At 35.3% G+C, this 854614-nt stretch overlaps 2 protein-coding genes across 13 annotated transcripts; one reads left to right on the forward strand and one right to left on the reverse strand.

Annotated features, from left to right (window-relative positions):
* Positions 1-82781: 82781 nt before the first annotated feature.
* PPFIA2 (PTPRF interacting protein alpha 2) lies at positions 82782-568756 on the forward strand (the record flags this gene model as incomplete). Of its 12 annotated transcripts, none has more annotated exons than XM_080705637.1 (30): positions 82782-83030; positions 181834-181887; positions 372673-372774; positions 396227-396391; positions 402656-402730; positions 436597-436713; positions 451687-451908; positions 461156-461302; positions 462306-462440; positions 468106-468189; positions 468439-468570; positions 470820-470882; positions 475529-475620; positions 480898-481033; positions 484284-484504; positions 487384-487621; positions 488761-488790; positions 491738-491868; positions 494265-494419; positions 508357-508450; positions 532991-533072; positions 536419-536619; positions 545858-545920; positions 547192-547221; positions 548795-548988; positions 551574-551671; positions 559325-559500; positions 561062-561130; positions 565218-565377; positions 568728-568756. In XM_080705637.1, 30 exons carry the CDS (start codon positions 82782-82784, stop codon positions 568754-568756), a joined length of 3744 nt encoding a protein of 1247 aa, XP_080561763.1. The 12 variants fall into 12 exon arrangements, with proteins under 12 accessions (XP_080561763.1, XP_080561757.1, XP_080561762.1 ...); XM_080705631.1 differs by lacking the exon at positions 568728-568756 and adding an exon at positions 566574-566632; XM_080705636.1 differs by lacking the exon at positions 568728-568756 and adding an exon at positions 566574-566632 and having other exon boundaries at positions 548813-548988.
* A 5660-nt stretch (positions 568757-574416) lies between these two features.
* ACSS3 (acyl-CoA synthetase short chain family member 3) lies at positions 574417-754886 on the reverse strand (the record flags this gene model as incomplete). Its single annotated transcript, XM_080706415.1, has 16 exons — positions 754363-754886; positions 721996-722140; positions 696503-696691; positions 691840-691974; positions 687497-687637; positions 679183-679263; positions 679007-679102; positions 649533-649684; positions 634962-635065; positions 619108-619203; positions 616251-616314; positions 606756-606837; positions 603909-604031; positions 577031-577130; positions 576767-576942; positions 574417-574485 (listed from the first exon to the last, which is right to left on the reverse strand). Exons 1-16 carry the CDS (start codon positions 754668-754670, stop codon positions 574417-574419), a joined length of 2061 nt encoding a protein of 686 aa, XP_080562541.1. The 5' UTR covers positions 754671-754886.
* Between the last annotated feature and the right edge of the window lie 99728 nt (positions 754887-854614).

Genomic DNA, 854614 nt, shown 5'->3' on the forward strand with positions numbered 1-854614 from the left:
GAAGAAAAATAAGATGACTTAAGGACAGTACACACAGGGTTTTATTAATTTTAAAAGATAGTGGTAAAGGAAAATAATGAACGGGAGCTATATGAGGATCTATGAAACCAAGGTCATGAAGTTAGAGCATGGGCTGGGGCTTAAAACTTGTCTGTACACTATTACTCACAAAGGGTATTGTTTCTACCATGGTTTCCTTTCCCTTTAGGTCCTGCATTTCTCCTTGTTCTGACTTGATCACTTCAAATGTTTGGTGATAGATGTTACAACTCTAAGAATCAATATTTACAAATTTCAGTCTCCGTATCTCTAGCCAGTGGGTTTCTATGATACTGAATACTCATCTTGCCCATCTAGTTCCACATTCATGATTCCAGTTTGAATGTCAGCTCCAAAGTCTTATCTCCCTTCCACCTATGCCCACCTTTTTTTATTACAGGATTATTTTATATGGTTGAAGCCCCTTCTACTTCTAGCTTCTGGAAAGCAAGGAAGGAAGAAAGAAAACATTTGTCCAGCATCTGCTTTGTACTTAGTAAAATATTTGATGTTCTCTATTAGTTTTGACCATCTTACTTTCTTTTTTATAAGTTATAACTGCCATAAAATTATACATGATTTTCCATTGTATAGATGAGAAACCCGAGGAGCAAAAATACCAAATTGGGCCATATTATAAAATTTCTATAACTATCACATCTCAGATTACAATAATATATGACATGACTATTTCCATCATATAGATCTGCAGTTTTTGTATTGTGGCTGAAATTGTCAACTCATTTTTCTTTCTTCTCATTTTCCCTTTTCTAATTATGCTTTTACTCTCATGACTCCGCCGAAAGTGCTCTTAGTTTACCAATGATATATATTGATAAACTCTAATGATAAACTCAGTTCTTACTTGATGTGACCTCTTAGAAGCATTTGACAAAATTGATTATTATATACAGTGTCATCATGACATTGAACACTCTCCAGCAGTTCTACTTCGAAGCATATATACTACCAAAATCTTTAGCATGCTAATATTGGGAAAGAAGCACAATCTAAGGGTATTAAACAATAAATCTGTAAGGAAAGTCAAGCTCAAGATACATTGTTGGTTTAATTTGCATCTCTCCGATTGCTAAAGATATTGAACATATTTTATACATTTATTGGCCACTTGAATTTCTTATTTTAAATTTCTACTTAGTTCACTTGACTATATTTTTATTGGGTTATTTGTTTTTTTAGTGCTAAGTTTCTTGAATTCTCTGTATATTCTAAATATTAGTCCTCTATTGGAGGAATACTTGGCAAAAATTTCCTCCAATTCTGTCATCTCTGTTGAGGTTCTTGATAGTTTTCTTTGCTGTACAAATGCTCTTCAATTTAATGCAATCTAAAACAACAAATGCTGATGAGGATGTAGAGAAGTAGGAATTCTGATACATTGTTGGTGGATTACAAATTAGTATAACCATTTTGAAAAAAAGTATGAAGGATCCTCAGCAAAATGGGAACAAACCTACCATACTATCCAGCAATACCACTTCTGGGTATCTACCCAAAAAATGGAAACCAAACTACCAAATTAATGCATGCATATCTATGTTCATAGCTGCACCATTCACAATTGCCACACTATGGAACTAGCCAAGATGTCCATTATTAGATGAATGGGTTACAAAACTATGGGGTATGTACACAATGGAATTTTACTCAGACATAAAGAAGAACAAATTACATCATTTACAGGGAAATGGATGGAACTGGAGAACATTATATTGAAATTAGTCACAAAAAATAAAAATTAAGATGTTCTCCATAATATGCAGAAGCTAGAGAGAAAATGGATCATAGGAGGAACTCTAGACTAAGGAAGAAAAATCATAGATAAGCAAATAAGGAGGCCTAAATGGGGGGTGATGGGAGGGGAGAAAAAGGAAAATTCCTAACGTGCATGGTGTACATTCATAAACTTACCAATCACCAAGCCTAACATGAGAAGAAGGGAGAGGGAAGTAATGAAGTGGGAACTGGGTAAGGGCTAAGTTAGTGATATATACATGTCTACCTCTACAATCTTGTACTCCATTAAAATGTATGACTACAATAAAAAATAAAACACTTAAGGAATTTCTATAACTCAATAGAAAAAACCCAAGGAAACCAATTAAAAATGGGCAAAGGACTTTCCAGACATTTCTCTAAAGAAAATATACAAGTGACCAACAGATGCTCAACATCACTAATAATCAGAAATATGCAAAGCAAAAGCCTCAGTTAGGTTTCACTTCACACCTGCTCAGGTTGTTATTAACTAAAAACAAAAAAGTTAAGAAGTGTCAGCAAAGATTTGTTGAGAAATTAAAAACCTTGTACATTCTCCTGGTAGGGAATGGAAACTGGTGTAGCACAGCAGCAGACAGTATGGATATTACTCACACAATTAAAAATAAAGCTTTCATACTATCCAGAAATCTCACAATAAGTCTTATATCATTTTCAAATACTCAGTCTATTCTTTGAGAATATTGTGAAAATGAGACCCAATTATTTACTCTTAAATAATTATAAAAAGAGAAAATATGAAAACTACCCAGGTGAATGAAAATGAAAAATAGCTAGAAATCAACATGGTTGAACAATACTTAAATGCCTTTGAAATATGTTAAAATATCATTTGGGAAATTTTTCCCACTGAGAACTCTCATTTGTTTGTCCAAATGGAAAATTTTAGTTTCTGCTTTAAACAATACTTATGTATATTTTAAAATTCATCAGTATCTATTTTTTGTGGTATGAGAGATGGAACCCAGAGGCATTGTACCTTCAAGCTACACCCATAGCCCTAGTTTAGTTATTTTTTCTTTTTTTTTTTTGCCTTTATTTATTTTTATTTTTTATTTTTTTATTTTTATTTATTTTTATATATTTTTATTTATTTTTATTTTCTGGTGGTACTGGGGTTCTTGGAAGCCCTTCTACCTCCAGGCTACATTCCCAGACCCAGACCTTTTTTTTTTTTTTTTAAACAGGGTCTCTTTAGCGAACCTGGGCGATCCTCCTTTCTTCGCCTCCCAAGCGCGGGGATTACAAGGGTGTGCTACCACGCCTGGCTTAGACTTTATTTTTGAAACAGGGTCACAATGAGTTGCAAAGGACCTAGCTAAGTAGCTGAGGCTGTCTGGGAACCATGATCCTTCTGTCTCTGCCTCCCGAACTCTGGGATTACACGCATGCACCACCACGCCTGGCTCTAAATTTTATTTTAGTTCATAGACACAATAGAACAGATTTGATAATGAAAAATTACTGCTTTTTCTTATTGGTAAAGCCTTATTAAATATACAACTGAGATTCAGGAGAATACTAGGAATTTTATACTTAAAATTATTATTAGCAATAAATGAATATTATTATGCTGTAAATTATATATTAATTTTGATTATTCTGTGATCAAAGTATGTGTGATGAATGGGAAAAGTCAATTTTTTCTTAAGGAAATACTGTTTTGATAAAAAAATAAAGTTAGCCTACCACTTTTCTGATTCTTCACCTTGAAAGACACTAGATGATATAATGAATCTGAAACAGTAGTCCCTCCTGGTAATAATGTGTCTTCATTATAGTCTAAGTAAATGTGAAAATTTCTATCATGATTTTAGATCACTAGTTAAAAGAATATGGGCCCATATTTAAATTATCTTAAAAATCTAGTCTTCCATTCCACACAGATCCAATGCCACTGGTATATAAATGAAATATTATATATATATATATATATATATATATATATATATATATACATTTATTGTTCTTTCTAGAGATTTTAACCACAATTGGCCTTGGTTTTTATTATAATGTAATTAGTTCAGGTGACAGAAATAAGCAAATGAACATTAAAATAATTCCTCATGTTAAAAAGTACCATCTTACCCCAGCATGGTGGCACATGCTTGTAATCCCAGCAGTTGGGAGGCTGAGACAGGAGAATCACTGTTCACAGAAACCCTGTTTCAAAATAAAGAATAAAAAATAGGGCTAGGGTGAAGCTCAGAGGTAGAATGACCCTGGAGTCAATCCCCAACAGCACACAAAAAAAGTGTCATCTGTGTTTAAGTGAAACATATAGCAAAAGCAAACTTTTATAATAAGTTATTTGTTTCTGTTAAGCCTAAAACCCTCTATTTTTACAGGACAGAATCCACTTGATATTGATAAAGAACCTTCTGATTCTTCTTTCTGTTGGAAATTATTCCATTTTAGATCAATGAGAAGGTTGCAGCACACTGGAAAGAGAGAAGAAAACCCAATAATAGTGGGTTAACTGATTTGCATGCTCTGCGATGTTACCAGCTGCTGTTCTTAATAATGAATGAAGACATCACTTTTAGCAATCTAGAAAATAAACTGAAATAATTATGTTTTCAGTTTTGATTTAACTGAAAAACACTTACTGGGAGGGGAGAAAACATTCTCTCAACTGAAACAAGCTGTAGTTCACTGACAACCAGGTCAAGTGTGTGTTTTTCACAGTGGCCTAATTTATTGGTGTGTATACCCAGTCAAGTGAAGCAGGCCTCAAAGGGCTTTATGTAGAGGCACTACATAAAGAAAAGAAAGCTTAAAAAAAAAAGAAAGAAAACTTAGAAAGCTCTGTGTTCATCATAACTGTTCTGAGGTTACTACTGATTTCCGACCATATTCTATAGTGATAGCTAACACTTATTAAGCACTTAAATATTACATTTAATCCTTACTATCCACCCAAGAGAGGGTTGATGCTATCATTCTTAATTTTAAACATCAGAAAATAGAAATGTATGAACTTGCTCAAGGTCACCTGATAGCTGACAAACATTGGATCTCCATAGCCTTTCTGATTCTTTAAAACCCTCCTGTTTTTATCCCTGTGATACTAATATCCTACAGGATTATTATTAAGTCTGCTATTTACATATATGAATTAATATTTACATTGCATATAAGGTTTAAGAGATATTCTCATGAGAAACAAAGGCATTAGTTGTATCTGAATATCATAGCAACCACAACCTAGTACCACATATATTTAAGATCCTAATACCCCACAAGCCATCATTACAGATACCACATAGGTACACAGCAATATTTACTTTTTTGATCTTGTAACTTAGTAGAGGGATTCAAAATTATAGTAATTCAGGGCCACAAAGTACAATTGTAGTGTTATGTACAACCAATTGGTGGACATTATTGATACTACAGACTATATAACTAAAAATGAAGCATCCAAATTTTGTGTACATGTGCTAGAAATGTGTAGTTTGGGTTTCAAAGAGATACCAGTGATCCAGGTATGGTGACCCACGTCTGTATCCCACTACTTGGGAGACTGAGATAGGAGGATCACAGGTTAAAGGACAACCTCAAAAACATAGTGAGACCCTCTAGAACTTAGTCCCTGTTTAAAAATAGAAATATAAAATAAAATAAAGTTTAGGTAGACTACCTCTGGATTCCATCCCCAGAAACATAAATACACACACAATCTAAGTAGAACTTACATTTTCTGTATGTATTTCACAATGCAGAAAAGGAACACAAATTGTATTTTCCCACTTCTATTCAAATAATAGACATATGAAGTAATCACAATGGATTTCTACATAGAATTTTAAATATCTAAAGCCAAAACAAAATACATTAATTGTGACATGCTACATTTTTCTGGAAAAGTAATAGGAGCTCTAAACAATCTGCTTGAATTTCGAGTCCAGCTTTTTTTTACTGAAAGAAACTTAACCATTTTATACCAGTTTTCTATACATAAAATCTATAGCACCTATTTTGCAATTTGCTTTGAGAATTCAGTAAGTATGTAAACTCTTAGCACAGTGCTTATGACATAGAATAGTGTTCCATAAATGATAACTAAAAATAAATAAAATTGCAAGAATGAGAGAATTGCTTTCCTGATAATTATTCTAACCTAATGAGGAAAAAGTGTAGTATAATATGACTAAAATGAAAATATGCAAAGAAAAGTGAAAATAAGAGCACCTAAACCTATATTTTAAAAGATTCAATCCCAGTTATGATCAATTAATTCAAATTAAGGCATTTTCTATAATCCTTTAAGCAAGATGTGATGAATAATATTTATATTAGAGAGTGTGATATAATTTAGTTTTATCCTTCATGGATGGTGAGTTTGTAATTTTATAATTGTTGAAAATGTATTAGGCAATCTGTATCAAGGTCCATCTTTTTATTAATTATCTTTTGTCCAATAATAGCATTTCTGTGGATCATATTTAGCAAAATGACACCAATATTAAATCAAACACAAAAATATATGCTAATAAGGAGATTATTATTACATAAATAGTAGTTTACTTACATAGGTATATTGTATCTCTAAAAATAAGCACAATGGAGAATTAAAGCCAAATAAAAACACCTTAGAATTTTAAGTAAAAAAAAAAGTCAAAATTGCTTATTGAGGCCCTTCGCAACTTAGTGAGACCCTGTTTCAAAATAAAAAATAAAAAACAGGGCTGGGGTTTAGCTCTGAGGTAGTATGCCCCTGGGTTCAATACCCAGTTCCACCAAAAAAAAAAAAAAAAAAAAGTTAAAATGTTCAGTTTATAAGAGAATGTGACACAGTAGCTATATTAAATTGGTAGCATTTTCAGTAATTTTTAATTTTCTAATCTATTCTTTAATGTGGTTTTAATACTCATTAAACTTGTTTAAAATATATATTTTACAATACAAATGATGTGAAATAAATGTACAATTAGTTACATTTTTACATTGGATACTTGTATCAATAACTTGCGGACCAAAAAGTAAAAATAACCAAACTTGCCTGAAAATTAATTTTTAAAACTTCAAAAACAATGACAAGTTTAAGGCAGATTTTTGTACTATATTTAGAATACAGAGAGTTATGACTTGAAATTATTAACAATAAATACAGGGCTTTCATGGGAGCTGAAAATAGGATTAGATAAGAATCTAGCAAACATTTAATATGTAAGCAATAACTAATATAAAATAGTTTTCTTGAAAGCCCTTGAAACAACATATCCCTTCATTTAGAGAATACCACAAATCAAGAATTATATCCCACACAGGGGCCACAAAGTCAAAAGCTTAGAACACAGGATGTACTTTCAAAAATCTTTGGGGACATAGGAGGAAACCTTTAGCCCAGTTTAGGAGTTTAGATAATACTTTGTAGATATGTTAATAAGTTGGCAAAATCTTAAAGGATGAAGAAAGTTTACCAAACCAGAAATGCTCAGAGGCAAAGAGTACAGAGAAGCAGAGACATGGAAGGAAAGATTCTTGGAATGCATGTAGATGGAGAGGAGACAGTTTAATATTACTAAAATATAAATTACCAGGCCCAAGTAACAAAAGATGAAGGCAGAGAGAGAGGTCACGGGAAATCATATGGAAAATATTTAGAAACGTAATTTCTACAGTTTCTGTCTTGCTTTTGGCCATGGACTTCTAAATACCTGATCAAAATAATTAACTTTTCTTCTCTCAAAAAATTATACAGAGGTCAATGCATTCAGTTATTTTGTATACAATTTTAGACAGTTTACTGAGCACCTGAAATCTATTAATTGACTCCTTCAGTCCTGTGACAGGTGAAAAACAAATACTGAGCTCATTAATTAAGCCAAAATGAAGGCAGAGGAAAGGAGTTTTGCTTATATTTTTAACCAGAAATTCTATCAGTAAAACTTGTTCCAGTTTAGAAGTACATTCCAAACTATTCCACCTCTTCCCACATCCAATACCACATTCCAAACCAGAACCACTGCTTGGCTACATAGAACACTGTTTCCATTCTCTACCCTCTTACTATGATTTGGATTTGTTGTTTTTATATTTTTATTGGTGTATTATATTCATACATCATATTGGGGTAATAATATTGTGTGAACATACATGTACACATCACTCATTTAGCCCCTACCCAATTTCCACCCCATTCCCTCCCCATCCCTCCTTCCCTTGCTTGGCTTAGTGGTTGACTTCAATATGTTTTTGTTTGAGTGTCCTCTCAGGGCTCATGGGTTGAAATTTTATTGTCATTGTGAGGTATTAAGAGGGTGGGAACTTTATTTGACCATGGTGATAGGAGATGTGGCTTTAAAAAGTTATTAGGTAAGTGGTATGTGCATGTATGCCTTTACCATCTTGTACCCCATTAAGATGTATGACTATAATGCACCAATAAATGAAGTAGAAGAAGAAGAAGGAGAAGAAGAAGAAGAAGAAGAAGAAGAAGAAGAAGAAGAAGAAGAAGAAGCAGCAGCAGCAGCAGCCCTGATGTTTTTATAAGAAGATGAAGAATGATCAGAAGAAACACACAGACATGTGATTTCCTTACCTCTCACCATGTGATGTTTTGTATAGCATCATAACTGTTAACAATAATCCATCACTGTATAAAATCAATAGAACTTGCATCTCCAGAACTATGGGCCAAAATACACCTTTTCCCTTTATAAAGTAGCCGGCTTTCAGCATTTTGTTATAGTAATAAAATTGAATTAATGCAACTCTTATAATCTATTCTTTGTATTACTACCAAAGGATATATATAAAGGAATATTAAATCATGCTACCAATGAACTAAGACTGAAGGTATTTTGTTGCATTTAGACTAAATACACAATAACTACCAAGATCTATAAGACCTTGGTACTCTAGCTAATGTTCCCAACATCACTGGGGACCACATTCTTCTAATGTGACTATGATCTAGCTCATTGAATCTTGTTCACTTGCCCTACCCATTTTTGTTCTCAATTAGGTAGAAGAGCAAAAATTTAGTAGATCCAAGAGTATTTCTTCACCATAGCTATCTTTTCCTCTTTAGTTGCATTTGATTTTCACATATTTTTATGTTCCCTGGTTTTCTTCTGAAAATGAAAGACAAATAACCAGCCAGATATCCATCATCCTTTTGTTTTCTTTGTTGGTCTATTTTTTTTTTACATTTGACATGACTAGAAGGTTGTACTGAATCAAAGCATACAACAAAGAATATGCCAAATTTTTTTTTCTAGGAAAACAAGTTTCATTTTGGAAAGGAATTGGAATTTGGATAATGTATGATAAATAAAATAACCTTTTCAATTATCACAATAATTTTCATGGGCTTCACAATAATGTTATGGACTTGGTTTAATACAGTTCATATAGAACAAAGAATAGTGATCATTTGCCATTGTCATTTAGTTGGCTGTGAAATATTTTAGATCAGTGAGAAGATACCTGGTCTGTGGATAACAAAATATCCTATATGACTGTAAGGATATAGAAGATTATGGCTGGTGATGGGAGGATACTTAGGTATAAAACAAGAATCTGATGACAGATAGTATGGAGATGATTGAGAAAATGATAGCCCAAGCAAAAAAGAATTCTTAAGAAATGGCATGCCTGATATAGTCTGCCAAATAGTAACTTCTACCTGAGATAGAATTTATATATCCAATAAATTTGGGTTTTCTGATTACTGAGGACATTACTAAAGACTCAGTTAAACTCCATCAAAAAAAGCAACCAGAAAAAAATGTGGTTTCACTACTTTATCAAATTTATAATTGTTTATTTTATATATTTACTCTCCTCAACATTTAAAAGGCTTAGATGACAATTACTAAACCTCTATGAGGTTGTTTTTAGTGCACATTTTCAGGCCAATATTTAGAGTGGCTATTGGTTGTTTTTAAGACTGATAGCTATTTTGGATCATTCATTTATGGATACTATGCTTGATATAAAAGAAACAGGCATTTATTGTCAAGAGAATAACATGTTTGCTTTAAAAAATATCAAATACCTTATGAGAAATATGGCATGCTCATAACATGAGTTTAAAATACAATATTTATTGTTTCATCCTTCTCAAGTTAGAGTTGATTGACATTTCTTTCAGCTATCTTATAGAAAGAACTGATTGTTAAATGGCTATGCAAAAAACACCAGGAAATAGTATGAAGAAATAGTTTAAAGTAAAATCACTACAGATACATGTTCATGCCTATTGAGCTTTTACTGTGAGGGAGGCCAGATGTTGAACTATTCCTCATAACAACCCTGGATTAGTTGTGTTAGTGAGAATTGGGTAAAGTGCCATAGTAAATGTAAAAACAAAAGGGCCAACTTAAATAGTTCAAAGGGGATGTGCTAGGCCAGTTAGATGGACCAGAGACTATTTTTGTTTTTGTAACACTCTAGAATTTTTTATCTATGAGATTGTATCAACTTGTAATTAATGTTCAATAAATTTTATTTAATGTTTAATTACAGTTTAATGTCCAACCCAACATAGAAGCATAACCATAATGAAGGAATGGATAAAAGAAAGATGTTTAAGGAATAGCTGAACTCAGCAATTTGACAAGTTTTCTGAGATCAATTGTAACATAAATTCATACCACAATCTCTGTTCTAATGAAGCAAATGTTGTACTGGTGTAAAACATAACAGATTTTAAAAAATATTTTCAGTGTCATTTGAAACACTCCTTTATATATAAGCTGTTACTATTGAACAGTGGGAGACATTTGCTGTAGAATGCTTGGTGTTTAAGGCATCATGGTCTAAAGTGAATGGGTAACAACTAGACTTTAGTGGAAATTAAATTATTTTCAGAAATATTTTACAACATCAAGAAGCCAAATTTATTATAGTGTACATTAGTAAAGACATAGCATAGTTAAAGGTATTCTGATAGCCAGGTAGGGTTAACTTAATGGCTATTCTCTGAAAATGATATTTTTAAAATTTTATTTTCTCTGATTTTTAAACTTTTTATTGGTGCATTGTAATCATACATCTTACAGGGGTACAAGATATAGAGGCATACATGGACACATCACTCATTTAACTCTTCTCCAATTCCCAACTCATTTCTTCCCCCCCTCCTTCTCATGTTGATCCTAGTGATTGACTTTGATGTTTGTGAATGCACATCATATACATTAGGGTATATCCCTATTTATCCCTCCCATCTGCCTCAGTTAAATTGCCTTTTTTATTCATATAAGGTTTCTCTTTCTTTGTCTAGAGTTCCTCATATGACCCATTTTCTCCCTAGCTTCTGCATATTAGAGACACATCAGATTTTTTACTTTTTGTGACTGACTAATCTCAATTAGCATAATGTTTTCCATTCTATCCATTTTACTGCAAATTACATAATTTTGTTTTACTTTATGGCTGAGTAAAATTCAATTGTAGCCAGGCGTGGTGGTGCACGCTTGTAATCCCTGAGCTTGGGAGGCGGAAACAGGAGGATCACGCAGGTTTGAAGCCAGCCATGCTGGCTTAAGAGACCCTGTTTCCAAATTTAAAAAAAAAATGTATAAAATAGGTCTGGGAGTGTAGCCCACAGGTAGAAGGGCTTCCAGGAACCCCAGTGCCACCAAAAAAAAAAATTCAATTGTATACATATTCCATAGTTCTGTAATGCATTCATCTGTTGATGGGCATCTTGGTTCCATAGATAGGCAATTGTGAATTGTGCAGCTATAAACACAGGTAAACATGCATTAGTGTGGTAGCTTAGTTTTTATTCTTTTGGGAAAACATCCCGAAATGGTATTGCTGGATCATATGGTAGATTCATTCCCATTCTTCTGAGGATCTACCATACTGTTTTACAAAGTAATTGCAATAAATTGCAACCCCACCAACATTATATTAGAGTTCCCACTTTTACACACCCTTGCCAGCATTTGTTGTGTATATTTTAATGACCGTCATTCTAATTGTAGTTAGGTAAAATCTCAGAGTAGTTTTAATTTGCATCTCTCTGATGGCTAATGATGTTCAACGTTTTTTTTTCATACATTTATTTACCATTTGAATTTCTTTTTTTGAAGTATCTATTTAGTTCACTTGCCCATTTTTGATTGGGTTATTTGTTTTCTTAGTGGTGAGTTCTTTTAGTTTTCTGTATATTCTATATATTGGTCCTCTGTCAGAGAAGTAGATGGCAATTTTTTCCCCATCTGTTGGCTCTCTGTTGAAGTTCTTGATAGTTTCCTTTGCTGTATAGAAGCTCTTCAGTTTAATGATATCCCACATGTTCATCTTCCTTTTAATTTCTTGTGCCTTCTGGGTACTGCTGCAAAAGTTTTTATTTATGCCTAGGTGTTACCCTGTTGGACCTATGCCCTCTTCAAGGAACTGCAAGGTCTCTAGTCTGATTTCCAAGTCTTTGATCCATCTTGGATTGACTCTTGTGCAGGGTGAAAAGTAGGATTATTTACATTTTACTGCACATGGTTAACCGGTTTTGTCAGCACCGGTGGTTGAAGAGGCTTTTTTTCAGTGTATGTTTTTGGCTACTTTGTCAAAAACAATTGGTTAAAAGTGCAGATTTGTTTTGAGTATTCTATTCTGCTCCATTGGTCTATATATCTGTTTTTGTTCCAGTACTATGCTGTTTTTATTACTAGGGCTTTGTAGTATAGTGTGAAGTCAGGTATTGTGATGCCTATTGCACAGTTCTTGTTGCTAAGAACTACTTTGGCTATTCTGGATTTTTTTTTTCTCCAAATGAATTTAAGGACTTTTTTTTTTTTTTTTTTTTTTTTGGTAGTACTGGGGATGGAACGCTCTACCTCCGGGCTACACTCCCAGACCTATTTTTTTATATTTTATTTGGAAACAGGGCCTCTTAAGCCAGCAAGGCTGGCTTCAAAACTGTGCGATCCTCCTGTCTCTGCTTTCCAAGCGTGGGGATTACAAGCATGAGCCACCACACCTGGCAAGGACTGTTTTCTTCTTTAATGTCCATGAAGAATGACCTTGGTAATATAATGGGCATTGCATTGAATCTGTAGATCACTTTTGGAAAAATGGCCATTTTGATGATATTTATTCTGCCTATTCAAGAGCACGGAAGATCTTTCCATATTCTAAGATCTCCAACTTTCTTTTTCAGTGTTTTATAATTTCCTTGTAAGTCTTTTACCTCCTTGGTTAGGTTATTCCTAAATATTAATTTGGGGTATATCATGAGTAAAGGGTTTTATGGATTTCTTTTTCAGTGGCTTTATGGGTGGCATACAGGATAGCTTTTGACTTTTTAAGATTTATTTTATTTTGAGATGTTGCTATTGATGATTTGAGATGTTGCTAAGATGTCAATTCTGTAAGCATTTCAGTTGAGTTTGATGGGTCTTCTAAGTATAGTATCATGTCATCTGCAAATAGGGATAGTTTTAGTTCTTTTCTTTTATATTCTTTTGATTTTCTTCTTTTGACTTACTGCTCTGAGTAGAGGTCCACATACTATATTGAAAAGAAGTGGTGATACTAGACATTCTTGTCTTATTCTTGTTTTTAGAGAAAACTCTTTCAGTTTTTTACGATTTGATATGATGTTGACTGTAGGCCTATTGTATATTGTCTTTATGATGCTGAGGTATGTTTCTTTGATTCTCAGCCTTGCTTTTAGCATGAATATATTTTGGATTTTATCAAATGCTTTTTCAATGTCTATTAAAATGATCATGTGATTTTTGTATTTGGTTCTGTTTATATGATTAATTACATGGATTCTTTTTTTTTTTTTTTGGTGGTACTGGGGTTCCTGGAAGCCCTTCTACTTCTGGGCTACACTCCCAGACCTATTTTTATATTTTTATTTAGAAACAGGGTCTCCTAAGCCAGCGCGCGCAGCTGGCTTCGAACCTGCGCGATCCTCCTGTCTCCGCCTCCCAAGCGCGGGGATTACAAGCGTGTGCCACCACGCCCGGCTACATGGATTCTTTTTATATATTGAACTAGCCTTGCATCCCTGATATGAACCCTATTTGGTCATGGTATATAATTTTTTTTTTTTTGGTGGTGGTACTGGGGTTCCTGGAAGCCCTTCTACCTCCGGGCTATGCTCCCAGACCTATTTTATATTTTTGAAACAGGGTCTCTTACGCCAGCGCGGCTGGCTTCGAACCTGCGCGATCCTCCTGTCTCCGCCTCCCAAGCGCGGGGATTACAAGCGTGCGCCACCACGCCCGGCTTGGTATATAATTTTTTGATGTGTTACTTGAAGGGGGTTGGCGCAGGAAAGACCCAAGTCCAGCCGTCGGAGATAAGCAAGCAAGCAAGCAAAAGCTTTATTAAGACAGCCCAGCTCCCTTTCATATCAGGCAACTGGAAGGAGGGGGCTTCCGCTCTCAGCGGAAGATTGCATAAAGTACGGGGCGTTTACTGATTGGATGGTTCATACCCCAGTGAGTGTGTTATCAGGGGACTGGTTGTTGGGCATCCCATGTCCCCTTTGGCTGGCTATGAGGTAATCAGCACAATCCAGGAGAGAAGCCAGAGAGGCGCCATCTTTGGCATGACTGGGCTGCTTATCCTAACATTCCTCCCTTTTTGGTTTTTTAGGGGCAGGGGGAGTTGGATCTTACTGACTACTTCCTGCTGAAAGGGGGCGGCAATGAGAAGGGGCCGGGAGGAGTAGGGAAAGCAGCCCCCAAGTCCATGCCATAAAAAGTAAACTTTGTCGGGGCAAAAGTTGACGAATGTTCCCTGAAGATGCAGATCCCACAAAGACACGAGAGTCTTGAATGCTTTCATAACCACAAGGAAAGGAGTTTACTGAAAAAAATAACTGTTTTGCAATTAAATATATACACATACATAGTATCTCATATTTATTTAGCATGGTATTTAAATCAGTTGTTGAAAATATTAGAAGATATCATAGACTCATTATTTTATTCAAATAAAATTTATTCTATAAATTGGTTATATGAGTCAGCTTTTTATCATTGTCATCAAAATAACTGACATGAGCAACTTAAAAGAGGAGAGATTTACTTGGGCTCAGACTTTCAAACAGTTCAGTTCATGGTTGTCAGCTGGTTCCAAGGCAGACACATCATGGTGAAAGAGCTTGGCAAAGGAAAGGTACTCAGCTTATGGCAGCCAGGGAGTGGAGATAGAGAGACAGGAATGCACCTGGGAGAAGATAAACTCTTCTAAGGCACAACCCTAATGACCTGCTGCTTCCAACTGATCCATCTCCCCGGAGTTCATTCAGCTATCAGTGGATTAATCCAGGTGATGAGGTGCGGGCCCTCAGGATCCAGTCATTACCTAAATGTCTCAGCTCTGAACCTTGCTGCACTGGGGACCATACTGTCAATATGAGACTTTGGGGGGGACAGTTTGGATCCAAGCCATAACATAGCCTAAAATAATTTTCTTTGTTTAGTACTTATTTCTGTTTTAAATAGATTTGAATAGCCATGATATTCTTATTGTGCTAAATATATATTTAATGTCTGAAGCCTAGAATAGCTAGGCATAGAAAACTTGCATTATAAGACTGAGATGATAGGCCGAGTCAACATCCCATTGTAAAACACTTTATTTGACATTTAGAATAGGTAAGGTGTCTTGTAGTTTATTTCAGAGAGTTTGCTTCCCTGAAGTTATTAGCTGTACACTACTTCTGAAAAACAAAACTATTCAGTTTATAGAACATGGGTTTTGTTGGGCATGGGTCAAATAATTCAGAACAAGACCTAATTATTTTAAACAATTGATTCTAGAACCAAAGTGAAGTCATTGGTAGCTTTTAAATAAACAAGACACACAGCCAGGCGTGGTGACTCACTCTTGTAATCCCCGCACTTGGGAGGCAGAGACAGGAGGATCGCGCAGGTTTGAAAACAGCCGCGCTGGCTTAAGAGACCCTGTTTCCAAATAAAAAAGTATAAAAATAGGTCTGGGAGTGTAGCCCGGAGGTAGAAGGGCTTCCAGGAACCCCAGTACTACAATAAATAAATAAATAAATAAATAAATAAATAAATACATACATACAATCATATTTACATTTAAAAATGCCTCTGGGGACAAAAAAAGATCCAGTGAAGAAAAAAGTAGGGAATAGAAGGAAACTTAAAAGTGTAGTCTACTGTTTTCTCCCAATTTAATTACAGATTATATCCCTGCCTTCTCTCCCATTATAAAAAAAGAATTCTGAATCAGTTTACTTTTTTTTTTCAAATCTAAGAAGTTTATGTGCATCCACACCTCTATATGGAGAATATGAAAGGAAAAACAAGAATCTTACGCTGTATAGGGAAACAGGAGTTTCCTATAGGCAGAGCCCAGAGCCAGACAATAATGGGGGATGGTGAAGGTTTTAAATTCTAGATTCTGAAAAAAGTCACTGCTCACATCAATTTCACTTACTTTCTGTATCTTGGCAAGATTTTTGACTTAGTATTAGACAAGTAAGATGAATTCTAGGAATTAATACTGTATTAACATCATATTTTAAACTTTCGACTAGAAGAGGAAGCAAAATTTGAAGAGGAAAAGAGACAAATAGGACAGATAGTGAGAAAAATATTGTAAAATAATAATATTTAATCTTAAATGAGATTTTGGATGCATAGATTTTTTTTATGTTGGATCATGAACTGAAGCTAAATTATATTCTAGTTGACTAATTATTTTTGCTAAACTCAATCAGCTTATTTTTGGTATTCGAATGGAATTTTTCACATTTGAAGCAACCTTCATAATATAAAATTATTGCTTACTTTTCTAGTCACTTCATGTACAGTAAAACCAAGTAGAAGTAAAGTTTTAAAAGAAAATATAATTAACAGCCTTTAAAGTGAATTTATGGTTTTAATTATTTTCTCTTAAAACGAGTACAGCTGCTATGGAGATCAGTGTGGGGGGGTTCTCAGAAAACTAGGAATGGAACCACCATATGATACAGCTATACCACTCCTGGGTATCTTTCCAAAGAAATATTATAAGAATATCCAAATTCCAAATATTATAGTGATATACATGTGTCCTTGTTTATAGCAGCATAGCTCAAAATAGCCATATTATGGGATCAGCCTAGGTATCTATGAAAAGATGACCACAAAACTATTATATGCACACAATGGCATTTTACCTAGACAGGTGGAAGAAAAAAATTATATCATTTGCAGGAAAATGGATGTAACAATACAATATTAGGATAAGTGAGATTGGCCAGTATCAGAAAGTGGATGGTTGTATGTTTTCTCTCATATGTGGAAGCTATAATAAAAGTGGGAAACAAGAATAACCTCAGATAAAGGAGCAGAGACTCCAATGGAGTGATGGAGAAGGTTTAGAGGAGCAAGGAGGGAGGATAGGGGTGTAACGAAGGTAACAGGTTAAATAATGCTATGTACACAAGATCATCAATACTGATCTCAGCAACATATATGAGGAGGGGAGGAGTGGTAGAATCTGTAGGGAGACACACCAAATATGTGTATGTATAGTCCTATCCCTCTATACTTCATTATGGTATATAATTCCAATGTACCAATAAAAGTTTAAAAAGTAGTTTATATTAAAAAAAGTATTCTTGGCATAAAGTGGGTGGGGTGTGAGGAAGTGTTTGAAGGTGATGGATATGTATATTTTCTTTACTGTGGTGATAATTTCATGTGTATTATACATATATTCGAACTAACCAAGTTGTGTTGCTTTACATATTAGATGTTAAAAATGTGCAATTGTTATCAGTTTCACTTTAATAAGGTTGTTAAAAAGAGAAATTATTCGCTGAGCTATTTTTCTGTATCAGAATGTATAGACTTTACATATTTTTAAGAAATTCAACACATTTTACTTAATAATTGACATTTGTGATACTAAAAGTTTTTCTCATACGAAGGTACTCAGAAAATAAGTATGTGGGGGGTCTCCCCACACACTTTACTGCTGTAACTCTGCTCCTATTGACCAGCCTTCCACCTCTCCTCTGCCCCTCTTTTCCCCAGCCTCTGGAACCACCATCTACTCTACTTCTGTGCACTGAAGGGGGACTATAGATTGCACTGATGAATAGTAGAAATGAAACAAATCAATTGTGAATCCATATCACCTACTAAAGGGCTATTTTAAAATGGTTTGCTTCTAAAATTTTCTTTTATAGGAGGGAGAAAAAGTGGGGAGGGAGCTGGGGGAAAGCTCAGCAAGGGCTGTGTGCATGTACGTCACTATCACTATAAAGAACATTAGGATGTGAAACTATAATGCACCAATAAAAATATTTTTAAAACAAAAAGGGAAAATAAGTATGTGGGGCTGGGCATGTAGCTCAGTGGTCGAGCACTTAGCACATGTGAGACCCTAGTGAAATGGTCTATAAAAGAGTCTTCAAATAATGAGGAGACACCAATAGAATACTAGAAGGGGATTTGGAGGGGACGTGGGGTAGAAAGGAGATGATGAAGAAATCAGTTCAAACAATCCTGTGTGCATTGGTGAAGCTGTCAATACCATTTTCAATATTATGAATGGAAAAGGAGAAGAAAGAAAGCAGGATCCAGAGGGAAATGCATGGTGCAATAGGTCCGTATATGTTTTATCATACTAACCCTCAATATGATGGCTGGCATCATATAATATGATATATGTGCATTAATATGTTATAGTACATCAATAAAAGTATATTTAAAAGTAAGTAAAAGCTTGATAAGATCAATAAATTATTAATTTTTTTTTCATAGAATCATAAATTCTTCCTAATTTTGACATCAAGTATGATATATATTATTTAAGTGCATTCATTTCTAGTTTAGGAGTCTCCTAGTACCACAGTATTAAGTAAGCAATACAATGAATTACTATAAGCAAGTATGTGGGAATACATATGAGAATGGCAGGCATTCTGAAAAATATAGGCTACTGAAGAAACCATTTCTACACTAATTTTCTGTTTGGAATCACATGTAGGATAATAACTACATATTGTAGCTCATTTTTGGAGGAAAAGGGAGTCATGATTTACAAACATTAGTAGTATGGAATAAAATTATTGTTTGTCATAAAAAAAGAAACAACTTTAATAACTCTTCCATCTTCAACAGTAATTTATCAAGTCAGGTTATTAATTTAAAAAGATTCATGATCTTGTCAGCAAAGCTTCACAAAGCATAAAGAAGCTAGAAGAGAGTCATTATGAATCAGCATAAAACATTAACTGTACTTAGTGTTTACCAGAGTTGCTTAAGCTCAGCCTTATACGTGAAGCATATTTCATAAGAATGAGATATTTAGCTGGGAACATCCTCTGCTGGGCTTCTCAAAGCTTCCACATAGAAAGTGTTGGCTTTCAGCTGGGCATGGTGTTGCACACTTGTAATCCTCACACTTGGGAGGTGGAGACAGGAGGATAGCACAGCTTCAAAGCCAGCCATGCTGGTTTAAGAGACCTTGTTTCCAAATTAAGACAAGTATAAAAATAGGTCTGGGAGTGTAGCCCGGAGGTAGAAGGGCTTCCAGGAACCCCAGTACCACCAAAAAAAAAAAAAAAGATGCAGTTAATGTTTTAATCTTTATATAAATAAATCCTGATTGAAGTCTAAAATAAATAGCATGATCAATACAAATGTTTATATTTCCCTATGACCTATTTTTTGTTACTTTTGTCTTTTTAGGTGCAGTGGTTGATTTATTTACCTATTTTTGCATATAAATGGCAGTTATGGGACAACTCAAATGTCATTTTGGAAATCTCAACACCTGAAGAGTTTAAGAGATGATCATTAAATTTAGATGTGTCTAAAAGTTGCTCAAAATGCAAAAGTTGCTCAAAATAAAAACTTTGTTCAAATTGCAAATTAAAACCCCAAGGATATGTCACTTAAAACTCAGGTGACTGGCAGTGATAAGAAACAGAAATAATAGCAAATATTGACAGTCTGGGCGATACTTTATACATGGAACATTTGAGCACATTGTTCAAAGAGGAAATATAGTAAACACTGCTGATAAATACCTAGACGAAGTGCATTTTTGAAGTGAAAAAAAAATAGTACAAAGGTCTTAACATAACCAATGCCTATTTGAAAAATAACTAGGAGGCCAATGTGTCCAGAAGGAAATTAAGTGAGAAGAGAATCCAGGGCTGAAATGTGAGAGGAAAGAGATTCCTGCTGGGCTCTATAGGCAATTTTAAAACTCTTTTAATCATCATGGTTTGCATAGGTGCTATTGGAGTAACTTGAGCAGGGAAAGTGGCATGATCTTCCTTACATTTCTAAACTATCATTCTTTCTGCTCTATTGAGAACACATTTAAATAAGACAAGGATTGGAAGCAGGGAGACATGTTAGAAGATTGTTACAATAATCTAGACAGAAGACGGTGAAGGTTGATGAGAAGGTGAGACATCTGTGCTTCTTTTCCCAGTTCCCTCTTCTGTTCAGCCTTGATCTCTCAAGTATGTGCCACTCCTGGATTTCTGTCTTAACATATGTTTAAAACAGAATAATTTGAAGAAATGAGGCAGATTTCTCATGCTGCCCCAGACTTTGTTTCATTTATAATCCTATTTCCCATCCTAGCAGTTTCATCTACTCACATTTTAGAATTGGATAACCAGGAGCCGGGCGTGGTGGCACACACTCGTAATCCCTGCACTTGGGAGGTGGAGACAGGAGGATCACACAGGTTTGAAGCCAGCCTTGCTGGCTTAAGAGACCCTATTTCCAAATAAAAATATAAAATAGGTCTGGGAGTGTAGCAAGGTAGAAGGGTTTCCAGGAACCCCAGTACCACCAAAAAAAAAAAAAAAAAAAAATTTGGATAACCAGGAAAAATTGGGTAGCAGAACTCCCATGAGAGCGAGAATGCAGATATTTGAAAACATCTCTGGGGAAACAGTCAAAACCTGGTGTGTGTTAGGCTTCCTTGTCTCCTTCTGGCGAAAGCCACTTTTGTATGAAAACCTGCCAAGCATGTCCTTGAGGACACCATATTGTTTTATATAACTCTGTTCCCTGGCTCGTTGCCACTTTTGTTCTGACTTGGTATATACACAGGACGGAGGCAGTCTAGTGAGCGAGTGTACTGACAGGCAAACTTGAGGACACATGGGTGTTTGGATAGGCAGACATGCTAGACAGAAGTTTCTTGCAAAGCTCACGTGTATCCAGTTGGCCACCCTTGGGTACTGGGGGCCTAGGCCCCTATTTCAGCTTTCTGTGCCTGGAATAAAGTCATGTATCATCCCCTTTCTGCTCCCCACTTCTTTTTTGAACTGACCGTATCAAGCCTGCAACTTCCCAGCCTTACTTGGTTGCACACCATCTCCATATTTGCACTGAGTCCATGCCTCTAACAGGCTGCTGCTTCTCAGTAACTAAATGTGATAGGGATATGGCAGGTTCCTTCTAGGAGACACGGGACATGGGTGACCAATTTAGCTCAAGCTCACAAAGAGCTTTGCTGAAACTACCTTAGATCCCATGCACCTGTCACCTTTTCTCTTCTTCATTTGTGTTCAAATTTACATCATAGTCTGACAACTCTCCTAATTATTTTAAATATTTATTTCTTTTTATGCAAACATTTAAAAACAGTCACAAATTATATTTGAGTTGATATTGATATCTAGGGACTCAAAACAATATCATGCTTCTTCTCCTTTCCCTATTTAAATAGAAGTCACAGGTGATTAATGGAGTTTGGGTGAAAGTGTGGCTCACAGTAAATTTCCTGGGTCTGTATACTCATTCAATGGGCATACCCCCAATTCCTGAGTACATGTATAAGATTGGAATACTTGGTAATAGGGGTAGACCCACACTGAGTGCTTGATTTTGGAGTAGGACAGTCATACTGGAGAAAACCCTCCTCCCCTTCCCCGCAATCCTACTTAAAAAAATATTTTTTTCCTGGCTATACTGTGGAGGTTAGTGCTGCCATTAAAAACCTAAAAGACATGGAGATAGTGGTTGCCTTTTATATATCCATTTAATTTGCTACTGTAGCTCCTGTAAATACTAGAGTATTTATTACAGGCTGTGGTAGACTCTACTTAGTAGCAGCTGCTGAGTCAAGCATGATTTCACTGCCTGAGTAAGTTAATATCTAAGGAACATAATACATGGTCATTTATTTCACGGATGCTTTTGAAAAACCTTTTTCCTGATATAAAAGAAGTCAGAAAGAGTTTTTATTCACAAAGGATGGACAATACTCATTTATAGATTTTTCTTGGAGCTATGTTGGCTTTTCAGACCATGGAGAAATTCTACAGAATATACTGAGTGATCACTTTGATGATCATTGCACCAGTGCAGCACACTGAACAAGAAATGGCCTGAGTTCATGTCATAGTCTATTTGTGCCACTAGACTAAAATACCACAAACTGGGTAATTTTTTTTCTTTTTTTCCAGTACTGGCAATGGAACCCAGGGGCATTCTACCTTTCAGCTATACCCTCAGCCCTATTTTTCCCATCTTTATTTTGAAACAAGTTTTCATTAAGTTGCAGAAGGCTTCACCAAGTAGCTGATACTGTCCAAGAATCTCAATTCTCCTGTCTCAGCCTCCCAGATACTGGGATTACAAGCGTGGGCCACCTGGCTAGACTGGGTCATTTATTGTGAACAGAAAATTATTTTCTCATATCCTGGAGGTTGGGGGGTTATAGTTGAAAGTATCTACAGGCTTGGGGTCTATTGAGGGCCTGTTCCCCTCTTCCAAAGAGGTGCTTTATTTATGTATCTTCATAAAATAGAAGGCAACAGAAAAAAGAGACCAATACTGTATCCTCACAGGCAGAAAAGGTAGAGGGAGTGAACCCATTTTTGATCCCTTTTATAAGAGCGCTAATCCCATCCAAGAGAGTGCCACACCATCATCTAATCATCTCTTAAAGGCCACACCTCTCAGTAGTATCATATCAGTGACAAAGTTTCAACCTGTTGGGCTTCACATCCAAATTATAGCAGTTATCCAGGCATGGTGGCACACGCTTGTAATCCCTGCACTTGGGAGACTGAGACAGAAGGATTGCACAGGTTTGAAGCCAGGCTCAGCTACTTAGTGAGGCTCTCAGAGACTTAGTGAGACCCTGTTTCCAAATAAAATATAAAATAGGTCTGGGAGTATAGCCTGGAGGTAGAAAACCTCTGGGTTCTACCCCAGTACCACCCAAATAAAAAAGCAAAAAGCAAAAAACAAAACAAAAAACAAATAATAGTAGTTAAGCATATGCGTGTTTCAGATTAGTGACCATTTACAATTGCTCTGATTGTCTGCTCAGAGGCTTGGAGGAAAACGGACTAAAAAATCGTAGTCAAGATGGTCTAGTGTAGGGGTTTGTGAATAGACATAACATAGAGAGTTTAAAGTGGACATTTCTGCATTTATTTTACAGCAGAAAGCATTCATCATGGAAGATGCATTGAAAAAGGAAGTAGATAGAATGATTTAGCCAGATTTCTTTAGTAGTCACTTCAGAAATACAATAATGTAAAAAAGAAATGCCTAAAGTGTCATAGATGGAGGCTATTTTTAGGCCTAGTTGCAAGGACTCTCTTACCATCACTGACCTAGCTACTGTTGTCTGGAAATGTCAAGGAATATAAAGCAACAACAAGCCCTTGACATCAACTATTTCCTTGAGAACAATCAATCAGGCAACTGGTAGCAAGTGGGCTACTTCAGACCTTTTCTGTTTTGTAAGGGCCAATGGTTTGTGTGTGTGCATATATATATATATATATATATATATATATATATATATATATATATATACCAAATCCAGGGATTAGGACATAGTCATCTTTTGGGGGGTTATGTTTCTTTATACCATTTATACTATATCTGTAACCTAGTGGTTACAGATACCACTAGGCCACTTTGAATGCCTTCTCAGGCAAAAATGTAATCAACCCAATGAAATGAATTAACAGCAAAGGATGCAGTATAGTTTTACATAGTGAAGGTAGGGGCTGCATTTTGGGTGTCCACATGCAATGTCTCCTGGTACTCCTGGACCTCGCTGTCACTGTTGATGACCATATGCAGCAAATGGAAAGGGACCTGGCTGTCAAAGGTTCAGATCATACAGAGGTGGCGGGGTTTAGAACTAAACTTTAAAAAATGTTGATTCATCATCAATTTAACATTTTTATGCTATTTTTAGGGTTAAAAATCAGCTTGGCCTGTCTTATTTTTAGATAAAATTAAATTGTCTTCTGTATATAGAAGTATAAAAGTGAGGAAGATTACCTAGTGATAACTTCATAACACCTTTGTTAGAAATTATGACAGCTTTATGCATTATCATAAGATTTTCTCTGTGCATTATCATCAGTTGCCTCTTGTTTTAATTTACATTGAAGTTGGCACAAAATGTACTTGAAAACACATCTCAGGGAAAAGAGTTGATCCAAAGTTAGGAAATGTCTCCCTTTTGCTGGTTGTACTATTAGGTTATCATGTTGAAGCACAGCTCTACCTTTTCCAGTTTGTTCTCTCCCCTAAGAAACTGACCTGTTTGGACTGTCTCAATGTGTTCCTTTTCTCCATAACTTCTAGCCTGAATCAATGAATGGTGAAATGTGGTAGGTGGTCAGAAAAATGTATTAAAGTGGGGTTGGGCAATTTACTACTATGGGTTTTTCTAAAAAGGAAAGTTATCTCCACCAAAGGTCCCACCTCCTCTCAAAACAGCCCTTAAAACATGATTGCTTGATTCCAAATTCCTATAACTTCTCCTTCTTCTGGTATTTTTTTTCCTTCACCAATTATCTTTGCGGATTGCCCCAAATATTGCACTATCCTTTGTGGGTTTTTTTTATACCTCCACCCATTCCTTTATAAATAGTCTTTATTATTTTATTCATTTATTTTTGTGGTGCTGGGGATTGAATCCAAGGAGTTTATACCTCTGAGATATACCCCCAGCACTTTAAAAAAAAAAAAAAAACAGCCAGGCATGGTGGCGCATGCTTGTAATCCCCACGCAGGTTTGAAGCCAGCCGTGCTGGCTTAAGAGACCCTGTTTCCAAATAAAAAGTATAAAATAGGTCTGGGAGTGTAGCCCAGAGATAGAAGGGCTTCCAGGAACCCCAGTACCACACACACACACACAAAAAAAACAGGATCTCATTAATTTCCTGTGAGTCTCACTATTTGCTGAAGCTGTCCACGAACCTGTTATCCTCCTCTCTCAGCCTCCAAGATGTGCCACCATGCCTGGCTTGTAGATATTTGGGTTCTAAATGATAGAGTAATGCCATGTTTCTCAACCTCATTTTCATTATGTGATACTCAATGAATGTTCGTATACCTATTAATTCCTACTTTCTTCCTCTGCTCCTTACATTAAATACTATTAAAATAGCTCAGGTTTTATCATACCTAGTTTACCCCCACTTGAGGGCGATATTGTCTCTGTTGAGAAAGTAATTAGTCAAAGAGGTAATCCAATGAGATTTAGGGATTGCCTGCTCTTGTAATTAGAACATTAGTTGTTGGGATGCTAGAGACAGGATGTGCTCTTTGCCTTATACATGCTCAGGATGCAGGGATCTGAAAACCAAAATTTGACTGTGAATGTAAATCCTCTTATTACCACTCATATTAAAAAAAAAAAAAAAAAAAAAAAACTTTACTTCTTGTCACTGCCATCTTGAAGATGGTAAGAGTCCCAATTCCCAAAGTAGGAATGTGGAGTTTCCTCTATGAGACAAACAATAGTCATGATTTCTGTGAATTGGAGACTTCTAGCTCCTCTAAATCAACAAGGATCAAGAGGATTTATCTGGATTACTGGTGTACTTCACAGGGGAACATCTGAACAATGGACAAAGGGAGCCTGTTACTGGAAGCCTGGGTACCACCTTTGCTCCAATCTTTGGGGGCATCTCTTATTGCTTGTTTAATATTTAACAGCCTGGATTAGTAGAACTGTGGCAAAAAAAAAAAAACTTGTCAGATTCTACAGGAGGGCTGTTTTGATGAACATGGTAAAGAAAAGTTCAGAAAAGTTACTGATAGAGAAGGGAAAATATGAAATGACTTTATTGTGGATTAGAAAAGTTGTGCTCACCAATCTACGGTTTTGATCAACAAAAGAAGTAGAGACCTAGCAGCTGTATTTTTCATTAGTTAATTTATTTTTAACCCCTCTTCTCTCTTTTCTCCAACTTTTTTTTACAAGAACACTGTGGTTAGTATGCCAGGTTTCATGATGTACTGTGAGACTTTATATAGCTCTTGTATGGGAACACAGCTAGTATTCTAGGCCAAGGTCGAGAGTGTATGCTGAGAAACCAAAGGATGAATCCTGTAATATATCTTTGACATGTTCCCTTAGATGCATTCTCCTGCTGTTCCTGGAAAGGGGACCTATATTGATTACTTCAGCAAATAACTTGTCCTCTGACTTGTTGAGTTTGAACACTAAGAATTCCAGCTGGATGATCTGTGGGAAGGAAGACAGACACACAATTACTAAAATTAATAATCACAACATCATAGACTGTGGTAAAATACCTTTTTTCTTAAAATTTTTCAGTGTCATATATTTTGTTGGTTTATTCTTTTTATGAAGTATAAATCTTTCAAATTCAGTATGTGACCTATAAACTTTCAAAGGAAACATTTGTTTCAGGACTCAGAGTAACTTTGTTCATAGTGACGTTTATCTATGTATCTGTGTACCTGTGTAAATATGTATCTGTGTAGGTTTTGAACCAAGCATTGACCAATTTCTGTTCTTTTATAGTGCCTGTGAATTTCTTATTTATATGAATTATGTCTATCCCTGTCTTTATTGTTCATAAATCAGGCAGATGAACTTTTTGGAAATCAAGTAAAGGGAAGCTTCTTAAATTAAAAAATAAAGCAATCATCTAACAATGCTACTAAATTCATTTATTTTGACTTAATGAATAGTAATATTTGTAATGAACAGAAATCAAAGCTAATCCATGTGCTTTGAAAGGTTTCATTCCAATATGACAATATCAGGCAGTTATCCTTCCCAGTTTTATCAAGGCACTTTGATTTTTTGGGTATCATTCTTGCTTTACTAATAAAATGTCCCTTTCATGATCAACTTGGCATTATTATGTCCATAAATTATACAGTCAACTTAGAGATAATATATATAAACCATTAACTAAAATAGATGTAGTCAATAATTAATATCAGGGAATGAAATAAGTACAAAGCAAGTAACATTGAACTTCATAATCGGGTAAGTTGGATTTTTCTTGGTAATAAGGGAGAGCTTCCAGGAAGTGGCAAGTATATCAATTCTTAAAGAAATAAGTGGTTATTAGAGACAAGGTGAAAGATGGTTCATTTAAAGTATAATTTATATTTATACATATAAAATGTAAAAATTATCCAAATTAAAGTTGGAATGTAGATTAAAATTGTAAATTGCTTTTCTTTCTATAACAAATCTGTTTTTTTTTAACTCAACCTGCATTCACTGTTCAGTAGGGGGGCGGAAATGCTTGGTCTCTCAGATTTTTAGTCTTCTACTCAAAAGAATGTTTGCTGCAAAGTACTTGTACTGTTTTTCATGGTCTAATTTTTATTTAAAAATTAGGAATAATGTATATAATTGCAACCAGTTATATCAGCTGTGTTATTCTACTCCAAAATACTTCCATCACATCTTGGATAAACAAAGAATGACTACTGACGTTTATGGTTGCAACAAAAGAGTTTAAACTGTCTTTGGTTTGGACTAAGTAATATATATTGAGGGTCATTCTTACTCCCACATAGATTCTGTAATAGCTAGACATGCTGATGCTTTCTAGATATATCCCTACAATCTATCTCATGACAACTTACCCTACTTATAATATGATGTTTCAGAGTAAGAGAATTTATCATAAAATAAATATTTTTCTTGTATCAGAAAATATAAGTATGTGGTAAGTAGTGATGAAGAAAAATATCAAAAAGTTTAAAATATATAGAATCATAAACTAATCTGTGAAAAAATGCACAGTTTTGAATAGTACTGGGGATTGAACACTGGGGCATTTTACCTCCAAGCTGCATCCCCAGACCTATTTTTTTTTTTTGAACCAAAGGTTCGCTAGATTAATGAGTCTCATTACTTGCTGAGACTGTCCTCAAACTTGCGATCCTCATATTTCAGCCTCCTAAGTATTGGGATTACAAGCATGCACCACCATGCTGGGATTGAAAAATTCTTTTGACTACTGAATATATGACATGGCACTGGGAGTCTCCTTCCATAGCTAGATGGATGGGTAGATAGATAAGGGACTTGCTCAAAATTGATTAGAATTCCTGTTTTATAGAGCAGCAAACTATAGCAATACTGCTGAGAACTAAGCCTGAAATTAATGACTGATAAAATTCCTAATCTGTTTGCTTTGTTTGGTCAAAGCAGAGTGGTACTCTGTGGAAGGCTTAGTCTCATGTCAGATCTTTTCGCAACTCTATCTTGGGTAGTTCACCTGTTTAAATGACCTCCCACCCCACACGGGAAAATCTCAGCAGCTAGCATCCTCAGCTACATTGGAGGTCCCACCTACATTCTTTTAAGAAGTTTAAGGAGTTGAAACCTAGCATCATTGCCCAGATCTGTCACACGACCACTTACTCTGATATGGGTACCCTAAGACTTATTTGAGAATGGAGACCACCTGTGAGAGTTTTAATCCATCCACAATCCAACTGGGGAAAAGGGTGGGATGTCTTCTCTTTCTCATTTATGTGAGTGACTCTTTCATGCCAAATCTTACAAAGGAATATTCAGAATTGGATTTAACTAACTTCACTTTTATCTCCCCTGCTTCCTTAATCCCACAATACAGAGAAGGGCAGTCTTATCCATACTCTTTACATTCTGACTTCTTTCTATTAGTAACAAAAAGCATTAAGGGCTAACAAATATATGAGAAGATTTCTTCTCTGTGCTACCTTCTCTGTGATACCTTTGTTATCATCCCTTACAATATTATATTGGGAATGAAGCAGTCTTGTAATTTTTTCTTCCTCTATAGAGCCAATTCTTCAAGTCCAGTGGCTTGTTAAGCAGAAGAAGGTCCTACCCTTTTCTTCCTAGGAGGTATGAACCTTCTATATTGGCACTAGAAGTGGAAAATGAGTAATCAAAAATGATTTAAAGAGAAAATTAAAATGCATTTGGGTCACCATTTACAAAATATTAACCACAATACACAAGCTGGTATCTTTCAGCAGGTTTTTATTTTCCTTGCCTTATTTCCAACATTTTTTCCACAGGAAACATAGGGAAAATGATGTAAATATATCTCAATGTAGTTTAAAGATATAGAAATTGGTATTTTTAACTTAGAAAGTGAGAAGTTCTGTGCCACCCATTGTTAGTGCCCTTGAAATTATGAATTTCATTTTCATGAGATAAAAGAATGCTGTGACCAAAGTCCAAGAAGCCATCATTATGAGAGCACAGAAGCTCTTATGTATATGATTTAAAACAACAGAAATAACATTTTTCAGTATTCCATCATAAAATACAACACAACTTTCAAATTATACCTCTTATATACTGTAACACGTTTTAAAAAAAGAAATGAAATTCTGTAGGTTGTACTAAAATGGAAACTGAGTACAGATTTGTTTTTGATCATTTAAGTATCTAAAAAATTAAACTAATAATATAACACCCTTTAATTTATCACATCTCTGATAGGGGAAGAATCTACCTTATGTTTATTTTTTAAATCATTGTGACCATTTTTAACTTTTTTTATCTATCATAAATTTGCCTTATCAGGATAATAAGGTAGTTAATTTTCTTTAACCAATATATAAAGGTAGGTGGTCTAGGGTTAGCAAAGCTACCGAAGGATGTCATCAGGAGCCAAGTTTTCAAAGTTCTTTTGCTTTCCTTCTTTTTAATTATTTATACATGCTTTTCTCTCTTCTGGTCTTACAAAATCTGCTATTCTTCCAATCATCATATTACTATTATAGACAGAAGGAGGGAGAAAGAGGAAAGTTAAAGATGAAAGCTTTTTTTTTCCCCCACAAGAGCCATAGATGACTCATTTAGGAAGCAAAGCGTGGAATATCCTTCTATATTCTACTGGCTAAGCCCACATATCCTGGTGCAGTGCTTTGAATATAGGTAGTGTTTCCTAAAGGTTCACATGGAAAGGTTGGATCTCAGATGGAGGGGTGGGTATGTATAGTGGATCTGTAATAGGCGGGGCTTAGTGAGCAATCCTTAGGTCAGTAGAGGCATGTACTGTAAGGGAAGGAAAGGAAAGTGGAATTCTGGACTCTCAGTCTGTGTGTCCTGGTGCTTGATATGTTGTTCCTACGTGTTCCTACCAGTGATGTGCCACCCTCAGGAGTCCAGACCAATGGGACCACATGATCGTGGACTTTGAACCTCTGAAACTGTGAGCTAAATACAACTTTTTATAATAGTTTATTTAGGTGTTTTATTGTAGTAATATGAAGCTGACAGATACTCCTGGGTGAAACTGTAAGGAATCTATAATGGAGACTAGAATGCTGAGAATGTTTGCTTCCATTCTTCAGAATAGAGGAAGTTCCCTGGGAATTGTGACCGAGTCAACTTGCCAGCATCTGTCACACCAACATCAGATTCTTTTGGCATGACTTCAGATGTGAACATTGAAAATATTTTTACTATCTAAAGTCATAATTACACCATAGTGATAAAACTTTCTTTACAACTGGGCATGGTGACGCCCGCTTGTAATCCCCGCGCTTGGGAGGCGGAAACAGGACGATCATGCAGGTTCGAAGCCAGCTGTGCTGGCTTAAGACACCCTGTTTCCAAATAAAAATAATATTTTTAAAAAGTTTTCTTTACAGTAAATACTTGTATTTGGGATAATATATATATTAAATAGTGACTGTATAATTTTTACATAGCATGTAACCATATAATTAAATATCAATTGTGATACATACTGACAAAGTTTCTTTAAGATTGAGATAGTTGTTGGGCGTGGTGGTACATGCTTGTAATCCCAGCATTTGGGAGGCTGTGACAAGAGGATCACATTTTGCAGACAGCCTCAGCTACTTAGTGAGGCCCTTTGCAACTCAGTAAGACCCTGTTTCAAAATAAAGAATAAAAATACAGCTGGGGGTGTAACTCGGAGGTAGAATTCCCCTGTGTTCCATCCCCAGTATTGCAAAAAAAAAAAAAAATTGAGACAGTAATTCTTAGTTACAATCATAATAAACATAATATTTTCAATTATAATATAGAACCATAGTATGCATTAACTTTTTTACCCAGAAAATAAAAGCATTTTTTTATTTTTTTATTTTTTATTTTTTGGGTGGTACTGGGGTTTCTGGAAGCCCTTCTACCTCCGGGCTACACTCCCAGACCTATTTTATATTTTTATTTGGAAACAGGGTCTCTTAAAGCACACTGGCTTCGAACCTGCACGATCCTTGATATTCTACTTGAAACTTGTTGAAAAACATCTTATTCTCATTACATATAAAGAAATACAAAAATAAGAGTCAGAGCAACATGGCCACTGATTGAGAGCCTCTAGCAATTGTCTCTCTCCATAGACATAGCAGGTCAAACAGTTATTTATGCACCAAACTCCCCTCACAAGAGCTAAGGAAATCAAGTGAGAGCCCATAGCACCTGCTTTTAATATAATAAAACAAAAAGATACTTTGAAAAAGGCAGGGAAGTAAGTGTTGCTCACATCACTCCTCCTCCAATTCCAAGCAGTCCAGCAATGCTCCTTCCCACTTTGGAAAGTAAGGCAAACGTGAGTTCAGTTCTTAGACTTGAATCCCAGTACCGATCCTGCCATGATGAAACCAGTACTGAGCAAAGTGCCAAGACCCCAACAAACAGACCAATACAGATAGATGAGCTGCTGAACAATATTAAGCAGGGTGATTGATGTCCTCCATCCCCCCTTCTCCAACCGTGGGTGTTGAGCATAGAGCAAGAGTGTGCCCTTAGGGAGAAGGGACAGAATGTAGCACAGTTACTTTATCTTGGATCTCAGTTTCAGTCCCACTGTGGTGAGACCCACACCTAGTGTAAACTGAAAGTCCCATTTGCAGATCAGAGGTCACAGAGAGCCTTTGACCAGTCCCATGAATCAGCCAGAGACCTGTGTACCACTGGGACCACCTCAGTTTGGGCTTGAATCAGTTCAGCCTTGAAGTAAACCTGAAGTACAAAATGTTCAAGACCCTATGTCTGAAAGACTCCAGTGCAGCTTGGGTAGCCAAGGCACTGTCTCCAGTGTCAGTCTCCCTGCCTTTGGCAGTACAGCTCTCACAGGCCACTGCTTACAGATGGGGCTGTAGGAATGTCCCAGAAGAGAGTAGAGACCTGTGTCCCAGTGGAATGGTGCATCAAAGGTGCAGCTCAAGCCTGTGAAGGTTCTTGTGACTATGAGACTAAGTGAAACCAGGTTACCATCACCTTGGGTAGCTAAGAGACTACCTTCACCAACACTAACTCAATCTCAGGTAGAACAACGTGGTACATATTTCATTGACTGTACAAAGAAGATGGTAGTAAGAGCAGAACTTTACTCTGGAACTTAGTGCTGGGCTGATGAGACGCAATGGTTTGTAGATCCTAACCGTCCCCATCCTCAGAACTGCTTCTGAACAGAACCTCTGGATCAGCTCCAGTGCCAGGGAAAGACACAGCTCCTGTCCATTGGATCTCTGTTTCAGTTAGCATCACCTGAAGCTGATTGAAGTGGTCTTGTGCCACCACAGTCAATTTTGTAACATTTTAGTCTCCACTAAGAGAAATACATTAGCATTCTCTCCCTGGCAGATGCTAAGTTATTCTTCTCCACCCTTTCCCATTCTAGGCAACCACTAATTATTTTTCTGTGTTTATGAATTCACCTAGCATGGCATATATTAGAAATGGAATCATATACCTGGACCTTTGTGATCTGGTTTCTTTCATTTACGATAATGCGTTCAGGGTTCATCCATGTTGTGACATTTAATAATACTTCATTTCATTATAATACCATGCAATATGACACTGTGTGGATATACCGCATTTCATTTCTCCATTCATCCATTGACTGACCTTTGGCTTGTATTCATGCTTGGCTATTAAATCAGATGCTGCTCTGAGCATTTGTATAAATGTTTTTGTCTATACATATGTTTTAGTTTCTCCTGGGCATATACCTAGGATTGGAAATACTGGCTCATATGTTAATTCTATATTTATCCTTTGAAGAAACTGTCAGACTGTTTCCAAAGCTGCTGTTAAATTTTCTATTCTCTAAGCAATATCTGAGGGTTCCAATTTTCTGCAAGGTAAATATTTAAAGTTGAGATTTCAAATTCAAAAGGGAATCTTGAGGAGTGAATAGTAGTTTATAGTCTCCCAAATTTGTACTTACTAACCTCAAACCCCTATTTTATTGTGAGACTCCAAACTCACCTAGGCAATTTATCACCCATTGTGTCTCTAAATAGCATGCATTTTTTGTGCCTTCCATTCTCTTAGGCTACGATTACACTATTTGCTATTACTGAAAGTAATCACATCTCTGAGATGTAGGCTATGTAATGGTTCCCAAAGATAACCAAGGACTGATCCCTAGGAATTTTTAAAATCTACATTTCTCCAACTCTGTGTGTAGCTAAAGATATTAGTTTATTCTCAACTGTTCTTCACCAAAATATCTGTGATCTCTAGGGATACACTCTTGCTTTTCCTGTACCTCCAGAGGGAGGAAGTATTACCAAATGGTTTCAAAATTCAGGATTTGTATTAAAAAATCACCAAAGAGTATTAAATATATATTTTATAGAAATAAAATATAATTTATAATATATATATATATATATATATATATATATATATATATCCAAGTTTGTTATATTAGATTAAAGGAGATAAGCTTTTTAAAGTATTTAATATAGAGCCTACTTGAGAGTGAATATTTAAGAGTATCTAATAGTAACTGTTATTACTTATCAAGGAGGTTGTTAGTGACACATGTTGGTTAAATCAAGCTCTGAGTCTGCATCCTGGCACAAGTCAATATCAGGCATGTGATTCTCAGTAGGTAATACTCATCTTTGTGTCTCATTTTTTACCTTTGTTTTTTGCAGTACTGAGGACAGGACCCAGAGACATTCTACCTCCGAGGTACACACTCAGCCTTATTTATTTATTTATTTATTTATTTATTTATTTATTTATTTAATGTTTGCAATACCAGGGATGAAACCCAGGGAAATTGTACCTACAAGCCACCCCCAGCTCTATTTTTTAGTCTTTTTTTCTTTTAGAAACAGGGTCTCATTGAGCTGTGAAAGGCCTCACTAGGTAGTTGAGGCTATCCACAAACCATGATCCTCCACTCTCCATCTCCCAAATGCTGGGATTACAAGCCTGTCCCATACACCTGGCCCCCAGCTGTTTTTCTATTCTTAATTTTGAAAAAGGGTCTCACTAAGTTGCAGAGGGCCTCACTAGGTAGCTGAAGCTGACCCTGGATCATGATCCTCCTGTCTCAGCTTTCTAAGTACTGATATTAAAAGCATGTTGCCTGGCTCATTTTGTACCTTTGTAAAGTGGATTTTTTAAAAATTTTAATTGTATATTGTAGTCATACATCTTAATATAGTATAAGATGGTAGAGGCATACAAGCACACATCACTCATTTAGCCCTTCCCCAATTCCACCCCATTTCCTCCCACTCCCTCCTTCTCATGTTTGGCTTAGTGATTGACTTTGATGTGTTTGTGAATGTACATTATATACATTAGGACATTTTTCTCTTCTCCCCATTCATTGCCCTCAGTTAGGTCGCCTTATTTGCTTATATATGGTTTCTCTTTCTTTTTCTAGAGTTCTTCCTATCCGCCATTTCTCCTAGCTTCTGCATATTACAGAGAGCATCTGATTTTTCACTTTTTTGTGACTGACTAATCTCACTTAGCATAATGTTCCCCAGTTCCATCCATAACTCTTAAAATTTTGTTCTTATGGCTAAGTAAAATTCTATTGTGTACATATGCAGAGTTTTGTAATCCATTCATCTCTTGATGGACATCTTGGCTGATTCTATAGTTTGGCAATTGTGAATTGTGCAGATATGAACATAGATACACATGCATTAGTTTGGTAATTTGGTTCCCATTCTTTTGGGTAAATATCAGAGTGTTATTGCTGGGTCACACAGTAGGCTTATTTCCATTCTTCTGAGGATTCTCCGTACTGTTTTCCAAAGTGGTTGCAATAATTTGCAACCCTGCCAACAATGTATTAGAGTTCCCACTTCTCCACATCCTCACCAGCATTTATTGTTGTTTGTGTTTTGAATAATAGACCAGTTTATAGGGACACTATGACTACTGGGTAATTAAAAGAAAGCTTGAGAAGTGGTGCCTAGCATCTAGAAACTCAGTAAATTTTCTTTTCATATTATACATTGAACAAATGTTTTATTTGTTGCTGTTGTTGTTTTTTTTAAGAAAGGCATACTGCCACGTGCAGTGCCTCATTTGGATGTGTCTGAAGTCTTGGAAGCTTTACTAATCTATGTTCTCCTACAAATGGAACTTGAGAGCTTGTTTGGAAGTTCTAGCAGGGGAGTGCAGCTACTCGTATACCCTTGACTGAAGACTGGTCCTTCTCTATTCAGGGAACGTAGTCCTCTTCAACCGAGTGTGCAGGTTTGGGTGGGACGCACATGGAGTAGTGAGGGAGGAAGGGGACACCCTTCTAGCCAGTCAGATCAGCCAAATCAACCCTGGGGATCAATGGGGTGACAGATGTCGCAGCCAGATCGCCCTCTCATCCATATATTGAACAAATGTTTTAAATCCCCTACCTTACTCCATTGGAGGATCTCAGCCTTTCTGTTTGCAGAGTTCTATTTGTTCTTGTGTGGATCTGCATAAGCTGATACTAGGCTCCTATGCCTTCTAGCTTGTCTTATCTATTTTGTCACAATACTATTCATACCAAACTCCCATATACCAGAAGGAACTTTTCTATTACTTGGCACATTTGTTCATCCCCTCAAACAGTGCTTTCTGATAAGGACTTATGCAGGTCGGTGTGATTCCCTAGGGGCAAAATCCCAAGGCTGTAGCTTGTATGAAAGTCTGTTTATATCTGGGAAGGTAGCCTTGTTTGTTATGATAGCTTCTCTGCAAGAACATAATAGGGCTGTTTACAAAATCTAGTTTTCACATTCAACTCACTTATAGGGAATGAGCAAAGTATCCTGCCCAAGCATGCAGAACTGGGAGAGAAGACCCTAAGAGAACAGCAAAATAATACCTTGAATCTATTTTTTTCTTTTTTAGTACTGGGGATTGAACTCAGGGGGTGTTCTACCTACAAGATACAACCCCAGCAGGTTTTTGTTTTGAAACATGATCTTGCTTCTTTGCTGAGAGTCATGCTAAGTTGCTGAGGCTGTCCTCAAATCTGTGATCCTCCTGTCTCTGTCTCCCAAATACTAGGATTACAGGTCTATGCCACTACACCTAGCAATATCCTGAATCTTATGTATAAAAGTTCATGCCAATTGATATACTTTAGTTCACACAGCTATTTTGACAACTTTTCTTAAGTCAACATTTCTATTTCCTGGTATGTGCAGGGCACTTTAGAAGTATCATGGAAAAAAATAAAAAACAACAATATTTATTCTTTACAAAAATATTGTGAAGTGGTATAATTAACCCTACCCTGAATTTGTGGAAATAAAGACTAAGATAAAGCTACTAGGAAGAAAAAAATCAGGATTTGAATCTATTCCTAATTTGGTCTCCCAAATAGCAAATGGATGTGTCAATATGCATTTAATAATTTTTCAAATGTTAAACATGTAACTTGTTTTTAATAACTTACTATTAAAAGCAATGCCATGATGAATATATCTGTAGCTTAATCTCTGTCAGAATTTTTATTTGTTGCCTTCAGATAGAACAGTAGGAAAGAAAACACCAGGTCAAAGGATATGTAATGCTGTTAAAGAATTTTTTTTTTTAATATATGAAATGAAATTGCTTCCCAGAAAGGTGACTCTGGGCCTTACTCTCAGAAGAAGTAACAGTGCCAAAGTTGTATACTTCTGCCACACTATCATTCTTTAATTTTTGTGAACTTGAGAAGTCATATAAAATATTTATTTACATAATTAATATAACAATGAGTCTGAATATTCTACACATTTATTAGCCATAAATATTTATTATATGAATTATCTACTAATAACTTTTAAAAAACAAGAGATAGCAAGGTTTTAAAAATTAATTTGCAGGAACTCTTCATATATTAAAACATCTTTTTTATTTTGACATATTCAATTTTCCTGGGCTAATTTTTGTCTTTAATTTTATTTATGGTGGTTTTCTTGTTTTTAGTAGGCAATTATGTCTAATAATAATATGCTCAGATTTATTTTTCCCATTACGATGTATTTTATGATTTTTAGCTTATCTCCTTCCCTTCTCCTACTCTCTCCCTCTCTGTGTTACACACACACACACACACACACACACACACACATACACACACACAAACATACTACATGCCTATTCCAATTTAGTCCCTTTACATTTATGGGCTTCAAATGTAATTGTTCAAACTGATTAGCATTATTATAGACTATGGTGAAAGATAGTAATGTAACTATTTTTTTTCTCAAAGACCCTAACATTTATAGTTGTGTCATGGTAGCTTTTATTAGAATTTTTAAACCTAGATAACAGATATTATCCTTTACATTACCTTTTACAGTTTTATAATTTTAGTATCATTTTAATTTTTCTACAATATCTATAGGGAACGTGGTAATTCTGTAAATCTAAATAACAGTAACTAAAATAATAGAGTTGATAAGTGGTATGGAACCTGAATTTGAATCCAAGCTTTCAGGTTCTAACCTCCAAATAATTATAATCCTGCAGGTTTGTCTCCATGTTATTCTTGAAAAATGAGCACTCTAGGGTTCACTGTTCTGCAGAGATAAGATGCACATTTTCTCCTTAGAATTTCTCAGTTCACCTGAATGTTTCCAGAACACTCCACCCAATCTTCAGCTTGAGGATAATTCAATATGCAAAGTCTCTGCCAAACTTCCACTGTCTGGCAGGCTTTCGCCAGCATGCTTCTGCAAGATTAAGAAATGATCTTGCTCTTCTCATTTTGCCTTTTCTTCCAACTCTGACGGATGGAGTTTTTTTTTTTTTCCCCTACTGGACATTTAGCAATAAACAGTAGTTCTTTTGCCAACCTCAGAATGACTGCCCCAACTTATTACAGTGGAGCTCGCATCCTTGGGCTGGCTTTTCTGTGGAAATATTCTCACCTGACCAAGCTACATTTTTGTCTCTAGGTCAAAGGCTAACAGCATAGAGGGGACTGAAAAACTGACCTGAAACCGAGGAAAGTAGGTTCACGGTTTGGGGGTCCCGTTTCTCAAAGGTCACTGTAGAGTGACTGTGTATAAACTTCCTATGTGTGTCTTTCCAATGTCGTCTTGCTTGTTTCAATGACCAAATTATGAAGCAGCTCTGAGTTTGTGGAATCTGGCACATCATTGTGCATCAGAGGGAATTACTCGCCGAATGTCTTACATCAGTGCACTTGCTTCCAAGGCTGTGGATACTGGGACACTGGTGATTTCATGGATAATTTGAGGAGCAGTAAGTGGAGGCAGATGAGACAATCATTGGGAAGTGTTAGTCACTAGTGTAAAATAAAAACCATGAACTTGTTTAAGAATTATATTATACCAGCCACGAATAAGTCCACAGTCGTGAACCACTGGGTTCATTTATCTTCCCAAGAATGCTTGCTTTTGTAGGATGTGATTTCAGACAAGTTAAGGTGAAAAGGTGATTCATTTTCTTGTTCTGAAGTCTTATTCCCTTTTTGTATCTATTTTTCTTTGCTGAATCCAGTACTGTGAAGTAAATTGATGGTTGGTAGGAAGGAGGTTTACTCTTACCATTTCATTCTACAATTTCTATCCACTCCTACTTTGTTGCGTTGCTATTCCTCATGGAAATCCAGATAAAAGCTATACTGGCTCTGGAAAACAAGCAATTTTCAAATCCTTTTTTTACTTATTTATCTTTAAAAAGGCACAGATAATAAAGTTCTATTTCTCTTATCTTGGATCTGTTCAGGAGTATCTTCTACCCTGTTTCTTCCTCCTCACTGAGATATCATTTTGTAATTTCTTGAGACAATTTCTCAATACTTACAGGATAAATTATGAGAGATAATTTAAAAAGCTTGAATACAGCTATAAAGCTAATAAATCAATGGTAGAGTCCAAATCAGATTTAAAGATGCTAATCTTATGGGTCTATAGTTTAAACTTCTATCTCTTATGCTTACTGCCTCACTGGGAGGTTATTATTTATTATAGATAGTAATCACAGACTAATATGATATACACTTTGATGAAGTACAACATAGTTTAATTCTATAGTATAATACATAATATAGTATTTATTAGCTTTAAGGAAAAGCTAATACAGTTTTACCTTGATTGTATTCATTATAAATTGATTAATAGATATAAATGGGAAAATGAATATGAGGTGATTAGCACTGGCATATAGTAAGTGCTCAGTAAGAATTCACTGTTATTATTTAGGTGGCTAATAGATATCAAGTGAATTGCTGTTTATAGCTAATAAAGCCTTTAGAGTAAATCATTAAAGTTTCTAAAGTTCTTATTAGGCTTTGATATGTTCCTTGGCTTTATTGTGTTTACTAGCTATTATTTAATTTATAATTTAAATTTGAGCGTCTCATTAAGTAATTTAGAATTTACATGTGAGAGTAGAGTAAACTTTCCTTCCTCTATTTATTTAAATTTCATTAGTCGTATGCTTTGGGGAATGGGCCAGGTTTAGAATTGTCCTTGTTGGAAAGAGACACATTCTTATAAATCTGCTTGTGACTGCAATCATTTCTGCTTGAAAAAAAATTAACCACAAGATGCTTGCATAATATTTTTATGCTTTATTGTTTTCTGAGCATATAAAAGCAATCATTTTAATTACAAATAAGCAATTCCAAGTTAGTAAAATGGCTTCAGACACATTAAGACCTTATTTGGGAAAGAGCAACTGATATGTATGTATGTATGTATGATCTATTTCATAAATTTAAGAAGGCATTTTTTTTGTACAAAAGATGCCTAGTATGCTATTTGAAATTCTACTTGACTGTGACTACTTACTTCATTAGTCACCCCAGAGATGGCCTTCATTCTTCATATTCACAGAAGCCACAATTATAGTTATGTTTGGGACTTTCAGACACAGATCCTTTTTATAATTTACAATGACACAACTTCTTATTGATCTCAAGTTTTTTCTATTGATGTTCTCCACTTCCACCCATTTTTCTGCAAATGATATAATTTTCTTTATGGCAAATAAAACTCCATTGTGCATATGTACTACATTTTATTTATCCATTTATCTGTTGAAGGACAACTATGTTGATTCTATAATAAAAAGAACTCAAAAAAACAATTGAACTAATAGACACTTCTCAAAGGAAGCTAGCCTATATATATATATATATATATATATATATATATATATATAAAATGTTAAGTATATATGTATTATCATATATATGATAATATGTTCATCTTTCTTAGCATTCAGAGAAATGTAAATCAAAACTACACTAAGATTCCTTCTAACTTCAGTTAGATGGCAACAATTTAAAAAAACCAAATTTTAAAAAATGCATAGTAGTTTTATATCATAACATAGTTCAGAGTGATAGGGACATACATGCAAAATATAAGCAATAATAAATACTTTTAGTGAAAATGTAAATTAGTGCAACCACTATGGAGATCAGTATGGCAGTTCCTCAAAAGACTAGGAATAGAACCACTATATGATCCAGCTTTACCACTCCTTGGTATTTTGGGTTTTTTTTTTTTTTTTTTTTTTGGTTGATTTGGGTGGTGCTGGGGATGGAACCCAGGGGCCTTCTACCTCCGGGCTACACTTTAGACCTATTTTATATTTTATTTGGAAACAGGGTCTCTTAAGCCAGCTGAGGCTGGCTTCAAACCTGCGTGATCCTCTTGTCTCAGCCTCCCAAGCGCAGGGATTACAAGCGTGCACCACCACGCCTGGCTTACCACTCCTTGGTATTTTACTGAAAGAATATAAGAAGTTGGAATAGTATAGTTATACACACATACCCATATTTATAGAAGTATTATTAACTGTAGTGATATACACATACCCATATTTATAGCAGCATTATTAACAAGACTTTTAATACTCTGTGTCTTGCTGATAACATGGCAGCTGTTAGCCATCAGCCCTTCGGTGATTGTCAGTTTGTCCCTGTTCTTCCAGGTGAATGATCAGAAAACGTGAGAATTTTGAACATATATGCATTACTTACCACCAGTTAGGGTTTTCTGCTAATTCATTATTCACTTCTACCCAAATATAAAACAAATTCTCATCAGAATAGGTACCACATCTGAATATGAGGTCAGAGAAATCAGAGGCACATAGCATGTAGGATGTGACATATATCTCGAGGGTAAGCAGAGTCCCAGTTTTCTTTTGGAAATAAAGGCTGAACCTGCCAGAAACACACACCTTCCTATTCTGTGTGATTGCCTGCACTGTGAAAGGTAAACGGAGAAGTGTGATTATATTTAAAGGGATGAAAACCTCTTTGGGATATTGGGACCGTGCCCATGGTGAGTCAGTCAGTCTCTCTTCAGTAGCTTTTGTTTTTATTCTTATGTCCCACTGTAAAGAGATTCTCAGGTAACTGTTGTTGAGTCTCACCAAGGTGTGATCTGAAAGGATATTAAAGGAAACATTTTCAGACTCGGCATGTGTGCAAGAGATAAAGACAGAACTTGAAGCCTCAGTATAAACATATGTAGTAGTACAACCAATTGCATGTGAGACAAATTTGCCTAGATAGTTCAACCAAATTGTGGTATAAATCTACTGATACTATACTGTATAGTGACCACTAGTCACATGTGACCATTTAAGTTTAAATTAAAAATAGAGTAAATTAAACGTGCACTAATCAGTCTCACTAGCTGCAATTAAAAAGGTTCTATTATTGTATGTTGCTAGTGGCCTCTGTGTTGGTCAGGACAACATGCAGAACTTTAAACAGCCATAGAAAGATAGGCAGTTGGTGACATTTTGGTTTTTCTAGATTTTTTTTCTAAATTTTCTGAATTCTTACTAGGTCATTCTATATGCACAATTATCTATGAATCCTCAGCTCAAAATTACTGTTCCATCTTCAAGCCTCCTTTAATATTTCAAGGAGGAAAAAGAGAGTATGAATCCAAAGTTGATTCAAGATAATTACCTCCCCACTTTCTGTCTCATAGGAAAGCAATACGTTACCCATAATCCTCAACTATTAGATTCGTTCTTTGCTCTTTTTTTAAAATTTATTTTTGATACTAGGAATAGACCCACTCTGGAACCACTTTTTGATACTAGAGATTCAACCCAGGGGCATTCTACCTCTGAGATACAACCCCAATTTTTTTGTTTTTATTTTTATTTTGGAAAGTTTCTGAGGGTCTCACTAAGTTGTGGAGGCTGATCTTGAACCAGCAATCCTTCTGTCTCAGGCTCCCAAGTACTGAGATTATAGGTGTGCCCCACCACATTCAGTGTAGATGCCTTCTTACAGTGTAAGAAACCTGAATGGGATACATGGCCTCTCCGGACTGGGAAGATATTTAGGGAGTAGTGAATGCATCTCCCGACTGGGAAAATAATGAGAGAATAGTGAATATTTTTAATTGAAACATTACTACTAAAAAATAAAATCAGTGTTGTGCTGTAAGGGAAAAAGGGAAAAAAATCAATATTTAGTAGGCGACCTCAGAGTCTAAAAGTTAGTGTATCTTTTGGTGGCATCAATTTTACTCAATTCTAAGCAATTTAAAATATGAGCTTTGAGTTTGGGGTAATTAAAAATATTCAAAGAAACACGAAAATATCATTTGGTGCAGTAAAATATAAAAATTTTTAGATAAAGTATAATAATACAAGAAATTTTGTCTTTTAGCAGGATTACTTTGATATATACCTCCATATACTTTAAGTGTAATTATCTTTTTCTTCTACCAGTGAAGAGGTTGTAGTTTAATAGTTTAACAGAAAAATCATATATTAGGTACTTCCCCTAGGAGTAAAGTTTTCTTTTTCATAAAAGGCTCTAGACAACTAAGAAGTCTTTAAAGTATCAAGAAATTATGTGTTACCTTCCATGGTATAGCTGAAAAGCTTTTGATTGTAGGAGGTTATGTGAAATAAATGTTTCTGTAGTTTCTCCAATATGCCTGAAAGAAAATTATGTATTTCAGGGTTATTAATTACTCATCTGCCTTAAGTTATCTTTAAACTGTTATTATGATCTTCTTAAAATTCAAAATTGATTTTTGAATTCCCTAATGATGTGATGATGGAAAATAAAAATCAGTCTATTTTTTCTACCAACAAATCAATGCTTTCAGGATTAAATATCTATTTATAAATACATTCAGTTTGAAAGTATTGTGGTATACCCTTTCTAAGGGGGGAGTGAAAGAATCTTGTCTTTATATTGCCTATAAATATATGAGTTTTAGGAATGGGCAGTCTTTCTTCATTCCAATAAATTTAATTTTAATACTACAATAATCACCCTAAATGGTTTCATATAAAATACAATCATTTTAATGGTCATTATAAGACTTCCATGATTGGAGCCTAATCTGTCTCCTATGTATTTTTCTAATTCTTTTTCCATGGATAAACCTAACAACTAATATTTCTCAGCAATAGGCATGTCTCTCTCAGAGTTCTGATAACAATTTACTCTTAACAGCATGGCCATAGAATTCCTGTGTTATAGGGTAATCCCATTAGAGAAGTTCTTTAAAGAGATAAAAACTCCTTCAGTTTGGTAGAATAAGTGCCCTATAATATATATATATATATATATATATATATATATATGATGGGATATATATAATGATATATAAATATATATATTTTGTGTGGGGGGGGGTCTGGGGATGGAACTCATCGGCTAACCTCTGAGCTATACCCCCTGCCCTATTTTTTATTTTGAAACAGGGTCTCACTAAGTAGCTGAAACTGGCTGTGAACCGTGATCCTCTGGTCTCAGCCTCCCGAATGCTGGGATTACAAGTGTGTGCCACCATGCCCGACGTTGTAATGCTATATTATATATCACATTTATTTTTATAATTTTACTGACTCTCTAGTTCCAATGTCTTTAATAAAAACAGGATTTTGGTCATCTTCTCTCCTCCACGCCTCCATCCTGAAACTTGCATATTAGCAACAATTATTGCAAAACAGAAATGGCCCTTCACTTTGTCTCTGTGGTTTTTCATCTTGAGTGTATTTAGAGGTATAATATTTACTGTTCTTCAAGGTGTAGCATCATGATCTGTAGCCTGAATATATTTCCTATGCTTGGTATTCTTCTAAGGAAAACAGAAGAAGCAAGACAAAAGATGAAGATGATGATGACCAAGGAGGAGAAGGAGGAGGAAGAGGAGGAAGAGGAAGAGAAGGAAGAGGAAGAGGAGGAGGAGGAGGAGGAGGAGGGAGAGGAGGAGGAGGAGGAGGAAGAGGAAGTAAGAAGTAAGAAGAAGCTCTGTTTGTTCCTTTATAATTACTTACCATGTCAAATGGGTGCCAGGATATAGAGAAACATAGTCATTAAGAAATCGTCACATGGTATCCATGGCAACAAGTGAATTAATGCACACATGTATATCATGGACACAGAGAAATGAAGCAGCGAACTATATTTGTTTTTGTTGAAATGACAAGACTGGGAATCAATGAAAAAGGTCATTTAATTTATGTTTCAAGCCTTTAAAGACAAACTATATTGTAGATAAGCAAAGTATGTACTTTGTTGCAGTATGGCCTGATTCATTATTAAAAGGAAACACATTTATGCAACTACTTCCTGTATCTGAATATAAACATATATTCTCCCTATAGCTAAATATAGATATATATTCTTCTAAAGGAGCCTGTGTGCCTTTAGAAGCCTCTAATATGCCTGTTCCTTGTGTTGCCCTTCACAGATTACCAGTATTCTGACTTATATCATCATAAGGTATATTTGTTGAATTTTTTGTATTTTATAGGAATACACTCATCTAGTTTATGTTCTTTTGTGTTGTGATTGTTTTGATGAACATAGTACATCTGAGACTTATCCATATTGTGTGTAGCCATTAGTTTTTTTCATCACTGTACAATTTGGGTTGCCTCCCATATGGAGTTGCTATAAACACTGGTACATATATCTAGTTTTGAGCTCATAGTAAACACTTGTGTTCACTCTTCTGTTGTATGTCTACCTAGAAGTGGAACGAAGGACATGAGTGTATTGCTGAATGTTGCACACAGTTTATCAAGGATATTATACCAATCTATGTCCCATCAGCAGTGTTTGAGGGTTCAAATTGTTCCTCGTGGACAATGCATCATCAACTATTTTTGAGGCATTCTTTTGAATATAGAATAATTCATTGTTGCTTTTAGATTTGATTTTCCCTAATAATTTATGATGTGAATAACTCTTTACATGCTTAAAGGACATTTGCAATTTCTCCTTCATGAAGAATTTTTTTCAGCTGGGCATGGTGGTACACGCTTGTAATTCCAGAGCTTGGGAGGCTGAGACAGAAGGATCGCACAGGTTCAAAGCCAGCCTCAGCTACTTAGTGAGGCTCTCAGCAACTTAATGAGACCCTGTTTCCAAATAAAGTATAAGAAAAAGTAGGTCTGGGAGTATAGACCAGAGGTAGATAAGCCTCTGGGTTCCACCCTCAGTACCACACACACAAAAAAAATTGTTCAAATCATTTATCCATATTTTAAATGTCAATTTTTGTGGTACTGGGGATTGAACTCAGAGGCATTCTACCTTCAAGCTACATCCCCAACCCGATTTTTTATTTCTTTTGGGGAAATAGGGTCTCACTAGGTTGATGAGTCTCACTACCACACTTGGCTTTTAAATGTCAGTTTTAGTTTAGTTTTCTTATTGAATTTTCTAAATTTTAAATATTTTAATGAAAGTTTTTTTTTTATTTATTGGGAGTCAACATTTTGGTCTATCTATGTTGCCCAGGCTGGCCTTGACATCCAGGCTCAAAGAGAACCTCTTGCCTTAGCTAACAGAGTAGCTGGGACTGAAGACACATTCCACTGTACTGGCTGGAAGTTCTCTTTTAAATGTATTATATTTATAATACATCTATTTTAAAATATATTTTTGTATTATATTTTTAATACATCTATTTTAAAATATATTTATAATACATCTCTTTTGAAATATCGTATAGATATCATCTGTCTGAAGCTTGACATTACAAAGGAGTTTCCTTTTATAAATAAATTTCATTAAACTTGTTGAAAATAAGGGTATATTTCTACCATATAGAAGAATCTATCGATTATTTATGTAATTTTTGTGCCAAAGTCATCACTGTTTTCTAATATATTTCGTTTTGTTTTGTTTTTGTGGTAACCAATCTGTGCCTACAAATCTCTATAAATCTGTTCTACAAATATCTTTTACTCTCTTATTTCATTTTTTTTTTTTTTAGTGGTACTGGGGATGAAACCCTTCTACCTCCAGGCTACACTCCCAGACCTATTTTATATTTTATTTGGAAACAGGGTCTCTTAAGCCAGTGAGGCTGGCTTTGAACCTGCACGATCCTCATGTCTCAGCCTCCCCAGTACTATGATTACAAGCATGCACCACCATGCCCAGGAGATGAATCATTTTCAGTAAAGTCTTTTGAAAGCTTTTGCCTTCTAGAATTATATTTACTATGGAGAAAGAGGGCAAAAATTTTAAGAATTATTCATAATGGACACAAGTTAGTGAGATGCTAATCATGATGACATCATCATATCTATGTTATAATTTACACCATATTTTCAGTAGCAATTTAAATTGATGATAGAAAAAATCACATTTTCCTCATTTTTTATTTCAGAAAAATAGGTCAATTTTTGATGTTTTCTCCTAACTTTAGTGGAATTTCTATGTGTTTAATTAATAAGATATAGTACGATAGCAATATATTAGCACAAATAAGTAATATCACATTTCCCATATGCTACAGTTCTTCAAGTTGTACACATGTGAGACTGCTCACAACATGTATCCAAATTGGGGCCATCTATTTTTCCTTTTGGCTGCAGCACACTCATAATATTATTTAGACATACATTGGTATTATAGATGGCCAAATACCATATTGTATTTCAAAAGCAAGTTTTGTTTCATTTGACGTATTTTAGCTATGTCCCCTTAACTTGCTTTCTCAATAACACATTTTAAAGAGTGGAGAGAAAATGTATTTTTATTATCTCCTCCAAAATGAATATTGGCAAAGTAATAATAGTGATAATTGCCTGTCTTTCATATTGGCATTTCTTTCTGAAAAACGTAAATGATACACTATTTGAGAGGTAGCATTAGTGCTATTACTTATATTAAGAAACTGCATTTTATTACAGTTACTGTTAGATATTTTTCTCTTACTTGATTCTATAACGGTTTTCTGTCCCCTAGGATTAGAAGTTAATTCATGGAACTTTTCCCCTTACTAGCCTGTTTCTGATTTCCTCCCTACAAAAGAAAGATGTTAGCTTAAGATGTTTATCAAAAGATTTTAAGATATCTACAGTGTTGCATGAAAAATTTATGTAACGCATGCATTCATCAAGACCCTCCATGCTGTTAAAATTATCACAGGTGAGGACTGATCTAATGGAGATAACAATGCCCTGCAGGTGAAAAGGAGTGAGGTGATTTTCACAGAGAACTTGAGTGTCAAAACTCAAGTCCTGATGGAATACTTTGTTTAGAATTTCAAGATAGGTTTTCAAAGTCATGAACTTCAGATATTGTTAATTCAGCCTTTTGATAAAATGACAGATAACTCATTTTGTGAGAACTTCTACCAAAAAAATAACATTTGTGTTTGGTTTTTGGTTAGATGTCAAGAGCTGATTAAGATGAGAAGCTGAATACTAAAGACTCCTTTTAAAAAGTTGGAATTCAAGCTCAGCGTGGTGGCACACGCTTGTAATCCCCACACTTGGGAGGCAGAGACAGGAGGATCACGCAGGTTCAAAGCCAGCTGCGCTGGCTTAAGAGACCCTGTTTCCAAATTTAAAAATATATTTTAAAAAATGGTCTGGGAGTGTAGCCTGGAGGTAGAAGGGTTTCCAGGAACCCCAGTACCACCACCACTAATAATAATAATAATAATAATAATAATAATAATAATAAATAATAAATATTGAAATTCATGTTTACCACCTTCCAGAATGAAAAAGAAAAAATTTACCCTGCCACCAATGGAGTGAAGGGAGTCCTTTTCTAATTTTTCTAACAGATCATACATTAAATCAGGCCAAATGCTCAACAGATATGTAGAAAATATATATTGAGTGCCTTCTTTGTATCTTATAGACATGGAACTTCAGGGAAATTATATACATTGCCTTCCACAAGTCTATGAAAAAAAGGACTCAAATATTCATCAGGCATCAGGCACCTCTCGATGGAACATTATTCTTCAGGTGTTTCACCACTCTGCGAAGGTGGCCTAAAGAATTCCATCCTTCTTTCATTAGCCTGGAATGAATGTTAACAATAAGGTGATAATTCTCTTTGTACATCTTTCTCCGCAACTGCTTTATAAATTGGTGTCTAAATGCAGCAGACTTTACTATTTCTGCATAATTCATTGAATCAGGAAAAAAATGTGTCAGATAAGAGCAATGTGCAGTGTGCCCAGTTCTGCTGAACTGCCATCTGTGTCATGTTTCTGTTCTTTGCTTCTACCTAGCTCCAATAATCAAGCAAATTAGCAAACAGAAAAATCAGTAGCTACCTCAGTAATTTTTCCATCATTATCTTGTTAATAATTTTGTTTTATAAGGCAAGATATCATCTAAAACTAATATAAGTTACTTGGAGGCAATATGTTGTGGTATGAGAAAAGAGGGTCTGTGAGCTAAGGGTCTTTGGATTAAATCAAAAGTATAGAATTAACAAGTCAAATATCTCTGTGTGGTTTAGTTTCCCCTATATAAAATTATATAAAATAATTATAACTGTACTTAGATGAGTTTCAGTTTAATTAGGTGTAAGGCATATATGATATTCTAAGAACATAGTAGGCGTGATTTAAATGAGTTAGAAATCAAAAGAAAAATTCAAGGTTTCTGCCCTTCAGCAGTTGAGAACAAAATTGGGGAAATAAATTAGACAAGAAAAAAAAGCAGTAGTACAAAACAGTATATGATTTTGCCAAATGATTGATCAGAATAATAGTGCTGGAGATTTTCAGAAGTCTGTGTGGAAGATTCAGTGACATTCGCAAGTCATGACCTTTTCTCAGACAAAAGCACCGCTGTTAAAATCGTTTTCTTAGGCCGATCCTCCTGACAGCAACGTCCATGATATACCAGGAATGGCCACTGGATGTTACAAAGCTATTGCAAGAATTTAACAAAGTGTTAAAGGCTAGGATTGTACAGAAAGATAATGTTGTTTACATTGGAATTAAACATACTTAAGGACTGAAGAGAGAGAGCAGCATAAATAGATATTTCACTCACCAAATGTTAAACAGAGATAAGCATAATTTTCTTCCACGGATAGATTGGTAGCATCACTGATTTGAAATGAATTAAATTGCATCAAGCTACTTATTAGTCCAGAGAAAACCAACCAGGGCTATGAATAAGTATCTTTTCAAATTATTTCCCTAGCAACTTCACACCCTGGCTCTAGTGTTGAATTTAATAAAACAAGGCCAAAGGAGCGGTGGCAATTGAAGCATGTTGCATAGCTGCAGAGCAGAGGGAGGGCACACAGACTTCACCAAGCTGTTCCACAAGGATGTGTAATATCCACAGAAAGCACCCCTGGGATCTGTTCCTATCCAAACTGTGAGTTCTCTCCTTGACCTCCTACCTTCACAGATATAGAAGACATACAAATTCTACTGCCTTCCAAAGTAAGAAGCATAGCTGTGTTATTCTACATTTGCTTAAGACTTTTTGATTGTCAAAGTGCAATCATATGTAAATGTGCTTTTTCAATAATATTGTTGGCTATCATTCCTAAATTAATTAATTAATTATTTTTTGGTGGCGCTAGGGATTGAACCAAGGGGCATTCTTCCTCCAAGTTACACCCTCAAGCCCTGTTTTATTTTTATTTGGAAACAGTGTCTCTTTAAGTTGCTGAATGCCTCCCTAAGTGGCTAAGGCTTGCTTTGAACCTGTGGTCCTCCTTACTACAAACTACTGGGATTATAGGTATGTGGCCCTCTGCCCAGCTCTTATATTTATAAATGTATCATTTTTCAAAAGTTGTATAACAGTTGCATTGCTGAGGGCTTTGCATTGTTCTGAATTTTAAAAGTTAACTTGGAAAAGTTCCCATTGTCAAATCACTTTAGAGATATTAGATGAATGAAAATATAAGATTGGTAAGGGTAATTATATCTCTTAGAAAGAAAAGAATCAGAAAGTGGGAAGAATCTGGGTTTTCTTTAAGGAACCAAAGTGTTTGAGATAGGACCCTGAGGATTTTGGGTGAGAGTAAAAACAATAAATGTTTTCTTTACCATTCAATCCACCTCTCAGATATATCAGTTTATCACTAATATAGTTATAGATGCCTTCAGAGAAAGAGATAGAAATTTCTAGAACTCTAAAATAAGACCCTGGGAATACTAAGTATTTTATAAGTAATTAAAGGAACTTGTACACAGTGTGCTCAAGGACAGATGACCAAGTTGGCAAACTTGCATTGCTCACCAGGAAACCTAATGAACATGAGCTATGCAAGAAACAACCCATCTACCATCCTGACAAAGAAATAAATATATTTTAAAAGTACCTACTTGGATTGGATATTTCAATCCTTCTGCTATAGGAAATAAGTGACAGCAAGCCAAAAGTAAGTTAAATAGTAGGGGTGATTTCTCTCTCTCTCTCTCTCTCTCTCTCTCTCTCTCTCTCTCTCTCTCTTCTCTCTCTCTCTCCACCCCCCTCTCTCCCCCACCCTGTGTTTGTGTGTGTGTGTTTTTGTTTACATATGAAAAAGAAAAAGGAAGAAAGAAAATGTACCAGGTGTCATGTGCAAACATGCTTCTATCACAATAACCTTTAATATTTATGGTTATAATGTACCAATAAAAATATATTTAAAATTAAAAATCATCTAGTAAAGATAGAAAGTTCAGATAAAAGTATCTTTGAAAGTAAATTTTTTAAACATATTCTAATAACATTTATTTTCCAAGACAATGATTCACTGAATACTGTATTTTCTAAGAATTTAAATATATTATTGGGGAGGTCTCAAAAGTAATAATTAGAGACTAATCATCCTATTTCCATCTTCTGCTTCATTCTACTATGTTGTGAGTATAAGTGTAATCTGTAGTCTATATGAGAGTATTCCAGGAATATTTAACATAATAATGCTATAATAATAATTCTTAGTGTATTATGAAAATGAGAATTTTCTGTATTGTGCATGTTTTATCTATCACATATCAGGCAAGACGAAGGGCAGGATTTGGAAGCATTAATTTATCAAATAACCTTTGCCATCTCTGATGCAAGAGTAAATAATTAAATTTTATTAAAAATTAAAAATCATGGAGGAAAAACCCAATATGACATAATAGCAAGCACAATCTGAGACTCTTGTGAGTAAACCAGAGACATGATTATGCTGGTTATGGATGAAGTCCAAGAATATGGCTTTAGGAAATCCTAACAAAGAGAGAGTTCGAAGAAACAGTTTTTATCAATAGTGCCAAATGTTTCTGAGAGCTCAGGTTAGAGGATTTGCAATATGGATGTTATGGTCTATAGAATGTTTCTCAAAAGGCTCATGTGTTGAAAGCATGGTTCTCAAGGCAGCAAGGTTCAGAGGTGGGGCTTTGAGTCAGTGATTGGATTTGGGGGCTACACCTTCATCTGTAAATTAATCCATCAAATGGTTTAACCATTGCTAGCTGAATGGGCTTCTGTGAAGGAGGTACACAGTGGAGGAAGTAGGTCGCTGGTAGGGTTTATTTTCAGCCTAGCCTCTTCCTGTCGCTTTCTCTCTCAGCTTCCTGGTAGCCATGAGCTGAGCAGGGTTCCTGTTCTCTGCTGCATCCTTCTGCTATTAAGTTCTGCCTCATTTCAGGCCCAGATATGGAGTCGGCTGAGTGTGAACTCAAGGTTCTGAAACTGAGCAAAAAGGACCTTTTCCTTCTCTAAGTTGTTCTGTGTGTGTGTGGGGGGGGGGGGCTGTGTTGGGGTGTGTGCATACAGCGCCTAAAGAGATGCAGCCTCCCTCGGCCTGAGCGGCCTGCAGCTTAAGGCAAAGCTTTAAGTAAAGTTTAAGAACTTCCGCAGTAAAATGATTCAGCAGAAAAGGGGCTAAGATGGCGCCTGGAGGAAGCTATGAAGGCGTGGTTTCCCCATTCATTATGGGTGGGGAGACTGAGCAGTTTTTCCCTTTTTACCTTTAAAGGAGCTTCCGCACACATGAATGGCTCATGTACTGGCCTGGGATTGGCTGTGAACTACGTGCTAGTGATCTTTATCCCGATAGGCTAGGCTATTTCCCATGGGAATTCCCCTCGTGGTTTTGTGCTATATATATATGATTGCTTGAAGAGGAATAAATGAGATCTTGCTTGACTTGACTCCCGGCTCGTGTGTGTGTTCAAGTCCTCGGCACTCAACCTTCCTGCTCAGCCCCGCGCAACTGACGGGCACGACCCCGTCAGTACTGGGGATGGAACCCAAAAGTATTCTACTTCCAAGCTACACCCCCAGCCCTATTTTTTTATTCTTTACTTTGAAACAGGGTCTCAATGAGTTGCAAAGGGCCTCACTAAGTAGTTGAGGCTGTCTGTGAAGCCTGATCCTCCTGTCTCAGCCTCCCAAAAGCTGTGATTGCAAGCTTGCACCACCACGCCCAGCACTCCAAGTTTTTCTTGATAGAAACTTTAATCGCAGAACAAAGAGCTGGATAACACAATGGAATTCAAAGATGTCCTTAAAAACAAAATGTTGGTAGATTATGGGATGAATGAGACTACTGAAAAGGAGAAATTATAGATAATACTTCAGGAAAATTGTCCTAAATGGGAATGATACAGAAATAACTGTATGGGAGGAATGAGGGGTTTTAAAAGATGTATGAGACTTGAGTAGGTATGAATGTTTGTAATGAATCAAAAGAAAAAAAGAAGTTGGTACTACTACTACTACTACTACTACTAGTACTACTACTACTAATAATAATAATAAAATTTACTACTACTACTACTACTACTACTAATAATAATAATAATAATAAAAGTTAGTGGAACAAAACATGGAGGGAGATTTGAAATATATGTTTGAAATCAAGAAAATACACTATAAAAAGTTCATTTGTAATTGTGTAAAGCAAGATAAAGTGAATTAGAACTAACAAAAAAAAGCAAAAAAATTACACTTATTAAGAAGGGATAAAATTATAAGTTATGAAGACAAACTTTCAATAGTTTGAAATGAATTTCATTATAAAATGCATTAAATAAATGAAAAAATATCAAGAAAGTTGATCATGGCAGTAATGGGTTTTAAGTTTTATGAAATGCTATGATAATTAGGTCAGAATTTTCAAGTAGAAATTGAGTGATCATCCTTAGAGATGCAAAATATTCATGGAAACTATAACCAGGATGTTATTAAAGTGTTAGAATAAATATAATTCAGGCACAGAATAATAAGCTTTCATTTATCACCCAGAATCTCTTTGAAATTAGAACCCAAGTATTTTTATAGAAACAAAAATACTTTAAAATAGTTTTTACAGTTTCTGGGATGAGATCTTTTGAAAGTCAGCTAGGTTTGAGAATATTTTCTAAGTCTTGAAAACTAGTGAAACCACAATACAATTAAAGTCTATATCTCTTTAAAAACATTTTTTTTAATCCTGTCATTACTGCATCCTTTACATAACAGTGAAACTCAGTAGAGATTTCATTTATTGACCACATTTGGCTGTGTCATTCCTTTTCTTCATTATTTATGCTACTACTGGAAAGGAATCAATACCTGCGTATATGCTACAGCTAACAAAATAGGGTTCTTTAGTAATAAGGTGCATGACTCTAGTAAAAACCTGAAAACGTGAAACCCAATATTCTGTTATAGAAATTTGACATTCCTATTGGGTAACAATAAAACATCAGTTCATGCCTTTTTATATTTATTGTTGCAAGTCAAACTGAGTGAGATACAATTTTTGACACATTCCCAGGAGAACAAGTTTCATAGCCCTAGCCATCCTATTCCTCATGGCACCTTATCAATACTATGATTATTAAAAATATATTTTGTTTAATGATGCTATTTATCCAGTTCATATATATATATATATATATATATATATATATATATATATATTTTTTTTTTTTTTTTTTTTTTTTTTTTTTTTGGTGGTACCTGATTCCTGGAAATCCTTCTACCTCCAGGCTACACTCCCAGACTTATATTTTTTTTTATATTTTTCTTTGGAAACAGGGTCTCAAGCCAGCAAGGCTGGCTTCGAACCTGTGTGATCCTCCTGTCTCTGCCTCCCAAGCACTCATCTAAATATTTTAATGAAAGAGTTTACTTCTCATTAGATTGAGTCAGAATAATTTAATGTGTTCTTAATTTTAGTGGCAAAACTTTACAATGTGGGACTTATGTTTTTCTCATAAATTGAAAGATAACATATCTGCATGCATATTAAGACTAATAGCCAATTATTATAATTACATGTCTCTTAAATTAACTCAAATTATATGTGTGATTTCAGTTTAATTATTAAAATAATTACAAGAAGGTCGGGTGCAGTGACACACATTATAATCCCAGAATTTGGGAGGCTGAGATCGGAGGATCTCGGTTCACAGACAGCTTCAGCTACTTAACGAGGCCCTTTGCACGACCGTGTTTCAAAAAATAAAAAAGACTAAAAAATAGGACTAGGAGTGTAGCTCGGAGGTAGAATTCTCCTGGATTCTATCCCCAGTGCCGCAAAAAAAAAAAAAAGAAAGAAAAAAAGAAAATAATAATACTAATAATAATTACAAGAAGTAGAATGATTGAAACTACAGGACAATAATTGGTCCTTGGTTTACTTCTTATTTAACAATTTTTCCTTATCTGAGTGGGATATTTTCCAAGAACCCCAGTGGATGCCTGAAATTATTGTTAGTAGCAAACCTATGTATTCGCTACACAAGTAATATACATATATACTATGATTTCCATTTATATTTGTATGTGAATTTAATTTTTTCATCTTACCTAAGCACTTATCCACTATGATCATAACTTTTGCAGTTTACAGAGAGGCAGCAAAACATTCTAATTTATTTTCTTTTCTTTATAATTTTACAAATAAAAGATTCATTCTTACTATAGATCTTAGAAACCTCAATATATAATTTCTTTTTTTTTTGCTTATTAACTTGAAGAATTTTCAACATTTTACTAAAACAAAATAATTTATGATTTCTTTTTTGAAATTCTCAAATTGTGCTTTGGAGCCATTATTAAGAAAAAAAAAGTATCATTTACAAAAAGCACTGTTAGGCCAAGATAGTAGATTTGATAAGTGACATGTTTTCTCAGTGACCAATGTCAGAAGGCAAATCCAACATGAATAAATATACAGTGTGGATAAACTAACAAATGGACATTTCACATCACAGGTAGGTCAAGCAGGATGTTACAAAATTTAATCATGATATTCATAATGGCCCTGCAATTAAAAACTTATGAATCATTGCTGAAATCATGCATTTAATATTTTCTGACCATGATTGACTGCTATTGCAAAAAGTGAAACTGTGAGTAAAGGGAAACAGCTCATGTATTAGTCTATACCTACAGCATAGGTATTATACTGACTGCCCATGTGTGCAAACTCTTTGGTACCTGTGAAGCTGTATGCAGATATGTTTTTATTGATACTTTCCTATCTCATCAATTAAATAGATTATGCTTATCAAAACTGGTGGTTATTAGAGAGCAAACATGCAAGATGTGTCTTACAGGACTAAATATTATTATGGTTAATAATGAGGCACTAATATAACCTGGCTCCCAAAACTGTCTTGTGATCAAACCATTCTTTAGAATTGAAATAGTGTAAGTAAGATTAGCCAGTCTCAGAAAGTCGAGAGTCATATGTTTTTCTCTCCCGTGTGGAAGCTAGAGAGAACATAGGAAATGGGAAAGACTTTTGACAAGTTAGGAGAAAGACTAGTACAACAGTATAAAAAGATTGGGAGACAACTGTAGGGAGAGGAAAAAGGAGAACAAACAGATGAAGAAAACAACTAAACTAATGCTATATTCACATATGAAGGAATCACTAACAATCTTATTAACATGTTTAGGGAGAGAGTGGTGAATGGGTTGGCATCTGGAGAGAAATCCACCAAGTGCTATATGCACATATGATGTATAATTACAAGGCACCATAAAAGTATTTAAGAGAGAATTGAAATACCCTATTTCTAATAAAAATTATCTTATGTTTTTATTATCATTTTAGATAGGTTATATAAAATATGAACTGTGGCTTATCCCTTCTTAATTCAAATGCATGTAATTTGGCTTTGAAAATAGTCATTTTAAAGTGACTCTTAGTGACTTAACATAAAATAAATGAACTTCTCTTATAATAGAATGAAACAATTTTTTCTGAAGCATCTGTTCGTTTATATTGACTTGCAATGCTATATAATAGTCAAGGCAAAGAAAAAGTAACCTGGAAGGTATTTCAGTATGACACATTATGTAGAATAATTAATTGGGGCATTCTACCATATTAACGGAAACATCTTATGTTAGGTGCATTGGGACATGAAGGGTTTTGAGGAATTCACTGAAATAGAGTGGATATCTATCTGAAAGTGGAAATGAAGAAAGGAGGGTGCTTGAAAACAGAAGGTGACTGGACATAGTGATGCCATTCAAAGGGCAGAGCTCCTCAACAGGAAATCCTGGCCCATACTAATGCTTCATGCCAAAGAAAGGACATTTTCTATCTTGTGGGGCCATGTGGTGTACCGTGGTACAAGAAGATTCACTGTTGTCCAGCAGCAGAGTCAACTTCTAGATTGTGGGAACTGAAAATCTTTGGCAGAATGTCTGGGCAGCAGCTATGTAGACAGAGTGTCAAGGGAGAACACCAGTTCCAGAAAGAGAATGTTAAAGTGATCCAGGGACCTAGAGTCGAAACTATCTGACAATGCACAAATAATAAAATGGGGGAAGTGGGGTAGGATGCAGGTCAGAGAACCCTAAAGTACTCAGGAAGCTCTGCAAAGCGGTAGCTCCAAATCATGTCTTGATGAGGCTGATTCCAGAATCCAAGATCCTGATTTCCACACATTTAACTGGAATAAGTGATGCATACAGCTCCCATAGCAATTTTATATGTGTTAAGTGAAAGGTCTTATTTTTCTCTTTTATTTAGAAGCCTCTACTATTGTTCAATGAAAGTTTTTACTCCTCTAGAGCCCTCTTACTATTATTCAATCTCCCTAAAGAGTAAAGATTCTTTAAAGTACTGGGACATACCACAAATGAAGGACTTAACACAAATTAATAGAATTTCTGACTAATGCATACAGAACTTCTTCAAATGTAACCATGGCTTCATCATTGAACATTTCTATTGTTAGTTCCCTATTCTATTGGAGAAAGGCAAAACTGCAGGACTTCTTGATAGCAGGAAAATTTGAATGTACAATGACAGAGTATAATACAAAAGGAAGATAGCTGAACTTCATGTGAGTATGGATCTAAATAAATATATTTAATTTCTAAAAAGATTATATGGATTTCTAGACAAACAATTCCTCTTATTTAACTATGATTTATTGTGAAGAATAAAATGCTTGATGAAACATTAAGGCAAATTGTCAGTACTAATGCTTAAATATTGTGATTACCCTTGCTATACAAGAGAAGAGATCATCTTGCTTAAATTCCTTGCTGGTAAATTTATTGTTTAAATAATATAGTCTTTAATATGTAATTATAAAATGGATAGTTATAATAAATAGACTTTTGATTACTTATTGTAGATATTTTCATTGTCAGGATGTAGCATGCAAAGAAAATAAAAAATACCCTAAATAAGGTGACACTAAATAAAATGAAAATAATAAAATAAAATTCCCAGTTGGGTTTATTTAATTTTTTTAAAGTTTGAAAAAAATTTATAGACTGAAGTATCATATGATGATCTAATAACTTACTCAGGCAAACAATTTTTTTGAAATAGATACCAAGATGACATTTAAATTTTTCATAATGTATTAAAAGCTACTATAGAATTTTTATATCAATTTTTAAAAATTTTTATAGTCCTTAAAATGTTTGAAAAACAATGAGGGGTGTAAATTACAGAAGCAAATATTTTAATTCTCATTTTGATGATAATGTACTATATGAAATAAAAAATAATTGAATACTTATGGCCTTATTATAATATGTTTTGATATTTTCAGTTCACAATAGTATTATGAAGTGTTGTTATATGTTGTGGTAGACACAACATTATTATGAAAATCATATGCTGGTACCATATTTCTTAAATGTAAATCGTTATTTGCCTATGAAGGAATTAAAAGTTTATAGATCTATTTCAACACACCATATTTTCAATTACTATTTATGTGAGCCTATTTTAAATTCTTTGAAAATAGATAGGATATATAATTTTATTTCAATCCATAAGATATATATATATATATATATATTATGTAATATATATTTTATCGCACTCATATGTATCTAAATGTGAAGATATAGTGGTAATATTTATTTTAAAGGTATCATTTAATAGGATAACATTTTAAATGCAGTTTCCTTTCACAATAATTAAATTGTGAACTTAATTATTAGAATGGGTTTTTATGTTAAAAATTTATGCTACAGTAATGTTATTTAAGAATTAATTTTTCGAGCTGGGTGTGGTGGCTCATGCTTGTAATCTCAGCATCAGGGAGGATGAGACAGGAGGATCACGGTTCGCAGACAGCCTCAGCTACATAGTGAGGCCTTTTGCAATTCAGTGAGGTCCTGTTTCCAAAAAAGGAAAGGAAAGGAAAGGAAAGGAAAGGAAAGAAGGAAAAGAAAGACAGAAAGAAAGAGAAAGAAAAAACTAATTTATCTTAGAAAACTGACAGCATAATGGATATAATATCATTAATATTGAAACCAAGACCTATAAATAGCCAAAGTTGACAAGGAACAAAGGTCACCACTGGAAGAGAAACCTCAACATCTTGATCTAATTTCCAAAGGACAAACTACTTCACCTAACACCCAATTCCCAATTACTTTAAAAGAAATTGTAAATTAAACTTAACAAAATAATTTTGTCCATCTTTAGAGCTTTTTTATCCTTTGGTAGGTAAGTGACAAAGAAAGGCTATACTGGATGACTCCTGTTATGTCGACATACAGGCTGACCCATATGCATTCACAGTCTATTGAGCTGGTAAAAATTTAGTAATGTTAGCTAGATTGGCCAATGTAGTTAATCCTTGCTAAAATGCTCTTCACCACGTATAGGTGTTTAGTAATATTTCCCAAGTAGATAGTATCATTTCAACCCTTGAGATTTGAATAATTTTCCTTGGATAACTAATGTGTTTCTTGGTGACAGGAAAGCAATTAAATGAGTTTCTTGAAAGACTTTTAGAAAGAGGTAGAGCCCACAATTCACATGACAAGTGCATTATTCCAGCAAAAGACAAGAAAATAAATAAGCCCAAGTGTTACTTGGGAAACTTTTCAAGTAATATGAGTTTGTAAGATTATATACAGCAATATTTACATTAATATTCCCCCAATAGATATATATATTTAAGAATTAATAGTTCTTTTTATTTTTTATTTTTATTTATTTGTGTTTTGGTTCTGGGGATTGGACCCAGGGCTATTATACCTCTAACCTATTCCCTTAGCCCAATTTATTATTCTTTATTTTGAAACAGGCTCTCAGTTGCAGAGTGCCTCACTAAGTAGCTGAGGCTGTCCGTGAACCCCAATCCTTTCGTCTCATCCTCCCAAGCACTGGGATTACAAGCGTGTGCCACCACACCTCGCTAAGAATTAATAGTTCTTAAACAAATATGAACAATAGAAATAAAAATAGAAAGGTAGATGATAAAAGAAAGATTTATTCAAGGAGAAATTTTATAAATATGGAGTACATTGCTATTTATTTATTAAGATAATTTTTGGTAAATAAGAGCTAGCATTCTGTCCCCATACTGACTTTATTACTTGCATGACAGTGTCCATTTTACTAGTCATAACTGCAGTTATTTGTCCAATATAAATTGAAATGTACATTATCATTTATATACACTTTGAATTTATACTTAAAATGCACTCATAAAAATTATAGTCTAGTCATTAAAAGTTTAGCATTTGATATAACACCAAGTATTTTTTAAAAATAAATCAAAGCTTACATTTTTAAAATGTGGTGGCACACGCTTGTAATCTCCGCACTTGGGAGACGGAGACAGGAGGATCTCGCAGGTTTGAAGCCAGCTGCGCTGGCCTAACAGACCCTGTTTCCAAATATAAAAAAGTATAAAATAGGTCTGGGAGTGTAGCCTGGAGGTAAAAGGGCTTCCAGGAACCCCAGTACCACCAAAAAAAAAAAAAATCAAGAAATTTAGGCTATAATTATTCTTAAATAATTACTCTTGGGAGTATTGAATTTATCTTTGTGTTAAATTGATAAATTAAACTCTAAGAACCTCTTACTTTTAGTTTTTTTTATGCTACTTTTTATTTTTATGTGGATAATATTGAAAATGACATACATTCAGAATCTGCTTGGTGCCCTCCCCCCTTCCCCTCCCCCCCAACAATGAGTGTCCAGGTTGAAAATGTTACATTCACAGTTTTACACATATTCGAGTATAGCTCCTCCATTAATCAACCTCAGCCTCCTTCCTTCTCTACCCTTCCATTCTAGCTTTGCTGAGTTTTCCCCTCCATTATCTGAAGTCCCTCTGGTATCCCCAGTGCTCCCTAGTTTGGGCATATTAGAGAAAACATATGTCCCTTCTCTTTCTGTGATTGGCTGATCTCACCTAAAATAATGTTCTCCAGGTCTTTCCATCTTGCAAATGACATGATTTTGTTCTTTTTTTTATAGCTGAATAGAATTCCATTGTGTGCATTTTCCATCATTTTGTAATTCATTCATATATAAAAGCAACTGATTTTCTTTAGATTGATTTTGTATCCTGCAATTTTGCAGAATTAGTTAATCAGCTCCAGTAGTCTTTTGGTTGAGTTCTTTGGGTCTTCTCGATAAAGGATCAGGTCATCTGTTAATGGAGAACTAGGTTAGTTACTTATTTTGGCTATTGCTAATTATACTACTATGAACACGGATATGCATAGGTTTCTTTAGTTCTCTGATTTCAACCCCTTTGGAAAGATATCCAGGGGTGATATAGCCAGATCATATGGTGATCCATTTCCAGTTTGCTAAGGAATATCCACACTGGTCTCTATAGCAGCTGAACTAGTTTGTGCTCACACCAACAGTGTAAAAGAGTTCCTCTTTCCCCACATCCTCTCCAGCATTTGTTGTTATTTGACTTCTTTATGCTTGCCACTCTTATTGGGGTTAGATGGAATCTCAGTGAGTTTTGATTTGCATCTCCCTGATCGCTAATGATGTTGAACATCTTTTCATGTATCTATTGGCTATTTGTATCTCTTCTTTTGTGAAGTGTCTATTCAATTCAGCTGCCCATTTCTTGATTGGGTTGTTTTGCTAGTGTAGAGTCTTTTGAGCTCTTTGTATATTCTGGGTATTAGTCCCCTATCAGAGTGGTGGCTGGTATAGATCTTCTCCCATTCTGTAGACTTTCTCTTTATGTTCTTGATGATTTTTTTTGATGAGAAGAAACTTTTTAGTTAGATCCCATCCCACTTGTTAATTCTTTCTTTAATTTTCTGTGTTTTATATGTTGGAGTGTTGAGCCTATACCTTTCTCTAATAACTTCACAGTCTCAGGTCTTATTTCTAAGCGTTTGGTCCATTTCAAGTAGATGCCTTCTATATTTCTACAAATGGATAGACAGTTCTCCCAGCACCATTTGTTCAAAAGGCTCTTTTCTCCTGCGTATGAGTTTGGCCCCTTTGTCAAAGATCAATTTACTATAGGTATGTGGATTTTTTTTTTTTTAGGTGTGTGGATTTGTTTCTATATCGTCTATTTTATTTTACTGGTCAGTCGGCCTCTTGTGCCAATACCATGCTGTTTTTACTACTATTGCACTATAATATAGTTTAAAGTCAGGGATTGTGATGCCTCCTGCATAGTTCTTATTGCTGATGATTGCTTTGGTTATTCTGGATCTTTTCTTTCTCCATGTAAAATTCATGACTGATTTTTCTATGTCTATAAAGAATGTCATTTGTATTTTGATAGGAACTGCATTGAATCTGTAGATCACTTTAGGCAGAATGGACATTTTGATGATATTTATTCTGCCTATTCATGAGTAAGGGAGATCTTTCCATCTTCCAAGGTCTTCAGTTTCTTTCTTTAATGTTTTATAGTTTTCATTGTAGAGGTCTTTTGCATCTTTGGTTAGGTTTATTCCTAGGTATTTTATTGGTTTTGAAGTTATAGTGAATGAAAATTTTTATTCCAGTAGACATTTACCTATGAATATTTTACATAAAAATATTTTATTGACATTTTCTAAGTCAGTTTGTCAGTTTCTCTTGAATTTTTAGAATGCTGTTTCAACACATGCACCTTATCTTTATAATAAAAAGTATCTTAGAACATTTAATTAGGTTTTTAATAAATTAAACCTAAATAAACCTGATAAATAATATTAGGTTTTTAATAAATACAATTTTAGTAAATTCTCATTTGAATTAAAAATTATTATGATAATTGCTTAAGGAGAGTATGTCATAGTCATTGCTGAAATCTTTGTGTAGCATATAAATATTTGTTAAATTAATGATTCATTTTTAAAAGGATATTTTAATAGTATAACATATAATAAAAAACTTTCATTAATATTTTGTCATGTCATTTCTGCTTTGGGGAAGAGTTTTCATATCGCTTTGTGTGAGTATCACTATTATCTTAGGAAATGATTTCAGGTGGTGCTCCCCTTTTGTAAGTTATTTTGGTCCAAACCATGTGATTTAAGAATCCAGTCCGAAGTCCAAATGGGAGAATTTTAATGTACTTTTCTCCCAAAGGAACATAAAATGCATTCCCATACTTACCTTGGTAATTTACCCTAGACATGCATATGTTATACACATATAGACACACATACATATATGTTAATAAAAATGCAAGATTCATATTAGAAAACATTTTATTAATTCATTAGTAAACTAAATGGTATGTTAGCAGATTAAATGTTAACAAAATTTATATAATTTAGTTATGCATTGTCTGGATTGAGAGAATAGAGCAAAGTATATTTATCTATCAAGACCATCTCTGACTTTCATCTGCTTATGCAAATTAGCTTTACTATGACCTCTAAATTTTATCTCAGCTGCAAATATTAAGTTTTGCCTGATTTCTCAGGCATGGTATTACTGATGCTATTAATAGTTGGCATTTATTGAAGCATGTACGTGAATGATCTCCTTTAATACCATAATGTAGATTTTATTTTATCTCTATTTTACATACAATTAAATCAGAAATATAGAATTGTTAATTTGCCTAGGTCAGCTGGCATGTAGCATAGATAGGATTTAAAACTAGGTAGTCTGCTTAGATGATTTCTTCTGATAACAAGTATTCAGAAAGTTTATTGTAAATTGAATTGTAATTATAACAATATGATATAAACATATTCAATTTTGTGAATTTCAAAGCCAATTCATTTAACTTCATTCAAATATCAACTGTAGTTACTAAGGTAGAATCTGATTTGTAGATATATTTAGTTAATCTCAAAAGTTTACTAGGTTTAAAATTGTCCTCAGCAATTTTTATTGTGCCTTTAGTAAGTTTCGATAAAATTGTAAGTCAAACAAAAGATTTCTATTAAAATGAATATATTTTAATTTTAGTTTACTTAAACGTTTCTTCAGGTGTGTGTGTTGTTGTTGTTCATTACTGCTGCTTCTTTTGAAGTACTGCAAATTGAATCCAGGGCCTCATACATGCTAGGTAAGCATTCTACCACAACATCCCCAGCACTTTCTTAAAGAAAAATTATTTTGAGACAGGGTCTTCTAAGTTATTTAGGCTAGGCTTAAATGTCCAATCTTCCTACTTCAGCATTCTAAAAAGTTTTAAATAAAGTATAATGAAGATTCTTTTTCATAAGAAAATGAAGTTTTAAAATAAGAGGTTATAAGATTTACCCCTCATATTGTTTAGGAAAATTCATATAGTTAATAATTATAACATTTAAAATGTTTGATGAATTAATACTCTTATATTTTTAGAAAACTAAATTATTTTCTCTTTGTTAATGCAATTCTGTTCATTAATTCTTGTTTCAATTTCCTGAGCTCAAAGAGTCTAATTTAGAAAATTTCTACCTATACTTATATGTTGGTCTTATGCCTTCTTCTGGCAGTTTCAGTTTGGGGTATAATTTCTAGATCTTAGAATCATTTTGAGTTAACTCTTATATAGGGTGGAAGGTTAGAATTAAATTCCATTTTTCTACATATGAATAATCAGTTTTCCCCATATCGTTTGTTGAAAAGTCTGTCCTTTCTCCATTGTATATTTTTGGCATCTTTATCAAAGATTAGTTGGCTATAAATATGAGGCTTTGTTTCTGAGTTTTATATTCTGTTCCACTGGTCTATGTGTATGTTTTTGTGCCAGTACCATGTTGATTTTATTACTCTTGCTTTGTAGCATAGTTTAAAGTCAGGCATTATGATTTTTATTGCTAGGTACAATTTTTATTGCTGAGAATTGCTTTGGCTATTTTGGGTCTTTTGTTTTTTATAGGAATTTCATAACTGATTTATGTAGGTCTATGAAAAATGACCACCACATTTTGATAGGGATTGGGTCAAATATGTAAATAACTTTTGTTAGGATGGCTATTTTTTATATTTATTTTGCCTACCCAAGAGCAATGGCAATATTCTCATCTTCTAACACCTTTATCGATTTCTTTAGTGATTTATAATTTTCATCGTAGAGATCTTTTACCTCCTTGGTTAAATTTATTTCTAAATATTTTACCATTTTTGAGGTTATTGTGAATGAAATGTTTTGTATTTCTTTTTCAGTGGATTCATGATTGATATAAATAATACTAGTAATTTTGGAAGTCAATTTTGTATTTTGTTTCTTTGCTGAGACTACTTATGACCTCTCGAAGTCTTCTGGCTTAGTTTTTTGGATCTTCTATGTGTTACTTGAGCAGAAGACATAAAGAATGTCATTCAGTGTCGCCAATGAAATGTGTCCAAATGAAGACCATATGAATACTAATTTGGATGAGATATAATTGAAAAAATAACATTCATAGTGTACTTTTTTATATATTTTATAATTTTTATTTTTCATGGTACTGGGGTTCCTGGAAGCCCTTCTACCTCCGGGCTACACTCCCAGACCTATTTTATATATTTTTATTTGGAACCTGCACGATCCTCCTGTCTTTGCCTCCCAAGCGCGGGGATTACAAGCGTGCCCCACCATGCCCGGCCATAGTGTGCTTTCAATACTTAGAAGCTCTTGTGTATTTGTTCTTAGTTTTATATTTATATATTGTAAATATTATAGAATCCAGGTGGCTCATGAACAATAAGTGTACATAGAGTTGTCACTACTTTTTAACTATGTTTAACACATATCACATGCATATTCTGCCTACTATTTAACTTATTCTTAACAATAACAGTTAATTCTGCCTATGTTTAGCAGTTTACTTACTAGTTATTTATTCATTCTTGAAATATTTTACAAGCTTAGTCTATATGTTGCATGTATTACAATCAAGTTAATATAATACAATTGAGCTGGGCGTGGTGGCGCACGCTTGTAATCCCCGCGCTTGGGAGGCTGAAACAGGAGGATCGCACGTGTTTGAAGCCAGCCTCAGCTACTTAGTGAGGCTCTCAGCAACCTAGTGAGACCCTGTTTCCAAATAAAATATAAAAAAAAGGTCTGGGAGTGTAGCCTGGAGGTAGAAAGCCTCTGGGTTCCACCCCCAGTACCACCAAAAAAAATGAATAATAATAATAATAATAATAATAATAATAATAATAATACAATTGAATATCTTCAATAGCAAATACAAGTTTCACAAAGGTAGCCTGTTGTAGCTGATTAAATTTTCTAAAAAGCTGCAGCAATACTGTTTACTGTGTGATTTGATAAGTCTCTCATCAAGAGGTGGGGATGTCAGCTGAGCATGATGCCACACATTTTTAATCTCAGTACTTGGGAAGCTGAGGCAAGAGGATTGCAGATTCAAAGACAGCCACAGCAAGTAGTGTGACTTTCATCAACCTGGGTGAGACCCTATTTCAAAATAAAAATAAAATAGGGATTGGGGTGTAGCCCAGAGATAAAATGACCTTGGGTTTGATCCCCAGTACGAGAGAGAGAGAGAGAGAGAGAGAGAGAGAGAGAGAGAGAGAAGAGAGAGAGAGAGAGAGAGAAGAGAGAGAGAGAGAGAGAGAGAGAGAGAGAGAGAGAGAGAGGATAAAACGAATGTGTTGCTTTTTCTTGAAAACAGGTGAGTTTGTGACTTATCCAATATTTGTGTTTTATAGACGTGACTTTATGTGACTTCTGAATTCAGGACATAAAATGTGAATCAGCTTCTGTCTTGTTAATCGTTTTTTCCTTGAAGAATGCTCCTACAACGTTTGATTACTCTTAGGGTTGCCAAACTACAAACTATGGAAATGTTCAAACTTAGTAGTATCACACAAGGAAACCATGATGCCACATACAAACAGAAAGAGAAATTTCTGTGCTACCCCGAGTGCTTTAACTGTCACCTCATGTCAGTTTTCCAAATCTAGCAACTGACCAATACATGAGACAGAACTACCCAGGCGAACCTTCCCCAAATTCTTAATTATGCTATGATGAATAATGAAATGATTGTTTAAGACAGCAGATTACCAAGTTTTAACAATACTTATTTTTCAACAATAGATACCAAAATACCTAATATTTTACAATCTGGTCTTGACCTTTTTTTCATATCTCACTCCTCCATGTTGATAACATATAAAACATGTCCACCCAATTTATGACTCATTAGAAAACGATAGCCAATTGCTAAATGACATATATAACTATGAATTTGAAGAGGATTTTCTATTTGTGTTTAACTACCTAGAATTACTTAAAATTATATTTTTTGGAATGATGATATAGCTGTTTCTTCACATTTTAGCATGCATTTGTATTTTTCATTGCTATATAAATCTTTAAATTATTTCCAAAATGAGGATTACTCTTAGCAGTTATTTTTGTTTTTAATTACTGTTCATGAATGCTTGCACATATTTGTGAATGAGGAACAACAGGAAAAATATAATTTTTATAGTAGTGAAAATTTCTCATCCAAAGAACAACAGTCATCACCAATCTCAACTTTATTCCGTGGATTTGTGCTGCTAACTAAACAAAATGTTCAAGTGGCATTAGTAATATTAATGATCAAAATAATGATCATAAGCAAAATTGTATCAAAGTAATCATAAGTAAAATTGAACCATAATTTTTAATGATACAAGTTATAAAGTAAGTAACAGAAGTCAAGCAGTACCTTGAGAAGTTAGCTTACTCCGGAACTTGATCTAGAAAACTCAGAAAGAAATGCTAATGAGTTTTATTTTACTTATTTCCAAGAATGGAGTTAGCTAATACTCTCAGCATAAAATTCTATAACTCTTTAATTGCAAAATAAGGATCTCTGAATTGGAGCAGAATAAAACCAAAAACATATACTATGAGGTTTTATATTAGAAAACACTTGTAGTTTTTTTTTTAAACTTCAAACATAGAGTATTTCTCTTCTTCTACTATCAGATTTCATAGTGGCCTAAGGGAGTTGAATTCAGAGAAACACAGCAACATATGCATACCTATGTTCATAACAGCACAATTTGTAATAGCCAAAATATGGAACCAACCCAGATATCCATCAACAGATGAATGGATAGCAAAACTTTGGGAAATACACACAATGAAATTCTATTCAGCCATAAAGAAGAACAAAATTATATCATTTGCAAGAAGATGGAAAGCCCTGGAGAACATTATGTTAAGTGAGATCAGCCAAGCACAGAAGGAGAAGGTACATATGTTTCCTCTAATATGCCCAAACTAGGAAACACAGAGGATACCAGTGGGACTCCAGATAATGGAGGGGAAATATCAGCAAAGTTTGAATGGAAAGATAGGAGAGGAGGAAGGCTGATCTTGATTAATGAGGGTCTACATCTGAATATGTGTAAAATTATGAATATGACATGGTTAACCTGGACAACCATTGGTGGGAGGGGGGAAGGAAAAATGGGGGTTGGGGGGAGAGGGCACCAAATATAGTTTAAATGTATACTATTTATGTTCAATAAAAAAATTGTTAAAAGAAAAAAAAACTTCAAACATAGAGTATTTCTCTTCTTCTATCAGATTTCATAGTGGCCTAAGGGAGAACCTATTTTATTCTATGAAATATTATTTTCCTTTAAAAAGTAAATATATATTTTAGAAGACATCATTTTTATTTGTTTTTCCTGCTTTTATATTGCTCTTAAATTTGATATCAGATAGTATTGAATAACATAAAACTATCTTGAACTTGTCTTCTCTAACATACTTGGACTTAAAAAATAATAGTTCATGCTCTTCAAGAGCAACGAAATTCTCTTGAAATGTCAGTAAATATTTGTCAAATTGCTAGATTTTTACAGTAATCCCATGCAAATGCATAAAGAGTGATTAATATGCCCTTTCACACCAATTTATCTTGTGAAAATTAATGTTTAGAAATTTGTTTGGATCCACAAGATTCAGCCACCATATGCTTAGTATCGCTTTAATAGACTAAAGTTGACATTTTTTTGATAGATTAAAAAGAGTAAGGTAGAAGATATGCATAATAAGTGTATCGATAATTAAGCATGCTTACTATTTGTGATAAATATAAGTTGGCATTGCTTTTATTATCATTGGTTTTAATTGATTGCATTTAATCTAGCTTTTGAATATATACATCATAAAAAGTTTATGCATATTTTCCACATATCTTTAATTTTAATGATCATGTTTTACAAACAACATGTGGGAGAAACAGGCTAAATTTCCAGCAAAACTGTGTTTCTTCTTCTTCTGGTCTTAAGGCTATAGTCTACTTTCTCAACTTCTCTTGTAATTAGATGTTGCCATGTGAGTTATTCTCACCAGTGGAGTGTGAGGAAAATATGTGTTATTTTGGAACTAAGTTATCCTAGGAATTAGATGTTCTTCCTTCCCTTTCCCCCTCCCACCATCTTGATGTAGGAAAATGGACCCAAAAGAAATGTGAATTACTGTGCAGAGGAAAATAGCCCACTGAACAATTCTCATGTTGTACTATGGAAAAAGTGAACAATAAACATCTGTTGAATTAAACTCATTCTATATTTGGGGTTGTTTTGTTGCCTACTCTAAGAAATATACTGTGATAATGTTGCATGACTTCTTAAGAAATAGAACTAAAACAAAATGTATTTTCCTAGAACATTGTTGGTAAAATGCTTGGTGAGAGTTACTACCATAATCTATATGACAGATTTATTTTAAATTTTAAGTTCAACAGTAAACATAAATATGAAAAATGTCATTTAATTTGTAAATAATGTTAATATAAGCTGTGTTCAATAAAAGCAAATTATTTTTAAATGGGTATCTAGCTTAAATGAGGTGCTATTTGGCATTTGTTGTTACTGGCATTTTATTTGCATCCATAAATCCTTGTACTTAAAATATTAATTTCTGCCATTTACTAAATCTTTGCACTTTTTGTGGCTTATGCTTAATTGCCTATTTTCCTTGAATAATTAATTATGCAGTTTTACTCAATTTTATTTTTACTTACAAACCCAGTCTTGATTTAAATAAAACTAATATTTTAATTACATTACATATTATTATTTTATAATACATCATGTGATAGATAGAATATATAGAGGTGGAAGAACCACCTACTACAGTACAGATGAGACTAGTTGTAATAATACACCCTATTTAATGTAACATATAGAAAAAAAGGTCAGTTTTGAAAGAAAATGTGCAGAAGGTATGTCCGCTACAATATCATATACCTCTAGATAGTAAATCCTTTTATTGATATTAGGTACTAAGGCTAAAATTGAGAGAGGAAGCGCTCACTATCTTTGGCTAAATCTTGCTGACCATTCAGGATATAAACATATTTCGACTCTGGGCCCTGGCCGAACTGCGCATAGCACGCCAGACCCCTGGAGAAACCGGACCCAGTAAGACGCTGGGTTCTGGGCGGGGGTTGCGGGCTGGGCACGCCAGATGGGGCCCGGGTCGCTGGACTCTGGGCCCCAGGCCGAACTGCGAGTAGCACGCCAGACCCCTGGAGAAACAAGGCCCAGTAAGACGCTGGGTTCTGGGCGGGGGTCGAGCACAGGGCACGCCAGCTGGGGCCCGGATCGCGGGACTCTGGGCCCTGGCCGAACTGCGCATAGCACGCCAGACCCCTGGAGAAACCGGACCCAGTAAGACGCTGGGTTCTGGGCGGGGGTCTAGCACAGGGCACGCCAGCTGGGGCCCGGATCGCGGGACTCTGGGTCCCGGCCAAACTGCGAGTAGCTCGCCAGACCCCTGGAGAAACCGGGCCCAGAACAGAAAAAGATAAAGAAAAATATCGGAGAGGTGGTAAGAAAGCCGTTATGGATGCCAGGACACTGGAGATGCAGACAAAACTTATCTAAATGCACTGGAACTTATGGAAAAATTCGCCGTGAAAGAGGACTGCTATTTCTCTATATTGTTAAGAATCTCAGACATCACATATAAGGAGAGAGTTTAGTGGAGACCAAGGAGAAATGCGGTGTTGAAAGAATTCTTCGCGATGGTGGTGGAGACTTGTATTCAGGAGAAGCAGAAACCGGATCTTACCAACTTTATTTTTTTGGAGAAATTACACCAAATGTCGAATGCTACCATCACGCATGCTTAGGAACACTGGACAACATTCAGAGTGGAAAAAGATCCTGGGAAGGATTTGAAACGGTGGAGGCAGTGGCAATGCCAGTGGCCAATATTCGGGGGAGGAAGAGATCTGATACATTACAACTGGAACCTTTGAAATAATAACCACAGAGACAGTGATCGGAACCTGCTGAGGGGTTAGGCGGTCGCCGGGGCCAGTGGCCGACATCGGAGCTTGCTGTGAGGCAAGGCCACTACTGAGGCCTCCGTGGCCGGGATTGGAACCTGCAGAGGGGTTAGACCGATGCTGGAGCCAGCGAGGCCGGCATTGGAGCCTGCCATGATGCAAGGCTTGTGCTAGGGCCTCCGAGGTCGGGTCCGGAACTTGCTGAGGGGTTAGGCCGGTGCTGGGGTCAGCAAGGCAGGCATCGGAGCCTGCCGTGAGGCAAGGCCAGGGTTGGGGCCCCCGAGGACGGGACCGGAGCCTGCTGAGGGGTTAGGCCGGTGCTGGGGCCAGCGAGGCTGGCATCAGAGCCTGCCATGAGGCAAGGCCGGTACTTGGGCCTCCGAGGCCAGGATAAGAGCCTGCCGAGGGGTTAGGCCGGTGCTGGGGCCAGCAAGGTCAGCATCGGAGCCTGCCGTGAGGCAAGGACGGTACTGGGGCCTCTGAGGCCAGGATAAGAGCCTGCTGAGGGGTTAGGCCGGTGCTGGGGCCAGCGAGGCCGGCATCGGAGCCTGCCTCGATGCATGACCAGTGCCGGGGCCTCCAAATCCGGGATCGGAGCCTGCCAAGGGGTTAGGCCGGTGCTGAGACCAGCGAGGCCGGCATCGGAGCCTGCCTTGAGGCAAGGCCGGTACTGGGGCCTCTGAGGCCAGGATCGGAGCCTGCCGAGGGGTTAGGCCGCTGCTGGGGCCAGTGAGGCCGGCATCGGAGCCTGCCGTGAGGCAAGGCCGGTACTGGGGCCTCCGAGGCCAGGGTAAGAGCCTGCCGAGGGGTTAGGCCAGTGCTGGGGCTAGTGAGGCCGGCATCGGAGCCTGCCTTGAGGCAAGGCCGGTACTGGGGCCTCGAGGCCAGGATAAGAGCCTGCCGAGGGGTCAGGCCGGTGCTGGGGCCAGCGAGGCCGGCATCGGAGCCTGCCGTGAGGCAAGGCCGGTACTGGGGCCTCCAAGGCCAGGATAAGAGCTTGCCGAGGGGTTAGGCCGGTGCTGGGGCCAACGAGGCCGGCAGCGGAGCCTGCCATGAGGCATGACCAGTGCTGGGGCCTCCGAGGCCGGGATCGGAGCATGCCGAGGGGTTAGGCCGGTGCTGGGGCCAGCGAGGCCGGCATCGGAGCCTGCCGTGAGGCAAGGCCGGTACTGGGGCCTCCGAGGCCAGGATAAGAGCCTGCCGAGGGGTTAGGCCGGTGCTGGGGCCAGCGAGGCCGGCATCGGAGCCTGCCTTGAGGCATGACCAGTGCTGGGGCCTCCGAGGCCGGGATCGGAGCCTGCCGAGGGGTTAGGCCGGAGCTGGGGCAAGCGAGGCCGGCATCGGAGCCTGCCTTGAGGCAAGGCCGGTACTGGGGCCTCTGAGTCCGGGATCGGAGTCTGCCGAGGGGTTAGGCCGCTGCTGGGGCCAGTGAGGCCGGCATCGGAGCCTGCCGTGAGGCAAGGCCGGTACTGGGGCCTCCGAGGCCAGGATAAGAGCCTGCTGAGGGGTTAGGCCGGTGCTGGGGCCAGCGAGGCTGGCATTGGAGCCTGCCTTGAGGCAAGGCCGGTACTGGGGCCTCGAGGCCAGGATAAGAGCCTGCCGAGGGGTTAGGCTGGTGCCGGGGCCAGCTAGGCCGGCATCGGAGCCTGCCATGAGGCAAGGCCAGTACTGGGGCCTCAGAGGCCAGGATAAGAGCCTGCCGAGGGGTTAGGCCGGTGCTGGGGCCAGCGAGGCCGGCATCGGAGCCTGCCTTGAGGCATGACCAGTGCTGGGGCCTCCGAGGCCGGGATCGGAGCCTGCCGAGGGGTTAGGCCGGTGCTGGGGCCAGCGAGGCCGGCATCGGAGCCTGCCGTGAGGCAAGGCCAGTACTGGGGCCTCCGAGGCCAGGATAAGAGCCTGCCGAGGGGTTAGGCCGGTGCTGGGGCCAACGAGGCCGGCATCGGAGCCTGCCTTGAGGCATGACCAGTGCTGGGGCCTCCGAGGCCGGGATCGGAGCCTGCCGAGGGGTTAGGCCGGTGCTGGGGCCAGCGAGGCCGGCATCGGAGCCTGCCTTGAGGCAAGGCCGGTACTGGGGCCTCTGATGCCGGGATCGGAGCCAGCCGAGGGGTTAGGCCGCTGCTGGGGCCAGTGAGGCCGGCATCGGAGCCTGCCGTGAGGCAAGGCCGGTACTGAGGCCTCCGAGGCCAGGATAAGAGCCTGCTGAGGGGTTAGGCCGGTGCTGGGGCCAGCGAGGCCGGCATCGGAGCCTGCCTTGAGGCAAGGCCGGTACTGGGGCCTCGAGGCCAGGATAAGAGCCTGCCGAGGGGTTAGGCCGGTGCTGGGGCCAGCTAGGCCGGCATCGGAGCCTGCCGTGAGGCAAGGCCGGTACTGGGGCCTCCGAGGCCAGGATAAGAGCCTGCCGAGGGGTCAGGCCAGTGCTGGGGCCAGCGAGGCCGGCATCGGAGCCTGCCGTGAGGCAAGGCCGGTACTGGGGCCTCCGAGGCCAGGATAAGAGCCTGCCGAGGGGTTAGGCCGGTGCTGGGGCCAGCGAGGCCGGCATCGGAGCCTGCCTTGAGGCATGACCAGTGCTGGGGCCTCCGAGGCCGGGATCGGAGCCTGCCGAGGGGTTAGGCCGGAGCTGGGGCAAGCGAGGCCGGCATCGGAGCCTGCCTTGAGGCAAGGCCGGTACTGGGCCCTCCGAGGCCGGGATCGGAGCCTGCCGAGGGGTTAGGCCAGTGCTGGGGCCAGCGAGGCCGTCATCGGAGCCTGCCTTGAGGCAAGGCTGGTACTGGGGCCTCCGAGGCCAGGATAAGAGCCTGCCGAGGGGTTAGGCCAGTGCTGGTGCCAGTGAGGCCGGCATCGGAGCCTGCCTTGAGGCAAGGCCGGTACTGGGGCCTCGAGGCCAGGATAAGAGCCTGCCGAGGGGTTAGGCCGGTGCTGGGGCCAGCGAGGCCGGCAGCGGAGCCTGCCGTGCGGCAAGGCCGGTACTGGGGCCTCCGAGGCCAGGATAAGAGCCTGCCGAGGGGTTAGGCCGGTGCTGGGGCCAGCGAGGCCGGCATCGGAGCCTGCCTTGAGGCATGACCAGTGCTGGGGCCTCCGAGGCCGGGATCGGAGCCTGCCGAGGGGTTAGGCCGGTGCTGGGGCCAGCAAGGCCGGCATCGGAGCCTGCCATGAGGCAAGGCCGGTACTGGGGCCTCCGAGGCCAGGATAAGAGCCTGCCAAGGGGTTAGGCCGCTGCTGGGGCCAGTGAGGCCAGCATCGGAGCCTGCCGTGAGGCATTACCAGTGTTGGGGCCTCCGAGGCCGGGATTGGAATCCTGCCAAGGGCTTAGACCGGTGCAGGGGCCAATGGCCAGCATCGGAGCCTGGCGTGAGGCAAGTTCACTCCTGCGGCCTCCAAGGTCGGGACCAAAGCCAGCTTAGGGGTTTGACCGGTTCAGGGGCCAGCGAGACCAGAACCGGGGCCTCCCATGAGGCAAGGCCGCTGCTTGAGCCAGCGAGGTCTGGATCAGTCCACTGAGTAGCCAGGCCACTACTGGGACCATCAAGAGTGGGATTGGTACTTGCAATGCAGCATGCACAGAGAAATATCGCAGAAAATATAAATCAGACGCTTCTCTTAATCAGCAATAACTAGGAGGAAAAGGGCAACAGGAAGAGGTTGAGCTATAGAAAGGGCCCTATAGTGAAGCAACTAATGTGACCAATCAGAGGGTATGTATTACTGGAGGACGGAGCCTCTTTAAAACTCAGGAGGTACATAAACAAATGTATCAAAGTAAATCACCAAAGAAGTGTGGGATGGAGGGAGGGGGAGGGAATGGGATGGGGGCTGGAGGAGGGCTAATTGGATGATGTGTGCTTGTATATCCTCTCAAGTCTTGTACTCCAATGTGATTGATATATGACTACAATGCACCAATTTAAAAATAAATAAATTAAAAAAAAATTTAAAAAAAAAACATATTTCATCTTAGTCATTGATTGGTCACCAAAATCAGTTCACATGGGTAATCTGGGTTTAAAAACTGTGCTTATATTTCTATAAAAGACATATTGCCTTGAACACATCTTTAGTAGCATCTTTTCTTGTTCTGTACTTCTGTTTTCTAAATAGCTCCAGATTTAACCCAGCATTGGTCCTCAAAGTGGGATGCTGATCTAGTAATATAAGTAGCTCCTGGGAACTAATTAGAAGTGCACATCCTTGGGCCACACAGTGGACCTAATAAATCAGTAACTCAGGATGGGGCAGGGCAATGTGCATTGTAATAAGCCATTCTGGACATTCTCTTGTATGCTAAATTTGAGAAACACTAACTAGAGAAACTGGTGTAGGTGGTGACTCTTCTCCTGTGAATGGTTTCATCTAATGCCTTCTGCAGAATTGCTTCTCAAAGGTACCTTTTTCAGTTTTGATAGGAAATGTTTATAATCTTTGCAATGATGTTACAAATGAATTTGTATTGTATCTAAACTGAGAATAGCCATTATCTTACAAAAATAATTCTTGCCATCTGTTATCAACTTTTTCTTTCTGTGATATCTACTACAGATTAGCCTGTTAACTATTTTGTGTCAACTGAAAGTGGGGATTATACTTACAATCACAACTCTTGGAAAGGGTCAGAACTTCTTAATTTGTCCTTGAAAAATGGTGATTGCCAAACAAATTTAAATCAAGGTTATTATTTAGTAAAGAAGCAATCCTTGCACAGGTAGATATGATCATTGTATTTAAAAAATATAAAACTCACTGGGTGTTGTGGTTTACGCTTGTAATCCCAGCATTTGGGAGGCTGAGATAGGAGGATTGTGGTTTGCAGACAGTCTCAGCTACTTACTGAGGCCATTTGCAACTCGGTGAGACCCTCTTTTATGTATTTTAGCTATTTTAAGTCTTCTGTGGGATTCAGAGAGTGAAAGTTATGAGCCCCGATATCTGATTAGTATGATGAGCATATTATAATAGTAAGTCTATCTAAAACTAGACAGACCTGTTGGGATAAGTGTCCTCTGTTTAAGGATATTTAAGCTTCATCAAATTCTTAGTTGACTGGTGGTCTACACCCTTGCTAAAAGGGGGTACTAACTGGGATTCTTTAGAACTGCCAAATCTTGGAGTGGACCCTAACCTTAGTGAATCAGAATGCACAAATTAGCAAGCTCAATGGGTGACCCATATGCACACTATGAGAAATAGTGTTCCATTTTATATCTAATATATCTTTATATTTTTGTACTTAATCCTTATGTTGTGATGGGGAATTTAAATAAAAGCCCAGTAGAGAAGGTCTACTAGAAACTAAGAGAAAGTCTATGCAATGCACTTCACATTCCCCTGTAGAACCGCTAATTGAATTAAATATTACCACCCAAAAGAAAGATTCTTGTTTCTTGAATATTATGCTTAGTGTTTTGGCATTTAAGTACTGTTTCTTTGTTAACTCTGAACTCCGCTTTACACAAACGTAAGATCTACCTTAGGGGCCTCTTGCATTACACTCTGAGGATATTAGCATTAATCCCCAAATTATACTTAAAGTTTAAATCTTTTTCTAATTCTCTCACACATGTCCTTTTTTATTTTCACTAACCCCAGGATATGTGATTCTCCTGTATTGAATCGTTTCCTTTCTGCTTGTAACTGGGTACCGGTTTTGTCTCCTGCTTCCTCCTTATCCAGGATAGTCTATATGAACAGAACACAGCTGCAAGGGGGGGTGGGTAGGTAAAGGGATGTATAGGTGCAGGGGGAACTGTGGAGACACCAGACTCTGTTAAAAACGGACATTTGCTAGGGCAGGGAGGGAGCAGTCTTCTTCGTCAAAGCCAAGAATGGAGAAGCACCAGAGAGGTAATGAGAAGTGACAGATGCCGCCACACCCTGGATTGACTCAGGTCCCTACTATCACGACTACAGAGCCTTGGTCAGGGGCGGGGTGGGGCAGCTGCTTAAAGCTCTGACAAGCACCGAAGGCCAGAGCCAGAAGGTGTCCAAGTCCATCCATCCCCAAGGGCGCGAGCCCACACACGCTTTCCCGTGGAAACCATTGTGCGGGAGAAGCCCCGGCGGCGGGGGAGAGCGCGGCGCCCCCATCCCACTTCTGCCCATCCCCGCCCTCGGGGCGCCGCGGCCCTGGGACCCGCGCGAGCCCCCGCAGCCCCGGGAGCCGCTTTGAGCGAGAGAGGAGTGTATCCGCGAGCGCGTGTGCGTGAGGAGGAGAGCGAAGACGTGATTACTTCAGAATTTATTTAAGGGCCGGTGGAAACCACTGCAGCGGCTTCCAGGGGAAGCCCTTGTTCCAGAGGAAGAGGAGGTGGAGGCTGCCAAGGAGGAGGAGGGGAGGAGACAGCCAAGGAGGCGTAGCGGTACCGCACGAGGCGAGGGAGGAGAGGAGATGCTGTAGCATCCTCACCGGCTCTCAGCAGGTTGGTTCTGTCGGCCAACTGATGCCCGCAGAGAGGCTCTCGGAGGGGCTGGAAGGAGAAATTGGGTGTGGGAGGGCTGGCTGCTTCCCTTCCCGGAGAAGAAGCGCCTCCTTTAAGTGAAATGAGACACCAAGAGCATAAATAGGCTGGACGCCAGATTGAGACCTGTCCTGCTTCTCGCATCCCTGGGGACTTGCTTCCCTTTAACTGTGAAACTCCCAGCACTAGCCGTAAACTCTGGAGGGGCTCCAGGTGGGGGACTGGGTGGAGAACTTCCCTTCCTTAAGCCTCTTTCCAAAGTTCCTATTTGGAGAGACAATCGCTTGCGCCCCAGGTGGCCCGGACGCCGAGAGGAAGCGGCACCTCTCGGTTAAGTTTCTGAAAGTCAACCCGGGTCCCCAGCTCCCGGCTCCCCGCCCCCTGGGCTCCAGCTGCACGCCGGTGCTAAGAGCTGCGGCTGCTTTCGCAAAGGGGCCGCTGCTGCTTTAAGAGCCGCCTCCCCCTCTCCTCCCTCTGACAATGGTCTGAACCGAGCTCTGCTTCCCAAAGCAAAATTTGTAATATGCCATTTTTCCGATGGACGCTTCTCCTTTTGGCTACTGACTGAGCCGCGGGAAGATGCCAAGTTGCTGCCACGCCACCGAGCCGGGGCACGTTCCGGGAGAGCGCCGGGGCGAGCGGGTGTCTAAGCTGCCTTTCTCCTCCGGTTGCTAGGGAAATGGTCCAGGAGTGCTGGGTGTGAGCCTCCCCTCTCGTCAAGCCGGAGACTGCGGTTGTCAGTGATCAATTGAAGAAGCAGGACCCGAAATTACAGACATTAGGTACAGAAACTGTATTCGAGTTACACGGTTCCTCTTCGCTTCCTTTATTTATTTATTTATTTTTTAACCACCTCCCCGACCCCACCCCGCCCCCAGGGAAGATGAGATGCAAATTCCTCCTTGGCGATTACTGATCACTGTTAGGTACCTTTTTGCTTTCCAACCATCCTCTCCATCTCCCGTTTCTCTGCCTCCTGCCCACTTGGCTCTCTCCCGTTGGGCAGGATCTACAATTTTAGTGTGGAAATTATTAAGTCCAACTTCTTCAGGGTGGTGGGGGTGTGGCTGAGAGATAACTGTCCAGCAGTGCCAGGTGGACTGGCTCCTTGACCACTTCAAATGCATTAGGGTCAGAAAGTGGCAACGCTTCCATTAGAGATGATAATATTTCTTACAGAGAGGGGGTTTCAGAGGGAAAAAAGGGAGGAATACTCGTGTCATGTAATCAGACAATGGCTAGTATTTCTTTCCCTGAATTACTCCTGTGGGTTAACTGAAGTGGAGCTGGATTAATTTTTAAGACATTTTTTTTTTTTGCAGCGGAAACTAATTGTAGAGAATAATTGCATCTTTGCCTGTCGTAGGGCCGAAGTGTTAGTGATATGATTAAGTAAAGTTATTTGTTAACAGAAGGAAAATCTTTTGGGGGGCACTCAGATCTGATTAGGTGCTGTTCGTGTGGAATATATTGCTAAGGAACACATTGAGTCTTGAAATCCTTTGGGTAGTGACTCCAGTAGGCATCCAAAACTTTTATTTTGAAATTTGAGAGATGTAGAAGACAGTCAAGGTTATGTGCTAAGAATATGGGAGATGATTTTCCTGGAATAAAATTATTCATGCTAAATTTAAGCACTGGGATAATTAAACCAAACTGGCTTATTATCTTTTCCCTTTCACTACAAAATCAAATGTTTCTAAGTATGTCTTGAAACTTTCTGGAATTTAATGGACAAATCATCAATACCTAGATGAAGTTTACTAGAATTTAAATATCAAGTTGACTCCAGGGAGGGAGCAGTGATGGAAAGGGTATTATCCAAGCAAACTGTAAGTTTGCCCTTTCGATTTTTTTTTAGGAATTGTATGTTTTATTTTTTAATATTGAAGAAAGATTATACAAGTTAAAAGTAGTATATCTGGGTGAAATATAGAAGACATTGAATGACCATACCCTTCTGGAACATGCACATTGTTTCAGATGTCATCCATTCTAAAAAAAAAAAGGCTTACATAGATTTTTAATTGCTTCTAAAACTTATGATGTGCATTTAAGAAATATCACAATATATTTTAAGGATTATGCAAATATTTTGCAATACATTAGAATTTGAGTTCTAATTCAAGAACTATTTCAGCCCATAAAAGTAGGTTTATATTTTTTAGACTTTTTGCCTTAATATTTGATTAGAAGACTTTAGATTTATTCATTTGGGTTGACTGAAAAAAGGCAATATATTTTCATATATTTTCCAAATAACTTTTGCATAGCTTGATTTTTGTAAATTGGATTTGAAGAGTTCAGAAGTATCCAGTACAATTAAACCTTTAGGCCTAGAAACAGAAGGAGTCACAAAGGTAAAATACTGTTTCTGCAAAGACAAAGGTTGTTCACTTTAAAATGAAAATAAATATGTAAAGTTGTAATAGTCCTATATACAGTCTCTTTTCTGCATGTTCTCGGCGAGTTAACCAGTTGCATCCATAAAATACGATTTTTTAAAAGCACAGATTATTTTTTCTACATTATGAAAGAAAAAATTGAAGTTTCTGGATGCAAAGTAACTTGTTCTGATTTTTATGCTGAATGGAATCAAGTTCTTTTGCATGTGGATTTGATAGATTTTTTAAGTCCCCAAGCAGCTTCTTACAACAGTATCTTTTAACCGACTATATCAAAGACCACCTTTTATACTGATCCAAGAGCCTGAACCTTATGAATGTCTAATGTCCCATGGTGATAACAAGAGGTTGTACAGAATCAGGTTGTAATAGTCCAGTGGAAATTATACTTGGATAATCATTGATTATATTTTTTTCTTGGATTTAAAATTGTTTTAAGTAGCTCAAAGTGAAGAGGGGCTAGTAGTAGCTTTCTCTCAAGAACAATATGATTTAAAGCAGACTTAAAGAGTATTTAGATCATCTTAAAATTTAAATCCTATGAGTGTTTTGGCACAAATTGTCACAGTTCTATCATTGTTCTCTATGAGTACTTAATCTTAATGTCAGAAATAAACAAACTGGCTTCTGGTGATGGCTCCTCAGAATGTTTCATGTGCTGAGTGTGGATTTTATGACTTGTATGTGAGCTAATCATTTTAAACACAGACAAATGTGTTGGAAACTTTTTGTTCTGTTTTGTTTTCCAATTCCTTTTCAATTAATGTATAGAAAATTTGTAGTAGTTAAAGAATTATTGTTTCATTTTTATTGTGATTTTTTAAAATGAAAATCAAATTGATAAAATACAAAAATTATAATAATAGCAGTGGCTTACAATATTAGTAAATATATGTGTGTGAGTGAGAGTGTGTGTATTTATAAATTGGTTCTATATGTCAACTCTATTATCCATTTTGGGGTAAACAGGAATTGGACAAGTCAAGTTCCTGCCTTCAGGTATCTTAGTGTTTTGAATGATGAAAAAAATTTCAAGCCTTTTGAATTATAAAATTCACCAACTTCTTAATTTTTTATATAGGTTATCAGTCACAGAATAATTTCCCATATATTTTTTAAAAGTTTCACTTGGTTTTCAATAGGTCCTGACTAAATCATTTACAAATAATCAAGTTTATCTTCACAAAACCCAATTTATATGAAGTCACATAAAAAGTAATTAGCTACTGAACTGTTAAGTCTTGACATTTCATTTTTAAATATCATCAGAAATATTTTCCCAAAGAATATGAATATGTAGGAAGAAAAATAAATTACCCTTGCATTATAAAACCAAAAAATGCTCCAGCATCAACAGCCAAACGGGCCTTTCTCCACATTAACCTTCTGCAAAACCAAGGCCTCTAATTAATAGCTCCTGGCCATCGTACAACAACCAAAACTGACATGAGTTGAACTTCTAAAAAACAGCAAAACTGTAAAACCGAGGATGAATGACAAAATGAGATAATTTCTGATTTTCAAGATGAAACATAATAGGCAATATTGCATCTCAATTTCTATGTTATCTACTTAAAACCAAATTAATACATGGTTGTAAAAGTATTTTGAACTGTTCATTTATTTTATGAGAGCTTGTGATTAGCAGCTGAGATGTGAAGTTACTGCATTAGCTAATGTAATTGACCGCATCTGTTTTGTGGAATACTTGAAAGAGTGTTAGTTTCTGTTGCTTTGATAGAAACCAGACAAGGCACCTAAAAGGAAACAAAGGAATATTACGTGCAATTAGTAGTATAATTATCAAATTTATATATCTCAGTCTTTTTATAAAGTTTATGCCTAGTTCAGTCAGTATCACTTATCAACTCTGTGTAGACTTTTGTTTATGTCTAAGTCAGTCCATATCAACTCCTCAGAGATTCAGGAAGAGAATATATATAAATAATTAAATGATAGTTATAAGGTCTAACTGCCTTTCTAGTTGGTGTGAAACAAATTTATTTAAAAGCAAAGTAAAACTTGCTCATTCCAAGACAAATACTTAATTGTTTTGGATTTTCTCAATGAAAGGTGAACACTGATTCAATCAGTTATCTAAATCATTAAAAATATGGGTTTATTCTTACTCATTCAATGTCAAACACGGTTTCCTTTTACAATATAATAACAAATAACTTAGAGGTTTTAGATTAAAGAGATTTGTAAACTTGCAGGGAAAGAAAGCTAATGAACGAATAATTGAAACAAGGTGTTTCTGTAAGTTGAATTAGAGTGGAATAAAATAAAAATCAAGAAAGAGGTGGAGCCCAGTTGTATTTTATAGTTGGGATATGTGTGTATTGTCAGGTAATGAGAATGTATGTACATTGGAGAGAGTGATGGATCATGTTTCACAGAGGTCAAAACATTTAGCTGGGTTTGAGTTGGGGCAGAGAGTAGAGGAAGGGGGAAATGAAGCCATTCAGCTGCAAAGAGTGAAATGAAGTGGTACCCAGGTGGCACTATTGGAATGGATTCTCTACTAAGATTAAATTTTTCTTTTATTTAAGCAATGATGTGTGAAGTGATGCCCACAATTAACGAGGACACCCCAATGAGCCAAAGGGGGTCCCAAAGCAGTGGCTCGGACTCAGACTCCCATTTTGAACAACTGATGGTGAATATGTTAGATGAAAGGGATCGTCTTCTAGACACCCTTCGGGAGACCCAGGAAAGCCTCTCTCTCGCTCAGCAAAGACTTCAGGATGTCATATATGACAGGGACTCACTCCAGAGGCAGCTCAACTCAGCCCTGCCACAGGTATGCTCTCTTGTACTTTTCCTTCTTAGTATATGATTGAAAATGAGATATGAATTCAATAAGATTTGCTTTATTCTTCTAATTACTTTTCGACTTAATAGATATGATATACATTTTTGGTAAGAAAAAAGTAAAAGTAATTAATTTACATAAAACCTTGCCTCAAAATCATGGTGTAGTAATGGGAAGGGAATGTGGAAATATGAGTTCCTATCTAATATTTTTCTTGAAAATGTTCTCTGTATGTTTGAGTAGAGATAAAAACCATTTGCCCATTAGCATTTAATTGCTGGTATATAGATACAGTTTTATTTTTCTAAATTTTAAAACATAATCATGACATTTAGAAATACAGATATTTTAATTTTCAGTAATGTGGTCTGTTTTAAGAAGTGTAGTAGTTTGGAAGTATACTGTCAAATTAGTGTTTTGTTTCCTTTCTTTAAAAATGTCTCATATTTGCTTAAAAATTCTTAGAATTTCTTCTCAAAAAATACTTTTGTGGAGCTGGGCATGGTGGTGCACGCTTGTAATCCCCGCACTTGGGAGGCTGAGACAGGAGGATCACACGGGTTCGAAGCCAGGCTCAGCTACTTAGTGAGGCTTTCAGCAACTTAGTGAGACCCTGTTTCCAAATAAAATATAAAAAAGGTCTGGGCGTATAGCCCGGAGGTAGAAAGCCTCTGGGTTCCACCCCCAGTACCACACACACACACAAAAAAATACTTTTGTGGAGCTGGGCATGGTGGCACATGCTTGTAATCCCAGCATTTGGGAAGCTGAGAAAGGAGGATTGCAATTGGAAGATAGCCTCAGCTCCTACTTAGTGAGGCCTTTTGCAACTCAGTGAGAATCTGTTTTAAAATAACAACTAAAAAATAGGGCTGGGAGTGTAGCTTGGAGGTAGAATGCCCCTGAGTTTTATCCCCAGTACCTTAGGGAAAAAAAAATACTTATGTGGGTTGGGGGTGGGGGGGATCCAGTGGTAAAACACTTGTATAGCATGCACAAGGCCCTGGGTTTGATCTCTAACACAACCAAACACCCCAAACTTCAACTAGTTTCTTTTTATTTTAAAAATATTTTAGCAATTGAGAAAAGGGAAAATTTAGCATTATTCTCACAAACTTAATGCTGTTGAATTAGTTGCTTTTAAATACATTTCTGTTAATCTTTTTATTTTATAGAAATATTTGGACAATTTTAATGATTGCCAGCTTATTTATTCATTCATTTATGCTCACTGTTCTCTAGAATTAAAAGATGACAATCAATTTATTTATTGAAGAATTGTGGGCATTATACCTGCAAGCTACACTCTTAGCCCTATTTTATTTTTGTTTTGAAATAGGGTCTCACTGAGTTGCTAAGGGCCTCACTAAGTTGCAAGGATGGTCTGGTACCCGAGATCCTTCTGTTTCAGCCTCCCAAGTACTAAGATTATAGACATACACCACCATTCTCACCTCTGCTTCTTTTAGATAGGAGGAAGACCATAGGATATGAATGAGATTTTTCGTCACACTCTAGAACACTATAGTGTTTTTCTAAGGCCAAGTTTGACCTTCTTGTAAAGAAACAATAGAGCAAAATGTGAATTGACTTCTTCCCATTAAGTTATTTATGTCTTATAGCGTGTATCTTTTTAGAAATATTGGAAACTATGCAAATCAGCTGATTAAAATGTAAGTCCAGCTATAATATTAACTTGCAGTGTCACATTGAAATATGTATGACTCAAAATAGAATAAATCATCAAAACCTCTCTGCCTCACCATATTAGATGATCCCACAAACCTATCTGAATAACTTCTCTTCCAGTCTTTAGTGTTTCCAGTCCATTTGTTTGGTGTTGAGATAAAGTGGTGTTTCAAAATCACTCTCACCTGTTGATAATGCTGGTTTATTTAAACGCTCAGAATGTGTTGCTTCCTTTCAAAAGGCAACAAGCCAATTTTTGCCAAGAGTGATTTCTTCCTTCAAGGTAAATATTTTGGTCTTTGTGATTATTCTTCACCAGTAACTTTTAGAACTATCATCCGAAGGCTCACTCTTGCCTAGGGTTATTTGAGTTGGGTGATCTTTTGGGAAAATGAAGTCCTGGATCCAATCACACTCTTTCTCATCTTATGTGCCTAGCCCAAAAGGTCAATCACTTTTGTTAGACACAGGGTTTCCTTAAAGAAGGCTTACATTGGAGAAAAGTTCATTTATGTCTTCAGTATGCTCCTGGGTGGTACTCGATTGAGGTTTTTAATCAAGTTGCATAAGCAAACATGGTTGTTTGTTCCCATTTTCTCCACACTTTTCTTGAAAGTTGATAATTTGGTTTCATTTGTAGGATTCTGAGTGTATCCCTCCTTACTTTCTATATTTCAATCAATTTCAATATTTGTAGTTTCAATCCTAGACCTGTCAAAATGATATAATTTGGGTCTTAAATTTTTTTTTCCTTTCCATCAGGCGTGCTGGTACACACTTGTAATCCCAGCATTTGGGAGGCCGAGACAGGAGGATCACAGTTCACTGACAGCCTCGGCTGCTTAGGGAGGCCCTTTGCAACTTAGTGAGACCCTGTTTCAAAATAAAAAATTAGAAAAAAAATAGGGCTGGGATTGTCGATCAGAGGTTAATGCCCCTGAGTTTCATCCCCAGTACCGCAAAAAAAAAAAAAAAAAAAAAAAAATCCTTTCCATATAAAATCAGGTGATAATTTCACAATAATGTTGTAAAATAAAATATTAGGACAAGATACTCTTAGAAAAAAAGATGAAAATTGGAAAATATTTTCATAAATAACTATATTGTATGGCTCAATATCTTTTTAAAGGGACAAGAATGAAAAAAAAAAACTTAGCTGCCATCTAAGTTTTTTGTTTGTTTTGTTTTTCAATGATTCTAGTGCAGAATTTGTTGTTCAAACTCCATAAGGCAGTTGTGTTTTAGAGTTCAGGATTTTCTTGATTTTTCTGTATCATCGTAATATGGAACCTTTCCTTTACAAGCATTAGGGGAAGAACCCCATATTTATTTTACACATATTTCTGAAGATAATTCAATGTATATTTCTAATTCATGGAAAAATAAAGAACTACAAATAATCTAATATTAGCAAAGATCTACTTTTGCCACCGATCAAGTTTGCTATATAACCATAATAAATTATCAGTTTTCTAAGCATATAACATTTGAAATTATAGATTATAGATTGTAAATGAATATATTAAGGCAGCTATATTTCCAGTCTATTTTACATATAAATAGATACATTTTTAATATTTATTTTGTATATTAATATTACAGATAACCATAGAAATCCACAGGCCTTAGAGATAATGATGACCTTGTTACTTGTTAAAAAGCAAGTATTTAATAACATAATCTGTACATTTAGGGATATATGTTTCATGCAAAATAGAGGAATATTCCTCATTTATTGGTATCTTTGAGTTTTTTTAAGTAATTTGCAAGCAATGTACCTGCCTTGTTTAGCATCATTGTATTTTACGCTGAACTGGAAAGAAGAAAATGACTACTATAAATGTGAGTTTTGAGGTAGAAATAAAGCATATAAAATTGAAATCTGCCATAGTAAAATACAAGTAACAACTACTTTAGAAACAGAATTGAATACAGAATGCAAACTTTATTGCCGAGATATTTCAAATTGTCTATATAGTGCTTTTAGGTGTTGGTGATTAGAAGCTTTGCTTTAGTTACCTTCTCTTATTAGTCCTTTAGGAAGAAACACAACAATAATTTTTAACAATCCTAACTAAATAAATTATGTTGCAATTGTAGTGTTCTGTATTTTATTATGTGTTTGGATTTCTATGTGTTTGAAGAGTACCAGAAATTCCACATCACTCTTCATCTTCAGTCCTGCTATTTCTAAGCCACACACCTAATCACACACCTTTTTTTAACCCACAGATACATTTTTATGTTGTACAGAGTCTCCTATTATTGTGTATTAAACTAAGCCACCCTCTGCCTTCCATGTCCACTCCTGTCTACTCATCTCTTTACTCATATACCTGAGCGTCCTTACACGTGATTTCTTCCTCGTCTCTGCATTCAGTCATCAGTGGCTACACTGTTTTTATATTTCAATTCCCAGAGCTCTCTCTGCTCTTTCTATTTCTTCAAAACCTGATGTTGAAATTCTTCGTTCAATCTCTCTGCCTCTCTCTTTTGGTCAATGTGTCACATTCCACTGGCTGTGCCTCAACAAATTCCATGCTCTTCTAGTCTTTTTTCCTTCATGCATAGTCATGTCTCTGCCTGTAATGTCCTTTCTTGATGTCTTGGCTAATTTATCATTCTAGCTAAGACTTTCACTCCTCTAGAAATTCTTTTTATTAAAATTTTTTTATTGGTGCATAATAGTCATACATTTTAGTGGAGTACAAGATGGTAGAGGCATACATGCACACATCACTTAATTAACCCTTACCCAATTTCCACCCCATTTCCTCCCTCCTCCCTCCTCATGTTTGACTTAGTGATTGATATGTTTGTCAATGTACATCATGAAATTAGGGAATTTCCTTCTTCCCTCCTGCCATCCCCTCAGTAAGGTCACCTTATTTGCTCATCTATAGTATCTCTAGAGTTCCTCCTATGACCCATTTTCTCCCTAGCTTCCACGTATTAGGGAGAGCTTCTGATTTCTTACTTTTTGTGACTGACTAATCTCACTTAGCATAATGGTCTCCAGTTCCATCCATTTCCCTGTAAATGATGTTATTGTGTTTTTCTTTATGGATGAGAAAAAATTCATTGTTTACATATTCCATAGTTTTGTAATCCATTCATCTGTGATGGACATCTTGGCTGGTTCCATAGTTTGGCAATGGTGAATTGTGCAGCTATGAACATAGATATGCATGCGTTAGTTTGGTAGTTTGGTTTTCATTATTTTGGGTAGATATCCAGAAGTGGTATTGCTGGATCATATAGTAAGTTCGTTCCCATTCTTCTGAGGATCCTCCATTTGTTTTCCAAAGTGGTTACACTAATTTGCAATCCCACCAACAATGGATTAGAGTTCCCACTTCTCCACATCTTCACCAGCATTTGTTATTGTTTGTGTTTTGAATGATTGCCATTCTAGTTGGAGTTAGGTGAAATCTCCGGGTAGTTTTGATTCTATTCTGAACCCTGTTTTACTTTCCCTTATTGTTCAACATATTGTAATGATCTGCTCTGTGTCTATTTCCTAAGCTAAACTGTAACCTCCTTGAGAACAGGAAAATACCTTATCATCCATAACCACAAGGATACTGTTTTGTTTTGAAGACTAAATAGCAATCAAATAATGAAAATTACCAACAGATTTGTTTGATAAAATATTGTAGGTTAGAAAAAAGTTTTTATAGGGGCAGTAGAATATGGTCTGTGTGGGGAGAATTAAGGACAGGAGTTTGCATATAGGATAATCTGTATAATCGTGAATGAACTGGAGACCATGTAAGAATTTCATGAAGAAACATTATTCTGTCATTTTGACTTTGAATGAATTATATCATGGTGGTGCATTCAATATCTATAGTTTAAGTAAAACCCTATAAAAAGAAAATCTCAGAGACATACAAAAAGATGGGCTTATGTACTTCAGTTGATTTTAATTATGTTGGCTAGGCTAACTTATGCCCCTGTTTAGAAGGTGGGCTCAGTCATTTCTATGTCATCTGGATATTGGCTATTCCAGGATGAACTTGACTGGGGTATTTGGAGCCACTCGGTTCTACACCTAGTGTCTGTCTACTCCTGCAATAAGTTAGTTCTGGCAGGTTCTGAGGGTTCTAGCAGAGGAGTAAGAACAAAGCAAAAATAAGCAAATGCCTTGCAAACTTCTGCTATTATTATTATTATTATTATTATTATTATTATTATTATTTTTGCTAAAGTCCCTTGGCCAAATCAAGAAGCAGAGTGGAAAACAGTTTAAAAAAATGTTGAATGCATGTCAAAGGGTGTAGACACAGGGAAGAATGAAACACCGAAATAGTGCAATTGATCTCTTGCAAACACAACCAGAGGGTCCTTTTGGCTGAGATCATATTAGGGAATGCTTGTTATGATAATAATGTTCTAGTGATGTATGAGGATTTTTTTTTTTTTTTGGTGGTCTGGGGTTCCTAGAAACCCTTCTACCTTCGTGCTACGCTCACAGACCTATTTTTATACTTTTTTAAATTTGGAAACAGGGTCTCTTGGTACGATCCTCTTGTCTGCCTCCCAAACGTGGGGATTACAAGTGTGCGCCACCACGCCTGGCGCTGTATGAGTATTTGAAATAGAAATATGAACCATGAAGCTAGAAAAACATAATAGAAATGTAATGAATAGAGAAAGAAGCAGGAACTAGTAATGCACCAAATAGCCAATGCTTTAGACTTAAGTCAGAAGATCAGGATTTGAATTGAGACACTTTTACTTGTTAGCTGGGGGATCGTGGATAAGTAGTTTCAATCCTCTGAAACTCTTATTTTCTTAATTAATAAGAGGAAAACATCTACTCGTGGGAGTGGATACAGAAGTGTGTGTGTGTGTGTGTGTGTGTGTGTGTGTGTGTGTGTATACTTCAGATACCAGGGTGAAAGGTCAGGTATTTTTTATCAGTTGAAGATATGCTCGTGTATGTATACTTTGATGATGAGTTAAAGGAGGAAGATGCTTGTGAGTGAGAGAAATATATTTATCATTTGACCTTTTCAAATGCAAGTTATCTAGGTGAAATTTATAAAGAATGACAGATTGTGCCTTATAGACACTTTAATTCTGCAGGCAAACTGCCTGGGTATCTTTTTGGCTTGCTACTTACAGCTCAATAACCTCAGTTCAAGTACTTGATTCAAATAATGATGGAAACTGTTTCATATGATCATTATGAGAAATAAATGAGTTGGATCATGTCAAATGATCAATTCAGTGCTTCATAGATACTACATACTAAATAAATGTTAAATGTAGCTCTTGCTGCCATTATTATTACTATAGGTATTATCATCTTTGTCTTTAGCCAACCTTAACTGCAGTTTTACTTGGTAATAATGAACAATAGCACAAATTGAGAGCAGCAATGATCCCATGACTCCTCAATCTTTATCAAATTATTTGTCCTTTGATTTACCTTATTTTAGCATTAGAATAATCTTAACTAAACTCTTTTGAATTGTTTTCTCAAATTCTCCACTTCAACAATGGTCAGTCTCACAGATCTCTTGATTACATCAAAATATAATTTCTACTGTGTTGCCATTATAACATCTGGGCACAACGCTTCGATTTTTAATAAAAGCTAAGGCCAGCACACTGTCTTTAGCCTGTGCTCTGCCAAAAACAAAGATGCAAATTTTTTTGTTACCTCCTGTTGTAGCTACTCTATTTTCTTAATGAATTTTCCTCTTTGCAGTTATTTCCCCCCCTGGCTAAATGAAATGGTATTCACTTATGGACTTTATTTCGCATTGCCTTTTCTTATTTATCCCTTCCAAACTAGGATTTTTTCATTACTGTTCTCCTAAAAATACACTCTCTTATGCCATAACTGGATATATATTTTTCAAGCCTAGTGATTAGTTTTAATTCTTCTTGCTCTTTAAATGTTCTATGTCAAGCAATACTATTATTTATTTCATCTCAAGATCCTTAAGTTTCATGATACCCCTCTGCCTTGGTTTTTAAATATCTTTTTTACTTTTTCCTCTAACTATGTACAATAGTTAGAAGAAAATATACATATTTTCTCTAAACACACACACACACATATATGTATATATATATATGTATGTATACATTTATGTGCACTTATATATACATGCACATACATATATTAACGTAGTTTTATATGTTTGCATGATGCTGGGGATTGTACCTAGGGACATTCTACCTCTAAGTTATATTCTTAGCTCTATTTTATTTTTTTATTTGGACACTGGGTTTGCTAAGTTACTGAGAGCCTTGCTAAGTTGCTGAGGCTGGTTTTGAACCTGCCATCTTCCTGTCTCATCCTTCCAAATACTAACATTACAGGCACGCACCACCATGGCCAGCTATGAATTTTATTTTCACTTGGAAAAATCATCTAGCTAATCCTTAAGTGTTAAGTAATAAAGATAAGATTAATTGTTGCAGTTGACATGGACAAAAACTCCCATTATGACAACCAATGCTTTAATTAAGCATTCAGATAAGGAAATGAGAGTATTTCCCTGTTTTTGAGGTGAAGTTAGGTCAGTAAGATGCAAAACTTTATATACAGGCAGTACTAAAACATAGTCCAACTAGTGAGTCCAGCATTAGATCAAACATCATCCTAAGATATGTGGAGATACTAAAAGACTAAAATATTTTGAAGAGAAGTTGGTTTGCTGTACATAGCCTGCCACCACACTTACGGGGCATAGTATGATTTTGATTCTAGAGGCTTGATGTGTTTCCTCCTGGGGCTGAACTCTAAAATCAGCAGCAGTGACTGCAGATTCCTCTGCTTCTATAGCAGACTAAAGAGTTTTGTGGCAGGTAAGTTTCATGTCCTTCAATATCAAGATAAATGTTGGTGATTTTTGCAGACCAAACAAAACCCTCAACATGATGATCTTCCTTAGTAATGTCTTAAACTCACAGCGAAAGTAGTTCATCAGATTTTTAGGTTCCCAGGTGGTGAATCATGAGTGACAAATTGGAAGACTGACTCTAAGTTAAGTCAATTGGGAAAGAACTGACAGAGGGCTTCATTGAGTGACCCACTGGTACACCCAGAAGAGGAAGGGTCATTGCTTATACATCTCCATCCAGAAAGACAGACCAGGAGTGGCAAATGGGTACCACATACTACTGTGGTTTTTCTCCCCATTTTCCCTTCATGGGGCAAGAAATAGAGAACTCCAGAATAATCGTAAAAAATGCTTTCATTTAGTTCCTGTTCTAGAGGGATCAAAGCAGTTACTCTGAGCAGGTGACATCAGACTAAAGAGAGGCCATTATGCTCCTAAACTCTACTGAGGACTTCAAAGCTTGTAGTAAGCCAGAACTAAGTATGTGTGTGTGGGGGTGGTGGTGGTGGTGGTGGTGATTAAGTTAGATAGGCGCTCTTGGCTTGGCATATTTCATAATCTTGTATTGAACTAAAGCTATGAAATAGTCAAAAAGATTTTTTTTCTTTTTTGCGGTACTGGGGATGGAACCCAGAGGCATTCTGCTTCCAAGTTATACTCCCAGCTCTATTTTTTATTCTTTATTTTGAGGCAGGGTTTCACTGAGTTGCAAAGGACCTCACTAAGTAGATGAGGCTGTCTGCAAACCAGGATCCTCTGGTCTCAACCATGCCCAGCTGTCATTTAGATTTTTAAATTCCAAAATGAAATATAATTGTTATAAACACGCTGTATAAATTAAGGTATCTATCTGAAGTTTCATTTGTGGTTCATGTCTTAACATGAGAGAGAGAAATTTCTTATTGGTTACTGATTCTAGCTTCTTTATCAGACTGGTTAGAGGCCACATCCCAATTATATTTAAAACATTCCAGTGAGGTTGTTTCTATTATTCCCATTTTACAGATGATAGAATCAAGCTACACAGAGATTCATTAATTTGTTCAACGGGATCCTATTAATGACATCTGTTTTCAGTCTGCGCCATCTCTTTCATCTTCCTGTGCTCATCTTGAGTAAGAGAAATAGTATAACCTTTCTGGAATCTTTTAGGACATGTTGATCATTGAAAACATTTCTCAAGACTATTCCTGAGTTCTAATAAGACAAACAACTTTTTTTTTTTAATCTGGAAGATGTGAAATACTTATAGGAGTTAGCATGACTATATTTCATATAATTATTCAAGGGTCAAAAATTCTGATATTTATAGCAGCATTATTTATCTTTTTATGTACTGAGCACATGGTATAGCTCATTACATTCTTACTATAAACAAGAGAGTATGATTAGAAAATGTAATAATTGGATTTCAAGTATTTTATTTTTTTTTATTTGTACTGGGGATTGATCCCAGGGGCATTCTACCACAGAGCTACATCTCCAGCCTATTTTTTTTTTTTTATTGTTATAGGCCTTCACCTGGGTCTGAGGGTCTTCTTGCTAAGTTGCTAAGCTGCCTTGAACCTGTGATCCTCCTGTCTTGGGCTCCCAAGTACTAGTATTATACCTGTGTGCCACCATCTCCAGCAAGATTTAGTCTTTAATTATTTAAAAATTTCAAAAGTATTAAAAGAGTAAAAGGAACTAAGAGTCTCTGTTTTACATATACATGATCATATAGCCCAGCTGGATTTTATTTTGAATAAAATCACATGACACTGGACAGCCGTTGAACTTCTGTGATATTTGATTGTGTATGTAATATACTTGCTTTTACAATTTCTTCAGGTGTTTGCTCAAATATCACTTTCTTTTTTTTTTTTTTTTGTGGTACTGGGGTTCCTGGAAGCCCTTCTACCTCCGGGCTACACTCCCAAACCTATTTTTATATTTTTGAAACAGGGTCTCTTACGCCAGCGCGGCTGGCTTCGAACCTGCGCGATCCTCCTGTCTCCGCCTCCCAAGCGCGGGGATTACAAGCGTGCGCCACCTCGCCCGGCTCAAATATCACTTTCTCAGTATGGCTATGCATGATTGACCTGATTTAAAATTATAAAATTGTAATAGCTCTCTTCCTAATACCTCCAATCCTACTTCTCTGTTTTTACTCTGTAACATGTTCAATCATTCAGCCAGTGCACATTTTCTCTGTGTCTTATTTATTATCCCTCCCTTTGCTCCAGTGGACTCATAGTCTGTGAATTCAAGGGATTATTTTCTATTTGACATATAGCTGGATTTTTTTTTTTGCGTATAACAGCCTTTTCATTTACTTGTTCATTATTTTGCTTGTTGAATATATTCTTCAAAATATGTTTTGGCAAGTCATACAATCACACACAAAGTTATACAACATATATAAAAGATCTTAATAAAGTAAGTAAACAAATATAATATATGGAGAATCGTGGCTAAAGTGTTTACAACACTAAATTTATTACACCAAGGAGACTAACATTGACATTTTGCCTCATATAGCCTTCTAGAATAAAGTGGGTTTTTATAATAATATATGGTGATGGAATTTTAAATATTTTAGTCATAGCAATAAGAATCAGCATGTGACTTGTAGTATGATATATGAGCTCAATTTATTTTTATTTCAAATTCCATTTCTCTATATTCTTTGTGCTCATTCACTAACAAATTTATTTTCTAAATTAAGCCATTTTTCATAAGATAAATGATATGATAGTTGTATGACATGATACTGCTACTATTTCTATTTCGATTATGTAACTAAATTTTTTATTTTATTGGTGCACTGTAGTCGTATATCTTAGTGGGGTAAAAGATGGTAGAGGCATACATGGGCACATCACTCATTGAGCCCTTCCCCAATTCCCACCCCATTCCCTCCCCTCCCTTGTTCTTGTGTTTGCGTAGTGATTGACTTTGATATGTTTATGAATGTACCTCATGTACATTAGGCCCTGCCATCCCTCTTAGTTTGGTCACCTTATTTGTGCATCTCGTGTACAGTTCTAAATTTCATTTTGTAGATGGAAAAAAATAAAGGTAGAATGTTCTGATTAGGTTTCATTGTTAAACAAGTTATGCTTCAATCTCTTTCCTTTCCTTGACTTTCATGCTATTCTTCCCTTCCTTGTTGCTCTTCCTTGCTCTCCTTCTCCTCCATTTTTCTTTTTAATTGCTTTTATTTTCCTTCTCTCAGAGAATGATATCAACAGCCATTTGTACTATCAAGATGAATTTGTACCCTGAGTTTTTTCTACTAAACTTTACAGTCTAATTTGGTGTACTTAGCATTAGTATGCAAAGGATACATTTATTTTAACTAATATTTAAAGAAAAATTTCAGATTAAGTAACAAGGCCATCAAAATTTACACCGTTTTTCTGAATAATTCTAATAATAATAGTTTAGAGTTTAATAGCTCAAGACTAAGTAGCAACTATCACCCATCACAATGCCTACATTTGGGGAAAATAGAGTCTAACAGAGATATAATTATGGAAATCATCTTTTAAAACATGACTGTCACACCCTAGTCAATTATACCATATATCCTTGCATGATCTGCAAATTAATTACAGGTAGTTTATAAAAGAGTACCTCTTAACGAGCTTATGCTACCTAGATTTTAGTGTTGAGGCTGCTATTAGTTTCATTCGATTGTATCATTTTTATAATGTTATTGTCAATTGGACATTTTATCATCATGATGTGCCCTATGAATTCATGGGTAGATATTTACCCTTAAATTTTGTATATTTTATTAGTATAGTGATAGTTTTATTCCTTTTTCTCTTTCTTTTTTTCTTTCTTGTTTTCATTAGATGATATTTCTATACTTACATTTTCAGTCTTTCTGTGTTCTTGAATTTATTTCCTCCAAATGCTAATACTTGCTTGGCTTCATTTTGAGAGTCTTTCTCTTATAATTATTTGTTATCTTTATATTTACTAGGAGTAGTTTATTTATGTTTAACTTACTACCTTCCTGATTGTTTTTTATTCACTATATGTTCTGTCCCTTTTGTTATGTATTTATATTTTCTTTGAATTAATTAAATGTATTTTTATTGTTCAACTTTTTCCTCTATTCTCTAGGAATTTTACATTGCTTCTTTTCTTTCCAGTACTAGAAATTAAACCCAGGGACATTCTACCTCTGATCTTTTATTTTGAAACAGGATCTCACTAAATTTATGAGACTGGTCTCAAACCAGCAAATCCTGTCTCAAACTCCCAATTATTCTAAGTGTGAACCCCCACACTTGGCTACCAGGTACTCTTTGAAACACGAACTTACAAAGTACAATGTGTATTTTCAACAAATTATAATTCTTAGTTTGTATTTTCCTGCCTTATATTCGCATATGGAATACATGAATACAGTGGTATTTATTTATTTATTTATTTATTTAGTTATTGTGGTACTGGGGTTCCTGGAAACCCTTCTAATTCCGGGCTACACTCCCAGACCTATTTTTTTATATTTTTATTTGGAAACAGGGTCTCTTAAGCCAGCGCGGCTGGCTTCGAACCTGCTTGATCCTCCTGTCTCCACCTCCCAAGCGGGGATATTACAAGCGTGCACCACCACGCCTTGGTACAGTGGTTTTTTTTTTACAGGCAATATTCCATTACATTTTTTCACAAATTTACCACTTAACATTACTAAGAGTTCTTTCTGGATCTCAAATATTCCATCTGAGATTGCTTTTCCTCTGCATGAGGAACAAAGCATAGCGAAGAAGAGTAATTTTATCTACTTAAAATTTTGAGGAAATATCTTTATCTCACTTTTATTCCTCAGGGGCTTTTGCACTGGATATAAAGTTTTAGGTTAACACATTTTTTTTGACATTCAACATATCACTTTTTTTAACTTTTCTTGCTGCCATTGAGAAAAACATTAATTTAATTGTTGTCCCTTTCATGGTAAATCACTTTGATTCTTTTTAGATAGCTTTTTTTTAGAAGTTCAACTATAATGTATTAGAAGTGCATATGTCTTTATTATTTTTATGCTTAGTATTCATAGGAATTATTGATATTGTGAAAATGTCTTTCATTTGTTTGGGTAAAATTTTACTTATTCATTAAGTGTTGTTTCTGTCCCATTCTGTCTTCAGCTCATTCTGAAATACAGCTTTACATATGCTAGTTTTCCTCTCTTTGTCCTCTATTCCTCTCACCTTTTCTTCTATATTTCCTAACTTTCTTTCTCTGATTCATCTTATTTTTGTAATTATCTTTTGATTCACTACTTTCTCTGTTCTGCATAATTTTTTGTTAACATTTATTTGGTTCTTTGTTGTGATGATTATTCTTTAAAACTCTATAATTTCCATTTTTGTTCTATAATTCTTCTATCCCCTTGAGCATTGTAAGCATAGAAATTTTAAGCTTTACATATAACTTTTTGCATATAACCTCAATATCTTGAGCTCTTATGTTTTAATTTTGGTGTGGGATTTTTTTATTGTCTTTTCTCTCTTATGCCTGTTTATTTTTATTTAATTTTGTGGCAGTCATTTTATTTGCAAAATTATTAGTAGAGGTCATTTTAGTCCTAGGAAAACATTATTTTCCTCCAGATGATATATTTATTTGTTTTGGCCAGATACCTTGGAAAGTAGTTATCCTTATTGGGCTTATTTGGATTAAGAAGCCGGTTAAGGAAGATCTATGACTCAGGGATATCTAGAGTGGAGTCCTTGTGAGACTCAACTCCAAAGAGAAGGATTCACTAGACCCATTGATCTTTTCAGGACCTGATCCCAGTTCTGGTCCTTTTAGATGTGTAAAGCTGAAGACATGGTGAGACATGTCCTATAGAACTCAGGGAAAAGCAGTCCTAAGTGTCTGAGTCTGTCCTTTTCTCCAGATCCCAAACTCTCAAATCTTCACTATGTGCTTGTTGTCTTACCTCACAAGTGAATTAAAAGTGGAAAAGCCACTCAACGATTTTAGTTGTCCTCGTAAGTGTGGCTTGTCCACATTGCACAGTTTGCCATGGGTGGAAGCAGAAGTCTATAGGCTTTATCAAATACAATAAACATAATTAACTGAAAAGACAGCTTAATGCAATTTTCTTAAAATAAACATGTCCATTTTTTATAAAAAATGGGCACTCTTTTCTAATTCATTTTCTGATGTACTCATAGTTTATTATATATTCTAACTAGGATTCTGGATGTCATTAACTGTCCCGACAGTGTTGAAAATTAATCTCCTTTTGCCAGCATTTTCTCCTTCACATGTATCTTTCTCACAGCTGCAGAATCATCTACTGAAAATGCAAATATGACCATCCTACTTCATTTCCAAAAATGAAAAGAAAGTTAAAAAAAAAGAAAATTCACTACAATAAATAAATTAATTGAGCAAGGTCACAGAATACTAGATGAATATATAAAAACATTATAATTCTATACAGTAAGAAAGAATAATAAGAAATAATAAGAATTCCACCCAGAGTAGCATCAAAGACAATACACTAATTAAGAATAAATTTAACAAAACACATGCAAGGCTCGCACAATGAAAGCTACAAGACATTACTAAGAGAAATTTAAAAATATCTAAATAATCTGGGAACACTTGTTTTCTCAGTACTTGGGACACAGAGACAGAAAATCACAAATTCAAGGCTAGCCTTAGCAACGTAGTGGAACTTTCAGCAACCTAGTGAGACCCTCTTTCCAGACAAAAATAAAATAAAATAAAATAAAATAAGATAAAATAAAATAAAATAGGGCTGGGAATGTTTCTCAGCAATAAGATGCCCCTGGATTCAATCCCTAGTACTCCCCCACCAAACATAAAAATAAATGGTAAGATATTTCATGTTCATATTTTTGAATCCTTATTTTATTATTAGTTTAATTTATTTATTTTTTATTGTTATGTTAGGGATAAAACCCAGGGCCTTGTGCCTTCCAGTGAACTATTACCTGAAGATTCATTATTAAGATGTCACATATGCACACATCATCTATAAATTTTACACAATTCCATTAAAATATTAGCAGGGGTATTTTTGGCAGGAAGGATATGTTGTTTCAAAAATTTATGTGGAAAGGCAAGGGACCCACCATGATCAAAACAATCATGGAAAAGATTAAGAAATGTTAGAATAAAAATATCTACATTTTTTAAAAAAACAATAGAAGATAATCTCGAAGACCTTACATAAAAATCAGTCCATAAAAATCTCAATAAATTAGACTTCATCAAATTAAAAAACATTTACATCTCTCTCTCTCTCTCTCTCTCTCTCTCTCTCTATATATATATATATATATATATATATATATATATAAAATCATATGCTTTTATTGGTACATTTTAGTCTCAGTTTATAATGTGAACTATGTTGACAGTAATATACATGCTCACATGTGGTGAGCCTCCCCATTCCTCCCCATTTTCCCCTTTCCAAATACAGAAATACAGAGTACTGAGTTTTACATTGGTATAGTCACATATATACACATAGTCAGTGGTAGTATTTTCATTAATGAACCTCAATCTTCCTCCTTCTTTTTTCTTAGACTACTTCCTTGGCTCCACTGACTTTTCTCTCTATTATCTGGACTTCCTCTGGTAACCAATTACTCCATGGGTTGTGCATATTAGAGAAAACATATGCCCCTTCATTCTCTGTGATAGGCTAATATTACTTAACATAATGTTGTCCAGGTTTTTCCCTTTTCTTGTAAATGTAATAATTTTGTTCTTCTTTATTGCCGAGTAGAATTCTATTGTGTGTATTTTCCATAAATTTTTGATCCATTCATCTGTTGATGTATATCTAGTTTCCATAATTTGGCTATTGTGAATTGTGCTGCTATGAACATGGATGTAGACCTAGAAAAATCAGTCATAAATTTCATATGGAGAAACAAAAGACTCAGAATAGCCAAAGCAATTATTAATAATATCAGCCATATAGCAGACATCACAATTCCTGAATTCAAACTATACTACGGAGCCATAGTAATAAAAATAGCATAATATTGGCACAAAAATGGACACATAGAGAAATAGAACAGAATAAAAAACAAACCCACACACTTATAGCCAATTGATTTTTGACAAAGGTGCTAACACATACATTGGAGAAAAGACAACCCTTTCAACAAATGGTTTTGGGAAAACTGATTATCCATTTTTTGAAAAATTAAACTAAATCCTTACCTCTCACTCTGCATATCAATAAACTTGAGATGGATCAAAGACCTGCAATTTAGATCAGAGACTGTAAAGCTACTAGAGGAGGGCATAGGTCCAACACTCCAATATATAGGCACGGGTAGAAACTCCCTCAAAAAGACCTCCAAAGCTCAGGAAATTAAAATAAAAATGAATAAATTGGATGGTATTCAGTTAAAATTTTTTTCTATACATCAAAGGAACCTATCAACAGTCTAAATTGAAAGTCTATGTATGGAGTGGGAGAAGATCTTTGCCAGCTATCCCTATGATAGAGGATTAATATGTAGAATATATAGAGAACTTAAAAGATTTTACACTAAAAGCAAACAAAAAACGAATAATCCAGTCAAGAAATGGGCAACTGAATTGAATAAACACTTCACAAAAGAAGAAATGGCCAATAGATACATGAAAAAATGTTCAACATCATTAGCAATCAGGGAGACACAAATTAAATCTACACTGTATTCCATCGAATCCCAATCAAAAGGACAATCTTTAAGAAGTCACATAACAATAAATGTTGGTGACGATGTAGGGAAACTGGAATTCTTCTACATCATAGGTGGGGTGCAAACTAATTAAACTGCTATGGAGATCAGTGTGAAGATTCCTTAGAAAGCTGAGAATGGATCCATCAGATGATATGACTATATATGACTATACTGCTCTTAAATATCTTTTCAAAGCTGCCAAAATAAAAACATGTCTTAAAACATTATTAAAAATGAAAATATGCTAGAAATAAATATTTTCAATCAACTAGAAGTAAATATTTTCATTTTATATATCTGATTAAGGACTTCTATGAAGAATTGATAAAGAACTCCCATAAATCAATAAAAATAAAATAATCAATTAAAATGGGTAAACAATTTAAATATATATTTTACTAACAATGATATCTAGATATCAATAAGCTTATAAAATATACTTGCTTAGCATGGTAATTCAAGTTCTTGGGAGGCTAAGACAGGAGGATTACAGGGTTGAGGCCAGCCTTAGGAATTCAGCAAGCACCTATTTAAAAAGATAAAAGGCTGAAGGTAGGATTCCCCTAGATTCAATCACCAGTATCAAAAAATTAAATAAAGCCGAGCGTGATGGCACATACTTGTAATCCAGTGCTTGGGAGGCTGAGACAGGAGGATGGCACAGATTTGAAGCCAGCTTCAGCTACTTAGTGAAGCTCTCAGCAACTAAGTGAGTCCAAGTTTCCATATAAATTATAAAATAGGGCTGAGGGTGTAGCTGGGAGGTAGAAAGTCCCTGGGTCCAACCCCCAGTACCACCAAATAATAATAATAGTAATAATAATAATTATTATTATTATTATTATTATTATTATTATTATTATTGTGCTTAACACCTATTTTACTTAGGGCATCTGCATTAAAACTACATTGAGGTTACACAGCACATCTACTAGAATATTTATAATCCACACACTATACCAAGTGTTAGCATTGTTGTAGAAACTCCAGGACGTTCATGTATTCCTAATTACCATGTAATACGGTACACTCACTGTCAAAGACAATTTGTCACTTTCCTTAAAAGTCAAACAAAAATTCTATTTCTAAGCCAGGTGTGGTGGCGCAGGCTTGTAATCCCCGCGCTTGGGAGGCAGAGACAGGAGGATCGCGCAGGTTCGAAGCCAGCCGCACTGGCTTAAAAGACCCTGTTTCCAAATAAAAAAGTATAAAATAGGTCTGGGAGTGTAGCCCGGAGGTCAAAGAGTTTCAAGAAACCCCAGTACCACCACCAAAAATAAATAAATAAATAAATAAATAAAAATAAATAAATAATTCTATTTCTAGAAATTTAACTAAGAAAAATGAGAACATATATACATCTATAGTCTGTTCATAGCAGCATTATTTACAATAGTCAATAAATGGAAGCAGTACAAAAATGTATTTAGTGGTAAAATGATAAACAAAATAGTGTGTATCTCTGCCAAGGAATGCTGTTCAGCAGTAACAAGCAGCAAGCTCCTGCTATCCGGCAGGCACAGAAGTGAGAAGCATCATGTTAAGTGCAAAGCCAGTCACAAAAGCTCTCATGTTGCATGATTCTCTGTTCATGAAATATCCAGAAAAGACAAAACTTAAAGACAGAGCGTCGATGAAAGATTGTGTGTGGCTGGAGGTAGGCCTGGAAAGTGGTGGCAAAGGGATACAATGGAGCTGCTGGGCGTGATGGAAATATTTAAAAGCTGAATTCTAGTTTTGATCACTCAACTTTATAAACTCCATAGAGCTGTGACATTGTGCATTTAAGCAAGTTAATTTTGTGGTAGGTCAGTGATATCACAGGCTATTAAAATAATTTTCTGGGGTTCCACAAACCTAGAGTTGCTTCCATAAACTTGACTGAAAATGAGATTCTCTCACAGTGCTTGTTGACAATGAAATTATCTACCCTGGAAATTTTCACTTCATATTTTTAACTATCACCTTGGATTATTTATACTTTAGCTTGGCAAAACAGTAATCTGGAAAATTAATGATTAAACCTTGGTTTCTTTTTTTATAATCAACTTTTTATTTTTATTTTTATATGCTTTTATTGATGCATTATAGTCTCACAACATAATGTAAATCATTCTAACAGTGACATACATGCACACAGTACTTGATGGCTCCTCTTCCCAGAATCCCTTCCCATCTCTCTTTTCTTATACAGAGTACCAAGAATGATTGGTATTTTCACATAAGCACACAAAGCCAATGGCAGTAATTCCTTCAGTGACCCTCACTCCTCCCCTTCTCCTTTCCCAGACCACCTCTCTAGTTCCACTGAAGTTTTTCCTCAATTATCTGGAGTCCCTCTGGCACCCAATTTCTCCCTAACTTTTGAATATTAAGAAAATTTATGACCCTTTACCTTCTTTGGCTGGCTAATCTTAGTTAACATAATCTTTTCAAGGTATTTCCATTTTCCTTCAAATGACATAAATTTGTTCTTTTTTTCTGGGTAGAATTACATTGTGTGGATATCCCATAGTTTTGTAATCTCTTGATGGATACCTAGATTGGTTTCATAATTTGGCATTTGTGAATTGTGCTACTATGAACGTAGATATGGATATATTACTGTAGATCTATAATTTCTATCTCTTTGAAAAGACACTCGGGAATAGTATAGCCAGATCATATGATCAATCCATTCCTGGTGTTCTGAGGAATCTCAAATCAACCTTGATCTCCATGGTGTTAATGCCTGATTCCTAATAGGCTGCATTCCCCTTTCATATTCTTCTACTCTCTGGTTCAGTTAAAATGCAAGTCTTAACTTTTTAATGCTATTTTGACTCACACACTGCCAATTTATGTATTTTTCCCTCCAAGCATAATGCAACCTCTCCCAGTATAAAGATCTTTATCTTGATAGTTCTACATCTCCCAAAACTATTTTTCCAAGACATCAAGTTTAATAATTCCATTCTCCAAATGCAACCACTTCTATGAAGTAACAACAACGAAAATTACTTAAAGACCATAACTTTAGCCCTCTACTTTTACCCTGTGCCATGCACTTTTAAAACATCCAGAAAGCCTAGATGTTTCCAACAAGTACTTATTTCCCACTACCCATACTGTAGCAATACATAAAGCACACACACATACTTAACAAAGGCTATAATTTGAAAGTGTCTTTTAAATAGAAATATTTAGTCCTAGAACGCTTCACCTTCCCAACTTATCAACCCAAGGGTCAGATATATGCATCCACAATGCTTAGGACTTTAATAATTTCACTTCCTAAGGGGTTCTAAGTTTAGCCTTTCCCTATGGATTTTAACACAAAGTGTTCTCAATGTATTAGTTTACTACTCTTATCATACACTGGAAACCTCTTTATCATCTAGAAAGACTAGGTGTTATAAATTAGCATGCATGTGTCCTTTGAATATAGACTGTATACACAGCAAAATAAAACAAAACACAGACAAAACTATTAATACAGTGCTGAGCCTAGCTTTATCTTCAGTTAACAATTGTTAGCTATTTACCTGAGGGAAAGAGAAAATCATACTCTGAGCTCCACAAGCAAAAAAAGGGCACTATCATTTCACCTCAATATCCTTGGGTTTACACTCACTTGCAGGCTAACATAGACAACAGTGGCAAAATGAGACCACACTTTCATCTGGGATTTGTAATCATCTTTTATCTGCAAAATCTAATGTCCTTGCCCTTGATGATCTTATGCATCCTCAAAAGACACACACTCCTGATCAAAATACTCTTGTAAATAAGGATGTTGTAGGCATTTATCTAGTGTATGGAAGCATATAAGATGTGCATTTAGGTTATGTTAGTTGCACTGTACTGGGATTACTGAAATGAAAGAGACAAATGAAAAATCTCTCTTGAAAAGCTGCTTGGCTTATGTGAGGTGATGGATGATTAAACCAATATTTACAAGGATGTGTGATAGAAGTCTGCACATGACAGAATTGTGGCAGATAATGAGTAAGAGCAAAGAACTCCATGTGTTAGACTGAAGAGAAGCATCCATGTATCAATGCACCAGTTGCCATTTTCACATCTTATTTTATATGTATAAGAGTGATAAGATTAAATACTTTAATTGTTTTATATCTAGAAACATAAAAATTTCAGAAAAGTCTGTTTCTTATTCTCACATCATTAGTAAGTTTCAGAGACAAGATGTAAATTCAGGTCTTAATTATTTTATTTTTTATTGTGATAAAAGCACTAACGTAAGTGCCAGCAATTTTTAGGTACACAGTAGTGTATTAATTATGTCCACGTAATTGTGTATCAGAGCTTTAGAACTTATTCATTTTGTATCACTGAAATTTTATAACCGTGTACTTTTTATTTTTATTTTAATTTTTAAAAAAATTTTTATTGGTTCATTGTAGTCATACTTAATGGGGGTACAAGATGGTAGAGGCATGCATGCTCACATCACTCATTTAGCTTTTCCCTAATTCCCTCTCCATTCTCTCACCCTTTTCTCCGTCTCATGTTTGGCTTAGTGAATAACTCTGATATGTTTGTGAACATACATCATGAGCATTAGGGAATTTCCCTCTTCCCCTCCCATCAACCCCAGTCAGGCCTCCTTATTTGCTCTTCTATAGTTTCTCCTTCTTCTTCTAGAATTCCTTCTATGACCCTCTTCTCCCTAGCTTCCACATATTAGGGAGAACATCTGATTTCTTACTTTTTGTGACTGATTAATCTCACTTAGCATAATGTTCTCCAGTTTCATCCATTTCACTGTAAATGATGTAATTTTGTTCTTCTTTGTGGCTGAGTAGAATTCCATTATGAACCTATTCCATAGTTTTGTAATCCACTCATATGTTGATGGACATCTTGGCTGGTTCAAACTGTCAAACTAATGCATGCATATCTATGTTTATAAGCAGTGTACTTTTAAAAATGCAACTTAAAGCATTTAGATTTTGGAGTCAAAATAGTCAAGAACAAGTATTAAACACTTCATACAAATTGTTCTATATCTATGAGAAAATTATTTAGCCTGAATGTTAAAGACAAAAGTATATGTCCTCAGAACAGTGGGAATGAACCTACCATATGACCCAGTTATATCACTCCCGAGTACCCCAAAGAATTACAACCAGACTACCCTAGTAATAATGCATTCCTGTCTATGTTTATTGCAGCACAATTCATAATTGCCACACTATAGAACCTGTCAAGATGTCCACCCATAAATGAATGGATTATAGAATTATGTGTTATATAAATGGCTGAATTCTACTCAGGCATAAAGAAGAACAAAATTGTGTCATTTGCAGAGAAATAAATGGAAATGAAGATTATTCTAAGTGAAATTAGTCATGAAAAGTGGAAATCAGATATTTTCCTTCATTTGTAAAAGAAATGGAAAAATTGGGATACAGGAGGGACTCTAGACAGAAAAGGAGAAACAGTAGGAGTGAAGGAGGAGACCAAACTGAGGGAAGTAGAAGAGGGAGGAGGACTTGAAGAGGGAAACACTTCAGTCACCATGATATACATATACAAACATCAATTCCAATCACAGTGTTGTGTACAGGAAGGTGAGGAGAGAGAGTATGGTGGGAATTGGAGGAGGGCTCAACAAGTACTGTGTGCATATGTCTCTATCACCCTGAACTTCAGTATGATGTATGATTATACTGCACCAATAAATCAAAGAAGTATGTATTCTTAAGAATTATTGTTTACAATTCAGAGCAGGAATTGTATGCTCTTCATCATCATAAATATAAGCACAGTGTATACTTTTCTACTCTATAGCGACCACAAAGGGTTACCACTTTAATTTATAAGTCTTCTCAGTATATATTTGTCAAAAACACAAGACCAGACATATATAAGAGAGATTTTATCCTGGTCTGCTTTGAGTTAATTTTTAATGCACTTTCTAGGACATATTTTGCTGAATTGAATCACATACTGATCTTTTTCAATTTGTCTCTGTTCTTAGAGGTTGTTATCTTATATTGCTTTTTTATACTTTGCAGAAAATCTCCAAGTATCTACACTTACAGTTACTTGAATCTGTATTTAACTAGGTCTTTATCATCTCTTATACTAAGGAAATGATGCTATTCTCAAAATTCACATCATATTTTATGTAATTTTATATGAAGCATTTCATTTCACATGGAATGAACAATTTTTGTCATTAGTTTTTTATTTCTCCTTTTTCTTTTGTCATGTTGCTTAGCTTTGGCTATTGAACTGGAGTTTCTTGGCTTATCTTTTCTAAAGTGTACATAAAATATGCTTTATTTATAATCAAACTACTGAATCTTGATTTTTATGTGCATGTATGCCTCTACCATCTTGTACCCCATTATGATGTATGACAACAATGCACCAATAAAAAATAATAAAAATATAAAAATAAATTAAAAACACCACTATTACATATATATATTTTAGTAAAATCAGAAATGTACTTGGACCATTTCTTTTTTTGTCCATTAAAGAAGAAAAATCGAACACTTTGCTATAAATGCTCTTGTCCCCATCCCGAATTTTCCCCATTCATGTTAACATAAATTGTTATTTGTTATTATAAATATTTAAGTATAACTTTTATTCTAAGATATATTGTCCAAAGTAGTGCTCTGGTTTGAAATTAGGTTTTCAGAAATTATTTAAATACCATTTTTAGTGTTTTATTTGAATAGTTGTATTATGCCTGTATACCACCATTTCCCAATTAAAATTTTTTTCTTATGTTCAATCTTTTGACCAAATGAAAAATAGCTTTAGATAAACTTTTAAGAAAAGTGTTTGGTGGTATATTTTCTGATCCCTTACATATGTGTCAGCTATTGAATTTGTAGGTGGTTGAATTTCATGTTATATTCACCTATATCCTTCATATCAGGTGTGATAAAGGTTTTAATATTTGACTTTTTATCATATTTTCTTTATTATAATTTTTAGAGCTTCCCCCACCCACACCTATACCACTAATTCTTCAGAACAGTGACTACAATCAAAACTAGAAGAGAGATCTAGTATTGGAAGCTTACTGAACTTTGTATAGTTCTTAGGTAACTATAAACATGTAACAAATTTTATTTGAATTACTACCTAATTGACTAAAAGTTTTATTATTAGTCCTTTTACATATGAGCAAACTGTCATGGTTGGGGTTCAGTCACCTTCACTAGGTTGCAGAGATGGCAGAGTTTCAATTACAGTCATCTGATTCTGAACTTTCTCACTGACCACGGCTCTTAATTGATATATTCTTATACTGATATATAACACTTAATGCGATTTCAAGCCTAATTATTTTTAATTAACTGAAATGCTTTTAAAAGCAAAGTTTAGTTTTTATAAAATATAAGAAAAATAAAGTCTGTGAAAGTTAAACCTCTCGGTTCTACAAACTCTAAACCTTGAGGCATATAATAAAAGAAGTGTTGCCTGTGACAGTTGAAGTTTGGATTTCAAGTTAAGTTAAACTACTAAACTCTGTGTCTCAGGTCTTCATTTTTTAAAAAATAATTATTGGTTCATTATAGTCACACTTTTTTTGTTTTGTTTTGTGGCACTGGAGTTTCTGGAAACCCTTCTACCTCCGGACTACACTTCCAGACCTACTTTTATATTTTTGTTTGGAAACAGGGTCTCTTTAGCCAGCGCAGCTAGCTTGTGAACCTGCACAATCCTCCTGTCTCCACCTCCCAAGCGCGGGGATTACAAGCATGCTCCACCATGCCTGGCACGGTCATACATATTAATGGAGTTTAAGATGTAAAAGCATACATGCACACATCACCCAATAAGCCCTTACCCATCCCCACCCCAATCCTTCCCTTCTCCTTCATCTCATGTTTGGCTTACTGATTGACTGCTTTGTTTGTGAATGTACATCATATACATTATCTTTCCCCCTTTATCCCTTTCAGTTTAGTCACTTATTTGCTCATCTACAGTTTCTCCTTCGTCGTCTAGAGTTCCTCCTATAACCCTTTATCCATAGTCAAGAAAAAATCACAAACCAGACTGTCTCTTCAGAGTTAAGTATTTCTTGTTTTCACATGGAAAAATTGGAAAGATACAGTTTCTTAGTCCAGACAGACCTGAGATAGCCTTCTCTTAATTATTAGATTCAGATTAAAAAAAAAAAAAAAGATGGGAAGAGAAAGAAGAAAGCATTTGTCAGCAGCTAGCACTGGGCCAAACAGACTTGCATCCCAAGCACGGCTTTTGCAGACGGGCTGGATCTCGGCTGAGCCTCCTTTAGTTAGGGTGGCAGTGACGTGGGTGCTTGGAAGCACTGGCAACTGCAATCAGGGCACCAGGGCCAGGATGCAGCCACAGAGATAGAATGGTTTAAGCAAATATTGGCAATCCTGTTCTTTTTTAAGATGCCAAATGATAATTGCATTTTTGTGCTTTTATTGGTGCATTAGAGTCCCACATCATAATGTACATCATGTTGACAATGACATACCTGCACATGGCATTTGGTGTTTTTCTTCTTCTTTTTCCTTCCTTTATTGGTGCTTTGCAATTGTACATCATACTGAAGTATAGAGTGATAGAATTACATGTGCGCACATCTCACGGAGCGTTTCTCTCCAGCTCCCACCCCTCCATCCCCTTTCCTGTACATGTCTTTCAGATTGACAATGGCAGTTTAATATACATACATAGCTATATTTCAACTGCTACTTTATTTACATCTCTATCTCCCCTCCTCCCTCTTCATCACTCCATTGTTGTCTTTGCTTCTCTTGAGTTTGTCCTTGTTTTCTAATTTCTATCTAGCTCTCGCATATGAGAGATAACAACTATTTACTAACAATTATGGAATTATTAACTCAATCCTGTACTAGATCAGGAGTTGTTAGGCATGGAAATGCCTATTTCACTTGTAAAATGCAGAAATTTCTAGGTTAAAAAGCTGAAATATACTAAAAAATTGTAGTAAAAAATATGATGAAAGATAAAAGTCATCTATTAAAATTTTCATCAGAGTTGACATGAAGAATATAGAAAAATATAACATGAGATTTTACCATATATATTAAAAACCTAGAAATATTTGAGTTTTCTCAAATTGTCATGAAAAGATTTATTTATATACTTTTTATGCTTCCTTAAACAATTCAGATAAAACGACTATTTTTGGTAGTTAGAATAACTCAAGTTTAATGTAATAACCCTTGAAACATTGTGACATTTCCAGAAAATATTGTATATAAATCTCCTATTATATTATATAGCACATGGCACACTATAAAGGTTAGTGTTTTTCCATTTAAGGATACAAATCAAATCCTGGCCCTAAGGTTTTGTTTTGTAAAACCAGAAATAATAGCTTTACTTGAATTCCAATAGTCCTAAATATTGGATTTGTTTTTGAGGCTTAACTTCTTATGGGGAATAAATATCTTCAAATACCGGCATAATAGATAAACCAGTTTCTCTAAGTAAAGGGGGAAAGTAACATTTTGTTTTCAATTTTTATTCTGCTATAACAAATATCAAGAATTTAGTGACTTAAAACAACGCTTACATTATCTTACAAATCTGTAGGCCAGAAGTTCAAGTAGAGCCTGGGCCAACTGGACCCTCTCCTTAGAGTTCTCCCAGAGCCAAACTCAAGTGTCAGCAGAAGTAATATTCCCCAGAGCTGACAGCTCTGGGGAGGAATCTGCTTTCGAGCTCTTTCAGGTTGCTAGTGATATTCAGGCCTGGTAGCTGCAGGCCAGTCATCTTTGTTTCATTTCTGGCTGTCAATGGGAGATCTAGCTCAGCTCTTCAAGTGCCCCAGTCTTCTTCCTGTTGCCCCATCTGTCTCCAACCAGCAATGCTCTGTTGAGTCCTTTGCCTGCTTCTAATCTCTCTGAGTTTTCCTCTTGCTACAACTTTCCAAATCCAGCTAAAGAATGTTGTTACTTTCAGGGGCTCAGTTTCCAAGAGCCCCAGTGTAGGATACGCTCCCTATTTTAAGATTCCTAACCTTAGTTCTATCTGCAAAGTCCCATCTGCCATGTATATAACCTGTTGAAATGTTCCAGGGATTAGGATGCACATATAATTGGAAGCCATTCTGTTTGCCACACTTGTAACCAGTTTTTACAGTGTCTCCAATAATAGACTGTGCTGCATATCTGAAACCATTCACAGTACCAGTCAGGAATGCCCCACAAAGAATAAAGATACTTGCTATGGTATATCAACCATGTCACTGGGACTTGACAGCTTCTCATTAAGCATCGTGGTATGATGCATTTGAAAAATGTCCACTAGTCTTGTTTTAAAACTAAATCCAAATGCTCTTTAATGTTTTATGAATTTTATTCTGTATGCTATAGATGGTGTGCTTTTTGTAAGAGCTAGTTATGTTAAATGAGTCCACTTATTCAAGTTTAGCAATGGAACTGCCAGTGTAGTCATTCTTAAACACTACACAGACCTCATGAAAAATAGTTGATTCTGAGTGAAGGTTAAATTTCCTTTGTTTCACTGGGTGTGGTGGCACAATTTGTAATCCCAGTACTTGGGAGGCTGAGACAGGAGGATGGCTGGTTTGTGGCCAGCCTCAGCTACTTAGTGAGGCCCTCTGCAACTTAGTGAGACCCTGTTTCAAAGTAAATAATAAAAAATAGGGCTGGGGGTATAACTTGGAGGTAGAATGCCACTGGATTAAATCCCTAGTACCATACACAAAAAATGTGAAATGTGAAAAATATTCTTTGTTTCCATTGCTAATTATCTCATGGTAATCAAAATTTAATTAAATAAAATTATTAGTAGAGTTTGGAATTGAGAGTCCTTTCATTTCTTTTATTTTTATTTTTAAAATTTATTTATTTATTTTTAATTGGTGCATTGTAGTCATATATCTTAATGGGATAAAAGACTTGTGGAGACATACATGCACACATCACCCAATTAGCACTTACCCAATCTCCACTCAATTCCCTCCCCATCCCTCCTACCCATGCTTGGCTTAGTGATTGACTTTGATATGTTTAAGTACATCAGGTGCTTTAGAGACTTTTCTTTTCCCTCCTCCCATCCCCTCAGTTAGGTCACCTTATTTGCTCATCTATAGGATCTTCTTCATTTAGGGTTCCTCCTGTTACCCATTTCTCCCTACCTTCTGATATTAGGGAAAGCATCCGATTTCTTATTTTTTGTGACTGACTAATCTCACTTAGCATAATGTTCTCCAATTCTATCCTTTTCCCTGTAAATGATGCAATTGTGTTTTTCTTTATGGCTGAGTAAAATTCCATTGTGTACATATCCCATAGTTTTGTAATCCATTCATCTTTTGATGGACATCTTGGCTGGTTCCATAGTTTGGCAATGGTGAATTGTGCAGCTATGAACATAGATACTTATGCATTAGTTTGGTGGTTTGGTTTCCTTTCTTTTTGGTAGATACCCAAAAGTGGTATTGCTAGATCAAATGGTAAGTTTGTTCCCATTCTTCTGAGGATCCACCATACTGTTTTCCAAAGTGGTTGCCCTAATTCAATCCCACCAACAATGTTTTAGAGTTCCCACTTCTCCACATCCTCGTCAGCATTTGTTGTCTTTTGTGTTTTGAATGATTGCCATTCTAGTTGGAGTTAGGTGAAATCTCAGGGTAGTTTTTATTTGCATCTCTCTGATTGCCAGTGATGTTGAGCATTTTTTCATGCATTTATTGGCCATTTGAATTTCTTTTTTCATGAAGTTTCTATTTAATTCACTTTCCCATTTTTAATTGGGTCATTTTTTTTAGTGCTGAGTTTCTTGGGTTCTCTGTATATTTTTTATATTAATCCTCTATTGGAGGAATAGGTGGCAAAATCTTCTCCCATTCTGTTAGCTCTCGATTGAGGTTCTTGACATTTACCTTTGCTGTGCAGAAACTCTTTAGTTTCATGCAATCCCATGTATTGATTTCCATTTTAATTTCATGTGCCTTTGGGGTCTTGTTGAGAAAGTTTTTATCTGTGCCTATGTGTTGCAGTATTGGACCTATGCCCTCTTCAAGGATCCTCAAAGTCTCTGGTCTTATTTCCAAGTCTGATCCATCTTGAACTGACTCTTGTAAAGGGTGAGAAAGTGGAATTAATTTCCATTTTTCTGCATATGGTTAACCAGTTTTGGCAACACCATTTGTTGAACAGACAGTACTTTTTCCAGTGTATGTTTTTGGCCCCTTTGTCAACAATCATTTGGCTGCAAGTATGTGGACTTGTTTTTGGGTTTTCTATTCTGCTTCATTGGTCTATATATCTGTTTTTGTCCCAGTAACATGCTGTTTTTATTACAGTGGCTTTGTAATATTGTTTAAATCTGGTATTGTAATTCTTCCTGCATGGTTTTTGTTGCTGAGAACTACAAAAGCTATTCTGGGTTTTTGTTGTTCCAAATGCATTTAAGGACTGATTTTTCTATGTCTGTGATGAATGATCTTGATAATTTAATGGGCATTGTGTTGAATATGTAGATCACTTTTGGAAGTATAGCCATTTTTATGATATTTATTCTGCCTATCCATGAACATGGAAGATCTTTCCATCTTCTAAGATCTTCTTTGATTTCTTTTTTTAATAGTTTATAATTTTCTTTTATGAGGTCTTTTACTTCCTTGGCTAAAATAATGTTGATATAGTTCATATTTGTGTGTTCTTTTGGTACGTACTATCTGGAGTACCATCATCTTTTCAGAGTTAACTAGAGATCTGTGCAGTTGAGAATCCTAAAAAAATTTTTATTTTTTCCTTATTAATATTTTTCTTCTATATATTTGTCTTCCTATTTGTTTATATTATCTATCAAATTGCTTATTTTTGTTGAATAGATCAAAATTTTATTAAATAAATTTGTTTTTATTCTTAGCATTCTTCTTTTAAATTATTATAAAACCAAATGTTTTATTAAAAAGCAGGCTTAATCACAAAATATTTTTAACTTAATTTCATAGGTGTATTATAGTCTCACATCATACTAAATGATAGGAGCATACAAGCACACAGCACTTGATGAGCTTCCTCCAGGCTCCCTCCCCTTGCAAAAAAGAATTTTTTTTTAATTGTGTTCATTCAGTAATTTTTCTTTATGCTACAAAAATGTTATAGCATTTTTTATTGGTTCAGTGTAATCTTACATTGTGATGAAGTTCAGAGTGACTGAGACTGGAGACATATGCACTTACCACTCAGTGAGCCTTCCTACTTCCCGCTCCTGCCTTACTCCATCACCTTCCCATTGCATGACATTGAGATTGGCATTGATAAATTTGTATATGTGCATCATATCTATTGAAATGTCTCCTTTATCAAATTTCTTTCCCTCACATGCTTCCCTCCCTTAGGGTCCCTCTGTGATTCCACTAGGGTTTCTACTTTGTCTAGAGTCCCTCCTGTATCAGTTTCTCCCTAGATTCCACATATAAACAGAAGCATCTGACCTTTCAATTTTGTGACTGACTAATCTCACTTAGCATAATCTCGTTTCATCTGTTTTCCTGCAAATGATGTAATTTTGTTTTGCTATATGGCTGAGTAGAATTCCAATGTGTACATATCCTATAATTTTATAATTCTTTCATCTGTCAATGAACACCTAGGTTAGTTCCATAATTTGGTTACTATGAATTGTGCTGCTATAAATATAGATATGCACACATCATTATTGTGGTCTGATTTCATTTCTTTTGGGCAGATACCCAGGAGTGGAATAGCTAAATTATATAAGTACATTCTCATTTTTCTAAGGACCCTTGACACTAATATCCAAAGTGGCTGCACAAATTTGCAATCCTACCAACAATGTATTGGAATTCCTACTTCCCCAAATCCTCACCAGCATGGAATCTCAGTGTAGTTTTGATTTGCATTTCTCTAATTGCTAATAATATTGAACATTTTTTATATATTATCCATTTGTATTTCTTCTTTTGTAAAGTATGTATTTAGTTAAATTGCCCATTTTTAATTAGGTGTTTTGGAGGTTTTTTTTAAAAAAATACTCTAGATATTAATCCTCTACCAGAGGACTAGTTGGCAAAGATTTTTTTCCATTCTGTCAGCTCTCTGTTAAGGTTCTTGATAATTTTCTTTGCTGCACATAAGCTTCTCAATTTAATGTAATCCCATTTTTATTCCTTATTTTAATTTCTTGTGTATTTGTGGGATTACTGAGTAAATTTTTACCAGTGCCTATATGTTAGGGTGTTGGCCTTATGCCCTCTTCTAGCAACTGTGATGTCTCTGGTATAATTTTCTTTTTTTTCTTTTTTTTTATTGGTGCACTGTATTCATACATCATAGTAGGATACATACTTTTGTAGACATACATGCACACTTTTCCCAGTCAGCCCCCACCCAATCCCCACCCCATTCTCTCCCCATCCCTCCCTCCCATGCTTGGCTTAGTAGTTGACATCTAGTATTATGGCAATTTATCTAAAATTAAAAATGATAATCTCACATAACAGTTTCATTTGTCTGATACCAAGTTTTGATGACTTAAAGATAACATTTCAATATTTCTTTTTGCTTTCTTTCTTACCAGAGAATATTTTTTTCTATTTTTTAGGTGAAACTATCATATATTTATATATTTATTTTTCAGAAAAAAATCTATCCTAATATGGAATATGGAGTCTAGGTACCCAAAACGATCTTGAAAAAGAACAAAGCTAGAAGATATATATTTTCTGATTTCAAACCATATAAAGCTACAATAATTGAAACAGTGTAGTACTATTCTAAAGGCAGATATATAAACCATTGGAGTTAAATAAAAGCCTAGAGCTAAATTCTTCCCTATATTGTCAAGTTATTTTTGACAAGGTTTCCACGAACATTTGGTGGTGGAAATGATAATCTTTTAACTAAATATAGTTAAAAAATAATAATTACATGGAAAAGAATAAAATTGGACCCTTACCTAATCCCATATACAAATATTAACTCAAAATAGATAATAGACCTAAATATAAATCTTAAGACTATAAACTTTTAGGAGAAAATCTGGGTCATAAAACCTCACAACATTGAAATTGGCAGTGATTTCTTAGTTATGATTTCAATGGCACAGGCAACAGAGGAGTATACAGACTCCCTAAAAAAAAAAAAAATTGTATATCCAAAAACAATGTAAACAGAGTTAACAGTTACTAATAGAATGGGATAAAATATTTCCAAATGCTATATCTGGTGGTATATTAATATTCCAACTAGAAATCCTAAAAATTAACAACAATAAAGGCAAACAATACCATTTAGAGATAGGTAAAAGACTAACATAAATAATGAATCTCCACAGATAACCAATCTTAATTGTCTGTTGGATGGAAACTCTTGTTTCTCTGGTTCTGGTGTGTGTTACCTATTTCTTCTTTGTAGTTAATCTCTTTGAGTATTTTCTCTAGAGCTGGTTTTGAAGACATAAATTCCTTCAGTTTCTGTTTGTCATGGAAGCTTCTTATTTCTCCATCTAATTTGATAGAAAGTTTTGCTGGGTAGGAAATTTTTGGCTGGAAGTTGTTTTCTTTCAGAGTTTGGAATATGTTACTCCAAGCCCTTCTGGCTCTCATGACTTGGTTTGGGAAGTCTGGAGTGATTCTAATTGGTTTGCCTCTGAATGTCACTTGGCCCTTTGTTTTTGTTGCCTTTAAGATTCTCTGCTTGGCTTCCACATTGGTCATTTTGACAATGATGTGGCATGGGGATCCTCTTCTCCGATCCTGTCTAAAGGGAGTTCTATAAGTTTCCTGGACCTTTGTATCAACCTCTTGCTCTATGTTTGGAAAATTTTCTGCTATTACTTCTTTGAAGAGATTGTTGATCCCTTTGGTTTCACTTTCTTTTCCCTCCTCTATTCCAATTATTCTTAGGTTAGCTCTCTTAAAATGGGCCCATATTTCTTCAATATCAGATTCCTGTTGTTGGATATTTTTTTCTAGATTAGAAACTATGAGTTCATTTTTGGATTGCTCATCTTCTAAGAGCGAGATTCTGTTCTCCATGTGGTCTAATCGGTTGTTTGTGCTTTGAATTGAGGCCTTTACTTCATTAATTGCATCCTTTATCTCTTTTTGGCTCTCTCTGAGTTCTTTTCGAAGCACCTCTATTATTTCTACAGTTATTTTCCTGATTTGATCTTCTAGAAATCTCTGATTTTCTGTTTTATCGGGTTCTGATGTTGTGGGGTTGTGGGCATTAATTGCTCCAGTATTATTCCTCTTTCCCATGATTTCAGAAGTTTGTGCCTTCTCTGGGTTCTTCCCTTGGGTCACTATGACTTCCCTTAAGGTGTTCTGGGTCGCGAGTCAGTAGTATCTCAGACCCCACTACTCCTTTACTGGGTTTTATCACAGAGTCTCCAACCCAGAGAGTCGATAGAGGCTGCTTTAGACTGTGGGGGGTGCCATGTTGCATGTTCTCCTATGGTGTGATATCTCTGCCACCGCCCCTCCCCCACTGGGTCAAGTCCCTGGGAGTCAGTACTGGGATTTCTCCTCTGTGGCCCGCAATTTGACTCACTGTTCTTGAGTACGCAGATGTAGTTATACTGGATTCGGTGAATTTTCTGCTGCTGCCGCCTGTGGCAATATGGCGCCGCTGCTACGCCCTCGGCTATGGGGCTGGCGTTTTTCTTCTTGATTTTGATTTCTTCTGAATCCCTGCAGCGTGTGCTGAGCTCGGCCACTGGGAGCTTTAGATGCTCTCTGCGCGGAGAAATCCCGCCTGGCTCTTCCGCAGTGGCTCACCTCGGCTTGCTGTAGCCGTCCTGTGAATTCGCTGGTGCCGCCGGCAGTATGGTGCTGCTGCCGCGTCTGCTGCGTCCTCGGGCGCAAGGCCGGTTATCTCCTCTGTGGCTCTGTTCTCAGTCCACTTTCTCTCTGGAGCCTGGTGATTTTTTGTTTCACTGGTGATGGTGTTTTCTGGCTATGAAAGGCGCTGATTTTGTAGTAATGGAGATTTGTTGTTAGCGGGGCTCTTAAGCCCTGCTTTTCTCGGTCGCCATCTTCCCGGAAGTTCCCCTAATTTTCAAGTCTTGAATTAATCTTGGGTTGACCCTTGTGTTGGATAAGAGATGGAATTTATTTACATTTTTCTACATATGAATAACCAGTTTTGCCAACACTATTTATTGGAAAACTGTATTTTTTCCAGTGTATGATTTTGGTCCCTTTGTCAAAAATCAATTGGCTGTGTATGGATTTGTTTCTGAATCTTCTATTTCTTTGGTCTGTGTCTCTTTTTTTGTGCCAATGTCATGCTGTTTTTATTAGAATGGCTCTGTAGCATAGTTTGCAGTCAGGCTATTGTGATGCCTCCTGCATGGTTCCTATTTCTGAGAATTGTTTTGGCTATTCTGGATCTTTGGTCATTCCATATGAATTTTAAAACTGTTATCTGCAAATACAGATAATTTTAGTTATTCTTTCTCTATTTGTATTTCCTAAATTTTCTTCTCTTATAACTCAGATTGGAGTCCCAAACATTATATTGAGAAGGAGTGGTGAAGGCAGGCAGACACCTAGAAATTTTTCTCCATCCTTTGATTGAGTATTGGTTCAAAAGAGTACTACTGAAACTATAACTAAATGAGGTATTAGTATTGCAAGCGGCAATAGTTGCTGTGGTATCAGGGTCTAAAGGAAAGAGGAGAGAGAGTAAGCCAGTTATCATGGAACTTGAAGATGAAAACTACAAAAGTAGTTTTAGACAATAAGAATTATTTCTTATTTAGAGATGGCAACATTCTTGGAGAATATGTACACCAAAATTAATCACTGTTAAAATGGCATCCTATGGTGCTGCCCCTTTTACTGAAATTCTAAAATGTTTTATCATGCAAATAATTTCTGTCCCTTTTAAAATAAACTGATGATAATCTAAAATAATGACAACTATTGTTTCTAAAATTTAGTTTCCCTGTACTGGGATAAATATTTCCAAATAAAATGTAAATAAAAAAATGAAAAGGAGTGGTGATAGTGAGCATCCTTGTCTTATTTCTGAGTTTAAAAAGAATTTTCAGTTTTTCCCCATTCAACATGATATTGGTTAGTTTATTGTGTATTATCTCTATGATGTTGAGGTAAGTTTTTTATTAAAATTTTCTACAGTGTTTTTAACATTAATGAATGTTGGATTTTGTCAAATACTTTTTCAGCATGTATTGAGCTGACCGTGTGATTTTTGTTAGTTCTATATATGTGATAAATTACATGTACTGTTTTTGTAAGTTGAAATAGCCATGCAACTCTGAAATGAACCTGGCTTGTTTGTGGTGTTTAATTTTCTTGATGTAGTTATGAATGCATGCTGCTATATTTTGTTTAGAAATTTTGTCTATACGTTGGGCGTGGTGGCGCACGTTTGTAATCCCCGTGCTTGGGAAGTGGGGACAGGAGGATCATGCAGGTTCGAAGCCAGCCTCACTGGCTTAGGAGACCCTGTTTCCAAATTAAGAAAAATATAAAAAGTAGGTATGGGAGTGTAGTCCAGAGGTAGAAGGGTTTCCAGGAACCCCAGTACCACCAAAAAATAAAAAAATAAAAAGAAATTTTGTCTAAGTTCATCCACAATATTGGTCTGTAATTTTCTTTTTCCTGAGCTTTCTTTGTTAGCTTTTGGTATTAGGATGATGCTGGCTTCATGGAGTGAGTTGGGAGAATTCTCTCTCTTTTTATTTTATGGAATAGTTTGGGAAGTATTGCTCTTAGATCTTCTATAAGGGCTTTATAAAATTCAGCTGGGGAATGCATCTATATACCATATTTGGTGCTCTCTTTTTAATTTAAATTTAATCTATAGGAAATGAAAGGAAGATCCAAATATGTAATTTTAGAACAAAATAGTTTTCATTACAATTCCGATAATAGAAGTTGAGAGGAAAGGTGAATGGGTAGAAGGAGTGCGGTTGTGCTAATTTTCTTATTTTGCAATGTAAAAATTTATGCTTCAAATTAATATAAAAACTGGAAATGGAAATAATTAAAAGTAGAGTGGGACTCAGCATATGAATACATTTTATTTATATTGCATTGTTTTATGCCATTGACATTTCTTATGTTTATTTTCTTAAATTTTTTGTTAGTGTATTGTAGTCATACATCCTACTGGGATACAAGATTGTAGAGATATTAATGTACACATCACTCATGTAGCTCTTCCCTAATTCCCAAACCATTTCCTCCCACCTCCCTTCTTCTCATGTCTGGCTTAGAGATTGAATTTGATATATTTGTGAATATACATCATATACAGTAGGGAATTTTCCTCTTTCCCCATCTCATCCCCCTCAGGTAGGTCGCCTTATTTGCTCAAATATGTTTTTTTTTCTTTTTTGTCTAGAGTTCTTCCTATCCAACTCTTGCATATTAGGGATAGCATCTGATTTTTTACTTTTTTGACTTACTAATCTCATTTAGCATAATTTTCTCCAGTTCTTTCCATTTCCCCACAAATGACATAATGTTTTTCTTCTTTATGGCTGAGTAAAATTCCATTGTATACATATCCCATAGTTTTATAATTTATTCATCTGCTAATGGAAATCTTGGCTGGTTCCATAGTTTGGGAATTGAGAATTGTATGGCTACTAATATAGACACATATGCATTAGTTTGGTAGTTTGGTTTCCATTCTTTTGGGTAGATACCTAGAAGTGGTATCACTGGATCTATGGTAGGTTCATTCCTATTCTTCTGAGGATCCTCCATACTGTTTTCCAAAGTGGTTGTATTAATTTGCAATCTCACCAAAAATGTATTAGAGTTCCCACTTTTTCACATCCTTGCCAGAATTTGTTGTTTTTTGTCCTTTGAATGATTGCCACACTAGTTAGAGTTAGGTGAAATATCAGGATAGTTTTGATTTGCATCTCTCTGATTGTTAATGATGTTGAACAATTTTTAATACACTTACAACCATTTGAATTTCTTCTTTTGTAAAGTCTCTATTTAGTTCTTTTGCCCATTTTTTAATTGGGTTATTTTTTTTCATAGTGGTGAGTTTCTTGAGTTCTCTGTATACTCTAGACATTAATCTACTATTGGAAAAATAGTTGGCAATTGTTTTTCTCTCATTCTTTTGGCTCTCTGTTGAAGTTCTTGATGGTTTCATTTGCTGTACAGAAGCTCTTTGGTTTAATGCAATCCCATATATTGAATTACCTTTTAGTTTCTTCTTCCTTTGGGGTCTTGTTGAAAAAGTTTTTACCTGTGCCTCTGTGTTGACGTGTAGGACCTATGCCCTCTTTGAGGAGCTGCAAAGTCTCTGGTCTAATTTCCAACTCTTTGATTCATCTTAAATTGACTTTTGTACAGGGTGAGAAAGTAAGATTTATTTTCATTTTTCTGCATATGGTTAACTAATTTTGCTAACACCATTTTTTGAAGAGGCTATATTTTTCAGTGTACGTTTTTGGCCACTTTTCCAAAAATCTATTGGCTCTAAGTACGTGGATTTGTTTCTGAGTCTTTTATTCTTGCCCATTGGTCTGTCTGTTTTTGTGCCAGTACTGTGCTGTTTACTACTTTAGCAATTCTGTTTTTTGTTACAAATAAATTTAAGGACTAATTTTTCAATGTCTGTGAAGATTTACCTTGGTAATATAATGGGTATTGCCTTGAATCTATAGATTACTTTTGGAAGAATGGCCATTTTTATAATAATATTTATTCAGCATATCCAAGAACATGAAAGATCTTTCCATCTTCAAAGGTCTTCTTCAATTTCTTTTTTCAATATTTTTAAATTTTTTTAATTGAAAATAAATGGTATACATTTAAACTATGTTTGGTGCCCTCTCCCCCCCACTCCATTTTCCCTCCCCACCCAACATTGAATGTCCAGGGTAACCATGCTATATTCATACTTTTACACATATTTGGATATAGCGCCTCCATTAATCAACTTCAATTCATTTTTCAGTATTTTGTAATTTTTTTGCAAATGTCTTTTACCTCCTGATTGCATTTATTCCTAATTTTTTTTTTTTTTTTTTTTTTTTTTTTTTGTGTGTGTGGGTATGGAGATGGAACCCAGGGGCATTTGACCTCCGAGCTATACCCCCTGCCCTATTTTTTATTCTTTTGAAACAGGGTCTTACTAATTTGCGGAGGGCCTCACTGAGTAACTGAAGCTGTCTGCGAACCACGATCCTCTAGTCTCAGCCTCCCGCATCATGGGATTACAAGCATGCGCCACCACGCCCGGCTCTAAGTATTTTTGTGTGTGGTTGTGTGTGGGGGGGATATCTTTAATGAAAGTGTTTTCTGGATTTCTTTTTCAGTGGAATTGTGTTTGGCATACATGAAATCTAATTTTTTAAGATTGATTTTGTATCCAGACACTTTGATGAATTTGTTGATCAGTTCAATAAGCCTTTTGGTTAAGTTTGTTAGGCTTTCTAAGTATAGTATGTCAACTGCAGTCATTCTTCTATTCCTATTTTTACTCTTGATTTCCTTTTCTTGCCTCATTGCTCTGGCTAGAGTCTCAAGTACTATATTGAAATGAATTGATGGTAATGGACATCCTTGTTTTGTTCCTGTTTTTAGCAGGAATTCTCCCAGTGTTTCCTCATTTAATATGATGTTGGGTGCAGGCCTATTGTAAATTGCCTTTATGATGTTGAAATATGTTCTATGTTCCTTTTATTCCAATTCTCTGCAGTGCTTATGGGTGATGGATTTTGTTGAATGCTTTTTCAGCATCTATTGAAGTGACCATGAGATTTTTATCTTTGTTTTTGTTTATGTGATGAATTACATGGATTTTTTTTTTTTTTTGTATGTTGAACCAATGTTGTATTCCTAGGATGAACCCTATTTGGTCATGGTGTATGATTTTCTTGATGTGGTTTGTAATGAATAAAAATCATGATGACTTTAAGTGGCTTTATGAAAAAATACTCCTAATCTACTCAGCCTTTCATTCTTGTATTTGTGAGGAAGAAGCAGGCAGAGAGTGAGGGAAGAATCCTAAAACATAAAATATAAACACAAAACAACTGAGCATAGTCAACAGTCCAAGCCATCTTAGAGCCATGTCATTGACAGTGTTTTTTGTTCTATAACTTCAGGTAATCCCTTTTTGACACTTCTCCGTTTTGCATTATATATGAATAGTATTCATGTATACATTCATTTTGATTTTTAAGATTTTTGTCTTTTTTAAATCTCTTTTCCAATTAACAGTGAGATATTTTGTATACTATCTCATACAACCCACTAACCATGACAAATAGGTCATATCCACATCATGAATAGAGAAATAGAGGTCTGAAGTGCTTTTTACCACTAGTATTAGGTGGCAGGATAGACATAATTGGCTAAACCTGAGTTGATTTTTCTCAAAGTATATTCTATAAATCTCTTACATCAGAATCACCTGAAAAAGCTCATTTAAAAAGAAAGACTCTAGCCTAAGTACTTCAGATCTATGAAATAGAATGTCTAGTAAAAAGCACTTATTCTTTTATAAACCACAGGCTCTCAAAATTTAGTGTGCAAGTGAATCATCGGGAGATCTTGTTAAAATGCAGATTTTGATTCAGTAATTGGAGTGAGGTCTAAGAGTCTTTTTTCAACAAATACCCAGATGGTTCAATGCTCTATTGTTTGATCACCCAAGAAACAGTATAAAAACTAATCATATATATATATATATATATATATATATATATATGCAAAAAAATAACTTTTCAGTCTATGATTTCTTTTTTTCTTTTTGCAGTACTGGGCATAGAACCCAGCGACATTCTACCTCTGTGGTGTACCCGCAGCTCTATTTTTTTATTCTTTATTTTGAAACAGGGTCTCACTGAGTTGCAAAGAACCTGAGTAGCTGAGGCTGTCCACAAACCACGATCTTCTTGTGTCAGCCTCCCAAATGCTGGAATTACATGCATGTGCCACCACACCCAGCTTTAATTTTTTCTTTTGATGGTCAGTGGAAAACGATCTTGTGTAAATTGTTTCCAAACTGCCAAAAAGTATAGAGCAGAAGAGTTTTACAAACTAATAGAAAGACAAATAAAATTGGGAAGATTTTTTTCTTTGACTCCAAGTAGCATCAATTCAGAAGGCATCCATGGTCTTTAATTGTATAAAGAAGATTCTGATAAAATGAAATAAATTATTTTGATTTGATATGTACAGTCTGAAATGGATGTGAGAAATCCAAAATTCTTTGATCTGATGCTGTTTCAGGCACCATTGAATTGAACCGCGTCCACCGCCTTTTATTAGATTTTACTGTCATAGCAACAAACAAAAGGCAAATCTCAATGGTTTACAACAACAGAAATTTCTCATTCTTTAGCCATATTGGTACCTTGGATGCTGCTTGGTTCCAAATGCTTTCTTCACTCTAAGATCCAGCTAAAACAGGAGTTCCTGCCTGAGACATGCTGTTCTTGAAGCAGCAGGGAAGGAAAAGAGTGACTGGCACCTCATGCAATAGTTCTTTGTGATCCAGGCTTGCAGCATTCCTTCTACTCACATCCACCGGCCAAAGCTAAGCCCCAAAAGGCAGTGGTGTGGGAGCTCACTCTTCCCTCTAGCCAGCACCCCAGTCCACACAGTAAGAGGACACCTGCGTACTCCTTGAGGGCATAGCACTGCATGGGCCATTTGTGGGTTTGGTTTTTTTTTTTAATCTTGTTTTGTTAGTTAGTAGTGGTCTCTTCTAATCTAAATTGCTTGTGATCTGAGAGAAACCACTGACTGTTTTATATGAGAAGCTTCTTAGAAACAAACTCCATATCAAACCTAACTTTGAATATTCCCAACACACAGTGTATAGCATATTAAAATTTTTCTATGAATCTTCAGTGAAGCAGGGTGGACAAAGGCCAAGTTTCAGTGAGTTTAAGAGAAAATACAATGAGTAGAAGTGGAAATTTCAAAAATAAAGAAGTTTCAAGAAATTTTGCTGAAAATGGGCAGAAGCTAGAGCGAAAATAGCCACCTTAAGAGACTTTAGGTGAATAAGGGGAGAGACTAGTAGAATAGTGGGAGAAGGGTTTGGGAAGCAAAGTAGGGAAGAGATTTTGTGAGGGAAACAATTCAAATAGTACAATGTCAATAAATGATGATATCACTACCAATCTCATTTTTTTTTATCAGTTCCCCAACTTGTCCAGGGAAGGAGAGAGGAGTGATGTGGAGTGTAAAGAAAAATGCATCAAGTGCTTTGTGCATGTCCATTGGTATCACTTTGAACCTCACAATGATGTATAATCACAATGCACTAATAAAGTAATTTAAAACAAAAATCCTTAACAATATAACCCAAGAAGTAGGCCTAGAAAATCTGTACATTAGACTTTGGACTCTGAAAATTCTATACCCTAAGTAAAATCTTTTTCTCAGAAAATTTGCACATCCAATCTTATTACATTATACACCAAAAACAATAATTTAAAAAAATGGGCTAGTAGAGACCACTATTTCTGATCACAGTGTATTAAAGATAAAAATAATAAAGTAAGAAAATAAACCCAAAACATCCCCATCACCTGAAAATTAATAATAATTAATCAAATATTTGATATCTTTAAGAACTAAAGAACATTTAAAACATACACTAGAATATATTGGATAGAAATATAGGAGTTCACAGAAGAAATAATTTACCTTAATTCTCATATTAATAAAGAACATTTTAAAAATAAATTAATTAAATACCCAACACATAAAGTTAAGAAAGAATAGCAGAAACCTACAGAAAATAGTCTTTTTAAATAATTAAAACAAATTTATAAATAAAAAATCACATATATTATAAACCCAATAAGCCAAATAAAAAGCAATTTGAAATTTCTTAGAGTATCATTTCAATCAAGAACAGAAGGAGAGAGGAAAGAATAGCAGCGAAAGCAAAAGCATACGTGTATATATAATAATAGATAACATTCCAAACCTTACAAAGACACAAGTTGATTTCTAACAATAACTCTCTGTACCATACTGGGGATTGAATTTAGGGCTTTGTGCATGGAGGCAAGAAATCTACCACTTACCTGCATACCCAGTGCTTTTTAAACTTTGTTTTGAGGCAGGATCTTTCTAAATTACCCAGGCTGGCCTCAAACTTGGCACCCTTCTGCACCAGTCTCCATTGTAGCTTGTATTACAGGTGTGGGCTACCCTGTCTGGCTTCAAATGCAACCTTTTAAAAAAACAGATATCCTACAAAGCTTTTAGAACAACAGTTATATCTATCTGTGGGGATGGAAGGGGGTCAAAAGGAAATTCTCTAAAGCACATGATGTACTTAAACATCAGAATCAATCACTAAGCCAAGCATGGGAAGGAGGGAGGGGGAGGGAATGGGTAGGAATTGGGTAAGGGCTAATTGGGTGATGTGTGCATGTATGTCTCCACCATCTTTTATCCCATTAAGATGTATGACTACAACGCACCAATAAAAATTTAAAAAGAAGGAACAGTTATAGCCAAACCAAAAGATTATTGAGAATGCTGTAATATGAAACTGATAAATTTTTTTTGTATTTGTAGATAGCTCTATTATTTTAAATTGTGGCTTGAAATATCACAAATATGCTTCAGTCTCATACATTGTAATTTATATTTCAAATGAAATTGGTAGAAAAATATCATTTACTGTTCATTTAATTTACAACCTTGGAGGAGAAATATCTCTTAATTTTGCCCTCTGTGCTTTCAGATATAGAGTGGAAGAAATTATTGTATTGTAATGTGCAGAATTTTCCCAATGAGCTTGCTTTATAGACTAAAATCCTGTCTTGTCTTTATGTTTCATAATTTACATTACAATAGAGCATGCTTGCAAAAATCTAATGAGCTCTACTGAATGCATTCAAATGTGTGTGGCAAATTGGGATTTATAAACTGATGACATTATCTTGTATGAAAGAAGAGTAATTGTTTTCTGGACACTGGGGGAGTGTGCCAGAATTGAAATACCAATAACAGAACAGGGGACTACAATGATATTTAAGATCGTATTTTATTGATTTCCTCCAAACACTTTGATGTGGATAATTTTCTATAGAGTAATACATTCGTCATTGTTTCTCTAAAGCATAAGAGACTTTAATAACTTTCTATTATTTATGTTCTTCCATTTACTAGTTTTCTGTTTATTGTTTTGTTTTTCGTTTTAATTTTATCTTAATTTTTATTTTATTTGTTGTTCTGTTTATTAATCAACGTACTTTTAACTTTCTTTGTTTGAAATTGAATTTAATACTCACCAATACTATAGGACAGCATGTACATTCTTGGCTATACATTTTCTTTAGACTACAGCATGCCAGCTTTATGTTTTATATTCAAGTGTGCAATAAACTAGTCAGTATTTTGACATGTTAAATATAGTTCTTAAAAGTGTTGTGTGGTGTTAGTGAAGCAGTGAAATATAAAGCAACAAAGTTAAGGCACAGACTGTTCATAACCCAGGGCTTCTGAACATGTTTGCCTATATGCTTTAACATGAACACATGTGCATGCAGACTTTTAACTAAAGTTAGGCATGAGTGATAGAAGGTTGTACCCTCATCTTACTCTCTGTTGCTTGGTACTACATCTTGTCAATTTATGTGTAATTCATGTTATTTTGGAAACTTTGCCGAGGTGGAGAAATAATAAGTACCTTTTATTTATTGCAACATGCCCTATGAGTCTTCAGAAGATACATTTTGAAAATAAATTGTATTATGAAAAAACAGCACATCCAGTTTAGATAAACATCAATTGTACCGGTTTTTCAGAACCTGACTGTCTTAGCAATATTTAAATGAAGTGACCTGAATAATAAAGACTAATGCCTGAATGTTGATAAAACATGTGATCAACTTCTTCTAGAGGAGCCTGAGCTTGCTTAAGGTACTGTCCTGATTTGCATTGGAGAAAGCAAAGGAAAGAAAACACAGAAATTATTCCCTAAGGGATATGGCTGGGAAAGCTGAGCTTAATATAGAAGTGAGATAGGTTTTTTGTCTCTCATGGTTTCTGCAATTTTAGAAAAACTCTGCTTGATTAGTGAGTTTTTTTTTAATATTTAGGAGAGAACTACAGCGACCTATCTCTTATTTTAATAATATATTAGAAAAGTTAATGCCATAGCTAGCCAATTTAAATCTGGAGATAAGGTACAGTGTTATGCACATTAGAAGAATTCTCACACACATGTGGTTTGATGGAAATTGAGCCTTGTTTGGAGAAATAGCTCTATCTGCCAGGTGTGATGGCACACGCATGTAATCCCCGCGCTTGGGAGGCAGAGACAGGAGGATTGCGCTGGTTCAAAGCCAGCCTCGCTGGCTTAAGAGACCCTGTTTCCAAATAAAAAAAATATAAAATAGGTCTGGGAGTGTAGCCTGGAGGTAGAAGGGTTTTCAGGAACCCCAGTACCACCAAATAAAGAAAGAAATAGCTCTATCTGAAGCAAATTGATGTCTGATATCAAATTCTTAATATGGATTATCATATATTATTTTCTAATATCATGGCTATTTTTGAAACCACTTGATTTTTTTTTTTCTTAAGATTAACCTTGGCATAGTGAAAAGTGGGACTTGGAGGTCAGGGTGAGGAATGAATCACTGCATAATCCTGAGTAGGTTACAGTTTAGGTATTGTATCATCTATATGAGGTTTTATAAAAAAAATATTACTTTTGTGATAAACACTGAATAAAAAAATTCCTTGAAAAATGAAATGTTTCTCCTTCTGAACTCTAGGAAACTTTAGAGATCTGGCCATGTAAATGAGTGGCCTTTAACTGTCACCATAGATTTATTTTTTATTTCACATACCAGTTTCAAAGAGCAAGAAGGGATAGTATTTATCCAGTGCTTATAATATGTCAAATACTTTGTTATATGCTATTGAACTTCTCACAAAATCCCTATCAAGTTGATTCGTTAGTGTTTTTTTGTTTTCTATATGAAGAGTAAAAAGAATGCTGTTCATGTCCAAAGCTAAACATTAATTAAACAATGATCTTGGATCAAATTACTTTTAACTCTCATCTCCCCCAGTAATAAATTGATGTTCATATTTGAAATTAGGAATATTTCATTTAAAAATCCTAATATTCTAGTTTCTCAAATTTGGGTAATGAAATGACTGGATTTACATATTTTCCTGGAATCACTCAGTTTTAGCTGAGCAACAATTGGTCTTTTAGGTATATTCCAGAACAGTTGTCCCAATTGTTTCTGGTCATGGGAGTTGAGATACTGAAAGGAAATAGCAACTGTGTTCATAGTCAGTTTTGAATGATTTTTGTCACTGAGTTATGTGTGACCAACAGAGACTAGATGGGCTCCTGTGGCCTAAATATTTTCTTCTTTCTGGTACTGATTCTTAATCTTTATAACTAACTCTATTATTGTATGCATCTTTAGATATATCAAAGGATTTGTAGGATCCTTTATTAACTTATTGTGCTAAAATCTCTTCTGTAAGCGTATAAAGACATCAGATTATAAATAGAAACTTGGGTAAATAGACATTAATTTTGTTGTAAAAGATTTAAGTAGCTTGCTATGGAAGGGCCTCCATGGTTCTGGCATGTTGTCATAAAATATGAGGTTTATGTAACTAAAAATTATGTGGATGGTATAGCATCACTAGTGTGTTATGGTATTATGGAGTTGCTTTTAAGTAAAGCTTTAGCAGTAAAATAGCATTTTTTTCAAATGGTAAAATTGTGGATACTCTCTGTGTTATATTGGTATTTGGGGAAATGGAATAAATATGGTAGGGGAGGGGAAATACTTTGCGAGATCTCCAATTACCCTGAAATCATTTTTTAATTGTAGCTATGTAATCACTATTGATGGCCTTAGAAATCATATTGTCACCTGGTATATGTGTGTGAATGTGTGCGTGCACGTGTGTGTTTGTGTGTGTGTTTATTAATTGGAATGAAGCCAATGGTAAATGGAATGTAAATTTTGAACAATCACTCTACCAGATAGAGAAGATATAGAAACCACAAGTCCTACCCAGCTAAAGCCTACAAATTCATGAGGAATGGCATCAAACTTAGAACATTTAAGTTTGATGGCATTCCTAGATATAAAATATACAGTTCTAGAGAAAGAGAACCTTCAAACAACAAAATTGATCAGGGAAAATTTTCTAGGTAAACTTTTGGAAACAACATAAAATACTCTCACACTTCCCCCCTTTACACCTCTTTCTCCCCATCACTAAACACTCTGAAGCTTCCCTTTTTTGTGGCAGTGTTAGTGAGATTTTTTGATAGCTGCAGGTAGGCAATTAAAAAAAAACTGTGCTGTTTTTGTTTTGCTAGGATACTAGTTTATCTACTTCATAATCTCCTACTCATCCATTGCACTTTAAAATTTATTACACATATTATGTAATGATTCTGATATATTTGGTATTAGAAATACTTCATTCTTCTGATCATATGGTATTTTATTATTTCTATGAGGTTTCATTGGTCAGGTATCTTTTTTGTAAGAGACATTGATTCAGGATGACTAAAGCAGTAAGAAGAAGAGGAGGAAAAAAGAAGGAGAGGGAAGAAGAGGAGAAGGGGAGGAGGAAGGGAGGAAGAGAAGGGAGGGGTGGAAAAATAAATTATTAGCAATTTGCAAGGCAGCTCAGGATCTCAAAACTAAAATAATTAATTAGATGTTAGAAAAAATGAGGGTCAAGAAAAATTTAGGGATGTGAGCCAGAATCGTGTAACTATGAGGTGTTTTCACATTAGATGAATCACCTCCAGTTTTGCCTTTATGACATTCTGTTCTAAAATCACATTCCCAGGTCTGAGAGTGGGAGCAGCTTAGTTTGGATTCCAGGCCCACATGTGGGCCAGAGTAGATGAGATTTAACTGATGATCCTACTGTATGTGATAGAGATGAGTAGTATTCTAAATAAGGAAAGGTGTTTTTAATAGAGAGAGAAGAGAGAGAATGAAGGTGCAGGATAAACTAACACATGATGCTCTGCTAGAGTTTTATATTCTTTACATCTTGAGTCCACTTATATATGCATAAGTCTTGGCTATACAAGAATGAAATTAATAGAGTTTGAGCATCTCTTATCTAAAAAATCAATATTTGAAATGTTCTACTGAGACTTTAAGCCATAAGTGAAAAAAAATCTCACAAAATGAATCATTGTTTCATACACAGAATTTTTATTTCAAATATTATATAAAATCACTGTTGGGGTATGTATATAAGACTATGTGAAGGAAAATTGATTTTGTGTTTATATTTTGACCCATCCTTCATATCTCATTATATATATGTAAATATTCCAAAATACGAAAAACTCAAGATCTAAAAGAGTTCCTGTACCAAGTATTTCAGATAAGTGATAATCAACCTCTATATGCATTAAACATGTAGACCCAAATGTATTTAGTGCCAGTAATTTTAAGCAACTTTTTCCCTCCAAATATTTTATAATCAGTAAGAGCCATTTCCAGAAACATTTCATTTCCTAATTAAAGAAACCTGTTGAGAGCAAAGTGTTTTTGCACTGAAGATAGTAACAATTAGCAACTTGATTCTATTTGAAATTTAAGATTTGGGCATATGTAGGCCATGGTTTCTCTCCAATTATAGCATAATTATTTCCCAAAGAATCATAAATGACTTTTTTTGTGTGGCACTGGGGTTTCTGGAAACCCTTCTATCTCTGGGCTACACTCCCAGACCTATTTTATACTTTTTATTTGGAAACAAGGTCTCGTAAGCTAGTGCAGCTGGCTTCGAACCTGCGCGATCTTCCTGTCTCTGCCTCCCAAGTGCGGGGATTACAAGCATGCGCCACCACGCCGGGCCATCAATGACTTTTTAAAGCAGGGAATACCAACTATGTTTAAATTTCATTAGGTATTTTGAAATTTACTAGTTCTAAATATTCGTAGATTGGATACAAACAATTAATAAAGCAAACCTCATTCTTTTTTCATTTTTGTATTGGGGATTGAACCTAGGGGCATGCTTCCTCTGAGCTACACCTTTACCCCTTTTTATATTTTAGTTTGAAACAGGATCTCACTAAGTTGCTGAGGGCCTTGCTAAGTTATTGAGGCTGGCTTTGATCTCCTGTCTCAGTCTCCCAAGTACTGGGATTAGAGGCATATCTCACTGTGTCTGCCTCAAACATCAATCTTTAAGCAAACAAAATAAATTTCTCTTCACATGCAAATATTCTATATACTTAAAATAAGAATATTTAAATAAATTAAGCTAAGTGTACTAAGATGCTATAAAATATTCTATTTTAATGACCTGTGAACATAAATGACACTATTTTTAAATAATTTGCCCCATATTGTGTGTGTGTGTGTGTGTGTGTGTGTGTGTGTGTGTGTGTATAATTTAAGGTAAGAACTTCACTTTTTGTGATCTTTTAAAAGCATTCGAATATGTGGATACATGTGACTATAACACTTAACCTGGACATTCAGTATTGGGAAGGAGGGAAAAGGGGCAGCAGGGGTGGGGGCACCAAGTACTGTGTGAATATGTGCCATTGTCAACATGATCCACACTATGTTGTGAGACTATAGTGCACCAATAAAAAAAAGCTTTATATAAAAAAATTAAAATAACAAAGACTAAAACATGAATAACTAAACTCTTTTAAGTACAAATTTCATTAAATGAAAGTAAATTTAAAAAAAAGATTGGTAGAAACAGAAATTGTATAGGGAGAATTGAATTCAGAGTAAGAAAGTTTTTTTTTTTTAATACTTTTTCAATTGTTTTTTATGGGGCTGAGGATTGAACCCAGAGCTTTGCACGTGCTACGCAAGCGCTCTGCCACTGAGCCAAACCCCCAAACCCAGATAGGGGTTATTTAAAGTAAAGATGTGGAGAAGTGGGAACTCTAATACATTGTTTGGGGGATTGCAAATTAGTACAATCACTTTGGAAAACAGTATGGAGGATCCTCAGAAGAATGGGAACAAATCTACCATATGATCTCCAGCAATATCCTGGGTTCCATCCCCCATACAACCAAAAAATACGAAAACAGATATGGTATTGTTTTGCAGTAAAGAGCATAAAATTTTAAATTAATAGAAGCATTTATTAGAGTTTGTGTACATTCAGTAACATTACCAGAGAGCTGAGGCCACTATTAAATTATTTATTTAATCTCAAATACGAATATAAAATCAACTATTAGAAATATTTCAAATATTAGAAATATTACAAATAATATAACAATATTAGAACTAATATTAGAAGTATTCAAATATTCAATTTTTATAATATTCAATATTCAATAACAAATATCTCAAATATTAGAAATATTTAGATTAGAAATGATTAACATTTTTTCTAACAAATAGATTTATATTAATATTACTATTGAGCATTTATATGCAGAGTTCTTCTCAAATGGTTTTGTAACGATTCACTGACTATCTTTCAAGTATAGTCTGTTGATCTCTTTTCTCAAACTTACAAATAAAATCATTTGTATTGGGCTTAGTAGAACTGACAACTTATGTACCTATAGTTATCTTGGCAGTAGCTGACCCATTGCATCAATGAAAAATGTGACTGACTTGCTGGCAACTATTACCAATATTTTCCTTTCCCAAGGTGCTGAAATTACAGCTAGAATAAGCTCCAGGCTAATGTCAGACTGCGAGCTTACGTTTTTGCACATCAGCCAGCTAGTTCTCATCTTCTCACAGTTCTGCCGTTGATGAGATGGCATTAGATCAGGACTTAAACAAATGAAATATAATATGTAGAAACTGTTCAAACATTTATAGCAGCATTATCTTCAAATGTATTGAAAGGGAAGTCACTTTCCGTACATTTTAGAACTCTCTCCCTGCCTTTTAGCTTCAGTGAGATTTTCCACTGCGAAAACGGCTCTGAAATTTGGAAGTTAGACCAGATGGCTTTTGAGAGCCCTTCTGGTTCTAAATTGTGATGCAGAGAGCCGAGGAAGTTTGGTGCTTTTGTTTTCTTGGTGCTAAGAGCCCAGCTCAGTGATATCCAGGCTTTATAAAATCTGTCACATCACATTTATCTCTAGCCTAGGTTCTTACCTGTCTATCCATCCTCTCCACTTCTAGATGTCCATCTTCTCACTCTTCCTGAACACCCCAGGGTTAGTTATGCTTCACCTTAAAAGATTTTCTTCTTATAGATAACTGCGGATTCAGTTTCCTCAGGTCTCTTTTCAAACATGTCACATGATTACAGAGGCCTTCCTTTACCATCCTATATAAAAGTACAATCGATCCCTCCACCCACTAGATGGAGACATTCTCTGTCTCCATCTAGTCACACAGTCCTGTCATTCCTGGCAATACTGCATTTTCAAAGTATTTGTACTTATTGTTGGTCTTCCACTAATAGTACATGATGTTAGTTTATGACCCAGATTTCTCTGCTGAGCATGTACAGATAGACGTGTTTGTTTCCGTGGGAGAATCACCCCAAAACCAAACAAGAGTCACCTCTGCAGTCAAGTTGAGAACCTGCAAGACAGCGGGACAGAAGTGAAGCTCATTTTCCCAAGGTGCAGCTTAATGTAGTACAAGTCCCACATGGGTTTTCTCTCTAGGATCAGTATGAAGGCAGTTTCTAGCTAAGACCATGTTCTTGCTTAATCGTTTTTCTTCCTCTTTGCCTCATCCTGCTTTCCCCATACTCTTCCTCCTGGACACTTTTACTTACACAAAAACGCATAGGTCGGCACATGTTCTATGGAACTTGACCCAAGATACTACTCTGGGAATATAAACCTCCTAAGATTAGATAATTTGTCTCCCTCATCCATTACCATATTCCTAGCACCCAGAACAGTGCCTGGTCTGTGTAGATATTCATCTAATAATTTTTGAATGACTGTTTTCATCTTGGAGTCCCTAATTATTTTCTGTAGAGTCACATACTAGTTGACTTGGGCTTTCATTATGCATCTGGTAGAAGACAGGCATATAAACACATAGCATGAAAATAAGCCTGCCCACCAGCTATCCCCTCTTCACTTGCTCAAATTTTAGTATTTAATTTGAAAGGGACTCATTAACATAGATATTCTTATTATTTATCAATATGTGTCTTTCTGCAGTTCTATGACAATTTACCTTAGAAGTTAGCAAATGATCATCTGTGAGCAAAATCAGGGCCTTTTTTGTTTCACTTACAAGATAAGAATACTTTTTACATCTTTAAATAGTTGTAAAAAATTAAAAGAAGATTTTTATTTTAGGACACATGAAAATTGTATGAAGTGCAAATTTTTGTGTCCATTAAATTGTAGTGGAACTCAGTCATAATCATTCAGCTATATATTGTCTAGTGTTGCTTTCATGCTATATGAGTGCAGTTGAGTAGTTATAGCAGAGACTGTATGACCCACACAGCGTAGAATACTTTACCTGCCCCACTACAAAATAAGCTTTGCTGATCCCAGACTGAAACACCTGTGCTCTCCTCTGTCTCTTAGTTTCTTTTAACACCATCACTTCAGCTGATGAGATATAAGCATTCCAAAAGCATCTCTGACACCGTAACCTGCCAGGTCACCATTTACTAGCCTCTTTCATTCAGGACAAACTTTATTCTTTTCTAGTGGAAATTTAGCTGGAATTTTTTTTGTCCATTTTTCCTACTTACAAATATGCTTTCTAGCTGGGCGTGGTGGCTCACGCTTGTAATCGCCACGCTTGGGAGGCAGAGACAGGAGGATCGTGTAGGTTCGAAGCCAGCCACACTGGCTTAAGAGACCCTGTTTCCAAATTTAAAAAAAAAATATAAAAAATAGGTCTGGGAGAGTATCCCGAAGGTAGAAGGGTTTCCAGGAACCCCAGTTCCACCAAAAAAAAAAAAAAAAAGAAAGAAAGAGAAATATGCTTTCTAAGTATATTTTCTGTCTGACCTAAGGAAACATTTCTAGTACACATTTAGAAATAGAAGTAATTTAAAATTAAAATATGTGAAAACAGAAAAAGTCTCCCACTTGTGACAATTTTCTCCTGGTACACCTCTATTACTTAGCAGATGTAAGCCCTGCAATTATTTGTTCAAAACTATGTTTATAACATCCTTCTCAACTTGTATTTCTTAGGTACTGCTTTTGTTTTTGTGTCTTCCAACAGACAGTATGTCGAGAAAAGAAGTGTGTGTGTGTGTGTGTGTGTGTGTGTGTGTGTGTGTGTGTGTGTGAGAGAGAGAGAGAGAGGGATGGTATTTCCAACTAAGAAGCAATTTAGCATCTGAAGAACTTCTAGGTTAGAAATAGAATCTCAAGCCGGGTGTGGTGGCCCACGCTTGTAATCCCTGCGCTTGGAAGGTGGAGATGGGAGGATCCTGCAGGTTCAAAGCCAGCCTCACTGGCTAGCTTAAGAGACCCTGTTTCCAAATAAAAATATAAAATAGGTCTGGGAATGTAGCCCAGAGGTAGAGGGTTTCCAGAACCCCAGTACCACCAAAAAAAAAAAAAAAAAAAAAAAAAAAAAAAGAAAGAAAGAAAGAAAGAAAAAGAAAAAAGAAAAAGAAATAGAATCTCAAGCAATCACCAAGGATTGAACCTGATATTAAAAATGAACGTCCTAGCCGGGTGTGGTGGCGCACGTTTGTAATCCCCGCGCTTGGGAGGCGGAAACAGGAGGATCGTGCAGGTTCGAAGCCAACTGCGCTGGTTTAAGAGACCCTGTTTCCAAATAAAAAATATAAAATAAGTCTGGGAGTGTAGCCAGGAGGTAGAAGGGCTTCCAGGAACCCTAGTACCACCAACCAACCAACCAACAAACAAACAAACAAACAACACAAACAAAAACCGTTATAGCAATTTTACAGTGTTTTAAGATCTAACTTAGAAGACTCATAATTTGAAAAGTTAAAAGTTTATTTTATATAGAGGCTAATTTGATTTCTGTTCTTCTTTGGCCACATTAGCTTCAATTAAGCCAAATGCCCAACTCTCTTTCACATAGAGTATAAGGTAATTCAGTGAATAAAATCAATACGATTAATTCATAAATTTTATTCATACTCTAGAACAAACTGTTTTAAAAAGATATTTATATTGAATTTTAATATTTGTAAACCATTATTCTAAGTTATGTGTGGATAAATATAAACTCACTAATAAAAACAAACAACTCATCATTATTACTAGTTAAGGCCATGAAGAATGATTCTAAAATCAAGTATTATTTAACTATATTAGTGTTATATGTTGTTACTTTATTTACTATGAAAATATTTATTGAGGAAAATTTAATAAAAGAATGTACTACAATTTTACCTAAAGTTTCTAATTAAATGTCTAGCACTTAAAATTTAAATATCGGTATATATATATATATATATATATATATATATATATATATACCATCATAATGGTTTGACATAACGTACTTATGCTTTCTGCTTATAGATTTCAAAGAGAACCTTGTTAATAATATTACTCTGTAGGACAAAAATGTTAAAATCCCAGCCAGGCATGGTGGTGCATGCCTATAATGTAGTACTTGGGAGGCTGAAACACAAGAATCACAGTTTCGAGGTTAGCCTCAGCAACTTAGTAAGACTTTTGGCAACTTAATGAAACCCTGTTTAAAATAGGGCTGGCGGTATGGCTTAAAGGTAGAATGTCCCTGGGTTCAATCCCAGTATTACAAAATAAAATAAAATAAAGCTAATATCACTCAATTGTTTCTTTTCATCTGACTTTATCCTTTGCTTTTGATAATGTGCATGAACAATCAGGCTACCTAAGCTTCTACATAGACCTATAAACTTAGAGTGGGAGTTTAGAAGTAAGTATCAGCTAGGTCTATATATTAAGTGTCTATATATTAAGGTCTATATATTAAGTGTCTATAGGTTGCATTTCTGTATTACTTGGTGTTTTCAGTTATGACTAATGCACAGCCCACTCTTACATGTGTTTTAAAGGTAGATATAGCTTGAAACATTTTGACTTAACAGGTGGCTTACTGGGCGACTCAACCCCTTCACTCTGTTCTAACAATACCACAAAAGATAAGATACTCATGAAAATCGGGAAATAATATTTATAATTGAAAGGCTTTTTGATTCTAAAACTGAAATTGTCTTACTATAATAATAGATATTGCAAGTCATTAAAAACATAAATTTCCTATAGGTAAATGAGCAAAATTTATACATAACAAATTAAAAATAAATGATATAATTTGCTTTATTGAACTTGTAATTATGGATAATTTCAGTACTGCCCAAAGCATAGAGAAATATAATATTTTCTTTAATGTTGATATAAAAATAAACTAATGAGTGTTTTTGGAAATACTATAAAAATGTAAGCTATAATTTTAAAATATGTGTATTTTTATTTATTTGGCAATTTTACTTAAGGATTTATTGTGAGAAAATAATCAGGCAAGTAATTGAATACTTATCTTACAAGGATGTGAATTAAATTATTGCTTCTAATAGTAAAAAAAAAAAAAACAAGCACTTGAGAGGCTAAGACAGGAGGATTGCAGGTTTGAGACCAACCTCAGAAAATTAGACTCTCATCAACCTAGCAAGACTCTGTTTCAAAACAAAACAAAACAAAACAAAACAAAATAAAACAAAACATTTTAAAAAGGACTGTGGATGTGTTTTGAAAGTATGTCCCTGTATTCAATACCTAGTACCATAAAAATAAGTTACCTAAGAATCTAACAATAGGGGATTTGATTTAAAAGATATGTAACAAGCTGGACATATTGGTGCATGTTTGTAATCCCAGCATTCGCGAGGCTGAGACTGGAGGATCGTGGTTCGTGGAAGCCTCAGCTATTTAATGAGGCCCTATGAAATTTAGTGAGACCCTGTTTCAAATAAAGAATACAAAATAGGCAGGGGTATAGCTTGGAGGCTGAATGCCTTTGTTTTCCATCCCCAGACCTGCAAAAAAAAAAAAAAAAGTAAAAACTTGTGGCCATTAAAAATTTGATACAGAAATCTGGGTGTGGTGGCACACACTTGTAATCCCAGCAGTCAGGAGGCTGAGACTGGAGGATCATGGTCCGCGGCCAGCCTCAGATACTTAGTGAGGCCCTTTGCAACTCAGTAAGACCCTGTTTCAAAATAAAGAATAAAAAATAGGGCAGGGGGTGTAGCTCAGAGGTAGAATGCCATTGGGTTCCATCCTCAATACCAAAAGGAAAACAATTGATACAGAGATATACTTATGGACTTCTTAAACTCTCATATTTTTGCTGGAAAGAAACCTGGCTACCAAAAAGGGAGAAAAATGTGATAATAATTTTGTTAATTGTATTGTGTGTATATATTTGTTTTGCATATTTTTGAGTAGTATATGTGCATGCAGGTATGGACTTGTACGTCAACAATTTGTTAATGCCTTTTTTTTTTTTTTTTTTGCCGGTCTGAGGATGGAACCCAGGGGCATTTGTCCTCCAAGCTACACCCCCTGCCTACTTTTTATTCTTTATTTTGAAACCAGGACTCAATGAGTTGCAGAGGGCCTCACTAAGTAGCTCAGGCTATCAGCGAAACAGGAGCCTCTGGTCTCAGCCTCTCGAATGCTGGCATTACAAGCTTGTACCACCATGCCCAGCTAATGCCATTTTTTTTTAATGGCAGTAGGTGAGCCAATTAAAGCTTAAGTTCCAATGGGAAATATATACCATAGAAAAAAGTCAAATAATATACAACTAAGCATGCAAATTAACAATTTATTATTAATAACAGAAATAATTTCTGCATTTAGGGAAATGGTGAACATTTATAAAAGGAACTCTAGCTAGACAAGGATGCACATGCCTATGATCCCAGTATTTGAGAGGCAGAGACGGAAGGATCATAGATTTGAAGCTGGCAAGCAATAACTTAGTGAGATACTATTTTAAAATGAAAAATAATTTTAAAAGGGCTGGATGCAATTCCAAAGTAAAATATTCCTGGGTTCAGTTCCCATTGCCAATAGATAGATAGATAGATAGATAGATAGATAGATAGATAGATAGATATAACTTAGAATGATGTCCTTGAACTGAGATACAAATGAACAGAATAGTCCAGTATTGATAAGACTGAGAAATGGAGCCTTGAAGAAATAGTAGACAGACGGTAGGAACAAGAACCGTAAGGCCAGAGTAGACTTGCAGAGCTGGTGCCCCAAGAAGGCCTATGTGACGGAGGCACCTGATCAACCAGAAGGATGAGAGAAAAGGTGTGAGACATTGGCGGACTGATAACCCTGAAGGGTAGAGTATAAAGGAATGAGATAAAATATAAAAGGGAATTTTTATCCTAGTGCAAGGCATAAATAAGGGACTTAATTTAAAATAATGATAAAAATAGAATAATGCATTTTATCTTTAAAATTACCTTACCCTAAAGAGTACAATTTTAGATAGTCCTTCTGCATCCCCTTCCTTAAACAACACTGTTTTGCCTTCCCCAACAGTTTAATTTAACTGGGATTTGGGTTCATTGAATCAAAGATAATTGTAAAGCTTTCATAATTAGCAGAAATCTTCCATTAAGGTCCCAGTGATAATGTTTATTAGTAGTTGCTGCCTAATTTGTTGTTTGGTAAAGAAAGCTATTACAGTTAATCTCATGCATTTTAACAGCTATGTTATTTCCAATCACTCGAAGAAGGCTGTAAACTGAGTCTCTTATATGAACAGAGAATCTATAAAAACTGTAGATAGTAACAATCAATTTTATTTTAAAGAACTTCATAGAAATTAGTTTAACTATATAATAGTTTAAAGCACTAGCATGCTGCTGTTGCTTCTGTTAACTCCACTAAATACATCTTAGTTATAATTTTTTGCAAGTGATGATTTTGTTAAAATAAGAAAAATTTTCATATGCTGTTCACAGCATCACTAGTAAATTCTAACTGCATTTTCTTAATTTTATAGTAAGTGATGGATGCATTTCAAGTTTGTTTTTTAGAAATAGATGTTGAATATTTTAAGCCAATTTAATTTGATTTTAAATTATATTGGCATCTTCTACATTTTAATTCTTTTCAAAATTAAAAAAGAAAGATAATCACTAAAAATTTATTGTTATACATTTCTACCTGATTTTGATTTTGAGTTTGACTTTAATAGCTTTAATATATATATATATATATAAAATACACAATTATGTTTACAATTATTATATTATATTATATATTATGTATTATATTATATTATATTTACAATTATATACACTATATATTATATATAGTGTATATATATTATATATATATTGTGTATATATATATATAATATATATATATACATACACACACACACACACACACACACAAGTGCTACTAGAAATCAGTAGGGTCAAAGGAAAAATCTTAGAGAGGGACTGAAAAAATATGAATATATTGTAGGATAATTTTTCTAGGGTTTGTGGAAGCAAGATAATCACTAATTTTTATTAAATTGAAGGCAGAGTACAGTACTGTGGAGATATTTTATGTTTAATACTGTGGAATAAAATTTCTCTAGTTAAATACTTTCCCACATGTATATGATAATATGTATGTGCTATGTAATTGTAAGCTATATGGTTTGTATTTTGCCACATTATTTTAGAGAATATTGTCTGGGCTTTGTGTTAGGTAATCTCTAGTTTTCTAAATTAGTGTTGTCACATTTCTAGAAAATAGCGTTAACTTGCTTTGTTAACTATTTAGGCCAGACATGACTGATAAAAATATAATGTGAGCTACACATGGAGCTATAAATGTAATTTTAAAGTTTATTCTAGAAACTTCCTAGAAAAAAGTTAAAGATCAGATTTAAAAGAATAAATAGTACATTTATTTAATAGCATATTTTATATAATATTCTAAATAAATGTTTATACTTATGTGATATATTTAATAAAATACACATGTTGATATATTCACATATAACTTATAATAAACATATGTTGGAAATATATTTTATATTTATCAAAAAATTCAATATGTGGCAGAAGCCATGTCTACAGTACTCAGTGTCTATCAGTGGCCAGCAGCTCTCAGACAGGACAGTGCAACTTTATAACATGTGTGGATCTATGACTCAAAGGAACCCCAGTGGTCCAGAGTTTCTCCAAAAGGGAAATTTTTTGCATCAGTTTACAAAACTGATTAGCATGGTAAAAAATTCAATCAATGAAAGTTTTATTTCATGACAAAATAATCAACTGGATCAATGTGTTTAGTCTGTGTTTTTGAAGTTCATCTCCAGAAGGAAGTGTAAGGTCTGGTTGTACAGTCTTCTTTGGCCCCCAGACCTATTATATTAATTCATAGAGATGCTTCCAACCCCTCACCCAGACTGCTTCCCATTCCATATTCCACAGACACCCCATTTTCTCTAGAGCATGTGATTCTAAATGTAGATCTAAAATAAGTCCTATTGGTAATATGCTTCTCTCTTTATGTTGGTGCCCTAAACTTTACCCTTCAGCATCTGGCTCTAATAGCATATCCTTCCTAAATATACTTCAGACTCCACACCCAAAATTAGTTGACTCCTCTGCAGTATGACTTCCACAGCATTATGTTTCTGTTTTTAATATAGCACAGGTTGTAGTGTTTCATCTATTTGGAGTTCATTTTATTGCTTCCTTTTCTTCCCCATCTGACTGACTGATGGTTACTCTGTGATTAGGTGCCTTATTTTTTCTTTTCTTTTTTCTTTTTCTTTTGCCAACATGACATGATACCAAGTAGAGGCTAAACACTAGATAGATTCTTAGTAAATATTTATGTATTTAATTTTCATATCAAAGTATTATATACTTTGATTTTTTAAAGATAACTTAGAGGGAGAATTCAGAATTGTGCTTATTTGTGTCTATTGAAAACATCCAAGGAGTCTGAACTTTCTGCAAACAACATAGGCAATCCGAGGTGCTATGGTGGGGTTGCTCTTTTCCTCTATGTCATCTGATCCCCTTACTGCTCACCTCTTGGAAGGCCTTGTTGCCCAAGGTCACTATCATCAGTAAGACCCAATTCTATCTTTCACAGCCAATTTTTTCATCAAGAAATCATTTTATTTCTTCTTTTCATGTTATTTATATATTTATCCCTTAGCCCCTCAAAACACTGTAACTTTTTTAAAGGAATAATTCTTTTGATTTTACTCAGTTCTTCTTCTAACACTAAGCAGCATTATGGGCATGGAATAGGTAGAGAGTTCAACAAATACTTGTTGATTGACCTATACTATTTCTATCTAATAATTTTGTTTACGATTGAAAGTTTATTAAATAGCAATGTGGTTATTTGATATTGTCTAATTTACATACTTCACTTATTTAGGCGTATGTTAAATATATCTTTCATTTTTTAAGTCTACTCATTTGCATATTGAGTGACACAAAATTTAGAAAAAATACTAGGTATCAAACATACATTAGTGAATGTAAGGGAAAGAAGTTACCCTTGTATATTTCACAGTATAAAATAAATATAAACAATGAACAAATAAGCAAAAATTAGCTATAAAACAATTGTTCTTAATTCTCTGAAGGAACAAATGGTTAGGAAACAGAACAAGGGGAGCCCACAGAGATGAGTGGACAGCGCCTCTGTGAGCAGATGAGTCTTCAGCTAAGATTTGAGGGACAAAGAAAGAACTGTTATATGAAGAGTAGAGTAAATATACTTCTATGGGTTGGGAATAGCATGTTGAAGACAAAAGTTAATACACAATAAGGTTTATTTTTGTTATTTTAATTATTTTATTGGTGCATTGCAGTTATACATCATAGTGAGGTTCATTGTGTTAGAACTCACACGCACACAGCTCTTTATGTATTTCCTTCCACATTCCACCCTGTTTCTCTCCACTTCTCCACATGAGTTTGTGAGATTGATCGGAATATCTTCACATATCGCCATAGTACCATATGAAAAATTTCTTTCTTCAGTCCTCCCTCTATTCTCTTACTATCACTCCTAACACATTTCAATAACTACAAATCTCTGTTTTTCTCTCTCTGTTTCTCTCTCTCTGTTTCTCTCTCTCTCTCTCTCCCCCTCCTTCCCTCCCTCCCTCCCTCCCTCCCTCCCTCCCTCCCTCTCTTCCCCTCTCTCTCTGAGTAATTTCAAGTCTCTTACGTTTTCTATTTTCTTTCTTAGCTTCCACAAATGAAAGAAAACATACTATTTTTAACTTTCTGAGGCTTATTAATCTCACTTAGCACAATATTCTTCAGTTTCATCCATTTTCCAGCAAATAATGTAATTTTTTTTCTTTCTTTGTGAGTAAGTAAAATTTCATTGTGTGTATATGCCTCGTTTTTTATCCACTCATCTATTGGCAGACACTTGGATTTGTTCCATAATTTGGCTTTTGTGAATGTTCAGCATCACTTTCAATCAAGAAAATACCAATAAAAACTACACTAAGATTCTACCCAACTCCAGTTAGAATGACAATCGTCAAGACTACAGACAATAACAAATACTCATAAGGATGTGTGCAAACAGGAACTTTGATACTATAGTAGGAGGGTTGTAAATTACTATAATCACTATGGAGATCAATTTGAAGGTTCCTCAAAAGACTGGGAATGGAACCACCATATGACCCAGCTATACAACCCCTCAATATCTTTCCTAAAGGACTAAAGTCAGAGCTTGGCATGGTGGCACAAGCTGGTAATCCCTGCACTTGGGAGGCGGAGACAGGAGGATCCCGCAGGTTCAAAGCCAGCCGTGCTGGCTTAAGAGACCCTGTTTCAAAAAAAAAAAAAAAAAAAAAAAAAATATATATATATATATATATATATATATATGTCAGGATACCCAAGTGGGTAGCATAGTAGGATTTAAAAGATGTCCAGCACATTGGACATCTTTTAAGCGAGGCTATGAGAATGGCATCAAATGAAGGAATAAGTGTAGGGAAGGTACATATTTATGCTAAGATTTATAAGTAACAATAAGGAATTGAGATTTTACTTTTAAAATATTGAGTATTGAAGGACAATGATCCTTATGTAACAGATAATTCTGTAGAAACAAGTGGAAAATAAGAGCAAGAAGGCAAACAGAATAATGGCAAAGGGCCTAATTTAGGAGTTCCAGAGATAGAGATAGTGGGTTGGACAAGAGTTATAGCAGTGTTTTTGAAGGACTGATGTATCTTACATTGATTGGAGAAAGACGTATTAAAAGATAGGATGTGGGACTGAGGAAGAGTGAGAACTCAAGGGCTAGAAGTATTGCTGCTTTTGCAGCTCGGTAGATGTTAGAATTTTATTTTTTATTAGATGGACAAGACAAAGAAAGAGAACCACAACTGGGAGCTATGAACTTGAGATATGATTTTTAGACTTACAAAATTTGAGTTATCTGTGAGAGGCCCGATGACATATCAGACAAACATATTGCTATATAAACTTGAAGCTCAGAAGAGAAATTTGAAAAGTAAAAATTTAAAACTTCCTGAGAGAAAAGAGTCCTTGAAGTTATATAATTAGATGAAAATCTCTAGAGAAAGAGTAGAATGAACACTGGGGAACATGATTTCGTAGGCTGCTCGTGCTGCCATAACAAATTATCACCCATTGGGTGATTTAAACAGCACATACTTATTTCTAGCAGTTCTGGATGCTGGAAATTCAAGATCAATAGGCTGATAGCATTGTTTTTTTGCCAGAGTGACTTCCTAGCTTACAGAGAGCTCCCTTCTGTACTCTCATGACAGAGAAAAGCAGCTTTGGTCTTATATGAGCATTAATCCTGTCATAGGGGCTGCACCCTCCTGGCCTCATCTAAACCCAATTACCTACTGCAGGTCCAACATTACTGTACTTTGGAATTGGGGTTTTAGAGCTTCAACCTATGGACACAGTTTATAAACTGTGATCAGATTTAGAATTTAGTGTGAGGAGGAGAAACCAGAAAAGTAGAAGAGTAAAATCCACAGAGTATACAGTTAATGATGACCTCCTCTAGAATTTTTCAGTGGCTACCCATGGCACTTAGAATAAAATCTAGTAAACTTAGTGTGATCATGAGTCCCAAGATTTTAAATAAGGTGTGAACAACTCCCAGAAATGCTACTGGAATTTAGTAAAATAGATTTAAGTTATTTGGAGCTTTTAGCAGGTTTTCCTGGAATGATAGGGTTTAAAATCAAATTAGAATGGACTGGGTAATACAGTGTGTGTGGTAGGGGAGGTTAGTGGGGATAATATTAAAAAATTGGTTGCCAAGGCAATCTAGAAATTGAGTAATAGCCAGAAAAAAATGGAAAAAGAAAAGATACCTTAGGCCAGGTGGTACTTCATCATGTTTATATAATGAAAGTTTGTGTATGTACAGAGTCACATCGTGTATGTACAATTTTAACTCAAATGTGGCTATAAACAAGAACAGCCATGGTGCTGGGGTGGCAGGATGGGTCTCAAAATGATAACACATCCCCTGGGTGTTGTCCAGTTACCACATTTTTCTTCGTCCAATCATCAGCCATCCAGGTAGGAATTGCAAGCACATAGCCCATTAAAAAAAATAATATGCTTTTATTGGTACATTATAGTTTCACATTATAACGTAAATCATGTTGACAGTGACATACACGTTCACAACACTTGGTGACACTCCCACCTCCCCATTTCCTCTCTTTATAATACAAAGTACCGAGATTGCCTTTAGTATATTCACATATGTACACAGAGTTGATGGTAGTATTTCCATTGATAAACCTCGAGCTCCCATCCCCTTCTTTTAGACCACCTCCCTGGCTCTTTTCTGTTTTCTCTAGTTAACCCTCTACTCCTGTTTTCTCTTTCCTTATCCACTTCCTGGAAGTCCAACTGCTTTCCTTTTATTTAACCTTCTCATAAAATTAAATAGCTTCTTCTAAGGGGATAAATCAAATGAGTAGAGTTTAATGATCAAAAGAACAGCTATGGACTAATAAAATATAGCACAGGTAATCAGCCTATGCTTAGTTTTAATGGAGAACCACATTACTATTATTATGATACACTGAAGGAGAGAGTGGTAGACTATCGGGCAGTGATTGATATTTACTTATTAGCATAGATCATGTTTCATAAACTATTCAGATTTCTTCATGTGAAATGTGTCATTTCAATTTCACAACAACCCACTTAGTCAGCTTTTATTTTTATCCTCTTTCTACAGAGTCACATCATGTATGTACAATTCTACACACTGGGAAAGAGTTTAAATATCTTTAGATCATGCATTTAGTAAGCTTCAGAACCATGATTTTAACTAAGTGTCTGACATAAGCTCAAGCTCTAATGCCCAAAGCCCCCTGCCTCAAGAGAAAGTAGTGTGGATGAATGCACTAACAGAGCTCTAGTACCACATACAACTGTCTAAATGTTGTCCTTATAACTCCATCTAAATTATTTAATCACTTTGACCTTAGTCCTCACAAAGGCATAAAGTCTCAACCCCTATAACTCATGGTAAAAGCAGTAGCAACAGCAATCTTAGTAGTAGATGGCATTTGCTGGCTGTTGACTACATGTTGCACAATGCACTAAGTATACTCTTTGCATTCATTTAACCTACAGAAATACTCCCTGCAATAGCCTCAGAGAGGGAAATATCATGACCAGCAGCTCAGTGATTTGCTCTCTGCCCTGTCTTACAGGAGGATGTCGCTTCACTTCAAAGCCCACGGTGTCAGTCTCAAAGTCTTGTGCACTTTTACTTGATCAAAATTCATATAAAGTATCATCACATCTCTACTTTCTTCTAAACATCTTAATTCCATTTGGGAGCACTGGCAACAATTTTTTTAATTTTTAGAATATATGAACTATCAGGTCTGAACACTAAATATTTGCACTGAAATTTATTTCATACACTATTTTCCTTTTCATCCAATTTTATATCCAATACACTTGTTTACATTTCAGAAGGTTTTTTTTCTCCAATGTCTGTATTGGTAATTGTTCTGTGGAATATGTCAGTGGAAATGTTTGTTTATCATTTTCCTTTTTATATCATGTTTATAAGTTGTTCATGTGTAAATTCAAACATAGTGAACAATGCCAGAAGGGAAATTAGTAGTCTTTTATAGAATTATATAAAATTGTTTTAAAATACAAATCCCAGAACTAAATGCTCTGGAATTTGCCCAAAACAAAAAATGATCAAAATAACTCCCACCTGCCCTGGGCAAAGGGTTTTCAGATTCCTTATTATTTATTACATTTTATATTTATTCCTTATTATTCATTATTTATTATTTATTCCTTATTATTTATTACAATTCATTATATAATTTCCTGAATGCTATATATATAAATATACATATATTTATATATAATGCTAAATATATATATAAATATATATATATAATATATATTATATTACAATATAATATGTATTTATATTGTATTATATATATTATATACATTATACATTATATTATATATTATATAAATATATGTATTATATTAAAATATAATATATATATTACAATTCATTATATAATTTCCTGAATGCTATATATATATTTATATATAATGCTAAATATATATAAATATATATATAAATATAAATATATATATATATATATTTGGCAAAAGAAAGAAAACATCATTAGAGCACAAGAATAAAATCCCAGTACTTGAGAGGCTGAAACACGAAGAACACAGGTTCAAGGCCAGCCTCAGCAATTTAGCGAGGCCCTGTTTTAAAATAATTAAAAAAAAAAACATAGAATAGGGTTGGGACTGCAATTTGGAAGAAATATGCCCATGGGTTTAATCACTAGCTCTGAATACATTTGTACACACAAAAAGCACTATAGGAATTTCAAGTTTGACTTTCAATGTAAAAACTATAGACAAGCAGTTAGTAGAGCTTTGTCTTTGATGTCCTTGAGTAGCAACTATAATTTCAAAAGATTTTTATTTAGCTACCTAGTGTCATCTTTGTTGTCACTCCTACAATTAGGCAAGGTTATCTGTGCTTCACAGATGGTTTCACTGTATAGCTTAGCCTCAGAGGCTAACCAGAAAGCCAAATCATTTTGCATCGAAAGGCCAGAATTAGCATAGTCAGCAAAGAAATAACATCTTTTCTATTTCTTCCATTTTTTCTGTCATCCAGCCCATACTAAGAAATAAGTAAATTCAGAGGGCTAATAACAGCAATCATAATGATTCTTGAGGGATCAATTTCATCATAAATGAAAATAATAATATTCATGACATAAAGCTATCACGAAGATTAAGTAATTGATAGCTATACAAATAGTTGTAGAATTTTAAAGATTAAATCAGTATGTACTGACTAAGAGTAATGACTGACACATAGTAAGCCCAAATAAGTGTTATTGTTTTAGAATGTATTTTATTTTGTTTTTATTTACAAAAATTAGCAAATCACCTGGTATATATCCTGAGGGACTGAACTTCTATGAGAAAGTTTTTAAATACAAGTTCAGTCACCATTGTATCATCGTACTTTCTCAGAATGCATAAAATAGATTAAGAATAAAGCATATTTTTTCTAATCAGTGTAAGTCATAAAACTTGATGAAAAGAAGCAAATTAAGACATAGGATAAAAAACATGGAATCTGTAACTTTGCATATTCCCCCTTCTACTCCTTCCAAAGTACAATTGAGGCCAGGCGTGGTGGCGCACGCTTGTAATCCCCGCGCTTGGGAGGCAGAGACAGCAGGATCGCACAGGTTCGAAGCCAGCCGCACGCACTGGCTTAGGAGACCCTGTTTCCAAATAAAAAAATGTAAAAATAGGTCTGGGAGTGTAGCCCGGAGGTAGAAGGGCTTCCAGGAACCCCAGTACCACAAAAAAAAAAAAAAACAAAGTACAATTGATTACCCAAAGTCATAGGATTGTTTTTATAACAAAGAGGGTGCCTAATGCCTAACAACATTATGATTTTCCCATTTTCTTCATCAGCAACTGTCTACTCCTTCTTACAGACTGCAAAACAAATCTCTGATAGAAAAAAATGCAGATTTTCCTCTACACATCCTTGGAGTCAAGATCTTTAGAATGACATTTGGGATGTGTATTTTTATTAGTCTTCTTGGTAACTTTTAAGTGCCACAAAATTTGAAGCTTATTTAAGAGGTCCAATTAGAAGGACTGGTTGAATGAGTAAACATGATGGGAAAAGAAATCATTAAGGAGTTTTCTAAAATCTGGTCTAGGTGATGGACCATCATATTAATTGAGGTATGAGGTACAGTTGAGAAAAAAACAAGAACCTTCAGTTTTGATACCTTATATTTGAAATATCTCAGTAACAATAAGTCACACACAAGATTTAGAAGTCATCAGACTGTATTACAATTGGTGATTATGACCCAATGAATGGAAGGGATCATCTACAGGGATCACAGAGTAAGAATAGGTCAAGGATTTGATGGGGATCACTGAGTAAGAGTACAAATGGGTCAAGGACTGAACTCAGGAACATCAACATTGTAGGGCAGCTCAGGTAGAGAGGCATCCAGAAAGCAATGGGAAACCAAATGGTGATAAGAATAGAAAATTTTCTAAATATTCATTAAAGACAAGATTAATGTGCTCACATTCCAGGGAGTGATGTGTCAACCATGTTGTGATAATTAATATCCAATAAGAATTTTATTTAGTAATATGTTTATGTCAATGCAAGATGGGTAGAATGGTGGGGACAGAACTAGGTTAGGAATTGAATGGTAAGTCAGGATGTGGAGAAAAGGTAAGTGTATACTACTTCTTTTACAAGTTAGACTAAAAGGGTAAGGACAAGGAGATACTTGGAAGATGATTCAGGGTTAAGAAATGCTAAAAGCAGACTCTAAGGTTTATAGAATCATCGTACAATCCAATCACTTGATTATACTTAACTACATCTAGTTCTGATAATTAAGAGAGAAGGTATATTTTGTTGTAGGAAGTATATCATGATTTTTTTTAATACTGGGGATTTAATTCAAGTCCTCACACATGCTAGGAAAGTGCTCAACCACTGAGCTACATCTCAGCCCTTTTTATTTTATCTTGCAAGAGTATCCCTGATTTGCTCAGGCCTAGATTTGCAATCCTTCTGCCTCAGCCTCCTGAGTAGCTGGAATTATAAGTGTATGCCACTTTGCCTGGTGCATATCATGATTTTTTAAACTTCACCTCCTGAACAAGTGTGTATGACTCCTATAAATAAAATTTTACTATTGCATGATCTTGGTTACATAAAATTGTCATGATAAATTTTTGGAAAAAAATTAAAGCAAAAAGAAAATATATTTTCCAAAAGTCTTATTTATATAATCTTAATGTTTTTAAAATGCTGCAGTAATTTTAACATATCAATACATTTATTGAATTACTTTTCTTTCTAAAGCCTTTCTGGTGTCTTATAATAGTAAGGTCTATGGCCTGATGATATGTCTCTTTTGATAGTAGGATGTCTGGTCTACAAGCATTTCTTTTTTGTGTGTGTGGTACTAAAGATTGAACTTAGAGGCATACTACCTCTGGACTACACCCCCAGTCTTATTTTTTAGTTTCAAACAGGTTCATATTAAGTTGCTGAGTACCTCCCCAAGTTGCTGAGGTTGAAACCTAGGATCCTCTTGTCTCAGCCTCCCAAATACTAGGATTATAGGCATGCACCATCACACCTAATGTTTAAAGACATTTCTGATGAGAAATATGTCTTCTTATAAAGCTAGCAACAAGTAGAAGATAATTTAACTTTATGTATATATAAAATAGAAGACTTTGTGCTAAAATCCATTGTAATAAAATACATAGTAATTGCCATAGAACATAGAATGGACAATTCTCATTCATTCTACTAAAATTCAATACTTCAGAAGAGGAAGAAATGAACTTTGTTGTTTCCACTGAGAGAGAAAAAAGATAAAAACAGGACCAAGTAGGAAATTAATAGAAACACTAAACTACACAGCACATATCCATCCATCTATAAGCATAAATTTAGAAAAATGCCCCAAATATATGCAAACTAATATACAACAAAAGATTTGCTACAAACTATGAACATGATTTTTTATTTCCTCAGGATCCTGATTCTCCATATTTCTTCCTATGATTCTTTATCAAAACTATCCTATGAAAATCATTCTTAGAAACATTTTTTTCAATATCTGGTATACTAATTCAGAAACTGTCAGAGTAAGGTTGGAATCTGTGTATTGCCTTCTTCATGATTTTCTTCTGAAACAGCGATGTTCATGGTAACATTCAGATAAATGTACTTTGTGTTTTTGCTTTGTTTTGTTTTTGCTGTATTAGGTATGTAAAACAAGGTCATTCTACCTCTGAGCTACACTCCCAGCCCTATTTTTTATTCTTTACTTTGAAACAAGGTCTCAATTGTGGTGGGCCTCACCAAACAGTTGAGGCTACCCAAAAGCCTGTGATCCTCTCGTCTCAGCCTCCCAAGTACTTTGATTATAACCAGGTACCACTATGCCTAGGTGTGTGTGTGTGTGTGTGTGTGTGTGTGTGTGTGTGTGTGTGTGTGTGTGCTTTTATTAGTGTATTATAGTCTCACATAAAAATGAAAATCACATTGACAATAACATACCTGTACATAACACTTGGTGCCCTGCCCCCACCTCCCCATTACCCTCCCTCCCAATACAGAATACCCAATTGGCATCGGTATAGTCACTTGAATACACATAGTTGATGGTTGTATTTTCATTAATGAACCTCAATCTTCCTCATCTCCTATCTTTAGCTCTCCTTCCTGGCTCCTCTGAGGTTTTTCTTTCTTTTTCTGAAGTTCCTTATGTATTCATATTAAAGTAAACATATGATCCTTTACGTTCTGTGATTGGCTAATCTCATTTAAAATAATGTCCAGGTCCGTCCGTCTTCTTGCAAATGATGTAATTTTGCTCTTCTTTATTCCTGAGTAGAATTCCATTTATATGTACTTCCCATAATTTCGTAATCCATTCATTTGCTGATAGACACCTAGGTTGGTTCCATAATTTGGCTATTGGGAATTGTGCTACTGTAAACCTGGGTGTGCATATATTAGTATAGTTCTCTGGTTTCAACACCTTTGGAAAGATACCTAGTAGCCGGGCGTGGTGGTACACACTTATAATCCCAACATTCCCGAGGCAGAGACCAGAGGATCGCGGATAGCCTCAGCTATTTAATGAGGCCCTTCACAACTCCATGAAACCCTATTTCAAAAAATAATAAATGGAAAATAGGGCTGGGGGTGTAGTTTGGAAGTAGAATGCCCCTAGGTTTCATCCCCAGTACTGAAAAAAAAAAAAGAAAAAAAGAAAAAAGAAAAGAGAAAAGATACCCAACAGTGGTATAGCTGGATCACTATAGCTCAAGATAGGTGTAATGTTGCAACCTTGTAATCTCTTGGGAAGCTAAGATTGGAGAATCACAGGTTTGAGGACAGCCTCAACAAGTAGTGATACTCTCACCAACCTAGCAAGATCCAGATGATGAGGAGAAACCTCAGGGGAGCCAGGGAGAAGATAAAAGGGTAGGGGTGGAAGAAGACTTAGGTGCATTAATAGAAATACTACCATAGACTATGTGTATACATGTGAATATATACCAACTTTAAACTGTGTACTCTGTAATGGGAGGGAGAGAAGTGGGGAGGGGCGCCAAGAGCGTGTGCATGTATGTCAACATGATTTACATTATGATGTGAGACTATAATGCGCCAATAAACACACACACACACACACACACACATCACACGTACAGAGGTAAAACTTTTACTGACAAAAATAAATTTAAATAAAAAATATGGCTGGGCGTGGTGGCGCACACTTGTAATCCCCGCTCTTGGGAGGCGGAGACAGGAGGATCACACAGGTTCGAAGCCAGCTGTGCTGGGTTAAGAGACCCTGTTTCCAAAAATAAAAAAGTAGGGTGTATTCATTTCGGGTCACCCCCCCATGCCATTTTGGCATCGGGCTGTATTTCTATTTTCTGTATTTCTATCTTTCTAATAAACTTCTTTAAATCTTCAAAAACTAAATAAATAAAATAAAATAAAAATAAAAAAGTATAAAATAGGTCTGGGACTGTAGTCCGGAGGTAGAAGGGCTTCCAGGAATCCCAGTACCACCAAAAATAAAAATAAATAAAAAATATGACTGAACATGTAACTTGGAGGTAGAAAGCCCCTGGTTTCAATCCATAGTAGCACAAATACATACATACATACATACATACATACATACATACTTATATTCATACATAAATTGTAGCTTGACAAGTGTATCTGATCAAAATTATTCTTATTACTTTGGTTATAGTATTCTTGTATTCAGTTTCTAAATAGAATATCTAATTTGTTTAAGATGTTAATGTCAGCTATTTCCTCAATTGATCATTCTAGCCTAATCTGAATTGAGAGTATATTCATGGAAGTCTTGGATTATACTTATCAAGGGCCTGTCTTTTACAGATATTGATGAATACATGTCCCTCAAAATAGAGCAGTGATCAAAACAAAGTCTTGGCTTAGAAGAAAGGTGCTGAACAGAAGAGACAGACCTGCGGGGTCATCAAAACATTTTGGAAAAGCTTTTCTTCTACTGAGCAATTTTTTAGTATACTTTGTGGAAACCATGCTCCTATAAGGTTTCTGGCTAATATTACTACTAAAAATGTAAATTGTCCCATTTTTTTGAAGTCCTGGGGATTGAACCCATGAGTATTTTACATACCAGCTGGGGATAGCACTGTTTTTAATTCTTTATTTTTGAAACAAGGTCTCACTAAGTTGTGGAGGGCCTCACTAAGTAGCTGAGGCTGTTCTTGAGCCCACAATCCTCCTGTCTCAGCCTCCTATGTACTGGGAAATTGTTCCATTTTTATTTATTTATTTTGGTACTGGAGATTGAATCCAGGAACATTATATTTTAGTGCTCTGCCCCATGCTCTATTTTAGTTTTTATTTTGAAACGGGGTCTTGTTAATTTGCTGAGGGTCTGGCTAAATTTCTGAGACTTGCCTCAAAAGTGCAATCCAGCTGGGCATGGTGGTGCACATTTGTAATCTCAGCATTCAGGAGATCACCATTCGCTGACAGCCTCAGCTACTTAGTGAGGCCCTTTGCAACTTAGTGAGACCCTGTTTCAAAATAAAGAGTAAAAAATAGGGTAGGGGGTGTAACTTGGAGGTTGAATGCCCCTGAGTCCCATCCCCAGACCTGCAAAAAAAAAAAAAATGCAATCCAGGCTGGGCATGGTGGTGCATGCTTGTAATTTCAGTACTTGGGAGGCTGTGACAGGAGGAAGGCAGGTTTGCCACCAGCCTCAGCTACTTAGTGAGGCCTTCTGCAACTTAGTGAGACCCTGATTCAAAATAAAGAACAAAAAATAGGGCTGGGAGTATAGCTTAGAAGTACAATATCCCTGGGTTCACTCCTCAGTACCAAACAAACAAACAAAAAACAGTGCAATCCTCCTATCGGGGCTTCCCAATTACTGAGATTAAACTGTCCTCTTTTTTTTTTTTTTTCCAGTGGTACTTGGGATGGAACCCTTCTATTTCTGGGCTACACTCCCACACCTATTTTATATTTCTATTTTGAAACGGGGTCTCTTAAGCCAGCAAGGCTGGCTTCTTACCTGGGCAATCCTCCCGTCTCTGCCTCCCAAGTGTGGGGATTACAAGCCTGCGTCACCACGCCCGGCTAAACTGCCTTAATTTTAATAATCAAAATCCAAATGCAATAGTTTTATTTTTCCATTTAAGTGGTCAATCAAACTCCTTACTACATATATGACTTATTTAATTTCCCTCTTTCCTTTCCTTCCCAAACTAATTGGCTATATCTCTCCAGTCTGATCTGATAGTTTTATAAAAAGAAAAATAGTTATAAGTAGAATAGGTTTATTTTATAATACAGTTTTTAAATAACATGCCATAATTTTATAACTCTAAAACCTTATATAGTATTTAGCAAAATAAAATAACCTTCAAGGTTTAAAAAAGGTTTACTGAAAAACACATCACTTGAGTAACATATTTATATTTTCGGATGAGAAATTGCAATTTATTTATTTTTTATTTTATTTTTTATTTTTGGTGGTACTGGGGGTGGAACCCAGAGGCTTTCTACCTCCGGGCTATTACTACCAGACCTTTTTTATATTTTATTTGGAAACAGGGTCTCACTAAGTTGCTGAGAACCTCACTAAGCAGCTGAGGCTGGCTTCGAACCCGTGCGATCCTCCTGTCTTAGCCTCCCAAGCGCGGGGTTACAAGTGTGCGCCACCACGCCCTGCTCAAGAAATTGCAATTTAAAAAGAGAGGGAAATATTACTTTTATGTCTAATTCCTTATACAACCAAAATATTTTCATTAAATAAAATTTAGGAATTCAGAGATGTCTACATTTTCTAGTAAGCCTGTCACTTCTCTCATTAAGAATTGTCTAGCCATGATTCGTTTCAGTAACAAAGGATTCCGAATTCAAAATAAACCAAAATTAGGATTAAAATCCTTTACTTTTAATATGAAAAAGGTCTTGTTTCTCAAGAGAAAAAGATGTCAAGGTCAAAAGGTAGAACACTATTTCCTTTCAAGTGCATGAAATTTAAGTGTAAAAAGAATATCTTTTCATCTAGTGAAGAAAAACAGCAGGAAGCCACATAGGACAGGACTAATTGGATCCCATTTTAATAGGTTAGCTTCTTTACTGCAGATCTTTAAATAACTGTCCAAAATAATCTTTAGTTCCTTCACTGATAGAAACTTAATCAAAAACACATTCTGAACAAATAGAAATGAAGTATTGTTTTAAAAACAAAAAAGTTTTGCTGAGACCATCTTGTACAGGAAGACTTCAGTAGACCCTGTTTAATTAGGTCCTCATTGGGCTTGTAAAAAAATATTAAGATCTATTAACCTTGGCTTATGTCTTTGCTTCAAAACAAGGCCAGGTGACTTCATGTGTTTTCAGGTAAATATAGGAGGCTAAAATATGCAAATATGCAAGAATGTCAGCCTTTTCCCTTAGCATTCCTGCATAGTACCTTCTGATGAAATGATGCTACCACATCCTTTTGGCTGATCACAGTCATGGTGGGGAAGTTGACAGGCCCAGATTTTCCTGTTTACCAGTATGTAAATCAAAATTTAAACTAACCATATCAAGACACGACTGCAATGGCTACTACTGGCAAAACTGTCTTTATTCATGCTACTATCATGTGACTTTTTTTTTCTTGTGGTACTGTGGATGGAACCCAGGGCCATTCTACCTGTACTAAGTATTAATACCAACACTAAACTACTTGACATAAAAATCAAAATATACTGATATTAAATTAGTCTTTATTGATTTTCTAGTTGCAAGATTATGAATAAATTTGAGTCACATTTTTGGGGACCTTGCTTATTCAGACAATTATATAATATAGCATTATTATTATAGAACTACAAAATGAAGTCATGGACTTCCCTAAGAAAACTAAAGTGTAAAAAATTTGAAATGCAAAATTATTTAGACAAAACCAATTGGTTTTGTACAGTAGTGATCATTTGAACAGAAAGATGAGTTTGCTAAGAAAAACATTTTATTTTGACTGGTGGTTTTCTATACAAAGTAAGGTTGAATCATTTGCTATAAATAAGGGGAATTGTTTATATGGATTTTTAATATGAATATATTTTTTCCAGGTTTCCTGAAAAGGAGACTTAAACTGTCTTATTTTTCTAAAGCACTAGATAGAAATGAACTGGATAAGTATATTCATTATTTGGTCAGAGACATTGACTAAGGAGTGTTTTAAATTGTATATAAAGTATCTCAGGTTAAAAAAAAAAGTATGAGTCATCTACTGTGAGACTATGTATTTAGCAGCTGAAAATTGCAATGTTCTTTAAACATTCTTGTAAATTTAACAAAACTCTTCATACCTAATTGAAAAGAAATTGCCTTTTAAAAAGTACTTGTTTAGTGCATGGCAATTTTACATCTTAGTGAGGTTCAATGTATTAAACCATACTTGCATACAGAGCTTGGTGCATTTTCTTCCACATCCCACCGGGTACCTCCCTCCTCCCTCTCTTTCCATAGGTGTTAGTGAGATGGGTAGTGCTACCTCACATTTTGCCGTAGTATTTGAACTCTTTCCATATTCAACTTCTTACCTCCCTGACTCCCTCCCCCAATCTCCTTCCACCATACTGTATGTTTCTTTTTACATTGTTTAAAGTCCCTTTTTTTTTTTTCTATTTTCTCTTTAGCTTCCATATGTGAAAGAAAATGTATGGTCCGTGACTTTCTGAGACTAATATTATTTAGCATAATATTGTTCATTTCCATTTATTTTCCTAAAAATGACACAATTTTGTTCTTTTTATGGCAGAGTAAAATCCCACTGCTTGTATATACCATGTTTTTTGTTATTGTTGCCGTTGTTGGTTTTGTTTTGTTTTACACATTCATCTGTTGACCAAGCTTGAGTTGGTTCCATAATTTGGCTATTGTGAATTATGCTGCTATAAACATGGGTATACCAAGCATCAGCATATTATTCTAACTTAAGTTCTTTTGTAAAGATAATAAAGAGTGTTACAGTTGGAGCAATTCCTACTTCTGAGGAATCTCCAAACTGATCTCTAGTGGTTATTTTAATTCACAATTCCTCTAACAGTGCATAAAAGTTTCTATTTTCCCACATCCACAATAGCATTTATTATTACTTATATTCTTAATGATTGCCATTCTTTTTGTCCTTTTTTTTCTTTTTATGTTTTTATTGGAGTACTATAACATAATAGTGTGGATCATGTTGACAATGGCATATATTCACACAGTACTTGGTGCCTTCCTCCCCCCACTTCCCCTTTTTCCTCCCTCCCAGTATCGAGTGTCCATGTTAACTATGTTATATTCACATGTATATGCATATTAGAATGTAGTTTTTCTATTAATTAACCTCAGCCTTCTTCCTCCTGTACCCCTCCTTTCTGGTTTTGCATAGTTTCCCCTCCATTATCTGGAGTCCCTATAATATATCTAATGCTCCCCAGTTTGGCATATTAGAGAAAACTTATATCCTTCTCTTTCTGTGCTTGGCTAATCTCACTTAACATAATGTTCTCCGGGTTTTTCCATCTTCTTGCAAATGACATGATTTTGTTCTTCTTTATTGCTGAGTAGAATTCTATTGTGCATATTTCCCATAATTTTGCAATCCATTCATCTGTTGATGGAGACCTAGATTGGTTCCATATTTTGGCTATTGCAAATTGTGCTGCTATGAACACTGGCATGCATATGTTACTGTAGTTCTTTGATTTCAACCCTTTTGGGAAGATACCCAGGAGTGGTATAGCCAGATCCTATGGTGGATCCATTCCCAGTTTTCTAAGGAATCTTCACACTGATCTCCATAGCAGCTGAACTAGTTTGCACCCCAACCAACAATGTAAAAGAGTTCCTATTTCCTCATATCCCGCCAGCATTTGTTATTTGATTTCTTTTATGCTTGCAACTCTGATTGGGATTAAATGGAATCTTGGTGTAGTTTTGATTTACATCTCCCTAAGGGCTAATATTGTTGAACATTTTTTCATGTATCTCTTCTTTTGTGAGGTGTCTATTCAATTCAGTTGCCCACTTCATTCATTCATTCATTCATTCATTCATTCATTTGTTTGTTTATTTTGTGGTGCTGGGGATGGAAAATACAGGGACATTCTACCTCGGAGCTATACGCCCAGCCCTATATTTTTTTAGTCTTTTATTTTTTGAAACAGGGCCTCACTAAGTTATGAAGGACCTCCCTAAATAGCTGAGGCTGTCCTAGAATTGCAGAGATTACAGGCTTGAACTACCACGCCCAGCTTAGTTGCCTATTTCTTAATTGGTTGTTTGTTTTGCTAGTGTAGAGTCTTTTGAGCTCTTTGTATATTCTGGATATTAGCCCTTTATCAGAGTGGTGGCTGGTAAAGATCCTCTCTCATTCTGTAGGCTTTCTCTTTAGGTTCTTGATGGTTTCCTTTCATGAACAGAAACTTTTTAGTTTGATGCCATCCCACTTGTTAATTCTTGTTTAAATTTCCTGAGCTTTGGAGGTCTTGTTGAGGATGTTACTACCTGTCCCTATATGTTGGAAGTGTTGAGTCTATGCCTTACTCTAATACCTTCACAGTCTCTGGTCTGATTTCCAGGTCTTTAATCCATCTTCAGTTGATTCCTGTGCATGGTGAGAGGACAGGGATTGCCATTCTCACTGGAGTTAGGTGGTAGCTTAGTGTAGACATTGCCTTTTTAAATAGAATTTCATATCCTGATTTTTATCTGGCTTTGAGGTATCAGAATTCAGCCTAGCAGTTATTACCACAAAATATATTTTTCTTATGTTTTTCAGAAATATAATGATCCTTATATGTGCAGAATTGTCCAAGAAAGTGGAAATATGTTTAGGAAGATGTATACTATTGCATATTATTTTTATCATTCACACTGATAATTGTTAACAACAATGAAAATATTCAGTCAATTAATCACTTACTGAGGTTTTATTTTTCTCTCAAAACTGATTTTAGAAATATACAGTTGTAGCCGGGAGTGGTGGCTCATGCTTGTAATCACAGCATTTGGGAGGCTGAGACAGGAGGATCACGATTAGTCGACAGCCTCAGATACTTAGTGAGGCCTTCTGCAACTCAGTGAGACCCTATTTCAAAATAAAAATAAAAAATTAGGGCAGGGGGTGTAGCTCAGAGGTCAAATGCCTCTGGTTCCATCCCCAGACCCACACAAAAAAAGAAAAAAAATACAAAGTTGTACAAATATAAAAACTAGAATAGTAAAAATATTTATTTTATTGATTCATTGATATAAAATGATTCATGATTTGAATTTTTTCTTTTTTATATTGAACACTTATATGATGAGTATATACAATTAAATGACACATTGCCGGGCGTGGTGGCGCACGCTTGTAATCCCTGCGTTTGGGAGGCAGAGACAGGAGGATGGCGCAGGTTCGAAGCCAGCCATGCTGGCTTAAGAGACCCTGTTTCCAAATAAAAATATAAAAAAATAGGTCTGGGAGTGTAGCCCGGATGTATGAGGGTTTCCAGGAACCCCAGTACCACCAAAAAATAAAAAGAATATATGAATATTGACTTTAATATTAGTAATCTATTTTCTTTTTAGTACTAGAGATTGAGCACATAGGCATTTTACCTCAGAGCTAGATGCCCAGCCCTATACTTTTTATTCTTCATTTTGAAATATTATCTCACTAAGTTACAGAGGGTCTCACCAAGTAGCTGAGGCTGAATTTTGATTTGCAATTCTCCTGTCTCAGCCTCCCAAGTAAAGTACTGGGATTACAAATGCATGGCACCATGCCCGTTTCAGTAATCTATTTTTATATAAACAATCACCTCAAAATTTACTGGCTTAAAATAACAGTATTATTTCATTATACCTATGGGTAGGATTTTGGTGATTTAGCTGAGTACTCAGAGTCTATGTCTCTAATGAGCTATAATCAAAGTTCTAGCCAAGGCTAAAGTCATCTCAGTCTCAAAGAGGGAGTTGACAAAAGTAGCTTTTACATACATTTACCCTGAGATTTCTAAAATAGTTTCTGGCTGACTACCGACATGGGTAATTTCTTACCATAGGTATATACCAATAGGGTTACTCATAGCATGGCATCTTCTCCTAATGTGTATGTGAGTGAGTGAGTGAGTGAGTGAGTGAGTGAGCGAGCGAGCGTGCGTGCGTGCGTGCGTGGTGTGTGTGTGTGTGTGTGTGTGTGTGTGTGTGTGTGTAAGAGAGAGAGAGAGAGAGAGAGAGAGAGAGAGAGAGAGAGCAAAAAGAGGTTTTATAATCCAATATCAGAAGATAAATCTCATCCATTTTACCATATTGTCTCTAGTTCCAGTTTAAATTCACGGGGGAGGGGATTACACAGGGCCATGAACACCAAAGAATAAGGATAATTAGGAGCCATTTCTGAATCTTCCTATCAGTTTCCAAGTACATTCTAAGTGGTATTATAAAATAATGTATATCTCCCTCCCACCTCTTTTTGATAATTTCTTCTTTATGAAATGCTCCCTGGGTTACCCTGGTTTGAAGTATTTGACATATACTTTCCATGCCTGATTAAAGCTTTCATTTATCTCGCTATTATCCAACAATAGACTATTATTGAATTAATCTATGTGTAAGACAAATGGCAAGTGCAGTCTGGACAATAAAAGAACAAGAGACAATGTACTTTCTCCTGATGAGTTAGTAGTAGAGATGCTTAACAGTGAGTAGAATCTGTTAAAATGATTCACTTAGTGTTCATGAGTAATTCCGATAACGTATTATGTCATAATCTTCCTAAAGTTTCAAAGCCTTAGAAGAGCAGAAGAGAAAAAAATGTAATGAGAGAATTACAAATACTGAGAGAAAATGTGTTTTGGAAGGTCCTTTATAGGTTTTGCATCCCCATACAGGGAAATGCCTGTTCTCAGCATCCTTCCATGGTTTGGGAGAGTTTTGAATCAATATATTTATTCAGATCATTTAGTACACAAAGAGCTGTATATAAATCTCTGTAAGGGAGTTAGAACTTATACAGAAAACATATAGAATAATAATCCTAGGTAACAGCTGCCTATAAATCAATATGGTAGAAATTATATAGATGGAGAGATTATTCATGACTGAGCTGGTTCAAGAAACTTCATGTTGTCTTGTATCTGAGATATTGCTACAGTTCCTGTGGTTCAAGACAAGACTACTCTGGCTCTCAGTTTTAATTTCTTTTAGGTTAACTATTCATCAAATAAGACTGCTTCTTAATTCTCAAGACCTATGACTTTGCTACCTGCTATGGTAAAAGGAATGTTAAAGGTATGGTTAAATTAAGGATCTGAGATAGAGTGGATCTAATATAATTTTAAGGGTCATTATAAGAGGTAGATAAAAGGGCTAGACTTAAGAAAAGCAGATGTGAAGATAGAAACAAACGTTCCAGTGATGCTGTGTGTGTGTGTGTGTGTGTGTGTGTTACTGGAGTTCCTGGAAACCCTTCTACCTCCGGGCTACACTCCCAGACACCGATTTTTTATATTATTATTTGGAAACAGAGTCTCTTAACCCAGTGAGGCTGGCTTTAAACCTGTGGCATCCTTCTGTCTCTGCCTCCCAAAATCAGGAATTACGAGCGTGTGCCACCACACATGGCCTCTAGTGATGCTCTTTGAAGTTGGAGGATGAGACTCTAAGCCAAGAATTGCCAGTGGTTTCTAGGAGCTAGAATTTAAATGGATTCTCTGTGAAAAGCTTAAAAAACAACATAGTTATGTCCATACTTTTATTTGTAAAATTCTACCTCCAAAACTCTAAAAAGATAAATCTGTGTTGTTTTGTCATTAATTTAGTAATTTGATATATCAGCAGTAGGAAATTAATATAATATTTTGCTGTGATTCTTACAGTATATCCATAGGCTGTCTAACTTTTTCTGACAGTTTTCTTGAGTCAACTACTTTTCAGGGTGTGTGTGTGTGTGTTTATATTGAAACATAAGAGATATAAACAAGCTTTAGTGCCCATGTATAGGGATGTTAAACATACTAAAAAGAAAAGGTGTTATACTATACATAAAGTAGTTTTCTACCAGATATGCCAAGAAAACTTCCCCAGTACTTGGGAAGCTGAGACATGAGGATTTCAGGTTCAAGGCAAGCCACAGCAACTTACTGAAACCTTCAGCAACTTGGTGAAACCCTTTTTTAAAAGAAGGGATGGCGGAGGAAATGGGGAAGGGATTGGGGAAGGGATATATGAATGATGTGTACATGTGTGCCTCTACCATCTTGTACTCCATTAAGATGTATGACTACAATGCACCAATAAAAATTTTTTAAATAATTTGTTTAGAATCTACTTAAAAAAACTTGACAATAACTTTTTTTTATAACAGCAATAGTCAGATAGTATAAAACAAATAGATTCCTTAGGATCCCCAAATATAAAATAATGGGAAATGATTTAACATGGAGCATGTAGAATCTACATGGGAGAAGAAAAAAGGTTTAAGGCTTGATCAAGAAATATTGATTATAAAAGACTGTAATAAATAGGTAATTTTTTCTAAATAGAAAAATAAATAAGTAAAAATAAGCTGCCAGGTTTGGTGATGCACTCCTGTAATCCCAGTACTTGAGAGCCTGAGACAAGAGGATTGCAGGTTCCTGGACAGCCTCAGTAACGTTGTGAGGCCCTTCGCAACTTACTGAGGTTTTGTTTCAAATTAAAAAATAAAATAGGACTGGGGTATAGCTCAGAGGTAGAATGCTCCTGTTCAATTCCCAGACCACACACAAAAAATGAAATAAATAAAAAGGGATGGATATGTAGAATGCCCTCAGGTTCAATCCCTAATACCAGGAGAGAGGAGAGAGGAAAGAAGAGAGAGGAGGAGAGAAGAAAGAAGAGAGAGAGAGAGAGAAAGGGAGAGAGAGAGAGAGAGAGAGACAGACAGACAGACAGACAGACAGACTGCTAATTAAATCTGACATAACTTATTTTATAATATTCTTATTTCATCTATTTATTTTTATTTTTATTGGTACATTTGTAATCATGTATCATGATGAAGTTCAGGCTTTAGAGACATATATGCACACGACACTTGGTGAAATTCCTCTGGCTCCCACTCCCGCTCCTCCTTATACCTGATACTAAGACTGGCATTGATGATTGTGTATGTGTACATCCTGTCAACCCAAGTGTTTCTTTCTCAAGCCCTCTCCCTATTCACCTTCCTTTCTTAGACTGGTCTCTATCATCCCACTGGGGTTTCTCCTTCTCTGTTTGGAGTCCTTTGTTTTACAATTTTTCCCTAGCTTCCACATATGAGGAAAAACATATAACCCTTCAATTTTTGTGACTGACTAATCTCACTTAGTATAATATCTAGTTCCATCCATTTTTTGTAAATTATATAACTTTTATTTATGGGTAAATAGAATTTCACTGAGTATATATCTCGCAACTTTTTAATACATCCATCTTTTAATGGACAAGTAGGCTAGTTCCATAGTTTGGCTATTGTGAATTGTATTGCTATAAAGATAGATACACATATATCACTATAATCTGATTACAGTTCTTTTGGAAAGATACCCAGGAGTGGTATAGTTGGGTCATAGTGTATGTTTTATAATATTTTTGCTTGAGCTGGTGTTGCTCCTTGCTCGTAGATTCATACTTTTCAATACATTATTCTTGGCATATAGGCCAAAGTTACAATTAAGAATAATTCCATTTTATATCAGTATGTCAATATATATGTGGGATTCAAGATCCAGTTTAATGGATGCTAGAGGCAAAGGAATGAAGACCTATCTACCATTGAAATGTGAATGCAGAGAGTTCTTATTTCAAGTTGTACTGTGTTAACTGAAACCAGCCTGTCAGAACCAGTGGGATCAGGTCTTGCTTTAGACAGTAACTGAGTAGTCACAGAGCCATGCAAACTGAAGACAGTTCCTATGTAGCACACTTAGTTAATCTTGCAGTGTGTAAGGAAAAGACTGGCTGTATTTTATGACTGGTTTACTTTAAGCAAGAGAACTACTCAGATTTTTTAACTACTTCACAATCACCAACAAAGTTAGAATCCCATGCTCTTTGTAATTCTTACCTACCTGTGTGGGTCAATTGAGTATTGTTAGTTATATTTGAAAAAAAAAAAAAGAAAAATTAAAAATGTGTTTCAGAAACATCGAGGAAAGAAAAGTCCTATATATAAGATATTCTAAATTAATCTTAGTAATTAAGGAATATTATGAGCTTTGAAACATGGTTTTGGCTTTTTATTTGGAGAAAAAGTTTTGGGGTAAATAGAGGTAAACAAGATTGTCCGTAGAACAGATACTGACCGTATAACATCTTGTCATTGATGTTAAAGTTCCAGCATCCTGCTATACTCTAAGTCTCCTACATTATGCTATATTCTCACTTAATTTAGTAAAATAATGTCAGTGCATTTTATGTTCTGATTTCCATTAGATTTACTTCTATTCTTTTACTCATATTTTATGAATGTGATGTTAAAATTTCAAACATTCATTCATTTCAGAATCCTGGTAGCATCAATAAATTGGAGCTTCCCAGAAGAAAAATAGAGAAATAATATGTCTTATTGCTACTTCTGGTTGCCATAGTGATTATTATTCATCATTTCAAAAATTGAATGAATAGAAGATAAATTAGAAATTTAGCTTTTTATGATTTAAAGCTTGATGACTTTCCCTAAAGAAGATAGCAATGGGAAATAATTTTTCTGCATATTTCTTAAATTCAAATTTGACTTCTTTCTGAAAATGTGCATATCTCATTTTGGATATTGCTAAAAGCTCCTGTCTCTACCTCTAGTTCTATCCAATTCCTCTGTGGTTATTATTTCCAAAATTAAAGCATGAGCATGAAATACTTAATATTTAGCTGAAAATCTCATGCCAAACTTTTCTGAAAGTGTGAACTTAATTTGAAATGATACGATTTGCTCTCTTGACAGATTCATTATTAACTTAAAATATGTATGTTAATTGTCTGACACCTAAAATCTAATAAGGAAGAGATATAATTAGATAAATATTTACAAGCATCTATTATTAGATACATCTCTTATTAGATACATACATAAATACATTGATATAAATATTTCATAAATTATCCTGTTTTGCTTTCAGTTCATAAAATTCCTGTCTTCTGCATTTATTAATAATTAAAAAAGACAAATGCCAGGCATGGTGGTGCACGCTTGTAATCCCCACTCTTGGGAAGCTGAGACAGGAGGATCGTTTAGGTTCTAAGCCAGCCACGCTGGATTAAGAGACCCTCTTTCCAAAAATAAAAAAGTATAAAATAGGTCTGGGAGTGTAGCTCAGAGGTAGAAGGGCATCCAGAAACCCCAGTACCACCAAAAAAAAAAAAAACCCGACAAGCATTTTATTATTTTTCTTTACAAAGATAACCTCAAATATGCTTATTTTCAGGATTTTTTATTGTAGTGTTTTAGGTTATTACTTTTACCGGAGGCTTAGATGGGAGGATAGCAGTTTGCTGACAACCTCGGCTACTTAGTGAGGCCCTCTGAAACTTAGTGAGACTCTGTTTCAAAATAAAAAATAAAAAAAACGGCAGGGTGTGTAGCTCGGAGGTCAAATGCTCCTGGGTTACATCCCCAGACCCTTTGCTACTGAGTGAGACCCTGTTTTGAAAATAGGAAGAATAAAAATAAATAGGGCTGAGGGTATTGCTCAAAGGTAGAATGCCCCTGGGTTCCATCCCCAATAGTGCAAAAGAAAAAATATATATATATAGTAATTAAGCCTCTGACTTTCAGCCAACAAAAGTTGATAAATCTCATATAAATGATCTATATCTGGGATTATAATATTAATAGACTTTTTAAAATATTGGACTCTTTCTATCTGTTGTGATAGCAAATTTCTAACATGCTTAAAGATGCCCACAATGCTACATAAACTTGTCATGTCAAATAACACACAGTGAAAGAGAATGAATTGTGTATAGGCTCATGGGATAAAATTTACCCATGAATTTTACTTTATAGCAAAACAATTACTCGACTTTTTGCAGAAAGAATAATATCCTTTAAAAAGAACAGTAGTGAAAAACATTATGATGATGATGTTGATGATGATGATGATTTGTAGTACTGAGGTTGGAACCCAGGAATATTTTACCTCTTAGCTACATCTCAGCCCCATTTTTTATTCATTTATTATTATTATTATTATATTATTATTATTATTATTATTATTATTATTATTATTATTAGTGGTGGTGGTGGTACTGGGGTTCCTGGAAACCCTTCTACCTCCAGGCTATACTCCCAGACCTATTTTTTATATTTTTATTTGGAAACAGGGTCTCTTAAGCCAGCGAGATCCTCCTGTCTCGGCCTCCCAAGAGTGGGGATTACAAGTGTGCACCACCACGGCCAGCTTATTCTTTATTTTGAAATGGGTCTACTGAGTTGTGTAGGCTTCACTAACTAAGTAGCTGAGGCTGTCTGCGAACCTGTGATCCTTCTGTCTCAGCCTCCTAAATCCTGGGATTACAAGTGTGTGTCACCATGCCTGGCTCTTGAAAAACCTATTATAACCAAAGACATAGAAATGTCTACAAATTACAAGGCTATTTAGAGAAATAAAAGGACTCTTAGGGTCTTTTATTTTTCAGTAAAAAAGACACTCTAAAAATCGAAGATTGACTTATACCAAGGATTCTACATCCGGGTCTTATTTACATGCATTCTAATGCATATATGTTTCAACATATATCTTTAAATACTCTGTGTTTGTAACATATCATTATTTTACACGTGTATATACACAGCCTGTGTCTATGTATTATTCCATGGAAAGTAATAGATAATACTGATAGTTTACTATAAGCTATCAAAAACTAACATTCTATAAATTATCAAATTGGCATTAGCTATTATAACTAGCAATCTAAAATTTTCTAAGTTAGTACTAGGCCTTAATATATTATAGAGATCAATTGATTTACCCAAGATGATGCAACCAGTAAGTAGTGAAGCCAGGCTGGAATCTGTATTTTTGCTCATTTAACTATCTGTTCCTGTATGTGTGTGGCATTTTATGGTCTTAAAGTACAATTAGAGGGTACCTGCCAGGATCCTTTGGAACAATACTTCTACTGTGTTACCAAAAATATCTTAACATCAATTTTGCCATTCAGAAGTTCAAATTCTTTTGTGTGTGTGTGTGGTACTTGGGGTGGAACCCAGGGGCTTTTCTACCTCTGGGCTATACTCCCAGACCTATTTTATATTTTATTTGGAAACAGTCTGACTAAGTTGCTGAGAGCCTCACTAAGTAGCTGAGGCTGGTTCGAACCTGTGCAATCCTCCTGGTCTCAGCCTCCCAAGCGCTGGGATTACAAGTGTGCACCACCACATCTGGCATCAGAAGTTCAATTTTTTCAGCAGGCTGGTTCAGCATGGCTGGTTCACACTGACCAACATAGCACCAGAGTGCAAACCTGTTAATGTGGGATAAAGCACATTCCAACGTGATCCCAAGCGTTAACATGCCAGCAAGAAGTTCAACTTCTGCTTGTAGAAGCTCATTCGTGGGTAAATTTAAACATTAATTTATTAAATTCCTGTAACATTGATTGGTCTGGCTTTGTGATAACTTCCTAGGTTGCAGAAGTATTATCAAGGGAATGACAAGGACGGATGAGTAAGTGCCATAGAGTTAAGCAAGAGGCATTTTGCATCTTCCAGAGAACCATTCCCTCCCCTGAGGGACTCGAACCCCTTGAGAGCAGTTGATGTGTGGGCTGAGTCTCCAAGGATGAAGAACATTTTCTCAGGGGTAGGGATGCTTTCTAAACAGTCTGTGGAGCAGAAACGCAGAAGCAATAATTTTTTTTTTCTTTTTTTGCAGTACTAGGGGTGGAGCCCAGGGGTATTCTACCTCCCGAGCTACACCCCCAGCCCTATTTTTTTTTTTTAATTTCAAAACAAGGTCTCACTGAGTTGCAAAGGTCCTCACTAAGTAGTAGCTGAGACTGTCTGCGAACTGTGATCCTCCTGCCTCAACGTCCCAAATGCTGGTATTACAAGAGTGTGCAACCACACTCGGTGAAAACATTTGTCACAGGAAAAGTACAAGGTTCCTTATGATGATAGTGCCAGGTTTCCTCCTGGAAAGTGGTGCAAAGTGAAATGAGAGAACTAGTTTAATACTATATTATGATGAACACCATACACGTAGATAATTGACAGCTTTTATTCCTAAGAATGAAGACCTTACTTACAGAAGTAACCTGGATATAGTTGCATTTAAAGAATATTGGCTCAATTTAGCCTGCCTGGGACTCACTTGTAGTGTTACGGATTGGGAGAATATGGTTTGTGGAAACCGTTCCCTGGGGACCCCTGCTAGGGTCCCGGACACACTTTCCCCCAACCCATAACAAAACTCCAAACGACCCCAAACAGAAGAAAAAAACTGTGGATTCTTGTCCTAAGCTAAGAATAAATATGCATAGCTTGGACCGTTGCTGAAGATTTAATGAAGTTTATTAGAAAGATAGAAATATAGAAAATAGAAATACAGCCCCATGCCAAAATGGCATGAGGGGATGACTCGAATGAGTACACCAAAGGGCTTATACGTGGACTGGACTTTTTATACCCATGATCTCCATCTTGTTTATGTAATTTTGAAGTAGTGAATGTCCCTGTAAAGTACCTCCCCTTAACCCTGTAAGGTACCTCCCCCAACCAGGTATGGCAAGGTGGCTCCTTTCCTGAAGGGCAAGGTCAAACCCTGCTCTATCCTCCCTAGACCATTATGTAGATCTCTTCCCCTCTCCTATTGACTTGTTAATTGCTTCGAGCTAGGTTAATTTACATTGGAATAGCTGCCTGTTTTAGACAGAAATCAAGTCCTTTCTTTACCCATGTCTGTCGCCATTTTGACACAACTATTTTGAAATATATCAATTATTTTCTTTTAAAATATATTAATAATCAGAGCTTTCCCAAATCTTCCTAGGCCATTCCCAATACTGGTACATGTAGGACTTTTAAAACAAAGTTTTTGAATGAGTAGGCCTGAGATTGGCCCTGAGGAACTCATTTTAAAATAAGTTTCTGGGTAATGTGAATTCTGCTGTCCCTGGACCACACTTCGGGAATGACTACTATGGAAAAGACATGGTACTGAACAAAGATACCATTTTAGAGAAAACTTGTGTTATGCCAGTTGGTTACCCGCCAATGATCACCAGGAGCTGAGTCTGATGCAATAAGGCAAGAGGGATTTATTCAAGCTAGAGCTTGGACTCTCCAAGTGGATCAACACAGTGGTCACAGGGGGAGAGCCCTTTGCACCCAAAGAACAAAGCTTTTATCCCCTAAGAAAGGCCTCTCAACCCACCATTACATTGATTGGATATTTTAAAACATAAGTCTGCTGTCTCCCCCTTCACATTGGCTTAGCTTTGGCGCCTTGGGAAGCTTATCTCAGGAATGTTCAGGATGGGTGGGGGTCTCTAACTCCAGGCAGGATCCTTGCCTGGGATACCTGCAAATTCTAGACAAAAATGTACGCTGCACAGATTGGCTTTTGCTAGAGGAAGATCAGTTCAGCACATTTAGCAGCTTCTTTCCAGAGAAAAGGGCAAAGGTTACAGGGAAACAGGAACTTAATTTTGGACAGAAACTTAGGCCTACTCAACTTAAAGCTTTAACTGAAGCCTGTCATGGCGTCACTTTGGTCCTTCACTTGGAGTGAGGTAAAAATGCCTGGGGACTTGCCAGGGCCTTTGAAAAGAAGACTAGATTGAGCAGATGTTAAGAAGAAAAACTCAGTTGGATTTAGATATGGATAAAAGTGGGGGAAGAATGCTGACCTCCAGAATTCAGACTGGCTGACTATTCAGTGGAAATACCGACAGAGATGAGCCACTCATTAAAAGACCCTTTACCATGGGAGAGGCAGAGGGAGGGAGGAGATGTCTCATTTGAACACAACTGAATTTGCGAAATCAAAAATGAAGCCATGTGTAAAAGTTGGGAATGAAGGAGTAGCTGATTGAGACTGAGTCAGGGTTCATGAAAGGTTTTCTTTATCAGTTAAGCCCTCTGGAAGGGAATAGAAGAAGCATTTTGCTTTATGATGGACCTATGTCATATACATATCATATGAACAAAGAAACTATTTTAGAAAAACCTAGGAGTGAGGGAAAAATAAAATGAGCCACTTTTCTTTATGGTATACATATCTTAAAGGAATGTGCTTCAAAGAAGAAAGTCTAAAGTAAGAGTAGAACCTACATCTGGCACTGTCATTAGAAAACCCTATTCTGAACCAGCTGTGGAGGTGCATGCCTGTAATACTATTGCTTGGGAGGATTACAGATTCAAGACCAGCCTCAGCAACTTAGCAAGATCTGGTTTCAGTGTTAAAACAACAATGACAAAAAAAAAAAAAAACAAAGCCTGGGGCTGTAGCCCAAAGATACAATTCCCCTGTGTTTAAGCCCCAGTACCAAAAAACAACCAACCAACCAAGCAAACAAAAAAGACCTATTTTATGAAGACACAATGGTCTTTAATACATATGAGATTTCCTACTGAAGGGTCCGAGAATTGCCCACCAACCCAAATATCGAAGGACTCACAAGAGATATAAAATGCAAGCGAGGTTTATTGTGCTGCAGCTCTGTCCCGGCTAGCCAGGGGTCGAGACCAAGACACTATGGCCGAGGTTCGGCCCCTCCCCACTCCACACTCTGAATTTTATAACCCTAGCAGGGAGTGGTTACACACGAAGGAGTGGATACACACATCAGAGCCCACCAAAAGTTCGAGCCCGCCAACCTTAGAATACAACCAATCAGATACAAGGACAAACAAGTACAACCAATAATTTTAAAACATGCATCCACACATGTCAGAGCCTGCTCTGCCTTTCCCACCCACCTTGGCTGGGCCAGGCTTATCTCTGCACTGAATAATCTGCCTGGAGAGCAGATTAGCATGGCCTTATTTGCTGATCTAACTCAGAGATATGGGGATGGAGTCCCATTTACAAAGACCTTGGCCGGCAAGCTGGAGATTAGAGGCTTTGACCTTGTGGGTCCCCTGCCCTCGTCCTTGAATCCTGCAACCTGGGCAGCTGGGCTTATGGATCTTCATTCTATTTCCAATTCTACCTTACTTCTATATCTTAACTCTATATTTTAATACCTTATTTCTAATCCTAATATGGAAGAAGACTTCTCTAGTTAACCTCTCATACTGGGGGGAAAGCGCTTCTTCCAGCCTGCTTTCCAGCACCCCTACACTACTTCAACTTGAGTTTGGAAAGAAAACCTTGAAATTAGATTCATAAAGCAAAAATTTGGATTTTACTTTTTTGCTTAATCAGATATTCCTAACTCATATCTGTGATCAGCCAAATGTATCCTCTTCTCCAATAGATATTATCAGCCTCACCTCAGACATATTCTGCTGGCAATTTCAGTTCTTTCTCAAACATTGAGCAAGCATTTATGCTTTCTCCCAAGTCTCTATGTCACAGCAAAAAGTCCTCTTCAGCTTTTTTCTCACATTTCAACTTATTCACGAGAATAATATTTCTCTTATTTCAACTTATTTCAAACTCATTGCTTCAGGAGCCACCCTGTTCAGGTTTGAGCACGTATTAGCTGTGTGACCTTTGTCAAGTCACTTAAACTCTTAAAGATCCAGTTTCACCCATCTTTGAAATGGTGCAAATAACAGCAAATAAGTCAAGATGCTATTTAATGAGGTAATCGAGTTCCTAGCATTGGGACTGTAGAGGTAAATGCTGAAGAAATTTTACTTGTATCATCCAGTCAAGTTCCTGGACAGACTTATTTCACATGCTTACACAAACAAGAAATGACTCTGGGTCAAGTACTAAAGCTTACTTTCAATGTAAAATTTAGTATTATAATCACTTTTCTACTATATTTTTCATGCCTCATTTCTCAGAATTCTTTCTCTTGGTGTTCTGCAGATCTTTGTGCTCTTAGACTGAAAATTACTTAAAGTCAGAGAGCATGTCATAGCCTCTAGGCCCATGTACCAGATTCAGTGGGTATCTCGTGCTGAGTATATCTGCATGTTTATTGACTAAATTGTCTTTGAAATGACAATTCCCTACTAGATTCTGAGTACTCTGCACACTTTGACTTGACTTATTATCATCATGTCCTTTCAGGAAAAGCACAGTGCCTCCGTTACAATATATGCTCACTTTTTTTGGGGGGGGGAGAATTAATTGTACAGATCAAGAAAATTCAGATTATTGGGTGGACTAGTTTCAAAGTAAAGGAATAGAAAAATAAATTTCTTGGTTTTCTTTCTTAATTAAAAAAATCTACAGGAAAGATTTATAAAATTGGTTTGTATGTTTTACTTCTTCTTTGCCTCCCAGGAAATTTACCTTGTAAAGTTGCCAAGGAAACACTTTCAGCTTAAGTCTCGTAGAGGAAAAAGATGCCTCGTTAACAAACTTAGCCTTATTATTTGGATGCCTGCCTCAAGGAGCTTGTGTTCAGTGGAAAGATAGTTTCCATTAAGCATTACGTGAAAAACAGAATGACATTTTTATTTTTAAAAGAAACTTTGTCTTCTGCTACTAATCCCCAGTGCTGTGAACTTACATGCTATGTGGAGTCACATAAAATAAGTTTTATTAATTTTTAGCCTAATATATTTGAACTGCTTATTTATTCTAGGAATATATGTTAGGTAAATTTTTCAAGCATTGATCTATTCATTGTATAGTGATTAAGTCATCAGGACCTTAATCTATACTAAAGATAGTATCTCCTCAGAAGATAGATTTAATATATTATTTACCATCTATTAAATCATTTCCAATTTTTTCCTTCCTATGAACAAGAAACTCTGGGACATATGGAAATATATTACCTCAGTATGAGATCATGCAGAGTTGAGGGCTTATTCCTTTAGGAGGCTATCTCATTACTGATACACTGAAGGATTAGAAAGTATTCTAGGCTTGGGGTTATGAAACATGGGGATTCAGAGCTCCTTTATAGCACTCACCAGCTATATGATCTCTGCCATGCAATCCATTACTTTGTTCATTTGGACATTTTATAAAGATTTATTGTGCGAACAATATTGTCTTGGGCTATGCATTCATAGTAATAACATATAAAAATAAGAAATACTGAGCCTCAGCTTTATTGTGTATTCAATGGGAATTAAATGCTCTATTCATTCATCTACATCTTTATTGAATTCCTATGGTGTGGCAAGCTGTTTTAGAGGCAGAAGTGAACTCTACCACCATTGTTCTTGGACCTTACTTTGTTGAGCTTAAGGGTGGTTACACATTTCAGCTACTTCCAGTCTCTGTGCTTTGTCATTCTCTGGATCCACAATATATATCCATAATATGCATACCTCAACAGATTATCCCTTTATTAAATATTCTATACTGTATTTGAGTTTGCCAATTTTTTGCTAGATGGAACTTTTTATTTAGATAAGAAAGTTTGTTTACATGCTTTGATAATTAAAGTGAGATCTGAATAAAGTTAGTTAATTATCTAGATAGATATCTCTGTCTAGGAAATGTGTATCATAAGAGGCATAAATGCATATAGAAAGGCTCTGGGATAGAAGCCATGTTTAGACTCTTGTTTGAAATAGTATGGGTCCATTGTGATTGGGGTGGCATAAGATAGGGTCAGAGCAATGGCTGAAAGCAAGATCACAAAGGGTATGGCAAGTCACAGCAAGTAGTGTGCATTGCATTCCTCTAAGTTGGTTGGGAAATCATTGATAAGTTTTAGATGAGAATAAACTGACATAATGTACATGTTCAATGGATCTAGCTGCTATGTAGAAGATATATAATAGAGTAGTTAAGAACAAATCATAGACAACAGGAACCTAACTTTTTAGCTTATAGGAGAGATATTGTTGATAGACACCTAGGAATTAGCGTGGTAGGAATGGAGGTGGAGTCACGTGAAAACTGTATGTTAAAGATAGTCTTGGAAGAATATGCTGATGTATTTGGGAACCTGAGCAAATGGGTGACTGTAATGCCATTTGATAAGATGGGAATCACTAGTACAGGAACCTAATTTGGGGACAGTTGAGGTGAAAATAAGGTTTGGTTTTGCACTAACTTAATGAAGGTTTTAGATGGCTAAAATGCATCCAAGTAGAGAGTGGAGTAAGTAGTATGGATCTCAGATGATAAGTTAAAGCTGCAGATAGAAATTCAAAATTCATCACCATAAGTATTGCTTAGAGCCTTGGTACTACAAAATAAAATTTTATACAGAATGAAAATAAATGGAGAGCAAGAAAAAAAAAAGTATTTCAAGTAGGATAAAGAGGTCAACTGTGCCAAGCATTCTTTAGTGATGAAAAAGATGATAAAAGAACATTGAAAATTGGATTGAAACAGTAAGATGTCACTGCAACCTTGGTAAGAGGAACTAGTGATGTCAGGATAATAAGTACATCAAGAAGAAAGGGGGAAAGAGGGCAATTTAAAGGAATTTCCTAATAAAATGATAGGAAAAATGTTTAATTCTGATATTGTGAATATACTGAATATTTTAAATTTATCTACAAACATAAATTTCATAATAAAATATGCTAAAAATTAAATCAAATTTTAAATATACCAATGCAATAAAGATGTTATTTTACTACTTTTTTTTTGGTGGTATTGGGGGTAGAACCCAGGGGCTTTCTACCTCCGGGTCACACTCCCAGACCTATTTTCTATTTTATTTGGAAACAGGGTCTCACTAAGTTGCTGCGAGCCTCACTAAGTAGCTGAGGCTGGCTTCGAACCTGTGCGATCCTCCTGTCTTAGCCTCCCAAGCGCGGGGATTACTAGTGTACGCCACCACGCGCGGCCTATTTTACTACTTTATATTCCACTATATTGATGTAATTTTTCATAGATTGCTTAATAAACTCTAATATGCTTCATATTGAAATATAGTGATCTTTCCTAAAGAATTCCTAAATTATTTACAAGTTATAAATGTGCATAAATTAGTTTACTTATTAGGGATGCAAGAGCAAAATACCAGAGACTGGGTGGCTTAAAGAATACATATATATTTTCTCACAGTTCTGGAGACTAGAATTCTAAAATCAAAGTGTTGATGGATAAAATTCCTTCCTGAGATTTTCCTTTTCTGTGTCCCCACTTCCCTGGCATTTCTTGTTATCCTTACAAGGAAGTCAGTCATCCTGGATTAGTTCCCTTAGTCACTCCTTTATAAAAACTTTATCTTCAAATAGGTTTACATACTGAGGTACTGAGGATTGGAATTCAAATATATGAAGTTTGTGAAAATATAACACAGCCAATCACAATGCATAAATTTGGAATTTCAATACACTCATATTTGGTGACAATTATAATGTTTTAGAAATTTTCATATGTGAAGTAATCTTTAAGCAGGTAAAATCTGAGAAATTGATACTAACTTTAAATATCACTATCACTTTTGCAGATGACCTAGGTCTTGAGGCATAGGCAATGTTAGATTCAATTGATAATTCATTTTTTTTCATTTTTGTTGTATTTTATACCTAAACTATTTTTTCCTAAGCTGTTTTTGTGGCATAAGGAATTAAACCCAGGGAGTCTACCTCTGAGCTATACCTCTAGCCTTTTTTATCTTTTATTTTGAAATAAAATCTCACTAGGTAACCTCATACTGTCCTCAAACCTGAGATTTTTCTATATCAGTCTCCCAAGTACTGATGTGTGCCATTACATCTGGCTAAAAACTAAATTATTCTTATCATTATATTTTTGTACCCAAACTGGCTGGTTCTACTTTTAAGTAAAAACAAAAAAATCCATCAATAGCCCTGAGAAGGACCTTAAATCCCAACATTTTTCCCCCAACTCTATAAAGCAAAAAGGATTTACAACATCTGAACCTAATGACTTACTTACACTGAAAACCACATAATTGATCCCTATAGAGCCATCATTCAAAGTGCATGAGGAAAATATGTTAACTCTTACAACAGAAGGTAGTGGGGATGAGCAGTTGGAGCACAAATGCCATCAATGCAGTTCATATTTAGTTTATTCTTTTTTAATGCACTTCAAGAATATTTTATCCTTTTATTGGTGTGCTGTAATTATAGATCATAGTGAGGTTTAAAGTCATACAAACAAGAGCAGCTGATTTCTTATTTTTTGTGATTGACTAATCTCACTTAGCATAATCAGATGTTCTCCCTAATATGCAGAAGCTAGGGAGGAAATGTGTCAGAGGAGGAACTCTAGATGAAGAAGGAGATACTATACATGAGCAAATAAGGTGATCTGAGGGGGATGGGAGGGGCGAGGACTGAAATGCCCTAAGGTACATGATGTACATTCACAAACATATCAAAGTAAGTCACTAAGCCAAACATGAGAAGGAAGGAGGGGGGAGGAAATGGGATGGAAATTGGGGAAGGGCTAATTGGGTGATGTGTGCATGTATGCCTCTACCATCTTTTACTCCATTAAGATGTATGACTACAATGCACCATTAAAATTTTTTTTTTAAATCATTCAAACAAACATGAGGTCCTGGTGTTTTTTCCTTCAGGTCTCATTCTGCTCCGTACCGCTCCCTGCACATAATACTGAGATTGGTAGTGATGCCTTCATACAGGGACATGGCATAATTTGAACTATTTCTTTCATCAGTTTTTCTCTTTTCCCCTCCACACCTTTCTCCCCCTATCCCCTTCCACTCTTCTACTGGCCAGTTGCCCAATTATCTCAAGTAACATTTGTTTTCTATTTTCTCTGTAGCTTTCAGATATAAGAGAAAATATTTGATCCTTATATTTCTGAGACTTGCTAATCTCATTTAGCATAATATTCTCTAGTACTATCCATTTTCCTGCAAATGAAATAATTTTGTTCTTTATGACCCAGTAATTTTTTTCTGTCTATATATGATTTGTTTGCTATCCATTCATCTGTTGACAGACACCTAGGTTGGTTCCATATTTGTCTATCGTGAATTGTGCTGCTATACATGTGGAAATGCAAATATCACTATAGCATTTTGATTTTAATCTTTTGGAAAGATAACCTAGGAATGGTATAGCTGGGTCACATAGTGGTTCCATTCTTAGTCTTTTGAGGACTCTGCATACTGATCTCCCTTGGGGTGCTAATTTGGAACCCCACTAACAGTGCATCAGAGTTTCTATTTCTCCACATCTTCACCAGAATTTAGTATTGTTTGTATTCTTGATGATTGTCATTCTGAGGGTAAAAGGAATCTCAGTGTAATTTTGATTTACATTTCCCTGATTGCTAATGGTGTTAACATTTTTATGTATATGTTGACCATTTGTATTTCATCTTTTGAGACGTTTCTCTTCAGTTCATTTTCTCAGTTTAGTTTTTTTTTTTTGGGGGGGGGGTTCTGGGGATGGAACCCAGGGGCATACACCCTGCTACACCCCGAGCTACACCCCCTGCCCTATTTTTTTATTCTTTATTTTGAAACAGGGTCTCACTGAGTTGCAGAGGGCCTCACTAAGTAGCTGAGGCTGTCCACAAACCGCTATCCTCCAGTCTCAGCCTCCCAAATGCTGGGATTACAAGCGTGCAACTGATTTTTTTTCTTAGTGTTGTTTTTAATGATCTTTGTATATTTTAGACATGACTTCTCTATCAGAGGGGTAACTGGCAGATTTTTTTCCATTTTGTAGGCTTAATCATGAGACTCTGTTTATTTTGCTGCATAGAAGTTTATAATTTAATGACATCTATTTATTGTTTCTTTTTTAATTTTCTGATATTTTAGGATCTCATTGAGGAAATCTCCACCAGTACCAGATAAAAAAATTTCTTACAAAAACCATTAAATTTTATATATGCCAACTAAAAATCCACTGAAAACAAAATTTAGAAAATAATTGCATTCATAATAACCTCAAAAATACTCAGAAATATATATCCAAGGAGGTAGAAAACCTCTATGGTGAAAATTATAGAAGACCAAAGAAATAAATTGAAGAAGAATATTTTACTAGCTATTAATTGTAAATGTTGACTTTTTTAAGGTATACCATATAGATAAATGCACTATGTATGTGACCCAGGAAAAATTAAAATTTGTTTTTAATTCTTTAACCAAACAAAAAATTATTCAAGTAACTAAAATTATTTCTAGGAAATCAGTGTTTCTACTATTTGATATCCCCTTTAGTTGATATGTATAGAAAAACACATCTCAATAAAATAGAACACACTTGTCAACATTATCACTTTTATAGTTTCAAAATCCAATAAGCATCAAAAAGATTGACTTCTTTTAGTTATAATTTAAGAGACATATGAAAATATATATCTTCAGAGTTCCTCAAAGTATTTGTTTATTTTTCTTATTAAAATTGTTACAGAAATGCATTCATGCACATTTATTTTCATTATTCACACCTGAAAAAATATTTTTGCATAAAATGATAATCCATGTTTAGCATTGGCTTTTATCCAAGTAGGACACTCATTTCAGCATATATTCAAAATAGAACATAAGCTCAAAAATTTTTTATAATTGAATGAATAAAGAGATGTGTATACATCTCGCTCTTTAAAGCCACAAATTCACAATTTGCATTAGACTCATTGTTTAAAAAAACCAAACATTATTATATTTCTCACTCTTGTTTTATATTCTTTGTGTGCTATATTTTTTCTCAAGACCATATATTTATTAAAAGCCTAAAATTTTTAAAAATCTGAAAATGAGTACCAATGTATGGAAACCAAGCAATCTTTATGAAAGGACTTTTGAAAATAATGACAAACTAAAAATATACTTAGCATTTTTCTGGGCATGTTGACATACACTTTTAATCCCAGTACTTAGGAGGCTGAGACAGGAGGATCAAGGCTGGCCCCAGCAATTTAGTAAGACCATATTTCAAAGTAAAAATATATAAAAGGCAGGGGGCTGTAACTCAGAGGTAGATTGTCCCTGGGTTCAATCCCTAGTTTACTTTACATCATTTTCCTTTAAAATGTCTTGGTAATAATCTTTTATATGAATAATTTTTTTTACCATCATAACAGGGGTATTACAAAAATATACAATGGAAAAATCTGTGTGCTTTCTTTTTTGGCAATCTCATATTTTAGCCATTTTTTTAACCTAATTTCAGTTCATGCTATACAACAAAAAACAATTTTCAAAATATATTTCATGTTTGAAATTAATAGAGATTTCAATAGGAATATGCATAATGTTAGAATAATTTCAACAGGATATTCAATGAGGGCCTTTGCAAAAAGACCTAAAATGCAAATATGTTAATTAGCATATTTTGGCTTTAAAGAACCAGGAAGGTATCTAAAACTGAGTTGACAGCAAAGAGAAAATATAATTTTAAACATTACGTCAGTTGTCAGAATCAAGGACTTTGACTTTATTGTATTCTATATTGCCCTTATTATGTGGTAGACTCCTACAACATTTGTAACAATTTTTATAAGAATCTTTTACAGCTAGGACAGGGCGAGATATATCTATATTTCTATATCTATACACATACATACACACACACACACACACACTACTGAGAAGACATTAATTTTCTTGGAAAGTATTCCTTGTGTTTGCTTATGACCCTTAATAGAATATGTATGAAAAAGGTCAGCAAGTTTCTTCTCAACGAAGCTTCTTCAGATGGAAATATCTATAACACTGTCCTGTCCTTCTCTCTGCCTTTAATGTATCTGTCGCACAGTGTCTCAACCCTATAATGTATTAAGGACTTTTCATTCTTTAAGTACCAGGGTAAAATGGTGCAATTCAGTCCCAAGATAATTCGTAACAGGTTCTCTTAATGATGGCTGGGCATTGACTGTTTCTCTAATCATAGGCATTTAATTTCCTCTTACTTCTATTTTTATTCAGTTGTCTTACATTTTTACTCTTTTTTACTCCATCTTTATTTCACTAAATCCTTTATCTTTCCAACAAGATGTAAAAGATAGAAAGTCAGGGCCACAAGAAAGACCATTTTAGCAAAAAGCATAACTCTTCAATGTAGCCTCAAACTTCTACCAATTGTCTTTGAATAGACGAGTGGTGTGCATGTGTACACGTGCATGTGTGCATGAGTGTGTGTGCATGCTTGCGTATGTTCATTATTGAATATAAGAGATGGTTTAAAAGTTAAATCAAATGCAAACATTAAAAACTTGGAAGATTTTTCTTTAAAATCTGGAATTCTAGTTTTGTTTTCTGAAAAAGATTTATGATTGACATCCCTGATACCAAAGCTCTAGAAGTAAAAAGGCTAAATTGTGGCTATCTCATTAAACAGGACGAAACCTGTAAATTTTTATCTCAGTTTCACTCATTTCTCTATTTATAGTAACCTTGATAACTGTAATATCATTACTCTGGAGTGACTTTCTGTGATTACAGATTTACAATTAGAAATTGATCTTGAGAGGGAGAGGGGGAGAGAGAGAGAGAGGGAGGGAGAAAGAGAGAAGAGGGATAAAGAGAAAGCGCGCGCGAGCGCTAAGATTTATAGTTTTGAAAACATTGTAAATTCCAGGTAAAGTGTCTTTCTACTCTTCTGTCCTTACTTAAGTTTTGTAAAGATGAAACATCTGTTTTTCTGCCTAGAGCCATTTTCTTTGCATATTTTCAGAATAATTAATCTATTTATACTTTGTTCCTATTTACAGACTATAGAGGGTTAGAGAAAATATCTAGATCTTTAGACAGAGGCTATTTGTGTAGTATTAAAGTACACCAGATTATAAAGAAATAAAAGAAAAAATGTAGCTTAACTACTCTAACTTTGCAGCTAAAGACAATATTTATCACATCGTGGGACTGGGGGGTGCTACATGCTATTCAGTAGATATTTTACAATCAACACCTCTCCCCTTTTCAGGATATCGAATCCCTAACAGGAGGGCTGGCTGGTTCTAAGGGGGCTGATCCACCGGTAAGTTAGATTCTTCATTAAATTTAATTGTTGAATTATGTACATAGACAGTTGCTTCCATACTGAGTGACATATATTGGTACTGCAATGACTAACACAAAAGTATTAAAATGCTTTGAGGTGTGGCCTGGTGTTTTAAAAATTGTAATTGTTAATAAAATTTTTCTCCATTTATTGATACTAAAAACAGAAATAAGAGGTTCATGAGACTATGTTAATAATTTGTACTCTACTAATGGGGTACACTAACTTCACAGTTTACCATTACAAAATATGATTGAAGGATTTGGTTTGCACTATGCTTTCTAGTTACTGAAAAAAAAATCTATGCTACAAATATTGTTAATTCTTAATATAACTGTTTTTCTACTTAATTCATAAATCTAGAAAAATATACTGTTCTCAAGGTTTTAAGGATTACTTTTAAGTAATAAGAGAAGCTTGATGTTCTAATATTAGAACATCTTGGTCCGTTCTGTAATGTCTGGTTTCAGAAAACATTGGTTTCAGAAAACATCGATCAAGATGACATCCCTGTGTTTCAGGTTTGAAATACAAATATGAATTCAAGGTGTTTGGCTAAAGAAATAAGAAAAACTCAATTTATTTTGGCAAATAGTCAATGCGTAAATTCTTATCACCATTTGCTTTTCACTTAGCATGGTAAGATGAATACAAAACACCCAGAACTCTGTGTTATCAGTGTTTAGCTGTACATTTCTATGAAGTGCATAATTCCATTGAGGCACTGGTGAGATATTAAAAAGATAACTATTAATTGTAGCTCTTCCTTTCCTGTCTCAGTCTCACATGTCCCATAACACTGATTAATTTTCATCAAGTTGCTCCTAAAGAAAGCTAAGCAATGTATTATGTTCTCTTTTTGATTTTTATCATCTGAATTTATATAGGAAAAAGATGTATAGGCTTTAGATAGCTACTTATATTTATTCACGGAAACTATTTATTGCAGCAAAAAGCAAGATGGAATGTATGTCAACCCACAAAGCATACTGGCAGAATTTATGGCCAGTCCTATACTTACAGGTGACTGCTTATGTGATGTAATTTCACCCTGCTGCCGCACATAGCATTCTACTTACATTTGAAGAGTAAATCCATCTCCTTCAAAATATTTCCCTTACCTATTCACTGAATCCTGAAAGAATTCTATAGTTAGAGATTAGTTCCTGTTTGAGAGGATTTGTTCCTTTTATGACATGAAACTAAACACCTCTCTTCTGTAGGTGGTGACAAAAATCTTATTCATTATTTGTGTGGTAAAATAAACAAGTTTATCATATAATATAAGAAAGCATATTTACACACATGGAAGATCGAGTGGGCATGTTTTTTAGTTGTTAAAAGAAATCATTTACAGGAGTAGTAGGTCACAGAAAGAAAAGACGGCATTAAGGGTATGCAATGTTCATGCAGTATACACCAATCTGGATTAGGTCTCTATTTTTTTAGATTTGGTTTCCAATTTCGACTTTCTATATGTGTGTGTGTGTGTGTGTGTGTGTGTGTGTGTGTGTGTGTGTGTGTGTGTATCTATATCTATCTATGTTTGTAGATGTAAAAAGGATTCTAAGGAGCATGCGTTTGTTTTTTTTGTATTCAGAAACTGAAAATTAATTGCTATAACAAATAGGACTTGCATATTTTTAAATCACATGGTTACTCTAGAAAACAAACTTTCCTACTGCTGAAAAAATACTACCTGATAAATATTATTTTAAAGCTAACTTTTAAAATTATATTATATATATATTTTTTTTCTTCATATGCTTCCCATCATGAAAATTGGTTCACAGATAAGCTTCCAGTGTAAAAACATAGCATATATTCACATACAAAGATAAAGGAAAGTAACTAGATAATTAAATCTAAGTAACGTATAACAATTAAATCAAATAATGCTTTTTTAAATACAGTGACCATTCATCTTCATAGGTTGTACATTTGTGTATTCAAACAAATACAAATCAAAATATTTGAAACATAAATTGCATCCATACTTAAAATGTACAGGCTTTTTATTATCATTATTTCCTTAATAATACATTATAGCAAATATTTAATAAGGCTCATATTGTATTATTATTAAAGTAATCTAGAGATAATTTAAAACATATGAGAAGTTGTATGTAGGTTACAAGCAGATAATATGCTATTTTATGTAAGGAACTTGAGCATTATTTATGGGGAATCCTGGAACCAATCTCTCATGGATACTGAAAGATGACTGGTACCACATTGCCATAGTTTAAAAAAACTCCAATTTTAAAAATATAAAAATGTGAAAAACTTTAGAACTATGAGGAATCAGCATGTGTCAGGTGATCAAGTTGCCAGCCAACTCCTGGGAAGGCCAGAATAGAGAATATGCATCTTCCCCTCAAATGGCCAAGAGAATTCTGAAAATTGAAGGACCGGGGTACAGTTAATTAATACTACTAGGCATGTATAGTGCAGAAACCTGGTATCTGGTGAGCTCTGGATGAATAAGTTAGTGTTGAACCAGAAGCATGAGATATCACTCCCCAGGGTTGAGCCCCCACGCTGGTGGTACAGAGGTGTTGGACAGCCCCTCGCTGGAGCCTGAGTTCCTTCTAGACTATGAGCTCTGAAGGACTGAGAAGATGAGTTTGTCCACAAAAGTTAAGTTTAGTAATGACATCGATTTAAGCAGACTAATGTACACAGCAAAGGATGCTTCTCTTTATTATTTTGTTTAAGAAACTATTAGGATTATTTACTAACTGGCTATTTCATAACATTACTGGTATTTTATAAGGATCAAAGTGTACAAAATCTAATAAAGATTAATGTAGGCTAAACCTTAGACCATATGAAACACATTCCAGAACATATTTCATTGTAACATACATTGGTCAAATGTAGAAATCATTCTATTTCAAAGAGTGTTACTGGGAATCGAGTCCATCTCATTGCCTCACCAAGAAATTACACAAGAATGACATTAGGGATATTCAGTTTCTTTCTTTTTTTGTCTGTCTGTTTGTTTATTTTCTTTGTTTTCATCCTGGAGTAAAAAGATCTATGAATTTCCTGTCTACTGAATTTAGTACTTTTAGTTGTTCTAAGTTTCTTTTTTCCCCAAATGTTAATGGTTTTCTTTCTCTCTAGAACAGGATGAATAAGTAAATCCTTACCTAATTCATCCTTGGATTTGGTATGCACACTGTCCTGAACATTCTTTAGTGCTATTAATTTTTTTCCCTACTGAGGAGCCAAAATTGCACATTCTGTATTTTTGCACTGTCTGTTCTCATTATTAGCATTTTGATGGTTTTTGGCATTTCACATAAATGAGCATAAACAAATTTTTTAACTTTAATTTCCTGATGGTACTGGTTAGATAGGCATATATATACCTGACTTAAAATTTTTAAATCCTCCAAACTGATTTTAGTTTGTTTATTCATAATGCTAATGTTCTAATTTTAAAAGACAATAAATAAAATATTGAGAATCTGAATTGTGATTTAATATAATTTCTTTCAACCTAAATCTTATACATTCCATATAATTTCTTTTTCTTCATATTTTTAATTCCCATATTAGATTGTATTTAATGATATACAATATAAGGGATTTGGTTAGTTTTGGAAGATACATAGTTCCTTACTTTAAAATTTTACAATATATTTGGATAGACACTGGTAAAAAATGAATTGGTGTTAGAGTGTTATGTAAGCACGGAGCAAGATGAAAGTCAATAATAAGATCACGAAATCTAATTTGTAGAAATATAAAGGAGCTGGAGAAATCAGGAAGCAAATAGAAGGAAATAATGCCTAACCTGCCAATTTTATGATGAGTTGAAGTTTGTCCAGTAAAGAGGTGGGCCATAGTAGTTTAATTAGGGAAAAATGTACTTACATATGTCCCAAACAAAAAGAGATAACATATGAGAAGGTATGAAATAAGCTGGGGTTGGGAGATAGTGGTGAGATAAAAGTCTAGAAGTTTAAGTAGAGGCAATAACATGAAAAATATCATGAATGAAATTTGTATTCTACACTAAAGTTCATAAGGAATCATTGGGTTTTTAAGTAGTATGTCCACTTAATCCAATTCTTCCTTTAAAAACATTTCTTTGGCTCTGTTTAGAAAATAAAATCGAGTAAAGTATAAAGTAAAAAAACGGATGAAAAGATTCTTGTGATCATTCAAAGGATGATAATGAAATTATAAGAATGACTTATTGTCTGTTAAATCAGATGCAGAAAAACAAAGCCTTTTTATTCCCTCTCATATATGTATGTTCAAAAAAGCTGATAAGAATGTATAGTAGTTATTATTAGACACTGGGAGTGGTGGGAGATGGTAATATAATAGGAGGTTGGGTAACAGATACCCAAACAGTTGAAAGTAAAATGTTGTAGTTTTCTATGGTATAATGGGAAGGGGACATGTAGTTAACTATAGCTGTTGATCTAGGTGAGAATAACTTTAGTGGGCTCATTTGAGCAAAATCAAGTTTGAAAGGGCCTAAAATATTAAAAGGAAGATAGGTTTTTGAATTGAGTGGCTATAGAATGTGTTGTGTCGGCACTTAGTTGCCGTATGTAAGCATTTTACGACCAAAATACATCCAGTTGCTCTAAGATCCAGGATGTTGTTATTTACATGGGAGATGAATTCTACTGGGGCTGAAGCTCATTGGAATTGATGACATTAGGGAACTGAGCAGTCAGAGTATTGGATGTGTCATTGATGTGGGACATGTAGACTTTTCTATGTTCACTCCCTTGATGATCCTAACCTGTTTCATAGTTTAAGTATTACTTAGACAATATAACTGAAAAACTTACACATCTAGACTAGATCACATTCCTGAATTTCATGCTCGTGTTTCCAGTGAAATGTTTGACATGTCTACTCAGACGCTAATTGGGATTTAAAACATAAGTTAAAATCTAAACTTCTTGTGTACCACTTCCCACAAATCTCCTTCTGAAGTTTTCCTTATATCAGTTAATAACTACGTCATGCCTACTCTTTCCAAAAGCTAAAGCCATCATCACAATATGGTGTACATCTTTACAATTTAGTTCTTCCCTCCTCTCTAAAACACTCCTAAATCTCACCTGTCCCTTCTCAGTAAACCACGCAGGATGGGTTTCTTTAAGTCAGATCATGTCACATTTAGGTTGAAATCTTCCTTGGATTTCCATATAAGATTCTCTGAGTACATGGAGCCATTTTGGGGAGCTTTCATGACTTTTATCCTTTACAATGATTCTAGGAACTCATCTCCTATCTTTCCCTTCATGGCCCATTCCAAGTTGGCGACACTAGCGATTTGATAATCTAAACACCACTAAAGAACATCACACTCACTATTATTCCATCTTTTTGCTCAATAATCTTTTTCCCTTGGCTTTATGTTATTTGTTTCCTTTCTCTAAAATATCAACTCTTTTTGTTAGTGATTTTGCCTCTTTTTTCACTATTGTATTTCAAATGTACCGATACTTGATAGGGAGGGTCCTTAATAAGCATTTATTGAACAAATAAAATGAGAACAAGTGCTATTAACCACATGGTTGTATAATATTTGGGTACTTAAAATATTAATTCAGGAATTTCTATTTATGGATAAAGAAATTGTGGCTAATAAAATTACCGGGGTTAATTTTAGATGCTGATCGTGCTAGAAAGAATAAAAATATAAAAGAAGAAAATGTAAAACCAGCATTTATATAATTTTAGGGTGAAGGTAGAAATGGCCATTTAAATTCATTTTGGTTAAAGATGATGAACTCTTTTAATGAAGTGTTGCACTACATAGCAAAGACTATTTACCATAAAATATAGGTTTCAAAAGACATGACTAAAAACTGTGGAAAGGATACAGTGAAGAGTAAGTTAGAGAAAAACACAGAACACTGTAGGATAAACATTACAAAGATGCCTGGTGATTTACAGAGGTTAACATTTTGTATTTTCTCCAAAGATGAGAAATGGAAACTTCTACAACAATTCTGAACTAAATAGTACCAAATGTACCCACAGAGGCAGCTCAGAATATAATTAAAACTTTAGAAATAAAACATTGTATACGACTTGTATTTTATGCAGATCTTTTTGAATTATCTTTTAATCCATGGGAAATTTCATACAAGGAAACATTTTGGAGAACGGGCTCTAGATTGTCTGCCTCGATTTGATTTTTGATTCTATCTTTTGCCAGATGAAATTCATTCACCTTGAATGTACTGTGTTTCTTTTTTGTACCTCAGTTTTCCGAACCAAAGAGGATAGAAACAGAATCTCTTTTACAAGGTAGTTGTATTTAAAGAGTTAACACACTGTAGAGTATGCTAAACAGGATCAGGCACATGCAAGAGCTCTGCAAATGTTCACCTTTGAGATTTGAAGAGCTATTTAAACATCTGCATTTTCAGTACAATCTCACTGCTCAGAGGGAACATTAGAATGTGGCTTCCTCTAATCAAAATTTTAAATTATGTTGAATATAAAAGTAAAATATAAATATATTAAAAGAAAAAGGAATTAAAGGCTAACACCTAAGAGTTATGTATAGGATAACTGCCCAATATGGGAATAACTGGAATTATCCTAGAATGTTGTTTAATTGATGGTTAATGTTACAGGAAACATTTGAGAAATGATCTTTCCTGTTTCCTGAAATTATTGGAAAATCTCAGAGTAGTGAAACCACTCTGTTAGAACCTTCCTTTAATTTGCTGTTGATTTTTGATGAATCTATTGTAAATACATTTTTAAAAATTTGAAGGAAAATCAATATATAAGTGGAATAGAATATATTCAAATGAAACTCTAGAACAAAAATAAACACTTAATTTTTGTTAATAATAATAATAAACAAAGTTTATTAAAGTATATGTTTAATAACCTGCTTGTATAATTTAAAGTCTGCAATTAATTTTTGAATTAAACTCTCTTTGCTCCCAATAATAAATTCCCCAGTTTTGTCCAAAATGGCAATATCATTTTCAACCAAAGAAATAACAAATTTTGGATCTTGTTATTTTTTTCATCTTTTTAATACTTTTTTTTAATTTCTATTTATTTTTACCCTATGCACATTCGTTTACATATTCCGGTATGTATTCAAATATAACATGTATAAATACATATCAAACATGTAACATATATATAAATATATCATCTCTATTTATGTATGCCTTTCTAGAGAAAATAGAACAGATTTTTTAGTCTCTTGAGTTCTTGACTAAACAGAGGCTGGTCTCTAATTAGACTGTTCTTATCTAACACAAAAAAAGTGGAGCTATTTTTAGTTTTTTATCAAAGATGCTTAGAATTTAAGATTTATCAGAAAAAATGATATAGATGAATATAGCTTTATATTTATACTCATAAATACAAAAATTATGAAACAAAATGTTTATTGAGGAAATGATTTTGTACTGTCTACTGTGTACTTTAGATTATTTTAGTTCCTTTAGAAAATATCAAAGTGCTATAGACTCTTAGAGGTGTAATTTGTTAGCAAATGTTCTCTCTGTCTCTTTCTTTTATTGTGATAATAGAGATTAAACTTCTATCTCTGAGCTATAACCCCAACCCTTTTTATATTTTATTCTGAAACAGGGTCTCATTAAATTACTGAGACTGGCTTCAAACCTGCAATCCTATTGTTTCATTCTCCCAAATACTGGAATTATAGGCATGTATTACCACAGTAGATATAATATTTTCTTTTCAAAATATAATAAGTATAAATGATAGTATATAGATAAATGATTAGTTTTGTTGTATAAAAATAATCATCATATATTGGTTATAAACTTTTTTTCAGAGGTAAATATTGAACCAAGTCTTGAAGAGCTAATTTATATTAAATCAAAATCTTTCTTCCATATGGAAGTAAATCAAGGGTCTCTCCTTGGTTTCCAATAGTATTTCAATTTTTTAGAGTCGAGTAGATCATAAAGTTAGTGGCTACAACTTGTTTATAGTACATCAGTTTAGATTTAATTGAAAAAGTTTTTAGACTATAAAATTAAAATTGGTTTTTAGTTATCTTTTTCAAAATCATTTATAGGTGACTTTTTTTTAGGGATCCTTCTCTGTGTCTGTGAGCCTAACAGCTAAGTGCTTCTTCACTCTCAATGACATTAGGCTTCTGGCAGATTCCTAAGAGGAATTCTGATTGTGCCCAGCTGGTCTTTTGAGGAGAGTCTGATGGACAGTGTCAGAGGTACAGTTAGGGCCCGCTATGATTGCAGGCAATCAGACCCCCATCAGATAGAATGCACATGGACCTGCCATCTAGAGGAGAATAAACAACAAAAAGCAACATTATTCTTCAGACCTGTTCCTTTTATAAGGTTCTGCATAAAATAAAACATGCTCTCATCAACATGGGCATGCACTTGTGTGTTATACTCTGCTTAATAATTGCACATGACTACATGTGATGCACATGGGTAAGATACACCTTCTATTATAGCACACCTGCTATTATACAGGAGGCAAGCCTATCTGTTACTATTTATATGTTACACATACAACTGCTATTGTCTAGGGACCTTCAGTACCAATGACTATAGAGAATGCATGTGCATCCACAGCTGTGCTGGGGCCATAACATTATTGCCAACATGTAATCCCCCTGGTTCTCCACACCCTACCCCTTATAGGAAGATGGTATGCAACTTGACCCAGAGAGTATTACATTAGGCCCAAAGGCCAAAAAAGACAATTGGGACATATTTAAAGCTTCTACAACATGATGGGCTGGCTAAGGCTTCCAGCTATAGCTTCACATCTATAGTACCATTCCCTGGAACAAACAAAGCTAACATAGTTTTGGGGGCAACCATCCAGCAAATATGACTTGTCACAGACTAGTTCACCTACTTTATACAAAAAGGTGCTATGCCTATAAACTTTACATATTCCCACATTAACCAGACTCACCCATTTTCCATGGTATTAGGATCTCAGTGCAACAAGTCCTCAATTATACAGCATCATTCATCCCATTCTGGGATGCTGTTGTTCCAAGTTTGCAAGATAGTCCAGTTGTCTGCTGAAGTGGAGTAATTCACCACAGGAGGCCCTTGGCTGTCTCTACTGGTGGCTTAGTGCAGACCAAGCAATGGGCGGCATTATGCAGTTTTGCAAAGGTGTGTGCCCTGCCATTTTTCTGAATGGTAAAACAGGGCAGAAAGTGCAGGGCATTCCTACTATTTCCTTCAGAGCCTTCCAAATTTTCTATCACCTTCAAAGTGTGGGGGGCATTTTTGATGTTACCTTGGGTGTCTTCTGAGTTCCCTACTACCTTTAAAGTACTGTTAGCTTGAGAGTCTTCTGAAAACCCTTCCTCATATGGGATGGGGTATCTCTCACTTTTGTGTGTTCCAAGGGTACTGTCGCTCAGAAGTATACTGGTCCCAGTAGAGTATATAGCTGCTCAGCCAAAGGGATACTAGAAAACTATGCTCAGTGCTCTAAATATGTGCCCCCACTTTGTTAGAGTGTGTGTTTGGGCTATCCCTCTCATAGGAATCTGAATCCAGGACCTCAGCCAACCTTCAACTAAATATGCACCCTACTTTGTCAGAGTGGGCATTTAGGCTATCCCTGTCTGAGAGGTTCAAGTTTAGGACTTCAGCTAACTTTCAGTAGGGTAGATGGTCTGTACCACCACTAATCTAGTACCTGTACTGAGCTCACAAGCTAAGAGGGCAGCCTATATGGCTTCCCCTTTTAATAGCTGTGACTAAAATCTAATTGGGCTATTCTTAGCTTCTTGTTTCTGCCATAAGCCCCAAAGACCCAGATACATCTGTAATTGTTGGACTGTTCCCAGCCTATTGCTGCTTAGGGTATTACTTTGGATACTCTACCAAACAACTCTCAAGAATTTGGCAAAACACCCTGTTCCCTGAAACTTGTCTTCATTAACAGGCCACCCTCAGTTTTTGCAGAGCAACTCAAAGGCTACATTGCAGCAGCTTCTAACTCAGTAAGAGAATCAGAGGTTATCATAGTATTATCAATACAATGGCACAACTGCATAGCCTCAGGCTTTCACCAAAAAGCCAAATCCTGCGCCACCCAACTATGACACACCTCAGGGTTCTGCCGAGGCTACAATGTAATGGAACTATCCCAGTTCATGTGACAAGTGATTTATCAGTTCTGAAATGTTGGGTCCTGCTATATACAAGGGCAGTGTCACTTTTTTTTTAGCTCTCAATAATTCACTGTCATGTGCCAGAAACTATTATATATTTGCCCTAGCTATACTTGAATGGACTATATGTCTGGCAAATTACACTTGCCTCTTTTAGATTTAATATTGTTTGTCCAATTTCCTCATGCCTCCCTGGTAATTGCAGTGCTATACATTCACAATTCTCATGGAGTAACAGGTTTTTTTTTTTGTTTTTTTTTTGTATGCACTTGTAGCTGAAATTCTTCAATTGTTATCTTCACAGTATATCCCTCTAACATATCTACCCGTAGACTATTATACTGAGCTATGGGGAATACATACAATTCATGTTGCTTAGAAAGCAAACATCTAACTCCCCAAATCATGGGGGCATGTTGAACTGTTACCCTGTGTATGGGATAAGGGGAAGTAAATAATCAGTTCCAAATGTGGCTTCAGGTCAACTGGTTCCCCACCAACTGAATGCCATGGCTGAGTCACTAGTTTATAAACTCTGGAACATGTGGCTCCAGCACTTTTAAGACCTTTTGGACTTCTTCAGGCTGGAGATATACCTAGTCTCTTTCCAGATGGTGATGTGCATCATCCCATTCTGGCTGGGGACATACAAAATCCCAGTCTTCTGGTGGGGTCTGTACTGCCAGTTACTGCTACTATTGGGAACAACAGGGAGGCCAGAAGCTATATATCCTCTCCCTTGGGATTTTCCTCCCAGGATTGCTCCTCCAGGGGGTTACCGGGGCACACACTGAATCCTTTTGACTATACCAATTGTCAGTGTCCAGCTCTGGTTTCAGGCAGTGAGATCCTCTGCAGGAAAAATATACAGGAAGTCACCATCTAGAACAGCAAACAGCCACTTTCTTCTGCAGACCTGTCTCTTATATAGGGTTCTGCACAAAATGGTACATGCCCCTGTCAGCAGGGGCATGCACAAGCATGTTATGCTTTGTTTTCTCTTTGCACATACATGTTATATTCTGCTTAATCATTGCACATAGCTATCTGTAACACACACCCACTATTGTATGAGAGGTGTGTACACCCTCAGCTCTGTGGGATGTGCATGCATTGATGACTGCGAGGGGTCATGCCAACACAAATAGCCTGTACTCCACCTGGGTCCCCACAGAGAGTCTCCAGGATAGGCTGAGGATAAAAGGCAAGTGCATACTTAGAGCTGCTGCTGCTTTACCAAGAACCCTAATACACTGGTTATCTCCTTTGGCAAGAGTAGAGAAGAACTTTTCTGAGATAATTTCCTTTTTCTTGCCATTACTAGCCAATAAGATTGTAATAAGTGGGAAATTGTAGATATCCTGTCTTGGAAGACTTCCTTTTTCCCTCCCTGGATCTCCAGAGGCTGGGAGGCAACATTAGCTCTACCTTGGGGACCTCTATCTTTATGTTAAGAAATGCTCATATGGAAGGAAAATTTTCTATTCTGTAAGATTTTTTTTTCCAAATGCATACAGCTGGGAAAACATGAATCAGCAAAATGTAAATGCTTGAAATTGCATACATATTCTTTTTTAAAAAAAGAACATTAATTATAACCACTTACAGGCACTTTAAAAAGAAATCTGATTGTATATTCATAATAAATTGAAACTGAGGTTCTGTAGAATTCTTACTTACAATTAAAAATCTATGTCAATTCAAAAATACCACATAAAAGGAATATATCCTAAAGATTTTATGATAAGCTATTAAGTTATTTTTCAAAGAGGTATTTGAAGTATTGAAGTGTATTTAGAAAATTGGAAGAGTATAAGAATTAAAGTATTAAAAATGCAATGTTTGGTTCATAGAGTTCACCAAGGTTCTCTGAAAGTCATTAAATCATCTATATAAATTATTGAAACACTCTTATAATTTATTATAGAAAAATTATATTTTGATTAGAGAATGGAGAGGTTTTATAAAAAAATTTCATTTATCTTTTCTGTTTTCTTTTCTTTTATCCCATAATACTATGAGTAATTCAAGTGAATGACTATTTTTCTTGATTGTGACAACACAATCAGCAAGAATAATCCTGATACTCCTATTCTGATATGATAGGTTTTATTTAATTTAAATAACCATTCTCCAAAAGGTCATTAACTTAAATAGAAGTTTATATTCCAGCCAAAATCATTTCTAACATTTAGGTAAAAGCATGTAAGCCATTACATTAAAGATAAGTAGAAAATTTGCAGTTCAAGATAAAGTTTGTAGAATGATTTTTTTAAAATTTATTATTTCAAAAAAGATCTATGAAACTTGAAAATAAAGAAAGGTAGAAACTAAAATGATAGATATATGTAAAGTTTTAATGGAGAAAAGCCTGTTTGTTAATATCAGAAATCATAGCACTTCAGGAACAATTAAGAAACATAAAAAAGTTTCAACATTAAATAGTATATTAGGAAAGTAGAACAATTTTTAATTTTTGTGCATTTAGCAACAATCATCTAAATTTAGAAAATAAAAGTTAACTGAAGTAAAACAACAGAAAAGCCTAAATCATAGTAGAATAACGTATTTCCCTAAGTAGATGAGTGAACAAAATAATAAATCTGTAAAGATAATGGTTATTTGAACAATGTAAGTAAGCTTGACTACAGTAATATATAACCTTGTATTCATTTCCCCTGTTTTACTATGAGCTCTATAGGAAGTCATTAAAGAATTGAAATAATGCAAATTATGTTTTATATTGGCTGAAAATTAGTCCTAAAAATAAAATTTCAAAAAATCTTTAACTAGAAAGCACTAACATTTTTGGAAAAATATGATAACTAATTTAATTAAGTGTCAGAGAATAATTTAAAATAAAAATGAAACATTTTTAATTAAATAATATTAAAAATTACATCTTGATATATGGAAGGTAGCTAAAACCTACCAATTAGAAATTTATAGCATTAAACTCTATAAATTATGAAACTAAAAAATAAATATCAATGATATAATTATTCATCTATAAACCTAAAGGAATAAAGAACAAATGAAATCTGAAGTACATAAAACAAAAGAATGAAGCTAATAGCATAAATAATTATAAATAATTTATGTAGAAGATAAAGCCAAACATTGAATTAAAAAATATTAGCATTTCTAACTGGTGGATTCATCAAATAAAATCAGTGAAAAGGTACACACACACACACACACACACAGACACACACACAAACTAGGGGTTTGGGGGTGAGTTTAGGATTGGGATCTGATCAAGGTCCTGGGTTGGATCACCAGCGGGGGGGGGGGGGTGTGACAGCAAATTTGAGCCAAAGTAAGCCTCTTCAGCTCTACAGACAATGAGAGAAGAGCTATTTTGAACACAGTTTATACTGATAAATTTTGAACTGTAGACTATAAATTAAAAATTCCTAGAAAAAAGCAAATTAAAACAAGAAATACAATTCAAATAACACCTTACATTAAAGAAATAGAATCATCAATTAAAAACCTTTTCAAAAGAAAACTCCTGGACCAGATGGTTTGACCAATGAATTCTATCATTTTTTAAGGAAGGAATTAAACCAAATATTAAAAGCTCTTAAAGATTAATACCATAAACACTACCCAGGCTGTGTTTTGAGGTGTATTAGTGTGCTATTGCTGTGTAACAAATTACTATGACTTCGGCCGGGCGTGGTGGCACACGCTTGTAATCCCCGCGCTTGGGAGGCAGAGACAGGAGGATCGCACAGGATCAAAGCCAGCCGTGCCTGCTGGCTTAGGAGACCCTGTTTCCAAATAAAAATGTAAAAATAGGTCTGGGAGTGTAGCCCGGAGGTAGAAGGGCTTCAGGAACCCCAGTACCACCAATAAATAAATAAATAAATAAAATTAAAGAAACAAATTTCTATGACTTCAATGTCTTAGAGAAATATGCATATTATTAATTTCTGTGGGTGAGAATTCTGGGGACAACTTAGCTGGGTTTCTTGTACAGATTTAATTACAACCAAGGTATGTACAGGTTTGGCAGCTTTCCATTCTAAAGCTTGGAATTCTCTTCTGAGCTCACATGGTTGCTATTATTCTCTCTCTGTATGTTTATATATTTTTAGTAGCTACTTTATATAAGAAGTAACTGTTACTATTGCCATATTTTATTTATTTATAAGTCACAGGCCCTGATCACAGTCAAAAGGAATGTATAGGAAGAACATGGACCTCTTGATGGCACAAAGTCAGAATCTAAACAAAGGCTGATATAAATTTTGAGAAGAATATTAAAAGCCAGTTTCTATGATGACATAAGTATAACAGTTAATAAAGATATGATATTATTACCTAGTTGAGTTTGTTCTAGAAAAGCAACATCTATATACTCATGACATAAATAGAAAAACACACTAGGATGGAAATTTAAAGATTAATTCTGTATTCTTTTTGTTTTGCTACTCTGTAAAGCTTCAATTCTATAGAAAAACCAAAATGCTTGTGTCATTATTGATAATTGGTAAGGGGTTGTGCTAGTGTACTTTAAATATATTAATAAGCATTGCCTTCAACTTGTTACTTGTAATCATATTTTCCATTTGATATTAGAATTAATATTTATAATTCTGAAATAATTTTCAGTATAAAATAGCCTTTACTCGATATTGATATCACAGGACATACCTAAATATGTTGCTAAGTAGGACAGTCAATATTCTGAATCATATAGCAAGACTGTTTTCCTCCCTTCCTTCATCCTTCTCTTCCTTTATAACATGTAAAAATGTTTTATTTTTGAAACAAGCTGTTTTGGAGTCCTAACCTACTCTTTCAATTGAATTATATGGCATATTTATTTGCTTATCTAAAATAGAGACTGCTGGCTTCCAAAAAAAACTTACAAGGAATTAAATGTTCTAATCCTTTAGAAGTTTTAGACACTCCAAGACATTAACTTAAGCCCACATATTGTATTGCTATTTAAACTGTTTTAAATATTTATTTGAATATGAAAAATTTCCATTTTCAAGATATCATAGTAAGCCGGGCATGGTGGTGCATGCTTGAAATCCCCACGCTTGGGAGGCAGATATAGGAGGATCACGCTGGTTTGGATCCAGCCTCGCTGGCTTAAGAGACCCTGTTTCCACATAAAAAAGTTAAAAAAAAAATAGGTCTGGGAGTGTAGCCCGTGGGAGTGTATCCCAGAGATAGAAGGGCTTCCAGGAACCCCAGTACCACAAAAAAAAAAAAAGATATCATAGTAAGATTGATGTAGATACTGCAAAGGAAATTTCACTTTATATTAATGTTGGAGATAGTCCAAGATTTCAAGTGTATTTCCAAAATACAACTAAAAAATGCAAGTTTTTCTAAAATATATGAACATTTATTCATATATCAATCTAAGTCTTATTAATCAATTATTAATATATCTATCTCTAACTTTCTTATTCCAATCAGGTTTGAGTTTTGCAGGAATGGTTCAGAAAGCTGATTTACTTTTTCTTTCTTAGGATTCTATCATTTTTGGTATGCAAACTGTTTTGGAATACAAAAAAAATTTTTTTAAATACAGTTTTGTGATTCTGTCAGAGGACTCCATAATCCTTATACTAAGATTAATAGACCTTTTACAAAATCTTAGAGAATAAGAAATATTCTCATGTGTCTTTATTCTATATTTTCAGTATTTTTATATATTATCACCAATTCTTTTTAACATTTACTGATGTTTATATTAATTTCATTTTTTTCTCTTTAGTGCTCTTTATTCTTCTGGAGTTGTGTTATTTTTTTCTATACCTTGAACACTCCAATTATTCCTTTCTCTTTTTTGATGTGTATGCCAACATAAAGTTAAATTATAAAATGTGCTCTTTTACTTAAGTGATCAGAGTGTGTGAAATTACACATATTACCATATTTATATGTTTACTCATATGTATTATACTATATACAAAATATGCCACTGGAATTATACATGTTTGTCTGGTATTGTGAAGGAAATAGCAAGAAGCCATAATTAAAAAATGGAAGGCTGATGCAAGTAAGGACTCTCTTAGAAAGTGACATTTTTATAAACTTTTTATTCATGCACTTTAGTCTCACATCAGAATTTTAGCTCCTAGTGATACTGACATACCTGCACACAGCCCTGGTGGTTTTTCAGCTTTCCTATTCACCCCCATCCTCTTACAGGATATTGAGGTTGGCATTGGCATTCTCAAATATGTACAGAAGTGATTCCTTCACTGATCTCCCCTCTTTCTTGTCCCTTCTCCTAGACCATCTCCCTGATTCCACTGAAGTTTTTTTCTCCATTATCTGAAGTCCCTCTGGTATCCTGATTACTCCCTAGCTTCTGCATATAAAAGAAAATATATGGCTCTTCACTCTCTGTGATTGCTAATCTCACTTAAGATGATGTTCTTAAGGCCCTTCCATTTTTCTGCAAATGGCATAATTTTTTTTCTTCTTCATGGCTGAGTAAAATTCCATTGTGTACGTATCCCATAATTTTGTAATCCATTCAACCATTGATGAACACCTAGGTTGGTTCCATAATTTGGCTGTTGTGAACTGTGCTTCTATAAACATGGGTATAAATATGTTATGATAATTTTCTAATTTAAGTACCTTTGAGAAGATACCCAGGAGTGGTATAGCTGGATCAGATGGTGGATTATTTTCTAATTTTCTGAGTAATCTCCACACTGATCTTTGTAACAGCAAGAACACAATGTAGAAGAGTTCCTATTTCCTCAGTCCTCACCAGCATTTACTGTTGTTTTACTTTTTGATGATTGTCATTCTGATTGGATTTAGATGGAATCTTATGTAATTTTGATTTGCATTTACTGGATTGCTAATGATGTTGAACATTTTTAATGTATTTGTTGACCATTTGTATTTCTTCTTTTGTGAAGTGTTTACTTACTTAATTATTAATTTTTGCAGTACCGGGGATGAAATGCAGGGGCATTCTACCTCTGAGCTACACCCTCAGCCCCTATTTTTTTATTCTTTATTGTGAAACAGGATCTCAATGAGTTGCAGAGGACCTCACTAAGTAGCTGAGGCTGTCTGTAAACCTCTATCCTTCTATTTCAGCCTCCCAAAAGCTGGGATTACAAGTGTGCACCATTACACCCGGCTGGTAGTTTATTCATTTTTTGATTAGGTCCTTTTTATTTTTAGTGTTGAGTATTTTCTTTACTTTGTATATTCTAGATACCCACTATCACTACTCCTCTGAAATATAGTACTGAAGACTCTTGTCAGAGTAAAAAGGCAAGAAAAGGATATCAAGAAATTCAAATACAAAAAGAACTGAAATTATCTCTATTTGCATAAGTTATGATCCTATATTTAGAAGATCCAAAAGAGCTCAACCAAAAGACTTCTAGAGCTGATTAACAAATTCAACAAAGTAGCAGGATACAAAATCAATCTAAAAAAATCAGTAGCTTTTCTATGTGCCAGCCATGAATCCACTGAGAAAGAAATCTAGAAAACAATTACATTCACAATAACCTCAAAAACAATAAAATGCCTAGGAATAAATATAACCAAGGAAATAAAAAGCCTCTATATTGAAAATTATAAACTACTAAAGAAAGAGATTGAAGATCTTAGCAGAACATCTCCCTTGCTCTTGGATAGACAGAATAAATATTATCAAAATGGCCATTATACCAAAAGTGATCTACAGAATCAATGCAATCAAAATATCATTGTCACTCTTCACAGACCTGGAAAACTCAGTCACAAATTTTATATAGAGAAGCAAAGGACCCAGTATAGCCAAAGCAATTCTCAGCAATAAAAACCATGCAAGAGGCATCACAATTTCTGACTTCAAATTATATTACAGAACTATAGTAATAAAACAACATAGAATCTGCACAAAATAACAGACACATAGACCAATGAGACAAAATAGAAGATACAGAAACAAATCCACACACTTATAGGCAATTGATTTTCATAAAAAATGCCAAACGCATACATTAGAGAAAATAAAGCCTTTTTAAAAAAGGTATTAGGAAAACATTATCTACTTGTAGAAAAATGGAATTAAATCCTTACTTTTCATCCTCCAACTTGAAATGGATCAAAGACCCAGAAATTAGACCAGAGATTTTGAAGTTACTTGATGAGGAGATTGGTACAGCACTTCAACATATAGGCACAGATAGAATATTCCTTACTAAGGACCCCCAAAGCTCAGAAAATGTAACATAAATTAATAAATGAGATGGAATTAAACTAAAAATAACTTCTGCTCTCTAAAGGAAACCATCAGTAGTTTAAAGGGAGTGCCTACAGAATGGGAGAGATTTTCCAGCTATTCCTTTGATAGAGGGAGTGACTTTTGAAAGATGAACCAACTGAGGACTGAATGAAGAATGATCATGTCACATAAATAATATGAAGCATACAGTAAGTTAAAAAATGCCCCCTCAGCCGGGCGTGGTGGCGTACACTTGTAATCCCTGCATTTGGGAGGCTGAGACAGGAGGATCACGCAGGTTCGAAGCCAGCCTCAGCTACTTAGTGAGGCTCTCAGCAACTTAGTGAAACCCTGTTTCCAAATAAAATATAAAATAGGTCTGGGAGTATAGCCCGGAGGTAGAAAAACCTCTGGGTTTCACCACCAATACTACACACACACACACACAAAATGACCCCTCATATTCACCTCAACTCAGAACCTCAGAATGTAACATTATTTGCTAATAGGGTCTTTTTAAATATGGTTTGTCAAGTATCTTAGGATATAATTATGCATGACTTAAGGTGGGCCCTAAATTCAATGACTGGTGCCCTTATAAAAGAAGTAAACATAAAGAGACACAAATAGAGGGGAGTGCCAGGTGAAACTGAAGGGAAGGATTATAGTGAAACAGCTGTAAGCCAAGAAACACCAAAAACTACTAATAACCAACAGATCCTGGTAGATAGCCATGAAACTGATTCCTCTTTGGAGCTTCCAGAAGCAGTCAAACCTGCTGACAACCTGATTTGGGACTTGTTATATCCCAAACTGTGAGAGAATATATATCATTGTCTCAACCAACATGTGTGGTAATTCATTACAACACCCCAATGATACGAGGACAATAAGCAAATGACCTGTGACTATTTCTGTGAAAATGACATTAAATATTATTGGAGTGGGAGATGACAGCTAGATGATGATAAGTCTACAGGAATTTGGATTTTCTTTTTCAAATCCTATGGAAAGCCATGGGAGAATCTTATGTGAGGACACCATATGATAAGATTTATATTATATTATTTATATTATATTGGTTCTTGAAGACTATAGTTAGCCGGGTGTGGTGGCACACATTGTAATCCCAGCATTTTGGAGGCTGAGATCGGAGGATCACAGTTCACGGACAACCTCAGCTACTTAGTGAGCCCCTTTGCAACTCAGTGAGACCCTGTTTCAAAATAAAGAAAAATAAAAAAATAAAAAATAGGGCAGGAGGTGTAGTTCAGAAGTTGAATGCTCCTGGGTTCCATCCCCAGATGGGGGAAAAAAAAGACCATACTTATTCTTTAAGATGAAGTGGAATAGGAGAAAAGTTGAAGCACATGGGAAATGTAAGGGGTTGGACCATGGATATCCAGGTAAGATGGTGGAAGTTTGGCTTAGGATGGTGACAACAAAGAAGTGAACAAATTTGAAATAAGTTTCAGTTAGAAGTGATGACTTACTGATGGATTAGATTTGTATGTTGAAGGAAAATTAAAAAGACATCGTTATCTAAATGTGGTGGTACATACTTGTAATCCTAGTTCTTGGGAGGCTGACATAGGAGGATCACAGGTTTGAGAGGAGCGTCAGCAACTTAGGGAGACTCACAGCAACCTAGTGAGACTCTGTTTCAAATTAAAAAATAAGAATAAAAAGGTGCAGCTTGGAGGTAGAATGCATCTGAGGTCAACCCCACCCCCACCCAGAAGTACATCCTAGGTTTGGGGCCAAGGTACTGGATAAATAAATGTTCATGACATTTATCAAAATAGGAACTACAGGAAAAGAAAGACTTCGGTGGTGGGGAGAGGAATAAGAAGGCAAATGCTTTTCAGATTAACATGTATGAGTTATTTATGTGGATTGAGATCTAAATTTCAGTTATGTATATTAATGTGTAAATAGTATTTAAAGGCATACAACTAATGAGACCGTCTAAGGAGAGATTTTAGAAAGGAGAAGTCCAAGATCAATCAATACTGAAACCCTTGAGAAAAAAAAATAACATGTACTAAGGGATTCTAAATGAGGAGCTTTTAGGAGGACAATATATGGATGTTGAAAGAAAGAAAGAAAGAAAGAAAGAAAGAAAGAAAGAAAGAAAGAGAGATGAAATGGGAAACAGAAGCCTACTGCCTCACAGTGATAGATATAACTGATTTACTTTTATATAAAAGAAGTATTCATATGTTCAGTGATTGAGTTCAGGATTTATCACCTAACATATTTGGAAAATTTTACCCTGAAGATATTTTAGTGTATTTAGTCTTTATGGTATTCTTTACTCTTTGAGTTTGAATAAAAGTGGAATTCTGAAGCAAACTGCCAATAACATTTTTGTAAGGCCACGAGTCTGCTTCACGTCGGTTTTTGTTAACTTCATGAGCAAAACGCCTCAATGACGTTCTGTTTTTAACTTTATTGTGAGCTCATATAGTATAATTTACTTTGAAAATGGCCAAATATAAAAGCTAAGGGAATAGAAAAGAAAAATATGAAGTTATAGCCAATTCCAAATTTAGTTCCTTCACAAAGGAGAGCTTATCTTTCAGTTATGTCATTTTTTGACTTGTAGAAACATAGAATTGGACAAGACCTTACAGTCAGTACAGCTATGTAGCCTAATTTAAAAATAATAAATCAAGGTTGTGAAAGAGCAAGTTAGCTGCCTAGAGTCATAATTTAGAGGAAGAAGTGAAACTCAGTGATCTTCATTTGACTGATAAAAATTGCAACTTGTCTTTGGAACTAGTCATGAGCGGTTGTGATCCTCAAGAAAATATTAATTAATACACTATACTTTTATTGGAGGAGAGACAAGAACATATAACAATTAAATAATGTGGTTATGTCAGATAAGAATGAAATATGAGACATGGACACAGGATTTAATCCCAATTTTATTACTTATTAGCTCTTTGATTTTAGATAAGCTGTTTATACTCACAAACCATCAGTTTTCTCATCTGCAAAATTAAAACGACATGTCTCTGTTATGTGAGGATTTGTGATAATCCTTGGTGACTGTAATAGTCTCTGGTCCTTTGTGTAGCCTTCAGTCATAACACCATTAAAGTACAACAATTGGGAACCATCACCTAAGACCTGGCTTTGAGAGGAAGAATCAAGAAGTAGGATGAGGGAAAGAGAAATAAAAAAGGGGAGAAAGAAAGAAAAAATCTTTTCTAGTTCCAGTCATGTTGTACAACACTAATACATCTACCTTCAATTATTCACTGAAAAAGGTTTTTTAAAAAGTTTTTAAAATATTTCTTACTGCAGAAAGAATAAATCTCAGCCCGGTGTGGTGGTGCATGCTTGTAATCCCTATGCTTGGGAGTCAGAGACAGGAGGATTGCGCAGGTTCGCTGGCTTTAGAGACCCTGTTTCCAAATAAAAAGTACAAAATAGGTCTGGGAGTGTAGCCCGGAGGTAGAAGGGCTTCCAAGAACCCCAGTATCACCAAAGAAAAATAAATACAAAAATATTTTAAAAAAGAAAGAATAAATCTCCATTCCCATCTTACAGACTACTTGTTTTTTCCTTTGTTCTTGGTTTTTATCCATGTCATTGTTCTCCTTTATCTTCTAGCTTCTCAGGAAACTTTAACTTTCTAATAACCTTTTTCCTTCAGCAAAATCTCTTCCTTTCAATCTGCTTTCAAATGTTTCTGTGTTGAAACTCCTTCTTTGCAACCATATTACCTGTCTAGTTTGATCTGCAACTCATCTACCTAGTCTATCTTTTGCAACTATTTCTAGGCTCTGATTCTCTCCTTTATTTTGTGAGAAATTACTTTCACCCACATCTACCTGTCATTGAAAACAGTATGCTTAAAATAGATTTGGACTTGTAATAATTGAATCCAAAACCTTAATCTCATTTTTCATTTATCTTGCTATTTATGTAGCATTTTATACACCTGTCTCTGCCTCAAATGTTTCTCTTCTTTCGCCTGCCTTTTCCAAGTAAGCGTCCCTAAAATTTAATCATTCTTTATATGCATTTTTTGGGAATCCTTACATTTTTACAGTGATGAAGAACTACCATAACACCTTATCCCCATCACTAAGTCTTAAATCTCTTCCTCCAGATGAAAGGTCTCTTTTGATCTTTAATATTGTATTTATAATTAATGACATAATTTTCATTGTTTGAGAGATATTACAGTAGTTTCCAAACATGTTTCCTGTCCACCCACCAATTTCAGTGATCATTCCTGAGTAGCAAATCTAGTTTTACCTTCCTAAATTGTACATTTTGACTTTGTTTTCCTGCTCAAGAACGCTCACTGTCTCCTATGTGCTGTAGAATATATGTTCATACTTAGATGAATTTCTGTCTCGTACATCAGGAGTTTTGTTTAAAAGCCATTAGGAAATTAAAAGCCAAATTAGCCTAAATTATTAAAAAATCTCTTAGAAAAAAGCTGTGTTAAAGACAGATAGCAAATTATTCCCAACTCATCCAATATATTTATTTAAACTTTATGTAGGTTCAGCATATAGAAAGTAAAATCCACTTTTTGAAAGTAGATTGTTAGCTTAATTTTTTTAGTAAAATGTCTATAGTAATTTAGTCACCAATAAACATATAGAGTTTTTCAATGGCCCTAAAAATTTCTGTAGGCCTCTTGGCAGTTAAACCAAGAACCTTCCTGTTTCTCATATAATAGAAATCCCTGATCTGCCTTCTGTCATGATAGTTTCGACAGGTGCAGATCTCAATGGACTCAAACAGCACTACTCCTTGCACTTAACATAATGCTTTTGAGATTCTTCGATAGTTTTCCTTTTATTAATAGTGAAAATAAATTTTGGTTGCTGAATGGTGTTCTATTGTATAAATATTTCACATTTTTTATCTATTTGCTAATTGGTAGATGTTAAGGCTATTTCTAAGTTTTTCAGCTATTATGAACAAACCTATGAAGATCAAATATATATTCATACAGTTTAGTAAACACCTAAAAGAAAGATTTCAGCATTATCTTATAAATATGTGTTTAATTTTATAAGAAAATGGACATACTGTTTGCTAGAGTAGCATATGTTTTGCATCATCAGTGTGTGAGAATTTCAAACTTTTTCACCTTCAGCTACACTTGATATTGTCACTTCTTTTAATTTTTGCTGTTATAGTGGATATTTATATTTCTATATAGATGAATTCTAGCTATGAAGTTTTCTTCTTGGTTGTTGTTTTATTCTATTTTATTAATATTCTTCTCTCAAGTAGAAAAAGTTCTTTCCTATCCCCAATTTAATAGGAGCTACTTTTTTATGAATTGCTTTGAATTTCACTGCTATCTTTCTGCATTTCTATTGAGAAAATTATATAATTTGATCATTTACAGAAAATAGTATTCTTTATTTCAATTGTTGAACTAACATTACCTCTGCACTAAAATATATTGGGACTTGAGGTATTGTACTTTTTTTTTCATTTCACACATGTGCATTTATTATTTTAACATTATGATACATTTTGATGCTATAGTTTGTATCTCAATCCATTTTATTAAAATTATGTAACTTCAAGCTGGGTGTGGTGGCACACACTTGTAATCCCCACTTGGGAGGTGGAGACAGGAGGACTGTGTTGGTTCGAAGCCAGCCATGCTGGCTTAAGAGACCCTGTTTCCAAATAAAAATATAAAATAGGTCTGGGAGTGTAGCCTGGAGGTAGAAGGGTTTTCAGGAACCCCAGTACTACCAAAAAAAAAAAAAATGTAACTTCGGAACCCAAGTTTATAGAAACCATGAAAATATGCAATGCCATTTAGCTCCTTAATCTAACTCTACTTTTTCTGTTGTTGATTTTTCCTTTTTATTTAAGTATCAGCATTAAATTGAGATATGTTGTAAAGTATATTACTGATAATTACTTAAAACAAACTGTTTATTTTTCTAAAATATGAGGGTATAGATGTGTTTGATAAAGTGAATAAAAAAGATATAGTGATTTAATTTTATCTGACATTTTTATTATTTAAGAAAAAATTAATATGTCTAAATCTGCAAGATTCTAATTTATAAAATAGATCTTTGTCTTAAATCTTTAATTCTAAAAAGTTCAAGGATTCAATTTATTTTAAGTCCTTTTCTACCTTCCCTTTAACTATTAATGCCCACCTGTCTTTATTTTTTTCTGATGAATTCTTTGAGGTTATATAGCATAAAATTTGTACATACACATAACACTTCTTATACAATCCCAGATAAAGGTATTTTTAAATGTAGAAAATTCTAGATACATATTTTTTTTTCTTTTTAGAAAGCTTACTTGGCTTATAAGAGAAAATCTCCCCTAGTTTTTAAAAAATTCTATTGATGCTTTGTAATCCTAACATCTTGATGGGGTTTAAGATGGAAGAGGCATACATGCACAAATCACTCATTTAGCCCTTTCCTAATCCTCATTCCATTCCCTCTTCCCTCCTTTCTGCTCATGTTCAGCCTAGTGATTGACTTTAATATGTTTGAGAATGTTCATCATGTGCATTACGGAGTTTCCCTCTTCCCGAGTCCCATCTCCCTCAGTTAGGTCTTTTTATTTACTCATCAAGGTTTCTCCTTCTTTGTCTAGAGTTCCTCCTATGACCCATTTCCTCCTTAGCATCTGTATCTCACTTAGCATAATATTTTATAGATCCATCCATTTTTCCTGCAAATGACATAATTTTGTTCTTTGTTATGGCTGAGTAAAATTCCATTGTGTACATATCCCTTAGTTTTGTAATCTATTCATCTGTTGATGGACATCTTGGCTGGTTGCATAGTTTGGGAATTGTGAATTGGGCAGCTATGAACATAGATATGCATGCAGTTTTCTGGTAGTTTTGTTTCTATTCTTTTGGGTAGATACCCACAAGTGGTATTGCTGGATCATATGGTAGGTTCATTCCCATTCCGAGGATCCTCCATACTTTTCTGAAGTGGTTTTCCAAAATGGTTGAGCTAATTTGCCATCCCACCAACAATGTATTAGAGTTCCCACTTCTCTACCTACTTCCTTTTCAGCATTTGTTTTTGTTTCTGTTTTGAATGATTGCCATTCTAAATGAAGTTTGGTGAAATCTCAGGGTAGCTTTGATTTCCATCTCTCTGATTTCTAATAATGTTGAACATTTTTCATACATTTATTGGCCATTTGAATTTCTTCTTTTGTGAAGTGTCGATTTACTTCCCTTTAATTTTAAAATTGTTTCTCTATATCTTTTTCCTTCTGACCATCCTTGAATTGTTTCTCTTTCTTTCATTTTTAGTAGTTTTAATATGACTTGCCTTTTGTTTTTCTAATTTTTGCTTAGACTTACTTCATGAATGTATAGTTTGCTTTTTCATCATTTTAAAAAATTTATTTAGCCTGGCGTGGTGGCACATGCTTGTAATCCCCATGCTTGGGAGGCAGAGACAGGAGGATCGCGCAGGTTCAAAGCCAGCCGCGCTGGCTTAAGAGACCCGGTTTCCAAATAAAAAGTATAAAATAGGTCTGGGAGTATAGCCCGGAGGTAGAAGGGCTTCTAAGAACCCCAATACCACAAAAAATATTTATTTGTATATAAGAGTGTAATATCTTATGTATTTTGAATGTTCTATACTCTGTCCATTCTTCTTTCTTTATGTGTTTCAGTGTGAATTACTTCTCTTCACATATCTACAAGTTCACTGAGAATACAAAGTATGTCTAGTGTATCTGATTTGATGCTAAGACCACCAAGGGCTGTTTATCTCTGATATTATTTTTTAGTTTTAGAATTTATATTTGGCCGGGCTTGGTGGCGCAGGCTTGTAATCCCCGCACTTGGGAGGCAGAGACAGGAGGATCGGGCAGGTTCGTAGTCAGCCTCGCTGGCTTAAGAGACCCTGTTTCCTAATAAATAAAAAAAGGTCTGGGAGTGTAGTCCAAAGGGAGAAGGGCTTCCAGGAACCCCAGTACCACCCAAAAAAAAAAAAGAAGAATTTATATTTGATTATTTTATTTATTGCTTTTATTTGATTTTGAGATTTCATTTTGTTTAAAAATGCTTTCTATTTCTTTTTATTATATATTTTCAAATATGAATAACAGTTATTTACTTATTCCTTTTTACTGGGACCTTTTAATTTTTTTGCTTTCTTTTTGTAAGAAGTATAATTGTATAATCAGTAATTGAATACCAAGCATTGTATGAAAAACAGCAACAAAACAGCCTAGAAAAGAATAAGTAATATTTATATCCATAAATTTTCACCCTTTTTATATTTTATCAGGCTATTAATTTGGTGGTTGAGTCAGTAGCTCATAGTTGATTTGGGTGTTAGTGTCACTGTGGTTACTTTCAGTACTATGTAAGCTTCTGTATCTTTGCTGAACTTTGTGTGCATATTGGAATCCCAGGCAGTTTGTCTTAGTGGTTTTTGAAGACTGCCTGCTGTGTTACAACACAGAGTATCTTTGCATCCCTGTGCCTTTTATAGTAAGCATGTGTTTTATATCAAAACAGGACTAAATATTGGATTCAAAAAGGATTCTTGCAGGGCCAGGCATGGTAGTGCACACTTATAATCCCATCATTCGGGAGGTGGAGACCAGAGGATCGCTGTTTGGGCACAGCCTCGGATAATTTAGCGAGGCACTGGACAACCCTGTTTCAAATAAATAAATAAATAAACTGAAAAATAGGGCTGGGGGTGTAGCTTGGAGGTACAATGCCCTGAGTTCCATCCCTGTTAACACACACAAACACACACACACACACACACACACACACACACACACACACGGATTCTTTTTTTTTTTTTTTGCGGGTCTGGGGATGAAACCCAGGGGGCAATTGACCTCCAAGCTACACCCCCTGCCCTATTTTTTATTCTTTATATTGAAACTGGGTCTCACTGAGTTGCAGGGGGCCTCACTAAGTAGCTGAGGCTGTCTGCGAACCGCCATCCTCCAGTCTCAGTCTCCAGAATACTGTGATTACAAGCGCATGCCACCACTCCCGGCAAAAAGGATTCTTGCCCGTCCTTCAGGGGCATATACATTTTCTGTTTCTCCCCAGGCAAAAGCTGAGCCCCTTCTGTAAAGGAACTGGTGGTTAAGCAATGGCTGACTTCCCTTGGGAGCTTCAGGAATTCTGAACTGTCATGGGAGCCCTAGCATGAGCTATGTCAGGCTCTTGGTACTTATTGCAAGGCTTATGACAAGGAACAAGGGATGGGGAGACTGGGACTTAGTCCTATTCTTCTAAGTCTTGACCTGGCTTGATGCACCAGCTTTCAGCTCTGGACCTTCAACTTCCCTGCCCCTTCCCTCGTTGCTCTAGAGTGCACTCAAGGAATAAAAACATCTGCCTGGAATTCGTGTTTCTGCAAGCTGTTCTTCTGCCTTTGTCTTATAGCAATGCACTTCTTTATTATTGCGGATTCTTAAAGTTGAACAGGTATCTGTTTCTTTCCCAATGACAGATGGATTTTCCTACTGTCAAATGCTGCTTGGAGGAGGAGAGTGTCTCAATCTGTCAGTGACCACAGATTTTAGCCAGGGAGCAGGACAATAGAAGGTGCCCTATCCCTTTACTCCTGGCAGACACTCTTCTTGAGACTTATGGAAGATTCTTCTGTTTCTTTCCTGAAAGCTATTCTTATCAAAGCAGGAATAAATGTTGAATTCAAGAAGGATTCTTCTCCTTCCTTCAGTGGCAGATACATTTTTTGTTTTCATGTGTGTCCCCAGGCAGAAACTGAGCCCCTTTTGTAAAGGAACGGGTAGTCAAGCAGCTGCAGACTTCCCTTGGGAGTTTCAGGAATTCTGACCTGTCATCTGAGCCTATGCTAGGATCTTAAGTATTGTTAAAAGTTAATTGATGTCAGGCGTGGTGGCGCACACTTGTAATCCCAGCATTCGGGAAGCTGAGACCAGAGGATCGCGGTTGGCGGACAGCCTTAGCTACTTAGTGAGGCCCTCTGCAACTTAGTGAGACCCAGTTTCAAATTAAAGAATAAGATATATATATATATATATATATATATATATATATATATATATATATATATATATATATGGCAGGGGGTATAGCTCGGAGGTCAAATGCCCCTGGGTTCCATCCCCAAACCTGCAAAAAAAAAACAAAGTTAATTTTTTACTATTAAAGGGTTTCTATATAGTGTATCATGAAATATAACATATTTCAGCATATATTTCCAGAAAAGAACTTCTGTTCCAGCTAAATTTATTTTTCTCACTAGTCCTCCCTCCCCATTTTTGCTTATGACTATAATATATTTACCTATTTAGATAATTAACCTGAAATTTTAAAGCACCTAAATTTTAAATAGCTGAAATTGTTACCAAAATTTTATTTGTATGTTAGAATTTTTAAAAATAAATATTCAGTGAAAATAATTTGTGAGTAATACATGCATTTTGCTGCTCATTTAGTCACTTACAGTATGCTGAAGGCTGTGTTATGTCATTGAACACTATGCAAATATGAAAAAAAATGCTTTCTGTTGGAATTTTTAAATGAAGAGCACCACCTTGTGGGGCATATGCTTAACCATATAATATGAAATGGAAGATATAGAAATAGATGAAGTATAAAAATACTTTTAATACTTATAATTTATACTATATTAAATTACTCATATAGAAAGTAAGAATATAGTCAAAATTATTTTTTATTAAAAAGAGAATGTGGAAATAGTCTCAGTTTTTTCTATTGTACAAAACAATAAAAACATTGTAAAATTGTAATTGTTAATGGTGACTTTTATATAAACATTAGCTCCTTTAGAATTAATAACATAAAGTATTAAATAGACTTATAAAGGACTATTGATATGATCTAATCCAGAAATGTTCTACCTTAAAAATAAGAAATCCAAACTTGAGGGATTATATTTAGTGTGCTAACCCAGTGCCTCACATATATCAGTGGTGGGCTGACTCATGTATATCTCTATATTTATGTATGCAGGAATATTCATGTAAACATCATTTCTGTTTGCCTGACTAATTTTAATCAACTGTCACATGTTAGAATATAGTAATTATTCATTGACTTGTGCTGTGAAATAGGTTATTTAACAAACATGAATTTTATTATAAAAATAAAAATGTATAAGAACACACTATTGTCTACATAAAATGTTTATGATCTTTCTGTGATATATATATTATCCTTCAGCAACAGATATTTAATGCATATGTGTGCATTATATATTATAAAATATGATATATTTATTGAATTTAATTTTAAAAAACAACATTTTTACAGCTTAAAGTGTTACTGCTGTGTGTGTGTGTGTGTGTGTGTGTGTGTGTGTGTGTGTGTGTGTGTGTTACTGGAGATTGAACCAGAGGGCATTTTACCTCTGAAATAAACCTAACCTTATTTTATATTTTATTTTGAAACAAGGTATCACTAACTTGTGAAGGGCCTCATTGAACTGGGGAGACTGGCCACATGCAAACCTGTGATTCTCCTGTTTCAGCCTCCCAAGTACTAGGATTACAAGCTTGTGTAGCAAGCCTGGCTGTTTACTGGCTCTTCTTTTTATACTTTTACTGATGCATTATAGTCTCACATTATAATGTAGATCATAGTGATTCTTGACATACTAGTGTGTTTTATAACTTTACATTTGACCTTTTTTCATCTCAATTTGCTTTTAAAAGTTTTAGTAAAGTCTGTTACTATTTCTTTGCAATCAGGAGCCCAGAGCTAGAAAATAGTCCTGTTCCCTAATATAAAATGAACAGAGGGCATTGTGCATTAATCTTTAACCCCATGATTATATGATGGAATGCCAATCAACTTTACTTTCAAATATAAACTCATTATATTCTTCTAGGCTAAAATTGCAGAGGAATGAGATATCTTGTTTTTATGTCTTAGACTCTTAATATTTCTAAAATGGAACTTACTGAGAAAGGTTTTTCCCAGCCTGTTCCAACATGACTGAGTTATTAAATATTTGTGTGATTTTTTTTCTCCTGAGGTTGAGGTTTGATATTTCTAGTTTGTTGTGCTTTAATTTAGGAGAGACACAAAATGGAAATAAACTTTATGTGCTCTGGAAATCACATGGCATGCCCAAAGACCATCCACACAGAGGTCAGAACAGAAGGAGAAAGAGAGAGAGAGAGAGAGAGAGAGAGAGAGAGAGAGAGAGAGAGAGAGAGAGAGAGAGAGAGATCTGTGGGCAGTGCCTTTATGGATCTAGAGTGTTATCCAAAGAATTTTCTGTGGGTTTAAAGCAAGAAGGCAGGAGATGCAGGAGGCCACGCTGTGACTGCCAGGTGGTCACTGTTGGGCATCTGCATGGTCCTTTGGAGTGTGAGGGTCAATGGGGCGGCCAAGAGGCTGCATGGGGTGGCCGTCACCAGGAGGTGGTTGTATGAAGCAGATGCGTTGGTCAACCACACTGAAGAATTGAGAAGAGGTGGAGAACTAGAAACCATTTCAGAGGTTTTGGTTGGATATTGTCTAACTTATATTAGAAATGATTACTGGAGCAACATAAAAGTATAAGAATTCACTACGTTGAAATCTTTATGATTCTAATTGTGTTCTTTGTTCCTTATTTCTCTAGCTTTCAATGATCTATGTGGTTTGTAAATGTTCTTTTGTGTTTTCATATTCAGTAATTCCAGTGAACTATGAAAGATCAGTTATAAAAATAAGTCTTGCTTTGGCAACCTACCTTCATGGGACTTCACATCTCATTACTCAGCCTGATAAGAAACCATCTCACTGTCTCATCTTCTAATCTGCATATCACTTCCAAAAGCCTTAGCTCTGATATATACACCTGTCGAGACTGTTGGGTTGTTAAATATTCAAAAAAACTTATACTTTTAGCTATTTTAATTAATAACTTACAACTTATAAATACATGCCAAAATGTGAAGAACAGAAACTGTTGAGCCTGAGCAGTGGTGTACACCTCTAATCCCAGTACTTGGAAGGCTGAGACAGGAGAATCACAAGTTTGAGGCCATTGTGCAAAGTTAAGGAGGCCCTCAGCAACTTAGCAAGACCCTGTTTCAAGGACTGAGGGTGTAGCTCAGTGCTAGAGTGCCCCTGGGCTCAATCCCCAGTACTAGGGGAAAAAAAAAGGAAGGAAGGAAGGAAGGAAGGAAGGAAGGAAGGAAGGAAGGAAGGAGATATAGACTTATAAGATTTTAAGTTTTTCCAAAACTTGTAAATACAGATCAATTCATAAAAACTTCAGGAAAGATATCCATAAAAGGATTTTTATTGAGGTTTTTGATATTTATTTTTTAGTTTTTGGCAACTATTGGAAACATATTTTATGAAGATTTGTAACAATATTATATTGAATAAATTTTAAATCAATATCTTTGTTCTTTAAACAAACTTAATAAAATATTTAATAATAGTATATTTTAGTTTATGGTAATATCTTAATATATATTTATTCTTTATTAATACTTTGATATCTGGGACATAGAATAAACTGAGTTTGTTTATATTTTTATTAACATGATTATTATCAGATCCCCAGAAAAGTTCTTTCAGAAGTAGAAGTTTCAGAGGATGATAGTACTGAATATATATGAAAATTGAAGCCTGAGACACAAACTAAAAATCTTACACAATTCTGTATATATATTATTCTAAAGCTAGAACTAATCAACTTTTCCTTTTTTGCCTTTCTTATTGTATCTTTAATTTTTTTCTGTGTGTGTGTGTGTGTGTGTGTGTGTGTGTGTGTGTGTGTGTGTGTTGGTGGTGGTGGTGGTGGTGGTGGTAGGGATTGAACCCAGAAGCATTATACCTCTGAACCTTCCTCCTTTTTTTGAAACAGGATTTTACTACATTGCTGAAGGCCTTACTGGCTAAGTAGCTGAGGCTGGTGGCAAACTTGTGATCCTTCAGTCTCAGCCTTCCATTTACTGGAATTATAGGTATGCTCACCACACCCAGCTTCCTCTTTAACATATATAAGTTTGTATTTGTGTGTGTATGTGTTTGTGTGTGTCTATCTTATTATATGATTTATTAGATAAAATATATAAAATCAAGCTAGGAGTGGTTGCACATGCTTGTAATGCCGATACTTGGGAGGCTGGGGAAGGAGGATCACAGGTTTGCAGCCAGCCTTCTCTACTTAATGAGACCTTCCACAATTTAGAGAGACCCTGTTTCAAAATAAAGAATAAAAAATAGGGCTGAGGGTGTATCTCAGAGGTAAAATTCCCTTGGGTTCAATCCCCAGTACTGCAGAAAACACACACACACACACACACACACACACACACACACACACATATATATATAATCTCTAATAATTGATATTGCTATCCTAGGGTAACTGCAATAGTGTTATATCATAATATAATATTTCATTGAATTTAACCAGTAAGAATCATTGCATGAAAACAAATGCAGAAGTGTGAGACACACTATGCAAATATAAAAGTGGGAGAATAATTAGGAGGCACTTTAGAAAAGAATGAAGTTTTCATAAGTAAATAAGCAACATTTTGATGCACAAAAAAGATACTCAACACTTGACCATTAGTGGTTTAAAACAATTTAGCCTATTTTTCTATGAGTTGGCAATATAGTGAGCTCTGCAAGGCAGTTCTGCTTTGCCTGTGACTGTGCTCCATCCCTGGGTTAAGGAAGCTGGCTGTCCTAAGATGGTTCATTGGGACGGCTCTTCTCTTGTGGTCTCCCACCCTCAAGCACAGGGGGCCAAGGGAATTGACTAGCCAGCAGTGCCAGATGCCCCAAGACTGAAAACAGAAGCATGAAAACGTCCTGAGGTTCACATTCAGAACTCATATGAGCTCACTTCAAGAGCATCTGGGGGACCATAGTAAATCACAGTCTAGTCCAGAGTAGAGGTGTGACTGCCCTACTTGGTGACAGGCATATCTTGTGGTTGCTTTTTTGGTCCACCATGACCTGAGTGTAGCCATGGAAATTTAAATAGTACACATGGTGAGATAGTAATAAATGGGACTAAGAAGATGTGAAATAAGTGAAGTATGGAGAAAAGTCAAATTAAATTCCTTTAACTTGATTTAGTTAATGAGAAACAACATAATTTTCATGGTTAAGTATTTTCGATGAAGTTGACCTGGATCAACTTTTATTACAAATGTCCTTCACTAAAACTAACCTTACATAGGTCATTTAATGTCTTTAAAATCTCATTTGTTTTCTCATTTGCAAAAAGGTACACATAATCATTCCTACCTTCTTGGGGAATTAGGAAGATTAAATGAAACCATGCAAGTAACTAATAACTATGTACTTGATATAGTAAAAGCTCAGAAATTGTATGTATTTATTATTTATGGTATCATATTTTAGTAGTATTATTAGTGGCATTTTGGTTACAACAAAAACACATCTCAGGAGGAAACACTCAATTCCAAGTAATTCTGAATCCAAGTAAGTGGGGAACATCAGTAGTCCCAGCCACTCAGGACACTAAGACAAGTGAACCACTTGAGCCCACAAAGGTAGAGAGGTCAGTCTTGGCAATAGAGGGAGATACCGGAGATATTCTCTTTCTCTCTCTGTCTCTCTCTGTCTCTCTCTGTCTCTGTCTCTCTCTGTCTCTCTCTCTCTCTCTCTCTGTCTCTCTCTCTGTCTCTCTCTCTCTCTCTCTCTCTCTCTCTCTCTCTCATACTGGGGATTGAAACCAGTGTGTGTGTGTGTGTGTGTGTGTGTGTGTGTGTGTGTGTGTGTGTGTTAAACAGGGTCATACAAAGCTGCTGAGGGCCTTGCTAAATTGCTGAGGCTAACCTTGAACCCAAACTCTCCTGTTTCAACCTTTCAGGGACTGGGATTATTGGTGTATGTCATGATACTTGTTGAGAGATAACTTTTTAGAAAAATAATTCTGTTTTGGACAAGTTTTCATTGCATTTTGAGCGAGAATGGTTGCTACAATGCTAAAAATTTAAAACTGGAGATTTAGTTGGAAGTCAAAAATGAAGATTTTCATAGAGATGATAGTTGAAACCAGGGAAGTAAATGAAATCTGGAGCAAAAAATCTGTGCAAGAAAAAGAGCAGGCAGCCAAAACTAAATATTTAGGAATTTAGAAGATTAGATTATAATTAATTTGGCAGGTTGGATCAGATATGTAGGATAAGATGGTATTTTTGTTGTTGTTTTCTTTTCTGGCACTATTTTTTGCTCATTCTGTTTCCAGTCATTACCATCCTCACCAACTGTTAGAATTCTATCCCTTTGCAAAGACTTATTTAATGCATCCTCTGCTTTTTAGGCTTGATGATCCCAGTCCAACGGATAGTATAGGCAAATAGTAATAGCTCAAAAATATTTTAATTGAATAAGAAGATTCAAGATTCATGATATAAATTAATCCAAGTCTTATGATAGTCCTTCAAGATATAGTGCACAAGCATTACATTTAAGAATATATATAAAATGTTTTTCCTAAGTTCAAATATTTCAAAAACAAGCTAAGTGATATTAGTCTCAACAAGTCAATGGTAGTGTGTCTTCTCTCATATGTGGAAGATAAAGAGAAAAGAGGAAACATAAGGGACTTTAATGCAGAGAGGTCTGTAGAATAAATAAATGTGTTTAGAGGAGGGAGTCAGGGATGGGAAGAGTAAGGACTAGGAAGGAGACTGTTCAAATAATACTATGACAGTATGTAAGGCATTACCACCAAACTCACTAACTGGTGTGGGGAGGGGGAAGGGAGGAACAGGATGGGATGTAGAGGGAAATACAATTCATGTATTTTTTTTATCAACTTGAAATTTACTATGATATGTAATTGTGGTACACTGATAAAATAGTTTTAAGAAAATAGTTTTTTCCCATACGTGAATGGAAATGTAATGGTACTGGGTAAAAATAAAAATAATTACTTGATAAATATAAATCTTGACATTATCTGATTCCTTTAAAAGCAAACTTGTTACTTTTAATAAGGTGGTATGTTTTGGTTCTTGAAATAAGATGTTTTTCCAGGTGGCTCTGGGTTCTCCAACATAGGACAGAGGGTTGTCCAACAACTTTGGCTTTATGTATATAATTTAATATTATAATATCAGTACAAACTCTTCAGTGAAATATTGCGTACTTCTTCAGTTCTATTCAACACAAATTTATTTAGTATATATTTTATGAAGCAAGCTTTTACTTATGAATCAAGAAAACATTTATAACCTCATGTAGAATACACATTATCTCTATTTTCTTCATTTAAATCTCCCAAAAGTTTCAGTATTGGTTGAACCTGTCGTGACTGCATAATATATTTGTTGCTGACTTTGGATAAACTAAAATAATTGACTGAGTAGACTTCTTTGTAAGTGTGTTTAAAAGGAATGTGTGCTTGAGTCATACTGGAGGTGGGAAGGAATGTGGGTGGTTGTATTTTTTATTTTTCTATGCTGTGGGTGGTATTTTGATATGTTGGGGATATTTCAAGGAATTGGGAGTGAATGTTCTATTGTAGTTTCTATTTTCCTTTGTCAGAGATGTGCCAAATATTGTTTTTCTCACAGATGGTATTTAGAAATTTGATCCAGATGAACATGTTTTAAGAGAAAAATGTGGGGGGAAATCGATGCTAGTTAAACATACACCTACACTACTCATCTGGTAGTTGTTATTGCTTTTCTAGTCTTATTTTGTTTATCTATGAGAAAAATACTGAGTGATTAATAAGACTGGTGGCTTCCATGCTTGACACAGTAAAGACTTTGACAATTCCCTTAGGAACAAGTACTTCTCCCAAAGGAAGAAAGAACAAAGTGACAGAACACTAAAGAAAAATATGGAGCGGCTGTTTCAAAATATATTAAAGTGAGAAGGATACTTAAGGCAAAAAGAAAGTTACATTATTATTACATTAATTATTGAGCACCAAGAATTCCTTGTATGGAGACTCAAAGTTTATTAAATGATTGTCATTCTGCATAGACATGTCCTCAGCACTCTACTTGTCTTTCTTCATGACAACTTTCAAAATCATGGCTCCAAGTTTACCTGTAAGAATTATATATGACTACAAAATAAATTTCTTAGTATTTAGATGTTTCCATTATTTATAACTTATCATTTTTCCTGAGTTCTAGGTCCACTTTACTTCGCTGTCATATGAGGCCTCAAGGTACAAATTCAGTATTACCATCATTTCCCTTCTGTATTCTAGATTTTTGTAAATGATTCTAACATCTAGGCAGATACTTCAGTTCAAAATTGGTTTTTTTTAAAAATACTTTTATTGATCCATTAGAGTCTTACGTCAATAATGCAGCTCACAATGATATTGACAAATATGCACATAGCAGTTGGTCTTGAATCTTTCTTTGTCCTGACCTACTCTTTTGTTAAAATTTGGAAAAAGAATATCCCCTGAAAGAGCTCATGAATTGATGCTCAGAGGTGACATGATTTAATTAGGAGGTTATAATTTCATCAGTGGATGAATTCAGTGTATTGGATTTATTGGGTTGTAATGTAGGCAGGTAAGATCTGCCTGGAGGAAGGGGTTACTGGGAGCATGGCTTTGGGGACCATGCTGCACCCTTGAATCTCCTTCCTTGTTCTCTCCTCATTAGATTTCTATGCACACTGTCGCTCCTTTGAATGTTTCTACATTGTATTCAGTATCATTTGTGTATGTCTCATCATAACATAATTACAGTAGCTTGCTCTAGAAGTAAATTGGAAGCATAGTAGGAAGTAGGCTAAGAGTTATAGTCTTGAAGCTGATCTTCAGGGAAAGACACTGTCACTGATGATAATACGTTGAAGTATTTCCATGATCATGGGTACCAAAGATGCAGGAATGGATGTGAGAAGACAGACAAACGGAAAACGATCACTGTTGAATCGGCTTTCTGAGTTGAATTTTTAAAGCATAACAAAAAGTGGTAATAAGAATAAAGGTTAAAATAAGAAAGTTGCCCAAAAAGTCAATGCCAAATGAAGATAAATGAACAGAAAAGACAGGCTGGGGGAGGATAGAAGAGGATGAGAAGAAAGAATCGTGACTGGACTGGTAGAGACCAGTAGTATAAATATCAAAGAAGAACACACTCAAAACAAGGAGGGAGAAGTTTGGCAATAGGTAGGTAAAATAATGTGGCTTTTTTTGAGGGGGGAGAGAGTAAAAAATAGAGCTAATAGAGGGCAAGTACCATGTCATTTCATATAGAATCTGCATTTTTATCTTTTAAAAACAAGCATGCCCTTTTTCTTTGTATGTCATAAAAATTTGATAGTTTGGACCTGTTTGTGCTTCTTTGTGGGAGAATAAACCTCAGCACATGAAACTTGGTTCACTTGCAGGACAAAGAAGAAATAAGTCTTCAGTTTCTTCTTTTCCCCATTAGCCTTTAAATTCTGGGCAACTTGAACCAAATCTGCCTCAGTTACCATAGTTAAATGTCTTTCTTGGCATTTTATAAATACTTGGTATAAATTTATGAGCACATACTATCATTTAATATCTAATTCTAGTCTTAGGAGTCTCAGACTCTAAAAGAAAAATCAGTCATCCATCAAATAATCAAAACTGAAGTTCCAGTGTGGAGAGTTTTAAAAGAAATATTTGTATAAAGTGATTACACATGAACGAGAAAATGTAAGACTGGAGCTTGAGATAGAAGACCATACCTTGGGATAAATATGAAAGAATCTGAGTATTTGCAGAGAAAAGGAAGGACAAAGTTTGGGGAAGAAAAGAGCCATGTAGGAAAGGGAAATAGCATGGGATAAGCATAGAGGAATTCAATTATGGGATGAATTTTTAGGAAGTAAGTCAGCTGACAGGGAAGTTTTGGGGAGAGCGTGCTGAAGAAAAGAAAGACAGTTGACAATTGAGAGGGGTATTACTGAATCTCATTCTAAATATTTAGAATATTATCTTGTGACATGTGTCTGCTGGCTTTATGATGTCATAAAATAAAGACTGATGCTCAGATTTGTATTTGAGCACTATTAACTTTAACTGGTGGCAGTGTAGACATTAAATTCTAGAAGAGAGAATAGAAGCACAGATAGGACCTGAAGCTATAATCACTGCTCAGATAAATTCTGATTTATGAATATATTTGCAGATTCTTTCTCCCATTTAACAATAAGAATCACTTTTAGCAGAAAGAAGAATAAAGAGTGAAGGACATTTATATTTGGGTAGCTGTGGGGGCTAATGATAAAATTATTTTGCATAAGTAAATGCTAATAAAAGACAACCTTATTTATAAAATTAAAACATTTCAGATGTTTGTGTGGCAGGTAGCATTTTCCCAAAATAGTCATCCTAGTGTCTCCTCCTCCAGATGTTCTTTAAATGTTACATTGATAGTACTACCAATAAGAGGAGATATCTATTTTCCCTCTCCGTGAATCTGAGAGGGCTTGTGACTTTGGCAGAAGGTGTGCTATGTGACTCTGATGGCTAGGTCATAAAAGCAATACAGCTTTTTCTCGGCTCTTTTCAGTGCGGGAGCTCAAACTAGCACATTCAGAGGCTGCCTGAACAAGTCAGGCATGGCTGTTCTAGCTAACAGCACAGCTGGAGTCACAGCTGACAGCCAGGACCAACCACCAAGCACATGAATAAAGACACTTCCAGATGATTTCAGCCGCCAGCTGCGAGGTCACCTCATGGTTGTAGAAGAGGCTGTAGAAATCACTGAACAAAAACAAGCCATCCTCCCATAATCTTTCAAAATTTCTGACCCAAAGAATCCCAAATCTTACAAAATCATTACTTTCTGTCATTACATTATACGTTAACCCAAATAGAATAATTTGTATATGGATGAATGACAATTTTTTATCATTTACTTTTGAAATGAAAGTAAGGAATCAATAAGTTTGCTGCCTATAATGGATATATATATATATATGTATATGTATATGTATATGTATATATATATGTATATATATATATATATATATATTTTTTTTTTTTGGTGTTACTGGGGTTTCTGGAAACCCTTCTGTCTGAGCTACACTCCCAGACCCATTTTTATATTTTTTATTTGGAAACAGGGTCTCTTAAGCCAGTGAGGCTGGCTTCGAACCTGCACGATTCTCCTATCTCTGCCTCCCAAGCGCGGGGATTACAAGAGCATAATGGAAATAATTTTTTAATGTCAGCAAAATTCAAGAGATTATTACCCTTAAGTATGCTCACTTTTCCTCACATTTGGGGAATGAACAGTAGAGATTTATGAAAAAAAGGAGATCAATGTCCCTTCAAACTTTGTTAGAATAAAATTGAAACATTTTCATAGTTTCTCCCATCAGATGTCAGTTTTCTGACATCAGATAATCTAAACTAATATTCAGAAGCAAAGTCTGAATGTATTATATTCTGAAAATGTAAGCAAGATGTTATAAAATCATGTCTTATAGTACCTATTAATGACAGTGAAGATACAGAGGAGATTAAAGCTATTATATATTATTACTTGGTAAAGATAACATATAGAACACATTTAAAAAGCATATTTTCATAATATTGGAAATAATACTAAAAAAGGTAAAAAGAAGGGAACTTAATGCAGCACAAAGGAAGTAAAAAATATAAATAAATGTGAAAGGAGGCCTAAATTTGTGCTTAATGGTTGAAATAAAAATGATCGCATCTAATGTGATTTGCAAAACTAATTATGATAATTCAAGTGGTGCAGCATTGTTGCTTCTAGGAAAAATATTTCACTTTTCACCATAAAATGTCAATGCAAAAAGCTTAGCTCTGGAGGAAAAAAAGTGATTTTGATCATGAAAACTTAATGTATAATAAATAAAATTATTAGAATTGCAGGAAGTTATTGATGAACTTTTCATCTGCATGGAATAGCAAAGGTACTACTGGTACTAATAGCAAAGGTACAACTTCATCAGAATAAAACAAAGGCCATAAATATGCCAGTGCTACAAAGAATACAAAAAACTTAAATATTTTCCATAAAATAATTTTTCAAAATTTATTCCAGTTCCTGAAAAATGGATTAGTTACTTGCAGCAGGAATATTTAAAGAATGAATGGAGATGATTTCTTGCCTTACCCACAATTTTACACCCTTAGCCCTAATACTTGCTTGGCAGGCTTACAAAAAGCACCAACTTTCAACTAATTAAACAGAGCAGCTTATAAGAACAAAATCCACTATTTCAATAGCAACATTTATTTCTAAAAATGAAAAAAATTTCAATATATATGGATCCATATTTGGTATGGCAGGGCACAAAAATCTCACTACTGGAAAGATAAATATAACAATTTTTACTTATGTTTCAAGCCATTACAAAGTGAAACCAACGTAATACAAGAGAGTGTGCCTTTAAATAGACTTCCACTTCCAAATATTGTCAAAGCATTCTATAAAGTATTCATTCTTTCATTTTGGAGTATATATTTTCACAAGCTCTAAATAAAAATATAAGAAACCTCTCTACTACTCAAACCTTAACAAAAATTATCTTAGATGCCATCTTAATGAGGAATTATGTCTAATTTTATGCTCTTCTATTTTGTCTCTTCCATTTATTCTTATTATGTTATATTTGATTATATAATTTTCATTTATTTAGATATTATGATTCTTGGTTTATTAAAATATCATTTTTTGTGGTACCAGAAATTAAACCCAGAGGCATTCTACCTCTGAGCTACACCCCTAGCCCTATTTTATTGTAAAACAGGATCTCACTAAGTTTCAGAAGGCCTGGCTAAGTTGCTGAGGATGGCCATGAATCTAGGGTCCTCCTGTTTCAGCTTTTTAAGTATTGGGATTATAAGTATGTGCCCATCATGTACAGCTAATATCTTTCCTTTGTTTATAAAATTCTTTCTTCCAGGAAAACTCTATTTTTTTATCTATCATATCCTTCTCTGCCTGTTAAGCTATTCTTCAGCTTTCAAAAACCAATATAAAAGTCACCTTTCTGGGTATTTTTTCTGCTGACCGGACAAAGCTCATCATTATTATAGCCTAGTTGATTTGCCTGAATCTCCAGGCAATCACAAAAGTAGGATGGAATACATCATACTACATTTATTCACCTATTTGCTTCCCCAAAATATTGTCAGCAGGTAAAACGGGGATAATTGTCAGGAATCCAGCCCGACAGCTAGCGGGGCTGGACGAGATGATGAGTACCGACAACTCGAACACAAACCCACGAGCCAGGAGTCAAGTCAAGCAAGATCTCATTTATTTCTCTCCAAGCAATCGTATATAGAGCACCAAACCACGAGGGGAATTTCCATGAGAAATAGCCTAGCCTATCTGGGATAAAGATAACTATCACATAGTTTACAGCCAATCCCAGGCCAGTACATGAGCCATTCATGTGTGCAGAAAGCTCCTTTAAAGGTAGAAAGGGAAAAACCGCTCAGTCTCCCCACCCATAATGAATGGGGAAACCACGCCTTCCTACCTTCCTCCAGGCACCATCTTTGCCCCTTTTCTGCTGAATCACTTTACTTAAAGTTTTGCCTTAGGCTGTAGGCCGCTCAGGCCGGAGGAAGGCTGCATCTCCTTGGAGGAAGGCTGCATCTCCTTAGGCGCTGTATGGACACACCCCATCAGATAATGAGATATTTACCACCAAACTTTCAGTATTTAACCTAATATCTAGCACATGACACAGATGTCTGGTTTACTATTTCCAATGGAAAATGAACCTTATATCTTTTGTATAAGAAGGAGAAATCAGGTTCATGATATTGTTAAATGATTTATTTGCTTATATGTCCATGAGAGCAGAAGGTTAATAAAAAATAGCAGCAGTCCTATTTTGAGGGGATCAGAGAAGAAATCTCATATTCTTAACTTATTAAGTATGTATGATCAAACATTTTAAGCTCTGTAAGTCTTATTTTTCTCATTATTATAATAAGTACCTCAGAAGGGTGGGTATGAACATTAAATATGACAAACCAAGTAACTATCACAGAGTGATTCTCACAGTATAAGTAATCGTTACATTTCCTAGTGAGGCAGAAACTAAGTTGAGCTTCCACTTTGGGTTCCAATTCCACTGAAAATCAGAACCACAAGAACTATAATAGAGACCAATCAGTCTGGCAAGATTCACACAGTGAGGAACAGAAGGGTGCAGCAGATGAGATCACCTCTCACCATGGAAGGCCACAGGACACAGAAGATTACCTTTGCAAGTAAAAAGGGACCCCTCACACATACTGGCTTGTTTCTCTTTGGCTCAGAGACTAAAGCATTTGTAGCTTACAGATTTTTTCTTATTCCTGGTGTAGAAAAGAATTTGATCATATTGTGTAATTCCTATCATCAGTTAAAAACATTGAATGATAAATCAAAGTAATTGAAAATTTAAAGAGAGCAAGAATGAAATCACAAAGAATTACCTTTCAATAGAGTATTTTTCCTCCCCTAAAATTATTACTATACTTTTTAATTGACTCAATCTCTTGATACTTACTTTGCATTTTAATAATTATAGAGCATTTTACCCTTAAGAACTTCTAGATAGGAGATGATGACATAATTTTATATCTGCTACATATATACCTATATAATTTTATATCTTCCATATAGACTTATATAAGCACATAAATATATAGTGAAATACATTATTGATTTTAAAATAATGTAAGGATAATGTTTAAAATAAGTTGAATAATTTCACCCAGCAAGGTAACAAAGTTAACACTGCCAAATATTGGTAGAATTTAAATACAGACCCTTAAGATAACCTACTTTTTCTATCAGGCAATGCTGAAAATTTTGATTATATAATCCAAATTTTATGTTTAGTATAATAACTTGAAATGTATTTTAGTACAATATTGCTAGTAACATTAAAATTATTATGTAATCATAAGAATGAAATTGAGTTAAATGTTATATAGCATTTCCATAGATATTTTGCATAAGATTGTGATAGAGCCAAGCATTATGATTTTTAAAATAAAGCATTATACAATTATATAAAAACATTAATTTTTATTTCATAATATATCAGAAATAGTTATAGGTTGAGAGAATTTTTTCTATAGTGAATCACTTGTCTTAGCTTTTGAAGTTTTATGATTTTGTTTTGGACTGTTGAAGGTTATGATCTAAGAAAGAATAGGGATAAAAATTGGAAAATTATCAAGACTAGACTATCAGTTTTTCCAAAGCTGTTTGAAGTTGACAGAATATAAAGAATGATAGTAATATTAAAGTATGATAATAGCACATATTCTTCCTTTATCTCCCCAGAACCGAAAACACTTCTCTATTCTTGGAGAATTATCACCATAACTTTTTAAAGGGATGCAGAGCCTATGTGCCCTATCAAAAAATTCCAGGCTCTTGTAGGCTTGGGGAGCGACTGCATTCCCTGTACCCAGTAAATCTAACACATTTACCAGGACAGGAACTGAAAGCCAGTAATCAAAGAAGGACTTCAGTGGGCAAGTGCATGAACTCCCTTCTGCAAGTGTGAGAATTTACCATAAACTTTTAGCATCAAACACCACAGCTTTATCATCTTACTTTGCTACAGGTCAGAAGTCTGAAATTGATCTTGCTCGACTAAAAACATGATGTCAACCAGACTGTGTTCCTTCTGGGAGGCTCTGAGAGGGACCACCTGCTTTCTTGGCTTTTCTAGTTGGTAGAGCCTACTCCTGTTTCTTGGTTTGTTCCTCCATAAACCATCTCCAAGCCACAGGTGTAGAATTTTCAAATCATTCTCTGACCCTTTCCTTCCTTATTCCCTTTGTTATTACTTTGGGGACAACAAATAATCTCAGATAATCTTTCTGTTACATAATCCTTAATTGCGTCTGAAAACACATTTATAGGTTCCAGTGATAAAAGTGTGAATTTCATTGGGGAATCTTAATTATTCCTCCACAGGAACTTTTTCTAGTGGTTCCCTAGCAGCTGCAACATTCATTCTCTATGGGCAACAATGATGTGGGTTTTAGTACACACATCTGGCATTCAGTGGAAGATGGAAGTCCAGTGGAACTCAGATTTCTATAATGTGCCTTTCCTCACTTGAAGGCTGCATAAATAAAGTTTAATGTTTAGCAGTCTCACTTATTCACAAAACTCCCTCTTTCTTTGTGTTTTCAAAGTCAAGTTCCTCAGTTATTTTTTTCAGTTGTTCTATGAGATACTGAGTATCTTTTATGTGAGTTAATGATCTGCATAAATTTGAATCCCAACAGAACAGAAGAAAGGGCATGAAGGCTAGAAGGTAGCAGGTAAAATGGGTGATGCTTAAAGATGAGAGATACAACCGCCACCCCTAAAATTCAGAGTGTCTGGCTGGAAAAAAAAGATTAATAGATTTACTGAATAAATTTAATGTTGGTTAATCAGTTATTTTTAAATGCAATGCCCTTTCATCTCAAAGTAATATTTTAAATTACTACTATATTTTAATCAATCTAGTTAAATAAGACAATTGAAGTGTACTCAATGAATTCTACATTTTATTGAAATAAATATAAATTCAATAAACTTATGTAGCACAGATATATATAATACTTTAGTCATATATGTGTCAGATAAATATTTACAAAGGTAGCTGGGTGTGGTGGCGCATGCTTGTAATCCAAACATTCTGCAGGCTAGAGACAGGAGGATCTATCGCAGTTCTTGGACTGCCTCAGCTACTTAGTGAGGTCCTTGCAACCCAGTGAGATCCTGCTTCAAAATAAAGAATAAAAAATAGGGCAGGGGGTATAGCCTGGAGGGCGAATGCCCCTGGGTTCCATCCCCAGACCCACACCCATACACACGCAAAAAAATATTACAAAGGTTATATTAGCAAATGCAGGTATATTTCTCATTAAGAATGTGAGTACAGAGTTTAATTTACCTTTTCTTTTTGGCATGTATCCCTTCTGGAAGAGGCAGAAAGGTCAACTAATTTAGTTTGCCCAGGAGAGAGCTAGCGCGCGCGCTCTCTCTCTCTCTCTCTCTCTCTCTCTCTCTCTCTCTCTCTCTCTCTCTCTCTCTCTCTCTCTCTCTCTCTCTCTCTCTCTCTCTCCCTGTTTTGTTTTTCTTCATTTTCTCTTCTATTCTGTTTGGCTCAGGGCCTCTCCTTGCTATATCAGGACTGAAAATGAAAGGAGAATATAAATATCATGTACCCTTGGATTCCTTTGCTCTAAAAAGAACTACTGCAGAAGCCTGAATATGTGACCAGTAGGCAGAAGCTTAAAAAAAGATTCAATAGAACTTACCTTCTAGAAATAAAGTGTGGAAAAATTTTTTTAAAGGAGTTGCTGGTTGCTAGTAAGTTCTTGCTAATTAGAAGTAGATCTATCTTAAATGCATGATTATCCAGATCATCTGGCTCAAATTCATTTGCAAATGAAGACATTAGGACCTAGAAAGCTTAAATAGATATCTCAGGATCAATTAATTTTAATAGCTTAAGTATCGCATAATATTGGTGTTACTTCTTAAATCATCTTTATGAATAGAAGTGCTGGAGCTGAGCGTGGTGGCACACACTTATAATCTTAGTACTTGCGAAACTGAGACAGGAAGATGCGGGTTTTCAGCCAGCCTCAGCTACTTTATGAGGCACTCTGCAACTTTGGGATACCCTGTTTCAAAATAAAGAATTAAAGCCAGCCAGGGGTGTTGTACACACTTGTAATCCCAGTACTTGGGAGGCTGAGATAGGAAGATCACAGTGTGCAGAGAGCTGCAGCCACTTAGTAAGGCCCTTTGCAACTCAGTGAGACCCCGTTTTAAAATAAAAAATAAAAAATAAAAAATAGGGCTGGGAGTAGAGCTCAGAGGTAGACTGCCCCAGGGTTCCATACTCAGTACTGAAACAAACAAACAAATAGGAGAAATATAGTACTGGGGATGTAGCTCAGAAGTAGACTGCCCCCCTTCCCTTTCCTGGGTTCAATCCCCAATACTAAAAAAAAAAAAAAAAAAAAGTGCTGGGTTGATTAAACATGTTGGATAACAAAAAAGCAATTTCTTAGATACTAGTATTATATCCTAAAATTAAGCTTTCTCCTGAATATTATATATACTCATTTGGTAAAATTAGAGTATCACCTTAACACCATGGATCAATGAATGTCTGTGTTTAAATCTAATAAGCAGCCATAGCAAACCCTCCAACAACTATATTTATTGAAGAATTTCATTGTAGCCTATATGAAATTTTCAGAAATCACGATTTTTTCTTATGATTCAGTGAAGAATATTCATAGGAATTGTATCTTCATGCCACAGAATATGAATTTTAAGACAATATTTGTTAGTTAACATTCATTTTGCCATTTACTAGATGGAAAATAAAAAGACATTGCAACATTTTCTTATTTTGTTGTTGTTAGTAGCATCATATTTGGCCACAAGAGGGCCACCTATGAAAGCAATTCAAATTTCAAGGAAAATTTCAAGCATTTTGTATGTGGCTGCCTTGGATAACTTGTATAAGTTATATATTACATGTTATATCAAAATATATAAAAGTCACTTGTTTTGATTCATCAGAATTTTTTTCAAGACTGGAAGATAAGCTAAGATACATTAGGCTCCCTGTTTCCTTTAGGTTGTGGCTTTGACAGCTGCACAATAGATACATCCCCTGTGTGACACTGCAGTAAGATTTCATCCTTCTAATAGGGCTGTACTGGAAAAACAGCTAAAATGAACTGTCAATTCTATCCAATGAGAGTGAGGGTCTTATAGTCATCAAACTAATTTTCATTTATTAGAAACTGTCATGGGCCGGGCGTGGTGGCGCACTCTTGTAATCCCTGCGCTTGGGAGGCGGAGACAGGAGGATCACGCAGGTTCGAAGCCAGCGGCACTGGCTTAAGAGACACTGTTTCCAAATAAAAATATAAAAAATAGGTCTGGGAGTGAATCCTGGAGGTAGAAGGGTTTCCAAGAACCCCAGTACCACCAAAAAAAGAAAACAAAAAACAAACAAAAAAACCCCAAAAATAAAAAAACCTGTCATGGATTTTGATGACCCTTGCCCAACTGCTGATTACTTGCATTCAGACACATCAAGTAAGATAAATAAGGATACCTATGGATTCAAATATTTTTAATAGATAAAAGCAAACAGATTACTACTTTGCATTTTCCCCTGTAACTCAAGGTAATGTAGCACAAAACTGATTGTTTTTTTTTACATCAAAGAGGAGAATATGTTTAGAGGACAGAGATTCTTTGGTTTTTTGTTCTGAGTACTTCAAACACCCTGCTCTTCCCAATTTCCTACCCCAACTATCTCCCGAGTAAAGCACACCATCTAAAATGTAACTTATGTTCTAGAGAAATAATGCGGTAGAGTCTTCTCACTCAATTTTTGGAAGCAGGTGTCCTTTATGATAGCATCGCCTTAATTCCTGCCAAGAACATAATGTTCAGCACACAATTCCAGCTTTATTAATTTTATTACTGTTTTCAGTACTTTGCCTGGCCTACCAGATATAATGAGGGTGACTCAAAATTTTCAATAGAGAAATTCTATTTATATCTCAATGTTGTGTTTATTTGGTTACAGGCATGTTTTTCTTTTCAATATTATGCCTTTTAAAAATAATAAGAATATAAAAACAATATTGGATCAAATAGATTTTAGAATTATAGTTTGGGTGGTATCTCAGGCCATTGAAAACAGCCTTAAAATTTGAGATTTTGTAAGTCTAAATAGGCTACATTATAAGAAAGTATCCCTTTGATGTACAACAAAAAAAGCTTGAAAATAATTTCTAATTTCACAGAGAATTTCTTCTGTTAACATTAAAATCTGAGTCTTCTATCTTGTTTAATAGTGTGTAATTAAGAAGTATATGTAAATTTGTGAACTTGTGAGTGATAACAGCTTAGGATGATAACTTGAAGACATTGAATCAAACTTAGAAAAGGATTAGCAAATATCACTTTTATAAAACCTGGTCTGAAAAATTAACATTTCCATCAACTTTATAATGATATTCTCTCTCTCTCTCTCTCTCTCTCTCTCTCTCTCTCTCTCATTATTTTTCTCTTTATCACAGATACTTGAGGCATAGCACACAAAATAATTATGGGAAATAAAGTAGAAGAGAAAATTCAAGAAATGATAATAATGTGTAAAAAATACTGTAAAGATTTTATTGTACTACTTATAAGCATCCTTGAAAAACATGACTTTAAAAGTTAAACATCATGCTCAGGGAAGAGGTAGACATTGCATAACATAGTAGAGCCATTATTTAACTCACCATTTCCTGAATATTAATAATGCCACCACTGTACTAGAATTAGCTGAGAACAGCCTTTTATTTTCACATATACCCTTCAATTCTTTTCAGTCACACTGAGGTTTATATCTTTCTGGGTGCCATCCAAAGACGGTTCAAATTTTTTTTTTTTTTTTTTTTTTTGGTGGTACCGGGGTTCCTGGAAGCCCTTCTTCCTCCGGGCTACACTCCCAGACCTATTTTATATTTTTGAAACAGGGTCTCTTACGCCAGCACGGCTGGCTTCAAACCTGCGTGATCCTCCTGTCTCCGCCTCCCAAGCGCGGGGATTACAAGCGTGCGCCACCACGCCCGGCAAGACGGTTCAAATTTTAATAATTATTCCTGAGTACTGTGTCTGAAATCAAGAATAATTTTATCTGGTTTGATTTTTTTTTTTGTTTCAGGACATAATATAGGCTTTAAATTCTTCATTCACAGCTCTATCGCTTAGGACAATTTATATGAATTGAACCTATGATAGACAACCCTGATATATTAGATTTACTGAGATTGAAAAGTGTAAGTCCTACCCAGGACCCCAGTTAAAATAGATGCAAAATTTTACAGATTAGGTACCAACCCTTTGAAGCCAAGTCTTTCTGTAGGTTACTCAAGTATCATAAGCTGGAGCTGGAGAGATATAATTTTGATATTCCAGAAACTGTTCTTTATGTTTAGCAAATATTATATATTTATCCAGAAATAAATAAATATATATATATGCTTTCATGCATATATATAGACATAAACACACAAACTTTATAATTAACTATATAAACTTTGTAATTAATGCATATTCATATAGAAATATTGTATATCTAACCTATAGTCTTTTAAAAAATCAGAGTTTTATTTATTTCATTTTAGTGATCATAGTGATGTCTTCCTTACAGCCATAAATTTTGATTTAAACAATTATACTTTTGCCGAGCATGGTGGCACATGCTTGTAATACCAGCATTTGGGAGGCTGAGACAGGAAGATCGTGGTTCGCGGACAGCCTCAGCTATTTAGATTTTTGGACAGCCTCAGCTATTTAGCAAGACCCTTTACAACTTAGTGAGACACTGTTTCAAAATAAAGAATAAAACAATAGGGCAGGGAGTATATCTCAGAGGTTGAATGCCCCAGGGTCCCATCCCCAGACCTGCAAAAATAAATAAATAAACAATTATGCTTTTGATATGATTCTCTGTATGGCTCAAGACAGCTGTTTGAAAGACAATGGTACATCTAGTACCTCTTAAGAAAGAAAGATGATTAATTTATATGAGCAACATCATAACATAATTAGCTCTATGCTGTAATAACTGAGTTAATGTCATTCTATATGAAATCTGACCAATTAGTCACAGTTAATGGACAATTAAAGCTACTTTGCAAATTTTTTAAAATGGCATTATGACTTAACCTTCTTCACTTTTGCCAATTGATGACATTTATCATATGGAAATATTTTTTATTTATACAAAATGTTAACTAGTTGGGCATGGTGACGCACATTTGTAATCAGCTTGGAGACTGAGACAGGAGGATCACAGGCTTGTGGCAGCCTCAGCTACTTAGTGAGGCCCTCTACAACTTAATGAGACTCAGTTTCCAAAGAAAAAAGTAAAATAGAATTGGGGGCGTAGTTCAGAGGTAGAATGTTCCTAGGTTCAATCCCCAGTACTGCAAAAATATATAAATAAATAACATGTTAACTTAGAAGTAGTTACTTCTGTTATTAAAATTCTGCAAAAAACATGCCCGGCGTGGTGGCGCACACTTATAATCCCTGCGCTTGGGAGGCAGAGACAGGAGGATCGCGCAGGTTTGAAGCCAGCCGCACGTGCTGGGTTAAGAGACCCTGGTTCCAAATAAAAAAAAATATAAAAATAGGTCTGGGAGCATAGCCCAGAGGTAGAAGGGTAGAAGGGCTTCCAGGAACCCCAGTACCACCAAAAAAAAAAAAAAAAAATCTGCAAGAAACAAAAACCAATAAAGGAATAAATCTAAAGGCTATTTGCCCATCTATGTAAACTTTGGAGGGGCTGGTCTTTAAGATATTTTATCATCACTAATATCATGATTTTATATGCATGTATATAATTGTGAGCTACAGCAAAGGATAAAGCAATGTACAGATATAGGTCTGGCCTGACACTGAACCTAAGAAGATAATATGAAGTAATGGAATATACAGGAATTAACAAGAATGCATCTGCTATGTATTTTTCTGGATTTTCAAGTTGGCATGAGTATTATAAACTGAGCATTTGGATTGAATATATAAGGCTATATATGTGGTTGTCAACTACTATAAGAACAGAGTATTTTGACATTTAAGTGCTTATATATATATGAGGATTCACTTCCCAATCCATCCGTGTCTCCCACTGCATCTTCACCTCACGGCTCACCATTTCATGTGTAATATTTTCTGTTGACAAGGGGAACCTGATTAATTGCAGCAACCAGTCAATACAAAAATAATATGTCAGGTGATTCACTGTAAATGATTATAATTCTCCCATCGAGAAAACAGTGAAAATTGTTTTTTGTAGTAAGATATTGTTGTTGTTGTTGTTGTTGTTGTTGTTGTTGTAGCTAGTCAAGTAGTGCCCAAAATGCAGTTGTCTTGTTTATAGTATCTAAAAGCATACTAAGTAAAATTTGCCTTTTCAAACCTCAATATCACAGCATTACTTCCCTCACATCTTAGGTGGAAAATGATGTGGCTAACACTTCTCTATTCAAAATAGACTTCAAACTCAAAACATTATATCCTCAGCTAACACATAATAATTTCCACTTAAACATTCCCTAGTGTCCTGATTTAATCTAAGTTGAAATATAATTGTTAATTATTCTTGTATAAGTCTTCTTGCCCAATGTGTGTCATTACATAACATCCTTTAGACCCTGGTATTTATGGTTCTTTGCCAGAATACAAAAAAATCTTAGTAATCAACTATTCCATAAATACTGTTTTAAGTCCGTCTAGACATAGAAAGTATAATCATGAGTAAGGGTCCTTACTCTAACGAGGCATATGTTCTTAATTTATTGATGTTGGAAATGAAATATATATTGGTTTTCCACATTTTATGATTTAACTCTCAATACCTTGGTGCTAAATGCTAAGATATTATCCACATTCTTTATAAGAACTGAAAGTGGATAGAGTGAAAATGTACAAATAGTTCTATAATAGGATAATCAACAAATTGATCTAGAAAAAAGGGAGATAATCTACTATGGCACAATATTTCAATCTAAAAATTAATAACTGAAAAATAAAAGGGGACACTTCCAGGAAGATGGCAACCGAGAAAAGCGGGGCTTAAGAGCCCCGCTAACAACCAATCTCCATTACCACAAAATCAGCGCCTTTCATAGCCAGAAAACACCATCACCAGAAAAACAAAAAAATCACCAGGCTCCAGAGAGAAAGTGGACTGAGAACAGAGCTCAGAGCCACAGAGGAGATACACTGGCCTCACGCCCGAGGACGCGGCAGCAGCGCCATACTGCTGGCGGCAGCGGCAAATTCACCGGACGGCTACAGCAAGCCGAGGTGAGCCGCTGCGGAACAGCCAGGCGGGATTTCTCACCGCAGGTAAAATCTAAAGCTCCCAGTGGCTGAGCGCAGCATACACTGCAGGGATTCAGAGTGGAAATCAAAACCAAGAAGAAATATGCCAGCCTCACGGCCGAGGGCGTAGCAGCGGCGCCATATTGCCACTGGCGGCAGCAGCAGAGAATTCACCGAATCCAGTACAGCTACATCTGCGTACTCAAGAACAGTGAGTCAAATTACGGGCCACAGAGGAGAAATCCCAGTACTGTACTCCCTGGGACTTGACCCAGTGGGGGAAGGACGGTGGCAGAGATATCACACCATAGGAGAACATGCAACCTGGCACCCCCCACAGTCTAAAGCAGCCTCTATCGACACTCTGGGTCGGAGACTCTGTGATACAACCCAGTAAAGGAGTAGCGGGGTCTGAGATACTACTGACTCGAGATCCAGAACACCTTAAGTGAAGTCATAGTGAACCAAGGGAAGAACCCAGAGAAGACACAAACTTCCAAAATCATGGGAAAGAGGAATAATACTGGAGCAATGAATGCCCACAACCCCACAACATCAGAACCCGATAAAACTGAAAATCAGAGATTTCTAGAAGATCAAATCAGGAAAATAGCTGTAGAAATAATAGAGGTGCTTCGAAAAGAACTCAGAGAGAGCCAAAAAGAGATAAAGGATGCAATTAATGAAGTAAAGGCCTCAATTCAAAGCACAAACAACCGATTAGATCACATGGAGAACAGAATCTCGCTCTTAGAAGATGATCATTCCAAAAATGAACGCATAGTTTCTAATCTAGGAAAAAATATCCGACGGCAGGAATCTGATATTGAAGAAATATGGGCCCATTTTAAGAGAGCTAACCTAAGAATAATTGGAATAGAGGAGGGAAAAGAAAGTGAAACCAAAGGGATCAACAATCTGTTCAAGGAAGTAATAGCAGAAAATTTTCCAAACATAGAGCAAGAGATTGATATACAGGTCCAGGAAACTTATAGAACTCCCTTTAGACAGGATCGGAGAAGAGGATCCCCATGCCACATAATTGTCAAAATGACCAATGTGGAAGCCAAGCAGAGAATCTTAAAGGCAACAAAAACAAAGGGGATCGGGTGGGGGCTGACTGGGCGATGTGTGCATGTATGTCTACAAAAGTTTGTATCCCACTATGATGTATGAACACAGCTCACCAATAAAATAAAATTAAAAAAAAAAAAACAAAAAAAAAAACAAAGGGCCAAGTAACATTCAGAGGCAAACCAATTAGAATCACTCCAGACTTCCCAAACCAAGTCATGAGAGCCAGAAGGGCTTGGAGTAACATATTCCAAACTCTGAAAGAAAACAACTTCCAGCCAAATATTTCCTACCCAGCAAAACTTTCTATCAAATTAGATGAAGAAATAAGAAGCTTCCATGACAAACAGAAACTGAAGGAATTTATGTCTTCAAAACCAGCACTAGAGAAAATACTCAAAGAGATTAACTACAAAGAAGAAATAGGTAACACACACCAGAACCAGAGAAACAAGAGTTTCCATCCAACAGTCAAATAAGATTGGTTATCTGTGGAGATTCATTACTTATGTTAGTCTTTTACCTATCTCTAAATGGTATTGTTTGCCTTTATTGTTGTTAATTTTTAGGATTTCTAGTTGGAAAATTAATATACCTTCAGATATAGCATTTGGAAATATTTTATCCCATTCTATTAGTAACTGTTAACTCTGTTTACATTGTCTTTGGATATACAATATTTTTTTATTTTTTAGGGAGTTTGTATACTCTTCTGTTGCCTGTGCCATTGAAATCATATCAAAGAAATCACTGCCAATTTCAATGTTGTGAGGTTTTATGACCCAGATTTTCTCCTAAAGGTTTATAGTCTTAAGATTTATATTTAGGTCTTTTATCTATTTTGAGTTAATATTTGTATATGGGATTAGGTAAGGGTCCAACTTTATTCTTTTCCATGTAATTATTATGTTTCAACAATATTTAGTTAAAAGATTATTATTTCCCCCACCAAATGTTCATGGAAACCTTGTCAAAAATAACTTGACAATATAGGGAAGAATTTAGCTCTAGGCTTTTATTTAACTCCAATGGTTTATATATCTGCCTTTAGAATAGTACTACACTGTTTCAATTATTGTAGCTTTATATGGTTTGAAATCAGAAAATATATATCTTCTAGCTTTGTTCTTTTTCAAGATCGTTTTGGGTATCTAGAGTCCATATTCCATATTAGGATAGATTTTTTTCTGAAAAATAAATATAAAAATATATGATAGTTTCACCTAAAAAAATAGAAAAAAATATTCTCTGGTAAGAAAGAAAGTAAAAAGAAATATTGAAATGTTATCTTTAAGTCATTAAAAGCTTGGTATCAGACAAATGAAACTGTTATGTGAGATTATCATTTTTAATTTTGGATAAATTGCTATAATACTAGATGTCAACCACTAAGCCAAGCATGGGAGGGAGGGATGGGGAGAGAATGGGGTGGGGATCGGGTGGGGGCTGACTGGGCGATGTGTGCATGTATGTCTACAAAAGTTTGTATCCCACTATGATGTATGAATACAGTGCACCAATAAAAAAAACACCAAAAAAAATTAAAAAAATAAAAATTAATAACTTTTATAAATATTGTATCTTATATTAAATGATAGTTATTACATCATAATCATACAAGAATCAATTGACTTATTTAGCATGATAGATTTTTCTCTTTCTCATCTTATACAAATATACACACACAGAGTTCCTTTTAAGAATATAAACTTAGAAGCCAGCCTTGCTGGCTTAAGAGACCATGTTTCCAAATAAAAATACAAAATAGGTCTGGGAGTATAGCCTGGAGGTTAGTAGGGTTTCTAGGAATCCTAGTACCACCAAAACCAAAAATATTCAGTTAATATTAAATAGGAAAATATTCAATGGTGAATAATTATGTTTTTTGAGACACCCCCAAACTGAATTTTAACTACTCCATGTTTTGTCGTTGTTGTTGTTTGTAAGCTTTTTGTCCCTCCCCCTTTCACGTGTTTTGGCCTACTTTTAATTTGAGTTGAAAAATTCCTAATCATCCCTGCAATTATTGGCTAAGCAAAATTACAAAAATTAATCCTCTTACTCCTACAGTTTGTTTGGATCACCATATTCTGTTGTTTCTATTTTCACCCCAAACTATAGTGTATAATCTATAATTGGAAAATAATTAATGTTTTTTTCTAAAGAATAAATATGCAAGCCTATAATTCAGCCACGCAAAATACCTTGTTGTAAGTGGGATTCACTGGCCATTCAGGACAGGTGTTGATGCTGTGGCTGTGTGTGCTATTTGGTTCCTTCAGTAAATGTTACTTTAGTTTCTATTTCACACAAAGTCCTGTTCTAAGCACTGAGGTTACAACAATGAGCAAAACAAAACTCTTCCATGTACAGAACTTTCACAATTCTAATAGGAGGAAAAATTAATTCCATTTCTAGTCAGTTATTTTTCTCAATTTATATAAGTAAAGGAACAGAAACATATGTAAATTATAACAACATTTGTTCATATTTCAAAAATCTGATTTCTGGAACTGTACCCACATGTATAGCTATACACATAGACTATAGATATAGTCTGAAGACAGGAGATAGTTTGAGTTTCACAGTATCGATGAAATCCACTTTGACATCCTTGGGATATCATTCAACTGTTTATATTATAAACCAGTGGTCCATCTTTCAGATTTAAAAAGAAAAATGTGTGCCCCAATTCAGTGTAGTAGATGAATAGGTTTAATGATACATGAATTATTTTTCGGTACTGGGAATGGAACCCAAATGCATTCTAACTCTGAGCTACACCCCCACCCCTATTTTTTATCCATTATGTGGAGGCAGAGTCTCTCACTAAGTTGTGGAAGACCTCCTTAAGTAATGACGCATGATTTTAAGTCACTAAAATTGCCTAAAATGCTCATTATTTCAATAAAAATTTATTAATATCACTTTGCATTACTCATGACCCTTCACTTTGTCCACTGTATTGAATTTGTTTCATACATATTGAGGGTATCTATTTTCAGTTTTGAATGCCTCCTGAAACTCTCATGTTTCTAAAGTAAACTGCAATATTTCTCTTGAGGGACCATGTAAGATTGCTTTTCTGTTCACACTTCTGCTTAGTGCTGGGCGGAAGGCTGCTATTCCATTCAATTAAAATAGACAGGTATCAAGTACAATTTTAGAGTCATTATCATGCATGCTCTTAGTTGCAAATGCTTTTTCTCTCATGATAGTTAAGGAAGGGCATAGTCATAATCTTGTTTTGCTTTTAAAAAAAAAGCAAAATTTGTGCTTGCTTCGGCAGCACATATACTAAAATTGGAACAATACAGAGAATATTAGCATGGCCCCTGCGTAAGGATGACACACAAATTCGCGAAGCATTCCATATTAAAAAAAAAAAAAGCAAAATTTTCAAGTTCAGCTCATTCTCCTTTTACCTTACATCTAATATATATATATATATATATATATATATATATATATATATATATATTTTTTTTTTTTTTTTTTTTGCGGTACTGGGGGTGGAACCCAGGGGGCTTTCTACCTCCAGGCTATACTCCCAGACCTATTTTTTAGGCTTTATTTGGAAACAGGGTCTCACTATGTTCTGAGAGCCTCACTAAGTAGCTGAGGCTGGCATCGAACCTGCGCGATCCTCCTGTCTCAGCCTTCTAAGCGCGGGGATTACAAGCATGTGCCACCATGCCCGGCTACATCTAATATTTCTCTGAAATAGGCAAACTTTATTGTATACTTACATTCTTAGTCACAGCTGTCTAATTTCTTTCTAGACTGTAACCTTTCTCTTTTAAAATTATTTATGTTAAAAGTTTTCCTTGATTATTCCCAATGAGCTGATTTCTATAGAATTGGATATTTCACCACCAAAATGTCAAAATTTGGGGAGAAAATTACAAAACATTGAAATAGCATTCTGTTCTGTTAGGACCATTTTCCCCTGACTGATACTCAGACCTTTCCTAACTACTTCAAAGACAGTTATTTTCATACCTGAACTTCTTTCTTTTAAAGTTTCTGCCAGTGATTTAAAGCCATGTTCATGGTGCTTAGGTGAGCTCTGGGCTATATTAAAATGACTCACAGCTTCAGTGGGAACTCGGAGTTGACAGTTTTCTGTTGTTATTTTTTCAACCTCTGCGTGAAACAAAGAAATTATACTTTTATATGTCTTATATCTTGGGCTTCCACATACTATTTTATTTAAACTGCATTCTTCTGGTTTACAAGCTTTTTTTGTAAACAACTAATTATGATATTATATTTGTATTGTTCCCTAAGAAGCTATACTACCCCTTAGCACTGACATCTAGTACTTCTGGATTGTCCTAGGTACTAGTGTTGAGCTTTTCATTGAATTGCAAGCCCACGTTATTTATTGTTATGTTTCAACTCTGATCTTCTTTAAAGTCAGAGTAGGAAAATGACTGTGTAATTTGCCACTTCACTGGTCAGCAAAGTTGATTTGACTCTTCTGCTTGGCCTAGAGAACATCATCTCCTTTCTCAGTCCATCTGGCTTGTTGTCCAGAGAGGGGAGAAATCTGTTTCAGTCATCAGCATAAAAGTGGGCTTCCTTGTTAATAAAACATCCAATTCTACTATAATGCTTACCAGCCTTTTGTTTTGTTTTGTCCTACTCTTGCTAGCAGCTCCTCATTTATTTTGGCCTTTTAATGTTAAACAATTACAGGACTTATTCATTGGGGCTCTCCTCTTCTCTCCCATACACTCATTTTCTTAAGCCTAGAAACTAAAAATTACAAAAAAAATTCAAGATTCTAGACTCAAATGCAAGTTAATATGTCCATATACTTATTTGACTACAAATAGATGTCTAATAAATACCTCAAACACAACATGTTGAAAACTTAATGCTAGATCTTCCCTCTAACCTTAGCATATCCACAGTAGTCTCTGACTACTTCTCCACATCTTCTATTCTCAACCTCACATGAAGAATGATTCTTGCTTTTAAAAATTTGACCATCTTTCAATCATGGCACTTTAGATGATAAAGGCTGAACAGTAGGTTCTAATTATAGTTAGATAGTAGTGAGAAGTTCCAGTGTGCTATTGCATAATTGGGTGAATGTAGAAAATAAAAATTTAACTGTATATTTTAAAGAGGTAAAAAAAAGGAATCTGCATGTTATCACAAGAAATGATAAATATTGGAGTAGATAGATATGTACTATGATTTGAACATTATACATGTGTCAACATATCACCTGTAGAACTTCATAAATATGTATAATTTAAATACTTTATGTGTTAATTTTTAATTTAAAAAAATGCAAACAAATATTCAAAATAAAAACCTTTCAAAGACCCCCCCCTGCTTTTTGATCCTATTCAGACAAAATTCAATGTCCAATTAATACTCTGGCTTCTTGTTATCTCTCTGATTTAATCACCTTTTACTCCCTAGCTTAGGTACTCGGTTTACATAAACATGCTTCTTCTTTAACATTTTTGTATTTATTTCTTATTTCTGCTTGTTACATTTCCCTTTGATACTTCTGTTTCCAACCTCAAGTTTATCCTAATGTTATTTTATCATTGAAGCCTTCCCTAAGTACCTTTTAAATATTTTTAATTATCTTACTCTTTCTCCTGATTTTCTCCTGCCTCTACCCAATTTTAAAGTGCTGTACAAACTGCCTATTTAATTGTACTAGAAGATAAGTTTCATGAAGATAGCCATCTTTTTCTTAGCCTTGCCCACAGTTCAGTCCTTTCCAATTGAAATAGCTTTATGCACTCAATAAATTATTTTTAAATGAATTTATTATTTCTGAGTATGCTTTTATTGTTTAATTTCTTTTTTTTTGTAGTATTGGGGATGAAACCCAGAGGCATTCTATATCTGGGCTATACTCTGAGATCTATTTTATTTTTTTATTTGGAAATCAGGTCTCACTAAGTTGCTGAGAGCCTCAATAAGTTGCTGAGTCTGGCTTTATACCTGAAATCCTCCTGTTTTAGCCTCCCAAGTACTAGAATTACAAGCATGCATCACCATGCACAGCCTATTCTTTAATTTTTAAACAGTGTTTTGATTTTGTCATGGATATCTCAGTGCTCTTATTTTTTTTTCAGAAGATATTTTGTTGCCATTTTCTTGAAAAAAATTACGTCAGATTCATACTACAAGAACCATTCTGATAACTTTAGATAATCTTAGACCCCTTCCTAATTGGATGCTAGATAATCTCAGACCCCTTCCTAACTGGATTCTGTCCTCTTCTGATCCTTTCTACCTCATGTAGGAATGAATAACTATTGCTTTTTTCCACCAAGGTATCTTTATCGTGTGTGTGTGTGTGTGTGTGTGTGTGTGTGTGTGTGTGTGTGTGTGTGTGTTACTGGAGATGGAATCCAGGGGCATCCTACCTCTGAGCGACATCCCCAAGCCTAATTTTTATTCTATATTTTGAAACGGGGTCCCACTGAGTTGCAAAGGGGCCTCACTAAGTAGCTGGGAACCACATGATCCTCCTTTCTCAGCCTCCCAAATATTGGGATTACAAGCCTGTGCCACCATGCCTGGCTTCCACAAAGCCCGGCTTTCACCAAGGTATCTTTAAAACAAGCTTTCAGTGCTAACTTTGGGACACCATAACATCCAAGCACCAAACAGAAATAGAAAGAAAGCAGTCAAAAACCACTAGTAAACACCACAGTTCATTAAGTTTCTTGAACATTCTTTCTCTCCAAACATATCCTTCTTACTATCACTCACCTTAAACTTTAGATTTTTGTTTATATTTTTTATTCCGGACGTTAGCCATAGTCTAATTACTCCAATACAAAATCTAGTGCATGGAAATTTATAAATTGTGGGAAGTATGCTGGTTGTTTGGATTTATTTTATTCCTTCTAGATTCAGAGGGAAAATTTGAACCATATGAATCTATACTGTTTGGCACTTTCATCAGTAAACTTTTTTCCCCCTAAAAATGTAACCTGTAGATTTAGTTGTGATATATTTTTACCTTTGATACATCTGTTTGAACATCTTTCATCTTTTCCATCTTTCTCTTTTTCTATTTGTCTAATCAATTTATCTCTTCTAGAAGGCATTTTATTTTAAAATGGATAGCTTTATTTTGCTTGTGGCCATAAAAATATTTTGTATTATAAATATTAAATCATAACAGCAGAATACTAAAACATGGATTTTTCAATATTTGCATTTTATCTATCTAAGAGCAACTCGAAAGTTGCCAGGAAAATGTATTTAGCATTTTACTTGGAAAATAATGAAGATATTGTTCAAAGTTCTTGTTATGGGAGAATTATTTTTGACAATCCCAAGAAAGAAGTAACAGATTTCTTTCAAATCTTATTATAGATTGAAACCATATGGCTATTAACTAGTTCCATTCATTGACTGATCAATGTTCACATTTTAAAATTCAGGCTATATCCAGATAGAAATTTAAAGAGTGAGGGGGGAAAATGCTGAACTGATTTTGCTGACTCTGATGACAGCTTAGGATTAGAAGGTTCTCTCTCTATATGACATGCATGGTTAACCACACTTGGTTTATGTGTTTCACTATCTACTTAAGAGTCACTGTTTTCAGAGACAGAGCTCCAAGGAATAAAAGGTGCTTTTACTCTATCGAATGCTCCTAGCCCCTATCAGAGAGCAAGAACATTTTGCTTCACTGAGTCTGGAGAACATAGTATGTCATATATATGACCAAAAATATCAGGTAGCAAGACCATTTTTGAATGGTCTTAATCTCGGAAAATCAACTTGGTAACTTCACAAGTAATCCTTGTGTCTTAATTTTTATAACAATGTAGATTAAGTTTTTAATAATCAAATATGCCTTTTAAAAAATGATCACGTCTGTCTTTCAGTCGTTGTATCCTTAGCACTTAGCACCAAGCATAGAATATTATAGGTACTCAACTAATAATTGTTAAATTAACAAGTGAATAATCTCATTTTAGAGAAGTCTAGTTTTCATTGTTATCCACATAATGCCATGGCATCAAAAGTAGAATATTAAAGTAGAAAATTCTTCCCAATAATTTACAGATTCTATGTTAATCATTTTACTTTACTTTTCTTGGTTCTACCCTTTAAATTTGAAAATTATTAACTGAAACTAAATACTACTTGCATTCATTTATTCAATAACTATTAAAAACTTTATTTTAGATACTATTCTAAGCAATGAGAATTGAACAGTCAATATAATAGAAAAATATCTATTCCTTTATAAAATGAATTTACATATAAGCATTATATATAATATATGTAAATACATTAATTTATACACACATACTGAGCACAGACATACACATATAAGAAAAGTTCAATGAGAGAATGAAGAAGATTCAGAGAACAGAGAATCAAAGCATGGGAATCAGGTCTTGCTTTTTTATACTGTCTTCAGATAGGGTCTTTAAAAAGTATTGACATTTGGTGAGAAACAACTACTGGAGAGAACCATGGGGTAAGAGGGTTAGAGAACCAGGCAAAAGGGATGGGAATTGCTAGTTCCTTGAGAGAACAGACTGAACATGGGATTAAAATTGCCACTCTGCCGGGAATGGTGGTGCACATTTGTAATCCCAACATTTGGGAGGTTTAGACAAGAGGATTGAGGTTTGTGGACAGCTACTCAGGGAGGCCCAGTTTCAAAATAAAAAATAAAAAGTAGGGCTTGAGGAGTAGCTTGGAAGTAGAATGTCTCTGGGTTCCATCCCCAGTACTGCAAAATAAAATAAAATAAAATAAAATAAAATATAAAAGAAATTTACCACTCACTAGTACCTTCTTCCCTATTGTATTCATATACCCCCTACCTGCTCTTCATTTTTTTTCCATTGCACAAATCACTTTCTAATTTAGTTGACTGTTTTATCTATGTTTCTGGAATTCTCCCTAGTAGAAATTCCACACAACAAAGCTGTTTGTTTATTGTGCTCACTCATGTATCCTAAATGCCTAGAATACTTATCTTATTCATAGCTGGTTCTCAGGAAGATTTTACTATATTAATTGACATTGTTTTTTGGAAGCTGCAAAGAGACAGTGCTTTTTTGAATTGCGTGTAGGGGAAGAGTGAAGTAAAGCAAAGGCAGCAGCTGGTTACAGTAGTGCAAGTTTGTAATCCCAGCATTCAGGAGGCTGAGACTGGAGAATTTTAGTTCATGGACAGCCTCAGCTCCTCAGCGAGGCCCTTCACAAATCAGTGAGACCTTGTTACAAAAATAAAAAGACTAAAAAAAAAAAGTGTGTGTGGGGGGGAGGCTTGGGGATGTAGCTCAGAGGTAGAATGCCCCTGGGTTCCATCCCCAGTAAAATACTACTTGAGTAGGAAATGAATGATCTGATTTGCATGTCTACAGAGCTTGAGACTAAGACAAGGAGAATGAGCAGGAGGAGGTGACAGTGCAGGTTCTCCAGAAGCTCGCAGCACATCTCAAGAACCATAAATGACTTACACACTAGTGTTGGGAGATTAAAGAGTCACAACTTTAGGGAGTTGCCATGAAAGAGGGGCATTGGTGTTGGCTCTTGTATATGAGAGAAAAGAGAATTCTGGGAGACAGAAACAATTGAGAAAGGTATAAATGTAACACAATCTGCTTAGGACAAATAAATATATAAAGGTAAATATTTGGACTCTGAGTGACCAAGTGGGTTACAATGACATTAAGTACTTTGCACGTATTATCTCACTTAATGTTCACAATGTACTAGTGACTTAAACCCATTTTAATCCTGACTTGTAAGAAAATGGAGACTCAGAGAAGCAAAGTTCAAGTTTTATTCACCTAGAAAGAAAGGGTGAGAATAAAATCTTAAAATGAACAGAAGAGTTCACTGGGTTGATGATTTAGTAACAGTATAATCAGAATTCAAAGAAATATCCAATCTTTGTACCTAATCAGTACTGTCAAATTAATATTTATTCTGTGTGGCTATAAATGTCTATAATGCTGTCCAGGGCACTATAATCATGTTACTGATTATGTGTCATTTTAATATTAAAGGAAGGCATAAATAATAAGAATTTGTGCATTTGTTATGAGATACTAATATTTATGTTTATTTATTTATGTGTGCTGAATGTCAAGCACAGGAAAATAAATTGAAGAAATTAATATATGCTTATAATTTATCACAGGATAATAAACTCCAAATTCCGTCTTCATGCGTTCTAATCAGCAAGCTGCACAATTATGACTTGATCATAGTCTTTTAGGTGTCTGCATTTCTAGTAAAAAAGTTTTGATTTGTTTAATAATTTTAAATTCCATGTCAATATTTATAAAATGAAGTTTTTCTAAGGCTATTCCCTTTGTAAGTGATCTTTTTCTTCTATATCTAGTTGTAGGAATTAAGAATATACTCTTTAAATTTTACTAAAACTACAAAAAGGCCACTCTATCTGAACTTTATCTCAACATTGAAAAACAGAAGTTGATGGAAAACTAAATGAAAAAAATAGACATCTCAAAGAGGAAATATTAACTAGCAGATTTTGAGAATAAGCATACAAAAGATACATGTTTTTCAGTCTTGTTCATATCATGGCACAAGTAGAAAATATTTGTACATCACTCTCATGCTGACAGAGAAGGGTACTCAGGCCAGGAATTGAGTTCTCCATGTCTCAAACATTCATAACTCTTTCTCCTAACCTTATGGAACTAATGTCCTTGCTTCCAAGTTCCTGAAAGATAGAGAAAATGAAAATCTAGCTAGCAATACATGCTCAGCTAGAGAATCCATATGGACTCTCTAGGATGTATTGTCCATCTGGGCTGCAAATTTCACTCCATCTGGCATAACTTAAAGCTGAATGCTTGCTGACAAAATTATGTGTTATCCTATAGTGCTATGGTGCAAATTATACTGATATCTCTCTCTCTCTCTCTCTTTCTCTCTCTCCTTACTCCTCACTTCTCTCTCTTCTCTTTTCCCTTTGTTGTCTTCATTATTCTTCTTTCAGTAAGTTCTTTTTTTCTCTGAGCACTTATCAAGAACAGAAAAGCAGCAGCCTTTTCAGTTTATTATTTTAACTTCCCCAAATTTTTACCACTTCAGCAAAATTTTGAGCTTTTTTTCCAATACCATTAAATGATTGAAAAAAGGCTATTTTAGATTACTAGCATTGAAGAAAAATGTACCTCAAAACTACTTCTTAAAAATTATTTTGAAGAGATATAAGAATATTTAAATTGAATCTTTATATTGACAAAATATAAAATTGTAGGCTATAAATTATTTTTTAAATTTTTATAAAACTAAACAGATAGTGCTCTGTTGAGAAAGCTTTAAAGCAATTATTCCTATAGGAAAATAAATGTACTAGATGACTCCTGTGAATCTTTTGATACTGTTAAAAACAAGTGTCTGGCTTTAGGAATTTTATTTTACCCAATTTTAAGAAAGTTTAATTTAGTGATCGCTTCAATTTTTCATTTTTAATTGCTTTCCATAAAAATTCAAGAGTTCAAGATAGCCAGAATTAAACTTTCTAGATTTTATATTTTTCATTTACTTTTCTTGGTATATCTTCAAAAATATATTTGTTGTGCTTATATAGCAATTGAAATGAAGCTATTTCCCCTTCATATAGAAGATATTACCTAGATACCCATGCTTTTTACTAGAAGCACACCAAATATTATTCTATACATGGCCATTGTACTATTTTTTACCTTCAAGTTACTATTTAAAATAATTTCATAAAAATCTGAAAGCCATTAGTCAAAAGAATGAAGTTCCTTGACAACCTGAAATAATCTTCAAAAGCTACTTGGCAACCAAAATAAAGATGTCAAAATAAACTAGTCAAAAGTATGCAAATATGCTTCTAGATTTGGGACTTGTTTTTGGGGGAAGAATGCTCTAAATTCACTTGATTTCATAGGAAGAGAGTGTTGATCAGGTTAAGAGCCTTTAGTAATTTTATTTGAGAAAGTATTTATATAATTGCAATTCTCACACAGTCAACTCTTATGCCTTACAATACTTTGAGTCAGTCATTTTGTGTTTTCATGTGCCTTTTAGAACATCAGTGCCTCCCTTTGGAAAAACTTCAAACTTCTTTTTTTGATATGGGACTACTCTGAAATAGTCTCAAGTAAGATTATTTTTTCAGATTAACTTATTTAGAAATTTTTTCATCTTTTTTTGCAGTATTGGATATTGAACTCAGGGGCATTTTACCTCTGAGCTACCCCCCAGCCCTATCTCTATAATATTTATTTATTTATTTATTTATTTATTTATTTATTTATTTATTTATGCGGGTCTGGGAATGAAAACCAGGGGCATTCAGACTCCTAGCTACAACCCCTGACCTATTTTTTATTCTTTATTTTGAAACAGGGAGTTGCGAAGGGCCTAAGTACCTGAGGCTTATAAGTGGTCTCACTAAGTAGCAAAAAGCCCCATTAAATAGCTGAGGTTGGCCATGAACCTGTGATCCTCCTAGACGCCTCCTAAATGCTGAGATTACAAGCATGTGCCACCATGCCGAACTCACTTAGAATTCTTTAAAAAAAATTTTTTTTAATTGGTGCGTTGTAGTCATACATGTTAATGGGATAGAAGACTTGTGGAGACATACATGCACACATCACCCAAATAGCCCTTACCCAGTCCCCACTCATTCCCTCCCCATTCCTCCTTCCCATTCTTGGCTTAGTGACTACTTTGATATGCTTGTTTAAGTACATCTTGTGCTTTAGAGAGTTTCCCTTTCCCCCCCTCCCATCCCCTCAGTTAGGTGGCCTTATTTGATTCTTGCAATTGTCAGTCATTAACATTAATTAAATGCATTAAACTGCACTGCAATTGTCCTACTACTTAAATACCTATTGCAAATTAATGTTTCTCCTATCAAATGTAAAGCTCCTTAAGATCCAATATTATATATTTTATAATTATTCTCCTGGTATTCTGGGAACAATACCAGGCAAATAAAATATACTTGTTAATTAATCCGTGATTAATACATAGTTAAATAAATAAATAAAATAAAATAAATGGAGAAAAATGAAGAGAGGAAGGGCAGGTCAATTGTATGGACTATTTATTTATTTACAGTTTTAGTTAAAATAGTCAAATGATCTCTCTTTCTTTTTAATCTCAGTCTTGGGAGGCTGAGACAGGAAGATAACAGGTTTGAGGACAGCCTCAGCAACCTATTGTGCCTCTCAGCAACCCAGCAAAACCTGCTTGAAAACAAAACAAAATAAAATGGGGTTGGAGGTATAGAAGGGAGGTAGAGGAACTTAGATTCAATCCTCACTACCATAAAAAGTTAAATATTTGTTTAGATATATACTTTGACTAAATAATCATCTTTGAATATTAAGAAAAACCTCTAAGTATTAATATATCCTTAGAGTTTAATATAATCCTAAGCACATAGTTCATGAGAGAATTAGTTTTTAATGAACTAAATATAGTTTAATCAATATTCTGCTTATAGTTTTATTTCCATATGTCTTGAAATTTTCTAAATTTTACTTTTTCAAGTAGCAGCTTTTTGAAGCATACGTGTAGTTTATGAGAGTTTATTCTTTATATATTCCACTTATTGAAGAGGTGGAGAAGAATGGAAGAAGGCTTGAGTGTTCTGCCTGTTAGGGTGCTAAGTTTTAATTTATTTTTTCAGTATTAAGGATGGAACCCAGAGACACTGCACCTCCAAACTACCCCCCCAGCCCTATTTTTTAATCTTTTCTTTATTTTTTAGAAACAGGGTCTTACCGAGTTGCAAAGGGCCTTGCTATGTAACTGAGGCTGTCCACCAACCAAGATCTTCTGGTCTCTGCCTCCCTAATGTGGGATTACAAGTGTGCAACCATGCCTGGCAATTATTTACTTTATTTTACTTTATTTTGTGCTATGTAATTTTATTTTGTCCAGTACTGGGGATCGAACCTAGAGGCATTCTACCTCTTAGCTTCACCCCTGGTCCTATTTATTAGGCTATTTATTTATTTATTTATTTGAGGTCTCGGGGATGGAACCCAGGGGCATTCTACCTCCAAGTCACACCCCAAGCCCTATTTTTTAGTTTTTTTTATTTTTCAAACAGGGTCTCACTGAGTTGCGAAGGACCTCGCTATGTAGCTGAGACTGTCTATGAACCGCGATCCTCTGGGCTCTGCCTCCTGAATGGTGGGATTAAAAGCATGAGCCACCACGCCCAGCCATGCCTGGCAATTTTTAATTTTATAAATCTAATATAATTAATCCAGGAGACTTGGAATGAGGTGTTATTATGCCCATTGTATAGATGAAGAAACTGAGTCTAAGCAAAGCAATTTTAGCTGCTATAAACATAGATAGGATATGAATATGTTCTTAGTTTGGAAATTTGGTTTCCTTCTTCTCCAGATTCTCACCAGCATTTGTTTTGTGTGTGTGTGTGTGTGTGTGTGTGTGTGTGTGTGTGTGTTTTGAATGATTACTGTTCTGGTTGGAGTTGAGTGAAATCTCAGAGTAGTTTTGATTACATCTCTCTAATTGTTAATGATGTTGAACATTTATTCATACATTTATTTTCCATTTGAATTTCTTCTTTTGTGAAGTGTCTATTTAGCTTACTTGGCCATTTTTATTGAGTTATTTGTTTCTTATCAGTGAGTTTCCTTAGTTCTCTGTATATTCTATATATTAGTGCCCTCTAGAAGCAGTAGTTGGTAATTTTTCCCCCATTTTGTTGACTCTATGTTGAGGTTCTTGATAGTTTACTTTTCTTATTTTTCGTGGTGCTGGGTATTGAACCCATAGACATTCTACCTTCGAGCTACACCCACGGCCTGATTTTTTATTCTTTATTTTAAAACAGGGTCTCACTAAATTGTGTATGGCCTCCATAAGTAGTTGAGGCTGGCCTCGAGCCTGGATCCTTCTGTTTCAGCCTCCCAAGTACTGGGATTACAAGAATGCACCACCACATCTAGCTTGATAGTATACTTTGCTTTATGGAAGCTCTTCAGTTTAAAGTCATCCTACCGGTTGATCCTCCTTTTAATTTCTTATGCCTTTGGGGTCTTGTTGAGAAAGTTTTTATCTGTACCTATATGTTGACTTCAACATAGAGGACCTATGCCCTCTTCAAGGAACTGCAAGGTGTTTGTTCTAATTTCTATGTCTTTGATCCATCTTGAACTGACTCTTGTGCAGGGTGAGAAAGTAAAGTTTATTTACATTTTTTTTGCATATGGTAAACCAGTTTTTCCAACACCATTTGTTAAAAATGCTATTTTTTCCAAAGTATATTTTTGGCCCTTTTGTCAAAAATCAATTGTTTGTACGTGTGTGGATTTGTTTCTGAATCTTCTATTCTGCTCTTGGTCCATGTGTCTCTTTTTGTGCCAGTGCCATGCTGTTTTTATTAGTATTTTACTTTATATACTTTTGGTACTTGAGATTGAACTCAGGGGCATTCTACCTACCTCCAAGGTACATCCTTAGCCATTTTTATCTTTTTGTTTTGAAATAGGGTCTCACTAAATTGCCGAGTGTCTCTCTACATTACTACATTTCTGAGGCTGACCTTGAACTGTGATCATCCTGTCTCAGCCTTCCAAGTACTGGGATTATAGGCGTGTACTACAATTCCTAGCTATAGATTTATTTTTAAAAGCCAATATTTAAAACATATTATCAATTAAATGCCCTAAGATATTTATATTTCTGATAAAGGAAGTCCATCAAGTTTTTTAAACTGTACAGATCTAAAGGTATATACAAATGAGCAAAGTATGGAAATCACAGTGCTGTATTTTATCAGGCATGGAACTCAGTGCATCACTGAGCATACTCCAAGACTGTTCTCTCCAGACACTTCAGTGTTTCTTGGACTGACAAATGGTATTTACCTCTGGAGAAATGCTGTGAATATTGTTACATTTAATATTTATTGCTTCCTTTGGGCTGTTTATATAATCCAAATCAATGTAATTCTTAATGAGATAAACAACCAAACCCTCTAATACATCCAACTCTCAAGACTTTCAAAAGGATGAAGATGGAAAGTCCTTCAGCTGTGGCCTCTACCTCCTCAGAAAACACGATTCTGCATCATTAATGTTTTTCGGACTTGGACACCAACTTCCAGATTGCTACTAGGCAAAGAAAGTGAATTGTCTCCAAATAGATTCACAGAACAAGATAATATAAATAGATTAAATAGAAAAAAATGTTTGTTAAAGATAGTGTATGATTAGAATCTGGGTAATATTTTAATATTACCTCTTTCCAGAGTAACATGCCTACTTATTTTAATTTTACTTCCTACAAAAGAAATAAACAGAACAAAAATATATACTGCTATTGGCTTTAAACCTAAACCTTTTGAAGGTTTAAGGCCAATAGATAAATGATAAATAAAATGATTTGCTGCTAATAGAAAATCAGCATATTTCACATATAATATGTGCAATTATACCTAAAATATGCATATAATATTAAAATATTTGACGTTTTTGGTTCTTCTGTAATAAGGAATTGAGTGGATTTTCTGGTCTAAATTATGTTAAAACCAATTTAAAGTTGAGCATGTAATTACATAGAGGTGACATTTGCACAGTGATCTACTTGACTATCTTTTTAATTTTTCCTTAAAATGTAAACTTCCACAAAGTGGCAGGTTACTGTTTGAAAGCGTATTTCTACTGAGAGCTCTTTAGAGAATCTGAGTCCGTTGTTTTCCAGAACCACAATAGAAGTATGATCTGAACTTATGTGGCAGTAGGAAAAACCCAGTTTTCAAAGCTGTCGCTAATCCCTAAATCTAGCAAGCCTATACAGTCAGTAACAAAATATTAACAATCCATTCCTATGAGTCCCCGGTATGTTAAAAAATAAGAGAATAAAATATTAGTATGAAAAAGGAATATTCTGAAGGCTTAAATAATGATGAAAAGAAGACATGAGTTTTTTTAGTTTACCTGCAATGATAAAGCTGCAATAAAAGGAGATTAACAATTTTAGTAAATCAGAGGTGACTTATGCAAGAAAAAAATCAGTAAGAAAGTCATATGAGTGCCATAAATATAAAAAAATGGGGATATGGCTGGGCCTGCTGGCACATGCTTGTAATCTCCGTGCCTGGGAGGCTGAGACAGGAGGATGGCGCAGGTTTGAAGCCAGCCTCAGCTGGCTTAAGAGACCCTGTTTCCAAATAAAACATAAATTAGGTCTGGGAGTGTAGCCCAGAGGTAAAAGGCCCCTGGGTTCCATCCCCAGTACCACCATGGGGGTATGTCAAAGGGACACAGAAGCCAAGTAAAGTAAAAGCTGCCAATGTCCAAAACTGAGACAATATAAACAAAAATATAAATTATGTAATATTAAGTTATGACTTAAGGAATAAAATAATTATACATACCTATGTTGATATAAGCAATTGAAATTAATCATTAATATAAAAAGAGCACCCCTTTTTAAAATAATTCCATATAACATATGTAGATACTCTCTCCTCTAAAGATTAATCTCACCTCTTGTTACCATTCTATTGTACTGAGGGACTAATAAAAAATAAGAGTATAGAAGAGAACAACTGTACAGAAGAGAAAACTGGTTAAATACTACCTTCACCAAAAGATGAAGTACAAAGGTTATGAGCAATATTGTACAGATATCGTGTACAGCTAATATGGTGTAATGAGAAGGGCAGCTCACCTCTGTGGGATTCTTCCATAGCACCCGTGTGCCTAGGTTAATGGTGAGGAACAAAGACAACAACACTTGATCAGAGCATCACATCAGGACCTATCCTACAAGATAGTTTGCTCATCACTTCTCAGTACTGTTCTGGTGATGCTAAACAAGGAAATGCTGAGTAACCGTCAGAACCAGAGGAAACTAGAGAGACATCACTACTAGATAAATATCTATTGTTTAGTTAATAATTTACAAATTTCATTTTCTACATTTTTACAAATGTATCGTGGTAATAAAAAGTTTAACACTTGGGAAAACTGAGAGAAGGATATATGATATTTCTTTGTAGCTTTTCTGTAAATGTGAAGTCACCCTCAAATTACAATTCTATTTTAAAATATTTTCTGGCTTATTTAGCAGTATACTTGTTAAATGATGACCTAAACACATAATTTACCATAATATAAAAATTTCATGTAAGAAATTGATCATTACTTTTCTGCTTTCTCCCAATTGATATTATACATTTGAAGCATGACTAAAGGATCTAAAATATAAATAAATAATAATTTAAATTTTAAGAACTCTCACCATTCTTTTATAACCTCCAGGTTCAAAGCATGTGGTTCCTGGCTCCTGATCATGTTTAACTAAGTCAACTTAGATATATTCACAAAGACACACTTTTGGTTCATTCTGTTTTATATTTTCCTAATGTCTCTGCCTTTGAACCATATGTAAATGGAACATTTATTTTTACCTCCCAAAGTTGTCAAGTCATCTGAATATGATTTTTATACAGACTGAATAATTTGTGAAAGACAAAAAAATGAACATATTTTAAAAGAACTTAAATGTTTGCAATCAATATTTCCAGAGCTTAAGATCGCGGTTCGAGGACAGCTTCACTACTTAATGAGGCCCTGTGCAACTCAGTGAGACCCGGTTTAAAAATAAAGAATAAAAAAATAGGGCAGGAGGTGTAGCTTGGAGGTAGAATGTCCCTGGGTTCCATCCCCAGACCCGCAAAAAAAAAAAAAAAAAAAAAAAAATCATGTATATAAAAGATATTCATTGGTGGGCATGATGGGACATGCTTGTAATTCCAGTATTTGTGTATTGTTGAGAAAGGAGGATCAAAGGTTCGAGGCCAGCCTCAACTATTTAGAGAATCCCTCTGCAACTTAGTGAGATCCTATTTCAAAATAAAAAATAAAGTCAGGCGTGGTGGCACACATTTGTAATCCCCACACTTGGGAGGTGGAGACGGGAGGATCACGCAGGTTCGAAGCCAGCCGCACTGACTTAAGAGACCCTGTTTCCAAATAAAAATATAAAAAAATAGGTCTGGGAGTGTATCCCGGAAGTAGAAGGGTTTCCAGGAATCCCAGTACCACCACCAAAAATAAAAATAAAATAATAATAATAATAATAATAATAATAATAAAATAAAACAAAAATAAAAAAATGCTTGGGTATTTAGCATGTAGGTAAAATGCCCCTGGATTTAGCTCAGAGGTAGAATACATCAAATAAAATATATTAATTGCTCTCTGTGTATATAAGTATGCGAATAAATATGATTTAAAACATATTTATGGTACTCAAAGGCAATGAATCTTAAGCTTAAGTTTTAATCAAAACAGGAAAATTAGATAATAATGATTATACTTACATTCATGATTTTTAGGAGTTCAAAAGTGGAAAATATTTGCATTTTATTTGTGAATAATCCTAGCATTACAGAGAGAGCCTTACTGAATTGTATACAGTACACCTCAGTGTCCTACCTAGTAATAATATACTTTTTTCTCTATAACTTATGAAATCATTCCTTACTTTTAAAAAAAGCTTTGTAAAAAAACTAATTCCCCTTATTTAAAAGACTGGGGTTACAAAGAGATTCAGCCATACATAGAAATAAGGGTGGTAAAACAATAATTCCTTAGTAAATGCAGCTTGAAGCAGTTCAGGAATATGCCTCCGGTTAGTCAGAAGAGGTCCTCTGAATTACACTGTGCATGCTTCCCTGAAATGAAACTGTACGTTATTGGTTAACCAGGATATTTAGCATAATCACTCTGCTAGACTGTGGTGGAGGGAGGTGATTATCACTGAGAACAGATGGGCAGGTCCACGGCACTGCCAGATTCTGCGCAAGCTCCCTTTATCGTTAGTTCTTGCTTTTTTCCTCCTGTGTTTTTAATTTTCTTTAAACACTGTGTTCTAAAGGACTAGCTGCATAAAAGGTCGGTGGCCGATGCCCTTTCAGCTTAGATTTCAGATGTAGAAGAAAGGTTCCCAATGCAATTCCTGTGTATCTAAGAAGGATGGGGTAGATTTCATTTTACCCTCTAGTCTCCCTCGATGCATGCACGGATTTATCTGTACGCTAAGCTCTCTGCTCTGCATCTGTAGCTCCTTGTGGATTATATTGTCTCTGTGATCAGAAATGATTTTCTCGGATATGAACACCGTTTCTGGCTCCCCTAAAGTGCATCCTCCTAATGGGACCCGGTTTTACACTTTTCAAGTAAGTGTGCTTTAAATGGCTTCACTACTTAGGAAGTAAATATGTAGGCAAACTTTTAATAAATGAAAATGTGAAGAAAAGAAAACTGAAAGGTGTAAAAGTATTGAAAAGGATGTATAAAATGAACTATGCATATCTTATCTGTTTTAAAATGTAGAAATAGGGTGGCATTTGGCTTCTCTGTGAATTCAAGCTAAGACTGAACACTTAATTTTTCAAAGGGGTTTTTTTAAATTTGCAACATCCTTCAAAGTTTATGGGCTGTATTATGTCTCCTGATGTTATTTATGGCTGTGATTTGGTGAACACTGTATAGTTACTTCCCTTATGCATCACAGAGAGAGTAGAATTAAAATATACTTTATGGAACTTTGCAAACTAATCCTTTGGTCTAAGAAAAATGTGCTATATTTCATATATATAGATTGAGACAAGCGTTATTTAATTTTGTTATGTGTGCAATATACAAGCAATCAGTAATACAGGAAACTTAAGAACCACGTTTGTATGCTTTTCAATTCAAGGCAAAGTAGAAACTCATTAAATAGAAGATTTTTTGCATTATCAAAAAGTCAAAATGATTAATAATATAAATATAAATGTGAATTACAAAGCTGTTATCTGTTAAATGTATTTCAGTTGCCTATGAATAAATCAGTCATCAGTCTAGAAAATGGTAAATTCTAAACCAAATCAGGTTCTTTCTCATATTTATTCTTAATTTGCATCTTTCAGGACTAAGGTTTACTTCATAATTCAGTTACATCATCATTACACAAAAGAGAAAATGAACTCTTCTCTGTGTATATTTTACATAATAGAAATATAAACAGCCTGTCATTTAACTATTTTGGCTATATCATCATAGCACTCTGGGGAAAAAAACCACAAAGACTTGAAAAATTAATAGAGTAAAATTAGTCGGATTTTTTAAAAGAGCCTCTGAATAAATGTACATTGGGTTTATCAAAGTCTCTTGCCTTTGTGAACTGTAAGCAGTGGATATAATTAATCTCTCTCCTCCCCTTCCTATACTTCTATTTTTAATTCCGTCTTTTCTCCTGTTTTACACTGATGTCTACTGATAGTGTAAGTCTGTGTTGTTACAGAATATATTCTCTTCCCAGTGGTGATCTACTTACTGTGGCAGTGATTTAAAATGCAAGTGCCCTGGGGCTGTTCACAGAATTATTGCTTTTTTTCCCCTTTTCTGTATACTGAGATATAAACACTATTTACAATATCCTGTATCTGACACTTTGGGGCAGCTTTTGACATTAAGCATTCTAGTTGAGCCTCTTAAAGTGTAAGGGTCAATAAATTCCATATGCTCTCTCATGACAAAGGCTCTTTACAATTCCATCACTAAAGATCTTGCTGACACACTTCTTGGCAGGTGATTTTCTTTGAAAACATACTAGAATAATTTTTAACCACTCATTTTGTTGGTTGTGGTGGTAACATACTAACATAGTCATGTAGACACCCTAGGACTTCAGGCAAAATACAAATGCTGGCAAAGATAAACTCTATTATCTTGCATTTTTAATTGTACAAAATTATATTTGATTCTCGGTTTATAATAATAGGCAATATTACTTTAACTTTGGGTGTTCGTCTTTCTGTTGCTATTGGTTTTTATTTAGTTGGAAGAAAGTTTTTTAAACCATGAGATAAAGGTTTATGATAATAAAATCTTTGCTTTTACTTGCAAAGGAAAGAATTATTTTTCTTACTAATATATATTTTAACCCATTTTAAGACAGTATTTTTTTTATAAAACACTAAGAAAAGAAATGAGATTCTATAAAAGTAACAGACCATTTGTCAAAAAATTGTATCATGTGAAAATTAGTTAACTTTTCAAAATTGAATTTTTATTATGGAATGACATAAATTACTTCTTAAATGATCCTTCTTTGAGGAGTTGGGATTTTAATGCCTACTTTCTTAAAATTTATTCCAGCTTAGGAACCAACATATGCAAAGGCATTTAAGAAAGCTCAGTCTGAATAAAACTGAATTTTAGTCCCATCTTCTCATTAGGATACAAACTTATATATTTACAACATTGTATGTTATCACATTTTAAGAGCAAGATTAAAAGGATTTCTTTTTTTTGCTGAGATAGTTCAAAGGTAAAAAAACTAACAAATGAGAAGCTGAAGTATATTCTAACTGTGACATTTTCTTTTGCATCGCATTTTAATTTAGCCAAATACATTCATACTTCTACATATATCTATGCAAATACTTTGTTTAGAAGATCTAACACAATTTAATTTTCTTAAGTGTGATTTCTCACTTCCATATTACTATGAATATACTAGTGTCTGCATTTTTTCTACTCAGAGGTGTTTGGACTCTGAGTGATGCCAACACTCAGATTGAACTTACTGTTTAATGAATTATCACCAAAAGTCAAGTTATATAATATAGTTTCCTAGAAATGCTTCTTGATTGATAAAAATAAATGAAACTAGGAGAAAAAATATTTCAGTATTTGTATATATTATAATAATCATAGCACTCTAATATGTGCAAATAAGAAAAACATTTTAAGACAAAATTGCACATGTATATGTAATATGTTACATATATACATATATATCTGTGTGTATATTTATAGGTATTAGGATACAGTGAACTCATCTTAATTTTTTTGTCCAAAAATTTATCCAAACATGATTTTGTATTTTTTTCTTCACAATTCTGTATTTTAAAATAAAATTATCTATCATCCCTATTTAACCTCAGGATAATCATGACTTACTGAGTTAGCCCTATCCTAATTATTGGTAACCAACAGGCTCCCCTCATTTTCTAGACATTGAGCATATTCAGTGTACTGAATGGACATTTCAGTGGTTGCTATTTTCTGTACACTTGTTTTATTTACTGGAGCTCTGTGCAAGCATCCATGGAAGAGAACAACAAGCAATGTATTACTATCATAAACAAAGCAAAAATTTCAAACTTCCCCATATCAAAATAATTAATTTTTCACAGGAGCTGTTATCTGTTTTAGCCCACAAAAGACATATTTCTATTTAGGATAGCTTTTTTGCCATTTAATTCTAGTATTAATAACATCATGTGTCAGGCCTGTGTGTAGAAGAGGCTAACTCTGTGGCCCCCTAACATCCACTGAGAACTAGAGAAGAGCATTCTACTTCAAAGTAGGGAAACAAAGTGATCTGACATTGCCAAGGTTAAAATAATTTATGTCTCCTCTTTCCTTAAAGGGTAAAGTTCATCTCGCCAGGTTGGCATTCAATGCCTTTGTGATTTGGAGAACATGCAACATACTATTCTGCTTCTTTCTCAGAAAATTGTTTTATGCATCTGTTTGATTGCCTTTGCTTCTATATAGAACTTGCTCATTGGAAAATGTTTTCCTAAGGACTTATCTCAAAAACTATATCTTATACGAAGCTTTCATGTATTTTTCTATGCTGCCTTAAGTGTGTTTTTTGGTCCCCTTTTTCTATTCATGCTAGTATTGAAATAGTTTTCCATCTGGCTCTCTAACTCAGGGTTACTGCCAATTTATTTAATAAGTTGGGAATTTATATAAATGGTTACAATATAAAAATGTATCACATCTACAAATCTTCTTTTAAATATATAGGTAGTGTGGTATAATTGTTAATAGGGAATATGAAAGATATATAAAAGAATATTTTATTAGTATTAGGCTTTTGTGTGCCACATACATTTGGGTTGTTTGAAATATGTAACTTACATGACTGATCAAAGAAAAGCTTTAATTTTATTACACTTAAATATATTTATATGATAGTCAAAACCTTTCCTGTATGTGGTACTAGAAATTGAACCCAGGGGTATTTTACCTTAGAACTGTACTCCCAAATATTTTTTAAAAGTTTTTATTTTGAAACAGAGTCTCACTAGGTTACTGTGTGCTGGCCTTGAACTGGCATTCCTTCTGGCTCATTCTCCCAAATACTGGGATTACAGACATGTACTATGACCCAGCACCAAAAAATCTCTGAGAATTGTTTTTCCTCATACCTTTTTTTCATTCTTTATTGATTAGTGGTTTCCTTCCTTTATTAAAAATGAAAAAAATTGACTGGCATATATTTTCATACTTATCAGATAAAGTTAGCACTTGAAAGTAAAAAAAAAGGGTGAGTGAGATGAATCTGTGTCATCAAACAAGGTTGTGGTAATTCTAGATTTTTAACAAAGAAGCAGATTTTATATATCCTATCATGTTTGTGCTACCTTAGAATCAACACTATTTTTCTATTATTTGGAGCACATTATAACTTCATTTGTTGGTAATATAAAATATATCTGGAAATACCTATCACAATTCTTCGCATATATGCATTAAAAATATTAGAAATTAAATCAAAATAGTCCTAGCTCTATAGAGATGATTAGAAACACAGACTTCCTGACATATTAATATATAGAGAGGTCCCAGCAAAATGAGAGAATGAAGAATTATTTTAACCAAGTTATATATATTCATGATTATGAGGGGCAGAAATAACACAATAAGTGTTTCAGGGAGGGGATAGCATGTGCCAAGCTACTTTCTAGTGTGTGGGACAAGCAGAGTTTAGTATAATCAGAACATAACCTGAAGACAGGAAATGCCTAAAAATAAAGTGTGAAAATATCCAAATATAAGCACAGTCTTGACTGTCATCCTCAGGATCCAGTACTTGGAATCCAGGAAATTTTAGCAAAGAGTAATATGCTTGGATATGCTGTTTATTTAGAACACAAAATGCTACCTGGTATCATTCTAGCGAGAACAGAGAGAATAATTCAGTAACTTTTCAAGAAATCGATGAGCTATCATGATTCGCACATTTTATATATAAAAATAATGTTCACAAAAGATAGTCATTAATCATGCAGAAAGCAAGTAATATAGTTTCTGTGTGAATTCAAGGTAATAGGACACAAATGTGTATGTTCTTTCCCTTACAAGCTGCCGCCTGCCTAAAGTGTGATGATCTAATACATCAGCATTAATATTCTAATTACGATCTAATCCCATTGCTTTATTATGACAGGAATTTATACAAAAATTTGTCTTTGTGACCTCAAACATTTTAATAAAGCCACACTGAGTTTATAAATTTAAGATTTTTCTGTAGTTACAGCTCATTTAATTTTTTTTCAGAACTGGGAATTGAACCCAGTGGCATTCTATACCCCCAGCCCTATTTTTTATACTTTGAAACAAGGTCTCACTAAGTTGTAAAAGGCCTCACTAAGTAGCTGAGGCTGGACTCAGAACTGTGATTCTCCTGTCTCAGCTTCACATGTACTGAGATTACAAGTATGTACCACCATGCCCGTCTCATATTCAATCTTAGCCGACATAGTTTTCTTCCAGTTGAAAATGTATTTTCATCATAACCCAACTGTCAATATATTCATATCATAGAATTACACTGAAAGACATAAAGTGAAATAAAGGGAGAAAGTCTGTTACATCTTTGTCTATTTAAGCATGTTCTATATATTGATAAAACCAACTATAGAAATCAATGAATAGGCCCTGAGGCTCAAGAGAGTCATAATTCTGCCACTTGTGAGCATTTTTGCTTAATACAAGTTTGTAATGCTGTATGTTCCATGAGAACAGGAACTATGTCCATTGCATTTTTAAATTTATAGCACATAAGCAGAGTTCCTAGCATATTGTCATGATGAGTAGATTGGTACTTAATTGAATTGTACATTGAAAAAAAAAAAAGAATGTCTTTCTCTGAATCATTTGGGTGTTGATCATATATCAATTTAGGATGACTTTCTCATAGAAGCAAACAAATGGCTATAAGATTTCTACGCTGAAATCCAAAGATGTATTTTACTTATACCTAGCTAAAATAGCTTTGTGTTTCACAAAATCTGGAGAAAATGAAAATGATAGGAGGTCCTTACAATAAGCACTTAAAGCACTGAGCACAGTGCCTACTGGTTAGAAAAAGCCTAGTAAGTAGTCACTGCAGCAGCAACATTCAGAGATGAATTGAGAGGTGCTACAGTGGAGGTGACAAGGATATGATAGATGTGTAAAACAAAGAGAAAGTCTGTAAGAGAATATTCAAAGGAATTTATGAACTTACCGAATATAGGAGAAAAAATAGGATAAGGTAAAATACAAAGTCTGAAGCTCCTAGTAAAGTATAGAGGAATATGGGAAAAGCTCCGGTTTGAAAACCAGTATGTTAAGTTCAGCTTTTGGCAGATTGAATAGACAGTTGGAGACACAGGTTTGGCTCTCAGGAGAGGAATCTGTCTGTGTAGTAGATGTAAATGTGAGAGACATCTGCTTATTGGGCATAGAAAGCTTTGTAAGTAATTGAATGACCTTGGACAGAATAAGAGGGTTGGAGGTGGGGTGGAGAATATAATTCTTGGTTACATTGAATTACCCAGAATTATCATCATTTTGAGTTTGTATGCATACTTTATTTTACAAAAACATTTAAGCATTTTCTTTATCATTTTTCCTTGAAGCTAACTAAAGTTTCAATGTTAGCCGGGTGTGGTGGTGCATCCTTGTAAGCCCATCATTCAGGAGGCTGAGACTGGAGGATTGCAGTTCGTAGACAGCCTCAGCTACTTAGGCCCTCCACAACTTAGTGAGACCCTGTTACAAAATAAAGAATAAAAAATAGGGCAGGGGGTGTAGCTCGGAGGTCAAATGCCCCTGGGTTCCATCCCCAGACCCACAAAAAAAAAAAAGAAGTTTCAAACTTCATAAATTCCAGTGCTTGCTTTATCTATAAACACATTTTGGAAACTTACATTGACTTATAATCGCCTTCTGAAATATTTTTGAAGTTTTTATTGGTGTATTTTAGTCATACTTTTTTTTGTTGTGTTTTTTGGTGGTGGTACTAGGGTTCCTGGAAATCCTTCTACCTCTGGGCTACACTCCAAGACCTATCTTATACTTTTTTTTAAATTTGGAAACAGGGTCTCTTAAGCCAGCACAGAGGCTGGCTTCCAATCTGCCCTGTCTCCACCTCCCAAGCGCAGGGATTACAAGCCTGTGCCACCAAGCCCAGTTTAGTCATACATCTTAATGGATACAAGATAAAAGAAGCATCCATGCACACATCACTCACTTAGCCCTCCCCTGTTCATTCATTTAACCCTTTTCCATCCTATACATTCCCTTTCTTCTCATGTTTGTCTTACTGATGACTTTGATATCTTTATAAATGTATGTCCTGTGTATTAGAGAATTTTACTCTTCCTCCCTTCCATCCCCCTCAGTTAGTTTGCCTTTTTTGCTCATCTGTGTTTTTTCCTTCTTTGTCTAGATTTCTTTCTATGACCCCTTTTCTCCCTAGCTTCTGTATATTAGGGAGAGCATCCAATTTCTTACTTTTTGTGACTGACTAATCTCACATAGCACAATGTTCTTCAATTCCATCCACTTCCCTGTAAATGATGTAATTTTGCTTTGTAATCCATTCATCTGTTGATGGACATCTCGGCTGGTTCCATGATTTGGCAACTGTGAGTTGTGGGTCTATGATTATAGGTACCCATGGATTTGTTTGGTAGTTTGGTTTCCATTCCTTTGGGTAGATGCTCAGAAGTGGTATTGCTGGATCATATGGTAGGTTCATTCTTTTGAGAGTCCTCTATACTTTTCCAAAGTGGTTTTCCAAAGTGGTTGCACTAATTTGCAATTATACAAACAATATATTAGAGTTCCTACTTCTCTTCATCTTGGCCAGCATTTGTTGTTTGTGTTTTAAATGATTGCTCTTCTAGTTGGAGTTAGGTGAAATCTCAGGCAGGGTAGTTTTTATTTGTATCTCTCTGATTGCTAATGATATTGGACATTTTTCATACATTATTGGCCATTTGAATTTCTTCCTTTGTGAAATGTCTATTTAGTTCACTTGTACATTTTTGATTGAGTTATTTGTTGTCTTAGCAGTGAGTTTCTTGAGTTCTTTGTATAATCTAGATATAATTCCTTTTTCGGGGGAATAGTTAGCAAAAATTTTCTCTTATTCTGTCAGCTCTCTGTTGAGGTTTTTTATATTTTCCATTGCTTTACAGAAGCTCTTCAGGTTAATACAACGCCATGTATTAATCCTGCTTTTAATTTATTGTTCCTTTGGGGTCTTGTTGAGAAAGAGTTATCTGTGCTTATGTGTTGAAGTGTTGGTATGCCCTCTTTAAGGAGCTCCAAGTTTTCTGGTCTTATTTCCAAGTCTTTGATCCATCTTGAATTGACTCTTATGCATGGTGAGAAAATGGGGGTAATTTCCATATTTCTGCATATGGTTAACCAGTTTTGTCAACACCATTTTTTGAGGAGGCTATTTTTTATTTCAGAGTATATTTTTGGCCCTTTTGTAAAAAATCAATTGGCTGTAAGTGTGTGGATGTTTTCCGAGTCTTCTATTCTGCTCTATTGGTCTATGAATCGGTTTTTGTGCCAATACCATGCTGTTTTTATTATTGTGGATTTGTAGTATAGCTTGAAGTCAGGTATTGTTGATGAACTTAGATGCAAAATTACTAAACAAAATACTAGCAACATACATTCAAAACCACATCAAGAAAATCATACACCATGACCAAGTAGGTAGGGTTCATCCCAGAGATGCAAGGTTGGTTCAACATAAAAACAAAACAAAATAAAATAAAACAAAACAAACAAACAAACAAAAAGCAAAAACAAAAAACAAAAAAACCCATGTAATTCAGCACATAAACAAAACCAAACATAAAAAATCACATGGTCATTTCAAAAATGCTAAAAAAGTATTTGACACAATCAAATACTCATTTACACTAAAAGCTAACCAGAGAATCAGATTAAAAGAAACATACCTCAATATCATAATGGCAATATATAATAGGCTCACAGCCAACATCATGTTGAATGGGGAAAACTGGAAGAATTCCCCCTAAAAACAGGAACAATAATGGACAACCTTGCTCACTTCACTAGTATATTTCAAAATAGTACTTGAGACTATTTTGACTAGTCTTTGAGACTAGCCAGAACAATATAGCAAGAAAAGGAAATCAAAGTAGTACAAAAAGGAAAAGAAACAAAACTATCCCTATTACAGGTGACATGATACTATTCTTTGAAGACCAAACTCAACCAGAAAGCTTATAGAACTAGATACAAAATCAGTCTTAAAAAAGCAAAAGCTTTCTTGTATGCCAACCATAAAAGCACTGAAAAAAGAAATCCAGAAAAACTTCCACTCAGGATATCCCTCAAAAAATAAAATACTTAGAAATAAACCTACCCAAAACCTCTGCAAAGAAAATAATAAAACATGAAAAAAAAAGAAATTGAAGAACTTTGAAGATAAAAAGATCTTTCATGTTCTAGGATAAGCAGAATAAATATCAAAATGGACATTCTTCCAAAAGTGATCTACAGATTCAATGCAATATCCATTAAATTAACAAGATCATTCCTCAGAGACAGAGTAAAATCAGTCCTTAAATTCATTTGGAATATTTTCCATGGATTTTATTCTATTCTCTTCTTCTATAACCTAATTATTATATGACTATTGAATTATTTATTATTCTAGTCTACATTTAATTTTTATTTATCACTCTTTACTACCACAAGACTGTAAATTCCTAGAGAACATATAATTTATTTTACTTTACCATTTATATTTTTTTTGACACTGGACTAATACATGACATATAGAAAATGTCTGCAATTTTTGAAAAAATTAATAAATTCTGGTGTAAATTAGAGACTTTGTAAAATTATTTCTTTCTAGTAATTCATTAAATAATTTGACAACATTATTGAGAGTTCCTATTATGCTATATTTTAACAATACAGAATAAAATACTTGATTTCTACACTCAAGAAATCTTAGAGTCAATTGTGGAAATTATTCAGAAATCACAATAATACATTATTCTGTTCATTAGAGTAGTTAGAGATACAAAAAAGCTCTGACTTTAAATGTACACATAGTGATAGTGATTACTGTTATAAGTTGAGTAATTTTAATATTACAATTTCATTTGTAAATGACTTAATTCTTGTTCAAAGTTAACTTTTCCACTGTTATGCTATTAGGGCTTTTTATGTATATTTTTTAAATATTTTTAAATAATAAAGATTATTTTCTGAAAAAAGCTATTAATAGTTGAGTATGCCCTTTCTAATTAAACTTGTAACTCGAATCTAGGTTCTGCCATTTAATAGAAAGTAGCAATTTATAAGTGAAACTATTTTCATTTTCCTCAAATATTGAAAAATAATAACAATAATTAGATCATAAAGTCATCATAAATACTAAATGGAATATTTATGAAATCTTGTATAAAATATTTACTTTAACTAAATATGACACTTATTCAAGATGAGCATATTCTTATCTTAGTGATTAATGTACTTTCTAAACAATAACATAACTTATTTTACACATAATCTTTCTCTTGGCCTCTTTTAAATTTAGAAAAATGTAATTCTAAAGGAGTAGAAGTACCACTTTAATTCATGTATAAGTTGATGGAGCTTTAAAATGTATTTAACTACCATTTATATTTTTTGTTGACACTTGGACTAATGCTTGACATATAGAAAATATCTGTACTTTAGACATTGAGTTCTTAATTTTTAAACTGTAAAATATTGTGTCATATTATTTAAATTTTGCAAATTCATTTTTGTTTCAAAATATATTTTATTAGTGTATGAAGGGAAACTAATAATGAGAATTATAGTTATAACTTGCTGAATATAGGATATATATGCTTACATAAGCTTTTGCATACATTTCATGATCAAGTTTTCCGAAGTTTATGTTTTGTTAGCATGATTTTATAAATAAAATGTTTTCCCAATTTTATATAAAATATTTGCCTGTAGAATATTTGCTCTCAGAGCACTAATATTAAGTATACTTCTGAAAGTATTCTTCAATTTTATAAGCATCATGTTTTAATTTTAAATTGTATTTTATAATTCATTCTGAAATTTTCATATTTATTTTCATTATGATTTTTATTATTAAAATATATACATGCAAATGCAGATGAAACTTCGTTTTGTGAAATTAATGTTAGATTATCAGACAATACACAAAATAAAAGTACAATGTGTAAATATTTTTGAAAGTTTGTATTATTGAAATTTATGTCAGTATCGTTGGCATTTTTAAGGAATATCATTAATTTATAATTGAAGTTATATCATAAAGCAAAAACTGGTAGATTTAAATGTAAAAATTGGACAATGACAAAAAATTGGGCAATGATAATAGGAAGCTATAAATATACTCTAATTATTGTATCTTAAATATTTTTATTAATTTAAAATATTTTGGTGAAGAAAACATGGAAGATGCATAGAAAAAAGCATAATTTTAGCATCATCATAGGCATAGCTTCTCCATGGCAGATTTTCCCCAGAATTTTAGTGTACTTTATTTTCTTGCAGTTCTAAGACATGCTAAGGACCCTAGAAATACAGATCTCTAGTTACTTTTATTCCCTGTGCCCTTGTTAGATCATACACACAGACATCCTCATTTAATACAGTCTTTGGCTGATGGTAATAGTGAGGAAGAATTAATTCTATGTTAGTGAACAAGCTTGAGTAACTGGTTCAGGTACTAGCATGTATTCTGGAAAAAAGCAATAACTAATTTATTTAATAACCTCCTCCCCCAAATCCCTGCTTTTTTTAAAAGAGAAATCCTGCCATGTTATTTCCATAAAAATAAAATTTGAACTTTCTTTGGACCTGAACGTGTGTGTGTGTGTGTGTGTGTGTGTGTGTGTGTGTGTGTGTGTGGTACTGGGGATGGAACCCTTCTACCTCAAAGTTACACTCTCAGACCTATTTTTTATATTTTATTTGGAAACAGGGTCTCTCAAGCCAGCTAGGCTGGCTTCGAACCTGCGCAATACTCCTGTCTCTGCCTCCCAAGTGCAGATTACAAGCGTGCGCCCCCACACCTGGCCTTCTTTTTTTTAAAGAAGGATTTAAAAAACTATAGGAAAAATTAAAAAGTATGAGTTTAGGGGAGGAGCTGAAACATTAGTTTTGGTAAGAATGTCTCATCATCTTAGGATAAAAAAGGAAAAGAGAAAAAGAGAAGATGGGTGAAGAGATAGAAGCTTCATAGAGGCGAGGAGTTGAGGCAGCTCACATTAAATGTCCTCATCTTGATCAATTTACCAAAAAGTGAGTGGAATATGTGTATTATATGCTTTAGGAGGGTGTAAAAGGTAGGGGGTGAGGTCTTTGTTGGGGAAAAGGGATAAAGAATGGTCAAGAGAGCCAAGCCAGGATTGGAAACATAGGTGTTCAGCACTCTTCATAAATAAAATTTATTAATTATCTTCCAAATGGAAACTGGAATGGGAATAAATATTACCAGATGCTACAAAAATATCAATGGAGTTAGGAATTTGAAGGTACTAATGAGATTAGTTGAAGAGACTGAATTTGAGTCGGTCTATAGGCAATAATTCCTTGGTTAAAAAAGATTAACATAGGATGTAATGCTTTGGTTAAAATTTTATTTCACTTTTCAAAAAGAAAAAAGCAAATGTATTCACTAAAAATTATGTTTTGCTTAATGTTGCTATCCCTGCTATAGACACAAATCCCAAGAAAGTATATTTTATCTAACAGTGGTTCCCCAGATATTCCAATCTGGCACATAAAAGCCCTCCAATTACATATGGAATGAACAGATGTCCTTTGATGACACAAACCTGAATAGTTTTTAACCTCATAAAATATGATAAATTGGAGGAGCTACATCTGAATATGTGTAAAAGTATGAATATAGCATGGTTACCCTGGAAACTCCTTGTTGGAGGGGGAGGGTATTTAGGTGGGGAAAACCAGGATTTTTTATTAATTAATGCAAAAACATCTGTTATGTAAACAAATTATGGATATTTATTAAATGTTCAAAAGTATTAAGGTACAAGTGGTTATTTCAAAGATTATCTTGTATGATTTTGTCAACTTTATGTTGGGAATATATTGACTGAACTTGGCATGTATCTATAAAATATGAGTTATCCAACATAAGGTAGAAGATAGATGATTAAGCACATCATCGTGTGTGTGTGTGTGTATGCGCGCGCGTGTGTGGTTGTTGTCATTGTTCATTTAGTGATGAGATGTTGCCACTAAAAGAAATAATGTATTTTTAGAGATGTTAAATATCAATATTTTAACATACTCTTAAATATAAAATGTATTTTATTTTAATATCCACTATATGATATCAGGGTCATTTCAATTTGCTTGATATGTATACTACCTAGAGTTATCAGTAATAGATACTACATCCTCATTAATCTATAATGACAAGAGTATATCATTTGAAGTTAGACATATTTCAGTGTTAATAATTCTCTGCCACCCTCAGGACAGGTGACTTTATTTCTCTTTACCTTTTTCATCAGCAAAATATGAATGTAAACAGTACTATCAAATGTTGTACTTAAAGGGTTGTCATGGAAGTCAAGTAGTTAAAGGACAGAAGTCACTCACTGTTGGACTCAACATGCACAAGTGTGAAATAGATGAATGTACAGCATTATTTTTTGTTAATTTTATTATTAAAATCCATCATTTTAATGCAAAATTTTAATTCTGAAGAATATAATTATTTCTGGTTAACTGTCCTGTTAAGTTTCTCTAAGAAAACTACAAATGAACATTCTCATTTTACATTATTTGCAGCGGTTTACTGTACCTCTTCTTTCTCCTGGATTAGAGTAAAATATACTTAGAATTGTTGCAGAAATTCTCAAACTTTATAATACATAATCATCCCCAAATGCTGGCTATCAACTGCCACCTCCAGAGATGATTCAGAAGATAAGTAAGGACCAAGGAATTTGCATCTTTAAACTGAATGTCAGTTGATTCCCAGGCAGAAATATCACAAATTGCAAACCAGGGCACAGAAGATGGAGTATTTTTAGCACTATAAAAGCTTTCTTCTAAGTAAAAGGTAACTGGTAAGGAAAAGGTTATATATCTATAAAGCCTTTCTCCAATCATAATCATTATGTTTCAGAAATATGTATTGACTTACTGTGATAAAGTTATTTAATAATTTCTTTTACAGTCCAATATTTAACTCTTGATGACATATGCATTGTGAGGATTCCAAACTACTTTTTTTTTTTGCACCAGAGTAAGCTAATTAAATCGAGGCCCTCAGTAATTATGACCTTTAGATTATATTTCCTCTAGGGAATTTGTCAAGGAATTTCCAAATTCATACTTAATGATTATCATGTCAAGAATAATATTCATCTGCTTTCAATTAATGATTTATCTGTCAATCAGAAATTGTATAAAATAAAACAAAAGCTTTAGATCATCTACTACCATAAATGTTACTAGTTCCCTTTTAAAAATCTGATTTTGAATAGAGCCTGGTTAAAACAATGAGTGTCAGAAATTCTCTATGGCAAAATACTTGAGATAATAATGTAAAATTAAAAAGAGAAAAGGTTTATTTTTTCACAGTTTTAGAACTGCCAGTCTGTGGTTGATTGGTGCTTGGGACCATTTTCCATTGTGAGGCTTCTTGGACAATTGGGGAGAACATCGAGCCTAAACTCAGAAAACTGGTTCAGGGCCTGATGGTGCCATACATTTGCTGAATTGCTTTAGCTCTGGCTTTTGCATAAGGAAAATAGGAGTGATACCCCCATATTTCATCCACCAAGTTTTTAGGTACCCAAATGAGTTAATGCATTTAAAAGCACTCTGATCAATAGGGAATAATTTCTTAAGAAATCAGTTCATGGAAGCTAATTAATAAGCAGATCAGGAAAGCCATCCACGTTTTCTGTTTACCTATTTGGATTAATTTCCTTCTTGTTTATTGTGATATGTTGCCATGGAAATAGGGATATCAGTGGTCCTGACAGCTTATATAAATTTTTAACTTTGCCAGGCGTGGTGGCGCATGCTTGTAATCCCCGCGCTTGGGAGGCTGAGACAGGAGGATCACACAGGTACAAAGCCAGCCTCAGCTACTTAGTGAGGCTCTCAGCAACGTAGTGAGACCCTATTTCCAAATAAAATATAAAATAGGTCTGGGAGTATAGCACGGAAGTAGAAAGCCTCTGGTTTCCACCCCCAGTACCACCAAAAATAAAAATTAAAAATTAAAAAAATGTAACTTTAAATTTGTTATTGGTGTACTGTAGTCATACACCTTAATGGGGTACAAGATGGTAGAGGCATACGTGCACACACCACTCATTTAGCCCTTCCCCAATTCCCACCCCATTCTCTTCCCCTTTCTTCTATTTTTTGGCTGTGATTGACTTTAATATGTTTGTGAATGTACATCGTGTACATTAGGGAATTTTCCTCTTCGCCCCTCCCACCCTCTTCAGGTTGCCTTATTTGCTTATCTATGGTTTCTCCTTCTTTGTCTAGAGTTCCTTCTATGACCCTTTTACTCCCTAGCTTCCCCATTTTAGGGAGAACATCTGATTTTTCACTTTTTGTGACTTTTTAAAATGTCACAAAATATTTTACTTAGTTAAATTTTACTAATATTTACAAATATTTTACTAATATTTTACTATAATTTAGTTTCCTTCTAAGCAAAGAAAGTTAATTTTAATAAGCTAGCTAGTTGAAATAATTATTTTATGAAGGACATGGCAAACTAATTTGTATCTTCTTTGGATAAAATACCATTTTGGATTAAAAGAATTTAAACTATAATTAAAACCTACATAAAAATAGTCTGGTTAGAAATATATTTTATTATCCTGAGGAACAAAATTCAATAAATACTAATTCTTATATTCATATTTTTTGATTCTTGTCTAAAATCATTCAAAATAATTTTAATAAAGTACAAACCCCCTATAAATGAAAATTTTCATGAAGTATTTTCAGAGTATATATCAAATGAAATTATAATAAATTACTTATGATAAATATATTTTAAAGCTTACTAAAATGAGATATGATAGCTATAAGTTTTAAAAATCTTTGGTTTCTTTCAGCAACAATAAGTTCTGAACAGAGCTCTTTATTAATATGCTTATATTCTAATGTTATTTATATAGTTTTGACTGTAGAGATTTATTTACATAAAGGTGTGTATGATATTATAAGCCATAATAAAGTCATGGAGAAATTAAACTTACTCTAATTAATAAAATGAAACAATAGTTAATTGACATTTTGAAATATTCAAATTTTCTAAAATATCATATATAGTAAGGAACAAATGTTCAAAATTTAAATCATGCATAACACTCAGGAAAAACATAAAATAGAACTAGGCCTTTTCTCAGGGGTCAGCAAAGGTAAGTCTATTTGGATGAATTAGATTCCTTTCCATCTTTTAGACATCACACAACAGCATCAACAAAAGGGAAATTAATTTCTCTCCCACATAAAAGAAATAAGCCTCCCGTGTCCAGCTGCAACTTGGGCTGGCACAGCCCTATGCATTGCACCTCTACCTGAACAGGTCTTCACTCTTCCCCTCTTCCCTCCATCTGGTTACACTTTCTTTAACCTTCAAACCTAGAATTCAAAGTATTTTTTAAAATTATTATAGTAGATGCTGTTGCTTTCCTTCAAATACCCATTCTTTTCTTCTTTACTAAAGGACTCTCATTCTTAATAAGGACATGTTGTATGGCTACACCAGCCATCTTTGCAGCTAGGTATAGATATATGATTAAGTACTTAATCCAAAAATGGAAGGGGACAGGTGGTTAAAAATGAGTAAAACCAAATGCAATGAAATCTCTCTCTCTCTCTCTCTCTCTCTCTCTCTCTCTCTCTCTCTCTCTCTCTCACAAACACACACACACACACACACAGGTTTTTATTTTTTAGAACACGACTCTTGTATGTTTTTGTTCACCTTTATATCACTGATACCTATCACGGTAATGGTCACAATATTTCATAAATATCTGTTCAATAAGGAAGGATCACACACATATGTATATACATACATACATGTGTATATGTATATACACATTAGTTCACTTATACACATTAGTTCACTTATTAGTTCACTTATAACACACATTAGTTCATTTATTATAACATACACATATAAGTTTTGCTCATATATGTATATATATATGTATATATACGTATATATATATACATATATACATATATATGTATATATGTATATATGTATATATGTATATATATGTATATATGTATATATGTGTATATATGTATATATGTATATATATATGTATATATATGTATATATATGTATATATGTATATATGTATATATATGTATATATGTATATATACATATATACGTATATATGTATATATACATATGTATTTGTGTATATACGTATATACGTGTATATGTATATATGTGTATACATATGTATATGTATATATGTGTATACATATGTATATGTATATATGTATATATGCATATCATATATACATATATGTATATATGAGCAAAACTTATAAGCCTAAGTGGGATTTACATTTCTATGAAATAGTTTGGCTAAAGTTATTTTCCAGGCCCCTAGTTGCTCTAGTTGGCTGTCCTGCAGTGGTCATGGCTTTGTAGCCTCTGCTTTGTCACAGACATGCTTAGTGAAAGTAGTGTGAGGAATGCTCATTTGTTTTATGGTAAAATCTACTGTATAGTTTCCAGACACCACAATTTCACTTATCTTTACTTCCAAGAACTATTTCCATTGTAGAAAGTGGTATATGGAAAAATAATTATTAAGTTGATGTCCATAAATTTGGTACAAGGTAGAAATTTAATAAATAGGCAATTTAAAAACTAATGGCCTCACAAATGCTGTAATTTTCATTTTAGAGAAGAGACATCTTTTAGAAGTCATTGCTCTTCAATCTCCTATGTAATTTGAATATGTGTGTGTGTGTACTACTTTGCATCATGTAGAGTATTCTGCCAGTATTTAGGATCAAAAAATACATATCAAGTTATTTAGCATTCAAATTAGTTTTAATACAATTACACAAAAAGAAGGAAGAAAAATCATAATTGCAGTTATATGTATGTAGACTTTGGTAACTCAAAGTTATTATACAATTAAATTTGTTCTAAGAATAATGGGAACTACAAATCACCAATTAAATTAGAACTTAATTTCTATAAACGAGTATATGTCTCACACAATGCAAAATCTTCTGTGTTTGAATGGAAGTTCAAAACTTCCGGAAGTTTTGAACATATTTTAAATATATTTTGTTCATGAGAACTGGAATGTGAAAGATATTTGAGGGATGATTATATCACTGAAAAGGGAGTTGGTGGAGTGTGCAGTTTATTGTATTCATTGTGTTAATAGAAAGATGCAGTCATTTTCTAAGTATATAGATACAGTGGTATCATAGAAATAAAGATTTCCTTTTCTAATTTTAACCATTTTCTATTTTATAGAATTTTTGTAAACAAATTATATAAAGAATTTGAAAATTGATGGCTTTTCTAAAACAAAAGCCTATGTAGTTCTAGTCTTAATTATGATCTAATTATTTTAAAATATATCATCTTTTGCTGTGAAATATAATCATATATCATTTTAAATTTCCCATTGGTTCACTTAATATAACAAAAATATAATAGCAAAAAATACAAAAGCAGATGGTAAGGTGTGGCACATTCAGCCTTCTGGCTGTATAGGAGTAGATTATAAAAAAAAATGTGAATGTTCTTTTTTTCTGAGTATTTACAGAAAATGGGTATACAGACAATGATAACTTTTTGTGTTGTTATATTAGAAAATGTGACATCAAATGTGCTATTGAGTGATATCTGTCCAGTTATATGCTAAATAGTTACTACACATCTTATATATTAGGTAAACTTCTAAGAAGAGGGTGAAATTTAGTTACACAACTCCTTCTGGGAATATTTTCAGTCCAGAACACTTTATAGGTTTGGAAAAATATTAATCTGTCTTTAAATTATAAATACTGACCAGGGTATGATCTTGGGGTCAGTTTAAGCTTCAACAATAAATATTTCAAAAGTTATTTAATGTAGTTAAGGGCTATAATTAATTGCTATTTCAAGGGGGCATATTTTAAATTTTATTTATATGTGAAACATATTGAAAATGGTATACATTTAGACTGTGCTTGGTGTGCTCCCCTCCTCCAGTTTCCCTTTCCGCCTCCCAACAAGGAATGTCCAGGATAACCATGTTATATTCATACTTTCATACATATTCAGATGTAGCTCCTCCATTAATCAAGCTCAGCCTTCTTGCTCTCCTATCCTTCCATTCTAGCTTTGCTGAGATTTCCCCTCCATTATCCGGAGTCCCTCTGATACCCCCAATGCTCCCTAGTGTAGGCATATTAGAGAAAACATATGTCCCTTCTCTTTCTGTACTTGGCTGATGTCACTTAACATAATGTTCTCCAGGTCTTTCCATCTTCTTGTAAATGACATGATTTCGTTCTTTATAGCTGAATAGAATTCCATTGTGTGTATTTTCCATAATTTTGCAACCCATTTAATCTGGTGATGGAGACCTAGATTGGTTCCCTATTTTGGATATTATAAATTGTGCTGCTATGAACATAGGTACGCATATGTTACTGTAGTTCTTTGATTTCAAACCCCTTTGAAAAAATACCGAGGAGTGGTAGAACTGGATCATATGGTGGATCTATTCCCAGTTTTCTAAGGAATCTCCACATTGATCTCCATAGCAGCTGAACTACTTTGCACTCCCACCGACAATGTAAAAGAGTTCCTATTTCCCCACCTCCTTGCCAGAATTTGTTGTTATTTGATTTCTTTATGCTTGCCACTCTGACTGGATTTAGATAGAATCTCAGTGTAGTTTTGATTTGCATGTCCCTGATGGCTAATGATGTTGAACATCTTTTCATGTATCTATTGGCCATTTGTATCTCTTGTGAAATGTCTATTCAGTTCAGTGGCCCATTTCTTGATTGTACTATTTGTTTTGCTAGTGTAGAGTCTTTTGAGCTCTTTGTATATTCTGGATATTGGCCTTCTATCAGAGTGGTGGCTGGTAGAGATCTTCTTCAAGGGGGCATTTTAATGAATAACTTTGAAGTACTCAGCAACACTGAGTGAAATGTTGTTGCTCTTTTCCTGTATTTGTTAATAGGGTCACTAAGAGGGTCTTCTTAGCTGCAGAGGTGGTGGAAGACTTCATGATTGTAAGTGGTGAAGACCAAACATAGTTTCAGAATCACCCAATAAAAGCAGTGACATCAGTGTGGGGATTCAGGCTCACCAGAAAGAACCCAGAAATAAAGACGGGCTGGGTTTTGGCTCTACAGGTTCCTCTATGAGGAGGAGGATGTATTCTTACTAATGCCAAATATAGTTTGAGAAGCAGAAGAATGAGTGTCTGTAAATAGTTTTGAAAACAGACATGCATATATTGTTAGCATTCCAGAATTATTATATAAACTCTACATAAAGACACATTTGTGTTGTTATTAGCAAGAAATTGGCTATTTTCTCACAGCAGAGTATGTAAATGGCAGTTGTGCACCTACACTTTAGAGTGCCCATGGATAATCAAGAGGCAAGACGGATATGTTACTACTTTGGGTTGTTGCTGCTTCTCAGAAAGTTCTGTGGCTTACAGCAAGTACCCATGCACAACTTACTCCCAACAGTCCAAATACCATCTGAAAATGTGAAGAGAGTTATATTTGATATGTGGGGCATGCCATTTAATTAAACATTACTAGTTTAATTAGTTAAATAATTACATAAAGTTATTGTTATTTTCTACTAATGCCAATCAAACTATATTAGTTTTTATTATATATGGCATAAGTGCTTTTAAATTCAGAGCATGAGTTCTTATATATAAATGACATGTTAATAATTTACCCTGATCATTAAACAATAAATAAATTTCAACAGAAAAGCGATTTTATTAGGTATGTTCTTTTTTACATGGTTATAGTTAGAATTACAAGAGAACCTTTATTTGATTCTATTTTATAAATTGACACTGAATTCTTTTATACAGACCTATAAATTTTAGCATCTGTATAGATTCATGGAATTGCCACCACAATGCGTTTACAAAACTATTGACTAAGCAAATAAATATTTAGTATGTAATATGATGACCAGTGGTAGGGAGGAAAACAATGGAGACCAGAGAGGCAGAGTAAGAGGAGGAGGTTGCTATTTAAACAATAAAGAGGTCAAGTGGATTGTATGTCTGGGTACAGAGGAAGGCAAGTGTTCTAGAAAGAAGGAGAAGCAACTATAAACCTCTCAGGTAGAAGTTTACTTAATGTGTCCTCACAAAGCAAGACCAGTGTGGCGGCATCAGAGTCATCAGAGACAATTGAAGGTTCGTATCTGGCATGTTCTGAGAGACACCCTAAAACAGATGTTCTCTTTAGCTTTCCTGAATATCAGACTGTGCATTTCAGAACTGGGCTTCCCACGTTTATCCAGGTAACAGAACTAAATAACATTTTAAACTGGGATCCAACTTTTGTTTATGAAATAAATGGATAGATCACATTGGATTTTTTTCTATAAACTTCCTAAAACCTGTTATTTGTCATCAAACATTTTTTCTTGACATCTTTGACAGAATTTTTCTAAGCCCGGGAAAATGGTGAGAAACAGTTATAGTATTCTGTAAATTTTGGTGATAAATAAATGATTAAATTGTTAAATTAATATAATTTTACAAGGTTATAGGAATACATTCATTTATACTATATAGCTTATTATAAATATGAATATATACTTATACCTATATGTATAGTATGTGTGTGTGTTTGTGCATTGTATGTTCTGGCCTAAATAGTTTAATTCTCAAAATAGGTTTAATCTTCATAGTAAGCCAATATGGTAAGTAGTTTAATTAACCTACTTTCATCTGAGTAATTTGCTTAAAGTTACAGAGAATAAGCAGAAAGCTGGCATTTCAATGCACATGGTCTACTCCCAGGGTATGAACCAATATGATAATAGACTTCCTCATGCAAGTTTTATAAGATGTGCTGCTATGTTGCTGGTAGGAAGGTAAATCAAGGAAATGGGAAAAGGAATTGATAATATATATGAATATTTTCTTCTAAAATTATGACTTTATGTATTTTCTAAGTTACAAAATATTTGTGTCCTTCTTCCTTTTCCAAGCCCAATTCCCAATTCATTGCTCAGAATATAGTTCAGAAATGTTAAAATCAGTAACTCATCACCACATGAAACTAAAAATCCAGAGTAATTTGGACAAATACTCTACAGATCTTTATCCAAGGAATTTTCAATCCTAGAATCATCACATTGGCATGCTCTAATTAGGTTTTGTAAATGCTGGTATTATAGTTTGTATAATCATAGCTTATCATAGCATAATAAAGTGGGGATTTTTAAAAATATATAAATAGTTCTCTGTGTTGCATAAAAGAAATATTCTAGAATAAAAAATATTTTACTAAGAAATCTAGTATAAATTTGGCCATATAAAAACACTTTGTAAATCTAGATTTGTAGAAGTCAAATTTTAGAAGTATATAAATAAGTAAGGGAACTTACCTTTGGTGAATTTCAAATTGGCTTTTTTTGATGAGATGGTAACTTTTGGTAAATATGGGGCTATTTTTATAATCCATGTTTGAATCATTGTATTGAAATTAAGATATAAATTTATACCTAAAACTATACTAGTAGCTACATAATTTTTAGATGAGAAAAATTTTCTACCATTTAATAAACATAGTTGATGAATGTTAAAGAATGCATCCATTTTTACAAAAAAGATTTCATAAAAGACATACAATAGATTTTTCTAGTAAATCATGTGTATTGTACTTGCCAAAAATAGTAGTTTTTATTTTTCATAAGCAACTTTCTGCACCCCACCTAAACACATTTCATGATTTGGCAACACAGCAGTTGTTGTTCTCTAAATTAAAGTTGGCAATAAGTGAAGGAACAAAGCAAACTTGGTATGAATTTGCAATGAATAACTGGAGCCTATGAATTTTTGAAAAGATTTATTAACATTTGAAGAAACATTCAAATGGATAATAAATGCAATTGAGTAGTTAAAAATAATATCTCTATTCCCATTTTTGTTGTGTAGGCAAAACAAACTTGCTTTTTTGTTAGATATTTTTGGTCCCTGGAGCTAACCTATGATGTCATCATAGGAGTCATCATATATTTAAGAATATAAAGTATCAATGGGTGGCTGCCATAAGTCAGGAAGTAAAATGGAGGAAGAAATGAGAAAATATTTCCTTTCTAGGTTTTGAAATAACTTGAGATAATTGAGTAACTTGGGTCTAGAGTTAGATACTTAGAAAAAGAGGCAATAGATATAGTTCATTCTTTCAACTTGTGTTTAAATTTCAATCTGTCCCTTAGTACCTATTAATAACTATATAACCTATAAGTTGAATTAACCACTTCTAAAAAAAATGTATACCCTCTTCATACATTTGTGTATGTAAGAAATGGCATATCCAAAATAAAGCTCTTTGTACAATTCTTGTACTAATTAACTGCCAGTAAGAGGAAGCTATTTGTATTATTATTTAATTGTATCTACTTTTATAATGAGAATTTTCCAAACCTGTTTGATAAACTGATTTGTTTATATGAAGCTAAAATTTAAAATATAGGAAACAGTATTTCATGTAAAATCTGATACTGTTGATATACATTTTTGAATAAATGCATTTTTAAAAACTTGCAGCTGGGTGCAGTGGTACGTGTTTTAACTTAGCAAATTTTCTTTTACAATAATAAGTACAATATACTGAGAAGGTAGCTCAGTGGTAGAAAGTTACTGGTATCAATCCTCAGTACTCTACATACAGGCGCGCGCACACACACACACACACACACACACACACACACACACATAATTACATAATTGCAGGTATACCCTTCAAGATATTACAAGCATTGTTTTCCCCTGAACAATAAATATTAAGTGATTTTTACATATTAAAAAATATTAAAGACTTTTTGGTCAGGGTAGTATCCTTTTGAGCATTATTACATTGTTTTTACTTATTTGCACATTGAAATTGTTTAAGAGTAAACATACATTACTTTTTTGTTAAAGAAGATAAGTTATTCATATAATTCTCATATTAAAAATAATTTTCATTTCTCACTTATATAACCGAACCAACATAGTACAAAGTTCTGACAAACAACAGGTAATCTAATGCTAGGTATTTATCTTATCCTTTACTTATTTATTTATTTTTTGGTGGTACTGGGGGTGGAACCCAGGGGCTTTCTACCTCTCAGAACTATTTTATATTATATTTGGAAACAGGGTCTCACTAAGTTGCTGAGGACCTCACTAAGTGGCTGAGGCTGGCTTTTGAACCTGTTTGAACCTATGTAATCCTCCTGTCTCAGCCTCCCAAGAACAGGGATTACAAGAGTGCACCACCATGTCCAGCATCCTGTATTTCTTAAAGACAAAAGAAACTTAACAATTCTATTATCCACTATACATTTCTTTATTCTAAATAAAATTATTGTGAGCTTGTCATGTGACTCAAATGGATATAAAATAGTGAAACATAGAAATAAAACAATATTACCATCTTGGTAAATTTTCAGTAACAATTTTTAAAGCAAAATAAAAAATGAATTCAGAGTTTTATTTGAGATTTTCCTATGCTGGTGTGATTAATTGAATTTTTAGCCAAGTAATTGAACTCATTCTTCAGCATCCTTTTTACCCTAAAGGTCAGAACTGTAGATGGATGTTATATGTGCATGTTGTTGTTGTTGTTGTTGTTGTTGTCATTGTTGTTGTTTTGGCATGGTCAGGTCTTGTGCTGAAATTCCCTAATGGCCATCTTCTAGTCTCTTTGCTAGCATCAACTCAGGTGTAATTCCAGAGGCCCATCTACTCATCAGTGGTATAATTCCAAGGACTTAGAAAATTCCTAATAGAGACCAAAGTTGGTTTTACAGTTTGACTATTGTGAATTGTGCTGCTATAAACATGGGTATGCATATATTACTGTAGTTCTCTTATTTTAGCCCCTTTGGAAAGACAGAAGTGGTATGGCCAGATCATACAGTAGATCCATTCCCAGTGTTCTATGGAATCTCCACACTGATCTCCATAGCAGCTGCACTAGTTTGCACTCCCATAGTGTAAGAGAGTTTCTATTTTCCCACATCCTCACCAACATTTGTTGTTATTTGACTTCTTTATGCTTGCCACTCTGGGGTTAGATGGAACAAAATTATGGAAAATACACACAATGGATTTCTACTCAGCAATAAAGAAGAACAAAAATTATGTCACTCGTAAGAAGATAGAAAGACCTGGAGAAAGCCAGGAGTGGTGGCGCACGCTTGTAATCCCAGCATTCGGGAGGCTGAGACCTGGAGGATTGTGGTTCGCGGACAGCCTCAGCTTCTTAGTAAGGCCCTCTGCAACTCAGTGAGACCCAGTTTCAAAATAAAGAATAAAAAATAGGGCAGGGGGTGTATCTTGAAGGTTGAATGCCCCTGGGTTCCATCCCCAGACCTGAAAAAAAAAAAAAAAAGACCTGGAGAACATTAAGTGAGATTAACCAAGCACAGAAAGAAAAGGGACATATGTTTTCTCTAATATGTTCTAGCTAGGGAGTATTTGGGATACCAGAAGGATTCCATATAATGGAGGGGAAACCTCAGTGGAGACATGGAGGAAAGGTAGGGGAGGAGGAAGGTTAAGGTTCATTAATGAAAATGCTCCCTGCAACTATGTGTATAAATGTGAATATAAAACTACTAACCTGGACACTTGGTATTGGGAGAAAGGAAAATGAGGAGGTACCGGGCACCAAGTATTGTATGAATGTATGCCATTGGCAACATGATCTACGTAATGATGTGAGACTATAATGAACCAATTAAAAAAAAAAGAAAAAAAGAAAAAAATTTTTTTTTTTTTTTTTTTTGCAGGTCTAGGGATGGAACCCAGGGGCATTCTACCTCCGAGCTACATCCCCCACCCTATTTTTTATTATTTTGAAACAGGGTCTTACTAAGTTGCAGAGGGCCTCACTAAATATCTGAGGCTGTCCATGAACTGCGATCTTCTAGTCTCAGCTTCCTGAATGCTGGGATTATAAGCATGCGCCACCACACCCGACTTGAAAACTTTTGATAGTAATCTAGGACAAAATTTACTATACAGCAGAAACTGGGTTATGGTAAGAAATTTAACAAAATTCAATAATCTTATTAAACAAACTCATATCATCAAAAACATTTCAAACACCACACATTTGTGTATATTCTAGTACTAATATATGAAAAAGAATATGTACTGAGTGGAATGACATTATTTCCACCTGTATCTTATGTTAATTTAATTGTACATATTTTGTAACAATCAAAAATAGAAATAAAATTAACCACATAAAAATTACAGACCATTTCAGATTATGACTATGTCACCCCAAGCAGATATCAGAAGGGAGACTTGAACAATTTCTAAAGATTCCCCTGTCTCGTGATTTGAGTACTTCTTAATGCTGAACTTTTTCCTAATCATTAAAGCCATTTTTCATACACCAAAGTCTACACATAGTACTTTTTATATACAACAAAGTCTCCTGGCAGTTCACGTCACATATCTGTGGTTGTGCTCCCCTGGTAGGAGCACTGTGCTCTAATTCAAGAGGAGTGCTACCTGGCAGAGACTTAACAGGACTTAATACTTGAGCACCAGGGTGATTCTTTCCCAAGGAATTGTCCAGGATGGTTTTAAACAAATTGATTTTTGCTTCGTGAGCTAGCTTTTAAACCCAACCCTTCCCAGAGAGATGTAATTCCCTTGTAAATGTGCCTGTGGCAGGTTTGAGGAAATCAAATTCTGGTCTTCCTGTGGCAAGCAGTTCTTTTAAAGGCAATTGAATGGTTGTAGATGTGCCCTAAAATGAAGTGATGAGATGAAAGAGGAAGTATGTGTTGCATTACTCATGATATTTTGAGGAGCACAACTTAAAATTTTTATAAGATAAGAAAACTACTTCTAAGCTGGGCGTGGTGGCGTACACTTGTAATCCCAGCATTTGGGAGGCTGAGACCAGAGGATCGCGGTTTGCGGACAGCCTCAGCTACTTAGTGAGGCCCTCTGCAACTCAGTGAGATCAGTTTCAAAATAAAGAATAAAAAATAGGGCAAGGCGTATAGCTCAAAGGTAGAATGGCCCTGGATTTCATTCTCAGACCCACAAAAAAAAAAAAAAAGAAAGAAAGAAAACTACTTCTAGGAATTTGATTTCCTTGTTCTTATACATTATGGTGGCACAGTCTTAATTATGTCAAATAATATTCATCTAGGATTCCTAGGAGTTTAATAGTGTGCTTAGGAGTTAGGCTATCATTTTATAATCAGAGTAAATGAAGGGATGGGAAAACACATGTATTACCCATTAAAATATTTTTCTTTGGGAAATTGCATATACTTTCAGAGTGTGTTTTGTAGTTCACTATATAAGTTTATGACTTTCCTCAATTTGCATGTCTATGGAAATATCACTTAAGGGAGAAGATTCTAGATTCTAATTCAGGTATGTCCCTAATAATCTGTGTGTTTTGGAGCTAGTGTCTTCCAGAGTTTCAATTTCTTCCTTGTAAAACATGATTTTAGAATCAATGTTCTCAAGATACCTTAATCATTAAAAGTCTGTAGTTCTGGGGCTGAAGGTTTACCTCAGGAGTAGAACACTGGCCTAACATATACAAGGTCCTGGATCCAATTCCCAGTGCAACCAAAAATATTTGTAGTTTAGTAAGTGTTCTAATTTCAAATATACTGCCTTTGAAGTGCTAGTTAAAAGATTAATTGCATGAGTTTTCAATGAATAATAATGATTTCTTTCATTTGCAATGTTAACCAGATTAAAATAGCATTTAAAACATTTGGTTTCTGCCCATTTTATGAAATATAAGTCATATTTTGTCATTTACACAGAACTCTTTAGAAGTCATTTTTGTTTGTTCCCATTAAAAGAAAAATAGTGTGTGTGTGTGTGTGTGTGTGTGTGTGTGTGTGTGTGTGTGTGTGCTCTACTGAGGTTGGAAACCAGGGGCATTCTACCTCCGAGGGATATGCCCAGCCCTAGCTATAAGTTCAGCCAGAAAAAAAATTTATGAAGAACATGCTTTGTTGATTTTATATACTTGAATAGAAACAATGATTTGTATTAAAGGTTTTCAAAATTAAGTCTCTTCAATAACATACTGTATTTCAATCACCTGCTACAATATTTATCATATTTTATTATTATTTGTGTCTTCACCTATTCCTCTTCCATTCTCTACCCCAACTCACATAGTTCAAATGGTAACCACCTTTGCTAACCTTGCCAATTCTAGGGAGTTTTAGGAGAAACAGGAACAGAGGAAACTATGTACTAGTACACATAATATCTGGGAGCTGTATGAATTTCCAGTTTTTACCAGGTAGTATAAAGAAAAATAGAAAATATAAATATACAGAAAAAAGAATCCAGGTGTGGTGGCACACACCTGTAATCTCAGTACTTGGGTGACAGGGCGGTGGGGGGAGAGAGAGAGAGACAGAGACAGAGACAGAGACAGAGACAGAGACAGAGACAGACAGAGAGAGAGAGAACCAATAAGAACAAAAGAGAACAGTACAGATCAGAGAAATTAATCTTACAGCATTCAAGTATTCTGTCTTTTCTTTTCCCTCTGAGACCCAGCTTTACTCCTATCTCTGAGCTTTTTGCAAACTCATGATTATGTCCCCATACTGTGCTTGCCTTTCCCTGAATTCCATGTAAAATCTTCTAATATCTACCTCAAAGATACAGTGCAAACATGGAATTTGATGCCATCTGTGAAAAAAATTAGTATTTCTTCAATGTTAAAAAATATAAAAATTATCTCTTTGATAAAGTACATACATATAGAAATACATGAATTTTGACATTAACCAATTCTGTACAAATTGAGTGATATTTTATAACATGTTTCATAACAAATGTTCTTTTCTTAAGTGGAGAATCTTTTAAAATCAGTGGTTTTTAAGTAGGAACTAAGAGTTGGTAGCTTGTATCTGTTACTACTTTCATCAGAACTCTATGCTGAAAATTAAGAAAAATGATTTGTGAAACTGCCTTCAGCAGCACTATAGAGAATGTGTAATTTACTCATCAAGGGAAGACCAGTATTCATTTGGGATAGGCATAGGAGCCTCTGGAGTACTTTGACCCATGCCTCCATACACCGAGAGTCATATCCCTCCTATGGCCACCTCGTAACATAAAATAAAACTTCCTACAAACCTTTTCTAAAGTATTTATTCAATTATATATTTGTGAAATCGTCAGTTATCCAAAGTGTCATTTTAATTTTCAAATAAAACATGCCATTCTGGGGGAATAATTTGTATGCCGTAGGGTACTTGGTAATTTGGCAATTTTTAGAATGTTCAGAATGTCTACCTCCTAATTATTGGGTATCTACTCAACAACAAATTACTATCAATAGTTATCTTTAGATTGTACCATTTGGGATGATTTTTGTTTATATTATCCTTTCAATACAATGGGCATACAGCCCATTGTGCCTAAAATTGTTATTTTAGAAACTGCCAAGTGTGTCTATCTGCAAAGCAAAACTGGAACTTCTGTATCCCTCAAATTAAGACATGCGATGGTGGCTGCCAAGTTTAGTAACAGAAAACTGTTCTTCCTTTCTGACATAGTGTAAAAAGCCCTAGAGGCTGGGTCCTGAGGATGATGGTGCCATCATTCCTTGCTACAGTCTTCCTGACACCTTATGTTCAGCTATTTCTCTTACATACAAAAGCCTGTTACATATTCCTGTTTTAATGAATCAATCCCACCTTCACCAAGATAAGTCTACTTAACCTTTAACACTCCTTGGGATGTTACCTCTTTATACAGTTATCCGTGGATTTTTAATTGAGTAACTGCTAACTCTGTGAGACAAATTAGAAACAGCATCTTAAAACATCTTGGAAATGGACAACCAAATATACACCAAAATTATCAAAGATATATAAATGCATGTATCTTTCCAAAATTTATTCAAATAACATATATTGTGCTGGGTGTGGTGGTGCACGCTTGTAATCCCCACACTTGGGAGGCTGAGACAGTAGGATTACACAGGTTCGAAGCCAGCCTCAGCTACTTAGTGAGGCTCTCAGCAACGTAGTGAGACCCTTTTCCAAAATAAAATATAAAATAGGTATGTGAGTATAGCTCAGAGGTAGAAAGCCTCTGGGTTCCACCCCCAGTACCACAAAAAAAAAATTACATATATTGTGAAACATGTTATGAAATACCACTCATTTGGTGCATGGTGAGGGCTATGAAGAAAAAGAATGAGGTTCAGAAAAAACTTTCTTGAGGAAGTGATTATCCAGTTAGAATCTTAAGTCAACATGAGCCAGTGCAAAGAGAGGACAGAGAACGGAATGCTGGCTAAATGGGCCCAGGGGACCAGAGTTTCTAACATACAACAAATTGCATTGCATGTTCTTTTTTGCAGCTCCCATGTAAACCCATGTACATCTCAATCTCTATACTGTTGCAATGGCTTATCATTTTTTATCCCACCTGAGAAACTGTAAATTTGTGAAGGATGAACTGTGTCTAATTCTTATTTTGTCATAGGTGCCTGTCATAGAGTCAGACCTCAAACTATTTTTAATTACTTGAAGTATCCTAATGGAAATGCTATGCCTCAAGGTAATAAAATGAAATAAGTGGTATTTTCATATGGGAAAAGCAGGAGATATAACAGAACATGTCCCCTTCGTGCATTTTGCTTTGTGTTAATTTTTTTTGTCAATTTTTTTGTCAATTTTTCTTGTCAGTTTTTTTTGTCAATTATTCTTCCCATGGAAGCCACAATAGAAATATATGCTGTTATCTTAAGTGAACTATGGGAATGATATTGGGATATTATTATGCATTTAAACATACCACAGGAAGAAATCCATTGCATTAAAATTGTATGTGTGGGTGTGTACACTCATGCAAATTTTTTTTGGGGGGGTCTGGGGATGGAACCCAGGGGCATTTGACCTCCGAACTACAGCCCCTGCTCTATTTTTATTCTTTATTTTGAAACAGGGTCTCATTGAGTTGCGGAGGGCCTCACTAAGTAGCTGAGGCTGTCCGTAAACTGCGATCCTCCGGTCTCAGCCTCTCAAATGCTGGGATTACAAGCGTGCGCCACCACACCAGGCTTGTTTTGTTTTTTTTTTAATTTAGGAAAAGAGTTCATTTATTTAAAACTCTACACAAAGAAAAAGAAACCATAGATGAGCAAATAAGACAACCTAATTAAGGGGGTGGGAGGGTATAAAAGGGAAGTTCCCTAATGTACATAATGTACATTCAACAATATATCAATCACTAAGGCAAATGTGAGAAGGAGGGAGGGAATGGGATGGGGTGGAAACTGGAGAAGTGATAAAAGAGTGAGTATTGTGTGCATGTGTGCCTCTACTGTCTTGTACTCCATTAGGATGTATGACTACCACCGGGCATGGTGGTACACGCTTATAATCCCAGTACTTGGGAAGCTGAGACAAGAGGATCCAGATTTGAGGCCAGCCTCAGCTACTTAGTGAGGCACTCTGCAAATTAGTGAGACCCTGTCTCCAAAATAAAGAATAAAAAAGAAATAGGCTGGGGGTATAGCTCAGAAATAGAATGCCCCTGGGTTCAATGCCCAGAACCTCCCAAAAAAGATGTATGACTACAATGCACAAATAAATATGTAAAAGAGTTATGCATAAAGTATTTTGCTTAGCAGGTGACTTAATAGATGTTTGCTTTTCTCTGATTATAGTTCTCAATTGGTTAAATTCATAAGCTATTTTCAGATAGGTTTATCATTAAAAATTTATTTCTCTAAGCTTGTGCTGTCACTGAAAACTCATTCTCATAATTTGAATTAAGGCACCTACACTACCATTGATCTTAGACTTTAGTCTTGAGGATACTAAGCATGGCCTCTTTCTCCTATCCCTTGCTTCTTCTTGCTTATAAATTTAAGGTTATACCATGTTGAAAAATATTGAAACTAAATTATTGAACACGTTTTATTTCAAAATATAGAGAGATATAAGTTTAAGAACTGATAACTTCTAAAGAAACTGTGAGAGAGAACTCAGTTCTTTGTCTGATACATAACAGACTTTCATTAAATTTTAATCCAGGTTTTATTTAAAAGAGAATTTACCTGATAATTCTGCCAGTTCTTTTTAAAAACATATAACACTTTTTTGATATTTTATAAGAACAATCAAATGGTAAGTTCATGTAAGTACCTGTAACTAGTGTTAAAAGATTACATACTAATTGTCATGTGTACATTTAGATCTAATATTAAGTCATGATTTTCTCTTCCTCTCTTGTTCTCTTTCTCTCTCTACACACAAACACACACACACACACACACATGTGCACAAACACATACAAACACACACAGCATTTTACTTTTAAAAATAACAGCCCATATATTTAATGATATTTTAAGCATCATTACCACACTGTCTCTTGTTTCTTTACCATTTTAACCAATTTTATATTTCTTGCATTAGAGTCTCTGTTGCATCTATTACTGGAATCATCGGTATAAGTCAATCTCATTTAAAAATACACAAGCAATAAAGAAGTCTCTGAGCATGGGAAGGAGGGAAGGGATAAGGAAGAGGGTATAAAACAGGAGAAGGCTAAATGAGAGATGTATGAATGTATGCCTCTATCACCCTGACCTTCATCAAGATGTATGATTACAATGCACCAATAAAAATTTAAAAAAAAAACCTCATAGCTCTTCAGCATCTGTTAGTACAAAGTGTAATCATTTGTTGTATTTTTTGATAGAGATGGTCACATGGGTCAAGGTACAAATTAGCATTTAAACTTTTTATTCAGGCCAAAGAAGTCTACTGTGTTAGGATGTTAATTTATTTGAGCAGATGTATGTCAACATCACTCTGGGGTTGAATGGGGTAGGAAATCAGCCAGGATGTTGCAAAATAACTGTTTTGTGTGTGTTAGAAAGATAAATGAAATGTAGAATTATTTAATAAATAAAATAGCTTGACTTTGTAATCTTAACGAAGTTTTGGGCATCTTACAAAAATGTGGAGATGGCTTTCTTTTGATGTCTTTGCCAAGTTTTTGATACAGTAGCAAACGAGCTCATTTATAAATATATAATGGACAATCCCTAAAAAATAAGTATTTTCATAGTATCTTGGGTATAAATTTTAATATTTCTAGATTCCCTTTAGGTTGAAGCCATAATTTGGGTTATACAACATGAAAACATTAACATATCTTTGGAATAAAATGTATGAAATATGGCCCTCTGAAGGATCCATAACACACAACTCTTTGAAATTACTACCTTGTATCATCTTTTTTGTCCTCTGACACCCTTACCACTTAAAGTATGTGCACATATCCACACGCTCACACTCACATACACACACACACACACACACACACAGACACACACAAATATACACACACACAGTCACCTCTGCACTCATATATATCCTTAGCAAGGAGATCAAGGTCCTTCAGCATCCTTATTTTTGAAATGTTACATGTTGTTACCAATAGTCTTTGTCAGTTATGGTATGCTAAAGCAATTCTTGACTACTTCAGAGAAATGAGGATAGCATTTTCTCTCTTTTAAAATTGTTTCTACCATTGCACCAGGTATGTTGTTTTCAAAAGGTTCAAAGATTTCTTAATTTTTAGGACTATTAACTCTGCGATGAATTTAAAGAAAGAATAAGATAGCCAAATAGCCCTATATTGTAACTCAAGAAATTATAAGAACAAGTTTCTTGATTTTTTTAATACAGAATAAATTATATTTTGGCCTTTTCAATGTACAATACAGTCCTCTGGAAAGGGCAATGTGTGAGACAGAAAGAAGCACATGAATATTCATAACATGTGTTTTAGTGTGTGTTTCCTAGGACACTTCAGCAAGGGTGTAAATAATAATCCATTTTTTCATAACTAAGCTTCCACTTGCCATTGCAGCACAGGGCCAATCTTCAAATATTTACAAGTAACCAGAGATGTCTTAGGATTCCTCCTAAACAAAGTTTTTGAAATACTGTTACCATCTTCTAGTATTCTGATCATAGGTCTCTACTACCACCAATATTCCAGTATGCCAAGTAGTGAAATTATCAATTATTTATTTGTACGTTGCTTTTCTGACTTTCTTAAATATTCTGTGATCCTATAAGCAAATTATAATTTATATGAAAACATATTTGTCTTAGGATAAAAAAGGATAAAGAAGTGTAGATCATACTAATTATTCATTATAATACTCTGTTCAGTCTAGGTATCAATCTAAGGTCCAAGCTCTACAACTTGAGAAGTAGAGAGAAATTTAAAATTGGGCATTATATAATATTTATATATAAGTCAGAAGGAGTTATTTACAACTTCCTTGATAAATAAGCTGCAAGCAAGATTTACTAGTTAAGCATGAGAGAATCATTTTGGGCATGTATGAGTATAAATAAGATATGTTTAATATACATGATAATGACTCAAAAACTATTGAAAATTACTATTTTTACTCTAGTGGCAGGTTTCTGATAGGATCAACCAGTTCTAGAGTGAAGCCCATAGTTATGCCACCCTATGGCTCTGTTTCTTTAAAAGTTCTTTAATTTTTTAAAAAATTTAATTTTTAGCTGGGTGTGGTGGCGCATGCATGTAATCCCAGCATTTGGGAGGCTGATACTAGAGGATCGCGGTTCAAGGACAGCCTCAGCTACTTAGTGAGGCCCTCTGCAACTCAGTGAGACCCAGATTCAAAATAATGAATAAAAAATAGAGCAGGGGATGTTTCTTGGAGGTCGAATGCACCTGGGTTCCATTCCCAGACCCACACACACAAAAAAAGTTTTTAAACTTTTTGTATATTCTGGATATTAGCCCTCTATCAGAGGTGTAGCTTTACACTAGCACAACAAATAACCCAATAAAGAAATGGGCAACTGAATTGAATAAACACTTCACAAAAGAAGAGAGACAAATGGCCAATAGATACATCATTGGCAGTCAGAGAGATGTAAATCAAAACTACACTGAGATTCCATCTAACCCCAACCAGAGTGGCAAGCATAAAGAAGTCAAATAGCAACATATGCTGGTGAGGATGCAGGGAAATAGGAACTCTTTGACATTGTTGGTGTGAGTGTAAATTAGTTCAGCCATGATGGAGATCACTGTGAAGATTCCTTTGAAAACTGGGAATGGGTCTACCATATGATCTGGATATACAACTCCTGGTTATCTTTCCAAAGGGGTCGAAATCAGAGAACTACAGTAACGTATTCATACTCATGTCCATAGCAGCACAGTTCAAAATAGCCAAAATATGGAACCAAATATGTCTCCATCAACAGATGAATGGATTACAAATTTGTGGGAAGCACACACAATGGAATTCTACTCAGCAATAAGGAAGAACAAAATAATGCCATTTCCAAGAAGATGGAAAGACCTGTAAAACATTAGGTTAAGTGAGATTAACCAAGAACAGAAAGGGAAGGGACATATGTTTTCTCTAATATGCCAAAACTAGGGAGTATTAAGGATATCAGAGGGACTCCAGATAATGGAGAAGAAACCTCTGTGAAACCAAGGAGGAAGAGTAGGGGTGGAAAAGGCTGAGGGTATTTAATGGAAATGCTACCTTCAACTATGTGTATAAATGTGAATATAACATTGTTAACCTGGACACTTAGCATCAGGAGGGAGGGAAATGGGAAAGTTGGGGGGAGGGCACAAGTACTGTTGGAATAGAATCCATTGTCAATATGGTCTACATTATGAAATGAGACTATAGTGCACCAATTATATATATATATATATATATATATATATATAATTATATATATATGATCTTTAGCTCGTTTTATAAAAACAAAAATGAGTTAAATTCTCTTCCTCTTCATTTTATAGTATATATATATATATGTATATATGTATGTAAGAGCTTTTTATATATACTATAAATAAAATATTATTTCCTTATAGTATTTAAAACACCATGTGAATTTTAAACTAAAGGTTATTTATTCACATGATATGTCAATAGTGAAATGTCAAACATTTTTATTATAATCTTAAAATTTTCAAATAAATAAATATTTATTTATTAGCTATCTACATAAACATTTTTCTTTTCAATAAAACCAGTCCTTGTATTATTCTTTACAATTAATTGTTGTAATATTATACTTACACATATTAGTGACTTGAAAAATTGAATATGACTATTAATGAAACAAAGTATTTGTTTAATGGCATTTTAAGCCATTTACAACGGCTGCCATGAAATTTGACTGAGGCACAATTTCATATTCCTATCTTTCATCTTTTAGAGATTAAGTAGAATAGTTGTGTATCACCTGTTGCATAACAAGAAAGTTAAAAAGGGAATACATTATATTTTGATCCTTTTAGCTGAATAAATTTTAAAAGTACATGTGAAATATTTGAACATATTTTGAAGAGTGTCACTAAAATGTTTAATCTGTGATGAAGAAATATATATTGGGCATTAAACCATATTATGTTTAGCAAATACATAAAATTTGAAAAAAAATTATGATGTAATTTTAAAGTTATACTTAGGACTATCAATTCCCAAATGCATAATTTATAACTGGAAATCCACTATCTCTGCAAGGAGATTGTTGATTCTGTTTTTTAACAATTGACTTGATTCTTGGGAAAGTTAATACTTTGGTCAAATCTCAACAAGGTATACTGCATGTATAAGTTGTCCAGAGAAATGTTCACAGAAGTCAGGCCATGACATTCCCTTAAAAATATTTTCTGAGTCTCACATGATATTATAGAAATAATTTATGACTTAAAAGCTAAGTACATTTTAGAATAAGCATTAATTCTTTTAATATATTATTACTTCTAAGGAAATTGCACATTCAGTGAGCTAAATGGCATTTAATTTGAGAAGACTCCATTATCATCTGAAAGTATTTAACTCTGAGTAATGGCCTATACTTAGAATATTTTCATGAATTAGCTTAAATCACAGAGAAAGAAAATTATTATACCTATTCACCTGTGCAAAGACTAGCTTGAATGATAAATGGTGGCAATTGCTGAAATAATTCTGCTTTCCAAATCAATTGATAGTCTTCAAGATGAGATCTTTGAATAAGAAGCCATTCACTCTAATAATTAAGGATGGCCATTTTAAAATCCTTTTCACGTTGGTCAAGAAAAATATATTCAGGGATTCTAATGGAAAGAAATCCAATGTTTTATTCCTGTAGCAAAAGAAATCTTTTTTTTTTTTTTTTTTTTTTTGGTGGTACTGGAGATGGAACCAAAGGGCATTCTACCTCCAAGCTATACCCAAACCCTATTTTTTAGTTTTTTTATGTCTGAAACAGGGTCTCACTGAGTTGCAAAGGGCTTCACTAAGTAGCTGAGGGTGTTAGCAAACCAAGATCTTCCGGTCTCCACCTCTCAAATGCTGGGATTACAAGTGTGTACCACTATGCCAAGCCCAGAAGAGATCTTATATATTCCTTTAAGTAGAGGTATTTGGAGATTTGGAATATCTGTACTGTGCAAGAAACTATAGTGATCTAGGCTGTAATGATGAATGAATGTAGATCTCATCTATTTATGAAATTCAATCTATTGCAACCTAGTAATCATGCCAAATATGCTATAGCTATGGATCATGGAAGAAAATTCACTTTTATAGTATATAAGAATAACTTACTTAACTAAGGGAGGGAACAAAATAAGATTTCATGAGTTAACATAATTTTACTCCTTTGGATCTAAATTCTAGTATTTCATAATTCTTGAACAGTCTTAGTAGTCACAATTTAGTGGTAAACTAAGTATTTGTGACAGTGATTTTCTATACACCATTATACCTTATACTATGTTATATTCCATTTATTTTATATTGGAATTATAAAAAATACTTTCCAACTTGAGATGTTAGAAATATATTTTCAACAACCTGTAGTATGAGAATTACCCATTCTGTAGTATGAGAATTAATATGTAAATAATTGTCAAGAACATGAAAAATACTAGGGTTAGAAGTGTGTATGTGAGTGTGTGTGTGTGTGTGTGTGTGTAACTCTTTCTTAAAGGTTCAATCTTTTAATCTGTATAGTAAATTCATAACAGGAATATTGTGGCCTTTTCAGAATTCATGTGATCAAAAAAACTCTGTTTGTATTTAGAGGGCTACTCATTACAAAATGCTATTTTAGATCCAATAAACTTTAAGATGTATTCATAAACCCCAGTCTGCAATCTTATTCCTCAAATATCTACTCCTATAAAAAAAAACAATAATTATTAGAATATTCACCCTGTACTATCTCTTAGAGTTTAAAATAGACTTTTATGGTACTAAACAATAGCAATAAAAAGCACCTGACATATATTTTTTGGCAGGTTTTAGTTCTTGTTACTAACATAACCTTTTAGTTCAGAAAACATTTCTATTACAAATCTAAACATTTCAATTAATTTAGGATCAAGATGTATGTCCCTTTCATTCAGACATGATCATTCCTATTCTGTGAGCCTATTCACCAACCTCACACCCCCACCCCGTGTCTCCTATAAGAACAAAAACAGTAAGGAATCAATTCTTTCTGACATGTCTGGTCAGAAAACTTCTGGAACAAATTTTGTTTTACTATCTGATAAAGAGAAATCAAGCTTTCTATTGAGTCTTAGACTATATGTAAATTTTGGCCATTTTGGAGGACATATTTTCTTCCATTAAGATGAAAAAATTGGAAGAAGTCTTTGTATAGGGAAAAAGATTTAGTAGAGAGGAGTAGAGGTGAAAACTTGGAAGCAATTCAGTGACATTTGAGTTCTTAATTTTTGTAGTTCCTGAGATCCAGACACATGCCTATCTTTGAGTTCTAAGAGAAACCTTACTACTTTGAAAATGTATCCAACTTAGGTTAAAAAAATGAGTTGCTGTCATTATTAATTATTTAAATATCTCAAATTTTATCTCCCATTCAACTGATAAAGACCTATTAATTCTAACTTTCACCACTCAGAGCAGTCCCTGCTACTTCCCATCCCCACCATGTTTGCTCAGGTCACCATTTCCTTCAGTTTTCAAAGCACTCTTCTACCCCATCTCCCAAAGCTCAGTCTCCTTCAATTTACATTATAATATATAGCATGTAAATTGTATTAAACCAACTTAGAATCAAATATTAGTGAAATTCATGTTCTTGTCTTAAGATTCAATAAAGACCATTTTAAATATTATTCCCTACTAGTTAGTTATCCGACTCTATGACCACCAATCTCATCATCACCACCAAAGCACATTCTCTTTTTCTCCTCTCTCTCTCTCTCTCTCTCTCTCTCCCTCCTTCCCTCCCTCCCTCCCTCATATCCACTGTTGCTCAACAAAACTCCAAAACACATAAGCTTAAAACAATAATTTTTCTCTTCTCCTGATCTGACATTTGGTTATATAATTCTCCCTTTGGATCTCTCCTGTGGTTGCTGATGGAAAGCAAATGGGGCTTGGGTCATGCAAAGTGTCAGCTGGCTGTTTAGTATCCACTCATATGAGCAGCAGCTCAGTGCTCTTCTCTAGCCTCACTCAGTAGAATCCAGCTCTGCCTGGACCTCTGTCATGAGTCTAGGCTCAGGTGAAAGTTTCATGGTAGAAGTTGTTACATCATTTAAGGGCTGTGCTCATAGCTGGCTCACTATCATTTCTGATACATGGTATGAGTGAAAGTATTCATGGAATCTGCTAAGATTCAAGGAGTTAGACAAATGGAATCTGGTCTATTATTGGGGACAAGATAAGATGACATCTCAGAAAAGCATAAATCAATGCAATATTTTGTTCTGCTCATTCTTGGAAAATAGTCCAGTTACAATTTTAACTCTTGATAAGCTCCTAAATTAGTTACCCTCTATTAACTCCTGTTTTTTTTTAAATTCCTGTACTGCTTTCTTGTCCAGAATACTTCTGTTTCTTCCTTTTTATAAATTTCTGGATAACTGTGGTTCATTCTTCAAACGTCAGGTCAGATTATAGCTTCCCCCAATATACCTTCTCTGGCTTCTCATTCCGAGGATCAACAGTTTTCTTGTGTAATCCCATAATATTTGCTTACTCTCTACCATAGCATTTAACACATTGTACATGAACTGTGACTATTTCATTAAAAATAAATCAATACTTTATTTCTGTATCCTTGATGATAAGCAAGGTAAATGACAGAGAACACAGTCATTATTATATGCAAAACGTTGTAAATTACTAGTCTGATTTTTGCTAGGCTACCTTATGACTACTTAGTTGTTGAGGGACTGAGTAATAGGTGACATAGATCTGTAATATAATTTCTCCATGTATCCTACATCATCAAAAGCTATTTAATTTGCCTATTGTGATTTTTGCTGCTGTGAACATGGATATGCATGTATCATTAGAGTATTCTGACTTTAATATTTTGGGAAAGATATCAAATTATGTGTCCATCTAGACATAAATGGGTCAAAAAATGTAGCATATACACACGATGAAACTTTACTCAGCCATAAAGCAAAACAAAATTACTTCATTTGCATGAAAATAGAGAATATTACATTAAGTAGCATTTTTGTTATAATATTAGCTAGTCTCGGGAGTTCAAGGGCCATATGTTTTCTCTCATATGTGGAAGCTTTAGAAAAATAGATAAATGAAGGGAGGCTATACGGAGGAAGGAATTTGTGGGAAGGAAGATGGGAAGGAGAATTGATGAAGCAAACATTTCAAATAATGTTATGTCCATATAAATATATAATTACTAATGTCACATGTACTGGAAGCAGAGGTAAGGAAGGAAAGTAGGGTGAGACCCAGAGGGAATCACAAAAAGGGCTGTGTGCTTGTGTCACACTGAACCTCACTATGGTGTATAATTAAAAGGCTCCAATAAAGATATTGAAAACAGTTATTCAAGCTATTTTACCGTTCAAAGTAGGATCATATTTTCTAAATAGGAAACTACTTTTTCAATCTGTAAAATTTAGTCAAAATTAGAATTTAAAGTATATTAGTTGAACTAATTAAGTAATTTAAATTTTATAATTTTTGTAAGCTACCTATATAGTAGTTTTGATATTAAGCTACCAAACATTAAATCACAAAAGATTTATAGCTTTTATTCTACAGTAACCCAGATAAGAAAAAAGAGATTGATAACTTAGATATTAGAAAGTCCTATGTTTCTTTCCTTAACTAAAATGGGTTGTTTCATAGCATTATTATTTCCAAAGTTTACAGAGATGCCATTAAATTGATCTGTATTTCATTTTTTTGAATAGAATGAGAATAGTTTCTTATAAACTTTTCATGAAATATTTTATTCTTTGCTCTTATAATAATATTTTAACTTAATTACATATGTGTTTATAGGTTAAGTGCCTGTCCTTGTAATTGACTCTAACTAGTTTTAGTGGGGGAAATACAGCAAACAGAAGAAAAAACTTAAATTATTACAGTTTAGTTTACATGTAGAAAGAACACAGTGCAGTGTGTGAAGTGCTAACTTGACCTTGAAATGATGTCACTTTAATTTCCTACCTCCTGCTAATTGTATCATATTCCTCTGAATATACTCTCTCAAATATAGGTCATTACTATTCCCCTAAACAAACTATATCCATGCCTTTGCAAATGCTCTCCTCTGTGTCTGTAACTACATAGCCCTCCCCCCCACCAATTCTTATCATTTTAAAAGACTCAACTCAGATGGCTGCTTCTGTTTGCATCTTCCCCACTGCCCCAAACTTCTGAATCCACTGTGTTTTGTCTGCTCCCTAAATATCCATACAGCTGTGTTACAGCACTTGGTGCATTGTCTCTAACCTTTTCTCCTGTCTTTCTTTCTGGCTAGGCTGTGACCTTGAAAGGACATGGCTTTTATCTTCTCTACATATCCATCTTCTTAAGTGATTGGTCTATGTTTACTTGAATTAAAATGTGTTTTTTGAACCAAATTATTCTTTGTACCAGTACATTTAAAGAATCCTTTCAGGAAAGAAACGATGTATACTTTGGAATATACCTTAATAAACTTGTTTTTTATTATGATAAAGTAATCTGGAGATCTTTTGACAGTCTGGGCAAGATATAAATGAGTAAATAGCTTCATATGATTAATCCATTAAAGGATTTGTCTGTGGAAAGAGAAGAATAGAGACCTCCCAGTGGTAAAAAATTTACCTAGACAGCAACAAATTTCCTGTGATGAGAAGTAATGAGAAAATATTTTAGAATAAGGATGCCTTATATTATGGTAGCTATTATTTATTTTGTTGTTATTTATTCATATTAGTGTGTGTGTGTGTGTGTGTGTGTGTGTGTGTGTGTGTGTGTGTGTGTGTTACTGTGGATTGAATCCAGGTGTATTCTACCACTGAGCCATACCTCCAGCCCTATTTTGTCTTTATTTGGAAACAGGGTCTTGATAGGTTGCTGAGGGCCTAACTACAATGTTGAGGCTGGTCTCAAACCTGTGATTTTCCTATCTCAGCCTCCTATGTGCTGAGATTACAGGTGTATGCCACCATGCCTCACATCCTACTATTTACTCTGAAATCACTTCTATTTATTACCAAATGTGCAAATGTCCTATGTGAGTGCTGTTTGGAGAATATGTAGAGAAAGGGCAACACTAAATAATTCAATGAGATAAGAAAATAGGAGCAATCAGTTTGTGGTGAGAATGGAGACTCACATTTAAAGACCACAAGGAAGAATACATGTACATTTCCCAGAGGACATGAGATGGGGATGCTGATTAATATATCATTTAATACTTAAAAGGAAGAAGCCCTCAGTTGACATCTAGGCTACACTTTTATAGAAATTAGAAGTTCCATTAATTCTGTAATCAATCTAATGCACAACATTAGATATGTTAAAATATTATTTCCTTGGAACATACATTATTTCTTCCATAGTCAGTTTTAATGCTTTGTTTCCATTTATGAATGATAGTGACTGGTCTCTTTCCAATAAAGATATAATTCTTACTCAACATCATAAAAGGACAGAAGGTTCTAGGAAGGTAGAGGCAAAGCTAGATCTGTATATAAATGAATGTATTAATAAATATATATGCCAACGCTCTTCCCGGAGAGGAAGATATTTCTGAAGGATACATTTGGGTTGGGACAGATGGGAAAATATGACTCACTACTTGTATAGAGGCAAGTTACAGCTCAAAGACATTAATTTGTACTATTTATTTCTCTCGCAGGAAACTCAGCTTCCTTGTAGTTTTGTTAATATAAAGCTTACCAACCAAAGCTTTGAAATAACACAAATATTCTCGTTAAATTTAGCATTAGAGCTCCATAATAAGTACCTGCCATTAACTTGTGTAAGATCATAGTATTTGTTCCAAATGGCAAAGCAAATTGTTTTTTTTATTTTTTTCTACAAGGCAAAATAAAGCCCATTCATCACTTATTTAACATACTTTACTTTTTGGATTTTTCAAAATCTGGGATTACATTGAATTTGGTAAATATATCAAATTTTAAATGTTTCATGAATTTTTACATGAAAATTTTAAGTATCCCAAGTGAGGTTTTTAAAAACCTACTTATAGATAAACCACTGACTAACATTAAAATATCTCACTTTATTTATTTTCTAGTTTATGTGCACTTAAAAATCAGAACCTTTCTGTGAAAATTTAGAAATCCAGATAGGTGTTTTAATGCCTACTTTTGAAATAATTAAAATAGGAAAAGGCTCACTTTTGTATTATTTTGTGTTTTTCTTTTTCTTTTTGGTGCTAAGGATCAAAATCAAGAAAAAACTTTCAGAAGAACTGAGATTACAACTTCTCTTAACCCCAGTTTTCCCATATGAAAAATTCCCAATCTTATAATTTCTCTTTTATCACTGAGTTTCTATAATTCAATTTACATTATTTGTCCTTTCATTAAAGATATGTACACTGAGGGGAAAAAAGAATGCCTGAGATTATCTACCTTTCCCTTATATATTTCAAGTTGTTAATAACCATCTATTATTGTCAGCAGTATAGTAAGAAGTTAAGAAAATAGACTAGGAGTCAACCAATTTCATGTTCTACCTTTTGTCCTGACATTTCTTAACACACACACACACACACACACACACACACACACACGTAAATATATGTATGCATATACTTCCCAGTTTGGGGTTAATTATTAGAACATATAATAATAATAACCTTGTACCATTTTGGCAAATTAAGATTCATTATTGGCAAATTAAGATTCAATATATATAACACCTAGTGCAAAGCCTGGTATCTGGCCTATGTTTTACAAATGCTACTTTAATAGCTGTTTTAATACATCCTATCTGCAGGTATAAGAGTCATGAATTAATGTTATTATTTAAAAGAATACAAATATTCTAATACTGTTTTTATATTTTTAAAGTAAGGATTGGCCTTTGCTAGGAAAATGCATTAGAGTTTTCTATTTCCTTCTTTATTCCATTTTTCCTAGGTGTTAGTTATTGTTGTAGAATTATAATTCAGTTACTATTCCTCTTTTTCTGATTAAATATCACTCACATGAAATTTTCATAGTTTGTTAAAAAAAACTTGCAGCAAATGATTGTGAAATTGAGCTCAAATTTCTAATTCTCTTTGGTCTTTCTTTAATTTTCTATTGCTTCTTCAATTCAATATGGCAGTCATCCATTTAAGTTAGTCTCTATGTTAATAATTACTCTAAAGTAAGACTGTAGAATTTTGTTTTAATAAAGCTGAAAGGTGGACTTTTGATATTTAAATTTGAGATCATTTCAAATGAATAATTGATCAATGTGGTATTTTGGTAAGAAATTAGAAATGCAAATCAAACTTACATAACTTAAATTTCTGGTTAACATGAGTAAAATTCCATAAAGTGAGCACAATTTTTATAAAAGATAAATGTAGTTTGTCATAGACAAATAATTTCCCTGCCAGCACCAAAATCTAGGTACTGGAAAATATTATTTCCTTTTCCCTTCCAGCACACCCACCCCCAGCATCTGCCACACTACTCATTGCCAGGCTTAGGACATGATTAGGAACTGAGAAGTCACAACCTGCTAACTCTTTTCATGATAGAGAAGACATGACGTGGAAGTACCCTGGACCAGTAGTCCCCAATCTTCCTTCACCCATCAACCTCGATGTAATGAACAGAGTGTTTTCTAATGTGATACTCTATTCCTTCCTAGTGTTACATTCATACAGAACACAACTGGTCTAAATATAAAATTTTAGAAATTAATATAGTGCCTTAGGTGAAATGTAAGGGAATTATCAATGGAAATTAATGCATAATAAATGCAGTGGAGTTGACCATTTTCATACATGACCAGCCATAATTAATTTATTAGATACTGTTATGGTTTGGCTAAGAAACATTTTACAGAAAAGCTTATGTGTTGGCAATGTGACAATGTCAGGGGTGAAAAAATGAACCATTAAAGTTCTAACTTCCTTGGTTGAATTAATCCATTTGGTTGATTCATAATTTGAATAGATTTGTTGGCAGTTAACTTCTGGCAGGTGGAATGTAGATGGAGTAGATGGGTCGCTGAGGCTGGGCTTGGGGGCAACGTCTATCCTGTTTCTTTCTCTGCCTTCTGGCTACCATGAGTTGAGCAACTTTCCTCTACCATGTCCAGCCACTAAGATGTTTCTGGTTTAAGTGACTATGGACTGAACTTACAAAACCATGAGCCAAAATTAACTTTTTTTCCTCTAAGCTATTTATTATCATGTATTTTTGTCATAATGACAAAAAAACTGGCAAACATACATACTTTTACTTATACATTGAATCCCTACAAAGGTAATAGACGAGGTGTGTTATGTTGGCAATTTCAGTTGTTAGTAGTGAGGTTTCTAAAATGTTTTTAAATAAAATAAGAGTTTCTCCTAGATGTATATGAAACTTTTATCTCTGGGACATTTTTAATGATGAAACAGTATAAACTAATTTAGTTGTAATTATATAATCTTTCCATTCAGAAACAAATGGCATGGTAAATTCAGACAATTATATGCTTTTTTTTCACCCATATAAATGTCCAAAGAAACTTTTGAAAATCATGCTGGAATCCTCTGGTCTGCTTTCATTCAACTCTTAAAACAGAGCGCTAGAGAGGTTTTAAGAGCTGGGGTAAAGGGATAGTAGGCCACCTGAACTTTCTCTGATCTTCATGGCAGGAGATCCTTTTACAACTAGGAAGTTAGGGCTGATCCTCACACCAAGACTAAGAGACAGGGTCCTACTTTCCTTAATAGTTGCATTTCAAAGGATGACTTCCAGATCCTTAAGAAGAACTTTTCATGACTGTGCAAGGGGCTTAAAAAAAGGTTTATATTACAAAAGATCAAAGAAAGAATTTACATTCACAAGTTTTTAAAGTTAAAGCTCTAAGAACAGGGAGGTCAGTAGCCTAAAGTCAGGAAGAAGCCTGTCAGAAGTTGTCCAGCTGAAGGAAACTTGTAAGCCATTTGGGTCACGTTATCTTGGTTGCTGGGCTCAATTACTTCTTGGCTTCTTCCAGTGACAGAACAAATACGGACAAAGTAGGTTATATTGGCAACGTGAGCTCTAATTTCCTGTATATACACAGATATCTCTCATCTCTCTCTCTCTCTCTCTCTCTCTCTCTCTCTCTATATATATATATATATATATATATATATATATAACCTATAGCTATAACTATAAGTTATATATAAATTATATATAAGTTATATATATATGTTATATATATGTTATATATGATATATATATATGTTATATTTATAGCTATAGGTACTAGTTTCCTATATCTATACTAATAAATTGCCACAGATTCCATGGTTTAAAATAATCAAAATATATTTACCCATTGTCTGGGTTTCCTATATCTGGTCTAACAAATTACCACAGACTCCATGGTTTAAAATAACCAAAATACATTTACTCACAGTCTGGAAAAACAGATGTCCTAAATTGTGGTCTTAGTAGAGCCATGCTCCTTCTAAGGCTCTGGGAAGAATTCAGACCTTGCCTCTCCCTGGCTCTGGTGGCTGCTGGTATCCTTTGGCTTTTGGTCACATCTATCTAACCTGTTTCTGTGGTTATACTTTCTCTTCCTATTTCATCTCAACAGCCTCCCTGCGTCTGTCTTATAAGAACTGATGTGATTGCATGTAGGGCCCATCAAGAAACCCAGCCATAGCTCCATTTAAGAGTCTTCGCTCAGTCATATCTTTTGCCACATCAGGTATATTTATAATTCTAGAAATTAAAACAGACACATTGTTTTGAGGACACAAATTAGCCCACTATAGTATGTATCTATATCTATATTAAACTAGACCTAAGTTCATATTGGTACCCTTTATCCTAACCCAGTAACACACTGATCATGCTAGTCTATAACTATATATATATATAACTATATAGACCTTACTTGTCTATAACTACCCATCCCCACACTGAGGACCCTGGCTCCCACAGTCACTGGGGAAAAGGCTATCTCCACAAGTGGTTGCTGAGGAATTCCCAGAGGGAAGGAAGAACTCCACACAGGACCAATGTGGTCCTTGATATATGTGACACAAAAGAACTTCAACATGTCAGTAGAAGCTCAGAGATTTATTTAGGAAAACAAGGAAGACACATTCCAGGGAGAATGTGGACCCTCCCATTGAGTAAAAGAAGCATGTTGGGGGTTCCTCGCTTTTCTTTTAAAGGCAACTTGGTGAGAGGTGGGTTTGGGAAGGTATGTGAAGATGACATTCATCTGGTGATCAAAAGGTGGTTGGTTTATGGTGATCTGGCATCTTCCAGCTACTTGACATGGTCTTTACTGTCTATCAGTAGGTAATGCAGGAAAGTCTCCCATTTAAGGTTTCTCAAGATATCGTATCTATCTTGTTCAAACTTATCTCTTGGGAGGGATAATTAATGGTGTACAAGGTAATTATCACAGGTGAGTGAGTTTTGGGCTAACTTTAAGATCTATACATTTCCCAGGAATTTGGGTGTGATAGGCCTTAGGGAGAGATTTGTTTAGGGAGTTATAGGCCTAGAAAAGTATGCAGAATTTCTAAATTAAAATTATATTTCCTCCTCCTTCTTTTATGTATTCTTTCTGCCTATTTCTTTTATTTCTTTTATCCTACTTCACCACTGTCAGTCCTCTATTTACTCAACTGACCATTATTCTTATTTAGTGGTTTCAGAGCTATTAACTTGTAGCTTAGAGTAAGTCAAATCCTGGAGCAAATCGACTACAGAAAAAAATATTTCCAGTAGGCTAACCACAAACATACCAATATTAATTAATTGCTTTCTATTATTAAGTGCTCTATCATTAATTAATTTACAGATATAATCTATCTTATAAATAAATAAGACCAATTTGCTGAGCAGTAACAACTTTGTTCACAAGTCTGTTTTATTTTCCAAGAAAAGAAAATAAGGCCTTTTCCAAATTATTATAGATGCCATAAATATCACATGGGAAGCCATCAAAACCAATATACTCTGTTGTATATTTCTTCTTGGATTTTATGAATTTCCTTTGGCATCTGATTTTCTACCATAGAAGACAACTTCCTATATGATAACTTCTCACAGAAATATTAAATATACATGAAATTATCTTGCATTAGTGCAGACAGCTGTTGAGGAGGAGCTCATGGACAGAATTGTAAGATTTGAATGTGCCATGGACAATATCCTACAGCTGAGTTCATTTGACTAGTACTCATTAAAAAAAGAAAATGCCTGCCAATTCACTATTTGCAATAGGAGGGGGAAAAAAGTGCAAATACCTAATGTGCTGTGTCAGAGTATTAATATACTTTTCTATTCTTATGAGTACATAGCAGCATGTGTAAACACTGATGGACTTCTAAACCTTAACGTTAAGTTAAAAAAAGTAAGCCCTTTATGCAAATTGTAAACACAGAATGATACTTATTGTTGATGATGAGTACATACATACATGGATAACAGGCAAGCTTTTGTATAGGAGTAAGATGCTTCAACTTCAAGGAAGTGGATACCCTGGGGTAGAGATAAAAATGATATAAGCAGGGACACTCTTTAATTATTTTATGACATGTCTGTTTTTCTAAAGATAGGTCTTAATGTAAATATGGCAATTTGAAAACATTTCTTAACTCTAAATGACAAGTAGAGGGTATGTGACATTTTTTTCTGTAATTTTCTGTTATTTTCATTTGAATGGGCCATTGTATCTTAGAATTTAAATATAGCATTATTTGAACATGGATAATTAATTATTAGAGTATGTAAATTTTTGTTTTAAAATATTTCCTGCTTTGATGAATAACAATACATAAAATACATATGTATTTTTTTAACGTTAAGTTAAAAAAAGTCAAGCCCTTTATGCAAATTGTAAACACAGAATGATACTTATTGTTGATGATGAGTACATACATACATGGATAACAGGCAAGCTCTTGTATAGGAGAAACTATGTGAAACAAAGTTTAAAATATTTTAAAATCTTAGTTTAAGAGCTAAGAGTCCTGTCCTAAGATTCCTTTTGCTAATGAGAGACACATTTTTTTCACTTCCATTTTTTAATATCAGTGTAATCTTTGCTAACTTTTGAGGTTGTGACCCACATTCATGGTGAGTTTGCAGAGAGGGCTTTCTATCCATACTTGTGTTTATGGCTGGGCAAGCAAATATTCTGAGAAATTAAATCTTTTTTTTCCAGATTAGTTGTAAGCTGGTATAGAACAGAGTTCTTTCCATTTCCAATTGTTGTATCTTCTGTTAATATTTTTTACCACTCTTAATATGAAAGATTTCAAAAAGTTTATTTTCCATGTCTTTATTACCTGGTTTGTGTTTTTACTACTGTTACTTAGCTACTGGTTGTATCTTTTTCACTTTTTTTTTTAATCTCTCTCCTTTTTTCTCCCTGAGCTCTGTCTCACAACCCTTTTCACCTGCATTTTAAAACGTAATTTGGATAAACAAGCTTCTCTTTTGGAATGCTAATTTGCCCTGAATGTTTAAAATTCTTAGTTAAATTTGAGTTACTTTAATAAAGTTTAGTGGGAAGTCATTGGAGTTACTGAAGTAAACTTCAGGGACTGAAATGAATTCTAAGCAACCATGCTTAATAGCAATAAAAAAGTAGAAAATACGAAAGTGTGTAAGAATTTAATGAAAATGTGGTAGCATGCTGGAGTGCTAGGTGACTACTTGACACTAGGTAGCAGAGTGGTTCTTCATAAAGTGCAAGGGCAGCTTATTAACACTTATAAAAAATTAATGAAGATTCTTTCATTTTTACCCCAAATTCACCTGTCCTTCTTTAAGTGGTTCTTAATCTTTAGCACATATAAGAATCATTTGAAAGACATAATAAAACACAAATTTCTGGCTTCTCATATATTAGGGCATGAATGGGACAGAATAATTCCATTTCTAACATGTTCCCCTGTGATGACGTTCATTGTGGAAAATCACATCAAGGTGTTTTTTTTTTTTTTCCTATACTGCTGGTTGCTTCTCAATTATTTATTTATTTATTTATTTATTTATTTATTGCCTTCTCTTCTTTTCCTCCAAACTTCCTAGTAGTGGAATACCACATATCAGACCTTAGTGACTTAGTGATCCCCTATGTAGGCCAGTGGTTTTTAGAGGATATTTCCCCCCTAGATTTATGCCCTAACTTCTACCATAGTGGACATGTCTTCAAGTAGAACTCTTGAACTTCCCCTCAGAGAATTTCCCACCTTAGTTGATGGCAATTCAGTTCTTCTAATAAATTTTTGTAAATATCTTCAATCTGTTACTGAGTAATAATTTTTACTTCAATTCTTGCTTCCTGAAAGAACAATTTCAAACAAAAAGCACAGATGAGGAATAGAAGAGATTTACTTTGGGAAGTGAAGGCATAGAATATAGTAGTCCATGATTTAAAAAAAAAAAAAGAAAGAAAAGGGTGGAGGGCAGGTGTGGTGGTACATTTCTGTAAACGCAGTACTGTGAAGACTGAGACAGGAGGATCACAGGTTCCAGACCAGTGTCAGCAGCTTTGGGAGACTCTGTTTCAAACACAAAAGATAAAAAGGGATTGGGTTATAGCTAGAGGTAGGATGTACCTAGATTCAATCCCCAAGGAAAAGAATGAAAGGAAGTAAGGAAATAAGAAGAAAGGAAAGAAGGAAGGAAGGAAGGAAGGAAGGAAGGAAGGAAGGAAGGAAAAAAGGAATGAAAAAAGGAAGGAAGGAAGGAAGGAAGGAAGATAAAAAGGAAGGAAGGAAGGTAAAAAGGAAGGAAAGAAGGAAGGAAGGAAGGAAGGAAGGAAGGGAGGGAAGAAAAGAAAGAAGGGGTAGTCACTTTGCGGAGAAAATGTCATTTTCTTAGTCAAAAACAGTATGGTGTCTCTCATGTGGTAATCCTTATTTGGGTTTATGACTTGTTTTTTCCATTCCATACCTTAGTGAATCTGTGTTGTTTCTGTCCCTTCCCAGGAAAGGGTTGGGGGTGTAAGGGAGGCCCTGCAGTGGGGGGTTAGCCCTCTGATGTCCCGGTCTCAGATCTGTCCCAATCCAGACAATCTGCTCAACTCTTCCTGTTCAAATCCATCCTGTGCTTGTTCTTTCTCTTTCATACAATATAAACCATCCAGAAACCTGACCACATCCCACCATTGATGTTGCTACCATCCTGGTCTGAGATGTCTCTGGTTTATTACAATAGTCTTCTAACTATCCTCCCCAAATCTCCATCCACATTAGTTTCTCTCTAGTCTATTGTTAACACAGAAGCCAGAGTTATGCTAAACTATCGATTTTTGTTATTTTTGTCCTCAAAATTCCCCAAGGCTTCCTGTCTCATTCCAAATGAAGACCAAAACTCTTAAAATTTCCTATCTGCACAGTTCACACTTGGACTTCACCTCATACTACCTTCTCCCTAGTTTGCTCCAATTAGACCACACTGGCTTCCATCCCATTACACAACAAAAGGCACTATTTTCTAACAGGGCCATTGCATTTGCCATTTCCCGTACCAGAACACTTCTACTCCCGGCATCCACATGCTCATTGCTTCAAGTTTTTGTTTAGGTAGTATTACCTCAGTGAGACTTACTGGGACCTCTCAATTTAAAATTGCAACCCTTCTCCATCTCCCTCTTCTTTAGCATTTATTTTTATTGGTGCATTGTATTTATACATCATAATGGGGCAAAAAGACTTGTGTAGACTTAAATGCACACATCACCCAGTCAGCCCCCACCCAGTCCCCACCTAACTCCCTCCCCTTCCCTCCCACCCATGCTTGGTTTAGTTCTAATCTCCTTAAACCTCCTCTCTTACTGTTCTCAAAGAACGTATCACCTTCCCTCTTAATTATATAAAATACATATTTATTGGGTATTTTTATTGTTTACATCCACCCACTCCAAAACATAAAATCCATAATGTGTTATACACAAATATATCCATATATCTAGAATAGTGCCTGGCACTCAATATGTATGTATGTCTGTATATATGTATGTATGTATTTTGTGGTACTGGGGGTGGAACCCAGGGGGTTCTACCTCTAAGCGATACCATCAGCCCTATTTTTATTCTTTATCTTGAAACAGGTTCTCACTGAGTTGCAGATGGCCTAAGTAGCTGAGGCTGGCTGCAAACTGTGCTCCTCCTGTCTCAGCTTCCCAAATGCTCTGAGTATAAGCATGGCTTTTAATATCCATTTATTTAATGAAGGAATTACTTAAGTATTAAGATCTATAAGTTTGTCTTATTTGTTACTGTCATGATAATAATACTTTCTGTTTATTGTAATTGTGGTATGTAATTTTCACACCTTTTTGTTTCAAATATTCACAGCCAACATTTAAGGTAAATATTACTATGTTTATTTTATAAATAAGAAAGGTTCATTGGAATATAACTTTCCAACATTGCCAGCTAGTAGAGATGACAATAGTTGCTTTAATAAAACTGAAAAGTTGCTCCTCTCCCTCTGTTTCCTGCTACTTATACTTTGAGACTCCTTTTTATCCACAGATTCAAAACACAGGTGATTTGAATCCAAATTTAAGAAATGAATCCATTTATAGTATGCTGTACAAAATAAAGTCTTTAACCCTAAAAGATTTGAGGGAAAGCACTGATGTAGAAAGAATGCTGTAGGGAAATGTTTTGCCATGGACCCTGCAGCACCAGTTCTCCTCTCCCTTGGAGCTCAAAGCTTTTGTTCTCTGGGAAGCTCTACACAGACCAGGCACTGCGCCAGGTCTTAGAAAAATGGGTAAAACAAGGAACTCACTCACAGTATAACATGAAGAAAAGGTTCCTAAAACACACTGTGATCTGTGCTCTAGTAGAGGTGTGTTGACAGTAGAATAAAAGGTCTGTCAAGAACATTTAAGCTTATCAGGAGGTGTAGGGGGGCAGCTCAGAGATCTGGGTCAGATGAGTAAACAGTGCTCAACACATCAGGGCAGGGTGAGAGGGAATCCAAGTGCAAGAGACTGCGGGGGCAAAGGCGCAGAAGCAGGAAAGAACACATGTATTTTTGGACATCTTCAGTTTTATTTATGGCCACTCAGATGTTTTTCTTTCTTCCCCTTCATTTCTTTTGCTTTCTTTATTTTGTTCTCTTTCTCTTATATGTTAAAGAGCATGGATTTAGGAGGGCTAAGTCAGTCAAATGTTTAAATATTGGAATTCAACTAGTACATAATTGACCCAGCAGTGATTTTTTTAACTTTTTTCTTTTCTTTTTTTTTTTGTTTTTGTTTTTGTTTTTGGGTCCTGGGAATTGAACCCTGGGCCATTTTACCTCTTAAATACACGTCTATTTTTTATGTTTTATTTTTATTTATTTATTTTTATTTATTTTTATTTTTGGTGGTACTGGGGTTCCTGGAAGCCCTTCTACCTCCAGGCTACACTCCCAGACCTATTTTATAGTTTTGTTTTGTTTTGTTTTGTTTTGTTTTGAAACAGGTTCTCTTAAGCCAGCGTGGCTGGCTTCAAACCTGCACAATCCTTCTGTCTCCACCTCCCAAGCGCGGGAATTACAAACCTGCACCACCACACCTGGCATTTTATGTTTTATTTTGAAACAAGTTCTTAATAAGTTGCTTAGGATCTCCCTAAATTGCTGGAGCTGGCTTTGAACCTGCAATCCTCCTGTCTCAGCCTCCCAGATACTGAGATGACAAGCATAGGACACCATGTCTAGCTTTATAAACTGATGTCATATTTCTGAGTCATTTTTCTGTTGCTTCGCTCTTTTGTAACTGTTTATAGTTAGTTTTTTTTTCATTTCTCTTATAAAATAAATATATATTTAAATAAAGATAATTTTTTTATTTCTTTTGAAATTTTTGCTCCTGTTTCCCATTCAAATTTTAGGGTGATATCATACCTACAAAGAATATGTATATTACAAAATAAGATTTACTGATGACATAGAAGCATAAACTTAGGATCTAGCAGGAAATTTATCATGGCTTTTGAAAATTATTTAACTTTCATGAGTCATGGTATATTTGGAATACAGGTTTTCTTTCTAGCTATGTCAACCCAGAAAACATATCTTTATCCATCTTCCTCTTTACCATTACTCAGAGGTAACTATACAAAATTGATGATAGTTTTACTTTTTTTCCAAAATTCATACACATAAATACACACACACACACACACACACATACACATCATGTGTCACTGTGCAGTGTAAGAAATGCATTGTTAGATGATCCTGTCATTCTGTCATTGCGGGAGCATCAAAGAATATAATTACATAAACTAAGGCAGCAATAATGTCACTAGGTGATATAAAATCTTAGGGAACCGCCATCATATAAATAGATATAGTCTCTCATTGCCTGAAACATCATTGTGCAACCCATGTCTCTCTCTCTCTCTCTCTCTCTCTCTCTCTCTCTCTCTCTCTCTCTCTCTCTCTCTCTTTGTGTGTGTGTGTGTGTGTGTGTGTGTGGTATTACAGTAAAGTCAGTGCATATATTTATTATTAATTGGGTAATCTGAGGTACCAAATTTGTCATCAAATCTTTTGGTCATTTCTTACTGAAATTAAATGATTTCATTCTTTTCTGTATACAATTTAAAACTTTATGTTTTATTTTCAATAACAAAGGGAGTTAGGGAAGAACAAAAATTGTCTTTAGCTGGTAACTAAAATAAGGTTGTTAGCTGGGTGTGGTGGTACATGACTATGATCCTAGGACTTCTGAGGCTAAGACAAGAGGATCACAGTTTCAAGGACAGCCTCAGCAAGTAGTGAGTCTTTCATTACCCTAGGGAGAACATGTTTAAAAATAAAAATAGAAGAAAGGGCTTGGGGGTATAGATCAGAGGTAGAATGCCTCTAGGTTCAATCCCCAGCCCCAAAAATAAATATATAATATATATATATATATATATATATATATATATATAGAGAGAGAGAGAGAGAGAGGGAAAGAGATAAATAATAAGTTTGTTAATAGTTTTTAGCATGTCATTTGAGTTCTTTGGAAAATATAAAGTTTTATTGTAAAGCACACTACTAAGAACCTAAGATTCTAAAAAAAAATAGGTGATAGATAATAAATATTAATAATCATGTGAGAGTAAAATGTGCAAATTATGCTGAGCCATTTAGAGTCACCATATTTTTGTGGAGCAAAGGACATATTTCTCTTGTCTCATGGTAGTCTTAGGTTAGTCTGTTATTTCAATAAATAATAGTTGTTACATAGGTCATGATTCCTGATGAATTTTAAGTGGTTTTATAATTTATTATTATTATTATTTTTTGGGGGGGTGGTACTGGAGATGGAACCCTTTTAAATCTGGGCTAAACTCCCAGACCTATTTTATATTTTTATTTGGAAACAGGGGTCTCTTAAACCAGCGAGGCTGGCTTCAAACCTGCGCGATCCTCCTGTCTCAGCCTCCCAAGTGCAGGGATTACAAGTGTGCGCCACCAGGCCTGGCAATTATTTTTATTTTTATTTTTGAAGTGCTAGGAATTGAACACAGAGACATTCTTTCTTTGAGCTACACCCCAGCCCTATTTTGTTTTGGCACCTTTACACAGCATCTCTTGTCCTCCATTCTCTCATCCTCTTGCTTCCTTTCCCTCCTCCTGGAATCATTCCTACATGTCAGTTATTTTGTCTGCTCTTTCTTTCACCTCAAGGACTGTATTCTCTTTGATTCTTGTCACATAAAAAATTCTTCTCTGGTTGTTTCTAGAAAAGTTTTTGCTGTCTCTCTTGAACGTTTGCTTTGCAGTAAATTTTCAAGTTAAGTTTATAACTCAGAGTTGAGCAATGAATCATTAGTCCTCAGGGTCCCACCATGGCCTTCTCATAAAGAATAAAAAGTAAAAAGGAAGATATTTAGTTTCTAAGAAAGGAAAACACACTGGTAATATTTTAAGACATTGGCCTCCTTCATAGCATTCTTTCTTTTATTTGGTGAAAAGCCCAGCAAATATAAATGATTGAAAGACAAATGAGAAGTAGCTGTGCAAAGATATTAAGAAAGAAAGATTACCTAAGGAAATAGGAATTTAGAAACCATTATAATTAGAAAGTGCCTTCAGTGTAACATAGATATTTATTATTCAATCATATGTCACTATGGAACTCTTTCTAATTCAGGGCAGTTTGTGTACACAATTTCAGTTCCTCTCCAGAAACTTTCCAAATTTTATTTTATTATTATTATTTTTTATTTTTATTTTTATTTTTGGTGGCACTGGGGGTAGAACCAGAGGCTGTCTACCTCCGGGCTATGCTCCCAGACCCATTTTATATTTTATTTGGAAACAGGGTCTCACTAAGTTGCTGAGAGCCTAAGTAGCTGAGGCTGGCTTCAAACCTGCGCGATCCTCCTGTCTCAGCCTCCCAAGCATGAGGATTACAAGCTTGCACCACCACGCCTAGCTTATTTTCCAAATTTTAAAAAGATCTAAATAGTGGGAAATCATGATGGAAAATCTTCATCTCATAATCTACTGGCACTTTTTTGCCCTAGGTTTTAAGGTTTTTCTCAGTTGTACTTTTTATTTTTTTTAACAACCTGGGCTTAACATATATATAAGAAGGATATTGAACACACATACCACTTATAAAAGTATTGCATAAATTTGATGGATCTTGGCTGTATAAGTGATCTTTGAAGAAAATCAGTGCCTTTGTAGAATATATTTTATATTAAAAAGTTGTGATGTTATTCATATGTCACACACCTAAATACCTATATTCATGTTGAATGTTTCAACCCATGTCCTTTTCATCAAGATTATAATTGTACTTTGTTAAATCCCTTTCTTCTGCCAGACCATTAATGACACTGTATGACTCTGACTCTACTGTTCTCAGAGGCCCAAGTGACACTTCTTGCCATTTTAAACCACTGCTATGGCATGAAGTTGGAATATTAGCTAAAGTTTTGGCAAACCCAGATGCATGAGAAACATACTAGTAATAGAAAACTCTTAAGTGATATTTGATAAGTAGAGATACCTTCTTGACTGATAAAAGGCACTTTTGCTGCTATCAGTGAGAAAGTATTCCAGTTATATGTTGAAAGAGAAAGAAATTCACATGCTTTCAAGATGTCTATAGACTGCTAATGAGGAACAAAATTATGGGAGGAGGAAAACAAATGAAAAATAGCCATACCTCTTCCTTTAAAAATAAAATGAGCAGAAAGATTGAGTTCATTATAATATAAAGAACTTGAAAATAATACCTAAAATTATGCAAATAAAATAGTTTATATCAAAAGGTAAATGAAGCTATTAAGAGAAACGTTATATAAATTTTTTCAATAAGCAAAATAAATCCTAACTGCAAAGCATTGTGTCTGTTTGAGTAGTTATTTTGTGTTTATTTTCTACTTAGAGCCTTTTGAATAGGAAGATTTCAAGCAACAGAACCCATGTGAACTAGATCAAGAGGAGGAGGTATTAATTATAAAGATTTTAAGGGCACCACAAAATCCATGGATGGTAGCAAAGGGACTATTTGACCTCAGGGCAACTGATAATTTGGGGGAGTTGAATTGTTCTGATAGTCTTTCAGTAACTACATGATGATCATTTAACTCACCTTCACCCCCTTCTTTTCTTTCCTTTCTTTCTCTCCAAACTATTAATCATCAACTTGTACAAGTCAAAAAATATCTACTTCAGAACACAGGGTACATAATTTTCCAGCCATGAAGTCTACAGCTTACTAGTAATAATCTCTGCATCGCTAATGTGATTACATAAGTACATCTGGTGACACCAGGCTGCCCAAATCATAGGTTCTGTCCAGCGAATATCCCAGCTGCTTTTATTTTAGAGAACAGTGTTTGATCCAAGTAACTGTGGCCAAAGGTGATTGCATTGAAGATAATGTTAATCAAGGAACTGGGCGAGTCCTTTACCAGAAAATATGTATAATACATTAATTTTCTAATTAATACCCAATTAATTATCAATTATTTCCACAAATGATTTAATAAGTCTGGAAGTTGATGTTTGATTTTCTTCTAATTTTTACATTCCACTGTTCTCATTATTTCTTACTAATACTGTTATTATTATAGTCTGCATTTATCTCTTTGCCTCCAGTTTTACTCTATTTCAGTGTTTTCTCCTTACTCTTCTGTCTAAAGCAAACAACAAACAACAACAACAACAACAACAACACTCAGAGACCAACAACAACAAAATTTTGATATCCCATCTTTCTTTCAGGAAGAGAAAAATCTTACTTGTATAACCTACAAATTTCCTGGGAAATTATACTTTTTCTTCTTTGCTACCTCATATATGTCTTTATCCTCACCAGAATCATCCTTATAATTTGCTAGGTATAAATTATTGTCATTCTCTTTCATGTCATCAGTTTGTTTTATTTTTATACAGTTTAACTAAAAATGATCAATTAATAGCCTAGATTATTTATCAAAATACTACCCAGGTTTAACTCAGCTAGAAAGTCCTCTCTGATCTTCTGATGTTAGGTTTTAACTTTTCTATGATTTCATAGTGCTCTCTCTTTATCATAATTTTCTTTATTAATATTATGTAATTGTCTATCTTTTTCACTATTCCATGGTTTCCTGAAAGGCTAGGACATAATCTTCGATATGGAACCTGAACCTACCAAATTGAACTCTAGACACATAATAATCAATTACTCAATAGCTCTTCTAAATCCCTTTACTTGCCCTTAAGCTTTTATAAATCTACTATATTTTATTTTAAGTCCTTTGAAATATCTAAATATTGCATATGAATATAATAAGATTTTTACTTGAAATAATATTTAAACCAACTACTCAATTGCCCATTCTTAATTAAAATCTCAAAGTTAACTTCTGTCTCTAATGTGGGCATAATGCCTACAACATTGCAATTACATAATATTCTAAATATGACAAGTTTTTTATTACACAAATATAGGAAAAATATGGTTCTACTTCCCTGCTTTCTGCTCTCAGTTCTCATTTTTCTTTAGACTTATCCAGTGCTTATTGTTTTGGTGTTTACCACAAAGGAGACTGTACCCTTTTCAGCTGAATGAGCTGGCTTATCAATCAGAGATTCTAGCTGAGCAGATGACTAGCTGATGACATTCTGAGTGATTTTTCTGTCCTTTACAGTTGACATACTGAGTCCCTTTTTAAAAATCACAAATGAACTTTTTTAAAAGTTAATCTTGCAGCTCTCTGAGCCCACAGGTCTTACTCTGCTGGTCTATTCATGAAGTCTATACCCCTTACCTCAGCTGTATATCACTTGGCTTTGAGGCTCATACAATATTTAAATTCTTTTCCCCTTCTGATGAGACATAATTCTGGCTTCTTTTTAATTTTGTTTCTATCTTCAACCACCAAATCTTCTGGACACTAAAGATGCATCCACACATATATATATTCTCTCTCTCTGTCTCTCTCTTCTCTCTTCCTCTCTCCTCTCTCCTCTCTCCTCTCTCCTCTCTCCTCTCTCCTCTCTCCTCTCTCCTCTCTCCTCTCTCCTCCTCTCTCTCTCTCTCTCTCTCTCTCTCTCTCTCTTCTCATTTTGCTTAACTACACAGTACTTGGCAAAATTTTCTGTAAAGAGCCAAATAATAATAATAATATTGGCTGATCTGAGAAATTAGAGAGTCTATATTACCACCAAAGACAATCAGACAATTCATAAAGAAATTGAGTCATGGTTATCTTCTAGCAAAACTGAATTTGTGACCACAAAAAAAATTAATTTTACATAATTTTTACAAGTCATGAAATATCTTTTCTTATCTTTCAACCACTTAAAAGCACAAAAGCCATTTTTAGTATGTGGAACATGCAGAAAAAAGTGGTAAATTGAATTTAACTAGAGTTTAACTATTTGGCTGACACTGACTATCCTGGAGAACCACAATTTTACCACCATGTTCTGAATACTTGGAATACTTCTGGCACATAGATTCTCTCTCTCTCTCTCTCTCTCTCTCTCTCTCTCTCTCTCTCTCTCTCTCCTCTCATCTCTCTTGGATATAAAGTTCATATTATACGTGAAAGTTTATTCTTTCACATGGTACTATTGGATTAGATTTATTCTGCAATTTGACTTTTCTTCATATCTTTTCTCTCCCTCTACCCTGTAGCCTTTTTGTTTTCTTAATATATAACTTATATATAACTTGTCATTCTAGATTTACATAATGTAATGCGTGTGTGTGTGTGTGTGTGTGTGTGTGTGTGTGTATGCATGTTACCGGGTATTAAACCCAAAGGCATTCAACCTGTGAGATACATGCCACTCCCCAGCCCTTTTCTTTTTATTTTCTGTTTTGAAACAGGGTCTGGCTAGGTTTCTGAGGGTATGACCAAATTTCTTTCTTTTTTTTTTTTTTGGTGGTACTGAGGATGGAACCTAGGGACCTTCTACCTCCAGGCTATACTCCCAGGCATATTTTATATTTTATTTGTAAACAGGGTCTCTTAAGCCAGCTGAGGCTGACTTCAAATCTGCGCGATCCTCCTGTCTCAGCCTCCCAAGCGCAGGGATTACAAACGTGCGCCACCACGCCCCGGCATATCACCAAATTTCTAAGGCTGGTCTCAAACTTGCAATTCTCCTATCTCAGCTTCTCAAGTATTGTGATAGGAAGATATATCTTGATACTTGGAAGGCAAGTGAAATATTAGCAAATAGTGTTGGGTATCTTTTTTATTTGCTTAAATAAATCTATGATTACTTAATTTTCCATTTTGTGGCGTAAATATTTGATATAGAAAAGTGGTTAATGTAGTAGATTTTTTTTAATGTGCTCCATTATAATAAAGAATATTCCCATCTGAGTTGTTATTTTGATCCTGTCTTTTGATTCATTGGTTCTGTTGGTAGCTTTCTGGATTCCAGATGAATTCTTGCTACTGTTGAGGAAAAAAAAATAATTTCATTATTGGGATATAAACTAAGATGTTAGTTTTGGTTTTATATTTTTTCTTCTAAAATTGGGAATCTAGCTGCAATGTGTTACTCTTGGAAAAATAATCCCAAATTAGGTTGTGAAACATTTTACTGACTGACTGAAAAAAATCACAATTATCTCTTTTCATAGCTGTTTTTATAAAATATATTTTTATACTCATTGGCTTATGTATAATTGTATGGTGCTCAATGAATGTTTTATACATGAAATGTAATTTTATGTTGTTCATGCTGCTGACTCTGTTGTGTGGGTGAGCACTGAAGTCCCATGATTTTGAGAAAATAAGGTTTGGCTTTAACACATTTCTTCTGTTGCTGATTATAGTGATAACTATTCTGATGTTGCTATGGAAATGCTTCAAATGATATTTTTCATAGGTTGTTTCAGTTACTGGTGTTATTTGTCTGTTTACTTATTTACTTATATAAAAATTGATGAAACTAAGCTATATTTGTGGACATAGACACTTAGGAAGTTCAGCTTATGGCTGAACAAGTGTATGCTCAGAAATTTGAGTGGAAGACAGATTCTATCTCATTGTAAGAAACTCCTTTTATTTCACTTAACACCTAGAAGTTGTGTTTTTCTGTTTGGACTTATAAGTCAACCCAATTTAAAACAAATTCTCTGTCCATAATATAGGTAGTATATATGTATTGACTTAAACTCAACTAATTTGAGACTTCAATTTCATATGTAAAAATCTCTTTACCTTTGACATATTCTGTTGTCCAGGAGCAAGTCATAGATCCTGCCTAGGAGTGTGGATATGCAAAAAGCGATGTCAGAGAGAAAAGTATCAGGGTCATAACTGTCCATACAATCTATCCACCACAGGAGATAGATTAACTCTGTTTGACAGGACAGAAGATTAGTAAAGAAAGTGTCTTAGTTTATCTGGATTACTATAATAAAATATCATAAACTTTCAAGCTTATGGAAAACAGAAAAATTTCTCTGAGTTTTAGAGGCTAGAATTCCAACATCAGTGAACCTACAAATTCACTGTATGGTGAGTTTCAGAACTTTGGTACATTGTTGGCCATCTCTCTGTAAACTCACATAGTAGAAAGGGCAAAGAAACTTTCTTAGGCCCTTTTGAAAAATACTCTTATTGTTGAATTATGGTCTAACATAATAACGTAGTTCATAGAAATAATGCCATACATGAATACAGCATTTGGTGAGCTTTCCTCTGGTTTCCTCCCCATCCCCCTTCCCTATGCAGGATATTGAGACTGGCCCTGGTATTCTTACATATGTCTGTAATGTCAACAGAAGTATTTTCTTCATTGATTCTCCTTTCCTTCCACCACTTCTCTTGCTCCACTGAGGTTTCTTCTCCATTATGTAAAGTCCCTCTTAAATCCTGATTACTCCCTAGCTTGTATATGTGAGAGAAAACATATGAGCTTTCACTTCCTGTGACTGGCTAATCTCATTTAACATAATATTCTCCAGGTCCACCCATTTTTCTGCAAATGAAATAGTTTTGTTGTTATTTGTCGCTGAGTAGAATTGATTGTAGGTATATCCCATAATTTTATAATCCATTCATCTGTTAAAACTTATATTATTCACAAGTGCTATACTTTTGTGATTTAATTATGCCACAAAGGCTTCACATCAATCAATCACCGTGGGGTTAGAATTTCAACATATGAATTTTTAAAAATATATAAATATTCAAGTCATTACATTATATCCCTGGCTTCCCGAAAATTCATGTCTTTGTTTCTATTTTTTATTTTTATTTTTATTTTTATTTTTTTTTTGTGGTACTGGGGTTCCTGGAAGCCCTTCTACCTCCGGGCTACACTCCCAGACCTATTTTTACATTTTTATTTTGAAACAGGATCTCCTAAGCCAGCGCGTGCGGCTGGCTTCGAACCTGCGCGATCCTCCTGTCTCTGCCTCCCAAGCGCGGGGATTACAAGCGTGTGCCACCACGCCCGGCCATGTCTTTGTTTTTAAAAAAAAAATTATTGGTGCATTGTAGTCATGAATCTTAATGAGGTAAAAGGTGATAGAGAATATTTGTACATATCACTCATTTAGCCCTTCCCCAGTTCCTACCCCATTACCTTCTTCTCATGTTTGGCTTAGTGATTGGCTTTCATGTGTTTGTGGATGTACTCATGTACATTAGAAAAGTTTCCTCTTTCTTGAATGTGAAATATATTCATTTAATTCAACTAGCCCTAAGAGTTTAACTCATTTCATCATTATCTCAAAAGTCTAAAGTCTCATCTAAATGTCATCCATCTAACTAGAATATGAATGAAACTCAAGGTGTGATTCATTCTTAAGAAATTGTTCTCCACTTGTTAGCCTGTAGAATCAAACAAATTATGTGCTTCCAAAATACAATGAAATTAGAGGCAAAACAGACATTTCTAATCGAAGAGGGAGAAATAGAAAATAAGAAATGAAGCCAGGCGGGGCATGGTGGCGCACGCTTGTAAACCCAGCATTCCGGAGGCTGAGACCTGGAGGATTGCAGTTCGAGGACAGCCTCAGCTACTTAGTGAGGCCCTCTGTAACTCAGTGAGACCCGGTTTCAAAATAAAGAATAAAAAATAGGGCAGGGAGTGTAGCTCGGAGGTCAAATGTCCCTGGGTTCAATCCCCAGACCCACAAAAAAAAAAAAAAAAAGAAAGAAAAAGAAAGAAAGAAAGAAATGAATGACAGGACCCTAGATCTCTCCCTTCCAGGACTACGGAGTAAAAGTCCTGTCTTCTGGACACAGTGAGGTAGAGGTATTTTCAGCTTTTCTGGGAAGTACTACCTCCATAGTTTTGTTGGAGACAGCCCATAATCTGGTCTCTGTACTAGAATTGCATGCTGATGACTTCGCTAATGTCTTCCCCCTCATCCCCCACTAACCCCACTGGGCACTGGCCAAGTGGTAGCTCTCTGTGGTGACTCCATCCTCATGGCAGCTGTTTATGTGAGGGCTGAGGATCTACAAGGATTCCTCTGAAACTTTAAGTGAGGAAATCACATCCCACAGTCTTGTCGGGCACAGTTGAAGGTGTGGTACAATGAATGAAATGTGACTTAATTAAAAAATGCATCTTCTCTCTTAGGCATTTAGTTAACAAGGTGTTCAAAGTTCTGAAAGGCTGCCAAAATTTGATATTATTCTGAAAAGTATTAATTTTTTATATTAGTGGGAGACATGGGGAAACTAATTATATTCTTTGTGGGCCTAGATATATAGAGAGAAGAACTATCAAGCTACGGTTTGGCCACTATTGATGGGCCAATTTGAGTTTAAAAAAAATTGTGGAGTAGGAGAACTAGAATACCATCTTTTTTAATTTAGAGGAGAATTCTTGTTTTTTAAGTATCCTTCATCTTATAGAATTAACACAAGGCGCATATCCCAACCTTGGAAGGAAAGACCAAGAAATAATTCTTTAGTTCTGCCAAAACAAGTAACATTTTTAAAAGGTATGCATATTAAAATTACAATTATGTGCAAAGCATCTTGCGTCTGGGTCCAGGGATATGAACAAGTGATGAGGTAGATGATAAAAAGGATTTATTCTGAAGTAGGTAAGTAAGTAAATAATCTGGAAAACATAGTTTTTTTTTTAAAATCATCAACCACATGCAGACTAAAAGTTCTTCATAGATAAAGTTATAGAAGGAAGTCAATTCTAAGGATAAGTGATTTTATAGGTGTCCTTCATCCTATGAAACTATCAAGCAGAATAAATGCTAACAAACTCTTGTGTCCAATTCATATGTTCATGAAGCATAAGTACCATGAGAGATGTGTTACCTATGCAGCAAAACTCTTCTTCTGCAGGGTTCATGGCCGTAAACCATGTCCCATTCTCTCTTTTACCAGCATCCATACCACAGAGGTATAGTCAATGAAAAAGGGTAAAAATAAGATGCATTACTCTTTGTTCTGGCCTTAAAAATCTCATGTAATCCTCTTGCCTCAGTTTGATGCTCTGAGCAAACTATATGCAAGGAGTAAAGATGATAGAACCCCCTCGAGTCTGGGTACTTAAGTGACTGCATGGCCAAAATCCTCTAGCCCACTTATAAGAAACATCCCCATTTAGATTTCAGAATGTCTCTGTGACAGAAGCTACTGTTAATCTTAACTAATACAGAATACCATCTCCACAAGTGAAGACCATAGAAAAGTGGTGCATTCTCAGTGAAGCTCAGTTTTGGTGAAAGCAAACAGATAGAAAAGCATTCCATGAAAATATCAAAGTAGGTAACAGTGTCATTTATCATGGAAAGGACTTCTGAGAAAAAAAAATTGGATAGAAGGGAAACAATTACCTTAAAATGAGTTGAAATGAAGCAGAACAGTAGTATTAGTGCTGTTGCTTTTATAAAGAAAAATTCCGTAAAAAGATATAGGTTGTATTGTAGTGCTGAAGTAACAGGAGCTGGGAGGCAGAAAGCATGTGTGATTTCTCATTCTGAAATATTACTACAGGTTGTCCAGGCATCACAGCATGTGATGAGATAGGAGGATTGCAAATTCGAGGCCAGTCTGGGTAACTTAGCAGGATGTCACAATAAAATAAAGAGTTGGGAATAAATCTTGATGATAGAGTCCTTGCCTAGCATGTGTGAGCCTCTAGATTCAATCCCTAGAAATGCCAAAAAGAAGAAAAATATAGAAAGAAAATTTACTATACATTTAGAGAGATAAAAGGGTATTGGTTAATTTGAGTTTTTATATTTAATCCTTTCTGCATAAAAAAATTAAAAATATTTTATAAAGCTAATCTTCAGATAGACATAAAACTCTTGATAGACCATTCCAAACATATAAGCATTTACTTTTAACTAAAAATTGTTTTATTATTTATATATGATATATATATTACACAAATTATAGTCTATATATGTTTCTAAAAACAAATATTTGTGTACAATGATTAAAATATTATGTACAAATAAACAATTATTTATTCCTTGGTAAGGCATAGACTGATCAATAAAGAGACAAAACAGTCTGTAATAAATTATTTTGCAGTAACTAAGTAGCTAGCCCTAAAATATCTTGAATTGTGAATATTTCCAATTTCACATTTTTACGTCCTCTTGCAAATCTATATATTTAAAATGTTCAACTCTATATATTTAATAGTTAAAACAAACTTTGAAACAATATATGCTATAGACATCTTTTAAATAATTTCTTGTATTCACATTTATTTATTTCTCTAGGTAAATGTATACTTAAATTATATTTGTTTGAGATAAAAATAACTACAAAGTTAATCTTTGCTTCAATCTTTACATAACAGTATATAAGATAAAATTCATAATAAGAATAGAGAAATCTTGAATGCGATTTAATTTCTTTGGAAGAAAACTGATTTTACATCAAAGTATGGAATAATTTTAGCAAAATTTTATTCTAACTTCAAGATCTATCCATTTGGATAACTTAAGTTGTCCTGAAATAAATAGATAAATAGCATTTAACACACACACACACATACACGCTACATATTACGGCATTGCAGATGCCTGTAATACATTGGATCTTTTTCAAAGCATTAAGGTTTAGTAAAGATCAGCATAAACCCCAATCCACTCAATTAGATGTCAAATTGTCACTCACCACAACTGCTAAATTAAGCTGCACTTATGAGGAACTGTTATCTAGGTTACGCAGAAGGTTCAAAACTTACTTTGATCTTTTGTTTGTGATCATTAGGCCATACTTTCTTTTATGTAACTCCTTATATTTCCAAAAAGTTTTATGAATTCATTATTTTTTATGAACTCTAATCATTGAGTTATATTCTAGTAGGTCCGTGAATACTTAACACCTACCTTTTGAAAAAAATTACCATGATTTTTAGATTTATGTGATTCTCTTGCATTGTGTACTAAGTAGGGCAACATATAAATAGAAAGGAGTTTCTATTATTTTTTACAACATTTAGACCACGTGACACTACACCAGCTCCCCTTCCCTACCAAATAAAAGGACTTCCTACTGTGTTTCCAGTAGAATCAGAGCTCCCTCCCTGGGCTACCTGACAATGCATGGTGTGCGCCCTTTCTACCTACTTTCTATCTTGTCTTGACACACTTACTGTTACAAATTCTGGCTCTTAAAAAATGCCATGCTTTTCTCACCAGAGGAAAGACATGTGGATGCTCTCAGAAAAGCTACGCACAAATCTGGACCCCCTTCCTTTCAGCTACTCTTTTGACTGACTTCTTTCATTTGGATCTCAGTTACCTCATCTGCCTTGCTATTTATTATTATATCATACCTGCCACAGTATCTGAAACATAGTAGGTGACCAATACTATTTATTTAAGAAACAAAAGAAATATGGCATGAAGAAGGGAAGGAAAAAGCAATCTTTTATACTGTTTATTGCATACCCTTTGGAGTCACAAATATGTAAACTCAGGAAATTTCATTGTAAAACTTACCCATCATCAGTCTCAATATGATGAGCTCTAGAAAGCACATTGTGTGATGTGTTCCTGCTGTAAAAAAAACTGTACAGATTTTAAGTAGCATGTTAGTTACACAAGAACTTGAGATATTACTTTAAGTGTACAATTTTATGGCATTTGCTGTATTGTAGATCCCAAGATGTTAAGTATTGTAATGATGAAAGCAACATCTCTATAAACAACCAAAGTTGTATGCTTCTAAAGGTATTTCTACAGGCAATCCAAGTGCATGGTTATGTAATGCAAGTCTTTCTATAATTAGCTAATCAGTTTAAATAGTTTTTACTAATTTAATTTTCTTCTCCATTTCCTATTAATAGATTGTCATGGCTGATTTAGCTGATGTAATTAATAATTTTGGAAAGACATCATGAGTGTTCAATGGCATCATTAAAATGAATCTTAAAATGTTTTCAAGCCAGTTAATATTCTTTCTTAGAGAGACTGAATAGAGTAGAAGAATCAATTTAAATATAATCTGAGGTTCAATACAACATTAACATAACCTATAGTTATTGTAATTTTGGCCAATTTAAGATTTCATTCAATTAGTCATCTCAGATATTTTTAATCTTTTAAATTATAATATTATTTTAATTGAGATAATTTGCATTAAAATGTGGAGGAATTTTATAAGGAAAAGTTAAAAGAACATTTTAAAGCATGATGTATAATAAAAAGAGTAGAATACCTTTGCATTTCTAGTGCAGCCTTGACTCTCTTCCATTTACCCTTAATAGGTAGACAAAAATAGAATTCAAAGATCTGTTTTATCTTATGATTATTTGCTTCATATGAATCACTTACTTTATAAAGTATTTTATCAATATTGATATGACAGGCAGTATTATAGTTAAATTAATTATTAGAGGATAATGATGTCATCAATTTACTCAGCAAATATTTGTTTATTTGTTACTGGGGATAGAACTCAGGGGCATTCTACCTCTAATTTACACCCTTAGCCCTATTTTTTATTCTTTACTTTGAAACAGGGTCTCACTGAGTTGCAAAGAGCCTTAATAAGTAGCTGAGGCTTCCTGCAAATCCTGATCCTCCTGTCTCACCCTCCCAAATGCTGGGATTACAAGCATGTGTCACTACATCTGGTCTTTCTTTCTTTCTTTCTTTCTTTCTTTCTTTCTTTCTTTCTTTCTTTCTTTCTTTCTTTCTTTCTTTCTTTCTTTCTTTTTTGTGGTACTGAGGATTGAACCAAGGAGCATTATACCTCCAAGCTATAACCCAGTACTATTTTTTCTTTTATTCTGAAACAAGATCTCACTAAGTTGTGAAGGGCCCCACAAGTTGATGGGGCTGGCCACCAACCTGTGATCCTCCTATTTCAGCTTCCCAAGCACTGGGATTACAAGTATGTGTTACCACACCAGCTAGCAAATATTTATTTAGCTATTACTATACACCAGACACTGTCGGCATTCAGAGCAACGGCATGAACTAAAGAGTGTTTACCCACATGGTAATTTTAGTCAAGTAGAAAAAGACAGTTGATATATAAATAGTTGGATAGGCAGATATTAGATAATTATTAGAAGTTATAAGACAGTGAAAATAGTTTAGAGAGTTCTAGAGAAGAGAAGATGCTTAGAAAGGCAAAAATATCTACACAGAAGTAATTATAATGGTGAGTAATAGCAACTAAAAGGGACATCAACAAATCTTGGGATATGAAAAACCCTGTGGGGATGGTCTACAGCTAATGTGAGTTCTTCTAGATTTGGAAAATTGCTGAAATTTTGCTAGGTAGAAAGATAGACAAATTTAGCTGGGCGTGGTGGCGCACATTTGTAATCCCCACACTTGGGAGGTGGAGACAGGAGGATGGCGCAGGTTCAAAGCCATCCATCCTCGCTGGCTTAAGAGACCCGTTTTCCAAATAAAAAAAATATAAAATAGGTCTGGGAGTGTAGCCTGGAGGTAGAAGGGTTCCATCCCCAGTACTATCCCCCCAAAAAAAGAAAGAAAGATAGACAAATTTAGAGATATTTAGAGTTGAGATCATGGGAACTGTGGTATAGTTACTGTTATTAGCAGAACATAGGTAAAACCTTGATTATAGATGAGTGAAACGTGCTTGATGATCAAGTCACTGAAAAGGGGAAGTAAAAAATCTTCTGGAAGGATATTGAATAATCCAGGACTTTGACTGGAAATGTGAAAGCAGCAGGGTTCCAGATGTTAAGATAGTTTGAAAGTGTCAAAAAAGAGCAAGAACTCCTAAAGTAGATGTATTAGTAGCCAGGTGTGTTGACGCACACTTGTCAGTACTTAGGAGGCTGAGACAGAAGAATCGCCAATTCATGACCAGCCTCAGCTACTAAGTGAGGTCCTTCCCAACCTAGTGAGACCCTGTTTCCAAGTAAAAAATAAAAAATAGGGCTGGGGATATAACTTGGAGGTATATCCCCCTGTGTTCAATCCCCAGTACTGCAAAAAAAAAAAAAAAAAAAAAAAAAGAAGAAGAAGAAGAAAAGAAAAAATGCATTGGGTACCTGAGGTACTTTCGTAACAAACTGACACTACTGAGTTATCAGAGGGGTATGATGGGTTAGTGCACCACATCACCCTACCTCTTTCTAATGGACATTGATGAGTAGCAGAATATGGAAGGATTCAACCTAAATTTCTAAGATTATCTTGCAGCCAAGGATCTCAGTGTCGTTGACTTTCAAGGAATCCTGTGCTCTCTCATCTCCTGCTTGCTCTCTCTCTCTTCTCTCTTCTCTCTTCTCTCTTCTCTCTTCTCCCTTCTCCCTTCTCCCTTCTCCCTTCTCCCTTCTCCCTTCTCCCTTCTCCCTTCTCCCTTCTCCTCTCTCTCTCTCTCTCTCTCTCTCTCTCTCTCTCTCTCTCTGGTTTCTACTGTACCTGCCAATAGACACAATCAGGGGTTTATGGAGCTTCTTTGGTAGCATGAGAAAGTCGCAGCATCTCTTCAGCCACACTGGAATGTGGAAAGGCAAGGCAGGAGGCACTTCCCTGAGAAGAATGTGGCAGATATTCCCTGGCTCCTGAACTGTCAGTGCCCTCCTGCTGTTCCCCATCACAAAGAGGTGATGGAGAACTGGAGCTAGTGACTTCATACTTGGGAAAGTTATGGCAATTTTCCTGGACCCCTATTCTACAGTATAGCTTTAAGGCTAGTTATTATTATTATTATTATTATTATTATTATTTATTATTATTATTATTTGGTACTAGGAATTCAACATAAGGACATTTTACCCATGAGATACACTGCCAACCCAGTTTTATTTTTTATTTTGAGATAGGGTCTTTGCTGAGTTAATTGGGATGGCAGAGATGTACCAGCCTGCCCAGTTCAGTACTAAAAGTTTAATCAAATGTTTATTTCTTCAGCCTTTCATTGATTCAGATACTTAATATTGCTATGAAAGATCATTCACTGCTTATGTGGATTCTGTTATCTACTAGAACCCTGAACAATGCAAAACAGAAACGCTGAGTAGAATTCAATATGGTGTACATGGAGCACGGGGTGTGGGAAAGGTGTTGCACAAACTATGTCATTGAGATTCTCTTTTGATCATGAAGCTTTCCCTTTGTATCTTCCTTTGTAGACTACAAGGAAAGTTCATTAGGATGTTTTCCTCTGGACTTAATAAATATAAATTTTTATATTTTATTTTTTTATATGTGGAACATATTGAAAATGGCTTTTACATTTAGACTGTGCTTGGTGCCTTCCTCCTGCCCCCGGTTCCTCTTCACCCCTCACAACAATGAGGGTCCAGGTTCACCATGCTATATTCATACTTCTACACATATTCAGATGTAGCTCCTCCATTAATCAGCCTCAGCCTTCTTCCTCTCCTATCCTTTCATTCTAGCTTTGCTGAGATTAAATGCAATTTTTAACATTATTAATATCTTTATTTAATTACCTCTGATTCTTCACCATGACATAAGTGGTCTTCATATTTTGGATATATATCTTTCCTTAATGAATCTTCTAAACAGTTATATAAGAATGGACACTATAAATAATGAAATAATCTAATAAAGAAAATAGGATAATAATAAAAATAAATAATAAAACACAATAAAATGACTCTTTTAGTTTGTTGAGGCTGCTGTAACAAAGGACCACAAAAATAGGTCACTTGAAAAACACAAACTTATTGTCTCACAGTTATGAATGCTTAAAGTTTGAAATCAAGGTATTGGCAGTGTTGATTCCAGTTGAGAGCTATGAAGGAGAATATGGTCCATTCTTCTCTCCTAACTTTTGGTTGCTGCATGGATTTCTTGTTTTACAGATGTCATTATCCCTTTAAATATGTTTGTCTCTCTGTCCAAATTTCTCACTTGTGAAAAAGCAGTTGTATTGGGTCAGGCCCAACCAAATTATATCAATTTTATCATCCACAAAGACCATATTTAAAAATAGATTAACCCCCATAGGTACTGGGGATTAGGTTTCAATATCTTTTGGTTAAATCCTCATAAAACAACCACCCATAGTATATTTCATTTATCAAATTATATTTTAAACTTTTCGTAACCGAAAGAAATATGAACAGTAAAGTTGATAAACAGAAGCAAGAAGATTATATATTACATCTGATTCAATCTTAACTAATAAATGTATCTTTAAGTATTATCTTCATTTTACAACTAAGTAGAAGCTCTGTCTTAGTAGTTGCATAACTTGGCCACATTAAAACAAGCATAAAGATTTTTTGTGCTCTGAAATTCTAACAATAATCTCTTAGAAACAAATCTAATATACTTTTCTACTCTTCTATACCTTTTTCTAAAATAGAAAAGCTATATGAGAAATCAAATATAAAAAGCATTGTTTCCTCAGTTTCACAGCCCACGTGGAAAAAAATATAATATTTTGAGGGCTATTTCATCCATTAGGAGCAAAATATTTGCCTTTTTAACATTTGAGTTCTTTCTAGGTACCATGATGCACTGGTATTATTGGAACTAAAGTAAAAGTTTAGGTAAGAGAATATTAGAAACTTGGGAAAGAAGAAAAGGAGTAAAACTCAGAAATATATTAGGAATGAAATTTGTTAACTCAGTGCTTTTTCAGAAGTGGTTATTAGAAAAGAGAGTTTAGAATGATTCCAGATTTCTAATTTGAAAAATGTCAATAGTATAAGTATACATATGTAAACCGGGCGTGGTGGCGCACTTTGTAATCCCAGTATTTGGGAGGCTGAGACGGGAGGATCATGGTTCGAGGACAGCCTCAGCTACTACTTAGTGAGGCTCTTTACAAAACAGTGAGACCCTGTTTCAAAATAAAGAATAAAAAGGAGGGCTGAGGGTATAGCTCAGAGGTAGAATGCCCCTGGTTTCCATCCCCAATACTGCAGGAAAAAAATATAATTTAAAAAAGAATACATGTGTATATAGAACAGCATTCAAAGAGTAAATATATGGGGAAGGAAGTTCTAAGGACATGGAATTGGAGGTGACTTTAAACATCCTGATGCCATGTCCTTCATTTGAGCATCTGAACTGATATGAGAGGCAAAGGGCGGTCCTCAGTGGTCTGGACTGACTGTCATCCTAGAGGAAGCTGAAACACAAGCAAAAATATTTAGAAAATTTTGCTATTTGCATTATTACTAACTTAATTGTATAAACACAGTATATTTATCAATATAAATAATTTTATATAAGCACAGTATATCAATCTGAATAATTTACATTTTGATTGGTATATTATTTGCATTCATCAGAGTGTTATATTTATACTGGTTATTGTTTAAGATTTCTACAAAGCCAGCCTCGGGAACTTAGAGAGGCTCTTATTACTCACTAAAGAAACTCTGTTTCCAAATTGAAAAAAAAAATACAGTTGAGGGTATAGGAAGTAGAATGTCCTTGGGTTAAATCCCCAGCAACACACACACACACACACACACACACACACACACACACACACACACACTAGTTCTAAGCCATGATGTGATTTTTTCTTCTACATTTAAGATTCCTTTTGATTTACTTCTTGCCTACAATACAGTACATCTAGCTGTCAGGAAAAAGGGAGGTAGCCTTTTAAATAGGCTCCATTATTCTTGAGTTTGTATTATTATTTTTCAAGGGCCAAATACTCTTCATTACAAATGAAATTTATTTCAATAAGTGGACCCCTTTTTATTATGATGTTATATATATAACAATATATCTTTCTTTTGTATGTAAAATATTAAAAGCAAATGAATGATATAAAATCCATGGTGATGCCAGTAGCAGAAACATAGTTTCTTATTGAAATTTTTTAGCTTCCATACACATGATACTACAAAGTAAAAGTAGTAGCCAAAAATAACATTAAGAAAATGCTAAAAAAATGAGTAAGAAGAAAGGCCTAAGAATCCACAAGTGATTCTTTATAATAAAAGCATAACTGGAAGCTAATAACAAATGAGTTAATTTATTTCTACCAGTATGTTATCAAAGAGAACACCATGGGCTGAGGGAAGGGATAAGAGTACATGCAGGGCAGTTTAATTTATTTACTTTAAGAAATAGATGTCAAGTTTATCAGTAGGTAAAAATACTTATTTTGAATTGTCAAGTATGTCAAAAGGACCACATAGTTTTATCAGAACTGTGTCATTAATACAAATCTCCCTAAAGGTGTTTTTCCGTTAATTGTGCCATCTTAATAAAATAGTTGACTTGCATTTGGATATATTATAATGAAGAACATACCTCTAAAATATCCTTATTTTATATGGATAGAAATCTTTACTTAAAAATCACTTTTAAGCTAAATACAGTAGTACATACTTAATAATTCCAGTACTTGAGATGCTGAGACAGGAGGGCCAGAGGTTTGAGGCCAGGCTCTGCAATTTAATGATACCCTGTTTAAAAAAAAAAAATATATATATATATATATATATCATACATATATTATTTATAATATATAGAAGATATATATATATAACTTCTAAAAGTGTCAAAATAAAACATTTTTACTCATCAGTGAATTCATATTTTTCAAATTATCTCAAAAATGAAATTATAGGTGTCTGTCATTATTTAGTAGCCAGTATGTGAATTACACTGTTATGATATAAAAGTCAAGGCCTTTATTCTAAATATCGAATATCACTTAAATTAATTTTCATAAAGCAAAAGAAAAAACTATTTAAATGATACCACCAGCAAGTTTATACCTTTGGTTAGAATTTTCAGCAGAGCAGAAATTGTGAGGTCAGTAATGTGTTTTTAAAGTGTAGAGGTAACTGAGCCTGGAATATAGAGGAAAGATCCAATTAGTAAGCATTTTACTTTAAATTTTTTAGACGTTCTGTCAAGGAAAACCTGAAAATGTTTTTCTGTCTTCATAATTCCAATTCAAACTTTTCATATAGTACTGACTGAAGGTATTATCAAGAAATTATCACATGTATAAATAAGAAGATAAAAATCAAGTAACATGAATATCACTTTGTTGTTGTTTGCTTGCTTTTTGTTTTTGTACATCAATGGAGTATTTTCCTGCCATCAAAGGAAAATAACTATATGGAAAGTAGGTTGCTAATTTATTGCTACTTAAGTGCCACAGATGAGAAGTCAGTCTGCATTCAGCTGATCATTGTCAATAACAAATATAGAAAAAACATTCTTACGACATTGATCTTAAGAGACGGTTGTATTCATTTTTTTTTTTTAATGGAAGCAGGATCTCACTAAGTTGTGCAGGGTCTGCCCAAGTTACTAAGGCTGTTCATAAACCTGCGATCCTCTTATCTTAGCCTGCCAAGTACTGAGATTTCAAGCATGTACCACCTCACCTGGCTTAGATTTTTAAAAATGCATAGAATCACTTTAAAAATGAAAGCAAATTTTTGCAGAATATGCATTTCTTAGTTTCTAAGTGTACTATAAGATTTTAGTGTTAGAGGAAACAGGATAAAAGGTATATGTAAATTCCATATTAATTTTTCTTTCTTTTTGGGGGGTTCTAGAGATTGAATTCAAAGTCATTCTACCTCCAAACCACACCCCCAGTACTATTTTTAATTCTTATATTGAAAGTTATCTCTAGATTTACCAGAGTCTCACTACTTGGTGAAACTGTCTTTGAACCTTTGATCCTCCTGTCTTAGTCTGTATTCCCTTTAAAGCTTTTCTACAAATCTAAAATTATTTCAAAATAAAAAATTAAGAAAGTGAACATATTTTAACTTTTTTTTTTTTTTTTTTTTGGTCGTACTGGGGGTGGAACCCAGAGGCTTTCTACCTCCGGGCTATACTCCCAGACCTATTTTATATTTTATTTGGAAACAGGGTCTCACTAAGTTGCTGAGAGCCTCACTAAGTAGCGGAGGCTGGCTTTGAACCTGTGTGATCCTCCTGTCTCAGCCTCCCAAGCGCAGGGATTACAAGCGTGCGCCACCACACCCGGCGAAAGTGAACATATTTTAAAAAACTAAAATTATAAAAATAAATGCAGAAGAAACTAATAAATGCAATCTGTTTCTTATAAAAGAATAGTATTCTAGTGTGTGAATGTCTTATACTGTATAATTCAAGTACAAATTAATGGGCATTAGGTTATATCTGGTCTTTGTGTGTGTATGACACAAAAATATTACTGTAGATATATACTTAACATACTTTTAAATAATTTAGGCATATATGGTAGGATGAATTCTTAGAGGCTAATTTATTAAGCCAAAGAATATATTTAATTTTTGACAAATATTACCAAATTTCTGTTCAAAAAATTATGATTTATATATTCTTAGATTAATATGTTCCTACTCTGACCATATCCTGTTATAAATGATATCTGTGACATCTACAATCTTATATGTCATAATTATGTTATAGGAGATATTGACTTTCTTTTACAAATAAGGACATTATATTTCTTGTCACTTAAGGGTATTTGTTTTTATGTTTATCTAGGTTTGGTCTTACTTGGGGGAAAGAAACCTCTATTTTTGCCCTCGACCAATTTTTCAAGATGAAATTAATCCAATTTAAAAAATACAGATTACTCATGTTTTTAGTTTTTACTTTCTAGATTCTAATCATTTTGTGTTTAATCTTACCAAGCCCTTATTTTTTATTGTCCTACATTAGCATAATTTGTTAAAATACAATCTAATTATTTGAAACATTATTCACATATCTCAATAACAACAAAGGTTAACTAGATCATTGGCTTTTGTTTTTTACATTCTATTTTCATTCTTAGTTTCAACTTTGAAGACAGAGTAAGGAGCATATGTTTTCATAAGTATTTTCTGATGTTTCAGAAGGAAAAAGTGTGATAGGTCATCCCATTAACTGCTAAATTATGACAGAAGGTTGGAAAGGAGCCCTGGTGGTATTTGGACTACAATAGATGCCTTCTCAGACACAAGATCACACCATGCACTAATTATGAAGAGAAAAGCAGGTGATCTGAGCTCGTAAAAATAACATGCTGTATTAGAAAGAGAGATGTGTTTGCAAGGTGCCAAAAGACATAAAGTGGTTCATTTCTATTTTCCAAGGTACCTGGGAATGTTAGGACCATGTTAAATGCGCTTTTATGCTTAATTGACCTCTCTGACACCCCTGCTCTAAATAATTAAAATATTCTTTGACACTTTATGCCTTCTTGGCTTCTAAACTAGAACTGTAATTTCTAACTAATTTAATATAGCACATTAGTAAAACTATTTCACAAGCTCTATCTCTTAATATGCATCAATTTATCTGAAAATGTTATATAAACACAAGGCAATTTATTGGTTCTATAGTTATATAGTGAATCTCTACTTTGGGCCAAACATTGTACTGGACACCCAAAATAATGAAGAAGATAGATTCTGATTTTGAGCAGGTTCTAGTCTTCTAAAGATGTGATCTGGGAAAGCTGCCATGATATTGAAGTCTAATAAAGCATGCATGGGGGAAGAGACTGAGACCCAAGTGGAAGGAAGTGAAAAGGATAGTTTCCTAAAGAAGAGGACAATGTTGGTACATTTTAAAAGAAGATCGGAAGTTATGTCAAAGGGAAATTGTATTCCTAGGTAGAGACACAGCATCACAAAAACTAAAGAAGAAATGATAAGAAATCTGTTTGGGTTGAGGATACATAAGAGAGAATAGGGAGAGATAGGAAGGGAGTGGGAGAAACACAAGCCATCAATTGTCTTTGGTGTCAGTTTGAGTGGCTTAAATTTTTGTCATGAAGACATCAGGGAACCATTAAGTGATTTTTAAATGAGGGATGGTAAGACAGCATCTACTAAGTATTAGACACATTGTTAGCTAACATGTTGGCATTGATTGACACTGCAGAAAAAATAATTAAAAGCAAGGAGAAAAAAATCCCAGTGTATATCTCAGTAAGCCCTGAGTGACTCTATCTAATGTACTAACTGTAAATCTTATTTATTTAACACTATATGTTTACAGTAATTATTTCTTTCCACATTTGATTAGAGGCCAATGGTGTGTGGTTGGAAAATACTAAGTGAAAAATTCCATAAATAAATAGTTCATAAAGTTTAAAGTGTGCACCTTTCTGAGAAACATTATGATACTATCTTGCTCCATTCCATTCAGGATGTGAAGCGTCCCTCCATCCAGCCTATTTACACCATATATGGTACCTGCCTCTGGGTAACAGTAGAAACCTTGGTTATGTGATGGACCAGTCATCAGATCTGGTTTTCAAGCAACTTTGATTTTACTTAAAAATAACCCCAAAGCATAAGAATAGTGATGATGGCAATTCAGATATACCAAAGAGGAGCTATTAAAACACTTCATTTAAGTGAAAGATCAAAGTACATGATATCATAAGGGAATGACTACATTCACATAACTTTTACTACAGTACACTGATACAATTGTTCTACTTTATTATTAGTTATTGTTAATCTCTTACTGTGGCAATTCATAAAACAAATGATATTGTACATCTGTGTGTGCAGGAAAAAAATCACAGTCTATGTAGGGTTTGTAGTATTGTTTATTTCAGGCGTCCACTGAGGGACATGGAGCATAACCCTTGTGAATTAGGGGAACTCAGGATATATTAAATGCTATTCATGCCTTGAATCATTGAAGCTACACAAAACTCAGTGAGGTTGTTAGTCTATTGTCTTTGTGTGTTTTTTTTTTCAAATGAATGAACATAAACATTCTATGCTTAGTTTCTGCAAGACTAATGGAAAACAAATAACTTTACTTTTGAATAAAGACTGTTACCTTTAAAGGAGCTTGGTCTACCCAGTTAGAACTTAAGCTCAGGAACTTGAAAATGCTGACTTGTTAAAGGATTCCTTATCAAGCATCCAAATCTATATATTTATTCAATTGTTAATTGTCTTTTTTCACTTTGAAAAGTAATTATACCCCTGATATTGAACAAGGTGCTGGAGTTATAAAAGTGAGCAACTCAACTTTTTCCTTCAAAGAATCTACAGTATAAAAGAAAACCTGAAGCAGCTTCGAGTGTATTTTATGTATTTCAAATCAAATGGCATATATAATCTTGTGAAGTGTTTTATAAAATTTAATAGTATTTAGAAAAAATTTCCTATGCCATCCAAATTTGCGTGGTTACAAACTATATTTTATATATTTAATTATGAATATTGTATCTAAATATCGATTCTTATATATAATCACTTTCTTTTAATTTTATTCCTAGAGGATGGATTGCTTGCTTAAGAAATAACTTTGCACTAGGCTGTACAAGTTAAAACTCCTACCAGCAGAATGCCCAAAAGTAGTGGTGAAAATTGGTTTTTGTCTTAATGCTTTTTCAAATGCAAATGGTTTTCTTGATATATTATTTTAAAATGTACATACATGGGTTACAAATAGTCACGGGTTTACCTAGGTTTCTTTAGAAACCACCTATAAATTCCAGATAGTTTTTAACTTTCACTGAATAGCTCAAAAACTATGAGAAAGTTTTATCATGAACATTGACAACCTTCAGGTAATATTCCATGAATTTTGCAACAAAACTTTTCCTGAACAGGGATTTTCTTTTTGTAGCAAGTTATTTTGGCTGTAACAGCAGCACATCTATTCTACTGCCATTTGAAGATTAAGGAAGGCATGAAGATAAATAATGAGGAATAAATAAAAGACAGCTAATTAAATATTTTAATAGACACATTAGCTTCCCTGGCTGAATTTGAGTTTAATGTGCGTGTTGTGTGGGTAGACATGTTTTCAGGCTTTACCTTTTATTTTTCTTTCTAGAATTGGATATTTTGTTTATAATAGCAATTTTTAAAGCTTTTTTATTCATGATGGCTATAAATGATTAGTACATCATAACATTATCAAAAAAACAAACTAGTTAAGAATAAGGATTTTAGAGTTATCATTTGCTTTCAAATTCCTAACCTGCCACAGACAGCACTGACAGTCTCTCTCTCCCTCTCTCTCTCTCTCTCTCTCTCTCTCTCTCTCTCTCTCTCTCTCTCTCTCTCTTTCTCATTTGGTATAAAGGTCAATTATCTGTTAAATTTTCTTGTAAATCTAATAAGTGTTAATAAGTATGTATCATAATATATATATATATATGTATTTTAAAAATTATCTCAGAAGTCAATTATCTCACAGTTGCTATCCTGTCAGGTTAAAAGTTACAGTTATCAAATCCAAATTTAAAAAATAACAAGTTTGAATTTTTATGAGATAATCAGGAAGACTAACTTGTAAACAAGCTTGATAAGGTTCACATTACCTGGAGCTCATGATAAATGTTTGTTTTTTGTGTAAAGAGTGACTGGAGCCTATACAAACATATTATATACCAGACACACACACACACACAGATACACACACACACACACACACACACACACACACACACACACACCTGTGCATATATCTCCTATGTTTATTTTTTCTGTTTATTTTTCTATTGTTTAAAAAAAATGAAGGATGGGGTTTGAAAAATAATCAATTTTCAAAGATTTTGTAATATAATTGGCATTTTGATTGTGTATAATATAATTGGCATTTTGATTGTGTATGAAGATAATTTTAGAATCTGCCATGTGGAAAAACCAAAATATAAAACATAGGCAATTACACAATTGGTTAACAAGGTTGCTTTTATCCATGACTTATAGTCTTTTTGAGGGCCCTCAAATTGTTGGGGGTAGCTTGTACCTAAGTACTAGAGAATGAATACTCCTGCAGAACAGCACTGTAGTACTGGGTATAGAATAGACACACTTATGTAGGGAGAAAAACTCAGTAAGGATATTAGCTGAAAATGATTATGGTGAAAACACTTGTCAAAAAAAAACAATATTTCTCATTTTTACAAAGATTAAACAGCAGTTCTCTTTCATTATGCTCAGCATACCAGGTGAACTTCTTCTAAATAGCTTGGCTCATTCTTTCTTTTTTTCCATAGTCTGTCGGCCTTAGAGCTTCAAGGATTGATGTGATAGAGGGTTCTGCATTAAACTTTTAAATATTTGTAAAATATCTAGTTTATTTATAATTAGTTTATAATTAAATTATTTTATGAAATACCCATAAACATATCTCACAACAAATAGTTTTTCTGTAAGCTATCTCTGCAAGACTTTAATCATTTTACTTTAAATATATTATTTTGCTCAAATTGCTTTCTTTATGTCCTTTTCCTAAGCTTCAACAACTGAAAAGATTTTGCTTTTTAATGAGTTTGGGGACTAAGCATTACTTAGTAGTCTGCCCCAGTTTCTTATACATTATAGATTCTGCATAAAACATTTTTGCTTCTGCAGAGGTATTTTCATGACTATTTAGGATTTGAGGTCAATTAAAAATTTAATATGTACAATAAGAAAAAGAAACATCTACTCAATTTATGATAGACCCAGGAAAATTTAACTATTGTGCAAAGACTATAGATTTCAATTCATATTTTACCTATAAGCTTAATTACATAAATTCTCAAATTGTTTTACTTTTTTGTATTATTTATTCATCTAATAAAGCTTATTATTATTAATAAAACAGCAAAAGAGTTAGTAGTTTCATACATCTAGACTGGGCCAGATATGGCACTGGAGAATTTAACCAAAAGCAGATTGCAGAGATGAGTACATGTTATGCCTAAACACTTATCTTTTGTCATGTAGACAACGAAATTAGTCTCACTATTTTATTTGACATTGTGATAAGTGGATCTAGGTTTATAGATATTTCTTGGGACCAAAAAAGACTATTTGAAAGATAAAAATTTTGATAGAATAATGTTTAAAAGACTGTTATACCAGAGTCTTTCTCAGAAGAATTGGTCTGGACCAGCACAGTAGTAGTGGGAAGGAGAAAAAGAGAGAAAAGGGCTAGAGAGGAGAGTGAGTTATAGGAAGTGAGAACGTTTAGTCTGAAAATCAAATATCACACACAGTGTTTCAAAATAGTTGAAGAGCTCTTATCTGGTCCAGAAGTGATTTCCTTCCTTCCTTCCTTCCTTCCTTCCTTCCTTCCTTCCTTCCTTCCTTCTCTTTCCTCTCTCTCTCTCTCTCTCTCTCTCTCTCTCTCTCTCTCTCTCTCTCTCTCTCTCTCTCCCTTTTCTCTCTCTCTCTCTTTCTTCATTAATTTCTGTGAACAGACAGAGGATTAGAACCCAAGGTCATTCTACCTCTGAGCTACATACCCACCATATTTTATTTAATTTTTCAAATTTTGAAACAGTGTCTAAGTTGCAGAGTGTCTAAGTTGCTGAGGCTGAGTTCAGATCTGCAATTTCTGTCTCAGACTAAGAAGTACTAGAATTATAAGCCTTTGCCACAATGCTGGGCTGACACAACTTTTAATGTATGCAGATGAGACATTTAAAGAGAGTAGTAGAACAGTAGAGATTGTGTTACGTTATAGATGGTGGCTCAGTTTTACTCTGTCTTATATGTCACCTAGATAATTGATCAAAATAAATTGATCAGCTTAATATCAGATTCTCTAAGATGAGGATAAAAAGAAAAGATCACCATTGCTTTATTGGAATGAATATGCCAGTGGTGTATGTTGACATCTGATTAGCGCTTCCTGCCGTTCTAGTTACTTTTTCCTTTATCAACTAAAGTATAAACCTTATGGATTTATTCTCTCAGCACACAATTCCTAGCCCATTTTGAATAATTGGCATAATTTATATTGGATAAATAAATCAACAAAGATAAGCAGGCAGACAGGTCTATATTAATTTTTCTTACTTTACATGTTTTTAGAAATTTAGTCATATATTAAATAAGCTGGAAAAATTTGTAAAAAATAAAGATTGCTGGGACTTACCAGGACCAAATAAATCAAAATATCTTTGGATATGGGAGAGTGTAAATATCAAATACCAAAAACTAGTATTTCCAAATGTTGCCATGAGATTTGAACATGTAGTAAGAATTGAAAGACTACTTTATCCCTTGCACCAGTGTCTTCTTTATTACTCTATCATAATTTGCTATCTGCCTTGCTTTGAGGGGGAAGGTTTACCCACTGAAATAACAACTTAGATCTACATCATTTTTATGTAAGCAGCAGCTGCTGGAAAATTTTTGTGGAGTAATTGTGGGACAAATAATGATAGTGACTTGCTTGGTTCTCTGAGTCAGTATTAACATTATCAGAGGGGAAATGCTTGCAGTGGTGACTGTAGTGTGAACTTTTATGAGAAATGTTCATTTCATCTGTTTTCTTAAAGTTACAAATCAGGGTAGGTCATGGTTTCCATGAAAAAAATTTCCATTCCACTGGTACAACAGAAGATGTATAGAAATACTTGCCTTTTTTCTTCCTCAGAGAAAATGTTGTTTATCAGGTAACTCCTCAGTTTCAGGGCTAAGAGACATCCCTATTCAAAGCCACATTAGTGTATCTAGCTCTATGTATGCTTGGCTTTCGGTTTCTTATTCTTTGATCTGTCTCAGCAGCAAATGGACAGTAGCAGCCTTAGAAATACCACATATGCCTAAGAGATAACATACATCCAGCTTGAAAAGAACACTGCCTTTAGCATATTTTTAAAATTTCACTTGGAAATTAAAATATTCATGATCATTTTCTATCGAAGACTGTAAAGATGCAGTAAAATAATATTAGCACTTTTAAGCTAATATGATTGTGTAATATTAATCCAAACAAAAGTCAATAATGTTGTATCAGTTCATTTATTCGTTCAGTCATTTAATAAATGTATATTTGAGAACTTACTAGGTGCCCGGTACTTTTTAGTCTCTGGAATACAACAGTATTGAACATTAAGAAAATTGGTTATTCCACAGGATTAACACCGTATTCAGAGAAAACAAACTGTAAGCAAAGCAGTTTAAACTAATACATAATATGTTAGTGATAAATGTTTTTCTAGTTAAAAATAGCAGCAAGAAGTGGTGTTGCAAGTTAAAAGAATGTCTTGATTGAGGGGGGCATTTGGGCGGATTGACTAAGATTAGAGAAACTCTCTAGGGAGAAGCAAAGGAGAGAGCAAGTGTGAAGATCCTGTGTTTAAGTGGAGAACGACTCAGTTATAAGAGAAGGGATTAGGATAAAAATAATAAGTGATACAATCAGAGGAGGGGACTGCAATAGTGTAGGATGTAGTAAGCAATACTAATCTCCGGCTTTGCTGTCTGCGAGGTCAGCAGCCTCTGGAGCTACTGGAGTGTGGTGAGCGCCGGAGCAGAGGGCTGATCCCACTCTGGCCTGAGCAGGATCCCTGGCTACTGTGCTGAGAACAGACAGAAGGAGGGCAACTACTATTAATGGTTTTGACCTCTTCCCTGAAGCAGCTTTATCTGAATTAATCTGATTATGAGGAACAGGAGTCAGAAGCAGAGGAGTCAAGTCCATTTATAAAAGAAGCCATGATTGAGAAATCAGGATCCAATTACCAGATCAAAATCAGAAAACTTATCATTCAAAGATAAGGTTCACACAGCAGATGGAGACATGAACATCATTAGCACAAATGACCAAATGACTTTTGAACACTGAAACTCTTTTAGAAATAGGAGCTTCCACTCCTATTGTGTGTCAGGGGAGCACACTGATGGCTTGATAGCACATTGGATGCTGTGTATCCAAAGGTGTACACGGAGCCTGTGCTATTTGTTCTGGAAGCTCTCCAAACTTAAGGAGCTAGAATTTTAAATAAAATATGAAAACGAACTCAAAAAGATGTTTATATGAGTTATTTATTTCAGCACAATTTATGTGATACTTCTTGTGCTCCAAGAACTTTATTATTTGTGGAAGCAGGGGGAGAGGTAGAGTGTACTGTGTCCTGTGCGATCAAGAGGACATATATTAGTTATGAAGTCAGGTTTTTGGGCCAGAGAGACTTGAACTCAACTTCTGTTTCTTGCTATCTTTGCAACCTTGTCAATGTCATTTAACCTTTCTAAGCCCCAGTCTCATATGTAAATGATGATTGCAATATTTATTTCATAGGACTGAATAGAAGACCAAATGAGATCATTATATTATCTGCTTAGTGGAGTTAAATTATGACTCAGTTGGTTTTTTTTTTGTTTGTTTGTTTTTTGCAATAGATGCTCTGTTGTTATTTTTGCAGTCTTAGTTTAAAGTAGAATTTAGGATAACATGCTCTAAATTTCACAATTTTCATGTTATAAAATCAATCTAGATGAAAGAAGGAAAGAGAAAGAAAGAAGGAAAAAGAGAGAAGAGAGAAAAAGAAAAAGGGAGAAGGAGAGTTAGTTCAATGTAATTCAAGTTTAAGGAAGAAAATACTGAGGTTATCTAGGGGACCCGAGAAAGATGTTATAAATGAAGGAGCAAATAAGCTGGATTTTGAAAAATGAACTCAAGTCTCCAGGAGGAGTTCAGCATTCATTCATTCCCCATGCTTTCGTACAGATTTACTGTATGCATACTAAGCTCCAGAACTGTGCTGAACCTTTAAATGCAAATCTTCATAATCTCTGCCCACCCTTCTCACTATGCTGAGAAAGAGAAACTTAAAAAAATCATTTGTTACACAGAGTGAACATGTTTTCACTAAAGCTGCCTGTACATAGACTGTCATATGCATGAAAAGGAGGTAAAGGTAGATTCTGCCTGCAATATGAAAAAAGGAAATTATATAAAAATTACCCTACAGCTTTGCAGTCTGGGTCCTTTACACACTTACCCCTTAACACTACGGAGTATGTTTCTACTCATCTGATTGCAGAGGAAATTTAGATTCAGAGACTCTCTTGTCTAGGTTGCATAACTACTAAACGGAAAGATTAGAATTTTAAATATGGCCACAACTTACTACCAAAAGGGAAGGGGAGCTCATATTGGCTGTGCATCCGGAAAGAAGGAAGACCTAGAATATGAGCGGCACTAGTGACAAGGACAGGCAGTTCCCTGCTTGGAGGGACTGGTCAGAGATGAAATGGTCAGTGCAGAAGGATCATGTCCTTTGGTTTAAGGGGTCCTGAAAAAGATCAGAAATAGCAGTGCACAGTGCTAGAGGAGCGATGTTTTAGAGATATCATCCAATCATATAGGTACTTAACTTAGATATTTGTCAGGGACTCAGACTCAGAATCCCATATGAAAAACAACAATCCAAGAGAGGCTAAAAGCTCCTGCATCTATCAGTTATCTCAACAGCTAGACTTTTCATTTGTACTCGGAAATCTTACATCTGAAAGAATTTGTTCTGTCAATTCATAATATTTGTGAACAAATAAGGTTAAAACTATGAGTGAAGGTAAAGAATCTTGTGTTTCGGGGTGGGGGGGTTGCCACTGCGACATTCCTACAAGGAATTTTTAGGGTTTTTTTTTTTTTGCAGGTCTGGGGCTAGAACCCAGGGGCATTCGACCTCCAAGCTACAAACCCTGCCCTGTTTTTTTATTCTTTATTTTAAAACCGGGTCTCACTGAGTTGCAGACGGCTTCACTAAGTAGCTGAGGCTGTCCGTGAACCACGATCCTCCAGTCTCAGCCTCCCGAATACTAGGATTACAAGCGTGCGCCACCACGCCCAGCTTTTTAGTTGTTGTTGAATGTACCTCAAGAACATTGTAGTTTCTGTGATCTGTGACTCTCCATTCATATTAGAGTAAGATGGCATAAAAGGGGTAGCATTAAGATCTTTCAAAAAAACAGACCAAAGACCTCAGCCTCTTACAGGCTCCATTCTTTATCCAACATTATTCGACTAAATTGAACAGAATGGAACGCTTGTTCCACTCTTTATGGAATTCTTGTGTGCTGTGGATGCTGTTGTTTATAGCATTTTCTGCCTTTCAGAGGCAGAGAAATAACCATAACAAATTATATCAGGGAAATTACTGTAATATCATCTACCCTTCAGGAAAATGGGATAAAAAATTGGACTGGGTTTGATTGTTGATAACAGGGAGACATTTACCTTCATGGAGTCAAGGAATGTATGTGAATTACCCAAGTGAGAAAGACAGAAAAATCCCATGACCCTTGCTCATTGCCCATTACTACCTCGCTGACCTTGGATTTTTTTTTTTTTTTTTGAGGTACTGGGGATGGAACCCAGGGGCACAAATTGTGCCTCTGAGCTACATCCCAGCCCTATATTTTAGTTTTTTTTTTTTTTTGAAACAGGATCTCAGTGAATTATGAAGGGCCTCTCTAAGTAGCTGAGGCTGCCTACCAACAGCCATCCTCCGGTCTCAGCCTCCAGAGTGCTGGGATTATAAGCATGTGCCACCATGCCTGGCTAGGAAAATTTTTTTAAGCACACTGAACTTTACTCTCATCATCTGTCAAAAGAGAAAATGATATTTAAAGCCTTCTCAGATTTAAATAGAAGCTTATGGAAAATACAAAGCTATCTTAGCTGTCCATGATAAATTGTGACTTCTTTTCTGCCCTGCCCTTTTCCTTTCCTTGTTCCTAAACAATATAGTTTTCGTTAGCCAAACCTCTACAGCCAACATGAGAGTAGGAAAGAGAGTGGACTCCCCTGAGCCATTGTTTTTATTGTGCTCTTCAGCTCTGAAATAGGTTAAACAAGGAGAGAATGAGTGTTAATGGCCTTTCTCTGAAGCTACCAGCAGTCTCCTTAGCTTAAACAAAAGAAAGAAAGAAAGAAAGAAAGAAAGAAAGAAAGAAAGAAAGAAAGAAAGAAAGAAAGAAAGAAAGAAAATCAACCAGGAACTCCCTCCAGTTTTTATAGCAGTTGGTAACAAATGATGGAGAGCAGATGTGTAATGGGGCAGCCTTCAAAGAGGCATTACAGGGGCATGGCAGACACAGGATGTACAGCCTGGCAGAGTGCTCTATGAGCTGGCTGCAGGGGAGGCCAAGCCTGTGAATATTAACATGGCAGAAGGACCCACGACTGTGCAGCATTCTACCTGCTAGTTCATAGTAATGGCTTAAAGCCAACAGGGCAGGAATGTCAACAATATCAACAGAGACAGAATATCATAACAAAATAGGTTTTCTTCCATTCTTGGATACACAGTGCATTTTCTTACCTCCCTTGCATTAAAAAAAGCATGCCTTTTACAATCTCTATGAATATACTTCCTGTGAGGAGGCAGTAAGAAGGGTACATTACTCCTGTGGTATTCTTCCAAAAATGGTTAATGTCAAATGTAATCTTAAGAAAATATCAGAAAAAAAGCCAGCATTGGGGAATATCCTACAAAATATGTGATCAGTATTCTTCAAAAATGTCAAGATCCTTCTAAAGAAGGAAAGATTGAAAAATGTTGTCAGAGGAGATGAAACTAAGGCATGGTGAAATACAACATGGTATTCTCTATGGGATCCTGGAATAGGGGGACATAGTGTGAAAATGTGAGAAGTCCGAGATAGTTGTGGTTTAGTAAAAAGTTTTTCACCAGTTTTTCAGTACACGCACCATGATTATGTAAGGTGCTAACAGTAGGTGAAGCTGCATGAAGGGTACATAAAACTCTCTATACTATCTTTGCAACTCTTCTATAAATCTGAAATTATTTCAAAGTAAGTTTAAGGAAGAAAAAAAACTGTATGAAACATACCACAGCTCACTCTCTGGAGCCACAACTCTAAATTTGTGAGAATAGCATCCAGAAGAACTTTTTTTTATCAGCAATTATAATATTGTACTCTTCCTTGTTCATATCTTTTTCAAACCAATGCAATTGAAAACCCTGGGGGAAAAATATACCTGGGAAAGGAAACTGAGAACTGCTCATGGGAAGAGAAGGAAACTCTTTACGAACTAGAAATTTAGTTTGTTTTGCAGAGAGAGAGAGAGAGAGAGAGAGAGAGAGAGAGAGAGAGAGAGAGAGATTGATTGAGAAGGGAGAATAAAAGGCCAACTATGAACTATATGGAACTCATATTTCAAGAGAATTAAAAAAGATAAAATGAATACAAAGATTAATTTATAATTATTGGGAAAACTAATTAAGTTGCTAGCCTAGTTTAAGAATTCAACTATGTCTTATTTTTTTCTTTATTCTTATTTTTCAATATTGTTTGACCTGAAATAATCATGAAATGACCTAATTCCAGTTGTGGTCTCGATGCATTTACTCCTGTTCCCATTTTTATTTCTCACAAACAACAATCTATAAGAGGATTATTTCTGGAGTCACAACTGTCGTTGGTGAATGAAGCATTTGGTTGTCTTTAGGGAAGTGCATCCGCTACCTAACAGTCCAAATGCAAGAGAAGATGGGTATAGGAACAGAACATATATTTTGACCTTTATGATTTGGGAATGTTATTTATTGCAAATGTTTATTACTGATAGTTGACTTTATAAAAACAAATCTGTAACTTCCTTTCCCAAGGAAGATGGAAGTTAAGCAGGGCAAAAAGCTATTTTAAAGCCTACCAAGTCTGCCTTGTGGGCTCTAGGGTATTGTCTTAGTCAAAAAGAGCAAGCTAAGGTCTATGGCATAGGATAGCCAACTTCTTAAATGTATCTTTACTCAAAGCTAGGCTCATTTCTATCACATTAGACCATGCTTCTGGCCTTATTCATATAAACAGTGCAACATAATCCTTCCAAATACACATTTACTGAGCACACACCCCTTCTGCTTAATTCTTGCATGTTGAATTATTAGATTTTGTTCCAGAGGGTTGAAAGATAAAAACACTGGACTCTGATATATACATGCATTAAAACTGATAAAGTGTAAACAGTCTTTGTAGTATCATTTTCTTGCATTTACAAAACAATCCTGTGGGTGTTTTGCCACATTTGTTACATCTATTTCTTTCTTTGACACATTTCTTGAAAAAAATTGAAAGTTTCAGATAATATTGATGCATCAACTTAAAAAGTTCAGCCTATCTCTTGTAATAGTAGAGACTTCTATAACAATACATGATATCGGTATCATAACCAAGAAATATTACAAAATAAAATAGTATTATTTTACAATAATATATTTAAATATGCTATATTAGTATATTACTATATTTTATTAGTATATTTTCACAAGTTGTCTCACAAAATATTCTTTTCCTCTATTATTTTTATTTATCTTTAAGCAATAAGACCAAACACAAAGTATGTTCTGTAAAGTGACTTTTAATTAAATCACAATATTCTTCCTTATTTTTTTTATTACTCTATACATTGCTGATAAAATTTACTTTTTCTATTTTTCATAATTAAACATCAAAGTTTATATGTGCTAGTTTTGTCAATTTCAACTAAAATAAATTATTAAAATTCAAAGAAAACTTTAAAGTTGTAACATGTGATATTATACATTTTATTTTTAAAATTTTTTCATGTATGTATTTATTTTGTGGAACTGTGGATTAAATGCAAAGGCATTCTACCTCTGAGTTACACTTCCAGCCCTATTCTTTATATGTATATATATATATATATATATATATATATATATATAAATTTAATTTAATTTTTTTTCTTTTAACAATTTTTTATTGAACATAAATAGTATACCATTTAAACTATATTTGGTGTCCTCTCCCCCCGCCCCTGTTTTCCCTTCCCCCCTTCCATCAATGGTTGTCCAGGTTAACCATGTCATATTCATAATTTTACACATGTTCAGATGTAGACCCTCATTAATCAAGATCAGCCTTCCTCCTCTCCTATCTTTCCATTCAAACTTTGCTGATATTTCCCATTATCTGGAGTCCCACTGGTATCCTCTGTGTTTCCTAGTTTGGGCATATTAGAGGAAAAATATGTACCTTCTCCTTCTGTGCTTGGCTGATCTCACTTAATATAATGTTCTCCAGGGCTTTCCATCTTCTTTCAAATGATATAATTTTGTTCTTCTTTATGGCTGAATAGAATTCCATTGTGTGTATTTCCCAAAGTTTTACTATCCATTCATCTGTTGATGGAGATCTGGGTTGGTTCCATATTTTGGCTATTACAAATTGTGCTGTTATGAACATAGGTATGCATATGTTGCTGTAGTTCTCTGAATTCAGCCCCTTTGGAAAGATACCCAGGAGTGGTATAGCTGGGTCATATGGTGGATCTATTCCCACCTTTCTTAGGAATCTCCATACAGATCTCCATAGTTTCCAGCCCTATTCTTAATTCTTTCTTTTGAAACAGGCTCTTACTAAGTTACGGGGAACCTCATTTAGTAGCTGAGGCTAGCTGTGAATCCGTGATCCTCCTTCTCAGACTCCCAAATACTGGGATTATAAATATGTACCACCATGCTCGGCTACACCTTTTATAATTAAATTATTTAACTATATCTATTGAAGAGAATTAAGGGTCAAATACGTTATTTTAAGATTTAAAATGCAATTCATATTGTAAGAAATAAGAAATATAATTTAGATGGAAGACAAAATGTAAATTTCTATTCCAAGGAATATATACATATTTGATTTTAGTGGATAATGGTAACTATAATTTTATAAAGTAATTGGGCATGGTGGCACACACTTGTAATACCCTTACTTGAGAGCCTGAGAATGGAGAATCAATTACAGGTTCACAGCCAGCCTCAGGAGTTTAGTGAGGTCCTCCTCAAATTCTTTCTTCAATTGAGAAAATAGAAGCTTTGAGCATCAGGTATCCCAAATGACCTGCATGATTTGTCTCTATGTTCTGTGTCCTCACTGTGAGAGGGAGGATCTGGTCCTATGCTGACCAACCCCTTTGCACCATCCAAAGTCAGAGTTTTAGGAATTTTCTGCTCTCTCTCCTCTTTATTATTATTATTATTATTATTATTATTATTATTATTATTTTGGTAGTACTGGGGTTCCTGGAAACCCTTCTTCCTCCGGGCTACACTCCCAGACCTATCTTTTATATTTTATTTGGCAACAGGGTCTCTTAAGCCAGCGCGGCTGGCTTCGAACCTGCGTGATCCTCCTGTCTCTGCCTCCCAAGCACAGGGATTACAAGTGTGTGCCACCACGCCCAGCTCTCTCTTTTATTAATTCTATTTTAATTTATGTCTTTTTTATCAATGTGCACAATGCTGTTTGTTACTTTCTCAATATTAAATTCATATATAGACTACAAATATAGACATATATACACACATATATACACATATATAAATTATATGTATATATTTATACATATACATATATAAATTTACATATAATACATATTAAACTAAAATTCTTTAGACTCTAGCTATTCCTCAGGTTATACTCTACCCAATTTCTCTTATTTCTTTTATAGAAAAATAACTCAAAATTTGTGCATGTAAACTCCAGTGTTTCACTTCTATAGCTCTCATGCTCCCGCCCCATCTCTCCAGTCAACTGGCTAGGTCCACAATCTGGGGGTCTGGGAAGTCCAAGTTCAATGCACGGGAAGATCCTGTGTCTCTAGTTAGTCGGCTTCCTGTCACCTTCACAAGGCAGAGGACAAGGGAGATTAATAGTTTCCTCTTTTTATATGGCACTAAACCCAACCTGGGGGTAACATTCTCACAGTCTAACCTAACCCTAATCATTCCCAAAGGCTTCACCTCCAAGTCTCAAAAAATTTAGGGTTAGGATTTCAACAGATAAATTCAGGGGAGTACACTCAATCAAAAGGAACATTTATGTATTTTTCATTTTATCCTTTATGCTTGGGGGAATTTACCAGATTGATATAACTTATTTTGATAAGGGAATGAAGAAATAAAATGGCCAGACAAAGCTTTGAAATGAGTGGTGTTCAAACTGTGAAATGAATTAATCTAAGGAAGATTAGAGGCAGGAAAACTAGACTAGCAGTTCTTTCAAGTGTGATAAAGCAAAAAAGGAACACCGGATTCAGGAAAGATATCAGAAGGTGATTTTCCAAAAGCAAGAGAGGATGTAGAGAGGTGATAACTAGTAAAAAGAAAAAAAAAAAAAACAGATTGCAGAAACCTGCTATAGAAAAGATGAAAAGGAAACTCTCTCTCAGAAGATGACATTTAAGAGGAGAGAATATTCCATACAGAATGTAAACAATTGCACAGGATCCTGGAGAGGCTGGTGTGATAAAGGGACAGGTAGAGGCAGCGCTAGGCTCAGGTGGAAAAGGGCAGGAGATGAGCCAAAAACATAGGAGACCTTGACCTTCTAGAAATGAAGTGTGATAATGCCTGACAGTTTAAAAGTCACAGGGTGATTTCCTTCAATGGCAAAAGAAAAAAATACTTGAATAATAAAATAGTAAAAGACAATGAAAGATAAACCATCAAATATCCATAATTTGTTCTGTAGAGTATTGCTGCATAGAACTTTTCTTTCATTGGCTTAAATGAAATAATTCTCATCAATGACTAATGTAGTCATTACATATTTAACTATATTATGCATTTTAAATTAGTAATTTAAATATGATACTTAATATAAAATTAAATGCAAATGTAAACATTAATCATAAAATCAGCTTATGGGAATTATTGCCCTCACAAACATTTGAAATTACTATGGGTATATTTTTGATAGTTTTCCTTCTGTGACCATTTATATTAATTACTCTTCCAATCAGCTTGTATCCAGTTTCTTCAAATATCAGGATGACAATTAATCTCCTGTCATCCTCATGACCCTGGGCCCAGAGGCCATGATCTTTTCTTACTATAGAAGAAATAATTGAAGTTTACTATATTAAAATTCTGAAAATGGGCCTGAGAACAAGGATGTGGAACAACAATCTGCATCTATGGATGAGGGCAAGCTCACTCCTACAGTCACTTCTTACAAGGGTCCCCTGTCCTTAAAAATGTGAATTTTGATAATGTTCTAATAGTAATAAATAGTTAAATATTATTAAGTATCAACACACCTTTAAGCATTTTGCATAAGTTAACTTTGTTAGGCTTCACAGCAACCAAATGAGACTGTTTGGGTCTGTGATTTATCTCTTTACAGATGAATTGGCTTATACACAAATATAGAGTAAATTTCCAAAGGATACACAGTTATTAAAGAAGGAACTAAGATGATTCCAGAAATGGAGGTTCAAACCACTCTGCTACTTTGCCTCCCTAGAGGATCACCTTTCTCCTTCATGTATAAAGACCAATAACAGACTCAGTGCCTGGGCATTCTGGATAAGCCCAGTTATGGCTGCTTGAGGTTCCATTTTCTCTAAAGCTTACACATTGTCCTATGCATGCATATATAGGGCATATTACACACACACACACACACACACACACACACACACACACACTATAAATATAACTCCTAAAGGGCAGAGATCATGCCAGGTCTTATAAAGTATTCACTAAATGATCATGTATGATACTTGTAAAAGAATATGGTTTCAGGGTGTTATTTTTTTTGACAATGACAATAAGAAGGGCATGCAATTGATGGACATATGTTTTCAAATTTACTTGAAAATGAAAATTAGTATTTCGCAAAAAGATGTCATATTTCTCTCTTGCATTTTCATTTCCTCACCAACAAATTGAAATTGACAGTTATACAAAAGTAATTTATTGAAGTGGACTTAAATATTACATATTATTATAATTATTATTATCATCCATGTGTTGAGTACTACTCTTCTAGGCTAAATTTGTATCTCTAATTTCTTACTGTCAGTAGTATAAGTTATGTGAATTAAGCATGGCGTAACTATTGGTTTTAAAGGGAAATTAAAAGCTGATGAAAAACCCAGCATCCAAATTTGAAAAATATTTGTATAACTTTATTGAATATATTTGCCATTTGGAACCTGCAGTATAAAAATATTGCATATATTTATAGCATATAGAATATCTCTTTCTATGGCAATTTATATCTAAAATACATTTATAACAATATTTCTAGGAATCCCATAATTATTTTTCCTTTCTATGAGCTTATATTCTATAAGCTCTCAACTTTGGATATTATTTTATGTGGCAATGTTCCTGATATAATTTTGAGATTAGAAGTACAGCATTAGTCCTTTAACTGAAATGTTAGCTCTAGAAGAGTAAGTCTAAATACTAACTCTGCTATACAAGACATTAATACATGTTTACCATTGGACAAATTATTTATGCTCACTGCCTCCTCTACTCATAAAATGAGATAATCAGAGTCAGTATCATATATTAATTGTGAATATTTATGTTGATGTAATAAAATATTTACAATAGTACTTAAAATACAGTGAAAATTACATGTATCCTTACTGACTTTTTGAGTTATAATACATTTTTAAAAAACTAATTTAATTTTTAACGCCACATGTATGTTCTTTCAGAATGCCCTCAAGGACTGATATATTATAATTTAGCAAATCTGTTTGCTGAGGGGTACTTAATCAATTTTAATTGAATTTGCCAAGTCATTTAGTTAGTTCAAAAATTATATATAGCTTCCATTATTTATAACTAGTATCTACTATTCCTTAGATCAAAGGTAACAATTTTTTGCAATTTTAGGCTTTCACACTTTGACATTAATAACAATTTACATTTAGGTTCACACAGATTTTTGTGCTTTAAGTTACTTTAATATTTTGGACTTGTGTTACTTATATTTTTATTTCTGTTCTACATCTCTTTTTCTCCTTTTTTATTTTTTAATTGGTACATTGTAATCATACATCTTAATGGAGTACAAGATGGTAGAGGCATACATGCACACATCACTCATTTAGCCTTTCTTCAATACCCGCCCATTCCCTTCCCCTCCCTCCTTCTCATGTTTGGCTTAGTGATTGACTTTGATATGTTTGTGAAAGTACATCATGTACATCAGGGAATTTCTCTCTTCCCTCCTCACATCCCCCTCAGTCAGGTCACTTTATTTATGTTACTTAGTTTTGAAATACATTTTTAAAAATTTATTTATATCCCTATGGTTCATTTGTGTTCTTGCACATTCACATTTAGATCTAACCATAGAATTCATAAATAAGAGTTTTAAAATAAATAAATTTATTCACACAAGAAGTGGTAAATTTCAGATTAATATCTGAATTATTTGGTGAGGAGGTTCTCTTTCATGTTGAAAAATACTGGAAGAACAATAAGTAGAATTAGCTCAAAGTAATATATTAATCATCTTTCTGTCACTGTGACAGAACACTTGAGACAATCAGCTTATAAGGAGGAAAGTTTTGTTTTGGCTTACAGTTTCAGAGATTTTCATTTGTGGCCGATTAGGATTTTGGGTTCCGAGTTAAGAAAATACATACATCATGGTGAAAACTTGTGACAGAAGAAACTGTTCACCACCTGGTCAGCAGGAAATACAAAAGAGAAAGGAAAAGGGGTTAGGTCATAACATCTCCTTCAAGAGCAAGCCACCAGTGACCTAACTTCCTCTCAGTAGACATCACCTCTTAAAAGTTCTACACAATGCAAAACAGTACCATGGTGGGGATAAGTCTTCCCCAACACTATGACAGATATTTTGGAATTAGACTTAGTGTCAAAAACAGCAAAGCTGATTGTCTAGTGATAGAAATTGCTTCTAAACAAGAGAGTAATATTTAGCTGGAGTTATTTTTAAAAGCAGCCAAGTAAATTATTTTATATAATAAAAAATGTTTAGTTGCCTTCAAGTGTAATGCAAATTGAGATGTCTATCAATAGGAATCTAAGATTGTCTAATCAATATTTGTGCTTTAATTTCAGAAAAATATTTTATGGAGGAAGGCACAGTGGGGCATAGCTGTAATTCCAGTACTTTGGTACTTTAGTCCCAGTACTTTGGTACTTTGGGAGGCTGAGACAGGAGGATGCTGGGTTCCAGGCCTAGTGAGACTTTATTTGAAAAATAAAAATAAAATAGTTTGGGATGTAGCTCAGAGATAGCGGCCACTTGGGCTCAAACCCCAGTACTACATAAATTCATTAATTAATTCATATATTATTATATTTTAATGATACTTATATCAATAGTTTCCTTACAGTTCATATTTTCTTTTATCATTTATTCTTTTGTTTGGTTTTGTCCTTCATGATCTTTATATAGTATATTTCCAGATATCATACATTTTTAGTTATGTTATAGTTTGAATCGAATGTCCCCCAAAGACTGGGGTTCAAACAGTGTGGTTGATTTTTTAATGTGTCCATTATATTTATCTCAAGAGCCTTTGATTTTTACTCTGGTGCCATGTGGGGCTTTTTATTTAGTTTTATCCAGGACAATAAAGTAAAACTCTAAAATGACTTGAATATTGTGGAGTTATTACTAAAGAAATGACCTTCATCCAGACAATACCACAATTTTCAGTGCCCTTTAAGAATACAGCTCTATGAATGAAACAGTAGGAAATTTTAAGAGTAGTTTCTACACCCAGAGAGAATTCAAATTTCTGAATATGAGTAAGAACTAATTTACTTTTGTAGGATCACCAAACCAAAAAAAAAGGGGCAATGGTGGAAGAGGTTATTCTATAAAGTAGTATAAAATTATTACATTTATAATAGTATAAGTTCCCAAGAGTACAACAGGAATTTAATTACATATACATATACATATACATATACATATACATATACATATACATAATAGAATTGAAAACATTAGACTCCAGGAATGGAAAAAAATATTTTCATACAAAAAAAAGTTTCTTAACACTTTATAGTTTTTTCCTATAGTTTTTTTTTGGGGGTAGTGAGGTTCCTGGAAACACTTTTACCTCCAGGCTACACTAAATATTTCATATTTTCAACATCTATCAAGATTATCCAACCAATCAATGGCTGCCTTTTCCATCTAACATTTACTTTATGAACCAAATATTCCAAGTAATGGATGCAAAGAAATGGTATAAAATTAGAAACATGTTTAATTAGAAGACTAAACCTTCTCTAATACATTGAAAGCAAACATATAGAAAAACTAATTTGACTTTTGCCTTTTACAAACTGTAGGTACGGAGTTTTTAAGAAAACAATAGGAAGATACATTTTATTGTTTGTTTATTTATTTATTTATTTATTTATTTATTTATTTATTTATTGGTGGTACTGGGGTAGAACCCAGAGGCTTTCTACCTCCGGGCTGTATTCCCAGACCTATTTTAGATTTTATTTGGAAACAGGGTCTCACTAATTTGCTGAGAGCCTCACTAAGTAGCTGAGGCTAGCTTTAAACCTGTGCAATCCTTCTGTCTCAGCTTCCCAAGTGCAGGGATTACAAGCATGCGCCACCACACCCGGCTATTTTTATTTTTTATTTTTATGTGGATCATATTGAAAATGGCATACAATCAGACAGTGCTTGGAGCCCTCCCCATCCCGCTTCTCCTTTCCCCACCTCCCAACAATGAGTGTCCAGGTTGACCATGTTACATTCATACTTTTACACATATTCAATTGTAGCTCCTCCATTAATCAGCCTCAGACTTCTTCCTCTCCTACCCTTCCATTCTAGTTTTGTTGAGGTTTCTCCTCCATTATCTGGAGTCCCTCTGGTATCCTCAATACTCCCTACTTTGGGCATATTATAGGAAACATATGTCCCTTCTCTTTCTGTGCTTGGCTGATATCACTTAACATAATGTTCTCCAGGTCTTTCCATCTTCTTGAGAATAACATGGTGTGTTGTGTAGAATTTATTGTTGGGTAGAATTCCATTGTGTGGATTTCCTATAATTTTGCAATCCATTCATCTGTTGATGGAGACCAAGATTTCCAAAACTCAGGAAACTAAAACAAGAATTAACAAGTGGGATTGCATCAAACTAAAAGATTTCTTCTCATCAAAGGAAACCATCAAGAACCTAAAGAGAAAGCCTACAGAATGGTTGAAAAGCTCTAATATCCAGAATATACAAAGAGCTCAAAAGACTCTACACTAGCAACACAAATAACCCAGTCAGAAATGAGCAACTGGATTGAATAGACACTTCACAAAAGAAGAGATACAAATGGCTGATAGATACATGAAAAGATGTTCACCATCATTAGCCATCAGGAAGATGAAAATCAAAACTATGCTGAGACTCCATCTAACTTCAATCAGAGTAGTAAGCATAAAGAAATTAAATAACAAATGCTGGCAAAGATGTGGGGAAAGAGAAACTCTTTTACACTGTTGGTGGGTGTGCAAAGTAGTTCAGCCACTATGGAGATGAGTGTGGAGGTGCCTTAGAAAACTGGCAATGAATCCACCATATGATCCGGCTATACCTCTCCTGGTTATCTTTCCAAAGGACTTGAAATCAGAGAACTACAGTAACATGTGCATACCTATGTTCATAGCAGCACAATGCATAATAGATACATTTTAAAGCAATTAAATTATCACTTTTTTAGAGCAATAACTTAAATCACTATTCTGAGATTCTTTCTGCTTCTACTGAGAACAGCAGGACACTCAGATATCAGAAGTTCCATGGGAAAAGAGAAAAAGGAGGGAAAGTGACATATTTTTCTTTTTTATTTATTGATGCATTGTACTCATACATCTTCATGAGGTACAGCATAGTAGAGGCATACATGCACACATCACTCATTTATTCCTTCCCCAATTGCCACCCCATTCCCTCCTCCTCCCTTTTTCTTTTGCTCAGATGTTAAGTTTGTGAATGTACATCATGTGCATTAGGGTGTTTCCTTCTCCCCTCCCATCTCTCTCCTTAGATAGCCTTATTTACTCATCTAAGGCTTCTCCTTCTTTATCTGGAGTCCGCCTATGTCCCATTTTCTTTCTAGCTTCTGCATATCAGGGAGAACATCTGAATTTTCACTTTTTGTAACTGACTAATTTCACATAAGCATAATGTTCTCCGCTGACATCCATTTCCCTGCAAAAAAATATGATTTTGTTAATTTTTGTAAGGAGAGGGTTATTTAGTTTTATCAGTGCAATATAATTGTACATCATAATGAAATTCAAAGAGATACAAACATACATGTACACATAACTGGGTGTATTTTTCTCTGTATTCCTGCCCTCCCTTTCCCTTTACTCCCTTCATCCATGTTAGTAAGATTGGTCGTAAAACCTTATATCAATAAAAACTTATTTGAATTGTTATCTTTTTCAGTCCTCATTTTTTTCCTCTCCACCTCCTTCTCCCAATCCCTATCCACTATTTTACTATTTTTTCTCCTCACTTGACTGATGGCCCTTTGGTGTCCTATTGTTCTTTTAGCTTTCACATATGAGAGAAAAGATATGACCCTTGACTTCCCAGAAAATGGTTGATCTCATTTAGCATAATATTCTCTATTTCAATCCATTTTTCTGCAAATGACATCATTTTTCTCATTTTTATGGCTGAGTAAAATTCCATTACTTGCATTTCTCGAATGACATAAGAAGTTGATCATGTTTTCATAGGTTTACTTGTTGTCTGTATATTTTCTTTGATGAGGTAGCTGGTCAGATCTTTTGTCTATTTTTTGATTGGGTTGTTTGTTTTGCTATTGTTGATTTTAACATTTGTATGTTTTGTGTATCAATCCTTTTTCTAATGTGTGTTTTGCAATTATTTTATTTTGGTCTGTGACTTGTGTTTGCATTTTCTTAATAGTGTTTTTTTAATTATTTTTTATTGGTGCATTTTGGTCATATATCTTAATGAGGTACAAGATGGTAGAGGCATACATGCACAAAGCACTCATGTAGCCCTTCCCCAATTCTACACAATCCCCTCCCTTTTGCTCATGTTTGGCTCAGCAATTGACTTTGATATGTTTATGAACATACATCATGTACATAGGAAATTTACCTCTTCCCCCTCTCATAAACCCTCAGTTGGGTTGCCTTATTTGCACCTCCATGGTTAATTTTGTTCCTTTTTATGGACAAGTAACATTTTATTGTGTATATATCCCGTAGTTTTGTAATCCATTCATCTGCTGATGGAAATCTTGTCTGGTTCCATAGTTGTGAACTGTGGTGCTATAAACATAGGTATGCCTGTAATAGTCTAGTAGTTTGTTTTCCATTCTTTTGAGTAGATATCCTGAATTCATATTGCTGGAGAATATGGTAGATTTGTTCCCATTCTTCTAAGGATTCCCCATACTAATTTCCAAAGTGGTTGCAGTAGTTTGCAATCCCACCAACAATATATTAGAGTTCCCATTTCTCCACATTCTTGCCAGAATTTGTTGTTGTTTGTGTTTTTAATGATTGCCATTCTAATAAGTTAGGTGAAATCTCAAGGTATTTTTGAATTGCATCTCATTGCTATTGAGGTTGAACATTCTTTCATAAATGTCTTGGACATTTGAATTTCTTTTGTAAAGTGTCTATTTAGTTCACTTGCTCATTATTTGTTTTCTTAGAGGAAAGTTTCTAGAATTCTCTGTATATTTTAGATATTAATTCTTTATTGGAGGAGGAGCTAGCAAAAATCTTCTACCATTCTGTCAGCTCTCTGTTGATGTTCTTGATAGTTTCCTTTGCTGCACAAAACCTTTTCAGTTTAATACAATCCCATGTATTGATCGTTCTTCTAAATTCTTGTGCCTCTGGTGTCTTGTTGAGAAAGTTTTTATCTGTGACTTTGTGTTGCCATGTTGGACCTATGCCATCTTGGAGTAGCTAAAAGGCCTCTTGGAGTAGCTGTAAGGTCTCTTATCTATTTAAAGTATTGTTTGTTTGTTTTTTTCACATCTTCTGTTGCTAGGAAGGGAATATCAAGTTACAAATGCTGCAGAAATTGAAAGAACTGTATGCTCACAAGTAAACTGAGAGATATTTAAGGAAGACTGCACAGAGAAATATCACCTCAATAAATTTAGTAAGGTTAAATATCTGGCTCTTGGTTTGACAAGCCTAGAAATGTCATAATTTTATTAATGTTATTGAGTGGTTTTTAAATTGATATAAAAAGGATAAATGTGTAATGTCATTCACCTGCTTAATTCCTTTTATAAATCCCATTGCCCCTTACAAAAGATAAAAAATAATTTTAAGTACTATTATTGGTGCATTATAGTTTCACATCATAATGTAGTTCATAGTGATGGTACATACATACACACAGCACTTGGTGAGCTTTTTCCAGGCTCCATCCTCACTCCCACTCCCAATACAAGATATTGAGATCGGCATTGGTATTCTCTCCTATGTACCTAATGTCCACCACAGTGCTTCCTTCATCAATTCTTTCTCCCTCTTCTCACTCTCCACTATACTACCTCCCTTGCTCCCCTGAAATTTCTCCTCCATTATCTAATGTGTCTCTTGTGTACCAATTATCCCTAGCTCCCTTATATTAGAAAAAAGTATGACCCTTCATTTTCTGTGACTGGCTAATCTCAACATGATGTTCTCTAGGACCATCCATTTTCCTGCAAATGGCATAATTTTGTTCTTCATTATTGCTGAGTAGAATTTTATTGTGTGTATATCCCATAATTTTTTAATCCATTCATCTGTTGATGGACACCTACATTAGTTCTATAATTTGGCTATAGTGAATTTTGCTATGAATATGTATATTTCACTATAAATATCAAAATTTTAGTCTGTTTGGAAGGATACCCAGGAGTGGCATAGCTGGATCATATGGTTGATTCACTCCCAGTTTTCTGAAGATAACCAGTTTCTCTAACACCATTTTTGAAAAGGCTATCTTTTCTCTAGTGTATGTTTTTGGAGTGTTTAAAAAAAGTAATTGGCCATAAGTGTGTGGATTTGTTTCTGAATCTTTTATTCAATTCTATTTTTCTCTGTGTCTATTTTCGTGCCAATACCATGCTGTTTTCATTACTATAATTCTGTTATTATAATTTGAAGTCAGGTATCAAGGTTCTTCCTACATGTTTCTTATTGATGAGAATTGTGTTGGCTCTTCTGGGTCTCTTATTTTTCATATAAGTTTAAGGCTTATTTTTCCAGCTCTATGAAGTATGACATTAGTATTTTAATAGGTATTACATTGAATATATAGATCACTGAAAGATGTTAAGCTCCAAAGATCTTTCGTAAAATATATTGCCTATAGATAATAATTATATAATGAATAATTTAAAAAATTGAATGGGTAGATTTATATTAAGTATTCTTATACCAAGCATGAAAATAGTTTTTAGAAAAGAAAATGCCACATTTTAAGAATCTATTCTTTCTATTCAAGAACATGGAAGATCTTTTCATCTCCTAAGGTCTTCTTTAATTTCTTTTATCAATGTTTTAAAATATTCTTTGTAAAGATCTTTTACCTCCTTGGTTAGGTTTATTCCTAAGCATTTTGTGTTTTGGGGGATATACTGAGTGGAAGTGTTTTCTGGGTTTCTTTTTCAGTGGATTTGGGGTTAGCATACACAGGTAAAGCTTCTGATTTTTCAATATTGATTTTTTATCCAGATACTTTGATGATTTGTTGATCAGGTTTATAAGCTTTTTGTTTGAGCTTGTTGGAGCTTCAACATATAGTATCATGTCATCTGCAAATAGTGATAGTTTGAGTTCTTCTTTTCCTATTTGTACTCTTTTGATTTCCTTATCTTGCCTTATTGCTCTGGCTAGAGTCTCAAGTACTATATTTTAAAAGAATTTGTGATAATCTTTTACTTGTTTCTGTTTTTAGGAGGAATTCTCACAATTTTTTCCATTTAATATGATGTTGGTTTTGAGCCAGTTATATATTATCTTTATGATATTGAGGTATATTCCTTCTATTCCTATTCTCTGCAGTGCTTTTAGCATAAATGGGTGTTGGATTTTGTCAAATGCTTTTTCAGGGTCTATTGAAATGATCATGTAATTTTTGTCTTTGGTTCTTTTTATATGATGAATTACATGGATTTTTTCATATATTAAACTAGCCTTACATCCCTGGGGTAAACCCTACTTGTTCATGGTGTATGATTTTCTTGAAGTGGTTTTGTATGTATATTTCTAGTGTCTTGTATAGAAGTTTTGCATCTAAGTTTTTTCTTTAATTTATTTTTTTATTAATTTATTTTTTAAATTAGTGCATTGTAGCATTGTAGTCATATATCAATCACATTGGAGTACAAGACTTTAGAGGATATACAAGCACACATCATCCAATTAGCCCTCCTCCAGCCCCCATCCCATTCCCTCCCCCTCCCTCCATCCCACTCTTCTTTGGTGATTTACCTTGATACATTTGTTTATGTACCTCCTGCATTTTAAAGAGGCTCCGTCCTCCAGTATTACATACCCTCTGATTGGTCACATTAGTTGCTTCACTATAGGGCCCTTTCTATAGCTCAACCTCTTCCTGTTGCCCTTTTCCTCCTAGTTATTGCTGACTAAGAGAAGCATCTGATTTATATTTTCTGCAATATTTCTCTGTGCATGCTGTGTTGCAAGTACCGATCCCACTCTTGATGGTCCCAGTAGTGGCCTGGCTACTCAGTGGACTGATCCCGACCTCGCTGGCTCAAGCAGCGGCCTTGCCTCATGGGAGGCCCCAGTTCTGGTCTCGCTGGCCCCCGCACCGGTCTAACCCCTAAGCTGGCTTTGGTCCCGGCCTTGGAGGCCGCAGGAGTGAACTTGCCTCACGCCAGGCTCCGATGCTGGCCACTGGCCCCTGCACCGGCCTAACCCCTTGGCAGGATTCCAATCCCAGCCTCGGAGGCCCCAGCTCCGGCCTAGCCTCACAGCAGGCTCCAATGCCGGCCTCGTTGTCCCCAGCACCAGCCTAACCCCTCGGCAGGTTCCGTTCTCAGGTTAGGAGGCCCCAGCACTGGCCTTGTCTCACGGCAGGCTCCGATGCTGGCCTCGCCTCACGGCAGGCTCTGATGCCGGCCTTGCTGGCCCCAGCACCGGTCTAGCCCTTCGGAAGGTTGTTATCCTGACCTTGGAGGCCCCAGTACCGGCCTTGCCTCACGGCAGGCTCCGATGCCGGCCTCGCTGGCCCCAGCACCGGCCTAACCCCTCAGCAGGCTCTTATCCTGACCTCGGAGGCCCCAGTACCGGCCTTGCCTCATGACAGGCTCTGATGCCAGCCTCGCTGGCCCCAGCACTGGCCTAACCCCTCAGCAGGCTCCGGTCCCGTCCTCGGAGGCCCCGGCACTGGCCTTGCCTCACGGCAGGCTCCGATGCCGGCCTCACTGGCCCCAGCACCGGCCTAACCCCTCGGCAGGCTATTATCCTGGCCTCGCTGGCCCCAGCACCGGCCTAACCCCTCAGCAGGTTCCAGACCCGACTCGGATGCCCCAGCACAAGCCTTGCCTCATGGCAGGCTCCTATGCCGGCCTCGCTGGCCCCAGCATTGGTCTAACCCCTCGGCAGGTTCCAATCCCGGCCATGGAGGCCTCAGTAGTGGCCTTGCCTCACAGCAAGCTCCGATATCGGCCACTGGCCCCGGCGCCCGCCTAACCCCTCAGCAGTTTCCGATCACTGTCTCTGTGGTTATTATTTCAAAGGTTCCAGGTGTAATGTATCAGATCTCTGCCTCCCCTGAGTATTGGCCACTGGCATTGCCACTGCCTCCACCGTTTCAAATCCTTCCCAGGCTCTTTTTCCACTCTGAATGTTGTCCAGTGTTCCTAAGCATTGCATCTAAGTTTGATCATTGATATAGGCTTGTAGTTTTCTTTCCTTGAGCTTTCATCTAATTTTGGTATGAATGTGATATTAGTTTCATAGAATGTATTTGGAAGAGTCCTGTTTCTTTCTATTTCACAAAACAGATTGAGGAGTATTGGGGTTAGCACTTCCATAAAGGTTGTATAAAATTCACTTGGAAAATATCAAAATGGCCATTCTTCCAAAAGTGATCTACAGATTCAACACAATGCCCATAAAATTACCAAGGTCATTCCCCACAGACATTGAAAATCAGTCTTTAAATTCATATGGAACAAAACAAAAAAAAAAAAAAACCAGAAATAGCAAAAGTAGTTTTCAGCAGCAAGAACCATGCAGGAGGCATCACAATACCTGACTTCAAACAATACTACAAAGCCACAATAATAAAAACAGCATGGTACTGGTAAAAAAAAAAAGACACATAGACCAATTGGCAAGAATAGAAGTCTCAGAAATAAATATGCACCCTTAAGGCCAATTGATTTTTTGACAAAGGGGCCAAAAATATACATTGGAAAAAAAGATAGCCTCTTCAATGGTGTTGACAAAACTGATTAACCATATGCAGAAAACCCACAATTTCTCACCCTGCACAAGAGTCAATTGAACGTGGAGCAAAAATTGGAAATCAGATCAGAGACCTTGCCTGTTTTTAAAGAGGGCACAGGTCCAACATTTCAACACATAGAGCAGATAAAACCTTTTTCAACAAGACCCCAAAGGCATAAGAAAGTAAAGGTGGGTAAATATGTTGGATTTCATTAAATTGAAGGTCTTTTATACAGCAAAGGATACCCATCAAGAACATCAACACAGAGCCAACATAATGGGAGAAAAAGTTTGTCAACTATTCCAAATGCTGGAGGATGGGAAAAATTGGGAACTCTAATAGGTTGTTGGTGGGAATGCAAATTAGTGCAATCACTTTGGAAAACAGTATGGAGGATCCTCAGAAGAATGGGAACAAACCTACCATATGATCCAACAATACCACTTCAGGGTATCTACCCAAAAGAATGAAAAACAAAATACCAAACTAGTGCATTCATAACTATGTTTATAGCCACACAATTCACAATTTCCAAACTATGAAACCAGCCAAGATGTCCATCAACAGATGAATGGATTACAAAACTATGAGATATGTGCACAATGGTATTTTACTCAACCATAAAAATAATAAAATTATGTCATTTATAGGGAGATGGATGGAACTGGAGAACATTATGATAAGTGAGATTAGTCAGTCACAAAAAAATAATCTTATGCTCTTCCTAATATGCAAGAGCGAGGGAGAAAAAGGGTTTTAAGAGGAACTTTAGATGAGGAAGAAGAAACCATAGGTGAGCAAATAAGGTGACCTGAGAGGGATAAGAGGCAGGAAAAGAGAAATTCCCCAAAGTACATCATGTACATTCACAAATATATAAATGTCAGTCACTAAACCAAACCTGAGAAGGAGGGAAGGGCATAGAATCTGGTTAAGGGCTAAATGAGTGATGTGTGCATGTATGCCTTTATCATCTTGTACTCCATTAAGATGTATGATTACAATGCACCAATAAAAATTTTAAAAATAAAAATCTATTCTTCAATGGCTGAACATTTGGTTTGTTTCCACTTTTTTTTCCTTTGGTGGTACTGGGGTTCATGGAAGCCCTTCTACCTCCAGGCTACACTCCCAGGCCTATTTTATACTGTTTTTGTTGTTGTTGTTTTTTATTTGGAAACGGTCTTTTAAGTCAGCATAGCTAGCTTCAAACCTGTGCGATCCTCCTGTCTCTGCCTCCCAAGTGTGGGGATTACAAGAGTGCGCCACCATGCACGGTGGGTGCCGTTTCCACTTTTTAAGATATAATGAATAAAGTTTCTGTGACCATGCATATACAAGTTTTTGTATGGACATATGTCTTTAATTTTGGGGAGTATATAACGAGAAATACAATTATTGGATCATATGACAATTCTATATTTTATCATTGTAGAAATTGTCAGACTCTATCTCAAACCAGCCTTACCAGTTTATGTTCTCACCATATTTCTGAGGCCCAGTCTTCAAATATACCATCATGTTGGGAGCTAGAATTTCAACATATGGATTTAGAAAACACAGTGTGTTCAGTCCACAGGAAATAGTGACTAGCTTATCTTTTTTTGTGTGTTGCTTGATCCAAAATAAGTTATCATATGTTTACTTCTTACCTTATATTTTCCAGTAGTTTTATACTTTTTGTATGCTTGAGCTTTTTCTGTGCTATTTCCTTGATCTGAACATTCATTGACTATTTTGCCCAGATAAGTCTTACTCGCTTTTCACACTTGATCTCAAGTAGTCTCGCCATGTACACACCCACTTGAGGGTCCAGTTGAAGTATGGCTGTGCACGCTGAGCAACAGGGATGAAGCTCCATCACCATGCTTAGTACACCATGCTATAATTGCTGTTGTTAACTTTATTGGTAATGTCATTTTCACTCTTGAACACATTCTAATGCCTGTAAAAATTTGTAAGGTCTTCTACATATTAGGCATACAGTAATATTTTGTTGGAGTCCATAAAAGAATTACCAAAATGTAATTTATTAATTTCCAGTGAGAAATGGTATTGATAAGAATATTATAATCCAGAATGGTCGCATAAAGAAGAGTCCTTTTAGAACTACATAGAAAACTCAGAATATTTAGAGGCACTATTTTAGGTTACTGGATTGTAATAATTGCAAAACACACATACACATAAATTTACCCCCTTTCCCAGAATAATCCTTGGGCCAGGCCACCATTTTGAAAAATAAATGCTTAGAAGAGACTGACTAGCTTTCACTTCTATGGTTTGATTTTCCTTGTTACTTGATGCTATCTCTCTGGAAAATTCTGTTTACCTATATGCTAGCACAACATATTAGGACACAAAGTGTTCTCTGAGTCATGCTCTTCTAAATGAAGCACACAATAAAATTCTTCACGGCAGAACAATATGTTTGAATACACTTTACAATTTTTATAGCACCCACTCCAGCATTTTAGTTCAGTGAATAGTCAACAATGTCCTAGCCTAAATATTTTTGGTTATATAATTATAATTCCATTGACGGCTAGAGAGACAGGATTTTGTTTGGTTTTGCTTAAGTTAGAGCTTTGTCGGGAGATTTAAATGATCAGCCTGAATGCTATTTTGTGTGCCTGGAAGTGTTTGACACAGCAGGTATTACCTAACCAGATGCTAAAGCATTTTAAATTAATATGCAGCATCTTGTCAAACATGCCTCCTGCTTTACACTGTCAGAGCTGTTGAAAATTGGCTTTTCCTGCCAACAGAGTTTTTGGTTGGCAATGATTCAGTCCTGACAAGCTTTCACTACAATGCTTACTGGTCCAGGTGATTTTACTAAAGTGCTTAAAATGTTGGATTATAATAAATTTTCAAATTATTCAAGCATCAAAAAAGAAAAAAAAATATCCTTTAGGCATTGCTAGAAGAAAAAAGATTCTTTCCCTTTCCATAAAGATGAGTCAAAATCAAGGGCAAGATCACTAATGGGACTACATAACTAGAGGGCTTGGTTGGCCTATAACAGATAATCTTCCTATGTTGTCTTCTTTCATATATTTGATGCCATAAGATCAGGCCTAGATGTTTTTTACATTTACAGAAAAGTACAAAGGGAGGTGGATCGGATAAAAAAGAAAGAAAACTTAAAATGGTATAACCCCAGTCTTGGTTCAAAACCATTGTGTTTGTCTCTTTCCTACTCTAGTAATAACAGGCAGAGGGACATGGTTTGAGAATAAGGAAGCTACTCAAACTTAGAGCCAGAGTTTAAAGAGTGTATTCATTCAACAAGGTCTATCCCACTCACCTGGTTCAGGAAGTCTATGAAAGGCTTCAGGTTGTAACCTTGGTTCTTGCCCAGACTTGTAGACAGCCAGGCCCTCTCTCCCTGAAAACTCTTTAAATGTGTTTTTTGTTGTCATTTTATTTTAGCCTCAGACAGTGTTTAATGGCTATGTGAGCCCTGTAATAGATGTAAAAAGTTACAAGCAGAAAGGTGCAGAAAGAGTAATAGCAGATGAAATCAGAGATGTATTTAGGGGGATCTGCTTTTAAGAAGAGTTTTATGACACTCAGAGTTTTTCTTATAGTTTTTATCCCTAAAGACATTCATATTATAGTGTTATTTGATGTGTTTAAGCTAATAATCTAATTCTTAGATTAGTAAGAATTCATTAAGTATAAAGAAACAAAAGGGTTCAATAAGGCATTTTCTCTTTAAAATATGCTGAGTATTTTTAGTATAACATACTAATGTCCATTATTTCTATTGTGCTAGTTCACATATAGTATAGCTTAACACTTCTTTATTTCCACTTTAAGGGATAATCCAGATGTCTCAGATTTTTAATTATAATCAATATTAGGACTTTCTAAAGAAAAATGAGTTACAATGAGATTTATGTAAGTATAACTCAGATTTGCAACTCTCAAGTATATTGCAGTTACTATTAATGCAAAACACATTAATTTTATATACCCTAAAGCATCTAATATTAAATTTTCTTAATATTGAAACCTAGGCCCTGTAGTAATTTTTAATTTGTACCCACACCAATCCAATAAGAAAGAGTTGCTACCAATATCACCCGGGTGGACAACTGAGCTTAGAAAGTCCACTACTATTATCAAAATATTAATGTAGTTCTGGCTCTGAAATCTTTACCACTTGGATTATGCCTCTCCACTTGTAACTTCCACAAATCAGCAGAGCATGAGGCCAATTTACCTAACAACCACCCTGAGTGCACTATCTAGAGCTCAGAGTATTTTGGAGGCCCCAAGTAAATGTTTTAATTCCTTTTATATTTAAAAATATATAATTTATATTATTTTATAGACAAGCTCGCAGACAAATACAAAAGTTCTTAGAGCCCTCTGAAGATACAAAGTAGTCCAGGAGGAATAATTGATTTGGGAGTATCAAAACACTCTACCGTGCCTCTATTTTTGCTTCCAACCAATCTATGGTGACACTGTCTGCCCTCTGGGACTCATTGCCAAGCTGAGTCATCTCTAACAGACTGCTGTTAAAGAGCAACAAATACCTGGGGCAACTTTATACAGATAGTGACAAATAAGAGTTCAGGAAACACAGTGGGAATCAGATTTAAGACAGGCATATTTTTGTGGGCGTGCAGTGAATGATTCATGTTAGGAACATAAAGTTTGATAGTTAGACAGGCTGAGGATGCCTGACAGCACCAATATTTGATTTCAACAAACATATACTGTTCGCAAGACTCTAGTTATCTTAATTGGGGGAGGTTTTGCAAACAGAAGTCACCAGGTATCCGTGTACACATCCACCATAAAATGGCTCTTCAGGAACATTACATTTTAGACAGACTTGCATCCATCCCCAGGTTACCATGATACTTCAACACAATCTGTTATGCAGTTTTAGGAAAAAGACAAAATGTTCTTTTAATTAGAATATGCATAAATAAAAATCAAGAGGCATAAAATATAATTTACATGGAATTTAAATCTCTCTTTTATTTTAACTTGGGCAGCTTGCATCACTGAGTTCCATAAAAATTCTGAGTCCAGTTGTGCCTGTCAAATTGTATTAGTTCCACAAGTGATTCTACCTTCCAGCTGTCTTGCCCAGGGCTGACCAGAAGACATGGCTATTTCACGTAGTAATTTTGGATGACAGCTTTCGCTGGGCTTATGTGAGTCTAGAAGGCAATTATAAAAACAGAGGTCATTAACACCATATTTGATTACATAACATAATAATGGAAAAAGTCCTTATGTATTTGAAGTGGAAAACTGGTCCCATAATAATTTTTATGTTTCCAAACTAATATTTCTGACTAAATTTCTAAAGACTTGTGAATTATAATGGCTAATTTATGAATATGAGTATGTAAAGTATAATATTTAAGGAAAATACTAAGCCTTTATGTTGCCTTGTTTTATCTAATCATTTAATGTACTTAAAAAGTATGTCTTTATAAGTGTTTTCAAAAGGGAATATGTACCTTTATATATGTAAACTTTTATGCAATTATATCCAAAGATATAAAGGTTTTAAAGTCAACCAAGTATTATAAATAGAATTTTTGGAAGAACTTTCATTTTTCAAAACAGAAAAGATTAAACTATAGAAATGGGGGGCAAAGCCTAAGGAATTTGTTATCAAAAACATTTTAGAATGGTTAATTTGTCTAATTTAAATGCTAGATGTCAACTCAGCATGTCTCCATGCCATATGCTTTCCTGAGAGCTATTTTTGATTTGCACAAATGGTTGGAAAACTAACTTAGAAGATGCTTATTTGTGGATGGTAAGGATGTTGGTGGAGATTAGTGATGCTGAATTCTAACTCACCCTTTATTTTTTCTCTTCCTTCTTAGACTGCATTGCAACCATGATTCTTTAGCTCATACTTATTCAGTTATATGGCTGTAGAAATAGGGCTAATGATTCATTAATCAAGTGGCCCACAGAGTCAGAGAATACAAGTGTAATTGAAAGATACTTTTAAAATTGGCAGCATGATCAATAGATTGCTAGGAATTTCTCTGTGGATTTCCCCATATTGCTAACTTGAAATTTAAAGGGTAAAATTTCCTTCTTGTCATGCAACTTCTGCTGACCTGCTTTCCTGAGGTGAGGACTCACCTATTAAATCAAGACCTTTCAAACACTCAGCAAATGAGAAACTACATCCTTTTCCCCAATTAAGCCTCAAGTAGGCACACTTTATGAAATGAGTCAGGGAATATAACAGTCACTTTTTGCCCTTCTATGTTTAGTAGTAACGATCAGAAATGAATTTAAAGATGAGAATAGTATTTACTGGATCTTTCTGTGAAGCCTAGCAGGTTATGATGATTTGCCAGGTGGAAAGAGGCATGACTCAAAAAGAAGAGGAAAGATGGCCAGAGGACATTCTAATTCTGTACCTTGATTTTTTTTTTTTTTCTCCTGTGGAGGTTACTCTTATAGAATGTAAGTAGGCAGAGGAACTGAAAGAATCTTTATTTTGCCAATGTATTTTTTCTCTTTGGAAAAAAAAAATGCAAGGACCAAGGAAAAGCTTCATTGCCTTAAACAGAAGAACCCATCAATCTAAGGGCGCTTACTTCTGATATTAGCAGTGCAAATGCTCCCATTATGGATAACTCAAGTTCATCCGCAGTTCAGAAAGCACACACAATGGTGAAACCACTGTGAAGATACAAAGAAAAGTTAACTTTGCTCTCGGTTATGGCATACTTGAGGGATACTGGTGTCATATGAGCATTGTCATGTACTAGAAGGAACCACACTAGTGTTACTTAATCCAATCTCTTTTATCCAAGTGTTCTTACCTGTGTCCTAGAAATGATAAGGCTGCTATGATGAATAAATGACATAATATATACAAAATTCTGGTGAATGTCCCTAGCTCCAAATAAGGGGTCAAGAAGCAGTTTAAGAAAGGGCAAGGGAACAGAGGCAGAGCAAAGATAGTAACACTGAGAACTTCGATGAGATAGTGGAACTGCAGATTTTATATAATTCAAGAGACTTGTCACTTCAAAGCAGGAATTAGATGACTTGTGCTGATGCTTACGAAATGATGCCTTCAACATATTTTTCAGATACTAAGAAGAACAACTTATTTTACTTTTTTTGAGGGAGTGAATGTTCTATATTATCAGTTGAATTAATGTTGAGAAGCATTTAATTTAGTAAGAAAAGGTTTATTCCAGGCAAAAAAGGTGAGTTATGAATGCCTGGATGCATATCCAGGGCAACTGACCCTAACACTGCTTTCGCTGTCACCTAGAACAGTGTGTCTTGCAAGTGAGTGCTCATAGAATGTGTGTGGGAAGGACAGGGCTCATGCTAAGAAAAGCCAGGCACCACACCCTTCAGAGGGCATTTTATGGCACTGTGTTTTCTAGATCCTGACCTCTCTTTAAATTTGCAAGAAAAAATACAGAGTAGACGAAGTAATTTTGTTCCTTGGGAAAAGTAAGGAGTTGGCACACTATGGTTAGGGAACAAAATGACTGGTCTGAACATTTGCTGAATGTGTTTTTGATCTAATCTTGTTTCAGACATTAAAAGCAAACTCAGCTTTTCCTATCTCTTTTAATTTAGACATGGTGAAGTATGAATATTTTTGTAACATTTATCCCTTACAGATTTCAACTTCTGACAAAATTCTGTATTATATTTCGGGTTGTTTCTTACCTTTTTTTGCTCAAAATTATATCTCTGACATATTTTTATTCTAATGCAAAGATCCAATCTATTCTGTTCCTTGCAGAATATTTCCCCAAGTAGAATTACTAATATTAATTCATCTATTTCCCTATTCCTGGAAATAGTGGTTGTTCCAATTGACCACAAAACCAGTTTTTCTCAGAATTTCTTGCATTATTATGGGCTGTTTATAAATTCTCAAAACCAAATATAAAAGATATATTATTGCTCAAATCTAATTTGGCTATGGATTTGGAGGAACTTTATAGAAAATACTGTTCTAACAACACAGTTTGAGAAACTGGATGCTATTGGGATTAGTGAGATAATAAGATCTAAGTTGCTTCTTAGACTTCCCGATATATTGTAAGGACTTTGTCAATGTTAACTATATTTCTTTTTCTTTTTCTTTTTCTATTTCTATTTTTTTCCTCCTCCTCCTCCTCCTCTTCCTCCTCCTCCTTCTTCTCCTTCTTCTTCTTCTTCTTCTTCTTCTTCTTCTTCTTATTATTATTATTATTATTATTATTAGATGGCATTACTTAGCTCATGCTATGAATGAAGAAGGAAGTACAAAAAAAAAAAAAGAAATGTCAGAAGAGAAGTATACAAATTTTGGGTGGTTAATTCTATCAAATCTGCATCCATTGCAGTTCCAGATAAGTGAGACATTATTTTATAATATGGGTTGCTCCATGGAGAAGGAACTGCCTTGGGTCTCCTGCTTCCCTACATTCTCATTAGACTAATTAAGGGAGATCCTGCAAGATAATTGTGGTAATGATTAGAAAGACTGGGACTCCTAATACTTTAAATCTGAATCATAAAAACCAATAAACAACTAGATTCAAAATGATAGGACAAAAGAGGATAACACTTAACATCTGGTGAACTGTGCTCAGAGCTAATTCACCCCTTATGGCTTAAGAACTTTGTGAACTTAGACATAACATATTTGTAATTCATCTTTCTAAACCATCAGATAGGAATGAGATTCCATTTCCAGGAACTTATAGGGAAAGATGAGATTAAAAAATGTAAAAATAGTGCTTGAAATTTGCTAGAAGTTAATAAATATAACATTAATCTTAATGCATAGATCAACAAACAGCACGTTCATAACAACAACAAAACACATCATCTGTTCCAAATAACATCTTGGTCAAATTTGGTCTTCTGTTTTAAATATATGCTTGTTTTCATTTTCTCTTATTCTTTAATGAATAAAATCACATTTTATCATTGTAGAGAGTTTTGATAATAGAAACATATAAAAGTTTCGAACCAAAATAATTCATAATTATGTCACCACTAAAGATATATAATATTACCATTCTGAAACATTTATTTTAGGTCTCATTTACTTCTATAGATGGTATACTTACCCTTAGAATGATAAGCACAAATATATGTTTTTATAATTTGGTTTGTCATTCAATGTACAAATTTTATTTGTAATGTGAGTCAACATTATAGTAAATAAGTATAGGTATCCTTTGAAATGCCTACATGTTAATTATACACAATATAAAATCTTTATGTGCCACTTTTTTCTCCATCAAAATTTTACAATATAAAAAGTTATTGTTTTTTTTTTAAAAAAAAGGGTTTACTGTTTTCTACTGGTGCTTATTTCCATTCTCCACTTAAATAATATTCTCCAAAAGTATCAACAACATGTAAGCAGGCAGCAGTCAGGAGGGAAAACATTTATCTGCAACAGCATCCAAAATGTAACAATGAACTCTTTCATCTAGATTCCAAGCTTGAAAGTAAGCTCTAAGGTCTTTGAAGTGCCCACTGGGCTGGTGCCATTCAGAGAAATTCAACAAAATAAGTGGTTTGATGCAAATGAAAATATAAATCCCAAATCTTTCCCAGCTAAGCATAATTATTATACTCATTTACTAAATTTGCCTTCATGAAGGTTAGGTTAACCAAAACTGTCTCTCCCATATTTTCTTTTCTTTTTAATCTTCTGAGAGTGCCCTTATCAACCTGAACCTAAATTTTCCCAAATATTTAAATATTTGATAAGAATTGATTTTGCTATTGAGGATCATTGTGAAGTTTTTCATGATAATATGGATCTATCATTTTTAAAAGTTAAATTAGTATTTGCTTATAACTTAGATTACCAGAATGGTTGGAATAGATTTTTTTATTAATTAATCTTTTCTAAGTCTTAATTCACTACTTAAAGATAAAAACACTCATGTCTTGTGATTTCTGATCTTGGGACTGAAAGCCATTGGAATTTCCTTCAAAGTGTCATTAACCACTTGAAGATAGGATTACTCCACATCCTCCAACTTTGGGTTATAATGTAACCTGTTTTCATTTATTGAAAATATTAATTTGTCACCCACTGTGTCTTAAGAAACTGGTGATATATATAGATGTGAGCAAGTAAAATTCACTTTACTTGTACACATAAAGCTTACCTGTCAAACAGACTGAGAAATACAAAGATTAACAAGAAAGTCTTAGAAAACATTATCAAATGTTGGATAAGTTTTTTAATCAAAATAATAATATTTATTATTTTGTTAGAGAAAAGTGTTTTCTTTCTTCACCTTGCTAATAACTTTCTTAGTCTCTGAATAGCATTCAATGGAGTTTTTTGTATTGTTGCTTTTATGATGTACTATATATTTTGTCTAAATATTACTGTATAGAAATCAAAGTATAAGATTTGGGGGCTGCTCAGAAAATGAGCCAAACAAATCATTCTAGCAATAATCATATTAATGCTAAAGTCAATATGAAGGATGTGATATTTTTGAAATGTACTTTGTACATCCATGTGAGCAGTACATTTTGATTAAAAAAAGTGTATAAGTATTATAGGTTAGCATTTTTTGAATAATGGAATGCATATCAATCAGGCAATACAGTCAACATCTTCCCCCAGTCTTTTCTTTCAAAATCTTATATTTGGCATATTGTTCTTCCAGCCTGAATTCATTCTTTTGTATCTTGAACACGATTTCCAATCTTTTTATTCTTTTCCAGGAATTTGCTGCATTGACAAAAGAATTGAATGCCTGCAGGGAACAACTTCTAGAAAAAGAAGAAGAAATCTCTGAACTTAAAGCAGAAAGAAACAACACAAGAGTAAGTGTAAAGCATCCTCTTCTTAGAATTAATTACATATGTAGTTCAGTGACTGATGTACTGCATATATAAAAAAAGGAAGCATAAGCACTTAAAAACTTTATGAATACTTTAAGCACATACAAATTCACAGTCAGTGGTTGCCTTTAAAAAAAAGAGAATATACTACATGACTGAAAATAAAAAGACAGGAAACCTAAATTATAGTTTCAGCTACTAAATCACTATGTTGCCTTGGAAAATATTTCTATTTCTTCTGGTCTTTATTGTACTTTAAAAATATGGGATGAATTTCGATAATAGGTTTCAAACTTTCAGGAGATTGTATTGGGAACAGAGAAATATATCAGAGGCTAGCAATGGACAAAGAAGGAGAGGTTTGGGAGAGAAATAAGAGTTAAAATGATAGGGTGCCAATGGCATAGATTTGGTCCTTTCTTCATTTCAAATAATCTATTTAAAGGGTTTTTTTTTTTGTCTTTTTTTTTTTTTTGTCTTTTTTGGAACGGGGGATCGAACCCAGAGCGCCACACCTGCAAAGCAGGAGCTTTGCCACTGAGCTACATCCCAGCCCTCAAATAATCTATTTAAAAAATGAAAAAGCATTAAGAGTAAGAAGTCATTGAAACAGACCTCTGCCAATAGGAGTCCTACCATTTATATCTTAGAAGATCTCTAAGAAGACTGCCAGTGCTGATACATTATTTCATGAAATCTTATTTCACTGAAATTTTTTCATTCTACACTTAAAACCCGTGCATCTAATCAATTATATCACATGTCATGTGACATTAAAGTTCAGAATTTTGATCAAAGGTGCTATATTTTCAAGGTCAGCAAAAAACAGCCATGAATTTTCATTAAATACAAAACTGTTATATTACTCATAAATTAAAATAATTTTTCTTTTAAAATAAAATAGAAATTCTTTTTGTGTGTATATGAATTCAATTTAAATATTAAGCAGGTAAAAATGTTTTAAGTTCCATATTTTTAACAGATTAATGCTAAGAAAACAAATAGTTGTTGGCCCATTCGTTTTATTCTCAGTCTTAAAGATGAATATAAAAATATGGCTTCACAAGCCGTTCACTTGTGCCTGGAATGAGAGAGAATTACATGCAAAATGGTTGTATAATCAGACTCAATTTATATCCTTATTTATCAAGGGCTCTGTGAGAGAAAAAGGATTCATACACCTACATGTGAATTGTTTTAATTGAAACTTTGATGCATCAGTCTCAGATTGCCTCAAAGAGGGCATTACATGGGCAGTTTAGATGATGTTATACAATATTGGATGATTTATTTCTATTTCTTTAAAAATGTTACTCTTGATTTTTAACTTTACACTGCATATCATGCATATTTCAAGTTTGTTTCAGCCATAAGTCTTATTCTGTCTTATCCCATTATCTTATGTTTTAATTTGGATATAAGGCAGTACAGCCAAAAGTAGGAACAGAAAACTGAGAAAGGAATTAAATGCATACCTTTTATGCACTGTATGTATTTCTCCTTTAGATACCCTTTCTCTCTATAGCCTTATGAAGGAGATGTTTCAATCATTCCATTTCACAGGCAAAGCAAATGAATTAAAAAATGGTCAGAAAATTGCCAGTTATCATATAATTAGTAAAGAGTAGAGAAAAGATTTGAAAGGTAAAGCAATCTAAATCCAGAGCCCTAAGCATGAGGTCATCAGCACTACTACTCAAGTTAAATTCATGAAGGAACTAAAAGGTATAGGGCAGAATAGAGCAAATGTTGCTGGGGAGTTAGATTGCTTTAGTGTGGCATGTGTTGTTCCTTCTGAAGTGTGGCCAGTTTTAGTGAACTTGAAGTTTGGTTTCAGTATCCACATAATTTTTATCACATTAAATCTCATAAATCCCATAAGTATTGTTGGCTATGTACCTGCAAAGGAGCTTTGGACAATAAAGGAAGCAACATGAGCTAAAGGAGAAATATTTGCTCAGGAGTCAGAAGGAGAAAAATATAGAGTTCTTTTAGGAAAACGGAAATTGAGGCCATTGATTTTAAGCATGAATAATAGTTACTTTGAAAATATGAATAAAACTAAGAAACATTTTTCTACCTTCCTTAAAGCAGTAATGTAAAGGATTTTTCTTGCTATGTCAAGGAAAACAAACATAGGAAGCGTCTGTTGTACAGAAAACTAATTATATAACAATTTCTGAGATTGTGTAACCACCCTGAACCTCCTCCATCTCTGTGTGTGTGTGCATGTGCATGTGTGTGTGTGTGTATGTGTGTATGCATGCTTTCAAGGTAGAACTCAGATACATTTTCCCTCTTCTCTCAAAATGTCTTATCAAATCTTGGTAAGTTTAACTATTTTAATAGATTTTTATAGTTGTTTATTTATATGCATTGTATTTGCTCTTGCTATAAACATCTACTCGTTAGTCATGAAAAAAAGCAGTATGATTAAGTTTTATTCTCACTCATAAAGTTTGTTATTAGACTTCAGTCTTCTAAGTTCCAGGGTTCTAATAAACTTCTGTCTTTCTCAACATTGAAGAATTAGCATAAATTCATAAACTGAGATAAATAACACAAAGACCGTTCACAAAGAGAACTCCTGAGTGAATAGGGTCAACTGTGTTAATTTTGGAGTGTCAAAAAAAGCAATAGATCATAAAGGGTTTTTTCTCAATATAGTTGAATTAATTTATATCTTTTCTCAAGCAAAAGCTTCAGCCAAGCATGGTGGTACATGCTTGTAATCCCAACATTTGGGAGGCTGACACAGGAGGATCTGGGTTCCACAACAGGCTCAGCTACTACTTAGTGAGGCCCTTTGCAACTCAGTGAGACCCTGTTTCAAAATATAGAAAAAAAATAGGGCTGAGGTGTAATTCAGGGGTAGAATGCCATGGGTTCCATCCCTGTAAAACACACACACACACACACACACACACACACACACACAAAGCTTAAGTTCAGTGTGAGTTAAAGTTTACTTAATATGCATAGTAAAAACAATGAAAATATAGTAGGTAATCTTATTAATTAAATGCTAAGTGATTTTCCAAAAGTTTTACATGTTTAACTTGCCATGTCCTCACAGGAAGCTCACTATAATCTCTAAACTAGCAAGGAAACTAAGGTACTGAGATGCCAAAGTCCACAGAGCTTGCGAGTGACACACCCAGGGATTCTGCTTCTTGGCTTAGCCACAGGATATATAGTCAAGAAATCATTTTTCTGTGATACCTACATATCACATCTGATACAAAAGGACTGTGTTTAAAGAAGAGAAAAGTTTGTTCAAATTTTTGTAATTTGGTCTTAATTGAATTTATGTTAATTATATAGAATGCAATTTATTTATTCCCGTGTCAGAACTGAAAGTTATGGCCAAGTATCAGTTTTGTTAATATAGAAACAATTGATATACAGCTTAAAAATAGGAGGAATAAAAGAAAAAAAATTCTAGAGTTGCTTTTAAATATAGCTACCTCAAATAATTAAATTGAAGGCATGAAAATAAAATCATCCTAAGTGTATTCTAATTATACAAAAATACAAATTTCAAAAATTACACGGGACATTGATAGAAACATAGAAATACACCTGATTTTTTAACATTTCTATACCAATAAAATTGTAGAAAATTTACATAAAATTTGATAAATAAATTTAATAAAATAAGATTTATAAACTGAATCTATAAACCTAAAAGCATACATAAAAATGGAAAAATACATCAGACTAATTAAAAGTTATGAAACAAACATTTATTCCTAAAACTCCTCTGACCATATTTGGCAAGGTATCAAACAATTTATTTCTAATATTTTAACATGTTCAAATTTATAAAATAAAACATTATATTTTGAAGAATATATATTAAATAAATTATAAATGAAAACTGGAAATTTAATATAGTTATGGGTATGATGATAGAGTTTTTAATATAATTACACATATGTCAATAACAGAATTGAGAATAGTGTTTTTTTATAGCTGAAGACCTCAAAATATAATTTATATTATTGAGAATGGTTTAGAATATTAACTATTTTGTGACTGAAAAAAAATTTATAATATCGAAAGCCAAACCTAATATCATTTATAAATAACAGAATTGCAATTCAATCTCATGGATTATAAATTAAAAAAAGATTTAATTTATTGGAAATATTCATTATCACACCCTTATTTTTGTTCTGAGCCAAATGAATTATTTTAATAGAGGTTGAGATAAAATCAGCCACCTATTAATAAAAAGAAAAAACTTACTCTTTTTGATAAACTCGAGTACACAAATTAACATAGTCTTGGAACATATTTCCTAAATGTGTAGAACATACAATTCAACCACAAAAGTAATACATTACCGGATGAAAGAAGATAAAATTACTTTTTTGTATACGCATATGTGTGTGTTTGTAAATATATATATATATATATTTTTTTTTTCTGTTCTGAGAATGGAACCCAGGGGCATTCTACCTCTGAGCTACATCCCCAGCCCTATATTATTTATTTATTTATTTATTTATTTATTTATTTATATGTTTGTTTATTTATTTTGCAGGTTTGGGAATGGAACCCAGGGGCATTTGACCTCCAAGTTACACCCCCCTGCTCTATTTTTTATTCTTTATTTTGAAACAGGGTCTCACTAAGTTACAGAGGGCCTCACTAAGTAGCTGAGGCTGTCTGTGAACCATAGTCCTCCAGTCTCAGCCTCCCGAATGCTGGGATTATAAACGTGTGCCACCACACCAGGTTAGTCCTTTTATTTTTGAAACAGGGTTTCATTGATTTAGGAAGTGCCTCCCTAAGCAGCTGAGGCTGTCCTCGAACTGCCATCCTCCAGTCTCCACTTCCCAAATGCTGGGATTACAAGGGTGTGCTACCACCCCGGTGTCTGTATAATGTTTAAAATGAAAGTGTTATGTATGGTAAGATATGGTGAATGCCTGTAATCCTGGTACTTGGGAGGCTGACACAGGAGGAAATTCAGATTCAAGGCCTGCCTCAGCAAAATAGCAAGACTCTCAATATCCTAGTGAGACCTTGTTTTCAAACAAAAAATGAAAAGGTCCTTGGGTATAGTTTGTACCCTGAGTTCAACCCATAGTACCACAAAAAATAAAATACATACATATATCATATATATACATATATATCATACTTATCATAAATATGATAAGCATAAGGGTAAAAAAGAAAGGACCATGCTCTATGTTCTCCCAACAGCTATTGCATTCAAAAACAAGAAACATACATAAAATCCTTGTAATGCATGGTAGTGTGTGTGTGTGTTGTGTGTATGTGTGTGTGTGTGTGTGTGTGTGTGTGAGAGAGAGAGAGAGAGAGAGAGAGAGAGAGAGAGAGAGAGAAGAGAGAGAGAGAGAGAGAGAGAGGGAGAGAGAGAGAGAGAGAGAGAGAGAGAGAGAGAGAGAGAGAGAGAAAGAGAGAGAGAGAGGGAGAGAGAGAGAGAGAGAGAGAGGGAGAGAGAGAGAGAGAAAGAAATATATGGTGTGCTGTGCATATATTTTATTTATGTGTTTATATGTATTGGCTATGGTGATTTAAAAGTCATTCCAACATAAAATTGATAGGCATTTAGTTCCTGTGATCTGAGTATACCAAATACAGCATCAATAGCACCTTCTGCAAAAGTTTATCTTTTTTACAATATTTATTTATTTATTTATTTTAGGCTTTTATTTAATTTGTTTTAGTTTTTTTTTTTTTTAATTTGGAAACAGGGTCTCTTAAGCCAGCCAGACTGGTTTTGAACCCTGTGGGATCCTCCTGTCTCCGCCTCCCAAACAAGGGGATTACAAGCGTGCACCACCATGCCTTGCTAATTTTTATACTTTTATTGGTGCATTGTGGTCACATCAGAATGCACTTCATAGTGATCATGGCATATGTGCACAATGCACTTGCTGGGCTTTTCCCCAGCTCCCTCCCCACTCCCCCTGCCCCAAATAGAATATTGAGGTTTATATTGGTGTTCTGATATATGTATCTAATGTCAATGGAAGCAATTCCTTCTGTGATCATTCCTCTCCCCCAACCCTCTCCTAGACTACCCTGGCCAGTGGAATTTCTCCTCAATTATCTCAAGGTTCTCTTAAATCCCATAAGACGCCCTAGCTTCCACATAGGAGGGAAAAATGTATGTTCCTTTATTTCTGTGACTGACTAATCTCACTTAACATAATGTTCTCCAGGCTCTTCCATTTTCCTGCAAACGGCATCATTTTGTTCTTTATTGCTGAGTAAAATCCCATTGTGTATATATTCCATAATTTTGTAATTCATTCATCTGTTAATGGATACCTAGGCTTTTCCATAATTTGGCTTTTGTGAATTGTGCTGCTATATATGTAGGTATACAGATATTAATATAATTTTCTTGATTTCAGTTACTTTGGAAAGATACCTAGAGGTAATACAGCTGTATCATATGGTAGATCTATTCCAAATTTTTCTGAGGAATCTATGCACTAAACTCTTCTGTGGCTACCTTAATTTGCAATCCTATCAACAGTGTAGAACAGTTTCTATTTCCCCACATCCTCACCAGCATTTATTTTTTAATATCTTGATGGTTAACATTCTGATTGGTGATAGATGGAATCTCAGTGTGGTTTTGATTTGCATCTTCCTAATTGCTAATGATGTTGAACATTGTTTGTATATTCATTGGCTATTTATATCTTTCTTTTGAAATGTCTATTTAGTTATTTAGTTCAATTGCCCATTACTTGAATGGGTTACTTGTGGGTTTTTTTGTTTGTTTTTTTGTGTTTGTTTTTGTTTTTGCGGTTTGTTTAGAACCCAGGGGCATTTGACTTTTGATCTATACTCCCTGCCCTATTTTTTTTTTATTCTTTATTTTTGAAACAAGGTCTCACTAAGTTGTGAAGGGTGTCCCTAAGTAGCTGAGGCTGTCTGCAATCTGTGATCCTCTGGTCTCATCCTCTTGAATGTTGGGATTACAAGCATGCACCACCCACTCCTGGCCTTTATTTTATTTTTCTAGTGTTAAATTTTTTAAGTTCACCTGGGCATGGTGGCACATGCTTGTAATCCCAGCATTCAGGAGGCTGAGACCTGAGGATCATGGTTCATTGACAGCTTCAGCTATTTAGGCCCTCTGCAACTTAGTGAGACCCTGTTTCAAAATAAAGAATAGAAAAAATAGGGCACAGGATGTAGCTTAGAGGTCAGATGCCCCGGGTTCTATCCCCAGACCTGCAAAAAGAAAACAATCAACTTCTTTGTCTATTCCAAATATTACTCCTCTAAGACCTCTATCAGAGGCATAGCTGGCAAAGATCTCTTATTCTGTAGGTTTTTTTCTTTAGACTCTTGTGGGGTTCTTCTAATAAGCAAAACTTTTTTTTAGTTTAATACCATTCCATTTATTTTTATTTTAATATCCTGAGCTTTGGGGGTCTTATTAAAGAAGTTTATACCTGTGCCTATAGGTTGGAGTGTTGGACCTATGTTCTCCTTTAGTAACTTCAAAGATTCTGGTCTAATTTCCAGATCTTTAATACATATAAAGTTGACTCTTTTGCAGAGTGATAGGTAAGAAATTAATTCCATATTTATACAAATAGTCAGTTTCCCCAATACCATTTGTTAAAAAGTCTGTCCTTTGCCAGGCGTGGTTTGTAATCCTAGTACTTGGGAAGCTGAGAAAGGAGGATCCTGTTTGCAGCCAGCCTTAGCTATTTAGGCTGTCTGCAACTTAGTGAGACCCTGTCTCAAAAACAAAACAAAACAACAAAAAAACAAACAACAACAAAAAAAACGGGCTGGGGGTGTAGCTCAGAGGTAGAATGCCCCTGGGTTCAATCCCCAGCACCACATACACACAAAAAAAGTCTGTCCTTTCTCCAACATATGTGTTTGTTACTTTTGTTGAAAATAAATTCGCTATAAATATCTGGATTTATTTCTGTATTTTCTATTTCATTCATTGGTCTATATGTCTGTTTTTATTAACAGCCACTATTATGCTGTTTTTACTACTATAGCTCTGTACTATAATTTAGTCTGGAATTCTGGAATATTCAGAATTTCTTTGACTATTCTGGGTTTTTTGTTTTTCCATATAAAATTTAGAATTGATTTTTTTTAGTTCTGTGAAAAATGATATTGGTGTTTTGATAGGAATTACATTGACTCGATAGGTCATTTTTGTTAGAATGGCCACCATTTTGATAATATTTATTCTGCCTAACCAAGAGCAAGGGAGATCTTTACATCTTCTAAGATCTCCAATTTATCTCTTTAGCAAATGTGTCTAATTAGTATATTGTTACTGGTATCTTACATAAGTCTTTCCTCTTAAATTTTAAATTTATTCACTTTTTTTTTGCAAATACACTATTTACTTGTCACAATTAAATATCTGGATTTTAAATAGATTCTTGAAATGGCAATTTGTATTCCTCAGCCTGTTAGCACCTATTTTATCCCCAGTAGCTTTTCTGGTAATACCATCACCTTGAAGCTCCATGAGTTTTACCAATTCAAACTTGAGCTTCCTTGGAATGTTTACTTTCCTAAAAAATATGAGCAAGAAGATAAATAGATTGGCAAGATATTTCTATGTTTTTAAAGTGTTGGGTTAAAATCATTTATTGAACATTTTCTTTCAAGTCACTTGTTTATATCTCTTCAGTCAATTTCCAAAATATTCTCCATTGGGTAGACCCGTGGATGCTGAACATAAGACACCTATGATTGATGGCCCTGATATCAACAGGAGATTCAATTGTAGTCTGCCATTTCAGAACTTATTCAGGTAGTTTTTGATGAGAATATTCTTGGTAAATTAGACTGAATTTCCTAAATTGAATTTCATTATTTTATAGATCAGCAAGCCTTGCTTCCAACACATGACCCTTAAGGCCATTAGGTGTAATTTTTGTTCCTTGATTTCATGATTGTAATTTTTCCAGTATTTCTTATATTGAACATAGTAGATGCTCTCACACCACACCAATCTCTCTGAGATTGCTTGTTGCTGCCTTTTGTAATGTGCTTATTTTAACTAATTGCCATGGTACTGCATAGAGAAGAGTCCAAAAGCAAATTTGCCTATCTTTCTTTCTCTCTATTTTTCTCTCTTTTATTCCCTTATTTCTTTCTTTTCATTTGTTTCATCTTATTATTAAATAAATGCCTATATTTCAAGTAAGAACATTTTGGCTATATTCTCCAGCATAGAAAATTACGATGGTCATTAATTTAATTAAAAAGCATTAAGTATACATTACATAAAATATTTTTCTAGATATTAGGAGTATTCAGGATAAGTTAAATTGTTCAGCCCTTACAAATGTCTATATTGGCTGGGCATGGTGGCGCACGCTTGTAATCCCCATGCTTCGGAGGCGGAGATAGGAGGATCATATAGGTTTGATGCCAGCCTTGCTGGCTTAAGAGACCCCATTTCCAGATATATATATATACATACATGTATGTATATATATATACATACATGTATGTATATATATATGTATGTATATATATATATATATATATATATATATATATATTCTTATATTGAACATAGTAGATGCTTTCACACCACACCAATCTCTCTGCAATCACTCTGAAATCACACCAAGCATCTACTATGTTCAGAATATATATATATATATATTCTGGGATTGTAGCCCAGAGGTAGAAGGGTTCCATCCCTAGTACTACCAAAAAAAGGCTATATTGATAAACACAAATTCAGTTTTTTATTTTTTTATTTTTTTATTTTTTTATTTTTTATTGGTGCAATGTATTCATACATCATAATGGTATAAAGAAAACACTTTTGTAGACATACACGCACACATCACCCAGTTAGCCCCTACCCGATCCCTACCCCGTTCCCTCCCCGTCCCTCCTTCCCATGTATGGCTTAGTGGTTGACATCTAGTTTTATAGAAATTTATCCAATATTAATGATGATAATCTCACAAAACAGTTTCATTTGTCTGATACCAAGCTTTTGATGACTAAAAGATAACAGTTCAATATTTCTTTTTGCTTTCTTTCTTACCAGAGAATATTTTTTCTTTTCTTTTTTTTTTTTTTAGGTGAAGCTATCATACATTTATTTATTTATTTTTTAGAAAAAATCTTTCCTGATATGGAATATGGACTCTAGATACCCAAAACAATCTCAAAGAAGAACAAAGCTAGAAGATGTATATTTTCTGATTTCAAACCATATAAAGCTACAATAATTGAAACAGTATAGTACTGTTCTAAAGGCAGATATATAAACCATTGGAGTTAAATAAAAGCCTAGAGCTAAATTCTTCCATATATTGTCAAGTTATTTTTGACAAGGTTTCCACGAACATTTGGTGGAGGAAATAATAATCTTTTAACTAAATATTGTTGAAAAATAATAATTACATAAAAAATAAAATTGGCCCCTTACCTAACACATATACAAATATTAACTCAAAATAGATAAAAGACCTAAATATAATTCTTAAGACTATAAACTTTTAGAAGAAAATCTGGGTCATAAAACCTCACAACATTGAAATTGGCAGTGATTTCTTGGATATGATTTCAATGGCACAGGCAAAAAAGGGTAAAAAAACTCCCTGAAAAATACAAAAATATTGTATATCCAAAGACAATGTAAACAGAGTTAAAAGATACTGATAGAATGGGATAAAATATTTCCAAATGCTATATCTGAAGGTATATTAGTATTCCAACTAGAAATCCTAAAAATTAGCAACAATAAAAGCAAACAATACAATGTAGAGATAAGTAAAAGACTAACATGAATAATGAATCTCCACAGATAACCAATCTTAGTTGTCTGTTGGATGAAAAATCTTATTTCTCTGGTTCTGGTGTGTGTTACCTATTTCTTCTTTGTAGTTAATCTCTTTGAGTATTTTCTCTAGCACTTGTTTTGAAGACATAAATTCCTTCAGTTTCTGTTTATCTTGGAAGCTTCTTATTTCCCCATCTAATTTGATAGAAAGTTTTGCTGGGTAGGAAATTTTTGGCTGGAAGTTGTTTTCTTTCAGAGTTTGGAATATGTTACTCCAAGCCCTTCTGGCTCTCATGGCTTGGTTTGGGAAGTCTGGAGTGATTCTAATTGATTTGCCTCTGAATGTCACTTGGTCCTTTGTTTTTGTTGCCTTTAAGATTCTCTGCTTGGCTTCCACATTGGTCATTTTGACAATTATGTGGCGTGGGGATCCTCTTCTCTGATCCTCTTTAACGGGGGTTCTATAAGTTTCCTGGACCTGTGTATCAACCTCTTGCTCTATGTTTGGAAAATTTTTTGCTATTATTTCCTTGAAAAGATTGTTAATCCCTTTGGTTTCACCTTCTTTTCTCTCCTCTATTCCAATTATTCTTAGGTTAGCTCTCTTAAAATGGGCCCATATTTCTTCAATGTCAGATTCCTGCTGTCGGAATTTTTTTTTCTAAATTAGAAACTATGTGTTCATTTTTTGGATGATCATCTTCTAGGAGCGAGATTCTATTCTCCATGTGGTCTAATCGGTTGTTTGTACTTTGAATTGAGGCCTTTACTTCATTAATTGCATCCTTTATCTCTCTTTTGATTTGATCTTCTATAAATCTCTGATTTTCTGTTTTATCAGGTTCTGATGTTGTGGGGTTGTGGGCATTCATTGCTCTAGTATTATTCCTGTTTCCCATGATTTCGGAAGTTTGTGCCTTCTCTGGGTTCTTCTCTAGGTCACTACGACTTCACTTAAGGTGCTGTGGATCTCGAGTCTGTGGTATCTAAGTCCCCACTACTCCTTTACTGGGTTGTATCACAGAGTCTCAGACGCATGGAGTCTGAGGCTGGCGTATTTCATTTCTGTTTTTGAACTCCACTCTGAGTCCGTGCAGGGTGCACTGAGCCCAGCCCCTGGGAGCTTTAGCTGCTCCCTGCGCCGAGAAATTTGCCGAATCCCGCCCGGCTGTTCCGCAGCGGCTCACCTCGGCTCGCTGTCCGCCGCTCCTCTCTGGAGCTTGGTGGGCTGTTGAGTGAGTTGGTCTGGTGCCGTCCGGTGAACTCGCCGCTGCCACCAGCAGTAGGTGCTGCTGCCTTGTTCTTGGGCGTGAGGCCGGTGTATCTCCTCTCTGGTTTCTGAGCTCTGTTATGAGTTACCTTCCTCTCTGGAGCCTGGTGCTGCAAGGCAAAATGGTGCCCGCTGTTTCATGCCGCGGCTCCGGCTGCAGCACTGTGGTCTGGTTTCTGGTGTCTCGTTTTTCCAGCCCTCTTTTTCTCTGTCCCTTAAAATTACATTTTTTGTTTCTCTGCTGATGGTGTTTTCTGGCTATGAAAGGCGCTGATTTTGTGGTAATAGAGATTGGTTGTTAGCGGGGCTCTTAAGCCCCGTTTTGCTCCGTCGCCATCTTCCCGGAAGTCCAAATTCAGGTTTCATTATTTGCACATGAGAACATATAATTGCACAAACAGAATATGGTTTAATTGCTTTGATTTAGAAATTAAGATATTAAGAAGTCTTTAAATTGAGCTTCCAGAAAGATTTATATACTTTAGCATTGTAAGTTTTCCACACACCCTTTGTCCCAGAAACATGCTGTATCTTCCATGACTTGTGCCAGCAAAGTAGAACCCACTGCCCAGGTCAGACCAGACCCATAGGGGTGGTTCAGATTGACTGACTCAAGTCTGCCACCTACTGATAAACACAGCCAAGAAATGGGGTTTTGTTTTGTTTTGTTTGTTTTTGTTTTTTTGGTGGTACTGGGCTCCCAGACCTATTTTTACATTTTTATTTGGAAACAGGGTCTCCTAAGCCAGCACATGCGGCTGGCTTTGAACCTGCGTGATCCTCCTGTCTCTGCCTCCCAAGCGCGAGGATTACAAGCGTGCGCCACCACTCCCGGCCAAGAAATGTTTTTAGATTCTGAACTGGGGAAATGGGATTCAGAATGTGATGGAATATCAAATAGAAGGGTATGTTCAAAATATTTTGAGCAGCCGCAAGAGGTAAATCTATACTATAACCCAATATTTGTCATATTCTCTTTCCTTATTAAAATTCTAAGTAGTAGTGTTGGGTTTGGTGACACACACTTGCAATCTCAGGATTTGGGAGACTGAGACAAGAGGATAGGGGTTCATGGACAGCTTAAGCTATTTAGTGAGGTCCTTTGCAACTCAGTGAGAACCTATTTCAAAATAAAGAATAAAAAAGTAGGTCTAGGGTATAGCTTGGAGGTAGAACGCCCCTGAATTCCATCCCTAGTATACCCCCCAAAATTCTAAGTAGTAATAATACTTATATTTACTTACTCAACAATGAAACTTTACTTCTTAGACATAAATGAATAAATACATAAATAAATCACTATTTCTAAAAAATGGAAGTCAATAATCTTTATTAACTGTACTCAGCTAAATGTGATCCTGTGATGTAAAGTCCTTCTTTGATATCAATACTATATATTTTGTAACCTGTGGACTACTAATGTTAATAAGAATCACAAACGTTCATTATCAGCTATAGCGAATGAGAAAAAGGTGAATAATTTAAGATATAATTTAATATATAACATATATAAAAATAATATAACAAATGTTACAAAAAATAAATATTATTCTTTCTCTAACTGGTAATGAGGTTCTACATGGCATTTATAAATTCTAATCATAAAACTTTATTTATTTATTTATTTATTTATTTATTTATTTATTTTGCAGAACTGGGAATGGAACCCAGGGGCATTCTACCTCCAAACTACAATTCCATCTCTATATTTTTGTTCTTTATTTTGAAAGAGTCTCACCGAGTTGCAAAGGGCCTCACTAAGTAGCTGAGGCTGGCCTCTAACCACCATTCTCCTGTCTCAGTATAAACTTTAATTCTTAAGCCTACATGTATAGATCCCTATGCATTCAAAAAAAGAAGCTCCATCTAACACCTGTCACTATTTCTGAGCATATATGAGTCCCAGGATGGTTGCATCCCAACCTACCGATATGTTGAATCTCCCACTTTGGATTTAAACACAGTATTTTTTTGGATCTTTTGACAATTCTATAGGATCAGCTTCTCTGAATGATGTAACAGAATAAATGATAAAAGTAAGGCTTCCTTGGAGCATCTGTCATTTGTATTACTACTTTCACTGCAAAATAAGTTTTTTATTAAAATAATGTTTTATATGATAACATTATTGTAAGCTAGAATTCAGACAAAAAAGGATGTTGGTCAAAGAGGCCTAGAAAGAAAATACATATGCAGAAAAAGATTTTACTAAAGTGATAAAAAGTACTACAACGAGCCGGGCATGGTGGCGCACACTTGTAATCCCCTGCACTTGGGAGGCAGACAGGAGGATCATGTAGGTTCAAAGCCAGCCTCGCTGGTTTAAGAGACCCTGTTTCCAAATAAAAGTATAAAATAGGTCTGGGAGTGTAGCCCGGAGGTAGAAGGGTTTCCAGGAACCCTAGCACCATCAAAAAACCCAAAGTATTACAACGAGAAAAAGATATCTGGCTCCTCCATGCTGTACAGATTTGATGTAATATGCTTGCTTCAAGATGAATATCTCAGCTGGGCATGGTGGTTCATGCTTGTAATTCCAGCATTCAGAAGGTGGAGACCAAAGGATCATGGTTTACAGACAGCCTCAGCTACTTAGTGAGGCCCTCGAGTCCCTGTTTCAAAAATAAAGAATAAAAAATAAGGCAGAGGGTGTAGCTCAGAGGTCAGATGCCCCTGACCCGCAAAAAAAAAAAAAAAAAGATGAATATCTCATCTCTGGGTATACTATATTATGATACAGTCAGCAACTAAAGTTTTGATAAGTATAGCTAGAAACTTGGCCATTTAACAGTAGTAGTAGTATCCCTATCAACCTTAATTTTAAAAAGCCCATGTTGGCAGATTAATGAATACACTCCTACCCCTGAAACCATGTTAAAACTTTTATGTTCATTGAGAAAATATTATGGTGGCTAATGAAATAGGCTGAAATCTATAAAGTGAATCATTTTGTGTACCAGATTATTGAAAGCCTCTTCTATAATATACACTAAAGAATTAGTCCTATCTTAGAGAATCCTATCTTTCTGTATTCCAGAAATTTTGATGTTTTTCTAAATACTATTATTCTGTTAATTGCTTGCAGGTCTTTTTAGGATTATTTCTTATAGCAAAGTTATTTAAATATTGATGGCACTATACAACATTTTACAATATGCTCATAAACTTTTTAGATCAGAGATTTCTAAATGGAACAGTAGGGTGTCCCTTCTATGTTCCAGAGTTTTGGGGATCTCAGCGAGGATGACTTCATAGCTGGTAACAATAACGTTCTGATAAATAATTTATTCTATCAGAAACATAAAAATTAAAAGCAACGACCTATAGCTTTTGCCAATTTACATGGTGTAATTTCTCTATCATAATTTATTTCAAATTACCAACATGGTGTCTCTGAACCACCAACTCACAAAATTTGCAAAAACTAATAATCACCTCTCAAAACATAAATAGGCCAGCTGTAGCATATCACTTCAAGGGGTTAATTCAAATATCCAGAAGCAAAAAGATTTCCTTTCAATGTCACCTTCTTTGATAAACCCTTGGGCAATGTTGTCATCTTCCTCATTGTTGAAGCCTACAAAGCCAAACCCTGTTCAGGATCAGTTTTCTATTCAATGATATCCTTGCATAAAGAGAATTGTCACATGATTTTTTTAGAATCTCTTTGGTGGTACCTTCAGACAGACGTTGAAAAATAGAATTATAGGTGGCTGGCTTCCTCCATTAGGTGCTCTTTAGGGGGTCTCCATAACTCAAGCCTGATTGTTCTGCCCTCAATTTTTCTTTTGTTACAGAAATTTGAAACATTTTTAGCATCTTCAAATGAAAGAAATTCTATAAATACATGCCCTTTAGATTTATCATTTTGGTTCTAGAACATTTTGAAAAAAGTTGCCTTCTCAAGTGCTTCCTGAAGAATTTCTTCTGCTGCACTGTTGGGGAGGTTGCTCAAAACCAGAGCTTTTGATTCACCCATCCAAGTGCTATTCTTTCTACCTCTTAGTAGTCTTGACTTTGACATTTCTCTTCAGTGTATTACCAGGAAACCATTTAACTGCCCATTTCTGTTCCCTGCTTCTCTTCAAACATTTCTCTGCATCAGCTTCTGCCTTAAAGCAGACATAAGTATCTCCTTTCCTCTTTCCATCCTTGCTGACTAATCCATCTTCAGAAAATTCTTTTACTTCAACTGAGTGGCTTGATAAGGGAGGCATTTGTCCAAAAGCATTCTCATATCTCTGTCTTTCTTACTGTCTCTCCCTATTGTTTTCCATGGTCTAAATTTTTTGGCAAATACTTTTGAACCAGTGTGCTCCAAAGCTTTTTTTCCAGGTCTTCAGCAGATTCAAAATTCACAAAGCCAACCTTCCTATTCATTCCAGTTCTGAATCCACAACAGCAAGAGCAGTGTTAGCAAAGTGATCACTGATAAAACTTTTTAATTCAGAGAAGACTTGTTAGAGTTCAACAAAGAGACTGAAAGATGGTATTGGTCCTACGACTTCTGCTTCTGTTTCTTGGCTTTAGAGGCCATTTTCTTCTTTCCTTTTGTAGATGCCTCTTGGATGGGCTAATTTCACCCTTGTTTTTCTTGTCATCCTCATCTTATTTCTTACCCTCCTCATCCCCATCATTTTCCCTCCATCTCATCATCAGCCATGTTCTTCACTGGCACAGGAATGGCTTCTGCGGGAGCTATCCTTAGTCAGCCATGAACCCTAGGTTCCTTCTTCAGAGCCACCTTCTATTATCATTCTCCTGTCCCTCTTTACTCTTAACTTTCTCATCACCCTTGTCCTCCAAGGCAGGGATAGATCCACAGCGTTCATCATTGCAGACCCAAATTCACCCTCATCTTCATCTTCATCATCACTCTCCTGATCACGTCCTTCTTGGTATTATTGCTATCCTTTGCTCAGCTTCCTTCTTACCAGAGGCTGCTACCAATACTTTGCCTAGAGTGGCTTTCTTGCCAGGTGTTCTGTCTGCTTTATCTGGAGCATCTGTCTTCCCCCTATGTGACTGTTACTTTTTTGCATGAGTTCAAAGTTGATTCTTGGTAGATATGGAAATCACAATCTCTTTGGTTGGGAAAACTGCCAACTTCTTTGATGGAACAGTGGTGTCTTTCTTTCCTTTGATTAGAGGAGTGATGGCCTCTTCACTGCTGTCATCATTTTTATCTTTTGGCATTTCCTCCTATTTACTTACCTTTTTCTCTCTCTCCTTTGGAGGAAGTGCCACTTTCTTGGGTGACCTTGATTGTTACTGGCCTTAGATAACTTTGGTATGATGATGGATTGTGAAGGTGCTGGCAGTGAAGGGAACAGATGATAAAGATGACAGCCATGGGTACTGAAGGTACCACGGCATGTATATGTGGCTTCCAGGTAGAGCTTCAGAATAAGGCAAAAAGCCAGATTCCATTTTTTCTCCTTTCTTCCTGTTTAGCACTATCAGCATTAATTTCTACTTGTATCCCCAAACTTATGAGATTACAAAATAAAAAAACTACCTTACAATTTCTTCTATTTATAAGTTAGATTTTATTATATATATCCCTTTATATTATATTAAAAAGGCTGATGGCAAAGAGGTGTTTGGGCATGGGACATGAAAACCAGAGGATTCTATTGTTAAAGTAGTTGCTGAAAGTGAAGTCATTATATGGTCACTAAGAAATAGGACTTAACATCATTGGAGAAGCAGAGATTCATTGGTATTTTATGTATTAGTAACTCAGGCATGCCTGAAGCTCTTCAGTATCTCTTTTCTAGTTCTTATACTTTTTTTTAAAGATATGGCAATATTTCTACATGCAACACCTTGATAAATATATGAATTCATCATATATTTTAATTCAACAACTTCTCTTAGATCAATATTTTCAATATTTCTCAGTCAATACTTACAAAGCTGTAATCTAAAACCACTGACAACACATCTTCAAGGAAATAAGGTTTATTTGTTCAGATCTGTTCGTGGAGTTCAGGGCATGGTGGTGGGGATTGGGGAAAGGAGGGAGAGGGGAAGGGAGGGAGAAGAGAGAGAGAGAGAGAGAGAGAGAGAGAGAGAGAGAGAGAGAGAGAGAGAGACTCTGAGACTGTTCTCACATTGTACAGAGAATAAGATCAGGCAGAGGAAAGACTTCAAATGATCCCCAAGGCCAAAGCCCCAGGGAACCCTCCTTAGCAACCAAGCTCCACTTCCAACATTGCTACCTTGTTTCTGTAAGGGCTAGGGAAACATTCTAAATTCAAACATTAAAAAGCTCTTTATCTTCTTTCTGTTATGTCTTGGGATCTGTTATGTCTTGGGATCTCAATTAGTTGCTATTATGAGCTGCATAATTGCTCTTAGATTCTCTAACCGTGCCTTGACCAGGAACTTAAACACTTAATCTTGTCATCTTCTTTCTTTAAACCCTTTAGTATAGATCAAAGCATACATGCTCTTGAAAATTGTCTTATACTTGTGCCTCATCCCACCAAAGCCTTACTTTTACATCTACCCCATTTCAGAAAGCACAGGTGATAATTTAAGTAGTATATATTCCATAGACCATGGATGACATTGTTACTTCTTTTGATATTAATCTGACTAGTACCTCTGTCAAATCTATCCAGGCTGCACATCTCAGATTTCCATTTATCTGAAAACTTATGACCTACATATAAATGTACAAACTGTTAATTTATTCAGTATTTATTTATTCATTCAGAAAATATATGTGATCATCACATATATTACTAATATATTATATATTATATAATACATATTATTATATATTAATGTGTATTAATATATAATAATATACTAATATATTAGCATATTATTAATATATTAATTAATATATCAATAATGCATAATATATTAATGTCATATAATATACTAATAATATATAATTGATAATATAATATGTTATTATGTATAATATGTAATATTCCAATTATATATTATTATATAATATATTAATACAATATATTGTTATAATAGATTATATATATATTATACATACAATTTTTTAGACTCTGAATATACAGAACAAAACAAAGAAAAACTTCAATTCCATATGGGTGTTATATTAATTTAGGAGAGATTAAAAATAAACAAAACAAATAGTATATTAGATATTGACAAATATAAAGGATGAAAAATAAAAGTGAAAAAGAGGTAATCAGGTTTTTTGAAAGGTGACATTTGAGGAAAAGTATATAAGGAAATGTGGTGTTAGGTGGCTATGTAGTTATCTGAAAGAGAACATTTTAGGAATAGAAGACAAATATAAAAACCCTAATGTGAGGGCATGGATATCTAATATGTTCACAACAAAAGAAACAAATAAATAAAAAGCTTCAAGGAAGCCAGTGCAGCTAAGCTGGAATGCGCACTGAGAAGAGTAAGAGGTGAGTTCAGAGAATTTAGATTCCTGGAGACTTGTCAGGACTTTTGCTTTTATTTAGGACAAATTAGAAGTCACTGAGAATTCAAGCACAGATATAAATGCTCTAACTTACATTTCTACCTTAAATAGCATTTTGAGAGTGCTTGATAGATGAAAGGGTGAAGTAGGAGGACCACTTGAGAAACTATTATTACAATAATTCAGGAAGAGACAATGGGTCTTAGACCCAAGAGGAAGCAGAGGACATAGTAGCTCGTGGTCAGATTCTGGAAGTTTAGGGACCATGAAAATGAGTGATTATAAAGACTGAACTGTGAAATTTAAGCTAAGTACAGAGGCAGTGAGGGAGTAAATGTGGTTAGAGTGAAGAACAAATTCCTATGATAAAGGGATTGAGAGTGAAAGTATTTTTAGACTTTGAGAACTTAAATAGGTGAGCTGAAATGTGGGGATTTGTGAGATAGATAATAGAGGGTGAAATTATAGAAGAGTTGTACTTGCTAATAATAGAAAAGTCCAGAGTAAAACTCTGGGCTTGAGTTAGTAAAATAGAGTGGGGATTGGGGCCTTTTAGAGTACATGAAGCCTAGAAATTTAGAGAACAATATGTTGGAAGAATCATCTCAGTGAATAATGAAGATTACCAACAATTATGACCGGAGTAGTGTTTTAAAAAAAGTGACAATGATCTGAGAACTCACATATTAAAGGAGTAATGGTAACTAACCCAGGACATGCAAGATACTACGATAAAGGGGCCATAATAAGTAGAAACTGATAACTTAAGTGGCAATGCGTTTTTAGTTGCAGACAAAAGAAATCACTGTAGTTAGAGTAAGTAGGCAGTTATTTCTAATGAATAGTACAAATTCTCTTAAGGAAAAAAAAATAACCCTAGAGTCTCAGCTTTGAGGACCAAATTTCAAAATATTTCTGCAAAGCTGGTAAAGATATCACTTCTTTCTTTTAGTGTAAAGTCATGATTCCTTTGCTATTCCCATTGAGAAAAATGGAAGCCTTCACTGAATATGTCTCTTCATACGGCTCACTTCTTGCCAGAGGGTGTAATTAGTAGACACTCTGTGGCACAAAAAGCTTTAAATTGCAGGGGTTTTTTCCTCATTCTATGTCGAAATGGTGCAATTTGCGATGTAAGGAACTTGCCAAATGAAAAGAGTATGATAAAAAGATCCATGAAGATCCTTTACTAAACCTTCTCTATATAATACCTCATCATTTTCTTTTCCTAGAGGGTGAGTATTATATCTTATATGTCTCTTTGTCTTGCACCTTGTTGTACAACATAAGATGCTTACATATTGATTAAAGTGCCATATAAACCAACACACCTCTATTTACATTTTTGGGAAGGTAGTTTTCAATGAATTATAAAGCTTGCTCTTGATAACTCTTTTAACTAGCTGAAGCACTCATGCACATGAGGATTAACTTACACTTTTAGTAAATGGTGTCAATTAACTGTGACAATGGTTTTAACTTTGATATAGGCCAGAATATTCACAAGAAAATTGACATAATTTATTCATTTAAAAATATTAAATCAGCAAACATGTATTGAACATATATAGGTGTCACATACTAAGCTGGCAGCATAATCCAGAGAGGATTATAATAATCAGTGATCAAATCAAAATGACACCACTAGCCTCAGGGAACATATATTCCAGTGAGGAAAAAGAATAAAATTTAATAAAACTACTTTAAAATTATACACTTTATATATTATGGAGAAAAAAAGTAGGGGACCTAAAGAGAGAATCGTGAAGTCAGGGAAGAGGAGAGACCTACTATGCAGAGTCATGAGCAAACATCTCATTGAGGAGGTGAAATTTAAGCTGAGGTTTGGTGAGAGAGTGACCATAAAGAGGAGCCAATGAAGAGAGCTCCAGCAGAAGGTATGGCATGTGCAAACTCTTGACATACTGAGGAAATGAAAATAGGCTAGTGTGGCCAGAACAGGCAAGGTAAAGCTCATGCACATCCCCTTTACCTACGTAAAGCAGTGTGGGTTTAACCAGTCTTGGAGCTGTAGAATGCAAACGACTAGAATATCACAAAAAAATCAGTTATAAATAAGAAGGAATCTCTTTGAAAACACAGTGTCATCTTCATAATAAACTAGTACAGGTTGAGTATCTCTTGGATAAGTCACTTGGGACTGGAATTATTTCTGCTTTCAGAGATTTTTGCATCAAGGGTATAAGACTCACCTAGTCCTTTGTCAGGTGTGCTCTCTCGCATACCTGGGAACACCTTTTGTTGCAAGAAAGTAAAATCGCTTTGTCAAGGGAAAAAAAAATCAGTTGGGAATATTTGAATAGACTACCCGATGAGCAGTCTCAGGAACTTTAGGGATGCACAAACTATATAATTTAAACCTTTAAGTCTGATTTTCAGCTATGGATTTGTGTTTAGGATCTCAGAGACATGTATTTTTTTAGGCTAAGAACAGGGCAAAGCTTTCTGACACTTTAAATCATAGTTAGCGACAGTGCATGTAGATAAATTAACTTATTAAGCATTAAGAAATAGAATTCTAATATGTGATACTGAGTTGAGTGGTATTATGAAAACCAAATTTTTTGTTGCTACTTAGCCCTGAGAAAAATAAAATGCTTTTCGTTGTTTCTTTCCATATTATATTTATATTTTTCTGTTTTTGTTTATTCGATTTCCACTTTATTTTCTCACTTATTACACAGAGACACCACTTGGTAGTGCTTGCTTTTCACTGTTCTTCTGGAGATAACTCCAAAAAAGGCATACTAGTTGTTTGTGGTCCTTTACCAGTAAAATAGTAATAACCTACTAATACTAATTTCTGCTTATTATTCTCATGGATCTTTAGTTTTAGTAGCAGAACCAATGAAAAAAAATGTGAAAGCCCAATTAACATAACATTTAAAAGCAGACCTTACTCTGTCAAAAGACAGGACAAAGAGACAGAACAGCTTAGAAACTGTTGAATGGATCCTTGTCATGGCCCCACCACCTGCCCTGGGGGGGGGGGGGGGTGGCTTCTAAAATAAACAGTTTAATTATCTCCTTTACTTTCCCTAAAATGACCACTGGAAATCTCAGTTACTATAATACAGTTGGTTACATATCTTTTTCTGTAAGGTAATATTAAGATTAGCTGTGAGTAAAATTGTGATTGTCACTGTAATGGAAATCACTGTTTTAATGATGCTCATCAACTAAAAAATCTTCAGCTCAAGAATATTAAATGGTCAAATGTAAATGAAATAAAGTGTGACTTTTAATACCATTTTTTAGAAAATCATCATTCATTGGGCATTAATATAAAGAATAAATGCTCTTTAATAATTGCTATGGAAAAATTGACTTTTAATACTATCTCTTTAAATTATCATTCATTAGACATTTATTTAAAGAATATATCTTTAATAATGATTATATTGAACTGTATGTAATTTGTCAAGTGTTCTATTTTCTTTGAATTTATACTGAAATTATTAAAATTCCTAGAGGAGCCAGGCGTGGTGGCACACGCTTGTAATCCCCATGCTTGGGAGGCTGAGACAGGAGGATCGTGCAGCTTCGAAGCCAGCCTCAGCTACTTAGTGAGGCTTTCAGCAATGTAGTGAGACCCTGTTTCCAAATAGGTCTGGGAGTGTAGCCTGGAGGTAGAAAGCCCCTGGGTTCCACCTCCAGTACCACAAAAAAAAAAAAAAAATTCCTAGAGGAAATTTGCATTATACTTTTCAATTCATTAGCTCATTACATGATTAAAATGCAATTTGTCAACATAGTTTACAAACCTTGGTTTAAACAGATTTGTGCTTCTCTTCTGCTATTCATTGTCTAACCTGAGGTTATCATTGAGAATTATATAAACCTGCCATAATTTTAGGTAGAAATCAACTATGGTATTGGTGAATTGTGTCCATAAGATAACAGCATTTTCTGTTAACCCCAATAGCTGTTACTGGAGCATTTGGAGTGCCTTGTGTCAAGACATGAAAGGTCACTAAGAATGACGGTGGTAAAACGACAAGCCCAGTCCCCCTCGGGAGTATCCAGTGAAGTTGAGGTTCTCAAGGCACTGAAATCTCTCTTTGAGCACCACAAAGCCTTGGATGAAAAGGTATAGTACTGGACAAAGATTCCAAGCTGACATATGCTTTTGTCATTAGCACCAAGGTCTTTGTCTTCACCCACTGATTCACCTGACTCCCCAAGTAAGTCAGTTCAGAGGAACACAGTTGAATTATAAGAAAAAATCATCTTTCAAAATGAAAATGTAGTACTGTGCATATACTGGTAATATTTAAGGGCATATTTTCATTTTATACCACTGAATCTATGGCTTACGCAAATTATACCTCTATTATGGCCCATTATGGCTCTGGTTTAGATGGCTCATTGAAATTTAATATTATTTAATGTCACTCAGACTCTCCTTCTTTCTTTCCATCTTCGAAGCCCACTCTCTTTCTTGCTCGGAAATGTGTGTCCAGAGATGCCCAAATAACAGACCACTAACTGAAAATGACACCTATTTTGAAGTGCAAATTAGGTATACTTTAAACTTTTAGGCATTTATGTTTGAAGTATTCCATTTTTTTAGGTCTCTAATATCTAAGTTTCAAATATACATCTTAAGAGCCTCTACATGTAACAGCATAAAGTATTAGAAGAAGAACTTGCTTTTAGGTATTTTTAAAAGTAACTATAAGCTTCTTTTAGTTGTTACTCAATTAAGTTTTACTGGCATATATAAGCCAATATGATGATAATATCCTTTGGGGATTAGTAAGGTTTATGACACAATTTCAATTTTGTGAAATTTTAAAGAATGGACTTTAAAAATTAATAAAGGTTTAGGACTTAGCAGTGGGAATTGGGGCACTTCATTATAAAATATATGACAAGTTCTGAGCATTAAATTCAAACTAGAGATTATTGTCCACTTATATCTAGCTTTTGAGCATGCAGACATTTTCATTCTATTTAATATTTATATACTTCTATATTTTTATCACCAGTCTTTCAGATGTTCTCAGAGCAGGGGATCGTGTCAAGTGTGTGCATAAGTATAACTGTAATTCTGTCCTCTAGATTATTAAAAAGAAATTGTATGCTATTTTTCCTTTCAGCCAATTGAGATATCTATTTTATGAATAATTATGAATAAAAGAAATGCATATTGCATAAATAACTATGCTAAATATAATATCAAATAACCATGTAATATATTTAATGTTCCGTTTCATACTATATTCTCTTTTTAACAAAAAAGAATATTGTTAAAAATTTGTAAGACTTGATAGGGTCTTTACTTTGTGTCTGTTTCCTTGGCACTTATTTGAGACACACAGATAAATAAGACATTCTCTTATGACTGAGGAGTTCATGGTTCTGGAAATCCACATATCAATTACAACAGTGCTGAAGAGCTATATTTATTATATAATATAGAATGACAAAAGAAGTAGTGACAAATTCTGTTTGAGAGGCAAGGAAGAAAGGAATGTCTTCAAGAGGGAGTGGCATTTGATCTGAGTACTGAAAAATCAGTAAGAAGTTTTCGTATTTTCTTTAAATAAGAGAAAGCTACCTAATGCATCATAACCAACATGTAGCACAACCCAGAGCTGCAAGAAGAGCATGATCTATGCAAAGAAAGGTTAACTCTTTGGACTGACTTAAATAAATGGAGGTTTTAGAGAATGTGGTTTTCCATGTGCCCTACGAGCACAGTGGCTTATTTGAGGGATGCTTTTATAAAAAACAAGTTATTCTTTACTAGAAATGATGGTAATGAACAGTATATAAGATAAATCATCTGATAACATACTTATGTTTAAGAAGAAAATATTGCTGCACAATTTATAATATAGAAATAATTTACCATATAGAAGTTATTTAAAACGAGGCAGAGTGGTACATGCCTATAATCCCAGTACTTGGGAGATGAAGCGAGAGGATCACAAGTTTTAGGCCAACCACAGCAACTTAGTGAGAATCTCAGCAGTTTATTGAGACCCCATTTTAAAATACAAAAATAGAAAGGGCTGTTCTATAGCTCAGAGGTTGAATATTCTCAGGTTCAATTAAAGAAGAAAACAAAGGAGGCAGAGGAAGCGGAGGGGGAGGAACGGAAGGAGGGGGAGGAGAGAAGAAAAAAGCTTCCCATAACTAAATGAAATATTCTCTAATATGGCCCTAGGACAAATAATAGTATTTATTAGCACACTAGAAATGTGCTGAGCACTGGTGAGTTCAGCAGCAAATGAACTGATTATTAGATATTCAATATTCAGGAACCTCAAGGAAGAAGGTGATGAGCCTGAGCACCGGAGTGGAAAGACCTGGACAAATGACCTAACTCTTCTAAACATCTACTACACCTTCCTTAGTCTGAGGGCAACAAGACCTCCCTCTAAGCAGTAGTGAGAATTAAATATGATCTAATATACAAAGTTTTTAACCAGTACTTAGTGTATGGAAAGTCTTCAGTAAATGTTAATGGACATTACAATTAACATGAATAAATTTAGTATTTGCTAAACATTCAAACTAGGTAAAGATATTGGTATCAGTATTGATCCAGATGACTTTTTAAAGTAGCATTAATTTGGTTATTGAAGGACTTAGGTATACCTAAGTGCCTTCACAAAAATACTTTCCCTAGCTAAGGATATCTCACAACTTCTTGAAGAGATGATACAGATATATGAGAAGTACATATAATATCCTAATCTAAGTGGTGTTGTTGTAATGCTAAAATATAGAGAGAAGGTATAAAAAAAGACGCAGTTAACCTACTTGGAGATATGAAGCTTCTAACCTTATCATGTAGGGTTTAGTATATAAAAAGCTAAACTATAAAAGGATGAGCATAGCTGTGGACAGTTACAGTGATTGGCAGTCTTCATTAGGGATGTTCCCTTATGTATATGACCAGGAGAGACATTGACATCTTCACAATTAGTTAAGACCAGTGGTAACATTCATATCACCTTCCAGTATCTTTGCAACCCATTTGTCATGTTTAGGCATTTGTCTTATTTTAACCTTCAGGAATAAATTTCTGTAGCCTTGAAACATCTTTGGAAGAAAATAAATCTTCTCTATGTATTTTTCATACCATTTTGAAGAAAATGGATGTAACAGAATAAATTAGAAATCAAACATTTTGTGTTTATAAAAGTAATATATAGTTGAAGATTACACTATAGCTCTATAAAAATAAATTTCACTTAGGGAAAGACTACACAGATAATAATAATTGAAGTTGTTAAATCATAAAAAATAAAAGAAAGTTAAATATAGACAAGGCTACATGAGCTATGTACTTATATTTATAAAAATTAAAACTATAATTTTATGGCATATCAAACATGTCTATATAGCATTGCAAGAAAAAAATCGAACAAATGAAGATTTCTAGAAATCTGCTAGAGTAGTACTCAGACCCAAGAAAAAAGCTAAAAGTCTTGTCAGAGATACTATTTGTTCCTAGTTCAAGTCAAGTACGTAAGAGAAAATGGTAAAATTCTTTATACCTTGGAAAGATTACTTTTTCGGTTATTCCTCCACACACTTTTTTTTTTTCAGTACTGGGGATGGAACCCAGGGGGATTCTGCCTCTGAGCTACACCCCCAGCCCTATTTTTTTACTCTTTATTTTTTTGAAACAGGGTCTCACTAAGTTGTGGAGGGCCTCACTAAGTAGCTAAGGCTGCCTGTGAACCATGATTCTCTGGTCTCTGCCTCCCAAATGCTGGGATTACAAGCGTTCCCTGCCATGCCAGGACCCACACATTTTATTTTCTTTTTTTTTACTGAGTTATCAATGATAAAGGCAAGATGAAGCTAATGTATTTCATTCATTTGAGTTATCCAGAAGTTAGAAGTACAGAGAATAATTGATCCTCATAAAAGTGTAAATAAAGCATTTATATAAAACTATATTGATAGCTGAAATGTCAATTTTCATATTTGTATTATCTTAGAATATACTTAGAAATCATTCTTATTTTATTTTAAAGACAGCTTAGATTCATTACTTTGTGGGTAATATGATTTAATTTTAAAGACATTTCTAAATTTATTGAGCAGTGATTTTTCCATTTTCATAACAGTCGACAAGCTTGGTAATTTTTATTCCTTGAAGACACAATATAATGAGACAATAAAATGCTCAACTTGTGGTAAATACAAAACAGATTGGAATAGTTTCTAAGAGTTTCAGTTTAGCAAAAGAAGTCAGAAAGCTATTGCCATTTACAATATTGCCTGAACTTAGCTCTTCGTTTTATGGCTTGCATGACTCTGTTAGAAACATTACAGTGTATAATAAGACCCTTGATGTTTGCCCCCCTCATGTCTACACAACATTTTAACTATGAGCTGATCAACATTGTATATAGAGAGACCATTGACTGGCATTTAGATGGCTTCACATTGTTGTTCTTGTCAACCAGGATTCCCACACTATCTTTGAACATTGTATTTCACAGTTGGTATTTCAGGAAGTGGGCTTGAAACCTTACAATCATCCCCATTAAATATCAGGCGTGCCTGTAAGACCTTTGTGATGTCTGCCTTCCACATAGCAGCTCCCCTATTCATTCTCATGACTTCATCATAATTGCTTCATTTGTTTGCATCTATCCAAGCTCTTCATCAAAAATATTTTCCAGGTCAAATTATCAAACATTTTCTTCTAAGTAGCTATTATTTAGTCATAAATCAAAATTAATTCTATGCATTTTTATACATAATTGGGTATGTATCCAGTAGCACAGGGACTTGTTAGTCGATCTGGCACAGATAAATACAAAAAAAATCTGTGTGACTGTTTTTTAATAAGTGTTAATTTATGCACATATTACTACTTTGGAGAAAATTGGAGAATAGCAAAATATAATTAATGTTAAAACTCAAATCACATGATTTTCTTGCTTATTTAAGATGAATTTCAGGGTTAAGTACACTCATGTATTCTTCACCAGGATATATATGTCACCATAATTGTGTATAAAATATATGATTGTTATTTTTATTCCTAATTATATTTTGGATTAATATTATATTACTGGCTTTTTTGGCTAACTGAAAAATCATGCTGTAACTCCAACTTTAAAATTTTATATATCTGAGGATTTATGTATTTTGTATATTTAACCTATATTCCCAGCTCAATATTTTACTAAAACAATAAATAATTTACTCAGAAGCATTGCCAATGAATTAGCATAATTAAAATAAAAATACCATCAAATAGATATTCACTATATAAATACTGTAGCATTCACATAAAAACTTGCATTATTGTATAAATAATTAAAATTCATGATGAATTGAATTTTAAAGTGCTAAGTTTGTTGATTTTTAAAGGAAAATTAAACTGATATAGTCATTAATTTTTATCAAACTTAATTTTTCTAAATCTTTTACTGGTAACAGAGTATATCTATGTATCTAAACACACAACTAAATCAATTTAAAGTTTTTTGGTAATGGAGATTGAACCCAGAGGCATTCTATCTCCAAGCTACACTCCCAGCCTTATTTTCTATTCTTTATCTTGAAACAAGATCTCAATAAGTTCCAGAGGGCCTTACTCCTCAAATTTGTAATCTTCCTATTTTAGCCTCCCAAGTATTGGGATTGCAAGTGTGCACCACTACACGTGGCCAACTAATACAATTTTAGAAGTCATAAAAAAGCAAGAATCAAAGAAAAACATCTTTTCGTTTCATTCATACATAAAATGTTTGTTGATCATTATTATGTTCAAACTGATATGTGTAGTTTTGGGTTCTATAAGGTATATGATTTAGCCTTTGAGATCAAGAAGAAACCTTGCAATTCCAAAGTAGTTAAGTACTTTATAATCCCTTCAAACAATAAACATTTCAAATCAATGCAAAACTTAGAAGCAGGGCACAGTTTTCAGGTCCTCAGAATACTTTGTGTTTAAACAAATCATTCTTGAAGTTAGATACTAGATGCTAAGTGAAAATTCACTTAAAGTAGAGAGAAATATTTTATTGTCTATTTTTCATGCTTACTCAGTGACTATTTTTCAGATGAATTCATAATATACTTTACTACGAATCAGAATTGAGAACCAGACGGGTCAGTCTCCAACCCCATCAGAAATTCTATCAATGAACCACCAAAAAAAATTATTTACAAGGAAATCCCTTGATACTGAGATACCAAGAGGTGACAATGTATTCATAGTATCTCTGCCAGGTTTATTATTCTGGGCATGTAGGGCTGTAAACACTTTACTAACTTGTCAACTTGTCTCTGATGATGTTAATGATGGGTTCAGCACAGTTTAATATATATGGGATGTACATTACTGCACATATTTTGATTTTTCTTCTAGGTAAGGGAGCGACTGAGGGTTTCTTTAGAAAGAGTCTCTGCACTGGAAGAAGAACTAGCTGCTGCTAATCAGGAGGTAACATACCACACTTTATCCTCTTTTGAGGTGCAATATTGCTAACATTCTTTCCCCTGTGTTTTACGTCAATTTTATTAAAACTGTCACAAAAATAAATTACGTTCTGCATGTACCACTCAATGAGGCCTTTTAAAACTAGTTACCAGAGTCTGTTTTTTGATTCCTGGTTATTCAGATCTGTCACTAGGAGACAGAAGGAAAATATCAAGAACTAGTGATAAAGAGAGAAACTGTCATCAAAATGTCAGGACTTTCCAGAAGTAAACACACCTCCAAAACTGGAAAACATGTCAAATAACTTTTAAAGATATAAAGCTTCCAAATGAAATTAACTTCTTGGAGACCTCAGGACTTGCCTGCTCTTGTCTTCTAAAATCTTTGTTCTCGTTTTCAGTGCCATCAGCGAATCTACATCTTATGCTGTCGTTCAAGACTAAAAACACATTTAAAATCATCTCTTTAAAATTTAAAGAGTTATTTTTCTCTTTAGAACATCTTATTTCTTTTGATTTTTTGTGCATATATGAGCTTGTATAATTAAACCACATTCATTTGTATATAAATGAAACAAATCTGTTTCAGTAACTAAAACAGCTCCATCTCTTTTTCTAACATTTAGGAAGTTTCTTTTTCCCCCAGAAGAAAATTCCACTATTGTAATATTGGTATTTCTAGTAATAGACATACTAAAATAATTCATCAAATCTTTCTGCTATTACAAATTAAAGAGGTGAGAAGCTAATTCTCAGCAATGATAAGTCTTCCTAACAAAATAATATTTTTACACATCTTGTACACAGGAAAAACATACATTTTCAGAGCACAAAAAAAAATCATGGCCAGTATAAACTTCTTTAATATTTAAAATAAACTAGGTGAATTAGAACCATTTATAATATGCTTTTGTTTTCTCAAAGTTTAACAATTTAAACTTTTATAATTTATAAGCTTGCAACTACAGGAAGAAAAAATTCCAAGAGAATTAAATATCATCAGTCTTTAAAGTATAAATTGTGATATAATAGTTTTAAAAAGAAAAAAATTAGCCGGGCGTGGTGGCACATGCTTGTAATCCCAGTATTAGGGAGGCCGAACCTGAGGATCACGGTTCATGGACAGACTCAGCTACTTAGTGAGGCCCTCTGCAACTCAGTGAGACCCTGTTTCAAAATAAAGAATAAAAAAAAATAGGGCAGGGGTTGAGCTCAGAGGTCAAATGCCCCTGGGTTCCATCCCCAGATCTGCATAAATAAATAAGTAAATAAGAAAAAAGGGAAAAGAAAAAAATTGAGTGAGTAGTTTCACCTTTGCAAACAGAATGATTTTGGAAGGAAAAAAAAGAGACATGAAAGATTGATACTTCTCAGTCTTTATAAGATAAAGGAACTCCTGAGATATTAGGTAATGAGAAAATGAACTCAGTCCTTTTATGAGAAGGAACAGATCAATTATCAGCAAATTAAGGTATCTGCCCTCTGGAAATGCAAAGGAAGAAAAAGTTAAATGTATATTTATTTTCTACCTTATTATTTCTAATTTGGATTTTCATGTATATTGAAAATGCCTCTGTATTTTGGGTATATTCATCAAAATATTTCATTGATAAGGGGAAATAAAAGATCTGGCGGCACTAATATAATAGCATTGCTTAATATGGTAGTGATAGAATTTCTATGTATCATAAACAAAGCTGTGGGGAGATGACTAGAGTATTTACACTGAAATAAAAATGTTCCCAATGTTCAAGTGAAGTTTTCAAAATTTGCCTCAGAAATAGCAACTGAATAATTAATCTAATTATACACAAAATGGGATAACATTTGATAACAAAACTAAAGAAAAAAATTTTAACTGAGTTTTTGCATTTAGTATTAGCCTTAAAATATTTTTACTCTTTTATGGAGATATACAAAATGCTTGATTACTTATACATAAAATAAATCTTTAACTTTTTTGAATCTACTGAAGCCATTTTGAATATTTTTTTATTTTCAATCATAAATTTGCTTTTATTTCTCAAAAAATTTTTGTGCTTATCATTAACTTTAATATATTATTTTGTTTTGATTATATTTTCCATGTGGCTTAACCAGAAATTCCACTTAGGAAGTCACAGACCCAGCAAAAATAGTATCTTAGTTTCCTAATGACAAAATTTATAAATAATTAGAAATTTTTAAGAATGTGAAAAAGTTGTCTTATAATAAAATTAATAGTTAAAAATGAAATACTGATAAATAATAAGATGAAAATTTGGGTTTTTGATTCACTGTTCTCAGAACTAGTAGAAAAAATATAAGTGAAGTACAAGGTAATGATGATAAAATAAATTTATACATAAGAAGTAACTTTAGAAAAATAATACTATTGGCAGCTTTGGAAAGGAGAATTTGGTAAAGTTTCATCATTAGAGGAAGCAGTTGATGAAAATACTTTAGGAAACAAAAGGGAAAATGTATAGAAATAAAAAAAAGAACTAAGAGTTTATTCATAGTTTATTCATAAGATCCCAACAGAAATACAGAGCACACAAAAACAGCAACTAAGACAAGGATCCTTCATGGCTAAGTGAGCAAGGAGCTGAGGACATTTATACTTGATGTTCCAGGTTTTAAAATAAAACCGAAACGTGTTTACCAGTGTTCCTCATGATCCAAATCTGTTTTCCAAGTGCAGTTAGTGAGCTTGGAGAGTGAGCACATTCTGCCCTTGAAGTCTGTTTGCTTCCCCAGTTTCTGTTTGTGAGTGACAGTTCAGATAGCAAGTATCTTATCCAAATATTTTCTGAATGAATTTAGTTCCCAGATTTAGAAAAGAGAAGCCAGAGAACAGAAATTCAGTTCCTGAGTGATCCCTTGACGGCTTCTTGTGTAATGCATGCAGCTAGAGCCCAGACAGCTGATAGACTAGAGTATGTGATTCCGTCATATTGTTGAAAGAGAGCTCGTTCTGTCTCTCCTTTATGTACTGCTCTCTGAGTGCCTCTCTGTCTCAGTCTTTTGATCATCTTCTCTCTTTCTCATAAATGGGTTGCAGTTACCACTCTTTAATATATTTTCTTTATATCACCTCTGTGAGCTCTCATCATTTCTCATCCATTCCCACCCACTCAAGCTTTCTTCAACCCTGACCTCTGTTGGAATGCAACCAACATCTATAGCTTGAGATTTGTGCTGTCTTCTGAGCTGCGTGAGAGATTTCAAATATCATTTGGCTTCTCCACACATCCTGTAGGTTGCTCTCTGCTACAGAATAACGTCCAGCAGGGTAATTGATATTCAGCTCAGGGGTGTCTAATCAGAAAATGTACCTGTGGAATAACATTTGCTCCTTTACACAAAGGTATAATCTGCTCTAGTAGGGCTGAATCTCTACCTCATTTTCCTTTTGTGTCTTTAGATTCCATATGGAATGCTAATGTAATAAAGTAAGTAGACTTGTTAAACAGAATGTGAAACAATTATATGTTGTTTCTTTTCTCTGGAAAAGCACTAAATAATATTCTGCTAAATAAAAAAGGAGAAAGTTGTATAGAATGATTCCAGGTTTTTCTGTTTGTTTTTTGGTGGTACTGGTGTTCCTGGAAACCCTTCTACCTCTGGGCTACACTCCCAGACCTATTTTATATTTTTATTTGGAAACAGGGTCTCTTAAGCCAGCACAGCTGGCTTCAAACCTGAGTGATCCTCCTGTCTCTGCCTCCCAAGCGCGGGGATTACAAGCATGTGCCACAGCCTGGCCATTTTTTACAAATTTTTTCCAGTTTTTTACAAATACCAATAACAATAGTCAATTAGGAAAAAAATAAAAAGTAGTTAAAATACAAATTCTAAAATGTCATTATTATCTTTGCTATTTTCCAGTATGCATATGATATATATTTCTATAGTGTTCAAATTGTGTTTTATAACTTTTCATTATTTTTATGAACACATAAAATAATGTATAAATTTTAAAGTCAGATAAAGTTTCCCATAATATTAATACCTGATAATTTCACTGAGCATGTAATAGTTAATTCTAACAAAGTGCCTTAAGTCCACAGGCTCTCTGCTAAGTATGTATGTGTATGTATATATATATATATATATGATATATATATATATATGATATATATATATATATATCATATATATATCAGTACAATAAGCCTGGCAGTTAGAAACTACAATTACTTTACAGATGAGCCCAAATAATTTTTTCAGTTGATCTTCAACTGTTCTCCACGTACTTAAAAATGTGCTTATCTCTGATTTTGCTTAACTCTGTTTTCAGGCAGTTCCAGTGCATACATATCAGTGTGTCTACTCTGTTTCCCACATCCAGTCACTATTTTTTTCCACATGTGTTCAGATCTTTGTTAATTCACTTGTGCTATTATACTAGGTTGCTAGCTATTCTTGTCTTCTGTTTCTGCTATTTAATTCTGCAAGATTCAATTTGAGCCTCAATTATTTTGTGCTGTGTTTTGATCTATAAGAGATACTTAAGTGTGCTATACTCTATATATCGATAATATAGTGATGTGATATACCATATTAATATATTAATAATATAATTATATATATTACATACATCTATATCACCAAAAATCTCCTCCGTGGCCCTAATCTACAAATCTGAGTGAACTCTTTATACCTACTGCCCTGACTGAGTCATTCTAAAGTCTTATTAAATAATGTCATGCATTGATTTGAGTGCCGCAATATTTTTTCTGACTCAACCTTACTTATGCTGATCTATCTCCTGGAATGTCTCCACATGCACAGTCACCCATTGAAAGCATTCTACTTTTTATTTAAGTTAAACTCAGATATCACCCACTTAATAACATCTTTTTTATTCCTTTTCAATTGTTATTGCTTCTTAGTTTAAATTGTTAAGTTTTATGTTTCAGCAAGTATTAGAATTAATTTTATGCCTGTCAAAGGCTATGTAGATCATTGATTTATGAGAAACTAGACCACCAGTTTTTAACTTTTATTTATTTTATTAAGTACTGTGATAAGAACTTTATGAACAATATGTCTTTGTTCATTGTGCATAGTTCTTGGTAACAGATATTTTCATGTTGTATCCCAACTGTTCCTTAAATGGATAGCTTGAATAGCTCAAGAATGCTCAATAAGCATAACATGTTGAACATATGTGATAAGTGGATGTGGCACTTGTTCTATCAACATATAATTACTGAGCATCTATAATAAACAGAAAACTTGGGGAATCTCCAAAAAGGCAATAAAAATTACATAAATTATTATTATCTAAAATTTCAGTTTCTTCTAGATTTTCTATCTTATAGAAAATTATTTTTCTTTCTTTGTGATGCTGAAGATGGAACCCAGGGGTATTCTACCTCTGAGCTACACCCCCAATTCTATTTTTATTCTTTATTTGGAAACAGAGTCTCACTGAGTTGCAAAGGACCTCTCTAAGTAGCTGAGGTTGTCTGCAAACCGCAATACTACTGTCTTAGCTTCCCAAATGCTGGGATTAAAAGCATGCACCACCACACCTGGCAGAGGGAATCATTTTTCAAAGTAGTTTCTGATAATCCTGTAAATTTCCAGGCTGTCAGTGGTAACATCTTTCATGTCTTAACTTAGGAATTTGGATTGATTTTCTTCTTCTTTGGGTTAGATTGGCTAGTGGTTTATCTATCTTGTTCATTTTTTTGACATACATTTTAATGGGATATTAGATGGTACAGACATATATACACGTATCACTCCTTTCCCCAATTACCTCGCCACCCCCTCCTTCTCATGTTTGGCTTAGTCACTGACTTTGATATATTTGTGAATGAAGATCGCATACATTAGGGAAGTTCCCTCTTCCCTTCGCACATCCCCCTCAGTTAAGTCACATTGTTTGCTCATCTATGGTTTCTGCCTCTTTGTCTACAGTTCCTGCTATGAACCACTTTCTCCCTGTCTTCCACATATTAAAGAGAACATCCAATTTTTTTTTACTTTTTGTGACTGACTAATCTCATTTAGAATAATATTCTCCAGTACCATCCATTTCTCCACAAAGGACATACATAATTTTGTTTTCCTTTATGGCTGAGTAGAATTCTGATATATATTTGTAATCATTCATCTGTTGATGGACATTTTGGCTGGTTTTGTAGTTTGGCAATTGTTAATTGTGCACCTGTGAATATAGAAACACATGCATTAGTTTAGTAGTGTGGTTTTCATTGTTTTGGGTAGATACCCAGAAGTGGTATTGTGGTATTAAATGGTAGATTCATTCCCATTCTTCTATGGATCCTCCATACTGTTTTCCAAAGTGGTTGTACTAATTTTCAATCTCACCAACAATATATTAGAGTTCCCACTTCTCCACATCCTTGCCAGCATTTGTTGTCATTTGTGTTTTGAATAATTGCCATTCTAGTTGAAGTTAGGTGAAATCTCTAAATTTTGATTTGCATCTCTCTGCTAATGATGTTGAACATTTTTTCATACATTTATTTTTGATTCGACTATTTGTTTTCTTAGTGCTGAGTTTCTTGAGTTCTCTGTATAGTCAAGATATTAGCCCTCTATTAGAGTAATAGTTGCCCCAAAATTTCTCCTATTCTGTTAGCTCTGCATTGATGTTCTCGATAGTTTTCTTTCTTCACAGAAGATCTTGAGGTTAATGCAATCCCATGTAATAATGCATCTTTTAGTTTCTTGTGCCTGTGGGCTCTAGTTGAAAAAGTTTTTACCTGTGTTTTTACCTGGGCCTATGTGTTGAATTTTTGGACCTATTCCCTCTTCAGGTAGCTATAAGGTCCTATTCCCTCTTCAAGTAGCTATAAGGTCTCTTCAAGTAGCTATAAGGTCTCTGGTCTGATTTCCAAGTCTTTGATCCATCGAATTGACTCTTGAGAAGGGTGAGAAAGTGGGATTTGTTTCCATTTTTCTGCAAGTGGCTAGCCAGTTTTGGCAACACTATTTATTGAAAGAGCTATCTTTTTTCCAGTGTATGTTATTGTACCTTTATAAAAACATAATTTGGCTTTAATTGAATGGATTTGTGTCCGAGTCTTATATTATACTCTTGGTCTGTCTGTTTTTGTTACAATACCATGCTGTTTTTATACTATGGCTTTGTAGTGTACTTTGAAGTCTGGTTACAATATCTCCTGCATGGTTCTTATTGATTAGAAGTACTTTGGCTACTCTGATTATTTTTTGTTGTTTCAAATTAATTTAAAGACTTATTTTTATATGTTTGTGAGAAATTACTTTGGTAATTTAATGAGTATTTCATTGAATTGTAGATAACTTTTGGATGAATGACCATTTTGGTGATATTTATTCTGCTTATCCAAGAACATGAAAGATCTTTCTATCTCCTAAGTCTTTTTAAATTTTTTTCAATATTTTATATTTTTTCTTGTGGAGATCTTTTACCTCCTTTGTTAGGTTTATTCTTAAGTATTTTATCTTCATTTAACTTGCCTTCTAGTAAATAAAGTCGAGATAAAAACAAAACTAAGATATAAATGAGTGCTAAACTGAATAATTGCAAAATAGAGGTGCACAGTGCAGAAGAAAACATAGTTTTCTTGAGCAAAAAATATTTCAGCCTGAGACTTCAGGATGATTAAAATCATCTGAAACTCCCTTAAAAAAAAGTTAACAGATGGTTTTGTGCTAATAAGACTCAGAGTCATATAAAAAGGAAGGTGAAGAGATTGTTGGGATACAGATTCTGGTGAGATGACTGTCATGTTTCAAATTGGGTTTCATATTTTATAAAATCAGAAAACACTCAAAGTACATAATTGTTTCATTTTTTGTTTGTTTATTGGTAAAGTGAACCCTCTTAAAATTTGTTTTTGGTTTCTTTTTTATTTTGTTTATTGTAAAGTGAGTGTTAGGATAGAGTAGAGCTGGGAAATTGTTATAATCTGATATGGTTAGCTACCATAATGTTCTGATATATTATTTTGATCAGGATAATTCACATTTATTGTGCATCCTTTCTTTGCCAGGCATTGCATTAAGCACAGAGTATAAATAAAATAGAAAGTTAGTTGTGCTCTCTAGTCTAAAATTGAAGTAATTATGATGGAGGGTTGGTATTTAATGTATATGGAATTTGACTTTGGGAAAAATGAAAAAATGTTTTGGAGGTGCATGGTGGTAACAGTCATATATCAGTGAGAATGTACTTAATGTTATTGAATGATACACTTAACATTCTTAAATGATAATTTTATCAAAATAAGTATAATAAAATATGACAATGAAGATAGAATAGATAAAAGTTTGGCAGAATTGCAAAAAGAAATAGTTACTTGTGTGGGTGTGGATAAAGAAGAACAGAGAGTGTTACAAAAGTCCTCCTAAAGAAATAAAACATTATACTCAGAGTTGGAATGATGACAGGAAAGAGCTTATCAGATGGGCTCAATGTTAAAGAAGCAAAACAGACAGAAGCAGAAATGGGAATGAGGTTGCAGAAATGGGCAGATCTGAGCTGAGGGTGACTATAACCTGGGCTTCATCACCAGACAATGGTGAGCCAGCAAAGAGTTTCTGTAGAGGGAAGACGTGATCCAATTTTTAATTCTTCAGACCAGTGGTATTTCCAAAAGTTAAAGACATAAAGGCATATGGCCATCAAGGTACTCTGTTAAATTTTAGATTTAAAATAACCATTATGAGTTTTTAAAAATAAACAAGGGCCAATAGCATAAAATAACAAACTGTATAGAACATAGGTATTACTCAGTCTGGCATTTTTATGTCCTTTTAGTAATGATAAATATATAAATGAGTCAAAATGTTATAAATAAATATACACATAATATACATTATGTGCTGGGGCCTCCAAGGCCGGGATCAGAGCCTGCCAAGGGGTTAGGCTGGTTCTGGGGTCAGCCCAGGATCGGAGCCTGCCATGAGGCAAGGCCAGTGCTGGGGCCTCTGAGACTGGAATCGGATCCTGCCAATGGGTTATGCCAGTGCCGGGACCAGTGAGGCCAGGATCAGAGCCTGCCATGAGGCAAGGCCAGTGCTGGGGCCTCTGAGGCCTGGATTGGAGCCCACTGAGGGGTAAGGCCAGTGCCGGGGCCAGTGAGGCCGGGATCAGAACCTGCTGTGAGGCAAGGCCGAAGCTGGGGCCTCCAAGGCCAAGATAGGAGCCTGCCGAGGGGTTAGGCAGGTGCCAGGGTCAGCGAGGCTGGGAATTGGAGCCTGCCTTGAGGCAAGGCCGGTGATGGGGCCTCTGAGGCCAGGATCAGAGTCCTCTGGGTGGCCAGGCCACTACTGGGGTCATCAAGAGTGGGATCGGAACTTGCAATGCTGCATGCACAGAGAAATATCACAGAAAATAAAAACCAGATGCTTCCCCTAATTAGCAATAACTAGGAAGAAAGGGGTAACGGGAGGAGGTCGAGTTATAGAAAGGGCCCTATAGCGAAGCTATTAAGGTAACCAATCAGAGGGTATAGGATGGGGGAGAATGGAACCTCTTTAAAACTCAGGAAGTACGTAAACAAATGTATCAAAGTTAATCACCAAACAAGCATGGGATTGAGGGAGTGGGAGGGAATGGGATGGGGATTGGATGAGGGCTAACTGGATGAGGTGTGCTTGTATATCCTCTCAAGTCTTGTATTCCAATGTGATGTATGATTACAATGCACTCATAAAATTAAAATAAAAAAGAATAATTTTATGGAAAATAAATAAATAAAAATAAACAAAGGCCAATAGCATAAAATAACAAACTGTATAGAACATAGGTATTACTCAGTCTGGCATTTTATGTCCTTTTAGTAATAACAAATACAAATGAGTCAAAATGCTATAAATAAATATATACATAATAAAAATGTTTTGCAATTTTATTTCTCTTTGAATAACCCCACACAGGTAGATAGAGTGTTAACATTGAATACATTTTCTAGATTATTGTCTGAAAATGTAAATCTAAATTATTTAGACACAATACATACAATGAAGTCTTCATTTTTTCAGAGCATTTTTGTTATTGCTTCAAATTGGGTAAAACACAATAAAATGTACAGAAAAATAGAATTTCAAATAAGAATATCTTAAAAATCTGGTCTTCTTTAGCAGAAGCCCATATACTTTTAAAATTATTTAATGAAGTCTAACAAATGGATTATTCAGAAGCTTCTGTAAAAATTCAATTGACAGACTAATTTGCAGTGAATACACAGGCGTGTTTATTTTAAAAGCTTTTTCCACATGATTGCATTATACATAAAAAGAACTGGCATGTTTAGTTGTCAGCTGAACCGTATTTTTTAAATTTCTCTTACTGTATGTATGCTTATTCTAACCACTGAAATTAGCAAAGATCAAGCAGAATTTTCTTAAGAAAATTAAGATTATTTTTACTTTGTTTTCAACAAGCCTTTCCTGCAGTTTATATTCCTAAGAAAAAATTATTGAATTGACAAATTAAGTACCATTAACTTTCAGGAAAATAGTGGGTTAGAATTGGGGAGGAGGTAGAGGACACATGGTTAACACAAAGATCTCGGCCATTATTTCATATATTGTTCCAAGGAATAGTCACAATTTTCTAATTGGATTAAGAACCAGTATTCTGTTAAATGCTTGGGAATGAAGGAAAAAGTGAATAGATATAAAAACAGGTGGAAGGTACCCTAAAAAGTGGAAGAGAGAGAGAAAGAGAGAGAAATTGGGAAGAAGAAGCAAGACAGAGAGAAATGTGAGAATCAAGAAGTCAAGAGTCATGAAACCAGAAGAGAGAAAGCATACAAGAGAGGATGGCTAAGAGCAAAAGTAGGAGCAAGAATGTGGAAACAAATTTTCAATGCTGAGTCTGGGGTTTCAACAGCATCAAGTGTTTTATAAAAGCATGAAAAAATATGTCTAATATGTGGTGATTAAATTTACAATTAGGTCACTAGATATGTTTGCAGAGATAGTTTTAATAGATTGTAAGGAAAGGATAATAGCTATGATTAACAGAATTTATGAATCAATTGGAAGTTTAAAAGGGGTGAAGTTACCTGAGAGTGGTTGTACACACCTGTAGTTTGTACCATGCCCACTTTGAATTAATATTCTAACAGAAAATTAAACACTTTCTCAGGAGGCTGAAGCAGGTTTGATGCCAGTCTGGACAACTTAATAAGATTCTTGTCTCAAAATTTAAAAAATATTAAAGGGCCGGGCGTGGTGGCGCACGCTTGTAATCCCCGCGCTTGGGAGGCAGAGACAGGAGGATCATGCAGGTTCGAAGCCAGCCACGCGCGCTGGCTTAGGAGACCCTGTTTCCAAATAAAAATGTAAAAATAGGTCTGGGAGTGTAGCCCGGAGGTAGAAGGGCTTCCAGGAACCCCAGTACCATAAAAAAAAAAATTAAAGGGCTGGAAACATGCCCTGTAATGTATAAATGTATGTTTCTATCATTATGAACCTCATTATGTAGCATCCCATATTATGTAGAATCAATAAATCCCATATTATGTAGAATCCCATATTATGTAGACTCAACAAAATGTATTCTAAAAATAAAAATAAAAATGACTGTAGATAGAGCTCAATGGAAGGGTTCCCCCACTTTCTGGGTTAAATCCCTAACTCCTAAAAGTGGGTAGTAACTATTGTTTCGAGAAGTCTGACAATAAGGCGAGAAAAGGTTAAACGTTGAATGAGTTGTTCAGTATTAAGAAATAGCATTTTTAGAATAATAGAGAATTGAAAATGCTTTTAGACCATGGAAAGAAAGAACGAAAATCAAAGGAAAGGGGTTATTGATGAACAAAGTAGGAAAGGGTAAGTGTGGTTCCAACATAAATCACAAGTAGCAGAATTCTTGCTTCTGTGAAAAGTGTAGTGATAAATGCGTTTTGATTTGGAGGGAAAGAAATACATAGGGATTTTTTCAAATGAATTCTTCCCAAGAAACATCCACTAAAGGATGTGAGGACCGATTTCCTTTTTATGAGCTTGAGACTATGAACAAGACAATGTCAAACATGTCAGTGAGTCAACAGACTAAACAAATGTTAGGGTGAGATGGTATGTTCAGCTTGAGTTCTTATAGATTTGCCACAATAAATTGCATAGAAGCAAATTTCCCACACTCCCCAACTGAACCAAGATAGGGTCTTCCATGATATTTTCCTACTTAAATCTATAAAATTATTTTACTAGTACTGACGCAAATAGAAGAGACACAAATATAAATCTAACGTTGCGTCTTCAGACTTGAGCCACTTGGGAAAAATTCAAAGTTAAAATATTTCTTTAAAAATTCAGAACACTTAAAAAATGCAGAACACTTAAATTTCATTGAGCAACTAAGCTATATTTAAATCATTTTAAGGAAACTTAAATCTCTGGAAAATGACCCAGAAAAGCATAGAGAAAGTGGGAGATGTGTTAATATTTGTTACAAAATTTGCCTTGAGGAAACTAATAGCAAATACTTATATAAAATTATAGGATCATTTATTTGCAGGATTAATGAAATGACTGCCAGCTTTAATTTTAAATTAAAACTGCCATGTCTGTTAGGAAAAGGTCCAGATGTAGCAAATGATACTACTGCAAAAGTTTTTGAGTTAAATATTTTCCAGATCCTAAAAATGAAAATCACTTCTGATGACAGACCCCTCTTCAAACTGTTTGCCTTTGGATCTTTAATTCTATCTTTTTGTCCTTTCTATAAGATTAAAACCAACTTTAATTTTGTATGTCTATAACTGTTTTGGAAGAATGATTAATCTTAGAATGGCTTCTGAATTCCTTGCTTATTTATGCAAACCACATAACCTATTTGACCGATCAGTTTATTCTCATTATTAATAATCATATTGGCAAATTCCATTCCCACTTTGAATTAATATTCTAACAGAAAATTAAACACAAGGACATTGTTTTACTAACAAATGAAGGGAGTCACCATGGCTAAATTTTCTAGCAATTACTATTTGTTTAATGATAACTATATTTGCCTACAGTGATGACATCCTTGCAGCACTAAACCTTCATCCTCTGAAGACAATGTAAAACTCTCTGAGACAAAGTTTCTAGCTTGCCTGCTAACTTACTGAAAATATACTCTTCCTGCTGGAATTGTCATGTTTTGAGTTAGAAAATTATGTAGTTCTTAGCTGGTTTTATTTTATAGGAGAATTGAATGACTATTGGATGATGGCATTTTTTTCTTTTATTGATAAATTCAAAAGTTTCAGCTTTCTCAACCAGTAGTTATTCACAAAGACCCATGATTTCTTATTATACCTCTAGGTTTCCTTTATGATGATAGTGTATTATAAAGATAAGTGTAGAAATGGTAAATTATCCAATGTATTAGAATCAATAGAAAATGTTTCCTTTGCTGTGGATAATTATATGCTCCAACACAAAGAATCTTCCCCAAAAGAAAGGAAATCAAGGAGTCTTATAACAATACATGTTAAAACTCAACAAAGGAAATAGAGATAAGAAATTGCTGTTTGCTACTTTCAGTATTTTGACTGTTTTCAAGACCTGTGTGAAGCAATTGTCTGAAAAAGAGGTTAAAATTGCTACCTATTGTGTTGGAGACATTGGAAGTCTGTTTGCCCTCTTTTCAGACATTCTCTCCTGTTTTGGTTGGAATGCTGTTTTGGATGAAAGTGTAGGATTTTGACTCTTGCAGTGATGGTTATGGTTGTTTTATCTTTGCACATAAGGTTTTGAATTTTCTCTTTCTGTCTCACTTAATAGGAAGATCATGTTTGATATTAATACTTTGATTATAGGCATCGTTGGGTGACCTATCATTAATTTCAAGGCAACTAGTTTGAGAAATATTATTGATCTTTTAAACTATGTAGAAAAAATTCTAAGATTTAATGACAAGAAATAAAGTTAAAAAAAGTGAATATTAACCTAACATCAGAAAATTCAAGTATGAGTCCTGGATCTATCATTTAATTCTGTGCCATCTGACAGTTGATTTAATCTCTCTGTGCCTCAGTTTTTTCATATGAGAAATGGTATATTAATAAATTGCATGTCTGCCTATCTTTCAGAGTGATGATACTTGCATGAAATACAAGGAAATACTTTATAAAAGAGTACTAAAGTCATATTGGCATTCTTTGTCTCAAAAGGCCAACATTAGCTCTTAGTTGAGCAAATTAAAACACTTTCTACTATAGTTTTATTTATCACCAATACTTTGACCTGGGTGATATAAAATAGTACTTTGTATTCTACCCCAAACTGAATTTCTTTTAATTAAATAAAACACCTTTTTATTCATGTTGTTATTCTGTGATATTACATATACTTTACAAATGATCTCACAATTTACTTATTCATACATTTGCTAATAATAATAGTATTTACAATTTAGAAAGAGAATAATGTGTCTGGGACTCTGCTAAGCACTATATATTTTCCAATATAGGCATATATCTTGTTATCCAATCATCACAAATAACCTATTATAAAAGTAAAATTATTACTCACTAGCATTTTGAAAATTAGGAAATGAAGTTTACAGAACTCTGAGTGTATTATTCTAAGTGTTAAATAGTAGATACTATGCTCCTTAACTTTTCTCTTAATAACAATATATATCTGCTATAATTTTCTAAATAACCAGTTCATCTTCTCCCAGTTATTTGAAATCTTCATGACGTTTTCTCATTTATTATATTTCTATATATTAGTTCAATGTTTATAACTTTATTAAACCATATTAAATGTTTTTTTAACTTTTTAAAACTTTATTTAATTAACTATTAAAAAGAAATTAAAATAGTCAACAAAAATAGCAAAGCATGTATTAATATAAATGCAATTATTTGGAAAAATGTATGACTAGATTGTATACTTTTCATTCAAATCTTTTCCCTTGATAGAGACTTCAATATAAAGTTTCAGTGTCATGGAGTAAATAGCACAGTAACACAGTAATAACCACTGTATTTTAAATGTAGAAAATGTAGGATCCGAAGCTCTATAAAAGAAGATTAAGGGATTTCTGCAGCACTCTTTGTCCCTATATCATTTTTTAGCAGGAGAATCAAGAGATTTCAAATGCTGGAAAATTTGGAAGCGCCAAATTTGAGTTCTTAGAACTCTAGAGGAAGTAGATGAACCAAAATATGTATTAATTGCTTTAATTTTAGTTGATAATTTAACTACTAATGTTTTCTTAAAAAAAAACTTAGTTAAAAAATTCTCACAATTTGATCAGGTAGTATAAGTATTCCTTGACTTATTATGGTTACATCCCATTAACTTATCATATGTTGGAATTTTAAAGTAAAATGTGCATTTACATTATAGAAAATTGATTGTTTACCTTAATGTTAACATGCCTAACTGGGAGCTTCTGTTCCTTGCCAATGCCCAGCCTGGTAACAGAATTTCATACCACATGTCATTAGCCTGGGTAAAGATCAAAATTCAAAATTTTAATATGTAAAGTCTTTGTACCATCATAAAGACAAAAATCATTATGTTAGAGCATAGTATATCAAATATTTACCATACAATGCTACCAAAGCTTAGCCAAACAGTGAAGTCCAAGAGCACAGTGCTTCATAAGATTCCCTGATTTCCAATACCGGAATATAAGAACAGGATGTCTTTCCATCCAATCTTAGGTCCAGTAATTTACTAGAAAGGCAGTTAGAACTTGTCGAAAGCTGTTACCCTAACAGTTGTGATGTATTATAAGTGGATGATGCAGATTAAAATCAGCCAATGAAGAAAAGAGTCAAGAAGGATTCCAAACACAAAGTTTTTATTGTCCTTAGGATGTATTACTCTCCTATTGGTCCTCCTTGTGTAACCTGACCCTAAACTAACACTGTCAGGTGTAGATAACCTCCTCCTTAATACACATAATGGCCATGCTCCTTTCTAAACACAAACACTTCTGACAAGTGACACAGATTGCCTTATAAGGACTCAATGGCCATGCTTGACTTCACTTTGGACAAGGTAAAATTCTTTACTACATAGCTACACATCTTCTTAACTTCCTATCTTGTGTGAAGATTTTTCTCACTGGTCACTCACTGCCACAAATCTTTTTTTTTATTACAAATATACTGACAAAACCAATATATGATTTTTAGTGCTAAATTACTGTCATTGAGAGATAAAGAAGAAAATAAGCTATGGTAAAGTCCTAATATTTGTTGTAGAAGTTTCATAACCTCATTTCCTCTAACTCATTGGATAACATTGGTATTTGCTGAGCTATCAATTTTATATTTTAAAGTTTATGCCTAATGTTGTCTAGATCTTTTATATTTTGTGTGCATTGCATTTTACATGATATTGGGATAGAGTGGCAGACAGGTATATGTACCTAGTTCTTGGTGATCTCTCCACTAGATCTCCCCCATTCCATACATGTCTTTGATATTAGAACTGGTAGTTTTTTTTTATAAATACAGAACATTATTTCAATGATTACACTCTTTATGACTTTATCTCCCATTCCTATTTCCCCTCAGCCACTTCCCTGGAGTCTCTGCTAATCTTAACTGATATAGCCCTTATGAATATCTATCTTCCACTTAGAAAACCTACATCTATTCATTTTTTTTGGTGGTACTGGGGTTCCTGGAAGCCCGTCTATCTCTGGGCTACACTCCCAGACCTATTTTATTTTTGGAAACAGGGTCTCGTAAGCCAGTGTGGCTGGCTTCGAACCTGCACAATCCTCCTGTCTCTGCCTCCTAATCTATTCATTTTTTGAGACTGGTTGTACTCAGTATGATATTAATGAGTTCCTTCCATCAGACAAAGGTCTAATATACAGAATATACAAAAAGCTTAAGAAGCTTACCACTAAAAGAACATATAACTCAATCAAAAAGTAGGCAATAGAACTGAACAGTCACTTGAAAAAATATATTAATTGACAACAAATATATGAAAAAATATTCAACATCTTTAACAATCAGGGAAATGCAACTTAGACCAAACTGAGATCCCACCCAACTATATTAAGACTGGCAATCATAAAACACATATAATAATAAATGCTGGTAAGGTTGTGGAGAAGTAGGAACCCTATTACACTGTTAGTGGGAATGCAAACTAGTATAGCTGTTATGGATATCAATGTGCTGGTTTCTCAGAAGACTGGGAATAGAACTACCATATGATCCAGTGATCATACTCCTATGCATCTTCCTAAAGGAATTGAAATTAGAATATTATGATGTTTCTTGCATATCCATGACCATAGCAATATAATTATATACATAATGGAGTTTTACTCAGCCATAAAGAACAAAATATTGCCTTTTATAGAATAACTTTTAATAGATATGAATCTTTAAAGTATTTTATTTCATTTTATTCAAGTTATTAACACATATTCATGCTGTACCTAGGCCTACTAATCATATTCAAATAAAGATACAAAGAAATTATGCTACAGTGTTCAGGTGGAAATAAACTCAACATTAGAAAACAAACCAATACCCTAAGACAGACACATCATCAGGAAAAAGATGCTTACAAAGAAGGCAATCACACAAAAGAGAAATACATGTTCTTCCCAATAAATACTAAGATATGCATATAAAAACATGTAATTTATCAAACAACAAGGTAGCATAACAGCCCTAGAGTTCTGAACTCTCTAGTAACAGACTCCAAAAATATCAAAGTGGATAAAAATTCCTGGAAAAGAGTACAAATTTGTGATTATTTAAAAACTCATTGAAATTCAAGAGAATTATGATAAGCAAATATAGAAACAATGCAGGATATGAATGAGAAATTCAGCAAAGAAGTAATGATGTTGAAAAAGAATCAAACAGATTAATAGAAATGAAAAGCTCAAAATATTATATTTAAAAATTTTAGTTGAAGCTTTAAAAGACTAGAACAGGCTGAAAAAAGAATATCAAAACTGTATAGTCTTTTGGAATAGTACATTCAGACTGAAATAAAGAAAAATAAAAAATGAAGTGAGCAATATAGATTTCTGGGATATAATTAAAAGATCAAATGTCTTCATAATCAAAATATCCAATGGAAAAGATATCAAGATTAAGGAGTTCTAAAACCTATATAGTGAGAGAATAGCAGGAAATGCCCTAAATCATGGGAAAGATGTGGACATCCAACTACAGGAAGCCTTTAGAGCCCCAAATAGACATGGCCAGAAAAGAGCCCTTCCATGATATATTCAAAGCAAGCTTTCATAAGTACAGCACAAAATAAAAACATTAAAATATTCAAGTGAAAAGTTCCCAAGCACGTTTAAAGACAAACTTATCCAACTAAGAGTATATTTATCAGCAGAAACCCCAAAGGCCAATGTGGAGGACATTGTTTGATTATATACATTTCAAGGCATATAATAAAATAAATGCCAAGCAAGATTACTAATTCCATCAAGGGTATTCTCAGAACTGAAGGAGAAATAAAGACCTTCTAAGAGAAGCATAAACTAAGGGAACTCATGACCAGTAGACCAATCTTACAAAAGAGTTTTAAGAGAATTCTACAACAGAAGTGTAAAAAAGATAATTAACACCATGAAAAGATGTGAAAGAATAAATCCCATTATGCAGCAGATACTCAAATGGGAACTAGGAAGGAATCACACCTTGTCAGTACTATAAACCATCAAGTCACAAAGATGAATAAGAGAAGAAGAAATGAATAAAGATATTCAAAACAACTAGAAGAAAGTCAACAAAATGACAGAAACAAGTCCATACCTTTCAAAAATAACTGAATATAAATGATCTTAATTCTCAATTAAAGGTCACTGTATGGCCAAATGGAATAAGAGGCAAGATTTGACAATAAGCTGCCTATACTACACACAGAGACTGAAGATAAAAAAAATATAAAATGATATTCTAAGCAAATGGAGCCCAAAAGCAAGGTTTAATGGCTATGAGACAAATAGGCTTTAAGACAAAACTGCAAGAAGAAACTAAAAGAGTCACTAAATGATCAAACTCATCGAGAAGATATAACTACTATAAATCTATATGCACTCAATGTTAGAGCAAAAAATTTTATATAATAAAAACCTAAAGGGAGAAATAGGAACTTCTATAATAATAGTGGGGTATTTTTGTTGTTGTTGTTGTTGTTTTGTTCATTTATTTATTTATTTATTTATTTATTTATTTATTTTTGGTGGCACTGGGGTTGCTGGAAACCCTTCTACCTCCGGGCTACACTCCCAGACCTATTTTATATATTTTTTTTAAATTTGGAAACAGGGTCTCTTAAGCCAGCATGGCTGGCTTTGAACTTGCGTGATCCTCCTGTCTCTGCCTCCCAAGCGCGGGGATTACTAGCGTGTGCCACCACACCCGGCCAATAGTGGGTATTTTTATACTACATTATTACTAATAAATTATCCAGCCCAAAGAAAAACAAGAAACATAAGAGTTTAATCACATTTAGATCAAATGAACTTAGCAAACATTTGCAGAATATTTCATGACAGTTGCAGAATACACATATCTTTTATCAGCACATGGAACATTTTCTAGAATAGGCCACATATTTAGCCACAAAAAAAAATATTAACAAACTAAAAAATTCAAAACAATGCCCTGCTTTTTTCTAATTGAAATGGAATGAAACTAGAAACTACAGCAATAGAAAAGGTAGAAATTATACAAATACATGAAGATTGAACACTTTTGAAGGAACACTAGTTCTTTGAAGAAATCAGAGGGGAATTTAAAATTTATTGATTCAAATGAAAGTAGAAATATAGTATGATGTCTGGGGTACAGCAAAAGCAGTACTAAGAGGGAATTTTGTAACAATGAATACTTATATCAAAAATATAAAAATTCAAATAAGAAAACTAATAATGCATCTCAAGGTCTTAGAAAAGCAGGAACAAATTAAACCCAAAGTAATAGTAAAAGAAAGTAATAAAGACCTGAGAAGAAATAAATAAAATGAAGGAGAAAAATACAAAATATTGATGAAGCAAAGAGTTGTTTCTTTAAAATGATAAAATATTGTGTTACTGGTTGATACATAATATTTGTACATATTTATGAGTATGATTTGATTTATTTATATTTTGGACTCTGATCAACTCAGGTTAACTGGCATATCCATCACCTTATACCTCATCATTTCTTTTGAGTACATTCAAGATCCTCTTCTGTCTTCTAACTGCTTTGAGATATATAATGAATATTGATAATTACATTCACACTACTATGCTATAGAACACCAAAACTTATTCACCCTACATAAATATTTTACCTATTTATAGCCACCATCAGCCACTGTCCCCCCTAGTCTTTCTAATCTTTGATAACCACTACTATACTCTCAGATGCTATAAGATCAATTTTTGTTTAGATTCCACTAATGAATGAGATCATTTCTTATATTCTGTATATAGTTTATTTCTCTTAACATAATGTCTTCCAGGTCCATTCATGTTACAGCAATGTACAGGTTTCCATGCATTCTGTGGCTGAATAGTATTCCATTGTGTATATACACCACATTTTCTTTGTATATTTATGTATTGGTGAACATTTTGTATTGATTCCATATCCTGGTGATTTTGAGTAGTGACACAGTAAACATGGGAATTCTGCTGTCTTTTGACATGTTAATTTCCTTTGGGTACATTACCTATAGTGGGATTGCTGGATCATATATTAGTTCTATTATTTTTGTTTCTGAAAAGATATTCCATTTTTCATAGTGGTTCTATTAATTTTTATCCCCATCAACATGTTTAAGAATCCCTGTCTCTCTACTTCCCCACCAGCCTTTTGTTTTGTTTTGTTTTGTTTTGTTTTTCTTTAGTAATAGGAATTCTAACTGGATTGAGTTACTAATTGTGGTTTTGATTTGGACTTCTACAATGATTAATAATATTAAGGTTTTCATATGTCTATTTTAGTTTGGAAGTATCTTTTAAGAAATGTTCATTCAGATCTTTAATCTATTTTGATTGCATTATTATATTTTTTCAAATACATTTCTTATCTTCTTGGTATGTTATTGATATTAACTCCTTGTGGCTGTATAGTTTGCAAATATTTTCTCCATTCTGTCCAAGGCTTCTTCACTCTTTTGATAGTTCCTTTGCTGTACAAGAGCTTTTTATTGTGTTATAATTCTATTTGCCTACTTTTGCTTTTATAGTCTATGCTTTGGGGATCTGATGAAAAATATTACTTATATTAATATATGAATGTATTTTCCATAATTTTTCTTCTAATACTTTAAAAGTTTCAGGGCTTGCATTTAGAATTTTTATCTCTCTTTTTAGTTGATATTTTTACAAAAGAGATAGGGATCTATTTCATTCTCCTGTTTATGTTTATCTAATTTTCGAGGCATCCTTTAATGAAAAGACTGTTCTTTCTTCAGTGTTTGTTTTTGGTACCTCTGTCCAAGACTAGTTGGTTGTAGATACATGGATTTATTTCAGGGATTTCTATTATGTTCTTATGTTGTTTTTATGCCAGTGTCATGACATTTTGTTCTTATACTTTTACAGTATGTCTTGATGGCAGGTGTTACAGTGCATCTGGTTTTGTTCTTTTTGCTCAGTTTTCCTTTGGCCATTCAAGGTCTTTTGTGCTTCCATATAATGGACAGGTTTTTTAGTTTTTGCTTTTGTTATATATTTTGTTTTTGTTAAAAGAAGAAGAATAAGAGCCACTAGACACATCAATAAAGATTTATATAAAAAACCAACTAGTAGACACTGTAGGTTCTGGAGTCAAATAGTTTCTACCACAGCTACTCCATCATTGTGAAGTAAAAGTAATCATAGACAATGTAAAACAAATGAGTTTGATCATTGACCAATAAAAAGTTATTTGTTAACACTAAAATTTGAAGTTCTTATTTTATTATTATTTTATTAATTTTTGACCATTCAAAACAGTCGATTTATTTATTTATTTATTTATTTATTTATTTATTTATTTATTTATTGTAGTACTGGGAATAGAACCCAGGAAAATTCTACCTCTGAGCTACACCCAAGCCCTATTTTTTAACAATTTTTATGAACATAAATAGTATACATTTAAAACTATATTTGGTGCCCTCTCCCCCCTGCCCCCGTTTTCCTTTCCCCCCTCCCACCAATGGTTGTCTAGGATAACCATGTCTTATTCATAATTTTACACATGTTCATATGTAGACCCTCATTAATCAAGATCAGCCTTCCTCCTCTCCTATCTTTCCATTCAAACTTTGCTGGTATTTCCCCTCCATTATCTGGAGTCCCACTGGTATCCTTTGTGTTTCCTAGTTTGGGCATATTAGAGGAAACATATGTACCTTCTCCTTCTGTGTACCCAAGCCCTATTTTTTTGTTCTTTATTTTGAAACAGGGTCTCACTGAGTTGCAAAAGGCCTCATTAAGTTGCTGAGGCTGTCCTCAAACTGTCTCCAACTCTCAAATGCTGGGATTACAAGTGTGTGCTGGCAAAACTGTCAAATTTTTTAGCTTGCAGACCTTGCAAAACAGAAATGCTTTCACACAAAAAAATTAAATAGCCTATAAAAAGTGGATAACTAGGAGGAGTTCGAAATTAATATGAGCAATTTCAGGAAAAAATGGCAGGTATAGTCAGACACTCTCTATAAAATACCTATTTGGATGTTGTAACTAAAATTGGCTCTGGGAAAAGAAGGCTGAAAATGAGAAGAGAAAGAGACAGGCACACCCCAATGAGGAGCTATAATCCCCACCCATGGAAATTTTATTTCTCTCTAAATAATTTTGCCAGTTGCTAGCTCTTCTCTATATAGAAATCCCTTATCCTCTTTTCCTATAGGAGTTCAAAAATAGCAATAGACGTTATTTCTTAAGGTGATTGTGAGGTTGTTGAACACATTCAAGGAGGAAAATTCCCTAAAGTACATAATGTACATTCACAAACATATCAAAGTCAATCACTAAGCAAAGCATGAGAAAGAAAGGAGGAGGGAATGGGGTGGGAATTGGGGAAGGGCTAAATGAGAGATGTGTGTATGTATGCCATCTTATACTCCATTAAGGTAAATGACAACTATGCACCAATAAAAATAAATAAATTTTAAAAATGCATTTGGCACAAATAATTTTTCTGTTAATACTATTATCATTAAGGATTCTGATTATGTCATTATTGTCATTTTAGGCACTGTTCTTTAAAACACCTTTTCCAAAATGATTCAGCTGAGAGCCAAAGAATGATGAGTCTGCCTTCAGTGGGACTGATTTGGTGGCAATGTGTTGGAGATAGGAAAAGGCTTATTACTCATTGCTCATAAACTTTATTTTCTTTACCCATAAAAATAAGGATACAAAGACAATATAAGTTCTGCCCCCTTCCCTACTGAGATTTTGTAATATAAACACATTTAAAAATCATAAAAATAAAGTTAAAATGCATATAGATGAATATAAAAACATAATAATTGCAATCAGAACCCAAAGAAAATGGATTGCTTTATAGATAATTGCTCAGAATGGGTTTAGTATACTTCTTTTTTATTTCTAAGGAAAGAACTAAATGGACAAATCTTTTTTGTTTCCCTAGCTGGCTTTTGTATATGCAAAAATGACTAATGGATATTGTTTCTGCCTTCTACATTTTCTTAAGTATTTTTCAAGCACTTCAAAATTCTTAAGATTCGTTTTCTTACAACAATAGAGCTAAAAAAGAATAGTTCCAGGACACAGTCTATAATTTTATCATGCCTACTGTCCTGATTGGGGAAAAAACATAAAAACAAAAAGAACCAGGTACATACTTACAGTGTTAACCATGCCTGGCTGAAGAGTTAAAAATCTCCTGATGCTCAAAGAGAGCTGTAGAAATCAATAAGTCCATCATCAGAGAGATTGATTTTAAAGTGACACTTTAGAAAATTCCAGTATTTGTTGATTGAACTATATTGTGTTTGGGTTATTAAACAGAATATTCTAAACTATCCAAAAATTCCAGACAGCATATGGTCCACACTTGAATAAACGGATTAGAATTGTGTAGATTCCCCTTTTAAATTTAATGACCAATATTTGCTCAACGTTTTCAATCTTGCCTAGCATATATAAAATCAATAAAACAGGAACTTTTTAAATTCTGGTGAATTTAAATGGATTTGTATTTCCTGCAGCCTTTTATATGTCTCTAATGAAATGCCAATATTTGGTTTTATAATCATTTTCAATATTAGGAAATTATTTGTGTGGTGGAAATAAACAAAAATAATTGAATATTATTAAATGAAATAATTGAAAATTATTTCAATCTTATTGCTATCAGAAGCATTCTATCTTGAAAGATAATTTTGTGGTTTTTCAGTTCAGGTCTTGTTTTAGGAAAATGTAAAATATATCTTTACGTTTTTTCCTTTTTATGGTGCATTGTAGTCAAACAGCTTAATGGAGTACAAAATGGTATAGGCATACATGCACACATCACTCAGCCCTTAACCAATTCCCACCCCATTCCCTCCCCCGCCCTTCTTCTCATGTTTGGTTTAGTGATTGATTTTGATATGTATGTGAATGTACATCATGTATACTAAGTCTTTTTTTAATTACGAGAAACTAAACTTGGATTTCATGGTCAAAGTATACCAATAAAAAAATAAAAATATAAGATGTAGAAATAGCCAAATTTATATACTTTTTATGAACTGTATTTCCATATGCGAGCCATTTTAAATTTACTAATAATGTACTTTTAAATTTAGCTCTTAGGCCATTCATCTGCTTAGGAAACGGGAGGCAATGTCAGCCAAAACCAGAGGAGAAAGAAATTGAAAATAAAGGAATTAGAGTATTCTCACTAAATTAATAAATATTTGTTGACTAAGTAGAGGTAGTGTAAGGGGATAAAACTTTAAACAACCACATAGTGAACCTGCTTTTCCTACCTCCAAGGTATTTGTTCATTGCTAAGATAAATTGATTCCCTTCTAAGTCAATTAAAAATATTTTTTAAATCTGACAGATGACAAATTCTCACAATGCAAAGATTTGATTCTCATCCCAAAGCAATTTGATCATTCACTGGAACAGTTCAGTTTCACAAGTTTTCAGAATCTTCTCATGCTTCCTAGAAAATAGTTAAAATGGATGTAACATGAAAGCTAATCAATTTTCACAGACTACATGAAGTTTCTTTACATTACTTTAATATACTTCAGTGATGCCTATAATCCTTTTTCTAAAGTCAGAACATGAAAGCAAAATATATACTGGCTTATGGGCCTTAATTCTGTCTGAATAAGTGTCTCAATATTATTGTGTATTTAGCAATTTTTAACAGCACAAATTCAAACCACTGTGGTTAGAGAGTTGCTTAGAATTAAATTGCAAAGCTCCACTGTTTTACTAGTTTCTTTTTTTAGTTTGTTTTTGTGTGTTGCAGCCTTAGTGTAATCTAAATACAGAATTCAGCTAGAATTAAAATAAGTATCTATGTAGAATCAAATTATGTGTTGGTATGGTGAGACTTCTGCAAGTCTCACTCTTGAAATTGTTAATTGAATTTAGGACAAAAATAGATGAAAAGAATCTTTGCTAATTAGTTGTGAATACTGCTTGGAAGTTGTGAAATAGGTAAAGGGAAATATGAATTTTAAAACATGAGAATGAGGGTCTCTGACAAATTAGCACTCAGGAATTTATGTAGATGTGATTTATTTTTAAAAGTAGTTTGGAATTTAGAAAAATGCATTTAAATGTCTATGCCACAGAAAAATTCCATGTAAATATGAAAATGGTGATGAAGCACACTTGTAATCCCAGCATTTGGGAAGCTGAGACAGGAGGATCGCAGGTACACAGCTAGCCTCAGTTTCTTAGGCCCTTTGCAATTTAGTGAGACCCCATTTCAAAATAAAGAATAAAGAAAAATAGGGCTGGGGTGTAGTTCAGAGGTAAAGTACTCCTGGGTGCAATCCCCAATACCACACACACACACACACGCGCGCGCGCACGCACGCACACACACATGCACACACATGCGCGTGCACACACATGCACACACACACACGCACACACACATGCACACACATGCACACACACACACACACACACACACACACACACACACACACACACACACACACACACACACACAAACTGGAAACAGCATGATTTTTCTTCCTAACAATAACTGAAGACCTCTTCTAAATCTCTTTTAAGACATCTTTTAAAATGTTTGCCAAGGCAGGACAGGTAAATTTCCCTGTTCTCAGACCAAAGATCTGTAGTCCTGATGTGGACAAGTATTTATATTGTATATGCAGTAAATAATTTTATTAATGATCAAAGTTTGCTGTAGCACAATGCTCCAAAAGCATAAATTTTAAAGGAACTACATCTGATTTTGACCTCAAATACATTATTTGTTCACTCTATGCTAGTTTTCTTATTTGCAAACTAAATGTAATAATAAGAGATAACATTATTAGGGATATTAAATAAGAAAATACATACAAATAGATTTTCATCATGCAGGATTCAGCATGTTTTCAACATATGACAGCTATTGTAATTGCTAATATTTCTTTTCATTAAATTAATTTCTAGCAGGGCATGGTGGTGCATGCTTGTAATCCCCATGCTTGGGAGGCTCAGATAGGAGGATCACACAGGTTCGAGGCCAGCCTCAGCTATTTAGTGAGGCTCTCAGCAACTTAGTGAGATCCTGTTTCCAAATAAAATATAAAATGGGTCTGGGAGTATAGCCCGAAGGTAGAAAAGCCCCTGGCTTCCACCCCTAGTACCACCAAAAAAAATTTAATTTCTAATGTCTTAATATTATTTTCTTCCTATTTATCTAACTTTGTGAAAAATGTCCTGTACATTATATTTTCAAAGTAATCAAGTACAAATGACTTTACAGTGCCATTCTCATTCCACTTTAAGAATTCTATTGAAAAAATTCAATTGTTAAGTACCCTCAGAATTCCATTTTTCTATCAAATTCTTTCTGTGCAAATTAATTGTGTGTCTAAAGTACACAAACAGTGTACTTGATGCATGTGAGCCATGTCACCTAAATTATGATACACTGGCCAAGTATGTTAGTAATATTTTGAGACACAATAAAATTGCCTATGACTTTATATTTACATAATACCTTGATGGCTTTCACTAAATTGCACGTCTATGACCTCTTTCCCTTCTGTCGTCTATGACATCTATGCTTCTTCACATGGTTCTGTGAATATCCTACACAACTACATCAGTACTTATTATTCTTTTCTTTCTTTCCTTAGTGAGCTCTTTCATAGCTCCTTTTAAACATCAAAGTATAGAATATGAGCATATGGAAAGCCTTAAAATGTATACAGCTTCTAATATAGACAATATTTCACTCTGTGTATAAATTCTGCATAAATTCCATCCAAGTTCTCTGACTCTCCAGAGGTCTTTACCACTGATGTAAACTGTTCATCTTCTATATCCCATAAATATTTCTAAAATATCTAATTTATTACTTTAGTCATAAATGACTTTAGTGGCCTAAGAACAGGAAAAACAAAGATCCAGTTCCTGGTTTCAAGGTTTTCTGTATCAAAATGGCTAGTTCAACTGACATCCAATTGGGATAGAGTGATAATTTTACAGTGTCAGTTATTGAAGAATTCTGAGAAATTACATAAGTTAACTCCCTGAGAGGGTATCGTATGGTTCCAGCATCCATCCTAAAGACCTACTAAGTAGTCAAGGAGAAAGTAAGACACACAGGTATGTATAGAAACTCACAGTGAAGATGGCAAATGCATGACTGCAAGTCCCTTAGTAAGCTAAAGAGCAAAGGATGAGTAATAAAATTAAATCAAAGAGGCAAGTTGAGTTCAGTTTATTATCATTGTTCTCATCACATAATGAGTACTTAATGCACATCATCATATATGACTAAGTACTTTATAGTTCAAAGACTCCATATTATAGAAGACTCCCATCTTATAGAAGATGAGCATGAATTTGAAGTTAAATAACTTGTCCAGGATCATCTAACCAATAACAACTGCAAAGGTCCAGGACACATCTTTGGCCTTTTGCACATACTTAAGGAATGCCATGCTTTCTGGAATCACCTCCCAAATAAACTAAGCTACTTGTACTAAGTTACTTATATCAGAAAGTGATATTTTAAAATATCTGAAACATGATAAATGTTATTATAGATGAAGTTTATTTAAATAATGTGCTTAGAACCATTTCTGGCACACTATAAGAGATTAAGAAATTACTATTATTTTGTTGTCATAGTATTACTATTTCCTTTTTTCTTCTCTCTCTTTTTTTTTTTTTTGGTGGTACTGGAGGTGGAACCCAGAGGCTTTCTACCTCCAGACTATACTCCCAGACCTATTTTATACTTTATTTGTAAACAGGGTCTCACTATGTCGCTGAGAGCCTCACTAAGTAGTTGAGGCTGGCTTCAAACCTGTACGATCCTCCTGTCTCAGCCTCCCAAGCGCAGGGATTACAAGCGTGTGCCACCACGGCCGGCTTTTTTTCTTCTTTTATGAGAGTATAATTTCCATGCTGAAAGGCTCTTGTCTCAACAGTGTCTGATACTTAGAACAGTGATCAGTGATTATTAATTAAATAAATGTGTTAACACATCTTAAACCTTTAAGGAATCTTAAAACCATAAGAAATTTGAAAACATAATAGAATTAAATAGACTTCGTTTTCCACATCATATTTCTTCTAAGGATCATATGGGCTTTTCTTAAGTTTCCAGAGCATCCACTAAGATTCCCTGATAATCTAGATCTTTGGGGGAGGACATTTTCCATCATTTAAAGAATTCAATGAAACATTTTCATGGATTTTAAATAGCTTAATGATTCACATTTCCTGCATCCTCTGCCTGCAGAGTTCTTCCAGATATCCACATCAGTTGTTCTTCCTTGTCTCTTTGTCCATAATCAAAAATCTTCTATTCCTAATTACACGGCACCTCCCAGCACACTTCCCTTGCTTTATTTTTTCCTTTGCACTTATCATCATTTAAAAATGTGCTCTACTCATATGTGTTTGTAATTTCTCTCCTAAAAGAAGAATAAAATTTCCATTAGGGTAAAAGTAATGGGTAAGGTTGTCAAAAGCTTTATGAATAATCAGGAAACACAAATAAGAATCATAGCAAAGCAATAATCTATAAAGAAAGAAGCACACAGATGCCAGAGTTTTGGTTTAAACACATTGGCTTTGCGAGTCCTATCCTCCCTCCATCTTCTTCCATATAGTTTTTGAATAAACAATCTATACTACTAGAAATGCAAAGTACTAGAAGTATGAAGAATCACTAATCTTCCATCTACCCAAAAAACTATTTGCTATTGACTTCTCAGTAAACTCTTAGTTCCAAAATCATAGTAGATTCTGTGAGTTTCAAAATCCCCTCTTAAATATTCAATGTTCTATGATGCTGTCAATGTTCCCCACTGCATTTGCTAGGACACATTTTATTGCAAATGACAGAATGTCCATCCAAAGTAGCATGGGTTATTAGCAAGGCAAAGTCTTGGTTCATATGACTAATATGCTAGAAGTCAAAATGAATGGCTAGAATATGGAATAACTAATCAGATCCTTCCCTTTCATACCTATTTTCTCTATGAGTGGAAACTGATAGCAAACATCTCACTCATCTTCTGCCAGCCTATCTTCTTCCATAGTAGAAAGATAGAATCCTAACCCTGTCCTCTAGCACCCAGCTCATCAAGAAGCATCTGAAGGGTTATTCTAGTTATTCTGGCTTGGGTCTTGTGCCCAAATATTTTTCATGAGTTATATGTTCTTCATCATCTTCCCCCTCATTCTCCTCCTTTTTCTTCTTCTTTCTCCTCCACCTCCTCTTTTTTGTCCCCCTGGCACCAAGAAGTGAGCCAGCAGCATTCTGCCTTCTACTGTTATGAAGGCTGGCTTCAAACCTGTGAGCCTCTTGTCTCAGCCTCCCAAGTACTGGGATTATAGTCATGCACAACCAAACCTGACTCCCTTTCTCTCTTTGTTTATCAATATCTATGGGATTATAATAGGAAGGAAAAATTCTTCAATAATACATAAGATGTTGCTGCAAAAAATGTGAAGGGATGTTGAGCATTTGAAAACAATTATTAGTTGACACTCAAGCTGGACATGGTGGCGCACACTTGTAATCCCAGAATTTGGGAGGCTGAGACAGAAAGATAACAGTTCACAGACAGCCTCAGCTACTTATTGAGGCCCTTTGCAACTCAGTGAGACTCTATTTCAAAATAAAGAATAAAAAATAGGGCTGCGGGTGCAACTCTAATGTAGAGTGCCCTTGCGTTCTGCAAAAAAAAAAAAAAAAAGTAAAAAAAAATAGACACTCAACAAATTATGTTTGATCAGTTAAACTGGTCATGGATAATTTTTCTTGACCAGCAACCAATACTATATCAGTGGATTAGCACCCTCAAAATGAGTGCATAACTGTCCTTTTATGTGAATCTGTCTGGGACAAGGTCCAGCCTTAATGTTATACAAATGTGGGAGGCTTCCAGTACTTGAAGAGGGAATGCTCCTTCACTATATTCCAGTCCACTATTAGCATCCCTTGATTTAAGATATTTAAGATAGCTTGATTTAAAATGTGAAGCCAGATGAGGCAAGGCAACAGGGTAGAAATTTCAAATTTGTGGAATTAACTTTTATTTCATTACTTTCTAGATCTTGTCTTAGTCTATGTGTGCTGCTATAACAAAATTCTTACAACTGAGTAATTTTAAACAGCAGAAATTTTTTCTCACAACTCCAGGAATCAGAAAGGTCAAAAGCAATGTTCTGAAAAATTCAGTGTCTGGCAATGGCCCAGTCCGCTTCTAAGATGGCACCTTGAATTTTGTGCCTTGTTGTGATAACAAGACATAGAAAAGTAAATTGATCTGGCTGGTCCACTCAACTTATTTCATAAGGATAATAATCCCATTTATGAGGATAGAGTTCTCATGGGAATCCCCTCCTCAAGGACCCACCTTTTAATACCATTGCATCAGATCTTACGTTTTTTAACCTAAGAATTAGGGGGTGATATTCATATTTGAACCATAGCAGTTTTCATTGATGTTGAAATTTGTTTGCTAAATGTGAATAATACCTCTTTCCCAGGTAAAAATAGCTTAGCATAGTGCTTGCACACAGTGGGTTTTCATATTTCTGGGCATTTATTTAAGAATTGAAACAAGGCCTTTGTAGGAATAATTCCTTTCACTTACATCTCAGCCTGTTGGAGGAGGCCTGTTTACCAGCGAGAAATGCAGATCACCATAGGTGTTCTAGGCATGTTGCTTAGGTCTCCCTCTGACAGCTTCCCTGTCAATGAGAGAAAAGGGTCTGAGACCATGGGCTGCTCTTCATTCTGCTTGTTGGTGCAAGTTGATTGTTCAGCTCTCCTGTGTCAGTTTCTCAAGCCACCAGGAAGAATTTCTTCAAGAAGCCCATAATACCTCTAGCTCCGGGGATTTACAGGTGACCTTCTCACTCTGTCGATCGCATAGAAAAAAGAATCAAACCCCCAAAGTTGAATTCCTAGAGACAACTCCTCACTTGTCCCAGTGTGAAAAGAAGAATTGGCCTGTAATTAAATTGAATGCTGAAGTTTTGCTTCAGTAATAGCCCCAGACAGGGCTGAGGATGTAGAGTGCTTGCTTAGCATGTACAAGGCCCTGGGATCAAGCACCAGTATCACAAAAAATAAAAATAAAAAATTTATGCTATGCAGTATAATTTGTTTTAGAGAAAATAGAGTAGTATAAAATCATACTAGAGTGATAGAGAATACAGTATACTGTATATTTTTCTTTTCAAAAGCCTGGGTTATTTTTACTAGATTTATTTAAAAAAGCAAGATTTGTATGTTAATGTTTGAAAATTATGTTTTTTCTGGAACCAATTGGCATATATAACCTTTGTAAACAATGAAGGTTATAATTTTTAACAGTGCCATAATCTTACTTGTGCATGATATTTTCTCCATAATTTGGTGTTTTGATATATTCTTAATAAGAATATTAAGTTATCCTTTTAAAAACTCATCACAGAAGTCTTTATGATTTTAAGAACTAGGACAAATAAAAAATCAATCAGACTTACTAAACAAATGGAAGTTAATCCATAAGCTGAGAGTTAAATTTGGTGTTCGAATTATTTAAAATGTTTTGGCTTCACTTCTAAGTAGACTAATTAATAGACAGAAATGCAAAGAATTTGTTAATGTCATCATAGTTTTATTTAAGCATATCTATTAAGTGATGGATATTGTGTTATAGAATGTCAGCACATAAATTTGAATTTTTAAAATTCATAATAAAATTTAACTACGTGTCAATAATAATATAACATAAAAAGGCAACAGGTTAAGAATGTCATAAAATTATATTTTTAGGAGCCATTCTTTATTCATGTTATTTTTTTATGTATTTCATCCCCACATTAAGAAATATGAGAGGAACATCTCTGAAGTTTCTCACATACTCCATTTCTTCATCTTTTGTTACTCATGAATTAATTAGATTTACATTATTTTTAATATCAATTCATTATTTAATTCAGGCTATTTAAGTTTTATTGAATAGCCTGCACATTATGATTTGTTTTGCTGCTTCATATGAAAATATTATTTTCAGTAAGGCAATCTCTTAAAAATTATTTTTTCATGTGATATTACTAGGAGGTCAGTTAGCTAAATAAACAAGTTAAACAAAGTGAACAGAGAAATAAATATTAGACTTTAGTAAATGTTGCACATAAACATATAATATATATATATATATATATATATGATCACCTGATTTAATTGATAAATCTTGGCAGGCAGTAGCCAAGAGATATCATAATAACTTATCATTATTATGATAAATACTTGTTCTCATTATCTTTATGTCCTTTTTAAAAGTTATTTAATGATTACTGTCTATGTAATACATTGGACTCATAATTTAAATTATGTCTTATGTGATTCAATATTTATTGTGTATTAAATAACACAGAAACTGATTTAAATTAGATCCAGTACTAACTAATGATTGAATTAATAATATAATAAAACTTGCCATAAAATAAGTTATGGCATAAACATAATATAAAAAACCATTTTCAAAATCATATCTTTAAATAGTAAATATATTTTAAGACAGCATTTAAAGGCCAGAGTACTATTTTGCCTGTGTATTTTACTAAGATCATATATACCACAACTTTCTGAGAATGTGGTTTTTTATTTAAATAATCACACCTATAAAAATAAGATGAAAATTTAGAGTTATTTGCTTCTGATTTTTTTCAACTTGAGTAAATTTGAATGAGAAATGTTAAAATAATAGCTGATATAATAATGACAGTGAGAATGACAAATTTAAATCCAAGGCCTCATGATAACGTTACAAAATTCCTTAAGTACAGCTATATATTTGTGTGCTTTTATATTATAAATGTGCTAACACTATAGGATCACCAAACTCGTCTTCAGCCTTCAATCTTTCCATTTAATGTTTTATATAAACATTAAGAGTACAAAAATAATTTTATAATATTTCACAAATTAACTTAAAAAGTAAGTAATGAATTAAAACACACGAATCAACTCATAGCTTTAGATACATTTCCAACTAGATAGGTAGTATTCCTTAGGTAAATTTCACAGTGCTTTAATATTTTTGGAGAGGTGTTATGAATTCTTGAAAATATTCTTCAAATGGCTGATCTAAATTTTAAAAATATTTTTGAAATAGTATCATGAAAAAACTCAATTCTCACTTTTTGATCTCTTCCTAGTATTCATTATTTACTGGTGACATTCAAGCACAATCAAACTTTTATTCTATTTAAAGTTTTAAAGAGGTAATGCTTTTATTTTGCAGATTGTTGCCTTGCGTGAGCAAAATGTGCATATACAAAGGAAAATGGCATCAAGTGAGGGGTCCACAGAGTCAGAGCATCTTGAGGGGATGGAACCTGGGCAGAAGGTCCACGAAAAGGTATGACACGTGAGACATACCCTTGCCTGGAACTGTTTACTCACTGTAGCATTTGAAAAGCCTCTTTTCAAAATAACTGAAGTATACTTAATTTAATTTATATTTAATATATAAGGGAAAAAATTAAAGTATATATGTTACAAAATTATATATAACATATATAACTTTAAATATATTCAAATATAATATATATACATATATTACTATATATATATATTTCGGGCTGTTTTAAATGCAATAACAATTGTATTATTAAGCATAGTAAGAGCTATTATGTACAATTGGTGACTATCTGCTGTTTATTACTGCAAAAATTGTTGGTAATCTCTTATTTGTCCTAGTGTTTTACTTGTTTTGTCCAGGAAGGCCTCAGCAATATTCCTGTCAATAGCTTTAGCATGAGATGCTATCTGCATTCATGGGACTTTGCCTATAATAAGCTTTCACTTTTAATATTCAGGCTCCTTCATCATTAAGCCCACATGAGTCAGGTAGCTAAAGTGCTATAATTGTGAATGTCAAGAGGGTCTAAAACCCAGAAGAAAGTGAACTAGAAGTCAAAGCAAATAACATTAGACTTCTTACCAAAAAATAAACGGAGCAGTTTCTCACTTATGTAGTTGAAACAAATGGAGGCTAGACCATTTCTGTTTCTTTCTTCAAGTATAGTGCAAAGGAAACCAAGTAAAACTTTTAATTTCCAGATAGGCTTCAATTCTAGTGGTCAAGAAATAAACAGATCTTCATTTACTATTTCACTCTTTTAAGTTTTATCCTTGTGTTTTGTAGACATCTAAGCTATGTTAAAAATAAACTACAACCTCATAATCAGATTTAATACACTGTATATAAGATTAGAGTAAAAATCATTTTTTTAAATTTCAGCTAAGTAAACTAATATTGATTCAGTCAATATACCACTAAGCTCTTTAGAGCAAGATATTCGCACTTAGAATCAAGGAAACCAAAAGAAAAGATATATTGCTGTCTCTTTAAATTATGTCCTCAGGGTAGACTGCTACAGCTCTCCTCAGAGAACTTAAGAATCCTACTAGTTTGGATATGAAAATGGACTAGCCTTTACTTTAGACATTTGAATAAATAACATTTTCTATAGTAATCTATATTTATCTAATTCCAGTCCAGAATTGAAGAACTATACCTTTCTCAGGTATAAAAAATTTAAAATTGTGTCTGAACAATTTTAATTTATCAGGTAGTATGAACTACCCAGTACTTAAAGCATTCTTCTGGGGGTCACGGGTAAGGAAGGCTAGTTTATATATTATTTTTAAATACTATTATGTACCTCCTAATGATATTTAGTCATTAAAGGATGACATATAGGATGACACACCATACATAGGAGTGTAGTAAGCTATATCCTGTAGTTCTGTGTAAGTACCCTATGATACTCACAGGACAATGTTACCCAGTGGTACATTACACAGAACTATCCTTATCATTAAGCAACAAATAGGTCCATTGTTTCTTCAAGATATTACTCTTAATATATCCAAAACTATATAATGGAAAATACTTTCCATCAGATTAATTTTAAGTTCTAATTACAGAATTGGAACTAATACTTTTGTATAGTTGGGTTTTATTTCAATTGGAATTCATAGATACAGGTGAACATATGAAAGATTCTGAATCATTGTGGACCCAAAGCATTTGTCTTTAACTTTCTTTACATTCCAGTTCCTCTCTATGAAGCATTTTACCCAATGGAGAATAGAAATTTTATAACTTTTCTGACTCAGTCTTTGTGTGGGTATAACCAAAGTTTTTTTTTTTTTTTAATTTTGCAGTTATTGATATTTTTTTCAAAGGATTGCAGAGTAATGTTCAAGTACTTTGGAATAATAATATACTATTATTATTTAAAATATCATGTCTCTATCCTGCATTGGGAACTTTAAGTATATATAAAATGTTAAAATATTTATCTTAAATTGAAAAATAAGTAAACTATGTTTTGCTTCATATAATACTCCTTCCTTCCTTCCTTCCTTCCTTCCTTCCTTCCTTCCTTCCTTCCTTTCTTCCTTTACTTATTTTTCTTTATTTTTTGGTACTGGGTATTGAAGCTAGGAACATTTTACCTCAGAGTTACACCCCCAGCCCTATTACAATTTTTATTTTTAGATAAGGTTCCAGCAAGTTGCAGAGGGCCTCACTAAGTGAGGCTAGCTAGCCCTGGACCTACCATCCTTCTGTCTCAGCCTCCCAAGTACTGGAATTGCAAGTGTAAACCACCACGACCAGTTAATTCCACAATTCTTTACCTGACACTTATTGATAAGATATAAAATAATATCCTAATTACTATTTGCATCATTTTATATAAATATTCCTAAATAATATACATGCAACATTATCAAACATCTTTTTTCCAAAATTATCCCCTATAACATGATTATTTGATTTAGAGCTATACCACTGAATTCTAATTTGTCATAGTATTATAACTTAAACGCTATACCTAGTTTTTTCAGAAAATTGTAAAAATGTATTTAAACAAAAGAAAATATTATTTAGGTGAGTAGCTATGTAATTAAGCTTATAAGCATAGAATGACTAATATTAATATGTAAATTTCATTGTGGCTTTTTCTGGGTATAAATACAAAACTATCCTTATATAGTAATGGAACTGTCAGAAAGTAATTTGTAATCCTAGTCACAAGGATTACCCTTTGGACAGTAAAATTACTTAAATTATATAGTCAGGGTAGGGTATTAGGGGAGGGTAGATGTTTTATGTCAGTGGCTCAAGAACTCTGTTGACAAAATAGTTAACAAAAATAGTGTCACAGGAAGTCTTAAAAAGCCTATTATACAGAAAAAAGTCATATTATTATCAACATTTATAACCCCCCCAAAAAAATAGTGGAGCTTAACTGAAACAAGTTTAACTGTTTTGTATGACCTTAAATGAATCAGCATAAGCAACTATTCTAGAAGAACATAAATATTGTTCTAGATAATAAAAATGATGATAATAAAAATTTTCAAAGCACTGAAATTTACCTTGTTCACAACTGGACTACGTAACTATTTCTTGTTTTTCAAGTGGAGTTGATTTGCAAGTAAACATGTGGTCATTGCTAATAATTTAATAATGCTTATAACTTGAATATTCTGTGCTTCCGATTATATTTTCCAGCTGCAAACATTTGCTAAGCTGAGGACAGTGTCAAAGAAAAACCCACCAAGTGCTATGTGCATGTATGCCACGATCACCATGAATTACATGATGATAGTGAGACTCCTTATGATGTGAGACTCTAGTGAACCAGTAAGAGTATCAAATAAAAGAAAATGATAAAAATAATGTTAGACAGTGTTGGATTCAGAAGACATAGCTCTTGTAATAAATTTGATAAGCATCTACATTGACAAATACACATGCCTAAAGCAATCTTGTAAAATAATTAAAAATGCAATGTAAAAATAATAATAGGCTTTAAAGGAACTGTGATAAGATATTAGAATTTGAAGAAAGAAAGATAAGGAGTCCACCCATATGAAAACATTTAGAATTTTTGGAGCCGAGGAAATACTAAATGAAAATTCATGAAGGCCGGGAGCACACTGTCTTGCATTCCAGGAAGGGAGGAATGACAGGCAACTGGAGCCTAGTGGCCAATGTGTGGAGCAGCAGGAGATAAGACAGAACAGTTTGCATGTGCCAGATGCTTTAAATTCTTAGAGGCTCTGGTGAGGAGTCAAGTTTACTCTTTGTACAAAAGAAAGACATGGAAGTGTTTTGGGGAAGGGAAGCATCTTAAATTATATTCGTTTGAAAACATATTTGCACTATACTCTTGAATACATTTGTCATTTTTTCACATAAGAGTAGGTAAGATTTTTTCCCCCTAATCCTACAAATAAAGAAATTGAAATAAAATGGATTACTTTTCTGGAGCAAATTATCTTACCTCTAGCTGATACATTGCCACCGGATTCCTTCACGCCAGAAAATGTGCTATTGTTGTTTTTATTCTTCATAATTATGCATATTCATCTCTTTTCTAGAGTTGCTTCTTTTATTCTATTTATGGATAGGCCTTTTAAAATTAAATTCTTTCATTGTTTTCCCCCACAACTTCTCTCAAGTTTTTTTTTTTTAAACTCTGAATAGATGCTGTAAGACAGTGGCATTCAAAATGACAAAAAAAAAAATCTTATCATTTACAAAAAGCTCCACGTACTCTGATTTTATTTTCTGATTTTATCTACAACCCTACCCCAGCCATACTAACCTCCTGTTGAATTTTAATCACCCATGCTCTGCCTAGACCACCCAACTTTCTCCTTTCAGTGTGCTAGTCAGCTTTTCATCATCATTGTAACAAGATACCTGACAAGAACAATTTAAAGAAGGAAGACTCTATTTTGGTTCATAGGTTAGTAATTTGGGCCCATCGTCAGGTGGCTCCATTACTTTGGGTCTGACATAAAGAAGAATATCATGGCAGTAGAGCAGAGTAGAGGAGAGTTGATCAACTATGGCACCTGGGAAACAGAAAGGGACAGGACAGGGTCAGGGACAAGGTATAGTCCCCAAGGACGTGCCCTTTGTGACCTCAGCCATGCTCTACCTGCCAGTCATTTTCATCACATTCTAGTATGCCATGAAAATTATTATTCCAAGGTGGGCATGAGAGCGCACACCTGCAAATTCCAATACTTGGGAGGCTTAAGTGTGGAGGATCATAAGTTCGAGGTCAGCCTCAGCAATTTAAGACCCTTAGCAATTTAGTGTGACCCTATTTCAAAATAAAAACAAAGAAGGCCAGGGAGTAGCTTAAAGATAAAAAAAACCTGGGTTCAATCCAATGGAATATATATATATATATATATATATATATATATATATATATATATATATTATCATTGATAATATCAGAGCTGCATTGCCAAACAAATGAGTTGTTGGGAGACACTCCAAATCTGAAACAAAACATTTATTAAATATTTGTTTAAATATCTTAACACACATAACACACTCTAACAAAGTAACATATTCTAGCATAGTATATGATTTGTTTATAATATCTGTAATTTATTGTCTTAAACCCAGCTAAAGCATAAGTTCCATATTGTTAATATCTTTGTTTAATTTCTGATAAAGCTCTATTGCTTAGAATAGTTCCTGTAACATGATAAGAACTTAATGAACATGAGTTTAATAAATAAATACATGGATATCACATTTTTTTACCTATTATAATTTTATAGGGTGGGGATTGGGTAAGGGCTAATTGGGTGATGTGTGCATGTATGTCTACGCAAGTCTAATTCCATTAAGATGTATGACTACAATGCACCAATAAAAATTTAAAAAAATACTTTATAAATCATTCTTAGAACTTAATTACATTATTAGCTTTCCAAATTTTATGTTTAGATACTACTGAGATTTTGATTAACACTTCTTAAATTAACAAATTTTTTGGAGAGAATAATCACATTTCACTTATAAAGATGAATTTTATACAGCCAAGCTTTCTAAAGCTTCTAAAAATCTAGACTTTAATGCTAATGCTACCCAAGATTTATCTTTAATTTTGATTTTTATCATAGTAAGTGATAGGCAGCTCTTATCAGATATGGAATTTTCTTTCTTCTCCCAGTTTGATAAAACTTATTATCAGAATAAAATATACTCATTTCTTAAAAGAAGTTTATTTCATTGACAGATATTCCAATTGTAAACTATTTTTTTCTTTTTCTAGTGATAAGAAATTTTATTTTAACCATATATATATATGGTTAAAATAAAATATATATATAATTTCCCTGAGAGAAAATTTGAAATAGAAAAATAGAAAAGCCTGGCTGGGCGTGGTGACACACACTTGTAATCCCAGCATTCAGGAGGCAGAAACGGGAAGATTGCACTTCACAGACAGCCCCAGCTACTTATTGAGGCCCTTCTCAACTCAGTGAGATCCTGTTTCAAAATGAAGAATATAAACTAGGGCTGGGGATGTAGCTCAGAGGTAGAATGTCTCTGGGTTCCATCCCTAGTACTGCAAAATAATAGTTAAAAATAATAATAAATAAAAATAAAAATACTAAAATATAGGACTGGGGTTGTAGTTCAGAGATACAATGCCCCTGGGTTTCATCCCCAGTACTGCAAAAAAAAAAAAAAGAAAAAAAAGAAAAAAAGAAAATGAAAAATAGATAAGACTATTTGTGTTGATTCATATTTATTTTATGCATACAATTAATCATATATATAAATATATGTATTCACACATTCATATATATATGAATATATATATTATATTTCATATATATATATATATATATATATATATATATATATATATATAATATTTGTTTTTACCTGACTTGGAAGTAGAAATGTTGAGATTTTTTTTTTTTACTAAATAAAATATCAGAGAGCCCAAGGAACACAAATTACAGTAAGTCTGGTTATACTCTCTTGGGTCACTCATGCTCTGCTGGAATTATCCAAGACCCTGAAAACATAAGCAGGCCAGAGCTAAGTCCTTTTTAAAAAACAATTCATAAAAAAGAACTGGAAAATATAATTAAGTAGCAAGTGAACAATCATATTTTTAAAGCTACTATTGCATCTCTTGCATCTTTAAAGTACTTCTTTGGAGCACTGCCGTCCAGTTACCATTGTAATATCCACTGACAGGCCAAGCAAAACCACCTTGTAACGGGCACAGGCCTGGTTTTGAGGTTTCACAGCCATGGTAACGACTCCTAGAGAGGGGTTCTGCAGGAATGCACTCCCATTCTCCATTGTGGTTCAGATTCACAATTATTTTCCCAGACTGATGGAGGTGACTGAACCAGGATGGTCTTCTAGACTCCATCACACCAAGCTGGAGCTGGTCCTAACCAGGGGCATTGAATGGAGGTCCCAGTCTACAGCTCTTATTTCTGTCATGGGAAGCTTTCTTTGGAAATGCTGAGAGCCACTTTTTTTTTTTTTTTTTTGGTGGTACTGGGGTTCCTGGAAGCCCTTCTACCTCCGGGCTACACTCCCAGACCTATTTTGTATTTTTATTTATAAACAGGGTCTCCTAAGCCAGCGCCCGCGGCTGGCTTCGAACCTGCGTGATCCTCCTGTCTCCGCCTCCCAAGTGCGGGGATTACAAGCGTGCGCCACCATGCCTGGCTGAGAGCCACTTTTGAACAAGTCGATTTTCTTAGTCTATCAGTCTATCAGAGATTAGCATTGAATTTCACAATTTTTTTTTTTTTGGTGGTACTCAGGGTGGAACCCAGAGGCTTTCTACCTCCAGGTTATACTCCCAGGCCTATTTTATATTTTATTTGGAAACAGGGTCTCACTAAGTTGCTGAGAGCCTCACTAAGTAGCTGAGGCTGGCTTCGAACCTGCGCGATCCTCCTGTCTCAGCCTCCCAAGCACGGGGATTACAAGCGTGCGCCACCACACCCAGCTGAACTTCACAAATTTAAAGGAAGCATTCTTGTTTTCTTTCCCTTGAGGTTTCCTGGTAATTATGATAAACAAATGTCTCCTTCCCTCTCTTAATATCAAGCCATAGTGTAAGAGACACTTTTCGTCAATGTTCTATTAAATATTCCTCCTTCAGGGTACAGTATCTACTTGACTTTTGTTTACATATATATGTGGACTAAGCAATTTAACCAGGAAGAAAGTTCCACTCCAGTGTTATTCTTTATTGTATTGCTGAACAAAGAAACATTTGAAGACTTCGAACCAATGACTTATCTCACCAGAAATAAGAAAAATAAATATAAACCTCATTATACATACTTCCCCTCCTCATCTTTTCAAGTTATTTAAGAATTTAATAGATGAACATTATTGTATATGTCATTCAGCATGTTTATTTTATGCTTTAATAGAAAATATAGCTATTTGTTTCATTTCTGATAATTTTAACATTGATCATTAGAATGTCAAATACAAGTTCTTCATGTTTTATTTTAACTTAAGATACTATGCAATGGAGTTTATGGGGTTGGGGCATAAGCCCAGTGGTTGAGTGCCTGATTACCATCAATCTTTTCCCCTCAAAAACACACAAACTGGAGTTTATTTCTATCAAACCTTGTACATTGGATATAGCAAAATAAATTATATTTAAATACTTAAATATTATAGGAATATTAAAATTTCAAAGCAATAGATTATTCCTTAGTTTAAAAAAACTTACTTTTAAATTTAGAAGAAAATTAAAATATATAACATCTGTGAAGGTAATAAATCTACTTTATACTTACTAACAAAGCAATATTGGCCATGTTAAAGTTAAACCAAAAATCTTACAAGTAAAGTTCTATCATTGGGATATTATTAAATAAAAATACCAGGGATTTACCTCATCATACTCTCAGTCTCAATGTTAAATAACATGTAAAAATCTGTTCAGATGTAAAAAAAACTTGCAAAGGGATATTTAAAATATATATATACACACATACATACATACATACATACATACATACATACATATCAGGTTAGAATGTTTAGAACAGACAGTAAACTGTCAGCCATCAAAAACCCACTGAAAACCTGTGATCATGCCCCTCCCCCGCTCAACACCCTCCTATGTTCCCATCTCACCCAGGATACAAGCTGAAGCCCTACGATGACCTCAAAAACCATCTTTTTCTGCACCTGCACCCAGGTTCTCACTGCATCTCAGTGCATTCTAGCTACACTGGTCTTGAAAATCATAAACCCACTGGCGCCTCCTAATCTTTTACCCTTCGGACCCTTTACCAGCAAAACCACATGGTGTATGCTCATATTTCAGGTCTTGGCTCAATGAATTTTTTTGCATAATTAGTTTGAATTTCTTATAGTAAAAGTACTGCATGTAACATACCAATTTTTCATTGATTATCTGAAATTCAAATTGACTTGAACATTTTATATTTCATCTGGCCACTCTAGCTGTGAGAAAGGGGAAAGGGAAAAATGGATATTGAGTGGACGTGTAGATATTACTCATTAAAGCTACTTAGGAGCCAGGTTTGGTGGTGCACGCTTGTAATCCCTGTATTTGGGAGACTCAAACCAGAAGATTGCTGTTTGTGGACAGCCTCAGCTATTTAGTGAGGCCCTTCACAACTTAAAGAGTCCCTGTTTCAAAATAAAGAATAAAAAATAGGGAAGAGGGTATAGCTCAGAGGTCGAATGCCCCTGGATTTCATCCCCAGACACCCCCCAAAACAAAAATTACTTAGGAAAGGTTCTGCATAGATATTCAGGGTCATACTTAAGGATTAACAATTTGGCAACAGACTTTTTTATGCTATTTTCCTGTTCAAAACATAAATGTTCATGGCAATTATTTATAGTAGCCAATAGGTGGAAACAACCATTATACTTATCAACAGATGAATATAAAAGTAGCACATAAAGGAGAAAGAGGAGAAGAAGGGGAGGAGGACAAGAAGGAGGAGGAAAAGGAGGAGGAAGAAGAGGGGAAGGAAGGAGAGGAAGAGGAAGAGAAGAAAGAAGAGGAGGAGAAAGAAGGAGGAGGAAGGGGAGGAGAAGAAAGGGGAGAAGGAGGAGAAAGAGGAGAAAAAATGGAAAAAAATAGCATATAATTTTCATGAAGTGGTATACTAATCAGCAGTAGAAACTGAATACTGATAATGTGCTCCAACATGAATAGAACCCCAAAACATTTTGCTCAGTGCATGAAACCAATCACCAAAGACTAATATAATGTGATCCCATTTGTGTGAAAGGTCCAGATTAAAGAGTCTATAGTGATGGTAATTAGATTAATAGTCATCTAGGATTTGGGATGAGGTCAGCTCTGAGTGATTGCTAATGAGTATGAGGTTTCTATTTAGGGTGAGGAAAATGTTCTCAAACTGGATTGTGTTGACAGTTGCACAACTCTGTAAGTATGTAAGTATTCCAAATGCTACTGAAGTTTTACATTTGCAAAGTGTGATTTTATGGTATGTAAATTACATTTCAATGAGCTGTTTAAAATAATTACTTTCTTTAGTTCAGTTGTTTTTTTAATTCCAGCAAAAGTGCCACAATTTATTTTAAAGGTATGTCAAGATGGCAGTGATTTGGAGTAAAAGCAAGATATTCTTTCTTCTAAAATATAAATCACTAGTTGGCTATGATGGCACATGCTTATAATTCCAGTACTTGGGAGACTGAGGCAGGAAAATCCCAGGTTTGCAGCAAACCTCAACAATTTAGGTCCTCTGCAACTACTTAGATTCTTTTTCAAAATAAAAAATAGAATACAACCTGGGGTTATAGATCAGATATAGAATGCCCCTGGATTCAATCTCAAGTGACCAACACACACACACACACACACACACACACACACACACACACCACTAAATAAATAAATAATTATGACAATTTTACTATGACTTTTCTACTCTGAAATTATGAAAGCATATATTAAGCTTTCCCTAACATATATTGAAAGTGATTTGAATAACTAAGAGTTTATACATATTTTATGATGGGATATAGTTTCATGCAAGAGTACTTGCCTTTCACATACCAGGCCCTGGGTTTGATCCCAAACAGTGCAAAATATAAGTGCACATTTTTAAATATAATGTTCTAGAAAAAAATTGAGGAATAAAAAATATTTTATGGATAGTCCCAAACTTCAAAGTAGCATAAAATTTTATGAAAACAGCAGTCATCATTTGTTGATCTTGAAGAAATTAAAGAGTTTATCAGGGCGAGGTGGTACACACTTGTAATCCCCGCACTTGGGAGGCGGAGACAGGAGGATTGTGCAGGTTCGAAGCCAGCCACGCTGGCTTAAGAGACCATGTTTCCAAATTTAAAAAGTATAAAATTAGGTCTGGGAGTGTAGCCCGGAGGTAGAAGGGTTTCCAGGAACCCCAGTACCACCAAAAGAAAGAAAGTAAGAAAGAAAGAAAGAAAGAAAGAAAGAAAGAAAGAAAGAAAGAAAGAAAGAAAGAAAGAAAGGAGAGAAAGGAAAGAGTTTAACATTTTAAAAGTGTTCTTGTTTAGTTGTCAGATTATTGGTTATATTTAGTTAAATTTGTCTCAACTTGAGCCCATTAAGAATATAATATTAAACAAGATTCTAATGGAACTCAGGTGCACAAAATTGCAGTTATTATTTTTCTAATTAGAAAATTGACAACATTCAGTTGCACTGAAGAAATATTGGACAAAAACTTACATGGTGAGCATATACTGTGTATATTAATTTAAATGCATATGTACACAAATCATATATATGTGTATATGAATACTTGGTATGTATATATGAATGGTTGGTGTTTGTCTCTACTATAGAGCATGTATAATTTTAATCTGATTTTTTATGTTCTGATAATGACAATACAGTAAAGGGTAGGTCAACAAAGTTGGGGATTCAAAGCTCTAAATTTTAATTTATATTAGCTCTATGTGATTACATAAATATCAGTTTCTACAAGGTTGTTTAGAACTCTAGAATTATAAATGTAATTTTTAATTATAAATGTTTAAAAACAAAAATGCCATTTTTAATTTTTAAACATAATTTATTAAGTATAGTTTACATGTAATTTTAAAGAATATAATTCTATAAATTTTGTGTGTATATGTGTGTATGGTACTGGGGACTACACCCAGGGTCATTCTCCACTGAACTATTCCCTGTTCCTTTTTATTTTTTTCTTTTGAAATAGGGTCTCACACAGTTACTGCACACTGGCCTCAAACCTGTGATTTTCCTGTTTCAGTCTCCCAAGTACTGAGATTACAGTAGTGGGCCACCCTGCCTAGAAATTCTGTAAATTTGGATATGTGTGTATATTTTATAAGTCATGACAATTAAGGCAAAAGCATTCCCATCACTTAGTGTTTTTTACCCCCTTTACTGTGAATCCCCCAATGCCCAGATCCATGGAAAGTGGCCAGGCCAATTCTTTCCACTATAAATGGGAATTATTTTTCCTAGGCTTTCATATAAATGGAATCACATAGTACATACTCTTCTGTGTCTAGCTTCCTTTATTCTTAAATGTGTTTAAGGTCCAATCAGGTTCTTGCAAATAGCAGTAGTTTGTTATTTTTCATTTTAGGAATATACCAACAGAAATTTAGTTGTTTTCCTGAAGAAAATAGAAATTGTTCCTTATATTTTCAGAAGGTTTTTTTTTTACCTATTTGGTATAGTATATAAATAGTATTAATAAGAATTCTCTATTGATTACTAATTTATCTTGTAAGATCCAAGTTGGATTTATATACCTCATCCTTTGAAGATATCACTGATCAGACCTGAACACAGAACTATGGTAATACAGGTGCTGAACTTTAATATAGGGGTAAGTTATCTTACAAATATGTAGAAACATTGGAGTGGTTGGCTGAGTACATCACCCACACATTCTTCCCTGCTGGGAGTGTTGATCACCAAGGGATCAGAGTTCACACAGATTTAGGACTTGCTCTTGGGAGAACCAAGTTCAGAAAACCCTGAACTCTCCGTATGCAGAGATATTACATAATCATTAGGCAGCAACTGAGAATTGGATTAGGGGAGGCTATAACTGGTTTCCAAATTTGAAATAACTGAGGTATGATTTCCCAGGGTTTTTTTTTTCATAATTTCAAACACTTTTGGACTCTATACATAGTCTATAAGTAACTAGACAAGTTTAAGATTTTTCCAGGTATGACAGGGCAGACCTGTGATCCCAGTACTTGGGAGGCAAAGGCAGGGTATTTTGCTGGTTTGAGATCAACCTTGGCAAATTAGCAAGACCTCAGCAACATGAAGAGACCATTTCAAAATAAAAAGGACTGGGAGTATAGCTCAGAGGTAGAATACCCTTGGGTTCAATCTTCAGTACCACAGTAACAAAACAAAAAAAAAAAATGATTTAATAGAACTCCTTCTTCTAGTCAACTAAAAAAATAGCAATTAACTCTGTATAATCTTCCTCTGCCCTTTTAAATTTTAAATTTTATTTGTCCAACTTTTAAATTTTAACTTTTATTTACCCAGCTACTTCTCTTTGATTCTATTGTGCTAGATTATTGTATTTAACATTTCTTACCATTTGTCTGTTTTCCCTTTCTCTGTATTTTATCTTTCTCAGTTTTTATGTTGCTTTCTGATCTTTCCCCTTATATAGTCAATTCTGCTCTATATAACATTTGCACTCCTAAAAATCATGAGCTATGTAAAATTACATCCCCCCCCAAAAAAAAAACCCTGAAAATACAAAGATGGCTGCCATCATTCTATGTTACTTCTATGGGATCACTTTTGCAGATTCCACATACAATTTAAAAATAACATATTATTCAGAATAAATACATACAATTTTATGTCAGTTAAAAAATAACCTGAAGGGCATTGGAGATATACATCTGTGATTCTAGTACTTGGGAATCTGAGATAGAAAGATTACAAGTTAGAGGACAACCTCCAATACTAAGTGAGACTGTGTCTCAAAATAAAAATAAAATAGGACTGAAAGTATAGCTCAGAGGTAGACTATCCCTGGGTTCAATCCTCAGTACCACAGAAACAAACAAACAAAATTTAAAAAAAAAAACAGGACTAATGGGAGAAATTAGGTGTACAGCACTATAGTAAAAGTTTTATCTATAATATAAAAAGAGATAGCGAATAAAAATGTTGGCACAGTTTTACACGTTAAGTGGTTAATAATTGCATGAGTAATAAGATAAAGTTGCTCTTTATATTAAAAAAACAGTTTCTTTGGAGAAGTGGATATCAAAAGGACTTAAGACTTTCATTTATTGTGACACGCTGGCAAAGTATCTAGGATCAGACATAAAGCTATAACACAGATGTGGATGGATAAACTCACGACACCTGCAGGGAACTGAGGTCAATTGGTGGCGGCAGTGATGATGTGAGGACCACGCATGTGTTCATTTTATGTATTCCTACTTGGCTTGGTTCAGCTGGGTGCCAGTGCCTGTGTTTAGCCAATGCTTCTTGGAAACAAAATTGTACATAAGAGAACACTAAATTTACATTATGTTCCAGTTGTTTCCTAATATATCTATAGTGTTGGAAGAAATTTATGTTAAACAAGCATTATAGCAGAACTAAATGTTTTTCTTGCCTTTTCTCAATACTTTCCTGTTTCTACTTGGTTGCATTCTTTATCTTCTCAAAAATTATTTATCCCCAGTTGATACACACTTCTGACCACAAAACTTCTCCAAGGCAGTTGGGCTGTGTAGCATCCTTTTTTTTCTATTTTTATTGGACAAATAATCATTGTATCTACTTTCAAGCTTATTAACAAATCCATCATCTTGCCTACTTGTGTGTGTGTGTGTGTGTATGTATGTATGTATTAAAAGCATTTAACATCTACTCTACTTTTTATGTTGAAACAGGATCTCACTAAGTTGCTGAGGTTGATCTTGAACCTGTAATCCTCCTGTCTCAGCTTCCCAGGTACTGGGATTGCAGGAGTGCCTCACCATGCCTTTTGTATATATTCTTTTAAAAATCATTGTATATGTTCCTTTTCTGTGTATCATTTAAAATAAAGCTTTAAAAGTCACAGAATTTTGAATAAAAATGAAAAACATTAAGTACTTTTTGTGGTTTTACTTATTCAATTAAAATAATATGCTGAATTGTATTAGTATAAATATATTATTAATAAAGTACATATATAATTGATAAAATAATAGAGTCCACTTAGTTAATGTTTAGAACATAAGTGAATTGTGCTATTAGAGTTTAAATACTTCTGCTAAGCTGTTTGAAAATGACTGATTTACCACTATATTTTTATATCACGTAAGTTTTCTCAGAAACTTAACTTTTTCTCTCAAACTAGTTTATCTTCAGAAGTTCTAATTTCTCAGTTAGAAATATGTATATGTTTCCTTTCTTTAGTTTTATAAGCTTTAAATTAAGGGTATAGAAAATCCTAAGTGCCATCTCTTTGTCCATTTCTGCAGCGTTTGTCCAATGGCTCTATAGACTCAACTGATGACACCAGTCAAATAGTTGAACTACAAGAATTGCTCGAAAAGCAAAACTATGAAATGGCCCAAATGAAAGAACGCTTAGCAGCCCTTTCTTCCCGAGTAGGGGAGGTGGAACAGGAAGCAGAGACAGCAAGGAAGGATCTCATTAAAACAGAAGAATTGAACACTAAATATCAAAGGGACATTCGAGAGGTAAGTGATTCACACATTTTCTGTCTTGGCTTCCTGAATGCGACCACTGAGAGGCTATTTCCATAATTTCCCTCTAATGGAATGCAGTCTTCACTTCTCAAAAGATCATAATTTGGTTTGCATTATATTAGTTACACTTGTTCAGTAAAGCAAAAATAGTTTACTTCATCAACCCCTTAAATATGTATGGAAAGAAATTTGGGGTGTCATGTCTCAGACACAATGAAGATTTTCTAAAGGTTTAAAAAATTTCAAAAAATGTAAGCTTTTAATTTTAAATAACCATGCATGTGATATTCATCACGACTCCCTATAATCTTAGCATAGAGAAATACTCAGACATTACTTTAAATCATCTCTTTTATTTTGGTTATCTGTCTATGAAGTGAAGTATACGTGTGAACATTATACATATGTATAAGATAACCTTTCTTTTTCTGTATATTCAGTTCTTGCTAGACTTAACATTGCTTTTTCTATTAAGAAAAAGAAGAAAGTACCTTAAAGTTACTAAAAAAAAGATAAAAAAATTTAATTTGTGCCATTGCTCAATCATCTTACCTGTTTAAAGTAAAAGTTTAGAATAGCTTTACTTTCTCAGTTACAATTCAAGAGAAAATTATTCTCTCTGTGGAAGTATAATTATGTGACTTTTCACTTTTTCCATTCTTACATATTCTTCTAAGTCATGTATTTTATCCTTTTATATTGTTCATATATAATTAACTAGTTGTAAATGAAGTTGGCTCTATTCTGCATATCCTTTTTTCCCACTTTCTCTTAAGCCCATTGTATCACATTTATGCCCGCATGGACCCACACCCAAAAACCGTTTCATAATTTTTTTATTGATATATGTCCATGGATATGGGGGTCCATTCTTTTCAATCATTTACGCTACTGACCACTCTCTCTGCCCTGGGGCATCTCTACACTGGGCTAATAGAGTGCTACTCTCTCATGAATTTCCTCCATATTTACTCACTACCTGCTTCTTGGGGTCCTCCACTGGGTCACCTTCCTTTCTTAAGTTCCCAGTGCCCTCCCTGATCAATTTATCTTACTTCTCTCTTACATTCAGACAGTCTGATGCGCCCAAACCAACCATAGCTTTACGACAACTCCCAGTTTATAACTCTAGCTTATCTTTCTCCCCTGATTTCCAGACGATTATATCTAAATATCTAGGAGAGTCTCAAAATGAGTATCTTCAAGATTGCTTCTTGCTATCACCCCCCGTCAAAAAAAATTCACTCTTCTGCCACCCTGCCTACCCATTATTGTTGTTGCTCAAGCTAAAACATCTTGGGGCTGTCTTTGTGCTTCTCTTTGACTCCCTGTGTTTGATCCTGCAGTAAATCCTACTCCAAGCACATTATATGAGCTCTTCTCACAGTCTTCACGGCCCTTCCTTTTTCTACACAACCATCATCTACCACTGAATTATTAAGCTCTTGACTGGTCATTGAGTCTATGTATAACACAGTGGCAGCGCTACTATGCCTACAAATCAGCTCATGCTACTTTTCTGGTTAATGCTTGTGAATGGTCATTAATTTACAGAGATATGAAAGCCGTAAAGTGGCCTAAAAGACATGTGTAATCTCTGCTACCTCCCTCCTGGCCATAGGAGGCTCATCTCCATCCTATCCCATTCTGCTCATTTCAGGACACTGCTTAAGCAGGCAGAACTTATTTGATGTCATTCTTAACCCTCCCCTCCACCCTTTGCTGAAAAATTGTCTTCACAGGAAATATTCCCTGACCTTGCTGTTCAGACATATATACTCTTCATCTTTTTTCATTTATCTCATAACACTTCCTCTTACCTGGCACAATATGAACTTTACTGATTTACCTGTGTATCATCTGTCCTCTTCCCTGACTGTACATAAAGATGCTTAGGGACTGGGATTTTTTTTTGCTTTGTTTTGTTTGATTTACTACTCTCTTATTATCACCTACATAGCTATTGAGCATAATTTACAGAAACATCAGAATACATGGAACATGTACTAAAATTATATCTACTAGCTAAGAAAAAAAGAGAGATGAACTATGAAGTGGTAGATTCACCACAGCTCAGCTGATACAAATTTATATGAATGAATAGTTCATGGATACATCTTTCCTCTTCATTCCTTCCCACAACCACACACCAGAGGTTATATTAATTGAATAAAGTTTAACCCGTCATCTGTTATCTCTGTTCTGAAATCACTAGCATTTCTGGCTTCTAACTCACAGCTCCTGTTCTTGAACTTTTTCTCATTCTGTGTCTCTTCATTCTCTTCTTTCTAGAGATTTGGCTGTTTCTTTATATTTTAGGATTTTCACACATGATTCATGCTTATCTCATTGAGTGTCACAGGTAGGGCTCAGTGTCTCCAGCTCCCCTTTCTTACTGCCCATTTGAAACATCACTCTATTTAATATTGATAATCTCTGGAAGTAGGTAACAAGAAGTCCAGTCACAGGGAAATGTCAATCCTCTGGTGCGAGGTATCTATTTATTAGAAATATCTTCTAGTGAATAAGGTGTTCTTTCCCAAGAAATTGTTTTAAAATATACTTTTCAGCTCCATAATTGCAATGCAGTCATATCTTAGAAGAGTTTTCTGAGAAAGAAGTATCTGTCATCATCTACCTTCGATGGGAGGGTGCAAACACAAATGTGCTTTCAGAGCCAGCCAGGCACTGGGAATGTGTGATGAGCCAGGTGCAAGACAGAAGGCAGTGACAGTCGATGAGACCTGTGAAGAGAGCCTACACTCAGCCTGCCTTTTTCTTGGGTACATGTCCTTGCGTGCACGTGCACACACACACACACACACACACACACACACACACACACACGCAGGTCACTGGACACTATGAAGGATAAGTAAAATATGCCTGAAAGATTCAATTGTCAAGCCACAAATTCATGATGCACTAAGCATTCATCAAGGACCAACCATATATGAATATTATTACAGGTACATCATATTTTATTTCCCACTATTGTGCTATAAAGAAGATATTATTACTCTAACTTTTCTGATGAAGACACTAAGACTTCATGATACAAAGTGAGTTTCTCAGGGTCTAGGTACTTCCTTTCTACTCCAGCACTAAGAAGAAATACAATTAAACTAGCTTAAAAAACTTGTGCTTTTCCCACTATAAGCTTCTAAAATGAACACAGCATGATAATTTATTTAAAGATATTCATGATAATTTATTCAGCTATAATAAAAATGCAGCTGCAATAGAACTGTCACCTAAATAACTAATCTTTTACTCATTCTTTCCAATAAGCAAGAAGTTGTGAAATCCAGCCAGATGTGGTGGCACACACCTGTAAATCAGTACTCAGGTGACTGAGACAAGAGGATTGTGGATTTGAAGTCAGCCTCAGTAACTTAGCAAGGCTCTCGACAACTTAATCAGACCTTGTTTCTAAATAACAAATAAAATAGGCCGGGAAGTAGAGCTCAGAGATAAAATGTTCCTGGATTTAATCTCTAGTACCATGCACAGTTGTGAAATCTGTACACTTTAAAAAATGGTATCAAGTCAGAAGGGCGTGGTGATGTACTCTTTTAATCTCAGTACTTGGGAGGCTGAGGCAGGAGGATCACAGGTTCACAGCCAGGCTCAGCCAGTTAGTGAGACCCTTTGCGACTCAGTGAAACCCTGTTTCAAAATAGAAAATAAGAAAATAGGGCTGGGGGTGTAACTAGAAAGTGGAATGTCCCTGGGTTCCATCCTCAGCACCTCACACACAAAAAAGGTATCCCACTCAACATTCTGCTTTTGTTTTTCTGAATAATATGCTTCTGAGCTATGGTCACACAAAGTCTACTGGATTGTAAGTTTCTTAATAGAAAAAAAAAAGAAGCTAATTCTCTCTGGTACTCCTATAACATTGTTAGGAGAGTATAATTTATATATTATATAATTAAATGCTTTTTTAATTAATTAAGAAAAAATAAATAGAAAAATAGCCATATATTTAAAAACTGAAATGTGTTTTGCTTTGCACATAAAGATAGTCTAATATATCTAAATTTAATTATATAATTATATTCCATTAATGATTTTAGACTGTATTTTATTATTTTTCTTTATCATTTATGAAATCTATTCAAACTTTATTTTTAATTAAAGTTTTGTTTTAGTAGCTTCTTACAATGATTTTTATCTATAAGACTAGATAAACTGGATTAAAGCTAGACATGGCACACCTATGTAGAAGTTAGGGAGAAATCTGGATATTAGAGCAACTTCAGATAATGGAGGAGAAATTATAGTGGACCCAGGAAGGTGGTCTTGGGGAAGGGGGAGGGGAAAGAGGGAGAATCAATGAAGGAAACACTTCCATTGCCTTTATGTACATAAGTGAGAAAACCAATGTCAAACTCAATATACTATATTTTTGGAGGGGAGTGAGGAGGAAGCCGGAGGGAAAGCCCACCAAGTACTGTGTGCATGTATGACACTATCTCTATGAACTACATTATGATGTAAGACCAATGCACCAAAAAATTATAAAAATTATAATAGACAAACTCATAAGAGTAGCTTAGCTCTTTACTTTTTAATCAAGAAGGTTAGTTACCATGTATGGATAATATCTCACTGAAATCATAGCTATGCAAAGAATGAAAGTTTTTGTTAAAACATTGTAATTATATTTTGTTCTGTGAATAAAACCAGCTTATCTTTCTAATTCCTATTAATGCTCCTTACAAGCTGGGTGTGGTGGCACATGCCTATAATCTCAGTACTTGGGATGCTGAAACAGGAGGATTATAGATTGGAGGTTAGCCTTAGGAACATAGTGAGGCCCTCAGCAATGTAGAGAGACTTTGTTTTCAAAATAAAAAATAAAATAGGTATAGGGATATAGCTTGGAGGTGGAATGCCCCTGGGTTCAATGCCCCATTCAAAAAATAATTAAATAAATAAAAAGTCTCTTCTAATAAGAAAAAATTATAAGCGATCAAATCAAAATCAGTTTTGTTTTTTCTATTACTTGAAACATGGAATTATATTTTACACTTTACTAGCTAAAATTTACTAAAGAGTTATATTTATATAACATTGTCAAATTTATGCATGAACCTTCAGGTCAAGAGATCATTTAATCTTCATTTTATTTTTCTAATTTTTTTAGCTACCAATTTTTAAAAATTAGTAAAACTTTCCTTTCTTAGAATTTCCAAATGATAGCCACGCAGGGTGGTGCATTCTTGTAATCCCAGCATTCGAAAGGCTGAGACCAGAGGATCGCGGTTCATGAACAGCCTCAGCTACTTAGTGAGGCCCTCCACAACTTAGTGAGATTCTGTTTCAAAATAAAAAATAAAAAACAGGGCAGGGGGTGTAGCTTGGAGGTCGAATGCCCTTGCGTTCCATCCCCAGACCAGCAAAAAAAAAAATAAATAAATAAAAATAAAAGGAAGAAAGAAAGAAAGAAAGAAAGAAAGAAAGAAAGAAAGAAAGAAAGAAAGAAAGAGAGAGAAGAATGTTTAAATGACAAGAAGGGAAAAGCTATTTCTCTGACTTGTAAATTCAAAATTACTTTTTGGTCAGGCATGGTGGCGCATACTTGTAATCCCAGCATTTGGGAGGCTGAGACAGGAGAAGCAGTTCGTGGACTGCTTCAGCAATTCAGTGAGGCCCTGTTTCAAAATAAATAATAAAATATGGGCCTGGGGGTGTAGCTCAAAGATAGAATGTCCCTGGGTTCTATCTTCAATACCAAAAAAAATGTTAGTTTTGGTAACATGGTCTGAAGTTAAAATTTAAATCACCTAAATGATTTGCTGAATCAAAAATGCACACACTGTATGGCTGAAAACTACTGTAATTTATTCTCTCACATTTGTGGAGACTTTCATCTGAAATCAGGTTGTCAGTGGGGCCAAGAAGCATAAAGTCAGATTAGTATTTAGAGCATCTTTTGGGCAGGAGGATGGAGAAAAGGAAGGATGGAAAAAGACCAATAGCAAAACGACACATTAAGTTAATTGGTGCGAATAAGGGTGAAGAGACATTTGCAAGGATGATTCTTACTTTCTATGCAGGATGTTGTCCTTCCTCAGTAAAGAAATACAAGAGGAAGAGCTGAATGAGACACATCAGAGCGATGGACATCAACATGATGATTCCACGTCCTCTTACTTAAGCTAACCAAGGCTCAGCTTGGTGATACTCCTTTGTAATACCAGCACTTGGGAGGTTACGACAGGAGGATCACAGGTTATAAAGGCCAGCCTCCGGAATTCAGAGAGACTCCCAACAACTTAGTGAGACCCTGGTTCAAAATAAAAGAATAAAATAGAGCTGGGGGATGAAGCTCAAAGGTAGAATGCCCCTGGCTTCCATCCCAGTACCAAAATTAATTAATTAATTAAATCTAAAGTAAGCTGGGCGTGGCAGTCCACACCTGTCATCCCAATATTAAGGAGGCTGAGACAACAAGATCATAATTTTGAGGGCTGCCTTGGAAAGTTAGCAGGACCCTGTTTCAAAATAAAAATAAATAAAATAAGGCTATGTTTGCAGCTCAGAGGTAAAATGTCTGTGTCAACCTTAAGTACCAAAAAAGAAAAAAAAATCCTTAATCTGTGTCCTCTTATTGTATTTGATAAAGACTATGGCCATCTTGTTCTTCCCTTACTTTCACTCATCTCTCCTTTGTAATTATATCAAAGTCACATTCAATAACATCCAGTTTTATTATTTTATGGGAATAACTTTCACAATTGATCCAAAATACTAGTCTTTTGCTACAACAATATTTTATTTTGTTTTAGAACTTTGATTTTCCAGAATTTTATTAGCTACTTCATACATTAAATTGCTTGCATTTTAAACTATGGAAATTCCTCCACACTTTTCAATAGTTTGCTAAGAATTTTTCAGTTGAATTATGGTCAATGATCAGTGAGGAAATAACTTATCAATCTTGTTTTTATTTTCTTGGAATTATCCTTTTTTGCCTCTGCCTTCCTCTTTGAAACTGCACCAATTTCTTTGTTAGCCTCTTTCACGGTTTCAGCTCAAATGGAATTGACCTCACCATCACCTTAAAAGTCCAGGAGAATTAAAGTGATTAAGGTTCCTAAAGGGGACAATGCATAGAACTCAAATACAGACAGTGAGGAATCTTTGAGCAAAGGTGGGACATTCATTCTAAACTAAAGGCTGCAAGTCAAGGATTTCTATGCTTGTGATTAAGTTTGTGAATGGCACTGAAGGAAGGACTGTTTCTTTAAGAACTTTAATTTCTTTTGGAATTTAGATTAAAGATTATCTTCTCTGTAGATGTGGCAAGACTGCTCTGGAGCTTGGAAGAAAAGGATTAAAGTTCTGTTTAGGTGCCAGGGTCCAGCCCTAGCAGAGTCGAGGTTCGTGTGTTGGTGAGGGGAAGCCGAGGTCAATGAGAGAAGAAGCCATACAAGATTAATATTTTTCCCCTTTATTTAGGATTTGTTATAGTTTTTATACTTTTTTTGTTGGCAGAATAGCAAAGGCATAGTCATGCAAGCAGGATCTTCAAGGACGGGAAAAAGTTATTATTTACATACTTCAGGGCAGGGTGTCAGACATTCAAATAATCATAGTATGCTTTGTCTCACTTTATGAGGCTGACTCAAACTTAATCTTATACATTGGCTCTAACTAAGGTCAGTTTGAACTTAATGTTTGGCCCAATAACTTTATCCTTGGGAAAAAATCTTTGCTGCCTGAGTCTCTCACAAGCCGCTGCCCATCAGTTTTAGTTATAATGTTTATACATAAAATTCCAATTATACATATTAATCCAAATAATCCTAAAATAATTTTATGAAGAAAGGAATGCTATACATACTTCATGGGGGATCTACGCTGTTGCGGATCCCCTGATTGAGCTTGCTCAAGATCTGCCTGATATGTGGTAGCATTTAGGTATAAGTAATATGAACCCAGCTAGTAGTAGACACAAAAACTGACACCATACCTTCAGTTCTTTCTGCAAGGGAATTATAATGCACAGAAATTACACCATCCCCTCAGTTCCTTCATAGAGTCTCAAGAAACCATTCTAGTGCCATGAAATGACATTCTGCAGCTGATTTTCACCAACATCTTCTCAATAAATTAGGTTATTTGTCTACCAACAAATTTTCACGTAAATTGTTAGGAAGGTAAAGTCATCTCCACATTATTACCCATAATACATGTATTGTTTAAATTTTAGTGTTTCAAATATATCAATTTCATAACTTTTTCCATTTATTCTGATAGTTAATTTCTTTCTAAATCTGTTTTATGAGGCTTTATAAACTCTAAGTTGATTTAAATATGTATAATAGGAAAAATGGTTAAGTCATGTCATTCGGGATATTTTTTGTGAATATGATTTGAATATACAATTTTTCTTTCTCTTTTTAAAAATATTTAAAATTATTTCTAAATTGCTTAGAACTGATTTTTAAGAATTAATTATTTTAGCCGGGTATGGTGGCGCACGCTTGTAATCCCCGTGCTTGGGAGGCAGAGACAGGAGGATCACGCAGGTTTGAAGCCAGCCTCTCTGGCTTAAGAAACCCTGTTTCCAAATAAAAAAGTATAAAATAGGTCTGGGAGTATAGCCCGGAGGTAGAAGGGTTTCCAGGAACCCCAGTACCACCAAAAAAAAAAAAAAAGAATTAATTATTTTAATCATCATTGTCATTTTGCACTGCCTGGGATCAAGTTCAGGGCCTTGCATATAGCTAGGCAAGCACTCTATCATGGAGCTACATCCTGAACCCATACTTCTTTGTTAGCCACTGAGTTATTCTTTCTTAGGTGTGAAGAATACTGTTGGTATTTTTTCATTTCTTATTTGAAGATTGCTTTGCAATTTGAAGCCATAGAAACCATTTTACATTCTTATAGTTTGCAACTGTACTTAAAAGTGTACTTACTTGTACTCTATAATGAGCTAATTTATCTGCCTCTTCTTTTCTAAAAATGCCAATTCTATAGTAGGCAATCCCAAAATGTACTCTTTTGCATTCTCAGCGATAAGAAAGCTTCTGGTTAATCTAAAGATGTAAGAAGATTTCTGATAAATACATTGGGAAAGCTCACATGAAAACGTATGCTCTTTCTGTAAAAAGAACTGAATGAATCCTCAAGAAAGCCATATTTTTGTATCTTATTATTTTGCTTGAATAAAAAACAACAAATTAAACATATAATCTAATTTTTAACCTTTTAATTATAGGCCATGGCACAGAAGGAAGACATGGAAGAAAGAATCACCACCCTTGAGAAGCGGTACCTTAGTGCTCAGAGGGAATCTACCTCCATCCATGATATGAATGACAAGCTGGAAAACGAGTTGGCAAATAAAGAAGCCATCCTACGGCAGGTTCAGTATCTCTGTCTTGGTTTTGTTCTGGTATTTGTGTGTGGCTTTATTCTGATAAATGCCCAAAACACAGAATAAATATAAGTGTTTCTTGGTAGATGATTGATGGATCATGCTCTAAAATTTAGAATAGTGCCAACAAAAAGTGATTCTAGTGTTCAGTTTACTTTTTTAGAAAAATAAAGAATTTGTCTTAATCATAACAAAAATAATTGTTATTATTTTCTGATAATCTGGACATAACCCACAAATTGTGCTAAACTGTTTACATATATCACTTTAACTGCCACCTATGAAATAGGTAGAGTTATTATACTGAGTATACAAGGATCAAAGACATTAACATTTTCCCAAGTTTAAACTTCTGGTAAATGCTACAGCCAATACTGGAAGCCTAAGTCTACTGGGCCCTAGAGCAAGAGTGAGCAAAATATGGTACAGGGACCAAATATGTATTTATAAATAAAGCTTTATTGGAACATAGCTATGCCTAATTATTTAATCATTGTCTATGATTACTTTGTTAAAACAAGTGCTAAACAAGAGTCAAGGAATTGGGACAGAGACCATTTGATAAAAAATATTTATTATCTAGCCCTTCATAGGTAGTTTGCCAAGCCTGTCTCTAGTGTCTGGGCTCTTAGTCATCATGTGCTCTAGTCTAATGCTCTAATTTTCAATATTTTGTTATCAGGAGATATCTGAATTTTTAATATTGAGCTACATTACATTTGTTTACATTTAGACTCATTAGCAATTTCTTTTCTTTTTGCTACCAATGCTAAGAACTTTTCCATTTTTTAATGTACTAAATTTTATTAAGGAAAGTTGGTAAATAATATATGAAATCCTGATGGCAGTCATAACTTAGCACATTTAGGTGTGGTCGTGGCTGATTTTCAATCTAGAATAATTGCTGAAGTGCAAAACCCATAGCCACTAGTATTTGCTTTCCTAACTCTGACCCATTAAGTGCTTTTTTTTTTAACCATTCTACTTTCAGATGGAAGAGAAAAATAGACAGTTACAAGAGCGTCTAGAGCTGGCTGAGCAAAAGTTGCAGCAGACTATGAGAAAGGCTGAAACCCTACCTGAAGTAGAGGCTGAACTGGCTCAGAGAATTGCAGCCCTAACAAAGGTACCATGATAAAACAATTGGTCGACCTAGATGTACTTGTAGAAAAAGCTAGCAATTGAAATGGAATCTGTGAAACTTTTCTTTAGGCTCTATGAAAGTTATATCTACTTAATCTTTATTACATTATTTCTATTATTTTGCAAATTGCTTATTTAATGTGTCTTAATTTTGCTTATATAAATGATTCCTATACAAAGATTATGATTCCCTTGCCTACTAAAACACTAACAAAAGAAAAATTTATTTGATGTTTACGGATAATTTCCCACAGTAATGTTTGCACATAAGAATAATGAAGATAAATGCACAATGATGTTTATAGTTTAAAAGGTACAATAGTGTGTTATTAAAAGTATAGGAAATATAATAAAGTAATAAACTTGATTTCTTTTAGGCTATTGTATGATAAAGCATGTTAGAAGCTGGAAGTTAGACATGTAGAAGTCTAAAGTCAAAATCCATTAACTAGTTAAAAAATTGGGTTTTATGTGTAATTTATTCCAAAAATTAAAATTAATAATACTCTGAATAGCATTCAAAAATTTCTTCAATTGCTTAGCCAAGAGAGTCTACAAGTGTCTCTACAGTTTGAATTTAGCATCCATTGTAATATTAAAGAGGCCTATTCTGAAATTTTCTAGTCAAATGAAAATGGTATTGCTTCAAACTGTGTTTCACTACAATAAAAGTCCTGATTGTTATCACAAATACCATGTTCAACTTTTGGTAGTATTTAAAAATATATATTTGGTATTTGGTAGTATTTAAAAATATAAATATGTTTTATATGTTCACACAATCATTGTTGTTTGCTATGTTTTTCAGGCTAGAGCAATAAATGGGTACCATAGGTATGTAAAATTAAAATTTAAATCCTGGCATTAAGGATTTTTAAAAAATAATTGATGAAACAATGGAGAAGGAGGTGCATACACAAATACTTTCTTAAAAAAATGAACAAAAATTGCCGGGCATGGTGATGCACGCTTGTAATCCCAGCATTCAGGAGGCTTAGAGAAGATGACCATAGTTTGCGGACAGCCTCAGCTACTGAGGCCCTCTGCAACTCAGTGAGACCCTGTTTCAAAATAAAGAATAAAAAATAGGGCAGGGGGTCTACACCATTCGGAGGTCGAATGCCCCTGGGTTCCATCCCATAAAAAATAAATAAATAAAATAAAATAAACAAAGATCAATAGTAAGCTAATCTTCCTATCTGTTAAAATAAGGAAGTTTGCCGAGTAGTAAGAAAGGAAACATTTACCAAGTAGAGCAGGATTTGGAAGCATTGGAATCCTTGCTATATTGAAAGAAATAGTTAAATAAAACACTAATCCGACTGAAGTGAGATTACTATTTGGAGCCTTCTATACTTCTACTGACAATTTCAAAATGTGTGATTTTCAAGATAAAGAAAAATTTATAATTTAATTGGAAAATATGTCCTAAATTATATAAAGCTCCTAAACATATTTATACTAATATGTCTTTCTTGCAAAGGTTTATTTTAAAATAGTATTGCACAGATTAAGATATGCATACTTAGGGTTTTTATCTGAGAAACATAAATAACTTTCATAAATAATTATATTATTAAATTTGACTATTTGAGGGTTCGATTAGGTGAATGACTACAGAAAAGAACTTTTGTAAATTTTAATGCATAATAATCATTTATCTTAGCCTGAGTATGATATCAGAAAGTCTGAAATCTTTCCCAAGCAAACAATTTAAAATTCAGCTATTTATTGCCCTAAATTAGCTTTGATAGACTAAAAATGAAACATAATTTACAGTGTAATATTTGACTCAGAGGGCTTTAAATATTCCTAAGAATTCTTTATTTAGAATACATATAAAAATCCAGAAATGGACATAGAGATCTCATCTTTTTTGTCCTTATTCTTTTTATCCTGTTGGACTCTTAGTTTGATATATTACCTTGTATACCCCAAAATAATTTTCTCAGCCTACACTTAACCTAAAACATTGCCCAAATTTTACTTTTTCTCGATATTTTGTGTTCCCCTCATTTTAATAACATTTGTATCTTTCTTCCAAATCCTTCTAATGTCATAATTCACTCTTTTGCTTTTTATCATCTTCCCTTCTGACTGGTTCGATATCAATAATATATTTCAGATATATATTTTTCATATTCTTGACATTTGTTTTGTTATGTAAAGTTCTTAAGTGCTGAGGTTTTAACATTACCTCTGCTTTTAACATTTTTATAACATTTGAAAATCTCTTTCATTTGTTCTTCAGGTTTTATACCTTCAACAATCTCATGCTTTTTTTGCTTTTAATACCTTTAAGAACTATCTCTATGATCTGCTTTAAAAAATAGGTTTTTTCAATGTCTCATTTCTACTTATACTATCAGCCAACTATTTGTTTCTTCTTTTCAGATAGTCCTCTCCTTAACTTTAATTTCTTCTCTCTTTCTGAGTATATTCATGCTCTTCTCAAAGCCATGTCTACTTATAGTTTTGTTCATTTGAAAAATTTCCTGTAGCACATTAAAGAATGAAACCAAGATAACCTCAGGATCCCTTTAAGACACATGAGAAAGAAAGGACTGTTTTTTTGTGTATTTACACCAGTACCAGAATCTTGAGTCTTCATAAGGCTAAGATAAATATATCTGCTATACATAATTTAATATTATAGCCTAAATGTCTCTTTATTATGTTTTTATCTCAAAGCCAATAAAATATGTGGGTGTTGGTCAAAACTTGGTCCCAGTATTTGTTGCTTAGAAATCATATGATGTTTGAATTCATTATTAGATTGATTATACTATTTTGTTTTGTTTTTTATCTTTGTGATGTGTGTGTGTGTGTGTGTGTGTGTGTGTGTGTGTGTGTGTGTAAGTAATCTCATTTAAGGCTTTTCAAAAGTCAGAGAACTTGAATAACATCTCTAAAATAGCTAAAATGGCAAGCTTATGAACAATTAACATTTAAAGACCACTTAATGGTTTGGAGCTACTAATCTTATAATTTGTTATATCTACTTGTTTCATTAAAATGCATATTTTAGCAAGGCATGGTGGCAAATGCTTGTAATATCAATAGTTGGAATGCTGAAACAGGAGGACCATAGGTTCAAGACCACACCCAGCAATTTAGGAAGACATTTATCAGCTTATTTTCTTTTGAAACTGTGTTTCAAGATAAAAAAGGTTGGGGGTATAGTTCAGAGATCAAATACTCCTGGGTTTAATTCCCAGTATCAAAACTAAAAAGTATCAAAAATAAACTAAATTGCTTAGTTTCTCTGCAAGGACTTCATTCGTCTTGAATTCCACAAGGTAGTTCACTCATTTTTACTACCAATAAAAAGTATCAGCAATAACATAGTAATTTAGACATGAAAGGATTATTGTTCCATATGTAAAGTGAATTTTCACATTGAGTGATATACTTTGAATAGTTATGACAGGAATGAATAAAAATTTTAAGGACTTTCAGGACCTTTAAAATCTTGTATTTTTAAAGAGATAGTTTTAGAAGTTGAAATATATGTGTCTTGACTATCTTGAATGAGTTATCTGATCAATTTTAATGTAGCTCACTGCCTTTGAAAATGTACTTTAATATTAAATATAACTTTATAAATTTAAATTATATCATTTAGACAACATCTTGATCTGTTAGCTATATTCTTAATAGAATGCTAAGTTTAAGTGATGGTATAGAAATATTTTGTTGCATTTGGGGACCATGATAACTTTCAGTCTGCTTCTGCTTAGAAATTTGTAGAGGATGTAGGGAACAAAATTGGCTATTGGTTATTTGTGCATGATTTTCCACATTTATAATAAAAATACTATCAGAAGGAAAATCCTACAAGATATAAATCTTAAATTATAATTTGCATAAATATACCAAATTTGAAGTATTTATTATATAGATTAAATTGGAATTTGTTTTATAAAACAGTATAGTGTATAGGAACTGATATATGAATAACATACTATTTCTTTTCATTTACTGCATGACATATTTACATATAGTCTTATATAGATACGTTTTTATTTTAGAGTGAACTTACAAAGAATATGCTTCATAGTTTTGATATTATTATCATGGTACACATTTGCATTGATACTATAATTACTAACTTGCAGTTCTGATTAAAATCTTGATGTAATTTTATATGTAATTTGTACTTAACATACTAATACAATTCAGCTATCAGCAATGTCACATGTGTTAACACCTCGCACCGTGGTAACCTGACAGTCACCTCCAAGACATGTAACTAACCTTAGCACTGGGCACATGTTAGCTTACAGAGACTCTGTGCTGCCTGTTTGCCTTAGGACACTATTTTGTTTCCATAGCAACAAATGAATGCAGAAAGTGTGGAGTGGTCCTTGGTATCATTTAGGAAAGTTCACAAATAAATTTTCTTGTCCTCACAGTGTTATCATCACCTTTATAATTTGAGGACTTTTAATCGTGTTCATTTAAATTTCAAATTAAAGCTGTACCTAAGAAGAGGCAATTAAGTTTTAGATGGAAGACCATAATGTGCATTCAGAGACCAGAAGTCACTTCATAAATTGGCCACCGTTGCTGAGGAAACTCAATCCTGCTTGCATTGGGAAATACTAAAAACGTACCCTGTGGCTTAGCTTTTTCTCTGATTTCTATACACTCTATAGTAAAATTTCTTCCAAATATATTACACCTAAGTTACTCTCTAGCATAGGCCTGGACATTGAGATACATTTTTATCATTATTTTAAGGAATATGAAAAACAAACCAAGATATTTTAACAATCAGTCAGAGACATATTCTAGTGTTTGGTTTCCCATAATTCCAATGAATTCATGACTCCTTCAGAGTTGCTTTAGTTTGTTCTGTAATAGTCTGTCATTGCCCACCATCACTAACCTTTCATATCTTAGGTCAACACTTTTTATTTCAGCATATCATTGTTTTTCATTTATAACCATCAAGTGCATTATGTTCTCCAGATGTTAGTATAGTTCTCTCCATATAGAGTTCTGTCTATTAAAGTATTAACTTTGCTGTCATACTTTTATTTTAAGCATTCTGTGCTATGTTCTGTTCAGTGTCAGTGTCTTTAGTTCTGATTTTTCAATTTTGTCCCTCTCCTTTTCCTTGACTTGTTAGTCTGATCCAACCTCTTCTACCTCATCTGATGATTATCAATATGTTATGGAAGCTAAACTACAAGAAATGATCTCCATACGTAGGAAGGTAGTCCTACTGGACTTTACTTTCTATTGCTAACTAGAATCCATCTAAGTTTTTTCTTTTCATTTATGACAATTGTGTTAATTTTATTTATTGATAATCGACCATCTGTGCAGTTCAGTGCTTCAGGAGCTTAAGATTGGACAATGGCAGGTTTGTGTTCAAACCATGCAAAGTCTGCATGTCACATTTGGCTGATTCCATTGCTCATAAACGACTCCAATGTTTTGCTGATGCTTGGATGTAACAGGCCTTTGTAGCTGACACATTTCAAGCGATGCTGTTCAGCTGCCTGTTTAAAGAAAGTTTCTTTTTGAAAACTCTGTTTGCAGTTGGTAGTAGCTTGCTTTACATTTTATTTCAATTTATCTAGAGGAAAAGAGTTAACCGCATCTTACATTTCAGGTGCATTCTTCATATTTCTTAACAGGCTGAAGAGAGACATGGGAATATTGAGGAACGCATGAGACATCTAGAAGGTCAACTTGAAGAGAAGAATCAGGAGCTTCAAAGAGTATGTATATTAAGAGCCACCCTCCACCATCAGTTTATACATTACATATAAGGAGAATATTTTTCTTTATCACAGGTTTTATTCAGAATATTATGACTATGCCCTGTGCATTGTAAAAAAATTATTTCTGCTAACTTAATAAATACAGAGAAAATGAAATCCAAGTTAAGAGTAGCAAAAGTATAAAAGCAAAAGTGAACAATTTTTAAATCAGGTTTCATGTCATTTTTTTGTTATTTTGAATGTAAGGCTAGACAAAGAGAGAAAATGAATGAGGAGCATAACAAAAGATTATCTGATACCGTGGATAGACTTTTAACTGAATCCAATGAACGCCTCCAGCTTCACTTGAAGGAAAGAATGGCCGCTCTGGAAGAGAAGGTAAAAGAACAGAAAGGTAGACTCCCAAGCATGCTTAGCAATGGCACTATAACCGTGTTTCTTTTATATACTGCTGAAATCATAATATCAGCCAAATGATTCATCTGCTTCCTTTAGTTTAAAAGTGACTGGTACAATCTCAGATGAAAACCAGTAATTTCAGTAAAAATTTATTAGATAAAATTTAAATAAAAGTCCTCTGTGATATACAAATATTTCATATTAGCATGTTCATATAAGGAAAATATATTAAAATGTACTGGGCTTTGGTGATTACAATATTTTATTTATCTTTTCCTCCTATGTAAAAATGACAAAAAATAAATAGATGAAAGAGCGGTATTCCTACTTTCAACTATTCACATGTCTCAAATGACTAGTATCTACTACCAGTCTACAAATCAAAATGCGAATGAGTTTATGTTATCAACAGGATTATTGTTAATATTACCAGAGGGTTTAAAATCCCAGTATTTTCCACTGCAGTGTTTCAGAAAGACTGTTTCTATACAGTTTGCAATTAGATTCATAATTGTTTCACTGAGAGTTGGCAGCTACCAGACCAGCAAGAGTCATGTGAACTGGTTGCCAATTCTAGAACCTAGAGAAAGATAGAGGCTAAAATTTAAGTGGGAAATTACTTTTCAAAGTTTTAGGTTGAATACCAATTACTACTTTAGCTCCACATTTCCTCTTGACACATAAAATAAATCAACATAAGCTGGGTGTGGTGATGCACACCTGTAATCCTAGCATTTAGAAGTCTGAGACAGGAGAATTGCAGATTTTAGCCTATGCAGTTTAGTGAAACCATGTTTCAAAATATAAAAAATAGATAAAATCTGGCTGGGGTATAGCAGAAAGGTAGAATGCTCCTAGTTTCAATCCCCACTACAAAACAACAACATAAATAAACAACCATACTTAAGTGAAAAAATGTTTCAACAAAATGTCAAAATAATTTGATAATTTGCCCATTAAGAAGTGATAAAGCAGTTTTCTTCCCTTACAATTGCAATAACTTCCAGGCAATTAATTGTCTTCTTTATTTAATTTTACTCTGTATATTTCAAAAAGAATATATTCATTTTATTTTATAATTTATTTATTATTCTACTGGAAATTGAATCCAGGAGTGCTCTATTATTGAGCTACACTCTCAGCCTTATTTATTAAATAATTTATTTATTAAATTAGGGTCTCACTAAGTTACCAATGCCAACTTCAAACTTGTAATTCTCCTGCCTCAGTACCCCACTCCCAGGATCTGGGATTAAAGGCATGTACCACACTGCCCTGCAAGAATGCATTATTTTAACCATGCTTTATTGTATTGTAAAAGAAGTATAAAGCTTTAACAATAACATTTTTATGAAAAAGTTATTTTAGTTAACTATGTGCAACTTATTTCTAAATGTCTTAATGGCATATAACATTAATTTTTTAAAAGAACTAAAATTTTATTTTTATTTCTAAAATTTAATTGTCATTAATTTTTGATAATTTTAATTCTCTACTAATCGCATATTAAAATTATTGATTCTGTGTTTAAAAAGATATTTAGAAAGTGAGCCCTTGAAATGATTTGATGATTTCCTCTTTCCTTAGATAATAAAAATGAGTTCATTTAAATAATTTATTACACATATTCCTGCCTTATATTTAGTATATTGCTAATTCTCATTTAAAGGATACCCTAATTATTTGTAATTTAAAATGTAGTCTTAGCTCCCACTCATGGTCAGAATGCCAGATTCTTGACTCTCTTTCTAGCTATGTGCCAGGGATTCGTGATGACTACACAGCAGCCATTAGCAATGACAAGAGAGGACAGTCCAGTGCACATCAGTCTCAGTGTCATAGAAGCTAAAATCCACCAACACTTGATGACTTTGTTGTGTCTGCCCTAAGAGTTCAGATTCCCTTTGGGTTAAGAGGAAAATGTTGTAATAAATAGACTTTTAAGGAGATAAAAAAAATGTAGTCTTAGAAGAGACAAATAGAAATAGTTCAAAAGGTTCATTTTTATCCCATTTATCCATCCAGATGTTGCAAAGTAACATTTTCTATATGAGTAATATATTTCTCTAAATGGTAAGATACCATATTTGAATATTCCATTGAATATTCCATAGAAACCAATAAATATATGCACCAAGAAAGGAGTCAAAGAAGATTCTTGAGTGATAGAACGTTAATGTACTTGCTCAAGTATTTTCTGTTTATAACTCATTTCCTTTTTTCTGTAGAATGTTTTAATTCAAGAATCAGAAACTTTCAGAAAGAATCTTGAAGAATCTTTACATGATAAGGTATTAAGGAAGCTTTTTTGTCCATTCTTTTATTTCTCACTGATGAATGTTTTGTTGTGAAATAATTTTGGTAAGAAATAATTTTAGATATTATCTTTTAAAATAATTTAATTTTTTATATTATGCCTATAGAAAAGTGTACACATGTATGTAGAAGCTGAATGACTTTTACAATCTACACACAGTAATAATCAGTGCTCTGGAAGCTCCCTTCATGGTAGCTTATATTCACTATTTTTTTCTTTGAAGGTATTTCTAATCATTACTTCTAACATAAAAAATGGGGGGGTGGTCGGGTATACATTTTTGCCTTAAACAAATGGAATATATACACTAATTTGTTTCTAGTTTGGGATCTTTCCACAGAAATGTATTAATATATTATATATTACACATAATAAATATATTACATACTATACATAAGAATTATGCTAAGTTATATATTTGTAAACATGATCCTACTTCCAAAGTAGCCGTAATTCCTTTTTTGTTGTTGTTGTTTTTGGAGGTACTGGGGGTGAAACCCAGAGGCTTTCTACCTCTGGGGTATGCTCCCAGACCTATTTTATATTTAATTTGGAAACAGGGTCTCACTAAGTAGCTGAGGCTGGCTTTGTACCTGTGCGATCCTCCTGTCTCAGCCTCCCAAGTGCTGGATTACAAGTGTGAGCCACCACTCCCGGCTCAAAGTAGCTGTAATTCTAATTGACAAGAGAACACCTTTATAAACCCATGAGGATACAAGTAGCAGATCCCATGTTCAAGATGAGGGAAGTGGAGAGTAAGATATCGGGGTAGGAAGGATCATCATGCATGCCTTGTGAAGAAGACTTCAGAGAGCTGGACTTGAATAAAGAATTAAGATCATTTTGTCACAAGCCTTTCAAACAAGGTGCATGCAGCATGATTGGTGCTTGGAGGATGAGGGGTGAGCGAGTATGATCTCATAGTTAGCAATGGGCACAACAGTGTGGCTGGAACAACTATTACCATGGTAGGAGTTGTGGCATAATACACAGGTAATGACCAGATTGTCAAACCTTAAAAGTTATGGTTGGTAACATGTCTTTTCCTACCTCATTAGTCTCATTCATTAAAATTGATAACTTAAGAAGTGCCCCATAATTATGTGTTAAAAAAAAGATAAGAGGCATGGAGAGAGGTAAGGAAATGAAGAAAAGAAGGAACGGAAGAAGAGAGAAGGGGATCAGGGGTAGGGAAAGAGTTCTGGCAGCAGTATGATGATGTGGAAGGTACTAGAAAACATGAGAGAATAAAAACAAAAGAGAAAAATTATACATGAAGTTATACTTTATGATGCTAATTAAAAATACTCATCTGTTCCCATTGTCAGGATGTCCACAATCTCCTGATACATAGGTCTACAAGAGCAGTATAATATGATACCTGGAGAACAGCATCTAATTCTTTCTGAGCAGTTCAGAAAGTCTATGCTGATGGGGCATTTAAGTAAGCTCCCCAAGACATAAAATCTTAACAAACAGCAAGGAATGGGGTGTCCAAGGTAGAAGATGAAGCTTATGCAACAGCACAGAGAAACCAAAGATGGCTGATTTGATGAATCATCAGACTTTTGCTCTGACGGCTATGTCTTTAAAAAACTAGGTTTGACCAGATTGTAAATTTTGGACTTGATCTTGTTATGCAGTGTTATGTTATTCAAAGCTCCCTGTACTCTTGGCAAGATCCCCAGAACCCATTTTGTACCACCTACCCAAGCCTTGCAGCTTTAACAATCTGTCTAAGCAACCAGCCTTACTAATCATTTTATGCGTTGCATTCTTATTAATGTCAATCTTCAGAGAAGGTATTCCTGGGTCAAATTTGATTTCTGAACTATCATCCAATATATCTGAGATTATTCAATAATCTGACTACTCCTACAATTGTTCAAAACGTCTCAAATAAATATAATTATAGTCCATTATCAGCAACCTCTTTACTTAATGTTCTTACATTATGCTCATCCTCTTTACTTAATGCTCTTTATAATCTTTCTTTATGTTTAAAATTTGAAGTTCCTGGAGCTATCCTTGATTCTCTTCTCTCAGTCCCTGGTGAATTTACCTAATCTCATGTATTTAATCACCACTGATGAATTGAGCATTTTCTAATTTAGATTATCTACTGAGTTATTTCCCTTGAAAAAGTTTATATATTATAGTGCCAACTGGATATCTCCATTTGGACACGTACACATTCAAATTTAACCACATCTTCCCCCTACACACCCCCCAAGCACCATGTACACCAAACATAAATGCTACCCCATAGTCTTCTCGGCTAATCACAACTACAACTTTTTTCAGTGACTCATGTTTAAAAATGTGAAGTATTCTTAATTCTCAAATTTATCTCACATCTTATGACCAATTTAATAGGCAATTTTAATTAGTTATTCCATAAAAATCTAGTGAAAAAGGTCTATCCATTTCTCTCTTGAAGACCATTCATTTCCAAACCATTATTCTCTTTATAGTTTTTTTTTTAATTCCCAGTAATATTCTTTCCTTTCTTTTTCCCAATCCCATTCAGCTGACAGTATGGTCATGTCATATCTGTGCTCAAAATTCTCCAAAACTGGGATGGTGGCGGATACCTGTAATCCCAGTACTTGGAAAACTAAGACAGTAGGATCCAAGGTTTGAGGCCAGCCTAAGCCACTTAGTGAGACCCTCAGCAACTTAGTGGTACCCTGTTTCAAAATAAAAATTAAAAAGTGCTGGGGTGTATTTTAAAGGTAGAATGCTCTTGGGTTGAATCCCCAATATAAATAAAAATCTCTTTATTCTCACCCAGAATAAAGGGCAAAGAGCTTCACATGTCTTTTGGGACTTACCTTTCTACATCCCACAATCATATTTTTCTAAGTCTTCTGCATCTTTTTCCTTAATCTTTCCAACTCACCACATAGGACTCTTGTCCTCTACCTCGCCAAATGTACTTCTGCTAAAGGCAAACTGTACTTGCTTTTCCTTCTATCTGCAACACTTTTTTCCAAGATAGTTTCCTATTTTATTTCCTTTCTTTACTTTAGGTATTTTATTATGTATCACTTTATCATTAAAGAGCCCTTCCATGACTCCCCTATTTTCTTCCTACCAATATCCTATACTCTCATACATCTTATTTTTATTGCTTGTCTTTTCCACTAGATAGTAAAAAAAAAAATGAGAGCAAGAAATTTGTCAAGGAATTACTATACACTAGGTACCTAGAAAATCAAAACCAAAGGTATTCATTCATTTTTCCGGAAAAATAAATTAATAAATTCAACAAGAAATTACTGGGTTTTTTTTTTGATGGTACTGGGGATGGAACCCTTATACCTCTGGGCTACACTCCCAGACCCATTTTATATTTTTATTAGGAAAGAGGGTCTCTTAAGCCAGTAAGGCTGGCTTCGAACCTGCGCGATCCTCCTATCTCAGCCTCCCATGTGCAGGGATTACAAGTGTGCATCACCACACCCGGCAAAACTACTATTTTTAAGCAAAGTATTTATTTGTGCATATATTTTAAAATGATATGACTAGCAGAAGAATACGTGTTAAAAAGCCTGGAGCTGATAAAATAATTCAAGAAAAATATTAAAAGAACTTAGAAGCCGGGTATGGTGGCACATACTTGTAGTCCCATCATTCAGGAGGATGAGACAGGAAGATTGTGGTTCACAGCCTCAGCTACTTAGTGAGGCCCTTTTTAACTTGGTGAGACCCTGTTTCAAAAAATAAAGAATAAAAAATAGCGATGGGAGTGTAGCTTAGAGGTAGATGCCCCTTGGTTCCATCTCTAGTACCGCAAAAAAAAAAAAAAAAAATTAGAGTAGGAATGTGGTTGTGGGAATAAAAAGTACAGATAAAAGAAACTTTACCAAGGCACATTGATTTAAATCATGGTGATAAAGGAAGTGTGAATAAAATAAAATGTCAAGCAGCAGCCACTGGAAGAGGGGAAAACCTTGGAAAATCTGAAGGACACATTTATACATTTATGACCTTATTAAAGTTCCAATCATTAAAACTAAATTAAGTGTTTTCATGAACATATAACTAAGAGCTATAAGACAATCTCTATCTTCATAAATTTACAGACAAAAATATCAACCTGAGAAAATTATCAGAAGTACAAGTCATTGGACCAATATTGGCCAAAATTAACGTAGCTGTTTTTGGATGAAATGTTCTGTGATGTTTAGTCTACTTTGTTAATAGAATTCATTGGGGCTGCAGATTCTTTACTAATATAAATCTAAACCTTTATAGAATGATCTAATGTAGTCACTTATTGGAATAAGTAGGATCTTTTCATTTCTTTAAGACTATTTTTTCTATTATCCATTTTGAAGTGATTATCTTCATGGTTGCCCATGATGTTAATATTCTCATGAATGTGCAAAGGCAAGGGATTAATGTGTGCCAGAGAAATTTTTATTGATTTCTATTACTTGCATTTTTATTACAAGGGGAAAATACAGGCATATTTTCCATCATGTCTAATAACCTATAATAAAAATATATCAGTCAGCTTTTTACTTATAAAAACCATAAAGGTTGGCTTATTACTATTAAAAGTTAGTAATGCTGGCATGTGATTATCATTTGAGTAACTTTTTTTATTTTTAGGAAAGATTAGCAGAAGAAATTGAAAAGCTGAGATCTGAACTTGACCAAATGAAAATGAGAACTGGCTCTTTAATTGAACCCACAATATCAAGGTAACACTAAATTAAAGCCTATCTCTAGTTCACAAAGAATAAACACAAATTTCCTTACAGTTTTATGTCTCCTCAACTCAAATAACTTTCTCCTATAACTCAGTAATGGTTGCTATTCTTTTCTTTACTATTTACTGATTTAGTTTCTACATTCAAAATAACTTTCCAATTTAGAAATACATTTAAGATATTTATTACAATTTAAATTATTTCCTTTTATATTCTAAATTAAATCATATGGATGAAAATAGATAATTTTTTTTTAGAAACTGAACTCTATGTACAGGCATAACATTTCATTCCAGCAGGAGGCATCAGCCCCTTTCTTTCCCTACAGATGTTCAATACAGATGTCCAGTGACTTAGGACTAAACAAATATGATTACTTATGCTCACTTAGCATCTTTTTATTTTGTTAAAATATTTGCAAATTTATACAAAAGAAGAAATTACATATGTATAAAGAACATTCAACTGAATTTAGCCATGCTTATCTATTTTGATTCACTACCTCCTTATAAAAATAAGAAGCTATGCAACAGTCATTTACTCTGAAGATAGACAGATAGATAGATGATAGATGGATGATAGACAATAGGTAGATGATAGATAGATAGATGATAGATAGATAGATGATAGATAGATAGATAGATAGATAGATATCAACAACTTACATATAATTTTTGTCCTTCAGGCATTTTATTTACAGATGATAAAAAACCTTAGAAGGACTCACTCATTTGCTTAAGAAATACAGAATAATATCAGCTGCTTGAAATTTTTGACAACCAGAGATTTCTAAGAGAAACCCATTTTTCTTGGCACTGTTTTCAATTTCAGAATCTTAGTTTGAGCCAGGCGTGGTGGCACATGTTTGTAATCCCAATACTTGGGAGGCTGAAACAAGAGGATCATGTAGTTTCGGAGCCAGCCTCAGCTACTTAGTGAGGGTCTCAACAACTTAGTGAGACCCTGTTTTCAAATTAAATTTAAAAAATAGAGCTGAGAGTGTAGCCTACAGGTAGAAAGCCCCTTTGTTTCCATCCCCAGTAACACACACACACACACACACACACACACACACACACACACACACACAAAGAATCTTAATTCTACAAGGGCAGAAATATATCTGTTTCAATAAGTACTATAATTCTAGCACCTGAAACACGACTGGCATGTAACATTCTCTCAGTCAATATCATTGAGTGAATGAATGAATGAATGAACATCTAGGAAAGCATGTTTTAGGTGATTAGATAAAAATCCAAATTGAAAAATCCTAAAGGATATTCCACTCTTTTCAATGGAAGCATAAATAAAAATAGTAATTGATATGTAAGTCTCTCTTCGCTTTAGTGTGAGAAATACAATTCTATAGGCAGAAAGAAACTTTTAAATATATGTCTTTAAATTAGAAAAATCATGCTTACTTTTCAAAGTCTTACTTATGTATCTGAGCAGAAATTAATTCAGTGGTATGTGTTCGCATATAGTTGATGGTGATGATGATGGTGATGGTGATGGTGGTAAAAAAATAGCTAATAAAATATCAAAGAAGCAAATACATAGAACAAACATGATCTAATCAGCAAGTTAATTATATTCTAATAGGAAGCAATGACCATTTCCTGTCTTTATGATCTTAGATCTCAGAATGAAGTTGTAGAAGTGTCTAAAAGTTTATCACTGCAGCCAGGAGTGATGGCACACACTTGTAATCCCTGCGCTTGGGAGGCAGAGACAGGAGGATTGCACAGGTTCAAAGCCAGCCTCACTGGCTTAAGAGAGCCTGTTTCTAAATAAAATATAAAATAGGTCTGGGAGTGTAGCCCAGAGGTAGAAGGGTTCCATCCCCAGTACCACCAAAAAAAAAAAAAAAAATCATCACTGCAGCCTAACAATGTAACATTTATCTTCCTTGAAGGGTCATGAATTCTTTGATGCAGCAGATAGTAGTAAAAAGAACACCAGACCAAGAATAAGATGATTCACATTCCTATATTTCAGATAGATAATTATTTTATTAGCTGTTTGATTTTTAAAAAACCCATTTAAAATAATTTTCAAACATATTTTATATAAGTAAATGGACTTAATATTTTTCTGATTATTACACAACCCTATAAATAAAATGAGAAAAGTGAGACAAGGTGGATTTGTAAACAATAAATCATGTCACAAGCATAAATTATTGTAGGCATTATTAAGATAGTTAAGCTTATTAAACTTACAAGAAGTTACAGCAAAACTGAATGTTTACTAAACAGTAATTTTTATTGAACAGCCATGCTTTTGAGGGTACATAATTAAATTTATATGTAAAATAGAAGATGCAGGAGAACTCAATTCACTAATTTTTGATCTCACAGAAAGGGAGCTGAGAAGAGATGAGCAAAGGATAGTAAACCTTATCAAACTAATATTCTCTACTAATATCTGAGAAGAAAGTAAAATGAATTTCAGAGTGGCTGGAAAAGGCATGTCTTGGTTCACGTCTGAAGAAAAGATAGAATCTGAGTAACTGGAAAGGACAATAGAGGGCATTCTAGGAAGCAAAGGGTGGGTAAGAGGTATTCTCTAAGAAAAGTTATACCTGATTTGTCAGTGGAACTCTTTAGTGAGATTATATGCAAGAATTTCAGAGGAGATACAGGGGAGAAACTATACAGTGACTGTTTTGTAATTTATTTAAATCTCCCTAAAGCTTCTCAAAATGAACATCTAAAATGACTTAAAAATCGAATTAGTTCTCTTGTTAAAGAACTAGCTGTTAAAGAATGAGAGAGGAGAGAGAGAGAGAGAGAGAGAGAGAGAGAGGAGAGGGAGAGGGAGAGGGAGAGGGAGAGGGAGAGGGAGAGGGAGAGGGAGAGGGAGAGGGAGAGGGAGAGGGAGAGGGAGTGGGAGAGGGAGAGGGAGAGGGAGAGGGAGAGGGAGAGGGAGAGGGAGAGAGGGAGATCAGTAACTTCTTTGCACGTTAAAGCAATGGCTCTTCTAGGATTAGTGCTAGCTGGGATCTTTTGTTCTCTCAAGATTTATTATGCACCTTTTACTTTCCAGACATTGATGCATTGAAGATACAGTGGAGAGAGGAAGAACATATGTCCCTGATGGAAAATACAGGAATACTAGTTTGAGAAATGGTTGCAATAGAGGGAATACCAGGAACTAGAGCAGTCTATAATGGGAATTTTATGCTGAGATTTTAAGAATGCTAGCCATGTAAATGTGTTGAGGCTATTTCCGGCAGGAAAAACAAAGAACAAACAAAACAAAACCCCAAACTGGGTATGTCTAAAGGCTCAAAAGTGAAATAAAATGCTAATTAATGAGGGAATTGAACGAAAGTCAATTTATCTGGGTAGAGGTAAGGCAGACAGGTTGGAAAGGAGAAAGGGCCTGGGTTATGGACACCCTTAAAAGGTTATTGAAGTGTTTTAAGCAGGGCATAGATGTGTCAGTTCTGTTTTGTACGTGTGTGTGTGTGTGTGTGTGTGTGTGTGTGTGTTGCTAAGGATTAAACCCAGGGACATTCTACCTCTGAGCGACACCCCCGGCCTGATTTTGTATTCTTTATTTTAAAACAAGATCTCATTACGTTGCAGAGGGCCTCACTGAGTAGCTAAGGCTGTCCATGAACCTGGATCCTCCTATCTCAGTGGCCCAAGTACTAGAATTACAAGTTTGTGGCACAACGTCCAGCTCCTTCACCTATGGCTGCTTGCATTAATGTTTTTTTTAATATAAATGATCTAGAGGTGAGAGATAATACAACAAAGAAATCCTCCTTTGATGATACCCAACAGAACATTAATGCAAGCAGCCATAGGTGAAGGAGACCTGGCCAGTTCTGAGCTGGGTAGTTTTGTAGTATATTATAATTTCATTCATTCTTTTCTTGATACGTATTTATAAAGTACTTACTAAGTGCTAAGCACACCCTCCTGGACAATGAATTATGACTAAAATTGATCTTTGTCTTCATGAAACTTCAAGCTTCTATTCAATAAATACACTGAGAAATACATTCATTCCTGAGTATGTATGACTGATTGGATGATTTGTCTCTATGATTTCTCTACTCTAAAAGAAGTTTACTTATGTTTCAAGTTCATTAGTATAAAACTAATAATTGCCAACTATTTGGGGAATGACCCCTTAGTTCATTTGCTGTAATTTTCCATTTGGCAAAACATGTTTGTTTTTTAAGTTAGGTCGGTGTCTCCCACTGTTACAAACATTCAGACGTCACCTAACCTTTTCTAATCTTTCCAGACATTCGGAAATGCTGTCATTGTTCAAAAGGGGGGCTAAGGGAGAAAGTATAGTCGATGAGCAGGAACCCTAAGTTCAACAGAGAGCATAGCTTTAAATGTATTTCTTACTGATGATGGGCCTGTTATTTCATTTTACAAGACAGCATGAAATTGCTGTTATTATCATCATCATTATTGTAGCAATAAGCTGAATTTGCTGTAAGTCTATATAGTGATAATGTGCCTGGAGAAACCTATTTTGCACTTTGATTACAGTCTACTTTATTACTGTGTTTATTGGAAACTGGTGATGATATTGTGAGATTGGAATTTTCCAAGTGTTTCATCTCTAAACAAATTGCAGAATCGAATATGCTTACCAAATATTTTCCCTCATCATTTTGTAACAATGCCTTATCAAAAACTAAAACAGTGTTCTGATGGTACACTCTATTTTACTTTAAAAATAAGATTACTAATCTTGTGTCAATGTGATTTTAAGCATTTTTGTGTTTTCCTAAATTGAAAAATAGAACATCGTAGAGAAGGTATGAATAAATTTTTCTAAAACTTTTAAAATTAGAAAAGGTCTGGTATCCTCCACAGACACAATTTTCACGTATTTTTTTATGTTATTGAGGGAAAAAAAAAGTAGTAATAAATGGGCAATATTGAGATACTGGCTAAAGAGTACAAACTAAAGAGAATTTCCATAATTTAATGTAATGGGTCCTGGTTGTCAATCTTAACAGCATGTTTCATTGTATTACCATATTTGTAAATGATTATAAACATGTTTGCAAGTATATTCTCAAGGATAATATGCAATGACTTTCAGGAATGGGCCTAAGACTGGAACTTTTCTAAGTCCTTGAAGAGGACTCACCAATTTTCGTTTTTGAAGTTTATTTCCTTCAGCGTTTATGCTTTATTGTCAGTTAAGTGGCAGATAGTGATTTGGTGGTAAGTTTAATTTTTGAGATTGTATCTATTTCACATCTTCTTCTCCTTTTTTTCCCAGAACTCATCTAGATACCTCGGCTGAGCTGCGGTATTCAGTTGGCTCCCTTGTGGACAGCCAGACTGATTACAGGACAACTAAAGTAATAAGAAGACCGAGGAGAGGCCGCATGGGTGTGCGGAGAGATGAGCCAAAGGTTAATCACTTTACTCCAACTCCTTGATCATTTAATTAAATGCATGAGTCCACCTTGGATAGAACTTAAAAGAGAGAATTCAGCATTTTTATTAGTCTCAGTCCCAGAATATGACATAATGCTCCAATGATAACTAGCACAAAGTTTCTACTATAGACTAGACATTGAACGAAGCATTTCCCACATGTTTATCTGCATGATGTTATGAACTGGGTACTCTCTTTTCAATAATTTTAGACATAAAAAGATTTGGGCTCAGCCGGGCGTGGTGGCGCACGCTTGTAATCCCCGCGCCTGGGAGGCAGAGACAGGAGGATCGCGCAGGTTCGAAGCCAGCCGTGCTGGCGTAAGAGACCCTGTTTCAAAAATATAAAATAGGTCTGGGAGTGTAGCCCGGAGGTAGAAGGGCTTCCAGGAACCCCAGTACCACCAAAAAAAAAAAAAAAAAGATTTGGGCTCAGAAAAATTAAGTGTTCACCATTACACAGAACACTGATAGAGTTAAAACCTTAGCCTATATTTGAGTAGTTTTAAATACCATTTTACTATATGACCAAACAAATGAATCTTAGGTTTGTTTGGGTACATAAACAGTGAAATTCGTATCGTTCATTCTAATTGATTAGTGATATTAATAAATATTACTACATTAAAAAGTTTAAAGATTATGTTCATAGACAACCCAAAGTATTTGTAGAGAACTGTCAATGCTTTACTGCATTACTAGACTTTTATTCAGTGAATAATTTAATTCTTTTATGGTACTGGGGTTCCTGTAAACCATTCTACCTCCAGGCTACACTCCCGGACCTATTTTATACTTTTTATTTGGAAACAGGGTCTCAAGCCAGCACGGCTGGCTTCGAACCTGCGTGATCCTCCTGTCTCCGCCTCCCAAGTGCGGGGATTACAAGTGTGCACCACCATGCCCGGCGAATAATTTAAAATTTTTGAGCTATACTTTTTTAAATAAATAATATAGTTGTCTCTTTAGCGAGTAGCACTGTTTCTTTGAACCCTGAGTATAATTTGTTTTCTCAACCAGTTTTATGTATTCAGGATACAATATATTTGTCTTGTTAGAACACAGATTTTAACTACCTTTTGTTTTTAACTAGTACCGATATAACATGTATAAATGAACTCATCACAGTAGGTATCCAATATCTGTAGATTGAATGAATAAAAAAAAGAACTGATGAAGATTAAATTATGTTCATCTGAAATTTTTTCTCATTACTATCATTGCTCCTTGGAACCAAAACAACTTGTAACACAAATGCCAATCCAAGTCTTAATTCTTAATACTCAGGAAAATGTCATGTAGTCATCCATATAATTAATTTTGCATGATCACAATAATGAAAACTAATTTTTTATATTTTTCTTTTATTGGTGCACTATAATTTCACATCATAACATAGTTCAGAGTATTTGGCATACACACACACAGCACTTGCTGAGTTTTCTCCTGGATCCCCTCTCCCTTACTTCTCCATAATAGTATTGAGATTGGCACTGGCATTCTCACATATGTACATAATGTCAATTGAAGTGTTTTCTTTATTAATTCTCCTTCTCACTCCACTGAAGTTTCTCCTCCTTTATGTAAAGTCTCGCTGGCATCCTGATTGTTCCCTAGGTTCCACATATGAGAGAAAACATATGACCCTTCACTTTCTGTGACTAGCTAATCTCACATAACAATGTTCTCCAGGTCCATCCATTTTCCTACAAATTACATAATTTGGTTCTTCTTTATTGCTGAGTAGAATTCCACTGTGTGTATATCCCATAGTTTTGTGATCCATTCATCTGTTGATGGACACTTGGGTCGGTTCCATAATTTGGCTACTGTAAATTGTGCTGCTATCAGCGTGGCTATGAATGTGTTACTATTATATTCTGATTTCAGTCCCTTTGGCATGATACTCAGGAGTGATATAACTGGATAATATGGTGGACCATTCCCAGTTTTCTGAGGAATCTCTATGCTGATCTTAATAGCGACTGAACTAATTTGCAGTCCTACCAACAGTATAGAATTCCTATTTCCCCATATCCTCACCAGCATTTATTATTGCTTGAGTGATTATTATTATTTTTACTTTTTGTTGGTGTATTCTTGTCATAAATCAATGGAGTGCAGTATGGTAGAGGCATATATACACACTTAACTCAGCCCTTCCCCAATTCTCACCCCATTTCCTCCCCTCTCCTTCCTTCTCATGTTTGACTTAGTGATTGAAATGTTTGTGAATGTATAACATGTACTTTAGAAAATTTCCCTCCTCCCTGCCCTTCCCCCTCAATTAGGTCACCTTATTTGCTGCTCTATGATTTCTCCTGTGTCTAGAGTTCTTCCTATCACCCATTTTCTCCCTAGCTTTCACATATTAGGGAGAACATCCAATTTTTTACTTTTTGTGACTGAATAATCTCACTTAGCATAATGTTCTCAAGTTCCATACATTTGCCATTGGAATTTTACTTAGCCATAAGGAACAAAATTACGTTGCTTGAATTTTTGATGATTGAGATTCAAATTACATTAGGGCGTATCTCTTCTGCCCATTCCTTCATACCTTCAAAGTGTAATTTGAAAAATATTGGTCTATTGCTTACTAAAAGCTCTCAAGTGGAGAACTTACTAGTTATATAAATATAAGCCATATAAATCTGCATGTTTTGGGCTTAAAAACCAATGAGATATTCAAGTAATTAAAGAAGTATAAAAGAATATTCAATTATTTTTCCATTTTTAATAATATTTTGTTAGAATATATACAAGTAATTTTTAGGAGGGAATTCTTATGTAATTTTTATAGGATAATATCTGTGGTCTCCACTTTTAATAAGAAAAATGTAGGTGAGACTAATTAGTATAAGAAATGCATATTTTTGAGTAGAATAAATAAATAATGTTATATTTAGAATGAAGGAAAAGTGTTGCCAATGTAGTTGCTTAAAATTGTTACCTTAAAATGCGATTGAAATATCAATTACCTATCTCTACTGCCATTAAAATGTTGACATTTATATTGAGAATATCTGCCATTGCTTAAGATGTCAAGAAACTATTTTACTGAACTAGCAAATTGAAATGTTAATAATTGATCCTGCTTTTGCCCAGTCAGGTATAAAAGCATACTTTTTGTTGTTTTTATTGTTATTTTTCAGGTTTATTCTTTAGCAATGAATACATAATTTACATTTGACAAGTGATATACATTTTTCATGTACCCTTTAGGTGAAATCGCTTGGAGATCATGAATGGAATAGAACACAGCAAATTGGAGTACTAAGCAGTCACCCATTTGAAAGTGACACTGAAATGTCTGATATTGATGATGATGATAGAGAAACTATTTTTAGCTCAATGGATCTTCTCTCTCCAAGTGGCCATTCTGATGCCCAGACTCTAGCTATGATGCTTCAGGAACAATTGGATGCAATCAACAAAGAAATAAGGTAAGAAAAGTTAGTACTAATGGTTTCAACAAAATATGAGACCTTGATGCTGTGATTCTCAGATCAGAATCATTGACATCACCTAGCTTGTTAGACCTGCAGGATCTCAGATCTCACCCTCACCCACCAAATCAGATTGTACATTTTTGAGAGATTTCTAGTATTTGTGTATTTCTTCTATGTAAAATTAGGATAACACTTGTAAGAAGCATATATAAAACATATATAGTCTAATGACATTGGGGGCAATATAAAATAATAAGAGTTTTCTTTATTTAATTTTAAAGTAATAAGTTAAAATTTATCAGACATACTTTAGGTAGATTTCATACTGCAGTAATGTACTAAATAATATGCAAATTAATATACTCTCAGCTCTTTTAAAAATATTTAGACATTAAAGTGAAATTAACTTAATATTATTTTATTAGCTTTAAGTCATTATACTGAGAATAATGAATTGCTTAGAAGTTTATTAGTGTGAACTGCCTTTAAAAACACTTAAAATCCCATTTAAGACCAGTGGAGCATGCCTTAGTCTTCTTGCCATAACAAGATATAGGCTGCGTGGCTTAAATGCTAAATTTTTTTCCTCCAGTTTTGGAGATCATAAAGTCCATATTAATCAATTCTGGCACAGATCAGTTTCTGATTAAAAGACTCTTCTAAACTCTCAAGAGAAACAGGTGGCTAGAGAAATAGAGGAGAGATTTTAAAGAGAGAGAAAAAAAAACATTAATTCTGTTAGATTAAGTGCTCACCATTACGACCTCTTTTAACTTTATTTACCTACCAAAGTATCCATATCCAAATGCAGACTCATCCTGGGTAAACACTTCATCATATGAATAAAGCTAGTGGGATCCAGGTTGGTCCTCAGCAGAGCATGTGCTAAAAGCAGGATAGTGTGTGCTCCTCTGTCAAAACTACTGGGATTTGTTAAAAAGCTATTGCTTTAAATAATAGGATAAAACTAAAGCTCCTAGATTAAATTCCTTTAGTAATACATTGCATGAGAAATACAGAGTGTTCATTTTAATGTTTGTAGACAGTTAATTGTATTCAATACTGTTTAAAACTTGCTTTTCAATTTGACTGCTCTCCTTTTTCAAAATGAGACCAAATTCTTCTGCAGACCTTTTGGCAATTGACTAGTAGTCCTTATATCTATAAATAAAAATATCATATTTTGGTATTTACGTACATGGCAAATCAGACATATCAATAAAAATAACCACCTATTTTTGGGAATTACATGTGAAACTATCCTAAGTAAGCCAATAAGGATCAAATTTATCTACATTTTTAAATATAAAAGGCTTAATATATCTGCTACACATAATTTAATATTATAGCCTAAATGTCTCTTTATTATGTTTTTATCTCAAAGCCAATAAAATATGTGGGTGATGTTTTCTAACTATATATTTTTCATAAAAGATATGAAAAATTTTGTGTCATGTAGAAGAGATGACAAATGATTCTCATTATGCAATTGACTTGTATGCTAATACTCAAATATTAATTAATATAAAAATACTATAATAATTTTAAATTTATTTTTATTTTGTATTGGTACATTGTACTTATACATCATAATGACACTCTAAGTGTTATATTCATTTATGCCAAATTTAAATTTAAATATTATAAGTAATTTATACCAATGACATTAATTTATTTCTTCTTATTTACTGACTATCCCCAATAAGAACCAATATTTAGCAGGTGGATTTTTTTTTCTTTTGATATAGGAAACGGTTCATCTGTTTTTTCATATAATGAACAAGTTTTTACTAATTTGAGTGACACTTTTTTTCTGGTTCTAATCAAATCTGTTTTCTTCTTGATATGATTCACATTTACCTAGTTCTCTTCTGTTATTACCATTTATGTATCATAATAGCTCCTCATCTGGATGACATCAGTTTTTCTCTGATCTCTTCATATTTGAGTTCTAAAACTAATTCAACCAAACACTGAAGCCAGAGCAAACTTTTTAAAAACTGAGCATGTTTAAGTCCTTTCTCTGTTTCAAACTCTTCAATTGCTCTTCACACAAAGACTCAAATCCTTAATATGGTCTTCAGTGCTCTACCAACCCCACCTCTTTCTTACCACTCACCTGTCCTGCTCCTTGTCCCATTATGTGACTATTTAAAGGATGTTTTGCCTAGTAGATAGTAATGTTTTGAGAAGACTCTACATTTTATTTGGCTTTGGATAATTATGAGTGGCCATTTATTGAAAATCCTATTAATTAAATTTTATTGGACAAAAGCTTAATGAAATGGCTGCTGATATCTGGATTTCTAAGTGTATTTGATTGGTAGTTGTCTTCAAAAATAAGATTAGCTGCTGGGCCAGGCATGGTGGCACACACTTGTAATCCCAGCATTTGAGAGGCTGAGATGGGAGGATCATGGTTCGCAGACAGCCTCAGCTACTTAGTGAGGCCCTTTGCAACTCAGTGAGACGCTGTTTCAAAATAAAGAATAAAAAATAGGGCTGGAGGTGTAGCTCAGAGGTAGAATACCCCTGAGTTCCATTTCCAGTACCACACACAAAAAATGTAAGATTAGAATTAGTGATAGCAATTAACTAGGCTTCAAAATTTTTAAAGAATCTTAGCAGGTGGTAGTATAGAAAGAAGGTCAATGTATTATTTCTTTTTAAATTGTATCCTTTTAATAAGAGATTTTCTAAATGGAAGACAGAAAATCCTAACAATATACTGAAAATTTTACTGCTTAGGGAAGAAAGATGAAAATATTAGATTTGATATAGTGTTTGGAGTGCTTTTTAATTGATATATTATGTGAATACTATTTCCCATTACAGCAACAAACAATAGATCAATATTAAGCTGTGTCTTTCAGGCTGATTCAGGAAGAAAAAGAATCTACAGAGTTGCGTGCTGAAGAAATTGAGAACAGAGTGGCTAGTGTGAGCCTGGAAGGCCTGAATTTGGCAAGGGTCCACCCAGGTACCTCCATCACCGCATCTGTTACAGCTTCATCGCTGGCCAGTTCATCACCCCCTAGTGGACACTCCACGCCAAAGCTCACCCCGAGAAGTCCAGCCAGGGAAATGGATCGGATGGGCGTCATGACACTGGTATGATGATGTGCCCACAGAAACTGTGTCCTGTTACTATTAATGATACAATAACTAAAAGCACTAAGTATTTGCTCTTTTCTAAGGACTTTGTGTGCATTTTCCTGTTTCTCCTCCCCCAGCAACCCTATGTAGTAGAAATAATTATTAATTTCTTCATGTGATAAGAAAATGATAGAACACACAGTCAATAGAAGAGAATCTGAATATCACATTAGGAATTTCGTACAAACCGTAAAGTACACTTTTACCGATGGGTGATTTTTTAATTTAGTAAATATCAAACATCAAGTATTATAATTGCTTCTATATATCAATAAAAATTTAAAATTTACCAATATATAATTTTCATGAGAGCCATGAAAATCAAATGCATAAATTTCTTTTTATTTTTAGATTTATGTCAACCTTTCACAAATCCATAGGTATAAATAATTATGCTAGCAACATATAGTTCTAATACTGAGTTAGGGAAAATCAACATGTATTCTACTAATAAAAAAGATTTAACAAAAATATTAAGTGAATAAAAGTAGTCTGGAATCAAAAAAGGTACCATTTTCTTTATAAAATTATGTAATCGCTTGACAATACAGCAGTTTCCCCAAGCATGTTATGCTGAGGCCAGCCTTTTAGCATGTGTGGAAGTGAGGACATTTGTTGGTAAGCCAGGAAGTGGAATCCTTCAGGACAGTATCCTTGCCCAAAGGAAGCCCACAGCTCTCCATGGATGGAGCAACAAAATTCCATAAACTCAATATACATGCATTCAATGTTCATTCCAGTCCATATTTCCTTAGGAGGACGTAGTATCATGTTTATCTCTAGCTAGCTTCCTCTCGTGGCTAGACCCACACACGCTGTACTTTCTAATCCTGGGGGCCCCTTTCTCACATGCAGCCACAACTACCTCAGGGATACATGCCCCTCACCCAAGGCTTCTAGGTCTGGGAGTTTTCCTTTCTGAAGTAGCTACCAAGAGTGCTTTTATAATGATTAAATGACATTTACTTAGGATAGAATGGAATGAAGAAAAATGATAGCCAAATTATAGATACTACTTAAACTTATAACCTGGTCAAAGGGTAATCATTAATTAATTCTATTTTATGTTGTTTTTTTATTCCTGCCAATCGCAGCCAAGTGATCTAAGGAAACATCGAAGAAAGGTACTGTGATAACATTTGCACGATTGCTAGTTGAATATTGATTTTGTCTATAAAAGCTTTAAAATTATATATCTTCTACAGTAGTTCATAAACTTAAAAATAAATATGAATGATATTAAAATATTATTGTATGAATATGATCAGAAGAAATAATGCATCAAAAATAAGTAGTTCCTGTTTTGTAGAGCAACAACAAGATTATGGGGACTAGTACCCTGAATTCCTACCAGATACTTAAACCAGAGATGATAGAGTAAGATATATTAATATCAGTACTTAAATATCACCAGTTGTTTTAAAATGTTAGTTTCATTATTGTTCATCTCTAGTGAGGCCAAGAGATTAAAGGGCAACTCTCAAAGAAAGATCTTAGTTTGATATAGCACCTAAGAGAAGGGGGCATTGCATGTCTCCAAAGAGCAGGAGGGAGTGAGGGGGAAGCATGGGCTGGAGTCTTTTTGAAGTGTCTTCCAGCAGGGGAAGGAAAGGCAGGGCAAACAGATTTAAGATTAAGTTTTGGGGGGTCTCAGGTGTAGGGACCTTCCCCTAGAATTCAAAGAGTAAGAATTATTATCATGACTGTTAAGAAAGATTATGGAAAAAAAGAATCACAAACTAAAGGTTGTTGAGTGTTAGGTTAGGGAGTTACCATGAGTTCATTTTTACTTCAAAAGAATGCATTAAGATAAGAATTATCATTTCCATTGTGTTAACTAACTCCAAAGCCTTTCTCCTCCACTTTGCCTATAATCTGTGAGTTTTAAGTATTATTCGGAGAAACAGTTTGCATATGGTGTTTTTAAGAACTGGAAATTTGGTTGGGATGGTATTTTATAAGAAGGTGAGGAAAATTCTGAAAGCAGAAATGATAATGCTTAACAAGGAAAAATTGTAGAAAAGAATCATGTTTAGATCTGTCAGGGGCCCAGACAGGGGTCAGCTGTGGTTGCAGATAAGTGGGATTCTCTGCCAGGAAAGAAAACAGGTGGAGCTCCATCCAGTGAACAAACTGAGAACAGCAAGTTTATTCTGTAGACCAGTTTCTTATAGAAGTTACTACACAAAATGGCATGCCCATGTCAGTGGGATCTGTACATGCATGCTACACTTTATTTCATCAGTGAACATGTGTGTTACACTTTGCATAGTCATTGTATATGGGAAATGACTATGTTTAATATTTAATGACTTTGTTTACTCATTACACACACTGTATACAATGCACACACAGAAGATGTGCATGCACCTGTGATACAAGAGGTACACACCCCACAATCGTGCAGGGTGCACATGTGTCTGTGGCTGTACAGGATTATCATCATCGCCAGCCTTCACTTCCTCTGGGGACCCACAGGTCACACAACTGGTAAAATACTAATACGTGTTAGGATGAGTTCTGAAACATTCTTAATGAGTTTAGATGCGGTCTAGAAAGGATCTTCCATCACAATGAACTTGCTGATGGCAGTTCTTGAAAAAGATTCTCCTGGTTGGAATGTATTGGTCAAATAAAGAAAAAGACTAATATTTAAAATGCCTACATATTTAAATGACTAATATTTAAAATGTAAAAGTAATCTAGGCCTTGTTGACGGGACTTGACAATTTCATTACATTCCCCCAATTTATGAAGTCTACTGACCTTGGGTTTTTTTTTTAATTTTACAATAAAAAAGAATACTGTTCTCATCTGACCTCATTTTTAAAAAATTTAACAATAAAATGCAGCCCAGTTTATGAGGTCCTTATCAAATATAAACACATTTATGCATAATTGTCTTACATTAAAACAAATGAGATATTTTCCCAGAATTGCTACTTCAGACATATCAAGAAAGTATGTTCATCAAAGTTTCCACAAACATATACCTTTTAGCTGTATTTTCCATAATTTTGATACTTCACATATGCTACAATATAGTAATGTCATTAAAAATATAGCATGTAAACATATTCTCTACAATTAAGCTGACTGTCAGAAAGTACTTTTTATGACAGCTCCATATCTCTATGTCTGACAAAATTGAAAGTATCTTCAATTGATCTGGATTAAGAACTAGATTGTTCTCAAAGAAATCCCTTTCATCCTATCTGCCTTTGGTTTTCTGTATCTTTTCCAATTTTCTTATCACTAGTAGTAAAATGAAACAATTTTTAAAATTTATTTTTTTTATTATTTTCACTTGAAAAGAATTTTTCTTATAAATTGCTAACCATTTTTAAACACTTTTGGAAGACATTTGCTTAGTTTTACTAAAACACTTTATCTGATAAAATATTTTGCCAACTTGTAATCCTAGAACTTGGGAGGCTGAGACAGGAGGATCACAGGTTGTGTACAGCCTCAGCTAGTCTGGCCCTCTGCAACTTAGTGAGACCTTGATTCAAAATAAAGAATACAAAATAGGGCTAGGTGTGTAGCTTGGAGATAGAATGCCCCTGGGATCCATACCCAGTACACACACACACACACACACACACAAACACACACACACTTAAAGGTGTCTTTGTTATGATAACATGAATATGTGTAATGGTTTATTCTTAGCTCAAATATGTGCTCAGCACCTTTTTTTTTTATAAAGAGTATACCTCTGGTATGATAAACTAGATTACAGAAGAGCTTTTTTATAATTGCTACATATTGATCTTTTGTATTTATTACTCTTAAAAATGCTTTTGTGTAGTGGGTCCATGATATTTTAATTTCTTCATATTTTCCATAGTGTTGAGAAGTTCACAAGCTTTTTATTGCAATGTCTTCAAATTTAAATAGTTATGAAAATGATACTTTTGAATAATATCAGTTTTTACATGTAAATCTTATATGCCCCACTTTTTTGTTTTAGAATTAATCAAACAGCTTTGCCTTAATAATTCTTAATTTGTATCAGTTTCAGTTGAAATTTTAAAATAGCTCATTTGAATGTACTGTTTTTGCTTCTAGATTGCAGTGGTGGAAGAAGATGGTCGGGAGGATAAAGCAACAATTAAATGTGAAACTTCTCCTCCCCCTACTCCCAGAGCCATCAGAATGACTCACACCCTCCCTTCTTCCTACCACAATGAAGCCCGAAGGTAAAACTATCTGAGTCCATGTACACTGAAGGCTCTTCTTCCTTCAAAAATGTCCCTTTTCCTTCAGTATTCTCAAATAGACTGATATAAAATTTACATAAAAATTGTCATAATTTTTCATCAGGATACTATCCTGCTCTTTCTTTCCAATAGCTATTATGAAATAAACAAGCTCATTCTGAGATCAATTTTATACTTCTTTTAAAATTACCTATAGCTGCCAGATGTGATGGAGCATGTCTGAAATCCTAGTACTTTGGAAGGTGAGGCAGGAGGATCACAAGCTTGAGGCCCTTAATAACTTAGGGAGATCAAGGTTCAAAATAAAACATAAAATAGAACTGAGGGTGTAGTTTGGAGGTAGAATGACCCTGGGGTTAGTCACCAAAACCATGAAAAAAATATATATTTGTGGTCATGTTACTGATCAATATACATGAGAATTGCTTCTACTTTTAGAAGACATTTCCTGTTGAAATGAGATTGGGCTAGAAAAATGAAAGGGATTCTAGGACAAGACTATAAATTTGTATTATAAAAATATTTTAGATCTAAAAAGTCTTGATTGTGCCTCATTTACTTTTTTTTCTTTTCTTTCTTTCTTTTTCTTTCTTTTTTTTTTTTTTTTTTTTTGTTTGTTTGGTGGTACTGGGGTTCCTCCCAGACACCTATTTTTTATATATTATTTATTTGGAAACAGGGTCTCTTAAGCCAGCAAGGTTGGCAGCGAACCTGCGTAATCCTCCTGTCTCCACCTCCCAAGTGTGGGGATTACAAGCGTGTGCCACCATGCCCGGCATGCCTCATTTACTTTTAGCAAACAGATATATGTACCCCATGCTGCTATGGCCATATTAAAAAAACTTCTTGGGCCAAAAGTTTTTAGAATTAAAAAAACACATTAGCCAAAATAATAAAGGAAAAGATGTCTAGGTACAAAAATATCTTATCTGTCTTAATGATTCTTCATACTGTCCTATCCATATGCCTAAAAGATTATAAATGGAACTCTGTAATAATTGATATAAATAAACCTGAGCATGCAGTTTATATATAAATGTGTGTAAATTTACTGTCATATCAATTGCAGCATCTCTGGACACAAACATAATGGCTTAATGACCAATGTTTTATTTAAGTAAAAACATTTTCTAAATAGTAAGTTTTATGACAAATGCTTTATAAAACAGAACTTTCTGGGTTGATGGGCACTTCCTTTTGATAATTTTCAATTGCTAATTTGAAAAAATAAGCTTCAAATATATACTTCTTTCATCCTCCAAGAAAAGACAGAAATATATATATGAATATATATATTGAGTACTGGGGATGGGACCCAGGGACATTCTACCACCAACCTACACCCCCAGCTTTATTTTTGTAGACTTTTATTATTTGAAACAGGGTCTCACTGAGTTGTGAAGGGCCTCGCTAAATAGCTGAGGATGTCTATGAACTATGATCCTCTGTTCTCTGCCTTCTGAATGCTGGGATTACAAGCGTGCACCACCATGCCCGGCTCAGAATTATATTTAACATACAAAAACCTATTTCTTTGGAATTTAGAGAATGTGGACTCTGAATAACTAGAATAAGTAAAGTAAAATAAGGCATCATTTATTTTCTAATTAATAACTGTAAAATTTTGTAGTAATATCACGGTTTGGGAACAGCCTCAGCTACTTAGTGAGGCCCTCCCCAACTTAGTGAGACCCTGTTTCAAAATTAAAGAATAAAAAATAGTTCTGAGGGTGGAGCTTGGAGGTTGAATATTCCTGGGTTCTATCCCCAGTACCACAAAAAAAAAAAAAATATATATATATATATACATATATATGTATGCTTATAAAAACACCATAATCACTAGGATACATAATTTATTGCTTCTACAGCCCACCTACATGATTTTAATTTAAATAAACTCACCACCCCCCAAATCTGATAGAGGAAAAAACTGTAAAACCATAAGATTAGAATAGCACTTCAACTTTGTAATTAGTTTATTACCATAGTTAATTATCTAAGATTAGAAAAAAATCAAACTTTGAAAAAGAAATAGATAATGGATCAAATGCTAAATAATAGCATGATGCTTAATATGCAATTATTAAATCAGACTATGTTCACTGATTAATTTGATTTTCCATCAAGGATAAGGAGAGAAAAAGGTATTTGGAACAAAAAGTAATTTTTCTATTGAAAATTTGGAGATGCAGGGCCCTGGCGCTGAAGAAACTATATTTTAATATCTGAAGAGGGAATATGGGAATAAAGAGAGAAAATAACATTTAAAATCTACTTTTGCCTCCATTTGTACATTTATAAAGGAAACAAGTTTTGTGTGCCTTGTGGATATGGCATCAAAGCAAGCCGTTTGCCCTCTTTTTGTGTTGCAGTAGTTTAGCTGCCTCTCTTGAGCCAGAAAGCCTTGGGCTTGGCAGCACCAACAGCAGCCAAGATTCTCTGCACAAAGCCCCCAAGAAGAAAGGTATCAAATCTTCAATAGGACGTTTGTTCGGTAAAAAAGAAAAAGCTCGACTTGGCCAACTCCGTAAGTATCCCTGTGTTTCTCTTCTCACTGCCTCTCATTTTCACCTTTTCTAAGCATCCATTTATATTTCATTCCTCTTCTTGTCATTTATTTCTTGTCAGGAGGCAAACATCTTATTTCATCAGCTTTGGGCTGAGACAGGAGGATCACAAGTTGTGGTCAGCCTCAGCAGCCTGGGGAGGTCCTACTTAAAAAAAGAAAAGTAATATTAAAAATAGGGCGCATCTTGGAGGTAAAATGCCCCTGGCTTTTAGACAGTAACACATATACCAAAAAAAAAAAAATACAGTTAAAGAATATTATAAAATTCCAAGTCATTTTATATCTCTGGAAATACAAATAACTAGAATTTACTTAATTTTGGTTTTTTTGGTGGGTTTGGGGATGGAACCCAGGGGCATTTGACCTCTAAGCTACACCTCCTGCCCTATTTTATATTTTGAAACAGAGTCTCACTAAGTTGTGGAGGGCCTCACTAAGTAGCTGAGGCTGTCCACGAACCGAGTTCCTCTGGTCTCAGCTTCCCAAATGCTGGGATTTCACGCGTGCGCCACCACACCCGGCTTAGAATTTACTTCATGTTAATTCATGTGACAGTTACAATAACTCTATGAGGTAAGCATTATTATAATCATTCCTATTTTATTGATGGGTAAATACTGTCTCAATAATTTCCAGAACTGAGATATTTATTCTGTCTCAGTGTTCCAAAATCAGCTTAAAAATATTGTGTAAACTCAAATCCACTTAGCACACAGATACATACAAAAGCTTAGTAATGTGAATTTAATTTTTTCTTTTTTGTATACTTTTATTGAGTAATGCAAATTTAAGTTGTTTTTCTGTTGAAAAATGTATAAGTCTACAAAATAACCCCAAAATAATCTTTTAAATCAGAATATAGTATTATTATATGTAAAGTATGAGATGAAAATAGAATTCTTTGTCTGTAGCTGTCACAGCCTTCTATGGCATGTAGATGAGGTAAGGGGGACATGAATTAGGCAATAGCGATTGTGCTAGAATAATTTATTTTCAGCAGCTAATTAAGTAAAAATATAGACTAGTACATCAGATATGACACTAGGTAAGTATATATTCATAAAAGATGGATACATAGGTGTAAACCTGCATACATAGATATGTAATAGTTTGAATAAAAAATAAAAATGTGCTACTTGTGAACTGAGCATATACACAGTTGACTGTGTGTGTGTGTGTGTGTGTATGTGTGTATTTATGTATAAGGGGTATCTTCAAAAATATTTATATTTTAGGCTTATATTTCTGTGCTAGCACCAGAAAAACTTCCAAGTATGATATTCATGTTTACAGATTTATGCCTAAAATTATTATGCCTTTCCTGACTTCCACGGCATGGAACCAAATTAAGCATCAGAAACTATGGGAACTGTTGTGCGGCCAGCTGTGCAGCTAAGCACGATTCAGCAGAGGACTTGATCCTCAAGAGAGGGACCCTGTGGGCTATGAAGAGAATATCACAGAGGAAAGAAGAGACAAGCTTATTGTATTTATATAAAATATGTATACCAGACATTGAGATTTGTTTTATCTAATGTGACAACTGATTATAGTTTTTAGCACATTGTTATTTCTAACATAGTATAGAGTAATTCACAATAGTGGGGAGGCTAATCATTTTAAAATATTATTTTGCTAACTCAGTAATCATTGCATTTGCTCATATCTCAACATATATGTTTGGCTTATGTTTTATAACTTATTTTTTTCCTTCTAAAATGTATTTAATTGCACCCTCACTTAAATTTTACATCATAATTTCACAGTCATATTTGATGAGGAATTAGTAAGTCATGAAAAATTGTCAAAAATATTTCATCAAAATTAGGATATCCAAGATATAATTTAGAATCTAGCAAAATAGAGTCTTCTAGAAACCTAGCATTTATATCCTGTTTTCATTGACTATATGTCTTTAGATTAGAACAGATATTAAATCAACAATAAGCAAATCCTCATCAATCCTACCAAAGATAGAAACTAGCAGTAACTATTGAGGATCTTCTAAACTTGGAAAATATGAATAAAACTTTTGTTTTATTCACTTGAACAACAGAGAGAAAAAGTATCAACTAAGCCATATTCAGCAGCACGGTAAGGACAGAAATATTGATGGGAAAAACAAGGACAAAAATGATAGTTAGGGGGCTGTACAGAAACCACATAGAGGCTGAATCAATGCTCCTGAAAAACACAAAGTAAAAAGTTTCCATTGAATATAAGACTTGAGGAAATAAAAGAAAATGCAGGCATAAGTAAGTCCACAGGAAACCATATCTGTACCAGAAGAAAATGGCACATGAGCCCCACTGTTACTTTGGGGCTCATAAATGGCATGATGGAACAGTCAGTATCACTATATGGATAGCCTTAAAGACAGAGAATCAAACTCAGTATGCCCATTGTTTATTTTCACGTTTTAGCCCTACTTTTGTTCTGTATATTGTAGTAGAAAGACTATTAAAACTTTTCAAATCCAGAAAAAAAAAGTTTCCCAAAACTTTTTAAATTATAGGGAATTCATAAATCAGAAGAAACTAGGGAAGCATCTCTAGTACTTGTGATTTTAATTTTAATGTCTTGATCTGGAAAATTTAGACACAAGATCACTGTCAATGGTATTTCTCCTATTAATAAAAATAGAAATAAAATATAAGAAAATATGGCATGAAAAATATCATAGGGAAATGATGGTTTTAGAAAACCAAATTTGAATTTTGAACTATATTCCAGATATATAACTCTGATAAAATTAGTTAATAAGGGCAGAGACTTATAAGTAACCTGAGAGTAGCTATACTGTATTCATGTAAGTGAAATATGATATAGAGGAAGAAGATTGAATAAATAAATCTATGAAGTGTTTCAGATTTCATCAGAAATGATGAATAGCAAAGAAAATATTTGCAATAATTCACATGGGAAAATACTAAGTAAGGGTATATTGTTTACCTTATATAGTAATTGAAAAGATAGGGTAAAAACATCAATTTCTGGAATGATGGAACAGTCAGTATCACTATATGGATAGCCTTAAAGACAGAGAATCAAACTCAGTAAGCCCATTGTTTATTTTCACGAATGTATGTTACTAGCAAATGCGATACAAATCTGGAAACCCCTCAAATCAAAGGAAGCAACACACTGAAAAGCAGTAGCATAAAGCTATCAGAAACAAAACAAAATAATGTTCTCCCCTAAATCTCTTATGAATCCTTTCCATTTAATTTGTTCATCTCAAACCACAAGCATAGCATAGGGAAAGTCTGAAATAATACATCGTTTTGAAATTTCACTCTACTGTTATCAGATGGTTCTTGTTATCAACTATATTTAGGAGAAGGATTTGTAACCAGAATATCTACTAGTGGCATCAGGTTATGGCCAGGGTATAAAACAACAGAGAATGATATACATGAAAATGAGTATTTTTTCTTCCATTGAAAGTATTCCAAATCAAATATTACAAACTACGCAGGAGAAAAATGCACAGACACAAGCCAAGCCTATCTGAAGGCTACAGATGGATTTAGGGAAAGTCTTCAGGCAGACAAATATTCTTTCTAGCTTGCAAAGGAATCTGGTTTTAGTTTCCCTTTCTTATTTTCATTGGCTATAGTTTAATAGCACAAATTACAGGATGAAAATTTGCATAAACACTTCAATCTCATTGAAGGGCACGAAGATATCGGGTTTATCATATAGTATTGTGCACTTTTGGAGCATAGATCTTGGAGCATAAATCCATGATATACTGTTATGATATAGTGTAGCCAAAGACCATGACATGCCCCTCCATCACTGTCGATGCATGCATCCAGATGCAATGCATGTCTGATAGTTTTATTAGTGTTAAAACTTACTCATGTCTAGTCTATATTTTCAGTCATCATTTGATCCAGCTACCTTCCCAGGTATTGACTTATCTTTCCCCTGCCTTTAACATCCAAGACAAAGAGAATAATTTTCATCTACTGCTTTTACTCCATTATCTATCAGTCACTTTACATCTCACCACAGCCTGAATTCCACACATATTATCACAAAAATCCTAGAAACAAATCCAGCCTAAATTAACACAGAAGATCTTTTGTAACCATGAAGGCTAGGTACCATAAAGGCAATTCAAGAGGATAGTAATGCACTCACAATCATATTTTATGATGATGTGAACTTAAGAATCAGTATATCTGAAATGAAAGTTCTCTGCCTAACACAGATTTTAAAATGTTTTGTTTCAAAGTTGTTAAGAGCAATATGTTATTAACAAGTGATATATTTATGCAAGTGGTATACACATGTAAAATCAATGTCATAAAAACCACCAGCCAAAACAAACTGACAGCTGTAAAAACTACCCAAGTCAAAATGGAAACTATAAAATATTATGATCATCATCATCATTATTATTAATGAAATGAAGACTCACCTGATGTGAAAAGAACATAAAGATAGTAAAGATAGTTGTTAAACTCTCATTTTTAGTGTTGTCTCCTTACTTGAAAAGAAAGAGTTCATCTAGAAAAAAAAGGTGATAACATAAGGGTATTAAGGTTCAGGAGAGGTAGAAGATTTTAAGAATTAAAAAATAACCAAGTGAGGTGCAGTGGTGAACACCTGTACTCACAGTACTTGGGAGACTGAGATAGACAGATCACAGGTTTGAAGACAGTCCCAGCAACTTAGCAATAACCTCAACAAACTAGTGAGATCCTGTTTTAAATTACAAAATTAAAATGTGCTGAGGTATAGCTCAGTGGAAGAGCTCCCCTGAGTTTAATCCTCAGTAACACACACACACACACACACACACACACACACACACACCCAAAAAGCAAAAAAAATAGATAATCCAAAGTCATATTTTTATTCCTATTTTGAGTTTATAAACATATGTTGAGCTGCTGGTTGGTAAGTGCAAAGTACCAAACAAGGGATTTTGGAACATTGGCTTCAGCATAATTGTTCTTTCAAAGGAATTTTCACTTTAGTAAAATGGATAATATAGAAACATAACCTCTATATTTCAAACAAAAACAAAACAAGACAAAATCTTCTGTATGTTTCTGGCCTAGAAAAGTTTTTCTCTTCCATTATCTGTCCTGTCAGGACAACTACTAACTGTGATTTTGAACTAATATCTGCAAAGATGGATGGATAAATAATTGAAATCCTGACTACCTTGACTTTTAATTTCATCTGAAAGCATTAATTTATTTTGAAACAAGGAAAATTAAGCTATGTTAAAAATAGACACATCAGGCACAGCTCTCTTGTTTGTTTTGTTTTGCTTTGCTTTGACAAAGTTCCTCAATAACTGATCAAGAAATTCAGTGAGCAAACCTACTGATGAGGTCCCTGTAGACAAGATGTCACAGGGACTTGAGCAATAGAATGATTAGTTTGGATTTGTAACTGGTTAAATGATCTGTACTCAACCAAGCTGATGAGTAGAATGATGTCATCGTCAAAGTGTGTAATGGTGTGACTAGGATGAGGACTAGGACCCTCTCTATCCTCAGTCAACACATTATCCAACCACTTGGACAGGAACATTGTAACAATGCAAGTATCTGAGTAACAGATTGCCCCTATGGGTGAGAATCACAAGTGATTCCTAACATTAGTGTTATATATAATGGGTATCTAAAAGAAAAACTGAGATAAGTTGGATCCAAATTGTACCACTCAAAAAGTACAGTTCTTGGTAGCACATTTCTTTTTATTGGTGCATTATATTCATACATCATATTGGGGTAAAAAACTTGTGTGTACAGACATGTACACATCACCAATTTAACCCCTACCCAATTCCCACCCCATTCCTCCTTCTCTTGCTCGGCTTAGTGGTTGACTTCGATATGTTTAAGTACATTGTGTGTTTTAGAGATTTTCTTCTGTCCCCATCCCATCTGCTCATTTAGGTTGTCTTGTTTGCTTCTCTATGGGATTTACTTTTTCATCTAGAGTTCCTCCTATGACCCATTTCTCCTTAGCTTTCACATAGTAGGGAAAGCATCTGATTTATTTTTTGTGACTGACTAATCTCACTTAGCATAATGTCCTCCAGTTCCATCCATTTCCCTGAAAATGATGTAATTGAGTTTTTTTAATGGCTGAGTAAAATTCCATTGTGTACATATCCCACAGTTTTTTAATCCATTCATCTATTGATGGACATCTTGGCTGACTCCATAGTTTGGCTATGCTGAATTGTGTAGCTATGAACATAGATACGCATGCATTAGTTTGGTAGTTTGGTTTACTTTCTTTTGAGTAGATACCCAGAAGTGGTATTGCTGGATCAAATGGTAGATTTGTTCCCATTCTTCTGAGGATTCTCCATACTGTTTTCCAAAGTAGTTGCACTAATTTGCAATCCCACCAACAATGTTTTAGAGTTCCCACTTCTCCACTTCCTCGCCAGCATTTGTTGTTGTTTGTGTTTTGAATGATTGGCATTCTAGTTGAAGTTAGGTGAAATCTCAGGGTAGTTTTGATTTGCATCTGTCTGATTGCCAATGATGTTGAGCATTTTTTCATGCATTTATTGGCCATTTGAATTTCTTCTTTCGTGAAGTGTCTATTTAGTTCACTTACCCATTTTGTTATTGGATACTTTGTGTTCTTAGTGATGAGTTTCTTGAGTTCTCTATATATTCTAGACATTATTCCTCTATCGAAGGTGTAGGTGGCATTCTGTTGGCTCTTGGTTGAGGTTCTTGACAGTTTCCTTTGTTTAAAAGAAGCTGTTCAGTTTCATGCAATCCCATGTATTGATTCATCTTTTAATTTGTTGTGCCTTTGGGGTCTTGTTGAGAAAGTGTTTATCTGTGCCTATGTGTTGCAGTGTTGGACCTATGCCCTCTTCAAGGAGCTTCTCGGTCTCTGGTTCGATTTCCAATTCTTTTATTCATCTTGAATTGACTCTTGTGCAGGGTGAGAAAGTGGGATTAATTTCCAATTTTCTGCATATGGTTAACCAGTTTTGCCAACACCATTTGTCAAAGAGGCTATCTTTTTTCCAGTGTATGTTTTTGGCCCCTTTGTCAAAAATCAATTGGCTGAAAGTGTGTGGACTTTTTTCTGGGTCTGCTATTCTGCTCCATTGGTCTATGCATCTGTTTTTGTGCCCATACCATGCTGTTTTTATTACAATGGCTTTGTAGTATAGTTTAAAGTCAGTTATTGTGATTCCTCCTGCATGGTTTTTGTTTTTGAGAACTACTTTGGCTATTCTTGGCTTTTTTGTTATTGCAAATAAACTTAAGGACTGATTTTTCTATGTCTGTAAGGAATGATCTTGGTAGTTTAATGGGCATTGTGGTGAATATGTAGATCAGTTTTGGGAGGATGGCCATTTTAATGATGGCCAATCCATGAACATGGAAGATCTTTCCATCTTCTAAGATCTTCTTTGATTTCTTTTTTCATTGTTTTATAATTTTCTTTGTAGAGATATTTTACCTCCTTGCTTACGTTTATTCCTAAGTATTTTAGCATGTTTTTATAAGAAAAAAATAGAAATTTCACATGACTCTAAAGTCAATATGGTCATCATTAAATTAAGGTCACATGAATAGACATAAATATTGGAATGAAAGAAGACTTTTCCAATTTACTTTCTGTGGTAAAATAATAACCAAAGAATATTTTGCTCACTATAGTCACTGTGCTTTTAGAGGCATATGTAGATTTTAAGAAGAATCGGAGGCTAATGTCAAGGAATGAAGTCATGTGAGGAATAGATAAGTAGATGGCTGAGTTTATTCTCTTTGTTGACTTACCTGACTACAAAACTTTGAAAATTTGTTATGTGGAAGAGGCATTTGCCTTTTCTTTGTCAAGTGAAGACACAAATCTAGAACATTTGTAGAAATATCAACTTCACCCCAAAGAATACCAATGTATCAGAATTATACACAAAATGTGCTAGCTTAATAGGTAATGCATTACCACTGAGATCATCATGAAAAAGCTAAACAAATATCAGACAACTATTTTGGAGGTAATCCAAGCATTTGAAAAACATTTGGACTGAATGATCCTTAAGATCCACTTCAGCCTTCTAAGATTCAATCTATGAACCTCTGACATTTAAGCCATTTCTCTATCAATTTTTCTACTACATAAAAATAAGTTGTTTTTATAAATAATATAGAAATGATATGATACAATAAAATTATTTCTATAAAAATAAGTTTCTATTTAAAATGACTAATTCTATATTTTATAGAAACTTAGTCCACAAGGCAAAGCAGTTGTTTATTATGGTAGCAGTTAGTGCCCCAGACAACATACTTATGATGGTTTCCATCAAGAAATACCTTATTGTATTCCTAGACTTGTGGAGAATATTTTGACAACTTAAAGAATTATACAACATGATTATTTTACAGATTGCATAACTTCTTTAGAATATTTCATCTAAATTCATAAAAAAACAGGTAAACATTTAAGGCAATGATTAAAAAGGCAATAGAGATAATAAATTATAATTTTTTTTGTAAAACATACAAATAAGCTCTCTGTATGAAGTTCAGATTTTTAGGTTTTTTTCTCCAGATATGTTTGCTTCTACTAGGAACATCTAAATTCAGTTTTCCTAACAGAATTGTAGAGTTGTAAAGCTAGAGTTTCAATAGTACATGTCTACTGAAGTTATTAGTATTGAAGGGACATGAAAGAACAAAGATCTAAGGAAAATGTTACAGAACGGAACTAAGATCTTTAATTAGGAAGTAGGGACTGAGTGGGTTCAGGTATGTAAAACCAAATTATGAAGCAAAGGAAGTGATCAGAAACAAGGGGTAAGTTACCCAACTGCAAAGGCTGCAGAGAGATTGGAAATGTCAAAATTAGGAGACAACAACTTGAATCAAAGACAAGAACACAAATAAAATCATCTAAGTTCCAAGGTCCAAGTAGAAGTGATAATCAGAAGTTAGAACAAGCAAATGCTATGCTTCAGAGGTTACTCCATTAGGAACATGACTATAAGGGATGGGAAATGAGAGAGGGGGGGAGGGAGGGAGGGAGGGAGGGAGAGAGAGAGAGAGAGAGAGAGAGAGAGAGAGAGAGAGAGAGAGAGAGATTAACGTATTTACTGTTTCTGAGGAAATTATTCACTTCATACAACCTTGATGTATTCATCAGCTACCTGGGGAAACATCAGCTCTCCTAGGTCTTCAGAGATCCCTAATAATAATAACAACAACAATAATAAAAAGAACACAACATGCATGGCAAATTTATCTGGTGTCATCAATGAATGGTCAGGACCAAGAAGAAGCCATAGAACCACATGAGCCTGTAATTTTTTTTTTTTTTTTTTTTTGTGGGTCTGGGGATGGAACCCAGAGGCATTCAACCTCCGAGCTACAGCCCCTGCCATACTTTTTATTCTTTATTTTGAAACCGGGTCTCACTGAGTTGCAAAGGGCTTCACTAAGTAGCTGAGGCTGTCCGCGAACCTTGATCCTCTGGTCTCAGCCTCCCAAATGCTGGGATTACAAGTGTGCGCCACCACGTCTGGCAATGAGCCTGGAATTTACCAGGAGACAGGAGAATTTCAGGTTCCAGGCCAGCCTCAGCAACTTAGCCAATATCAACTACTTAGTGAGACCCTTTTTTCTTTTTGGTGGTGGTACTGGGTTCCTGGAAACCCTTCTACTGGGCTATACTCCCAGACCTATTTTATATTTTATTTGGAAACAGGGCTCTTAAACCAGCAAGCTGGCTACGAACCTGTGTGATCTTCCTGTCTCTGCCTCCCAAGTGTGGGGATTACAAGCGTGCGCCACCATGCCCGGCAATGTGAGGCCCTTTTTCAAAATAAAAAATAAAATATTGCTGAGAATGTAGCTCAGAAGTAGAATATTCCTGGGTTCTATCCTTAGTACCCAAATAAACAGAAAATGCCATTGACAGGCATTGTAAATGATGGAACAGAAATATAAGAATCTAACCCAAAGAGATTTTCCAAAGGACTGATCAAAATAAAATAGAGCCATATATAGAAAAGCTATCAAAAGTAAGAATAGAAAAGTGTATTGATTTTTAAAAAGCAGAATCCCAATTATATATATAAAACACATTTTATCAAGTAAAAAAAAGGAAAATTTTTAGAAAAATTCCTTTGAATGCATAAGAGAAACATACTTTGAGCATTTTTGTTTTGCTTATTAAATTGCAATTCTCTTTTCTTTATAGTCCTCTATCAGACTGCATTATGAGTTTGAACCCATTGACCTACAATAATATGCATAAGGAAAACAATAATTTAATAATGACAAGAACAGTACCAGTGTTACATAAGCATTACTTAGCAAGGATCTTTCTGCACATAAAATGTGGGTGGCTGTGATGGCCTCTACCCCAATCTTTAGATTATTCTTTGATGCTTTGAAGCCAACCAATATAATGTAAATTCCATAAAGTAGCCATTAGGAATACCTCATACTCTGCCTAAGTTCTTCTTTTGAAAAAATCAGTACTTAGTTTCAGTTCTGAATATATTTATTTCATACTCTTCATGAGCCAGAAGGCGCATCCTTCACATAACTAACAAGCTAACAAACATGGGACAATTAATGTAATAATTTATACATTTGAATGATTATAAATTCAAACTCAGTGGTATTGATGAGTGCTGAAAAGAGTGAAAGAAAGATGATAGAGATCAAAAGCAGATTAAATACACCTTAATTTCTCTAGAGTTAGAGCTTCCTTTTCTAATAAAATTATACAGACCTCTGCTAGACAAATAGAGGGCAGAGTCCTTGCAATGTGGGTCTTGGCAAAAGATTTCCATATACTTATAAAGGCCAACATGAAATAGTTTAGTTTGGCCAGAACTGAAGGCCCAGGCAATGTGGAGAGACTTGCCTTTACAATTCAAGAATAGTTAAGTTCAACTAGTGACATACACATGAGAAAAGATGAAGCATGTTCATGAAACAGCTGGAACAACTCTAGGAAAAGAAATTCTTCTTACCCAAGTTAGTTGGGAGTGAAAAAGTTCACTTGCTTGGACTTCTGTGCCTTCTTAAGGGCACTATTGTACACGTGGTGCTTCATAATCTTACATAGGATGGCCTTGAGCACCATTTTCTATTTGACATTTTAAAATAGGATGATGTCCCAATTACCTACTAAAACCTTTGAAGACTAAGGATTAGATTTCAGAGTTATCAACATCTCTGAGTTCTTCATTTATTCTTAGAGTTTTATTTGTGAGTAGAAAAGTATAATATCTAGCTTTGACTCAGAACGTTCTACTAGCGCTCCTTTTTTTTTTTGTTTGTTTTCTTCCAGAGAGTTTATTGTTTAAGCATGGTCTTCTTTCCATTACATTGTTGGCTTCTTAAGAAAAACTTAAAACACAATTTAAGAATGGTTTTATTGCTCAAAAAGTTAAAGCCTGATTCATCCAATCACTTGGTAATTGAAAATGTTTTATCATTTATTGAATAGACCTGTTTCATCAATCTCTAATGAAACCATATGGACAGATCAAGAATTTTATAGCTTTTAAACAAATCACTCACTTCCATTTCCATTTCAAGAGAACATTTTTATTATTATTTGAAGGTTATGAATGATAATTTGTAGGTGTACAGTAAGGCAAATATAAAGATGAGAGAAATAAAATGAAACTATTTACTTGCTCTGCATAATGGAAAATTTCACACTTAAAAATGTTCCCCAAGAGTATTGCAGTCAGCCAGGAGATGGCTTTTCTAATGATAGAAACAATGAACATCTTTCATAATAAAAATTTCAATATTAATTACATGTCCTTAATTAAGAAAATAAATTTTTTGTCCTTAACCTCCCTATCTCTGAATTAGATCTAAAAAAGTAATTAACATATTTCAATTAAGGGGGCTTTCTCAAAATTATAATGTTCAATAACAGAATTATCAGGCACTGAGATTAATTTAGTTATATCAAGATTTCAGAATTAATAGTATCTAATATTATACATTAGTTAATAAAATAAATTATGAAAAATGTAGCAATAAAATTTGCTATTCCATAGCAAATAAAACCATACCTTGGTCAAATCCTGCAACTTTTAAGTAAGAAAGTATTCCCGGTAATGACAGAAAACCGAAATTATCTGCAGTAGCTCTCATTTACTGACACATGAGTGAGTGAAATTTGGGGGGTACTCTTTGAAAGAGCATTAGGTTAAATCTTTCTAATTTTGAGCTTAATTGTACGTTTCTGTCTCTCTAGCTCTCATTATGATGTATAATTACAATGCACCAATAATATATATGAGTAAAATATATATCTTAGTCCACATAAAAATAGCATTTCACATTTATATTAACATCATGTTTCTCATGTATACTAAATATCAACAGAAAAGTAAAAAAAAATGTATTAAAGTCTTCAGTTTTTGTTTTTTTTTAAACATTGCTGGGGATTGACTCTGTGGCCATTCCACCCCCAAGCTACATACTCAGCCTTATTTTATTTGTTGTTTGGGAACAGGGTCTATTAAGTTGATGAGAATCTTACTAAGTTGCTGAGGCTAGTTTTGAACCTGTGATCCTCCTGTCTCAGCCTCACAAGTACTGGGATTACGGACTTTTGTCAACAGAACAGCTAAAATTGCAATTTTTAAAATTATAATAGATAATTGTGAATCAATTATATGTTTATAGGATTGGAGATAAAAAAATTGCACTGTGAAATATACAGTTCTTCTTGATGCACATAAAACTTTTCTTTTAAATTTCAAGGAGCCATAGATATATATGTTTATATATTAATATATATTAATAATTGCATATAGTAATTATATATTAGTAATTTTATATATAGTAATATTATATATAGTAATTCCAAGGCACAACATAAATATATGTATATAGTACATGTTTTGTATACATATGTATTATATATTCTACATATTATATATATTATATGTAATTTTATGCATAATAATACAATACTATATATAGTAAATACTATATATAGTAATTCCATTATAGAGTAATTATATAAATATATGTATATATTGCTTTATATACATATGTATTATATATAATATGTTAAATATAATGTATAATTCTATGCATAGTAGTACTATATATAAATGCCATATATAGTAATTTTGAAGTACTCTATAAATATATGTATATATTATGTTTCTAAATACCATATATATTATATATGTATATAAATTATATGTACATGGTATTTAGAAGCCAAAACTGATACTAATTTTAATAACTTGTTATCTATTAGGAAGAAACTATTTTATCAAGATCTTTTGAATAAAACATTCAAATTTTTCCAGATATTATAAAGTTAAAACACATGAAGTTCTTGAACTATGTTTGTGGTGAAAAATATAAGAATATAAGAACTATCCAAGTAAAGAGAAAAAAAGTTCCATAAGAGGCCTATGCAGAACTTTAGAAGTCAGAAAATTACTCCCCATTGTTTTAATTTAAAATTTAAAACATTCACTTAAGTTTCTATTCAGTGGAATGCCATGTATCCCATTATATATCAGATGTTACAAATTCTTTAAATGTTGAAAAATGAATTTCACTCACTGCATAAATATTCACTCTTATTTTCTGTAAAAAGTATGAAAATTGACCATGAGTCCTGAGGATTATCTACTCAATGTTTGTCAGTGTCCTGGCTGCATTTCTTATTGCACAATTAAGTGGAACATCAATTGATACTACTTTTTATTCTTTGGGAATATGTTCATGTATGTAACCATGTCATTTTATGTATGTTGCGTTAGAAATATAAGGAAAATGCAAAAACCACAATACTGAACAGTTGTTCAAGTAACCTTCTGGAAATTTAATTTCAGAATTGGAACAGTATATAACTTAATCTGGATGCTTCTTTCTTGGCAGGAGGGTTTATGGAGACTGAGGCTGCAGCTCAGGAGTCTCTGGGATTAGGCAAACTTGGAACTCAAGCTGAGAAGGACAGAAGACTGAAAAAAAAGTAGGTTTGGAGTTTTTTCATCCTTTTTCTAACTTTTCTTTATTCTTTATCATTGTTTGTAGGGAGTTTAAAAAAAAGAATAATTGGTAGTAAAACAACTAAACTGAGGCCAGTATTTTCTGGAATTTACCTAACATAACTCAGTGCTCATGTTTCCTGATCATAAGGAGCTTCAGATTAAAATAAGTATAAAAATCCACAACTTATAATGACATGAAGGTTGCTTTTCAGTGACCAAAATGTTTATTTCAAAACTGAAGTGTATTTAACATACTTAAATATAGCCTCAAAAACCATGCAATAGTCTATTGGACATGAAACTCAGCACTGAATTAGACAACAATTTGAGAGTCTACCATCTAACTGCGAGTTTCCTCTCCTGACAATTGTTAAGTATCCACTATTGATCATGCAGTGATCAGTAGTAGAGTGAAAGAAGAAACATTGCTGACTTACTGAATATAAACTTATTTTAGACTCACAGCAGATTGTTTTGCATCTGTCAGGAAACTAATAGTGGATCTTTTCATTCACATGTAATAAGGAACATTTAAATGACTTGCGAAATTGGCAAATTTTGAGTCTCAGCAGCTGTTGGAAAGAAGTTAGTCCATAAATAACACATTTTAAGATACATAGTAACATTTTCAGTGACAAAATAGCTCCCTTAGAACAAGTTATTTAAAAGCTACATAATTTCTCTTTATTCCAGAATCTATTGGTTAGTCCCTCCTTTTCTCCTTTGCCTCTCAATATTTAATTCATTGTTTCTATGGTTTTTTATGGTTCCCTTCTTTCCTATGAAGGATATTCATTGCTGTAGTCATCATCTTGTAACAGATACGTTTCTTTGTGAAAACACTCAGGCTGATCAATTTATTTCCTATTTTCTCTTCTTGCCTGCCTTGCGGATGCTTACTAATAATAGAAAAGAAGTACTTAGAAGTTGCAGAACAACTGGACAACTTGGTCACTTATTAGTTTTCTACTTACTAAAATTATATACATACATATTCAGTTTCAGGAAACGTACCAAGGAGAAAAAATGACCTTTAAAATATCATTTCTTGAATATAACTAAATGCTCAGTCATCTTCAGTAACAAATATGTCTTTAGTTACTCATCACTCAAATATAGTTAAATGTTATTATAATCTGTTTTGAATAGCTTAACTTTGTTTAGTCCTATAACAGAATCCTCCATTTAATTTTGTGGTTACATATGGAGAAAATTATCTTCTATAACATAGTATTCTTTGATAGATTGAAAAATTTTGGTTTGTTTACTTCAAATCTAAGGGAATATAAAAATTTATAACACACTCTGGCTAATCGACATAGTATATTTTCTTTAAAAGTTAATTCTGACTTCCCCCATAAAGAAATACTTACAAATAATGGTAATCTGACAAACTTTCATAATTTAATATAAGAATGATATTGAGGCGATATACTGCATAATTTTTATTTATTTGGGTATCAAGTTCAATAATTCTTTTAATAAATACTAAAATTACATAATCCAATTATACAAGAATTTAAAATAAAAACTAACTTTAAATAGTGTTGGGTTTAACTGATACTAATTTTATAAAATTATTTCTCAACTTCTAAGGACCCTCAAATTCAGAACTTGATTTTAGTTCTGTGCATTGAGGAACTTACCAAGCTTGACTCCATGTTTCATTTTGTAATATGTCTTGGCAGTATATATAATTGTAAAATGTATTAAGTAGAATATTTCTATTTAATATTAAAAGGATATTAAAGAAAATCCTATCAGACATTATGGCTAACATTTTTTACAAATATTTTCATATAGAAAAATAACTTTTTTTTTTTGGTGATACTGGGGTTCCTGGAAGCCCTTCTACCTCCAGGCTACACTCCCAGACCTATTTTATACTTTTTTTTAAATTTGGAAACAGGGTCTCTTAAGCCAGCGTGGCTGGCTTTGAACCTGCATGAGCCTCCTGTCTCCGCCTCCCAAGTGCGAAGATTACAAGCGTGCGCCACCACTCCCGGCTGAAAAATAACATTTGAGTTAATAGACCCAATATGGCAAATCAAAGCAAACTAAAGAAAACTCAAATGTACTTTCTTTTTTATTGGCTATTTCATGAGAGAAATCCTATGTACATACATAAATAAGACTTCTATTAATAAGTTAATACTTATTTAGGGCCTGCCCGTTACCACCATTGTTTTAAGGTCATACTCATCGTGAGTCTTATTAAATAGACAATATAATTACTATTCAGTTACCATGTTTCAAGATTTATTTCTATCAAATTTTCATATTCTGAATTCTTATTAAACATTGGTAACTTGTTCTTAAGTTCTGAAGTATAAAATTTCATTGAAATACTTGTTTTCTTTAAGAGACAACTTATCTTGTTGCATTGTACTTTAAGGAATCACATTCTTTTCTTATGTTCATATTTCATATATGCTGGTCTTCTTTTAAGACAAAAAATTAAGTACATTTTATTAAAAATATAAACAAAAACAGTAAATAGAACAACCACATTTAAAATTTTGAACCCTCTGTTGTATACAAACAGATGTTATTACTGTGGTTTCCAATCCATTGTTTCTATATTCTATCCCTTAGCCCAGCACATGATGTTTCTGAGCCATAGTTTTTAATCCTATGTGCATTATACCACATAACAGAGATTCAGTAGTCTCTGTGAGATTTTAAACAGAACTAGATAAAAATCATATTTTCAACTTTACTAGGTATTTAGAATTGACAATCTGTGTCTTTAAATTTAATTGGGAGAAATCTCTTAAAGAAGCTAATTATGGCACATAAAAATAAACATATGGGGAAGATACTTTCTGAGAGCAGCATTTAAGACATTCCAAATTCTGCAAAGTTTAGAAATTTGTAATGATGGCAGTTTCAAAGGAAGGTCTCATTTTAGGTGCATTTACCATCTGGCAAATCTTACATACCTGGGTTAGAACAGTTTGTGAAATGTGTGTTCCTGCTTTCATCTTACTTTTACTTGGCTTTCTCGTCTAGGCATTGGTCTTGCTTATATTTCTAGCTATTGTCCCATACTAAGAAATAGCAAATCAACAATACAAAACCTGCCACAGTACCCCGATGTCAAAAATACTTTGTTTATCTTTGCCTCGCCGCATGTTAGCTGTTCATCCATCAAATGACATCTAACCTAAGCCTACAGTGCCTCTGTGATTGTGCTGGTCAGTTTGTCTTTACTCTGCCTCATTTTTGCTTCCTTTTTCTTTCAATCTTCAATCTCATACATTTCTCTAGCAGGATAAAGTACAATATAGTTAATACCTATCATAATTATGAAAAACCGAAAGTCACTTAGTAACTTTTTGAAATTTCTTATTGTTGTTCTGGATCTTCCTTTTCAAATCTGACCATTTTGTTTCTGTAGCTTCCTGGTATATTATTCTTGAAGAAGTGAGTCACTTATTCTCAACATATAGTTCCCTTGTTATTATTGTGATTCTTCATAGTTTTCTCAATGTGAGCTCCCTCGGAACTATCATGCCTATGAGATCTTATATCTTATCCTTCATCCTCTGTATCACTTCAATGGACTCCAGGTACCTTTTCCTACTTAGCAAAAATAAACAACATCTTCTTTACTAGGACTGACATTAAAAGCAACTAGACTGGAGAATTCCAACACTTTTCTTTTGTTCTTGGCATCCTGATTTATAAGACCTTATTTACCTTTCATAGCACTCCAGCTTAACTTTTAGGTTAGGATGCTAAACTACTTGCTCAGGAGAGCTAATTAAAGCCAAGCCCACAACTAGGAATAAAAGAAAACAAAACTCTATGGAATTATAGAAGTTACTGCAAGATCAAAAACCTGCATAGGTTAGCCTAACAGAGGTCTCAATTTCTGAATAAAGTTTGACACCCACAAATTTTAGAATCTAGATTTGGATATTTTAGGGCCCAATAAAAAATTCTGTTTCTTGTCTAAGTTTGGCATTTATTTGATGGTAAATAAGGGAGCCAAACAATTAGAGATCAATATATCAGCCTGATTGCCAATAATTCTTTCAGAACATGGCTTGGGAATATATGGCCAAAAAAATTTTAAAAAGCAAGGAGGCAGTAGAGCTTCCTAAAATAGAATAGCAAAACTAAATAAATTTATTGGACACATAAAGAGCTGGTAGTTACAACCTCCCAAAGTCCACAGATATAAACCCCATCTCATTTTAAAAATAAGATTTATACTTGGGTGTAATGTTTCATGCTTGTAATCCCAGTACAGGGATTACAAGGAAGGATTAAAAGGAAGCTGAGACAGGAGGGATCACAGGTTTGCAACAATGCTCAGAAACTTAGTCTGACCCTGTTTCAAAATAAAAAAAATAAAATAGAACTGGGAGTGTAGATCAGAAAAAGACAGAGAGAGAGAGAGTGCCCCTGGGTTCAATCTCCAGAACTACACACACACACACACACACACACACACACACACACACACACACACACATACACACACACATGTTATATGTTTGTGATTTAATAAATATGTTCAATAGAATTATTTGCATAAATAAAAAAATTTACATTGCTAACATCCTCGCCTGAAGAAAAATTTTTGAAGTATCAGAGTTGAATGTATTTTTATTACTATTTCATCTACCTCCTTGCCCCCCTCCTCTCTTTTCTCATATGACCATCTTCAAAAATGTGATGTTAGGCTGGGCATGGTGGCTCAAGCTTGTAATCCCTGTGCTTGGGAGGCGGAAACAGGAGGATTGCAAAGGTTCAAAGCCAGCCTCCCTGGCTTAAGAGACCCTCTTTCCAAATAAAGAATATAAAATGGGTCTGGGAGTATAGCCAGGAGGTAGAGGGGTTTCTAGGCACCCCAGTGCCATCAAAATAAAATAAAATAAAATAAATAAATAAATAAAATAAAATAATGTGATGTTATCATGGTAGGGTGAATGGCAAATTCCCTGGGTCGTTAGAGACCGGAAAATAAATATTTCACCAAAAATTAATTGGTAACTGACAAAGGCATAGAACTGTAGGACTATATGTTGTAAATACTTTCCACTCAGGATTTTGGATTTATTGTTCTTTTCCTACTTCCATTTGTCTTACACGGATTGTCATTCTTTTGTGTATAACTTGTAGAATTGCCTTTTCTCTCTCTCAGGAATTTCTGAGATTTTTGTTTGTTGGTTTGTTTTTGCTTTATCTTTGGGATTCTGAAACATAATAAATACATGTCTACTCAAATGTGCTTTTCATGTTACATTTTTCTACTTTACACTTTCAATATGATGATTTGTTAAACCAGACTATTGAACATGCATTGCCCTGAAGTATTTACATTTCACTCAAATTTGATTCCGAGAAGCTTGTTTTTATAGAGACTCATGGGATTAAAGATGAAGGTGTCTGTTTCAATAGTAATACATCTATTTAGCTCTAAAGACAATTCTGCACAGACAATAAACATACTAAAACTAGCAGAATATCCAGGGAATCCTTATCTCGAAAATATAAATTACAAAATTGTTAGCTTTATTTTTACGTGCTAATGTTTTTTCCTGCCTTTTAAACAATGTATGATTTTCATTAAACATAAATGCATGAGGAAATCTATATCTTATACTTAAATTGAAAGGTATCTTTTGAATTTTAATATACTGAGTAATTTGTCATTTTCCATCTTCAGTTACAGTATCGATAATATAATATTATATGCTAGAATTTTCTACATTCTCCATGGGTAGCACTGCTAAATGAACATGGATTTCATATTTGAATCAATTTTTCAACATCATTAAAATGAAATTAGCATCCCAGCTCAGCTATCAGCAGTATCCTCTCCAGAGAAGCAGTTTCATCCTTGGAGCATGGCAGTCACAGTTAATCACTACCAATGAATCTTTATGTTAGAACTTCAAAGACAGAGAAGTGGAGCTGTGTAGATTTAGTGAATTCATTCCCAGCACAATCCTAAGGGTCTCCTTCAGTGTATAATCTTTAATGTGTTTTGAGATTCTGCACTTTTAATCTTTGGCATTCAGAAGATTCAGGGACTGCACATCTCTAAGCAAAATAAATGTCACTGAAAATATTCATATTGAAATTATAAAAACTCACAAAATTCTTTCATTTAATAAATATTTATTAGGTGCCTATATGCCAAGTTAAACTTATAAATCGCTTGTGTTCCAGAAATTCATTTGTAAGACACATGTGAAGAACTCCAAACCCATTTTCCCATCTAAATAGTACTATATACATGGAAGGTAAATATCCCTGCTGCCTCCACAAAAATCTATTTCTATCCCATAGAAATGGACTCTGGTTATATAAAGCCTAAAGGAGAATTCAGTGGTGAGGTGTTAGAGCCTTTCACCAATTCCTGAGACAAGAGAGTCAGGATGCCTCCAAAATTTAACAGTTAATGGAACATAAAATATGTCTACAGAGCTGTTAGGAACATATATGTGTTCCTTCACCTCATTGAAAAATTGAAGTAACGCCATGTGTCTTGCTAGTATGGAACAGATATTTATCTTGAATAAATGTGTTACAGTCAAGGGGTCACTGAATAAGACATAGTTACTGCAGAACACTCCTGGGCAACTAAAAGGATCTAATGAAATAGAATATTTCTTAACCTAAACCCAATCTTTTCAATCTTTCCCTGCAAAAATTGCCCCCCATGGAACTGCAGATGTGTGTACTTAATATCTACTCTGAAATAAGCTGTCACTGCTTTTCATCTGATCCCACAGAGTCCTGTGAGCCTCAGTGAAGCACAACCATAAGAACTTCCTGAATAGAAATAAAAATAGGATCTAAAGAGTAAGAGAGGGATTAAAAAAAAATGCAAAGAGTAGGGCCAGTTTGAGTCAACAGTGGATTTTTTTTTTTTTTTTTTTTTTTTTTTTTGGTGGTACTGGGGTTCCTGGAAGCCCTTCTACCTCCGGGCTACACTCCCAGACCTATTTTATATTATTTTATTTTGGAAACAGGGTCTCCTAAGCCAGCGCGCGGCTGGCTTCGAACCTGCGCGATCCTCCTGTCTCTGCCTCCCAAGCGCGGGGATTACAAGCGTGTGCCACTGCGCCTGGCAGCAGTGGAATATTAATGCATGACAGTACATAGAACAGAAGCTTCATATTGTCTCCATAATTTCTGCCCAGAAGAAAAAAAAATTTTTTTTGGTGATACTGGGGTTCCTGGAAACCCTTCTACCTCTGGGCTACACTCCTAGACACCTATATTTTATATTTTTATTTGGAAACAGGGTCTCTTAAGAAGGAGGCTGGAATTGAACCTGAGTGATCCTCTAGTCTCCTCCTCCCAAGCACAGGGATTACAGGCGTGTGCCACCACGCCCAACTGAGAAGAAATATGTTTGACCTAGAAACAGTAAATAGTAGTAATTAGTAAATGGAAATTAAACTCAAGGTGCTTACGAATACTAAAATACCTTTCTTTTTCAAATAGATCCATATCATTTATTTGACTGAAGTAAGTCTTAGGTTGAAAGAATTCAGGATTAACTTGGCAAATGATAATTTTTCACTCACCCACTTAGTTTCTATTATGTCCAAAGAATTGTGTTATACTCTGTTGTGGGTTATACAGGTCTCTTTTTCAAAAAGCTTGTAAAGAGACAGATTTGGAAAGAAGTGTTGTCACTTAAGGATTTCAGGGTCACTGCTCTTTTATCTTAGGCCCAGTGGAGAGAATGAGGGAATTACCACACCCTAAAACCCACCTATCGTTATTATTTAAAATACTTTTGTGAAACTAAGGACAAATGACCTTTATAACCAATGGGCTGAATAAATGAATTAATGATGGCTGAGTGAATGAGAAGGTGCAAACCAAACACTTTAGCAAGTGATTTAAATAAAGACATCAGATTTTGTCAAACTATGAAGATGAAAGTCATATCTAAATTTATAGATAAAACTTTTTGAGGAGATATATGGGTATCCCAAAGTATGTTTCTATAACCATCTGCCAACCTCAACATAAATAATAAAAAGAATAATATATGTACTATATATATATATATATATATAGTATATGCACTATATTTATTTAATTATATATATAAACTATATGTATACTTTTTCTTAGGAGCTGCATATACTATAGCTGCAAAATAGGCAAATGCCTGGGAAAAAAATTATTTTTTTAATATTCATAAAAGCAATGACAGGATCAAAATTCTTTGCAAAAACTGGATTATAAATGGATATTGTGTTAATTTCTGGGAGATATATTTGAAGTGGATGTATTAAAACCAACATGTATTCTTGACCAGAATAGTGAATTAATGCAAAGCCATGTCTTCAAGGATTGTTAGAAATGATTAGCAATATGTCCAGTGAGGAGAAAAAAGATCCAGGTGCTGCCAAAGGAAAGAATAATCAGATGTGTCCTTATGGCCTTGTGATTAGACCTTGGACCAAAAGTCAGAGGTTATTATGGATATATTTGAATTGATTTCAAATGAGAAGTACTAGCAATCACAGACTTGGGAAGAAAGAATTGACTACCTGGAAGAAAAATTGATTCCCATGATTATATCCAATACAGCTTTGCCATGCATATGTATAATGGCTGGATAATTTATTGTGGGGAAATCAACTTTCAGCTGACAGATTGGACTATGTCTTAAGACTGCTCTTAAAACTGTCTCCATCTGAAAATTTTATCATTCTTTTAGACAGTTCAGGAGAGAACTGAAATCAGAAAAATCTCTGAATTATTTTTATACTGACCCTAGAATAGTATAATGTAAATACTAAAAACTCATTTTCTGAATATCAGAATGCATTAATAGAACCTGACTATGAAAGCAATTTTAGGGTGAATAAGAATCCCCTCATAGCACCAAAAATAAACAATAAAAAATAAAATTGAAATAAGAACAAGAGCACCGATTTCCACCAGATGGCAAACCTGAGCCCTGCACTGCCTCTTGCTGCTGTTGTTTCTGTCTTTGTTCCTCAGGCTCCCTGCAGTATCACCAAGCCTAAGCAACTGCATCTCTTCAGAAATCTCTGCAACATATTGATTTTCTTCTTTTCAGCTCAAGCCATCATACTCTAACAATCCCCCTACTTCCAGCCTGCCTTCCTGTAATCCATTCCTCATACTTAAGAGTTTTATCTAAATCATATCTCTGAACCTGCCTAAAACCTCTCAATTATTCCCCTAAAGCACTAAGATAACTTTCAAATGCCTTTATATAGTTCGTAAGTCCCTACATTATCTGGTTCTTATTTATTCACCAGCTTTATCTCTATTTCCCATCTTGCACTTCATGGTCTTAATATACTTAGTATTAATTTTTTACTTATGGTTACTTCTATAGTCTTTTGTACATTTACTATTCCATTTTCCTCCTTGTCTTTTACATAATAATGATAATGACATTTGTTTATATGTAATAAGTATACAATAATCCCGCTGAGGAATTGTGATGTGTAAGACAAGACACCATTCTGTGCATTTACATGCAGTGTCTCTTATTTCTCATAAAACCTCAAGGTAGAAACTGCTATTTTCTTCCACAGGTGAGAAAGAATAGCTTTCCAGGCACTGGATTATCAGTATGATTTAAAAAGTATGTAGTCCAGTGTTAACTAGATATTGAATAACTATATAGTGTTGATGGCATTCATAGGAAATAATCTTTTTCTTTATATTATGAAAAAGTAGCATATTTTTTCTCCTGGAGAATATGTAGTTTCTCATCTTTCAAAATGAGCAACAGCTATATTCAACAAATAACTTCCCTAAGAGTGAGTCAAGATGGGAGGATTTTAAAAAACAAGATGTAACTGTAATATATTATTTCCTTTTTCTGCTATAATTAGCCACATATAGTATTGATATAAACACATTTACATTCAATAGAAAACAAGCTAGATACACAATTTAAGTGTGTATTTGAATCAATCTAAATTATTTACCTCAGTAAAACTTAAAAGGTAATGTCTAATAGCAAAGATGATTAGGTGTGCTTATTAAAATGAGGAAAATACTAATTAGACTATATTTAAATATTAATCTGGTAGAACTCTACACATTTGTTCTCAGTTAGATTTTATACTCAATAGCTTTGTATAGTATTTTTCATAAAGACTTCAAAGATCTGGGTTCTTCTCATAGTTATATAAAATTAGCCATTTGTGAAGCAAACTTCTCATTTCCGTACCTCTATAAAGGGCAGGATTATTATATTTTTGTTCCATGATTTTGTGAAAAATATGATTCTATGCTGAAAGACTAAATTTAAAAATACCTGTATTGTATGTATGTATGTATATTAATCATAGTATGTACACTCATACACAAACATATCATTAATTGTATATAATTCACGTTATGTACATACATACACAAACATCATTATATGTCTATTTTAAATTTCACATAATCAAATTGGGGGGGCTTGAGTTTCTTAAGCTTGCTATAAAACTATTAACAAAATTCTTAGATTAATTAAGATTTATTAGCCCGATTTAAAGAGTCTCAAATATTTTAGCTACTTGAAATTGATACTTTTTTTTCCTTTGGTGGTACTGGGGATGGAACCCTTCTACCTCCGGGCTACACTCCCAGACCTATTTGATATTTTATTTGGAAACAGGGTCTCTTAAGCCAGCACAGCTGGCTTCAAACCTGCGTGATCCTCCTGTCTCTGCCTCCCAAGGGCCTGGATTACAAAAGTGCGCCACCACACCCAGCTGAAATTGATACTAACTTTAAAAAAAAAATAGTTTGGAATGCTAGGCAGCACCCAATGGTATACTCTTATAATCCCAGTACTTGAGAGTCTGAGTGGGGAGAATTATAGGTGTAAACCCACTCTTGATAACATAGACTCTCAGAAACTTAGTAAGACACAGTTTCAAATTAAAAAATAAGCTGGGTGTGGTTGCCAAGCTTGTAATCCCAGCATTCAGGAAGCTGAGACTGGACGATCGCAGTTTGCGGACAGCTTCAGCTGCTTAGTGAGACTCTGTTTCAAAATAAAGAATAAAAAATAGGGCAGGATGTGTAGCTCAGAGGTCAAATGCCATGGGTTCCACCCTCAGATCCAAGAAAGAAAGAATGAATGAAAGAAAGAAAGAAAGAAAGAAAGAAAGAAAGAAAGAAAGAAAGAAAGAAATGGCCAGGGTAAACTCAGATGTAGAATTCCCATAGGTTTGATAGCCAGTACCAAAAAAAAAGTAAAAATAAAAAGTCACTTGAAGTAGTGTGATAACTATAGTTAAGGCTTCTGAGCCACTTTTTTCATTTGTAGGACTCAAGTGTTTGGCTCTATGGGCAGAATCATCTGCCTTTCCCTATGAAGCAATTCCTGCCATCTTTTCAGTTCTTCTTTTATCTAATAACAGCTCACTCATTCTCAGCCTACTTTTGTTTCATGACTACGTCACTTCTAATGTGACGCTCAGTACCAAATCAGTCTGCCTATGGTCATATCTTGAATCTTGTCATCATCACAAACCATTTTTCTAAATTTACTAATTTAAGCATGCCATTCCTTCCTAGCCACAGACTTCTCTTTTCATTTTTTAACTGTTATAAGTTGATTTTTATAGTCTCCCATCATAATATAGTTTATAGTGATAGCGACATACATGCATATAACACTTGGGAGGCTGTATTTAAATCATCGTGTGTTAACCTCTGTTTCTCCCACTAATCTTCTCATTCCTCCTTTCTTAGCTTAGATATCATACCCATAATTTCAATATACCTAATGAATTTTAAATTTCTTCACTCCACTTTCATTTGGTCATATCTATATAGTTTATCTACAACCACCAAGGAATTTTCTTTCTTCATTACACATTTGGAAATGTCTGTGATACTGGAGAAAGTTACAGCAGGGAAATTTAAATCTACTTCATTTGAGCATCCTACACTGTCCAGTCTCCCTAATATTTTTCACATACCTAAATTCTTTTTACTTTCTGAAACCCTACTTAGAGAACCCACAGTCCTCAAGTGTGCATCTTCTACTCATGAAGTTACAATCAGGAAAGGAGTGAATGCGAGAGACATAGAGAGAGAAAGACTAGTAGAAAATTAAAAACTCTCCTCTTACTTAGGACCTTCCGTTCCCATTTACAAGAACTCTCCTCTTACTTAAAACCTTCCTTTCTCATTTACCAGGTCATTTTGCATGTATTTCCTTCTTGTTCTCATACTTTCAAATTCTGCTGTCATCTCTGTCTTTCCTCAGACAAAACGTGATAACATTCATATGTTACAACTTATTAAAAGAAGTCTTTTCTTCATTCTACTTTTCTATTTCAGTTATTACTCATTCACTTCTCAGTTTGGTTTTGATACTGATTCATCTAAGTCACCAACTTGAACCTTTAGAAGCAATAAATAATTGTATGCCACATATGAAACTCATTCCGTGAATTGTTTCTTATCATCTAAAGTTTTAAATTTAAATTTGACTAGTCAATGAAGAGAAGATCCATTCATTGGGTAGGAGATCTGGGAGATTAAAGTAAAACAATTGAAATGTAAATGGGGGCCTTAAATGCGTAAGGCCACCATTTTATAACAGGGGACATATATTAACAGGTAATTTCTTCATTTTGTGTCTGGATGCATGTTGCTATTCCCATGGAAGACGTTATGTTGATGATTTTATGTAATCTTTTCCATTAGATTTTAATAAAACTTTTTTTTCTGTATTGATTAAAGTTTACTTGCCTCTAACTTACAGTGATCTTTAGCTGAAGAATATTCTTAACAAAATCTATTATCATTATCAAAATCTATTATAATATCAAAATCTATTATCATAATCTTAACAAAATCTATAATCAAAATCTATTATCATAAAATCTATTGTCAATCATATCCACTTGACACTGTGGAATGAAGAGAAAAAGATAAATTATATCTTAATGTACACATGTTTGTATTAATTTTTATAAGGAAAAAAATTTCTCTGCAAATATATTTTATCTCCTATATGAATTTCATAATACCATAGCATCTACCAGTCATTTATGAATATAGGTTTTTTCCTTTGCAGAACACAGTTTTTAAAGTCATGAGCTAAAATAATATTGTGAAGTGTTATAGCCACTCATAATCTTTCTTAAATTCATGGACTATGAAATAAGAAAGTTCATAATAACTTTGAAAAATCAACTTATACTAATTGCTTAGACCAGAATACTAGAACTTTGAGCAATACTTTTAAATTTGTGTTCCTGTTTATTTTTATGTTTCTTATGTTTTATATATAAAAATGTTTTCATTGGTATAGATTTCCTATTTACAAATTATTCATGAAGATCTGAAGAATAATAATATTTCACCATATACAAATATATTTAATTGCTTTTATCAGAGAGTGATTCCTAGATAGCTAGTAGGTTAAAAATGATTGTTTTCTTGGGGTAAAACTGATCCCAAATGCTTCTGTCAATTTCTCTGGAAAGCTAAGAAGGTGCCTTTTTTATTATCAGAGCTCATCATAGAGTTCACAGGTATGTTGAAAAAAAGATAACTTTGAATACCTAAAATAAAAATGTTTGGTCTAATGTTATTTCTATTGCATGTACCATGTTCATTTTTTAAAACATTATGATAACCATTTTTACTAACATTTATGATTTTGTTTATGTGAAAATTTAAAGAGCTTACCACAGCTGTTGTGGAACTAAGCCCAAACCATTTGCATTTTTCCAAATGCCCATTTAATAAAAAATACATGGTTTCTCTGAATGAATGCCATTAGATGAGGCACGTGCAGGGTGTTCCATCGCATGCACATCTAGCTCTTTGTTCAGATAATTGTACAATAAAAAGAAAATGCTCTAACTTGCCTAATTTTTGAAGTAGGAATTTCTGCTTCACATTTTGTTTTATCAAATATGTTTTATGAGTTTTTGTAGTGACAGTTTTCTTTTTCTATAAAATAGCCTATTATGCTTGTTTAGAAATTTTAAGACAATATCCCCATGGCTTTTTGTTGAATTATTTAACTTCCATTTTTTCTCAATGCCTCTACTATATCCAGGGAGTAAGTTGGTACTTCAAAAGCCACATTTGAATCAGTGTTGTGTTTGTGATTGTTTCTGGGCGTATCGAGCAACCAGTCTAGTTTATAGTGTTTCTTTAAGGCACCATTTATAAATACTTCAGATAAATAAGTGTTTCTGTTGAAACACAAACAATTGGCCAAACAAAATGAATTTTTTCAGTTCAAATAGAAGAGAAAGTAATGAAGCAAGGGGAATTGAATTATTTGCATTTTCTCATATCCTGATTACTGGTGCATACATATTTACAAAATAACAGTTATTATTATAGCACATGTTAGTATAAAGTATTCTGGACTAGGAATGGACTTTACCAATATCTTCTGGCTCCAGCTGATGTTGAGAAAACTGAAGATCAGAACCTGCTGGTAATTTTGACCAAACCATATGAAAATCAGAATCCATATATTTGGACCTCAAACTAGTACTTCCTCCAAATCAATTTGTTTCTTCTCCAGAGGTCTGCTGTAGTTTTTTTTTTTCACTTTAACAGTAGAATTATAGGGCTTTTTGAAAATCTGAGTGTCATTTAGTAAGTTATTGTTTCTATTTGTAAAGTTACACAGATGTGGTCTGGGGTGAGACATATTCTTTACCAAGGTATCTTGATTTTCTCCTGGGGTATACTAGAGGCTGGGAAAACATGGCCATGCATGTTTCAGAGTGGCTTATACTCAGGACAGACTTGTTGGTCCACTCTTAGAACTGCCCACAGCTCGACTAAGCTTTTGGACACAGTGAGTATGTGTGTCATGGTGAAATTATAAAAAGGCACCATGGCATTCTCATATCTGAGCTTTCTCACATCTGAAATGATGCTCTTGTTTTTTTTTCCATGGTTTTCTTTGGATTGAAATGTATCCATTAACATTTGTGTGCTTTTCTTTTCCATCCGTCCTTCTCCATCTCATGAAAAGCACATCTGGGTAAGTTGGATCACAATGCCTATTGAACATATTTATTTTCAGCACCATCCTCTTTTTCTTTTATCTTTAGTATTTCTCTTTTCAGTTGTAACACGAGCTGCACTGCCTCTGACCTAAAGTGAAAATTGAGAAGCATACTCATTTCCACACAGTAAAAGGAATCATTGGTTCAGAGAAATGTTCACATTCTAATTAATTGTGTTGGCCATTCAGGCACTTCTACTCGTTCGGTTTTATTAAACATATGTCAAAAGACACTGTGGGCTTCATTTCCTCTAGTTCTCACACTACTCTTGAGGAATTAATGTGACAATCAGGAAGACTCAAGTAACACTTTCAGGCCACAGTATACACATGGTGCTGTGACTCTGCATCTGCCTGTGCTTTCCTTGAGTTGCTGGTCCTCCCCTTAAACTTTCTTCAAGAGACAGACTTATTTGTCAACTTCTAGAACTGCACTTAGTTAGAAAGAGTCAAATGCTGAGTCCTCCCAGCAAAAATTTTACATCAAGAAAATAAAATATATTCTTGATTTGAGTTGAATGTGTGTTCAGCTTCTCATTGTACTGGCTAATATTTAAAGATTAAAAATATTATATTAATCAAATTTAAAATTTATTCTTGAAAATAAAATAGATTATCAAGTCCTAAAAGAGAGTTTCCAAGTAAAAATTAAAAACCAAATATGCATATTTCTAAAATATTTATAACAGTATAGACTTTTATATCGGTAATATGGTTACCTCATTGGAACACTTCATACTGAGAGGGAGGTATTGCTTTTAAATTCAAGCAACTTTTTTCATAAATAAAATGGCTCTGGTGAAATGCAATTATGCAGGAATCTATAAGAAGAGTATTACCAGAGGCTTTATGAATATTTTATATGTGAATACAAGGTCATGTACTTTTTAATGTCACTTTCTTAATGAGTACTTTTCTATTGTTTTTGCACTCTAATTTTTAGTTACTATTACCAAGATCACATAACAGTACAGCATTAACTAAAGCTAAGTCAATTTATGATATTTAAAAAAAACTTTTAGTAAGGTGTTCTTAAAATGGCAGGACAAGCCGTGGTTGCGCTGACTAAATAAATGTCATAACTCCTTAAAAAAGTAAGATGAAGCACTAAAGCAATCTTTCACTCAGCTGGAAGCTTCTAGTGTCCATGCTTCCCAGGTTACATATATCCTATCATATTCTTGTGGAGAGGGTGGAAATAGAAATTTGATAGTAATATTAATGAGTACAGAGACTCATCAGTCATGCAAGTGTATATAGTAAAAGAATAGGAAAGGTGGGACTTTGACTCTGTTTCTGATTTATAATCCAGGGATCTTTGTACCCCTAATCTTTTTAGTAGTCATCTTTACTATGTGTGTATATTCTTCCTCTGAGATTACATATTTATCAGCTCCCTTGTAGTAATTGCACCGGGGAAATAATTTTGAAGTTTTAAAATGTTTATGTTCTAAAAGCATGTGCCAGACAAGAAATTCAATTTTCCAGTGCAGACAGTTAAATCAGGTTCTTAGAGTACATTAAGGATAACGAACAACTTTTTCTTTGTCAACATTTCACTGAACAAGGAAAGGGGAAGCTAAGTTTTATTTCTTGAAATTATTTTCTTCATGAAACTTAGAAATCATTTAACAATAGTGAAGAACTAAATAAATGATATGTGCATGTATGCACCTGTCATCTTGTATCCCACTGAGATGTATGACTACAGTGCACCAATAATAAATAAAATAATCAAAAATCACTAGGCAACAGAAAACCAAATTTGTATGATGACCTGGAAATAATGTTTTAAAATTCCAGTGTCAAAAATATTTTTACTTTTGTAAGGAGTTTACAACATTTATTTAGACAACATTAGCTATTACTATTACTATTACTATTACTCAGTAGTATCTATATAACTTAAAAAATTGTTTTCACCTAAGTCCCCAGTTACTATCAGGGAACAGATTACTGTCTCTGGCAAACATAAAATTACTTAGTGGAAAGTAACACGAGCCCCTCTAGTTTCTATAATAGCAAAAGTAATTACATTGCTTAATCACATTTGTGTGTATGTGTTTGCACCTTTTTAATGGTCTTCACAATGATTAAATTCAAAATAAATTGAGGAAGGAAATTATGTAAATCCCAACTCAAATTCACAAATAAATTAAATTTCTTTCCTCAGACTATGCCCTATATTTCTGAGGAGCTTGAAGAAAAAAGCAGTATGAATATGAATGAATTTGGTTTTAATGTAATCAGTTTATTTAAACTCTAAACAGCCTAGTATGTGTTAATAGAATCTGCATAAAACATTACTTAAATGTGTCATGGATTTGTATGTATTTTCAGTGAATGAAAAAAATACACAGTAATAGGGGGCATACACATACACACTCATATCAGCACATTGTGCTTGCACACACACAAAATCACAACATGCTACGCTTTCAAAATCAACTCAACCTAGTTAATGTTGAATTTGAAACTCTTAATTTCATGGGGCTAAATATGTATATTTAGGTAATCAATGTTCTGAAGCAGCTGATTGGAATGTGTGACATATTTCTGTTTAGAATAATTATGTTAACTAAGACATGTATTTTCAGCTTACAGATGTTTAAAAAATCAAAGGGTACCATACTTTGTTCACATTTTATGACCAGAATTTCAACTAGTTTCTCAAATTAGTTTTGATTTTCACAGAACTGTTCAGTAAGTATAGATTCCTGAATAATGGAGTTATAAAAAAATTATTGGGTTGAAATTTGAGATTATATCCCACTTATACTCCAAAATATTTAATTTTAATGGAATAAGTCATACTTTATAATCAATAATATCACAAAGTCTATGTTGTACATTTCTTACTAGTATTGAAAAGGAAGATTTATTCTGATACAATATTCAGAAGTAGATTAAATTGTCAAATCATTTGACTTATAATTTATCCTTATCCAGCTAAATATTTCTTTCTTCTGGTTTAACCAATAACTAAGTACTTGTCATATGTCACATTAGGTCAGTACGTTTTTTATGAAGATAAATACCTCAACCAGCGATGCTTTGTATTTCATTTACAAAAAAAAATCATTTTAACTGAAACAAAAACAACATATTAAGCTTTTCCATTTCTATTATATAAATCAGGCCAACCTTATTCTATCCCAAGATGCAAAAACCTATTTTATAGAGAGTAAAAAGAAAAGCCACAGTTTCTTTGTACTCTTATAAGTTTGAGGATTGAACTGTCTAAGGGGGTAAAACATTTATATATTAATTAGTTGCATAAATGCAACTAAAATAAGTGAACCATAGCAAAATAAAAATGACATCTATTTTTCACTTTAGGTGTGCAATGAGGAAGGCTATACTACCTTCCTTTTATGTTTACTAAATGCTCCTAAGAGGTTAATTAGCTAAGAGATAGTATGGAGTTTTAAAAAGCTAATTCTGTGGCTAGTTCATTGGGGCTCAAAATCGGCTTTGCCACTCAGTGGCTGTATAACTCCCAGTGGCCTCTGTTCTTTATTGTTCATGTCAATAAATGTGTGCCAGTACTTATATTATTGTATTGCTGTGAAGATTGGACAAGTTAATAACTGAAACACCTGGTTGGTGCTCTCTACAGAAAGTGATGAATGCATATTAGTTTTTATCTTGTGAAATCTAATGCCCAATTTTTATCTTTGTTCTTACAAACCACTGCATTTTGTTTCATAGGAATATGAAGAGGTTTTGATGAACAAGAGAGCACATTAGATAAATTGCTACTAGAGCACTATATTAAATTTTAGTTTAACTTTTTTAGATTTAAATTATAAACTTTTAGAAAAATTATAGTAAGTACAATAACCAGAGTACATACAAGTTATAGTATTGTGTAAAGCAATAAATTCTATCTGGGAGAAATCCTGGAATCTTAACAGGAAGAATGAAGCATGTGTTGTATTTGAAGGATGAGTTGTGGTTGCCATGACTACAATGCAAAGAAGACAGAAAGGGCAGAGTGAGCTATTTGGGGGGCAGCTGATATTTCAGTACTGATGAAGCAGAAGAATCTGGAGAGACAGCAAGGGGCCTAGTTACTACATGTCTTTAATAACATATTTGCTGTATATTTTGGGGACAATCAGAAGGCTTTTAAAGAGGAAAGTCTTACAAAAAAGATTTGTGCTAAAGAAGGTCTCATTGTAGTTTGGAAAAAGAATGGTAGGGAGAGAGTACCAAATAAGAGACAAAGATGTTGAAGGCCATTTCCATTATCCACAAAGGATGAGAGTTTGAACTAAAGTTTTGGTAGTACTCAATCCGTGTACCAAATGTGCTTCTACATATTAGACATTACACTATCTCTACCTGCAGCCAACCTGGGTAACTGTGATGCAAAAACCTTACTACTTTTTAAGATGCAGGAAGCCGTCAAAGATTAGTTAACAAAACCACAAACTACTTGAAAGTGAGCCTATAATCAAGAAACCTAGGTGGTTGCCTATGTTGTGTTTCATAGATCCCAATATAAAAGACACTCAAAAGGTACTTTTGGCCTGAGCATACAGAAAATAAGATGGTTCAATAGAGGAGCAAGCTCTCCTATCTAGGGCTTTAGCTACCTTGGGTAGGGGATGAGGCCTGTGCATATGGTCCTAAGCAGTAATCCCTATGAGTGAACCTGACACTATATAAGCCTCCATATTCCAAAGGAGAAAAAATTAGTAGTAGTAATAGAGTGCATGCTTACTGCTGTCTCCTTTGTGTGAGTCACTCGTCATCATTGAAGGCATTTTCTCATGGACTCTTTAGTCCTCTAAGGTAGATACTGTTGTCAGCTACATTTTACATGAAAGGGAATTGAGGCACAGCGAGGTAAAGGTACTTCTCAGTGAATGTACAGCTAAGAAGGAGAGAAGCTCAGGAACTACACCCACACCATCTGATTTCATAGGCCACTCTCTTACCCACACTGCTATTAAATCTGTCTCCCAGGATGATGTTTTTTCATGGACGTTTAAGAACCTGTGGAGAGAGACCAATTATAGGTTGAGGGGAAGAAAGTTGATGGTAGCAGAAATAGAAGGTAAAGATGCAGTGAAAACATAAAGAGGAAACTGACAGGCATTGAATGGAAGGTGACTAAAGGGACCACGTTGAGTGATTCTGTATGGTATTTAGACAGTCACATCACAAATTGGTAGTACCAAAATAGCAACCTATACTAAGTGGTCAGAGAAGAAAGTCCTTTTTCACTGACAGTAAAAATCCATCACATTGGAAAAAAAATATGAGGGTGAAGACTTTACTGCCCTTGTCTGTGACTCTTTTTGAGTAACTAATGAATTTCATGCCTCAGACTTGCAAATACAAAAACTTAAAAATTCAAGTTTTACTATTCAGACAAAACTTCCAAATGAAGAGCTACTTTTCAAGAGCATTGTCTGTTATATAATTTAACATTCTCTTAAAATTATGATAGTGTTGGTTCTTTTATTCTCTGGGTAACTGAAGTAAGTGAAGAATAAAGGAGTCAGACAAGTATTTTCTCAAAAAAAGAGAAGATGATGATTGTAGTATAAGAAAAGCACATAATTACAGAAGAATCCTTCCTTTTAGGAGGAAGTATTCAAGGGACTCCAGTTTGCAAATTTCCCGTAACACTGAGGAAGAATGAACACTTCAAAATGCAAATAAACTATGTCTGTTAAATTTTATTCAGGACTTTGCCAACTTCATTGATACCTTGTAGCTGGCTTTTTTCTTTCATCTTTTTAAGAATTCAACATAAAATTACGACATCATTATATATTTAATACAGTTAGAGATGGAAAAGCTGGGGAGACATAGCTCATGTGTTCAGGAGAGTATAGTGTAAAGGAGATAAGCCGTATTTACCTAGGATAATCTGCCTAATGGGGTCTAACCCATGATAAAACCACATGATAAGAGTGGTGGAACTCAAGGGACAGGGTAGGATTGTATGGAAAAAAAACTGAAGAAAAGCCATTCCCAGTGGATAAGATGGCCCAGAACTGAGGAAATGAAGTATAAAAAATGGTGACTATTCAATTTGGCTAGAGACAAGATATCTAATAGTTATATCTAAAAATGTAATTTAGGGGCAGAAGCCTTTCTTTGGTCAATAAAAAGAAATCAAATACCCAGGCATGATGGTGCACACTTGTAATACCTGTGCTTGGAAAGCTAAGACAGGAGGATCACACAGGTTCAAAGCCAGCCTCAGCTACTTAATGAGGCTCTTAGCATCTTAGTGAGACCCTGTTTCCAAATAAAATCTAAAATGGGTCTGGGAGGATAGCCCAGAGGTAGAAAGCCTCTGGGTTCCACCCCCAATTCTACTAAAAAAAAAAAAAAATATATATATATATATATATATATATATATCAGTCAAAGGACATATAGCTGATACACAGTTGTGCACATGTGCTTGCACACACACACATATACACCCAAAATTAATAAAACATTACAGAACACTATAAATTATAATAAAAATCACCTAAATATGAACACTACCTGAAGTGTTGCTCAACATTCACAACTGTTTATTGAATGTTTTTCCGTGCCTGATTTCATTCTAAACTTCAAACTCATCTCTCATTAGAAAATATAAGAGCAATGATCTTTTCTGAGCTGTATCCTATTGGCACATCACAGACTGGGGAGTAAATTATAGACTCAGAAGTTAAATGTCATGAAGAAGCACAAGATGGTGGAGGGAAGAAATGCCTGATGAGGAGTTGGAGGAGGTGGGAGGGAGACAGTCAGAAAGAAAGTGACAGTTACAAAAAGAGATACCAAGAAGAGCAGGTGTGTAGCTCCTGAAACAAAATGAGGACAGGGATGTTTCCTGGAAACTTGCGGAGACTAGTGCTGACCAGAGGTGAGAGGTAAGTCAGAGAATAAAGACGGTGGAGAGGGCTGTAATAATTGCTTTGGCTCATTTCAGGGAAACAGGGAGTTATTGGAGAGTTATGAGCAGAGAAGGTGCATCAGCAGACATTAAGTTTTAACAGGTTCACTCTGGCTTTTATGATGTAATTTTTAGGTAATATAAGGATGAAATTCAAGTGTTAAAATGCTTGTTCTTTTTTACAATTCAAATAGTTTTCTTTTGGAAATGTTATGTGTTTCCTGAGTTATTGGTACACATTAACTTAATTTTTACTAAATTAATCAAAACAATTGTAAACGTCTGTCTCTTTGTACTTAATACCACTCACCTATTGAGTAGAAGTATTTCTTTCACTGTTGTGTATAACTCTACAATTCTTACAACATGTTGTTCTTACACACACTCCACACTCCTCTGCATCTCCACCATGACTGCTTACCCTGCTTAGAACACCACCCCCATCTCTTTCCTGCTTGTCCTGGTAGCTCAGTTGCTACCCATTTATTTGTATTCTTATTAATCAAAACAATTGTTAACATCTCAAAACCTTAAACTCATAATGTACACCCTAGAATTTAATAAGCTATTTGTGTATTGTAAATTTGGGGCAGTTTCCTGTGTTTGTCTAACAAGGGGGTCTCCTAGAAAACTAGGTTCAGGTCTCTATTTTCCACACTGAGCCTGAGTCTCAGCTCAATACAGGTGCTCAATAAGTACTTGATAGTTATTTTTTTGATCCTTCAATCCATTTCTATAAATATATCTGCCACAGTGAGACTAAACTATTCAAAACCGTCTATCAATGAAGGAATATCACTGGGAAGCCCAAGGGAATGGATGATGGTAATGCAAACTAGAGGAAGAGATGTCTACCCTTTTTCACCTCAGATTCAGGGTGTCAGTGTCGCTTTTCCCTTTCGCAGGTGCTGAATAACTTATGTATAGGACTCCCCAGTGCTATCCACACATATGAAATAGCAGTCAATTTATGTGTTTCTTCAGCCATAAATGAAATTATTTTTTCTTCACCCCCTTGTTAATTTTATGCATTTTCCTGCATCTATTGCAGATACAGGAAGCTCTAGAGTTGAAAGTCATTTTTGATGATATATAAATGGACTGAGACAGCTATAAGTAAATAATTAATAGTAGGTAGAAAATAAGCAAGCACATTATTTGGGAGTATATATATATATATATATATATATATATATATATATATTTGTGATGTATTTCTAACCATGAAAGACACACATACAAAGTAAAGGAAGTATCATGCTGTTTTTTAATTACTTGCATGTATGATTATGACATACAAAGGAACAGAAAATATATTTCTCAATATATTCCTAGCCAGGTGTATAGCACTTTGTGTTTCAATGAGACCACACAGCTGCTGTTTCAAAGGATAATGATCTCAAGTTGATTTTGTAAGTGGATGTCAGCTCTAAAATCTCAGCAATGGAGGCAATAAACTTATGAATTCATTTGTCAGGTTTCTTTATATCATCTTATTATCAAAAATAATCTATTTTCACTGAAATATTCTACTTCCACTGAAAACAGTAGCGCTTATAAATAAAAAGATGTATGATATTGAACTTTGCAACTTTCATTGTTCTCGTGATAAAAATCAACTTACACTGGGGTTCTCTTCAAGTGATATGTGGGTTTTGGCTATATATAAATATCAAAAAGTAAGAGCTTGGCCAGCAAGATAGAAAGGTGTCAATAGCTTCTTTGGGTTTTCATTATTTCAGGACAGTACAGTCACTTATAAATTTCAAACTGGTGGTCCCAGGCTGCAGCAGGCTTTTATTTTATAGTACTTTGGATTTGCCTTAAGAAAATGCATTCTTGTGTGTCGCAAACCTCAATGCTTCTGGTTATCCTCTTCTATGCCTGCTTTACCCTGTGTTGATACTTTTTTGTGGCCTAATACATATTCAATGTTTATAAAAGATCTATGCCATACTTGGAATGACTATTGACTGTTGGCGCAGGAGATTTTATAGACACAAAGGATTTAAGTGAGTTAATAGTAGAATTCAAACATTCACAAGAACAAGATATGCTTTTATAATCTAGACAAAGAACTAACACCTAAGGTAGATTTCCGAGCGCAGATGTCATAATGAAATTAGTAGATCGTGAGAAAGGGATTCAAGTGACCAAATGTATCTTCGGCCTCTAAGAAATTTCTCTGCCATTGACGTAGTGAAGAGAAGAGAGAAAGGCAGATGGAGTTAGCCAGATTTGGGTCTCAGTATGCATACATGAATATGGATATGTGAGCCTTTTTATTAAAGGGATAAGATATTTGCTGATAATATAATTCAGCGCTTTAGTCCATTAGCACTTAATGTTCAAATGTTAGTGAATAAATGTTGGGGAAAATTGCTTTTAAATGTCACTGTTTCACTCCTAAGAAAATCAATAGGCGGTTTGTGTGTATGACTCAAAAAAGGAAGACATTCTATAATTCTGTGTTGTCTCATTACAAGTTATAATATATTAATGGTTACTTTAAAATAGTAGTAAAATGATCACAGAATTTTTTTTCTATATTACCTAACTAATAATCTTTGCTACGTACTTCAGGCATGAACTTCTTGAAGAAGCTCGGAGGAAAGGATTACCTTTTGCCCAGTGGGATGGGCCCACCGTGGTCGCTTGGCTAGAGGTGAGAGAGTCAAACCAGAAGGCTCTCAAATCAATCACTACTAATAGTTTTTTAGAGACGAGTACACATAGAATTCTGAAATCCTTGTTTCACAGCAGCCTCGAATTGCTCACAAAGGGAATATTTGCTTTATCTAGGGAACCTGTGAACATTGTAATTTTACTCTGACACTCTCATGGTTATAGCAGAACAAAGCACACAGCAGGAGAAAGGAAATGTCTTTAAATTCCACCTTCTTTGTGTCTAGAGCAGGAGGAAAAATAATTACTAATCTACCTCTTGGTTATTGAAAGAAAACATGTCTTTCTAGCCACTAGTCCTCATCAGCAGGCTTTAGAGAAGAGCTACCTCTGTATTGAACACTTGTGTTATCCACAATATAGAGGCCACCGAATCTGGTAGTGAGCTGTTTGTTCCTTGGCTTATAATTTAGTTCCTGGACATGATTGTTTGAAAGTCTAGGGACCAACTGAGGTTAAACACTTGGTGAAGCGGAAGGCTTATCTCCTTATTACACACTGTGTTCAAATTGAAAAAAAATATCAGTTTAATTCATGCTTATTCAGTTAATATTTTAATTTAGATTGTGCCCAAGTGAATATAACAAGAACTACTTTCAGTATTGCTTCCACAATACAGTGCTCGGGAGGATCAAAGCAATATGCAACCAGCAGGAACAGATTTTGACAGTGAGGAAAAGAATCTATTTGACCACTGAGAGCCCCTTCAGGCCACTTAACAGTGGTGTTCACCGGTCTCTCCATTCAGTTCTCTAACAGGGGCTGCTGCGGCTGCTGGAATGACATCAGTGTTGAGGGAAAGAGGAATCTAGACTTCTTGCCTGGCAGAGTCACTAACACACAGTATTTTAATGGCTTGGAGTTATAAAGTCTCCTGCTTCATTATCATACCATACTGGAACTAACTAATCTGGATAAAAATTAAAACTCATTTTAGTTTAAAAAAAAAACAGACTTGCATAGGTAGATATAAAAACCTGCTTTATACATTTTCCTCCAAGGTAACTAAAGCAAGCCTGTATCAGTCAGGGTAATTTTATCATAGTAACAATCAGAGCTGCTTCTTCCAAACATGTCTTTAAAATTACTATATTTTAAAAAATCAGTTACAACACAAAATGCTTCAAAAGTCACATCTCGAGAATGGTAGAAGTCCTTTGTTCTGATTTCACAGATAAAATGAACCACAGTTTGACAGAGAGCTGCTATTTTGGCAAGTGATGAACAAATCTTTCAGATTAAAACAAAAAAAAAAAAAAAAAACACAGCTTTACTGGCATTAAGGTGCCAGTAAATGAGAGGCAGTAAAGTTGGTGCTAATTAAACCTATGCAGAACATGCAGATACTGCTCACAATGTGATTCCTAATGTGATTCAAAGTCTAAAATGGAATCAACAAGATGAACGATCTGGGAGAGATGAGAGCTCTTAACTCTCACCTCCTTCGGGATCCTCCTGAGTCCAGGGTCTGTAGAGAACATCTTGAAGGAAGAAGTCTCATGATTCATGCATCAGCAGTCCTTGTCAAAATTCTTCAAAGTCTAATCACAAATAATACAGGGAGTGATGTACTGGCCAGTATTTGGATCATGTTAGCCATTGTGGAAATCCAAATATTTTACAAGAGAAGGGTGCAAAATCATGAGGGTCCAGTAAAAGTATATTTAGATGTTTGGTTATTTTGAAACACCTAGAGTTTTACAAACTAAGAAAGCAATCCTCTCTTTTGCCATCTCTAATAGACCTGTCAAGATAAAATCAATTCCTTATGCCTAACCTTCTGGGAAAAAATATCACTTAGGTAATCCCTGTACTTAAGTCCTCTCTCCCTCTTTTTCTTGTTAATCACAGCCCAGGCCACATCTCTTCAGAGATTTGGCTTTTAAAATCTTTGCTTCTTAGCCAGGCGTGGTGGCGCACGCTTGTAATCCACACAGGCATTCGGGAGGCTGAGACCGGAGGATCACGGTTCACGGACAGCCTCAGCTACTTAGTGAGGCTCTCTGCAATTCAGTGAGACCCTGTTTCAAAATAAAGAATAAAAAATTGGGCAGGGGGTGTACCTCGGAGGTCGAATACCCCTGGGTTCCATCCCCAGACTTGCAAAATAATAATAATAGTAATAATAATAAATATATTTGCTTCTTTACTCCCCACCCCTTGATATAGTCCTATAATGTTGTGAAATTTATAGACTAAAAATAATGTTTCTATTAGTTATCTATTGCTATACAACCAATTCTCCCAAACCACCATATTTATTATCTCACAGCTTGTGTGGGTCAGGTGCGCATTGGCAGGTAGGAAAGGTAGTTTAGCTATCTTGCATGCTTTGATCAAAGTCATATGGCAAGAGATGGAAAAGCTGTCTCATTCTGTGATAGAAGTTGTCTGCACTCCAAACTCCAAAAGAAAATGATAAATTGAAGTCATTCATTGAGTAAATGTTGACTGAAACCTTTAGTAACTGCAACTCGCACCTATTCTTTCTATCATAAAACCAATAGGGAATTTGGTGCTATACAGATAGCCAAGCTTGGTGGTGCATGCCTGTAATCGTAGTATTTGAAAGACTAAGATAGAAGGATCTCAGGTTTGAGTCTAACTGCAGCAACTGACTGAGACGCTCAGCCATCCAGTGAGACTCTATTGTAGAAATACAAATAAAAAGGGCTGAAGGTGTAGATTGGAGGTAGGCTTTCTCTGAGTTCAATTCCCAAGATTGCAACAAAAAAATTAAATAAATAAGCTGGGCGTGGTGGCGCAAGCTTGTAATTCCCGCACTTGGGAGGCTGAGACGGGAGGATCACACAGGTACAAAGCCAGACTCAGCTACTTAGTGAGGCTCCCAGCAACTTAGTGAGACCCTGTTTCCAAATAAAATATAAAATAGGTCTTGGAGTATAGCCCAGAGATAGAAAGCCTTTGGGTTCCACCCCCAGTATCACCAATAAATAAATAAATAAATAAATAAATAAATAAATAAATAAATAAGTAAATGTAATATCTAAAGCCAGAATATCACAATTTTGAGTCTTGGCTTCATCATTACCTAACTGATGTTTTTGGACAAATTACTTAATGTCTCTGCATCTCTTTCCTCTGAGGTGGGGGGGGGATAATAATAGCATGTATCACATGGAATGTGAGCAATAAAGGAGTATATATATGATATATATATATATCTCATATATATGCATATATATGATGATTTAAATAATCCCTGAAATATGAAAGACATTAAAATATTGATGATCGTTGTTATAATGTGGTGTGTGTGTGTGTGTGTGTGTGTGTGTGTGTGTGTGTGTGTTTCTACCCAACAGCTCTGGTTAGGAATGCCTGCCTGGTATGTGGCAGCTTGCAGAGCCAATGTGAAAAGTGGTGCCATCATGTCGGCTTTATCAGACACTGAGATCCAGAGAGAGATCGGAATCAGCAACCCTCTGCATCGCTTAAAGCTCCGATTAGCCATCCAGGAGATGGTTTCCCTAACAAGCCCTTCAGCTCCTCCGACATCTCGAACTGTGAGTTAATTTGCGCTCTTCCTTAATGCTGGGCAAATAGCGGCATGTCTAAGTCCACAAAGCAAAACGTGACAGCGCACATTTCCATGTCAGCCTGAATTATCCTAAAGAGATTTAGCTCGCTCTTCATTAACCTTGCTGCTACTTTTAATAGCTTTTCAATTGAGGAGCTATGATTCATATCAGACTTGAAGGCTGCAACCAAGATAGACTTTTGAACTAGCATTCAGACTAGAGTTTAGACCCTTCTACCAGGCAAAAAGATACTAGGCTTACTGGTTCTTAGCATTTTCTTTTCTTTATTATTCCCTTCTTTTATTTTCAATGTAATCCAGAATCTTCTTAGGAGATGTGTTGTAAGCATTAGTGCTTTCTGAAAATACAGTGCTTGACTCATTACTTTTAAGCAATTTTCATAATTATGAAATTATACGAGGTTTGATGCCTTATAAAAGCCAATTCGAATGCTTCCATTTAAAACTGCTTCTAATTTACAAATTCCTGCTCCTCTAATAATTTTGTCCCAAACCTAACTTTAGAAAAGAACGCTTTGAAAACAGGTATGCGCTATAGCAAATTGAAACAATAAGAACAAGTCCCAAATGATACTTCTTTCTTTCTTTCCTTCATTTGTGATTTACATATTTTACTGAGGAAGATTATGATTTGTGATGAGAACAGATTTCTTCAGTCCCATGCCTTATATGACATAATAAAATGTCAGAGAATGAGACACATTTGACAATGCATAAAAGCTAAAAAAAGTGATGTTAATTTGTTTTTCTTTTCAGGCACAAAATTAACTTGATGATAATATTCTATATAAGGTCTTAAACAATTTTAAAGAACTTGCTTCATTTCTGTCATATTTATACTTTCTTTTCTAATGTGCTAAATTTTAATATTAGAAATTCCTATATAACATGTAGGGAATACATCTATTATATATTTGTATATAATTTTAAAAATTTCTATCTTATAATATTGTTTGTATATGGATGATAAATATAAACTAGAGTTATAATATTACTCAGACTAAAAGGTAATCCATAATACACTGAAAATAAAAACTGAAAAGTCCACTAAAATAGTTATTATAAACACAATTCATTTTGAGTTTCTTAAATAATTTCTCACTGAGAAAGAAGCATCACAATTGGCTTAAAATAAACACAATTCATTTTGAGTTTCTTAAATAATTTCTCACTGAGAAAGAAGCATCACAATTGGCTTAAATCAACACTCTCCTCCTAAAAACACACGCAATAAAAAATATTTAAAATCTCAAATTCTGCAAAAAAAATATGAGCAAAGTCTCAATATCCGGATATAAAAACAGAATATACTTTATTGCTTTTAGTTAGCAGCAGAGTCCATTTCTTAAAGGAAAACACATAAGTCAGGCACTATTTTTTCTAAATATGTTTAAACTGAAGCAATTTAACTATAGAAGGTAAGACTTCACTCAGTTGCTTAGGAACAGGCACAGTTGGAGAAAACTTATGAAACTCTTTGTGTCCACTGCAGAAGCTTTCCCCTCAGGACCAGATCCCAGCAGTACAGAATACTTTCAATTTCTTACTTCTGTGTCAATTATGAACTTTGCCATTGCCCTTGCTGTACCATTCAGCCTGGAACATTCTTCCCACGCCAGGATCATAATGTCTCTTCAACACATTCATCATTCATCAATTCTGATATATTATGGCTCTGAAAAACTTTTGTTCAACTCCCTAGATCTAGGTTTAATTCCTTTCCTGAGTTACCATTATATGCTTATAGAAATCATTTTTAAAATTCTCTTTCCTTGATTAATCCCCCTGTAAACAAAGAACAGTATCAAGTTTCCATAGGCCCCAGGCCTTAACTCCCTGCCAGGCAAATTGTACTTACTTTGTAAATAATCATCGTTAAAATTATCATTGCATGAGTCACTCTAACTAACATTACAAAAAATACGAAATATGTATGGCCCTGAATTCAGAGAAAGAAACTATTCTAAGGAAGGTATGTTGACCAGGAAGTTTAAAATGAGATGATATTGCTGAGCAAGGTGGCACATACTTGTCATCCCAGCATTCGGGAGGCTGAGACAGGAGGATTGCGGTTCGCGGACAGTCTCAGCTACTTAGTGAGGCCCTTTGAAACCCAGTGAGACCCTGTTTCAAAATAAAAAATAAAAAATAGGGCTGGGCAAGTAGCTCAGAGGTAGAATGTCCCTGGGTTCCATTTCCAGTACCACAAAAAGAATAAAAAATAGGACTGGATCGCTTGGAAGTAGGATGCCCCTGGATTCCATCCCCAGTACTGAGAGAGAGAGAGAGAGAGAGAGAGAGAGAGAGAGAGAGAGAGAGAGAGAGAGAGAATATAATTAACTCCTAACTGTGAAACAGAGCAAAGTACTGTGGAAATCCCAGGAAAGAGAAATACTTCTGACTTGGTGAATATTCAGAAAGGAATTACTTGAAGGGAAGAATATATTTTATTCATAGCATTTATCTTTATCTTTAGAATTAATAAATAATCTCATATAACATTTGTAAAATACATAAAAATGCAAAAACAACAAATTTTTAAGAATAATATAAATGATTATAGAGATAATCTATATTAAACTTTTTACTTTTAATATTTTGATAAAGACCTCTCCAGTCTTTTTTACTTATAATTCATAAAAATGTCTTATTTAATCACAGTATCGTATACTTTTCTTTCAAAACTTAGAAATACAGCATTAGTATATCCCTCATTTCATTAAAGATTACATTGCAATGTAATATTTAATTGCATTTTTCTTCAAGAAATATTATTTATAACCAAATCACTATTATTACTCATTTTGATTATTCAACAATATCAATTATGTGTAAAACATACACACATAATTATATTTTTGTATATAAGCTGTGATTATTTCCACAGGGGTATTTGTATACAGGCCATTTATATTTTTAATTATTCTTTTAAACTTTAATTGACGTATTGTGTTGTCCTTTCTCCTCCATCATTAGTTATTTCATTGCTTACATTTCCATTTTAATTAATAGTAAAGTTAGATTTTTTAAGTATTTTAAATAAGCTAGCACTTGTATGGATTATTCATAACCCTAATTTTACAGATTTATAGAAAATTTTTATTATGCAAGATATGTGAAACAAGTTGTGTCTCTGTAGTTTCAAAATGATCTGCCAAATACTACTTTTTACTCCCTTGAAACAGAAACATTTACTCATTTCTCATACGTTTCAAATATGATTTGCTTTGCAAGATAAAAATTTTACATAAAATTCTCACCAAGATCCTAATGCAGCCAGGCACAGTGGTACATGCCTATAATCCCAGCAACTTGAGAGACAGAGGCAGAAGGATCACAGGTTCCAAGTCAGCCTCGCACTTAGCAAGAACCTGCCTCAAAAGTTGAAAAGTGATGGGGATGCCCTGGCAGGGTGGGCACGCTTGTAATCCCAGTACTTGGGAGGCTGAAACAGGAGGATCACAGTTTGAAGCCAGTCTCAGCTACTTAGTGAGGCCCTCTGCAACTTAGTGAGACCCTGTTTCAAAATAAAGAGTAAAAATATAGGGCTGGGGGTGTAGCTTGGAGATAGAATGCCCCTGGGTTTCGTCCCTCATACCGCAAAAGATATAAATCAATAATGACAAATCTTAAAGATATAACCTTAAATTACTCATTAGCATTTATACTTAGAAAATACAAAAGCAGTGTTTGTTTAAGAAATGTTTTCACAAAAATCTAAGGAGCAAAATACAAGGTAGTTAAGCTTGGGTTTTGTTTTGTTTGGTTTTTAACTAATTACAACTTCACTTTTACTCTTTTTCCTTCCTGGTTTGCATAACATGGACTGAACCAAAAAAGGACTTTCAAAAGGTCACATTTGTTATCTCCTAGGGCCAGCCCCAAACTTCCAACTTTGTGTTTCTTTTTTCTAAAATACTATTAGTGTAGAAAACTTTATACCTATTTGCATATGGATGTAGCTATTGGTTAATTAAAATTTGATTCAAGAGAGATGTCACAAAGAATAAGTACATTCTTTAAATACTTTTTTTTTAAGTAAAACTGAATATTCAGGCAGTTGCAAATTGAGATGAAGCATCTAAGAATCTTCTTGAAGTTTCCAGTGCCCGGAGTGCTACATTATCTTCCTTTGATGACTTCATCCATTAAACATCTTCACTTTTTCTAGTTTGGATTTCTTTTAAGTGATAATTTCAAGACAACTCAAAGAACTATTTGAGCACAAATCCTTCCAGACGTTTATAATTTATTTCCTGAACTTTGATAAGATTGTTTCTCATTGATATTGTGTTTTAAGACTTGCCTTTATCTGGTCTTCTCAAATAATTTAATTTAGTGTTCATACAGGAATAATATTTCTTGTTTTCTAATGTAATATTTAAATCGCCTAGTTAAAAAAATAAGTAAAAGCAAATACAGTGGGGACAAATAGGTTTGAGAACAAAGACAAACAAATTTCAACCACCATATAATTCAGAAAGTTTGTGCAAATATATAAGGCATAAAGAGAGGCGTTAGTTACCACAGTGTATGTGGGAAATAGTATTTATTGAACTAAATCTAAATCTTTGTTTACTAGAATTTCTACAGCAATAAAAGTTAGTAGAATCACAACAATAGCCAACATCAATGTGCTAAGTGTCAGCACATTTATAAATGAGTTACATTATTAATTCATTTAACCCTGGCATTCACACTCTGAGATGGGAACTTTGAAAATATCTATCTTACAGGTGGGGAAATACAGATGCAAAGAAGTTAAGAGCCTCATCTAAGGCCACACTTGCATGTGCTTTTGCAAAGAACCCATGCTCCTAACTTCCTTCTCCTGCTCCCTGTATGTCACCTGTGTTCCTTCTTTTTTTTATTTTATAAATTTTATTTCATAATTTTAAAATTAAACATATAACAATAAAAATTGAATCCTATTATAAATTCAACTTGTAGATATCTTGTCAGTTTTGCATTACAACTGTCAGGCAAAACAATCTTGTCATCTGAAAAGTTTGGTTTGGGATCTCTACCCACTCTTACTAATCTCAGAAGTCTCAACCTGCAGTAGAAATTAAGTGAGATAGAATTAGATAAGTTAGATAAATGAAGACACTTTCTCTTATAAAGAGAAACAAAAATCCAGAGAGGCAGAAATGCAAATATAGGTCATTTGAATGTGGAAAGTAACTTTGAAGTTATTTTTCTTTTTTACTTCCACTGTAAACACACACACACACACACACACACACACACACACACACACACCTTTCAAATGACCTAGGTAGTAACAAATTACTTTGAGCAAAAGACTAGTTAGGGTGATTCTGAGATCTGGCTCATTTACTTGTCCTGCATCTCTTAGCAGCTAGAGAACTAATTATTTCCTTATGATTATTCCCATTTATTTTTCTGTCATAACTCTTCAGGATGACTTAATTAGGAAAGTTCTTGAATTCTTAACATCCTTTAGAAATTTTTCTCTCAGTTTTCATTTGGTGATATTTTCTGAGTAGTCTACTTCATCTGGATTAAGAGTAGCACCTTCATCACAAAATTTAAGAACACTCTCATTGTGGGGTGTCAAAGTGCCTGCAAACCCTAAAAATAGATTCTTCCTTAAATTAAACCTCCTGGGATTTCACTTGGCTCCCATCCTCTTAGTTCTGTGTTAGAACATTAAGTATAATTTAAGCTTTTTAGTATTTTTTCCTCATGTGAAGTATGTGCTTTTAGTTTCATTTAAGAGATGTAAAATCTAAAGTTAGAGAGGTTTACAGAATGCATCGGGGTAGTCACTGAAAAGTGGCATTGCTAGAATTCTGCCTCCTGGTGGTAATTTGGTAATTATAATTGAATCTTTATAAGTCATCTGTTAGATGATATTAGCAATAATGAATGACTACTGTTTTATCTTCCCCACTTCAAACATTTTGAGGTTGTAACACAGACTGCCCAAGGCAGTGGATAAATGATGTTAAGGGGTTCTCAGAGGACGACAGGCCAATTCTATGATGTTTTTCCTTTATGCTTTCTGACCTACTTTTTGAATTCTCTTTATCCTTAGTCTCAAGGCCCCAGTACCCCCATGCCCTTTGGTTGCTGAAAGCCGCCTGTTCTATACTGTTACGGATACTTTTCTTTGAAACTCTCATGCTCTAAATTTCTCCTTCATAATTTACCCAGGTGAAGGTGGGAAAAAAAGCTATCTTGATACATAATTTACTTAATACATATGGGCTTGTTTGTAAAAGAAGCTTGTTAAAACTTCAACTCGTTTCTACTTAATTGGGTGGTATAGAAGCCTCTTTGTTTCTTTCCATTATTATAGGGCAGGCAAACTGTGCTCCTCTCAAGTAAAACTAGACATCAGAGGGAGACAACTGGCATCCAACTTGTGAAAGTTTGCCAACCATACTTCACAACATCACCCTGGATATGGGCTCATTTTGCAAGTAAAGAGACAAACAAAACATAGCTTCCTGCATCTTCACTATCTGAGAATTCTGTGATAGATTGTCAAACATAGGCTTTAAGATAATCGGTAAAAGAGATTATACAGTTTTCTGTTCCAGAATGAGCTAATTCTGGTCAAGTTTCTTGTAGAAGAAATGAAGTCTTTATTATTTGGATTCAGAAGCAAAGTGGAAGCTATATAAATCATTTTAAAACAAGACTGGCTTAAATGAATTTTTACCTAAATATCCATTATTGAGACTAATTTTGAACATAAATACAGCCACTTGGGCAAAGCATTGATCAGTGGGGATAGAAAATGTGCCAGATGAGTGGAAAGTACTTTTTAGTATGTTGCACTCTTCCTAAGGTCAGAAAAAAGCAGCTTTCTTTCAGATAGTGGGATATTTTATTAGGTAACATTCTGTTTATAATGAGCAACATTCCCAGACCTGGGAGTATAGGGAAGGTCTTTACTGTCATAGATAGTGTTCATATACTAAATATATTTTATAAGTATATATAGATTTATCTTATAGAAAAAAATTTGGCTACACAAAAATTTTATAATAATATATATAGTCATGAGAATTCGATACATAAATGTGATATCATACTTTGAAATATTTATGATTTACTTGTAAAATTTGATCTTTACTATCCAACTTTCTTTGTTACTTAAATATATATACATGTATATGTATATAGTTTTGTGTGTGATGCAAACACACATATACACAAAAACATGCATCATTATATAAAATTATATATAAGAAAGTTGTGATAATCAATTTAGTTTATATGAAGTTATTTTTGAAATTATATTGAATTAAATTATAGTACAAAGAAATTCAAACATCGTGGAATCATGTAAATGGCAGAAAAGGCCAGAATGAATTACAGTGCTGAATTATTGACCATTTGAACACTAATTCTGTTGCTTCCAATTCTTTAAGCCTGTACCCATTCCAAAACAAAGAATAAGTAATACATAGGCGGTAAATTTCACCAATGTGCCTGGGTAATCTTGAAGAAGTATTCATTAAGACTTCCAAGTCAGCCGGGTGTGGTGGCGCACGCTTGTAATTCCTGTGCTTGGGAGGCAGAGACAGGAGGATCGCGAAGGTTCGAAGCCAGCCGCGTGCGCTGGCTTAGGAGACCCTGTTTCCAAATTAAAAAAAAAAAAAGTATAAGATAGGTCTGGGAGTGTAGCCTGAAGACAGAAGGGTTTCCTGGAACCCCAGTACCATCAAAACAAACAAACAAAAAAGACTTCCAAGTGAAATTATAGAATTTGATGAAAAGTGTTCTCAGTAGCCAGTACTTTAAATAATATGCTTGACCTATATGTGATTAAGTGGACTTTGGAATGGAAATTGCTTATTATCCAATATATAGACCTCTGACAAGGATGGTTTTGTTTATAAAGCAAATAGGACACTGGGCGTGGTGGTACACTCCTATAATTTGGATATTTGGGAGGCTGAGACAGAAGGATCACATTCTCAAGGCCAGCCTCAGTAATTTAGCAAGATCTTCAACAACTTAACAAGACCTTCTTTTAAAATAAAAGCAAGGAGTATAGCTCAGAGGTAGAATGTCCCTGAGTTTAATCCTCAGTACCTAAAAGAGAAAAAAAAAGAAAAATAGAAAGAAACCAATGGGATTTCATATTATAAAGAATAATACCCACTAGAGAAAAACATTTTCTTTTTCACTATGTTCTTCTTTATAATGATATAGAATGCTGCAGTAGAATACGGAAATATATAGGTTTTATAATTTAGTAGCATTTTGCAAGACTGAAAATATATGAAATCCAAAGTAGCATTTCACTTGTTTTTCATTTATAGAATACAGGAAAAGCAACATATTTTCTGAATTGCAAAAGGAAGAAATCATTTGGGAAAAAAAAAAACTGATGCTGGATTCTATACAGGTTATAATACTATGTAAATACAGCTTTGTATTGATTGATTTTCTCTTTCCAAGGACATGGATGAATCATAGTTATGCGAATAAATCTCGGTAATAATGCAACAAAGTAAATGTTTGTCAAAATTACGTTTAAATGCACAATAAAAATACAAAAATAAAATTACATTAAGTCACATCATTTTCTGAATAAAAAATGAAAATACATTCTTCTATATCCATTCTTCATTATGACAACAATGAGTTTCATAGTCACATACCTTTGAAATTCACTTTGACCTCACCCATTGTGTGTGTGTGTGTGTGTGTGTGTGTGTGTGTGTGTGTGTATGTGTGTGTGTGTGTGTGTGTGTGGTATCAGGGATTGAACTCAAGAGCATTCTGCTTCTGAGCTACACCTCAGCCCTATTTTATTTTTTATTTTGAAACAGGGTCTTGCTAGTAGCTGAGAGTCTCACTACTTGCTGAGGCCATCCTCAAACCTGTAATGCTCCTGTCTCAGCCTCCCAAGTACTGAGATTATAGGCATGCACCACCTTGCCTGTCTGACCTATGCTCTTTTTCTGATTAATAATCACAGAAGTATCTTTATAAAGCTCCCCCTACCCCAGACCATGAGCTTCACAACATGCCTCTATTTAATACGTTTGAGTAGAAGAAAAGGGGGCTCTGAGCAAACCAGCCTTGCAGTCTCTCCTGTGTGCTAGAGCCAGGGCACTGTGGTGAGCTGAGATGCCTTGACTTACAGAGGCGCTGCCTTTCTCTTTACCCTCTTTGCCTTCCTGGACTCCACCGCTTCTTTCTGGGCTCCTCACTAGCCTTCGGGCAACGTTTGGGTGACTCATGAAGAGATGGAAACTCTCGCAGCTCCAGCGAAAACGGTTAGTCTCTATAGCTTTATTGAACCTGAAGACACTTATTCTGCTGCTATGGGGATAAAAAAACACTAATTCGTTTACTAGAGACTAGACACATAGGGTGTGAATATAGAGTTCCACTCAAAGATAACCAATGTTTTTGTTACCATTTTAGTTTACCCTACTTCTTTGACATTTTTAAAGGAAGAAGTGCTAGATGGCCGTAATGTGGTTAATATCATAAGGATTGTCAGTATGCAAATAATAAGAATTTAATAATACTATTTTGCAACATTGAAAATTTGGGGGAGCAAATATCACTTAGTATTGGGCATACTAGCAGCTAATGCAAGTTACTAAACCAAATTAAACTTGTATAAAAACGTTTAGATTGAACCTTTATTTTTAATATAATTATATAGCTTCTTGTGCTTTACCATCTTGGATACAGAGTTGACCAAAAATAAATAAAAAGTTATAATTATAAAAATAATAAAAAGACTTAGTTTGTTATTCAAAAGCACATTTTTAAATAATTTATTTGGGACTGTGTAATTGTCAGCTTTTAAAATACAGTGTTATACTGTCATTTTTTAATTTAAAGTAACAAAGCTGGCCATGTCAGATATTTTATCGTTAGCAACTTCTTTTTAATGAAGTGTTCTTTTAGTTTTACATGTACATGAATATTTATTATCTTGAGATTTATTATGGAAAAAAGTACAAATGTCATATGCTAATTTCATTTCTAGTTTACTTTTATTGTATTTGTTTTTGTTCAACAGAGCTTTGTTAGAAAGAGTTACTATTTCCAGTCTTTATTTATTTTAAGATTTTTTTTATCACATAGATGTACACATATAATCTAAAGCTTATTAAAGTACATTTATATTTGGGAAATACATATCTTAAGAATTAATAAAACTCTGGAATGACCAGATCAAATAGTCACAGAGTCATGGGAATACCATGTGTCATATATATATATATATATATATATATATATATATATATATATATTCAATATATATATTCAATATATATATTCAATATATATATTCAATATATATATATATATGCTTTAATTAGAATTATCTAAAAACTATATTTCTATGCTCTGTAGTTACTCTTAATCTAGAGAATTTATTATTGTGAATCAGAGTAAAAACCTGCATGTTTTTATGTGATAACATTTTTTAAAAATGAATTTTCTTCTGCTAGAAAAATTTAACTGCATTCACTTGAAATTAATTTTATTTACTTGCTTTATTAATCATTTCCTGCTGCTAACACAGAAAGAATCTGAGGAAGGAAGCTGGGCCCAGGTAGGAAATTCATATGCTTTTAGTCAACTATCAGTAAGCTATGAGAATATAAATTTAAAAAATCTACTGTATGTCATAATATTTGAAATATTCACTTATTTCAACATTAGGCTTATATATACTTAAATCTATCTTTACAACTTCACTTATTTCAACATTAGGCTTTTATATATACTTAACCCTATAGTCAAATCTATATTATGTCCTCTTAAGCAGAATGTTTAGCAAATAAGATGGTCCTCATTTCATATGCTGCTGCAACATGGCACTTTTCTTTCTTCCCCAAAGAATAATCTGTAACTGAAATTTCCCATGGATTTATTTAAACAGCAACTATTCAAGTTGAATCTTGGGGAAGGGGGCTTTAAGAGACTTGCTTGATGTTCCATTTACTTTGAGGTATCGCACAAAGTGCATGAGGACCGAGAAGGAGGGACGTGTGTCCTCAGTGGAGGCTGCAGTCAGAGGCCATGCCCGTGCATCTATATTTGGATAAGCATAGGTGTTTTCAAGGAAGCTGCACATTCTAGTCAGCATTTCTGGATGTTGGATAACAGAAAAAAATGTGTTTTTATATGCAATGTGATTTAAACATTTGAATATAAGAACAATTGGGGTAGTTATATTAGGACCTATAAGTAAGCATGCTATGGTAACTTAGGGTTGCATTAATTAGAAAGTTGATAAGAATTTCATCATTCTTAAATTAAGGACAAAAGTCCACCTAGATTTTCACTAGATATGCATATTATAATTAAGATTGTGAATTTATGGAATATTTTTAATACAGTAATAAATTCTGTAAAATTAATAGAGAGTAATAATCCTTTTAAAACATGGGTTTGATGGCGATGGTTCGTTTGGTTTTTATTTTGGCTGTTTTGAGCAGCATTTGGGAAGATTAGTTCTTATTGTTATATTAAATAATTAGATTATGTTGCATAGAATTTTAAAAATTATACCCTGTTTTTTGTATCATACCGTGAGTCTAGATTGACTGATTTCTAGAAAAGACTAATCATCTCCACTGATCTTTATGGAATGCTGCCTACATGCTCTATTAAGGAATAGTAATGTTCATAAAAAGATTCAGCATTCCATCTGTCTCACCTCATTGCTCTTTTTCCTATTTACTGAAGTTTCTATTTCACACCCAGGTTTTCTATTACACTGTAGCAATGACAGTAGTAGCAGTGAAAAGAGGGAAGAAAGTGGAGTATTGGCTGTCCGATATAAATAAACGAAACTAAACTTATCAACATGAAGTAATCATCAAGCTCCATACTCATGACTATAATTATATATTAACAAAATACATGTTTAGACAAAATGTAATTCCTCTTGAGAATACAAAGTAAAGAGTAAATTATGTTCTAAAGGCATGTACTTTGATAAATGTATGCAGTTTCATTTTGTACCATCAAGTGAATAAGGTATTTATGGACTAAATATTATTTCTTAATTTCCCCATCTATCATAGTAATTAAATTTCAGTAAAAAGAATGGTTAATATCCTCTAATTACCATCTCACTTTATCGGTTAAGAAACTTGACTGCTATAAAACAATTCTAGTGTCCTGTTTTTCTGCAGACCCTGGCTTATGGAGATATGAACCATGAATGGATTGGAAATGAATGGCTTCCCAGCCTGGGGTTACCTCAGTACAGAAGTTACTTCATGGAATGCTTGGTTGATGCAAGAATGTTGGATCACCTAACAAAGAAAGATCTCCGTGTCCATTTAAAAATGGTGGATAGTTTCCATCGGTAGGTTGCCAAAGAAAAGAGTAAAAAAATAAAGAATGTCTATTTTGTTAAAATAGAAATAGACATCTAGAAGATTAAGAAATGTGCTCTTCAAAATATCCGTATACATCTACTTGGAAAATTGTTTTCAGACATCAAATTTCAGGGACCGTCTAATACATTTATAGACATGTGTTTATGTTATAGGCTGTATTTATATTATGTGACTAAAGTTTATGAAAATACACATGAACCAGATTTCATTCTAATAGAGCATACGTTTATTTTTCCTGGATTTATCTTCCGGAATTTCACCTTTATAATTTTTATAGGTATAACAAATATGTATATATACTTGTTAGGAAATTATGAAGAATAAACGAATGTTTATAGTTTTGATCCCACAAATATAAATAATTATAAATTAATACATATGTTTTTTTCTGTTTTGATCTTTAAGATAGTCCATCTTTGTAATTTTCGTAGGTGAATGTGTATTTATGTTAGAAATTATTTATGAAGAATAAGTAAATGTTTGGAGTTTCAGTTCCATAAATATATGTAGTTATAGATTAGAATTTATAGAAGTTTTAGAAAAAACATTCTAAAGAAATTCTTCTATGAAGGATATTTGCACATTTTATTTTCTGATAACCTTTTAGTGCTTTTGCATATTTGTCCATCAGTTTCTAGAAAAAGAAAAAAAAAGCTTCTATGTAGATATAGACAGCTGTGAGGACACAGGTGAATAAAATGAAATCTTTTTCCAAGTTGCTTACAGATGAAAAGAGCTTACTGAAATACTATATCATATATACGATGCTGTAATCAATAGCCTTGCACTTTTTGTTCTAGAAGTTATAAATCGGAAATCGAGGTTTTGCCAGGTCTAGTTTCTGCTGAGGCCTCTCTCTTCGGCTTGCTGAGACCCACCTTCTCTCCATGCCCTCACCTCTCTGTATATCCTCTGTAAATGCCCACTCCTGTGTCTCTGTCCCAATTTCTTCATCTTTTAAGGATGGCAGTTACAGGAGATTAAGGCCCACTCTGATGGCCTTATTTAACTTCATGACCTCTTAGAAGGCCTCATCTCTGCATACATCACCTCCTCTTGCACTGGGGGTTAGCATTCCAATGGATTAATTTAGTAAGAACAAACTTTAGTCTACAACACTTGCCTGATGCAGATTTCTTTCCTTCTTTCTCTGACTCTGAAACATTTGACCCAATATTGTTGCTATTAAAATGTAGGGCTTGCCGGGTGTGGTGGTGCATGCTTGTAATTTCTGCTCTTGGGAGGCAGAGACAGGAGGATTGCGCTGATTCGGAGCCAGCCTCGCTGGCTTAAGAGACCCTGTTTCCAAATAAAAAATATAAAAAAAATAGGTCTGGAAGTGTAGCCCGGAGGTAGAAGGGCTTTCGGGAACCCCAGTACAAAAAAAAAAAAAAAAAAAAAAATGGAGGGCTTAAAATGCATCCAGTGTTTAAGCATAGCCTAGTCAGGTCTAAATTTGTGTAGATTCCTAAACACTTAAGATAACACTGATGTTCAGTGATCTTTGGTCCTAAACCTACAGATTCTTTTTTTTCTATCCACTCTTTCATAGGCTTTATAGCTAATATCTCTAAATCTTCTCATTTCTTCTCTCTGGGCATCTACAATCTCTGGATTTCCTTTTCATACTGTGGCTGTGACCTTTAATTAGTTTCCCTATATCCTAGGATTACCTATTTCCCTCATGTCCCTTTTATCCCCTCCTATGAGAGTATTCTTCTCTAAACTAAAATCACTTATGGTCATACCATCCTCCTCTGAAACTGTCTAATAATTCTCACTGAGCAGGATGTATTTCACTCACAAAGTGCAAAGCTTTCCTTAACACGCCCCTGCTGTCTTTATGTAACTGTCTCCATTCTTACAACCCAGCCTGCATTTCAACTCTGGACAGTCTGCCACACTCTCACCAAACCTTTGACATTTCACCTGTAATTTCCGTGATGCTCTATTTCCCTTATTCTTCTACTGATGTAGGATAGAAGAAATAAGTGAGTGGGTAGAAGCTCACCCCAACACTCCCAGATCTTTTAAAGATCAGTCCATTTTCTGCTCTTCTATATTCTTTCCACACAGTCTCAAACACTTCTGACTTGTACTATTTGCATATCTACTCTGTATCCCTTGGAGCTGTACACTCTTCATTTTGGCATTTGATTCTCATATTACTTACTCATCTTTTGTGCTTCTTTTCTCATCACCTTAAGAAAAGAGTATCTATGTCCCACCAAAAGCTTTCAGTCTCCATAAAGGGGCTTTAAATTATTTTAAGTGAATGAAATAATGTGTTAGCACAGTAGAAATGCAAGGCTAAGATATATGGGCAAACATGATTTATGATGTTTCTTATTTTGAAAATAGTTTTCAAACCCTTTAGAAACAGTGTATGCTTAGAATAATGATAAATGTATATTCTTCTAATGCTGAAAGGTTGGATTGCAAATCTAATTTATTAACCTTATAGACCAGGTGGTAGGGCACAGTGTTGACTCATCAAAGGATACTTTCTACCTGCTGAGTAAAATTTAATATTTTATTTTTTATAAAAAAGGACAAGTTTACAGTATGGAATTATGTGCTTAAAAAGGTTGAATTATGACAGAAAAGAACTAGAGAGAAGAAGAGAAGCAAGCCAACATGAAATTAAAGGTAACATGCCCTTCTTTCATATCAAATTTCTTTTTCTGGGGTTTGTAACATTTCTAGGCCTAAGATGCTATTTATGTTATACTGTCATGAAGCAGCATAAGTTTCTGGACAGAAATATCATCTTTGTTGTTGTTGTTGTTGTTTTTCCTAATTATAACACATAAAACAATACTGTCACATAATAGTATGAATATTCCATTTGGGACATATAATTGATATTCTGAATAGAGACTGATTCCTCTGAACCTATTAATTATACATTTTGCTTATACTAAAGATATCTCCCTGTAGATCTTTTTGTCAAACTTTTAATAAACTATCATCACTATGACTCAGAGAAACATGACATATCATTTAATACCATTTCATGTTTACCTTATATAATTTAATTTTTTTCTTTGTCCAAAAATACTATTTTTGCAATATAGTTATTGGAATTATATAGGGATTTCTCCTTATGAAATATATTTGCCCATTAAAAACTTCAGCTCACAATTGTTCTGGGAGCATTGCTAATTGCTGCAACTACTCTATGTATAGAAATGTCTGATTCAGATATCAAGAAAAGAGCTCTATATTGCAAAATTTTTCAAAAAGTACTGAATTTAATAATTAGCCATCGCATTAGTTTTGTGTTAACATACACAAATATCTGAGGCATGCTAATTTTGTAAGTAAAAGAGATTTTATGTTCTTTCCAGTTGGTGGAGCGGGCTGAAAGTTCCAACAGCATGGCACAGGTTCTTGGGAAGGCCCCCATGGCTGTGTCTCCTCATGACCATGGCAATGGTGGGAGCTTGTGTGGTAGGGAGCAATCATGTTGTCAGCAGGAAGCAGAAAACTGGGTGGGACCAGGTTCCAGTTTTTACAATCCTCTTCTCAGAACTACTAAGGGATCCACAAGAACTATCTTAATCTCTTAGGAGGGTGTACCCTCAGTTGACCTAAAGAATGCCTTAGGCCTTATTTATTTATTTATTTAAGGTTCTGGGAATGGAACTCAGGGGAATTCAACCTCTGAGCTACAACCCCAGCCCAATTTTTTAGTCTTTTTATTTTTGAAACAGGGTCTCACTGAGTTGCGAAGGGCCTTGCTAAGTAACTGAGGCTGTCTGAGAACAGAGTGATCCTCTGGTCTCTATGCTGGGATTATAGGCTTTCACCACCACACCCAGCTAGGCCCCATTTCTTAAAGGTTCCACACCACTTCCCAGTATCAGTATACAGGAGGCCCAGCTTCTGACACATGAAACTTTAGGGGATATATTGAAACCCTATCAAACCATGACAGCTATCTAAATGTTGAGAAATATCAATATACAGAGGAAATAAAGTTTAAAAAAGGAATATGTTAGATTCTATACTTATTAGAGACCATGGAATCTTTATTATTGTTTTTAAAGAAAAAAAGTAATTGTTGGATATCAGATATGAGCATCTGTAGGCCTTTTTAAAGGTAAACTTTATCAATACACTTATTTTGCTTAAAGGAGAAAAAAAAAGCTTATGAAGAGTAACACAACCAAAAATATTTGGATATTGATTTACTTATCACCTGCATTTCCATTTCCTATTACTCAATAATTGATACATGAAAAATTTTTATCAAATTAAGTGAATGTTTTATATGTTTATATTATATTTTTGTTCAAAGTCAAGTACAAGTTTCTATTTTCATCTTAACATCCTTCAGGTCTTACTTGAGATAAAAACATAGTACCTACTACACATTACTTCTTCAATTTAGCACTACTTTATTATTTATTTAAATCCGCCCATCACAGAGTTCCATAATCTTCATTTGTGCAAGACAGTGTCAGAAATTTTATTTATCTCTGGCAGTTCTTGGACAATAGATCAGTTCTAGTAGACTTTGCTTGAATGCATGTGAAAATGATTGGTGAAAAATAGGTTTCTATATATGGCTCATTGGAGAGTAGATAGACACACAATGTATTTCTTCTAACACTTCATTTGACTCATTACTGAGAAGCATGCAAGTATTTTTCCATTATCAAAACAGAGTTGTTTGATTTCACTTTATTTTGGGGCTCGAGGAAATTGCAGGTTGTTTTCACTGCATTGTTATTCAGTTGAATTGAAATTTGGGAACAATTGGACCAAAGACAGACCCCAGAAGGAAGTGTACATTTGACCTAACAATGGATGTTTTAACTCATGAATAGATTTTTACCCATGGGATACCACTTTCTAGTTTTCTTTCTAAAGTATTTTTTCAATTAGATTTTATTATGCCTGTTTCACCACATGAGAGGCTTTATATATTGATAGATCAAAAATAAAAGAATTACCAACTTGGCCCATGCTGGATCCTGTGAAGCCTTTAGAAAAATTGCCTTGATTCACTATGATTCTATTGAAACAACTCCCTATGAGAAGGAGTGCTGAGTAATATTATAAACTATTTAGGATAGTTTTCTACAATTCTTTCTATATATTCTCTGTTTCCTATCATTGATATGATGACATTTGTAAGAATCACTTTCAAGTGTGACTAGGAGTCTCTGTTATTATCTGAAGTGCTAATTAACCTTGACCTTAATAAACAGGTTTCTGAAGGGAGGAAAATATCCAGAATGTGCTAACATTTCATTTGTTGCTAGGAAACAGTCAACACTGATCTCTAGCAATTTATTGTTGAGGTCAAGAGGATTTGTACTCAGCATGAAAGTCAAGGCATACATTTTGCTTGAAAACAGACCTATAGAAAGAGATTGGATTTGCAGAATGAATAAAAGGGGTGTGTTGACATTCTGAAGAAGAAAAATTTGAATTGTTTTGTCTTACTTCCACTTTTTTAATATATTTGATCACTAATAATTATGGGTATGACAATGAGATTTCTTAATGGCATATGCTTATGAAAATATTATAGCAATCTAATATATCTTAGACTACTAAAATTTAAAACAGCTCTAGAAAAAAACAAAAACTTCCTGTTCAAAAACCCATCCAGTACAAAGAAAACTGGATAATTTATGTTGTGTTGTTTTTTTTACTGCGACTTATTGGTGCATCATAGTCTCATATCATAGTATAAATCATGTTGACAAGGGCATACATGTACACAACACTTACTTGATAGAACCCCCCAACTCCTCATTTCCAATACAAAATACTGAGACTGACATTGGTATATTCACATATGTACACACAGTTGATGGTAGTATTTCAATTAATGAACCTCAGTCTTCTCCCTCCCCTTGCCTTAGACCACTTCCCTGGCTCCACTGAGGTTTCTCCTCCATTATCTGGAGTCCCACTGGTATCCCAGTTACTCCCTAGCTTGTCCATACCTTTCTGTGCCTCCCAAAACTCACTTAACATAATGTTCTCCAGGTCCTTCCATTTTCTTGCAAATAACATAATTTAGTTCTTCTTTATGGCTGAGTGGAACTCGATTGTGTGTATTTCCCTTAATTTTGTAATCCATTCATCTATTGATGGACACCTAGTATGGTTTTATAATTTAGCTATTGTGAATTGTGCTGCTATAAACATGGGAATGTATACATTACTATATTTTTCTGATTTGGGCCCCTTTGAAAAGATACCTAGGAGTCTGAGAGCAGGATCATATAGTGGTTCTATTCTCAGTTTTCTGAGGAATCTCCACACTGATCTCCATAGCTCTGATGAAAGCATTGCTCCATTGGCTTAAAAAAAAAAAAACTGTTGGCATTTAGTAAAATCAAGTAAAGAACTATTGCTATCACCCATATATATCTGCCCAATTTTTGAAGTTCAACTGAGGGTTATCAGTAGTTAGAAATAGCTGCTATCAACAGAAGCCAATAATGTAGCCAAAATATGATAATAACTCTCCCACATTCCATTTTCGGAGGACTAACACCTCAGAAAGCAAACTTAAAATTTGGGAACTAATGGAGCTGGGAGTGGTGGCGCAAGCTTGTAATCCCCACGCTTGGGAGGGTGAGGCAGAAGGATCGCACAGGTTCGAAGCCAGCCTCAGCTACTTCATGAGGCTCTCAGCAACTCAATGAGACCCTGTTTCCAAGTAAAAATATAAAATAGGTCTGGGAGTATATCCCGGAGGTAGAAAGCCTCTGGGTTCCACCCCTAGAACCACAAAAAATAAATAAATAAAATTTGGGAACTAATGGACCAAAGACAGACCCCAGAAGGAAGTGTATATTTGACCTAACAAAGGATATTTTAACTCCTGAGTAGATTTTAGTCATGGGATAATGGGTAGTTTTGTAACCATTTTGTACCAGGACTATAAAACTAGTATTCCTGGCACAAGAATAAGACAAAACTCTGAGGAAGATATTAAATGCCCTACTTTTGAAGAAATTCATTCTTCTTTGGATGGAGTAGGTAGTAGTAATAAGATCAGGAAGTGGGTTTTTGCCACCTATTCTTCATTTCCATATACAAATAAAGGCAGGACCTCTCTTATGAAATGAGATTGCTCAAAGCCACAACAGGAAGTATCAAGGTAGGAGGCAGAAAGATACTATTCATCTTTAATGAGGGTTTACTCTAATAAATACCTTTTAACTGATTTTTTTCTATACAGACTCTATCTTCAAATAAAGTTATATTCTGAGTTACTGGAGGTTATTACTTTAACATAAACTTTTTTGAGAAACAACCCAACCCATAACATCACACATCTTCCAAAAAGAAAAAAAAAGTAATGCAATGCTAAGCAATAAAAATAAAATATATTGGTAAAGATGCATATTTTCTTACTTTGCTAGTTCAGGTCAAACTGTGAGACTAGAAAATTTTTTTGCATATCATCCAACATGAATATTTGTAGACTATGTGACTCAACAATTGTATTTCCTGTTATTTATTCATCTACAATATATAAGTAAGTACAATAAAAGACATTTAAAACAATATTGAAAGCAATAGTAACCTATACAATACAAAGTAGAATCCACATGTTTTAGTCTGCATTCTCACTGCTTTAATTCAAAAAGACAACTTAGAGGAAGGCAGACTTAGTTGTTCACAGTTCAGTGCTCAGAGTATGGGGGAGCAGAGAGAGAGAGCATGTACGAACTCTGCTCTCACACCATGGAGGCCAGAAGAGAGGAGAGAGAGGGGGGGGGGAGAGGGGATAGGGGAGAGGGGAGAGGGGAGAGGGGAGAGGGGAGAGGGGAGAGAGAGAGGAGAGAGGAGAGAGGAGAGACAGACACACGAGCACGCAAGCAAAGAGGGACCATATATAATCCCCAAGGCCCTTTTCCCAGAGACATTTCCTCAGCAACTAAGCTTTCTGAGGTTTAGAAGGACATTCTAAATCCAAATAAAGACACTACCCAAATATTCATCAGCAGTGGTATGGTTATACTGTAGCATCATCATACAATACACTGATATATAACTATGAAAATAAACTAGTTCCATTTGCCAAAGCATTACTGAATCATATACTGAGTGAAGACACAAATAAATGGATGTTGTATAATTTCATTTGTTGAAATAATTTAAAAATCAGACAATAGTAATACCTAGTGAGAGTATGCAGAATATTGGTTGCTGTTGGGCTGAGGGTCATGAGTGAACTTTTGTGGGACTGTGATATCACTTTGTTGCTTTAATGTTATACACAATAAAATCCAAGTTTGTGATTAATGAATGCGGAACTAAAAATGCCTTTGCACATCTTAACCACCATAAAACTACACTTCCCCCCTCTCCAAATACTAGCTTGATTTTTCTGATAGTTGAAATAGAGGGAAAATAAATAGTAGAAGAATGTTTCCCCAAAACTGTTTTATGCTTTTTCTAAAAGAATTGTAAATTTTACTCACAAATAAAAATTAGCAAGAACACTCACTTTTACTTGTATAGCAGGAAATAGTTTCCTTCCTCTTCCTACAAGTAGAAAAAAATGTTTTCTTTCTTTCTTTCTTTCTTTCTTTCTTTCTTTCTTTCTTTCTTTCTTTCTTGTAATAGCTATTTTATTTAAAAACATACACACACACACACACACACACACACACACACACATATATAGTATTTGTTGTGGTACTAGGAATGGCACCCAGGGACATTCTACCTCTGAGCTACACCTCCAGCCCTGTTTTTTATTTTTTGAATTTTGAAACAGGATTTCACTGAGTTGCAAAGAGGCTCACTAAGTAGCTGAGGCTGGCCAATCCTCCTGCCTCAGCCTCCCAAATGCTGAGATTACAAGCATGCGCCACCACGCCTGGATCACACTTTATATATTTAAAGTTCTGTGTTTTCAGCCTTGTTGTAGACTTATTATTATCTCAGATGGATGAAATTGAACATTGTCTATGAGCAGGAAAACCATTATTACCCACTTTTTTGGAAAAGGGAACTTGAGCTCAAGTACACATTAGTCTTGGATGTCATTCAGAGGAATCAGATGCTGTGATCTGAATGGTTGTGTTCCTCCCAAAATGTGTGTGTTGAAACCTTGTTTCCAATGGTATTAAGAAGTAAAGCGTTCAGAAGGTGACTGGGCTGGGAGGGCAGCCCTCAGGAATGGGTTAGTACTATTTATTATAAAAGCGGCCCAAGGAAGCGTGTTTGCCCCCTTCTGTCTTAGGAGAATGCAACAAGAAAGTGCCATCTCGGAAGCTTTCTCCCCTGCCCCTCTCTCTCGCAGTACGGGGGATGGAACCCAGGGGAGTTCTACCTCCAAGCCACACCCCTAGTCCTGTTTTTTATTCTTTATTTTGAAAAAGGGTCTCACTGAGTTGCAAAGGGCCTAAGTAGCTGGGACTGTCCATGAACCCCTATCCTCCTGTCTCAGCCTCCCAAATGCTGGGATTAAAGTGTGTGCCACCACACCCGGCTTCTAACGTTTTTCTTATTTACCCTTCCTTATAATTATTTCTTATTATGGAGCATTGTGGTACTTCTATTTTACTAGTTTGTATGGAGCATTCTGCCAATTCATAATGGGAAGAAATGGAAGAAAATAAGTGATAAAACTCATTTTGCTAAGTTTTTACCGTAAAAAGGCACACATGATATTTTTTCTGTGAAGGTTTTATTTTTACAAAGTAAAAAAAAGTGTTTTGTGCCTCAATAAAATGCTACTTTTCAACCAAGAAAATCAACATGTGATTTGACTGATTGCTTGGTTTTTGCATTAGCATGTTTTTGGCAAATGATAAATGAACATATGATGGTAACATGTACTCTACATAGTCTCTGCATTATTTTACTATTGTTATGTTTTATATATTATTTCAGATGAAAATAAAGATCATCTATTTTACATGCAACATTTCAGTAGTGGTTAATAAGAACAAGAGTATTAGAATCTCTTTGGCTGTTTACTGTATGTTACCAAGACACAAGTAAGAAACATCTCCATCTGGTGGTAAAAATATTGAACTTCAGACCCCTGGGGCTCTAGTATGAAAATAAGAACCAACTATGGAGACCTTGTGTTTCATCTGATGGAAGTGCTGTCACATCAGTGATAATAATCACTTATGAAAATTGCAATTTTTCTTTAGACTTAGAGTGCAAAAGTTTCATTATTAGAAAAATCACATAGTGCATTTGAAGGCACACATGTGATATGGTCGATACCTGTGGTTCATTTCAGCTAGTGGTTTTGCTTATTATGTAAAGTACTGCAGCCTAACATAATGCATCTCTTCCCAGATGTGTTGGTGTGGAGCAATGATCGTGTTATTCGCTGGATACAAGCAATTGGACTTCGAGAATATGCCAATAACATTCTTGAAAGTGGTGTACATGGCTCACTGATAGCCCTGGATGAGAACTTTGACTACAGCAGCTTAGCTTTATTATTACAGATTCCCACACAGAACACCCAGGCAAGTTCCTTTATGCGTTAGTCTCAGTGGATCCTGTTTAATATAATGACAAACTAAACCTTTAGGGGAAAACGTGACTGTGAATGATCTCTTTAAATATTACATTTGTTGCCAGGCGTGGTGGCGCACGCTTGTAATCCCAGCGCTTGGGAGGCTGAAACAGGAGGATCGCACAGGTTCGAAGCCAGCCTCAGCTACTTAGTGAGGCTCTCAGCAACTTAGTGAGACCCTGTTTCCAAATAAAATATAAAATGGGTCTGGGAATATAGCCCGGAAGTAGAAAGCCTCTGTGTTCCACCCCAGTACCACCAAATAAATAAATAAACAAATGAATAAATAAATAAATAAATATTACATTTATTTTAACTGATATATTAAAACAAAATTATACATAGAAATGGAATAATGTGATGTTGCAATACATTTTATATACTATGTAATATTTAAATCAGGTTAAATGCATCAATTTCCTCAAATATTTATGATTTCTCTATGCTATAAGTTTATAAATCATTTTCCTAGATTTTTGAAATGTGCAATATATTATTGTAATCCATAGCCATCCAATTGTGAACTAGTATGCCAGAACTTCTTGTTCCTCCTTAGCAATAACTTAGCACCCACTGATCAGCCTTCACTTTCCCGATTCTCTCCAGACTCTAGTAACTACCTTTCTTCACTCAATTTCTATGAGAAAAAAATTTTAGAACAAATTTTTTAGAACACATTCCCCCCACATATTCCATATATATGTGTCTTCATGCAGTAATTGTCTTCCTGTGCCTGGTTTATCTCACTTAACATTTATAATTCTTACTGAAACTTAGTTGTCTTTGAAATGTGTCAGTGAAGCTTTAATGTCAAAGTACTAAATTTTTTTGACAAAGGAGAAAATCATAAAATGAAACAAAAAGGGATTTAGAGTTATGTGGCCAAACCTCCCACTGATTTCCCCCAAACAGCATCTCCAACTGATGGCCCTCAGTGTCTGCCTCTCTCAGAGGCAGTCCTATTTACATATCCAAGTCATACAGACACTTAGTAGTGTGTGTACCAGTGACCCCAAAATCTAGCTAATTACTTGAATCGATGGAATTCCATATAAATCAAAAGTAAGCCATTCAACTGACATTAGAGTCCTAAGAAATCATGTATTAAGAGATAGAGCACAGGGACTCTTAATAACTAAAGTTTCTCCCAATGACGATCTTTGGCCAGGTTTGCAAACTACCTGCTTAGCTCTGATAAAAATGTGCAGTCCAACTTCACTTTTCTTCGAAGTCTACATAAAATAGTTACAATAAAGTAAGAAAGTAGGGTCTAAGCCTCTTGACTTCAGACATAATATGAGGTTGTCTGTCTACTGTCCACTGACAAAAGATTGCCTTACCTGATATTTATAACTAAAATTTATAATGACTTATAGACGTGAAGGACTAAACACCTTAAAATCCCATAATAGAAATGGAGTTTGTAATGCATTCTCAAATAAATCTAATCTATATGATTTATTGAATATAATGTGATTTCTGTGAGGATAACTCTAATCTGATGTCAACAGGCAAGGCAGATTCTTGAAAGGGAATACAATAATCTCTTGGCCCTGGGAACTGAACGACGACTGGATGAAGTAAGTCTTTACTTAACATTCAAAAGGGATCTTGGAGATTTGATGAAGGGAACAGTACCCTGTGCACATATACGAAATTATCGACACTAACTTCAATAAATGTATGGGGAGGGGAGGGAACAGGTTGTGCATGATGGCTTCTATCACTCTCAACTTCATTATGATAAACAATTACAATGCACCAATAAAAATGTATTTTAAGACAAGGCCTTAAAGAGTATAGGGAAAATAATGAAACATTCTGACTTTAAGGAGTAATACTCGGAAATTAGCAACATGTTGGTTCTGTGGGGAGAATCTATAATATTCCTCACAATTATCTTTAAATATTAAATTACAGTCTTTATTTAGTTTTGGAAAAGAACTTTATGAATTCATAAGTATTCATTTCATCACTTAGAAACACTAAAAAGTAATTTAAAAAGAATTTTTTCATGATCAGGGACTATAAAACGTTGAACAACATGTTTTTTTTAAAAAAGCAAGCATCTAAAACACTAATATTGACAAATTCAGCTTTTAGTCATGAATGCTTAGTTCTAAACACTCTTTTCTCAGAAAATGTTAGGTTTTTAAAATGAAGAGAAATTTGCTTTCAATATATGGGCATCTTTTTATTATTTTAGATAACAATATTGAGTTCTTTAAAAATACATAACAAATGGATGGAACTGGAGGATATTATGCTAAGTGAGATTAGTCAGTCACAAAAAATAAATCGGATGCTTTCTTTAATATGTGAAAGCTAAGGAGAAATAGGTCATAGGAGGAAGTCTAGATGAAAAAGGAAATCACAAGACAACATAAATGAGGGGATGGGAGGGAGGAAGAAGGAAATTCTCTAAAACACACAATGTACTTAAACATATTGAAGTCCACCACTAAGCCAAGCAAGGGAAGGAGGGATGGGGAGGGAATGGGGTGGAAATTGGGTAGGGGCTAAATGGGAGATGTGTACATGTATGTCCACACAAGTTTTTTTACCCTAATATGATGTATGAATATAATACATGAATAAAAATTTTTAAAAATTAAAATAAAAATAAATAATAAGCCAGGGATGATGGCTTATGATGTAATTCCAGTACTTAAGAGGTTGAGACAAGTGGTTCTCTAGTTCAGTGCCAACCTCAGCAGCTTAGTGAGTCCTTTGGCAATTTAGGGAGATTGTTTCCATATTAAAAAATATAATAGGGTTGGGGGTATAGCTTTGAGGTAGAATGCCCCTGGGTTCAATTTCCATTGCCACAAAAAATAAATAAGTAAATAAATAACATTTTTGTAATCATAGGATATAAAAGCTCTAATGTAAAAATATCTATACATAATATATGAATGTTTAAATGATGTGGAAAAAAACTTGTAAGAAACCTTCTAAATGGATAAATACAAGGGATACCAGTATATCAGTGGACTCATAGATACTTTTAATAGTTCTTCTGGGGTTTTCTGCAGGATCGTTTTTTTAAATTATTTTATTTATTTATTATTATTATTATTTATTTTTTGTGGCACTGGGAATGGAACCCAGGGGCCTTCTACCTCCGGGATATACTCCCAGACCTATTTTATATTTTATTTGGAAAGAGGGTCTCTTAAACCAGCTGAGGCTGGCTTCGAACCTGCACAATCCTCCTGTCTCAGCCTCCCAAGCGTGTATGCCACCACGCCCGGCCTTCAGGATCGTTTTAGAAGTAGTGGACCCTTAGTATGAAATGGAAAATACAGAGAAGCATAATTCTATGTTGCAAAGTACAGGTGTTTCTTGGGTAAATGAACACAGGAGATTGTAAAATAGAGCGGTAATTCTATGTTCAAGTGAGTGGGGTATGTGATCTTGGTTTTATAAGTCCATACTATCCTTTGTGGAGGAAATTATAGAGATAAGGTCCCGAGTATGGCTTTTAATAAATTTATAATATTGTCCAGTAAGGATATTGATGAATACTTCTTAAGTTCAATTAAGACTTAACCATGTTTAGCTTTATAAGTTGTTTGATAATCTTTTTAAGACTTATTCTAAATTGTTGATTCAAAAGTGTAGTCTTATAAACTCCTTTATTTTAAAATACAGTTTCTCTTACTTAAAATTACTAAAGAGGCAGGACATGGTTGTACAAACTTGTAATCTGATTACTTGGGAAGCTGAGACAGGAGGATAGGAGGCTCTCTTCTAGACTCAACTACTTAGTGAGTCCCTCTGCAACTTAGTGAGACCCTGTTTCAAAATAAAGAATGAAAAGTAGGGCTGGAGATGTACCTCAAAAGTAGAATGCCCCTGAGTTCAATCCTCAGTATTTAAAAAAAAGAATTACAAAAAGAATTTAATAAAAGTATTAAAGACATATCATAGTATTATATTCTAAAATGTGGATTGGCCTTAAGGAACAGTCCAGATAGAGCAACTAGCAGCATGGATTACAGTGGATTACAGTGCTGCTTCCTGATAGTAATGAACAAGGTGAAAATTCTATTGATTAGGAAGTGATCATCTGTTTTTTTAATAGTCTATCTCATTGTCTTAATTTTACAAACACAAAAAACACAATATGTAATTTTACTTTTCAAACTCTTTTCTCTTTTGTCCAACTCTTTTTCTTTACTGTGAAGAAAAATAGCCAAACAAGTTGCTTAAAACCATTGTGGACTTATTTCTAGGGCTTTGCTGATCACACTCAGATTCCACTAAATTAATTTGAGAAGTGCTTATGTGCTTTTGTGGACCCCATCTCATGAAAAATTTTCTCCCATGATGTTATTGCTTATAGTTCCCATTAACTTTCTGTAATAACAGTACAATTTGCTGAAAGACCAGACCTAACGAATCATGAGTCAAACTTTTAACTTACTAGCTTATTCTGAAGACTTTACCTTATATGTTATAGGATTTGTACAGTATAATGTATGGTCTTGTAAAACTGAGGAATATTTATGCTTACTAAAATATCTTCTCCAATTATTTGAAATCAGAGATGCCACAACTGTGAAAGTTTGTTTACTTTTTCTATATTTACAAACATTCAGAGTTCTAGGACAATGCAAAATACAGCATTTGAGATGAATAACAGATATCTTTTAAATTATAAAATGGCTACCAAATCTAAGCAAAATTTATTAATTGATAGTAGACAGTTTACAACGAATATATGTAATAAAATAACTTTATTTTTATCAGACTGACGTTAAGTGTCAATTAAATTGGTAGTCTGTGAAGAATACTTTATAATGTTATCAATTATAAGAATATTATTTTATTTTTTCTATACTGATTTTAAATGTCAATTAAATTGGTAGCCTATGAAGAATACCTTAACTTATTAATCTGTATGTCAAAATAATGTCAAATAAGATAACAGAGTAAACAATACACACTTGGCTATAACGTCAAGAAATAAATAGTTTGTTCTTAGGCTAGGAGCTTAGTGATTTTAGAAGATAAAATCTTGGTAGAATGATTAATGTAACATCATGTTTTTAGTAGCACCCAAAGAGCATATGTATTTATTGGAAAGATGGTGTCCAACCTATGAAGGTTTTTCAACAAATTACAACTTAATTGTATATCACCTGATTTCTAACAAGTCACAAGTTTAGCATTTTTATATACTCTATAATATCTCATATTATTCTGTCTCAAATACAGATTTCCCACAATACATATCTCATTATACATAAAAACAATCTCTCTCACGTGGATGAGTCAAATGTAGTCTACCAAACAAATGATGCTGTTGAACATATCTCATACCAGAAGACCCATTAGTGTGAAGTAAAGTATATCCAGTATTTCTTTTGGAAAAGAATTTGGGGTTATAGTTTAGGTTTTCAAAGATGTTTACTTTAAAGACACCAAAGCTTAGATTTGAAATCATATGACTAGCCTTATAAACACAAATTTTGTTTTAAATCCCCTACCTTCTTACTTTGAAATCTATAAGACTCTTGGGATGAAGTATAATATTCCATGTGCGCATTTGAAAGGAGGAGTGTAACTAATCTATTGTACATGTTTCTAAGTACATGGTTCTGTGTGCCTGGGCTAGTTAACTTGTTTTCATGATGTCACATTGTACCTCTGTACTAGCAGAGTGACGACAAGAATTTCAGACGTGGCTCAACCTGGAGAAGGCAGTTCCCTCCCCGTGAAGTACATGGGATCAGTATGATGCCTGGGTCCTCAGAAACACTACCAGCTGGATTTAGGTTAACCACAACATCTGGGCAGTCAAGGAAAATGACAACGGATGGTACAGTAGTTTTGCATTTCTGCTTAAAAACTAAAATGCTTGTTTAGCAAAAGCAAGTATAATCCTCTGACCTCGCTTAGCTTTCTGGAATTAATTCTTTTCTTGTGTTGGTTTGCTCTGCTTGGAATTTACTTTGCTTTCATTAAAAACTAGACACTTCTGCAAACTGCTAATGCATGAACTCATGGCACTTCATTCTTATTTTAAAAATAAGTTATAAGACACTAATAAGAACAGTTATGGCTAATGTCCACATCTAGGAAGAACAAGAGACATCTGCATGACATGTGTTTCTTTACTCTTTCATTCTCAAATTAAGTAGTTTATTAGGTAGAGATAAGATTTGGACTACAAGTCCACAGTAAATGGAAATTAACTCCACTGAAACCTTACATGTTTAAATATTCCAAGTTTTATTTTTCATACTAGAAATACAGATTCATAAGACATTTTCACTTGTGACCAAAGCAAAAGGCATTAAATAATCAAGAACAAACATGAAAAGAGAATTAAACACATGCAAAACCAACAGTAATTTCCCAGTTAGTATTTCATTCTGTGGAGATTAGACTTATATCATATACTTCACTAAAGAAAACAGTCATTCTGGAGAGACAACTTTGAAAGAGCAGTCACAAAATTTTTGCTATTTGGTAAGCATTATAGATAAATGTCCTTCTTTCATTATTAGAATGATCACCTAGAATCATTATTTCTTTTCAAAGTCACAGTGATTATGATTTTTAAAATTACTTGCAACACAAACTACAGTCTTCAATCTACACCTCTTACATCCTGTTAATATTGTGGAACATACTCCCAAGATTTATGAGTAATTTACCATGATTAAAATTAGTGTAGAAGTTCTTTAGCATTTGGAGAAAAACCCAATCTGCCATACTAAATCCTTTAAGAACGACCTTTGCAACAGAAATAGAAGTACCCTGGGGGCTCTCTTACTACATATCTCATCTAAAAAAGGAATACATAACAGCCTAAAAGCTCAATCAATTGCATTGTGATCCATTTTTATGAGTAACTAAATCTAGAAAAGAGAAATCATGTGGCTCATATGCAAAAGAAAGGTCTACTGATATGTCCAGGATTCCTTCAGGAAGAGAAAAGTAAACCTTTCTCATCTGAAATCTTGTATTCAGTCATCCAAGAACCTCTAAAGCCCTTTTCTCCATTTGCAGTTGCCTCATCAAGACTGCAGAGGTTAGACAACTCCACTGTTCGCACATACTCATGTTGACAAGCCACTCAAAGGAGGCAGAACTGACCTGCTGTGAGTAGTTACCCTTTGGCTGACAAACCAACAACAGCAACAACAACAAAATAACGGAACCTACATAGACTAGTAACTATACACTATGCCTTTTGGTATGGCCTAGCAGTACAGAGGTGAGATAACCCCTTTGAACCACTACAGGGGGGAAAAGGAATCTCTATATTCTAACTCTAGTATTTTCTATCACCACCTGTCTGCTATAGTTAAAAGATTTGTCTGTTGGAGGCCTGCCAGTCAACTATTATACATTAATGGGTGTTTACCACATTGTTTTCTTCTTTTTTGTATAATTTTATATTGATTCCCATAGTATTTTATTAATAAGACTTTGGCATTTAAATGTATATGTGTGGCAATTTTGTGTGAAAGTTAAAGTAGGCAGATAGGAATGTAAGCAAGCTCACAGGGCCAAAGAGTTGCACAAACAGAAAAAACGATTTGGAAGTGGAGTCATACCTTTTAAAAACAAAAGTAGAAACTGAAAATGTTGAACCTTCAGTATGTTGTTTTTCATTTGTAGAACTTATAGTTGTTGAAAACAAGTACGAATTTTAAGTATTTGGGGCCTAAAACATAGGGACAAACTAAAATTACTTTCTAAGAATAGAGGCTAGGAATAGCACAAAACCATATATATGCTAGTTTTATATAGCTGTGTAATATAACCATAAGATACAAGCATTTACATCTAGAGAAATGCTGGTCAATGGAAGCTTCTTTCAAATCCATAGAAAAATGGCATTTTATTAAAAAATAGTTTTATAAGTAAACCTGTAGACTTATCAATCCCAAATGTTTAGAAGTTATTTTAACCTAAAATTATACTTTATCAAAATATTCCATAATTGTCATTTAATTAATATTTTTGGAAGAACACTTTTTCCAGCAATATTTTGATCCAAAAGTGCTCACAGGCATAGAACAAGGAGGCTGCAGTAGATATGGGAACGGCTTCCCTTATGCTGTATATTCATTGCCTTTAATCCGGAGCTCCATACAATTTACTGTTGGTCTTTCGAGCCTAACTTGGGAGCTGATATGCTGTCTTACTTAGGTCACTATTTAAAAAACAGTAAAACAAAAAGGATCCAGAGAAGAAATTTAATTTCAGAAAGTACAGTGTCCTAACAATAAAAAATTGTAATTACAGTATACAATCTGGCTTCTAAGTAGGTACAATTTAAAGTATGTAATACTTTGACTAAATGAGAGACTTTCCAAAATACTCTTATAATAGATACCACACATAATAATTTCCTCAGGATCTGAACACTTCACTAACTTACAAGTGACTGTTTAGTATGTTCAGTAGTGCTTGCTTCTTAGCTCTTGACTGATGGATAGACTTACTCTTTTAACTACTTGCAATCTGTTTCTTATGCATGACATTCTAGTTCATATTTCCTAGTTCTTACTGTTAAGTGGAATAATGATATTTATTTATAATTTGTAAATGTAGGGAAAATCAATTTTTATTTTGGCAAAACTTTTGCACCTTTGATTTTTTAAAAACAATAATTTAAAGAATACAATTTGTAGTCTCATATCTGTCAGTAATTGTGAGATTTTCCTAAGTATGTGATGGCTAAGAAAGAATCTGTGATGCACGATTCCATGATGACAGTGCCTTTAAAATATATCTGTTATCATTGTTTTATTTGTCACAGTTAAACAAAATTATATTTTAAGAGCTCAAAACATATATGAACTAGAATAAAAATCTATTCCCTGAAATGAGTCAACCCAACCTTACTAATTAGCAAGCTAAGCTGTAAAATCTTCAGAAGGCATGCTGACATTGTGATGACCTCTGTTTATAATTATGGCCATACTTTCTGCAATGTTGAGCCACATTATCATTTATTTAGTTGCCCTGCACAAAAGGGGAGAGGAGCAAATGTTGCTTGCATCCACTATTGATTCAATCCTAGCTGATTTTCTTCTTATTATTTTTAGCACAGATGTGGGTAGGCTGCATGGAGGTGCTCCGTAGAGTAGGGGGATGGGACTTGCCAGGCTGAGACGTTTCAGTGAGCTAACTGTCCATTGCATATTTTAGATGTCGTCTTTTCAGTCTACTCTACCTAAAGTGCACTACCATCAAAGAAGAGGAGCAGTGGAAACCTTTGTGAAGACAAAACTCAAAGGAAAGATGTCCAGTAATGACTTTTAATATAGAACTAAAAATGTGATTTTGGGGGGAGTTGGATATTACATTTGATTAGTTTACTACAGTTGTAATAAAATGCTTAAGTCATTTGAATAATAAGCATCATCCACATCATAAATCCTGTACAACAGATGCTTTTATGAAATGGAGCCACCTGTTTTTCATGTTGTAATATACTAGGCATTTATGTATTACTGTGCATTTCTTTTTAAATGTGTAAGTCTTATGTAAATGGATATAAATATGATTTTTTAAAAAATAAAATATATGGTTCATGGAGTCTTGAGTGCAAACATTTGACAATTCCAAGTACTGTTTGTATTTTACCATTCCACCATTTTTACAGTTTTTGAATTGTAACAGTCAAATCAATGTTTTCTCGAAACATGTTTCAGGCTTTGACATGTTTTCCTTCAAGTCTGTCAATACTTAAAGCTGAACACCTGCCTCTGATCATGTAAAAATAAAAATAAAAAAAGAATGACTTAACCTGGAAATGGAGCCAAAAATGACCTTTAAAGGCAATCAGGGATGTCCTATATCTTTAGAAATAGCACTGTGATGGCTCGATCTCCTTTTCAATACAAAACCAAGCCAAACTGTTTACAAGAGTCAAAAGCAATTATTTAAAAATTTATATTAAAAATTATCTTCTCTTGTTACCTGTGGACCAAGGGAAAAAAAAACAGAAAACACTACTTTACTTAGAATCACATGTTCATTCAAATACTTTGAACCGCCAGCCCACACTGGACAGTGAATGTCAACCACCAGAGTCTGAGGCTCATTTCCACTGGAAAAAAAAAGGAACCCGGAAACCCTTCCTTTTTTGTCAAAGTAACAGGGCATTAGCCAGACTCATGACTAATGTTATAAGCTTTTAGCCGAGATGGCCTTGTTGTGACTTCCCTGAAGTCAGTTTTATCAGAGGAAATAAATGAAAGACAGAGTGATTACATATATAGTGTATAAAAAGTATAGAGGAGTAATCTCTTCCCTGTGGCTTTCTTTGGTGGTGTTATTGTTGTTTATTCTTTGTTTATATGGGAGATTTCAAAGTAAAACCTATTTAATACTACCATTTATCTAAATGCTGATTTTCTGCTGCTTGATCTTATTAAGCGCAAGACCTGTCATTAGAAATTTCCTTTTTGTATTTTCATTTGCGATGTTTGCACGTACATTACATTTGTTTTTGATGTCTATTTTTTGTTCAACAGATTCAGTCAAAAGGTAATGGTAACAGAAACCCTCTCCATTGTCAATAAAAAAAAAATACTTCCAGTTCTCTGTTTAAGCTTTGTTTTCTAGTAGCATAAAACTTGACAATTTCCTTGAACTATAATGAAAATCATTCTTTGACTCTCAATATCATATTTAGCTTCTGAAGTGAGTTTGCCACAAGAGGGAGCACTTAACTAGCATATGGAAGTGTTTTAAAATGTTCTGGACATGTTGCTTGAGCAATGATGGGAAATAACTTATTCGGCTTCCTGAAAATGAGGATCTTGCTTTAGAGAAATTAAATATGATTTCAAAACTATGATGTTGAAATGCCACACATATATTTGTATTTATTCTTACTCATCACTGCCTTAGATTCCTGTCACTGTAAGGAAATGCCTGTGGTAGTTAACATAGAAAGAGATATAGTTTGGTTTTAGAGGTTCCACCAAGGTTAGGCTTTGGGCTTCCAGTGCGCATGCTGGATGGCCACAGGGGGAACCCATGGTGAAGCAAACTGCTCACCTGAGGGCCAGGAAGCAAATAAGAGACGGAAGGGGCTGGAGTCCCATAATTCCTTTTGAGAGCACACCCCACTCTACTGACCCGAGACCTCCTGGGAAACTGCTAACGTTCCATAGCATCTCCAAGTACTAACCTGGGAACTAAGCCTTTAATACAGTGAGGGACAGTCAATATCCAAATTAGAACAACTACTCACTCATAGAAGGCTACTTTCCCTGGTTAGAGATCAAGTAAGAAATATTAATCATTTATAATAAAACCCAACATACAAAAATCCAGCTACTTCCATCACAAAAGAAAAAAAACTATGCTTTAATTTGTGAAATACTTTCTGCCAGACTGAAAAATCTATTTCATGGCCCGAGCTCAGAACCTTAGTGTTCTTCCCTTTCGGCACCACCATTCGTAATTTTTTTTTTTTTCTTTTGGTACTGAGTATTGAACCCAGGGGTCTTCTACGTCTGAGGAATACCCGGAAACCTACCTTATTTTGTTTTTTATTTTGAAAAAGGATCTCACTGAGTTGATGAGTATCTCGTTAAATTGCTGAGAATTGGCAAGTACTGGGATCTTAAGGTGTGTACCACATTGCCTGGCTTGACATTTCTAATCATGTGATTAGGGCCTTTCGGATACAATTTTATATAAGTAAAACTATTTTTAAAATGAAAGGCAAATTTCAATTGTACATATTTAATATATTTTCAGGAGAAAAACAATTGGAACACTTCTATAGGTTTCACAAGTTTTTATTTTTCGAATTCCTTACACTATAAAAATTCCATGAAAACATCAAAAGATCACACAGAATACACTTAGGAAAAATAAGTATGATTATATTTTGAGTACCATCCTATTATTGTTTTCAAAGATATATCTAATTCAAAATACTATATGTACTACTTAGTGAAAGTGCTCGTAGTAAGTATCGAAATAGAAAATGCCTCTATTTTCTTCCCAAAGTATAAGCAGTCTGTGACTCAAGTGTGCCTTTCTTGTCCCATTTTTAGTCACATGAGAGGAATAGTACTTTCTCTCACCCTGTGAAGGTGATACATTTTCTCAATGAGACACAGAAATAACCCTTTCCCTTAGTCCTTTGCACTGTTTTCTAGAGCCATTCAACTGGAAAATGAGCTAAGCCTGTGTGTTAAAGTGTCCCTTCAGATTTGATCATCAGGAAAACTGTGCTAGAGGACAAAAAAATACAACCTTCATACATTTCTTGGATCTGCCTGAGTATATAATTTGCAAATGAACAATGATACACATTCACTTAAAAGAATTTGTCATTTCAAATTAACTGACTCTTATGTGAAAAAGAGGAAATACATTTTAATGCTAAGATATTAAACATGGTTAATTGATAAGTATTACAGTAGTGATAATGGATAAAAGGTACTCAATAGAAATGACAGTTCAAAGAACTCAACACCTGCAAATAATAGTCTCTATATAGTTGGTTTAATTCGGGATCCTAAGATAATTAAAGATGAACATACATGTTTTAGGAATTTTAATTAAAAAGGCAGTTGAAGGAACTAGGGATTTATTTTAAGAAGCCATTTGTTTGAACCAGACAGTTCCAAAAAGCTAAAGTTTTCCAAATCTTTTGTACAGGTTATAAATTATTTTGGGGACATGAACAAATAACCTCTCATCTGTTATGTCTCACATATATTTCATGTACCCATTATCCCAGGACAATCTGCTCTTGATAATAATGTTTTCAAAGAACTGAAAAAGTGAGAGATACTTAGAGAAACTTTGAAGATTTAATGGGCATGAAACATGTGTGTGCATGCATGCGTGTGTGCATGCATGCGTGTGTGCGTGCGTGCGTGTGTGTGTGTGTGTGTGTGTGTGATATTGGCAATTGAACCCAGGAGCATTCTACCTATGAGATACACCCCTGAATTTTTTGTTTTGTTTTAATTAATTAATTACATTATTTATTTATTTGGTACTAGTAATTGAACCCAGCAGCATTCTACCTCTGAGTTACACCTTCAGCCCTATTTCATTTTTTATTTTGAAACAAGGTCTTACTAAGTTGCAGAGAGCCTCGCTGAATTGTTAAGGCTGGCCACAAACCTGAAGTCCTCCTGTCTTAGCCTCCCAAGTACTGAGATTGCAGGCATACACCACCACACCTGGCTATGTTTATATTTAATAACTGATGCTTGTTAAGTAAACCAAATCATTTAATACATATTTCTATCTACTTCAGTTAATTCATACATTACTATAAGATTATTAAAGGCTCATATTCAGTTTCTTTCTTTCTTTTTTTTTTCTTTTCTTATTTTTTTGTGGGTCTGGGGATGGAACCCAGGGGCATTCTACCTCCGAGCTACACCCCCTGCCCTATTTTTTATTCATTTTGAAACTGGGTCTCACTGAGTTGCAGAGGGCCTCACTAAGTAGCTGAGGCTGTCCTTGAACGCTCCTCCAGTCTCAGCCTCCCTAATGGAATGCTGGGATTACAAGGGTGAGCCACCACACCCAAGTCTCAGTTTCTTTAAAAAGGCTTAGCAGGTAGCACTTGCTTGTATTCCCCATATTTGGTAGGCTGAGACCGGTGTATAGCAGGCTAAAGAACAGCTTAGCAGTTTATCAAAGACCTCCACAACTAAGTGAGACCCTGTTTCAAAATAAAAAATAAAATGAGGCTGGGAGTATAGTTCAGAGGTAAAATAAATCTGGATTAAATTCTTAGTAACCTCCCGCTCCAAAAAAAATGCTTAATAATTTTATAGAAATTTATATGGAAAGATATGTTTGGGCATAACTTTTAAATTAGTTATTATTTATTTTAAAAATAAAGATTTTCCATAAAACTGTGTAGTTTTAGTTCTTCCTACAAACTAGAGTCTCTTACAGCATGTCACTGTGTCCCTGAGCTGGGGCTGGGTAGTCTTGATGGAGCAAGAACTCTCCAGCAGTCTTCACCATGCTCAGCTGTCCTTGAGACACAGGGCTCAAGCTCACACAAAATCTCATTCACTACCTGCCCAGAAGTTCCCTTCATCTTCCACCTAGTGTAAAAGTTCTTGCATTTCTTTCTTAAAGAATTTCTTTGCCACTCTGTCCCAATCATTTCCTTGATCCCACAGGAAGCTGGAATAATTAAGAAGCACATATTCTACTAAGAAACTGAGACATGAAGGGAAGGTCCCCTGATCTCCACGATGAATGATTGGCTTGAATGACTTCAAGTTCTCTGCGAGACACGATGTCCCTAAGAAAAAAATAACCTGAAGGCAGAGCTGTAGGTGTCCTGTCTTCTCTCAGGGACCCTCTGGGGAGCCAGGTCTTGCCTACATAGACAGCAATTTCATCTATTTAGATGATACCTATAACCTTCCATTTCATCTATTTTATTTCAAAGAACATGAGCACCTAAAGCATATTAGGAAATATTCAAACTTTCTGCAAGAAAACTTTTAATTATTTTCTGGCTTTGACTTGAAGTAGATTTTTATCATCATGGGGTATCTATGTGAGTCACTTTTAATTGCTGTTCTTGGGGGTATATAAATTTAAAAAATAATACAATGGGTACATTTTTCTTAAAATACAAGAGAACATATAATGAGCCATGTTGTAGGCACCTAACAACAATACAAATTGTGTCAAACCAAACAGAAGGCATAGCTTCCTTTATAAGTCTTCTTTAGATTAACTGTAGACAGAGCTTTATAATTTTACAATTGACATCTCAGTTGGCAAGTGATCTCTACATAAATATTTATTTTTGGGAAATAACTCAAATAACTTAATTGCAACCAGAAAATTAATTCAATTGATGCAAAATGGAAAAAAAAAATCATGATGTCTGCTTCAGCACTTCTTCTATGTGCCCAAAAATGCTGGGGTCTTCAATTGTAGGAGTTATCTGGAAAGAAATTTATTGTCAGAGACTCTTCCTTCAATCAGTCACTCAATCACTCAATCTCTCTCTCTCTCTCTCTCTCTCTCTCTCTCTCTCTCTCTCTCTCTCTCATTTTCTTTTTCTATACTAGAGGTTGAACCCAGAGGCATTCTACATCTGAGCTATACACTCAGCCCTTTTTTTGGTTGGGGGGGGGTACTAGGGATGGAAACCAGGGGCATTCTACCTCTGAACTACATTCCTAGCCCTATTTATTTTTATTTTTTTTATTTTTGAAACAGGATCTTACTGAGTTGCAAAGGGCCTCACTAAGTAGTGGCTAAGGCTGTCCTTGAACCATGATCCTCCTGTCTCAGCCTCCTAACTGCTTAGATTACAAGCGTGCACCATGATGCCCATCTATACTCAGCCCTATTTTTAAAATTAATTTTTTTAATTTTTTAAATGTTAATTTAATTAATTAATTTATTTATTTATTTATTTTGGTGGTACTGGGGTTCCTGGAAACCCTTCTACCTCCGGGCTACACTCCCAGACCCATTTTATACTTTTTTATTTGGAAACAGGGTCTCTTAAGCCAGAGAGGCTGGCTTCAAACCTGTGGGATCCTCCTGTCTCCGCCTCCCAAGCGCGGGGATTACAAGTGTGTGCCACCATGCCCGGCTAATTTTTTTATTTTGAAACAAAGTCTTGCTAAGTTGCTGAGCCTTAAACCTATGCTCTTCCATCTCAGTCTCTCAAGTACTGGGATTACAGCTCACACCACCACACCTGTGTTACGGATTGGGACAATATGGTTTGAGGAAACTGTTCCCCGGGAACCCCTGCGAGGATCCCGGACACACTTTCCCCCAACCCATAAGAAAATCTAAAACAACCAAAAACAGAAAATTACCGTGGGTTCTTGTCCTAAGCTAAGAATAAATATGCATAGCTTGGACAGTTGCTGAAGATTTAAAGAAGTTTATTAGAAAGATAGAAATACAGAAAATAGAAATACAGCCCCGTGCCAAAATGGCATGGGGGGGGTAACTCGAAATGAATACACCAAAGGGTTTACAAGTGGACTTAGCCTTTTATACCCATGACCTCCATCTTGTTTACGTGACTTTTACGTAGTGAACATCCCTGTAAGGTACCGCCCCTTACCCTGTAAGGTACCTCCCCCAATAAGGTGTGACGAGGTGTCTCCTTTCATTAAGGTCGACCCCTCCTACCATCTTAGCTAGCTTATCCAATCATGTAGATCTGTCTTTAGATAAAGGTCTAGTTCTCCTCAACCAAGATCTGTCTTTAGATAGAGACAGGCCTAGTTCTCCTCTCCTATTGACTGCTTAATTGTTTTTAGCTAGGTTAATTTACATTGGAATAGTTGCCTTATTTTAGGCAGAAACCAAGTCTTTGCACAGATTTGCCTCTCACCCAATTTTTGAAATATATTAATAATTAGTGCTTTCTCAAATCTTCCTAGGCCATTTCCAATACTGGCACCTGGCTCCACTCTTTATAATAATTACGTGCAATGTTGTGTTTTCTATTATCTTATAAAATGCAGAAAATAGGGAACTCTGAACCTAATATTTAACTATAATCTTCTAGAATAATAAATGGCTTGAATAGCAAAACTATTCGTCCTAAAAGATACTTTCTCTAGAGTTCCTCTTAGGAGGCTTTCTATATATTTTTAAGAAGAGGTTACTCATTTTTGTTTTTGACACTTGTTCATGTATTCTTCATTTCTTTTATTGATAAAATATACATATTCATGGACAATGTACAAACAACATAAAAGAATAGACATGCTTGAGTGAGTTCAAAGTTTGCTAAAATAATTTCACTGAAAAAGTAGAAATAATTTGCACATATATCAACTAGAACTTTTTAAAACATCTATTGCCAGTCTCAAATACTTTACTTCTCATTCACTAACAGCCATTAGTGACTGTAATGAACACTGAAAAATATACTTTTCATTCAACAGGATAGAGTTTCCACAAGTATATTTACATTTAACTGACATAATTACTAATGATAAAAATTATTTTCACACACTGATTCCTGTAATCAAAGTATATGGTTTTAACTAATCTGCCTTTCTTTTTCAAACATTCATTTCTACAGCGTCACCATGCAGTTTCTCCCTTAATATTAAAATACCACCCCAGTATGTGTTTGCTAGGGATAAAATTCATGCTTGAGAAGCACCTTCAAAGAGTTTTGCTGACTATAAATAAAGGGTGAGAAACATTGCAGAACTCAGCATTGAACACTCTACATTACTTACTTTATATGGTTTGCCATTGACCAGGGCAGAGAGAGTAGACCGTGGAATTTTGCCAGATCTGGTTTTGGGTAACTGTTTAACAAACACCGCATTTCGAAAAGCAGCCACAGGACCAATGCTCTGTCTAACATGGTTGATGATTTCTTCCAGAACTTGTTCCTCGGTTGCATTTATATCTAGGGAGAAAGATGAGATGGTAAACATACAATTGGCTTGAATTAACCACTCAGGCCCAAACAATCATGGAGCACAAAGATATCTCACCTTTTCTCAACACACAGAGTGCTAAGGGGACATGACCTTTCAAAGGATCTTCTTTGCCAACGACAGCACAGTCTGCCACAGTACCATGGGAAAGAACTGACTGTAGGAAGAAAAGACATTCATTTAGAATATATATATATTTAGGGCCAGGCGTGGTGGTGCACATTTGTAATCCCCGCGCTTGGGAGGCAGAGACAGGAGGATCGCTCAGGTTCGAAGCCAGCCGCACTGGCCTAGGAGACCCTGTTTCCAAATAAAAAAATATAGAAAAAGATCTGGGAGTGTAGCCCAGCAGTAGAAGGGCTTCCAGGAACCCCAATACCACCAAAACAAACAAACAAACAATATATATATATATATATATATATATATATATATATATATATATATAATTTAGAATGGAGAAAAGTAGGTATCAGAGAATCCCAATATCTATAGCTACCTGCCTGTAAATGCACTGCTAACTCACATCATTGATACTGAGGGGGATGGTTAGGATTCCCATGGTAGTTACTAAAGGCTGATAGCAATTAAGATAAATTGCTTAGTTTACCTGGAAAGTAAGGGAATTATTCATTAATCTTAGTTACTTATTAATGAAAGCAGAGAAAATGTGCAGCGGATGCCACGTATAAACAAAGTGCAAAAGGTGTCCTCAAATACACAGCCTTATGCTGGTTTGCTGTTAGTGCTGGTGACCATAGGACCTTCCAGGGGAATTCAGGGCTGATCCATGGCCAAACAATGAAATTAGTAAACAGATCATTTCATTTGTAGTGGCCCCCCACCAAAAGAGGATTTTTCAGATTTTGAGAAAGTAAGCACTCTAACATCAGATAACCACCATTGACAGGGAACTATCTTCACACTGCTCACCCGCAGCTCTCCAAGCCTTACACAGCAAAGCAGCAATCTACCTAGAAATCAGAGAACTCACAGATTTAAATAACCAGATGAACTACAGATGCTTAGGGTTTAAAAAAATCTGCTGCGATAGGATGTTTAAAAATGCATGTTCAAAAAATCCTCTTCTGATAGATTAATATATATATTATGTATATATGTAATATATATAATATAATATAATATATAATATAGTATTTCAGTGATTCCAAATGTGCAATGGCTAGAGAGAACAGCAAGGAAATGTGATTCTAACAGTTCATGTGGTAGTTCTTATTCTTTCATCTATTCCATCTTTCAACAAATATTTACAAAATGCTTCCCACCCCTCAGTGCTGCAATCCTACTGCACTAGGCTCACAGGTGAGAAAAAGTAGTCAGGCTATCATTTCATTAACTTACAGTCTGGTAGGGAGATGTTTTAATAGATGATCATGAATGTTTAACATTCATGAAGGTCTAAATATAAAAGTGGCAAGGGATCAAATAAAAGATCTTAGGTTTTTATATACAAGATACAGCAAAGCAGCTAACTTTTTGGAAGAATATGGGGCATCAGAAAAGTCTTCCCTTAGGAAACAACAATAAGCAGATCTGAAGAATGAGTAGGTACTGATTCGGGAAAGAGGAAGGGGAGTAGGGCTAAGGATCTGGAAAAGAACTGCACATGTGCTATTCAAATTTTAAAAAGACTAGCTTGGCCGGAAACCAGTGAATGAGGATGGCACAAAAGGAGGCAGAGCTAGAGGTCGATGGCGGTGGTGCTAGGGACTTGGTCCATTCCAATACTTTAGCAACCTTGGGAGGACAATAAGGAATTTTCAGGAGCCGAGGAGGAGATGTGAGATCAGCGTGAACTTTATAAAATAGAAGTTAGTTTTCAGAGTGGTTTTAGAGTCACAGCAAACTGAGCAGAGAGCAGGAAATTCCCACATACATACACACATACATCCACTTACACACTGGCCTCCCCAACTAATCTCCACCAACGTGGTAGGTTTGTTATAATTGGTCAGCTAATGTTGGCATTGAAGGGTCCAAGAATCGCCCACCAACCCAAATAATGAAGGAATCACAAGAATTTTAAAATGCAAACGAGGTTTATTATGCTGCAGCTCTGTCCCGGCAAGCCAGGGGTCGAGACCAAGACACTAAATGGTCGAGGTTTCGACCCAGAGCTCACTCCAAGGTCTGACTTTATAGCCCCAGGAGGGAGTGGTTACACACACGTCAGAGCCCGCCAAAAGTCCGAGCCCGCCAACCTTAGAATACAACCAATCATATACAAGGACAAATAAGTACAACCAATAATTTTAAAACATGCATCCACACACGTCAGAGCCTGCTAAAGACTGCTTATCTCCCTTATGGTATGTGTTCATTCCCCAGGGCTGCCTTTCCCACCCACCTTGGCTGGGCCAGGCTTATCTCTGCGCTGAGGAATCTGCCTGGAGAGCAGATTAGTCTGGCCTTGTTCCCCAGGCCCGAGGGGGAAGGCTGACCTGGCTCAGAGATATGGGGATGGGACCCATGTTGCTTGCAGCTGTGCGGGGCAGCACGGGGAGGACAGAGACCTTGGCCGGCAAGCTGGAGATTAGAGGCTTTGACCTGGTGGGTCCCCTGCCCTGGTCCTTGAATCCTGCAACCTGGGCAGCTGGGCTCATGGATCTTCATTCTGTTTCCAATCCTACCTAACTTCTATATCTTAACTCTATATTCTAATATCTTATTTTTAATCCTAATATGGGAGAAGACTTTTCTAGTTAACTTCTCATGCTGGGGGGGGGTGCTTCTTCCAGCCTGCTTTCCAGCACCCCTACAGGCATATTATTACCACCTGGTCCACAGTTTATACTCTGGCTCACATTTGTTTTACATTATATGGGTTCTGACAAATATGTAAGACATGTTTCCACTATTATAGTATCACCAGAATAGCTTCAATACTCAAACCCCCCTGTCTCTGTCCATTCATCCCTTGCTTTCTGCTAGCCACTGGAAACCCTGCTTATTCTACTGTCTTCTAAGCCCCTTTTCATAATGTCAGTTAGTTAAGAATCATACACCATGTAGATTTTTCAGATTGGCTTTTTCACTTTAGAGTAGATTTTGGAAAGTACAATACTTTGATTTCAGGGTAGAGAATAAATAGAGAATTGTTGAGGGACCCTGTCATTCTGACTTAACATCCCCTTAATGAGCAAAGAACAACTACTCTAAGTGGCTAACTAGTTTATTTTACTTTATTTATTTATGTGTGTGTGTGGTACTGGGGATAGAGGCCAGGGACATTCTACCTCCTAGCTATACCCCCAATCCTATTTTTTATTCTTTATTTTGAAATCGGGTCTCACTGAATTGCAAGAGGGCCTAAGTAGCTGAGGCTGGCTGTAAACTGTGATCCTCCTGTCTCAGCCTCCCAAATGCTGGGATTACCACCCAGCTTTCGCCACCATACCTGGCTTAACTAGCTTTTTAATTGTTAAAAAATTTCAAAGTGTTAGCCAGGTGTGGTGGCTCATGCTTGTAATCCCCACACTTGGGAGGCGGAGACAGGAGGATCGTGCAGGTTCAAAGCCAGCCGCACTAGCTTAAGAGACCCTGTTTCCAAATTTTAAAAAGTATAAAAGTAGGTCTGGGAGTGTAGCCCAGAGGTAGAAGGGTTTCCAGGAACCCCAGTACATATATATATATATATATATATATATATATTTTTTTTTTTTTTTTTTTTTTTTTTTGGAACATATATTGTAGGGGAGCTGGAAAGCAGGCTGGAAGAAGTGTTTTCCCCCCAATATGAGAAGTTAACTAGAGAAGTCTTCTTCCATATTAGGATTAGAAATAAGATATTAAAATATAGAGTCAAGATATAGAAGTAAGGTAGGATTGAAAATAGAGTGAAGATCCATAAGCCCAGCTGCCCAGGTTGCAGGATTCAAGGACCAGGGTAAGGGACCCACAAGGTCAAAGTCTCTAATCTCCAGCTTGCCGGCCAAGGTCTTTGTAAATGGGACCCCATCCCCATATCTCTGAGCTAGATCAGCAAACAAGGCCAGGCTAATCTGCTCTCAGGGAAGATTCTCCAGTGCAGAGATAAGCCTGGCCCAGCCAAGGTGGGTTGGAAAGACAGCCCTAGGGAACAAACACATACCACAAGGGAGATAAGCAGTCCTTAGCAGGCTCTGACGTGAGTGGATGCATGTTTTAAAATTATTGGTTGTACTTGTTTGTCCTTGTATCTGATTGGTTGTATTCTAAGGTTGGTGGGCTCGAACTTTTGGCGGGCTCTGACGTGTGTGTGTAACCAGTCCCTCGCGTGTAACCACTCCCTCATAGGGTTATAAAATTCAGAGCGTGGAGGGGGGAGTGGTCGAACCTCGACCATTTAGTGTCTTGGTCTCAAACCCTGGCTAGCCGGGACAGCTGCAGTACAATAAACCTCGCTTGCATTTTACATCTCTTGTGAGTCCTTCGATATTTGGGTTGGTGGGTGATTCTTGGACCCTTCAATATACATATACATATATATATATATATATATATATATATATATATATATATGTTCATTGGAGCCATAAGCTTCTGTTCCCAAGTTTCTGAAATGCTAAGGTATCTGTTTAAATAACTTTTTTAAAGTCATCTAAATATTATCTCTTAAACATACTCAAATGTTAAAGTTTTTAGTTTGCCACTTTTTTGACTTTTTATTTTTTATTTATTTTTTTTTTATTTTTTGGTGGTACTGGGGTTCCTGGAAGGCCTTCTACCTCTGGGCTACACTCCCAGACCTATTTTCTGTATTTTTGAAACAGGGTCTCTTAAACCAGCGTGGCTGGCCTCGATCCTCCTGCCTCTGCCTCCCAAGCGCAGGAATTACAAGCGTGGGCCACCACGCCCGGCTTTGACTTTTTATTTTAATTTATTCATGTTTCCATATTTAGTGTTAGTACTTTTACAAGTGAAGAGAAAATTTTTGTTTATTTTCTTTTAGTGACAGGTGTACCAGTATTGGGAACAGCCTAAGAAGATTTGGGAAAGCTCTGATTATTAATATATTTCAAAAGAAAATAATTGATATATTTCAAAAATAGTTGTGTCAAAATGGCGGCAGCCATGGGTAAAGAAAGGACTTGATTTCTACCTAAAATAGGCAGCTATTCCAATGTAAATTGACCTAACTAAAAGTAATTAACAAGTCAATAGAGGAGAGCTAGGGCTTCCTCTTTCTAAAGACAGATCTACAAGATAATCTAGGGAGGGTGGGGCAGGGTTTGACCTTGCCCTTCAGGAAATGAGAGGACTTGCCACACCTGGCTGGGGGAGGTACCTTACCGGGTTAAGGGGAGGTACCTTACAGGGACATTTACTATGTCAGGATTATGTGAACAAGATGGAGGTCATGAGTATAAAAAAAGGTCAAGTCCGCGTGTGATCCCTTTGGTGTATTCATTCGAGTCACCCCTCCATGCCAGTCTGGTATGGAGCTGTACCTATCCTCTGTATTTCTATCTTTTAATAAACTTCTTTAAATCTTCAGCAACTGTCCAAGCTATGCATATTTATTCTTAGCTTAGGACAAGAATCCACAGTTTTTCTGTTTTTGTGGTTGTGGTGGGGGAATTACTTCTCCCCTCACACACCAAACACATTTTACCACAACAACAGGGAGTACCTTAAAATAAGAAGTAGTACATCATATAATTCCAACTTTTTGTCAACTCAGATAAATTCTTAAAATATATGAGAAGCAAAAAACATTTTCCAGAAATCTGCATCAGCTCTAAAAAAGTTTATTGTACCAGTATTGGGAATGGCTTAGGAAGATTTGAAAAAGCTCTGATTATTAATAGATATATTTCAGAAATAATTGTGTCAAAATGACAGACCTGGAGAGAGAAAGGCTTGGCTTTGGTCAGGAAGCAAACAGCTATTGAAACTTAGATTGACTTAGCTAAAAGTAATTAGCAAGTCAATAGGACAGGAGAGCTAGGGCTTACTCTTTCTAAAGACAGCTCTACATGATAGTCTAGGGAGGATGGAGCAGGGGGTTGACCTTTGCCCTTCATGAAAGGAGACATCTTGCCACACCTTGCTGGCAGAGGTACCTTAAACAAGATGGAGGTCATGGGTATAAAAAGTCTGGTCCATGTGCTATATCCTGGGGTGGTGAATTGGCTCGGACCACCCCCCCTATGCCATTCTGGCATGGGGCTGTAACTGTTGAAGGGTCCGAAAATCGCCCACCAACCCAAATAACGAAGGACTCACAAGAGATGTAAAATGCAAGCGAGGTTTATTGTGCTGCAGCTCAAGCCAGGGGTCGAGACCAAGACACTAAATGGTGGAGGCTTCAACCCAGAACTCACTCCACAGGCTGACTTTATAGCCCCAGGAGGGAGTGGTTACACACATGTCAGAGCCCGCCAAAAGTCCGAGCCCGCCAACCTTAGAATACAACCAATCAGATACAAGGACAAACAAGTACAACCAATAATTTTAAAATATGCATCCACACACGTCAGAGCCTGCTAAAGACTGCTTATCTCCCTTATGGTATGTGTTCGTTCCCTAGGGCTGCCTTTCCCACCCACCTTGGCTGGGCCAGGCTTATCTCTGCACTGAGGAATCTGCCTGGAGAGCAGATTAGCATGGCCTTGTTCCCCAGGCCGGAGGGGGAGTGCTAATCTGGCTCAGAGATATGGGGATCTGGTCCCATGTACAAAGACCTTGGCCGGCAAGCTGGAGATTAGAGGCTTTGACCTGGTGGGTCCCCTACCCTGGTCCTTGAATCCTGCAACCTGGGCAGCTGGGCTTAGTTAACTTCTCATGCTAGGGGGGGAAAGCGCTTCTTCCAGCCTGCTTTCCAGCACTCCTACACTATCTTCTGTATTTCTATCTTTTTAATAAACTTTAAATCTTCAGCAAGTGTCTGAGCTATGTATACTTATCCTTAGCTCAGGACAAGAACCCGCATTTTTTCTGTTTTTCTTGTTGTTTTGGGTTTTGTTGTGGTTTGAGGGAAATTGTGTACAGGACCCTAACAGGGGTCCCTGGGAACAGTTTCCCCTAAACCATAACATTCCCAAACCGCAACCATCTCCCACCGTAACATTTATCATTATAGTAAAATGTCTATAAGTTAAAAAGATGACATAAAGGAAGGGAGGCAGATTTCTGTGCTAGCCCCACAAATGACATATGCATGCCAAATAAAATTTAGCTGAGTTATTTAAAAGGAAAGTATCACATTCATGTTGAAAGCAGCACAATTCACTATAGCCAAATGGTGACTATCAACAGGTGACTAGATACTGTGGTATATCTACATGACAAGTTTTACTCAGCCATAAAGAAGAACAAAATTATGCATTTGCAGAAAATGGATGGAACTAGGGACTACTATTCTAAGTGAAATAGCCAGCCTCAGATAGTCAAGGGCCATATGTTTTCTCTCCCATGTGAACACTAAAGAGAAAGTAGAAAATGAAAGAGATTTCACAATAAGGAGTGAGTCTAACATTAAATGAGGCTTTAAAAAGGAGGCAGATTAAATAAAATTATGTAAAGTAAAGAAAGCATCACTAACAACCTTACTAACATTTACAGCAAGAAAGGAAAGGAAAGGGTAATGAGGTAAGCTTTAATAGAGAACCACAGAAAGAGATGTTGTGGTTATGTATATACAAAAGTACCACCTTGAATCTCACTACAATATATAATTATATCACACCAACAAAATTCTAAAAAATAAATATAAAAAGAAGACATCAATATATTTCTTGGTAACATCTGAGGCATAGAAGTTTGCCAAACGTCGTCTGGAGATTGTTTCAAAGGGAGACCCTGTTTCAAAACAAAATTAAAAAAAAAAAAAGAAAGAAAGAAAGAAAGGGCTGGGGGTGTAGCTTGGAGGTAGAATGTCCCTTGGTTCAATCCCTTATTTTAAAAAAGCTACATTTGATGCCTGTAATTCCTGCGCTTGGGAGGCTGAGACAGGAGAATCACACAGGTTCGAAACCAGCCTCAGCTACTTAGTGAGGCTCTCAGCAACTTAGTGAGACCCTGTTTCCAAATAAAAAATACAAAATAGGTCTGGGATTGTAGCCCAAAGGTAGAAAGCCTCTGGGTTCTATCCCCGGCATCACACATACACACACAAAGCTACATTTGCTGGCATGGTGGCGCATACTTGTAATCCCCGAGCTTGGGAGGCGGAGACAGGAGGATCTTGCAGGTTCAAACCCAGCCTCGCTGGCTTAAGAGACCCTGTTTCCAAGTAAAAATATAAAAAATAGGTCTGGGAGTATAGCCCAGAGTTAGAAGGGTTTCCAGGAACCTCAGTAGCACCAAAAAAAAAAAAAAAAAAAAGCTACATTCATGGATTTCTTCCATATTAAATATTGAAACATCCATGATGATCTGGCATTAGGAGGATGGGAGGGAGCAAGAGGGAAATTCCCTAATGTACATGATGTACATTCATAAACATATCTAAGTCAATCTACTTATAAGCCATGCATGAGAAGGAGGGAGGAGGGAGGGGTGGGGTGAGAATTGGGGCAGGGGTAAATGAGTGAAGCATTCATGTATGCCTCTACCATTATGTACTCCATAAAGTTGTATGACTACAATGCTTCAATAAAAAATTTTAAAAATAAGAAACCTATAAAATCAGTTTCTTTTAAAACATATATTCAAATGAGTATATTCATTTCATGGTAATAGGCTTGGTAAATTCCTATCATTTGTTATTTCTGAGATATGCCATTTTTGTCTAGATTTTAATGGATTTAAAATGACTCAAGGCTTTGTTGAGCTAAATTACACAGGTTTTGTCAATTATGTTTTTTAGAATTTTGAGTTTAGAACAATTAGTTTAAATCAAACATCTCCATAAGATACAAGGAGTCACTTTTTAAAAAATTTTCTCTTACAGTGAAGTAATCTAGAAAATTGTCAGAGACATTCCACAACTTCATCAATATTCATGTAGGTACTCCGGAAATATTCAGCAATTTTCTGACTATTTTAATTTAGTAGTCATTTAATGTTGGGTGGAACTGAAATTACAAAGGATCTTTGTTGATACACAGTAACCTTATGGAAATGTATTCAATCTTGAAGAAATCATTCCCCAAATAGCAAACAAGATAGTTAACTTGTGAAACAAATAGTGATGCTTTGGGCAGAACAACCTTCAAAGGGGAAAATTGTATGTGAATATTGTCCCAGGCTTCACATACAGTATTTGACCCCAGATTTACAAGTTCCTAAGGGTAATTAATGAAATTACTTAACAAACTCAAACACAAACTGCAAGTAAATGAAAGAAATCAAGGAGCCCGACTCATTTTCTGTGGATATCTTTGCCACAAAAAGTCCTGTCTATAGCAGCAAAATGGAACTAAGCAGGAAAGATTGCATGGGCTCCTTCTAATTTTGGCTCACAAGTCTCCAGCAAACAGATTTCAGACCTAATTTTCTTAAGAACTCCTTGAACTTCCACCCAACTTTCCCAGGTGTCTAGCTGATTGCTAGGATTTCAGAGATTAATCAACTGTTAAAATAGATCTTATTACTCAAACGTCACAGAAGGATCTCACTTGCAGTGGGATCCTAAGTAATAATGTCCTTTTAAATTTATAAAAGCTGTCCTACAGTTCCATTTTCTTTTAATAGGAACAGGAGAGAATACAGTTTCCTGAAATATTTTTGATGCAGTAATAGAATATCTGCTTGATCTAGTTTTCCATAAGGTAATATGCTCATATATATATTTTTTAGGGAAACTAGAAAGACATATTTTCCCTCATATATAAAACATTTAATTTTTTCTACAAATGAAACTTTCAAAGAATTAATATCCTCATGCCTTATTTTAAAAAGTTAAAATGGGATCTGGCAATCACCATTGGGAACTTTTGAAATTAAGTACTGAGATTCGGACACATTAATAAGAGCGGGTTATATCACCAGGATAAATATATCAGGCACATATTAAATATCAATTTGCTAAGCAATTTTGTGAGGAGATGAGAACAAGCCAGGAAAGAATGTCAAATATAGAAAAGACAAACCTTATATGAATTGATATAATTGATTTTCTTATGTTCAATAAAGAATTCATCATTTCCTTCATGAAAAGCTGTTTACTTAGAGTTAAGGCCTGAGAAATGTTCTGTATGTGCTTAAATACTCTGATTCAGTGACAAATTTCTGCTAGATGCCTATAATCCTGGTACATTTGCTTTCTTTTTCCACTTTTACTTCCAGTCTTATGCCCGTCTTAACTGCTCTTACATGGGATGGGAAGACTATTAGTTGGAATCATATAAAAGTACAACATATATTGGAATAGGTAGACACTTCTCTTTTTATTCTACAAAGAAAAAGGAAAGAAAAACTAAGGGTCTTGACTGATCAAAAGAACTGTGCATATGTATTCTTTATATTTTGATTAGCTGAGTCTGCTTAAAATGTGGGCAAATATGGCAGGTAATCATCTAGAAGCAAGAAATTAAAAGTTCATGCAACCAGAACTACCTTTGGCCAACACACCAAAATACATGAAGCATAAATTTCAATTTCAGTTTATCACAAAATATAGAATCAATTTTTAAGAAGCCAACATGACAAAAAGTATTAGGCTGTTAACTTTGTCCCAAATTAGATGCTTTTTTAATAAAGCAACTGTTATTTAGAGGAAGAACTTTTGAGTCCACATACTCTGCTCCCACTAAATTGCTAATCATGCTACTTTAAACTTTTCCTCTCATTAAATTGCAGTTTGCTCCATCCCCCTTTAAAAACTATCCTGGAGTTTAATTCTGGGAAATATGGAGTAATTAGTTCCACCTTATCTCTTTCACTAATTACACTGAACAATGCTAGGCTAAAACACTTATCAGAAGACTCTATCAAACAATCAGACCTTGAGAAAGAACCTGAAATTGAGATTCAAGTTTCTGGTTTGTTTGGGAGTTTGGGGGTTTTGCTACTGTTGTTTATTTGTTTGTTTATTTTGCTTTCAATATATTCTAGCCTGAGTGCTGATATAGCCCTAAATGGGGAACTGCCCTTGAGTGTAGATTAAGAAAAAGCCCCAAGAAAATCCTTCTATGCCTGTCCAAGGATCCAGCAAAAGGAGCAGGGAAGCTGTGAAACAGACTGTCCTTCCTATACCACTTAAATGCCAGCAAGGAAGCAGGACCTTCCTGCTCCCCATAGAGCTGTTGACTCCCCTGCCTCATACCATTGGACTATCCACAAAAAGGCCCAGTCCCTTCCCTCTCCTCTCTGACCAAGCAGCACATCCTCCGGGATGGACCTTGTATGAAACGCATTTTTTAAAAGGCTCCATTAGAGCCAAAGAGTGACTTAACTCCCAATGCACACTTCAGAATGATGTGCACTGTGCATGTGTAACTCTCACAGCACACACAGGTGTTGCACAGCACACCCAGGATACCAGGGGCAACACACAGGCTCCAGGCACAGGTGTATCAACATGCAGGCACAAGGCCTGCTGGCCGGGGGCACCTTGACAACTACAGTGAGTCCCTAGCAACCCAAAGACTATAATTGTCAGCCTCTGAGACAAAAAATTGCAGGGTCGTCTGCCAAGGAGCCTTTTCATCTTACCATTCCAACCACCAATAGTGAGCCTGGATGCTGACCCAGCCAGATGTGCTGGTGGCTCTTGGGTGAGTCCTCATCTTGGCTCTGGTTGAGCACTGGTTAAGGGCAGGCCTGAAGACCTCGGCCAGACTCAATTGACTGGGACCAGATACTCCTAAACAGTCAGCTGAGCACAGTAGTAAAAGGACTGCACAACCTACTTTCCTGCTTTCCAGGTTGTCTTTCCATCTATCTCCCCCCCTCTCCCTTAAAATATCATAAATTGGTGTGAAATACTATAATTGTGTGGAATGTTTGATGAATAAAGAACCTGTCTTGGTCACCAGTACAATAAACATTCTTGAAATGACTGAGGCTGTGTTTTGGTTGTTTTCCAGGATCTGAGTCTGCTCAGAACAGACCTCAGAGCACAAGCCACAAGTGTGGCTTTTTGCCAGCCCTTACCAAGAGCACACAGTAAGATTCAAGACCCCTTGCTTTCTCCAGCAGCAGCCAGGCAGTCCTGGAAAGTGGGTCCCTGAAAGCTGGCTGGCCCCACACTATACCAGGACTTGCCAACAAAGACACAGAACCTTTCCCCTGCCCCATGGACGCCGTGCTCAGAGACTGCAGGAATGAATCCGGGAACAGCCCGGGATTACCATCCTGAAGACCAGTAAGGGGAAGTCCTGGGAATTTCATCATGGAGGGAGGCTTGCAGTTTGAGTCCTACACATCAGAATCTTAGAAGTTACCATTCTATTCTGATAATAAACAAGAAGGCAAAACTAAGCCAGATGTGGTGGCGCACAAGCTTATTATTATCCAAATACTTGGAAGGCTGAGACAGGAGGATAGCAGGTTCATGGCCAGCCTCAGCAATTTTGTGAAACTCTCCAAAACTTAGATCCTATTTCAAAATAAAAAACTAAAATAAGACTAGGAGGAGAAGGTGTAGATCAGAGATGGAACACCTCTAGATTCATTTCCTAGTAAAGAAAAGGCAAAATTTTAAAAATCAGCAATATTTTTAGATATGTTAGAGAGGTCAAAATTGTTGCCTCTCAAACTGGAAAGACAAGACAATACAGGAAATTTAACTTTCTGGAATGAAAACCTCCTCAGGAAAGAGTGATAGGATAGGAAAGCCAGAACTGTAATTAGTAAATGTGGGAAGGTCAGTGTGGATAGATCTGGGAGTTAAAACCTTCAACCCCGCCCCCAAGACTTTGGGGTTGCATATTCAAGACCCCAAGTGAATAACAAAGAGAATTCTCTTCATACTTTAGGCATGAGGTGGGGAAAAGGAGCCATCTATAGTCTTCTTAACAAGGCCTACACTCCAAAGAATCTTTTTTTCCAGAGCCTAACCTGCTGGGATTTTATCAAAGCCTAACTGTCCTTTTGTATGGAGCAAATATTTAAAAGGAAATGTCCATTAAAGCCAGAAAAGCCAGAGAGGGACTTCACTCCCAATGCACACTGGGTATGGCTCACCACACTCCAGCAGGATGATGTGTAGTGTGCAAGCATAACTCTTGCAGCACACACAAGTGTGGCATAGCACACCTAGGGTGTCAGGAGCAACACATGGGTACCAGGCACAAGGTACAATGTCCAGGTCTGATAAAAATCTTGAAGGCCCAATGCCTGCTAAGCAGGAGTAATACCTTGACAACCACATGGAGTCCCTAGCAACCTGAAGACTAGAATTGTCAGCACTGAGACTGAAAACTCACAGCTTCTTCTGCCACGGAGCCTTCCCACCTGCCATTCTGGTCACCAACAATGAAGGTGAATGCTGACCTGCCAGTTGTATGGGAAAATCCTCAAATTCTCACTTTGGCTCTGGTTGAATAATGATTACGGTCTGGCCTAAGGCCCAGACCAGGCTCAAAATTGACCTAGACCTGAGAGCCTCTGGCACAGTAATAGATGCCCAACCTGCTTTGCTTTTCAGGTTGTACTAATATCTCTCTCTCTCTCTCTCTCTCTCTCTCTCTCTCTCTCTCTCTCTCTCTCTCTCCTACCCGCCCTAAAATATAAACTGCATGTTTTTGGTAACACCATAAACATTCTCGAGATGACAGAGACTGTTTTTTGGTTGTTTGCCATAACCTAAATCTGTTCAAAACACCTTAGGAAAAATAAATTCATAACATCACCCCCCTATAGCCATCCTGTCTGAAGAGGGGAAGAAACTGAGAAGTACTGGTTCACAGTCCAGGGATATGGACTCAACAAAAGAATGAGACTGAACCCCTGTGCTATAAGAATTCTACCTTCACACCTAAACACCACATTACTGAAGGCCAATTTGCTGCAATTCTTTATGCCTAGAACTTCATGTTCCATGTCAACAAAAATTTACAGAGCATATTAGAAGGCAATTTAAAGAGACTAACAAACATCAGAACCAGTCTTATATGGCAGAACTGTTGGAATTACTAGACCAGGAATTTTATTTTATATTTTTATTTAATATATTTTTATTGGTGCATTGTAGTCAAATATCTCAATGGCATACAAGACTTGTGGGATATACAAGCACATATCATTTAATTAGCCTTTACCAATCCCCATCCCATTCCCTCCCCCTTGCTTGATGCTATGCTTGATTTAGTGATTGACTTGATATATTTAAGTACATCATGTGCTTTAAAAGAGATTCCATCTTTCCCCATCCCATTCCCTCTGATAGGTTGCCTTAATTGCTTCTCAGTAGGGCCCTTTCTTCAACTAGATTTCCTCCTATTACTCATTTCTTCCTAGTTTTTGCATATTAGAGAAAGCATCTGATTTTTTTATTTTCTGTGATATTTCTATGCGGAGGCCACATTGCAGGCTCCCATCCCACGCTTGAAGGCCCTGGCACCGGCCTTGCCACTTGGCAGATTCTGATCCCAGCCACGGTGGCCCCAGCCCTGGCCTTGCCTCATGGCAGGTTCTGATCCTGGCATCCCTGGCCCCAGCACCGGCCTTGCCACCCAGCAGACTCTGATCCAGGCCTTGCTGGTTCCTGCAACAGCCTTGTCTCATGCCAGGCTCCGATCCCGGCCTCAAAGGCCCCAGCACTGGCTGTGCCTTAAGGCAGGCTCCTATCCAGGCTTCCCTAGCTCCAGCAAAGGCCTCACCACATGGCAGGCTATGATCCCAGCCTCACTGGCCCCGGCACTGGCCAGTCCCCTCAGCAGGCTCTAATACTGGCCTCAGCAGTCTCCAATACCGGCTTTGGAGGCCCCAGCACCACCCTTATCTCATTGCAGGCTCTGATCCCAGCCTTGCTGGCCCCAGCACTGGCCTCACCCCTCGGTAGGCTCCAATACCAGCCTTGGAGGCCCCAGAACCACCGTTGCCTCATGGCAGGCTCTGATCCCAGCCTTGCTGGCCCTGGCACTGGACAAACACCTCAGCAGGCTCCAATACCAGTCTCAGAGGCCACAGCATAGGCCTTGCCTCACAGCAGGCTCCAATCCCAGTCTTGCTAGCCCTGGCACCGGCCTCACCCCTCAGCAGGCTCCGATCCCAGCCTCAGAGGCCCCAGGACAGGCCTTGTTTCACAGCAGGCTCCAATCCTGGCCTCGCTGGCCCTGGCACTGGCCAAACCCCTCGACAGACTCCATTACCAGCCTTGGAGGCCCCAGCACAGGCCTTGCCTCATGGCAGGCTCCCTTCAATCCCGGCCTTGCTGGCCCCAGCACTGGCCTCACCCCTTGGTAGGCTCCAATACCAACCTTGGAGGCCCCAGCACCACCCTTGCCTCATGGCAGGCTCTGTTCCCGCCTTGCTGGCCCTGGCACTGGCCAAACACCTCGGCAGGCTCCAATACTGGCCTCAAAGGCCCAAGAACAGGCCTTGCCTCATGGCAGGCTCCGATCCCGGCCTTTCTGGCCCTGGAACCTGCCTCACCCCTCAGCAGGCTCCAATTCTAGCCTCAGAGGCAATAGCACAGGCCTTGCCTCATGGCAGGCTCAAATCATGGCCTCGCTGGCCCTGGAACTGGCCAAACAACTCGACAGGCTCCAATACCGGCCTTGGTGGCCCCAACACAGGCCTTGTCTCATGGCAGGCTCTGATCCCAGCCTTGCTGGCCCTGGCACCGGCCTCACCTCTCGGCAGGCTCCAATACTGGCCTTGGAGGTCCTAGCATAAGCCTCACCTCATGGCAGGCTCCGATCCCTGCCTCGGGCAGTGGCCAAACCCCTAGGCAGTCACCAAAAATGGTCTTGGAGGCCTCAGCACCACCCTTGCCTCACATCAGGCTCCGATCCCAGCCTTGCTGGGCCCTGCACCGGCCTCACCTCTTGGCAGGCTCTGATCCTGGCCTTGAAGTTCCCAACATAGGCCTTGCCTCACAGCAGGCTCCAATCCCTGCCTCAGGCAGTGAGCAAACCCCTTAGCAGGCTTTGATACTGGTCTTGGAGGCCCCAGCACCACCCCTGCCTCATGGCATGCTCCAATCCCGGCCTTACTGGCCCCGGCACCGGCCTCACCCATTGGCAGGCTCCAATGCTGGCCTCAGAGGCTGCAGCACAGACCTCAAGGCAGGCTCTGATCCCGGCCTTGCTGGCCCCAGTGCTAGCCAAACCCCTTAGCAGGCTCTGATCCCAGCCTCGCTGGCCCCAGTACTGGCCACACCCTTGGCAGGCTCCGATACTGGCCTTGGAGGCCCCAGCACAGGCCTTGCCTCACCACAGGCTCCAATTCCTGCCTTTCTGGCCCCAGCACCAGCCTCACCCCTCGGGAGGCTCTGATCTTGGCCTTGGAGGCCCCAACACAGGCCTTTTCTCATGACAGGCTCTAATCCCGGTCTCGGGCACTTGCCATAGCCCTCTGCAGGCTATGATACTGGTCTCAGAGGCTCCAGCCACCACCCTTACCTCACAGCAGGCTCTGATCACAGCCTTGCTGGCCCTGGCACCGGCCTCACACCTCAGCAGGCTCCGATCCCGGCCTTGGAGGCCTCAGGACAGGCCTTGCCTCATAGCTGGCTCTGATCCCAGCCTTGCTGGCCCTGGTACCGGCCTCACCCCTCAGCAGGCTCCTATCCTGGCCTTGGAGGCCCCAGCACAGGCCTTGCCTCACAGCAGGCTCAGATCCTGGCCTTGGGCACTCCCCAAACCCCTCGGCAGGTTCCAATCCTGGCCTCACTGGCCCCAGCACCGGCTTCACCCCTCGGCAGGCTCCAATCTCAGCCTCAGAGCCCCCAGTACTGGCCTTGCCTCATGGCAGGCACCAATCCTGGCCTCCCTGGACACAGCACCAGCCTCACCGCATGGCAGGCTCTGATCCTGGCCTCACTGGCCCCAGCACTGACCTCACTGCCCAGCAGGCCTCTATTCTGGCCTTAGAGGCCCCAGAACTGGCCTTGCTATGCAGCAGGCTCTGGTCTCTGTCACTGTGAGCAGGTTGTCTACAGATATTCCCTTTTTTCTTCCTTTTTTTTGGGGGGGGTGGTTCTGGGGTTCCTGGAAACACTTCTACCTCTGGGCTACACTCCCAGAGACCTATTTTTTATATTTTTATTTGGAAACAGGGTCTCTTAGGCCAGCAAGGCTTGCTTAGAATCCTACGCAATCCTCTTGTCTCTTCCTCCCAAGTGTGGGGATTACAAGGGTGCGCCACCACACCAGACATTCTCCCTTTTTTTTTTTTAATATGAGAATGAGTACATCTTTTGCAAAAGCTGGGACCCCAAAAACCTAGTGGCAATGAATTTTGTCTCCTCTCTGAAGGCAGAGGTCCATAGCTCAGAGAGCAGGCTCTGCTGCTCCACATGCACCCTAGACTCCAGTGCTGCGTAGAGGAGCATGGTGGCCATGATGGCTGATGTCTCCCAGAACACGCAGCATGGCAGCCTAACCTGGCTATGCAGGGCTTCCTCTGATACACCCCAAACCCTTTTACCACTTAGCATGTTGTCCAGAATTCCTGGGCATGTGTGGCAGGAGCAAACCACTTTTGGGGAGATTTCCTCAAAAGTCCAAGGTGGATTGGACTGGATCTGTCTGCCCCTCCAAACACTGGTCACCACTGCTGTTGCTGCCAACATGGACATCTCGGTTCTCTCCTGAACACCTTTCCCACAGGGAATGTTTTCCAGAATTCCCGAGCATGTGCGTCAGTAGCAGTCTACCTTTGGGGAGATTTCTTTAAAATTTTAAGGTGGATTGGATTGGATCTCTGACTCTCCCAAATACTGGCCACCACTGCCACTGCCACTGCCATCTTGGTTCTCTTCCGAGCACCTTTTTCACACAGTTTGTTGTCCCAAATTCCCAAGCATGTGTGGCGGTAGCATTCTACCTTTGGGGAGATTTCTTGAAAAGATCCAGGAGGATTGGATCAGAACTCTGCCTCTAACAAATACTGGCCTCCACCGCTGCCATCACCGCTTTTACCACCATCTCAGTTCTCTCCCAAATACTTTTCCCACACAGCAAGTTGTCCAGAATTCCTGAGCATGCACAGCCATAGCAGCCTACATTTGGGGTGATTTCTTTGAAAGTTCAAGGTAGTTTGGATCGGATCTCTGCCTCTCCCAAATACTGGCTGCTGCCGCCTCTGCCTCCACCACCTTCCTCCTGGTTCTCTGCTGAGCTCCTTTCTTAAAAGGTATGATGTCCAGAATTTCTAAGCATGTGCAGCAGGAGCAGTCTCCTTTCATAGAGATGTTTTTTCCAAAATTTCAAGGTGGATTGGATAGGATTTGTCTGCATCTCCTGAATGCTGGCTGCCGCCGCTGCCATCATGGCCCCTCTCCAATATGTCTTAATAGAGAAGACAGTATGTGTGTTTTGAAAAGGTGAGATCAAGCACTCAGCTGCAATGAATTTTATCTCCAAGAGTGGAGGCCACAGCCTCATGGCTTAGAGCAGGATCTGCTGTTCTGAGTGCACCATGGCCCCCAGTGCAGCATAGAGGAGCGTGGAGGCCTGGCGTGCTGAGCTCCCAGGGACACATGACTGGGCTTCCCGCCCAGCATTGCTGGGCTTCCTCCACAATGCCTGGATCATTTTTCTTACGAGGTATGTTGTTAAGAGTCCCCAACATGTGCAACTGAAGTGGTCTTTTCTCTAATCTCTTCTGGGACGTTCTTCCAAAAATCACTTTTCTTGCATGGCAGGCACCTTGTTGTCATCTTTCTTCTAATTTCACCATTATCCACTTTCTCTCCTGTATTCTAGATAGGAAGTCACAGCTGGAAATGTCTCCTTAAGTTGTCTCAATCAGATATTAAACCAAAATCTCGTGTCCAGGGCTTTTCCGAGGAGTGCATGAAACTGTGGCTGCCACCATCTTGCCCCTTTAGATCTAGACCAGGAATTTTAAAAAGCTAAGATTATTATTCTAAGGGCTCAGCAAAGTCACAGAAGTAGTGTTGTGCATGCTCTTGGGAACTCATCTTATCACTGTGAGTCCCAGATGTCAGACTTGGAGTTATGGGGTTAAGGACCACCTAGCTGGGTTTTTATCATGCTTTGGTTTGATCTCTACTTATTATTTTCCCATTCCTCTCTTTTGGAATGGGAATGTTTACCCTATGACATGATATCTTGAAAGTTTGAAAGTTCATGTATGTATATATGGTATTGAGGATTTAACCCAGGGGCATTCTGCCTCCAGGCTACATCCCAGCCCCATTTACTTACTTATTATTTATTTATTTATTATTAATTAATTAATTAATTTTGTAAGCATTGCCTTGCTAGTGTTCTGAACAAATTTAGATCATAGAAAACAATGAAAACACAGTCCAGTCATTTCCATGCAAATTTTATACAACTTATACTATTATAGGGCAGAAGGGCAGAGAGAGAGAGAGAGAGAGAGAGAGAGAGAGAGAGAGAGAGAGAGAGAGGGAGAAAAGAAGAAGAAGAAGAAGAAGAAGAAGAAGAAGAAGAAGAAGGAGGAGGAGGAGGAGGAGGAGGAGGAGGAGGAGGAGTGAAGGGAAGGGAAGGGAAGGGAAGGGAAGGGAAGGGAAGAGAAGAGAAGAGAAGAGAAGAGAAGAGAAGAGAAGAGAAGAGAAGAGAAGAGAAGAGAAGAGGAGAAGAGAGAGAGAGACAAACTAAAAAACACATTAGGTGGCCCAGTTGACTATGTCAAAGGTCTCAGGTTTGGGGTCACTTTGAGTTTTGTCCAGATCTTCAGGCTTGCCCTTAATCGGTGTTCAACTAGAACCAAGGTGAGGATTTGTCCAACATCTACTAAAAGAGCTGGCTGGATCAGCACTCAGTCTCATTTCCGGTGGTCAGAAAAGCAAGAGGGCAAGGCTTCTTGGCAGCAGAAGCTGGAAGTATTCAGTCTCAGGTACTGACAATTTTGTGCTCAAGTTGCTAGGGATTCCATGTGGTTGTCAAGGTGGTCCTGGTCAGCAGGCTTTGCCCCTGTGTGTTTACTGTGATACCTTGAGTGTGCTGTGCCACACCTGTGTATGCTGTGAGAGTTACACTTGCATATTGTATGTCCTGCTGGAGTGTGATGAACCACATCTAGTTGTCCTTTGGGAGTTAAGTCCCTCTTTAGATATAATTGAGCCATTAAATACATGTCTATGTGTGTGTGTGTGTGTGTGTGTGTGTGTGTGTGTGTGTGTGTGCGTGCGCACTCCATACAGCTAGATTACTGAGCATCTTGCCATGTTATTGAAGCTATTTTCTAATATATAGTCTTCCTGTCTCAGCCTCCCAAGTACTAAGATTACAAACATGAGCTACCATGGTTAGTTTTTTTTTTTGGTTGTTGTTGTTGTTATTTTCTGGTTTTTTAATTTTTATTGGTACATTGTAGTCATACATCTTAATGTAGTACAAGATGGTGGAGGCATATATGGTCACCTTACCCAATTAGCCCTTACCCAATTCTCACCCCATTCTCTCCCCCTCCCTTCTTCCCATGTTTGGCTTAGTGATTTACTTTGATTTGTCTGAACATTAGAGAATTTCCCTCTTCCCCCTTACCATTCCCTCAGATAGGTCACATTATTTGCTCATCTATAATATCTCCTTCTCTATCTAGAGTTCCTCCTATGACCCATTTTATCCCTAGCTTTCTCATATTAGGGAGAACATCCAATTTCTTATTTTAGTGACTGACTAATATCTCTTAGCATAATGTTCTCTAGTTCAATCCATTTCCCTGTAAATGACCTAAATGTGTTTTTCTTTATGGCTGAGTAAAATTCCATTATGTATATATGCCATAGTTTTGTAATCTGTTAATCTGTTGATGGACATCTTGGCTGGTTTCATAGGTTGGCAATTGTGCATTGTGCAGCTATGAACATAGATGCACATGCATTAGTTTGGTAGTTTGTTTTCCATTCTTTCGGGTAGATAAGTAGAAGTGGTATTGCTGGACCATATGATAAGTTCTTTCCCATTCTTCTGAGGATCTTCCATACTGTTTTCCAAAGTAGTTGCACTAATTTGCAATCCCACCAACAATGTATTAGAATTTCAACTTCTCCACATCCTCACCAGCATTTGTTGTTGTTTGTGTTTTGAATGATTGCCATTCTAGTTGGAGTTAGGTGAAATCTCAGGGTAGTTTTGGTTTGCGTCTCTCTGATTGCTAATGATGTGCATTTTTTTCATGCATTTATTGGCCATTTGAATTGCTTCTTTCATTAAGTGTCTATTTAGCTCACGTGCCCATTTTTTATTTATTTATTTATTTTTTTGGTGCTGAGTTTCTTGAGTTCTCTGTATATTCTAGATATTAGTCCTTTATAGGAAGATTAGGTGGCAAAAATCTCCCATTCTGTTGGCTCTCAATTGAGGTTCTTGATAGTTTCCTTTGCTGTTCTACTCTCTGATTGTTTTTTAGCCTTTTTCCCCCTGTGGTTTTTACTTATTTTTTTTATATAGATATGGTGTTTTGGATGTCAGCAGGACTGGCATATGCTGCTTCCATCGGTTGCCATCTTCCTTGAAGTCCTATTTTTTTTTTTTTTAAATAGGGGCCCATAGCTGAGTTTGACTCTGATTTTGGAGCAATGCTGGAACTGTGAAGATTTTGAAATTTCTTGGAGATAAACAAAAAGCTTTTTTTTTTTTTCTGGGATGGGGGGCTAGTAGTAGAATACTGCAGTTTAGGTCGTAAATGTCCCCCAAAGGCCCATGTATTAAAGAGTTGGTCTCCAGCATGCAGCACTATTGGGAAGTTTAAAGCCTACAGGAGGAAGAGTGTAGTGCAAGATCTTAGGTCACTGTATGTATGCCTTCCTTCTAAGGGGATTGTGGGACTGATACCATTCTCTTCCTCTTCTTCAACTTTTTGTTTTCTGCCTACATGAAGTGAGTACCTTTCTTCTTCCCACTCTCTTCACCATGATGTGTTATTTCACAATAGATCCAAAGAAACAGAGCCAAATGATCATGGACTGAAAGCTTTGAAAATGTGAACTTTTTTTAAGTTCATTTTTTTCTTACAGTAACTGAAAGCTGCCTAGTGAAGGGGTTTAATGGACAAAGTATAAAACTTTCATAAAATGTATCCTTCTACTTTTATAAATAAATCTCTGTTTCTGAAAAAATATTTTCGTATTCTCAGTTTTTCTTAAATAACAGTATATTCAAAATAGTAATAGCAGCAATGTAGTGAGAGCTATAGATATATGAACACTTATGCATACTTATATATAAGTAAAATGAACGATGAGATTAATACAAGGCATGGGAAGGAAGAATTGAGATATTTTGTTATTGTAAAGCATTTTGAAGTGGACTTGGGTTAGTTGTAAATGAATATTACAAACTCTAAGGCAATAACTAAAAATGTTAAAGAAATGCATAATTGATATGCTAAGAGAATGAAAAATAGAGTTATATCAAATGTTCAATTAAAACCATAAATCACAGAAAGGAAGACAAAAAAGTAACAAAAAACAAGGATAAAAAATAGAAAACAGTAATGACAATGGTAGACATTAACCTAATTAGCATTAATAACATTTATTGTCAATGGCCTAAGAATGCCAATTAAAAGATAGAAGAGGTCAGAGTGGATTGAGAAATAAGACTCAACTATATATTTTTCTATGAAAATTTTATTTTAAATATTAATACACATGAATTTAAAAAAGGATGGGGAAACGTATACCATACTAACACTAATCAAAAGAAAGCAGGAGTAAACTGTATTAATTTCAAACATAGCAAACTCATATAAGAAAAATTCCTATTATATAATCATAGGAAACCCCTATTATAGAATTCCTATTATAAAATTCCTTGGCTCCTATTATATCCCAAAAGGAGAAAATGACACTTAATATGAAGAAATTATCTTTAGGAGCTGGGAGTGTATCTTTGTGTTAGAACAACTGTCTAACATATAGGAGACATTTGATTCAAATCCCAGCAAAACACACACACACACGCACACACACACACACACACACACACACACACACAATCACATCAAAAATAGAAGAAAAAAGAGAAGAAAAAGAAAATGTTTTTGATCTAATTATATAATTTTCATATTCAAAATAATATAACAAAGATGAATATTAAATATATCAATACTTTATAAGCATGGATATGCACTCATGGAATATATGGAAACATAAAGTTTCTCAGGAAAAAAATACAGAAGCTACAAGAAAATTAAAGAAGCCAAATACTATAAAGAAGAGATAAAGGAAGAAATGTTATGAAAAAGAATCAACAATGAAATGAATAACAAACTGTTAGACATTGTGCGAATATATTCAGTGATTAATCTAAATGTGACTTGTCTAAAAGCTCAAGACTTGATTGTCTGCTCTTACCATTCTTAGTCCATGTCATAATAAATGTATTAGCCAGCTCAAAGTGATAACAAAAAATAAATCAAAGGCATTTATATTAAGAGAAAATAATCAAACTATCCCTACCCATAGAAAACATGATTGTTTACAGAGAAAAATATCAAGAAACCTAAAACTGAACCAAAACAAAACAACTTATCTGTAATTAGTAAGTAATATTATCAAGATCAGATCTTGCATATCAGAATACAAAAGTCCACAATATTTCTCTTTATTAGATTATTGGTATAATTTCCAAGCCTTTGATTCATCTTGAATTGACTTTTGTGCAGAGTGAGAAAGTGGGATTATTTTCCATTTTTTTGCATATGGTTAAACAGTTTTACCAACACCATTTGTTGAACAGGCTATCTTTTTTCCAGTGTAAGTTTTTGGCAGCTTTGTCAAAAATCAATTAGCTGTAAGTGTGTGGATTCTTTTCTGAGTCTTCTATTCTGCTCCATTGGTCTATGTATCTGTTTTTGTGCTAGTACCATGGCTTTGTAGTATAGTTTAAAATCAGGTATTGTGAATCCTCCTGCATGGTTTTTGTTGCTGAGAACTACTTTGGCTGTTCTGAGATTTTTGTTCCAAATGAACTTAAGGACTGATTTTTCTGTGTCTGAGGAATGATCTTGGTAATGTAATGGGTATTGCATTGAATCTGTAGATCACCTTTGGAAATATGGCCATTTTGATGACATTTATTCTGCCTATCCATGAACATGGAAGATCTTTCCATCTTTTAAGATCTTTATTCAGTGATTTCTTTATTCAGTGTTTTATAGTTTTCTTTGTACAGGTCTTTTACCTCCTTGGTTAAGTTTATTTCTAAGTATTGTTTTTGTGGGAAATTCTGAGTGGAAATTTTTTCTGAATTTCTTTTTCAGTGGATTTATGGTTGGTGTACAGGTAAGCTTCTGATTGTTTAAGATTGATTTTGTATCCAGACACTTGCAATGATAAATAGTAACCAACATAAAAATTCTACTTATAACAGCTAAAAATTAAATATTTAAATATTTAGATATAAAATAATAAAATGTATTCAGAATTTGTATTATAAAAAATAAAATGTTATTTTTCATAGTTAGAGATTGTCCAAAAATAAATCTATAGATTTAATACAAGCTCAATCAAAACTCATGCATGCATTCATCATAGAAAAGCTCATTTAAAAATATTTATAAAAGTAAAGGTTCTAGAGCAGCCAAATAAATATTGGAAAAGAAAAACAAATGTTTTTCTCAGTATTCAACTTTAAGATATGCAACAGAAACCAGGCATGGTGGCAAAACCTATATTCCCAGTACTTGGGAAGCTAAGACAAGAGGATCACAGGTTTGAGGACAGCCTCAACCACTTAGAGAAACACTCAAGAACTTAGGGAAACCATGTTCTAAGATTTTAGAAAAGGGATTTCTGGACGTAGCTTGGAGGTAGAATGCTATGAATTCAATCCTCAATGCAATGTATATCATAGAGCTACAGTATCAAGACAGTCTTGTATTGGTGAAAAGATAAACGTGTAGATTAATGAAGCAAATGAGATACTCCAGATATAGGCCTACTCAAGTATTTTCAACTGAATTTTGAAAACAGGCAAAGGCAATTCAATGAGAAAAAAAATTTTCAATAAATGATGCTGGCAAAATTGTCATCCATTTAAAATAATAATTCTCAAACTACTCCTTGCACTACATATAAAAATTAGCTCAAATGTTAATCCAAAATGATATCAAATATAAGTCAATAAAACTAAATGTAATATTAAAAACTATAAAACTCTTAGATGAAATCAAAAGAAATAAATTGTGGCCTTGGCTTAGGAAAGAGTTCATAGATATTATGCCAAAATTATGGTCTTAAAATGAAAAATATTGGAAATTACACTTCCTTATGGAAATATTTAAGAGAGTAAAAACACCAGCCACAGGCTAAAAAAAATGTGCAAATTGCCCATTAGACAAAGGCCTTGCAGGAATAATATATGCATATATGTATATATACACACATATATACTATATTACATAATATATTATATATAGCTATATAATATATAACTATATTACATATAATTTCAAAAATTATTATATATAGTGTCAAAACTGATCAATGCAAAACCAAATAACTTAACTTTTTATTATTATTTATTTATTTATTTATTTATTTAATTTTGATGGTACTGGGGTTCCTGGAAGCCCTTCAACCTCCGGGCTACACTCCCAGACCTATTTTATACTTTTTTTTATTTTTGGAAAAAGGGTTTATTAAGCCAGCGCAGCTGGCTTCGAACCAGCGTAATCCTCCTGTCTCTGCTTCCCAAGCTCGGGGATTACAAGCATGCGCCACCACACCCGGCTCAACTCTTTTTAAATGGACAGTTTTTATCCCCCATATCACAAAAGAAGGTAAATAGATGGCCGAAAAAAAAACATGTGAGAAGATGCTTGGCATCAGTAGTTATTATGTAAATGTAAACTAAACTAAAAGCATAGTGGACACTATATACTTATTAAAATGGTTTAAATAAAGAATAGTGACACTATAAAGTTTTGCAAAGACTAAGAAGTAAGAGCCCTCAAAGATTGCTGATGAGTACATGAAAAGTATACATACTCTGGAAAACAGTTTGGCTTAAACATACTCATATAACCCAGCATACCCACCACAGTTATTTAGCCTAGAGAAAAGAAAAGAAATTTTACACAAAAGCCTTCATTTTAATGTATACAATATCATTGTTTATAAATGTCTCTAACTAGAAACAAACCATATGTCCTTTTGTGGGTAAATAGATACCTGTACTCCTTAGGACAGTCATACAATGGAATATTACACAGTAATATAAAGGAAAAACTATTGATACACAACTTGGATGGGTCTCAAATGTATTTTCCCAGATGATAAAACCCAGTCTCCAAAGATTGCATGCCAAATTATTCCATTTCTATGACATTCTAAGTAAAGTAAAAACAAAAGAGAAAAATCTGGATTTCCAGGAATTACCAGGGGAAGAATATAAAGGTGCATTATAAGAAAATTCTTGGCAGTGGTGAACTTCTTTGTATCTTACTGGGACGGTTACAAAAATCTAAACAAGAAAACTCATAGTTTGTACAATAAAGTGAATTTTACTCTATAAATTAAATAAAAAACCATCTGGGTCTTTGAAATACATTGGGAAGAAAATTTTCAGGATTTGGGAATAGAATGAAAGCTATAAATCCCACATAACCTAAAGACTACATACAAACCTGATTATCAAGCAGGAATAAATTAAGAAAGAGGCAATCATGTGGGAAAAAGAAAATGTATACTTCTCTCATGAAGGACAAAAGCATGTAAGTGCTTAAAATGTCACACTGCCACCCACATCGGGACAGGGGGCATGTGAATTTAAAAACCTACAGAGGAGGAAGTGAGGAAGAGAAAGATGAGAGTAACCTAGTCTCTGCTACAAATGGTGTGGTAATTTTCCAGGCAGAATGAGCTTTGATAGTTAATCAGTCCAGGTCTATTTCTAGATAGTACTTGGAATAGAATAACAAGATTCATCAATACCTCCTCAATGGCACCTGCAGAAATCCTGTGACCTGCAACATTGATTACATCATCATCCCGTGACATCACATACAGGTATCCTTCTTCATCCATGTAACCAGCGTCCATGGTGTCATAGTATCCCTGAAAATCAGAATAAGTAAGATTTATTACCATGTAGCTTCAGCTAATGTAGTCATTTTTAAATTTGGTAAACTATGAAATGTGCTAGGAATGGATTTACTGTATGTATTTGACTTTCTCCTAACTAGACTATGAAATTAAATTACATTTGATTTTGAAACCTTACTAGAATCTTTTTGTTCCTCTAACAGCTAGGAATAAATTAAAGTGTTCTTATATATGTTCAAGTTAAGTGTTTGAACTTGGAGTCGTAAAGTTTATGAACCCAATTACTATTTTTAATGGAGAAGTAATAGCTCAATATTTCCAATATACTTTAGTATTGTAAAGTAATTCTTTGATAAAGTTCTTCTATAATTGTGTTAATTTTTAAAAGCTTTAATGCTCTCTATGAATAATTACCAAATAGATCACTAGTTTATTAACATGTATTAGGATTGGACTCAAACCTCAGTGAAATTTAATAGTGAGAGTGAAATAAAATTTTTAATCACCACAAAGTAGCACATCTTTACTGATCCAGAAATCACAATAGAAAGAAGAATGAAGAAGAAATTAAAAAAAAAAAAACATTACTTCCTCTAATGCTGCTGAGTTGTTTTGATACTTATGTTTATGAGCATGGGCTTTTGTACAAATGCTTACAAGTCACTATTTGTGTGTCTTAACCTTTTCAACACTCAATATGTCACATGATAATTGAGGGTCGTGATTTGACATGCATGGATTAATATGGACTAACATTGACTGTCCCTGAAAACCTCAGGCAATGAAGTACTGTTTGGAGGTGAAATCACTGAATCACTAGCGTTCTAACCTCATCAGTGAACTAACCCATTGATGGATAATTTTGATGGATTTATTGGCTGTTAACCATAGGCATATGGAACAAGACTGGATGAGGTAGAGTTAAGTGCATGTGGTTTTCACAAGATTAGCTTTAACTTTGTAAACTCGTGACATCATATAAAGGTATCCTTCTTCATCCATGTATCCAGCATCCAAGGTGTCATAGTACCCTGACTATGGGGGTGTGGCAATGGGTACTCTATCTGTCCCTGGCCCTTCCTCTCCTCACTGTGCTTTCCTCTGATACCCTGCCACTATGATGTTTTTGCCTTGGAACTGGCCAATCTCGGATTAGCCTTTGAACCATGAGCCAATATAAACATTTATTTCTCCAAGTTGTTTTTGTCAGGTATTTTGATCTCAGAGAAACAAAGCTAAATAACACAATAAGCTAATGCATTCAGCCTTGTAAGACTTCTGTGGCCCCTATGGAATGGGTATATAAAGTAGTGTATGGGCGGCAATAACTACTGTTTTCACTTTTAGGGAGGCAACCAAGAGTAGTAAAAACATGAACTCTGGAGCCAGATTGACTACCTTGGTTGGAATCTCTGGGTAAGGTACTCAACTTTTCTGTGCTGTTACTAAGCCCTCACCAGAAGGCAGAACATAGAGTCACTTTCTGGAGTTTAAGCAGCCACTGGGGTTTGAGGGAGTATACCAAGTTAAGGCTAATCTTGTGAAAACCACATGCACATATTATTTGCCATTATCAGATTATAATTAATCATATCAGTACCCTGATGTTTTTAACTATGGCCCATCACATAGATAGATTGGGCTGACTGGAATCGACTATACTGACAAATCTTCCCTGCCACAGTCTATCAGGGAAATATTTAATCTTGGCTATTGAGGTCATTCCACTCTGAACTCTCTCTATATAGAAAGCTATTTTAATTCTTGTCATTTGTCTAGTTGATTAGGTTATCTGTCTTTTACTCACTAATAATAAAGATAAAATACTAAATACCTGGACTCACTTTTTCCTTTATGAAATTCCAAGCTTTCCCTCTTTTTTACCTAGTACATAATGAGGACAAGGTACACCCTTCAGGGCATGGAGGAGAAGTGGAAGGACAGCAGAGAGGATGGTGGGAACTTGAAGTGTATTGTCAATGAAGTGCTGTTAGGAGCACAGCATACCTTTATTTCTCCAAGTTATTCTTGTCGGGTATTTTGGTCACGGAGACACAAAGCTGACTAACACAACAAGGTAACGCATTCTGCTTTATAAAACTTTTGTCTCCAAGCCAAGGCATGAAGAAGCAACAGCAAATGTTAAAGTGGAAAGAAAGGAAGACAATCCCTGTTATCCAGGCCCCTGGGGTGAAGGAAGTCTTTGAGAATGCTGTCTCTATCCTAGTGCTATAATTTCTAAGTGAAATTTTAAAATAAGGAGCTCAGAAAACATTCAGAGAAGGATATCAGAAATAGATAAGGGAATGGAAATACAACTTCTGGGCAAACCAAATAAATTCTATTTTTATAGTTAGATGAGAGAAGGTTATGGGTTCTTAATGACACTGTATATTTTTTATTAGTTTCCCTCAGTCTGTACAAAGGTATACAGTGGAGGAAAAAACATAGAAGTAAAAAAATTGGATTTAAAAACAATTTTCTAATATTGAGAGTTTAGAAAAAGTTGCTAAATGAAACAGAAATCTCTACATCCAGAAACTAATAATATGCATAAAATGACTTATTATACAATTGTGATTTGGGTATTCTTATCCCTGAAAGCTGAAAAATGGTATAGATAAATTTTAAAAGTCACTTTTTGATCCAGAATCCTAGAAGTAAGGTGATCAATTTAATAAACAAACATTATAGAGAAGTTTATAAAAAAGATTCAAAATATATTAAAGTTCTTACAGGAAATTTTTCAAAGTACAAATGCTTGAATGCTTCCTGATTCTTCCAGAGTCCCGAAAAAGCCCCAGGTGGTAATGGCAACCTTATATAAAAACAGAGTAGTTAAAAATGTAATAAAAATCATAATAAAAACAGATCGATTAGAACTATTATTTTTTCAGTGTGTTGGATAATCAGAATGCAATTCCCACAGTGAAATGTAGCCCCTAAAAGAGCTGGACAAAGTATGTCTGATTCAGGCCTAAATAGTTGACTGTATCATGTTGGAGAATGATGGTGATTTCTGGAAAATACAAAAAGACACACACGTCTGGATATTTGAATACTGATGAGCCTTAATCACTATGTCGAAAAGAAACAAAACACCTGTAAAAATAACGAATCAAAAATGTATCACCAAGTTACTCTGTAAGAGAAATTTCTCCATGCTAGGAAAATAAATTCATTTTTATTTAAAGCACCCAGATATCAAGGGTCACTTCTGCCTGTCTGTGCAGGAACACCTCAGTTAAGCATCCAGGGTCCAGTCTTACCCTCATAACCAATAGGTCTCCCTCCCCAGGAAATGCCCGCTGACTGCCAACTCTTCTATTCTTTATTTTTCATGACCATCCAAGACCATGTATTTTCTTGTTCCTCTGAGTTTATAGAAGATTTGGGCATATAAAGTACCATATGTCTTTCTTTCCAAGACATTTCCTGGACTAATTTCTTCTTTACTCTGTAGCATCAAAATGTTGTTGATACTGTAATGCATGGCAAGGCTTTAATCCCTGTATATTGCTTAACTATCATCTGTCTATCTACATTTACATAAATCAATGAATAGATATTTATCTGGGTTCCATGTAGGAACTGCCTTGCAACAAAGAAAATCATTCAAACTGTTTTCTGGACAGATACAGAATTTAGACACTATAATACATGAGGACTTTCAAACACTCTCCCATACTCATACAATAAAACACACTAAGTGGAATAGTGACTTCAGGGCTTGGAAAGGAGGAAACTGAAAATGAAGCACAGCAGAGTATCAAGGTGCACACTAGAAAATTTCTACTGTCCACAAGAAGCCACGTACATCCTTCCCACAAGCAGCATCTTCAGTTCTGACAGGACAAGAGGAAGCAAACTGTCCAGTGGACTGCCACAGCATTAGCTCTCCACAGCACTGAATTTTATTCTCACATCTGTCAAGGAGAAAATGCTGGTCCACGTGGGAGACATTGCCAATGACTTTTTGGCCAACCCAGATGATATGGCTCATCCATGTTCAGCCTCCCAATAGTGACCTGTTTTTGTTTCTGTTTGTTGTTTTGTTTATTGTTGTTGTTTGGTTGGTTTTGTTTTTTAAGACAGAGGAAATATAGCAGCATTTTAGGACCTCAGGTAAGTACAGAAGAAGTATTTGAAAGCATTTTGTGGCTGGGCATGGTGGTGGCACATGCTTGTAATCCCCGCAGTTGGGAGGCTGAGACAGGAGGATAGCAAAGGTTTGAAGCCAGCCTCAGTACTTAGTGAGGCTCTCAGCAACTTAGTGAGACCCTGCTTCCAAATAAAATAGAAAATAGGTCTGGGAGTGTAGCCTGGAAATAGAAAAAGCCCCTGGGTTCCACCCTCAGTACCACCAAAAATAAAAATAAAAAAATAAAAAAGTAAAAGCATTTTGTAATCCACTTTTAAAAAGCTGCAGAAATGTGGATGTGTGATTGCTGCTGTTACCATTATTGTTCATTACATCTCTTTGAAGGCAGCAGACTGAAGTTGATAATCCCTCTTTTAACTGACTTTACTATGCTAATCCTTCTAAATCTCCATGTACACAATTTCACCTCACCAGTTTGTTTTAAATAGATTTGCTAATATTTCGCCAAAGAAGAGTAAAAATCACTGAAAAAATCATTGAGATTAAACATTAATATGACAGTTGCTATAAAGTCAGTCCAATGGCCTTTAAAGGAATCTAAAGGCAAAATAGTGAAGAGGACACTAAAAAGAAGTTACAAATCAAATGTCAATAAAGGCCAAAAACATCAGGCTTGGTGGTGCATGCCTGTAATCCCAATATTTGAGAGGCTATAACAGGAGGATTGTAGGTTTGAGGTCAGCATCAATTTAGTGAGATCCTGTTTCAAATTTTTTTTTTTTTTTAAAGAGAGATCTGGCAGTAGTTCAGATGGAGAATGTTCCAGGGTTCAATCCCCGGTGTCAAAAAAAAAAGCCAAAAAGAACAAAGGTAATAGTGAAGTCGATTATATGTAAAATAAATAATAACAAACCTGATGGAGATACACATGAAATAAAAACTAATTCTCATTTGTTGTTAAGATATATGTAAGCCAGGCGTGGTGGCACACGCTTGTAATCCCCACGCTTGGGAGGTGGAGATAGGAGGATCCCACAGGTTCGAAGCCAGCCGCGCTGGCTTAAGAGACCCTGTTTCCAAATAAAAAAAATATAAAAATAGGTCTGGGAGTGTAGCCTGGAGGTAGAAGGGCTTCCAGGAACCCCAATACCACCACCAAAAAATATACATATATATGCATATATGTTAACATAAACTCTATATCCAGGAAAGAGATAAAGATATGAATTAGATTTTTAAAATTTAGGGATCTTTGGCATCATAGGTAGAACCATCAAATAAGATGTCAAATCCATGTCTGAAAATCAGAAGGGAGATGAGCCTGGGTAGATATATAGATGTACTCACTAAACTTAAGCTAGGTAATTACAGAACTCCAATCCAGATAAAGTTTATAGAAGAAGAAGGACACATCCAAGGTCAATCGCAGTGTTAAGAAAGGAAAAAAAGAAAAAAATCAGAGATGTATAAGATTTAGAAGATTTTATGTTATAGGAACCACCAAGAGCAGAGTATGAATAATGACCAAGTGTTTAACCATGCCAAATTAAGTAATTTTGTTTCAAAATTTATTTTAAAATGGACTCAACAGTAGAAATGAAAGGTAGTAATTAAGACAATTTAAATATTCTTAAGATTGTCATTTCAGGCAAGTGGAACAATTCATAATCCACAAATAAAAAGTCACTAAGTGGAGGTAATAAAGTTAGAGCGAGACTATATTTTTTTAAAATTGTATGGATGATGGAAGGTGATACACAAGTCAATAGTTTGATGCAGAAAGGCAGGTTGATTTAAGATGGGAAGACTTGGGTGGACATATCCAGTTGAGAGAAGATGAAGGTACGAAAATGAGAAGACCAAACACTGATACAATCATGCATTTATTCATTCTTTCTTTCATTTGTTCATTAACTCATGCATTCATTTTCTTTATTCCTTCTGAATTTCTTGGTATTAGTCAGTGTAATATAAAGATATAAACTATGGTCTCCCATGCATGGTAGTCCCAGAAAATATTGAATGGCAGGAGATTTAATATTTGTAAAATACAAATAGGGAGGAACACTGACACAAATCATATCTACCCTAAAAGTCAGTAAAATAATGTAAAAATGTAAATATCCAAGATGCCTTTCACGCATGTTATAGCAGGTGATTAAACTCTGCAGGGCCAGAGGTTTCTGAAAGACAAGTTTGTTTGTTTTTCTGTTTGTTTTTATGTACTCAAGATGTGGAATTGCTAGAAATGTCATGTGTGCTTCTCCCATGTTATTGTGGAAGTTCTTCCACAAAACTACATAATTTTCACTATTGTCAAATACAACGGAAGATCAGACTGGAAAGGAATATAGGAGATTGCCATTGGTAATTGGTAGAGTAAAACAGGGAAATGTTTTCTGTTACTTACTAACAAGGCGTGGAACCTTAAAAAATGCAGATGCTATTATCTGAATATCAAAAAGGATATCCAAAGAGGAATCCCTGAAAAGAACCATGCCATAGTCCAAAATAAAAAGTACACACAAATGTGTGTGCAAATCATTTAAAGAAACATGTGAAAAGAGAGGAATATGATCCAGACAGAAATCATGTGTACATGAGTATAGAATTTACTTTTCACAGTATTCTAAATGAACAGTTTTCAGTGCTATCTTAAGGAATATTCAGAATCTAAGTTCAATTTGTCCCTCTGGAATAATGATGCACTAGGGATCTTTTTCTGAGGTTGTATAAAAAGAGCACTTTTTCTGTAGTTAAAATCATACATTGGACTGGCAGAAGGAAGGAAAATTATGAAAATACTAAGAAATATGCTGGCCTACACACACACACACACACACACACACAACACACACACATGCACACACACACACACCCTTCAACTTAAAAATCAAATGCTACTAGTCTATGATACCTTCTGCAACTCTTCTAAGCAGAGTGAAAAAGAGAATTTTGTTACAGTTTTTCCTATTAGCCTAGGGAGATCCTTGTGGAGAATGTCCTTTTCCAGGAGACCATTCTGAAGCGGGGAGAAGAATAAAGGAGGCAGCAGAGAAACATATGTAGGAGAAAAGCATCAGAGTGCTGAGAAATCCTTAAAACGCTAGGGTAGGAGAAGGATGTCCAGCCTACTCAAAGTAGCACATTTTTGTGTGTATGTCTCTGTGTATGTGTATGTGGTACTAGGGATTGAAACTAGGGGTGTTCTACCTCTGAGTTATATCCCTAACCCTTTCCATTCTTTGTTTTGAAACAGGATATCTCTAGATTGCTTGGTGTCCTACTACATCGCAGAGGCCAGTACTGAATCTGTGATCTTCCTGTCTCAGCCTCCCATGTATTGGGAGAGCAGGCAGGCACCACCATGAGGGACTGACTGATGGTAACACATTCTTGACCAATCTGAAAAAATAAAACCCCCAGATATCTCTTATTCCAGTTAAGGAATCATTTGTACCCACTGCTCTGTCAAGAATCCCTGTGGTTTAAGAAATAAATTGAAAACATAATTCCAGTTCCCTAGAGAATTCTGGAGGCAAATTTCAACTTTGTTCTTCAAATTTCCTACAGGGTCCTTAGGTTTTACTTGAGCTTTTCCTATGAAGTTATTTTTACCTCCCCAGATAAGACTGCATAGACCATAATTTCTTTCTCTCTAGGCACACAGACATCTAGGTGATAATGTGAGCTCTCGCTGTGTAACCACTAACAATGCTTCATTTCACATGTCTAACATGAGGATAATATCAGTCCCGTGCCTACCTCATAGTGCTGTCATGAGGCTAACCAGAGATCATGATAAAATCTGTATATGAGATTTAGGAAGGATAATCATTACATGGCAAGCTTGTTTTTACTCTAAGGATACCTGGAGAGAAAGATACCCTGGCTCTTTCCTAAGATGACAGCATAGTGACTAAATCACTGCTGTGAAACCATAAAGATGTGAACAAACATCGTTAAAAGCCAGGAGTTCGATATGTGGAGAATGAGAAATTGGCTGGTAGTTAAGTAAGAGCCATTGGGACAATCCCATAGGGCTCCCTGGCACCTACCACCGACTTCAGGGCACAGGTCAGCAGCAGACAGCCATGGTGAGGGGGATAGCTACACTTCCAGTGACAACAATGAATCTGCTCAGAAAAAAATGTGTGCCCATCAGAAAGGAAGAGCCAGAGACCTATGGCTTTAATATCAGTGAGTGCCTTGCAAGCAAGGGAGGCAATTGCCGTTAAAATTTCCTTTCATGCTCTGCTCTCTGTTGCCCGGAAATTACTGACTCATAGTTTTATTCTGCACTTTGGAGCTCTGAATGCAATTACACGAGCACCTTCTAAAATTCATGAGCATTTTGTATTCATAGCAACTCAGACACCATAACTTTCCCACTAAATTAACTGCCTGGAGTTGGCTTCAAAATCAAAAGAATTTTCTAACGTTCATGCGGACATAAAGTTTTCTCTTCCACTAGAAATATAAATTCTGTGGATGCGAGTAATTTGCTAAGACAATGAAACTGCGAGATACCTGTTTATTCTATCTTGGGAACCTATAGTCGTTTAAGATCACTAAAATGTTTTACTTCTAGTGAAGGGGTCCCCAGAAGAGAAAAGAAATGACTTCCAGAATTACATAATTAAGCAGGTGGAAAAAGTTAAGGGTATAGAGGTTTGGGGGTTTTGTTCATTTACTTGGTTTATTCTCTATACATTGCTATTTCTATAAATACATGTATGCACATATTCTTTTCAGTATTGAGGATCAAACCCAAGTGAGCTCTACCACTAAGCTCCATCAGTAGCCCTTTTTAAATTTCATTTTGAGACAAGGTCTCCCCACATTGTCCAGGATGGCCTTGAACTTGTTATCATGATGCCTTAGCCTCCTGAGTAGCAGGGATTACGTGTATGCACCATTACTCCCAGCTTATACATCAATATTTCTAAACATGTACCTACATGAATAAGTATTACTGATGGATGTTAATATGAAAACACCCTGCACATACTGCAAACAATCATTTAGATTCATGGAAGAGTATTAGGTTGATGAGCTAAAGTGCAATAGCAACTGGCAATTGCAGTTTTAAAAGGAAGCTCTTTCTATGATAAATAAAAATGAGTACCTGAAAAAAAATCTTTCCAGTACTGCTTTATTAGGAAGAGAAAGGGAGAGAGAGACAGGGAGAGAAAGGATCTTGTGGTTCTTTTTCTGATATTTTCACCTTACCTTTTAATAACAAAATACATATATTTTCAAATATCAGATTCACTCTTAACCAAAAGGAGGAACTGGATTTCACTGCATGTCTCAACATTTTGCATTCTCATACTTTATAATGAAACCTCAAATGCCCCGCTTAGGAATACAGAGGAAAGAAAATCATTCTGAATTGGTGACAGTCTGAACTATGCAATGCTTTAAGCAAGAGTTGTGTTACTTTCATTGACTTGAAATAACACTAATGGCCATAGGGGAAAATATATAATATATGTGGGATACCGCTGTATTTTATTATCTCCGAATGGATGTAGGGCAAAGTCACCCATAATAAGAGTGACAGAACCCATGGGGGTTCAAAACTGTGCTGGCATCAAATGCCACCTCTGAGATCTTAAAAGAGTTGCTTTATGAAATAGATGACTCACTTACAGCTAGGTTATATAAAAATGTATGCTTCTGGAGTGCTTTTAAAAGCTCTCGAAAACCATGTGCTTCCCTAAGCAATTTAAACATCCACCCACAATTGTGTTCATATAGTTTTCTTTATCAAGCCCACCCCAGCCCCTATATTTCACCAAATAGGTCATATTTCAACTAATTCTATGTGAATATGAATTCTGATTCAGAGAAATATGAGTACAAATGGTATTTTAAATGTTTAATTTTTCCATCTTTTTGAATATGTTTTCTTAAAATTGAAATTTTTAAAAAAGTAGTAGAGCTAGGCATGGTGGTGTACATCTGTAATCCCAGTATTTGGGAAGTTGAGACAGAAGGATATAGGTTGAAAGTCAGCTTTAGCAACTAAGTGAGGCACTCAGCAGCCATTTTATATTTTAATATTTCAAACTAAAATATAAAATGGGGCTGAGGATGTAACTTAGAGGTAGAATGTCCCTGGGTTCACTTCAATCCCCAATAACGCACACATACGCAGGTGCACACACACACACACACACACACACACACACACACACACACACACAGTAATAGGTTCCTTGCATGTTTACTAATAACACAAAACTATGAAAAGAAATGTAACATAATATATATCTGCAATATTAACTTTTTGTAAAGTCAAAATATCTCCACTTGCAGACATACATTTTTATGATGGCTTTCCATGTAATTTTCATAGCATTTAAAATATCTTATTAGAGAAAGGCAATCTTATGCCACTTTGAGAATGCAAAGCAACAGAGTTCTCTTGACTTCTAATAGAAATCAACGAGGCAACAAATCTCTCTTAGGACCTGACATATAGTGTTCTTTATTTACAGTTGCTCATTATAGCAAATTCTACTACTTAAACCATATATGTAAAGATATGATAAAATATAACTATAATCAGAGGAGCTAAAGCAACCCATATCATTTAAATGTGCATATTATGTGGCATTTTAAACTTGCATTTCAGCTTTTACTAGTGCAACAATTTTAAAGTGCTGATTTAATCACAATGATTTGAAATATTTTCACTTTAGCATTTTTGACTATCAAACAATGTTGAAAAATGTTGACAAGAACTTCAGTATTAAGTGAATCAGGAATTTTTTAATATGCTACTGTTTGACTCAATAATTATACATTTAGAACTCCATTCCATATGATCACAATTATCAGAAATGAAGAAAACACAAAACCAAAATGTTGGTCAATACAGTATTTTTGATCATCAGTTAAAGAGACTACACTGCCTACAATTGTTTATATGTATTTCCCTATCACTCTGAAATATATTATGATGAAATAACACAATGCATCAATAAAAGTATATGATGCTACAATGGAGATAAAATATTTTTGCAAAATAGGATAATGATTAAAAATTATTCAGAAAGGCTGGGGTTGTAAGTAGCGGTACATCACATGCCTAGCATATATAAGCCTTGGGTTTAATCCCAGCATCTCAAAAAGAAAAAACTGCTTCTGAAATAGGCTTACGGGAGAACAATGATAAACGTAAACAAAACTAACCCAACTATATAAAATGTTTGTCAAAAGCTGGACAATCATATGCTTAATGATGGAATATGGGCTGAGAAATGTGTGTTCTGGTGATTTTGTCATTGTGTGAGCATCATAAGGAGTTTTAAGACAAACTTATGCAGCATAAGTCAATCATTTGACAAGGCTTCTTGTTTCAAGAAACATGATGGATCGGAAGTTTGTCAGGCTACTGCGAGACTAAAATTAAATACTGGCTTACAGTAAACTTTTCTTATAAATAGAAGGACTCTAAAATACTTTAATAATAATGATTATAATACTCTAAAATAATTATAACAGTATGGTATAGTAGATGCCCAAACAGTAATTATTTTATTGTCATTATCAAGAATTATGTATGGCATTTAATTAGGTGTGGGATAATTTTATCACACTAGCAGAGCACTAGGTTTGTTTATAACAGCATGACCACAAGCTCATGAGTAATATGTTGTAGTACAATAGTGCGACTAGGTGGTAGAAATTTTTCAATCTCCATTATAAGTCTGTGGGAGTACTATTCTATATGCTGTCCAACATTGAGCAGAATGTGGTTTTGCATAATAGGACTATATATTACAAAATTAACAGTTTATTATTGAGGTTAGGAAGCACAGGAACTATTTACTTGTTATATTTTTTCATTTGTATATTATTTATAAAATCATAAAAAAGTTATTTAAAAAGTACAAGGTTTATCTTCCTTGAAATTTTTATATCTAAAGTTGTCATATTTTTAGGACTTCCATGTTTTAATTACAATAAAGTTGGCATAATTCTCAAACAACATACAAGCTCATTCTGCAATCTCTTCAACTATACTACCAATGCAATCACTATTTCCCCCTACTATAATTTTTACCCTTTTACCCATTTTTACCCTTTTAAATAGTAGCATTGAAAAATTTTCTTACTTTACCACAATATTTCCTAAACATCGAGCCTTCAGTTTTTGCATGTTGTCATCCAAAATTATAACTACAAAATGAAATATAAATGAATAAATATTTAAATGCAAACCTTACAGCTTATTATGAGTCCATGAATAAATAACAATAAAATGAAGGATACATGCATTTGATTCTTAACAAGATCATAAAATTTCCTTCCATATCACCCTTAAGTATGTAATATTTCAAATTTATTAGTAATTTTTCAACCTATGTTTATGTCTCCTTATGACCTTTTAGTCAATTAAAAACATTAAAATATGTTCATCTTTTCAAAAGTCAAAGAAATTTTTAAAATGCACTAAAAGATATTACACACAACAACAGTTATAAATATCAGTATCCCACTAGATTCTGAGTTTGTTAAAGGTGTAGCCCCTGCCTAATTCATCTTTTTCTCTCCAAATCCCAGGACAGTGACCAAATTGCTATGTGCTGGAGAATTGTCTTATCCTTTAGTTTCTGTATGTAAAATATGGGAGCAATTCCTTTCTCATTGTATTGGTTAAGAATTACTTGTGGAAAAATGCATAAAAAGTGACAAGCTTGCATAAGGTACTCAATGAATGTAAAATTATTATATTAAATTAAATATGTTTTCACACAGAGTTTTCTTCCTCAAAGTAGAAGGAAAGTAGTTATATTTTATTACAGTATTAATATAACATATGCTTTTGAATCCCTGAATAACCACAACATACAACAAAATTAGCCAAAAAGTCACTGGTAAACCAGACATAATGGTACATGCCTATAATCCCAGTACTTGGGAGGCTGAGACAGGAAAATCAGGGGTTTATGGTCAGCCTTAGCTACTTAGTGAGGCCCTCTGCAACTTAGTGAGACCCTGTTTCAAAATAAAGATTTAAAAAATCAGGCTGGGATACAGCTCAGTGGTAGAATGCACCTGGGTTAAATTCCCAGCACCACACACACACACACACACACACACACACACACACACACAATAAAATAAATAAAATAAATAAAATAAAATAAAATAAAACAATAAGGCTGGGTGTGTAGCTAGGAGGTAGAATGTCCCTGGACTCAATCTTAGTACCAAAAGAAAAAAAAATCTTAGTACCAAAAGAAAAAAAGTCACTGGTTCCTCAATTATAAGAGTTTAATGTGTCCTGTCTGGAAACCAACACTTACAAACAGTGAGAAACTTCTTTATTCAGATTATATGAGGCATCGAAGCTTCACTCTTTCTCACAAATAGATATAAAAATGGAACAAAAATACCAAAGGTAAATGTGTTTAATATCTTCCACAATCTGTGAGCCCTAAAAATGTCTCAACACAAAAGTGACCTTCTGATAAAAGAAACAGGAATGACAGAACTGTTCAAAGAAGGTATTTCACTACATCTGGGTTCACCTTTCTTTAGTTAGAGAAATCACTGACTTCACACACACACACACAACCTGATTGTGTCTTTTTATATGTATGTCTTTTAAGGCTAAACGACCCATGTTACCTAATGTAAACATTGCCCATGGGGGGAAAAGGCATTATTTTCATGTTAGAGAAACAAAAGACAAATCTCTAAATTTTTTATTCTTATGCAAATATAAATATATGTTAAGCATCATTCTGTCCTCTAAACCTGGTTTTTCCTTTTAAATCTCCTAAGTTGTGTGACCTTATAGAAATTACATAACCTCCGTGACTCATTTTTCCTTGTCTGTACAATGAATGTGTGAGTCTAAATCAAGTTGGTTCCCCTAGTTTCCAGAAAACATCAGGCACATTACTAGCTGAGATTCAATTCCATCTTTCTATTGGCAGGCACTGTGTTAATGTTCTGTTGTATAATTTCACAACTCAGCAGTCCTCGAATGTGTGTCAAATTATTATTTCTACTTAGAAATATAAGAATTGAGTGTTTGAAATGTGAAGTGATTTAAATGTAAGCCATACAACTAGGGGATGGAGCTCAAGGGAAATTACTCAATTATTATAACCACTACTATAAATTTAAAAACAAATACAGAATTCTGGCATGATGAAGCGCTATGTAATCCCAGTACTTGGGAAGCTGAGGCAGTAGGATCACAGGTTATCTAGGCTAGTCTCAGCAACCTACTGAGACCTTGTTGTATAATAAAAAATAAAACAGGACTGGTGTTACAGCTCAGGAGTGCTCTACCTGTGTTCAGTCCCCAGCATCCCCCCTGCAATATATACAAAACAAATATTGGGAAGATTTAAACAAAGAGCAGTTTGTTTTACCAGCAAAAAAATGTTTTCTCTTAGCAATCTTACACTTTGTATTTATTTTCAGTCAACAAGGCTCTAAAGCCTTATCATTCCTAAAATAAAAGATAGTATATGTTATGGAAGAAACTACAGCATTTGTAAGCAAAGCAAGACCAAAAATAAAATAAAACACAATGGTTTGTATTGTCCTGAAGATAAAATCAGTTGTATTACATTCAGAAAATTACTTAATCTATCTGAATGTCAAGCTACACATCTCTAAATGACAATATCTCTAAAACACATATACTTTAGCATTAAGTGATGTCACACATACTGGCAATTAGCGGATGTTTTATAGTTATTTCACACCCATATTCTTAAAATGACTTATAAATTGCATTATTTCATTGGTTATTAGAGCCATTTAGAACATGCCCTGGAAGCTCAGAACATTACTTTGATAGCAAAAAGGAAGGAATTCGTTTTAATAGAAGGCATTCATCCAATCAAATACTTAGCTCTAAGTATGTTTCATGGAATCTGGTACAAATTTGGTGGAGGAAAGTACCACATTTATTAATCGCATATTCTAAATGATCACAGTCATTCTTACCATTGTATCCCGGAACACACTTTCCGGCTTGCCCTGGTGGAGGTGTTTTAGAGTTACCCAATCCAATGCATGTTGCTGTAATTGGGGATCCGGTTTCTGAAGAAAGAAATATGATACACCAGTTAGTGTTTCATCCAAATTTCTACTGTTTCTTCAGTGTGTGCACACTCTAAGATATCTTAGTTTGTCTCATGAGTTAATTGCACTAGAAATATGAGTTCAATGTATTTTTTAAATAAAAATAACTTGTCATGTTTCCACAGTTTTAAAACATAGAATAAATATTTAGAATAATTTACACAGTACTGTTTCTTCTAGAGAAAAGAAAAAGACTGTTCTAATTTTGTAAGTGGTAGATCAGGAGGTATAAAGAATGAAGAAATGGGTTACCGTGAAAGTTTTACAACACATGTTAAAAGCTAGAAGATCACTAGAAAAGTGTTCTCTTGACTCAAAGTTATTATGTTTATCATTGTAAATTATAGTCATGTGCTAAATATTTCAGGTATTTGTAGCTTGTTCTCTGGAATGAATAGCTCAATTATTTTAAAAATGCATGTGTAGATAACACCATTTTCTAGCTTTCTTCATCTTTTTAACATATTTTAGGATACTAGAGATTGAGCTCAGGGACATCTTACGTCTGAGCTACACCCCCAGTGTTTATATATTTTTTTAAATTTTGAAATAGGGTTCTTCTAAGTTGCTGAAGTTGGCCTTGAACCTGTGATCCCTCTGTCTTAGCCTCCTATGTACTTGGACTATAGGCATGCACCACCATGCCTAGCCATGCTCTACTTGTCTAAGAACTCTACTTACCCCGTGACCTTGTTCCTTTGGCTGAATCTATCAGTGCTTTAGAATTTATTCTGGGTTTGTTTCTGGATGTCTAGAGGCCCCCAGACATAGAAATGCAGATATTTATGCTACACTATTTCATCAAGACAAAAAAACTTACATTTAATGAAAGGTATAAGTTCATTTCTTCTGTATCAATTTGTAACAGCCAGAATACAAGCAGCTACTACCTGATAATCATAGCTTTGAAAATAAAAGTCATTTTTAGAGGAATGTATCTGTTCCTCATAAGTACAAATTTGGAATTTCCAGAATCATTCAGATGTGAGATATATCTCTGGAAGGGAAAGATAAGAGGATATTGACAGTAAAAAGTTTGGGAACCAAAAGCATAATATTACACACACAAACATGTACATATGCACACCCAAAGGATTCATCACCAAACTAATCATATCCAAAGTAATTAAAAAACTTAAAACACCCATCTTCTTAAATACGCAGAATGTATTCCTTCTATCATGGTCTCCACCATAATTTATCATACATGCATATCACCTTGGAATGAAGGTAAGAATTTATTACCTTCCAGAGCAGTTTAGTTTATTATTCATATTTTATGGATGGTGGCTCATCTGGCATCAATAACAGAAGATGGACTCTTCAACATAAAAATGTAGTTCCCAAGTCACAGGCTAATGCTTAAGATGCCAAACCATATGGCCCCTGCTAAGGCTAGCCAGAACCAGATATTTCTGATGTTTTAAGAGAATTCACCTATAATTTTCTCTCATGACAAAAAATGGAAAAGTATTTTATGAAATGGCATTCTACAGTCAGGCAATATTCTTGCCCATTTTTCCCACAGCACCATCAAAGCAGAGAAGAAAATCCTCACGGTTGGAAGGGTTAACAGGATTTTCTCCTTTGTCTTTCTCAAAATGCTAAGGTATTCACCTCAGCTCCCCTTCAAAACCTACCTGGGAGACCAGAGAAGTCACAACAGCAAGCAACATGGTGGAGTGAGGTGATTCAAGAAAGGGACAGAGGATGCAAAAGTTCTGTTTTGTATAGAAAAAGAAGCTACAAGAGCATATTGAGAAGGGAGAAAGCCCCCTTTTTTTTTTTATTGAACATAAATGGTATACATTTAAACTAGACTTGGTGCCTTCTCCCCCCCACCCCTGTTTTCACCCCCTCCCACCAATGATTGTCCAGGGTAACCATACCATATTCATAATTTTACACATATTCGATGTAGTCCCTCATTAATCAAGTTCAGCCTTCCTCCTCCCCTATCTTTCCATTCAAGCTTTGAGAGACAGCCCCTTTGGAATGCTTGTTTATCTTCCAACACTGGAGGAAGGCAGTTGCTTAAGTCAATCAACTTTTAAATTATTTCTTTGGAATGCTTGTTTATCTTCCAACACTGAAGGAAGACAGTTGCTTAAGTCAATCAACTTTAAAGTTATTTCTTATCAGGTTTAGTTTATCCAATTATATGGAGTTCAAAGTCTCTATGGTTGTTCACATCATAAGGTCTCCACAACTTGTCAATGGATACCTCTAGAATCTACAAATGAACCACCAATGACTCCAGTACCTACCAAAGGCTCTAGTACCTGCCACCTAAAAGAAAAAACAAGCAAAAAAAAAAAAAAAAAAAAAAAAACTCTCCTAACAAAATTCAAACTGTACCAGAATTTGTCCCATCTCAGTGTAGGTTCTTATAAATAATGTCTGCACTCTGTTCTTCTTGTCCCACTGGGAGAAGATGAGAATGAGAAGATAAAGTGAAAATGAAGTGTAGTTTTAAAATGAAGAGGTAAGAAAAAACCAGACACTGTCAATACACACTGGTTATGTAAACTGACATGCATTCCTCCTGTGATCCTTATTCATCTGTGTATAATGATTATTTATTTACAATCTCCTAACCTTCATCTGTTTTGTTAATTTATGATTATAAGATGAACATGAAAAGCATATTTTTCTATATAGTTAATTTGACTATAGATTTTAAGAGCACTGAAGAGGATGACCCACTCAAGTTAGAGGAAATCAGTTTCTGTTCTGAACTTTAGTAATTCAAGTATTCTGTTGACCTTAAATGGATATTTATTTAGGTATTTTAGAAAGAAATATTGCCAATGAAGAGCACAGGATACACTTAGACAAAACCGAAGTTCCTAGGAACCTAACCCTGATTCATATTAGAATAAAATTTGGATAAAAAGATCACATAGAAACTCTCTCTCTCTTTGGACTTCTGAACATCCTGGGACCCAATATCTTATAATGCATGACCCACTTACAACAGGAGTATATATAAGTGTATGTGTGCCTTTATCCATATGGGTCAGGTAAACACCCCTCTCCCAGGCTTGTCCAAGTGCAGATCAGGCTTCTGGTTAGAGGGAGCCCTGAGGCATACCACAGTCTTCAACTAAAATCCAAAGAACTCCCCAGACCACATTTCAAAGATGTTCTAAAAACATCTGCTTTTCACACTACCCAGGCTATAATTAACTGGCTAGCAGTTATCTAGGGAGACAGGAAATCCAGATGTCATGTTGTGGTTGGAAAATAGCTACATTAAGCAAAACAGAACATTCTCTTTGAATAAGAGAATTGGGAACTTCATTTGGAGAAATCTTAACCAAGATATCTAATCTTAGAAACACCAAATGCTGAGCAAATCACCAGCCTAATCTCTTTATATAAGATGCAACCAGGAAGAGGTTGGCAAGAAATTCAAGACTGTGAAGAATGACACATAGGCACGTTTATCTTATATTGCATTAGAAGCTGATAAGGAACATTCCTTTTTTTAAGGTCAAACCTCATAGTATGTGTACTGCCTCACTGTACTACACAGTGAGTTGTTACTCAAATAAAAAATTTTTGAAACTTTTATCTTTGAAGGAAGAAAAAGACAACTAATAGATATGTCTTCCAAGTATGAATTATATCATTATGTCACATTTAGTGCTATTTTTATTTGTATTATTGATTTATTACAACTACAAGGCTACAGGGAGAAATAAGAATATTCTCTTTACACAGAAAAAATAATGAGAGCAGTTGTTATAGATATAGAATGACCCATGGAAGAGCTCATAAATTGATGTTTGGAGATAATATAACTGAATCATGAGGGTTGTAATCCCAGCATTGGAATAATCTATTGTAATGGATTTTTACCTTAAATCCATTTTAATGGATTTATCTGTGTGGTGGCCTGGGCTAATAGGATGTGACTGGAGGGGTTGAATCTCTGGGGGTGTGACTTAAATCCATTTTAATGGATTTATCTGTGTGGTGGCCTGAGCTAACAGGATGTGACTGGAGGGGTTGAATCTCTGGGGGTGTGACCTTGGAGATTATATATGGTTCCTCCTACCCTTGCTTACTTTCTTGCTTCTAGCCTCCATGATGTGAGAAGCACAGCCTATGTGCTCTAATTCTCTCCTCTTCTTACTGCCATGCCCTGAGATCTGCGGTCCCAGGCTTTACATGGACCGAATCCAAAACCATAAGAAAATAAATCTTCTTTCCTCTAAGATACATGGTCAATCTTTTAGATTATAGCTGTAAGAATGCTGATGGTTATACCAGCCAAAAATATTTAAACAATTTCCCTAGTCTATATAATTATTTCAAAGAAGGAGATGCATAATTTAGACAAGTATAACACATCTGAGATTCTCATACAGAAGATAGAAGATGAGTAGGGAATAGAAATCACCCAGATTCTTAGTAGAGGAAGAAAAATTATTGTGGCAGAGAGTAATCCCAGTCTTATATTTACAATTGGAAGCAGTGGTGGTAAAAATCACTTATTAGCAAATGTTTATTGAGAAGCTATTAATATGTTAGGTGCTATTGTTAGAAATAGAGATAAGGCAATAAATCAAAGTTACCCAAATTTCTATCCTTATAGAATTCACATTCTAGTTTAAGAAATAATTAATGTACAATATAAAATGAATATATATATATATATATATATATATATATATATATGACAAATGCTAATAAAAAAGCAATTAAAAATAGGCCATGAAATGTCATGGGAGGGGGTGTAATTTTATATTGGTCTAGTAGGAAAGGTCTCCCTGCTCAAGAAGGTGACATTTGAATAAACACCTTGAAGAATTCAGGGCATGTGATTCATAGATATTTAGGAATAAGGAACCTCAAAAGCAAAGGTCCTGAGGTAAAGTTATCCAGAGTGTTTGAGAATAGCTTGTCAATCAATGTGACCAAATCAGAATGAATGAGGAAAGTATTAATAGAAAATAAGATCAGAGATATATTGAAAAAATGGACCCTATAGACTACTTCAAAGGCATCATAAAACCTTAAGCTTTCAGTTTGAGTTGAGTTGTAAGCTAATGAGGGTTTTTTTTTAAACAAAAAGTTAATGAGGCATAAAAATGCAAATATGATTCATTTAAATATTTGTACACCATTCAGCTTTTATGGCCAGGTTTATTTTGTTTGGGTTTCCAGAAAGAAGTGAGAGGAAATGCAGAAACAGATGGAACCTGTACTAGAATAACTGGTTATTAAATTCCTGTGGCTTCCTGAACATCATGAACCAGTTCCTATGAGAATTCACAAGATTGGTAGAAGGACTAGGGCTCAGTTGGATTGTAGAAATTGTATGTGTATATAGTTCACACAAACTAAAGATAATCACTTTTGTTATGTAAGTGTTAGTACATGTACACAAGTTGATGGATTTCTGAAAGGCAATGTGGAAATTATTAAAACAAATTCTTTAAAATGCTCATAATTTTTAATCATTATCTCACTTTAGGGGATATATTAAATAAAATATATGTAGAATTTAAAAGATATTTAGTGACAAGAATGTTCTAATGGCATATGTTAGAATTTAGAAGTTTCTCCAAAAATAGGAATGGATTCATATTAAAGAATAATGCAGAGATATTCAAATACATAGAAATGTATCTACTGATAAGGTATAATTCTCATAAAATATTTTTGAGAAAAGTCCTAAAGCAGAATATACAGAATAACTTTTTGGTAAATAATATGCATTGGGCTACAGCATACATCTAGGCAAGTTGCACATTAAAATATTTACAGAAGTCAGTTCCAAATGAAGAGTAAAGAATAAATTATGTAGAGCTCAAAAAGCTACATCCATAACTTTGAAATTTACCCACAGTAATGAATTAAATATGGCCCAAAATATTTTATACTACTCTTACCAAGATATGCAATTTATATTCCCTCTTTTAAATTTGGGGTCACTTTTTTTACTACTTTGGCAAACAATGATGCAGATTCTGTGTCATTTTCCAGGCTAATGGAAGCACTGTCTTTAGAACTCAAAGTTGCATGTATCCACTAACCTGAGTGCACCAAGATACAAATGGTATGCACAAGTTTTCTAATCAGTAGTCCTGGGTGAGTCCAGTCCTCCAGCCACTGTTTCATGAGAGCAAAGCCAGACATCTCAGAACCTCCAGACTAGTCCATTCATTACTGACTACTCCAAACTGCTTCTCTGCCTCGTACATGGAATATCATATCCACAAAATCATGAGATGGTCCTTGTGTTAAGTCCCTAGCTTTTGGTGAATTTTTTTATGAAGCAATAGATATACAGCATATTTGTCATTAAAATATTACATTTTTAAAAAGATGTACTATAATAATAAAAAGAGTTGTGTATGTTGTTATATGTAGATACTCTCCTAGCCTCCAGATGAAATCATGTTCTCTTTCTTGTGTATCTGAGTTTTGAATTGTCAGGACGAAATGGTCTAGTCCCTGACATTTTGTGATTGGGGAATGTTTTCTGACTAGTAAATACATCTTCTGATGTTGTTTTAGGCACCAGTTTCCATGATTAAAATCAGGGCTCTTAAAAATAATGACAACAAATAATGGACTGCATTCCACAATAGATTAGAGAGAAGAATAAATAAAGGACTTCAAGAAATGGAAGACTGTGTGTTGCTGTTAGAATTCTATTACAAAATCCTCTTATTTCTGAAATGATATTCAAAGACTCCATCAGTAAGTGTTGAACATATTTTATTTATTAAAAGACATTTGGGGGAAAAAGGTGAGAAGGTAGAATAGTAGGCAAAATAGAAACATTTGGAAATAAGACCATTAAGGGACTGCAGGTTATTAAGCAGAGTAAATCCTGGTGGCACTGGGTGGACTAAGAGACATTATAAATGAAAAATTGAAAGAGGTACACAAAGGCAGATGAGAAGACATCTGGATATTAGTCCAGAAACAGTGAGAGACAATAAGAGTTTAACAGATGAAATCTGCTCATCAAGAAATTACTTCATCAGAAAATTTCCTTATTTTCAAACTGGAATACTAATCTCATTATCCCAACCTACAACAATAAGGTGAGCAATTTGGTACAGATAAGATAAAACCAAATATGAGTTATATTCAGAACCTAAAGGTCCTGGTTATCATTGGAATATAGGGAAAGAACAAGAAGGAGGACTGTAGGTTAAATCCTAGGGTTTTGGTTAGCAAATCAGGGACAGCACAGAAAGCATAGCAGTGAGAAAGGTTGAGAGAAAGGGCGTGGTACAATGTTTAGAAGTCCAGAGTAAAGAAGAGCTATTTTTGCATCTGGCTGCTCTGCCTCCATGGTGGCTCTAGAAATACTACAGTTAGGCAATATGGATTTAGAAGTTGGTAGTCTATATTGAAAGCTGGAGTACTGAAACAAATCAATTCAGCAGCTCAGTACTGCTGAGTCATATTAATCATAGCATCTTGGTGGGCACAGAGGTAATTTGTAAAGAAATCATCCTTTCTACCTCTGAGTCTATATAGTGAGCTATAAATAACCTGAATGGTGGTAGCAGAAAGAAAGCTGAAACAGTGACATGCACACTAGTGAAAGAAAATCAATCCAATCTTTGTGTTCAGACAATAATACAGTTATAGTTTAAAATACTTAATTCAAAGCAACCTAACTTGCTGTATTTACTGGAAGCAAACTATTGATTTGAGCTGTAAGATGCTGCCCATATCCTTCTCTTTTACCAATATTCTGTGGATGACTGGATGATAGACCCCACAAATAGTATGCATTTTAATTAGATAAGAAATGCTGAATTAATGAAGGCATGAGATTAAAACCTATGAGGAGACAGTCCTGAAGTGCACAAAACAAAGTTTTGGTTCTAATATTAATAAGGTGGTTGATTTTAGAAAACTAAACCTTCTTTGTTTAAATGGAGCATTTTATTCTAAATCTTTTGACTCTCTCAGGAGCATCTACAAGCTAGAATGTCAAAGATGGTCTCTACATTCATCAAGGGATATTCATACAAAGAATAGGAAAAGTAATATTTATTGAATGTTGACTATAGATTGGGAATTTTGTTAGGTTGTTTGTACACATTTCACTTCATTTAAAGCTTTCTAATAAGCCCCTGAGGAAACTGAGGAGCTGGAAATCAAGGGCTTGCCTGTGGCTACAACGTAAGTAGCTGAAGTAGGATTTAAGCACAGTCCTATTAGGATTCAGCATTACTCTCCTTTACCCACCTTGCTTTCCCAGGAAGCATAGTCACCTGCTGTTTTTCAAAATAAAAATTGGTAGCAAAAGAGGAATTGTGAACTATTTTATGGGGAAAATGGGGCCCAGTGCAAATTTTGCATGTCATACATAGGGGGAAATCAAATTTCTAAACAGTAAAAGCCCTCAAGGAAAGGTTTAGAAACTCCTGTTCTTGTGACCATCTATAAAAACATGGCATATTTTACCTTTGTAAGGTGGATTAAATATGATCCTTACCAAGGGCAGAATAATTAGAACAGATGATATTTCAAAGACCAAACAACTACGCTCTTCATTGATTTCCCAGTGTTTGATCTCTTATCAAAACATGAGCACAAATACTGATTGTAAGGAACAATTATACATGCCCAAACTAATTTAAGTAATCATATTTTTGAACAAAACAACTTGATATTCTTTCTACATTACAGTTCTCTCAAGATGTAAATGTCCGATTCTATGACTGTTACTTGATAAGGGGATTCATTTTCAGATGGATTAGCAATCTGTAAACAGTTATTCACTTTCAAAAAGAGAGAGTCTTATCAAACACCCTTACATTTGACAAAAGATTATTCTCTTCACAAACCAAATTCGTGTAGCTTACCTCTAAGCTGCTGCTTCTCAAATTATCAGCAAATATCACCTACTTTAAACCGATGAAAACAGCTCTAAATGAGAATAAAATGCTGTTACCAGGCAACGGGGATGACATAGAGACTTTTTTCTCTCTCTCACCAGATGGATACTGTCACAGCATCTCTGGCTGCACACTGCCAAGATGACACTGTGTTTCTATAACCGTTGTTCCCAACCACAACTTCTCATGCTAAGTGATCTAAAAATAGCTATTCTATGAATGAAAGAAGAGATTAATTTATTTCTGACCTATCAAGTAGTGAAAAGCAAAAATGAACCAGACCATAGCAATTAGTTATATTCCCGAAAGGCTGCATTCTACTTTTTGAAAGTAGCATAGATTACCTCCTGGACAACTCAGTTTGTAGTGTGATAGCATTATAAGTCCAGACCAACCCGTGCTTTGAGTTCTAGAGTATTAATTTTACAATAGTTCAGTATATAGTCTTTGAATCCACAAATATGTTCTTTAAAGAATCTTATCACCATAGACAAAATTTTATAGACTCAAATTATAAAGCAAAAATGCAGCAGCAGAAAATAACAAATAGTTAAAAAATTAAACTTACACCAGGCGTGGTAGTGTATGTCCATAATCCCAGTAATTGGGAGGCTGAACAGGAGGTTGGCTGGTTGGAGACCAGGCTCAGCAATTTATCAAGATTCTTAACAAGCTAGCAATACCCTTTTTTCAAACAAAAAATGAATTTAGAGGGGTTAAAGAGTAGCTCAGAGGTAGAATGCCTCTGGTTTCAATCCCCAGTATCGCCCAACCCTCGTCACACACACAACCAAAAAGGATGAATTAAAAAAGCCTTACAAGGCACCATTTAATTATAAATGAAAACATTCTATTTGATTGTATATGAAAATATTATGTTCCCAGATCTGCAGCCAGAAGAACTTTTTTTTTTTTTCTAGTGGATATTGGCATTCACTCCACAGAGAGTAGATTCCTAAATAATTAGTCCTCAAGGTAAAGTCACTGAGAAAACATTTTCCTGACTGCTGTGTCAGCCATATAGATCCTCTTGTGTCTCAGCTCTGGGAAGGGATTTTGCAGTAAAATTCACAAGTTTTCACATGGGGCACAAGCTAGTATGTTTAAATCAGAAGAAAGCCACGCATCTAGTAGATAGTGATAATATTTTTTTATTAGAAAAGAACAAATAATATAAATTGTTTAACTTTCAATGCTGAATTCCAGGGATGAAGACAAACTCATATAGTAAACTGAACTTAGAATTGTGGGCTGACAGACTGACTATTCTTTGTGTAAGTATGGACCCATGAGAGCAGAATATCTGAAAATTCATGGGCAAAGGAGAAAAAGAATGACCCAGAAAAAAAAGTGACTTGGACTTTGCTGCACTACTGATCAAATGCTCACACACTGCCTGTTCCTCAGTCATTTTACTTAGGAAGAAGGAGACAGTGCAATAGTTGTACCTATAATATTTCCCATTAGAGATCTCTGCTTAGAGTAAGTATTATCAAACTGTAATTAACTGTTCTATTTTGTGGTTTTGGTTCTTATAAATAAAATATATTGCTTTCTTAAAAACAAATCCTTAGCTAATGGGCATACCCCAGATATATCTCGAGATAAGGAGTAAATTAAATTTGGTCAGCCTAACTAACTCTTCTGGTTAAAACTCTTGTCCCCATTGTCTGTTCTCAGGAAGTACATTCTGCTAAGATGTACAAAAACACTGTCCTGTCAAGTAGCTTTGATACACTTTAATAATATGGTATTAGTGTATGAGCACCCTTTGGAAAAATGGTTTTGATTGAAGAACTCGTGTGATTGGAGTTGCTGGAGCCTTTGTGTCCACTGTAATAAAATCCAGGATTATCAAATTTCTCTTCAAAGGAAGAGGGCTTCGGTTATATATAGACTATAGTTACATCAGAACTGCAATTGCAATTAAAACTGCCACAGTTCAATCAAATATAGAGAGAAATGCTCTGATCACTCCCAAACATAAGAACTCAACATAGATAACTCAAGGCAGATAAAGTGAAATCACTAACTTCAATTATTGCTAATGTCTCAGTACACTAGGCGACAATCATTTTCTCACTGAAGTCCCTCCTTAGGGTTTTAAAAATTCTATGAAGAATTTCATTCCTCTTTTAAAGTGATGGGAACAAAACAAACAACAAAATTTACATAGTGCTGTTGAGGTTGGTGGTCACTAGTTCATACCAATTGTGTCATCAGTACCTAGACATAAGTGCAGTTGAAACATTTCCTATATAAGCTCTGCATCTTCTGAGGAGACGACATAGGTGCTGTCCAGTCAACTGATGACAAGAATTAAGAATTCTCTTGTTCTAAACCCTTCACTAAGTCTTTCCTTATAAAATCCATTGTGGGCTGGGTATAGTAGTTTAGTCCTGTAAACCCAGTACTTGGAGGGCTGAGACAAAAGGATTGCATGTTCAAGGCCAGTCTCAGCAAACTTAGTGAGGCCCTCGCTTCCATAGTGAGACCCTCTCTATTTAAAAAATATAAAAGGGCTGGGGGTGCACTTCAGAGGTAGAATGTCCCTGGGCTCAATCCCTAGCTGAGAGCAAATGAAAGGATAAAGTGCTTTTTCACAGGATTAATTAACATTAAGAACTGAGAGTCCAAGGTGTTTTGTTAAAATTGTTTCTAAGTAAATATAATGTTTTTTAGCAAACAGAAAAGAAGAAAGAAATGGAAGGAGGGAAGGACATCTCAGAAAGGGATCAGCTCTACCAAGTTTGGGTCTTACAATTCCTTTTTCACATCAGAATATTTATTCATAAGGAGAAGAATTTCTTTATAGTCATCTTGAATCAGAAAAAAATATTTTTGCAAAAAACACCATGCACTGTACTGAGAGTTCTTTCTTTCTAAAATTGTGTTTCCTGTCTGGTTTCTGGAAAAGCTCCTCTTAGCCCTAAAAATGATCTATAACAATACAGTGTTTTATCTGGGATTGTACAACTGAGGGTAAGGAGGATCTGGCTGCTCATTTCTTTGTATATGAATCACCATATTTTAATGGAACAATTATCTATCTTCCTCTTAATTCTCCTTTTTTGAATTACAATTGTAGAACCTCTGTTTCTCTATCTCTAGGTGAAAAAAGAAAATAAAAAATTAAGTCAATAATCTAGATATTTTCAATTCTCCTGTATGTAAATTACTGGAAAGATAAATAGCTGGGTGAATAACAATTCAACTTTCATCTAGATTTTTGAATCAAATATGCACAACCTTCCTGTCAGAACGTAGCAAGGCCATTTACTTCCTGCCAGAATTAACTGTTTACATTATTACCATCTAAAACAGGAGCTCAGTGCTTCAGTGGCCTTGAACAGCAATAAATCTGTATGGAAATGTTCTTATGAGAAGTGGGGGTGCTGATGTGACCTGAAATTCTTCATAGATTAGCTCCAATTTTGAACCGTAGATATTATTTAAATCACATCTCAAATAGTCTATTGTTGTTAACACAAAATACACTCAGTTAACAAAAACAACATGGTAATATAAATAGGTTGGCTATAGAGTACCTCCTTATGACCTGAATCATGGGGCCTATCAGTTTTTATTCATATATTTTAGTTACTTATTATATTCCTTACTAATTCTGAAATATATACCACAACTTCTAAACAACTCACTTGTACACATCTATTAATGTAAACAAATAGAATATTTATGAATTATTCATATTTATTTGGAAGGCTAATAAAGTGTCAAATATATTTTAAAAATTTAATTTCTAAGTCAACAACAAGGAAGAGGAGCCCTGTAGAAAGCTTGCAATTTGAAATAAAGTATTATCTATTCAAAGCTTAGCTTTCCTTCAAACATTAGCTGGTGTGACCAGCATATCTCTTAGAAAAATGTGCCACTGTCTATTTGCTATATAAAATATTAGAAAATTCATAAATGTGCTAAAAGTGTTTTTTTCTTTTGCTGAGATTCAATCACACAGGCAATACTTGAGTTTTCTCCCAGTAATTTTACATTAATTAAATACTGCCTTAAGAAAAGAGAATGGTTGTAAATACTGAATTTCAATATCACAGTACAGTTACATGAACGTGCAACATTGGGCGTAATAAGAGTTTTTTCTAGGCAAATAAATAAGAATTCGAAGTAGGTTTTCTATTAATAGTTGTCATCAGCATCACCTATCCATCCATCTACCTACCTGTCATTATGTATATATCTGTGTAGTTTAACTGATCCACATTATATATTTCTTCTCAAAAGAAGCTGTAATATCAAAAGGGAATGGTGGCGGAAAAAATCAGTGTTTTTATTACTAGAATCCTTTGGTTTGTGCACAGTAAAGAAGCACCGCAGTCCATCCTAATTATAGTGACAGCACACTGATATAATGAGGCTATTAATTCCCTGTGAACAATACATTTTATAAAAAAATGTACAAATTCTCCTGAAACTCAATACCCACCAGAGACCTCATGTGCTTACCTTACAGGAGTCACTGAGCTGTTTTATAAGTGTGAATGCACTAAATGCCTAGATCTACACAAGCTGTTAAGTACAAAGATATCTATCATTAAATGCAAATCATAATTCAGGTTTTGAACATGTTGGTTTTCTTCATCAAGCCGAGTCGTGTGTGTGTGTGTGTGTGTGTGTGTGTGTGTGTGTGTGTGTGTGTTACTGAGGACTGAACCCAGAGCATTCTATTTTCAAGCTACACCCCAGTCCTTTTAATTTTGGAAAATTTTTAAATTTGAAAACAAGGTCTCCCTAGGTTACTGAGAGTCATGCTTTGTTGATGAGGCTGTCCTTTAATCAGTGATTCTCCTATCTCAGCCTCCCAGCCAGCTGCATAGTCACATTTAAACCAAAGGGGAGGGGAATTATTATGCAAGCATTTGTGGGTGAGATCATTCTATTATGTAAGGTCACTTGTAGGTTTTTTACATATATATATATATATATACATTTTTTTTTTTTTTGGGTGGTACTAGGGTTCCTGGAAACCCTTCTACCTCCGGGCTACACTCTCAGACCTAATTTTCTTATACTTTTTTATTTGGAAACAGGGTCTCTTAAGCCAGCGCGGCTGGCTTCGAACCTGCAAGATTCTCCTGTCTCAGCCTCCCAAGCCCGGGGATTACAAGTGTGCACCACCACGGCCGGCACTTGCAGGTTTTTTAAAAAGCCCCTTTTGCTGGGCGTGATGGCATAGGCTTGTAATTCCAGCCTCGGAACTTAGTGAAGCTCTCTGCAATTTAGCAAGACTAATTTCCAAATAAAAAATTAAAATAGGGTTTGGGGTATAGCTTGGAGGTAGAATAACACTGGGTTCCATCCCCAGTACCATACACACAACACAAAAAAGTGCCCTCATTTTGGTGAGGCAAGAAAACCATCTTAAAGGTGAAAAGATATTTTCCAGTTCATGCTGAGAAATACTTGCCTGAATAATAGGTAACATATTAATAAAATATTATAGAGACAATAATATTTTGCCTGTTTTTATATATTTCCACACATAGCATTGATTTTTTTCTCAATGCAGTCCTATCTTCTGAATTTCCTAAACATTTACCAATCTGAACTTAGTAAATTAAACTAGAGGGAATAGAAACTCTCTCTGTGATTCTCATTTATGTAAGAAACGTGTCTACTGCTCTGATCATTCATTTTTTATTTCATATTATAAAGGACATAGAAAACATTTTTCCCCTAAGAGATACTCCAAAAAGATAATACCAAAAGCATAATTTCTCAGTATCATGACCTAAAATCTAAAACACTGAAGTTTGGTTTTAGCTATCTATTTGATCTTCCAGGCTATAATTATTTTTAAAATTAAATCTAATTTTTCCACAAAAACTTTATCAATTTTAACCCAAGTTTGAAACTCTATCTTCAGGAAATGATAGCACCAAAAGCACCAATATAAAAGGGTTTGTCTAATGCATTAAACTATATAGAACTGAATTGAAATATGTATTTCTGAAGTCTGCAAGGCTCTCATAACTCATAGGTACTTTCATTGGGTCAGAGGGAAAAGATTCTCTGCACTTAGTAAAGAAGAAAACCAATTCCAGATCACACGCTCATATATACAAAGCCACCCTCCAAGGAAGCAGAAAGGAGTTGGATTTTTCCTGTTTGCCTGTTCCAAAGTATATATTCTATGTATCTAACATGAAAAATTGTTTCCTAAGGACCTCTTAGTGAGAGGAAAGCGGAGAATAAACACAATCAGTACATAAGTAAATTATATATACTATGATAATTGTTTATAAGAAAAATAAAATTCTCTGTCTTGAAGGCTAGGCAGAAGAAATTAGATTTCAGAACACACAAAAAGAATGCCAGAGACTCCTATGACAGGAATAGTGCTCGGGAAAAAAATTATTAAAATAAAGCACCGTGGGAATAATGTGCAGATTCAGCAAGAAAGCAGGGGGGACAAAGAAGAGGGAGAAGGTCATTTAAATGAGGGTAGATGACAATGCCTCTTCCATAGCGCAGACAGTGGGAATGTAGAAAGTGGGATGAATTCAACAGACATTCCGGAGGAAAGCCTGCAATTTGGTAACTCACTGAATATAAGAAAGAAAGATAATAAGTTCTTTAGGGGTTTGTATCTGTGGACTAAGAGAATGGCCTTCACAAAGTCACTTATACAGATATTGTTAACAATATTAGAGTCTAAAAACTGCCATTTTCTACTGAAACTGGAACCACCTGCATCCTAAGTTGGTGTCTGGTAGTGATAGCTTGGGATCGCCTCCGGTCTTTGTGGGGTTTTGAGCATTTCAGCAGCAGTAGGTTTGCGTATGCATGGAAAATGCTCACCAGTTTGCCACCAGTGGTCTAAGACTGGGACTCTGAAGACCTTCTTGGACCATTCCAGGGTCTCTACATCACATCGTTCTCCAGCCACAAATAATGTTTTGAACCTGAATGTAAAAAGAAGATTCAAGTCATTCCTGGAAAGAAATCTAGTTTCATCTATACTTTTAAAAATATAGAATTTAACCATATCAATCATGTCAGAGTAAAATAGCCATATTACCAATATATCATACTGTAGAATGGTAGGAGCTATTACTTGTTTGGGCCCAAATGTAACAAAATACACATCCTAGCATTGGAATGATGTACTTCAAAAAGCAGAATTTAAAGCTACAGCTTCTCAGTTTTGAGAAGAGCAATTTAGTTTATCTTTGTAATGTATCTGTCATTTCCTTCTAATGATTCAACATGAAAAACCTTTTCCTCTTTAACCTTATCCCTGCTAATTTTATCTTCAAGTTTGACTGCTGTATTCTCCTAAAAGGTGTGCAAAAAATATATATGTAATCACAAGTATCAGCTAATGCAACAAAAATATTCAAACCCCAAAGCATCTATTTTTTTTTTCTCTGAGTTTCTCTATTAAAGTTTACTCTGAGCCAGGCGTGGTGGCGCAGGCTTGTAATCCAGTATTTGGGAGGCTGAGACAGGAGGATCGTGGTTTGAGGACAGCCTCAGCTTCTTAGTGTGCATCTTTGCAACTCAGTGAGACCCTGTTCCAAAATAATGAATAAAAAACAGGGCTGGTGGTGGAGGTCGGAGGTAGATTGACCAAGGGGTTCCATTCCCAGTACCATACACAAAAAAAGTTTACTCTGATATCAAAAACATATTTTCCTTATTTCAGAGATGTATTAGAAAATGAAGTGATAAAAGTAAACATGATTGTGGTCTTCCAGGTTAAAAAAAGTTCTTACCCAGAATAACACAAGGTTATGATGGGGTTATGAGAATAAGCATCTTTGGCAGATAGAATATTCACAAAGTGAAAAGGACGAAATAGAAATATGGAATTAGTTTGACCCTAGTTCATTGAAAGAATGGCTATTGTTCTTCCATTTTCAATATCTCCTTGGCTACTGTGTATGAAGAGTTAATTCATTGTCATCAAAGTAAAAACACAAAACCCTGCATGTCCACCTTGCACAGTGTAACCAGCTGTCCTCTTAATTTACCATGAAATTTCATGTGGCTACATGGATATTCAATTATTCCTACTTCTATGCTTTCACAATAATGTGCTCTTATCTGCTATAAACATTCATTTCATTCAACAACTATTTGTTGTTTATTTCCCACACAAAACTATGAGTGTCTTAGGGTCATTTGACTTCTAGAGGCTCAAAATGATGAAGAGGTAGGGAGTTGGCAAAATTTATACCAGTTTGACTCATTCTTTTACCTTAAAGAGAGGGCAACATGGTCTCTAAAAATGTGAAAATTGACAAGGAACAATGATTCCAGGGAAGAAGATTTCTGGAATGTCTATTTTAGTATTTTAGGAAATTTTAAGGACCCAACATAAAGATGAAAGAACTTAAGAGCAGCCAGTTGGTCACCATGGACTCAACTGGTAACCTGAGATGCTTTGCAAGGAAAAAAAAAATACAGAAAAGAAGGATGGCTGTCAGGTTGGTACTTGAAAGGATGTCCGAGGAATATAGAAAAATCAAGAGTAGCAGGAAGGTAATGTAGGAAAAATCAAAATGGAAAAGAAACACCAGAAGAAACTGTATAGTAAAAATTTAGATGTCTTATAAGAAATAAAATGTTCTGTGAAAATAAAGGCAGAATCAGTCAAATCATGGTATTAATGTGGGAGAAGGCAATTTTAAACTTAGAGATCTTAAAACATCTTTGTTCTGAGAGTTGATGATGTTTATAGTGGCTGAGAGGCTATAATATAGAAAGACAATGAAGGAAATAAGATTTGGTTAATTGAAGGATTATTGTCAAGATAATCAAAACCACTCAAAAACCCCACAGGTACGGAGAGCAGAAAAAAAGCCCATGACCCCTTGACTCAAGTCCCTGAAGGAACCTCTAAGCAGGAGAAAGTGTTAGAAGTAACTGTCATAAACTTCAAGAAAAGATGGATTATTAAATGAACAGACTTATCAAGTTATGTTATCAACTTGACCCTAACATCCTCCGTAACTTTTATAGATAATCTTGGCTTCAGAATTGCACTTTAGCCTCAATATAGGGGAAAGACAGAAAAGTTTGGGGAAAGACAGAAAAATTTAATTAGAATATTCTAGTTTCAAACAAGCTGTTGAAAATACACATCAATTAATTTCTAGATATAATAAATAGTGATTAAATAGAAATTACATGGCATCTGCACTGGAAGTGATACCACCTGAAATAATTCATGGTAATTCTTATTGATAGATTAGACTATGGTTAAGAATATCAAAAGAGCTTTTATTTCCATGATGTAAAACAGTAAATTATTACTGTTCCACATGTTTTCCGAGAGAAAAAGATCTGCATCTGATAATATATAGATATTTAGGGAATAAAATTACCTAGTCACAATATATTATTTTTTGGAATGAAGTATCTGGAACATAAGAATTATCTTGATCATTTTGATCCAACTGAAACATATCGTGAACCACAAATATACGAAATACCTCTAGTTTAAAATCTTCAGGAAGCCACATTCAAAGAAGTAAGAATAAAGTCAAATTAATTTTAATAATATATCTTATTGAGTCAGGTATATCCAAAATATTAGAATTTCAATATGTAACATATAAAAATTACTAGTGAGATATCTTTTTTTTTCATGCTAAGTCCCAATTTGGACTTAACCACATTTCAAGGGTTCAGAAACCATATATGCTTCATGGCTTCTATTTAGGACAATATAAAGGAAAACCATGATTTTCTGAAGGAGCAACAGAATTCTTAACTCTGGTCTGAATGAATTTCTTTTGACTTAGATATCATGTGCATGTATATGCAAGGGTATGAACTTGTCATTAAATACAACTAAGACAATACTATTTAATGTTCTTTAAGGATATCATTATAAAACATCCTTGAAAAATTCAGGGTTCATGGTTAAATAACCAGGAACATTCATAGAACTTCAGATGATGGCACAATAAACTGTCAAAAATGTTTGAGTAGCTACCCAGTAACATATTTTCTACCCACATAACCAAAATATCTAGGAGCTATTCTTTTTCATCATAAATACCAAAGGTAAAATTTCAATATCTCAGTAAAGACAGAGAAGAATTATTTCAAATTTTATGTCAGAAAAGAACCTATGATTATTCTTTGCTAAGAAGTCATTCGGGTAATTTTTGGAGTACTTTCTTACAGTACACATGACTGCTAGGGCAATACTGAAATCTCTGTAAATGAAAAAAAGGAGATTATGCAATGAGGAAAGCAGTAAGAAGGAGGATTAATAAAAGGCAGAAACTATGAAAAATAAGTCAAAGAATTGCTTGACAAATTCCATATGTACTTATAATTTTAAATACAATTATCAAAGCATATATTTTTGGAGGTTTATAATTTAGATGATCAAATATGACCTCATCTGACAAAAATGATATAATAGAATACAACAAATATTTATCCATTGTTTTGAAAGTAAATTAAAGTATAACAAAGAGTACTGAATGGTTTTAAAATTTGGTACAAGGTTAATACACTAAAGACTTTAGATGTCATATAAAAATAAGACATAATTAAAACATAAAGGACATATTCTTAATATAATTTTAGGACTGAAAAAATCTGAACATACTCTTTTAGTCATTTCTTACCAACCAGGTTTTTGATATTTAAAAAAAATGGAGATGAAGAACAGTATACATTTACATCATTTGTGTTAAAATTTATAAAATTACAAATTTGACTGACTCCAACAGTGTAGGCAAAGCACAACCAAAAGGAAGAGTTTTACAGATATCAAGGACACATTTCCATCATATATCAAGCCATAGATTGCTTCGAAGAAGTCAAGATGGTCCAGATGGCAAGTGTTTTGTTTATATATGAAAATGAAAATCCAGAATAAAAAATATTTACTACTGAAGACATGATGTAAATTATTGGCAATTAAAAAAGTGTTAGAAGACAGTACAAATCTATTGGTTAGCCAAAGGGTAGTCAATATCTTTATATTGCTAGTTTTAAGTTTTAATTAATTTTTTTCTTTTTATCTTTTGCAATTAATTGCAAACCATGCATTAGCACTGAATTTCTATGTGATAGCAAATTTTATTATTATATGTTTTTAGTGCTCATTATTTATAGTTTTATAATATAATTCTATTGCTTTTCTCTTCGGATTATAATTACATTAGTATCAATAGAGTAGCTATCTTCATTTTGGCATCAGTAAGCAAAAAAAGTATAATATCCCATAATAGATGGAAAAAGTGATATCTGGCTTCTTTGCAAATCAGAAACTCCTTCTATTTTCATTAAAACCATTTTATTATTTCTTAGAAGCAATGGGAAATAGATCATGAGAAATTTAGAATTATCAAATTATAAAAATTATTCCTTTTCCTAATTATGTTAAAAACAATCAAGATACTTCAAATTGCTAAAAGTTATTGTTATTTTTCAATTATCTCCTACCAACTGTATACCATTAAGAAACATATTATCAAAAATATAAAATTTACAGCTGGGCGTGGTGGCACACGCTTGTATTCCCGCGCTTGGGAGGCTGAGACAGGAGGATCCTGCAGGTTCAAAGCCAGCCTCAGCTGGCTTAAAAGACCCTGTTTCCAAATAAAATATAAAATAGGTCTGGGAGTGTAGCCCAGAGGTAGAAGGCCTCTAGGTTCCATCCCCAGTGCCACCAAAAAAATAAAATAAAATAAAATAATAAAAATATAAAATTTACAAATTAGAGACTAAAGAAGCAATTTAAAATCTAATAATTATTAAATAATGTACTATTTAACTCCCAATTACTTTTAGTAAATAAAACTATAAATGGTATGTGATTTGCTAAAAAACATGATGATTAAAGGAAAATATCATAATATAAATATATAATTTGAAATTATTTTAGGCATGATTGTTTTTCTTTTTAAAAGAAAGCTTAGTGGTTTGTAAAAATATAGTAATATTTTTCAACAAAGTATTTTTTACTAATGACCTCAAAGTTATTTTATTAACAATGCAAAAAATGCCCATATTGAAAAATTCAAAATTGTATTTCATTTTAAAGATAGATTTTCAAAGAGTAAAAACTTAACCATTTTTGTATAGTAATTTAGGTTTTTTCAAGGGTAAGTTCACCTGTATTAATTATATATGTTCAAAATCTTACTGTACAATGTGGTAGCTACTAAGTCACATGTGGCTATTGAAACTACTTAAAATTGAGAAAATGTAAAATATCAGTTTCACAATAACATTAACTCCATTTCAAGTCTTCAATAGGCACATTACTAGCAATCAGAGAAATGTAAAACAAGACTAATGTAAATTTCCACCTAACTCCAGTTAGAATGGCAATCATTAAGAGAACAAACAATAATAAGTGCTGATTAGGAAATGGGGAAATAGGAACACATACTCATTGTTGTTGGGATTGTAAAGTACAACCACCATGGATTTGGTATGGAGGTCCCTTAGAAGACTAAGAATAGAACCATATATGACCCAGCTTTACTACATCCGGGTATCTTTTCCAAAGACAAAGTCAAAATGTTAAGTGATACACGCACATCCATGTATCTAGCAACACAATTCACAATAGCCAAACTATGGAGCCAGCCTAGGAGTCCATCAACAGATAAATGGGTAAAACATTACTGTGGTATATACATACAATAGAATTTTAGTCAAGCATAAAAAAATTGTGTAATTTTCAGAAAAATGGATGAAACTAGAGACTATTATGCTAAGTGGGATCACCAGTCTCAGAAGGTCAAGGATCATGAGTGGAAGCAAGAGAGAAAACAGGAACAAAAGGGATTTCAGAAAAGTGAGTAAAAAGACCTGTAGAATCATAGAGGAGGATTGGAGGAGGGAAGTGAAGAGTGAAAAGTAGAAGTCATGAAGGAAAGAGTTCAATTAAAATTAGGTCTATATATGAAGGTAACAACCAATCACACTAACATGTATGGGGTGAAGGGAGTGGAGTGGATCCTGAGTAAAACACCAAGTGCTGTGTGCATGTGTGTTTGTATCACTTTGAACCTCACTGTATTGTATATCTACAATGCACCAATAAAAGAATAAAATATGACCATACTATAAAGCTCAGTTTTATGGATGAGTGATCTCCTAGATTATTACTGACTAATTAAACATGCAGATAATATTCTGACAATACACAGGTGAATCTGCTATTTAATCTATTGTACTAAAAACATAAAATGATAATGTATAGTATCTAGAGTAGGAAAAAACTAGAGGGGAGGAAATTAATGAGCATAAAACCTATGTATCTTACCGCAATTTTATATAAATTGAACATAATCTGAGATTCAAATGAAGCTGAAAATTAAGCAAAAGTGAAAATGAAAAAAAATGGATGTGTTGTCAAATAAATTTTATCCCCAGATAGAAAGTAAGCTACATAGAAATGGATAAAAAACTAAAAATAAGTCTGATAAAGAATTTTCAGGTAATAAAGCAGGAGCAGAAGAAAACCAAAATGAATATTTCTTTCAAGGTCCATCAACTACCAAACAAGCAAAAATCATTCCTCACTTGTGCCAACAGATGTTGAATAAAAATAGATTATTTCAGTGATGCCTCATCAACTTCTAGTTTACATGACAGATCATCATTACTTTTTGCCAACAGTATTTCTGTGCTTATCTCTCTCTTTCCTTTATTCTAGTTTCTTCTACTTGCTTTCCAATAAAATTCACTTTAAAATGTAAAGACACCCACATTAATATTACACATGGATTTGCCCTTTCTTTCAGTGGTTAAGTAGCACTTCATCCAACAATTTATCTCAAGTACAATGAGAAAATCTAAGCAAAGCATTAAAAAAAACAAATAAAACAACAACCACCACCACAACAAAACGCTCACCATTTGACAGCTGGGCATGATAATGCATACCTGTCATTTCAGTACTTGGGAAACAAAGACAGGAGGACAGCAGTTTTGAGGCCAGCCTCAGCTAGTTAGCAAGGCCCTCAGCAACTTAGTAAGACCGTTTCAACCATGGATTCAATTCCCAGAACCAAAACAAATTTTTTTTTAAATCCACATCTTTTAGCCAGGAATGGTGGTGCACACTTGTAATCCCAGCATTTGGGAGGCTGAGACAGGAGGATTGTGGTTCTCAGACAACCTCAGCTACTTAGTGAGGCCCTTTGCAATTCAATGAGACCCTGTTTCAAAATAAATAATAAAAAATAGGACTGTGGGTGTAGCTCAGAGGTAGAATGATCCATGATAGCGCAGGCCTGTAATCTCAGTACTTGGGAGATTGAGACAGGAGGATCACAGATCCAAGACCAGCCTCAGTAACTAAGAGACACACAGCAACTTAATGAGACTCTGTTTCAAAACACTACTGAAAAGTGCTAATGGTGTAGTTCAAAGGTAGAAAGTCCCCTGATACCAAAAAAATAATATTTTGATAAATCATGGATCAAGTTGCCATACACCTGTAAGTTTAGTATTTGGGAAGCCAAAACAGAAAGATCAAAGGTTCAAAGCCAGCCTTAGCAATTTAGTAAAGCCCTCAAGCAATTTGGTGAGATCATGTTCTAAAATAAAAATAAAACGGGGCTGTGGTGTAGCTTGCAGAAAGAACACCCATAGGTTCCACACACATACAAGGCATGTGCCGATCTCTCAGGTTCGAAGCTACCTCGCTGGCTTAAGAGACCCTGTTTCCAAATAAAAATATAAAAATGGGTCTGGGAGTGTAGCCTGAAGGTTTCCAGGTACTCCAGTACCACCAAAAAAAGAAAGAAAGAAAGAACAAAGGAAAGGAGGAAAGAAGAGAGAAAGAAAGAAAGAAAGAAAGAAAGAAAGAAAGAAAGAAAGAAAGAAAGAGACAAATGAGCTCTTGAAGCAAAAAAGACCCCAAAGGAAAAGTGTGTAGAGAAGTGAGCCAGCCACTGACTTGAGGTTTCCTTTCTTAGAACCTCATGGTTTTGAATTCCTGTGGAGTCAGCTCCTGGAGGGTCTTTGTGTTTTTCTAGTGGTGTCATAGTGTCTTACTTTTTCATGTTTCTTTTATTCCTGTGCTGTTGTCGGTACATCTAGTAGTGCAATCACCTCGTTCAAACTCTAACCTGCCTAGAGGAAGACTTAGATCTGCATTTGGGCCCATGGCTGCTGGCTGGCAGGGTATGATGGTTCTGGTTCCATGTGGGTGCAGTGGTGTAGACTCATCCAGAGTGTGGGAACAGGATGACAGATGTAGTCTTTACTTCCCTTCTTAACACAGCTACCCTGAATTTGTGTGTTCAACAGCAGTTCTTCTGGTATTTTGCTGATCTCCAGTGCTCTCCTTTGGTTACTTTAGTTGCAATGTAGTTAGTTTATTAATTGTTTGGGAGTGTGTGTGTGTGTGTGTGTGTGTGTGTGTGTGTGTGTGCACATGCAAGCACATATGCATGTATGTGTGCGTCTGTGTGTAGGGGAAAAGCACTAGGAACTTTTCATCAACCAACCAGCTGACATCTTTCTGATTTACCTTTTATACTGCTTTGACTAAACATGTAATTATTGCCTTTTTGTTTTGTCTCATTATCAAAAAAAAAAAACCTTCAAAGAACCTTTAGGAATAGGTTTATTATACTTTTGAGTATTTTTGTCATTCTCATCCCTCTATATTAATATGGGTTGACCATGGGGCACACATATACTCAATGTTACTAGGCCCTTCAAATGTATACTCTCTAGCAGTATAGGTACAGCTTCGTATCTTTGTATTATTCGATATTTTATTTTATTTTGCCCATATTATGAGAATAAAATTCTGTTTGTTTTGTTCCTTAGTAGCTTTTTTGTGGTACTGCGGATTTGTAAAATCTCTTTATATCTTGTGTTTTTTTTCTTGTGTCTTTATTCTTTAATGGTTATATATGTTACAATTATCTTCTCTCAGCGTATAATTTGTCATTTAGTTTTGTTTATTCTTTTATTAGGCAATTATTCATTTCCATGTAGTTAAATTTCTTCAACATTTTCCTTAATGGTTTGTGACTTATGCTTTAAAATAGCATGTAAAATATATTAAAATAGCCATATATGATTTCTTCTGAAAATATTAACCCTTTGCTTTATTTTTTAGTGTCTTTAAACCAGCTGAAATTTATTTTTGAACAGGGGACATGGTATAAAACTAATATATATATATATATATATATATATATATATATCCAGTTATCCCAACAACATTTGTTTAAAAATCCATGCATCAATACCAGTGTCTTAAGTAGAAGAATTACATAACAATATAACAAATACTTGCATCTAATAGGACATAATTTTCACCCCACCTCCATCCAAATCTAGTCCTTCTCTATCCTTTCCCTCAGTACAGATTGGGGACTATCACATTTCCTTTGAACCAACTCCTCCTCACCATTTTGTGACTGTTTTTATCATATTAATGTACTGAAACACATCTCTTTATAATTTGATGGAAAAAGAATTACATGAACTCATCTATATATTTCATCTTTTTGTCACTGTTTTTGTATATTATACCATTCTACATCTATTTTTACTTTATTAAAATCTTTAGATTTTAAATCCTCTTAGCTTTGTACATATATATATATATATATATATATATATTTTTTTTTTTTTTAATTTTGCCCTCACTCTTCAATAACAAAATTTTAGTTTGACAATTATCCTCTCTCAGCACTTTGAAGATCTCACTCCATTGTCTTCTGGCATCTATTGGCATCGGTTTGACATTTCTTTTTGGAGATCTGTCAAGTCACTCTGGTAGTTTATTGGATTTTCTCTATAGCCTCGATTGATGTTCTAAAATTCAAAATGACATGTCAAAGTGAATTTACTTACATTTACCCTGCTTGGTGCTTGGAGAGAGATCATTTTCTTCTAAGATGCATGTCTTTTGCCAATTTTTAACATTCCCAGATACTGGCTCTCCTACTACTCCCCCCCCCCTTAATTTTAATAATACTCTCATTATTGTCTTAAATTTTGAATAGAAATATTTTTAGGTTTTAATTTTTTTCTTGTTGTGGATTTCTCTTTTTTATTGGTGCATTGTAGTCATACATCTTAATGAGGCATAAGATGGTAGAGGCATATATGAACACAACACTCGTTTAACCCTTCAATCTTCTTTTGAACTTTTTCTTTCTCTGTATATATACATTGCATTCTGGATAATTTCCTAAATATTCACAGGTAGTTTTAATAGAATTTTTATTTTTAACATTTATTTATTTTATTTATAATGATTTTAAACCATTGATTTCATTTCAATTTTTATAGTTATTTTGTGTTTGTATGTGTGTGGGGGTACTCAGGGGCATTCTACCACTGGACTATATCCCCAGTTTAATTTGTTTTAGTCTTGTTTTATTTTATTTGCTTATTTCATATTTTTTATTTTAAAATGCTAAGTTGTTGAAAGCCTCTCTATGTTGCTGAGGCTGTCCTTGAGCCTGTAATCCTCCTGTCTCGTCCATCCAAAACTTGAATTACAGGCATGCACTACTATGCCCAATTCCAGCTTTTATATTTTGAATATTTTTATGTAAAAGTCATTATTTTACAACTTTTATCAATCTTAACATGCTTAAACTTTGAACTGACTACAGAAGATTTATTTCAACTGAAATAATTCATTTTCTAACTATCAATTTTATTAGACTTAGATGTCTTTATATGTTTAGGGATCTTATTTTTCAGGCTCTGTTTTTAGGAGTGATTGTCTTATTTTTCTTCCTCGAGTTCTCTCCTGTGCTCACCCTTTCTGTCCGACAGGTACATCCATGCCATAACTATCTCCCAGAAGTCCAATGGTAAAATGGTAGTACAGAACTATTAACTCACAGTGATGCACAATTATCACAGATCCTGTTCCAGGATGGCAGGTGTGCGGTTTAGCTCAGTCTCCCGTTGTTGGCTATTTCTCACTCAGACCCCTAGCCCAAAGCTTGCTATAAATCTCAGTCCCAGAAAAAAAATAGATATTGAGTATTTCATCTTCTTTTATGTGTGGGAAGTAGTATCCAGGTTGTCTTCAGGCACTGAGCTGGCTTTGATTCCATTGTCAAAGCAGAGAAAGGCTGACTCCCTCCCTATCATGCCGCCAGCACCTGCTCATACACCTTACAAGTCTCTGGCTTCAGCCAACCTCACCACTTTGCAAATCAATTCCCTTTTTAGAGTACAGAAGTGTTGACCTTAGTTTAAGCTCATCCCTGATGTTCTGCTTTTTCTTTTTTGTATTGTCTCTCGTCCTCATTGCTAGATAATTGGAAGAGAAAGGAGGCATCAAAGTTAAGTTGCTGTGAAATCTTGAATAGAAGTCCCAGCATTTAATTTTTTTCTGACTTAATTAAAATTGAGCTAGAAGAACATAGGAAAATAAATCACCACGCTATAATTAAAAACAGTGGTAAATGAGAAAGCAGAAAATGATGATAATAATTAAGGCCTAGTCTAACAACTATTTAGAGCACCTTGCCTGTATCATGCCCCTTTGATTTTCATTATACCTTTGTGCTATTACTAATCTTTAGTTCCAAACCACAACAAAACTGGTAAGAATAGAGAAATTATGTAACTTTCTTAATGTCACAAGGCTCTAAATTGTGTATGTAAAACCAATAAGTCTAACTGCAGAGTGACAAGCTATTCTAAGCAGTACCACCTAGTCCCAGCTTGCCAGGAGCAGCACTGTAATCCTGTGAATGTTATTTTACCTCTCTATGATCAAGTTTTCTCACCTGTGAAATGAGACAATTACAGTAAATTACTTCCAAGCTAGTTTCCCGAACTCTATTTATGTATGAGATTATGTAAAGATTAATTCAGAGTTTCATCTGGCTTCCTATTTCAGAGTACTCTCGTAAATGTACTTGGGGAACCCAAATGTTTAGAAAATGTCCAAATTTATTTTAAAACAATATTTTAATAAAATATTAACCATATTTTAAAAGAAAACATCATCCTTTGAAATGTTCTATAAGAGAGAAGCAAACTTTGTATATCATGAGATTACAATTATAATTTATACTGATTGTCAACTTGTTATGAAATACCTTGAACATAAATTTAATACTAGAGGTAAATTTGCATGAGAAGACTTGAATTCTGTTTTATTATTCAGTCTTTAACATAAACTTAACTCTTTTGGACCTCAACATTCTTGTTTTTAAAATAAAGTGTTGCATTTTTTAGGTCCTTTCTGTTTCTAAAATATTCTTAGTAGTCAAGTAAGAATCTATTAAAGTAGTTCATTGATGTTATTATTTGAATAGAACAAAAATATGAAAAGTAAAAGATGCTTTTATTCCATAAATGACATAAATCCCTGGGTCAGGTAAGTTTCTAAATTTGCCCCTTACTATCCAAAACTTACTTGTGGTATTTAGCTGAGTGTGGGTCCTAGGAAGACTGTCTGCATTCATTCTTTCAGAAGAGTTACTTAAATTCCCTGGTCCTAATTTTAATCCTTCCTTCCTCCCTTCCTCCCTTCCTCCCTTCCTCCCTTCCTCCCTTCCTTCCTTCCTTCCTCCTTCCCTCCCTCCCTCCCTCCCTCTTTCTTTCTTTCTTTCTTTCTTTCTTTCTTTCTTTCTTTCTTTCTTTCTTTTTTTCTTTTCTTTTCTTTTATTTTCTTTCTCTTTGTAGTACTGGAGATAGAGGCATTCTACCTCTGAGCTACACCCCTGGCCCTATTTTTTTTTATTCATTATTTTGAAACAGGGTCTCACTGAGTTGCAAAGGGTCTCACTAAGTAGCCAAGGCTGTTTACAAACCATGATCCTCCTGTCTCAGCCCCCCAAATGCTAAGATTACAAGCATGTGCCACCACACCTGGCTTCTGACTTCAATTTTCAAAATGCAGATAATCACAACTTTTATCTAAGAAGATGCTGTGATGACTAAATAAAATGAACAACTTGTGTCTGACAGAGGGGGTGATTTTATTTATTAATAATAGTAACTACAACTATAATTGTTTTCATTTCATTTATTAATAATAGTGTTTTAATTTATTAATAATTGTTTTTTCATTTATTAATAACAGTCATTTGAATTGGCTGAAGGTATTTTCGATTAAAATATTATAAATACCTCAACCATTTCCAAATATCTAGATATTAAAAACTGATGTATGCATGATGCTGACTAACAGGTGTCTAGAGAAAGAGGGGCATGATCAGGAGAAATCTCTTGTCATTTTACTTATACTACAATCTCATACTCATGTCTATGTACATGCATTTGAAAAGAATGATGATTTAGTGAGCATTTGGTACACGTGAAGAATAAGATTATGTATCTATACACCAATAGGAATCAGAGAAAACAAATGGGATACTGTAGCTTGCCAATAAAGAACTTCATGCCCTGTGTGCAGGGTACATTTGTCATTAAAGAAACTGTATATAAAGCTAAAATTGGTGTTTTTTCAAAACCCTCGGAATTATCTTACAAAATGGATATTATATATATATATATATTAAAGAGAGTGATAGTCTAACATATTTTGTCAAAATCCATTTTCATTATTTACATTCTAAATATAGTTACAGGTAATTCTAGATCTATCTTGTGATGTTAAAACAGGAAAAAAATAAATAAGGCTAGTAACTGAACAGATTGAAAGCTTGCTTACATCTGTAGTTGACTATATGATATCTATTTTAATTCCCTTAGGCCATAGCAACATAAAATTCAAACACTCTGGTATTTAGCTTAAAACTTTAAACTACCTTACTTCAAGGCCACATTTTCACTTGAACAAACTGCAAAATCTCTTCCTTTAGTTTCTGAGAGCAGTGACCTATATCAAAGAGTTCAATGAGAACTGACATGGGAAACTGTCTTGAAGTTACAAATTGCTATAATTATCTCTGAATATGTATTTCATTAAACCAAAATGGATGTCAATAAACCAGCACAAAAATATCTAAACTATTCACAGCACATTATTATTAAAACAAAAGTAAAAAAATTACCCTCACTCTTTTCCACAAGTGTAATTTGGTCTATAATTTTCACATTTTATCTGTGTACATGAATTTAAATTATATTTACATCCAAATTTCTACTTTCAAAAGACAGATGCTGAGATAACATGCATCTGAAGTCATAATCAGCATTTTACTTTTTTAAGGAACATATAGGCAGGGTAGTTTAAAAAAGAGAAATGTTTGGGTAAGATTCGAGCTGAAATAAACATGATGTAGTATTTAAAAATCTCTCAGTATAGTTAAAATTTCAAAAATTTCTAAGTTATACTTAGAAGAGCTATTCTTAGCAGTTGAATCTCTGGGCTCTTCCCTTAGAGGTACTGCGCTACTAGAGAAACTACAATGCTCGCTTATTCGTTTAGATTGCAGTTTTTAATGTCATTTGCCCTGTGCATCCTTACTTCACCTTGTCAGAGAGTACTGCTTCCCCAAGGCTGCCCCAGGGTCTTGTTGACGGATTGCTCTAATTGCAGTCGGCGCTGTAAACAAGGCAGCGACTCCATGCTCTGCAAGCACACGGAAATAAGCGCCGGCATCTGGTGTTCCCACAGGTTTCCCCTACAACGAGATTCATTTAAAATGTCACTGCATAAGATGTCTCGTATTTTATAGACAGTCCAATACTTATACATTTAACATGGGGATATTAAACAAGCTCGATTTTCAACAAATCTTAGTTTTAAAATAACCCCATGTTCTATAATAAATAAACCAAATGCCCAGACATCAAACAGCCTGTTTGCTCCCTTACAGCCTCCTAAAAGCATTCAAATTGTAATGTTTCCTTTCTCAAGGTTTCAAAGCTAAAGCACAGGGAATATATATCATATTCAAATTAATAGCATAAAACAGTCTTTTATTTACCAAGAAATTAAATCCATTGCTTTGTGTGGTAGACAAAATGAGGAAAATGGTCACTATTCTAACATTCACAACTTTTTTCATTTGTATTAATAGTAACAAAAGCAATTCTGTAACATTTGAGAAAAGAGAAAGATTTGAAATTAGTGATTTCTGAGCAATGACCTTTTCAATTAAAAGTCTTACTCCAAGAAAAGTAACTTATATGCATTGAAAACAAATCCTCAGATAACTCAAAAATACATGTTTTCCACAGAATCAGATGCCAGTATACGTGCTCAGTGGAAAAATAATGCATTAAGCCAGGCGTGGTGGCGCACACTTGTGATCCCCGCACTTGGGAGGCGGAGACAGGAGGATCCCGCAGGTTCAAGGCCAGCCTCGCTGGCTTAAGAGACCCTGTTTCCAAATAAAAAATATATAAAATAGGTCTGGGAGTGTAGCCCAGAGACAGAAGGGTTTCCACGAACCCCAGTACCACCAAAAATAAATAAATAAATAAATAAAGCATTAATATACAACGATTTTGATAAGTTATATAATTCAAAACCACAAAGTATTTTAGAGTGATTATTGACATGCTTTTGTATCATTTTTATGGGCTCATTGTAAATGATAGTGAGATTTATGGAGCTACATTCATATCTGTATATGACATGAATTGGTCTTTCCTTCCTGGTACTTCCCTCTTTCCCCTCCTTCTTCCCTCAGCCCTCTTCCATCATTCTCATTTTTATTACATCTCTCTTCTTTCCATTTTTCTTTCTAGTTGCCACATATCAGAGAAAACATCTCACTTCTGGGTTTCTGAGCCTGGCTGATCTCACTTAGTATGGTGTTCTCCAATATCATTTATTTGCCTGCAAAGAAAAAAAGACATAATTTCTGTTCTCCTTTATGCCTGAGTAAAATCCCATTGTGTGTATATACCACATTTTCTTTATCCATTCATCTACTGATGGACACCTAGGTTGGCTTTGTAACTTGGCTACTGTGAATTATGCTGATATAAGCATGGGTATGCATGTGTCAATATAGTTTTATGACTTTCATTTTTTAGAGATCCTGAAGACTGTAATATCTGGGTCACATGGTAGTTCCAATCCTAATTTTTTGAGGAAGCCACAATACTGATTACCCTAGTGAATATACTAATTTATGATTCACCAGCAATGTATAAGTTTTCCTTTGTGCCCCTGTATAATTGATGACCGGCATTCTACCAAGACGTGAGATGGAATCTCAGTGTACTTTTCATTTGTATTTCTCTGGTTGCTAAGGATGTTGAATTTTTTTCATATATGAAAATAGATCATTATCTCTCAGCCTGTACAAAATTCAACTTGAACAAGATCAAGGAACTAGAAATTAGATCAGAAACTTTGCAATTACTAAAAGAAAACATAAGACCAACTTTCTAACTTAGAGGCACAGGCAGAGACTTCCTCAATAATACCCTAAAGCCCAGGAAATAGAGCCAAGAATCAAGAAATGTGAAGGTGTTGAATTAAAAAGCTTCTGCACAGCAAAGGAAACAATCAAGATTGTGAAGAGAGAGGCCACAAAATGGGAGGTAATTTTTGCCAGCTACTTCTCTGACAGGGGACTAATATACAGAATATATGAAGAACTCAAAAGGGACCAAAATAAAAATATAAGAATAACTCAAACAACAAATGATCAATTGAAAAAAAAAAGCATTTTAAGTGATGTTTCTACAAAGAAGAAAACGGGCAAATAATGGAAGTAAATCAATAACTTTATAAATATCCCAAATATCTCATTAAGTCTATCTTGGCTTACTCATATCCCTTCGTTTTTCAATCCATTTTATAATTTAGGTTCAATATCCACTTATAATAGAATTTTGATAGGATACTATTTGTGTGTGGGAGGGAGAGTACTGGGGATTGAACACAGAGGTATTCTAACTCTGAGCTACAGTTTAAGACATATTTTATTTATTTGGAGACAGGGTCTCACTAAGTTGTGGAGGGCCTCACAAGGTTGTTGAGGCTGGCTTCAAACTTCGATCGTCCTGTCTCAACCTTCTAAGTTCTGGAATTATAATTGTCCTTAATATTTTATAATATAGTTATGTTTCTTCTCTTAAATAATAACTTCTTTAGTCCTTTTATATACTCCAATTTTTTTTTCTTTTAGTGCTAGGATTTGAACTCGGAGGTGTTCTACCTCCAAGCTACACCCCCATCCTAATTTTACTTTTTATTTGGAAACAGGGTCTCACTGGGTTTCTGAGAGCCTCGTTAAGTTGCCAAGGCTAGTCACTAACCTGCAATTCTTCAGTCTCAGCCTCCCAAGTGCTGGGATTACAAGAATGCACCACCACACTTGGTGCTTTTGTTCTTTTAACACCATAAAACAAAGTATATGATGAAACTATGAATTAACTTTTATTGTCATAACAATAGATTCTATCTCAGAGATAGAATCCCAAAGCTCTAAGTTCATTACTACTTCATATGGGTCAACACATTCAAATAGTATAAAAAGATGCCAGTTATAATCTGGCAACACATGTTCATAATCTGACTCACAAATTTTGAATGTTTAAGCATAATAGTCAGAAATAATTCAAGAACAGTATGTTTTCTAACAAAGCAACATGAATATTTGGCTGTTACCTCTTCTATCTCAGGCACAAATCCATCTAAGAAGTAGGTTGTAATTTGGAAAACTTGATCTCACTCACTAAAAATTATCTCAAAAATCTTAGTAGAAGTCAAACACAGTGGTACGAGCCTATTATTGCAGTACTTGGACGGCTGAGACAGGAGGATTGCAGGTTCCAGACCAATCTCAGCAACTTAACAAGATCTTGTTTTAAAAATAACAAATAAAATAAAAATGGTTGTGGCTTTCTCTCAGAGATAGAATACCCCTGGGTTCACTCCCTATTACAAAAAATAAGAAAAAGTTTTATGCAATTGACTTTCCTCATCTAGACTTTCATTTTCTTGCCTAATAAATAAGAATAAATCAATTTGCAGGTATTTCCTCAGTAACTAGCAGCACTGAGATAATATTTTAAAATAGTTTGACTTCCAATGAGAAAGATTCTCTATGGCCAGTTGAAGTCTAATTTCACTACAGGGCCATTTTCATGGGACAAGGACTTACTGACCGCTAACATGTCATGATGAACGAGTTACTTCAGGTATGACTACCTACATACAAGACATTTTGATGCATTTTACTGTGCCTTCGATTAACTATGTTTAATTATAGCAAAAATGATGGTTTAAGTATTAGAAATATTATTCTTAAACATACTTAAAACAATAAAATAGTATTATAACTATTGTTACAATTTTGACTGTACATTTCAATCGATATTTTATTTATTGAGCATAAAAATATAACATGGGCTTATCATTAGAATACTATGGAGATATATAAATCTAAGAATATTCCTTTGTACAATGGTTCAATCTAATGTTCAGTTGACTTGTATTTTATTGTCCGTTGTTCCTCAGAAGATAATTCACTTTTACAACAGTAATGTTTCCTTGTTTTATATTTATTTATTTTTATTTACTTCTTTATTTATTGTGGTACTGGGGGTTGGATTTAAAGGCTTTCTACCTCTGAGCTACACCCCCAACCCTATTTTTTATTTTATTTTTTTATGAAACAGGGTCTCACTACATTGCAAAGGGCCTCACTAAGTAGCTGAGGCTGGTCTCAAACCTGTGATCCTCCTGTCACAGCCTCCCAAGTACTGGAATTAGAAGCATGCAGTCACATACCCATCTCCCTGTTTTAAAAATTACTTTACTATAGGTTTTGCTTTTTAGTTTCCTAAGAACTTCTATTTAATCTGACATTTAAACAAAATTAAAATGACAAAGAAATTATATTTTCCAAAAATAGCCTGCTGAGTAACATAAGTATTTAGTCCTGGGTGGTATAAACACTTCATGAAATATAAGGCAGAAACAGAACAAGATCTTCCATCAAAAACCATTGTCCACATACAAACAAGTTATAGTAAAATAGATACTGTTAGTATATTCATTCATTTGGTCTATATTGAGTATGTACAATGGGATAGACAGTATTCAAAATTCTGGGAACAAATTTGTGAATAACAGGTAAGGTCCCACTCCAATAGAATTTTTTTGTGTGTGGTACTGGGGATGGAACCCTTCTACCTCCAGGCTACACTCCCAGACCTATTATATATATATATATATATATATATATATATATATATATACACACACACACACACATATATATATATATATATTTTTTTTTTTTGGAACAGGGTCTCTTAAGCCAGCGAGGCTGGCTTCAAACCTGCGTGATCCTCCCAAGTGCAGGAATTACAAGCCTGTGCCACCATGCCCGGCTCTCCAATAGAATTTAAAATTTATATTCTAGTAAGTAAAGGTGTGTGTGTGTGTGTGTGTGTGTGTGTATGTGTGTGTGTGTGTATTATTAAAACTTATATAGCAGATGATATAAGCTATTTGTGTCTAATAAAAGAAAGGAATACAGTAATAAACACAGGACTTATATAGTCTCAGTGCCTATCACCACTAATAGTTTCAGAAAATTGAAGCAACGCCTGCAAGCATCTTTTACATGAACACTAAATAAAAGTGACTCAGTGGCTTATTGGATTTATTGAGCTCTCTTCTCCCCTGTCCTCCTGCAGGGGCACACACAGGCAGACAGGCATGCACACGCAGGCAATGTAATTTCTACATTGCCTTTTAAAAGTAGCCAATAACACACCAATCATGCTCACATGCATGAAGAAAATGACACTACTCCAGAAAGTATGTTCTCAGCAAGGAGAAACAACTCACAATATTCAATTTAAAAATAAGAGATCCTAAGATTGTAGGGATTTAAACAAACAAAAAAGACTGCAAAAGCAGCAATGAAGCAAAGGGTAGCAATACAAAAACTCCTCCAATTCTAATCAGTGCCATTTTACCATTTGCTTTTTAAATTCTGTTGTCCCAAAGTAAAGTCTACATTATTGATTGCTGCCAAAGGAAGAAGAAGCCAAAAGTGGTATTGACAATGACAAAGTAGAGATTATATGCTTTTGACTGTTACAAATTGTGAATGCTTAACATCAGAATCTTATGAAATATCAACCATGAATATCAGCTGGATTTATTCTGTGGTTAGTGACGGCACAAAGCACAGAAACTAGAAGTTATAAAACATACATTAAAATTAACAATTTTTTTTTGTTTGTGTGTGGTACTAGGGATTGCGCCCAGGAGAATTCTACCACTGACCTAAGCTTCCAAACCTTTTTATTTTTATTTTGAAACAGGGTCTCATTAGGTTGCTAAAAGTTTGAGGATTGCCAAGGCTATCCTCAAACCTGTGATCCTCTTGTCTCAGCCTCCCAGGTACTGTGATTATAGGCATGTGCCACCATTCCAGGCTTAAAACTAACTTCTATGTAAATATTTTACCACTTACTATTCAATGAACTGCAAATAAGTTCCTAGATAGAAAACCAGGTGAGTCTCAACTTCTCACATGTTTTCCACTGATATTAAGTCTTAAACACAGGAAATTAGTGAAATACAATCTCATAGCAGAATATATTTAAACATTAAAGTTAAATCTACATGCAAAAATATTCAATGGCTTTAATATTAATCCCATAATTTAGTTTGTCCAAGGCTGGAGGTCCATGCTACTTCTAGATTTGTAGATTTTGACATAGAAATTTTCAGTCAACTGTAGCTGTTGCTCTTTCCTGTGTATGTGGCAGGATTAGAATTACATCTGGTCTTAGCCAGGCGTGGTGGCGCACGCTTGTAATCCCCGCGCTTGGGAGGCAGAGACGGGAGGATCGCGCAGGTTCGAAGCCAGCCATGCATGCTGGCTTAGGAGACCCTGTTTCCAAATAAAAATGTAAAAATAGGTCTGGGAGTGTAGCCCGGAGGTAGAAGGGCTTCCAGGAGCCCCAGTACCACCAAAGAAAAAAAAAAGTATTACATCTGGTCTTTTTGTGAACAGGAATTTTGAGAATGTCACCCAAGGTGTGTGATTCCTGCAGCTCTGAGGTAAAAAAAAAAACAGTTGAAACCCTTTTCTTCCTTATTGGGTAGAACCAAATTTCATTTTTGCAGACAGGTGAGACGGAGTGTTGGTTTGTCCACTTGGAATAGTGATGATGCTGGCTATAAAGGGCATTTGTGGAGTTCCTACTGTAGCCTGTGCCTTTATCACGGCAGGAATGTTTGAGCCTCCAACACTTAAACCTGAGACTTATTAAAGCATAAGAAATCAAAATGCAGAATAGTGTGCGTCTTTGTAAAAATGACATTTTACAAAAAAAATGAATTAATTTTACGTATATGACTGGCTGCCTTCAAAGGAGAGAGTTCGGAGTGCTGGAAAGAGGGAGGAGTGAAATTTTCACTGTCTAACCTTTTGTAAGTTTTGAAATATGAACCAGATGAAAGTATAACTTCTTCCAAAAATAATCTTTCTTCCCAAGAGTTCTTCTCTCTATAACTCTCATTATTTTGTTCCAACTTAAAAAAACTGGCAGCTATAAAGCCACATGGGTTGGTTGTTCTATGCGTTTCAGACTCTGACTAGGGACTTTGTTGTTCACTTTTAAGAACTGAGGACTTATAAATACAATCTGATCCATATGAAGTTGGCTTCCTTGATTCCTTGCTTGCTAGAGATTTGCCACCAATTCATTGTCCTCACCTGTCACATGCCTCCTCTCCCTTATAGATCCCTTCATCGAATATTACTCAAACCAGAGATTATTAACCATAAAAGCATAACAGAACTTTTTCGGAATGCTTTTAAAAGCTATCAATGTTCAATTCTCCCAGGGATTCTGATTCAATGGGCTTCAAGTTGAACCTGGACATTGTTTTGTGTATGAGTCTCTTAGGTGATTAGACTAAGCAGACAGGGGCTAGTACCAATTCATAGTCTTGAGATAGGTACTATTTGATGTAAAGTTATTTTTTAGTACCCACCTATCTGGCAGTTTTAATGGGTGAGCAGAGAATTCAATACAAGCTATTATTTTCTCTATCTGTTATAAATTAGCTAAGTTCAAGTACTAACAAATGCACTCTATGGATATTTAATAAATTGTCCAAACCTTGATATCAACAAGCATATAAGTCAACAAGTGCATACAGCACAACACCCTGTACCTTGATGTCAAGGCAGACCATGTGTTTAGCTACAAAACAAGCCCAAGAACATTTGGTATCCTAAACACTTAGAGGAGGCCTTTTTTCCAATCCATGAGAAAGCTGGCCTCCTCCTCAACAGTTTAGGAAAACAGGCCTCCTTTGGGCTCCAGTTGGACACATAAGCCTAAGGATCAAGCTGTCTGAAAATACTATTTAAGGGCCTTCCTGGGGACAACAGATCTGAAGTCTCACCCACGGGCAGAACACACGCTCTACCTGGGACCATTCCAACTGGGACTCGGTGGGCTGCAGGGACTTGCCAGCCCATGAGCCCTGATGTGGCTGCTCACCCTGATTTGGTGAGCATACATACTGTATACAGCATGCTATTGTGATTGTCTATTTTGATTTCTATGCTTGCTTCGATAATTGATTTTTTTTAGAACAGTTCACTCTCGTTTCTAACAAGTAAAAGCTTGTGACCCAATTCTTTCTTCCAAGCAGAAAACATATACACTGATCGTTAAAATCTGACTAGAGAAAACTATATACAGACTAAATAATTGGGGATAAGTGAGTCATTGTTTCAAATTCTTGATGCCTTTTTCTATAGACCAGACTTCAGACTGAACATATACATCACGACTTATAGGCCACAGCATGCTAAGTACTGCCCTTTCTCTCTAAATGGAAGGATTAGCCCTGGCCTAGCAGCACTTTCAGTGGTAAACAGAGACCTTTAAAGGCCTAAAGTTTATCTTAATCCCTTGATGAAAGGTTCTTGACTTGAACTTCAGAGAAATTCATGAATATTATGAATTTTTAAAGTATAAAGTACTTTATACATATATATGTATATATGAACACACATACATATGTATATATGTATATATATACACAATTATGTATATATAATTTAATTTCCTAGGGAAAGAGAAGCCAATAGCTCTTATTAGATTCTGGGAAAGAGACTATAAGCAAAAATTTGAGAGGTATATTAAAGCCTCCCAAACATTTTCTTCTTGGCTCGAAGAAACAACTTGAACAAAGTGAGCATGAAGATGGACATGTGAAGACCACAGCATCAGTTCATTTTCCTCACCACAGGATGGATGGGTCTCCTGAGAAATGATCTTTTACCCAATATTTACCAATAGACTTCAAATATTAAAAAACAAATGCAGTGACCAATCTCAGGTCCCTAACAATCTGTTTTCCTTCCTCCTCTATTACTTTGATAATTGTGAAAGTGGTATTCTGTAAGGCAAAAACAGTCAAATATCAGCAATTTCACACCATTCAAATTAATACCTCCTATCAGCTTACTCTTTTGACAATTACTCTTAACAGTTTCCTTGCAGTAGGTCCCACTGAGCTGTAATTTCTTAGGCCAATTCCTTTCCTTCCTTCAATTAAGAACATACTCTGGCTTCCAGGCCTCAAATTATAATCTTTCTTCATGGCTATAAAGTTCCAAAACCTTTCATATATTTATAAAGTAGTCTTTCTTTTTCCAGTTCTATTTTCCATGATTTTAGCTACCCATGGTTGACCATCATGCTAAACAGAAAACTCCATAAATAAACAATTCATAAGTGTTAAACTGCATGCTTCTCAGAGGAGCAGAATAAAATCTCATGTCATAACACTATCCTGTCCCAGTCCAAGAATTATCTCTTTGTTCAACGTACACGTGATGAATACACTACCCACTTGCTAGTCCTTTGAGAGCCATCTCATTTGTCAGATGGATTGACCATTGCTGTATCACAGTGCTTGTGTTCAAGTAATAAGGTTGATGGTGGCCTGATGCTTCATCACAGTGTCTGTGTTACACACACACACACACACACACACACACACACACACACTTTGTAGTCTGAATGTAATTCTTCAAAATTCAAGTGCTGGAAGCTTAATCTTTAATGCAAACTTGTTACAAAGTAGAACCTTTTGGGAGGTGTTTAGGTCACCAGGCCTCTTCCCTCATGAATGACTGATGCTGCTACCACATGCTTGGAGAGAGTGGATTTGTCCCCTTTTGCCCTTCTGTTTTTCTGCCCATTGAGGCCCCAGTGTTCCTCCGCTTTGGAGGATGCACCAACAAGGTGCCATCTTGGACCCAGACAACAAGCTTGCCAGGATCTTGATCTTATTCTTCCCAGTCTCCAGAACTGTGAAAAATAAATATTGGATCTTCTTAAATTATCCAGTCTGTGATACTCTGCTATCGCAAAATGGAAATAGACAGTATGTATTTATAACTGTTTAGATCCATCCCTTTTAATTTTGTTCTTTCCTGTTTTTCTAGCTCTGAGAATTGATCAGATTGGACTGTATGATGAGACCAATCCCACATGAATAAGCTGTTGCTTCCACAGGTGATCAGAGCTTACCTGTTCCATGAAAAAGAAGCTTACTTCTGGAAGATTTAATAACAAGCAAACCAAGCAGAGCATTGTTACTGATGATCTTGCACACCCGGTACTGAGCTCATTAGGGACGCTGACATATTTAACATTTCCAGTGGTCACAGGGAGCATGTGCCCTTATTATACCTGGTAGCTCACAATGTCTAGCAAGACAGCTCTTCCCTCTGGGTTGTTTCATGCTCATATGCAGTCACTGCTATTATGTTTCATGCTCATATGCAGTCACTGCTATTCTGCACTAGAGGGAAAAGTTAAGATTTTCCTTATTCATGGTAATTCTGAGACATTGCCACATGTAGAGAAATGAAATGGCTTCTTGCTTAATCATCTTACTCTACTTCTGCCAAAGAAGTAAAGTGTGGCTATTACATAGCTGAGGTTGCACAAAGCCTGTTTCCTCGATTTCATCCAACACTGTGTCCAACGGAATGGTTAAACCTGGTCACATTTTCCCTGTGCTAAAATAAATGCCTTCCTATGACCTTGCTTCCATAAAGGTGACTGATGGCGCCTGCCTTCATCACCACAGCCCTCCAGTGGGCCTATTAAGACTTCTTTCTGCAGCGCTTGGCCCATTGATCCCTCACCTTCAGGAAACCTCCTCTCCAAGGTTCTTCAATCCATTCCGCTTTTCTGATTCTCCTGTTGTCTCTCCAATTTCTCATTCTCAATTTACATAGCTTCTCCTTCTCAGCTTCAAAAGTTCCCCCAATTTCTCTTCTTAGTCTGTACCTCTCTGAGAATCTTAGTTACCTTAGAGGTTTCAATCTTTTTTGTTTTTTGCATTTTTTGGTGGCACTGGGGGTGGAACCCAGAGGATTCCTACCTCCGAGCTATACTCCCAGACCTATTTTATATTTTATTTGGAAACAGGGTCTCACTAAGTTGCTGAGAGCCTCACTAAGTAGCTGAGGCTGGCTTTGAACCTGTGCGATTCTCCTGTCTCAGCCTCCCAAGCGTGGAGATTACAAGCGTGCACCACCATGCTCGGCGAGACTTCAATCTTTAAACTTATAAATCTGAAAGTTTTTCTCAGTTTTAAACCTGACTTTTCAATATTACACATATGTCTGAGTAGCAACCTCAAACTCAACATTATCAGAACCCAATGTACTGTGTCCTTCTGTACCAGAAGTTCTTCCTATACAGGTGGTGACTGCGGTTACATCAGTTGTACTAGCTGAAGACAAGAGGTCTATTTCTCTCTTGGTTTCCTATATTTAAAGTAGACTCTATTTTACCTTAATCCCTTTTCATATTGTTTCTTTTTATAACTTTATTGGAACATTGTAGTCTCACATCATAATGCAGTTTATAGTGATAGTGGCCGACATACACACAGCACCTGATAGACTTTCCCCTGGCTCCATCATCTCTCCTCCCCTTCCCCATACAGGACATTGAGATTGACACTGGTATTCTCACATAGGTATGTAATATCAATGGAAGAATTTCCTCATTAGTTCTCTCTATACATCCCTCCCATAGACCACATTCCTAGTTCCACTATTTTCTCATCCCTTTTTAAATTTCTACCTCACACCCCAGCATCCTTCCTTCTATTTGATGTTCAGATCACTGATATCATGGTTCCACCCATGTATCTTGGATCAAGGAAGCCCTGTCTTTGAATCCTCATTTCAAATCCCAGCTTCTTCATATTTATGCTATTGGCAAAGTTATTAAATATCTCTAATCTTTTATTGAACCCAGAAGCATTTTACCTCTGAGCTATAACTCTAGCCCTTTTGTTTTATTTACTTTTATTATTTTGTTTTAAAACAGGCTCTTGCTAAAATTTCACTAAATTGTTAAGGTTGTCTCAAACTTGCGATCCTCTGATCTCAGCTTCTCAAGTATTGGGATAACAGGTGTGCACACATGTCCAGCTTGATCCTTTATTTCTATAGCTATAAATAAGGGATTCAAAATATCAACCTCTGCTGACATGGTGGCACATGCCTGTAATCCCAGCATTTGGGAGGCTGAGACAGGAAGATCTGGGTTTGCAGCCAGCCTCAGCTACTTAGGCCCTTTGCAACTCAGTGAGACCCTGTTTCAAAATAAAGAATAAAAAATAGGGCTAGGGGTGTAGCTTGGAGGTAGAATGCCCCTGGGTTCCATCCCTAGTACTGAAAAAAAATAAATCTTACAGTTCTATAGTTAGAATTTAGAGCACATATATAAACCATTTAGAAGTGTTCTGATTGTCCAAAAATCAGTCAATAATAGCTATAATTATTACTTTCTTGTGTGCTTTCACCACAGATTACTCTCTAACTACTAGTCTTAAACTTTTTCTAAAAACAAGTGGACAGCCGGGCGTGGTGGTGCACACTTGCAATCCCAGCATTTGGGAGGGTCAGACTGGAGGATTGCGGTTCGCGGACAGCCTCAGCTACTTGGTGAGGCCCTCTGAAACTTGTGAGACCCTGTTTCAAAATAAAGAATAAAGAAAATACAGGGCAGGAGGTGTAGCTCGGAGGTCGAATGCCCCTAGGTTCCATCCCCAGACCCACTAAATAAATAAATAAATAAATATAAAAACAAGTGGAAAGACTTGGGCCAGAATGCAGGGATGAAGTATAGAGTGTTTTTCATAGGCAATGACTCAGTAGAGTTTGCAAAGAGCATTTTGTATCTTCTACATGGTAAAAATTTATTTAAAATTCAATAAAAAATGAACAACAATATAAATAATTCACAAAAGACAAAATACAAATGGCCAATAAATATATAAAAAGTTCAACATCCTTAGTCATCAGAGAGATGCAAATTGAAACTACTTTACCTAACCCAAATTAGAATGGCAGTCATTAAAAACACAAATAATAATAAATGGTGGCAAGAAAATAGAGGAGGAGGAACTTTGATACATTGTTGTTGGGATTGCAAATTAGTTCAAACACTTTGGAAATCAGTGTGGAAGGTCCTCAGAAGAATAGGAATTAACTTACAAGATGACCCAGCTATACCACTTCTGGGTATCTACCCAAAAGAATTGACATCATTCTATTATAGTAATGCATACATATCTATGTTTATAACAGCACAATTCATAATGACCAAACTATGGAACCAGCCTAGGTGTCCATCAGCAGGTGAGTGGATTACAAAATTATGAGATCTACATTCTACTCAGCCATAAAAAAGACAATATTGTCATTTGCAGGGTAATGAATGGAACTGAAGAATATTATGCTAAGTGAGATTAGTTGAAAAAAGTAAAAGGTTGGATATTTTAGCTCATATGTAGAAACTAGACAGAAATTATGACACAAGAAGATAATTTCTAGTGGAGTATACTAGGGGGAACCTAAGGGAGACGGATGAGATGGGAGAAGGAGACATAATGAGAAAAACACTTCAATGGACATGATTATATACACAAATTTATCAATGCTAATCACAATGTCATGCACAAGGAGAGTAAGGAAGTAGGGTGTGAGGTGGAGGAGGGCTCACCAAGTGCTGTGTGCAAGTATGTCTCTATCACTCAGAAGTTCATCATGATGTATAATTACAAGGCACCAATAAAAAAAAGAGAGATTTCTTAGGCACTGTCTTGATTTGTTTGCTTTCTACTCTTCATATCATCTTTAATTCCTTGACTATACTGTTACCTTCTTTAGTACAAAGACCATATCTGATACTCTGTTTCCCCTTCAGCCGCTAGAATGATATTGAGCTCATGCTAAGCTCCAATAAATATTGGTAGAATGATGACAATAGCTGAGCTTGCCAGAACCAACATAAAACACAGGCACATGTTGAGAAAAATAAACTTAAAAAGAGATATCTGAACCACTAACCATGTGAGAAAAGTTGCTGGCATCAGCTTTATAATCTTTTCCATTTGAGAAGATCAACTTATATAGCCTAAATCACAGTATTAACTGAATCATCATTTTTCTCATTCCATACTCAGAGAAGAAGATTGCTGTTACGCTAGATTAAAAAGGAGGAGGGAAGAAGCAACAAAAAAAGAATTTTTCATTACATAAGAGGAAAAGAAGGGCCATGATCATGCCTCTTGATCATACTAGCTACCAACATTACAGCTGCTAATCTTAAAAGAAAGCAACACATCTCTGCCCTATAAAAAAAAGAATAAACAAATTAAACAGATTCTCACAGATTAAAAACAAAAAAATATTCCAATGAGAAAATGACCACATACATGCGGTTATCAATTACACTGTTAAAAAAAAGTCTGGGTGGGGCTAAGGACTCAAAAGGTCCTACTATGGAAAATACACTATAGTATGACTTCATGGAAATTACAGATCCAGTGCTACACCAAGGTAGACAATATGTTCATTGAAGGTACTTTAAGTATGATTTGGAAAGATTGAAGCATATAAAAATAATTTGTAAACTCTATTCATCTTCAATATTCTCAAACATGAAGTATGACTGTTGTAATAGTTTGAGTTTAGAATGCTTCCCTAGCCTTTATGGATACAAGATAGCAATGCTAGAAGGGCTTTGATTGCTAAGTAGGGGTCCCTGGGAGCGTGGCCTTAGGGATTATATATCCTCTCTCTCTCCCTCTGCTTCCTGTGTCCAAAGTGTGAGAGCAGAGATTTGCAAACTCCCTCTCTTTGCTTCCTGCTTCCATGTCCTGAGCTTCAGACCCTGGCTTCACATGAGCTGATTTGAGAATCTCCAAAAAACTGTAAGCAAATAGATCTTTAGTCCTCTAAATTGTGTCCTCAGTCTTTTTAGACTATAGCAGGGAGAATTTTAAGGAAGACAACTTTCATACTTGCAGATGACTTAATGTTCTACATATAAAGTATATATGTATGTGATATAAGCAAATATATAAAGTGATGATAATTTATATTTTATTTATGCAAAATATTTATATATACTTTCATATGCATGTGGGCATGTGGATAAATAAAATATTTCTTTGAAGTTTTTAAACTATTATCACATACACCATCCCATTTGAATCCTATCCAAAAATAAGAGCATATTTGGGGGTTTACTTTCATGCTGACTATTCCAAAAAGATGGAGTTTCCTACATTCTCCATTCTTTCTGTGAATTTCAGAAAAGAGCATAAAATGCTCCAATAAAAATAGAGTATTCTGAAGTCTTCCAAGATTCACACACAGTGTAAAGCTAGTAATAAGGATAATCCAAAAAAAAAAAGAAATTAAAGGCTATTCATGTTTGAATAATGGTGAGCCATAGAATGTGCTGTTTTATTCACAGATTAAAGGCATTAAGGTAATACTTATTTCACTGAGAAGTTCTACTCTTAAAGGACAGATCCTTGAGGGTAGAGACCACGGAGTTATTTTTTATATATGCTCCTCATTCTTCAAAGTTGGTAGTAGCAGGACCAACACATCCCTGTGTGTGGATATCTTTGTCTGTGCCTAGAAAAAAATTAATGGGTTCCAAAGGGACCTTTCTCCAGTGTTCTGATGATTGCTGCGGATGACAACAGATTTTGAAAGAAGATACATGGAGTGTCTAAAGACCCAAGCTCTACAATGGCAGGATGCACAGGAATAATGGTTAGTATTTAAATGTTAGAATTCTACCCTGGGGAAGAATAAGTCTGTATTTTTAATAATGACATTAGCTTATAATGTACAGATTTGATTATATTATTAGACGCTGGAAACTGTTGTAAATGGTTTTCATGGATTAACAATTGAATGCCATATAAGAAAAGCATTAATAACACTAATATTTATAAATGAAAAAACTGAAGCAAAGCAGAGTATCCCAGGCCAAACAATTACTATGCAGAAGTGTCTGAAATCATACTGTGGCATTCTTAACTACTAAGAATTGTGTGTGTGTGTTGTGTGTGTGTGTGTGTGTGTGTGTGTGTTAGTGAGGACTGAAACAAGAGATATTCTACCCCCAAGCTATACCTGATCTCTTGTATATTTTTTTTGAAACAGGATCTCTCTATATTTCTGAGAATCCCCTATGTTGCTGAGACTGGATACAAACCTGTGATCCTCCCATCGAAACCTCCCAAGTCCTGGGATCATGTGTGTGGGCCACCACACGTAGCTACTATGAAACCTTTCTGCAGGAAATACATTCGAAATACCAGCACCATGAATGATGAAAATAATTTGGAACAAATTACAGTTGAAAAAGTTAAAGCAAATTGCCAAATAATTTATTTGTTCTAGAAAAACAGCACAGAAAAATCCTTAGAAGTGAAAACTGAGAGAATATGTTCCAACATTCCCATGTTAAAAATGAAAATATGAATTCCCAAAGAATTAATTTCCAAGGTCATACAGACAGATAAAAGCAGAACAAATAAAAAACACTGATATTAATATTTCCAGTCAAGTGAGCATGCTCTGACACCACAATTCAGAATCTTAACTTCTCTACTTTCTTAAGCCAATTTATTGCTGAAGAAGGCAGAGTACAGTACATTCCTTCAATGCTAATTTTTGAATTACTAATAAATAGCCATCTGCGCTGGATAATGCAGAGATAATATGAAATAATTTATTGAAATGGCTTGCTAATATCAAGTAAACAATTCATGAAATGCAAACAAATATAAAATAATAGCAAGCTTTTACTTTTTGAGGACGTTTTTTAAAAAAAGATTGTTATTACATAAAAACAACAATCACCATATCAATACCAAGTATACTAATTTAGTTCTAAGCCAAGATTAAGCAGAACTGTAACTATTAACATTCTCTTGTGGACCTAGGTAATAACTTAGTCAAGGATTAGCAGTAAGCTGATTTCTTGCTTAACTACACATTGCCATTGTGGAAACCTGGGCTCCACTCTATTATGAAATTGAAATGTGTGGACAAGACATGCATTTCTACACTGGTACACAGAGAAGATAAGAAAGGCAGGACCCAGAAGGACCTATTTGCCCTTGAGAAGCTCTGTTGGATTTGGTTCTGCAGATGGTAGGCTGGAAAACGGAATAAATTCTAAATAGAAGATAGAAGCCAGAAAGCGTATCTGTGTATAATCACCATTTGCCAACACACACGTGTGCTTGCATGAGGTTAATCGCTTAGATTTGTTTGCACATTAAAGTGCCCATATTAAAAGATTATGTTATTATTTAGATCTTAAGTATGGGCCTAAGGCTCATTTGTTAAAGTTTTGATCTCCAGCTGACGGTGCTATTCAGAGTCAGCAGAAATTTTTGGAGGTGGAACCTAGGAAAAGGAAGTTAGGGCACTGGAGACAGGAGCTCAAAGGGGATTGGGGGACCCTGCCCCCTTCTTTTCTCTCTTTCTTCCTGGCTTCCATGAGGGGAGCAGCTTTCTCCACCACATGCTGCTCCCCTGCACCATGTAAGGTGTCACCACCAGGGGCCCAGAGCAACAGGGTCCAGTGACCCTGGATGCAAATTTCTGAAATCATGAGCCAAAATTCTCCTTCTTTTAAGTTGTTAATATCAGGTGTTTGTCACAGGGATAGAAAGCTGACTAACATAAATTATTTGGGCTCATCCCTTCTCTTTGGTAAAACAGTAATAACAAAAATCTAACCTTGTCTATATGATTTAGAGTTAGGTCTGTTGGAATCAATGCTCCATTATAATGTAGATGCCTGAAGAGGTACTGTTTGTTTTCTTTCTCTCAAAAAATAAGGACTATTCATAATAAGTTATCAAAACAATTATAAATAAGTTATCAAAAATAACAATTTAGAACTAATTTCTGTATTTTAATAGGTCAGTCCAATTTGGCTTCCAGATTTGAGTTTTTTATTTTTTTATTTTTTTACAATTATTTTTATTTTTATTTATTTATTTATTTTTATTATTATTATTTTTTTATTGGTGCATTATATTCATACAACTTATTGGGGTAAAAAACTTGTGTGTACAAACATGTACTCATCGCTGATTTAACCCCTACCCAAATACCACCCCATTCCCTCCCCGTCCCTCCCTTCCTTGCTTGGCTTAGTGATTGACTTCGATATGTGTAAGTACATTGTGTGCTTTAGAGATTTTTCTCTTCCCCCTCCTTTCTCTTCCTTTAGGTTATCTTGTTTGCTTTAAATATGTCCAATTCACTTTAAAAGTAAATCTTTGTCTATAAGTAATGCAGTCTGAATCGGCTGCAGTAGAAAACATCTGCAATCTCAATACTAATATAAGATATTCACAGGTTCAAGGCCAGCCTTAGCAAATTAGTGATTCCCTTCACAACTTAGCAAGACCTTCTTTTAAAATAAAAGATAAAAATAAAAAAAGCTGAGGATTTGGTTAGAGTCCTAGAATGTTCCTTGGCTCAATCCCTACTACAAAACAAAAACAGAAACAAAAACAAACAAACAAACAAAAAAACAGAGAGAGAGAGAAATACAACCTATTTTACTAAGCTGTTCATGAAGCCCACAAAAGGAAAAAATTATTTACCTATAAATCAAGTTATTTTTTCTTATAACCTTATTCATGCATTTATTTTACAATTGTTTATTGGAAACTGAATAGAATGTGTAGAGAACAAGATTAGGAGCTGAGATTTGATGATATGTGAAACTGAGATGATTCCTTTCCTAGTAGAATTTAGAGCAGAGAGAGACGATCAAATATACCAATGGAGGCTGCAAACTACATGAAGCATCACTCTAACTCATGCCACAGAGAAGCAAGGGACCCAGAGGCCATGAAAAGGGATGATCTGACCACAGCTCAGAGAGGTCAAGAAGGGCTTCTCTGAGGAAGTCTCACTTAAGCTGAGATCTAAAGAACAAAAGTCACACACTTCAGGAAAAGAGAACAAATGGGCAAAGTTTCTGTAGCAAGAATGAGCATAAAAGTACCTGCGTGGTGAGGAGAGTCATGGAGAGAGGTGAAGGACAGCATTTTCAAATGTTACCAAGAGTGAAACAGGAGGAGGACTGACAAGTTCCATTGGCCTTGGGGAAATGGAAACACCTGGGAATATTAGGAAAAGCTTTTATTACAAAATGATGGTGATAAATGTCAAATGAAGAGGATTTCAGACCTTAATTCCAGGTTAGAAAACAGAGCTGTTGACCATGGACAAGTCTTCAAAAATAAACAGAAGATGTTGTCACTGCAATGGGGGTAAAGGGATAGAGGATTCTGGTTGGATTTCATGAGAGAAATGGGAATGTATTTTTAAATGGAGTTATTAGGATGCTAAAAGAAAAGCAGAAAACTATTATTTCTGACATGTTTTCAGCCTGAAGATATAGTGCTGTATATCTTGATAGAGCAGAAAAGATAAGCTTATTAATATAAGGTTATTATTATATTTAATATTAATTCATCATAATTATTGTATTTAACCATTTTATTTTTTATGTTGAAGTACAACTTGTTTCAACCAGACAATACTCTTCTATCTAGAAGTTAAACTGAATGTCCAACTTATTTTTAAACATTTTAAGCTTTTTTCGGCTAAAATAGTTATAGATTTATATTAAATTTCAGTACATAAAAATATTTTCTGATGAAAAACGTCCATTTATTATTCATTCATACCATGAGCTATTTACATCTAGCAGAAGAGTTTTTTTCTGTGGACTGGCTGTTGTACTCATCATGATTTGGTACATAATGAGTTGCAAATCTCCTAGTACTTTAGAGCATCAATTTTGTCAAATCAGGATTCATCACTAAGTAAAAATATTGCCCCAGATTCCATTTCACTATCTACTTTAGGTTATACCTTTGAAATGCTATAATTTATTAAGCATAAAAATAAAACCTGGAACACACTGATCTGTGTATATAATTTTTCTATAGAAAAGGTAGCCCTATGAGAAGTACATGGATGATCTCCTTAACTATTTTGTGTACTTCATATAGAATGTATTTTTATACTCTAACACTTTGGCTTCTGAAATAAAAGATTTCTAATAAAACTAAAGTAAGACTAAATACAGTTCGCTCTTCACAGCCCTGTGTTCTACATTAATGAATTCAAACAACCATGTATCAAAAATATTTTTTAAATTGTAATCAGTACTGAACACAAACTTTTTATAATAATTTCATAAACAATACAACTATTTATACATAATTTGCATTTATTGGCTATTATAAGCAATCTAGAGATGTTTTAAAGTATATGGGAAGATGTGGAAAGGTTTTATGTAAACTTTATGCCATTTTAATAGGATTTGAGAATGATGGCTTTAAATATAGGCAAGAAGAGTTGGAACTAACCCTTCCATGGGTATTAAGAGACAGGTGTCTTAATCTGGTAATCAGTTTAAAATAAGGACACATGTGAGAGAATTGTTTTGTGGAGGTTAACAATTACTTTATTTGTTGGACCACTGGTATGTGAGGGCTCCTTTTCTTTTAGTTTAGTTTAGTTTAGTTTTAACTTATCAGGAAAATTTTTTTCTTACAATTTTTACAATCAGGTTGCCACTTAGTCTTAAAAATGGTTTATTTATCCGACAAATTTTGCCTACCTCCTGGAAAGCACAGTGTTAGATGTAAATGACAAATCTCCCTTGCACACAAAAGGTTTGTAGAACAACAGTACCGTAGTATTTGCATAATTGAAAGAATCTAGATGATTTAATGGAAGTATAAAAATACTTCAATCAGCAAAAAATATGAAAATACTTCAGAAGCAAAAACAAAAATACCAGTGAAAGGTGATATTTAAGCTTTAATGTTTGATATGTATACTATTTAAGATTTAAACCTTTAAGAAAAGGACACTGTGCTACATGATTGTAACAAAGGTGGAATTTTAACAGAGGAAACCATTTAATCACTGGCAGAATTTTATTCATGTAAGTGTCAGTATGGGTGAAAAGAGCCAGAAGCCAGGAACCACAGGGACGGCTATAAATGTAGGTGGGGATGGGTGGCTATGGGCCATTTGTATTATGCAAATCAGCTTGAATTATATTCTTTCAGAGACAGAAGCACTTCGAAGGCTTTCAATTTTTATGTCTCAATTTATATAATTGTTGATTCACATGCAGATGTAAGACAAAATACAGAAACATACCCCATAGCCTTTACCCAGTTTCCCCCAGTAGTAAGGTCTTAGAAAACTACAGTTCTATCACATTCAAGATATTGATATATAGTCAAGATACGACACAGCTGCTTCTCCATACAGCTCTCTCCTGTTGCTCTTTGCAGCCAAATGCGTTTACTGCCAGCATATTGCAATATGATGGATATTTATGTTTATCTTGTCCCCTGAAACTAGACAACTCATTTAATAGCTGTGTGATTTTTGTACTATCCGTGTGTGTGTGTGTGTGTGTGTGTGTGTGTGTGTGTGTGTGTGTAAAAGAGAGAGAGACAGACAGAGAGACAAGACCCTGGGGATTTGAACCCAGGTGTATGCAATCACTGAGCTATATCCTCAACTCTATTTTAGTTCTTATTGTGAAACAGGGTTTCATTACATTTCTGAGGGTCTCTCTAAATTGCTAAGATTGTCCTCAAACCTGCAGTTCTCCTATTTTCAGCCTCCCAATTACTGGGATTACAAGGTATGTGCCATCATACCCAGCACCACTCTATACTTATCTGCACAGATAATCATGTCATTTATAAACACAATTTTATTTCTTCTTTTCTAATCTGTAGGCCTTTTGTTTCCTTGTATTGCCTTACCCAACTGGCTAGAAATTGAGTAACTATGTTGAATAGAATGGTAAAAGCAGAGATCCTGGCCTTATTCTCAAACACTGGGAGAGCTTTCCATCTAATATGAGGCAGGATGTTGACAGCAGGTGATTTTGTAGATGCTCCTTGTCAGGTTGAGGAAGTTTATTTATTCTCAGTTTTACAATAGTTCTAAGTTATAAGGGGATGTTAAGTTTATTAAATGACCTCCTTGTATCAATAGGCATGATTATATGATTTTCCTTCTTTGTCTACCTGTTAACATGTTGGATTAATAGGCTGAATGATATTTGAATGATTTCTAAATATTGGACCAGTCTTTTTTATTTTTTATTGGTCCATTGTAGTCATACATCTTAATAGGGTACAAGATGAGGGAGGCATACATGCACACATTACTCATTTAGCCCTTACCCAATTCCCACCCTATTCCTTTCCTCTTCCCTCCTTATCATGTTTGGCTTAGTGCTTGACTTTGATATGTCTGTGAATGTACATCATGTACATTAACTTCCTTCCTACCCCTTCCCACCCTCCTCAGTTGGGTCGTCTTATTTTCTCATCTATAGTTTCTCTTTCTTTGTCTAGAGTTCTTTATGACCGCTTTTCTCCCTAGCTTCCACATATTAGGGAGAACATCCAGCTTCTTACTTTTTGTGACTGACTAATCTCACTTAGGATAATGTTCTCCATTTCCATCCATTTCCCTGCAAATTACATAATTGTGTTCTTCTTTATGGCTGAGTAAAATTCCATTGTGTACATATCCCATAGTTTTATAATCCATTCATCAGTTGATGGACATCTTGGCTGGTTTCATAGTTTGACAACTGTGAATTGTTGGGCTATCAATGTAAATATGTATGCATTCATTTGGTTTCCATTTTGGGGGGTAGATACCTAGAAGTGGTATTGCTGTATCATTTGGATCAGTCTTATGTCTTAGAACAAATTCTACTTGGTCATGTTATATAATTCTCTATAAGCCAGGCATAGTGGTACGTGCTTGTAATCCCAGCATTTGGGAGGCTGGGACAGGATTGTAGTTCTCTGTCAGTCTCAGGTACTTAGTGAGGCCCTTTTACAACTCAGTGAGACTCTGTTTCAAAATAAAGAATCAAATTCTACTTGGTCATGTTATATAATTCTCTATAAGCCAGGCATAGTGGTACGTGCTTGTAATCCCAGCATTTGGGAGGCTGGGACAGGATTGTAGTTCTCTGTCAGTCTCAGGTACTTAGTGAGGCCCTTTTACAACTCAGTGAGACTCTGTTTCAAAATAAAGAATAAAAATTAGGGCTGGAGGTATATCTCAGAGGCAGAATGCCCCTGGGTTCCATCCCTAGTACCACAAAAAAAGAAAGAAAGAAAAAAACACAAAACAAAAAAAATTGCTATATATTGATAAAATCTTTACTAATATTCTACTATGGATTTTTGTGTCAATATTCACGACAAATATTGATCAGTAATATGCTATGTTTCTATCATTTTTGAAGTGTTATTAGGGCAATAGTAGCTTCCCTCCTTTTTACTTTCTTGAGGATATTACACAGAAATGGTATTAACTCTTCTTTAAATGTTTGGTAAAATTTTTCAGCAAAGCCATCTGTGCTAGGAGATTTCTTGCTAGAAGTCTTTTATTTACAAATTTGGTTTTCTTAATAATAATGTCATTTAAATGATCCATTTCATATCTGGTGATTTGTGGTAGTTTGTATTTTTGGAGGAAATGGTCCATTTCACCTATCATCAAACTTAATGTATATTAAGTCAGTAATATAATTTCTTTATTATCCCTTTCATGTCTTCAGGATCATTAGTGATATATCCTGCTTCACTTGTGATGTTCTTAAGTTGTGTCATCTCTCGATTTCTTGATTTTTCTTTGTTACACTTACAGAGTTTTGCCTGTTTTGTTTCAGAGAAGCAGCTCTGCAGTTCATTTTTTTCTATTACTTTTCCATTTTTCAGTTTTATTGATTTCTGCTCCTACTTTTACTATTTCTTTTCTTCTGCTGTTTGTGGTCTATTTTGTTCCTTCCTTTACCTCTGTTCTTAAGATGGAAGATTAGATTCTTGATCTGAGATTTATTTTCTTTTCTAATTTTTTCTTAGTACTGTTTTATGTCCCACAGATTTTGATATGATGTACTTTCTTTTTTATTCATTATGAATATATAATAGTTATAATATAAACATATACATACATATATGTATGTCACAATTATGTGTATATATAAATTTACTTAAGAGTAATTCTTTTTTATTTAGAAGTGAATTGAACAGTCTTCAATTATTTGTAGATTTTCCTTTTACTTCTCCGCTATTGATGTTTAGTTTGAATCCATCATATTCAAAATACTGACTCCATGTGATATAAATTATTTTAAATTAGATGACAAGTTTGTTTTTATAGGTTTGATTATTTGATTGTTTTATTTGTTCTAGTATTTTATCTATCTTGGTATATGTTCTTTGGGTACTTAAAATGTACTTCTTGTTGTTGGAGGAAGTGTACTCTAAATATCAATTATATATTTTGGTTGATGATTTTTATATATATTTGTTTATTTTATTTCTGTTGTTCTATCCATTGATGATAGGGGGATGCAGAACTGGAGAGAGCTCAGAAGTCACAAGGAAAGAGAAGGCCTAAGAATGACACGAAAGGTTGAAGCATGTATTGGAAAGATTCTGGACTACCTAATGCCAATCTGAAATATGCATCTGGACTGCAAAGCCACAAAGCAGTTTAGAATCTCAAACATAGAAGAAACAGCTATCAGTATGATGTATTTGCTCACACCAGCTGAATATCAACCTTGATTAAATGACAGAGGAGAAGAAAAAGAAGGTACAATTTTGATATTCAAAGAGATTCATAATAATATAATGGTGAAGGGTGTGTGAGATATAAGAATAATGAAATGAGAATCACTCGGCGATTCTTATTTTGGATGACCGCGTGGGAGGAGGCAGCATTAAAAGAACTACACACTTCAGACAAGTAATTATGTTTTGTTAAAAAAAGGGGGGGAGCTCATTTGTGTTTTTTTGTTATAAAGACTTTTAAGTTCTTTGCATATTCTAGATATTAGTTCTCTATCAAAGGGATAACTGGCAAAGATCTCCCATTTTGTGGGCTTTCTTTTTAGACTTGTGTTGCTTTCCTTTGATAAGCAGAAACTTCAACTTAATGCCATCCCATTTATTAATTATTGTTTTAATTTCCTGAACTTTGAGGGTCTTGTTAAGGAAGTATGTTTTTTAATGAAATATGCATTAAAATTTTACAAAACCAATGTTGTCTGAAATACAATTTAGGAGCAAATATCTATTGAATTTGCATCTACTTTACCATTTTATCTACCTTAATATAAAAACAGAGTTTCTAAAATGTGGGGGGAAATTATCTTCACATTTATATTATACTTAAATAATTTTATTTTTGTCAAGTATTACTTGACAAAAAATATTATTGTATTTTTGTCAAGTATTTCTTCAACAAGTAACCCATTAGTTAGACATATTTTTAGGATAGGAGTAGAAGTGGGCAATTGAATTATATTGACACTTCACAAAAGAAAAATACAAATGGCTAATAAATACATAAAAAATTCAACATCATTAGCAATCAGGAAGATGCAAATCAAAACTACACTGAGATTTCATCTAAATCTAGTCCCAATCAGAATGGCAATCATCAAGAAGTCAAAAACAATAAGTGTTAGCAAGGATACGAGGAAATTGGAACAATTCTACACTGTTGGTAGGATTGCAAATTAGTTCAGCCACTATGGAGATCAGTGTGGAGATTCCTCAGAAAACTGGCAATGGTTCACCATATGATTCAGCTATGCCATGCCTAGATATCTTTCCAAAGGGGCCAAAATCAAAGAACTACAGTAATATATGCATCTCAATATTCATAACAGCACAATTCACAATACCCAAATTATGAAACCACCCTGGGTATCTATCAGCAGATGAATGGAATACAAAATTATAGGATATCCACACAATGAATTTCTTCTCAGCAATAAAGTTGGACAAAATTATGCCATTTGCAAAAAAATGGAAAGACCTTGATCACATTATTTTAAGTGAGTTTAAGTAGTCACAGCATGTGAATGGCCATGTTTTCTGTACTATGCAGAAGTTAGGGAGCAATTGGTATATTAGAGAAATTCCAGATAATGGAGGAGAAAACTTAGTGGAGCCAGGGAGGTTGTTTGGGGAAAGGGCGATGTTCATTGAGGGGATTACTACTATCGGCATATGTATATATGTAAAAATACCTATGTCAATAGTAGTATTCTTCATGAGGAAGAGGGGAGATGGGAGGGAGCAGGAAGGAACCATCAAGTACTGTGTGCATGTATGTCACCGTCAACATGATTTACATTATGTTGTGAGACCATAATGCACCCATAAAAGCATAGAAAAAAATAGGCGTTAATAAATTCAGTTCATGATATCTTGAGCATAAGGTATATATGGACCATCCAGAGATGTGAAACAATAAGTTGAAACTCCAAAAGCAGGTCAGATAAAGAAGAGATTCGGGAACCTTGGTTTAATTAGTATCAATAAAATCTACAATGTGTAGGTTATCCAGGAAATAAAAGCAGAATGAGAAAACAGGGCTAAGATCATGTCCTGTCTAAACCCTAATGTTTACGAACAAAGGAAGAGAAGAAACCAAAGGATGGAAATGATAACAAAATATCAGAGAAGAAGAAAGAAAAGAGGGAGGAGAGTTAACTTAGTTTCATAAGGATTCATTGACTGCTGAAGAGGTGCTGTACACTGAGTTAGGAGATTATAGATGTTGCTCTTATACTTTTGGATGTAAACAGTAATTTCAGTATGGTGTGGTAGCCGGCTGAGTGATAGACATGGGGTGATGGGACCACAGCAAAGGGCACTGAATGCAGCCTAAGACTGTGAGAGAAACTCTCTAGAGATGATAATATCTCCGCAGTTTTCAAGGATAGTAGAAATGAAGCAGATAAGGAAAACCAGAGGGAAAGTCACACCAAGCAAAAGATACCACACGAACAATATCAAAGCAATACCAAAGCAGGCACAGAGCTGAAGAAAGAAGTGAAAATCCCCTTAGGGAACAGTTGGCCAGCATGAATGTCACTAAGAAAAAAATAAAATCTGAGTGAAGAAGGCCCTTTGACTTTGGGTCTCAGAAAGTCTCTGGCGACCTCCACTCCAGCAGCTTCTATGAAATGATGTGAAGAGAAACCAGACTCTAGTGAGAAGAAGAATGTGTGGAGGACTATGCGGTTTAGATGATATGAGGAGGGTCATTTTTCAAGGAGATTGGAGGAGAAGAAAATAAAGATGTGAAAGCTAGATACAACTAAAGGTCTGAACAGCTTTGTCATGTGATCAGAGAGAACTGAAGACAGCTCCAAGTTATAGAAAAGAAAGCTGAGTGCAGGGGAAGCAGCTTTCTTTATGCAGTCATCCACACAACAAATATTTGTAGAACCTCGACACTCTTTTTGAACATATTATCCCAAGATGTGCTCCACAAACAATCTCCCTTGATGGTGTTAGCATCATGTTTTAATAAACTTGAGAAGCAACAGAAAGCCAATGGTAAATAACAGAAAAAATGTATGTACTTGGTTTCTAAGGTCAGCTTCATCCTTATAAATACAGATAAGTATAGTGGTGAATTCTGCTTTGTCACATTTCTATGAGTAATGCCACATTTTAGTGTATGCATTCAGTGTTGGGATTTATTTTGTTTGCTTCAAGAGGAATGAATATCTTAAAAACATTTATTCTATCACAAGGACTTCGGTAGGGAACAGATGTGTCAAGATTATTTCATGTTGTAATTACTGCAAACACCCAAATGCATATCAATTCTGTGGGATACAAAAACACAATGCAAGAGATAAGAAGTAGCCTGTGACAGTGCATCAAAGTCTGCCTTAATATCTTTTAGCATGCAGAGACAAAAAAATAAAAGCCACTGGCTATAATAATGGAACATAAATGGCCTTTCAGTCATGAAAGGACTAGGTGAATTTTACACAAAGCAGTCTCACTTTTTTGAGATTCATTAAGTTGCAAGCGTTAATACTGTAAAAATAACTTTATATCACCTAATACTTCTCTATAGACCCTGCATATACAATTTCCCTCTTTACATTTCTTATCTGATATTGTGACCATGTTTTGTGTAAAAAAAAAAAAGCTCATCAAAGATGAGCTGCTCATTCTACTACTGTCGGGGCCCGCTCGGCTAGACCGGGATGGGGCAGTGGCTCAAGATGGCGCCTAGGCATGTTGCCAAGTCACGAGGCTCACAAGGCTGGCGGTGCCCTGAGCCTGCGCAGTGAGCCCTATCAGGCACCCTACAGATGATCAGTGATGCAGCGCCTCATGCTACCACCAGCCCACCTATGAGAGGGTTAGAAATGTGCATGCCCTAGCTGTGGGAAGCTTGGGGTTGGTGGAGTGATGAGGGAGGAAGCATTAAAGAAGAAGTATCATCAGCAAGTCGGTGTTCGTGTGTTTCTTCCCTAGGCTCTGCTGGTCAGAGCCTTAGGGTCACGACATACTACCATGTCTGACATTTAATCACTGATTAACTCCAAAATATAACTCTGCATTATAAGAGTACCTACTTTATATACAGCAGCTATTAAGTATCAGAAGATTTTTATGCTACACATAGATTAAGTGTACAAGTATACTGGTGTTTAGACTTAATATTTCCATTTCCCTCATCTTTTTCTTTATGATGTGATTCTCATCCAAGTCCTCTTCTTTCAGATGATTTATAGTAAGTTAATGTGTTACATTTTCATCCTCTCCAATAAACTGAACACAAAATTCCAATGTGAAAAAGTAAAGTAAGATTTTATCACTACATATGGTAAGTATTCTTTAAAGCAATCCTACCAACAATATATGTTTGAGCTTATGGAAAATTATAACACCCTGGGATTTAAAGACATAAACTACAGCCAACCCAAGTTTCTTCTACTTCACTTCTGTGTTTTATTTAAATATAAATATATTTGTATTTTCCATCTCGTTTATCTTGTCCAAAAAATCTAGGATCATTTTGACTTATAATTTAGCATAGCCTCATATATTTTATTCATCCAAGATTTTTATTTATTAAAAATCTGATGTGTATGTTGTCTAAGTCTTTATATAAGTCATTAATAAAATTAAAGAAAATAGGTAGATGAGGGGAATTTTCTGGTACCCCAGCAAGAATCTTATTATAGTGTGACATTAATGCATGTGTCAGAACCTTCACTCAGTTATTTATTCTGCTATGAACTCAATCAGTCTATATTTCTCTCCCTTATACAAAAAGTTATTATCAGAAATGATAAAAAAAAAATTTAGCTAAAATCAGGACAAAATTCCTCTGGAAATCCACTCATATTGTAAAAACACAAAAATGATGAATCTATATTGCTTGTTTTATGATTATTTTTTCTAAGACTTTAAAATGAGTATCATGATGCTCAGTAATATTTTCTAGAAATCTATTAGGATAGGCATTAAGTTCATTATTATATTTTGTCCATAATTTAATTTTTATTGACTTTCTTCTCCAATGTAAGTGAAATAAATAGCTGGTTATTATTTTCTGCATATCCTTTTCCCTTTGAAATCATAGTTTTAACTGAAGAAAGACAAAAAAAGTGTTTCCTGTCTCTGTCTAAAATGTACTACTCTTATTAGAAACAATACAAAGGTTTGGTAAAATTAGTCCTAAGTATATGTGGTATTACTTTTATTTTATTACCTCATATAAAACTGTTGTGTTCCCATGTAGAAGTGGTCCGTAACAGATGTAGGAATGGCCAACAACCCAGCCTAAATCAGATGCTGCCCACCACACCTAAAAAATAAGAAGATGGTAAAATACCTATGTCTTCATCAGAGACATGTCCTGTGGTATAAACTGAAAATCATGATTACCTCGCCAGGTTTAAGTCCATATATGGAAGACATTGTCCAGTTTAGCATTACAGCATATCCCCCAGTGGGTCTAACCACACCCTAAGGAACAGAAAAAGTAAAATTTAAATCAATAATGTGTTAGCAGATTACCTATCTTCATACTACCAACTTTAAAAGTCCCAGGTTTAAAGTAGATGATATTTTATAAACCACAAATTACTTTAACTTGTATGTAATACATTTGAATCACTATCTCTTTTCTCTAATAGTATACACAGGAAAAATTTGTCCTCATCAGTTCCATTGATAGAATCCATTTTTATCCTCTAAAGAAAACCTAAGACCTCACATAATCATACACAATAAAGTATTTAAATGATGATATGCATCAACACTATATTTGCAAAATAAAAATGAACATTATCAAATTTAATTATACCAAGAGTTAAAATGTAGTTATATGCTTAGGGTGCAGACAAACAAAAGGATATCTATTCTATATGATGATTAAATAATACTAAGCTGCTCAGAGGAAACAAAGTCATACTCTAACTGGACTTGAATCAAAAAAGTAAAAACTGATGTCAAACAATAAAGAATTTTTTTCATAGCTTAATCAAAAGCATTAGAGAAATAAGATATAACCATGTGTATATCCAGAATGAGCAGGTAAATGACAGCTGCTATAAAAGTTATATAACACTGAAATATATTTTGAAGCATTTTTAGTTTAGTAATTATAACTGTTTTATGCAAGAAAAGAATGATTTTAGATAAAAAAGAAAACATGATCAAAATTTTAAAATGTGTTTTTAGTTGTATGGTTTTGGCATAGCTCCACAGCTTTAACACATACAGAAGAATCAAGAGAATGAAAAACAAATTGATTTTCCATTAGTAACCAAAATTGCTGTTCTCCTCAGGTACCACAAATAAAACATAGGTATCAAGCTGTGGGACATATTTTATCAACCAGCAAAAGCACCTGGTTTCTTGGGAAATATCAGATGAAGTGCTGATGGCATTTGAGAGCTATTTTCTAGGTCACACGACATGGTTAGCATGCAGCGGGATCCCTAGATCACCTTGGGAATCCTAAACTCTCTGCCAGTCTGCTTCACACATACGTTTTGCCATATAAAGTGAGCAGCTCTTTTCTCAGTATATTCTACCTAATCCTCCACATACTTTTCTTATTAGTTTAACAAGAAGGTCTTTTCCTATGACTCAAAAACTTTATGACTTTGATATTAGTCAATCTGCCAGCATTTTTTTTCTATTATTTGTCATTCATTTTGCAAAGGAGAAAACACTCTTTCTTTTGTAGACAATATCTTGTGTGCCTGTTATGGGAGATAGCGATACTTAATGTCAGTAATGATATCACTTAAGGTATTTTAGGGGTTTTTTGTTTTAGTTTTTGTTTTGTTTTGTTTTTGGTGGTACTGGGGTTCCTGGAAGCCCTTCTACCTCCGGGCTACACTCCCAGACCTATTTTTACATTTTTATTTGGAAACAGGGTCTCCTAAGCCAGCCCGCACAGCTGGCTTCGAACCTGTGCAATCCTCCTGTCTCTGCTTCCCAAGCGTGGAGATTACAAGCATGCACCACCACGGCCGGCTTAGTTTATTTTAGATAATGCTTTCTTCATCCTACCTGTCCCTGGATTTATAGTTCATTTTTATCAACAATTTAAATATTATTATAATGCAGTAAAATTTGTATTATATGGTACAATGGGCCATATGTAGTGACTGCAAATGATTAAAATGAATATAAGGCTAGAGATAAACAACTGAATAATAATTCAATTTTAAAAACAAGAAGAGAAATTGAAAGGATAGATTAACAAATTTCTATTTATCTCTCAAATAGGCTCTTTCTCAAATGTTTAGGAAAGTTTCTTTATATATTAATAAATATTTATATCATCTGACAAAAAAAGAAAAGAGCAACTTAATGAGACCATGAATAAAAGAGTACTTTAAAAAACTATAAAGGCTGCCGGGCGTGGTGGCGCACGATTGTAATCCCCGCACTTGGGAGGCGGAGACAGGAGGATCGCGCAGGTTCGAAGCCAGCCGTGCTGGCGTAAGAGACCCTGTTTCAAAAATATAAAATAGGTCTGGGAGTGTAGCCCGGAGGAAGAAGGGCTTCCAGGAACCCCAGTACCACCAAAAGAAGAAAAAAAAAAAACTATAAAGGCTAAAATTAATTTTTTTGCATGTATGTGTGCTAGAGATAAACTTTAGGATCTTAAACATGATAAGCACACACACTACCACTAGCTATATCCTCAGTCTAAAATTGAATAACTTTTAAAAATATTATTTATTTAGTTCCAGAAATCATTGCTATTTATTTTATCTTGTGCCGATATGACCTAAGAGGGAATAATGCCAAAATAATTAGAAGCTATCATCAAAAATTCCCAATTTAAAAACTAAAAAGCAGCTCAAAAAGAGAAAAAAATCCATAATACCTGTTTTCACTGGTATTTAAATGTCACTTTTATTTTTTAAAGGATGAGTATAAAATTTTTAGTCAAACATCATTTTCACCATTCATTAAAATTTAGATCTATAATTCAGTTAGACCTCCCCAAATATTCAGATTATACAGTTGTTAAATTTCTAAGTAATAATTAAGCTTGATGGCATGCAACTATAATCCCAGTATTTGGGAAACTGAGACAGGAGGATTGCAGATTCAAGGCCAGTGAGCCATAACTTAGCAATACCTTGTTTATAAATGAGAAATAAAATAGGGCTGAGGCCCAGTGATAGAATGCCCCTAATTCAGTCCCTAGTATCACAAGCATACACACACACACACACACACACACACACACACACACACGCACACATTCCAAGTACTTAATAAGACATATTGAAAAACAATAGGCCGGGCGTGGTGATGCATGCTTGTAATACCAGTACCTGGGAGGCTGAGATAGGAAGATTGTGTAGGTTCAAAGCCAGCCTCGGCTACTTATTGAGGCTCTCAGCAACTCAGTGAGACCCTATTTCCAACTAAAGAATAAAAAATAGGGCTGAGAGTGTAGCTTGGAGGTAGAATGCCACTGGGTTCCATCCCCAGAACGACAAAGAAGAAAAAATAACCGTGTAGTTTCATATTCTCTATGTAAATATTTCATAAGAAGCTTAAATTTCAAAAAATGAAAGGTTAGATTTAAAATATATTCTTGGTTATAAAAATTAATTTGTGAGGGCCGGGCGTGGTGGCACATGCTTGTAATCCCCGTGCTTGGGAGGCAGAGACAGGAGGATCGCACAGGTTCAAAGCTAGCCGTGCGCGCTGGCTTAGGAGACCTTGTTTCCAAATAAAAATGTAAAAATAGGTCTGGGAGTGTAGCCCGGACGTAGAAGGGATTCCAGGAACCCCAGTACCACCAAAAAAAAAAAAAAAATTAATTTGTGAGTAAAATAATATAATAAAGCATTTTTGTATCTTGTTTGGGATGATATTTTCCAGGTAATGATAATTACATTGCAAAGGGGAAATCCTACTCAGCCTTTGAAAACACATAAATCATGCTTACAAACAGAATCATTATATTCTAAGTAAGCTAAATTACTCTTAGCACTTTAAAAATATACCTGTAATATTATGCATGAAGTAAGGATACTTATTTAATACTAATGCTTACCACTAAAACACATTTACTTCATTTTAGTCTCTTAAATCTATTTTTTCTAAATGTGTTTATATTCTTTCTACCTTAAAAGTAAAAGCATTGAGCAAAGTTATCAGAAAAGTCTTACACTCTGCTATTATATACTGTTCTGAAATTTTTCATAGGACCAAGCACAATCATTAACATCTGGAGAATTTGGAAAACATGCAGGTGGAAATAATACTCTACCCAAATGAAGATATGAAAATAAATTCCATCTTAGAAATGGAAAATAAGACAACACAAAGGTATTCTTTTCTGTGCACTCAGAATATCTATGGTATTAAAAAATTCAACATTCACAAGTAAAAATAAAGGGTGATTAAAGAAATGAGACTAGAGATTTGTCATAGATAATTCTTTAAGAATTCCAGCTTAATAAGCTGCTTTGGAAGATGAGAAAAGTAACAAAAATTCATAAAGACCAAGGCAAAAAAGGTTTTAGCACATGACAAAACTTAATACTTCTTGAGTCGCTTATTCATATACTCTGTAATAAAAATTTAGGTAAATATATGTACATACACATACAAAAATACTTATTCACATATACCTATGTAAATATATGTCTATGTATACACATATGTATGTACATGCATATGTTTATACATGAATGCTTTGTGTGTATACATATGTATGTGTGCATTCTGCGTTCATATTTCAACTCTGCCTCAAAGTTGAAGGGAAAAAAAAAGAAATGGGAAATACATATTGTAAATCAGAAAAAAAATTATTGCCAAATCATGATTGTAACAAATTGCAAACTAAAATGGCTGACTATAATTTACTTGAAAAATTCCGCACATCAACACTAATTTTGTCATAATAGTGGCTTTACCTATGGCATTTACCTCCCCTTTCTAGAATTATCCGTCTTTCCTCTGAACGTTTTTAGTTCCAAATGTTCTATGCAAGTATGCAGAGACAGTGCAAAAGTGCTCCCACTCTTGAGAGGCTGCCCCCCTTCCTACTGTTGATGTTGCGCGTCTGTTCATCTGTTTATCCTGATCCATGGTTTCTGGGGCCTGCAAACCTGGGCAGAGCATTGACATCTCCAAGGTTCTGCCTCCTGACCACTTTGAGGACTGTGAGGAGAACACCTCTGTAGCTTCAACACTGAGTCTGGCATCAGTCAGCACATTTGTAGATTGACTAAATGAACAGCAAAATGAATAAACACATGTGTGAACGTAAAATTATTTTTTAAAAATACTCTCCTTCTTTTAGGAGAAACCTTTAAAATTTGTAGAACTTAGTGAATCATCAAAGAGGAAATGGAGTACTTCCAATTTGGGATATTTCATCAAATCTTATATCTCTTGTTGCAGACTTTTGGGTGATTCTGAAACTACCTCTGTGAAAGAGACTTTAGCAGCTGTAGACTTTTTTATTGATCCGAACAACTATGAGATAAGGGGCAAAGTATAGCAATTTCAGCATTTTAACTGCAAGAATTGTGCCTCAGATTAAAAGAAAAAAAGTGTTCACTGCTTTCACTTTATTCTCCCTCAATTTTCCCCCATAGGACAAGGAATATGAATAAATGCTCTAACAATCCGAAATAAAAGTTGCATAAGTATGTAAACATGAAAAAAGACAAAAGGATTTATCTACAACTTTTTGTACCTTCTTTCCTTCCTTTCTCCCATCAGTCTGTCTTTCTTTTCTTCCTTCCTTCCTTCACTTTATTATAGTACTAGGAATTGAACTCAGGGACATTTTTCCTCTAAGCTACACCCCCAGGTCTATTTTATTTTTATTTTGAAACAGGGTCTCATTAAATTGATCAGAATCTGATTACTCCATGACTCCATGCCTTCCTGCCAATCCTATCCCTCTGCTTTGTTTTTTTTTTTTTGTTTGTTTTAGCTTTTGTGTTGGTCTTTTTTTTTTTTTTTTTTTGTTCCATTTTCCTTTGGCACTGAACTTTTTCTTTTTCCTTTTTTTTTTTCTTTTTGGGTTATCACTTTCCCTCCATGATGTCAAGCTGAAGGAGATAAATATGGGCAACACTAAGCCCTCCACTCCCAAAAGAACATCTTGTCCAGATGAGGAATATTTAATTATGTAGTGCTTTGAACTCTTTTGGATATAGATATCAAAACCCAATAGGATAGAAGCCTACAACAAGACATAAATGTATGCAAAGTAGCTCAGCTATGGTTGCTGGAATATTTGCAGCAGCTAACAGACTAACCTGTCATATAGCATCCTGACAACTTCAGGGTTGGCAGACACAGAAATGCAAATATTCCTTAAAATAGATCTACAAATCCTAGCCAAAGAACAAACTACCTTATGTGTATCTTACATGTGCCTGTGAGAAACAAACATTTTTAAGTGGAATATTTTTATAGGCTCTGTGTTAGATTGCTCCGTGTTACACTGCTATGAGAAAACAACTGAGAAAGGTAATTTAAAGGAGAAAAGGTTTATTCTAATTCACAGTATCAGAAGTTCTGGTCTGGCTCCAATGCTTTTAGGCCTGTGTGGTGGTGGTGGGGGGGGGCTGGGGCAGAGCATCAGGGCAGAAAGGGGAAGGTGATGGGCCACAGCTGTTCACCTCTGGGCAGCCAGAAAATAGAAAGAGAGAGAGAAAAGGACTCAGGGACAAGAGGTACACCCCTGGGGACCCACCTTTAACGTTTTCATCCTCCCAATAATGCCATCAGCTGGAGACAAAGCCCTCAACACAGGAGCCTTTGGGGAATAAAGAAACTTCCAAAAATTAAGAATTTCTCCAGCTTATGGAAATAGTTTGTCATACATTAGGAGGAAAAATGATAAAGAAAAAAAGATAAAAAGACCTTCAGTTTAGGCACTGAAAAGAATCCAGAAAAGAACTTAGAAATACCCGAGGTAGCTAGGATCTTTCCATTTTTGGAACCAACACTTTTCAAACATAATGTTCTATATACTACTCTCCTGTCTTCTACCCTGGCAGAGTCAACCTTGAATTGCTGATAAGCCCTCTTTCTGTTCCTCTTAGACAGATTCTAATCCAGGTTACAGTCAATTTCAGAGTGACTGAAAGTCTCAAAGTGGTACCAGACTTTTCTATGAGATTCCCTCAGGCTCTTTAAGAAGGTGCAGAGAATTTTTTTGTTAGTTTGCTCGTTTGGGTTTTTTTTAAGTTTGATAAGTTATATACTAAGTTTTCAGAATGAGGGATTTTTTTCTCTTGTGGATGTTTTTGTATTAGAGTATAACTTTCCTAAATCCCTTTTTACTTTATAATCAAATATTGAACTCCATTTGGCTGATGAATTATAAAAGATAGACAGTGAAAATCATGTCCAGTAGATCATTTGGACTGCTTAAACAAATAAATCTTATTTTTAATATGAAGAAATATTTATTTTTCAAATGTTGAAAGTTGTAAAAACAAAATTTCAATTTTATAATGACATATATCGTTATACTTATATGTTTGTTTATGCATTCAATAAAATATTGAGTGCTAATTACAAACAAAACATAATGGTAGGACAAAATATAATAAAACATGGTCTCTGAAAGCCAATTTTACTTGGAATACCTTAAATTTCCTTTTTAAAATCTAACCTAATAGAACCACTATTTTAATAAAATAAGAGACTACTTTTACAACTTGTATGCTTTGATGTAGTAATAAAAGGTCTCTATCCTCAAGGATGAGAATGATTGTGAAAATTCCTTTGCCAATAAAATTTTGTGGTTTAATAAATATTGTTGTTTCTAATAAAAATAGGTAAGAAACATGCTACTGTAAGCCTTTATGAAGTTGTGGGAGAAAACACTATTAATGGGAGAAACCAGGCAAAAGTGGTATTTATTGATATCTGACATATTCATGAATACTAATACTTTTAACTTTGTTTTATGAAAGCACCTTTCACAGTAAACAGATTTAAAAATGTTGAGTGTCTTCCATATTGTAAATAAAATAGTTCAATACTCTGGATAAATTGCCTCTTGTTCAAACTGTCTACACCAATTTTCAAACTCACATTTATAACAAAGAACTGAATTCTCCTAGATCAAAAATCAATTCCAAGCCAAGCATAATGGTGCACACTTGTAATTCCCGTGCTTGGGGGGCTGAGACAGGAGGATCGCTCAGACTTGAAGCCAGCCTCAGCTGACTTAAGAGACCCTGTTTTCAAATAAAAATATAAAACATAGGTGTCTGGGAATGTAGCCCAGAGGTAGAAGGGTTTGCAGGAACCCCAGTACCACACACAAAAAAAATCAATTCCATAATATATGGAAGCTATACCTTGACTTAAAGGAATAAAAATATTTCATTTAAATATATTTCGTGTCCTGAGTTTAATTTCAATCACCACAAAATACATACATACATACATACATACATACACACACATTTTTATAAAAGTATAAGCCAACTAATATTCAATTAAGTAATAATTTTAGTATCTTGCTAAAGCAATTGGGTATTGCTGATATTTGGGAAGAATTTGAAATAACGACAAAACATTTAACATGAAATATAGTAAATACATTTAATATTTAGAATTAAGTATGAAAATTATTTAAGATATAAAGTAACCATGTCTAAAGCCAGTGATCAGATATTCTCAGTGCAAAGGAAACTGACCACTATAGATAGTTAACCCTGAGAGAATGGAATACCTTAGGCAACCCTGTCGTTCCCGATGTGTAAAGAATATACAGTGGATGTTCTGAGAGGACAGGAACACAGTCATGCGATTGGGCCTTTGCCATCTCTTCTTCCCAATCAAGATCACGGCCTGGCACCAAAGGAACTGTCTCCTACACAGCAAAAAATACAGAAATATGCACTATAAAATGAGATTGAATCCAGGGAACAGAGAAGCTAAGTCAACAGAAGTCTGAGCATCTGACTGAAAGTCTACTCCTCTGGCTCTGAACATCATGCTTATGACCAAAAAAAAGAGTCTCAAGTTTGTAGTTTAAGATAAATATATATCTTAATATATATGTTGGTGGTACTAGGGATGGAACCCCGGGGCCTGCTACCTCCGGGCTACACTCTCAGACCTAATTTTTATATTTTATTTGGAAACGGGGTCTCTTAAGCCAGCTGAGGCTGGCTTCGAACCTGCGCTATCCTCCTGTCTCAGCCTCCCAAGCGCAGGGATTACAAACGTGCGCCACCACACCCAGCTAAGATAAATATTCTTTTTAAATCCCAGTGGTTGGATGTTGGTTTCAGCTAAACTGACAAAAAGAACATGTTTCAGTCAAATCCAGGAATACTCTCAAGAAACTCAATTTGACATAGTTATGTTTTCATAGGTACTCAGCTTAATTAACTCAGAGGCTTAGGCTCCCACAGAAGTATGGACATTAACAATTTAAAAATTAAGTGCTATTTCTTCTATCCTCTTTCTTACTTTGGAAGTACTGCCTTCACAATGAAATGTTAACCCATTAAAGTCTTCCTTATAAAGGGCACTGAGGAGTAATATGGCAGCTACCTTTCTAAATCAGGAGATACGAAATTGTCCTCCAGGGTAGGGAAGAACTATATTTTTGCTTTTTCAAGAAGAAAAGCTAGTTTTTAAAATTAGCAAGAGTATAAGACATATCTAAAATGCTATCCAAGTTTCCTTCTTTTTAGGTCATTAATTTATGTAGAAATGCTGCCCCCTTTCTTTAGAACCAGGATCAGTGCTACAATAGTAATGAGTTACACAGGTACACCTTTACATAGATGAACAGATCTCTTTAAAAACAGTAACCATGAAATGACTAGATAGGAGGAAGGAAGAAACCTTTAGAAAGTTGCACAATGAAAAGTTATAACAATGGCTGGTAGCGGGGTGCACTCCTGTAACCCTAGCACTTGGGAGGCTGAGACAGAAGGATTACAGATAAAAAGAAAGTCTCAGTAAAGTAGCAAGACACTCAGCAACTCAGTGAGGGACTCTGTCTCAAAATAAAATAATAAACTAAAGCCGGGCGTTGTGGCGCACGCTTGTAATCCCCGTGCTTGGGAGGTGGAGACAGGAGGATCGATCGGCAGGTTCGAAGCCAGCCGCGCTGGCTTAAGAGACCCTGTTTCCAAATAAAAAAGTATAAAAATGGGTCTAGGAGTGTAATCTGGAGGTAGAAAGGTTTCCAGGAACCCCAGCACCACCATAAATAAATAAATAAATAAATAAATAAATAAATAAATAAAGCAAGCTGAGCATATTTCTTATAGGTAGAATGTCCCTGGATTCAATCCCCAGTACCGCATAGACACACACAAAGAGTTATAGCTAAGTAAGGATAATACTCATTAAACATAAACATCCATTATTTTCAAAACTTTAAGTTCAAGATTGCACAACAGGAAATTCATAAGAACAGTCAAGCCATACATTCCCCAGTGAAGTTAGTGAAATCCACCAACTAGGTATGTGTCTAACCATTGGCTTCATCAAGATGGATTCCTGAGCTTTTACAGATAGGGACTTAATTCTGCAGACATGTCTTTCCTAATTGTTACAATTCTTAAAAGGCTGTATTGAGAGAACATCAGGAGAGATGGATGGAATATTCCTTTGATTTCGTCACCACTTGCCTGAGGCTTAGGAGTAGCAGCCAAGTTTTTACCTCCTCTGGCAAAAACGTAATCCTGGTTAATGAGATGCACCACTCAGCCTCATAATGTGTGTCTCTGTAAACTCAAAGCAAAACCAATCCACTGGGTTTAATTACTGCCTAAGCAGTAGGTCTGATATAAAGGACAAGGAACATTCAAAACCATCATTTATGTCAGAAGAGAAAAAAGGGTCTGGAGAAAGAGGGAAAGAAAGAGAACATGAGCTAGTTACCCAAGAGGAGTCAAGGGAAGAGCACATTTCTGTGAAGAGGGAGAGAAGAGATTTGCATTTTAAAAATCTGAAGAGAGAACATTAGAATCCATATGCAGTGCGCTTATAGAGTACAAGAAAGATCCTATATCTTGCTGGTCAAAAGTCATTATACAGCAACTCTAACCTGGCTACACCACTTATTAGCTGATCATTTAAAAACTCAGGTTCTTCACCAGTAAAATGGGGCCAGTAATGAGATCTAGTTTATTGGTTTGTGAGAATTAAATAAGAAAAAGTATTTGAAAGTAACTAGCACTGAGCCTAGCGCATCATAAGTTCTTTTATAAATTCTATATGATCTCATACATGTATGTGAATAGCAATCATAGTCCTGTGAACACACTTTTTGCTTTTTTGCACTTATTAATGTGATTCCTTTAACTTTGCTTTCCCCAAATCATTCCTTGCTGTCTTGGTATTCCTTTATTTAAATAACAAAAAAGCTCTTTTAAAAGATATGATTGTGTTCATCTAAAGGAAACTTGAGATTTTTCTTCAAGATAATAAAAACATTAAAACTATTAAATGCAGCAGCTCACAAACCACTGACTACTAAAACTTTGCTGGGGAACTTAATGTACTGATGGAAATTGCTAGGTGGTAATCAAAATGACATAGTTGGAATACTCTTTGTTCTCATATCTTGTTATTTAAGTAATTTCAACAGATAACCTCTCAATTCCACAAAATTGAACATGATTCTTTGCCCTCTTGTAATTTTTCTTCTTCAAAAATATTTTAATCTGGTAAAAACCCCATTTGGCCTCACCATAAATAATTGGAAACTCACTGGGATGTAAAAATTGAGTTATCATCAGGTCCTAGTTACTAGGGAAAGTGTTATAAAATGTAATAATTGTTATTGTTAAAGTATTTTTACTTTCTTCACAGGTCAAAAAAATTTATTTGTTTAGAATGTGCATGCTTTATTTTCCTGGATACATATTTATTTCTAGCCTAAGTGCTTTTCTCAAATGTTTAAAGTATTTTGCACTTTTTTTTTTTTTTTTTTCAGTACTGGGGATGGAACCCGGGGCTTTCTACCTCAGAGCCACACCCCCAGCCCTATTTTTTTTATTCTTTCTTTTGAAACAGGGTCTCATTGACTTGCAAAGGACCTCACTAAGTAGCGGCTGGCTGCAAACCTCCACCCTCCTGTTTTAGCATTACAAGCATGTGCCACCAAACCCAACTTAATCACACCTTTCTAATAGATAAGATAGTGGAGAATATAAGCACACAGACAGCAAGTGTTCAAATCACGACTCTGATATCTACTGATCAATAAAGTTACTTCATCTCTATGTCCATTGATTCCTGATCTTTAAAATAGGAATAATGTTATCATCTAATTCATATAGTTACTGGGAAGATTTTGTGTGTGTGTGTGGTACTGGGGTTCCTGGAAGCCCTTCTACCTCTGGGCTACACTCCCAGACCTATTTTATATTTTTGAAACAGGGTCTCTTAAGCCAGTGCGGCTGGCTTCGAACCTGCACGATCCTCCTGTCTCCGCCTCCCAAGCACGGGGATTACAAGCCTGAGCCACCACGCCTGGCTTTACTGGTAAGATTTTTAAAAATCATTTACTAAACCGGGCGTGGTGGCGCACTCTTGTAATCCCAGCATTCGGGAGGCTGAGACCCAGAGGATCGGTTCACGGACAGCCTCAGCTACTTAGGCCCTCTGCAACTCAGTGAGACTTGGTTTCAAAAAAAAAAGGATAAAAAAATTGGGCAGGAGGTTGAATGCCCCTGGGTTCCATCCCAGACCCGAAAAAAAAAAAAAGTAAAAATCATTTACTAGTAGAATATCTTAAAAATCAAATGATAGATAGTGTATATTAGTATTACCGTTATAAAACTTTAAGTAATAAACGATGCCTTAATAGCACTATATATAGAACCCAATTAACTTATATCACAAATATTTGTTTCAATCTTTTTAGTTTAACCTACTTTTTCAAACGGTATTCTTATTTTTCCCTAGAAATACCAATGGCACTCAATATATATCAATATATATATTTAATAAGTTTACAAATCAAGCATCTCTTTCAAATTGTCAAAACTAAATTCATCCTTAACACAATACCAAAACAAGAACCAACTTAATTATTCAGATTACCATATTTGGACGGTTGTAAATGAGGACTTTGTCTGGTTTGTGCTGTCCTATTCTTAGTGCTTCTTCTAGCAGAGGTATGTATTCCACCCGCCTTCCAGGTTCAATGCCAAATGATGCGGTAACAACCACCTTGGGCTACAACAAAAAATCACCATCATCATCATAATCAAGAAAGCTCTAACAATCAGAATTAACATAATCACAATATTTCACATGCAGTCTAGCAGCTTCAAAATTCTAAAGAAATGTTTGAATGATTTCATTCTTTACTGAATAAATGGCCTGAAAACCAAAAAAACACTTTTGTAAATGAATAGATATAATCACTTCGATGAAAGTCTCACTTAACCTGTTCAAAATTACACACTCATTGATACTTTGACCTCATATACCTGAACTATACAAACAAAATATCCACTAAGGAATTCATTGAGCCAAGCGGATGTGCCATCCATGATCCAATGCAATTTAATCCTCTGGGCCTCTCAGTGCCCCTCTACACACACACACACACACACACACACACACACACACACGCACACACACGCACACGCACGCACACACACACAAAGAATTGCTTGTTGCTGAGGTTTTCATATTTCTTAGCTAAATAGAACCTGTTCAGTTGGAAACAGAAAACATTTCTAAGGTTTTCTGTATAAGTATCTCTTCTAAATGTCTAAAGAGATCACCTAGAGAAGGGATCTGAATCTGCAATTATCTTTTTTGAATTCCGCTCTCATTATAAATGCATATTCAATAGCCAGGTATGGTGACGTACACTTGTAATCCCAGCATTCGGGAGGCTGAGACAGGAGGATCGTAGTTTGCAGTCTCAGCTACTTAGTGAGGCCCTTTGCAACTCAGTGAGACCCTGTTTCAAAATAAAGAGTAAAAAATAGGCTGGGGCTGTAGCTCAGAGGTAGAAAGCCCCTGTTTTCCATCCCTAGCACCACAATAAATGAATAAATAAATAAATAAATGCACTTTCAAGGTCACAGAATATTACATTTGTAATTTTATTTTTTATAAAGGACTCCCAAAAGATTTTACTTTTTTTTTTTTTTTTTTTTTTTTTTGGTGGTACTGGGGTTCCTGGAAGCCCTTCTACCTCCGGGCTACACTCCCAGACCTATTTTTACATTTTTTATTTTATTTGGAAACAGGGTCTCCTAAGCCAGCGCACCCGGCTGGCTGAGAACCTGTGCGATCCTCCTGTTTCTGCCTCCCAAGCACGGGGATTACAAGCGTGCGCCACCACGCCCAGCAAGATTTTACTTTCAAATCCCACAAAGCCTGGACATGACCTCATCATTAAGTTACACTCAAAATTCTTCTGTACCTGACAACCCACTACTCCTTCAAGACATACATACAGGTGTAGTCCCAGGTGTCCCTGGAAGGGCTGCAGTTGCAGTGAGTCATTCTTGTTCCATGCTGGGCATGCTTCAGAAATACAACTATAGTCAATATGTCTTTCAAACCCATAAATGCATAGTGATCTCTCCAAGGCCCAACTTAGATGTCATTTATCATTGTATCTCCCGTACCTAGTTCAGTGCCTCCATACTGTAAGCTCTCAACAAAAGTTGTGGAATTGAGCCAGGCATGGTGGCAAATACCTGCAATCTCAGGACTTGAGAGGCTGAAATAGGAGGAGTGCAGGTTTGAGGCCAGCTTCAGCAATTTAGCAAGGCCCTCGGAAACGTAGTGAAACTCTATTTCAAAATAAAAAGGGCTAGCAGTGTAGCTCAAAGGTAGAACACCTCTAGGTTCAATCTTCAGTAACACAGAGACATATTCATAAAAACAAATTGTAGAGCTGAACCAATATTCTCATTAATTTGCAGCAGCAAACACATCTTTATTCTTTCAACTGTATTGTTTCTTGACCAAAAAATCCAAAGCTAAGAAGACATATAATAAATGATTCAAGAGACACGTAATCAGTCCACAATACTGCATCTACTCTTGGATTCTGATTTCTGGTCACAATACATTTCATCTAGGGGAAGTTTATACTATTCCAAACATATGCATATAGATCGAGTACCCTTTGCTTCTTCAATATCATTTAATATTCATAGAGCGAGGCTCAGTGCAGTTGCATAGCTTTGCCCCAGGTTACATTGGAGCAGAAAGAGGGCCAGTTCTGTCTGATTGCAGAACCTAATTCTTCCCACTAAATCATGCTGACTCTTCAAAGGAACACAAGGAGATAGAGTGAAAGGAAATAAAAATAAGTCTTGTTTTCCTTGGGTATATTTTTAAAGGTAGATATTTGAATATAATTCATAGTTTAATATCTGTAATACTTGAAAAATAGCTCTAGATAATACTTCCTAAGGTCAGAATACTGCATAAAGGAAAGTAAGTGGTATATCAAACTAAAAATATATGTTGAATATATATCAGAACTTGAATAATTTAATAAAGTCAAAATTATACTATCTGAAAAAACCTTTTATATTTACATTAACAACATTTAATTACATATTTTATTGAGTCTGACTTGTTATAGTATGTCCTTTCCATCTTTCTCTCTTAAAATGTTTTCTTTAATCTATTTGTTTGAAAATCAGAACATAAAAACTATGGATTTCAAATATTAATTTTATCTAAATATCTGAGCTATACATCTCTATATCCATCTTCTCTCCTTAAATTTGACCTTTCTAATAGCCTTGCCTACAGGAGTGTGTGTGTGTGTGTGTGTGTGTGTGTGTGTGTGTGTGTGTGAATAAAAACTCCAGTGGCAGAACATACATTTAAATTTAATCTTTATTTTCCTATATATTTAAATTTCCTGAAATCTTGTAAAAAATTGTAAAAAAAAAAAAACCCAATATATCCAATACCTTTGTCTCAATGATATTTAGAATGTATGCAACTAAAATAATGGAGTCTCTGGCTTCCTCAGAGACATTTCCAATGTCCCACGATTTGCAGGTCTGATTAATAATCTCTCCAAATTTCTTTCTTAAGCACTACTTCAACATGTTTAAAAAAGAAAAAGGAAGAAAAAAGTGTTGGGAAGTTAATCCACAAAGCAACTTTGTAGTTCTAATATCTGACCTATTGCTGGGTGAAGTAAGATAGTCAAAGTCCAAATCTGGGTCTAGAGCTCAGGGGACCCTCCATATATACTAATTTCCTGCCTTGTTAGTGTCTCATCTTGGGCTGGCAAAACTCTAAAGGTCAGTCATCTCTTAACTCCTTTAATGACCTTCTCTGCTCAATCTTCCCACTGCCATTTTCTTCTTCATATTTCCCATTTCTCCATAACACTTGCTGACGGTCCTTCCTCTGGCCTCCAACTTCTCTTTCACTCGAATCACACTGCAAGGCTTGCTTCTTCTTAACCTTGTCTGAAACATGACACTCACCTGCTCACAGTCTTGCAATGGTTTGATTTTGGTCCAGACAAAATCAGCCTGTGCAAGCTCACCTTCTCTCCTTTCTCTGTCACACCAATCTACTGGCTATCTTCCCAAATGACCTGTACCCTTTCTCCCACTACTATGTGATTCATATTCTTGACTCTGCTGTTGGATGCCAGTAGGTTATTCTCCTCACACAGATGAATCTTAACCAGGATCAAACTTAAATCCCTCCTTTTTCACAGAGCTCTCTTCAGCTACCCAAATCAAACAAAAATGCTCCTTCCTCTAAGTAAGGGTCTGAAACTATTTCTGTAGCTTTCTTTGAATGCAGACATGCCTATTTGCTTGTGCATGGTTTCAGTCTACGTTTGTGCTATAATAGGAGAGTTGATTGATTGAACAGAGATAAGGTAATACACAATGTCTTAAATATTTATTATGTGGTCACTTCCAGAAAAGTGTCTGCTGACCCCTGCTAAAATTATAGAATAACAATAGTATACTTAGATAATTTTTGTATGCTAGATATCATGTTAAGTCTTAAGTTCAATATCTCAATATTTCACAAGAGTTAGAGAATTTGTTATCCTAGTACCCCATTCAAACCTACGACCCCCTACACTTCCCAAACACCTATTCTCTTTTTTATTTTATTTTATTTTTGTGGTACAGGGGATGGAACCCAGGGGCCTTCTACCTCCACGCTACAACCCCCAGCCTTAGTTTTTATTCTTTATTTTGAAACAGGGTCTTACTGAGTTGCAAAAGGCCTCACTAAGTAGCTAAGGCCGTCCACAAATCACGATCTTCTTGTCTTAGCCTCCCAATGCTGGGATTACAAGTGTATGCAATCACCCCTGGCTCCCAAACACCTATTCTTAACAACTGGGTTGTACCCCATTCCTGGGAATACATTGAATTTACAGTTCATTATGGGTTCATCTCTTTGATAGCTATGATTTATTATTTATTTTCAAAGACAGTGCCAAGCACATAGAGGGAACTTAGTAAATATATGTTGATTGAAAATCACTTATTTTTCTTGTGTGTATTACATACCTCCGTATATGACAAGATAACTTGAAAGTCATATGTCTTATTTTATACATGAATTAAAAAAATGTTTGATTAACAAGTACACGGCAATGAAAAATAAATTTTAAATACTCTGTTTGAAAGGAGGATCAAAATTATAAGATCATTCTTGGAGGATTCATCCACAGGAACTAGGGCTCTACTACAGGTAGCTACAATGCTATTTCCCCGAGGACAGCACTTACCTTTGCATGGTCGATACGGCTGCTTAATTCTTTGGATGCGAATCCCCCAAAGATGAGACTATGGATGGCTCCTATTCTTGCGCATGCCAGCATGGTGTAGATTGCTTGTGGGATCATGGGCATATAGATGACCACAGTGTCACCTTTGTTGATGCCATGCTTGGCCAAAACACCAGCCAGCTTAGAGACCTGTTAGCAAATCAACAGATCAGCAAAGCTCCATTTTTCTACATTATTTCTCTAAACTGTGTGTGTGTGTGTGTGTGTGTGTGTGTGTGTGTGTGTGTGTGTTACAGATAATTGAAATCAGGGGCATCCTAACTGCAAGCTTCACCCCCAGCCTTTATTTTATTTTATTTTAAAACAGTCTTACTACATTGCAGAGGTCCTCAGTAAGTTGCTGAGGCTGGCCATGAACCTGCAATACTCCTGTCTCAGCCTCCATAGTACTGAGATTGCAGTGATGTGCAACCATGCCTGGCTATTTTGCTAAACTTAAAAGGCAAGGCAGAAACACTAGAAGGTAATCACCCCTTGTTAATAGATTAAAGAGATGAAAAAATATATATTTGATGATGATGGTAACAGTTTAGATGGTAAGGATAACACCAAATATCTGTATTATAATTACTATAATTGACAATAACCAAGTTGTTGTTGTTGTTATTGTTCTTATTCTTATTATGTTACATAAGCACCTTAGCTTACATATGTTTAATCATTCATCTTACGAAATTCAACAACTATTATATGTCAGGCATAATGTCTAGAATTGGAGACATAATACTGAAAAATAATACAGACTTACAGTTTATATTTTAATAAGGTAAATGTGTCCAATAAAAAGAAAAGGTAAAATAATTAAAAATTTACGCCGGGCATGGTGGCGCATGCTTGTAATCCCTGCGCTTGGGAGGTAGAGACAGGAGGATCACACAGGTTCAAAGCCAGCCTCACTGGCTTAAGAGACCACTTCCAAATAAAAGAAAATATAAAATAGGTCTGGAAGTGTAGCCCAAAGGTAGAAGGGTTTCCAGGAACCCTAGTACTACCAAAAATAATAATAATAATTACAAATTTAGATATATGTTGGCTTACCTGTTGAAAGAAACAAGTAGATATTAAGAAAACATTTTTAAAAGAACAAAAGAAAATATTGATATACATTTATAAGGCAAATAAAGCATAATAATATATTGTTATTCCTCTTTATAAGATAAAGTAGTTGAGGCTTACAGCTAATAAATAGCTAACCTACGATCAGAGAAGTAGTAAATAATGTTTCCAGGATTACTGGTCTCATCTTCTTTGTGCTATGGCCTAAAGCCAATTATTTTTGGAACAAACACAAAAACATATTTTTCCTTTTAACATGTGTTTTTGGTATCAACCATACAAATGTCTCCTTCCTCCTAATGTGTGTTTTTGCAATCTCTAGTAATAAAGGCAAAATACATCATAAGCCTAGACATAATATAATTTGTTGCAAGAAACCTTTCCTCAGGCAGTTACAGCAGACTATGGGAAGTATGCCCAGACCTAAGTAGTCCAATATTCTTTCACTTAGAAAAATATTCTTCCACGTAAAACCAAATTGCCTTGCATGGGAGAAGCTTTCTTTCTCTTGGCACCATTGATATTTCAAATCAGTTAATAAAACAAGACAAAGATGTCCCCCTTCCAGGTGCTTGTATTTTAGCAGAAGGAATACTTAACATTAAATGATAAGCATAATAAATGTATTATATATGATAAGCTATGAGAAAGTAGAGTAGAGCAGATTAAAAGGGGTTGAGGTGCAGAGAAAGGCGGTAGATATCATTGATTATCAAAAGAGAATTCAAAGAAAGTGACTTTTTAGCAAAGACATGCAGAAGACTGTAAATAAGACATCTGTGAATATACTCTTAAAGCAGTGGAAAGAAGAGGACAAAGCTTAAAGAAGAAGTGATATTACATGAGATGCAATGCAGGAACAGCAAGGACACCCGAGGCTTTGGCAGGAGCAAGTGAGAAGGCAGTTGTGACCAGGTGGGAGAGCTAAGGGCCCTGTAGAGGCCCAGTGGGTGACTTGCTTTGGCTTTGAATGGGATTCTGCAACATAATGACCAGAGGAAGTTTGAGAGAAGGAATTAGACCACATGATTATTTGCAATTCCTTTCATTTCACTCCACTTCTCCCAATTTCTGAAGTTCAAAGAATTCTGAATCCTAATCATTTTTTCCTTTCTCCCTCTTTATTTGCTTCCTCTGTGTTGATAGAGAAAGATGTGATCCAGGTTAAGAGCTCTAGTGAAAGAAGGCAAAAAGCCATCTCAGTATTTTATTCTTCCCTATACTGCAAACTCCCAATTTGAGCACTATGTTTTAAGAACTCCAAAAATATCCAGCAGAAAGTTACAAGAAAAATACACCAAAGTAATAGAAACCATGAACTTACATTCTACCTGCAGCTCAAGAACCAAGATAAATGCTGGGAAATTACAGTGAAACATTTCAGTGTGCAATCCTGTAAGAAGTGGCGATGTTCAGGGATGGTACTGCTAAGTATCCCATTTAAGATAAAGTTCTGAACAAGACCAAGGAAAAAGAGTTTGCTTTTTCACAGCTGTATCTTCAACATCGTAAATGGTGCCCGTTGTTGAATGAAAATAATCCTCAACCAAGAACCAATCTAGCAATGACACAGTAACCATATGTCCCACTCTTACTTGACAATATTTCTATCCTCTGAAAGAAATGAGATTAAAAAAATAAATACTTAAGAAATATAAATATAAATAAATATAAAAATTTAAATTTCAAATCAGCAGGTCATAAGCCAAGTGTAGTCCCAAGACTTAATCACACATAGTTAAAAACAATGAAATGATCCAACATATTAAACTTAGTAGGTTTCATATATGCTATCATTTGGATATGATTTGAGGGTGTCTTTCAAAGTTCATCTGCTGGAAGCTTGGAAAGTAGAGCGATGGAGGACTGGTAGAACTCTCGAGATGGGGGGAGTCCAGTAAGAGACAATCACTTTCTACAGGAATCACCCTTGGAAGAGATTGATATAATTTTAAAGGGAAACCCACTTAGTTTCTGCAAGAGCTGGTTGTTACAAAAAGACAGAGCATGACTTCTGAGTCTCTCTGGCTTCTTGTCTCACCAAGAGATCTCTTCTTCTCACACACACTTTTCCACTAAGCCATCTACTATGCTATGATATAGCAAGAAGGTGCTCAGCAGAGCCAAGCATACTAAAGCCATGTTCGTGAACCTCAAAAATGTGGGCTAAATAAGTCTTTTTTCTGTATAAAGTACCAAATCTCGGGTATTTTGTAATAGTAATAGGAAATGGAGTAAGGTCATATACAAATCTAGATTACCAGGTTATCTTGAAAAACTGAAAGGTTGCACCCGGCATGGTGGCCCATGCTTGTAATCCTCGCGCTTGGGAGGCAGAGACAGGAGGATCACGCAGGTTCGAAGCCAGCATTGCTGGCTTAAGAGACCCTGTTTCGAAATTTAAAAATATAAAATAGGTCTGGGAGTGTAGCCCAGAGATAGAAGGGCTTCCAGGAACCCCAGTACCACCAAAAGAAGAAGGAGGAGGAGAAGGAGGAGGAGGAGGAGGAGGAGGAGGAGGAGGAGGAGGAGGAGGAGGAGGAGGAAAAACTGAAAGGTCTAGCAACCAGACCTGTGTTCTTGAGTAACCAATTAATCTTGAAACTGATAATGAGCTGAGAAGTATACAATAGGACTCACTGTTCTTGGAAGCATTTAACCTGGGGAGCTTATATTTTCTTTCCAATCTTAGGTTCAAATATTCTCCTACTTCCTACATACTTATGTTTTATACTTTCACCATAGTACTATAACTATAGAGAAAGTTTAATATATAGCAACAGTTTATTTTTCTCTCACCCATTCACTTCTCCCATTTATCTTATCTGCTTGGCTGCTGTAGGCCTCTGAGTAGGCAACTATTGTCCTGTTAACTTTCAAGCAAATTAGACTGCACCAGTTCTCTGTGGCCACTAGATGGAGTCCACTTGGCCTTGCTTATTTGCTGCTGTTCCTCAACATTCTCTATCATCATAACTACAAAAGAGTTGGTCTAAAAGCAAAGGTTTTACATGATCAATATAGAGATTTTTCTTCAGTAGTTTCCAGTGCTAAATTTCATTATGATAAAATTTTCCATCATAACTTGTAAACTTAGATAGACAGTATCTACAGAGATAATTTATGTGAGAAAACTTACAGAAAAAAATTTATGGCAATACCTAATAAATAGTTAGGAAAAGCAAAAATATTAGTTTATACAAAGAAAAGTATATAGACATTGACTTAATGTGAAATTAACTAAGAATAATTAATTTTAAAACATCTTTTTTAATGTTAAATTTAGAAGTGGTTAATATGAGAGCTCAAGAATAGAACACCTCGTAGTTGTGCTTTTATCAGCTTGTCTTTACTGTGACAAAATGCCTGAGATAAATAATTGAAAGGAGGAAGAATTGATTATGGCTCATGGATTCTGAGGGTTTAGTTCATGATCCATTGGTTCTGTTATGTCTGGGCCACATTGAAAGCAAACATCATGGAAGAGATTATGTGGTAGATCCAAGCTGATCTCATCATGGCCAGAAAGAAGAGAGGGGAGGGAGGGAGTGAAGGAGGTAGAGGAAGAGAGGCCAAAGATAAAAATATACCATTCAAAGACACACCCCCAATGACCTGCTTTCTCCAAGTAGTCCCACATCCTAAATATTTTACCACCTCCCCATAGGGCAGTCAGCTGGAAACCAAATCTTCAACAAATAAGTCTTAGGGGACATCCAGTCTCAAACTGTAACAGTGTTTGATTCAGATGCAAAAGAGATTATTTTTAAGATAGGATAGTATAGGCCACAGTAAGCAATAAGGAGGAAAAATCTAAAAATCCTAGTCGCCTAAGATTTCATGATCATTCAAGTAAAACACTACTGAAATTTCAGTGCAAAAGAATAGTGCTATGTCAGGGTTCAGGATTCTGAAGATTTTATCAACTTCAGATGAAAAGCTATCAAAGAGAAGAAAAACAAATTATTTTATCTAATGATATATTCTTATCCTACTATGGATATCTGATTGTAGACTTGTAATTCCTATTATCCAGAAGGACATAATTTAATTTATGGTTTTTTGATGGAAGAGAACTTTAAATCATGGACCATTCACCCAATCCAAATTCATTTTTGCATCTTCTTAAAATTATGTCTTAATGTAGCAACAAATTGATAGATTTATGTTATGCACAGGCCATGAAGACTTACTTTCTTTTTTGTGGTACTGGGGTGGAACCCAGAGGCTTTCTACCTCCGGGCTACTCCCAGCCCTATTTTATATTTTATTTGGAAACAGGGTCTCACTCAGTTGCTGAGAGCCTCACTAAGTAGCTGAGGCTGGCTTCGAACCTGTGCGATCCTCCTGTCTCAGCCTCCCAAGCGCGGGGATTACAAGCATGTGCCACCACGCCCAGCAGACTTATTTTCAACGTGACATTAAGGGAACCAGGCACCAGCATGGATCATTACTCCTCTAGCATGAGGATGACTGTGATGTGAAGGGGCCCTGAGGAAAGAAAGGGAATGTACATACTGACTTAGTTACAAAGCTGTTTGATTTTTCCTACTGGGAATTTTTTAATCAATCACTATTTTGGTACTAATATAAAGCCATTTCATTATGCAAAATTTCAGTCATTGATTCAATTTGTATAATATCTGCAAAGTGTCCTATACTGAGGCCAAGTCCATAGATAGAAAAATAAGAAATATATGGTTAGTCTGAAAATCAAAGAAATTTGGAGTCTGGGAAAAGAATATCACATAAATGTGTAATAATGACAAAGTAAGAAAATTAAACAAGAGGAATTGATATAGGTGGTATACACATATTTGCCTTGGATATGACATTTATATTATATATTGTATTAGATACTTGTAAAAACTTTCAATTTTAAAGTTATAAAATAAAAAATACATTGGCATAAATAATGTGAAAGAAATTAATAAATTTTTTATGTATTCATTCTAGAAAATCTTCATTCCAAAGCAGTCTGCAAGTTAGTATAATTTCATAACCAAATGCGTAGGGCACAAACATAATTAGTCAAACTTGACTAAAGGCCATGTTCTATAGAGTGAATTCATATTTGCTTCGCAAATAGCAAGTATACTCATCTAAAGAAACTCATGCTTATGTGAAAAAGACAGGGCATCCAAATTGTAGTAAAAAGAAATTGTGGGCAAATGAGGGCCATGTCAAGAGAAATTATATGAAAGAAACGACAAGGGAAGGAATATTTTCAATAAATTACCTTGCAAACCATGGCCTAATTGTTGTCAAAAAATATAACTAATTTAAAAAACAGCAATGATATCTGACAAAATAGCTTGATGAAATAAGTGACCTGCTTTTGAGAATATGTAGAATTTACCATAGGAAGATATTTCAAATACCTGCATTTTACTTTTAAATATATGTTAATTATGAATTCATGCACACATTCATTTTTGTTGGTTTTAATTGTATACATATATAGAATCATCAGAAAGATAAAACGTTAACTTCAACATTTTTTTTTCTTTTGGCCATGTGCCGAAAATACATCAAGGTAAGTATCTATGAAATAATCAATTGATTATTCCATACCTGAAATGATATCAAACCTATTGTTTTTAAGAAAGAATCTTTCAGATATGTATTATTTTCATATAAGACCCTCCAGGAAAGCAGTTTTTAAAGACAGAGACAATTTATTAGATACAACATTGAAATAGTTTTCACTTAAATCGATATGTTCAAGTACTAAGTCAATTTAGTTGTGAGATAGGCCTCCTAATAGGAAGACAGTAGAGGTCACATTATTAAAAGATGAAAAATCTTTTTTCAAAAGATAAAGCCATACCATTTATCTTCAAGAGTAGCATTACTTATCTGAAATAGAGAGAAATATATATTTTATGCTTAAGAATGACATTCTATTAAATTTTGGAAGAAAAATTAGAAAATATTATCCTACATTGAAAACAATTTTTTGATAGTGGTCTAGAAAACATTTGCTAGCACATTTCTTCTTCCTAAATAATTTTCTCCTAATGAAAGAGTAAATTCCATTACTTAGTATAATTATTTTTCTCATTTTCATTTTTTATATGTGGTTTCAATCAATATTTAGCCAATTTTAGTCTATGTACTTGCAAGAAAAGTGAAATGAAGAATTATTTAATTCATTTAGTTCAAGCTTGAAATAACTGCAATTTCAATAATCTCTGTGCTTTCAAGACTAATGTGATTTTCAGACTATATTTCACAGAAAATTAGTTCAATCCTATATTTCTTTATGCATATGTGCTCATAGTCTTGAAAATTAATAAAGCTTCCATTTCTTTAATATTCATATATTGAAATATACAGGGATATCAACAGAACTTATCATACCTTGAAAAGAACACCTTGTAAATTTTAAAACAGCTTGTACATGGTAGGCCATTGTTGACAGGAAAAATAATCTTTCATCATGGAAAATTTCAAGGTCTAAAAAAATGGAAAGTGTAACTGAATCCTATCATTAATACATACCATAACTACACTGAAAGTAACCAAAAAAAGAAAGTATATAGATAAAGAAATATTAGTGGGTTTCCTCCTTTTTTTTACAATTTTAATATCTTACCATTCTAGGTATTAATTATTAGACAGCTATGACTTTCTCTTGCTTTTATTCATTTAGTTTCTGCCCAAAGTCATTTGGCTGAGAAAATAAAGGCAGTTCAGAGTGGACTTGACAAAAATTCAGCACAAGGAGGATTATGGGATGGGCTTGAAATTTAGGAAGAGAATCAGTATCAGATATACCATAGAGACTTATTAAAGCCCATAGAGTTTAGGCTTGTCCCAACAACAATGGTGCATTAGTCAGCTTCATTTTATTTATTTATTTATTTATTTATTTATTTATTTATTTATTTTGGTGGTACTAGGGTTCCTGGAAGCCCTTCTACATCCGGGCTACACTCCTAGACCTATTTTTATATTTTTATTTGGAAACAGGGTCTCTTAAGCCAGCGAGGCTGGCTTGGAACCTGAGCCATCCTCCTGTCTCCGCCTCCCAAGTGTGGGGATTACAAGCGTGCGCCACCATGCCCGGCGTCAGCTTCATTTTAAATTAAAAAGAGAAAAGGTTTGTTTTAGCTTTGGGTTCTGGAGTTTACACTTCAAAATCAAATAGCTCCTCGACTTTGGGTCTCTGGCCAGGGTAGTACATCATGGTTAGGACACATGGTATGCAAAACATTTGCAACTCTAGCTAGGTAGCAAAAAGAGAGACAGGAAGATGCCAGGGCCTCACAATATCTTTCAAGTGCCACCTTCAATGATCAAATATTGGTCCCTTGGTGTCACCTCCCAAAGGTCTCCACTCCCACTATACTAACCTGGGGATCAAGCCTTTAACACATGGACTTTTGCAGGATACATGTATATTAAAACCATACATAATGTGTAATCACTGAAAAAAGGATAAATTGTCCTCCTTGGAAATAGGAGCTTTCTATATTTTAAAAATGTAATGAATATTGCATGAATTAGGGTTATGACAGTGGGGATAAAGATTAATAAATTGACATGAGAAATATTTCAATGAATGGGAATTAATGGGAAATGGCGATTGATGTGTATAGAAAATTTGGAGGAAGGGAAGTTTAAAAATGGGACCAAGATGGGCATGGTGGCACACACTTGTAATCCAAGTACTTCAGAGGATGAGACAGGATTGCAGTTCGAGGACAACCTCAGCTATTTGGTGAGGCTGTCTGCAACTTCGTGAGATCCTGTTTCGAAATAAAAAATAAAAAAATATAGGTCTGAGGGTACAGCTCAGAGGTAGAATGCCCCTGGGTTCAATCCCTAGTACCACACACACACACACACACACACACAGAGGAATGGATCCAGGTTTTGTTTTTAGTGACTGCTTGGCAAACAATGCAAATCACAGAGCTAGAAACTATAGGAGAAAAAAGTGAATATGGACAAGTATAAATCTGAGTAGTAGAAGAACAATCAAGTGTAGACTTCTCTGCAATCCTGTACATGATCTGAACATCTGGGGAAAGATGTGGGCTGATGATACACATTGGGAAGAGCCAGTGTGGTCACTGGAAGTAATCATCACATGTGTGGCAAAAACCAGCAATAGCATATTTTACAGGGTTCTGGAGAAGTATGTATAAGAAAGTAGGAGAAGGCATATACAATTATTTCAAAGTTAATCAGTGAAGGAAAATAGACAGAAAGCCAGTACCAGAAATACTTAAGCATGCATTTCTTTGGTTTTAAATTTAAATTAAATGTTTATTTGGGGTGACATTAAAACTTAAAAATTATGCATATTTACAGGGTAGCATGTGATATTTCTACCCATGTATACATTTTGAAATGTTTAAATCAGGTAATCTCATCAATCTCCTCAAAACATTTGTCATTTATTTATGGTGAAAACATTGAAAACCCTTCTTGTAGTTTTTTTGAGATATATAATACAGTATAATTATCTATAGTCACCCAACTGAGCAATAAGCATGGTTTTAAGAGAAAAAAAACCAGCAATTATTCAGGTATACAAAGAGCTAACAGAACAAGAGCTCTAAAAATATTTGCAAGACTGATTTCATGGTTTTTTTTTTTAAAGAACTTACTTTCATTTGTAAAAGAAAAAAACAATAAATATGAATACGGGTCATTTTGTAGGTCAGATGTTGGAAAGTATTCATCATGGTTTCTCAGTTTGGATCAATATTTCCTCTTAAACTTGAAGCAAAAGTTTAATAGCTTTTGGAGGACAAGAGAAACTTATTAGAGAAAGCTAAGAAAATAATTTAAATACCACATTGGGGCCTTAATGGATATTGGACCATGGATTTGTTGTAATCCCATATTTGTAAATATGTGATTTTGCTCCAATAGAATTCAACATATTGAATGTGGGAAGGAAGATGGTAAAGAATTGAATTGACCCAGGTCTAGAGTTTTGCCATGAAACTGAGATGGATTCACAAGGTACAAGAGAACTAACCATATTTACAAGAGAGGGGCTGCACAGTTAATCTGAAGAACCAAACCAGGGTCACAGAAAGGGAAAGACAAAGGGAAGCCTTATGTAGTAAGTACACACCATCAGAACCTTTTAAAATTATAGGATTTCAATTAGTATTGTGTCTAATGCCCCTTTTCTTTCTTCCATTCACTGTATCACTGAATTTATCCCAGTAAATCAATATAGTTGAATATGTGTTTCTTTATAATCAACATTCCCAAAAATTTAAAATTTGTACTAATTTTATTTTCTTCCTTATGAGTACTGAAAGAACATTGATTTTATTATTTTTCAGTTAACACATCTAATTTCAGCTATGGTACAGATTACACAATTTAGTGGCTAGATTGAACCCCAAACCACTCAGAAAAGAATCATTTATAAACATACAAAGAAATAACATACAAGTTCCAATTACAGAGTTCACAAATGAAATTTTTAGCTATAGCACAATCCAGTGTAAATTACTTTCTATATGTTTTCTAAAATGTTTCTTTTGGGGTGGGGGGGTGCTGAGGATGGAACCCAGGGGCATTCTACCTCCAAGATATACCCCCAGCTCAATTTTTTATTCTAATTTGTTCTTTATTTTTAAACAGGGTCTCACTGAGTTGCAAAGGGCCTCACTAAGTAGTAGCTGAGGCTGTCCAGGAACCGCAACCCTTCTTTCTCAGCCTCCCAAATGCTGGGATTAAAAGTGTGCGCCACCACGCCTAGCAAATGTTTCTTTTCATAATAAAATATTTTGATCTAGACTTGGTGGAAGAGCCATGGGTGGTGGCACACACTTATGATCCCAGTACTTAGGTAGCTGAGACAGGAGGATCACAAGTTTAAGACCAGCCTCAGCAACTTAGAATTGCTTCCAGGGATAGTGGCCCATGCCTATAATCCCAGTACTTGGAAGGCTGAGACAGGAGGACTGCAAGTTCAAAACCAGCATCAGCAACTTAGTGAGACTCTCTGTAACATAATGAGACCCCGTTTCAAAACAAAAATAAAAAATAAGAGTTGGGGGTATATCTAAGAGGTAGAATGCCTTTGGGTTCCATCACCACTACCACCAAGCAATTAATAATAATAAAATTAATAAGGAATAGTTCATATTCTTAATCAATTTTATAACAATTTTGAAACTATAACTCATTTGGACTAAAATGAAACAGAAAATTCAACTATTAAAAGTCACTTTTTAGGAATAAAGTTATTCACATACCTTTATACAAATAATCTGAAAAATTTAGCAGAATGAGACTAATATATAATCTTTTCTAAATTTTTTAAAACATACAAAATTTACTATAATCTATTGATAAAGATTATTCAATTAAGTATAAGGTTATATAAGGGTTCTAGATAACGGCTATGTTCCTTTGATGAACATAAAATATGTGATAATAATAACTCTCCTAAGCATTTGTTTATATAATAATAAACATGCAAAATGTGAAATAAAGTTATTATTTTAAGACAATCACTGTGTGGCTCCTATATATGCTGCATTAAATGGCTAATGGAGGCCAGGAGTGGTGGCGCACGCTTGTAATCCCTGCACTTGGGAGGCTGAGACAGGAGGATCGCACAGGTTTGAAGCCAGCCTCAGCTACTTAGTGAGGCTCTCAGCAACTTAGTGAGACCCTGTTTCCAAATAAAATATAAAATAGGTCTGGGAGTATAGCTCAGAGTTAGAAAGCCTCTGGGTTCACCCCCAGTACCACAAAATAAATAAATAAATAAATAAATAAATAAATAAATAAATGGCTAATGGTGAATATTAAAAAGTCACATTAACTCATGCTGTTAATTAAAGCCAGATTCCGTTTCTCTTGACCAGATAAATTTTTTAATGTAGTATTTCTCAAACAGGAGTCAGTAGAAATGTCAGAGCCCAGGAATTCTCTATGAGAATTCTTAAGTTTTGCATTTTCATTTTCCTGACAATTTTACAAAAATGGATATGACACTGTTCCAGATTATCTGGGCTCCACTGTAAATTCGCCATGTTAATTTGTGATGTTTATGTAATCACATGAATATTAAGTGAAGGGCAGGTGATATCATGGTACATTGTATAATCAAAGTCTCTGTGGGGTCAATTACCAATTTGATTGAGGCATCACAAGAAATATGTCTCAAGTTCAAAGCCCCAGAGCCACAGCAACACAGGCACGCTGCAGTCAGTTCCAGCAAAACAATCTCATTCACTATATCAAATTATTATCAATTGATTGGGTGTGCAGATTTGTTTTTATCTTATTTGTAAATCAGATCTGGCTTTAAATATGTATATGACTGCAAAGAGGGGATCTGAAGGCCTAGGTTTAATTGTTTATTAAAATAAAAATTCTTAGGTAAATACCAGAAAGCATGTAAGGATGTTTTTTCTTTATAAAGCATATTTCTCACTCTTTTGGGGAAAAAATATTGGTAAATTGATTATTGTTTACTTTTTTTGTGTGTGTTACTGGGGTGGAACCCAGAGGCTTTCTACCTCTGGACTATACTCCCAGATCTATTTTATATTTTATTTGGAAACAGGGTCTCACTAAGTTGCTGAGAGCCTCACTAAGTAGCTGAGGCTGGCTTTGAACCTATGCGATCCTCCTGTCTCAGCCTCCCAAGCGCAGGGATTACAAGCATGCACCACCACACCCGGCTATATTTTTTTACTTTTAAAGAGAAACAAGTATAAAACAAGTAAAGAAGGTCAACAGGAACGGCATTGTTTAGGCCAATTCTGTGCTGATTATTTAATTAAGACACTAATAAAACCAACACCCCGGGCACCTCTATAGATAGAGCTTAAAACATAACAACTACTCTGGGTATACTAACCACACTTCCCAGCATGAGCTATGTTTCTGTTAACCTTCATAGTTTTGTTGGTCAATACATCCCGAAAGTCAATCAATATATGTGAAAGACTCACAGAGAACTTGCAGAACACCCCAGGAATGGTCCAAGGACATGACATCATTGCAGCACTTGGGTCCATTCCAATAACACTGACATCACTCAACCAAAAGAAAAAAAAAAAAACTACACATGTAAAAGAAGAAAAAGCCGGAAATGTAATGAACACACTAGTATCTAATAAAGCAAACACAGATCATCACACATCACATATGCCAGGAATTCATCATAAATATTTATAAATGTATCATATTTCCCATAAAAACTATGTGTGATAAAGTTAACATCATTCAGCTTTGTAATGGAGACAAAATGCTTTAAAATCAAGTATGGCATGAGAAAATAAACAATCAATTTCCCCCAGACCGCTGTTCTTGACAATAATTCTATTGATGCAACCTTCCATTGATTTATTCAAATTTATTTCCTTTATCTATTATACATCTCTACAAAGTACACAAATGTAAGCATAAAACTGCCAAACAAATTAAAATTAAGATCATCATTTTCAATAGATGCATATTTTATTGAGTTCAAACAGACTTAGATGAAGTATTTTGTTTCTTATGCTCAAAATACGATTCTATCCTCATATCTCTCTTTGCGGCACTCACTTTAGCCAATTGGTGTCTTTCAAATAATTTTTGCCAACATTATCTTCTATTAGGAAATGTATGCCAGTTCAAACGAGTTGATAATTTCTTAGGTATTAAGGGTCAGAAACTGAAAGAATGATTCTTACAAAGTCTCTTCACTTGTACTTTTGGAAATAGTGTTTTTGGTTTGTTTTGCTGCTTCTTAACTTTAACAACTGCTAGTCTCCCTTCTGCAGTCTCTGACAACCTTTCTATTTTCTCTGTCATTTAATTCATCTTGTTGGTCTGGAACCTAGGCTGGCAAAGGCACTCAGTTTTGTGTCCAGGGCGTACGCCTTCATTATTAACTACATCAAATCCACCTCTTGGATTATCTCCTGCAGGCCTTGGGGGCACACCTGTGGAAGGGCCCCTACAGATGGGCCTCCTACTTGTATTCCTTACATGACCCGGCTTATGCATCATTTCTACAGTGAATTCTTTTCAGAACTGCTGGGGCCAGGTTGGTTCCTTCTCTATACTACAGATGCACAAAGCCTTATTGTTACATTATCGCACTCCATTCAATGGCTTTTATGTTTTACTCACCAAGGAAACCATGAAATCGCTGAAAGCAGAAACCATGTCTTACTCTTCCTTATGACTTCATTGCCTCGTACAATAAGCGTTACACAATAAGCTTTCAATATATGTCAGAGGAACATCTCATTGAAGGATGCCTTCCTCCTTTATCTCTAACACGCCAACTATGTTACTTCATTTGTAGCTCATTTTTGTTTCTCTGGACTCATTTTTTGACATTAATAATTAAGATCTGGAATATGTTTAGTTTATAAACTCAAAGAGCATTGTATTTTTGGCTGTACCGTGTTTGTGTGTGTGTGAGAGTGTGTGTGTGTGTGTGTGTGTGTGTGTGTGTGTGTGTGTGTGTGCTTAACTGGGGATTGAACTCTGGGGCACTCTATTTCTAAGCTACCCTTCCACCCTTATTTTTATTTTTGATTTTGAGATACGGTCACGCTAAGTTGCTGAGGCTAACCTCAAACCTGCAATCCTCTTGTCTCAGACTACCAAGTAATGACATTACAGGCATACATCATGCCTGGCTTTGTGGCTGTAACTTCAAATTGTCCATCACAACCCATTCTCAGCTTTCCTTGCAGCTGATGGTCAAATGGGATTCTGTACAGGGAAACTATGTATGATATTTTTGGGTATGGGCCTTAAAAAGTTAGCACATCCCCTACATCTTCCCTCACTTTTCCAAGGGTTGGGACACATGTGCTGTGCTTTTGGCTTAGTTTCAATGATGCAGGCAGGTGCTGAGGACAAGGTACAATAAGGTTTAATGATTGAGTCATGCCACATCAAACCTCAGCACCTGAATCATAATAAAAATGTTTTTATTTGTTTTATTTTAAGCCACTGTATCATTGAGTATCAATGTTTCAGCAGTTTGGCCTTTAATCAACATGTCAGAGAATTTTATGGAGAAATATGATATAAATTATTAGACATTTTGGTACTGGAGATTGGACTCAGGGGCATTCTACTTTCTAGATACACCCAGAGTCTTATTTTCTATTTTATTTTTATTTTTAAACAATGTTCTTAAGTTGCTGAGTGTCTAATTAAGTTGATGAAGCTGGCCTTAAACCTGCGATCATCTTGTCTCAGTCTACCAAGCAATGGGATTACAGTTGTATACCATACTCAGCCTATTAGTTAAGATTTTAATAATGTCTGACTGATTTTGTTGAATTCTAAAAGTTCTAAAAACTTTGTAAAAGATCAGAGTTTTGCCAACCTGAAGATAAAATAAATATATCTATGAAAGATAAGAATAAATTCATTAAGCAGAATAAAAACAATGGACCACATTTGTAGGTTTCCAAGATGGCATAATGAGGTGAATTTATAAGCAGGGTTTTAAATGAGGCAGAGCACAAAACTTCAAGGTCAGAAAAGACATTAAAAAAGAAAAACTCAACCTATTAAAAAATAAAAATGCCTAGTGTAAAAAATTATAAATATGGTGAAGACAAGTGATATTTTTAGAAATAATTATTTCTCTTACTCAAAGATGAGAATTTTTTTTTACGTGTATATGAATGTTACTGAATGTTCTATTCATAGAATAGGTATATAAAATGATCCTACTTTCCATGAGGCCTGTATTATCTACTGTGCAAGTTAAAAAATGAATTAAATATTTCCCCTAGCTAGAGGAGTTTCTTCTCTGGTGAGTTCACATAAGTACAGTAATAAGTAGGGAAAAAAACGAGCCAATACATTAGTAAAATGTAAAGTGTTGTGGGCTTCAAAGTGTGCTGAAATGGTTTGGGTACTGTGGGAAATAAAAAAGAAGTGAATATCTACTTTAAACAGTAATCTAGACTGCCTGGGCAATATAATCTCTGAAAATCTGGCTAAGAGAATTTAAGGAGATTGGTTATATTTTTACTATTTTTGATTGAGATAAAAATAATATTTAGATCATTTTAGTTCAAAATAAATGGCTCTAAATATGGAAAAGGTAAGCTAGGATATTGTAAATATTTGTTTTCTTGCTTATTTTTCCCTATATTACTCATTAAGTTGATCTAGTAATTATTTTTCCTATATTGAATCCTCAGAGAATCTAACTTAAATTTTACTAAATTGTAAAAGTTGTTCAGAACAAAGTTCTAGTTTTGATAACGGATAATATTCTAGATATTACTTCTCTATTGGAGAAATAATTGACAAGCTATGGAACTAGTGGAGATGTCCATCAACAGATGAGGATTACAAAACTATGTTATATGTACACAATGGAATTCTACTCAGCCATAAAGAACAAAATACATCATTTTCAGGGAAATGGATGGAACTGAAGCACATCATGCTAATTGAGATTAGTAAGTCACAAAAAGTAAAAAATCGATGCTCGCCCTAATATGTGGAAGCTAGGGAGAAAAAAGGTCATAGGAGGAACTCTAGACAAGGAAGGAGAAAGCATAGAAGAACAAATAAGGTGACTTAACTAAGAGCAATGGGGAAGAGGGAAATTCCCTAATGTGCATGATGTACATTAACAAACATATCAAAGTCAATCACTAAGCCAAACATGAGAAGTAGGGAGAGAGAGGGAATGGAGTGGGAATTGGGGAAGGGCTAAATGAGTGATATTTGCAAGTATGCCTCTACCATCTTGTACCCCATTAAGATGTATGACTACAGTGCACCAATAAAAAAAATTTAAAAAGATTTATAAACATACAAATGAAGGGATTTTAGGAACACTTTCTAAATTAAATTCTATAGAATTCTATCTACTGTTCCATGCTAGAAAAAGAGGCATTGTATTAAGAAAATCAATTAAGGAATGAAGGGGAAGGGGCTGGGATGGGATGGAGGGAACACACCAAGTGCTATGTGTACACTGTTTAGTGGTGCTGACTATAATGTAAATAGAGCTTTTATTGTTTATAGGTAGTAGAAGGTAAAAAAAAAATTATCAAATGCACTGTTGTATCTTTTCTCCTTGATCAGATAACCACTGACTGGGCTGAATTTCTGCATGTGCTTCTGGGGTTTGTCTTAGGTCTCTGATAAAAGAAATACTGATATTAATGACAATGGATTATTAGATTATTTTTCCTGACATATTTTTGAGAAGATACTCTGAAGAGAACACTATCCTGTCGGGCAGGGGTTGGAAGTGGACTTTTCATAGGACATACCCTTTGGTTTCAGAGTAATTTTCTCCTCTAAATTATTAAACCTTCATAATTACAACCACTGCCATAATTGTATTACAAAAATTACCTTTAGTCGAGATAATAGGCACTTTCAGTTTTAATTAAATCAGAAAAATGTAGCACACACTGGGCTTTGTCAATTTTCCTCAGATACATATATTCATGGACATTTTCTGAAAGCCCTTTAGGGATCACCTTTTTATTTAGCAAATAAATATAAAAATCATAACTGTTGAAATATAAAAAAGAAAACTCTATACACAGAGATAGATTCAAAGTTAAATTAGTAATGGAGGAGAAAATTCAATGCAGAAATATCTAAAATTAATACTATATACAGTATTTACATACACATTTAAACACAAACACTTTTTATTTCACTGAGGCTTAATTTGATAATCTATTACCTTGAACAGAGTTGGAGAAGAGACACAATAAACATATACATATTTCCTGGAATGTAGATCTCCTGATTTTTAAGTGTTAAGAAATTAATGGAGGAAATATTAATCTTGGGCCACAATGCTAAATTTAATAATTTAAAATTCTCTACAGATAAACATTAGAATTAACTTGGAAATATGACCAACTTCTATTTTTGATATATGGTAGGTTTATTCCCATCTTCCACATTGTTTTCCAAAACAGTTGCACTAATTTGCAATCATACCAATAATTGATCAGTTTCTACTTCTTTACATCCTCACCAACATTTATTATTATGTTTTAATGATTGTCATTCTAATTGAGGCTAGGTGAAATCTCAGGGTAGTTTTAATATGCATCTCTGATTGCTAATGATTTTTACATTTGTTTTCATATATATACATATATATGCATATATAAGCCATTTTTTGTGAAGAGTTTATTTGGTTCATTTTCCTATTTTTTTTATTGGATGATTGGTTGTTGTTGTTGTTGTTGTTGTTGTTGTTGTTGTCTTGTTTTGATTTTGTGGTACTGAGGATGGAACCCGAGGGCATTCTACCTCTGAGCTACACCTTTGGCCCTATTTTTTATTCTTTATTTTGAAACAAGTTCTCACTGAGTTGCAAAGGGCCTCACTAAGTAGATGAGGCTGTCCTTGAACTGAGATCCTCCAGTCTCAGCCTTCCAAATGCTGGGATTACAAGCCTGTGCCACCACACCCAGCTGGGTGATTTGGGATTTTAGCAGTGAGTTTATTGAATTCTTTGTACATTCTAAATATTACTCCTCTGTCAGAGGAGTAGCTGGCAATGCTTTCCCATTCTATCAGCTCTCTTGAGGTACTTGATAGTTCCCTTTGCTGAAAAGAAGTTCTTTAGCTTAATACAATCCCATGTATTAATCTTGCTTTAATTTCTTCTGTGTTTGTCCTCATAATTGCGGGAAAATGGATGGAACTGAAGAATATTATGCTAAGTGAAATTAGTAAATCACAAAAATTAAAGAGTCAGATTGTCTCCCGTATGTACAAAAGCTGGGGAATAAATGGGATGCAGGAGATCCTCCAGATAAAGGAGAAATCCTACTGGAGTGAGGAAGGGGACCTAACTGAGGGAGATGGGAGGAGGAAGGAAGGCTTGAAGAGGGAAAGACCTCAATGGTAATAGTGTACACACACAAATTTATCAAAGCTGATCAGTGTTGAGCATGGGAAGGTTGGGAGGAGCATGAGGTGGGAACTGGGGGAGGACTCATGAGTGCTGTGTGTATGTTTGCCTCTATTACCCTGAACTTCATCAGCATATATGATTACAGTGCACCAATAGAAAAGATAAACATAATATAAAATGATTTTGAGTAATGAATGCTAAATTTAAAAAAAATTAAAAAGGGAGACATGAGGGAGTGTGGAAAAGATCTTTTGTAGTTTATATAGTCAGGGAAGATCCCAATGAGAAAATAACATCTAGGGCAGAGGTAGGGGGATCATTTTAGGCAGAGGTTGGGGAATTGGACTAATTTTAGACATCAATTTTCCAGAATGCTCTATTAGATCCTATCAACCCCTGGCTGAACTGGATGATGATGTTGTTTGCTAAATGTCACTCAAAGGTCTATGTGCAGTGGGAGGTGATGGAACTTTAGAAGGTCGAATTAATGGGATGTCCTGAGGTCACTGTAGGCATGACCTTGACGAGAATTGTAAGACCTTGGTCCTTTCCTCTATTGCTTCTTGACAATGAAGTCAAAGTCGGCTCTACCACATGCCCTCTGCCATCGACATTCTACCCATTGATCATAGGCACCTGGTCTTGGACTGGAACGCCCAAAACTGTGACTCAAAAAAAATAAACCCTTTACCTTTTTTGGTAATTAGAATTGAATCCAAGGATACTCTACAAGCTATATCCCTACCTGTATTTATTATTTATTCATTCATTCATTTTTGAAATAGGGTCTCACTAAATTGCTGAGGCTGGCCTTGACTGCTATCCTTTTGTCTCAGACTCTCAAGTACTAGGATTACAAGTATGCACCACCACGCACAGCAAAGCTTTTCTCTCTATAAGTTAATTATCACTGGTTTTATTATTATGGTAAATGAAAGTAGTATCAGTGTTTTTCCATGGGTTCTTACAGAATATAGAACTAAGATCTATCATAATCCTCAAATTTATCTTAAATTTTCTGCTTATATATGCATTTTTTAGCTTCAAGCAATAAGTAATGGGCCCATCCACCTGTTATCCTTTGTTTCTGACAGGGTTAGGTATATACAACAAATATTTGTTGAATGAATGATGGGTCTTAAATGGAGCTCAAATTTTTGTACAAAAACCTTAGTAAAGGGTTGTTTAAAATATCAAGAGCTGCAGAAAAGATGACATTTTATGAAAAGCTCTGTTTCTGAACCATTCTTTAACATTTTCAGATCTTCCATGTTACGAAAACAATTTAGCAAGGTTTGCTAGTTTGCTAATTAAATAAGAAATACTAACTAACTTAATCAAGTTTTACCTAGCCAGAAAATACCAGTAGAAGGGAAACATGGGGAGATTAAATAAGTAAGGCACAAAGGCAGTTCTTTTTGTTTGTTCTTAATGGCATTACCCATTAAGTCTTTCTTTCTCTGTCTTCTCTGCTTGATGAAATTAAAGCCACAGGGAATGAGGAGCAAGTAATCAAAGTAGCACACAATGCTCCCTCTCTTTGCTAACAGTTCTTCCTTTAGTACTTTAGAGAAGAAAAGCCTGGGGAATCAGAGGCTGTCAGCAGGTGAGAGAAACAGTCCTTTTAAGTACTTTGATATCAGGCTAAACTGAAACCAGTGAACTGGTACAAACGTCAAGAGTCTAAGGGTCTAGACTCAATATTTGAAAGTAAGATGAGTTAGCAGAAAAGTGTTTAAGCAAAATATATATGTGTAATTACCACGTAAAATTATGTAATAAATTATTTTGAGAAAAATAAACAGAAAATGAGAACATCAACAACTGTTCTCGTTTTAGGTTTCTCTGCAGTGTTTTCTTTGACTCTGGTAGTTGGGCACATATCAAAATCAGTATGTTGATATAGATAATATTTTATGACATATAAATAAACTTCCTAATCTTTATACCAATTAAAATTTACAAGTGTCTCAGGCATTCATATTCATAAAATGAGACTGTGGCAATATGCCCAAATCATAGGGACAAGTTTTTAATCATAGACTAAATCTCTTCTAAAAGCAGAAAATGCAAGCCTGCAATAAAACACGGAATATAAATAGGTTTTCAGGAAATTTCTGTTACCTCCTATACTAAAACTTAGTCTCATATGAATAACAAGCATACTTGATAATGGAGTACCTTCCCTACTGTTATGGTATTAACTTGAAATGTCCCCCAAACTTTCTGTGTTGCCAATGCAGCCAGCTTCAGAGAGGGTCAGAGCTGGAGGAGGTGGGTCTCTCTCTCTCTCTCTCTCTCTCTCTCTCTCTCTCTCTCTCTCTCTCTTTCTCTCTCTCTCCCCCCTCTCTTCCTCCCTCCCTCTTCCTCTCTACTTTTCTTGCTGCCATGAGCTGAGAATGGGTTTTCTTCCACCCTTCCCTAAGGACTGCCAACATGAGCCAGCTGATCATGGACTGACCTCTAAAACCATGAGCCCCAAATGAACGTTCCCTCCTCTAAGTGGTGCTTTTCAGGTATTTTCGTTGCAGTGATAAAAAAAAAAAAAAAAAAAAAAAAAAAACCTGACTAAATCACCTACTCACCCTACCTGGATCTCTGTATACTTCAAATCAATAAATACCCCCAAAGCTATATTTATAGCATTCTTTGTTGTTTGCTTTGTCTTGGGCTTGTCAGCAACTGAACTTTATGTTATGATTTGAAATGGTGGGAGTTATTTTTCTTATTCAACTAAAGTTGGTTGAATAGAAAAATTAAAACTAACAGGCAGCTCAGTGCAGCTTTAGAAAATCTTTATTACGAAATTAGGAAATAGATCAGTAGGAAATAGAGAAGAGAAAGAAAAAACAGCATGCTAACCTGCATGCTGGAGGGCCCGAAAATGGAACTCTGGCCCCTTTTGGGGACCCCAACCCTTAAACAGATTTTGTATTTGTATCTTTCTCATCAGCATTACCAAGGCAATGGGCTAGTTACTTATTCCTTAGCCAGGTGGTGCCTCTTTGTCTCCGGACAGTGCACTTCCTAAGTGCAAGGATCAAGAATCTACTTGGCCCTCGGCTCTATTGGGCAGTATTGGTTGCTCATCAACTAGGGTGCTTTGAAGCCACACACAAAGTTTACCTTTTCTATGCCCAAGTCGGATCCCAGAGGAGAAGAGGTAAACATAGGCACTGGTTACCTCTATTGTAATTTTAGGGCTAAAGGCTTCAGTTGATTCTAAGGCTTTTACTATATAGGTTAATGATTAGAATGAAGGGCAAAGACAGAGAGGAACTCTGCATTGTAATCGCTGCAGCTCCCTCCCTGCCTGAGTGCTTGCACAGCACCTAAGCTCTGACTATATTTTACTCTTTGGAAATTATCAAGCAATTTTCCAATATCAGCACCTTAATACATTTTGGTGCCTCTTCCCAATACTGGCACACTTTATTCTTATTTGATTGAAATTCTCCTTTTCTGAATCGTAGAGAGCTGTGGGACCTCAATTTTTACTCTGATATCAAAAGAGAAAAAGATAGCCTGTGTTAAGGCTTGGATCCAGAATGTCTCCCAAAGGCTCAGGTATCAAAAGCAGAGTTCTCAACTCTGCATGATTCAGAGGTGGAGCTTTTGGGCAGTGAAGAGAACATAAAGACTCTGACCTCATCAGTAGATTAATCCTTTGATTGCAAAATAGACTACCATGGGAGGGAACTAGTTGGAGGACATAGGTCACTAGGGGTCTGTCCTGGAAGGGTTCACCTTCTCTCATGCCCCTCCCTCTTTGACTCTGCATCCTAGCTGCCAGGAGCTGAACATCTTTCCTCCACCACACCCTTCTACCATGATGTCTTTGTCTTGGCGCCTGCTGGCCATGGACTGCTCCTCTGAAACATGAGCCAAAGTAAACCTTTCTGCCTCTAAGTTGTTTCTGGCAGATATTGGTTATAGCAATGAAAAGCTGATTATCAGAGCCTGGTACTGTAGGCATGTGACCTAAGTTTGGACAACTAGGTGCTTCCACCTTCTCTTTCAGTTTAAAAGGATTGAGCCAAGGCAGTAAGCCTAATTGGTAGACAATCTACAGATCCTCCTTAACTCTTCAGTGTTGCTGCTTCTCCCTGGAGGTAGAACATTTTTCTGTTCCTGGTACTTCAATCTTCCCTTTTCATAAGTTCTCATTAATTTCTAAGTAAGTGGAAATTGGAATCTGTTGCTATAACCCATCTGATACATAGCCTGAGTAATCTGGCTTTACTTTTATTTACAATAACTCAGGAATGGGTAGATAATCATTTTGTCTAAGATGCCTTTCTCAGAAATTTTTTTGCAAGGATAAACAGGAACCTACTGATGCAAAAGGATATAATTTCAGAGAGACCAGGACAGTTGATCATGCTTTCTAAAAATCAAATGGAATCTTTACATAGGGTTCAACAAGCAAAAGAAAAGAATGCAATTCCCAAAACCTCCATTTAAAAGCAAATGTTTCTGAATTCTAGCATTAAAACAGGTAAACTCTCTTGAGAAGTTACCCTTGTAGAGTTCTGTCAGGCTCTCAGCCCTCCCTCATTATTTTGTTGAAGAGAAGCCCTGTATCTAGGTTGAGATGTTAACAGCCAAATCTTGCCTTAGAAATAAAGAATCCAAAATCCAGAGTCAGATGACTTTTGTATTGCCCCACCTTAGTCTCTAGTTCTAGAACAAGATTGAGGTTCAAGAGGTCAAGGCCACTGAGGTCAAGTCATTGCAATGTTTCAAAGAAGAAAAAAGCAGACACAGCCCTGGATGATGAAGATTTTCTCAGCACATGGCCTTCCTGACCACTGTCTTGCAGTCTCCTATCCCTCCCTACAAAAGTCCTTTTTCTCTCTGATTTCCCCAAGATAGAGATGTAAGGAACAAGCCCCTCTATCTTCTCAAGACTCCTACCTTTTGAATAAACCTGATTCCTTCCTATCATCCCCCCCTACTTTTTTTGTTTTTAGTGGTACTGAGGATTGAATCCAGGGACACTCTATCTTCATGCTTTTTCTTCAGTACTTTCATGTTTTATCCCCAGCACTTTCTATGCTTTTATTTTGAAAATAGTTGCTGAAGTTCTCCCTAAGTTGCTGAGGCTGGCCTCAAATATGCAATTTTCCTGTCTTAGCCTCCTAAGTACTGGGATTACAGGCCTGTGTCACATAACTGCTCTTACCAACTCATATCTCCTAAATATTGACCTTCCAGCAGTGGGTAGCCCAAACTTTTAATTCCACTAACAGCATCAGACTTTGCTCAAGCAGGGGCTTCATAACCAGTAGCAATTTACCACCCAGAGAACATTAGCAATGTTTGTAGATATATGTAGTCATAACAATTCAGATAACAGTGAGATTGGCATTTAGTGGATAGAGGGCAGGGATGTTGCAAAACATCTTATAATATTCATGATATTCCACAAAAAATGTTCTGGTCCAAATGTCAATACGGCCATTGTTTAAAAAAACTCTGACCTACATCATATCTCCCTTTGAATCATAAGCAAATATACCACAGAGTTAGAATAACTTTCCCACATTTCACAATACCCAAATACTTTTATAATTGCCCCTAAAACCTTATTTCTGCTCTGTTAAAAGAGAAAAAAAAACTTATAAATCATCTGTCAACATCATAATCCATCTAAGAACTGCTTAGTTGGAAAAGAACTAAAAAAGGAGTAAGACAAAGGAATGAACATATGCAAGGAGCTACAAAGGGCCAGGAGTGTCTGAAAGAATGACAGTCATTGTCTGTGGGGCCAAGAATGTTGGGAAATGAGGCTTGAAGGGATGCTGTTATCAGATACCAAAGTGTCTTACATATCACAGAAGTCTGGATTTTACTCCCAGAGTAACAGTAATTTTAGGAAAAGACTTTTAAATAAGATAGAGAAATATGCCATTTCTTAGTGAGAAACCTTTGGGATCACTTTAAACAAGGGTCTAAAATGAGCAGACACCGTAATAGGAGAGCAGTTAGGAGACGGCTTTAATAACACAAGAAAGGCGTGGCCACCTTTAATTAAGGATGGCTGGCGATGAGGGTGGAGTGCAAAGGCCACAAGAGAATGAAACCTATTCTTGAGATTTGTTAGTTTCTGTCTGTACATCTATCATACTGTGAAATGTAAAGGGTTAAAAATATTTTAAATGAGTTCACACACCTTTATTTATTTCCCAGAATCACCAAAAGAAAATCATGGTAACATAGGCCAGTGCATTTTCTGAAAGGCAATATAACGAGCATATGTGCTTTTAAATAATTTCTATATAAACTAGGCACAGTGCCACATGCCCATATTCCCAGTACTTGAGTGGTCAAGATAGGAGGATACCAGATTTAAGACCAGCACATGCATGGTAACTTAGCAAGACCTTGTTTCAAAATAAAAAAATAAACAGAGTGGATGATGTAGCTCAGTGCTAGAATGCAAGTTTAATTCCCAAAATACAAAAATAATCATAATTTCTCTAGTACAGTGAGAAAAAGTTGTTACCTGTTCCAGGACCTCTTGATAGGTGATAGTCGCTTTAGTGTTTGTAACAGGACTATCATAGATGATAGCAATCTTATCTCCTTTACCATTTTCAATGTGACGATCAATGGCATTGTAACAAATGTTAAGCATTCCTTCCACAAACCTGGAAAACAATTGGAAAGTAAAAGTGAAACATTCTCTTCAAAATATATGGTTGCTTAATGATGTTTCTATATTCGCAGTTTGGTGGAGATAGCCTTAAAACAGTGTGTCCTAGTGCAGGCTATGTCAGATAATGAAGGCTGCAAAGTACACATTTAAGATGGCACAAAGTACACATTTTTATTTAATAAATATGTATTTATTTTGATGTGCTGTAGGAAAAATACACTTTGCACATCAAACTGACAACTTTGTGGGTTTTATTGCTTAGTATGAAACCAGAGTACAGAATACCTAAGTAATCTGTTTACACAGATGAAATGAATCCCATTTAAGTGCAGTGCAGAAGCATTAGATTATGAAAGCAGAAATGGTAGATATATGACAAGTTGTGGTACCTGCTGTGAACAGCAAACTTACTGGAAAATTCAATTCTTTTCTGAAAGAGTTATATGTATTTTTTGTTTCAATTAAATGTGATGCCTTCAATTGAAGATAGAATTTTTAAAAGCCCTTTTCTGCATAACTTTCATGTTTCATAAGTGGGAAAAGAATGGACATGTATATAAAATGTTAATTAACTTTCTTAAATCTTCTGCACTCATCTCTTAATTGACCAATGCCTTCTTTTGAAAACAGATATCATATAGATATATAGATATATTTTAAGACAATAGAGCTCTTTTTTGCCAAGAGAAAAATCTTCATATTTGGCCTTATCCTTAAGAAGAGGGGATTGAAGTAAAATATGCAAGTAGTTTGTACAATAGGGGTCAATTTTTCCCAACATTGGACCACCAAATATAATAATAATGCAAAGTAATAGAGAAGACATTGAAGCCAGAAGAAAAGTCCTGTTAAGTATTTGAATATCACCTCCAAGTTTTAACAAAAATGTGAAATGAAGCTGTGCATTAAAAGCAACTTTAGGTACAATGGCAATATTAACTTAAAAGTATACCCAGAAGCCAGAAGGAAAGGGAATATTTACCCAGGTCAAACAACCCTTCACACTTCAATAATACCAAACATGACTGTACAGCATAGCACAATACAATTCTGGATTGCCAATTGTGATCTGACATTTGTTCAGAAATAGTGTCTCTTCCTTTTGCCCTACTTTCATCAAAAATGTTTTTAATGTTTACTCTTTCCCCTCCCCAGGGGTGGAGAATATAACTCTTGACTTTGGATACATCCATGTACTTGATTTTCAACAGACAAGATACAAGCAGATGCTTGGAAAATGAGTTCATGATCATGCTTGCTGCCCTGCACCTCTGCCTTCCTCAGGAACAGAACATCCCAGGTATAACAGCCACTTCCTCACTGTGGCATTAAGACTGAACACTGGCATTTGAAAACAACCTCAAAGAAGCAAGAATCCCAGCCCATCTAGGTATATCTTGGAACAGCCCTCCTAGCTATGCCTATTTTAGATCAATGGACCTTACAGAAACCTACAGAAACATAAAATAATGTTGCAGATATTGTGTCTTTTCTTGTTAGGTAGAATTATTGGGGCTATTATTAGCTAATATACCAAGAAAAAAAATATTTGCTTGGCATTCTGTGGCAGAAGGCAAGATGTTTTATAGAATATTTTATAAAAATGCTTATTCATATATTGTTTGTTTCTGAAAAGAACACATTACAGATACATGGACTTTACTTGCAAGGTCATTTCTCTCTATTTTTTCTTTCCTTTCTTTCCCTTCTATCCATCTTTGCCTCTTCCTCAGTTAGGTCCTGCCTCTTGCCTCTCACAGACATGTGTGGTTCAAAGCTGCCTAGGACACTTCTCAGTATCATTATCTTCTTTCCATCACTTATGATTCCTCTAACACTCTGCTCAATATTTAATAGTCATGACATTTTACAAAGAAGAGGGGGGTGCTCCATTAGTTCCACAGATCCATGGCGGATTCACTCCATGGCTCATTTACTGTTGCATATGTAATCATTGTACTATAATCATTTACCTTATTATTCTCCTACCTCTTCCTCACTCTATTTCAGTATCCTCTGTGGAAACTTCTTCCTTTACCTCATCTTCCTGGCTGTGATTTGGCCCCGTTATATATGCATTCCTTTGCTTTCATGTCCTTATCTCCCTGGATCATATCAATAGTCCTAAGGCTTCAACTCCCATTTTTGTTTCTCCAGCCTCTGTCTCCAGTCTAAGCTCCATGCCCTTATAGCCAACAGTCGAAGGCCATGTCTATATGGAAAAAATAAAATATCCAAAACTTTAATCATCTGACACCAACTCCAATCTTCAGCCCAAACAAACCCAACTGCTAACCTCCTTCTCCTCCTAGTTTTTATATTTCACTTAGTATTTTCTATACTCAGTGACCTGAAATAAAAAATCAAAAGTCAGATTTGGATCCTCATTGGCTATATCCAATCAGCTCTCATAATGTCATTTCTGCTTCCCTTGTCTCTATAATTGATTCTCTCATTGATCACCTCATTTTCAATCACCTCTCTTAATTAATCTCCCTGCCTCAGGCTGGACTCGACTTCATACATTCAAGCTATCTCCTTGGGTGACTAGAATATCTTTTCTCGATATAAATATGATCATGTTCACTGGTATTTAACATCATTTAATATCATTTCCCAAGGTTCCGGATGAAAACTGTACATCTGTATAGGACATGCAAAACGCATTCATCTGCTTAGCTTCACCCTCTTCCATCCACCTTCACACAACACAGCCACATGGATTTAGAAAATTTGTAATTCCTAGAATTCATCCAGCTGCCACTTCTGTGACCATCCTTCCTCTTTACTACCCTCTCCTCCAAGGAGACCCAATGCCCTGTGTACACATAACTCTACCGTAGTACTTATTGTATTGTATTACATTTCAACACTAACATATATTTCCTTCACTGTACTATAATCTACCTGAGAGCAGAGACCATGTCTCATTCTCCTGGTGGTCCAAGCTACTCTAGTACTTGTCATAAACAGACACTCAATAAACATTTGAGAAATAACTAAATGAGCATATTAGTAAACTTTCAAGAAACATTGCATTTAAGATCCAGAAAGAGGAACCAGGGAAGATTTTACTGCTCTATTCTGAAGTCAAAAGAAGAAAGACATACAATAACACTCAGAGTATTTGGTTAGGGATTAAATAAAGCCATAATTTAAATCCAAGTGTTTAGACAGTTAGCCTAGTGGTCTAGTTCATATTAAAATTTGTTTTCTTCGTTCATTTATAATGTTTTTTTCTATCCTCAAGTTCATTGATTCATTCTATGTAATCCAAATTCTTCCTAGCGCATTAGCAAGTTTTTCATTTGGCTATCATATTTTTAAATTCTAAGCTTTCTACTTTGGGGGGGGGGGTTGCATTTTTCTTTTATTTGCTGAAAATTTGCTTCTTTACCAAGACTTTTAAATTTGTTGGAAGAGTGCTCCTAATTATTTGTGAAAGCCCATTTTACATATAAGAGAACTGATGACAGCAAGTTGTTCAAGGTAGCTTAAATAGAACCAAGCCCTTAAACACTGGATAATACCGCTTACACAAACAATACTCAAACAACGTGAATTTTTAAAAATTGTTTGCCACTTTGACTACCTCAGTATTGAAATGATTAGTTCTCTAAAGTTTTCTTCTTTAAAAATATCCTTAAAACTGGGGATACCAGAGGGACTCCAGATAATGGAGGGGAAATCTCAGCAAAGCTAGAATGGAAGGATAGGAGAGGAAGAAGGCTGAAGTAGATTAATGGAGGAGCTACATCCAAATATGTGTAAAAGTATGAATATAGCATGGTTAACCTGAACATTCAATGTTGGGAGGGAGAGAGGGGAATGGGGGGGCACCAAGCACAGTCTAAATGTATACCATTTTCAATATGTTCCAAAAATATATATCCTTAAAGAGATTTAAAATAAAATTCAGGATACTCTGGGATAGTCCGGAAGGAAATCCAAACAGAGGGAAGAGTCTGCAAGTAACTTTCAGCTGAGCTGCTGCAGGAGAAAACAAATTGAAATGGCTCCAAGGTGGCTAAGGCTAATGAGTATACCAACACAAATTGGCTAAACTCATTGATGGGTACACTGTGGATGACAGGACCAAGTGAACTGCAAGGGGTCTTAGTTCAAAGATTTGCTTATTCTACTATGACAAGATTCTTATTTCATTTTCAATCAAATCATTTCAGTAAAGGTCAATTGACTGCCCTCAATGTGCTGTCCCTCCTTCTCCCTCTGAAATTTGTGCACAGGTTTTAAATGAGTTATCTCCCCAGATTATAAAAATAATTTATGCTCACTGTAAAAAAAATTTACTTTGAAGTAGTTTATTTTGTCCTTTCTATATGTAAATATTACTGGCATAGATAATTTGATATTTTACCTCTATATTTAAGATTGCACTATGAGCCTTTTCTAAAAGCCTGATAATCTTTTGAAAATCATGTTTAATGATGGTATAATATTCCCTACTCAATCATAAAGTTAATCCTGTGTTGTTGCCAATTACCTCTCACAACAGTGTCACTACTTTAAATGAATTTAGGATGATATTTCTGGCAAAGACGTATTGGTCAGATAGCTTTTGTCTTGTTTAGTTGTATTTGGGGGCTATAGTCCTATAATACAACATACATGCATTCAAATCAAATAATCTAATTGCCTTCTGGAAATATTGAATCAATTTATAATACCATTGGAAGTACCTGAATGTTCATTCAGCATATCCCTGTAAATACAGATGTTTCTCAATTTTCTTTAATTTGAAAGGTGAAAAATAGTTTTAATTCTTTTTTTTTTTTAGGTTACTAGTATCAAGTACAATGCTCTACCAATTTTTGAAAGCTCTTTATACAGGACCTTGAACTTAGGCCTGACATTGTTATAGATTATTTTCTCAACTTCTTCACTATTTTAATTTATTCTGCTTCCTGATATAAAAACACTTTAGATTTGCATGTAGTCAAATAAATTCATTTTTTCTTCTGTTACTTTCTCTCAAGTTAATGCATTATACTGTCTTCTCATTCATCTTTTACAATAATCTCTTAAGCATTCCATTTGCAATCTGAATAAAATTGCTACTATATTTTGTATATCACATATGTATTACATTGTATCTGTATGTATATATGTATATGTGTGTGTTTGTATTATGATATAGAAATACAATTATCTCTGTTTGTTTGTTAATACTAAATTTTCCATGCATCATTTTTCACTAATCCAGTCTTCATATTTTTGTGGTACTCCACTTTTCCCTTATGTACTACCATCCAATATATATATATTTGTAAAAATAGTTTAGATATTATTGAAGCTACAAATATATCCTTCCCCTTGTTTATTGTGTTAGGAATATCCTCTCCCCATAACCCAGCATTGTTCTTTTGTTCTGTTTTTACTTATGTATGTAGAGTATTGTATACAGTTGTGTGTCACCACTCCTGGTTCAGCTACTTAGTGAGGCCTTTCGCAACACAGTGAGACCCTGTTTCAAAATAAAGAATAAAAAAATAGGGCTGTGGGTGTAACTTGGAGGTAGAATGCCCCTGGGTACCATCTCCAGTACTGCAAAAAAAAAAAATTTTAATAAAAAATATACATTTAACTGTGTAGCTTTCTTGGCTTTGGTCTGACTGAATCATCAATCACTATAACTCTATAATCGATATAACTATAATCAAAGAAAATACTTTAAGTAAAAGTATCATCTTTGAAATATCTGATAAAAAAGTATTTTTTTTTTTACTTACTAAAACATTTAAGTTTAAGAAAATAAAAGGTGAGCCAGGCGTGGTGGCGCACGCTTGTAATCCCTGTGCTTGGGAGGCGGAGACAGGAGGATTGCTCAGGTTCGAAGCCAGCCGCAGTGGCTTAAGATACCCTGTTTCCAAATAAAAATTAAAAAAAAAAAAATGGGTCTGGGAGTGTAGCCCGGAGGTAGAAGGGCTTCCAGAAACCCCAGTACCACCAAAGAAAGAAAGAAAGAAAGAAAGAAAGAAAGAAAGAAAGAAAGAAAGAAAGAATAAAAGAAAAGGTGAACTATAAAAAGTTGTTTCTTTCTATTTGTTTTTCTCACCAGAATGAGTCTTTAAACCTAAGTGGTTCATCATAAATGGCTACATGAAACCCTCAGATCACAAATAGAGATCTGCTATACATCTACGGTCATTACTGCTGCTGTTCACGGAGACTTTGGTTGCCCCTTCCCAGGGCACTTGAAAGACTGCATTTTCCCTGTGTTTTTAGTGAGGATGGACGACAGAGAGCAAAGATCTTGCCCAAATATCCAAAGATAAACATATAGGAATAGTGAGCGAATCTGGACTATTCTAAACAGAATGATTGGAAGGTTGTTTATTCCTTCTCTTTTCTAACTGACACAAATGTCTTAAGATTCATAAATTTTCAAAATGTAAACAAACTTTAAAATGGTTATATTTTGTAATTAAAGAGGGATACCTTCCGGGGCAAACAAAATAAGACAAATTTTAGCCAATGTAAATATACGGCTGCTAGAGTCATGTTAAATGTACTTAAAAAAAATGAGCCAGAGACACACCATAATCAAGCCCTGACACTCTCAGAGGCAGGGTGAGGTTTCTCCAAAAGGGCTCTGGAAAAAAGAAAACTCTTGACATTCTTTTGGAACTTTTATTGCAGTATCATTTACTATTTTGTTGTTGTTGTTTTCTGTTTCCCTCATCACCCCTTGAGAGCTAACATCCAGCAGACAGCCTTGAACCCCTTTGAAGGCATTCTTGCTTGAGGTCAGTCTTCAGTTTAATGTTCCTGAATCTATTCTCTTTCCTAATATTGACTTTAGGTCATCCTATATTTTACGTTGGCCTTGTTCATCAAATAAATTAGACTGGAAATGTGTATTTGGTCCACACACTGGTATAATATGGTAAATGTGGGTGGGGTCTGAAGTGTTTCTAAGCAGTAAGACATCTAACAGGCTCAGTGGTCTAGATCTACAGGTTCCAGAAGAATCTACATAGCAGGAGACAGGCACATGATTCTGTTTTCATCAATTTCCCAACATGACCAATTTCCAATCTTCCCTTTGCTAAGAGCTAAAATTTTGTTATTTTTGTAGGTATTTATTATTCAAATATTTTAAAAGGCAGCAAAACTCTGCCATAAAAAAAACAATGGTTTTATTCAAAGAGGGAAATTGATAGAATTAGTGGTTCTGATTATCCAGCTACAGGAAGCTGAACTGTTAGAGATTAAAATGTATCTTTCAATTCCACTTCTCCCTTCTATTCTAAGAAAATTTAATATAATTTTAATAGTGTAGCCTATGGTATGAAACGCTTTCAAAAACTGCCTTTTTTCACTGAGCATAAAATAACTGTTAAGAGCTTCCTCTAACACAATCATGTTTAGTAGTTGTAATCTGGCCACCCTCTCTGATCTCAGTTACTGACTTCTATACTTTGCATACATTTAATATTAAATAACTAGAAAGTCCAAGCTTATAATTTCACTTTTGGTGTCAGCTTCCTTCCTAGGACAGCATAACAAGTTTTTTCCTTGATAATTTTCTATTTGGGTTTTTATTTCATCACAAGTAAAAACAAACAAACAAAACACTTCAGCATCCTTTTCAAAAATTAAAGGAACCCAAGCTGGGCGTGGTGACGCACGCTTGTAATCCCTGCGCTTGGGAGGCAGAGACAGGAGAATCACGCAAGTTTGAAGCCAGCCTCGCTGGCTTAAGAGACCCTGTTTCCAAATAAAATATAAAATAGGTATGGGAATGTAGCCTGGAGGTAGAAGGGTTCCATCCTCAGTAACACCAAAAAAAAAAAAAAAAAAAAAAAAATTAAAAGAACCCAAAGCCAAAATATTGGAAACAATTGAAACAGGAAGGTTACATTTGACTATTATCCTATTAAAATAATAATGGCCATATGACCTTATAATCTTTATAAAAAATAATTCACCATCTCATAAGCCCATATCAGCAGATCATGACCATTAATATTATATATTAATTGGGATTTTTCTATTAAAAATATAATTGTAGGAGCCGGGCATGGTGGCACATACTTGTAAACCCAGCATTTGGGAGGCTGAGGCAGGAGGATCTTGGTTTGCAGACAGCATCAGCTACTTAGTGAGGCCCTTTGCAATTCAATGAGACCCTGTTTCAAAATAAAGAATAAAACAAAGGGCTAGGGGTATAGCTGAGAAGACTGCCCCTGGGTTCCATCCCCAGTACTAATATGTATATAATTGTAGACTTGTTCTCTACTCTCAAAGGAATTATTTGTTTCAAACATTGTAAGAAGCAAAATGTAGCAAACTTCCTGCCAGTGGTACAAACTTACCATGACAAAAACACAGAGCTAAAAAGAGATTAATTCTTATTTAGAGAATGTGGTATCTTGTGGATGTTAAAAGGAATGTTTTATAGTATAAAGGCCCCAGGTTTTGAGGTCAAAAGAATAAAGCTCAGTAAACTTCCATTGTGTATATACCTCAGATATGTCACTTGCTAGCTTTGTGATTATAGGGAAAATATTACACCTAGGCCTTTCTTCTCTCATCTTTAAAGAATATAAAAAATAAAAACTAACAACATACCACTAGTCTGCATCAAGACAATGCTATGAGCATCTCACAGAAGCTAACTCATTAAACTTTCTTAAGGACTTTGTGTGATAAGGATATTGTTATCATTTTCATTTTACAGATAGGTAACTGAGGTGGACAAGTTAAATGGCCAGCCCAAGGTCCACAGGTGGAGAGTGACAAGCCGGGCTGATGTTGGCCGCCAGGTTGTGAGTCTCAAGGACTGTCCTATTGATGAGTTGATGGGAGAGCACTGGGCGCCTTCCAGGAGCACACTTTAATGCACATTCCACTGGCTCTTTTCAATTTTTCTGTCACAACATTCCTATTATTACCCTGTTTACAAATAATGAAGCATGCTTAAATCAGTCATCAAGGCATCCTTGTGTGGCAAGGTAAGATAACCAGATAACCTAGAGTACATCAAAGTGGAAGGTGACTGTTTAGAGATGGTTTTTGCTCTGCTTTGTTTTGCAATAATGAAATGTTATAGTAAAAACAGAGATGGAATGAAAAGATTTGAGAAATATTAAAGTCCAAGAAAGGAAAGTTTAGAGAAAAACAGGAAGACAATAGATTAAAAAAAAAAGATGTCAAAGAAATCCAGGTTTTAGATCAGGGGTTAACAAACTGTAACCCACAAACCTAATCTGGCCTCTTATTTGTGCAAATAAAATGTTATTGGAACTAGCAATGCTCGGTTGTTTTTATGTATTCTCTGTGGTGCTTTTGCTCTACAACAGCAGAAACAGGGACTGCAATGGAACTTGTCTGCCCTGCAAAACCAGAACTGTTTACTCTCTCATCTCTGTGAGTCAGTTTTGTCCAAAACACCTATCAAGCACAACTTAAAAGACGCAAGGTTTAATTCGACTCTTTGGTTCATGGTTTCAGACGTTTGAGCCCAGAATCAACAAGTTCCACTTATCTGGGCCTGAAGTGAGGTAGAATAACATGTTGGAAGGGTGTGGCAGAGGGAAGTGACTCAGCTCCTGGCAGGTAGAGAGAAGGAATAAGTAAAGAGGGAACAAGAAAAAGAAGGGGGAGCAAGGAGAAAATAAATCCTTAAAAGGTGCACTCCAACTGGCCTACTTCCTTCAACTAAGTCCCACGGTCCACTCAGCTCCCAATGGATTAACCATCAAATGGATTAGCCATGATGAAGTTGGAGCCCTGTGATAGAAATGCAGCCTATTTACTTTCCTGGATTAGGAAACATGCTTCCATGAGAAGACTTTAAGACTTTGGGGACATTTCAGATCCAAAAGATTACATAGTCCCTTACAAAAACCTTTCCTAGCCCCATCTCTGGAGCAGCCCTGTCCAATAGATAGGTCTATGATGATGGAAATGACCTGCATCCCTGTTGCTCAATAGGTTTAGCTACATTTGGCTAGCTAAATTTAAATTAAATTTAAATTTAAATAAAATTTAAATTTTGGTTCTTTAGTTGCATTAGTCATAGTCATATGTGAGTAGTATGTCGTATTGGACTAATGTGACTGAAGAAAAAAAGTTTAACTTTTATTTTATTTTAATTAAACAATTAAAACATGTGGCTTTCACATGGAATATCACAGTTGCAGATTATTTGAAGGAAGTAGAGTTGGTTTCCAGAAACATCAACTGTTAAAAAGGACATAAAAACAATCCACTGAACTGAAGAACAGCTAGATATTGATGGGTTATGGGATAATATCCTACGTAGAGTGATAAGGACAGATACCACCTTGCAAAGGACAACAATGAAAGGGGACCCAGGCTACAGACACATGTCTGAGAAGTTAGGGTATGCAAGGAAGGGCGGGCCCAGGCTTCTGTTTATATTGAACAGATCTTTTACTTGGTTTGTATTAAAAAATTGGAAAGTGAAGGCAACTAAAGGGGGCAGAAAATGAAAATTCACATTAGACCTTTTTTAATGGCATAGGCAAATAAGATAAGAAAAGGAAGAGGGCCAAGTTCAGTTTGTGTTTTGGAACTGTAAGTGCATGAGCCCTGCTGAAACAACCTGTGTTTCAGGTGGGAGCAAAACACGAGCTGAGGTAAGAAGGACCAATGGAAGCCTCACCGTAAATGCCTGTGTGCCCTGTAAGAAAGGAGGCCAAGAAAGGGGTTGGACCAGAGAACTGTGGATCCCAGAAAGAACCCCTAGGACCGTGTGAATGTGGCACTAGAGATAAATGAGGAAATGGGATCAACTGGGATCTACTGGCTGGCCTAAGAAGCCAAGCTTAGGAATGCAAACATGGAGAATGGGGGACTAGTCTAGAAACAAAAAGAATTAGAAGTAGGAGGCAGGATGATATCAAAGAAAATGGGAGAGTTTATGATCCGTGTATGCCAATTTAGGTTCCTTTATTAAGGGAGAGCCCTGTAACAGGAATAAAACAAAAAAGTTCTGGAACTGGGAAGGGAGCTAATATTGTGTTAATCATTAGGACTGTGACAGGTTGAGTTTGGTCACTGATATGTAGTAAATCATTGAATCTGCACAGTATTCCTTCAGGAAGACAATGCTGGCCCTATCTTATAGATGAGGAAGGAAGCTCAGAAAGGTCAAATGACTTCCCATAATTTTAAAACTGACAATGCTTTCCCATTCCCAAGAAAACGTTATGAGTGTATGCCCAATGTAGTTATCCATGCACTTATTCAAGTAATCTTTGTGACCTTCTAGCATCTCAGCCTCCTATGGGCAGAGGCCATGGGTGTTCAACAATTGTTTTTAAGTAAGAGCCTGCAAGGGTGAATGAATGGGAGTTGGGGTAGTACTTTTCTGACACATTAACACAAATAAGAAAAAGTCTCATGAGGCCAACGGTCCAGAGACACTCAGCAAAAAACAATGACTCCCTCAAAAGACTACCACTGCACACCAACAGAGAAGGCTTGAAGCATTTGTAAGAGGGCATCATATTGCTTTATTCACTCAGTGACACCCCATCTAAATTGCAGATACTTGGCTGCAGGCAGTATCAACTGACTGTTCCAGGAAACCCTCCAAATTGGGTAATTGCTTACTGAGAGTGGCATAATAACCTTATTTTAATTTAACCACTAGGGACATTGTTTTTGTGAAAGTATTTGGAAAGCACATCTCTCTGTAGGACAACAGACAATTTATTTTAACAGCAAAACCTAATGCAAAGAAAGAGAGAGACTCTAGTCTCCCCCCATCCTTTCTACATGGGGTGTATATATTCAGAACCCATCCCATCAGCTTAGCCCAGACTTTTGCACACCTGCCAGATCATCTCGGATTAGAACTGAGAGAATTGCCAGTGGTGAGAAATGCAGCCAACAGGAAAAAGAATAGAAAGAAAGGCTTTCAGGAAATCAATACTTGTTATCTGAACTGAATCCACCGTCAATGAAGAGAAAAGGCATGAATGGCTGATCTTAAAGATTCCCAGGTTGTGAGTCATTCCTGACAATAAAATCCAAAGAAGGTGAAGACACCATTCTATCTTGTTGTATTTGTATTCCAGAGGAAAATGCAGGAAAAACAGAACTGAGATGAATGGAAATGAGGTTTAGTTTAATATAAAAATAAGGAAAAGATAACATTAATTAACATAAAAGTAAAGTTTAAAGGTAAAAAGATAAGATCAAAGTACAGTAAAGTTGAAAGTATAAGACTATGAAAGTCAAATATAATGTTAAATAGGCAAAAATGTATAGTATATTTTATAAGACAATGCAAACTTCATCAGTCAGCTTTTTAGTGATAATACTGAAGACACCCTAAAGAATAGGAGTTACCAGTTTGTTTGTTTGTTTGTTTGTTTGTTTATGGTACTGGGGTTCCTGGAAACCCTTCTACTTCCGGGCTACAATTCCAGACCTATTTTATATTTTTATTTGGAAACAGGGTCTCTTAAGCCAGCGTGGAGATCCTCCTGTCTCTGCCTCCCAAGCGTGGGGATTACAAGCAAGCAAGCGCCACCACGCACGGCAGGAATTCCCAGTTTTACAATGCAGAAATAAGTCATGGTGAGCTCAGAAGGAACCAAAATTCACACCGGAGCAGATTCCTAGAAAACCATACCTATAATCCTGGATGATCCCCAGGGGTCCAGCAGGGACCTCTGAAAAAAGTCTCAAAATATTCAGAGAACCAAGATGAGTCAAAAGGGGAAGGGGTAAGCTCTCTAATGCTATCTAGTGTCAGCTGGAGGGGGCAGAAGATGGTGTCAGCATTTAATCCTGATAATAACAATAATGAAACAATGAATAAGGGAAAAGGAAGGGGGAAGAGAGAGAATGGAGAAGCTACAGCAGTAACCTCATGCAGGGGAAAAGAAACCTAACTTGTTTACCTGGTGTTATATTCTTGTTAAGGAAAAACAGGAGGGAGAGAGAGGAGAAATAAAGACTGAAACAAATGTTCTACAGACCCAAGAAGTTTAGAACTATACATCTGTCCTATTTTCAAATTACATCTTCATCTTAGCTCTACATTTCTTGCTAAGGTTATAACTCGAGCAGAATGACACGCTGCAATGTTCTGATGAATCTCCTCCACCCCTGAGACTCCCGGAGGACACACACCGTATTCATTATCTCATTCTGCTCAATGCTTAGTGATGTCCACAGAGAGATGTGGGATCCAAGTTCTTATTAAAGAGGAGGAATACAATCCATCACTTTTGAATGTCTAAGAACTTTTTTCCAAGAAGCCTTGTAAATGACTCTGTGGTTGTTTCTATAAAGACTATAGAATCTGGGGATACAGGGAGTATCAGTTGTATGTGTGATGTTTTATTGCTAAAAGACCTATGCAAATGTGACAAAATGTTATAATTTTACAAAGCTCAGTATTGACTGTCATCTAAGTTATTTTTATTTAATCTTTGAATATTTTGTAGGCAAAATACTGTAAATACTTATTCACACTATTAATTTGTGGAGAACAATTTGATAATATACATAAAATTACATAATTACCTTTTAAAAGTATACATTTTAGGTGCATCGTAATTTTACATCATAATGAGGTTCAATGTAATACAAACTCACATGTACTCAGCACTTGGTGTGATTCCCTCTGAATATATTAGCCTTTAGACCCAGAAATCTTTGTATAAGAAATTATCAGAGGGAAAGTAAAGAAAGAAACACAGAGAGCATATGTGTGTGAGAGACAAAGACAGACAGGGAGAGAGAGAAAAAAATCTTTAAAATGCCTCGTTCAAAAATGAAGCATATCTGCCTGCCTATAATTAGTCGCAAATGAAGAGAAAGTATCATTGCCAAGACAAAAGGGTTGTGAAGTAACTTATACACACTTGTAATTCCAGTACTTGAGACGGAGACAAGAGGATCGCAGGTTTGATGCCAGCCTCAACAACTTAGTGAAGTCCTTAGCAACCTAGTGAGACCCTGTTTCTGAATAAGACATAAAATCGGGTTGGGGGTTTAGCTCAGAGGTAGAATGCCTCTGGGTTCAATCCCCAGTGCCAATAAAATAAAATAAAATAAAATAAAATAAAATAAAATAAAACAAAACCAGTATAAAGCCGGGTGTGGTGGTGCACGCTTGTAATCCCAGCATTTGGGAGGCTGAGACCAGAGGATCATGGTTCACGAAGAGCCTCAGCTACTTAGTGAGGCCCTCTGCAACTCAGTGAGAACTGGTTTCAAAATAAAGAAAAAAAAAAAATAGGGCAGGGGGTATAGCTCGGAGGTTGAATGGCCCTGGGTTCCATCCCCAGACCCGCAAAAAAAAAAAAAAAAAGGAAAGAAAAGAAAAAGAAAACCAGTATAAATCTGCTTTTCTGTAAGAACAAAGAGAGACAGACATAAATTGGCAAACAAAATAGCAAACACAGTTTCACTTACACATATAGAAAAATGAGTGAATAAAAGAATGGATGAATCTAAATTAGGTTAAATTTAGGTATATCTCACACAATGTCAATTCAAGTCTTGATAATGTAGTATTGTTATGTAAAAGTTACCACTGGGGGCAGTTAGATGATAGATACAAGTGACCTTTCTGTATTGATTTTGCTTCTTCTTATAGATCTATATTTCAAAATAAAAAGTTAAAGAGAAAAAAAGGACTGAATGGAACTATATCAAATTTACCAAGAGATAAGCTATGTTGTAGTTTAGATACTGAGGCTTGGTTTATTTTCTCTCTGTTTTTCCTTAGTCTCTAAAATTTAAAATAATACTACTTTTATAGTTGATAAAAACATGAGCACCTCTCTCTCCCCCCCCCCCCCTCTCTCTCCCCATCTCCTTTGTTTTCTGAGTCAAAAGGCTATTATATCCAGAGGGAATCAAGCAAGGGCTAAGTGCATGTATGTTGGTATCACATTGCACCTCACTATGATATATAATTAATAAATAATTCAATCAGAATTATTTCTGAATGTTAAGACAGACAACAATGCAAATTAATTTAAACCTAAGTGTTAAAAGCTAGGCCTTGTGTCTCTAAAACCTTTCCTCTGTTAAATAAACCACAAGACATCTCCATCTAACTTCTCGTCTCTCACCAAAATAAGCTTACACAAAGACACAAACATAGCATAGATGTATTTACAAAAGTGAATCTAATTGTGCTAACCACTGAACATTACTTAAAATGTTAACCAAAATACACAAAATTTGTATTATGCCTTCTTTTGCAAAGTTCATCCTCAAAATTCTCAGAGAGCTAGGTTACAAACCACATCTCTACACATCTTTGCTAATTCCCTCACTGTCTACACACCACATGCAGGGATGAAACATTCTAGTAAAGGAATCATTAGTTGGAAAATGGCCACCATTCATCAGAATGGAAGCTGTGTCTCTATCCACAGTTCAACAGTAAAAGGTAATTCACATAGAGTCCATTATAAAACCACACAGACTTTATTATCCAAGTTTTCACATAATAATAACTAGACCGTCCATTTCACTTATGACTACTCTTCTTTTATGAAACAGGAAAATAAAAGCTATTTTAGTATAAGCAAAATAACTTCTTCCATGACCTATGATGCTGTTTTTCAAAATCATATTCTATCTGGACTATATTCTAATACCTCGTTCATAGGAGACATTTGATAAATGATTAATTTGCAAAATGAAGAAAAGAGTATAAATGAAGGAACAAATTGATGAATATATATTAGAGCCAAAAAATTCACTCTGATGACTATAACTAACAAGCATACATTTATGTGTATATATGTATATATGCACCTGGCTTCCTATTAAAGTTATAATCATGGTATTAACAACAAAAATATGAGTAACTGGAGAGAGCATATAATACAATGAGAACCTGGTATAGAGTCTAACATGTCTGTTTTTTTCATACTAGATCTTTCACCTGCATACTGTGGGAACATTATTAAGTTACTTAATCTTCCCTACGTCCTTCTGTAAGAACGTACATTTTTGTGGAGAGGGGAAAATGGAGGCTTGAGGAAGGAAAGTGTTCAAATAATGCTATGTCCATATATGAAGATATCACGACCCATCTCACTGGTTTATACAGGGGAGAGGAGAAAAGACTGGGATGCAGAGGGACATACAGTAAACTGTGTGCATGTGTATCACTGTGAACCTCTCTATGATGTACAATCACAATTTATCAATAAAAAATCTTAAAAAGAAAATTCAGAGAACTATGATGAGGGATATTATTATTGGTTTTGTTGGCATAATAATATGGTTTATATCCCACTACACTTAACACACACAGACTAATGTACACATACACATACACAAACATATGCATGTATAGTAAATTCATCTTTGAAATTTAAGATATAGCCGGGCGTGGTGGTGCACGCTTGTAATCCCCGCGCTTGGGAGGCAGAGACAGGAGGATGGTGCAGGTTCGAAGCCAGCCGCGCGCGCTGGCTTAGGAGACCCTGTTTCCAAATAAAAATGTAAAAATAGGTCTGGGAGTGTAGCCCGGAGATAGAAGGGCTTCCAGGAACCCCAGTACCACCCCCCCCCAAAAAAAGAAATTTAAGATATATATATATATATATATATATATATATATATATATATATAATTTATATATAATTTTTTGGGTGGTATTGGGGTTCCTGGAAACCCTTCTACCTCCAGGCTACATTCGCAAACACCTATTTTTTTATATTTTTATTTGGAATCAGGGTCTCTTAAACCAGCGAGGCTAGCTTCGAACCTGCACGATCCTCCTGTCTCCGCCTCCCAAGCGCAGGGATTACAAGCATGCGCCAGCACACCCGGCAGAAATTTGATTGAAAACTAATATTTCTAGCAAACATGGCCTTTAAAATAATTACATTTAATAAGAAAAATAAAAGCAGCTTATGTTTATTAATTTAAATTTTTAAAGTATCATTTTATAAAGAAAACAAGATAAAAGAAAACCTTATCAAATGAGATCTATTGCCTATAATTAGAAATCATATTTCTTGAAATATGCAGGATAGTAATAAGATGTTTATAGTTAACATATGGAGATAAGTTGGGTCAGTCAGGATCCTACGTTTTAATATAATAATAAAAATTATAAAATTAGTTTTCTATTTCTATAAACTTTAAGTGTTTAAGAGATTAAGATAGGGTTTTACTTTAAGTAACATAAATATTCAGATTTAATCATAGTCTGTGACAATACCATAAATGTGTCCTAAAGGGAAATAATAATAATGCTTTTATTTTGTTACCTTATTATTATCAATTTTAACCTGTATTATTATTATTTTTTTTTTTTTTTTGGTGCTAGAGTTTGAACCCAGAGTCATTCTACCCCCAAGCTATGCTCTCAGCCCTGTTTTATTTTATTTTCTTAATTTGGAAACAGGATCTCACTAAGTTCAAGGTCTTCACTAAGTAGCTGAGGCTGGCTATAAACCTGTAATCCTCCTGTCTCAGCCACCCAAGTACTGGGATTACAAGTGTGTACCACCACACCCAGTTTAACCTGTAATGTTTGTTTAATATATTTATAAAAAAATGACAATCTAATAACATGGTATCAGTCCAACTCTAAAATCTAAAATGCCTGAGAGACAAATGTCTCTGTGCCCAAGAGACAATGTTTCCAGTTCATATTCAAGTACTTGTTCTGCATCACACAAGTAGCTGTCTTCCTTCCTGCAGTATGTGGTCTTTTTTATTAATGAATAGAAACTCATGTGCGCTCTTAAACCTCTTCTACTACAGCTTAAAGATTACGGAGCTAAGCCGGGCCTAGTGGCACACATTTGCAATACTAGTATTTGGGAGGCTGAGATAGGAGGATCGCAGGTTCATAGCCAGCCTCAGCTACTTAGTGAGGTCCTCTGTTGCTCAGAGAGACCTTGTTTCAAATAAAGAATTTTTAAAAATAGGGCTGGGGGAGTAGCTCTGGGGTAGAATGCCCCTGGGTTCAATCCCCAGTACCACAGGGGGAAAAAAAAAAAAAAGATTACAGATGAAGAATACAGGGAGTCAACTGTCTCCAAATAAAGCTTAGACCCCTGAAGACAAGAGAACGTCAAACTCCTGGGTGCCTTGATAGAGAGAGGATTTACACATCATTTAGCATTCAGGTGAATGGATCATTCAGATAATATCAACACGCAATTTATATAGAAGCCCAGATTTACGAGATGGATTAAAAAGGTTAATATGCATGAGGTGAAGTTTTGAAACCAGTTCAACTGATACACAAGGCCCTGCTGTGGAGATAACAAAGGTGACTTAGACCTGATCCCTGATCTCCTATTACCTAGTGGCGATTTGTTAAATCACTAGTAAGAGAAAAGTAGCAATGAACTCTGAGCCTAGATGGTAGACATGTAGTGACAAGAAAATGGAGATGTGTGCATATTTGACAAACTAGCTTAAAGGGAAACAAGACGATATGCTTTTTTGGGAAAACCACTACTTAGGTGGGGACAAAATCCTTAGAGTCACTGAAAGAAGCTAAAATCAAGAAAACATGGGCGAGTCAACTCTGAGATGACGAGAAAACCTTTCTATGATGAGGGGCGAATGGAAGACACAGAGAATGAGAGAGGACAAATGAGGAGATGGGAAGTCAAAATCCCTAACTAAACAACTAAACAATTTTAGAAATCTACTTTGCTTCCATTTTTGTTTGCTTCCATCTCGCTAGTTCCTATCATCTAAACAATCATGTGGCAACCAGAGTTAGAGCAGTTACAAATCATTACAGGAACTGGGCTCGACAATAAGATCCAGCTGGGTTGAAAAATTAAGTCCACCACTGTATGACAAACCACTTATCTTTGGACAAGCCACTTGCCTTTCTGGGCTTTAGGTTACAGTTCTAACCGTGCATTGCAACACCCCAATTTCATAAGGTCACTGGGAAAATTCAGAGACATTGCTTAGCAGAGGGCCTGACTCAGAGCAAATGCACACTAATCAGTACTGTGGCTGCTGTCACCCTTGTGGTTGTCGTTATTGTGTTTGCCATCTTCCATTATCACAGCTGAGAGATAATGCATCAGCATTAAAAGAAAAGAATGGCTCAGTCTCAAATGAGGGAATAATTGTATGTGAGTTTTCTTCTTGGTCTATTATAGATCTGGAAATGGCACATGTCTTATTTTGGCTCACTCCTTAAACACTCAAAAGAAAACACGTAACATTTTTTAAAAATAATTTGTCCCCTGAAATCATTTGGCAACATCCTTGGAATGACATAGAGAAGTAAGGGAGTGCTTGTCCTGGATTCAAAATAATGAAGGGTGTAGCTTAGTGGTACCTCACTTGCCAAGAATGTGCAAGGCTTAGTGTTTGATTGTCAGAACAGAGAGTGAGAAAAGAGAGGGAGAGGGAGAGAGGGCGGGAAAGAGAGAGAGAGGAGTAGAAAGAGAGGGAAAGGGAGGGAGGGAGAGAGAGATTCTTATCATAAATAAGAGAGCTCAATGCATCAGATTCCTGAGATATGTGTCTCTGCACTTAACTGGGACCATTTATCAAGGTCTGTCCCTCTCACTTGTAGGAGGAAACTGGGATCAAGATGAAGGGCAATGAAAGAAAACAAGAAGAAATACTACATGTAAATGCAAATTATGGGATGCACACACAATGGAATTCAGCAATAAAGAACAAAATGATGTTATGTGCAGGAAAATGGATGGACCTGGACAACATTATGTTAAGTGAGATTAGCTAATCACAAAAAGTGAAGGGTCATATGTTTTCTCTCATATGCAGAAGCTAGAAAATAACCAGAGGGACTTCAGATAATGGAGGAGAAACTCCAGTAGAGAGAAGGAGGTGGTTTTGGCGAGGGAAGAGGGAGAAGAAGAATAAATAAAATCAAACACTTCACCTGCCATTATTCACATATGTGAAAATGTCAAAGCCAATCTCAATATCCTGTATGGGGAAGGGAAGAGTGGGGCAGGAGCCAGGGGAAAGCTCACCCAGTGCTGTGTGCATGTATGTTGCTATAACTGTGAACTACATCATGATGTGAGACTATAATGCACAAAGAAAAGCCTTATGACTCAATCAACAACTTTCATAATTGCAAACATGCAGCTCATCCTAGTAGCAAGCATGTAACCAATTCTAATATTTTACTGAAAGGTTACAGGAAAGAAAATTTTTCAAATAACCATAATTAGTTGAATTAATTAGGCTATTTATCACCGTATTCTCATAAAAATAACATTAAAGCGTACTACGTGAAACGAATAATGTGGGCATTACAAATTTTTTCTTAAGCCAGAAAATGAATAGGGCTTTTTAAAGAAAGAGATTGATATTGATTTCTATTTGCTGTCAGCTACCTTAAAGCTCCCTTCCTCCACATTTGCGAATATTATACACAACGAAATATGAAGAGTTTATTTTTTGAAGTGCATCTATTATTCCATACCTAACAGGGATATTTACCAAATATGTCTGAGATATACATCCAGATTTTTAAGCTCTTTATATACCACTATTTTTAAAGGGCAAACTACTTTTAATAATTTCAGTGGAAAGGTAGAAAGAAAAGAAAAAAATCCTAAAATTAATTGTGGCTTATTATGGAAATAATATAAGGTATTTAGATGTACATATGATAAATTCAGATGGCTTGGGCTAAAATCCTCAATCTCCTATTTATTTATTAGTTTTGTAAATGGAGGCAAGTTTCTTTAGACCTCAGTACCTCCATTTCCACACCCATCCAAGAGGATAAAAATTGATCCTACTTCATAAGGTCACTATAAATATTTAATAATCAAATCCCACAGTATTGTTCCTGTCTGCAAGTGTGGTTACAGTGAAGGTTAGCTGCTTTGTTGTATGCCTGGCACTATTTGTGTACATTAGCACACTTAATGATTTCAACATTCTCATAAAGTTATTACTATTTCCCCGTCAATTGATAAGGATAGGTTGGATTATGCTTTAGTAACAATTGCAAAATCTCAGCAATGTGCAGATGTAAATGCTTATTTTTACTTACTGTGGGTCCAGGTGGAGTCCCCAAACCACCACCATCTGTACGTTTTCACTCAGCACTCCAAACTGTGTCTGTTCACTATTTGCTCCCACAAGATCACGGCAGTTGAAACAGGACTAAGGCTAAATGTCTCGGCTAAATGCTTCTCACTGAAGTGACAAGCCTTGTTCCTCTTCCTGCATTAGTCGAAGCTAATTACGGAGCTATCCTTTAGTGAGGAAGCCCAGTTCTCCTGGTGCTCTAGAGAACAGGTGATACACAGAATGGGAATGCCCATCACTCTGCATTTTATGATGCCCTCATAATTATTTGGGGCAGGGTATTGTTGGAGTCATACAACCATGATTCTAAGTCCAAAATCAGTTCATTGTATCCATTAACTAATTCTCTCTCTTTCTGTTTTTTTTCTTCTACTACCCACCAAAATTAGGATTATCTGATAAATTTCCATTGGCAAAAGTGGCTAACTTCTGTTGCAGGAGAGAATCAGGAAAAAGCAAAATCAGGACATTTATGGCTTAGAATGATATTTAACTTAACTGAGAACCAATGTAATTCTGTGAAAGTAAGAAAAAGGGTTTGGAGAGAGAGTAAAGTGAGATTAGAGAAAGAGTAGACTCAGTGTTCATGCATTCATTAGGACAAAATTATTTAGCAAATGGTCAATAATACTGATTTTCTGACCCTTCAGAGATGAAAATTTTAACATTTCATCTTACTAAATTTTTTATAAATATCTATTATTGATCAAATCTACAATAGAGACTGAGCACTCTTTTTCCTTCCTCTTCTCACTTTTTTTTAATCTTCTCAAATTTCTTTTGCTTCACTGCATGCCCCTAGAAGGGACATCCTGAAAGATTATACTTTGAAAGTGTTATGATTCTATCATCAAAACCAAAGGAGAAGCTATTCCTGATATCCAGAGTTCACTCCTAAGTCCAAGACCTACAGACTTAAGCCGCTTTATTTTTTCCCTAATTAGAGCACTTAATGTTTTAAATCAGCAAAGTTTGCTATTACCTAAATGCCATATAATTAAACTTTATCCTTTCTAACTTAGTATTTAGAAGAGCTTCTGTGGTTAGCCACTTTTATTAAACTGGGTTTTTTTTTTTTAAACTCCAAATTCTTAAACTTTAATTTTCCTCGGTGTTGTAAGAAAAATGACCTGTCCTTCTTGTACGCCAACTCTTAGTTCATTCGGCCCCAATACCAGCAAAAGCAAATATAATTAATACCTTTAATATAACAAGCTATCTATCCCTGTAGCTTAGATAAAGGATTCGAGTTTTACATTCATGTAAGCTCCTTAAAACTGTAATTTAGGGAGGTTACTGAAGTCACATATATTATTGCAAAGATTTGTTAGCTTCCCACACATTTCTCTTGAAAATGTCACATCACAGCGGAAAGTGATGCTCTCCTTCCTAATAGAGTTGCTGCCTATTGCTTTTAAAAGTTAAAAAGAAAAATTAAGAGGCAAGTAACTGCTACCACTGGATTTTCTTTTTCTTCACTAACAATCTATGGCATGAACAAAGGAAAAGTAAGCCGCCTTCCCAGAGGCACTAGGAGTTTGGATTTTTCCCCCAACACCTGGTCAGTTGATCGGTCACAGCTGACTGAATTTCCATTGTTCATTGATTGTGCCATTTGCCAGGCAATCCATCCTTGCTTATGTAATTGCAGCGTTCCTGTAGTTCACTCCCTTCTGTCCTGAAGGTTCAGCAGCATGACAGGCTGAGAAAATTAGATGCGGCACAGCACCAAGCTGCTGACCTTCAGAATATAAAATAAGGCCCATCTTTTAAAATCGTTCTTTCTTGATGAGGTTATTTTGAGAGACGTTATTTCTAACAGGTGATTTTTCTTGCTGACCATGTACCTTCTTAAAATATTTTTCATGCTTATAAAAAGCGATCATTTTAAAATTTAAATATACCTGTACTGCATACAGTGCTATGAATAAATTCATTTAATTTAGAATTTGTCAAAAGGGGACCAAATGTTTCATCTTCAGATAAAACTTTTATTTCAAACTAGAATTAAACATGGTTTTCAAAACATCTGAATATACTGTTTTCTTGAAAAAAAAATGCGAAGAGTGGATGCAAAGTGTTGTTGCCAGAAAAATAATGTGTGAGCTAATGTCTGTCAGTTAGATGTGATCATTTCATGATGTATATGTACATCAAAATATCATGTGTGTACTGTGTATATTTATCATGTTGTATGTGATAAACACAATGTTATCTTTTAATTTTAAAAATCTAATAAATACGAAGAATACTTTACATTGTCTTAATAAGTAAAAAATAAAGACTGGATTTCTAAAAGTTTAAAGTGACAGCACTTGTTTTTAACAAAGAACCAACATCCAGCGGCTACTAAATCTCCTTCAGTTCGTGTAAAATCCAGATCGAATTTTTCTTTTCCTTTTAAACGATTTCAAATTCCCGGACAGTGACAAATATAAGGAGAATTGTTTCCCTCTAAACTACTTACTGACATGATGTCCAATAACACCAGAATAATTTAATTCATAATTGCTACAAGTTTAGATATTCTTCTAGGGAACTATGCTATAACCATCAAATTCAGGAAATTAACACCGACACATGACCACCATCTCATCCTCAAATCCCATTCAGGTTCTTTAATTGTTCCAAAATTGTCGATTATAGCAGAAGAATCCAGTTCAGAATCACCTACTGTGTCTAGTTCAGGTCTCTTTAATATAGAATAAATCCAAAGTCTACTTTAAATGATTCCAGATTTGGCACTGGGCTTTTGAAACAGTCGTCTCAGTATTCAGAGGGAAAGACTCTGGGCTTAGAGCCAGGACCACTGGAGTTATTATTACTAACCCAGCTCTGCCCTCTACTATCAAGCTGTGTGGCCGCCTATGTAGGCTGGTTCCAGCCCTGTCATACCTTTAGCCCTGTCATACCTTTACCTTTAGCCCTGTAGAAGGGCATAAAGATACTAACCTTGCAGCACTGGGGAAAGAATAATGAAAATATATGAGAAACTTCAACCTTCAGTTCAGTGCCCAGAGAATACTCAACAAAAGTTAATTCTCTAATCTCTTTTCATCTGCTTTCTTATCTTTCCAGTCAGACCCACAATTAAATATTCATGTATTTGTCTCACTCGAATCATTGTAGGCTAGAGCAAGAACATGTGGATCTGCTAAGTAGCTCTAACTGTCTTTTCAAAGTTTCTATCCTGTTTCTTCCATAAACTTCTATTACCTAAAGAAAAACAAAAATAATAAGAAGATGATGACAAGGAGGAGGAGGAGCAAGAAGAGGAGAAAGAAGGAGAGAGAGAGAGAGAGAGAGAGAGAGAGAGAGAGAGAGAGAGAGAGAGGAGAAGGACAAGGAGTAGGAAGAGGGAGAAAGGAACAAACAAGAAAGAAAAGAAGGAAATAAACAAACCACTAAAAGTTCAACTTACAAGAACAGGGAGTTCTGTTAAGCAATAGGTTCCCAAATAAACAAAATCCCCTTCATTCCTATTTTGCAGACTTCTTAACTTTAAAAAGAGCTTTCTCTTAAAAAAAAAAGTTTGGAGGAGAAAGGATAGATGAGGAATACACTATGTTTTATTTGACTCAGGTAACCCCACCTGTTGTTATCTTGTCTCTCCTTCCTGTCCCTGTCATATAAACCACCATTTTGTTCTGTAATGCACTAGTCTTTTTGTGGCCCTCATTTCTCCATTAACTTCACCTTATTAAAATCATCAAGGTAGACAGGCCTGGTGGTGCACACCTGTAATCCCAGTACTTGGGAGGCTGAGACAGAAGGCTCTCAGGTCCAAAGCCAACCTCAGCAAGTTAGCAAGGCCCTCAACAACCTAGTTAGACCCTGTTTCTAAATCAAAAATAAAATAAGGCTGGAGTTATAGCTCAGAAGTAAAAGTCCATTGGATTCAATCTCTAGTACCACCAAAAGAAGAAAAAAAAAAAATCAAGAATCTCTGAATCACAGAGACTGAATTTCTTTCAATCCTAGAAATGCTTGGAACATCTCTAGAGCCCTGGACCACTGTTAGCTTTGTAAGTTTTTATCTCTTCTTACCTTTATGTTCCATAATACTAAAATGTGTCCTGTCCTTGTACTTTTTGGAACAGGTCTCATTCATCCCCATAGCCACTTTCCTTCTTATTCTTCTCCCCAGTATTCAGTCCTTAGTATTTTTCGCTTTCCTTCTCTCACAATCCCTCCCCTCAGCACTCATAACGCTTTAACTATTACCTCTTTGCAGTTAGTTTATGCTTGTATCTAAAAATCTCCATCAAGCTACCGTCCAGTTTTCAACCCACTATTTTTAATTCCCTTATAAATTCCTCCACTTGGACCTTTGGCTCAAATTCTTTTTTTTTTTTTTTTAGGGTGCAAAGTATTTTATTGTTGAACTTCTAAAATGTGAAGACAAGACACGAAGGTTAAATACTATATGTCTTTCCAAAACTCCATGCTTGCATGGAGCTCTGGTTCTGTGTGAAATACAAAATGCCTCTGAGGACTGCTGGTGGCATGGCTGTTCTGAGGACCTTGACTAGAAGAACCATTGGTCTGATTGGTGACATTCCTTTTTGCTTTGATGAAGGCTTAAAAAACTTGAGATGCACAGTTCTAGTCTCTTACTGAGTGCTCGGTGCAGGTCTCCCAGAAGGTGTACACCATGTACAGGTGTACAGGAGCCCATCTTGGTCCTTCTCACTCTCCTACACCTTTGAGATGGGTGTGGACACACTCACTGTGCTGTGCCCATTCACCAGGAGGAAGAAGGGTTGGTTAGCGTTGAGCTGAAAGCACCTTCTAATTATTATTATTATTATTATTATTATTATTATTATTATTATTGTACTGGAGTTCGTGGAAACCCTTCTACCTCCGGGATACACTCCCAGATCTATTTTATATTTTTTTAAAATTTGGAAACAGGGTCTCTTAAGCCAGTGTGGCTGGCTTGGAATCTGTATGATCCTCCTGTCTCTGCCTCTCAAGCTCGTGGATTACAAGTGTGCGCCACCACGCCCAGCTTATTATCTTGGTGAGCTCCCTCATGTTGACGTGGTCAGATGAGGAACTTAGTTTTATCTAAAACCAGCTGCTGTTTCTCACCCTTGTAGTGTTCTACTATCACCAGGATCTTGGTGGGATGCCGCATGTCTCTGACTCTGTTTGAAGCTGTGCCGTTTGAAGGTTTCTCTGATAGCTTGGTGTAGGAAGCCCTGAGATGGCTTGGAGGGCCCGAATTTGGGGAGGATGACTTCCCTCGTCTCAAATTCTTAATGCTGTCATAACTTCTTCCCTCCTCTGCACACCACTTCTAGGCAGTCACTATGTCTAACTGAGTCTTGATTCCTAAAATTCTCTTTCTATTCCTCTTGCTCTTGATTCATCATTACATGTTAGCATTACTCGGATATTTCCAACCCCTCTTACTTCACATTCCCCCTTGAAATCTTGAAATCTGAGATCAAACTTGGTTTCCAATACTACTTTCCTCCCATCTTCCCCTTATCAAAAAGCTTCCATGGATCATCGCTGCCTTAGTAGTAGGCACCACAATGGAAAATGGTCACAGTGGCCAAAACCAGCAGAGGGTAAAGCATGGTGAAGGGAACAGTGGCTAACATGTAGCAACTGTGTCATTTAACAGCTCAGCTCTGGCCAAGTGTTGACGTCCAGGAAAACCCACCTATTGCTCTCAGACATGTTCTGTGTGTGCATGTGCGTTTCAAGACATGTCCCAAAGCTGAGCTGTTAAAGAGAAATTAGATTTCTGAAGAAACATTTAATTACAACCCTAATATTCAAATACTAACGACTAACTCCAAACCAACAAACAATGAGATGGCATCTGGTCAAACACAGTCTTTCTGCAGCAGCTCAGGGAGTCAGTACAAATGTTTGACCTACTACTGCAAGCTCTCTGAAGTATCCAGAGACTATCTTCTAAAATCAGGCACCAGTTGCACAGAAGATGCACCTGGAGTTCAACTGGTCTACTGCAATTATCTTCCGAGGACATTGCCCCTTCTTTAACTTTGTAATTTCATCATGCTATCTACCACACAGAAATACCTTTCCCCTTTTTGTGTTCTACTTTACCATCCAGTCCAAATGCTACCATTTCCCAAAACAACTTCATGGCATTGGTGGTATAGTGTTGAGCATAGCTGCCTCCCAAAACAACTTCATGGACCACAGGAGCTCATCAGGATGCCTCTTCCATAGTCTACACATATTCACACCTGGTGCTCTGTCGGGCACAGTCCTAGACACATAAATGTGTCCCCACACTATTTAATCCTTAGAAACTGAAGCTGTCATTATTTTCATTTTACAAATGAGGTTATTGAAGCTTTCTGAAGGTAAGTGGCAGAGTTGAGGTTGAACCTCAGCCTGTGCTGTTCCAGTTGCAGAAGGAAAAAATAGAAAAACGCATGGCTTTGTCATTCGTTAGATGACAGGTAGTATATTCCAGAAAAAATAAATTCCTGAACATGACTAAGAATACCATTCACAATATGGCTGTCCCCTCCCATCTCCTGCTAATTTCCCTAAAATTTCTTAAACCCAATCACACAAGCCTTCTTTCAGCTTCTAGAACTTAGTGGATTTTCTTTCTCTGGGATGTCCTCCCCCCACTCAAATCTAATTCCCATTCAGTTTAGTCTTTCAAATATAACTTCCTCAAGATCCCTTCCTTGATCCTTCTACAGAAGGCTATATCATCCATTAAGCATTATATTTTATAGCATCTATTGCAACTCCAGTTTTGTAATAAAATTTAATGTATGTCTCCCTCGCTGCTGTATCATGAGTTTCCTCACTATCTCTTTCATCATTTTCTCTATAATGTACACACAGTGAATGAATGATTAATATCCTTTAATTCTTGTGAGCCATTTAAGTCTTGGCAGGACTAATCAACTGTAATCTCATAGCTAGTAAGAGCCGGAGATTTTGCATGTTGAAAAGCTATTTCCATTACATAAATGTTAACAAGCTTAAATCATTTTCTAATATTCTCCATTTATAGTCTTTTCCTTTTCAGTTTACGGGCATATTTAATATATATTAAATTCTAAATCAAATTGCATGTGAGAATCTTAAAGTTGAATGTTGTCTAAGTAAAAATAAGCTAACATTGGATAGTAGTGTTTGCACAGAAAGCAGTAAACTGATGAACCAGAGTCAATCACAATGCATAATGAAAAAGTGAATATTCTAATCCTTCAAAGAGTGGCAGCCGGATTTCAGTTTCAGGTTAGGCAGCAGAATATCTAATTTATCAGGAAAAAAAACAAGTAAATGCATCCATGTGAATGAGTAGGATTTCTGCACTCAAATGCTCTACCACTGAGCTATACCCCAATGAATTTCTGATTCTTTCACCTCTGCTTGTAATACTCCATTGAAGTCTCTCTAATAGAGTAAAAATTTTATTACTCCAAAAGCCAAGTATCAACAATATGAAGTAATAATTTAACTGTAAGGACAGGTGATTTTTTTTTTGCAAGTTTAAAGTACCTACATGGCCGGGGGTGGTGGCGCATGCTTATAATCCCCTCGCTTGGGAGGCGGAGACAGGAGGATCACACAGGTTCGAAGCCAGCTGCGCTGGCTTAAGAGACCCTGTTTCCAAATAAAAATATAAAATAGGTCTGGGAGTATAGCCCTAAGGTAGAAGGGCTTCCAGGAACCCCAGTACCAATAATAATAATAATAATAATAATAATAATAATAATAATAATAAAGTACCTACATGTAATTAGGATTTGTTTTTCAGATATCTCAAACAGCACAGTATTTTAAATGTATTTGTCAGAACCCTTTACAATGGAAAGTTTCTCCCACGCACCACCCTTAAATATTCCTATTCCATGGTCACACCATTATATGTGCAAAATATTGGATAGTGTGGGCCACTTGAAAATCAATATGCAATGCTACTTATGTATTAGGGATTTGGATAAGTCTGTGGATTCTGAGGTGAGTTTATTTTCATTAAAAAGAGATAATCATGAAAATAGAAGGAAGACCAATATAGGATGCAAATCAATGGAGGCAGGAAAGGGGAAGGTACTAGAAAGGAAACTGACTAGAATATATATATGTATTTGCATTTGCAAATATGTAACAACAAATCATAATGCAGCCATAAGAAAATTCTTAATTCAAAAAAGAAAACCAGAAACAAATTTATAGTGAAAAAGGAGAATTTCTTTTGCCTCTGGGAAGCAAAAGGGCATAAGAGACTGTGACTACATGCAGGACAGCTCCAACTGGGAGAGAAAGATTAGCTGTAGCAATTCCTCATTGTTTTACTTAAGGACTTGGCTGTCAACATTTCTTTTTCCTGAATCCCTGCTTCAAAGAAAATTAGCAAAACTCCTTCACACCAGATTGTAGCCATATCCACTTACCACCTCTCGAAGACATAACATAAAAGCTTGTTAAACCTGTTTCCTGTTATTTGACTATAATCTTTAAAATCATATGCCAGCCTGCATTAGACCTTAGGAATAGACATGACAAAAAATAAAATAAAATAAAATAAAGGACATTTACCCTGTTCTTTAACTATACCTTGTTGGAAATTGGTAAAGCAATCAGGAGTATCTACAATTAAGTATCCAACACAGTAATAGATTCAAATTGAAACACAGGTGGGGCATGACTGGAAGAAGCATGTCACTGGGGGTGTGGCCTTGAGGAATACATCCAGCCCTGGCCTCTTGCTGTCTTTCTCTGTGCTCCCAAGCTGCCAAGAGTTGAGTAACTTTCCTCCCCCAGGCTCTGCTGCCAGGATCTTTCAACCTTGGAGCCAACTGACCATGGACTGACCCCTGAAACCATGAGCCAAATATCTTTTTCCTTCTTTAACTGTTCTTGTCAACCATTTTGATCACAGACATGCAAAAGCTGGCTGACATGGCCTTTTTACAAAAAATCTCATTAAAGACAATATTTTATATGCACAATTTTTAGAAAATGGAAGTGATCAACTAGAGTTTAAGAAGCAAAACTCCTATTTTTAGAAAGGAAATAGCCAGGTTTAAAGTGTCTATTTGCTGGACACATAGACTGCCACTCTCTGTAGTGCCCTGGGCCTTTGCTGACCCTCACTAACCCCAGAAATCTCTCCAGTCTGTTTTTATCCTTCACTGCTTTCACCAGAACATTAGGTTTGGCCCCCATTGGCTTTCACTTGAAATAGCACAGTAACTTCTTAAATCTCTGCACGTCACACTAAATGATGACAGTATCATATTTTACGATAGACTTATGTGTACTGGGCTTTGAGAACAAAGTGAGGAAGCCACACACTCTTAGGAGAAACAATCTCTGGATTTGGATAGAAGGCATACAGGGAGGGTTTCCCTCTCCTCAAATTACTGGTATGAGTGTAAAGAGAGCTATTCTTTCTCCTACAGGGGTCCACTCTGTACAAAATAAGGTTTTAATATTTTACTCCATTCTCAAATGCAAGTCATGTGCATCTTTGAAACCTGAGGTGCAGAAAGATTAAGTAACTTGCCTGTGAACACTGTTACTGTGAGAGGCAAGTCCCAGATAGTGTGGCCCTGTGTCCACCCTTTTAATTATCGTGGCTCCCAGAAAGTAGAAGATGTTTATTTTTTTTTACTCATAGTTGTACACATAGGTTTACCATGTAGCATGTAGAAGATAATCAATCAAATGCTACTGAAAAATATTAGAGGGGGAAATGCTCGTATTCTTTTTCTTTATTTTGTAGAACTGGGGATTGAACCCAGGAGCATTCTACCTCTGGGCTGCAACCATAGCCCTATTTTTTAATTCTTTATTTTGAAAAAGGGTTTCCCTAAGTTGCAGAGGGCCTCACTAAGTAGCCGAGGCTCGCCATGAACAAATGTGAGAGGACAGGCCCTAGTGAGGACTCAAAACTGGTGTCCATAGATTCCATCTCAGACTCCCTATTACAACCACATCCAGATTAGTCAAACACAAACTTGACTAGACCATTCACTTCACCCCCCTGCTGAGCAGTGGTTTTCAAACTTCTACAGATAATCTCCCTTCCTAATGGCTACCAGAATGGAGGGGCCACACCCCTAAGGGACTAGACAGAGAGCACGTTATGTTTCCCAGACTGTGTGCCTTATCCTCGATATCTGAATGTTTGGAAATCTACAATGCATCTCATTCACTGCAATATTAAAATAATGTTTATAACTACTCATAATTGCATCACCAGAAAGAAAACTGTATTCCTACAATGACTCCTCACACCTCCTGGCCTATACCTGCCATTCTCTGTGGGCAGTCCATGCCTCAGCTTCATGTACACAACGGATCTATGGATTCAGTCCCAGTTACTCGCACCATCTCTAAATCCCTTGCTACCCTACCCTGGATTCATCAGCACCTTCTCCCATCTCTCCAGCTATCACAACTATCTGGCACACAATGGCAGGCACATTTTAAGCTGTTTTCTATTCCATGTGCTTTGATCATTGGACACATCAACTTGGAGGTGATATAGTCATCTTCCCAAGCCCTATTCAGCTGTGCTTTTACTAAAGTCCTTCCTCAACCTACAGTACATGGATACCTATTTTATACTTTATTTGAAAACAAGGTCTCACTAAGTTGCTGAAAGCCAGCTGAGGCTGGTTTCGAACCTGTGCGTTCATCCTGTCTCAGCCTCCCAAGCGTGTGCCAAAACGCCCGGAGGTAATATTCTCTTAGTTTATTACACAGCCTGTCTTTGTTTTCATGAAGATCCTCCAGACTGCTGCTGTCCCTGAACATCCTAGGTGCCCAGCTGAGTTCTAATATATATATATATATATATATATATATATATATATATATATAGTTCTACTATATATATATATGAATATATATATATATATAGTTCTACTATATATATATATGAATCTCCTGTTTAACATATAAATCTCTGGTTTATGAGAAACTTAAGTAGCACATAAGATAATTATAATTGAATACCTGTGGAGGAGAAGGCAAGACAGCTATGATATTAAATCTACACATAAATTGAAAGGTCTGAGCACATCTCAAATTTCTATTTTTTTCTTTCCTGTTAAGAGCCCTAGGTTGTAGGTCCCAGGGACTTTGAACCCTTGGCAAGAAGTTAGGAGGCATCAGAATTGGCCTAAAACTGTCACTCACCAACTGGTGGAAGGTGGGTGTCTGTTCTCTAGGGTTTTGGTCCAGGGCTTGTACCAGCTGATCTGCTCCGCAGCTTTGCCCCAGAACCTCTCAGGGTCGGTCACCGAGGCCGCGAAGTGGGTCTTGTAGTCGCCGCCGCCCGAGGACAGCGCCCTGCAGCCCAGGCCCCCCAGCGCGCCCCTTGGGCCTGGGGCCACCAATGCCCTTCGGGCTGCACCAGCTCCCCGGGCCGCAGGGGGTCCTGGCAGGGGTCCCCCGAGTCCACCGGCGCCGGTGACGGTGCGACACTGCAGCCAGGACGGCTTCATCGCCTCGGACCGCCTCCACCCGGCAGGCCTCCGGCTCGCCCACGGTCCGGAGCGCGCTCCCTCCCAGGTCAACAACTCCGAGGCGGGAGACCGACAGCCGGGGCCCCGGGAACCCTCGGAGGCGGGGACAAGTTCTGTGTTGACCCGCGTGCCCAGTAGTTTGGAAGTTACACTAGAGTCGCCCGGAAAAACCGACCTGGAGCCACCAAGAAAGCAACAGGCTGCAGGAGGACCCGGGAGGGATCCTGTGTCTTCGCTGGAGCTGCTGGCGCCGCCGCAGGAGCTCCAGAGCCCACCTGCGTTGCCCACCCTGAGACTCTGCCAGGAAAATCATCCCCAAAAGGCAGGACGTCTCCCCGTTTTAGACGCACCGGGACGCCCAAGGCCCGCCGAAGAACCCAACTTGCTCTGTTTCAGACAAGTTGTGCGCAGGGTCCGGGGTTTCCTTGTTGGTGGAGGAGGTAGCGCCCCATTCTATAGCGGAAACCAGCAGCCCTGGCCATCGCAGCAAGGCCCCTGATTACTATTTATTCACGTGCTTATTTACTTACTTAAAATTCCCTGGTTACTAAGGGGCCCCAGGGCAATGACTGCTCCAGGATTTCCTAACAGCTGGCAGGTAGGAGGAGCAGGAGGAGGTAGTAGCCGCCAAACTGGGAGGGGCTTGAAGGGGCGATTGACAGCCCACTGGGGACCGATTCCAACTGGGACCGGTATTCCCCAGTTAACTGGAATCCCCACAAGGTCCCAAGGCAGAAAGCAGACTTGGCTGATTGTGTTTTTCTCCTTTCTAATTTGTCCCTTTGGAATTTCTGTGAAACTTTTTTTTTTTTTTTGGACGAGAATACAAAAAAAAATCATGATTGTGGAATTTATTTGGGGGGTGATGAAATTGTTCTAAAAATGAGCGTTATGATGGTTGCACAACTCTGGTCAAACCAGAATCTATTGTGTGATCCCCTTTAAAGGGGTTGAATGAATGACAATTTATATTTCAATAAAAGCTGCTGAGAGAGAGAGAGAGAGAGAGAGAGAGAGAGAGAGAGAGAGAGAGGTGTTCAGTACTAGTGAGCTAAGAAGGAAAAAAAATGAATACAAAGAAAAAGCGAAGTGGAAAGTTTAAAAGGAAACAGTGGTCCAAATTACCATCTGGTTTGACATTCTTCAAGCTCTGCTGTTTTCTACGCTTTAATGAAATTCAGATGCAATCTCTTACCCTAATATCATGCCAAACACATTCTGTCTCGATGTGACAATATTTGCAGGTTTAAATGTAAAGATGTGTACTCCCAAATCTGAGGTGAGAAACTGTGGATGCCCCTGACCCTGGAAAAAATCATAACTTGAGAATTTATAAATATATGACTCTGCAGGAAAAGTGTGGCAATAAAGCATAAACAGAACAGACACAAATCTAAGGCAAAACAGGGGGAAAAAATTCTTTACATAACCACTTTAGCCAGTCCCTTTTGACTAAGAAGCAAGACATTATGCATTTGCTTGACACCTACGTAAACTTTATTCCTCCCAAAGTTTTCAAGTAGCCAAAGACACAGCTATCACCTAATTCCAAAGTGACTTAACCTCTTGGCACCCTTCTTACTTCCACTCAGGTGCTTACTGCGGCTCTCTTGTTCCACTAATCCCAAAGTATCATCCAACCCATTTTGTTCCAATGGCGGATACTTTAGTCTTTGGTTTATTGGTTATTTGTTTTGTTTGTTTGTTTGTTTTTGTTTTTCAATACTGGGCATGGAACCTAGGGGCATTCTACCTCCGAGCTATACCCCCAGCCCTATTTTTTTTATTTTGAAACAGGTCTCTCTGAGTTGCACAGGGCCTAAGTAGCTGAGGCTGGCTGCGAACCTGAGATCCTCCTGTCTCAGCCTCCCAAATGCTGGGATTACAAGCGTGGGTCACCACGCCCAGCTCTGGTACTTTAGTCTTTGTTTTAACAAGTATGTGAGCACCCATGTCATAGAAGGTATAGTTTGTTGGGGAAAATAGGAAAAGCCGCTTAGTTATTGGTACCTAGTGTGTGTGGACAATGTGCAGGCACTTTAAAGAAAATATCAGTTCCTGTGATTCTCATAAGAGCACTAAGAAGTGAGAATTAGCATGCCCGTGTTTACAAATGGAGCTTAAAGCTAGGTTAATTCACTCCTGGCCACACAGTTACCAAGCAAAGCAATCATGACACAAGCCTTGTTGAGCCTCATAGCCTGGAAGCCCTGAATTACAGGTGAGCCATGATACAGATCACCTGCACCTTAAGGTGGAGAGTTCTGCCCAGCTCATTGCAGTCCTGTCCCTCCAGCGTAGGATTACAATTACAATTATCATATTAATTTCTTCCTGTGTCACAATTTGGATAACTGGGAAGGAGTAGTGCAGTCTCCAGCACAGATCAGGGCCGCCGAATAAATTAAGACAAGAAAGCTTGTTGATTGATCACTAAGCACATGAAAAGCTTAAAATCATTAGTCATTTGCATCTTGGCATTGACCCTAATGGGGTGTGAAAGCTTGGAAGGCTTACTAGGTTTTCTATGCTGAAATTTCTGCCTGGGTCCTCTGAGGCCATAGTCTGACCTCACAGGATGGTTGCAGGGTTTAGCTACCTGTAAATTGCTTAGCATCAGGGCAGTAGCAAGCCAAGTTAACTCAGGAGAGCAGTGAAGCCCCATGAACAACCAAACCTAAAAAAAAAAAAAAAAAAAAAAAAAAAAGAAAATCCTTAAAATCTTTAGTTTTATTAACATGCCATAACAATCAGGACACTTCAAAAGACACTATTTTTTTTAATTTAAAGATGCATATGTTTGTGCTATTTTGAAGATAGATTATATTTTAATTAATTTGTGGAACAGAGTATTCATGATCTTCCCAATGTTTAGACCTGATTAAACTCTACCTTTTAAACGTACGGTGTTTATTTCATAGGATACTAATAATGGTCTGATTGATACTCTATTTAAGATGTTATTTTAAATACCTTAAGCAAAAATTCATAGATGAGATTCTCTGAGAGAAGCATTCTAGTGAGTGGAAAAGGCAAAATAGCAGAGAAGTATCAAAGAAAGGAGAGAAGAGACTGAAAAGGTGTGAAAAACTGTTCAAGGAAGCAGAAGGTATTCATAGGAGGAATCTGGAGTCTGATAAAGAATCCAGAGTCTTTGCCTAAGGAAGAGATGCTGAAAAGTGGGAGGAAAGCAGAATGGGACTAGAATGAAGAGAGAAGGCAGATGATGGGATCTTATTGCTCAGTTTTTTCTACTTTACAATTGTTGCCTAAGACCAGACACCAATAGTAGGGGTTAACCTTTTCACGAGAGAAAGCACAATGTACTCTTGTGGTCATTAGGTCCACTGTCCACACAATTTACATTTTTATCTAAATTTTTAAAGAATCAAATGTCTAACTCTGAGTAAACATTAACATTTGAACTACTAAAATTGTTTGCTAGTTTTTTGGATATTAGGAAACGTGTCAAGTTCTTGCACAAAACACTTTATCACTGCAGCAGGTACCCGCTGAGTTAAAAATCGAAGCCTGAAGGAACACTGCAGTTTTATCTGATTTAGCAAAGGGTTTCTGGGAAGTAGGCTTATTTTTTATACCTGAAAAGACAGTTTGAAAACTTCTAAACTGAAATAGTATGTAGAATGTGATCATGAACTCCAATTTTGAAAGGATCTCTTTGCCCACAAAGTAATTGCGATAAAAGTAAAGAGACAGCAAATGAAAGGCTCACTTTAAAACAAAAAATATTCCAATAAATAGGAAGACACATAACTTTAGTTCACTATTCAACCAAGTAAAATAAGACATGGGCTTTATTCACCAACATCATTTTCTTTCTGGAAGAAAATACAAATAAATAGTTCTAGTTAAGAAAAATTAGTTGCTTCTATTTGAAAAAAACTTAAAGGAGGCAACCTAAACAAATATGTCCCATCATATTTTCAAGTTCTTATTTTTTGTTTTCTCTTTCCTATGCATAGCAATTTGCCATTGAGAGAAAAAATTCTCATCAATGCAGTTATGAAAAACCAGTGAGAGTTATTGAATATTTTAAGCAAATAACTAATATCCTGAATGGGTCACTTTAATTTTACTGCAGAGATTATTCCTATGAATATAGTATTTCTGGATCAAATTCACAAACTAAAATCTTGATGTGGAACTCAAATACTTATAGCATTTAAAATATGTAAGAGAGTACCTCATTGTCATGGTAACAAATGATGAAAAAGAAAAGAAATATCCTTTGTCATAATATTTTTTGTAAAATACAATTGATTGCTTAACAGCAACTTAGGTTGCCAATTTATATTCATCTCTGTAATGTGGGTTGGCAGTGGGATGGGTGGATATGAAATTAAACTAGGAAATGAAACTTAAGGCCCATTTACAAAACATGAGCTGTTCTTATGTAACAGGAATTGGGTAATCATTTCTGGGCTTCAAAGACAAAACTAAGACTGCCAAAATATGGTTTCAAATTGATGGTAATATATGGAGAAATAAAAGACATTATTTAGCTCATATATGAAACTAGATGCCTTGCTTATTTATTGGAAGAACTATGGAAAAGAGAACTAAAAAAATAATTATGTGTTGGATACTGAGATGCATTTAATGTAATCAGGCTAACACTGAGCTGTGCACTTTCTGTCTGAGCCTATTTCTGCACCTCTAAACTTCCTCCTACACTACAATCCAGGATGACTAACAAAACAGGATGGTGACAAGGATGGAAAAGTCCAGGTTGCTCTTTGGACACCTTTCTCCACCTGTTATTTTGAAGGATGACCTGCTTAGAGGACCCTGTAGTACTTTTATGCTTTGCCTGTTGCTACAATTTCTTATATGTTCCTATAGTTGAACAACTATTTACTATTTATTTAGGCAATTTGTTTTAATAAGAGACGTTTGGGAATTTCCTCAAGAGATTCAAAGTCTATTCAGAATTTCTAGCAAAGATCTTGTGTAAAAAGAACTTCAGTTGGCATCTCTTTGTGATTTTCTTTTTTCCTTTGTATTTTTATTCAGATGCCCTTATATGTTGATGTGAACATAAAGTTTATTTTTATGCACTTATAACTCTATGAATAGAATTTGTAGCATTATACTGTTTATTCCAACTGAAACTGGTTATACACCAACTATTAAAGCCAACTCATTATATTTGAAAAAGTAAATATGCTATTGTGTTTTCTTCTTGGTTTACCTTTTATTACTGTTTATTAATTCTGAACTTCAAGAACATTACTGGTTGCTGCCAGAGGATTCCAACTGCTGGGATCTCTTTCTTTTGTCACAACACCAAGAGCAGAGCAAAAGTTTCCTGACAAAAGATCATCATACTTGTACCTTCCAAACTAACTATAAGTGTGTGTGTGTGTGTGTGTGTGTGTGTGTGTGTGTGTGTGTGTGATGATTAATTTCTTCTTGGTTCCCATCTTTAAAATACATTCTTCTTTAACTTTTCCAGTGAGTTTACATAATGGCCTGCTAACCTGGCTTCTTGACTGCAGGATACTCAACTCCCAGCACTTGCTTAATCAGCAAGGATTTACTAAGTGCCTCTCACCAACTCTGCAGGATTCCAGGAACATAAAGAATTATTTTTAAAAGACTAAGAATCCACCTCTTTTTTTTTTGTTGTTGTTGTTGTTAAAGAAGGGTTACTCTATAGCCAGGAGGACAATAAGTCAACAAGTACTACACGGTTCATATGGTACTTTCGGAAGTAGGTAAATAAACAATACTGGAGACCAAGAAAGGAAGTACAAAAATTTGTTCTAAACCATATCATTTGTATTTCCCTCTTCTCTCACATCTGTCAATGACTCCCCACTGCTTGTAAAGGTCCAAAGCCTTTAATATAGATCTGTGATTTCCACTCGTATCTGTACTATTTCCCTTAGAAATAGTACAGATTGCCTTAGAGGCAATTGGAAATCGATACTGTATTGTTTTATATTGTTGTCTACTAAAGCATCCTGTAACTCAGCATCTTGAAATAAAAATGCTTCTCTTATATTAGTGCCGGGGTCCAACCCTAGTAAAGTCGGGGTTTGTGTGTTGATGAGGGGGAAACCAAGGCCGATGAGAGAAGAATGCCACACGAGATCAATCTTTCTCCATTTTATTCAGGCTTTGTTATAATTTTTATACTTTTTCTGTTGGCAGAAAAGCAAGGGCATGGTCATGCAGCAGGATTGTCAAGGACGGGAAAAAGTCATTATTTTCTATAAAGTTTAGGGCAAGGGTGCCAGACATTTAAATAATCATAGTATGCTTTGTCTCATTTTATAAGGCTGACTCAAACTTAATCTTATACAGTGGCTCTAACTAAGGTCAGTTTGAACTTAATGTTTGGCCCAATAACTTTATCCTTGGGAAAAAAAATCCTTGCTGCCTGAGTCTCTCACAAACCACTGCCCATCAGTTTTAGTTATAATGTTTATACATAAAATTTCAATTATACATATGAATCCAAATAATCCTAAAATAATTTTTTGAAGAAAGGAATGCTAGACATACTTCATGGGGGATCTATGCCATTGCAGATCCCCTGATCGAGCTTTCTCGAGATCTGCAAGAGATGCAGTAGCTTATTAGTTTCTTTGGATTGGAAAGCCAGGTTGGCTTACCTTGGGGTTTCTGGCAGTTGGGTTTCTGGGCACAGCTTCAGTGATCTGAATGGGCAAGAGAATATGGTTCCATGCTTCCTCACGTGGCTGTTGGCAGGAGGCTTCTGGGTTCAGGCTCTTCCTAGAGTGAGATGAGTGATATATGAGCTTGTGCAGGGATGGGGGAAGAGAAAATGAATCAATCCACTCATGTGATTAATAGACTCACGTATTAATGGTGTCATAGATTATCTTGCAAGTGGGTAGTTTGGCAAGGTCTATCGCAAGCTAGTCATCTTACAACATGTGATAGCCTGCATGGTCTCAGAATTCTGCTAGCAAGACCATTACAATATTCAGCCCCTTTACTTGGGCCAAACTGTGGGCTCCAATAAGTCTCTTTTCTTTAAACTTCACCCAAACTATCACATTATATTATTTGTCATCGAAAATAGATAAGACACCTTACATCAAATAATACATTTATCTTTTTTAATTTTTTTATTGGTGCATTGTAGTCATTCATCTTACTGGAGTACAAGATGGTAGAGGCATACATGCAAACATCACTCCTTTAGCCCTTCCCCAATTCCCACTCCATTTCCCCCCTTCTGATGTTTGGCTTAGTGATCGACTAATATGTTTATGAAGGTACATCATGTACATCAAGGAATTTCCCTCTTCTTCCCTCCCAATCCCCTTACTTAGGTTGCCTTATTTGCTCATCTATGGTTTCTCTTTGTCTAAAGTTCCTTTTATGAACCATTTTCTTTCTAAATTCTGCATATTAGGGAGAGCATCCATTTTTTTTTTTTTTTTTTTTTTTTTTTTTTTTACTTTTTGTGACTGGCTAATCTCACTTAGCATAATGTTCTCCGGTTCCATCCATTTTTTTGCAAATGATGTAATTGTTGCTTCTTCTTTATGGCTGAGTGTGGAGATTTGTCTCTGGACTTGGGAGAGAGAGACCTGAAATGGACACGTGAACAGCTGCCTGATGAGCAGCTTCCCTGAAATGAAAACACGGACAATTGCCTGAGGGGCAACTGACAACTTTATTCTCTAGGACTAAGTTTTTATACCCTTTTTTTTTTTAACTATGCTAAAATCATGACTTCATGAGAAAGAAAACATCAAAGTACAATACAGAATGACTGATATTGAACATGCGTCATGTGCTTACAAAATACAATTATTAAAGGGAAATTACAAGAGCAAGGGCGAACAAAGAGACCTGGTTAAAGATTATTAAAAGTGTGATTGTGGCCAATTCCCGCTCTCACCAGTGGGCGGGGGCATGAAATTCCAGAAAGCCCAGGAGTCACCCAGAGTCTCAGAAAATTTGGCCTTTCGCCAAACCACCTTAACTCTCTCGGAACCTTTTGTTCCTCAGGCTTTGTCCACGTCCTCCATCAGCTGAGTAAAATTCCATTGTGTATATATCCCATAGTTTTGTAATCCATTCATCTGTTGATGGGCATCTTGGCTGGTTTCATCATTTGGCAATTGTGAATTGTGCAGCTATAAACACAGATATGCATGCATATTAGTTTGGTAGTTTGAAAAAAATATTTTTTGTTTTGCCTAACAGATAACCAAAAGTTATGTTTCCATAAATCATATTTATAAATGTTAGGTAGCATTATCTGGTTAATATAATTATCTTTCAAAAAGTGTCTGTGTTAAATTCAAGTTTCAATATTAATCAAGAAAGAATAACTCTAGCTGGGTGAGGTGTCGCATGCTTGTAATTCCAGCATTTGGGAGGCTGAGACAGAAGGATCACAGTTTGCAGACAGCCCCAGCTACTTAGTGAGGCCCTTTGCAACTCAGTGAGACCCTGTTTAAAAATAAACATAAAATATAGGGCTGGGTACAGTGCCCTGGGTTCCATACCCAGTAACGCAAAAAAAAAAAAAAAAAAAAAAAAGACTACTTGTAAAAGAACTTTGTTAAAACAAGACTACTTACCAAAGAACTTTGTTAAAATATCAGTTACTTTAAAGATACTCTACTTGGGTGTATTCATTTCGAGTCATCCCCCCCCCCATGCCATTTTGGCATGGGGCTGTATTTCTATTTTCTGTATTTCTATCTTTCTAATAAACTTCTTTAAATCTTCAAAAAAAAAAAAAAAGATACTCTCCTTTCCTCTCACATTTGCCCCCAAATACCTCTTTCTTATTATTACCAAAACTAGCTTTTTTTAAATGTATGTTCTCTTATAAAGACAATTCTAAAAAAAACACAGAACTTCAGCTAAAGGATGTTTCCTTTATATTTTATTTTCCTGGAATTAAATGATTCAGACACTAAATTAAACCTTTACTTTTGTCTGTGAACAATACTGCTCTGAATGACACAGAAAACCACAAAAAAATAATAAATTTAAAATTTTAGCTTAAAAAACAAAATCTATTTAAGCATAAAAATGTATTCTTTTGAAGAGTATATAAACCTTAATAGAAAATTGACTCACTGTTACCCTTCATGATTCTTTATTTTCTACCATATGTGTAATGGCTACTGATTTTAGAAGTGCTTTATGTAGCACTTTATAAGATTCTTACAGGGAAAATAAATTTGAGTTTCAATATTGTAAATGCATTTGTCTTAATTAAAAAATTAGTGTTTCTAGTTAAATTACAATTAAGGTTATGTAATTAATTAAATTCTTTGATTATTATGAAAGCCAAAATAATTATGAAAAGCAAAGAAAGGACTTTTGCAATAATAACAAAATTAAGTCTATCTTAGGAACTTGGTTATGTTTTATATAACATTGATAATCATATCTTATTTATTGTTGTTTATGAAATCCAACTTGTTTCCACAAATATTATTAAAAGTAATATTTCAGTGACTTATGATATAGATCTTAGTAATTCAAAATAAAAAATCATGTAAATGTTTAAGTGAACTATAATTTTACTTTTGGCACTGTGATTAAAAACTTTTGCAAGATATGGATATAAGAGACACATTTTGTAGGCAATACTCTTCTTTTGTCTCTAAAAATACATCTAATCAGTGTAAGTTATAAAGATAATAGTCTGAAAGCTTACAAAAGAAGGGGCATAACCCACTCCAAATTTCTTTTTGAAGATGGAAAATTGGTTAAAAATAATATTAAAATCCATTGTAATGCAATCAAAATGATTTTCTAAAAGCAAAAGAACAAAACCATTTTCACTCAACTTTAAAATTGTCTGTAACCTCTTCTTTCTTTTAACAAAAATGAACCAAGTAGTCTTTTAACCATACTGTATAGGCAAATCAAGAGAATTTAAGATGCATGCTAAGAAAATGCAACTGATCAAAACACAAGCGTAAGCTTAAGAATAAACATGGGAAGACATTATTCCAGAGAAAAGAGAAGTGAAGAGACGTTAAGACATTTTAAGAATATGCTAATTTCTTCCTTTACTACAGAATCCTTTGGGGTAGACCAAACACAGTATAAACCCCAGATCAACAAAGAAGTAAATATAAAAGGAAAGGCCAGAAAAAAAAATTATTGTAATGTAGAGTTTGTGAAATAAGGCTATTGAGCCAGACATTCCTTGATTTCAGCCCTTGTCCTGTCTCTTATTGCTGCAATTGTGGTCAGGTTTCTCATTCTAAGTTGACTCAGTTTCCTTGTGTGTAAAATGGGGAATAATAACTCTTCATAGGTTTATTGGAGGTCTAAATGAGATGATGCATATGAAGGGATTTAGTTCATAGTTGTTACTGAGTAAGTGGTATTTCCATTCATTCATTCATTCATTCAACAGATATTTGTCATTGGCCATATGCCAGGCATTTTGCTGGCAAAAGGAATACAACAGGAATAGGATTTTTGTCATGAAACTATTAACATTTAGTAAGAAGAAATTAGCCAGCTAAAAAAAAGTTCAGTGGGAGTAATGGAGAATGCAATCATTCTTAAAAGGGTTAGGGAGGGAGGTAAGCCAGAGAACACTGCTTGGAGGAGATGGCTTTTAAGCTAAGACTGCAGGAATAGACAGCGGTCAAGCAGAAAATGATGAGGCAGAAAGGTGTGTCAGAGAGAGGAAAATACACCTAGAAATGGCTTTCATCTTTTTAGGACACTGGATCTATATTTGCTTTTCTCATCTTCATGTCTAGCTCTTCTGATGTGCTGTGGCTTCTGTCGGGAACACTTTTCTGCCTCTGTTCGCTGCCAGCCCCATCCCACCTTTTCCTACACGGTGACTGATGGTCAGAGGAAACAAATCGCCTGGGCTTATAAGTTTAAATTGTTTGGTAGTGAGATTAGAAGAGCAGGTGGGCTAAAATGGAACAAACCCTGAAGCACCTAAGGGAAGAGGTTAAACAGATCCTTATATATTTTGTATACATTTATTTAGAGCATTGTAATTACACATAATACTAAAGTATAGAGTGGTAGGAATATGCATGCACATAACTAAAGCTCTTGGAGCACTTCTCTCTGAGTCCCACTGCCTTTCTTCATCCTCCATGTACATGTTTCTCAGATTAGAACTGGCAATTTTTATAGGAATATAGTATTATTTCAATTGTTACAATTTTTAAATCTCCAACCCTCATAGTTCCTCCCGCAATGTCCCTCTATCACTCCATTGGGGCCTCTGCTTATTCTACTTGAGGTTACCCTGTTTTCTACATTTCTATCTACCTTCCACATATAAGAGTAAACATATAACTATTTGCTTTTTTAGACTGACTAATGTCACTTAGAATGATATTCTCAAGTTCTATCCATTTTCCTGAAAATGATATAACTGTGTTATTCTTTGTCGCTGATTAAAATTCCACTGTGTGTATATACATACTACAGTATTGTGGACCACTAAGTTGGCTCCATAATTTTGCTGTTGTAAATTGTGCTCCTATAAACATGGACATGCATATATCACTATAATATTCTGATTTCAATTTCTTTGGAAAGATGCCCAGGCGTAGTATCATGGGGTCATATGGTGGTTTCATTCCTAATCTTTTTTTTCTTTTTTTGCAGTACTGGTAATGGAACTCAGGGGCATTCTACCTCCTAGCTACACCCTCAGCCCTAGTTTTTATTCTTTATTTTAAAACAGGGTCTCACTGAGTCGCAAAGGGCTTCACTGTATAGCTGAGGCTGGACACCAACTGCGAATCTCCTGTTTCAGCCTCCCAAATGCTGGGATTACAACTGTGCACCACCACACTTCCACACTGATCTCCATAGTGGCCAGACTAGTTTACAGTCCCACCAACAGTATGAAGAGTTCCTTTTTTTTCTCACATTTTTGCCATCATTTATTATTGCTTATGTTCTTGATGATATTGCCACCCGAACTAGAATTTGATGGAATCTCAGTATAGTTCTGATGTACATATCCTTGATTGCTAGTGATGTTGAACATTTTTATATATTTATTTGCTATTTGTATTTCTTCTTTTGAGAAGTATCTAATAGAAGACTCAGAATCAAGTCCTCATATATATAGCCAGTTGAATTTTGAGAAGGGTTCCAAAATTATACGCCTGAGAAAAGATAGCCTTTTCAGTGAATGATGTTGGAAAAAGTGGTTATCAATTTATAGAAGAATGAAATTAAACCCCAGGCTCTTTTCTTGTACAAGAGTCAACTCAAGATTAATCAAAAACCTAATTAGATCAGAAAATTTGAAACTGCTAGAAGAGGGCATAGGCTCAACACTCCAACATATAGGTACTTATAGAAACTCATTCAATAAGACACAGAAGATTCAGGAAATTAAAACAAAAACTGATAAGTATGATGGCATTATATTAAAAAGCTTCTGTGCAGCAAAGAAAACCATCAAGACTCTACAGAGAGAACCTACAGAATGAGAGAAGATTTCTGCCATCTACCCCTCTAATAAAAGACTAATAGCTTGAATATACAAATAATTAAAAATATGAACCTTATAATATGAACTTAATAATATAAAATATGAACAAATCAATGAACAGGCCTTTTTAAATGAAAGTAGCTGTGGTTAGAAAACTACAGGAATTTCAGAAAGCTAACCCCCCACAGTGCCTCAGTTAGACCTCTCCCCATGGGAAGGGGGAAGGGTTTCCAGGCTGAATAAACTTCTCCACGTGGAAGACTCCACAGCATTTTCCACTTACAGGAATGTACAATTTCAGAACCTGTCTCTGGAATTAAACCTCAGTCATGGCCTTCTCCTAAACTGTACCCCCACTTCTCTAAATAAAAATTTTATATTCTCATATTTGTGCTCTGTGTTTGGTATCTTTTTTTCAAGAAGCAAGAACAGAGGAGAAGAAATCATCACTGAATAACATAAGCCACATAGAATAATGTGCAATATATCTTCTGAGTAACATGAAGTCACTGGAGGTTTTAAGAAGGTACGTGTGCGCGCGTGTGTGAGCGTGCACACGTGCTCAGGTGCACATGCACAAGTGAGTGTTGTATCTTGAAGGTTAATATTCTTCCACTGAATTTTACTTATAAAGAATCAACTTGCTTTGAAGGAAGTCGGAATGGATTTTTGTAGTCTGCTGAGAAAATAGGCCCATAAGATTCAATGGCTCAGAAGCTGAAAAGCAGTAACATCAGTTTAAGTTTCAGAGAGCACCATGGTCAGTGAGTAATCAGTATCTGCCTTGATTCTAGCTTGTCCAATGTGCACAGCAAGAAGAGAAACTGAACCAACACAGCGGAGTATAATTATGTATATAAATATGCAGAAGGGCAGTTTAAATGACACAGTCCTGACAGTAGTGACCACAGAAGCATGACTACACAATGAGAAAGCTCACCGAGGTCTTCATGCCAAATTACAGTCCAAGAGATAGACTGTGTGTGTCAGAGGTAAATGAGAAACTGGAAAAACAATTTTATTTGTTTATTGCCCTCCAAGCACTTCACCCTAACTTATAAGGTTCCTCCTGAACTAGCGTCTCTTTAGCTCTCCTTTCTCATCTCTTACTATATTGATATCTTTGCCCTGGGTCTTCCAGTTTCTTATTGATCTGTGCCTGATTTCCACCCCTCTGCGTACACACATTGCTTCATTTTTCTAAACCATCCTTTTCTTCTACACTTTGACAATTTCTACTCAGCCTTCAGATCTTTGTGCATTGCTTTTTCCAGGAAAAATTTTCTAAGTATAGAGGTGCCACTTTCTTTTCCCCCCTGGCCGTACAATACGTCACACATTACTCTCTGCTTCAGTGACCTGCAACTCTAAGAACATAAGGATCTGGTTTATCTTCCTAACCGTGGTGTTTTGCACCGTAGAGTTGCATAGTAGGTATATAATAGGTGTTGGTAATTGTACTGGATTTGCCAATTGACTTACTAAGTGAGTAAATGAGTTGTGAATGATTAAGACAAAGATTCAAACAAAATAAAACCCGTAGTGCATATTCCGGCCACTGTAACTAGGACTAAAGAAAGACCCTGCAACTGTTCAACCCTGGTTTCTGACAAAGAAGTACTCTGTTGTGCTGGGCTAGGCCAGCTCTAGGTGCTGCCTCTCATGAGGTAACAGGACTTAGACATTTACACTTTGAAGGTCCGTCCAGAGGGCAGCAGTGTCTCTCTTTTGAGCACTCCACCTCACTTCTCTCTAGTGTGGTGCTTTTCCTATCGCTTTGCAACAAATCCTACTTTAGCAGTACATCCAAAGTTTCTGGCTCTTTATTTCTATACTTAGTAAGAAAAAGATGCACAGTAAATTTCACACTATAATAGTGCACAAATGAGAGGGGGGGGAGATGAACAGGACACTGTGTGAGTGCTTTATTCAAAATGTTTATAAAGACTTTATTGCTCATTTATGTCATCATATTTAAATTTCATAAACTATTGATGAATTGATATAATTACCCCCATTTTTTTAGGCAAGGTACTTGAGCACCAGAAATGTTAATATCTTGATGAAGATAAATTGATGATATATAGAAGATATTGGATTAAACCAAATCAGATATTACAACATTTTGAAATGAAGAGTTAAGTGCAAATATAAAAATATTTTAAAGAGTTATAGAGGATAAAATACTTGATGGACCCATGTCAGTTGATCTTTAAAGTGAAATAAATATGAATTTTTGATATTAGTTTAAACTTTTTCTCTGGTGTTAGGCAGTTTTATGAACATGATATGATGATTGCATTTTTTACAGCTTGGGAATATGGTATTAAAAATATTTGGCCTAATTAGGAACTGAATGTCATGTAAAGCATGCACTTTTCTGCATGAGACATGTGACCATAATTTATTTCACTATTATGAAAGCTGAAAGCTACAAGTTCAGGTCCAGATATCTAGTATATACTGATAAACAATATCAAACTTGGCCTGGCAACATTTACCTAATTACTCTTAAACAAGGATGTTATTAGGAGTAGAAATTTTAAAAATTCAAATCCCCATTAGTTAAACCATAGGTGTTAAGCCTCAATAAAATGAGTTAAAACAGAGGTGATAAGTCTGAAGCTCAAGTAACTAGAATTTTAAGAGAATAAGAAACTTAAGGTTCTTGACATAAGTGTTTTGCAAATACGAAGCAAAAAATCAAATCTAAATATTTTGTTAAATAATGGAATACGTTCCTAAAGAAAATTTGCAAGTGGGATACCTTTGAAAGATTAAGATATAAAGCCAGATTTGGGTGAAGGACCTTTCTTGTTAAATTTTGTCATGAAGAGATTTATAGCTTATTATTCATAAATGTAGCAATTTGTTTACAAAAAGATCTGTGAGATTTTAGCTTTATTACAATAGTTTATTGTTACTTTACTATTTGCCTCAAGATTCTGATGCTTTTTTATTTGGGCATTATAGAAAACTGTACTTTATCTTTGCAGATGTTTTTTAGAAAATTAGACTTAAATGCAATCAAGTTGAACCTGCTGGCAATTTTTAATTGATCTTATTAGCATTGACTCAATTTCTTTACAATAGGATTAATTCAGTATGTATACAAGGTAATTGGGATTGCTATGGAGTTAGAAATCAGTAAATTAATATCCATATTGATTAAATAAAAACAGAAAGTGAATATAATCAAAACATTTGTAAAACATAATATTATGTCAGGAAAAACCTGAATATAAACCAAGTCTCCTGCATTTATGCAGCGGATAGACAGAGTTTATTCTATTTTTCACAACATCTATATAGTCTCTTCTTTTTTCCACTTGCTAGTTATTACAATTCTAGTTCCTTATGAGGTAGAGCCAAAAGTCCAAGCTTGGGTCAATGCAATGTGGCCAAGTAATAAGTGTCATCGAAGACTGGCCCCTAAACCCTGAGTGAAACCCTCTACATTCTTCTCCCTGTCGGCCTCTGGCTGCAGAGAACTTAATGGAAGCCTCTACTACCTTAGAAGGTGCCAGAGCTACATGAAAAGACATAGGTCTTTAATAATCAGCAAAATCTGCCTGTGTGTGTGTATGTGTGTGTGTTTGTGTGTGTGTGTGTGTGTGTAAGGTGAATGAGAAATCATTTCCCTATTGTGCTAAGACTTTGAGATTTGGGGATAGTTTGTTACAAGGGATAGTCTTAGCTGAAAAATGCTGTGGAAATAAGGAAAGCGCCAAGCTTATCTATGTTTTCCTTTCTTATCTATTATTTAACATGCTATATATTATCACTAATTATGTATCAATTAGTCTAAATAATAAATTTGATCTTTATTGTGTTAGCTTTCCATTGCTAGAACAAAGAGAAAAGGTTTATTTTGACTCTCAGTTTTAGAGGTTTTGATCTCTGAGTGGCCCCACTGCTTTTAGGCCTCTGTGGAGTGGTGCTGGGTGGTAGTGTTAGGGGATGTGGTAGAGCAAACTTCTCACCACACAGTCAGGAAGCAAGTCAAAATAGGAAGAGCCTGAGGACACACAATCCTCTTTGTGAGCAAGTCCCAAATTACCTAAGTACCTTCCACTAGGCCCCACCTCCTCAAGGTTCTACCACCTCCTCGTCGGGCTAACCCGGGGACTGGCCCCTAACACATAAGCCTTTTGGGGACATGCAATATCTAAACTACATTGGGGATATTGGCAGGACATCTATTTATCAATTATTTTCAGTATTTTTGTAGTTGATGTATCTAAACTAGAAATATTCAGTACTTACCATAAAGCCAAAATATTCTCTTTGTCCCACTAAACTATAAAATGTTTTTGCTTATTGTTAATGGTACTTTCTTCTCCCACATACATATTCTCTGCTAAGATATTTTTAGTAGTCAATTTCCTATCAGTAAAAACAGAACAATTTGGGCTTCTAAGGAATCTGATTTAATGAAAATCTATGTTGGTAGTTAAAACTCATTTTATCAAATCATATCATGAAATACTCTTTCCAATTACAATTAACCCTCATCTAATTTCATCTTATAAAATGGATATGTACTCTACTTTCTATTAAAAAAACAAAATTGTACACTAGCATCTGGGCTGATTAGTTTTTAGTAACGTAAGCTTTCTCATTTTATAAATATACAGGAAAAATTTGATCATGGTGGCTAACAAAATTAGCACACTTAGTTTTGAAGCATTCTACATTATTTTTATTTAATTATATTCAGAATCCAAACATCAGAAATAATAAGAAGCCTTTGTTATTCTGAAATAGCATTTTTGGCTTTATAGTTTTATGGGGGAACAAATCTTTCTCATAATTAGTTCAACCTAAAAGGAAGTAAACATTTTAAATCACATTGTATTTTTTATTTTACAGATGAAAAAATTGAGACTGAAAGAGGGAAATTAACTTTCTCAAGAATTCACAGAAGAAAATACATGAAAACCAGAGGGAATAAAAAGCACACCAAGAGAAATATAATAATCATCCCAATGTAGTTATATTTTTATAAAGTATTCAATAATATGAGTGAAAAGATTATTTTAGTAGCCAAATAGTTTCTAAAAAGTTTTACATTAATTCTCTTTTGTTTTTGGTAATTATCTAATTTTTCACTAATCAGTCAACATCAGTGGGGACTGGGAATAATAAATTCTACTATTTGAAAATAAGTGAATCTTAGAGAAACATCTAAGTGCTCAATGGTATAGATGTGATAGTACATATGATAGATACTGATACTTGTATATTTATTTTTAAAGTATCACTGTATTCAGCTGAGGAAATAGTACACAAAATCAGAGAGAATAGCTTGGGAATATATGAAGAAAGTTGGACAGTTCCCAATGCTCATTAATCTTGCAGTTGTCAACATATACAACATTATCCTTTCAGGGTACTATTATTTAGAATTGATTTTAGTTTCGTGTGTAGAAAGACAGCAGATCTTTAATGTGTATGTGTGACCTTTTTTGTCTGTATTTCACACTCACTAAGCATATTAGCTAACCATCTGAGACAATGCATATGTAGGCTAACATGATTTTATTGCCCAAGAGCTTATTATTTTCCACATTTCACTTTCTCACTGACAATAACACCTGATTTACTCACTGGTCAATCTTTTGGCAACATCAACATATCTATAACAAATCCACAAACCTGAGAGCAGGTGGAAAATCTCCCCATCTTCTAAATTATCTGCTATCCTGAGACATGTGCATCTTGTGTTTTGGCCTGGCCTTTAATCCTGTGTTCAACATAGTGAGTACACATTTCCAACAAGCTTGGTTATCTTATATCTCTGGCCACCTCAAATTTAAAAAAGAAATGAAAGCTTCATTTGAAAATGCATACATTCATTCAACAAAATGTATTTTTAAAACTTCCCACTTGCTCAGCAGACAAACCGAAATGTTATATAATAACTAAGTAACAAAAAGAGATTTTAAAAAGTATCAAAGTCGAGCATAAAATCAATTCCCATGAAAATGACTTTTAGCTGTTAAGAGCTAAATTACACTTGATATTTTCTGTTTATAGAAGCAAATAGGTAACTGTGTTTATTTTAATAGGATTTATTTTATATTTATTCATTTTCATTTTATTAGTAGTATAATTTAATATGCATATCATTAAATAATATCTGATACTTAATTTCTTCCCTGTGAAAATCACTTTTTGAAAGAAATGTATTCCATAGCAAATGTATGATAATACAATAGGCAGAGCTTCACTATTCCTTTAGAAACATTTAGAATTTATTCTCCTGAAAATAGTCATCTGTGAAGGCCAGTACAGCAATTTTAAAAATCTAAGATTAATTATGATTATGTTATATCTCAGAAAATGAACATTATATAATTGGGAGCAGCTAGACTCCTTAGGGAAACAACGGTGGTTATTTTCAATTGGCTATTTCTATTAGAGATAAGAAAAGCAGGGGAAGCTTTAAAAATTTAATAGTCTCTATCCTCCCCAGAGGACTAAATCAGCAGATTGAAATGGAATGTTGGGCTGGATTTCAAAATAGGATATTCTGAGCTATCTACACAAATTAATATTAGCCGTTCTTCAGAAAAACAATCAAACGTTGTTAAACCAGCCATGTAGAATAGCATGGGTTCATAAGTTCAAGGGCTTCAGGAAACACTGCTAGGGGCAAGGAAACATTTGAATTCAAACTAAAAAAAAAAAAAAAAAAAAAAAAAAAAAAAGCAGTCTTCAGATTTATAGCCAAATGTATTTTCCAGTTTGAGTTACATATGCATTATCACATTTTGGTAATCATGCAAAATGCACAGATTCCAAAAATAAACACAAATGGTCCCCTCTCTGTCAAGTTATTACCAACCCACTGAAATTCAATTTGGCTAAAACCCAAAAACCGGCCACCTCCTGTCTGATCCCCTACAGGGGCTCTTTCTCTCTCCTACAATATATTTGATGTTTTAACTTCTCAACATTTATCAGTATTAATCATTGCCAAATACATGTACAGAAGACAATTCATATATTTTGAAATGTAAAATTGACAAATTATTTCTGAGCAAATGTTTTATATTTTTACTTTCCACTTACTGATTTTTTGAGCCTTCCCTAGGAATAATAGTTTCGAATCAAAGGTCCTACATTGTTATTGTCATGTTTCTATAAAGGCTTTTTGTTTACTGTTCTTGGTGTTTTGTTATATGTAATTAGAGTTATAAGTGCAAATTAAAATAAAATATGTACTGGATGTTTGATTCAACCATTTATAAAACAATTCAATAAAATGAAAACCTGCCATCTGTTCTATCTACCCAAAATTCATGTGTTTGAAAGCATTTTGATGGTTATTGTAATCTCCAGAGGGAAATTATTAGTAATAATTTTTAGGGCACTTCTCAAAATATGTCCAACTACAAGTAATTTCACTGGTTTACAATTCTTGATATGTATCAGAATTCCTTTCTGTTCCCTACTTTCATATTACAAATCTGTTTGAGAGTTGGAAATAATGAAAATAGCTTTTAGCCTAATTTCTTAAATGCTAAAAAGAAAGAAAAAAATCTGTTTCTCTGGGCACAACCACTAAACTCTCAAAAGAATGGGTCCTTAGACTTATTACAATTGGGAAAAAGAGAGCTTTTTTACAGTAATAGAGTACAAAATTACCAGATGGCATTTCCTAGTCCCTGTAGAAAATTTCTGTTCTCTTGGTAGACAAAACATTTAAAAGAACAAAAAATTATGCTGTACCAAAGAAAAGAGGCGTTTCCAAGCACTAACTGCCTATTTTTGTATTGTATTGCATTTTTCTTCACTTGTTAGTCTGTTCCATTTTTACTAATATTAAAAAACTATGTTATTGCCTATGTAGGACTCTAAGATTTATGGCCAAGGAAAGGCCTAGAAGCAACCACTAAAATTCCCTTCTTAAAATCTCTTTTCATAGGCATTAAGCACAGGGTATATGTCAAGTGTCTGACTGATACTCATAACGTGACAATGCTACTTCTCAATCACGACTAAGCTTTGCCACCAAAAAGAAAAGTACAGCCCAGAAGGCAAAATTAGGTCTACAATGTCTAAAGAGAGCTCACGGATCATTCTTGTTTTCCTCTGAGAACCTCAAGCTGTGGTTTACAAACAGTTTCCTTGTGGAATGTGCTGTGAAATGGCAAACTGATTTTAACTTATCTGTTACCTTGGGGCTTTGTTTACTTTCCTAAATGGAGAAGCAGCAGGATATAAAGAAAGGATTTTGGAAAAGTATAACATCTAAAACTATTTCCCAAGTGTTCTTCTGAAGAAAAATAGCATTATGGTCAAATATGTTGTAGAAATAATTGATTAAACCAAGATAAACGTTTTTGTTTATCTGCTTGTGTGAGGTGGCTCAGGGCTCTTTCTACTCTAATGTAATTGGTGAATCACTCAGAAGTGGGTAAAAGTTGGCTTGATTTAATTTATTCCATAGTTGTCCACATATATCAAAACATAAACAAAAAATTGTACCCCATAAATATATACAATATTTAGAAAGTGGCATAAACCATTTTTTTAACTCAGCATACTTACTATGTCTACTTCTTATTGAGACTTGGACTCAAAGGAGCACACTTTGGGAAATATTAATCCAGTGAAGGCTAATGTTAATCATCCTTTTTAAAGACTAAATGAAAAATTTCAACACTGTTTGTAGTAATTTAAGTTTTGGTTTCAAGTGTTACATTAGTGAATGACCAGAATTGGAGCATTTTTTATTTCAATTCCTATTAGAATATATTTCATTTTTAGTGAAATGCCTTACCATCACATTTTCTCAAGGAGAAATATCTATTTTTTTAAGAAAGCTGAATAAGTGACTGAATTTTTTACATTTTATATGAGCTGTGTTGATGCAAACCGTGACATGGCACAAATATTCAAATGGATTTAAATTTTTTTTTTGTTGAATCATGCAGAATGCTAAAGCACAAAGACATTGGTTAGAATATAAATAAATCTACTTCCCTCGTTTAAAAATATTCTCTAGCTCAAGGAAGTAAATCAGTATGTTCAAGACTGAGTGGTAGAAAGATAAAAGAAAAAAAGGGGGAAAATAATAGGAAACAGAATCACTGTGGCATAAACAAGAGCCATATCTGTTTTCCCTCCTTTTTATGGAGTCCAAAGGTTCCCAGCCCAAGCTCCTTAGTTTTGAAGCTAAGCAGTAAGGGCTTCCATTCCCAAGGCCACCTGCTGGCCCCTGACAACTGCTGAAATCTCAGCATTTTAGATGGTCATTCTCACCAACAAGTAGAGAAGTCAGAAAATGTCTTTATTTAAGAGCATTTTCTGCAAGTTATACACCCTACTCTCCTTATATCTATTCCATAGAATTTAGGCAGACAAACGTAAAGGCAAAAAAGTGATGTGCTTAGCTAAGAAATGAGCACAAAGTGAGAATCGTCATTGGGAGATACATTTTTTGAATCCCTGCCCATCCTTTCATTGCCATATTTCTACTTATGAACCCAGGTTCTCCATTATTAAATTATTCAAGCCTGACTCAAGTTTCCTCTCCCTCAGAAAGCCTTGCAGGTAAACCATAAACTCTAGGGTTTGTTTAGTTGCAGTGCTGGTGAAACGAGGGTTTCTTGAGAGGAAATCCAGCGTTTCCTCAAGATGAAACAGAGTTTCCTAAGAAGGAACTCGACGTTTCCTTACCGGGTTCTTGTCTACGGTGAGCGAAGAATGACACCCGCAGACCTCAGGAAGGGGAGTAAAAGGTTTATTGGAAGCAGCAGGGAATGGGGAAGGGTGGCTGAACACCCCAAAAGGGCTGGGACTCTGGGTCCAGCAGCTGCCTTCAGGACAATACTTGAGAGTAGCCCAAGCAGAATTGCTTTCAAGTGCAGGCTGCTTTCTTCCAGAGTCTGCACGATCTGCCAGAAGGGAATAGAGAAAAGTGGTCGAACACCCCAAAGGGCTGTCGGGTCTCTGTTGTCCAGTAGTTGTCTTCAGGTCACTACCCGAGTGTCGCCCGGTCCAAGTGCCGTCAATTACAAGCTCCTTTCTCCCAGAGTCCACGCGACCTGCCAGAAAAGAGGTACAGGTCACCCCTAGGGGCCCTGGTCAGCCTTGATGTCCAGCAGAGGCCTTCAGGTCACTACTCGAGAGTTGCCCGAGCCACGTGCCCTCAGATGCACTCTGCCTTCTCTCAGGGCCAACACGACCTGCAAAAGAGAGAACAGCTCCCCAAAAGGGGAGGGGTTCCTGAGAGGGAAAAGCCCAATTTGCCCGTCTGACTAAGGCAAAGACCTGATCGTTTTCGACCTCTTTTAGTTGGGGTGACTTTGGGAATTCTGGGAAGCAGCTCTCAGAATTTGCATAGGGTATTTGCAAGTCCTTTGAAGAATCTTCTTTCAGGAATGCCAGACTTACTCAGTGGGTTTGTTGATTAGTAAACAGATGGCTTTGTGAAGCTCTGGCCTTCTTATCTCTGAGCCTTTGGAATTTCAGGTATTTGTCGCCCCTCAGGAAACTCAGGAAATTAACTTTTATTCTACTGAGGCCTTTTCCCTATCTGCCTATTTCCTTTCTATCTCCTCACTGGTAATGAAACCCAGGGGCATTCTACCTCCGAGTGACATCCCCAGCCCTATTTTTTTTATTCTTTATTTTGAAACAGGAGTCTCACTGAGTTTCAAAGGGCTTCACTAAGTAGCTGAAACTGTCAGTGAACCTCAATCCTTCTGTCTCTACCCCCCAAATGCTTGGGATTACAAGCATGTGTCACCATGCCCAACTAGTTTTTTTTTCTTGTATCACAAGTTCTTCTGTTTGCATGGGGCTCCTCTCCTATAGTATTTTAAGTATCCAGAGGACAGAGAACATTGTTTTACTACAAGGTTGTGATGACCTCAGCTTTTTTTTTTTTTTTTTTTTTTTGGTGGTGGTACTGGGGATGGAACCCAGGGGCCTTCTACCTCCGGGCTACACTCCCAGGCCTATTTTATATTATTTATTTGAAAACAGGGTCTCTTAAGCCAGCTGAGGTTGGCTTCGAACCTGCCCGATCCTCCTGTCTCAGCCTCCCAAGCACGAGAATTACAAGCGTATGCCACCACGCCTGGCTGACCTCAGTTTTTTATTTGAAATTTTAATACAAAGGTTGCATAGTGCTGGACTATAGGTTTGATCTAGTTTATAAAAATAATGTTTTTGTGCCAGAAAATGTTACTAAAAGAGTGACTTATTTATCAACATCAAAATCAAGAGATGTCCCATGAAAAAAAAAAATTGAACTTCAATACTTCTTGAAAATTCAAATATCTGGCTGCTTTGAGTCAACATTTCCACATGCTATTAATAATGTGTGTGTGTGTGTGTGTGTGTGTGTGTGTGTGTGTGTGTGGTGGGGGGGTGGAACCCAGGGGCTTTTCTACCTATAGGCTATACTCTTTCCCAGACCTATTTTATACTTAAATTTGTAAACAGGGTCTCACTAAGTTGCTGAGAGCCTCATTAAGTAGCTGAGCCTGGCTTCGAACCTGTGTGATCCTCCTGTCTCAGCCTCCCAAGCGATGGGATAACAAGCATGCACCACCACACCCAGCTCACAAACTATTAATAATTTTGAACCGAGTACCTGTCATTTTCTGTAGAAGGGCCAATGCTATATATTCACTAAATCTCATTAATTTTCTGAGCACATGACTAGATTCTATATCTCAATAAACTGAGTCTGTAAGATTGAGTTCAGCCAATTAATATTATTTAAAACTGTGTGTTTTTTGAGAACACTAAAAATAATACCTACATAATGATCGGTACTTTCTTATCTAAGCCAAATTGTTGCAAAGAATGCAGTAGGAAGATTTCAAGGATATGATAGATAAAAAGGGCACTGCATATAAGGAGCTTGGGTCCCTAAAATATCACATTGAGCAGAGTTCTCATGTTAATCTTTATTATAAGACATGCAGTAGGTATCAGATCATGTGTTAACATGGATTTGGGGATTGCTTGTTGCAGTGGTTAACCTAATCTGACCAATGCACCCTCTTTGAACAGTGGTAGATAACCTAATTCACCAAGTATCTATGACTCTGATCTACCATTTCTGATCTATCTGTAATCAGTTGACTTTGTGATTCTTAAGTTATATTTCTATAGTAGTTATAAAAAACAATTAGAGTTCCAATTTTTTTTGGGGGGTGGGTCTGGGGATGGAGCCCAGAAGCATTTGACCTCCAAGCTATACCCTTGCTCTATTTTGTTATTTTTTATTTAGAAACAGGGTCTCACCAAGTTGCAGAGGGCCTTACCAAGTAGCTCAGGTTGTCTGTGAACTACGATCCTCTGGTCTCAGCCTCCAGAATACTGGGATTACAAGCATGCACCACCATACCCAGCTGAGTTCCAATTTTAAAGAAACTGAATTACTTTAAAAATTTTACTAAGGCCTTGACTACTTTTCATAAAAAGAATAGTTGAGGAATTGCATATGTATAGCTTAGAAATGGAAGATTTGGAAGATACTTTAAAGAGTTTCTAAAACTTTTAAAGGATTTATGCAATGAGGAATTAAATATGCTCAGCATATTTCTGGAAGACATAATTAGGACCAACTAGGTAGATATAGAAATTGCAAAATCATCCTTCACCAGGTTGGTTATAAAGACTCATATGGGATTAACAGACTGAATAAGAAAAGCCTCTGAATTCCAGAAAAAATACCTACATTTTATCAAGCTGTTGCTAATAAGCTTTCTCACATGTGACTGTATATACTTACTTCATCTCTGCTATGCATAAAGTATTACTAATTTGGTGTTGCTTGTTTTGGTTTGATTCAGCTTTTGTTGTTACAGTGAGATTATAATGATTTGTTTTTAAATAACAAAATTTAGATGTATTTCAGATTGATTTGCTTATTATAAACATAAAATGTAACTGTATTCATAGTGTAATTAGTAATCAATAGATCCTAATCACATTAGCATTTTTACTTTCATATCTACTAATACTGAAGATAGATGCATATATTTTTATGTTTTTCTGGGTGAAGGTTCCTAAATAGATCCAGTTACTGTTCAATTTATATCCATCTTTAAATTCATGATTGTTTATGGAATTTGAATTAATATTAATATTAAAATATAAGATATATTTAAACAATATTTCTAAAATAATTTTTGTACCTGAAATCATTAAGTATTTTTAACATACCTGTCCTTCTTTGAACATTTTTAATCTATATGACCTAACTTGAAATAAAAATGTAAATGATACAGTTGAAATTCCTTTTGTTGCTGTGTTGCTCTCCCCCAACCCTTATCTCCTCTTTCTCTTTGCAAAAATAAACATGAACTTCGCCTGGCGTGGTGGCACACGCTTGTAATCCCCGCACTTGGGAGGCAGAGACAGGAGGATCACACGGTTCGAAGCCAGCCTCAGCTACTTAGTGAGGCTCTCAGCAACTTAGTGAGAACCTGTTTCTAAATAAAATATATTAAAAAAAAAAAAAAAGGTCTGGGAGTATAGCCTGGAAGTAGAAAGTCTCTGGGTTCCACCCCCAGTACCACCAAAAAAAAAAAAAAAAAAAAAAAAACAAAAAAAACCATGAACTTTGACTTAGAATTTAACATACTGATGTATGCTTTTGAATTATTACTACATAAGCAAGTATTAATAAACCATTTACTATTGATTTGTCTACTCATAAAACATATATATGTATCATATTGAATGTAATTTATTTGCTATTTCTCTTTCAATGTTTTTTTAAAAAGTAAATTCATTTCCAGTATATAATTTACTTACTAAATATCTAAACAATTAAATAATATGTGAAATAGATAACCCATTCATATGATTTTGAAGTCAGAAGCACAAAATGCTATCAAGTTAAAAGTCTTCCTCCCACTACTGTACTTTAATCACCCATTTTCCAAGTTTCCACCCACCTCAGTCCCCCAAAATAGGTACCCATGGTTACAGTTTTTTGTGTATTCTTCTAGAAATTTTTAAGTGCATAAACAAATGGTAGCATGCTATGCACATTCTTCTGTATATTGCTTTTTAAACTTAATATGTTCATTATCTTTTCATATTAGTTCATAAAAATATCCTTATATTTCCTTGGAGTAGCATAATGTTTCACTTTATTTTATGAATGTGCCCTAACATATTGAACTACTGTCCTAGTAATAGGCATTTAAATTATTTTAGCAAATTACAAATAATCCAACATCATATACATATAGCATAACTTTGTGTGTATGTGTTTATTAGTAATCTATTTTAGTATAATAAATTCTGTGAGCCAAAAATCCAGGACTAGTGCAGCTAAATTCTTCTGCCTCAGTAATTCTTATCAGACTGTGATTAGGGGTTGTCAGTCTAGGTTCTCATCTGAAGGCTTGACTGGGGGAGAATCTGCTTTCAAGTTCACACATGTGGCTGTTGGCAAGGTTTGGTTCTTTACAGGCTGATGGGCAGAGGGCTACAGTTCCTCCTTGCCTGTTGGCCAGGGCCTTTTCTTACTTTGTGGCAGATCAGACAACACTGTAGTTTAGTTATTCCAGAACAAGAGCTCTGGAAGGAGGAGGAGGAGGAATAGGAGGAGGAGGGGGGAAGAAGGAGGGAGGGGGAGGAGGAGGAGGAGGAATAGGAGGAGGAGGGGGGAAGAAGGAGGGAGGGGGAGGAGGAGGAGGGAGAGGGAGGAGGAGGAGGGGAAGAGGAGGAGGAGGAGGGAAAGGGAGGAGGAGGGGGGAGGAGGAGGAGGGGGAGGAGGAGGAGGAGGTGAAGAGGAAGAGGAGGAGGGAAAGGGAGGAGGAGGGGGGAGGAGGAGGAGGAGGGGGGAAGAAGGAGGGAGGGGGAGGAGGAGGAGGGGGAGGAGGAGGGGGGGAAGAAGGAGGGAGGGGGAGGAGGAGGAGGGAGAGGGAGGAGGAGGAGGTGAAGAGGAGGAGGAGGAGGGAAAGGGAGGAGGAGGGGGGAGGAGGAGGGGGGGAAGAAGGAGGGAGGGGGAGGAGGAGGAGGGGAGGAGGAGGAGGGGAGGAGGAGGAGGGGAGGAGGAGGGAGAGGGAAGAGGAGGAGGGGAGGAGGAGGAGGGGGGAAGAAGGAGGGAGGGGGAGGGGGAGGAGGGAGAGGGAGGAGGAGGAGGGGGAGAAGGAGATGAAGATGAAGAAGACGAAGACGAAGACGAAGACGACGACGACGACGAAGAAAAAGAAGAAGAAGAAGAAGAAGAAGAAGAAGAAGAAGAAGAAGAAGAAGAAGAAGAAGAAGAAGAAAGACAGAAAGCAAAAAAATATGCCCAAAAGAAAGTCACGGTCTTTTAGTAACCTAATGCTTGAAGTTAATATCTCATGGCATTTTTATATTTAATTCATCAGAAGTCAGTAACTCCAATCCACACTCAAGGGAAGAGAATTATACAAGGATATACTAGGACCTATATTTAAAACTAGCTACAATATGATTATATCTTCAGAATAAGTTCTTAGAAATAGGATTTTTAGTGTCAGAGGTACATATTAATGAAATTGAAATTGATACACTAAATAGTTTTGCACTAGAATGTACCAAACTATACTGTCAATAAGAGTATGTGAGAGTATTGATTTCCACATATGTTTCTGATAGATTTTTGGACTTCAGTATTTTTACCCATTGGAAGGGTGAAAAACATCCTATCGTGTATTTTCATTTGAATTTCTCTTATTATAGCCAAGATGAACATATCTTATGTTTAAAGCCTCTGTATTCTCTTTTATGTCAACTTTGTCTCATTTTCTTGTGGGCTGTTCAATATTCCCATATCAATGTATAGGGAAACTTTAAGTATTAAGAAGATAAGCCTTTTGTCAATATTGCTGCAAACAATTTTCTCACTTTATACTTATTTTATCCCACTGTACTAATCTTTTCCGGTATAGATTATAAGAAAATGCTCACATATTTTTCTAATATTTTCCTTTATTTTACATTTTATCTTTGATTACTTGAAATTTGCCATGATAAAGAGTATGAAAATGGATCGAACATTATTTTTGTCTCAACATCATTTGCTAAATAATCCATATTTTGTTACTGATTGATATGTCAACTACAAAAATAAATTTCTTAATGTATTTGAATCTACTTCTGGACTTTCTATTGTGTTCCATTGTCTTTTCTTTCCTTATACCACTATCAACCTGGTTTGACCACTGAAGCTTTATAGTAAGACTAATTAATTGCTTTTCTGTCTCAGAACTTGTGTATTTGCACAATATAATATGTAAGTAAAAATGTAATCATACCATATCAAACCTAATAACTTAATAAGTCTTCACATACATATATACACGTGTGTGTTAATCTCTCCATAATGAAGATCAAGATAAAGATACAAAATATTTATAAAAAATTAACTACATATTATGACACAAATAAAACCTCAATAAATTTCTCTTAATAGAAATGCTACCATACTCAACATTCTCTGATCACAATACAGTGAAACTAGTAATTAACACTATCTGAAAGCCAAAAGCTTCTATCATTCAGACATTAAAATTTTCTAAAAATTTTTTATTTAAAATAATTATAAATCAAGAGCACTAAATATCTGACAATAAAAATAATTAAAACAGTACTTCACAAAACCTACAGGATACATTTCAGCAAATTTCAAAGAAAATCTATAGCCCAAAATACATATGTTAGATGATAAGACTAAATATTGAATTACTACCTCATTTTAGGGTATTTGAATTAATATCTTCTGGTATACTTTTAACATATTTTTGCCTGGTTTTATTTTGTTCTTTTGCTTTATAAATATTGATGCTATACTAAGTTTATATATTTATAAGAGTAACATTTTCTTTGTGACCAGACTGACAGGTATCAGTTGATCTTTTCACCTGTTAGCCCAAAGGTGATTTCTTTACAACTAAGTACTGTAAATTTGCAGGAATACTGGTATATCTCATTATTGATTACTACTAGTTATTGATTACATACTACTAAGTACGCTTTCACAATATGTAGACTTAATTCTTTTTCTACTTTTGCAATTTTTTTTCAAATTATGCCTTTAAATGTGTTCTCTCCATTTTAGAACAAATATCTAATACTTGTATTAGTTAGCTTTCTGTATCTGTGATCCAATACCTGACATAAACAACTTAAAGAAAGAGAATTTAATTTTGACTCACTGTTACAAAAGTTTCTATCCATGGTTGGCTGCCTCCAAGACAGAAACATCATGGTGGAAAGGGCGTAGTGAAGGAAATGATCAGCGGGACTCATGCCAGTCAGGACAGAGAGAGAGAAAGATAGAGAGACAGACAGACAGACACAGACACACACAGACACACACACAGACACACACACACACACACACACACACACACACACACACACACACCAGGGATAGGATATATTCTCCAAAGGTACTATGTTTTTTTGCAGTGTGTGTGCGTGTGTGTGTGTGTGTGTTACTGAATTGAACCCAGGGGCTTTCTGCCTCTGACCTACACTCCCCAGCCCATTTTATTTTTTATTTAAAAAAAAATGAGTCTCTCCAGATTGCTGAAAAAGTCTTGATCTGTTGCTGATCTAGGCTGTCCTAGAATCTGTGATCCTCCTGTCTCAGCCTCTCAAGTACTAACTAGGATTACAGGTGTGTGCTAGCATACCCAGCTTATTTTTTTTAACATGTTCCTTATGGAACAATGTTTTATTATGATTACAATGTTCAGTACAATTTTAGATTAAAACTTTCAGATACATCATATTGATTTTTTTCTAATAAGCACTTTTCATTTGTTAAAGAAATTTATAACCATTTAGAGTTTCAGGATCTCTGGTTTTTACACCAAACAGCAGCTTCACTGCTGGTACCACAGAGAAAAGGTACTTCCTGCAATGATGGCTTCTTTCAGTGATTCACTCTGAAGCTGTGCCTCAACTTCTCATTAAAAAGCCCTTGGAAGCATCTATTGTTACTTACAGTAGCAAACAAGGGATCTGAGTATCAAAAGTTGATAATAAACTTTATCTATGAAAAAAGGATGTTTATATCTGAGGTCTTGTGCTGGTCCCACTGTGATCCCTCTGCCTTGTTTCTGATGCCCAGTCCACGTAGTTTACATCTGAGCTCAATTGCTTTGCGACGATTTACATGAAATGTTGAATATATAGGTTATTTATATATCATAGATTTGCAAAAAGATAGAGTTTGTTAGTTTGAGTAGATTGTATTTTTGGCCCCATTTATTCATTTCTCCCCACACTCAAATCTCTTGCCATTGGCATTACTGAACTGGGGTTTGACGATGCCACTGATTTGAACAACTACGTATGAGCAGCAGTGATGGACTCCCAGTTCCAGGTCTAGTCTTCATGTTCCCACTTTCATTTTTAGCTTCCATCATTGCCACATGCTGGGTAGATTGCTGATCCAAGAAGGGTAAGAAACAGATGGAGCACAATTCCTTCAAGTGACAAAGACCTGCAGCAAGAAACACAGCAGTCACAGTAACCCCAGCCTGAACGAGGATTGTACAGATGAGCCCAGTCAGCCTCTGAAGATGTGGTAGCAACCATAAATGACAGCTGTTTTTTTTTTGTTTGTTTGTTTTGTGTTTGGTTTTTTTTTTTTTTTTTTGGTGGTGGTACTGGGGTTCCTGGAAGCCCTTCTACCTCTAGGCTACACTCCCAGACCTATTTTATACTTTTTTATTTTTGGAAGCAGGGTCTCTTAAGCCAGCATGGCTGGCTTTGAACCTGCGCAATCCTCCTGTCTCCGCCTCCCAAGTGCAGGGATTACAAGAGTGCGCCATCACGCCCGGCAATGATACCTGTTTTAAACCACTGGGTTTTGTGCTTGCTATGCAGCAAGCAGAGACAGATCTTATTTTAAATTTCTCCTTTTGCTTTTAAATAATTCCTAGAAGAGATGGGAAAGATGATGATTCACTCAGTCATATTCTTATTAAAAGACCTGCATTTTTAAATGATTTATCTGTATTGATCTAGGTAGACTTTAGTTAATTTATTTTAAAGATTATAGCAGTCTGACGCTTATTACAATTTATTTATCCAATTTCTTCTGTGCTGAATATTTATACCATTGATGTTTTTAAAAGTATTATTTAGAACATCTTTGAGAAGTGAGAGGCTGCAGCAATTTCAGTATTTCCAAATTTTACATAAAATCAGGAAAAGCATCTGGCTGGCTGCGCAAACCAAATCCATGGACAACTTTTACTTAAAATGTAGTAATAATATATATGAAAGACCTTCAGAAACACAATTGCAAATATGTGGGAGACAAACAGGCATTAGCCATGAGATCGTGCATGCACCTGTGTGTGTTTACATGGGGGAAGGGCAGCAGGGAAGGGAGAGAAAGAAAACCAATGGGGCACAGATGGCAGTGAGGCAAACGGAACACTCAAGTAGCCAACAGGTGTTCTCAGGAAAGCACTAAGAGTCCATGGTCCCCAGAAGTTGGACGGGATCTCGCATGCTCCCAGTGTAGGTAAATGCAGAGTCTGGCAGGAAGGAGGTCTAAGGAGGTAGGGATACTCTACTCTGAACGAAGGCTTGCTGTTGGAACTGTGGAGGCCCAATTGTAGGATTAAGCTCCAGGGAGTAACTGCTGAGAGTAGGATCTATCCGACTGAGATGTATTGAGAAGTCTTAGGTCACAGATAGGAATGAAGGAGTTTGTAGGTAAAAATGGGGAAAAGAGCAAAGGTGAGAATCTCAGGAAGTGACAGAAGCAGGAGCTCTGTGACATTAGAAAATCATCTGAAGCATGCCATCCTCTAAATGTTCAAGAAAAATAATTTCACTCAGAAATTAAAGTGGCAAATATTAAGGGTGAATGCCAAATAGAATAAGGAATGCCACCCATACAATGAAAGAATCCCCAAAAGATACTCTCTAGATAGACACACACACACACACACACACACACACACACACCCTACATACACATACTAAATACAAATATAAAAACTATGCCTACTGCTGGGCATGGTGGCACTACTGTAATCCCAGGACTTGGGAGGGTAAGACAGGAGTATTGCAGGTTCAAGGCCAGCACTGGCAAAATAGGAAGACCCAGTTTCAAAATAAAAAATTAAATAGGGCTGGGAATGCAGCTCAGCGGTAGAATGTCCCTGGGTTCAATCCCCAGTAGTACATAAACAAAACAAGCAACAACAAAAAATAACTATACCTACTATTATAAAATAAGGTAACATGTCAAAAAGAGTTATAATAAATAAATACAATCTGAAATTGAATTTAGAAAAACTTAGAAAGGAGGCAACAGAGCTCAAAAACTAATCAGTTTTTATTTTTTAATGCTTATGAAAATATTTTGTGCCTGTACCTTGGAACAAAGGTACTACAGTTTCACTGAGGTAGCTCCCTAGAATTCTAAGTACCTTAAAGTATGCACATATCTTCCAAAGTGCTAAGTATTACCAATGCTATCTAAACTATTTATGCTAGATTATATTTACTCTGATTATCTTAGAAGAATCCATAATTCTGCATATACTTAACCATTTTTTCTTGTCATATTATTTCAATTTTGTCACTTTATTGAGTGTGGAATGAAATCAAAGTATTATCTAAATTTTATCATTGTGAGTATGAATAAGTCAATTTTAGAATGATTTTTGTCATATTTCTGAGTTACCTGATCATATCCTTTATTTTATTTTAGATAAGTTGCATTATATTACAACATTATAATTGTAGCCTGCAGAGGGGTGAGGCCAGTGCCGGGGCCACCGAGGCTGGGATCAGAGCCTACTGTGAGGCAGCCGGTGCTGGATCCAGTGAGGCTGAGATCAGAGCCTGCCAGGTGGCCAGGCTGGTGCCGGGGCCTCCAAGATGGGATCCGAACTTACAATATGGCATAAACAGAGAAATATCACAGAAAATAAAAAATCAGATGCTTTCCCTAATATGCAAAAACTAGGAAGAAATGGGTAATAGGAGGAAATCCAGTTGAAGAAAGGGCCCTATGGAGGAGCAATTAAGGTGACTAATCAGAGGGGATGGAATGGGGGAAGATGGAAGCTCTATAAAGCACATGATGTATGTAAACAAATATATCAAAGTTAATCACTAAATCAAGCATGGGATCAAGGGAGGGGGAGGGAATGGGATGGGGATCGGATAAAGGCTAATTGGATGATGTGTGCTTGTATACCCTCACAAGTCTTGTTTTCCATTGAGATGTTTGACTACAATGCACCAATAAAATATATTAAATTAAAAGTAAAAATAAATAAATATTCATAATATTTGTATCTTCCATCTCTATGAGCTCTTGACAATTTAAAGTGTTTTAACATTAATTTCTACAAGCATCTAAAATTCAGATTGTCATTTCCCATAACTATAGATCATAAAAAAGTACACTGTTCTCTTCTGTGCCTACGAGTGTCTTTCAGCTTCTTAGTTACCTATTATGTTTCATCACAAATGCTTGCATATTTATATCAACATTCTGTTTACCCCTTAGATTATTCATGCCTGAGTGGAGTGTCAGCTGCAGAAATAGGAGATTTAATGAGTTTCATGGGGATACCTCATTCCAAGAACAAAAACTGGAAAAAGAATAAACTGCAAGTGCCTGCATACTAATACGGCCCCTGGTTAGAACTGATCTTGGGAACACAAGGTGATAGTCTCTACGCAGTATACGTCTCCTTCACACGGGCTTTTACTGCCAATTCGGTTTTCTTTGTGTAAATCAGTCTCCCGCCGTCACTGCACTAATGCTAAATATGCAAACCACAAATGCCCACAGAGAAAGGTTACCATCACTGTGCCCCAGTGCGGCGTTGCTCTGCACCTGCTCACCTTTTCTTTTCAACAATTAATTTTGTTCTATTGTTTTTTCTTTATTTTTTTAAAGAATCATTTTTGTAATAGAAATAGGATGTTATAAAAATAACCATTTGATGTATTAGCGTTCTACGCATACCTTCTGTTTCTTAGAGAGGGTCTTAATTTGGTGGAGCTAATGCATTATAAAGCATTTTTTTTACATATGTAATATATGCTACATAGTTCTGGTCTATTGGGATAGTAAGCAAAGTTAATTTAAAAGAATGAAATTTAAGACTGAAGCATATAACAATGGAGAATGGAAGCAGTTATTCAGGTTTTATTATTAGAAATTTCAATGTATGTGTCAGTAAAAATAGATTCTTGATCTGTATAATTTAGATATATTATATTTTGTATTTTCTCTGTGTGTATTATTTTGAATGTGTATATGCAATAAAATAACAGAATTTTTATCTTTGGCATTCTAGCATTTTAGCATTGAAAAATTTTGTTTGAAATTTTACAGAAAAAAAAAAAAATAAGCAACCACTTCCAAAGCACCCTAAACTCCTTAGTCAGATGAAGTTTATAAAGCAATTTTTTCCAACAGTATTCAGAAGAATTTCATTAGCTGTTCTGAAACACAGAGGAAAATGTTTGGTTTAGTTTTAAACTTCACTTTGAACTATATTCAGCACTTTCAGGTGGATGTTTTTTATATTTCCTGATTTTCTCAGTTTCAAAGAGAATAAATTTCAGTCATTAAGAAGTGCTGATTCTCCCCACATAAAAGAACACTCTGATGTGATGCTCTGGTGACAAGAGAGAGAAGTAAGAGGAACAGGTGGAAATGAACATCAAAGTAAGGACCAACTTATGGAAGGCACTTTATGTAGATCATTTATATTATTGTTGTAGTTAAAGGTATCTGTTGTAACTTATTTCACAAAAACACATTATTGGGCTGCGGATATTGTTCAGTAGTGAAGCACTTGCCATGTGTGAGCTTATGGGTTTGATCTCCAGCATTCTCTTCCCACAAAAATAAGCATTCTTCTTCCTTTTTGGAAAATGACGTGAAAGAAAATAACAACATAACCAATTTTTAAGTATCAGACTCAAAACATTACAGATTCTGGCAAATTCAAAATCTTTTCCAACATTATTGTGCATCAAGCAGAAGTAAACAATGAATTTTGGATAAGAAAATATGAAAACATGTAAAATACAACTATAAATGCACTTTTCTATCTGGATATGAGGGAATAAACACATCGCCAACATTATTTTCCTGAAAAACACAATTTTTGGGGAGGAGTTAAAAGTCTTAAGCTCTACTAACAGGCTCTAGAGTACACAGAATTTACAAAATAGTGGATATGATTTAGATATCATTTATTGAAAGCGCATTTTCTGCCAGTCATAGTTCTATTACATTTCATCTGTTCAATAAGCAGGTGAGCGAGGTATTATTAACAAATTCCGATAGAGGATACTAAAGATCCAAGACTGATCAATATTATAGAGCCTTTTAGGGGCTGGTCAGAATTCAAATGTTTCCAAACTTGGGTCTTAAGCAGACTGTTCAGTGCATTACAGATTGTTCAATACATGCTAAAGAACCCAACAATGATTTCAAGTTAAAGAAGTGCACCAATTCTTATGATTCTTAATGTTTTCAAAATTATTATTATTATTTCTATTTTTTATTGGTGGTACTGGGGTTCCTGGAAACCCTTCTACCTCTGGGCTACACTCCCAGCCCTATTTTTTATATTTTTATTTGAAAACAGGGTCTCCTAAGCTTGCGTGGCTGGCTTCGAACCTGCACGATCCTCCTGTCTCCGCCTCCCAAGAGCGGGAATTACAAGAGTGCGCCATCATGCCCGGCTCAAAATTATTTTAATAGTTACTCAAGTGTATGGATTTGAAAGCACACAAGTTTTTTTCTAAAATCCCATCGCCAAAATATTTTAAACTACATGAAGACATAAAAAGAAAAATTTCTTCAAAATTCTTTGAATACACTGAGAGTAAGTGCTACACTGGTCCAAATCATCATTTAGGAAGATAATTTTTTTATTAATTAAGCATCATGGTTTTGCAGTTCAGAATCAAGTTTTAGAAATAATTTTCTTAGGCAATGAAATATTTCTGAATCTCATTTTCCTCATATATGCAATGAGAATAAATAATATGTCCATGGATCATTTAAGATACTTGGTTAAACATCTCACAAATTCTACTCAAACCAAGCAATCAAAATGCATTGGCTCATGTATGTTAAGAATTCCGAAGTGTCCATAATGCTTTGATCACAGTTTTGACTCCATGTGCCTAAGGATTTGTGCCAATACTGGCTGATGTTGGGATAGCCAAATGGCTGCAGGAGTTCTGAGCCTCTCAAATTGTATTCCTCCCAGAATAAGAAAGACCTGCTTTTCCTCAACCATCAAATAGAAGGCTTTGGCTTTCATCTGGATTTAACTATCTAGAGGCATATGTCCACCTCTTAAAAAAATAATTTCTATGGCAGAAAGAATGGAGGGAGGATTCTTATTGACTTGAACCAAAGGGTGAATGAGCATTAACCCACAGAGTGACTTGACAGTGGGGGAAGGCAGAGAAATGGCAGCAGGGATGCTGAAAGGAATATTGCCTACAGGCTGCCTCAGAGAATGGTTGTAGAATTGCAAAAAATAATGGTCATAATGCATGTGGCAGAGACTCTGACACAATTAAAAAACCCACATAAACATTATATTGCTATTATTGCTTTAATACTTTTACTTTATTTGCACTTTATTTGATGATTTTATTAGCAGCCAATCTAAAATCTAGAAAGTAAGTCTTATATGTTGTATATTAGAACTATTTTTTTCTAGGGTATTTATTCAATATAGCTAAATTAGACTGTTGTTATTTTATGTCCTGAATTTGTCTTACATAGAAATCCAAATAATACATTTTGGTTCGAACAATTGTTTGCTCTCATTTTCCTTCTTCCCCCCCACCCCACAAGCCAGGCATGGTAGTGCAGGCCTATAATCCCAGTACCTGGGAAGGCTGAAACAGGAGGATCTCAGGTTCCAGGCAAGCCTCAGCAACTTGTGAATCCTTGTTTCAAGTTAAAAAAAAAATGCAGCTAGAAGTCTAGCTTAGAGATAGAATGACCCAGTTGGATCCCTGGTACCAAACAACAGCAACAACAACAACCAACAACCACACCCCCATATTTATAAATTAATCACCCACCAACAGTTGATTTGGCAGTAAAACTGCAATAATTTCATGAACTAGTCTGTAGGTTCTCAAACTATATGTGTTCATGATATGGTTTCAAATACAACATTTTTGGGGTGAATATTTGAAAGAGTCTAAATAAAAAAGGGTGTTTTTTTTTTAAGGTGTCTTCCAGAAAATGGAAGGGAAGAAAGTGCTCTTGATAGTGATTCAACTATCCAGAGGAACTGAGCTACAGTGTACTTTTTTCAACCAGATCACACTTAGAAACTTGCGAGAAAAAAATTTTCCTATGTTCTAATGCACATGCCATTCTCTTTTTGACACTTTTTCTTTCCCCCTTATCTCTTTTTTATTGTAATTTTTGTGTAATACTTCACCTAACCCTACTTTCCACAATGATAATGAAAGCTAATACTTAGTATGTCTATTATTTGTCAGAAACTGTCCTACATCTTTTATGTGTATTAACTCTTTTAGCCCTGGTGGTGACATTTCTTGTGAAGGGTTTTTGAGGTCCTTTATGTAACAGCACACTTGAAACCTTGAGTAAGCCCATCTTTTACAGCAATGTATGCTTCAAAGAGTTATTTTTATAGTTTGAATACATCACTATAAAGAAAAATCTTTACAGTATCCTTCCCCATCACATGCAGATACAAATGCACATGGTTATATGTCTACCCAGAGCTCATCAGTTTGCATGAATCTCCAGGCACAGGGGCCCCACTGTTCTTCAGTTTAGAGCTTTGGATTCATTTACACACAAAGACCGTCTACCTGTCTCTGAATTATAGTTTCAAGTTCCTGGAAAAGAGAATCTGATTATGCCAACAAAGATTCAATGTTCATGAATGATTCACTGAGAAAAAAAAATAGTTAAGTAAAAAGATAAAATGTATCAATAAGGTCCCCCTCAAAAAAAAAGTAATATTACATCAAAGTTTATGAAAGGAATTGGAAGGAAATGGAAAATACAAAGCTCAGCAAAGTTTGGGGAAAAGGTTAATTTACAGACACAGTTCTTTAGCTTACCAATAAGCAACTGAGTCAGTGCTTCAGTTATGAGCATAGCAAATAAGTGAATTATTTATAGTTTATTATTTAATTCTATTTTACTATATAGTAACTTGTTTTTTTGGGGGGGCAACTAAATGTTTCTTATTCGATTTCTCATAATTCAAATCAAAGTAACATTCCTTATATTATTACAAGGTTATATCAAGAGATGAACTTCCTCTGGAAGTTTTAGGTAGGATTCTTATAGTAGACTAGATAAGTAACCACCCTTATGGACTGCAGTAGTAATGAGAGATTGCCTTATAAAAGGAGTCAGTTATTATACTAATTCTTTTTTAAAAATCACTATAAGAAAATACATGATAGCACTTTTGTATGTTTTTGTTCTAACTTGTGAACAAAGACAGATTTGTGAGTGGGTGCAAGATTAAATCCTCTTTTGCAACCCAGAACTCATTGTTCAGTATGAGTTTTGATACATATAAGAAGGAATATTATGATAGTGTTATACCTCTGATAAAGTGGTATATTGATAAACATTAAGGTTGCTAAGGCTAAAAGTTGATAATTGAAAGACATGTTGTATTGAATCAGTATTCCAGTTTTTATATTGTGATAAAAGAATATGTTTTTTTTAGAAAAAAAAAAGAAAATACATGAAAGAGAAAAAATAAATAACTAAGGGTTCTTACTTAAAAGTGCAATACTCATGTTCCTAGGACATATATTCATAAAAGCTCCTTTGCATCTTTCCACAGACAGTGAGTTACACTCTAAGAAAAATTTCTGGACAGAGGCTATCTATGAGCATCTTCTCTAGGTAGGTTTGACTCTACTCTAAACACTACAGTTTCTCTTGATAGAATAAAAAAAATCACATATTTTCTTTAAGTATGATAAATAGTTCATAACTACAATATACATTGTGAATATTGACCCTGTATTACCAATTCATACTCAAACTCAAATTAGGAATCTGAATTTTACTTTCTATATATGTTTGTTTTTTAAGTTCTTCCTTTTATTTAAGTATCAATTGATTTATATTTCAACACAAATCAAAACACGTAAGTTGACAAATGGGATTAAGCCTTAAAATATCCAAGTGTATACTGTCGTAGAAGACAATTTTTAGTTCTAGGCATACAAATATCTTATAGGTAAAACAAATAAAAAGCTATTACATGCAAAAATGACCAAAAGAAAGCAGAGATAGCAATAGTTATGTGATAAAAATACTTTAAAACAAAAGACTTTTTTGAAAGGAGAAAAATTGTAAAAAGATGAGACTTCGTATTACTAATTTAATTTTAACAATTGCAGTATTTGTATTTGCAATGATATCTCATTATAGTTTTAGTCTGCATTTCCCTGAAGACTAATGATGCTGAACATGTTTTCTAGTGGTTCGGATACCTGGGCCACCTTGTTTGTGCAGTGCTTGTGTATGTTTCTCATATATACAGTTGGGGTCTATCTTTATGGTGTTGTTGATTTTCTTAGTTTTATTAGCTGATTATCTACCGAATAGGATATATGTATATTCCGAAAATGAGTTTTCTGTTGAATGTATGTGAGGTAATTTTCTTTGTCCAATCAATGATTTATCTTTTTCACTTTCAGTGATGGGGTGTGTCCATACAGCGCCTAAGGAGATGCAGCCTCCCTCGGCCTGAGCAGCCTGCAGCCTAAGGCAAAACTTTAAGTAAAGTGATTCAGCAGAAAATGGGCTAAAGATGGCGCCTGGAGGAAGCTACAAAGGCATGGTTTCCCCTTTCATTATGGGTGGGGAGACTGAGCGGTTTTTCCCTTTCTACCTTTAAAGGAGCTTTCTGCACACATGAATGGCTCATGTACTGGCCTGGGATTGGCTGTAAACTATGTGCTAGTGATCTTTATCCCGGATAGGCTAGGCTATTTCTCATGGGAATTCCCCTTGTGGCTTGGTGCTATATATATGATTGTTTGGAGAGAAATAGATGAGATCTTGCTTGACATATCTCCCGGCTTCGTGTGGTGATCGGGCCATCGGTACTCATCATCTCTCCAAGCCCTGCTGCTGTTGGGCTGGATTCCCAACATTTCAGGAATGTTCTTTGTGGAACATATTTTTTCTTTCTCTTTTTCCTTTCTGCCTTTCTTTCTCTTTACCCTTTCTTTCCTTCTTTCTTTCTTTCCTTCTTTCTTTCTTTCTTTCTTTTTTCTTTCTTTCTCTATCATCTATCTATCATCTATCATCTATTATTCTTGGTTCTGGAGATTGAACCCAGGGGTATTATTCCTCTAAGCTATAACCCTAGCCTCCTCTTTTTATTTTATTTTGAAAAAGGTTATTGCTAAGTTACTGAGGGTACCAATAAGTTATTGAGGGGCTCACTAAGTTTCTGAGTCTGTCCTAGAACCTGCAGCTCCCCTGTCTCAGCCTCCCAACTATGTGGAACATATATTTTTAATCTTAAAGAAATTTTATCACCTTTTCTTTTATGTTTTCCTCTCAGTGAAGTTCCAGAGATGCAGGTCTCAAGCTCATGAAGATTTCCATTGTGTGTATATATCACATTTTCGTTATCAATTTATCAATTTTACTCAGCCATAAAGAAGAACAAAATTACATTATTTGAAGTAAAATGCATGGAATTGGAGAATAGTATGGTGAATGAGACCAGACAATCTTAAAAAGTCAAAGCTTGTTTTTTCTCATATGTGGAATCTGTAGAGAAAATAGAAAACAAAAGGGACTTCAGATAAATAAGACCAGTAGAATAGTGAAAAAAGATTGGGAAAAGGAGTTTAAAAAAAAAAAAGGAGGCTTGAGGAATAGAACAGTTTAGGTAATGTTATGTCCTTATATGAATGTCTCACTACCAACCAATCAAACATGTATTGGGAGAGAGTGGAGTAGGGTGCAGCATAGTGCTATCCAGAGGGAATTCCACCAAGTGCTGTGTGCATGTATGTTTACATCACATTGATACTCACTGTGGTGTGTAGTTACAATTCATCAATAAAAGTATATTTTTAGCAGGCGTGGTGGCGTACACTTGTAATCCCCACAGTTGGGAAGTGGAAACAGGAGGATTGCACAAGTTTGAATCCAGCCTTGCTGGCTTAAGAGACCCTGTTTCAAAATAAAAATATATAAAAAAAATAGGTTTCTGGTAGTGTAGCCCAGAGGTAGAAGGGTTTCCAGGAACCCCAGAACCACAAAAACATAAAAATTAAAAATTAAAAAATTAAAAGTATATTTTTTAAAGAAACACTTCCATACTTTTTATCCTGGAAGCTTTATTGTTTTACCTTTTATATTTACGCATGTGATTGATCTCTAATTAGTTTTTGTTTGTCAATGTCAATGCTATTACTTATGAATATCAAATTGACTTAGCACCATTTATTAAAAAGATCTTTCTTGTCACAACAAATATTGGTGGTATTATTGCAAAACATGAATATATATATATATTAGGTCTATTTTTGGTCTCTGTATTGCATTTCATTAACCTATATTGTACCAGTATTGGGAATGGCCTAGGAAGATTTGGGAAAGCTCTGACTGTTAATATATTTCAAAAGAAAATAAATGATATATTTCAAAATAGTTGTGTCAAAATGGCAGCAGACATGGGTAAAGAAAGGACTTGATTTCTGCCTAAAACAGGCAGCTTATTCCAATGTAAATTAACCTAGCTCAAAGTAATTAACCAGTCAATAGGAGAGGAGAACTAGGACTTTCTCTATCTAAAGACAGATCTTAAGAGAGGAGAACTAGGCCTTTATCTAAAGACAGATCTACATGATGATCTAGAGAGGATGGAGCAGGGTTTGACCTTGCCCTTCATGAAAAGAGACACCTTGCCACACCTTGCTGGGGGATGTTCCTTTCAGGGTTGAGGGGAGGTACTTTACAGGGATGTTCACTACTTCAGAGTTACGCAAACAAGATGGAGGTCATGGGTATAAAAGGCTGAGTCCATGTGTAAGCCCTTTGGTGTATTCATTTTGAGTCACTCCCCCATGCCATTTTGGCATAGGGCTGTATTTCTATCTCCTGTAGTTCTATCTTTTCCTCTTTTTCTGTTTTTCTGTTTTTTTTGTTTCTTTGGGGAGTTTTTGGGAAATTATTCCCAGGTGGTTCTAGTACCACAGCACCCCAAAAGGTATGTACCTTCCTGGAGCGAGGAGTTCCCCCAGAATGACCGTGATTGTCTGGCATCTGGGAGGTGAAGGGTCCGAGAATCGCCCACCAACCCAAATATCGAAGGACTCACAAGAGATGTAAAATGCAAATGAAACGGGGGTTTCTTGAGAGAAAACCCGGCGAGTTCTTGTCTACGGAGAACCAAGAATGACACCCGCAGACCTCAGGAAGGGGAGTAAAAGGTTTATTGGAAGCAGCAGGAAATGGGGCAAGGGTGGCTGAACACCCCCAAAGGGGCTGGAACTCTGGGTCCAGCAGCTGCCTTCAGGACAATACTTGAGAGTAGCCCAAGCCGAATTGCCTTCAGGTGCAGGCTGCTTTCTTCCAGAGTCCAGGCAATCTGCCAGAAGGGAATAGAGAAAAGTGGCTGAACACCCCATAGGGGCGGGCGGAACTCCAGGGTCCAGTAGCTGCCTTCAGGGTCTCTACTTGAGTGTCGCCCAAGCCAAGTGCCCATCAGTTGCAAACTACTTTCTCCCAGAGTCCACGCGATCTGCCAGAAAAGAGGTACAGGTCACCCCTAGGGGCCTGGTCAGCCATGATGTCCAGCAGAGGCCTTCAGGTCACTACTCGAGAGTCGCCCGAGCCACGTGCCCTCAGATGCACTCTGCCTTCTCTCAGGGCCAACACGACCTGACCTGCGAGAGAACAGCTCCCCAAAAGGGGAGGGGGTCCCGAGCGGGAAAGTCCCTGCTTTTGCCATTTGACTGGCCGATGCCTGACTGCTTGCAAGTCCGTTTGTGGTTAGGGTGACTTTGAGATTCCAAGGAGAATTTGCATAGGACATTTGCAAGTTCTTTGAAGGGTCTCCTTTCAGGAATGCCAGATTTGTTGATTAGGAAACTCAGGATGGCTTTGTGAAGCTCTGGCCTTCTTATCTCTGAGCCTTTGGCGTTTCAGGCATTTGTTTCAGGCATTTGTCGCCCCTCAGGAAACTCAGAAAATTAACTTTTTTTCTACCAAGGCCTTTTCCCTATCTTCCTATTTCCTTTCTATCTCCTCACAAGCGAGGTTTATTGTGCTGCAGCTGTCCCGGGGCTAGCCAGGGGTCGAGACCAAGACACTATGGCCGAGGTTCGACCCCTCCCCACTCCACGCTCTGAATTTTATAACCCTACGAGGGAGTGGTTACACATGAGGGAGTGGTTACACACGTCAGAGCCCGCCAAAAGTTCGAGCCAACCTTAGAATACAACCAATCAGATACAAGGACAAACAAGTACAACCAATAATTTTAAAACATGCATCCACACACGTCAGAGCCTGCTCTGCCTTTCCCACCCACCTTGGCTGGGCCAGGCTTATCTCTGCACTGAATAATCTGCCTGGAGAGCAGATTAGCATGGCCTTGTTTGCTGATCTAGCTCAGAGATATGGGGATAGGGTCCCATTTACAAAGACCTTGGCCTGCAAGCTGGAGATTAGAGGCTTTGACCTTGTGGGTCCCCTACCCTTGTCCTTGAATCCTGCAACCTGGGCAGCTGGGCTTATGGATCTTCATTCTATTTCCAATCCTACCTTACTTCTATATCTTAACTCTATATTTTAATACCTTATTTCTAATCCTAATATGGAAGAAGACTTCTCTAGTTAACCTCTCATACTGGGGGGAAAGCGCTTCTTCCAGCCTGCTTTCCAACACCCCTACAGAGGCAATTCTGACTTCGTGGGAAACCCCCAACCAAGAGATTAGCCTGCGGTCGCATCCCCTCCAGGAAGAAACCCCTTTAAATAGTGTAGGCTTGTTAGGCCCAATGAATGCCCATCCATTCTGCACACATCACAGATGGGACAGTTTTAAAAGCTCTTATACAAGGTTAAATCTAAGAGAAATGCCCATGGCCCACCTCCAGAAAAATTCCCAAACAGGAAACACCAGCCAGCACACATTTCTAAATAGCAGTGAGGTCCCGTCCCCCGCCCCCTCCCCCCACCCTCCGGCAATGGGAAACAGTTTCTAGGAAAATAAGCTAAAGGAGAGTAAATGGACAGAGAAAGCTCCCCAAACAGGAGACACAAGACACAAGCCAGCAAATGGTAGGAAGCTCCCCCCCCCCCCCCCCCCCGTGGTTAAAAACCAGTTCTAGGGAGATAAGCTAGTTTGTTTTTTAGTGGCAGGGTCTAGGAAGCATGGCCATTAGCAACTGCGGCCACGTGCACCCTGTTGGTCGCTAGGGCAGGTCGTAGTCACCGGCAACTAGTGGAAGCCATAATGGGTAAGCTTTTCCAAAAGCTCAAAGAAAAAAAAAAAAAAGCCAGCTAGTCAATCTCAGTTAGATAACAGCCAGTCGTGCCTCTTCAGTGAACGGCCGCACCTGGAGGCATTGCCTGGTTGCAGGTAACTGGCAGACACAGCTCTGTTGGCGTAAGAAAGCCCTCAGGAGAGAACGACTCCAAACTTTTTGTCAGCTCGGGATCCTTAGGCACACCAAAGTTGGAGAACATTTTCAGAGAGGCAAATTAATGCAGCAATATTTTCATCTGGGAAACCTCCTACAGAGAAAGAGAAAGGATTCAAAGGGAAGAAGGCTCAGAGGTAGGGCAGGAGTAAGAGTGGCAAAACTTCAAGCCTACCCTGGTCTTCTGATGGACTTTGAGGCCACTCTCATGGCTACAGCAACACAGGCAACCCAGCCAGACACCCCTGGCTGGGACACTCAGTTTCGGAGGAGTACGAGGGAGGAGGGAGAACTTCTGCGCACTCTCCAATCACGCCCTCTCTCTTTCTCAAAGGGGATCCCAGCAATCCAAAGTACCTGTTGGATCTCCACTCGCATGTGTTCTCCAAAATGGAGGAATAAAGCTGAGTCCTAAACGCTAAAGAAAGCTCTCATTTTTCTTCTGCACCCAAGTATGGCTACAGTATGCACTGGAGAACAAACACACGTGGCCCAGCCAGGGAGGTTTGAAGTAGCTTATCTTCAGCTGTTCTTTAACTTCAGAGACCACCCAGATTTCTTTAATGATTGCAGGGTTGAGACAATTGTGGCAGCCTTGGCTAAGGTAGTGTGGGGAGGGAGAGTTTAAAATTCAGTCTGTCCATGTGCAGTTTTTTTTTTCTTCTTCTTTTTTTAAGGGCTGTGTTCAAACAATAGGTGTTGGCATTCTTAAATCTTTACCCGGTAGAAAAGGAAGCCATCCTTAGACTGCAGGTTGCCAATTTAGTTTCACAGGGACTTGAAAAGGGAAAAACAGATGGGCAAAAGCCATTTAAGAATTCTGGCTGAGCACAGAAGCCTAGGATCAAATCTGTTTGAGGGTGGAAAGCAAGGACATCTCTGGAATAGATGCTCTCAACCAGGGGCCAAAAAGGCCCTCGAAGGCCTAGCTCATGGTGCAAAGGGGGACCATTAAATGGCTGAGCATCCCCAGTTCCCGGGGTCCCCAGACCTAAGTTCCCAGTAAACTACCACCACCTGAGTTGACTAAAAGGGCATTAGGTGATCATGCAGTGAAATCTCAAAGGCCAGTTCTAAGGCGTTGCCCTGCTTTCCCAGCCCAAGATCCAAAAGCTTAGCCAGGGTGGGGGGGCTTAACAGGCCAGCCCTTAGCCATCTCTTTACTCAAGATTTAGCCTGCGACGTCCAGAATGACCTTCCCTGTTCTACCATTCTTAGCCACACCAGAGAATTCAGCTCTTCTGCTAACAAAAGTTTTTCTTCTCTTTTGCTGGTTGCACTAAAGTTATTGCTCAAAGATACAATTTTTTAAATCTCAATCAGTCTTAGCTAAAATGGTTACTTCAGAAAAGTTGTCCAATTAGACTCCTGTGAGAGGTGATTAAATAAAGTCATTTTCTTCTTTGATAAAATCAATGTTTAAAGACACTAGGGATGTTTTTATGATGTCGTGGATTTCTGTGGTAATTTACAACAGTTTTTTTAAGGTGTGTGGTCAAATAAATATGCATTGTCTTTTACTATTACTCCTTTTGCGAAATTAAGGTTTTAAGGTGCTAGTGGTACTTATCTAATGTCTTAATTTTCCATGTAATTTATAGTTCATTTATTAAAATGCCAAATGCAATGCTTTAAAATGCTCTTAACTTCATAAGGCTGAAAGTAACACTTCAGTCTTTTAAATGGGTTTCTTTAACTGCTGGTATATGAACAACATTATTGTGTATTCCCAAGAGAAAAGCACTAGAGTTCAGCAGGGATGTACTGTGGATAGAAAGGCTAGAGGATTACTTTTGGCAATGAAATTGGGAGACCCCAAAGTAATTCCAAAAGCTTGTTAAGTCCACCAGGCAAGCAATCTACAGACACATGTCCAGGTGAAGATTGGCAGCTTGGTTTCACTCATGCCAAGGGAAACTTTTAGACCAATGTTACCCTATTGCCAGCGTACCAGCAACTTTTAAGTAAACTTCAAACAGTGCCAGAGGAAAAGGATAAATTCTGTTTTGTCCAGGTGACCTGGTGCTCATCATCTAAAATCTTTATGCCAAAGCCTATTTCAGGTCTCCACAGCACTAATTTCTGGATTCACCTGGTGCAAAAAACTTAATACATCCCACTTTTGTGTGTTTCAGCTTAAGTCAGCAAAACAGTTTTAATTTCTCATTTAAGTGCTATGTTTAGGTTTTCATGGTTAACCTGTATTGTGAATATTGTCTCATAGGGTCAAAGCTTTCTGACAGACAGAACCTGACAGACATCTATTGAGGCCCTTTGGATCCTCATAGATACACACAGCATGGACCCATCTGATTCCCTCATGCCAACTATATGCATGAATATTACCCTAAAGCTGGGGCCCCCCAACTTTGCCCCTGTACAGCTCGAAGAAGTTTATGACTGACTCGACGTCCTTATTCCTTTGCTGAGGGGTACATTCATGCAATAGAAAGGGGGAAAATTAATGGAAATTGAGCTTGTGTTAAATGTTTGTAAAATCGTAAATGTCAAAATGTATTTTCTGTATCTACCTTTGGCCTGACAGGCGTCAGGAAGTTACTAGACAAAGGGGTTAATGTACCAGTATTGGGAACGGCCTAGGAAGATTTGGGAAAGCTCTGACTGTTAATATATTTCAAAAGAAAATAAATGATATATTTTAAAATAGTTGTCAAAATGGCAGCAGACATGGGTAAAGAAAGGACTTGATTTCTGCCTAAAACAGGCAGCTTTTCCAATGTAAATTAACCTAGCTCAAAGTAATTAACCAGTCAATAGGAGAGGAAAACTAGACCTTTCTCTATCTAAAGGCAGATCTTAAGAGAGAAGAACTAGGCTTTTATCTAAAGACAGATCTACATGATGATCTAGGGAGGATGGAGCAGGGTTTGACCTTGCCCTTCATGAAAGAAGACACCTTGCCACACCTTGCTGGGGGAGGTACCTTTCAGGGTTAAGGGGAGGTATGTTACAGACATGTTCACTACTTCAGAGTTACGCAAACAAGATGGAGGTCATGGGTATAAAAGGCCAAGTCCATGTGTAAGCCCTTTGGTGTATTCATTTCGAGTCACCCCTTCATGCCATTTTGGCATGGGGCTGTATTTCTATTTTCTGTATTTCTATCTTTTAATAAACTTCTTTAAATCTTCAACAACTGTCCACGCTATGCATATTTATTCTCAGCTAAGGACAAGAATCCACAGTTTTTCTTCTGTTTGAGGTTGTTTTGGGTTTTTGTTATGGGTTGGGGGAAAGTGTGTCCAGGACCCTCGCAGGGGTTCCTGGGGAACAGCTTCCTTAAACCATACTCCCCCCAAACCGTAACATATATGATGAGCCTTGCACCAGTACTACAGACTGACAGGTAATATAACTTTGTAGTATGTCTTGATATATGATAATTCAAGTTGTGTAGCTCTATTCTTTTTTGTGTGTGTGGGTCTGGGGATGGAACCCAGGGGTATTCGACCTCCAAGCTAAACCCCCTATTTTTTTTTTTTTTTGAGGGTCTGGGGATGGAACCCAGGGGCATTCGACCTGTGAGCTACACCCCCTGACCTATTTTTTATCTTTTAATTTTGAAACCTGGTCTCACTGAGTTGCAGAGGGCCTCACTAATTAGCTGAGGCTGTCCGTGAACCGTGATCCTCAGGTCTCAGCCTCCTGAATGCTGGGATTACAAGTGTGAGCCATCACGCCTAGATTTATTTTTTATTTTAAAACAGGGTTTCACTAAGTTGTGGAGGCCTCACTAAGTAGCTGAGGCTCTCCTTGAACCAATCCTCAGGTCTCAGCCTCCCAAATGCTGGGATTACAACTGTGAGCCATCACGCCCGGGTCTATTTTTTATTTTAAAACAGGGTCTCACTAAGTTGCAGAGGCCTCACTAAGTAGCCAAGGCTGTCTTTGAACCCATCCTCAGGTCTCAGTCTCCCAAATGCTGGGATTACAAGCGTGTACCACCATGCCCGGAGCTCTATTCTTATGAGTTTCTTGACTCACTAAAATTCTTTGCATTTTTCCATAAGCTTTAAAATTAAATTGTTAATTGCCATTAAAAAAAAGCTGCAGGGCTTTTGATTCAGCTCATGCTTCATCTATAAATCATTTCAGGTGGGGTTGTAAATCTTTAGTGTTTAGTTTTCTAAGCAAATTTTTAACAAGTTATTAAGAATTTAGAAAATTAAAACAACACTCATGTTTTATTCCACAGTTCACACACTCAGAAGTCTGGGAATAGATTTCCTGGATTCTCCGTCCAGCACTCACAAGATTACAGTCAAACTGTTGGCAGGGTGTGGATGCTCAGTTGAGAACAAAGTTCTGTTGTCAGTATTTGTTTCTTGAATTTGTAGAACACTTGGCAGATGGTTTCTTCAAAGGCAGAAAGAGAGGGAATCGTGGTTGTCTTCTCTGCCATTTAAACCTTCTTTATAGAACTCCCTGGATTAGTCAGGCCCACCCAGGATAATTACCCTTCCCTTCCCTTAAACCAATTAGAGACCTTAATTTTATCTGCAAAACCCTTATGGCCATAATCACATAATCATGGGAGTGAGATCCATCACATTTGCCATTTTCTATGCATCAGAATCAAGTTAGAAGTTCTGTTCACAATCAAGAGTAGAAGATTGTACAAGGAGATGAACCTCAAGAGAGCTCATTTTAGAATTTGCCTACTAGAAAGCATTGAGTCTTCCAGTCCAGGAACCTGGTGTTCTCTCTATTTATGCCATTTTAAACTTCTTTCTGCAATATTTTATAATTTGCTTTGTAGAGACCTAAAACATCTATTGAAATATTTTTTCCTATGGATTTTATTTTTCTGTGTTGCTATTTGATTTATTTTAGGGTTAGTTTCTAATTTCTGTTCATAACACAGAGATGCAATTCCATTTTTCTTTTTCTTTTCTTTTTTTTTTTTTTTTTTTTTGGTGGTACTGGAGTTCCCAGAAGCCCTTCTACCTCCTGGCTACACTTCCAGACCTATTATATATATATATATATATATATATTTTTAAATTTGGAAACAAGGTCTCTTAAGCCAACGTGGCTGGCTCTGAACCAGCGCGATCCTCCTGTCTCTGCCTCCCAAGCACGGGGATTACAAGCGTGTGCCACCACGCCCGGCTCTTTATTAAGTTTAAATTTAGCAATCTTGCAAAGTTAATTTCTAATAGTTTACCTGTAAATATAAATAGATTTTGTACATGCACAGTCATGCACAGTCCTGTCCTCTGTTTCACCCCTACCTCCCCCAATCCTTATGTTTTCATGTTTTTTGCACTGGTGTACACAGACAGGACAATGTTTGGTACAAGGGGTAACAGTGGCATCCTTGTTCTATCCCTAATCTAAAAGGTAGTGTTGAATATTGCGCCATCAAGCACAATGTTAACTATGAACTTTTGAAAAATAATCTGCACCCAATTTAAGAAATTGCTAATTATGGGGGGAAATTATTAATGGGTTCTGAATATTGTCAAATGACTTTCCTGTATCTATGAAAGTAATTGCATCATTTTATTATTTGATGTTGTTAATTATATTAACAAACTTTATAATATAGATGAATCATCCTACTCTGGAATAAATCCCTCTTTGTCATAATAACACATTGTATACTTTATACATTATTGAAGTGTTAATATGCTTAATTGTTTTCCTATCATGTAAAAGAACATATTGACCTGTAATTTTTCTTTCTTCAGTAGTCCTTGTCAGGTTTTAGTGTCAAATTTATCCTTGCTTCATAAAATGTATTGAAAAGTATTCCTTCTTTTTATTTTTTTTAATTTTTTTTTATTTTTTATTTTTGGTGGTACTGGGGTTCCTGGAAGCCCTTCTATCTCCGGACTACACTCCCAGACCTATTTTTACATTTTTATTTGGAAACAGGGTCTCCTAAGCCAGCACGCGCGGCTGGCTTCGAACCTGCGCGATCCTCCTGTCTCTGCCTCCCAAGCGCGGGGATTACAAGCGTGTGCCACCACGCCCGGCGTATTCCTTCTTTTTAAATGTTGTAGAGATTTTTTTGTTGGTACATTGCTATCATTCTTTATGCTTAAAAATTTCTTTCAACCTACTCTATAGTTTATTTTTGTGAAAATTTTATTTATTTATTAAACATTTTATTTATATATTAAACTATAACCAATACATATATACTGTCACATTTACTATATACAAATGAATGAATCTGGATATATATACACTGTGAAACAATTAAGTTATAGATTTAAATTCTTCAAAAGATAGTTTACACACACTGCTTTTGTTGATTTTGATAAATTGTTTTTCATAAGGATTTTTTGTTACTTATCCTGTCTTCAGTATTAGTTGTAATCTATAATATTTCTTGAAGTAATCTAATATAATTAGTAACTACTCATCTCTCTCAAGGTTCTCAGTATCCCCACTCCTGCTGTCAACTACAAATGATGAATTAAGTTTAATTATTGACAAATTCTTTTGTCATGACCAGTTAACCATACCCAGCAATAAAAAAACAACAAAGTCCTTTTAAAACAAAACTGTGGTTTTTTTTTTTTTTCAAAATGACGACTGAGGGACACAGTACTCCTCAGTAGCTGAAGCAAATAAAACTTCAGATACTTAGAAAGCTGTGTCTTAATCAACAAAAAAAAATACATACCAGGAACCAAAACAAATCCTGGTACCTCGGGGGAACTCTGAACTTGAAGAAGAAGAAGAACATAGACCCAGACACCGGACCAGCTGCAAACGCTGATCGGCGGCCGCGGGCTGCTTTCGCGGGCCCACGGAGCTGCCTGCCCGATAGCCCCGATAGTCCCGCAGCAAGATAATCCGGGACTGAAAACAGCGAGCAGCTCCCACGTCAGAATTCTGTGTGCCCACCAGCGACTGGATCACAACAGCATAGAGACTCCCACGAATCCTGGACCAAGAAAGACAGGTACCTGCGGGCAACGGGAAGTGCGGACCCTAGCGTGCGCTGCACTCCAACCCCCCAGCACGCCCAAGCCTCAGACCCGAGCACTCCCCTCTGCGCACCTTGTCGGCGCCCCGGTTCCCTGCTAGCAGTCATTGCCTGTCCCACTCTCTTCACTAAATTGGAGCCTACCTGGGTGTCTAGCCCCCCCCCCCCGCCACCTTGCCAGAGACTGCCTTCAAGGCTGCGAAAGCCCTGTGTAAACTGGAAATCTCCTTGGGGCACCCCCAGTTTCTACGTCCCGCGGGAGGCAGAGGCCTTTACTGGGCACCACGCACTGGATCCTTGAGCACCTATCCTGCACTCCTGGCCCACCGCTGGGTGTTCCCACCCTCCTGCTAGCCAGAGGCTCAATTCTAAGCGAGAACGAGAACTCAGATCAATACACCTTGGAAGAGCATACCAGCAGCAACAGACAGCTGCATCCACTCACTCCTGGGTCCAGTAAAAGCAGCACACCCAGCCTGCACCCTTGGAATAGGCAGAGCTCTGGCAGCAAGCGTGGGCACCCAGGAACCAGCACCCATTTGCCCAGGGTACATCTTGGGACCACACCGGCTAACCCAGCTGGAATTTCCAGAGACACAGGAAAATCCATCGGGCCACAATATCTGCACAGGACCTCAGGGGGAGGTTCTAATTATACCTTGGTCATGCTCCACCCGTGTCGTAGGGAAGCACAGGCTGGAGTCTAGGGTGGTGAGTGCAGAGGTACTGACCACAGGTTAGAATTTCGCAGAACCTGTGAATTGTATAGAATCAAATAACAGTGAAACCAGACATCCGGACACATAAACCTAAAGCAGCTAAAGGAGAGAAGGTGTCCAAACACCCAGAGTGACCTAAGAAGATAAAAAAATAGAGTACAAAGAAAACTAAGAGACATTGGATGGTATTCTGAAAGTTACTAAAGCAATCACATACGCACATATTATATAGGCCTGACCCCATATGCGTAAATAAGAAGGACTGTTTATTTTACTTTTAATGTGGATGTTTTGTTTTATATTGCTTTTACAGTGATTTTGTTTTGGTATGGTTATTGCTGTGTTATTTTTTTTCTTTCACCCCATACTTCTCTTACTTTCACATGTTGTTTTTTATATATATATATTGGATAGTTTGCCTTATTTTTTTAATTCACACAGCTGCTAGCTCCTTTTATTTTATTCTTGTTCTTTTGTCCTCTTTCTTCCTCTTTCCTTCCTTTATTTTCATTCTCCTCCTTTGATTGGTCTTCCTCCCTTTTTCTAGGATTACATAATAGTCTTGGTATCTTGTGTGGATTTTTTTTTCTATTCTTTTTTTGTGTCTGTCTGCTCCTTTCATCACCCCTATTTACAAACCTTCCCACACTAACCCTACATACTTTTCCCCCCCAAAACTTTTCCACATAATATACCTCCTGGTCTAATACTCTAAGTATCTCTTACATTCATAATTACTCCACGAACGACAAGAGTCCTAGTAGTTAACTCTCTCTCATTCCTAGCAAGATTTCACCTTACGATACTCAAAGTCTTCCTCAACCTAAACATATCCTCTACCTAATCTGACTCCTTTACTAATCACCCCAGCTCCTCCCACATCACCCACCCTCAACACTGGAAAGGCTCTGCTGACTAGCCGATACCCCAACTCCTAATATTAAGATTTGACAAAGCATAATACTCACGAACGATGGGTAGAAACCAGAAAAACAGGACAGAGAACGCTACAAATATGAGAACCAGGAATTACGAAGAGACAGCAGAAATCACGAATACTGACCTACTAGAAATGCAAGAAGGGGAGTTCAGAATCTTGTTGTTCAATATGATGAAAGGATTCAAAACAAGTATAGAGGAGGTTAAAGGTGAATTAGAAACACTAAAAAAGAATCAGAAAGAGGTCTGGAATGAAATGAAAGAGGCAATAAGTGAAATGAAGACAGCAATTGAAAGAAACTCTGGAAGATTAGATGAAATGGAAAACAGAATATCAATATTAGAAGACAGTACATCCCAAACCGAAAACACAGTCAGCGATATACAAAAATCTTTACAGCAACAAAACCTAAACATCCAGCAATTATGGGATAATATGAAGCGCCCTAATCTACGGATAATAGGCATTGAGGAAGGGATAGAGGTACAGACCAAGGGCATCTGTAATATCTTCAAGGAAATAATCTCAGAGAATTTTCCAAATTTGGAAAGAGACTTCGATCTTCAAGTCCAGGAGGCATACAGAACTCCACTGAGACAGGACCAAAGAAAGACCACTCCACGCCACATAATAACCAAAATGACCAATATAGAGGCCAAGGAAGGAATCTTAAAAGCAGCGAGAACAAAAGGACGGGTGACATATAGAGGCAAAACAATAAGAATCACCCCAGACTATACAACCCAGGTCATGAATGCTAGGAGAGACTGGTATGATGTGATTCAGACCCTGGAAGAAAATAACTTCCAACCAAGGCTCATCTACCCAGCAAAACTACTATTCAAGATCAATGGTGAATCCAAAGTCTTTCACGATAAACAGAATCTCAAAAAATTTATGAATTCAAAGCCAACACTAGAGAAAATTCTTAAAGAAATAAACCATAAGGAAGAAAAAAGAAGCAGACTTCAGAATCAGAGAAGAGAGGAAGTTAATAAGTGGGCCATTTAAGTAAAGAAGAAAGATCACACCACCCAAGAGTAGACAGAACACAAAATGGCAGAAAACAAAAATCATATATCAATAATATCTCTTAATGTCAAAGGACTTAACTCACCAATCAAAAGACATAGATTGGCAATGTGGATTAGGAAACATAATCCAAATATATGCTGTCTGCAAGAAACACACCTCACAGCCAAAGACATTCACAGGCTGAAGGTGAAAGGATGGAAAAAGATATACCATGCCACCAGTGACCAAAAAAGAGCAGGGGTAGCAACCCTAATATCCAACAAAACAGACTTTAAACTAAAACACATCAAAAGAGACAAATCAGGGCACCTCCTTTTACTAAAAGGAACACTATACCAAGAAGATATAATGATAGTAAATATTTATGCCCCAAATATGGGTGCAACCACATTTGTAAAACAAACCCTTCTGGACATAAGATCCCAAGTAGACCCAAATACAATAATTCTGGGAGACTTTAATACGCCTCTCACACCACTGGATCGATCTTCAAGGCAAAAGATGAGTAAAGACGTTTTAGAACTAAGGGAAACCATAAACCAAATGGACCTAATAGACATTTTCAGAGTATTTCAACCAGGAACTACAGAATACACTTTCTTCTCAGCAGCCCATGGAACCTTCTCCAAAATTGATCACATCCTGGGACACAAAGAAAATACCAGCAAATTCAAAAAATGTAATATAATTCCTTGCATCTTTTCAGACCACAATGGAATAAAAGTAGAAATCAACAACAGGAAACTCGAAAGAAAGTATTCAAATTCATGGAGAATGAATGATACACTATTGAATGACGAATGGGTAAGAGCAGAAATTAGGGAAGAAATAAAGAAATTTATGGAAACAAACGAAAACAGAGACACAACCTACCAAAACCTATGGGACACCATGAAGGCAGTACTAAGAGGAAAGTTTATTGCATTGAGTGCCCACATAAAAAGGACGGAGAACCACCAAGTAAAGAACCTAATGACACAGCTCAAGGATCTAGAAATTCTGCAACAGTCTATTCCCAAAGCCAGCAGAAGGCAAGAAATCATCAAAATTAGAGCAGAAATAAATGAAATAGAGAACAAAAAAACAATTCAGAGAATCAATAAAACAAAAAGTTGGTTCTTTGAAAAGATTAATAGAATTGATAAACCCCTGGCCAACCTAACCAAAAGAAAAAGAGAATCAACTCAAATTATCAAAATTAGAAATGAAAAAGGAGATATCACCACAGATAGTGAAGAAATTCAAAATATTATTAGAAACTACTTTAAAAATTTATACTCCAATAGACTTGAAAACCTGGAAGAAATTGATAGATTTCTAAGCACAGTTAACCTTCCTACACTTAGCCAAGAGGACATAGCAAGCCTAAACCAACCAATAACAACCAAAGAAATAGAAATGGCAATAAAAATTCTTCCACCAAAGAAAAGCCCAGGCCCAGATGGGTTCCCAGCTGAATTCTACAAAACCTTCAGTGAACAACTAATACCAATACTGCATAACATGTTCCGGGAAATTGAAAGAGATGGAACTCTTCCAAATTCCTTCTATGAGGCCAGTATCACATTAATCCCCAAACCAAATAAAGATACCTCAAGAAAGGAAAACTACAGACCAATATCCTTAATGAACATAGACGCAAAAATTCTAAACAAAATACTAGCTATACGCATTCAAAACTATATCAAGAAAATAATACATCATGACCAAGTCGGTTTCATCCCAGAAAAACAAGGCTGGTTCAACATACGCAAATCAATACATGTTATTCACCACATAAATAGAACCAAGAACAAAAACCACATCATCATAGCAATAGATGCTGAAAAAGCATTCGACAAAATCCAACACCCATTTATGTTAAAAACACTGCAAAAAATTGGGATAGAAGGAAAGTACTTCAACATCATTAAGGCAATATACTGCAAACCCAAAGCCAACATTATATTGAATGGGGAAAAACTGCAAGAATTTCCGCTACAGTCAGGAACAAGACAAGGATGCCCACTATCACCACTCCTTTTCAATATAGTCCTTGAGACTCTTGCTGCAGCAATCAGACAAGAGAAGGAAATCAAAGGAATTCACATAGGAAGAGAGGAATTAAAATTATCCTTATTCGCAGATGACATGATCCTTTATCTGGAAGACCCAAAGAACTCAACCAAAAGACTTCTGGACCTGATTGACAAATTCAGCAAAGTCGCAGGTTACAAAATCAACCTAAAGAAATCAGTGGCTTTTCTTTATGCCAACAACGAATCCACAATGAAAGAAATAAAAACAACAATTCCATTCACTATAACCTCAAAACCAATAAAATACCTAGGAATAAACCTAACCCAAGATGTAAAAGACCTCTACAACAAAAACTATAAAACATTAAAGAAAGAAATTGAAGAAGACCTTGGAAGATGGAAAGATCTCCCGTGCTCATGGATAGGCAGAATAAATATCATCAAAATGGCCATTCTGCCAAAACTGATCTATAGGTTCAATGCAATTCCCATTAAAATACCAGTGACATTCTTCAGAGACCTAGAAAAATCAATCATGAATTTCATATGGAGAAAGAAAAGACCTAGAATAGCCAAAGCAATTCTCAATAACAAGAAACACGCAGGAGGCATTACAATCCCAGACTTCAAACTATACTATAGAGCAATAGTAGTAAAAACAGCATGGTACTGGCACAAAAACAGATATACTGACCAGTGGATTAGAATAGAAGATACAGAAACAAACCCACACATCTTTAGTCAATTAATCTTTGACAAAGGGGCCAAACACATACGCTGGAGAAAAGACAGCCTTTTCAACAAGTGGTGCTGGGAGAACTGGCTAACCATTTGTAAAAAGATGAATCTAAACCCCTATATCTCACCAAACACAGGAATCAACTCAAGATGGATCAAAGACTTAGAAATTAGACCTGAGACTGTGAAGCTAGTAGAGGAAAGCATAGGTTCAACACTACAACATATTGGCACAGGCAGTAACTTTCTCAACAAAACCTCCAAAGCTCAGGAAATTAAAGCAAGAATAAACAAGTGGGATAACATCAAACTAAAAAGTTTCTTCTCATCAAAGGAAACTATCAATAACCTAAAGAGGAAGCCTACAGAATGGGAAAGGATCTTTACCAGCCACCATTCTGATAGGGGGCTAATATACAGAGTATACAAAGAGCTCAAAAGACTCTACACTAGCAAAACAAACAACCCAATCAAGAAATGGGCAAATGAACTAAATAGACACTTCACAAAAGAAGAGACACAAAGGGCTAATAGATACATGAAAAGATGTTCTTCATCACTGGCCATCAGGGAGATGCAAATCAAAACTACACTGAGATTCCATCTAACCCCAGTCAGAGTAGCAAGCATAAAGAAATCAAATAACAACAAATGCTGGCGAGGATGTGGGGAAAGAGGAACTCTTTTACACTGTTGGTGGGAATGCAAACTAGTTCAACCACTATGGAGATCTGTGTGGAGATTCCTAAGAAAGGTGGGAATAGATCCACCATATGATCCAGCTATACCACTCCTGGGTATCTTTCCAAAGGAGTTGAATTCAGAGAACTACAGCAACATATGCATACCTATGTTCATAGCAGCACAATTTGTAATAGCCAAAATATGGAACCAACCCAGATCACCATCAACAGATGAATGGATAGCAAAACTATGGGAAATACACACAATGGAATTCTATTCAGCCATAAAGAAGAACAAAATTATATCATTTGAAAGAAGATGGAAAGCCCTGGAGAACATTATGTTAAGTGAGATCAGCCAAGCACAGAAGAAGAAGATACATATGTTTCCTCTAATATGCCCAAACTAGGAAACACAAAGAATACCAGAGGGACTCCAGATATTGAAGGGGAAATACTAGCTAAGTTTGGATGGTAAGATAGGAGAGGAGGAAGGCCGGTCTCGATTAATAAGGGTCTACACTTGAACATGTGTAAAATTATGAATAAGACATGGTTAACCTGGACAACCATTGGTGTGTGTGGGGGGGGAAATGTGGGCGGGGGGGGGAGGGCACCAAATATAGTGTAAATGTATACTATTTATGTTCAATAAAAAAATTGCTATATTAAAAAAATAATATATATAGCATATGCGATTTTATATATAATAAAAATATAAGGTGTATATAACACAATTAAAAAAAAAAAAAAAAAAAACTGTGTTCTTTATTTTTTTTTTCTTGTCTTACTTGGTGCTGAGGATTAAACTAAGAGTTTCAAATGTGCTGGGCAAGCACTCTATTACTGAGCCACATCTCAAGCCCTTGAGATTTTTTTCTAAAAGTCTTTTGTTTCTATCAATTTTGCTGGTGAAATCTTAGTACCTGTAATAAATTAGAAAACATTTGAGAAGGGTGGAGCAAGATAGCTGCTGAGTAAGGTCCTCTGCTAGTTCTTCCCATAGAATACAGCTTAGACATCTCTACGCACACCAAACTACCAGCTCAAGAGCCAAGGAAATCAGGTAAGAGACTTAGAGTGCCTGCTTTTAGTATAAAAAAAAAATGCAGACACTTTGAAGAAACCAGAGAGTATATTCCCTCATCGCCCCCCTTTTTTTTCTTTTTTTCTTTAGATTCAAGCAGCTGATCATGGACAGAGATACCTCCTGCTCAGCATAAGGAGAGAGAATTAAATCCAATTAAATCCAGGCCTTAAGCTACCAAATCCAATACCAGGCCCATCACAGTGAAACCAGTCTTGGGCAAAGCTCCATGACCCATATCACCAGCCCAGTCCCTTATGGACAGAGCCAATGAGACTCTGTTAGACCAGGAGGTAAATAAATGCACCCCGACCTTGGATGACACAATGGGAAGAAGAACCACACTCCCTGAGGACAGGGCAGAAAAGATAGCACAGGACTTTGTCTCAGAGCCTAGTGCCATACTCCCCAAGACAATGCACTCAGTAGAAACTGAATGGCCTACGCACATGCCAAAGCTCACAGACAGAGCCATCAGCCATATCAGCTTCAGTCTTAGAATGAACCTGGGCAACACCAGCCCTCCTCCTGAGACCACGGTCCTACACCTACCTGTGAGACTCAGGTGTAACACAGGTTAACAACAGCTTTGGTGGTCAAGGGACTTTCTCCACCACCCATTCCCCAACCCAGAGCAGAGCAGCTACCACGAGGTCAGCATTCATAGACAAAGCTCTAGGATGGTCCCAGCATCAGGCAGAGGCCTATGCCACAGTGAAATGAACATATCTTGGCCTATACCCCTGCCAGCTGGAGGACTGGCCTTTACAGTGTTCCCCTGAGACAATGCCGGACTTTGTGAAACTCAGGTACAGCCAACCCAGTTTAGCATCAACCCAGGTGGCCAAGGATTTACCCTCACAAACTGAGGCAGCCTAGAGTGCTATAAGACCCCATTCCCTGGGATCAGGCAAAAGAATAATGCAATAATAAAAGCAATGAAAGCCTTTGATCTTAGTTCAGAGCTGGTAAAATGTAACACTGAGCACATTTTAACAGACCCCATTTCCACTTGTGTCTGTGGATGAAGTCCTGCACTAGCTCCTTTGCCAAGGAAGACATGTGAGCCCTTCTACTGGATGTCTATCCCAAATAACATCACCTGTGGTTGATTACAACAATCATGGGCTGACTCTACTTCAGCAATAGGCAGCCAAAGAAATGTGACCCTGGGTTTTGTGGGTTGTCTAAGGGAGATGTGCCGGAGCCTGCCGGCAAGAGTAGGGGTTCTGAAGTGAGGCATGAGGATGAAGAGTTTTTAACCCTAACGTGGGGGAGCCGCCAGCCTACTATCTCTACTGGTCGACCCCTGTTCGTGGGCCAGTATTTCCTACAGGTCGACGACTATGCCTGGGTCAGTATTCTCTATCGCGCGGACACACCTGGCCAACGGAGCTTCTGGGTCAATCTCATCTTTATTGCGCGGACACTGACTCTGGGTTTGTTTTTCCAGAGGTATTTATACACAGCTACAGGTCAATCAACATTCTTGTGCTACCACCACCAGAATACAATAAAGACCCATACAAAACACATCATTACAGATATCAGTACCCTGGTGTCATCACCACCTGATCCTCTCTCAGACCTCTTTGAACTTTTCATAACCCCAAACCTTGTTGACTCTGGGCGAAGGATAGTCAGCTGAGTCAGAGACACCAATCTAGGGGAAGGCCTTAATGGCTCCCAACAGAGATGCAGTTCAGAGGCTTTAGTGGCCACAGATGTGACCTAGGAGTCTGGGGCTGGTCTATCCACAGTGGCTCATCCCAGAGCTGAGCAGAATCCTTCGGTGTCTGATCATAGGCCAGTGACTGTGGACCAGATATCTGGGCCTACCTTTGCCCCAGGGAGAGACTCGTGAGAACAGACTACTGTTTCTAGGTATTCTCATATTTCTTTCTGAACAATAAAACAGAGTATTTGAGATTAACCTGGGTTTGGATTGCCCTCTAGTATTGAAAAAGCAGCAGCACACTAATAGCAGACTCCTGGCAAATCTGGACCTGGATGCCATCTGGTGCTGAAATAGTAGAAGCGGTCATAGCCTCAGAGAAAAAAAACCTGCTTAGAATTTCTGGAAAGATAGACACAAACAAAGCCAGGTTAGGAAGACTGGGATAAATATCTAATTCTCCAATGCCCGGATGACACTGCATGCCAACAAACACCAAGAGCCATCAGTAAACCTAAGACTCAAAAGAAGGTGCCCAAAACTGATCAGGCAGTGATCAGTATGAAATAATTCTCAGAGAATTTAAAATGGCTATTTTGAGAAAACTCATTGAGCTTAAAGAAAATACAGAAAAACATTCCAGTACTCCAATGGAGAAGCTTAACAAAGAGATGGAAGCACCTTAAATTTGATTCTTGAGCTGAAAAATACACTCAGAGAACTAAAATATGAGATTTGAAGATACCAATAGCAGAACAGATTAAACAAAAGACAGAATTAGAGAACTCAAAAAAAGCTTATTAAAAAAATACACAGTTGGAGAAGAAAAAAGACAGAGACTACAGAATAATAAGAAAGCTTATGAGGACTGTAGAACAGTATTCAAACAGCAAATATTTGGGTTGTTGGGATTCGAGAGGGTTTTGAGAATGTGAAATGAACAGAAAGCTTGTTCAATGAAATAAAAACAGAAAATGTCCCAAACCTAGAGAAGAACACAAATATTCAGGTACCGGAAGGACAAAGGTCACCACTCAAATTGAACTCAAACCAGTCTACCACAAGATATGTATAATCAAGCTTTCATAGGCAAAAGACTGAGAAGGGACTGCAAGAGAATGAAGTAAAGGAGAAAAGAGAGCCAACACACCAGGGGGTCCTAGTCACCCCACAGGAGACCTCTCAGCAGAAACCCCACAGGCCTAAAGCAAGTGGCATGAGATTGTCACAGTACGGAGGAAGAAAACTGTCAGCAAAGAATACTGCACCAAGCAAAGCTATTCTTTACAAGTGCTAGAAGGATAAAGACTTTCCCAGAAAATGAAGAGCTGACAGAATTTTCTTTTTCAGTACTAGGGATGAAACTCAGGGGCATTCTACCTCTGAGCCCTATTTTTTATTCATTATTTTGAAACAGGGTCTCATTGAGTTGCACAAAGAAATTCTTTAAACTGAAAGAAAGAGATATTAAGTAAGAAGAAAACATGTGAAGGGATAAAAGTTACTGGTAAGAGGAATCACACAAACACATTTAGAATGCTCTGATGTGTGTGGTGTAAACCATTCACATCTTAATATGAAGATTTTAAAAATAATTAAAATTAACAACTACATTAATATGTCAAATGACATGCAATGTAGAAAGATGTAAATGAAATATGAAAAATTCAAAATATGGGGAGGAATAAAAATCGACTGAAAAGTTTTCTTATGAGGACATTTTCTCTTGTTTAAGTACATGACCCATTTTCCCTTCAGGTTATCTTCTTGGTGGTCAAATGGAAGAAAACATTGCTTAAGTACATTGGTATTAAAACTTTGTCAGTTATTCACTTCTTTGAGTTCTCAGAATTAAAACCCAAATAACCCTCATGGGTTAGAATCATCCCTGAAGTATTGTTTGCTGCCCCCACAGAGTCGGTTGAAAACCAGTCTTTGTAGAAATGGGAAAAAAATAATGACTGCCTAGGTTCAAAAAGAGATTAGGATATTGCAGGAAGAGACTAGTTTTACATCTTTGGAATGCAGGACAATGTCCTGTAGATTTTTCAAAGATTTGCCAAGAGTGGATTCTGTGCAGGTATATTTATTTTGTAAGTGAGAGCCACAGAAAAAGATAGCTACTTTAATCAAAGAAGAATGTGGTGTTTTTAATCATTTCTTAATGGATTGTTAAAGTGCAAAGAAGGGTCGTATCTTCTTTCTGCTGTAGATGGATTTTCACTTAAACAGATATCTCTTTATATGTGTGTAAAGATTTTTTTCTCTCCAAATACAAGAGATGTGTACAGAATAAGGTTAAGGTAAGGGTAATAAAAGCAATAGACAAGACACAACATAACTTATCTTCTGGCAAAGATAAGCTTTGTATTTTCCACTAAGCTCTTGTTACAGTACTTTCAGAATTCTCTGGGAATCTAATATCAATGTCATGGAACTTTAAAGCTGGTAACAGACGATTTACTCTGAACATCTCATTTCCCAGGTGATGAGAAAAGGTCTCTCTAATCCCACTTCAGAGGTGGATCTACATCAAAATGTTGGAGGCACCTTAGGTCTTTTTTCTAAAATAACTAAAAACAAGTAGATTTGTTTTTTATAATTTTTCAAAACTAGAACTGATATCTAGAAGAGAGTAAGTTTCATATTAGTTAGCATATTTGGGTGATTTTTGCACCAGAAATTTAGGCAAGGCACATTATTTTAATTGTATATGACATTTTGTTCAGAGGCTATTTTTCTGTCCTGTGCAAATATGGAAATGAAACATAATCAGTGTTGAAGTTATAGAAATTGATACAAGATTTAATACAAAATTTCCCCTAAATGGAGCTATCCTTAAAAAAAAAATACACACATATCATTTCCCCTTGAAAATAGCATCAACCCAGGACTTCAAGTGAGAAATATCAACAGTGTATGTTTAATTAGAATTCAAACTGCTTGCATTTTAAAGCATGACACCTTACTGAAAATCCTTCTTTTAAATTCATATCGCACTTTTAATTTCATGTAACAATTTAAGTATTGAGTCTCCTGTATCTCTGTTATCCTCCTATTCATTAAATGAATTAGTTTGAACAAAGAGCTGACTCTTTGCAGTACATGTTGTTACATTTCACTAAATGAGTTGTCTAAGTGGATCAAGGATATGTGTTTTATTTTTTCAGACTCAAGAAATAATATTTTAGTGCTATGCATCATAAAACTAAAAAACATAACTTAGGCATGTGGACTTTTAGAAGTAATATTATGAAAATTATCTGGAGGAATAATGTCAACATAAAATATATACTTGGATTCTTGAAACTACTATTAGATCTATAAAGTTTAATTGATTTTAAGAAGACTTAAAATCTCTGTTAACCCGGAAGCACACTTGTAATCCCCACTTTCTTGGGAGGCTGAGACAGGAGGATCACACAGGTTCGAAGCCAGCCTCAGCTACTTAGTGAGGCTCTCAGCAACTTAGTGAGACCCTGTTTCCAAATAAAATATAAAATAGGTTTGGGAGTATAGCCCGGAGGTAGAAGGCCCCTGGGTTCCACTCCCAGTACCACCAAAAAAAAAAAAAACTCTGTTAGTAGGAGATACTTTGCCTCGTTCTATTTTCTCCTTTTTCTTCATAAGTTCTATTTTGCAAAAATATAAGTCAATGAAATAAAATAAAATGAATATACTATTAAAAACACTTGATCGCTGTTCTTTCTAGTTATCTATTTTCTGGCATTTTCTTTCTATGTTCATCTATATAGTGGAACCTCGTTCAGATACTCGCTGCTTGGAGCCACCTGCTCCTCTACCCTTGCTTGAGATACATTCTGACACCTGCTCTAAAGTCTTAGCTCATCACTTTGGTTTCCCCCTCTAGTTTTTCACCTCTTCTAAACTGACAACATCCTGATATATGGATTGCATTTTGTTATTTGTTATGATTTCAATTCATTTTAAATTGCCATTTGAATAGCAAAACCATTAAAAGGTTGATAATATCATATAATTCAAATTACCATAAGCTAAAGTGGTTTCCATATGCTTTTAAATGTGTGAATCATTTGATTCCTTACTGTTCACATTGTAAACTCAATTTTATTGTAAATAATTAAATGCATATTTTCACATCCCGCCTGTAAATGTCTGATTAAAAAATGGTCATAAGATTTTTTGCTGTTTTTTTTTTAATGAAGAAGAGCACAAGTTTTGTTGTCATTGAATAAATGAATAAGCAAATGAATATAGCATTTGGAAAGGGATAAATTTAGTAATTTAACAAGTGAAATTAATGAGGTTGAATCACTTTCTACTTGTAGCATTTCCTAAAAGAGGTTATTATAAAAAGCACACTTATACAAAAGAAAAATAGTACAAAATTGGGATTTATTATATGTATTTTTTATTTTTTATTTTATTTATTCATTTTTTGTAGTACTGAGGATGGAACCCTTCTACCTCCACGCTACACTCCCAGACCTATTTTATATTTTTTGTTTGGAAACAGGGTCTCTTAAGCCTGGCTGGTCTCTTAAGGCTGGCTTCGAACCTGTGTGATCCTCCTGTCTCCGCCACCCAAGCACGGGGATTACAAGTGTGTGCCACCACACCTGGCAATGATATGTATTTTTTAAATCTAGCATATTCATTCATTTACTCATTCATTTTTCAACAGTATATAATCCTATATTGTGTTTTATACATTTTACTAGGTATAGGAGAGACAAAATATCAGAATATAAAATATTCAGTTCTTATGAGCAAAGCACCATTCAGAATGTTTTACATGTTATAACTCATTCTATCCTCATAAGAATCCTATGAATTATTACTCACAATTAGCAAGTGGAGAGTATGAGACATGAATTTAAGTAGCTTGCTCAGGATTGCATAGCTCATAAATGGTGGGAGATAGGCTTCAAACAATGCAATCTAATTTGTAAGTCTATCCCTTTAGCCAGTACCTAGTATTGCTTCTCAAGATAAAACCTGGATATAACACCCACAAGACTCTAAGGCTAGAAATCATTTCTATTGATTTTATTACTGCATACCAGGCACCCAGACCAAAGCCTGGTACATTGTCCATACTGAGGAGCTACGAATTAATGTTCAAGAAGTATTTCTCCAGAGAAATAATATGGTGAAGTAAAATCTAGAAAAGACAGATAAAAATATTGTGGAAAATTTCAGGATGCAAGAAAGATTTAACCTTGATAAAATTAGGCCAGGTTTTATGAAGGAGTAACATGTGAGCATTGTTTAAAAGGTTTTAACTACAAGAGTATCCCTGTTGTGAAAACAGGGTGTACAAAAGCTCTGAGTATTAGTGCAATAAAACAAGAAGGGGAAACCTGGAAAGATCCTTTGGGACTATGCAGGGTGGGGAAGACATTTCAATCTCAGGAGATTGCATTAATCCAGTGGGCAAGGAAAAGGAACAGATTTTCTTTCTTTTCCCTTCTCTCTCAGTTTAAATGTACAGTAGTCTATAGGATATAATTCCAGTAGATATCTGAAACTGTGGATAGTACTAAACCCTGCATAGTATCTATGTAACAAATCTATGTTATAGTTTAATTTACAATTCATAGTAAATTTAACAATGACCAATAATAAAATAGAGCAATTGTAATATACCACAGTAAAAAATTACATAAAACATATAAAATTCATTTATGAAATTTTACATTTAGTATTTTTAGACCACAATTGACCACAGGTAACTGAAACTAGAAAGCAAAAGCATGAATCAGAGAGGACTGTAGTACAATTTTAAGGTGTTGCGATTCATGAATGTCTCTTCACCGGATTTAGCAAATTATCAGTCATTAAAACAGCACATTTCAGATATTAAGACAGCAAAATATTAAGTCAAACTTCCACAATGTCAAGGTGATTTATCAGAAACTTAACTGTTACAAAAAATAAACACTTTCAAGGGAAGATAACAGGATGCACAGTTCCTACAACTTTTCTCACATTTCTAACAGGCAGTATTAAGTTCTAGATTTTTAAAAAGTCACAAAATTTGGGTTATTGTCAGTATATCTAAAATGTAATTGAAATTTAATTCCTGAGATAGCCAAGATATTGGAAATAGCAGACAAGGGCATTAGAGGAACTAGTATAAATATGTTAAATGAGTTTATCAGCAGGTTCAAGACAATAAATAAAAGTTTCAGTGAATTTGAACATACGTCAATTGAAATTATCTAATCTGAAGGTGTACAATAAGATTGTAAGAAATGAACAGAACCACAATAAACTTTGATAAACACTAAGCCTGACATACATGTGAATGAAATTCTAGACCAAAAAGAAAAGAAGAGTAGGGCATAAAAAGATTTGGAATTTTTTTTCATAAATTTTGTGTATAACAGGAAACTCGGGTACCTCAACATGGGGTGAATATAAACACAGTACATTTAGGAACATCATAATCAAACTACCAGTGAATATCAAAGATAAAGGTAGCAAAAGGGAAGAAAAAGATATATTATATTCAGGGAAACAGCAATATGAATTGGGTGGACTGATTTCTAATCATTAAAGTGATAATGGAAAAATAGAATGGCATCTTTAATACTCTAGAAGATATCAGAATTCTATATGCAAAAAGGTTCTTACCTTATTTTTCAGATAAGCCCCAAAATAATTTACTGCAGAAATATACACTGCAAGAAATGCAGAAGACTTTAGATTTCAAAACATACTTGGGAAGACTGTGCTTAGTAATCATACATCACTCCAGGTAGATGCCCAATAAGTACTTTTTAAAAACACATGTTTATAATTATTTAACAAATAAAGATTGGCTTCGTATCCATTATCTGAACTATTAATCATTCTACGTTCAACTTTACCCTTGCACCTTTTTGTTTTTCTGGCACTGTCTGTTTTTCTGGGCATTTTAAGATTTTAATTTAGTTGTGCTCTCCAAAAATTTTACTGAAATTAGGTCAGTATTTATAGGATGAATGGAATTTGTGGTCTCCAAACAGAACATCTGAATAGCCAACAATTTTCCTTGAAAGTTTTACAGTTTCATTTTCTTACTGTCTGAAAAGCCCAAATAATCCCTGTTTGTTTAGAGACATTATCATGACGTAACATATTTAAATTTCCTTACCTTTATTTTCTAGACACAATGTAATTTAAAAAGCATTAGCATGCATTTTGCTGGGATGTGTTTTAAACTATGGCCTGCAAGTAAGAATTATGGGAGTTATTCTGCTGCGGTGTGCTTCTTGTCAGGATAAAAATTCATTATGTCCCTAAACATTCTATTCTGTATTTTAATCACCTTAGTTTTCATAACTAGAATACAAACTTATAAATAGAATAAAATTTAGTTATTCTTGGAATGCTTCGGTGCTTTCTACCTAGTAGCTGCTACTGGAGAATCAAAGAAAGAATGAATAAATGTTATAAAAAATAAAATCATGAATTGGATGTATACTCTTTTAATTTTAGTTATTCCAAACTTGAGGTTAGCGAAGTTGGATTGTGTGTCACACAATCTAATTATTTATATGTTGTTTACCTCATAGATAAGCACCATAAGTATCTATATATAAAAATCCCTGAGTCCTTTCTCTTCGTTCCCTCTCTTTTGCTCCCTGAATTTTCCTGACACTCCATTCATCAAACTCACAAGTTTTGGACTAGTTTATAAAATACATTTCCCTTCTGAAATTTTGTAATTAACCAACCTCCATTTAAATTCTGTTATTTGCCATCTCATTCTTTTCCTAAACTTCTATCCCTTCTTTTTCCCAAATACTTTATTATTTTTCTATCTTTCAAAAATAATACCCTCTTTGAATCATATTACTTTTCTCTGAGCGTACATTCAGCTGTATTCTGAAAGCTCTCACTTCTCTTTCTATATAAGAACTTTATTAACGCAGATTTTGTCTCCTATTGAACAAGCAGTTATTCTGGGAATTTGCGTAGGGTTCCCCCCTTCTGAGAGAGATTGTTTCCTACTAATGTTTGTTATTCACAATCAGAACTATGGCCAGAATATCTTATCCTTACAGTTCTAAAACTATCATGCGCTTTTGTTTTTATGTACACACACACACACACACACACACACAGTTTCCAGAATTCTCATGATTCCTACTTTCATAGTTGTTCATAAATCCTCTATCACTGCCCTCATTCTCCTTGATGTTTTGTGTAGTATTTTGGGCAACTGAATTTGTAAAATACTTATAGTGATTTAAATCTGCTAAGGCAGAAAAGATATTTTCTCTCTGCCCATTGAAATATGAGAATATACTTTTTATAGCATCTCCTCATTACTAAAGTTAATGTTAAATTAAGCTTTTCCATCATCTAGTCTATTTTTAAGTTAATTAATGTTTAGGTATCCTGTGACTATTCAGTGTGTGATTAAAATTTCAAAAGTTAAATTGAGTTTTTGCCTAGGGAATTTTGCAAATGGTAGCTGGATTATAAGACATTTTGTAGGATAATGATGAAAATAGAATGAGTCTAAAGAAAAACACAATGAGCCATCTAGTTAAATATCTTCAATTTCTTAAAAAACAGAGGAAATTATTAAAATAGTCTGTTTCTATCAAGCATTTATTAATTATTCATATGACCTCTTTAACTATTATCTGACGTTTACAAATTTGATCCCATTTGGATTCATATGAAATAAAATTTTATTCTTGAACTCTTCTAGCTTTAAAATATAAACTAAAAATCTCCCAAATAAACATTTGAACACTGAAATGAATATCTATTAATATAAGTTTTAGAATATATCTTAAGCAAGAGAAGCATTAAAGTTTCTAATTTTCATGTTTTTGGGCATACATTCTAAATAATGATCGATACTTAAGTTTCACTCTTATGCAAGCTATGGCCTTCTGCACGTGGACTTCTGATTCATTGCAGTTACGCAATCTGCCCCAGATAACAGAATTGTCTCTAAAAATTCTAGTGGTAGAGTTATATTAATGAAGACTAACTGTCTCCTAATATTGTGCCTCATGCATATTTCAAGCTATCATAAATCATTACCTAAAGGAAATGCTGCCTGCTGAATGTCTAGTGCTACATTTTGTTTACAGTTCTGAATGCACTTTATTTTTGTTCTTTTACATTTTTATTTCACAGTTCTTATTCTAACCTCCAATTGTTATTTGATTAATAGTTTACAGGTCCTGGATGACTTCTGCTTCTAAGAGTATACATAATACTTTGTCAAAAATACTAAAATAGTATTGTCATTATTGCATTAATAATGTCTACAATTCACACACGAAAGCATTTTTATGAAGTTCTTCTCAACCCACACAATCTCGGTCATCCACATTCTTATCAACAGTGTCTTCAAATGCAAATATTAAAGTATTAGTGAAATGTTGAGGTCGACATGTGTTATGAAGAAAGGGAATATAGAGAAGCTGGGATACGGAATTAGATATGCTAGTGATAGATTGCTTTTCCATTAACCCGTTAACTTCAGCATCTCATTTAGTTATCTTCATTGTAATTTGATTTTTACTACCAGGAAGAGTTTACAAAAAAAAAACCCACTTCCATTTCTATTTCTATTAATTATTTTTTCTTTCTTCTGGCATATAAAGTACTCTGAGAAATGAAGACCCCCATATATAGTTGGTGGTTCTACTGTTTAAGGTATTCCTCCGTACCTAATGAAGCCAAGTGCTCTCTAACTGAATAGGTGGGGGCATTCAGGCCAAAGCAGCTGGAGTCATAGCTCATTTTGGCACTTGTGATGGATGCAGGATGAAGAAACTAGCAATATGCCAGGTGGAGATAAGTCACTTAGCTGCCTGATTGCATCAAATTGCTTCCAATATAATCAGCCGGGACACATTTACCAAATTGGCATTTGAAATCATTATACGGAAGTTGAATTAATCATCCAGGTAGATGGCTTAATAGTACATGTTCAGTAGGTGCTCATAGTAGGAGCTTAATGAAAATGTTAATCATAATGCATGAAGGGGGGAAATAGAGTAAATTAAATGCTAGCTGAATTTTTTTGATGTTAGACTTCTTTTTACATTATGACTTGAATATTGTCTTAATCAAAAGCTCTGCTGGGTATCGATGACATTTGTGAGTAGCTTACAAGCTGTACTGAGGCCTCAGCTGTGAATATTGAGTAAAATAAACTACAACTAGGCACCGTCAGCACCTATCTTCCTTGTGTCATTCTCCATTGAGAGTCAATGAGAATTAGATTACAACTCACTTTTGAATTTCCCTGGTTCTTCATTGCTCTGAGTCTGCCAGCCCCGGGTCAAAATGCAGCTGTGTTGCATCATGCATACATTCCTCTTGATTAAGAGACTCTGTTGGTTGGTGCAATGAGGTCTTACACAGTCCCTCGGTTCCACAGAGTTCATTTAAACTGTCTTGCCATTTTCACATTTCATTACATAGAGAAAATGAAACATGAGAAAGATTGCAGCCTTAGTATACATCATTTTTCTAACCTTTGAAACTGATGACATGACAAATGGCAATGAAAATGGGTTTTAAAGCTAAGTATAGGGACACAGCAACTAACAGCCAAGGTGGAGTTCTGTGACCAGCTTCCTCTTCTATTAAAGCAAAAAAGGCCAAGCTGAATAATACCTTTGCCTCGGTATTGTAACAAAGACTCTTCATGCTGATTGTGTATGCTATTCTGAGAACTAAATGATTCCTTTCTTAGACTTTTAAGACTCTAACAACATCAGAATTAGAGAGCTTTTGGGCAACATTTTGCCTATTGTTAACCACCCTGTGTTGTGCACTTAAAATTTTAAGAAGATAAATCTTACTTTAAGTGTTATCACAATAAAAAATAATTCCCAAAAATGTTGACTTCCTTATCTCAGTTACTATTGTGAGATATATAGGGATTCTTCTAAAATAAAATTAACCTCAATGAAAGCAAAAGACCTAATGGAGAATTTTCTTTACTGTTTCAAAACAATTTAGTCAGAGAAATTAAAAAATTTATTTCTGGGTACAGAAAAATACACAAAATATCAGCACTGTCTATGTTAGGAAGAAGCATGACTTCATCTCCCTCCTTTATTTGACTTACTAAAATTGGAAATATAACTGGGCATAGTGGTGAACACTTATAATTTCAGTAGTTGGGAAGCAGAGGCAGGAAGATCACAGATTTGAAGCCAGGCTCAGCTACATAGTGAGCCTCTCAGCACCTTAGTGAGACTCTATTTCCAAATAAAAGTAAAATAAATTTTGGGGTGAAGCTCAGACGTAGGATGACCGTGGGTTTGACTTCCAATAACACACACACACACTGGAAATATACTATTTTTTTAAATTCAAAATAGTTAACAATATAAATTTGTCCACACACATAAAACTCTCACTTCAAAGAAGTTCGTGAACACTTAGTGTTTTTTTTAGCACATTAATGATAGTTTATAAATTCATTTTCCCAAAACAAAAGAAGATGCACTTGTTTTACTGTACTTGGTGCTTTTTTTCAGTATTGGGGACTGAACCCAGGAGTATTCTACCTCTGAGATACACTCCCAGCCCTATTTTATTCTTTGAGTCTAAGTTGTGGAAGGCCTAACAAGATGCTGAAGTTGGCCAAGAACCTACGATCCTCCTGTCTCAGCCTCGCAACTATCTGGATTACAAGCAATTGCCACCATGCCTGGCTTATTTGAGTGCTTTTATAGTGGAGAGTTGACTCTTTCCTCTATCTAGTTTTCTACCAGACATCTAATTTTGAAAGAAATTCCCTGATCTAAGTGATAAATGAATTCTGTCTCCTACTACAGAAACAGAAGTGTACAGATATCTCTTCTCCCCTTGCACCTCCTTGAGTGACAGATCATGATACTTGACCAATGAAATGCTTCATCTGTGACTGAATCCTGAGGCAGTAATGCCAAGTTGCAGGTACAGTTTACTTTACTGAAGCAATATTGACAGGCTTGCAGAGATGATGCCGAGAATCTTATTATTAGCATGACCTTGGATGTCTTCCTTGATGCTTAACCTTTTGATGCCTGCTTATTCTCTGAGACTGACTTTCTAGCTTTTCTATGATTTTTTGAACTAATAGTTCATTCAGGAATATAATTTTTGCTTAAGTTCTTCAGAGTTGGTGTTCCTTAGAAAAATAAACAACTCTTATAAAGAAAGCAGTATTTGAGAATGGACGATGTCCCAGCTACTTAGAAAAAAAATAATTCTGGACTAAAAGAGTGTGGAAGGAAAAATAAAATCTCCTGTAATTATCAACAAGTGAAAAATATAGCAACTCAGGTATTCAAGGTTTGAGGAATTCAAGAGTGTGAGGTGGGTTGACTATTAATAATCATACCAGAAAGCTCAGAGAGCAAGAGAATGAATCCTGTGAGGTCCATTTCATCTGTCACTCTTCCCAAATGGCTATGCATACCTGAGATGTTGAAAACTTAATGCTGAAAAAAATTTAGACTATTTCATTAATAATATTATATTACCTATATGATGAAATAATAACATTTGTACACATATTGAGCTAAGTAAACAATTTTGTTTATTTTTACTTTTTAAAATGTAGCTACTAGAAAATTTAAAATTATAGGCTCACATTTGCTCTTCACATATTTATTAACAACACTTCCCTAAACCATCAACTTGATTTCTAAAGTGAAACCCTTGTACTTTCTATTATTGTGCTATTTTTCTATTTTAATTTTTTGGAGGTACTGGGGATTGAATCTAAAGATAATCTATTTCTGAGCTATACCCCAAGCCTTCTTCTTTTTTTAATTTTTTTGAAACAGAGTCTCACTAGATTGCTGATAGTCTTGCTAAGCTGCTAAGGTTGGTCTTGAATCTGAGTTCTTCCTGTCTCGGCCTCCCAAGAACTGGATTACAGGAGTGTACCACCATGCCCAACACTGTGATTTTTGAATAGCACTGACACTGAGTGAGTCAAATAGCAAAATCTGATTGCCAAATGATAATGACGTTGAGTTCAGTCTTGCTAATTTTCTTACATGAAAGTTATGGCACTGGCTGAGAAGGAGTGAGGACATAATAGAGATAGGTATACAGGGAGAGTCTCCAGGACTTGAAATGCCCTTATTTCTCTATTCTATTGACTTTTTCTTGCCAGACAAAGAAATGCTCTTACTATTTGTAAAAATCACTGCAACTTCCTTGTGTGATTATTATAGAGCAAATTAACCCAATTCCCCACATAGTCCAATTCCCTACATAGCCTATGACAGTGTATCCTTCATCATCTACAGGCTTCTAACCAAAGCCGTAACCATGGTTCCTGGAAGAAAAGGCTTACCAACTTAAGGAATCACAGAACTTTGATAATTATTCCTGTAGATGTGTGAGAATATGAGTGAAAATAGATGCTAAGCACACTTAACAAATTAGAGCATAATATAATTTAAAACTGATATAAATAGGAGCACATATTTCAGAGACACCTGACTCAAAATGTTAGCTCAAACACGGGTTCTAATTATTTGCTTTTCCAAAGTGACTTGTGACCAGTCATCCCTATAACTATACCCTGGAGATAAGAAGTCACCCAGACCTTTCACAGATTGGTACAGGGAACCAATATGATTTCCCAACATTACATACTGCCATTAGATTTGCAAATAAAAATGAGAGTTCATTGTAGTTAGAAGGCTGACGGAGTTTTGATACAAGTCTGCACCTTAGTTGACCCAATCAAAGCCTGACTTATAGATATTTTATTTCACATGTTTCTGAAATGTTTCTGTAAGTTTTGCTACTGCTAAAGTCAATCAGAGTCTTTCTATTGCTTGCCACAAAGGACATTCATTGGGTTATATAAATTTATGAAACCTAGTAATGTCTTCCAATTATTGGAAAGGTATCAATGTGTACAAAACCTACTTATTTTTTATTTCAGCAATGAAATAATGTGTGACTTTGGGAACTTAACACTTAGTCTGTAAAATCAGAATATTTGACTCTCATTTGAGTTGCTTCCAAACTTACAATTCTTAAATTTGACACCATAATTGAATATAGAGGTAGTATCTCCTAAAAAATTAACCCAATAATTTGAGAGCTTTTACCCTAAATATTTATGTATTCGCAGAACTATAATTATTGAAAAAAACCTGTTGTACATTTGAGGGTTTTTTTTGTGGTACTGGGGTTCCTGAAAACCCTTCTACCTCCGGGGTTCACACCCAGACCCATTTTATATTTTTATTTGGACAAAGGGTCTCTTAAGCCAGCGAGGCTGGTTTCCAACCAGCGCGATCCTCCTGTCTCCGCCTCCCAAGCACAGAATTACAAGCGTGTGCCACCATGCCTGGCCTACACTTGAGGTTTTTAATTTTCCTATTTAGGGACTGACCCACCAAAATTCTAAACAGAAAATTTTATTCGCCAGTTTATCTCCTGAAAAAAGTTGTTTCTCACCTTTTTATTTTACTGTGTGGCTATAACCTTTGATTGTTAATTTATAGTGATTTCAGCTAAGCCAGTTTCTGTGGTCCACAATATAAGACAAATGCAAAATGAATATTTTCATAAATATATAACTACTGTGGTAAGTGCCACAAAGTTGAATGGATAGCTATGAAAATACATAATGAGGCACCTGGCATATAACTGACTCTGAGGGTAGCAATGGGTTTTTAAGATGTGTGTTAGCTGGGCGTGGTGGTGCATGCTTGTAATCCCCGCGCTTGGGAGGCAGAGACAGGAGGATCGCGCAGGTTCGAAGCCAGCCGCGCACGCTAGCTTAGGAGACCCTGTTTCCAAATAAAAATGTAAAAATAGGTCTGGGAGTGTAGCCCGGAGGTAGAAGGGCTTCCAGGAACCCCAGTACCACCCCCCCCCAAAAAAAAGATGTATGTTAAAGATAGAACATCAATTATATTAATATCGTCAGTGGATAGGTGCAAAGCTGTTGTCCTGCTAATGTGTTTTGTGTAGGTCAAACTGAAGCCCAGGGTAATGTGTGGTGTGTCCATCTACTAACATTTTTTAAACTTCTCTTCCTTGTGGAGTTTTGGAGCCTGAAACCTCAAAGGACTTGAATCAACGTTTCCTCCCCCAATCACCCCAAATAAGTATTCACATCACTTGAGAAAGATAGTAATGAAAAGGCAAATAAATGCCTTCAAGTTACTTCAAAGAGCAAGATATCTACAAAACTCAGCCTTTCCTTCTTCTGGTTAGTTCTATCCCCTTTTAAACTAGGAGAATAAAAGTTTCCACCTGCAGGAAGTAAATCCAGAGTTTTCTTGAGGAGCAAAAGAATCCCATAAAAGAAATCCACTATACACAAAGCACAAAGTAGATTTTATTTTAGGGAACTGTCCTCATTTCTTTTTGCCACTTTAGCTTAATTTAGGCCCTGGGCAAGTGTGTGTGTGTTTTTTTTTTTTTTTTACAAAAGTATTTATAGAGAGAAGAAAAGAGATACAACCTTAAATTTGGATTTCTCCAATGTGTTGAAAAGAGTAGGGCTTTTCCCAAGGAGCATAAAAGCCTCTTCTTCATGGTGACAGCTTTCTGAACATTATAGCCTAGTGAGGGAGTGCCTGCAGTGAGGAGGTTGGTTAATATTTTATACCATCACCTGTGTGGTAAAACATCTAAAATCATCTAAGCCTCAACTTTCTACTCTGGAAGAGTGGGCAACAATACAACTGTGGGGTGGATGAAATACTTATGTGAAGTGTTAGGTATATTCAGTGTCTGTGCAATATCTGCTCAGTGAATGTTTTTTAGTAACCTAACCTAACCATCATCATGATTTTTAACAAGCAGCCAGAGTAGTGGTTGAAGAGTATATTGTGGGGGAGGATGCAGAGAGAAAGTTACATATTCATATCACACAGCAGCCTCTGAAAACATTTAATTAACATAAAACCTATGCTCATCTATATGATGCACTATAATCATTCTATATTGATTTTAATAGTTTGGACTGACCTTTAGTTTATTGTATTACAAAGCTGTACATTACAGTGTTCAGGACTGAAAGTCTCTCAAAGGAAATGACAAATAGGAGTGTCTCACTCAAAAATCCTCTTTTAAAAGGTTTTCTAACCCTATCTCAGCTCCAGTGTTTATGTCAACAATAACAGTGCCTTCATACAGTTATTTTGAGAATTCAGTGAAATAACATTTGCAAGATCACAGAATGGGGTCTAGCACAAGGTAAGCACTCAAAACTTATTAATATAATTTAATTATGTTAAAGAGTATAGTTTTTAAAAAATATTTTATTGGTGCATTAAATAGTGGAATTTATTGTTACATATTTGAAAGGGAACTTAATAGAATTTGGTGAATTTCATTCCCCAGTACCTACTCTTAGATTCCCTTCCTCCTCCCCCAGGTCCCTTCCAGTTAGATAATAAGTTTTTGAAGTTATTTCCTGTGAATCAGCAATCTTCTCTCATTTTTCTTGCCCTATAACGCCTGCTTAAGGATTTTGATCAGTGTGGAAAGAGTGTACCTATCAAATTTTCATTGAAAACGTGTAAGTTAAATCTACTAGTGTTGCCTAATCTCAAATTTTCAGGATTGATTTAAGCAATGTCATGGTATCCGTCAGGGTTTAAGCAGAAAAAAAAATTTAAAACCTCCTGGTATTTCAAGCAGGAAGAAATGTAATACAGTGAACTAGGTGATTTAGAGGGGCACAGGAAGGACTTCTGGAGCAGTGATGGTGGAAATAGCACACTCTCATTTAGTTTTACCCGCAGTCATGAGAGTGTTTGGAATGCTTAGGCATCCAGGAAACTTCCTTCCGAGATCTCAGTCACCAGTGCACCAGATGACTACTTTCCAAGGACCCAGGGGAGCCACAAAGAATCACCTCTGTAAGAAGCTCATAATGTTTTTTTGTGTTGGACAAAAAAAATGATAGTTTCTTCTTGGCTTTGATGTTTCAGACTCTAGGGCCCCTTATTGGTGGATTCTAAGCCAGAAACCTACTGGCAAAACATTCTGAGAAATGCATTTGGTAGGCCTCTAGTCACTGTGATATGAAGACAGCCAGAAAGAAAAAAAAAAGTAAGAGTGATGCCAAATGTTCTTGAAAGAAATAACACTCAGTACAGTCAAACCTTTAGCCATTCAGCATTTATATACATTCTTCTACCTACATTTACTTATATATTTTTAAAATTTTTGTATTACTAGAAATTTAATCCAGGTGCATTTGACCTCTAAGATACAACCTGGCCCCATTTTATCTTTTATTTTTTATCTCTAGTTTGCTGATGGTCTCATTAAGTTGCTGAAGATGATCTTGAACCTGTTATCTCCTGTCTCAGTCTCCCAGGTACTAAGAGTACCGGTATATGTCACCCGTATCCAGATATATATGTAAATTTATAAGCAAAAAATTACAATATTATCAAATGTAACTTGTGAATTTTTCTTATTCAAAGATGTATGCACTCTCTTCCTACAAAGAAAACATTCCAAAAAGAAAACAATCCAAATTCTGTCAGTTACTTTATCCAAAGTTAATGTGCTGTTTTGTAATAATCTAGTTTAGTAACAACACATTTCAATCAACTTTAACCTAAACACTAAAGCATAAGGTTATATTCCATTAAAATACTTCACATAAAATTATATAGGTCAATATACACAAATAAATTTATTGCATACAGAAAGTTTGCCTGGGTACTGCAGTGATTTCTGCCCCTGGAAATAAAGCAATAGTTGATATCAATAGCTTCCTTTTTCTGGTACCTGTTCTTTAGTTCTCTTGATTTTCTGGCATCTCAGCTGCTTATGATTCCATACCTGGATTGGGGGTGGGGAACCTGAGCCATTAGCATTTCTATCTGTCTTTAAGTGCTGTAATCCTCCATTAACTTCTTCCATTATAGATGGATGCAGTAACAGTTTTCCAGAGACTCTCTTCTACTTCATACCTCACACCATGGCAATGGTCTAATTTCCCTTAGTAATCACAATCAGTCATTCCAAACTCTCCAGTAAACTCTTTCTTTGCCTTTTGGTTTCTTACAATGAACCATTAAGCATTCAATCTCAATTTTTGATTACATAGAAATATTGCTTTGTACTATGATAGAATTCCTCATTGATAAACTAGCAAACCCATAATTGTTAGGTCAGAAATTGGGATATCAGTAATGAGATGAGCTACTCCCCTTTTTTCTCTTGGTTTCAAAACCCTGTGTTCTCTCTATACTTTTAGGTGGTAGAGTACATGGTGAGACCAGTAAATCCCATGGCATTAATTTATCCCCTCACTTACATCATAGTAAATGAGTTTCTTGATCAGAAACATTTCTTGGAGTTCTATGCCCATGAGTAAAGTATTCAGTGAGTCTAAGAATGATACTCCTGCAGATTATGAATCTTGGAAGAAAAATCCATATTCAACATCTATTCCAAAGAGCTAAAATGCTGCACTCAACATGATATAAAAATCTACTGTAAAAAAATATGCCACTAGGCTGGTCCTGGAAAATGGTGTCATACTGAAGACTCAGGTTTTATATCAGCTTTCAGCAAACTGTGCACTCAGCAACTTCCCTAGCCAGATTAGCCTTGGAGAGGATTTCACCCAAATGGCTTAATTTTTACATAACTTCCATTGAGCTGATCTTTGTTCTTGAATTTATTGATCAAGCAGGAAGGTGCCTATTGAATAAGAGTGACATCACAGAGAAGGCCATTTTGTATATCTGATTCCTGAGAGCCTCCTTTGCCATACATCCCTTTTGGTGAGGTGTTATGTATGTGGACATACATATTCTCATAGTTGGTAATGACCTAAGAGCTCCTCTTCTGCAAAGTTCCCACTTATCCTCTGACCACTCTGTCACTAATATTCCAGTCACATTTCTTCACTATTCATAGCTATTCAGTAAATCTGCTGAGACCATTCATTATTTGGTATATATCCTTCTATCTGAGCATCTCCATGACCAGGATAGTGAAATCCTAAATGCACTGCTCAAGGTTTTGCTCTCTAAGATTTCTCTTCCTTATTGTCTCCCAACATCTCAAGCAAGTGAAATTGTTATCTCATAGTTGTGCAGTGCTTGTGTGTTGCAAGCCTATTTTCCATATGTAAATCAGCTTTGACATTTTTCTTTGTCATATAATTTGTTATAGAAAACTCCCCATGAAGTTTAGGTATAATCTAAGAGAGAGGTAAAAATGCAGAAATGCATTTTACCTGCAAAAACCTAAGGGGGCTTTTACTCAGTGGTAGTGAAGAAGAGGGTACATAAATTTATATTTCATATTGGAATAAATATGATACCATGACATCAGCTGTTTCAGCCAGCATTCTTACTGCTATAATCTAAAACAACCCACCATCACAACTTAGAGGAAGGAAGATTTATTTGCTCACGTTTTTGGAGATTTCACAGGTTCAGTTCATGTTGGGCTAGATTACACTGGCAGAGTTTAGAGCATGGCAATGGGAAGCAGAGGCAGGGAAAGAGCAAATCCTCTGCTCTCAAATCATGGAGGGTGGAGAGAGAGAGTGAGAGCGAGAGTGAGAGTGAGAGCAAGCAAGACAGAGAGAGAGAGAGAGAGAGAGAGAGAGAGAGAGAGAGAGAGAGAGAGAGAATGAATAAGGCTATTCCCACAGGACTTCTCCTTTGCAACCAAACCCTGCCTCCAACATAGCTGCTTTGTCTACAGGAGGTATGAGAGACATTCAGAATTCAAACTGTAGCCGGGCATGGTGGTGCACGCTTGTAATCTCAGTATTTGGGAGGCTGAGACCAGTGGATTGCTATTTGTGGCCAGCCTCAACTACTTAGTGAGGCCCTTTGCAACTTAGTGAGACCTTTTTTAAAAAAATAAAGAATAAAAAGTAGGGCAGGGGGTGTAGCTCAGAGGTTGAATGGCCCTGGGTTCCATTCCCAGTACCGCAAAAAAAAAAAAAAAAAAATCAAACTGTAACATAATCAGGCATGGTGGCACATGCCTGTAATCTCAGTACTTGGGAGGCTAAAACAGGAGAAATGTAGGTTCGAGGACAACCTCAGCAATGTGGCAATACTCAGTAACCTAGTGAGACATCTTAAAAATAAAAAAGGCTGGGGAGTGTAGCTTAGAGGTAGACTGCCACTGGGTTAAATCCCTATTACACACACACACACACGGTTTTGGTACTTTAAAAACTTTGCCAAGGTAGCCAACTCAAAAATTTTCATAAAGATTACCTCCTACCATATGGTACATTATGTGTCATAATAAGGCATCTCAAATATTTGTGGATTTTTGCTAATCGGAACAACTGTCATCACTATAGTGAGTCCAAAACCGTGTGGGTTAAAGAGATGATCAAGATTCCTGTTGAGTATTCTTGAGGAGAGGGAAAAAATTTAAAGAATCCCTATACTTGAAATAAAGTGCTACTAGTTATCTTTCCTAATTGGTTTCACCTTGGTGACAGGCTATAAATTTTTCATTTGCATAAATTAGTGTTTTAAGACTTAAATTGAGTGAAAGAAAATATTTTCACACCTAAAAGCATATTTATTAAACAAAGGTAATGAATAAAAATATCTAAAAAAAGGAATATTATGCTAAAAATAAGTAAGCTCACAAAATAGCAAAGGGCATCAAGGTGATATCATGGGGTAAAGGAAATAAGATGAATTGGTAAAGAGAAAAATAAAGTTTATAAATATATAATCAAAAAAGGGCATAAGAATAGCTAAATCAAAGAAAAAGAAGCAATAGTTATACAGAAAGCTATAATAATGCATTTACAAATTATATAACCTATCATAATTACTTTTCTTTCTAAAATAACAATGAATCCAAAGTAGTTAAAGGATTTATTATTGGTATATAAGAAAATAATATTTTGTTACAATGTTGATGCCAGAAAATCATAGATTTTATTTAAAATTTTAATATGCCCAATGTATTTAAAAATCAGAGATGTATTGATTATTTTCATTTTTTTTTAGTTTCTATTCTTCTGAAAAAAATCAAAGTATTTCTGATGAAGACTGTATTATCATTCTTTCCTAGTAAAGTTAGTTACTTTGATGCTACTCTTGCAAGTTAGGGTATTATTGGTTCTAGAACTTTCTTTCCTTCAACTGGAACATAATAAATAGAAAATTATCACTCCTCATTTTTCCAGTTTAACATTATTAAGTACTTTTTTGCATCTTAAAAATTTTATTCTAATTCCTTACTGTATAGTATTACCTTGCCCTTATTCTTTTATCTTTATTTTATGGTACATATATCATATATACACAATATATTTTTGAAATTTAGATTCCATTTCCAAGGCCTTTAATTTTACTATATCTAAGTGTTAGCATCATACATTCTTAAAAATCACAGTGCTGTGACTGAAAGGTAAGATTAATTGAAAAGATGTCGGAGGCATCTACATCGAATTGATGAATCGATGCCATGTTGAGTACAGTACAAAGTATCCTCAATTGTCATGAAGAAATATGTAATCTAGTTCATAAAGTACCCCAAATATCTTCTCATTTTATAGATCTATTAGTAAAATTTTAGTCTCTTTTCATTATTTTACACTTTTGTTCTCTGTTCCATAACATATACCTTTGATAATGTTAAGTTTTGTTAATATTTATTTATTTATTATTATTATTTTGGTGGTACTGGGGCGGAACCCAGGGGCTTTCTTACCTCCAGGCTATACTCCCAGACCTATTTTTTATTTTATTTGGAAACAGGGTCTCACTAGTTGCTGAGAGCCTCACTAAGTAGCTGAGGCTGGCTTCGAACCTGTGAGATCCTCCTGTCTCAGCCTCTCAAGGGCAGAGATTACAAGCGTGAGCCACCACGCCTGGCTTTGTTAATGTTTAAATAGCATTATACTCTCATGTTGTTTTCAGGTTTCAGCACTTTATTATTTACCATAAAATTTATTTAAAATAGGTTTTAACATATTTACTACTGTCTAATTTTAGAATATTTTAATTCCCCTGGAAATAATTCTTTCATCATCCACTACTCATTCATTTCTCCTTTACCTTAGTCTATAGAGACCATTGTTTATTTCTTTCTGTAAGGTTTTGCCTATTCTAGACATTTTATATAAACAGGATCATATAGTACTGACTTTTTACATGATTTTATTCATATACTATGAAATTTGAATTCACTCACTTTTTAGCATGTATCTATATTATATTCTGTTAATAAACCAATAATATTGTATGCATATACCTTACTCTGCTTATAAATTCACCAAGTAATTGATATTTGGATTATTTCTTTATCTTGGTTATCACATAAAACTAATAAACATTCATATATATGTTTTGTATGGCCATATTTTTCAATTATCTTGAGTATAAAATAAGTGTGGAATTCTATATCATATCATATGCTAATTCTATATTTGACATTTGAGAAAATGACAAACTATTTTTCAAAAAGATTGCATTATTTTACAATATTAGCGATGTAAAAAGGTTCCACATTCTTCAAATCCTGATCAACATTTGGCATTATCTGTCTTTTTCCTTTAGCCATAATAGTATGTATGAAGTAATATATTCTTGTGGTTGGATTTCCATTTGCCTCATGACAAGATGTTAAGCCTTTCTTAGTAAATACATATATCCATTTACTTTTCTTTTCTTTTCTTTTCTTTCTTTCTTTCTTTCTTTCTTTCTTTCTTTCTTTCCTTTTTTTTTTTTTCAGTACTGGGGATGGAACTCAGGGGCATTCTACCTCCAAGCTACACTCCCCATCCCTATTTTTCATTATTTTTTAATTTTGAAACAAGGTCTTACTGAGTTGCAAAGGGTCTTGCTATGTAGTTGAAGCTGGCCATGAACACATGATCCTCCTGTCAGCCTCCCGAATGCTAGGATTATAAGCATGTGCCACCATGCCTGACTTCTCATTTACTAATTTTCTTTGCAATAGGCGTATTCAAATCTTTCACCCATGTTTTGTTTTATTTTATTATTTATATTTGTGCTACTGGGAACTGAATTGAGATATTCTACCTCCAAATTATACCATCTATCTCATATTATTTGTTTATTTGAAAACAGGGTCCAGATAGATTGCTAAGAATTTCCCTAAATTCTGAGGCTGGTTTTGAACCTGCAGTCCTCCTGTATCAAATTCCCAATTTCTAGGATTATAGGTGTGCAGCACATCTAGCTTGCTCATATTTTAATGAGGCCATTTGTCTTTTTTGTGTGTGTTTGTGGGTCTGGGGATGGAACCCAGGGGCAACCCCGGATGGAACCCTCCCAGCAACACCCTGACCTATTTTTTATTCTTTATTTTGAAACAGTGTCTCACTAAGTTCCAGAGGACCTCACTAAGTAGCTGAGGCTGTCCGTGAACCAGGATCCTCCAATCTCAGCCTCCCAAGTGCTGGGATTACAAGCGTGTGCCGCCACACCTGGCGGCCATTTGTCTTTCTATTGTTGAGTTGCTAGATTTTTTTATTCTGTATAGAAGCCCCTTATCAGACATATTATTTGAAACTATTTTTATCCCCTTCTTTGGGGATTTTTTCCCTTTTATCAATGCTGCCTTTTGAAAACAATGTTTTGTTTTATTCAATTTGTTTATGTTTTCCTTTTGCAGCTTGTGACTTTGTTGTCATATTTAAGGAAACACTGCCTAATCTGAAGTCATAAAAGTTTACTTTTAAGTTTTCTTCTAAGAATTTTATCGTTTCAACTATAAAACTTATATCCCATTCATTGTCAGTTAATTTTTGTATATCATATAAAGGTTCAGTTTCATTCTCCTGCATGTCCATAGGATTCAAGTTGTTTCAGCACCAATTGTTGAAAAGACTATCCTAGTTTTTGATGTCTACAGGAATCATTTCTATTGCTTGTTATTCATCTATGCAATATACACTTATTTTCTGTGGTACTAGGGATGGAACCCAGGGGCATTCTATCTCTGAGTGACACCCCCAGCCCTATTTTTTTTTTTATCTTGAAACAGGGTCTCACTGAGTTGCAAAGGGCCTCACTAAGTAGTAGCTGAGGCTGTCCACAAACTGACATCTTCCTGTCTCAGCCTCCCAAATGCTGGGATTACAAGTGAGAGCCACCACGCTTGGCATTCTTCAACACAATAAAACATTCTTGGCCAAATATTTCATAAATGTTTTGTTGTAGAAGAGTACTAACTGGATTAGGATAAAAGTTATTTTACATTATCTCTCATCACTGGCAGCTTAGCACAGTTCTTCAACTTTGTCCTTTCCCATTGTCAATTAGTTTTTGGCCTAGATTTACCAACAAAAGGCACTCATGTGAGAAATAGAAAGAAGAAAAGAGGCTAAAAATGTCTTAGTGCTCTTGGGACAGCAGTAGGGTATTTGTGAGCTAAAGCAGATGTGATATTTTGCTGCTGCCTCTGGGAACTTTCTAGCAAACTTATGTGCCCCGGAGCTACAAGCAGCTATAAACACACATATGCCTGTATGTCCTTCAATTACTGGGAAAAAAGCAGTGGGCTGAGAGTTATGGCATTTTCCTGACCTTTACGCTTCTAACATACCCAATGCTTTTCCAAGCTTTTAACTCTTTATATTTAAAATCTTTTTCCACTGGGTGTGGTGGTGCATGCCTGTAAGCCCATTACTGGGGGGGGGGGCGCTGAGACAGAATACTGTATGATACAGGCATATCTATGTTCATAGCAGCAAAATTCACAAGAGCCGAATTATGGAACCATCATAGGTGTTGGTCAACAGAAGAATGGATAAAAAAAATGTGGTAGTTATACACAATGGAATTTTACTCTGCCATAAAAAAACCCCATAAAAACCTGACGCAGGCATGAGCCAGGTTTAAACCTGAGTAAAATTATCAAGGATTACTAATGTACTCTCTTTTCTTGTTTTTTACCTCCAAACTACAGGCAGAATTCTTGCCACAAGCCAGATACTTGGTGAGGAGAGAGAGACAGAGAAAGCCAGAGACAGAGAAACGGAAGAAGGAGGAGGAGGAGGAGGAAGAGGAGAAGGAGGAGGATGAGGAGGAGGAGGAGGAGGAGGAAAGGGAAAGGAAGAAAGGAAGATGGAGATTTAGATAACATTTCTTCTTTCATTCTGATTTTAATATGTCCATTTCTTATTTTCTGTCTTCTAAAATCTCTAGATTATTTTTCTCTAAAATCTTATCTTCTAGTCAGGCAATGTGGTACAAAACTATAATCCCAGTACTTGGGAAGCTGAGACAGGAGGATTGGAGGTTTGAGGACAGCCTCTGTGACTTAGCAAGACCCTGTTTAGTTCTTATTTGCATTGTATCACAGCCAGTGTCTATTGTAACCTTTCCTTCCTACTCAGGACTGTTGCGGCGGATGTAACTAATGCTTTCCTGGATGGAGAAGAGGCCACATCTTCTTCAAACAAAATATGGCCATGCAATTTGTTCAGGGCCATTAAAGGTGAAGAGCAATGACGAGTGGTTTTGTCTCATTTTGGTAGGAGTATTTCAGAGTGGGCTGCAAATATTTGTGCTTCTCCTTCTCTGCCAAGGCAAATGGGCAGCATCAAATTGAAATAATGACTTTACTTGCAAACTAGAGGATGTGCTACCAGTTTATATTCCTGCATTTCTATGACATTCAGGGCTCATGGACCAACCCAGGATAACATCCAACATAGGTGAGAAGCAAACCCTACTTCACACAACTAAGATTTGAGGGGTTTCCACTGTGATCCTGTCTTCTGCATGATATTAATTACAGATTTTTTGAATAATACCAATTACTCTCTCTTTAGACCTGAAATAAACATTAGGCCTCCTAATGTTTATATAATATTATGAAAGATCCCATTAATAGGAACTTGGCCAATGAGAAAAGAAACTTCCTAGACATGTTATTTCTCATCGGTTTGATTGCTTTGGCTATACGGGTCCTTGTCTGTGTTGAATTTCAGTCTGGTCTCACATCAGGATTGGTCGTTCTGTCAGTATTTTGGCAAAAATTATTTGTCAACACAATTGAGAACTAAAAAGAAGAACTTCCAGATGCATACCCCACATGAAGTACTAACCTAGAAATTCCTCTGGTTTACAGTGGACAGCTGCCACAGATAAAATAGCCTCTGTTTGTATTATATTAACTCTACTGATAATTGGTAGAGTTTAATGTTTTATCTCTTATGTGGAAGCCAGGGAGAAGTTGGGATAAAAGAGGCACTCCAGATAAAGGAGAAACCCCAGTGGACCAATGGAGGAGGTCTAGGGGAGGGAGGCTGGGGTTATGGGAGACCAGATGAAGGAAACCCTTGAATTGATGCTATGAACATATATAAAATTATCAATGCCAATCTCCATATTACATGCAAGGAGTGGGAGACAGTGAAGTGGGATGGGGGAAGCTCACCAAGTGCCCTGTGCACGCATGTCCCCATCAATATGAACTTCATTCCGATCTGTGACTACAATGCACCAATAAAAGCGAATTAAAACAAAAGCAAAGCTGGGCGTGGTGACACACGCTTGTAATCCCCGCGCTTGGGAGGCAGAGACAGGAGGATCGCGCAGGTTCGAAGCCAGCCACGCACGCTGGCTTAGGAGACCCTGTTTCCAAATAAAAATATAAAATAGTTCTGGGAGTGTAGCCCGGAGGTAGAAGGGCTTCCAGGAACCCCAGTACCACCAAAAAGAAAAAAAGAAAAAACAAAACAAAACAAAAAACCAAACGCAAAGACTTTTTCTCTAGCCAAGTACCCTTCTAACAAGTAATTTCACCTCCTCAAAGTAATGGCAATTATTTGAATTTTGTTTGGTTCATTGTATATATAATCCAATTTAGTTTGAGTGAAACTCCTAAGATCTGATATATTTTAGACTTCTTTTGGTTTCTGTTTTATGGTACTGAAGATTAGCTGGTCCTAATCATTTTAAGGAATGATTTTAAGAAGTGTAAGAGGCTGGCTTATTCTGTTTTCCCTTTTGAGGAGTATCAACGGAATGATGGGAGCAGGGCTGTTTACTTATTAGGGATTTATCTATATAATTCACAAAGAGATTAAAGATCTCAGTCTGACAGTGATAAATACTTCTGAAGGCAAAACTTTAAAACCCTGGCATTCTTTATTCATTTATTGATTCAACAAGTATGTTTGTGTGTGCCCATAATAGTTTAATCCGTTTTCTGTGTGCTAGGGAACCTGGCCTCACAATAAACAGAAAATCAAATGAACTGGAAAATGTCAGAAAGTGAAGAAAACTACAAATAAGATGAAATAGTGGTGGGTTATGCAGTGCTTGGTGGAGGTCACTATTTTTTATATACATTTATGGACGCATTGTAGCATTGTAGTCTCACATAATGTAGTTCAGGGTGATAGGAACATGCAGGCACCAGCACTTGGTGAGTTCCCTCCTGGTCCCTTCCCATCTCCTGCCCTTCCGCATACATGATAGAGATTGACACTGGTGTTCTCGTTTAGGTATAGAATGTCAGTGGAAGTTTCCCCTAAAATTAATTTTGAAGTCACTTTAAAAATAATTTTTTATGGTGCATTGTAGGCATACATCTTAATAGAGTACAACATGGTAGAGGCAAAAATGCACACACTTTTGATTGCGGGTCCAGGGGACACCCTTTATTCTATTAGAATAGCACAGAAATGTTAATGGGCTCCTTCAGATGAGCTTCTATTGAAATAGGTATTCTTTAAAACAAAAATAAAAGTAGCAGAAGACAGGAAGTGGCTATTATAGATGCTAGTGGATCTGGGGAAAACTGAGCAGCAAAACAAATCGAGTCCAGGCTGAGAACCTGATCAACTCTATTTTACTAGGTGCCCTTACCTTCCATTTTCAATATTCAGGCCTGGTCCAAATCCAGTTAAACTAATTTCCACCAGAACGACATGGTTTTGGGAATGCGGTGAATCACACTGCCATTGGATTCTCTGCATTTGGCTGTGAGCGACGCTCCAGGCATGGAGACATGTAAAGCCAATTCACTTCAGATCTGAAACTGTCATCAGAATCCCGTTCAGTGAACATCCTCATTTTAATCACCATGCATTTATTGACAGATAGAAGAAGGAGAATTATTCATATCAGAACCAAATTTTAAAGAGTCAATAAAACGCAGCTCAAGTGCCCTGTAGTACCACAGATATTTTGTGCTGTGTTGACAGCAAATGAAAGAGCCATGTAGAGAGGCCAACAGCTTGCAGCCTACAAGTGAGCAGCAAGTGAGCAGCAAGCCTTACCACACGGTGGCCTTGAGCCTCTCACTGGTGCCCAGGAGGGCAGTTGTCAAGCTCCATTGAATACTAAGACCAGATTTCTCCCCCTGCACTTCCCACGCATGCTAATGCAGACAAGGATGCCCCACAGCTGGACAGATAATGTCTCAGATGACACCCACTATCTGAAGGTGACAAGGAAAAAGTAACCAATGTTTTCTTGGATCTTTTTTTTTTTTTCTTTTCTTTTTTTCACAGTTCTGGGGATGGAACCCAGGAGCATTCAACCTCCAGGCTACACCCCCTTGCCCAATTTTTTTATTCTTTATTTTGAAACAGGGTCTCACTGAGTTGCAGAGGGCCTTACTAAGTAGCTGAGGCTGTCCACGAACTGCAATCCCCCGGTCTCAGCCTCCCGCATGCTGGGATTACAAACTTGCTGCGCCACCACGCCCCGGTTTACTTGGATCTTTTGATGTGCTACTCAGGCAATACCTTAGATACTTTATGTCTTTATGTTCCTGGTGCCTTTCAGTTCAGATTGAAATGTTTCACCAGGAAATCATCCTCTGCCTTGGATGGTATGGTATGGTGTGGTATGATGGTAGTGGTGGTGGTGATGGTGGTGGTGGTGGTGGTGGTGTGTGTGTGTGTGTGTGTGTGTGTGTGTGTATGTGTGTTTGTGTTACTGAAGATTGAACCAAGGCGCATCCTACCTCCTACCCCTGAGCTATACTCCCAGCTTTATTTTATTTTTTATTTTCAAACAAGGTCTCACTAACTTGCTGAGGTTGGCTTTAAACCTGCAATCCTCCTGTTTTAGCCTCCCTTGTACTGGGATTATAGGCATGTGCCACTGCTCCTGGCCTGATATACAGTTTTTTTAAAATGCAGAACTGAGGATTGAACCCAGATGCGTTCTACCTCCAAGCTCCAAGTCCTATTTTTTATTTTTTTGTGGGTCTGGGGATGGAACCCAGGGGCACTGACCTCCGAGCTACACCACCTGCTTTATTTATTTATTTATTTATATATTTATTTATTTATTTATTTATTGGTGGTACTGGGGAAGGAACCCAGGGGCCTCCTACCTCCGGGCTACAATCCAAGACCTATTTTTTATGTACATTTTTTTTATTTGGAAACAGGGTCTCTTAAACCAGCTGAGGCTGGCTTCGAACCTGCACGATCCTCCTGTCTCAGCCTCCCAAGCACAGGGATTACAAGAGTGTCACCACCATGCCCGGCTTTATTCTTTATTTTAAAGCAGGGTCTCACTAAGTTGTGGAGGGCCTCAATAAATAGATGAGGCTGTCGGCAAACTGTGATGATCCTCCTGTCTCAGGCTCCCGAAAGCTGGCATTACAAGAGTGCACCATCATGCCTGGCTCCCAAGTCCTATTTTTTTAATTCTTTATTTTTGAAACAGGGTCTCATTAAGTTTGTGAGGCTGGCCTTGAACCTGTGATCCTCCTGTTTCAGCCTCTCATATACTGGTATTACAGGTGTGTACCACCACGCCTGGCTCTGCAGCATTTATTGGGACACAGTTCTGAAGGCCCCATGGCTAGGATTAAAATTTATCAGTACAGGGCACCGATGTACACATTCTCACAAGAAAAGTAAATAGGTGCTCCTAAAGGGCTAAAGGGGCATATTTAAAGAGTCTTCTCTCAAAAACTGTGTTTGGGAGATGAAAAATTCTATTATTTTAACCATACCTGAATTATTCATACATAACCTCTTTCTTTAAAAAATAAAAGTAGAAAAGAGAGAACAAAGAGAGAAAGTAAACAAAGGGTTCTATCATCTTGCTTCAGATATTAAAAAAAGAAAAAAAAGCTTTTTATATGTTAAGACCAGCAAGATAGTGTCCATACTGAAGGGAGATAAAGGGAAGAGCCACACACTGGAAGGCAGGTTGAGAGCCTCCGTGGGCGCCCCCTTAGGCAAGGACATAAATTAACCATTCCCCAAGGCTTGCCTCCCCAGATCAAACTGTCTACTAAGGCCAGGTTTAGAGGTTGTTTTATTTATTGTCTGGGCTTTTTGTTTCTTTTTGTAACTAAAACATATGAGACTTTTCCCCCCATTTTTTTTTCCCATTTGAACCAAGGTTATAAAAGTAATCTGAATTGTATATTAGCCTTTTTACATCCTCATGAAACCTCTCAGTATGACACATTTGAAAGTGAATGATTATGTGAGGTATGTTTGGAATTAGTAAAGCCATAGCAGGGAATGTGAGCTGCATTTTTACATGTATCCCTAAATTAATTACTCAGGTATTCATGCATATGAAAAAATTGTGGAAATTTCATCCATTAGTTAATTATCGACTAAAATTCTATTAATATTTAAACATCCGCCATTCAGGCATTATTCTGTTAGGTGAAATAAAATGTGAGAAATAAAATATGAGCCTCCGGGTAACTGAAAAACCACTACATTTTACAATTATCAGGTAAAGTCTAAGGCAATAAGTATTGCCTTTAAAACATCTGGGGAACCATTATTTCTAAAAATAAATTATAAACTAAGCATGATTTTATTTTGCAGAGCTTTAAAGCTGCAAATCAATCTTTGGTTCCTCTATTCATTTAGCCTTTTGTTCCTTCGTGGTTCCTTTATTCAAGGAGGTGACAATCGTAACCCCTCTGTGTCTCCTAGGGACTAGTGTAAAGTTAAGTGGGATAATACATTAGAACCTGCTTTGAGCTACTTGAGAGAGTATATGTATACATATATACACAAACAAAAGTAAATTTGACCAACATTGTTGTTGTGGAACTATACCATTTACCTTTGCTTTTTAATAAAAATAAAATTTCATATGTATTTTCAGTAATCAGTCATTTCCTATACCCTATGAATTAGGTAATTCAGAATAAATACTACTGATTGCTTTTCCTCTTGACTTTGTTATTGTTGATTACTCTAGTAAGTTCTCCTGAGCCAGGATTCATTGATGTATTTTCTGGACTCTTGAGCCTAAACTCAGAAACACACTCATGTCTTTCTACCCTCTAAGTGGTTAAGTCTATGGCTGTCCAGACTTGAACAAATTACATTTTTAGTATTAATTTCTAAAAGCCTTTGTGTTGTCATCTTCAATCTTAATGGTGCTATTTTCAATCCATCATTTCACCCATAAATAGAGAGGAGTAATGATACAAGTTATCAGAAACAACAGACAATTCATTGATCCCTCCATCAGCATAAGCAGCTGCATGTAAGAGGGGCAGTTGTGAGGATTATAAAGATGTGGCTGTAATTGGGTTGAATTTATTATTTTTTTCTGAGGCTTTAGTACATTATTGGAGGGGAATTCCAGCTGGGTTCAACCGGCCAGTTATATTGTAGCTATTCATGGTTTCAAGGTCACCAATAGTCAGAAAATGAATGCAGATTAACATGGGGAATTGAATTTAATTCTCATTACCCTGGAGTAATAGCATAGCATCCAGCTCGCCTAACAGATCCTTCTTCTGTGCTCCCGAGGCACCTTGTCTACAGAAATATTTTCACTTTGGACATATAAGTAACCTAGAAAATAATGTACTATTTTAAAAGAATAAAACACAAATTGTTTCCTTTTACCACAGCAACTAGAATAGTGACTGGGTGGGCAAAATGCATTATAGAGAATGAATGAATAATAATAATTTTGTTGTTGTTGTTGTGATGGAAATCTGAGGTTTCCATATTTATCCATATTGGATATGTCTGTGATAGTGTTTTAATGCTCAAGCTGTTATATAGGTGCTGCAGAAATGTAATGTAGAAAATATTTATCATGTACTAAAAATATCCACTATGCTTGATGTAAATAAAGGGGTAGAGTTTGAAACATTAAAACAATCTTTTAAGTGGCAACAGTAGGGAAAATAATTGAACTGTGGGTCTTCAAAAGTAAATGAAATAATTCTTAAGTTTGAAGTTGCATAGTATGAAGTATTGCTCATCATTGATAAAACTGACGGAAATTTTAAATGGTAAGTAAATCTAGAGCTGACTATTTCAATTTCAGATAGTTTAAAACAGACTATTACAATATTTAAAGAAATTATTTAAGTTAAAAATATATGTGAAACATGTAACACAAGTGACTTTCTAACAAAATGTGAATAAATTAAGAAACTAAAAATGCATTACTCTAAAAGAGAAGATTAACATATAATAATATTGAAATTAATTTCTATTGAGGTTATTTGGGATTATAAATTCAAAGTATATTCTTGATGAAGAGAGAGTTGACCAAATTATTACATTAGCATTTTAAATTTCCTTTACAGTATTCTAGCATTAAAAGGTTAGGAAGAAGTTAAGAAACATGGATGGTTCTAGACCATGCATTATGAGATGATAAAAATCTTGCCACATATAAACTTATTAAATTTTGGTTAGTACTTTCTGTTACGTGTTAATTTTAAAATGTTACTTCCACTATAATGTATTGCCATATAATTTGTAGAGTTATTCTTAGTATTAGGTATTATTTTATAGTTTTATTAATAATTCTAGATAAATTTCTCTAAAACAAAATTATTTTTTAAAAAACACAGGCCCAATGGTGCATTGTCTGTAATCTCAGTATTTGGAAGACTGAAATTGGAGTATCCCAGGTTCAAGGTTAGTCTCAGCAATTTAGGGAAACCTTCAGAACTTATGAGATGCTCTTTCAAAATAATAATAAAAGCACCAATAAAAAAATGTTAAAACAATAATAATTTTTTTTAAATGACAGGATGCAGCTCAAAGGTAGAATAACACTAGGCTTAATCTCCATTGCCAAAAAGCAAATAACCCCAGCTGTTTGGGAGACTAAAGCCGGAGAATCAAGAGTTCAAGGGTAATATAGTGAGACCTTGTCTAAAAACAACGGCAACAGCAAAAAGCCTAAAAAAATAAACCCTATCTAAGCACTGTGATGATTCAGAAAATGTTGTCTAAGTTTTAATTACTGCAATAGAATACAAATTATGTGAAAATCTGATTATAGAAATATATGGGTAATTTTAACATGAATGCAAGAATAAACTATATAAAGCAAATAATAAACTGCATAAAGCAAATATGTAGTAATTTATAATTTATATGTTTTGTTTTATTACTCATTCACATACCTTCCTTTTTTCAATGAAACAGCTGAGAATGGGTTGCATAAGATTTAAATTTGGTCATTTCTAGCTAGGTGTGGTGGCACACGCTTGTAATCTCAGTACTTGGGAGGCTGAGACAGGAGGATTGTGCAGATTCGAAGCAGCCTCAGCTACTTGGTTAGGCTTTCAGCAACTTAATAAGACCCTGTTTCCAAATAAAATATAAAATAAGTTTAGGAGTGTAGCCCAGAGGTAGAAGGTCCTTTGCTTTCATACTCAGCACCATTAAAAAAAATAATAATAATAATAAATATATAAATTTGGTCATTTTTATATTTTACTCACCTCCAGTAATAAAAATTATTGAATATTACTATATAATTTTTCAATGTATTCATTATAAAGATCAAAGTAGAAGTGTAGGATACATTTCATTTAATAGTCCATTATCCTGATTTATAACATTTAAATATTTAGTCGGACTGGATATGGACCTATACTTGTAATGTTTTCTAGGTCCCACAGATAACAGGTATAATCCTGATGTTGAGATTTCCTTGGACAGAAGTAGACATTTCTATTTCTACTAGCCATGTGAATAAGCCAATCAGAGTGCCAAGGTATAATTTTCTAAATGTTAAAAATATAACTCATAAAAAATAAATTGAATCTATGTCAAAAGCCTAAATGAGGGATTAAGCTAAAGGTTAAATTGGTTCAATGGAGTATAGAAAAGAACAAAGTATGTATAGTCACAGAAAGAAAAATAGTGCTGAAATGGCATTGCTAAATTAAACTCAAAACTGCTTAATGTCCTCCAGGACCATAAAAAGTAACCTTTGGGGTTATTTTTTTTCTATCAGACAGAATCATTTGCATCTCAACTGGACAAAAATCATTTGCAATTTAACAGTCTTCTAAAGGTTAACTCTAGCTACACAGAGCCTGGAACTTTATCAGGAGTAAAGAGTAAATCAAACAAAACTGAATCTTTTTAGTGAATTCGATAAGCTTAAGGAAGACCTGTCGGGCAGTGTTCTAGAATGTCTCAAAAAACCCATGTGGTCATCCTGCCTCCCAAGTTTGGCTACTTTTTCTTACTATGGAAAAGGAAATGAAGTTGGGGAAATTCAGTCCTCAGGAAAGGATTCCTTCCCTACTGGAGCTAGGACTATGGCTGGGTCTTATTAAGGATGTGCTTAGACTGGTGCACTCCAAAAGCAGCCTTATTTTTATCATAATTGTAATTTATTCTGAGTTTTATTACATTTGCTTGTCTCCATGACTCATTAAAATACTGACAAGTGTTTATGGCTTCATCCTTTTTATAGAAAATTAGAACAAGAGTTTTGTTCCTTTGGAGGGCAAAGTATTCATATTAGGCATGGAGAGAAAGGAGAGGGAGGGGCAGTTTTATTCTCACACGGAGACCAGTTTGGTAGTAACAGCAGTGGCTTAAGAGAAGGTGATCAAAGTAGGGCACCAATATGAAATTACTTATTGACATTGTTGGATCCATTGTTGATCCAAAATTGTCAGTAGCAGTGGCAAGTGAAGATCAGTTAACATGAAATACCTGAGCAGGTACATATCAACCATGCTTGGAAGGAGACCCTGGAAAAACTGAATTTTTTCTTTGGACAATGAATGAGGTAATAGAGTACCGATGCTTGTTGATTTTCAGTACAAAGATTGCAAATGTGAAGTCTAGAACCATATTGCCTGGGTTCAAATCTTAATTCTACCTCTTAATAGCAATATGAATTTACCTAATTTTACCTCACTTCTTTTTTTTTGCTTTTCCCATCTGTAAAATAGGAATCAAGCATATGTACCACAGGAATTGTTATGAAAATTGAATGAATATATATCTATCCATCTTAATACAATGCCTGTTACATTGCATGCATTTGGGCTATTTTTCTTTTGGCACAATTCTTTTATTCTACTCTTATTCTTCTATCCTCAGTTTAAATTCTAGAAGTGGTAGCCTATTTATATTTCTCTTACTATTTGGGTTCAGGGATTGGAAGAAAAGAAGATAAATGATTTCATTTTCTATCTTTTTGGGGGTTGGCTTCCAACAGCAACAGTGCCAGATGTGCTGTTTCAGTGACTCCCAGCTACTTGCTCAGATAAAATAACAGCAGGGGCCAAATTTGCAGAAGTGACAGGACAAGGCCCGGCCCAGGAGCAATGCCAGCTCTGGATCACTAGGTAACTCTTTCGCTCAACCAGCCCATCCAACTTTTTAAATAATTCTCTGCAATTAAGTCACCTGTAGTAGAATTATCTTGAGTAACTTCTTTTTTTCTGACTACAGTCACAGCTGCTGTTGCTATTATTAATATCAGCTACAATAAATTATTATTGCTATCTACTGAAACTTTAAGGACATAAATGTCTAAAAGTATAACCTTCCTAACCAACTTTTCCAACACACTCATTCTGTTTCCCACAGATTTTTGTCCTTGATCCAGAAGCATATATAGTGAATGATCAATATTTTTATGAACTGGTGTCTCATTTAACTACTCCACTGTAGGTTTGTCTTCATCATGGATCAATGGCCTAATGGGAGAGAAGATTTAGCTCATTTGAAAACAGTCTAAGATAGATCATTGGTATTTTGGAGAGTAGTTTTTTGACCAATTAGAAAAATGTATAATCAATAATAGGAGAGTTCTTATGTCCTACATAAGGCAACCTTGTCTAGAAATATTGTGTGATTTACCTTTAATACATTATCTTTTCCAGCTCTTTATTGATTACGCATGACTTATATCAGCTTGAAGGAGAAAATATAAACTCCCCAGGTAACCTTATTGCACAGTTGAAGCAAAGGTAGTTTATTTCTAACAACTGGTCAGCCTCAGTAAAGAGGAGCTTTGATCAATGAACTTAGTATCGAGAACTATAAATTCACAGAGTAATTTGTAAATGTGAGGGCTGAAAACTGGTGAATCACTCAAAAAATGGTCCACAGAAGGCAGAATGGACATAGAGGAAAACAACTTGGCCCAGCAATGACTTAAATGATTTAAGGGATCAACTTGATTGACATTAGTTTGTTAGGTTTCTTTGTTGTTGCTTTGTGCTTCCCATTCCTTATGGGCTTTACTGTATCTCTAAACTGTCATATCTATCTTTCCTCGTTGTCTTCCTCTGTTAGACTCTGGAGGACACGATTGTTGAAGTTGTCACCTGCACTGGCTTTTGCTTCCCAATGAGAGGCTCCTCATTGTGCAGTTACACAGATAGATAGCTGATCATGAACTAGGTTAGTTTGAAAATGTCTTTACTTTGAATGACTTTCCAACAGTATTTTTCAGAAAATATAAAATACATAGATATATTTTTTTGCTAGGTTGATGTTTTCTTAATAAATTATAGAATACAACTCTACAATATGTGACTAAAAATAAAGACCCATATCCAGATATGACACGAAGAACCAGCAGCATTGTTACAGTTCTGTCACTTGGAATACCTCATTAGTCTATACTAGATGAGATAGTCTACTTTCTGAAAGCTGGAAAAAGAAAAACAGCAAGGAACTGCTAGAAGATAATTTGAAGAGTTCTTGACAAGAAGACAGTAGAGCAAATAACAATAACAGTGGTTGCACAATCACTTGACCTCAATCCATAACTCTTTCTAAAGTTTCTCTCTCTCTCCCTCTCCCTCTCTCTGTTTCTATGTCATTTCTATGTCGTCCTCCCTCATTCTCACCCTCATTGCTGCTTTCTCCCCTCATTCACATGTATACACATGAGCCATTATAATGTACCTATTATAATGGAAGTAGCAAACAATGGAATGTGGGTCAAATTCAGCCTGTTATCTACTTTTACAAGTAAAATGTTGGCTGGGTGTGGTGGCGCACGCTTGTAATCCCCGCGCTTGGGAGGCAGAGACAGGAGGATCACGCAGGTTCGAAGCCAGCTGCACGCGCTGGCTTAGGAGATCCTGTTTCCAAATAAAAATGTAAAAATAGGTCTGGGAGTGTAGCCCGGAGGTAGAAGGGCTTCCAGGAACCCCAGTACCACCACCAAAAAAAAAAAAGTAAAATGTTATTCAAACACTGCAAAACTGGGCGTGGTGGAACACGCTTGTAATCCCAGCATTCGGGAGGCTGAGACGGGAGGATCACGGTTCGTGGTCAGCCTCAGCTACTTAGTGAGGCCCTCTGCAACTCAGTGAGACCCTGTTTCAAATTAAAGAATAAAAAAATAGGGCAGTAGGTGTAGCTTGGAGGTAGAAAGCCCCTGGGTTCCATCCCCAGACCCGCAAGCAAGCAAACAAACAAACAAACAAAACAAACAAACAAAACACTGCAGCATGATTTGGTTACATATTACCTATGGCTGCTCTTTTTCAAAAGCAGTTTAGTATTGGTGACAAAGATTATATAGTAGCAAAACCTAGATATTTACAATCTAGCCCTTAACAGAAAACATTTGCTAAAAGCTGGCTTACACCATAATACAAGCTCAAAAAATTTTTTGTCTCTTTGCTTGAGCTTGAAGAAAAAAATATGGTAGCAAACCTAGTACCTAGGTCTTGGTTTCTAACTCTGCTCTTCAAGCAAACAAGCTTGGATTCTCTACAGAAATGACTGATTCTAGGACTAGGACAAGAAATATACAAGAAGTGCCAGGAGCATCCTATAGCACCAGAAAGTAAAGAAGCACACACACACACACACACACACACACACACACTCATACACACACATGCACACACACAACAACTACCCACAAACAAAAAACAAAGCAGATAATAGTAGAGGCATGTCAACAGTTATATATGAAAGTGCTCTCAATGGCCCAAACTGGAGCCATTTGAGAAAATAAACAAATAATTGCATTAGATTAAAATCTAGTCTAAATTAACCTCCATGAGTTCATGCTGATACAAAAGATGAATTCAATAAAGAAATAAATGGGTCAATATGCAGATTTTCAGGACAGAGGAATTCCAAATAGTTTATGTGACCACTCTGGCTCAGGGAAGTGAAACCTGACTCTCCACTTATGTTTAACAACAGACATTAGCCCAGTTACTAATATGCACTCTTGATATATATGTGTGTGTGTGTGCGCGTGCGTGCATGCGTGAGTGCGTGTGTGTGTGTGTGTGTGTGTGTGTGTGTTAAGAATGGTCCATTGTCTCTGTGATCTTATGCCATGAAATGTACAACTCAGGACTAATTATCAGAAAAGCAGTAGACAAATCACAATTTGAAAAACATTCTACAAAATACCTGACCCACACTCCTCAAAACTGTCATGGTCACCAAAAACTAGGAAAGTCAGGGGAACTGTCACAGCTAAGAGGAGACAAAGGCATAACTGCTGTATCATGGTTTCCTGGATAGAAATTCTGAATCAGAAAGAGGAAATTATGTAAGAAGCTAAAAGAATTTACGTTCACTCTGAATTTTAGTTCATGAGAATGTACCAATGTTTTGTCAGATTAATTGTAGCAAATTTATCATTCTAATATAAAATATTAGTAGGGAAAAGTGTGACATACATGTGAACTCTGTACTATTTTTTACAGTCTTTCTATAAATCTAAAACTACTTAAAATCAAGGGTTTATTTAAAATTTGGCAGGAAACACA

The sequence above is a fragment of the Muscardinus avellanarius genome (assembly GCF_963383645.1).
Source record: "Muscardinus avellanarius genome assembly, chromosome: 11".
NCBI classification, from domain to species: domain Eukaryota; kingdom Metazoa; phylum Chordata; class Mammalia; order Rodentia; family Gliridae; genus Muscardinus; species Muscardinus avellanarius.